This window comes from Schistocerca piceifrons, chromosome 6 (assembly GCF_021461385.2).
Source record: "Schistocerca piceifrons isolate TAMUIC-IGC-003096 chromosome 6, iqSchPice1.1, whole genome shotgun sequence".
Lineage (NCBI taxonomy): Eukaryota > Metazoa > Arthropoda > Insecta > Orthoptera > Acrididae > Schistocerca > Schistocerca piceifrons.
The window spans coordinates 83,491,076-84,644,508 of NC_060143.1; the positions used below are offsets into that span (position 1 = coordinate 83,491,076).

Below are 1,153,433 nucleotides of genomic sequence, written 5' to 3' on the forward strand. Positions count from 1 at the left end.
CGGCACATCGATGCAGCTGCTCAGTCTTGAGTTGTGGTGTAATAAGTTAACATGTGTTTGTGTCTCTTGTCACGGAAATGGAACCACATAGTATTTCGCAACGGTATGCCATTTCTTTTTGCGTTAAATTGGGTGAAAAGGCGACGACAACATACGGTAAGCTTCAGAAGGCTTTTGGAGAGGAGGTTTTGTCAAGATTTTCATTGGCATAAAATGTTTAGTGAAGGCAGAACGAATGTTGAAGATGATGACCGCAGTGGACGACCATCAACCTCACGGACGGATGTCAACTTGGCCAGGGTGCGTGAACTCGTCCGATATGATCGAAGATTATCCGTGAAAATGTTTGCAGAAGAACTGAACATCAATTGAGAAACTGTATTTCTAATAATAACTGAAGATCTTGGCATGAGAAATATTTGTGCAAAAATGGTCCCCAAAAATCTCACACCACAACAACGAGAAACACGGAAAAATGTCGCAGCCGATCTGTTAGAGCAAACGGAAATCAATGCAGAATTGTTGAGCCGTGTTATCACTGGTGATGAAAGTTGGTTTGTTCAGTACGATCCAGAGACAAATGCCAAAGTTCTCAATGGTGCTCAAAGGGATCACCCAGACCAAAAAAAGCTCGCATGTCAAAGTCAAAAGTGAAATGTATGCTTGTGTGCCTCCTGGACAAACAGTTAACCAATATCACTACAAAGAAATTTTAGAAAGACTTCATAAAAGAGTTCTTCGTGTTCGTGCCAACATTGCTGATAATTGGATTCTGCATCAAGATAATGAGCCATTCCATACGGGTTTGAGATATGGTAGATTTGAGACAATTGGTCTGCCTTGCAGTAGAGACCATAACACGTGTCATGATTATGAACATGTTGCGGGAAGTGGAGTACTGTTTCGATAAACCCCCATGCTCTGAAATCCAGCGGAGTCAGATCGGGAGACCTAGAAGGTCAGGCAATGGGACCCCACCTCCCCTCTCCGATCCAAAGCTCAGGGAAAGTCTCATGGAGAAATGTGGTAATGTCCCCATGATAGTGGGGGACAGGGGGCGGCGCCATCGTTGTAGAAAATCACGTCGGTATGCATCCATAGAACTACACAGTTCACCAGCAATTTTTAACATCAAAACAAATTTCAGTACTACCACAGCCATCTTATTCAGCAGATATCGCCCCATGCGACTTTTTTCTATTTCCAAGAGTCAAAACGGCGGTCAAGGAACACCATTTTCAAACAACACAAGATGTCCAAAAAGCTGTGACGAGGGTCTTGGAGGATATTACAGAAGACGAGTTCCAGAAATGTTACCATCACTGGCACAAGCGCTAGAAAAAGTGTGTGCAATCAGAAGGGAACTATTTTGAAGGAGACAACACTAAACTTGTCTAAAACGGTAAGCAACATTTTTTTTCACATCAGTCTCATTACTTTATTGTCGCACCTCGTAAAATCTTACATTTACTACATTGCCAAGGGACTGTAGATCTTAGCATATGACATAAATTTCAACTTGATACGCCCGTCCGTTCCTGAGAAAAAGTGAATTTAACAGTCGGACGGACAGACAGACAGTTTCATTACAAATGACAATAAAATTTTTCTTCGTTTGATTAATTATTTTCGGATTTCTTTTCTATAGTTGTATTGTGTAACCTTGCTTCTCACCAAATTTCATGGTTCTTCGGCAAAAGGAAGCACCCTCTAAGATTTGATGAGTGAGTTTGCGAGCATAAAATATGCAACATAAATGACTATATATTTGACTTCAAAGATTAATTTTTTTTTTGCACCTACAAAGAACTGTAAACCTTGTATAAATGTCAACCTGATACATCTACCCATTCCTGAGAAAAAGGATTTTTAACAGTAGGACAACAAAGTGATCTTATAAGGATTCCGTCTTTCCCGATTGATGTATGGGACACGAAAAACGAAACGAAACCCCACGATCAGCCACTTAAGGCCGACAACCGAGTCAGCCTTAGCCATTTATCAGCGTATGTGGTATGGAGGGTCATGAGCTCAGCAACTGTACTCCCCGCCGCTGTCGACTATTAGACCCTGGAGTCGCTACATCTCAGTCAGGTAGTTCCCCAGTTAGCATCACGTGGCTAACTGCACCTCAGTCCAGCCCCTCCACCACGGAGAAATCCCTAACAGCATTGCAATCGAACTGGGTCCCCCGCATGAGAGCCTGTCGCCATGATCACCCGGCTGCAGAATGTTCAAATGCATGTGAAATCTTATGGGACTTAACTGCTAAGGTCATCAGTCACTAGGCTTACACACTACTTAACCTAAATTATCCTAAGGACAAACACACACACCCATGCCCGAGGGAGGACTCGAACCTCCACCGGGACCAGCCCCACAGTCCATGACTGCAGCGCCTAAGACCGCTTGGCTAATCCCGCGCGGCCCGGCTACAGAATCGGACTAGAAATACAGTTAGTTAAAAACAGTAATGATTTCGTGTGGCTCAAACCTCTTGGTGCTAGTCTTTCAGCTGGACACCACTTTCACGACTTGTGTGTCTCTACCCTACGAGCATAATGGAATGTAGCGAATTAAGTCGGGTGATGCTGAGGGAATTAGATTAGGAAATGAGACGCTTAAAGTAGTAAATTTGTTTTGCTATTTGGGGAGCAAAATAACTGATGATGGTCGAAGTAGAGAGGATATAAAATGTAGACTGACAATGGTAAGGAAAGCGTTTCTGAAGAGGAGAAATCTGTTAACATCGAGTCTAGATTTAAATGTCAGGAAGTCGTTTCTGAAAATGTTTGTATGGAGTGTATCCATGTATGGACGTGAAACGTGGACGATAAATAGTCTAGGCAAGAAAAGAACAGAAGCTTTAGAAATGTGGTGCTACAGAAGAATGCTGAAGATTAGATGGGTAGATCACATACCTAATGAGGAGGTATTGAATAGAATTGGGGAGAAGAGAAATTTGTGGCACAACTTGACTAGAAGGAGGGGTCGGTTGATAGGACATATTCTGAGGCATCAAGGGATCACCAATTTAGTATTGGAGGGCAGCGTGGAGGGTAAAAATCGTAGAGGGAGACCACGAGATGAATACACTAAACAGATTCAGAAGGATATAGGTTGCAGTAGGTACTGGGAGATGAAGAAGCTTGCACAGGATAGAGTAGCATGGAGAGCTGCATCAAACAGTCTCTGGACTGAGGACCACAACAACAACAACAACAACAACAACCCTACCCCAATAATCCTTTTGTGGAAAGAGGTCTTTCAGTTTACATGAATTAGGAACCACATGTCTTCCACCACCTCACTGAATCTCTTCCTGCACGTCTCGCAACGGTCGCTCTGCAAAAAATGGTTATTCAGGCTTTTGACAGGTCGTCACATTAATTTTTATTTATTTGTTTATACGTCAAGTTCCGTAGGACCGAATTGAGGAGAAAATCTCCAAGTTCATCCAAAGAGTCAGTATATGAAATTACAAGATAAAAGTAATAACAGATAAAAATAAAGTATTTATGAATCCAAAAAAGTCAAGCCATAAGTTTAAGTAAACGCAGTCTACAGTATAACATAAGAATCAGCTTGATTTTTCAAAGTACTCCTCAACAGAATAAAAGGAGTGACCTATGAGAAAACTCTTCAGTTTCGATTTGAAAGCGCGTGGATTACTGCTAAGATTTTTGAATTCTTTTGGTAGCTAATTGAAAATGGATGCAGCAGAATACTGCACTCCTTTCTGCACAAGAGTTAAGGAAGTCCAATTCAAATGCAAGTTGGATTTCTGCCGAGTATTGACTGAGTGAAAGCTGCTTATTCATGAGAATAAGCTGGGATATTGTTAACAATAAATGACAGTAAAGAATATATGTATTGAGAGACCAACGTCAAAATACCCAGGCTAGTGAACAAGAGTCGACAAGAGGCTCGCGAGCTTACACCACTTATTGCCCGAACCGCCCGTTTCTGAGCCAAAAATATCCTTTTAGAATGGGAAGATTTACCCTGCAGAGATAATACCAAACTTCATAAGCGAATGACAGTAAAGTAGACTTATTTCCTTGTCGAACGATCACTTAGTTCAGATACCGCTAGAATAGTAAAAATGCCAGCATTAAGTCTTTGAACAAGTCCCTGAACGTGGTCTTTCCACGACAGTTTACTACCTATCTGAAAACCTAGAAATTTGAACTGTTCAGTTTCACTAATCATATGTCCAATTTGTGAAATCAAAACGTCGGGTTTCGTTGAATTGTGTGTCAGAAACTGTAAAAACTGAGACTTACTGTGATCTTGCTTTAGTTTATTTTCTACAAGCAATGAACTTATGTCATGAACTGCACTATTTGAAACCGAGCCAATGTTACATCCAACATCCTTTACTACCAAGCTAGTGTCATCAGCAAACAGAAATATTTTAGAGTTACCCATAATACTAGAGGGCATACCATTTATATAAATAAAGAACAGGAGTGGCCCCAACACTGATCCCTGGGGCACCCTCCACTTCACAGTACCTCACTCAGGCCCGACATCACAGCCATTCTCAGCACTGTGAATAATGACTTTTGCTGTCTGTTGCTAAAGTAAGAGGTGAACCAATTGTGAGCTATTCCCCGTATTCCGTAATGGTCCAACTTCTGGAGCAATACTTTGTGATCAACACAATCAAATGCCTTAGTTAAATCAAAAAATATGCCAAGCGTTCGAAACCTTTTGTTTAACCCATCCAGTACCTCACAGAGAAAAAAGAATATAGCAAGAATATAGCATTTCCAGTTGTTGACGACTTCTAAAGGCGAACTACATTTGAGAGCAAATTATGTGACACAAAATGATCAATTATCCTTACACACACAACCTTTTCAATAGCTTCAGCAAACACTGACGGCACGGAAATAGATTTAAAATTGTCTACATTATCCCTTTCTCCTTTTTTATAAAGCAGCTTTACTACTCAGTACTTTAATCGTTAAGGAAAGTGACCATTCGTAGAGGAAAAATTACAAATATGGCTAAGTACAGGGCTAACATGTGCAGCACAGTACCTTAATATTCTGCTAGGCACTCCATCATATCCATCAGATCCCTGGTCTTCAGTGATTTAATTACTGACTCTATCCCACGCTCGCCTGTATCACAGAGAATTATTTCAGACATCAATTTTTATTTAATTCACCGGCAATGGTCAGAAAATGATTGTTAAATACTGTACACATATCTGATTTATCAGTAACATAAATATTTTAATGTGAACTGAATTTATATCTTCGACCTCGCACTGCTGACCAGACACTTCCTTCACAAGTGATCATATGGTTTTAATTTTATCCTGTGAATTAGCTATTCTATTTGCACACCACGTACTCTTTGCCTTCCTCATAACATTTTCAAGCACCAGCAATGGTCAGAAAATGATTGTTAACTACTGTACGTATATCTGATTTATCAGTAACAGAAATATTTTACTATGAACTGAATTTATATCTTCGACCTCGCGCTGCTGACCAGACACTTCCTTCACAACTGACCATATGGTTTTAATTTTATCCTGTGAATTAGCTATTCTATTTGCGCACCACGTACTCTTTGCCTTCCTCATAACATTTTCAAGCACTTTACAATACACTGTTTGTAGTGGGCAATTGTAGCTTGAATGTGACTACTTCTAACATTTTGATACAATTTCCGCTCTGTTCTACATGATATCCTTATCCCACTAGTCATCCACCCAGGCTGACTTTTACTGCTAGTACCCCGTTTAGGACGTTCTAATGGAAAGCAGCTCTCAAAGAGCATGAGAAATGTGTTAAGCAAAGCATTATATTTGTGATCTATGTTATTGGCACTATAAGCATCTTGCCACTGTTGTTCCTTGACGAGTTTTAAAAATCCTCTGTTTCTGTTGGATTAACTTTCCTACATGGTTTGTAATTATATGTGACTTTTGTTTGAGTACAAAAGCCTTTTTGTGTTGAAATTTGAGCATCATGGTCTGAAAGTCCTCTCAACCTTTTACTAACAGAATGCATATCTAGTAATGAAGAATGAATAATGTGATGGGCGGTGTATATCAATTTAATTACTAACTTTTGGGCCTAGTAGTCTAGTGACGAAAAGCATGCCTGGACAACGAAAAGTGGCGAGATCGAATCCTGGTCGACTCATGCAATATTTTAGTCTGCTTTTAACCTAGCCTTCATCTCTCAATGATGTGAATTATGCCAAAAACGACAATTTCCCCCCACAACTGTTGTAACTGGTCGCTGATATTTTGGATACTGGCGAGGTTGACGTCCGAGTAGCCACAACGCTTGTCCTTTCGGGAAGACGTGTGCCGAATTCGGTGGTCACCGGAATACCTCATCGTCAGGCAGACAGTTCATAGACACGCGTCCCACGTGTAAGCGAGCATTGACCAGTTGAAAAACGGTAACACCAAACTGTCGCGAGATGTCTGCGACGTGCCGGTATGCAATCAGAGTTCCTCATGTCGCTACTAGCCATGCTCTGAAGTCGTAACCAAAACCCTCCCACACAAAGACACTCACCTACGATTGTTATCCGGCAGAGCGCAGAACCGTGACTCATCGCTGAACACAGTGCGATGCCACTCATCAGCTTTCCATGTTTCCCTGTAACGGGACCACAAAACACAGTCGTTTGCGTTGCGGTGTTAGTGGTTGCCTGCGCAAGAGACGGTAATTGATGTGTGTGTGTGTGTGTGGGGGAGGGGGGGGGTTATCATGTGCTCGCTGCATAATGCAGAGATTCTCCGTTTCACTGCCCAGACTTGATCGATCGAAACCTTTGCAACTAGTATTCCTGCACTCACTTTCCATGCAGTCTTACATCGGGCCACTGTCACATCCGAATGGTTCACAAATCTGTATGTTTCTCTGTTCGACTAGTTAGCGAAATGAAAACCCATAATGGTGCCCCTTCCAAACTATCAGGTACCCATAACGGTGTATCACGTGAGTACTCGGCGTATCCGTCTCCTTCACAATGATCACTCAACATCTGACCATGTTCACGTCCCTTACGTACCCTACCGCGCCTACACGAACATCACTTGTGCATTCTGGAGACCGTTCCACCTGTAACAGAAACTTGCAACTCTTGTCATTTAGATACCCCCGATGGTACTATGTGTACAAGTTACATAGGCATCCGCCCACGTCTTCTGGATATTTAACTTTTTTCGTCAGGCAGTGTATTTAACTCTACAGAAATAAAGTGCTACATCTACTTTGTTTTCTTTTTTCCAAGTTTGATTTTCACTGCGTCCGGAAGTTACGAGTGAAGAAACTCGTTCCATCTGAACTGGTCAGTCTTCATCTGAGTGGGAATTAATTACATGTGGTGTTCCTCAAGGTTCTATCTTGGGTCCATTGCTTTTTCTTGTGTACATTAACGACCTCTCGTCTGCTACATTGCCAGATGCTAAGTTTGTTTTGTTTGCAGATGATACAAACATAGCAATACGTATCAAGTCAAATACAGATTTAGAAATAGCTGCTAATCAAATTTTCACTGACATTAATAAATGGTTTAAAGCTAATTCACTGTCATTAAACTTTGAAACGACCCACTATTTGCAGTCCAGAACCCGTAAGACAATTCCTTCCAGCATGTGCAGATCGAAGAGGTTGAGAGTGTTAAATTTCTGGGATTACAACTCGATAATAAATTCAGTTGGGAAGCACATACCACATAACTGCTTAAGCGGCTAAACAAGTCTGTATTTGCAGTGGGAATGATGTCAGATGTAGGAAATATAAATATAAAAAAAACTTGAATACTTTTCTTATTTTCATTCTATTATGTCATGCGGGATCGTATTCTGGGTTAACTCATCAAACCGAGCAAAAGTTTTTAGTGTGCAAAAGCGTGTAATGAGAATCATGTTGTGTCTAGGCAAGACAGCCTAGACACAATGAGAGGAAGTCGCAAGGCACGCGCTTAAACTCACGCAGGCTGGCGTGAGGTCTGAAACAGGATACGTAATGAATGCTATAAAGAAAAGTACGTAGCTTCTGGAATACTTAACTTTAATCCATAATTGTAGAACATCGCTCTTGATGATACATGCTTCATAATATTAATTAGCAATTGAATACGGCGCCTTGCTAGGTCGTAGCAAATGTAGCTGAAGGTTAGGCTAACTATCGTCTCGGCAATTGAGAGCGTATTTGTCAGTGATCCCCTTCTGGCAAAGTCGTCTGTACAACTGGGGCGAGTGCTAGTACGTCTCTCTAGACCTGCCGTGTGGTGGCGCTCGGTCTGCTATCACTGACAGTGGCGACACGCGGGTCCGGCGTATACTAATGGACCGCGGCCGATTTAAAGTGCTACCACCTAGCAAGTGTGGTGTCTGGCGGTGACACCACAATCATTTGTGGTGTAAATTCTAAAATATCATGTAGAAATCTATTCAAGGAACTTTGTATTCTAACCACTGCTTCTCAGTATATTTATTCCTTAATGGAATTTGTTGCATGTAATATATTTCTATTTCCACCAATAATTCAATACATAGTGTCTGGAGTGGCCGAGCGGTTCTAGGCGCTACAGTCTGGAACCGCGCAACCGCTACGGTCGCAGGTTCGAATCCTACCTCGGGTATGGACGTGTGTGGTGTCCTTAGGTTAGTTAGGTTTAAGTAGTTCTAAGTTCTAGGGGACTGATGACTACAGCAGTTAAGTCCCATAGTGCTCAGAGCCATCTGAACATAGTATCAATACTAGGAATAAGAACAATCTACGTAAAGACCTACAACCACTTACTTTGCTCCAAAAATGGGTCCAATATTCAGGAAAACACATTTTTAATAAATTGCCAGCAACCATTAAAAACTTGGTTTCAGATAAAGCACGGTTTAAACTGAGTTTGAAAAACTTTTTGATAGGCAACTCCTTCTGCTCTACAGATGAATATCTTAGCAGAGACTGTTAGGCCGGCTTAAGCTAAATGTCTGTTAGATTTCAGATTTGATAGTACTTTGTCACAACAATCAAGATTAGGTATTTTGTGTATGATAAATTTATTAATAGTGCATAACAATGTTTCATTCTGACAGCGTACTAATTCTGTAAATAGTAGCTGTTCCATTTTATTGTATTGTATTAACCTATTCTGACAATCTCCTGACAAATGATCAGGGTAGTAAGTATTATATTCAAATGTTTTATGTTATACTCTGACAGCCCGCATCTCGTGGTCGTGCGGTAGCGTTCTCGCTTCCCACGCACGAGTTCCCGGGTTCGATTCCCGGCGGGGTCAGGGATTTTCTCTGCCTCGTGATGGCTGGGTGTTGTGTGATGTCCTTAGGTTAGTTAGGTTTAAGTAGTTCTAAGTTCTAGGGGACTTATGACCATAGATGTTAAGTCCCATAGTGCTCAGAGCCATTTTTGAACCATACTCTGACATGTTCCACGCCCTCGAGAATCATCTCGTTTTTTGGGTCTATGGAAAGAAAACTGAATCTAACCTGGTGACTGCGGATTAGATCCACTCCTGTCCTCTTCGGCAACAGGCTCTGGCGGGGGGGGGGGGGGGGGGGGGGGGTGACGCGGCGTAGCGCGCCCTTGGCAATGGCTGCATGCACCGACCGCGCAAAGCCTCTCGCCAAGGACGTGGAGCCCATTGAGTGCCACATGTTTCTCTCCCCACCGCCGTCTGCACACGCAGCTGTTGGCTTCGAACGGACTCGCCAGGCTCAGTCTATGTCTTCATCCATACTTTTCAGAGCACTGCACAGCATGTCAGGTTCGAAATTATACAGGCGATGGGGGACGCCTGTGAGAAGAATTTGACAGTTCTCGGAAAGACCTAAGCCGAAACAAGTCCCCTGGAGTAAACGACATTCTCGCAGAATTACTACGATCTTTAAGAGAGTCAGCCTCAAAAATCTCTTCCAGCTTGTATGCAAAATATATCAGGTACATGAAATGCCGTCATACTTCAATAAGAATTTATTAATTGGTATTCCAACGAAAGCAGGTGCTAGCAGATGTGATTAGAACCATCAGTTTAATAAGTCGTGGTTGAAAGATAGTGACAAATTGTTTACAGTAGAATGGATAGTGATAGAAATCGACTTTAGGGGAACATCAGTTTGGGTTCCGAAAAAAAATTTAAGTAAACGTGAGGCTATACTGACTCCACGACCTATCTCAGAAAGTAGATTGAAGAAAGGCAAGCGTACGTTTATAGCATTTGTATATTTAGACAAAACGTTCGACAACATTGACTGGATTACACTGAAATTCTGGAGGTAGCAGAGGCAAAATTTTCTACAATTTGTACGCTTCAGTGACAAGATCGTAATTATAAGAGTCGAAGGGGATGGAAGGGATACAGTAGCTGAGAAGGGAGTGAGGCAGGGTTGTAGCCTATTCCTGCACGTAGAGCAAGCAGTAGGGGAAATTAAAGAGATATTTCGAAAGGAAATTAAAATTCAGGTAGAGGAAATCAAACTTTACTGTTTTCCCATTAACATAGTGATTCAGTCAGGGATGGGAAATAACTTGGAAGAGTAGTTGAACGGCATAGATACTGGCCGCAATAGATATACTGAGGTGGCAAAAGTCAGGGGATACTTCTTAATATCGTGTCGGACCTCCTTTTGCCCGGCATAGCACGGCAACTCGAAGTGGCTTGGACTCATCAAATCGTTGGAAGTCCCGCGCAGAAATATTGAGCCATGTTGCCTCTATAGCCGTCCATAATTGCCAAAGTACTGCCGGTATTTTTTTGCACGAACCGACCTCTCGATTACCTCCCACAAATTTTCGATGAGATTCATGTCGGGCGATTTGGATGGCCTAATCATTCGCTTGAATTGTCCAGAATATCCTCGACACCGATGGCAAATAATTTTGGCCCGACGACATGGCACATTGTCATCCACAAAAATTCCGTCGTTGTTTGAGAACATGAAGTCCGTAAATGGCAGAAAATAGTCTCTAAGTACATAACCATTTCGAGTCAGTGATCGATGCAGTTCCAAGTAAACACATCCCACATCGTTATGGAGCCACCAATAACTTACAAAGCGATCGGTTAATAATTCGATCGTTTCCAAATGTATTTCAGAGGAGCAGGTGAACTTCACGAGCGACGTGCTGTGGAACCCCATCTTGCACGAAAAGTTGAGTTCAATGCGTCTCTCTCCTGTAGGGAGGAAATGGCATGCACATCGCAGTAATGCTGGCTTGTCACACTGCACGTCTTTGTTTCTTGAGTCCCAACCTGTTCAAAAAAGAATGGGCCAATGATGGACGTAGCCGCGAAAGTGCTGTGACACGTTCAGCATACAGAGGAACTTCATGCACAGTGACTGGAGGTGAAGATCCCCACACTCGGCAGTTCTGTGTGTTCACCTCGCCCGTCACAGAAAAATGAGCTTCGTCTGTCCATAGGATGGTTCAGCGCGAGCCCTCGTCAGCTTCAATCCTTGCGAGAAAGTGGAGAGCGAAGTCAAACACGTCGTTGGGCGTCCTGTGGTGCAAGCTGCTGTATGATATGGATCTTGTACGGATACCGTTCGAGAATGGTTCAAAGCACCTTCCGTACAGTGGACCGCGGGATGTTCAACTCTCGTGACAAAGCACGCACACTGCCGGACGATCGGTAGTTTGATGTCTGCCATAGCAACAGCGATTTCATCAATCACCTGTGGTGCAACCGGTTGTCGGCCTCTTCCCGGAGCGAGCCCAGCTCTCCAGTTGATTCGAACTTCTTCATCACAATCCGCACAGCGGGTGAAGAAAGAGTACCTTTCCGTAATACACCACTGGCCATTAAAATTGCTACACCACGAAGATGACGTGCTACAGACGCGAAACTTAACCGACAGGAAGAAGATGCTGTGATATGCAAATGATTAGCTTTTCAGAGCATTCACACAAGGTTGGCGCCGGTGGCGACACCTACAACGTGCTGACATGAGGAAAGTTTCCAACCGATTTCCCATACACAAACAGTAGTTCACCGGCGTTGTCTGGTAAAACGTTGTTGTGATGCCTCGTGTAAGGAGGAAAAATGGGTACCATCACGTTTCCGACTTTGATAAAGGTCGGATTGTAGCCTATCTCGATTGCGGTTTATCGCGACATTGCAGCTCGCGTTGGTCGAGATCCAATGACTGTTAGCAGAATATGGAATCGGTGGGTTCAGGAGGGTAATACGGAACGCCGTGCTGGATCACAACGGCCTCGTATCACTAGCAGTCGAGTTGACAGGCATCTTATCCGCATGGCTGTAACGGATTGTGCAGCCACGTCTCGATCCCTGAATCAACAGATGGGGACGTTTGCAAGACACAACCATCTCCACGAACAGTTCGACGACGTTTGCAGCAGCATGGACTATCAGCTCGGCGACCATGGCTGCGGTTACCCTTGACGCTGCATCGCAGACACGAGCGCCTGCGGTGGTGTACTCAACGACGAACCTAGGTGAACGAATGGCAAAACGCCATTTTTTCGGATGAATCCAGGTTCTGTTTACAGCATCATGATGGTCGCATCCGTGTTTGGCGACATCGCGGTGAACGCACATTGGAAGCGTGTATTTGTCATCGCCATACTGGCGTATCACCTGGCGTGATGGTATGGGGTGCCAATGGTTACTCGTCTCGGTCACCTCTTGTTCGCATTGACGGCACTTTGAACAGTGGACGTCACATTTCAGATGTCGTGGCTCTACCCTTCATGCGATCCCTGCGAAATCCTACATTTCAGCAGGATAATGCACGACCGCATGTTGCAAGTCTCGTACGGGCCTTTCAGGATACAGGAAATGTTCGATTGCTGCCCTGTCCAGCACATTCTCCAAATCTCTCACCAACTGAAAACGTCTGGTCAATGGTGGCCGAGCAACTGGCTCGTCACAATACGCCAGTCACTATTCTTGATGAACTGTGGTATCGTGTTGAAGCTGCATGGGCAGCTGTACCTGTACACGCCATCCAAGCTCTGTTTGACTCAATGCCCAGGCGTATCAAGGCCGTTATTACCGCTAGAGGTGGTTGTTCTGGGTACTGATTTCTCAGGATCTATGCACCCAAATTGCGTGAAAATGTAATCACATGTCAGTTCTAGTATAATATATTTGTCCAATGAATACCCGTTTATCATTTGCATTTTTTCCTGGTGTAGCAATTTTAATAGCCAGTAGTGTACTTTCAGTCGGCGATATTTTCGAAGTGCAGCTGCAGTATTACTATTGTTTTGATAAAAGAGCTTCACCAGTACCGCACTCCTCCTTTTGCCCAAGCTTATGTCGACACGTCAAGTGCACTGCGACTGCTCACGTGTGTGAGACTATGAATCACGATGACTGATCACAGCACCTCGTGGCCGTAGTTATAATTGGACGATGGGTGTGATGCGTGGAAATCATGCACCCCACACTCTAGCCATTAATGCTACCAAGTCTGGTACCCGTGCGGTAATTAGTTTCCTTGTTGTAACGTGTTAAATAGGGAAGTTTAATTATCCCCCCATGAACCATGGACCTTGCCGTTGGTGGGGGGGCTTGCGTGCCTCAGCGATACAGATAGCCGTACCGTAGGTGCAACCACAACAGAGGGTTATCTGTTGAGAGGCCAGACAAACATGTGGTTCCTGAAGAGGGGCAGCAGCCTTTTCAGTAGTTGCAGGGGCAACAGTCTGGATGATTGACTGATCTGGCCTTGTAACATTAACCAAAACGGCCTTGCTGTGCTGGTACTGCGAACGGCTGAAAGCAAGGGGAAACTACAGCCGTATTTTTTCCCGAGGACATGCAGCTTTACTGTATGATTAAATCATGATGGCGTCCTCTTGGGTAAAATATTCCGGAGGTAAAATAGTCCCCCATTCGGATCTCCGGGCGGGGACTACTCAAGAGGACGTCGTTATCAGGAGAAAGAAAACTGGCGTTCTACGGATCGGAGCGTGGAATGTCAGATCCCTTAATCGGACAGGTAGGTTAGAAAATTTAAAAAGGGAAATGGATAGGTTAAAGTTAGATATAGTGGGAATTAGTGAAGTTCGGTGGCAGGAGGAACTAGACTTTTGGTCAGGTGATTACAGTGTTATAAATACAAAATCAAATAGGGGTAATGCAGGAGTAGGTTTAATAATGAATAAAAAAATAGGAGTGCGGGTTAGCTACAACAAACAGCATAGTGAACGCATTATTGTGGCCAAGATAGGCACAAAGCCCATGCCTACTACAGTAGTACAAGTTTATATTCCAACTAGCTCTGCAGATGATGAAGAAATAGATGAAATGTACGACGAGATAAAAGAAATTATTCAGGTAGTGAAGGGAGACGAAAATTTAATAGTCATGGGTGACTGGAATTCGTCAGTAGGAAAAGGGAGAGAAGGAAACATAGTAGGTGAATATGGATTGGGGGAAGAAATGAAAGAGGAAGCCGCCTTGTAGAATTTTGCACAGAGCACAACTTAATCATAACTAACACTTGGTTCAAGAATCATAAAAGAAGGTTATATACCTGGAAGAATCCTGGAGATACTAAAAGGTATCAGATAGACTATATAATGGTAAGACAGAGATTTAGGAACCAGGTTTTAAATTGTAAGACATTTCCAGGGGCAGATGTGGATTCTGACCACAATCTATTGGTTATGAACTGCAGATTTAAACTGAAGAAACTGCAAAAAGGTGGGAATTTACGGAGATGGGGCCTGGATAAACTGAAAGAACCAGAGGTTGTAGAGAGATTCAGGGAGAGCATAAGGGAAAAATTGACAGGAATGGGGGAAAGAAATACAGTAGAAGAAGAATGGGTAGCTCTGAGGGATGAAGTAGTGAAGGCAGCAGACGATCAAGTAGGTAAAAAGACGAGGGCTAATAGAAATCCTTGGGTAACAGAAGAAATATTTAATTTAATTGATGAAAGGAGAAAATATAAAAATGCAGTAAATGAAGCAGGCAAAAAGGAATACAAACGTCTCAAAAATGAGATCGACAGGAAGTGCAAAATGGCTAAGCAGGGATGGCTAGAGGACAAATGTAAGGATGTAGAGGCTTGTCTCACTAGGGGTAAGATAGATATTGCCTACAGGAAAATTAAAGAGACCTTTGGAGAGAAGAGAACCACTTGTATGAATATCAAGAGCTCAGATGGCAACCCAGTTCTAAGCAAAGAAGGGAAGGCAGAAAGGTTGAAGGAGTATATAGAGGGTTTATACAAGGGCAATGTACTTGAGGACAATATTATGGAAATGGAAGAGGATGTAGATGAAGATGAAATGGGAGACATGATACTGCGTGAAGAGTTTGACAGAGCACTGAAAGACCTGAGTCGAAACAAGGCCCCGGGAGTAGACAACATTCCATTAGAACTACTGATGGCCTTGGGAGAGCCAGTCATGACAAAACTCTACCATCTGGTGAGCAAGATGTATGAGACAGGCGAAATACCCTCAGACTTCAAGAAGAATATAATAATTCCAATCCCAAAGAAGGCAGGTGTTGACCGATGTGAAAATTACCGAACTATCAGTTTAATAAGTCACAGCTGCAAAATACTAACGCGAATTCTTTACAGACGAATGGAAAAACTGGTAGAAGCGGACCTCGGGGAAGATCAGTTTGGATTCCGTAGAAATGTTGGAACACGTGAGGCAATACTAACCTTACGACTTATCTTAGAAGAAAGATGAAGAAAAGGCAAACCTACGTTTCTAGCATTTGTAGACTTAGAGAAAGCTTTTGACAATGTTAACTGGAATACACTCTTTCAAATTCTGAAGGTGGCAGGGGTAAAATTCAGGGAGCGAAAGGCTATTTACAATTTGTACAGAAACCAGATGGCAGTTACAAGAGTAGAGGGGCATGAAAGGGAAGCAGTGGTTGGGAAGGGAGTGAGACAGGATTGTAGCCTCTCCCCGATGTTATTCAATCTGTATATTGAGCAAGCAGTAAAGGAAACAAAAGAAAAATTCGGAGTAGGTATTAAAGTCCATGGAGAAGAAATAAAAACTTTGAGGTTCGCCGATGACATTGTAATTCTGTCAGAGACAGCAAAGGACTTGGAAGAGCAGTTGAACGGAATGGACAGTGTCTTGAAAGGAGGATATAAGATGAACATCAACAAAAGCAAAACGAAGATAATGGAATGTAGTCAAATTAAATCGGGTGATGCTGAGGGGATTAGATTAAGAAATGAGACACTTAAAGTAGTAAAGGAGTTTTGCTATTTAGGGAGTAAAGTAACTGGTGATGGTCGAAGTAGAGAGGATATAAAATGTATACTGGCAATGGCAAGGAAATCGTTTCTGAAGAAGAGAAATTTGTTAACATCGAGTATAGATTTAAGTGTGAGGAAGTCGTTTCTGAAAGTATTTGTATGGAGTGTAGCCATGTATGGAAGTGAAACATGGACGATAACCAGTTTGGACAAGAAGAGAATAGAAGCTTTCAAAATGTGGTGCTACAGAAGAATGCTGAAGATAAGGTGGGTAGATCACGTAACTAATGAGGAGGTATTGAATAGGATTGGGGAGAAGAGAAGTTTGTGGCACAACTTGACTAGAAGAAGGGATTGGTTGGTAGGACATGTGTTGAGGCATCAAGGAATCACAAATTTAGCATTGGAGGGCAGCGTGGATGGTAAAAATCGTAGAGAGAGACCAAGAGATGAATACACTAAGCAGATTCAGAAGGATATAGGTTGCAGTAAGTACTGGGAGATGAAGAAGCTTGCACAGGATAGAGTAGCATGGAGAGCCGCATCAAACCAGTCTCAGGACTGAAGACCACAACAACAACAACAACAATTATAACCACCCGGTAGGACGGCAGAAGACTACATAGATTTTGGAGTATGTAGACACTTCCTTATAACATTTTAGTGTTTAACGTGACGAGGCTCGGTGTCAGCAGAATGGGTCTGTTTTCAGGACGGCGGGCGTGACGGGCACGATCAACACGAACGGCCAGCCTAGGCAGTTGAAGCTGTTCCACAAGCTGAGCACGTACATCATGCAGGAGGACCTGCTGCAGCCGCACATGACCGTCCAGGAGAACATGGAGATGGCCGCCTCGCTCAAAGTGGGCCGCGAGATGTCGCACGACGAGCAGGTCGCCGCCGTAAGTACCTCAGCATTCCAGTCCTCCAGAGTCACGTGCTGCTGTCTCACGCTGGAAACACCACTGTTAAAATTAATAACAACTCTAGGGTAGGTGGGGGTTAATCCCGCACCGAGCTTCTTAACTGACTGCCTTCGATTCAGGGGTTGACCACCAGATGCCAGGTTTGTCTTGCATTGTATTGTATTGTATGTTATCCGGGGGCCTAGAAACGACGGAGACGCTCCGTCCCCGCCGCAGTCCCACGACGACTACCAAAGTCCACTTCACCCCTCCGCCGCCCCATACCGAACCACTCTTTCAGGCTTACTGTGCGGTTCGACCCCGGGGACGCGCCCCCGCCCCCCCCCCCCCCCCTCCCTCTGCAGGGAATGTCTCATACCAGACGAGTATAACCCCTATGTTTGCTTGGTAGAGTAATGGTGATGTAGGCATAAGTGGAGAACTTGTTTGCGCAGCAATCGCCGACATAGTGTAGCTGAGGCGAAATAAGGGAAACCAGCCCGCGTTCGCCAAGGCAGATAGAAAAGCGCCTAAAAACCATCCACAGATTGGCCGGCTCACCGGACCTCGATACAAGTGGATTCGTGCCTGGGACGAGGCGCTCCTTCCCAATCCGGAAAGCCGTGCCTTAGTCCGCACGGCTAACCGGGCGGGCATCAGGGTTGTCTTACCCCCAGAGATAAGAAAACAAGAAAAGTCTGCTTTTTTCACTTACATGTCATTTTTCCGGTGTTTTACTCGAATACAACGCACACTGATATGAAAAAAGTCGTGCGAATACCTCCTAATACCGTGTTGGACCTCCTTTCGCCGGCGTAGTTGCGGCAACTCAATTTGGCATAGACTCAACAAGTGGTTGGAAGTCCCTTGCATAAATATTGAGCCATGCTGCCTCTATAGCCGCCTATAATTGCGAAACTGTTGCCGGTGCAGGGTTGTGTGCACGAACTGACCCCTCGATTATGTCCCATAAAAGTTCGATGGGATTCACGTCGGGCGATCTGAGTCGCCAAATCATTCGCTCGAAATGTGCAACCAATCGCGGACATTTGCGGCCCGGTGGCATGGCGCATTGTCATCCATAAAAATCCCAGCGTTCTTCGGCAACATGACATACGTGAATGGCTGCAATTGGTCTCCGAGTAGCTGACCATCCAGAGGACTCAGTACATCCCATATAAACACAGCCCACATCACTAGGTAGCCACCAACGGCTTTGCCGGCCGGGGTGGCCGAGCGGTTCTAGGCGCTACAGTCTGGAACCGCACGACCGCTGCGGTCGCAGGTTCGAATCCTGCCTCGGGCATGGATGTGTGTGTGTGATGTCCTTAGGTTGGTTAGGTTTAAGTAGTTCTAAGTTCTAGGGGACTGATGACCTCAGACGTTAAGTCCCATAGTGCTCAGAGCCATTTGAACCATTTTTTGAACCACCAACGGCTTTCAAAAATGGCTCTGAGCACTATGGGACTTAACATCTGTGGTCATCAGTCCCCTAGAACTTAGAACTACTTAAACCTAACTAACCTAAGGACATCACACACATCTATGCCCGAGGCAGGATTCGAACCTGCGACCGTAGCGGTCACGCGGTTCCCAACTGAAACGCCTAGAACCGCACGGCCACACCGGCCGGCCAACGGCTTTCACTGTGCCTTGTTGACAACTTGGATCCGTGGCTTCGCGGCGTCTGCGCCACACTCGAACCATACCACCAGCTCTTACCAACCGAAACCACGATTCATCTGGCGTGCCATGGCTTTCCAATCGCGTATTGTGCAACGGTTAAGGTCACGAGCCCAGGAGAGGTTCTGCAGGCGACGTCGTGCTGTAGCAAAGGTACCGGAGTCGGCGCCTGCTGCCATAGCCCATTAACACCAAATTTCGCCACACTGTCCTTACGGATATGTTCGTCGTTCGTTCCAAATTTATTTATGAGGTTATTCAAAAATGTGTATGAATACCTAAGCGTCCAAACTGCTGAGGTCATCGGTCCCTAGACTTACACACTACTTAAACTAACTTCACCTAAGTCATGCTAACAAGGGAACCTCCCCATCGCATCCCCCTCAGATTTAGTTATAAGTTGGCACAGTGGATAGGCCTTGAAAAAATAAACACAGATCAATCGAGAAAACAGGAAGAAGTTGTGTGGAACTATGAAAAAATAAGCAAAATATACAAACTGAGTAGTCTATGTGCAAGATAGGCAACATCAAGGAGAGTATGAGCACAGGAGCGCCGTGGTCCCGTGGTTAGCGTGAGCAGCTGCGGAATGATAGGTCCTTGGTTCAAGTCTTCCCTCGGGTGAAAGGTTTATTTTTGCAAACTTATGATCTGTCCCTTCGTTCATTGACGTCTCTGTTCACTGTAATAAGTTTAGTGTCTGTGTTTTGCGACCGCACCGCAAAACTGTGCGATGCGTAGACGAAAGGACGTGGCTCTCCAATGGGAACCGAAAACATTTGATCGTAAGGTCATAGGTCAACCAATTCCTCCACAGGAAAACACGTCTGATATATTCTATATGACACTGGTGACGGCATGTGCGTCACATGACAGGAATATGTTGTCAACCCACCTAACTTGTACACTTGGCGAATGGGTAAAAAGATTCTTCTACCTAGCCCGATTTAGGTTTTCTTGTGGATGTGATAATCACTCCCAAAAACGTGATGAAAACATAAGCGTTTATCACATAAACTGAAAAAAAAGTTAAAATTTTCAGCTAAGGGAAGGCTTGAACCAAGGACCTCTCGCTCCGCAGTGGCTCACGCTAACCATAGGACCACGGCACTCCCGAACTTCGCTCATTCCTTTTTGTTGCCTATGTTATGCATGGACTACTCAGTTTGTATTGCTTATTTTTTCATAGTTCCACACAATTTCTTCCTGTTTTCTCGATTGATCTGTGTTCAGTTTACAAGACCTATCCACTGTGCCAACTTATAACTAAATCTGAGGGGGGTGCGATGGGGAGGTTCCCTTGTAAGAACAACACACACACACACACACCCATGTCCGAGGGAGGAGTCGAGCCTCCGGAGGGAGCGGCCGTGCAGTCCGTGACATTGCGCCTTAAACCGCACGGCTATGAGGTTATTTCACGCAGTTTTGCTTAGCTGTTGGCAGTGAAAATTTTACGTTAACGCCGCTGCTTTCGGTCGTTAAGTGACGGCAGTCAGCCACCGTGTTGTCCGTAGCGAGAGGTAACTCCTGAAATTTGGTATTCTTAGCACGCTCTTAACACTGTGAATGTCGCAATATTGAATTCCCTAACGATTTCCGAAATGGAATGTCCCATACGTTTAGCTCCATCTACCATTCCACGTTCAAAGTCTGTTAATTCCCATCACCTCGGACAGCTTTTCGCATGAATCACGTGAGTGCATAGGACAGCCCCACCAATGCACTGCCCTTTTATTACCCTATGTACGCGATACTAGCACCATCTGTATGTGTGCAAATCGTCACCTCTCTGTACAACGCAGGGTTCGAAAGGAAGAATCAACCAATTACTCTTTGACGGTACTGCTTTTAAGCTTCACTTTCGAGTGGAAATAATTGTTCCAGTGGTCCTCAAAATCAACAATGGCGCATTTGTCAGAAAACGCCGAAATAGAGTAAATCCCCGCAGGTGTTTTGGGGTAAATCCCCGCAGCTCCAACAATGTGACGACAATTCTTCAGTGATAAGCCCCACAAAATATGACATTCAGCACACATTGCGTAAGATTATCTCACCTGAAGATTTAACTCTGCTGTCTAAAATAAATATTTAGGGAAAACTTTCTGACTGAGCATTGAAATCTGTGCTTATAACGTCGACACTTAAAAAAAATAACGAGTGGAAGAAGAATATATGGGAAAAGAAAAGATTACTACTGAGAAGGAAAGCCGTGCCAAAGAAGGAAAGAAGCGTGATAGATATAAAAACACAATGACGTAAGCTAGACTTCATTACATCTGTGCCAAAAAAAGGATGAAAACAAATCAAACAGTCAGTTGATTATTCTTCAGAGTCGGATTCAGACTTATCACATCATGACAGTAGCTCAGATATAGATATGGACTTAGTACTCTGAGAAGAAGTATCCGAAGAAGAAGAAGAAGAAGAAGAAGAAGAAGAGCCTGGGACTTCAAGGAAGAATCACATCTGATTCTTCATAACAAAGCACGCTATTTACTAGGTACCTAGATAGCTCAGCTTCAGTAATTGAACCTTCTGAGGTTACAGTATTAATCACCCTTTCGAGAATAAGAAAGTATTATTGTGTAAGAAGCATTTCATTCTGGAAACATCCCCCAGGCTGTGGCTAAGCCATGTCTCCGCAATATCCTTTCTTGCAGGAGTGCTAGTTCTGCAAGGTTCCCAGGAGAGCTTCGCTTCTGCAAAGTCTGGAAGGTGGGAGACGAGGTACTGGCAGAAATAAAGCTGTGAGGGCGGGGCGTGAGTCGTGCTTGGGTAGCTCAGTTGGTAGAGCACTTGCCCGCGAAAGGCAAAGGTCCCGACTTCGAGTCTCGATCCGGCACACAGTTTTAATCTGCCAGGAAGTTTCAGTACTTTTAAACATTATGTTCCAATTTGCGAAATATTTCAGTTCAATATTGTGCTGGGTAGCTTGGCTACAATACAAGAATATCGCTAATGTTTTTATTACCCAGTCATCAGTTTTTATCCAAGTTTATCTCAATTGCAATAGAGACTCGCACCCCGGGACTTACTCCGCAATTTTTGTTTTAGCAAAATTATAAGTTTCTCTGAAGTTAATAAACAGATATAGCTGGAATTTTGTTAGGTTGTAGCTGACCACCGAACCTGACTCCAGTTTGATATCGCAGGGAAATCCAGCCCTCATTGATCACAAAATTAGAAAAAAACTGAAAATTTGGTTTATTTGGATTTGGGAGTTCAGCTGAACGAAAGGTTGATAAACACATAACTTGATAAAAAAAAAGTGAGGTACCCAGAAGGGGAGGATGAAACGAGATGAAACGTGAAGGGTTGAGAGGTTACGTGATGTTGTTGTAGTGATTAAAAAATGGAATTGAAATTACCAATAAATTAGTATAACGTTGCACGCGCTCTGGCCTGAACGCATGCATTGGTTCAGTTGGGAATGGTCTCAAAAAGCTGTTGCTTCCTCTTATGAGGCAAGCTGGCCCACAACTGTTTTAAGTAAATGGAACTGCCGTGTGGCCAGGGCCTCCCGTGGGGTAGACCGTTCGCCTCGTGCAAGTCTTTCGAGTTGACTTGAGTGTAGATGGGGATGAAATGATGATGATAAGGACAACACAACACCCAGTCCCTGAGCGAAGAAAATCTCCGACCCAGCCGGGAATAGAACCCGGGCCGTTAGGCATGATATTCCGTCGCGCTGACCACTTAGCTACCAGGGGTGGACACTGTTGTAAGTGATACTTGACATCCAGGGTACTGCCACTGGCACTAAGAGAACGTCCGAACCAGACTCACACAACTTTTATCGGTGACAGGTCTGAAGCTCTTGCTGGACACAGGAGTAACTCGGCATCACACCGAGATACGTGCCGAGTGTGGGCGAGTGTTGTCCTATTGAAAAGTGGTACTACGTCACAGTTGCACGAGAGGTAACACATAAGGACGCACGATGTCTGTGACGTACCGTTGTGCCACCATAGTTCTCTCTATCAGCACCAGCAGTGATCCCGTATCTTACTCCATTAGTCCCCACACCATGATACCAGGAGTAACACTGCCGTGCCTCTCCAACATCTTGAATGAATAGGACTTCTCGTCAGGTCGACACTATGCTTGCCGACGATGGCCATCCGGGGTAGCTCAGAGCCACGTTCCATCACTGAACACGGTACCATGCCATTCATCAGAACTCCATGTTTTCTGATCGCAGCAGCACTCTAGGCGCAGACATTTGTGTTATGGTGTTAACAGTGATGTGCACATGGTGTAGGGAAGCAGCCTACTCACGCTGTAGTAAATTCACATCAGTTTCCATTGTGTGCCAGCCAGTCTGCTGTAACTAGCTCTGACGTCATAAATGTTGCGCAATACCTTAAAAATCAAGCAAATGAACTAAAACTTTTCTAGCATGTCAAAAATAATACTAAATTAATGTGTGTTAAATATCAGTTCGATAACTTCAGCCATTTCCGAGATTTGGACGTTTTTCTGGAAAAATCATTGGCGCAACAGAAAAGAGCTAGAGACTTCAAAATTTATATTTAGATTCATCTTTCATAATGATTTAATAAAAACAGTACTTTGGATTTCACATATTAAGATTTTAGTGGAAATTCATGATTTTCTGGTTTTCGTCTCAAAACTGAAGGAAGCAAGATAGATTAAGTAGGCTAGTAAATAAGGCTAGGATGTTTAGATTTAAATAGGTTGGAGGTCCGCTATGATTATGAAGATGTGCAAAGTTTCTTTTTAATACCTATAAAATTATAGCGATAGCGGATCTCAAAAGGGACAGTTCAGAGCTCATCTGCTGCGTGCAGTGTAATTTAATTAATTCTCTCGCTCAAAGTATTTAACTTAGCCACGTCAAAATTTTATTATCAATACTTACCTGCGTGCTGAATGCACGTTTAAATTAAGAGCTTCTTCGGCCATCAGCCAAAGAAGCTATAAATTATTATGTAACTTGAAGTGGTGCGTTACTAGCCCAGCGGCTAGTCGGGAGAGCGGAATTGATCAGGCGTTCCCTCAGCCGTCCGCACCGCGGCTTTATATATAAGAACACTGCGCGAGGAAGAAAGGCCCCAGTTCTCTCCAGACGCTGAATGACACGCCATCTGTGTCGGTAGTCGCGTCGCATCAGTGTATCTGCTACAAACAGCCTCGGGTGCCGTATTAAGTTACTAGAGATACGCGGAACCATGAAGACATTTCATGTGAAGTGTTAATTCTGGGATGATTTTCATTAACTAGCTTCAGTTTGCGTATTGTCGTATTTTTCACGTGCCGTCGCGGGACAGACATTCTACCAAAAATTTAGCGTGGCGTTTGATGAAGTATTTTCATCAAATTATGGCGAGCATTCTTTTTAACATTTGATTCGGACATTTATAGTTGCATCAGCGCATTAGACTCTGAACTGTTCTGTTAGTTAGGTTGTAGGGATACTTGTGGTTTTTATTAGTGAATTTCAGAATATACTCAACTATTTTGGAAAACCGTTTTTGATTAGAAATCCCGGACAATCTCCTAATTCCTCAGAGCTATAAGCTGCAGCTATAAGAACATTCTCATGTAAAGTGGGCACTAGGATATCTATTTACTGGCTCCAAGTTTTATTAAATCACTTTCTGGGGGTCACGGAGTAAATAGAGAGCCAGTGTTGAGAACGGCAAAAGACAGCAATAACAACATTCTAAAAGCTAGAAACTGATTCAACACGCAAGCGTTTTTACAGCAATAGATTTAATTATTATTACAAACTCTTAACCGCCGCCCCACATATGGTGCATCGGCCGGGAAATCGACTAAGTGAAAGTGATTTTTAACTATTCGGATTCGCGAGTGAAATGCGACACGCAACTGAGAATAGAACAGTGAATGTGTTACGTGTGCATGTGGACGACGCAATTGGATTAACAACGCATCTGGATTGACGGAGCTGGCACTGAGTCTAGCGGTGCTGCCGGCATCGCGAGAAGCCAGTCTCGCTGTACCGCAATCGTCCCCTGGAGCAGCCGGCGCAGAGCCTGCAATTGCGGGCCACGCAAACACACAACAGCCGTCGGAGAGCCGTCCGCAGCTCAACGTGCCACGTCGCATCAGGAATCCTGGTACGCCGCGCCGGCAACGCCATACGTCGTGCAGAAGGAACTAAGTTAAGTGAAAAGCTGTTAAAAATTTTACTAACCTGCACTAAAAGACTGTCGGCGATGGAATCGCCAAAAGAAACTGAGGTTAAACTTAAATCAGAACCTATGTCTGTTGAGGGAACTGTAAATCCAGACAACGGTTCAAGTGTAAATATGCATGAAAGTAGTAATGTTAAAGTGAAAAATGAAGTATTGTCTCCTGACAGTAGTGTGGGAAGGGGCAATGATTCAATAATAGAGACCCCTGTAGTAAAGCGGAAAGTAGAAATTGTAAATTTATTGGATAATAGTTTCTCTGATGAATTAGAAATGAAACAGTCATCAGAAATGGTAGAGTTTAAGAAGGAGAAGTTAGAGATGACTAACCAATCAGAAGTTTCATTTGGTTTTGATGATTCTGGTATTGGAGCTAGTTTTTCGTCACCTGAGTGTGATAAAAAGCCAGCTCGTGAGCAACCCAAAGATGCTGGGGCTGTTGATCTAAATGTTATATTACAAGCAATAGCTGCCAGTCAAACAAATTTTAATATGCGGTTTGAGGCAATGGACAATAAATTAGAATCCAATAATGCTGAATTAAAGTCTGAAATAAGTGAGGTCAAGAGCAGTAATGCTAGAATGAATGCTGAGTTAAAGTCTGAAATAAGTGAACAGGTCAAAAGCAGTAATGCGGAATTAAAGTCTGAGATTGTGGCCAGCCAAACAAATTTTAATAAACGATTGGAGGTAATGGACGATACTTTCAAGGCTGGTTGCAATAAATTGAAAGAGGATCTAGACAGTTTGAATTCTAAAATTGATTGCAATCATGAGGATATTAAGAAAAAGGTTGCTCAACAATTTTCTGAAATGTATAAAACAGTTAAATCCGAAGTTGCTGAGGTTCGCAAAGACTTCCAAATGGAAGATGCGAAGCTGGAGCACAAGTTAACAGAAAAGATCGAGGCGGAGTCTGAACTGTGCTCAGATAAATTTAAAGATGTTAATGTAAAAGTAAACGTATGTCAAGCAGACGTAGATGCAATCAAAAGTGATACTACTCATATTGTGCAAAGAGTAGATAATGTTGAAATGAAAGTAGAAAATATCAGTACTAACATTGCTAACATTGAGAGTAAAGTAGCTTCAGTAACTTCTGGTAATGGTAGTATACAACAAGTTGTAGCTGCAAACGCCGCTTTTATCGGGTGTCGGCAGTTCTTGCGGTTCGATCCAGATAAAAATATCCACCCGCTAGATTTCTGGAACGATTTTGAAGATGTGATTCCACCAACTTGGTCTGAGCGAGAGAAAATCTCATTTATTAGAAGCCATTTAGCAGGTGACGCCATGCGTTGGTCAGCTGATGTTATGTTGAAATGTAAAACATTAGCGGAATTTAAAACAGCTTTTATTAATGAGTATTGGTCGAGCAATAAGCAAAATGAAGTATTGAGAGAATTTTGGAGTGGGAAACGCTTCAATGCAGGCAAGGAATCAATTAAAGAGTTTGCTAGGTCATGGATTTCACGTTTGTCACATTTGGCGGAAAAGCTAAAACCAGAAATGATTATACTAGGTCTGGAAGCCAAACTGCCATGGTACTGGCAAACTAGAATTATATCAGCCCCTAGAGACAATCTGGATCGTTTCATTGAATATTTGGAACGTGTAGAACGTGTTGCTGCCAATGAGGAGCAAGCACGTAATAACCGTAATGCCAATAATAATAATAGTAATTTTAGGAACGAGCAAAATGGCAATGTAAACATCAGAACAGTAGGTGTTCGTCATCCTAAGAGAGATAGGAATTGGGGAAATAATTATCAGAACCAACAATGGCGTCCAAGGGATAATAATTTTGTTCCAAACAGAAATATGCATGTAAACAACAGTACGGAAAGTAAGGCTATGCCAGCTAACTATAATGAAACTAAAGGAAACCGTAGTATGCCGAGGCAGGAAAACTAGTTCCCGTCTATGAGGACACTGGCGCTCACCAGGCGGTTACTTTTCCTAAGCCAGTAGTTAAGGGAATTGGTAAGACAGATCAGAATACTCAAACTGAACATGTGGATGAAGTGTCGGTAGCATCTAAGGATACAACAGAAATATTAGATCACTCACAGTATTTGATAGATACCGTGTTAGAAACGCTTTCTAAGTGGGAAGAGAAAGAGAAGGCGCAGCAGTGTAACAGTAGGGATGAGCTACAAAATACTGAATTGACAGGTGAAGAAGCAGAAGAAATTCATGCTTATATTTACGATGAGGATGATGTGCTCTTATCTAAAGTGCCTGTGCAGGATGTTGATAATGTACTAATAGATTTAGGACAGGAGATAAGTGAGAATGTAGAGGGTAGCCTGTTGGGGGTCGATGAGCCCAGTAGCTGTGACCAGTTGTCACTTGAGAAGGAAACCGACGATAATGGTGAAAGTGGTTTAGCTGTAACTAATGTTATGCCCGGTCTGGAGGCGCAGAATCGCTCAGACTACAGTAATTTGGGTCATGTTCAGCAAACTAAATGTAATGAAGTCGTGCGGTGTTTCGATTTAAAATTAATAGACCTACTGGAAAAGGCAGCTGAAAATGTAATTCAGGAAACCCCTACACACTGTAACCTAAATGTAATGAAGACAGATGTTGATCACTTTAGTTGGAGACAAATCCAAAAGGAACTACTAGATGAATGTGAGAAACCACCTGTACAACCTAGAATAAGCTACCCTATAATAATAGTGAATATGTTGGGTATCAATGTACGTTGTCTCTTAGACAGTGGAAGTGAGTTGAGTGCAATATCTCAGTCCTTCTTTGATGCATTACCTGGTAAAGACAAGCTTACAGTAATGAGGGTATCAGGACTAAGAATAATTGGTGCTACTGGCAAGGTTTCAAAAACGGTAAAGCAAGAAGCTTTACTACTCTTTAACATTAATGGTAATTTAATTGATCATCCATGTTTAATTGTAAACAATCTCAGTATTGAGGTTTTAATTGGCATAGATTTCTTGTCAAAATATCAGAGTGTTGTTGACTTTGAAAGAAGCCAGTTAAAAATGGTCTTGCCAATAACCGGAGTAATTACAGTCCCTTTTAGTGATAAACATGTAGTAACTGATGATGGAACTTGGGAGCTGCCTATACGAGTTCTGAAAAACAGGAGGTATTGGGACGAGGATGTTAATCTTAATAACAATAAGTTGAATACAGAAGAAGAAGAAGAAGAAGAAGAAGAAGAAGCAATTATTTTGGACAAAATAGAAGCTAAATTGCAGGAAATCGGTAGGATTTCAGACAATCAAAAGGAAGAACTGAGACAGGTTCTAAAAAGGCATCATAAAGTATTTTCAGATCGACCTGGCAGATTCATAGGTAGCCACTGAATGCTGTAGGGAGGAGGTTGTTCTGTAACCTCTACACAGTGTGGCAGCTGTGCAGTCCCAGCTGTGTGAGATCTTCTTTCCATTTCAGGTCTCACTTACTCTTCATCTTTCCTATCTATAAAATTTCGACATCTTCTTACAACACATAAAAATTTCTAACTGTTCTTTACAGCATTAAACCAATGAATGCTGTAGGGAGGAGGTTGTTCTGTAACCTCTACACAGTGTGGCAGCTGTGCAGTCCCAGCTGTGTGAGATCTTCTTTCCTTTTCAGGTCTCACTCACTCTTCATCTTTTCTATCCACCAAAAATTTCTAACTCTTCTTTACAGCATTAAGCTAATGAATGCTGTAGGGAGGAGGTTGTTCTTTAACCTCTACACAGTGTGGCAGCTGTGCAGTCCCAGCTGTGTGAGATCTTCTTTCCCATTTCAGGTCTCACTCAATCTTCATCTTTCCTATCCCCAAAAATTTCGACCTCTACTTTCCAACACAAAATTTTCCGTTATGATAATCAAGCCAGCAGTAAACTAATGAATGCTGTAGGGAGGAGGTTGTTCTGTAACCTCTACACAGTGTGGCAGCTGTGCAGTCCCAGCTGTGTGAGATCTTCTTTCCCTTTCAGGTCTCACTCATTCTTCCTCTTTTCTGTCCTCAAAAACTTCGACCTCTTCTTTCCAGACATGAAAATTTTCTGTCATGGCTATCAAGCCATGAGTTATGTAACCATTCTATCTACCGATTAGTGAAGAAAAATACCTAATGTGACAAACCTAATAGTGACAAACAATAGAGAAGTATGACGTAATGAAGATACAAATGTATTTGAGTAACAATTATGTATAGTACCCTGGTAATATAGTAAGTACAAAGTGTTGTTTTATTGGAATGATCCACCAATAATATTTTAAAAATATATATGAATTCATGTACAAGCAGGATCTGAAGTGGTAGTGAAACCTAGTGTATGTATTAGAGCTGACTAATAAATAGTAAGAAAGAGATTGCTTAGTGTTATGAAAAATATGCAGATAAGTTGTAAGATTAAACTCACCTGGTGTAGCAAGGAAAGGCAGTGTAATAGAATTGAGCAGTGTTTGTGGTTGAGACGTGAAGGACACGTCCCTGAAGTATTTATAAGGTTGGAGCTGGCCATTATTTTAGTGTAGTGTGTGACAGGATACACCTACACGTATTGAGGTTATGAGTTGGAGGCGTGAATGCGACCATAGGTACCCTTATGTTAGATGAGACAGAGCAGCATGGTGTCCTATAGGTTTAAGGAATTTAGCATTACGCTCGTCCATAATTACTTGATGCACTTTAGTGGTAGGTCCGAGAGAGACTACCTGAGGTTTCAGCGTCCGATCGAGTGGAAACGGATTGCCACGTGAGCAAACTAATCAGCTGCAATACACTATGAATATGAGATAAATGTGCTTTCCTATGCTTTAAATTTTAATAGAGTGAGTGTTAAATAAGTACATACACTAGCAACATAAATAAATAACATACTGACAGACGTAAAACACTATTTTAGCTCAGCAAGATTACACTTCAAAGTAAGTAAGTACCTAATTGCAGATGTGGAACTGACAACAGCAGTGGACCAATAAGTGGATTTAGTAGTCAGCTAACGTAGTGTGTTTTGAACACTCACAACTGTACTATTACCAAAAGTTACTCACATGTACATAGAAGCTGAGAAAACAACCACTAATCATACTCATACTATCTCTAAGGATAAAATTATCAAAGATGAGTCAGTTAAGTAAATAAGATGCAGATTTGTCAGGAATGTACCGAGCATTGGTTCAGTGTTCCGGCCCAGAAATGATAAATTCAGATTAAATATGATTTATGATTGTATGCCTTAGGAGCATAAATTTTCTCCAGTACGTGACTAACGGCGTTTTGAGCCATTTGTTTACCGATTTTATGACAGTTAAGTAACCGTGAGAGTAAAATTAAAAAGGTTCTGTTAACTTTGTTCCAGCAAAATATTGGAAGATTAAATGTATATATCCCCATTTCTTTGTGACCCACCCTTAGATATTAAGTGAACAGAGTCTGAGGCACTCTTTTTGTTTGTTCTACAGGACAAACCAGATAATGGCAGCCTGATAGCTGCGTGAAAGCGTGGAGTGGCTTGGACACAACTCACAGTGACCCCTCCCCTTTCCCCCATGTAATTTAGAGAGAAAGTGAAGCACGCACACCATAGCAACTTCCCCTTCTCTACCCCTGTGAATGGAAGTGTAGGACGCCAGCCAAAGCGGCTACAACCACGTGTGTAAAAATTATTTGTGAACTTTTCTTTCAGGTTTAGAAAAGACAGCTAAGAGATAATCATCTGTTTATGTGTCATGTTATTTTCTTTGATTTTGTGTATGGAAGAATGTATTTAATGGATCTAAGATTTTCATAATTTTTCAATTTGTGTGTGTTTGTTCGTCTAAGGCAATATGTATGCCAAAATATTTCATTGACTTTGCTTAAAATTTTGAGTAATGACATTGTTTAAAAAGGCAGTGAACATGCCTACAATTTAAATAATTAATGTAGGTAATAAGTTTTCTTTAATGTTTCTACAGGTTTATATTTCAAATTTGAATTTTCATAGGGAGTTAAACTGTACTCTTGCTTCCCTTTTTGTAATTAAATTTTTTTTTCATTCATTAACATTCATAAACAAAAAAATTTAAGTAGAGGGTGATGTAGGGAAGCAGCCTACTCACGCTGTAGTAAATTCACATCAGTTTCCATTGTGTGCCAGCCAGTCTGCTGTAACTAGCTCTGACGTCATAAATGTTGCGCAATACCTTAAAAATCAAGCAAATGAACTAAAACTTTTCTAGCATGTCAAAAATAATACTAAATTAATGTGTGTTAAATATCAGTTCGATAACTTCAGCCATTTCCGAGATTTGGACGTTTTTCTGGAAAAATCATTGGCGCAACAGAAAAGAGCTAGAGACTTCAAAATTTATATTTAGATTCATCTTTCATAATGATTTAATAAAAACAGTACTTTGGATTTCACATATTAAGATTTTAGTGGAAATTCATGATTTTCTGGTTTTCGTCTCAAAACTGAAGGAAGCAAGATAGATTAAGTAGGCTAGTAAATAAGGCTAGGATGTTTAGATTTAAATAGGTTGGAGGTCCGCTATGATTATGAAGATGTGCAAAGTTTCTTTTTAATACCTATAAAATTATAGCGATAGCGGATCTCAAAAGGGACAGTTCAGAGCTCATCTGCTGCGTGCAGTGTAATTTAATTAATTCTCTCGCTCAAAGTATTTAACTTAGCCACGTCAAAATTTTATTATCAATACTTACCTGCGTGCTGAATGCACGTTTAAATTAAGAGCTTCTTCGGCCATCAGCCAAAGAAGCTATAAATTATTATGTAACTTGAAGTGGTGCGTTACTAGCCCAGCGGCTAGTCGGGAGAGCGGAATTGATCAGGCGTTCCCTCAGCCGTCCGCACCGCGGCTTTATATATAAGAACACTGCGCGAGGAAGAAAGGCCCCAGTTCTCTCCAGACGCTGAATGACACGCCATCTGTGTCGGTAGTCGCGTCGCATCAGTGTATCTGCTACAAACAGCCTCGGGTGCCGTATTAAGTTACTAGAGATACGCGGAACCATGAAGACATTTCATGTGAAGTGTTAATTCTGGGATGATTTTCATTAACTAGCTTCAGTTTGCGTATTGTCGTATTTTTCACGTGCCGTCGCGGGACAGACATTCTACCAAAAATTTAGCGTGGCGTTTGATGAAGTATTTTCATCAAATTATGGCGAGCATTCTTTTTAACATTTGATTCGGACATTTATAGTTGCATCAGCGCATTAGACTCTGAACTGTTCTGTTAGTTAGGTTGTAGGGATACTTGTGGTTTTTATTAGTGAATTTCAGAATATACTCAACTATTTTGGAAAACCGTTTTTGATTAGAAATCCCGGACAATCTCCTAATTCCTCAGAGCTATAAGCTGCAGCTATAAGAACATTCTCATGTAAAGTGGGCACTAGGATATCTATTTACTGGCTCCAAGTTTTATTAAATCACTTTCTGGGGGTCACGGAGTAAATAGAGAGCCAGTGTTGAGAACGGCAAAAGACAGCAATAACAACATTCTAAAAGCTAGAAACTGATTCAACACGCAAGCGTTTATACAACAGTAGATAATTTATTATTACAAACTTATACATCCGCCGCCCCACAATGGGATGGTAATTCCCTAGCCCGGCTCCATCTGGACTCTGACCAATGGAGCGGGATGAAAAAGAATGCTGCATGGTGTCCATTACCTGTTCTCGGGTGGCAGGCGCAGATGAGAAGTCCTTGGTGCATAGTACGGCAATCCTCCCTTCTGGTGGTTCTGCGTGGTCGACCGGAACCTCGATGACGAGTATGCCTGCCCTCAGGTTCCCATGCGGTGCAACATCGAACCACTGTCGCCTCCGAATGCCCCTCCAAGTCTGGATTTGCACAATTCGACCAGCCGGACAAATGGGAACCAACAATGAGGCCCCTTTCAGACTCTATGAGATGCCGATTACGCTGTCTCACACGAGTACGTGGCATCTATATGTCCTTCACAGTCAGGATCTGACGCTGTTCAGTCCCATTACTGATCCTGACATACTAGAATATCAGACTATTAGAATATCAGAGTCATTCAAACGCATTCCCTCTAATCGACATAGAAATCCGCCGAGTTATTAATGTTGTGTTCCCACCGAACTACCGCGGGGATCAGCAGAGTAGCAAGATGTTTTGCTGCACGATATGTAGGAGCAGCAGCAACTCAAAATCGGACGAAGAGGAGCTTCTTCCTGGTGGACCTTAGAGAGGCCATATAACGTAGGGGGAACAGCACATCAAGAATTAAGGCTCTTGATGGTCTCCTGCGATAAGAAACTTTTCTTCTGGAGGCTGATAGAATTTCTCTCAACACTTCTTGTGAGATCAGCACCGATCTTGCGATACGCTGAATCAGACAGTAGACGCTGCCTCTTCTGAACACAGTCCTGCCTGTCCAAAACAACGGTACCATTGCCCTTGTCCGCAGGTAAAATAATATCAGGCCCACTTGACACACGACATGCCTCCCTCCTAGCCTCCTCTGCAACAACAAGAGGTAGTTTAAAAACAGTCTGTTTATTCAGGAGCAACGGCCTTGCCGCAGTGGATACACCGGTTCCCGTGAGATCACCGAAGTTAAGCGCTGTCGGGCGTCGTTGGCAGTTGGATGGGTGACCATCCAGGTCGCCATGCGCTGTCGCCATTTTTCGGGGTGCACTCGGCCTCGTGATGCCAATTGAGGAGCTACTCGACCGAATAGTAGCGGCTTCGGTCAAGAATACCATCATCACGACCGGGAGAGCGGTGTGCTGATCCCACACCCCTCCTATCCACATGCTCCACTGAGGATGACACGGCGGTCGGATGGTCCCGGTAGGCCACTCGTGGCCTGAAGACGGAGTGCTGTTTATTCAGCATCTCTGTGACACTCTCCCACAGATCAAACCAACTTGTGATCATTCGTGATGCCCTTCTACTTTCAACCTTCTCTGTCGGCTACACGGGTAGCAGGGGCTGTGTGGCGTGGACTGGACGGTTTTTTAAGGGGGGGTCTCGGGAAAACGCAAGAATGGCTGTAGTCACAAAGGGTGCAGGCTGAACACAGGAGAAACGTAGACACAGGAACCATTGGTATAACAGTTGTAAATTGTAGCTGTGTTGGGGAAGTACCAGAGCTCCAAGGGCTAATAGAAAGCACTGATGCTCAAATCGTTATAGGCACTGAAAGCTGGCTAAAGCCGGATATAAGTTCAGCCGAAATTTTTGCGAAGAACCTAACGGTGTTCCGAAAGGATAGGCTAAACACGGTTGGCGGTGGCGTGTTTGTTGCTGTCAGAAGTAGTTTAACTTGTCGCGAAATTGAAGTAGATACTTCCTGTGAGTTAGTATGGGCAGAGGTCATTGTTGGCAACCGAAATTAAATAATAATTGGATCCTTTTACCGACCTCCCAATTCAGATGATACAGTTGCTGAAAGGTTCAAAGAAAACTAGAGTTTGATTTCAAACACGTACCCGACTAATAGGAGAATAGCTGCTGGAGACTTCAATTTAACCTCGACATGTTGGCGAAAATACACGTTTAATTCCGGAGGTACGCATAAAATACCATTCGAAATTATGCCAAACGCATTCTCTGAAAATTATTTCGAGCAGTTAGTTCATGAGCCCACGCGAATAGTAAACGGTTGTGAGAACGCACTTGATCTTTTAGCAACAAATAATCCTGAGTTAATAACGAGCATCAAAACCGATTCATGGATTAATGAACACAGGGCTGTCGTAGCGAGATTGAATATTGTAATCCCCAAATCCTCGAAAATTAAGCGAAAAATATACCTATTCGAAAAAGCAGATAAAAATTCCCTTGACGCCTTCCTGAGAGACAATCTCCACTCATTACAAATTAATAATGTAAGTGTAGACCAGATGTGGCTTATTCATTCTTTCTGCGCGCTGTACGAGATTAGAATAATAGAGAATTGTGAACGTGGTTCGATGAACCCTCTGCCTGGCACTTAAATGTGATTTGCAGAGTATCCATGTAGATGCAGATGTATTCTGTAATGGTTCTACACAATTGAGCAATATTATAGGAGGTTTCGGACGAGTTATTTGCAAGCAGTATTCTTCTTCGTAGACCGATTGCATTACCGTACTTTTCTACCAACAAATCGAAGCCTGCTTTACCTACGACTGAGCCTGTGTGACAGTTCCATTTCATACCCCTAAAAGGTGTTACACCCAGGTATTTGTATCAATTGATCTATTCCAACTGTGACTCGTTGATAGTGTAGTCAGAAGGTATTATGGTTTTCATCTTGTGAAGTCCACAATTTTGTAGAATTGAACATTTGGAGCGAACTGCTAATCCTTTCGCCACTTTGAAATCTTACCAAGAGCTTACTGAATATTTTTCCAGCTCTTTTCTGACGTTACTTCATTATAGATAACGGAATCAACTGATATTGTTACGAAGGTCATTAAAGCACACCATGAAGGGTAACTGTCCCAACACACTTCCCTGGAGCACTCCTGAATTTACTACTACATCTGTCGATGACTAAACATCCAAGATAACAAGCTAGTGTCCTCCCTACTAAAGAATTCTCAACCTAACTACAAATTTCGCTTGATATCATATACGACCGTACTATTGACAATAAACATACATGTTGTACTAAGAGAAATGCTTTTCGGAAATAGAGAGATACTGCCTTGAACCACGGCTTTCAAGATGTCATGTGTGAAAGCGCAAGTTGGGTTTCACGTGATCGATGTTTTCCGAATACATGATGGTTGGCATAGATGTGGTCCGTATGTTCCAGATACTTCCCTATGTTTGAGCTCAGAATATGTTCTAAGATTCTACAACAAATGGATGTCAAGGATACTGGATGGTAGTTTTTTCGACCACTCCTGCTACCCTTTTTGCAAACGGGTGTGCCGTATACTTTCTTCCATGAGCGGGAATTTATATTGTTAACAGCCCGTTGGTGGGCGAATGAATGAAAATATAAATATGTAGCGTCTCAGGCTCGTAGTCAGAACGAAAAGTCCTGCATCTCACGGTGACGGTGGAGCCCCGAAACTATAACTCTTCTTCCTGACTGCGCGATGTGAAACTGCGTTTACTATATTCCTGGTGTAATCTAGGTTTAGAACACCCGCGTTGTCTCCCGAAGCAGTTAGCTTCCTACTTCCTAGCGACTTGACCGGAGATTGGAGTGTGCCCTGCTTTCTCTAGTCTCGTCCCATAGCTGCGGGCTACAAGGCCCTGATCGAGGGCTAGCGTGACAGTAAACCGCTTAAGAGCGTACAGTTTGCAGAACGCCACGAGCGAACTAGGTCTTCTCTAAGGAGAGCAGGCGTCACCGACTTGTTTGTCCCACTGAGACCTGGTGTAACACGCTAATGCCATGTCCTTGTGTAACTAGTGTGTCTCTGTCTGTATATGTGTGTGTGTGTGTGTGTGTGTGTGTGTGTGTGTGTGTTTGTGTGTGTCTATGTGTGTGTGTGTGTGTGTGTGTGTGCGCGCGCAGCCGTAATTGGAATGGTGTATAAGGACAGGTATACCGGTGCATGAATTAATTTGTAGTAAGACAAAACATGCAATGGATACTCACAGCAATTGTCGTGAACTCTCAAAACGGTTTCTACATCTACATCTACATCTACGTGATTACTCTGCTATTCACAATAAAGTGCCTGGCAGAGGGTTCAATGAACCACCTTCAAGCTGTCTCTCTATCGTTCCGCTCTCGAACGGCGCGCGGGAAAAACGAGCACTTAAATTTTTCTGAGCGAGCCCTGATTTCTCTTATTTTATCGTGATGATCATTTCTCCCTATGTAGGTCGGTGCCAACAGAATGTTTTCGCAATCGGAGGACGAAACTGGTGATTGAAATTTCATTAGAAGGTCCCGTCGCAACGAAAAACGCCTTTGTTTTAATGATTACCACTCCAATTCACGTATCATATCTGTGACACTATCTCCCTTATTTCGCGATAATACAAAACGAACTGCCCTTCTTTGTACTTTTTCGATGTCATCCGTCAGTCCCACCTGATGCGGATCCCAAACCGCACAGCAGTACTCCAGAACAGGGCGGACAAGCGTGGTGTAAGCAGTTTCTCTGGTAGACCTGTTGCACCTTCTAAGTGTTCTGCCAATGAATCGCAGTCTTTGATTTGCTCTACCCACAATATTATCTATGTGATCGTTCCAATTTAGGTTATTTGTGTAATCCATAAGTATTTGGTTGAATTTAAAGCTTTCAGATTTGTGTGACTTATCGCTAAGCAAAATTTAGCTAATTTCTTTTAGTACCCATGTGAATAACTTCACACTTTTCCTTATTCAGGGTCAACTTCCACATTTCGCACCATACAGATATCTTATCTAAATCGTTTTGCAAGTCGTTTTGATCATGTGATGACTTTACAAAACGGTAAATGACAGCATCATCCGCAAACAATCTAAGACGGCTACTCAGATTGTCTCCTATGTCGTTAATATAGATCAGGAACAATAGAGGGCCTATAACACTTCCTTGGGGAACGCCGGATATCACTTCTGTTTTACTCGATGACTTTCCGTCTATTACTACGAACTGTGACTTTTCTGACAGGAAATCACGAATCCAGTCGCACAACTGAGGCGATATTCCGTAGGCACGCAGTTTCACTAATCACTGCGAAAATAATATGACCTGCCCCCCTAGTCCAGCTCAATGGTACGCTCTTCTTATTGAATACAGTACTTCTCTTCTCGGTTGACACTTTTTTTTTAATTTCATATTGGTTTACATGGTCAAGATTAAAAAAGATGAACGACGAAGTATTACGAGTCCTTAAAAGGACCGGTCACAAGTGAACTAGAAGCCAAGGATGAACAAATTTGTTCATGTCTTGTAACTACATGTCTCCACTGTTGTCAAGAATGAAAATGTCTCTGTTTATGCCACAGAAAAACGGAAGTCTACTGCTCTGAGCAACTATTGACTGCTGTTGACGTAAAGGAAGTAGTTCGGAATGGTAATCTTTATACAGGGAGTTTCATTTCATTTTTAAAACCTATAGAACTCCTGCTGAGTTGCCTCACTTCGTAGATAATTACCCATCCGCTTGTCGATGCTGTTTTGTTTCATCTCTAGTATTATTTAATGACCGGCTCGGTGAATATCATTAAGCACAATGGATTATCCTTCTATCGGTTTGTTATATCCTTTTGCCGAAATTTATTATTGAAATAGGTCAAATGGCTCTGAGCACTATGGGACTTAACATCTGTGGTCATCAGTCCCCTAGAACTTAGAACTACTTAAACCTAACTAACCTAAGGACAACACACACATCCATGCCCGAGGCAGGATTCGAACCTGCGACCGTAGCAGTCGCGCGGCTCCGGACTGAGCGCCTAGAACCGCGAGACCACCGCGGCCGGCATTTATTATTGAATCATAGTAATAAACTTATACCATGACGTCCAAATAAAACTTCAGTCATGGACGACATTTCCTACGTGTGACTTGGTGTACAATATTCTTCTGGCGTGCGACCGTAAACTTCAGTACACTGCATGGCTTTCTCCGACCGGTAGTTCGCGACCGACCACATCTGAAGACTCCACATTAACAATTGCAGCGCTGACGCGCGCTCAAAACTAAGACCGTAAAGCTCAATAGTGAGAGCAGAGATAGTTAAACGTGCGTTGTTGCACCTCCCAAATGTTATGTTTGCTCTCGTATCGATACACGAGTAGATGCAACGATGGTGGCCTAACAAACCCGCCGCGGGGAGATTCATTGGTACCAGTAAAGACAGGAAACATTAATATAATATACAGTACAAAGTCATTTTTGGCGAAATTAAGTGCTCAGAAATGTGCTTACATTATACACTGAAGTGTCACAGAAACTGGTACTGCTGTCTAATATCGTGTAGGGCATCCGCGAGCACGCACAAGTACCGCAACACGACCTGGTATGGATTCCACTAATGTCTGAAGCAGTGCTGGTGGGAACTGACACCATGAATCCTGCAGGGCTGCCCATAAATCCATTAAAGTACGAGGAGGTGGAGGTCTCATCTGAACAGCACGTTGCAAAGCATCCCAGTTATGCTCAATAATTTTCATGTCTGGGGAGTTTGGTGGCCAGCGGAAGTGTTTAAACTCAGAAGAGTGTTCCTGGCGCCACTCTGTAGCAATTCTGGACGTGTGGGTTGTCGCATTGTCCTGCTGGAATTGCCCTAGTCCGTCGGAATGCACAATAGGCATGAACGGATGCAGCTGATCAGACAGGTTCTTACGTACGTGTCACTTGTGAAGGTCGTATCACTCCAACTGCACACGCCCCACACCATTACAGAGGCTCCACCAGCTTGAACAGTCCCCTGCTGATACGCAGGGTCCATGGATTCACGAGGTTGTCTCCATACCCGTACACGTCCATTCACTCGATACAATCTGAAACGAGACTCGTCCGACCAGGCAACATGTTTCCAGTCATCAACAATCCAATATCGGTGTCGACGGGTCTAGCCGAGACGTAAAGCTTCGTGTAATACAGTCATCAAGGGTACAGGAGTGGGCCTTCGGTTCTGAAAGCCCATATCGACTATGTTTCGTTGAGTTGTTCGCACCCTGACACCTTTTGATGGCCCAGCATTAAAATCTGCAGCAATTTGCGGAAAGGTTGCAGTTCTGTCGCGTTGAACAGTTCTCTTTAGTCGTCGTTGGTCCCATTCTTGCAGGCTCTTTTTCTGGCAGCAGCGATGTCGGAGATTTGATGTTTTATCGGATTCCTGATATTCACGGTACACTCGTGAAATGGTTTTGCGGGAAAATCCCCATTTCATCTCTACCACGGAGATGCTGTATCCCATCGCCCGAACGCCGACTATAGCATCACGCTCAAACTCACTTAAATCTTGATAACCTGCCATCGTAGCAGCAGTAACCGGTCTAACAACCGCGCCAGCCACTTGTCTTATTAGGCTTTGCCGACTGCAGCGCCTTATTCTGCTTGTTTACATATTTCTGTATCTGAATACGCATGCCTATACCAGTTTCTTTGGCACTTCAGTGTATATTTTTCAACGGTAGATTGTAATCATGAAATTCATGTACAGGCAGACGTTCGCACATCACGGTACCACACAGTGGAACGCTACAGGGACTACAGAGATCTTTATGTATTAAGCAGGCGTTTGCACCTTGAAACTGAATAGAACCTTGTAACCTTGGAGTTTAATAAAATTTTCACTGTGTGGTAGGGAGCAGCGTGCAAAAATCAATAAACAAGTCTCCTTTGTAGTAAGTAGTAACCCTCCCAGTGAGCATAGGACTCATAATTAGTTAGGTGGATAGCGAGTAAATAGTTGCACAGAAATTGCGTCTTTAGTGCACTCACTAAGGTAGTAAACGAGCCCAGACGCCTGAAACAGAGTAATAATGACCTTAAAAGTACGGAAATGTGGCTGACGTTCTACCCACCAAAGTTATTTATCTGTGAAACTGCGTTTGTGAACAATCGAAGTTTGAAGGTTAAATACCAGAGCACATGGCACTGAAGAAACAATAGTGTGTGACAGGCAATTAAGACCACCAGACTGAGGTATTATTTTGCAAAAAGCTATGCATTTGCTTGAAACAACATATGTACACATGCACGTGGTACTTAAAGAGTCTTAATTCCGAAACCGGAGTTGCTATGTTGTCATATCTGTACTCTCATTCGCATCGGAGTGTAAATGTGGAGGAGTTTCAATAAAGTGACTAAAACACAGCGGAATGGAACACTTCATGACAGAGATCACTGTGCCTTTTTGTATTTGGCTCCTGCAGCGTTGATACACAGAAAATAGTGTAGCATGTCCAAAGACTGTCCTTGTCAGGTGTACATACTTTTCCGTTTCGTTTTCTTCTAACCACCTCATTGAAACTGATGATACAACAATGCAGAAACTACTGTTTCGAAAAATTTGACCCTTGGAATAGACGGCATTCCGTCAGAAATATTGATATCTTTGGGTGAGCCATTTGTGTGAAAACTATTGTGCCTCGTGTGCAAGATGTATGAGGCAGGCGAAATACCCTGAGACTACAAGATAAAAGTAATAACTCCAATTCCGAAGAAATCAGGTGCTGACGGGTGTGGATATTACCAAACTATCAGTTTAATGAGTCATGGCTACGAAATACTGGCACAAATTATTTACAGAAAAATAGAGAAATGGCACAAGTCGACTTCGGAGAAGATTAGTTTGGTTTCACTGAAATACAGGAACACACGAGGCTATACTAACCCCACAACTTATCTTACAAGAAGGCAAACGTACGTCTGTAGCTTTTATAGATTTAGAGAAAGCTTTTTGAATACATTCTTTAAAATTCTGGAGGTAGCAGGGAGAAAATTTATTGAGCTAGAAATTAGACGGCAGCTACAAGAGTCGATGTGCGTGGAAGAGAAGCAGTGGTTGGGAAGAGGGTAAGACAGGGCAGTAGCTTATCCCCGATGTAATTCAATCTGTACACTGAGCAAGAAGAAAATTTGGAGAAAAATTCAATGTTCAGGGAGGAGGAATACAAATTTTGAGGTTTTCAGATGAAATTGTAATTCTGGTACAGACTGCCAAGCACTTGGAAGAACAGTTGAACAAAATGGACAGTGTCTTCAAAAGAGGATATAAGGCGAATATCAACAAGAAGAAAACAAGGGTAATGGAATGTAGCCGAATTAAATCAGACGATGAAAAGTGCAAATGTGCCGCGTTCAAGCCCCGGTCCGGCACGCAGTTTTAATCTGCGAGATAATTTCAAATCAGCGCACATTCCGCTGCAGAGTGAAAATTCAACCGCTGGAAACAGTCCCCCAGGCTGCGGCTAAGTTATACTCCGCAATATTCAGGGTGCTAGTCCCGCAAGGTATGCAGGCAAACTTCTGTGCAGTTTGGGAGATAGAAGATGACGTACTGATGGAAGTAAAGCTGTGACGGTGGATCGTAAGTAACCTTTGGATAGTTTAGTCGGCAGAACAATTGCTCGCCAGATGACAAGGTCCCAGTTTCGAGTCGCAGTCCGACACATAGTTCTAATGTAGGAGTAAGTTTAATATCAGCGCACACCCTGCTGCAAAGTGAAAGTTCGTTCTATAAATCAGGCGATGCAGAGGGAATTAGATTAGAAAATGAGACACTAAAAGTAGTAGATGTGTTTTGCTATTTGGGCAGCAAAATAACTGATGATGGTCGAAACTGATACGTTATGAAACACATGTCTATAGCAAGGAAACCATTTCTGAAAAAGAGTAATTCGTTAGCGCCTAAAATAAATTTAAATTTTGGGAAGTATTTTATGAGGGTATTTGTGTGGAGTGTAGGCTTATACGAGGTGCATTCAAGTTCTAAGGCCTCCGATTTTTTTTCTAATTAACTACTCACCCGAAATCGATGAAACTGGCGTTACTTCTCGACGTAATCGCCCTACAGACGTACACATTTTTCACAACGCTGACGCCATGATTCCATGGCGGCGGCGAAGGTTTCTTTAGCAGTCTGTTTTGACCACTGGAAAATCGCTGAGGCAATAGCAGCACGGCTGGTGAATTTGCGGCCACGGAGAGTGTCTTTCATTGTTGGAAAAAGCCAAAAGTCACTAGGAGCCAGGTCAGGTGAGTAGGGAGCATGAGGGATCACTTCAAAGTTGTTATCACGAAGAAACTGTTGCGTAACGTTAGCTCAATGTGCGGGTGCGTTGTCTTGGTGAAACAGCACACGCGCAGCCCTTCCCGGACGTTTTTGTTGCAGTGCAGGAAGGAATTTGTTCTTCAAAACATTTTCGTAGGATGCACCTGTTACCGTAGTGCCCTTTGGAACGCAATGGGTAAGGATTACGCCCTCGCTGTCCCAGAACATGCACACCATCATTTTTTCGGCACTGGCGGTTACCCGAAATTTTTTTGGTGGCGGTGAATCTGTGTGCTTCCATTGAACTGAGTGGCGCTTTGTTTCTGAATTGACAAATGGCATCCACGTCTCATCCATTGTCACAACCGACGAAAAGAAAGTTCCATTTATGCTGTCGTTGCGCGTCAACATTGCTTGGCAATATGCCACACGGGCAGCTATGTGGTCGTCCGTCAGCATTCGTGGCACCCACCTGGATGACACTTTTCGCATTTTCAGGTCGTCATGCAGGATTGTGTGCACAGAACCCACAGAAATGCCAACTCTGGAGGCGATCTGTTCAACAGTCATTCGGCGATCCCAAAAAACAATTCTCTCCACTTTCTCGATCATGTCGTCAGATCGGCTTGTGCGAGCCCGAGGTTGTTTCGGTTTGTTGTCACACGACGTTCTGCCTTCATTAAACTGTCGCACCCACGAACGCACTTTCGACACATCCATAACTCCATCACCACATGTCTCCTTCAACTGTCGATGAATTTCAATTGGTTTCACACCACGCAACTTCAGATGCGCATGTTTCTATCTCTTTCCAGTCCGGAGAAAAAAAATCGGAGGCCTTAGAACTTAAATGCACCTCATATGGAAATTTAACGTGGGCGATAAACAGTTCAGACAAGAAGAAAACAGAAGTTTTTGAAATGTGAAGCTACAGAAAAATGACGAATATTAGATAAGCATATCTCGTAACTGACGGGGAGGTACTGAATAGAACCGGGGAGAAAAGGAATCTGTTGCACAACTTGTCTAAAGGAAGGAATTGATTCATAGGACACATTCTGAGACATCAAGGGACCATCAATTTAGTATCGAAGTGTGTGTGGTAAAAAATGATAGAGACGGACCAAGAGGTAAATACGGTAACCAGCTTCAGTTGGATGTAGCTTGTTGCATTTATTCGAAATGAAGATGTCTGCTCAGGAGAGACCAGTTTGGAGAGATGCATTGAAGCAGTCTTCGGACTAAAGACCACGACAACGTGACTGGTGCATGTGTCAACAGATATTGTTTCAAGCAAACATTTATTTTTTTGAGAACTAATATGCCTCTTGTGATCCTGAAGATCTTAATTGTCTGTTAAACGTTATTGTTTCTTCGGAACTTCCGTTGTCTTTAGATTCGTTAACTTTCGAACATGGGCTGTACACAAATGTTGATTTTCAAAGATAAATGAGCTTGATGGGTGTTAAAATAGGTATCTCTCCATACCTTAAAAAGATTTATTCGTTTTTAGCCGTTCGAGCTGAGGTACTTACTTCTCTTGTGAATGGAGCAAATAACAGGATATCAGGTAACACACGTATGAAAGTAATGTGGGCTGCCTTTGTCCCAGGCATCCATCTATTCGCTTTCTATCATTCTTGTATGCTCTACTATCTAACGTGAGTGTGAAATCTTCCCGTCTCGTCTCTATCTCTTTTGTTCGCAACCTTCCCTTTTACAATAACTTATGAAACCTTCCCTTTGAAATTAATTCTATTTTCTGATTACTTCGACGAAACATAGAAAGTGTCGTCGTCGTGACCCTCAGTCGTTACCTGCAATAACCCAAAACTGTTTTTTACTGTTACTGGATCGCCATCTGACTGCTACATCGAACTGTGACATGAATATACTTACTCTGTTTTACTATACTCTATTAGCTGCTGGTGGGCTGTCATAATAAGTGGGTGTATTTATTACCAAAGCTGACGTTATTCTTTAATAGCAAAGCTGACGTTATTCTTTAATTAATTTGACTGAAGTTACGTAATTCATAGTTAAACTTTTTCTTGGCAACAATAAAATTTTGCAAAGTTTTACGTTGATGGTTTTTGAGATGGATTATAATCAGTAATGCAATATTGCTGGCAAAAATTAATTATATTCTGAATGAAATGATTTTACAAACGTTCAAATGGGACTTACTTTTTACAATAATCTTACAACTAGCAATGCGCAAACATACCTTCAGTAGTCTTGAGTTTCTCAAAAAATTAATTCAATAATATCAGTTCCTCTTATGATAATAGTTAGCTGATGTCTCTGTACATCCGTTTATAATCTCTTGCAAATCATAGCTAGTGGCTGGCAGGCACACCGCTCCTCTCAACCTCTTGCTTCAGACCTGCTACCGACTCGCTTCACTTCTCGCTTACAACTGACTTCCTACGGACGCTAAAGTGCGGTCTGTCCAGCCAACAATGCTTTCTGATGCAGACAATCCCTGCTACCATTACAAAATGTATCAATGCGCGGTCTTTCCCGCTCTTTTCTTAAAATGTATCCATACGCTGTCTCTCCCGCCCTTTCTAAAATTATATCAATGTGCAGTCTCTCCTGCCAACAATACTTTGGCGTAGACATTCCCTGCTACCACAATTATTTCCAACATGACAAATATTAATTATTCCTACTTAATCCTGTTAATAAAATATTAACATCTTTCATAAATTTTGGTTTGACAATAGACAATATAAATATACACGTCTTACAAGTAGAGGATAATATTATTGAAACAGTGGCTAATTAAACTTACGTCTTCCTTAACCTTTTCCATGACAGTGTCATAGTCGGTAGTAAAATACGAAAAAAAGAGATTCCCGACGTTTCGTTTTGCAAAGTGGGGAGGAGTGAAGCGTACAGCTTTATTCGTAGGAAACCCCACAGTTTCCAAGAGGACTGTGCAAAAACTACAAGACGTACGGAAATCAGACGCATGTCTGTGGACAGAGCATCTCTGCTAAGTTCTTAAACCACATTACAGGTGCTCAGTATGGGCGCCGTTTGTGATTCAGCAAACGTCGGTAGGTGCGTGGGTGTTCACTGACACGAACAGCCCACTCTGCACATCTGTTCATCCGGTTGCCTACTTAGAGGTGCCAATTAGTTCAATGATACAGTACGGAACGGAGACGACGAAAGGGGTATCAACAGAACACGAAGACCACGCAACTTACAGCTATAATAAAAATAAAAATAAAATCTGGAAACCAGTAGCACGCTTCCCTTTACCACCGGGGCGCTGGTACATACGGCAATAACATGCGGCAAATTCCCACTTGTTCTCTAATAATCTATCGTGGGGCACATACGTCCGGATGGTAGTGAAAAGATTAACCATTTCTGAGTGCAGTTTCCCCACTGTCTTCGTTGTTTTTGTAGACAGATAGCCGTACTTGTGTGACACGTATCCGGAAAGTACGGCTCATGTGCTTACATTTAAATGCTGGCGCTACAGTGCAAAAATATACGAAAGGAGCAAAAGAAATTGTTTTGATTCAAATAGTTGTTTAGATGTTGGTTAAATCAAATAACAAAGCCTTCGTAAAGCGTTGTTCCCGGCGGTTGTGAAGTGCGTGCTGTAAGTGATCTTTTTTTTCTACAAAAGGATCTGCAGCTGTTCAAATTCATCAGGAATTGTGCCCAGCTTAAGGGCGTACATTAAAGAGTCACAAAAAGGTTCACAATGGTGTCGAGACCTTAGAAGCATCCGTTCAGATATGTATCGAGAACACTGGAATTGGAGGTCCAGTTCTATGAACGATGCTATCGAGCGAAAAGTGGAACAAAAACCGTGCAATCTAGTCAAGGATTGGCTCTGACGAATTTCCTCGTTCTGATTGTACCACTATTTGCCTGTTGTCACGGAGAATCTCACATTTCTTAATTGTGTGCAAGGTGGATATGACAAGGTGCGTCTGCACACAGTTGCCCATGCCGACGATAAGACACAGAATTTTCACAGGAACGCAATCTGCTCAGCGACTACTGCACTATTTGATCAAAAGCAGCCAGACACCACTATATAATACGAAACTGACCACTAGATGTGACGAAAGATGGACCTGCCATTATACACTAAAGAGCCGAAGAAACTGGTACACTTGACTAATATCTTATAGGGCCCCCGCGAGCACGAAGAAGTGCCGCAACACGACGTGGTAGGAACTCGACCAATGTCTGAAGTAGTACTGGAGGGAATTGACACCATGAATCCTACAGTGCTGTCCATAAATCCGTAAGAGTAGGAGGCGGTGGAGAACTTTTCTGAACAGCACGTTCCAAGGCATCCCAGATATGCTCAATAATGTTCATGTCTTGGGCGTTTGGTGGCCAGCGGAAGTAGTTAAACTCAGAAGAGGAGCCACTCTGTAGCAATTATGGACGTGTGGGGTGTCGCATTGTCCTGCTGGAATTACCCAAATCCGTCGGAATGCACATTGGACATGAACGGATGCAGCTGATCAGACAGGATGCTTACGTACGCATCACTTGTCAGAGTCGTATCTAGACGTATCATGTATCCCATATCACTCCAACTGCACATGCCCCACACCATACGCCCCACGCCACACCATACGTACGCGTCATTTGTCAGAGTCGTATCTAGACGTATCAGGGTACCCATATCACTCCAACTGCACACGCCCCACACCGTTACAGAGCCCCCACCAGCTTGAACAGCTCCATGGATTCATGTGGTTGTCTCCATACTTGTACGCGTCCATCCGCTCGATACAATTTGAAACGAGACTCGTCCGACCAGGCAACATGTCTCTAGTCATCAACAGTCCAGTATCGCTGTTGACGGGCCCAGACGAGGCGTAAGGCTTTGTGTCGTGCAGTTATCACGGGTACACGAGTGGGCCTTCGCCTCCGAAAGCCCATATCGATGATGTTTCATTGAATGATTCGCACGCTGTCACTTGTTGTGTAGCAGTTTGCGGAAGGGTTACACTTCTGTCACGTTGAACGATTCTCTGCAATCGTCGATGGTCCCGTTCTTACAGGATCTTTTTCCAGCCGCAGCGATGTCGGACATTTGATGTTTTATCGGATTCCTGATATTCACGGTACACTCGTGAAATTGTCGTACGGGAAAATCCCTAGTTCACCGCTATCTCGGAGATGCTGTGTCCCATCGCTCGAGCTCCGACTATAACACCACGTCAAACTCACTTAAATCTTGATAAGGTGCCATTGTAACAACTGTAACCGAAATAACAACTGCGCCAGACGCTTGTTGTCTTATATATGCGTTTCTCACCGCAGCGCCGTATTCTGCCTGTTTGCATATGTCTGTATTTGGACAGCATACCTATACCAGTTTCTTTGGCGCTTCAGTGCATGTCCCAGTGGTAGAGAAAGGATTAACGAGTTCTGGGTGCAGTTTTCCCACTGTCTTCGCCGTTTCCATAGACATATAGCCGTACTTGAGCGACAGGATTCGGAAAGTACGGCCCATGTGCTTATATTTAAATGTTGGCGGTACAGTGCAAAAATATACGAACGGAACAAAAGTCATCGTTTTGATTCAAATAGTCGTTTGAATGTTGGTGAAATCAAATACCAAAGACTTCGAAAAGCGTTGCTCCCCCCAGTTGCGAAGTGGGTGCTGTAATTGGATTTTTTCTACAAAAGGATCTGCAGCTGTTCAAATTCATCAGGAGCTATGCCCAGCTTAGGGACATACAGTAATGAACTACGAAAAGGTTGGCAATGGTCGAGACCTTGGAAGCACCCATACAGAAATGGATCGTGAAGAGTGGAATTGCAGCTCAAGTTCTATTATCGATGCTGTCGCGAGAAAAGTGGGAAAAAAAGTGTGCTATCTGGTCAAGGATTAGTGCTGACGAATTTGCTCATGCTAAACGCACCACTGGTGCAATGTGTATATGAGAAGGCGCGTCCACATTCAGTCGCCCATCCCGAGGATAATACTCAGCATTTCCCTTGGAAAGCAACGTGCTCAGCGACTACTAAATTATCTGGTCAAAAGAATCCGAACACCCCTATAAAATAGGAAGTTGATCACTACTTGTGACGAAAGGTGGAGACGGAGACTACTGTGTTGTCACTAACAGCTGAACGGGTCGGTGAGTCGAGCTCAGTGACTACGAAAGTCGATTAGCCATTGGTCGTCACCTGTGTAACAGATATATCACCAACTTTTCAAACCTTCTGAAGCTTTGAAGGTCGATTGTTGGCAGTCTGATTGTGAAGTGGAAACGCGAGGAAACTACCACAGCTGAGTCAAGACCGGGCAGCCTCATCCGCTGAGGCACAGGAACCGTAACGGACAGGGACGTCGAGTATTGTAGGGGTAGTTGTAAAAAATCGCACGAAATCAGCGTAAGTAATCACTCCTGACTTCCACAGTCATAGCAGCAGCTCAGCTGGCACAATGACTGTGTAGTTGCAAAGAACGAGATACAATTGTCGAGCAGCTCCTCATAAACGACAAACTTCTGTTGTCAGTACGAAGTGGCACTTGAGCTGTTGTTAAGAGCGACGCTACTGGAGAGTGTATCACTGGAAACGTGTGATTTAGAGTGATGATTTGCGCTTTACTTGTGGCAATGCGATAGGAGAGGTTGGGTTTGAATACTGCCTGCAGAACGTTACCTTCCGTCACGTACGAGGAGTATTCGGAAAGTAAGGTCCGATTTGGCGCGAAATGGAAACCACTGTGTAAATCGGATGGAAGTTGGCACAGATGTGTTGAGCAGTGTCTTTAGTTGTGCCTGTCGATCGCTTCACGTCGCTCTTTTCAGCTCAGAGCGCGAGGTGATCACGTAGAAATTCCTAAACAACAGTGTCTCCAACTAATAGAAAACAAAGGGTGTCATTACGTAACACTTCAGCAGTAAGCAGTCAGACATCATCTAACGGGGAAGAAATTACATGTGGTGTTCCCCAAGATTCCATACTAGGTCCGCTACTTTTTCTTGAGTATATTAATGACTTGACATGTATTACATTACCAGATGCTAAGTTTGTCTTATTTGCAGATGATACAAACATTGCAATAAATAGTAAATCAAATATAAATTTAGAAAGGGCAGCTAATCAAAATTTTACTGACATTAATAAGTGGTTCATAGCCAATTCACTGTCATTAAACTTTGAAAAGACCCACTATATGCAGTTCAGAACTTCCAAGAGATTTTATTCTAGTGTGTGTATGAAATATGATGACATGGAAATAGAAGAGGTTGAGAGTGTAATACTCTTGGGATTACGACTTGATAATAAATTCAGTTGGGAACGACATACTAACGAACTTCTAAAGCGCCTAGCGAATGATGTCAGACATAGGAGATATAAATACAAAAAAACTGGCATATTTTCCTTATTTTCACTACATTATGTCATATCGTATCATACACTCCTGGAAATGGAAAAAAGAACACATTGACACCGGTGTGTCAGACCCACCATACTCGCTCCGGACACTGCGAGAGGGCTGTACAAGCAATGATCACACGCACGGCACAGCGGACACACCAGGAACCGCGGTGTTGGCCGTCGAATGGCGCTAGCTGCGCAGCATTTGTGCACCGCCGCCGTCAGTGTCAGCCAGTTTGCCGTGGCATACGGAGCTCCATCGCAGTCTTTAACACTGGTAGCATGCCGCGACAGCGTGGACGTGAACCGTATGTGCAGTTGACGGACTTTGACCGAGGGCGTATAGTGGGCATGCGGGAGGCCGGGTGGACGTACCGCCGAATTGCTCAACACGTGGGGCGTGAGGTCTCCACAGTACATCGATGTTGTCGCCAGTGGTCGGCGGAAGGTGCACGTGCCCGTCGACCTGGGACCGGACCGCAGCGACGCACGGATGCACGCCAAGACCTTAGGATCCTACGCAGTGCCGTAGGGGACCGCACCGCCACTTCCCAGCAAATTAGGGACACTGTTGCTCCTGGGGTATCGGCGAGGACCATTCGCAACCGTCTCCATGAAGCTGCGCTACGGTCCCGCACACCGTTAGGCCGTCTTCCGCTCACGCCCCAACATCGTGCAGCCCGCCTCCAGTGGTGTCGCGACAGGCGTGAATGGAGGGACGAATGGAGACGTGTCGTCTTCAGCGATGAGAGTCGCTTCTGCCTTGGTGCCAATGATGGTCGTATGCGTGTTTGGCGCCGTGCAGGTGAGCGCCACAATCAGGACTGCATACGACCGAGGCACACAGGGCCAACACCCGGCATCATGGTGTGGGGAGCGATCTCCTACACTGGCCGTACACCACTGGTGATCGTCGAGGGGACACTGAATAGTGCACGGTACATCCAAACCGTCATCGAACCCATCGTTCTACCATTCCTAGACCGGCAAGGGAACTTGCTGTTCCAACAGGACAATGCACGTCCGCATGTATCCCGTGCCACCCAACGTGCTCTAGAAGGTGTAAGTCAGCTACCCTGGCCAGCAAGATCTCCGGATCTGTCCCCCATTGAGCATGTTTGGGACTGGATGAAGCGTCGTCTCACGCGGTCTGCACGTCCAGCACGAACGCTGGTCCAGCTGAGGCGCCAGGTGGAAATGGCATGGAAAGCCGTTCCACAGGACTACATCCAGCATCTCTACGATCGTCTCCATGGGAGAATAGCAGCCTGCATTGCTGCGAAAGGTGGATATACACTGTACTAGTGCCGACATTGTGCATGCTCTTTTGCCTGTGTCTATGTGCCTGTGGTTCTGTCAGTGTGATCATGTGATGTATCTGACCCCAGGAATGTGTCAATAAAGTTTCCCCTTCCTGGGACAATGAATTCACGGTGTTCTTATTTCAATTTCCAGGAGTGTATTTTGGGGTGACTCCACAAAACGAGAAAAAATTTTTAGAGTACAGAAGCGTATAATAAGAGTGATGTGTAGTGTAAATCCAAGAACATCATGTCGAAACCTATTCAAAGAATTGGGCATACTAACCACAACTTCTCAGTATATTTATTCTTTAATGAAGTGTGTTGTAAATAATATATCTCTTTTTCCAGCTAACTGCTTAGTACACAGTATCAATACTAGAAATAAGAACAATATACATAAAGATTTAAAATCACTTACTCTTGCCCAGAAAGGATTCCAGTATTCAGCAAAGCATATTTTCAATAAGTTACCAGCAACCATTAAGAGTTTAATTTGAGAGAAGGCAAAATTTAAACGTAATTTAAAATAATTTTTGGTGGCCGACTCCTTCAATTCCATCCACGAATTTCTAAACAAGTGCAGTAGACCACTTTGATGAAAATTTATTATACTTTAATTTTTGACAATACTTGGTTGTAACAGCCAAGTAACCACCTACTGTGTGAATGATGGACGTATGGAAAGCAGATGTAAGTCTTAAGTTTGTAAATAGTGGAAGTTTAATTTTAAATCTTGTACATAATTTGACTTTTATTAATTGAGGATCATTGAAATTAATAATTTACTTAATTTTTGACAATATTTGGTTGTAGTAGCCCTGTAACTAGCTACTGTGTGAATGATGCATTTAATGAAAGCAGATGAACGTATTAAATCTGTAAATAATAGAACTTTAATTTTAATTCATGTGCATAATTTTAGTGTTTATTGTCTGAGGATCATTAAAATTAATGAAACTCAAGTTTTTCTAATTACATTTTTTAATGTGCTTATCTGACACTTTCCGCACCCAGGAGGATTCCCTCTTTTGTGGGTCTACGGAATGAATAATTAATGTAATCTAATCTAATCCAAGTATGTGGATCTGGTGAGAGATTTCGCCTGAAGCCATGAAGCCTGCAAACCATAAATGTCATGCGTTTCTTTCTTCAAGACAATTCTCAACCGCATTCTGCAGGGGCAATGAAGACGCTCCTGCAGCGTTTTCGATGGGAAGTGTTTGATCACCCACAATATAGCCCTTAATCGGCTCCCTCCTATGCTCATCTCTGCTCACATGAACCACTGCCTACGAAGACATTTCGTCATAAACAACGAAAGGCAGACCAGCGTAGAGAACTGGCGGAAAGCACAGGCGGTTGCTTTCTGTGACGAGGGTACTGGAAAGTTTGTAAAACACCACGACAGATGTCGAAGTCGGAGCGGCGACTATTTAGAGAGGAAACTGGAAGGTGTGGCTGACTGTTGCGAATAAAAAAAATTTTGATTTTCACTGAGGTTTCCATATCGCTACCAATCGGACCTTACTTTCCGAACAGCCCTCGTATAGCGCCAACAGCGAAGTACGGACGAGGTGATGTTATAAGACGGGAATGTTTTTCCTGGTTACTGTGCGGTCGTGTTATTGCACTTAAGAAAACGCTACATGCGGAAGAAAATGAACTCATTTTGCTACATTGTGGACTGCGTGTAGCAGAGGAACACTTAGAATACGATGATTATTTGAATCAGAATGACAACGCACTCTGTCATAAAGCACCATGTGTGAGGCAATGGTCTGTGGATAATAATATTCCGCAGCGAAACAAGGACGGAGATTTAGATTCAAAACAGAATTGAAATTTGGTATTTCTTTTCTTTTTTAACCCCATCAAGCAGAATGAAAAACACAGAACTTCCATGTGAGCACCGGAAACGTTGACCACATAATGTACTGTGGCGTCTGAAACCTAATCTGCTGTATAGACTCGCAGTGGCAAAAGAGAAGTTAGACTTGTAAACCCTACCCTCGATTCTTTACAGAATCGATCTCACATGTCTAAGACTTCATATCTCCCGAACTATGTGTTGTACAATGGCAAAATTTGGCAGATACATTTAGCTGTCTGTGAGGTTGTATGTGTGGGTACAATGTATTGCGAATAGATTTACCAGTAAATAAATAATCAATTAAAACGTCATGTCTGACGCTGAAATTTTTTTGCATGAACAGCGTAAGCGTAGTAAATGATAAACATTTTTCCTTTCATTATTTTGTGGGGAGTGTTAGAGATATAAAATTCTGAAAAGGTTTGAAATTGTGTGTAAAGTTCTTGGAGAGCCGGTAAGTGCTCTCTTTGTCAAATACTGAATGTAGTCTTGATAATTTGCGAGCCATAGGTTACGCTGTCTTAACAGACCAGTGATTTCTTTTTGAACAGTTTTAAAACTATAATTTTTTTTTCATATTGGTGGGACTCAAGATTATTTCATCAAGGATGCTGAGCAACCGGGCTGACGTCTTTTCTTCATCCAGTCACGAATCAAAACACGTTTCTTATTTTTTTCTTACGCAGCGATTCCACGCAACAAGCTGTAACTCCATCACAACTCGTGCGACGTGCAGCTGCCAAAAGTTTCATTTCAGACGCGACTCAGGGACCCACAAGACGACGAAACTGAAGTGTATACTGGTGTCGCCGTTTCTACAGTCATATATGAAACCACTTGCGTGCAACTCATTCCACGCAACGAGTGGCGCAACCCAATGTCGTCGTGTAAACTAGGCTTAAGGCTAGGAGTTGCGTTTTCTTGACTCTCGTTTAGAGTGGGGTGAGCACACCGCCCGGTACATGTTCTGTTGCAGGTGGAGGAGATCCTGGAGACGCTGGGCCTGTTGGAGTGCCGGAGCACGCTGACGGACAGCTTGTCTGGAGGGCAGCGCAAGCGGCTCTCCGTGGCTCTGGAGCTCGTCAACAACCCGCCCGTCATCTTCCTCGACGAACCCACCACGTGAGTACTGGCACCGCTTCATCTCGTGGCACCATTTGCGCTGCACTGAGATCGGTCTACCAGAGAAGTCAAGACTCAAGTATTTCAGAGGCAGGGCTACACCTGTATATCTGTTGTATACTATGTGATCAAAAGTATCTGGAAACCCCTACGTAATGCGGTATTAACCACTACATGCCATGACAGGTGAGCCCAACAGTATATCAGGAGGCAGGAAGTATTGAGTTGTAGGTCAAGGAGTAGTAGCAGTAGAATGGGTCAGTCACGAGAGCTCAGTGATTTGGAACGTGGACTAGTCACTGGATGAAAACTGAGTAACAAATCAATCAGGGGCATTTCAAGCCTAACGCTGCCCAAGGTGACTGTCGGTGATATTATTGTACAATGGAAACGTGAAGGAACGACTACAGCTGAAAAAGACCAGGCAGATATCATGAACTGACGGATAGGGATCGTCGAGCATTGCGAAGTGTGGTTGTAAAAACTCCCATGAAATCAGCGGGAGAAATCACTCGTTAGTTACAAAGTGCTCCCAGCAGTCCAGCTAGCGCAATGGCTGTGCAAAGGGGCTTAAAAAGAATGGGCTTCAGTGTTTGAGAAACTTCTCATAAGCTACACATTTCTGTAGTCAATGCTAAGCGACATTTGACGTGATATAAAGAGTTAAGCTACTGGACAGTGGAGCATTTGGCGTCATTGGCCGGGAGGCCCCTTGCGGGGCAGGTCCGGCCGCCATGGTGCAGGTCTTACTACATTCGACGCCACATTGGGCGACCTTCGCGCCGGATGGGGATGAAATGATGATGAAGACAGTACAACAACCAGTCCCTGAGCAGAGAAATCCCCGACCCAGCCGGGATCGAACCCGGGCCCGTAGGACGGCAATCCGTCACACTGACCACTCAGCTATCGGGGCGGACACTAGACAGTAGATGACTAGAAACGAACGATTTGCAGTGAGGTATCATGATATACCGTGGCGCAATGCGTTGGAAGGGTTTGGGTGTGCCTAATTCATAGAGAATGTTACCTGCCTTCATGTGTAGTGTGCCAACAATGAAATACAGAGGAGGTGGTGTTAGTGTATCAGTGTGTTTATTGTGGTTAATGCATCATGCCTTCATTGCGCTTAAGAAAACGCTACATGTTGAAGGATATGAACACATTTTAGAGCACTGTGCACTGTGTGCAGTGGAGGAACAGTTCGGAGACGGTTATATCAACATGATGATGCACCCTATCATAAAACAGCATCAGTGAGGAAATGGTTGTTTGCGCAATAGCATTCCTGAAATGGACTGGCCAGCCCAGAGTCTCGACCAAATCGAACATCTCTGGCATGGGTTAGAACGTCGAATTCGCTCTAGAACCCAGAGTAGAACATCATTATCTTCTCTGGTTTCGCCGCTTGATGACGAATGAGCTGTCATTCCTCCACAGACATTCAGACACCTTATTGAAAGGGTCCTTAGCAGAGCATAACTCATGATAAAGGCGAATTGTGGGAACACCCATATTAAAAACCAGTAAAAGATGCCCAGACGTTTTTGATCATATAGTGTAAGTAGTGGTTTGATATAAGTGAGAGATGGTTAGTTTTGACGAGTCTCGGCAGGCTAGTTGATCTTGTGGCATTTTACTTTTAATCTTCAACTTGTGCTCGTTTTAGAAGGTTGGCTATTTTATACGCTGTGATGGAACACTCCTTTGTAAGCCAAGCTGTGTAACATATTCTAGAATGAGGGGCAGCACTTCCCAAAAGAAAATTCTTGCCAACTACTATGAAAATAAATAAAAACTTATGTTTTGAATTTTTTTTTACTTTACGCCATGGAAAAAACTGAACTACTTTTATGTTTGGACTGAAAATAATATATGAACATTCTAAAAGTTCACTGATGCACGTGCTACATGTTTTATCGTGAAAAAATGTAAATATTCTGAGATGAAATAAAATAAAATACGGTTAGAGATGCGAAAATGTACCGCTTGTGTAACGAAAAACGTCGTCGCTGATGAATTTGCGATCTGTTATATCCATCGAAAAAGTTGTTAACAAAACCATTACATTAATTTTGGTAACATTTGACATACCATTATTTACGAGCAACCCCATGCGCGAGTACTCGTAAGCAGCCGCAGATACTTAGTCCGAAGGCTCGCCTTATTACGACCGAGATTATTCCCTACCAACAGACGCAGCATGTGCATTTCACACAAAACTTCGTTCTTGCTGCTGCAGTGTCTATGTATCCCATTAAAATTCTTTGTCCATCCGTATACTTTCTGAATCAAAATCCAGGTGAGCGGAGAAGACAAAGAACGTGGTCTCTGATGCACAATGATTAATTTTTTTGCGGAGAGCACTGTGTATTTTTCTAGCAGTCGGATATCTCATAGTATCGAAGTACAGTTTTACACAATATTTTTTTTGTCAGAATCGTCAAATTCTGTAATTTCTGTTTTTATTTATATGCCGTTCTTGGTGAAGCAAAACAGGTGCTCACATTTACCGCACGGTTAATACGGAATACCGTTGATTCGGAAATTCCATAACGTTTTGTTATCATTTTATGAACTTGAGCAAAATTTGTATTGTTCTTGGCTTCTTCACTGTTGGCCAGACTAGTAAAAAAATCTTCAGTACGATCGATAAGGCAATTTTAGAACGTTTTCGAATGTCTTTTCTCCCTTAACGCACACCGGCCGGAGTGGCACTACACGTGGGTCCTTGCTCCTGCATTTTGCTCACTACTAAACACATGTCAATGCACCGTCCCACGGAAGACTGAAACCACAAGTGAATATACGATATCGCATGCAAACACAGAACATTCACTTTAGAAGGGGACGTTTAGGTTAGGCTTTGCCGTGACTGTTATTGACATCGAATGAAACAGCAAGTTCACTGTTACCAGTCACTGTTTATTTATCTCCACGACGCGTTTCGAAGGTTTGAACGTCCATCATCAGGTGGAGTTACATTTTTTTAGTATGGCATACGTATGTGTTGTGTTACGATTTTGTGGTAACTTGTGATACTGTCTCTAGTGGTCGCAGGTTTCTTTCACTGTCGTAACACATCACATGTCAGCTGTCATATTTTGTTTTGATGGAGGTTTAAATCTTCGAAACGCGTCGAGGGGATAAATAAATAGTGACTGATAACAGCAAACTTACTGTTCGATGCCACAACAGAACATTCATCTGGCGCTGACCTACTTAGTGATGGGGAGCTCGTGAATGAGTCGTTCAAATGAACGCTTCACTCCAGTGAAGTGTGAACTAACCACTCAATTTCAATGAACTGGTACTTCAAACTCTTCACAGATAGCACACTCCACACTTTTTTCTAGTTCACTCACTCTCTTCCCCTCTCCCTCTCCCACTACATCGGCGCTACGTCACTTCACTTCAGTCCTCCCTCTACTGCCTGTCGACGAATCGAACGGTGTTTGTTGGGAACGATAGGTTTACGAGGGGTTGTGGAGGTGAGGGGCGAGGGGAAAGCAGTGTCAGTTGCTTCCTGTAGTGGTGACATCAATCCCCGTGACTATTTGTGCAGTTAAACTTCACGTCTACGGGTAGCCTACCGTTGGCAGCGCTTGCAGACAAATGAATACTAAAGATACAAACGAAGAGGCTGGCTGTGTGAGCACGCACAGCCGACATGAAAATAAATGTTTGTTAATAACGCTGAAAGAGTGATTTTACCTGAAATCGTACCAATGACTACAGGTGACGTTAACGTTTTGAATCTGGAGGGTTATTATTCTCAACAAAAATAAAATCTACAGGAAAACTTCTGAATAATTACTTAACATAGGTATATAGACTTTGTGACAGTGGTAAACACACTCACTCTATTTTGGATTAAATTTTAAAAAGAACATAAAATTGGGGTGCATTTCGTTGGTAGCCCTAGTTTTCAGTCCATGAATACAACAAATAATGTTTCATTTGGCAAATAAAGACTTTTTTGGGCGCTCCATGAGAAAATGTAGAGCAAGATTAAATGTAATACCTTCTTTATATGTGACAGGCTTCTCTGTTTATCTTTCCTTTGTCCCCTTCGACCATGCTCTATTTCACTCAGACGCTATAAGAGCGCAAAACGTTGCGTGCACGTTACTGCATAGTTCGGCCATCTGTTGGTAAAATTATGAAGTATTACGAAGCTTTATTGTACGAGCGAGGCGAAGCGAGCGTAGCCGCGGCTGAGCGGCGAACTGGGCAACTTCGCCAGGCTTCCGTACTTCATGAATGAACTACTTCATTTGAACGCTTCACGACAAAGAGTGAAATGAATGAAGTAGTTCACGGGAACGAACGAGTTCGACCCATCTTTAGACCTACTGCACTTTTAACAATGTGCATGCGGCAACAAAGCTAAGAGGCGGGCGAACCACAGCGGTTACAAGGTAAACTCCTGATCGCACCCCTCTCAGATTTAATGGTAAGTTGGCCCGTTGGAAAAATGGTTCAAATGGCTCCAAGTGCTATGGGACTAAACATCTGAGGTCATCAGTCCCCTAGACTTAGAACTACTTACACCTAACTAACCTAAGGGCACCACACACATCCATGCTCGAGGCATGATTCGAACCTGCGACCGTAGCAGCAGTGCGGTTCCGGACTGAAGCGCCTAGAACCGCTCGACCGCAGCGGCCGGCGGCCCGTTGGATAGACCGTTAAAAACTGAACACAGATCAAGCATGAAAACAGGAAGAAGATGTACTGAACTGTGTAAAAATACAAAATACAAACAGTGAATGGTTCACATTTAACGTGTCCACATCGAGCGACGTTAACGACTGTCCTGTCGGGGTTGTGTGCTCATGGTGTTTGATTGCGCAGGGGGATATACGGATTCAAATCTCACTCGGTCACTTTTTCTTTTCTTCCACAAGATTACGAACTTCTCGTCCGGTCATTGACGCGTCTTTTCGCTGTATTCAAATTTGTGTATGTGTCGTGTCGTGATGTTCGTTTGCAGCAGCGACGTTTAACGAAAGGTTCTCCAGACGTACGCATCTCCTATTTGTTCTACACAGGTACCAACAGTTTTGAATCCCTGCGTTGTTTACTTGCGACGTTAACATATTCTTACCACATGACTCATATTCTGTGATGAATAATGAGAACATGCGAGATGCTGCCTACACCCCTCACAGAAACGAAAACGACATATGTACGGGTATGAACTATGCTACAATGAAGGATTTCAAGAGTCAAAACTTCCAAAACGCAACTCAAGAACCATGACATGTGGTACCTGTGTAGGACACATAGGAGGTATGTACGTCTGGACGTCCCTTCGTTACACGTTGCTGTTGCAAATAGACATTACGCCACGACACAAACACAAATTTGAATACAGTGATCAGACACATCAATGACCGGACGGGAAGTCGCAATTTGTGGGGAAAAAATGAGACCGGGTGAAATTAGAACCCAGATTTCCCCCTTCCCTATCAAACACCATGATCACACAACCACGACACGACAGTCATTAAAGTTGCTCGATTTTGCGTACATTAAGTTTGGACTACTGTTACTGACTGTTAATGTCTGACTGTTAATGACTGTCGATGACCTCCTGGCTGGCTGTTTTCAGCTCAACAATGGTTTTGGGGTTATTGTTATACACCATGTCTTTAATACAGCTCCACAGAAAGGAATCACATCCGTTCAGATCCGGGGAATATGGCGGCCAATCGACGCCCATGCCACTGGCCTTTCGTTACCCCAGAGCCAAAATACAGTCCCCAAAGTGCTCCTCCAGAACATCAAACACTCTCCTGCTTCGATGGCGTCGAGCTCCGTATTGCACTAACCACGTCTTGTCGAAACCAGGGTCATTTTGAATAATGGGGATGAAATCATCTTCCAAAACCTACACGTACCATTCGGTAGTCAACTATTTCGAGACATTGCACACCATACAGTCACCTGTTGAAGGTGAAGAGACTCCTCGATCGTGAGACGCGGATCTTCAGTCCCCAAAACGCGCCAATTTTGCTTACTGACGAGCCCATCCAAATGGAAGTGGACAGTCATTAACTTTGCTCGATGTTGCGTACATTAAGTTTGGACCACTGTTTCTATTTGGCTTCTTTTTTCCACAGTTTAATACACCTTCTTCCTATTTTCAAGACTGATCTGTTGTCAGTTTTTGACGGGCTATCCAATGGAGCGACTTACTTCTAAATCTGAAGGGGGGAGGGAAAGGGGGGGGGGGGTGATAGGGCGTTTGCCTTGTTAGCGCCGGCGGACTGCAGTGAGCAAGTGTGACCTTGAGTTGTCTAATTTTGTGACTGCTGCTTTACTAATTATGCTTTCCAATGCATGTTCAACTCTTTTTTACACTTAATCAATCTGAAGATGCCTGTAAAAATCAACCGAAACCAGTCATTGTGATTTAATTGTATTATCAAAATCACGATCTAAGCATTAAAAGTTTTTTATATTAAAATTTTTTTTAAATAAATTACGTTAAGACTGCTGTCTCCTTACTGATAATGTCGGGCTTCACATTTGACAGTTTTCAGAAACAGCAAAGGACTAGGAAGAGCAGTTGAACGGAATGGACAGTGTCTTGAAAGGAGGATGTAAGATGAACATCAACAAAAGCAAAACGAGGATAATGCAATGTAGTCGAATTAAGTCGTGCGATGCTGAGAAAATTAGGTTAAGAAATGATACACTTAAAGTAGTAAACGAGTTTTGCTATTTGGGGAGCAAAATAACTGATGATGGTCGAAGTAGAGAGCATACAAAATGTAGACTGGCAATGGCAAGGAAAGCGTTTCTGAAGAGGAGAAATTTGTTAACATCGAGTAAAGATTTAAGTGTCAGGAAGTCGTTTCTGAAAGTATTTGTATTGAGTGTAGCCACGTATGGAAGTGAAACATGGACGATAAATAGTTTGGACAAGAAGAGAATAGAAGCTTTCGAAATGTGGTGCTACAGAAGAATGCTGAAGATTAGATGGGTAGACCACATAACTAATGAGGAGGTATTGTATAGAATTGGGGAGAAAAGGAGTTTGTGGCACAACTTGACTAGAAGAAGGATCGGTTGGTAGGACATGTTCTGAGGCATCAAGGGATCACCAATTTAGTATTGGAGGACAGCGTGGAGGGTAAAAATCGTAGAGGGAGACCAAGAAATGAATACACTAAACAGATTCAGAAGGATGTAGGTTGCAGTAAGTACTGGGAGATGAAGAAGCTTGCACAGGGTAGAGTAACATGGAGAGCTGCATCAAACCAGTCTCAGGACTGAAGACCACAACAACAACAACAAGACTGCTGCCTCCTTACTGATAATGTCAGGCTTCACACTTGACAGTTTTTGTGCTTTCTCTCTTATGGCATTTATTCTGACCCTAGTATTATCTGCAAAGAGTACCTGTTCTGCTTGAATATTCGGCAGTGAATGACGTGAGCTTTCCGGCAGGGGCCTGGATGTGGTGGCGATCCAGCACTGCGTGCAGCTGCTCAAGCTGCTGGCCAGCCAGGGCCACACGGTGGTGTGCACCGTCCACCAGCCCAGTGCCATGCTCTTCAACGCCTTCGACCACGTGTACCTGCTGTCTCGGGGCCAGTGCGTCTTCCAGGGCCAGCCACGGGCGCTCGTGCCCTTCCTGGCCGAGCAGGGGCTCGAGTGCCCCATCAACCACAACCCTGCGGACTTCAGTGAGTACCTAACTTAAAAGTTATTGCACTCAATCTGTCAAAAATATCCGGGCACCTCTATGCAGTACAGAATAGACCACCAGGTGTCACAAAAGGAAGACCCGCCTGTATAAAGTGGAGGTGGGGAGTGTTGTGTTGTCTGTGTAAAGCATAAGCCACTCCTAGAAAAACTGGAATTCTATGGCATTAGACAGCCTTAAATTAATAAAATTATATCTTCAGAATCGTAAGCAAGTTGTTTGTGTAGGGGAAGAAATGTCGGGTATAGAACAAATTGAGGTAGGTGTTCTGCAAGGATCTGTACTGGGCCCCTTTTTGTTCCTAATAATGATAAATGATCTGCCATCATTTATGAAGTCCATCACTGTGTGGTATGCAGATGATACAACATTTCTTTGTGCTAGTGATGATTTCAATGGCCTTAAAACTTGTGCAGCAAATACAATTCACCAAGCATCCTATTGGTTCAAGGCAAATGGATTCCTGCTGAATGAAAACAAAACACAGCAGATGGTTTGTAGTCTTAGAGATAAGCTTCTGTCAGATGATCCTAGTTATGTCAAATTTTTGGAGGTATACATAGATGATAAATTCTCTTGTGGTCAACATGTACAATATATTAGTGGTAAGTTGTCAAGAGTTATTTTTCTGTTAAGGCAACTTATGGATTGTGTTCCTGAGAAACATGTTAGAACATCCTATTTTTCATTCTTTCAAAGTATAATAACATATGGAATTATTTTGTGGGGGAACTCTAGCTGTGTACATGACATATTAATACTGCAAAAAAAAGCTATTAGGATAATTACTGGTTCTGCATATAAGGCACACTGTAAACCATTGTTATGTGAACAAAAAATTATGACTGTTATGAACTTGTACATATACTATATTCTAATTTATATGAAGAAGAAATTACCAGAAACAAAAAAAAACAGAGAAAATGTACATAGCCACAATACATGAAGGAATTGGTGCCTCTATATTCCTTACCATAGATTGTCAAAGTCACTCAACAGCAATGAAATCATGGGGTACAAATTATTTAATAGTCTTCCTCAATCTGTTCAAGAATTACCTGAACAGTTATTCAAACAAACAATTCATGACTGGCTAGCCTCCACCCATTCTATGATATAAGAGAATTTATCAACTGTAATATAATACTATAATGTTAACAACAAACCTGTTGTTTCTTTCAAATTGTATTTTAGTATGTATATGACATTGTCTATTGCTGTAATGGCCGAATGGCAATAAAATTATTACTATTATTATTATTATTATTATTATTATTATTATTATTATAGAGAATCACTAACAACAAAATGATCGTTCAAGAGAGCTCAGTGTTAAGAAGATTCTGAACATCTTCACCATCTGCTGGGTTGTGTGACTGCTGACATTCATTCAAAAATGGCTCCCAAACTAAGGCAGCAGTGGAAATGGAGACACTGTGTCAAGCCAGTCCAGATGACTGTTTTCATTGCCTGATTACCGTGAGTGAGTGCTGAGTGTATCAGTTTGATCCTGAGTGAAAGGACGAAAACCTGAAATGGAAACACAAAAAGTCATTGCTGCACAAAAAGGCAAAGATCTGACCATCATTCAGCAAGGTGATGCTGTGTGTTCTCTCAGGCTCCCATTGTGTGTTATGGTGCTAATAGAGAATTCTCTACAGGGACAAACTGTCACAGGAGCATACTACAAATCCCCTGATGAGACTGCAGAAGGCTGTCAAGACAAAATGTTGTGAGAAGCTGTTAAAGGTGGTATTGTTGGTCCACAACACCCCAGCAGAAGATATAGGAACACATGTTGCTTCTTCGAGCTACTAATTTTTGCCTCATCCCCATATCTTTCTCGTGTGCCATACAGAGACTTCTTCCTCCTTCCACAGATGAAGAAACCATTAGTAGCAGACATTTCCAGAATGATAAAAAAGTAATTTTTGAGAAGGAATGTTTTCTGAAAAGCTGAAATGCAGGTTTCTACAACCAAGTTCTCCACTAAATGACCCATCTTTGGAAAAAATACACCACTTACGTAAAGACAGACTATCATTATCATCAAGTTTCACTGTTAAAGCCTATTTTTTCTAGGAGGTGGTAAAAGCTTTATGATCACTCCTCCTATATTATCAGAAACTAATTCCTTTATGTTGTACAATGGCTGGAAAACCAACTAGTCACTTTTTCTAAATGTATGTTCCAGGATACCTTCTACAACTAGTAGAACAAGAGTGCACCTGTGATTCTTCAGTTTCTCCTGGCATATTTCTTGCTCAAACAGTCCACAGGTGTACTGCCAGTCCATAGTGTCCATAGTGCCCGTTGGACACTATGGACCGGCAGTACACCTGTGGACCGTTCGAGCAAGAGTGTACCTGTCATCTAACTGGGGAGGAGAGTGGAGCTAGCTCATATCTCATATTAGCATGGAAGTGGGAGGAATGACAGGAACTAAGTGCAGCTTATTCCTAAATAAACACAAAAATATATATGTTAATGATCAAACATACCAATGCTACCACTTTATAACAGGAACCTATAAAGTACTTAACTGTGAGAGTATGTCTGTATGAGATATGAACAAGTTATATAATTTATCATGAGTATATACACCGAAGAACTTAGTGGGACTGGTCTCCTCAGAGGGAACCATCTGCTGTGTTTTGTTGTCATAAGTTACGTTTATTTACTCTAAAGGAGCTTGGGCAACTATGTTGCCAACAAGATTTTTCATGGTAGATGTCACTCAATAAAATTAGTCACCTATCAACTATATCAGTGGAATAGTTCTCACTATAAAGCATTTAAAAGTAGTTTTTTGGTGTGTGTTTCATTCAAATGGATGAACTGGGATATATCACCATAAAATGCTTCAATCAGGAAGAAAATTCATCAAAAGTTGGTGAGGATTTCATAAGGCATCACTTTGTCTCTTTCAACAGTTAATAATTATGCAACTAAATTCAAATATGGTGTACTGCTCACAGTACTGACCCTCACAACTTACGTCCCAAAACTGCAACCACAGACAAGAACACCCAAAAAGTGCACAGTATGTTATTTGTTGTTTGTGCAAGGTGCATACAATAAATAAGCCCACAGATATTTAGGTCCGCTTCCATAGCTGAACACTCATCATATCTGACTGCCATTTGAAGAACCTGGGTTTGATTCCCAGTATTGTCAGGGATTATTTGGTGGAATGAACTGGAACAGAGTGCACTCAGCCTAGTGAAACCAATTTATGAAGTATGTGAATCAGTAGCTGCAGCTATAAGTTTCGGAAAGCTGACAACAACTGGGAGAGTTGTTTGCTAAGCGTATGACTCTCCATAGGGCATCCAGTGCCACTGTTAGCAGAAAACAACATGGCAGATGGCCAGTGTTGCAAGGTGTTCAGGGTCTGGTAGAAAGGCATAGTTTTCATAGGCATATAAGAGGAAAGAATATTGTACATTTCATACAAAGAATTACTAATGACAACAGCCTGTGCAAGATAAGATTTGTGTATGTAGTATGATGTCCAAAAGCAATTCAAGACCAAAATGTTTGAACAAGTTTGAAACTAACCAACTGATCTTGTGTACTGATTTGATACTGTGTATGAAACTCGCATTCACTGATTCATGCTAGAAATGGAAAAAAAAACATCAAAGCAGAGGGTGAATGCCAATGTTCCTATACCAAAAAATGAGAACTCAATTTCATCTTCTGGAAAAATATGGCTAGTGTTTCCACGGATGGAAAGGAGTTCCTCTTGTCAATTATCTTGTAGTCTAGATGTAAAAGTAGCACATGCCGAAAAAGATTTGGACTGGAAAAGAAAAAAAGCTCTTTATATTCCCCAACATACAATGCCCATGCAGTATTTTTTCATCACCTGAAATATTCATTTGCAACTACTGGGTCCTTTTCTCAAAATACTCAGCATAGAGACTTGAAAATTCATATTTTATTTTTAAAAATTATACCATGCTTTGTTTCATTGCTATCTGTAATTTTTTACAGTTCTTGAAATGGTCCAAGGAGAAAATGCAGGCAATGTTACAATGTTGTCAGCCGAAATGATGAATGGAAGGGTGACAGCAAAACTGGACACAGAAACAAATACTGTAAGACTTGCAAGTGGTAAGTGTTCTAACCAACACAGATTTCCTTAAAATCAATAACAGTCACTGCCATCTCATATAGTTTACACTTGTATGTTAAAATAAGAAAGTTGTTATCAAGATACGTACACAGTAGTGGAACCTAGCATAAAGGCAGTGTTCCAGGAAAGTAATAGTACAATGTCTGAAGCATACATGAATCAAATTTACAATCAAAGCAATATAAGACATAAATAATCAGGACTGAATAACATAGTTTCTTTCATAAGGTGAGTAACAAAATAAGGCATTTGCATTTTGTGAATGGAAACTGGTATAAAGGCATTCACTGTTCGGTTGTGTTATTGCATTGTTAGGGTTTTGTCCAACCTCTGTTCATCCTAATTACCTCAAAAATTCTCTTCAGCATTGATTTCGTTAGTGTTAGTTCTTGCAGTGGAACTGTCACCCATTCTTCTTGTGTTGCTCTTTTCAGCTTACATACAGCTTCAAATTGCCTTCCATTGCAATAAACATGTATTACAAGTATTCCCCAAAGGTTTTCCATGCAGTTCAAATCCAGGTTATGTGCAGGTCCGGGCAAGACATCAAAATCTTTATCCACAAACCACTCTTTGTTTGTAGCAGAAACATACCCAGATGCATTATTTTGTTGAAACAAGACTTTTTTACCCTAAGTCCTCATACATTCTAATCATTTGTGGCACAAATTTGAAATATAGACAGGTCTTGATCATATAGTTCTTTATTAAAATACATCAGACTGCCTCTACCGTGGAAGTATTTCTGCATCAAGTAATGCTAATCAGTTCTGTTTCTAGCTTCTCAGCATACATGTTAGATTTCATTCTAGTGTTCAGCCAAGCATTGCCTGACTTATCTTTAGTGCAGAAGGCTGTCCATGTCATAACACTTCCACCATCAAAATTTCTGTTCATTCTAACCTACTGTTCTATTCTCAGATCATGCCAATAGTACTGAAATCCATCTTGCCCATCTACATTAAACTTCCTCTCATCACTGGAGATCACTTTATCCCATTCTGAAATTCATGACATGTGTGTTCTACCAAACTCCAATCTAGCCTTTTTATGTTTGGGTAGTAGTGTGGGCAGTGTTTTTTTTTCCAAAAAAATGTTTGAGCGTATGCATATCCGTTTAGCAGTACCATTGCCCACTATTAGTGGACGAGAGCACTACATGCTTGTCGAACTGGCTGCCAGTGATTCAGTTGTCGAGAATGATTGCTGCAGCTTTGAAATGCTTGAAACAGTCAATGACATCACTTTTCCCACCAAAAACTGCACTGGGATCATTCATATTGCAATTACCAACACGGAAAAATGAAATAAAAAATTTATGTCCGTGAAATAAATCTTTGGCACTCTTCCAAGTTCTCAACGTTGTAAAAAAATTACTTTGTCGATGAAAAAGTTTAGTGGTACGCATCCCCCCAGCTTTCCCCCAGAAAAACAGCACTGAGTGTGGGTTTCTAAAATCTTTTCTTTAATTTGAGATGTTTGTCAAGGCACAAAATTTGTCATACATGTATGATAGTTACTGGCAACTGTAAATTGGCAACATGTTGAGAAGGATAATGGTTTGTGACCCTTGCTTTGCACAAAATTAACTCTTTCTATGCCCCAAATAATTTTCTACTTTGCCCATATTTTCTATTCTGTCCTTAGTGCATGCCCCAATCTAAAGAAATTATCAACCGCATGTAATGGTGCAGTACCCTTACATAGTGTCAATCATACACTCTATGCAGCGATCATAAACTAAAGCAAAGACTGCAGTGCAGTCAACAATGTTCGAGTGGGTGAGCGAAAGGCTAGAGATGGTTGCTTGCTCACGAGGCCACTATGAGGTGTGGTAGGAACGAGTGTTTGAGTGCCTCTGTGCATGCAGTAATTATTCTAAACTGATTCTCATGATCCCTATGTGAGTGACACTTAGGAGATTGTAATATATACCTAAAGTCATCATTTAAAACTGGTTTCTAAAACTTTGTCAGTATACTATCTCAGAATAGTTTACATCTGTCTTAAAGAGTCTCCCAGTTCAGTTCCTTCAGTATCTCTATGACACTCTGCCATGGATCAAACTAACCTGTGACCATTCATACTGCCCTTCTCTGTATATGTTCAGTATCTGCTGTTAGTCCTATTTGGTATGAGTCCCATACACTGAGGCAATATTCTAGAACCAGTCACATGAGTGATTTGTGAGCAGTCTCTTTTGTAGACTGATTGCACTCCTCCAGTATTCTACCAATAAAGCAAAGTCGACCACCTGCTTTACTTACAACTGAGCCTATGTGATCATCCCATTCCACATCCGTTTGAAGATTTACATACAGGTATTTCTATGAGTTGCCAATTCCAACAGTGACTCATTGACATTATAGAAATAGGATACTATATATTTTTCTTCATTTTGTGAAGTACATAATTTTACATTGCTGAACATTTAAAGCAGGCTGTTGATCCTTGCATAATCTGAATATTTATGCAACTTCTTTCAGATAGTATATCATTATAGATAACTGCACCATCTGTAAAAAGTCTGAGGTTGATATTAATATTGTCTGCAAGATCATTAATATATAACATGAACATCAAGGATCCCAATACACTTCCCTGGGGCACACCTAAAGTTAGTTCTACATCTGACAATGACCCTCCAACCAAGATAAAATGCTGCATCCTCCCTGTCAAAAAGTCTTCAATCCAGTTAAAAATTTCACTTTTCTTACATCAAAAGGATCAGGGGAATCAAGTGAATGCAGTGGTATTTTTTTTATTTCTGAGAAAGATGTGACTCAGTACTTAACCAGCATTTATCAACAATAGTATGATTATACGGGTGCATTTTGTAGGGAAAATGCAACTTCCTGCCTTGAATGGATAGTCATTGGTTGAAGTGGAAGTAACATCAGGCATACCCCAGGGAAGTGTGATGGGACTGTTATTGTTCATGTTGTATGTTATGACCAAACAGACATTATTAACAGCAGCCTCAGATTTTTTGCAGGTGATGGAGTTATCTATACCGAAGTGCTATCTGAAAAAAGCAGCACAAATAGCCAGTTAGATATCAATAAGATTTCAAAGCATTACACAGTTTGGTAAATTTTTTAAATGTTCAGAAATACAAAAATATATATTTTGCAAAATGCAGAGAAGTAATATCCTGTAACTACAGTCAGTCAGTGAATCATTTATGAAACCAATCAGCTATTTGTGTGTAACAATTTGTTGTTGTTGTTGTCGTCTTCAGTCCTGAGACTGGTTTGATGCAGCTCTCCATGCTACTCTATCCTGTGCAAGCTTAGTCATCTCCAAGTACCTACTGCAGCCTACATCCTTCTGAATCTGCTTAGTGTATTCATCTCTTGGCCTCCCTCTACGATTTTTACCCTCCACGCTGCCCTCCAGTACTAAATTGGTGATCCCTTGATGCCTCAGAGCATGTCCTACCAACCGATCCCTTCTTCTAGTCAAGTTGTGCCACAAACTCCTTTTCTCCCCAATTCTATTCAATACCTCCTCATTACTTATGTGATCTACCCATCTAATCTTCAGCACTCTTCTGTAGCACCACATTTTGAAAGCTTCTATTCTCTTCTTGTCTAAACTATTTATCAACCATGTTTCACTTCCATACAGGGCTACACCCCATACAAATACTTTCAGAAATGACTTCCTGACACTTAAATCAATACTCAATGTTAACAAATTTCTCTTCTTCAGAAACGCTTTCCTTGCCATTGCCAGTCTACATTTTATATCCTCTCTACTTCAACCATCATCAGTTATTTTGCTCCCCAAATAGCAAAACTCCTTTACTACTTTAAGTGTCTCATTTCCTAATCTAATTCCCTCAGCATCAGCCAACTTAATTTGACTACATTCCATTATCATCATTTTGCTTTTGTTGATGTTCATCTTATACCCTCCTTTCGAGACACTGTCCATTCCGTTCAACTGCTCTTCCAAGTCCTTTGCTGTCTCTGACAGAATTACAATGTCATCGGCGAACCTCAAAGTTTTTATTTCTTCTCCATGGATTTTAATACCTATTCTGAACTTTTCTTTTGTTTCCTTTGCTGCTTGGTCAATATACAAATTTAATAACATGTGGGAGAGGTTACAACCCTGTCTCACTCCCTTCCCAACCACTGCTTCCCTTCCATGTCCCTCGACTCTTATAACTGCCATCTGGTTTCTGTACAATTTGTAAGGGCATAAAAAGGAAGGATTGCATAGGTTCTTCATAAGTAAGGCAGTTGGAATGCATCATTTCACTGGCAACTGTGTGGTCAGTACAGTTGACTGCTATGCAGGGACCCCGGGTTCGATTCCTGGGCAGGTCGGAGATTTAATTTCCTTGAGGACTGGGTGCTTTGTTTCCTTTGCTGCTTGGTCAATATACAGTTTAATAACATGTGGGAGAGGTTACAACCCTGTCTCACTCCCTTCCCAACCACTGCTTCCCTTCCATGTCCCTCGACTCTTATAACTGCCATCTGGTTTCTGTACAATTTGTAAGGGCATAAAAAGGAAGGATTGCATAGGTTCTTCATAAGTAAGGCAGTTGGAATGCATCATTTCACTGGCAACTGTGTGGTCAGTACAGTTGACTGCTATGCAGGGACCCCGGGTTCGATTCCTGGGCAGGTCGGAGATTTAATTTCCTTGAGGACTGGGTGCTTTGTTGTTGCGCATGCAAGTCATCTAAGCAGCATTAAATATAAAAACACTTGGACCCGGCAACTAAATATCCCAAATGGGATATCCTGGACAAAAACGCCCTATGGTCAACTTTTTTTTTCCCATTGGCAGGATATTGGAAAAATGTAGTCAGTCTATAAAGAAGACTGCTACCAATCTTTACACATTGCGGTAAACTGTCGTACAGTATGCGTCCAGCATTTACAGTTTCTTTGTCTGTTAAACATCTTCCAATTGACCTGGCATCTTGCTCCAGCATTTATTATTGTCTTGAATACTATAATTCTGTGTGTCAGAATGAATGGGTGCAGAAATCTGTATCCAGTGTTGAAACACAATGCAATGTATCCAATTATTCTATAGGACACACAGCATACTTTTAAAAAATATGTATAGTATTAAAGTAACAACAGAAAAATATTAAGACTAGCATGCAACAGCATCAGATACCGATAGCAGTAATGCTGCAAATACGAGGGTGGCTTGAAAAGTTCTCCAAACAGAATAGAAAAAAAGTATTTACATCATTAAACTTGTTTTTATTTTTGAATGTAGTCTCCTTGTCGATTAATGCACTTGGTCCAATGATGTTCCCGTACCTTGATCCCAACTCAAAAAAGAGTTTCCTCCAGTCCTGCAAAATAGTTGTCAACTCCAGCTATCAATTCTTCATTTGAAGTGTATCATCATCCACCAAGAAAAATTCTCAGTTTTGGGAAGAGATGGAAGTCTGACAGAGCCATATCAGGTCAATAAGGTGGGTCTGGCAAAAACTGATACCTTAGTTCATGTAATTTTGGTATGTCCATTCTCATGTGTTTTTGATCCAGTGTCAAGAGTCGCAGCACCCACCTTGCTAATAATTTTTTCATTTTTAATTCTTCAGTTAAAATGTGATATACCTGCTCAGGTGACATCTGGCAAGCATGAGCAATTTCATGCACTTTCAATCGGTGATCCTCCATGACCATTTTGTGCACTTTTGCAATGATTTCTGGAATAGTGACACATTGCATGGATCGTCATCTAAGCTCAGCAACCAAATTTAAATTATTTTTCCATTTGGCAACAGTTGAGTATAAAGGAGCACAGTGCCCCAGTGTATTCTGGAAATTGGCATGAATGTCTTTTGCTTTCATACCTTTCTTTATGAAGAACTTAATCACTGCTCGAATCTTGATTTTTTTCCATCTTCACAAATCACTACACTGGAACAACAACAGAGCCACGTCACCACCACAGCTCTCTTTCAAGAACAATGATGTGGCACATGTTTGCAGGCAACAGTCCAATGTATATCAAGTGAACAACTCGTTGCACTAGACCTGACCTCTCATGGTGATTCTGAGAACTTATCAGATCACCCTCGTATTATGGTGGAAATGTTGCTACATTGCCTCCCTCTTTATATTTTGGTATTTTAACGTGGGTATACTTTTTTCAGTGTTCACAGATGACACCCAAATGCCGCAGTATGATTATGCTCTGATGTTTAAGAAAGATAGCCACTGGAGCAGCGATTTTCCTACATCATTCTTTATGCAGTTCATTATAATACTAAGGAGAATGCTTCTACAGAAAAGCAGAAATACGGTATGTTAAAAAGTGGCAATTCACAACACAGAAGTAATTAAAATTAAAGATTAACAATTAAATACAGGTGTTTTATGTTACTTGATAACAGCTAATCATATGCTACTCCTCATATAAGGCTTGCAAAATAGTTCCTTGTATAAGTAGGACATTCACTACTTTAAAAAGAAAATTCTGTTATTTTGCTAGTTATAACATCTGGCTGTATTTCATCCACCATAGCATGCTTAAGTAACTGTCACAGACTGCTAACTTGTGGCACAATTACTATAATGAATCACTGTCACAAGAAGATATCCTTAACATTGTTTTGCTGTAGTATTCTTGAGCATATTCAAAGTCTGAATGTAATAAAGTCCATTGAGACAGAAAAGCTTCTGTCCACAAATTAGAAAGCATTGCTCATGCAAAACTCAGCTTGCCCTTTTCTCACACAATATCCTGTGAGCCATGGACGGAGGGCAACATGCAGATTCCACATTCATAGATTTCTAAAAACTTCTGACACAGCTCCCCTCTGCAGGTTGTTAACAAAGGTCCAAGAATATGGAAGAAAGGAAGATTAGAGTCTAACATCCCATTGAATGAGCATATGGAATAGGTTCCCAGGAATGGGAGTGGCTCAAAAACTTCTTAAGTAATAATGTTCAGTACATTGCATTGGTTGGCAAGTGTTCATTAGAGGCACCAGGAGTGTCCCAGGGAAGAGTGATAGGACCACTCCTGTTTTCTTTGTACATAACTGCTCTAACAGGCAAGTAGTAAACTGCAACTGTTTGCTAACAATGCTGCAGTGTAGGGGAAAACATAATGACTGAGTGACTGTAGCAGGACACAGGATGACTTAGACAGTATTTCTGCTTGTTGCAATGTATGATAGCTTGCTCTAAATGTAGAAAAAATTAAGTTAATGCAAATCGACAGGAAAAGCAATCTTTTAATTTCCTAATGCAGTATTACTAGTGTGCCACTTGATAGTCTTGTCAATTAAATATTTAGGGGTAATGCAGCAAAGTGATATGAAATGGAATGTGCAAGAAAGATTGGTAGTAGAGAAGGTTAATTTACTGTGAGAATTTAAGGAAAGTATTGCTCATCCCTGGAGGAAAGATGACATTCTTTTCATGGAACACTACTCAGAAAATGTAGAGAACTGACATTTGTGGTTCAATGCACATTGACTCTGTTGCTGCCAATATACATTTCACGTAAGGACCACAAAGATAAGATAAAAGAAATTATAGCTCATACAGAGACTTATAGACATTTGTTTTCCCTCGCTGCATTTGTAAGTGGAATAGGAAATGGAATGGACTAATAGTGGTAAAGTTATCCCACTCCACACCCCGTAGAGGTGCTTGCGCAGTATGTATGTAGATGTATGATGTAAATGGAGGAGATGACTAAACAGCCACTTGCAGTCTGATAAATATACAGTACATGTTCATGTAAGTCAAACAGGCTTTGTATATAACAGGGAACTCTAAAGCATTTCTTCAGTATAAAACAAACTATAACAGTCCTTCGACATTTGTGACAAATTAAAATTGTGTACCCAGTTGGGATTCAAACTCAGAACTCTACCTTTCTTGGTAAATGCCCTACCAGTTGTACTAAACTTCCACACCTCAAACAGTGAGTTTCAGTTTGTCACTTGTTTCCCCCCATACATTTCAAGCTGACAAATGTAATAGACTTTGGTTACATGATGGAGCATTTGCAACTGGCAAGAGCCAATTTAAAAACAGTGACTAGATATCATAAAGCATTTTGTCAAAAAATTAAATAAGCTATGGAAACTATTCACAGTCTAATTGGCTGTCTTCAGTTGTTACATTTGGCCATGAAGACATCACTGCCTCAAGCGAGTATGCAAATCTCTCCTAAATTTTGCTCATGCAAATAAGTTCCCTGTTTGAGTGTAAGTACTGCATTTTATTCTGTTCCATTGTTGTATTATAGAAAATAATGAAAGTGAGCTGAGAAGGGCAAGTAACCTTATGACCTGTAAAGAAAGGCTAATTATCATTGATAACTTCTGCAGCTGCTATATTCTCTTCCTATAGTATGTATAGTTATTAATAATTACTGTGTATGAATACATGGCAGATAATGCTTCACTTTTATGTGCGGTACAGAAAAAATGAGTAGTTAAATGCCAAGCTTATTTTCATTGCAAAACATGAAGCACACAGAAAATGCACAAATATTGAAAACCAATAATATTTCTGCATCACTGCAAAATAAATCAAAATTGTAAGCTTTGCGTCTTCCTACATCTGATACAGTCTACAGCTTTTGTCTCTTGTTTTTTCATTTCGCAGTAACTATCTTTATTCCTTGTTTCAAGGAAATTAATCAAGCACCTGAATTTCTCATTTATATTTCCTCTGTAACCAGTAATTTAATACACCCAAATATATTTTACTGAACACAACCTAAATATTAGAACATAATGATTTCCAGTCATCTCTCTTACAGGTGGCACTATGGCTACAGTTCATCCATCACTTAGGACTAGGCATTATTCTTGGGTCATTGTACTTTGGTGTTGGCAATGATGCAACAAAGCCATTTGTCAACTTTAAATTTCCACTCTGCTGCCTAGTTTTCTTCATGTACACTCATGTAATGACACCTGCACTTCTCTGTAAGTATATGTTAATTTATTCAGTTTATAGATCCAAAAACCATTAAGAATTTCCTGTAAACTAATACACAACAATTATCATTATAACATTTCTATTAGTAAACCAGTACTTTTATATTAATTCTTTTTCTTCTTGGTAGCATGAGGACTTTAATAGACACTTAAAAATATTACTAAATGTTTAAATCTGCATTATATTCTTTCATCACTGTTTTCAGTTCCAACAGAGGTCAAGATTCTCAAACGAGAATATTTTAACAGATGGTATGGTCTGAAATCATACTTCATGGCACTTACCTGTTCAACAGCACCATTTATGGTAAGAACTCGTACTTAATCTATATTGTTTCGTTGCTAACTGTATGAGTTGTCTGAAACTTGTGAGAAACATGGTTTATAATGACATTCAAAAAACTGGTTTTGTAAATGTAGTGCATGTTGGTGTTTCTAGTGTGCAGTGTAGCATAATCAGAACATTCTGCCCATGTACTTGTAAATATAATAGTTAAACAGCAACATGACCTTAACTATTGTAGCAGCACCTTTTCCTTTGCAACAATGCGTATATCTTCTGCTTAAGGAAAGTTGCTACTCATCATACAGTGCAGATGCTGAGTTGCTGTCTATCTGTGACTCAGTATCTCCGCTATACGATGAGTAGCAACTTTCCTTTTCTTTATCCACAACCCATTGGTTTCAACCAAATTTGGCACAGAAACAGCAATCCACACAAGTATCAGCACTGTAGGCTTTATAACCTCCTAAATTTGCACAGAAACAGCAATCCTTGTTAGTATCGGTACAGTAGGCTTCTAACCTCCTAGCTCCAATAGGAGTGGACATACAGGCAAAAACATGTTTTTCGAGCACCTGACGTATAGGCTGCCCTGTACGACAAGCATGTTGTGAGGGTACACTATCAGCCTGCTAAATCAATTTGCTTTGCAGCGCAGCCTGAATGTCAGGGGCAAGAAACAGTTTTCTGTACCCCAAAATGTAAGCTGCCCTGCATGGCAGGTGTGTTGTGTTGGAGTAGTAGCTTGCTTTACCAATCTGCTTTGCATGCAGCTTGTACATCAGGAGCAAAGAAATTACTTTCAAGCCCCTGATGTTTAGCAGCTTCGCATGACAGCCATATTGTAGTAGTATCAGCCTTTGGTGTAGTAATATCGACTTGCTTTATTAAAACTTATTGCAGGGGCAACAAGTGTCAATGAGCATGGTGAGCATGGCTGGAGACAGGTTAAGATAGACAGAGGATGATTGACAGAGCGAGGAAGAGGAGTAAATGGAGAAGGAGGCGACAGGTGTAGAGTGGTAGTGGGCAGGTGGAAAGGAAGAGGGGAGGCACATATGGAAAAAGAGGCAAGGAAGATATGGTTCAAGGGAGGGGAACATATGGTCAGAGAGAGAGAGGGGTGAAGGAAATGGACAAAGAGAGAGGGAGGAGGATATAAACAGAATGCGAGAGTGTAGAGGAGGAGATAGACAGATAGAAGTGGGATGATAAGGTGGACAAACATCACCAAAGCTGTGGGGAAAAGAATAGCCAATCATACGATTGTATGTTATTAAGAAATGTGATACAAAACATGGTGGAAAAATATAAATTTCAATCTGTGTTTATTTTCTTCACTTATTCCCTATTTCTGGAGGTTCTTCTTATTGGCTGGCTTTATAGACTGTGGTAGGCGTGAAGATGTCGCTAAACATAATTTATTTGCACATTCATGCACATTATACATATCTCCAGGTGATGATAGACATTCAAGGGTGTGTGAAAAGACAGAGATCATTTTCGTTATTGTTCCACAAGCTACATTAAATTTGAGTTTTTTCAGTGGAAGGGTTGCTTTGTTGTTTCTAATATTCATTAATAATCTTCCACATATAACGTCACAGAATGTAAATTCTCCCAATGTTGCACATTATAAAATTATAAATATAAAACATAATATTAGTGTTCTTGTCAACAGGACAGCAAATGAAAAATATGGAAATATCAAAAGATGGTGCTAAGCAAATATTATAGCATTAAATTTTTAAAAGAATTAAGAACTATAAAACAGTATTTTTCACAGAAGCCATTTCTTTAATCTACACAAACAATGAAATCAAAAGTTCAAAAATCATTCACCTTTGTGGACTGCAAACAGATCACAACTTGACATGGAAACTGTTCTCTCTAGATTTAATTATGTGTCTTCTTTTAACTACTTTTACTGTATTTATAAGTATTGATATAAGTAATGAAAAAAGGAACTATTTTATTCTGCATGTATCCACTTACTAATGGTGATTACAAGATTGTTGTTCAGTCATTTATTTCTCTCAGAATCACTCAAACAAAAAATTACAAATGGGCTAAGGAGAACTCTGGTCCCTGTTGGCATCTACAAAAACACTAATAAAGCAGATCTTCACTGGGTAACAAAAGTTCATGGAAAATCTTAACAGGATTCCGTGGTGTGGTGCCCCCATACAACAGAAGGCAGAAGTAGACTATGAAGAATTACATGTATGGGTTATCATGTTAAGGCTGGTTGGTAATAATATACTTTAAGTATCGTAAATGCATTAATTAGATGCAGAGGCCAGAAGAACAGACATGGCAGTACACAAGTTGCACATCGAGAGACATAGAAAAAAGTCAGTTCAAAGAGGTCAGAGCCAAAGATAGTACACTAGAGATGCCACAGAGCGGGTGGGCCACCAGTGGTGCAAATCCTATGACAAGTGCCATTACTGATGGTCAATACTCGCAAAGGGAGGCCGGCAAGAGGGGTCAAGAGGGGGTCCAGAGGCAACGTCGGTTCACTGACCTTGCTGGATCGAGGCAGCGTAGGTGGGGCATTGGTTGTAGTCAATGATGGAAAGCATCGTGCAGTAACCACATGGTGCAAAGAATCTGGAATAGCGTGAGCAGGTGCATCCTGGAGATTCATCTGCGGTGATGCAAAAACAGCAGCAGGCAGTGGAATGCTGAACACAGGAGCAAATTGGTGAAAAGACACAGTAGATGAGTGTGTTGGTTCACCTCATTGCGGTTCTGCAGGTAGGCGACATATTGTAAGCTGTGCATGTGATAATTCAGCAGAGGCAGAGGCAATGCAGATGCGTAACACATCATTCTGGTTGCGGAGTTTGTCAATTTGTGTGCGCACATCCAACAAACAGAGAGCCGTGTAGGTAATATGCTTGAGCAGAGAAGCACATGTGGAAAGCTTAGACCAGGAGGTGGAGAGTGAAGTTGTGCTGAACTCGTTTGAGCATGGAACAGTAGAACCAGATGTGTGGCAGAGTGTGGCAGCCTGCAAGTCTGGTGAAAGTTCGTAATGGTGTAGAAAGTCCAACCCGCGGCAGCCTGCAGGTCTGGTGAAAGTTCGTAATGGTGTAGAAAGTCCAACCCAATCACAGGTTCATCCATGTCAGCAATGTGGAAAGTCCAAGGGAAGGTGTGGACTGGTGATAGGTGAAGTGATGTCTTGATGGAGCCGAGAACTGCAATAGGACAATGAATGGTGGCAATAAAAGTGGGGTTGGCAGGTGAAAGTATGTTACCGGCGTGCTTGGCTGGCATAACACTGACATCAGCACCAGTATTGACAAGAAAGCGAGTGCCTGATGACGAGTCAGTGGTGTAAAGGCATCGAGCCACTGAAGTGAGTGGTGCAGCATCGGACGGTAGGCACCATGAAGGAATGTGGCAGGATGTGGTGCCTAAAAGTGCCCACCGCAATTGTTTGGGTAGGAGCAAGGCACACGGTAGTTGCGTGCAGCATCCCTGTAAGTAGTATGATACCATCACAGCGGGTAGGTTGAGAGGCAAGCCGGTGTGGAGAGGGAGGGGGCTGCAGCTGGCTGCATCGGGGCTGGTAGCCACTCGGGCTGCTGCTCGGACAAGGTCGGCGGCTGTCAGGAAGCCGCAGACAGTACCTTCTGTAGGTCACTAGGTGGCAGCTTCTGACTGGTAGCTGAGGTGCCAAGGTGAGCATGCTGGCCTCTGCCGGCAGGGCACGGAACCAAAGGTGCAGGCGTGCCAACAGATGGTGATGGAGAAGTCGTCCGTGACAGGTGGTGTCGGTGATGAATGATAGCATAAGCTCGATCAGCCACACATAAATGAACGTCGAGTGGGTTGGCAACGTGAGACAGCAGATGAAGTTATAGATCCAAAAGCATTTTGACCATCCACAATGTCCAAAGCGTGGCATGAGGTAAAGTTTGATCATCAATTAATGCATGGAGGCGCCGCCAAAGCTGCGAAGGGGTGCGGTCATCGAGATGTTTGACGTGCATAATGTGGTGGATAGCCTCTGCCAGGTGGTGAGAAAGCCGCTCAATGAGCAGCACTTTTGCCTTCGAATACTTGTGCAAGGTGGGCAGTGAGAGAAGCAGATCGTTGATGAGGTCTGATGAGGTCTAGATGAGTGTGGAGGTGACTCACCAGGCAGACAAAATGTGCGCCATCATCCGAAATACCATGGATATCCAATAGGTGATCCACTTAAGAGAACCAAGTCTTTGGGCTATCTTTTTGCAAAGCAGGCAGCTTAGGAAATACTGGGTAACACATGTTGAGGCGGCACCGGCAGATGGAGATCCATGTGAGCAGAGCAGGACACCACTGACACCGGAAGTGCAGTAGTGGAGGACGGTGCATCATCCAAAGTCTGCAAGGGGGGTGGGGGGGGGGGGGGCACATGTAGCACACGGTGTGGAGTGTGCGGGTGCAAAAGTCAGCATGGTCTATCCGAACTGCAGGCCTGACACCAAACATGGCACGAGTGTAATGGCCGGTGCCAAGGGGGGCTGACCTGGTAATCGGCGTGGGCAGTACAGCCGGTGCCATTATGAAAGCAGGTGGAAGGTGGTCATAGTGTAACCACAGAGTGAAGGTCACAGAAACCGGCATGGTCGAGGCGACCAGCATCGCCGAGATGACATACCGAGAGGTGCTGCGACACAAGGCATATAAGAATGTGCAACCCCGTGCATAGAAATGTTCGAATCACAGTTCTGGAACTTCATCAGCACGTCAAACCAAACCAAAGGAGACTGAATAGCTGAGGGATAAGCCAAAACATCCTTAACTGGATGAACGTCCACAATGTCCTAAGGTGGCATGCACTGTCCATGTTGTGGCTGTTGTAGAGCTGCCGCACTTGACAGTGACATGTTGAGCCAGCTAAGGTTAAGTGGCCATTGGCGTGGCCGGGCATAGATAATTGCTCACTTTTAACCAAACGTGCATTAGGTTCACTTGACCACTCGTGGTTGCAAGCACAGTTAATAGGATGCATGGCAATAACACCAAAAGACACTGGTAGATCCATTGTTCCAAAAATGATGTGGGCTTGCACATGAAGTCCGTTAATGATGAAGAGAAGCACAAAATCACTCGCAATCACATACAATGATATCGGGGTCACCACTGCGAGTTACCATGTAAGGCTGGTTGGTAATAACACACTTTAAATATTGTAAATGCATTAATTAGATGCTGAGGCAAGAAGAACAAACATGGTAGTACACAAGTTGCGTGCCAAGAGACATAGAACAAAAGCGGTTCAAAGAGGTCAGAGTCAAAGATAGGGCATTCTGGGCCAGAGACGCCACACATGTTTGCCATTAGCTGTACAAATTTATTCTTTATTTTCTACCAGTTTTGATCCTTGTGTTATTACCCTAATGATCATTCTGTTTAATCATACTGAAGTCAATTTGTGCTGGTATCAAAATGTTCTGTAAACATTTTATAACTCTGGTGGTGGTCAGTTTATCCAAGGGAAAGTTTAACTGCATTCCCACCTAAGATCTTTTGCAAGAACAAAACCCATAGACAATAATTTTTACAGCTGATGGCTGATGTGCATTTCTTCAACCTTCTGACAGCTGTGTAGATTCACCTTATTAAATTATTAGCAAGCAGAATATCCCAAGGTCATTGTCATCAGCATACTATTGTCTTCCTGGTTGGCACAAGGATAGCATAAGGAATGCCATTAACTAGCTGAGGTCTGGTCCAGGATGTGATGCACGAATGTCTAATATACGATGATGGCTGGAACTTGCGGAAATCAGCATGCAGGAGGGCTGATTGTAAAAGTGAACATGAGACTTGAGCTGTACCAGAATTAGAGTAAAGCTCTGTCCTGGTGTTGTTGGTGGCAGCAACCTATGGCTTGTAAGACTGTGCAGGTCATATTGCTGACCAAACTGCCAATGAGCAGACAGGTAGGCCAAGTAGCTTGGAGGCTGAAGTTTCAGTCTTCTGTCAAATCAGTAAACAGATTAAAACATCTGTCCATAAGTGCAGCAACTATAAATTTCCAAGAAGGCTAATTAAAAAGATGCACACTACTATAGGCCTATATTGCAGATATCAGTCTATTGTAGAATTTTAGGATGCTTTCTGTGCTTGTATATTATGACCTTAAAAAATCAAAATACATTCACAGGGTTTGTTGACCCAGAAAAATAGTTCCACAGTGTAAAATTATGCAAGATGTTCAAAAATTTGATAAAAATAGGTGTAAGCTACAAGGGATGACAATTAAAATTCAATATTTGTAAGAGCAAAGACAGAAAAATAAAAATGGAAGCCCAAGAACAATGTGCTTCAATTAAAAGTGATGTAAGATATGGATGCAATCTACAGTTCAATCTGTATGTCAAAGAAGGGATAATGGAAATAAAAGAAAGGTCCAAGAGTGAAATTAAAGTTCAGGATGAAAAGATATCAATGATAAAATTCACTGATGACCTTGCTATCTTCAGTGAAGATGAACAAGAATTACAGGATCTGGTGAGTGGTATGAACAGTTTCATGAATACAGAATATGGATTGAGAGTAAACTGAAGAAAGACAGAAGTAATGAGAAGCAGCACAATTGAGATCAGTGATAAACTTAGCATCAAAATTGTTGACCACACAATAGATGAAGTAAAAGAATTCTGCTATATTGGAAGGAAAGTAACACATGATGCATAAAGCAACAAATACATCAAAAACAATCACAGGCAAGGAGGGCATTCCTGGCCACACAAGTCTACTAGTATCAAATGCACACTTTAATTTCAGGAAGAAATTTCTAAGAATGTACATCTGGAGCACAGCTTTTTATGACAGTGAATCATGGACTGTGAGAAAACCACAGAAGAAGAAAATCAACGCATTTGAGTTGTGGTACTAGTACAGGATGTTGGAAATTAGTTTGATAAGACAATGCATGAGGAGGTTCTCAGCAGAATCAGTGAAGAAAGAATGTATGGAAAACACTGACAAAAATAAGGGACACAATAATAGAATGTGTATTAAAATATCAGGAAAAAATAACTTCCATGATACTAGAGAGAGCTGTAGAGGGGTAAAAATTGTAGGGGAAGACAGAGATTGGAATACATCCAACAAATAATTGAGGACAAAAGGTGCAATTGTTCACTGCAAGTGCTACTCAGTTGAGGAGGTCAGCAGCCTGCATCAAATCAGTCAAAGACTGATGACTCTCAAAAATAAAAAAGTCCCAGTGCAGCACAAATGTTCATATGTTGCTTTATGTACCACAGCTACATCTATTACAGTTACACTGAATTTCAGGAAGAAAATTTCATTATTTGAAACTGTAGTGCATCATGAAATATAAAATACATATACAGGAAAGATGAGCCTCTAACAAAAATTACAATAGCCTATGACTTCTTGTTGCCTTTATTTTAAAACCTGCAAGGAAATCACAGGATGTGTAAGTGTGAGACAATGAATTGATAACCTATAACAAGAAATAGGTAAGTGCGTGACATGTAGAAGTTTGGGTTGGTCCAGGGAGCATGCTCAGATAGTCTAAGCAGTAAGGCGTCTACTCACAACAAATGGAAAGTCTGGGTTTGGGCCCCGGTCCACCACAGATTTTCATATTTCACTTTAGGTAGAACATCTATACCTATTATGGTTAAGTTGAATTTCAGGTATAAGTCTTAAAAAATGTTTGTGGAAAACCCAGCTCATTTGTCTCACTGCCTGTCAGAAGGCTGTATATACTAGCACCCAGAGTGACACTGTTTTCCTTGACTTCCAGAAGACATTCGATACAGTTCCACATGACAACTAATGAACATATGAGAGTAAGAACTATTACAGAAATTTTGTGATTGGGTAGATAGTCACTTAACGAATAGGACGCAGCATGTCATGCTAAATGTCGAGAAATTTTCAGACGTAAAAGCGACTTCAGGCATACTTCCAGGAAGTGTTATAGGACCATTACTTTTCACATACAAATAATCTAGAGGATAATGTCGGGAGCTAACTGAAACTGTTTGCAGACAATGCTGACGTAAACAGGCAAGTTAAAAAAAAAAAAACATGTTCTACATCCACGAGGATCTCCTCAGGATGGATCTATATGGAACGAAAAACTAATCTAATCTAACAAAGACTTGAACAGGATTGACATTTTACTCAAGAACTGTCAGTTTATTCTTAACATGAACAAATGTAAAATATAGCATGTAAGTACGCAGAAAAAGTATGTGTACCAAGTGATTTAAAACACATAAAACAAATTGTAGGATAGATAGATGCCAGGCTGAGTTTCTTTGGAAGAGCTCTCAGTTAGTGTAGTCCATCCACAAAGGAGAAGCTTACAAAATCTTTGTCCAAACAATACCCGAGTATTGCCAGTCAGTTTATAGCCTTCGCCAAATAGCTTTAGTAGAGGAAATAAAGAAGACCCAAAGAAGAGCAATGCATTTCATCTCAGGTTAATTTAGTAAGTGTGGAAGTGTACAGATATATCCATCCGACTACAATGGCGGACACTACAAAAGAGACATAGTGTTTCAGGGAGTACATTTCAAAATTGTACATATCTAGAAGAGTCAACCTGTATAATGCTTCTTCTTACAAACATCTCACAAAACACAATGAAGGTAAAATTTGAGAAATTTAAGCTCACACTAAGGCTCCTATATACCATTAATGAGTGAAACAGTAAAGAGGAGAAACAACAGTGGTATACAATATATGACGGCTTGTGGACTATAAATGTAGATATAGAAGTAGCTATGGTGACATCTCATTGCAAAATGTATGTGGCCAAAAGGGCTATGTGGCCCTGTGGCTGAATTATGACCTTTTGATTCTGTCTACATTTCTAATGGCACTATTGGTAAAGCAGGCAATTTAAAAGTTTGAATGGGGTACCAGATTTACTACAGATACCAAAGAGGTAGACCAAGGATTTCATGTGGTGGTAGTGGCAGTGGCCAAAAAGTGTATTGCTGTTGTTTGCTGGAGTGTTTTAACATACACTGAACTAATGAGTTGCAATAATAATGGATATATCAACTGTCTGTGGAAACACTATAGAAGCATTCAAACATGTAAATGAGTGTATATTATTCTATTTTTTATGTTTAATTTATCATTTAAGCAACACTTATATAATTCCTTTTCTGCAGATAATATTTGGAATGATCTTTACTCTGTTTGCCTATCTGCTGTGTGGACACCCTGTGGAAATTAGCAGATTTCTACTTTTCTCATTGTTTGGCATCCTAGTTGGAATGGTTTCTGAAGGTCTTGGTCTGATTATGGGATCCATATTCAATGTTGTGGTAAGTATAATACTTCACATAGAACTCTGCTCTTTACGTTACGTAAGACATGAAGAACAAATAAAAATATCTAAAAACATTAGTTCTGCCCCATGAAGCATGAAGTCTACATGATAAAATTTATTTGCATTTGAATGTGATGAGGACAATCTGAAAAGAAAAACCAAAAATACTATAAAACTAAAAATCACAAGTTGGCAGGTCAGAGGCAGAACATTGATGGTTTCATTAATAACTACATATTACATCGTTAATAGATTTGTTTTTGGAGAGAGTCCACCTTGAGCAAAACACAATTTTTATCTTTTCTCTCATTTCACAAATATGTTGTGCTGAAGTTTCAGCCATCATCATTGGGCTTTTATTATCTGTCGAGAAAACAGAAAGGTGCATGTGCTGTTGTTTGTTGGAGTAGTTTAACATGTATTGAACAACTGAGGTGCAGTAATAATGCATGAACCTACTGTCTGTGGAAATACTGCAAGAGAATTCAAACATATAAATAAGTGTATATTATTATTACTATTATTATTATTTTCATTCAAATGGTGATTTAAACAAACCTTTTATAATTCCTTTCCTACAGATAATATTTGGAATGATTTTTACACTATTTGCCTGTGAAAAAGTAAAGCAGAAAGATAATAAAAGCCCACTGATGATGCTAAAACTTCAGTGAAAAATGTCTAGTACATACAGGAAAAGATAAAGATTATGTTTTGCTCCAGGTGGACACCTCCAGAAACAAATTTATTTGTAAGCAAACACAGATAGATGAGTTACAACCTTAAGATGATTATGTTCTTAATGTTCTGCAAAGCTTCATTTCATTATGAATCAGTTTTCAACTGCTTAGGCCATTTACAGGTGACAACTGCTGGTTGCCACCATAAACAACAAATTTTATGTTGTGTGAATACAGGAATAGATGTGTTTCAAAAGCAAGTGGAATTATAGCTGTGCTCCTTTGTTTCTCCTGTATTCTGACTTTAGAAATATGTTTATAGACAAAAAATTAAAATTAGAATTGACATTACATTGGTGAATGCCTGAAAATATTTTAAAATATAATAGAGAATTCACTGTTGTGTTTTCTAAAAGACCTTTTCAAGAATGTAAAAAACAAAATTATTAAGGTACAATGTATTTGTAACTGAATTAACAATACTGTGAAAAGGAAAGTTGCCACTCACCATATTGCCGTGATGCTGAGTCGCAGATAGGCACAACAAAAAGACTGTCACAAATGTAGCTTTTGGCCAGTAAGACCATCGCCAAAATTAGACAACAAACACACACATACACACTCATGCAAATGCAACTCACACACGACTGCAGTCTCAGGCGCCTGTGGCCTCAGATGCCTGATACTGCAGTCATGTGTGTGTGAGTTGCATTTGGGTGTATGCGTGTGTATGTTGTCTAACTTTGATGAAGGCCTTACTAGCTGAAAACTATATTTGTGACAGTCTTTTTGTTGTGCCAATTTGCGACTCAGCACCTCTGCTATATGGTGAGTGGCAGCTTTCCTTTTCACAATATTGTTACATTCCATCCTGGATTTTCCATTGTTTGTAACTGAATTAAGATAGTCTAGGTGAAGGAACACGAAAACATTTGTCTTTAGAGTATACTGACACATATTTAATTTAAAACAGGAAACAAATGAAATTGTGTTTGTTCATTTATAACTACATTGGGATACACTGCACTAATTAATTTCTAAGATTTTTAATCAGTTCAACTATTTATTTGCATAAAGAACATAACATTGTTCCTCATAGATTAACATTCTGCCAGAGCATGTAGTGTTAGTTTTTCATCGCTTTCAGATTTTTACATGTTCTACTAGCCTTGTTACCATAGTGCTGTGTAATTCCCCTACAAACTATAGACCACAATAATTGCAATCAACCCTATAAAAGTCATTTTATTCAAAATACTTCATTTTGCCTTTACTGTTGAACAGCATTCCGGTGTGGTATTAGACACAACAAAAAAAGTTTGCATCACCTCAATTCTTAGAGCTCCAGAACCTGTACAGAAAATTGGAATAGAGATCAACATAAACATCATTTACACTCTTTTTATTGCTCATGAAAACCACACAATGCATGTTGTACCACCATGCAGCGAGACCTTCAGAGGTGGTGGGCCAGATTGCTGTACACACTGGTACCTCTAATACACAGTAGCACATCCTCTTGCATTGATGCATGCCTGTATTTGTCATGGCATACTATCCACTAGTTCATCAAGGCACTCTTGGTCCAGATTGTCCCACTCCTCAATGGCGATTTGGCGTAGATCCCTCAGAGTGGTTGGTGGGTCACATCATCAAAAAACAGCCCTTTTCAATCTATCCCAGGCATGTTCGATAGGGTCCATGCCTGGAGAACATGCTGGCCACTCTAGTTGAGTGATGTTGTTGTCCTGAAGGAAGTCATTCACAAGACGTGCATGATGGGGGCGCAAATTGTCATCCATGAAGACAAATGCCTCGCCAATATGCTGCCGATATGGTTGCACTATCGGTCAGAGAATGGCATTCACATATTGTACAGCCATTAAGGCACCTTCCATGACCACCAGCAATGTACGTTGGCCCCACATAATGCCACACCAAAACTACAGTGAACCTCCATCTTGCTGCACTCGCTGAACAGTGTGTCTAAGGCATTCAGCCTGACCGGGTTGCCTCCAAACACGTCTCAGACGATCATCTGGTTGAAGGCATATGTGACACTCATTGGTGATGAGAATGTGATGCCAGTCCTGAGCAGTCTATTGAGCATGTTGCTGGGCCCTTCTGTACTGCACTGCATGGTGTCATGGTTGCAAAGATTTACCTTGCCAAGGACATCGGGAGTGAAGTTGTGCATCATGCAGCCTATTGCACACAGTTTGAGTCATAACATGACATCCTATGGCTGCACAAAAAGCATTATTCAACATGGTGGCATTGCTGTCAGGGTTCCTCTGAGCCATAATCCGTAGGTAGCAGTCATCCACTGCAGTAGTAGCCCTTGGGCGGCCTGAGCGAGGCATGTCATTGACAGTTTCTGTCTCTCTATATCGCCTCCATGTCTGAACAACATCGCTTTGGTTCACTCCAAGATGCCTGGACACTTCTCTTGGTGAGAGCCCTTCCTGGCACAAAATAATAATGCAGACATGATTGAACCGCAGTATGACCATCTAGACGTGGTTGAACTACAGACAACATGAGCCGTGTACCTCCTTCCTAGTGGAGTGACTGGAACTGATTGGCTGTTGCACCCCATCGTCTAATAGGCATTCCTCATGCATGGTTGTTTACATCTTTGGGCGGGTTTAGTGACATCTCTGAACAATCAACGTCAACAGTCAACGTCTGTCTTCAGCAGTTCTGGGAAGTGGGGTGACGCAAAGCTTTTTTGATGTGCATATTAGTAAGAAACACAAATTTATGTGTGTGATGTTTAAGCTCTCTGACAATAATCTCAAAAATTTTACCTACATGTCTAACGGTTTATCATTTGTTACCATTTTTGATTGCTTCTTCTTGAACAGCCAAGGAAGTAATGTAATCATTCATCTATTCTTTTTGTAGATAATTGTTATTACATACTCTGACTGCATATATCAATTTTGTCAATCTGATAGTTAAAAAAATTCACAAGAATCATTAGGTCACTGTAAATTACTTTTCATCTTTCATTTTAAATCTGTGTAAACTGGAAAATAATCTGGCTACTTAATTTGCAGTATTGCCAAATGACTGAATGTAAAAGAGAAATCTTGAATTCCCTCTTGAATTCCTGTTATATGAGTCAAGACCGTAAACATTGTTCTGGAGTAATTGACAATCCAGAAAGGAAATATTTATCAGATAGCCATTGTCTTCTTAGGCTCAATGGTTTCTCTAGTGCCTCTTTTAAAATTATTTTTGAAAGTACGTTCCTCATTACTCTGAGACACAGTCTTGTGCATTTATACTGAAATATAGATATCCTACACAAATATTTTAGAGCTTTAATATGCTTCAAGATTTTCTGCCAATATATTCACTTGTATGAGATATGAATTTAAAGTTTCTTGTAATGACTAAACCCAACCAAAGATGTAAACAACCATGCATGAGCAATGCCTATTAGATGGAGGGGATCAGACAGCCAATCAGTTCCAGTCAATCCACCAGGAAGGAGGTACGTGGCTCGTGTTGTCTGTAGTTCAACTACACCTAGATGGTCAATACCGCGGTTCAGTCAGGTCCACATTGTTACTTTGTGCCAGGAAGGCCTCTCAACAAGAGAAATGTCCATGCATCTCAGAGTGAACCACAGGTTCTCATAAGCTCTGTTAGTATACAGAAAGGCATTCACAACAATGTGGTTCCTTTGGAGTACATAAGTGATATCCATTTAATTGGATAGATAAAAAATCTACTCACCAAGTGGCAGCAGAACACACACATAAAAGACTGTTGTGATTGACAAGCTTTTGGAGCCATTGGCTCCTTCTTCAGGTAGAAGGGTTGAAGGGGAAGGAAGAAGGGTAAAGTCACCCAGAACTGTGGGTCAGGGGAGACTTACCGTACAGGATGAGAAGGAAAGACTGATTGTTGGGGACTGCATCAGATGAGATTTGAAAACCGGAGAGCTTAAAGGTGGAAGACGGGACATTATGCAAGACAGAGATTACAACTAAAGCATCATGCATGAGTTAATAAGAGTGAGAAGCTAAGTGCATTGTATGTAACAGAGGTGGGAGGGGGCAGTGAAAAATAGATGGGAAAGACAATGACACATGTAGAAAACTAAAATGGAGTGAAGCAAAGAGTAGTTACAGTGAAGAAAAGCTGAGATGGAAGAAAGTAATGTAAATTAAGGCAGGGTGGATGGCGAGAACCAAGGTCATGTTGTAGTGCTAGTTCCCACCTGCAGAGTTCTGAGAAACTGGTGTCTGGGGGAAGGATCCAGGTGGTGTGTGTGGTGAAACAGACACAGAGGTCACAAATGTTATGTAGCAGAGCATGCTCTGCAACAGGATATTGCTCATTGCCAGTATATATACTCTACCTATGCCCATCCATCCTAATTGATAATTTGGTGGTAGTCAAGCTGATGTAGAAGGCTGAACAGTGTTTACATAATAGCTGGTATATGATGTGTGTCATTTTGCAGGTGGCTCTCCCTTTGATAGTATATGTTTTGCCAGTTATAGGGCTATTATAGGTTGTGGTAGGAGGGTGCACAGGGAGAGTCTTGCAGTGGGAACAGTCACAGGGGTAAGAGCCATGGGGTAGGGAAATGGGTGCAGAAGGAGCATAAGGTCTGACAAGAATATTGCAGAGATTGGGGAGGCGACAGAGAGCTATTGCAGGTGGTGAGGGCAAAATTTCAGACAGGTTGGATCTCATTTCAGGGCATGATTTTAGGAAGCATGTCTAAGTAGTTGATTAACACATTCCAGACCAAGATAATATTGAGTCAGCAATGGTGTGCTCTGGAGCTGTTTTGTGGTGGGATCAGCAGTACCAGTATTGGATGTGATGGCCCAGGAAATCTGCTTTTTAACTAGGCTGGTTGGATAATTATGCACAGTGAAAGGATGGTGTATTGCTGTAAAGAGTCTGCATCCAAACAAATATGTTTTAGGGGCAGACATACAAACAGATCACGGGTATGGCCATGGGCACCAGGATGGCTCCTTCCTTTGCCAACCTTTTCATGGGTTGCTTGCAAGGGTCTTCAGCACCTGGTTTGGTTTAGATACATTGATGACATCTTTACCATAAGGACTCATGGTGAGGCTGACCTGCTAAAATTCCTGGAATCTCTGAATACCTTCTCCCAATTAAACTTCACATAGTCCTATTCCGAATCCCATGCCACTTATCTTGATGTTGATCTCGACCTCACCAAAGGTCAGCTACACACTTCCAGCCACATTAAACCTACCAACAAACAACAGTACTTACATTTTGACAGTTGCCATCCTTTCCATGGCAAACATTACCTCCCATACAACCTTTTCATCCAAGGCAAACGTATTTGTTCGGATGCAGACTCTTTACAGCAATATACTACCATTCTCACATCAGCCTTCATTGCATGTAATTACCCCAGCAGCCTAGTTAAAAAGCAGATTTCCCTGGTCATCACATCCAGTCCGGGTACTGTTGATTTCTCATAAAACAGCTTCGGAGCACACCATCGGTGACTTAGTAGCATCCTGGTCTGGAATGTGTTAATCAGCTACTTTGACAGGGTTATGACTTCCTAAAATCATGTCTTGAAATGAGATCCATTCTGTCTGAAATTTTGCGCACCACACCTACAGTAGCCTTCTGTCGCCCTCCCAATCTCCGCAATAGTCTTGTCAGACCTTATGCTCCTTCTGCACCAATCTCCCTACCCCATGGCTCCTACCCCTGTGACCATCCCTTCTGCAAGACTCTCCCTATGCACCCTCCTACCACCACCTATAATAGTCCTGTAACTGGCAAAACATATACTATCAAAGGGAGAGCCACCTATGAAACGACACATGTCATATACCAGCTATTATGTAAACACTATTCAGCCTTCTACATTGGCTTGACAACCACCAAATTATCAGTTAGGGTGAATGGGCAAAGGCAGAGGATATATACTGCCTACGAGCAATATCCTGTTGCAGAGCATGCTCTACAACATGACATTCATGACCTCGATGCCTGTTTCACCACACACGCCATCTGGATTCTTCCCCTGGACACCAGTTTCTCAGAACTCTGCAGGTGGGAACTAGCACTACAACATGACCTTGGTTCTCGCCATCCACCCTGCCTTAATTTACATTACTTTCTTCCATCTCAGCTTTTCTTCACTGTAACTACTCTTTGCTTCGCTCCATTTTAGTTTTCTTCATCTTTCATTTTCTTTCCTGTCTATTTTTCTCTGCCCCCTCCTAACTCTATTACACACAATGCACTTAGCTTATCACTCTTATTAACTCATGCATGATGTTTTAATAGTAATCTCTGTCTTGCATAATATCCTGTCTTCCAGCTTTAAGCTGTCAGGTTTTCAAATGTTATCTGATGCAGACCCCAACAATCAGCCTTCCCTTCTCATCCTGTACAGTAAGTCTCCCACGAACCACAGTTCTGGGTGACTTCCCCTTCAACTCTTCTGCCTGAAGAAGGAGCCACTGGCTCCAAAAGCTTGTCAATCACAACAATCTATCATGTGTGTGTTCTGACACCACTTGGTGAGTAGATTTTTTTATCTATCCAATTAAATAAATTAATACAATACGGGGAAACATTCCACGCGGGAAAAATATATTTAAAAACAAAGATGATGTGACTTACCATACGAAAGCGCTGGCAGGTCGATAGAAACACAAACAGACACATACATACACACAAAATTCAAGCTTTCGCGACAAACTGTTGCCTCATCAGGAAAGAGGGAAGGAGAGGGAAAGATGAAAGGAAGTGGGTTTTAAGGGAGAGGGTAAGGAGTCATTCCCATCCCGGGAGTGGAAAGACTTACCTTAGGGGGAAAAAAAGGACGGGTATACACTCGCACACACACACATATCCATCCATCCACACATATACATGTGTGGATGGATATGTGTGTGTGTGCGAGTGTATACCCGTCCTTTTTTCCCCCTAAGGTAAGTCTTTCCGCTCCCGGGATTGGAATGACTCCTTACCCTCTCCCATAAAACCCACTTCCTTTCGTCTTTCCCTCTCCTTCCCTCTTTCCTGATGAGGCAACAGTTTGTTGCGAAAGCTTGAATTTTGTGTGTATGTATGTGTCTGTTTGTGTTTCTATCGACCTGCCAGCGCTTTCGTATGGTAAGTCACATCATCTTTGTTTTTAAATACAATTAAATAAATTTATCAATAATTGATTGTTTTCTTTGTTATGTGAGTGATATACAGGTGTAATATGACTAAGTTACCTACAATTCCCTTGCCTTCCTTAAAACCATACTGCATTTCCAGCAACCATTCCAGTCTCTGTTTCACTAACCTCTCCAACATATTTCCAACACAAAATGAAAGTGCAGTAAGGGGATAACTGTTGGTTTTTGATACTGGTACTTCTTTCCTGGTTTAGATATAGAGATGATAACTTAAGTTTCCCAGACTTCCTCACACCAGACGCAGCTGAAAATTTTAAGCAAGTTAGTTAAGGCAGATGAATGAGAACTGATGTTTCAAATATATTTCATTGCAGAATGGTTCAATAATGGCTCCTGCAACAGTTGCACCAATGTTGGTATTGTCAGCATATGGATTTGGCCACGGAACAGCAATGGAGCCTGTCATGACTGTCCTCAGTGGCTTCAGTTATCTGCGCTATGGTTTAGTAGGGCTCACATCAGCATTATACAGTCATGGAAGAGCCCCACTGTACTGTGATGATGTTTTTTGTCTTTATAAGGTAGGGTTGTGGTTAAGCCTTTTATTTAAAAATACTGTTGCATAAGCACAAAATACATTTGTCAGTTCAGAGCAGGCTGTTATTTGTTGAACTCTTAAGACATAACTTTGATAATATTATTTTAAGGGTATATTTGCAGTGTTGTGAACTAATTCTACAGGACATCTGTTGTCCTCATAACAGTGTGGTACATATTGTACCTAAATACATATTACTGGTACCAGTATCATTAAACATTGTTTCATATTAGCATTTTCTCCATTTAATAACAATTGCAAACATTGTGGCAGCTGAAGAAGGATGAGAAAACTGAGACTTCCCTTGTTCATGATTATTATGTGTGTGATTTGGTCCACTATGGAGTTTTTATTTTTATCTATGTATCATGTCCCTTCTCAAATAATTTTCACCATCTGGAATAATTTACATTTTCAGTGGTTTTCCTAAAATGTGACAGATGAATTTTTTGTTGTGCTTTTGTTTTACGTGGGCCCAATTTATTGTTTGTCTTGTGTGTGTGGTGGTGGGTTGGGGAAAGGGGAGGGGGGAGCGCATTTGCACCTACGGATGTGTGTGCATTCTGTCATCTTCAAATTCCTGTGGCATTGAATAGAGTTGTTCATCTTTCCAGTATATCAGTAACAGCATGAAGTTCTTTGATGATTTAATTGTTTCACAGGTGAAACTGTAAAAATAATTTTTCAGTGTAATATTTCAATTGTACTCATCACTACTAAATTCAAGTTAGAATGGATTGTTGACAGCAAATTTTGTCAAAGAATGATTGTAGCATGAGGCTATTGTTAGCATTCCTTGGATGCTTAAAACATACCTACATGATGTGTATATGTGAATTCCACTCTCAAATGTTTTGGACAGTATGTCCTTTGAGATTTTTTCTCATCCGATTCATATGGCACCCTTCTGAGCATTACTTTAACTGTTTAGCATAACTACACACATCTCTCTTCTTGTATACAAAGTAAGTCATAGGCTGAAATACCCATTTAAGAGCTACTGACATAAATTCAATCATTTTTCTAATAGAAAATTAAATGTGCAAGTTTTAATTTGCTGTGATAATTCCTTATGTATTACACATGTGGCTAACAAAATTACATACCACAGACTTGCATTCTCCATAGTCTCATTCGGAATATAAATCTCATACAAAACTATATTCTAAAGACACTTCTTCTTCCCTTCTACATCGACTCACTGTGAAGTGCATGGTAGAGGGTACATTCCAATGTACCAGTTATTAAGATTTCTTCCGTTTCCATTCACATATGGAGTTTGGGAAGAATGATTGTTTCAATGCCTCTGTGCATGCATTAATTATTCTAATCTTATCCTCACCATCACTGATATGCAAGGGGTTACAGTATATTCTTAGAATCATCATTTAAAGCTGGTTCTCAAAACTTTGTTAGTAGACTTTCTTGGGACAGTTTACGTTTATCTTCAAGAGTCTCCTAGTTCAGTTCCTTCAGTATCTCTGTGACACTCACCCACATGTCAAGCAAACCTGTGACCATTCATCCTGCCCTTCTCTGTATATGTTCAGTATCCCCTGTTGGTCCTGTTTGGTATGCATCCCACATGCTTGAGCAATATTTTAGAACTGGTCACATGAGTTATATGTAAGCAATCTTCTTTGTAGACTGGTTCCACTTCCCCAGTATTCTACCAATAAACAGAAGTCCACCACCTACTTTATCCATGACTGAACCTACATGATCATTCCATTTCATACCCCTACAAATTTTTACACACAGGTACTTGTACAAGTTGGCTGATTCCAGCAGTGGATCACTGATATTATAGTCATAGGATGCTACATATTCTTGCTTTGTGAAGTACATAATTTTACATTTCTGAACATTTAAAGTAAGTTTCCTATCTTTGCACCACTTTGAAATCTTATCAAGATCTGATTGAATATTTAGACACATCTTTCAGACAGTACTTCATTATATATAATTGCATCTTCTGCAAAGAGTCTGAGGTTACTATTAATATTATCTGCAAGTCATTAACATACAACATGAACAGCATGTGCCCCAATACACTTCCCTGGGCACATCCAAAGTTACTTCTACATCTGATGACAACTCTCCATCCAGGATAACATGCTGTGTCCTCCCTACCAAAAAGTCCTCAGTCCAGTCACAAATTTCACTTGCTACCCCATATGATCATACTTTTGACAATAAGCATAGGCGTGGTACTGAGTCAAATGCTTTTTGGAAATCTAGAACTACTGCGTGTACCCGACTGCCTTGACCCAAGGCTTTCAATATGTCATGAGGGAGTAGTGCATTTTTGATAACACATGATCAATGTTTTTGGAATCCTCCATTGAGGAGGTCATTCTTTTCGAGAAACTTCATTATGTTTGATGTCAAGGATATTGGTTAGTAGTTTTGTGGATCACTTCTACTACCCTTCTTGTAGATGGGTGTGACCTGAGCTTTATTCCAAGAATTGGGATGGTCTTTTGTTTGAGGGGTCCACAATAGATTATAGTTAGAAGAGGGGCTAACTCAGCCACAAATTCTGTACAGAATCTGGAAGGGATTCAATTGGGCCTTGGAGCTTTGTCCAGTTTTAGCAATTTCAGGTGTTTTTCAACACCATTGACACTAATACTTATTTCATTTATCTTTTCCATGGTACAAGGACCAATTTTGGGCAATTCTTCTGGGTTTTCCTTTAAAAGAACGTTTGAAAATGGAGTTAAGCATTTCAGCTTTTGCTTGCTGGACACTAGCCTTGGTGCCACTAACAGCCTTTGCATACAACCAGAATTTCTTTGGGTATTGTGAAAGATCACTTGACAGTAATTTGTTACGGTAGTCATTGAAGGCTTCCTGCATTGCTCTCTTGACAGCCAAAAGTGTTTCACTAAGCATCTCTCTATCTATAACCCTATGCTTTTTTTACACCTATTATGCAATAATCTCTGTTTCTTTAGGAGTTTCTTTATAGTGACTGTATACCATGGGGATCCCTCACGTTATGAACTATTCTACTAGCTACATATCTATCCAGTGCATGGTCAACTATCCTTTTAATCTTGAGCCGTAGTTCCTCTATATGCTGTTGTCCTGTGCTGAAAGTTTCAGGTTACTCATTGAGATAAGACATAACTGATTTTTTATCTAGTTCACTGAACATTTGTTCCTGCTTGTTTAGGTAGTCCTTTGTACTCTGTTCATCATTTTTGCAACAACCATGGCATCGTCATTGATGCTGATTTCAGTGTGGACTTCCTAAAAGAGGTCACATCTAGCTTTTGCCATTATAGCCAACATATTTCCATCATGAGTGGAGTTCTGAACTATCTGTTCTAGGTGGTTTACAGAGAAAGCATTCAGTAATATTCTGCAGGATGTCTTATCACACCCAAGACTAACAAAACTGTGATTTTCCCAATTGAAACTGTTGGATAATTAATGGCCCCACCAATGACTGTGGTATGATTGGGGAACTTATGTATGAGTTAACTGAGGTTTTCTCTAAAGTTTTCAGTTACATCAGGAGATGAGTCTGGTGGGCAGTTGAAGGATCCAGTTATCATTTTATGCCCACCACAATACTAAGCCTTGCCCAAACAGTCTCACATGCAGCTTCAATTTCTGTCTTGGTAGATTTGAGTTTCTTGTCTACTGTAACAAATACATCACCTCCAATTCCCATTTGCATATCCTTTTGATATATACTTAAATTTTCCCCAAAAATCTCACTGCTATCAGTCTCAGGTTTGAGACTTTACGTACCTTGTATCATGTCAGCTTCACTGTTTTCTAGGAGTGCTTCAAACTCTGGTTTTGCAGTTAATCATTAGGATTTTAATACTCTCACCTGAAGGAGGCATTTATTTCGATCTTACACTGAGTCTTCTGCATTTCCTGCTGCTATCTGGATTGAATTGAGTCACTTAATCTAAAAAGTCCTTTGTGCAATGCACACACAATCAGCTACCTGAGTAGCAGCATTTGGTGGGTAGTGCACACCTGACCCATTAAGGGGGACTCTATAGTTCTCAACCCTATTGCACAAGTCCAGGAAGTTAAGCCTTAGCTTGTCACAAAACCTTCAAAGTCTCTGCTTCAGACCTTCCAATCGACTCAGAACCAAGAGGCCACAATCAGTTCTAGAGACAATGCTGCAAATTATGAGCTTCATTGAAACTCCATGTGTAAGGCTGGTCTTCCCTACTTTTTCTGCCAATCGATGGAATGACCTAGGTATGATATTGGAGCTGTGATGACAGGCATCATTTGTTCCAGTGTGTGCCACAATCTGCAGTTGGTTGCACCCTGTTCCCTCAATGGCTCTTCAGCATGTTGAAGGAGGCCCCCAGGCATACACACTGAGTGCACCTGGTATCCTTTCACGTCCAATGCTGCCATTTCCCTAAAGGGTACCATCATTTAGCATACGTCTGGACTGCTGATGATTAACAGATCACTACTCTTTTGCATTTGCCTCCTCTTGACACTGGCCAAAACAGGTTTCCCCAAAAGTGGTTAAGTGAGTGCCACTGGCTCAGTTTCAGTTTCAGTGAAAGACAGCACCTGAAACTTGTTGTTTGGTAGGATTAGTACAACACTCGAGTCTGACACATTCCACATCATTACAAAGTGTTGTATTCATGATCTATGGAACAAATACTAATCTAATCTAATCTAATCCTCCCTGGTCCCTGTCCATCCTGTACAGGATGCCTAGCTCTACCACTGAAATGCCACTAGCAGTCAAGTGGACAAGTAAAGAAAGATGCTGCACTTTCTGTAGTAGAGACAGGATCCACAGGAGTGGATAGTACTTTAGTTACCTTTAGTATCAGTACCATAGGTACACAAATCTTGGGAGCTCTTCTAACATAATGACTCACAGCAGCTGCCTATCATTTAACAGTAGTCGCGGTGACTTTCAGCTGCTTACGAATGCAAACCAACTCATTCTGTGTTCAAGAACAGTATTCACAGTGGGGCTGCATCTTAGCTGGTGTGATGTATTTCAGGACAGTGAACAAATAACTTTAAATTAAGCCTGCTGTTATCTTTTAATCTGTTATGCTAAAAAGTTGCTAATTCCTTTCCTTCAGGAAGTGACTGCACTGTAACATCAGCACATAGCATCACATTTTCTGCTGAACTATCTTAATCACCTGCAATAAAAAAAATAGATATTAAATATCATTGCTACATATGTACTCTGTTTTATAATGTTCCCATTCCATTTTACATAAATACTGTCATATTGAACAATTATTTTTTGTTTTGTTTTTTATATTATGCATTAGTGATTTAATTTATATTCTTTGAGGCATCAGTTTCATATATGAAGTTGATACATATTTTCCTTACTTTCCATTTCTTATTCTGATATAAATGACACAATTTATGATTAAAAAAATAATTCTTAATAATTACTCTTTCTGTAGGTCCAATTAAAAAGGAAAATAAATTCATCATGCCAATTTTGGAATTACCATTAGGCTCATTGTAAGCTTCGCTAAAGTGAACATTGTCACTTAATTGTTTTAGTAGAGAAGTGAATAATGTCTTAAAACAGTGTGTTCTATATTGTCAATCTACTACAGCATTCTTGGTCAACACCTAAGCAGTTTTACTACCTAAATACTGTTTTATATGTCTAACATTTGTTATGTCAAATTCATAACTATGACAAGTCTGCATTTAATTTACATTTCTGTATTTCTCTGAGTGACAAAAACTGAAGCTCAAAGATGAAGAATGGTTGCCGATATATTTCTTCAACGTATCTTTTTGCTCACCAGCTTATTTTACTTTCTCACATAATATTCACTAGACATTTACATGAAATTCAATATTCACTAGACATTTACATGAAATTCAAGCTAACAGTACTAAAACATATCACCTTTACCTTTCTCAAACGTAGAGATAGTACTTGAACTTTTAATGCTGATATTCAATGAATAAATTAAAAAAAAGGTGATCTGCAACAGAAAATGCGCACTGATTGAATAACTGATTTTTAATTGATCCTGTACAATTGCACTAAATACAGAAAGTTTATGTATAACATATGACACATCAAAAATATAAAACATTAAGCATCACATATTTTTCAAAGAGCAACAATTCCGATTGAATTTTTTAAGTCTAATTATTACACAGAATATTATTTACAGAGTTAATTTATTATTAATCTTTAACACTGTAATATTTCAAAAACAATGTATTTTAATGTTCTGCTACTGATTCCAAAGACAACACATGTTATGTATTACCTCCATACTGAAATTATTATTATTGCTTTTACTATTATTATTATTATTATTGTTGTTGTTGTTGTTGTCTTCACCATTATTTACTGTACCATTTGGTATGCGTTGCTCTGTGCCCTTATCTACAATATAGAAGTCAGCTGTCAATATCAAAACATTTCATTCATCATTAACCTACAACTTCTACAAACTCTACAGCTTCAACTTATTGTATCATGACATACATTCCCATATTCCATAACCAAAAATAACCATTTACATACCTAGTACCTATTTAACAAAATTTTCACGAAATATTTTATATATTTTGCCAAGAATATCTCACTTGGCAGTCACTCATATCACCATTATAACTACATTTGCATTGATAATTTGAATTGTTTTGTTTTCAGGACCCAAAACGGTTACTTCGAGATGTTGGAATGGATGGAGCATCAACACTGCTTCAAGTTGTTGCTCTTGTGGGATTCATATTCCTTTATCGTACTATAGCTTACTTTGCTCTCCGGTATAGGCTCACCATAGAATTTTCAAACAAGCTACTCAGTTATATTGCAAAGATTTTGAGGAGGAAGTGAATCATTTTTTTTTATTTGGGGCAAAAAAGTTTTCAAGTGTCCAGTATGGTAACACAACAACAGTGACTAAAATTTGTACTGTGGCAAATATGGTACATGTTTCACAACATTACACTTTGTCAGTATTATAAAGAGGAGATATTTACAAGTGACCTGAAGATCTGTGAAATATCCAATTTCAAAAACATATAACAAGAAATAAGAACACTACAGCACCTGCTCCAATGGAATTGTACAAGACATGTGAAATGCACAGTGCACATGTAAACAGCAGTTAGTGACAGACCACAAGTGTGTTTGGTGCCAGTAAAGGACTAAGAACAATAAATGCTGTGTCCTTAATGCATCAAACAGATACAAAGGACAAAACAGATCATCCAAGATGATAAATGTTTCATCATATATCAGTTCACAGACGTGGACTAAAATCTGTTTCATTTATCACTACTGTAGGACAGTATCATAGTGTTTAAATGTGAATGCTCTGGAAACAAAGTAGAAAATAATCCTTTTCCACATAAATATGAAAATGATGATTGTTGAAATGATTTTGATTGTGTTGGATAAATTTTATAACTCCAGTTCCAGTTTGCTCCTAATGCCATTCTAATGGTGTTACATTTTGTGAATGGAAGTCTATATACTGTGTGCTGTACCATAGAGTTATCCAATCTGCTTAATATTAATCTCCTAGTCTATCAAGCTTAGTAAATTCCAAAACAGATACATTTGACAAAGTTTTGTTATGAGCACCTAAATAGTTTTCTTTGCTTTTGTGGTATTCATTTATTTGTGTGGTAGCTCATTCTATAAATTTACAGTTTAAAAATAAAGTAACTTGTTGTTTTTATCTGAGGTACAAATGAAATTACAGTTCATTTGTCAAACAAAATAGTGGAGTAAGTGATGTAATGCAGTGCAAAGTTGTATCTCAGTTGGCAGTAGCTGATAATCTTTGAAATAATTTTCTTTTTTAATATCAGTTTTATGAAAACTGGAAGTCAGCTACAGGAACATGTTATATCTTGCATGATTTTAGTCAGCAATAGTACAATAGCAATATATCATGGTTTCTTGGCTCCAGTGAATACCTTAATACTCCAATAGTGATAATGATAGCAGGCCAAATATCTGTGATTTTTATTACTTAATAGTAAGGTTGTGTCACAGTGTGACATGGTTTAAATTCCTTTAAATCTGTGATTTATGTACTTATCACGTAAAGTTCAACTGTAAGTTATTGAATTGCATAGAATTGTTACTTCATATAACATCTAATCAATTAGTCTTTTTGTGTACAGTGTACTACATAATGGTAGCCTCTCTCATTGCTAAGCAAATTTACCTCATAGTGCAGTCACTTTGGTGACAGAAACTGAAGATATTTTTGTATCATATCAGAACAGTTGCATAGAAATATATGTTGTTTCTCATAAGATGGTTTAATATATTTAATAAATATTTGAAAAGATGTGTGTCTGTTTTCCTTACAAACCCAATGATGTACATACAATGTATAAGTTACAACTGAGGCGTAACACATCATTTTAGGGAAAATGATGTGTTACAGTCTCTGTCCTTTTAGACAATGAAATATGATCAGTATAGTTAATAAATATTTTTATTAATAATTATCTTTTGGGAGAAATTGTCTATTATCATGTGCAGGTAATATGAGTTATATGGGCGCTGTACACCTGCAATACGGGATAACAAGTTTAGCATCTCCACTTGCTGTGGGCCGTTTATACTTAGACATCATGGCTTGATGGTATGTTGTGGCCATGGAGAATGGCCTCACAATAACAACAGTAATGATGTAGAAGGAGAAACAGTTTTAAAACTGCTACTCTGCCTTTTGTCCTCAGATGTCTTGCTTTCTGTCAAAATGTATTCTTGTTGTGCAGTCTAATGAGACAAGATATTTGTAATTCAAGCAGTTGTGATATGATTGTATTATACATACTTTATGGTAGTTATGTGTCAATGTATAAAGAAGCTTAAACAAATTGAGTTTGAAAGAAGAAGTATTTTTAGTCAATAGATAGATATGACAAGGATTCCACCTTCCTTTCAGCCAGTAGCACAGAAGACGCTGCAAAGGAAAAGAAATTCATTGAGAAGAGCAAAAGCACCGTTATTCAGATCTTATTAGCAGGTCTTAATCATAATTAATTTACAACACAGGTGGCCACAAAACTATATTATGTATCATTCATTGATCAATGAAAAGCTAAAGAAAATAATAAACACTTCAGAACAGGTAAGCATGTTGGTACTTGCGAATATGTACATATGATATGGAAGGAGGGTAAGGAGGAGGATATTTCGCTCATGCTGGAGAAAAAGTTATTTATGAAACACTTACTTTAGAAAATGGTCACATTATGCATGAAACATAATATGTGGATTGTACGTGTGTAGCAGTAGGAAAGCGTAGCTATGGAATTCTTGGGGCTGTGTTAAACAAACGTGATAAACTTATGACTTGTTTTGTTCTTGTGCTTTTCAATCTGGTTTGATACAGCTCTCCATGATAGTCTAGCCTGTGCAAACCTCTTTGTCCCCGAATGAGATTTTCACTCTGCAGCAGAGTGTGCACTGATATGAAACTTCCTGGCAGATTAAAACGGTGTGCCGGACCGAGACTTGAACTCGGGACCTTTGCCTTTCGCGGGCGAGTGCTCTACCAACTGAGCTACCCAAGCACGACTCACGCCCCTTCCTCACAGCTTTACTTCTGCCAGTACCTCATCTCCTACCTTCCAAACCTTACAGAAGCTCTCCTGCGAACCTTGCAGAACTAGCACTCCTGAAAGAAAGGATATTGCGGAGACGTGGCTTAGCCACAGCCTGGGGGATGTTTTCAAAATGAGATTTTCACTCTGCAGCAGAGTGTGTGCTGATATGAAACTTCCTGGCAGATTTAAACTGTGTGCCGGACCCTGACTCGAACTCGGGACCTTTGCCTTTCGCGGGCAAGTGCTCTACCAACTGAACTACCCAAGCTCGACTCACGCCTTGTCCTCACAGCTTTACTTCCGCCAGTACCTCATCTCCTACCTTCCAAACTTTACAGAAGATGAGGTGCTGGCAGAAGTAAAGCTGTGAGGACAAGGTGTGAGTCGTGCTTGGGTAGCTCAGTTGGTAGAGCACTTGCTCGCAAAAGGCAAAGGTCCCGAGTTTGAGTCTCGGTCCAGCACACAGTTTTAATCTGCCAGGAAGTTTCAAACCTCTTTATTTTTGCGTAACTTCTGCAACCTTAGGCCCACTATTGTTCCTCATATATGTAAACAATCTTCTGTCTAATATTCAACAACCAGAATTAGGTCTTTTTGCAGATGACACTAGAATTGTTATCAATCCAAGCATACTTACATTCTGTGAAAGATGTCACCCTCAACTTTAAAAGGCACAACATGTTCCGTTCTGTATATCTAGAGGTATTACACCAATGATAAGCGTAACACTTGGTGGGGAATTAATAAATAGGGTGGAAGCTTCAGAATTCTTAGGTGTCCATATCAGTGAGATTTTGAACTGGAAAAGGCACACTCTGGAACTCTCAAATACTTGGTTCAGCCACATTTGCACTTAAAATCATTGCAAGTCTTTGGAAGAGACAAATTAATAAGTTGATGTCTTTTGCATAATTTAATTCAATAATTTCATATGGGATAATGTTCTGAGTAACTCATCTTTAAGAAATAAAATCTTCATTCTTCAAAAAACATACTGTAAGAGTAATATGTGGTGCACATCTATGATCTTCTTGTAGACATCTGTTTAAGGACTACTGTTTCATGGTATATTTATTCCCTCATGAAGTTTGTTGTAAATAATCCATTGCAGTTCAAAAGGAACAATGATATACATAATTACAACATCAAAATGAAAAATGACATTCATTACTCCACATAATGGCTGTCTTTACCACAAAAAGGGATGCACAATGCTGTAACAAGAATTTTTCAAAACTTACCCAGTGATATAAAATATCTGTCAGATAGCAAAGTAAAATTTGGAAACAAACTAAAAAGGTTTCTACTTAAAAAATCCTTCTATTCTGTAGAATAATTTCTTTTACTGTAATGTGTAAAAGGTTGTAGGTAGGAATTACTACTCACATCTGTAAAAAGATATTATAAATTTTCAGCCTGCAGACATATTTACAAATTAATTTGCTATGTGTATGTAAAATGACTTGATCCACATCACTAGAATTTATCATGCAGATGCTCCATGGAACATGAAACTAATTAACTAACCTACATCTATCTGAACCTGCTTACTGTAGTCAAACCTTGATCAGCCTGTTTGATGTTCACCCCCACACTTCCCTCCACTGCCAAACTGAAAATTCTTCAACACTTCCGGATGTGTCCTGTCAACTGATATTTTCTTTTAGTCAAGTTGTGTCATGAATCTATTTTCTTTCAAATTCAATTCAGTATCCCCTCATTAGTTATCTGATTTACCCATTCAACTTTCAATATTCTCCTGAAACAATACATTTCAAAAGTTTCTACTCTCTTCTTGTCTGTACCTTCTAACACAGTGGTTCCCACCCTTTTTGAAATCATTATCCCTGAGTGCAATCAGGTATTAGTTAGTACACTCTTCCCCCCACCCCACACACCTTCCTCCCACCACCATTGACATTATGACCTAACTGAACTTTAGAATGAAATCAAATTTTCATGAACTCTCTTACTTTTACAATAATGGATGATGAATTACAATTAGTTTTTATAGTTGTTTTATTAAACTGCAGACTGAGACAGGCAATTAATACTGTTTACTCGTAAAAACCTCTTTTATAGAATGATAAGCAATTCTCAGTGCATTGCGATTGCTGTCTACAACTTCTCCTCAGAAAGGAATGTGAACTGTCCATACTGAGGATAAACATTTGTTACAAAAGATGCTTCCTCTCTACCATTACTGTCCCTGGAAACACTTGCTTCACCAACACCCTGCATCCCCATTTCAAATCATTCAAGTTAACGCATTATCATCACATAATTAATTCAATATAGAGCACTGACCCACCTACTTGCTTGGAGGTTCACAATGAATTTGACTCCCTGCTCTTCAATCTGATTCTGCATTCCTGATTTCGGGCCAACATCTATCTTCCATAACATCTACCAGGCCACTGAAAACCACAGCCAATTCTTTGAACATTTGACCCCAAGCAAATCAGTCACATTTCCCATTATATTTACACTGAAATTCATTTTTTTACATTTGCATTCAGAATGGTTCCCATTGCATGTGCACTGAAAATTTGCTCCTGTTTATTATTACCAAAAATTACTTCCTGTACACATGCACTGAAAACTGTACACAAAGTATAAGTACGGAAATTTACTTTTTGAAATTTGGTATTTTTTCAAATTTACGCGGAAATCAACTTTTTGCACTTTCTTGTCAAATGCTACTCTTTGTAAACTCTTCACTTCTTTATCTGTCTCCAATGCTCTGTACATATCCATCACTGATAACTTGAAAACAGGTTTCTTTACTTTAATGACTTTCCTCCTCTCAGTTGCTTCACACTGCAGCACAATATTACTTAACTCGACCTTCGGTAATTGCTTTACACTTACCACATTACTAATTTCCAAAGCTTTACATTCTTTTACAACAAGATCATTAACTTCAATACTTTCATTTACTACCTGCACACATTCTGTCTGCACATAAAGAACATCAATATGTAGGCCTACATCAACAATTTTCTGTTCAACCCCCAGATCCTGAATATTAACATTGCTTATTTGCACTACATCTGTAATAATTCATTATCATTATTATTATCATCATCATCATCACCCGCATCAATATTTATGTCTACATCTGTGTGCATTATCACCAGATCAACATCAGTAACAACTTCGCTAACTTTTTCACTTAATACCAACAGACATCCTCTTTATATAGCCCTCTCCCCTTCTCAATATCAACAGTATTTACCTGCTTTGAATTGGAAATCACTTCATTACTATCTCAAAAGAACATATTGACACTACTATAGTTAAATAATTCTGACAAAAATCAACAACTTCCACTCCCTTATTACATTTGTTTTGAAATACAATTTAATTTTACAACCTGTGATGACTGAAAGATACTAATTTCAAATCAGAATTTTCTGTTCCATCTTTCTTTTTCTCTATGAATTTTGTAAGATTAGCATTAATAATACCAATTCCTTTTTTAAATTTCTTTTAATATCACTACTTCTTCTCATCATCCTTTGAAGCATCTCTCACTGTGTTCAACAAAGACAAGTGTGTTGGCTTATGATGCATATCTTCCCACCCTGTTGTCTTATGGAATTATTTTCTACAGCAGTGCACCTAAAATGAGTAAGTTGTTTATTCTGCAAAAATGAGCACCAAGAATTTTCTGTGAAGTACTTCTTGCAGAAGCTGCTTTAATTACCTTGAAATTCTTACCCTTACTTTACAATACATGTACTCCTTAATGGTTTTCTTTGCCGATACTACAATGTGCATTCAAGGTATAATATCTCTGTTGGTTTTTTTTTTTTTATGACTGGAAACTGAAACATGCAGTTTGTTTTAAAATATGTGTGCACTCATTGTGAATGTCCCTGCTAACAAGTTTTCCAAAGGTCCTCAAGAAATTGTATACATGAGAATTGTTAATCACCTGAACAGCGATAACATTCTCAGTCAATGTCAGTTTGGTTTCCGGCAAGGCCTATCAATCGATGATGCTATTTTCTATTCTCGAATCTCTTAACAGAAAATTGGCACCAATTGGAATCCTATGTGAGCTATCCAAAGCTTTTGATTGTGTCAACCACAAAATTCTGCTGAATAAAGCAGACTACTATGGGTTAAATGGAATAATAGGAACATGGATTAAATCCTACCTTTCACATAAGAAACAAAGGATAATAATTACTGACTGTAGCGGAATCCCAACTTTATCCAAGTGAGGCACAATCAACACTGCAACGCCTCAAGGCTCAGTACTGGGACCCTTACTGTTTCTCATATTTATAAATGACATCCCACACAGCACCATGTCAGCGAGCAAGTTCACCCTATTCGCTGATTATACTTCTCTTCTAATTGACAAAGCAACAGGGAACAACCGGGAAACATCTGTGAACAATACATTTGATGACCTTCTGAAAAATAGACTCTCTATAAATACACTTCTGGCCATTAAAATTGCTACACCAAAAAGAAATGCAGATGATAAATGGGTATTCATTGGACACATATATTATACTAGAACTGACATGTGATTACATTTTCCCGCAATTTGGGTGCATAGATCCTGAGAAATCAGTACCCAGAACAAGCATCTCTGGCCGTAATAACTGTCTTGATACGCCTGGATATTTAGTCAAACAGAGCATGGATCGCATGTACAGGTACAGCTGTCCATGTAGCTTCAACACGATATGACAGTTCATCAAGAGTAGTGACTGGCGTATTGTGACAAGCCAGTTGCTCGGCCACCATTGACCAGACGTTTTCAATTGGTGAGAGATCTGGAGAATGTGCTGGCCAGGCCAGCAGTTGAACATTTTCAGTATCCAGAAAGGCCCGTACAGGACCTGCAACATGCGATCGTGCATTATTCTGCTGAAATGTAGGGTTTCGCAGGGATCAAATGAAGGGTAGAGCCACGGGTCATAACACATCTGAAATGTAACGTCCACTGTTCAAAGTGCCGTCGATGCGAACAAAAGGTGACCGAGACGTGTAACCAATGGCATCCCATACCATAACGCCGGGTGATAGGCCAATATGGCGATGTTGAATACACGCTTCCAATGTGCGTTCACCGCAATGTTGCCAAACATGGATGCGACCATCATGATGCTGTAAACAGAACCTGGATTCATCCGAAAAAATGACGTTTTGCCATTCTTGCACCCAGGTTTGTCATTGAGTACACCATCGCAGGCGCTCCTGTCTGTGATGCAGAGTCAAGGGTAACCACAGCCATGGTCTCCGAGCTGATAGCCCATGCTGCTGCAAACGTCGTCGAACTGTTCGTGCAGATGGTTGCACGATCCGTTACAGCCATGCGGATAAGATGCCTGTCATCTCGACTGCTAGAGATAAGAGGCCGTTGGGTCCAGCACGGCATTCTGTATTACCCTCCTGACCCCACCGATTCCATATTCTGCTAACAGTAATTGGACCTCCACCAACACGAGCAGCAATGTCACGATATGATAAACCGCAATTGCGATAGGCTACAATCCGACCTTTATCAAAGTCGGAAACGTGGTGGTATGCGTTTCTCCTCCTTACACGAGGCATCACAACAACATTTGACCGGGCAACGCCGGTCAACTGCTGTTTGTGTATGAGAAACCGATTGGAAACTTGCCTCATGTCAGCACGTTTTAGGTGTCGCCACTGGTGCCAACCTTGTGTGAATGCTCTGAAAAGCTAATCATTTGCACATCACAGCATCTTCTTCCTGTCAGTTAAATTTTGCATCTGTAGCATGTCATCTTCATGGTGTAGGAATTTTAATGACCAGTAGTGTATACAAAATTCATTATGTACAGTTTCATATGGCACATATAGAACTGGGGGATATAAATATAGAATGTAATGGACAACAAATAAAGCAAGTTGACTCAGCTAAGTTCCTGGGTGTGTACATAGACTGCAAGCTAAATTGGACCAACCATATCCTAGATCAGTGCTTCCCAACAGACGCGGACCCCCAGGAGTCCGCGAGCTATGCCAGAGGGGTCCGCAAGATGCGATTAGAATAAAAAATATATTAAATATATTTTGTATGATAACAGATTTTTTGTTTTGACTGCTTCCTGCATGACCAGAGATTTAGCTAATGCTAACTTCTGCGTCTAGTGTCTTCCTAGCGTCAACTGACACTAGCACACTCTAGCACAAAAATGGAATTAGATAGAGGAAAATACTTCTGCTGTATGCCCTTAGACTGTGCCCACTGCCTCTTAAGCTCAATATTGTTTCAATAATGAATATGTAATGTTTTTTTAAGGACCAAAAAAATAAAATGTATAAAAAGACTCTTAATTTGGCATTTTTAGGTACCTGATACTGTGGTATGACAAGGTACCAATCATGCTAGATGAGGGGGTCCTCGAGCAAATTTTGTTGGGAACCCCTGTCCTAGATCTAGATAAAAGGCTGCATTCTGCAACATTTGCCTTGCGCATAATTGCATCAACCACACATAAGGAGCCATAAGTGCTGCTTATTTCAGATATTTCCATGCACTTTTGGCTTTAGGAATCATCTTTTGGGGCAACCAGCCTTGGCAAAATAAAAAGTTTTTATTGCTCAGAAGAGAGCTATATGTATCATGAGTGGTGTGCAACCAAGGCACTCATGCAGAAATCTGTTTAGGAAACTACAGGTATTTACAATGATATCTCAGTACATATACTCCCTTGTATGTTTCTTTAATAAAAACCACTCTCTCTTCAAAACTAATGGTGAATATCATGGTCACAACATAAGGTCAAAAGAGGACTTTCATAGTAACCAGTCAAACTATACCCTTGTACATAAAGGAATAAATTATACAGGCATCAAAATTTACAATGCTTTATCCAGTGTCATCAAAAGTCTTGCTCCTGAAACACTAAAGTGCAAGAGTAAACTGAAGGAATACCTAATACAAAAGTCATTCTATTCGATTAGTGAATGTTTTAGTACACAGGAGCAAGTTTTTATTATACAACCAAGTTAGCCACGCAATGTAAGCATAAACGATACTATTTGTTGCTGTAATGTTATATTGTTGCTCAAATACTTTGATATTATTAATCTCAATGTGTACACATAAGTGTTAATTCTGATGTATGTAATATGTTTTTATTTCTTCTAGTGTCCCATGTTCTTAGAAAGAGTTTTGTAATGAATTAACCATATTGTGTGCCACTGTATTGTTAATATTGTAAAAATATTGACTTGTTCCATATCCTTGTAATTGCATTGCTATCAGGATCAACAGAAAAACTCGCAATAAAATAAAATAAAATAAATGTGTGACAGAGATGTCACCACTGTTTGGCACACATAACTTTAGTGGTAGTGGTAAGAGTGAGAACCATTTTTCATACTTAAAAAGATGTTTTTTTGCTGCAAGAAAAGCCTATAATCATTCATTTTCTTCAATTGTGTGGTATGTCACTGATTTAAATTTATCACCAGTCAAGAAAGAAATATGGTGATAATGTCATGGATGTGTCTAATGCGTGTTCATGGGTGTGACAGTTCAAAGAAGGCAGAATGTCATGTGATAACAAACTGAGACAATGCATTGCACCAGATAGTCTGAAAATATGAGCTAGCAAGCGGAGAAAGGGGTTTTGGAGGATCAGTTTATGAGTGTGAATTACACTGCTTCCAAAGTTGGTATTGCAATGGGATCCACACACACAATCCTGTATGAAGATCTAAAAATGTGAAAAGTGTCCTCCAGGTGGGTGCCGCGAATGGTGACAGATGACTGCAAGGTTGCACATGTAGTACGTTTCTGGGGAATGTTGACATATGATGATTGCATACATGGGACTTCCTTTCCATCATGACAATGGATGAGACTTGGTTGCCGTTTTTCAATCCTTGAATGAAGTGCCACTGCAGTTTCATTGTGACAACAACTCTGAAGTAATTTCTCATGCTCCCTACTCACCTGACCTGGTTCATACTGACTTTTGGCTGTTTCCAACAATCTAAGTCACTCTCTATGGTTGCGCATTCACTAGCCATATTGCTATTGGAGCAGCAACTTTCCAGTGATCGAACCAGACAGCTAAGGAAGCATTTGAAGAGGCAATGGAATCATGGCATGAACATTGTGAAAAATGTGTATGGTTGCAGGAGATTATGTCAAGAGACGACAAAAGTTTCACTGTTTTCATATGATTAGCTCATGAGAGAAAGAACTAAGGAGTTGTAACTTCAATGCACTCCATAAAAAATAAGTTTCACCTGAATGCAATTTTGCACAGTCACACAAAAAAGGCACAAAAACAGTTTTATTGCAAAGTTTTCTGCCTTCTCTAGAGTTCAAAATGGACTCATATTCTTTGGTGGATAGATATTCAACCAACTCCCAGTTAACATAAGTTCAGAAATTTGATATCCCTACAAACTAAAATGAAAATTAAAGTCATACCTTATCAGCCACTCTTTCTACAAATTACTTGAAAATCTAGATTCAAGGAATGAAAAATTGTTAGCGGCATGGTGAGTAACAGTGTTTATTATAAAGCTGCATGACAAGTAGTAATGTACTGTCAACTGGACTCAGTGTTTACACGCATAAGTAAATACACTGCCGGAGAGAAAAAATTAGTACACCTGTAACGATGATGTCAGTTTTGATTGATGATGGCGTATGTCCCCTGGAGGATAGTAGATATACTGATGAAGGTTTCAATGTTGTCCATGAACAGATAGCATAATGTCATAGCTACCAGAATACTATCTGTGTCTACTCTTAAATAGAGAATGCTCATAGCAGAAGGCTCAATGTGGTGGAGGCACATGAAGCAAGCATGCAGCCATGCCATGGACACTTGTGCTTTCTAAAGCCAACTGAGCGAGTTTGAAAGGGGTCAAATTGTGGCCTTACAAGTGGCAGGATGGTTCTTTTGGAGAACTGATACAGAAGCTGGATGTGTCGCATCAGTTGTGCAGCTATGCTGATATTGTCACTATGTGTATATTCTCACACCTGCAGAAGAGGTTCTGGACATCCATGCAGCATAGATACCCTCTGGTATTGTCATATTGTCTGCTGGCATTATCATATTGTCAGCAGTGGCAGATCATACAGCTATCACAGCACAGATCAGAATGTTTGTGAGCCCACACATGTCAACAGGAACTGTTACACAGTGGGACTAAGAGTACACACACCTCTAGCCTGACTCACAGCACAGTATCAATGTGCACAGCTCAACTGATGCAGGCAGAGGATCACTTGGAAGATGTAATGGCACACCGTATTCTACAGTGATTAAAGTACATTCTGCCCGCATGCAAGTGATGGTTGACTGTGCCTAAAATGTAGAGCTGGTGAGTGCTGTCCCATAGAGTCCATACTGGCCCAACATTGGTCTGTGCGCGATAAGCTACAATTCTTGTTCATCTTTGCTGTTTCTACAGGGGACACTAACTAGTGCTTGGTATGTGCACAACATTGTTAGGCCTGTTCTTTTGCCATTCTTGCAGCAGGAAAGTGATGTATTGTTCCAAAAGGATAATGCTCACCCACCTACTACCTGTAAGACTCAATGTGCTCTGCAAGAAGTGCACCAACTTCCCTGGCCACTACAACCTCTGGACTTGTCGCAAATTGAGCACATGTGGGATACAATTGGACGAGAAGAAGGGGGGGGGGGGGGGGGGTTGTTGGTTGTTTGAGGGAGGAGACCAAACAACGAGGTCATTGGTCTCGTCAGATTAGGGAAGGGCAGGGATGGAAGTCGGCCATGCCCTTTCAAAGGAACCATCCCGGCATTTGCCTGGAGCAATTTAGGGAAATCGCGGAAGACCTAAATCAGGATGGCTGGACACGGTATTGAACTACCTTCCTCCCGAGAAATGACTCATGTGACTCGTCAACCAACAATTCTTACACAACTACGTGAAGAGGTCGAGCAGGAGAGAACAGTACTCACCATCTGCATGATAGACTGGATGCCAGAGTCAGTGCCCGCATTGCAGCCCAAGGTGGTTACACCCTGTACTAATATGCTTGTTTCAGCATGGGTCAATACCTGGTATCTGAGAACCACTTGTGATATTGATCTGTAAATATGATAATTGGACAGGAATTTCACATTATGCAAGACACCTTTGTGATTTCCAACCAGATATGTTTCAGTACTTTTTGTGTTACCTTTAGTGGGTTTGTTTATTTGTTGCATACCAAGAGTGTAGTGTACAGCACTCCCTCTAATACGGATGGAGAAGCGGAGCAGTGAACGGAGCTGTTTTATTAAGATTTACAATATAATCTACCACTGGTTGAAAGAATTCATAAGTCTCTGCAGAGACAACTGCAGTATTGCATCTGAATACTGGAACATCTTAACTAACAGGTGTGAGTGTACAGGAAATTGTAACATGTAAATTCCTGAAGTGCCACAGTATTACTTATAAAGGAACACCAAAGGTGAAATTTGAGCTCAGTTACATGGGGATTTAATCAAAAATACATCTGTACTGATTACAAGAATATTTCATACTATACTCAGTGGCGTTGCAGAACTACACATTTACCATTATCTTGCAAACAGTTCGTTTACAGACCTGTGTTTACTGGAATGTTTTTTATTCTATTATTGTATACTTTCATTCTTTCTCAGTTTTCACAACTAATTACAAGGGACATATCACAAATAATCCACAGGTTGATATTACTGGCTGGCCGGTGTGGCCGAGCGGTTCTAGGCGCTTCAGTCTGGAACCGCGTGACCGCTGCAGTTGCAGGTTCGAGTCTTGCCTTGGGCATGGATGTGTGTGATGCCCTTAGGTTAGTTAGGTTTAAGTAGTTCTAAGTTCTAGGGGGCTGATGACCTCAGATGTTAAGTCCCATAGTGCTCAGAGCCATTTGAACCCTTTGATATCATTGTGGCTTCTTTAACGCTACAATGATAATTACCACCAGATGTAGTTGGGAACTTGAGGAAGAAGCAAATGTTTTTGTTTTTTCACTGTTCACTGTAACATAAAATTGGCAAGAGGTAGAAATGGAGCCAGCAGGAAACTTGGTTACTGTGACTGTTGAAGACCAGAGGTTTTACATCAAGATTGAACCTTTATGTGCCAAAAACACAACAGAAATCCACAGAGTGGAAGTGAAGTTTGTAGTGAGTTTATAGAGGGCTATAGTACAATTTTGTGTTGGCGTTTTTAGGGGGAGGGGGATGTGGGCTCATACAAGCACCTATGACACTCTAAGACCCAGAAGGCCAAAAACATCAACCGATAAATAAAGTGCGACACTTGTGGTGGAAGCTCTTGGAGAAGATCACAGTGTTACTTGTGAGGAACTCTGTAACCATAAGAGTTCCCTCAGCATTAGTATTCCATATTCTCACACCCAATTTGGAGAAGAGAAAAATTTCTGTGCGATGGGTCCCACACTGACTGCTGAAGAGAAGCATTAATGTCTGGACATTGCAACCTTGGTCAGACAATGATCTGACTGTGAAGGTCAAGGATTCTTGTGTCAAATTGTCACTATTGATGAAATGTAGATTACAGACTTTGAACCAGAATTGAAACCACGGTCCAAAGTGTAGTCCTTCAGATTCTCCACATCCAAAAAAACCTCTACATGCTCAATCAAATGATAATTTTTGTTTGTGATCACCAAGAAATCTTCCTGTCAGACAGAGTCCCATGTGGAACAAGTGTCACAGCAGTGTATTACTGTATCTTCATGCTAAACCAGTGCCAAAAAATGCACAATACCCAACCTCAGTTGCTCAAGGCTGGGCCACCCCATTCTCCACGATAATGCTCATCCACATATTGACAACGTTGTAGCCCGAAAGCTGCACGAATATAGATGGGAAGTGTTGCCATATCCTTTCTACAGCCCTGACATGAGTCCCCCAGACTTCAGCTTCTTCTCAAAGCTGTGTGGATGTCATTATCTTTCTCTGGAAGAGCTTTCTATCACTGTTACCTAAGCCACTTGACAGATGAATGGAAGTGGAGTCCTGGATGGAATAATATAGTTTCTGAGATGTTGGGATCAGTCATAGAGAAGCTAGGGCTCTATATTGAAGAACTGTAAAGAGACACTGAAAAAATAATTAATAAATAAATGGTGTAAGTGAAAAAAATTTGCGTGCGTTATTTATGAAATGTCCCTCATATGGTACAGCCTGTACAATAACATACTGTACCCCTTCCAAGAGAAAATTTTCCTTATGGTACAAAGAATAATACAAATAACGAGAGAATATCAATGTGGTCAACCACTACACTTATATGCAAAGCATGGCACACTAACCAAGGCAAACATTCAACTGGTGGGCCAAAAATTGAACAGAAGTCATGATGGGATGAGAAATATGGGCAGCCTATTCTTCAACAAACAACCAGTATCTATTTGAAATAAATACAGTGTGTTTAATAATATTAAAAGGAAACACACTTTTTATTCTGTTGATCAGCATCTGAAGCCAAATCTGCATTAATCACATAACTTCACCTTTCCCCCAAATAACTAAAATCTTGAGAGAAATATGTTGTGAAAACACTATGTACACAGTGATCAGCTATGCACATAGTTTATTTTTATTATTATATCTTGTTCCAACAAATATTCTATTTGTCCTCCATCTTGTATCTCTGGCAACTGTAAAATTGATGCACCATATGAATTCCTCAACTCCTTCTGTTGTCCATGTTGGCACACTTTTTTTTTCACGTCTCCACATCACTGAAGCTGTAAAAGATCAGGAACAAAGCTAGCAGACTTCTAGCATCTCTTAACCTCTGCCTGACTTGACAGGTATGACCACAATATAGCTATCTACGCTATTCATTATTTACTGCCCCCACCACTTCTCTCCTCCGTTCCTATTCTCCTGCCCTATTCGCACACGAGCATTCAAGATCTGCCACTCTTCCTCTACAATTGTTGAGTGACAGGCAACATTACTACGGGTCAAATGGTGAGGCATTCATAGACATGTTTTTTCCTATCATTTCTTTCTACTATGCAACAATTTCCACATCTGTCGATTGTGACAATACCGGTAGTTATCGTGCCTCGACAGACTATTAGATGCAGAGTGACTTCTTGTTAACAGGTAGCACTATATTCCACTTCTCTAAAATAGCAGAATCTATCACAGAGGCTCTTATATACCACTTCACTGAAACAGACTGAATCTATGTGTAGAATTTAGCTTTTAATTGGCTTGGACTTTCAGGCAGGGTACTATACATTCCTTAGGATGTAAATAAATTAAATTCGTTGCTCCAGAAAGTATCTCCAACGGGATACCGAATGAATGAGAGTAAATGAACATGTTGGCCCCAGAACCTTTTATGACATAGCAGTACTGTTTTTACTTGGTATTATTTACAGTTCTGGTTTTGGCAAATATTTCTTCTGCAAATTGGTTGCCGTTTAGCATTAAAGTGGCTATCAGTGGATAAATCCAACTCAACACACCATACTCACTATTGTGTTGTATTGTATTGTATTTATTGGTCCAGTAAATCTTACATGTACAGTACAGCACATCATATATTTGACAGGTCAAAGTATATCTTACAATTAAAACACTATAGAAACTAGAAAATTATGTTCACAAAATTTTACAGCACTTCATATACTGGGCAAGTCAATGTGTAAGTTACAATTAAACCACATTAGAAACTTGAAGTTTGCAACTGAATACATGTATAAGCCAATATTAACGATTACAGTATTTGCATGATCCTCACTTAAGCTCTAAGGATTTTTGACGAACTCTTCTACACTATGAATTGACATGTACACTAGAGAATTACATTCACAGAATTTTACTTCACATACTGGGCAAGTCGGTATACAACTTATACTTGAACCCCATCAGAAACTTGAGAATTACATCTGACTGTATTTATAGGCCAGTATTAATGGTTACAGTATTTGCATAATCATCACTTAGACTCTCGAGGATTTTGGAGGAACTCTTCCACGCTATAAAAGCAATGTGTCAACGGATATTCTTTTACTGGTGCTTTAACATTTTTTACATCAGTCTTTACTTTAATTTCTCTTGGCAGTTTATTGTGGATAATTTTTCCATGGTGTAATGTTCCTTTCTGGCACAAACTGGTTTTTGTATGGAGTACATGAAAGTCAGTTTTCTGTCTTGTATTATGATGATGAACATTTTCATTTTTGGGGAGGATACTAGGATTTGTTATTGTATATTTCTTTATAAACATTGCACTTTCAAATAGGAAAATACATGGAAGGGGAAGAACTATCATCAGTGAATTATCTTTAACCTTTTATTTTCAATTTCTGAATGCGCTATGGCAGAAGGTCAATCAATGGTTTCATTAGCGGAACTCAGCATCCCTAATCGAGCGAGAAAAAATTGCAAATCTATGCGTAAACAAAGATTATTATTCGTATGTTTGGCTGAATTCCATTAACTACTGCCGACGAAGGGTATGTCCATTAACACACATTTTGGCTATGCACAACAGCCTGTCGATTTTAGTCACGATAAAGAACATTCTTGAAATATACCTTCTTTTTTGCGATTCTTATAAATATTTGTATGGCACTCAAATCATATATGATAAGAAAAACGAGAATATCTGAAAAAATCAACCTAAATGAAAACAAAAAATGTATGATATACTGGTTAAATTTCGATGGAAACCACAGAAAGTACGTGTTTACATATCGCTGAGTGGTTCAACACCTGACTGTGATTCCCCTTTCCCAGCATAGCCAACAGTTCGTTTTGACTTTTAAAACTCGTAATTTGTGTCGCCTATACTGTGAATTTCATCAAGCATTAGTAATTTTGGCCGTGTAACAAAAGAATATGTATGCAATGACAATATAGATGGTTTTCAGTACGCGCATTTGTGATTATTGTGTTCTGCTTACGCGGGCATTTCAGACGAAGCGCTCACTTGTATTGATTTCGCCGTCGCTTCTGCGCAAGCTCGGAGTTCACGAAGTTTGTCCGACTAAAAATAAAGGGGGTGCGTCGAGTGAGCGCTGTTGTGGTGATGGACTAATTAAGGTCTACAGTCTACCGCACATTGTAGAACGAGGACGCCGCTTGTGTTCACAGCGGTGGGAACGAACAGCTTTGGCGTCTTACAGGTAGAGTACTACTAACAATTAATTGTTGCCGAAGTGAAAGCAGTAGTGTTCAGTCGAAGCAGAAGCTTGTACTCATCAGTAGTTCAGTTCAGTTCACGTGAATTTTGGATAACCGGTAGAGCAATAAGTAATATGACGAAAAAAGTATCCCTTTCAACAAAAAGTATCTGCTCACATTTAAGTAAATGAGCTACGTAATTAATTTTTAATGCCATCATATGGCGATTGCGGCAATAACATTGTATCCCATCCTTGAGAAAGCACATTGCATAACCTGTCAGATAAAGACCACCTTGCGTAAATAAACCGTCGGTATGTCCAAAAATGCAGCGAATTTATTTATTGACGTTTGGGTGATGTTAAGTATGTCATTGTGTTTTACAGGTTAGGTAACACAGTGAAGACTTAAGTGTTTATAAGTAAAACAAAAACAAAACAAAAAAAGTCGGAAGATAGCTTATTCGGCCACAGTTTTATTTTAAACATGTATGTGTTAAATCCCTTCCTGGTTAGTTCACGAAATAAAATAAGGCATAGGCCTATCATTCTAGTAAGCAAATTTCTCATTGCGGGAAAAATTATGTGATTTTTTTTGTACCCCGTGTAGCTGTAACACTGCAGTTTTCAGATTATCCCTTTGGTTAGTACAGTGTGGAAATATGGAATAAGCACATTGCAAGGCTTTGTGGAAAATATTGTAACAAAAACTACTATTTTTCTTATTAAGTTCTGACAACCATTAATGATTTGTGTATACTTTGTGAGCAATATCATAATATAACCAACTTCTGTCATTTTACAGCAACATGCAAAGTATTAATATAGCCAGACATACCATAGTATAAACATAACCAAGCATACATCTAGTAATACAGAGTATGCACATCTGCAAATATAGTCAATTGTTCAAATATTTCTACTTGGCATTGTATGTGTAGAAAGGCGACTTAAATTTTTAAAACATGGGACTCCATATAATTAGCACACAAAAATCTGATACAAATAAGCAGTAATGAAAGTTCTGCTCTTCTATTTCACCTAAAAAAATATAATTGCCAAAACTGCAAAAACATGACATTTACATGGTACCAAACAAACAAAACAAAACAAGAGTTCATAAGCTACACATAAAACATATCACTGCTAACACCGTAAAACCATGACATTTACACTATACCAAATAAGCAGAACCATAGTTCATAAGCTACATATTTGAGTAGATGTCTACAACACAGAATTTACATGTTACTTGCCATATTCAACATGTAATTTACTTTCCAGTACTGGCTCTTGTAGGTACAAGGTGGACATCCACATTAGTGTACTTCATGTGTTTGGGTAACACATAATTCCCAGCCAACATGACTGAGCTTGATGACTGTGTACAGCCTCCAGTGTTGCAGTTTCACTGAAGAGTTAAATCATCCATAGGACTTCTTTTACAGCTTCATTGGCAACTAAAAGCTCAGCTTCAGCTGTTGATGAGGCCACACAGTTTGCTGATAAAGTTTACTGCTGTACTCAAAGAGAAGTATGCTTGCAGGACAGCAAGTAGTTGGTTCACTGGCATATTCAGCAGAAGTAAATATTTTCAACTCTCTAGGAAGTCTAGTAGGTCTAGGTCGTTACTGAAACCCGGGTATCATTTTCACTTTGACGTATTGTAAGATTTAAGATATGTTTAATCATTAACTATCTTCTGGTTTTTCCAGAAGCTGTGAGATAGCTTACAACAAAAAAATTTCTAAAATTGTCGCTACAGCCAAATACATCAACCATGCTACTGCTTCTTAACAGGTGGATTGAGTTGTCGTACCTTTTAGTTCTACCATCTGCACAAATTTCTCAGATGGTGTTAAGACAATTTGCTTCTGCCATATTAAATTAGATGATGATATGGTCCATCTGGTGACTAATAAAAACTGAATTATCTCCATCATATTTTTAAAAAATTCCAGCAGTTGGTACCACAAACTAGAATTCCATTTTCAGTATTGTTGAAAGCCATTGATGCTTATTATCATTAGAAATGCAGTAATACAGACAGAGATGTATCCAGTTATACAGTGGGCCTAAGCAAAATTGAGCATTAAAAAATGATTCGTAATTTGAATATTTTGGAGATCATTTTAAGCTTTAAAGACTCGTAAAGTGTGTGCATATCATACCAATCTTATCATAAAATCCCTTAAACAGCTCCAGATATTTTTCTTCTTATGGTAGACTTTATAAAAATGATGACATCACACCAGAGTGTGTTTTGTTTAAACATTAATGAGATCCAGTCCTCAACACTACTCAAAGTATGCCACATTGTGTAACATGACCGTTCCATTATAAGCAGGACCATCACATTGACTGAAACTGTGTAGAACTAGGTCTCATCTGTGATGATACACTTTCTTGCATGTTCTGCATGAAAATCCTGTTTGTTAGAGAATTCATCATATCCTATCTGTTATTTTGTCAAAGTTCATGTAAGACTTCTCTTCCAACTATTCAATTTCTTTTTTCAGTGATGATGGACATTTACTCCATCTGGTGTCCTTATTCCACCAGAGTATTTCTGTGACCAGCCTTCTCTTAAGCTTGAAACAGTTGGATCTTTGAGTTTTTGTCTTTAAATATGTCTGCTTGTGTCTGTATATGTGTGGTTGGATATGTGTGTGTGTGTGCGAGTGTATTCCCGTCTTTTTTTCCCCCTAAGGTAAGTCTTTCCGCTCCTGGGATTGGAATGACTCCTTACCCTCTCCCTTAAAACCCACATCCTTTCGTCCTTCCTTCTCCTTCCCTCTTTCCTGATGAGGCAACAGTTTGTTGCGAAAGCTTGAATTTTATGTGTATGTTTGTGTTTGTTTGTGGGTCTATCGACGTGCCAGCGCTTTCGTTTGGTAAGTCACATCAAACAAAGATAATGTGACTTACCATACGAAAGCGCTGGCAGGTCGATAGAAACACAAACAGACACATACATACACACAAAATTCAATCTTTCGCAACAAACTGTTGCCTCATCAGGAAAGAGGAAGGAGAGGGAAAGACGAAAGAAAGTGGGTTTTAAGGGAGAGGGTAAGGAGTCATTCCAATCCCGGGATCGGAAAGATTTACCTTAGGGGGAAAAAAGGACGGGTATACACTCGCACACACACACATATCCATCCACACATATGCAAACACAAGCAGATATATTTAAAGACAAAGAGTTTGGGCAGAGATGTCAGTCGAGGCGGTAGTGCAGAGGCAAAGATGATGTTGAATGACAGGTGAGCTGTGAGTGGTGGCAACTTGAAATTAGCGGAGATTGAGGCCTGGTGGGTAACGGGAAGAGAGGATATATTGAAGAGCAAGTTCCCATCTCCGGAGTTCGGATAGGTTGGTGTTGGGAAGTATCCAGATAACCCGGACGGTGTAACACTGTGCCAAAATGTGCTGGCCGTGCACCAAGGCATGTTTAGCCACAGGGTGATCCTCATTACCAACAAACACTGTCTGCCTGTGTCCATTCATGTGAATGGACAGTTTGTTGCTGGTCATTCCCACATAGAATGCATCACAGTGTAGGCAGGTCAGTTGGTAAATCACGTGGGTGCTTTCACATTTGGCTCTGCCTTTGATCGTGTACACCTTCCAGGTTACAGGACTGGAGTAGGTGGTGGTAGGAGGGTGCATGGGACAGGTTTTACACTGGGGGCAGTTACAAGGATAGGAGCCAGAGGGTAGGGAAGGTGGTTTGGGGATTTCATAGGGATGAACTAAGAGGTTACGAAGGTTAGGTGGACGGCGGAAAGACACTCTTGGTGGAGTGGGGAGGATTTCATGAAGGATGGATCTCATTTCAGGGCAGGATTTGAGGAAGTCGTATCCCTGCTGGAGAGCCACATTCAGAGTCTGGTCCAGTCCCAGAAAGTATCCTGTCACAAGTGGGGCACTTTTGTGGTTCTTCTGTGGGGGATTCTGGGTTTGAGGGGATGAGGAAGTGGCTCTGGTTATTTGCTTCTGTACCAGGTCGGAAGGGTAGTTGCGGGATGCGAAAGCTGTTGTCAGGTTGTTGGTGTAATGGTTCAGGGATTCCGGACTGGAGCAGATTTGTTTGCCACGAAGACCTAGGCTGTAGGGAAGGGACCGTTTGATGTGGAATGGGTGGCAGCTGTCATAATGGAGGTACTGTTGCTTGTTGGTGGGTTTGATGTGGACGGACGTGTGAAGCTGGCCATTGGACAGGTGGAGGTCAACGTCAAGGAAAGTGGCATGGGATTGGGAGTAGGACCAGATGAATCTGATGGAGCCAAAGGAGTTGAGGTTGGAGAGGAAATTCTGGAGTTCTTCTTCACTGTGAGTCCAGATCATGAAGATGTCATCAATAAATCTGTACCAAACTTTGGGTTGGCAGGCCTGGGTAACCAAGAAGGCTTCCTCTAAGCGACCCATGAATAGGTTGGCGTACGAGGGGGCCGTCCTGGTACCCATGGCTGTTCCCTTTAATTGTTGGTATGTCTGGCCTTCAAAAGTGAAGAAGTTGTGGGTCAGGATGAAGCTGGCTAAGGTAATGAGGAAAGAGGTTTTAGGTAGGGTGGCAGGTGATCGGCGTGAAAGGAAGTGCTCCATCGCAGCGAGGCCCTGGATGTGCGGAATATTTGTGTATAAAGAAGTGGCATCAATGGTTACAAGGATGGTTTCCGGGGGTAACAGACTGGGTAAGGATTTCAGGCGTTCGAGAAAGTGGTTGGTGTCTTTGATGAAGGATGGGAGACTGCATGTAATGGGTTGAAGGTGTTGATCTATGTAGGCAGAAATACGTTCTGTGGGGGCTTGGTAACCAGCTACAATGGGACGGCCGGGATGATTGAGTTTGTGAATTTTAGGAAGAAGGTAGAGGTGCGGGGTGTCAGTGGGGTCAGGAGGTTGATGCAGTCAGGTGAAAGGTTTTGTAGGGGGCCTAAGGTTCTGAGGATTCCTTGAAGTTCCGCCCGGACATCAGGAATGGGATTACCTTGGCAAACTTTGTATGTGGTGTTGTCTGAAAGCTGACGCAGTCCCTCAGTCACATACTCCCGACGATCAAGTACCACGGTCGTGGAACCCTTGTCCGCCGGAAGAATGATGATGGAACGGTCAGCCTTCAGATCACGGATAGCTTGGGCTTCAGCAGTGGTGATGTTGGGAGTAGGATTAAAGTTTTTTAAGAAGGATTGAGAGGCAAGGCTGGAAGTCAGAAATTCCTGGAAGGTTTGGAGAGGTTGATTTTGAGGAAGAGGAGGTGGGTCCCGCTGTGACGGAGGACGGAACTGTTCCAGGCAGGGTTCAATTTGGATAGTGTCTTGGGGAGTTGGATCATTAGGAGTAGGATTAGGATCATTTTTCTTCATGGCAAAGTGATTTTTCCAGCAGAGAGTACGAGTAAATCTTTGACAAGAGCTGTTTGGTTGAATCTGGGGGTGGGGCTGAAGGTGAGGCCTTTGGCTAGGACAGAGGTTTCGGATTGGGAGAGAGGTTTGGAGGAAAGGTTACCTACTGAATTAGGGTGTTGTGGTTCCGTATTGTGTTGATTGGAATTTTGAGGTTTTGGAGGGAGTGGAGCTGGAAGTGGGAAATTGAGTAGATGGGAGAGACTGGGTCTGTGTGCAATGAGAGGGGGTTGAGGTTTGCTGGAAAGGTTGTGAAGGGTGAGTGAGTTGCCTTTCCGGAAGTGGGAAACCAGGAGATTGGATAGTTTTTTAAGGTGGAGGGTGGCATGCTGTTCTAATTTGCGGTTGGCCTGTAGGAGGATGCTCTGAACAGCCGGTGTGGATGTGGGAGAGGAAAGATTGAGGACTTTTATTAAGGATAGGAGTTGACAGGTGCGTTCATTGGCTAAGTTGATGTGTAGGTGAAGGATTAGGTGGGTGAGGGCAATGGATTGTTCAGTTTGGAACTGGTATAGGGACTGATGGAAAGAAGGGTTGCAGCCAGAGATGGGAACTTTAAGTGTGAGGCCTTTGGGGGTAATGCCAAATGTCAGACAAGCCTGAGAAAATAAAATATGGGAGTGTAATCTGGCTAGGGCGAAGGCATGTTTGCGGAGGGAATGTAAATAAAACTTAATGGGGTCGTTGTGGGGGTGTTGTGAGGGTGACATGGTATTAGAAGGTGGAAAGTGTAACATGAGGCTGAAATGAAAATGAAAATAAAAATATATGGGGAGAGATAAAGGTGAACTAGAAAGCAATATATATATAAAAAAGGTGAACTAGAAAGGAAAGGTGAACTAGAAAGCAATATATATATATATATATATTAAAAAAATAGAGGGAAACATTCCGTGGTTGGATATGGGTGTGTGTGCGAGTGTATACCTGTCATTTTTTCCCCCTAAGGTAAGTCTTTCCGCTTCCGGGATTGGAATGACTCCTTACCCTCTCCCTTAAAACCCACATCCTTTCATCTTTCCCTCTCCTGCCCTCTTTCCTGATGAAGCAACCGTTGGTTGCGAAAGCTAGAATTTTGTATGTTTGTGTTTGTTTGTGTGTCTATCAACCTGCCAGCGCTTTCGTTTGGTAAGTCACATCTTCTTTGTTTTTAGATATATTTTTCCCACCTGGAATGTTTCCCTATACACAAAGATGATGTGACTTACCAAATGAAAGTGCTGGCAGGTCGACAGACACACAAACAAACACAAACGTGTGTATGTTTGTGTGTTTGTTTGTGTGTCTGTCGACCTGCCAGCACTTTCATTTGGTAAGTCACATCATCTTTGTTTTTAGATATATTTTTCCTACGTGGAATGTTTCCCTCTATTATAACCATATATATATAAACGAAGATGATGAGACTTACCAAACAAAAGCGCTGGCAGGTCGATAGACACACAAACAAACACAAACATACACACGAAATTCAACCTTTCGCAACAAACAGTTGCTTCATCAGGAAAGAGGGAAGGAGAGGGAAAGACGAAAGGATGTGGGTTTTAAGGGAGAGGGTAAGGAGTCATTCCAATCCCGGGAGCGGAAAGACTTACCTTAGGGGGAAAAAGGACAGGTATACACTCGCACACACACACACACACACACACACACATATCCATCGGCACATACACAGACACAAGCAGACTTGGTAAGTCACATCATCTTTGTTTTTAAATATAACAAAAGCGCTGGCACGTCGATAGACACACAAACAAACACAAACATATACACAAAATTCAAGCTTTCGCAACAAACTGTTGCCTCATCAGGAAAGAGGGAAGGAGAGGGAAGGACGAAAGGATGTGGGTTTTATGGGAGAGGGTAAGGAGTCATTCCAATCCCGGGAGCGGAAAGACTTACCTTAGGGAGAAAAAAGGACAGGTATACACTCGCACACACACACATATCCATCCACACATATACAGACACAATATATATATATATATATATATATATATATATATATATATATATAATAGAGGGAAACATTCCATGTGCCTTTACAAATGTCTGCTTGTGTCTGTGCATGTGCGGATGGATAGGTGTGTGTATGCGAGTGTATACCTGTCCTTTTTTCCCTCTAAGGTAAGTCTTTCCGCTCCCGGGATTGGAATGACTCCTTACCCTCTCCCTTAAAACCCACATCCTTTCGTCTTTCCCTCTCCTTCCCTCTTTCCTGACAAAGCAACCGTTTGTTGCAAAAGCTTGAATTTTGTGTGTATGTTTGTGTTTGTTTGTGTGTCTTTCGACCTGCCAGCGCTTTTGTTTCGTAAGTCTCTCTCTCTCTCTCTCTCTCTCTCTCTCTCTCTCTATATATATATATATATATATATATATATATATATATATATATATATATATATATATATAATAGAGGGAAACATTCCACGTGGGAAAAATATATCTAAAAAGAAAGATGATGAAACTTACCAAACAAAAGCGCTGGCAGGTCGATAGACACACTAACAAACACAAACATACACACAAAATTCTAGCTTTCGCAACCAATGGTTGCCTCGTCAGGAAAGAGGGAAGGAGAAGGAAAGACAAAAGGATATGGGTTTTAAGGGAGAGGGTAAGGAGTCATTCCAATCCCGGGAGCGGAAAGACTTACCTTAGGGGGAAAAAAGGACAGGTATACACTCGCACACACACATATCCATCCACACATACACAGACACAAGCAGACATTTGTAAAGGCAAATATAACTGTTCAAGTTGTATCTTCCCCTCACATCCATGATGTTTTCTATGCTAAAAGTATCAGCCTCCTAAATTACTTGATTTGATACTAACTTACTTTCAAATTTTGGTAATACTGTCAGAATTTTTCTAGTAAGTTTTGCAATATGTGCAACATATTGGCCCTCCACTATCAACATATTCAGGGTGTAGCCAACAAAAACTGTTTGTTGTCCATATGCATCCTAGTTCTCCTGAAATTCTTCCATAACTTTTGGTGCAAGTAATACATAACCTAATCAACTGTGGCAAATCTTTTAATAAAGAATATGAATGTTCTATTGAATGTTTAGCACAGGCATTTTTTCAGGGTACTGAATTGTAATAACAAATTTTTATCATTTGATTTCAGAAGACATCAGACCTTTTCACTGCCAAATTCCTATCCATCATCACCCTGAAACACTGACTGGATGATTACATCCATTTTTCACAGTCTGCATTATCTCTTGCCTCCTTTCGAAAGATATAGACTTCTCATTAAAAAGATAAACAGCTGATATGTAAATTCTTGCATAATTACGTGTAGAATAGGAACATATTGAACCTCAAAAAGATTTGTTTTCCATAGCTCCTGATAAATCTGCATTGATTTTTGCTGGAGTGCTGTTGATTTATATATGATGGTGGCCATACATGTGAATATGAAATTCCAGCACTGGTGCTGTTCATCCAGCTGGCACCACATGAGGGCACAGTCGTGTATGTTTTGTAAACCCTCATCGCCAGTTTTTTGAAGGCCTCATTGCTACTGTTGTGGAGGCCGAGTTGCCACTATTGTTACAGTAGGCTAAGTTTGTGAGTTCGTGAAATGGCTTCTAGTGCAGTACACTGCTAAGATAATTTCTCCCTGCCACTATTACAGAACTATGCCCCAGGGTCAGTAACAGGATAGGAGAATGAAAGTTCTACAATACTCCAACAAATTAGTAACAAAGTGACACAAATAAGTTAAAAAGGTTTACTTATCTTTGTGATTAATTGAAATATGAAGTCTGCAACATTGTCTGGAATACAACACAGAAAAGGCCCTCAATGGCTAATTGCAAATAATCGTAGGTCAACTTGACAGTACATAGCAAATGCAATTTACAACAACTGTCCATTCACTTCTAAGAGTTCACTAAACGGCATTCCCTGTCTAAGTCAGCCCTGGATGATGATCTATAACAAAATGGGGGAGAGCTGCTCTTATATCTTCAGAGTAGGCTTCTGTCCATTGTAGTCCGGTCATTGGCAGATTGTACTCACTGGCAGTTGGCTGAGGTGAAGTCGATATCTTCATCCTCAGCACTGCCTGTGGCGCTGGTGGAACTCACGCAAGTGTCGAGTCTCTATGACACTGGCACCAGCTCGCATCTTTGCGCCTGTGGTGATTTTGCCCTGGCTGTGTCTTGTTCGGACGACACAGCAGCATGCATGTGTGTGTGTGTGTGTGTGTGTGTGTGTGTTTGTGTGTGTGTGTGTGTGCATGCGCACACGCGTGCGCGCATCACTCTAGCTTGTTACAGAACGGTATTATGATATTATGAAAAGACAGTATTATGAAAAGGATAGTTGCTACTCACCATATAGTGGAGATGCAGACTCGCAGATAGGCACAATGAAAAGACTGTCAAATAAGCAAGCTTTTGACCAAAAAAGGCTTTTATCGTAATTAGACAATGTACATACACACACAGTGACAACTTACACACACACACACACATGCAGACATCAGTTGTGTTTGCGTGAGATTGTGTGTTTGTGTATGTTATCTAATTCCGATGAAGGCCTTCTTGGCTGAAAGCTTACTGGTCAGGCAGTCTTTTTATTGTGCCTGTCTGTGACTCTGCAGCTCAACTATATGGTGATTAGGAACTATTCTTTTCATAATATTATGATTCTTACATGATTGCTACTTATCATATAGATGAGACACTGAGTCACAGATAGGCACAATTAAAAGAGTGTTATACGCTTTAACTTTCGGCCGAAAGGCCTTCTTCTGAAGATGAAAGTGCTAAAACACATGTTCACACAAATACAATTCACACATACATGACCATTACCTCTGGCTGCCGTGGGCAGACTACCTTGTTGTAGGATTCGTCCGAAAGCTAGCAAAATTTTCATTCTTTTTTGTGTGCCTATTAATGACTCAGAGCCTCAACTATTTGGTGAGTGATCTCCTTTATTCCTAATTTTTTTAAGTTCTGCCAGAACTTTTCTTGCCCTATTAACTAGAATATTGTTTACTTTTATTTGATTTCATTGCTGAGACAAAACAACAATGGTCTTACACCCCTGTTACCAGTTCCGAAACTAAGTTAATTGCATAGTTTGTCCCCCTGTTATTCTAGTACAACCAGACAATATTCCTGAGGAGTAGTAAGAGATCCTTTACTAGATCATTGTTAAAAGCAGTCCCTTCAGAGTGTAATGACCGAAATATCCAAATATTTTGTGTGTTTTAACCTCCTGTACTTCACATTGGAGTATTAAATGTGGTGTGATGTCATCTCCCACACCACATAGTTTGCACATAGTGGCTTCTTTCACTATACACATCATGGGGAGGTGTTTATCTGAAGCTCCCATGGCCAATCATTAGACCTGCGTTAGTTTGTCTGCCTTTTGTTCAATCTGCAAATTTCAAAACTTCTCTTAAAACACACCTTCATTATATTGCCATGTTCATGTTTCATGATCTTAGACCAATATTCTTTGTGCTGCATAGTTTAGATTTTACTATCGCCTGAGTAACGGGAAAGGTTCTGGCTCAACAAATAAATTCTTCGTCCGTGCCCTGGTCAGTGTATCAGGTTGTTCGTTACCTCTAATTCCTGAGTGACCAGGGACCCACAGCATATTTACCCACTTGCTTACCCTCACCTTACAGTTGATTCTGGTGTTATATTAGTTACTTTACAACAGTCAGTCAAGATGTGTCAATAATCTTTCAGCTATGTGTCTTTTCTCTCTCTCTCTGTATGTGTGTGTGTGTGTGTGTGTGTGTGTGTGTGTGTGTGTGTGTGTGTGTGTTTGTTTTACATAAAGTTCTATTTTCTTTTGATTAATTAAGTGGAATAACAATGAATCAATATGTATTGATCAGAAAGCTACTACTCTAGATGTAATATTACAACTTATATGTACCTGTTTTTTGTATCTGCTTCTATATAAAATTTTATACTACCTTATACTTTGACAAGTCTTATATCATGAGTGTGATAACTGGGTACTAAATAAAGAAATAGAAATAAATGTGACTGGAAATTTATGTGATGCTGCTTCCTTTTGTCAACTTGATGGTTCTGGAATTCATAAACATGATTTTTTTTTTAGCAGCCCATTCACTCATGTCAGATTTTCAATGAACTCATAAAAGCTTGTGAATTCACACGACATAGTCACATATGGCAGCTGAAATGGCCCTTGAAGCACAGCACACAGTTTAACAGTACCACAAATCTATCAGCTCTGTGTATTCACTGCACCCTGTAGTGTAAAATGTGCCTTGTAACTCCACAGAATATTGCCCAATCACATGTCATCAACATTGGTATGTGCCAGAAACCTGAAAGCAAATTCAGAACATTGTGGTGGATCATGAGGTTTCATTTGCTGCACTGTCTGGATCTTGTACGGATACCAGTGTAATATAGATTGCATAACTTTCCGTACTGTTGACCATGGGATGGGCATTTCTTGTGACACTGCATGAGCACTAGCACCACCCAGGCCACGTTGTGTGGTCAGTTACAGCAACAGCAACATCATCAGTAACAGCCTTCATCTTCCAGGTGCCACACCTAGCTCACTTGTACTTCCAAATTTCTTTATTATCTTGTTTAAACCATTTAATGACATTGGGCCTATCCTCACATATTTCCACTGGAGATACTCTCTCAATTTCACATTGTAATTTCTGCCATTCACATAAAACAGTTTCACTAAAAATGCTTTATCTCTCTTCTCAATAGCCATACTGCTCACTCACATTATGGCTTTTCAAATGACAACATGAATGTTGTCATACAACCAGTGTACTTTGACAGATTTTCATCTGTTGACCAAAATTGGGACTAACTTTTTTCCAGCTTAAATCGGTTCCGCATTAATTCATTAGCGTATCTACCAAGTTTTGCTGCCGTACACTAAACACAGCCCACAATGGACCTCTGTGAAGAGCTGCACTTGAATTATAACCGTGTGGTAGTTACTTCTGCATGAAGTTTTGTGGCGTCTCAACCCTTTCATTTGACACCACTTTGTTAGTGATCGCTTTGCCTTTTCCAAATTTGGACATCATCTTTGAATAGCTTCTGGTGCTTTCTTTGCCTTAGTGTTCATTATCTCTGTACTGTATCTTAAACACAATTATTTTTCCGTGTGTCTTACATGATGCATCCGTTTCCACCACAACTTAAGTTCTTCAAATGAAACTGCCTTTCTGATTTGGCAGCATGATAGATCCAATTATATTTACCATTGTGTATATTGTGGTCACTATGAACTTTTGTTGTGATAACTGCGCATTGTTGGTGTCACTTTTCATTCAATTTTTACCAGTTAATAACTTTTATAACTATCTATCAATGTATTAAGGAATTTTACCATCAAAGCTGAATCATTAAGTTTAACATATGGCTGTTGCATGTGTAAAACCAAACCTTCAAATTTGGCTATGTGACTCACAGTGTCTTTCACTCGAATATGATTAAAATTATAAAAACAGTCTTAATTTTTTTTCTTTTTGTATATCAGGTTGGGTAGACTAAGCAGCTTTCTTTCTTGCCAAAAAAAGGCCATTTAATTTTACCACTGTATCATTAGCTGTGTCATGCAATCTATAGTTTCTACATAACCTTCTAATGTTCAACATAATTCATGGGAATTATTGCCATCTGTCAGCTTCACTTTATATGCTGCAGGTTGTTCACAGTTGCAAACATGTACTAGTGGTACAGTTTTATGATGCTTGTAACATGAAATTCATTAACTGCTGGAACGTACAGTAAAATTTGTATCATAAGCTTCTACACATTCCTGTTTGCAGCATGTCATCTAATGATATCTCAAGACCGTGGAACTCCGTGATTAATGTACCAAAAATATTCGAGCAAGCAGTTTAGAATTATGATGTAATGAATGCAGCAACAGTGGTAAACAGGAAGAACATTTACTCAAAGACTGTAACAATAAAACATGGCGCTCCACGAACATAGTACCATGTTTTGCTAACATATTGATGAATCACAGATACTTCGTGTGACATTGCTGTGCTTTAATGAACACCTGTAATTGTATGGGGTACAATAAGACACACAAGCACCATTTTCTGCTACCATATTAATGAGTTGTAGAGATTTCATGTAACGCTGCCATGCTTTAATTAACAGCCGGAATTGTATTGGGTACAATAGGAGATACAAGCATCTGTCAAACTGAACACACTAGAAGCACAACAAAAAAACACATCTAACAGCAGTACAGAGGAACCTAAACACACATGACATGCACAGTGGGGGGATCTGTGTATAAATCTTTGAGTGTGTCATTGTGCACATAAACATGCTGCTTTATGGGAAAAAATAGAGTTCTACATAATTAACACCTAAAATATCAGTTGCTAATAAGCAGAAATACAAATTTTACTCTAACAACTGTAACTAATATTTTAACAGAGTTTCTGTCAAATTTTTAAACTGACTGCAGGTTCCTGCAATGGATATTCCTGGTCAGTCCAGTATACTTGAAGCAACAAGGCTGGGTGAAACAGCATTTTCCGCAATGGAAGTATCAGGATCAGAGACAGCAGACAAGACACCTTCACCTGGAACAGGCAGTGAATTTCTGGTTGACGAAGAAGCTGCCTCCACTTGTCCTCTGTTGACACCATCACCTCCTGCAGGTGCATTCCACATATCTCTCACCGCTGTGGCCCGACCAACAGGTAACTGTATTTGTAACATTAATGGCATATGAGTTTGTGAGTCTCATGTGGAGTCCATGCTGAACTGTGGGTTCTACCATAACTGACTGGGTAGTTCAATCAGAGGTCATATGGAGGCAAGGGCATATGACCTCTAATACGACCATGCCTAGTAAAGCATTGAGGTGCCCAAACCACCATTCTGGTTAAGGACAGCTATTACTTGTGAGTGTGTTTGGAGGAGGGGGTTGCAGAAAGAAGCAAAGTATGCAACCCACTCCTCTTCATTATGTGTAGTATGCAACTTCCCTTGCCTGTGTCATGGCGGGCTTACTGGTGCCACATTGCTATCCCACTCACTTGCTGACTCTTCCACCCATCCATTTCCCTCTCTTTCCCTCCACCTCTACCTTCTCCTCCATTGTTGCAATCCAAGGAGAAGTGGTCATAACCTCCCCCTTCCCCCAAACCACATTACCTTCAGAAAAATAAGCTAGAGTCCCGAAAATTGGAAGGAATTCTGGAAAATGACCAGCAGTGTTTAACACAGAATACTTTTCACTGCATATCTGAGGGCATACTCATGTGGATGGCCTTGCAACTGGAATTGCTGCAGGAAACATTCCGGACAGGAAAAGGCATCATTCAAAGGCTGACCATATCTGCTGCCAACAATAAATCTGACACGGTTCCGGAGTCCACAGATAGAACTGACAAACCACTGCAAGTTCACTAAGGCAAAACGAAAAAGTAAATGCCCTCAGCTAAGAAAAACGTGATTGAAAGACTGACTTTCCCAAACATAGGAAAAAATAGCTGAAATATAACAGCGCTTCTCTACTTACACACTATAGTCTGAAGACCCTTGGTTATAATTGTAGTCCTAAGTGAAATACTCATACTGATAATGCTGATTGAACACTTTGATTTTATATCATGTGAATCATGATGTTCTCCTTTGAAGAGAAGATGTGCAAACAAATCTGTGACACAGCTATGGCCACCCACATGACCCTCCTAAGGCAACCTGTTTATGGGCCATCTGCAGGAAACTTCCTATCCTCCCAAACTCCAAAGACTTGGTCTGGTTCAGGCTCATTGACATCATGATGATCTGGACTTGGGAGAAAGACACCCTATTCTCATTCCTTCAGAATGTCAACACCTTCTCTCCCATCCTCTTCACCTGGTCCTACTCAACACAGCATGCCGCCTTCTTGGATGTTGACATCTCTCTGATCGCTCCATACACACCTCTGTCGACATTAAACTCACCAACAATCATCAGTGTCTACATTTTGGTAGTTGCCATCCCTTCCACATCAAAACCCTCTCCCTGGAGTCTGGCCCACCCGAGGATGGCATACCTGTAGTGATGAGAACTCCCTGTCCAGTATGCTGAAGGTCTCACAAATTCCTTTCCTTTTCTCACAAATTCAAGACCTAGTCTGCAAACAGATTTCCAGTGCTATATCCCCACACACCCCGCAATCCTCCCATTACATCTGAGAAACAGCTATAAAGGAGTGCCCCCTTTGTCACCAAATACCACATGGACTGGATCACCTGAACCATGCCCTCTGTCAGAACTTTGCTTATATCTCATCCTGCCCTTAAATTATCGACATCCGACCGAAGATCCTTCCCACCCTTCCTAAAGTGGCTTCTGTCACCCACTCAATCTCCACATCATTCTAGTCCATTCAAACCCCAACCCCTGACACAGAGATCCTATCCCTGTGGAACACCCAGGTGCAAGACCTGCCCAATCCACCCACGCAGCTCTTCCTACGCCAATCCTATCACAGGCTTAGCCTACCAAGTCAGGTGCCGAGCCACCTGTGAAATAAGTCACATCATATACCAGCTCTACTGCAATCATTGCACAGCCTTTTATATTGATATGACTAGCAGCCAACTGCCCACTAGAATGAATGGCCACCACAAAACTGTGACCAAATGCAAAGTGGACTTCCATTGAACATAACATACTTGATTTCAATGACTACTTCAAAAGCTGGACCATCTGGATCCTTGTCTCCAACACCAGCTTTTCTGAACAGCACAGATGGGAGTTATCCCTACAACACATTCTCTGCTCCCAAAATCATGCTGGCCTTAACCTTCAGTAACATATTACCACACACCCTTCACCCAGCAGTTTCCAACCCCTCTGTCCTATCATCTCCTCCAAATTCCACATCCCCTCACCCTCATTGTAGGCTACTCTCTGCTAACACACTCACCATCTCTTACTCTTTTCTTCTCCTCTTGTTTTCTTCACCCACCCTCCCTGTCCCCTCCCTTCTTTTCTGAAGACGGCTTCACTCAAATGCTACTCACACACACATGAGACCAGCCAGAAACAGCGGGTATGTGTATGTGTTGTGTTTGTGTCAATCAACTAACAAAATAGTACTTAATGATTACTCTGTAAACAAACAACAATAAATAGCGAACACCTACAGTTATTCTCACTCATACTTGATTGTTTACATCAATTGCACACATCCTAGAGTAGCCGCACACCTACAAGACCTGAAGTTGTTGGAACATGAATTCTGCGGGTGGCATGGCCTCATTTTTGTCATAAATAGTAGGTACCTAATTAATGATTAACAGAGTTAAAGAAGGGTAACTTAAGTTAAAGAGTCCATTACCGTTTTTCAGAATTAACTTAAAAGTTAATCCATTACTTGAAAATTTAACTTCATTAATTAATGATTAATGGTCTTGCACCCAGCTATGACTGGTAGCTGCCGGACTAGAGAATTACTATCCAATTTGTAAGGTGCTGTTAGCACCACATCATGTAAGAGGTGTCATTAACACCACAACACAAACAGCTGTGTTTGGAGTGGTTCTGTGACTAGGAAGCATGAGTTGCTGATGAATGGCATCACATTGTGTTCAGCGATGAGTCACGGTTATGCACAATTCCAAATGACCATTTTCGGTTAGTTTGGCAGCAGCCTGGAGAGAGGTCTCATGCTTCCAGTGTTTTGGAGAGGCACAGCAATGTTACTCCTGGCATCATTATATGAGGAGCCAGTTGGTTTGATTTCAGGTAAAGTTTGTAGTGATTGAGGGAACTCCAATTGCACCTCAGTTTGTCCTGGATACTCTCTCATATGACAGTTTTGTGGTGCCTTTTTTCATCAGGATAATGCTTGTCAACATATGGCACTGGCTTCTATGAATTGTCTGTGTGACATTGAGGTGCTCCCATGGCTAGAAAATTCCCCACATCTGCCCCTTGTACAACATGTATGGGACCACCTGGATCGTCAGTTCTGTCCAAGAAAACCATGAAGAATCTGTGGAACTATTAAATAAGAGACTATTAAAAATAGTGAGGTGAATGTAGCAGCTGCAACAGATACAATGACACATTGAGACCATGTGCAACAAAGTATTAATTCTTCTGGCTATTGCAACCTTTCGCTGGCTTGTTAGGACTATCCTTAAGCTATCTTTTCAGCGAATCAGTCAATAACTCCAGTTCTATTTTTCTGACTGTGTTAAGTATGCAGTAGTGATATCAAAATATGAAAATATGTAACAATTAACTTACCCCTAATTTCACATTCCTTTCAGTTGTTTTGGTTTTTACAACCATTTGTTACAAAGTAATCTACAATAGGAACCACACTCATTTGTACACCATAATTTGCTAACTGCCTAGTGTTTTGGATTTTATGGAGGATTTTGTAAGAAAATGCACCTTATGTTCTCACAAGCCTTTGGCAAATCTAAATAACAGTAATTATGTTGTGGGAATATCCTGTGGCCTTGTCAAGGCCTTTACTCATGTGGACCATAACACTGTACAGCTACACCTTTGCTCTGTAATCACTGTGTTGCATGGCAGAGGGTACATTCCACCGTGCTGGCTATTAGAGCTTTATCTCATTCCATTCATGTTTGGAGCATGGCAAAAACGATGGTTTAAAAGTCTCTGTGCCTGCTGTAACTAAACTAATCTTGTCCTCATAACCCCCATAGGAGTGATATGAAGGGGGTTGTAGTATATTCTTAGCGTCATCATTTAAAGGCAGTTCTAGAAACTTTGTTAGTATAGTTTCTTGGGATAGTTGCCCTCTATCTTCAAGAGTCTGCCAGTTCAGTTTTTTCAACATCTCCCAGGGGTTCAACAAACCTGTGATCACCATGCTGTTCTTCTCGGTATACATTCAGTATCCCCTACCAGTCCTATTTGGTATGGGTCCCATGCACTTTCTAGGATGGATTGCACAGGTGATTTGTAAGCAATCACCTTTGTGGACTAATTGCATTTCCCTAGTAGCCTACCAATAAAACAAAGTCTGCTACCTGCTTTGCCAGTGTCCTTGCCGGAGTGATGGCTCACATCAGATCACCAAAGTTAAGCCCTGTCTGGCTTGGCTAGCATTTGGATGGGTGATCATCTGGGTTTGCTGAGTGCTGTTGGCAAGTGCGGTGCACTCAGACCTTGTGAGGACAATTGAAGAGCTACTTGATTAAGAACTAGTAGCATTTGTCACATAAACTGACAATGGCCAAGAGAGCCATCTGCTGACTGCAGGTCCCTCCATAGCTGCATCCAGTGATGCCTATCAACTGAGGATGACATGGCATTCAGTTGGTACCATTGGGCCTTCTGAGGAATTTAGTGTTAGTTTAGCTACGTGCTTTACCACAACTGAGTCTACTAAGTGTTACACCCAAGTATTTGCTTGGTTTACAGATTCCAGCTGTGACTCACTAATGTTATATTCATGATACTACTTTTTTTATGAAGTGCGCAGTTTTTCATTTTGAACATTTAAAGCGAGCTGCCAGTCATTGCACCAATTTTGAAATCTTACCAATGTCTGACTGAATATTTGTAAAACTTTGTTCAGACTGATTTCCATTGTAGGTAATTGCATCATAAGTGAAATGTCTTTGGTTACTATTAATAATATCCGCAAGATCATTAAAATATGACATGAACAGTAAGGGACACAACACACTTCCGTGGGGTACACCCAAAGTTACTTTCGATGACTCTCCATCCAAGATAAAATACTGTGTCTTCCCTACAAAGAAATCATCAATTCAGTCATATATGTCATCTGATTCTCCATATGATCATACTTTATTACACTGCAGGAATGTCACTAAATCCAGAATGAAGTAAAATAAAATATGGAGTTCACAAGTTTTGGTACTAATTCCACTATTGTTCTTAACTTACATTAGTAATCTTCCAGCGACCAAAACACTGCTCAGAACTTGTAATGCTTGCTGATGGTACAATTGTATGACTCAAGAACACAAACTCAGCCTTATCATCACACCCCAAATAATGGCAGAAGAGGCATATCGTTGGTCCAAAGAAAACAGTTTATATCATAATCACTCAAGTATTCATATGCAATTTCAGCTAATCAAAAGTACCTCACTGATACTATTGTGTAGTATTTTTATTGGACCTACAGAAGCAGTTTGTCCATAAGACATTGGACAAGACAATTTATATGTGTGCATATGAAAGTGATTTCTATGCATACATATTTAAAACTACAAATAATACACACTTAAAAATTCTCTAATGAAGTAAAAGCAATCCTGCTATAAATATGACTTTAATGATTTTCCAGAGGTTTTGAGCTCAGTATTTGTTTTTATATTTTTGGGAAGTTTGCTGTAAGGTTAACATTAGTTATCATACACATTTCTTGTCCTCACTCTGGGTATTAAGGTAAAATGAAAGCAACAAAAATGTACATTGAAGCACCAAAGAAACTGGCGTAGGCATGCTTATTCAAATACAGAGACATATAAACAGGCAGAATACTGCGCTGTGGACAGCAACGCCTATATAAGACAACAAGTGTCTGGAACAGTTGTTGGATCAGTTACTGCTGCTACAGTGACAGGTTATAAACATTTAAGTGAGTTTGAACGTGGTGTTACAGACAATACACGGGCGATGGGACACAGCACCTTCAAGGAAGGGATGAAATGGAGATTTTCCTGTACAACCATTTCACAAGTGTACCATGAATATTGGGAACCCGATAAAACATCAAATCTCCAACATCGCTGCAGCTGGAAAAAGATACTGCAAGAATGGGACCAACGACAACTGAAGAGAATCGTTCAGCATGACAGACAGGCAACCCTTCCGCAAATTGCTGCAGATTTCAATGTGGGCCATCAACAAGTGTCAGTGTGCGAACCATTCAATGAAACATCTTCGATATGGGCTTGCAGAGACGAAGGCCGACTCGTATACCCTTGATGACTTTACTACACAAAGCTTTACACCATGCCTGGGTCAGTCAACACTGACATTGAACTGTTGATGACTGGAAACATGTTGCCTGGTCGGAAGAGTCTCATTTCAAATTGTATTGAGCGGATGTACGTGTTTAGGTATGGAGACAACCTCATGATTAGGTATGGAGACAACCTCATGATTAGGTATGGAGACAACCTCATGAACACATGGACCATTCATGTCAGCAGGGGACTGTTCGTGCTGATGGAGGCTCTGTAATGGTTGGGGCGTATGCAATTGGAGTGATATGGGGTCTAGATAGGACTCTGACAGGTGACACGTACGTAAACATCCTGTCTGATCACCTGCATCCATTCACATCCATTGTCCAGTCCAACAGACTTGGGCAATTCCAGCATGACAGTATGACATCCCACATGTCCAGAATTGCTGCAGAGTGGTGCAGGGAACAATCATCTGAGTTTAAACATTTTTGCTGGCTGCCAAACTCCCCAGACGTGAACATTATTGAGCATGTCTGGAATGTCCTGCACATGCTGCTTAGAAGAGTTCTCCATCCCCTCGCACTCTTACGGATTTATGGACAGCTGTGCAAAATTCGTGGTGTCAGTTCCCTCCAGCACTACTTCAGGCATTAGTCGAGTTCATGCACGTCGTGTTGCGGCACTTCTGTGTACTCATGGGGGCCCTACACGATATTAGGCAGGTGTACCAGTTTCTTTGACTATTCTGTGTAGAATAATCAAGTAACTCAGTTCAGTATGTCTTGCACGTAGACACGTCACACATTGTATTGACTTGAAGACAGTGATGTTAGCTTATTTTGATTTTGCCGTGTTTGTGTATTTCTTCTGTGGGAATTAAATATAACTGAATAAAATGTTTATGCAGCAAAACCAAGCTGTAACAATAATGTGCAAAGAGAATACTCCATATCTTGCAAAAGTCTGTTCAAAAATGTTAGTTTCTTACACTTACTGTTCACAACCCGTACTCTCTTATGACAATAGATACTAATAACAATCTGCACCAGTGGAGTTGTGATTTAAAGATGCAAAATAAAAACATAATTTCCGCGGGGCTTACTTTTCAAAATTTCAGAGTGGGATCTTGTATTCTAGTGAAAAGGTTTTCAGCACAGTACCATCATACATAAGGTAAGGATTTGTTAATACATATTAATTATAAACTTTTTATTTTATCGTCTCATCTGTTTTATTCAGCAGATGACCATTAATGTGTGTTCATGTTACTAGGAGGCCAATTTCACATGTTTGAAATCAAATAATGTGAATCTCTGTGAGAGTGAGTCTTTAACTGTTTGCTGTGAGCCACTGGTGTGTTGTTCAGCTACTATTTGGGCCATGTCTGGTAAGGTAGAGCTTGGGCCATTGCTTGTTTTGCCAGCAAATGTTGTTGTTGTTGTTGTGGTCTTCAGTCCTGAGACTGGTTTGATGCAGCTCTCCATGCTACTCTATCCTGTGCAAGGTTCTTCATCTCCCAGTACCTACTGCAACCTACATCCTTCTGAATCTGCTTAGTGTATTCATCTCTTGGCCTCCCTCTACTATTTTTACCTTCCACACTGCCCTCCAATACTAAATTGGTGATCCCTTGGTGCCTCAGAACATGTCCTACCAACCGATCCCTTCTTCTGGTCAAGTTGTGCCACAAACGTCTCTTCTCCCCAACCCTATTCAATACTTCCTCATTAGTTATGTGATCTACCCATCTAATCTTCAGCATTCTTCTGTAGCACCACATTTCGAAAGCTTCTATTCTCTTCTTGTCCAAACTATTTATCGTCCATGTTTCACTTCCATACATGGCTACACTCCATACAAATACTTTCAGAAAAGACTTCCTGACACTTAAATCTATACTCGATGTTAACAAATTTCTCTTCTTCAGAAATTCTTTCCTTGCCATTGCCAGTCTACATTTTATATCCTCTCTACTTCGACCATCATCAGTTATTTTACTCCCTAAATAGCAAAACTCCTTTACTACTTTGAATGTCTCATTTCCTAATCTAATTCCCTCAGCATCACCCGACTTAATTCTACTACATTCCATTATCCTCGTTTTGCTTTTGTTGATGTTCATCTTATATACTCCTCTCAAGACACTGTCCATTCCATTCAACTGCTCTTCCAAGTCCTTTGCTGTCTCTGACAGAATTACAATGTCATCGGCGAACCTCAAAGTTTTTATTTCTTCTCCATGGATTTTAATACCTACTCCGAATTTTTCTTTTGTTTCCTTTACTGCTTGCTCAATATACAGATTGAATAACATCGGGGAGAGGCTACAACCCTGTCTTACTCCCTTCCCAACCAAGCAAATGTTAGTGAAAGATGAAATTTATACTTGTTTTATCTTATGGCATATTTATCACATAGTGTTCATTTTATGCTGTATTGTAGAATGGTGCAAAAAGAAAATGTATTAGTATTAATGTAATAAAAAGTACTCTCTGCTAACTCAGTTTGAGCTGGACTCCTCCAGTGTGTGTGTGTGTGTGTGTGTGTGTGTGTGTGTGTGAGAGAGAGAGAGAGAGAGAGAGAGAGAGAGAGAGGAGAGAGACTAAAGATATGACCTAAAATGTATGTAATAACGTTTCATTGAATGCAGAAACCTTTGTCACAGGTATGGCATATGAGCATCAAATCAGTCCATCAATTACTGACCCAGAGCTTTCGTCATCACTGCCAGGTCTTGATGGTGCACCAGGTTTCACTGCTATGAATGATGCCAACGTACCTGCACATGACAGCAGCCCAGCCATAGAAGGTGAAAGAAGCACATGTCCAAGTAGTATGCTTTCAAAAAAATTGAATTGAAGTAGAACTTAATAGATGTTGACTATATCATAATGTATATACACACATACTAGCACTTAATTATGTCTGAACTAAGTGCACACACAAGTCCACACTTTAATGCATATGCTGCTTTCAAAACCATAAGTTGCATTGCCAGAAACGTAGAAACATAGGAAAGAAGGCAGTGTGTCATGATAATAGTAATAAATAAAAGATACGGAAGAGAGATTAAACATTTGCACACAAACTAAGGTGACAACCTCTAAATCAGAGCTCATAATACTGTTTTAACATTTTTCAGATGGTCCATCTGGAGCATTCCCAGGAGTAGCAGCAACACTGGAGTCGTCTTCCTCAAGCAGTTCTGTTCTGCACGAACCCACTGTCTGTGCACAACTTCTAAATTCTCATCATTATGCACACCTAACCAAGGGACCTGATGTGGCTGCATTTGTATGCCAAGTATGTTGTTTCTCTTAGTTTGAAAATGTTACAATTGATGAGATTCTGTCAAAGATCTGTTTGGGATGTAAATTTTTGGGCTTATTCTTGGACTACAAATTTTTATGGAACAAGCAGGTTGATCATGTATGAAAAAAAATTAACCCAGTCTATATGTATTAACAAAAGTATTACATACAATTAACATACATGTTAAAAATTGAAATGTGGTGTCACACTTTGCAAATCTCACTCTAATAAACATATATAAGTACAATAACAATACGGAAAGTATCGAATGCTACTCATCACTCAGAGGAAGCGGTAGTCGGAGACAGGCAAAATGAAAACGGTTGCTAAAATATTGAAGCTTCCAGGCAAAGTGCTTCTTTCAAAACAGAAAATACACACACGGGCCACTGTCTCCAGGTATTGAGACCTATCTATCGTTTCCACGTTGTTATAATATTAGAAAAGGAAAGTTGCTACTCACCATATAGCGGAGATGCTGAGTCTCGATAAGTACAACAAAAAGAGTCACTCAATTATAGCTTTCAGCCATTAAGGCCTTTGTCAGCAATAGACACACACACACACACACACACACACACACACACACTCATACAAACGCAACTTGCACACACGTCTGCAGTCTCAGACACCTGAAACCACACTGCGAGCAGCAGCACCAGTGCATGATGGGAGTGGCGACTGAGTGGGGGTAAGGAGGAAGCTGGGGTGGGGAGGGGTTAGGGAGAGTATTATGGGAGTGGCGGACAGTGAAGTGCTGCAGTTTAGACGGAGGGCAGGAGAGAAAATGGGGGGGGGGGGGGGGGGGGGGGAGGGTTAAGTAGAGGAAAGGAGAGAAAAAAAGAAATTAAGATACTGGGTGTGGCAGTGAAATGACAGCTGTGTAGTGCTGGAATGGGAACAGGGAGGGGGCTGGATGGGTGAGGATAGGTTGAAGCCAGGAGGATTCAAGAACATAGGATGTATTGCAGGGAAACATCCAATTCAGAAAAGCTGTTGTTGGAGGGAAGGATCCATATAGCACAGGCTGTGAAGCCGTCATTGAGATGAGGGATATCTTGTTTGGCAGCGTGTTCATCAACAGGGTGGTCCACTTGTTTTTTAGCCACAGTTTGTTGGTGACCATTCATGCAGACAAGACAGCTTGTTGGTTGTCATTCCTACATAGAATGCAGCACAGTGGTTGCAGCATAGCTTGTAAATCACATGACTGGTTTCACAGGTAGCCCTGCCTTTGATGGTATAGCTGATGTTAGTGACCGGACTGGAGTAGGTGGTGGTAGGAGGATGTATGGGACAGGTCATGCATCTTGGTGTATTACAGGGGTATGAGCCATGAGGTAAGGGATTGGGAGCAGGGGTTGTGTAAGGATGGACGAGTTTATTGTGTAAGTTTGGTGGACAGCGGAATACCACTGTAGGACGTGTGGGAAGGATAGTGGGCAGGTCTATTCTCATTTCAGGACACGACGAAAGGTAATCGAAACCCTGGGGGAGAATGTAATTCAGTTGCTCCAGCCCTGGATGGTACTGAGTTATGAGGGAATGCTACTCTGTGGCCGGACTGAGGGACTTTGGGAGGTGGTGGGAGACTGGAAAGATAAGGCACAGGAAATTTGTTTTTGTACAAGGTTGGGAGGATAATTACAGTCTGTGAAGGTTTCAGTGAGACCGTCAGTATATTTTGAGAGGGACTGCTCATCACTGCAGATGCGACGACCGTGGGTGGCTAGGCTGTACAGAAGGGACTTCTTGGTATGTAATGGGTGGCAACTGTCGATGTGGAGGCATTGCTGGTAGTTAGTAGATTTGATATGGACGGAGGTACTGATGTAGCCATCTCTGAGGTGGAGGTCAATATCTAGGAAGGTGGCTTGTTGGGTTGAGTAGGACCAGGTGAAGCAAATGGGGGAGAAGTTGTTGAGGTTCTGGAGGAATGTGGATAGGGTGTCCTCACCTTCAATCCATATAGCAAAGATGTTATCAGTGAATCTGAACCAGATGAGGGGTTTAGGATTCTGGGTTTTTAGGAAGGATTCCTCTTGATGGCCCATGAATATGTTGGCTTAGGATGGTGGCATGCAAGTGCCCATAGCCGTACCCCAGATTTGTTTGCAGGTAATCCCTTCAAAGGAGAAGTAATTGTGGGTGAGGATATAGTTGGTCATGGTGACTAGGAAGGAGGTTATTGGTCTGGAATCCATAGAGTGTCTGGAAAGGTAGTGTTCAATAGCAGTAAGGCCATGGGCATTAGCAATGTTAGTGTACAGCGAGGTGGCATCAATAGTGACGAGCAGGGCACCATGTGGTAAAGGGAAAGGAACTATGGAGAGTCGGTGGAGGAAATGGTTGGTGTCTTTTATATGGGAGGATAGGTTCTGGGTAATAGGTTGAAGATATTGGTCTACGAGAGCAGAAATTCCATGCTGTTGTTATTCCATCCTGGATTTTCTGTTGTTTGATATACAAGCATAAACAATATTGGATGAATTGTATACAGTTAAACACCTATGTCTGCCAATCCTAGGGGACTACTTCCTTCAGTATGTGGATTGGGCAAGGCAGCATCAGGAGATGAGGTATGTCCCATTCTGCAATCATCCATTGTATACAAAACATACCCAAGCATCGCTATGATGAAGTTGCAGTTGTAAAGGAGGTACCATATAACACTGATTTGAATATCTTGTTTTGATAGTATAAATTCGCAGTATAGATGATTGTCCTTTCCCGCAAGATTTGCTCTTTCTATTTGTACAACTACTATTACAAAACAGTAATTAATTCATATGTATTAGAGTTAGGCAGTTCTGGCAACAGGTCAGTTGAATATAAAATTAGGGAGATATTACAAGAATGGCTGCAGAGTACTGCTTCGAAGAGTCTTAGCTCTGCAGAGTACTTGAAGCTGCAGTTAACAAAATTATATTTACAAGCGATGCAAAACAATCTACTGTCACCCAAGGATCAGTGGTTAGTATGTACAATTAACACTTTATCATAACACTTAATTGAAATGTATAAGCGATAGGGAGTAACATATAGTCAACTATTACGTATCCTAGCAGAAACTGGCTTAATTAAATTGGTGACCACTCAGTAACAGAGGGAAGTTGCAACTTCTACTAAACAAAATGCAATTTCACATTGGTTTTCATCAGCATTGAACGTTGGTTTTCATCAGTATTGAATGATCAGTTCTCAGCCTGATGAAATAACAGTTACTGACAGTCAGTGTAAAATGAGTAGCAAGATTTTTATCTGAATTGCATCAGCAGAAAGAATATTTAGAAATCATAATGTCAAGCAATTCATAACCATAAGCTGATGAAAATTGCAGTAGTGTAAAAGAAGAACGCCTTTTTGCTTGCTGCATGTTAAGTTTTTATTTGACTTATGCACACAGCCATACTTACAGGGCATCTTTGGTGGGTGTCCTGAAATATTACATGCTTTTTTGTAATTTGCAGATGCGGGTTTGCATATACAGGTTGTAAATTTAAAACAGTTCAGTATTATAATAAAACATAAAGGTACTTACAGTTCACCATCTAATTCATTGTTTATAAACCAAACAGCTTTCTCTCATGTGTCAACTGTTTACAGAGTGAACACCAAGAAAACTGCAAGCTTTCAACTAGTTTGCCACATGAGAGAAAGCTGTTTGTCTTATAAACAATGAATTAGATCCTGAACGGTAAGTCCTTTTCCATTTTAGTATAACAATGAAATGTTTTAAGTCTGTAACCTGTATATGCAAATTATAACCTATATGTGCAAATGAAAATGCTTTATAATACATTAGGACACCCACTGAAGATGCCTCATAAGTAAGGTGAAACATGTATATGTGCAAAAGTTAAATAAAGAAACTTAATGTGCAGCAAGCAAAAAGGCATTTTTCTCTTAAAGTACTGCAATTTGCATACAGCTGCTGCAAAAATGACCACCACAAGAAACTTGTTATATGCTGGTGATAATCACTATTAAAACAAATCTATCTCACTACTTAATATCTACAGTAATATCACAAACTAATTAATTAGCGGCACACTAACAGGAGAGACGACATACAGTGATACACATTCAGGGCCAGAGAATCTAAATTAAGATTCTCAAAATGATAAGAAGTGTGGAGACTCTTAGTACATTTGGGCTATCAAAACAGTTTTGTTAATAACCTTCTACCTAAGTGGTTGTCAATGTGAGTCTGGGATATTGGTCTAGTAATTTCTCTGCTTCATCACAAGTATGTGATCAAGAAGGAAGATAATTCCTTCATTAATAACATCAATAGGATTTTTCAAGACTTAAAATAGCAAATAGAAAAAATGCAAAAGTGAAATGAGAGTCTGTGGCACTTAGTGATTTTACAACAACGCATAGCAAAGGCAGAAGAGATGAGCTTGAATGAGGTACAATAGCTTGATAGTGACATATGACACTTGCATGTGTAGGAGTGGTGTTTGCAGCCAGCTGATTTGGTGACAGCTCTGAGCTTACAGTAGCTTGTAGTGCACTTATAAGCTTGGTATGCATAATAGCAAATGAATACATGTTGGAAATTCCACTAAGAAACACCTGTGTATATTCCCATTGATTTCTACTACCTGAGGCATCTGTTTTGTGTTCTTCAGTGGAAAACCAGAAAGATAGTACAAATATTTATAGTTATAGAAAAACCTTGGAGGTATTATTGTATTGGTTGGAAAAAATCTGTCTGACAGTGTTTCAACTAGCCCAATTGTAGGCTTGACATTAATGTAAAAATCAGTTACAATCAACAAAATACAGTTGTTAAAACCAAGGATTTTGGTTTCACAATCAAAAAGGGGAGTAGTTATACTGTACTAGAAAATAGAAATACTGTTGGATAACCAATCCATATGTGAAATTGTGGCTGTCTGGGAAAATAGTCTCACTGACAAGTTGGGTTATGTTTTGAAGAGGACTGTTTCCCAGAGGTACTGAAATATGCTGAAGTCAAAACACTCTTCAAGAAGGGATCAAGAGAGATCATGAGAAATTATAATCCTCTCTTGATTCTGCCAGTCCCATCTAAAATATCTGAAAAACTTGCTGTTGCACAAATCCAAAATTTCTTTGCAAAGTATTCTGTTATTCTAGACAATCAATCTGGTTTTCATCAGGGGAACAGTTTCACTGAAAAAATAAGTACATCATTAGGCAAGAGAAATAAGGTGGCGGGAATTTCCTGTGACCTCACAAAGGTCTGATTCTGTAAACCATGCATTGCTGGTTTACAAACTTGAAAAGTATGGCATTAGCGGCAGTGCCCTACAATGGCTTCAGTCCTACTTACCCAACAGAAAGCAAAGAGTTAGCATATCTTCAAATAGCTCATATTATTTTTCTGACTGAGAAACACAAGGCTCCATATTAGGCCCAGTCCTATTTCTCTTCTATGCTAATGACTTACCATTAAATATCAGCTCCCCATCAGTTCTGTTTACAGATGATACTTCTGTCTTAGTTGAAGACCAGGATTCAGAAAAAATTCCCAGATCTGTGATCAGTACCTTAGAAACTTGGTTTCAGCTAAATGGGTTGAATCTAAACATATCTAAGACTCACGTGATGTAGTTCAAAACCAAATAGTCAAAATGTGAGCAGATTAAGATTGTATACAACAACCAAGATATGGAAGAAGTTGACTCAGTCAAATTCTTAGGTTTAAATGTAGATAAAAATTCGAGCTGGCAGGCACACATCGAATACCTGGCAAACAAACTGAGCAGCTTTGCATTTGCAGCAAACAGCAAACTGCAACTGACATGGACACATGAAAAGTAATGTATACAAGCTACTTCAAATCCTTTATGAGGTATAGTATATTGTTTTTTGTGGTAACTCAACAAACATAGTGTGGATACTAAAAAATACAGAAAAAAATCATTCGAAATATGTCCACTGCAAATCAAAAATAGCCATGTCAACCATTATTTAGGAAACTTAAAATATTAACTCTGCCATCCTTATACATATATGAGATTATTATATTTTTGTAGACCAGGCATGAATTATTTGAGGGAAACCGTGAAAAGATACTAGAAACAAAGAAAATTTTATGCTCCCTACCCACTGCCTCAAACTGTATGCCCAGGGACCTCATTACATGGGAATGAAAATTTGTAATAAATTAAAAGGGAACAAGTTGATGCAGATGAAGCTATATGAGGTACTGACACTGAAGTGTTATTACTCAGTGGATGAATTCACGCAGGACAAACTGGAAATTTTGCACTGGATACAATGTGTTAGATATTCCAAGAAATATCCTTATAGTGTTATTATTTATTGTAGTGCTATTATTTATTAATGTAAAAATCATTGTAACTGTGTTATAAATTTTTGACATTTCTCCTGCACACAAACCAAATGGCTTGCAAATGTAAGCTATGAGATGAATAAAACACAATTCACAGTTCCCTCCATCCTCAACAAAAAATAGTGCTGCAGCAGAAAAGGATTACCTGGTTATAATTGATATCAGTGAGTCAAGGTTCAGCTCAAGGAACACATGGATCTGGGTCATTTATTATGCCTATAGGATGTTTGTATTATCATGAAATCTCATGGACAACTAAGTACCCTCCCAGACAAAGAGGAAAGCAGTGGATACACTGAAAAGTACTGTATTACACAAGGCTTTGTAGAAATCACAAGAATACTATGAGTGGCTGTATTATTATCTAGCTCTTCGTAAATTACTCCTGCTAGCAGATCAGAATTCAAACTGCCATTTCCTTTACAAAAAACCCATTAGTTGAAAGAAAGCTCTGTTATTTCTCATGGCTGCCACTACAGAAGTATTGCATGGCATCACATCCTTCTCCAACATTTCCACTAACGTGTGTATGTTGTCACAAAGCTATACTGTGTTCTTTTGAACTCTGTACTAGTACATTTACTAAAGCATAGTAATTCGTTATATTGACCATTGTATGATAAAGCTAAAATTATTGATTTCATTCACCACAGGCATCAAACATAAAAGGGACATATTCATCAAATAGAAACAATAACTATCTGAGTCTCTTTCTCTCACACCTAATAGCTGCTCAGTCCTTAGAACGAAGGTGATACAGAGGTGCACGTAAACACACTGCCAACTAGTGTGTGTCTTCAGGGCACATGGCTTTGTTTTTTGAGTTTTGAGTGCTGTGTAAGCTGATTTCTGTTTGTCACTGCCATATTGTCTCTGATAAAGTTGCAGTCAGTCAAAGTGTTCCATGACTATACTGCCTGACAGCTATATTTCTGCAATGATTACACTGGACTTGCATGTGGGAAGAAAGTGATTGAGATCCCCTTCCAGCTATATCTGTAATTCTCCTGAAGCACTTAAGGCGAATGCTGGGATGGTTCCTTTGAAATGGAATGGTCGATTTCGTTCCCCATATTTTCCCAGTCTGAGCCTGTGCTCCATCTCTAATGACCTCATTGCCAACGGGACATTAAAATGCTAATCTTCCTTCCTTTAGCCTTGTCTCATGAGGTTAGTCATAACATTTTGTAAGTCCCTTTCCTAAGAGGGATGAGCTTCTTAGTCCCAAGCAACACCTATTGTCAAGGCTTGTAGTCCGGAAGTCTCAAGTTCTTTTGATTCTATTTAACTTGGCTAGCAACAGCAATGGCAACACTTGCCTGTATCTGTCCTGGTCAGATCTCAAGCACTGGAGCAGCTGTTTCATTGCTGTAGCAATAATATCTGAGGGAAACTTATCTAACCTGAATGATGAATGCATTTTGCACCCCTATACCACCTCAAACGGAGTGCAGCCAATAGATTCAAGCTCTATAGTATTATGATGACACAATGCAGGGGAGCAGTCTGTACCAGTGTATATGGATCTGATTCATGTGATATGACATCATTTTGAGAATATATTTATGGACACGCTCTATGCGGACATTACTTTTTGGATTGAGTAGTTCACTCCTTCTTGATTTTTAATAATTTGCAAACCTATGTGAAAAGAGATTATAAGAAATAACTTTCTTCATCTGTTTTGATGGTTTCAGGGCTTCCAAATTCAAACTGAATTACATCACAAAAGCTTTGGCAACTGTTGCTGCAGTCACATCCCCTAGATGAGCCATAATTAAGAAATGGGGAAAGTAACCAATAATTGATAAAACATTTACTATTTTGAGCTGAAAAAAGGGACAACAAAGTCAAAAGGTTTAGTGCCTCCTTGAAGTGTTTGGAGAGGAATTTTTGGTTTTACATATTATGCCCTTTGCGCAGATGATACACAAGACCATTTTTATCTTTCAACAGCACCAAGTAGGCCACCAGCACAGTGAGACTATGCTTGCCTTTGTTGCATTCTTCTCACAGTGGCCTGCTTATGTACTACCATGTAACGGATGGAGAATTATTTCTCTAAGGGCTTTTGGAATAACGTGCCAATTGTCCTGTGGTATTTTATGATAAAATACTTTATCAACAACCCCAAAGTTGGGCAATGCTGTAATTTGCTTGCATTCCTTATCCTCTTACTGCTCTTTCTCTAGTTCAGCTATCAGGACTTCGTCGGCCTGTGTATACTGAACTTTCCAACTCGAGGAATCAGCATTTCAGTGAAGCTCTCCTAGCTTGTGCCTCACCGAGTAGTCATGTTCACTTAACTTCTAGGCCCATCTAGTTAGTTCATTACCAGAGCCACATCAGTGTGGCATAATCAGTCACACCCCTAAACTTTCTCCCATATAAGTACCATTTTTAATAATTTACTCTGTTCACGAGAGCTAATAGCTCCTTCTCCATTCCACTGTAGTTAAGGTCACCTTGGTTAAACTGCCTAGACGTGTACCGAATAGGGCATTCAAATTCCTTATGAACTTGACAAGAACACACCCAGTGGCACAATAACTGGCATCACAGGAGAGTATAAGTGGTGTCTAAAAATTGGGGAATGCCAAAACAGGTGACTGGGTTAGAATTCATTTCAATTTTCACTGGATGTTTCACACTCAGGGGTCCCTGTAAATACTACTCCCTTCTTTAGCAGTTTGGTGGCAGTTTTGGCATATTTCAGAACAAAGAAACTTTTGCAAGCCCTGAAAAGATTGTAATTCTTTCATGTTATCAGGGCAGGGAAGTCTTTTACTGTGCCAGTTAACTGTGGATCAGATCAAACTCTCCTGATCAAAATAATACTTACATTACCTTATTCCAGACTGAGATTTTCATTTTGTATGTGCGATAGGAGAGCCCTTAGTCACTGCATGTGTTCCTCTAGGGAACTGGAAAACACAATGATGTTGTGTAAAAAAAACTAGGGACATTGAAGGTTTCCATCCCCTCACCAGTATATCCACAGACCATTAAATGTTGCTGTATCCGAAAGGCATCCTCAAATACTCTTAGTGCCTTGATGGCACTACAAATGCAGTTTTTTCATGATGTGTTGGGGCAATAGGTATCTGTTGATAATCAGCTCATATCTGAAGTTGAGAAATATTGTTAATTGCCAAAATGGCCCAATGTTTTGTCAATTCTTGGAAGTGCATAAGTGTCTGGCATGGTTACTTTGTTCAAAACTCTCATGTTGATGCATATTCAGTACTCTTTTCCTCCTTCTTATGTACTTTTAGGAATAATCATGATAGGCAAAGCCCAAGGCTTGCATGGCAATTCTATTGTCCCAGTGTTCTGCTATTCCCAAATCCTCTCTTCAACAACAGGTTGCAAATGATAAGGAATACTAATCAAAACTTTCCTGGCAGATTGAAACTGTGTGTCGACCGAGACTCGAACTCGGGAGTTCGAATCTCGGTCCGGCACACAGTTTTAATCTGCCAGCAAAGTTTCATATCAGCGCACACTCCGCTGCAGAGTGAAAATCTCATTCTGGAATACTAATCGACCTTGCGTCTCTGGTGTGAATCTCAGCACGCATCAAATTTGTAGTAGGCAAATCCCCTTGTTCCTCGTAAACTGTACTAAATCCTTCAAATACTGAATATGACAAATTTCTATCCTTCTGAGGCAGATGCGGGTACACCTTTCATGTTTTTAAGGGGTTGTGATGTCTACATTATTTACATGTACTCTTCTATATGTCCGCCTGTTCCTTCTTGTTACCCCATTTCCTCAGTGTGCAGTTTTATTTATTTGGCAACTCTTGGATGCTTGTAAAAGCTGTTCCCTGGCATTTGTAAAGTCAAAACTATAAATACTACACAGCAAAAATACTTCTTCATTTAGTTCAACTTGTTGACATATTATTTTTCATGTGCACTTGGAACTCATCAGGGAACTTGACTTGCCTGCAAAAGACAATTTAAAATTGCTCAAAGAAATGTCTACTACCAGATTAACTGCCTTTGCCACAGATTGTGAAACCACAGGAGCTTGTCAACTTGAAACCACTGCTAAAGGGGTATTTGTACATTTTTGTCAGCAGTAGATACTGCTGCAGCTGCAAGTGTCTGGTTTAAATTTTCCTTTAATATTTTTGGTTCTCTAACATAAGAGTTGCAATTTGCTAGTCATTCACAGTACAATACAGTTGAATTATTTTCATTACAAGCATCTTCCATCTGATCTCTAATCTTAACCATTCTCTGTTTCAGCATACTTTCCAAAAATATCTGCAAGATTAACACAAAGAGTAAAGTAATGAGATAAATAGCTTAGTGTCACACCTCAGATAAACAAGACAACAAATCACTAGTAATAAACAAATATTATCAGGCAAATACTGCTTCAATGAAAGTCGAGGTAGCCAGGAACTATCTCATAACTCCATTATGCTGTAAATAAAGCTGTTTTCTTGACACAGATAGTCTCACACCTTTTTATTCCATTTCCTGGCTTATCAGTCACTGTGGCCTCGTTCAACACACAGTGAGCATCTTCAGGCTGCAACAAGGACAATATCTGGTGTAATACAGCTGGCTGACAAATGGGTTATGTGTGACAGAGTGAGAATCGATCCCACGATCCAACACTATTATGAACAGGCAGGCGGCAGCTGTCCAGATGATCAGGTATCTGTATCCAAGCACCTCCATCCACTAGGCATGCATACCTGGTGTGCCCATGAACATAGACAATTTGAATGCATAGCAATGTGTTACCTTGCCAGGTATGTCCTGCCACACAGAAACAAGAAGCTATTTACTACTCCCAGCTTGCATACAAGCACATGTGGCATAGTGAAATATGGCTGGCCGGTGTGGCCGTGCGGTTCTAAGCGCTTCAGTTTGGAACCGTGTGACCGCTACGGTCGCAGGCTCGAATCCTGCCTCCGGCATGGATGTGTGTGATGTCCTTAGGTTAGTTAGGTTTAAGTAGTTTTAAGTTCTAGGGGACTGATAACCTCTGAAGTTAAGTCCCATAGTGCTCAGAGCCATTTGAACCATAGTGAAATATGAAAGAATAGCGTGCCAGCACTGTCCAGCAGGCTGGCAAGAAGTAAAAGATTAACAGCCTATTTTATAAAACTGAGATAATAGCAGCTGTATTTAAAAATAGCAGTGTTCCTGTTTTTCGCTGTATAAAATGTTACTTAAATAAAGTTATAGTTGTGTAACAATAGTTAATTACTAATGCAGTTCCTAAATGTTACTTCTCTTTGCCAATGAAACCTTTGATTTATTCCACATACCTGAGGATTCTTCTTGATGATAATATCTATGGATCATGATGAATCAATAAAAAGATAAATTGACAGTTCCATTGTTTTGTGTTAATACTTTATCATTTAGGTTTCATCTCGTATCTTTGACTGTTTTGATTCTTATTAACTTGAAGCTCAGAGTGAAGCAATGTTTTACTGTTTTTTGGTGCATGGAAATAGAATAGTCCTTAAAAAGTTATTTGAAAAGAAATTAAGAAGTAAGTTTAAATTTATACTTTATGGAGAGCTTCACATCATTCAGTGGCCAATTCTGCAACAGCGAAGAGGTGGTATTTCACTATTGGTCTTTTTTTAAATGTACATTTTGGTTTCTTTTATTTTACAATCAGCCTTATCTATATTCTGATTCCTTGGATTTTATCATGTATTTCTTTCATTGTTGCAGGAAAATGGAGGCAAGTCACCTTTGTCTGCTATCCAGTTGGCAGTATCACCATCAGCAAAGGATTATCCATTCCTCAATTGGAACTGGCGAATAATTCGACGTATTTCTTTTTTGGGAGCTATGTCATTAATTGTGGCAACCGCATGTGCTGTCATTGCAATTATGGTCAGCATACCCAAAAGCTGCAAGCCGGCGCATGAATGGTGGCAAGGAACACTTTTCTATGAAATATTCCCAGCATCTTTCATGGTTAGTAATATTTTTTATGACAGCACTGTGGTGTGTCAGGTACCAATGTTTTATTTCTTTGGGCATGTTAGAATGCATGTACAAAAAGTATATAGTGAAAATTCAAACTGTGATAGTGTCATTTATGTATTTTGTTTCATTATTTTGCATCTTCATATTATGTAATGCCCAGCCAATCTGTGGCAGCATTAGGGTCTTTGTCATTAGTTATCAGTAAAGATTAGAATTCCACGTGCTATAAAATCTCAGAAAATGAATGCATTCATGCACTATCAAACTACAATACATGCATGATCAAGAGAAAACTACATTAAAATATGCACAATCATTAATTTTTTGTTCCTGATTTATTAATTCACTCCCCGTTTTGCACAGTTAACAACTAACATTTCTAAATTATTTTCTGTGAGTTTCCTGCACTTACCAGTCAAAATAGTTTTGAGCAGAAAATGACCTCTTTACATCACAAGAAGTTATAGGCACAAATTTAAATGAGCAAATTTGTGACAATGTCAGGTCAACTTTTTCATTGATGCTTTCACCACAAAATACCTTGTTCATTGAACAAAAAATCCATAATCTGGATTGTTGTTTATGATGCAGTCCAATTTGTTCTTTGCATCATCTCTCACTTTCCCATGGGCATGACTGAGGTGTCCTTGGGATTCCTCAACAATTGACATTGAGTCTACATCTGCATCTACACCTCTGCATCATCTACATGGCTGCTCTGCATATTACATTTAAATTCCTGGCAGAGGCTTCTTTGACTCAGCTTCACAATAATGCTCTGTTATTCCACTCTCAAACAGCTCGCGGAAAAAACAAACACCTGTATCTTTCCATGCAAGCTCTAATTTCCCTTATTTTAATATGATGACCATTTCTCCCTGTGTACGTTGGTGTCGACAAAGCACTCTTGCATTCAGAAGAGAAAGTAGCTCATTGAAATTTCATGAGAAGATCCTGCCACAATGAAAAACACATTTGTATTAATGATGTCCACCCCAAATCCTGTATCATGTCCTTACACTCTCTCTCCTATTTCTCAATAATACAAAATATGCTGCACTTCTTTGAACTTTGTCAATGCACTCCGTTAATCCTATCTGGTAAGGATCCCACACCATTCAACAGTAGTCCGAAAGAAGACGGACAAGCATAGTGTAGGCAATCTCTTTAGTAGACCCGTTGCATCTCCCAAGTGTTGTGCAAATAATGTGCTGTCTTTTTTTCACCTTCCGCACAACATTTTCTATGTGTTCTTTCCAATTTAACTTGTTCATAATTGTAATTCCTAAGTATTTAGTTGAATTTAAGGCCTTTGGATTTGATTGATTTATCATGTAACTGGAGTTTGATGGATTCCTTTTAGCGTTCATGTGAATGATCCCACACTTTCCGCTGTGTGTTGACAATTTTCGCACCATACAGATATCTTATCTAAATCATTTTACAGTTGTTTTTGATCTTCTGATAGCATTACTAGATGATAAACAATGGCATCGTCTGCAAACACCTAAGACAGCTGCTCGTATTGTCTCCTAAATCATTTACACAGAGAAGGAACCACAGAAGGCCTATAATGCTACCTTGGGGAATGCCAGAAATCAGTTCTGTTTTACTCGATGACTTGCCGTCAATTACTCCATGCTAAGACACTGAGACACGAAATGACGAACCCAGTCACGTATCTGAGATGATATTCCATAAGCATGCCATGTGATTACAAGTTGCTTGTGAGGTAAGGTGTCAAAAGTCTTCTGGAAATCTAAAAATATGGAGTCAGTTTGAAATTCTTCTTATATATGCATTATGCATGTTTTTTCACCAAGAAGGTCAAAATATGCAAACACCCATGGAAAAAGTATACATATTTGGATTCAGAAAGTAATTAAATGGATACGTCCTAAGTCTAAGCTACGAGGGTGAGTCAAATCAAAACCTTAAATATTTTTTTAAATATTATTTATTGTGCAGAAGTGGTACAAAGCTGTATCACTTTTCAACATAATCTCCCCCATGCTCAATGCAAGTCCTCCACCACTTACAAAGTACAAAAATTCCTTTAGAAAAAAATTCTTTTGGTAGTCCCCGCAACCATGCACCATGACTACTCTGTAAACATGCTGCAATGTCATTCAGTGTCACTCAGTAGTTTTCCTTCACTAAGGCTTCAACTGCTGCATTATTCTGTGGAGTCACAACTCGTTGTGCCTGACATTGCCGAGGAGCATCTTCCACTGAAGTCACACCATTTGCGAACTTCATACTCCAGTCGTAGACTTGCTGCTGTGACAAACATGCATCACCGTACTGAACCTTCGTTCATAGATAAATCTCAATAGGTTTCACACCTTCACTACGAAAAAACCGAATAACAGAACGCTGTTCTTCCCTGGTGCAAGTCGCAAGTGGGGCACCCATCTTTATACTGATACTGTGACAATATGTGTGCATCTGCACTATGCTGCCACCTACAGGCCATTCTGCATGCTGTTTGTAACACATTTACCAACTTACAGGATAATGGTGCGAAATTTTGATTTGTTATTACAAATTTAAGGTTTTCATTTGACTCACCCTCCTATATCCAGTGATCGTGTAAAAACACATATTTGTATGGAATTCTCATGTTTATTAATTATATAGGAATTTATCCATTTGTGAACTATAGCATTTATTCCATAAACCTTCAGTTGATGTAGGAGGATATTGTGATTTACGAAGGTAAATAGCTTAGATAGGCCACAAATAATATCAGCCAGTGCTATAGTGTTACTGATACTCAATATTTGTAACATTTTTCGAGTGAATGTGCAAATAGTGTTCTCTGTTGAACAACTCTTTTAAAATACAAACTGTAATCTACTAAGGATGTTATTGTAGGATACCATGGTAGAGTACACCTCCTCAATTTTTTTTGAAAATGGTGCCGATAGTGCAACAGGTTGCTCATTATTTGCATCTCTCCTCCCACCTTTCTTGTGGAGGGATTTAATAATGGCATATTTCAATTGCTCTTGAAAAATGTTAAGTTCAGAAAAGACATTACTTATTATGTGGGGACAACTCTTAAGTATTCTGTTGGAAACATCATCAAATCTAGATGACAAAATTGTTAAGGCTTTAATGGCCACTTTTTGACAAACTGCCTGTTGGCTTCTGTCTCAGGTTCTTTGGCATATGTTCATTTCATGACTTTCCAGATATTTTGCCAGCACAAGTGACTGACATTATCAGAGTTTCACCCTCCATTGCTGGTGGTGAACTGGAGCTGAACTCGGGAACACAGTCTACATGTAGCTGGTGCGCCAATGCCCAAAGTCTTCTCGTGGTCATTTCCAGTGCAGTTCTCCTCTTGCTACCTGCAACAGTCATTCACTGCAGCATGGGAAACCAGGATCCATTTACCTTGAGGCTTTCTTCTTTCTTATTGAAACTTTTCTTTTGTTCATGTATTTTTATAGCTTCTCTGAACAAGTGGATGTGATAACTCTTCTCTATAGCCAGAACTTTTGTGTCAGCAAATTTTACTAGGTGGGCGGTCTCACAAAGCGTGTGCTCTGCCACGACCGATTTCTCGACCTGTCCCATCCTGCAATGTCGCTTATATTCTGTGATCCTGGTGTTGATTGATCATCCAGGCATTCCAACATAAACATTTCCACATTTGCATCGTATGCAGTATATTCCTGACATTGCAAGTAGGTTCCTCTTACCCTTTGCTTATCTAAGACACTCTTTGATCGTCGTTTGTCAGTTTGTAAATAGTCTTTACACTGTGCTTGCGCAATATATGGCTAATTCTGTCTGGCAATGTATGGCGGAAAGCCTGTACACTGTGCATGTTCAGAGAAGGTAGAGAAACACACAAACACGAGAATAGCTTCAATAAGAAAGCCTGTACCCGACTTTCTTTTTCTGATGTATCACTTTTCTGAGTGTTTGACTCTGTTATACTTTTAATATAACTTGTGGAGTACTCATTGCTCCTCAGAACACTTTAAAGGTGTTGCATTTCGCATCTGAGGCACTGTGGCTCACATATTCATGTTGCTCGCATTATGAGCATATTAATCATGCCTCTTTTCTGGCTTGGCTGGTGATTTGATAGTTCGTGGAGGTATCAGTCCATGTGTGTCAGTTTTCAGTACACACTTTGTCTCAAGTTTTCACCATCCCTTGTGACCAGCACATCTAGAAATGGTAATTTTTTGTCCTTTTCTACTTCCCTGGTAAATATTATGTTGGGATGGAGGCTGTTCAAGTGTCTTAAGAAGTCACCGAGCTGTTCCTTACCATGGCTTCACACAACGTAGGTCTCATTGACATATCTGTAACACGCCTTAGGTTTAAAAGGTGCCAAGCATGACGTAAAGGCTATTTACAAACAAAAAAAGTAGGTCAAAGAGTGTCTCAGGTAGGCAAAGAATAAAAGGGACCCACATGCAGTGTTGGGAATATGTTGCATACCATGCACATGCAGAAAAGTTTATGTTGGAATGACTAGATGATCAATCAATACCAGGATCACAGAACATAAGCAACATTGCAGGTTGGGGCGGGTGGAGAAATTGGTCATGGCAGAGCACGCACTGTGTGAGACTGACCACCTAGTAAAATTCGCTGACACGGAAGTTCTGGCTGCAAAGAAGAGCTATCACACCTGCATATTCAGAGAAGGTAGAGAAATACACAAACATGAGAATAGCTTCAATAAGAAAGCCTCAAGGTAAATGGATACAGGCTTCCTGTGCTGCAGAACGTTGCAGGTAGCAAAAGAAGAACCACACCAGGAATGACTGCGGAGAAGCCCTTGGACATTGGCACGCCAGGTGCAAGTAATCTGCAGCCGTGAGATCGTCTTAAGGCCACCACCAGCAATGGAGAGTGAAACTTTGACAATGACACCACTTGTGCTGGCAAAATGTAAGGAAAATCATCAGATGTGCTGCACGAGGTAGCCAAGCAGTCTAAGGCACCCTGTTACGGCCCGTGTGGCTTTCTCCGTCAGGGGTTCGAGTCCTCCATTGGACATGGATGTGTGTGTTGTCCTTAGCATAAGTTAGTGTAAGTTAGATTAAGTATGTACAAGCCTAGGTACCGATGACCTCAGCAGTTTGCTCCCATAGAACTTAATACAAATTAATGGATCATCAAATGAACAGCGGCCGAACAACCCGAGACACAAGCCAACAAGCAGTTTGTCAAATCTAGATGGTCTTTTATTTTTAAAAGAGCATGAAATTTTTTTTTCATTTTGGAGGGAGAAGTGCGTGAGAAATGCACATGAGAGAATTTTGTGGGATTTGCTTTTACAACATATTGCTTTGATGTTTCTGCTTAACTGCTTGTTCATATTTTTTCAGCTGCATTTAAGAAATGATTATTAATCGTACCTGCTACCTATGACTAAACATTTGTAGCACTTCCATTCAGGCCAGTTGTGATTTTATCCTATCTGTGGTCTTTTATAGATTCAAGACTAGCATCAGAATTACAGTTTGTGACATAATATGCATGTTTCTTCTTTTTAATAACTTTCATTAGCAATTTTGAGTACTTTTTGTAGTGTTCAACTACTGTAAGATTTTTGCTTCGTGTCAACAGAGACATTTCTTTTTTCCTTACTCAAGATTCTTTTATCCCCTTAGTGATCCATTGTTGTGGCTGTTTAATGTCCTTTCTGATTAATAATGAGGAAAACTATTTTCAAATATTGATATTAATTTATAATAGAGTAGATTAAAGTTTATGTCAGGAGTTTGTTCACTATACATTTATCCTTCTTATAAACTGTTCTTAAAAACTTTTGTTCTGAAGTAATTTATTTTTCTAACTGATTCTCTCTAAGCAGAATCCATACTGTAAGGCACTATATTTTTTATTCTAATTAACTGAGCATAATTATCAGAGAGCAATTTTTACAGTGAATACACCTATTTTTTTGTTTTGAGCTTAAGAAACATTGTCATGGTTTGACTGTCTTTATTCACATCTGTTGGCGAGTTAATTACTGAGATGAAACTGTGGGAGCTAAATTAGTTTTCCAGAGCATTCTTTTTGTCAGAATCCTTTTTAATCTACATTGAAAATACCACAACCCATTAATTACCAGTACTTCTTGTTGTCAGATAGATAGCATGGTAAGGAATCTATATGCCTCATAAATGGTTCATAATTTCTCAGTAGGGTTCGATATACAGTTACAATTAACAGTGAACTAAATACTGTGACTGCAATATCAGAGAGTTGCCCTTGAAATCAGTTAATGTATACAAACACGTGGGTCTAACAATTTGTGGGGACATAAGATGAAATGATTACATAGGCACTGTTGTAAGTAAAGCAGGTGGCAGACTACTGTTCATTCATAAGGTATTGGGAAAATGCAAGTTGTTTACAAAGGAGATTGCTTGCCTAACACTAATGCAATCCTTCCTAAAATGTTGTTTAAGTGTGTGGGACCCATATGAGATAGGACTAGCCACAGCTCGTACTTAAAGGTTCTTAGGCACAGCTGCCCCAAAATACATATTAAAACACGTCTCTCAGTTGATAGTTACTGACTTAAAATTATCAGGATGTATTTTGAATAATTCCCACACAGATTTACATAAGACAGTCAACATGCTTGGAACTGTTGCTGTCAGCTGATGGTTTTCGAACAGGTAGTAGTTATGGTTGCACCAAAACAAGTGCAGGTTAACCTCTATTTAGTGTGAGCATTGGGGGCATATCTTATACAGAATACAGCTTAATCCTAATCAGTTGAAGTCCATATTTGGTGGATTTTATATTATAACTTATGAATAAATGCTGTTTCAAAGCACCAACAGATTGGTTATCTGGAAAACATGTCATTATTGGTGTGATTTGTTGTAAGAGCATGACAGGAAGCGTCACATTGATGGTGAAAGAATTTTCATATTTCGCTACTTTTATATCATAACTTGTGTCATGAAAGCATGCATTTTCAAGACAATGGCACATTGAAGGCATATTGAAAATGTGTCACTCTCTGTAATGTTTGTTAGAATTAAATGTCAGTTAATTACACACAGAAAATTAGCAGATTTAGCTGCAGACTTACAGTATCAAAGATTGTGGATTCGTTTTTTTGGGAAACCTCGAGCTACACCTGGATAGGTCTAACTGGGGAAACTGAACATATACAATGAGGGGCAGCATATGAATGATCGCAGGTTTGTTTGTTTGTTTGATCAAAAGAAGGGCATCACGGAAATATGGAAAAAGCTGAATTTGCCAACCTGTGAAGTTAGATGCCAACTATCTCGTGAAAGCCTAGTCACAAAATTTCAGGAACTAGTATAGCGAGGAACCTAAGAATATACTACAAGCCCATACGTGGGCTGTAATTATTGTACAGCAGTGAACCGTGGTAGATATGCGGAACTGATTAACACTAGCTATCAAGAAGGGAGACCATGCACTGTTAGTGAAACTGTTTTATGCAAGTGGAGCAATTGCAATGCTCTATTGAGAGAGTATGTCTGACGGAAAAGTCTGATGAGAGGTCTGATGTCATTAAATGGTTTAAAGAAGATGAGGAAGAGGAAGGCTTCCTATCCGAGTGCAACCCAACCCAACCCAACTATCCGAGAGCAAGTTATTGATTGGGTTGCTGGTGCTGTAACTGACTATGCAGCACATGCACTTGACATTGCTAGTGCTAATGCAGTGTCTCAAGAATTGTCCATCCCACAATAATCAGTGCATTTGTGATAATTGGTTGTGTAGTGTGGATTGACGAGCAACTTTATTCTCAGTCTGTTTTTTGGTGTTGAGAATACACCCAGAGGGTCTCTCAGGTGTAATGTGACATCACATGTTATCGAGCTTTCCTTGTACAGCATGTGATTTGTGCTTGGGAAGAGCGCATCTGCATGGAAACCACTGTTTTCTTGCAAGAGGGGGCAATGCCTCCTGCTGCTTGCCCAGTTAAAAGATCTGCGTAATGCAGTCTTCCATGAATGTGTTATCTCCAAAGGTTTTTTTAGATGTGTGGCCTGCAAGATCAACTGCTCTGAATCCATAGGACTTTTGGTACTGGGGAAGTGTAAATGAACCCATTTACCTGAGACATATTCGACCACTACTGACCTGAAAGACAGTATATAGTAACCCATTGCTCAGATTTCACTGAAACTTCTGTGAGCAACTGTTGATCATGTTGTTTTATGGATGCAGCATCTTGTCGACATCTTTGGTACTCATATTGAACAACATGTGGAATCAGCAGTTAATAATAAACTCAACATTATGTCTTTCTCACATTCTTGACCTTTTCTGCCCATGTCCAGTTTCTACTCCATTACATGTGCAAACATTTTTACGTATCATTCTAGCATTCTGGTAGCCAAAATCAGAACTTTTATTTTTTTTTTTGCAAGTGTAAATCAGTTCCTCATTAATGAATTAGAATATTGTGGTGTGTGTACTGTAAGACCTTCGGTACAAACACCATCAGATTATTTGACTTCACGCTCTAACGAAGTAGACGAGTGTCAGCAATATGTCTTGTGGTATTATCGTGGCATGTTTATCTTCTGCTGTTAGGTCAGACGATAGAAATGCCACATGCACGCTTAGAGTAACAGATTGACGGTGACCAACTTTAAACAGAACTTGATTAACTTTCACACACATTTATTAAAATAATAACAAGCATAAAAATAACATAACTTGGATACTTGACAAAGTGTCTATACATTTCTCTTCATGGCTATGTACAGGAATATGGTAATCTTATTAGGCGCAGACTGAAACTTGACTACAGACTAATGCAGACTGACTAATTGGAGGTCTGTACACTCGTTATAATACCTCGCGTGTTCAGGTATGACTGCACAAGTGTGATCCGTGAGGAGAAAAGGTTCTACATATTAATACGCAGATCGGCAGAAGCAGAATTTGGTCCGTCTCTAAGACAGCGCCATCTTGTAGTGCGGAGTCGGACGAGCACTGCGCTTGCGCTGTTGTGCTTAGTGGGGCACGCTCTATTGGGAAAGTTGTGTACGCGCTGACTACGCGGAACTATGTACACAACAAATATCTACCCTTTTCTGCTGCCATATAATAATTACATCCCATACAAGACATCTTTAAGTAGTTACACTTTAATTATAACCATCTGGTACATTCAAACAAAGATACAAAGTTTAATAAAATAGTAGGTAATGTACTCACTCTTTCCTCACTCAGCTTATATGTAATTCTCAGAGTATCTGTCTAATAAGATTTAGTCCATTTTATTCAACCAAAAAAAGTTTTGTACCATATTCAAACATACAGATGACTTTTCCTGCTCCATAGTGCAGTGTATAATATGATCAACATTCATCAAAACTAAAAACTATGTACCAGATGGGGACTCAAATCCATATCCCTGCACTACTCATGCACTCTTCATAACCAACTCAAAGTTTCAGCTTGCCAGTTATTTCCCTCCAAATCTAGAGAGCTACCCCAAGGCTGCTAAACTTGCCTCTCTGGAAGAAATGATAATTGTGGAAAATTAATCTTAATAACAGCCTCAGGAATGTTACTGAGATGAAATCTTTATACTCTTTTAGTGGATTAAAACTCATTGGACATAGAGGAAAAATTAAAAATTTTGAACAAGTAGTGCAGTGGTCCAGGTTTATGTCCTAGTCCTGCACACTAAGACAAATTAAACCATAAGCTTTCTACCTAGAAACTCTAATTGTACAAGTTCTTTAAGACCAAGGAAGTTAAATAATTTAGATATTTCGTTATTCTGCATGTTGTAATATGTTAATAGTGTGAGCTTTGTATTGAGAAACTAGAGAAGAGTAATGAAATTTCACAAGTCCCCCACATCATTTCCCTTGATACTTTGACATTGTCTTTATCCAGTAGGAATTGTTTAGTTATGATATTTAAGTGATTTGTTAAAGATATTTTAAACGTACTGTTTCTGAAGAGAGAGCTTTTCCAGTACAATTCATGAAGCTAAGTAATTTGATAAAAATGTTTGAAACGTATCATTTCTGTAGAGAAAGTGTTCCTGTGCAGTTCATGAAGCGTATGTTGTATATTTGAGTGACATTCATCTTTCTTTTAAAGCATGGCTAATGAGCTCAGTCTGTGACTGAAGTGCTGGCATTGCATACACAGGTTTTCTCATTGAATTTTGTTCACTGTTTTGTTACTACCACATCATGTTTCTGCAAGTACCTTTTTTTCTTTCATGCAGGACAGTAATGCTGATGGAGTTGGGGACTTTCCTGGAATGTTACAGCACATGAAGTACCTTGACAACCTAGGAGTTCGTGTTGTGCACTTGAATTCTATATTTGCTGCAGACCATTATCCAGATCATTTTGCTCATCCAAAAAACTTACTTGAAATAGATCCATCATTAGGAACATTGAAAGACTTTCAAGCTGTTGTGAGCATTCTGCACCAAAGGAATATTTCAGTGGTAGTTGATCTCCCCGTTGCTGAAGCTATTCATGTGTTGGCAGGTAGTGATGTGACTACATATAATGACACAAGTCATGAAGAGACTTACACCAAGGCAATCTTTGCTGATGCTGAGGATGACATAATTGCTGAAGCAGTGGAGTTTTGGTTAAATCAAGGAATTGATGGATTTTATTTAAAAGGGCTGGAATATGTTGTGCATGGCAGTGATTTTTCAGACAGTATAATAAGGTGGCGAAAGCTGATAGATAAGTTTCCAAGCAGGATACTAATGTGCAGCATGGCTGCAATCGATGCCTTGGACTTTGATGCAAATCTGAGGCATATGGTCTTAAGTCATATGGATCTTGTTGATGTATATATTAACATCTCTTCAGCTAATGCTGGAACTGAAATTAAGGAGCATGTTAATAAGATCTTCTTTGGTCCTGTATTTGGCAGGTAAGATACAGTCAAAAATTTTTACTACCATTTGCTTGGTATTGAAATGTGGCAGTTTTATTGTAGGTTTCTCTTATGTTATGTTAATTAACTGTTCCCTCTCTTAAAAAGTGGTAAATATTACAGAAAGAAAACAGAATAGTAAATCCTTCTGACAGGCTATCACCTTCTTTTTGTACAGATTCCACAGAAGAATGTTTGTTCATTTGAAGCAGTGGAGTTTCTGTCTTATTTTTTCTTGGTATGTTCCCATGTGTCTACAGTCTCTGAAATTCTTCAGCATCATGTTCTACACAGCCATTTTACAATGTTTGTCACAGAGGTTCTTATATCCATTACAAAAAATAAGGATTTCAGTTTATAGTTTATGCTTTCCCCTTTGTTTTTCCCTTGTTTTTAGTGTCTCATAGATGGAGAACACATTATTTTTACTTGCAATAGTGTAGGTGATGACTGAAGATTTCATCATAAATTCACTCTTTTCATTAACGACAAATACAATGAGTATATGTATTATGACAAAGATTTAAGAAAACCTAGGTTCCTCAAGAGATTTCTGCAAGATAATTTGTTATTCTCACTGCACACTTCTCTAAAGCAAATACTTCATTGAAATTAACTGTACTGCAGATTTTGACATAGGAGAGTATTTTTGAGATCTTCTAGCAAACCTTTCTGCAGGTCAACTCAAACAGAGAGATTTCTGAGTGCAAAGTAGGCTGAACTGAACTTTTTGCTTAACCTTATTGCTCACTATATCTAATGTTTCCGCTCTGTCTTATTCATGTCTCATTTGGTAATGTGACCCCCTGTTTTCTGTTGTTATGATAATACTGTATCCCTGAAAGAAGTGTTTTTGAGAACACAAGGAGGGTGATTCATTAACAGTTAGAGGTCAGTCGCTTATCTCTGCTTTTATAGATGAGTGTTACTGCCACATTGTGTATTTCAGTTTTACGCCATGGCTCACTTACTGGTTACAGTGGTAACTTATAAGGGGGGGGGGGGGGGGGTGCTGCCCTATCAGCACAAGATTTGAAATATCATATCATCATAACTTGGCAAGTTACTGCTTTTAGTGATGTAATGATTTTTGTGATCCCTCTATCAGATGATTTGGCAAAGTTGTTTTTTGGTGGCGGAGTTTGCAATGCCTATCTAAGGAAATACAGTGGACTGCTTTTGCTGGAGCATTTTCTAAGCTCTTGTTGTATTTAGTGGCTAATGATTCGAATTTTGTATTGTGTCTTGATGTTAGTGTCATCATGGAGTAAAGTATAATTTACTTATCAACTTTATTCATTTCATGTCTAATAATGTTCCAAATTCTTCTAGCTGTGTTCTTAGTATTTTGAATTATAGTACATGATTTTTGACTTGTTAATGACATGGGGAAGAATTTTGCAAATACTGCTTCTTTTGCATTTCTAATTATTAAAAGAGTTAGTCCTCTGTAATATAGAAAAATCTCTCATCTAAGCACAAGATACTTGGATGCTAGATGTTCGTCATCTTTTCTCTGAGTGTACACTGTAATTTCCTCTGTTTCATGATAAAGTAAAATTGAATTCATAGTGTTGTAAGAATATTTTTAGCAAAAAATTAGATTTCTTATCTGCTGTGTGCTATTGGCAAACTTTTTCACATTTTTCATCCTGTAAATTCTCACTAATATTGTAACTTTGTCAGCATTTACAATTCTATGAAATTTTATTTTTGCCTTCTTAGTCAAATCTGATTGATGAGGATACTTTATTGCTGTCATCTGAAAATCTTGGTCAGATAAACCATTTATTATGGGGTTCAAATCTGTTTTATGAACTACTGTGTCAGTTCTTGTTGGCAATGTTATTGTGGCAGTGAAACAAAAGCTCCAGGTGCTCTTGACCATAAGTATCAAAGGTGAAATCGGTATTGAAATCACCACATACACTTCCCAAATCATCATAGACAATCAGTTCCCATTTATTTCTACTAAGTCTTATTAGTAAGCTCTCAGATTGCTAAATAAAATTTTAAACATATTCTATATAGGCTGTAGATATTCAGAACTGCTACCTTGTACGTTAAGAATTGTACTGCTGAAGTGCAAAACTCAGAAAACTTTTCAATAACATACTCATCAAGCACTATGGCCTGAGACTTTAATTCATTTTTGTATGCACGAGGTGTGGCAGTAGTCACTTAGTCGAAAATGCAGTACAGTGTTTTGTAGCTTCTGTGGTTTGTACATAATAACTGAAATTGTTTAAAGTGTCCTCAGTAGTTATCTGGACATTTAAAACATTGTTTAAACTCATATAATGTCACATAATTCCCCACTATTACCAGCAATGTTTTCAAATTCTTGTTCTATCATATCCCTTAAATGGTGTAGTTTTAATGGTTTTGTAGCACAAACATTGTCTTTCAGTATTCCTCGCATTGAAAAATCACTCTCTCTGAGGTCTGATGATCTTGGAGGCCAACCGATTTAACACTCCAGAAAATTTTCATCCAAAAACGCACAGACCTGTAATCCAAAATGTAAGTGGAGCATCATCTTGCTGCCAGATGAGGTTGTTTCATACAGTTTCAAGTATTGGGGTATTGGTGTAATTCAATAACAGTGTCTCTTGAAAGTTCAGTTATACCTTTCCACAATCACAGTCCCATCAAAAAGATAAGGGACTATCAATTCTTCCTTGCATTTACCAGCCGAAACCATAACTTGTGGAATATTTAACTTCTCCTCAATGGTAAATCATGGATTTTCAGAAGACTGATACACATAATAGTGTTTTTTAACTCTTCCGTGTAACTTACAACTTGCTTCATTAGATTAGAGGATTGTTTTGCAAAATAAACGTTTGCACTGTGTATCGTGCACCAGTCACAGAATTCATGTCTTTGATTAGGATAATTCTCATTTAGGACATGTAATAATGCAATTTTATAAGTCTACAGTTCTAACGTTTCTAACATTCTCCTTAAACTTCTATCAGAAAATTGTAGTTCCTTAGCAGCTATTCTTGCTAAATTGTTGAGTGACTGAACAAATGCCTGTGCAATGAGCTGCAGTTCTTATTCAGTAGTTACTAATTTTGGGCAACCACTGTGTGGTAAGTCAGCTACAGAAGCTGTCATCTTGAACCTTCGATTTAATTAGTAGATTTCTTGTCTGCTTGGTGCCTGTGTATACAGCCACTTTTTAATGGAAGATCGTCTTACATATTCATAATTATGATCACATTTCCACATCATCTGTAAATCAAACAGGTTCTGTTTCATAGGTAATTTTCTGTTAATAATGTATAGTTCTCATGTTTACAATGGATGCACAAAGTCACTTGTTAATATCAAATCAATTATGCTATCACTCTTTAAACAAATTTCACTGGACGCACATTTTGTAAATTTTCAATGTTGGTGATAGTATAATATAAGTGGTCTTCAGTCCTGAGACTGGTTTGATGCAGCTCTCCGTGCTACTCTATCCTGTGCAAGCTTCTTCATCTCCCAGTATGTACTGCAGCCTACATCCTTCTGAATCTGCCTAATGTATTCATCTCTTGGTCTCCCTCTACGATTTTTACCCTCCACACAGCCCTCCAGTACTAAATTGGTGATCCCTTGATTCCTCAGAACATGTCCTACAACCGATCCCTTCTTCTAGTCAAGTTGTGCCACAAACTCCTCTTCTCCCCAATCCTATTCAATACCTCCTCATTAGTTATGTGATCTACCCATCTAATCTTCAGCATTCTTCTGTAGCACCACATTTCGAAAGCTTCTATTCTCTTCTTGTCCAAACTGTTTATCGTCCACGTTTCACTTCCATACATGGCTTCACTCCATACGAATACTTTCAGAAATGACTTCCTGACACTTAAATCTATACTCGATGTTAACAAATTTCTCTTTTTCAGAAACGCTTTCCTTGCCATTGCCAGTCTACATTTTATATCCTCTCTACTTCGACCATCATCAGTTATTTTGCTCCCCAAATAGCAAAACTCCTTTACTACCTTAAGTGTCTCATTTCATAATCTAATTCCCTCAGCATCACCTGACTTAATTCAACTACTTTCCATTATCCTCGTTTTGCTTTTGTTGATGTTCATCTTATATCCTCCCTTCAAGACACTGTCCATTCCGTTCAACTGCTCTTCCAAGTCCTTTGCTGTCTCTGACAGAATTACAATGTCATCGGCGAATCTCAAAGTTTTTATTTCTTCTCCATGAATTTTAGTACCTACTCCGAACTTTTCTTTTGTTTCCTTTACTGCTTGCTCAATATACAGATTGAACAACATCGGACAGAGGCTACAACCCTGTCTCACTCCCTTCCCAATCACTGCTTCCCTTTCATGTCCCTCGACTCTTATAGCTGCCATCTGCTTTCTGTACAAATTGTAAATAGCCATTCGCTCCCTGTATTTTACCCCTGCCAGTTTAAGAATTTGAAAGAGAGTATTCCAGTCAACATCGTCAAAAGCTTTCTCCAAGTCTACAAATGCTAGAAACGTAGGTTTGCCTTTTCTTAGTCTAGCTTCTAAGTTTGGTAATTTTCACATCTGTCAACACCTGCTCTCTTTGGGATTGGAATTATTATATTCTTCTTGAAGTCTGAGGGTATTTCACCTGTCTCATACATTTTCCTCACCACATGGTAGAGTTTTGTTAGGACTGGATCTCCCAAGGCCGTCAGTAGTTCTAATGGAATGCTGTCTACTCCAGGGGCCTTGTTTCGACTCAGGTCTTTCAGTGCTCTGTCCAACTCTTCACGCAGTATCGTATCTCCCATTTCATCTTCATCTACATTCTCTTCCCTTTCTATAACATTGCCCTCAAGTACATCGCCCTTGTATAGTCCCTCTATATACTCCTTCCACCTTTCTGCTTTCCCTTCTTTGCTTAGAACTGGGTTTCCATCTGAGCTCTTAATATTCTTACAAGTGGTTCTCTTTTCTCCAAAGGTCTCTTTAATTTTCCTGTAGGCAGTATCTATCTTACCCCTAGTGGGATAAGCCTCTACATCTTTACATTTGTCCTCTAGCCATGCCTGCTTAGCCATTTTACACTTCCTGTCAATCTCATTTTTGGAACGTTTATATTCCTTTTTGCCTGCTTCATTTACTGCATTTTTGTATTTTCTCCTTTCATCAATTAAATTCAATATTTCTTCTGTTACCCAATGGTTTCTACTAGCCCTCGTCTTTTTACCTATTTGATCCTCTGCTGCCTTCACTATTTCATCCCTGAAAGCTACCCATTCTTCTTCTACTGTATTTCCTTCCCCCATTCGTGTCAATTGTTCCCTTATGCTCTCCCTGAAACACTGTACAACCTCTGGTTTAGTCAGTTTATCCAGGTCCCATCTCCTTAAATTCCCACCTTTTTGCAGTTTCTTCAGTTTTAATCTACAGTCATAACCAATATATTGTGGTCAGAGTCCACATCTGCCCCTGGAAATGTCCTACAATTTAAAACCTGGTTCCTAAATCTCTGTCTTACCATTATATAATCTATCTGAAATCTGTCAGTAGTGATAGTACTTAATTATTTACCAAAAACTTGACCATGGTCAGAATTGTGCAGCAGTTAACTGACTTAATGCTGCACCCAGTAATAGTGACTCACACATTCCTCGTAGTATGCTTACAGTAACGTAACTTGTGTTCATCGTGGTGTATCTGTTCAGTTTCTGTGACCCACTATGATGTTCTGTTATACATAGCAGATTTTTAGAAATATATTTAAATTTTCCATTTTCCTTAAGTGATATGTGAAATCCATTTTTGTTTTTAGCATTCTCCACTGACTTGCAACTATGTCTATGGTTATTTGCCTGTTCTGTCTTTCAGGAACACTTATCCTAAAAAACACCTAGTGAAAATATTAGAAATTGCAAGGATTAGGCAGACAGTGTTTGGGTTACAATCAATGCCTATGGAAATTAGTTGTGGAAGTAATCTGTGACCATAAATATTCAGAGGTAGACCAGACCATGTGTGGTGTGACTGTGTGAGGGGAAATGGATCAATCAAACCCATGTGTGATCACCCTGCTGTACTGAGCAACTCGTAAAGCTCTGCATTTACATATTCAACAGAATGCTACATCCAGGACTTATCGTATTGTTCAAAGAGTGACACAATCTTCGCATTTGTGTGAAGAGCATTCACACTTTCTCCAGAGGGCTAAAATCACAGGGGACATTGCTGAGCTCTGCAATTGGGTTAAAAATATTGTTACTTAGTGTCCACTATACAAGATATTCTGTACTAGTTCAGACTTTCCCACACATGACAACTCACTAATAGAAAGGTCTTCCTGTGTGATCTGGACACTTTTGTCCTCTGTCTCCAGAGCAGTGAAGCGGTTGGAGAGATCTAAAGTAATGCTAACAGATTTGCAGCATCTCATGAAACTCTTTACTGATCTATAGATTTGAGCACTTTCCTGTTATCTATCCTATTCCTAACTTTGCTGCTCCTCTCACTCTGCCTATGCTGCTGTGAGATTTGAGTTTCAAGATCAGCTGCTCTTTGTCCATAATCAACAACTACTACAGCATCAAAGGCTAGCCACAGCTCCAATCAAGCTGACTTGTTTCATAGCACCCAACATGGAAAAGTGTGGTAGTCTTCACACTGTTACACAGTACTCACTACTCTACCATAGTTTCCACACATCTTCATTGTGACAGTATCTTTTCTTTAGTCTAGACAGTTTACTTACTGACAGATGTTTAATGAAAAATTCCAATTACATGACTTTTACTTTTTTTCATAAAAAATGATTGACTTAAATTTGATGTTATGGAAGAAATATGTGTATGTGATTAATGATAGGTTACCAAAAATTTTTTGATTAAAGACAATATTTCTAGTATGTGATTTAACTGCCACAAAATCAGGCAATAACAAAGTCCCAAGTTGCTCACCTGTAAAACCTCAAAACTCTCCAGACATACAACTGAAATTTTTGCTGTGGGACCACTTTCAATCACATTTGTAGGCACAGATGTCATTGCTCATATTGTAGGAAGCACTGTGTCTTTATTTATTATGATAAAATAACAAATCTTCTTCAGTGCTTTGCCATCCTGTTCCTCATCTAAAAACTGTTCTTATGACTAATTGTCTTCATACTGAGTGTAATATAATCATGTGAACTGCACTGCGGGATTACTGCCTTAACTGAAGTGCCATTTTTTTTAAAAATTGGTAATAGTTATCAATATTTTTTACTTCAGTTTGTCAATGAAAAAAGTATCACATAGAGAGTTCAAACTACTGTGAAAATCAGTACCTATTGAATACTTACAGTCTACTTATTGAAGGTCTGTCAGCTGGGTAATCCTAGGCACATAGACTAGTGTCATGTGAGATAGCACTGCCGTGTGTGTGTGTGTGTGTGTGTGTGTGTGTGTGTGCGCGCGTGCGTGGGTGGGTGCATATGGCAGGGGGGGGAGCTTGTACGTGTGTGCATGCTTAGTGTCTCCGGTAGCATAACATTATTCTGCTGAAATGTGTGTGCTTTCTTTCCATTAATGGGCTAATCCTTGTGGTGAATACACACCATTTTTACTGGCATGGAAATGTTAATGTGTGTATAATGTGTCTACATTATGTGTTGCAGTACTGAACCAAATTCTACTATTCACGGCAAACTATTTTCATAGTACTGAAACAAACAACAGAAAACAGTATTTACACTAGCTTTTGAACCCTCCCTCTTTCTCTGGTTGAAGTACACGCATTCACACACAGACACCCAAAGATACAAACCTGCATCCATGGCAAGACAGATTGATGATTATCGATAGCAATTGACCGGACAATTGAGGTGGGAACAGGGTATGGAAAGATGCATGAGGTGAGCAGGGGGTAGCACAATAGTGTGATGCAGATCTTTTGACAGGTGACCCAGTAGCTGGACAACTAGACAAAAGGCATTCAGAAGGTAGAGAGAGGGAGGAGGGGTGAGGATGGAAGGGGGAAAATAGAGGAAGGTAGAGATGAGGAGGGAGACTGGGAGGGGAGAGAAAGAGAGAGAGGTGTAAAAAGAAGAGAGGGCAGTGAGAGAAGGCACTGTGCAATCTGGATGGGGAAGAAGTGGTGTGGTCAGAGGAGAGAAGGCAAAGGCAGGGTGAGGCAATGGGAAAAAAATTAGTGGAAGTTTAGACCAGGAGGGACTACAAGAGTGCAGGATATGCTTGAGAGGCAGTTCTCAACATCATGCTGGAAGGGAGTATCCATATGGCTTGTGCCAGATGGATGGATGGATGGATGGATGGACTAAAGCAGCTGTTGGAGGGATTTGTGTTGTGGTGCACAACATGTTTGGCAAATGAGTGGTCAAGTTTGCAGTTTGTGTTAGTTTGACAGTGGTCATTCATGCAAGTAGGCAGGTGGTTACTTGTCACACCCACATAGAATGCTTCACAGTAATCACAGCATAGGTAATACATAACACGGAAGCTTTCACAGAGGCCTCTGCCTTTTATAGGGCAGGAAATGCCTGAGATTGGACTGCTGTAGGAAGTGGTGGGTGGATGTATTATGAGACAGGTATTGCACTTGGGTCGACCACAAGGGAATGATCCGTAGGGTGCAGGATTAGAACCAGGATTGGAGGAGGGATGGACAAAGATATTTTGTTAGGTTGGATGGATGGCAGGTGGCAACATTGGGTAATGTGGGTATATCCCTCATCTCACACCATGAGAAAGTATAGTTGAAGACATGATAAAGGGTGTGGTTGAGCTTTTCAAGGGCATCGTAATACTGGGTGACCAGAGGTGGCTGGCTAATAGGTTTACTGGTGTCAGAGGAGGTGTCGGCACGGGATATCTGTTTATGAGTGAGTTGAATAGGATATTGTCTGTCAGTAAAGGCTCTGGTCAGGTTATCGGTGTATTTTGTAAAACTCCTGCTTTCCACTGAAGATGTGGCGTCAACAAATAGTAAGGTTGTAAGAAAGAGATTTTTTGACATGTAACAGGTGATAACTGTTGGTGGGTGGTGCACTTGATATCAACAGACATATTAACAGAGCCATCTGAGATGTGGAGAGTGACAAGTAGGAAGGTGGCCCATTGAGTTGAGAAAGACCAGGTGAAGTGCATTTAGCATTAGGTGTTGAGGTTGTGGGGGAAAGAGCAAAGGTGGTCCCTGCCACGACTCCAGATCATGAAAATGCCATCACTGAATTTGACTCAGACAAGGGGCTGTAGGTTAGGAAGGATTCCTCCAGATGACTCAAAATAAATTGGCATAGGACAGTGCCATGCAAGTTCTCGAGGCTGTACCATGGATTTGTTTATAGATTTTGTATTTTGAAAGTGAAATAATTGTGGGTCAGGATGTGTTTGGCTAGGAGAATTAGGAAAAAGATTGTGTGTTTGGTATCAGCAGGACATTTGGAGAGGTAATGTTTCATAGTTGCAAGGCCATTGGCATGGGGGATGTTGGTGGACAAGGACATCACACTCACAGTGACCAATAGGGAATCTGGGGGTAATAGGACAGGAACTATGGGAAGGCAGTGAAGGAAGTGAGTGGTGTCTTGAATTAAGTGAGTGGTCTCTTGAATGTAGGATGGTAGGTTACAGATGGTGGTCAAAGAGGTTCGTTTTGTGGGAGCATTGTACCTAACAGCAGGGGGATGATGAGTAGGGCTACCTGTATAGTTGGGTGGTGTTTGGGGAGTAGGTGGTGGTCAACCCAGGTGCAAGACATGTTCCATACACTCACCTGTCGCTTCCTACCACAGTCCAGTCACAGGATTTTCTAAGTATAAAAGGCAGGGCTACATATGAAAGCATCCATGTTACATATCAGCTATGCTGCAATTACTGTGCAGCATTCTGTGTGGGCATGACAAATAACCAACTGTCTACTCATGTGAATGGCCACAGCCAAACTGTGGCAAGCTGCAAATGTGACCATCGAATTGCTGGATGTGTTGTGCATCACAAAACAGTTGATTCACTATGTGAGACATTTGGATACTCACTTCCAGCACTAATTTCTTTGAATTACACAGGTCTCTCCATAACCTGCCTTCTTGCAATCCACCTAGCCTAAACATCAGATAACCTGTTTACCACTGCCTCACCTTGCCTTTCACCTTCCCTCTTCTGTCCATATCACTCCCTTACAGATTGTGTACTGTCTTCTCTCACTGCCACCACCCCCATTCATGTGGGCACTCCCTCTCGCCTTCTTCCACCCCTCTCATTTTCTCTCTTCCCTCCAAGTCTCCCTCTTCATTTCTAACGTCCTCTACTTTCCTTCCCTCCATCCCTGACTGCTCTCCCTTTCTCTGCCTCTTATATGCTCTACCCTCTGAACTCTTTCTTTTTGTCTTGTACAACCGACAAGATATCTGTCAAAAGACCCACATCAAACTACCATGCTACCCCCTACTTATCTCATGCATCCTTCCCTACCCCCTCCCCACCTCCATCTGCCTTGGTAACTGCTATCAATAATCAACAGTCAGTCTCACTGCGGCCATGGGTGTGTAAATTTAGGTGTGTGTGTGTGTGTGTGTGTGTGTGTGTGTGTGTGTGTTCTTTCACTAGAAAAAGAGCAGGAGCAATCAATAATCAACAGCCAGTTTAGCTGTGACTGTGGGTGTGTTAGTTTTGATGTCTGTGTGTGTGAGAATGTGTGTGTTTTGACTAGGAAAAGAGCAAGAGCTTGATAGCATGTGTAAATATTTTTTTCTGTTGCATGTTTCCATGTGCCACACTTCAGTGATTTGTGGGTGAGTGGTTGCCTTTCTTTTATATTATGTGTTGTTCAATCCAGGAATTTCCATTGTTGTTAAAGTGTTTTTATATTAATTCAACATTGTTCGCCTAATACAGAATCGGAATGAGGTAAATTACAGGTCTCCTGTCTTAATCTAACAAAAAATATTATCTAATTATAAAGAGTCAAAACGGCTGATAACTACTTGACTACTGGAAGTAAAATACATAATATGGATGTAGGTGTAGATTGCTGACTGAGACACTTAAAGTGGATGTACTAGTCCTATATTTCTGAGGTTTTTGTATTCTTTATACAGAGAGAAAGGAGGGGTTTGGTGTGGATGGTTGGTGTAGTGGTGTTAACATAAGAAGGCCGATGGATGGGTGATGCACAGTGGCAGGGAGCAGCATACTACATGATGATCCAACCAATGGCATAATTGTGCCACATTTTCCTGTAGCAAGCATTTCAGGATGTGCATAGAATATTTAGCATTGATTTTTATATTAGTTTAGATATGGTGAGGTTATGTAGCCACTATGGTGTTCATTATGGATGGCATAAAACAAACATGACAAGTATTGTGTTTAGGAGTGATAGTTATACGAATGTGTAAATTCTACTAGAGAGAGTCAGAAGCAGAAACAGTGGTCCGGTGTAGTGCTCACCCCAGTGATATCAGTTAACAGGGTAGGCAACGGCCGAAGCATGAGGCATGGACAGAGACAGAGAACACACTGATATCACTGAAAAATTTCTTTCATCTCTCTTTGCACAGAACAAATCACGTAGCTGCCTTCTTACATGATGCACACCACTGTCAAGTTATTCAGATCCTAAGTTGAGAGAGCCTGTTGTGAAGGCAAGAGGAACAGATATGTCTTGTCCTCACAGCAGGCTGGTCCCTCCCAACTAAGGATCTGAGTGACCTGGCCATCCTTTCCAGTTATCACCAACCAATCCAGGTTCCCTCTCTGAAGGAGGAACATACAAGTTCTAAAAACTGAGAATAATATTTCTACTTTCAATGTTTCTATTGGTGGTATTAGGTATTTTACCGGACAACAACTTTGTCCCCTTCTAATATAAAAGTTTTCTCAATTGAATTTTCCCATTGAGACTATAACTATTATTTATGTTTCACAATTTCAGGTTTACGCAGCTCACTATTTTACATGAAAAATAACGATTCCATAGTAATTTCCATGTGTGTTGATAAAAACAATAAGTATGTAAAATGTGAGACCGATAAATGTTACAACGGCCCTGATTTGTGAACATTGATTATGTGATTTATTTGTTCAGCAGGCCTAACTATCCATGGATCCACTGGAATATGGGTAGTGTGGAAACTGACAGGCTTGTTAATCGTCTGCAGACAGCCAATGGAAGTCTGGCAGCATTGCTGTTCAACATGATGTTGCCTGGTACCACATCAGTATTTTATGGAGATGAAATTGGTTTGGAAAATTACCACAACATTGAGGTAACTAGTTCTTATTCTTAAAGACTTACCTAGCTCTCAAGTGAAATAATGAAAGATGGAGGAATTTGCAATTGCACTCACTTGGAAAGGAAGATTTCCATTATTTGTTCAGACTTGCCCATTTAATGTATTCTGGAACACATAGGGATTATTCAAATAAACAAAATGATTTTGTGGAGATGTGTCCTAGTACTTTGTATCCAACAGAGTTCAAATTGTGTTAGTGTGGTGTAGAAAATGGAAGTTTGGGGACTGTGTGTCTTGTGCTTCAGGAGGTTCATTGCCTAGTTTCTTTTTATTAGAAAGTGGGGCAATTTTTGTGAATGAATATAAAATTTAATTTGTTTATTTTGTGTTACGGAATAAATGGTGGATTGACTAGCCATTTTCTAATGTATGCATTGTGAACATACCTGTCAGCTCCTATTATAATAGAGAATGCTTTATTTCGAAGGGTTTGGAGGTACGAAAGGGTATGTCTGATGCCATAGATCACACTTCCAAGCCATACAAATGATTAGAAGGTTGTGCTGGTGTCACAGTAACAATTTACAGTTTGTTGTTAACCCTTAGCCTTTAACAAGAGGGCACAATTGAAATAAGAGTGCAGAAACTTTGCTTGTAGCATTGACTACATCCTAGGTTCAATCAACCAAATATTTAACTGACCCAAGGACAAAGCAACATGGCCATCGATGGAGAGTTGGCTGTCAGGAAGATTGTATTTGGCCATGAAGCTTGTCATTTGGTTGAGTTAAGTTTGATCTTCCAAATGTTGCACCACTGGATGGTTTTGTCCAGATGTTGTTACAAGTTACAATGGATGAAGAGAAGGTAGCAACAGCTGTAATGTATTGTCAATATTGAGTGCCATGTTTTTGCCAACTGGTTTTGCTGTTTGGTTATATCATTTGTGTAGGCTGTGTGTATAGTTGAATCAAATACCATTTGCTTGAAGAATTGGTGCTCCACAAAAATGGAAGCGATAATACAAACTGTGCTCTGAGTACCCAAGTTGATCTAGTTCATAAATGGGACCATTGGGCCAGACATAGTCAGATGCTTTCTCCATATTCAGGAATACTGCTCTTGTTGATTCTCTCTTTGGTCTAGCTCAGTGATTCCTAACCTCGTGGTAGTTACCCCCTGAGGGGTAAAATGAAATTTTAAACAAAATGGTTTGATTGTGTTTTTGCAATGAAACTAAATTATTTTTAAGAGATCATTATCCTTATCACTGTTCTGCAACACTGTAATGCTGATTGCATAAATTATCAGTAATCACATGTTTTTCAAATATTAGCTTTAACATGAGACACAATATGGTGGAGGTTACAGCTTATGAAATTAATGTATGAACATGTTTTTCCTCACATAGTGTACCCTCTAAACACATACTTGTACTTTGTACCAAGTATCTACAAAAGTAACATTGAGTCATATACAGCACATATGCTTACATATGTCATGAAGGTGTCTTCTCCAAGTTTTAGTTCCAGCAGTGGGCCAGAAATTGCTTCTTTATTCACTTTGCAACACATAAGTCAACTAATTTACAGCACAACACAATGTTGTAATGTTTGTAATGGCTACTAAACTGCTGTTTTGCCCACATAGTTTTCTTATTATTATTATTACTATTATTGTAATTAATAATGGCATTGGTCAGACACAAAGTATTGACAGCCTGAAGTCTTCCAATTTCTGCCAGTTCAGAAAACTTTTTTTGTTTTAAATGGAGATGTGGATGAAGCTAATGTCACTAGGGAGAGCGTTGGTACAGAGGAAGCATGTTTTGTAGCAAGTGACTTCTGGCCTCAATGTGGATAGTTAGCTTTCTTTTCTGAGGATGCGATGCACTGAGAATTGCTTCATCACTCAGTGAAGAAAGGTTGTTAGAATAAGCAGCACCCATTGTCTCACTGTCTCATTAGACCATGATTCAATAAAAAAAACCTACAGAAATTTAACTTTTGTCATTGTAAAAATAAAAGTGTTCCTGGATTTTCCCCTCATTTCAAAGTTTAGTTAGATGATGGAGGAAGGGGAGGGGGTACTAGCTAATATCTGATTACACTCTGGAGCAATGTTCTCACAAAGTTTCGCAACCACATCTTGAGCTTAATAGATGTGCTCAACCAAGTGCAAGGTTTGCTGGATTGTGGAATGCTTGTTATGGAAACCAGATTCGTCAGGCATCAGGATGTTGTTGTTTGATAGGAACCATTGTAGGTAGTTAAGAATTGTTAGTTCGAGGATTTTGCTAAGGTCTGTTAGGAGAGAGACAGACTAATAGCTTTGTGAATGGAGTAGGTTTTTATCAGACTTCAGGATGGTGACAACTTTGCAGTTTTCCACTGTAGTAGAAGTAAGTTAGCTTAAGACAAGCATTGTATATGCATATCAGGTAGTTTATAGTGGCTGGCAGAAGTTATTTAAAGAGAGGGGCAGGGATGTGGTCATGACCAGGAGATTTATGATTCCCTTGGTGCTTGATTACAGCTCATACTGTGGGTTTAGTAGTGGATCTGAATTTTGCTGCTAGCCTGGTCTTTCTTATCTAAGTAACTCATCTGATAGCTGTTGTATCCTGCCTGTCACCCTCACCATTGACAGTGACATTAATTCAGAATTGTGACTCTAATGATTTGCCTATTACTTTTTTGTTCACCAAATATATTATTAGATTGTTCTTACCACAAAGTGACTTGTTCTATGATGGGAGCTTTTTGGTGCTTCATTATTTGCCACATCTGACATCTGTTGGAATTTAAACAGAGTAAGGAAAACAGAAATTTGAATTATTCAGATTAAAAAAGAAAAAGAACAATGCCACCTTTCTGTGAAAAATAAGTATAAAAAACAGTGCGAAAAGACAGTAATCAGAGGATGGAAATCAAACAGTTTTCACAACATGCTTGAGATATTCTTGTTCAGACCCTGGACTATTGTGTATTAATTTCATTCATACTATTAAAATACGGCACATAAAATATTTTTTATTGTGTGTCCAGGATAAAACAAAAGCAGAAAATGAAGACACAGAGTGTAATTTCTAGTACCATAACCAGTCTTGTATTAACACTGCTGTAAGACCTGAGAACTGAGAATTCAATTTCCTGTTTTAGATGATAACAAGATTTCGCATATATGCTAGGTGGAGGGAGAAACCCACCATTCACTCTCCATGCCATAATCAAAGGAGTAAAACTTAAGTGTCAGAGTTTTAAAGAGAATTGATAGGTGGGGCCAGTAGCACAAATAAGTGAATCCTTGAGATTTTGGAATCAGTCTAGAAGTTTTTGGGTACCACTTAATATTACAAGTGGCAATATTTAAAAAAAAAAAAAATTCCATGACAGAAACTGTCATTAGATCATGTAAGGCAGTAGTGAAAAGTGGCAGCTGTAATTTGAATATCTGTTCAGCAGTTAGTAATATTCAGTGACCATTTGAATTCTACAGCTTCCATTATGGAGGATACAACAGAACATCACCTTGAACCCTAAACTAGAATAGTAATACTCGATACAATAGCGTTTTGAAGTAACCGATACTCCAATGTCTGATTTGAAGACTGTCAGATTCCATGTATTTATCTTTATACACTCTAACCTTCCTTACGTGGCAACCTTGCTTATGTGGCAATGGTGTCTACAACTTATGGCCATTGAGTCACATATAGTAGTTCCCAAAGCACATTGAATACACCATTTAGCGTAACCTTGAAGCAAGCAGAAAACATTAGCTAGCCTTCTCTGTGCATTCCTCTGTATTTAAACTAATGGTCCGAATCAAAATGGTAATTGTGAGAATGTAAAATCATTTATTTCTGTAATTTCTTTTCATGTAATATTTTATGTAGATATTGTCTTTGGCTTCGAGTTTAACAACTCAAAGAGACTGTTATCTTTGGTCATGCGGGGAGGAGGTGGATCTTTGGAATACGAGGTTCGGGGTCTTTTATATCACGTGTCGGTTGGGTGAGGTTGTGATACAGATGTGGTGGAAGACAGTGTTTCATTTTATATTGGCATAGAAGTGTTAAATGAGAGAAGATTTATTTAATATGTGATGTGCATAAACTAAAATAACTCTTTTTCTCTAAAAAACAAAATACCACATTACCATACAAACCAGTTAGTCTCATCCTAACATAAAGAAAACCACAGGAACCTTTCAGTGGAATCACTCCTAGACTTAATGAGGCCAAGATATACTATGAAGACAATAATGCAGCCATCATTGTAAGAGCTAAGTACCAACACTGTTCGTACTTGTTAACTATAAATTTGAACCTCCTGTAGATCCTAAGTCACCATGTGGACAGAGGAGTAGGACAACTTACAGACTGTGGAAATTTAGGAAGGAAGAGGTCTGTTGTTAGGAGAATCCTTAGAATATGGAATAAGGCAGTATATATGTTAATAAAGATGGGCAAATTCTAAAAGCTCCATTAACAATTAACCATCATCGAACAGCGATGCATTCTTTGTGCGAAATGACGCTAAAGTGAACATAGTAAAATTAGCAAGAAAACTGCTGCATAGGACAATCTGTTACTTGTATTAAATATCTGCTTTGTATGTCCTATTGTCAGCTTAAATCAGAAAATAATGTTTAACAACATACCAAGTGAATAAAACTTACTTGCCATGCAGCTGACATAAATCTTCAGTCTGTGAGTCTTACGTAATCAGATAATTTTTAGGAGTGGCTGAGGTAAAATCCTCCTCCCCCTCCCCCCCCCCCCTCCCCCCTTGTGAAGTTTTGGGCATGGTAGGCATTCTTACTTAATGTGTGTTGTCAGCTCATTGAAGATCTTTGCACCAGAATGCAGAACACAATCTGAATCCTAAACCAAGAGGCAAAGTGAATATGTTAATTGCTCATGTTTCTTCTATAGCATTTCTCCATATAACACTTCATCTACAAATGGTCTTTACACTGAAGTGAAAGTCATGGGATACCTCCTTTCGCCCAGCATAGTGCAGCAACTTGATATGGCATGGATTCAACAAGTTGTTGGAAGTTCCCTGCAAAAATATTGAGTCATGTTGCCTCTATATCCACTCATAATTGCGGAAGTGTTGCTGGTGCAAGTTTTTGTGTATGAACTGACCCCTGAATTATGTCCCATGAATGTTCGATGGGATTCATGTCAATGGATCAAGGTGGCCGAATCATTCACCCAAATTATCCAAAATGTTCTTTAAACCAATCTTGAACAATCGTGGCCCAGTGACATTGTGCGTTTTCATCAATAAAAATTCCATCGTTGTTTGGGAACATGAAGCCCATGAATGGCTGCAAATTGTCTCCAAGTAGCTGAACATAACCATTTTCAGTCAATGATCGGACCAGACGACCCAGTCCATTCCACGTAAATGCAACCCGTACCATTATGGAGCCACCACCAGCTTGCACAGTGCCTTGTTGACAACTTGGGTCCATGGCTTCATGAGGTCTGCACCACACTCAAATCCTACTATCAATTGTTACCAACTACAATTGGGGCTCATTTGATCAGGTCACAGTTTTCCAGTTGTGTAGGGTCCAACTGATATGTTCTTGAGGCCAGGAGGGGCACTGCAGGTGATGTCGTGCTGTTAGCAAAGGCACTCACATTGATCATCTGCTGCCATAGCTGATTAATGCCAAATTTTGCTGCACTGCCCTAATTGATATTTTCATTGTACGTTCTACATTGATTTCTGTATTTATTTATTTTTTTATTTTTTTTTTCCTCTCATATTGCTGTTTGCCTGTTAGAATTGACACATCTATGCAAACGGCACTGCTCTCAGCTGTTAAGCAAAGGCCATCATCCCCTGCATTGCCCGTGGTAAGAGCTAATGCCTGAAATTTAGTATTCTTGGCCCAGCCTTGACACTGTTGATCTTGGAATAATGAATTCCCTAATGATTTCCAAACTGGCATGCCACATGCATCTACCAAACTACCATTCTGTGTTCAAAGTCTGTTAATTCCCATTGTGCACCCCTAATCACATCAGACACCTTTTCATATGATTCACATGAGTACAGATGACAACTCCGCCAATGCACTGCCCTTTTATATCTTGTGTAGATGGTACTACCACCATGTACATATCACTATCCTGTGGCTTTGTCTCCCCAGTGTCTTGTTGGCAATAAATGTCATTAAGGAGGGAACGTAAAAATTCCAGGTCCTTGGAAAATCTTCTGCAAGACATGTGGTTACTGACTATGTGCAATATTCTCACTCCTTGCTGCAGCTGAATACACCGTTAATTTACTTTAGGTGCAGTGCCACCGAAGATAACAGCACCAGAAAACAATGAGTAAAGGAAAGTAAAATAAGCTAGCGCCTTGTCTTCAAGTCAATACAATTAGAGGTACTTCTCAGTGAAAAAAACTATCAAACTGAATTTAAAAAAAAAAAAAAAAAAAAAAAAAAAAAACTTAACTCTTCTCGAACAGGCCATGAAAGCCCAATGGTACTGACAAGCCACCAAGTCATCCTCAGGTCATAGGCATCACTGGATGTGAATATGGAGGGGCATGTGGTCAGCACACCGCTCTCCCGGCCGTATGTCAGTTTCTGAGACTGGAGCCGCTACTTCTCAATCAGTAGTTCCTCAGTTTGCCTCACAAGGGCTGAGTGCATCCCGCTTGCCAACTGTGCTCGGCAGACCAGATAGTCATCCTTCCAAGTGCTAGCCCAGCCTGACAGCACTTAACTTTGGTGATCTGACGGGAACTGGTGTTACCACTGCTGCAAGGCAGTTGGCTATCCAACTGAATGGCAAGTATAAATATAGTGAGGGAAGTCCTGACAGAACATAAGTAATTCAAGAGTAAAGGATACCACTCACTGTATACCAGCAGCAATGAGAAGTTATCAGGTGCACACAAATAGAATGGAAACTTGCTAGCCCTTAGAAGAAATTCTTTGACGAGCCAGAGTAAAAATACACACCCATGTGCAATCACGCACACGCACACACACACACACACACACACACACACACACACACACTTACACACACGCACACACACACACACACACACACACACACACACACACCTGAACCCCTACATTGTGCCAGTTAGCCAAATATTAGCGGGATTGCAGTTCGACAGGTGGACAGGGAGGGATGGAGGAGGAGATTTTGTCAGGTGGTGGGAAGGGGGAAGAGATGTTTGAGGTGGATAACCAGTGGCTCAGAGTGAGGTAACAGATGTGCTGTTTAGGAATGCAGGAGGGAGAAATGGCAGATAGACATGTTAGACATGTGATACGCAGGTACCAGTGCTGGCAAGGTGTGGCACATGATGGAGATGATGTGGAGGCCTGGATTGGGAGACAGCGACAGGAAAGAGGAAGGAGGAACTGTTGAGACCTGCAGAGACCAATTAGAGTGTCAGTCCACAGGGTGACCTCATCCTTGCAGATCCAGTTCAAAGCCTGGTCCCATCAGGATTACTTGACAGCTTGGAGATTGGTGGCTTCACCTAGTTGATGGTGCTGTTCGATGAGACTGTAGTAACTTGTCTGCACATTCAACCAATGTTGCATGACACCAAAGAAGTGTTGCTACTGGCTGAGCTTGGGGCATTTATACACACTCTGTGACAAAGCAAGCAGCTTGGCCAATCTGGCGAGTGCTGTATAGGGGCAAACAGTGGACAGTCAGCTTGTTGTCATGTGTGGCTGCACTATGTGAATCAGGAATGTTGGATGGAGATGCAGTATGAGCAAAGGCCAAGAACTGACTGGTCTGCCAACAGAGCATGACATCGCGGAAAGCCCAAGACCAACATACCTGGAGACAACGGAGGTAAATGCCAAGGTAGCCTGGCAACCAAAAATGTTATATTAAAGCATTGTACAATCAGTACAATAGCCAAAAATGTCTACAGTTGAGGTACAGGACATTTTTAAACCCTAGAACACAATTAAATTATTACCATGTTTGTACAATGTCTGTTCAGAAATTATTAGTTTAAGTGTTTATTTATTTATAACAAGTAGTAAGTAGTGACTTCAGTTGCTTGATAAGAAAGCTTGGTGTGCGATATGCATGAAAACAAACTGTTAAACAAATTATTTATAATATTTATTTCAGCCTTAATAAAACAGAGAATTATTTAGCTTCAGCTTGTTGACATTGCAGTAGGGACTACTATATAATAATTTATTTAAATATGATTTGTTATGCTTATAACAATTAAGAAATGGTTTGAGTCACGTAGAGTCATGACAGCTACTGGTATTTGACTACGTTCTGTGATTTCCTTCCTGAACAAAAGTAAAATAATAAATTAAAAAGAATGTAGCATAGATATTTAGCTCGGTGTTCAAAAAAAAGTGTTGACTACTTTGAGAGGTAGTAGTACTCATCAAAATGAGAAAAGCAAGTCCAGTAAATATGCGTCTGGAAACGCATACTTTCTGAGATAAATCCAATAAACATGGATTCGCGAATGTATACTTTCTGTGATGAACACATATTTAATGGAGGTTCAATGTGGCATCCATTCATGAAAATGTAATCCCTGCCCTCTGGCGTAAGGAATGACGCACCCTTTGAAGTATACCTGGTTGTTGTTGTTGCACCTGCTGGTAAACGAGTGAAGAAACAATCCTGTAGTGTGTACACATTGTTGATTGGCATGGCATAGACTAATTTCTTCAAGTGTCCCTATAAGCAAACATCTAGGGAATTGAGGTCTGGAGAACGAGGAAGCCAAGTTGTATGGCCCCCTGATCAATCCAGCAGACCTGATATGTCTGCATCAGATGTTCTCACACATTCTGATGAAAGTGTTCTGGTGTGCCTTCATTCATGAACCACATTTGTATTCATTGTTGCAGTGTCATAGCCTCCAACAAGGTAAGCTATACGTTGATGAGAAACTACAGTTAATGTGCCCAGTTAACCTTTGCGGTAGCACTTATGGCCCTATTAATCTCTCGCCAAGGATGCCTGCCCATATAGTGATTGAGAATCTGTGTTGATGTCCTCCTTCCTGAATTTCTTGAGGATTTACATATGCCCATACATGCTGGTTATGGAAATTCACAACACCATTTCTTGTGAACCCTGCCTCATTAGTAAATAAAATCTTGGATGTGGACAGTGGATCTGCGGCACACTTCTGCAAGAGCCACTGACAGAACCGCCGTCCTGCCATGATGTTCCTGTGGCCTTAGGGCCTGAATGCGCTGTAGATGATATGAGTACAGCAATTGTTCATGAACTAGCCCCAGATACGACAGTGAGACATGGCTTCTCCTGCTGCTAATCGTCACACACTGGTCCTAGGAGTTTCTTCCACTGAACGTCGCACACGCTCCTCTATGTCAAGCATGCGGACTGAGCAGGGCTTTTCACTGTCACTTTCTGAGGTGGAAGGTTACCTGTGTCCCTCACACTGGAAAAGTCTGCTGAACAGCTTATCAGAGCCCATTCTGTGCTGTGGATATTATTCTGCATAGAGGGCATGGGCTCGCAGGCTACATCCATTTGCTAAACCATAGCAGAATATCTTATGCACCATTCCACTTGTCGAGTAGTAGACTTCCATTGCTAACAAGTTGTGGAAGAGAAAAAATGTAAATTTACACACCATTTGTTCATACAAACAGCACAATAATAGTAAACATATAAGTGAATCCACATTTGAAAAAAGTAAAACACCATGATGCGTACCCAGGGTTGACAGTACTGTACAATAAGGCACAAGAACATGACAAAAACTAGTGTATCCTACAATACAACTCGAAACACAGAACTGACTTTAAACAATCTAATGGTAGGTAAAGTATGGTCAGTAAGACATCATAATACCCTGCCAACACATTTGACAGAGTGCCAATGCAGCGACTGTGCTAATTCTGCAATCAAGTTTTGTGCAGCCGTTCCTATAAACATAATAGAAGGAAACATTCCACGTGGGAAAAATTATATATAAACACATTATATATAAACACATGTTTATCTTGGAATATATGTGTTTCTGGACTCATGTTTATTATACTTATATTTTTTGTTTTATTGAATACTACCACATCTTAAAGTAATGGGCACTTTTTCTGAACAACCCATATATGTAGATTAAAGAATGTGTTTATCGAATTGTCTTGATGTATGCAAAAGAATATTTTTGATTAGGTGGGCCAGGGAAAGTACCAGACTTAGGATGCAATAGTTGGTCATGTGAGCAAGCTATGGAGTAAGTAAACAGAGGGGGCCTCATCATCTTTTGTCACCGTTGTTTGTGGAGTGAAGATGGCCTTTTGACCATTGTTGTTAGAAGAGGGCAGGTGTCTGTCGGTATGGTTAGGCAGCTGACAAGCCACGTGTGATGTAGTGGTTATGGATAGTGTAGTACAGACTTTGTGCTATTATAGTTGACAGTATTGGAACATAAAAGTATTAAGCAAATGAATGATAGGAATGATATCAGTGTCAGAGTTAATTCAATCTTTAACTGAGTTTTAGTGGAACTTTGAAAACGTTGCAAAGAAATTATTACTGTTCAGAACTTTCTGTTTGATGCTCTGCATGCTTTGCACTGCTCTACCAATTGGTTCATTTAGGTATCTGCTGCAAGTCTATTTAGAAATGTGTGGTCACCTTCTGGTACATGTTTTCTTTGTTTGCAAGTAAATTTACAAGTTCAGTTTAAACCAGTGCATTAGGCTACCTCATTATCCTTGACAATACTGTACTTCATTTCATTTACAATAATTGTGACTTAATATATAATTGAAAACATATTCTTCATTTTATAAAATTGCACTGGCTACTGTGAAAGCTACATCAGTGCTTAATTATTTGGGTCAAACGGCAGCAATACAAAACAATGTTAAATATAGTTAAGCCAGAATTATTGTAGGTTGTATGCTTGCCTAATCACTGCATGCTGCCATACAGACCTCAGTGAACACATGGTTGGTTTGTTCGTCTGAAAGTAGCCAGTGAGGTCACAACTCCAGCAAGTGTGCTATGACAGGAGTTAGGCTCATATCACATAGCCAGCCCAGCTGTGGAAATGTCACACTGTGCTACACAGTGAACAACACAGTCCATCAATGATAGTACAGCACTGCATAGCAAGGTGCCAAGCAGTAGTATTGCAGCATCCAGCTGTAGACCTGTGGTAGCGGCTGGACCGCATATTCCTTGGCCTGTTGCACAGGCCCGTTGTGAAGATAAGACTCGTTCCAGTCAATAACGATGCCCTTGTTGCCATATCATTCTACTTTCCCATGTGGAATTCTAGAACCTTACCAGTTAAAGGCTTTCTCAAGTTCAACACAAAATGTACCAACACTATAATCCTCATTGTTTAGTTCTGCAAGTTCTTAATTATGAATTATTGAAGAAGAAGAAGAAGAAGAAGAAGAAGAAGAAGGGAGAGTAGGGCTTAATTGGCTTAATGGTTCTGGCAGTACTTAATTATGGGATCATACGTGGCACTACATAGAGAGAATTTAATTGTTTTTTTTGAAAGAAGGAAGAGTAGTGCCTAGTGTCACCTCAGCAACTAGGTCATTTAACCCTTTTGCTGCTGTGAGCATGTATACATGTACTGCTACACTGTTTCCCAGTTGCTGTGGACATGTATATGCATGCCACTTGGATTTTCCTACAGTACTATGAACGTCTGAATGCATCCTGAGCCACTGAGCTCTCAGTGCTGCTGATGAGTTACTTCCATATCGTGGTAAATAAAAAAGTTTCGAGTATTTATCGTGCAACATATGTGCCTCATTGAGTGCAGTCATTTGCAGAAAACCTAGGTTTGATATATTGAATTGTTTATGAGATATGATGACTGTTATGACCACAGGACCCACAACGTGCAAGGACATGAATGGGCGCATCGCACGCAATTGTCCTTCAGATATAAAATCCAATAATTCAAGATCAAAATGAGATATCCTTCTGCTCTCAATTTTAAATAAAATTTTGTTATCTACATTTCATTCACTACAGTGTATGAGCTAAAGTCAACCATACACAAAGTTCACGCAATGTGTTTCCACCAAAATCTTTAAAATTTCACACAGTGTATTACTTAATTTGATACAACACAGTAACTATGGCTTATAACAAAAAGAAATTAAGTGTGCAAAAATAAATTTTTTCACCTAATAGCTTCCTTAAAAATGGATGATAAGTATTTCATAGCAGTCAGCAAGTCTGCATGGACAGAACTGGATGCATCACACCTGATCATCCATCAGACATGAACAAGATGAGATATCATTCTGCTCTCAATTTTAAATAAAATTTTTGTGTCTTATATACATTTCATTCACTGAAATGATGAGCTAAAATCAACCATACATGCAGTTTACACATTGTGTTTTTACCTTTGTGAACTCTTTAAAATTTCATACAGTGTTTTACTTAATTTAATGCAGTGCAGCAAGTATGATGGATAACAAAATGAACTTCAGTTCTTTGTCAAATGAAGATATCAGACTGTAAGATGCGCAAAAGTCAAATTTTTTCACCAAATAGTTATAGTGGGTCACATGATCAAACTAGAAATTAGGTAAATTTATAAATACACTTCTTATTTTAATTTTCTGAAGATATTACGTATATTCATCTGTAGATCAGTTATCAGGCATTTGTATTGCACTGAATAAATTAAATGATAAGTTACAGTGAAGTGTAACTACAATTAACACTCCAATAAAACAGAACAAAAGAACAAAAAAAAAAAAAACAGCCTATTCAAACATTATACTTCAGATAGTCACAATGTTGTTTTTGATGATGATGATGATGTTGTTGTGGCCTTCAGTTCGAAGACTGGTTTGATGCAGCTCTCCGTGCTATTCTATCCTGTGTAAGCCTCTTCATCCCCAAATAACTACCGCAATCTGCATTCTTCTCAATCTGCTTACTGTATTCGTCTCTTGGCCTCCTCCTGTGACTTGTATCCCCCACACTTCCCTTGATATTTCCAATCACTTCTTCTGGTCAGGTTATACCAGAAAGCTCTTTTCTCCCCAATTCTGTTTATACCTCCTCATTAGTTATGTGATCTACCCATCTAACCTTCAGCAGTGTTGGTAGCACCACTTTTCAAAAGCTTCTATTCTCTTCTTGTCTAAACTGTTTATTGTCCATGTTTCATTTTTATACATGGCTACACTCTGGACAAATACCTTTAGAATGGACTTAATTCTATAACAAATTCTCTTCTTCAGAAATGCTTTTCTGGCATGTCAGACTGCATTTTATAGCCACTCTGCTTCAGGCAACATCACTTATTTTGCTGCCCAAATAGCAAAACTCATCTACTACTTTAAGTTTCTTGTTTCCTAATCTAATTCCCCCAGCTTCATGTGACTTAATTCAACTACATTTCATTACCTTTTGTTTGCTTTTGTTGCTGTTCATCTTATATATCCTCTTTTCAAACCACCATCCATCCCATTCAACTGCTCTTCCAAGCCCATTGCCATCTCTGACAGAATTACAGTGTCATCAGCAAACCCCAAAGTTTTTACTTCTTCTCCCTGAACCTTAATTCCTACTACAAATTTTTCTTTGCTTTCCTTTACTGCTTGCTCAGTGTACAGGTTGAATAACATCAGGGATAGGCTACAACTCTGTCTCACTCCCTTCTCAACCACTGCTTCCCTTTCATTCCCCTCAAGTTGTAATGACTGTCTGGTTTCTGTACAAGTCATAAATAGCCTTTCGCTCTGTGTATTTTACCTTGCTATGTCCATAATTTCAAAGAGAATATTCCAGTCAGCATTGTAAAAAGCTTTATCTAAGTCTACAAATGCTATAAACATAAGTTTGCCTTTCCTATCTTCAAAGAGAAGTTATAGGATCAGTATTGCCTTGCATGTTCCAAAATTTCTCCCAGAATTGAAAGTGATTTTCCCTTAGACTGGTTTCTAGCAGTTTTCCATTCTTCCATAAGGAATTTATGTTACTATATTGCAACCATGACTTATAAACTGAAAGTTCGGTGATTTTCACCCCCATCAGCAACTAATTTCTTAGGAATTGGAATTACCACATTCCTCTTGAAGTCTGAGGTTATTTCGCCTGTCTCATACATCTTGCACACAGATGGAAGAGTTTTGTCATGCCTGGCTCTGCCAAGGCTATCAGTAGTTCTGATGGAATGTTGTCTACTCCTGATGTCTTGTTTCAACTTAGGTCTTTCAGTGCTCTGACATATTCTTCTTGTAGTATCATATATCCCATCTCCTATTCATCTACATCCTCTTCCATTTCTGTAATATTGCCTTCAAGTTCATCTCCCATGTGTAGACTCTCTATATACTCCTTCCACCTTTCAGCTTTCCCTTCTTTGCTTAGGACTTGTTTCCCATCTGAACTCTTGTAATTAATGCAGCTGCTTCTGTTTTCCCTGAAAGCCTGTTTAATTTTCCTGTAGTTGGTATCTACCTTTCTCCTAGTGAAATATGTTTCTATATGCTTACATTTGTCCCCCAGCCACTCCTACTTAGCATTTTGCTCTTACTGCCAATCTGATGTTTTAGACCTTTGTAATCCCCTTTCACCATATTCGTTTCCTGCATTTTTATATTTTCTCCTTCCATCAGTAAAATTCAATATCTCCTGTGTTATCCAAGAATTTCTACCAGGCCTTGTCTGTCTACCTATTTGATCCTCTCGTGCCTTCACTCTCTCATCTCTTAAAGCTATCCACTTAACTTCTACTGTACTCCTTTCCCCTGTTCCAGTTATAATAACATTATTGAATAATAACATTATTGAATTTCTCCAGTCTTTTTGTCTACAATATAAATGATCTTTCATGCACTTGAATGCGCTCAAAATTTTTATCAGTTGTGTGGAGTTGATAGATGTTCTATAGATCACTGGCTTATGTTTCAATGTTTAATAGTTCCTAGTAATAACTAGTACGAAATGTAATATTTGATATTTTTGCACCAGCATCCAGATGTGGATCACCCCAGGCAAGTAGTTCCTATGCATTGGACTGATGGTCCAGGCCTGGGATTCACTACTTCCAGAGTTCTGCCATGGGTATCCCCTTCTGTTAGCCATACCACTGTGAGTAATGGTCTCCAGCATGCCATAGGTAAAATGTCAGACTTGCGCAATGACAATCCTGTCATCTACATGAATGGTGTATGGAAGGAGGGTCAAATACGACCCAACTATTATATAAGGTAAAGCATAATTCAGTTGTAAAATAATGACAAGAAATTGAATTATTGGCATAAATAAATGTAGATATTCAAAAGTTTAAGAATTATGACTGAGGCAGCAATTTCCCAAACCACCACTAAGTCTTGTATTGTGAAACCATTATTAAATATGTTTGAAGCTACTAATTTTGAAGATTTGAATGTAAATAAATGGAAATATGCTAATAGCAGGCAATTTGGAAGTTGTGAAACTTATTCTGGCAGATATAACATAAGGACAGACACTATGTATACAGCCTCATAAAAATGGTTGGATGTCAATGTAACTTTGTACACATGCACAACATTGGCAGGTATGTAAATAACTGGAGCTGCAATTGTCTTTGATAGGTAGAAGACCCACCAAAGTGGATTAGTGTTGCTACCCGCACTTACTAGGACTGAACATTTCCACGTATGTGCCCAACTCAGGCCAGATGTGCTAGACATAGCTTTCATCAAGGTTGTCTCATGCACACTCAACCTTAAGGTTGAAAACAATCATGACACAGAAGCATGCAGGATACTGAACTACAAGTGTGTGAATTGGACTCTGTTCAAGGAAACGCTCGATAGTTGTATTCCGGACACTCATGAAATTAACAACACACTATAAATTGAAGTGCCAGTGGTGGTTATCTCTACTACTGTCCGAGACACAATGTCTGATGCCATTCCACATACAACACCTCAACAACACTCAACGGCCCTGCCCCAGGAAATCCTGGGCTTTATTTCAGTGAGGAACTGCCTCAGGAGATACTGGCAGCATATCAGGTGTCCATTCTATAACTACACATTAACACTCTCCAGGGACTAATACTGGGGAAAATACAAAGGTTAGAAATGAACAGTGGGAGCAAAAACTCGCAGGGCTAAATGCTACACATCCTGGCGTATGGGAGATAGCCAGACACTTTGCCAGGGAGAAACAGTACTTTCCTACTCTACAAGAACCAGACAGCCATGCATACTCCACAGAGGAGGAGGCACACCTCATGGCCAGAACACTTGAAATGTTTTTCATGCCGAATCTGGTTCCATTAGACCCAGTATTCACACTTGAAATGGACCGGGAGGTTACATGACTTGTAGATCAGGTGTACTGGCACAAACGAAATCACATGGGCTATCAAGCATACCAATGCAAAGAAAGCCCCTGGTCCCTGATGTTTTAAACATTATTCAACAGATTGTGCTGCCATCTTGCAACATCACAATGCTCATCCAGATACGACATGTAGCTTTTTGAACTGTATGCAAGATATTAAGATACTGCTGTGACCAGCAAGATCCCCTGATGTGTCCAGGTCAGATGTCGACTCTATCCTGGTGCTAGTACCCCGGACCAGTTACAACAGTTGAGGGCCAGCTTGCCTCAAGAGGGGATACAACTACTTTATGACACACTTCCCACCCGAATCAGTGCACACCATCCAGGCCAAAGTGGATGCAATATCACACTGACAAGTGGGCTCATACTGCCAATTCTTTGTAAATATGACTGAATTTTGTAATCACTGAAAAAATGTCACTTACTCTTTCAACCTGTGCAGTTTCATTTCATTCCCACCTCCACTTGTTGTGGTCTAATTTTTATGTCAGGCGATGTATATAGGAATGGTTTGTGGGAAAATGTTAAATACTAAAAATAAAGATTTAAAATGAAATAACCAAGAAAATGAGCGAGAGTGATATAGTTGTCAACAAATGTGTTAGGACATAATAAGAGGCAGACACCTGAGCCAGCTGTTGCAGCTCAGCCAAAAGACAGTGTAAGGGCTGATGTGTAAGGGACAGAGGAAATTTCAAATGCTTAATGAAACATGATACTCAAACTCATAATCAATTTTAGTAGTGATTCAGTATGATACTTGAGTTTTTTTTTTGTTTTACTTATTCAACCAACGATCGCTCCTTAGGTAATACATAAGTGTAGTGACACTGATTCCTTTTTGTGAAGGTTGAGGATTGTGTGATACTTGTGTGTTGTAGAATGGTAAACTGCGCACTCACACTCTGTTTGTGTTTTCCTTTCCCCTTTTTAAAAATTTATTTCTGCTGTATTATTTTCTTTTTTCCTTTGCTCAATGTTTCATTTTTCAGCATTTCTCAAAGCATTTACTTTTTCTTTGTTTTTCTATTGGCGCTTATTCATATTTGTGGTAGTGTAGAGTGTCATTTCCTAAGACAAAGGAAGACAAAGTTACAGAAGCTTGTAAATCTTCTTTCTCCTCCTCTGTCAATCTACTATTGTCTCATAACTAAGATTAATTTTGCCTATATTTGCGTGTACTTGCATTCCAAACTCTGTTTTATGTATTTATTTTGTTTACAGTTATGCTGACAATGATATTGTAGTGATGGAGCGGTTCTATCCTCGTCGACACACGTACATTGTAGTTACCAATCTCGCTCCTCACAAACAGGTGCGAGATTTGTCATACATATATTTCGGTGGAACCATAAAGGTTGATCTACTTGGTCGCACAGGACAGTACATTACTTTCCGTTCTCTAACATTGTACCCAGGAGAAACTATTGTTTTGCAGCTGGACAACTAAATTGCAATTGATTCTTTCATTTTGGCATGTATTAACTTTTACAGCGGTATAGCTGTTTTGATGATAAACAGTGACTGTCATGTATTTACGCTACATTAATAGTACAAATCAGATTGAATCTTACTTGTGGAAAAATATGTGATTTTTTTAAGTCCATATTTGTCACTGGTGTATAGAAGTAAACATTTGTATTCAGCTGCTACAATAGTGAAATGGTTCGAGCTCAATACAGCATATCAGAATTTATCTGAGGATAATATTTAAAAATAAATTCTCATTCAGAATTTACTTCTTAATGAATGAAGTGAGTGAGAAGACATATGGAGTCAACAATACTGAAAGTAACTCACCCTTCCAAGAATTTAGGACCCAGAAAGTTGCTAAATGCAGTACTACCTTCAGCTGTTAATTGCAGATTACAATTTCAAATTTTATATGTTTTTAATATTTTTGGTCAAAATATAGAACTAAAGAGAACTAGGAAGACTGATGTATATATCACCGCTGACTTTTGTGTATTTATGTGGAATTATAAAAATAAATCAAGCATTACTTTTGGAAAATATTGGATTCTTTCTATTTAATAATTGGGTAAATGAATGCCAAAAAGAAACCTTCTTCTCTGTTCTTCCCTCTCCTCTTTCAAGTGAAATATAGCTTAATATGATTTGATAATCATTGTAGTTGTGTCCGCAAAATACTAATTGTTCATATTTTGCCAGAATTAACTTCACTTGAGACTGCAACAAAAGTCTCTAGTAATTATTGAATGAAGAAAAAAGCTGCAAGTGAAGTGAAGACAGAAAATAAGGAAAAAAAGAATTTTCAAACAGTGTGACAAACCTCATTACAGGTGGTTACAAGATGATTGAGAGTCAACTCAATGTATTATTCTTGCAGCACATTTTTGAGCAATGAAATTTTCTTTCTTGAAGATGAATTATCTCATTACATTCTATTGGTCATTTTTGAAAGAAAATACATAAAATACATTAACTTACTAATTTGTATGTCCCCCAAGATTTGAAAAAAAATTAAATTGCAAATGTGACTGAACTATTTTTTTTTTTTTTTCACTTTGAATTCTCATCAGTATAGGCACCTAACAGTACTGAAGTTTCTACTTTAGTTATTATTTCCACATCATGTGTTAAATTTATCAGTAGTGTAACATGTCTGTGTGGGCAAAACCCATTCACCTGCCATGTTCCATTGATGCCATCAACAAGGAGGACCTTCAGGGATGTGGAACAAGTCAAGATATACATTAGCATGAGACAAAGACATCACAGAAACTCCATCAGTGTATCATATTAACAATAAACTATCACTACACTGCTCAGTGCTACTCACACGTATGCTGTCTAAATTTAATCAAGTAAATTAATTGGAAAACTGCTACTCTGAATGAAGCTGCTGGCTCCTTAGTTTTATTATATGGCTACTATTGTCAGCTATTGGTAGTTTAACAGTTACTTGAGATTACAGTGGTATTTTTCAATGAAAATATTTTTACCTCTACAGTTACTAAGCCCTATTTTTAGTACAGTAGAACTCCAAATATCCAGATAATTGGATAATCATGGAAACATATCATTTCTTTTATTAAAAAAGTTAGATTTGTGTGTTCATCCTACTATAATATTAATTTAATGACTACAAAACAATGTTGTTTGGATTTTGTAGAGTTCTGTACTTACATTGTGTAAGTTCTTGAACATATTGATCTGAGTCAGTTGTTTTGCTGCCTTCAATCATTTTGATGCAGCCAAGTCTCACTTCCAGTTTATAGTGAGGACACTCAGTTACCATTCCATCCATGTTAACACAGTGTCAAGACACTCAAATGCCTCACCAGCTGATGACCCCACATCTAGTTCTGCAACTACGTCATCCTTGTGGCTGTCAGTTTCATCTCTCTCCCTTTGAATGATTTCATCGTCACTTAGAATTTGGAATCTCAGGTTCAAAGAACCACAAGCAAGCCACTTGCCTGTATCCTCTGCAGTGCAACCAGTATGCCCAGGAATTTTCAAAATGATCTTTGTTATGTCCTCAAGTGCTGTTTCCTCCTCTGCTGCTTCTCTTTCTCCCTCTTCATTATCACACTTCTTCTTTTCACCTTTGTTTTTCTGTTTCTCAACTTTGGTAATGTATCAGCAAAAATAATCAATGTTTGAAAATGTAATACAACTGGATAGATACAAAAGTCTACTCATCAAGTGATGGCAGGAGAAAATACATACAAATGTTAAGAAAATGTGCAAGTTTTCAGAGCCAGCAGGTCCATCTTCTGGCAGAAGGATAGAAGGGAAAGGAAGACAGATGAATGAAAAGGACTGGTGAGGTTTAGAAAATGGAAGCATTACGAAAATGTCACCCAGAACCCCAGGTTAGGGGTCTTAGGGAGGATGAGACTCTAAAGAAAGTCTTTGCTTCTCATCCCATCCATTAAGTCTCCCCTGGCCTATTCTGAGTGACTTTTCTGTGATTCTACTCAGTTTTTTTATCTATCCAGTGATATTGTACCAACATTATGAAAAGAATAGTTGCTATTCTCCATGTAGCAGCGAGACTGAGATACAGATTGGGCCAAAGAAAAGACTGTCACAAAATGAGCTTTCGACCAACAAGACCTTTGTCAAAAATAGACAAAACACACACACAGACAGACACACACACACACACACACACACACATAAACGCAGCTCACACATACACATGACAGTCTCTGGCAGCTGAAGCCAGACTATGAGCAGCAGCTGTTGTCATGTGTGTGAGTTGCATTTTCGTGAGTGAGCGCGCGCGCGTGGGGGTGTGTGTGTGTGTGTGTGTGTGTGTGTGTGTGTGTGTGTGTGTGTGTGTGTGTCTGTTTATTTTTGACACAGGCCTTGTTGGCCAAAGCTCATCTTGTGACAGTCTTTTTGTTATGCCTACCTGCGACTAGGTATGTCTGCTATACAGTAAGTAGCAACTATCCCTTTCATTATATTGTTACATTTCATTCTGGATTTTTCAGTTATTTTGTTCCATGCTTTTGGTTGAAATACCTTTCAATTTATTCCAAGATCTTTTTAATATGATTGTCTTCACCAAATTCTATACTGCCATCATCAATTAAGAGCAGTTAATTTTTTTTTATTTTTTTTTTATTTTTTTAATAATTCAGCTTTTGGTGATGAGCCACAATGCTTTCTTCATTTCCATCTTCTGTCAAAATCTTCCTCAGCAGTTGTCTTCTGGGAAGAGTGTTTTGAAACATCCATCTTTTCTGCCAAGAAGGCTTTCTATGGAGTTAGTGGGTGCATTATCACAAATTATCACCACCTTACTGCCTTCTTTCCCTATGGCCTTTCGGTGTTGTTTTTACTTAAGATATGAACATTTGAAAGCTGAAGGTTACTTGATTTTTCTATCGGCAGAAGAAATATTTTGCGATTTCCCACAGAGTTAGCACAGTTCAGTGTAGTAGCACAGTCTTTATTAAGCTTATGGCCAGGAGCACTAGTTTCTCTTTTAGAAGATACACTATGTGATCAAAAGTATTGCACACACAACAATGTGCGTAATGTATTATTTATTCACAGGAAGATTTTGTCTTTTAATATGCTCAATGTGGATTGATTGTAGAAAAATAAAGAAACATGCAGTGTACTGTCATAATTATTGAATAAAACCAGCAGTTTTAGTCATACGGTACAAGTTTCTTTTTCCTCAAAGTGATCTGGATAATTGGTGATCCAAATAGTTGAAGTTCAGATAACTGGAGTTCTACTGCACATTATAACCAACCCTTGTTACTTGGAATGTAGCTAACACAAATTTTAAATCCCAGTATCTAGATATTCAGATAATTTATAGAAAGAGAGGCTAATGAGATATGTTTTTAATTTTCTTTTTAATTTGATACTCAATTTCTAGCTTTATGTTAGATGGGAGCTTGTTGACTATCTAACCTCCAGGGCACATAACTCCAATCTGAATCCTCGACAGGGAAGCAAAGTTCACATGGAAATTTTTTTTGTGCCTTTTATTGTGCCTGTGAGTATCATGGTTCAGTTGCAACAGATTTTTATTATCAGCAAGAGAAACCATTAAGGAAAAAATGTATTGTGAAGTGAGTGTGAGGATTCCAAGATCTTTAAAAAGGCTTCTGTAAGTTCTATGATTACTTTACACAATATTCTTACCACTTCCTTCTCCTGAACAAACACTTTATTTACTTTAGAAGACTGTTCTATAGGACGACAGGGAGTGGAAACATGCAAAATAAGCGACACTTATGTCTTTAGGTCAACACAATGGGAGGTGCTTCTAAGGGCACAAAGCACTGAACTGGGCTTCCTAATTAGTTTATCCATGCGTTGACTCCATCTTAACTTGATATCCAGCTGCACCCCATGCACACACTATGCTTCATTTAGTGTATGACCATTAATGTCTACTTACGGTGTTAACAGTTGATTTGGTTTGTTTGAAATGTGTAATGTGAGTCTTTATGAAATCAAGACTTAAGCTGTATGTTGTGAACCACTTGTAGACCTGTTCAGCTATCATCTGCACTTTGTCTGCTGGAGAAGAGTTTGGACCATTGAGTAGTATGCTTGTGCTGTCTGAAACATTATAGTTTTTGTGGGATCATGTTCTGGAGTAACTCGTCAAACTGAGCAAAAGTTTTTAGAGCACAAAAATGTGTAATAAGTCTCATTTGTGGCATAAATTCAAGAACATCATGAAGAAACGTGTTCAAGGAACTGTACATTCTAACCACTGATCCTCAGTTTATTTATTCATTGATGAAAATTGTTGCAAATAATATGTCTTTATTTCAATATATAGTATGAGTACTAGGGGTAAGAACAATCTACATAAAGATCTAAAATTACTTACCTTGGTGTAAAATTGGGTCCAGTATTCAGGAACAAACATTTTCAATAATTTGCTAGCAACCATTAAAACTTTATAAATCACAATTTAAACAGTGTTTCAAAGGTTTTTTGGTTGAGAATTTGTGACGTAGCAAGCTGGGATCTCTTTACTTCCTCTCTTGTTTTGCCATCTGCCTTCTTAAATTAATTTTGTTTTCATTTTAGCCTAATTACTGTTAACATGCATGAGTATAATCTGCATTTCCATAAAAGAGAAAGGTTCACCCTCAGTCTTAAGGAATGTAGCACCAGGTCTAATTTTGTGCTAGTTTTATATATGTAATTGATTTCCTAATTTATTCTTACATTCCTAGTTAATATCTTTTACTACAGATCATTATAGGGTAATTGTTTCATGAGGTAGATTTTATTTTTGACTTATAAACAAATATAAATTCTGGACTAATTATAAACATTTGGAAGAAGAACTACTAGGATTCTTAAAGTATTTATTTGGCTCTATTTGTAAATATATTAGCAAAGCCAGCCCTTAATTAGTTCCAAAGTAATTACCAGGTTTGTCAAAAGTATTGTTTGTATAACTATATCTGTTAATTTCATTATTTAAACAAATAATTTGGCCTAACCTTTGTGGTGGAAGGAATTTTTTGAAGTATTCAGATAAGTGAATGAGTTATGTTTTAATTGTAATTTCTGTAACTTAAACATCGAACAATGTATAGTTTCAGTGCCTATTTATTATTGTGAGGATATATAATTGACCAATTTTTGCTCCCGAGACAGGCAGTCCACAGCCATTTCAGAAGTGAAACGTGTATTGGTTAGATTAACAACAATGCATCAACCTTAAAGTGGAATAAGTATAACACAAATAGGCCATGTGTTAGAACATTTAATGACAATGTCTGTTTAATTTATTTGAAAAATATTTTCACACATACCGTATTATTCTGCAAGAACTGTGAATTGTTTGATTAGCTTTTTACTGCTCATAGTTGTTCAACAGCAAACTATTGTAGCAGTATGGTGATGTTGCTTGCAACCTATTAATGAGGCTTATCAACATTTACCAATTGTGAGCTGGCCATATAATTGTGTAATATTTGAGGGGAGGGGGGGGGGGGGGGGATTGTGAACAGTGAAAGTAAAGAACTGTGAAATGCAATTGTGCAACTGTTGGCTACATCGTTTACAGTAGTCAGTGTTGAACTTTCAACCACCATTTTTCAGCTAGTGTAAGAATGCAGTACATCAACACTGGGGACTATCAACAAAGAAATAAAGCAGGTGAACATCACAAATTCCTCCTACTCTATATATGGATATCTTAACAGGGACTGTTAGACCAGCTTAAGTAAAGATGTCTGTTAGATTTCAGTTTTGACAGCACTTGATCACACCAACCATGATTAGGTATTTTGTGTAAGATAAATTTATTAAAAGTACATAACTATGTTTCATTCTGACAGTGTATTAATTCTGTAAATATTAGCAGTTCCAGTTTAATGTAATGCTTTCACGTATCTTGGCAATCTCCTGAAAAATTACCTGGGAAGTGAGTATTACATTCGGATGTTGAATGTTTTTATGTAGTACTTTCTGATACATTCCACACCCACGAGAATCATCTCGTTTTTGGGTCCACACCCACGAGAATCATCTCGTTTTTGGGTCTATGGAATGAAAACTGAATGTAATCTAATCTACATAGGCTAGAAACCACAGTGGTCCAAGTGCTGATCCTTGTGGAACTCCTCATGTTATGTCCCCACATTCTGAGGTCATTTTCATGTATGAGAAAGAATCTGTTAATTTCTTCCTGTTATGGAGGTAAGATTCCATCCATGCAGCAAGAATTCTGTTAATGCAATAACACTAGTTTGCTAAGTAGAATTTTGTAATCCACATAATTGAAGGCATTAGTGAATTCAACGGAAAATTACATTAATGACCTACTGGGGATAGAAGAAGCTACATATGCAGCTGAAGGTTTATTATGCAGACTTAGAAAACTGTTTTAGAAATAATAAACTACAAAAAAAGAAAAAGAAGAATACCATGAGCTTTAAAAACAGTTACCAAAGATAATGAGGTAGTATTAAAAATTGAGGAAAACAAACTTGAACAAGTACCACTTGTAAAAGTTCTGGGTATCCACCTTGAGGATAAATTAACATAATGATAAGTAAAGTTCAGGCTGCTATGCACTGCAGAAGTTAGCCAAAATTGTAAAGTCCTCAAAATGTTTTACTTTACTCACTTTGAATCAATAATATCATTTAGAATAGAAATATGAGGAAGCTTAGTACATATGAAGGTACTCATTGTGCAGAAAAGGGCTATACACATAAAGACCAATGTCAAACAACAAACACGCCGCAGATCAAAATTTAATGTCCCAAACATTTTAACACTAACAAGTGTTCATATACATAAAATACTAGTACACACTAAGAAAAACATTAATAATTGTAAGAAAAACGAAGGGGTTCATTAGCATGAAACAAAAAGTTGCTGGAAACAGAGCAATCTGATACAGCACAAGTCTATATGAAGGTAACAAGTCTATATAAAGGTAACATGCATGGGGATACATCTATTCAGTTACATCCAATCAGTATCAACCAAATAAGGAACATTAACCCTTTTAAGGAGACATCAGAGAAATGCTGGAGGAAAAACCATTTTATTCCTTAAATAATTTCTGATTATTGCAAGGAAAACTCAAAAATGTGATGAGGAAGGGAAATGAAGAAGGCCTTTCAGTTGAGGAAACAACATAAACGCATGTATGCAAATTTAAACATAAGGGAAATACATTGTAAAAAAGAAATAAATAATGCTGCAATGTGTGCTATAAGTGCACTAAGTTGTAGAACACAATATATAACTGTTATTTTATAATCAAAATCTGATACAACATGTACCAATTGATTTACATCTAATGGCTGAATAAATCCGTGTAGCTCCTGTTGGTATTTCATATGTGAAATCTTTTGTTGTGTTCAGTGTGCAGAATTCCCTACCAAAGCCAAACAGAGAGGTGGTGAACCTGTTATAATAAGTTAAACGAGTCATTGATCTACCATAGGCCACTGTCTCAGATAGTTTTAAGAAGACTGGAAGGAATTATATAGGTTTGTAAGTATAAGCAGTTTGCATACGTTCAGTTTTGAAGATGGATGTTATTATATCACATTTAAGTACATCAGGAAATATGCACTGAGTTATTGATTGATTACAAAGGTAGCTTAAGAGCACTTCTGTCAGAACATCACAAGATTTTAGTATTCTGCTACAAACACCACCATATCCAGCAGAATTACTGCTTTTTAATGTTGTTTACAGACATGCGGTAATTGTCTTCAAGGACATACAAAGAGTAATTATACTTGATGAAATAGTCGCTGCAGGACTGATGTTTGCATATATTAGCAATTATTCTAGCTGTCCTTTTTTGTAGCCTGAATATCTGATCTATGAAGGCTGCAGGTGCACGACCCCAAATTATAATCTCCTGTTGCAAATCCAAGTCTGTTACTCCATAATATATTGTTTACAGGGAGTTTTACTTTATTTGTGAGATGTTTCAGAAAGAAACTGTTTCAGCTAATCTTTTTACAGATCTGTCCTTGTTTATTGTATGTTTCAGCTGTAGATTGTGATCAAACAATAACTGAAATAGGGCTTCCCGCCTATGTTGAAATAACCATGGCTGTTATGCAGTGATGAATGTCATGGTGAAGTATAGTGTAGAAGGTTGGAAAACTTTTTGTCAGCATGGGTTTGTTTGGTGGTCATACACGAAAACTGGAGCAAGTATCTGACATATTGCCCCCACACAACTGAGAACAAAGGTGACCACTCTTAACAAATGGTTGAGGAACTGTCTTATCTGTTCAACACGAAGAAATATGTGGCAAGATATTACACAATTTATTGTGGTCAGAAATCACTGATTTGTACCAAGACAAGCAGAAACTATGGATCCAAATGGAATTCATAAAGAAATAGGTACAAAAAGTTGATTTTTTTCAATCTGCTTTTTTTCCATCTGATGGTCTTTATATTACATACTCTTTAACAGGGTATACTCTGCACTGCACATTTTTTCCAAGTAAACACTTTGTGGCATAGGAATCATATCCCTGCTTTCTGAGTGAGTGGTCTTTCACACTGTGTTTTGTGGTACACTTTTAAGTGCCACAAATTAGCTCCCAAAAATAAATCACATAATGTGCAACTTGAACACAGATATAGTGGAAATCAGTAATATTGTGATAATATTTTTCAAAGTTTTTGGCAGACCACAGTTAATTAATAGTGCAACAAGGACATCTAAAAATTCAGCACCAGTAACTGATCATGTGATTACAGATGCAGAAATGAAATGTATTGATGTTCCTGTAAAAAATCTTGGACACTCTGATCACGCTGCCCAGGCAATAAAATTAAAAGCTACATTCCTACAAGAAAACCTTTTCAAATTTAAAATTCAGACTTCTTCAAAAGTATTGTTAAACCAAATCTGGGAGAACTTCAAAAGTATTGTTAATCCAAAGCTGGGAGAAAGTGTATAGAGTGAACAATGTAATCACAAAATTCTATAAGTTTCCCATATTGCTTAATCTGATCTTTGTGGATATATTTGCAGAAGTAAACACTGTCAGGCTTGGCTAGCATTTGGATGGGTGACCATCCTGTCTGCTGAGCGCTGTTGGCAAATGGAGTGCCCTCACTCATTGTGAGGCCAATTGAGGAGCTCCTTGATTGAGAAGTAGTGGCTTCGGTCATGATAACTGACAATGGCCGGGAGAACGGTGTGCTGACCACGCGCCCCTCCATATCTGCATCCAGTGACACCTATAGGCTCAGGACGACACAGCAGCCAGTTTAGTACAGTTAGGGTCTTCCAAGACCTATTTGGATGGAGTTTAGTAATGTGCAGTAGTATTACCAGTATTGATGTTCGATAAAAACAAGTAGGTAACAGTAGGTGTTAAAATGTCCACCTAGACCCTTAAATATCTCAGTTTCACAAAATAAAACTATAGTGAGGCAGAATTTCTAAACTTTTTATCATTGTTACACAAAGATTTATTGCTCACTGCAAAAAGTAATACAACTATAAGATAATGTTTAACACTGATAGTAAAAGTGAAGCAGTCTGAAATGTTGGAAACGAGGAGAAACAAAGAGAAAGAGTAATAATGTACAACTGAAAGATATGATAAGGTCACTAAATTATCTACAGAAAGGAAGTAACGAATTTTGTGAATGAGTATTTTTCCAGCCGCAAATGACTTGCATTGATCATAACTGGTAAATATGGTACACAGGGCATAATGTAGACATAGCACAGGTGTCAAATGAAGCAAACATTTTTTGTGAAATATATATCAGATTCAAAATACATTAACATATGAAAACTACAATGTTAAGGACAAAATTATATCACAACATTTTGGTTATCATCCAAAGACATCTGCAGTGATGTAGCAGGAACAGTCAACAAATTCTGATTGTATAAAGATTATGAAATTGCTGTGGTTGTGATTCAAATTACCGTTGTTGAACAAGTGACAAACCTATTAAAGAAACTCGGAAAATATAGATGCCGAGCTACACAGCATCCTAAATTCTAATCACACACTTAAATGATCTGGAGATATCATCCCTCTAGATACCGTGGCATTATAGGAAGAGTGAGTAATCAAAATCATTAATTAATATAAGCTGCAATATGAAATAATAATGATGAAGTCCCATACTCCTTGACAGAGCATAGGGGAACGATGCGGGAGACCCCCACCACTGTACTAGGCAAGATCCTAGTGGAGGTGGTTTGCCACTGCCTTCCTCCAACCGTAATAGGGGTGAGTGATGATGATGAAGACGACACAACAACACCCAGCCATCTCGAGGCAAGTGAAAATCCCTGACCCCGCTGGGAATCGAACCCGGGACCCCGTGCTCAGGAAGCAAGAACGCTACCGTGAGACCAGGAGCAGCAGATGCAATATGAAAAAGAGGTGTTAGAAATCTGGAGAGGGTTTCTTCATTTATGTTTACCTTTAGTTAATTCAGCTTACCTGAACATGTTTAGGTGATATTTATTTACCTGGAGGCATGCCTGCATGTCCCAGATACTATGCAACGTCTTAGAAGTTTTTGAAATTGATCGTATGACATCTGCACATAAATGACACTCTACTATGGGAAATGTGTCCAACATTGTACAAAAAAAGCACAGGACCCTTCTTCTTGCAAGTGTGCATTAACTGTTGTGAACAACAGACAACTTTGGTGAGGCAATGTCCTCTTTCTACATTGCATAAAAAAAAAATTGACAAATCAAAGACAGCATCCAAGGCTTCAAAACTTAAACAGTTCATTGGTTCCCTTGTGGTGACATTGAAGATATAGATATCAAAAGTCAATGCACTGCAACAAACTAGTGAAGTATTCTGGTAATAACCAGATATGCACCAAAGGTCATCAGTCTGTTGCATCAAGAGGGGAATTTGTTTCTGTGTGTCATATGTTACAAGAAAAAGCACATTATAATGTAGAACAAGTACTGTAATGGAAAGGTCTTGGTGGAATATAAATATTGGAAGCACAGCTACATTGCCCTGGCAGTGTCTGTTATGTATTCTGTTAGTTTTGAGGAAGGGTTGCACTGAAAGCTTAGCATTATTATCAGCCTTCTTTATGTACTTCAAACTCAAATACTTATGTACTTACAACTCAACTATACGATGAGTTGTTACCCTTACTCTGTCCATTATCTCTTACCTCATATGTACAGTACAGCTGCATTAGATGACCACCACAACACCTTGCTCCCTACCATATGTACAGCGTCTGGCACAGTTATCAGGAGCCTAATGTGTTGCTAAAGAATTTAATTCTGCCCTCATGTCTTTAAACTGCTGTTCATGCTTCGCAGCTTGTTTGATTAGTAAGATTTCGAAATGTTCTCTGTTCTTAAGCACCTCTTTCTCACATTTTACCACTCTACCTGACAAATTATTAACCAATTTAGTGGTCGCTTCCACCCAGCTTGTCCTTTATCTTTTCCAAGTTGTCCCCAAAATCTTTTTTTACAACATTGACTCCAGTGTTAACAAGGCCAACCTCCTCAAAAAGTTTTCCTGCATCTACGCTTATAGCTTCTAATTTTGACTCAGTCATCCCTTTTCCATCTGATTTAATTTTCTTTACCTCAGCTTTTACTGTTTCTGCTACATTTGCCTCTACTGAACCTATCTCTGTTTTTATTGGGCCTATCTCTGCAACCAATATGCCATTTTAGAGTTCAAATTTTGAAATATGCCATTTTAGAGTTCAAATTTTGCAGAAATTCCCTTAGCCATGCCATTGAATAATCCACAATTACATCTCCCTTTCTGGTTTTGAACTATTTGCCCCTCTAATATTGTCTCTGTCCACACTACCTCATTCACATTTTGGACTAACTGGCTCACTAACATTACCTGATCCACACGCACTGGGTGATTGCTTAATGATGACCATGCAGTTTCACACATATTAATGCTATTGGCTCCAGTACTTAACGTATTGGTCATGCTGACTGCCTCTGCTGTACTGCTGCTGCCCGCAGTGTTGATGCTGATGTGGTCAGTGCTGCTGCTGTTGCTCACACACCACTGAAGTCTCCACTGGCGCTGGTCACTGGAGACTCAAACTCTGCAGCCTCCTCGTATCTTCTTCATCTATTTTTAAGTTTCAACTTCCCCACACCTAACTTCTGTTACTGATTATCATGTACACAACTGCTGCAAAAACTTATGCTCAGAGCTCCCACACAAACTGCCTATCATGCAATAGATTTGGGACTGGAATCGCAGAATATTGTAAAGTATTAAAATTACAATTGCAATTCTAAAGGGATGAGACTCATATCCCGGACAAGAAAACTTCAATTGTGATGGTGCCTAATGGTTACTACTAGTGTTGTTGCTTTTCCACACAGCATCCTTTACAAAAAAAAAACAGTTGCATGTTTACCTGTGGTTACTCATACTTCAGGTACTTGGGCTACGCATGGCTCCATTTAAAAAGAATAGCACAATAAAGCCATTGTATCAAACCGTGCATTTCAGCTTTCATGTCCTGTAGCTAATTTGCTGCAAATAATAACCTGTTGCTGTGGTCCTGCACTCAAATAGTCTGTTCATTGGCTGGAATTGTGAATTAGGTAAATACACTGAAATACAAAATAAAAGTTGAATGAATAATTCAATAAGAAGCATTATATTCTAATGTCTGTAATTGATGTAGATGACTGAGAATTATGTTGAACAATGTTTATTCAAGAAAGTACATCTGAAATAAACATGAACTGGTTCTATGACATTCAATTAAAATACAGTCAGAAAATACTATTATCAAATGCAGTAGAATTATGTTGAGAGCATTATCTTGTAGCCAAATTCCCAAAAATTGAATAGTCATCAAAGATATGTGAAAACTAAGTCAATTTTGTAATCACAGTACATAAAATATTCACCAGCTCAAAACAGGTCAGAGTTCAAGATGATTTAAAAATTATCACACACAATACAAAGCGTAGTAACTCGTTCCCTGGATCACATTCAGACTTGTTGAAATATAAAATCCCTTCAGAAATTACAGTATGGTAGGAGCCATTTACTGTCCAGAATCGAACACCTCCATGATTGAGTACCACTAATTACCACAGGCAGGTCTGCTTCCATCCACAACTCATGTAAAAGTGGCTCGAATCACTCCCTTGACCTCTGCACTCAAAAAGCCCAGTCAACAGTTGCCTCCCATAACGTTCTGCTACTATCTGCTTTTCCATTGCCTGAAGGCTCTCCCCACGATTTCATTGTCCTTAAGCTTTACAGACATGATTTAACTCAACATGACCTCTTCCACACCAGACTAATATATTAGAACAATATTTAAATAAGGAAATATTATAAACATTCAGTCAACTCAGATAAATATAAATAAAGGGTTGCCAGTAAATAAATAAGCCAGTATTTTTGCACAATTGCACTCATGAGAAATGACAACAGATTGTCATTAAATATTGTTTAAACAATTATTTAGGCCTGCTTGTTGGAAGTGTCTTTTGGCACTCTTTTACAAAGGTGATGTCAGCTAACACATATGACTGACCACTTCCTCAATTACCATGATTCTGTATTATCAATTATAATTAATATTTAAATAAAGTTACTGGTAAAATAGTAAACTATTCATTAAATAAATCCACAAGTATGACAAAATGTCAGATATTCATGCCGTATTCAATTGCTGCATAGTTGTGGAAGATACAATGTTCTGACAAGCATTTTCATAATTAAAAGATTTAAAAAATAATAAATCAAGAAATAAAATAGATGCAGGTATTTAGATTTCAGAGTTCATAGCTATAGTGCAATGCTATCATCTGAGGTATTGAATACTGAAATCGCATGAAGCGTTTAAAAGTGGTTAATTCAGGGGTTCATTGTGGAAAGTTTTATTCACTGTGAAATATTAACTTCTGTAGTTCTAAAGATGCTGAAATACTGTTGTGTCACTGGCTGTGCCTCATTTTTCTGAGATTACAAATTCATTCAGATTTACTTTAATGTGTAACTGTGGTTTATTGTCAAAGTTCATAAAGCTGTAACTTAGCCATCTTTAGGATTGTCTGATGCTCTGCCATTTCTTGGAGTGTTGTCTGTCCTCTTAAGTGACAGTCTGTCATCAAAATTCCCCATACTGGGAGCTAACCCACATCCACCCCTTTGCTGACACCCTTGCACATGGTTCACCTGTACTGCTTAGTGTGACCTGCCCAGCCATGGCACTTTGGATGGGTTGGCCATCCTGTGCACTGAGCCCCAGCCCTCCAGAAGCAAATTCACCTTACCTTCTACGAATTCAAGAAGGCCAAATCACTCACCTACATACTCATAATGTTACAAAATGGCACCTTAAACACTAGTCTAACTCATCTCAATAAAATTATACATGTAAGTGAAGTTGTAAAACCAATTTAGGATCACCCAATAATATATATGTTTTGTTTTACTTTCAGTTCTTTCAGGAAGTTTATATGCTTTGTAATTTTTTGCTTCAGTGACGATACTATGAAAAGGGCAGGTTGCTACTCACCATGTAGTGAAGATGTTGATTCTTAGACAGGCACAACAAAAAGACTACTAAACATGTAAGCTGCCAGCCAGACTGCAGTCTGACCCCAGCAGCCAGACACAGTGGTCATGAGAGTCAGCTGTGTTTACGTGAACATGTGTGTGTGTGTGTGTGTGTGTGTGTGTGTGTGTGTGTGTGTGTGTGTGTTGTCTATTTCAGAAGAAGCCCTTCTGGCTGAAAGCTTATAGGTTTAGTAGTCTTTTTGTTGAGCCTGTCTGCGAATCAACGTCTCCTCTATATAGTGAGTAGCAATGTGTCTCTTTCATAATATTGTCATTATGCCATCCCAGATTTTCCATTATTTGCTTCAGTGAATGCATTTAATTTGCTGTGCACAATGTTTTATGTCATTATAGTTCATCTTTATTACAGTACTTAAAAAATTATAAAATTTGTGGAAATAAACGCAAAAGGTAGATTTAGGGGGTGCAAGGAGGGTGGGAAGATTGTCACAGCTTTATCTTCTGTCACAGTCACAGGATACAGACACAGGATAACCTTGGTAGGGCTCACTTCATTTGTACTGGAAAATAAAGTAAATGTGTGATAAGGTCATGTTTTTTTTTTTTTCACTAATAACTACTTAGTCCTACAGTGATAATGGACAGAGTAAAGGTAACAAGTGCTCAATCGTATGTGTTAGCTGACACCAGCTTCATAAAAGAGTGCCAAAAGACTCTTGTGACAAGCAGGCCTAAATAATTGTTTAAGCAACATTTAATGACAATCTGCTGTCATGAATCGTTAGAGAACTCGTGCAAGAATACTAGATTATTCATAAATTGGCAAAAATTGGCAACAGCTAGTAGATATACTGGTGGATTGGAGACAACTTGGTGGGGTGTCATGGGCCAGAGTAACTGTTACAACCTGTTTGTGAAGTTTGGTAGCCACAATAGTACTGACATTTGTCTGCAGTGTCACCAAATTGTGTATGATACCAGCAGGCAGCAGGACATGTAGCTAGTGTAGGTTGAATGGCACTGTTGTCATGTGTAGCTTTGAGTGTTGGTGTAAACTGCTGCACAAGCAGTGAGGACTACTGCAGTCTGCAGGGATTGTGGGCCTGTGTGTCTGGTCAGATGGATTCTTGCAGCACAGGAGGTGAAGATCCACTGCACACATCAGAGTTGAATATTGGGATGCTGTTACTTTTTACCTGTGGCAAATGACAGTGAACATTCTGTCAGCCATAGCCAAGAACCACATGGTCGGCTCTGTCTCATTCACGATTATGGTGAGCTGTAGGTGTGTCAGTAACTTGATTAATCAGAGGTACAGAGGCTGCACAAGAGATGTGGCAGTGTACTATCACCCAGTTTGATCTTGTACATGACCTCTTGAAGCTTCTATTCCGGCCTGCAGGATTGTCTCTGTAACAGTGCCATTTAGGCCATCTCATATTTATTCTGCATTGGAGGCAATTTGATGATATCATAAATTAGATCTGAGTGGCCTGCCAGGTGGCTGATCAGACGCATCTGCTTCAATTGATCACTAAAAATACCAATTGTCTAAAAAACCAAACAATGGAAAATCCAAGATGGAATGCAACAATATTAGAGAAGGAAAGTTGCTACTTACCGTATAGCAGAGATGCCGAGTCATGATAGGCACAACAAAAAGATTCACACAATTATAGCTTTTGGTCATTAAGGCCTTTGTCAGCAATAGACACACATGCACACACACACTCACGCAAATGCACACACGTCTGCAGTCTCAGACAACTGAAGCCACACTGTGAGCAGTAGCACCAGTGCATGATGGGAGTGGCGACTTGGTGGGGGTAAGGAGGAGGCTGGGGTGGGGAGGGGGAGGGATAGTATGGTGGAAGTGGCGGACAGTGAAGTGCTGCAGTTTAGACAGAGGGCAGAAAAGAAGGTGGGGAGGGGGGTAGAGGGGGGGGGGGGGGGGGGTAAGTAGCGGAAAGGAGAGAGAAATAAAAAGAAATTAAAAGACTGGGTGTGGTGGTGAAATGACGGCTGTGTAGTGCTGGATTGCACTAATGCACTAATGTCTAAAAAATGTGCTCAATGATTGTGAACTACAAACTTGGATTCATGGTGTTGAAAAGTGGTAATCTGAGCTGAGCACCACCCGCACATGTCAATTAACTGATGGTCGCACTGTGTCTGTGAAAAGTGTGAGGCAAGAAGCTGCTGACTGTTCATGCATAGTTGGTTGTTGCATGGTGAATTGTGAATGTTGAAATACATTGCACAGTGTAGAAGAGGTGGATGATGTGAACTGAGAAGGCACTCAAAGGAGTCTGTGAAATTCATTGGGTCTGAGTAAATTAAGAGGCAACAGCCTTGCCGCAGTGGTAATACTGGTTCCCGTCAGATCACCAAAGTTAAGTGCTGTCAGGTTGGGCTAGCACTTGGATGGGTGACCACCCGGTCTGCCAAGCGCTGTTGGCAAGCGGGGTGCACTCAGCCCTTGTGAGGCAAATTGAGGAGGTACTTGATTGAGAAGTAGCGACTCCAGTCTCAGAAATTGACGTACGGCTGGGAGAGCGGTGTGCTGACCTTATGCCCCTCCATATCTGCATCCAGGGTTGAGGATGACACGGCAGCCTTTTTTTTTTTTTTTTAGTGTCAATTAAGTGGTTCATCATATGCCATCATTTTTGATGCAGCGTTGTGCCACTGTTGGCTTCCCAGAACAAAAATGGATTATTTGTGCTCTCAGTTTTTGCAGTTGGATTCACACACTGTCCACACTGATCCTTTTCTGCAGTCCTGTGAACAGAGTTCATTGATGTAGGTGTGGTACCTGGTGGTGAAGTGTACCATGGCCACACTGTCACTACTTGGTATGCAGGATCAAATTCTGAGATGAATTTGTGGATATTCACAGTTGATGTGATACCACCAATGAAAGATGTGGGATACTACAATGGTAGTAAGCCATCAATAGAGTCAACATACACAGATCATGAGAATGCTATTTATTAAACAGAGCACTAATCCAGTCATTTGCATTCCTCTACTCACACCCTTTTTGTGTTGCCAGGTTCCCAAGAGCTTCCACTGCTCATGTCAAAGATATTCAGTCACTCTGGGACAAATGTCCCTAGATTGTTTTTTATTTGACTTATATTATACTGTCAGATACTTCAAAGCACACTCCAGTCTTCAGTTGGCAAAAAGTGACTAAAATCAAAAGCCTTCAGTTAAATAACATATTTGCGTTAGCACCTGTTTGCTAACCTCTGAGATCTTATAACACCATAGCAAAGTTAAGCAGGAACTCCATTGTTGACCTTGAGTGATTTGTGTAGATGGCAACTGTGGGAACCAAGCCCACTGTTGAGAATATGTTAGCAATATCTGCTTGTTCAATATAGTTGTTTTTTTATGATACTACTTGAATGAACTGACATTCTTAAAATGATATTGAGACAACAGCGTACATTTACAGTTGAGGGCTGAGGGACAGGCTTCTTCTCATTGGAACACAAGGGGTAAGAGAACATGTGTTTATCTCTCAATTAATTTTCAAACTGTCTTTCTTCCTTTCAGTTGTCATGCCCTCTCTTGTGCCCTTGTTAGGGGCCTATCTTGCCACACATTTGGTATGGCCCTGTAAAAGAACATGCTATGCATCATAATAAATGTAAATCCATCTGTGCCTCCTTTGTCTTTCAGAAATGCATTAGCAAAGCAAATAAATGAGGAAAAAGAAACTAAATGGTAATTCTCTATAACATAAGGGGCAATCAAAAAGTTTTAAGGTGGTACAGTCCAGAATCAGTATGTCAATTAACATTGAGGCAGTCATTCCACCAATGCACCAGGTTGGTAAAACACCTTGTCCTGCTGCATGAAGAAGTCCGTAACAGCCTACTGAACTTTCTTGCCCAACAGGGATCATCAACCATTCAAGGCCCTTTTTAAAAGGAACCGAAGTGTGATGACGACATGGGGAGAGATCAGGACGATAGGTTGGAAACTCAAGTGTCTCTCACTTATCCATAATGGATGAGGCTGACCTTCCATATCAACCAGTATCTTGTGCTGAACTGCACCCAGCACGGAACTTGGCACATAATTCCACAATTGTGGTTTTCGACATACATGCTGCTGCATAAACATTCTTCGTTCTCTGATAGATGTCTATTGGTGTTTGTCCTTCAGCAGCCAAGAAAAGAATAACAGGCTGTTGGTCCTGTTCAGTAATAACTTGTCATAGTTCACATTTCTGCATTTACCATATGCACATTGGAAAGACATGAATGGCACACTAATCCCTTGCCTGCATGCTGGTTCTTATATACCCACATTGAAATCGCACCACACTGAATATATGCTGCAGCAACACCCTCAAACACAAATGATTTGATTGCCCCTTATACTACAAATGTAACTCTAAATACACTGCATTGCAAAAGTCAAGGATGAGCTAGGTAAAGCAGCATAACCTATTAACTGCTTGGTGGAAATGAATGAAAGTGTGACAGCATGTTGCCAGATTCTTCCCAATCCTGTACGGAAAGCTGGACATCACATGGCATGAGGTCAGTGTGACTGAAGTGCCAAATGTGGCGGGCCCCACAACATAAGCCAGTTGAAGAAATGGGAAAAGACAGTGTGTGTGAGTTAGTGAGCAGTTATGTCGCACTGTGTTTTTCATTACAACGTGACCCGGAGACAACATTTGGCCGACTTCACACGGGGAAGAATTGTCAGAAAACTGGACAAAGGATGAAGTGTGACGAGTTTAGCCCAGGAGTTTGGTATTATTCACAGCATTGTTTTATGTGCATGGGAAGCCTTTTAAACCACAGGCACTGCTGCTCGAAAGAGAAGAGATGGTCAACCGTGGTCAGCTACAGCACCAGGTGACCACTATGTTGTGTGATAGACAAGAAGGGACCAACTTCAAACAGCAGGTGCAGTTGCACTCATATTTAACTGGACTGCAAGGCATGCAGTCTCACTCTCCATAGTTGCATGATGAGAGCATGGAGGTGATCTCTTCACCCAGTGACCAGTATAGCATTTTCCACTGACACCTGCACCTCGGCAGCACAATTTGCAATGGTGCCATAGAGTGGGGATGGACCGACAAGGAGTGAGGTTGTGTGGTCTTCGTGGATAAGAGCAAATTCAGTCTCAATAGTGATTCTGGACATACCCCCATATGATGAGAGTTGGGAACACATAATCCACTCAGGAACGTTGTTGAACATGATGTTTCTGATGGTCTAGATCTTATGATGTGGGGACACATAATGAATAATGTTGATCTCCAAATCTTTCAACACGCCACTGTCACTGATCATCAATATTGTGACACTAAGCTCCTTCCCATGTGCTTCTTTCAGGGATACATTCAGCCCTAACTTTGTTTTTATGGCTGTCAGTGTGTGACCACATCGAATAGTGAAGTTGGAGGAGCTCTTGAAACAAGATGATGTTCGTTAAATGGACCGGTCTGCCTGTACACCCCGAGCCCATTCATTGAGCACATGTGGAATGCACTGGGGAGAGGTGTTTCAGCGTGTCCACATGCTTCGACAACAATACAGTAGTTGTCAACCATTCTGGTGGAAGAATGGATTGCCCTACCTCAAAAACTCCTTAGAAACCTTGTGGCCAACAAGGGAGAGCGTGTACTGCTGTGCATGGTGATCACACACCCTACTAAGAACCATGTCCCACATTTTGTAATGTCCAGAAGACTACTGTAAATCATAGTGACTTCTGTGTAATTATTGTCTTTAAATAAAAGAATCATTTCCATTTGTCACATTGCGTGTTTCTGTACTCTACTGCATCAGTTTTTTCTATGTATGGACCTAAGTTTTATTGAGCTATGTTACTTTGCAGTGACACAAAATGTGAAAGTTATGTTTGTCCTCAAGTTTTTCACACCAGGGTATTTTAGGATTAGTTCAAACGGTCAAAAAATTGTAGCTCAGTAGAAATACATTATACCAATGTAACCAAAACATTAATTTCAAATCCTGTGGTAGTCATGTGGTAACAAGCTACCAATAACATAGGAATAACAAATCTGAGCAAATGTAGGTTATAGATACCTTTCCTCGGTTTATCGGAAGGTCCAGGAAATTTTTCAAGCTTCTGTAGAACAAGTTGAGTATTGCACATTTTATTTAGCAGCATCAATTTCTTAGTATTTTAAACAGGCACCATGAATGTTCAGTGGTAAAGGTTAATATTGTAAGTTGTTCTATTGTTTGTCAGACAAAGTTTAAGGGATTTGTGGCAGTCATGGTCCAGAGAGGACAGCCACAACAAGGACTCAGTGGCTGATGGCGGCAGAGGCATTGAGGTGCAGAGGTGAAGAGTGTGAGGTGTCCTTCAGCAGTGGCCAGGCAGGCTAAGGGCAGTGAGTAGCAGCTCGGCAGGCAATCCTGCTCAACACAACACAGATGAGGGCAACATCACATCGTGGGAGCTGTGCACACCCACACAGCACAGCAGACACATAGTGCAGCACAATCTCAATTCATAAATGCACAGCTCATTACCATAAAAGTAAATTATGGCTACAGTCAACACTGCTTTTGCCAAAGTTGAGCAATAGCTAACATTTATATTCATGATGCCCTTAAATTCATTCCCAAGGCTTTCAATGGTACAAAGTTCACATTAAAGGAATTTATAAATAACGTGGACTAACGCATGAAGCAGACCATCCAATAACCTTAAAATTTGTAAAAATCCATATAAAGAGCCCTGACAGAGTAAATTCCTCATGCATGAATTATCTTCCACATGGGAAGAAGTAAGCCATGTTTTATTAGAAAATTACACATGTAAGTATAAATTGGGCTTTTATGCCTGTTAGATGATTCCAGTAGACAATCAAAGGCCTAACCAGTCGTCGACTGCAGAAGTAAGGTAGATTCACTTTAACATCAATTTTGTGATGCTGTTCATGGTGCAATGCCAGAATCAGAACTGGTGGGATCTTTGCCACTAGTAGGAAAAATAAGCCAAGCATAAATCACTCAAAGAATGTATGATGATTGCACATGGACAATCTTATCACCCTATGTGAGGCTATGGGAGTATAAATCACAGAAAAAATGGCAGTTATATCTACCAAAGAAAAAGGATTTAATAATAAAAATCATCAGGACAAAGTGGGGAAAGTTATCATTAAGTGTTTCTCATGTGGACATGTAGGGCATACATCTAAGGACTGCAGAAGTAATATTAAGTGCAAAGCATGTGGCAAGGCAGGGAATTTAGCATGAGACTGCCCACTTGAGAAAAGAATTCATAAAACAGAATGAGCTCAAGCATGCACAAGTGTCAAAGACTCTGGAGCCATTCAGACGCAAAAGTTACAACTTATTGGGACATGAAGGTTCCTTTAAGAAAGCAAAGCCAATTGTGTATTTCACATGTCATAGGCCAGGGCACATAGCCAGAAAATATACTGAAAAAGCAGAATTGTCTATGATACAAAAGAAGCAGAGAAATGACAGAAAAGCATAAGATTGCAGTTGCCTTATGCTGAACTGGGAAAAGTACTTAAAGTCAACTGTGAAAATAAAAGTATTTTTTTTATGATTGAATTCCCCACAGAGTAGAGAATGTCTGTTAAGATTGCTTCTAAACACTGGAGCAGAGATTAGCTTGTTTAATATGAAGTATCTGTGAAGCCAGATTGAGTGTAGACCTGAAGAAGGTGCAAAAATTAAAGGTATTACAAGTCAACTCATGCGTATGTATCGGACAGAAGTTTTAGATCTTGGAATAAGCTGAGATTTAAGAGTGAAACTTAAGTTTCATCTGGTAGGAGGGGAACTTGATATTCCCTATACCAGTTTCATTGGTAGAGACTTCCTCACAAAACATGGTGTAGGAATTGATTACACCAAGTGTACCCTGTGGATTAGGGGCTGTTCCTTTAAATTGTGTATGGAGATAGAAGCACAAGGTGCAAATACACAGGGGCAATGGCTTAGAAAGTCACAAAAAGATTTTGTAACTACAAAGTGTGAAGGCAGTAGAGTTCATAGTTCTCTGATCTGAGCCTCCCGAAGGACCTAGCAAAACAAAAATAAGCTGAAGAAATGGTGACATAAACAAGGTACCAGTAGGTCGATGTGTGATCAACAAGAAAAGGAAGCTACAGAGCCTAAGGCAGGCCAGATGGCTAGAAAAAACTTAGGTCCTCATGAGGAGAGGATTCTGAAGACAAGGGTGCAGATATTAGCCTAAGTAAAGACATAGTTGAGAAACAAGAGTTGCAGGAAGGCAAGTACCTATCAGAGGCTGTGGTGGAGCACAAAAATGCTCTTGTTTAATTAGTGTTTTACACTACTGGCCATTAAAATTGCTACACTATGAAGATGACGTGCTACAGACACAAGATTTAATCGGTGGCCACACCTACAACGTGCTGACATGAGGAAAGTTTCCAACTGATTTTTCATACACAAATAGCAGTTGACCAGCATTTCCTGGTGAAACGTTGTTGTGATGCCTCACGCAAGGAGGAGAAATGTATACCATCACATTTCTGACTGTGATAAAGGTCGGATTGTAGCCTACTGTGATTGCGGTTTATCGTATCACGACATTGCTGCTCGCGTTGGTCGAGATCAAATGACTGTTAGCAGAATATGGAATCGGTGGGTTCAGGAGGGTAATATGGAACGCTGTGCTGGATCCCAATGGTTTCGTATCACTAGCAGTTGAGATGACAGACATCTTATCCGCATGGCTGTAATGGATTGTGCCCTGAGTCAACAGATGGGGACGTTTTCAAGACAACAGCCATCTGCATGAACAGTTCGATGATGTTTGCAGCAGCATGGACTATCAGCTCAGAGACCATGGCTGTGGTTACCCTTGATGCTGCATCACAGACAGGAGTCCCTGCGATGGTGTACTCAATGACGAACCTGGGTGCACGAATGGCAAAACGTCATTTTTTCGGATTAATCCAGGATCTGTTCACAGCATCATGATGACCGCATCCATGTTTGGCGACATCGCGGTGAACGCACATTGTGTATTCGTCATCGTCATACTGGCGTATCACCCAGCGTGATGGTATGGGGTGCCATTGGTTACAAGTCTCGGTCACCTCTTGTTCACATTGACGGCACTCTGAACAGTGGACGTTAAATTTCAGATGTGTTACGACCTGTGGCTCTACCCTTCATTCGATCCCTGCAAAACCCTACATTTCAGCAGGATAACGCACGACCGCGTGTTGCAGGTCCTGTACGGGCCTTTCTGGATACAGAAAATGTTCGACTGCTGCCCTGGCCAGCAAATTCTCCAGATCTCTCACCAACTGAAAACGTCTGGTCAATGGTGGCCGAACAAACGGCTCGACACAATACACCACTCACTACTCTTGATGAACTGTGGTATCGTGTTGAAGCTACATGGGCAGCTGTACCTGTACACGCCATCAAAGCTCTGTTTGACTCAATGCCCAGGTGTATCAAGGCCGTTATTACAGCCAGAGGATCTATGCACCCAAATTGCGTGAAAATGTAATCACATGTCAGTTCTAGTATAATATATTTGTCCAATGAATACACATTTATAATCTGCATTTCTTCTTGGTGTAGCAATTTAAATGACCAGTAGTGTAAATACATGAGAGGTGGCTGTTTCTATTGAGCTGTCGTGTACTGAAGTGGAAAAAGTTCTGAAATTTAGCACTAGTCCAAAGCAACTTGTACACAGGCTAGAAATGGTCTCAAGCATGAAAAAATTGAGAGTTAGTTTATTAAAAGAGAATTTACAGCTAGATCATTTAAATGCCATAGAAAAGTATTCTGTAATTAGAGGTGTGTTCTGCTTATAATGATTTATTTCATCCGTCAGGAGACAAGTTGACACATACAGATACAATTCAGCATAAAGTAAAATTGATACTCAAAGCACAGGGACAAGTAATTTGCTCTTGTCCAAACAGAATACCAGAAATTCAAAAAGAAATGTTACAAAAAGAGATAAATCAGACACTATAGGACGATATCGTAGTACCTTGAACAAGCCCCTGATCCCCAAGGAAATTGATGCATCTGGCAAAAAGAAATGGAGTGCAGTAGCTGATTATAGAAAACTAAATGACATTACTGTCTTCCCACTCTGATGTATTGTTGATGTTCTGGATGAATCAGGTACAGCAAAATATTTTTCAACACTTGGCTTGGCTAAAGGATACTATCAGGCATTGTTAGATGGAAAGAACCAAGAATTTTGAGCTTTTAGTACACATTACATGCATTATATGTATGAAAGAATGCCAATGGAACTCTGTTCCTCACCCTCCTCATTCCAAAAATTTATTAAGTCAGTACTAATTGGTGTACAGGGTGAAAAATGGTTTATTAATTTAGACAACATAGTAATTTTTGGTCCATCTCTGGAAGAACACAAGCCTGATAGGGTGAGGCTTTTGAGAGACTAAGGCAACACAATTTGAAGTTGCAGATGGATAAATGTGGCTTTTTATGGCAATAGGTCACATATATGGGACATATGTTAACCGAAGATGGGTTAAGACATGATACAAACTAGCTAACAGAGTAGCAAAAGATTCATAGCTCGATACAATGAAAGCAGTAAAAAGTTTTCTAACGTTAATGTGGTACTATAGATGTTTGCTTAATGACCATAGTATAGTGGCAAAACCCCTACATGAGTTGCTGATAAAAGGTGTTAAGCATGAATAGGGCATCACGAGATAGAATGCGTTCCAAGAGCTCAGAGAGAAGCTACTCACTCCCTTCTATTACAATACCCAGATGTTTATAAAAAGTTTGTAATAAAAACTGGTGCCAGCCACAAAATGACTGGTGCTGTTTCCCGCCAAAAAGACCTTCCAGTTGCATATATGTCCACAATTCTGAACAATGCAGAGCGAAATTATACTATAATTCAGGGAGAGTTACTGGCCTCAGTTTGGCTGGTCAAACATTTCAGAACATATGTATCTGGTCACAGGTTTATCATTTGTATATATCATAAACCACTACAATGGATGAGAAATATTACTGACCTGTCCTCATGTTTAATGATGTTTAGATTGAAATTAGAGGAGTATGATTACGAAATTTTGTACAACAAGGGAAAAAGCAGTCAGGCAAATGATGCACTATCAGAAATAAGGGAAGTACAGTTAGTTGATAATGAAACTATGACAAATGCCAGTGAGGAAAAGGTGATAGTCAAGGAGGATGAATGGCAGAAGATTACATCTGAAGAAAATACTGAAATTTTGCAACAATTCCATGACACACCCATGGGTGGTCATCAAGGGATGGTGAGAACATACAATTGAATTATAAAATACTGAACATGGTCCAGTATGGAGAAGGATATTGATGACTATATCAGAAACTGTGTTAGTTGTCAAAAAAAAAAAAAAAAAAATAGCCAAAAATAAGACAAAATGCCATTCATTATAACACCAACACCAAAAGTGATGTTTGATAGATGTGATATTGAAATAGTCAGTTCATTGACAGTCTGACAGGAATAATAAGTATATAGTATTATTCCTGGATACTCTAAAAAAGTTAATTGTATCAGAACTGATACAATAGTAGGATGCAGATACAGCAGATCCCCCTGTACCAATGACAAGGATAGACAAAGAAGAATAATTTGTTTGTATTTTGATATATGGTTTGGCTGGTGATAAGTGCACATAACTGCTGATGGGCTGATGAATTTTGGTAAGACATATGCTCCATGTTGACTCAAGAGACTGAGGACTGCAATCAACAGACACCAAAAATCAGCATATAGTTCAACCAAATTCAGTTTTTCCTCATTTGAGATTTAAGTGTTATGTGAAAAGTGCAGCATAATGCAGACCAGTTAGGAATAGTATACACATGATAAGATATGATTATAGAGTAATATGTAAAAGTGCAAGTAAATTAACTTGCTGAATTAAATGCAAGATAGACAATGGGCATGCAACACGCAAGCTGATTCACCACTACGAACCGATACAAATGTTGTGGCACAATAATTAGATGACTGAGAGTATTAATAAATATGTGCTACTTTGTGTCCACCAAGTAAGCTAATATGACACAAGGGGGGGGGGGGGGGGGGGGGGGAGAGGGGGGTATGTGATAAAACAAGCAACTTTGTCAATCTGATGACCGGTTATAGAGGCGAGCAGCAGAGAGGTAGCATAATGCTGCATATGGGTGGGCGAGATAAGCCAGGAAGGTTGGACAGAGCCATAGCATGAGTGAAGCTGCCAAGGTCAATGGGTCTGCATACAGAGCACAGAACTAGAGAAAGCCCAAGGCTAAAGACCTGGTGACAAAATGAGTGAATGCCAAAATGTCCTGCTGACCGGATGTGTTACATTCAGGACATATTATGTCCACTAAAATAGCCAAAATGGCCTACACTTGAGTACAGAAAATACAGGGACACCTTTGGAATTGCCAGATACCCTAGAACACAATAAAATTAGTACCACATTTGTACAACATCTCGGTTAGAAGTTTTTTAGAAGTAATAAGCAATTGAAAACGTAATTAATGCAAATGACACTGCAATGAATAGGTCATGATTTCAGCTACTTGCTGAGTGAACTTGGTTGTGCAGTGTGGAATAAAATAACTTGTTAAACAAATTATTTATAATATTTAATCCAGTTGTGGTAAAACAGAGAATTCCATACATTCACACTGTTATTTAGCTTCTGTATGTTGACATTGCAGTAGGGACTACGATATAATAATTTACGTAAATATGATTTGTTAAGTTTGTAAGAATTAGGAAATGTGCTTTGAGTCATTTACTACAACAAGCAGAATAACATGCATTTGACTAGGTTCTGCACTTTTCCTTCTGAACAAATGTACAAGGGTGTGCTTAATTTTTTTTATGTGAAAATTCTTAAAGATGTTTAAATAAAACAAACTTTTTTAACATTTTACACTTTATTCTTTATGTTTACATATTTATATCTCAATATAGTCTCCCAATGAGAAACCAGTTTATTGATACCATCATTGTAGAATGTTTGACTTTATTGACAGAGCCACAGCTTCACCTCTGCTTGCACCGTTTTGTCGCTATCAAAGTTAAGTCTTCAAAGCTGTGCTTTAAGTTTTTGAACAGGTGAAAATTGTATGAAGCCAAGTTGGAACTAATTGAAGGTGATCAATGAGAGTGAACGCACGATGTTGGATTGTTGCAGATACTGCAATGCTGTCATTGAGTGCTTTGAGTCATTTACTACAACAAGCAGAATAACATGCATTTGACTAGGTTCTGTGCTTCTCCTTCTGAACAAATGTACAAGGGTGGGCTGAATAGGATAAAGCATAGATATTTATTTAGATATGGGAAAAGGTATAAATTTATGTAGATTTAATAATATGTTTGTCAAATTTATAAAATGCATACAAAGATAGTTACATTACACATTGCAAACCACAACTTGCATCAGTGAAGTGCTAATGTTGACCATGCAGTATGCACAACATGCCTCAACCAATGGTGAGAACAGAATAAAAAATTTGGAAGCATTACTTTTCAGCACACCCTCGTTGTTGTGTGGTCTTCAGTCCTGAGACTGGTTTGATGCAGCTCTCCATGCTACTCTATCCTGTGCAAGCTTCTTCATCTCCCAGTACTTACTGCAACCTACATCCTTCTGAATTTGCTTAGTGTATTGATCTCTTGGTCTCCCTCTACAATTTTTACCCTCCACGCTGCCCTCCAATGCTAAATTTGTGATCCCTTGATGCCTCAAAACATGTCCTACCAACCGATCCCTTCTTCTAGTCAAGTTGTGCCACAAACTTCTCTTCTCCCCAATCCTATTCAATACCTCCTCATTAGTTACGTGATCTACCCACCTTATCTTCAGCATTCTTCTGTAGCACCACATTTCGAAAGCTTCTATTCTCTTCTTGTCCAAACTGGTTATCGTCCATGTTTCACTTCCATACATGGCTACACTCCATACAAATACTTTCAGAAACGACTTCCTGACACTTAAATCTATACTCGATGTTAACAAATTTCTCTTCTTCAGAAACGATTTCCTTGCCATTGCCAGTCTACATTTTATATCCCCTCTACTTCGACCATCATCAGTTATTTTACTCCCTAAATAGCAAAACTCCTTTACTACTTTAAGTGTCTCATTTCCTAATCTAATCCCCTCAGCATCACCCGATTTAATTTGACTATATTCCATTATCCTCGTTTTGCTTTTGTTGATGTTCATCTTATATCCTCCTTTCAAGACACTGTCCATTCCGTTCAACTGCTCTTCCAAGTCCTTTGCTGTCTCTGACAGAATTACAATGTCATCAGCTTCTTCTCCATGAATTTTAATACCTACTCCGAATTTTTCTTTTGTTTCCTTTACTGCTTGCTCAATATACAGATTGAATAACATCGGGGAGAGGCTACAACCCTGTCTCACTCCTTTCCCAACCACTGCTTCCCTTTCATGCCCCTCGACTCTTATAACTGCCATCTGGTTTCTGTACAAATTGTAAATAGCATTTCGCTCCCTGTATTTTACCCCTGCCACCTTCAGAATTTGAAAGAGAGTATTCCAGTTAACGTTGTCAAAAGCTTTCTCTAAGTCTACAAATGCTAGAAACGTAGGTTTGCCTTTTATTAATCTTTCTTCTAAGATAAGTCGTAAGGTTAGTATTGCCTCACGTGTTCCAACATTTCTACGGAATCCAAACTGATCTTCCCCAAGGTTCGCTTCTACCAGTTTTTCCATTCGTCTGTAAAGAATTTGCGTTAGTATTTTGCAGCTGTGACTTATTAAACTGATAGTTAGGTAATTTTCACCGAAAAAGCACACCCTCGTAAAATAATAAATTATAAGGATAAAGCATAGATATTTATTTAGATATGGGAAAAGGTATAAATATATGTAGATTTAATAATATGTTTGTCAAATTTATAAAAAACATACAAAGAAATGAAAAGCACATTATTTTCATTAAGGTGGCTCAGGGAAGTAGCAGACCTGACTCAGTAGCCAGTCATGTGACCAAGCTTGGAAGTAAGCAAGCAGAGGGGCCTTGTTGTCTTTTCATCACTGCCATTGATATAATAAAGGTCTGTTGTCAGTGATCTCTGTGTGTAAGCTTGCTAAGATTGGGCATTTGACAAGCCGCACATGTTCATGGTAGTTGTATTATGGACTTGGTGTGGTTATGGTTGACTGCTCTGGCACATTAAAGTACAGGGCTATTACAAATGATTGAAGCGATTTCATAAATTCACTGCAGCTCCATTCATTGACATATGGTCACGACACACTACAGATACGTAGAAAAACTCATAAAGTTTCGTTCGGCTGAAGCCGCACTTCAGGTTTCTGCCGCCAGAGCGCTCGAGAGTGCAGTGAGACAAAATGGCGACAGGAGATGAGAAAGCGTATGTCGTGCTTGAAATGCACTCACATCAGTCAGTCATAACAGTGCAACAACACTTCAGGACGAAGTTCAACAAAGATCCACCAACTGCTAATTCCATTCGGCAATGGTATGCGCAGTTTAAAGCTTCTGGATGCCTCTGTAAGGGGAAATCAACGGTTCGGTCAGCAGTGAGCGAAGAAACGGTTGAACGCGTGCGGGCAAGTTTCACGCATAGCCCGTGGAAGTCGACGAATAAAGCAAGCAGGGAGCTAAACGTACCACAGCTGATGGTTTGGAAAATCTTACGAAAAAGGCTAAAGCAGAGGCCTTACCGTTTTGAACTCATTGACGGGGACATGCTGCGCCGAGTGTGGGAGGAACTTGATTATCGGCTTGATGTCTGCCGAATCACTAAAGGGGCACATATTGAACATTTGTGAATGCCTAAAAAAACTTTTTGAGTTTTTGTATGTGTGTGCAAAGCATTGTGAAAATATCTCAAATAATACAGTTATTGTAGAGCTGTGAAATCACTTCAATCATTTGTAATAACCCTGTATTATGCGAGTGAATAATAGGACTGATATCAATATCACAGTTAATTTGGTCTTTAATGAGTTTAGTGGAACTTTTGAAAACAGTGCAAATTATTGAAACTGTGTTACCTACAAACTCTGAGATTCATTAGTATTCAAACCTTTATTTTGTCACTCTGCTTGCTTTGCTCTGCTCTGTCAATTGATTCATTTAAGTAACTGATGCAAATCTCTATAGAATTATATGGCCACCTTTTTGCACATGTTTTTTTGATACTTTACTTATAATTAAATGTAAGTACTGAATTTAAACCTTCAGATATCAAAACCTTTGCTTAATTCTATAAATTTTCACTATTGTGCTAAGCCACATCAATGCTTAATTATTTGAGCCAAGTGACAGCAGTACACAGCTGACCTTCCTTAGATATAGTTGAGCCACATTTATTGTAGGTTGTGTGTCTGTCCAACCACTGCATATTGAGATTTACAGGAGCTCAGTGAGCACACAAGTGGTCCCCTCATCCAAAAAATAGCTGGAGCTCAGCTCCACTCATTCAAAAAATAGCCCAGTGAGCTCACAGTATTTTATCAAAGGGCACTTTCTCTAAAACTTTTGAAAAGATATGAAAGAGTGAAATAGGTCTATAATCAAAAGTGCTTTGCTTATCTCAGTTTTACACATGGATGTTACTACAGCATATTTAAATCTGTCAGAAAATATGTACTGAGTTATTGATTGATTACAAATATACATAGCTTAAGGATAATCCTATCAAAATTTTCATATTCTGCTAGAGATTTGACTCCTCCATGAACCAAAGACCTCACAGTAGCTTGCTTGCCTGAGCGATACAGATAGCCATTCTGTGGGTGCAAAACCAAAGGAGGGTTATCTGTAGAGAGGCGAGACTAATCTATTGTTTCTGAAGAAAAGAGCAGCAGCCTTTTCAGTAGTTTCAGGAGCAACAGTCTGGGTGCTTGACTGATCTAGCCTTGTAACGTTAGCCAACATGGTCTTGCTGGGCTGTGAATGGCTGAAAGCAAGGGGAAACTACAGCTGTTATTTTTCCTGCAGCCATACAGTTCTACTGTTTGGTTAAATGATGATGGCATACTCTTGGGTGAAATATTCTGAAGATAAAATTGTCCCCCTCATTAATCTCCAGATGGAGACTAATTAGGAGGATGTCTTCATCAGGAGAAACAAAACTAAAACTGGCATTTGGCCAGTCGAAGTACGGAGTGTTAGATCCTTCAGTCCTACAGGTAGCATAGAGAATTCAAAAAGGGAAATGGGTAGGCTAAAGTTAGATATAACCTTAATCAGTGAATAACAGAACTTCTGGTCCAGTGAGTATGTGGTAATAAACACAAAATTAAAAAGGGGTAATTCAGAAGCAGGTGCAATAACGAATAGGAAAGTAGGAATGTGGGTAAGCTATCATGAACAGCATAGTGAATGCACCATTGTAGCCAACACAAAGCCAAATTTCACCAAGTTTTTATATGCCATCTGGCTCCACAGATGATGAAGAGACTGAAAGAATGTATCATGAGGTAAAACAAATTTTTCAGGGAGTTAAGGGGACAAAAATTTAGTTGTGAAGGGGTACTGGAATTTGATAGCAGGTAAAGGAAGATAAGAAAAAATAGTAAGATAACATGAACTAGCGGAAAGGAATGAAAGAGAAGCTTGCCTAGTAGAATTTTGCACAGAGACCAAGTTTAATCATTGCTACCACTCCGTTTCAGAATCATGAAAGATGGATGTATACATGCAAAAATCCTTGAGACACAGAAAGGTTTCAGATTGATTATAGGTGGTACAGTAGAGACTTTGAAACCAAATTTTAAACTGTAAGACATTTCCAGGGACAGATGTGAACTCTGACCACAATTTAGTGATTATGAACCGCAGATTGAAATTGAAGAAATTGCAAAAAGCTAGGAAATCAAGGAGATGAGACCTGGATAAACTGAAAGAAATGCAGGTTGTTGAGAGTTTCAGAGGATACATTAGACAACAACTGACTGAAAGAGGGGAAAGGAATGCAACAAAAGGTGAATTGGTGGCTTTGAGAGATGATACAGTGAAAGGAGTAAATGAAGGTGAAAAGATGAGGTCTAGTAGAAATTCCTGGACAGACAGAAGGAGGGACTATAAAAATGCAGCAAATGAAGTAGGTGAAAGGAAATAAATATCTGAAAATGAGTTTTGCAGAAAGTGCAAAATGGCTAAGCAGAAATGACAAATGCAAGACTGCATGAGAAGGCATAGCCAGAAGGAATATAGATGCACTTATAAGAAAATTAAACAGACATTTGGAGAAAAGAGAAACAGCAGTATGAACATTAAGAGTCAGATATCAAGCCAATACTAAGCAAAGAAGGGAGACGTCAAAGATGGAAGGTATTATGGAAGGATTATGAAAGGATAATTAACTTGAAAGCAATATTATAGAAAGGGAATAAGGAGTACATGAAAATGAAATAGGAGATGTGATACTGTGACAAGAACGTGACAAACACTGAAAGACCTAAGTCAAAACAAGGCCATTGGAGTAGATGATATTCCATCAGAATTATTGTAATCCTTGGGTGAGCTAGCCTTGACAAAAGTATTCCATGTAGTGTGCAAGATATATGAGACACATGAAATATAATAAGATTTGAAGAAGAATGTAATTATTTCAGTTCCAAAGAAGACCGGTTCTGACAGGTGTGGACATTACTGAATCACCAGTTTTGCAAGTCATGGTTGTAAAATACTGATATGAATAATTTACAGAAGAATGGAAAAAGTGGTAGAAGCCAATCTACAGAAGATCAGTTTGGGTTCCAGAGAAATGATGGAACACACGAGGCAATACTGAACCTATGACTTACCTTAGGTTAAAGAAAGCATTTGTAGATTTAGAGAAAGCTTTTGACAATGTTGACTACACTACATTCTTTGAAATTATGAAGGTAACCAAGTTAAACTACAGGGAGTGAAAGGTTGTTCACAACATTTTTAGAAACCAAGTTCATTATAAGAATCAAAGGACATGAAGGAGAAGCAGTGGTTGAAAAGGAAGTGAGACAGTGCTGTAGCCAATATCAATTATGTTGAGTCTATACACTGAGTAACCAGTAAAGGAAACCAAAGAGAAATTTGGGAAGATGATTAAAGTTCGGGAAGAAGAAACAAAAACTTTTGAAGTTTGTTGATGACATTGCAAAGGACTTGGAAGAGCAATTGAATGGAATGGATAGTGTCTTAAAAATAAATTTTAAGATGAACATCAACAAAAATAAAGTGAGAACAGTAGAATGTAACCAGTTTAAATCAGGTAATGCTGATGGAATTAGGTCAGGAAATGAGACACACAACAGTAGACCAGATGTGCTACTTAGGATTTAAAATAACTGATGATGAATGTACAGGCATTTTCTTACACTCAGGCTTTTATTTATTTCAACTTTTCTTTGGACAGTGTTATATCTTTGTACATTTCCCACCATATTTGCACAAACTAACAGTCAAATCATTGATAACAGTTAAATTTTTGTGAATCAAAATGAACCTTCTTCTTCTTCCATAGTGCTACAGCCCTTCATGGGTCTTGGCTTCTTCAACCATTTTCCTTCATGCCTCTCGTTTCTTTTTGCAGCTGTTTTCTATCACTGGGCTCACATACTGGTCAGATTCTTTATTAAATCAACAATCCACTTTCTTCTAAGTCTGCCTTTTCATCTAGTACTGTGGAACACACCTCTCATCATCTCCTTTTGTATTCTGTCCTTTGCCGTTCTCTTCACGTGCCCGAGCCAACATGTTCATTGTGATTTGACAAATGTTACTATATCTCTCTTCCTTCTATTAATACCTGTAGCTCGGTGTTATAAGTCTATCCTCCAGTGTGCTCCCCGAGTTGCTGGGCAAAAAAATGTTGCATAGTATTTTTTGCTTGATGGTTCTTAAAGCATATTTCCATATTCTGTCAGTGTCCATACCTCTGACTCATATGTGACAACTGGGTGAACTAGGAAATTATGTACTAAGAGCTTCATTCTTCTTGTAAAAAGGCTGTTTCTAAAGAGTTGTAAATTTGCAAAGCTCTGTCTTTGTTTGTATTCTATCCCTTATAGCCTTTCCAGTGCTGTTACCATTTGACATTAAGGCTCCCCGGTAACTGAAAAAGGACACTCCTTTGAAACATTTCCCTATTGATATTTAGATCTTTCTTTTTGTGATATATTTAGCTTATTTTCATTTATTAATTTTCATTCAATGCTTTTGTTTCCATAGCCAGGCATATTTCATGGTCATGGTCAGAACAGTGTTCCATGTAGCTGTGAATGCATTATGTTGGAGCTAAGTGAATTCAAAGGTGGCCAAATAATTGCTGCTCATATGGTGGGTGGTCCGTAACCAAGGTAGCCAGAGTGTTTAGTGCTTGAAGAGGTGCCATATTGAAGATTATAGTGCATACAGGGAAAGCAGAAAAATATCACCTACTAAGTCACTACACAAACAAAACTGTGTGTTGAGTAATCATGACAGACTGTCTTTGAAGAGGATTCCGATAAAAAATAAGAGGATGATAGCTACAAAAATAACTGCAGAATTGAATGTCACACTCACGAACCCTGGTAGCACCAAAACAACATGAAGGGAGCTCCAGAAGCAGGAAATGGCACAGCGAGCTGGAATTCCAAACTCACACATCAGCGACACAAATGCCCTTAACAGGAAAACATGGTGCTGAAGCCGTAAAACCTGGACTATGGAACAATGGAAGAAATTAATTTGGTTGGATGAGTCTTGTTTTGCACTGTTTCCAATTTCTGGGCAAGTTTACATACCAAGAGTGAAATATGGCAGTGGTTGGTGATGGTATTCCATGGTCCCCATGGTTACTCTGAAACGTCACATTACTGCCAAGTATAAAGTGACAATTTTAGCTGATGAGATCCAACCAATGGTACAATGTTTGTTCTCCAATGGTGATGCTATGTTGCAAGATGAGAGGACACACGTTTTGACACTGCTCACATCATCCAGGACTGCAGCATTAGGATAAATTGTTGCACCTCTCATCACCTTAGTCACTAGATCTCAATATTATTGAGACTTTGTGATCTAATTTGGAGAGAAGAGTGCATAATTGCTATCCATCTCTATGATAGTTACCTGAACTTGTCACTATTTTGCAGAAAGACTGATTGAAAATCATACAGGACCTCTATTTGTCCATTCTGAGACTACTGAAAGCTGTTTTGAATCCAAATGGTTTTCCTACACCATATTAGGTACAGTATTGTGTCATGTTTCTGATGTTTCCATATTTTTGTCCACCCCCCTCTATACTGAATAAGTCAGTGGACATTCCATCACCTAGTTTCACTCATTTATTAAAGGCAAAGTTTTCATTTGTCTAATTGAAAATCTTTATTTATGCTCTTGTCTTTATCATTGTTATTTTGATAATCAAAATGATTGGAAGCACAAAATATAGTATATAGCAGTTTTCCTAGATATTCTGAAACAAAGGAAAAGTGTAAATAAATAACACCCAGAGTGGAAGAAAAAGGCCACACTCAATAAGTACATGGCTGCAGTGCCCTCAGTGAGGAAGATTTATAACTGATGATGGCCAAAGCAGAGACTGATCCTATTGTATATCAACATATACTTTAAGAACATTTGGATTTTTCTCCTTCATTACTGCTTCTATTTTGCACAAACTTAGTGTAACCTGTGGTTCATTATTTATTGATTCTTTTTCTCCAGATCTTGTCTCTTCTGAGAGTCTGCCTTTGGACATACCTGATGTTGCTTGCAATGTTGTGGTACATACATTTACTGTGTGGCCATCTTTTTCTCTTATGCTGTACTGTATTTAAACAGCATTCTTCCTTTTTGATTTTTTTTTCATGATGTTTCTTCTCCCTGACAAAGCTGGGTCAAGCTGAGCAATAATCAGCATTTAATGTTGACTTGTAAACCACTGATTTATTTCTGTTGTTGGTTCTGGTGGCAAGTGTTCACCTACAGCTGGTGTCCACCCTCCCCCCCCCCTCCCTCCCCCCTCCCTCCTCCCCACTCCCCTTCCCCAGTAAACTCTCTCACATTACCATTGAAAATGACAGCTGCTCTGTTATTCTACCTTCAGGGCTCTCTGAAGCAAAGCACAGTTCGCATTTAGTGACTTTTGCTTTGACTGGCGGAGAGCAAATTTCAAGTTTTGCGCAAACTTGTGGTTTCCAACACCCTGTAAGAACAGCAAACTTCAGCTTTTCACAAAACTGTTTCAACAGGTCATGCATGGCAAAAGCTTGATTTGCAATTACAAAAATCTAAATTATGTTCACTTCAACATTTATCAACTTTTGAGAAAATGCTCCTCAATTATTTGAAAACTTCAGTATTTCTGCCAGAACTTTGTTCTGGGTGCTCAATTTAATTTGGGTTACTAGTTTTGACTGTTTCTTGTATAATTATGTTTCAGGTAGTACATGAGCTTTCCTTTTTTAATAACAGACTGGAGGATTTTACTATACTGGTTGCAATGAAATTTGAACATTTGACTGTAGTTTGTTCTCTGAAATAGGGAGATCTTTCTCTTCCTACCAGACAGTACTCTACTCCCTTCTCTTTGATTCCCTTTGAAGTCTTGCAGGAATATGTCTAAGATACTGTTAAATTTTCCATTAACACTGCCTGCATTTGATTTGTATGATACGGCCAGCCAGTTGCAACAAATCTTTACTTTAACCTGGTTTTGACAATGACTGTGGATGTCCTCATCAGAAAACTCAAAAGATTCCATATGGTAACAGATGAAGAGATTTGTGAGCAAAATGCTATCATCATATAAAATACTTCAGAAGTACACTCCTGGAAATTGAAATAAGAACACCGTGAATTCATTGTCCCAGGAAGGGGAAACTTTATTGACACATTCCTGGGGTCAGATACATCACATGATCACACTGACAGAACCACAGGCACATAGACAAAGGCAACAGAGCATGCACAATGTCGGCACTAGTACAGTGTATATCCACCTTTCGCAGCAATGCAGGCTGCTATTCTCCCATGGAGACGATCGTAGAGATGCTGGATGTAGTCCTGTGGAACAGCTTGCCATGCCATTTCCACCTGGCGCCTCAGTTGGACCAGCGTTCGTGATGGACGTGCAGACCGCGTGAGACGACGCTTCATCCAGTCCCAAACATGCTCAATGGGGGACAGATCCGGAGATCTTGCTGGCCAGGGTAGTTGACTTACACCTTCTAGAGCACGTTGGGTGGCACGGGATACATGCGGACGTGCATTGTCCTGTTGGAACAGCAAGTTCCCTTGCCGGTCTAGGAATGGTAGAACGATGGGTTCGATGACGGTTTGGATGTACCGTGCACTATTCAGTGTCCCCTCGACGATCACCAATGGTGTACGGCCAGTGTAGGAGATCGCTCCCCACACCATGATGCCGGGTGTTGGCCCTGTGTGCCTCGGTCGTATGCAGTCCTGATTGTGGCGCTCACCTGCACGGCGCCAAACACGCATACGACCATCATTGGCACCAAGGCAGAAGCGACTCTCATCACTGAAGACGACACGTCTCCATACGTCCCTCCATTCATGCCTGTCACGACACCACTGGAGGCGGGCTGCACGATGTTGGGGCGTGAGCGGAAGACGGCCTAACGGTGTGCGGGACCGTAGCCCAGCTTCATGGAGACGGTTGCGAATGGTCCTCGCCGATACCCCAGGAGCAACAGTGTCCCTAATTTGCTGGGAAGTGGCGGTGCGGTCCCCTACAGCACTGCGTAGGATCCTACGGTCTTGGCGTGCATCCGTGCGTCGCTGCGGTCCGGTCCCAGGTCGACGGGCACGTGCACCTTCCGCCGACCACTGGCGACAACATCGATGTACTGTGGAGACCTCACGCCCCACGTGTTGAGCAATTCGGCGGTACGTCCACCCGGCCTCCCACATGCCCACTATACGCCCTCGCTCAAAGTCCGTCAACTGCACATACGGTTCACGTCCATGCTGTCGCGGCATGCTACCAGTGTTAAAGACTGCGCTGGAGCTCCGTATGCCACGGCAAACTGGCTGACACTGACGGCGGCGGTGCACAAATGCTGCGCAGCTAGCGCCATTCGACGGCCAACACCACGGTGCCGTGCGTGTGATTATTGCTTGTACAGCCCTCTCGCAGTGTCCGGAGCAAGTATGGTGGGTCTGACACACCGGTGTCAATGTGTTCTTTTTTCCATTTCCAGGAGTGTAGATAACATTTAAAACCATATAACATTACAGACCATGTAACATTACAGACATATAACATTACTGGCATAAAATTGGTAATTCTCAGTAAAATTACAGCTACATGGCATAGCACACTATACTATGTATACTATATTACAAAATTGTAAATTTTTAAAAGCTCACTGCCTGCTTTATAAATTTCTGCCCATTTTTCTTTCCATTATTCCTGTCTAATCACTGTGATTGAGTCATTGTTTCTTGTTTTACAATACAGTACCATTTATCTGTGTTCTGAACCCAACTGGTCACTATTTTTTATTATTAATGTCTGGCCACCATGGCTACATAAACTATTGATTAACCATTTTACAGTTAAATTTCTGCAACTTATTGTGCCTAAAAACAAATTCTCAATGGCTGATGTTGTATCATGTCATTCAGTCCATGTAGAAAAGTTTACTGTGGAAATGAATAAAAATGTGGACATCAAAAACTCTAGGTACTCTTGAATAGTACTACTTGACAAAAAATAAATATTGGAGGTACCCACAAACAATTGTTCTCCAATTAAGTCTGCATAACCTTTTTAAAGCTGTTTCTAGTTGCTTTAGGAAGCTTATGATACTTGATTGATGGCCTATGAACTGTCAGTACTACAAGCATGTGTGTTTTACTATCTGTTATTGTGGCATAGAATTCAAAAAGCAGTTCAGCTTAATACACATTAACCTCAATGGCCAGAGAATTAACTCAATTTTTTGTACAAACAGTGACTCCCACCTCCTTCTAATTGGTTGTACAGTAGCATGGTATTAGTTTGTATCGACCAAGATGGCTCTTTTCAGTTTAAGTGCCTTCCACATGATGTTTTAATACAATGCCACAAAAAAATGGTACACCTTTTTAGAGGTTTCCAATTCACTCAGTATTTATTGTTGCAATGGAGTACATGAAATGATTACATTTACATATCAGTAGCACAAGCATTTCTGAGGTATCAGGTATAGAGCCATGGTGAAACACCCATATTTGTTTGTGGTGTAGTCTCCGAGGGCAGCAACGTAGCTGCTGACTCTTGATTGTATGGATGGCGCATGTTGTCATGGGATACGTTATGCCACATCTGCTCGATCTGTTCATGTTGTTCTGTAAGAGTTGTTGGTTGACTCGTCACACAAGCCACTTCTTGCCCATCATATCCCAAATATGCTTGATTGGAGACAAGTTGGCAGATCCTGCTCGGCATGTAAGCTGCTGCAGATCTTGCAGAACACATTGAGTTTCACAGGCAGTGTGTGGCTGAGGAGTATCCCATTGGAATAACAAATCCCCTTCTTGTTGCAAGAATGGCAAAAGATGGATCTAACATCATTCTGCACATAATGAATGCTGGTTAGTTTCCCTCCAGAAACACCAAAGATGAATGAGAGTTGTAGCTTATTGCAGCCCAAACCATAAGGCCTTGCCAGTGTGTCTTGGACGAATGCACTCTACGAGACAGCTCTCACCAGATGGAAACAACCATCACTGTGTGCAGGCAGAATCTGCTTTCATCACTGAAGAGCACGACGTGCCATTCCATTTTCGAAGTGATCCTCTGATGGTACCAGTCGAGTAGTGCATGTTGATGCTTTGGCATGAGTGGAAGACAGGCTAGAGATGTGCATGCCTATAGCCACACTGCTAATAACCGGTTTGCAACAGCTCATGTTGACACATCCTGGCTCACAAGCCCTCTTATCTTCGTTGTGTTCGCTGTACAATCTGCCACTGCTGCCCTTAGGTGGTGGTGAACCTAGCAGGCATCTGTGCTGCATGGACATCCAGAACCAAGAATTAATTGGAAATATTTCAGTTTTGTTAGTGGTGGAAGTGATAAGACATCCTATGAAACTTTACTAAATGCCTTCTCTGAAAACTACCTAGAACAGACAGTTAGGAACCCCGCTCATGATTAAAATATATTTGATCTAATTGCAACAAATAGATCTGACCTTGTTGAGGACATCCACATTAAAAATTGTATCTGTGACCATGATGCAGTTGTGGCAACAATGATTACCAGAGAACAAAGGACAACTAAAACTAGCAGCAAGATATCCATGTTCAGAAAATTAGATAAAAAATCAGCAGTGTCATAACTCAATCAGGAACTTGAAACTTTCAGCACAGGGCAGGGGCAGGTAGAAGAACTCTGGTTCAAGTTTAAACAAATAGTTGACCATGTACTGAATAGATATGTACCCAGTAAAACAGTTCCTAATGGGAGGGAACCTCCATGGTATATAGTCAACGTAAAGAAACTTGTAAAGAAACAGATTGCTGCATAATAGGTGTAAAACAATGTGTAGGGCTATAGATAGAGATATGCCGAATGAAACACATTTAGCTGTCAAGAGAGCAATACATGATGCCTTCAGTGAATAAAATAGCAGAATATTATCAAATGATCTTGCACAGAACCCAAGGAAATTATGGTCGTATGTAAAGGCTGTTAGTGGCGCCAAAGCTAGTGTCCAGCCCTAATGAATGAGACAGGAATTGCAATTGAGGGTAGCAAAGCAAAACCTGAATGGTTCAAATGTTCAAACAAAGGAAGCCCCAGGAGAATTGCCCTAATTTAACCCTTGTACCACTGAAAAGATGAATGAAATAAGTATTAGTGCCAGTGCTGCTGAGAAACAGCTGAAACTGTTAAAACTGAACAAAGTTCCAGGCCCCGATGGGATCCCTGTCGGATTCTATACTGAATTTGTGGCTGAGTTAGCTCCTCTTCTAACTAGAATGTACCATAGGTTCCTTGAACAAAAAACTGCACCCAATTCTTGGAAAAAGGCACAGGTCCTATCTATCTACAAGAAGTGTAGTAGTAGTGATCCACAAAACAGCTACCAGTATCCTTGACATTACTTTGTTGTAGAATCTTAGAACATATTCTGAGCTCAAACATAATGAGGTATCTTGAACAGAGTGATCTCCTCAATGCCAATCACTATGGATTTCAAAACCATTGATCATGTGAAAACCACTTGGACTTTTCTCACATGACACACTGAAAGTTTTGGATCAAGGCAACCACTATTCATTTCTGAAAAGCATTAGACTCAATACCACACATATGCTTATTGTCAAAAGTACAATCATTGGGTTATCAAGTGAAATTTGTGACTGGATTGGGGATTATTTTGGTAGGGAGGACACAGTATGTTATTTTGGATGGAGGGTCATTGTCAGATGTAAAAGTAACTTCAGGTGTGCCCCAGGCAAGTATGTTGGGGATCTTGCTGTTGATGTTGTATATTAATGACCTTGCAGACAATATTAATAGCAAAATCATGATTTCTGCAGATGATGTAGTTATCTATCATGAATTACTTTCTGAAAAAAGCTGCATAAATGTTGTCAGATCTTGATAAGATTTCAATGTGGTGCAGAGATTGGCAACTTGCTCTAAATGTTGAGAAATGTAAAATTTTGCACTTCACAAACAAACAAAAACATAGTATTGTATGACTGAAATATCAATGAGTCACTATTGGAATAGTCCAACTCATACAAATACCTGTGTGTAACACTTCATAGGGATATGAAATGGAATGATCACATAGGTTCAGTCATGGGTAAAGTGGGTGGCAGACTTTGCTTTATTGAGAGGATACTGAGGAAGTGCAATCAGTCTACAAAGGAGAATGCTTACAAATCACTCATGTGACCGGTTATAGAATATTGCTCAAGTGTGTGGGATCCATACCATATAGGACTAACAGGGGCACTGAACATATACAGAGAGGGGCAGCACAAATGGTCACAGGTTTGTTTAATCCATCGGAGAGTGCCACACAGATAGTGAAGGAAATGAATAGGAAGGCTCTTGAAAGCAAGTGCGAAATGGAAATTTTTATATTTAGGACAAGGAGGAAGGAGGGGGAATCCATAAAGTAGTCTGTCTTTCAGGAACAGGATTTTGAGCTGGGTTTTTGCTAGGAACCTGGATGATTTCCTTAACTGATGCAAGCAGATGGACCAAGCTTTCATGAGGAAGTTTAGTTGTAACTACTAATAAAGAAATTTAATAGAAATTGCTCCAGGAAATGATCATAAGGGTTAATTGTTGGGAAGCAACATAGAAGGAAAACACTGGAAGTGTGAAAGGGTGGTAGCTGTAGCTTAAATAAGGCAATGACAGCACTAGAGCAACATAGTATGTGTACTTGTTAGTTAGGTAAGAGGGACATTCTATGAAAGCTCACCTTCAAGTTTCTAATTTTGTTTATGTGTCTGTCTGTTTACTGCTCAACAACTCAGTTTCATGGTGAATGGTTAGCTTTACTCTTTCCATTATTTTTACTTTAATTGTGACAATTTCTTCTCCTGCCACATAATACTGTTGGTGCTGTGAGACCAAGTTAAACCCATTCAAGCAAGACGCAATTAAGAAGGATGCAGTACTATCACTTGCAGATTTTTCATGGATGTACTTTCTTCTGTTTTTCACCACAGGTGGATTCACTGTCTAGAAACAGTATTAAGAAGTGTTTCATTCATTTGCACGTATATGTCTGCAATATTAAATGGTCATCTAAAAGTTTAAACATTATTTGCACTGTTACATATCTGTAATGTGTTTTCTGTTGACATCTCTGTATGGGGGTCTCTTGTATATATTCACAGCAAGTGGCAACATATTCACAGGGTTATCCTGTTACCTGTACTGCAGGACTGAATACATGTAATATTTTTGAATCTTGAACTTTGATTAGAACAATATATTCCAGGCACTTCCATAAATAAAATGAAAGACCTATAAAAAGCAAATGTTTCAATATGACATGTCAGACTTTCCCTTTGTTGCAGTTACCAAGTCAGGTATTTTCCGGTAGCTGTCAGCAGCTAAAATTTGGCATGTGTATTCTGTGTTATGTTAACACTGAGTAACAAAACAATGCTATTTGTATTATTGGATGATAGTCATGGGAGATTAATGTCAGAGTATTTTAAGCCAAGTGCAGGGCTCAACAATGGCACCTGTGATTTAAACTCTTTGAGGTCTTATAAAGATCATGTAATAATAATTGGGTGACCATTGCCATAAAGATCATATCACTCTCTGAGTGGAATGATAAGTCATGGATGAAATGTTAAATGGAACATGTTAATATACAGTTTGGAAAATAACTAAGTGAGTTCTTTGAAACTGATGCATCGGCTATCATTTCGTCCAATCATATATTGAATGGATTACATCTGAATTCTTCTGGTAAGAGGCTACTTGGCCTTTTTTAGGGTAAATTTGTCTGAAGCTGGGATGCAGAATAAATATAATTACTGTTGAAACAGCTTACAAAACAAAGTATGGCAGGTTGGAAAAAGCCAAGGACATTAAACAAAATCCACATAGTATCTTCCATCAAAACAACAAAAGTCTCATTAATAAAAAGGATGAAATTTTCATGGAAATAGAGGGAAATGAAAGGAAAGTTCTGCTAGAATGTAAATACCTTAGGAGTAAAGGAGACAACTCATTGAAAAGTAGAACCATTGAGTCGTCGACAGGCACACACAAAAAGAAAGGAAACTTGCTAACTTTTGGAGTAATCCTTTCTCAAGCCAGACCATACACCCCACACACACATATGCCTATGTCACTACATGGTGCTGGCTGGATGCAAAATGCCAGTGCTGCAATTTGGCAGGTGGACTATGTTGGGTTGGGAGTTATGTCAGGTGGGGTGGTTCGAGGGATAGAGAGGCTGGAATGGCTACCAGCCAGCTGTCCACCAGGATGACTGACCACTGCCAAACTGTTGCGCATAACAAATTTGACCACCTAGTGGCACAACATGCAGTGGGACATAACATGATCAATGTCAGTGGCTACTTCACAACAAAGGGCATCTGGATCCAGCTTCTCTGAACTATGCCGACAGGAGTTACCTTGCAACACGTCCTTCGTGCATGGAGTTGTCCTTGCCTCAATCTCCAGGTAACCACTGTCCCTACACACTCCGTCCAACAGTTTCCCTTTCCTCCTTTTGTCACCCTTCTCCCTCTACCCACCACACTTGATACAATCTCCACTCCAACCTAATCCACCTGCCGAACTGCAGCAATGATATTGTGCATCATCCACATGGCACTCTCTAGGGGCATAGGTGTGTGTGTGGGGGGGGGGGGGGGGGGGGGCTGTGTGGTGTACTCTAGCTTGAGAGAAGATTATTCCGAAAGCAAAAAAGTTTTCTTCATTTTCGGTGTGTGTGAGCTTGTTGACGATTCAACACTTCTATTTTTCAGTGAGTGATCTTTACTCCTAAAATGAAAGGGCTGATGAAATTTCAGTAGACTTGTTGTTCATACAATGACAGAAAAGAAAATTATTACACCTGGAAAGATTATGTTGAATTGGAACCCCTCGGGGATAGTAGATGCACTGATATGGTTTCAACGTAGTCTGCCAATAGATAGCATAGTGGCGTAGTTACCAGAATGCCACCTGTGTCTACCCTTTAATAGGGAATGCCCACAGCCAGAAGGCTCAGTGTGATGTAAACATGTGAAACAAGCAGTCAACATGCCATGGAGATGCACTACTGCTTCCTACAGACAACTAAGTGAGGTTGAAAGGTGTCAAATGGTGGCTTTCTGAGTGGTGTGATGATCATTTCAGAGAATTACCATATGAGTTGGATGTGCTATGCCAGTTGTGCAATGATGTTGGCATCAGTGGTCACACGAACATTCTCACAGTCATGGATGAGAAGCCCACTCTGCATCTATATTTATACTCTGCAAACCATTGTGAGGTATGTGGCAGAGGGTACGTCCCATTGTACCAGTCACTAGGGTTTTCTCATGTTCTATTCATATATGGAGCATGGGAATAATGATTATTTGAATGCCTCTGTGCATGCAGCAATTATTCTTATCTTATCTTCACAATCCCTATGTGAGTGACACATCTGGAGTTGTAGTATGTTCCTTCAATCATCATTTAGAGCCGGTCCTTGACACTTTGTTAACAGACTTTCTCGGGATAGTTTACACCTATTTTCAAGAGCCTTCCTATTCATTTCCTTCACTATCTGTGTGGCACTCTCCTATGGATTAAACAAACCTGTGACCATTTGTGCTGCCCCTCTCTGTATATGTTCAGTGCCCCTGTTAGTCCTATATGGTATGGATCCCACACACTTGAGCAATATTCTATAACCGGTCACATGAGTGATTTGTAAGCATTCTCCTTTGTAGACTGATTGCACTTCCTCAGTATCCTCTCAATAAAGCAAAGTCTGCCACCCACTTTACCCATGACTGAACCTATGTGATCATTCCATTTCATATCCCTATGAAGTGTTACACACAGGTATTTGTATGAGTTGGACTATTCCAATAGCGACTCATTGATATTTCAGTCATACAATACTATGTTTTTGTTTGTTTGTGAAGTGCAAAATTTTACATTTCTCAACATTTAGAGCAAGTTGCCAATCTCTGCACCACATTGAAATCTTATCAAGATCTGACAACATTTATGCAGCTTTTTTCAGAAAGTAATTCATGATAGATAACTACATCATCTGCAGAAATCATGATTTTGCTATTAATATTGTCTGCAAGGTCATTAATATACAACATCAACAGCAAGATCCCCAACATACTTGCCTGGGGCACACCTGAAGTTACTTTTACATCTGACAATGACCCTCCATCCAAAATAACATACTGTGTCCTCCCTACCAAAATAATCCCCAATCCAGTCACAAATTTCACTTGATAACCCAATGATTGTACTTTTGACAATAAGCATATGTGTGGTATTGAGTCTAATGCTTTTCAGAAATGAATAGTGGTTGCCTTGATCCAAAACTTTCAGTGTGTCATGTGAGAAAAGTCCAAGTGGTTTTCACATGATCAATGTTTTTGAAATCCATAGTGAAATTTTCAAGATCATTCATCAACAACCACATACAAAAAAGAAAGAAAACTTGTTAGCTTGTGGAGTAATCCTATCTTGGGCTAGAGCGTACAACCCCCCTCCCACCCCCCACCCACACCCACCCACCCACCCACCCACCCACCCACCCACACACACACACACACACACACATGCCTTAGCTCCCACATGCTGCAAGTTTGCTGGCTAGGAATGGAGTGGTGGGGGGTGGAGGGGGCAGAGGGATGGCAGGTCCATGGACCAGGAATGTAATGCATGGTTATTGGGGTCGATGATGGAGAGCATCACACACTGAAGGTGATGTGATGTCAGTAGGTATGGGTGAGATGATGACAGGAGGGGAAACTGTTGATTGGAGGCTGTGGGGACAATGGGTTAGCAAGACTGAGGCCATGATGATTACAGAAGCGAAGGACTTGTTGCAAGTATAATTCCCATTTGCGTAGTTCCGACAAACTGATGATGGAAGGAAGGATTCAGTCACTGAAACTGAGCACATTACACTCAGTTCCATGTTGTGCCATTGGATGGTTGACTTTGTTCTCGGCAATAGATTGGCAGTGGCCATTAACTGGTGGACAGCTAGTTGGTTATCATACTGGCAGACTAACCACAAACAGTATATGGATTTCGACAGTTGCCATCCCTTTTACGCCAAAAAATTCCTCCCATACAATCTGGCTACCTACAGACCACACATCTGCAGCAATAAAAACTTCCTTGCCCAGTAAAAGGCCTCCACAGGCAGCAGGCATTATGCCCCCCTCCCTCCCCTCGAACCTAGTCCGCAAACAGATTTCACATGCCATATCCTCACACAGCCCCAAATCTCCCACCACACCCAAGAATCAGCTACAAAGGAGCCCCCCACCCCTAAATCACTCAATATTACACTGGACTGGAACAACTGACCCTTATCCTTCATCAGGGCTTTGGTTATCTCTCATCATACCCTGAGTCCGCCCCCAGTAGCTGAGTGGTCAGCGTGACAGACTGTCAATCCTAAGGGCCCGGGTTCGATTCCCGGCTGGGTCGGAGATTTTCTCCGCTCAGGGACTGGGTGTTGTGTTGTCCTAATCACCATCATTTCATCCCCATCGACGCGCAGGTCGCCGAAGTGGCGTCAAATCGAAAGACCTGCACCAGGCGAACAGTCTACCCGACGGGAGGCCCTAGCCACACAATTCATTTATCATACCCTGAAATGAGGGACGTCCATTCAAGATCCTTCCCATCCATCACAAAGTAGTTTTTCATTGCTCATCCAACCTATACAATATCCAAGTCCATCCCTATGCCACTCCCACTGCCAAATCCTTGTTGTTGTTGTGGTCTTCAGTCCTGACACTAGTTTGATGCAGCTCTCCATGCTACTCTATCCTGTGCAAGCTTCTTCATCTCCCAGTACCTACTGCAACCTACATTCTTCTGAATCTGCTTGGTGTATTCATCTCTTGGTCTCCCTCTACGATTTTACCCTCCATGCTGCCCTCCAATACTAAATTGGTGATCCCTAGATGCCTCAGAACATGTCCTACCAACCGATCCCTTCTTCTAGTCAAGTTGTGCCACAAACTTCTCTTCTCCCCAATCCTATTCAACACCTTCTCATTAGTTATGTGATTTACCCATCTAATCTTCAGCATTCTTCTGTAGCACCACATTTCGAAAGCTTCTATTCTCTTCTTGTCTAAACTATTTATCGTCCATGTTTCATTTCCATACATGGCTACACTCCATACAAATACTTTCAGAAACGACTTCCTGACACTTAAATCTATACTCGATGTTAACAAATTTCTCTTTTTCAGAAACGCTTTCCTTCCCATTGCCAGTCTACTTTATATATCCTCTCTACTTTGACCATCATCAGTTATTTTGCTCCCCAAATAGCAAAACTCCTTTACTACTTTAAGTGTCTCATTTCCTAATCTAATACCCTCAGCATCACCCGACTTAATTCGACTACATTCCATTATCCACGTTTTGCTTTTGTTGCCAAATCCTTATCACAGGAATTATATCCCAATGGAAGACCAAGCTACCACCTACCCAATTCACGTTGCCAGCACTTCCTATTCCACTCCTGTCACATGCTTGCCCTACCCCAACAGCAGGCCACCTGTGAAAACAGCCATGTCATATATCAGATCTGCAGCACACACTGCACAGCTTTTATGTTGGTATGGCTACCAACCAGCTGTCCACCAGGATGAATTGGCCACTACCAAACTGTTGCCAAGAACAAAGTTGACCAGTCTGTGGCACAACATGCAATTTCAATGGCTGCTTCACAACCTGGCCATCTGGATCTTTCCCCCCATCACTTCCAGCTTCTGTGAACAATGCACATGGAAGTTATCCTTGCAACACACCTTTTGCTCCCATAATCATCCTGGCTTCAATCTCTGGTAACCCACTGTCCCCACACCCTCCATCCAATAGTTCCCCCTTCCTCCATCCTGTCCCCTCCTCCCAGTTTATGTCCCCAGGTAACCTTCAGATTGTGATGCTCCCCATTGGTCAAGACAATCTGCATCACACACCTAATCGGTGCACCTGCCACCCCTCCCCTCTGTTTTACTACCAGCTAATCAGCTCCCTTCCTCCGATCCACTAGCCATTCACCTTCAACCCTCCCGCCTCTCTCTCCTTCTACCCACCACTCTTGACAAAACCTCGTCCACCTGCAGAAATGCAGCACTAACATCATTTGTTTAGGCGAAGCTATGCAGGGACATAGGTGTGCATAAGCATGTGTTTTCTGTTTTTATTTGTACTCTAGCTTGAAAAAGGATTCCTGTTAAAGCTACCGAGAAACTCTTCTTTTGTGTATACATATCACTGATCCGACACATCCACTTTTCAGTGAGTGGCCACCATTACTCCTAACGTATTTACATTCTACCAGCACTTTAGGTTACAATCAACAGTTGAGATCGCAATAATATTTGTTTATTTACTGGTTTTACTTATGTTAAAGCCATCTTCAGAATTTTTTGGCCCCCTATGGCTGGTGCTGGCAGCTTGTCAGTACATCGACAATGTACGGTCGTAGTATCACGAGGAAACTGATGAACCACCAGTGCCAACCATAGGGTGCCAAAAATTCTGAAGATGGCTTTAACATAAGCCAAAACCGGTAAATAAACAAGTATTACTGTGATCTCAACTGTTAATTGTACCCAAAATATTCCAACAGATTGCTGCACTGTTGCTGCAATGTTGTCTAAATTTACCTACCAGAACTTTCCTGTAAAATTAATCTACTGTTTTCCTGCTCTCCTCACCCATCAGCAGCCAGTCATAACATGCAGCTTCTGCCTTACTGAACTCATCCATCTTTCACACCCTCAGAATTTTTTTAGTGTGTTTTGAATATTCACTGAAAAACTGATTTCCTATCAAAGATCTGGAAAAAATTCATGAAGAAGTTTGTTTTAATACATATATTTATCAATCTGCTGTACCGGCAATCTTTATTTGACCACCCTAACTACACAATAAACCTATTATTAATAATGTTGCCATTAATGTTGTATTCCATAATTCATGCTTTCCTTTTCAGTATGATCAGCTAGCAATTTTAAGATTTTATACTGAATAACTGGTGTTGTCACTTATTACTTTCTGAACACAGATATTTTATGGAACCACTGCTTTTATTTCTGTTCATATCATGTTCTCCATCATTATACTTTTCGTGATATAGAGTGTTTTGTATTTCTGAAATGTACATTATATTCTGATAATTGTTATATGTATCTCCTTAAGAAGGAATTAGTACTGCTGTAAGCCTGAGGTTAAACCATTTACCATAATGAAACTTTTACATTTCTATGTAATGTTAACTCTTATTTCTTTCTTTTCACAAGAGCAACCATTAAATTTCACTTCTTCCTTGTACGCTCATTCCAGCGTGTCTTTATGCTACAGTATATAAATGCACTAGTATAACAAAACCTAGACCCATTTTTAAGAGGTCAAAAATGCTTTGTATTTTGTGTAGGAGGCCTATATTTCACCTGAAGTACCAGGACAAGGTGAAATATAAGTTTACTTTATTGTTGTTTAATTATACTAAGATTAAACTGTCTTTTTTCATAAATGATTACTTTGGTAACATAAAGACAACTATTCCTTACATGCGTACAAAGTGCGCCGCTCACCCACTTGTGTTTTATAACAGCCCACCCGCTCGAAGAATAATGGCTAGCAGTGCATTTGCTCAATTACATTGGTATTTTTCAAAGGAAAGTGTTACCTACATCTGTAAATACCAGGCCCTGTTTACTATGTTTACAACTAACATTGCTACTTACCATGTGGCAAACAGCTTTTCAACCATTGAATCTCGATAATCATATTTCTTTCTTTATGTTATATGGAATCTTGTAGAATAACTTTACTACAGAATACATACAGTGAACTACTTTACGTAATATTCTCACTGTGCGTTTTTACTGAATAAACATTTAATTTACATTAATTGCAGTATCCCAGAAAATACCACCACAAGAAACTGGGAGTGAAAATAAACAAAATAAGCCAATACTCTTGTCTTCAGGTCACATAGTGGCAGATGCTTCTAAGGGCCAAACATGCTGAACTGAGCTTGATTAGCAATCTATGTTGACTCCATTTCAACTTGTTATCCATCTGGATCCTAAAAAAATTTGTATGTATTTTGTTTTGTGTGCGTGACCATTAATGTATCATCGTGCTGCTAACTGGTCATTATTGCTTGTTTAAAATCACATAATATGAGTCTTTGTGAGAGCAAGACTTATACTACTGACTGTGGGCCTGTTCAGCTATCATCTGAGATGTGCAAGGTTGAGTTTTGGTCCTTGATTGGTACTCTTGCACCATTAACGAACAATACTGTTTTTGGGCTGTCCTTTAATGCCATTGAAAGATCATTTATGTTGATTAAGAACATCATTTATGTTGATTAAGAAAAAGTGTGGACACACTAGAGAACCTTGTGAGGCCCCACACTGTGTTCCTCCAATCTGAGGTTTGTTTCTAGATTGTGTGACAGTTTTAAAAGAGTTCTTCTGTTTTCTGTTATGAATGTATGATACCACCCATGAAAGGGGGAAACTATTAATGCATTAACACTTAAGTTTATCAAATACAATTTTGTGAATCATGCAATCAAGGAGTTTGGTAAGATCACAAAATATACCAACAGGATAATTTTTCTTGTTTTGCTCTGCAAGCACTTCATTTGTGAAATCTTGTATTGCTTTCTCTGTGAAGAATCCTTTACAAAAGCCATAGTGAGAGACAATTAATAAGTTCTGTTCAGCTAAATAAGTCAGTATTCTATCACAGGCCACTGTATCAAAAACTTTTGAAAAGATTTGAAGGAGTGAAATACATCTGTAATCAGAAGTTGTTTGCTTTACATCAGTCTTATAGATGGGCATTACTACAGTATATTTGAACCTGTTAGAAAACTTGCCTTGAGTTATTGATTTTTTTGCCCCCCCCCCCCCCCCCCCCAATTACAAATATAGCTTATGAGTAACACCATTAAGTCAGCATATGCCACAACATTCTGCTAAAAACACCATCACAGCCAGTGCATTTACGTAAATATAAACTATATAAAAAAAAGCGTATTGTTTGCCTAAAATATGGTTTTTCACTGTCAGGCCAAGAACTTTTCACCCCATAAAGTAAGTGTCACAAGTTTTAATAAGGTACACGCTATGTAAATGGTACCATATGACCTACAAATAAGAGATTTTTGGATAATTGGGTAACTATTAGGAGCACAAAGGTATTTGTTTTATAAAAACTGCAAATGATGATACATCACGATGCTTTTATACACATAATGTTTGTTTATGCAGGCTCACATACACGATGATTAAAGACAAAAAGTTGAGCAATTGACATTTTTACAATGAAATGTGGCCATGAAAACCAATTATGTTTGAACAATTACATACGTACATACAGTCATTAAATTAAGAAATGTATGGAAACAGACTAAAATGGCACCCTGAGAAACAGAAGCTTGCAAAGCTTCAAATAAATTGTTAGTGAGTTAAAAAGGGAAGTGATAATGCCATTCAGTAATGGTTATTGGTAAAGATATACAAATAATTTACTATCTGAAGTAGCAGAGGTGTAGCAGTATGGAAAATAATATAAACAAATGTCGTACTGTTCCTTTTCTTCCTAGGTGTGTCCGCACCTAATCCATTGCCAGATCAGCGAATGAAATGCTTGCATTTATTTTTTGACAAACAATGTAATTTCGTAAGTGACTATATTAATATTTCTGTAATACTTTAGTGCAGTACTATGCAACATAGTTTAAAAAGTTCTTCTTGGTTTTCTGTGGTGTTTGGATTAAACTGAGAATCCAAGTACAACAAACACAAGTATAAATGTACATTTCCACTAAGGTAACTACTTAGTTTTGTATGCAAGCTTTAAAATACATGTTGAATGGTGAAGCAGAAACAAAATATATTTTTTCCATCCTTTCAAATTATAATTGTTAGATCAGTTATATCTGAATTCCACACTGCTAGCACTTCTGATGTAGCATTGTCCTGGTTTTCAAGAAATTCAATGGGTATTTGTCAAGCTTTACACATGAAGAGCCAACTTAAATAGCATAAGATAGCACCAACTCTTCCTATAATCTTGTATCTTAGCTTGTCAAATTAAGTTAACTGTGAGCATATGGTATACAGTTTAGAACTTCCCACAAAATTCAGTATGTGTTCTTGAAACTGGAAATTGAATCCTACTCAGAAGGTTCCATATTTTGGTAACTATGTTATCTAAATAAATCATGCAAATTGTCTATAATTTCATAGGAAGACACGGAAATTAAAAATTACTTGTGTGGATGTATGGTAATTAGGTTTAAGTGGCTCGGTCGGTGGGTTATAACACAAATTTATGGGCTGAAAGCTAAGCCATAGCTTGTAAAAAGTTTTGAATGGATTGTTGAGCTCAAAAACACTGTAATTTGGAGAATATATTTGTATTTCAGTTATTTATATCTATTTATTAATATAAAAGCTTCTTACAACAGAAGCTTTATAATTTTAAATCTTCAGTTACGATTCATTTAATTCAACTTTGATAATAATCCATTTCATCACTCAAAACACCCTCCATAGAATGAGGTAATGTCTCTGTTCAATGATACAATTACAATACAAGTTCCATTCCAGTGCATAAATACTTGGCAGTCGAAATGGCAAGCATTATGTCACTTACAACTTATTTTCTTTAAAAACTGACACAATATTCTATGGAGGAGCACAGTCACCCACTGCTTTTACACTACACCTGCAGATGAAGTAACAGTTTTCACTCCTACAAGAATTGATGTCACAAGTCCATACTTAATCAAATTTCAGTACATATCAGCATTGCATGTAGGCAGTAAATCAGTGGGTGTATTTTCCTTTCTGCAGCTACTGTTGCAAATTCAGATGGAACTGCGAGTGGAGCAGAGCTCTCCAGTTCAGACTCTCATACTTTTGCAGCTATTTGCTTTATGCAACAATCAAAATGCTAAATCTCCTTATCTATAGTGCAGTAAATGCATTCAGCCACATTAATGATTAATAAATGTATCAAATGCATAAGTATAACAGAAATTATGATAATGCTGTCACAGATACTTTTTGTCTGTTGGCTTATGCCCAGTCTCTGACCAAAGTTCAGATAGCATCCACTCAGGTTCACCAACAAGAAAAACTAATGGATACATACAAACTGTTAAATCATCCACCATTTTGAAAATCCATTACAATTTGCCCCTAAGGTCATGTATATCACAACAGCAGTAAAATGTAAATTATTTTAAGTTTCTATATCTTCTAATTCTTATCGTGAACACAAGTGAAGGCCAAGATTTCAGAGACTGTGCTAAGCACCAAGCAATTGCTTTAAGACTGAACTGTAATAAAAACATCTGTAAGGGAATAAAACTTAACAGTAATAGCCTCAAGTGAATATGTCACTAACTGTATTTGCATTGCTGCAGATAGTGACGTAACAGAGACACAGGGAATAGCAGGTACATTTCACAATGCTGCAGGGATAATGTTGTGGAATTCTTATATCTCGTTGGAAATTAAGAAATACTCTGTCTTTCCTTTAGTGTTCTAACCTGAATATTTATGGCAACATAAACTTTCGGAGAACACCTATATTTTCTAATATTTACAAATCCTTAGAGCAATGCTTCACGGGCACAAATCTTAGATTTAAAAATATAAAAAAACTTTCTAAACAGTAATATATTTCAGGGTATAAGCTTTTCATTTCTTCAGCTTCCATGAAAGCTTTTCATGAAAGTTTCCCATTAGAATTGGTTTATTCAGAAACAAGAATGCACCATACTGTAATGGTTACATCCTAGAATGGAGGGAAAAAAAGAGACAGAAATAAAAAATGAATGAGAAAGAGGGGAGAAGTGGTGATAAAGAGGAGGAGGAAGAGGAAAGAAAATCCAGTTAGCTGACCAAAAATGAAGTAAGACAAGTCAATCAAATTTAACATACAACATCTCTGGATATTTTGCTAAAATGTAAGATTCAAGAAAAATCAAATCCCAAGGACTTTTGTGTAGCGCGGTTATTATTCATTCTTACAGAATGATGAAACAGTTCTGATGAGAACATGAGCAACGATCTCAAATAATGGGTCATTAGAAGATAAGAGAAGACAGTTGAGCAAAGCGACCAAGATGTATAATACTTTTCTTTCTCCCACTAAATTAAGTAACCAACAAGGCTACTCCATGTTCTATCAATAACAATCTAAGATGATGTTTTGTCAAGACTGTGACATAAAGTGAAATTCTGTTCTAATAAAATTGGTATTAATTTTCAATCATCTTTACATAAAACAATGACTGAAACAACACCAAGTTTCTTAAAATTCATTCAAAACCCTTATCTGTCATTTGTGCAGTTTTTGTGCCTTCTAACTTAGTGCTTCATTTAAACATTTAGTGTTGTGAGAGATTATGGTACATGTCTAATAATTTGCTCTGTTGCCCTGTGTGTGTGTGTGTGTGTGTGTGTGTGTGTGTGGGCACACGTGCGCACCTGCACATTGTTTGTTATCTTCTCAGGTCATGAATGGGCACACATTGTGTTTTAGTCTGAAGCACCAAATATTCAATGAGATAGAAGATATTCATTTGTTTTTCAGTAGTCTTACATCCATCAATTGGATAAATGTATAAACAACAGATGGGTCCCTCTCCTCCTGGAGTATGAGAGTCTTTTCTAACCTTTATCAACCTATCCCTCTTTACACCCAAGGAAGGAACTAAGACTTCTCATAGCTGGGATAGTTCATTGTCTTTTCTATCACCTATTAGATGGATAGACTGGAGAACTAATGAGGAGGCACTCAATTGATCTGAGGGGGGGAGGGGGGGTAGAAATTTATGGCACAACTTCACTAAGATGAGGGATTGGTTGATAGGATGTCAGCCATCCAGTAATGTTAATATTGCAATGGAGGGGAGTGTGAGAGTAAACATAATAGAGGGAGGCCAATGCTTGGCTGGGTAGCAGCTTCAAATGGATGTGGGATGCAGCAGTTGCTGAGGCTTTCACAGGATAGGCTAGAGAGGAGAATTGTCTTAAACCTAACAATTTTTGCTTCTCTTTTGTTGGTTCTTTCTATCTCCATCATCCACACCATCCCTGCCAAGCACTATTACAGGGGGGAAAATCTATTGGGTGCAATCCTTCTGTACTGCCATCCTACAAACCAATATTTCTATAAATGAAAAGAAAAAGAAAGTACCCTGTTTTTAATATATATGTGTTGAGTTACCACATATTCCACATACATTTCCCTGCTGCATGTACAACTTAACTCACAAAAGTACTCACATAAAATTTTCTCATCTGAAACAATAGTTCATTTTTGAGTAAAACTACAGACACATTAATTATTTCATATGTTACAACAGAGTAAATGTTTTCTCAGTCACACTGTGCCTCTGTTATTTTGATGCCAATGACAGTAAAAGTCCACATCTTGTCATGGCATTATGGTATCTCTGCGACCCACATTCCTTCCCTCGTTCTTTATAGCACCAGAACTTGTGCTCACTGAAGAGCAGGGATGAGTGTGAACATGTGTTCCTGATGATGCCTTCCTTCTGGGCTTAGAAATCTGTGTTGTGGACAATCCTGACACAGGATACTTGAGCTTGCTTGTCCCAAGTCCTGATAGAAGTGTTCCACCACTTACACCTGAGAGTTTTCTGCTGCCATTCCCACTACCTACATTTGAAGATGGCACCTCTACACTGGCTGGGACTTCTGTAGTTCCCTCTGAAGATCTTGAGGGCTGACGGCGACGGGGATGTCTCGGCATTACAAAAGCATTTGTCTGTTCCAGCAAGGAGCGGTCATTGCACAATGCAGATATGAGTGGCAGGTCCAGATTCTTACTCTTTTCACGAAGAGTACGTATATCGAGCACACCCTCTGGTTCTGCATCCCTCTGTGGCTCAGGAACAGCTGGGCAGGTTGCTTTCTCAGGAGTCGTAACAGGAACAGTAATCTGAAAAAATAGCAGAAGATTAATCTTCATCAATGTAGTGACAAATTTTATCATTTAAATTAAGTGAATGGCTCAATAACAGAGCACTGGTAGGTTTCTGTGCTGCAACTGTTTAGTAAATGTAATTACATGAGCTGCTCTCTTCAGTAAAGAGCATGATAATATCCACATTGTTTGTACTACAACCACTCTTAATATGGAAAAATGTAAAACCTGAAGGCTTTAGACAGCAATACTTAAAGAAATTTTGAGGATACTACTGAAAAGAGAGCCTAGAGTAGGAATGTTAAAAACAGGACATATAAAGTGGATGTTACTTGTTTAGTTCTGATAATGACACATTCCAGTTATTCACCATTTCTGCTCTTGTTTGATAATGACTTAATGTTGTTGATGTCCAGCACTGGATTAATTACCATATTAAATTTCCTAAAGGGAATTTAGGGAATAAACAATAGGCATAATCCGTATCATTTCAGGCAGTGGGGTTACCTTCATAGTCTCGGATGTTATTGAATTTAGCATATGTTAAAATTCTACAAAAAAAAAAATCCTGCCCTGAGACACAGGCCTCCAAAGAAGACACTGCAAACACCATTTTGAAGATGCAAATTTCGGAAAAATTTTTAATATGCTCTTTGGAAATATCTGTCAAAGTTCTTTTACTGTCACCTTTTGAATTTTTTTTTTTTTTATAATTTACAGAAAAAAATTTTTTTTTCAAGAATGCCAATCCAGAAAAGTTAACTTTTTAAATTTTTATTATTATTATTATTATTATTATTATTATTATTATTAGTACCATGTAGTACTATATTCTCTGTAAAGGAGAGCTTCCACTTTTAAGGTGGACAGGCTTTATTTGAAGAAATCATTTTTTTAACTTTCAAGGGTAATGTATGTCTTCACTGAGGTTGTTTCTTACTAACTTCTTTATTATATATCTAAAAACAAAGATGATGTAACTTACCAAGCGAAAGCGTTGGCATGTTGATAGACACACAAACAAACACAGACACAAAATTCAAGCTTTCGCAACCAACGGTTGCTTCGTCAGGAAAGAGGGAAGGAGAGGGAAAGACGAAAGGATGTGGGTTTTAAGGGAGAGGGTAAGGAGTCATTCCAATCCCGGGAGCAGAAGGACTTACCTTAGGGAGAAAAAAGGACAGGTATACATTCGCACACGCACACACACATATCCATCCGCACATATACAGACACAAGCAGACATTTTCTTTGTTACAATGTTTATTTCTACTGTCGTTGCAGCAGTTACTTCTTATCACTTTCTTTGTTGCAGTTATTTCTTTTCACTTTCATTGTTGCAGATATTTCTTACACTTTATTGTAGTTTCTTGTCAGTTTCTTGGTTGTGGTTGTTCATTTCAGGTTTCTGTATTGTAGTTGTTCAGTACTAATTTGTTTATTGAAGAGGCTTCTAAAAAATCTGTGACCATCCAATGAGTTCTGTGTTTGTGAGAAAATTACCAGTTGACACAGTGCAGTGTCTTTTTCAAAGAGTCACTTTAAAAATCATTACCAGCTGTTTGAATTGAGTAAGTCACTTGTGCCAACTGACTGGGTGTACAGTGCTACATGTCACGGCAATTGTGATGGTGTAGGAGGCCTGATGAAGCACCATGTTACAAAATATAATCTTTCCAGACCAAATAAAGCTGTGATTCAGAATGCTGAGGATTTTATGAAAGCCATGAAATCTTAAACATCCACAGCCCTCATTGTTTTGTCCAAAGAGGAAATTGAAGGATTCCGTGAGCAGAAAAAAGAAGAATGATCAAAACAAATTACTCCTGTGAAAGGAATTCAGAAGACACATTTCTGGACTAACAGTGATGGGCAAACTCATATTGCATGCACTTTAAAGAGCAAGAAAGAAGAAATTTCGAATGTTCGGCGAACACCTCAGAAACTGCAGGATAATATTCAGATTCACAACCTGAGAAAGGGGATGTTTGTGGCGTGTGTGTATGACTGTGACTGGTGGATTGCAGAGATTATAGGCACCAGTTATGAGTCAAACAAAACTATAGTGAACTTTATGCTACCACATGGACCAGCTGCTGGGTATAGGTTTCCAGCTTAAGGATAGCAACAACGTCATCAGTGCTCACTTCCTATTCACAATTCTTTTTTAAGATTTATGTGCTCCAGTTCCTATGGGTCAACAGAAAGGCATCACTCTATGTCAAAGGAAGATACTGAAACAGTGGAACACATTTTTAGTTCACTGACTGGCTAATTTCAGTACAAAACAAAGTGCACAGAAGTTGTATAAATTGAAACCTTTAAGTCTTTGGCCTTTCACATACATTTTGGAACCATTTAAAATGCTTGAAAAAGTCTCTTACTCATCTTTCAAAACTAAAATTATGTTAAATAAGGCTAGGTTTTGATTTTTATGAGCCTTTTCCGTGATAATGTGGTAATAAAACCGGTTTTATGCACGGCAAAAATTTCAATTGTTTCTAAAACCTGTTCAACCTAAAAGTGGAAGCTCTCCTTTTCAGGGAATGTAGAACTGTATGGTACTGATCAACAGAAAAAAATCAAAATTTTATAGATTGGCATTTTTGTAAAAAAAGAAAAAAGAAAAAAAATTTTAAATCCATAAATTAAAAAAAGTTCAGAACGCTATAGTGAAAGAACTTTGACAGGTAAGTCCTAATGGAGAATTTATTTGTAATCATAAAGCAATTATGTTTCAAATTTAAAAAATATATATATATCTAGAACTGTTCCAGAGATACAGCAATACAGCACCTTAAAATTTTTTCCAAAAATCGCATCTTCAAAATGGCATGCACAGTCTCCTCTTTGGATGGCTGTATCTCAGAGCAGAAATTTTTTTGGAGAAAACAAAAAACACATTTTCCTTACTTAGTCCTTCATTTTAACATATACTAAATTCAATAATATCCAAGACTATGAAGGTAAGATTTCCTCCTACCATGCCTGAATTGATATGGACTATGCCAATAGCTACAGACAGTTATTTTTAGACTCAACTACATTTAGTGAGTTAGCTGAAAAACAAATAATAAATAGGTAATATGACTCTGATGGTCAAACGTTAACAATAAAACATTCTGATGAGTTCGAGGCGAAAAATACAAGATAATTATTGGACAACAAAATCCTACATAACATCTCAGTAAAAAAGTATGGAGAAACATTGTAGAAAGACCACTGAAAAACTCTTAAATGGCAGTACAGGTGAATAATTAGCCAGTTACTAAATATATTTCTACATCATTAAAATTTTTGTTTTTCTGAAAGAGAGATGTGGGTAAACTCCTCTCATGTCAAGAAGAGAGAAACCAGTCTAAATGTAGTTTAAACAGGTGAAAATAGTAGCAAAGAGATAGAACACAGAGAGGAAATGAATTCAACAGCAATAAAGCTTTTATAAATACAGATATAGGGCATAATAGCGAGACACAAGTATATTGAAAATTCCTTCAGGTTAAAAACAACAAACAAGCGATAATTATCAACCTGAATCACATAAAGTTGTAACAACAAAATTATGTGAACTAGGAACTCACTGGCTGGTCATAGGGCGGAGGCGGCGGTGGAGGTGGGAGTCGACGATAACCGTGGGTTACGGGTGGTGGTGCAGGCACTGGCCTGTCATACGTATGAGGTGCACATATTGCTGAAATGCCTGTTGAGCATCCCAACAGATCTTCATGGGAGCGTGCCCCTCGCAATATATCTCCACCGAGGGCACGATGTGAAGATGGGGCATACTGGTACCGAGCTGCACTCTGATGATGGAGTGGACGTGACAGCGTCGGTGGACCCAGCAGACTCTCCGTTGAGCAAGAATATGCAGGAAAGCCGCGGCGTAAACCTGTAGCAGAAACAATTGGAAGTTTAGAAACAACTGTATGAGAAATTTTGCGGAAAAACTGTTACTGACAACTTTGTGAATGAGGTGGCAGACATATAGAATATGAAACTTACTGTCACATGTGATGTGGATTGCCACGTTGTATTATGACACAGCCAATATTGAAACAATAGTTAATTCCCACCAAGTATTTTAATATGAAATATCACTTTGAGCCTCCCCCCGAACCATTATTGACCTCATCGTTGGTGGGGTGGCTTCCGTGCCTCAGCAATACAGATACCCACACCGTAAGTTCAACCATAATGGAGGGGTAATTGTTGAGGCGGCAAACAAACGTGTGATTCCTGAAGAGGAGCAGCAGCCTTTTCAACAGTTGCACAGGCAACAGTCTTGATGCTTTGACTGATCTGGCCTCATAACATCAACGAAAATGGCCTTACTGTGCGTCATTTTTCCTGAGGGCATGCAGCTCTCCTGCATGGTTAAATGACGATGGCACTGAGTAAAATATTCCAGAGGTGAAATAGTCAACTATTCAAATCTCTGGAAAGGGACTGCACAGGTGGATATCGTTATCAGGAGACACAAAGCTGGCATTCTATGGATAGGAGTGTGGAATGTTAGATCCCTTAATCGTGCAGGTAAGTTAGAAAATTTTAAAAGGGAAACAGATAGGTTGAAGATAGATACACTATGTGATTGAAAGTATATGGGCCCCTGGCTGAAAATGACTTACAAGTCCATGGCACCCTTCATCGGTAATGCTGGAATTCAATATGGCGTTGGCCCACCCTTAGCGTTGATGACAGCTTCCACTCTCGCAGGCATTTGTTCAGTCAGGTGCTGGAAGGTTTCTTGGGGAATGGGAGCCCATTCTTCATGGAGTGCTGCACTGAGGAGAGGTATCGACGTCGGTCAGTGAGGTCTGGCACGAAGTCGGCATTCCAAAACATCCCAAAGGTATTCAGTAGGATTCAGGTCACAAGTCTGTGCAGGCCAGTTCATTACAGGGATGTTATTGTTGTGTAACCACTCCACCACAGGCTGTGCATTACGAACTGGAGCTCGATTGTGTTGAGAGATGCAATCACCATCCCTTAACTGTTCATCAACAGTGGGAAGGAAAAAGGTGCTTAAAACATCAATGTAGGCCTGTGTTGTGATAGTGCCACACAAAACAACAAGGAGTGCAAGTCCCCTCCATGAAAAACATGACTACACCATAAAACCACCACCTTCGAATTTTACTGTTGCCAGTACACATGCTGGCAGAGGACATTCACCGGGCATTTGCCATACCCACACCCCGCCATCGAATCGTCCCACTGTGTACCATGATTTTTCACTCCACACAACATTTTTCCACTGTTCAATCATCCAATGTTTACACTTCTTACACCAAGCAAGGCGTCATTTGGCATTTATCTGCATGGTGTGTGGCTTATGAGCAGTCACTTGACCATGAAATCCAAGTTTTCTCACCTCCCACCTAACTGTCACACACTTGCAGTGGATCCTGATGCAGTTTGGAATTCCTGTGTGATGGTCTGGATAGATGTCTGCCTATTACACATTACGAACCTCTTCAACTGTCGGCGGTCTCTGTCAGTCGACAGACGAAGTCGGCCTGTACACTTTTGTGCTGTATATGTCCCTTCACATTTCCATTTCAGCATCACATCGGAAACAGTGGACCTTCAGATGTTTAGGAATGTGGAATATGTACAGACATATGACACAAGTAACACCCAATCACCTGACCACATTAGAAGTCCGTGAGTTCTGTGGAGTGCCCCATTCTGCTCTCTCACGATGTTTAATGATTACTGAGGTCGATGATATGTAGTAGCTGGCAGTAGGTGGCAGCAGAATGTAATTAATATGAAAAATATATGTTTTGGGGGGTGTCTGGTTATTTTTTATCACTCAGTGCATAGTGGGAATTGGTGATGTTTGGTGGCAAGAGGAACAGGACTTCTGGTTAGGTGAACACAAGATTATCAATACAAAATGAAATAGGTGTAACACAGGAGTGGGTTTAATAATGAGTAAGAAAACAGGAATGCACGTAAGCTACTATGAACAGCACAGTGAATGTGTTACTGTAGCCAAGATAGACATGAAGCCAACACTGATGACAATAGTACAATCGTTGAATTTAGGTCCTCCAGTTATGCAAAACATGTTTTCTCAAAGTTCCCAAACATTTTTCTGCACCTCTGTGTGATCATCAATGATTTTCTGTTTTATTTAATCTGTAATGTGAACATTTTCACTGTTGTTGTTGTGGTCTTCAGTCCTGAGACTGGTTTGATGCAGCTCTCCATGCTACCCTATCCTGTGCAAGCTTCTTCATCTCCCAGTACTTACTGCAACCCACATCCTTCTGAATCTGTTTAGTGTATTCATCTCTTGGTCTCCCTCTATGATTTTTACCCTCCACGCTGCCCTCCAACGCTAAATTTGTGATCCCTTGATGCCTCAGAACATGTCCTACTAACCGGTCCCTTCTTTTTGTCAAGTTGTGCCACATACTCCTCTTCTCCCCAATTCTATTCAATACTTCATCATTAGTTATGTGAACTACCCATCTAATCTTCAGCATTCTTCTGTAGCACCACATTTCAAAAGCTTCTATTCTCTTCTTGTCCAAACTATTTATCATCCATGTTTCACTTCCATACATGGCTACACTCCATACAAATGCTTTTAGAAACGACTTCCTGACACTTAAATCTATACTCGATGTTAACAAATTTCTCTTTTTCAGAAACGCTTTCCTTGCCATTGCCAGTCTACATTTTATATCCTCTCTACTTCGACCATCATCAGTTATTTTGCTCCCCAAATAGCAAAACTCCTTTACTACCTTAAGTGTCTCATTTCCTAATCTAATTCCCTCAGCATCACCCGACTTAATTCAACTACATTCCATTATCCTCGTTTTGCTTTTGTTGATGTTCATCTTATATCCTCCTTTCAAGACACTGTCGCGTCCGTTCAATTGCTCTTCCAAGTCCTTTGCTGTCTCTGATAGAATTACAATGTCATCGGCAAACCTCAAAGTTTTTATTTCTTCTCCATGGATTTTAATACCTACTCCGAATTTTTCTTTTGTTTCCTTTACTGCTTGCTCAATATACAGATTGAATAACATCGGGGAGAGGCTACAACCTTGTCTCGCTCCCTTCCCAACCACTGCCTCCCTTTCATGCCCCTCGACTCTCATAACTGCCATCTGGTTTCTGTACAAATTTCGTTCCCTGTGTTTTACCCCTGCCACCTTTAGAATTTGAAAGAGAGTATTCCAGTCAACATTGTCAAAAGCTTTCTCTCAGTCTACAAATACTAGAAAAGTAGGTTTGCCTTTCCTTAATCTTTCTTCTAAGATAAGTCGTAAGGTCAGTATTGCCTCACGTGTTCCAACATTTCTACGGAATCCAAACTGATCTTCCCCAAGGTCGGCTTCCACCAGTTTTTCCATTCGTCTGTAAAGAATTCGCGTTAGTATTTTGCAGCTGTGGCTTATTAAACTGATAGTTCGGTAATTTTCACATCTGTCAACACCTGCTTTCTTTGGGATTGGAATTATTATATTCTTCTTGAAGTCTGAGGGTATTTCGCCTATCTCATACATCTTGCTCACCAGATGGTAGAGTTTTGTCAGGACTGGCTCTCCCAAGGCCGTCAGTAGTTCTAATGGAATGTTGTCTACTCCCAGGGCCTTGTTTCGACTCAGGTCTTTCAGTACTCTGTCAAACTCTTCACGCAGTATCATATCTCCCATTTCGTCTTCATTTACATCCTCTTCCATTTCCATAATATTGTCCTCAAGTACATCGCCCTTGTATAGACCCCCTATATACTCCTTCCACCTTTCTGCTTTCCCTTCTTTGCTTAGAACTGGGTTTCCATCTGAGCTCTTGATATTCATACAAGTGGTTCTCCTTTCTCCAAAGGTCTCTTTAATTTTCCTGTAGGCAGTATCTATCTTACCCCTAGTGAGATAAGCCTCTACATCCTTACATTTGTCCTCTAGCCATCCCTGCTTAGCCATTTTGCACTTCCAGTCGATCTCATTTTTGAGACGTCTATATTCCTTTTTGCCTGCTTCATTTACTGCATTTTTATATTTTCTCCTCTCATCAATTAAGTTCAATATTTCTTCTGTTACCCAAGGAGTTCTACTAGCCCTCGTCTTTTTACCTACTTGATCCTCTGCTGCCTTCACTACTTCATCCCTCAGAGCTACCCATCCTCCTTCTACTGTACTTCTTTCCACCATTCCTGTCAATTGTTCCCTTATGCTCTCCCTGAAACTCTGTACAACCTCTGGTTCTTTCAGTTTATCCAGGTCCCATCTCCTTAAATTCCCACCTTTTGGCGGTTTCTTCAGTTTTAATCTACAGTTCATAACGAATAGATTGTGGTCAGAGTCCACATCTGACCCTGGAAATGTCTTACAATTTAAAACCTGGTTCCTAAATCTCTGTCTTACCATTATATAATCTATCTGATACCTTCTAGTATCTCCAGAATTCTTCCACGTATACAACCTTCTTTCATGATTCTTGAACCAAGTGTTAGCTATGATTAAGTTATGCTCTGTGCAAAACTCTACCCGGCGGCTTCCTCTTTCATTTCTTAGCCCCAATCCATTTTCACCTACTATGTTTCCTTCTCTCCCTTTTCCTAGTCTCGAATTCCAGTCACCCATGACTATTAAATTTTCGTCTCCCTTCACTACCTGAATAATTTCTTTTATCTCATCATACATTTCTTCAATTTCTTCATCATCTGCAGAGCTAGTTGGCACATAAACTTCTACTACTGTAGTAGGCGTGGGTTTCGTGTCTATCTTGGCCACAATAATGCGTCCACTATGCTGCTTGTAGTAGCTTACCTGCAAACCTATTTTTTTTATTCATTATTAAACCTACTCCTGCATTACCCCTATTTGATTTGGTGTTTATAACCCCGTATTCACCTGACCAAAAGTCTTGTTCCTCCTGCCACTGAACTTCGCTAATTCCCACTATATCTAACTTTAACCTATCCATTTCCCTTTTTAAATTTTCTAATCTACCTGCCCGGTTAAGGGATCTGATGTTCCACGCTCCGATCCGTAGAGCGCCAGTTTTCTTTCTCCTGACAACGACGTCCTCTTGAGTAGTACCCGCCCGGAGATCCGAATGGGGGACTATTTTACCTCCGGAATATTTTACCCAAGAGGACGCCATCATCATTTATCCATACAGTGAAGCTGCATGCCCTCGGGAAAAATTACGGCCGTAGTTTCTCCTTGCTTTCAGCCGTCTGCAGTACCAGCACAGCAAGGCCGTTTTGGTTAATGTTGCAAGGCCAGGTCAGTCAATCATCCGGACTGTTGCCCCTGCAACTACTGAAAAGGCTGCTGCCCCTCTTCAGGAACCACACGTTTGTCTGGCCTCTCAACAGATACCACTCCATTGTGGTTGCACCTGTGGTACGGCCATCTGTATCGCTGAGGCATTTTTACTAAATGATTACAAAATTACTGTAATATATAGTTTAAACAACTTTTGTTTCTGTTAGTTAATACCTTTACATTCGGTTTGTATGATTTTTCAGGACCCTTTGCATATTATTTCGTACTGGTAGTTTGTCATCTGCAACCAAGTGATGTTGATGAGAAATTTTGTTGGGAGTTAACCTATCATTTTATGCTTTAAACGTAATTTAGTTTATTGTGATATTTCGCGCATATATTTGTTTTTACGTACATTTTTGTGTGGCAAGCCCTTTTTCCCCAGAATTCTGATGAGGTGTTGTGGAGCACACATAAATATAACACATATTTTCAGAAATTTGGTTGTAAAAAGCACTTTACACTTCACCAAACCCCTTGTAATTGTGGTTATTGTGTGTCCCAGCCCAGTCAGTGTTCATGTGTTCACCAGTGAGTTTGGTGCCAAATTTGAATTTTGTTTACATTTTGTGTGTGTGTGTGTGTGTGTGTGTGTGTGTGTGTGTGTGTGTGTGTGTTTTCTGTGCGCTTCTTAGCTCTTTGTGTTGTCTTTTACGTGGTGTTCCTTTAGTGTAAAAGACAACACAAACAGCTAAGAAGCATACAGAAAAAACACACACACAAAGACAAAATGCAAACAAAATTCAAATTTGGCGCCAAACTCCCTGGTGAACAAATGAACACTGACTGGGCTGGGACACACAACAACCATGATTACAGTGTGTTTTGGTGAAGTGTAAAGCACTTTTAATGACCAAATTTCTGAAAATATACAGGGTGATTCAAAAAGAATACCACAACTTTAGGAATTTAAAACTCTGCAACGACAAAAGGCAGAGCTAAGCACTATCTGTCGGCGAATTAAGGGAGCTATAAAGTTTCATCTAGTTGTACATTTGTTCGCTTGAGGCGCTGTTGACTAGGCGTCAGCGTCAGTTGATGCGAAGATGGCGACCGCTCAACAGAAAGCTTTTTGTGTTATTGAGTACGGCAGAAGTGAATCGACGACAGTTGTTCAGCGTGCATTTCGAACAAAGTATGGTGTTAAACCTCCTGATAGGTGGTATATTAAACGTTGGTATAAACAGTTTACAGAGAATGGCTGTTTGTGCAAAGGGAAAAGTTCTGGACGGCCGAGCAGCCCGTGACAGAGCACTTCATCACTGGCCTCCAAGAAGCCCTGATCTTACCCCCTGCGATTTTTTCTTATGGGGGTATGTTAAGGATATGGTGTTTCGCCCACCTCTCCCAGCCACCATTGATGATTTGAAATGAGAAATAACAGCAGCTATCCAAACTGTTACGCCTGATATGCTACAGAGAGTGTGGAACGAGTTGGAGTATCGGGGTGATATTGCTCGAGTGTCTGGAGGGGGCCATATTGAACATCTCTGAACTTGTTTTTGAGTGAAAAAAAAAAACCTTTTTAAATACTCTTTGTAATGATGTATAACAGAAGGTTATATTATGTTTCTTTCATTAAATACACATTTTTAAAGTTGTGGTATTCTTTTTGAATCACCCTGTATGTTATATCTGTGTGTGCTTCACAACACCTCATCAGGATGCTGAGAAAAAAGGACTTTCCCCACAAAAATGTAAGTAAAAATGAATATATGTGCGAAATATCGTGGCAAACTAAATTATGTTTAAAGCATAAAATGACAGGTTTTACTCCCAAAACAATTTCTCATCAACATCGTTTGGTTGCAGATGAGAAGCTACCAGTACAAAATAATATGCGAACGGTCCAGCAAAACCATGCAAAGTGAATGCAAAGCTATTAAGAAACAGAAACAAATAGTTGTTTAAACTAAATATTTCTGTAATTTTACAATTTTAACTGCAAATATGAAAGATACAAGAGCTCCAAATGCAAATGATGAACAGTACTACAGTACAGTTTAGATGCCAACTAGCTCCACAGATGATAAAATTGAAGAAATATATGAGAAGACTAAATAAATTATTCAAATAGTTAAGGGAGACGAAAATTTAATTGTAATGGGGTACTGGAACGCAATGGTAGGAAAAAGAAGAGAAGGAAAAATAATACGTGAATACGAACTGGGGGAATGGAATGAAAGAGGAAGCCACTTTATATAATTTTGCACAGAGCATAATTTAATCATTGCAAATACTTGGTGTAAGGATCATTAAATAAGGTTGTATAAGTGGAAGAGACCTGGAGATACTGAAATGCTTCTGACTGATTCTGTAATGGTAAAATAGAGATTTTGGAACCAGATTTTAACTTGTAAGACATTAAAGGGACAGATATGGACTCTGGCCATAATGTATTGGGTATTAAGTGTAGATTAAAGCTGAGGAAATTACAAAAAGGTAGGAAATTAAGGAGATGAGACCTGGATAAGTTGAAAGAACCAGAGGTTGTTGAGAGTTTCAGAGGGAGAATTAGGCAACAGATGACTAGAACAGGGGAAAGGAACACAGAAGTAGATGAGTGAGTAGCTTTAATACATGAGATTGTAAAGGCAGAAAAGGATCAAATACAAGAAAAGAACAAGTACAGCAGAAATCCTTGGATGACACAGGGGATAAGAATTTAACTGATGTGAGGAGAAAATCTAAAAATACAGCAACTGAATCAGGTGAAATGGAATACAAATGTCTAAAAATGAGATTGACAGAAAGGACAAAATAGCTAGAGGTCAAATGTAAGGATTTAAAAGCATATTTCACCAGGGGAAAGATAGGTACCACCTACAAGAAAATCAAAGAGGCCTTCAGAGAAAAGAGAAGCAGCCATACGAATATAGACCAAAGAAGGAAAAGCTGAAAGATGGAATGAGTATATAGAGGGTCTATACAATGGAGATGAACTTGACAGTAATATTACAGAAAGGGAAAAGGACTTAGATGAGAATGAGGTGATAGATATGATACTGCGAGAGAAGTTTGACAGCGCACTGAAAGACCGAAGTCACAATAAGGCCCTGGGTGTAGACGATGTTCTGTCAGCACCACTGACAGCCTTGGGAGAGCCAGCCATGACAAAATTAAGTATGCTGAAATGGCTTGTTTCTTTTAGTAGCTATTATTATTATTATTGTGTGAATTACTATTTGTATCTATTCAAATATGGTACACTCAATTGATAAATAAAAATTACTGACAGTGCACACAGAATTTATTTACTACTCATATGTAAAACAATGCACTGAGGAAACAATATTTGGGATATTTAACTCCTATGGGCTGAGAAGACTTGGGAGCCCTCACAAAAGTTCGTCTAAGGACCCATCAAATCTATGGGTGGCCCTGAGCCCATGTACATGAAACAGTTTTTCCAGTGTTGTTTCATACAAGATTTAAACAGTTCTGAGGTATTGTCATCTGCACTAGGTTCCTCACTTTTTCTTGGGTGTTTCTGCACCCCATCAAATTATTGTTGCAGTATTGTGCCTCATCTTATTTACTTACTCTTCTCTGCCCATAACATTATCTTCTACGAATTTCTTCCATGTTTCAGCCTTTCCTTCTTAGGAAGCAAACAACACTGTAGTAGGGTTTTCAAAAATGAAAGATCTGAAAAATATTTAACTACTATCCACTTAATCTATCAGTTCTTGGTACTGCTCAGTCAAATGATGAACAAATATTCATTTTGCTTGGGACTGAACTGCAAAACAGTACTGCCTAAGTATACCACAATGCATAAATTTTGATAACATGAACTCGTATGTGCAATTTATTAACCAGATTTTGTTTCTAGTAGGAGAAGACACAATGTATTATAAATCTGATTTCACTTTTGGTTCTAAAACAACATTCAGTGTTTACCCAATTAGAAGACAAGGTTTGTTTCTAAATTTTTCATTTGAAAAATACAAGATCATCTTACATTTGCAGACTAAATTACTCCTGCTGATGTCAATGTATTTACGTTGTGTAACGGACTAATGAAGGGGTTGTATTAAATTCACAGATAAAGTTTTCACACCGAGGTCATGTGAAACTTTAACTTGAAGGATCTCGAAGGGTTTGAGGAGGAACAGTGACATTAGCTTGGCTGAGAACTAGGATGAATATGGGAAAAGAAATGGTGATTGGGGAAAAAAATTTCATTATGCTGTCAACCATGGGAATTTATACTGTGTACCTTAGATTTTTATGAACATCTTCCACACTTAAAGTGCAGTTCAGTTTGCCTGAATCCGTTTGCAGTTTGAACTGAATTTAATATGGGACAAATACTAAACAATAGCATAAATTTCTGCAAGAGATGGTAAAGTCTAGATAGGGGTCAGTGGCGTATTTAAGTATTTCACGCAGCAATGTTGTCCTTATTCCCCTTGAGGTACAATGGGAACAAAAACGGGTGCGTTAGCTGCTAGTTCCAGACAGCCACTGAGAGAGCACCAGGCAGACAACATGTTTGGAAGCAAGAGAAGGAGGAATATTGTCATATTTTCACTCCTATATAGATGCAGGATCTGCTATGTATTCAGAAAAAAATCAGTTGTGTTATCAGGTCCCACCACAACCACAACCTTTGAAACTGTGACATATCTGGAAGAAACAGGAAAATATTTGTAACAACCAAGATTATAAATTTCATTGCTACTCAAGTATAGAAATATGTTGCCTCTTTTCTCGTCTCTCATTAGTTAGAGGAAATCACCATATGGGGTAATTAAAAAAAAAGTAAATAGCAGATGCTAAGTAAAGCTAAAAACAAATATCCAAGAAAGAGTCAGAAAGTGTGAAAGTTTCCAGAATGAGATTTTCACTCTGCAGCGGAGTGTGCACTGATATGAAACTTCCTGGCAGATTAAAATTGTGTGCCGGACCGAGACTCGAACTCGCATTCTGGAAACATCCCCCAGGCTGTAGCTAAGCCATATCTCCGCAATATCCTTTCTTTCAGGAGTGCTAGTTCTGCAAGGTTCCCAGGAGAGCTTCTGCAAAGTCTGGAAGGTAGGAGACGAGGTACTGGCAGAAATAAAGCTGTGAGGGCGGGGCGTGAGCCGTGCTTGGGTAGCTCAGTCGGTAGAGCACTTGCCCGCGAAAGGCAAAGGTCCCGAGTTCGAGTCTCAGTCCGGCACATAGTTTTAATCTGCCAGGAAGTTTCAGTGTGAAAGTTATTCTAGTGAATTTTTATGCCACCAGACATGAATGACAACTCTCTACCTACTATAACACACAAATTCAAGAGTGCATATTGGAGAAAAAATCACTATAGATAATCAGTAGTGCTTCATTCCCTTACCTTGGCCAGAACCTGGGAGGCCACTGCCCCAGGCATATGGAGGTGGAGGTGGAGGTGCAGCTACAGCCTGGCGAGAAGCAGATGCAGAGGTGGAAGAGAGTGATAGCAACGAGAGTGTACTCGCTGCCTTAGCATCGGCATACTCTTGTCGACTCAGGGCTGGATCACACATTGGATATATTACATAATCCACATCTGAAAACATCTGTTGACGGAACTGTTCAATCTGACCCCGTGTTACCTGCAAAAGAGAAAATTGACAAATTATGCTTCTACCTTCGTGGATTTACATGGTCAACTACCTCATTTACAAATAACTTACTTCTTTACACAGCAATTATTTTGCTTTGTTCTGTATGTCATTTCTTCGAACAGTGCAAACATGTTACAAAATATTTAAATGCAATTATTATATATAGTATGTATATACCTTCGATTGGCATAAATACTGCACAGAGCAATGATTAGACTATAGTGTAACACTATTGGTTAACAACAAGTATGTACATTGAGTTGGTCATGACACACATTTCTTAGTTTTTTTGTGATCAGTGTAGGTCACTCATAACCACAGGTTTTTGGTAGCTTTTTCTTTCCTCTTTCTGACATTCCTCTTTTCTATGCCCATTCACTTCCTCCAGTGTTACAATCAGCTCAAAAATTTGTAATTCAGCATTTTTTATCTGCCAAAATATGCTTTTCCTATGCATTTTATAACCACAGATACAACGTATTCTTAAACTTGCAAGCTGCCACAACTGCAATATCTATATAAGCTTAATGTTGACAGTACCTATTCCAGCATCTCCACAACCTTACCAAAAAAAATAACACACACCTATAACTGCCAGTTTAAATTTCTAAAAAGCTGTGGGGTAACCAGTTCATTTCAACATTTTTAGTTTAATTCATTATATTTTCTTTTCCACTTTCAAAATGTGTATTCATGCGTTCATGTGCACGCCCGTGTGTGTGTGTGTGTGTGTGTGTGTGTGTGTGTGTGTGTGTGTGTGTGTGTGTGTGTCGGGACAAGTGGGGGAGGTGGGCAGCACTTTATCAAGACATTACTTATGCTGCATCTTGCTACATGATATCTTAATAAGAAATGGTGCCTGTCAATTCTGCAATGTATTATCAATAAAAAAAAAAAATTCTCCACAGAAAAATTTAAGTACCCAACACCTTGGAGTGCTCTGAGAACAGTTTAGCCAAGACAGATTATCAGACCAAAGGTGGTCATGGAGCATCATTATTATTGCTTATTTTCACGATGAAACCTCTTTTTCAACTATAATTCTATCTGAATGATTGCATTGATTCAGTGGCTGAGTTGTAAAGTGCCAAACTACAAATCAAAAGGTCTCGGGTTTGAGCCTTCATCAGTCCTAGGATTTTAATCTGTCACTTATCACTTATTTCATCTCTTGGTTCATGTGAAAAAGAGTGAGCTGCGCCATGGTTCAGAATCCACATTTATCTGTAGGTCCCCCAGTAATTTGCTAGGAAAGTCACTTCAAATGTTGGAGGAAGGCAATCTAGAACAAGTAAAGCACTGTAGTGCTCAAAGCAATCTTCAGACTGATGACTGTTTATCAAAAAGAAAATTCACTCAAGAAAATTATATAATTATGAGACAGAATTGCTGGCCAATATTTAACTACAAGAGGTAAAATATCAGTACTGACAACAGATACACTATTGTAGGTTTCGGAGCTAATAGTTCCTTCCTTGGTCATGGAGAGGGGTTGGCTGTAGCACGGGAAAAGGTTCAAAAGTATGGCATGTCACTCAGACTCCAGGATCAGAGGAACCCACCTGTTGTATGAGGGGAGAAAAAGAAGAAAGGAGGGAGTGCCTCCCTCCCCTCTTTCCCCTCATCTTAGTCTACCCTTGTTCTCACAAAAGATAAGCTGCTCTTTTTTGGGGTCTGTGTGACTTGCTCCACTCTTTAACCTTTCTCCAGCCTGCTGCTCTTGCCTGACTGAGGAAGGAGCTGTTAGCTAAGAAAGTTAAGGTAGTGTATGTACTTTTATGTGTCCATCGTCAGTACTGACATTTCACCTTCTATATGGATGATGTGTCCGCAGTTTATGGCTCAGTAGTTAACATTGCTGCCTCTAAATTGCGGGGCTCTGGATTCGATTCCTGGCAGGTCAGAGGTTTTCTTCGTTCAGTCCTGAGTGTTTGTCTTGTCCTCACTATTTCAGGTCATCTCATATTCACTGACTTGCAAGTCACCGAAGTGGTATCAAATAGATATAGTCGCATCAAGTGGCCAAACAACAACAGATGGGGACCCCCCAGTAAATAATACCATGCAGTACTTTTGTTTCATGGAGGATATTCATTTACTTTTTGATTTATGGCCACAAATAAAAATTATCCTTCTGTCCTGTGTGATGAATTGCTTATCATCAGTTACTAACAGTCTAACTGCTCACTCATCATCATAAGCAGCGGCACCCCCCCCCCCCCTCCCCGCTCCTGTTTCCTCCATGACTACTGCTTGGTAAAGGCCTTATTTAGACATTTCCATAAATTACTATCTTCAGCTATATGCATCCATGTTGCCCATGTACGTCTTCTACTGTCAGTTACTGACTTTCTATTAGGTTGCTGTCTCTATCTTTTTCTTATGGGAATACAGCAACAAATGTCTTTGGCCCATCTAACATCCATATACTTGTTACATGTCCTGCCCACCACATCTTATTTTCGTTATAGTCATAATTACGTCCACTGCTCCAGTTTGTTCCCTGCTCTATTTGTTTGTTTCCCTATCTCTTCTCATAATTCCCGTCATACATCTCTACATTGTTCACTGAGCAACCTTCAGTTTTTTAATGATTCATTCACTATTGTGATACTGTTTAGAAAAAAGCCTATGCCTGAATTTCTTCCATGCTAAAGTCAAGGTTTTAATTGTATTTGGCCTCATTCTTTTCCACTCTTCTGAGAACCACTGTACGATGTTTCTTTATTCCTCTTCCATCTCTACTAATCTGTTTTTGGGTCATCAAGTACTGCAATTGATTTTCACCAAATAAAAAGAAGTAGGAGCAGTTCGGATTCTTAGAGGAATGTTGCTATCAATTTTCGCCCCACTTCTTGGAAGATGCAGACTCAGAATTATCTGGTCATGGCCTATGTCCTAAACCCATTGCCTGAATTCCTTCACTCCTGTATCCACAATATTCTTCCTGCGACAGAATACTGACATCACAAGAACTCAAATGTGGCAGTAAAGCCTCTTACAATTCCACCATGGTACGCTAGCTTATCACGCCCTGAAAGGTCTGACAAGACATATAAAGAGTGCTAAACTTCGACAGAGCTATACTTGTAACTGTCAAATCCCAGCCTCACTGTATATGAATTTCAGAGCCTGTCATCAACAGTTTTCCTGCCCTGCAGTCTATAATCTGTATTGTCATTTGGGTGTCAGTAAGTTTTTGTATCACCTATTTTACATTTATTCAAGAGCATAACACACTTCCACTTAACAAGTTACCTGAAATGCGAATAGGTGAACAACCCAACTATATTTATTTTTAACAGTGTCTGAAGAAAGAGACATTGATAATCTTCCAGCTATACTAAATTTATGAAATTTATTCACAGCAGCTGAATCTTTCTGACATTAGCTGCATTAGGTATGGAAGTTTGGATTGGCCATGGAAGTGTGTTCAGATAGCCAAAGTGCTTAAGACAGCTGCTTGTGACAAGTGGAAAATCTGGGTCAGAGTCTCGGTCCAGCACAAACTTTCAGCGTCCCTTCATATCATCTATATTTATTTCATATACAGCAATCCATCAAGGTTGTTACCTTACATCCACTAACAGCTGCACAGTGTGAACATCTGTATAGTACTGAGTGTGTGTAGGGCAGAATGAAAATCAATTAAGATTTGTCTACAACTTTGGGGTCTATGCTTGTTAGTTCCCTTATCATCTGCACTGCCCCCCAATTAGTAGACTAACCTCTCGCCCAGCTAACAGAGATTTGGAGATAAACAAGTAATTAAAAAGTACAGAGATAACATACATCCCTGAGGAGCAAGTGGGTCTCTACATAACATTCATTATTACACATTGTACTAATTACTCAAAGCAAAATACAGGCAATTTGGGAAGTTTATATAGTTAAAAACCTGATACAAAAATTAATTTAATAAACAGAAAAAGCTATCTTAGTAATAAGTTAACAAACAAAATTAAATACATTATGAATTCAAATTAAGATTTTTTTTAAGTATGTTAGTTTTAGAAGTTTGTATTTATGATGTTTTGCTACTATATTCAGTTTCATTCTCCTTCTTTGTTTATTCTTTTTCCATTTGTCTATCCTGTCACAAATGTCAACCTAAGAACAGCCAAAATATCAACACCAAATCTCATAGCTCACAGACAGAAAATAGATGACATACACTCCTGGAAATGGAAAAAAGAACACATTGACACCGGTGTGTCAGACCCACCATACTTGCTCCGGACACTGCGAGAGGGCTGTACAAGCAATGATCACACACACGGCACAGCGGACACACCAGGAACCGCGGTGTTGGCCGTCGAATGGCGCTAGCTGCGCAGCATTTGTGCACCGCCGCCGTCAGTGTCAGCCAGTTTGCCGTGGCATACGGAGCTCCATCGCAGTCTTTAACACTGGTAGCATGCCGCGACAGCGTGGACGTGAACCGTATGTGCAGTTGACGGACTTTGAGCGAGGGCGTATAGTGGGCATGCGGGAGGCCGGGTGGACGTACCGCCGAATTGCTCAACACGTGGGGCGTGAGGTCTCCACAGTACATCGATGTTGTCGCCAGTGGTCGGCGGAAGGTGCACGTGCCCGTCGACCTGGGACCGGACCGCAGCGACGCACAGATGCACGCCAAGACCGTAGGATCCTACGCAGTGCCGTAGGGGACCGCACCGCCACTTCCCAGCAAATTAGGGACACTGTTGCTCCTGCGGTATCGGCGAGGACCATTCGCAACCGTCTCCATGAAGCTGGGCTATGGTCCCGCACACCGTTAGGCCGTCTTCCGCTCACGCCCCAACATCGTGCAGCCCGCCTCCAGTGGTGTCGCGGCAGGCGTGAATGGAGGGACGAATGGAGACGTGTCGTCTTCAGCGATGAGAGTCGCTTCTGCCTTGGTGCCAATGATGGTCGTATGCGTGTTTGGCGCCGTGCAGGTGAGCGCCACAATCAGGACTGCATACGAGCGAGGCACACAGGGCCAACACCCGGCATCATGGTGTGGGGAGCGATCTCCTACACTGGCCGTACACCACTGGTGATCGTCGAGGGGACACTGAATAGTGCACGGTACATCCAAACCGTCATCGAACCCATCGTTCTAACATTCCTAGACCGGCAAGGGAACTTGCTGTTCCAACAGGACAATGCACGTCCGCATGTATCCCGTGCCACCCAACGTGCTCTAGAAGGTGTAAGTCAACTACCCTGGCCAGCAACATCTCCGGATCTGTCCCCCACTGAGCATGTTTGGGACTGGATGAAGCGTCGTCTCACGCGGTCTGCACGTCCATCACGAACGCTGGTCCAACTGAGGCGCCAGGTGGAAATGGCAAGGCAAGCCGTTCCACAGGACTACGTCCAGCATCTCTACAATCGTCTCCGTGGGAGAATAGCGGCCTGCATTGCTGCGAAAGGTGGATATACACTGTACTAGTGCCGACATTGTGCATGCTCTGTTGCCTGTGTCTATGTGCCTGTGGTTCTGTCAGTGTGATCATGTGATGTATCTGACCCCAGGAATGTGTCAATAAAGTTTCCCCTTCCTGGGACAATGAATTCACGGTGTTCTTATTTCAATTTCCAGGAGTGTATTTTTAAATGTAAGACAAAACAATAAACTGTGTACAGTGCACAGAACCTTTACCTTTAACTGAAGGAAGCCTCTCACCTGTGATGTATATACAGTTGCAAGGCTAGAAGATGAAGGAGGTGGTGGTGGTGGCGGCTGTCGGGGGTGTAATGGCGGCGGTGGTGGAGAAAAACGACGAGCGTGGAGGTGAGGAGGCGGAGGTGGCAAACGACCACAGCTGCCTGCTGATCCGGTAGCCGAGAATGACAATCCTGTTGCAGCAGCAGCTCGGTGCAAAGCCCCAGTTGAGCCTCCCAAGTAACCAATACGACCTCCCATACTGAAGCCTCGGTGTTCCTGACCGAGTGGCAAGCCTGCCAGTCCTGTGGTGTACTGGCAACGGCTTGAGCTACCACCAGAATAGGAGGAACCAGGGGATGTTGCAGCAGTTGCAACTGTAGACCTAAAACAAAATTTGCATTTTTTCATCTCTGAAGCCAAACAATACATTTAAAGCACATATTCCAACAGAGAACTGGTACCTGTTATTTGCCTGATAAAATGACATAGGGTGACCAAATTGTGAATGAATATAACAACAAAATTATTAAACCTGTACAGAATTTGTATTTAAAATTGCAATTTAAAATCTGCTATCCAAATTGACTTTTGAGATACTGCTTCAGTCAAAAATAAAAATTTAAAAATATTAACAATGCAGGTCACAGTGACCCCAATTAAGCTTTCAGATTAAAAATAGAATAGTTATTTCTTGTTTTCACATCCTGGTAACAGTGAAGTGAGATGGAGTTTACTGTGTCTGGAGCTGTGCTCAGTCATAATTTAGTAATGTAGGTGATTGCATGTAATACTGGAAATAAATTTTATGAGTATGCGCATTAAGAGTATTCACAGTGATGTAAGGCGAACTCTACATTGCTGTTAATTGGTAGAATCCTGAAGCAATGCAGTCCTTCAACAAAGGAAATAGCTTACAATATGTTAGTTCGTCCAGTCTTAGAGTATTGTTCGTCTGTATGGGACACTTACCAGTTGGGTCTGATTCAAGAGATTGAGAAGGTCCAAAGAAGAGCGGCAAGATTCGTGATTGGTACACTTAGCCATCGCAAGAGCATTACAAATCTCATAGAAAGTTTGAAGTGGGACACACTTCCAGATAGACGGCGCACTAAACGGAAGGGGCTGCTCACTAAATTCCGAAATCCGATCTTTACCGAGGATGTACAGCATATATTAGTACCACCAACTTTCAAATCTCACAATGATCACCATTCAAAGATAAGGGAAATTAGAGCTCGTACTGAGGCGTTCAGACAGTCATTTTTGGTTCGCGTAATCCGCAAGTGGAACAGAGGAGGGGTGGGGAGGGGGGGGGGGGTTGGGGAATATGACTTTGGTGCGAATTGTGCCCTCCACCGCCACACACCGCTTGGTGGCTAGCGGAATATGTATTTAGATGCAGATGTAGAATTTTGTGGATCTATTGGTACAGGTACTATTTTAACCAGTCCACAAAAGCTAATAACAGAAGAATATATCAGTTCAACTGCAGTGACACAAAGTAGCTTCTTTACCTGCAACTGGCACTGTCATATGCTGTAACTTTTGAAAATGATTTTGTCAGTTGCAGAGATATTCCTTATGTGAAAATCAGGTCACGTGGTCAATGTAAGGTGCAAGAACATTCTGTACTGGTTTACCTAAAATTCTGAAATACCAGCAATCTACTCACACATCTCCTGCATTATCTAGCTTTTGGAAATCACTTCCGTTATACTGCTAGTCCTTGAGCTTTAGATTCCTTTAGTATTAATCATTCATATTTTCTTCAATAATTCTATTAAATCATGCAGTGTATGAACACAGATACTGAAAATAATATACGAACAAATGTCGGTCATTTCTCCAGTTCTATGTTGTGAATATTTGCATTTTTTCCCATTATTTAGGAAGTAGATGAATTATTAAAAAGGCTTTAACGACAGATTTATTGTACATAGGTTACTATTCAAAAAATAATTTTCGCTGACCTGAGCAATGCAGCACTTCCAGTGGCAGAAAACGATGAACCTGGTGAAGGTGATGATGCACAGCCAGAGAGTGCAAGAGTTGATCTTGAAAGTGAAGCATGTATTAAACCAGCATTTGCATTGGCACGAGAGGCATGTACATCCAAATAATTGTTCCGTCCAACAGTTAATTGAACTGGAACAATTTGTTGCTGTTGCTGCTGCTGTTGATGAAGATGAACTTGAAACTGCTGAGCTGCTTGCACCTACAAAATATTGTGAAATTGGAACTTTAATGTAGTGTAGTGTAGATAAATGATTTATAATTAAACTTAACATGGAGGGTATATACTTCTCTTCTTAACTACAAGCCACCAAATAAACAAATCAAACTAAATCTCACTGCCTTGTTAATATCTAATTTACCACAACTTTATTACTTATGCAATCCATATGGACAGCACATGAATGATATTACTCTGAAATTAAATTCCACAGCCACAATAAGATAGTGTTCATATCTCATCACTTGCAGTCTTTCAGGCAGCAAAACAGAGTTAATTATTATCAAATTTTGCATGCTTAAGCAACTTGGTGTAACTTTAGATGTCACTGGATCAATCAAAATGTTAAGGATATAAAATACAATCATTAGATTGTATTTTATATTCTTCATATTTTGATAATTAATACAAACACATAAAAAAGCTTCACCAGAAATGAATCAAATCAAGACTGTGACTACAATTTTGAGCAATGAAGTACAATTTTTAATTTTCCTCTCCATCGACACTACTGTCTATAATCTAAAAAAAAGTATCATTTGCAGTTTTTATGAATGGAACTGTTTTGTGTATTCAATTTAATGATTGTATATATTAATTGAGCAGCTTTAATCATTTGTTATTGGAAGGTAGTCGCATTTTTTTTATCTGCTGAAATGATCAGGTCCCCCCCCCCCCCCCTCCCCCAATTAAGAGTATCAGGAACAATTTGAAAATTCACTTCAACAATTCAATGAGAAAATGCCTGATTGGAGAAAAAATTAGTCCTGCTGTTTGCTTTTAGTCTTTATTATACTGATAGCCTGTAGTTCTGGCAATTTCTTACAGAAAGGAAAATTAGGATTTAATGCCCTTCGATGATGACGGAAACTGGCCTGTCTTTTTTAAAGGAACCATTCCAGCATTTGCCCTAAGTTATTTAAGGAATCTAAAGAAAACATAAATCTAGATGGCTGGACAGGGACTTAAACCACTGTCCACCCAAAGGGAAGAGCACTGTGCCAACCTCTGCTCTCCCTTGCTCTGTTCTTATAGATATTTTAGACACTAAGAGGGCATATTCCAATCTTGTAATGGAGACTAATTCATTATAACCAACCTTCATTTTATCCATAATGCGGTGACAGCTAGTAGTGTGTGTTGGAGCAGCATAGCTGGGGGCAGCAGCAGGTGGTGCTACACTGGCATGTGCTGTCAGCACTGAGATGTGTGGCCTGGTTGTCACAAGCCGCGCTGCTACTTCCCCGCTGCCCGTCAAGCTGGCCAGTGGCTCTGCTGGAAGGGGAAGAGGAGGTGGTGCTGGATCAGGGGGAGGAAGAGGAGGCACAGGAGGTGGCACTTCAGGCGTATCCAGGACCTGCAGCAACAAGAAAAAGGTATTACCAATGTAACAGGTGCTGAAGTTGCTTTTCTCTAACGTTACCTTATCCAATGAAACAAAATTATAGCAAGGTAGAGGGCATACAGGTTTGAGTCTTCAATGGAGATGTGAGGATTTCCTTGACTTAGGTAAGGCACAGAATTCAAGAGGAAAGTGGAATGATTTCTCCCCCGTTAATGTGTAATTTAATGGCTTCCCATACAGTGAAAGTGCTAGAAACATCTATTATATCAATAGTGCAATGACATCATGTGAGGCTCCTGTCAATTTTATTTTAAATGTCAGTAAAATTGGAAAGTTTTGATTAAGTTCACATTGATTATTATTTGTGTCATGACAAGAAGATAGCTGTATAGAATTTGCACTTCTGATTTATATATGTATCACTGATGAGATACCTTGTATCAATCTGTTTCATGTCCTTTTGAAGTAGGTCAGTGGCGAAATGCGCCAGGAAATTAATAAAATATTTATTATCACAATAAAGATGCAGTTACACTGAGGTAACACAAGTCATGGGATACTTCCTAATGTCGCGTAGGATCCCTTTTCACTTGGCATAGTGCAGCAACTCAACATGATATGGATTCATCAAGTTGTTGGAAGGTTGATGCAAGGTTTTGTGCACGAATTGACCTCTCGATTATGTCCCGTAAATGTTCGATAGGATTCATGTAGGGTGATCTTGGTAGCCAGACCATTCGCATGCATTGTCCAGAATGTTCTTCAAACCCACTGTGGCCCTGTGACAATTTCATTGTTCTTTGAGAATGTGAGGTTCAGAAATGGCTACAAATGGTCTCCAAGTAGCCGAACATAACCATTTCCAGTCAAGGATCATTTCAGTTGGACCAGAGGACGCAGTCCATTCCATGTAAACACAGCCCACACCATTATGGAGTCACCACCAGCTTGCACAGATCTTTGTTGACAACTTGGGCCCACAGCTTCGTGGAGTCTGCGCCAGTCTTGAACCCTACCATCAGCTTTTACCAACTGCTGTCCAGGGCACAGTTTTCCAGTTGTCTAGGTCCAACCGATGTGGTCACAAGTCCAGGAGAGGTGCTGCAGGCAACATCATGCTGATGGTAAAGGCATTCGCAATGGTCGTTTGCTGCCATAGCTCATTAATGCCAAATATTGCCATACTGCCCTAACGGATATGTTCGTCATATATCCCACATTGATTACTGCATTGTGTGACACAATGCTGCTTGTCTGCTAGCACTGACAACTCTATGCAAACACCGCTGCTCTCGGTTGTTAAGTGAAGACCATTGGCCACTGCATTGTCCATGGTGACAGGTAATGCCCGAAATTTGGTATTCTCAGCACATTCTTGACTCTTGTGGATCTTGGAATATTGAATTCCCTAAGGATTTCCAAAATGTCCCATGCGTCCAGCTCCACCTAACATTCTGCGTTCAAAGTCTGTTAATTCCCACTGTGCAGCCATAATCACATAGGAAACCTTTTCACATGAATCACCTGAATACAAACAACAGCTCCGCCAGTCCGTTGCCATTTTACATCTTATGTACGCTATACTATCACCATCTGTATATCTACATATCACTATCCCTTGACTTTTGTCACCTCAGTGTAAATTATGTAGGAGCAACTATGACAGCTGAACCCCATTTTGCATTCACACAATATACAGTATTTCCAAGATGTAGCTATATAACATTTATGTAACTTCTCACACAAGAAATAAGTTGCCATGCCAACAATTATACAGTATGAGCATTTTTGTCCAAATTGTAAAAATGATTGTTAACCTTAAAGCAAGACTTCATTTCTCTTCCATTCTGCCCTGCTGTTCATCTGCGATGTGAACAAATTTCTGATTCCAAAAGCTAGTATTTTTCATGTCTTTCTATTTTGTGCCTGCTTGTTGTTAGCTTACAAGTTTTTTTCCTATTTTTATTCAACAGTAATGCACAATGTATCCAATGCTTGTATCTACTTACCCCAGAAGAACTGTTTGCAACAGAGAGGAAAACAACCATGCCATGTGGTGGAGCCACCAGAAAGACTCAACAAACAGAATCACTCATCTGCATCTGAATGGAGGATGGTGTGTAAGCACATAAATATAAAAAAGTGCTTTGTTTTTCTGCCCTGAAGGTCTATTATTATTATTTCTATTATTTTTACTGATATTATTAAGTGAGCCTAAGAGTCAAAAGAACACTTTTCTGCAGTTGAGTGACTGCCTGTTGTCATTTCCTGTTTGTTGTTTCCCTACTACCATTTCTATACCTTAAAAGAAAGATACAACAGAATGTATTATAAATATTACAAGTAAATAAAAGGTCTTGCCTTCGAAACACAGGCAATGAATCAGAGATTCAAGTTTTACAGAGAATCCTAACAAGCAGACCAATAAGAAAAAAAAAGAATGGAAGACAAAGCATAGTGAAAGTATGAAGAGATTTTAGGAAGATCAAATAGCAGGAACCATTATCTGTCTGTGGCACAAGCCTGTGACTGAACTATCAGTATGACTGCAGATAAAGTGCAGCTTATCTATTCACTGTGGCACTAGAAGGAGGAGGGATGGCAGGCCCTTCACCCCAGCTGCCTTTTAGACCCAGTAAAGATTCCCGCTACTCAATCAACAGCAGGCTGAGTGGATGTAGGACCACCCTGGAAGAAGTGGAATGAGAACCCCTTCCCGTATCTCAACCCAGGGCCTGCAGGGCTGGAGTCAAGTGCTCTACCTGCCAGGCCACCACAGCTACACCATCAAGTCAACTAACAAGTTTAAATGCATCCTTAAGTGGGCAAAACACAGATGTAACAAGAATGAATAAAGAAATGGAAACATATAATGGAAAATCCAAGATGGAATGTAATGGTGAGTTGCAGATAGGCACAACAAAAAGAGTGACTGTCACAAATAAAGCTTTTGGCCCTTAAGGCCTTCATCAAAAATAGATCACACACACACACACACACACCTACTCACGCAACTGCAACTCACACACGACTGTAGTCTCAGGCAACTTTAGCCACACTGCGGGCAGCAGCACCAGTGCACTGGGTGTAGGTAAGGAGAAGGCTAGGTTGGGGAGACGGGTGGATAGTATGGGTAGGGGTAGCGGACAATGCAGTGCTGCTGGGAGCCTGCAGGGGCAAGGTGGGGAGGATAGGGCAGCTATGTGCAGTCGGGAGGTTAGACGGGCAGCAAGGTAAAGCAGGTAGCAGAAAAGGAGACAAGTAAAAGGACTGGGTGCAATGGTGGAATGAGGGCTGTATAGTGCTGGAATGGGAAGAGGGATGCTGGATGGGTGAGGACAATGACTAATGAAACTTGAGGCCAGGAGGGTTATGGGAACGTAGGATATGCTGCAGGGAAAGTTAACACCTGCAAAATTCATAAAAGCTGATGTTGGTAGGAAGAATCCTTAGGTCACAGGCTATGAAGCAGTCATTGAAAAGAAGGGTGTCTTGTTTGGCAGCGTGTTCAGCAACTGGGTGGTCCACTTGCTTCTTGGCCACAATTTGTTGGTAGCCATTCATGTGAACATGGTTGTCATGCCCACATAGAATGCAGCACAGTGGTTGCAGCTTAGCTTGTAGATCACATGACTGGTTTCAGAGGTAGCCCTGCCTTTGATGGGATAGGTGATGTTTGTGACCGGACTGGAGTACGTGGTGGTGGGAGGGTGTATGAGATATGTCTTGTATTTTGGTCCATTACAGGGGCATGAGCCACGAGGTAAGATGTTGGGAGCAGGGGTTGTATAGGGACGGAAACATAGTGAAATGGAAACATAGTTCTGGTTATTATCTGCAAACGTAATTTTTGCACCAATATTTGAGACAGATAAGGATCATTTTTGTAACAGATGCTACAATAGGAGCAACTGGAGCATGGCTGGTGAGAGAGCCACACGCATAAAAAACACAGCTGAAACTGCAGCTTTGGGGGAGGGGGGACAAGAAAAACAAAAATGACTACCAGTCTTATCAGGAAAGTCACTCAATGCCCTGTCCTAATACTAATTAGCATTCACAGTACACTATATACCTGTGTGTAGGTGGAGAAAAGTGAAGCACTAAATGAGAGGGTGAACAGAAGTCAGAACAAAACATACATGAGAGATAAAAAGCTAGAAACAAGTAAAGTTAAGCTTACTAAATTTGTTGCAAAAAATTAAAGTCTTGCATGTGCCCCTGTTCTTGTTGCTACTCAGATGAGTTGTGGTAAAGAATTAATAATGACAGAGATTTGTAGGTGGTCTAATGCCTTGATGGACAAGACAAGATGAAATAAAATTTAGGATGTGAAGTAACACTTTTTCTCCAGGTAGTTTAATAAACTTGACTTACAACATGAAAGGAACAAGGAAAGACTATAGTATAACTGTGTTCCCCTTTGAAATTTCTAATGTTCAGCAAAGAGTGCAACTGAAATGTACAAAGAATTTTCAAAGTAACCATAAATATTTATTAAGTGCACAATTCATCAAGAAATCTACATACTATTGAGAGTAGCTCTTTTGAGTTTACCGCATAATGTACACTACAATAAAACTTCATGACCAACTAAAACTGTTATCCAATCTGGGACTCAAGGCCAGATCTTTGTCTTGACTACTAACTACACAGACCTAGTTTAGCTATTGCACTATCACAAGAGCCCACCACCTACATTTCACACTTACCGTGAATGATTCACTGGCATCAACAGTGGGAGGATCATCCAGTGCAGGTCTGCCGGACATGATGAGGTGCGACAACTCGGCAGCACTCAGAGGAGATCGAGGTGGGGCAGCAGGAGGATCGCTACCATCACCTCGAAAAGAAGCTGCACTCACACACGAGTCAGGTGTGCCAGGACGACTCCCTGCACTTGTTGTCAGAGTGTAAACACCACTGCTGGTGTGAGCGCTCCTCACCGAATAGTCCAATGCCACAGTCGTTGTCCCAGCTGTCAATGTGCTGGGTGCTGGTAGCACACCACCCACTGAGGTTGCAGGTTCTGAGACTGCCGAATTCTGTGCCGTATGTGAGAAACCGAGCTCCAGGCTTGAAGACGTCGATGCACGGCGAGGTCTGGCAAGAGGTGCTGGTCCTGTGTACGAATGACCGCTGTAATTACTCTCATTAATGATGTAATGCAAAGGAAATGTAATATCGAGATGAATGTGTGTAGTAAATCCTAGAACTAACAGTACTAATAAATTAAATTCTCTTTAGGATATATGCTTGTATCACTGAATGGAGGAAAACATTTATTTTTGGTGATAAAATGCTGCAATACACATAATAATTATGAGACAGGGGTTTACAAAGAACATTTTTATGGGATAAATTTTTCGATTTTTGCCACAAAATCAACTTACTTTCCAATATCAAGAAACTGCAGTTTTTGAAGTAACACTAACAAGATACTGTTGTCCACTTCTGCTCCTCTATGATCACAGAGCACATGTAAACAATGAATAAAAAATAAAATTCATCAAAAAACACCACTAAGTTATACATGAACTATTTGAGGGGATATAAAAAAAACCTTAACAAATTTTTTTCTTCTAATAATTTCCGGGTATGCAGCCGGATCCCGTCGACATTCTGCCACGATATTTCGGCCCAGAGACGTCCGGCCATCGTCAGGTGAGTACACAACTACTGAAGAGCCCAGGTGCAGTCGCGGTATTTATGCCGAATCTCGCGCATGTGAAATGTACTGGCATCCTACAGCGCATGCGTCAGGTGTTGACATGCGCAGCATAGCCGAGTTGTACGTGCTGCCCTCGGTGGTGGAAACAAAGGTTCATCTAGTCACTGAGTATCGAATGACACTGTCGATTCCGCTGTGATTGTATAATTTTAATAACAGGATTCCAATTTTTATCCAGCTGAAAGCCGTTGTCACGATTTATAAGATTATTGGCAAGACGTATTTCCACTGATTCCTTGATTACGGAATCCCAAAAACCGGAACCGGGGATAAAATTCAGAAGTCACAACTTAACAAATGTTTTGGTGGGCAGCAGTTTTGTAGTACCATGTTTTGTCACTAGGAGTGCACAGAGCGAACATTCCAAAGTCAGTAAGAGGTGTGCCATTGCTGATGAAGATTTGGACTACTTTCGGCAGAGTTTACAGTGACAACTGTTTCGTGTAATTATCGATTTTGCACTGGCTGATATTAATGAACAGCTTGCAGTGATGAAATTCTGCTTTTTGCTCAGAAAAAGTGGAACAGAAACTCTTGAAATGTTAAAAATAGCATACAAGGACAATGCTATGGAGACAACTCAAGTGTTTGCATAATTTTGCCATTTCATAAATGGTGAAATGTAAATTGATGACAAACCTTGTGTAATCCTCCCATAGCCCAAACACATGAAAATGTTGAAAAAATTGTGCAATCATCAATGAAGATCGACGACGGACCACTGAAGAAATTGTGTAGCTATCAGGAGTGACTTAGTGTTCAGTGCAGCAAATTGTGACTGAAGATTTGAAAATGAAAAGGGTGGCTGCTGAATTCATGCCACAATTGCCAACTGTTAAACTGAAACAAGGTCATGTGGAAGCACACTGTGCTGTGAAAGAAGTGAATGATACAAACATGTTTTCAAAAATTATCCCAGGTGATGAAATATAGCGCTAGGCTTATGATTCTGAATCGAAGCAACAATAAAACCAGTGGAAGACTTCAAGTCTGTCTCACCCAAGAAAGCTCATCAGGTGAAATCAAACATTAAAACAATGCTGAATTGTTTTTTTGATGTGAGAGGAGTCGTCAATTCAGAGTTTCTTCCACAGGGTCAGATAGTTAACCAGGTTTCATACTTGAAAGTTTTGAAAAGATTGTGCAACAGGGTGCGGCAGAAGCAGCTTAATTTGTGGCAGTTGGGTGATTGATTTTCCCACCTGGACAATGCCCCTGCTCCCATAGCCCTGTCTGTATGACAATTCTTGACTAAAAATGGTATGACCCCTGTCTCTCACCCCCTGTATAAACCTGACCATGCCCAATGTGACTTTTTGTTTTGTTTCCTAGAATGAAAAGAGACCTGAAAGCATTTTGCTGATGTTGCTGAGGTGAAGAAAAGAAAAAACGATGGAGGTACTGTCAAGCATCACAAAAGATGAATTCAAACAATGTTTTGAAAAACGGAATAAAAGATTAGACAATATATCAGTGCAAGTGGAGAGTATTTTGAAGGTAACTGAAGGTTTGTGCTTAAAATGTGAATAAAGAAGTTAAAAAAACAAGTTTAGTTTCTTTTGAGTACCTCCTCATATCAATTACACTTTAGGATCTGTAAGTGCCCAAACAAGATGCCACACACAACTTACCCGCAACCACAACAGTGGAACAGGAACTCGAACACTGACTGCCATCTGTTGTGGCAGGGGTTGCAGCACCTCCTCCTCCTCCACTACTGTTGGGAGATGTCTTCTGATGACTGCGCGTCAGACCAGAAGCCATGCCAGTATGGTCCGTCTCCTCTGAGCTCCCTAATGAAAACATCTGTTTACACAAATGTTGGATTACATCCTACTAAATGAATCTCTCCATAACTGTAATCAATAACAAACGAATATTACGGTGTGAAAAGGAAGCAGCACAGTTTCTTCACCGGCACGGCTGCTTAAGGAAATGTGTGACAATATACCACCAACTCCAGCTCAAAATGTGCTGTGGTACTGCCATAAATAACAAGGTACACTGATTCATTTTCTAAAATTATTGAGATTAGAGTAATCATTTTTATTTTTACTGTCTGGAAGTCTTACAATTCAGGTATTTAGTTGAAGCTTGCTATCACTTACACAGTGGGTAAAAAAACTAAAAAAACTGCTAAGTCATGTGATATTACTGAAATCCGAAGAATATTAAGTGTCATATTCACTGAGACATAAAACTTTTCTTGTGCAGGGTATGGTAGAATACTGGATACATTTCTACTAAAATATGAAAGTTAAATAGATTCACTTATTACTGCATAGTCTATCATGTACACCCTAAATTGGCACAATATAAACAAAAGTAACAGTAAATTCAAATAAGGTTTATTCTGCTGCTCAAAATTAAAAAAAAAGACTGTGCTCATTATAGTTTGTTATCTTGTTTACTACAACCTCTAGTGTTAATTTTATGGTAGCACAAGATTACATTGTAAAGTATGACAAGATGGGTGTGTGCCATTATTTATTCACTTCCATTCCCTTCAAAATGTAGCTTTCACATCTACTACTCTCAAAGAACTGGGATAAAGTTTTATAGCAGTTGCTTGTTATGTAATGCAAAGTGTGCTATCTATTATTTTCTTCGTAATACCAGAAAGATGAATGATGTATCTCTGATAACAATAAAACTATATTTTAACATTAATACCAACATGTAAATAACACATACATGTTAGTTGGAAAAAGATTAATCAAACAATTTGTAACAGTGTATCCCATTTACAATACAACTAAGACCAAAGTGAAACTTCCTGGCAGATTAAAACTGTGTGCCCGACCGAGACTCGAACTCGGGACCTTTGCCTTTCACGGGCAAGTGCTCTACCATCTGAGCTACCGAAGCACGACTCACGTCCGGTACTCACAGCTTTACTTCTGCCAGTATCTCGTCTCCTACCTTCCAAACTTTACAGAAGCTCTCCTGTAAAGTCATATCAGCGCACACTCCGCTGCAGAGTGAAAATCTCATTCTGTAAGACCAAAGTATCGAATATGCTGTTTTCTCAACAGATAATTTTTCACAAACCAATGTATTACTAATTGCTGCCCATTACATCAAATAAATGTATTGAAGACCAGATATGCCAAGTACACAAGAACAGATTACTACAAAATGTAGAGATCTAACATCGATAAGACTCAATAATTCTTGGCATTGCCAGGCTGATAATCAATTGGCACACATGGCGGAAGGGACTGTGTACTTTCCATCATTAGAGCAAACAAAATCATAATCTGAGACACAAGGTTTGTTGCTGGATTTTCAGAACATTAATAGAAGCCCATGGAAATGAGATACTGGAAAATTCCAAGTATCGATTTTTGAAGTACATACAAGAATCAAATAAATTACCTATTGTGGCCATCTTTACACTTTCACCAATGCCAAGAACATTAAGTATACAGTAAACTGTATAGGCCACTAACAGGGTTAATCTGCTGGTCTTTTTTTACACTTTGTGAAGCACATTCTCTATCTTCTGATGAAGTTAAGTTCTCCAAAAGACAGGAGAATGTGTGCTTTCTGAAACATCACAGACATCCTATGGATTGACATGATCATAATCTTGAGATTTTTTTTATTTCATTGACACGATTGCATTAATATTCATTTGCATACCAATAAGGGTATTCATGAAACCATCTAAATAGATGAAAGCAACAAATTATAGGAAATGTTACAAGTTAGTTTGAAACCACTGACTTCAATATTCTGTATCATGTTTGACGCATCCAAAAATGACCTCAAGCTACAGTGAGCTTTGATGACACTAGCAAGCAACTTCACTGCAAAGAAAGATACAGATGACAACTTCAAGAAATCATCATGTGGAAAAAATCATCATTGTATTTCATACTTGGATGTGTGACATTGTCTATTGTGCACATGTCATTGCTAGTTGAAAACTTACCTCAGAAAGAACCCATTCCAATTCCCTGATCTTGCAGCTACCACTTTTCAACTGTTCCCAAGGCTCAAAACAAAACTGGAGAGGCAATGGAAGGGATGGGAAAATATTGGAACTGAAGGTATTTTAGAGAGAGTTTTAATCAGTGTTTTGGTTGTGGGAATTGATATGTGATTGCTATATGGAAGGGCTTTGAATGTTATGTTGAATGTTATGTTAAAGTGATAAAATATCATTTTTTAATTGATTCCAGGAAAATTTTTGAAACTACCTTATAAATATTACTAGACCACAATTCCTCTAATGCATGGTCAATGGATTTACCTCTTGGCGGAGGTGAAGGTGGAGCATCAGAGTCGTCATCCCGGAGGTGCGCCAGGGCAAGTGACTCAACAGAAGGTGGTGCAGTAGGAGTCAGAAGAGGCGCAGGGGGTGACGTGATCATGATTTCACCCTCCAACTCATCTTCACTTTCATCAAGACTATGTACACGATCTGACACAATTCCTGACGTTGTGTTGGAGGAGGTATTGCTGATGACAGAGGTGCGTTGATCTGCTTTGCACGTACCCGCACTCACCCAGTCACGAAATCTCTTGCGTTCTGCATTAAGAAGAAATACCTTTATATCACACTGACAGGTTTTATTGTCATAAAGCTTTATTTTTGATGAAAATGCCATTATCAGCTCTCAATAAATTATTTTGAACACATTCTGCAGACTACACCACTAGTGAACATCTCTGCGTTTGATAATTAGAAAATGTTTAAAAGAAGACTTACTAAATATACAAAAACTGAATAAGAAATTCACCCTCCATGTGCTGTAATCATTTATTTACAATCAGCTTCAGTGTCACAAATAATGAGAAGGATATCACATTAAAAGGCAGCTTTATGCAACTATTGCATAATGCAACAGCGTAGTTAGTTAGTTGCACATTCCAATGTTCACTTTTACACAATACAGGCATATTTTAATAATGTGGAATGAATCATTTTAGAATATTTACTTAATCAGTGTGTAAATGCAGCTACATGCTGATCACGTACAGATAAATCAACACAACACAAAACAATATTTAATTTAATAACACAGTTAAGAATATAACACTTTGACACTCAACAAACTACAATTTCCTAAATAAAAATTCATCAATCGAATAGGTATTACCCAGAAGGAACATTTACAGCAGCATAACACAAAATTCCTTGAAACTTGCTTTTACAGAATACTGCCTTGCATTTTCTGGCACACTCCCTGGCCCAATTATCTTTACTAATTTAAAAAAATAATTATTAAAAATATTTGAAATACCTACAACCCATGAATTAGCTTGTAACCTATCCATTCAAAGTAATATAGACATCACAATTAACTTCTGTTATCTGAATTATTAATATCAGACATAACAGAATATTTTTAGATGTTTTAATAACTTTTCTTAATTATACCGAGTAATTTTTCATGTATGTGACTAAACAGGATCTTTATTTGCTCTTATTAACATACAAATTTCCCTTTCAAATCTCACTGGTGAACTATTTTTTCATGGCTTTTTAATGTTCTTTCTTATCAGTTTACTGGAAAGTTATTCTCAAATATCGACACAAACTTATCGCTGAACCTGTTAAATTTAACACTGGGATTTTTCCCTATAAATTTCATCCTTGTCCAGCTTCTTCACATTATTTGTAATACGCTGTATATCTGACCCATAACCTCAACAGAAGAAGATTAGATTAGATTAGATTAGTTTTCGTTCCATAGATCCGTGCTGAGGAGATCCTTTTTTTTTTTTTTTTTTTTTAAAGCTGAAATAATAATACTAGTAGTATGAATATATACAATACACAATACATCATTTGTTTCTATTAAAAAATTCGTCAATGGAGTAGAAGGAGTTGGCCACCAGTAAGTCTTTCAGGCTCCTTTTAAACTGATCTTTATTTGTAACTAAATTTTTTATGTTTACTGGCAAATTATTGAAGATGAGTGTTCCTGAGTAGTAAGTGCTTTTAAGTCCTTGTGCAGATCATTTTTGTTCCTGGTATTGTATGTATGAACTGAGCTGTTTGTTGGAAAAAGAGATATATCATTTAGGACAAAATAAAGGCAATTATCTACTGCCTTTGATAGTAGGAAGATGAAGTCTAAATTAAAACAAAGTATTCACTTTTGGACTGAGATTTTACTGCATAATTTGATCTTGTTATAATAAGTCACTGGGACTGTCCCATCAACAAAGCTCTCCAATGAGCAACAGCACAAAATGTGGAGCATTACTTTGTCCCAAAAATTAAAGATTCCTGGGTAATTATCCACCACTTTCTACAACAACCACTGATTTTCATGTACATCTATTTTTTACTTTCCGTGGTCATACCTGAACAAAACAACAATTTATCTTTACTTTTAATGTGGATATCCCTGAGGAAAAAGAAGAGCTGATTATATTCACAATGCTTTGTGCCAATGAGACAACACAATACCAAAAATTATTGCTACCTATTAATTTGTCTGAATGTATTTGATTTGAATAATATATACAATAACACATACTGGCAGTGAAGCAAATGGGAATTCTATCTAATATTTCTGTAAACTGGTTGAAAACTATGAGCAAACCAGTTGATAAGACAGATTTCAGATGAAGAAAAGATTTTGCTTTTTACTTCAATATGAGCAAGTGCATTCCACTTTTGGAAAGGTCCTAAAAATTACACAACATAATTAGTCTTTTTGTTTTATTTCTTAAGGAATTCTTCAATAAGAAATTGTTACAGCAAGGAGTGACAGAAGAATCCACAAATATTATTCTTTGTGAAAGAGTTCATGAGGTATGTAGGGTTCACATAATGATACACTATTACGTGTGTACTGGTATGAAAAGAAACAAGCATATTTATTTTTCTGCAAACATGGTGACAGCTGGAAAGTTTTGTTGGTCCTTGATAATTAGAGGGATATGCAGACTTACCTTCTTCTTCTTTCCGCCGCACCTCTGACAGCCGTGGTTGTATTGCCATACTAAATTGATGTGTTGTTCGGCATAGGAACAGCAAATGTTTACTCTTCTCATCACTGCTGGTGTAATATGTAAACTTTTCTCCAGATGTTGGCCAGTTTAGAGCTCGGATTTCGAATTTTTTACGCTAAAATATGTGTCTTATTAGTAAATATTTAATACATTGTGCAACATAGGACATTAAAATAATAATGGAGTAAATCAACAGTGAATCAACACTGATAACGAATTCGTATAACATTTTCATGTCTTTTTTAACAAAATAATAATGACCCTTTTACAAATAAATGAATAAATAAAAGGTACAACTAGTTTACACAGGCCAAAACATTTTAAAAACATCCATTACGAAAAATCTGTCACTTTTCTGAGGTTTCAGCAGCCAGAGACTGTGGTCATTCATGTGTGAGTGGCATTTGTGTGTGTGTGTGTGTGTGTGTGTGTGTGTGTGTGCTGTCTACTTACGATGAAGGCCTTTTTGATCAAAAGCTTGTCTTCTGACAGTCTTTTTGTTGTACCTATCTGCGGCTCAGAATGTCCGCTATACAGTAAGTAGGAACTATCCTTTTCATAATATTGTCATTTGTTTGCTTGTGTCTACACTGTGTCTGCTTATGGGAAGATGGGTTTTCAGTAAGAAAATCACTATTTCATTTTCAAAAAGGAAAGTGAAATAAAAGTGATGCATTGTAGAGATGATCTCTAAGGTAGACATTGAAGAATCTGAGTTTAGTTACACACTACTTCAAAAAATACTAAGAAAAGTTTGAATGAAATGTAATACCATTTCGAGATAATAACTCAGGCAGACATTAAAGAAGCTTAGATTTGTTGGGTTGTAAATCGGGTTAAACTGAAGATCAAATTTGATTCAGTATTTAAAGATATAATAGATGTTAGTTTTTAAATATGTCACTACCACACACACACACACACACACACACACATTTTCATCATAGTACAGAAATTCCACTGTAGTTCTTTAGTGTTCTGAATACTTTGATGCATATATTTCTGATCACAGATATTCATAATAAATCCTAATAAAATATAACTGACTCTTGTGCTATGTATCTATCCAATCAATGAAAACCGTTTAATTTCTGGAAACACTGAATCACAACTGTTTTGAATACATTTATGTCAGTCAGAAATGAACAATATAAAACTGATCTAAATGGCTGCTAGAACTTCTGTTTTTAGCTAGCATCTCACAAGTTACCACCATCACTTCACTACACCAATGTATCACTGTCATACGTACAAGCAATGCATATAAATAATCTAAGGGACAAACAGGAAAGAAAAGAATATATCATGAAATGAAATGTGTACATTTCTATGTGAACATGTATGTGCACACACAAGCACATCATTCTGCTACACTGTATATCATACAAAATAACAGGCAGTAGTTACTTACATCAAAACACAGTTTTCCTATATTATTCCACAAGAATGTTGCCGTCAATGTCTTTGCAGAGATTTCCTGTAAGCAAGAAACCACATTTGATTTCTCACAGTAGAGAACATAAAGAAATGTTTTGGACAGTTATTAAACAAATGTGGTAAAAGTGATCTGCTTAATCACTTTGTAACACATATTTACTATTTTTAAGAATTCCATGTTGTAAATTAACTGTGGGGACAGCAATACACCAAACTAAAACTATAGTAGAACACTGATTGAATAGCCATCAATGGGAACATTGGTTAACTAAAAGCATTCTAGTCAGATGTAGCACTTTTCCCCACCCTGCCAACCAACATGTATGACAATGCTCACATGCCCACCCAGCTAGACGTGTGGTCTAACGCGCTGCTTCCCAGGCGCGAAGGCGTGCAGGTCCCCAGCACTAATCCGCCGGCCGATTAGTGTCGAGGTTTGGTGTGCTGGCCAGCCTCTGGATGGTTTTTAAGGTGGTTTTCCATCTACCTCGGCGAATGCTGGCTGCTTCCCCCTATTCTGCCTCAGTTACACTGTGTCAGCGATTGCTGTGCAAACACCGTTTCCAAGTAAACATACACCATAATTTCTCTACCACGGAAACATTTGGGGTTACACTCGCCTGGTAGGAGACATTCCTGGGGAGGTCCACTGGTGACCAAACTGCACAGTAACACTGGGTTCAGTGTGAGCCGTCAGTGGGGTGGGTGACTGCTGTGGGTTATGGCAGGACGAAGCCTCTCCATAGTTTCCAGGTCCCCAGTTTAATACATATATACAAGCTCACATCATCAGTTGTGTGTGAAGCATCACTTGTGAAAGATGGTATTCTAGATGTTTTACTGGTTGCAATGGGACTGAAATCATTGTCAGTGTCAGTGTCATCAATGAACAAGACCACTGCAATGAGGCAGAGCCTAGTAACAAAGGGCCCATCCACTGAAAATGCTTTCCACTGCCCCGAGAAAGCTATAAATCTATTAGAACAACAAGAAGAATGTGATCCAACTGCAGTCCTTCACAGGTGAGTGAGATTTAATAAAAAAAATATGTCTAAGTTCTGAAATAATAAGAAATTTTGGACTTATTTTCTGCAATTTTAATGACTTTAATCTTATTTGATGTGTCTATTTTTGAAACATATGATAAAAGTTATGTACAGTTTTGCATTTAAAGCACTGTTTCTCTGTTGCATACTGCTCCTATGAAATAGACAATTACTGGTTATCCAAAAATACCTTCAATCTCTAATTGTTTTCCATGATCCATGCTCTACTATTCAATAAAACAAAGGTAGATGAAATTTGATTCAGTAGGCAGCATTAGACAAAGAAAATATGAGAAAATCTTCAATATTTTCAAGCATAGGAATTTTGAGAATGATAGAAGAAAGAGCTGTACAAAAATATACATGAGCTTATTTCTTTCTGGCTTGTTGTGTCTTGCATGTGTGGGGTCCTGGCTATCTTTTCTACGTAATCCTTGTTTCTTACAATGTTTTCCTAATTTATGTTTACATGCAATGGAACTCCAGACACTGTCAGTTGCTTTCTGGTAAGTGGACCTATCTGATTTTTCCCCTTTTTGTTTTACAGATATGGGTGTAGAAGCTATAGAATCAAGACATGGTCAAAAATTCCTGGAGAGCCCTTCATATTTACTCTTATATCATTATTTAGACGAAAGTGAAAGAAAGAGAAAGAATGATTTTTTTTTTTTTTGGGGGGGGGGGGGGGGGGGCATGGGGGCATTTGTTAAAGATTCTCATCATCTTCAATTAATACCTTTCTTGCAACTGGTATTTACACAAAGTTTTCTTATTTGATCAGATAATTTAATTCAATATTACAAGACCAATATATTGGTTGATTTCATTGCTTTATATTTTGCCTAGGCATAAACAGCCAAGACTAAGTAGACAAATATTTGTCCAGCTATTTTCATAGTACTGTAATAGTGAAAAATTATGTCTGGCTATAATTATATATTAAATTACTGTACATGAAATGAAATAATTGCATTTAAGATTTCTTGGACACTCTCACCAATCCAGAAAACGTTTTTTCCAAAATTCACAAACAACAATACCTAATGCAGTATTATTTTACAAGTACTATTTTCGCCATAGGACCACATGTATACTGTTGTTAATGCTATACTTTTATTGATGTTGTTAACATCATAATCAAATTTTAAATACATGTGATGAATGGCAATAATGAGATTTTTCATTCTTTTGGCAATAAGTAGAGTATCTCATGCACAAAAGATTCATCCTTGGTTTGTTCTCTTGCAAAACAACACAAGCCATGGACTTGTCCTAAAAAGTTTCGCTAACACTGGAATACCTGCTGCAGTATTATAACAACAAGCACAATTTTTTATACTTGGATACATGTATACATTCTGTTAATGGTATAATTTTATTGATTCTGTTGGCATATGTCTCTGCAATGCTCAGTAATTAACTGTACACCATATTAACAACATTCTTACTAATGGTCAAAATGACTGTGTACCTCGTAAATCTGAATGCCTTTGGCTGTAATGGCAAGCCAGACAGTGCCAGGGCCCTGCTCATTCTTCTTATATCGAAGGCGGTAGAGGTGCGAATTGTGTGTAAGTGGTGAGACCTCTGTCGAGGAGGCCTCACGAATGTACAGCAACTCCGCCCGCGCTCGTCCCATTCCACGGTTGTCGCGATGTAGAGTGGGAACTGCTTGCACGAGTTGCTGCTCCGAATTCTCCACCATCTGTAAGACCAAAGTGGTGTCAAGTAAACATTCTAAATTATGAGCCTACCAATTAATTATCATTTTATCATCTGCTTGTTGCAAGAATGTGTCAGCAAAGTAAAATACAGGATTTTTCAGAACCTCACTGATAACTTAGAGGGTCAGCTAACAACATTTAAATCATGTGTCATTAAAGAACATATTCTCTTTTATGTGTATATATGATGTATACATTCTAAGGTAGAATAATAACAACTCTACACAAATTATATTTTAGAAATAAATATAGAACAATTGCTCAATACAGACCATCCTCAACCTCATTACATGTCTGGTATTTTGGTATCTTGATCACACTGTGGCTCGCATGTTTACTCTAACTTAATATATCTTGATTATTTTTTTGGTATCATGTAAGGAGTGTGGAATATATAACTGCCACCAGAGATGAATTAATTGCTCAAATCAGTTAAGTGTTTCACAATCCAGAAGAGAATCACGGAATGCTCAACAGTCATTATTGAGAAAATTTGAAGCACGTAATTTATTTACAATTGTTGTTATTCATTTTCGGAACCTTAAGGATGTCTCATGCACATAACTCATAAATGGCAGACTAAAAAGTGCATATTACTTAACAAAAAATAAGGCTTTTTATATGATCCACTGTACATAAACATTTTTAGAGAGGTTCTGTAACACCCTGCACAATGGAAAAAAAATGGCAACAGCAAAGTATTGGAGATGTGGCTAGAAGAATGTTTGAGCATCCAGAACCTAAGAGCAATATTACTGTTTATAAAACTTATAAATGCCATAAAAAGATTTCAAGCAACATATGCAGATTTAAAATTCATGTAAGTGCAACAAAACAAAAGTCTTGATCTGACTGATCACAGAAGGAAGTAAATGATACTAACTCTCAGAAACAGGGATTGCTTAACTCATTACTTGCAAAACTTTATTATTTTATTTTGTCAACCTTTTTTTACATTAATGTACATCCTGAATGATAAATGAAAGAAAAAGCTGCTTTGAAAAATTTCAGTTATTAGTACAAAAACTATAGACCACCCCACTTTTGGGACATTGGCAAAATTAGCTATCAAAAACCGCATTATTACTGTCAGTGCAAAAAACTGTAAGAAACGTCATGGAAAAAACAAAAACACTGTTTCTGATATTACAAAGTGTCTATTCAGTACGAAGTGAAACAAAACACTTGTTATGTACACCAACATTGCACCCATCATACATTTGTGTTGCTTTTTCTCGTAGTATGCACATCTGTTCTCTGTTTTACTTGGCACAGCAAAGCGGTTTCCTCGATCTAGCCACCAATCTTCCTGTCAGTCTGCTTACTTGTGGTCTTCCGTGTTTAAGTGTTAATCCTGTTTTCTAGGAAAGGTATATCACTACTCTCTTTCTGACATCGAAAAGTGAAACCTTCACATTTCTATAAGCAATTTGTTAAGCAAGCATTGTATTATTCAATGATACGTGGCTTTGTAACAGATATTTTCTTTTCTTTACCTGTGAATAACTCAAAGGAGTAATAGTACTGTAATTTGTGACTACACATATTGGTTTGTTGTCCCTATATTTCACTACCAGAATTTCATTCTCTTTGTCAAACATGTAGTCACAGAATATTTGTCCATTTCCTTCCACTTTATCTTTCTTTTTTTCCAGTAGCTTTCATTTTCCTCTTTCCATTGTGATGAGTGTGTCAACACTGGTGCAAAAGTGTTGAAAGAAAAGTTTTGGATACTCTGTTTCTAAAATGATGAAGTTTAGCTCATTTATTGACCCTTGCACCTAAAGCCTCCTGTTTGTTGTGTCTTGCCATAGTACGGCGAAAAATTATTAAGGAAGCCCCTGGAACTCATAAGATATCAAATTTTATATATTACTTTGATAGGCTTTCCCTTCAGAAACATCTTATCTGAATTTTTGCCACAATAATAATATTTTCATTAACTGATATTCTGAAGGGAATAAATCAAATTACTTCTTCAGCATTTCAAAGTACAATCCCAGTTTGTACATCTTTGGAACTGTCATTCAGGTGAATGACTTTCAAAATTTCCTCAAAACTATTTCTTGACACTGAGTTGAAGACTACAGAAAAAAACAGCATTGGAGCCTGTTCCCAACACATACTCTCATGGCGAAGCTTAGGATACTCACCCAGCAGGAATATGGCACTGAAGGACTTTAGTTCTTTTTTAGTTAGAAGAAAATTTATGTTGTTATGTTGGCAAGTCTAGATGTTGCTTTGTTCTATGACAGTATTCACTAGTCCTCAACCTGTGGCACTGTCTCATTTGCATAGTTTCCACTTCATGTCCTTACGCTTTTCTTCACTTAGCTCCTGGAGGTAAATCACCAACATTAGCTTCATCCCTGCTAGTTATAAGTCCTAAAGTACCTCCAACATTTGTGCAGTGTAATTTTCGTTGACTCAATCTGTTATTTCATCTGCACTGGATGGCATAGTTAACAATTCTAAGTCATCAGCTTTATCATCATTCCCTTCGTATCTCCCCAGTCCTGCTAGAGATTCTTCAGTAGTAAGACCAGGCAACATGTTTTTACCTACCGGAATTGTAAAATGTGAAAGCGAATATTTCACTGTAGTACGTAACCCTGGAGAAAATCTCAGGCGACACAGCACATCAACAAAGGAGTGATAATGTAACATGCCACTGCCCCTTTATTGGGAAGTAACAACTTCAGGAAATCAGAAATACACTGAATATATCAATGAAAACAATCAATTATTGACAAAATAATATAATATTGTCAAAATAATGTATATATGACAAACCAGGAATATACTGAATGTTACATGGACAGCTGTGTGTCCATAACAAACACATCCGGACAACTAAATCACAATTCATTATGGTACAAAAATTGTCAGCAGCCATACAGTGCAGCCATGTGCAAAAAAATCTTCAACTTGCAGGCATTATAGCATCATTTCAATTGTTAGATATAAGAATCAAAGCTAAAAGTTTCATTGCTTGCTTGGAAACAAAATAAAGGACACGCTTCCTGAAAAAGAGAGAATGGCAAATAATGGAAAGAAAAAAAGAGAAGACAATGGTGAAGAGGACATCAGAGATTGCAAGTTGATAAAGGGATCATATACTTCAACCACAGGGAGAAGAAGTAAAGGAGAGAAGCATATCGAACAAGAAAATTCACCAGATACGTGTCAACAAGCTTTAACACAGAGCCTTTTCACAAAAGACCAAAGTTACCTGCTTCGGGAAGTATTCTGGTGCGCTGAAGTAGGCGCCCGTGTGCTGCTGTGGGTTGTAATCGCCGAGGTCCGCCTGCAGGGCGAGCCCCGCCAGCAGGTAGAGCAGCTCCTCGCTGGCGCAGGCGTGCAGCAGGCCGCGGGACACCACATTGTGGCGCAGCTGAAGGTAGTAATGGTGTCGAGTCTCCTCATCCCTGCAGACAGAGTCAGAGTGCTGCTCAAAGCCTCTTCTCCGATGTGAACGTTAATTTACTAACAGTCATAATAACTCTTGATTTATCCTTCTTCTGCTCATATGTAACGTATTCCACCTGTTGAAGTATAATACCTGCAGCACCTGTCGTTTAGCTCCTTTTCTGTAACCTCAGAGATACTCGGGACGTATGGGAATGGCAGTCATTCTACCACAAGGCAGTAATATCTATGGAGTGAGCATACAAAGACACAGAACAGAGTTTCTGTTGCCAATATGCACAGCTTCCCGGGTCATATGAATGTGGTATTTACTTACGAAACATAGCTGTTACTCCTCACAAATATTTCAGTTTGCATCCATAGCAGTACTGATTATTCACCACTGTATCATAAATGTGTAAAAACAGCACAAAGATGTGTAATATTAAAGTTTCTGTCTTAGTAAAATGTAAACAGATATCACTGCACTTAAGTTGTGTCACACCACCAGTCAGATGTTGGCGACATGTGCAGTATGATATTCTCACATCTTTCACATTCCTACCCTATGCAATCTACAAAGAAGATTACTTACAAAACACACAAGTATGTGGGACCCATACGAAATAGGATTAACAGAGGATATTGAACAAATTCACAGAAGGGGAACATGTATAGTCATGTTTTGTTAGACTCATGAGAGAGTGTTCTTTAAATATGAAAGAAATTGAACTAACAGGTGCATGAGGATACATCCCAAATATCCTGTGAAACCCTACTTTCAATGTTTCAATCACCAGTGTTCAGTTAAGAATCTAAAATTACATCACTCCTGTAATGACTGCTAAGACAAGATTAGAATAATTACAACAAGCACAAAGACATTTAAGCAGCCATTCTTCCCAGACTCCATGTGTGTTTGGAATGGGAAGAAATCTTAATATGTGGTACAATGGGAAATATGTATTGATAGGTACTTGAAAAATATGGATATTTTACATAATACATATACATTATTACATACATTACATATAATATTACATAATTTTGGACATGCAAGTGACATATGTGATGAGTGTTTTACGCTTTAACTACAATGATATATCTCCTACATTATGACATCCATTTTCTAACGGTCTTTATAATGATAAATAGTTTTTAGGCAGTGATCAATGCACACCCATCCTCCTGCTCTTCTCTGGGCTACATAAAAACTTTGGGTTCTATAGAGGTGGTGAGTGAGAGGGGCAGGGGAGAGGGAACCAGATCCATAAAAAACAATCTTGTACACTTCTTACAAACAGTAATTGAATATAAGGCAGAAAACAGTTAATATATGTAAACAAGTGCACATAATTTTTATTTCCTCTTTGAATTTATAATGATTTCATATACTCTCAGAAACAAGAATTTCTGAATACCTCGAACTACACATTACTGCAGTCTAAGGTTCTTTATATTTTCAATACCACAGGTTGCATTCTTTCACTTGCAATAACTGGAAATTAGATGGTTTACCTCTTCTATCATAATAAAAGAAGAATGGCACAGTAATAATTATTTCTGCACATGTTACAATATGGAAATTGGCAACAGGGTTGGTCATTCTGTCTGACCTATCTTAGCATGCTTTGGGACTGCAGAAAATGCTTTTTGACAGCGGGGTAACTCCTTGGGTGTGGGATATAAACTTCATGCTCCATATTTCACAGTTTACATTATGAATCTTCCTCCTTTATAACATACGATCTCTAAGTACAATTGTAAAGGCCACAGACTTCCCACTAAGTATCTAAGAAACTAATTTGTTACCCTCTTAATCATAAATACCATACAGTTAGACACAAGTGTACGCTTCCACACTTAGCCTTTAGTAAAACATTTTCTGGCTGCATAGTATTAACCAATGTTCTGCCCACTGTCAACAGTGGTTGAAAAGCAACACAATGACAGTCAAACACCCAGAAAAGTGTTATTGAAAAACGAATAAGCTATAAATAGTTGCACATTCTCAAGGGCTTTTACGTGTGATAAGATTTAGAGAATATGATATGTGAATAAATGAAATTTTCCCTGTCTAGCTACCAGTTCATAAAGCTTCTTCTTGGTCCGACTGAAGAAGGAAACTGTAACAATCTTTTCTACTACCGCAATAATGTCTAGATGAGTTGAATGCACACCTGTGTCTCACCACTACATCGTCTAAAATAGAATACAAAATATTCTTTTTCTCTTATTATTTTAACATCCTTTCTCAACCACATTAATTTGGTCTAGTATGGCTGAAATATACCAATGAAATAGTATTAGATGGTGCCTTAATTTCTTATTGCTGTTGATTCATTCATCCATTCACGGAGTCCAGTAGATCTCTTTCTGAAAGAGAACCTTCATGGATGTGAAATAAGTCAAGGTCTTCATTAAGAAAGTTAAGTAGCTAGAAGCTAGATGAGATTACATTAATAATTCCAATTATTGTCGAACTACTATAAACGACTTGCGCTTACTTGACCTAAATTTAACACAGTAAAATAATTAGGAAAGACACTACCTTGAAAAAGTTGTTGCGTCCTCAGTTATTTCAAATAGTTGTTATTTATTACCTACATAGTATTGCTAGCTAAATAAATATATATTTATCATGGGACATCAGAACTGAGACCTGTTCACAAAGCACGTTACGGAGCGAGGTGGCCCAGTGGTTAGCACACTGGACTCGCATTCAGGAGGACGACGGTTCAATCTTGCGTCCGGCCATCCTGATTTAAGTTTTCTGTGATTTCCCTAAATCGCTCTAGGCAAATACCGGGATGGTTCCTTTGAAAGGGCATGGCCGACTTTCTTCCCTCATCCAATGAGACCGATGACCTCGCAGTTTGGTCTCTTCCCCCTAAAAACCCAACAAAGCACTTTGCCACTTTTCACGTTGAGAACAGGAATCTTCGATATTCAAATCTAAAAGGTGTTTCCGTAATTATGACAAAACTATCACGCACTACAAACCCGAGAACACAATCTCTTACGTCACTGGCAAATATGTCTATACCTCTACATTCATTGGTATGTTATACTTTCTGTCCAAAACCAGTCATAAGAATCTACGCAACTTCACTTCGGATCATTTACTTTTAATACGGATGTATGCTCCGTGCAATATTCCTAGTCCTGACTCATTCAACATCTCTGAGCAGTTTCGTTGATGGGATCTATGGAACATGTTTTATAAACAGCGCTTAATGTCTAAAATGCTGCCAACTCAACTCATTAATTTTATAAGGTTTAATTACCTGAGCAACAATGGACTGTCCACGTAGAACTGGACTCTGAAGTACAACACGAGGGAGGGTCTTCCATTGCCGTCCAAACCCTGTAAAATCAGACAAATTGCAAGTAATAAATGTCATGCAATGCAACACTGCTTAAAAAATAAAAGTTTCATATTTTTACACGCGTATATATTTGAGATTCATGATCCTTCAAGGTTTTTCAAATAGGTACTAAACCTTCACATAGGAAATCGTTTTTAATTAAATCAGAAAAATTTATGACCAACGACTGGCGTACGCCTACTGCAGGAATGTACGACGGAAGTCAAGAAAACTGCTTTTTTTCGAATTGTGCAGCACTGCCAGAAGAACTTGCAAATCACACTACATCAAATAAACAAAGAATCTGGAGGGAAGGTTTAAATTCACGCTGTACCACCCAACGCCCGGGACGTTGTTTCATTGTCACTTCTGATTTTTCTTATTGTCAAACATGCTTCTACATTTTCTTTAAAGAGCTACGATCTAAATATCGTTATTATTAATTGCAGATTAAGTTCGAAATGAATCGCTCGAAATACAACAACAGAAACATTATCACGCATTCCGAGTATTTCTGTTGCTTTGAATCGGTCGCGCAGTAACAGTAATTAGCTGTAATGTGCAAAAAGGTCGGTTTGGTAGAGACGAGGACGGCTTGCTGTTTTAGCGAGTATACAGCCCGAGAGCACTTCAATCAACGGCTACGCTAATTAATTTCAGAGACGGCCGTGACCTTCTAGCGCGCAAGCCTCAGCCGGATGCCAGAATGTTCCGAGCATTGCTCAACATGCGCGGCATTTTCAGAGTTTTAGTTTTGTAATACCGGTATATCAAGTTACAGCAAAGAGATAGAAATTCGTTCTAATGATACGTCTGCGCCACAGTTATGATTTTGTAACTTCCATTAAAACAATAGCTTCGAGAAAGAACTTAGCAATGAAGCTAACAACGAAATATTCTTGCATTCTTTCTCCAGGGGGAGAATAACGGAACAGTTACAAGACGCTTTTGTCATTCATTTGCTGTAAGTGCTGTAAAATATGTTTTGTAAAGAAGCTTGACTTCGCTGTTAACATAATCGTATCGATGGGCTCATTACTGAAAAGCTTTAAGAGGTATTTTCTGTAGACATAGGAGACAATTTTCTACAACTATTGTCGCTGAAGATCAGACCGTATCAGGCACGTCCTCGAAGTACTTTTGAGTCAAAAAGTGTTTTGTGGCCGCAGTCAGATGCAAGTGATCCAATTTGATCGCATTTTGGTGGCTCTTCAATATCGCTGCTTTTTTTATTCAACAATCTCTAATTTAGCTTCATAAAGCCTTTCCATAACAGAAAAATCAGAGATGGTTACAGGGAAAGGTTCTGTTAATTCTGTTTTAAATGTTTTTGTTCCAGTCTTTGATCACAACATCAATTCTTTCGACGATGACCGGTTTCAGTCAGTAATGACCATCCTCAGACCTTTTCTACACCATGTCCTGAGGATAGTCATTACTGACTGAAACCGGTCATGGTCGAAAGAACTGATATTGTGATGAAAGACTGGAATAAAAAACATTTGACAGTATTGGATCAATGTTCATATACGTGACTATGTCGCAGCTGGTGTATTCTGTTTTAAAACCCTCCTGAAAACTGTAAATAAACTTAATTTAGGGTCACAATATTTCGAGTCGAATTAGGGTTGCCTGGTGTCGGCTTTTTACGGTCATGTTCGGCCAATTACTCTTTACACAAGTCCGGCCTTTGTTAGGCTTTTTATCGATGAAGTTGAGAACTCACAATTAAGGCCTTTTTCACTAACGACGAATGAAGAATTTCATGCGAAATTACTGAAATTGGGAGAAGTGGGCTTAAATGAGAAATGTTAATACTTAAAAACATATTATTGTTATTTCTTTGTGAGTCTAACTGAAATGACCAAAGTTACTGATTATTCATTTTCCGTCCCAGAAGAATAGATGCTTGTTTATTTAAATGAATAATTTTTAGCTTATTTTGACACAATACTAACAGAGCAGAGTGAGCAATTAAGAAGACTAGGTACTCAACTGATATGAGAATTGCTACGATATTATCGCTGTTAGTGTTTTTTAGTTGAAGCATCTTTAAGGTTGATCTCGCAAAAAACCGACTGTCACTGATTATTAATAAACGATTGAAAATGCCCAGTTCTCCCTGTTTGCCCAGCTAAATACGAGGGTTGTCCAGAAAGTAAGTTCCGATCGGTCGCTAAATGGAAACCACAGTGAAAACCAGAAATATTTTATTTGCAAGAGTTAGCTACACTTTCCAGATACTTCTCTACATAGTCGCCGCTCCGATTTGAGACATTTGTCGGAGCGTTATACCATCGTCATAGAAGGCAGCCGCCTGTGCTTCCCGATAATTCTCTACGCTGGTCTACAGCGCGTAGCCTGCGCCCAAGTGTTGTCTTCGCATCCAACGTTTCATGTGAACAGAGATGATACTCAGGACGAGCCAATTAGGGCTGCGTTGTGGGTGATCGAACACTTCCCATCGAAAAGGCTGCAGGAGCGTCTTCACTGCCCCTGCAGAGTGCTGCTGAGAACTGCCACGAAGAAGGAAGTGCATGGCAGTTGTGTTAGGTGGGCTGGATTCATTAAGGCGAAGCTCCTCAGCGGGCCCTCATACTTGGCGGGAGACATCGTTGTTCTAGGCACCTTTACTCGCTCACAGTGTGCTCCTAACTGAAAAGATCTTGATGCGATCGACGGTCATACTAGAGACACTACCCAATACATCTGTGAGAATCTTCATCGGGTTTTCACTGCAGTGTCCATTTTGCAACTGATCGGAACTTACTTTCTGGACTACCCTCGTACAATGTCTAATCTGGCTTTTCCATTTTTTGACGTCATAACCCTAAGTGGGGTATGAGATCAGTCCACTTGCTACTTCTGCTGAATGAGACGGAGGCAGTATGTGACGTGTTAAAACTATGTTCTGGACACTAATCCGAACCTGAACAGTGAGGTACTAATTACGCGATCCAAGCACACCAAAAGACATGAGGCAGCAGTAAGTTGCTCATGTCATTACCAGGACAGCCATTCGGATTTAGCTTTTGTGTGGTTTCCCTTAATCTACGGTTAATGCTCAGAAAATGGCACAGCTGGCGTCCTTACCCATCCCAGCATGTGCTCGGTCGCTAATGACCTCGATGTCGATGGGAGATTAATCCCTAAGCCTCTTCTTTTCTTCGATCCGAACACGTTTCAAGGACCGACATATTCATTTTATTATGGGTCCCTTCCCTTTCCTTCGGCGAACAGCAGAGGCTTCCTCCCTCGATGTTTGAGATCAGGCACTTCCGAAAGAAAGGACATAGTTACCCACAATCAGTATCGAGTAAAATAGTTCTTTCGCAGCGATAGCCCTCGGGCTGTAGATAAGACAAGTCTCCTCGCTCGCTATATTTTCTCTCTCGGAGGAGCTAGTCTCCCAGCGACTTGGGACAGTCACTACGTAGTTTGGAAAGAGGGAGTCAGTGACAAGTGTTGAAGCACAAACGCGCCTGCAAGGCGTGCGCTAATCGCATTATTTCAAGCGCCCTACCCGCGAAACACAGGGATTCTGGTCCGACACAAAGTTTTAACTTGCTAGAGATAACGCAATATGTGCTCATCTACATCTACATACATGCGTCTTGTACCACTGCCAGTCTTTTCCTTTCCCGTTTCACTCGCAAACAGAGCGAAGGAAAAAGGCTCTCAACACTGATAAGCCAAAATTATTATGACCACTGCCCACCCCGTGGATGCTGCCTGGTCGCGCTGGAGACACGTAACGCGGTGCCAGAAGTATAAAATGGACGGAGCAGAGACGAATAGGGAATCATTTTAGCGACGATTGTTGTGGCCCAGAGCCTGGGAGCGGACATCTTGCAAACGGCGAAGCTGGTCGGCTGTTCACGTGCTACTGTCGTGAGCAAGTGTGGAAAGTGGGTGAAGTATTCTGAAACCACGAATAGGCGACAAGAAGTTGGACGTCCATATCTCACCACAGAACATGGGGATCGGTAGCTCGCCCGCTCTCTAAAGCAGGGTAGGCGGCGATATCTGTGGCAGATCTGGCGTCAGAGTACAGTGCTGGAGCAGGTAGTGTTTTGGAGCGCACAGATCAGCTCATAGTGATGAACATGGTGTTCCGCAGCAGAGGACACCTGCATGTTCCCATATTGACCCAACAACACCGTCAATTATGATTACAGTGGGCACGTGGTCTTCGAGATTGGACCGCGGATCAATGGGATCGTGTCATCTGGTCGCATGAATACCGTTTCTGTTATACCAGGTCGATGGTCGTGTACAGATACGCCGTCACCCAGGCGAACGGATGCCCGAAACATGCAGCACACCACGGACGCAAGTCGGCGGGTGCAGTATTATGTTATGGCGTACATTCACCTGGGCTTCCATGGGACCTGCGTTAGTAATCGAAGGGACCATGACAGCAGTGGACTATGTGATCACGGCTAGGGACACCTGTAACTCCTTACGCCTGATGTCACCTGCAACAGCTATACCATATTCCAGCAGGATAACTGTCCGCTTCACAAGGCCAGACTCGTGCTGCAATGGCTTGAGAAGCGTTATAGCGCACTCACGTTGCTGTCTTGACCATAAATTGGCTTATCTGAAACCGATGGAACCAAACTGGGACGCTATCGGGTGTCAGCTCCCCGCCCACAAATCAACCGCGCATAAATTACAGGAAGTGTTTGAGCAATGTGCAGACATATGGTGCCAAAGCCACTGCAAACCTATCAAGTACTTATAAAATCCATTGCATGTAGAATCACTGCTGAACTGTGTTCCAGAGGTGGACCAACACGCTTTTAATTAGGTGGTCATAATGTTTTGGCTCATAATGTATATGCCTCTGTACAAGCCTTGATTTCTCTTAATCTTCTCTTTGTGGTCCATATGTGAAATGTATGTTGGTGCCACCAGAGTCGTTCTTCATTCAGCCTAAAATGCCAGTTCTATTTGGATCACACATATGCTATATGCAGTCTATTTCACAGATGAACCTCGCTTTCCTAAAATTCTCCCAAGAAACCGAAGTCCACCATTTGCCTTCTCTGCCACCGACCTAACATGTTTTCCATTTCACATCGCCTAGCATCATTAAGTTTAGATAATTAGTCGAAGTGACTGTGTCAAGCACCACGATACTAATACTATATTCGAACACAGCAGGGTTTTTTTTCTTACTCATCTGCACTAACCTTCATTCTTCTGCATTTAGAGTTAGCTGCCACTCACCACACCACTAGAAATTTTGTATATCAGCAGGCCATCTTGTATTCTACTAAAGGCACTCAACAAAGACACCCTCCTGCACAACATAGCATCATCACAAAACAATCGTCGATTGTTGTTGGCCCGTCCGTCAGAATAATAGCGCTCCTATCAAACTTCCCTATGGTACTCCTGACGATACCTCTAGCTCTGATTAACATTCGCCATCGAGGACAATTTACTGAGTTCTATAACTTAAGCAGTCTTCCAGTTACTCACAAATCCGGGAACCTACTGCGTATGCTAGTGTCTTCGTTAGGCCAGTATTACGCTACCAAATTTCTTTGCCAAAGTGGATATGTCAAATATTTATTTCAAAGAAGTTTGATGGTGTAATAAGGCACTTCGTCAAATCCCGCGTGTCGTCAAATAAATTTGATCAAATCTAGGGCCTCGCTGTAGATTTGATCATAAAAGTCGCTTGTCTTCTGTTCACTGCAATGTGACATGTTACCACGTGGAGCGCTAGCATCGCTGCAGCGTTCTGTCATCTGTAGTGTGTTTATGAACGTGGCCGGTAAATACAATTGGTGTATGAAGCTGATGAGACGCTTTACAACATGAGGCACCCTGAATACAAAAATAGATTAAGAAGTTTGGAGAGCTATATAAATGTTGCGGAGGTCATTAGCGGGGATATACGGTTCTCGGACTCGAAATGTAATTGATTTGTTTATAAAATAAAAATAGTTTTTAGTGCACATAAAGTGTATCGAACATTTATTTATCTTCAGACATTGGTCCTTTAGTGCTTTATAAATTGCTGCACACATTTCAAGTATTATTTTCGTTAATGTGCAGTGCGGCACTGTAAGCTATGGTAACTCTTTCTTGTAGCAAGGAATCGAAGTTTTACAGTCAGCCTGCCTTCTGCAGAAATAGCAATTCTTAAGTGAGTTTTTGTGCTTTGTGATATGAGGATACACTTCACTGAGCACATACTGAAATGTATGCTCATCTGTTCTTACGTAATTTATGTACGACTTGACGTCCTCCACTACAAGCTCACGTTACACGTTTTGTTGAATGCTTTTATCGTCTCGTCGTAAAACCCACGGCTTCACCCAGGTACGTTTCCTTTTTTTCCCGCTTCTATTCCACGTGTGCACACAGTGCAATTGTGATACATGCAACTGCTGTGGTTTCAAGTTGTTGTTGTCACCCATCTTGAACGTTGATGAAAAATATGATGACAGTACAATACCCCTTTTTAGCGCCACGTCAAAGATCTTTGTCAAATTTGACGAATATTTGATCAAATCTTTGACAAAGAAATTTGGTAGTGTAATACCGGCATTAACAATGTGCACTGGGGCACGTGTCAAACCCTTTTCGGAAAACTAAGAACAAACAATCTGTCTGTTGCTCTTCATTCATTGTTCGCAGGACATCATGTGAGAAAGGGGCACGAGCGATGCTTCCTGTATCCATCCTGATTCGAGAACAAAAGCTTTTTCTTCTCTAGCAAATTTATTATATTAGAACCGAGAATACGTTCAAGAAATCTGCAGCAAACCGATGTTAAGCATATCGGTCCGTAATTTTGCGGTTCCATTCTTTTGCCCTTCTTATACAGGATGAACATTAATAAAACCGACAAACTGGGGGGACAGATTTCTGACTGGAAATGGAAAAAGAAAGGTGGTACGGACATGGGTCCGGAAATGGACGGTGTGCGTGCAACGACAACAAATCGCCTCGGAACACAATACTGAGCTGTAGCGAATCTACGTCACAACAGATGTTGGTACTGCAGCCGATAAGAATAGTTACGGTTGTCATGTAGGATACACATAATCGTTTACTTCATGTTGGCGGGCCACTTGCCTGGAGCTTGTACTAGGATTATCTCAATATCCTACAGAACCCGGTCCTCCAAATGCACAGTCCGCCGCTTCCCTGATCATTCGTCTGTCTGAAAGGACCCATGGACACACAAACGCCAAATAGGGCTTGAGTTGCGTGATGTGGTGGATGTCTGAGGGTATTTGTTTTGGTACAGCCGTGCTGCCTCTCGACCAGTTTCCATTTGCTTGTCCGTACATAAACACCATCTCGGCTTGTTCCCGACATGAGTAACGGGCCATTCTGCTGCCTTACAGTACGCTGGGCCAATCACACAGCCAGAAACACGCAAGGAACACACGGCATGTGGTTAGAGGAACTGACATTCGTCAGCGCCATCTACCGAGGCAACGATGCATTTCCGGATACATGTTCTCAGGACCTTTTTTCCTCCATTTTCAGTCACGAATCCGTCCCTGCAGTTTGTCGATGCTATTAATGTTCACCCCGTATACAAGAGTGTCCTGCACTTTCTTCCAGTCACTTGGGACTTCGCGCTGGACGAGAGATTCGCGATAAATGCAAGCTAAGTAAGGGACAAATGCCGTAGAGCGCTCTTTGCAAAACCGAAATGGTATTTCATCCGAAACTGGCGACTTATTTGTTTTCAACCTTTTCAGTTGCTTCTTTACGCCAGGGACCCCTGATACTACACTACTGGCCATTAAAATTGCTACACCACGAAGATGATGTGCTACAGACGCGAAATTCAACCGACAGGAAGAAGATGCTGAGATATGCAAATGATTACCTTTTTTGAGCACTCACACACGGTTGGCGCCGGTGGCGACACCTACAACGTGCTGACATGACGAAAGTTTCCAACCGATTTCTCTTACACAAACAGCAGTGACCGGCGTTGCCTGGTGAAACGTTGTTGTGATGCCTCGTGTAAGGAGGAGAAATGCGTACCATCACATTTCCGACTTTGATAAAGGTCGGATTGTAGCCTGTCGCGACTGCGGTTTATTGTGTCGCGACATTACTGCTCGCGTTGGTCGAGATCCAATGACTGTTAGCAGAATATGGAATCTGTGGGTTCAGGAGGGTAATACACAACGCCGTGCTGGATCCCAACTGCCTCGTATCACTAACAGTCGAGATGACAGGCATCTTATCCGCATGGCTGTAACGGATCGTGCAGCCACGTCTCGATCCCCGAGTCAACAAATGGGGACGTTTGCGAGACAACAACCATCTGCACGAACAGTTCAACGACGTTTGCAGCAGCATGGACTATCAGCTCGGAGACCATGGCTGCGGTTAACCTTGACGCTGCATCACAGGGGGAGCGCCTGCGATGGTGCACTCAAGGACGAACGTGGGTGCACGATTGGCAAAACGTCATTTTTTCGGATGAATCCAAGTTCTGTTTACAGCATCATAATGGTCGCATCCGTGTTTGCCGACATCGCGGTGAACGCACATTGGAAGCGTGTATTCGTCATCGCCATACTGGCGTATCACCCGGCGTGATGGTATGGGGTGCCATTGGTTACACGTCTCGGTCACCTCTTGTTCGCATTGACGGCACTTTGAACAGTGGACGTTACATTTCAGATGTGTTACGACCCGTGGCTCTACCCTTTATTCGATCCCTGCGAAACCCTACATTTCAGCAGGATAATGCACGGCCGCATGTTGCAGGTCCTGTACGGGCCTTTCTGGATACAGTAAATGTTCGACTGCTGCTCTGGGCAGCACATTCTCCAGTTCTCTCTGCAACTGAAAACGTCTGGTCAATGGTGACCGACAAACTGGCTCGTCACAATACGCCAGTCACTACTCTTGATGAACTGTAGTATCGTGTTGAAGCTGCTTGGGCAGCTGTACCTGTACACGCCATCCAAGCTCTGTTTGACTCAATGCCCAGTCGCATCGAGGCCGTTATTACGGCCAGAGGTGGTTGTTCTGGGTACTGGTTTCTCAGGATCTATGCACCCAAATTGCGTGAAAATGTAATCACTTGTCAGTTCTAGTATAATATATATGTCCAATGATCACCCGTTTATCATCTGCATTCTTCTTGGTGTAGCAATTTTAATGGTCGGTAGTGTATGTGCTCCATACAGAGTCTGTGCGATAGTCAAAAAGTTAAACACGAAATTTCTATCTCAGGATGGAGTGTGTTCGAAGACGGGCGTAAGTCGGAGTTCGTTGCACGGACGGCTGCGGATCAGACGGGCCGCGTCCAGCAAAACAGCGCCGGCCTCGCCCGCTTCGCTATCCGGCAAGCACCGCGCGCACTCCAGTCTAATTGGCCGTCGCTAATTGATGCGCGTTCGCAGGCGGGGGGCCTACCATTCAACCATTGTTCAGCCTGCTTGAAAGGGGTCGGACCTGCTGGCAACTGCGCCCACCCACCTTCTTACTCGCAGTGGGCTAATCTGTAAACACTCTGGTAAGCACAACTCATAATAACAGTCTGCTGCCCTTTCTTATACGCTACACACTTAGATGACAAATTCAGCAGCTTTGGCATGAACTAAATAAATCGATGACAAATTCAGCAGCTTTGGCATGAACTAAATAAATCGTTGTAAGTCCCCTGCGAAAATATTGAGCCACGCTGCTTCTATAGCCCTCCACAATTGCGAAAGTGTTGCCGGCGCAGGATTTTGTACATGAACTGACCTCTACATTACATCCCTTAAATTTTCGATGGGTTTCCTATCGGGCAATTTGGATGGCCAAATCATCCACTTGAACTGTCCAGAATGTTCTTCAAACCAATTGCGAACAACTGTTTTTCAGTGAGACGGCGCTTTCAAATGGCTCTGAGCACTACAGGACTTAACATCTATGGTCATCAGTCCCCTAGAACTTAGAACTACTTAAACCTAACTAACCTAAGGACAGCACACAACACCCAGTCATCACGAGGCAGAGAAAATCCCTGACCACGCAGGGAATTGAACCCGGAAACCCGGGCGTGGGAAGCGAGAACGCTACCGCACGACCACGAGCTGCGGACCACGGCGCTTTGTAATCGATAAAAATTCCATCGTCGTTTCGGAATATCATAGCTGCAAATGGTCTCCAAATAGCCGAACATAATCATTTCCAGTGAATGATCAGTTCAGTTGAACCACAGGATCCAATCCATACCATGTAAACACAGGCCGTACTATCACGGAGCCACCACCAGCTTGCACAGTCCTTGTTGACATGTTGGACCCATGGCCTCGTGACCAGGCCACGGTTTTGCAGTCGTCTAGGATCCAACCGATATGGTCATGAGCCCAGGACAGGCGGTGTCGTGTTGCTAGCAAAGGCACTCGCATGAATCGTCTGCTACCACAATTTACACCACATTTCGTCGCACTGTGCTAACGGATACGTTCGTCGAACGTCCCACATTGATTTCTGCTGTTATTTCACACTGCGTTGCTCGTCAGTTAGCACTGACAACTCTACGGAAGCGCTGCTGCCCTCCGTCGTTAAGTGAATGCCGCCAGCTACTGTGTTGTCCGTGGTTAGAGGCAATGCCCGAAACAGATTTTGAAAAACAATTTAAATAGCAAGACATTTCCAGGAATAGGACATGACTCCGGCCGTAAATTTTTGGCTATGAACTGCAGATTAAAACTGAATAAATACTACAGAGGTAGGAAATTAAGAAGATGAGAACTTGGTAAGTTGAAAGAACCAGCGATTGTCGAGAGTATCAAAGGGAACATTAGGCAACGACTTGCTGAAACAAGTGTGAACATACGTAAGACGAACGGGTAGCCTTGAGGATGAAACAGTGACGGCAGCAGAGGATCAAATACGCAAATGACAAGACCTAATAGAAATCCTGGAATAACCCAAGAGTTATTGCATATAACTGGGGGATAGAAAAAACGTAAGAATGCAGCAAATGAAGAAAGCAAATGCGAATACAGACGCCTGAAAAATGAGATTGACAGAAAGTGCAAAATGGCTGTGCAGCTAGACAAGCAATGCAAGGAGCAGTCTGGTCACTGTATCTACACTATTTCATCAAAAGTATCCGGACACCCTTACATTATGCGAAATCCAGCACTAGATATCACGAGAGGCGAATCTGCCAGTATAAAAGGAGGCGTGGAGTATTATGTTGTCAACAGAGAAGCAGTGACAGCTGAATGGAATGTTCAGGAGAGGCCCTGACTTCGAGTGTGGACTAGTCATTGGATGTCACCCGAGTAACAAACCCGTCAGGGACGTTTCAGCCCTCGTACAGATGACCAGGTCGACGGTTGCTGAAGTGATGGTGAAGTGCTAACGCGAAGGAACAACCACAGCTTAACAAAGACCAGGAAGATATGTGCTGATGTACTGGGGTCGTCTAACATTGCGGAGGGTGTAGCAAATCACGTGAGACCAGCGGAATGAATCACTTGTGAGTTCCAACGCGCTACAAGCGGTGCAGCTATCACAATGACTGTGCGTTTAAAAAGAATGGGCTGCAATAGGCGAACTGTTCGTCATTAGCTACACATTTCTGTAGTCATCACTAAGCGACGCTTGAGTTCGAGTAAAGATCGACGCGATTGGATAGTGTGTGACTGGGAACGAGTGATCTGGAGTGATGAATCACGCCATACCTGTGGCAATCCGACGGAAAAATTTTATTTTAGCGAATTACTGGAGAACGTTTCCTGACATCACATTAAGTGCCTGCACCGAAGTACGAAAGAGGTGGAGTTGCGGTATAGGGGTGTTTTTCGAGATAAGGCGTCATTCCATTATTGTCTTTAAGAAAACGCTAAATGCGGGAGGATATGAACACATGTTACAGCATCATGTACTACGCGCAGTAGAGAAAGAGTTCGGAGACGTTTATTGTTTGTATCAGCTTTCGAAATGTGGTGCTACAGAAGCTGAAAATTAGAAGGGTAGATCACGTAACTAACGAGGAGGTGCTGAACGGAATTGCGGAGAAGAGGAATTTGTGGCACAACTTGACTATAAGAAGGAATCGGTTGATAGGACACGTTCTGAGGCATCAAGGGATAACCAACTTAGTACTGGAGGGAAGCGTGGAGGCTAAACATCGTAGATGGAGACCAAGAGATGAATACACTACTGTGATTCTGAAGGATGTAGGTTGCAGTAGTTATTCGGAGACGAAGAAGCTTGCACAAGACAACGTAGCATGGAGAGCTGCATCAAAACAGTCTCTGGACTGAAGACCACAAAACAACAACAGCAGCAGCAGCATAACAGTGCACCCTCTCATAAAGTAGAAGTATATGTGAGGCAATGGTTTTTGGACGATAGCATTCCTGAAACGGACTGGACTGCTCAGAGTCCCGAGATGAATCCAGTGGAATACCTATGGGCTGTATCAGAACGTCGGCTTCGCTCCAGACTGCAGCGTCCAAAATCGTCACCTTCTTTGCTTTCGGTTCTTGAGAAAAAATAGGCTAGTATCTCCTCCACAGACATTGAGACACCCTGTTGAAAGCGTCCCCAGCAGAATTCATGTCGTCATAAAGGGGAAGGGATACACACTCAGTATTAATGTTCACTAACTGGTGTCTGGATATTTTTGATCACATAGTATTCGAATTCACAACACGCTGTTAACAAGTAATTGTATTTGTGCCGCTGGAGAGTAGTGTCTATTATAAAAGATGTTTTGCCTTACTGTATTTATATTCTTCGAATTTAACCGATACGTAAGATGCAAGAAGTGAAATTTACGGACACGTGGGTTAGCACTTTCGTCTACCGACTCCTTTAATTAATTATTTCACAGAGCAAAATATTAATTATTTCACGTGATTTATCACCTAACGACTTCTTTTTGTTCCCTTACGTCGAACGAAAACGGTGTGAACAGCGATTTTCGTCACCTGAAGAAGCTGTTGAATCCGTCAAAACCATGTTTTGAACTACCTACATCACGATGAAAAAAAAAAAAAAAAAAAAATTCTGTAGAATTGATTCGAAGGCATGCAAAATGGTTCAAATGGCTCTGAGCACTATGGGACTTAACATCTATGGTCATCAGTCCCCTAGAACTTAGAACTACTTAAACCTAACTACCCTAAGGACATCACACAACACCCAGTCATCACGAGGCAGAGAAAGAAGGCATGCAAACGTGTATGAATTTTCAAGATAATTCTTTTGAGAAACGATAACATAATTCGTGTCAAAATAATGGTTTTTCTTTCTTTTTATGTAAAAACTTACAAGGCAACTTTAAGTGATACCCATTGTCAGCAAATACGACGTATTCTGCCTTGTCTGCATTCATTCTCAACCTATTCTTTTAATTCCCTTAGCATATAACAAAAATAACGGCCAACAAGAACGCAATAAAGCTTTTAAGCAAGTGCTTACATCTGAGCGCAAGGTACCTAAGGAAGACTTGAGCCCAGCAAGGTGAGGGGTGAGCGGGTGGTACTCACGTGTCCATGCGAAGACTTCCAGTGTTTGGGCGCGTACTTGGACAGCTTGCTGTCCGGCTCCACGAACAGGAACTCGCCATCTAGAACAAAAGCAACAGTCAGCTCGGGCTCCCCCTTACCATACGCCTGTCCGCTTGTCGTCGTTTACTCAAATTTTATTTAACGGACAATTTGTGGCTTTCTCCACATCAAACAAATCACATTTCACAACAATTCAGCACCCTGCAGTCCACAGCGCATTGTGAATAAAACCGTTGTTTATTTATTACGTCGTTACGGCTACTGCTATCGCCAGATCAAAACAGAACTCGGAAAACAACTCCCAGTGTTAGTATCAACAAAACCAATAGCAGGGCAGAATGGCATTCCAGAAAGCCATTTTGCAGTGCCACTGAGGAATTACACTCCTGGAAATTGAAATAAGAACACCGTGAATTCATTGTCCCAGGAAGGGGAAACTTTATTGACACATTCCTGGGGTCAGATACATCACATGATCACACTGACAGAACCACAGGCACATAGACACAGGCAACAGAGCATGCACAATGTCGGCACTAGTACAGTGTATATCCACCTTTCGCAGCAATGCAGGCTGCTATTCTCCCATGGAGACGATCGTAGAGATGCTGGATGTAGTCCTGTGGAACGGCTTGCCATGCCATTTCCACCTGACGCCTCAGTTGGACCAGCGTTCGTGCTGGACGTGCAGACCGCGTGAGACGACGCTTCATCCAGTCCCAAACATGCTCAATAGGGGACAGATCCGGAGATCTTGCTGGCCAGGGTAGTTGACTTACACCTTCTAGAGCACGTTGGGTGGCACGGGATACATGCGGACGTGCATTGTCCTGTTGGAACAGCAAGTTCCCTTGCCGGTCTAGGAATGGTAGAACGATGGGTTCGATGACGGTTTGGATGTACCGTGCACTATTCAGTGTCCCCTCGACGATCACCAGTGGTGTACGGCCAGTGTAGGAGGTCGCTCCCCACACCATGATGCCGGGTGTTGGCCCTGTGTGCCTCGGTCGTATGCAGTCCTGATTGTGGCGCTCACCTGCACGGCGCCAAACACGCATACGACCACCATTGGCACCAAGGCAGAAGCGACTCTCATCGCTGAAGACGACACGTCTCCATTCGTCCCTCCATTCACGCCTGTCGTGACACCACTGGAGGCGGGCTGCACGATGTTGGGGCGTGAGCGGAAGACGGCCTAACGGTGTGCGGGACCGTAGCCCAGCTTCATGGAGACGGTTGCGAATGGTCCTCGCCGATACCCCAGGAGCAACAGTGTCCCTAATTTGCTGGGAAGTGGCGGTGCGGTCCCCTACGGCACTGCGTAGGATCCTACGGTCTTGGCGTGCATCCGTGCGTCGCTGCGGTCCGGTCCCAGGTCGACGGGCACGTGCACCTTCCGCCGACCACTGGCGACAACATCGATGTACTGTGGAGACCTCACGCCCCACGTGTTGAGCAATTCGGCGGTACGTCCACCCGGCCTCCCGCATGCCCACTATACGCCCTCGCTCAAAGTCCGTCAACTGCACATACGGTTCACGTCCACGCTGTCGCGGCATGCTACCAGTGTTAAAGACTGCGATGGAGCTCCGTATGCCACGGCAAACTGGCTGACACTGACGGCGGCGGTGCACAAATGCTGCGCAACTAGCGCCATTCGACGGCCAACACCGCGGTTCCTGGTGTGTCCGCTGTGCCGTGCGTGTGATCATTGCTTGTACAGCCCTCTCGCAGTGTCCGGAGCAAGTATGGTGGGTCTGACACACCGGTGTCAATGTGTTCTTTTTTCCATTTCCAGGAGTGTATTTATTAAAACAGAGACTCGGTAATGTAATAAAGTGCATAAAAACCTAAAATTAGCGGTGTCCACCCTTCTTCTCTAATAACAAAAAATTAGCGCGTCTGAGCTGTAACATTTTCGTAAACAAATTGTATTGTATTGTACTGTGTCTTTATTGCTCCATTCAACGTACACCATTCAACGTACAGAAGTGTACAACATGATATCGCACAAGTCAGACAGGTGATGAAATACATACATACAACACTGTTACACATACTATAGAATGAAATGCCCTTGTGTTAATCTCCTAAAAGCTCTGGGCCAAGTTATTTCCAGATATCGTTTGCAAAATTTTAAGATACCTACGGATAGCGTGTGCAAAATATATGATACTTTTGAACGGGATCTCTCTGTACTAGCGATGTAACTACGTGAAAAATCTGCTGAGTGCTTAGAGTACCCTGTAAACGATTATACTTGTTTGCCAAATTCGCTTTTTTCTTTCCACGAGTTTGCCATACAAGCATGCGCAAGTGAAAACTATGTTCGTCAAATTAAACGTCACTTTTCGAGTAGCTCTCGCAATGTGTAATCACGTCGAGAAATATTCTGATACGTGTGGGAATGGCTAACACTGCAGACAAAGGAATTCTTACGTTGACTTAAGTGTGTGCTAAACTGTATTCTAGTTTCGCAAAGATTTTCTACAGGGTGTTGCTAGAAGAACGTTCAGTATCCAGGGATGTAGCACGAACTGTCATTCGAAGCAAAAATGTCTAATACACACATTACGAGCTGTGAGTACTTCTTTATCTTCGATACTGTGAAACAAATCTCTACTTCCATGTGTTGGCAGGGGGTAGTATGGACCAAAATAAAAATTGACTAGTGAACATGGGATCTAAAATGCGTACCTTAAGAGCTGAGAGCCCTTGTTAAGTAGGAGAGATGTATTTCCAAGTAGCTAAAATAATCAAGTGTCCATAGCTCTTAGCCTATGCAAGTTTAGAGCCCAAGTTCTCTGGACCTTCTTTTCTTCTTTAGGGCCATGCTGTCACCTCTAGAAACACGGAAAGCAAAGAGCTTGCAGTAGAAGAGATCTGTTTCACAGTATCGAATTTGAAGACATGCTCAGGGTTCCATTTTACCCCACGTTTACAATACTTTTTGCTCGAATGATCTTTCCTTCCTCGAATGACATTTCCTTTGTTCCGTTAAGGATAAACGTCCCCCCCTGTCTGCAAGTGGTGTATACAAGATTCCGTGTACGTGTGGTAAGGTCTACATTGGAACTACAAAGAGAAGTATGAATGCACGGTTGAAGGAACATAAGAGTCTTTGCCGACTAGGGAAAACAGACAAATCAGCCGTAGCGAACATACTCTTCAGTCAGGTGATCACGTAGTGAAATTTTTCGGAAACTGAAGTTTTATGTACTATGACGAACTATTATCCACGGCTATATAGAGAAGCCATTGAAATATATAAACATGGGGACAACTTTAACAGAAAAGAAGAAGCCATGAAACAGCGCTGTATGGACAGTGGCGCTACAGAATCGATGAGAAGTTTTTATCTTTGACGTACTATGATCGATAGTTATATTTTATCTCTGACAAGGTTTATCTCTGCTATCATGTGAAATCCAGACCACGCCCACTTTCCACGGTATTTAGGCCGCTCTTCGACGTCCGACTCGTCAGTCGGCAAGACTCAGCACAACCAGGAGTACCTCTGAAGATGTCCAACGCAGCCTTGGACGAAACGTCTGGGATAGAAGAGTTCCACGGACCACGGCCATACAACCCGGAAGAATTCTCAGCAACTGACAGTTGAGTCTTGGCTTTCACTGGTGCTCTCTCCCCTTGCCTCCGCCACTCCTTACCGGCTTGTTTGGATTCGGGAGTGTAGTGGTGGACCCACGTTTCGTCGCAGGTGACGATCCGACTAAAAAATGCATAGCGCTCTTTCGCAAACCTAGCTGTAAGCTTCTGACAGACCTCCAAACATCTCAACTTCTGAAAAGGTGAGGGACCCATCCGGATAACGCGTTACGGAATTGTAGGTCATTTGTGATGATCGTTTGAGTGTTCCCATAACTTATTCCGACCTGTTCCGCAATTCCTGATACCCTCGCCCGTCGATTGCCTTCAAAACTGTCTCGAACCGCACGAATGTTTTCGTCCGAGGAGGGCGATCGTGTAGCTGATGTTCCTCAGGTTCTCTTCCTTCCTAACTCTTTATGCCGGGCAAACACACGCGTCCTTGACAATGGTTGATCACAGAATTTCCGTCGTTTGAACTCCCTCACGAGGCAGAAATTTCATAATTATGCGTTGCGCAGTAGAGGGTTACATCTGTGGCTCCTACATCGTGAGCAGTGTTGCCAACTCATTTTCGACCATGCCCCTACACGGCATGTGAAAAGTCGCTACGTAGACCTTGAAAGCACCTACGGACGCAAAAAAATTCTAGACTGACGACCAAAGAAAAAAAGATCACGTACTGGGAAATAACATTTCGCCTTTATTAACAACTTTGCACACTGAACGGTTTTCAAACAAAAAAATATTCGCTGTGTTATTTGGAAAGCTTGCTGCTGTTCGTCTCTAAGCCAAGTGCTGCAGTACAACATTTCGTGCTTCCTACAGCCTAGTTTACACGACGGCATTGGGTTGCGCCACTCGTTGCGTGGAATGAGTTGCACGCAAGTGGTTTCATATATGACTGCAGACACGGCGACACCAGTGTACACTTCAGTTTCGTCGTTTTGTGGGTCCCTGAGTCGTGTCTGAAATGAAAGTTTTGGGAGCTGTACGTCGCACGAGTTGTGATGGAGTTAAAGCTTGTTACGTGGAATCGCTGCATAAGAAAAAAAATAAGAAACGTGTTTCGTTTCGTGACTGGATGAAGAAGAGACGTCAGCTCTGTTGCTCAGCATTCTTGCTGAAATAATTTATAACGGAAGATCCAAGAAGTTCTTTTAATTATCTTAGAATGTCACCAGAACTGTTCACGTTTCTCCTAAATCGAGTTAGTTATAAGATAAGGAATAAAGGTACTTCAATGCATGAAACACTGTCGCAAGAACCGAAATTACATATCTTGCGTATATTACAATCGAGAACACCTGGCATGCTATAAGATATGGTTGCAATTGGTGATGACGTTTTTTCATTAACACCAATAATTATAATTATTAAGGGGATACGGAATCGGATTTTGGGTTAAAAAATCGAATTTTTTTTTATTGGCGTATTATATTCTGCCATGTTTCCTCTTTAAAATGACGTATCATACATAGCTCTACTACAATTATAACTATTTTATTTTTATATATTTGTGAGATCGGGTATTGCGCTTTAGTTATACACGTCTCTCGTGGCTGACCATGAACTTTTTGGCAGTACCTTTAAAGTGACATGAATTCAAATATCCCGGTTTCCAGCGACTATTTATACACTAGTTGCCCGAAAATGTTTCTCTCTGGTTTCCTCAAGTTACTCTTTGACTTTGTGGCGGGACTGTTTTGTAAACAGTGTGATATAAGAAAGTAGTTGTTGTTGAGTTATTTCGTATTTAGTGCTTCATTTTTCGCAGTGAAAATGCCTAGAGCTAAAGCAAAAGTATTTAAAAAGCGTGTGAACTGGCAAAAGAAAAGAAATAATGATTCATTAGCAAAGCAAAGCAGTTCATCATCATCACTGTTGGAAAATGTGAATCCACTTATTACTGATTTGCCGAACGAACTTACACCAAATGAAAACAGTGCTTCTCATAAAAAACTAAGAGATTTGGAAGAGAAATATAATTTACTTGATAGAGGGAATGAAGTTTTTGAACTCATTGATACGAATATATTGTGTGAAGCTCTTGAAAACAGTTTGTGCTGCAAAAAATGTCATGGAAACGTTTCTCTGAAAGTAGAATCCCATGTTGGCCTGGCTGCCCAGTTTAATTTAATATGCAGTGTTTGTAAATACAGCTGTAAGTTTCCAAGTTCGGTTTCAGTAACTGTAAATAATGGATACAAGAAAACTGAACTTTATAGTGTAAATATTAGGTTAGTTTATGGATTGCGAGCAATTGGTAAGGGCAAAGCAGCTGGTGATATGCTATGTGGTGTTCTAAATCTTCCAAGTGCACCTTCAAAGTTTGAAGCTTACAATTATGTACTAGGATCTGCAGTTGAAGATGTAGCACAGAAGTCAATGCAGGTTGCTGTGGAAGAAGCAGTGGAAGAAAATGACGGCAGTCGTGACCTCACAGTGGCGTTTGATGGCACGTGGCAGAAAAGGGGCCACACCTCCAACAATGGTGTTGTAACAGCAACTAGTGTTGATGCTGGCAAGGTTATTGATGTTGCAATAATGTCTAAATACTGTAGGTGCACAGGCAGGCTGAAAAATGAACACAGTGATGACTGTATTGCTAATTATTATGGTAGTAGTGGTGGCATGGAGGTTGCTGGGGTGAAGAAAATTTTTCATCGCTCTTCACAGTGGTATAATGTTCGCTATGTCAAATATCTGGGAGATGGTGACTCTAAAGCATTCAAAGAAGTTTTGGAAAGCAAACCATATGGGAACAGTGTAAATATAAGCAAACTTGAATGTATAGGACATGTGCAGAAGAGAATGGGTGCCAGGCTGAGAAGGTTAAAATCAGTTATGAAAGGGAAAAAACTAGATGATGGGAAAACCTTGGATGGCAGAGGAAGATTGACTGATTCCATAATAGACCACATTCAGAACTGCTATGGCCTTGCAATCAGGCAAAATACAGGCAATCTTGAAGAAATGAGGAGAGCTATATGGGCTTTATATTTCCACACCGCATCCACGGATGAGCATCCACAACATGGTTTGTGCCCCAAAGGTGAAAACAGCTGGTGTAAATACAATAGGGGACTAACAACAGGAGAGAAATACATTCACCACCACAGTCTACCATCAGCCATCATGGCAGAAATAAAGCCCATTTTCAGAGATCTGGCTGACAGAAGTCTTCTGATGAAATGTCTTCACGGAAAAACGCAGAACCCCAACGAGTGCTTGAATAGTGTGATATGGCATCGTCTCCCAAAAACAGTGTTTGTCGGAATTAATACACTACATTTTGGTGTGTATGATGCTGTGGCAACCTTCAATCTTGGAAATATAACTAAATGCCAGGTCCTTCAAAAGTTGGGTATGTGTGTTGGTTCCCGTACGGTACGTGCTATGTTCTTTTTAGATCAGCACAGACTAAGGCATGCTGATAATATAATCAAGACATTAGTGAAAAAAGCAAGACAGGTGCAGAGGGGTGCCAAAAGAAGACTTGAAGATGATTATGAAGACTGTGAAGGGGGTATTAGCTACGGATCAGGAATGTTTTAATCTTCTTTCTCTGTTTCCCGTAAGTTTACTTTTTACTTCATCTAGGAACATTATCTCAGGTACTGGTCAACCTAGAAGTCTGAAATTTTTATGACGTAGTGACGTAGGTCCCTATTACATATTGAAACAACGATTTTTTAATTACTTGATTTACAAAAGACTTAGGGGTGATAGTCTAGTAAAAAGCGATGGAAAAAATTTACTTAAAAATAAATGTACAATATCTCTGTAAGAAAATACTTTGACAATAAACTGTTGTTTCAGTATTGTTGTAACATATGAATGCACATACAGTAAAATTTTTACCTCTCTGTCTCCAGTAGTTTGTGAGAAAATGTTCCCTATAGTAGGCATATATTAACATTGCGGGGATAGGTGATTCCGTATCCCCTTAACATTAACAGTAATAATTATTAACATTAACAACAATAATTATTCGAAGCAGGCCGCATTAAGAAGGGAATGGTTTGCAAACTAGTCCCTTGAAGATAGATCTGTACAGTGGCACTATTTCAAAATGAATGGGGAACACTGCCGCGACGTTTTAAACGTTGAATATTGAATAAAGAATGCAGCTTTTTGAATTTGTATAGCCTTCCCTCCTGTTAACAATATTCCTTAACAAAGAGTTGGCCAACTAGAACGATGGGATTTTAGTCTTGTAGACGAGAGCATTGCCACAGCTAGAATTACACTTGCTTGTATTTTTCTTAATTCAGTCGCATATGTGCTCCTAACTCAATAAATTTTGCCCTGCAGCTTAGATACTGTCAAACCATCTACGTTATGATCGCACATGACGGTCCCGGCGGCAGCAACATGTTGCTTATTTTTATAATCATCATCACTGAAATCCCACAAACACCTACGCAAAGCATAGATATCCAAAAAGCGAACATTAATCTCCGTTCCCCACTTCATATTTCAGTTTGTCTACACTCTACGAACACACGTAACTTCAAAACTCATGCAACTAGTGTCACCAAAGTTAGAGCACGCTGAAAGTGTTTAGTTTCACCAGTAAACTAGGCTTAAGAAAGGCGTCCACAGACGCAGCGAAATGTAGTTTTTCTTTTGGAAATGACGCATCATTTCCAGTTATTCTCCACTGGAGGAGTCAGTAAAAGAATCGTTTTTGTTTGTAATTTTTTATATGTGTATTTGGGGAGCGCAGCGATATGGGTCTAGAGGGGGGGGGGGGGGGGGTGAGAAATACAAATTTCGCATTATACAAAGAAAGGAAGTCAGCTTCAAATGGCTAGTTTCGGGGTTTCTCGAAGTCCCAATCTTCAGATTATCATAATGTGAAAGCCGAAACCCTTACTTGAAGAAGCAAAAACTTGCATCTTGAAGCTGACATTCTTCGTGTAATGATAAAACAAAATAGGTGCAGGATAAGCGCTGAAGCCAGTACCACTGCCAAGACTCTCAAGACGTTCCGCTGCTCTAATAACTTATGCAGCTTTTGATTCTTTCCAAACACTTGCTGTGACTGAAATTACGGACCTAAGTATCACTGTTTCATAAAAGTGCTTTTGCAGACGCTCATGCACATCTGTGGTTGCCTGTTAGTGTCTTTATTCACATGAAGTGCTGAGTGCTATTGACAAGGGATTTCAGATCGATTCCGTATTCCTGGATTTCCGGAAGGCTTTTGACACTATACCACACAAGCGGCTCGTAGTGAAATGGCGTGCTTATGGAATATCGTCTCAGTTATGTGACTGGATTTGCGATTTCCAGTCAGAGAGGTCACAGTTCAGAGTAATTGACGGAAAGTCATCGAGTAAAACAGAAGTGATTTCAGGCATTCCCCAAGGTAGTGTTAAAGGCCCTTTGCTGTTCCTTATCTATATAAACGATTTGGCAGACAATCTGAGCAGCCGTCTTATCGACAAATAAAGTCATTAGAAGATCAAAACAAACTGCAAAACGATTTTGAAAAAATATCTAAATGGTGCGACAAGTGGCAGTTGACCCTAAATAACGAAAAGTGTGAGGTCATCCACATGAGTGCTAAAAGGAATTCCTTAAACTTCGGTTACACAATAAATCAGTCTAATGTAAAAGCCGTAAATTCAACTAAATACCTAGGTATTACAATTACGAACAACTTAAGTTGGAAAGAACACACAAAAATCTTATGGGGAAGGCTAACCAAAGACTGCGTTTTATTGGCAGGACACATAGAAAATGTAACAGATCTACTAAGGAGACTGCCTACACTACGCTTGTCCGTCCTCTTTTAGAATACTGCTGCGCGGTGTGGGATCCTTACCAGATAGGACTGACGGAGTACATCGAAAAAGTTCAAAGAAGGGCCGCACGTTTTGTATTATCGCGAAATATGGGAGAGAGTGTCACAGAAATGATACAGGACTTGGGCTGGAAATCATTAAAAGAAAGGAGTTTTTCGTTGCGACGGAATCTTCTCACGAAATTCCAATGCGAAAATATTTTGTTGACACCGACCTACATAGGGAGGAACGATCACCACGATAAAATAAGGGAAATCAGAGCTCGTACGAAAAGATAGAGGTGTTCGTTCTTTTCGCGCGCTGTACGAAATTGGAATAATAGAGAATTGTGAAGGTGGTTCGATGAGCCCTCTGCCAGGCACTTGAATGTGATTTGCAGAGTATCCATGTAGATGTAGATTAGGTGAGATAAATAAGAAAGCGATAGTTACTTTTTGTAGACTTTTTTATGTTCTCACACCACCGGTTTCGTGTCCCATTGCGCATCTCACGTACTCCAATAACTTACAGCTCGTGGTGAAGCAGAAAGCACTTGACAAAGTAAAGGTATGTCCACAAGAAGCGGTCTTTCCTCGTGCGCAATCGTTGACGCACTGGAACAAAAGGGCATGCGCGCAAAATAGTAAAAGTAAACACGTAGGCATGCGCGTTCTCGTGTGTGGACGTTGCCTCATTGTGCAAGTGGTCTGCTATGCATCTATTATTTTGCTCGGCAATTCGAGCTGCGCTACCTTGGGAGGCAACAGCTCATCGTCAGAGGAGCGCTAAGCAACAAATGCGTCAGTATTTTCTCTGTCACACACCCTCTCCAGACTGTGACTAAAATCCTTTCCTCCCTGAGGGCAACTTCCCGTACGCAATGGAGACAGATGTAAACAATGTTTAAAATTTGTACACTATTGCAACTTTTTCAGTTTTAATTTCTTATTTTGTAATTTTTTTCTTTTTTGGGCAGAAAGTCTCTAAATTTTACAGAGGGATCGGAAATCCGTCTCTGCATTTTGGAAAAAAGAGCCAAAAGTTCCTACACGTAGGTACATCCTACGGTTGGCAACTATGATCGTGAGTGAAGCTGTTGGAAGCGGGGATATGAGAATATTTAGCTGTAAAACATCTTGTACTTCTTTATGGTAGCTTCGTTTTTGTGCACCAATATTTCTTACATTATTAGTGTCTTTATTACTTCCTAAATCGGCAACGGAGAATGGTAGATTTAGAGTTGGAACAACATCAGTTTACAGCATTTTGAAGCATGCCTACATTGATGTTTTAAACACCTTCTTGCTTCCCACACTTGAAGAGCAATTCAAGCATGGCGATTGCATCTTTCAACACGATCGAGCACCTGTTCATAATGCACTGCCTGTGGCAGAGTGGTTACACAATAACATCCCTGTAATGGGCTGTCCTGCACATTTTCAGCCAGGTGTCCGGATACTTTTGACCACATAGTGTACCAGCATCAACATCAGCCATTTGTCGTGTACTGTTCGTAGGATCGGTGGTAACTATTACTACTACTCCAGTGTCATCTCCGGCCCAATTGTTCGTTTTGCTGAAACAACTGTCGAAGCTCTCCAGGAGTGCTTGTAGGAACTGGCGTTTACAATGATACGAGAAGTCAAGAGACCACGGATGATCAGTGACAAAATAAGTACTACCAGAAAACAAGTTTTATGCGTATAATTGAGGTGTCGAGGACGATCCAACACAGTACTACGTTATGGCAACTGCGGGCATCTGAGCACTTTTTGCGTTCATTATTACGGTAGCGGCGCTACCTGCTACTGCGCGTATGCCTCGTGATCCTTACCGTCTGTAGTGGCCAGCTCTCCCCACTCCTAATAGCCCCAACCAACAATAGTAGGAGCGGGAATCCGGTCGCCCAACTGTTGGAGCTGAGGAACAGAAGTCCCGTTTCCATTTCATTCACCCACGTGAACTTGCAGCGCTCCTAGTGGCCTGGCAGCGAACCGACGTCGTGGAACCGAAAATCGCTATACGAGTTTCACCCCTGCAGTGAACAGCAGAGTCACCGCCGCCATCGCTTTCGCGGCAGCACTCGCAGGGGCGCGGAATGCAGCGCCTCTGCCGGCCATTACGGGCGGCGTCGCTGCATTTGCTTGAGCTGCCATTACCGATTCGGCGCGTTGCGGCTTGAGAATGCGAGGCCGCGAGCCGCGGCGACCGGCGACATGCAAAGCTCGGCCGCGCACATAAATAATTCAGGGGGCGCCTCCCGCGCCACGCTGCGGAAAAACGGAGCTCCGCAAGATGAATGGAGCGGCGCGCCGCAAAAACCCGACCGAGTGTAGTACTCGAGAGTCGAGCAGCCGGGGGCGCACGGCATGGCGTGCCCCGCTGCACTGTAGCTTCGCACCTGTCCCTCTACGCGCCGAGCCTAGAAATACAGGCGGGACGACGAGACGCGACATCCAGGCAGTACCGAGGATTTCGCGAGAATCAGCACTCTAGACCGCTCGCGACGTGGCTGGTCAAGTCCTCTGGCCTCGCAAATGTTTCAACTTTGCATCTGCACCCAGAAGAAATGGGAGGGTGTCAATATATAGAGTGAGTCAAAAAGGAATTTAGAGCTTTTGAATGATATAGAAATTTACTGAGATAATTTACACAGTCGGTAGATGTGTCATTTTGTAGCAGAACCCTCAAGTTTGATTTACGTAGTGCTTCAGTACCCCATTTCACTAGGAGCGCCAGAGTAGTGCACAATTAAAATGGCTACTTTAACTGGTATTGTGCATCTGGATATGCTTGAAAACTTTTAATTCCACAATCGATGAAGATGAGTGATATACAGTGGTTTACTACCAGCACCGCCTCAGTTCCCCCAAGTTCGAAATTTCTTCGATAATCGCTTCCCAGGCCGGTGGGTTGCCCGTGAAGGGCCAATCGCAGGGCCATCTCGCTCCCAATACTTGACACCACCGGATCTCTATCTTTGGGATCTTATTAAAGACCGCGTGTATGTTCCTCCTTCACCAAACGAATTAGCCGACCTGAAAAATCGAATCTACGCTGCAGTTGCACAATTAAGACCGATTTGCTGCAACGAGTGTGGGAAGAAATTGATTACAGGGGGGATGTTTGCCACATCACAAATGGTAAATTGCCACATCACAAGTGGCAATCATATCGAACCAGATACTTGTATGTGATACTTGAGGTTATTTGCTACAAAATGACATACCTACCGATTCTATAAGTTATCTCAATAAATTTCAATATCATCCCTTAGGTGTAAAGTCCTTTTTGACTCAGCCTGTAACTTTCTACATGTACACGACATCGACCGGATATATAAATGATCAAGAATTGCAATTCTCTGTGACTGGTAGTACGGCCACCAGAGAGCATTACTGTTGTTCGCGTTTTGTGTTGGTACGAGGTCTACTAGGACATACAAGGGGGCTGAAAAGCCTGACATTGAATGGTCACTGTGCAGGACACAGAGATCTTCAGCACTCGTGTGGGGCACCGTAAACAACAGCTGTCAGAGTTCGAAAGGGGCCACATTGCCGGCCTTCATTTGGATGGCTGGCCGAATCGTGCAGTATCCAGATTTGGGAGGGCCCGATTTTGGGCTGCATGGGAAAATGGGGGCACTCGTTCTAATCTGATCACCACAAGGAACGATCGCCGTATTGTGCACCAAGCCATCGTGTGTGAGCCCTGTGCGTCTGCGTCTCCCATCCATGAACAAGTAATGGACTCCCCGCAACATTGTGTTACGTCGCACCATTGACACTGACTAGCAGCAGACGCACTTGTGAATTACCATACCACCGTAGCTGTCGTTAACACCACAACATTAATGGCTGCGTTTGGAGTGGTGCAATTTCAGCTGTACTAACAGGTTCCTGCCTAATCACACCATCGGAAATAGTGACGTATTCAGAAATAACCAGCCAAAATATTTGTGAGAAGCAAGAATATGAATCACACTTCCTGGCAGATTAAAGCTGTGTACCGGGCTAAGACCCCGGACTTGGGACCTTTGCCTTTCACGGCCAAGCCCTCAATAGACTGAGCTATCCAAACACGACTCCCGACCCGTCCTCAGAACTTTACTTCCACGCTGTGACGAGGGGTCGTGAGTCACGCTAGGGTAGCTCAGTCGATTGAGCAGTTGCCCGAGAAAGGGAAAGGTTCCGAGTTCGATTCTCGGTCCCGCAAACAGTTTTAATCTGCCAGAAGGTTTGATATCAGCGTACACTCCGCTGCAAGGTCAATGATTCATTCTTGAAGAAAGTGAATATTATTGCTTTTCATTTCACTCGCAGCAGTTTCAGCTGTACTCTTAGGTTCCTACCTAACCATACCCTCGGAATTTACGACGTATTCGGGGAAAAAAAGACAAGTGAAAATACAAATGTCATCGTTGGTAGTGTGACTCGCCGCAATTTCATCTTCCGTTTTTTACTCAGACAGAAGTCACAAAATCGTAGAAACTCATACCTGAGAAAGTTGGCTCTTAAACATAAACAACATCGTCATACCTGTATTATATTAATAAGAAAGTCCCAGAACCTGTTACTAATGCGAAAATGCAAAAAAAAAAAATTGCAAAAAAATAGTTCAAATGGCTCTGAGCACTATGGGACTTAACATTTGAGGTCATCAGTCCCCTAGACTTAGAACTACTTAAACCTAACTAACCTAAGGACAACACACACATCCATGCCCGAGGCAGGAATCGAACCTGCGACCGTTGCGGCAGCGCGGATCCAAACTGAAGCGCCTAGACCCGCTCGGCCACAGCGGCCGGCCAAAAAATTGCATATAGCGCGACACGAACCTACTATCTTCTACGAAGTATCTCGTACTTCGTGGCTCCATGTTTCCATTCAGGACGCTACATCGAATGATGCTACTTTAATCATTATTTTTTATCTTACAATGTTCTAAGGACTAATGACATAGATGTGGCATTAACTGACATTTAATTGTAACAAATCGTACTACGAGTAACGAGTTTGTGACAAATCGTCAATGCACCGCTATCGTGAAACGCCACACCGGTATAACACGCACCTTGTAAGCTGTCTAGCCACGTTACTGTGGCCGCCTGTCAACAGCCTGAGTAACCATCTTTCTCAGTGCGGACTGCTTCGAGACGTATAGGAAGACAGTCAATGGGGTTCTGGAAGGCACCGACGGCGATCTGGAGCCATGGAGACTCCAGTGCCGCGGTCAGCTGCGCTAGGTTTCTCGGATCGGGGTCCATGGCGCGAAAAGCCCGATCGAGGTGGTGGCACAGATTCTTGATTGGGTTTAAATCCAGGAGGTTTGGTGGCCAGGATAGTACGCTAAACTCATCAGACACGTTGCCTTGTTGTGTGCGTAGATGCCATCGTGCCGAGGAAAAGCAGACTGCATGTAGGGTTGGTCATGATCCCAAAGGGTAGATGCATACTTGTGCTGATGCACTGTGCCTTCGAGAAGGTCGAGATCAGCTAGAGAATACCATGAAAACATTCTCCAAACCGTAACTCTCCCTCCTCAGGCTTGGGCCCTTCCGACGATTGTTGCACGGTATTTGGTTTTAGTCCGCTGGAGCATAAAACGCGATTAATCTGAAAAGGCCATCTGTTTCCGCTCAGTGCACGTCCAGTTGCGGCTTTGGCGTACAAATTCCAGCCTTCGTCACCAATGAGCAGCTGTCAGCATGGGTGCATAAACTAGACGCCTGTTGCGGACGTCCATATACAACACGTTCGTCGAACCACATTGAGGAGTCTCTGCTGGCAGCCCATTGGTCCATCTGGGCGGTCAGTTGGTCAACAGTTGCACGTCTATTCTTGGCAGCCGTCGTTCACCTGTGTCATCTATAGCCTGTTGTGCCCACAGTTGCCTCGGTGCCCGTTCTGGATACCGCCAATTTGCAACGAAAGGTATACTTTAACCACGGCGCGGACAGTTGACAAACTTAGTCGTTTCGGAAATGCTTCCACCATTGGCCGGAAGCCAACGATCATGCTCTTCTGGACGTCACATAGCTGGCTTCCTTTCCGCATTACAACGACCCGCTGTTTTTTCGCGTCCTTCGACAAGGTTTATACACCCTCCAGTGCTAGTATTTTCCTCTGCCGTCTGTGAGTGGTTATCGCACGTCGACGTCGAATCTAAGCGGTGTTCAGATCGAGGCCCACGAAAAAGACAGGCTGTGACGCATACGTCACATCACGTGACACTGCAGGTCTTACGACTGCCTCAGTCGTCCCCGGCGGGGAGCGAATAACTACAATGAAGAGCCAAAGAAATCGGTACACCTGCCTAATATCGTGTAGGGACCCCTCGAGCAGGCAGAAGTGTCGCAACACTACGTGGCATGGACAGGACTAATGTTTGAGGCAGTGCTGGAGGGAACTGACACCTTGAATCGTGCAGGGCTGTCCATAAATCCGTAAGAGTCGAGGAGATAGAGATCTCTTCTGAACAGTACGTTGCAGAGCAACCCAGATATGCTCAATAATGTTCATGTCTGGGGAGTTTGGTGGGCACCGGAAGTGTTTAAACTCGGAAGACTATTCCTGGAGCCACTGTGTAACAATTCTGGACGTGCGGAATTGCTGGAATTGCCCGATTTCGTCGGAATGCACAATGGACATGAATGCATGAAGGCGATGCTTACGTACGAAAAACCTGTCAGTGTCGTATCTAGACGTATCAGGGGGCCCATGTGACTTCAACTGCACACGCCCCACACCGTTAAAGAGTGTCCACCAGCTTGAACAGTCCCCTGCTGACATGCAGGGTCCATAGATTCATGAGGTTGTCTCCATACCCGTAAACGTCCATCCGCTCGATACAATTAGAAACAACCAGGCAACATGTTTCCAGCCATCAACAGCCCAATGTCGGTGTTGATGGGCCCAGACGAGGCGTAAAGCTTTGTGTCGTGCAGTCATCAAGGTACACGAGTGGGCCTTCGGCTCTGAAACCCCATGTCGATGATGTTTTGTTTAATGGTTTGCGCCTTGACACTTGTTGATGGCCCGGCACTGAAATCTGCAGCAATTTGCGGAAAGGTTGCACTTCTGTCACGTTTCACGATTCTCTTCAGTCGTCGTTGGTCCCGTCGTTGCAGGATCTTTCTCCGGCCGCAACGATGTCGGAGATTTGATGTTTTACCGGATTCCTGATATTCACGGTATACTCGTCAAATGGTCGTACGGGAAGATACCTTCATCGCTACCTCCAAGATGCTGTGTTCCATCGCTCGTGCTCCGACTAGAACACCACGTTCAAACTCACTTAAATCTTGATAACATGCCATTGTAGCAGCATAACCGATGTAACAACTGCACCAGACACTTCTTGTGTTATACAGGGTGGTCGGAAATTCCCGTTACAGACTTTTAGGACTTGTAGAGGGGAGTGAGTACATTGTATTTTGAATAGGAACCCATGTCCGGAAACGTCATCCAAAGAGACTACAAAGCGTCAAAGTTATAGGCGCGGGCGCCTGTAAATGTACGTATAGATGGGGTGATTCCGTGCTGATGTTACAGACTTTCTAGGATGATGGAGAACGATAAATGTATTAATTTGAAGTAAGGATACCTGTATCGAAAGTTATAAACGAAAACCGTTCTGATACCTCTGACAGTTGAATACATGTACCGGTTCTTGTGTTGCGAATAGTGTAGGGTTGGTAACTTTCAGTGGCGGTAGTGTGGAGAAAAACGAGAAAAAATGACCAATAAACGTGGGCTCTAAATTGCATACTTGAGAAGTTATGACCATTCATTCATCTTCGCTAATGTGAAAGACATCTCCTCTACTGAGCAAGTGTTCATAGCTGTTAAGGTTACTTCAAATTAATAAATTTATCGTTCTCCATCATCCTAGAAAGTCTTTAACATCAGTACGGAATCACCCCGTCTATAAGTACATTTACAGACGCCCGCGCCTATAACTTTGACGCTCCGTAGTCTCGTTGGATGACGTTTCCGGACATGGGTTCCTATTCAAAATACGATGTGCTCACTCCCCTCTAGTAGTCTGTAACTGGAATTACTGACCACCCTGTATAGGCGTTGCCAACCGCAGCGCCGTATTCTGCCTGTTTACATATCTCTGTATTTGAATACGCATGCCTATACCTGTACCTTTGGCGCTTCAGTTTATTTCAGACGAGTTTAACACTTGTTGACTGCGTGTATAAATGCAAGCAAGTTCTGGATAGCACACGAAACAATTAAGACCTTTAGTGGGTACATTTTCAATTAAGCATTGATTTTCCATGGGCCCTGCACACAGCCGAGCTTTCACGAAGTGTGGCGGGCAAGCCGACTAGCGTGACGACACAGGTTCGTTGCGAGACCCGCATCTCTCGTTGGCCCCTGTTCACTTTAATGTAACTGGACCGTGTAATACGAACGCAATAAAATACGACAAATCCAAGCCGGCCGCGGTGTGGTCTCGCGGTTCTAGGCGCGCAGTCAGGAACCGTGCGACTGCTGCGGTCGCAGGTAGGTTAGTTAGGTTTAAGTAGTTCTAAGTTCTAGGGGACTGATGACCACAGCAGTTGAGTCCCATAGTGCTCAGAGCCATTTGAACCATTTGACAAATCCAACAGCCTTCGTTGCCGATGAACAGCAGTCAGCACGGGTGCACAAGCCAGACACCTGCTGCGAAGGTCCATACACAACACTGTTCGTTGGACCGTTACTGAGAAGACAGTGTCGGTAGTCCCTCGGTCCATCTGGGCCGTCAGTTGCTCAACAGTTGCACGTCTGCTGCCGGTACTATCTTCTATAACACGTTGTGCACCACAGCTCCCTCGGCGCCAGTTTTGGATACCGACAGTTCGCGATCGCGTCGATTTGCACCTCATGCCGACGTATGCTCCCGACGATGCAGTAGTGACACGAACGTCCCCTTATTACCAGTTAACTCCCGTACGATTAACTTCACTCGGCACCATCTTGAAAGCCGCGTAAGTAGTAGAGATGGGCAAACTCGTACATCCTTGGGAACTAGTTCACTGCTGATCGTTCTTTTTTGGGAACCGATCATTTTTACTCGTTCACCGTTCATTTGTGCTTGGTATATGGTTCTTATGACAAACTGAAGACTAGTAGTGTAGGTGACTGAAGGATGGAGGGCTCCAAGAGGGGGCACTAGCCTCCCCCCTGGAGTATAGAGTTTTTATTCATTACAGAATTCTTACACACTTGTAGAAGTAATTTCTGTGATTCTGCAGAACCTCTCGTTTAGCCAACCGTAGCCTTGTGGGGCTGATCGCAGGGAAATAATATGGGGTGGCGCACGGAAAACCGGCCCCGAGTACAGACTGGTCGCCAATTACGGACGATGTGTTGCTCGTTACGAGCAGATACAACAAACATGCAGCAATTAGGCAGTGAAGAAATAACAAGCTAATGCAAGCAACAATTGCGAAACAATCGATGACGATGTGTAGAGAGCTGGAGAAGAGAACATGAAAATCTCACGCGACGCGCATGGGCTATAGCTCATGTAGTCTTGTAAACCTGTTGGTGACTGTTTCCCAACTTAATAGACCACAAGTGTCTTGTGTAAAATTCTTCGTTTCGACTTCCACTACATAGCTATGCTACGTTGTGCACAATAATCGTTTACACCCTATATATGCTTCACGTTGTCTCAGAGTTCGTAGGCGAAGTAGAGACTTTATGGAAGCATAAAATAAAATGCCGTTTTCTCATATTTGCGTCACAGGCTTAGTAAAAATTAGGTTTTTATGTTGCATTATTAAAGTTAATGCAGCAATAATAATAATAATAATAATAAAGTTCGCAGTAATAAAGTTTTTGGTTTGAAAGCTCCTTCTGGACAAATGGTTTAGAGATAATTAGTAAATACGATTTTATGGCTATCTACGCCTTTTCAAATGGAGAGGCACCGCTTTTCCTACAGAGCCAAAATGACCCACAACCCACTTTTCTTTTCTTTTTTTTTTTTTCAAAGGAACCAAACTAGCAGGTAATGCAAATAGGAAAGAACCAAACTTAAAAATAATTAGAGCCTTCCTAAATGTAATGTTTTCTATATGAAAGATACACGAAAATCGTTTTATATGAATTTTCTTACACTAAAAATTAAGCAAATTATTGGAAGTTAGATGCTAAATCAAGTCGATGAAACCAAAAAATATACGAATAACAAAAAAAAACTTGCCTTGTTATAAGTATGTCTTCTGCTGTTCATCGATATAAAGAAGTGAGCTGATATGCCCTTTTGTTACCTGAAAATACTTACCTATTACATACAACGTAATTATTATGTAATTTACGTAACTATAAAATACTTTTTGATTACCGGTCGTTGACGCTGAATAGCCAGACCCAAGTGCAAGAACAGTTTGGAACACATGTAAAATAGGCGAGCGCAGTGAACGAAACGAACAACTAGATACTGAACTAACTAGGAGCAGTCGGCAGTGGAACTGAGACAGGTGGTCATGCGAAGAACGAGTGCGGCCGAGGGAGACCGAGACTGAGACGAGCACGCGACGGAGGCTGGAACGAGAACTGCCGAAGTGACCGCCGCGACCGAAGTGAACTATGAACCGATCGTTCCTCGTTCCCGGGAACTATAAGAAGACCGCCGCGACCGAAGTGAACTATGAACCGATCGTTCCTTGGAATTCGTTCCTCTGTCCTTTCGTTCCTCTTGGTGACCCGTTCCTTTGGACCCGTTCGTTCGCGAACTACCCATCTCTAGTAAGCAGCGTTTCCAGTCTCGCCGTCGGAAACGCCAGCTTCCGCGTAAGGGTAGTCGTGGGGAGGTGCACGTGTAATTCGCGCGAGTGGAAACCCGGCGTGATGACGCGCAGCTCGACGGCGTGCCGCGGCGGACGAGGAGCGAGGCGCGGCCGGCGTCGGATGCAGGGGCGCGAGGCGAGCGCGCCATGCATATGCATGCCCCGCCCGGGGCATCGAACCGGCGTACCCCGGCCAGCCGCCTCGCATTTCCCGCGCGCCTCAGCACCTGGGCACCCGTTGCTCGCCGTTCGCCGACTGCAGCTCATGCGGCGACCTTACAGTCGCTGCAAACGACGACGCAAGAAAAACGCCTACTCTCGAAAGAAAAGTAATTAATGTAGCTTCACAAGCTGCGACATTGTCGCGAGTAAAACAGTGACCCGTATATACAATAAATTTCCTTTAATTTACGTCTATGGCCACAAACGTTTTGTGAACAGATTACCGGTTTCGATCTATAATGACCATCATCAGATCCGTTTTATAAAACAAAGTCCTAATGTCCAATGACGACGCTGGTGCTGATTCTGCATTTAACATTTGACGATGCCACTATGGCTGCAGTACATTAGGACTTTGTTTTACAAAACAGATCTGATGATGGTCATTATAGACCGAAACCGGTAATCTTTTAACAAAAAGTTTGTGACCATACACGTAAATTAAAGGAAACTTATTAATTAATGTAGAGTACTGAAATTTCGGGAAAACACTTATCTAGATAACATATTTAGGTGATCAACATTGCAAGATCACAGGTGAGTATAAGCGCGAGATAAACCATTGCAAATGCGAAACGCTGGTACATTAATAACCGGTGCAGCCGCTAGAATGTTGAATGCAACCGTACAACTGCGCACGCGTTGTATTGTGCAGGTGCCGGATGTCAGTCTGTGGGATGGAGTTCCTATGCCTGTTGGTCGGTCGTTATAGCGACTGTTTAATTATAGGATATGGGTTCCGCCTTTTTGCAAACACGCTGCTTTTTCTTTTTAGCCAAACGTGTTTCAGCTTCTCTGTGCCATCATTTAGTAGCTTTCTGTAAAACGTGAAAATATTTTAGATTATAATTGATTTAACAAAGTGAGGCCTAAAAAAGGGTTTTTGTTCGTTTCACTTCTTACTGTGATTTTGCATTATATGCTTTTGCAGGACTAACTGCATGGCATCCTACGCTGATAGATTGTCATCTGCAAACAAACGATGTAAATGTAAATTTGATTGGCGAGTTTACACATCCCCTGATTTTTGAAAAACGTTATTTTGGTGTGTCAAATTTTGGTTGCGGACTACGCTGGATTTGCCGTCCGAAGATGTCCCGCATTGTGCTCGATTCGAGACAGGTACAGTGATTGAGCAGGCCAAGCCACCATGCCGACACTTTGTAGAGCATGTTGGATTGCAACAATACTACGTCGGGGAACGTTACCCTGTTGGAAAATACCTCCTGGAATCCTTTTCATGAATGGCGGCACAACAGGTCCACTCAAGATTGACGTACAATTTTGCAGTCAGCCTGTGTAAGATAGCCGGCCGTTGTGACCGAGCGGTTCTGGCGCTTCAGTCTGGAACCGCGCGACCGCTACGGTCGCAGGTTCGAATCCTGCTTCGCGCATGGATGTGTGTTATGTCCTTATGTTAGTTTGGTTTAAGTAGTTCTAAGTTCTAGGGGACTGATGACCTCAGATGTTAAGTCCTATAGTGCTCAGAGCCATCTGAACCATTTTTGTGTGAGATAGCTACGAGAGTGCTTCTACTGTCACATGAAATCGCAACCCAGATCATAAATCCAGTGTGTCTAGTACGCATATAGGTTAACTGCAAACTCTCAGATGGTCTTCCAACCAACACACGCCCAACACTGGCACCATGGAAACAGCTTTCAGCAGAAAACGCAACAGACCTACACCCTGCCCTCCAACGAGCTCACGCTTGACACCACTGAAGTCCCAAATGGCGGTAGTTAGGGGTCAGTGGAATGCACATTCATGGAGTCTGGCTCGGGACTGTCCTTGAAGTAATTGATTTTTAACAGTTCGATGTGCCACTGTAGTTCCAACTGGTGCTCAAATTCCTGCTGAAGATGCAGGACGACGCGCCAGAGCCATACGTCGAAAAAGATGGTCTTCCCCAAGGGTAGCGCCTCGCGGGTGTCCGGAGCCGGTCTTCCTGTGACCATACATTCTCATGATCACCACTAGCAGCAATCACGTGCAGCGGCTTTATTCCTGCCAAGTCTTTCGGCAATAACGCAAAAGGAATATTCTGCTTCTCGTACCCGATTACACGACCTTGTTCGAACTAAGTGACTCGTTGAAATGGCGTCTTTGTCGCCTTGATGGCATTCTTGACTAACATCAACACACTACGTCCAATCTCAAAGGGTAACTAACGCTCACGAGTGTTACAACGTGTGTTTAAAGCAAGCATGGATGTATGTGATGTCCTTAGGTTAGTTAGGTTTAAGTAGTTCTAAGTCTAGGGGACTGATGACCTCAGATGTTACGTCCCACAGTGCTAAGAGCCATTTGAATTCCTCCAAAAACATTGGTTCACCGACCAAATAAACTTTGGTTCACTGACCAAATAGTTGACGCATTATAGCAAGCCTAACACAAATTACATCCAGTCACAACAGTTTCACAGCTCAGTTGTTCAGAATCGCTGTCGCCAACAATTCTTAATACTACTGCGAGGGTGAGCTTACTGGAGACGTGAACAGTATATTCTTCGCATCCCTTAATTAGTCTAGCCTAGTCTGCGCGGGCGCTGGTGGCTACAGTACAGGGTGACAAAGGACAAGGCCGGTTCTAAAATAAAGAATACTCGGCCAATTTTAAAATTAATGTCTGTTAATTGGCATTAAATCAACGCTCATTACTTGCCATTTAATGTCGTCGAGGTGATGTTCGTCATTTCCAATGCACCATTCAAGTCTCTTCTCCAAGTCCGCCATCACATGGACCAAATGTCTCTGCAGGGGCGACAATGAATTTCGTGGTTTGTGGTTATAGGTACCCGCACAAAAAAAAAGTCACACACTGGTTAAGTCTGGAGATCTGAGAGACCAAGGAACGTTGCCAAAACGTTACGTAATCTGTCCCGGAAACATGTTTCGAAAAACTGCCATTCAAGCATTCGCGGAGAGTGATGTAGCGCCATCCTGCTACAGTCAAAGATCTTTTAAAGGGATTCTTCGTCTTCTCAGTTCAAAATCAAGAACATTTCAAGTATATGAATGTATAGAGCCGAATTAACAGTGACTGTTGGCCTCATTTTTTTTTCTTCGAAAAAATACGGTCCAATAATGCCAAAAGGGCCCAGGGCACATTACGCTGTCATTTTACAGAGTATAAAGGTCACTGGTAAGGTGTGGGTGCTCAGGAGCCCAGTAGCGCAGGTTTTGTCTATTGAAGTTCTCGTTTAAATGAAGAAGAACTTTATCCTTCATCAACAAAATCACATTATTACTAAAAATCACTTGTATTATGCAAGCAAAGTCCTCGCGTTCAGCAACATCTGTTGGCTTCAGTCGTTGCACAATTAGATGGGATTTTAATGTCCGCAAAATTCGTCTAACCGATTCACGATTGATTGCTAGCTCACTAGCATGACGTCTATCTACCTACCTAGGAATCACAACTACGAACAACTTAAACTGGAAAGAACACAAAGAAAATGTTGTGGGGAAGGCTAACCAAAGACTGCGTTTTATTGGCAAGACACTTAGAAAATGTAACACATCTACTAGGAAGATTGCTTACGCTACGCTTGTCCGTCCTTTTTTAGAATACGGCTGCGCGGTGTGGGATCCTTGCCAGATAGGATTGGCGGAGTACATCTAAAGACTTCAAAGAAGGGCAGCACGTTTTGTATTATCGCGAAATAGGGAAGAGAGTGTCACTGAAATGATACAGGATTTGGGATGGACATCATTAAAACAAAAGCACTTTCCGTTGCGAAATTCCAATCACCAACTTTCTCCTCCGAATGTGAAAATATTTTGTGGAACGCCGACCGACTTAGGGAGAAGCGATCACCATGATAAAATAAGGGAAATCAGAGCTCGTACGGAAATATATAGGTGTTCGTTCTTTCCGCGCGCTATACAAGATTGGAAAAGAGAATTGTGAAGGTCGTTCGATGAACCCACTGCCAGGCACTTAAGTGTGATTTGCAGAGTATCCATGCAGAGATGTAGATCTGACCCTCCTGGGCTTCTGACTAACGCTTGCGTTACCTTTGCAGCAGTTTTTGGCGTCGTTACACTACGTCTCTGGCTTGCACGCTTCTTAACCATTACGTTTTCAGTTGATCTGTGGATTATGTTACGACTCGAAACAACTGTGTGTAGACCGAGATTGAACTGTACACGAAACATTCGCTGCGTCGCTGTAACAAATTCAACACTGTTATAGACGAGCAAACAATGTTGTCCCGCTGCTCCATTATAAGTGAAACGACGTCTTTTGTGGAGAACTACCCCCACCACACTCTTTTCCCACCACTGCACTCTCAGTACCACGCAGTTCAAAATCGTCCGTCTTCAGTCTGTCACCATGTATATTCGTATGAGACCTGAGTTTCTCCTAGCGTACACAACTTTCAAATAACTTCCGGGAATTCAGCTAGGTAACACTTTCAGCGCCGGCCGGTGTGGCTGTGCGGTTCTAGGCACTTCAGTCTGGAACCGCGTGACCGCTACGGTCGCAGGTTCGAACACTGCCTCGGGCATGGATGTGTGTGATGTCCTTAGGTTAGTTAGGTTTAAGTAGTTCTAAGTTCTAGGGGACTGATGACCTCAGATGTTAAGTCCCATAGTGCTCAGAGCCATTTTTGAACACTTTCAGCGACCGCCGATATTTCGGCGGGAGAACACCCCGCCATTTTCAAGGCAAACTGCAACGGAAAGACTACGTACATGCAAATTTAAAACCTCGGTTCACGGACTGATTCAGGAAGAACAGCACACACACTGAACACTAGCGCCACCAAAGATGACCAAAGTCAGAGCTATCGATAGTGAGACTACGAACTCGCAGGTGAGGTTGCATTGACTCTGTCCCTCTGGTTTATTTTTATTTTATTTTATTTTATTTTTTACAGCAGCGAAGTAGATCTGCTATTGCCGAACATTGCTTGGATACTGATCACCCCATGTTATATAATAACACCGAGATATTGGCATGCAAGCCCAGATATTGGGACAGTGGGGGCTGTTGAGATTAAATTAGCGAGCAACCTCGTTAACAGGGATGGAGGTTTTTGTTTAAACTCCGTTTGGAATCTGGCTCTCTCCCTTGTCAAAAAACAGAGGGGCAGGGTCAATGCTACCCCACCTGCGAGTTCGTAGTCTCACTATCGATAGCTCTGACTTTGGTCATCTTTGGTGGCACTAGTGTTCAGTGTGTGTGTGTTATCTTTCCTGCATCAGTCCGTGAACCGAGGTTTTAAATTTGCATGTAAGTCGCCTGTCCGTTGCAGTTTGCCTTGAAAATGGCGGGGTGTTCTCCCGCCGAAATATCGGCGGTGGCTGAAAGTGTTACCTGGCTGAATTCCCGGAAGTTATTTGAAAATGTATATTCATAGTTTCCTAATTTCATGCTGGTTCTTCAAACTTTGTGAGTGAGCTTTCGCAGGGTAGCCGGTGTCTATCTCTTCCAGCATCTGCCGTTCACGTTCTTCAGTATCTCTGTGACGCTCTCCCATGGGTCAAACAAATCTGTGACCATTTTTGCTGCGCGTTTTGTTAGTCCAATTTGGTACGGATCCCACAATTTGGGCAAATTCCACGATGAGCCGCACGAGTGTTTTCTAAGCAACCCTCTCTCCAGACTGACTACATATTCCCGGTTATGAACGGAGGTCTTCCAACTCCTTTACTTTTGACAACTTATGTCATCATTCCATTTCACATTCTCTTATGCCCAGATATTTGTCTGAGCTGAGTGACTCACTGATATTGTAAAAGTATGAGACCAACGCTTTTCCTCGTTTTGTGAAGTGCATGAGCAACGATCTACAGGAGTTTGGACAGAATTATGGAAACACCAGAAACAGAACACATTGCCACGCCTAATTCGGTGCAGGAAACCTGTTGAAATTCAATACAGTTTCCAGTCGTCTCTGAATGGAAATAAGTACAAGTCCTGTATGCTTTTCAAGCAACACAGTGCATTATCAGGTAACGATGATGCGATCACGCACACTCCTCTCCAAAGGAGACCACGGAGGCTCAATGATAATGGATCTGGTGACTGTGGGAGTCAGAGTGTGTTCACAAAACAAGTTCTGGACGATGCGAGCTGTGTGGCCAAGGGCCCTGTCAAATGGGAGCACAGTATCACCAGTGGAGAACGTGAGATGTACCTCATGAGGCAAAATGGTAACATAATCGTTGGCAGTAATGCGATATTCCAGAGTAACCATGGGGCGCGTGGACTACCACGACATGGCTACCCAACCTCCGCCATGTTTCATCCTCAGGACGTAACTTAGCACGAAGTTGGAAACAGTGTGTAAAAAAACTCATCCAGCCAAATGACTTTCTTCAAGTGGTCCACAATCCAGCTTTTATGGTTTCGGCACCACGTTTTCGTGTCACGAGCATTTGCATGGTTTTGGAATTCTAGGTCACCCTGCAAATCCCTGCTTCTGGAGCTCGCTTCGTGTTGTTTTGGTGCTAACAGGATTCCCGAGTGCGACATTCAATTTGGCAGTGTCTTTTTGCAGCTCTCGTCCTCTTGTTTTTCGTCACCCCCTCGTCAGTGACTGTCTGTCGCGATCACTCAAAACACGCTTTCGTCCGCGTTGTGACTTCCGGATAATGTTTTATTCCCTCCCCAGTATGAGTTGTATATCTTCAACATGGTGCCTCTTGAAAGTCCCAACACTTCGGCTTCCTTGATTACGGAAGTACCCACCATATGATCAGCAACCATTTGCCCACATTCGATCGCATTCAGGAGGACGACGGTTAATCCCGCGTCCGGCCATCCTGATTTAGATTTTACGTGATTTCCCAAATCGCTCCAGGCAAATGCCAGGATGGTTCCTTTGAAAGGGCACGGCCGACTTCCTTCCCCGTCCTTCCCTGATCCGACGAGACCGATGACCTCGCAGTTTGGTCTCTTCCCACAAAACAACCCAACCCCAACCCACATTCGAATTCAATCAGCTCCGATGTAATGCACTCGCAATTACACAGAACACTATTCTGACCGCGACTGACGCTTGCAACGTATTGAGGAGACTGCACAGGTGTCGTTCGTGGTCAAACCGAACAGCGCAATCTGCAGACTTGGCCAGCATCTGCATATGTTCACCCATCCATTCCGCGCAGTGTTCCCATATTTTTGTCCAACGCCTGTAAGCAGTCATAGCGCTAATGTAAGAACAGCGAAATGAAGTCAGCGCGCGTCGCGCGGCGTGCCTGTTTGACGGTCGCCGTCAGTCGCCGTCGCGTGCGGCGGCTTTATTAATGGAAGGCCTGACCTTGGGCAGCATCCCGTCGCTTTTCGGCGCGGCCCGCCGTCTGGCGCATGCAGTTCCGCCGGTCTGCACGGCTGCCAACCTACCGGCGCTGAAAGTGCTCGAGGGCTGCGAGCGGGGCCGCGACAGACGAGTGGGAACAATGCCAGGATCGGCGACCACTCCCAAAGCGCGCAACTGCCAGCCTCGACCAGGCCCCTACCCGAGTAGAACGGGTAACTGTGCTCTATGTCCGAACTCAGCTGCTGCAGATGAGCTCAGATAACAGGCTACTGGCATTTTCTGTGACCCGTCAAAAGCCTTTCACTGTGTGAACCGCAGCATTCTGTTAAGTAAATTACAATATTATGGTGTAATTGGCAGTGCTGCAAAATGATTCGAGTCTTACCTAACTAACAGGAAACAAAGGGTGTCGTTGTGAAATACACGTGGAGTAAGCAACAGTCTTCATTTGATTGGGAATTAATTTTATGTGGTGTTCCTCGAGGGTCCGCCTTGGGTCCGTTGCTTTTTCTTGCGTACATTAACGACCTCTCGTCTGCTACATTGCCAGACGCTAAGTTTGTTTTGCTCGCCGATGATACAAACATTGCAATAAATAGGAAGTCAAGTAAAGATTTCGAAATGATCACTAATCAAATTTTCACTGACATTAATAAATTCTTTAAAGCTACTTTATTGTTATTAAACTTCGGAAAGAGCTATTATATGCCGTTCAGAGCTTGTAAGAGATTTCCTTCCACCATGTGTATAACATATGAAGTCATGCAGATACAAGAGGTTGGCAGTGTTAAATGTCTGGCATTACAACTTGACAAATTCATTTGGTGAGGGCATACCACAGAATTGCTGAAGCACCTAAACAAATCTGTATTTGCTGTGCGAAAGATGTCAGACGTAGGAGTTAAAAAAATAAAAAAAACTTGCATGCTTCGCTTACTTTCATTCTGTTATGTAGTATGGGATCGTATTCAGGGGTCACTCATCAAACCTAGCAAAAGTTTTTAAGAGTGCAAAAGCATGCAGTAAGATTCATTTGTGATGTAAATTGAAGAACATCATGTAGAAACCTATTTAAGGAACTGGGTACTCCAACCACTGCTTCTCAGTATATTTATTCTGTAATGAAATTTGTTGCAAACACTATGTCTCTGTTTCCAATCAATAGCTCAAGACATAGTATCAATACTAGGAATAAGAACAATCGACATAAAGATGTAAAATAACTTACCCAAAAAGGGGTCCAATATTTAGGAACACACATTTTCAGTAAGTTGCCAGCAACCACTACAAATTTGGTTTCAGACAAAGCACAGTCTAAACAGAGTTTGAAAGACTTTTTGGTATGCAACTCCTTCAACTCTTGTGACTGCTAGACCAGCTTAACTAAAAAGGTCTATTAAGATTTCAGATTTGTCAGCACTTTATCACAGCAGTCAAGATTAGGTATTTTGTGTATAATAAATTTACTAAAAGTGCATGATGACTATGTTTCATTCTGATAGTGTATTAATTCTGTAAATATTAGTCGTTTCAGTTTAGTGTAGTGTATTCATATATCTTGACAATCTCTTGACAAACGTTCAGGGAAGTGAATATTATATTTAAATGTTCTAAATTCTTATGTTATACTTTCTGACAAGTTACACACACGAGAACCATCTTAGTTATGGCTCTATGGAACGAAAACTGAATCTAATATAACAGCTTTTTCCCTGAAATCGGGCAGCCAACTGATAGGAAATTAATGGACTTAGTAGCTAGTAAGTATTACAGACACAATTTTCTGGTGTTGGAAATCCTCAGTTGGTCCTTTTCTCTGTTACTTATTATTTCTTACACATGCGGTAATAACAGTTCGTTACCGTGAAAATAATCGCATTACACAGTTAAACTGTAGGTTCCCGTACAACTGTATGGGCAATTTATTTCAAATGTCAGAGGAACGTAATGACGTATCACCTCCCATAGGACCATATCTACGAAAGCACCATGATGTTGAAAGCATATTCATGTGCGTGATTCCCTTGTTAAGTGTTTGGCAGAGATTTCATGTAACCATTTTCAGGCTATCTCACGTACGTTCCACATTCGAATAAGGCGTAAGAAAAACAACAGTTAAATCTTTCCGTGGGAGCTAGGATTTCTCTTATTTTATTACGAGGATCATTTCTCCCTATGCAAGTGGGAGTCAGCAAAATATTTTTGGCATTCGGAAGCGAAATTTGTTTGTTCTCAAAGCGTCCCAAACTTCCGTTGGGTTCTCTCCACGCAGGGATTCGGTTTTCATGTTGGAACACCGGTCACTATGTATAATCCTACCTGAGTCTGTTTCAGATTCCATTTCACGACAAATACTCAGACGCAGCCACGCGAACCAGCGAACACAGATACGATGGTCACGCCTGAAGTTTCGCTTAACAATTGACATGAATTTCACCTTGGTCACGCCACCGAAACGGTTGCGCAAGCGCAGTATGCAGGACTTTTGAAAAGACCCTCGTATTATTTAGTGTAATTGGATAAATTGGAGTACCGAGCCGTCGTATCATTCTTTTGTTTTTAAAAGTTGATTGTCAACGGAAATTCGTCTACAGTGGGTCTGATCCTTCAATTTCAAAGGTTAATAAATGGCAAATGGCTTCAGCTTAAGTAGCGACAGTCACGCAGGAGGTCTGCGACAATTATGTAAAATCTGAGCACGTCTTAGTGTCTGCGCTTTATTACGTCGCTAAAACCAATAAACCACTTCTTCAAAATCGTTTCGCGCGTCGGGCGCAGCTCATCATCAGAACACACCTTGGCTGTAAACAATGCAATGGTTGAGGGCAATCGACGAGAAACAGAGTTATTACGAGTGAAATGTGGTAGTACACGATTTGCTCTATTCATATTAGTTGACAGTTCCACGATAAATCGAGAAATGGCAGCTCCATCTCTAAATTCATGTTCTGACTAATGGCAGCTTTGTCAAGATAGGTGGATGTGCCGGCCGCGGTGGTATAGCGGTTCTAGGCGCTCAGCCCGGAGCCGCGCGACTGCTACGGTCGCAGGTTCGAATCCTGCCTCGGGCATGGATGTGTGTGATGTCCTTAGGTTAGTTAGGTTTAAGTAGTTCTAAGTTCTAGGGGACTGATGACCATAGATGTTAAGTCCCATAGTGCTCAGAGCCATAGGTGGATGTAAACAGCGGTAAGTGCCAGAAACTTGGTTGTTGGCAGCAGTAGTACACGTGCGATCTACGTGTCAGGAAAATGCTTTTCAGGGCTGATTTGTACAAATCCGAGGGTGAAGTGGATAACTACGACTCAGATGCCGATCTTGAATACATTCCTGATTACAAATGCGCTTCAAACGTTGCTGCTAATTAGGTTCAAAATGGTTCAAATGGCTCTGAGCACCATGGGACTCAACTGCTGAGGTCATTAGTCCCCTAGAACTTAGAACTAGTTAAACCTAACTAACCTAAGGACATCACAAACATCCATGCCCGAGGCAGGATTCGAACCTGCGACCGTAGCGGTCTTGCGGTTCCAGACTGCAGCGCCTTTAACCGCACGGCCACTTCGGCCGGCGCTAATTAGGTAAATGTGTATGTTTACTTAAGGAAGTAAACAATGTTAAGTGTGTACCTTATGTGGATTTATTTATTTATTTGATCTCTAGAGTTACGATGTACACTGTAACGTGTGAAAAGAATACACAAATACATATTTACATATCTAACAGCTCACACTGTCACAATTCTGTCCACCATAAATTATTAACTATTAGATGTGGAAGTAAGTTAGGCAGTTGTGATTTATAAGTCCACACCATTACAGAAATCATGGATAGAATTACAAAAATATATGAGAAAACAATGAGTTCTCTAGAAAAAAATCACAATGGATGTACTTGAAATAATTTTTTTAAAAAGATTTTATTCAAACTTTAATGTGCAATTTCTCAAAACAACGTACTTCCTTAACTAGTGTCTGCAGTCGAGGTCTTCATACACTGAAGATCCAAAGAAAGTGATAAATCTGCATAATATCGTGCAGGGCCCCCGCGACCACGCAGAAGTGCCGCAACACGACGTGGTGTGGACTCGACTAATCTGGAGGTAATTGACACCAAGAATCCTGCAGGGCTGACCACAAATCAGTAGGAGTAAGAGGGAGTGGAGATCTCTTTGAGCAGTACGCTGCAAGACATCGCAGATGTGCTCAATAATGTTCATTTCTGGGGAGTTTGGCGGCCAGCGGAAGTGTTTAAACTCAGAAGAGTGTTCCTGGAGCCACTCTGTATCAATTGTGGGCGTGTGGGGTGTCGCATTGTCCTGCTGGAATTGCCCAAGCCTGTCGGAATGCACAATGGATATCAATGCATGCAGGTGATCAGACAGGATACTTAGGAACGTGTCACCTGCCAGAATCGTATCTAGACGTATCAGGGGTCCTATATCACTGCCACTGCACACGCTCCACACCATTACAGAGCCTTCACCAACTTGAATAGTCCCCTGCTGAAATGCAGAGCCCATGGATTCATCAGGCTGTCTCCATACCCGCACACGCTCATCCGCTCGACACAATCTGAAACGAGACTCGTCCGACCAGGCAGCATGTTTCCAGTCATCAACAGTACAATGTCGATGTTGACGGGACCAGGCGCGGCGTAAAGCTTTGTGTCATGCAGTCATCAATGGTACACGAGTGTGCGTTCGGCTCCGAAAGCCCATATCAATGATGTTTCAAAAAAATGGTTCAAATGACTCTGAGCACTATGGGACTTAACATCTGAGGTCATCAGTCCCCTAGAACTTAGAAATACTTAAACCTAACTAACCTAAGGATAGCACACACATCCATGCCCGGGACAGGATTCGAATCTGCGACCGTAGCAGTCGCGCGGTTCCAGACTGAAGCGCGTAAAACCGCTCGGCAACACCAGCCGGCAATGATGTTTCGTTGAATGGTTCGAACGCTGACACTTGTTGATAGCCCAGCACTGAAGTCTGCAGCAATTTCTATCACGTTGAACGATTCTCTTCAGTCGTCGTTGGTCCCTTTCTTGCAGGATCTTTTTCCGCCGCAGCGATATTTGAGATTTGATGTTTTCGCGGATTCCTGATATTCACGGTACACCCGTGAAATGGTCGTACGGGAAAATCCCCCAACTCACCGCTACCTCGGAGATGCTGTGCCCCATGGCTCGCGCGCCAAGTATAACACCACGTTGAAACTCACTTAAATCTTCATACTTGCCATTGTAGCAGCTGTAACCGATCCAACAACTGCGCCAGACACTTGTTGTCTTATATTGGTGTTACCGACGGCAGCGCCGTATTCTGCTTGTTTACATATCTCTGTATTTGGATACGCATGCCTGTACCGGCGCTTCAGTGCATAAAATGCCCTAATTTCTGTCACGTAATTACATTCTTGGGATCGGTTCTTCGCACCTCGAGACAGAGAACATGGTCGAACTGCGGAAGAATGAAGAAGGAAATCAGCCGCATGCTTTTCAAGGGGAGAACTCTACATTTGTCCTAAACGATGTACGGAACCACGGAAAAATTGGAATCCAGAAGGCCAGACGGGGATCTGAACTGGCGTCCTCCGGAATGCGAGTCCTGTGCCTTTACCACCGCGCCGCCTCACTCCATTTCGAGACGAAGCCTTTCGGTCTGTCGTCACTTTTTCACATACTTGGCCGGCTCTGCGAGTGAAGCTGAACGCCAGACGTAGCGTACTAGTCTCCGAGAAGGCAGGCCAGGCAAAAACCGCCACCGTGGTTTCGTGAAACGCGGCAAGAGCAGTAATCAATTCCGGCACTTACCGCGGCTCCGGCCGCTGCCAACGACTGAGCGCGCGCCTCGGCCGGCAACGTGACCTCGCTGCCATCTGCGCCTGCGGTCGCTTACTCAGCGCGCGAGAATTCCGCACTTCTGCACAGCTGGCTGTGCCGCGGTGGAATTATTACCGGGTTTTAAAATGTCGTGCAGACACAGTGTACTTCCAGTAACGAGAAACTTGGCGTTTGTGAAACATAAATGATCTACGGAATAGCGTTCTCGGAGGCTCACCTCGGTTCCGAGAGTTCCGGAACCTGAGCAGAAAATTGGAATAGAGCTCAACATAAACATCATTTCCGCACTATTTATTGCTCATGAAAACCATACATTTCATGTTGTACCAACATACACCTCGCTCGGTATATCCTTGAGGGAATCTTTCACAGGATCTGCGCGATAGGGGCGCGAATTTCGTGCATAAAGACGAATGCCTGGAGGTGGTGGTCCAGATTGCTGTACACACCGGTAGCACGTCCTCTAGCATTGATACATGCCTGTATTCGTCGTGGTATACTATTCTACTATCCACAAGTTCATCAAGGCGAAGTTGGTCCAGATTGTACAACTCCTCAACGGCGAATCGGCTTTGATCCCTCCGAATAGTTGGTCGGTCACATCGTCCATAAACAGCCCTTTTCAATCTATCCCAGGCATGTTCGATAGGGTTCATGTCTGGAGAACATGCTGGCCACTCAAGTCGAGCGATGTCGTTATCCTTGAGGGGGTTGGGATTGTTTGCGGGAAGGGACCAAACTGCGAGGTCATCGGTCTCATCGGATTAGGGACGGACGGGGAAGGAAGTCGGCAGTGCCCTTTCAAAGGAACCATCCCGGCATTTCCCTGGAGCGATTTAAGGAAATCACGGAAAACCTAAATCAGGATGGCCGGACGCGGGATTGAACCGTCGTCCTCCCGAATGCGAGTCCAGTGTGCTAACCACTGCGCCACCTCGCTCGGTATATCCTTGAGGGAATCTTTCACAGGATCTGCGCGATGGGGGCGCGAATTGTCGTGCATGAATGCCTCGCCAACATGCTGCTGATATGATTGCACTATCGGTCGGAGGATGACATTCACGTATCGTACAGCCGTTACGACGCCTTCCATGACCACCAGCGGCGTACCTCGGCCCCACGTAATGCCACGCCAAAACATCAGGGAACTTCTTTCCACCTTGCTGCACTCGCTGGACAGTCTGTCTAAGGCGTTCAGCGTGAACGCGTTGCCTCCAAACACGTCTCTGCCGATTGTCTGGTTGAAGGCATATGCGACACTCATCGGTGAAGAGAGCGTGATGCCAATACTGAGCCGTCCATTCGGCTTGTTGTTGGGCCCATCTGTACCACGCTGCATGATGTCGTGGTTGCAAAGATGGACCTCGCTCGCCATGGACGTCGGGAGTGAAGTTGCGCATCATGCAGCTTATCGCGCACAGTTTCAGTCGTAACACGACGTTCTGTGGCTGCACGGAAAGCATTATTCAACATGGTGGCGTTGCTGTCAGGGTTCCCCCGAGCCATAATCCGTAGGTAGCGGTCATCCACTGCCGTAGTAGCCCTTGGGCGGCCTGAGCGAGACATGTCAAGGAATCGACAGTTCCTGTCTCTCTGTATCTCCTCCATGTCCGAGCAGCATCGCTTTGGTTCACTCCGAGACGCCTGGACACTTTCCTTGTTGAGAGCCCTTCCTGGTACATAGTAACAATGCGGACGCGATCGAACCGCTGTATTGCCCGTCTAGGCTTGGTTGAACTACAGACAACACCTCCTTCCTGATGGAATGACTGGAACTGATCGGCTGTCGGACCCCCTCCGTCTAATAGGCACTGCTCATGCATGGTTGTTTACATCTTTGGGCGGATTTAGTGACACCGCTGAACAGTCAAAGGGACTGCGTCCGTGATACAATATCATCAGTCAACGTCTTTCTTCAGGAGTTCTGGGAACCAGGGCGATGCAAAACTTTTTTGATGTCTAAGCAGTTCACCTACTTTGTTTATTTCGTTGATCGTCCTCGGTGTCGACGCACTGTCTGAAAAAATAGGGGTTGGATGTGCAACTACTGTCTACTGTAAATAATGTAGCCGGCAGATCCACAGTTGCGTTTCACAGTCTTTTACTATCACTTTTCACAATCCCCCAATAATACATAGTTATTTGGCCAGTGCACTACTGCTTAACTTTCGATAAGCCTCGTTAATAGTTAGCAGACGAACATCCAATTACTACAATAGTTTCCTGTTGAACTTCAACGAACAGTAAAAACATTACCACATAATTCACAGTTCTTTCGGAATAATCATGTACGTATGGAACAGACACTGTCATTACTTTACTCACGGTTCATTGGTGTAATACTTATTTCACTGTTAAGTTGATGCTTTGTTATTGTTTTAACCAATACAGGTTCCTCGTCTGAAACATGGCCGTGGACTGACTGTCTCGTGACCAAAAACCGGCCTTTGTATATCATCACAATAATAGGTACTGAAACTACACACTCTCCGAAGTTAAATTTACAAAAATTACAATTGAAACTTACTTTATTCAATTAACCGAATAAATCGAAAAATTGCGTCTTTTTAACATTTCTTCTACTGCAAGAGTTAGGCCGAATTATTTGTTTAAATCACGAAATTAACATATATAGTTATGCAAACAATACTTTTGACAAAACTGTTAATTACTTTGGAACTAACTAAGGGCTGGCTTTGCTAACATGTTTTCGAATAGAGCCAAATAAATACTTTATGATTACTAGTATTTCGTCTTCCAAATGTTCATAATTATTACAGGCTTTATATTTATTTATAGATCGACAATAGAATTACTGGTTTCGCCCTATAATGAAAGATACTAACTAGGAATAGTCAAAATAAATTGGAAAATCAGTTACATACATAAAACTAAGCGCAAAATTAGATCTGGTGTAAAATCCTTTCAAAACTGAGGGCCAACCTTTCTCTTATATGAAAATTTAGATTATACTCATGTATGTTAATTGTAATCAGTTAAAATTGAAAACAACGAATTTTAAGGAGGCAGATGGCAAAACAAGAGAGGAAGAAAAAATATCCCAGCTTACGATAAAGGATGACAGCCAAAACAGTTGCAGGATAAAAATTTATTAAAATTCTTGACCGAGGTTTCGGTATATATAAATATACCTTCAACAGAAGTAAAAAATCCTGAACAGAAAGGTATATTTATATATACCGAAACCTCGGTCAAGAATTTTAATAAATTTTTATCCTGCAACTGTTTTGGCTTTCATCCTTTATCGTGAAGAATTTCAACAGTTGCTGATCCAGCCATGTTTAAAATCTTAAAATCTTGATATCCCAGCTTGTTTCGCCAAATCACGTGTAGTAAAAAAATAATATGATAAAGTAACTTTCTCAATTATTCGTTAGTTCTCACTTTCTTCCTGTGCCTGACCTATCGAACTATGGATTAAACGTGGATATTTTCTTGTGCATAATTAATAATTGGAGGGAGTAAAAGTTTAAAGGCATGTTATTTTTAAAGATTGTGTGATGCTTTCAGCTGCCATTCTCTATATTTTATGTACGATTGTACAATTTCGGCCTTAGGCCATTTTCAGGAATCTAAAACAGAAGCATTATACATTGGATACATTAGTGACACATGTGATTTTGATGTAGGAACAACTCATATCTGTACATATACTGCCGGCCGGAGTGGCCGTGCAGTTCTAGGCGCTACAGTCTGGAACCGCGTGACCGCTACGGTAGCAGGTTCGAATCCTGCCTCGGGCATGGATGTGTGTGATGTCATTAGGTTAGTTAGGTTTAATTAGTTCTAAGTTCTAGGCGACTGATGACCTGAGAAGTTAAGTCGCATAGTGCTCAGAGCCATTTGAACCATTTGTACATATACTTGTGCTGGCGTAAGCTGTCACCAGCACACTGGTCGCCAAAGGGGTTGCGAGAAGGTCGATGACAGGCGCTGGATCAAGCGCACCTATTGAGAGAGAGACCAGAGACAGACTCGCAAGTGACGCGCCGACAACGCCCTCTCGACCGCAAGTATTCTGATTGCCGCCGCTCACCGGAGGACCCAGTCAATACCAGACAGTCAGCCTGTCAGTCGCAGTCGCAGTCAGCTTAGCTACTAGCTCAGTCACTATTTTAGTTGGCATCTGTCAGTTCACGTCACCAGCTGAGATAATGTAGTGTTTATAGCGGGACTTGTACTTCACCAGCAATGAGGCTAATGTGGACTCCTCCCGAAGAGCTTATACCACATCAGCTTGCTTAAAGATAAGTAGCTTCTTGTTCTTGTTTCCTCCATCCCCCCCCCCTCCCCTGAGACCCTGCACCCCATACTTGCCTCTTTCCTTCCCACACCCCTCCCTACCTGGCCTTCTTCAGCGCGCCCCCCGCTCATCTCCTCCATCCCTTCCTCTCCCTCCCTTCTTCAGGTCCCCCTCATCGCCTAGCGCCTGGCAGATCCTCTGTATTGATCATCATCAGTGTGCCACATCAGTGTTGTGTTTAGTGCTGTTTCTCCTGTGCGTCAAGAGGTGTGATTTTAATTGTGTACTGCCTTGAGGTTCGCCGTCAGTGTTATGTTATGTGCTATGCCATCCGTCGATACCTTTATACTGTGCCTTGTGTTCTTTTAATCGTCGCAGTGTGTGGCTTTTTGTGTGTGCTACTTTTAAACAGTTTTTTATCTCCATTTTAGTCACCCCATTTTTTTGTCTATTACCTTCCATGTTGTTCCCCCTTTTTTATATCTATGTTCACCTTATTCTCTCCTTTGCTGTTTTTAAATGTCTTCTATTGTTTTGTTCTATGTCTTTCGGCTGAAGAGCAGCGCATTTGCTGCTGCCAGCCCGCCCCGATGGGGAATTGAAATACAATAAAGAAAAAAAAATTGTTCTTGTTAATAAAGAACCTTGTTAATACATGTGTGTAGAAAGAGGATTCCGGCCACCAGACAACATCCTGTCCTTGCTTCCCAAGGTACAAGAGTCTACAGTGGCAACAACGTCACAAAATACGGGACGCATTATAACTTACTTTAAGGATGATTTTTAGTAGTAAATTATGCCACGTGTGTCGTTGCTCTTATGACTCCAAGTTATGTTCATAAAATAAATCCGAGATGGTTTACGCTATTTTAGGATCATGTTACTTTCGAGCAGTAGTTGCAAATCTCTTATATATAAGGCCTGTGGTTCAAAAAAAAAAAAAAAAAAAAAAAAAAAAATGGTTCAAATGGCTCTGAGCACTATGGGACTCAACTGCTGAGGTCATTAGTCCCCTAGAACTTAGAACTAGTTAAACCTAACTAACCTAAGAACATCACAAAAATCCATGCCCGAGGCAGGATTCGAACCTGCGACCGTAGCGGTCTTGCGGTTCCAGACTGCAGCGCCTTTAACCGCACGGCACTTCGGCCGGCTGGCCTGTGTTTTAACGTTCTTAACACTAGGAAGATTATAATTATTTTACAGAAATTTGTTAATTAACTTGCACGTGCTTTTGTTCTCCATTATATTTAATTATCGTTCATCATTGGTGTAAATATAACTGTATGTAATTTCTTTTAGGTAATTTGTAAATATTTGTTCTTTTACTGTGGGAGCACGTCATTTTTGAATAGTTGGTACAAAGATTTTATATATAAAAACTGTCACAGTACTCTAATGAAACAATACGGAAAACTGTGAGAGTCGAGTAAAAACTGCATTATTGTTGCGTGATGTTTCGCATTACAGTTATATCTTTAATGAGTGTAGCGATAATTTTACAATCAATGTTTCTGCAATGGTTCGTTGTAGAACTGGTAAAAAGTTGTCTAGGAATTTCCTATTTCGCAGGTCTTTTTGCTCATTTAAAACTCTATCTGACTGATCTTTTAGATGTATGTAAATTTCAATTTCTTCCATTACATCCATGAATTTTCCTTTCTATAACTTACGTAATATTTGAAGTGCTCCATCTATATCAGGTATTTTGTGGTTGTTGTCTTTTAAGTGTGCACCAAATATGAATCGGTTATTGTCGCTTATTGTCGTGTGTTCTTTAAACGGTCTAATAACTTTTTTTGCTGTCTGTCCAATATAAAATTTTGGGCGTTCTTCACAGTTACTTTTGTAGATGCCTGATTGCGAAAACGGTTCCGATTTACGTGGTATGTGTCTCAATAATCGTTGTAGATTGTTAGTTGTTCTGTAACTGATGTATAATTTGGTTGGGTTGGGTAGTTTTTGGGGAAGGAGACCAGACAGCGAGGTCATCGGTCTCATCGGATTAGGGAAGGATGGGAAACGAAGTCGGCCGTGCCCTTTGAAAGGAACCATCCTGGCATTTGCCTGGAGCGATTTAGGGAAATCACGGAAAACCTAAATCAGGATGGCCGGACGCGGGATTGAACCGTCGTCCTCCCGAATGCGAGTCCAGAGTCTAACCACTGCGCCACCTCGCTCGGTACGTATAATTTGGCATGCGGTCGTAACTCCAGTGGGGATCACCGAGCGCAGTGGAAAACACATTATACTCTCATTTAGGTGTACGGTGGTTCGAATCCACATCCGACATCCAGATTTCGACTGCCCTGCAGAGGTTAACGTAGATGCCGAGACGGTTCGTTTGAAAGAGCGCTGCCCATTTGCTTCCATTTTCTCATCCTACCCAAACTTGCTATCCTTCCGTAATAATCTCATCGTCGACGAGATGCTAAACGTCAATCTTCCTTGCTTTTATTTTTGTTTTGATTCGAATAGCTGTAAATCACTTCCTCCTTTATACAGATGCTGTATGATAGGATGTGTATGACAGTAATACAAACATTTGCAGTGTTGTGTTGGTGTTTTCTTTGTCCTTAACTGCACCAATATTCACTGTCTCTGCTATTCTAGACCATTAGCAACATGAATCCATTCTGATATTAAATGGATCGTAGTTAATGCCGCCAAGCGAGTTCTCCACGTTGCACTTCGGTTCATACGGCCGTTAAAAGGAGATGGACTATTATCTATTCCGCGAAGTTTCTCAGGAAGGCGAACTGTCAGTAAGGAGGTAAAGTACTCGTAACCCATAATGTACGGAAGGGCAGCCGTCGACAGTAAAGTCACGTTAGATCATTCTGAAAAGAATGGGAAAAGACGTCGGACGTGATCTTGGAAAGGAACAGTCCTGAGATTTGACTGAAGAGAAAAACGAAGACGACAAGAAATTTAAATCAGAATGCCCGCACGACAGTTTCAATATCGCCTACCTCCCTTCCCCACCCTCACACCGGATAAAAGTTTAATTCCTTAATAGCTATGTCACCTCGCTCGACATTGATTTGGAAAGAAGATATATGATCCTGTTCTTTGCAGTGGACCACTGCCTTCTCAAATTACATATTTAAATATTTAATTTCTTATAGTCATTATTACACTACTGGCCATTAAAATTACTACACCAAGAAGAAATGCAGATGATAAGCGGGTATTCATTGGACAAATATATTATACTCGAACCGACACGTGATTACGTTTTCACGCAATTTGGGTGCATAGATCCTGAGAAATCAGTACCCACAACAACCACCTCTGGCCGTAATAACGGCCTTGATACGCATGGCCATTGGGTCAAACAGAGCTTGGATGGCGTGTACAGGTACAGCTGCCCATGCAGCTTCAACACGATACCACAGTTCATCAAGAGTAGTGACTGGCGTATTGTGACGAGCTAGTTGCTCGGCCACAATTGACCAGACGTTTTCAGTTGGTGAGAGATCTGGAGAATGTGCTGGCCAGGGCACCAGTCGAACATTTTCTGTATGCAGAAAGGCCCGTACAGGACATGCAACATGCGATCGTGCATTATCCTGCTGAAATGTAGGGTTTCGCAGGGATCGAATGAAGAGTACAGCCACGGGTCGTAACACATCTGAAATGTAACGTCCACTGTTCAAAGTGCCGTCAATGCGAACGAGAGGTGACCGAGACGAGTAACCAATGGCACCCCATACCATCACGCAGGGTGATACGCCAGTATGACGATGACGAATACACGCTTCCAATGTGCGTTCACCGCGATGACGCCAAACACGGATTCGACCATCATGATGCTGTAAACAGAACCTGGATTCAACCAAAAAAATGACGTTTTGCGATTGGTGCACCCAGGTTTGTCGTTGAGTACACCACCGCAGGCGCTCCTGTTTGTGATGCAACGTCAAGGGTTACTGCAGCCATGGTCTCCGAGCTGATAGTCCATGCTGCTGCAAACGTCGTCCAACTGTTCGTGCAGATGGTTGTTGTCTTGCAAACGTCGCCATCTGTTGAGTCAGGGACCGAGATGTGGCTGCACGATCCGTTACAGCCATGCGGATAAGATGCCTGTCATCTCGACTGCTAGTGATACCAGGCCGTTGGGACCCAGCACGGCGTTCCGTATTACCCTCCTGAACCCACCGATTCCATATTCCGCTAACAGTCATTGGATCTCGACCAACGCGAGCAGCAATGTCGCGATACGATAAACCGCAATCGCGATAAGCTACAATCCGACCTTTATCATAGTCGGAAACGTGATGGTACGCATTTCTCCTCCTTACACGAGGCATCACAACAATGTTTCACCAGGCAACGCCGGTCAATTGCTGTTTGTGTATGAGAAATAGGTTGGAAACTTTCCTCATGTCAGCACGTTGTAGGTATCGCCACCGGCGCCAACCTTGTGTGAATGCTCTGAAAAGCTAATCATTTGCATATCACAGCATCTTCTTCCTGTGGGTTAAATTTCGCGTCTGTAGTACGTCATCTTCGTGGTGTAGCAATTTTAATGGCCAGTAGTGTAATTAAGGCTGTGTTAGAATATCAAGCTCGAGTGACGGAAGCAATAGGCCACAGGTAGATAGCGTAACTTGCATGCAAACTGGCCAAGAGACGTTCAAAAGGAATGTGAGCGCGCCAGGTGGCTATGTTACCCACCAGGCATGCTATCCAGGTGCGTCCTAGGCTCTAAATGACTGATCACTTGCGTGCTTTTCATATAAGAGGGAATTTACATTACGTAAATGTTTGTGTTCGGGGTAACAACAATATTAAACGGAATTATCGACGAAATTTGTGGCCTGCAGCCACATGTGGTTAACGTCTTCATTTACGTTGAGATTCCATGCCTAACAGGCCTTTTCAGGAAGAGTCGAAGACTGTCGCTGTTTTATTCGGAAGATGGCTACAACATATGCAGCCGAAAATCAGCATACATGGAAATTTCTGTAGTACTCACTAGATAAGAAGAAACAACAAATTATAAAAAAGTAACTGTAGTTGTTTTTGGTAATCATCACATGGACGGCCTGCTATAGGGGTAAGAGAGAGCATTTCACATGCGAACGCGATTGCATAGTTCAGAACTGAAGAATTCGGATCTCCCTGTAATCAACGGATGGGGAAGTGACTAACCACTGTGAACAGTAGTCACCGACTTGGTTGCCATGTAGCTAATCTCTCTTTACATTCAACTTTAGTGTTTTGACTTTGATCGTCTCGTTAACAATCGCACCAGGAGGGAATGAGTACTAATGAAGTTTCAACCAAAGGTGGTAATGGAGGGCAGAATTTTTGGGGAACGGTATAGCTTGTTTACATTCCTAAGTTGAGAAGCTAGGGAAGAATTCACACCTCTCAAATTAAGAAAATCGACAAGTTGGCTACTTAAATGACTACTTGTTTGAAAATGATGGCATGTGAACATTAATGAATGTGATGTCGCCAGACCATTCACCGCGTGACTCATTAGCATCTAATGACGAAGCAAAGGCTTCACTCTTTTCTCTGTAGTCCTGTCGATCCTACAGCATGTACCCGACAAACGTCAACGTTCATTGGTAGCCGTTCCGATAAATCTACACGAAACACATTATAGCTGTCTAGCTTCACTTATGAGGAAACTCATACCAGAGAAATCTTCTTCGCACTAAGAGCCGGAAACCAAAGTTCGTAAATTTCAGAAGTAGTTTTCGGATTACGTCAAGGAGCACCAATCGAACAACATATAGTTCTACCTAAAGGCGATAGCACACATGTAACTGTATGCTTGACAAGCATGCTTGAGGGTGTGTAGGATAAATCCGCGCAAGCATCAGGACAGTAGAAGTAGCTTGATGTTTGATCGGATTTTGGTTATGCCGATTATGCATCCTTGTGAAAGAATTCACGCGTGTGTAGCTTGAGCGTTTGAACCAAGTATACGAAGGTTTGTGCAAGTATTTATCAGTGACGTGATTTGATTTAATTTTTGTTTGGCCCTGTTAAATCACGTTTTAAACAAAGGTTGTACTCTAATGCAGGTCAAGTCACAGAACACAATATTACGTGAAGAAAGAGAGAAGAAAAACAAATACTGTGAGACAGATTTCATGGCGTATCTACGGCGAAAAATTAATATGGGAATAATATTTTCTTTTCTTTAACCGTTCTTTGTTCCACATGTCACGATTTCACTTTCGTATTTTTCGTAACAGGCTGCCAAAGCCAGCGCATCGTCATCCGAACTCGACATATTCTGCAAGCATGCTTGAACCGTGTGGAGGTGCGAGGAATTTTTGCACGCTTGCTGAAGCACGTTTACGAAAACGTGCTGGCCAAACATGCCTTTAGGTATGGAGCCGCTTTAAGGCCAGTTTTACACGAACGACTTTCTCAGTCAAAATCGATTATTCGAAATGCGTGCGCCTTTCGTGCCTGCGCGTAAGTCAGCAATAACGATACCACTGTATGATATCAGTGATCTGTAGATTGTTCCGGGTGCAGAGTTCTAAATTGCCGAATATACTGCACACTGCGCATGCTTAGGGACGAGGGAATATGGCGGTGTCTGCTAACCTCGGAAGATATAACCTACTCTGGTAGAGCTCACTCTTATTACAGAAATATATTTGTGCTTTATTAAGTTGTTTGCTTTGCTTTCCTGGCACACTTAAAAGTCATACAAGAGCCTCGCATTTATACCTTTTGGCGTCCTTCTGCAAGAGACACGAAATTTTCGTTTTTCGGAGAAAAATGACACTATGCATAAATAAGAACGTAAACAGGTAAATGTGTTTTATTGAAAATTATTTCGTTAGTGAGAAAGTCAGTATTACTGGACGAGAAGAGTAATATTCGTTGCCATTTGACACTTCGCCAAAAAAGAAAAGAATAGAAAAACAAGATACAAAGGATAAATCAAAATGGTTCTATTTACCGCGTTCTACGTGTTGTGTGATGTGTTTTAAAGTATATACTCTCTCAAGCAAATATATATGTACTGCAATATTTGGATGACGCTACCCCTATACCTTAAGTTTTCAAGAGTGTGAACAATTACCACGACCTTTAACAAGAACTTGCACTACGAATTCTGCTTTGGTCATTAATAAACTATCGTCGTTGCTTGTTCCTACATTTTGTTACTAATTTCGATATTTCTGTAAAAATAATATTCCCTCATAACCTCACTTTGATGGTTCAAATGCCAAACTGCACAGCAGACAGCTGTTAATACACCGACAGTTTTGTCGCTGAAGTGTATACGAAAATGACCACTCAAAACAAACGAAAATCAATACGGGACTAAAAAGTTGGAGGCGATGCAGTAGACGTACTTGCCTCGAGTAGTCAACTGAGACAATAAAATCGATCGTGTAAAAGGGGCTTAATGCCTCTCTTATGTCGTGGAGGTTCCAGAGTGAATATTAGAAAAATATTCTGACGCATCATCGAGTTCCAAAATGCGGCATGACTATTTTAAATACCAGCGTTAGGCTTCCGATTCCCGGAGCCACTGTGGTGAGCGCTGACCGCGGAGGACGCAACTGTACGTGAGCGCCGCCAAGGCTGGGGCGCAGAGGCGCGCCGGCCTCCGCGGCGGGCCCCAGTTGGGCGCAGAAGCGGCTGTACCGTGCAGCAGCGCAGCACAGTAGCAGCAGAAATATATGTTGTTGTGCCCCCCTCCCCCCTCCGCGCTCCGGACAGCCCCCTCCCCAAGTCCCTGCCCCGTCCACACCATTTTTTTCTCCCCCACGGCTGGCTCGCTCTCGCATTCCTAACGCAGGACCATCATCTTTTCTTATCTGGTTTTGAAAATAAAACAACGAACACAGGTAGCGAGCGAGCCAGCCAGCCAGGCAGGCAGAAGGCCAACGGGGCCCGGACCGTGGCACCCGAGAAACCCCGAACGCAGGCGAAGGGAGCCGAAGCGACTCGCGCGAGTGTTTGTACCGGATGGCCGATGTTCGTTGCCAAGAAGGCCACAGGCTGAAGATTGCCTAATATCGCTATGACGAATACGTAAATGCAAAAAGTATATTTTTAAATTCTTATGGTCAACAGAGCAACACTTCTCCCTCTCCTCCGCGCTAAAATATGCACCATGAACGTGCCACTTGAACACTTGAAGTGTTAGCAGAAGTAGATTTACCATTGAATCGTCCTTCGTTCCAGCATCGTATTTTTTCATGGTGCCAACGCAGAAACTACTATATTCAGCCACACATTGGCCGCATTCGTCGTACGAACGCCACTTGCAACAAAGCACGCCAAATTACGGAGCGCTAAACAGTTCGCACTTTAGTACACGAGCTATCATTTCACAGTTTTCAATAAGCTTTTTCTTTGTTCACGAACGATGAAATTATTTATCTCACATAACTAACAACAACTCAGCAGATGCGCGACTGCGTACGGCGGAAATACGATGGGTGCAGCGAAGGGTAAGGCAACTGTCCATACCACGCATTGAAGTCTCCGCCCGAAGTACAGCGTCACTACGCCTATGTGTACCGGGTGATTCAAAAAGGACGAAGAGATTTCAGTTAATACAGACAAACTATGAAGGATAGAAATACATTGCGGCATGTCACTGGACAGAGGAATGTTCAAACTTTCGACACAGTTGCGAGTCTTGTTTGTTTGTAAGTAACATGGCGACTACACCACAAGAGAAATAATTTTGCGTGTTGGAATTTGCGCGAACCCAATCCATTATTCAAGTGCAACGCGCATTTCGCCGTCGATTCAGAGGAAACCATATCTGCACAAGCAGATTAACGACTGTCATACAGAATTCTTGGAAGATGGTTGTATGTGCAAAAGGAATAGCACTGGTCGGACACGCCCGTCTGATGAATATGTCGAGCGCATACGAGATGCGTTCACACTGATTCTTCAGAAGTTCACAATACGAGCAAGCCAGGAGCTTCAACGTCCACAAACAACGGTGCAGCGTGTTTTGAAACGGCGCCTTACAAGTTGCAGTTGCTGCGGCAGTTGCCTCCCGGCGACCATAACAGAAGGTACGAATTTTGCATTTCAAATTTTGGAAGTTTGTGGTAAGGTCTTATGGGACCAACTGCTGCGGTCATCGATCCCTAAGCCTTCACAATAATTAATCTGACTTAAACTAACTTATGCTAGGGACAACACAAACACCCATGCCCGAGGGAGGACTCGAACCTCCGACGTGGAGATCCGTGGAGAACCGTGACAAGGCGCCCTAGACCGCACGGCTACCCCTTTGCATTTCAGTTCTCCAGGAGGTGGGAGAGGACACTTTTTCCGAACGATTCTTCTTTTCGGACGAATAGACTTTTGATCTACCGGGTAAAGTAAACCGCCAGAATAAAAGAATTTGGGGACCACAAAATCCTGGCGTCGTCGTCGAAAATGAAAGAGACTCACTGGACGTGTTTTGAGCCATTTCTGTTCACATACTTTATGTACCTTTCTTTTGTTTTCGGACAAAACTATGACTGGAATGTCATACCTCGACGTGCTGCAAAACCTGTTATTTCTTCAACTTCACGAAAATTCCAATGATATGATTTTTATACATGACGGCGCTCCGCCTCATTTTCAACTTGAGGTGCGGCGTTATCTTAAAAACACCGTCTTACAACGTTGGGATGGAAGAGGGGGACAACAAGATCTTTTTATTTCTTTTGGTCTCCCAGGTCACCAGACCTCACGGCTCGCGATTTTGTTTTGTTTGCTACAAAAAAATGGTTCAAATGGCTCTGAGCACTATGGGACTTAACATCTGAGATCGTCAGTCCCCTAGACTTAGAACCACTTAAACCTAACTAACCTAAGGACAGCACACACATCCATACCCGAGGCAGGATTCGAACATGCGACCGTAGCAGCAGCGCGTTTCCGGATTGAAGTGCCTAGAACCGCTCGGTCACAGCGGCCGGCCGCTACATAAAAGACAGTCTTTGTCCCTCTATGGCAGACCGTCTGCAAGAGGTGTCGATCCAATAAACAGGGACCTGTTGATTTCTGTGTGGAATAAAATGGATTACTTTTTAGATGTTTCTCGAGCAACGTACAGTGCTCATGTCGAGTGTATGACATAGTGTGCGTGTGCGAACATAAAACTTTGAACCTCTCTCTATACAGTGACACGCGCAATGTGTTTCTGTCTTTCATAGTTTGTCTGTAATTAACAGCGGGGGAACTCTCTTTCTGTATCACACTGTATTATTTTCGTGTGAAAAACACAAACTAACAGTCGGGAAGGAATTTCCTTCAAAATGATGAATTTGTGTGTCATGGAATAGTTTCGTTAGTGATCCGTTATATGTAGCGCAATAACCCAAAAGAATGGTATAATTAAATTTTATTGCGCAGCGCAAATACCGAAGAGAAGTATGTCAAAGGCGACGGCATGTGCACATAAACTCAGTTCACAGCAGCGATGGATACTGCTCACATTAGTACTACTATCTTAAATATTTTTTTACAACCGGTCGGTGAGGACTACAGCATAAGGATTCAGCCAAATGTTGAACTTTAAACCTTGAAGCCCTTGTATCTCAATACTTTCAGGTTTTATTATGGTTTCAGTCTATTTTAAGTTTGAACACTATGAAATTTTTGCTCTTTCTGTTACGTAATTTATAGTAAGCAAGGTATATTGAGTCTCTTGCAAAGTATGTTTAGCTTCCGCAAAGTTTATTTAGCCTCTGGGTGAAAAGTTTTTACATATTGCCATGTCGAAATGAGCGGTATGTCCATGAGCAGTTTCAATAGTGTGAGATACAGGTTCTACACCTCCATATATCCGCTACCGTTCGCGTCGGGGAACATCTAGCGCTACAATAATTTTCTTTCCTCCTTATTCACACACAATGGTAACAACATATTCTGCCTGTGTGCACATGCGGCTTATGCCAATTTGCAAAATGGCTCTGAGCACTATGGGACTTAACATCTGAGGTCATCAGTCCCCTAGAACTTAGAACTACTTAAACCTAACTAACCTAAGGACATCACACACATCCATGCCCGAGGCAGGATTCGAACCTGCGACCGTAGCGGTCGCGCAGTTCCAGACTGAAATTCCTAGAACCGCTCGGCCACAACGGCCGGCCGCCAATTTGGAATTGATACTTGTACTGGAGCGTCATGTCGAGGAAGACAGAAATTAAAAAGGCTTGTAGTATAAGGCACAACGTTCCTTCTCATTCAGGCCTGTGTGAGTCTTTTTCTGATTAAAGAAAGCGATTTTTCTGCGCACAGTTTTTACTGTCTCTGAAAACCTTCTCTCTAAGCATTTCCGCCCGACACGTAACCCACTTACTATACACAGTGAAGGATTAGTCTATGAAAGTTCCTTCCTCTTAGACGTACTAGAGTTTCTCAGAATTGTTCCTACAAACCAACATTCTGCCTTTTTCCTACGCGTCAGTCTTCATCTCTGTAGGTGGCCTCAGACAGCTTCGAACGATCACACCCCCAGAGCTGCTAGGTTTCAACATACTGATTAGTTTCAACAATGTCACATCATATTACTCCCTGAGACGTCAAGGGTCGTTTTGAATATAACACACAAGACAGTTCGGTTATTACGAATTCTGCGATAAAAACCTATACTGCCCCCACCAGCGAGCCGGCCGCAGTGGCCGTGCGCTTCTAGGCGCTTCAGTCCGGAACCGCGGGACTGCTACGGTCGCAGGTTCGAATCCTGCCTCGGGCATGGATGTGTGTGATGTCCTTAGGTTAGTTAGGTTTAAGTAGTTCTAAGTTCTAGGGGACTGATGACCTAAGATGTCAAGTCCCATAGTGCTCAGAGCCATTTGAACCCACCAGCGATATAATGATTTGAAAGGCAATTCTCCGCTCCAATATTCGAGTCAGTTGCTCCCATGAAGGTTGGTATCTTCTATGACTTTTGGGTTTTGAATGGATTCCTCGTTCTCTTTTCCTTTACAAATCTGCACTTCCTCTTAGTTGTAAACAACGAACCTGTCGCCCTGAAAGCTATATTTTAGCTTACAGCTGTTTTTAAAGTGTGGATGTCCGTGACGTTTTCTACTGAACCTTATCGTACCCCTTAGATTACTCAGTGTTAGCGGCTATTCACTACACCATACGACGTTGTCTGCGAGTCTTCCATTGTAGCGGCAATACCTCTGTCTGGGCTAAGAAGACCCTGTATGAAATGAAGGTGTCATCCCAGAAACGATTTAACAGGACCATAATAAAGCGCCAGTAAGGAACATAAACAACATGGTCAAACAGAAACCTGCAGCACTTAACACTTTATACGATACCAGTTTCATTAAAATTTGTTGCTTATTTGTTTAGCATCGAGAACAGTTACGTTTCATCTTCGCTACATATCGAAGGAAATACAGACGACCTTTACCGTTAATTTCGCATTAAACCATCGTATAAAACACGTATTGTCGTATAGTGCCTTGATGAACAGCTGTATGCTGCAATCAGTACTTTTAGTTTATATACCATTTATTTCTATGATGCGACTTACAGTCGCAAAACACGAATAATGTCCACAGCTATAACTTAGGGAAAATGACCTTCGTAACTCATTGCTGTCAATATCCCAGGAAGGAACTCAGTGCCCACGCACAAAAATTCTTGATAATTTGCTGAATAACACAACCATCTGGGAGGCAATAAAACAATTCTTAAATGTAATCTGAAACTACATGTTCTGACAACTCCTGTCCTACAGAGGAATATTTAAACACTGCTTGCATGTGTAGTACAGAAGGAGTATATGCTTGCTTTGCTATTAAACCTGTGTTTCATTTGTAACATGAGTTACTTATATAAAGGTAATTTATTTGGCACAAGCTCGTGACCGGGCTATTGGCCTGACTCCAAGTAGAGTTCAGTCCTCCTCCGCCACGGCACTAGAAAGGGGGGGGGGGGTGGCGAGCCCATTGCCCAGCCCGTCTTTTAGCTCCGGGAAAATTCCTCGGTATTCACTTGATAGCAAGCTGATCTCTTGGAGGGGCTGGAACGAGGGAAAATCCCCATCCCTGTCCAGGACTGAACCCACGACCTCCATGGCGGAAGTCTAGTGATCTACCCTTTAGCCCACAACGGCCACCGACTTATTAATATGGTAATTTTTATTAAACCCACTGGGTAATTCCGTCTATTATAGACTAATTTCACGCTTGCAGTCATATGTGGTTAACTTTTCCCAGGTCCGCCCCCGGTAGCTGAGTGGTCAGCGCGACGGAATGTCGTACCAACGGGCCCGGGTTCGATTCCCGGCTGGGTCGGAGGTTGTCTCTCCTCAAGGACTGGGTGTTGTGTTGTCATAACCACCAACATCACATCCCCATCGACACGCAAGTCGCCGAAGTGGCGTCAACTCAAAAGACTTGCACCAGGCGACCGGTCTACCCAACGAGAGGCCCTAGCCACACGACATTTCCATTTCCAACTTTTCCCATTTTCTCTGGGCTTACGTGTGTATCAGTCCTCTTTGGAGCGAATAGCCGTCGCTGTCTCACTCCGAAGGTACGCATCCGAAACTCAGTTATGAGGAATAAGTGAGCTACGAACGCAATCAGTTCTAACTGGGCCAGAAAAAAATCATAAAAGGAAGCCCACAACCACAGAGGACCGACTTCGTTGCTATGTAGCTAATCTCGCTTCATATTTGGCTTTAACTTTTTTTACTTCTAGTCTTTCGAACAATGATACAAAAGAAAATAAACAGCCTGTAAACTGACTCATCCCACATCATTATGATGAAATTCGTGCAGATGACGTATGGGACAAATGATTAACTGACTTCCCCATCAGGTTCCTGTGGCACGTCATTACATTACATTCATTGCTCATACTCCATGCACTGAACGGAGAGCAACGATGTACAATGAATATAATTTAAGTGCAATATAATGAAAGGTCTTAACATTACGAAATACGTTATCGATATGGGGCCCACGTTCCGCACTCCGTCATGATGCTAAATTAAAATATCCTTTAATTTAGTTTTAAATTACAGTACATTATCTAAACCACTTTTAACGTGATCCTTCATTTTGTTGAATACAAAATGTGTATTAACGTATCTGACTACTGTGTGCATTAACTTAACCTCTTGAAGCGGTTGTTTTTTTGTCATATGTTACATTCATGATGGCATTACTTTTCTTTTAGAAACGACTTTTCTTTTAGAAAGTGATAACGATAATAGACTAAGTCTCTATTCTGAAAGGACAAGGTCTGATCCACAAATTCTCTGCAATTGTTGGTGAAACATAAAAGGGTGCAAAATCTGGTCACTCCACAAGGTTACATAATCCTTTCCAGTAATGCGAAATTGCATAGTAACAATAGGGTCAATGGAATACCACGATATGGCTGCCGAAGTCATCACCAGCATCCACCATTTTTCACTCTTTGGACGTAAACTCGACAGTTTTGAAACACTATGCAACAAAACTCATCCGACCAAATGATTCAAATGGTTCAAATGGCTCTAAGCACTATGGAGCTTAACATCTGAGGTCGTCAGTCCCCTAGAACTTAGAACTACTTTAACGTAACTAACCTAAGAACATCACACACATCCATGCCAGAGGTAGGATTCGAACCTGCGACCGTAGCAGCCACGTGGTTCCGGACTGAAGCGCCTAGAACCGCTCGGCCACAGCGGCCGGCTCCGACCAAATGACTTTCTTCAATTGTTTCGTAGTCCAGGATTTATGGCTTCGGCATCACGTTACCATGTTACGGACATTTGCATCACTGATCAGTAGTTGTGGAATTTTAGGTCGCCCTGCAGTTCCCTGCTTCTGAAGCTCGCTTCGTGTTGTTTCGGTACTGACAGGGTTCACCAGTGCGACATTCAGTTCCGCAGTGACTTTTGCAACTGTCATCCTCTTATTTTTCGACACAGTCCTCTTCAATGATAGTCCGTCACGATACCACAACATACGCTTTCGCCCTCATTGTGAGTTAGCGGATGTCGTTTTTCCGATTTCCTCTATAAATCTTCGATGCGGTGCCTCTTAAAACACAGAAGACTTCGGCTATCTCGCATGCGGATGCACCCAATATGCCAGCACTAACAACTTGCCCAAGTTCGAATTCACTTAGCTCCGACATAATGCACTCAAAACCGCACAGAACATTGTTCAGACCGCGACTGACATTTGCAACGTATTGAGAACATCGCAGAGGTACCGTTTGTGGGCAAACACAACAGCGCAACCTGCAGGCTTGGCTAACAGCTGCATTTATGTTCAAGCAAGAATTTCTTGCGGTGTGTCCATATTTTTGTCAAACTCATACATACTGAAGAAGGAACGTACAGGCTAAGAGCAAATAAATAAACTGGAAATTGCACCAATATGAATTCGGATATGAAATAACGCAGATTAAAATTCTGTGGGCATTCTGAAAGACTGGGACCAACCACTTTAAGTAGATAGGTTGAAGAATTTTAGACACTCGCAGTAAAGGAAAATTAGAAACACAAATCGATGCAGCAAAAGAAGACTTCAAAAAAAGCACGAAAAGCACAACTTTTTATACAGGACAGGAAAACAGCTGGGCAGGAAATTTATGTTCAGGCAGTAAGGCTGTCACAAAAACCCAAGATGATCTGAACAAGTGGATCTGACGAGTTGAAAAGAGCTAACTGTGAGAGAATGAAAGTTATAGGGCTAAAAATTCCTCATGTAATACGTCGCGTGGTCGAGTGAGTAGTTCTTAGATTACCAACATCAGGATGTTCTAGAACTGGCATTTGTAACGCACTTCTGTATTTCGAAAATACTGTCGCTGGTGGTTAATTTCTCCAAGACAGCATTCTATTTCGCAATAGGGGATGGAAATGAGCATTCTTTGCGTCTGTATTAAGTCTTCTCGCCCTGGTGGACAATATACCATGAGTCTGACTGAGGTAAGAGCCCCTCGGGGGAGCCTGAAACCCCTAGAGGGCGCGTCCCCAGGTGGCAGATCGGGGAACGCCTCTCAGATATGAGTGGTAAGAGGGAAATCAAAGCCGGCCGAAGTGGCCGTGTGGTTAAAGGCGCTGCAGTCTGGAACCGCAGGACCGCTACGGTCGCAGGTTCGAATCCTGCCTCGGGCATGGATGTTTGTGATGTCCTTAGGTTAGTTAGGTTTAACTAGTTCTAAGTTCTAGGGGACTAATGACCTCAGCAGTTGAGTCCCATAGTGCTCAGAGCCATTTGAACCAAGGGAAATCAAATACCTCCCGCGGACCAACAGGCAGCTGCAGTGTCTGACTCAAGAGTGAGCGAATGCAAACAGCGTCTGACCCAGAGTGGCCGGCTGGTATCATATGTGGAAAGCAACGGTAAGCTACCATATTACTATTACCAAGGCGAACTTGACATGGCACTCTGTGTGCAAAATAATGATTCCGGAGGTAAAACATCCCCTCAATCGAGTCTACGGAGGGGGAGTACATTGAGGCTAATTGGAAGTGTCAAGATAAAGAAAAAGAAATGGAAAGAGGAAGAGGAAAAGCTAAGGATTGGTCCATTGACCTTTCGCACACTCTTACAATCTGGCAAATTGGAAAATGCGAAAAAGAGATGGAGCACAACAATATAGATATTCTTGGAATGTGCGAGGTGAGATTTGGGGGGGGGGGGGGGGGCGATGGTGTGTTACAGAGTGGTGACTACAAACTATTTTATTCAGGAGGAGGAGGAAAAAAACGGAGTGAATGGTGTAGTTATCATGGTAAAGAAGAAGGTAAAAACCATGATAATGAACGTGGAATACATAAATAGCAGATTGATGATGCCGAGGTTGAAAGGTCACAAGAAAGATGTAGTTTTGATACAGGCCTACATGCCAGCCAGCCAAGACAGCGACAATGAGACTGAAGAGTGCTACAGCAGAATTGAATCACTGTTGGAGAGAGAGAAGAAAAAGGCGTGCATCATAGTAATGGGAGATTGGAACGCGGTGGTTGGCAAGGGGAAAGACGGAAATGTGGTTAGAAAGCTTGGGTTGGGTAACAGAAACGAAAGAGGTGCGAGAATGGTCAGATTTTGTAAGGAAAACCTATTGGTAGTTGGAATCACGCTTTTTGAACATCGCAAAAGAAGACGGTTCACATGGACATCGAATGTAGACAATAGCAGATGCCAGATCGATTACATACTAATACAGAGTAGATTCCGGACGTGCAACAGAAATGCCAAGGCTTATACTCTGACCACAACTTGGTTGTAGCAGATGTGCAGGTTAGAGTGAAAAGAATGTTGGTGGTTAAAGAGAGAGAGAGAGAGAGAGAGAGAGAAATTTAACTCCCTCCGTGTAACAGGCGCTGCTCATGCATGGTTCTTTACATCTTTGGGCGGGTTTACTGACATCTCTGAACAGTCAAAGAGACAATATCCACAGTCAACGTCTATCTTAAGGAGCTCTGGGAACCGGGGTGATGCAAAACCTTTTTTGATGTGTGTGTAATGAGCTTGTACCATGTGAGATCCTACAAGCACGATTGTTCAATTATTCGTAGTTTGAAAAGAAATTAGTCATTCGCAAAAGCCATGCATTGTGTTAAGCCTCTATGATGTCTTACCACTCTAGCAGCCAATGTATCATGTCCTGTTCTGGTCAATGTATCATGTCCTGTTCTGGCTTAAGAAATTATCCTAAGAAATTCTCAAAATTATGTAAAGTGAAGGTGGATGGGGAAGAAACGAATGGGAGGGGACAATTGATGCCAGCTGCATCGGGACTTTATGTGGTATCAGCAGCGGCGAGTGCCAATGTGTGCCGGGTAGGGATTCGAACCCGGGATCTCCAATTTACTAGGCAATTGCGTGAACCACTGCACCACCCGGACACAGCGTTTACCGCAACTGCGCAGACTATGTCGGCATGCTCCCGGCCGACCCACGCTCTCACCTAGCATCACCTATCCGCAGTCCCTATACAGCAAATGTATCGCAGCTGTGGATTCCGCGCGGTGTCACTTTTTTTTCGGGCATATCCGAGAGAGCAGACGCCAAGCATTCACAATATTCATAAATATAGCGAATTATTTGATGTCTTTCCGCTCTGGTAGTCGATGTATCATGAACTTGTCTGCCTTACGACCCTATGAGTACGATTGTTCAATTACTGTAATTTCGAAGAGGAATTAGTCATTCGCAAAACGTCATGAATATGTCAAGCCTGTATGATGTGTTCCCGTTCTAGCAGTGTATCATGTGCTTGTCTGGCGTGAGGGCGCACGAGTAAAGTTGTTCAGGTAAACGTAGTTTGAAGGAGAAATTAGCCATTCGCAAAAACCGTGAATTCTGCCTAACACAATGTGGTTCCGCCGGCAAGGCGTGGCGCCTAAAGAAACAAAAGATAGCTGGCAGGCGGCACGGAGCGGACGAGCCCCGCCGGCTGGCGTGATGAATCGAAGACGCGGCCCGGCTTATACCTGGCTACCTGGTTACACCACGAGGAATGTTCAGCTGCCCGGGCCCCAACATCTCTTCCAGGCACGTACAACAGCACAGCGGGACGGGATGGGATGGGATGAGGAGCAAGAGGAGGAGGAGGAGGAGAGGGAGGCGGAGGAGGGGCGAGTAAAACAGTAAAAAAGGACGGAAACGGGGCTGCCCCGGGGGCACGCCGGGCCCCGCGCGGAGCGGCGCCGGAGAATGCCCGCTTCATTATTCCTAACGTACGATCATTTATCAATTCGGGAGATCGGAATTATTTAGATTTAATACATTGTTTGGTGGGCGGGACGGCAGGCGCGCGCGGGGAGGGGGCCCCCGGCTCGGACTAATTCGTGTCGGGTAATGGAGTAACTCCGGTAGCGAGGTAGTCGGCTGCGCGGCCACCGCCGGGCGACGGTGGCGCCGCGCGCGGCCGCCGCCGCAAGTGTCCCGCGCGCTGCTGCGGCCGTGGCCGGCGACAGCTGACTTCTGGGAAGCCGCCGTCCGTACGAAAGGCGAAAGTGGAAAGGAAGGGTCGAGTTATACGTGTCACGTCGTGTCGTGTCGCCTTTACTGAGGACAGCCACGGAAGCTGGCCGTTAGGCAACGCTGCTGAGGACGCCGAGGTCCCCCGGTCGAACACCGGCGGCATTAATTGCGTTCACCTCTCACACAGTTGGTTACTGTGCCGTGAAGTGTGTCAGGGGCACGTTGCGAGTCCAGCTACACTCTAACTCATTACGTAGCGTGCTGTTTAGCTCACTTTTACAGGCTGTAATCAAAGTGCTGGAATGAGGTAAATTCCGTTTTCCTTGACCAGAAGTGGTCAACCTGTTTTTCCTGCCGCCCACTTTTGTACCTCTATTAGTAGTAAAATTTTCTAACTGCCCACCAGCTCAACAGTACTTGTCATTAACAAAATAGGGAAGTAGCTTTATTCTATAAAAATTATAAAACAGAGTTACTGCAAGTTAAAGCATACAATAATATTTTTACCAAATACTCTATGTCAATTTCATATAAAAACGTAATAAAATGTTTTTAAAAACCCCTACCACCTACTCTTCGCCATGGAAGCTGGAACACCCATCAGTAGATGGTAGGGACCAGGTTGACTACCACAGCTTATTACAATCATTCGGTGCAGTATAAAAACGAAGTTGAGGGAGATGAAATAAAAACGTTGAGGTTGGCGTCGACAATGTAATTCTGCCACAGACGACAAATGGCTTGGAAGAACAATCGAAGAGAATGGATAGTATCTCGAAAAGAACTTATAAGATGAACATCAATGACACAAAAATACTATGCCCAGACAGTTAACCACTTACAGTTGGTAACCAAGTTATAGAAACTGTCGATGAATACATGTTTCTTGGCCTCAAAATTGAACTAAGGAAAAAACAATCAAAATGCAAAAATTACTCGCAGTATAGGACCGAGCTGAGCTTGCAGAGTATTTATGTAGTAAGAAATTGGCTGAAATCTGAGTAAAAAATCCATCAAGGACATTCCAGTCTCTCTAAAGCTAACATAAGTTTCTTTAAGTGGGACGTCCACAACTGTTATGTAAATTGATCATAATTGAAACTTCCGCCACAGTTGTAAAAATTTTTTTTACTCTAATCTTACACCACCTAGTTTCGGCGTCTCAACCCCATCTTCATGTGCAACTGTATACTAGAAATGAAACCATATGTCTGAACAGTAAGACCCACGAAAACGCTACCAGTAGTACCAAGGGAAATAATGACAAAATATACAGACAACAGCGAACACACCTAACATTAGTAAAAAGTGTACATGTCCAAGTTAAGTTAAAAGACAGCACATCTGATGTGTACAGCTCATCAAATGGATTACGGAACAGTGACCTCGCTAAAACCACCTTTCAAACGTGCCTGAGCTAAATCAACCATATCTTGCAAGCGTCGGGGAGGCCCTAGAGTACAAATAAAACCAAACAGAGCCTGATTTGAGACTAAACGAAGACCAGGAGCTACCAAGTATAGCTAAGCCAAAGAAGCTACTCTTACGGAAGACCAGTCAGTGGCAAGTTTGTATAGCAATATCACTGAAACGCAACACGCAAATTGACATAACCGTAGCAAATGAAAGCACTGTTCAAGTACCCGTAACCAAGCGACTAAACGTCTGAAAAACGAGGCGACCGCAACGTCTACCACATACCAATTACTCCGTCGGGGACGTAGTAACGTACATCCTGGCCTTCGCATAGCCTCTAATCCGGCTCTGTTTCTGTTTATTTAGACTCTAGGCCCTCGACGACTCTCGCAACATACGGTTGACTTACGTCAGGCGCATTTGAAAGGTGGTTTTAGCGTGGTCACTTTTCTATACTCACTCTGATGAGCAGTCCACGGCAAATGTGCTGCCTTTTAACTTCACTTGGGCATGTGCACTTTGTGCTGGTTTTAAGTAAGTACATTTCTGTTTATACACTGAAGAGCCAAAGAAACAGATACACCTGCCTAATATAGTGTAGGGCCCCCTCGAGCAAGCAGAAGAGCCGCAACACGACGTGGCGCGGACTCGACCAATGCCTGAAGTAGTGCTGGAGGGAACTGACACCATGAATCCTGCAGGGCTGTCCATAAATCCGTAACAGTACGAGGGGATGAAGGTCTCTTATGAACAGCGACTCCTTTTTATGTGGCTATATTAAAGACCAGCTGTACAGCAATAACCCCAAAACCACTGTTGAGCTCAAAATAGCCATTCAGGAGATTACCGACAGCATCGATATTCCGACACTTCAGCGGGTCATGCAGAATTTCGCTATTCGTCTGCGCCACACCATCGCCAAGGATGGCAGGCATGTCGAACATGTCATAACCTAAATATGAATATCTGTAGTGACGTTTACGTGCTGAATCAAGTGTACGCACGCCGTAGTTTGTTATTAATTTACGTTTTTTGATAGTTCAATAATTGTTACCCTGTATGTATGTGCGCATGTTGAACACCTCTTCGTGATCCACTCGACTGATTCCAACGAAGCTTGGTACGTTTATCACTTACTGTCTGGAAAGAATCGCTGTGAGGGGTTAAGAACTACCTGCTTATCAAAGGGGCGGGGATGAAAAAGAGGTAGAGCCCACGACGCACGAAACCCGGATTTTATTCATCCAATAGTTGAGAATAAGAGTACTTAGTGACTTGCGACAAACTTTATATCGCTGAGAAGCCCCACAAAATGATGGAAGGAAATTTTCGCAGTCGATGCAGTAAAACTGCCGCACCAGACACGACGTTTTAACTTGATACTTCTTTACTATTGACTGTATTCGTTTGCAGACAGTACCCACATATAGCACTGAATGTATCTGCAACATTATGTCATTGGATGACACGTAGTTCTGGAGATATGACGCCATAAACACTGTGCTGTCTGAAAAATGGTCGCATCACGCATGACGTTTTAATTTATTCCTCCTTTGCTGCTAATTCTATTCGCAATGGATTTCACAGACTAAATGCTTCATATACCATTGGATGTACCTACCAGATTATATCATTGTACAGAACATAGTTCAGGAAATCTTTCTTTCTTTCGCTTACGCCATAGTCCCGCAGCGATCGCAAGGTCGGCGTGGTTACAACGGATTTGGCAATGCTAGTTTTTAGGGATGGCCGGATGCACTTCCTGCTGCCATCCCGTACCCCACAGGACGGAATCAGTGTACCCCAACAGTCTGCATCTAGTGGAAATCGTGAAATAGAGCGGACGTGTTGCAAACGTCTGCGACGCGTGTAACTGAGGCGGAACGTGGGGACCAGTCCGGTATTCACCTAGCGGGATGCGGAAAACCGCCTAAAAACCACATCCAGGCTGGCCGGCGGGCCTACTCGAGTCCAGGAAGCAGCGCGTTAGCGCTCTCGGCTACCCTGGCGGGTGGAACATAGTTCGGGAAATATGATACCAAAAACAATTAGCTGCGTGAAAACGAAACAGCAACACGAAATTCGCTACAGACGCAGCTGAAATTTGTGTACAACTATGTGTGAATATGATAAATATACTGACAGAGAAAAACTGCAACATGGTAAAGGAGTTGTGTTACAAAACGAAATTTGGTAGGCGTATTTCTAAGTCTGAAAAATGATGCGTATTCAAATTTTGTGCCGGTCGCGTGAGGATGCAAAACAGGATTGTATTAAACTTCCTGGCAAATTAAAACTGGGTGCCGGACCGAGACTTGAACTCAGGACCTTTCGCGGGCAAGTGCTCTACCAACTGAGCTACCCAAGCACAACTCACGCCCCCGTCCTCACAGCTTTACTTCTGCCAGTACCTCGCCTCCTACCTTCCAAACTTTACAGAACTTGCAGAACTAGCACTCCTGAAAGAAAGGATACTGCGGAGACATGGCTTAGCCACAGCCTGGGGGATGTTTCCAGAATGAGATTTTCACTCTGCAGCGGAGTGATACAAAGCAACCATGGTTGTGCAGTTTAGTTGTCCATTGACGTCTACAGAGATATAGGGAGAAGTGTTCCCACCAAAAAATAATTAATAATGCTCAAACTTGATGGCTACGTTAAAATGATTTATTGCCTGAACGGCGGGCTAATCATACACAAATAAGTTCTGTTGTCAATGCTTTCCTCATTCTGCGTCGGTATGTTGCCTCGTCGTTCAGTTGCGTAAATATTTAAAGTGAAAGCTTAATCTGTCTTGTACAGAAATGAGATTTTTAAGAAGTTTGATTTGGGTAGATCTTTAGTGGTAATGCGAAAATTTACATTTGTGAAGAGAGCAGAATAGCTGCAAAACTGATCTTGCAGTGGAGGATTACTAGGTACGAGTCACTATTAACAGTGAACTGCAAACTAATCCCAATTAGCGTCACGTAGTTTCAGTAAATAGTAAACGTATTTCAAAAGAATGTGATGGTTGGCACTGACGTACTATGGCGGCTGTGACGACGGATGCCATGGCTCGGTTTCATGGAGTGGTCTCTCCAGTTTAGTATTGACATCACGGGTGCGTTGTCAAATTCGAAATTTAAAAAGTAAGTTATCCCAGTCTTTGCTCTTCATGTTAGTAGATAATAATTTAAAAGGGACAATAAGCAAATAAGGAATGAATTTTGAGAAAATACTCACCAACAACGATAGCCAATCCGAAAAGTTCTGTGTCCAGCATTCCCTGAGAGGACAGGTGAGCGCATGTCTGCTTGTACAGTTCCTTTGCTCTCGACTTCACCTGCAAAGAGATCGTTGGTGTCATTCGTCTAACATCTAGGACCAATTCATAACAACTGACGGTAGGCTTACTTATTGTGTAAAGAGATTTTCGGATGCGTAAAATACATAATAGGGCCTGCCAAAAATAATTCTTAACTGAAAAATTACACGGTGGAGTTAGTGAGTAACAATAAAGAATAAATACTTTACTAAAAGTATCCATGAATAAAGGATTAAAAGAGAAAAATATGGTGAGATATTTAATGCTGTAGACAAAGGATATGTATCCCTGTGTAAGGACATCTTAAAGTATTTAATTTTGATTGCTTATTCATAAACCTGTATAATGATGGACTGTTTCCAGTAAAGCTCTAGAACGTCTGGGGTAGTTTCAGATAATCATGGTAACTTGAGACCTCAAGCAACCTTCGGGAGAGAAACAGGGAGGGGGAGGGAGTGGGGATGAGGGAAGGGGAAGGCCTCTGGAAAGCCTAATTACGAACAAACTACGTATGCGTGTAACTTAAAATCTGTGAAAAATAAATAATAAAAGACTGTTTGATACACACCTTATAAGCGGGTAGGGGTGAGAAACTGCTAAGGAAAAACGCACATAGCTCTCGTTTGCCTCCAGAAATTTCTATCAAGCTTGCTAAACATTTGTCTTAACTGACTAGAGAAAATATCTTGGTGACAGGGCACCCAAGGGTGGGGCAGGGATTGCGGGGAGAGGCGGTGGTGTTTGAGGATGGCATAGGAAAGTCTGCATTACTCTGGAACGCTTGTAGCAATTTCAGTCTTAATACAATACGTAAATGACGAATTCTAAAATTTGCTACACCTGTGTGCCCACACTGTGCACTCCATCTAACACTTGCGAAACACCTGAGAAATTATAATTTCTTACTAATCAATGGGACCAATATGAAAAATCACGGAAAATATCAAAACACGATGAAATTTATGAATTTTTTAATCACTGCATTAGACAAAGCCTTCAAAAAATTGTGGTGAATGTCGGCAACTAGGCCGGCGAACAAGCTGTTTGACGACAACAAACCGCTACGGTCGCAGGTTCGAATCCTGCCTCGGGCATGGATGTGTGTGTTGTCCTTAGGTTAGTTAGGTTTAAGTAGTTCTGAGTTCTAGGGGACTGATAACCTCAGAAGTTAAGTCCTATAGTGCTCAGAGCCATTTGAACCATTTGTGTGAATAAATAGCACATTTGTTGCCTTAAAAAACAATTTCGAGCGCAACTGGTGTGCTATTTCATCACATCGGCATTCTTAGAAAACAGTTGCTGAAAATGATGAACAAAAATCTAAATTGCGAGACAGGTCTGTGCACTGAGCGGAGACGGGCGAGGGAGATATGTCGTAATCAGCGCTCGGCGCTACCAGAAGAAACTGCAATGTTCAAGTTCACCACACAATTTTGACACAACTGCTAGGTCACTACCGTTGGCAAAAAAATGAATAAAAAACAGGTAAGTCGAAATGAAGTGTTCCGGAAAATCCAATATATATGTCCATCATTCTGATTGCAGGTCTGAGGGACTTCGGCCGCTCTCTTATGTGATAAAATGGAACACCTACAGTTGTCCCTACGATGTTATTTATTATATGGCTACAACTTTCGGTACTCCATTACACCGTCTTCAGGCTTTAAATGACGCTGAGAGGGTTAACTCCAATCGTATACATGATTCATTAGCGGCCAACATCTATGAACTGGTTTTCGCAGACTACCTGTAACAAAGATGTTGTCTCCAACCATCAACTAGTCATGACGAAACCGAATGACGGACCCATCAGACATCTTTTATTATGCCATTTACATTCAGTTACCATTGTTAGCAAAGTAGTTATCGCCAAACTTTTTCCTTCCACTAGTCGCTCTAATGGGGATAGGCAGGCTGTTAGCTTGTTGATGTACATAACATCTAATAATAAATCAGTACTTATATATACAGCTTTGAAACCGGCTGTATATTTACAATGTGCAGCCGATATTTTGATAGACGATATATCGAAATATCGATAATCTTCTCTATATATTGAGAGACTATAATGATTTTTTAAAAATATCGGCATATTAAATTCCCCTAATTTTTAAAAATATCAGCAGTTCTAACTTCTGACTAGCATAAATGTGCTAAATATTTGACGTCATGCGTGTAAGCGAGGAAAAGTTAAGAAAAGGTTTGAATTACGTTTAAAGTTTGTTGGAAGTCGTTAATGCTCTGATTATCATACACTGGATGAGTATGGTCTGGGTAATTTGGTGTCCGTTTTAAGCTAAACCTAGTTTCTCACACATCTCAATGTTTATGACGTCATACCTCTTGAACATGCGTCGTAAAATGATATAATTTTGTAGATATGTTCAGTGCTACATGTGATTACCGTTTGCAAAATGCGTTGTGAATAGAATTATTAGTAAAGAAGAAACGAAATTAAAATGTCATGCCCGATGCTCAAGTTTTTCATAATTTTTATCTGTATGAGGGGGGGGGGGGGGGGTGCAGTAACAGCGAGAAATAACTTCTTAAAGGTTTCATATTAAGTGTAAAGTTTGTTGCAAGCCTAATAAGTGTCCTTATTCTCAAATACTGAATGTATATAATCAGGTTATTTGGCGCGCATCAAGGCATATATACAGTTTGTGACTGTAAAACTTTGTCTTGCTGTGTTCAATTTTTAACACAAGATTATACCTTTTAATATGTAGATTATGGCAGAATTTTAAAGCTTCAAATGCGGCCAGAAATTATGCGAAATACTGAACATTAAATTTTTATTGCCACTGGAAGCCGTTAGATAGGCAACCTGCAAATCGTGAACCGTGAACCATAAACCGGCGTAAGCCGTTAGAGTAGATTTCTTAGCCTACAGCCGTCGCATCGTGGCTCGAAGGAAACAGGTCAGCGCACGGAAAAACCGCCAGAGCCGGAAAACGACAGTGCCGGGAAAGATAGGAATTTTTAAACCCGACCTCCCCATTCCTACCCTACCGCCGACGGACACAAAAAGAGCGTGGAACAGAAAATAAAACAGCGGGAGCAGAGATCATTCGTGCCGTCCCGGGACGAGTTTCCAGGTAGCCAAACTGATTTTTACGGGCCTCGTCGGCCACAGAGGCTGCGTGGAGCTGGAATGCGCGCCGACCGCAAGACGTGAAGCTCGCGTGGCGCGGACCGTCCGCGGGACGGCCATCAGCTTTCGTCAGCGGGAGCGCCGAGAGAACGGCGGGAGGACGGGAGGCCCGAGCAGCGGGGAAACCGCATTCCTCTGTCGCCAGAGGTGGCGTTTACTGACCATTAGGCGACGCCGGCCGCGATCTCACAGATAGCAGCTCGATCGCCCCGCCGGTATAAATATTATCGCAGCTCGTCGGGCTTCGAGCTCTTTATGGCTCACAAACCAGTGTGTGGCGTGCAGAGGGAAAGGCGGAGAAATCAGCCGGTGGCGTCTCCTTATACTTGAGGTCAATAATCAGTTTAACTCTGAGCTGCAGTACTATTAGGGTAAAAATCTATTTTCTGTGGATATCATCGACAAACAGTAATGAATTACACCTGCTGCAGTCCATTCGAGCAGACTGGTCCAGCCGGCCGCTGTGGCCGAGCGGTTCTAGGCTCTTCAGTCCGGAACCGCGCTGCTGCTACGGTCGCAGGTTCGAATTCTGCCTCGGGCATGGATGTGTGGTATGTCCTTAGGTTAGTTAGGTCTCAGTACACTACTGGCCATTAAAATTGATACACCAAGAAGAAACGCAGATGATAAATGGGTATTCATTCGACAAATATATTATACTACAACTCACATGTGAGTACGTTTTCACGCAATTTGGGTCCATAGATCCTCAGAAATCAGTACCCAGAACAACCACCTCCGGCCGTTATAACGGCCTTGATACGCCTGGAAATTGAGTCAAACAGAGCTTGGTTGGCGTGTACAAGTACAGCTGCCCATGCAGCTTCAACACGATACCACAGTTCATCAAGAGTAGTGACTGGCGTATTCTGACGAGCCACTTGCTCGGCCACCATTGACCAGACGTTTTCAATTGGTGAGAGATCTGGAGAATGTGCTGGGCAGGGCAGCAGTCGAACATTTTCTGTATCCAGAAAGGCCCGTATAGGACCTGCAACATGCGGTTGTGCATTAACATGCTGAAATGTAATGTTTCGCAAGGATCGAATGAAGGGTACAGCCACGGGTCGTAACACATCAGAAATGTAACGTCCACTGTTCAAAGTGCCGTCAATGCGAACAAGAGGTGACCGAGACGTGTAACCAATGGCAGCCCACACCATCACACCCAGTGATACGCCAGTATGGCGGTGACGAATACACGCTTCCAATGTGCGTTCACTGCGATGTCGCCAAACACGGATGCGGCCATCATGATGCTGTAAAAAGAACCTGGATTCATTTGAAAAAATGACGTTTTGCCATTCGTGTACCCAGGTTCCTCGTCGAGTACACCATCGCAGGCGCTCCTGTGTGTGATGCAGCGTCAAGGGTAGCCACAGCCATGGTCTCCGAGCTGATAGTCCATGCTGCTGCTAACGTTGTCGAACTGTTGGTGCAGATAGTTGTTGTCTTGCAAACGTCCCCATCTGTTGACTCAGGGACCGAGACGTGGCTGCACGATCCGTTACAGCCATGCGGATCAGATGCCTGTCATCTCGCCTGCTAGTGATACGAGACCGTTGGGATCCAGCACGGCGTTCCGTATTACCCTCCTGAACCCACCGATTCCATATTCTGCTAACAGTCATTGGATCTCGACCAACGTGAGCAGCAATGTCGCGATACGATAAACCGCAATCGCGATAGGCTACAATCCGACCTTTATCAAACTCGGAAACGTATTGGTACGCATTTCTCCTCTTTACACGAGGCATTACAACAACGTTTCACCAGGCAACGCCGGTCAACTGCTGTTTGTGCATGAGAAATCGGATGAAAACGTTCCTCATGTCAGCACGTTGTAGGTGTCGCCACCGGCGCCAACCTTGTGTGAATGCTCTGAAAAGCTAATCATTTGCATATCACAGCATCTTCTTCCTGTCGGTTAAAATTCACGTCTGTAGCACGTCATCTTCGTGGTGTAGCAGTTTTAATGGCTAGTAGTGTAGTTCCAAGTCTAGGGGACTGATGACCTCAGAACTTAAGTCCCATAGTGCTGGGAGCCATTTGAATTTTAGAGTCTGGTCCAGGGTTCACTTGTGTCGGCACCATGTTCCCGAACCAAGCAGTAAGCCAAAACGTGTCCTCATATAACTGAGCAGCTGAGAACCGTAAGGGCCAAAAGCACACAGTCGCCAATTTTCAGATTGCTGCAAGTACGCATTCTTCTGACATCTGTTGATCTTACGGTGAACCAACTTTATCAGTGCTCTACCCCTACACCATACACAATGATGAGCCAAAATATTATGACCTCCTGTTAATAGGTTGTTCGTCCGTCTTTGGAACGAAATACAACACTGATTCTGCGTATCAGGGATCCGACAATTTCTTGGCAGCTTTATGGAGGTATGTGGCATTAGAAACCTTGTTAGTAGGCTGTTTAGGTTTTTATGTTGTTAACGCCACGTAGCGCTCTGTATGAAAATACAACACTGTGTGTGCTGTGTGCAGTCTGTGGCTGGTTTGCATTTTTGGAATATTTGCTATTGTAGTGTTGGGCAGTTGGATGTGAGCAGCGCGTAGCGTTGTGCAGTTGGAGGTGAGCCGCCAGCGGTGGTGAATGTGGGGAGAGAGATGCCAGAGTTTTGAGAGCGGACGATCTGGACGTACATTATGACTTTTGAACACTATTATGGTAAATACATTGTTTGTTCTCTATCAAAATCTTTCATTTGCTATCTATGCCTATCGGTAGTTAGTGCCTTCAGTAGTTAGAATCTTTTATTTAGCTGGCAGTATTACACTAGTTCGAGTAACGAAGATTTTTGTGAGGTAAGTGATTCATGAAACGTAGAGGTTATTGTTAGTCAGGGCCATTCTTTTGTAGGGATTATTAAAAGTCAGATTGCGTTGCGCTATATATATATTTCTGAGTCCGTTGAGTTTTGCTCAGCTGTTTGAAAAGCAAATAACGTAGAGGCTTTCCAGCACTGTCATTTCATAATTTTCCTCAGGGGATGTTTCAATCTACGCACAAGTCATGTAATTCGCGGAAATAACAGTTCGATGATTTGCGTACGCGGTTTTGGCGCCCGATGGAGACAGATTTCGATAAGCTTTACATCAGGCGAATTTGTTCGCCGAGACATCAACATGATTTCACTATGACGCTCCTCAAAATATTGTAGCACTGGTCTGGCTCCGAGACACGAACAATTATACCGCTGAAAATTGGCATCGCCATCGGGGAAGACCTCAAGCATGAATGTATGTAGGTGGTTCGCATCTGTCAGCGTGTCTTCGATTACTAACAAAAGTCCCAAGCAAGTGCAGGAGAATGTTTCCCACAGCACAATACTGTTCCCACCAGGCTGCGTCCGTGGCGCGCTGCACGCTTCGAGCCGCCGTTCACCTTGATGACAGCGTTTGTGGAGACGACCGTCGACCTAGTGTAGCAAAAATGTGATTCACCCGAAGAGCCGACACGTTTCCTTTGATCGACGGTCAAATGATTATGGCGCCGTGTCCACTGCAGTCGTAATTGACGATGTCATTCTGTCAACATGTGAACACGTAGGGATGGTCTGCAGCGGAGGTCCACGTTCAATAATGAACAATGATCCATGTACTCCGGAACACTCCTGCGTGCACCAGCATTGTGCTCTTTCGGTAGAGATGCCACAGATAACCATCTATCCTACTTTACAGGGCAGACAAACCTCCGAACACGACGTTCTCTGAAGACTCGTGGACAACGAACCACTTAGCGCTTAGTAGTAGTTTCACTGCCCTTCTACCTCTTTCCGTAGATGCTCACGACAGTAGCACGTGAACATTCGACCAACTCCACCGTTTTAGAGATACTCTTTCACAGGCTCTGCGTAATAATAATCTGCCTTTTGCCAAAGTCGCTATCTCTATGGCTTTTCCCACTTGCAGGTCATATCTTCGCTAGGGTGATTCCCCGTTGTATTTGCTCCGCTTACATACTTTTGTTAACGCGGCACGTGACCGCAAAGCCATCAGGCGGCATTCGACGTCGCGGTAGGGAGTGGTCATATTTTTTGGCTTAAGGCTTTTACGACCAATTATGAAAATCAGTATCACCGATTTCTCTGATATCCACTTCCATAAGGGCCCAAAGAACAAGTTTTCATTGCTGTAGGAACGATGACGAGTTACACTGACGCTCATTTCTTCAGGAAAGCTGGAAGCTGTCGACGGAATACCCGACCATAACCTCATGTTCCATGAATTCAACATTCCAGTCTGTAAAATGGACGCTAAGGACTTCAGATACTTTAAGAGTCTTGTCAACCTCATCACCAAACCAAAAGTTATTGTTCGTGGTAACTATTTACATTTCAGAAGTTTAACAATGATGAAGTTTTCAACACGGTGCTATGAACTGTTGTCTGAAGTAACATTCTTCATTGAAGTCGTGGAAGACCACCATTTTCTTCAAGTCTCATCGAGGGACACCACAATTCGTTATTTCACCACAGTTTGCAGGTCCTTTTTTAAAATCTAGTACCTAGATACGTAGGTGGGAGGCAAGACTTGACAAAACTACTAGATCAAGCTTGAAACACGTAGACGTAACAAAAATACTGGATCTAATGCCTGAAGTGAGCAGACAGTTTTATCTGAACCTCAAGCCGGAGAATGTGGTTACTGAAATGATAATGAGGACCATGAAGTGTTGGGATAAGTCATAATTGTGTGTGTGTGTGTGTGTGTGTGTGTGTGTGTGTGTGTGTGTGTGTGTGTGTGTGTGTGTGTGTGGTGAATTTAGTTGGTTGGTTGGTTGGTTTGGGGAAGGAGACCAGACAGCGTGGTCATCGGTCTCATCGGATTAGGGAAGGATTGGGAAGGAAGTCGGCCGTGCCCTTTCAGAGGAACCATCCCGGCATTTGCCTGGAGTGATTTAGGGAAATCACGGAAAACCTAAATCAGGATGGCCGGACGCGGGATTGAACCGTCGTCCTCCCGAATGCGAGTCCAGTGTCTAACCACTGCGCCACGGCGCTCGGTGTGAATTTAGTATCTGTTCTATATGCTGTAATTCTAGTTTTACATTAATTGCAAACTATACAACAGACCAAGACAGTATTGCCACTAGTTTATATACGAAAATTTTGTGGATTAACAGTAAAGATAATAGTTCTAAATATTAATTGAAATTTCGTAACATAAAATGGATACATGATTTCTTTATAGTACAAATAGGATGTTGAGGCTTGGTAAAAAAAAAACAAAAACAAGTCAAACCTGTGAGACTGGCGGTTTGCGTAAAAAATCAACTTTCGCAAACATATGTTTTTCGCAAAACTTTATATCTGTGTTTTGGGACCTTGTGTTTCTCAGTGCCTCAGTTACATTTATTACGTAAACACAGTTGACAAATAGTTATAGCCATGGAGGTATAATAAGGGGAGCTGCCATTAATTCACAAACTTGAAGCCACGTCCGCCCTCGCAGTTGCCCCAGACATCAGCTTCCATGGAAGTTCAAGCGATATTTCTCTCTTATATACATGTATTTTGGTGTATATTTTACTACATTAGTTTTATTCCCGTCTTTCGATTTTAGATTTTCTATCAGTTCAGCTCGAAAAGCTCTCTGGGTGAACGCTTTGAGAAGGAAAGATTGGAAGCCGAGCAATTATAGCAAAATACGTTCTCAGCATTTTCGGGAAGAGAACATAGACCGAACATCAGTTATGCAGTCCGCGTGAAAGAAAATTCTGGATGCACGAAAGCAGCCTTTTCTTATCCCATATTTCCCTTCTTGGTGCCGGTAGTTCTAAGTTCTAGGGGACTGATGACCTCAGAAGTTAAGTTCCATAGTGCTCAGAGCCATTTGAACCATTGAATGCCTGCAAATGGTCCCCAAGTAGCCGAACATAACCGTTCCCGGTTGATGATGGATTCAATTGGACCAAAGTACCCACATCATTCCACGTAAACATAGCACACACCATTATGCAGCCTCCACTAGCAGGCACAGTGCCTTGTTGACAACTTGGCCCCATGGCTTGGTAGGGTCTGCGCCACATTCGAACCCCACCATCAGCTCTTACCAAATAAAATCCGCACTCGTCTCACCAGGCAACGGTTTTCCGGTCATCTAGACTCCAACCAAAATGGTCAGGAGCCCAGGAGAGGCGCTGAAGCTGATGTCGTGTTGTTAACAAAAACAGTCGCATCTGTCGTCTGCTGCCATGGCCCATTAAGGCCGAATTGCGCCGCACTGTCCTAACGGATGCGTTCGTCGTACGTCCCACACTGCTTTCTGCGGTTATTTCATGAAGTTACAATGAAACTAACACCCTTAGCTTCTTACAGGCGTTGACATACGAGGTGCATTCAAGTTCTAAGGCCTCCGATTTTTTTTTCTCCGGACTGGAAAGAGATAGAAACATGCGCATTGTTTTAAAATGAGGCCGCGTTCATTGTCAATACGTCCCAGAGATGGCAGCACCGTACGGCAGATGGAATTTTACCGCCAGCGGCGAGAATGAGAACTGTTTTAAATACTTAAAATGGCGACGTTTTCCTTACTTGAACAGAGTGCAATCATTCGTTTTCTGAATTTGCGTGGTGTGAAACCAATTGAAATTCATCGACAGTTGAAGGAGACATGTGGTGATGGAGTTATGGATGTGTCGAAAGTGCGTTCGTGGGTGCGACAGTTTAACGAAGGCAGAACATCGTGTGACAAGAAAACGAAACAACCTCGGGCTCGCACAAGCCGGTCTGACGACATGATCGAGAAAGTGGAGAGAATTGTTTTGGGGGATCGCCGAACGACTGTTGAACAGATCGCCTCCAGAGTTGGCATTTCTGTGGGTTCTGTGCACACAATCCTGCATGACGACCTGAAAATGCGAAAAGTGTCATCCAGGTGGGTGCCACGAATGCTGACGGACGACCACATGGCTGCCCGTGTGGCATGTTGCCAAGCAATGTTGACGCGCAACGACAGCATGAATGGGACTTTCTTTTCGTCAGTTATGACAATGGATGAGACGTGGATGCCATTTCTCAATCCAGAAACAAAGCGCCAGTCAGATCAATGGAAGCACACAGATTCACCGCCACCAAAAAAATTTCGGGTAACCGCCAGTGCTGAAAAAATGATGGTGTCCATGTTCTGGGACAGCGAGGGCGTAATCCTTACCCATTGCGTTCCAAAGGGCACTACGGTAACAGGTGCATCCTACGAAAATGTTTTGAAGAGCAAATTGCTTCCTGCACTGCAACAAAAACGTCCGGGAAGGGCTGCGCGTGTGCTGTTTCACCAGGACAACGCACCCGCACATCGAGCTAACGTTACGCGACAGTTTCTTCGTGATAACAACTTTGAAGTGATTCCTCATGCTCCCTACTCACCTGACCTGGCTCCTAGTGACTTTTGGCTTTTTCCAACAATGAAAGACACTCTCCGTGGCCGCACATTCACCAGCCGTGCTGCTATTGCCTCAGCGATTTTCCAGTGGTCAAAACAGACTCCTAAAGAAGCCTTCGCCGCTGCCATGGAATCATGGCGTCAGCGTTGTGAAAAATGTGTACGTCTGCAGGGCGATTACGTCGAGAAGTAACATCAGTTTCATCGATTTCGGGTGAGTAGTTAATTAGAAAAAAAATCGGAGGCCTTAGAACTTGAATGCACCTCGTACGTCAATGGGGGACATATGAAAATGTGTGCCCCGACCGGGACTCGAACCCGGGATCTCCTGCTTACATGGCCGACGCTCTATCCATCTGAGCCACCGAGAACACAGAGAATAGCGCGACTGCAGGGATTTATCGCTGGCACGCCTCCCGCGAAACCCACATTCTCAACGTATTGTCACGCACTACATTCGTAGTGCCCCCGCCCATTGTACTCATTACTCGCGGCGCGTTGCCGATTCCCGTAAGAGTTCGGGCACTGTTTGTGCATTCGCACAGAAGAAGAAGATGGTCAAGTGGCCGGTGAGCCTTAACTATACATATATACTAAGATGGTGTCTGTTCTTTCGGACATGTCCTAAAGAAAAGATACCATCTTAGTATATATATTTCAGGAAGTGTTGCTTGTCCGTTAGCACTGACAACTCTACTCAAACGCCGCTGCTCTCGGTTGTTAAGTGAAGGCCGTCGGCCACTGAGTTGTCCGTGGTGAGTGGTAATGACTGACGTTTAGTATTCTCGGCACTCTCTTTGACACTGTGAATCTCGGAATATTGAGTTCCCTAACGATTTCCGAAATGGAATGTCCCAACGCGTCTAGTTCCAATTGCCATTCCACGTTCCAAGTCTGTTAATGCCGGCCGGAGTGGCCGTGCGGTTCTAGGCGCTACAGTCTGGAACCGAGCGTCCGCTACGGTCGCAGGTTCTAATCCTGCCTCGGGCATGGACGTGTGTGGTGTCCTTAGGTTAGTTAGGTTTAATTAGTTCTAAGTTCTAGGCGACTGATGACCTCAGAAGTTAAGTCTCATAGTGCTCAGAGCCATTTTTGAAGTCTGGTAATCGCCGTCGTGCGGTCACAATCACATGAAGCAGCTGAGTTCAAATAAGCGTCTCCCCCAGTGCACTGCCCTTTTATGTTTTGTGTACGTGACACTACTGCTATCAGTATTCGTGCATATCACTATCCCATGACTTTTGCCACTTCAGTGTACAAGAAGTGTAGGAGCATCTGCCTCGAGCCACGTATCAAAGATTTCGAGCCGAGACGAATTCCAAACGTTTTACGTGCCGAAGGTAAATTACGACGCCGTTAGGTGTTGGTCATAATTTTGTGGCTCATTAGTGTACACTGTGCTGACCTCTTAGCGGATACCGTAATTTCCAGATGACTCTGGAGTCCCTTGTTTTTCTGTAGGGGAACAGTCCGAAATGGTGACTCCTCAGACTCATTAGGCCGAAGGAAGAAGAGTTCCCTTAAAAGAAGAAAGAAAAACCACAGGTACGGCGACTGGTGGCAATCTCATTTGTGGCCTTTCCTTGTAAGGGTTTCGTCTGCCACCATATCCCCAACGTGTTTCGTTCCTTTAGTTTTATGTCATATAACAACAACAACGAAATATCAGACTACTGGTTGACCTCCGGACATAAAACGAGGGTTTCATGCTGGCTATATATGTCCAAGCAATTACGTCAAGTAAGTATCCGGTTAGGCTACGAAAGACAACTGGCGGTAAGGCTGTACTATTCTGGAGGTAATACGGCTCATAACTACTGACGGCAAAGATATAATAGTAATAGAATAGAAGCTTAAGCAAACTCAGTTGCGGAAACAGTGGAGCAGGAACTCGTACCAAAGCATCACTTCAAGTCCATCGACAAGTAGTCATACTAAAATTACTAGAAAAGGACTATTTGCGATTGTATTGAGACCGAGAAATACTTACAACAGCGAGCAATATCACGGAACTGTTCTGACGTCGTGTTTATGTGTAGATGAAGCAGCAGCACATAACTAATTGACAACGAAATTGCAGACAACAACAACTTGCTTTAAACAAAGACAGGACACACTCCGGCTTCAGGCCACGAGTGGCCTACCGGGACCATCCGACCGCCGTGTCATCCTCAGTGGAGGATGCGGATAGGAGGGGCGTGGGGTCAGCACACCGCTCTCCCGGTCGTTATGATGGTATTCTTGACCGTAGCCGCTACTATTCGGTCGAGTAGCTCCTCAATTGGCATCACGAGGCTGAGTGCAGCCCGAAAAATGGCAACAGCGCGTGGCGGCCTGGATGGTTACCCATCCAAGTGCCGAACACGCCCGACAGCGCTTAACTTCGATGATCTCACGGGAACCGGTGTATCATCTGCGGCAAGGCTGTTGCCTAAACAAAGACAGTAAATAAGTAAATTTGCTGAACTGAGGAATCCATCACAAGTCTTGTGTCATGTCACATATTTTCTGCAGTACTTATAATGAGTACACGAGTCGTTCCCCACACACCACCGAGATAACGGAAATGGGGGTGGCACCAAGAAGACATGATTGCATGATACTTCATACAGGGGACAGTTTTTTAAAATACAAGTGTTAAAACAGTTAAAATGAAACTGAATGAAATGTCCAACGGTTCAAATGGCTCTGAGCACTATGGGACTTAACATCTGTGGTCATCAGTCACCTAGAACTTAGAACTACTTAAACCTAACTAACCTATGAACATCACACACATCCATGCCCGAGGCAGGATTCGAACCTGCGACCGTAGCAGTCGCGCGGTTCCGGACTGAGCGCCTAGAATCGTTAGACTGTCCAATGCTCCACTGTAATTGTATTTGTTCAGGTCACTTATAAACCGAAACAACCGGTTTCGAAACTTTTGAGTTACATCTTCCGGTGTACATGTAATGCTATAGTGAAACAATTGGAGTGACTAGGTAAAGATTTCAGCATTCTTCAGTCGATAAAAAGCCACCGTCAAATGATAAAAAGAGCATCGTCACTGATGAAAATCTTGTCTGTGCTAAATCGCGAACTGTACACGTTATGATTAAAATATGCTCTTGTCGCCCAATTTCAGCAACTAAATGCCCCCCCCCCCACCCCCCTGCATGTTATTCAGGGAAGTACTGGGCCCTTTAGTGACAAAAGCCGACACGCTCATTTGTATTTGCCATCAACATAGCAGCTGCCGGTATAAGCTACGACCGCCCCGTGTGTCGTCGAAGAGTGTGCGCTTATGTTGTCAGCTGTTATGACGGTGGCAAATACACGTGAGCGTAGCGGCTTTTGTCACTAAAGGGCCTAGTACTTCCCTGAATAACATCTATGGGGCGGGGGGGGGGGGGGGGGGCGGGCATTGTTGCTGACATAGACCGACAAGAGCATATTTTAATCAGAATGTGTACAGTTCGCGATTTAACACAGACAAGACTTTCATCATTGACGATGCTCTTTTTATCATTTAACAATGGTTTTTTTATCGATTGAGAAATGCTGAAATCTTTACCTAGCCACACCAACTGTTACACTGTGGCATTCTATAACTTATGACATAGCACGATATTTACACCAGAACACGCAACTGAAATGTTGCAAAACCGATTGTGTTTGTTTATAAGTGACCTGAACAAATACAGTTTCATTTTAATAGATTTAACACATGTACTTAAAAAAACCTGTTCACTGTATGAAGCGTCAAGCGATCATGTATAACTTTTTTAGTTGTGGTTGCCCTAGTTTTAAAATTATCTTGAGATTGAAGCAAAGAGTTGTGATACTTATCAAGAAAAGTCTGAAAATTCGTCATAAGCGAAGCTCAAAAGTGAAAATACTATGCCTACGTTTTCAGTAACTCTTGCACTATCTTCCATTGTAAAACGTATCACTGTACTGAAATGGATATATTCGTATATAAAGAACACAATAAAGTAAAATCTCCTCTATAACTAAAAAAATCAAAAAAATGATAATTCCGAAAGTGACTGTCGAACATGATGAATTTAGGCAATGTGAAGAACACATGGCGTGTTTCAAATAAAATATATAAATATAGTTGGAGACAAGGAACTGAGGTTCCATTTTAGTGTGTGTTTGGCAAGCATAACTAGATGTGACTGGTGTGGCCAAAGCAACGTGAATACGTTGTATGATTATACCAGGAGACAAAAGAGCAAAAGCTGTTAAAGACGATGTTCAAAGTTCCGTGGGAAATAGACGTCATTCATCTTTCAGGGCTGCCTGCAGTACGGTAAGCGTCAAAGGACGAATGCAGTGAGTAGAAGATTCCACCCGAGATCATCCCGAACATTTTTCTACTGGATTAGGGACGAGATGATAACGTGGTGTCTCGATCCGCGAAACTGCTGCAGAACGTTCCCTGACATCGTGCGAAGTGCCAACAGTGAAGTATGGGGTAGGGGAGAGTTAGTTTTTGGGGGTGTTTTTCGTGATTAAGGTGTGCTCTTCTTATCCGGCTTAAGAAAATGCTAAATTCGAAATGACATGAACAAATTTTACTGCATTTTGTACTGAGTAGAGTACAGGAATAGCTGAGAGATGACTGCTGTTTTAGCATGACAGTGCACCCTACCATAAAGCAGCGTCAAGGAGGCAATAGTTTGTGGACAATAGCTGCCTGGAGTCCAGATCTAGACCAATTGAACATCTTTGTAATGTTAGAATGTCGACTTCGCTACAGACCCCAATGTCCAGAATCACTACCTCCTCTGGTTTCGACTGTAGAGGAAGAACGGGCTGCCATTCCTCTGTAGACATCCAGACACCTCACCGAAAGTGTCCTCGTCAGAGTTCAAGCCATCCTAAAGGCTAAGGCTGGACACAGTCCATATTAATGTCCACTAATAAGAGTCCGGATACTTTTGATAACATAGTATATCTGTCGCTAAACACTACTGAAGATACAAACCATGAAGATGACACAGATGGTATTGTGAGAACTGTCCCAAAACTGAGGATTGTTCAGTGGGCTACGGAAAGGTTCATTTTGGAAATAATTACAAACTCAGAGAAACCAAAAAGAGAAATGAAGTTCACGAAAGTGGAAGACGTACATGTGACTCTAATGAAAATGAAGTGGAGCAGAGAGTAACATTTAGCGATGCGAATGGATGTTAGCTGCACCAAGGAAGTTGTGTGTTCGGTTTCAATATACAGGGTGTTACAAAAAGGTACGGCCAAACTTTCAGGAAACATTCCTCACACACAAATAAAGAAAAGATGTTACGTGGACGTGTGTCCGGAAACGCTTAATTTCCATGTTAGAGCTCATTTTAGTTTCGTCGGTATGTACTGTACTTCCTCGATTCACCGCCAGTTGGCCCAATTAAAGGAAGGTAATGATGACTTCGGTGCTTGTGTTGACATGCGACTCATTGCTCTACAGTACTAGCATCAAGCACATCAGTACGTAGCATCAACAGGTTAGTGTTCATCACGAACGTGGTTTTGCAGTCAGTGCAATGTTTACAAATGCGGAGTTGGCAGATGCCCATTTGATGTATGGATTAGCACGGGGCAATAGCTGTGGCGCGGTACGTTTGTATCGAGACAGATTTCCAGAACGAAGGTGTCCCGACAGGAAGACGTTCGAAGCAACTGATTGGCGTCTTAGGGAGCACGGAACATTCCAGCCTATGACTCGCGACTGGGGAAGACCTAGAACGACGAGGATACCTGCAATGGACGAGACAATTCTTCGTGCAGTTCACGATAACCCTAATGTCAGCGTCAGAGAAGTTGCTGCTGTACAAGCTAACGTTGACCACGTCACTGTATGGAGAGTGCTACGGGAGAACCAGTTGTTTCCGTACCATGTACAGCGTGTGCAGGCACTATCAGCAGCTGATTGGCCTTCACGGGTACACTTCTGCGAATGGTTCATCCAACGATGTGTCAATCCTCATTTCAGTGCAAATGTTCTCTTTACGGATGAGGCTTCATTCCAACGTGATCAAATTGTAAATTTTCACAATCAACATGTGTGGGCTGACGAGAATCCGCACGCAATTGTGCAATCACGTCATCAACACAGATTTTCTGTGAACGTTTGGGCAGGCATTGTCGGTGATGTCTTCATTGGGCCCCATGTTCTTCCACCTACGCTCAATGGAGCACGTTATCATGATTTCATACGGGATACTCTACCTGTGCTGCTAGAACATGTGCCTTTACAAGTACGACACAACATGTGGTTCATGCACGATGGAGCTCCTGCACATTTCAGTCGAACTGTTCGTACGCTTCTCAACAACAGATTCGGTGACCGATGGGTTGGTAGAGGCGGACCAATTCCACGGCCTCCACGCTCTCCTGACCTCAACCCTCTTGACTTTCATTTATGGTGGCATTTGAAAGCTCTTGTCTACGCAACCCCGGTACCAAATGTAGAGATTCTTCGTGCTCGTATTGTGGACGGCTGTGATACAATACTCCATTCTCCAGGGCTGCATCAGCGCATCAGAGTTCCATGCGACGGAGGGTGGAGGCATGTATCTTCGCTAACGGAGGACATTTTGAGCATTTCCTGTAACAAAGTGTTTGAAGTCACGCTGGTACGTTCTGTTGCTGTGTGTTTCCATTCCATGATTAATGTGATTTGAAGAGAAGTAATAAAATGATCTCTAACATGGAAAGTAAGCGTTTCCGGACACATGTCCACATAACATATTTTCTTTCTTTGTGTGTGAGGAATGCTTCCTGAAAGTTTGGCCGTACGTTTTTGTAACAACCTGTATAACAAAAGCCCGAAGCGACGACGCAGTGTAACGCGGGTAGATGACTTCTGGGTGCATGGATGTATACAGCTGAAGAATGTAATGCGTGGTAAAATATAAAGGACACCTTTTTCAGCAATAGATTTCAAATGGCTGGTATGACGATGTTATACACTGATGAGCCAAAACATCATGACCACCTGTTTAATAGCTTGTTTGTCTGTCTTTGGAACGAAATACATCACTGATTTGTGTATCAGGTATCCGACAGTTGTTGGTAGGTTTGTGGAGGTATGTGACATTAGACGTCTACGCACAGGTCATTTAACTGGCGTAAATAACGGGTCGCTGATTTGCGTACGCGGTGGTGGCGCCCGATAGAGACACAGATGAGTTCCATAGAATATACATAAGGCGAATGGGGGAGACATGAAGCGCGAAGGGATGCAGGTGGTTCGCAGCTGTCGGTGAGTCTTCGATTACCGTCACAGGTCTCATGCAAGAGCAGGAGAATCTCTCCCACAGCACAATACTGTTTCCACCAGCTGCGTCCGTGGCGCGCTGCACGTTTCGACCCGCTGTTCACCTCGATGACAGCGTTTGTGGAGACGGCCATCGATCTAGAGTAACAACAATGTGATTCACCCGAAGAACCGACACGTTTCCATTGATCGACGGTTGAATCCTGATGGTCCCGTGCTCACTGCAATCGTAATTGACGATGTCGTTGGGTCAACATGCGAACACCTAAGGGCGGTCTGCTGTGGAGCTCCATGTTCAATAATGTACGATGAACAGTGTGTTCCGAAACACTCGTGCGTGCACCAGCAGTGTGCTCTTTCGGCAAAGATGTCATAGATCACCACCTGTCCTGCTTTAAAGGTCTGACAAGTCTCCGAACCCCACGTTCTGTGAAGAGTAGTGGACGTGCAACCATTTAGCACATAATGCTCACGACAGTAGCACGTGAACATTCGACCAGCTTCGCCGTTTGCGAAATACTAGTTCAAAGGGTTTGTTTAATAATAACCTGCCCTTTGTCAAAGTCACTTATCTCAATCGATTTCCCCATTTGCAGCCCCTATCTTCTCTAGGGTGATCCCCCTTCCGTCTCTACTCCGCTTACATACTTTCGTGACCGCGTCACGTACCTGGAACGCCACTAGGCGGCATCCAACGTCGCGCTGGGTAGTGGTCATAATTACTTTTGAATACATTATGGGAGTGACAGTGATCAATGTGTTACAAATATTTACTATTAAAAACGGTCTTGACCACGATTTATTTATTAAGGTGACCAGTTTCGACTACTACTGTGGTCTCTTCAGACCTATAAATCGTATACAAAGCTTTAATTAGAGGGCTACATACATTAAAGAAAATACATAAAGTTATAAAGCTATAAAACGATGAATTACCATTGAGTAGGAACCTCTTTCAGCTGGAGAATCACTACTGGAGAAACCAGTGCACGTCTTACTATATATAATGGAGGCTCCGCCCACTTCTGACGGCATGATGTCATTACTAACCAATGAGGTATAAGTCGAATAACAATGTAAAATTTCTTAGTTAAAAGAACATTGTCAAGAAAAAAATAAACACACACTGAACTTAGATTATTAAACAGCTATTGTCAATTAAGAAGCCTGCTGCCTCATCTTTGGAACAGTGTCCAACTTCCCCATGGCAACCAGTGGTTCCAAATGGTTCACTAACAGGCCTTGAGAGAGCAACCCATGTACTATCAAACTGAAGTTCATGTATCCTACATATTTAAATATTTTTAACGCCTCTTAATTGACAATAGCTTTTTAATAGGCTAAGTTTAGTGTGTGTTTATTTTTTTCTTGACAATGTTCTTTTAACTAAGAAATTTTACATTGTTATTCGACTTATACCTCATTGGTCAGCAATGACATCATGCCGTCAGAAGTGGGCGGAGCCTCCATTATATATAGTAAGACGTGCACTGGCTTCTCCAGTAGTGACTTTCCAGCAGAAAGAGGTTCTTACTCAATGGTAATTCATCGTTTTATAGCTTTATAACTTTATGTATTTTCTTTAATGTTTGTAGCCCTCTAATTAAAGCTTTCTATACGACTTGTAGGTTTGAAGGTGACCACAGTAGTGGTCGAAACCGGTCACCTTAATAAATAAGTAGTGATCAAGACTGTTTTTAATAGTAAATAAAAAAAGTGGTCATAATGTTTTCGTTTATCAGTGTAAAAATCTGTAAACTGTTCTGCGGGTTTAACTTTCAGGTTTTTGAACGTGAGTTGAAAGGTTTCCGTCTGGCACACACAATTTAGTCTTGCTCTTCGCTATAGTTTCTTATGCACGAGTACTATAACAAAATTTTAAAATCTGCGTCGGAATCATGCGAATTATGTGATTAATCGTATCAAGCCTGAGTAGTTTTCGTTTAAATGGCTCCAAGGAATTAAGAACGAGTTTCAATAAGAACAGAGGTGAGTGGAGAAATCGGCTGTAGCATAAACATAACCGTTTGTCGTCCTTAATTGGACATCAGATATATCGAACATGTGGATACAAACTTTCAGTCTACCATTAGCCCTCTGCTGCTAGCGTACAGCAGATGATTCCTAGACATCATCCGAGGACGCTAGCTATCCGAGCAGGGCTTACGCATTCTCTAAGCATCACCTGACTTTCAATTCTCGACTGTGGAGTTGTTTTCTATGTTGAAATGAAGTAATAAAATTGCTGCGACGTACATTTGCAGATGGCAGTTTTTCGTACCATACTGTCAGTTTCGGATTTAGAAAGCGTCGCTCCTGCGAAATTCAGCTTTGCCTTTTCTCTTGAGATGGATTAGTGCTCGTACGGAGGTATACACACAGTTGTTTTTCACTCGTTCTTTTTTGCGAGTGGAACAGGAAAAGGAATGACTAGTACTGGAGTACTGGTACAAGGTACTCTCCGCCACGCGCCATATGCTTGCGGAGTATGTACTCTGAAGCGCCAAAGAAACTGGCACAGGCGTGCGTATTCAAATACAGAGATATGTAAACAGGAAGACTGCAGTGCTGCGGTCGGCAATGCCTAGATAAGACAACACTTGTCTGGCGCAGTTCTTAGATCGGTTACTGCTGCTACAATGGTAGGTTCTCGAAATTTAAGCGAGTTTCAACGTGGTGTTATAGTCGGCGCACGAGTGATGCGACATAGCATCTCCGAGGTAGCGATGACGTGGGGATTTTCAAAAAAATGGCTCTGAGCACTATGGGACTTAACTTATGAGGTCATTAGTCCCTTAGAACTTAGAACTACTTAAACCTAACTAACCTAAGGACATCACACACATCCATGCCCGAGGCAGGATTCGAACCTGCTACCGTAGCGGCCGCGCGCGCGGTTCCAGACTGTAGCGCCTAGAACCGCTCGGAGGGGGGAGGGGGGGATTTTCCCATACGACCATTTCGCGAGTGTACCATGAATATCACGAATCGGGTAAAACATCAAATCTCCGACATCACTGCGGCCGGAAAAAGATCCTGTAAGAACGGGACCTACGACGACTGAAGAGAACCGTTCAACGTGACAGAAGTGCAACCCTTCCGCAAACTGCTGCAGATTTCAGTTCTGGGTCATCAACAACTGTCAGCGTGCGAACCTTTCAACAAAACATCATCGATATGGGTTTTCGGAGCCGAAATCCCACTCGTGTGCCCTCAATGACTGCACGCGGCAAAGCTTTACGCCTTGCTTGGACCCATCAACCTCGCTTGGACCCATCAACACCGATAATGGGCGCCGGCCGCGGTGGTAGAGCGGTTCTAGGCGCTTCAGCCCGGAACCACGCGACTGCTACGGTCGCACGTTCGAATCATGCGTCGGGCATGGATGTGGGGGTTGCCCTTAGGTTAGTTAGGTTTAAGTAGTTCTAAGTTTAGGGGACTGATGTAAAGTCCCATAGTACTTAGAGCCATTTGAATTTGAACCGCTGATGGACTGTTGATGAGTGGAAACATGTTACCTGGTCGGACAGTCTCATTTCAAATTGTATCGAGCGAATGGGTTTGTGCGGGTATGAAGACAACCTCATGAATCGATGAACTCTGCATGTCAGCAGGGGACTGTTCAAGCTGGTGGAGGCTCTGTAATGGTGTGGGGCATGTGCAGTTAGAGTGATATGGGAACCCTGGTACGTGTGGATAAGACTGACAGGTGACATGTACATAAGCATCTTGTCTGATCACCTGCATCCATTCATGTCCATTGTGCATCCCGACGGACTTGGGAAATTCCAGGACAACGCGACACCCCAGAAGAGCAGAATGGTTATAGAATGGCTCCAGGAACATTCTTGTGAGTTTAAACTCTTCCACATGCCACCAGCTTCACCAGACATGAACATTAATGAGCATATCTGGGATGCCTTCGAACGTGCTGTTCAGAAGAGATCTCCTCGTCTCTCGTACTCTTACAGATTTATGGAAAGCTCTGCAGGATTCATGGTGTCAGTTCGCTCCAGCACTACTTCGGACATTAGTCTACATGTACATCTACATCTACATCCGTACTCCGCAAGCCCATTGACGGTGTGTGGCGGAGGGTAGTTTCAGTGCCTCTATCGGTTGTCCCTTCTATTCCAGTCTCGTATTGTTCGTGGAAAGAAAGATTGTTGGTATGCCTCTTTGTGGGCTCTAATCTCTCTGATTTTATCCTCATGGTCTCTTCTCTGGGAACTTCAACAAAAGCCCGTACCGAGCTACTGAGAGTCTCTCTTGCAGAGTCTTCCACTGGAGTCTATCTGTCATCTCCGTAACGCTTTCGCGATTACTAAATGATCCTGTAACGAAGCGCGCTGCTCTCCGTTGGATCTTTTCTATCTCTTCTATCAACCCTATCTGGTACGGATCCCACACCGGTGAGCAGTATTCAAGCAGTGGGCGAGCAAGTGTACTGTAACCTACTTCCTTTGTTTTCGGATTGCATTTCCTTAGGATTCTTCCAATGAATCTCAGTCTGGCATCTGCTTTACCGACGATCAATCTTATATGGTCATTCCATTTTAAATCACTCCTAATGCCTACGCCCAGATAATTTATGGAATTAAGTGCTTCCAGTCCATGCGACGTCGTTTTGCGGCACTTCTGTATGCTCGCGAGGGCCCTACGCGATAACAGGCAAGTGTACCCGTTTCTTAAGCCGTCGGCACACGGACCGTGCTGTCGAACTTTAACGTTGAGCGTGCCAAGTTCAACGTGCTGCTGAACGCTCAGGAACCATACGACTTGTACATACGGTACGTGGGCCCCAACGTGGTATACGCGATCGCAACGCACTCCAGCGGCACTTGAGGGATGTTTCTAGTTCGTAAATCACATAGTTCACTCAACGGGCGCGCTTAAAATTCCCACTTTAGCTCTATTAAAACGCACATTTCCTCCATCGACCACGAAAAGGAAAGTACCATGACCAATCAATAAGGACACAGGCTCATAAAAGTTCCATTACAAACAGTGCGGTACAAATTTGGAATACTTCTCCGCATAAGATAAACAGTATTTCATCATTCCCACATTTTAGTAAAACCCCAAGGTCAGTCTTACTTGATCACTATTCCTATCAAGTAGCAGAATGTTTGCAACGTGTGAATTACGAAGCGTAAAAGAAAAAGGAGCAAAATATCGTTGTACAAATAGCGCAAGCTGTCCTGTGGATTAAGCCAATCGAACAAAGTCACCCCTCAAAAAAAGGTGAACTTATATTTACATAACATCAAATATTATGGTATATACTTATATTAAACGAATTATAAAGTATCAGAACCTAATAAAAACGGGACTGTTAGGAAAAAAAAATTGGAAGAGGCAAGATGTGAACCACAGCCCCAACAATCAACTCTTCAGGGGGCAGTGACGCTAGTCATTACGCTACACCAATAAAGTACGATTCGTAACTACTCATAGTATCTTAGGGCGTGCTGAAAATGTTAATTGTAGATATGTTACTAATTGAAATTTAATTATAACAAGAACAATGCGTTTTGGGTGGATCATCAGTGTGTCGCTGCCTTCAAATAGCCTACTCCTATAATACGCAAGTTACAATAATTCTTTTGCCACGAATATGATGTTTCTCATTATTTTATTGGAACAAATCACACAGTTAACAACGGCTTTTCCAGTGATTCTCAATTTGCTGGTGCTCAGAAACGGCATATAATACGAGTACATATAGGCTTGAAATGAATGCCAATATGGCGCCTCACAACTCTGTACTGAAGGGAGACGGCGTGCGTGTGACGTAGGCAGCGTTGTGCCATCTCATTGGTCAACGCTCAGACGCACGCTCAGAGTATCTGACATGCCAGATATTGCTCTGCACGTTCGGAAAGACTCCGGAACGTGCTATTCCACGCTATGACGTCAGAAACTCGGCACGCTCAACGTTCCGATGCACGGTCCGTGTGGCGACGGCTTTAGGCTCTTCAGTGTACGTAGATGCGGAATTGCTTATTTAGTGATGTTCGTGATGACTGTTAACTAATGCGTGGAATGCGTCTGGTGTGTGTTTCTGTGCCGGTGGGGAGCGGCGGAGTGGAACGGCGCGCTGGGTACGGCACGGGCGGCGTGTGGCGGGTTGCGGGTTGCGCGGGCAGCTGCGAGGCGTGGGGCGCGTGGCAGCACGGCGCGTGTCCGAAACGGCGCGCCGGGCTGGGTGCAGCATTAGGATGCGAGGGGAGGCGGGCGCCGCGCAGAGCCACTGACCTCGACGACGAAGTATAGTCGCTGCTTGTTGAGGAGCTCGACGGCGGCGTACTTGGCGCTGGCGGCGAGGCTGGCAGGGCTGCAGGAGTGCACGGGCGCGCTGACGGTGCAATGCTGCATGCTACATCCCGGCAGCCGCGGCGCTCGGCGCGGGCGCGCACGCTGCCCGGTCGCAGGCGCGCCGCCTACCTGCAACACACGCGCAGCTGCAGTACTGCCGAGCTTCCACAGCCGCTCCCTTCTTCGTCGAGAACGAGGGGTGGGGACGGGAGGGGGCAGGGGTGTAGACTCGGCGCTCGGCGCGGACTTGGACGCGGCCCAGCAATGTCCATCTGCAAACTCACACACCCACATACGCCGTAATACGACTAACAAGGGGACCCTCCATACTGTAAATCACTGATTTTGATGCGCTAAAATACACTACTGGCCATTAAAATTGCTACACCAAGAAGCAATGCAGATGATAAGCGGGCATTCATTGAACAAATATATTATACTAGAACTGACATGTGATTACATTTTCAAGCAATTTGGGTGCGTAGGTCCTGAGAAATCAGTACCCACAACAACCACCTCTGACCGTAATAACGGCCTTGATACGCCTGGGCATTGAATCAGAGCTTGGATGGCGTGTACAGGTACAGCTGCCCATGCAGCTTCAACACGATGCCACAGTTCAGCAAGAGTAGTGACTGGCGTATTGTGACGAGCCAGTTGCTCGGCCACCATTGGTGAGAGATCAGGAGAATGTGCTGGCCAGGGCAGTGGTCGAACATTTTCTGTATCCAGAAAGGCCCGTACAAGACCTGCAACATGCGGACGTGCATTATCCTGCTAAATGTAGGGTTTCGCAGATATGGAATGAATCGTAGAGCCACGGGTCGTAACACATCTGAAATGTAACGTCCACTGTTCAAAGTGCCGTCAATGCGAACAAGAGGTCACCGAGACGTGTAACCAATGGCACCCCATACCATCACGCAGGGGGATACGCCAGTATGGCGATGACAAATACACGCTTCCAGTGTGCGTTCACCCCGATGTCGCCAAACACGGATGCGACCATCATGATACTGTAAACTGATCCTTGATTCATCCGAAAAAATGACGTTTTGCCATTCGTGTACCCAGGTTCGTCGTCGAGTACACCATCGCAGGCACTCCTGTGTGTGATGCAGCGTCAAGGGTAGCCACAGCCATGGTCTCCGAGCTGATAGTCCATGCTGCTGCAAACGTCGTCGAACTGTTCGTGCAGATGGTTGTTGTCTTGCAAACGTCCCCATCTGTTGACTCAGGGATCGAAACGTGGCTGCACAATCCGTTACAGACATGCGGATAAGATGCCTGTCATCTCGACTGCTAGTGATACGAGGCCGTTAGGATACAGCACGGCGTTCCGTATTACCCTCCGGAACCCATCGATTCCATATTCTGCTAACAGTCATTGGATCTCAACCAACGCGAGCAGCAGTGTCGCGATACGATAAACCGCAATCGCGTTAGGCTACAATCCGATCTTTATCAAAGCCTAAAAGTGATGGTACGCTTTTCTTCTCCTTACACCAATCATCACAACAACGTTTCACCAGGGAACGCCGGTCAACTGCTGTTTGTGTATGAGAATTCGGTTGGAAACTTTCCTCATGTCAGCACGTTGTAGGTGTCGCCACCGGCGCCAACCTTGTGTGAATGCTCTGAAAAGCTGATCATTTGCATATCATAGCATCTTCTTCCTGTCGGTTAAATTTCGCGTCTTTAGCACGTCATCTTCGTGGTGTAGCAATTTTATTGGCCAGTAGTGTATGTTGTGGAGCCACTTAACCCTGAGTTCCTGGCTATCCGGTTTTTTAGGGACGAACCTTGGTTTTTGAGAAAATTGATTTTGAAGTTCTTTGCGCGCTGTGTATACCCGTAACATTATATGTGTTCCGAATAAATCAACGTGGCGCAGCGGTAAACGTTCATAGGTACCGTGTTCGAATCCTGCTCCCATATTTTTTTTTCTTTGTTTGTAAGAACCGTCCGCAAAATTTCGTCCTAACATTCAAAAACGAATAGGCGAATTTGCTGGGAAATACAGAAATGCAGTCGTGTCCTGCACGAAATCCTGGAAGTTCACGAAACTGGTGTACGAAGAATTTTTGCGTTCTGTAATTCTTCCGTACGTGGGACAGAAAATTTTTTTTGTATCTTATCGACACGTGGGGAGGGCGAACAGATTCAACTTTATACTGTCATCTATTCCCTGATAAAAGGAAAGCGAGTACCTGCGCCCTAAAAGTGGTCCCACCAAAGTGTACTCCTTATTGCCAGCCCTGCGATGTTTATTTTTACCGACAGGTGAAAATCTTCACGAAAATTATTCAGAATGCTCCCGACTTGATGAAAGACAATAGAGAGATCTCTTCTGGGGAAGATTCGATAAATTACATTCCCTTATCCTACATCAGTTCAGTGCACCTAACTTTGAAAGCATGATTAGATACGCATGGTTCGCATCGAAATTTGCGGATGAAAGAGAAATCTTTTAGAATGCATAAGAATTGTGTTTCCCGATATTGCTCACGAAGAAACCGTGAGCCTGCAAAACGGTTGCTTTCATAAAATGCGCGTTGTGCTGCGAAAATTTGTGCTTCGGTTGTTTCTATGATAAGTATCACCAACACTATTGTTCTGGCACATCAAGTAATGTGGACGATGAAAAATAAGATTTTGTAATATTGTGTGACAGAAAAAATTAATAACTGAATATACGTTTATAATTTCGCACACCCTTCACTGTTTGTTGATATTCTTTGAAATAAAATTGAAAAATTCGTTCGATTTTGAACAAAAAGAAAAGTACACGAGCAGCATTTGAACAGGTTACCACCAGCGCGGTAGCTGTGAACCTTTACCGGTGCGCTACGCTGACTTGCTCGGAATATATGTAATGTTACGGGTATACACAACGCTCAATGAACTTCAAAACTGAATTTCTCAAAAACCAAGGCCCGTCGCTAAGAAACCGGATAGCCAGGTACTCAGGGTAAGTGCCTCTACAAAATATTTGAAGCGCATCCAAATCCGTATTTTACAGTATGGAGGGTCCCCTTGTAAGCTTTGGAAACCACTCGCACCTTAATCATGGTAGAGACAAAAGTGGAGGGGAGAAAACCTCTCCTGCATATGAATCCAGCATCCCACTCCTGGCAGCCACGCACATGGCACAGACACTTGCCCACTCGCAGGCGAGCTACCTACCTGCAACACATGCGTGAGCACATGCACTGTAATTCTTCTTCTTCAACAACAACGGGGGGGGGGGGGGGGGGGGGGGAGGGAGATCAGCTGGGAGGAGGGACATCTACCTGCAAACTCTCTCTCTCTCTCTCTCTCTCTCTCTCTCTCTCTCTCTCTCTCTCTCTCCCCCTCACACATACACATAGGACTCACATTCGGGTGAACGATGGTTCAAAACCGCGTACAATTATTCTGATTTAGATTTTCCGTGATTTCCTTGAATCGCTTGAGGCAAATGCCGGAATGGTTCCTTCAAAATGGAACGCCTCTTTTCCTTCTCTATCCTTCCGTGATTGGAGCTTGTGTTCCATCTCTAATGACCTCGTTCTCTCGACGGGACGCTAGACACCACTCTCCCCCTCCTCTTCCTCACATACGTATACACACTAATACTACAATACTGTCGCGCTTCTGGAGCTATTCTGTAGGCAACCTCCAACATTTTTTCAGGAAGGCACTGGCCATCTTATCTCACAGTGGGATAAATTAATTAACAGTTATGGGAATTACTTCTGAAATAAACTGTTTCTTACCTTTTTTACCATCTCTCTCGTTTTCATTTGAGTGCTCCTTATACCTAATTTCATTCAGTAGTATAGGAATATCTATCGTTCTGTAACATTCCATGATGCCGCCTCATTTTAACAAGTTTTTGGCCAGCATTCTGGCATTGTGATCTCAAACTACTGGATAAAAACGGATTCACATAAAGATAGCTATTTTCCTTACGACATAAAAGTGTCTAAATTCTCGTATCTATCATTGTATTTCTTTAAATTTCTGTAACGATTTTTTGTAGACTTATTACCCTTCTATATCTCAGCTCTTCGTTTAGTGCAACTGTCTTCATAGTTGACTTCTACAATTTGCACGTGTAACTTTTCGTTAACTGCATAAGCACTTCACGGAATACGTGGCATTTCAAGTGAGACAGTAATCCTTTGCTTGAACTTGACATAATAACGTCTCGAATGCTTAAAGAGAAGTAGCGACACTAGAAAATTGTAGGGAAATGCTGGAAGACCGGCGAAGGATCGACGTTTGGTGCAAGGAGTGGCAATTGATTATGAACAAATGTCACGCATTGCGAATACATAACAGAACGACCCTTTATTTTATGGTTACACAATTGTTGGACACTCACTGGAAGCAGCTACTTCCATAAAATACCTGAGAGTACACGTACAGAGCGGTCTGAAGTGGAACGACCACATAAAATGAATCGCAAGGCTAATGCCCACCCGAGATTCACTCAGGAAATGTAGTCCATCAACGAAGGACGTAGCTTATAAAACATCTGTTCGACAAATACTTGAACATTTCCGTCAGTGTGGGATCCGTAGCAAGCAATAGCCAAGATCAGAAGAACAGCAGTACGTTTCTACCTACAAGTGACGGCATAAGTAAGTTCATGTTTATTAGGAAGGCAAGGGCATATCACCACTTTAGGAAAGAAGGAAGGTTAGGTTTTAACGACCCGTCGACGACAGACTCAATAAAGACGGAGCACAAGCTCAGACCGAGGAAGGATGGGGAAGTAAATGGACAATGCCCTCTTCGAGGAAACCATCTCGGCATTAGCCGTAAGTGTTTTCGACAACCTCGGAAAACCTAAATCTGTCTGTCCGGACGGGGATTTGAATCGTCGTCCTCCTGAATGCGAGTCTTATTGCTAGCCACCTCGGTCGTCCCATTTGACGGTACAGGAAATATGAACAGCACCGTCAGTCACAATTTTTTTCAATAAATCACACGGTGCATAGCGGACCCTGGTGGTCCATCATCAGATGCAAATGGTTTTAATGGATTATTTACTTCTGCTCTCAAGCGATGTGATGCGTAAGCCATGTTTCTGTTCTGAGAAGTTACTTGTTCAGTTTCGAAACTCGCGAATCAAGTAACGGAAAATATAACGAGAAACAGTGAAAAACTTATGGAAAAATCTAGGAAGAACATTTTTAATACTTTAGTGTCAGCAAAGTTATTTATCCATTCTGCAACTGCACATCATGTCACTCACTTTTCAAAGCACTTCACAGATGCAGTTTATTGTTTAATGTTAGATGACGAAGGATGAAATATATTATGTAGCGTCAGACATCAGCGTTTCAAATAAACTGAACTAAATATAAAATAAGTCTGTAAAATTACTAAACTAACCATGAGTAGCGAAATCTGTCTGTTCACTTAAATGGATTCAGGCTTTGTGATTTCATGGAGGTACAGTTCCACTTCTTTTAAATACAGGGTCTTACCATTGGCTTCACTGTGTAGGACTACCAAATTGTTTCCTGTTCTATTGATAATGTGTTTAGTTTCCAGCATAAGCTGTACAGTGACTGATTTTTCAAAATGGCTACGTCTGAAGTCAATCGTGTTCTTGGAAATAAGTTATGAAATTCATGCCTGTTTTTCGTTTCGTATTAGGCAGGACTATAGGGGCATAATATGTTATACACCCAACTTCTGATGAATTTTTGAGAATCTGTTTTTATGGTATAGAGTAATAAGTAACCTAACTTATTGTTAGTGGAGAATGAAATTGTCAGATTGTTTTGTAATAGGTTAGCAGTTTTTCTTTTTTTTTAAATGGGGCCTAGATATGGGAATGCTAGCAAATATTTTCTTTTTCTTGCTCACTTGGAAATTTATTGCTTATTTTTGTATATTTTTGTGTCTCAGTTATCTATGGTAGTATCTACGTAGCCATTGTTTATGTCAATACTTTTTACTGTGTCCAATTCTGTCACAAGGTTAAGTGAGTGTGCTCTTTGTAAATAGCCCTAAATGCTACAGGTTTGTATGTGATGGGATAGCATAATGAGCTGTCTATTGTTACGTCTTTGTATGCGTGTTTCCTGCGTGTGCTGAACTCCTTGATGGTGGTTGTTGATTTTAAGATACAGGAAACTTATGCTTTTGTTGTTCTCACACTCTACAATGAATTTTACGTTTTTGTGGAAAGAATTTCTCCCATTAGTAAACCTATGGACTGAGGACAGTTAATTTATAAAGACGAGAGTAATTGGCGTACTGAGCTATTTTGGGAGCAAATGTCAAAGGGGTGGAATATAATCCATTGGAACTAATGAACGTAACATTTGCACACACTCACAGTTGTTTATTTATTTATTTAAATTGCTACACCGGCTGTTCAAAGCACTACTTCGCCTTACACGATTATATTATTTGTCTTTCGTAAGCTTGTGCGGCACATGCGATTGATGTTTGCATCGAATACCGCAGCTGGACAATGCGTCCGAATACCTCTGCTTAGCAACCGCTTCACGATCACGTCCTAGTGGACAATGTTTTCCGTGGAGAGCTTTCCCACGCGGAACAGAAGCCAGGGTTTTCACGTGGGACCGGGTCTATAGCGCGGCTTGGAAGCCTTCCCACGTAAGAGCAGTAAAATACTTGTCAAGCCGAAGAAAGAACAACAGTGTTTTATTTTCAGTGCTCAGAAGTGTGTGAGTTCTGTGTTCACTCGGAGGTGATTCCCATTACTGCGGTATCGATGTTGGGTTACTCGAGTAATTCTGAAATTACTGTGATTATTTGTCAGTTCTGTTGAATGATGTGATGTTTATGTTCAGTATTTATATTTATGCATATACAGGGTATAAGTAAAGAAAGTGATGACTGAGGACAATGTATTGACCAACATTACATCAGTATTTACTTAATTTTCAGATTAATAATTACAGCTGTTCCGAGTAGTGTGTTTTTAGGTTGGGTAGTACCTCCAAGTATATTTGGAATAAGCAGATCTGTAAAGTTTATTTTCCTGGGCAGCATGTCAGGTATTGAAGTGTGGATGCGTGGAGGCAAATGGAATGTCTATGAGTATACTGACAGGCGTAATTAACTATCCGACGCAATTACTACTGTGCAGGAAACATCAAGTACCAAATTAAGTGATGTGTATGAGGGAAGAAAGTTAGACGCAGAGAAAACACATATTAAGTAACCAATGCTCACAATATTTGTACCTATACCCGTACACCCTATATAGATACAACGTGTCATTTTCAAAAAATGGTTCAAATGGCTCTGAGCACTATGGGACTTAACATCTGAGGTCATTAGTCCCCTAGAACTTAGAACTACTTAAACCTAACTACCCTAAGGACATCACACACATCCACGCCCGAGGCAGGATTCGAACCTGCGACCGTAGTAGTCGCGCGGTTCCGGACTGAGCGCCTGAACCGCTAGACCACCGCGGCCGGCAACGTGTCATCTACTAGAGAAGTTTTCCATAGTGCTGTACATAATCTAGGGAACAGCCCAGCTGAGCGAAATGAATGCCTAAAACGACTGAAACAGCTTGCGGCTGTTCCGTAGCGTCTATTTTGTTGTATTACCTCTTACCTCTGCAGAGAGGAGAAAGTTGTAGGAGACGCCAAAAACTTGTATTTTGTATTTCGATTTTCATGACTCCTATAGAGGTAATACATGTATGACGGGAGTCAAACGAAAATGAGTCAGATGCAATAATGTAAGAAAACTGTTTACTATTTCAAAATTAATCACCATAACTGTTAAAAAAATGTAGCCCACTGTGAGATAAGACGGTCAATGCCTTCATGGAAAAATGTTTGCGGTTTCCTACGGAACAATGGCTGTACCCAGGCCACGAGTGACATTCTTCAAGTTTCAAAAAATATGGAAATCGCAGGGGAGAGATCGTGACTGTACAGAAGATGTGAAAGGGCTTCCCAGCGAAACTTCTGCAGCGAAACGAGCTTGGCAACACGTGGGTGGGCACTGTCCTGCAATAGAATGATGCCATCCGCCAACCCGCTGCTCATTGACTTTCTGGAACATAGAGCCACGATTAACGCACTGCGGTACGTGGAACTTTGCAGAAACTGAAGCACTCCAACAAGTCCAAACGCTCAGGCATGTTGACGGAATGCATCATTCCGTTGCAGGATAATGTCCATCCACATGTTGACAAGGTTGTTTCGACATTACATATTCTCCATACAGACCCGATCCTTTCGCATGCAATTTCGATATTTCTGGAGTCTTGAAGAAATACATCCGCGGTCGTCGATTTGCTTCGGACGAAGAGCTGCACGGCCGGGTACAATCATGGTTCTTAGGCAACCGCACAAATTTTTCCATGACGCCATTTACTGTCCTGTCTCAGAGTTGGATAAATTACGGGGTGTTCAAAAAGTTACTCCGCAGTGCTGAACGATTGCTAGCCGCGCGTGCCGTATGCCGCAGTGAAACATAAGTTATTAATTTATTGACATTAGTTGCTTTCGCTGCATCCCAGAAGAAAAAGTGAGGTGGTGTTATGTCAGGCGATCGTGGAGGCCAAAGTCCCTGTGAAATTATGCGATCACCAAAAACATCAGCAAGCAGTGACATTGAAACGAGAGCTGTATGCGCAGTTGCACCATCTTGTTGAAAATAACCGTCCAGTATTTCACTTAACACAAGTTCTACTGTGAATGGATACAGAGTATCACTGCAGTATCGTTGTGCTTTATTGTTTCGTTAAAAAATATGGGACCCACAAAAAATGGCTCTGAGCACTATGGGACTTAACTGCTGTGGTCATCAGTCCCCTAGAACTTAGAACTACTTAAACCTAACTAACCTAAGGACATCACACACATCCATGCCCGAGGCAGGATTCGAACCTGCGACCGTAGCGGTCACGCGGTTCCAGACTGAAGCGCCTTTAACCGCACGGCCACACCGGCCGGCTGGGACCCACAATCTGACGTCTAGAAATTGCAATCCAAACTCCTATTTTCAAAGAATGGAGTGGTTCCTCATGAATACACAATGGATTTGCAGTGCTCCACATACGAGAATTTTGATAGTTCATGTACCCGGACAAATGAAACCGCGCCTCATCAGTGAAAAACGTTTCATTAAAAATATCCCTTCCATTTTGTTGAACGAAATTTTTGAACCATTGACAATAATGCAGTCTCTTGCCATGATCAGTGTTTTTCAGTTCTTGCACGACTGTCACTTTGTATGGGATAGGTTCTAATTTTTTCCTTACAGCTGTGTGGGCCGTTCCGACACTAACATCGATTTCCTGGGCGAGTTTTCGTACTGACTTGTTCGGACTCATGGACATTTTATCGGAAATATCGAGTAGTTCATTCTCAAACAAAAAGCTAGGAAGACCACTTCTCGGTGCATCTGTCACTGAACCCGTACTTCGAAATTTGTTAATCAAATCTCACACAGTATCGCGATGAGGGAGTATTGTCTCCGGGAAAACTGAATTAAATGTTTGACGAACTAAAATTGTGTGTTTACCGCCAGCTTTAAACACTTGTTCGACTAGGCGCTACAGCCTGGAAGCGCGCGACCGCTAGGTCGCAGGTTCGAATCCTGCCTCGGGCATGGATGTGTGTGATGTCCTTAGTTTAGTTAGGTTTAAGTAGTTCTACGTTGTAGGAGACTGATGACCTCAGAAGTTAAGTCGCATAGTGTTCAGAGCCATTTGAACTTGTTCGACTAAAAACACACGTTCTTCAATGGTTAGCATTTTAAGTGACAAAAACGAAACAAACGAAATAAACTTAAACGTTCACGTCGGCACGTAACGATACACACCAACGGCACTACTGACGCTGGCTGAGATAAACGAAACAGTGGAATGTTTGGAGAGTCCACTTGAACGGAAGTAACCCAGGCAGGTGAACAATGATACGGCAGGCGCGGCTAACAATCATACGGCACTGCGGAGAGACTTTTTGAAAACCCCGTATTAACAGTTACGGCGAATACTTTTGAAATAATAAACACTTTACTTGCATATTTCATTCTGCCTCCTTTTCATTTGACTGCCTTTTGTACATTTATACCTCGATAAACGACACTTTGGTGTGCGGCAAAGGGTGCTTCTGATAACACTTCCTTTTTCCACTTTCTCTTCCACCCGCGAAGGGCGCGCAGGAAGAGCTTACGTTTGAACTAAACCATGTTCATTTCGTGAGATATGCACTGCCTGACAAAAAAGTGAAGTGTCTGGCGGGGGAGAAGGTAAGGAAATAAAACTTCACGGGTTGAGAGTGTATGGTTGTTATTGCAGCGATTACAATGTAGAGTCAGATTTAAAAAGGACTTTGCAGCACGAGCCCGGTTATCTGTATAAAGTTGTTCACTCGCTGGCCTGGATCCATGTACTGATTCAGATGGAAAGGATGTCACTGCAGCTTCATACTGTATACTCCATCGGCGGATACGTACATGATTAGAGTTTCAGTTTCAGTTTCAGTGACAGTCCGTAGCTCGTGGTCTCGCGGTAGGGTTCTCGCTTCTAGAGCACGGGGTCCCGAATTCGATTCCCGGCGGGGTCAGGGATTTTCACCTGCCTCGAGATGACTGGGAGTTGTGTCGTCTTGATCATCATCATTCATCCCCATTACGGTCGGAGGAGGGCAATGACAAGCCACCTCCGCTAGGACCTTGCCTAGCAGGGTGGTGCGGGTCTCCCGCATCGCTCCTACGCTCTGTTACGGAGTATGGGACTTCACCATCATCTCAGTGACAGGTAAGACCGCAACAGAGTGCATGTCTGTTGTTCGCCTTAAGCGGTGTTTCAAGGCCTGCTAAAGCAATCAGAGGGGTCCAGAAAAAAAGTAGACACACTTTGATAGTTAATATCTTTGGAACAAAATGGCATATCGTGCACGATTTCGAAGTAATGGTGCTATTTAGGCAAATCACGAAAACTTAAATCTGGATGACCGAACGCTGATTTGATCACTCGACCTCCAGAATGCCAGTCCAGTGTGCTAACTGCACAACCTTGCTCGGTTTGCTGCGTTTTGTTACAGTCTTCTGGCTTTGCGCCCTTCTTATAAGCTGCAGCGGCGTCTGCGAACAGCCTCATGGAACTTCTGAACAAAAATTTGTGATCTACTCTGTGTTTTATTTATAAATGTTGTGCGATTACGGGCCGATCAGCGCACTCGAGACGTAACTGCTGTTGCAGGTGAGTAGCTGTAGCAGACGGCTCGCCGGTTGGCCGTGAAGGCTGCACCCACCAGCGCGGGCAGAGACAGAAGGCTTGCGGGGAAACCCAGGCTTCTCCGCGCCGGTGGAAGTACCTAGCGATGCAGCTCGTCATGCGCCTGCCTGCGGTTTTATGGCGAGGTTATTACTGCGAGCCGGGTCAACAGGGGCCGACCTTACGACGAGCGAGCAAAGTGGAGGTGATATATCTGGAGAGAGTTCGAACGTTGCGGTCTAGAGGAATAGAAAAGATGCGAGGCCATTCTTTTAATTCTGTTTTTGCCCAGCGTGGGAGCTAGATCAGCGACATTGCAATCTGCGGCACGTACAATACATTCACGGATTCGATCTGCCCTTCCAGTACTCAGCTAAACGACCGCAGTTGCCCACGTTATTAACGCACACCAATACGGTGGTTTCCGTCTCGGAGGAAGCTGCCTCGCATGCGGGAGACGAAAGGAACGTCCGTGGCTGGAGAGAACGGGAGAGTTGGTGGCGTACAGTTCCTGATCACCAGACTGTGGACCAGGAGTGGAGGCATGTGACTCTGCTAATAGTGATCCGTCCATCGGAAGCAGAGAATAGTTCCTGTTCTCCACGACAAGATAATTAGAGAAGAATTCCATGTTGAAGGGACAAACGACGCAGCAGAGCAATACAAAAACAGGTGGCGAGCACAATGCCAAAATAATGACGAAATAACTGTTGAAATACAGACTGAGAGGAAGAAGTCCTGGTAGTGCCAGAATGAGATGAGCTCTACAATACTTTTTTAAGAAATTCATGTTTTTTAACCTCTAAAGTGCTTTTTCTAAATAAATATTTTTATCATTATCGATTGTGAAAATACATCTGCACTCTTCCCCAGCACCAGCCATGTAAATAAACAATCCTCCACCTGAAGATGAATGGTGTGAACCAGCGAAACGCGCAGTGGCAAAATAAACAAATGACTGACGCAGAAACTGTATTATTTGTAACAGTGGTCCAAATAAGTTACAAATTGCACCATCCTCCCTTTTTCGTAAAACCCTAAGATCACTCGTTGTAGACATCTGAATCTACTCAGTAACACAATTTTTAGAACATGTGTATTACGAGGGTTGGAACTTCAGTAGTGGAAACTATTTATTTATTAAAGTTCCAACCCTCGTACAAGACTTCAAACAAGAAAGTGCAAAATCCTACTAAAAGAGGTACAAAAAAATCCGTTATTCACTGCAATATTACTAGTGTGTGTGTGTGTGTGTGTGTGTGTGTGTGTGTGTGTGTGTGTGTGTGCGTGTGTGTGCGTATGCCGTGCGTATGCCTATCCAGTAAATTCTGAAAGATTCAGAAAAGAGACCTTAAAAACCGTCATAAGTTTTTACATTCATTTTTTTTTTATTTTCGACTTGTTACGACGTTAAATCATCATAGGGTCGACACATGGGAGGATGTTTAGATGACGTCAAACGTACAGGCAGAACGTAGCAGCGTACTGAATCAACAATCACAGCTTTACAGTACAGATCAGTTTGTTGGCATCAGATCAATAATTTATGTCCCCATTCTATAGCGCAAAATGACTGCAGGAAAATGTCGGTCTGTACTCTACTGGGGCGCTATATTACTTGCCTCACCTGTCCAAAGCCTGTAATGAATACTCGTAAACATGATTGGACTCTGCTTAGCTATGCAAACGTGTTTATGGCTTTACCGTTTTATGGGTTTCCAATTTCCTGTACTTTTGATGTCAACGAAACGTCCTCTCGGGTGATAATATTTGTCGACCTGACGGTAGTTTAGGATCGAAACAAGTCAAAAATTAAGCAAAAAATCTCAAACCGTTTGACGGTTTTTAAAGTGTCTTTTTTTGAATCATTTGACCAGAGAACACTTGAACACTGAATTTACTGTTCCGTATTTTATTCAGAGGAAGTCATACTTTATAGTTAATACACTAATTGATTACAATTGCCGGCCGGAGTGGCTGAGCGGTTCTAGGCGCTACAGTCCGGAACCGCACGACCGCTACGGTCGCAGGTCCGAATACTGCCTCGGGCATGGACGTGTGTGCTGTCCTTAGGTTAGTTAGGTTTAAGTAGTTCTAAGTTCTAGGGGACTGATGACCACAGATGTTAAGTCCCATAATGCTCAGAACCATTTGAACCATTTTTGAAAATGTTTGCCGGACCGGGACTCGAGCCCGGGATCGCCTGCTTACTATGCAGTTGTGTTAACCATTGTGCCATCCGGACACAGCGTTTATCGCAACTGCGCGGACTATGTAGGTACGGCCCTCGGCCGACCCATATTCCCAACTAGCACCATCTAACCGCGGTCCCCGTCCATGTGCTCCATGCTCGCTCCTCTGAGATTCCCTGTTTTAAATGCACAAATACAATTCTTTCCAAAAAACAAAAATTCCCGTTATTTTTGTTGTGTTGGGAGAAGAGCCAACACCGTGTTACTAGTAGAGGCCGAAATGCACGTGTTTTAGCTCCCGCAGGCTGGCGTGAGGAGGGAAGAACTATACTGACGTGAGGTCTGGAACATGACAAGGAATTAGAATTCAGAAAGCGGACGTAATTAGTTTGATACTTAACTTTAATCCATTAATGATGAACGTCGCTCTTGAAGGTACATGATTCACAAAATTATCTGTTCAGATTATAGTAACTGAATATGGCGCCTTGCTAGGTCGTAGCAAATGACGTAGCTGATGGCTACGCTAAACTGTCGTCTCTGCAAATGAGAGCGTATGTAGACAGTGAACCATCGCTAGCAAAGTCGGCTGTAGAACTGGGGCGAGTGCTAGGGAGTCTCTCTAGACTAGACCTGCCGTGTGGCGGCGCTCGGTCTGCAATCACTGATAGTGGCGACGCGCGGGTCCGACGTATAGGCTACCACCTAGCAAGTGTGGTGTCAGACGGTGACACCACAACTTTCTGGGCAAGTGTCTTGCATGCTCGCTCCTTTGAGATTCCATACTCAAACACAATTCGTTAGAAAGGAGCAGAAATTCCCATTATTGTCTGAGCACACCATCTACATCCTCGTGTTCTGAATTTTCCGGTAATGTCAGACATACCATTCCCGGTGAACCGCCTTATCTGCTTCGTTACGGTTGTTCAAAAAAACTGATCTCTGCTCTGCGGAATAGATTACGAGGAGCCTTTGTAAAGCTGCAAGGTTTACCATTTACAGAACACTTCCGCCGTCTGCAATTTACCAACACCGTGTTTTTGCCGGTACGCCGCGGACTCACACGACCGACTACGAGAACACCGCATTACCCGCTACGTGTGTGTCGGCGGCTCGGCGCACAATGATTTGTAAGCAGACACGGCCTTTCGCGTCGCGAAGCCTTGTAGGTAGGGACCGGTCTAGGGGACGCTGCGGCGCGTCTACGCCGCTTTAAGAGCGACACGAGACTCACTGGCCGGGAATGTTGTCCGCATAGCTCGGCCGCAACAGATCTTTCTAAAAGATCTTTTCTCTCACGCTCTATTTTCCGTACTCGGCCGCGGCTGAAAAAGCGGACACGGGAGCGTTTTGCTCGCCGTACGTGACGAGCGTAGGCGAGCGGAAGTCGGCGACGCACGAGGCGCTCGCATCACGCAGGCTGCTGCGAGCAGCTGCTCTGGAAACGAGGCCACAGCTAAAAAACCAGATTCTCCAGCAGGCTGAAACGTCGATACGCAAACGTCCAAAAGCTATACTACAGTGCATACGGCAACTTGGATACAGTTTTCGAAACCCAATTTCCGAGGTATCTCAAAATACACTGAAGAGTCAAAGAAACTGGTACACCGGCCAAATATCATGTAGGGCTCCCGAGAGCACGCAGAAGTGCCGCAACACGACGAGGCATGGATTCGAATAATGTCTCAAGTAGTGCTGGAGGGAACTCATACCATGAATCCTACCGGGCTGTCCATAAGTCCGTAAGAGTACGAGAGGGTGGTGATCTCTTCTGAACAGCACGTTGAAAGACATCCCAGATATACTCAATAATGTTCATGTTTGGGGACTTTAGTGACCAGCGGAAGCGTTTAAACTGAGAAGAGTGTTCCTGGAGCCAATTCTGTAAGTGGAGAGTGTCGCATTGTCCTGCTGGAACTGCCCCAAGTTGGACGATGAGGAGGCGATTCACACAGTGAAGCACTGGCTCCGCAACTAGGACAAGGATGGTATCGACAGGGTACACACGCCCTTGTTTCGCGCTGGAGGCAGGCCATAGAACGGGATGGACATTACGTGGAAAAATAGGGTGTGTAGATAAAACACCATTCTTTCGTATGTGTAATTCTCATTACGTTCAATAAAGAATTGTTGAAGAAACGAGTGTGGTTCATTACTTTCTGGGCAATCCTCGTACGTACTCTAGTTCCAGTCTGGTGACTTACAGCTCGTTTAAAGTTGATCAACAGCATTAAAAAACTGCCTTTAAAGTTGGCTGGCAGCTCTAAAAATTAATCTGCGAGTAGTATAGTACTTAAACTTACGTTTAAAGTACACTACTAAATGATGATATTAACGTTGACAGCGCAAAATTTTCGTATAGAAGAAGAAAAACCCTGCTCTAGATAAGCAAGCAAAATACAATACCTGCTATAACAGCCTAACAGAAATATTTTAAAAACGGTAGGTTTGAATGCACTTTTGTATACACATTTTTAAATATGTATTTTATAATGTGCTTTGAAAGATATTTTAATTTTTACAGATATATTCGTATTTTTTAAAAGATAAGGAGATATGTAGAGATCTGAGAAGTCTATACACACGCCCATAAAAGAGGCGGCTAATATAACTTTCGTTTCCTGTAGTTCTACATTATCTTTGGTTAGACTATACCACAGACGTTACAAGTACTGTTCTACAGTCAGTTTCATCTTTGGCGCTGTCAGTGTCTATGTCGTCATTTACAACTGTACTCCAAACGTAAGTTTAAGTACTACAGTACAGTCAGCGTAATCTTTGAAGCTCTCAGCCGACTTTAAACGTAAGTCACCATTCTGGAAGTAGAATTTGTACTACAGGTAATGTCAGTGTAAGTTTTCCGTATTGTCTCAATTTGTATCTTTTACAGTCTATATTCTGATGATGCTCTTGTTCATTCGAGGAACTAAACTGGCCAATAACAAATACAACGTGCGAGTTGTGGCTCTTTTCGAAACGTTGGTTTTAAAAGTCGCTCCTCGAACTGGGTCCTGGTAAGCTTGTCGATCTGGTCAGAAAGTTGGAACTACTCACAAGTTTTTGTTTTTACTTGTCCGCCAAAATATTTGTTTTGCGTTACGAACAGCACTTCCGAAAACTGACGCCCGGACCTTGCATAATGCGACAGGAGCAGGTGACACCCAACTCCTGCCGCCGCTCACTGGACGGTGACGCGAGAGTGTAGATTCGAATTTCGTGAGGCCAGCCGTGTATCGAGCCGGGGGCGTGGCTGCAGCACCTCGCTGCGCTCTGCTGGGCTGGGCTGGCTGTGCTGCAAAGCACCAGCGAGTGATACTGCTGCACTGGGCGGCCGGCTAGTGCGGGCACTGGGGAGTTTACCAGCGGCAGTAGAGGCAACTACACTGAAGCGCCGAAGAAACTCGTATAGCCATGCGTATTCAGATACAGAGATATGTTGCGGTCGGCAACGCCTATATAAGACAAAAAGTGTCTGGCACAGTTGTTAGATCAGTTATTGCTGCTACAATGGCAGGTTATCAGGATTTAAGCGAGTTTGAACGTGGTGCTACAGTCGGCGCACGTGCGATAGGGCACAGCATCTCTGAGGTAGCGATGAAGTGGGGATTTTCCAGTATGATCATTTCACGAGTGTCCGGTGGATATCAGGAATCCGGTAAAACATCAAATCTCCAATATCGCTGCGGCCGGAAAAAGATCCTGCAAGGACGGGACCAACGACGACTGAAGGGAATCGTTCAACGTGACAGAAGTGCAACCGTTCCTAAAATTGCTACAGATTCCATTGCTGGGCCAGCAACAAGTGTCAGCGTGCGAACCATTCAACAAAACATCATCGAAATGGGCTTTCGGAGCCGAAAGCCCACTCGTGTACCCTTGATGACTGCACGACACAAAGCTTTACGCCTCGCATGGGCCCGTCAGCACCGACATTGGTCCGTTAATGATTGGAAACATGTTTCCTGTTCGGACAAGTCTCGTTTCAAATTGTATCGACCAGATGGACGTGTACGGGTATTGGGACAACCTCATGACTCCACGGACCCTGCATGTCAGCAGGGGACTGTTCAAGCTGGTGGGGCCTCTGTAATGGTGTGGAGCGTGAGCAGTCGGAGTGATATGGGACCCTTGATACGTCTAGACACGACTCTGACAGGTGACACGTAAGTAAACATCCTATCTGATCATCCGCACCCATTCATGTCCATTGTGCATTCCGACGGACTTGGACAATTCCAGCAGGACAATGCGACACACCATACGTCCAGAATTGCTACAGAGTGGCTCCATAAACACTCTTCTGAGTTTAAACACTTCCGCTGGCCACCATACTCTCCAGACATGAAAATTATTGAGCATATCTGTTATCTGTTCAAAATGGTTCAAATGGCTCTGAGCACTACGGGACTTAATTTCTGAGGTCATCAGTCCCCTAGAACTTAGAACTGCTTAAAACTAACTAACTTATCGACATCACACACATCCATGCCCGAGGCAGGATTCGAACCTGCGAACATAGTGGTCAGGCGGTTCCAGACTGTAGCGCCTAGAACCGCTCAGCCACCCCGGCCGGCTGTTATCTGTAGGCGATTTCGTACAGTGTTGGATGCCTTAAGAAATTCTAGCATTTGTGGGGAAGTGTGCTATAGAAATTAAAAATAGCAATAATAATAATAATAAGAAGAAGAAGAAGAAGAAGAAGAAAGAGGAGTAGGTGATAATGACAAAGGCAAGATAATGATGGAGAAGGCAAAGAAGGAGGATAAGGAGGAGGAGGAGGAGGAGAACAAGGAAGAGCAGATGATGATAACAAGAAATGAAGAAGAAGAAAAAAAAGGAGTAGGATGAGGAGATGGTGAGGAAAGCAAGATACCATAGAAGATGGAGAAGGAAGGAAGAGGAGGAACAGGAGATGACGAGAAAAACGAAATACTGAAGAAGACGAATAAGAAGCAGTAGGAGGAGGTGATGAAAAAGGCAAGGTTACAAAGATGAAGCAGAGAAAGATGATGCAGAATATGAGGAAGATGAAGAAAAGGATGGTAGTGAAGAGGAAGATAATGAATTAGGACATAATGAAGAAGAGGATGATGATGATGATGATGATAAAGAAAGAGGAGGAGATGATGATGAAAAAGGCAAGATTATCAAGATGAAGAGCAGAAAGATTACGAAGAATACGAAAATATTAAGAAAAGCACAGAAATGAAGAGGAAGACAATGAACGATGAGATAATAAAGAGGAGGATGATGATGAAGAAGTAGCAGTAGAAGAAGAAGAATACGATGATGACTAAGAGGAGAAATATGTTGAATAAGCAAAAGAAAACTTGTATCAAAACGAGCAGAGTTAAGAAACCATACGTAAATACTTATCTGAGTCGTGACAGAGTGTCCTGTTGCCACTTCAAATTGATGAGGGATTTGAAGTATGCTGTAGACGACATGACGGCATTCCTTACTAGAATCAAATGGCTGCAGCCTGTAAATGTGGCTGCGACGCGGGGAAAGAGTAGTTAACACGCCGGGGAAGCGGCCGCACGCCCGCTGCATCATTCAGTGGCCAGCTTATTGGAAAGTAAATGAGGCGCAATGTGTGCGCGCTGAGGCGAGGCTCCGCTGTCGTAACAGTTTATTTTACGGACGGCGGAGGCATATGGCGAGCGTCCTCCGCTGCAGCTTGAATGAGAATACTGTCCGTCTGGCCTACAGCGTCGTCCAAGGTTGCAGAGGACGCCGATGTTACAATTATTGGCGGCGGTGGGCGCAGCTCGCACTCGAAAGTTACGTGCGAATCTTTTTTTAGTGAAGACGAATCTTCTTATCACGCTGACTAGTAATAGAAGCCGACGGAATTTTATGAATTTATCAGGTCAGCTGAACTAAATTAACCGTAATGAAATGAATGGGCTTATGGAACTGAAATCAACTAACACGCCTTAACAGTACAAAACACATAGAGGTTAGTTGTTCGATAGATAGTGTTCTGATGGTTGTGCCTAAAGAATCTCCCTCAGTACATTCCTGATGAACATCCAAGCCATCACGACACGTCTTGCACTACGAATAGGTAACGTATACTGACGAAGCATTATATCTGTGAGCTGGATCAACGCATAGCTAAACTTTCTATTCCTCGGAGGAGGAGATGGAGTGTTTTAATCGTAGAATTGACTGAAATCATTATCAAAGTTGTCTATTCTATCAGTGTTCCAACAGTTACTGTTCTACGTAGGTCATTCTGCAACAGGCTGAAGCTCTGGTAACGATCCAACTGCGCACATCACTTTTGGCCGGAAGAGAAGAAAAAGAGGAAGGAAGCAAAATTCGGTTTAACGTCCCGTCGACATCGAGATCATTAGAGACGGAGCACACGCTCGGATAGTGTCAAGGAAAGGGCATGAAATCGTCCGTGCCCTTTGGAAGGAACCATCTCGCCTTTAACCTGGAACGATTTGAGGGAAATCACGAAAAACCCCAATCTGGATGGCCGGATACAGGTTTGAACCGTCGTCCTCCCGAATGAGACTACAATGGACTAACCACTGCGCCACCTCGCTCGGTGGCGGAAAATAAAATCAGAACAGCTTCTGAGAGTTATTTATTTTTAGTTTCTGCTACCAGTCACTTTTTTATTTTATGTTTAATCTAACATAATACAACGCGTTTCGAACATGTTCTGTTCATCTTTAGGCGTTTATACATACATACATACATACATACAGAGAAATGTTACTTAAAATAAACAGTCTTAAACTAGATTAATCTGCTTTTTTGCCAAGCAGCGTATTTGTGGGGCTATATGTTCCAGACAGTAGTTTTGAAAGCACACTGTTGGTGTAAGTGTATTTGTGACGTGTATACAGAGTAGAGAAGAAGACTTGGTCGACATGTGGAGTTAACCTACGACCATAATCTCTATCATTATGGGCGCCAGAAATCCATATAAAGGGTAGACAACTGCTGTGTTGTGGTGGCTGTAGAACACCTCGTTAGACTTAAGAAGGGGTCTGATGGCCCTAATCTTGCTAAACTAAATAAACAGTAAATAAAATAAATACCAGTACGCCATCTGTTGGCGGACGACGTCCATTAACAGATATGGCACATGCCGTCATCGCATCAAAATGTATGTCATCTTTCCGTATCATTTTTTGCAGTATATTATCCAGACGCTACATTCGAAAAAGAACAAGGAAAAGATTTTGGCTTCGCACCACTAGGCTCGTCTCTTGACCCTATTTTCGTGGTACAATTCAGCATCATGCGAAATATGTAACATCACGGTAAATTTGCAACATTATTTAGGTGACATCTAGTACACAGAAGTTTAAACGTGCTGAACTAATGGACCATTTAGTGCAAGGGGAAAAAGCCTTGGAATAAAGACAGAGGAGTTCTCGCGAAATCCTGTTGGGTAAATTTAGAGAACTTAGGACACGTAAATAGGAATACAAACAGTCATTTCTTCCTCGATCAATACAAGAAAGGAATGGGATATAAAATAGATAATACTGACACGAATTACCCTCAGTCATGCATTGTAAAACGGCTTGCGGAGATTAGATGTAAATGTGGAACAAAACATGGCCGTTCCATCCAATGTGTCCCGAATACATTTGAATTACCTTGGAATATGTTATGTGAGAGAAATACCTGTAGAATCATAACGTGAGGGGGGAATGGAAATAGCAGGCTTCTGTTCATTGATTGAAAAGAAGGAAAATTAGGGTTTAAAGCGCCGTCATTAGTTATAGCGCGAAAGTCCGCACTGAGGAACTAGTGGGAAGGAAGTTTGCCGTATCCTTCACAAAGCAAGCATCCAGGCATTCGACTTTAGCAGTTTAAGAAAACTACAGAAAACCGAAATCTGGATAAATGATCAAGGCAGTGAGTCCCGATCCTCCAGTGTCTTGCCCACTGAGCCCCCTTAATTGTTTTTATTAACAATCTGTTGACTGAAGTCCCTGCTTGCAAAGTACTTCTTCGACTATTTACTTTCATAGTAAGTAGGACTGAAAGAAGGTGTACAGAGAAGGGCAGGAGGAATGTTTGCAGATTTTGCTGATCCGCGACAGCATGCCACATAAATGCTGAATAATCTCACCCGGCAGATGCCCCAAGAAAGGTACCTATTATCTCGCGAAATCGACATTACATCATTTCAAGAAATATTTAGTGAGGGACATGTGAATATCTACGGCCTAACTTCAAACTGATTCCTTATAGAGCTAATGGTCATATAAGCAAACCCTCATCCAACGCTCCATAAATGAGTGGTATGGAAGACTCCTTAGTATCTACCAGAATAAAAACTTCCCTCAGCATTGCATCTTCTTCTGACATTCCGAGTATCGTTGTAGAACATTCTAGCAACCTACAAATAAAATGGGTTTTGAAGAAAAATACACGTATTCTCCATTTTATCTACGTACCGGAGACACCATAAATTACCAAATTTCCCGTGGCTATGGAAGCCAGTTCTCTGGGAAGCGCAGTCGGAGAAATTACTAGAGAGCGACGGATACACCTTTCTGTACACCTGGCACCAAGGGTCCGTCAGGATGACAGATTTCTCCTAATTGGGCTTTAACTATAAAACATGACCCTTATCTCTCCAAAAACAGTTTTGAAGGCTTGAGGACCTGTGCAATTCATTTGCAGCGGTTGCTCCGTTGACAACCTTGTGAAATCAGTTGTTTTTGTTGTTGTAGTCTTCAATCCGAAGGCAGGACTGATGCAGCTGTCCACACTACTCTCTCCTGTTTCAGAACGACGATATTTTCTGAATTCATGCTCCTGTGTATCAACAGATAGTTTTCTTCGATGTGGTTCTGTGAGGAATGAGCAGTTTTATTGAGAGCAATATTTTCAGACTTCGTGCTCCAGTGTATCAACTGATCGTTTTCTTCGATGTGATTCTGTGCGTGGTGAGCAATTCTATTGAGAGGAAAAATGGCTTTTCAAATTTTTTTCGAATTTGATTTTCTTTCGTAAGACATACGGTACTGCCTCTTTGGTAAGACAGTGGCTCATTCTGGGTCGTCACAGTGTCGGATGTTTTGCCTAACAATCACCCTCAATCCACGTGAATATCGTCCCACGATAGTACCGCTGATCAGCGATGCTGTGTTTCGAGTACCGCTCACGGAGGTACACCCACTGAAGCACCCTCTGTCAAACAATGGGAGGACTGGGGGCCGGTCAAGTGGGGCGCGAGGGACGGGTTAGTGAGAGTGCTTCGGTATTCGGAACGGTCTCTTGCCTGCCAGCTTTGTCTGCGACAACATGTGTCCGCTACTTCCTCCCTTTGGGGGCACAATGCGTCAAATTTAACTGCGGCAGCCTCCTCTTGGCGTAGCAAATTTGAGTTTAGTGTAGCCCTTAAGGTCAGGCTAGTGATTGGAGTCAGTCTTTCCTTTGGAGGCTTAGCTCCCAACACCACCAGAGGGCTCGCTTTCCGCTCATTTCCCATCCTCACAAGCTTAGTACGCACAATTCATAATGTTCGAACTCAGTATTTGTTCCGAAATCCTAATGCAAATGTTCTTTCTTTAATACTATCGTGACCTGTACAACTGTTTAGTCTTTTGGGATAGATCTATTGTCCAGCGAGCGGCTGAACATGATTGCTAAGTATGGAACTATTACATCAGCATACTGTAAAAGGAACCTAATTGGTATGCAATCTGTACCGTAAGATTTGCCGTTAGTCAGTGATTTATATTACTTCCTCAGATCCAGGGTATCTACTTTTAAATTAATGATGTTGTTCATTCGAATTGCTGCAGCCGCTTTAACTGTTAGGCTTTCGGGGCACGTTTCCAGGCGTAAGTTTCCACCTACGATTCTCTATGAATAATATGAAAGATTCTGCCAAGGGATATGTGGCATAGCAGCACTGGGGGAGATGACATCGGTAGTTTACTTGGAGGCGCGCTTAGGCACCATGATGTTTGATGTGAGAAGCAGCAAATCCAAGCTCGAGTCTCGTTCTGTCACAAATTTTGAATTGCCTCACTACATGTTTATTACACTGAGTATTCAGCGTCACTAAACAGTTTTTGCTGAAATAAGTTCTCGCCATTGCATCTTAACTGGTTTGTTTCCCGCAGATCCACTCATTTCATTTGAGGAAGATTTGTGTTTAATGTCCCCTCTACGACCACGTCGTTTGAGACGGAGACCAAACTCGGAATGGAGAAGGAATTTGGCGGTGTACCTTGAAAGTAAGAATCCCAACTTTCATATTAAAGCTTTCACTATCCGTGAGACATGTGTTCCTCGTAATAGATTATCAGAGAATAAGCAGGTTTTTTCCGCATGTTATTGCTACGTGTGCCAGTGTCCCCACTGGTAAAGGGAAACCTGCTAATGGCTTTCAGAGTTCTTAGAATTACAGTTTACTGGCGTATATTGTTCTGTCTTTCAAGTTCCGTTGTTAGCCACTTCGTTCGCTCCGCTCCGTATTGTAGTATCGAATTAATTGGCGCCAGCAGGTAGGCAACCCTACGAACAGATGTGCACGGCGGGCTGGTGTCGTGCTTTCCCGGGCAGTTCGTGTCGATGAACAGCACGCACTTTCTGACGTTCGGCGCATCACGAACAATTTTGCATCGATGAGTGCCTGTTTTCCTTAGTCTTGAAGTTCTCGCGCAGTCGTCTTGTTAAACCCCGGAGGTACTCGTGAATAACCCCGTACAGGATGACACGGCGGCCGATCGGTACTGTTGGGCCTTCAAGGCCTGTTTCGGACGGTGTTTGTTTGTTTTTGTCCCACCGTTCCCCACAACAGAAAACGAAACGGGGGGTTACTGTTTTTATTTTTTTTTCATATTGTTACTGCTATTTCATACTGTTACTTCTATCTTGCTCTAGACCTTGAATCAGCGTTTGAAACCGCACATCCAGACTCACACATCCATCCACCTTTGTCGAAGGAAAAGGAACTCGTGAACAGATTCTGAACATGCGACAAATAATCGACATATCGCGAGAGTTCTGTATTCCTGTTCTCATCTGCTTCCTTCGATATAGGAAAGCGTTCGACTGTGTTCTCTGGGAAAAGTTGTGGAAGGTGCTAGTAGAGTTCGGTGTCCCATCACACTTCACAGCACAGATCAGAAATATATGCAATAATCACCTCGGAGCTGTGAAGACAAATACTGCCACGTCTGTTTTCTTCAGAGTATCAATGGGTATAAGACAACTTTATATGATCATTCCATTTTAAATCACTCCTAATGCCTACTGCCAGATAATTTATGGAATTAACTGCTTCCAGTTGCTGACCTGCTATACTGTAGCTAAATGATAAAGGATCTTTCTTTCTATGTATTCGCAGCACATTACACTTGTCTACATTGAGATTCAATAGCCATTACTTGCACCATGCGTCAATTCGTTGCAGATCCTCCTGCATTTCAGTACAGTTTTCCATTGTTACAACCTCTCGATATACTACAGCATCATCCGCAAAAGCCTCAGTGAACTTCCGATGTTATCCACAAGGTCATTTATGTATATTGAGAATAGCAACGGTCCTACGACACTCCCCTGCGGCACACCTGAAATCACTCTTACTTCTGAAGACTTCTCTCCATTGAGAATGACATGCTGCGTTCTGTTATCTAGTAACTCTTCAATCCAATCACACAATTGGTCTGATAGTCCATTTGCTCTTACTTTGTTCATTAAACGACTGTGGGGAACTGTATCGAACGCCTTGCGGAAGTCAAGAAACACGGCATCTACCTGGGAACCCAACCCGTGTCTATGGCCCTCTGAGCCTCGTGGACGAATAGCGCGAGCTGGGTTTCACACGACCGTCTTTTTCGAAACCCATGCTGATTCCTACAGAGTAGATTTCTAGTCTCCAGAAAAGTCATTGTACTCGAACATAATACGTGTTCCAAAATTCTACAACTGATCGACGTTAGAGGTATAGGTATATAGTTCTGCACATCTGTTCGACGTCCCTTCTTGAAAACGGGGATGACCTGTGCTCTTTTCCAATCCTTTGGAACGCAAAGCTCTTCTAGAGACCTGTGGTACACCGCTGCAAGAAGGGGGGCAAGTTCCTTCGCGTACTCTGTGTGAAATCGAACTGGTATCCCATCAGGTCCAGCGGCCTTTCCTCTTTTGAGTGATTTTAATTGTTTCTCTAACCCTCTGTCGTCTATTTAGATATCTACCATTTTGTCATCTGTGCGACAATCTAGAGAAGGAACTACAGTGCAGTCTTCCTCTGTAAAACAGCTTTGGAAAAAGACATTTAGTATTTCGGCCTTTAGTCTGTCATCCTCTGTTTCAGTACCATTTTGGTCACAGAGTGTCTGGACATTTTGTTTTGATCCACCTACCGCTTTGACATAAGACCAAAATTTCTTAGGATTTTCTGCCAAGTCAGTACATAGAACTTTACTTTCGAATTCATTGAACGCCTCTCGCATAGCCCTCCTCACACTACATTTCGCTTCGCATAATTTTTGTTTGTCTGCAAGACTTTAGCTATGTTTATGTTTGCTGTGAAGTTCCCTTTGCTTCCGCAGCAATTTTCTAACTCGGTTGTTGTACCACGGTGGCTCTTTTCCATCTCTTACGATCTTGCTTGGCACATACTCATCTAACGCATATTGTACGATGGTTTTGAACTTTGTCCACTGATCCTCAACACTATCTGTACTTGAGACAAAACTTTTGTGTTGAGCCGTCAGGTAGTCTGTAATCTGCTTTTTGTCACTTTTGCTAAACAGATAAATCTTCCTACCTTTTTTAATATTTCTATTTACGGCTGAAATCATCGATGCAGTAACCGCTTTATGATCGCTGATTCCCTGTTCTGCGTTAACTGTTTCAAATAGATCGGGTCTGTTTGTCACCAGAAGGTGTAATATGTTATCGCCACCAGTCGGTTCTCTGTTTAACTGCTCAAGGTAGTTTTCAGATCAATGAGCTCTCCAGTGTACTTCTTCAGCAAGGTGTAAGATAAGATGGTAATAGTCCCGGATGGAGACGCTTGGTTCATGGGATAAAGACGCTCAGCAATGAGCACAACAACTTGTGACGATAACTTCTGATTGCCACATTAATTAACATAACCATAAATTAATGTCTTTCAACCTGAAAAAAAATTACTAATGAAAGGGTTAAGCGCATTTGGAAATCACTGAGATTTAAAATTACGGGAGCGATGCACGCAATTGTTTATGGGCTCATCGCTTATACGTAATGTACGGTGGAAGACGAGAAGCAGGAGGAGGAGGAAGCGTATTGGAAGAAGGCCTAACACAATGCCAGAGGCTGGTGTAGGTGTGGCCGCAGGCAGGGGAGCGCGGGCAGCGTGTGCGTGTGTGTGTGCGCCAGCGAGAGTGAAAGCCCGCCTCGCTGCGACCCCTGCCCTTCTTCGCGTCGGTGCGGGCGGCCAGTTCCCACAGCTCGGCGCCGCCTCGCTTCACTCAGCCACTTCCGCGGCCACACATCACATCGCAGCAGCCGGCGGCTGGCCTCCTCTACTGCCCGCAATCTCAGCTGCAGTTCGCCGCCGTGCTGCCGTGTCAGACGCCGCGTGCACGACAAGGACTGCTGCAGACATTCGTCGCGGTGGCTCGCAGCGACAGATACAGCATGTCGCACATTTACGAGCGCCGTGAAGTACAGACCATTTCGAGCTGATTAGCAAAATCGTTGCTAGATGAGCTCGAGCTGTCAAAGTGTACTGATCTTAAGGTCACTGTTTCGAATCTCGCTCTTTTTCTTACATTCCATATTCATTAAAAAATGGAGACATTAATTAATATTCAATCATAGACTGAAAAGCCAAAGTGACTGTAGAAGGATACAAGATGACTTGGACAGGATTTGTGATTGGTGTAAAGCAGGCTCATACAAGAATTGCGCCCGGCGGGCGCAAGACAGTGTAGTTCAGCGCCCCGTCCGCGACCGTGTGTCGCTAATGTCGCCATAGAAGCGAGCGAGAGAGAGAGAGAGAGAGAGAGAGAGAGAGAGAGAGCGCTGCGGAGCGAGTGAGACAGCACAGCACTGCTCTGCGCTGGACTGTCCGGCGGTCTGATCCAACGTAAACAAAATATTCTATTTTAGAAATAATTTCATGTAAGGGATATAGAGTCTCATTCTTACTGTTAGTAGTTACAAGTAAGTATTTTTGTTATACTTCGTCCTACAATTTTTTGTATCCCTTTTCAGAGTTTAGAAATCGGATCCTTAGTTTGCTGTTTTGTACGTAATAATTTTAACTGACCAAGTTTGAAAACTTATTAAAGTAGAATTAAGGTTACAAAGCTCTTTAATTCTTACAGTCAACATTGTTAAAGAAGACAATTAACATTTTACACGTTTTTCTTTTTCGAGGAAACTATTTTGTCTAGGCTTGGTACAATATTCCGTGAGACCGCTAACTTCAAAGAATTGGTCAAATTTTTATCGCCAAGGAATGAACAGTTCTTAGTTTTAGCAAGCTTTGAAAGAGAGAAAAAGCGCTCACAAATATACTTGGAACCAAACACTGAGAGAACTTTGCTTCAGCAAAAGAGGATATTTCTCTCGTGGAAGACAGCTGTAAAAGTCATCCAAAGTTTTACACATAAGAAAGCGGTCCTTCAGGCGGATATGGGACTGTAGGTCAATCAGCTCTAGTTGAAGCACTTGTGAGACGTCCTCTGCCCGAAGGGAAAACGAGCGAACAAATATACCTAGCGGCTGGCGCTCGGGCGGTCCGCACGGCCAGCTAAGCGACACGCCTCGGCCACTGCGACAACACACGAATTCGCCCGGGGCGCTGGTCGCGGGCACTAGCGCCCCAGGGGCACAGTTTGGACGAGCCTGGTGTAAAGAATGGCAGCTAACTCTAAATATAGATAAATATAAATTAATGCAGATGAATAGGAAAAAGAATCCCGTAATGTTTGAATACTCCATTAGTAGTGTAGCGCTTGACACAGTCACGTCGATTAAATATTTGGGCGTAACATTGCAGAGCGATATGAAGTGGGACAAGCATGTAATGACAGTTGTGGGGAAGGCGGATAGACGTCTTCGGTTCACTGGTAGAATTTTGGGAAGATGTGGTTCATATGTAAAGGAGACCAATTATAAACCACTATAATACGACCTATTCTTGAGTACTGCTCGAGCGTTTGGGATCCCTATCAGGTCGGATTGAGGGAGGACATAGAAGCAATTCAGAGGCGGGCTGCTAGATCTGTTGCTGGTAGGTTTGATCATCACGCGAGTGCTACGGAAATGCTTCAGGAACTCGGGTGGGAGTCTCTGGAGGAAAGGAGCCGTTCTTTTCGTGAATCGCTACTGAGGAAATTTAGAGAACCAGCATTTGAGGCTGACTGCAGTGCAATTTTACTGCCGCCAACTTACATTTCGCGGAAAGACCACAACGATAAGATAAGAGAGATTAGGGCTCGTACAGAGGCATATAGGCAGTCATTTTTCCCTCGTTCTGTTTGGGAGTGGAACAGGGAGAGTGATGCTAGTTGTGGCACGAGGTACTACCGGTACACCTGTCTAACATCGTGTAGGGCATCTGCGAGCACAGAGAAGTGCCGCAACATGATGTGACATGGACTCGACTAATGTCTGAAGTAGTGCTGAAGGGAACTGACACCATGAATCCTGCAGGGCTGTCCATAAACCCGTAAGAGTACGAGGGGCTGAAGATCTTCCCTGAACAGCACGTTGCAAGGCATCCCAGATACGTTCAACAATGTTCATGTCTGGAGAGTATGGTGGCCAGCGGAAGTGTTTAAACTCAGAAGAGTGTTACTGGAGCCACCCTGTAGCAATTCTGGACATGAGGGGAGTCGCAATGTGCTACTGGAATTGCCCAAGTCCGTCGGAATACACAATGGACATGAATGGGCGCAGCTGATCAGTGTGCTTACGTACGTGTCACCTGTCAGAGTCGTATGTAGACGTATCAGATGTCCCATACCACTCCGACTGCACACGCCCCACACCATTACAGAGCCTCCACCAGCTTGAACAGCCCCCTGCTGACATGCAGGGTCCATGGATTCATCGTCTGTCTCCATACCCGCACACGTTCATCCGCTCGACACAATTTGAAACGCGACTCGTCCGACCAGGCAACATGTTTCCAGTCATCAACAGACCAATGCCGATGCTGAAGGGTCCAGGCGAGACGTAAAGCTTTGTGTCGTGCAGTCATCAAGGGTACACAAGTGGGCCTTCGGCTCCAAAAGCCCATATCGATGATGTTACGTTGAATGGTTCGCGCGCTGACAATCGTTGATGGCCCAGCACTGAAATCTGCAGCAGTTTGCGGAAGGGTTGCACTTCTGTCACGTTGAACGAGTCTCTTCAGTCGTCGTTGATCTTTTTCCGGCCGCTGCGATGTCGGAGATTTGATGTTTTAGCGGATTCCTGATATTCACGGTACACTCGTGAAATGGTCGTAAGGGAAAATCCCCACTTCATCGCTACCTCGGAGATGCTGTGTTCCATTGGTTGTGCGCCGACTATAACACTACGTTCAAACTCACTTGAATCTTGGTAACATCCCATTGTAGCAGCATTAACCGATCTAACAACTGCGCCATACACTTGCTGTCTATATAGGCGTGCCGACCATAGAGCCGTATTCTGTCTGTTTACATATTTCTGTACCTGAATACGCATGCCTATACCAGTTTCTTTCACCCTTCGGTGTATATCTAATCATTTGCATATCCGCCGATGCGTACTCGTGTACCAAGTTACATTGACATGAGGCCACATCTTCTGGTGCTTCTCCTTTCTTATCCGACAGTATATTTTTGTAAAGATAATGAGGCATGATAAGAAGACAATGAAGATAAGTCATTTTTTTTAATTTTATAGGAATGCAGGTTGGCTAGTTCTAGTAGTATTCACATCACGTTCCAAATACCAAGAACACTACCTCCTTTGTAGTGGAGATACTTTTCCCAACCGCATGGCTGCTGAATCAGCTGCATGTTGGCCTGGCGGAAAGGGTGGAGGTATTACAAATCGCAACTGGAAGAGCTGACGTGGCTCAGGAATGTGCTGTGATTCTGTAACGTTGGATAGGGAATTGCCTTAATGATTCCTTGCGTGGATACACGTCAATGCTCACCAATGCGATACGTACGTTTTCCTCGTTTCGCTATAGTCGATTTCGAGAACTGTACTGATTCTTACTAAATACACACACTTAGCAACAGTCGTGTTTTAATTAGTTGGCATTTGACTGCCGCCGCCAGTTGTACACCGATGGGAACTGTGCTGGTATTATTGGCTCCCAATTCGATGCCGTTTTCACTGCACAAAGCATTCCCCCTGCCAGTTAGCAAGTATCAAACTTTCCCGGACGCTAAAATTTGAAGAAGAAACTTAGCTCCAGTCCCAACTAAAACTGAGAATAGGCTTTTTTTTCATTTTAGACCTATAGCGCACGTGAATTTCGCAATGTTATCGATCATAGTAAACAGAAGCTTTAAACTTACCTACCCTGATAGACGAGCGGTTTAACACGCCACTTCTGGGATTAGGGGAGGCGAGACTGCCCCGGATATAACTTGCCTGGCGGGTTAACGCGAGGGCTGGTGAGGCGACCAGCTTGGATGTGATTTTCAGGCGGTTTCCAACATCCCACTAGTTGAATACCGGGCTGGTATGCAAGTCCAGCCTCAGCTACACGCTAGGCAAACATTAAAGAAACGCCCTCTCACACCTGCACTTAGATTTACTCTAGACGCAGACGGATGTGGTACACGAATTCAATCCGGTGGTAATGGTGGCGTCAGTAAGGAGATCCGGTCACCAACCAACATTGCCAAAACTCATATAACAATTCCGGACTCGTAGAGAAACGGGGACGAAGAAGAAGAAGAGACACTTTAAAACTTCATATTTGTTACGAACTATTACCAACAATACTGCAAAAATCATCATTTTCAGAAGCTTGGCCGACCGCCGTGGCCGAGCGGTTCTAGGCGCTTCAATCCGGAACCGCGCTGCTGCTATGGTCACAGGTTCGAATCCTGCCTCGGGCATGGATGTGTGTGATGTCCTTAGGTTAGTTAGGTTTAAGTAGTTCTAAGTTCTAGGGGACAAATCGCAGTTGTTAAGTCCCATAGTGCTCAGAGCCATTTGAACCATTTTTTGATTACATTTTCACGCAATTTGGGTGCGTAGATCCTGAGAAATCAGTACCCAGAACCATCACCTCTTGCCATAATAACGACCTTGATAAGCCGGGGCATTGAGTTAAAGAGAGCTTGGACGGCGTGTACAGGTACAGCTGCCCATGCAGCTTCAACGCGATACCACAGTTCATAAAGAGTAGTGACTCGCGTATTGTGACGAACCAGTTGTTCCGCCACCATTGTCCAGACGTTTTCAGTTGGTGAGAGATCTGGAGAATGTGCTGGCCAGGGCACCAGTCGAACATTTTCTGTATCCAGAAAGGGCTGTGCAGGACCTGCAACATTTGGTCGTGCATTATCCTGCTGAAATGTAGGGATCCCAGGGATCGAATGAAGGGTAGAGCCACGCGTCGTAACACATCTGAAATGTAACGTCCACTGTTCAAAGTGCCGTCAATGCGAACAAGAGGTGACCGAGACATGTAACCAATGGCACCCCTTACCATCACGCCGGTAGATACGCCAGTATGGCGATGACGAATACACGCTTCCAATGTGCGTTCACCCCGATGTCGCCAAACACGGATGCGACCATCATGATGCTGTAAACAGAAACCTGGATTCATCCGAAAAAATGACGTTTTGCCATTCGTGCACCCAGGTCCGTCGTTGAGTACATCATCGCAGGCGCTCCTGTCTGTGATGCAGAGTCAAGGTTAACCGCAGTCACGGTCTCCGAGCTGATAGTCCATGCTGCTACAAACGTCGTCCAACTGTTCGTTTAGATGGTTGTTGTCTTGCAAACGTCCCCATCTGTTGACTCAGGGATCGAGACGTGGCTGCACGATCCGTGTCAGCCATGCAGATAAGATGCCTGTCATCTCGACTGCTAGTGATACGAGGCCGTTGGGATCCAGCACGGCGTTCCGTATTACCCTCCTGAACCCACCGATTCCATATTCTGCTAACAGTCATTGGATCTCGATCAACGGGAGCAGCAATGTCGCGATACGATAAACCGCAATCGCGGTAGCCTACAATCTGACGTTTATCAAAGTCGGGAACGTGATGGTGCTCATTTCCTCTCCATACACGGGGCATCACAACAATATTTCACCAGGCAACGTCGGTCAACTGCTGTTTGTGTATGAGAAATCGGTTGGAAACTTTCCTAATGTCAGCACGTTGTAGGTGTCGCCACCGGCGCCAACCTTGAGTGAATGCTCTGAAAAGCTAATCATTTGCATATCAAAGCATCTTCTTCCTGTGGGTTAAATTTCGCGTCTGTAGCACGTCATCTTCGTGGTGTAGCAATTTTAAAGGCTAGTAGTGTATAATAATAAGAAGAATGGGTACATAAATAAAGAGATTAATAGAAATAAATTATTTTCACTAAATGCCAAAATTTTGGATTTCTTATATTTACAACTTTGTGTCCGTTTTAACGTGAACTTACTTTCATATTGTCGAGACCTACACACTCCTTTTAGGTGCTTCTCCTTCCGACGCCGCAAAACGTCCCATTCTTCGTGACCGTGTCGGTAGTGTAATTTTCATTTATCGGACTTCACTGCATACGTGACATGACATTTTCGTGGTGCGCGGAAGAAAATACAAAGGCCACATATTTTTGCACTGAGAAAAGTTATTATTCAGATACCGTGAAAGCTACTACACACATCTCATATCTTAACACGCCCGCTCTCCACGAGAACTCAAGACATAAGGTCTCTATCATTTGTTCTCGCCTTCCGGCGTAGCAAAATACATCTTTTCGGGCGCTTACAACGGTTATTCTTGGCTTTTCCTACGTAGCAATACACTCCCGACACCATAACACCTAGCCGGCCGCTGTGGCCGAGTGGTTCTAGGCGCTTCAGTCCGGAACCACGCGACTGCTACGGTCGCAGGTTCGAATCCTGCCTCGGGCATGGATGTGTGTAATGTCCTTAGGTTAGTTGGGTTTAAGTAGTTCTAAGTTCTAGGGAACTGATGACCTCAGCTGTTTGAACCATAACACCTGAATTACCAAAACTATCATGTTAGGCACATGGTGACAGGTGGGAACAAATAATGCACCCAGGATCATTGTCACACGTGATCGAGCGAGGTGGCGCAGTGGTTAGCACACTGGACTCGCATTCGGGAGGATGACGGTTGAATACCGTCCTGATTTAGGTTTTCTGTGATTTCCCTAAATCGCTACAGGCAAATGCCGGGATGGTTCCTTTGAAAGGGTTCGGCCGCTTTCCTTTCCGTTCTTCCCTAATCCGCTGAGACCTATGACCTCGCTGTTTGGTCTCTTCCTACAAACAACCCAACTCATACGTTATCGTTTTCTGTCCGTCTCATTGGCTATTTCTTTCATTTATCCTCTGTACTAGACTGTAGCAGTTTCTTCTGGGTATGGTCCAAGTTCCATCCAGCTATGTTACTTGGCAGCGATACATCATACGAAAATTATTTCCTTAAGTTTTGGTCACTGGTGTACACTCCATTCCTTTCTTTGAAAATCAATCTACAGATTGCTATTACAAACACTTGTCTGGATTAAAAATACAGCTGTTGGAGAGTGACAGGCGAAACAAGTAGCATTTACCACCGTACTGTCACAACGGAAATGCCTGAGCGTCTTCAATCACGTGTGTGGGCCGACGTCCAAGTGAAAGTTCCTACAGCGGCCCTCGGGGTTGCCGGTCGCCCGTTCGCAGTTTCCCTTCGTTGTATCTTCTTGTAAATAGCTCAGCTGCATCGCTTTTGCGATTTGTTTATATCTTCTGACCAGCTACACAACAAAAGGGAGAACTGAATGACAATCATTGTCCGGAAGTTTGCTGCAGACTTTTGCCAAATCTTCACCTTCCAAAGGAACAATATGCCTCTGGTTTAAAAGAGTACAGTCAAGAAAGAAACCAGTTCGAAGATGAAAGTTGGCCAGGAACAGCGGTATCGCCCACTGTAAAATATAACCAGCTTCAGGTCCGATTATTGAAGACAGTTGACAGAGACAGTCTTTTTCTTAAAAGGACAGTTATTGGCATTATTAAAAGTTTCCCCAGACTTAAGATGAAACTGTAGGACGTAATTCACTAGAAATACGGATGAAATATGTGGTCGAGTATACTGAATGACAACATCGGTACCGGCACACCAGAAAGATCCAGCGAATTTAAAAACACAATCGGGTAATTTAAAATCTCGTTCGCACTCATATATATATATATATATATATATATATATATATATATATATATATGTGTGTGTGTGTGTGTGTCATATACGATGAGTGCGAACGAGCTTTTAAATTACCTGATTGAGTTTTTAAATTCGTTGGACCCTTCTAGTGTTCAGCGCACAGATTGTCATTCAGAATCGGCACATCAGTAATTCTTCCGCAGAACATTAATCCACCAAGACTGTGCAATGGCACCAGGCTCGCTATGAAATAAGTAATTTCAAACGACTGCAGATCCGCGAACACCTTGGATTCTCAATGACCATCAACGAGGCAAAAGGTTAATTACTTCATGTGTTGTGATTACATCTGGTTAAACCCGTACTAATCACGTGGCCATCTATATGTTACATGCACACGAGTGGGATAGCCGAAAAATTTGTTTTTGTAGAAGACAGAAAGACCAAAAATATAACACTTCGATCAGCTTATTATTCAATCCACAAAAATCATTGTCTTTCATTTATTTTGTATATGTAAATGAGTCTGGTTTGTAAAATGTCTATCTACTTAGAAAGAGACATAGCAACTCATGCTGGGCACCGCTAGTACATTATAAAAATGTTGTTGTTGTTTTGTACCAGTGACACACGGCTCCGATTCTTTAAAGAGTCGAACTCCCACGTATTAAACTACTTCAAACGTCTGCTTACATGAGTTAATGTTCTAAATATTTAACATTAAAGTTGTAAAACGCCTGTGGTTGAAAACGGAAAACCCTAATTATGTTGGTTATATTTGTTTGGAATTATTCACCTACAGACTAATGAAAAAAACAACGTAAATAATTAATTACACACGCGTTGGTACTCCTTGCTAACTAATTTGCGTTCCGTTGTAGAGAAAGTTATTTTCCACGCATCTCGATGCTTGTGATGTCATATGTCCCGAACTACGTGCCACTGCACAATGATATAACTTTGCAGGTATATTCAGGGGTATATGTGAATACTGTGTACCCGCCAGGACACCTGCCGTGTTAGAACCCCGCTTCAGGAATTTGGGCAGATGGGCGGACACCGGATCGAATCTGCCAGCGGATTAACGACGAAGGCCGGTATGCTAGCCAATGTGGGTTTTAGGCGGTTCCCCACATCCTACGAAAGCAATATCGGACTGTTCCCCACGTCCCGCCTCGGTTACACGAATCGTAAACGTCTCGAAAACGTACGCACACTTCCACATAACACTGTACGCAGACAGTTGGGGCACACATATTCCCTCCCGGGGGGTTACGGGAAGGACATCCGGCAACTTTTTAAATTAACCATGCCAATTTCGATTGTAACACTGACGACGTTGAGTAGATGCGGATAAAGGCACAAGAAAAAGATGTGCGGATACCTTCTGCAAAATGTGTTGCGAATCGAGTTATTAGTCAAGCAGTAATACATTGAAACGTCGTTCATGATCAATTGTGGCTTCCACAATGACGCAGGGAATGCCACGAAAACATTCCCAAGACCATAACTGTCCCGTCTCCGACCTGGACCCCTTTGCTTCCAGACGTTTCACGCCTTACAGGCGAACGGCCATCAGTCCAATTGGGCCGCGCGGGATTAGCCGAGTAGCCGGTACGGTAGCTCAGCGTGTTCGGTCAGAGGGTTAACTGCCCTCTGTAATAAAAGAAACTGAGTGAATGGATCAAGGATCAAGAATAAACTTCGATGGGCGTTAGGGGACGTGCGCCACGAACAATTGCAACGAACTATAACGAACAAAAGGCGATATAAGGTGCTGCAGTTATGGAATGTGCGGCTGGTCCCGGCGGAGGTTCGAGTCCTTCCTTGGGCATGGGTGTGTGTGTGTGTCTGTCCCTAGGATAATTTAGGTTAAGTAGTGTGTAAGCTTAGAGACTGATGACCTTCGTAGTTAAGTCCCATAAGAATTCACACACATTTGAACTTTTTTTTTGTCCAATGGGGCGTAAAATGTCATTCATTTGGAAAGGCTACCTGCCGACACCCGGTGGACCTCCAGTTGCGGCGTTATCGTGCGAATTCCAGCCTTTCGGATATGCTACCACCCTGGCGCAAAAGCCAATGATCGCGCCCTTTTGGACGTCGTATAAGTTGCTCTGTTTCCGCATTGCGACAACGACTGCACTGTTTTCCGCGTCCCCCCACACACTTTGTATACCCATCACTGCTAGTGCTGCCAACTGGCGTTTGTGAGTCATTATTGCGTGTTGACGTCGAACATAGGGAGCGGTCACACTAATGTGACTGGACCGTGTAGAACGTTCACAGTAGCAGAAATCGAAAAATCGGATTCAATAAAGTCATCAAAGGATGAAGAAGCCTTGTGAGACACACTGCGAAATTGTGATACACACCAGAAATACGGTCGAGACAGTGAAATTTTAAATTTAGCATTTGAGATATCTTTCACGCAGGAGGATCGTACAAACATACCGCCGTTTGAGTCCCGTACAGATTCCCGTACGGAGGACATAGTGATAGACATCCCTGGGGTTGTGAAGCAGCTGAATGGGTTGAAAATAAATAAATCGCCAGGTCCTGATGGGATCCCAATCCGGTTTTACAGAGAGTATTCTACTGCATTGGCTCCTTACTTCGCTTGCATTTATCGCGAATCTCTTGCCCAACGTAAAGACAGGGAAGTTGCTGTCCATGCATCAGCACGGCTTTAGAAAGCATCGCTCCTGCGAAACGCAACTCGCCCTTTTTTCACATGATATCTTGCGAACCATGGATGAAGGGTATCAGACGGATGCCATATCCTTGACTTCCGGAAAGCGTTTGACTCGGTGCCCCACTGCGGACTCCTAACTAAGGTACGAGCATATGGGATTGGTTCCCAAATATGTGAGTGGCTCGAAGACTTCTTAAGTAGTAGAGCCCAGTACGTTGTCCTCGATGATGAGTGTTCATCGGAGGTGAGCGTATCATCTGGAGTGCCCCAGGGAAGTGTGGTAGGTCCGCTGTAGTTTTCTATCTACATAAATGATCTTTTGGATAGGGTGGGTAGCAACGTGCGGCTGTTTGCTGATGATGCTTTGGTGTACAGGACGGTGTCGTCGTTGAGTGACTGTAGGAGGATACAAGATGACTTGGACAGGATTTGTGATTGGTGTAAAGAATGGCAGCTAACTCTAAATATAGATAAATATAAATTAATGCAGATGAATAGGAAAAAGAATCCTGTAATGTTTGAATACTCCATTAGTAGTGTAGCGCTTGACACAGTCACGTCGATTAAATATTTGGGCGTAACATTGCAGAGCGATATGAAGTGGGACAAGCATGTAATGGCAGTTGTGGGGAAGGCGGATAGTCGTCTTCGGTTCTTTGGTAGAATTTTGGGAAGCTTTGGTTCACATGTAAAGGAGACCGCTTATAAAACACTATAATACGACCTATTCTTGAGTACTGCTCGAGCGTTGGGATCCCTGTCAGGTCGGATTGAGGGAGGACATAGAAGCAATTCAGAGGCGGGCTGCTAGATTTGTTACTGGTAGGTTTGATCATCACGCGAGTGTTACGGAAATGCTTCAGGAACTCGGGTGGAAGTCTCTAGAGGAAAGGAGGCGTTCTTTTCGTGAATCGCTACTGAGGACCAGCATTTGAGGCTGACTGCAGTACAATTTTACTGCTGCCAACTTACATTTCGCGGAAAGACCGCAAAAATAAGATAAGAGAGATTAGGGCTCGTACAGAGGCATATAGGCTGTCATTTTTCCCTCGTTCTGTTTGGGAGTGGAACAGGGAGAGAAGATGCTAGTTGTGGTACGATTTACCCTCCGCCAGGCACCGTATGGTGGATTGCGGAGTATGTATGTAGATGTAGACCAGAGTTACGGGTGCATGATAACCTTTAGAGACGAGCTGCCGATGGATCACAACACTGGAAACGTGCAGTGAGGCGAAGATATCACAAAAGCTGTGCCGCCGCTCATCAGCTGCTAAACGTGTCAGAGACAGGGCCACGAGATGAGGCAGGAGACAATGTGCGCGCCGCTTGGCAGTGCGGCCACGTCACGGCGCATCTGCATATAGTAGCGCCGCGTCCACGTGTCCTGCCCACGTGTGGCGGCACTGCCCGCCGTGCCGTGCCGCTCTGTGGCCGCTGCGGCGCTGTGCCCCTGCCCCTGTGGTGCTGCCGCCGCCACCGCCGGACGCACACTTCCGCGTTCCTCGCGATCCGCCGCCTGAGGCGCCAGCGTCGCGGGCCGCTCCGCTGACGTCACGCGCCCCCCTTTGCTTTCACCCGCGCCGCGCGGCGCGAACCGCCAGTGCGTCCCACCCGCGCACGAGTGCGTGCCGCGATGACGTGCTCTGCCCGGTAAGCGGGCTTTGCGGCCGCCAGATATTGGGCGAACATAAGCGGTTTTTGTTGACAATTATCCTTTGGAACCGTCTAATCACAACTGAATAGAATAATTTTTTCGTTGCCATAGGCGTTTCATCTTCAGTGGCAAATTTGGAAACAGCTGGTCTATAATTTTGCCACTGAAGATGCCTGGCAGGAAAAAAAACTGTTCTCCTCAGATGTAGTAAGACGGTTATAAGTAATAATTATCAACATAATATTACACGCAACTGAAGACGACAGGACAATAAATAGTTAACGATAAATAAGGGGATTTTTCAATGTGAAAACGTCCGTTCGCTGTAACTGAGAGACTAAAGACGCGTAAGAAAGGGTTGAGCCCACAGCGGATACATCATGTCTGTACGTGTTTGTCAGGCAGAATTTTCTGTTTTTTTTCTGTAATGTCATCCTATCAGTGTATGAGCATGCGCGGGATAGTTATGAATCAAATTAGAATTATATTAATGTCGTCAGCTGCTCACTGGCGTTGATATAGATCAACGAGGACAGGTGAAAATGTGTGCCCCGACCGGGACTCGAACCCAGGATCTCCTGCTTACATGGCAGACGCTCTATCCATCTGAGCCACAGAGGGCACAGAGAATAATGCGACTGCAGGGACTATCTCGCGCACGCCTCCCGCGAGACTCACATTCTCACCTTGTATATCCACACACTACGTCCGTAGTGTTCCACCCCAACACACTCATTACTCGTGGAAGACATTCTTTCCAAGTCCCGTAAGAGTTCGGGGAATATGTGTGCAAGAAGGTCATGGCCGATATTGACAGAACTATATATTTGTATGGATATGGTGTCTGTTCTTTCGGACATATCCGAAAGAACAGACACCATATCCATATAAATATATAGTTACGAATCAGCTTTGTGTGAAGTTACAAATTGGGATAGCGTGGAAATGTGTTTAGCTGTAACAATGATTCAGGGTAATTGTGAAGAGCTACCGGACCACAACTAGGACCCAAAGTGAGAGATAAAAATGCTCCCCAGAATATACGTTTAGGTATTATAGTGAAAACTGCAAAATAATGAAAAATGTCCTCTCATTTGGTCCGTAAATATTTTCGGACTTAACGCAACTCCGAGGAAAGCTTAGCGTGGAAAGGAATCCAAGAAGCCTACAACATCCAGCGCTGAGCGAATACAACTACGGCATTGTCGGAAAGGAAAAGAAAGAAATGTTGCAAAGCGATTACGTAGCTGACCCATCGGCATACATACAAATACAAACTAACAATCGATAAAGAAACCCAAGGCAGCCGGAATACCAACATGCAAAACAAAAACGCTACGAACTTACGCACAAACCTAACAAAACAAAAGTAATGAATATAGTCGAATTAAATCAAGCGATGCTGAGGGAATTAGGTCGGAAACAAGGTCCTGAAAGCAGTAGACGAGTTTTGCTATTTACTCGACAAAATAACAGATGATGGCCGAAGCAGGGAGATATAACATGCGGACTGGCTATAGCAAGAAAAGAACATTCGAGAAAAGAGATCTGTTACCACTGAATATAAATTTCTTTTAGGAATCCTTTTATGAATGTATTTGTATGGAGCGTAGCCTTGTTTGGGAGTGAAAAGTGGAGTATTGACAGTTTAGACAAGAAGAGAACAGAAGCTTTTTAATTGCGGTGCTACAAAAGCATGCTGACGATAAGGTAAGTAGATCTGAGTCGAGTCGGGTGGAAAATATATTTTTTGCCTTGATTGACTACAAGGAGGTGTAGATTGATAGGGGGCATCGTAAGGTATCGAGGAATCGTCAGTCTGGAAATACGAGAAAATGTCGAGGAGTAAAAATGGTAGAATGACTCCGATGCTTGTATACAGTTAGGTTGCAGTAATTATGTAAAGATGGAGAGGCTTGTACAGAATAGAAAGAAGTTCTAGGGGACTGATAACCTCAGATCCCATGGTGCTCAGAGCCATTTGAATTTTGTGTTTTAAGGATAGCACAGTGTACTCATTTTTTTCCCTTTCTTGTTAGAGATCTTCAAGTTTGAAATAGTCTTGCAAAATCTACAGACGTTGAAAAGATACCTTAGCAGATCAGCGTATAGCTGCACTATATATCCTTCAACGTTCATTATCAACAATCCGACTACGTGTGCCAGACATTTGTGACAGACTGAACAATTTGTTTCCTTAGCGACAGGTTTGACAGTTACTTGTAGGAATTGCCGGAATCGTGCTCTAAAGAACAAGAGCGCGCATATTTATTAAAAATACATTGTCTTCGAATTTAAATCATGCAGTCTTCTCGGACTCTCAGGTGGGATTTATTTATTTATTTAGCGTACGGCATCTACAGAGTAAAACTGCACACATACTATAATTAATTAAACGAATCAGAAATATATTATTAAATGATTGAGTGCAAACAACAATATGCGAAAGATCAGGGAGACAGTCACTGCAGCTATTACCAGTGCATATCTAAGCAGGTCACCCACTGAACAACACGTGGAGTAGCATTTATGATATCCCTCCACTCTCCTTCAAACCTCCTCGTGGGGTAATAGTGAAGCCGTGAAGCAACGTTTCAGTACGTTTCTCATCTCTCATCTACAGGAGAAGAGTTATCACCCAAGTAACAAAGCTGTCTTGACGCACCGATTGGACTGGTTTCTTATCTATCATCTTTAAGCAAATAGGAAACCCGTCAAGTTGTAATTTCATGATAAGGTTGTTACCCGGATGATAAATTGTCAAGATTTCACTATCGCTTCAATCAGTAAAAGCGCATTACAAATAAGTAAAGGAAATGCGAGCTGATAGCGGTGTCCCTTTATTGTAGGGCGAAATTTCACCTTAAAACGGTAGTGGTTTACTGTATCACATACACTGAAGAGCCAGAGAAGCTGGAACACCTGCCTAATACTGTCCATAAATCCGTAAGAGTACGGGGGGGGGGGGGGGGAGATCTCTTCTGAACAGCACGTTACAAGCCATTCCGGAGATGCTCAATAATGTTCATGTCTGGGGAGTTTGGTGGCCAGCGGAAGCGTTTAAACGCAGAAGAATGTTCATGTACAATGGGCATGAATGGATGCATGTGATCAGACAGGACGCTTATGTACGTGTCATCTGTCAGAGCCGTATCTAGACGTATCAGGGGTCCCATATCATTCCAACTGCACACGCCCCACACCATTACAGAGCCTCCACCACCTTAAACAGCACCTTCTGACATTGAGGGTCCAGGGATTCATGATGTTGTCTCCATACCCGTTCACGTTCATCCGCTCGATACAATTTGAACCGAGACTCGTTCGACCAGGCAACATGTTTCCAGTCATCAACAGCCCAATGTCGGTATTGACGGGTCAAGGCGAAGGGTAGAACTTTGTGTCGTGCAGTCATCAACGGTACACGAGTGGGCCTTCGGCTTCGAAAGCCCATATCGGTGGTGTGTCGTTGAATGGTTCGCACGCTGACGCTTGTTGATAGCCCAGCATTGAAATCTGCAGCAATTTGCGAAAGTGTTGCATTTCTGTCACGTTGAATGATTCTCTTCAGTCTTCATTGGTCCCGTTTTTGCAGGATCTTTTTCCGGCCGCAGCAAAGTCGGCCGTTTGATGTTTTGCTGGATCTCTGAAATTCACGGTACACTCGTGAAATGGTCGTATGGAAAATCCCCACTTCATCGCTACGTGGGATACGTTGTGTCCCGTCACTCCTGCGCCGACTATAACACCACGTTCATACTCACTTTAGCCTTGATACCTTGCCATTGTAGCAGCAGTAAACGATGTAACAACTGCGCCAGACACTTTTCTGATATAGACGTTGCCGACCACAGTGCCGTATTCTGGCTGTTTACATGTCCCTGTATCTGAATACATCAGTTTATTTGGCGCTTTAGTCTACATTACACGGTTTGACAGGTTGCTAGTCTTCACAAGCACGCCACCTGTTAAAGGGTGAACACGTTTAACGCATTTCACGCGCTGCCCGAGATAACGCCAAGGTGTGAAACCTGGAAGTTTAAGCGCGCCGACACGCAGTACGTGATAAGTGGAAACGCTGCGCATATTCGGAGCCCTAATCAGAGATAATGCTGCACGTGAGTGGTTAGTAAATTTTGCTTGTGGCAGCAATGGCAGTGCAAACGCAAGGTGAAGTGGGAAGTTCTTAAGGCCAAGCTATATCGACCTCGCAGATCAATTCTGTTTGCGTGTGCAGAAGTATTTCGTGACCGTACACCGAGAAAAAGCGACGCCTCTGTTTTTGCGGCTTTGCTTCATTATCAAGTATAGTTTTCCTCAAAGCTTTAAATACGTATTTTTCAACAGTTCATATTTCCACCGAGACTTCCTTGTTTTGTCTGCCTGAAGAGTCTAACTTGTGAGTTGAAAGAACCTTGCAAAATGGTTCAAATGGCTCTGAGCACTATGGGACTTAACTTCTAAGGTCATCAGTCCCCTAGAACCTAGAACTACTTAAACCTAACTAACCTAAGGACATCACACACATCCATGCCCGAGGCAGGATTCGAACCTGCGACCGTAGCGGTCACGCGGTTCCAGACTGTAGCGCCTTTAACCGCTTGGCCACACCGGCCGGCAGAACCTTGCATCCTTTCCTGAACTAATCATACTGTTAAATGGTTTCAGCGACATAAAAACCACAGCAAGCCTAAGGTAAGAGGATCCAATCTACATCTATATTTATACTTTCCGAATCGCTGGTAGAAGCGTGAGAGAGGTTACTTTTCATTGTCTCGCATTTTAATATTGTAGTTCTGATAAAGCAGCAGCTATTTCCTACGGCAAACAACAACCCACTTTATCTTTATCAGCTGATGTAAGTGTTTGTAGCCGGCCGATATGACCGAGTGGTTCTAGGCGCTTCAGTTCGGAACCGCGCTGCTGCTACGATCGCAGGTTCGAATCTTGTTTCCGGCATGGATGTGTGTGGTGTCCTTAGGTTAGTTAGGTTCAAGTAAAAAAAATAAATAAATAAAATGTGTGTGTAATCTTATGGGACTTAACTGCTAAGGTCATCAGTCCCTAAGCTTACACACTACTTAACCTCAATTACCATAAGTACAAACACACACACACATGCCCGAGGGAGGACTCGAACCTCCGCCTGGATCAGCCGCGCAGTCCATGACTGCAGGGGCCTAGACCGCTCGGCTAATCCCGAGCGGCTAGGTTTAAGTAGTTCTAAGTCCAGGGGACTGATGATCTCAGATGTTAAGTCCCATAGTGCTTACAGCCATTTGAACCAATTTTTGAACATTCTATTTAATTATGTATTACTAACCGTGTTAATGAAATTGGCTTTAAATTCCTGAGAAATTAAAGAAACGATAGATTTCTGCCTGCAAAAAATAGACAGTGCCTTAAATTTGGTCTAAATTGATTGGTGTACCCAAAGGTAACCAAATAAAAATAACAAAAAATATAAGAAATACCTTACCGTTCCATTACGAGAACGGAGCGTGGGAAGAATGAATAATTGAACACCTCCGCGCGAGGTGCTATTTGCTTAATTTTACCCGCAGGGTCTCTACAGGGTAATACGAAGTGAGCTGTGGAGTATTCGTAATTTATGCCCTGAAAGCCGATTTTGTAAGTTTTCTAAGTAGGCTCGCGTTAGATGTATGTCATCTTTCTTTGAATATTTCGTAACTAATATTTTTCAAAATCTCTCTCACATTCTCAAAGCAGCTACACAAACATGTGACTATTTGGGCCGTCTGTCAGTGCATACAATCGGTATGTGGGTCATTGCTCATCGTTCGGTAGACGTGTATAAGGTGGATGGTAACTGAAACAGAAATAAATGACAAAGGATAGAAAAGCAAGTGAAATCGCTCAACAGAGGAAAGGGCAATTGAAGTGAAAGGATACCAACACGATTCTACACATAGTACGCGAAAGTACTTCCTCGTGTTCTAGCAGCGGTGTATCGTAGATGCATCACATTCTCTGATGTAAATAATGCGCCCTCTTACAACCTCACTAATGTGACGGTACGGTTCGCGCATACGTCTGCGAGGCATCCTGCAGTCTGATCAAGTCACACTGATCAAAACAAACTGCAAAACGATTTAGAAAAGATATCTGAATGGTGCGAAAAGCAGCAGTTGACCCTAAATTACGAAAAGTGTGAGGTCATCCACATGAGTGCTAAAAGGAATTCGTTAAACTTCGATTACACGATAAATCAGTCTAATCTAAAAGCCGTAATTTCAACTAAATACCTAGGTATTACAGTTACGAACAACTTGAATTGGAAGGAACACATAGAATATCTTGTGGGGAAGGCTAACCAAAGACTGCGTTTTATTGGCAGGACACTGAGGAAATGATATAGACCTACCAAGGAGACTGCCTACACTACGCTTGTCCGTCCTCTTTTATAATACTACTGCGCGGTGTGGGATAGGATTGACGGAATACATCGAAAAAGTTCAAAAAAGGGCATTACGTTTTGTATTATCGCGAAATATGGGAGAGAGTGTCACAGAAATGATACAGGATTTGGGCTGGACATCATTAAAAGAAAGGCGTTTTTCGTTGCGGCGGAATCTTCTCACGTAGTTCCAATTACCAACTTTCTCCTCCGAATGCGAAAATATTTTTTTGACGCCGACCTACATACGGAGAAACGATCGCCATGATAAAATAAGGGAAATCAGAGCTCGCACGGAAAGATATAGGTGTTCGTTCTTTCCGCGAGTTGTAAGAGATTGGAATAACAGATAATTGTGAAGGTGGTTAGATGAACCCTCTGCCAGGCACTTAAATGTGATTTGCAGAGTATCCATGTAGATGTACCTTGGTGTATAGCGACAACGAGAGCCGCAGGCAAATTTTAGCGGTAGTTGGTGTTGCGCCGCGATATCGATGTTGACTTTGAACCCGCGGGCCGACATGGTTCAAATGCTAATGACTTCTGCAGAACATTCTGATGTACATGTCCTGTCAATATGAACGTCCTATCCTTAGTCGCTCAAAGTGTTCTGTTTTTTTTTTTTTTTTCCCTAAACATGAGTGTATATCTTCCTCCGACGTATATCTCGCGAAAAGACCATGGAGATGAAATTAGAGAGGTTCGAGACCACATAGGCTTAACAGGAATCGTTATTCCAACGGACCGTTCCCGATTGTGACAGGGAAAGAGGAATTACACTGCTACACAAAGTACTCTCCACCGAACACCGTAAGGTGGCTTGCGGATTATAGATGTAGATATGGGTAAGTGCTTTCGCATTGTGGTATTGTACATGAAGCGTGACGGAAGATTATGGGAAAAAAAGACGAAAGAATATGCAATTCACTACCGGTACACAGGCTACTTCTGTTGATTACCACAGAAGTGACGCTGTGGCGTACCGGCCGCATCCGGAGTCCTGCTCCATCCGAAGAACGCACCTCCATCAACAGTGACACGTGTTCTCGATTCTATAGGACAAGGCGGAAGCAGGGAGGTTCGATGCCTAACCCAGGACATTGGCCCGTAACACCGTGATCAAGAACTGTGCATCAGTAATTCTCTTTCTTCTGTTGTACAAATACCGACCAAGGAACTTCCTTCTGCCGTCGGGATTCGAGCTTGCTACGTGTGCGTTGAGAAGTCACAGCAGTGAGCTTTAGCGACGTCGGCTACGCAAGCGGAGAAGGAGCACGTAACTGTAACAAATAAATTTTTAAGAGCGGATAAAGTATTAAGCGATTTATGCCTGAGGCGATAATCAACACGCTATACATGTGTTACTAGATATACATGGTGATTCAATTAAGGTGAACAGTGAAACGCCGTTGTGTCCTTCTCTTTTTAGAAGTACGTTACTAGCATTAGAAATGTCTATACTTCACTTGAAAAAGAGACGTTTATACCGATATCTCAGCAATTAACATAGCTATGTTGCTTAGTGAGGAATTTCTCAAAATTAATTTTGATAAAAACAGAATTACGATATCTTAAACGGTTCTGGAAGTACTTGAGCTGAACGGCTCGGCTGAATAACCCTGTAGATATGATCGCTCAGTTCACACCTTCTCGTGTTTGGTCATACTGTATCTCACTTCCCGGGCCGCAAAACACGGCGGAGCTGGCGTTGTGGCGGGACGGTCGATCGCACATGGCGATGAAGCTTTACGACTAAGCAGCGCTGATCGGTTTACGTAATGAAGTTAGGAGAGCGGGTCTTAGCTGGCAAAGGGACACTCACTTCGTCCTCTGGTGCACGTGCGCAGTGTTTGGGGAACTGTGCGGGAGCTCGTGATAACAGCTGTCGATGTGGCCCACGTAGTCCTTCTGTACATTAGGCCGTAGACATTAGGATACATTTAAACAACTGCTAAAATCACCAAATGTTTTGTACTGACGTCTGGATCTGTCGTTCCAAAGCACGTTTTTTAACTTTTATTTTTTCCGTCACCTAGTTTTCGGGATCGTTCTGTATTGTCGTGAAACAGAGGAGAGAGTGTCACGGATATGATACACGAATTGGGGTGGCGATCATTAAAAGGCGTTTTTCGCTGTGGCGATACTTTTCACAAAATTTCTGTCGCCAACTTTCTCCCGCGAATGCGAAAATATTCTGTCGACGGCTACCTACATAGGGAGAAATGATCACCGCAATGGAATAAGTGAAATCGGAGCTAGCACAAAAGGATTTAAGTGTTCGTTTTTCCCGCGCGATTTTCGAGAGTGGAACGGTAGAGAAACAGCGTGAAAGTAGTTCGATGAACATTCTGCAGGGCACTTAATTGTGAACTATAGAGTAATTATGTAGATGCAGAGGCCTGGAGAGCTTCGAATTCCATAAGCCTTATCACGCACGTGGAGTTTGTGAAATACGATAATTTACTGTCCTATTGGAGAATAACTGAAGAAGACTGTAGACTAGAGTTGAAACCGGTAACTGTAAGGGAGTAGCAACCGGATGGAAAGTGGTGCAAGCTGCCACCCCCAGTCCATTTAAAATTAAAATAAAATAAGTTTTCACACAGAGACACGTATCAGTTTGTAGAAACTCAGAATACGGAATGGAGACTGACTTGCCGGAAGTATACTCACAGCCATTGGTTGCGAAATCTCAAGCAAAACTACTCTGTCATTCGTCCCGCGAAACTAACATGAGTTGCGTGAACCTCGCCCCTCCACCCCCCCCCCCCCCCCCCAAGAAAGGCAGGTAAATTGACCACTCTAATGGAAACTGAGTTTACACAAGACCATGGTCGTTGATAGAGGATTGTCGCTTACACATTCCGAATCTACATACTATAAGATACCACACCAAATAACTTTCAGTGAAATAGAAAATAATATAAAGGAACTATAAGCATTTTCCTGTCTGCTTACATAGTGTCCACTTTTCGCTACGTAGGGGGTGGAAGGCGGAATGTAGCCAGTGCCATCGCAACCGCACCCCATCGCTTCAGTCCGGACCCACGTGCCAGCTACGGTCACAGGTTCGAATCCTGTCTCGGGCATGGATCTGTGTGATGTCCTTAGGTTAGTTAGGTTTAAGTAGTTGTCTAGGGGACTGATTACCTCAGATGTTATGTCCCACAGTGCTTAGAGCCATTTGAACCATTTTTGAACCGCACCCCATATACCGTCGTCTTTCGGGCGTGCGTCAATGATATTATTAATCCTTGTTTGTTGTTCTGTTTTCGGACATATTTTCTAGCCACCTTGACGTCGTAGTATCTGAAACAGAACCAAGCGGTTGGAGCAGACCGTTTTCAATCGGATTTTTGTACTAGGCCAAATGTAACAGAACAGGGACGGTTGTAAATAATGTCGATTTATTAATTCAAACAAAATCGTCAAAATGGGATAGAATGATGAATGATCCTTTTATACACAAAACTGTCAATAAGATTTGTAGTACTACGCCTCATATACAGAGGTAACTAACTCTTTATTTGGATGAAAACCTTAACCACATTTACCGGCGAGTAGAGTGGCCACTTTTTCCGACGGGTCACCATGTCGGCATTAGTGGTTCACACAGGAAATTATCAGTCTGAAAAAAACGACAAGGAACTACATTTGAAGGCCCGAAAGACGTTCCTTAAACTTTGGTGTGGCAAGTACCTGTTAGTCTATGTATATATGAAGTAACAAAAATGATTTAAATAACTTATCTGACATCAGGTAACTAAAAATTAGAAAAGTTTTTACTAAAAAATAGCGGAACACTTCACTCCACCTTCCCTTAACTGTCTGAGTAAAATCTGTGATTGGCGTCTTGTCAGATACAAGGGTAAAGTAAATGTTCGTGATTTGTCGGTCACGCTGTTCTGATACAGTACTGAAGTGCTGGGGTGATGTATTGTTTTTCTAGCCGCCTACGAGATGATGTATCACTTCGCACATGATCGGAAAGCGTCTTCCTGTACAGTTGAGGGTCGCCATTTCATCCCACAAAAACATCCTCTACGTGAGAAGCCCCCTACGACGTACCCAAACAGTGCACTGTCGGCAAGCTGCATACATTGTCTTTCGGTGTTTTCGACGTACAAGCACTTTCTGAAAGGTGTGTTATGCCGTTACCGTGTTGGCAACGTTTTTCTACGCTTCAGGCGACAAATGGGGGTGTTACCAGTCGCTGTGGGTTGCGGTGAGACACACAGGTTTTAGCATCCGCTGTGAGTTGGAGTGGAACCACAGTCTAACATAACATTCGCGACACTCCCTCTCCTTTCTGTTACCCACTGCGATTGCAGCGCGTCAAGCGGCCAGCAGTTACACTATTGACTTCGGCGGGATCTTGTGAAAGCGAGAGCGAATCGTAATAGCTTATATTGGTCTATAGAATGGTTTTTACAAACGCGAGCGTTTGTAGAGCAATAAATTGCAGCAACAACAAGAACAAGACACCACATTTGTCTCTTTTTAGGTTTTTTAATGACCTTAGGAGGTGTGAACCGCTACGTACAGAATAGTTTATTTACAATTTTCCTGTAACCTAGAGGAATTTAGTGGAGAATGTCGTGTTCTTTAAGAACAAAAAAAGGTGCTGGTAAACAGCTTTTGCACGAAAGCCTCGTATATCTGCTCAAGAACGTGAAATTTTCTTCAGTACACTTCAAGTCAAATCAGTGAATGCAGAACACAGAACACGCATACGAAATGCAATTCCTACATTATTTAACGTAGCAGATAAGCCACCACAACTGTAGCTGAAGGAAAAACAGAACAAAATCAATAGAACTGTTTCCTACCACAGAAGAAACCAAGTTGTTGCTGCATCTGAGCCACAAGGTCAAGAGAATCTTCAATACATTTGCTTTTGAAGAAAAAGTAATTACATTTACAGAAATGTTTACGTATTAGAAAGTCGGCAGAAGTTTAAAGACTGTGCGAAACAGTACGCTATCTACAAAGTTGTTACGTGTCAAAGAAAGTGCCCACTACAGGAAAAGGAATATATTCTTCTCATGCACGAAATAGGTGTTTATATTCCCTTGTTTTCGGCGGAGTAAGTTGCAGTTATACACATATTCGAATGTATTTCTTCATCATTAAGTTGTTAAAAAAATGGTTCAAATGGCTCTGAGCACTATGGGACTTAACGTCTGAAGTCATCATTCCCCTAGAACTTAGAACTACTTAAATCTAACTAAGCTGACACCACACACATCCATACCCGAGGCAGCATTCGAGCCAGCGACCGTAGCGATCTCGCGGTTCCAGACTGCAGCGCCTAGAACCGCACGGCCACTTCGGCCGGCATTAAGTTGTTGCTTATGTCACTAAATGAGGAAGGATTCGACTGTTTTTACTTGTATTTCATAGTCATTCGCGTCCCTTGATAATTTTCTAACCCTTAGAACGCAAAAATGTAATGACTATTTCGCTAATTAACTAGAAAAATAATTGAAAACAAACTTTGATTCTACGGCTGTTTTCCTGCCGCTTGGGGCGCTAGTGTCTCGTGAACTGTCAGACGGCAACAACTTTCACAGCAGTGAGTGTCGCGACTGCACGTGTTAAGACTGTGGTGGAGCTCGGTGGGTGTGCCAGCAGAAGTGCTCGCCGCCTTGTGCTGCGTCGGGTGCGTGTGGAGAGGCGCTGTCTGAGGCGACGCCGAAGGCCGGTGGCATTCCAGGCTGTAGTTGTAGCTGTCTTGCAGTTGTGCCGGCCCCCGGCTTATACTGGGCCAGCGGTGGACGTGGCCGGCAGGAATCGTTAGCGCCAGGATTTCACCCGGAACAAGTCCCGCCCACTCACCCCCGGTTTTCCCGGTCTTTGTTCGGCGCCTGGGCTTGGTTTCAGTTGACCCGCGTGGTTTACCGCGTTTGGCTGCACTTGTGCTGAATGTTAAATTAATATCTTGCTAGGTCCTAAATTTTGCCAGGTAGTTAAGACACGTTACAAAAAACGTGCACAATTGGCCTCAGCTGTGCCAGGTACTTCCATAGCAAACATAAGAGAAAACAATTTAGCACTGAATTCTTTAAATACGAGAACTCAGTATTCAGATGAATAGCCTATGAAGAAACATACTTCTATGTGAGAAAAAGCACCCAAAGCTAAAACAGGAAAAACCTACCCTCAAAGAATAATTTGCTTGAAGAAAGAGGAACCACGGTTTTTAGAACTCAGACAGTATACGCCAAACAAGCACCAGTGTTTGTTCACTATAATTCCAGAGGACATCAAAATTACTTTGTTCTTGCTAGATCGATCCAGGCTGTTTTTGCGTGTTATTCACTGAATAGTTTTGCTGAAAAGTTTTAGGGGTGGAAGAAGAGCTGGCACAGCATGAAGGACGTTTTACAGCCGTGAAACACTGAAGCATTTATTTCCTTCATAACTGCTCTGTGACAAACATACACATCATCATTATTATTTTTAAAAAATGGTTTGAATGACATGAAATTAATTAATCTTTTGGTTAAAAATAGACAGGACAAAGAATAACGACAGATTATTGTCCTGAGACGTTTGCAACAGCATATAGGACACTAATCACACAGAACCGCCACAATTCTTTATAATGCGCAATTTTTTATAATGCGCAAGTATGGCATTGGAAGAATTTACAAGTTAAAATTCACCCATTACCCCTGCAAATACTAACGAAATATGTCATATAAGCAAATATCTTACTGCTTTCGTTAGGCAGTTCTACTTCATGGCATTCTTATATTCTTTAATTTTCGTGAGCTACTATGAGGGTCTGCATAAACAAAACGACTTTCACTTATTTCTGTATAACGTTGATTTTAGACAACAGAGTTAGTCGACTGCATCCGTGGCTTTACTACCGACATGAGAGATTCAAAACCATTGTTTTCGCATTGTATGTTTACTCTGCTGTTTCTCTCAAATAAACGTACTATAATAAGTGAATTAGTTAATGAAAATTTGTCCTTATGCCTTAAAATAACATCACGTTATTTTTTGTTTTCTATTGCTGGCGATGCTTTCAATTCTCTATAAATATTTTTATTTCTTTAATAATACACATTCGTATTATATTACTATCCAGAAAGACTTAAATTTCTTATCATTACTAAATTTCATCACAGTGTAACATGTGTTGGACTGTGACGATAACAACTTTGATGTAACTTCCAGTTTGCTGAACTGGCGGCTGTTTAGGGGAGGGCCTTCTACTTTGGATAGGCGTGGAGGGGGATGAATGGGCGGGACTTGTTCCGGGTGAAATCCTAGCGCTAAGGGCACGTGTGGCCGGCACGCGTCTCGTTACCCTGGTGGTGGTGGCGTCTCGGGACACCAACGTCAAAGACCCTCTGGGAACGGAGCTCTGCTAACATCGGAAGGCGACCTACTCTCGCCGCGCTACGCGCGTTGCAGTAGCGCATTTCGCGATTTGATATCTTGGTAATCTTTATTTTGTTATTTGCTTTATTCTCGTGGCATGTCTCTTCTAATCCTGCGAGAGAACTCCATGTTTTTCCTAACTGCGCATTCCCGCGAAAGATACCTGGTGTCCGAAAGTCAAATAATAATTAAGTTTTACAATCCACGAATGAAGAAATAGCCTACACTGCGCATAAAACTCCTAAAAGCCCTAATTTTTTTTGTAAATATTGTTCAAAAGTGAAATAATCAGCTCTACTGGGAGAGATAAATGAAAATGGTGAAGAAGTTTGTTACGTGTGCACGTTTATTTTCTCCTACTAGTTCCCAAGAAGACCTTACAAATTACTGTGCGACTTTAGTCAAGAACATCCATTACTAATCTTGCTATGATTATTAATAAGTCCAGCTGGTTTTTGCTTGTTGTAACACGAGCGACTTCCTTGTCTCAATCGACTTCTCGTGGCAAGTGGACTACCTCAGCGCCCCTGGTGTGTTACTCCTGTACTGAGAGTCGCGTGTGTTCTGACGTTAGTGCTGCCTGCCGCTTAGATCTGTATTGAACAGTGAGAGAGAGGTTATGAGAGAAGGTCTTTCACCCTCCACCGCCCCCCCCCCCCTAAAAATATAGTGACAGTGTAAGGAATTACCAATTATATTATTAGATGGTTTATTGATGACAGCCGCGCGGATTGGCCGCGCGGTTTGAGGCGTCATGCACGGACTGCGCGGCCCCTCCCGCCGGAGGTTCGAGTCCTCCCTCGGGCATGGGTGTGTGTGTTGTTCTCAGCATAAGTTAGTTTAAGCAGTATGTAAGTCTAGGGCTCGATGACCTAAGCAGTTTGGTCCCTTAGAAATTCACACAAACTTTATTTATTGATGACGAAAATAAAATTCATAGTGGATCCCATGAAAAGCTCGTGTGGCAATTCTCGACATTTCTGAGAATTGGATAAATACAGAAAATATCGTCCGAACATTACTTTGGCTACTTGAGAGGGCCTCAGTGAAAGATGAGTGTGATCGTAGGACAATGAAACTTTGTCCAAACATTTGTAAGGACGTGCCGAAGATAAATAACCAATAAACCACCGACAGAAACAGCTTTTCATTTCTACATGAGAGGGTAACATTTATTAATTGCGTACCATCTTTACGTTACAAGTAACAAACGTTGTTTAATATGACGACCAACTGCATCTACGATAGCCTGGAAGCGCGCTAGATGTACCATGTAACAACAGTTTGAAGCACTTTTAGAACGGTGGACCACGGAATGTTCGGCTGTCATGACACACCTCATGCACTGCTTGAAGATTGCACATTGCGTCCAGCATTCTCAGTCCCAGCAACAGTAACATCCTCAACGGTTTGTTGTGTAATTGCCCGACAGCCTTTCCCAGCAGCAATTCCCAGATCTCTAATCGGGATGTAGTACCTAAAGCGAAATATGAAAATTTGTGCCGGACCGGGACTCGAACCCGGATTTCCTGCTTATAAAAAATGGCTCTGAACACTATGGGACTTAACTTCTGAGGTCATCAGTCCCCTAGAACTTAGAACTACTTAAACCTAACTAACCTAAGGACATCACACACATCCATGCCCGAGGCAGGATTCGAACCTGCGACCGTAGCAGACGCGTGGTTCCGGACTGAAGCGCCAAGAACCGCTCGGGCACAACGAAAATTCGTAACAAACACTTAAACTTTATGTATTTATGATTGCTGGTCCGAATGTCAGGCGAAAGTGTCATGCTAAAAATAACGCTGAGTCCGGCTTTTTTACTTTTGGGCCTGGCAAGCCTAGTCCACGCTGAATCGGCCTTCAAGCGTTTAGTTGGCAGGTAGGGTGCGGAGGGTGTGCGACCGGCTGGCCCCTTTTGACCGGCGCGGCGCTGGGAAGGCCCCCGAGCCGCACTTGACTCGCGTCGGCGGCGCATTCCGTTCCGCCGGCGGCGCTGGCGCTGACTGGGCGCGCCTTCCGGTGACGTCACGCCGGCTTCCGCCGCCCCCGCAGCCGCCGCCAGCACCAACAAGGGCTCGCCTTCACGGCCCCGCACCTACAGTATCTTCACAACACAGGCCTTCCGGCCGGCTCCTGTGCGCAGCACTGTGTTCCCAACTCTCCAACACACCGTTTGCAGAAACTAACAAAAAAAAAAAAAATCTTCAGCAGCGGTTGACAAATCGATGACACTAGGGGTGAAAGTCTACTGATTGATGGTTGGAAGATCGTTTGTTCGATGAAAACAGCTAAGACATTGCAATACCCAACAGATGGTTCCAGTGCCACTATGTGTTGTTACGCATGGCCCAGTTTTTGACAGTTGTATATCCGTATTTCCTTTCTCAGACCCAGCGAATTATTTTGATGAGGAAACAGAGAGAGAGAAAGGATTAATAATTTATTTTTAGGTCTTCGCACGTGAATCGGAAGAAACAGGACCCTTATATGATCAATTTTTTGCCCTTCTGTTGTCTGCCTCCCTGTCCGACTGTTCAACGCTTTTTATTCAAAACGCTTTTTCTCAGGTTCGGATGTACGTATCAAGCAGAAATTTATGTCACGTAGTAAGACCCATGGTCTCTTGGCGGTAAAATAAACGTTAGCTTCTAAGTTAACAGAATCGGTTAGTCCCTTTAGGTCACGTATATTGATACTTGCAAAGTCACTCATCAAAACCTAGGAGGAGCTTCCCGTTGGTCTAGAATCATGAAATTTGGCAAGGGCAAGGTTTCACACTACAACCAATGTAAAGTCTCTAAAAATTGTGAATTTTTCATTACATCACAAGAAAAAATTTTTGTTTCATTTGTTATCGGACTGTATGTCTGTCCGTCTGTCTGTTAAGACCCCTTTTTCTCAGCAACGAGTAGATGTATCAAACTTAAATTTATATCACATACTGAGGCCTATAGTCCTTCGATGGGGTAAAAATGTTACGCTTCTTAGTCAATCTAATCAAAATCATTTATGTCACATATTTTGATACTCGCAAACTCACTCATTGAAATCTATAGGGTACTTCCTCATGACGTAGGATCACGAAATTTGGCAAGAAGAAAGGTGTCACGGCAGAAGTGAAGGGAAAAAAAGAAATTGTTAATTTGTTACGATATCACATGAAAAATAATTTTTTGTCATTTGTTATTCGACTTCAAATTTGACATTAGAATATTCTCGATGGTCTTGGAGTCCCTGAGACCGATATCTTACCAATATTAAGTTAATTTGTAATGATACCACAGGAAAAAATTTCTTTTGTCGTTTGTTATCCGATTTCAAATTTGCATTTAAAATGTCCTTGTTAATCTTGGAGTCTCTGGGAGCGATACCTTGCCAGTATTAACGTAGACAACTGGCAAAAATGGTCGAAACCCTTAGTTTTCCGACTGGATGAAATGTCTATATACATAATTAAGTTTGTACAGAACCCTCAATGTGCGTGGTGTGTCCGAAAGAACAGACACGTTTCATGAATATATATGCACCTCAGCACCAATTACTGATCAATCAGTGCAGATGCATTCTTCCAACGAACTCGGAATTTCATTTTCGTCACAAATAATTTACTGTTAGAAGTGGAATACCTCACCACACTTGGACCATGCATCTTCCACGTACAGAAGGCAAAGGCGTCACAATAATCAAGGAAGTAAATTTGGAGACAATGCGCACTTCACTGCCATCCTCGACAAGGTCCTAGCGGAGGCGCCTTTTCTTATAACCTACTGTGAAACATCAAGTGTGTTTACGCAACGTGTGGACGATTGTAATGTAATGAGTCGTTCTGCAGGGTAGAGCCGTGAATGTGCTGTTATCCGTGAGCGCGGCGGATGATATCGGTAGCGCTCGGGGGCGCTACACGTAAGGAGTGAAGCAAGACGCTTCAAGTGGGGCTCAGCCGCTCACAGCAATAGGCTAAGCGTGCCGCCGCGGCTCAATCTAGCATACTATGGAGCATGTGTAGTAATTAATCACGTTTAGTCTCTATACGGGTACCAACCCTGCTCTGGGCATGGAATTTCTGGTTACCGCTGTGTTGCCATTTCCTCTGTGGTCAGCTGACGACAAACTTTGCTCTGTTCACGGATGACGCGTTTGTGCCTAGGGCAGACACAAAACTGAAAAGAACGAAGGTGGCCGACCATCCTGCCGGAAGAATTGTCATAAACAGTGCCACATGCACTCAGTCCAGGAGGTAAGACAGGACGTCGGTGGTTTATACTTTATACTTCAAGGATAATACTTCGTCTTCCCTCATTGGGCAAATCCTGGCGGTTAATATTTCTTCCATCAGAAAGATTCGAATCGGTTTCTTCTACGTCAAGTGGTCGATCATTGAGGTGAGCGTATTATACGTATAAGAAATAGTAGCAACGTGAACATCGAATCACAATAGTATTCCTAAGGTGCACTGCAACTGAAAAAATTTTTTAATGACAAGATTATTTAACTCCAACCTCCTTCGGATTAATGATAGATGGAGCTTAACTCGGGATTAACAAAGACTAAGCGAGAGATTGGACTCAAAATGAACCGTCTCGACATTTACCTCACATGCTTTGGGGAAAGCATAAAGCACTCTGTCTCAGGCCACAAGTGGCCCATCGGGACCATCCAACCGCCGTGTCGTCCTCAGGTGAGGATGCGGATACGAGGGGCGTGTGGTCAGCACACCGCTCTCCCGGTCGTTATGATGGTTTTCCTTGACCGGAGCCGCTACTATTCAGTCAAGTAGCTCCTCAATTGGCATCACGAGGCTGAGTGCACCCCGAAAAATGGCAACAGCACATGGCGGCTGGATGGTCACCCATCCAAGCGCCGGCCACGCCCGACAGCGCTTCGGTGATCTCACGGGAACCGGTGTATCCACTGCGGCAAGGCCGTTGCCTCAGGGAAAGCATAGTAAGAACTAAATTTGGATGACTGGGGGGGGGGGGGGGGATTCGAACTTGGATCCTTAGGGATGGAAGTCCAGAGCGGTCACCACTGCGCCACACCACTTAGTTGCACGTCTTCACATCACTTGCTTGACCTTCTTCTCTGAAACTAAACGTTCCTCCATTTCTTAAATTCTAGCCGATAACAGTGTAACGATCGTCAAGCAATACGTAGCCTACTTATAAATATAACCCGATAAAGTAGGCCGTAGTCCTATTATAAGAATAAAAACTGGTATAACTTCTGACACGTATTAGTGTGACAAATCACGTTTTTTTTTTCTCTCGATTTTGTCTGATGTAGCTAATAAACAAAATTTCAGGATAATTCCAGAATTGCGACAGTTCGTAACGTAGGAAGCATTCTCCTGGTACGTTCAAAACTTTAATATTTTTAAGTACCGATGTTTTGATAAAGATTCCGTAAATATTTGAAAAATTCATTTTTACAGTCACTTTAGAGAGCGTTTATAAGATGGAGAACAGCGAGGTGATGCTTGTTACTGTTTGCAGCGGAATTACTCATAAAATTGTCGGGAAATATGATTAATCAAAACTAGATATAATCGTCTTCAGATTTAATTTGGACTGTTTTAAGTATGATTCCCGTGAGAGGAGCGCCTAACGTTAAAGTGCACTTTCACCTTCGATGCCACTTAAACGTAACGTAACGGTGCTCATACCAGGTGAAATTACACCGTATCGCCTGTCTTGGTTCACATAGTCGCCACGTTTCTGGACAGTTTTTTTCCGAGCAGTTCCGTTGAGAACATTATATCAGTGAGCTGCTTCTTAGAGGACAGTCGAATACTGCTGAGAAAAGTACGTCCTTTTTGCTTTAAAAGAATCCTCGTGGCTTTGGTATCATGGTACACAAGAAGAACGCTGAAGCTTAGATGGGTATGTACCAATGAAGTACTGAAATGAAGCGAAGAGAAAATAAAATTATGGTACAACTCAACCAATGCAATGCATCGGTTGGTAGGATACATTCTGAAACATCAATGAACAGTTAATTTGGTAACGGACGCAAGAGTGTGTGTATGTGGGGGGAGGGTTCAAATGGTTCAAATGGCTCTAAGCACTATGGGACTTCTGAGGTCATCAGTCCCCTAGACTTAGAACTACTTAAATCTGACTAACCTAAGGACATCACACACATCCACGCCCGAGCCAGAATTCGAACCTGCGACCGTAGCAGCGGCGCGGTTCCGGACTGAAGCGCCTAGAACCGCACGGCCACTCCGGCCGGCTGGAGGAAGGGGGAATGAGAGGGAGGGCGGCGGGGGGGAAGAGGAGCATTAAAGTTGTAGAGAGAGACAGAGAGACAGATAGACAGATTGAGAGAGAGAGAGGGAGAGAGAGAGAGGGAGAGAGAGAGAGAGACAGACAGACAGACAGAGAGAGAGAGAGTGAGAGAGAGAGAGAGAGTGAGAGAGAGAGACAGACAGACAGATAGAGATTGAGAGAGAGAGACCAAAGCTTGACTACAGTAAGCATGTGTTCAAGGGGATGTAAGTGGCAGTAGTCACCTAGACATTAAGAAACGTGCACAGCACAAGACTAGCGTTCAGACCTCTATCAGACCAGTCTTCGAAGTGAAGACCATCACCAGCACCATGACAACAGCCGGCAGCGGTGGCCGAACGGTTCCAGGCGTTTCAGCCCGGAACTGCGCTGCTGCTACGGTCGCAGGTTCGAATCCTGCCTCGGGCATGGATGTTTGTTGAGTCCTCAGGTTAGTTATGGTTAAGTAGGTCTAAGTCTAGGGGACTGGTGACCTCAGATGTTAAGTCCCATAGTGCTCAGAGCAATTTGAAGCATGACAACAATAACAACAACAACGTTAGCTCACTGCCCGTGTTCGTGCAGCCAGTGTTTTGTCCCTAGGTGAGAAGAAGCGAGATGGCAGGCTTGGCGCAGTACTCACGTGGTGCCACCGCAGGCCCGAAGCCGAGCGCCGGGGCGCGGGAACCATGCGTGCTTCCCTCCCCGCCTACGGCCGAACTGTTGGCGACTTGCAGACGCCGTGTGGTAGCGGCGCGCCGGCTATCGACCACGGCCCTGTTTACTGGCAGCCATGGCGACTGCAGCTATTCCTAACACCGACAACGGTACAGGTCATTCCTACCCTGGCCGGCACCAGTCCACTCCTTCTCCGTATCGCATACCAGGGGTGACAGCCGGAGCTGCTAATAGCTACCGCCACTGATGGGTCCTACCGGTGCCTCGCTACGCCTTTCGTCCGGCCGTTGAGTCCTGGCTGTAATAGCGATGGTGAACAATGACGCGGATGCGATGATAATCAGTAGAGCTTGTTGGCGTCTTTTGGGAGAACGTTGAGCAAGTAAAACACGTTCTGGTTCGTGTCCCTGACGCATCCTCCATTGTTATAATGATCACCACCATCGTCCATATTAAGCAAACTACAGAAAAAAGAAAGTTTTTGAAAGACACCGTCATCGTCCACGAGAATTAAAATTATTCAGCCGCGCCTCGTCACAACAGTCTGTGCGGCTCCCCCGTCGTAGGTTCGAGCCCTCGCTCGGGCATGGTTGTGTCTGTTGTCCATAGCGTAAGTTAGATTAAGTAGTGTGTAGGCTTAGAGACCGATGACCTCAGCAGATTAGTCCCATAAGACCTTCCCACAAATTTCCAAAGTTTAAAATTATTCATTCACAAAATTCAGTGCAGCCATTTCGGCCGTGTAGCTATATCTAGCATGATTTATGAAGAATCGATCCACCCGTGATCAAATGGTTTATACTAAAAGAAGCGAACCGCGGAACTGCTACGGTCGCAGGTTCGAATCCTGCCTCGGGCATGGATGTGTGTGATGTCCTTAGGTTAGTTAGGTTTAAGTAGTTCTAAGTTCTAGGGGACTGATGACCAAAGATGTTAAGTCCCATAGTGCTCAGAGCCATTTGAATCATTTGAACCTAAAAGAAGCCATACCGAAATACACTCCTGGAAATGGAAAAAAGAACACATTGACACCGGTGTGTCAGACCCACCATACTTGCTCCGGACACTGCGAGAGGGCTGTACAAGCAATGATCACACGCACGGCACAGCGGACACACCAGGAACCGCGGTGTTGGCCGTCGAATGGCGCTAGCTGCGCAGCATTTGTGCACCGCCGCCGTCAGTGTCAGCCAGTTTGCCGTCGCATACGGAGCTCCATCGCAGTCTTTAACACTGTAGCATGCCGCGACAGCGTGGACGTGAACCGTATGTGCAGTTGACGGACTTTGAGCGAGGGCGTATAGTGGGCATGCGGGAGGCAGGGTGGACGTACCGCCGAATTGCTCAACACGTGGGGCGTGAGGTCTCCACAGTACATCGATGTTGTCGCCAGTGGTCGGCGGAAGGTGCACGTGCCCGTCGACCTGGGACCGGACCGCAGCGACGCACGGATGCACGCCAAGACCGTAGGATCCTACGCAGTGCCGTAGGGGACCGCACCGCCACTTCCTAGCAAATTAGGGACACTGTTGCTCTTGGGGTATCGGCGAGGACCATTCGCAACCGTCTCCATGAAGTTGGGCTACGGTCCCGCACACCGTTAGGCCGTCTTCCGCTCACGCCCCAACATCGTGCAGCCCGCCTCCACTGGTGTCGCGACAGGCGTGAATGGAGGGACGAATGGAGACGTGTCGTCTTCAGCGATGAGAGTCGCTTCTGCCTTGGTGCCAATGATGGTCGTATGCGTGTTTGGCGCCGTGCAGGTGAGCGCCACAATCAGGACTGCATACGACCGAGGCACACAGGGCCAACACCCGGCATCATGGTGTGGGGAGCGATCTCCTACACTGGCCGTACACCACTGGTGATCGTCGAGGGGACACTGAATAGTGCACGGTACATCCAAACCGTCATCGAACCCATCGTTCTACCATTCCTAGACCGGCAAGGGAACTTGCTGTTCCAACAGGACAATGCACGTCCGCATGTATCCCGTGCCACCCAACGTGCTCTAGAAGGTGTAAGTCAACTACCTTGGCACGCAAGATCTCCGGATCTGTCCCCCATTGAGCATGTTTGGGACTGGATGAAGCGTCGTCTCACGCGGTCTGCACGTCCAGCACGAACGCTGGTCCAACTGAGGCGCCAGGTGGAAATGGCATGGCAAGCCGTTCCACAGGACTACATCCAGCATCTCTACGATCGTCTCCATGGGAGAATAGCAGCCTGCATTGCTGCGAAAGGTGGATATACACTGTACTAGTGCCGACATTGTGCATGCTCTGTTGCCTGTGTCTATGTGCCTGTGGTTCTGTCAGTGTGATCATGTGATGTATCTGACCCCAGGAATGTGTCAATAAAGTTTCCCCTTCCTGGGACAATGAATTCACGGTGTTCTTATTTCAATTTCCAGGAGTGTATTGGGTATTCAACCAGACAATGGCAATATTGCGAAAGTGGTTTTTCGCTGCGATAGTCTTGAATAGTGCCTTGCTGCGTCAGATTTGTCACAGATCGAGGAAGCGCAGTGGTTAGCACTGGACTCGCATTCGGGAGGACGACGGTTCAAACCCGCGTCCAGACATCCTCATTTGGGTTTTCCGTGATTTCCCTAAATCGCTTCAGGCAAATGCCGGGATGGTTCCTTTGAAAGGCCACGGTCGACTTCTCTCCCCATCCTTCCCTAATCCGATGGGACCGATGACCTTGCAGTTTGGTTCCCTCCCCAGAATCAACCAATATGTCAGTCTCGAACTTCCGACAACAGAGAAATAAGTGAATCACCCATCGTCTAACGAAATCCGCATAGTCACCTATGTTCTTCACTCACAGAGCACAGCCCAGGCTAAAGTCATGCACAGACTGCGGTAGCCAGTCGCGGCTCTGACATCGAGATGACAGTATCTGAATTGTACAGTCGATACACGTCCGTTATACTAAATGGTTCAAATGGCTTTGAGCACTGTGGGATTTAACATCTGAGGTCATCAGTCCCCTAGAAAAATGGCTCTGAGCACTATGGGACTTAACATCTGAGGTCATCAGTCCCCTAGAACTTAGAACTACTTAAATCTAATTAACCTAAGGACATCACAAACATCCACGCCCGAGGCAGGATTCGAACCTGCGACCGTAGCGGTTGCGCGATTCCGGATTGAAGCGCCTAGAACCGCTCGGCCATACCAGCCGGGTCTGTTATACTCTGTAACTCTTTAAAGCCAGTACCGCCATTAGACTGTTGTTTATTTACAGTGTTACATTTACACTTACACACTCATGATTTGGGCTTCAAAGTGCCATTATCAAGTGTTTTAAGAGTTATAAACTGCCTAAGATGACATACTGTCGTATTAAAATACACTATAAGACACATTGTCTAAGGGTCGATATTTCTGGCAGAGCCTACTGCTTTGCTTCATTACTGAGTACACCATATCGACTGAATGACAGTTGGCTAAGTGTCAAAAAATTTTCCCGGACATTCTTCCCAGCGTGTAGTCGTTCAGATGTTGTCTCCGGGTCATGTTATAATGAGGAACACCAACACAGTACTCTGCAACTGCTTGCTGATAGACACAAATTGTAATTTCCCGTTTTCCCGTTCCTTCGACTCCTTCGTGCCACTTGGCACTACAGTCTGACCTCATGCCATATGGCGTCCAGCTGTCTGTGCGCGACTAGAGGAAATCTGGCAAGACGCTCCCGCACTTCCGTTCATTTCCAGCGAGTATTTAATGCCGAGAGATTATAATTAAACTTTCCCCATTTAACACGGGAACTAATTACCGTACGAGTACCAGACTTGGTAGCATTAATATCCAGAGTATGGGGTGCATGATTTCCATGCGTCAACGCACCCCGGTCCACTTCCACCAGGTGCCGCGATCAGTCATCGTGATCCATACTCTCACAGACATGACGAGTCGCAGTGCACTTGTTGACGTGTCAACATGACCTTGGACAAAAGGAGCACGGCGTTACTGGTGGCGCTCTATTAAAGAACAGTAATTCTGCAGCTGCGCTTCGAGAATATTGCCGGCTCAATGCATCACGGAATGGTTCTCTCTCTTCACCTGCTGCGCGGAGCATGATGAAGAAGTTCGAATCAACTGCTGAACTGGGCTTCAGTCCGGGCAGATGCGAGGACCGGTTGCACCACAGGTGGTTGATGAAATCGCTGTTGCTACGGCAGACATCAAACTACCGATCGTCAGGCAGTGTGCGTGCTTTGTCACGGGAATTGAACATCCCGCGGCCCTCTGTACGGAAGGTGTTTTGAAGCATTCTCGAATGGAATCCGTACAAGATCCATATCGTACAACAGTCTGCTCCACAGGACGCACAGCGACGTGTTTGACTTCGCTCTCCACTTTCACGCATAAATTGAAGTTGGCGAGGACAGGCTCTGGACCATCCTATAGACAGACGAAGCTCATTTTTCTGTGACGGGCGAGGTGAACACACAGAACTGCCGAGTGTGGGGATCTTCACCTCCAGTCACTCTGCATGAAGTTCCTCTGTATAGTGAACGTGTCGCAGTATGGTGTGGCTTCACAGCTACGCCCATCATTAGCCCATTCTTTTTTGAACAGGTTGGCACTCCAGAACTAAAGACGTACAGTGTGACAAGCCAGCGTTACTGCGATGTGCATGTCATACCCGCCCTACAGCACAGAGACGTATTGAACTCAACTTTTCGTGCAAGATGGAGTTCCACTGCACGTCGCTCGTGAAGTTCACCTGCTCCTCCGAAACACATTTGGAAACGATCGAATTAACCTCACGCAGCTGATTGAAGACGGCTATGAGAACCGGAAAATAACCGGTGTCGCCTTTATAGACTTGACAGCCGCATATGACACCGTCAACTTACGTCTGCTAATGAAGAAGCTGTATGCCATTACCAGGGACTTTAAATTCACATCCACAGTTAGAAGTCTGTTAGAGAACCGTAGGTTCTCTGTGGAATTCCAAGGGATGCATAGCAGGTGGCGGGCCCAGAAAAAATGGTCTCCCTCAGGGCAGCGTACTGGCACCCTTACTTTTTAACATATACACCAACGATCAACCACTGCCAGCTGGTACGGAAAACTATATCTACGCCGATGACCGTGCTATGGCCGTACAGGGTGACTTCTTTGAGGATGTTGAGACAAAGCTCACGGATGCGCTAGACATGCTCTGTCAGTACTACGCCGACAATCAACTCAAGCCGAACCCTAGCAAAACACAAGTTTGCGCCTTCCATCTCCGTAACAAGCAGGCATCCCGTAAGCTGCGTGTCTTCTGGAAGGACACACTCCTTGAACACTGCGTTAGCCCCAAATACCTAGGAGTAACCCTAGACAGGGCTCTGACGTATAAACAGCACTGTATTAACACCAAAATGAAGGTGAGCAGCAGAAATAATATTCTTCGGAAAATAACGAACTCCTCCTGGGGCGCAAAGCCAGAGGTAGTGAGGACCACAGCACTAGCAGTTTGCTTCCCAGCAGGCGAATATGCAAGCAGTGTCTGGTACAACTCTACCCACGCTAAACCGGTCAACATTTCTCTGAACGAGACCTGTAGGCTCGTCACTGGATGTCTGAAACCGACGCCAACAGACAAGCTCTACCATCTTGCTGGGATTGCACCTCCTGCAGTGCGAAGAGAAGCGGCAGCCTATAGTGAAAGAGCGAGGGCTGAGATGGCAGAGAGCCACCCCCTCCACAAAACTCAACCAGCCACCAAACGCTTGAAATCTAGACGCAGTTTTCTCAGAGCAACCGAAGATTTTAGCGACCAACCTGGATCTAGGGTGGAGAGATGGAAGCGGTCGGGAGAAGGGCACTGGATGGAACCAAAGGAAGAATTGGCACCAGGTTACGATGAGGACTGGGTGGTCTGGAGATCACTAAACAGGCTACGCACCAACACTGCACGGTCAAGAGATAACCTTCTGAAGTGGGGATATTCTACTACATCTAACCTCTGCGACTGTGGAGAGGTGCAGACGACCCAGCGCATGTATAACTGCCCTGAATGTCCATCACACTGCACTTTAGAGGATCTGATGTTGGCAACCCCAAATGCTGTCGACGTAGCCCGCTTATGGGCCAAATGCCTATAACATTTTGTTTCTGTGCACACATACTTGTATATATATTTATATATATTTTCATATGCCTGTAATTAATTTTTTTCTGTGTGCTATTCATTCATTTTTTTGTATTCCTGTATCCATGGTGCTTCTGACGCGAATAATAATAATAAAAAAAAATCAGCCGATCGCTTCCAAATGCTTGGCCGACACGATCACCTGACCTCACTCCCTGTCATTTCTGGTTGTGGGGCTATCTGAAGGACAGGGTTTACCAGGGAAACATTCACACATGTGCTGATCTGAAGCGCAGCGTATCAAGAGAGATAGCAAACAAATCTGTCTACATGCTTCGTTCTGCTGTGCAGAATGCAATCCTGCGCTTCACACTCTTCTGGACACTAATGGGCGCCATACCGAGCCCCCCTTCGTAGCAGTAATGATACCGCTTTGTAATGGTATGGTGGACCGTAGTAGCACATTAAAAGTGTTTCAATTGATTCTGCATTAGTTCTCTTCCCCATATCCTTGACATTAACACTGCCAAGTTCGGTCCTCGTACGGTAGTCACTTTCCGTGTTATAACGTATTAAACAGGGAAAATTTGATTACAACCACCCGGTATGTTATGTACCTCATCTACCTCGCCGTTACGTTTTGCAGAGAAGTACACAATGACTCTGCTATCCAAGTGGACCTGACTTGCTGCACTGCACTAAGAACTGAGAACGACATTCAGCGTCGCAGTGAGGTCGAGAAGCACGACAAAAACGAAATTTAGTTATTCCGGCGAAAAATTATAAGAAATGCCTTTTTTGTGCGTGTTGTATTCGCACGCCAGTGATTCAGTAATTTGCGTCACGAAAAGTCAAACGTGGCGGGCACAAGAAGAGACGAAGGCGGGCCAAAATGCGGTCGTCCGTCTCGCTCGGTGGCCTTCACCGCCGCTGGCCGCGCAGCAGGTTCTTCTTACTGGTGGGATCGCTACCGGCAGGACGGAACGCGAGCTGTAGCGGTGTAGCAAACTTTTCTGTCACCCGCTGCCATTTCCAACTCACCGCGGTTTCACAACCAATCATAATTTCAAAAATTACCGAGTGAAGTGATACACTGCAGCCGGCCGCGGAGGTCTAGCGGTTCTAGGCGCGCAGTCCGGAACCGCGCGACTGCTACGGTCGCAGGTTCGAATCCTGCCTCGGGCATGGATGTGTGTGATGTCCTTAGGTTAGTTAGGTTTAAGTAGTTCTAAGTTCTAGGGGACTGATGACCACAGTCCCATAGTGCTCAGAGCCATTTGAACAATTTGATACACTGCAGTCCCATTCGTGGGTGGCCGGATTCAGGTCCAAACATCCTCTTTGATTGTATGCGATGATGCGTCTAGTAAAGTCGTCAGAAGTTCAGTTGCAAAACGAAGACCAATTACGAAGTGATTTTGATACGACATTTTTATGGTCCTAAATTTGGCCATTGACTCTATACAGGAAAATGTATGACGTCAACCACATGAGTACTAAAAGAAATTACACGATAAATCACACACATCTAATGACCGACGATTCAACTAAGTTCCTAGGCGTTACAGTTAGGAACAACTTAAATGGGGACGATCATATAATATTGTTGGAGGAAGACAAGCGAAAGACTGCGTTTTACGGGCAGAATACTTAGAATATGCAACAGGTTGCAAGATCCCCTCGCTTCTAAACTGATACTGTTATTACTCAGCTTAGACGCGTGTCCGTAGAGGGTGGTATACGTGACGTACAGTATGACTGGTCAGCATTTCCATTCAGAATTTGCGAGTGTAAGTCGGACCTTCCTTGATCCGCCTTGGTGGGTCGTGTCGTCGGATTTCCTCCTACCTGTGCGCGGTGCAGCTCTCGTAAATATCGTCCCGTGCAGATTCTTCATTGGCGCATTGGATGTCTGTCGGTGGAAGCTAATTATCTGATATTGCTGTCGATCAACTTTGGGGGATCTATTTACTCGAAATTAACATTCAGAATGCCGTAACATCACTTTTATTCCTATTACATCAATAATGAAACACTCATGTCTCAAACTACTCGTAACCGAGAGCATGGCTACCATCGAACAAGACAGGAAGAGCTCTTAACGCCGACTGCCGACTTTGGCGCGCAGTCCGTATCTCTTACTAGTTTCGTCACAGTTCGTGGATTTCCGATCAAGTTCGTACTTACTAAGATATGCTTTTTTTAATGAACAGTTGTGAATTTTAACGCGGCAAAATTATGATAAATAGTTTTAAACATCCGGAGGCTTCTCCTGGTATTCATGTTGTCATAAATGACTTTAATTATTAAATATAAATAAACAAAATCGGTGACTTTGGCGCCAAGATGTCGGTACTTCCCGTCATGTATATTTCCCAGACTGACGCTTGTTGCTACAGTCCAGCGCCGAGCCCCACCCCACTACGAGCGACATGTGGTCGCTTCGTCACCTAGCAAGCCAGCGTGGGAAATGCTCTCCGACTCATGGCCGGCTACGGACTACAGCACTTCCTAACTATCGTGAATACATCAATGAGAAACAATAATTTATTAAAACTGGTAAAAATGTCTTCCTCACGTAACAGGCACCTTACAAGGTCGACTAAAGAGACTGCCTACACCAAGCTTGCACGTCCTCTTCTGGAGTACTGATGCGCGGTGTGCGATTCGTACGAGATAGGATTGACGTATGACATTGAAAAAGCTTAAAGAACTCAGCTCGTTTTGTACTATGGAGGAATAGGCGACACGAATTGGGATGGTAATCATTAAAACAAACGCTTTTTTCGTTGCGTTGATATCTCTCCACGAAATTTCAATAACTACCCTTGCCCTCCGAATGAGAAAGTATTTTGTTGACGCCCATCTAGACAGGGCGGTATGATCATCGAAATAAAATAACAGAAATCAGAGCTCTCACGGTAATGTTTAAGTGTTCGTTTTCCTGCACGCTGTTCGAGAATGCAACCGTAGACACATAGTCTGAAGGTCGTTCGACGAACCCCCTGCCAAGCACTTAAGAGTGAACTCAGATGTAGATGTTTCTATACAGTAATAATGTTACACAGAAAACAGTCTGCTTTGTTTGTAGGTAACAGACTTATAATATCTCTAAAACAGCTCGCCCTTCTTATACAAGAAGGGACTGAACGATTATTAAAAGAAATTCAGCGCAGGACTTACTGCAGTAGGTCGCTGTGATGGTGCTGGGTTGATGCTGGGCCCTCCCTGTAGCCGACCACGTCACTCTGTCCTGCAATACAAACACAAAACAGTTGTTGTTAGTGAAGCGCTTTCACACGCAGTGCACAACCTGAAATAAATGCCGATACTTTGACACCTTACTCCTGACTTAATCTTAACTAAATACACGGACAATTACGGACCTTATCCCACTGGTTGAACGCTATTCCGCCATCTGAGGCGCCACTCCACGGCGGAGTGAGATGAAAATATCGCCAGCAGTAAGTTCCCTCTGCCGTGCTCACTCTCGCCCGTTCTCGAAACCATAGCCATTACGTCATCTAACAGTAGACTGCAGCTGCTATCTTCAGGATGGTTGGAAGTTATTTTAGTTCTGCCATCGAGGAAAAATATTTGTCTATGCCTGGGATAAGTGAAATCAAATGAAATGAGCGTTTGGCATCATTGGCCGGGAAGCACCTTGCGGGGCAAGTCCGGCCGCCTTGCTGCAGGTCTTATTACATTCAACGCCACATTAGGCAACCTGTGCGCCGGATGGGGATGAAATGATGATGAAGACAACGCAACACCCAGCCCCTGAGCGGAGAAAATCTCCGACCCAGCAGGGAATCGAACCCTGGCCCGTAGGACGGCAATCCGTCACGCTGACCACTCAGCTATCGGAGTGGACCCTGGGATCAATTGTTGTCGGTAGACACGTTAACCAGTACACAGCACATTCACGTAATAACATAATTTTATGACATAAATCAGTGTCTCTCATCCGCTTCAGTACCTCTTAATTGATTATCCTCCACACCCATCCAATCTTAGCTTTTTTTCCGTAGCACCACACTTCATTTTCTACCCTAATTCCCTCAACGTCACCTGACTTAATTCGACTACAGTTGATTACCATGGTATAGTTTTGGTGATGTTCATCTCATAATCCCTTTCCAAGACACTATCCAAAGAATAATAATAATAAAAAGGAACACTGCGATCTGGTGCTGAAAAAAAGGCCCCTGTGTCTTCCTAAAGCCTAACAATTCATTCATTCTGGATTTAAACGGAACACACCGTCGCCGTCAAAGGGTGGCGTCTTCGTATTAGAAAGAACATCAATCAACACAACGCCACGCCACTTAGCCCAGAATTCAGCGGTGAAACTGACGTTGTGAGGCACCATCCGCGTTACGAAATGTCGGAATACAACATTAGCTTTTAGGAACTAGAAGTGATTAGTAAAGTTTATTAGCAGCCAAAGCAAAATTCATAAAGGTCATGGATGCATTTTCGACATGGCCGAGAATTGAAAGAACAGGAAAGTTTCCTCCAAACATTTTTAAACATCAACGTTTATCTGCTTTATAAAATATACACATACAAATACGTCAAATAATACTTTGCAACACGAAGCACCTTCTTTTCTTTTTGATTTTATCCATATTTTTCAGCTATGAAAGTGACTGTATTCACTATATATAAGTTTAGTAAAAGCCCCTTAAGACATAATTTTTTCATGTTTTATTAAATTACACGATACTTTTCGGGCCCTGTGGATTCATCCTCAGGTGCAAATCATCTAACACATAATTTACATTTGTTCTTGAGTGTGGTGAAATGGATTTTCCTGTTATGGGAAAGTTAGATGTTATGTTTCGTATTTCGTGAATCGAGTGTAGAAATATGTGAGAAATAGTGGAAAAAAAAACAGTGAAAAACTTCAAGGCGCACATTTGTTTTCAACTGTCTACAAACACTTCACAGATCTAATTTAACCTGACGTGATCGAAGATGAAATTTATCACATAGTGTCAGGGATATAAGTTTTAAGAATTTGATATATACAAAAAATAAATTTAAAATAAGTCATAGGAAATATATGCCAATCTTCACGCAACCTCCACAATGAGTCTCAAAAATGGAGCAAACAAGAGGATTAATTTTTATACTCAGCATCGGATCAGTGGTCATCCGTGCACACAGAAGAGCTTGTTTTGAGTTGTTACAAACGTAAAATGAAAATTGCTAATTTTATAACAGGCATGCCCTGTGTCATTTGTCTGCCGTGCTTTATGTAGTGCGATACGTAGACGGCAACCATTTATGTTTCTAACGAGAGTAAGTTCTAGCGTTGTACGTTAAGCAGCCACAATAGCTCGCGTCAAATGAAAGTTATTTGTCTGAAAACAAAGTAGGGAGTTTCACCTTTTGAGACAGGTTTAGAACTCTCCACGATGAATGCAAAAAGGTACTTCGAAACCATTCTGTTTCTGGTCATAATAACAGCACATGTTCCCAATCAAATATACTTATTGCCAGAAACCATGTTCTTATGAAATGCACTGAGATTACTCGGCAAAATAGTCCCATTAGATCCCGGTCGCGCTAAACAAGACATAAAAGTGTTCAGTATTGAAACAGACGGGACTATTTCGTATTTTGAACTCATTTTGTCGTATCTTTTCCATGTTTGCGAAATTAATACGGTATTTCGATTATCGAAAATGTCACATGTTTTCTCTTTTTACCAACATTTGCTTCAACATATGTTTTTAATAATGATATTGGTACATCGTATTTCTATTTTTCAATACCTTTTGTACTGAGGAGCCGTGGACGTCGGAAGGTGGGTCAAGATGAAGCTATTTATTTGTGGTGTAAAGGATCTGTTGTTTGTGTAGCTACAAAACTTGTTGGTGATTTGACTGTATATTATCATAAATAAAGAATCCTGATCCAATTAAAAAAAAATAAAACCAACAAATTGATGTTGCCACCAGACGAGAAGCGATTCTTATAGTTGTAGCTCTCAGAGGCACTCTGGGATGTCCTCAGTGTGAGGCACGCCTGTGCATGTCTGTGAGCCGTAGCTCGATTGCGTAGCGCAGCACAGAACTCTATTGCCGATCGCGGTTGTCTGCCTACCGGCCTGTCCCCCCCCCCCCCCCTTCCACCAACAACATAGCACAAACTATAAATGATGACCATGGAAGTATAAGCGAGACCCACTGATGATGACACATGAGTTCTGAAAAAAAGTCTTTGTGTTGCAAAAGACGGAAATAAGAAACATATTCGAAACTGAACAATTTCAACGTGTAATAACCGCAGAAGTATATCCCAGGTCGACTTCCTAAAGAATCCTCGCTCGTCACAATACAAACGTCCCCCCACTACTACCATACTAGCAGTGGTGAATGCACATTTCGTTCCATGCATCGTTTCCGCTAAGCACGAAATGTACTAGCTATAGCCCCGTAAAAGTTCTCAAAGAACAGAAGTAATCGACTTCCTGTAAGGCGAATGCTTCGGGATCACTCTTCACCATGCAATACTGTATACGAAAATCAAACTTCAGCTGTATGATTGTCTGTTTATCACTTAAGTTATCATCATTCACCACCTCCGAGAAGGTGAGTGTGCGTGCGTGCTTGTGTGTGTGTGTGTGTTTGTGTACCTTCATTACCCGCGGTGCTTATGAAGCCATCGGAACAGTGCTAAGCGTACGCGCCGCCTGACCCTTCCATATCTCTGCTACCCGCACGACGCATCCATGAGGCGTGAAGTCTATGGCTACGAACAAGCCGCTGCAAGGGACAAAGTATTGCACGCTGTCCGTATCGAGTGATGCTGGTTCCGAAGATGACGAGACACGTCAGTCCCTGAGAGCGAAGGATGTGAGAATCCGTTATCGGTGAGACATCTCCAATAACGGAGCAGGCGACGTACACATATTGTACTTCTACAGTTGCTGGTGTTTGACGACAATAGCGAAGTGTTTGCGCAAACGCTGACTTTTCAGATTAATCTGTTTAGAGACATCCAGTACATTCGTTCACAATGTTCTTCTGTTCATACTTGAAACTAGAAAGATTGAGATTCGCAAACATATTTCACCTTACATGTTTTGAACTTGAGACAGAGTGGTCACCATTTTGATCTTCAGGAGCCGACACTGCCGGGATATTTTATTTTACTTTTTTTCTTTATTTCATTACTTCTCACGCTGTCGGTGGTTTCTTGGTAGCATAGATATTTCTGCTCTTCAGCCAAATGATGTTAAAATCTAGTTCACTTTAGTTGCGATATAAAGTCACACAGGACGTGGGAGGATGTATGTCAGTGCTGAATAGGTCGCTAAGTACGAATTTGTCATTTGGTAAAAAAATTATTGTGTTGATGCGTTTCGGATGCAGTTCATCTTCAGAACGTCTGCCAAACAAACGTGCAAACCCATAACCACAAGCGTAATACACAAAAGTCTTCCGAGAGTAAAGATACGGTAGGTATTACAAAAAATATTTAAAAAAAATAAACATGCCAAATGGAATAGCGCTCATACAAAGACTGGAGTCGCATGTGTCCCTCCTCACAATCAGTGCTAAACTGAATACCAGAAACTGCCACGAGGTGGCCAGACTGTATTGGTATAGGACTGTTGATATTTTAAAAAATATCGAGAATCTGATGTATCGATATTTAAGAAATATCCTTATATGCTATCGATATATAGCGAAGAGGTACCGACATATCGATATATCAACTAAATTTCAAGGCGGAGTTGTGTTTTCTGGGGATGCTTTCCATTCCCCTCCTGCTGTTGATAAAGTATCTCTGTATCGGTATTACTCCCAGAAATATCTATGTATATCGACGATATTTCACTTCCAGATACATCGATATACCGGTATCTAATGGCAATATTGAGTGCCGATATTATATTATAATTTTTATTTTTTTATTATATTGTACTATATTATATTTTTTCACATTTTTCAGTAAATATTTGAAATTTTTCTTTTGAAATTGTAGTAGAACATAATTCTAGTTTCGCTGTGTGAAGGAGTCTTACTACTTTTTGAGCTTTCATCACCTCCAGTCCCCCTTTGACTGTATAATGTAAGTATGCATTAAGCGGGGGGGGGGGGGGGGGGGAGGGAAGTATGTTTTACAGCGTGTGTCTAGCCTCACTGTGGATAGTTAGCTTTCTTATCTGAGAAAGAGTTGTGGGCAACACTTGCGATGCACCGCAAGTTGCTGCATCACTGAGTTTAACACACACAAATTATTCATCTTTCACGTAAAACTTCCTGGGACCTTTCGCAGGAGAGCTTCTGTGAAGTTTGGAAGGCAGGAGACGAGGTACTGGTGGAAGTAAGGCTGTGAGGGCGGGTCGTGAGTAGTACTTGGGTAGCTCAGTCGCCTGGCTCTGAGCACTACGGCACTTAACTTCTGAGGTCATCAGTCCCCTATAACTTAGAACTACTTAAACCTAACTAACCTAAGGACATCACACACATCCATGCCAGAGGCAGGATTCGAACCTGCGACCGTAGCGGTCGCGCGGTTCCAGACTGTAGCGCCTAGAACCGCTCGGCCACCCCGAACGGCAAAAGGCAAAGGTCCCGAGTTCTAATGTAGGCCCGGCAAACAGTTTTAATCTGCCATGGAGTTTCATATCAGAGCACACTCCGCTGCAGAGTGAAAATTTCATTCTGGAGCCATCTTTCATATTTTTAAAACTAAAAGTGTTCCAAGAAAAGCCTTTCGTTTTATAGTTTAGTTAGGTGCTAAAGTTGATGGTAATGTGGGCGAGGGGCAACAGATGGCAGGAGGGAGTTGGGGTACTAGCTAATGTCTGGTTGCAGCCAGGGGTAATGGTCTAAGAAAGGTTGGGAACCACTGCAGTCTAACAGGTCTGGTAACAATGTGAACAACACTACAGCACTTTGGTGCCTTTCTATCTGTCACACAGCACTACAGCTCTAATTATTTACATAAACGGCAATGGTGTGTACGTGTACGAAGTTACTCTGAGACTCGACCACGTCTTGTGCGTCCTTCGTTTTTTCTTCATACAGTGTACCAGACCGCGTTGTGTGTGAAGCTTGGGGTGTTCACCTAGCGGCCGCGCTGCTAGGCGCCGTTAGGCTACCCGCAGCGCACGCACTCAGTGCCCTGAGCTGCCCTAGCCTCCCCGCGTGCCGTGGTGTGGTGTCAGCTCGTGGCCGGGTCGCCGCCCGTTTGGCATTCAGGGGCCGCGCTCGCTTTCTAGCGGGCAGACCCGCCGCGCGGCGCTGCGCCGCGTTTCCAATTCCAGCACACCACCACACGCTCCCAAGTGACACCAAACCGTGGGCCCTCTTCTATACTCACGTATAACGGCTCACAATTACTAGCTAACTGTGAATCCACGCCTACCAGATCTCCTGGAATTGTCAGTGTATGAGGGACGAAATAAAGGGACAAAAGAATTAGCTACAACAACTTTTGCAGAAGCCATACTGCAATAATAAGAGTCGAGGAGAATGAAAGGGATGCAGTAGTTGAGAAGGGATTGAGACAGTGTTGTAGCATTACTTCGACGTAATTCAATCTGAATGATGAGCATTCTTTGACGTAAACCAAGGAGAAATTTGGAAAGGATATTTATGTTCAAGGAGAAGAAATTAAAACTTTAAGGACTGTCCTAGCCATAGTAATTCTGCCAGAGTTCGAAAAGAATTTCGAAGAGCATTTAAACGAAATGAAATGTGTCTGGCAATGAGGTTATAAGACGAATATCAACAAATGTAAAACAAGGATAATTGAATGTAGTCGAGTTAAATCAGGTGACGCTGATAGAATTAGATTAGGAAGTGAGAATGTAGTCGAAGCTTATCGTACGTTGGGCAGAAAAATAATTGGCGACGGTCGTCGTAAACAGGATACAAAATTTAGAGTGACAACAGCACGAAAAGCATTTATGAAAATGTTAACTTTGTTGGCATCGAATAGAAATTTGCGTTTGAAGAAGTCTTTTGTGAAGGTATTTCTCACGGAAGTGACACATGGACGATAAGGAGTACATCAACAATGGAACACAAGATTTCGAAATGTAGTGCTGTAGAAGAATGTAGAAACTTAGATGGATAAATCGAGTTACTAATGAGGAGGAATAGAATGCAATTGGTGATACATGGAATTTTTGCCCAACTTGACTAAAAGAATGAACTGGTTGATACGACACTTTCTGTTTGTTAATGGTAGGAAGTGTGTGTTGAAGGGGTGAGGTGGAGGAGTTGTACAAATTCTAGAGCGAGACCAAGGCTTGAATGTATTAAACATGTTGAAGAAAATATATGTTGTTGTTGTCAGAGATGAAGAGGAATAGACTCGTGTGAACAACAAGAAAAGCGGTTATGAAAAAAAAGAGAGAGATTTTTCAACATTGAATATAAATATAAAGCTCAGAAATTTTTTCTGGTGGTGTTCGGCTGGGTTGAAGTCTCGTTCAGAAGTGAAACGTGAAGGATAAACAGTTCAAGCACGAATAGAATAGAACTTTTTGGAATGCAGCACTACAGAAGAATGCTGAAAGTTAGATAGGTAGGTCGGACATCTAATGAAGAGATACTGAACAGAATTGAAGGCTAAGAACTTTATGGCACAAACTAACAAAAACACGTTATCGGTTGATAGGTAACATTCTGAGACATCAAGGAATCGTCAATTTCATAATAGATGGGCTATGGCGGGTAAAACTTAGGAGATACCAAGGCTTAACTATACCAAGTATATTCAGATTATAACCATACCTTCACTAGCAGTTAATTAGTTCAAAAATTATCACGTCGCGCACTCAAAGTATGATCTTTTTATTGCGCAACTAAAAGGTCTTTAATGTGGCAGGTATTGCTACATCAATTGATTGCACTCACTGAAGAAAATTAACAGTATCACTTATGTTGTATTAGCAATCCAACGACGATTTCGCTCTGGCTTTGGCTCTTAATTAAAATTGTTGTCTAGGTAGCATGACTATCGCTGTTGGTGCGAAAGGCACTCGGATGTTAATTACGCCGACTTGAAGAACTTACGAAGACAATTTTTCACAAAAATTCACTTTTATTAAACTTTTTACACTTTCGCATGATCAAAACATAACTTCATCATACAATTTCGCAGCCGTTACTGCTCTTAATAAAACTCACAACATTTTTCATTGTCCACAGCTCAGACTCATCTTTTCATTTCCAACACAAAGTCAAGACTGTTCATATTATTCAACACAAAACTTCACTGCTCTGTACGCTTCCGCGACAATAGTCACAAGCCAGCCTCAAAGATAACAATAAGTACAAAAATATTCACACTAGATATTATATCGATTTCAACATCTCAAAATATCGACGTACCTACATATAAAAATGAAATAAAACTTGAATAGAGTGAAAAATATGAGACATTACGTAGAAAAATATTCATTAATCTACGGTATCGAAAAATTGGGTTGGCGGGTGGTAATGGTTTCGCAAATAAAGAACCATTACAAGATGGACATGTGGCAGCAGTTATGCAAAGACGAAGAAGTTTATACAAAGTACATTTCCATGGGGAGCTAAAGCAAACCTGTCTTCGGACTAAAGACCAGAATAACAACATCAGATACAAGATGTTTATAAAATGTCCGTTGAAATCACCGATGTCTAAATGACAAGATCTGTTAAAAATGTTAAATCCTGCCTAGTCGTCAAATGTTGCACCCTGCCTAGTTGTCAATTGTGGCGTGTCAAGGAAACCTGCTTTCTCGAATCGCTAGACAAACAATTCAAACAAATCGTATTAATGAGTTTCATTACGAAAAGTAAATGACAAGACTTAACTTTGAGAATTACATAGATGTGTCGCAAGCAAAGAGCGACATACAAAATAAATAAGCTTCTTCGGTATATACAATTCCTAAGTCGTTGCTATACATGTGCATAATCGTGATGCTGCTGTTCCACTGGGCCACGAGCAGTCGGGCGGGACGCTTATGTTCTCTTCATATGGGGGCCACTGCTGTCGCGTTGTCGTCCTGGAGAGCGGTCGGTCAGTGAGCAATTGGCTGACGTCTTGTCACAGTCATTTCTGCTCTATCGTTCCCGACTGGCGTGCCGGCGCTTGACTTTACGTCGTAACAAAAAATATATGTACGAACAGAGCCACATTTATCTGTACTCCTCAAGTCACCATACGGGCTATGGCGTAGGGTACATAGTACAAGTCTCATGCTGCTTCCCCCCCCCCCCCCCCCCCCACCCTCCTTCTCTCTCTCTCTCTCTCTTCCTATTCCGTTCGCAAACTGTACGTGGGAAGAAAGATCGTAAGTATACTTTTGCACGATCCCGAATTTCTCTGGCTTCTGAGTCATTATTATAACGTGAGATGCGTAATGCAGGAAGTAGTCTGTTTGCGGATGCGCTTTGGAACGTGCTCTGTGGGGATTTTGTGAGTAAGACTCTCCAAGTTGGATAAGATCTTCCTTGTAGTGTCTACCACTGCAATTTGTTGAGCATGTCTGTGTCACTTTACCGATACAGTAGTGTCTTTACGTTCTAGCAGACACCCGAGAGAGTCTGCAGGTCTCAGAAATATTAGTGGCGCACATCGGTTGTCTCCAGAGCCAATTTTGAGCTCTTAGGCATTGTGAGAATTACTGAGCCATGCGCCGCACTTTACGGAGAATTTCCTCTTACGAGTAGAGCTAGATTTAAGGTTTAAGGACACCTTAGAACGCCATAAAGTATGATATTTGTATAGGAGAATATCCTCTTACGAGTAGAGCTAGATTTAGCGTTTAAGGATACCTTAGAACGCCATAAAGTATGATATTTGAATATTCATTGAAACTCTGAAGGAACTACTTTCTGTATTCTAACTGTGGCGCAAGCAACGCATGTTTGGAAGGGACCAGCACAGTCTAGGGACCAGGCATACGCTGCTCGGTATCTTTTGGGCTGGGAGCTGTAGTGGAATGTGATCATGATCGAAATTAATTGAAGTAACTGTGGTGTGCTTCTTTCTCAACTAACTGCACAGACCTTTAAGAGACATGAAGTAGTGGAATAACTGGCACCGAAGAGCAGATATTCTCATTGACAACATGAATTAGAGTCAGTGAACCGTGACATGTTCCCTTTCACGTGAGTATTTTGCATCTAGATAGCGCCAGGTACCGTTATAACCCTCTAAAAGTTGACCAATCAAATCCGTAACAACTTTTGCAGCTCTTCTTTGGATCTTTTCGATCATCTAACTTGATAAGACTGCAACAGCAGAGAATTAACTGAACGAGAGTTTTGCAAGCAGCCTCTTTCGTGCATCGATCACAGTTCCGTATGATTTCGACAATAAATTTGACCCTGAGATCTGCCTTCTGCACGGCTATTTTACCCCTAAATGTGCTATGTTCCAACTTATGCAGAGGTGTAGCATGGTACACACAATCAAATCTTCTCCTCCTTTTTCCTGGTTTTTATCCTGTATCTTGACGGGGTAGGTAAGTTAATATGGATTAAAATTCTTTTAATAAAGTAAACAAATTAGGCTTGGTTCTAGATTCAACTACCTGCATAATTGAGACGATTTCTTGTTATTTTTCTATATAAAACTTGTATGTTCCATCGATTTAAATAAATATTACAAAATTCAAGAATTGTAAAATTCTTTTTTCGAATGAGGTTTTGTTTGTTATAATTTATCTACAATTCATGTCTTTATAAAATATTTTTTACATCAAGAGATTCAATAAAACATGTTTAAACCTTTAAAAGTTTTTATGATTTTCTCTTAGATTTTAAATTGTTTTTTGTCTGATGGCCATCTATTCCTTACATGTCTGGCCATCTAAGCCTGATACTCCGGTAAGATGGCCCAGTGTTACATACTTTTTAACAATTTTTAGTTAGTATGAAAATTTGGTATACTTTGTAAACGAAGACGATTTCGTTTTTTATGAACTGAAAAGGAAACCTGCGGAAATTTCAGGTTCTCTTGTGTATTAGGCTGCGAAACAGACTTCTGAAAAAATCATAGCCATCTATCCCAGTTTACCCTACAGTCGAAGTTTGTTGGGTGGTTTTTATAACAAGTTACACGCTATGAATGTATACTGTTTCAAAGCAGCAGCTCATCGAGGATATCTCAAAATCGAATCGGTTTTGAAACGATTTGCTATAGTAAAATGACGGGAAATGACCACTATTTGATACCTTTCGTATCATAACTTGCACGCGATGAAAGTATGGCAGCACATTGAAGATTCGTCAAAAACGCGTCGATTTTATTAAAGTATGCTGTAATTAAATGTCAGTTAATGGGATATCGGTAGCAGCTAAACCCTTCAGACCACAATAACATCAATGAAACAGACTGAAAATCATATGAGGTAATAGCATTGTGGATAGCAGCGTCGGCTGTCCTGTCGGTTGCAGTTTCGCATCCCGTTTCCAGCATATATTTTTATTCACTTTCATGCTTTCTAAAAGATTCCGGAACATTCTTTCTATTTAATAGAACTACATCGTGTAATAATCGATATTATGCATCATATGTAAGAGCGATCTCCGTTCAGCAGTCGTTGGTTCGATTTTTGTGAACATGTTAAGTTACATGCACCAATGAATTGCAAGACTGCTTTCTACAACTCTGCCTTGTTCGATCACTGTTCAGTACATATTCATTCATTGATGTGATTGTGGAATACATTACGCCTTTATAAATATTGTGAATAAATATGCACACACACACACACACACACACACACACACACACATACACACACATCTACTCTTACGTGAAGTACGGAAAAATTTGACGGGAATACTAAAGCAAGGGATGATTTTTTTGGTGTTATCTATAAAAGAGCTTGGACTAACAGTAGCAGACATTGCACCATGTTGTCGCACGTCTCTTGCGTTGCAGATTTTCTAAAAATTCTACTACTGAATATATGCAGTAATCTGATAACCCTTAGGGCTTTACTAAAAAGTGAAAATGATGAAATAATTTTTATCTTGTGTGGAAGACTATTGCACTTCTGTAATGCAGTATTTGAAAACGAAGTTTCAAAATCTTTTGTCCTTACTGACTGGACATGGAAGATATGTTGCTGCCTTGCGTCATGTTCGTGAATGCTGAAGTACTTGTTTTTAACCTATAAACAGAGCAATATGGCTGCCATACGGTCAAGGGATCAAATGTGCGTTTTAATAGATACAAGGCAGTAATTTGACGCGCGTCCCTTTTCCTAAATAAACGGTGTGGATTTCGCGCCGATAACTTCCTCTCGAGGGCGTTGCAGTTGTAGATCACTATGAGGATCACGTTCTGTGTGATGTAACAACTCGTTCTAAGTGTGCATCAACTGCGATGGAAACAAAGTCTGGCGTGCGGAACGATGAAATCCCACGTCCCAGGTGAAAACAGCATAAGCAACGAACCAATATTATTCAGCTAACTGGAATACAGCTTTAAATACAGTACCTGGTACAAAAGGTGAACCATTAGCAGGCGAGAAGGAAACGAAACGTAACCTTGCGGCTTGAGAGGTAAGTCATGTTGTTTCAGTGATTACAGCAGAGTCAGATTCATAAAGAACATGGCAGTACAGCCGCACTCGATGGACGCACTGGTTCGATTGCGAGAGATCTCATAAAGGCATTGTATGTTCTCCGGGGGCAAAATGGCCCACAACTCTCCTTGGTCGTTCACATCCTGTATACTGGAACTGTGACGGTGTTATCAGCCGGCCGAAGTGGCCGCGCGGTTCTGGCGCTGCAGTCTGGAACCGCGAGACCGCTACGGTCGCAGGTTCGAATCCTGCCTCGGGCATGGATGTGTGTGATGTCCTTAGGTTAGTTAGGTTTAACTAGTTCTAAGTTCTAGGGGACTAATGACCTCAGCAGTTGAGTCCCATAGTGCTCAGAGCCATTTGAACAGTGTTATCCGAGATGGTCCCTCACATGTTCTTACGGGAACAGTTATGGGGATCTTGCTGGTCATTGGACTACCTCAACATGAAGCACACAGTGTCATGTGTGGATGTGCATTGTCCTAATGAAAACTGGCACGGTATTGTCACGTGATCGGTACCACATGATGATGCAGGATGTCCACGACGTAGCGTTGGTAGTCAGACTTTCTTCAATCACTATCACTCGTGATCTAAAAGCAAAGGCGATGGCTGCCACACCATGACGGCAGGAATAATACCATTGTGCCTCTCCAAAGCATAGAAAGAATGGAACTTTTGGTCATAAAGTTGCCTTACTGATAAAAGATGATCATCCCAGGTAGTGCAGAACTGCGATTCATCACTGAACACAATACGGTCACATTCATCAACAGTCCATGCTTACTAGTCATGGTATCACTCCCAACAAAGCCGTTTGTAGTGTGGTGTTAACGGCAACCTGCACAAGTACCGGTAGCCCCCTAGTCCATCAGTTGCTAGTCTCTGACTAATGGCGCGGGACGACACAGAGTGTTGCAGAATCCATCACTTGCTCTCGGATGGCAGGTACAGTATACTTGTGGTCCGGTGTGGCAGACTGAGACTTGGACGACGAGTCTGGCTGCCCTCAAGCACCTATGTAGTCCAATATCGGGCCAGTGTCGCCTCCGAATTCCCCACAAATCTGGATATTGCATGATGCGACTAGCCGGCCGAATGGAGATCCACAATGAGACACGTTCAAGTGTGTCAAGCGTTGATAATGCTGTTTGAGGTGAGTATGCGGCATCCCGTGTCCTTCGCAGTGATCACTCAACCTCTGATGCTGTTCACATCACTTATTACAGGACGTTCGAGGAGGAACGGTCAATATTCAGGGATACGACACGACCGATCATTTCCAGCAAAAAAAGTCATATGGACATATGCCCTATTCCGAATGGCTTCCGAGACAGAACACATTTAAAGTACGTTGTTCTTTATTTTCTGTATTGTTCAGTACATTGTCAGATTTACACATGCACACGTGCGTCTTAGAACTTTGTGTTCTGCCTTACCGGAGGTCTTGCCATGGGGCAAGCCTCGTCAGAGAGGTTCACCGCATGAGCGACTAGGGAAGTGATTCCAGTGGTGGTTTCCCGTTGCCTTCCACTAATGATGATGAAATGATAATGAGGACAACACAACACCCAGTCCCTGAGCGGAGAAAATTACCGAGCCACGCGGAACTCGAACCCGGGCCCCTGGGCGTGACAGACCGCCGCGCTGACCATTCAGCTATCGGGGCGGACGCGTCTTAGAAAGTACCAACTAAAAAAAATACGTATCTTCAACACGTCATGGGACACTAATACGAGCAGAAAGTCGTCGTATGCAGGCAATAGGACCACGTTGCACCCTTTCAACAGTGTGCTGCTGTTCCTGCGCATGTTTTGAGCAACATGTTCAGAAGAGAAATGGGAATTTGGAATAATACCTGCGCCTGAAATGTGCTGAAATCTCTGGTAAACATTCTACGGTCAGAAATTCGACGTGTCGGAAAGCGCGAACGGTATTCTTCGACAGCGTCGGCCGTTGTGGCCGAGCGGTCCTAGGCACTTCAGTCTAGAACCGCGCTGCTGCTACTGTCGCAGGTTCGAATCTTGCCTCGGTCATGGCTGAGTGTGACTTCCTTAGATTAGTTAGGTTTACGTAGTTCTAAGTCTAGGGGACTGATGACCTCAGATGTTAAGTCCCATAGTGCTTAGAGCCATTTGAACCATTTTTTATTCTTCGACACCAGTAGCAGCACTACAATCGCGGAAGCCGTAAACATACACCACATCTGCCTATTCTTCATCAGTGTAGATGTATAGCAATACAAGCAGCGCGTGTACACATTTAACCGATGGTTGTCTCTGATGCATTAATTCACTCACGAAGTACCATGGAGAGCTGCGCATTCTACGGGCTAACTTAATGGCAGGAAGATATCCCGAGCGAAGAGCTTGAAAGCAACGGGCAAGGCGAACTCTAGATTGCGGTTTATTGGTAAATCCTGAAGCGATGCAGTCCTTCAACAAAGGAAATTGCTTACAATACGTCAGTTCGTCCAGTCTTAGAGTACTGTTCGTCTGTATGGGACCCTTACCACTTTGGTCTGATTCAAGGGATTGAGAGGGTCCAAAGAAGAGCGGCAAGATTCGTGACTGGCACATTTAGCCGTCGCGAGAGCGTTAGCAATCTCATAGAAAGTTTGAAGTGGGACACACTTGCAGATAGACGACGCGCTAAACGGAAGAGGCTGCTCACTAAATTCCGAAATCCGATCTTCGAGAGGATGTAGAGCTTATATTATTACCACCAACTTTCAAATCGCGCAATGATCACCATTCAGAGATAAGGGAAATTAGAGCTCGTACTGAGGCGTTCAGACAGTCGTTTTTCCCCTCGCGCGATCCGCGAGTGGAACAGAGGGGGGGGGGGGGGGGGAGGTAAATATGACTTTGGCGCGAATTGTGCCCTGCGCCATACACCGCTTGGTGGCTAGCGGAATATATATGTAGATATGTAGAAAGGCATGTGCGCGGCACTAGCTTAAAAAGAAATGTACATTGAATGTATTCTATCTCGCAAACCATTCGGCATAGGTCAAGAAATTTTTTGCTTCAAATGAGCGTTCCTGCTATATTCCCGAATACTGACCATTCTTCCTAGGACACCAAGTATATCCTTCAAGTCTTGGTGACAACATTAAACACGATTAACACTAATGCACTCTGGTGACCATTCTACCTCGACATAAGACCACATCTTTTCTGTGCTTCACATTTTTTGTCAGGATCCTCAACAACGAAGAAACCAAAGAAACATGGCAGTGGAGAACTTACGGTTAGTGGCGTCGGTGGGATCGACCATCTCACTTCAACACGGCTGTGATCTTTCCGGACGACGGCGACACTGTGTACTTCGCGCCGAGAGCCGCGGACCTGTCGTGGCGGAGCTGCCGACTGGTACAATAGTCGGGGACGGGGGTACCGTGCACTCGCGTCAAGCCCGGCGTGCCCACACGCCGACGAATACTTCGCAGCGGCGCTTTCACTGCCGGCATGCAGGTACGCACAAATGAAAGGCAAAACATACCCAGCCGCACATTAATAGTGCTTTCTCTCCTTGGAAGGGTCGCCTGTGTTGGCATGCCGACTTCTGCACTCCGTTCCAACGATCATAAAGGTAACTGAGCACCACCCCACTTTTGTTGCCTACCTTACACACCACGACTGCGGCACACTATAGCTCCGTCGGCAGCGCCAGACACACAACAGCTGATGGAAGTGCGCGTGTGGCAGCACACAGTCAACAGACGCGCACACTAAAAACACAAAGCTGCCATAAACCAAAGCTTTCGATACCGTCCGTTGACTTTGACCAATGACTTCATAACGAACCTCTAAACGCAACCCAAAAGTGATCTCAAAATATCGACCAATGACGTTAGACGTTCCCGTGGCGCCAAAACATAAACCGAGCGAGATGGCGCAGTGGTTAGCACACTGGACTCGCATTCGGGAGGACGACGGTTCAAACCCGCGCCCGGCCATCCTGGTTTAAGTTATCCGTGATTTCCCTAGACCGCTTCAGGCAAATGCCGGGATGGTTCGTTTGAAAGGGCACGGCCGACTTCCTTCACCATCCTACCCTAATCCGATGGGACCGATGACCTCGCCGTTTGGCCCTACCCCAAAATCAACCAACCAACCAAAATATAGGATTAACATCGAATACAGAATCGTAAATATTCTTAACAACAAATACTGAAGCTAATGGGGCGACCGCGGTAAATTTGGAGTTTTAAGCGTGGAAAAACTAAAAAATGGTTCAAATGGCTCTAAGCGCTATGGGATTTAACATCTGAGGTCATCAGTTCCCTAGACTTAGGTCCCCTAGACTTAGGTTTAAGTATAAATTTAACTAATCTAAGGACATCACACACAACCATGCTCGAGGCAGGATTCGAACCTGCGACCGTAGCAGGCGCGCGGTTCCGGACTGAAGCGCCTAGAACCGCTCGGCCACAGCAGGCGGCTCACAAAACTAAAATCTAAAACAAGAACCGCAAGATCAAGATAATATCAAAATATACAAACCGCAGCAACCGTAGAAACGATAGAATGGTTGATTTCAAAGACACAGAAAAAACAAAATCATCGCGAACCATCTACGACTGGTATCGAAAACACGACTTGGCTCAATTTCAAAAGGTGACTTCAATACAAAAAGCGAAAACTCGACAGCGGCACAAAAAATACAAAAAGCGATACCACATAGTAAAACTCGAGAGAACTAACGAAATGCGGTATCGAAAACATCACTGAACTGAATAGACAAAAATTGCGATAACTAACGAAACGCGGTATGGAAAACATGACATGAACTATACGGTGCAGCTTAACTCCCCGACATCAAAACAGACAGCGGTATGGATTGTAACGAGTCAAGGTTGATTTTCTCTTTTCCAAATTGATTTGATCGATGCCTGCCTATTTATAAATCGCCAGATGCCATGTTTGGTCGTTTTCGGGCGGTTCGCTGTTTTTCCTCTGCAGCATGGTTTATTACCGGATTTATCGGTTATTACTTTTTATTTATCCTTTATGATAAATATGAAAACAATCGATATGCTTTTTTTGTAGTATCATGGGCATTTATGCACTCTAGAAAGGTAGCCGTCCTGATATTTATTATGATCAATTTAAATAAAATAAATACAGTTACGAGAAGCTAAAGAACCGAATTATTGCATTAAATGAATAATTTTGTCATCGATATCGAAAAACACAGTGAACATTGATTTCGATCTAAATATGTATCTATGGCGTGAGGTTGTCTTTAACACTGTGTTGGCGCTATTATGGCAGTTGTTATCGGTTGTAGGAGTCAGACATGTATTGTTCAGACTGTTCAATGTTGGTACTGTCGGAAGTTTTTGAGAATTAAGGCTTGATACTTGTGAAATGGCTCTGAGCACTATGGGACTTAACTGCTGTGGTCATCAGTCCCCTAGAACTTAGACCTACTTAAACATAACTAACATAAGGACATCACACACATCCATGCCCGAGGCAGGATTTGAACCTACGACCGTAGCGGTCGCGCGGTTCCAGACTGTAGCGCCTAGAACCACTTGGCCACTCCGATACTTGTGAAAGTTTTGTCTGTGGATCAATGGTTATTTTTACAAGTGTCTGAATGAAAGTCAGCGGAATAAATCGAGAAATTAAAAACGAAAATTATGCTTCAGTCGTAAAAATGAAAAACCGCGACCTGAATAATGGAATGTGAGAATACAGGGTGATTCAAAAAGAATACCACAACTTTAGGAATTTAAAACTCTGCAACGACAAAAGGCAGAGCTAAGCACTATCTGTCGGCGAATTAAGGGAGCTATAAAGTTTCATTTAGTTGTACATTTGTTCGCCATTTCAGCCAATAAAGTTTTTGGTCCCTTTTTCTTCGAAGGTGCTACTGTAACTGGACTACAGTATATGGAGATGTTAGAGAATTGGCTGTTCCCTCAGCTAGAACAAGAAGCACAACAATTCATATTTCAGCAGGATGGAGAGCCACCACATTGGCACTTATCTGTCCGTAACTACCTGAACGTCAACTACCCGAGGCGATGGATCGGCCGCCAGGCAGCCCGTGACAGAGCACTTCATCACTGGCCTCCAAGAAGCCCTGATCTTACCTCCTGCGATTTTTTCTTATGGGGGTACGTTAAGGATATGGTGTTTCGGCCACCTCTCCCAGCCACCATTGATGATTTGAAACGAGAAATAACAGCAGCTATCCAAACTGTTACGCCTAATATGCTACAGAGAGTGTGGAACGAGTTGGAGTATCGGGTTGATATTGCTCGTGTGTCTGGAGGGGGCCATATTGAACATCTCTGAACTTGTTTTTGTGTGGAAAAAAAACCTTTTTAAATACTCTTTGTAATGATGTATAACAGAAGGTTATATTATGTTTCTTTCACTAAATACACATTTTTAAAGTTGTGGTATTCTTTTTGAATCACCCTGTATATTATTGGTACCACTGGAGTAATGAAGCTGTAATAAGATAAATAATTAAACATTCCTTTCTGCCATCGCTTGAATCAAATTATCCGTATCATTGCTAAAAAAGTGATTTTCACTTGAAGTACGATCAGACTTCATCGTCAAGCATGTGGTAGACGGTGGCTTTAAATAACACATACAATGTGTAACAGAATGAGGCTTTAAAAATTTGTGAGATGATAAAAGATGCACCCTATAGCTGGAAATGTGAAAAAAAGCTTCTAAAGCCACCGATGGAATCTTGAAAAAACCACCCACTCCCTGTACGAGAAGTTAATAGGTGAGATTCTCAAGGAACATTTGGTCTGTAATTCTTGGAGATCACCTTATTCGACCACACATCTTACCAGATCGTTTGAATGGTGCATGGTATTTGAACTTTGAGGACACTCCCTCACCTGAAGTTCTGGAGGACCTTTGCCTTGCAACTGTGCGCTATTATGGTTGTAGAACGATGGTGCTCCAGCACACTTTGGTCATCAGGCCAAGGCAAATCTCACAGACAGCTGCTGGGCACAGAGTAATTGGAAGGGAATGTCCAGTCCCTTAGCCTGTGCGCTCCTCTGACCTCATCCTTGTAGATTACTTTCTTTGGAGTTATGTAAGACCCATTGTGTACTCAACACCAGTAGGAACAGTAGCTGAGCTTACTGACAAGGGAACCTCCCCATCGCACCCCCCTCAGATTTAGTTATAAGTTGGCACAGTGGATAGGCCTTGAAAAACTGAATCCAGATCAATCGAGAAAACAGGAAGACGTTGTGTGGAACTATGAAAAAATAAGCAAAATATACAAACTGAGTAGTCAATGCGCAACATAGGGAACATCAAGGACAATGTGAGTTCTAGAGCGCCTTGGTCCCGTGGTTAGCGTGAGCGGCTGTGAAATGAGAGGTCCTTGGTTCAAGTCGTCCATCGCCTGAAAAGTTTAACTTTTTATTTTCAGACAATTATTATCTGTCCGTCCGTCCGATGCGAGGTAACTGCGCCGTAGTATTGGGACGCCACACCTAAACAAACACACGATGTCAGACGACTACAGCGCACGGAAGAGAGAGGCTCCCTGGCTGGCAGTTGACTGTTCACTACTTTGGACGAGAGTGCATTAAATACGTGAGATGTATTCCGTGGGCAATATGAATCCAGCAAATATAACTCGCGACTTCAATAACAATCGCACGGTTTTGCGGTGCGGTCGCAAAACACAGGCGCTAAACTTATTGCCGTGAACAGAGACGTCAGTGAACGAACGGACAGATCATAACTTTGCGAAAATAAAGAAAGTAAAATTTTCACTCGAGGGAAGACTTAAACCAAGGACCACTAGTTCCACAGCGGCTCACGCTAACCACAGGACCACGACGCTCCTAAGCTCACACTGTCTTTGATGTTGCCTATCTTGCATATGGACTACTCAGTTTGTACATTTTGCTTACTTTTTTCATAGTTCCACACAACTTCTTCTTGTTTTCTCGATTGATCTGTGTTCAGTTTTTCAAGGCCTATCCACTGTGCCAACTTATAACTAAATCTGAGGGGGGTGCGATGGGGAGGTTCCCTTGTGAGTGCACCTTTACGGCGTTTGATATCAGAGGGGAGCGTGCAGTCTTACAGAGAATCATACAAAACACGGCTTGTCTAAGTAGTTCTAAGTTCTAGGGAACTTATCACCTCAGCAGTTGCGTCCCATAGTGCTCAGAGCCATTTTGCTAACTTTGTTGTAATACACAAAATGAGCCTCGATCCTTCAAAGGAAGTACAGCGCCAGGAAAGATTTTTATATTCGAAAGGAAAATGTGCTCAAAAATTCCAGTTTCCGGTAAATTGTAAACAGTTTATAGAGATAATTATTATAACTTGAAAACTCTTCTGTTGGTCCCTGTTTACATAAAAACAACATGGGCTTATGGGTCCCCACTTTGATGCAAAACAATTTTGTTTTAACTTCTTCCCCAAATTAGTTTCAGCAACAATATCGCGATCATCAGTGGGTTTTTCTTTGTTCTAAAACATGGAAAATTAGTACCGTTAGACAGGCAGTTTCGGAGACTCAGGTTGACCCCAAGATTGGCTTCGTTAATTTTGTTAACAGGCGTGCTGGTGTAGCTTTAAGCGCAGTGTGGGAACTTGCGAGACAGGGAGGTGAACTAGGGACGAACCGTATCGGGCGGCGGCTTAACGACCTGTAGTCTGGTACACTGGCGAGTCATGTGGGGGAGGGGGGCGGGGGTTGTTGGTTCTAGGTGCTTTTTCACGATCGTTTAGGCAAATGCGGTACACAAATAGTTAATGTGGGATACCATAAAGGACAAAGTTAAACAGACAGATGACACACGCGTCTCCCCTCCCTCAGGCTAACCGACGACCGTGGTGCACATGGCATATACTCAGCGATGGTTTACCTCACGGATCTGTTGTTGCTCCGGTGTTATTCACTCTCTACGCAACAGACCAGCCGAAATGACCTGCCGGAAATTCCAGTATACAAATGATCTATCAGAGTGCAGATCTTACTGAATGTAAAGAACACCTAACAAGCAACCTCATTAAACCTCATGAATATTTTAAGACAAGGGGAATCAGACCTTAGGTTTCTAGCAACATAAACATGTCTTCTCCACTCGTCTGTAATCGTCTAGCATCAGTAAAGATCGGCCCATGGTTTGCCCCTCATGGCATAGTCAGATACGAGTACAACAACAAACCAAAATACCATGACGTCACATTAGACAATACGCTGACATACCATAAACACCTTTCCAACGCAGCTAACAAGATACAAACACGTGTGAACACAGTAAGGAAGCTGACAGATGGCACCATGTGTAGCAAACACATCAGTTCTCCACAGGGCATCCCTTGCGTTGGTATGCTTTGCGGCTGAATATCGGGCACCAGTCTGGCTCCCATGCGAATAACGTTGACGTCCACTTGAATGCAACTGTCAGAATCGTTAGTGACACAGTCAGATCCTGATTTGTGGAACATTCGGAAGTGACAGGGGTCGGATGTTGGACCGCATGGAAACGTGGGGGTAGGCGTGTTCTCGTCAAGGTTCACACAAGGACATACATCTGTTCCTGCCATCTGAGTACAAGTAATGGTCTCACTACAACATTCTGTGTGATTCTCGCGCCACTGCTCGAAGACTATACTCTGTTTATCATAAGAATAAACCTGATGTAAGCATTACGCGATGTATTCTTCCGCGTTTGCTTTAATCTCATTGGAATTCGTATCACATGGAGCAGAAGCCAAGGTGTGTCCAGTACAGTCAAGTACGATCATAAGGATACGTTTTATACTGTGTTACACGCACATAGACTGAGCAATAATGCGGGACAACAGCTTTACCGACACATTTAACTTGGACAGCACTGGCCAGCCAGCTGGTCCAACTTGCAATGATGTGAGCAGTTGCAGTTCAAACGTAAAAAGAGAAGGGCAGAGAAACAATATAGCTTCGAAAGTCATTTAAGTATTAAAGAGAACGAAATAATATTCGGCAAAACTCCAGAACTACCGCACGCTTCTTAGCTGACCAGACGGAAAGCATAAAATGTTTTCGTTCTCAGCTAACACAGTAGTCTTATTACAAACAACAGTGATGAAAATTTCTAACTTAAACATAGGGTAATATTATGAGCGAGCTATGTGTGATGCAAAAGCATACTGCAGGGATTTCACAGTATTGCTGAATGCTGAAGCCACTGAAAGTATTAATTACAGTCAGTCGTCTGGTAATACCTTAGCTCCTTCCTTCTCCGAATCCGAAAAAAAAACCACTTCAGTTCTGGAATTGTCATCTGCTACATTGATAACGAGTCGATAAATAACAGAATCCACAATGCCACCCAGCTGCCGCATTTTCTGCTCTTCTTTTATGACGTGCCGTTCTACATCCCGCCAGCGTTCGGCAGCGACATGTGATAAATCTGCGAGCGTTAGTTCCACTATGTCTGCCAGCTCAACAGTCTTGTTACTTCTCGCGACAAATCCCTTAACATGGCTCCAGATCAGATCTGTTGGGTTCGTACTGTAATGGTACAGTGGCAAATGCAAAAACGCAGCATTTGTATGGTGTGCCCGATGCTGTGAAAATGATTGTTTTTCATATTTCTACGACGCTTATCACTTTGGTTCGTGTGAGAATACATCTGCGATACAAAACAATAGACATAGTCCACATGAAGCATATTTCGTTTTTCACTTTTGTTCTAAAAAAAATAAACTGTTGTGTTTTCTTACTTTAAACAAGCTTTTTAACAATCTTTGATTAAATATCGATAATTAAGAATTTATATTTGAAATGAAAACAGGACTTTCGCGTGCGATGTGTAATTAGAAAAAAGAACACGTGCATTATTCATAACAGATGATGATGATGTTTACAAATACGAGATATAGGTATTTCAAATTGAACGGAAAGAAATGACTAAGGCGTGACTTGAACCAGCGATCCATAAACTGCACCAGATTATCAATTTCCTTCGCTGGCGATTCCGCTACACAACCAGTGAGTACTTATTTCTCAGCTGTATCAAATACCATCCCTCAGGAAACTTCAAAACCGGTTTCTTCCTGTGAATTTAAAAAGACACATTAAGAACAACCCATTTCTCGACATTTTTAACCGTGTTCCAAACGTGTGTTTCACTACGGAGCAGGATGCAGCCTCAGTCATTTTCATACTGTGTGTTATCAGTGCGACAATCAGAGCAGAACGGTACAGAGACTATGACGGCGCACAATTTTTGAAATCGTTCATTTTCATTTTAAAAAGTTTAAAAGTCTTGATCTTAAGATATGTCAGTTGTATTATACACAAGTCGAACTGGAAAAACGCGAACAACAGAATGGCCAATATCTGAAAATTCACCACGGGCGGAGTACAACGTCATGGCCTCAGTCTCCCATTTGTGATTTGGGCAGATAACGAAGAATAACGGGCAGCTTTTTACATGTGTATGAGTTACACGCTGCGATGTATTTGTAGACACCGATATTTGGCGACCGTGACCGGAGCGACGCTGACTCTCTGCTGCTGTAATTTTGCGACGGTGCTGGAGAGGAATGGTCGGTCAGTACCCTGCTGACGCACAGTAATGATTTTGAGCTGGTCAACAGAGTACGTAACAAACGAAAGAGGTATATTAGATATTTGAGACAGAGCATGAAGAACAATAGGGAACGGCTTTCCACATGTGTGTACGTGTTAGGCGCAGCTATTGCGTCTGTACCTGGAGATTTGGCGACCGTGCCAGGAGAGACGCCGGCGGGCCCCGCGGTGCTCCAGTTTCCCTTCTGCGCGCGAGAGGAGGGTCGGTCAGTGTCCGGGGGAGACGCGCGAGCAGCCGGCGGCACGTGTTTGTAAGAGCTGAGCTGAGCTGAGCCGAGCCGAGCCGAGCTGAGCTGGAGGCACGGCGAGGAACGCCAAGGCCAGCGGGGGTCGCGCCCGCCGCCGCGCCAGCGCTGCCCAAATGGACGCCGGCGTACGGCACGCACCGCCAGGAATGCCGGCCGGGCCCGGCCCCGCTCGCCGATAACGAAACGCCCCTCCGCGGCCCCCGCCACCGCTCCCCTCCACCCACACAACACGCACCGAAGACGGACGGCGCGGCTCGGAATGCGTGCGCGGAGAAATCCCCCCGGCCGGCCGCCTAGGAACGCGCGACCGCTCCGTCGAGGCCCGCCGGGCCATCGCCCGTCCAAATGAATAGTGTTAATGCGTCGCGGGCGACGCCCATTGTCATCCGTCGGGACGCACAGTACCCGTGTTGGCACTCCGTGTATCCGGTGTGGACGTACTGGGCTCCGAACCGTCGCAGATCCCTGGTGTCGTGTTGTCAATAATAATAATAATAGTGCAGTGCAGTGTCTGAGACAGTACGATGATGATCAACAGCTGCCTTCAGTTAAGAATCAATTACCAAATGGTTCCGCATCAACCGTAGAATACAGAATGCAAATCTGCACTGATCAGCCACAACTTTATGACTAGCCATGTATGGAAGTGAAACATGGACGATAAATAGTTTAGACAAGAAGAGAATAGAAGCTTTCGAAATGTGGTGCTACTGAAGAATGCTGAAGATTAGATGGGTAGATCACATAACTAATGAGGAGGTGTTGAATAGGATTGGGGAGAAGAGAAGCTTGTGGCACAACTTGACTAGAAGAAGGGATCGGTTGGTAGGGCATGTTTTGAGGCATCAAGGGATCACCAATTTAGTATTGGAGGGCAGCGTGGAGGGTAAAAATCGTAGAGGGAGACCAAGAGATGAATACACCAAGCAGATTCAGAACGATGTAGGTTGCAGTAGGTACTGGGATAGAGTAGCATGGAGAGCTGTATCAAACCAGTCTCAGGACTGAAGACCACAACAACAACAACACAACAACCGGTATGTCCACCTTTGGCACGTTGTTGTGACCATAGAAAATTTTAATTTTAATTCTTGCTTTTGTGGCCATAATAAGAGTCCAGGCTTCATAGGCAAACAGCCAGCCGACATTAAGAAATAGTCCACCAGGATGTAGGGACAAGAGAGGCGGCGGAGGCTGCCAAGTATGGCTTGTTGATCAAATAACTTAGTGTTTGACTTCCTGCTAAAGGAAGCAGCATGATTCAAACTGGCGCAATGGAAGACTCAAACACCAGGGTGATAATACAGCAAGAGAGAGTGTCAGTCACGTGCGGAAAAGACTCGTGTGGAACCAAATTAAGTTGTCTGCAGCTAGAAACGAAAGTGTCGTGTGGAACCGAAGGCATTCTTGCGCAAGCCGACCACTTAGAAACGAGAGTGTTGGTTGGTTCAAATGGCTCTGAGCACTATGGGTCTTAACGTCTATGGTCATCAGTCCCCTAGAACTTAGAACTATTTAAACCTAACTAACCTAAGGACATCACACAACACCCAGTCATCACGAGGCAGAGAAAATCCCTGACCCCGCCGGGAATCGAACCCGGGAACCCGAGCGTGGGAAGCGAGAACGCTACCGCACGACCACGAGCTGCGGACAACGAGAGTGTTGTGTGGAACCATAGACATTCTTGTGCAATCCGATCACTCAGAAATGAAAGGGTCGTGTGAAAAAAATTAACTCGTGTGCACCCAAGTATATGAGAAACGAAATAAAAGGCCAGGCAGAGATTCAGATGCAGATTCAGAGCCAGTGCCGGCAGTTTGGAGATTCCGCAGCGAGACACCGGCGGGGCCGAGTAGGCCCTTAGCAGCCGGTACAGCTGATAAAGACTTCAACTACGAGAAGATGGTGATAGACTCTGGTGGACACTCAGGAACTGCAGGTGAAGTAGGATTTTTAGAGTTTCATTGGAATAGTGTTGAACAGAGGCTGTCAGTCTTTGCCTCAATTACTTAGAGAGATTTCAGTGCTAACCAAGAACAAGTAATTGCTTTGTACTTATTTCTTATATGTACCGGCAATTAGCTTTGAAGTAGCAAGTCCAAATAAATAGACTGAATCTTACTACGGGGTTTATGGTTCAGCACCTCACACAAGTATACGTGAGAATAAACTTGATAGAAACTAACCAATCTTTTCTGCCGATTGCAATTCTGTAACCTACTTTCAGGAAACTTATTTGCTTCAAACCAAGGAGATTCTCTCTCTCTCTCTCATCTCCGATATAAAGGCTGACAGCAATTTATAACCAACCCATTGTCGTTAACGTCCCGATTGCGCTACGCAGTTCGCACTTACTTCATTCTGGTATAGTGGGGCTGTGCCGGGACGCGACAACGTATGGCAGCGGTGACGCGTCGTGGAATGGAAGCAATGAGGCCTTGGTAGATCGCTGGAGGGAGTTGGCAACACACCTGCACACACAAGTCCCCTAATTCCCGTAAATTATGGGAGGGGGAAAATAAGCTCTGACGCCACGTTCAGTCACATCTCAGAGGTGTTCAATTGGGTTCAGATCTGGTTTAAAAGGGGGGGGGGGGCAGCATATGAAATGGAAATCACCACTGTGTTCCTCTAACAACTCCATCATACTCCCGACCTAGTCATATGTCGCGTTACCTTGTTAAAAAATGCCATTGCCTTCGGGAAACATGATTGTGATAAACGGGTATACGTCGTCTGCAACCAGTGCAAGATACTCCTTGGCCGTCATGGTGTCTTGCACCAGCTCCACTGGACCCATAGATGCCCACGTGAATGTTCCCCAGGGCGTAATGGTGCCGCAGCCAGCTTGTCTCCATCCCGCAGTATACATGTCAAAGAGCTGTTCCCCTGGAAGACGAAGGATTCGCGCCCTCCTATAGACACGATGAAGAAGGTATCGGGATTCAAGAGCTCTGCCACAGCCCCAACCTCCAGTGCCGATGGTCAAGTGCCTATTTCAGTGGTAGTTTCCGATGTTGTGGTGTTAACATTGGCACATGCGTGAGTCGTAGGTTAGGAGAGTTCGGTGCACTGTGTGGTCAGACACACTTGTACTTTACCCAGCATTAAAACCAGATGTTAGTTTCACCACACTTCATGGCTGTCCTGTTTTACCAGTCCATCCAGCCTACGACGACTGAGATCTGTAAAAGGGCCGCCTAACCCCCGACACCTGGAAGTGGTTTCACCTTGGTTTCGCCATGTGTTGAAGAGACTCACAATAGCACTTCTCGAACACCCGAAATGCACGTGCCGAGCCTCTGGGCCATTACAATCTGCCGTCAGTCTCACTCAGATACATTAGGCGTCTACCCCATTCTACAAAATGGTTCAAATGGCTCTGAGCACTATGGGACTTGACATGTGAGGTCATCAGTCCCCTAGAACTTAGAACTACTTAAACCTAACTAACCTAAGGACATCACATACATCCATGCCCGAGGCAGGATTCGAACCTGCGACCGTACCAGCACGCGATTCCGGACTAAAGCGCCTAGAACCGCTCGGCCACAGCGGCCGGCTCCCATTCTACACACGGACAGCATGTTCACTTATACGACATGCACCGTGCGCGTGTCTGACTAGCAATCATTCCTCGCTAGGTGATGCTTCGCCTGGACGGGTTTATCGGTAGCAGGTCAGTAGTCATAATATTGTGGCTGATCACTGTATGCCGGGCCGGGACTCGAACCCATATTTCCCCCTTTTCGTAAGCGTTCGCCTTTACCACTTCTGCTGTCCGAGCACGCTTCCATGAGTGGCCCAAACCTCCATTTGTCACGGTGTCTGCTTAGCGTCTCAGATACTGCACTGCAGTAGTTCATGGCGTCCCAAGGCAATGACGAGAGAAAACACTATCTCACGCTATGCATGAATCACGGTTGAACATAGTGCGCAAGGGAGAGCATTATATGTTAAACGACTCTCTCCAGAAATCATTATTTGATTGTGAAATTGTAGAAGAAAGCCTGGGAAGATAATGTAACTGTGAACCTCAACAAATTCCGATGTATTTCCGAAAAACGGACTGACGTTGACTTGCCAAGAAAATTCCAAACCGAATTAGAACCAACCAAGTCAAACGTGCGGACTCGTTGTGTAACTGGAGACTAAATCCATTTTAAAAGTGCGACTGTGGAGCAGACGGGTAGACAGTCCAGCATATAGTGGAGACAAGTTCACAAAAGCCCCACAAGGGACAATTTGAAGATTTCTTGAATACGATTGATAGTTCATTTAGCTATATTTGTAACCTAGACGTATCTTTATGAACGTTATTCTTAACTGTATTTGTAATCTAGATGTTTCTTTATGAATGCTATTTTTAAGTTCATTAATATAATTGTAATAATGCCGTACGATAAATAAATAAATCAAGCACAACTGCCGGCCGCGGTGGTCGTGCGGTTCTAGGCGCTCCAGTCCGGAGCCGCGCTGCTGCTAAGGTCACAGGTTCGAATCCTGCCTCTGGCATGGGTGTGTGTGATGTTCTTAGGTTAGTTAGGTTTAAGTAGTTCTAAGTTCTAGGGGACTGATGACCACAGCAGTTGAGTCCCATAGTGCTCAGAGCCAGAGCCAAGCACAACTGCTTCAGTCACAGTGTCTGTGCGGATACGTGCATTACCTCCCATTTCACTGTACATAACATGAAAATGCGAACTGAACAACGCAATTCAATATTATATGGGACTTTAACATGGCAGTTTTAGGTTGGGGTGGGGGTAAGGTGTTCTCGACTATAGTCTGGTAAGAGGCCGGAAGAGGTCGGGCTTCAACTAACTCCTTAAGACACTGCGAACAGCGGCCAATTCAGCATTAGCCGTTAAAAAATGTTTTGTGTACTCCATTTGACTCTCTTTACTTCGGGTTGTGCGTTGCTTATCGTTTTCTTTTCTCATCTTAATAAGAATGAAGAGACTGAACTCGACCGCCCACGGGATTCGAATAAGATTCTCACAACACTTAAAGGGAGCGGCGATCGTAGTTGCCACAGCTCAACTGTCCTTCCGCAGAAGGAAAAACTGCCGGTGTAGACCTCCAGTCCTGCAAGAGGGAAGGGGGGCACGTTCCCCGTACTCCTCCGTTACCCTTAGACGGCCCTAGTTCTCGATTGTTTACGTTCGTGGCCAACTGCCAGGTTATAATGCACAGAATATAAACGTTGTTCACACGATGCACTATGTCAACAAAAAAGTAATACATCACATCCAATCTGAGGTTGGACGTAGTAACAGATCTCTATTACTGTGTTGTCAGTACTAAAAATTCAAAATTTGGTTCCCCACAGCTTTGAGACATTTGCCGAACACCATGTTGTTCACTGTCAGCCGCTGCCAAAACCTTTATTAGCGCAACCAGTTCCGATTGTTACTAACCACCATCAGGCGTACGTACAAGCCTATTCAAAAAGAATGAACAGATTTCAAACATTCAATGCTTCCGAACTACCAAAGAGAGAAACACAATTCCTCCGTTCCTGGAAAGTGAAAAGTTAAAATTTTCATGCATTCAATGTGAGCACCATGTTTTGCACGACAGATATCAAAACGGTGGCTCATTTCCTGCCACACACGAAGCGGCTCATCTCTCGCTATCGAATTCATAGCTTCAACAATGCGATGTCGCAGACTTTCAAGAGTGTCCCACGTGCTTAGAGAAATTCTGGATAACACCATTCCACGACATTGAATTGGAAGAGGAGGGGCAGAAAATGAACACCTTGTGACATTTATCTGTGGTGTTACGTAAAAGACCGCTTTTTTTTTTATCCCGCCTGTGCCTGACACTATTGAAAGGCTGCGACATCGCATTGTTGAAGCTGTGAATCCGATAACAAGAGACCAACTGCTTCGTGGCAGGAAATGTGCCACCGGACATGGTGCTCACATGGAATGCGTAAAAATTTGGACTTTTATCTTTCCGGGAACTTTGGAATTGTCTTTCTATGTTTAGAAATTTGGAAGCAATAAATATTTGAAATCTGTCCCTCTTTTGGGGTAGTCCCGTATTACGGTACCTGCATTGATACTTACGACACCTTCCATCTCTCTCTGCATAACGCCTAATACACGTATTGGACAACAGATGGCTGCGCGGTTCTAGGCGCTTCAGTCTGGAACCGCGCGACCGCTACGGTCGCAGGTTCGATTCCTGCCTCGGGCATGGATGTGTGTGATGTCCTTAGGTTAGTTAGGTTTAAGTAGTTCTAAGTTCTAGGAGACTGATGACCTCAGAAGTTAAGTCCGATAGTACTCAGAGCCATTTGAACCATTTTGGACAACAGAACTCAGTCAGATTTTCGCTCACAACAGGAAACGACGTCTGCTTGCAAATTTTTGAGGTATTCCTTCGTTTGGCACTGCTGTTCCTGTCTCATCTCACATTATTTTGCAGCACTAGACACTTCTTGACGTCAAGCGCGACACAATATAGAACCACTGCCGATTGTTTGTGTACTCATAACACAGAAAATCAGACATAAAATGGCAACACTAATGACGTTTTATATCAATAAAGCAATTCGTGTTTGCTGACAAAAATGTGCACTTTGTAGTTGCACAGCCGGCCGAAGTGGCCGTGCGGTTCTGGGCGCTGCAGTCTGGAACCGAGCGACCGCTACGGTCGCAGGTTCGAATCCTGCCTCGGGCATGGATGTGTGTGATGTCCTTGGGTTAGTTAGGTTTAATTAGTTCTAAGTTCTAGGCGACTGATGACCTCAGAAGTTAAGTCGCATAGTGCTCTGAGCCATTTGAACCATTTTTTGTAGTTGCACAGGCGGATTTAAAATACCTTCAATATACGTATTGACTTTGATAGAGATAGAACATCATGTAATTATTTTAAACTCCACATAAAACACCTACATTTGTATGTAAAACATCATTTCAGCTGATGTGACCTCTCAAGTTTTCGGCGTGACTGATTAGTGATGTGCTTCCAGGTGTTGTTTCGAGCTGTTGTTTCCATTGCACAATAATTTAGGGTGATTGGTGTCCAGGCAGCGAGTACGCATACCAGGAACCCTCGCGGCACCAGAAAAGAACGGCTGCATCAGTCGCCGAAGTATTGGGCATAAAACGGAAACTGTAATTCGGAAGAATACCCCAAAGCACACCATAAACCACTTTAGCTTGTGTTGACAATTGCTTCAATTTCCACTCATGGTTATGTACAGTGAACTCTCTCAGGTGACAGTTACATGCGGGGTGCTTTTGGTTCAAATGGAACAGCGAACCGCACGCTGCTGTCGCTATTTTCATGTGTACCAAAGCACTGCGGAAGGTCCTACGCAACTGCCACCTGAGGATGTTCAATGTACGCAACCAGAAATGGAAATTAAGCTTTTCATAACAGCCATTGAGGTGGTGTCTTACACAAAAATTCTTTAGGAATTAACAGCTCCGGCAGCAAACTGCAGACTATCCATAAAATTATTTCATGCACGTCTCCAAAAAGATGCTGTAAAAGTTCTTGTGACTGATATTGATTAATGACAATCGAAATTGGTAACAATAGTAAAGCTTTAAAGCGACTGAAACCGGACAACATGAATTTCGAAGTGCGCGCTCAGACACACACACACACACACACACACACACACACACACACACACACACACATGCGCGCGCGCGCCCGCACACACGCATATGCGTTCGATCTGCTACGAAAAAAATTATCTATAAAGGCATGTATCACACAGGATGACACCCAGGTAATTTTTTCGGTCCGATGTTCACAACGGCGAGCCCAACACAACAGCCGGCCGCGGTGGCCAAGCGGTTCTAGGCGCTTCAGTCCGCAACCGCGCGACCACTACGGTCGCAGGTTCCAATCCTGCCTCGGGCATGGATGTGTGTGATGTCCTTAGGTTAGTTAGGTTTAAGCAGTTCTAAGTTCTAGGGGACTGATGACCTCAGATGTTAAGTCCCACAGTGCTCAGAGCCATTTGAACCAACACAACAAATAAAACTGGAACATCAATAAGAGCTGAATGGTGAAAAGAAGCCCAAAACAGAATAAAAAGCTCACAGGAAGGCCGCAAAGTGTTACTAAGTGTCCAGTGCATCCTAAACAGACTCATTGAACCAGTCACCAGAAAAATCGAGTGTATTACTCTTGCCTTAGCACACTGCTATCGTCCATTCGGTACATTAGACCCGCATTTGCGAGGACGACGGTTCAAACCCGCGTTCGGTCATCCAGAATTAGGTTTTCAAAATGGTTCAAATGGCTCTGAGCACTATGGGACTTAACATCTGAGGTCATCAGTCCCCTAGACTTAGAACTGCTTAAACCTAACTAACCTAAGGCCATCAGACACATCCATGCCCGGGGCAGGATTCGAACCGGCGACCGTAGCAGCAGAGCGGTTCCGGATTGAAGCGCCTAGAACCGCTCGGTCACAGCAGCCGGCAATTAGGTTTTCCGTGATATGCCTAAATCGCTTGACACAAATGCCGGGATAATTCCTTCGAAATGCACGGCTGCTTTCCTTCTCCATTTTTTTCTAATCCGGCATTGTGCTCCGACTCTAATGACCTCGTTGTCGACGGGACGTTAAACGCTAATCACCTCCTCCTCAATTCGGCGTTCGAATAAAGAACACGAAGATCTCCGAAAAGACGCCCTAGGCGATCGAGGCAGCATGTCGTTAAAAGGACCTGCATTGTACTTTTGTTTTCTTCAGACATGAGTGTATGACGTAAAATATTGCGTGTTGCGTTCGGTCATTCTTCAACGCGCATTGTGAGTAACGCGTTCCTTTCTTCGTTAATAGATTACGTGCAGGGCGTATGCGTCGAGTGGTGTATTATTAAGCATGTCGGGCAGAGCGATACACGATCGATAATCTCTCGGCACGCGAATGGCTGTACTGCGAACCTGTAATTAACATGCAGTCGTAGAGCAGGCGACTAGACAAAGTGAAGAAAACGAAAGTGTTGTATTTGGTTATTCATGATCATCACACTCCCGCGGAACGAACCTCCTGGCAACAATGCACAGCGTAAATTTTGTAGGCCACTTGCGTAAGTGAAGACACACAGCAACATTTGAAATAAAAAAACGGGGAAAACAGTGCCCTCTTTTGTAGCGGACAAATTTACGATACCCTGCACAATGACTTCGGCTCGCCATAATTGCGGTACTGCGCGAGATCGATGCGAGAGCTTGTAGTGCGAAGCACCGAGTAAATACAGTGCAGTTACTCTTGTCGATTTACAACAAAGCCCAATGGAATCCATGCAAGAGGTTCCCTTAAGTTGTTGAAAAACATGATATTAACCACCCTATCTTGCAGATGAACAGTCAGATCACTTTATATCAAATCCTCTGCTAATGTGTAGTAACGCCCATATTATTTAATTTCCTCGTCCATGACATACCAAGTAATCTGACAATTGTAAGTGAGAACAAAGAGATCAAGCATTGCGAGAATACACACTCAAGTGGCCTCGTCATATTGAATGAGTAAGAAGAATGTATTAATAATGTAAATTCCAAAAAAAAGGCGAGTTTTGACAGGTGTGAATCCCACCGAACCATCAGTTTAGTAAATCATGGTTGAGAAATATTGGCATGTATGCAGTCCGCGGGAAGCATCCCGTGGATGCTGGAGAGGCTATGGATGCAGAAAGACGTTGGCTTCGGTGTAGACCGGTAGAATGGTACCACGCAGATATGCAGGCCATCCCAGTAATGTGGCGTAAGGCCGTCTCATTGAACGGAGATTATATTGAAAAACAGGGTTTTGTAGCCAAAAGGATGGAAACTAATATGGTGAATTGGAATCCTGAATTCTGAACGCCCCTCGTGGGTTACACACCGTCTTTTACGACTCTAATGGAAATCTGATTTAAACAATACCAGTTTCGATTTTTGTTTTAAAGCATCTCCAGGTCATTCTAGCAATGTTCTTTCTCTTACTAATTTGTTTGCCACGATCGTAAACAGTTCTCATGTTTTAAATTAGTACTATTTCCCTGGATGTCTGTGTTCTTAAGTTTCACCTGTCCAGCTTGTTTTTTTTATGTCTTTCTAGAACACGACCTATGCACTTATAATCAGTTACCACAGGAACACACTGTTACACCTTATTAACAACCAGAACTACTTCGAATTTAATATGACTTCAAATGGCTCTGACCACTATGAGACTTAATTTCTGAGGTCATCAGTCCCCTAGAACTTAGAACTACTTAAACCTAACTAACCTAAGGACATCACATCCATGCCCGAAGCAGGATTCGAACCTGCGACCGTAGCGGTCGCGCGGTTCCAGACTGTAGCGCCTAGAATCGCTCGGCCACCCCGGCCGGCCTCGAATTTAATAAAGAATTCTGCTTACATCAACAAGGATTCCAAATGGGTGACCCCATTTCAGGAAAGTTAGCAGATATCTCCGTGGACAAACAAGAGGACAGAATATTTCAGAAAATATTACCAGGAATGTGCAATCTACTCTACTGGTGGAGATACATGGACGAATCCTCTGCTTGCTAGACGAACCAGAAACGAAGATGGAATAATTACACAATTACACACAGAGACAAATACAGTACACAAAAATATAAAGTTCTCTTTAAAGAAATAACAAGCAAGACAAATAAACTTCAGGATATATCCATTACAATGAAAAATAAGGATCATTCATTCAGTATTTACACAAAAACCACCACAGCAGACACAGTACTACACCAATCTTCAAACCACCCCCACCCCATAAACAAGCAACTTCCAGATACATGACGCACAGATTTAAACACAGTCCCTTTGGACAAAGAAAACTACAATAATGTGCTATACATAATAACCCAAATAGCAAACAGTTATAGCTACCGAGAATCACTAGATACAAAACTGAATAGGAAAATCCAGAAAGACTTAAAATTAACACAAGCTAAACATTTAAAACAAAACACCACAGAAATCCAGGGAATAGTAGTTATATAAAGAAGGAGAACTGTTTACGATATCGACAAACAAATTTGTAAGGAAAACTACATTTTTACAGTGGCCACTCAATATGCTTTAATATAAAGGAAAACACCTATGGTGTAAATGATACCGTTACTGCAGACGCAAAAGGTGGTAATAACCTTTATTACTAGAACCAAACTCTAGAAATAGTCGCGCCATAAACTTTTCCTTTATAGATGCACAGCATTTTCCCAGAATCCTTCCAACAAATCCTTTTCCCATTCAACAGATGCAAACAAAAATAAAGTAGAATAAAAGGAATATACTGACAACACATTTAAATCGAGCAGTTACGGACTTATGAGCAGTAATAAATACACATCACTATACAGAACACCATGGGCGAAACCAGCTTCTATTTTATATGGAACAACAACAAATACAGAATCATTTACTTCACCAAATATTACGGATGCGAGCAAACATGAAGCAGAATACGAGCGACGTACACACAATGCAATTGCCGCGCGGAGTGGCCGCGCGGTGGGAGGCGACATGTCACGGATTGCGCGGTCCCTCTCGCCGGAGGTTCGAGTCCTCCCTCGGGCATGGGGGTGTGTGTTGTTCTTAGCATCAGTTAGTTTAAGCTGGTTTAAATAGTGTGTAAGTCTAGGGATCGTTGACCTCAGTAGTTTGGTTCCTTAGGAATTCACACATATTCTAACACCTTGAACACAATGTGATTAAAAACGTGCAACATACACGCGAAGTAGTTATCAGGAACACAATGCAGTAAAGCCAGTTTCTGTTTTGAACGAAACTAAAACAAGTATGTAGGAGTTTTAATGACCCAATAAGTAAACTGCCAGCGCTCCAAGTGGCCTGGCAGCGAACCAAGGTCATGTTATAGGAAGTCACCCCAGGGCTGCGATTTTTGACATGATGGACACGGTACGTTATATGTAATAATGTGATTAGCGTGTGGGACTCCTTTTTTCTGCGTAGTGCAGCACCTCGACGTGGCATGGACTCAACAAGAAGTTGGAAGACACCTGCAGAAATAATAAGCCATGCTGACTCTACAGCCGTTCATAACTGCGGAAGTATAGTCGGTACAGGATTTTGTGCACGAAAGGACCTCCCGATTATTTTCATGTCAGGCGATCTGGATAGCCACATCATTTGGTCCAAGTGTCCATAACGTTCAAACCAATCGCGAACAGTTGTGGCCCGGTTACATGGCACACTGTCATCCATACAAATCCCATCGTTATTTGGGTACATGAAGTCCATGAATCATTGCGAATGGTCTGAAAATAGCCGAAAATAGCCATTTCCAGTCAATGATCCACGTAGAAACAGACAAAACCATTACGGAGCCGCCACCAGCTTTCACAGAGCCTTGTTAACAACTTGGGTCCATGACTTCATGAGGCCACGCAAGAACCATACCATCAGCTCTTACCAACTGAAATCGGAACACATCCGAGCAGGCCACGGGGTTCCAGTCTTCTTGCGTCCAACCGATATGGTCACGATCCCAGGACAGGCGTTGCAGGCGACGTCGCTCTGTTAGCAAAGGCACTCGCGTCGGTGGATACTACCTTGTACGTTCCACACTGATTTCTGCGGTTATTTCAAGCAGTGTTGCTTGTCTGTTAGCACTGCCAGCTCTACGCAAACGCCGCTGCTCTCGGTCGATATGTAAAGGCAGCCGCTCGTTGGAAACTGTTTTCACTTGTTTAGCTAGCCGTTATAATCAGGTTACACGCCGCAGTAAGAGATTGTTTAAAATCATGTAAATTGATGTTCCTAATATGTTGTTGTGTTTTGTGCCTAATAGTACGCTGTTTCTTTGAGAAGTGGTTGAGTTTGTTATACCCTATTTCTGTGAATGAGGATGAATTGCTTAGCTAAAAATTATGTTACCAGTCCACATGTGTAATAGAACCAAGGAGGATGTTTAATACCTACCAAGTCTGATCGAGACTATGGCGGGACGAAGCCTCTCCATACACAACACAAGAACATGGGGCGTAGACTGTCGCTTAAAATTCACTTTTTACTTTCGCACCTTGATTTCTTTCTGGAACATTTCGGAGCCATAAGCGATGAGTGGTGTTAGCTCTTTCACTGGAACTCTTGGATGACGGGCAACTACTGGTCGGGTCTTGTTAGGGAGAGTGAAGAAACGACAAACAAAAGAAGAGCATCGCTGTCGCATTTTGGAATACCAAAGAAGATTTAAGTTGAAAATGTATTATGAATTAATTTGGACCTGCTACTGGCGTCCAGTCCATAAATACATATTAAATAGTATTGTCTTCTGAAGTTTGGAAAACGTGTTTCTTGTTCGTCTTAATTCTGTCATCATTCGCCAGTACCGTTAATGACTCTGCTGTGTATCTAAGAAAAGTGACGTGATAGAGAAAAACTAATTTTAGCATTGAATTCAGCACCGCAAAATTAGGTAAATCCGCACAATAACAAAACAGATGCAGCAAAAAGTTTAAAATTGTTGACTAGTGTACTCAGAACAATAGTAAAAATAGGTACATTTGTAGTGTAAAATGTAAATTAAACGCAGAATGAGTAAAATAAATATAACATACCGTTGAAAAAGGCAAGAGCGACACGCTTATTTCGATAACACAGAGTGAACAATATAAAGTAATTATCTGCCCAGTAAGCGGAGCGCGCTGTGAGTTTCGCAAAACGAGAGCACGTACTACGTGGCTGAGTCACGGAAAGTTTGTCGCCCCGAAAGCAGGGCAGCTGTTCGGCAGACAAGGACGTTGGCGCCGGCAGAGATTGGGAGCGATACTGGTCGTTGACCTTTAAAATAGGAGGCAGCTTGTGCTGTGTGCTCGACTCGAACCCTGGAGGAGAACTAAATTTTCAACGCCGTTATCTGCTTCAGTGCGAATAGAAGTGTTGCCGGTAGTTCCTTAACAGCAATGTTTTTACCAATATCCTGGAATCAATCTCAAACTCATGGAGTGACAGCAAGTGACACTGAATTACCTCGAAGAAAGCGGTCTATTGACACACAGTCAAAATGGGTTTAGAAAACATCGTTCTTGTGAAACACAACTAGCTCTTTATTCACATGAAACGTTGAGTGCTATTGACAGGGGATTTCATATCGATTACCTGTTTCTGGATTTCAGGAAGGCTTTTGACACTGTACCACACAACGGCTTGTAGTGAAATTGCGTGCTTATGGAATATCGTCTCAATTATGTGATTGGATTTGTGATTTCCTGTCTGAGAGGTCACAGTTCGTAGTAATTGACGGAAAGTCATCGAGTAACACAGAAATGATTTATGGCGTTCCGAAAGGTAGTGCTATAGGCCCTTTACTGTTCCTTATCTATATAAACGATTTGGTAGACAATCTGAGGAGCCGTCTTAGGTTGATTGGAGATGACGCTGTCGTTTATCGACCAATGAAGACATCAGAAGATGGAAACAAACTGCAAAACGATTCAGAAAAGATATCGGAATGGTGCGAAAATTGGCAGTTGACCCTAAATGACGAGGTCATCCACATGAGTGCTAAAAGGAATCCGTTAAACTTCGGTTACATGATAAATCAATCAAATATAAAGGCCGTAAATTCAACTAAATACCTAGGAATTACAATTACGAACAACTTAAGTTGGAAGGAACACATAGAAAATGTTGTGGGGAAGGCTAACCAAAGACTGTTGGCAGGACACATAGAAAATGTAACAGATCTACTAATGAGACTGCCTACACAACGCTTGTCCGTCCTCTTTTAGAATACTGCTGCGCGGTGTGGGATCCTTACCACATAGGATTGACGGAGAACATCGAAAAAGTTCAAAGCAGTGCAGCACGTTTTGTATTATCGCGAAATATGAGAGGGAGTGTCACTGAAATGATACAGGATATGGGCTGGAAATCATTAAAAGAAAGGCGTTTCTTGTTGCGACGGAATGTTCTCACGAAATTCCAATTACTAACTTTCTGCTCCGAATGTGAAAATATTTTGTTGACACCGACGTACATAGGGAGAAACGATCAGCACGATAAAATAAGGGAAATCAGAGCTCGTACGGAAAGATACAGGTGTTCGTTCTTTCCGCGCGCTATACGAGATTGGAATAATAGAGAATTGTGAAGGTGGTTCGATGAACCCTCTGCTAGGCACTTAAATGTGATTTGAAGAGTATCGTTGTAGATGTAGAAGTGGTCCCTTCTACCGTTTAGAGCTCCAGCCATCTGCTTTCTCTTACATCAGGGATTTCACCTTCCCCTTTCCATTCCTACATAACAGCAGAAACATTACAGTACACTGCACAAAGACCAATAAAAGTCACCCACTCTTCATAGCAGGAGAAGATAAGGCCAAGCAATTCCAACGGGACCATCCTAGGATGTTAATGTCGGATATCTCTCTAGCGGTCATTTCCTGAGCTCGGGGTTGAATTTGATTTCGTACCGTTTTCTGCGTATGAGTCTAGTTTTATTTATGAACTGTATTTCAGATTCAGAAATGTCTCTACGCAAAGTCCTTCAGAAATGAGGCATTAATTCGACCGACAATAAACCGACTTGCGACGAGTCGTGTGGAAAAAAAAGTTGTCAAATTTGAATATTTGCCTACATCTGCTGAATGTTGCGTTTAGATGCGACGTCTGACGCGAGGATAGACAACAAACTCTTTCAAAAATTAAAGAAAATAAAAAAATTAAAAAAATACGACGAAAAACGGAAACATTTACCCGAATGGGACTGAAATCAGAAGATGTGATGTACATGTACAGACAAACAGTTGATTACAATTACACAAAAATTGAACGATTTATTTAAATGAAAAAAGCTTTAGAAACAGAACAAGATAACAGCGCGTTGGGCAACTCTGGACCTTATGCAAGCAGTTACTCCGAGTGGTATTGATTGATAGAGTTGTTGATTGGACATCGTGCCAAATCCTATCCAATTTTCGCTTTAGATTGTCAAAATCCCAAACTTTGTCAACTGGGAAGAGATCCGGCGATCTTGCTGGCCAAGGTAGGGTTTAACAAGTGCGATACAAGCAGCACAGACTCTCGCCGTGTGCGGGCGGTCATTATTTTGCTGAAATGTAAGCCCAGGATGGATTGCCATGAGGGACAACAAAACGGGGCGTTGAATATTGTTGACGTACCGCTGTGCTGTAAGGGAACCGCGAAACACAACAAAGAAGTCCTCCTATGAAAAGATATCCATCCCAGACCATTTTATTCATAACAGGACCCCTTTGGTTGTCATCTGTGGCCCCCTTACAGCACAGCGGTACGTCAAAAATATTCAACGCCCCGTTTTGTTGTCCTTCATGGCAGTCCACCCTGGGCTTACATTTCAGCAAGATAATGGCCACCCGCACACGGCGAGAGTTTCTACTGTTTCTCTTTGTACTTGCCAAACAGTACCTTGGCCAACAAGGTCGTCGGATCTCTCTCCAATTGATAACCTCTGGAGTGTTATGGGCATGGCCCTCCAATCAGCTCGGGAATTTGGCTGTCTAGCGCACCAGTTGGACAGAATTTGGCACGATATCAGGAGGATATTCAACAACTCTGTCAATCAGTGCCAAGCCGAATAACTGATTTCATAAGGGCCAGAGGTGGATCAACGCATTATTGATTTGCTCAATTTGTGAAGTTCCTTCTCTTTAATAAATCATCCTATGTGAAACTGTAATCATTTCTTTGTCTGTACATGTTCATAACATCTACCGATTACAAACCCTATCGGTAATTCCTTCGTGGTGCATCGATCTTTGTTTTTTATTGTCCTTTTTTTTCCCTTAGACTGTATATTTATGAACATCTTAAGGGCAAGGGCATGTCAGATGAGGTTATGTGGACGTATACGAACTATATGAATAACAAGAACGTGTCTCTATCGTTGTCTGATGACATCAATAAATGGTATAACGAATTTACAGACTGGCGTTTTAATAAAACTGGAAATCACTGATCCGTGGATGACTTTCTCTATTTAGGGGCGGGCCGCTGTGGTTCTAGGCGCTTCAGTCCGAAACCACACGGCTGCTACGGTCGCAGTTTCGAATCCTGCCTCGGGCATGGATGTGTGTGATGTCCTTAGGTTTGTTAGGTTTACGTAGTTCTAAGTCTAGGGGACTGATGACCTCAGATTTTTACACAGAACACGTGCTGAATTTGGATACCGGCTGAAACTGTAGCTGGCTGCGGCCTAGCGGCGGCAAGAGTCGCTACGTCCATCCAAATAACGGAGACCCTAATTCAGGGTAGGCTGGCAGGATGTCGAACCACATTACACCAGACTGCAAATGATTATTTAAGTGCCAATTAGTCCTGTTACGGTTATGAAGAACTGGCTATGTTCATTTACCTAGGTGATTGCTAACTGTTTCTCAATGTCAACTCTTGTACACAAAAAGGGTAGTAAAGTATTAACTTAACCGGAATATTTCAGAACCCGCGCAGACATCCTTACTTTATTCAATACGTTTTTCCGTGTGAAAACTGATCAAATATAGTTACCTAGTAACCGAGCTGTTAACTTTACAAAAGGAAAAACATGGGTACATACGTTTCTATTGAACTTCATACTACATTTCTGAACGCACAAAAGCAATCAAATTGTAACGCCTCACGCAGATATTCTCAGTCGCCCGTGCCACATTACGGAGCTGAATAACAATAGTTTAACTAGTACAACAAGGCCCTGTATTTTGCATTTGTTCAGGAAAACAAAACTAAGAAGCCAATATAATATTCCACGGCTCTCTTTACAAATGCAGACTAGCAACGGCAGTCAGCCATACCACTGATGTCTTGGTTACTTTAAGGCAAGAAACGCAAGCGGTTACCGTTCTCAAATCTCACGCTGATTTGTGGAGCAGAGTTGGAGATGCAAAGAATTAAACGTGTGAATACTGCGTGCGTAGTTAATGCAACATTTTTTTTCTTTTATATGGAAAGGCTTTGCGGTCTACACGCCTGTTCCAAAAGCTTCCCACATTCCTCTCTATCAAACTGAATGATCACATATACTCTGTCGTAGATAAAGCAGGTGGTAATCTCGTTTAATAGGAAAATGTAATAAGTCTTCAAATAAACCTACTTACAGGAAGTGTGTAGGACCCATACGAAGTCGAAGCAATACGAGGTACTCAACGTTTACAAATAAGGGCAGTACGGATGCTGACAGGTTGGTTGGACCCATGGGAGAGTGCACGGAAACGCAGTAAAAACTGAACTGACAGATCCTTGAACGCCCGGGTTCCCGGGTTCGATTCCCGGCGGGGTTAGGGATTTTTTCTGCCTCGTGATGACTGGGTGTTGTGTGACGCCCTTAGGTTAGTTAGGTTTAAGTAGTTCTAAGTTCTAGGGGACTGATGACCATAGATATTAAGTCCCATAGTGCTCAGAGCCATTTGAACAATTTTTTTGATCCTTGAAGATCGACGCGAAAATCGTTCAAAACGTTCGAACGTGTGTGACATCTTATGGGACTTAACTGCTAAGGTCACCAGTCCCTAAGCTTACACACTACGTAATCTAAATTAACCTAAGGACAAACACACACACCCATGCCCGAGGGAGGACTCGAACCTCCGCCGGGACCAGCTGCACACGCGAATAATCCACTAAGTTTAAAGAACAGGTTTTAAGTAAAGTATCTAGGAAATACGCTACAAAGTCCCACGTCTTCCTCCGTAAGATCAGAGATTTTTTCATTATTGGGATATTTCACTGCACTTAATTAGTTACAAAAAATAAATCTGTCAGAATGAGATTTTCTCTCTGCAGCGGAATGTGCGCTGATATGAAACTTCTTGGCAGATTAAAACTGTGTGCCGGACCGAGACTCGAACTAGGGACATTTGCCTTTCGCGGGCAAGTGCTCTACCAACTGAGTTACCCAAGCACGACGCATGCCCCGTCCTCACAGCTTCAATTCTGCCAGTACCTCGTCTCCTACATTCCAAACTTCACAGAAGTTTCGCAGAAGAGCTTCTGTGAAGTTTGGAAGGTAGGAGACGAGGTACTGGCAGAATTGAAGCTGTGAAGACGGGGCGTGAGTCGTGCTTAGGTAGCTCGGTTGGTACAGCACTTGCCCTCGAAACGCAAAGGTTTCGAGTTCGAGTCTCGGTCCGGCACACAGTTTTAATCTGCCAGGAAGTTTTAATAAATCTGTCATCTTTGGAAGTCTACAAAATTTAAGAAAAGACAAATCATTATAACATCGTCATACATGTACGTAAATTACAACAAGCGTTTAATAAAAAAATTACTGACTGCTGGATTATAACACGGATAAATAGACGTAAAATTAGAGAGCCGCGTGGTCTCAGGTGCTTTGTCACGGTTCGCGCAGCTCCACCCGTCGGAGGTTCGCGTCCTCCCTCGGGCATGGGTGTGTGATTTGTCCTTAGCGTAAGTTAGTTTAAGTTAGATTACGTAGTGTGTAAGTCTAGGGTGTGATGACGGTCCCGCAGTTCTTACCACAAATTTCCAGAGTTTGAGATTAGAGTAGGACAATTAAAAAGCCCTAGAAAGAAAAGATTTAAGATATTAAAATGTTTATTTAGAATTATCAGATATGCCGTACTGAAGAGAAGGAGAAATAACGTACCTTCGTTTCTGACGGTGATGTAATATGACTACTGAGTGAAATTCCACCAGACAAATAATCTTCCATTACTCTTTAAAACTATAAGATAGTGCCGGCCGGATGGCCGAGCGGTTCTAGGCGCTACAGTCTGGAACCGCGCGACCGCTACGGTCGCGGGTACGAATCCTGCCTCGGGCATGGGTGTGTGTGATGTCCTTAGGTTAGTTAGGTTTAAGTAGTTCTAAGTTCTAGGGGACTGATGACCTCAGACGTTAAGTCGCATAATGCTCAGAGCCATTTGAAGTTAAGTCCCATAGTGCTCAGAGCCATTTGAACCATAAGATAGTAAGTTAAGCATTGAATTTTAAATTCTCAGTCGGTGCCTCATTTGCTGTAAGGCGTCGCTCAAAAGGTGCGTCAAATGTTTTTCTAGTCTACTTTATTTCTTACTTATAGACAAATCAATTCACAAAACATTTTGCCGGCTTTTTTCAAAACTGTTTTAATTTTCAAGTTTTTTTTTCGGAAAGCATGAAGTATACTCTAATATCGTTAAGTGTTGCATCATTATAAAGAGTATATACATCAAGAGAAAGCAGAGAAATTTCAATTTATGCCGCGATTTGATATCTTTTAACATTTCATTTACGTAGTTAACACCACCTGTTTGGTGAAATATGTCAATTTTCCCTGAAATCACTAATCAAGTTTATCTTAATTACCCTGATTACTTTCAAGCAATTCAAACTTTTTTGCAAAACTGGTCCTCATGCTGGTGAGTTAATACCCCATTTTTCCACTTCCCAGTCTTCGTCTGGCTATGGAAATTCGGACAAAAATCCATTGTATAATTTCTAGGGGTCTTGTTTTTCACTCCGCCTAAAGATTTAACCAGAAAAGAATAATGGGAAAGTATATCTTTTATTTCACTGTAAGGGAGCGTTGATCTCAGTTTACATCTACATAGATACTCTGCAAATCACATTTAAGTGCCTGGCAGAGGGTTCATCGAACTACCTTCACAATTCCTCTATTATTCCAATCTCGTATAGCGCGTGGAAAGAATGAACACCTTTATCTTTCCGTACGAGCTCTGATTTCCCTTATTTTCTCATGGTGATCGCTTCTCCCTATGTAGGTCGGCGTCAACAAAATATTTTCGCATTCGGAGGAGAAAGTTGGTGATTTGAATTTCGTGAGAAGGTTCCGCCAGAACGATAAACGCCTTTGTTTTAATGATGTCCACGCCAACTCCTGTATCATTTCAGTGACACTCACTCCCCTATTTAGCGATAATAGAAAACGTGCTGCCCTTCTTTGAACTTTTTCGATGTACTCCGTCAATCCTATCTGGTAAGGATCCTACACCGCGCAGCAATATTCTAAAAGAGGACGGACAAGCGCAGTGTAGGCAATCTCCTTAGTAGATCTGTTACATATTCTAAGTGCCCTGCCAATAAAACTCAGTCTTTGGTTAGCCTCCCACACAGCATTTTCTGTGTGTTCCTTCCAATTTAAGTTGTTCGTAATATAGAGGGTCTACACAAGGCCGATGTACTCGAGGACAATATTATGGGAATGGAAGAGGAGATACGATACTGCGTGAAGAGTTTGACAGAGCACTGAAAGACCTGAGTCGAAACAAGGCCCCGGGAGTAGACAACATTCCATTAGAACTACTGACGGCCTTGGGAGAGCCAGTCCTGACAAAACTCTACCATCTGGTGAGCAAGATGTATGAGACAGGCGAAATACCCTCAGACTTCAAGAAGAATATAATAATTCCAATCCCAAAGAAAGCAGGTGTTGACAAATGTGAAAATTACCGAACTGTCAGTTTAATAAGTCACAGCCGCAAAATACTAACGCGAATTCTGTACAGACGAATGGAAAAACTGGTAGAAGCCGACCTCGGGGAAGATCAGTTTGTATTCCGTAGAAATGTTGGAACACGTGAGGCAATACCGACCTTACGACTTATCTTTGAAGAAAGATTAAGGAAAGGCAAACCTACGTTTCTAGAATTTGTAGACTTAGAGAAAGCTTTTGACAATGTTGACTGCAATACTCTCGTTCAAATTCTAAAGGTGGCAGGGGTAAAATACAGGGAGCGAATGGCTAATTACAATTTTTACAGAAACCAGATGGCAGTTATAAGAGTCGAGGGGCACGAAAGGGAAGCAGTGGTTGGGAAGGGAGTGAGACACGGTTGTAGCCTCTCCCCGATGCTATTCATTCTGTATATTGAGCAAGCAGTAAAGGAAACGAAAGAAAAGTTCGGAGTAGATATTAAAATCCATGGAGAAGAAATAAAAACTTGAAGGTTCGCCGATGACATCGTAATTCTGTCAGAAACAGCAAAGGACTTGGAAGAGCAGTTGAATGGAATGGACAGTGTCTTGAAAGGCGGATATAAGATGAACATTAACAAAAGCAAAACGAGGATAATGGAATGTAGTCGAATTAAGTCGGGTGATGCTGAGGGAATTAGATTAGGAAATGAGACACTTAAAGCAGTAGATGAGTTTTGCTATTTGGGGAGCAAAATAACTAATGAAGATCGAAGTAGAGAGGATATAAAATGTAGACTGGCAATAGCAAGGAAAACTTTTCTGAAGAAGAGAAATTTGTTAACATCGAGTATAGATTTAAGTGTCAGGAAGTCGTTTCTGAAAGTATTTGTATGGAGTGTAGCAATGTATGGAAGTGAAACGTGGACATAAATAGTTTGGACAAGAAGAGAATAGAAGCTTTCGAAATGTGGTGCTACAGAAGAATGCTGAAGATTAGATGGGTAGATCACATAACCAATGAGGAGGTATTGAATAGAATTGGGGAGAAGAGGAGTTTGTGGCACAACTTGACAAGAAGAAGGGACCGGTCCATAGGACGTGTTCTGAGGCATCAGGGGATCACAAATTTAGCATTGGAGGGCAGCGTGGAGGGTAAAAATCGTAGAGGGAGACCAAGAGATGAATACACTAAGCAGATTCAGAAGGATGTAGGTTGCAGTAAGTACTGGGAGATGAAGAAGCTTGCACAGGATAGAGTAGCATGGAGAGCTGCTTCAAACCAATCTCAGGACTGAAGACCACAACAACAACAACAACTGTAATTCCTAGGTAAACGAATAAAAAGGTTAAGCAACGAAGAAAGTTAAACAAAAAAATAGGCGATGTCGTCAGAAGTGGGGGAGGAGGTTGGGGTTTTGGGAGAAAGCGCAAAGTCGAAGCTAACCCCGGACGCCAGTTACCTATCCTAGTTCCGCCGCTGTGCGCTCTGATCACATTCGACTATCTTGTGAACAAACTCTTGCGAAGCTACTTCTCCGCTACCCTTGACATTCGACTAGGAAGAGACGGAGGCCATTCAGACTGCGATGCCAGATTTCACGAGAGACACTTCAAACAATGTGATGCACGGCGAAGGAACGCCGCTCGCGCACGTCTCGACTGCAGCTGCGCGTAACGACGATTTCCCCGAAGCGGCACTGCGCGTGCCGCGGCCTTGGACGTACCTGCAGCCACCACGGTCGCTTCCAGGGACCGCTGTCACGGCCGAGTCGACGTCAGGCTGACAGAAGGCCCAGAGCAGGGGAGGAAGTCTCAACAGGGAGAGTGATGGTGAGGGGGGAGGGGGGGGGGGAGCAGCGAAGCGCGGGCGTGCAACGCGAGTAACACGCCGCTAAGCTCAGGGAAGTCCTGCCGTGCCGTGCGCTTGGATCGATAATTCTTGCAGATTCGGCGGTTGACGGACGGGATTTATCTCCTCCTGACTAGCGGCGCGGAAAATCTCAACCTAGTGTCGCGTTCGAGAAACGCCAGACACCCGTGCACCTCCTGACAACCACGCAGCTCCTGGAGCTCCTAGTAGTTCTTAACCCGGACAGCAGCAACTCGAAAAGTTCAACACCCCACGGGAATGTAGCCAGATGACGTCTTCTACAATCGCAGATATCTCGACAGGTGCACAGCCCGTCATTTTAAAGGCACAAATGCAACGAGAGAGTCCTGAAGAAGGGAACTTAAAACCTCGGTGTGTTGGGAATATGCCAAAATACAGCATCACTAGACAAGCAAAGATGACCAACGCTGGCACCGCTAGACGACCAAAGATGACCAACGTCATGAGTCATGGATAGCGAACATCAATTACCAACAGGTGAGGTAGCATTAACTCTGTATCTCTGTTGTTTGACCTGGAGGAGAGCAGGATTCCGAGCAGAAGTTAAGCAAAAAGCTCTGTTTTGTAAATTGAAGGTGAGGGGGACAAATGCAAGGAAAAGGAAGGACTGATGACGTCAGCTGCATCGGAACTTTATGCGGAAGCGTCGGTGACGAGAGAAAATGTGTGGCAGACTGGGACTCGAACCCAGGACCTCCTTCTCTCAAAACAATTAGTTTACGATGCTGTATTGTCTGTAAAATTCGGACACACCTAGGAGACACTGTTCATTGATGCGAGAAATGCCATGGGATTAACAGACTTTGAACGCGGAATGGTAGTTGGAGCTAGACGCATGGGACACTCCATTTCGGAAATCGTTAGGGAATTCAATATTCCGAGAATCACAGTAGAGTTGTCAGTGATAACAGAGAACCAGCAATGTGAGAAATAACAGCAGAAATCGATGTGGGACGTACGACGAACGTATCACTTAACAAGAGTGCGGCGAAATTTGGCGTTAATGGCTGTGTCGAGTTCGTTTGCTAACGGCACGATATCGCCTGTGGCGCCTCTTTTCGTCTCGTGACTATATCGGTTGGACCCTAGACGACTGGAAAACCGTGGTCTAGTCAAATGTGCCCCAATTTCAGTTGGTAAGATCTGATGGTAGGGATCGAGTGTGGTGCAGACTCTACGAGACCACGGAGCCAAGCTATCAACAAGGCACAGTGAAAGCTGTTGGCGTTTCCATAACTAAGTAGACTGTTTCCAGAATGAGATTTTCACTCTGCAGCGGAGTGTGCGCTGATATGAAACTTCCTGGCAGATTAAAACTGTGTGCCCGACCGAGACTCGAACTCGGGACCTTTGCCTTTCGCGGGCAAGTGTTCTACCATCTGAGCTTCCGAAGCACGACTCACGCCCGGTACTCACGAGATACTGGCAGAAGTAAAGCTGTGAGTACCGGGCGTGAGTCGTGCTTCGGTAGCTCAGATGGTAGAGCACTTGCCCGCGAAAGGCAAAGGTCCCGAGTTCGAGTCTCGGTCGGGCACACAGTTTTAATCTGCCAGGAAGTTTCATAAGTAGACTGTGTCCACACGGAATGCACTGGGTTCTCCGGTCCAACTGAACCCCTTATTGACTGGAAATGGTTATGTTCGGCTGCTTGGAGACCATTTACAGCCATTCATGGACTTACTATTCCCAAACAATGACTGATTTTTTATGGATGAAGATGAGGTATATGAGGACATTCTGAACAATTGGAAGAAATGGTCTGGATACCCAGATCATCTAACATGAATCTCATCGAACATTTATGGGACATAGTCGAGACGTCAGTTCGTGCACAAAATCGTCCACTTTCGCAGTTGGGCACGGCTGTAGAGTCAGAATGGCTTATTGTTTCTGCAGGGGACTTCCAACGACTTGTTGAGTCCATGCTCCGTCGAGTTGTTGCATTACGCCGGGCAGTAGGAGGTCCGACCCGATATTAGGAGGTGTTCCGTGTCAACTCAGTGTATATTAGTTTTCCGCTCGTCGGCGTGGCCAAGAGGACCCAGAAGGAGTGTGAGAGGAGGTGACAGGTGTGTGTGTGTGGTATGCGGGTGAAGGACAGCGGCTCAGCCTTGCTGTGGCGGCGGCGTGCCGCTCGTAAGCTACCGCCACGAACAGCCTTCCATTGCCCGGAGTGTGTCCTTAGCGGCACGCCCGGTATGGGACGAGACTTCCTTACGGCTGGCGACGCTCCTTCCATGGGGTGTCGGCCTGCCCTTACTTGCTGCCAGTACGACGAGGTTGACAAAGCTCTGTTGCTTCATTTGTTTCAACATACGCGCCTGGCGCAGAAGACCAGCTCGTATAGCGTAACGCGCAGCAGGCTGGCCAGTGAGACGTGGGGGGGGGGAGATAGAACCGGAGCGAATCCACCGAGTGGGTTAACGGCCGTTGCTCTGGTACATCGGCCAGCTTCACTGTGGTATTTAGGTGGTTATCCACTCGTGTAGGGAAATGCTGGGCTGTTCCTCAATCTCCGTCCCAGACAACAAGATATATAAACAATTCGATATGACAAGACACTAAATGAACCTTACACGATTCACGAGATAAATGACACAAAAAAATTCCCTACCACAGGTTAACTGACGACTGTAGCAACTGGAATAGAAACCGATAGCAAAAGTAAAATAAATTAGCTAAATCGTAAAAATTTAGCAGCCGCATAACAAAAAATAAATGCTAGGACAGAGAAGTATATGAGTGACGTAGAACCGTTCAGCACTTACATCTAAGGTTGTAGTCTGGAGATAACTATAGAGTGGGTGCTTTTAATTATTTCAGTCACAAGTCAAACTGCGAGCTATATTGTTGTGGCGGCACACAACTTGCTCCGAGTTTCTCCAACGAATGGAGTGCAAGGAAATAGATTCCGTTCCGTGCAGTATCGTAAGCAAAAAACAGGGTGACAATTATTGAAGTATATGAAATAAAATCGTCATAAACCCTGAAAAGTTTGCGCTAGGACGTTCGAACTGAACAGTTGGCCGCGGGCATGATGGGAATTAGTATGCACTTCGGGACGCGCCTTGTTTGGTTTAGCGACGAAGCCCACTTTCATTTAGATGGGTTCGTCAATTAGCAAAATTGGCGCATTTAGGGGACCGAGAATTCGCATTTCGCGCGCGAAAAGTCACTTGAGCCTCAATGGGTGACTGTGTGGTGTGCAGTGTCCAGTCACGGAATTATCGGTGCGATACTGCTTCATGGCACGGTGACTACCGAAAGGTACGTGAAGGCTTTGGAAGATGATTCCATCCTCTTATCCAAAATGATCCTGACTTCAACAAGATGGGGTTCATGCAAGACGGAGCTCGACTCCAGCGAAATAAGAGAGTTTCTGATGTCCTAGGGGAGAACTTTGGGGGCCGCATTTTGGCTCTGAGATATCCAGAGGCCACTGGCATGGGCCTCGATTGGGCGCCACATTCTCCGGATTTGAACATATGCGACTCCTTTTTGTGGAGATACGTTAAAGACAAGGTGTACAACAATATCCCCAAAACCATTACTGAGCTGAAAACAGCCATTCAGCCATTCAGAAGGTCATCGACAGCATCGATGTTCCGACACTTCAGCGGGTAACGCAGAATTTCGCTAATCGTCTGCGCCACAAATGGTTCAAATGGCTCTGAGCACTATTGCACTTAACTTCTGAGGTCATCAGTCCCCTAGACTAAGAACTACTTAAACCTAACTAACCTAAGGACATCACACACATCCATGCCCGAGGTAGGATTCGAACCTGCGACCGTAGCAGTAGCTTGGTTGCAGACTGTGGCGCCTAGAACCGCTCGTCCACCCCGGCCGGCTCTGCGCTACATTATCGCCAATAATGGCATGCATATAGACATGTCATAACCTAAATTCGAATATCTGCAGTGACGTTTACATGTTGAATTAAGTGTGTGCACGCCGTAGTTTGTATCTAATATAAGCTTTTTTTCCCATATAGTTCAATAATTGTTATCCTGTACTTGGACGCGTGAACCAAACGATTAGTTAATGTACCCATAAATATCATGAAAACGAATGTATGTGTGAATGTCTTTACGTATGTATGTTCTACGTCTCCTCCTAAACTACTGCACATATTTCAACCAAATTCGGTACACTTATGTCTTACTGTGGGGTTAAGAACAACGTACGTATCATAGTTCAGGAGATATGACGTCATAAACAATGTGATGCGCGAAAACCTTCAGCATAATGTTGATGTTTAAATTTATTACTAACTCTATTCGCAATAAATTTCGCAGACAGAATCCACATATGCCGCCAAATGCACCTACAAAATTATATCATGGTCCCACACATAGTTCAGAGGACATGATATCATACACACTGACATTCGAAAAAAAACTGCCAATCATGCACAAAGTTTTAACACATTTATTCTTTACTGCTAAGACAGTCATACAGTCAAGTCAACTTAAGGAAATTCCTGACACCTGGCAGCGGTTTTGACAGCTTCTAACTGCGAAGCGCAAACGGCTTTAGGTAGAACCTATAGCCGTCTATACAGCTATGAAGAAGCGATGCCATAGTGACGTTTACAAAACCGCCTCGTAGACACCGAAGAAGCTGTATACATGTGTCATTATGCATATTTCTTTGTACTACCGCTCCATAAGGAGTTTTCACCAACACATGGAAATGAAATGTTTTCGATATTACAGTACAGTTATAGTTCATATTGCGTTTTCGTTGGCCGCGCGGGATTAGCAGAGCGGTCTAGGGCGCTGCAGTCATGAACTGTGTGGCTGATCCCGGAGGAGGTTCGAGTCCTCCCTCGGGCATGGGTCTGTGTGTTTGTCCTTAGGATAATTTAGGTTAAGTAGTGTGTAAGCTTAGGAACTGATGACCTTAGCAGTTAAGTCCCATAAGATTTCACACACATTTTGCGTTTTTGTTTCTAATAGAAAATTGATAAAATCAATTTTCGGGCAATGCCGGGTTTGTCACCTAGTAAATCAATGAATGTTGATCATGGAGCTATTTGCCAACAGAAAGAGCCACATCACAATCATAGCACCAACAAGAGCCCAGATTTGATAATTCAAATGTAAGCTGCATCAAATGTTTACATGTACCCAAGGAAACAAATGTTTTGCACTGGAGGAAATGATAGCAATAGTACTGATATCGGGATTCACTGATTAACAAAAAGATCGACTTGAAAAAAGATAGTTACAAAACGAACATCTTCTGATGGTTAGATAGGACTGTAGGGTTGAGAGAAGTATGAAAGAGGAATGCAGATTGCGGGCCGGCGGTTCATCTTTCGATCGTGTAGATTGTGACGCTGATTTACGTCTCTCCGAAGGTGCGGGTCACGATGTTGTTACTCCTGTGAGTGCGTGACCTCACAGCACGAGATTCTCGGCAGCGTGGTGCCTAGCGAGTGGACCACTCAACATCACTTGTGTACGAGGAGTTACTCTTTGTTTTCAAAAACCTTAGCTTATCAATTGTGTCCTTTTTGTAGACCTCAGGTAGTGCCCCACGCTCGAAACCTGTCACAGTAATTAAATGGTTCAAAAGCGTATGGCACAGACACTGGTTCTCTGTAGCAAATGAGATATTTGGCACGCCGATATATTTAATGTAAAACGTCGTTCGCGTACTGTGCGCGTAGTAAGCTCTGCTTACTGAACATGCATGCGATTTCAATTTCACAATATACTTATTCGACTAGCAGAATGGTAAAGACATTTTGCTTACGTTACAGCGGTCCTAATAGTTTCATAGTTAAACGCGGCAAAAAAAAAAAAAAAAAAAAAAAAAAAAAAAAAAAAAAATCGTAGAGGGAAATATCGAGTGTTAATTGAAGCCATACTGTGCAGAAGTTTTCATACGATGGAGACAAATGTATTCCAAAGATTACGTAACGTGTCTTACTATAACAACAAATATTTGTTTAAACAAGAAATCGGGACATCTTTCTGGATTTTACAGCGATAAAATCACTGGAAAGCATCTTTACCGTGTTAATAGGAAAACAACTGCAGAGATGATAAATATTTAACATTGATCTTCCATGTTTTTCTTTCACATGATTAATCTCAAATTAACTATTTCTAACAGTCCATCTCGTTTTTGACCACAGTGTCACAAGTATTAATATATGCAAGTGCACTTCCCGTTCATTTCTAAAGACAACAGCGAAGATCCTTACATACCTGGCCTGTGATGGCTGCCAGTTAGTCTACAATGTATTTTTGCACCATTTAGGGTGCGCCTCTGAGTTTTTCAGACACGCAGGAGGCTTACCTGTAACAAAAGAGAAGAACAGTCAAACAACGTTCAAAAGCGCTGTAACAAGTTAAATCTTTCAGATGAAATTACGTCGCTTTTGGCTGTTAAAACATTATTAATTGCCACTGCAGTTTCAACATGCCATTTTCAATCATTGCATTGCACGCAGTGTAAGAGCAGTTGCGTGAGGTGTTTTGAATTTATTAGCCGTTTCATAAAAAAATGGTTCAAATGGCTCTGAGCACTATGGGACTTAACATCTGTGGTCATCAGTCCCCTAGAACTTAGAACTACTTAAACCTAACTAACCTAAGGACATCACACACATCCATGCCCGAGGCAGGATTCGAACCTGCGACCGTAGCAGTCCCGCTGTTCCGGACTGAGCGCCTGAACCGCTAGACCACCGCGGCCGCCGTTTCATATACCATATACGTTATACATCTGGTGAGCTAACGATGTAAACAAGGTAACTGGACCACAAAATCGGTAAAGACTTGTCATCCAGTTACCATGCCTCCTACACGAAATTTGAACTTCATTTAACAATTTATAAATGCACTCTAGCATTTCGAGTAAAGTTCCTCTACGTATCTCTGGTTTTGATTCATGTGCTGGCGATTGCGAGCATGGAGAGAGAATACCGCAGAGAGACAACGCCGCAACCAGAGTGAAGCAAATGTTTCGCGTAGGCAAAAGAAAAGTGCTTGGTACATGATAGGGAGTAAGGTAATTATGAAATAACTTAAATAACTTTCTACTTTTAGCGTTAAGTAATTGTAGTCATAGACAATATTAACTCTGAGTATAGCGCACTAACACTTTGTATACAACATTCGTCGACCGCAGAACGCCTACACAAAACATGGCGGATAGCAGTTCAGTGTGCCACCGGAGGGAGAGCAAATGAAGTGCCACAGTCTATGTATACTCGATCTCTTTGCTTGCGAGCAGCCTGACCTGCAACTAACTATCCAGCTGACACATCTTGCAAAAGTGTTAAAAGTGTTGTTGGAGTAGCTAATTACAGAGATACCTTTGGCCGCCGTTCTGGGAGAAATTGTGGAAGTTTTGACATGGCTGTTCTGTTCTCGCCAGCCTTTCTGGAACATCTGTGATACGAAGACGCCACGTGGGTACGAGTTTGTTACACAGAAAGCAAGCTTCAGTAATGACTGCCTTAGCTTTTTTTGTAAATTCTACTAGTTATCGAACATGCTTTGTAATGTATTCTGCGTTACTTTCCGATGCATAGTAAATTTCCTCGTCAGAATTGTTGCTTTTGAGATGTCAGACCAGATAGTTAGTACTGCTGTTAATAAGTAACATACGTTAGTCACATAACTTTTTACTCATTATCATCATGTGTTTCAATATTGTTTTAGATTTTTTGTTCTGCTGTTGAAGGCTTACGGCGGAAAGTTGTTTTATTGACCCTCTTTTTAAACTATCGCTAATTAAATATCTCCTCAAAAAGCATTTATTTGAAACAGTGTTTCATCATACTACATTACCCCGCCACCTACCCTCATACCTTTCCTTGAAGAAAAATCGTTTCAAATAAATATTGCAAAAATCAAGCATCTCAATTTATTGAAGGCTAGCGAACACGGCGATTGCTAAATATGTATGGGAACTTGATACAAGTCGTAATCTGAGGTATACAACTCCCTCTTTTATTTTTTAACCGGTAGATTATAATTTTCAAATAACTTAATATTATAATGGATAAAATAATTAAGTACACATTCATAAAAATTCAGTATGGAAGATGAATGGTATAAAGAAAAAACGAAAACAAATGAAAAAGTTCATACAGTGATGAAAATGATGTGACAATGCAAGGACATAACATTTAAACCAGTGAACTGAATAAAAATAATGATAAAAGTCATTTCTATTAATGTTTAAAAATAAAAAAAAATTATATGAAGATATTAAAAAAAAAATTAATGCACCTCATGAGATTCGAATTCACAACCTTTTGCACATGATGCCCTTCCCGTATCCGTTACACTATGCAACCAATTTACAAAATTTATATTTATAACGGTATTAAGTGTCACGCAAAATTCCGAAATTTTCTTTTGTCCGTTATTTGGAAACGATGGCCCACCAGTATGACTGGCTGCAGCGTGTGATACCTGGGATCTTAACATAGATCACCTTGTATTTGGTTTCAAAACGTCGATCCCAACGTTGAGGAGCTCTCCTTGTAAGTCGGAAAACGACGCTCTTCGGCATCTCTTAACGTTAGCTGACGTTTTTGAATTTGGGAGCTGCAGTTGCTAGATGCACATTATTATATGTACAAGGAGCGTGAATGTTCTCAGAAAATAAAGGAAACGAGAGCTACACAAAAATGCATTTACTGGCTTTCAAAGTAATCACCGTCATCTAGAATACCGTTCTATAGGTTGTTAGGCTTTTGGAAACTGTCAACAAACGTTCCTTGTAGAATTGCTCGACTCACGCGTTGTGGGATATCCGCAACGCCTGCGTGCTCAACTTTCTCGCTCAACGCGAGATGACTGTTCAATAGCATTCCCCCAGATTTGGCGCCAGCAGACGTTTTTTTGTTCCCCTCCTTCAACTGCCCTGAAAGGCTTGCGCTTCGCAGAGGTTACGCGCGACCTCAATGCTTCGAGGGATTCCCGACGAAGCGTTCACTGACAAGTTTCCAAAAGCTTTACAACCGAGGTCAGAAGCATGTTTGTAGTTAATTGCGATTATGTTAAAGGGCAGTAAAGGTAGGTTGTTTGTAACTCTTGTTTCCTTTATTTCCTGAGACCAATCACCGAACTTCTCAGACGCAGCTTGTGAAATACGGCGGAGAGCCGGGCGCCGCGCAAATAATTGATTCGGGCCGCAGTTTGACGACCGCTGGTACAGATGCTCTGCAAACGGAGTTAAAACACGACTGTGAGAAAGAAAACGAAACCAGGTATTTACACAACAATGCACAGCATTTGCTTTCTCCAGTCCGTTTTAACAGCTAATCCGTACACTGTTGTAAGAAACAGTGTACAGTGTGAACATAAATAAAACCAACAAACTGCAGAGACAGATTCCTGACTGGAAATGGAAGAAAATAATTAACTACGAACATATGTCCGGAAATGGACGGTGTGCGTGCTATAAAAATAATGTGTGTCAGTTTAGTGATGATCAGAATAAGTAAAGAGAGAAATGTCTGAGTAGGTTCAGTTTTGCTCAGCTATTTGAAAATCAAATAAGGTTTATCAGCACAGTCATTTATAAATTTTCCAAAGGGGAAATTTCAACACGTACGTAAGCACACTGTCTGATCAGCTGCACCCATTCATGTCCATTGTGCATTCCGACGGACTTGGGCAATTCCAGCAGGACAATGCCACACCCCACACGTCCAAAATTGCTCCAGAGTGGCTCCAGAGACACTCCCCTGAATTTAAACACTTCCGCTGCCCACCAAACTCTCCAGACGTGACCATTATTGTGCGTATCTGGGTTGCCTTGCAACGTGCTGTTCAGAAGAGATCTCCACCCCCTCGTACTCATACGGACTTACGGACAGCCCTGCAGGATTCATGGTGTCAGTTCCCTCCAGCGCTACTTCAGACATTAGGCGTATCCACGCCACGTCGTGTTGCGGCACTTCTGCGTGTTCGCGGGGGTCCTACACGATATTAGGCAGGTGTACCAGGGTGTATAGTCTTTGTCTGCCCGAATGTTTATGAGAGCATCGTGTAAAAATCTGGAGGAAATCGGTCAAGAACTTCTCAAAATTTTTACTAATACGTTTTCCTTTATGTAGTAGTATGGATATTACCGGACCCAATCCAGCTTCCCAATTCACTATTAGTTAATAATTAATTTTATAGTTAACATTTATCACAGGCGCCTCATGTCGGCTATATATTTAAATAAATTTTGGTAGCCATTCGATTATTCCGTTGGGCAAACAATTACATAAAAGTGTATTACGCCCCCCCCCCCCACCCCACCCTCCAATCTTAATAACAGTTACAATTTCTGAACAGTTGCGTTTCCTAAATGTGTGAAACCTTCCGATTGAAACTGGGGGCATTCAGCTCGATCCACCTGTTTTACTTCCGCGCTCCCCGTCCAACAGCAGAAAATCGGAATCTATGTGTCAAATGGGGCACTGAATGCCGCCCACCGCCTTCGGCCGCAGCTCGGCCGCGTTGTCACACTGTACAGGCTTTAGGCGCCCCATAAGCAGCAGGCGAGCGAAATGCGCGCCACGGAGGCGCCGACTGAGACAGCAGCTGCGGCGGTCGTCTGTGGAGAGTCGTTTGCGGCCAGCCGGGAGATAAGGCAGGCGCAGCGGCGGAACGCAGGAAGGCGCACAGAGGGGGGCTCGAAGGCTGCGGCAAGGACGCGCGCCGCTGTCTGCAGCTGCAGCTGCAGGTGCAGTGGGGGCCGCATCCGCCCGGCTCTTCCTCCGCGAGCTGCCGCGGTCGTCTCAGGCGCTACGGCTATGGCGCTCCTCACTCAACGCTGCATGGCTCCCCAACATACACGTGTTCCAGTTTACCTGCCTTGTGCATCTGTACTGATTTACCAGCACACATTTACCGGCATAAATCTAGCACACACACATCTCAGTCTACCGAAGGTGACAAAACTAATGGGATACCTCCTAATATAGCGTCGGACCTCCTTTTGTACGGCGAAGTGCAGCAACACGACGTGGCGTGGACTCAGCAAGTCGTTGGAAGTCCTCTGCAGAAATATTGAGCCATGCTCCCTCTATAATCGTCCATAACTGCGAAAGCGTTGCCGGTGCATAATTTTGTGCACGAATTGATCTCCCGCTTAGATCCTATAAATGTCGGCCGATCTGGGTGGCCAAATCACTCGCTCGAAATGTCCAAAATGGTCTTCAAACCTGTAAGTTGGCTGTTTAGGTTTTATGTTGGTAACGTCACGTAGCGCTCTGTATGAAAATCACTGGCTGTGCTGTGTGCAGTCTGTGGCTGGTTGCCATTGTTGGAACATTCGCTATTCTAGTGTTGGGCAGCTGGATGTAAACAGCGCGTAGTGTTGCGCAGTTGGAGGTGAGCCACCAGCAGTGGTGGAGGTGGGGAGTGAGATGGCGGAGTTTTGAGAGCGGATGATCTGGACGTGTGTCCATCAGAGAGAGTAAATTTGTAAGACTGGATGTCATGAGTCTTACAAATTGTGTATCAGTTTAGTGATGATCAGAATAAGTAAAGAGAGAAATGTCTGAGTACGTTCAGTTTTGCTCAGTTGTTTGAAAATCAAATAACGTAAGGGGTTTACCAGCACAATAATTCATTAATTTTTCTAAGGGAACATTTCAAACCAATCGTGGCCCGGTGACACCCATAAAATTTCCATTGTTGTTTGGGTCCCTGAATGGCTGCAAATGGTCTCCAAGTAGCCGAACGTAACCATTTACACTCAATCATCGATTCAGTTGGACCAGAGGACCCAGTCTATTCCATGTAAACACAGCCACCACCAGCTTAAACAGTGCCTTGTTGATAATTTGGCTCCATGGCTTCTTGGAGTCTGCGCCACACTCGAACCCTACCATTAGCTTTTACCACCAGAAATCGGGATTCATCTGACCTGGCCACGGTTTTCCAGTCCTTTAGGGTTCAAACCATACGGTCACGAGCCCAGGAATGGCGCTGCAGGCGATATCTTGCTGTCAGCAGAGGCGATTGCTTCGGTCTTCTGCTGCCATAGCATATTACCGCCAAATTTCTCCGCATTAAGATCTGAGGTCATCAGTCCCCTAGACTTAGAACTACTTAAACCTAACCTAAGGACATCACACACTCCATGCCCGAGGCAGGATACGAACCTGCGACCATAGCAGCGGCACGGTTCCGGACTGAAGCGCCTAGAACCGCTCGGTCAGAGCGGCCGGCTCTCGATAGCTATTGCAACGTACATCGATTTGAACCTGGCTTTTGTGGTCATGTCTTGGTCTCTCTCTTTATTTGTTCCCCCCCCCCCCCCCTCTCCCGTACTACTTTCCTCGATTACAAAACTTTCTTTCCGATTTCAATTCATTACTACTTTGTTAGTTATCTTGTCTACCCATCGAATCTTCGCTATTTTTCTGTACGACCAAGTTTCAAAAGCGTCTACTGTTTTCTTTTGTGTACCGAGTTGACTTCCATATAAGGCTATAGTCCAGCCAAAAAGTTCCCAGAAAACAGATGGCTTTTAATTTTATAACGGGCAGTCAAATGAAAACCGGACACCCTCTACAACCGAACCATAGAATGGTTCCATTCAAAAGTAGTCACTGCACGCGTTAAGACATTTACTCCACTGGCAGACGACACGATTAATTCTTACTTCGTAGAACGCCATCTGCCGCTGATGTATCTACGATCGCACACACTCCTGGACTTTCTCGTCCAATTGAAACCGATGTCCACGCATGTCATTCAACAGATCACCTAATATGTGTGCCGGCCGTTGTGACCGAGCGGTTCTAGGCGCTTCAGTCCGGCACCGCGCTGCTGCTACGGTCGCAGGTTCGAATCCTGCCCCGGGCATGGATGTGTGTGATGTCGTTAGGTTACCTAGGCTTAAGTAGTTCTAAGTCTAGGGGACTGATGACCTCAGAAGTTAAGTCCCATAGTGCTTAGAGCCATTTGAACCAAATATGTGAAAGTCACACGGTGAAGGATCCGGGAAATACCGAGGATGTTGCAGTGTTTCCCAACAAAATCGCTGAAGCGCTACCTTCATCCAGTTGGTAGTGTGGGAGAGGACGTTATCGAGAAACACGATGATTCCTTGCCGGCCGAAGTGGCCGTGCGGTTAAAGGCGCTGCAGTCTGGAACTGCAAGACCGCTACGGTCGCAGGTTCGAATCCTGCCTCGGGCATGGATGATTGTGATGTCCTTAGGTTAGTTAGGTTTAACTAGTTCTGAGTTCTAGGGGACTAATGACCTCAGCAGTTGAGTCCCATAGTGCTCAGAGTCATTTGAACCATTTTGATGATTCCTACCGACAGCATTCTAGGGAGTTTTGACTTTATGGAACGTCACAGATTCTGCAACGTGTTTTCATAATACTGCGCATTCATTGTGGTCAACCCTCGAGGGATTCGACGAGCAGAGGGGCTCGGAATTCGAAGCAGGTCATCATGATCTTACAGGAACTTTTATGAACAGCTTCGGATTTCTTTGGCGGGGGATGTGGGATGTTTCCACTGTTGGTTTTGCCGTTTGTCCTCGGTCTGTAGGACGGAATCATCTTGTTGCACGATAATGCCGGCCCTCACACTGCCAATCGGATGAAGACTACACATTTCAACGATTTGGTTGGGGAACTCTGCAACATCCTCCGTACAAACTGGATCTTTCACCGTGTGACTTTCATATCTTTCGGGACCTGAAGAAAGACATGCGTGGAGTTCGGTTTCAGCAGATGGCTTTCAGTCGAACGAGGAAGTGCGAGAGTGGGTACGGTTGTGGATCCGTCAGAGGCTGACCGCTTTCTACGAAAGAGGAATTGATCATGTCATCTCCCAGTGGGATAAATGTCTTTAGGCGTTTGGTGACTACTTTGGAATGGAACCATTCCATGGTCCTTTTATGCGGGTGTTCGGTTTTCGTTTGACTGCCCTGCATGTATCCCACGTTAGCACATTTCTCTTACAGCCCATATTTTGCACGGAAGCACCGTACGTGGTTACGTTAACAAACAAATATCTGCTCTGAAGGCATAAGAAGGTTCGATTCTAACTCGATGTAATGCGTTGATCTCAGTGTAGAGCTTCCCAGTTGGACATTTAGTGTCTTCGCAGAAACCACAGCTGTACTTGCAGCTTTACAGTGCGTACAGACTCACATAAACGCATTTAGAAAAAGCTTTCTGTCACTTCGATTTGGCTCTGAGCACTATGGGACTCAACTGCCGAGGTCATTAGTCCCCTAGAACTTAGAACTAGTTAAGCCTAACTAACCTAAGAACATCACGCACATCCATGCCCGAGGCAGGATTCGAACCTGCGACCGTAGCGGTCTCGCGGTTCCAGACTGCAGCGCCTAGAACCGCACGGCCACTTCGGCCGGCTTCACTTCGATTTATATACGATGTTAAGAAATTTCTATTTTTCGGAAATACTTTTCATGCTAATGCTAGTCTACATCTTACATATTCTTTAGTTCCATCATTGTTAGCTATTTAGCTATCCAAATAGTAAAACGTGTCTATAACCTTCAGTGTTTCACGTCGTAATCTAAGTCCATTAGCATCACCTAATTTAATTGGACTACCTCCCATTATCCTTATTTTGATTTTGTTGATGTTCATCCCATATCCTCCTTTCAATGCACTGTCCATTCCATTCAACTGCACGTCCAAGTTTTTGACCTCACTGACAGAACTACAGTGTCAACGAGACGTCCCAAATTTTTGGTTCCTTCTCCCCGAACTTTACTTCCAATTCGTAATTTCTCCTTGGTTTCCTTCATTGCTAAGTCTATGTTCACAATGAACAATTTGGGCGACTGGCTACAATCGTCTCTCTCTCTCTCTCCGTCTCTTCAACTACTGTTTTCTTTTCATACCATCTGACTCTTTTTAAATGCATTCTGGTACAATTAAAATTTGTATATAACCTTTTGGCATCTGTATTTTATCCCGTTACCTTCATAATTTCAAATATTGCATTCAAACCAACATAGTGAAAAGCTTTTTCTAACTCGACAAATGCTAGTATACATATGAATTTTCATTTCTTCGAACTGTCTTCTAAGACAAGTATTGCTTCGCGTGTTCCTGCAGTGCACCGGATCACAAACTAATCTTCCCCCTGATCAGCTTCTAGCACAGATCATCGTATTTCGATTCCTATCCAGTGGGCTGTACAGCCGCTTTCGCCTGCACGGTTTTGTTGGCAAACACGATCTGGTTAATCAAAAATGGTTCAAATGGCTCTGAGCACTATGGGACTTAACTGCGACGGTCATCAGTCCCCTAGAACTTAGAACTACTTAAACCTAACTAACCTAAGGACAGCACACAACACCCAGCCATCACGAGGCAGAGAAAATCCCTGACCCCGCCGGGAATCGAACCCGGGAACCCGGGCGTGGGAAGCGAGAACGCTACCGCACGATCACGAGATGCGGGCGATCTGGTTAATCCCTATAGATATACTTAGATATACTTGACAGGTACTCCTTGTCGTTTATGGGGGTCTGCAAGCTTCGAAACACTGCGCGTCCCTCATCAGATAAGTGCTTGGATTATTTGCGCCGCTTTGCACAATAACCTAGGGAGAATATAGATACGACTGCACAAACATTTTACGTGAGACAATTTTTACTGGCGATATGAACTAAGCAGATGCTCGCCGGCAGCATGCTGCCATCCTCAGACTTCTAACAAAGGCTCTGCCAGACAGCTTGCGGTACGGCGAGAGACCAGGCGGCACCTTTGAAGTGCTGGCTATCTTGCTGTATCTGGTCTGCCGCTCAAAGAGCGCATTTGCCGCTCTGCGGGGATACCTGTACACTTAGACAGATGCGCCGTCGTGGGAAGGATATACTTTTTGTATGACACAAGTGATGCACATAGCACAAAAAAATTACGAAAATGGCCGAGGCATGGAAGGATATTACCCTCTGTACTGAATCAAGGTAGTGAGTATTCCTACTTGCAGCTGTACTGTACGCTGTACGTCACGTTACGAAAACTGTAGTACAGAATTAAATACTCAAACAGAACTGTTGCATATTAAATTCCACTCTGCTGGCAAGATATGCCGCATCAATAAGCGACTATTGCTTACCTAAAAAGGGAAGAGCTCAAAGACACGGCCAACCGATTGGGCTCATCTACAATAGTGATGTAGGTTGAATCAATGAATTAAAATTTGTACCAGCGCCGCATCGTGGCGAATGAGGCAGCTGCTGTCCGAGCCAGAACTTTTATGATGCAACTGGAAAGGAAATTCTTCGTTAAAGACGAAATAATGATTTAAATTAAAATCAGTTTTTATCATACAGCTTTTTTAAATCGGACAAAAAAACAAAATATTTTTTCCTTACCTCTTACGGATTGCTGACCCCATACAGGTAGCGCAGAAAATTTGTGACTGAATTTTTAACAGCTATGAACACAGTCAATAAAAATTTATCTGGATATGTGACCGCATTGTCAGTATGTAAAATTACTGACGTTTCGATCACTGTTGCACGAGCGGTCTAAGCGCTTTAGTTGTGGACTGTGCGGCTGGTCCCGGCGGAGGTTCGAGTCCTCCCTCGGGCATGGGTGTGTGTGTGTGTGTTTGTCCTTAGGATAATTTAGGTTAAGTAGTGTGTAAGCTTAGGGACTCATGACCTTAGCAGTTAAGCCCCATAAGATTTCACACACACACACATCACTGTTGCAAGTGACATGACAAAAACACCCTGAAGAAAGTTACTTGCAACAGTGACCGAAACGTCAGTAGTGTTACATATTGACAATGCAGTCACAAATCCAGAAAAAATTATTGAATGTGACAATGACTGTGGAAGCCTACGTTTATAGCGATGAACATATTTGTAAGATTTAAAACGAAAAACGTGGGGCGCATGCAATAGATAACAGTAAGCAGGTGAACAATTCATCCATCAACTATGTACTGCATGCGCCCCATATTTTTCGTTTTAAATCTCACAAAAATTTTCATACCTATTAAAATTAACAGTCACAAATTTTAAGGGTTATCTGTATAGAGTTAGGAACTTGTGTGAGGCTTATTTTATACTTTTTATTCCGATTTAAAAACGTATCATATTAAAAATTAATTTTTGTTATAATAATTATTGTCTCCTTTTTAATCCTTTGAGTGCGAAATGTTTCACTAGATTTCAAACATTTTGACGAGATTACAACAGAGAGAAGTGGTAAATTTTAGGTTTATTTCAATTTCTCTTCACCTAATTTGACCAATATTTTGCTTCCTCCTGCGCATATCTCGCGAAATGACCGTGAATGTAACAACTAGAGAGATTCGAGCCCACACGGAGGCCTACCAGCAATCGTTCTTACCGCGAAACATTCGCGACTGGAACAGGAAAACGGGGAAATGGAAGTGCTACAGAAAGTATCCTCCGCCACTTTCCACACAAGGAAGTCAGTTGAAATTGCTTTATCATCTAACATCTAGGCTATGTTGGAGGTTTCAGGTCTCTGGCTCATCAGGAAATGTTACTGATAAACAAACTACCCTCTAAAAACATGGGACTGGAGGAACCGCCTCGATACAAAATACCTTTTGTTTTATTTCTTTTCTTTATTTTTATGCAAATATGGACCAATAAAAGAGTGTCAAGAAAAAATGTAAGTACCCTTCACCATATATCAGGAAAGAAGTCGAGTTAATAGTGCACTGTCATCCAGTTTAAAGTCTTTATCTCATTGGGAAGCTAGTTTAAAATCAGTTGCAAAATTTATACTGAAAACACACACACACACACACACACACACAAAGTGCTATCCATCTCCTCTTCCCCCCCCCCCACCCCCTCTGTCTCTGCTTAGTCATTCACGTCCGCTACCATCCCACCAGGAACACGTTGCTATACCACCTGCAAAACACGACTGTCCTGCAGTGCAGCCGAGATTTCTGCGCTACCAATCCTTTTCAACCCACCCCTATGGGAGCTAGGTGGAAAAAGCGAGATACTATTGCACTGTGATCCAGTTCTGAGCTACGTTTAGGATTCCGGATCTCTAGAACATCAGAAAGTTAGTTCAAAATCAATCGCAAAATTTGTACCAGACAGACAGACTAGGAAACAACCTAATAAAAACGTGGTAAAAACTTCGTGGTTTTTCGTCTGGCAACGAGGGAAAAAGTTGTCGCCTTCGAACGCTGAAACAAGTAATAACAAAGACTATACGTAAATTATATCCCAAAATCATAAGGATGAAATGTTTTTAATCTATAAATAATAAAACGTAGAAATGTGTTATGTAAACTATATTTACAGGCCTCACCAATGATGCTTTGTAAACAAAAGCGAAATACTTGTGCTGTAAAACTAGCTTAATTTACAGTACTTCAGATGCAAAAACCAAGTAATAATTGACATATAACAGCAATTGTGGAAGACGGCCTTCCAAAGATACTGAAGATATTGCTGGTACATGCACTTCCGTCTGTCCTCTTTACATCTGACATAATGTAAGCTAAGTGATGGAATAGTTCTCAGCTCTGATGCCTATTAGTGCAAACGTTTTTATTCCTATCCTATATCGTGATGAAAGCTACTCATTAAACTTTTTAAAACTTCATGGCTATGTCCTGTAGAGTTTATTGATTTATTTGCAAGACTGTGCAGCTTCTTCTTTTCGTCCCAAATAACGTAAATACGGCGGTACAGGTATTCTCTCTAACAAAAGTAGAAAAGGTTTTAAACACGGCCTGGAGAAAGCGTTTCCTCATACCACTAACAAGGCGTTACATCTACATCTGCATGACTACTCTGCAATCTGTACCTAAACCCACGGCAGAGCATCTGTAGAACCAATTTCAGGCTATTTATCTACCGTTTCACTCTTGAATGGTGCGTGGGAAAAATGAATACTTAAACTTTCCACGTGAGCCCTGTTCTCATAATTCCTCTGATGATCATAGGAATAGGAGTCAACAAAAAATTTTCGCTGTAGAATGGGAGTCAACAAAATATTTTCTCAACCAGAGGAGAAAAATGGTGTCTGAAGTATCGTGAAAAGATCACGCCGCAATGAGAAATGCCTTTATTTTAATGCTTACCAGCCAGACTCCTGTATCACATCCGTGACACTCTCTTCCCTTTTTCGCAATAATACAAAATGAGCTGCCCCTCTTTGAACATTTCACATGTCTACCATCAATTCTGTATGGAAAGGTGCCCATACTGTGCAGCAATACTCAAGAAGAGGAGGAGGAGATTAGTGTTTAACGTCCCATCGACAACGAGGTCATTCGAGGCGAAGCACAAGCTCGGATTAGGGGAGGATGGGGAAGGAAGTCGGCTGTGCCCTTTCAAAGGAACTGTCCAGGCTTTTGCTTGAAGCAATTCACGGGAATGATGGAAAACCTAAATCAAGGTGACTGGATGCAGATTTGAACCTTCATCCTCCCACATGCGAGTCCAGTGTGTTAACCACTGCGCCACCTCGCTCGGTTGTACTCAAGAAGAGGACTGAAAAGTGTAATGTAGGCAGTCTCTTTACTAGATTTGTAGCATCTTCTCAGTGTTTTGCCAATAAAACACAGTCTTTCATTCCCCTACCCCGCAACATTTTCTGTGCAATCGTTACTCGTAATTGTAATCAAATGGTTCAAATGGCTCTGAGTGCTATGGGACATCACACACATCCATACCTGAGGCAGGATTCGAACCTGCGACTGTAGCGGTCGCGCGGTTCCAGACTGTAGCGCCTAGAACCGCTCGGCCACCCCGGCCGGCAGTAATTGTAATCCATAGGTGTATAGTTGAATTGGCATCTTTAAATTTGTGCGATTTATCGTGCAGATGAAATTTAAGGATCCCCCTTAGTACTCATGCTGATTGTACTGGCGTAAACTGTCGCCAGCACACCGATCGGCAAAGAGGTAGCAAGAAGATCGATAGTAGGCGCTGGATCAAGTGCGCCTATCAGGAGAGAGGCCAAAGACAGAGTCGCTAGCAACGCGCCGCCAACGCCCTCTCGACCGCAAGTATTTAGATCGCCGCCGCTCACCGGATGGCTCAGTCAGTCGCAGTCTCAGTCACTAGCGCAGTCATTGACGCACCAACTAGCACTGCAGTTTGGCGCCTGTCATTCATCGCATTGCGGGACTTGTACCTCACCAACGGTGAGGCTCATATGGACTAATATTGACGAGCGTGTACCACAACACATGGACTCTTTAGAGCTAAGTGGCAGCCATCTGTTCACGCAAAATAAAGAACTATGTTAATACATGTGCACAGTTGTGTTGTAGAAAGAGGATACCGGCCACCAAACAACGCCCTCTCCCTTGATTCCTATGGTACAGGGTAACGCAGGGAAACGGGAAATTTCGAAATAACGTCATTTCCACGAATAAATTCATAAAACTAGTAATTTATTAACGAAAGTGAATGTATTCAGTATGCCATTATTCAGTATGTCTTTACAATCAAAATGTCCAAAAGCGTCTCTTTACTTTTTAAAGATGACATCGGCAAGATGTGCTCCCATTCGGCGTTCACACTCTAACAGCCTGTTATGAAAACTCTGGAACGCGCGGTGTAGCAAATTTTGGGGAATGACAGTGATTTCGTTTTCAATGTTCTCCATCAATTCATGGATTGTTGCAGGACGTGTACGGTGCACCTTGCCTTTAAGATACCCCACAGGAAGAAGTCGCACACACTAAGATCAGGGGATCTCGCAGGCCATGCAATGTCACCGTTACGTGAAATAATGCGTCTTCCAAACAACTGACGAACTGCTGCCATCAATTGTCGAGCAGTGTGTGACGTGGCTCCATCCTGCTGAAACCACATGTTTTCGACGTTAAGATTATGCTCGTACAGTCTCGGTGTAAAGAATGTTTGAAGCATTTCAACATATCGATCGGATGTTACTGTCACTGCACTACCATCCTCACGTTCAAAAAAATAAGGGCCAATAACACCATGACATGATACAGCACACCATATTGTGACCTTGGCGCTATGTAGTGGTCGCTGGTGAAACTCACAAGGATTGTCCTGTGCCCAATAACGAAAATTCTGTTTGTTCACGAATCCGTTCAGGTGGAAATGGGCTGATATCCGTAAGTTACCAAGGAAATTCGCGTCCTCGTTGATTTTAGCCAATATCTGGCTACTAAACTCCATACGTGACGCTGGGTCTCGTTCATGTAAGTGTTGCACAATCTGCAACTTACAGGTTCAAATGGCTCTGAGCACTATGGGACTTAACATCTGTGGTCATCAGTCCCCTAGAACTTAGAACTACTTAAACCTAACTAACCTAAGGACATCACACACATCCATGCCCGAGGCAGATTCGAACCTGCGACCGTAGCAGTCGCGCGGTTCCGGACTGGGCGCCTAGAGGCCACCGCGGCCGGCGCAACTTACAGGGATGGAAGTCTAATTCGTGCAGTATTCTTTGTAAGCTTCGTCGCTTAATCACTAGCGAAGATGCATGCTGTCGAACGGAATGGCGAGGACTTCTCTCGATTGCAGCTCTAGCAGCTGCAATGTTCTCTGGGGTACGAACCGTTGGAATGCCACCTGGAGGTTCATTTTTCAAGGCAGATCCTGTTTCTTCAAAATTACGCACCCACGTTGTAATCGCATGCGCAGATGGGACACGTCCATGACGTCCAAGCTGGTAATGCTGTCGAAATGTTCTCTGCGCGGCAGTCGCACTATCACCATTTTTGTAAAACGCTTTCACAGCTACTGCACGTTCCGCACCAGTCCAATTCTCCATGAACACTAAATGGCAATGCGTTCACATCAATTGTGCAAAGTTTCGAACATCTGCCGGCGCTACAGTGCTGCCAACTGCAACGTTCAAAATTTCCCGTTCCCCTGCGCCACCCTGTACAAGACTCAACATTGATGACTTCGCCTTCTGGAAAGAGGGTATCATTTTAACACTAACAAGCGGAGTAATGTGGATTTAGGAGGCACAGTACATTAAGAGGAGGACGAGGAGATGTTCGAAAGAGAAATATGTGAGCTTTGAAGACTTACCCAGAATCTCAGTAGTACGTTGTGAGACAGCGGCGCTCTGTCGCAGACTACGCGCCCGGCGGACGCAGCGCCCTCTACTCGTGCCGCGACGCTGCGATTTCGAAATGCGTGCGGCTGCGTGCCGGCGCGCAGACGGCGGGACGGGCTGCGCTATTAGCGGAAACTCGCTATCGGCACTGGACCGTTCCTCGAAACTCTCGTTTACGGAGCCGAAGAATGCGGCCGTGTTATGGGCGGCTGTTCCGGGAAGCAGGCGACGGCCGCCGCGTTTCGCCGGCACGGGGATTTCCGGGGTACGCGTGCCGCGTGCCGTGACGTGATGCGTTGCGACGTGACGAGCGCACGCACCGCTGCGCGCCCGTCCACCTCCGTGTGATTCACGTCGGCCGCGCCCGCAGAACCGGCGGCCAACTATGCGGCGCGCCCGACTGTAAACAATGACAACGCGGCCCGCTCACGGCACACGCTTCGCTCCAGACCGAAGCGTCCGCGCTTGTCGTCGCATTTCGAATGTGCACTCTTCTGGAGCACAAGTTCTCAGAAGAGGTAAACTGAGCGTCTCACTGTTGTGGGCTACTGCCGAGAGAGGTGACGCAGTGATTGAGACATCTGGCATCTGAAGTACGGACACAAATTCTGTCGACAATTTTAAGTCACTCAGGGATATTTTCTGAGTAGGTATTAACCCACGCAATACCAAGAGTGCGTCGGTGGTACATTGCGCCCGCACTTTGAAAACATCGTAATCTAGCCTGGCACTTAATATTTTAAAATTTTGTAAAAAAATTTGTTGTTTAGTTATTTCTTATTTCAGATTACGTATCTGTTTTAAAATTTTCAGTAATACTTTCAAAAATTCAAATCTTTGTAGTGAATGTTACTTTTCGCAGCAAATGTCATATTCATATTTTCAGGTTCAGGATCATTCTAGGCCAGAAATAATAAACGACAACAACTATCGAAATTTGTAGTTTTTAATTTTATATCGTCTTCATAAAGTATATCTCCTCTAGATGTAAACATTACAGAAAATGCGATCCTTTTGCTAAAATTGGGGGTCTTAACTTGTGACGTCATCAGTCCCCTAGAACTTAGAACTGCTAACACCTAACTAACCTAAGGACATAACACACATCCATGCCCGAGGCAGGATTCGAACCTGAGACCGCAGCGGTCGTGCGGTTCCAGACTGTAGCGCCTAGAACCGCTCGGCCACCCCGGCCGCCAGCTGCGTGGTCTCAGGCGCCTTGCCACGGTTGGCGCGGCTCTTCCCATCGGAGGTTCGAGTCCTCCCTCGAGCATGAGTGTGTGTATTGTCATTAGCGTAAGTTAGTTTAAGTTAGATTAAGTGGTTTGTAAGCCTACGGACCGATGACCTCGGCAGTTTGGTCCCATAGAAAATTACCACAAATATCCAAATGTCGTTATAAACTCGTGCTATTGGAAGTAACAAACAAATGGTTCAAATGGCTCTGAGCGTCCGCAGCTCGTGGTCGTGCGGTAGTGTTCTCGCTTCCCGCGCCCGGGTGCCCGGGTTCGATTCCCGGCGGGGTCAGCGATTTTCTCTGCCTCGTGATGACTGGGTGTTGTGTGATGTCCTTTGGTTAGTTAGGTTTAAGTAGTTCTAAGTTCTAGGGGACTTATGACCACATCTGTGGTCATCAGTCCCCTAGAACTAGAACTACTTACACCTAACTAACCTAAGGACATCACACACATCCATGCCCGAGGCAGGATTCGAACCTGAGACCGTAGCGGTCACGTGGTTCCAGCCTAGAACCGCACGGCCACACCGGCCGGCTAAGTAATAAAGAGAAAGATGTCTGTAAAAAGATGTTCGGTTATTATTTCTGCACGCAACTTAAGTTACACTTCCACAGAACTAATTTCACTGTTGGTGACCATTCGATGTTTCTGGCTCTCGATTATGTAAACTAGCAGTCTGTTCCAGCTGAATCACGTGTCGTTTTCGAAGCCAGCTTACGATTACTCGGAACTGTCGCACGGTGACGTTACTCCTCACAGGCTGTGCGCCGGCGGCGACGCTGAGGTGGGCTGGGTTGTGGGGCCTCCAAGGCGCTTCCGCAGTCGCGCTGGAGGGCCCTGGCTTTCCAGGCGGCTGGCCCGTGGCGACGCGGCAAGGACGCCGCTTTCGGGGCCTCTGCGGCAATTAGCTTCGCCAGTCTGACCTTCGCTCCCGGCCGCCGGGGGCAATTTTCTGGCTAGTCACCCCAGCCGCACAAAGCTCTGCACAGCGGTTGATACTGAAACCTTCCATGCCACAGCCTCGGAGCTACTGTGCCGTTACATGTGGCAGAGGTGCACACAATCCTCTTTTAACCTACCCGTACTTGCCTGTCAGCCAGACAGGCAAGCTGACGCGCTTTACCAGCAGACCGGCAGGTTGGTTTACTCCCATCCGAGCCAAGCTATACCCAACTCAGGCTTGCCTGCCCGTCTTCCCGTTTTGCTACGCTACGTAACAGTTTATTCTGTACGCTTTCGTTGAAGTGTTATGAGTAGTGTTCTCAAGTTTATGAAAAGACTTATTTTACCCGTGTATCACAAGACGAGACGAAGCGCAATGTGTATATATTCATTTTGGATCATTCTAGGCCAGAAAATGGTGGATTTTATTTGTCCTGTCTTCCCTTTTCGGCGTATTTCGGGCTTATTTATTTATTTCGATGTGAATGGTTTCCTCTGCAGCTTCATCCCTCTTTCGACTAGTACTGGCTGTTGTCAGTTCGAATCATCATCAGGTCAACTCTAAAACCTAGTTTACACGACGACTCTAGGTTGAAGGCAACTGCGCTACCTGCCACTGCGCATGCGCGCTGCGCGTTTGCTCAGCTCGTCGGTGAAACTAAACAGTTCCAACTCTGGCTACACTAGTTGCATGAGTTTTGAGGTTATGTGTGTTCGTAGAGTATAGAAAAACTGATATGTGAAGTGGGGAACGAAGATTAATGTTCGCTTTTTGGATACCTATGCTTTGCAAGAAGAATATAATAATTCCAATCCCAAAGAAAGCAGGTGTTGACAGATGTGAAAATTACCGAACTATCAGTTTAATAAGTCACAGCTGCAAAATACTAACACGAATTCTTTACAGACGAATGGAAAAACTAGTAGAAGCCAACCTCGGGGAAGATCAGTTTGGATTCCGTAGAAACACTGGAACACGTGAGGCAATACTGACCTTACGACTTATCTTAGAAGAAAGATTAAGGAAAGGCAAACCTACGTTTGTAGCATTTGTAGACTTAGAGAAAGTTTTTGACAATGTTGACTGCAATACTCTCTTTCAAATTCTAAAGGTGGCAGGGGTAAAATACAGGGAGCGAAAGGCTATTTACAATTTGTACAGAAACCAGACGGCAGTTATAAGAGTCGAGGGACATGAAAGGGAAGCAGTGGTTGGGAAGGGAGTAAGACAGGGTTGTAGCCTCTCCCCGATGTTGTTCAATCTGTATATTGAGCAAGCAGTAAAGAAAACAAAAGAAAAATTCGGAGTAGGTATTAAAATTCATGGAGAAGAAATAAAAACTTTGAGGTTCGCCGATGACATTGTAATTCTGTCAGAGACAGCAAAGGACTTGGAACAGCAGTTGAATGGAATGGACAGTGTCTTGAAAGGAGGATATAAGATGAACATCAACAAAAGCAAAACAAGGATAATGGAATGTAGTCTAATTAAGTCGGGTGATGCTGAGGGAATTAGATTAGGAAATGAGGCACTTAAAGTAGTAAAGGAGTTTTGCTATTTGGGGAGCAAAATAACTGATGATGGTCGAAGTAGAGAGGATATAAAATGTAGGCTGGCAATGGCAAGGAAAGCGTTTCTGAAGAAGAGAAATTTGTTAACATCGAGTATAGATTTAAGTGTCAGGAAGTCATTTCTGAAAGTATTCGTATGGAGTGTAGCCATGTGTGGAAGTGAAACATGGACGATAAATAGTTTGGACAAGAAGAGAATAGAAGCTTTCGAAATGTGGTGCTACAGAAGAATGCTGAAGATTAGATGGGTAGATCACATAACTAATGAGGAGGTATTGAATAGGATTGGGGAGAAGAGACGTTTGTGGCACAACTTGACCAGAAGAAGGGATCGGTTGGTAGGACATGTTCTGAGGCATCAAGGGATCACCAATTTAGTATTGGAGGGCAGCGTGGAGGGTAAAAATCGTAGACGGAGACCAAGAGATGAATACACTAAGCAGATTCAGAAGGATGTAGGTTGCAGTAGGTACTGGGAGATGAAAAAGCTTGCACAGGATAGAGTAGCATGGAGAGCTGCATCAAACCAGTCTCAGGAATGAAGACCACAACAACAACAACAACAATGCTTTGCATAGTTGTTTGTGGGATTTCAGTGATGCTGATTACAAAAAGAAGCAACACATTCCTGCTCCTCAGACCGTCGCGTGCGACCAGAACATAGATAGTTTGCTAATATCTGAGCTGCAGGGCAAAATTTATTGAGTTACGAGCACATATACAACTGAATTAAGAAAAATACAAGCAGATGTAATTCTAGCTGTAGAAATGCTCTTGTCTACAACACTAAAATCCCATCGTTCGAGTTGGCCCACTCTTTTTTTAAAAGGAATATTGTTGACAGGAAGGAAAGCTACGCAAATCAAGAAGCTACATTCTTTACTCAATGTTCATCTATTTAAAACGTCGCAACAGCGCCGCCATTCACAAATGTTTGAATTTTGAAATATTGCCACTGTACAGATCTATCTTCAAGAGAATAGTTTGCAAACCATTCTCTTCTTAATGCGGCCTGCTTCGAATAATTAATGCTGTTAATGTTAATAATTGTTAATTTTAATAATTATTGGTATTAATGAAAAAGCGTCATCACCACCTAAAACCGCATCTTACAGCAGGCCGAGTGTTCTCGATTGTAATGCACGCAATGTGATGTGTAATTTCAGTTCTGGCGACAGTGCTTCATCCATTACAACATCTTTATTCCTTATCGCGTAATTAACTCTATTTAGAAGAAACGTTAACAGTTCTGGTGACATTCTAAAGATAATTAAAATAACTTCTTGGGTCTTCCATTACAAATTATTTCAGCAAGGATGCTGAGCAACCGAGCTGACGTCTTTTCTTCATCCAGTCACGAATCGAAACACATTTCTTGTTTTTTTTTCTTATGCAGCGATTCCGCGCAACAAGCTTTAACTCCATCACAACTCGTGCGACGAGCAGCTGCCAAGATTTCCTTTTCAGACACGACTCAGGAACCCCCAAACCGACGACACTGAAGTATATACTGGTTTCGCCGTGTCTAATATATAGTCAAATATGAAACCACTTGCGTGCAACTCATTCCAGGCAACGAGTGGCACAACCCAATGTCGTCGTGTAAACTAGGCTTAATACATGTTTTCTGTAGTAACCAGAACCATTTATGAATTCTAGATCCTTTGTGCTTAAGAACCTGAAGATGTCTATTATACTGCAACCCCAATTGGAAGTCTAGTTTCTGTAACCTTAGTGGGTTTCAGTCGAATATGACGCCAGTTATATCAATTTTAATTACTTTTTCCAGGTCGTGTATTTCGGTTTCACTGAATTCATTCTAAGTGGCCAAAATACTTCATTATAAACTCCCCAAATGCATGTTAGCAAAGACGATTTTCGTTTTCCATACTATGTTAATCTAAAAAGAAATCGTATTAAACAAGAAGCTTTTCTTTCATACTAAGCTTTCTTCGCACAACGTTGCATGCCACCAATATGTGGTTTTTAATATGCACTGGACCATTTTTTTTTCCTACTCTAGTCAATGGTAGCCCTAAATTTAGAAAGCCTACGTACTGCTATAAGACTTCAAGTCCCTGGTACACATTTTCACACACTTGTCAGCCGCTACAACTCCATTCTTTTTCAAAATATTTATGGAGTCAGAAACCTGATGGCCAAATTTACAAGCATGTCGCAACATACTCGAGGTTCCCGAATGAGTGTTTACCAACTATTTACAAATTTGCATTGCGAGACACCTGCAGATTTGATTGGGGCTGCCTCGTAAACAGAGGGAATCTTTTCACCTGCTGCACTCAGCATCTGTTTCGTGAGTGGTGTATATTCCTAACTTATTATTTTCTTCTCAATCTTCTTTAAGTTTGGTTTGTTCAGTTTGCTGTTTCACCTTTATTATAAAAGACTTGCAGTGAACTACCAACGTAAATATATACCAGGCTAGTCTCGTTGGATTGATGGCACAACTCGTTGTCGAGCGACCGCTACTGTCTCAGGTTCGAATCCTGCCTCGGGCATGGATGTGTGTGATGTCCTTAGGTTAGTTAGGTTTAATTAGTTCTAAGTTCTAGGCGACTGATGACCTCAGAAGTTAACTCGCATAGTGCTCAGAGCCATTTGAACCATTTTTTGCAACGCGTTGTCAGGTGCAGGAGGCTGAAGGTGTTCAAATGTGTGTGAAATCTTATGGGACTGAACTGCTGAGGTCATCACTCCCTAAGCTTACACACTACTTAACCTAAATTATCCTAAGGACAAACACACACACCCATGCCCGAGGGAGGACTCTAACCTCCGTCGGGACCAGCCGCACCCCAGCGCCATCAGACTGCTCGGCTAATCCCGCGCGGCGCTGAAGGTGTCCCTTGAAGATTACCAGGATTGCGAAAGCCCAAGATGGTCTGCTTTAACCATTGTGCTTCAGTGCACACGTACTCTTGTGTCTCCGTTGCGGCAGGCTGAGCTACTTCACTGGTTGCGGCGGAGATAGAGGCAGGCAGGCTCGAAAGGGAATTTGTACACCCCTGGCACGAAATCCCAGAACACAAGCGCTCTTAAGCCGTCGCACTGAGGTCTGGCAGCTGGCGTCCACGTGGAAGCGGACGCGAACGCCGACCACACGAAACGTAGCAGCCGCGTCACACGGGGCGTGTTGTTTAACATGATTTGCGACTCCAGCACATGTGCGACACACCGCCACACCTATCTATAGATATTTACTCCATAGGTTTGATATTTTCAAGTAACGACGCGAAAGCAGACTGCCAAAGGAACGTTGCTACAAACTCCGAAAACTCCTTTTACATGCCAGAAAAAATGTTCTCCCGTACAACAGTTTCAAGCGTAAACGGTTTAAAAATTGTCATCAGTAGGATCTGAACGCAGGACCTTACTGGCGACGACCTCACGCTCTATCAACTCACCCACGCCAAATTCATAAGGCAACGCCTCAAAGACACGCTTTTCCTGTGCTCCATAGTACGGGTGTTACCTTTAATAAATGTTTACGCATGATCTACGGGACGACAGCACACAGCACGAACTAATTCGATGTTTTGGTTGGCATTTTATCGACTTGTAGCGCTTTATACCGATCTGAGAGTCTGACACTGGTGGTTTGGGTGTCAGAATCGGCACGAAAAGGCATTACGGGTTGGCATAAAGGGCGTCAATAAAACCACCCCTTCCCTCGGGACGTTGATTCCCAGACATTTCGCGGTCGAAAACACCAGTTCGCGGTCAAATGAGCAAGAGAATGACGTTCCTGCGATTTTCGACAGTGCTGACATTCCCTGGACGATTCAGTCCAACTCTAAGGGCATCGTGGGGCTGCAGTCTATTCAGAGTGTAGCGCAACAATTTTTTTCTCTATTATTCAGGGTGAAATCACTAAGAACCGTTCAAAACCATTCGACACAAAGTGTGAACTTGATCCGAAGCAGCAAACGACATGTGCGCCAATAATACGGCAAAGAGTCCATTTAAAACTCCCCAGTCCGGGGCAAAACCCTAGGTGGCAACCGTGCACATATCCCAGATGATGGTTCATGATCCTAGTTGCTGGTTGCCTACCTAACAGTATCCAGGGGTAGCAAAAATTTGATTTTCAGTATGTCGCACAACTATTGACCAAATTTAAAAATACAAAATGCTTTGACAATCTATGCATTAAGAGATATAATCTTACGTTAAAGATTCTCACAACAAGTCAATTAGTAGTGTTAGAAGCTGTGTATACGTTTTGAGGCAGCGTAATTCATAGCGTGACAAATATACAGAATGTATTCACCCGGTACTTGAGAATGACAACATTTAGCGACTTCCAACGAGCTTTATGCCAAATTTAAAACCTTTATGAAGCTTTTTCTCGTTAACATCCACCACATAATAATGAAAGCAAAAAAGTTTAATGCTTACTACATTTTCGTCGTTCACGCAGGAAAACTTGTCGCGTCAGGCATGATGTTGTAATTTATAGTCTTTTTATTACTAACTCAATTCGCAACAGATTTTGCAGATAGTAAGCACATACACCAGACTGTAACGGCTAGAACCGCTCGGTCACACTAGCCGGCTCAACATAAACCAACATTATGTATTACGCATATACAGACAGAGAGAACCCGTATTATATGATTACACAGTTTCATAAAAATCACTGGAAGTAGTTACTTCCAGCGGGCCGGGGTGGCCGAGCGGTTCTAGGCGATACAGTCTGGAACCGCGCGACCACTACTGTCGCAGGTTCGAATCCAGCCTCGGGCATGCATGTGTGTGATGTCCTTAGGCTAGTTAGGTTTAAGTAGTTCTAGGGGACTGATGACCTCAGAAGTTAAGTCCCATAGTGCTCAGAGCCATTTGAACCATTTAGTTACTTCCATAAAATATCTTGCTGTATGCGTGCTAAGCGATTTGAAGAGGAACGACCACATAAAATTAATCGCGAGTAAGGCAGGTGTCTGACAGATTCATTGTGAAGAATCTTCAGGAAATGTAGTCCATCGCCGGCTGGAGTGGCCGTGCGGTTCTAGGCGCTTCAGTCTGGAACCGAGCGACCGCTACGGTTGCAGGTTCGAATCCTGCCTCGGGCATGGATGTGTGTGATGTCCTTAGGTTAGTTAGGTTTAATTAGTTCTAAGTTCTAGGCGACTGATGACCTCAGAAGTTAAGTCGCATAGTGCTCAGAGCCATTTGCACCATTTTTTTGCAGTCCATCAATAAAGGAAGTAGCTCAGGAAACACCCGTTCGACCTGTTATTGCATATTGCTCGTTAGTCTGGGATCAGTACCAGATAAGATAGAGAAAATATAGAAGATCCAAAGAAGAGCAGCACGTTTCGTTACAGATTCATTTAGTAAGCACGAACGCGTCACGGACGTGCTCACCCAGCTCGCTACAGGAGAGGCGTTCTGCATTACGTCATAGTCTACCTTTAAAGTTCCGAAAGCTTACGTTCCTAGAACTGTCAGCCAATATACTGCTTCCTTTTACGTGTAAGTCGCGAAAACACCATCAAAGTGAAAGCAGAAAGATTCGGGGACACATGGAGATTTAGCACCAATCGTTCTTCACGCGAACCATTCGCGACTAGAACAGGAAAAGGGGGAAATGACAGTGGAACTGAAAGTAACCTCCGCCACACACCATGAGGTGTGGATGTAGATGTAGCAACTAACGAGTAAGAACACAGATGTCGTCAGCGCCAACGTGGGGATACAGGAAGGAGAGTGTCTACGACTCCGCTGTTAGCAAGAACTACACGTCGCTATAGTTGCAGGATGTGTGTTGCCATCGGCTGCCTGACCCTGCATGTAGTTCGTCCGATGTTTCGCCGATGCGTGCGGGCCGTTTCCTTCGTGTAAGCCGGCACCAGCCAGGACTCGCGAGCCGGCCACATTACTCACCGGGCTGGTCGACTCCCGGCGAAGGCCGCGCCGCGGCTTCACAGATGCGACACACGCAGAGGGCGATTGTCAGCGTTCGCACGACTGGGGCGCGTCCCGGCGCATTCTAAAAGAGCCGGCCCTGCCTGCGATCTGAAACCCGATACTCGCGCAGATAGCATCGAGGCGCGGGCAGGCGTCGCCGTTCGCTGTTCGCCGAGACATGAGCCGGGTGTGAAGGCGTCCGTTTCTCGGAACGCCCGCCTCCAGCGCTCTTACACGGCGCAGCTACAAGACGAAAAAGGACGGAGCAGCGAGGACCTCGTGGCACAGTGGACAGGCTGCCTGCTGGGAACACAGCTTACGCGCTTATTCTGAATCTGCCACTTTTTTTTCTATACTGTAATCTCGACGTCCTACATACTCAGAGAATAGAGGGCGATTAAAAAAAAAAGGAAAAAATATTCAATTGTTATCACTGACGAACTACGAAAGACAGAAACACATTGCACATGTCACTGGACAGAAGACTGAACAGAAGACTGTATACCAGTTAGGTTCCTTTCAGAGTATGCTGATGCATTAGCTCCATACTTACAAGGGAACTTCCCCATCGCAGCCCCCTCAGATTTAGTTATAAGTTGGCACAGTGGATAGGCCTTGAAAAACTGAACACAGATCAATCGAGAAAACAGGAAGAAGTTGTATGGAACTATGAAAAAAATAAGCAAAATATACAAACTGAGTAGTCCATGCGCAACATAGGCAACATCAAGACGAATGTGACCTCAGGAGCCCTGTGGTCCCTTGTTTAGCGTGAGCAGCTGCGAAACGAGAGGTCCTTGGTTCAAGTCTTCCCTCGGGTGAAAGGTTTATTTTCTTTATTTTTGCGAAGTTATGATCTGTTCGTTCGTTCATTGACGTCTCTGTTCACTCTAATAAGTTTAGTGTCTGTGTTTTGCGACCGCTCCGCAAAACCGTGCGATTAGCAGACGAAAGGACTTGCCTCTCCAAGGGGAACTGAAAGCATTTGATCGCAAGGTCATAGGTCAACCGATTCCTCCACAGGAAAACACGTTTGATATATTCTATACGATACTGGTGACGACATGTGCGTCACATGACAGGAATATGTTGTCGACCCACCTGACTTGTACGCTTGGCGAATGGGTAAAAAGATTCTTCTGCCTTGCCCGATTTAGGTTTTCTTGTGGATGTGATAATCACTCTCAAAAAAGTGATGAAAACATAAGAGTTTGTCACATAAACTGCAACAAATGAATGCAACAGAACAGTTTCACAGTCGCACAGTTTTCCCTGTGCTCTGTCAAAACATAAGTTTTTAACGTTTTCAAGTTTTTCCGTGTGTAGACCGTCAAATCCTGCATATGTCCAAGCAAATCTGAACATGACCTGGAATTTTGGAGAGCGAAGTTGATTATGTGTGAGTGCCTGAACTTTGATAATTGTCTGAAAATGAAAAATGTAACTTTTCACGCGAGGGTAGACTTTAACCAAGGACCTCTCGTTCCGCACCCGCTCACGCTAACCACGGGACCGCGGCGCTCCTGAGTGCACACTCTCCTTGATGTTGCTTATGTTGCGCATGGACTACTCAGTTTGTATATTTTGCTTATTTTTTTCATAGTTCCATACTACTTCTTCCTGCTTTCTCGATTGATCTGTGTTCAGTTTTTCAAGGCCTATCCACGGTGCCAACTTATAACTAAATCTGAGGGGGGTGCGATGGCGAGGTTCCCTTGTTAGCAATCATATACAACAGTTCCCTCGACGAAAGATCCGTAGCTGAAGACTGGAAAGGTGTACAGGTCACACCAATATTCATGAAAGGTAGTATGAGTAATCCACTACATTACAGGCCCATATCGTTAACGTCGATATGCAGCAGGATTTTACAACGTATAATGTGTTCGAACATTATGAATTACCTCGAAGGAAACAGTCTATTGACACATAGTCAATATGGGTTTACAGAACATCGTTCCTGTGAAACACAACCTCTTTATTCACATGAAGTGTTGAGTGCTATGGACAAGGAATTTCAGATCGATTCAGTATTTCTGGATTTCCGGAAGGCTTTTGACACTGTACCACACAAGCGGCTCGTAGTGAAATTGCGCGCTTATGGAATATCGTCTCAGTCATGTGACTGGATTTGCGATTTCCTGTCAGAGAGGTCACAGTTCGTAGTAATTGACGGAAAGTCATCGAGTAAAACAGAAGTGATTTCTGGCGTTCCCCAAGGTAGTGTTATAGGCCTTTTGCTGTTCCTTATCTATATAAGCGATTTGAGAGACAATTTGAGCAGCCGTCTTCGGTTGTTTGCAGATGACGCTGTCGTTTATCGACTAATAAAGTCATCAGAAGATCAAAACAAACTGCAAAACGATTTAGAGAAAATATCTGACTGGTGCGAAAAGTGGCAGTTGACCCTAAATAACGAAAAGTGTGAGGTCATCCACAAGAGTGCTAAAAGGAACTCGTTAAACTTCGGTTACGCGATAAATCAGTCTAATCTAAAAGCCGTACATTCAACTAAATACCTAGGTATTACAATTACGAACAACTTAAATAGGAAGGAACACATAGAAAATGTTGTGGGGAAGGCTAACCAAAGGCTGCGTTTTATTGGCAGGACACTTAGAAAATGTAACACACCTGCTAAGGAGACTGCCTACACTACGCTTGTCCGTCCTCTTTTAGAATACTGCTGCGCGGTGTGGGATCATTACCAGATAGGACTGACGCAGTTCATCGAAAAAGTTCAAGGAAAGGCTGCACGTTTTGTATTACCTCGAAAAATGGGAGAGAGTGTCACAGAAATGATAGAGGATTTGGGCTGGAAATCGTTAAAAGAAAGGCATTTTTCTTTGCGACGGAATCTTCTCACGAAGTTCCAGTCACCAACTTTCTCCTTCGAATGCGAAAATATTTTGTTGACATCGACCTACATAGGGCGGAACGATCACCACGGTAAAATAAGGGAAATCAGAGCTCGTACAGAAAGATATAGGTGTTCACTCTTTCCGCACGCTATACGAGATTTGAATAATAGAGAATTGTGAAGGTGGTTCGATGAACCCTCTGCCAGGCACTTAAATGTGATTTGCAGAGTATCCATGTAGATGTAGATGAAAGTTATATCTCTGAACACACACTGTACCATACAACGTATGAATGCATGGCTCAGCGGCTACATGAATTAATAAAACCTTCCCGCGCTTCTACTCGCGTTTTCTACGCGTGTTGGTTGGTTGATTTTGGGGAGGGAACTAAACAGCGAGAGTATCGGCATCATCGCATTAGGGAAGGAATTCGGGCGTGTCCTTTCATAGGAACCATTCCGACATTTGCCTGAAACGATTTAGGGACATCACGGAAACCTAAATCAGGATGGTCGGACGTGGATTTGTATCGTCGTTCTCCCAAATGCGAGTCCATTGTGCTAACCTCTGCGTCACCTCGCTCGATACGCGTATTCCTGTCAGAGAATGTAAAGATCTTCTCTCCCACTTATTCGATAGTACAGTTGTGGGATTGTTTAAGCATACGTTGACATCATCGCATCTCCTCCATGGCGGCGAGTATTTCGCTTATTTGGACTGCGTAGCGATGGGAAGTCCGTTAACTCTATGCATAGCCATCCTTTTTACGGAGAAATTTAAAGACATCGCTTTGGACATAACTGGGAGAATTTTTAGAACACCTGAATGGTATTCACGGCCACTTAAATTTACTATGGAAGCAGAGATAGATGGTGTAATGCCCTTTCTTGAAGTCCTTGTTCGCCGGAAAACCAATGGACACCTCAGCCATAGTATGCACGGGAAACCTACACACACGGATCGCTATCTGCACGCTCTTACCCACCACCATCCGGCACAAAAAACCTGGCGTTCTAAACACCCTCGTACACAGTGCTAAAGTCGTCTCAGACGTTTAAAAACTGCCACTAGAACAAAGCCACCTCCGAAAAGTTTTTCGGGAAAACGGCTACAGTAACCGCCTGGTAACACAGGCAATTTCTAGTGAGACACGCAGGAAGAACACCATCGAAGAAGAGAACAAGAAACTTTCGTTTTTGTCTACCTGTGACACAACGTCGGGAAAGATTATCCGGTTCCTGAAGAGACACGACATTACATCAGCGTTCAGGCCCCCAGCAAAAATATGTCAGCTAACGAGGCCTGTGAAGGACGATCCAGGGCTTAGAACGTCTAGAGTGTACAAAATATGAAAGAGGCTGGTGCTACTTGCCATGACGATTTTCAGGTAGTTTTGGTCATAAATGTGAATGAAGTTGCGAATTTAATAAATGTAGTCAACCTTTTAATATTGTATTCTTTGGTCAGAGAGAATACTTTTTTGAAGAGCGTAGTTAGTGTGTGCTGGACAGTCTGGTTATGTACTTGGTTGGAAAATGATGGAAGTTGGCCTGCCACATAACGGACGCAGCGTTATTTAAAAGAAATTTTGTAATAACATGTTTTGAGGAAAAATTTGGTGGAAATGAGATAATACGAATCCACGATTGTCAAAAGGTAATCCCGTCTTTTTATATTTACAACTGTGTAGTTTCTTATTGTTAGAACATTGTGCATGATTAAAGTTTGCTGTAGGAATTTTACGGTGAAGCACTTGGATTTGTCTGGTAGTTGAAACAGGTGTCAAGGAAGGCAGCTGTACACAACAGAGTTATTAAGAAATTTTTTTCTGACTTGTGTAGGTGTAATAACTTTATGAAACGGTATATTGTTGTTATGGCTTAATGATGCATAGTTATACTTAGAGCCTTTTTTCTTACTTATCAGTCGTTAAGTTTAGATCCTCGTTTCTCATTCTTTACTTTCATGACTGTGTTTGCATACTCGCATTGCAAATCGAGAGTTGTATACTGGAGACCATTTTATGAAAAGTGGTAAGATACCGTCTTGCACTGCACATCGTAAGTACGGCAAATGGTATGTAATTTTTGACAGTCTCAATATTTTCCTAATAGCGACAGGCTGGAGAGCGAACGAGCGTTCCATGCGCATATGTACGCCGATAAATTTATTTACCATCAAGGTTCATGTCCACTGTAAGATACAATGATTATCAGAGTGTACTTGTGAAAATAATATCATATCGCTTCAGAGGCTTAATACTAGTAAAAGACTTCAGTGAAGTGTTATCATGTGAATTTTCGAGCAGTTTTATCAGAACGGCAGATGTGTTAATTTTTATGTCCATTTCACTGTAATAACAGTATTAGTTTTGGTACAGTGATTGTTTACAAGACTAAAATAAAGATTAGCTATTTTTCAGGGCCAACATTTTAATCTGAGTCAGATGGTACAGTATACGTAAATTTCATTGACTTTCATTCTCGCAGACGAATTGTTTGATGTACCGGTTAGCCTGGATTTAGCATCGTGTAGCATGTGCTTTATATATTTCCGTTCAAAATTAAATTTTCATACAGTTCTATTGCCTTGCACCGATGTTTACACATTTCGATATCAAAAAAAGTTTTATGCATTTTCCAGATACCAACACGACGTTTACAAACACGTGTTTAGAAATACAACACATTACTTTCAAATGCCATGTCAGTGTGGCTGCTACCACGGCGACCAAACTGTACGCACTGGAGCAGCGCACGAGAGGTGCTTACGCGTACATTATCCTGAAAGATCAACAATGTCAGAACATGCTTTAGAATATCGACACCACATTCTGTTCGAAGAGACATATGTCATTATGAGCAGGAAGGGATTTTGGGATAGCGTCATAAAATAAGCGGTAGAAATACAAATATCTGAAAGCACCACTAACAGGGACGATGGTTTGCAGGCCAGCACAGCCTGGGATCCGACCATCGCGAGGTTAAAGCAACCGCGACGGACGTGGGACGAAAACATTGCCGCAGCTGGCGAGGAAGAGGGCACCAGTGACGTCACAGCCAGGGCACCAGTTACGTCACAGCCAGCAGCGTGGCTACATAACGGCGGGGCCACGGCAATACGACAGCCATGTGCCACTTGACAATGACCGAGGAGAGCTCGGTCGAAAGCTCGGAGAATTTTAACCACTGGACGCGGCTGGAAGCCCGAGAAGGTTTTATTAAGTAAACCGTACACTGAACATGAGCACCATGCGTTGGTTGGGAAATACCGAAACGGAAGTCCATTTCATTCCTCACAAGCGGCAACAGATCCCTATTTACTGAATCGACACATTCAACAATTCAATTTCTCAGCTCTTGAAGAATAGCTGCCGTAGGTGGGACACAGCTCTGTCTTTTAAGTACCCCTACAGCAAATAAAGTTGATATTATGATTAAAATTATGTGACGAAGGAATAGAATTTAAAATTACAGTTAAATCCCGTAACTGAACAAAAATGATGATCAAAGTGGTTTCGATAAAGATTTACAAATAAAATAAATCGTGCATTTGGCAAGATTTGAACCCACATCCTCCTGCATAAGAAGCTGTTATCTTTCCCATTAGACCACAACCAGAGCACGTTACGAAACTTTTATAACGCTATTGGGTATCACACAAAATTATGAAATCTTTTTTTTGTCGTCAATTACTTGCAAACGATGGCCCACCAGGGTGAATGCTGCAGGCTGTGATACCTGGGATCTTAACCTTCATCGCCATGTAGATAGTTTCAACAAGTCGATCTCACTGCTGGGGACCTCTCCTCGTTAGACTCAATTTGCTCTCACCGGATCAGAGCACGCGACCCCATTCCTTATTGGTTCAGTCCCTATGTTTCTGGCACTATCGCAGACGCTGCCGCCGATGTGTAGGTGTCGTCGGGCAGTGAGACCGCCCCCATGCACTGGCACTGTAGATTGAAGGATTGTGTGCCCTTCAGTCCCGTTAAATGTGGTTACACTTGCATACGCTGTATGTTTGACGTGGGGTCCTTGTTTCCTGTTACACACTGTGGCGGTCACCTCCTGCTGCAGTTGACTGTGGTCGATCACCTCCTCTCCTTCGTGTAGCAGTGTGTGTGTTTCGGATCGCTCTACCTGCGCTGTTGTGTGCAGTACCAAACATTTGCACAACAACCGTCCGTCGTTCCAGTTTCCCGATGATTATTCCCTGTGCGAAGTCATCCAGATATTGTCTCTGGGCCACTTTGTAATGAATAACATAGTAAACAGTAAATTTTCAGGGTCGAAAACGTCGCAATAAAATGTTCCGGGCTATTATCCCGTGGTCGAATGGATTTCACATTTAAACTCTACTTTTCGTCCACATCTGTGGATGACATTTTCAAGCGAGATGGTAGCTTCTTGGAGTGTCTGATTTACAGCCAGGCTCGCTACGACTACAGCAAAATATCGTTTACGGGTGCTAACGCGAAATGGCGTGACGTCACATGCTTTCAGTACCCGAGTGCAATTGGCCGTTGTCGATTGCCATCGTCCGCTGTTGCTGTCACCCTATGATCGAAGACTGGTACGTATCTTCTTCAGCACTGGGATCCAAATGTCATTCAGTTCCACACCTTTATCCTTCTACGAAATTCTTGGGGTGTTTTACAATGTGTATGATCGTAGAGATTGTGAAACACCCCAATAGAGATTGTAAAACACGCCACGAGTTTCATTAGGAAGGAGGAGGACGTGAAATTGAATGAGATTTGGATCCCGGAGCTGAAGAAGATGTGTACCAGTCTTCCACCATGAGGTGACAGCAACTGCGGACGAAGGCAATCAACAACGGCCAATTGCGCTCGAGTATGGAAAGAATGTGACGTCACACCATTGCGCGAGAGCACGCGTAAATGGAGTTTTGCTGCAGTAAGTAGTGAGCCAGGGTGTGAATCGAAAATTTTGTTAATGAAGACTATCACCACAGTGCACCGTAGCTACTCGCCGATTGACAGACACTGTCTTTTCCCGTTCCTGCAAGTGCCTCGCGTTGCGGGGACAGCCCCATTTGGCGCTGTAGTCACTGATCTCATCCTATATGCCTTCTAACTTTCCGTGCACGAATGGGAAACCTCTGGCAAAGTACTCGCGCACTTTTTTTCATTTCTACCGAGCATTTCATAAGTTATATTTCTTCATCTACCTCGTCTTTACATTTAGCGGAGAGCGTAGTTCCTTTCAAGTTTTGTGAACAGCCACAGTTTAAGAATTCGATAAACAAAGCAGCTTCACACCATAGTCGAGCAAGAGAGCGACCCTACAGTTTTGTGTGTTTTGCGCCGTTTCCCGTGAAAAGACTTACGGTCCGCTGCATTCGTTGGAGGTCTTGCGTTTTCCAGCACCGGCGAGAACGTGCCAAAAACAGTAATTTTTCAACAAGTCGGAGCAACATTTCATTGGTACCTACACGTAAGGGCATTTCTTAACATACGCTACGTCCACGATAGGTCGCTCATAGGGCCATACGGATGTCGCATTCTACCATTGGTCTCCAAGCTCGTCTAATCTCAGAGTACGTGATCTTTATATGGGGGTTTGTAAAAGACTCCATCTACGTGCCTCCCCGTCAATTATCTTTGAGCGAACAGCTACGCCGGCTAGCAATGGCACTGAGTGCAGTAACTCCAGACCAGCTCGCTGAAGTGGGTCTGTCGTCTGAAAGTTGTCGCGCTTCCAGCGGACGGCATAGCGAAATATTTGTCAATTTTTTGTAAATATTTTATCGTGAAAGCAATATCAAAAATTACTTCAAAATCGTTTGTGCATACATCTAAAATATATACGCTTGTAAAATCAGATGGTTTTACTGAAAATAATGACTTTGTAGTACTGAGCGTGAGTTAAAATTCACTTTCTATCTTCATCCATGTGGAAGAAACAGGATGAACATTCTTGTAACACCCTGTATTTGGCACGTAGTGCGATCCTTTTTTGCATTGTTATAATTTTTTTTTACTAAACGTTATCAACTTTCCGCGTAAACACATAATTCATCCTATAGTAATTCAGGGAACGTAAATATTTGTCTTTCTGAGTGTGGTGACGTGTGTAACAGTACTAACGATTGCCTAGATGGAATTAGTCACAGTGGTGTCATTAGCTTGATGGAGAGCTCTCAGAACAATTAGCGGAAGTTTGTTAGCGTAGGTTGTCACGAACAGAAGATATCTGGGGACACGATTCTGCTCTTAGCTAACATGTGTGAGTCAAGGGTTGCTTTTCCGCTGGAAACTGCCGTAGCGGACTTGGTCGCCAAGAGATGCTCACCACTCAAGATTCGGAAAAACTGAGACGCTGTAAGAGTCATTGAAAATCCAAGGTACGCATTTTCATAGCGATACAGCCACAGTGCTGTCATAGTATATTGCTTTGTTAAGTTGTCCCAAACTGCAAAACAACTTATCAGTGTATGTAGTATGAAAAAAAGCAGATGTTGTACCGACCACTGGATGAAGTTGAGTGATCAAATTAAGTTGTGCAACACTTGAGACCCTAAACACCAACTATAAATTGCCGTTCGAACATCTGGATCTAAGGTTTCCTTTCTCTTCCTAAATAACTTCGACGAGTGTCGAGATGGGTCCTCTAGCGTGTCCATTACGAGCTTCCACTTCGTTTGTGAGACGTTAAACGACAGATTTCTTTTGAGACATTACGAAAGATGACTATCCACACAGACGCTGCCTACATTTTTGTTTCTTAACCGATCGATCGGAATTTTCAAATAACTGAATGTTATAACAGATAAATATAATTAAATTCTTACTCACAAAAATTCCGTCTGGAAAGAGAAAGAAGTAAAGAAAAAGTGAAACAAATGATAATGTTCATACGGTGATTAAAATGATGTGACAAAGGAATAGTAATAAAAATTACTTTTAAACCAATCAACTGAATAAAAATGGTGATCAAAGTCATTTCGATAAAAATTTAACATTTAAAAAAAAATTGTACACGTGACGAGATTTGATCCTACGTGCTCCTGTACTTGGAGCTGTTATGCTATCAACTACACCACTCAATCACACTACATGTTGCACCTTTCATAATGCAATTGTCACACAAGTTTCCGATTTTATTTTCGTTAATTACTCACAAACCAGTGCCCACAAGGGTGTATTGCTGCAGTGTGTGATACCTGGGATCTTAAACTACATCAACGTACAGACAGTTTCAAAAAATCGATAGCACCGCTGGGCACCTCTCCTTGTAAGCACTGATTCTGGATGTACCCTTATATGGCGAAGGGTGGGAACGCATAATGCACCCAGGAGCATTGTCGAACAATGTCGTTTTGGTGGTCCAGGTGAGGCATGAGGTTGCATGGGCGTACTGCCCTTTAAATTTTTTGTACACGGTACACTCTTCGGTCAACGTTATTGTTACACTGTACTGTACTGTACAGTAAAGGAAACAAAAGAAAAACTCGGAGTAGGTACTAAAATCCCTGGAGAAGAAATAAAAACTTTCAGGTTCGCCGATGACATTGCAATTCTGTCAGAGACAGGAAAGGACCTGGAAGAGCAGTTGAACAGAATGGACAGTGTCTTGAAAGGAGGATATAAGATGAACATCAACAAAATCAAAACGAGGATAATGGAATGTAGTCGAATTAACTGCGGTCATGTTGAGGGAATTAGATTTGGAAATGAGACACTTAAAGTAGTAGATGAGTTTTGCTATTTGGGAAGCAAAATAACTGATGATGGTCGAAGTAGAGAGGATATAAAATATAGACTGGCAATGGCAAGGAAATCGTTTCTGAAGAAGGGAAATTTGTTAATATCGAGTATAGATTTAAGTGTCAGGAAGTCGTACCTCAAAATATTTGTATGGAGTGTAGCCATGTATGGAAGTGAAACATGGACGATAAAATGAGGAGGTATTGAATAGAATTGGGGAGAAGAGAAATTTGTGGCATAAATTGACTAGAAGAAGGGATCGGTTGGTAGGACATATTCTGAGGCATCAAGGGATCACCAATTTAATAGTGGAGGGCAGCTTGGAGGGTAAAATCATAGAGGGAGACCAAGACATGGATACACTAAGCAAATTCAGAAGGATGTAGGTTACAGTAGGTGCTGGGAGATGAAGAAGGTTGCACAGGATAGAGTAGCATGAAGAGCTGCATCAAACCAGTCTCTGGACCGAAGACCACAACAACAACAACTGTACTGTCTCTTTTCAGGGATGCATTCGACCCTGACTTCGCTTTTATGGATGACAATGCGCGACCGCATCGAGCAGAACAGGTGAAGGAGCTGTTGGAACGAGAGGGTGTTCGGCGAAAGGACTGACCTGCTTGTTTCCCCGACTTAAAGCCCATCGAGCCGTCTGGGATGCGTTGGAGAGACGTACTGCAGAATGTCCACACTCACCACCGACCATCCAGCAGTTGTCAACGAAGCTGGTGGAGGAATGGAGCGCCCAACCACAACCACTTTTTACCAACCTTGTGGCCAGCATGGGAGCACGTTGCAGAGCCTGCTTTTTTGTCCGTGGTGATCGCACATCCTATTAAGAACCAAGCCCCACCTTTTGTAATGTCCAGCGTACCATCACAAATAAAGGTGACTTCAGTGTAATTATTGTCTTTGAATAAAAATGTCATTTATGTGCGCCTCATTGCTTCTATCTTCAGTTTCATTTTATACTATAGTGTATCGCTTCTTTCTCTGTATGGTCTACGTTTCATCGAACTACCCAGCATGGGAGTGACACTTTATACAAAAGTTACTTGCACACCAGTTCAGATGGCTCTAAGCACTATGGGATTTAACATCTGAGGTCATCAGTCCCCTAGACTTAGAACTACTTAAACCTAAATAACCTAAGAACATCACACACATTCATGCCCGAGGCAGGTTTCGAACCTGCGACCGTAGCAGCAGCGCGGTTCCGGACTGAAGCGCATACAACCGCTCGGTCACAGCGGCCGGCGCGCACACCAGTATAGTTTTCTTTTACCTCCAGGCTGAGATTGAAGTCATACAACATACATGTTATCGTTCATCTCCATAATGAAGGACATATAGGAACTGCATCATCTATAGTTTGAAACACAAACGTCGTAGTAAAACAGGCCAGATAGACGCATGAGGAATGGCTAAATCTCGCCCCACCAGCGAGTGGACTTGCGTGGACTACGTGCAAAACTCTGTTGAATATGCTGTCACCCTATAGAATTCTTCTCTCGCGTTTTCTGGTACATTAGAAATGTGTGGCAAAGTGTGGGAAAGGAAGATGGGCGGACAGCTGTTCCGAGACATCAGCTGCTCGCCCGTGTCGCCAACACAGCGGAGGTCGCCCATCGAGATAGCGCGAGGGAGCTGGCCAATAGTATATTGCGCCGCTACGCGGCCTTTACGCGATAACCCAGGTCAGCAAATGTCCAGTATGTTACACTCGCTCATTTGCCACATTTTCTGTTATGTAGTTCTTAAGAAATCAGTGTCCCTGTCACCGGTCAATTTTTCGATTTTGTTTGTTGTACTAAGGAAGATAATGTTCGAGTGTGATGTTCGTATACAGCATTAGTAGTGAGCTGCTTGACGCAGTCAGGTTGATTAAATGCCTACGCGTAACGTTGCAGAGTCATAGGAAATGGAACGAACATTTAAAGTTTGTAGTAGGAAAGACGAATGATCGACATCGGTTAATGGGGAGAATTTTAGGAAAGTGTGGTTAATCTGTAAAGGAGACGGCTTGCAGAACAGTAGCCTGACGCATTCTTGAGTACTACTCGAGTGTTTGGGATCCCCATCAGATCTGTTTAAGGGAAGACATCGAAGGAATTCCGAGACGGGCAGCCAGATTTGTTACTGGTAGGTTCAAACAACAAACAAGTATTATGGAGATGCTTGGGGAAACTCAAGTGGGAATTCCTTGAGGGAAAGCGACGTTATTTTCGATAAACTCTATTGAGAAAGTTCACAGAATCGGCATTTGAAGATGACTGCAAGACGACTCTACTGCCGCCAGTGTAGATTACGCCTAAGGACCACGAAAAAAAGAGAAATTACGGCACCTATAGAGCCAAATAAAAAGTCTGTTTTACCTCGCTCTGTTTTCGGTGGAACAGGAAAGCCGCGCGGGGTAGCCGCGCGGTTTCAGGCGCCCTGCCACGGTTCGCGCGGCTACCTTCGTAGGAGGTTCGAGTCCTCCCTCGGGCATGTGTGTGTGTTGTCCTTAGTGTAAGTTACTTTAAGTTAGATTAAGTAGTGTGTAAACCTAGGCACCTATGACCTCAGCAGTTTAGTCCCATAGGAACTTAACCACAAAAAGTGAAATGAAATGAATAGAAACGAAATAAATAGTATTGGTACAAGGTACCCTCCGCCACAGACCATACGTTGGACTGGGGAGTATGTATGCGGATGTAGATAATGCTTCGAAAATTAATCCTTATCATCAAAAACATACACCAACCACCTCTGGAGCTCTCACATAAGGCAGACTGCATGTAGAATGATTTTTGGCTTACCATCCATCAGACCAACCGCTAATTTATAACTTCCTGGCACAGTGAAACCGGTACTCGAACCTAGGATCTTTACCTCTCGCGCGCAAGTGTTGTACCGACCGAGCTATGCAAGCACGACTCACGAGCCGTCCTCACAGCTTTACTTCCGCTATTACTGCATCTCCTACATTTGCCCGGATAGCAGTTCGTGTTAAAGCGCTACTTCCGGCCGGAGCGGGATGTGCACTGGCACCGAATCGAAACCGTGGTAGGGGGGGTTACGGGGTGGCGACAGGAAGGGCATTTGGCCCTCGTTTAAAGTAAACCATGGCAAATACTTTCATAACCATGCTCTACACTGAGCTCATGCGGGACAGACGTGTAAGAAAAAGAAGATTATGTCATCTCTTATGCTCCATGCTTCATAGAAGTTCTCCTGTGTACCTTGCGGGACTGGTTGTCCTGGAAAAAATTTGGGACTTTGGAAGGTAGCAGACGAGGTTGCGTCCGAATTAAAGCTGTGAGGGGGAGTCGTATGTCGTGCTTGGATAGCTCAGTAGGTGCAGTACTTGCCCGTGAAAGGCAAAGGTTCGAGGATGGAGTCCCGCCCCAGCACTCTGTTTCAATGTGCCAGGAAGTTTCAGATTCCATGTACTTTGGCATCACAGTTCCCTATGGTAGGGTAATGATGTCGTCGACGCAAAGGTAGGTCTCAACACCGCATTCGATTGTGCCAATATTACACTGGCAAAGTACTCTGTCGAGTCTTTTATAAAAGCTGCGAGCGAGAGTCTGCTTCTATGAAAGATATCATGAAGTGCCCCAGTGACCTGCTGATACAGCGTAACGCGTAGTGCACTACCTAGCGTGACAGAGAGGAGACACACACAAGTATCGAATCCGCGCGGTGGATTAACGACTGTAGACTGGTAACTGGCCTGCCTGTGGGTGGTTTTTAGGCGGTTTTTCACACTCGTTTAGGCAAATGCTGGACTGATCTCCAAATTCCGCCTCAGACAATGCGATATACAAACAGATCAAACGCGCAAACACATTCATACGTTACACAGACAGATGAAACGCTACCTCTCGACCCGTAGATGACCTTGACGGCTGTGGCGTCAGGAGGGCACCCGGCCACAAAGTTAAATAACCTAATAAAATTTGCCGTATCCTAAAGACGCTGAATCTGTATTAAACTGGATAAATGCTAGGAAAAATAAAGAAAGACAGATCGTTACCCCAATACATTGTAAAGGTTTTATAAAACATCTTTTATTAAAAAAATATATGGCGTGACTATTTTTCTGTGTAATATGAGTCTAACTAGGCACGTTCCTATTGAATGTCGTAAACACGTGTCTTCTTTCAATAGTTTGAGCTCAATTAGTCACTTAAAAGAGGACCTAAAAATGGATCGCATTACATTGCGTCATGTTCCGATTTAAGAAATCTTTGGCTGAGGGGACAGAAACGGTAAGTGAAAAAAATCGACTGAGAATCCAACCCAAGACTTTCAGATTTGTAGACCTGTGCTTACCCACTGAGCACGAGAGTAATGTTGGTATTGTACTCTTTAGATAGACAGTGAAATCATTACAAGCCGCGCCGGCCGCGATGGTCTAGCGGTTCTAGGCGCGCAGTCCGGAACCGCGCGACTGCTACGGTCGCAGGTTCGAATCCTGCCTCGGGCATGGATGTGTGTGATGTCCTTAGGTTAGTTAGGTTTAAGTAGTTCTAAGTTCTAGGGGACTGATGACCACAAATGTTAAGTCCCATAGTGCTCAGAGCCATTTGAACCATTACACGGCGTCAGATACAGCAAATAAGAATACCAAAACAACAGCAAAATAACGAAGTCTTAGTCATTGTTGAAAGTCTAGAAATAATAATAATTACTATTATTACAATAACCTGAAAAATCAGATGCAAAAACCCCAGCTCCAAATTTTGCGAGATATAAAACAGAGGTTCTGTGAGCTTGTTTCAAAGGCTGAATCCTTATCTCACTCGGCGCGCACAGGATTTTTGAGTGAGCGGAAAAACAAATCTCTGGAAGTTTTGAACCCATAAATTTGTAACAAAAAGCAGACGCGCTAAACGATAATTTGTAACAACTACTTATCCTAACAGATACTAACGAATAACTATAGCAACCGGGCGTATTTTGAGATATTTCTTATCACATTTCTGCTACTGACAACATCAGATCAATACTTGGAAGTCTTAAAACAATGTTTACAGTTAGTTGCAATACAACCTCTGCCCAAGCCGGAGTTCAGCTCAAACTCAGCTGCTTGTTGGAGACGTTAGGTTTCGAGCGAGGTGCAGACAGGTAGAGAGCTGACGGCGGGTTTCGTTCTCTGCTATTATTCATCTACATCTACATCTACATGCTTGCTCGGTAATTCACGGTTAAGTATTTGGCAATGTATGCAAGGCATCTCTTCCGCACTATACCTCTGCCATTCTACTCTCGAATAGTGCGTGGCAAAAGTTAACATATAATTTATTTGAGTTGACACCCCGCTCTAGCATATGTTTGCAGATCACAAGGAAGTTTGTTTTAAGGATTCTATGTGCTGCTGTGATGATGGCAGCGGCCGAAACGCTGCAATAAATTAAAATATATTAAGCACTCTAGACGCGTTTACTCGTAAAAAAAATTTCTATAATGTGCCGATAAGGAGGCCAAACCACTATCAACGCAATCTCTCTTGATGCATCGTGGATACGGGACAGTGGTCGCTCAGATATTTACCAAAAACAAATCATCGAACAGCCGTATATTTTCAGAAGCTGTTATTTCATTACCATTTTCGGCATCTCATTAATGCCATCTTCAGGCCCCTATGTACTCCATGTGTACAGAATCAGCTATATTGGTGCAGGCATAACAAGAGCCATCAATACCTGCATTTCGTGTATTTCATGTGGAGTGTGCACTACGGAGACCTTTAACAACTAGAGTTGTCAAGTCTTCATCGACACATCTTCTGTTACGGTCTGGCAAATGGAAGAAACAGTCAAGTTCGCCTACTATTTCTCGTGTATAGTAATACCCTTCTATTATGCTGGTACGTGTAATGATAATGCTACAATGTAAAAGCAGTTCACAAACGTATCACAACACAACACAATTAAAACTACCATATTTTGGTGGAAATACCCATAACTGTGAATACGGTTTACGGTAACACCACCAACAGATGTTTACTGCATGTTGTATCCTAATAAAAGAGGAATGTGTTCTCATTTGTTTACTACATTCTGTAGCATATATGACCGGTGTTTCGCCATTCATATGTGCTCAGTGACACTACACTGAGATGTACAGCTGTAAAGAGAAAAATTGTGCACTTGAAATGAAACGTCCATTCCATTTCGGACACTTGTAGAAGTTTGATAAAAAAAAAAGTTTCCCAAAGAGAGGGAATCGAAGATATTTAATTAGAAGCCGGTAAGAAGGCATTCGTACGCGATACCCACAAAAAATCTGCAAGGAGAGATTAGCAAAAGGAGGTGGGAAGCAAGAAAGTGTATAATGCGTACAGGGTGTTATATAATTGCACGCTAATCCTCTGTAAGCATATTCCGAGACACAAATAAAAAAGGGGAAACAGAAGTGCATACATGTGGCGTGGGATGCCTAACTCCCAGGCAACGACCTACTCGCTTTCCATCTGACAATGCGGTTTCTGCATTAACGACGCAGATTAACACTGAGCACACTATGTCCTAGATAAAAGCTGGTCCGCTTCGTAAGCACAACGTCGCGATTTTACTCGCACGATCTTCGATTACGCGACGTGCATGGTTAACAGCTCCATTAGTTGGCTGAAATCGTAGTGGGTATCTTTTTGTCGTTCTGAACTGTACAAGTAGAGAATGCCGTATTCTGAGAATGGAAAGGTGTATGCTAGTGAAGTTGACGGCTGTAGATTTTCACTTAAGAAGGCAGGAAATTTTCATGAACAGTTCCCGATCTCCAATATTCCTCGAAAAAGAAATGTTCGGGTCCTTCGCGGTGTATCTTATTCTCATCGTAACGTTCAACCTTCAGTTCGAACTCTGGAAGTGGTTGTGAACATTTTGCAGAAAAGTACTGCTGGCCAGAAAAAAAAATTGTCAGGCAGCTTTTCCCAGCAGACAGGTGCCATGCATCTTGTCGTTTTGTACTTACGTCTTTACACCTGAAAACCTTAGCGTGATTCATGTATTCTGCCAATACTTCCAGCTTACAAAGAAAAGATGGTTTAGTATTACGAGTAGTTGCTTAAAAAAGTTGTGGATGGCAAGCTTGTCCCGATACTGGTTTTTTTATGAATGAGAAGTTTGGTATCTCTTTTTTGCCTATGTGAGGAGCCAAATCGCTACCCGTTCAATCAGAACTCTCACATTATGGATCAAATTCCTCTTCATGATAAAGCTGGAGTTCTGGATTGGACTGTTATGTCAAACATTGTCAAGAATTGTCACTACCTAAAATTTGACAGCAATGACGTACATGTCAAACTGTGTACTTTGTTATAGGACATATATCAGATCCTGTCGTATTGACTGACAAGCAAGTCATTGCTATAGAATGCACTGATGATGGGTTATAAACCCGGAAACCGGTTTCGGCAAATAAAACAATTCTAGTGCAGCTCATGGTGTACTGAAGATGTTTTTTATTAAATATCTTAGCGCTACGGAGCACCAACCATTTTTAAATAATTGTAATAATTATCACTACAGTACACCGACGGTGAACTAGAATTAATAAAAGAAATAATGATTTATTTATTGATACAGTCATGTGTGCATCGCAGTAAAGTCACACAGGGCATTACCTACTTTAACAAAGTACGCATGAATGTATCGACAGATAAATGCTTATCTGACCATGATTCCTAATTATACACTGAAGAGCCGAAGAAACTGGTACACCTGTCTAATATCGAGTAGGGCCTCCGCGAGCACGCAGAAGTGCCGCAACACGACGTGGCACGGACTCGATTAATGTATGAAGCAGTGCTGGAGCGAACTGACACCATGAATCCCGAGTTCTGTCTGTTTACATATCTCTGTATTCGAATAAGCATGCCTGTATCAGTTTCTTTGGCGCTGCAGTGTACTTCAGTTATACCTCACCAGAAAACTATTAGGGAACTTCAAAAAGTGAATTAGTCATTACTATGGCAGGCTATGTAACTTTTATTGAATGTTGCACTATGCTTAAATGATGCTGTTTCTCAACGACATCACCAAGACTCTTCAAGCAGTGATTGGAATGTTCTACCAATCGTTCAATTCCTCTACGAAAAGAGTCAAGATCTAAATCACATGGTGCAAGATCTTCAAGCATCGCCCACGTCTGTGTGGCCTTGGTCAAATCGTTGCGACCATTTCAGTACAACTGGACGCAACATTGCATTTCGTCCACATACCTCCAGAATTCCACAATAAGTATGTGCCCACTTTGGTTAAAACAAAAGTCTCGAGATCACCACAACATTTATTTATTATGACCAGTTTCGGCTTATTTTAAAGCCATTATCAAATGAAAAACACAGGAGGCGCCAGAGGAGGGCCCAAAAAATCTGAGGATGGCTTTAACATGCGCCGAAACCGGTCATAATAAACAAATGTTATTGCGACCTGGATCGTTGCACCAGTAGTATAGCACCAGATCGCTGCGCTCCAGTGACAATGTGTCTGAATTTATGAAGTATGCGCAGTTTAGATGTTTCCCTATAAGAATCGAGCTGTCCCGCATACCTCAAATGTGGAGCATGGTTCCAGTTGGCGCGTCATTTCATCCTCACACTGTGGCGCACCTGTTACTGGCACCGCAGTAAATCTGTGTTTCTAGGGAAATCGGAACATGCACTCTCTTATTGCACAGGGTCTTAATGTGGCATGATACGTGTATCTCACTTTTTTGAAGTCCAGTCGTACGACAATTATGCATGTACATTCTGTGTCATCCCGTCGGAAGTAGCAACAGACGGACTAGGAAATAAGAGTCCCATGCATAGAATGCCGTCAGCAGTACATCACGAACGGATGCCTTTTGACTCGTGCCGAAACTGGAACCCATGGACTGCCGATGCCTAGCGTCGCAATTAATTCACCGAAGAGTCGGAGTCCTACGCATTGTCGGCAAGTCTGACGACGACCTGAGTACAGGTCCCATTCTTGCAATATTTTGCAGAGGTACAGCGGTGTTACTCTTGGCGTCATGGTGTGGGATGCCGGCGCGTGTGAGTTTAGGTCAAGGCTCTGACGTCACAACGTCTTCATGTCGTATCTCTAGTGCGACAGCATTGCAGTACAATTTTTCAACAGGATAATGCTCGTCCACACGTGGAACGTGTGTTTATAAAATATCTGCTTGATGTTAAGGTACCCCATGGCCAGCAGTATCCACAGATCTGTCCCCGATAGGGCATGTGCACGCCAGCTCTGTCCCAGTGTCAATATCCAGGAGATCAAGAAACATTTATAACAGTTTTGGGGTGCAGCTTGTCTTAGGAGATTATACAACGACTTTATGACACCCTTGCCAACCGAAACAGTGCATGCATCTAGGCAGACGCGGCGCAACGTCATATTAATAATTTGGCTGATACTGCCATGTTCTTAGTGCATTTAAATCTATTTCGGATTCACTGAAATAATATCACACACTCTCTCACCCGTGAAGTTCCATTTCTTTCCCTCTAACCCTTATGGGTGTTTCACATTATTTGTTAGGCGATGTACATTAATGAGCCGAAACATTATGACCACTGCCCACCACTTGGTTTGATAGCCTGATGGCATTGCGGGAAATTGACACGACAAGGAAAGTATATAAGTCAATCAAAGAAAGTTGTGGAATCATTCTAGCGACGACACGTGCCACAACCGAGCGAAGTGGCGCAGTGGTTAGACACTGGACTCGCATTCGGGAGGACGTCGGTTCAATCCCGCGTCCGGCCATCCTGATTTAGGTTTTCCGTGATTTCCCTAAATCGTTCCAGGCAAATGCCGGGATGGTTCCTTTCAAAGGGCACGGCCGACTTCCTTCCCCGTCCTTCCCTAATACGATGAGACCGATGACCTCGCTGTCTGCTCTCATTCCCCAAACCAACCAACCAACCAACGTGCCACAAATGGGGCAATCTGCTGACATGAGCGACTTTGACAAAGGTGATATTATTATTACATAGAGTTTGTGAACTATTATCTCGAAAACGGCGTAGCTGGTCCAATGTTCACTTGATACTGTAGTGAGTATCTATGGAAAGTGGTAGAACGACAGAGAAACTACCGTTGGGCTATAAGTGGTTGGACGCCCACGACTCTTCACAGAACGTCGAGTTTGGAGACTTGCCTGCTATGTAAAGCAGGATAGGTGGCCATCTGTGGCATCTCTGCCGAAAGACCACAATGCCGGTGCACGCATAAGTATTTCGGAGCACACCGTTCATCGTACGATGTTGAACATGGAGCTCTGCAGCAGCCGACCCCTACGTGTTCACATGGTGGCCCAACGACATCGTCAGTTACGGTTGAAGTGGACACGGGATCGTCGAGATTAGACCGTGGATCAATGGAACATGTCGGATGAGTCAAGTTTCTTTTTTTACACCAGCTCGATAGTTATCTTCACTAGACAGCACTATCCACGCGAACGGCTGTTGGAAATGTCTACCGCACTAAGGACGCAGGCTGGCGGGAGCCGTATTGTGCTGTGGGAGACATTCTCCTGCACGTGCATGGGGCCTGTGGTAGTAATCGAAGACACGCCGACAGCTGCGGACCACCTCCACCCCTTCATGCTTGATGTCTTCCCCGCCGGCAATGTCATACTACGGCAGGATAATTGTCCGTGTCTAAAAGTCAGAATCGTGCTGCAGTGGTTTGAGGAGCGTGACAGCGTAATCACGTTGATATGTTGGCCACAAAATTCGCTTGATGTGAGTCCAGTGGAACCCATTTGGATGTCTATCAGGTGCCATCACCGCAAAAACAAATGGCTCAAATGGTTCAAATGGCTCTGAGCACTATGGGACTTAACATCTGAGGTTATCAGTCCCCTAGATTTAGAACTACTTAAACCTAACTAACCTAAGCACATCACACACACCCATGCCCGAGGCAGGATTCTAACCTGCGACCGTAGTAGTCGCGCGGTTCAGGACTGAAGCGCCTAGAACCGCTCGTCCACCGCGGCCGGCCATAAACAAATCAGTGGCACGCTGTTTAAGGAAATTACATGACTTGTGCATGGACATCTGGTGCGACATACCTCCACAAACCTACCAAGAAACTGTCGAATCTATGATAGGCAGAATCGGTGACGTATTGCGTTCCAAAGACGGACCAACAACTTATCAAGCAGGTGGTCATAATGTTTTGGCTCGTCACTGTATGTTACAATAGCAACTGAACCACGCGCGACTCACCAAAAGAAAGAAGTACTTGGTGTTCACAGATTGTGGATTTCAAAGAACTAAATATCGCGTGAGTTCCACGTGGCTGCTTCCGCAGGAAAGCTCCTCGACAAACTGGTGCCGCACGTGGGGTTCTCCAAGTGCACGCCCGGCTGAGCGCAGACGCGGCCTTCACAGCTCGGGACAGCTGGTTGGCGGTCGCATTGCGTTCGCTTCTGCAGCTCGCGGTCGCCCGCCTATACGTCTGAATGGGCCGCGTATCGCCTTTCCGGGAAAGGAGGAACCTCACGGCCGTGTAAAAAGTGACAAACGCGGAGCGGCGAGGTTGCGTAAGTAGTACAAACGGAGCCGATTTCGTAGAGGCCGGTCGCTCTCCGTGGCGCCGCCGGGATAAACGCAGCGAATCCCCGACCGAGCTTATCTCCGCCGCGGTGACGTGGGGGAGCTCCGCGTGACGTCACGCAGCTGCCGGCGGTTGCGACAGTAGCGCCGCGTCGAAGGAATGCGGCGCAGTCGGACACCTTTCGCAACGCGACGCGCCGGAGGAACTCCTGTGGCAATCCTGCTGCAAGTGTCACTCTGACGCACTGGAAGCTCCCAAAGTTATTTTCTATTCCTGTTCGGTAGTACAATTTTGACGTGAAAAAGTCTATTCAGTAGCCGTTCGAACTTGCTTCTGTGACGAAACACAGGGTGTCCATAGAACAATGTCTCAGTTCCAGTGGCATATTACAACAATTAGCAACTGACTCACTGTTGTAATATACCACTGGAACTGGGACTTCGCGGAAACTATCGAACTATCAGTTTAATAAGTCATGGTTGCAAAATACTAACACGAATTCTTTACAGAAAAATGGACAAATTAGCAGAAGCTGACCTCAGGGGAAGATTAGTTTGCATTCAGCAGAAATGTAGGAACACGCGAGACAATACGGATACTACGAATTCTCTTAGAAAACACGTTAAGGAAAGACAGTCCTACCTTTATAGCATTTACAACTTAGACAAAGTTTTTGACAGTGTTAAATCGAATATTCTCTTTGAAATCCTGAGGGTAAAAGTAGTAAAATACTGGGAACGAAAGACTATTTACAACTTGTGCAGAAACCAGATAGAAGTTATAAGAGTCGAGTGCATGAAAGGGAGGCAGTGGTTGAGAAGGGACTGAGACAGGGTTGTAGCCTATCCCGGCGTTACACAACAGGTACATTGAGCAGGCAGAAAAGGAAACAAAACAAAAATTTGGAGTAGGAGTCAAAGTTCAAGGAGAAGGAATAAAAATTTGAGGTCTGCCGATGACGTCGTAATTCTGTAAGAGACAGCAAAGGACTTGGAAGAGCTGTTGAACGGAATGGACAGTGTTTTGAAAGGAGGATATAAGACGAACAACAACAAAAGTAAATCAAGGATAATGGAATGCAGGCGAATGAAATCGGGTGATGCTGAGGGAATTAGATTGGGAAACGAGACACTTGAAGTAGAAGATGGTTCAAATGGCTCTGAGCACTATGGGACTTAACTTCTGAGGTCATCAGTCCCCTAGAACTTAGAACTACTTAAACCTGACTAACCTAAGGACGTCACACACATCCATGCCCGAGGCAGGATTCGAACCTGCGACCGTAGGTCGCGCGGTTCCAGACTGTAGCGCCTAGAACAGCTCGGCCACCCCGGCCGGCTGAAGTAGAAGATGAGTTTAGCTGTTTGAACGGCAAAAGGACTGATGATGGTCGAACGAGAGAAGATATAAAACGTAGACTCGTATTGGCAAGAAAAGCGTTTCTGAAAAAGAGAAATTTTTTAACATCGAGCATAGTTTTAAGTGTTCGGAGGTCTTTTCTGGAAGTATTTGTATGCAGTGTAGCCAAGTGTGAAAGTGAAACATTTAGACAAGAAGAGAATAGAAGCCTTTGAAATGTGGTGCTACAGAAGAATGCTTAAGACTAGGTTGTTAGATCACGTAACTAATAAAAAGATACTGAATAGAACTGGAGAGAAGAGGGATTTGTGGCACAACTTGACTAGAAGGAGGATCTGTTGATAGAACATGTTCTGAGACACTAAGGGATCATCAATTTGGTATTGGAGGGAAGTGTGTGTGTGTGTGTGGGGGGGGGGGGGGGGGTAAAACTCGTAGAGGGAGACTAAGAGATGAATATAGTAAGTAGATTGAGAAGGAAGTTGGCTCCAGTAATTATTCGAAGGTGAAGAGGCTCGTGCAGGATAGAGTAACATGGAGAGCTGCATCGAACCACTCTTCGGACTGAAGACCACAACATCATTACAAATTAATTTAGACTATATATAACAAATTTCACATCCAATTGAAGGTAAACTAACCTAGTTTTTCTTAGAAGTGTTCAATATGTGTAACTTTACTCGGTTCTAGGCGCTTCAGTCTGGAACCGCGCGACCTCTACGGTCGCAGGTTCGAATCCTGCCTCGGGCATGGATGTGTAGTTAGGTTTAAGTAGTTCTAAGTTCTAGGGGACTGATGACCTCAGAAGTTAAGTCCCATAGTGCTCAGAGCCATTTGAACCATTTGTAACTTTACTTGCGTGGCACACATACAACCCGAAATCCAATTCTTCTTACACTTTGGTTACAAGTTCGAAGTAATGAAAGCAATAGTCTCTCAATTAATGTCTGTCAACTCTGGCAAATCATTAGGTCGTGGCGGAACGAAGACACGGTCTTTTTTTATAAAGCCCCAAAAGAAAAAATCGTGTGTGTGAGGTAGGGTGAAAGTGGAGGCCAGCAGAAAGAAACTCTGTCATATTGACCATTACGATCAATCTCAACGTTCAGCGATTTCGACGTTCAACTACTCTCGTACGAAGACATGCAAATGGGGAGGAGGACCATCTTGTTGCTGGATAAAGTTCTCAGGTTCACGTTCTAATAAGGAAGAACGCCAGCCCAGCCACACGTGTACGGTAGCTTCAGGGGGAAAAAATAGTCTGTATACTTGACGTCGAGACAAAGCGCAGAAAACGGTCAATTTTGGGGAATCTCTTTGATATTCTAGAAGTCCATGATGATGTTTTCACGGCAGAAAAGAAAATTATGTGTGTTTATCTCCCTACTTAGACGATGGGCACCTCGCGATCAAGAAGACGTCTTTCCGCTGGAACACTTCGCTTGCGTAGCTATAACGCACGCCTTGGTCATCTGGCTTTAAAGCATGTACCAACTGTAACCAATATGGAGGCATGTGTAAACATTTTCTTACATCTCCTACACAGTCGTCTTTGGCAACTGACTTTCAAGACTATCTTTCCGAACAGTACTTACAAGGGAACCTCCCCATCGCACTCCCCTCAGATTTAGTTATAAGTTGGCACAGTGGATAGGCCATGAAAAACTGAACATAGATCAATCGAGAAAACAGGAAGAAGTTGTGTGGAACTATGAAAAAAATAAGCAAAATATAGAAACGAAGTAGCCCATGTGCAAGATAAGCAACATCAAGGATGATGTGAGCGCAGGAGCGCCGTGGTCCCGTGGTTAGCGCGAGCAGCTGCGGAACGAGAGGTCCTTGGTTCAAGACTTCCCTCGAGTGAAAAGTTTCCTTTCTTTATTTTCGCAAAGTTATGATCTGTCCGTTCGTTCATTGACGTCTTTGTTCACTGTAATAAGTTTAGTGTTTGTGTTTTGCGACCGCACCGCAAAACCGTGCGATTAGTAGACGAAAGAACGTGCCTCTCCAAAGGGAACCGAAAACATTTGACCGCAAGGTCATAGGTCAACCGATTCCTCAACAGGAAAACACGTCTAATATATCCTATACGACACTGGTGACGGCATGTGCGTCACATGACAGGAATATGTTGTCGACCCACCTAACTTGTACACTTGGCGAATGGGTAAAAAGATTCTTCTACCTTGCCCGATTTAGGTTTTCTTGTGGATGTGATAATCACGCCCGAAAAAGTGATGAAAACATAAGAGTTTGTCTCACAAACTGCAACAAATGAATGCAACTGCCAGCCAGTGAGCCTCTTTAGCAGGAATACTCTCTCTTCCGTGCGCTGTAGTCGACTGATGTCGTGTGTTTCGATGTTTGCTTAGGTGTAGCGTCCCCATACTACGGCGCAACTACCTCGCATCGGACGGACGGAGGGCAGATAATAATTGTCTGAAAAATAAAAAATTAAAATTTTCACATGACGGAAGACTTGAACCAAGGACCTCTTAGTCCGCAGCTTCTCACTCTCTCCACGGAACTACCGCGCCCCTCTGCACATACGATCCTTGTTGCTGCTTATGTTGCAGATGGACTACTCCGTTTGTATATTTTGCTTATTTTTTTCATAGTTCCACACAACTTCTTCCTGTTTTCTCGATTGGTCTGTGTTCAGTTTTTCAAGGCCTATCCACTGTGCTAGCTTATAACTGAATCTGAGGGGGGTGCGATGGGGAGGTTCCCTAATTAGGACTATGAAGGTAATTTGTGCTGACACGGTCAACATCCTCTCCACACACTTTTGGTTCCTTGCTTTTCCCTTTACACACACATCCGGTCGTTTCGAATTGACTACACCATCGACAGATACTTTTTTACCACATGAGAAATCACAATTAAGCTTTAAACGAAACACACACTGAACTGAAATTACAGATTCACTCTTACCGAACCGCAGAACACAAATCGCTTTACGCTAACGAGTCGTCATTTCACGTATGTGGCGTATGTGGAATTGCAAGTGGAACCGCGCGGGGCAGCCGCGCGGTCTCAGGCGCCTTGCACGGTTTGCGCGGATGCCCCCGTCAGAGGTTCGAGTCCTGCCTCGAGCATGGGTGTGTGTGTTGTCCTTAGCGTAAGTTGGTTAAGTTAGATTAAGTAGTGTGTAAGCCTAGGGACCGATGACCTTAGCAGTTTGGTCCCATAGGAACTTACCATAAATTAAAAAAAAAAAAAAAAAATGCAAGTGGGAAAACGGGAGAGCACTACTCACGTATCCTCCTACCTAAAACTGTTACTGTTGAACTGCGACCTCTAACCAAAAAGCTTGCAGTTGCTGCTACTAAAATTTATAACTGGGACATTCTTTTACGGACACCCTGTACTGTGGGATTTGAACCGCTAATAACTACGAGATGAATAACGTGTAAACAGTGGTTGGAACCACAGCGAATAGATCATGTCTTTACGCGCTAAACGCGCAGCATTTGTTTTGCTTGTGACGTCATCGTGCCAGTGTAGGCGCATGTGCGTGATTGCTAGTAATTAGCTTTGTGTAAACTTATAAACTGTTGTAGCGTGAAAATGCATTTGGCGAGGATGTTCGGGTGTCATTATGATAAGCTTGCGGAAGACAATTAGGTACTTTTCGTGCCTAATTGTGCTCCTCAAGCTTTTCATAATGACACCTAGCCCTAACTAAACGCACAGCAAAAATATCCACCAAAATATAATCGAAAATCGGTATTAAATTGAAAATTACAAAACAATGAAATGCGTAGTCTCATACGACTCGCAAATATGCTCTGAATTACAGCTAACGCAAATCAGAGGAATGTTCGCGCGGAAAAGAATCTAACAGGGGAACCTCCCCATCGCACCCCCCTCAGATTTAGTTATAAGTTGCCACAGTGGATAGACCTTGAAAAACTGAACACAGATCAATCGAGAAAACAGGAAGAAGTTGTGTGGAACTATGAAAAAATAAGCAAAATATGCAAACTGAGTAGTCCATGCACAAGATAGGCAACATCAAGGACCGACAAAACACAGGAGAGCCGTGGTCGTGTGGTTAGCGTGAGCAGATGCGGAACTAGAGGTCCTTGGTTCAAGTCTGCCTTCGAGCAAAAAGTTTAATTTTTTATTTTCAGACAATTATCAAAGTTCAGGCACTCACACATAATCAACTACGCTCTCCAAAATTCCAGGACATGTTCAGATTTGCTTGGACATATGCAGGATTTGACGGTCTACACACGGAAAAATTTGAAAACGTAAAAAACATGTTTTGACAGAGCACAGGGAAAAGTGTGCGACTGTGAGACTTTTGGATTCATTTGATGCAGTTTATGTGACAAACTCTTATGTTTTCATCACTTTTTTGGGAGTAATTATCACATCCACAAGAAAACCTAAGTCGGGCAAGGTAGAAGAATCTTTTTACCCATTCGCCAAGTGTACAAGTTAGGTGGGTCGACAACATATTCCTGTCATGTGACGCACATGCCGTCACCAGTGTCGCATAGAATATATCAGACGTGTTTTCCTGTGGAGGAATCGGTTGACCTATGGCCTTGCGATCAAAAGTTTTCGGTTCCCATTGGAGAGGCACGTCCTTTCGTCTACTAATCTCACGGTTCTGCGGTGCGGCCGCAAAACACAGACACTAAACTTATTACAGTGAACAGAGATGTCAATGAACGAATGGATAAATCATAACTTTGCTAAAATACAGAAAAATTTTTCACTTGAAGGGAGACTTGAACCAAGGACCTCTCGTTCCGCAGCTGCTCACGCTAACCACGGGACCCCTGCGCTCCTAATATCGGAATGTCCATGATGTTGCTTATCTTCGCGTGGACTACTCAGTTTGTATATTTTGCTTATTTTTTCATAGTTCCACACAACTTCTTCCTGTTTTCTCGATTGATCTGTGTTCGATTTTTCAAGGCCTATCCACTGTACCAACTTATAACTAAATCTGAGGGGGGTGCGATGGGGAGGTTCCCTTGTAAGAAGCCTAAAAAGTTCACTGCCGAGCGAATGCGAAAGCTACGGCAGCGCCGAAAAGAAAATGAGAAAACGGCACACATCGATTACGTAGCTGACCATCTGGCACACAGCGGCCAAAGACACATTTCAAAGTGAATGCCGGGGTTTTAAGATGCTACAAAGCATTTATAGCATTCAACTTACAATTTAAATAATATGTCAAGTGATAAAGCGGTTCAAACAGTTTTTCGTACAAGTGTCCACTGTGAGCACCATTAGTCACACGGCACACACAGAGTCCATAGGCGAATTTCTCACAAACCTTGCTCAAGCTGTCTAGAGTAATTATTGCAACATGTAATTCAATCCTGTTTCTTAAGTCGGGTAGATCAGTTGGCACCGGAGACACGTACACATGATCTTTATGAAATAGTTCTGTAGTTTAGCTTCTTCCAATTGAGTATAGAGCCATAGTTTAGCGCATCGAGATAAGTAACACCAGTTATAGCTGCTTTATCGAAAAAGAAAGCCTATAAACCTTCCACTGGGACATGCCACAAAAAATATTCAGTTTAGGCGAGTCTAGTTGTAATTGTACCATCTCGTGCGTATTTACTGATGGCTAGAGGCGCACATTGTGTATGTTCTCGTTTCCACTTAGACGAAATGTCGATTCATCACTGAAGACGACACGGCCCAGAAGATCTTCATCTTAGTGCAGCAACATTTCATTTACAAAGTTGGCACGTATCAACTCGATGTGTGCCGTGTGACGAATGGCGCTCATATTAAACACTTGTAACAAAAACTGTTCCGAGTTGGTCTTTCATTTCATGTATTATTTATGGTAAGTTGGATGTTGTGATGGTACAAGATCTTAAAACCTCGATATACCGTTTGAAACACACGGTACTGCTCCGTGCAATCACTGTATTAAAGAGATTTATAATTAAATTACATATTAATACCAAACATTTGTTATCATTTTATACCGACGTTTTTACGAAAAATATGCGGCGGGGTCCCGAACTACGCTCACAGAATTTGTTTGTTTTCCTGTATCTATCAACGTAGTTTTCATCTCTGTCAATGCTACCTGCGATACTCTTTTAGCGATACCATATTTGTAAGTACTGTAGCTGGTAAAGTATTCCTATTATTATGAAGAATCACTCATTAAAGAGGTACATGGACTTACGCGTGAAACACTGTGGAGAGATCTTGGATTGAACTATCGCCTTTGGTGCAAAGGTTCAGGGTCCGATTTAATCCTATTGGATTCTACACACAATTTCAAGTCTAATTTAGTCTCTCTTTTAATGGGTAGATACCCTCTGCCATACACTTCACAACAGTTTGCAAAGTACAAATGTAGACGTAAGGTAAAGCAGTCATCAACCTGATGGTTGATTTGAACAATACCACGTTGTTTTACTGCCTTCCTCTCCGATCGTTGAACTGACAGAAACTATAGCGTGCGTTTTTTGTGTGTGTGTGTGTGTGTGTGTGTGTGTGTGTGAGAGAGAGAGAGACAGAGTTTGTGGTTTATGGGCGCTCAGCGGTGACATTACCAGTGCCCTTACGAAAATTAGTAAAACCAATACGGTTAAAATGTCTAAAATGTTGTAAAACAAGGAGAAGTAACTCTTACATTCTTACACTAACACTCTCCCAACCTAACTTCCATTAACCGGTACAACCACAGAATCTCACATTCTTTAAAATAGTCCGAACACAGTCAGATCTTCTAAACATGTGAATTAAAACACAAGTAATACAAGAGGATTACAGTCGAAATAAGATGTTTTCATTTCGTGACTTTTTTTTTGTTTTACGAGCATTAGGCCGTGGTCCAAAGCATATTTCTCTGCCTATTGTTTCGTCTTCCAATGTTGGAAGCATCATCAGAGTTGACAACGACTCACAAATCAGTTACAATCTCAAACTAGTTCAGCTAGCTGCGACTGTAACTACTTTCTAAGTCGTCATAGCTTCTGAAGATCTCATGCCTCGGTCACGGGTTAATGCCCATGAAACAAAATCCACCAAATAGGCATTGTACTATTGCTCTCATTATCAGATATCCGTATTTTCAGAGACATCGCTTGAAGGATACAAACATTTATGTTTATTTCTGAATGCCTGTACAATTTTCACATACATCCGAAAGGAATATAGTTGCGAACTTTATTAGTTTACGTGTTATTTTCATTCAACGAGAAGAATCAAATTATGACTTGCATCTCACTCACATTTGGGTGTATCTGCACAATCCAGAAATTCTATACAGTGCCACAAACCTATTATGCCCTTCGAGCATGCAGTGCTGACTTCCAAAAATTCACGCAACTACATAGGAATGCTGCTGAATTAATAATCAGTATAACAAGTCAAAACCGGTAATCTTGACGTATTACTACAGACCTATCGCACATACATCCGCAAAGGTAAAACGGCTGTACAGCAAAATACTGGAGTACTTACGTGTCTCGATGGTGATAATTCATATTTCCATGCTGTGAGCTCTCGATGGTGATAATTCACATTTCCATGCTGTGAGCTCTGTTACATTTAAAGTAACGTTAGTGAACTTCTGGCAACACCACGCTTACCTGTAAAGAAAAAAAAATTAGTGAGAACTATGTTGACAGCATCGTAAGGAATTTTAATTATTAAAATCTTATAGACATGACCTAGAAGTTAGATTTCGTAAGAACAATTATGAGAACAACATAATTTAGTAAAAAGGTGTTTCGCAAAGTGAATATGTAGATTTCATACAAGCAATGAATCACGATTAGGCCTTAACGTCTCGGCGAGGACTGGAAGATTAGGAACTGACCAGAAGAACGAATGGAACAAAACATGGAATGAAATGTCCCTGTGAAGGAAAACAAGCTCGTATTTTCTTTCACGTGTCAGGGGTACCACGGAAAACCTAAATCTGGATGACCGGACTTCGATCTAGTAAGACAACTTGAGAGCAATATCAAGTTCACGGACGATCACGTGATTATGTTATCTTCTGTTGATCACAAACCAAAGTGCTCAGTTTAACAGTTATAACGGAACCGGTCAGTGACAGGCTTTCATCTTTAGTATACAACACAATACGTACGATAATGTCGCCAAGTGAGACTTTTCGCACAACGCGCTCGAAACCGTGGCAGTATTGAACGCGATGAACAGCCTCTACTTTGACTAGAGATTTACCAACTTAATACGCTACACATACGAGAATGTCACTCAATATGTAAAAATAAAGAAAGACTGGATCACTGGAAATGTTCCCGTGAGAAGAGCAGTCAGACACGAAGACACAATCTAATGGTTCAAATGGCTCTGAGCACTATGGGACTTAACATCTATGGTCATCAGTCCCCTAGAACTTAGAACTACTTAAACCTAACTAACCTAAGGACATCACACAACACCCAGCCATCACGAGGCAGAGAAAATCCCTGACCCCGCCGGGAATCGAAACCGGGAACCCGGGCGTGGAAAGCGAGAACGCTACCGCACGACCACGAGCTGCGGGCAGACACAATCTCACCTACGGTGTTCACCTTTGCTGTGGTGGGTGTGTTCAAGTGTCTAATCTGGGAACAGAAAGGTGTCAACGTAGATAGAAAACATCTCTATCATCTTCGCTATGCAGATGATATTATCCTCTTTAGCAGTGACACCAACGGTCAATAATGATCTGAGAACTCAAAGATGCTTCCCAAAAATTAACTTTCGAAAGACCATAGCCATGAGCTCAGTCAGTCTCCATCGAAAACCGTGTTCTGGAAGCAGCAAACGAATATATTTAACAGGAGATAAAAGCCACCTTCTGAAAGATAACCAGGCAGCAGAGATCAACTAGTACATAATTTCCAGCGTCACCATTAACTGTCAGCATTCTGACAACATAGATGATACTGACTTAACATGATTTTCACCAGCACTAAAAGCTTGGTTATGAAATTATTTAGGTTTGTGTCCAGTACTGGGAACTTTCATACCTTATTTATTGGCCTATTAAAAGAAAGGAATACTCGACAAGATAAACTTAGGCGCGAAGCAAGTAGAATGCGTAGCGAAAGATGCGTCACGTTTTTATGATACGTTGAGAGAGATGTAATAATTGCATGTTTCGTAACGGTTTCCACCGTTCTTTTAAACTAAAACAAGACTTATCTGACTACTTGACTACAATGCATCGTATGTCTCCACTCCCCTCATCTTACCTGTCACCGTTAAGAATATATCCAGCACCGTACTTAGAAAGCTGGTGGTATTCGAGTTACCTGCAATCATTTCCCATTACACAAACGGATAACGGCTTTCAGACTGGTAGGAAAAATAGTTACCTGAGAAAAATACACTCTATGTCGTTGTTGTATCGCAGGGGGGATGTTATTGACGACAGAATTCCGAGTAAGGTATAGGTATGTCATTGTTCAGTGGCTACGAGCGCGCCTGGTCCTCAATCTCCACCTAAACTTAAATCTCGAGGGCTGAAGGTTTTACAACACGACTCTGCATTCCATGGGCGATATCCCCAGACGCTGTCGACCGACGAATTCCGCTCTTAATGGTCTCCTCGGTAACGACTCGGCCGTGCCCAAGAATAGCCTTAACTTGATTCAGAGCGCGGAGGTGTATCCTGAGAATTCTTATGTATTGGCAGCAGTTTTTAGTTCTACGACTTTTGAACTGCACATAAAACTACACAAAACAACAGAAGAAAAGAACAGAAAAGTTAAATCGAAGCAATAGGAGATAATGAATATTCTGGTTCACTATAACGTAATGGGTCTATTGAAGCAGGGGATACAACCCGTCGGCTTTGACCAATGACGTCATACATTAGTCATAGACAGTAATGTCTTCACTTCGAGGCATAGATAATAAAGCAGTTCTGTGTTCCGGCTAAGCGCTATCATCGTACATTAAAATAAAATATTGAGGTAATTTGGAGTATTAGTTTGTTATTGTAGAACAATTTTTAGTGTCTTATTTTCGTTTATAGGAATGGATTTGTCTGTTTGTGGGTATGTAATTTTCGTTACTGTCTGTCTAGGCGAGCTTCGGTTATACCTCGATATTTCCGTGTGATAAGTTCACTTTCCCATTAGCTTCTCTCACTGTATTTCACTATTTTGACGTATTTCACTGTTTTATTCCACCAATAGGTGTAATTTCGTGTTGTGAAGTACGTAATAGAAATTTCTCAGCTGTCGATCTTCTTTCGTTTCCCAGCACTAGTATCGGTACGACATTTTCGAATGTGTACTTGTTATATTACAGGCGAAACCCCTGACACAACTACAACTTGTATCCCGTCCTTCACTTCGCCTTAACACAGACGACACAACTAAAATTTGTATCCCGTCCTTCACTTCGCCTTTACACTGACACTATATATGTCAATTGGCGAGCAAGATACAAATGTTGCGTATAGCTATATATCTCAAGTAACGAATGGGATACTACTAGCGTCCAAGGCAACAAGAGAACTGTACCCCATAGTGAAGTACAGGATACAAATTGTACATGTGTCGTCTTCTTGTCTCCGTGTAGTTCAATTGAGGTACAGGTTGCAAATGTAACTCACGTCTATTTCCACCTTTTCGTTACCAGTGTACATATATAGAGGTCAACGGAAGTCTGGTATACATATATTACATACGTAGGTCCTTCTATCATCAGTAGTACTGATATGTACGTAAGAAAAGACTGTTAGTAATAGCGGAGACGAAATAAACAACACATCTACAATTTGTATCCCGTGTTCCACTTAGGGTTTCTGAAGCGGAGGATACATCGTTCAAGTGAAGAACAGGACAGTAATGCTAGTGAAAACGAAGAAATCGACTTACGACAAACTCCTATTCCGTACTGTACTTAAGCAACACACTTCGAATGAGCTTTTAATTTGTATCCGGTGTTTCATTTACGGTTTAGTGAAGCAGGGGATACATAGTTCAAGTGAACAACAGGACAGCAATGCTAGCTGAAACTAAGAAATCGACGTACTCTGAACTTGTATCCCGTACTGCACTTAAGCAATACAGTTCGAAAGAGTTTCGAGATACAACTGACATACATGTAACGTGATGTATTCTTTGCTAGTAATATATTTCATTCATTTCTTTCCATTGTATTTTGCGGAGAAATACTAAGATACAAACACGCGATATCATTAACGTGAAAATACCACTGCCTCTTATATATGTGAAGTACAGTTTATCTCTCTTGCATTCCTTTGTTTCTGAACATTCTTCTCAGCTCTTTCATCTTTGTAATACATGCTCTCTGGCTAATTCTGACGTCATTGATCAAAGCCGACGGGTTGTATCCCCTGCTAAACTAGACCCAACGTAATGATCTATGAATAGCGGAATCAACATAAGGACCAACAAACCTGGGCTTAGAGGATGCTACGTATTTTGAGGAAACAAAACAAAGTGTGAAGCAGAATACGAGAATGTGAGAAAAGTGTCAAGGAAGAAGATGAAACTGGATCATTTACAAAAAGTTTTCATCAGGTAAAGCTTTCATCAATCTAAAGGCTCATTTGAACATCTTACTGGCATACTACGTATGGTAGCATTGCCTGTGGTATGCATCTGCCTCCTTCTGACTTTTGAAAAGAAATAATACTTACCAAAATTTTTATGGGAATTTCTACATTTTAACGTTGTGCTCAAACCAATGCGCAACTCGGCATGTCTCGTACGTACAAATCGTTGCCAGAGGTGACAGAGACAATTAAACACTGGAAACAATAACGAATCAAGATCTGCGGTAATTTCTGCAGATAATCGTAAATTGCGATACCATCTTTTTCCAGAAATATTTTAGGTAAATCTCAGCTACAAATTATGTAATTCACATTTTCCAAATTTTTGCTTTATACACAGGTGTATCTGTTAAAATTTTCTATCTTTCCAAATTGGTACACAACATTTTTCAAAACTCTGCAAATTAATCTTGTGCCAAGAAAATGAATTATACTATAGATTCCATTTTGCACGAATTACCAAAAAGGTCTCATATTTCAGGTAAGTGCCAACCGATGAGTCACGCAGTTATTCATGAAAGTTATTCATTCAGTAAAAGGGAGACTGTTATTGTACTGCATATCAAAAATGGGCTTGGTTTTTCATAAGTACTCCTACGCGGTAGAAAAAGCCAAATATTCATTATCTTAAGCACGTGGCGTATTTATAAATCTTAAGAATTATGTTTTTCAGCCATTTAAAGCAAAGTATGTTGCTAAATGTATCCTTTCATTTTTGTAAAGTTAAAAAAATATAGCTTTGCTTAAATTATTCATTGTAGAAAAACAGAAAACGAATATAAACTGTAATCTGAATAACTGCTGTTTCTGAAACATTCGAGCATGCTACGTTCTAACATATAGAACAAATTGCGCTTCACAGCGGATGAGACGATGTATAGTCGTTGTTGAGGCTACATCTTGTACATAACTTGCGCATGATGCGCCTTTTCTTTGTCTCTCGTAGTTTTAGCAGGATGTGTGTGAAAATATTGCTTCCTGTGTTTATAAACCATTTTCTCTGTGAAGTGCTGACGTGCTAACAAGAATCAGAAATGTGAAATAAACCAGTAAATATTGTGATCGAAGAAAAGCTTTGTTACCACGAATTGTAAAAACCTGGACCTCTTTTACATCCCTAGACTACAGAGAAAAGAACATCGACTTCGGAACTATTATACAGATAAGTACAAAATCATACTCAAATTCTAACTTTGTTATGAACTATACGTAATGTTGGCCTATCCGATGATGTTAAAGATTTTCTGTAGTAGAGGTGTCCATTGCTAGAAGAGAATAAATTTTAATTTCAAATCTGCAACAGTGTTTACTTCGTAAATCGTACAAGAAAGGGATAATGAAATGGGAAACGCTAAAAGTGCCAAAATAGGATAGTTTCGTTTCCCTTCCCTTTAAACTGCCGAGCGTGTCGTGGCTAATAACTTGAGATGGGTTGAAAGTACTAGAGAAGCCTCCTTGTACTTCAGAATACCTCCACTAGATTTGGCAGTGTAACTTCCTTCGTTCGTGACATAAATGTGTCAAGAGTGTCTAACAGCGGCGCTAAACGTATTGTAATCTGTTTCTCGCTCATTTTCCTGCAAGTAGCAAGCATTTATAAGGACGTGCAGAAGAGAAATAACGAATAAACCACTGAAAGAAACACATTTTAATTTCCACATCAGTGGGCAACATTTCTTAATAGTGTACCACGTTCACGTTCCGTTTACAAACATTCCTCAGTGTGACGACCACCTGTATCCACGGAAACGTGGAATCGCAGTAGAGGTCGCTCTATTACTGCCCGAAACATCTCAGGTGGGATGTTGGCTACCTCCTGCGCTATGCTGTCTGCAATCTCGAACATGTGTTAATGTCCTGTTGACAAAGCCTGTTTTTCACGCAACCGCACAACCAGAAATCAAATGGGTTCAAATGTGGTGATGTTGGTGCCCACGCAGTTTGCAACTTCCGAATCATGCTCTTCAACCACAGTGCGAAAAGAGGACCTCTCCGTATTCCATTTATGCGTCGACACTCGCGAAGAACAACAGCACAATTATTGTTGTTTTGATAAAAAAAAATCCTTACAAGCCCTGCTCGCCTTGTCCAGATCTATGTAGACTGTCAGCAACTGCAATGTACACTGATGCTTGTGTTTCAACACTACGGTGCCATGGCAATACCGACACCTAACGGCAAGTCAAGACACTAATACTACTAACAACGGAAATCCTGCAGCGTCCAGTCTGAACATCATCACTTTAAAGTTGGGTACCCACACGGTAAACAGTCTTCTATACAGGCTCAAGTAACGAAAGTTTTATTATAACTACCCAGTATTTGCGACAGAGCATACGGGAGACGCGCGTGTACAGACATGGTTCAAATGGTTCAAATGGCTCTGAGCACTATGGGACTCAACTGCTGAGGTCATTAGTCCCCTAGAACTTAGAACTAGTTAAACCTAACTAACCTAAGGACATCACAAACATCCATGCCCGAGGCAGGATTCGAACCTGCGACCGTAGCGGTCTTGCGGTTCCAGACTGCAGCGCCTTTAACCGCACGGCCACTTCGGCCGGCTACAGACATGTGTCAGCATCTGATTCGTGCATCGAGATCACAGTTTCCAGCATTTTCTGTGATGGCCAGCTCTCCTGTTCATTAACAAGCGCCAATACCGTGTCAGTGGCTGTGCGGTTCTAGGCGCTTCAGTTTGGAACCGCGTGACCGCTACGGTCACAGGTTCGAATCCTGTCTCGGGCATGACTGTGTGTGATGTCCTTAGGTTAGTTAGGTTTAAGTAGTTCTAAGTTCTAGGGGACTGATGACTCAGATGTTGAGTCCCATAGTCCTCAGAGCCAATTTTTTTTACCGTGTCAGTCGTATAAGTCTTTTCTGGGCCAGTGTTTGTAAATTTGCGGTAAGGTCTTATGGGACCAAACAGCTGAGGTCATCGGTCCCTAGGCCTACACACTACTTAATCTAACTTAAACTTACTTACGCTATGGGCGACACACACACACCCATGCCCGAGGGAGGACTCGAACCTCCGACGTGGGGAGCCTCACGGACCGTGACAAGGCGCCATAGACAGCACTGCGGGCCAGTGTTATTTTGACCACCCTGCAGAAAAATGATGTGCGTGATAGAGGAAAGAAGTTTCTTTCAGCGATCGCGGCACCAGCTTGTGGTTACAGAAGTGCTGCCCGTTCGTTTACTGCTATTTATAGAAATGAAATGTATACCGTGTTTCGCCACAGTCAGACGACAGGAATTCTTAATTCGGGAAATGCCTGAGTACAGTCCAAGAAAACAACCAGGCGCACATTCAGCACACTCCGGTTTCCGTCGCAATCTTTCCAGTCACTGGCGGGGCATTTCCGCGTTAATCCCGAAGGCGCTGTCTTTGGAAATTACTGCGTCTTTCTGTTAAAGTATGTGCTTATGTTTGAAACGACTGCCATCATCAAGATCTTTACGGATTAAAATTGGTTGGTCAACACTGCCTAGACGACGGGCAGTACATTTGAGCAGTCTGTTACAGGCAGGTGTTTAGTGAATGTAGTAGCACTTACCGACGTGACCGACTTTGAACGTGCAGTGTAATAATATAAGGGATGATCAAAAGGCTTCCGTTCAAAAGTCGTAGAGTCCAGAATCGAAATGCCAATCAGGCAAAATCGCCACGCGCATTGAGGCAATCATCCCACCACAACAGCTTTCAAAAACTCGTTTACAGTAGAGGACTGCAGCACCATTCCCCCTTTCAATTATCGAACAAACGCATGGATGGCTGACATAGTGTTTAATGTATTTGGGATTGTAAAACAGTTAAGATGCTTAGACGCCAGGAAGGCATCTGGCCCAGACAGTATCACCTTAAGATTTTATGTTGACAATGGTACAAGTATAGCACCATTCTTATCCATCCATCACAGATCAGTGGAACAGCGGAAAGTTCCACGGCACTGGAAGAAGGCGCAGGTCATAGCAATCTGTAAAAAGGGTAGAAAATCGGATGCACATAATTACCGTCTAATTTCACTGACATCGATTTGTTGTAGAATCATGGAACATACACTCCTGGAAATGGAAAAAATAACACATTGACACCGGTGTGTCAGACCCACCATACTTGCTCCGGACACTGCGAGAGGGCTGTACAAGCAATGATCACACGCACGGCACAGCGGACACACCAGGAACCGCGGTGTTGGCCGTCGAATGGCGCTAGCTGCGCAGCATTTGTGCACCGCCGCCGTCAGTGTCAGCCAGTTTGCCGTGGCATACGGAGCTCCATCACAGCCTTTAACACTGGTAGCATGCCGCGACAGCGTGGACGTGAACCGTATGTGCAGTTGACGGACTTTGAGCGAGGGCGTATAGTGGGCATGCGGGAGGCCGGGTGGGCGTACCGCCGAATTGCTCAACACGTTGGGCGTGAGGTCTCCACAGTACATCGATGTTGTCGCCAGTGGTCGGCGGAAGGTGCACGTGCCCGTCGACCTGGGACCGGACCGCAGCGACGCACGGATGCACGCCAAGACCGTAGGATCCTACGCAGTGCCGTAGGGGACCGCACCGCCACTTCCCAGCAAATTAGGGACACTGTTGCTTCTGGGGTATCGGCGAGGACCATTCGCAACCGTCTCCATGAAGCTGGGCTACGGTCCCGCACACCGTTAGGCCGTCTTCTGCTCACGCCCCAACATCGTGCAGCCCGCCTCCAGTGGTGTCGCGACAGGCGTGAATGGAGGGACGAATGGAGACGTGTCGTCTTCAGCGATGAGAGTCGCTTCTGCCGTGGTGCCAATGATGGTCGTATGCGTGTTTGGCGCCGTGCAGGTGAGCGCCACAATCAGGACTGCATACGACTGAGGCACACAGGGCCAACACCGGGCATCATGGTGTGAGGAGCGATCTCCTACATGGCCGTACACCACTGGTGATCGTCGAGGGGACACTGAATAGTGCACGGTACATCCAAACCGTCATCGAACCCATCGTTCTACCATTCCTAGACCGGCAAGGGAACTTGCTGTTCCAACAGGACAATGCACGTCCGCATGTATCCCGTGCCACCCAACGTGCTCTAGAAGGTGTAAGTCAACTACCCTGGCCAGCAAGATCTCCGGATCTGTCCCCCATTGAGCATGTTTGGGACTGGATGAAGCGTCGTCTCATGCGGTCTGCACGTCCAGCACGAACGCTGGTCCAACTGAGGCGCCAGGTGGAAATGGCATGGCAAGCCGTTCCACAGGACTACATCCAGCATCTCTACGATCGTCTCCATGGGAGAATAGCAGCCTGCATTGCTGCGAAAGGTGGATATACACTGTACTAGTGCCGACATTGTGCATGCTCTGTTGCCTGTGTCTATGTGCCTGTGGTTCTGTCAGTGTGATCATGTGATGTATCTGACCCCAGGAATGTGTCAATAAAGTTCCTTCCTGGGACAATGAATTCACGGTGTTCTTATTTCAATTTCCAGGAGTGTATTTTGTGTTCAGACATAATGACCTTTCTAGACTCTGAGAAGCTCATCTGCAGAAACCAGTACGGTTTTAGTAAACAGCGGTCATGCGATACACAGCTGGCCCTCTTTGTGCATGATATACAACAGGCTCTAGATACCGGCTCCCAGGTTGATGCTATATTTCTCGACTTTCGAAAGGCGTTCGACTCAGTTGCGCACTGTCGCTTGCTACAAAAAGTGCGCGCTTACGGGCTATCCAGTGACATATGCGGTTGGATAGAAAGTTTTCTAACAGACAGGTAGCAGTATGTCGTCCTGAACGGGGTGACTTTAACAGAAACAAGCGTAACTTCAGGCGTGCCCCAGGGCAGCGTAATAGGTCCGCTGCTTCTTACGATTTACATAAACGATCTGGTTGATGGTACTGACAGAGGCATAAGCCTGTTTGCCGATGATGCTGTAGTCTACGGGAAAATAGTATCACACGAAAGTTGTGGAAAAATCAATGAGGATTTGCAGAAAACAAATGCGTGGTGTAATGCTGGCGGTTATCTCTCAATATTAGTAAGTGTAACCTACTGCGTATGACAAGGCGAAAATCCCCATTAATGTGCGAGTACAAAATAAATGCCCTGTCTTTAGAAGCGGTAACATCCGTCAAGTGTCTGGGTGTGACTATTCGAAATGATCTCAAATGGAATGATCAGATTGTCCGCAGCTCGTGGTCGTGCGGTAGCGTTCCCACGCCCGGGTTCCCGGGTTCGATTCCCGGCGGGTCAGGGATTTTCTCTACCTCGTGATGACTGGGTGTTGCGTGATGTCCTTAGGTTAGTTAGGTTTAAGTAGTTCTAAGTTCTAGGGGACTGATGACCATAGATGTTAAGTCCAATAGTGCTCAGAGCCATTTGAACCATTTTTTTGAATGATCAGATTACACAAGTAACGGGTAAGGCGAACTCTAGATTGTGTTTTATTGGTAGAATACTGGAGCGATGCAGTCCTTCAATACAGGAAATAGCTTACAACACGTTAGTTCGTCCAGTCTTAGAGTACTGTTCGTCTGTATGGGACCCCTACCAGTTGGGTCTGATTCAAGATATTGAGAAGGTCCAAAGAAGAGCGGCAAGAATCGTGACTGGTACATTTAGCCATCGCGAGAGCGTTACAAATCTCATAGAAAATTTGAGCTGGGACAAACTTGCAAATAGTCGGCGCGCTAAACGGAATGGCCTGCTAACTAAATTACGAAATCCGATCTTCACCGAGGATGTAGAGCATATATTATTACCACCAACTTTCAAATCGCGCAATGATCACCAGAGCTCGTACTGAGGCGTTCAGACAGTCGTTTTTCCCTCGCGCGATCCGCGAGTGGAACAGGGGGAGGGGGGGAATATGACTTTGGCGCGAATTGTGCCCTCCGCCACACACCGCTTGGTGGCTAGCGGAGTGTATATGTAGATGTAAATGTAGAAGATACCCGATCGGTAAAATAAAGTGCCCTGCCACTTGAAGGAGTCCGTAACGGCCTGCTGGACATCCTCGTCCGACTGGAATCGTGGACCCTTCGAGCCATTTTTTAAGGGATCGAAGGCGTGATAATCGCATGGGGAAAGATCAACACTATAGCGAAGGTGCTGGAGTGTCTCCCTCTTGAGTTGAAATCCAATATCGAGCGGCACGAAACTTGGCGCACCATTACAAAACGGTGGTTTTCGGCAGATATGCTGCGTAATACAAATTCTTCATTCTCCTATGAATGTCTACCGGTGTTTGGCACCGAAGAAGAGTGCTGTATGAACGCATTCGGTAGTAACGTCGCCGTAATTCACGTTTCCGCAATTACAGCACGCGCGTCGGAAAGACACGAATGGTACACTGATCTGTTGCCTACACGTATACCCGCATCGGAGTCGCGCTACGTTGCATATACGCTGCAGCATCGCCCTCAAACGGAATCTTTTTATTGCCCCTTATGACAATTATTCCGTGTTGGTCAATGGTCTGGTAAAAGGGATTGAATTTGATGCCAATTCGAAGACTCATGTGTCCTTAATGTGCCCCAGTTAACTCTACCGGGGAAACAGGACGTACCATTTAAATGGTTCACATGGCTTTAAGCACTATGGGGCTTAACATCTGAGGTCATCAGTCCCCTAGAACTTAGAACTACTTAAATCTAACTAACCTAAGGACATCACACACATCCATGCCCGGGGCAGGATTCGAACCTGCGACCGTAGCAGTCGCGCGGATCCAGACTGTAGCGCCTAGAACTGCTAGGCCACACTGGTCGGCTACTCGAGGGCTACTTCAGTGTCCCATGATCAGTCATTTGTCATGAGGACCCTCTGAAGTAGCGATAGTTCAATTATAACCACTTGAACTTCGCTGTGTCGTTACGTTCGAATGAGTGAGACGAGCAGATGTGTTTGGCGACCATTTGAATGCAACACAAAAAAGGGTTCTCACGATAAAAAAACGAGTGTTATGCGAAGCACATTTAGTTGGAAACGTGTGAGAAACTCTTTGCGTAAGAGTGTAAGATTGGAAGTGTTCGAGCAAAACCTCCTGCAAAGCCCGCAGTGGAAAACTTAGTGGTAAAATGGCGCGAATCGCATCTTCTGCGATTATCATTAACATGAGTCAATCCCAAATCAGTCTTATCGTAAATATTTTCCGCCTATGCGTAATTCTGGCGTTAGCGCTAACAGAGGGCGCTAATTATGTGCAGCACTATGTTTTCTTTCAATGTGACTTCTTTAACGATTTGTTTTATAGCTTTTTTAATTTTATTCTGTGCACAATCTTTTTTTTTTTCCTTTATTGAGTTTCGATTCCCCCTAAAGGGGGAGGGCTGGCAGCAGCTTATTACGCCGCTCTTCAGCCTACAGAATTTGTTTTAAAAAGATGAAGATAATAAAAAATAATAACAGTTGGCAATAAAATCGGTGACTTAAAGGTAAAACGGCAGAAAATTCTGGAGCTTAAAACATAAAACACAGGGTTGATGATGCTAATAAAATACACAGGAAACAAAAAAATAATATACAGACAATTAAAAAACACGGCGACAGTCTGGGTTCTGTTCGCAAGAGATATAAAATGCACACCCAGCGACATCATGACTTCTGTTCGCAACACTGTGGAAAGACGCACAACACTGAACATGCACTTAAACACTGCACTAAAAAGTTGGCTCAAAGATGACATACCACACCCGAGAGCAGGCGGGGGGAAACTGGTCAGATGACGGAAAAAAAGGGGGGAGGAGAGGAAAAGTGAAGGGGGAGGGCGGAAAGGAGCCAACGGAAGATGAGGATCTACAAGAGGCGTGGGGGATGCTGAGCAGACGTGCCAGGGAGTGGGGAAGGCAGAGGAGGGGAGTACAAAAGGACTCGGGGGGGGGGGGGGGGGAGAAAGGAGATAGTGAGAGGCTAGGTGGGGAGAAACCGCAGGATGTAAGGGAGGAGGAAGAGGGAGCCCAGGGAAAGGACGGAGGAAAGGAGGGGGGTGAGGATCAGAGTTGATAGGAGGGATAAATGGAGGGAGAGAGGGCACCATTCGGGAGGGGGAGTTGATGGAAGCCACCTTGGGAAAGGAGATGTAAGGTGGAGGGTAGGGGGGATACAACAGTGAAGACGTGGCAGGGGGTGGGGATGGGAGAGGAGAGGAGCAACCAGGGGGTGAGGGGGTTCAAGGCGGCGGGAGGTGTAGAGGATGCGGATATGTTCGAGGAAGAGGAGCAGATGGGGGAAAAGAATGAGATCATAGAGGATCCGCGTGGGGGACGGGAGGCGTATACGGAAGACGAGGCGGAGTGCATGACGCTCAAGGATCTGGAGGGACTTATAGAATTTGGGGGGGGGGGCAGATATCCAAGCAGGACTGGCATAACAGAGGAGGGGACGGATTAAGTATTTGTAGGTGTGGAGGATGGTAGAGGGGTGCAACCCCCATGTCCGGCCAGAGAGGAGTTTGAGGAGTCGGAGGTGGTTGTGGGCTGTGGATTGGATGGAGCGGAGATGAGGGATCCAGGTGAGGTGACGGTCAATGGTGAGGCCAAGGTAGGTGAGGGTGGGGGTGAGGCGGACAGGACGGGCGCAGACAGTAAGGGAGAAATCCAGGAGCCGGAAGGAGCGAGTGGTACGACCTACGATGATTGCCTGGGTCTTGGAAGGATTGATTTTCAGGAGCCACTGGTTACACCATGCAGCAAAAAGGTCAAGGTGATTCTGGAGAAGGCGTTGGGACCGTTGGAGGGTAGGAGCGAGGGCGAGGAATGCGGTGTCATCAGCATATTGCAAGAGGTGTACTGGAGGGGGGGGGGGGGGGAGGGTTGGGGCATATCTGCCGTGTACAGGAGGTAGAGGAGAGGGGAGAGGACAGAGCCCCCGTGCACAATCAAAGGTGTATATTACTTATGTCATTATCTAGAATATTGGCACTTGATCATATGCCAACTACTGCCTCTTAACTCTTCCTCTTTTTAACAATCTGACTTTTGTCGTGTTCTATTTCATCGCTTTTTATTACTGTATTGCCTTTTATACGTTATAAGCTCATTACAGACATCGACTATTGTATCCCCCTTTATTTTATGCTGTTTAATTACTCATTGAAAACTAGTGTATGCCTACATTAGCGACATCTGGTGAACTTACAACACAAACATCTTGTGGTAACTGTACGGCTGCTTGTTTTCCACAGTAGTGCAACTGATAACATGACTCGTGCATATGATGTTATTTATATATATTTGACGATGCTGGTGCTGATTTTGCATTTAACATTTGACGATGCCACTATGGCTGCAGTACATTATGACTTCGTTTTTATAAAAGAGGTATGCCTCTTCATACTTAAAGCGTATGTATATGTCAGCAGTACTTGTCATTATGGTCTATTTATTGTTTTTAAGCTGTAGACAATCTGTGAGTGTATTTATGTTTTTCTCCCATTTTTTGCTGCAGATCTGATGATGGTCATTGAAGACCGAAATCGGTAATCTGTTAACAAAAAGTTTGTTCAAAAAATGTTCAAATGTGTGTGATATCTTATGGGACTTAACTGCTAAGGTCATCAGTCCCTAAGCTTACACACTACTTAAATTATCCTAAGGACAAACACACACACCCATGCCCGAGGGAGAACTCGAACCTCCACCGGGAACAGCCGAAAAAGTTTGTGACCATAGACGTAAATTAAAGGAACTTATTGCAATTTATTTTTCTTCGATGTTCTACAAAAATCGTATCTTCCCTTCGATAGTATTGTGAGTCATCAAAGGAAGAGTTCGCAAGACTAATATGACACATATAATCAGTGGCAGAAAATAGTAAATATAAATAAAGATACATAGTTTTGATGCAGCATGACACACTATACGACGTATTTCATACAAAGGTACACAACTACGAAATGATACACTAGATGACATAGTCAGCATGATAACAACGGTAAATGATACTTCTTGGCGAGTTAAAGCAGTATGTCGGGCCAGGACGGGAACCCGGGACCTTGTCTTTCACGGACAGTGCTTTTACCGGCTGCGCTACCCACGCACGACTCACGACCCACCCTGTCAGATTCAGTACTGTTCAATGCTGCCAGTACATCTCCCTGTTTTCCGACATTCGTAGCGCTCGTGCACACACTGCTGAATCTATAAGCTGCCTGCTTATATTAGTCGGCAAGAACAGGTCCAGTTTCTGGTTCAAGTCTCGGTCCAACATAGAATTTTAATCTGCCAGGAAATGTGGAAAACAGCAGACTCTCTGTTGCACGGCGAAAGACTCATTCTCGAAACATAAACAATCTTTAAGAAATTTTTTTCCCTTAGTTTCTTTCATAGGTATACATTCACCCGGTCATTGGAGCTTCACTTACCACTAATTGTACCAAGTATAATGATCTCGTAAACGGTACATTAATACCTCCCCTTTCACCTTAAATATACAAATAAAATAAAATTAAGCATGTTAGGAAAAGGGATCGAAATCTGAACAAAACTGAAATGTTACGTTGACGCAGTAGCAAAAACGACGCCTATGGGTGATGAAGCGAGAGTTGTCACGCGACAGTGTTTTTGTACACAATGCCCGAGGGCCTTCTAAATTTCGTGTTTTATTCTTAAAAATGTCCGTTTGTCTTAATTCCGTTTCTTTGGTTCGTTTCTTTCTAATATTTTTCTTATTCCTGTAATTCATGCTATTATTTACTTCTTTTCCCAGAAATACGGGCGTACTTATTTCGTTTGTCTCTTCTCATTCATTCGATAGAGTTATCCAGAAGATAGTAACCTTTACTTTGACAACTGTGATACTTTCTAAACCTCTTCACAGATATTATTATTATTATTATTATTACAGCAACTATTATAACTGGCGTTGGTAATTGTAATTATTCTCATAATACAATCCCACCTGTATATAACTCAACCACAATTATGCACAGAACTTCAGAGTGAAACCTCCTGCGCAAGAGAACTACTGTGAAGTTTGGAAGGTAGGAGGCGAGGTACTGGCAGAAGTAAAGCTGTGAGAAGACGGCGTGAGTCGTGCGTGGGTAGCTCAGACGGACACCGGCACGGTAGCTCAGCGTGTTCGGTCAAGAGACCTGGCGTGTCTCTGTATTAAAAAAAAAACGGAGTGAAAAGATCAACAACGAACTTCAATGGATGTCATGTCACGTCCGCTTCCACCAAATACAACTTACCCGTGAAAAGCTAAGGTCACGAGTTCGAGTCTCGATCCGGCAAACAGTTTTAATCTCCCAGGAAGTTTCACATCAGCGTACACTCCGCTGCAGAGTGAAAATCTTATTTTAGAGCTTCAGAGTGATTTGTAGTACAGCAAAAAAATCGCGACACCAAGAAGGAGTTGAGCGACATAAACGAAAGTTGGTAGGCGTGTTCCTACATCTGAGACATGATGTGTGTTCAAATTTCGCGCCCGCCGCGTAAGAGTGGCGTTATTAGCGCCACTGTGAAGACACAGATCAGGTTTGCGTTAAATACACGTCGTAAAGGTCGTGAAATGAGTTACCTTTGAGATCGGACGTGGTAAGTTGATGTTAGTCATAATGCCTTTAAGGTGACGAAGACGCCATTATGAACAGCTCACCAGTTTGAACGGGGTCGTGGAATAGGGCTACGAGAAACTGTATGTTCCTTCTGTGGTATTTTAGAAAGATTTGGCGGGAATGTAGCCACTGTACATAACTGGTGGCATCGGTGGTGAGGAAAATGTACGGTCGCAAGAAGACTAGGTTCCAGCCAGTGGTACTAACGAGAGCGAAGACCATCGTGTTCGACGTATGGCTCTGGCGCATCGTATTCGACCTGCAGCAGCAAACTGAGCAGCAGTTGGCTCCACAGTGACAAAAAGAACTCTTACAAATCCGTTACCTCAAGGGCAGCTCCGAGCCAGACGGCCTGTGGCGGGCATTCCACTGACTCCAAACCACCGCCTTCTGCGACTTCAGTTGTGTCAAGCGATTGCTCATTGAACGGCAGAGTGGAGGTCTGTTGTATTTTCTGACGAAAGCTGGTTCTGCCTCGGTGCCAGTGTTGGCCGTGTGTCGGTTAGAAGAAGGCCAAGTGAGCATCTGCACCCAACCTATCTGTGTGGTATACACACCTGGAGTTATGTTCTGGGGTACGAGGTGTGGCTAGAAAAAAACCGGACTAGTACTGGTGAAACAATAAAACGAATGCAATAAGGCTGAAAGTCGCGTGGCCTGTCACGTGACTCTCGCTCCGCCTACTGCTCGAGTTTCATCTGCCTCCTGCACTCAGTCTGCCCGTGGCGTCTGTTTTAAGTAGTTGACGTTTTGTCTGTGCGTCGGAAAATGTTGAGTGTACAGAAAGAACAGCGTGTTAACATCAAATTTTGTTTCAAACCAGGAATATCTGCAAGTGAAACGTTTGTAATGTTACAACAAGTGTACGGCGATGATTGTTTATCGCGAACACAAGTGTTTGAGTGGTTTAAACGATTTAAAGATGGCCGCGAAGACACCAGTGATGACACTCGCACTGGCAGACCATTGTCAGCAAAAACTGATGCAAACATTGAAAAAATCGGTAAACTTGTTCGACAAGATCGCCGTTTAACAATCAGAGCAGTGTCTGAATTAACAGGAGTTGACAAGGAAACTTGTCGAACAAGTTTACCGATTTTTTCAATGTTTGCATCAGTTTTTGCTGACAATGGTCTGCCAGTGCGAGTGTCATCACTGGTGTCTTCGCAGCCATCTTTAAGTCGTTTAAACCACTCAAACACTTGTGTTCGCGATAAACAATCATCGCCGTACACTTGTTGTAACATTACAAACGTTTCACTTGCAGATTTTCCTAGTTTGAAACAAAATTTGATGTTAACACGCTGTTCTTTCTGTACACTCAACATTTTCCGACGCACAGACAAAACGTCAACTACTTAAAACAGACGCCACGGGCAGACTGAGTGCAGGAGGCAGATGAAACTCGAGCAGTAGGCGGAGCGAGAGTCACGTGACAGGCCACGCGACTTTCAACCTTATTGCGGTCGTTTTATTGTTTCACCAGTACTAGTCCGGTTTTTTTCTAGCCACACCTCGTATGATTTCGTATGACAGCAGTAGCGCTCTCGCGGTAATCTCAGACATCCTGATTGCAAAATTGTACGTCAATATAGCGATTCCAGCTGTTGTGCTGTCATTCATGAAAAGCATTCTACGGGGTGTTTTCCAACTGGATAACGCTCGCTCACATACCGCTGTTGTAACCCAACATGCCGGCCGTTTGAACCATTTTTAACCCAACATGCTCTACAGAGTGTCGACATATCACCTTGGCCTGCTCGAACACCAGATCTGTGTCCAATCGAGCACGTATGGGACATCATCAAACGACGACTTCAGCGTCATCCACAAACAGCATTAACCGTTATTTTCAGCCATAATGGCTATGTTTGTGAATCGTGACTGCATGGGATAATTATTTATTTCAAGTTTCTGCTACCAGTCCCTTTTTATTTTATGCTTAATCTAACATAATGCAACGCTTTTCGGACATGTTTTGTTCATCTTCAGGCGTTTACACATACATAGAGTAATGTTACTTAAAAATAAACAGTCTTAAACTAAATTAATCTAGAACACTTTGTACATTGTTTTTTACTGTAGCTGCTGGTGTGGCATTTGGGGAGGAAGGAGGGGGGGGGGGGGGCAGTGTATGGCTAGAAATCGAAATCAGTGATGCAAGTGAAGCAGCAAGATGATGAAATTGCTGTGATATACAAAGAAGAAAACCAGCAGAAGACATCACTGATGTCGATTTCTAGCCATACACTGTCCCCCTCCTCCCCCCCCCCCCCAAATGCCACACCAGCAGCTACAGTAAAAAACGATGAACAAAGTTTTCTAGATTAATCTAGTTAAAGACTGTTTATTTTTAGGTAACATTTATCTATGTATGTATGTATGTATAAACGCCTGAAGATGAACAAAAAATATTCGAAACGCGTTGCATTATGTTAGATTAAGCATAAAATAAAAAGTGACTGGCAGCAGAAACTTGAAATAAATAAATAGCATTAACCGTCCCTGTATTGACCGACCAAGTGCAGTAGGCATGGAACTCCGTCGCACAAACTGACACCCAGAACCTGTACAAAACATTGCATGTACGTTTGCATGCTTGCATTCAACATTCTGGCGGTTACATCGGTTATTAATGTACAAACATTTGACATTTGCAATGGCTTATCTCTCGCATATATTAACATGTGGTCCTGCAATATTAATCGCTTAACTGTGATACCTGGACATATGTGTTCCCGAAATTTCATTGGTCTACATCAATTATTTTTTGGTGTTGTAATTTTTTTCCGTCAGTGTATTTCACAATAGGTAAAGCACCTCGTTCCCAATAAGAGAGGGTCAGTCAAAATAAAACAATAAATTTTGTTCTTGTTGTGATCTTCAGTCCTGAGACTGGTTTGATGCAGCTCTCCATTTAATCTATTCATCTAGCCAGTCATAGTAAGAACAGTTCACTAGAATGGAAATTCGCCATTTTTCCCAGGACCAAATTGGATTGTGGCGTTCCATCGAGTGATGGCCGACAACAAATGGTTCAAATGGCTCTGAGCATTATGGGACTCAACTGCTGAGGTCATTAGTCCCCTAGAACGTAGAACTAGTTAAACCTAACTAACCTAAGGACATCACAAACATTCATGCCCGAGGCAGGATTCGAACCTGCGACCGTAGCGGTCTTGCGGTTCCAGACTGCAGCGCCTTTAACCGCACGGCCACTTCGGCCGGCTGGCCGACAACAGGCGTCGACCAAGCACCAAACCCTGTGGGACATCATAATTCATGTTTCCACACGAGGAATTTAGTCTTACGCCTGTCGTGTCATTTGTTAATGTCTGTTGTCAAGTTACGACTCCTTCGGCGCAAGGGAAGTTAACGCCACAGCAGTTTAGTTTCCCTACCAACATTTTATGACCTGAATAGTCGTAAACGTTGGCGAGATCACGGAAGAGGACACTGCGAGTGTCCGAGTGCAGTGGGATGTGTGCCGTCGGTGGCGCCCGGTCGGTAAACACGCAGGCGGCCAGGGCCGAGGTAAAAGTGTGGCGGCGGCGGCGGCAGGGCCGCTAACCTAGAAACACAGTTGCCGCGCCGCGCTTCGCTGCCGTATTTACCTCTCCACGCCGGGCTACGCGGTGAACTCGGACCGGTTGCCCTCCTGTCCCACGCTGCGGAGGCACCCAGCATCTCGCTCTGGACGCCAACGCAGCTGCTATTTGTTCACTACGGAGTACTGCTCATTGAGGGTGACAATTATTGAACTACATGAAAAAAAAAAGTTCCATATTAGCGCACAGTCCTCTGCAGAGTGAAAATCTCATTCTGGAAACACCGACCAGGCTGTGGCTAAGCCATATCTCCGCAATATCCTTTCCTTCAGGAGTGCTAGTTTTGAAAAGTTCGCAGGAGAGCTTCTGTAAAGTTTGGAAGGTAAGAGACGAGGTACTGGCAGAAGTAAAATTGTCAGGACGGGGTGTGAGTCGTGTTTGGGTAGCTCAGCTGGTAGAGCACTTGCCCGCGAAAGGCAAAGGTCCCGAGTTCGAGTCTCGGTCCGGCACACAGTTTTAATCTGCCAGGAAGTTTCATATCAGCGCACACTCCGCGGCAGAATGAAAATCTCATTCTGGATACATGAAATAAAATCGTCATAACTTCTGAACGGTTTGCGTTAGGACGTTCAAACTACACGGTACGCCGCGGGGTATGTTGGAAATTACTATGATGTGAATGTAGTTTGGCTTAGCGAGAAAGCCTACTTTCATTTGGAAGAGTTCGTCAACAAGCAAAACTGGTGCCTTTTGGGGACTGAGAATCCGCACTAGCACGGTCTTCGATTGGCCACCATATTCTATGGATCTGAACACATCCGACTCCGTTTTGTGGGGCCATTGAAAGACAAAGTGGACAGCAACAACCCTAAACCATTGCTGAACTGAAAACAGCCATTCAGGAGGTCATCAACAGTGCCGATGTTCCGACACTTCAGCGGGTCATGCATAATTTCGCTATTCGTCTGAGCCACATCACCGCCAACGATGGCAAGCATATCGAACATGTCATAACATAAATCCGAAATGGAAATGCCGCGTGGCTAAGGCCTTCCGTCTTGTAGACGGTTCGCCTGGTGCAAGTCTTTCGAGTTGACGCCACTTCGGCGACTTGCGTGTCGATGGGGATGAAATGATGATGATAAGGACAAAACAACACCCAGTCCCTGAGCGGAGAAAATCTCCGACCCAGCCAGGAATCATATCCGGGCCGTTAGGTATGACATTCCGTCGCGCTCACCACTCAGCTACCAGGGGCGGACACCTAAATCCGATTATCTGTAGTGACGTCTACATGTTGAATAAAGTATGTGCACGACGTAGTTTATAACTAATTTACGGTTTTTTTATGTAATTCAATAATTGTCACACTGAGCCCGCATCTCGTGGTCGTGCGGTAGCGTTCTCGCTTCCCACGCCCGGGTTCCCGGGTTCGATTCCCGGCGGGGTCAGGGATTTTCTCTGCCTCGTGATGGCTGGGTGTTGTGTGATGTCCTTAGGTTAGTTAGGTTTAAGTAGTTCTAGGTTCTAGGGGACTGATGACCATAGATGTTAAGTCCCATAGTGCTCAGAGCCATTTGAACCATTCTTTTTGTCACACTGATATGTATGATACCCTCAGTACTGAGCGTATACAGTTACGGTGTGAATGGCCACAACTTGTTCGACTGGGAAGAGAGTGTAACATAAATGTAAAGAAAAAAATCTTTGTTATTAGGCGACAAAACGTGAGAGATTATGACACATGAGTTCTAAAAGCAAACAAGCGAAAGTTGAAAGGTGGGAGGAATATGTAGAGGACTTACGAATTTTGTTCAAAAAGTTTCGGGAATTTCAATTTTTTGGAAATAATTTTGTTTATCCGTCGACATTAGCGTTATCTCCCGCAAATTAGTCCCCATCAGATATTATACATTATGCCAGCGCTTTTTACAATCACCGAAACACTTCTGGAATTCGTTCTTTGGGAGGGCTATTAGCTCTTCCAGTAATGCGCTTTTAACCTCATGTAAGCTTGTACAACGACGGCCCTTTAAGGTTCCCTTTATTTTTGGAGACAGAAAAAAGTCACACGGTGCCATGTCTGGTAAATATGGAGGCTGGGGCGTATTGTGTTGTTTTTCGCCAAAAATTCAAGAACAAACAATGATGTGTGAGCAAGTACATTATCGTGATGCAAAAGCTGTGAATTTTTTCGCCACATATCCGGGCGGATTTCTTCCCGAAGACAGCGTTGAACTTTTGGGTAGTACTCCATATTGATCATCTGACCTTTTGTGAAGTACTCATGATGTAATACGCCGTTAAAATGGGAGAGACGAGGGAGCAGAGTCTTCACATTCGATCGCACTTGCCGAGCTCTTTTCGGTCTTGGCGATCCGGAATGCCTCCACCGGTATGATTGAACCTTAGTTTCGACGTCATACCCTTATACCTATGTTTCGCCAATATTATAACACGTTTCAATAGTACTGCATCGTTGGTGACTTCCTTTAGTGACCCTTGAACAACTTCCATCCGTCGCTGTTTTTCCCCGAAATTCAACACCTTTGGCACATATTTTGCTGTCACATGTTTCATACCCAAAGTATTCGAAAAGATTTCATGGCATGAGCCAACAGATATGCCAACATCATCAGCAACTCCTCCCATTGTGATTCGGCGATCGTTCATAAGCATTTCTTTTACTTTTTCCACACTTTCATCAGTCGTTGTGCTGCGGCGTCCAGAATGTTCAACTTCAACTTCTCCACAGCCATCTCGTAAACCCTTATTTTACTCACGGCAGACTCATCAAAAGTAATACTTAGTATTTCTACAACTTTGTTTCATTTTATTCCATATTTGTAGCAAATCGTAATGAAAATTCTCCGATCCATTTTTAAAACAAATCGGTAATCGACACTCGCAAGCAAAAACTTGTAACTACCATTCTTATTTCCTGAAACGAGTACAAGGATTATAAGCAGAGGATTTCCCTCTACGGGAAGGATTTTTGCACCAGACCATCTCAATTACGGCATTTCTATCATCAGTCCTCTCTACCGACGAAGCAAACTTTAGCAGAAATGGCATCATCAATCTGCATAATTGTCACCTGTGGACTGCAAACAATCCTCGGGGAATGGTTGGGACGTCTCACCAGCATTGGTTCAGCGTCCATGTGTGGGCAGGGATTCTTGGCGAGCAGGTACTTGGACCGGACCGGTTATTATTCCACGACGCCTCGACGGGGGAACGTACCTGGACTCCCTGCGGAATACTCTGCCTGGACTGTTTGAGCTTGTACCATTGACAATACGACAGATTAGGGTCGGAGGACCTGTAGTGTGGCCTGCTACATTATAGGACTGAAACCCCTGGATTTTTACCGCTGCTGGCATCTGAAAAGCATTATGTATGCTGAACCAGTTCCTGATATGCATATACTTCAATGGCGTGTTCACTACGCCTATGACTCTATTCAGAGAGTGGCTGGAACGTGCGAAACTGTGTGGCAATCCATAATGTGACATGTGAACGCGTGCAATGTATCCATGGAGGCCACTTTGAAAGTCTGTTGTGACGTGGATGCGATGCAGCTCTGTACTGTGTTCCGGGACTATTTTTTGTCTCGACACGCACACAGTCCATTTCCGGAAACAGGTTCATAGGATGTTTTTTCCTCCATTTCGACTCAGGAATTCGTCCTTGCAGTTCGTCGGTTTTATTAATGTTCATCGTGTATATGCGGGTAGACCTGCAAACACAGCTGTCGCCTCGTCACGGTTCACGCGGCTCCCCACGTCGGTGGTTCGAATCCTCCCTCGGACATGGGTGTGTGTGTTGTCCTTAGCATAAGTTAGTTTAAGTGAGATTACGTAGTGTTTAAGCCTAGGGACAGACGACCTCAGCAGTTTGGTCCCATAGAACCTTACCACAAATTTAAAATTTACCGCCGGCCGAGGTGGCCGAGTTCTTCTAGGCGCTACAATCTGGAACCGCGCGACCCCTACGGTCGCAGTTTCGAATCCTACCTCGGACATGGATGTGTGTGATGTCCTTAGGTTAGTTAGGTTTAAGTAGTTCTGAGTTCTAGGGGACTGATGACCTCAGAAGTTAAGTCCCATGGTGCTCAGAGCCATTTGAACCATTTAAACGTTACCACGGTATCTTCATCACTAACTGTAGAAAACAGAGCATTGTTGGGTCACCGATAACGGTGAAATAACCATTCTCGTTTATGTTCATGGTAACGTGTACGAGTGATGCGAAAAGTAGCCCGAAAACATCACAGAATCATCTCTGGCTTGAACTACACGCTTCCCACACAGCAGGTCAAACCGCTCATTGGACCTTCGGCGCCCTCGACGCCTCGCACAGTTTAAATTACCCAAAATCGCGACTTCTCGGTCTGCACTACACGATTCCAGTGGCCTATTATCCAATTTCTGCGTTGTTTGGCCCACTGCAGACGTGTAGTTGTGTGTGCCACGGTGAGCAATGGCCTATTGAGAGATGCTGACTCTAAATGTCCATTGCCATCAGTTCCCTTAGTAACAGTCGCTTAGAAACTGGTTAGTGCGGACCTGCATTCACAAACAGCAGCAGTTCCTGTTGGGTTTCTAACCTATTGTGAAATGCGTGATACTCGTCTACAGTCCCCGTCGGTTATGACCTTTCGAAGACCAGTGTTCTTATGCCGTGTTACATGGCTACGAGTGTTGCACCATTCCTCGCAGACAGGTCGCACAGTCGGCGTTGATACGCCAACAAACCGGGCAACATCAGTCACACTGTTGTCAACGACACGTCCGAACAGGATGACTCATTTCTGCCGACGCGTCCGAACAGGATGGCTCATTTCTGCCATTGTGTCACGTCTTCACGTTTACCTATTTTACTATGCTGATCCCACAGCACTGACTGGCACAAACACGCCACTTCCCTGCCAACCTGTGTGACTTTTATCACCGAAGGGCGATCACGTGACCTTGTCTACGCCATCTACACCTCTCTAAAGCGACTACTGTGCTCTTTTAAAATGAGAAACTAACGTTTTGTTCGGTGAACTTCGTTCTATCACAAAAAATCTGTGTCATTTTTCCATAAGTGTAAGCGTCAAGAACTTCTAGTGTACGTTAGAAAATTCATGATATTGTACGCTGTACTTTTAACGACGCCTTGACGTATTTCTCCTTTCTGGATAAATAGGGAGTTTAAAAAGTAATCTCATGCTCCTATAGGAGCCATTGGTCAAAATTAGAAGAATCCTTCGGCAGCCAGCTTCAAATGCCGGTTCTCTAAATTTTCTCAATAGTGTTTCTTAAAAAGAACGTCGCCTTCCCTCCGGGGATTCCTTTTTGAGTTCCCGAAGCATCTCCGTAACACTTGCGTGCTGTTCGAACCTACCGGTAGCAAATCTAGCAGCCTGCGTCTGAACGTCTGAATTGCTTCGATGTCTTCCTTCAATGCGACTTGGTACGGATCTCAAACACTCAAGCAGTATTCAAGAAAAGGTCGCAACAGCGTCCTATATGCGGCCTCCTTTACAGGTGAACCACTCTTTCCGAAAATTCTCCCAATAAACCGAAGTCGACCATTTTCCTTCCCTACCACAGTTTTCACATTCTCGTTCCACCTCATATCGCTTTGCAACGTTACGCCCAGCTATTTAAACGACTTCACTATGTCAAGCAGGATGCTAGTAATACTACATCACCGGCCGCTGTGGCCGAGCGGTCCTAGGCGCTTCAGTCTGGAACCGCGCGACCGCTACGGTCACAGGTTCGAATCTGCCTCGGGCATGGATGGGTGTGATGTCATTAAGTTAGTTAGGTTTAAGCACTTCTAAGTTCTAGGGGAGTGATGACCTCAGATTTTACGTCCCAGTGCTCATAGCCATTTGAACCATTTTAATACTGCATGCAAAAGTTACAGATTTGTTCTTCCTGCTCATACGCATTGACTTACATTTTTCCATACTCAGAGCCATTCATAACACCGATTAGCAATTTTTGTCTGAGGCGTCTTGTATCTTCGTATAGTCACTCAACTTCGACACTTTACCGAACACCACAGCATTATCAGCAAAAACTGCAGATTGCTGAACACCCTGTCAGGCAATTCATTTATGTATATAGAGGACAGCAGCGGTCCTGACCCGCCAGGGTAGCCGAGGGCGCTAACGAGCTGCTTCCTGGACCTGGGTAGGCGCGCCGGCCCCGGATCGATTCCGCCAGCCGACTAACGACGAGGGACAGTGTGCTGGCCAGCCTGGATGTGGTTTTTAGGCGGTTTTCCACATTCCGCTAGGTGAATACTGGGCTGGTCCACAAGTTCCACCTTAGTTACACGGCTCACAGACATTTGCAACTCGTTTGCACTCTTTCACGATATACACTAGACGCAGACAGTTGGGGCACAAGGGCATCCGACCACCCCTTAAAATTAATTCGCCAAATCAGGTTAACCATAACAGCAGACCCCACAATGCCGGGATTAATGCTTGGAAAGAGCGAGAACAGTAGCGATCCTTCCCTGGGGAACTCCTGATGATATCCTATCTCTGATGACATACCTGTTGAAATATGGGCCGCTGAAGATCCGCATTTTATTTATAGTTGAGGCAGGACTGGAAAGAGATGGCGCACAATACCACAATACGTGTGGGCAGTTGCAAATCCTCGAGCTGTCATGGAGCTGAGCTGTAACGACAGCTTAAGTGTCAATGAAAGGGCAGGAATTTTCAATGATAGACTCATAGATCATACCATTTAGCGAACAGATAGATAGGCATTTGTTATCACCGATTTCCGAGGCATGAATTAACAGCGAAGAGCAGCAGTACAGTAGCTGTTGTTTTGATGAAACGTCTCTACGAGTGAAGCCCTTGTCCAGACCCATGTTGACGGTCTGGGACTGCAATGCACACTGATGCCTGTGTTTTAGTCCTAAGTTGCCATACCAGCACCGGCGCCACACGGCAAGCCAAACACTACTAAGAGTGCAAATCCTGCTACGAAAGCCTGAACATCATTCCTATAAAGTTGGGTACCTACACGGTAAATAGTTTTCTGTCTACAATGGCTCAAGTAAGGTTCAAATGGTTCAAATGGCTCTGAGCACTATGGGACTTAACTTCTAAGATCATCAGTCCCCTCTAACTTAGAACTACTTAAACCTAACCAACCTAACGACATCGCACACATCCATGCCCGAGGCAGGATTCGAACCTGCGTCCGTAGCGGTCGTGCGGTTCCAGACTGTAGCGCCTAGAACCGCTCGGCCACCACGGTCGGCTCACGTAAGGAAAATTACTACCCTATACATCACTTTCTATCTCTAAGGGCCCAGTACGAAAAGCACAAAGAATGTGCATTGCTCGAGAAAGCTGCATTACGGACGATAGACCCTAATAGGGTCATTTTTTTAAATATATTACACGAATTCTTCCGTAAATTTTACAGCGGCACGTGCTTATGGGCCTAATAGACCACTTCGCGAGTCACAAATGTGTATTCCTAGCTGCCGTACACGAAGCCAATTTTCATTAGTACAAAAAAATAAAAGCGAATAAGTAGTTGCAGGAATCGAAAAAGTGCAAATTGTGCGCGCTGCAGTTTACATCATTACGACCTTGGCAGGCAGCGGGTCCGCCATTAGGTCGAAACAGAGTTGGGGCCATTACAGAGACCATTAAAAGAACATCGGTTGTTTGCTACTGTGTGTGTGGATAATTAGAGGCGCTCCCGGATTGATGAGCCAAGCCGGCCGGAGGCGGAATTAGCCGCGCGCCTCTCGTTACACACACACACACACACACACACACACGCAGCTATAGGCCTAATACACGGCGGCCCCTGAATTACGCGGCAACGCGACCGACCCACCGTGGGACGGGGAGAAAGTTGAAAGAGGGGGGGGGGGGGGGGGGTAGGGAGGGGCAGGGGCGCATTTCTGACCGCTTTTGTTTTTGTTCCGCGCTTCATTTACAATGCAGAGCAGGGCTGCTGAGGGCCCCTATAACTTTCGGATTCGCTGCGGAGAATTAGCCGCCTTCCGGAGATAACCGCGACCGCGTCTCTTCTGCGGATATTCCCCCCCCCCCCCCCCCCCTCCCCCTCCGCAGCGTTTTCCTCTTAGCCCAGCCCTCCACGTTGTGAATCCATCGTCTCACCGTCATCGCCATTGTGACGACATTGGATTTCGTATCAATATTTTGATAAGCTAGCGGTGGTGCCTTTCTTTGGCGTGTCTAGAGTTACCTTCGCATGCTGCAAGAGGGGGCGAATTCCGCTTGCGCCTGTATTAAGCCGATCCGCAAGCGCCTTACGGATAGAGGTGCTTGAGCAGTACGTTGGTCACACCATGGAGGTAAGAATAGAGGGAGACGCCGTGACGTCACAGCTGTGAAGCTATGTGAAGCCGAGGGTAGCCATCTCAATCCGACCAAAACATTGCTGCTGTAAGCTTGTGTGCATGGGCTTATCGCTCGCTTTTGGAAGGATTTTGCGCTATTATGGTGACTTGTGTGGTGTTCAGATGTACGAATCGTTCTGATTGTGATGCGAAATCGAAGGGAATAACATTTCATGTGTAAGTTGTCTCGTTAAGTGTGATTTTAAAACTTCATTGTGAATGAACGTGTGCTACATCGGTACTTGTACTATAGCGTGTTTTTCTCCTGTATGATTTTAGATTTCCTAAAAATGAAAGTCGGAAAGCTCTGTGGGAGAATGCCGTGAGGAGGAAGAATTCGCGTGCGTCTAAATGGCACTATATGTTCTCAGCATTTCCGAGAAGAGGACATAGACCGAACTTCCCTTTCAACAGTAAGGCTCCGAGAAAATGCTGTACCATCAGTTTTCCCTACACACCCAAAACATTTGCAAAAGGTATGTTAATTCAAAGAATTAAATTCTTAGTTTTCAAGTTCACGTTTCAGTATAATACGTACGTATCGTCGATAATCGAAGTGTTGAGTAACTCACTTTGTCTTCCTCATGTACCAAATTAAAAGCTAACACTACATTAACTGGCCTAAAGTATAGGCCTAAACAGGACACTGCGTAAATTTGCCATTCTATGTACCGTATTTCAGTAAATATTGGTGGTAATGAACAGTGTTTCCCAGTAGTGTAACGTAACTGAAATGTCCCAGTACGTATTACAAACAAGATGTATTTATGGGGCTTTGGAGGGAGGGTATAGCTAACTTAGTTTTCAGTTTCTATTATTTAGTTTGTGATACACGTTTATTACTGAATTAACAAAATTGTATCGTTTGCATTGAAGGCTAGCTATTCGTAATATTACATTAAAAACTATTTTTAATCAGAAGAAACGCGGAATTTCGCCTTTACGAGATTTTATTTTAAACAAAAACTTTGAAACAACCAATCTGAAGACGCTACATGCGTATATGGTGCAATTAGCGACTGTAATACACGCAGCGCTATAGCACACTGGCAATGTTTTGGTCAGTGTCATGGCAGCGAGCCACGCCCCCATGGCTTCAAAACGTAGTACGGCTGGGATACGTAGCGCCATCTCCCCTTATTCTTACCTCCATGGGTCACACAGTCTGCTGGCCACAGGGACGAAAGTCATGTGGGTACTTCTCGTAATACGCCCTCATTTCGCTGCCACGCCGCTTGGAGCGCTGCAAAGTTATCAGTCCATCATCTCGCCTTCTTGTTGGCTGATTTTTAGTTTTCCACGTTTGTTTTTGTTTCATAGTTAACAGAAATTGGTTTCATCACGGTGTCCTTCTGATTAGGATTTCTCGTGTGTATTGCACTCTTTGAATTGCTTTCTAAATTCTCGTATTCTGATTGTGTTCTTCTCGCATCCGTAATAATTTAGATGCATTGTAAGTACTTGTATTCTATGTTATTTTTCTTTGTACTCGTCTTCTGTACTTTCTCGCATTTAATGGAGAACTCCATCTTAGCAAGTTTTAACCATACTGGCATTCAGCTTTATTGTATCTTACCGCGGAATGAGTATGCAATTCTGCTTTGAGGGGTGTTCCTTATGGCTACTGAGTGGCATGCATTTCAGTGTGGCTTGCGGAGTCGAAAGTAGCTGTAGATAAGAAGGATGAGATTAGTATTTAACGTCCCGTCGGCGATGAGGTCATTAGAGACGGAGTATAGGCTCGGATTATGAAAGGACGGAGAAGGAAAGCGGTCGTGTTCTTTCGAAGAAACGATCCCGGCATGTGTATTAAGCGATTTAGGGCAATCAAGGGAAACCTAAATCAGGACGGCCGGACGCGGGTATGAACCGTCGTTGCCTGTGGTCTAGGGCGTCTTGTCACGGTTCGCGCGGCTCCCTCCATCGGAGGTTCGAGTCCTCCCTCGGGGTTAGGTGCGTGTGTTGTACTTAACGTAAGTTAGATTAAGTAGTGTGTAGGCTTAGGGACCGATGACTTCAGCAATTTGGTCCCATAGGAATTCACTAACATTTTTTTTTTTTTTTTTAACCGTCCTTCTCCCGAATCCGAGTCTTTTGTGCTGACTACGGCGCTTCCCCGTTCGGTCTGTAGATGAGTCGGCCCTATGCTTTGTAGTTTTGGCGACTAGACTGTTCCTTCCTCGCAAATGTTAAAAATGTAACAGCTGTTACGCAAATGTTTTCACACGTTATTAACAGCTACCAAAACAGCACATTTCAGTGGAAGTCAATGAAAATTTCGGTGGCCTCTATTAAATGCGAGTGAAAAAAAAAAAAAACGAATGGTAGCAAGAAAACGTAGAATACGAGCAACATACTTACAGTGCATTTAAATCGAGCAGTTCATACACGGATTTCTAAGAACTAAAAAACAAACGTTAATCCACAGAATACCATGTAACGACACTAGTTTCTACTTCACGTGAAACAATAAGAAATATGGAATCATGCACCATACCCAATATTACGGATTTTACGGCAATGAAGCAGAATAAGAGTAACATATTTACGCTGCAATTCAGAGACAGCAATAAGCACACGATGGTCGCAATAAAGAACGTAATTTCCACTTAATAACAACCACACAGTCGAAATTTCAATACCGGGTCTTACAAATAAATACATTTTACCACCAGACTACCAGACCCACCCATAAAGTATAACTGCAAAATATAACAATCTACTACTAATATTGCGAAAAGCAATAATGCGGATTTTCGCGCCATATTTCTCGTATTCAAAGTTCACTGCCACGCCACTTGGAGCGCTATTGTCGTTCTTTGTTTCCGTCTCGTAACACAGGCCTTGAACTTTGTGATATTTCTGTGTTCTGTGCTGCTGGCAGCGACGAGCACGTCAAGATTGCCCATGAGTGACCAGTGCTAACTTGGAAAGATGGCAGGTTTTCCTGAATGTGACGGGCACCAACGTATAAAGACGTCGGTTCCTTCGTGGCACTGCCATTGCTGATTTGGAGCATTTCCATGCGGTGAATCCAGGGCCTAATTCTGCCATGAAGGTACTTCACTGAAGTGTAGCTGCTGAGAGACTGTTCTGGCAGGCCGTATCACCATACAATGGATGTTCTACATCTACATCTACATAGATACTCCAGAAACCACCACACACGGCGTGGCATAGAATACCCTGCAGCACTACCACTCACTTCCCTTCCTGTTCCAATCACAGATAGAGCGAAGGAAAAACGACTATCTACGTGCCTTCTTATGAACCCTAATTTCTCATATCTTATCTTTGTGGTCCTTACGTGCAATGTATCCTGCAGTAGTACATCTTAACTAGGCCTAGTTGTGCCCAAGGCGAGTGGTGAACGTACGAGGGTTATTCAGAAAGTAAGGAAAGATCGGTCGCGATATGGAAAATACTGTGAAAATCTGATGAACCTTTGCACAGATGCATTGGGCACTGTGTCTAGTACGTCCGTCGATCACATAATGTCTCTCTTTTCGGTTCTGAGCCCACAGTGAGAACGTAAAGATGGCTAGAAATTAGCGTCACCCGCCACGTATGAGGGCCTGACGAAAGATTTCGCCTGAAGCTATGCAATCCACATAGCATAACTGTCATGCAGTTCGTTCTGCACGACAATTCTCGGCCGCATTCTGCAGGGGCAATGAAGATGCTCCTGCAGCATTTTCGATGGGAAGCGTTTGATCACCCACAATACAGCCTCTAATTGGCTACCCCTGAGGTTCATCTCTGCTCAAATAAACCGCTGGCTAAGAAGAAAGTATTTTGACTCAGATAACGAGCTGCAGTCCAGAGTAGAAAATTGTCAAAAAGCGCTGGCGGCTGTCTTCTATAACGAGGGAACTGAGAAGTTGGTACAACGCTACGACAGATGTCTAAGTCTGAGCGGCGACTAAGTAGAGAAGTAGCTGGAAGGTGTAGCTAATCGTTGCAAATAAAACAGTTTTGATTTTCACTGTGGTTTACATTCCGCGACCTATCGTTCCTTACTTTCCGAATAGCCCTCGTACTACTTGAGAGGGTCAGTCTCCATATTACTCGTGGGAACTGGGCAGCCCCATCATTTGCGTTTCTGTATTGTATTGGACGCTGAGAAATGAGGTACCACCCACTGAGGTACAAGATGCAAATGTATGTGTTCCTTTTACTTAAGATTATAAAGAGGGTGCCAGCGGTAACTATAGTGTATTCTTGTGATTTAAATTTATTAGTAAATAGTGCACCTCCTGCGCGGCATCTTGCCGTAAATGATTTTGTATTGAACCATCTGAACTGGTACATCTTGTGGAATCGTTCGAAGCACCATGGTCACCCAATGTCGGATATGCGCATCATTGCAGGATATGAGACATGGAGCAACCAATGCTATCAGGATACCAAGCGAGAGTCAATGGCATGGCGTTCATTCTCTTCTCCACTTCCATAGGATAGAAATTCATGATGGATCGAGCACTTGATGTTGAAAAAGGAAATAAACATAATCATAAACTTGGAATTTGACGGCTGACTATTTTTGGAAGGCAAGGAAGACAATGAATACCGCTCCTTTGATTGTCGCTTGTTCTCCACATCATGTGATACTACTGGGCTTCATCTCCTGTAATGATGCGGATATCCAAAACTCGTGCACACAGTGCTTCGAGCCCATTCCACAAGGTGTGTTTGATGACAGTTTCCAAGATATTTACAACCGATGTCAGAACTGTATTGTAGCTAATGATGATTACTTTCAACACTAGTAATGGTATTTTGTTTGTAACTCATGTTTCCTTTATTTTCTGAGAGCATTCGCCGAACTTTTCAGACACACCTTGTATACAGAAAACGGAGTGACGCAGAGAGAGCCGGTCGCTCTGGCCGAGCGGTTCTAGGCGCTTGAGTCCGGAACCGTGCTGCTGCTACGGTCGCAGGTTCGAATCCTGCCTCGGGCGTGGATGTGTGTTGTTTCCTTAGGTTAGTTAAGTCTAAGTAGTTCTAAGTCTAGGGGACTGACGACCTCAGATGTTAAGTCCTATAGTGCTTACAGCCATTTGAACCATTTTGACGCAGAGAGAAAATGTCAGGGGCTTGATTGCTTTGTCATAGTTTTGTTTCACATCTCTTCTCTCGGACATCTGTTCTTCCGTAAACCTGTAATACACACCGAGTAAGAAAACTTCGGCGTAACAAAAATGTTTTATAGGAAAAACAAAGAAACCTTCTCCCCACATCAGGTTGTGAATTGCTCGGGCGCCATCACAGCCAGCCACTGCATCTGATGACGAGCAATCCACACACTTGGAGATCTATGCATAGGAAATGAGGTATTCGAGAAATCTCGGCATCGTTCGTTTACCAGTGATTCATTCACGGATCGGGAGCCCACTTGTGCTGACAGATGTGGAGAACATCTGTAGATGTTTTGTTCTTAGAGTGGCGGTGCATCAGTTGTAAACAGAGTAACCACACACACGCACAAATCCATTTTAGTGGAAAATCCCTTCAGGTGGATTGGTTCTTGCTCCATCGTTGCCCAAATGAGCTAGTTTTCCCTTTCCAATGACTCCTATGTTAACAAAATCTCAAAAACAGTAGACAGGGTGCCGTTAATTTCAAAACATGAGAGGACAGTAATTACAAAGTGCCGCACGCGCAGACACACACACACACACACACACACACACACACACACACACACACACACACACATATTATAAACGGCAGTAAATACCATACACAAAAATGGTTCAAATGGCTCTGAGCACTATGCGACTTAACTTCTCAGGTCATCAGTCGCCTAGAACTTAGAACTAATTAAACCTAGACCACGCGCAGACACACACACACACACACACACACACACACACACACATATTATAAATGGCAGTAAATACCATACACAAAAATGGTTCAAATGGCTCTGAGCACTATGCGACTTAACTTCTCAGGTCATCAGTCGCCTAGAACTTAGAACTAATTAAACCTAACTAACCTAAGGACATCACACACATCCATGCCCGAGGCAGGATTCGAACCTGCGACCGTAGCGGTCGCTCGGTGCCGGACTGTAGCGCCTAGAACCGCTCGGCGACTCCGGCCGGCAATACCACACACCTTCTGCAGCCGAAATGCTTTGTTTTCAACCAGAAACAAGTTTCGAAAGAAATTGCAGATCATTATTGTATTTTACTCAACTGCTCTGAAGCATGCCCGATGGATAAAAAATAAGAGAGGCGTTGTGCATCACGGTATGCTCTTTTGTTAAAATTCCAAAGGACGATGTTCGTAGATGACGCAACCTATACAATACTTCCTTCTAAGTGTATCTAGAGAAACGACAACGAATGTAAAATTAAAGAAGTTCGAGGTCGCACGGTAGCTCGCTAACAATCGCCATTGTAGCACACCTTTCGTGACTGGAACAGGAGAGGAAGAAAGTGACCGTGGTGTTCAAAGCATCCTCCATCACACTCCATAACGTGGTTTAAACGAATATATATAGTAGCACACCCTATTCGCCCTATTCGGTATAATAAAATCTTATTAAACTTTACTGTTAATGCAAATGATAACGTTAATCTGTGAATAGAACTCTTTACGGAAGTAACATATTGTACTGCTGTAATGTATTGGCTCGTATATTCTGAAAACACTGTGTACACGTTAATGCGCCGTTAATCCCCTCAGTATCGTGAAATATTTAAAGTAATTCAAATTTAATATTATTCCCGTAAAAGATATCCCTGGAGTAAAATACAGGGCCATCCGGGAAGAGTGATCAGTATTCGGTATTCAGTAAACTTACGTCGCCATACTCATCCTGAGACGCTATGTTATTGTCGCCACACTCACTTGTTTTTTTCCACATGTAACTATTTTCCTTTATTTATATTTTACATGATGCGTATCGGTAAGTGCTTCCCATTGGAAATGCATTTCCCTCTGTGTGCTGTTTTTTTTGTGTAGTTTTTTTATGTTTGTGATGCTGCAGCCTTGTGTTGCCTTTCCTGTAATATATAAAAACGAGAAAATTTTTAGTTGACGTTTCTATGTAGATAGTGGAGAAATCGGTAAAAACTTGCACTAACAGTTTTCTTGTGGTCCAGTAGTGCTGAGTCACGCACATGTTAAACATAAAGCGCAATTTTCTGTGCACAGTATACATCGAGAATAACTTACATAAACAAACAGTTACAAATCTCTTTTTAGGTGTAATCAACAGAGATAATACTGCAGGTCTTCCATAGAGTATAATATATTTTCGTACAGAACGTATTTATCTTAGCAATCTGGTAAATAATTTGCTTATATCTATTTACAGTGGTGCTGATTTCAATGTGTTATTACGTTTGTTTAAGTTTGCTGTCGAAGCATGTGAAGAAATTCACTGATCCACTTTCAGGTTTTTCGCTTAATGTTTTAGCTTCTTTTTTTTCTAATGTGATGTATCTCCAGATCTTCTAAGAGATCCATTTAATGCTCTTTATTTACTCGGTGGAGTACTTTGACATTTTGCTCTACTGTTGTGAACACTGACCACCCAGAAAATTATGACTGCCAACCCTCTATCGACATAAACCAGTCCAGGCCATAGCAGTCACCTGGCGAGGGATGACTGCTAGTCGGACACACGCACGTTGCGTGCAGTATCAGTGAGCGTGCTATCCGCGTGCAGATTTGGAGGGGCGTGATCTGTCGGAGTCGGATCGGGAGCAGGTTGTGATGGCCCGGAGGCTCGGCGCGATAATTTCGGAAACCGCACGACTTGTCTGTCGGGTGTTCGGGGTGTGCTGTGGTGAGTGAGTGTCTTCAACACGTGGCGAAACCAAGTCCTGACGTCGTGGCGTTGGGTGGCTAACCCTCATTACTGATGTCGGATGTTGTAGGCTGGGCAGACTAGTAAAACAGGACAGGCGGCGAACTGTGGCGGAATTAACATCAGTCTTTGATTCTGGGCAGAGTAAAAGTGTGCCTGAACACACAGGGCACTGAACACTCCCATTGGGCCTACGCACCCGATGACCCATGCATGTGTCAATGTTAACACCACGACATTGGCTACTACGACTGAAATGGGCAAGTGACCATCGGCTCTGGACGTTGGCACAGTGGCAGAGCGTTACAAGGTCTGATGAATCGCGATACCTTCTTCATCATGCTGATGGGAGGGCGCGAATCCCTCGTCTTCCAGGGGAAAAGTTCCTTCACACCTGTGCTGTGGGACGTAGACAAGCTGACGACAGCTGCGTTATACTCTGGGGAACGTTCACGTGGGCATCCACTGGTCTAGTGGACCTTGTGCAAGATAACATGGCGGCCTCGGACTGTCAAAAGTGGGTTTGAGCACTATGGGACTTAACTTCTGAGGTCATCAGTCCCCTAGAACTTAGAACTACTTAAACCTAACTAACCTAAGGACATCACACACATCCATGCCCGAGGAAGGATTCGAACCTGTGACCGTAGCGGTCGCGCGGTTTCGGACTGTAGCGCCTAGAACCACTCGGCCACTTTGGCCGGCCACGGAATATCGAACACAGATTGCAGGCCACATAACCCCTTTTTGACGATCATGTTTCACGGCGGCAGTGGCATTTTTCAACAAGATGTCACAAGACCTGGAGTGCGACGGAGTGGTTCGAGCAACACAGTGGCGGGTTCCAGTTGATGTGCTGTCCTCGAACTCACCAGATCTGAACCTGGTCGAACACATCTGGGATGCGATTGAACGTAGCCTCAGAACTCATCGCCCCTTTCTCCGGAATTTACGAGAATTCGCTGACTTGTGTAGCAGGCGTGGTCCAGCTCCCTCCAGTAATCTACCAAGATCTCATCGCTCCCATGCCACGACGCGTGGCCGCTGTTATCCGTGCCAAAGGGTGACATACCGGCTATTAGGCAGGTGGTCATAATGTTCTGGCTGTTGTGTGACTACAGCTGATTTGTGTCTGTTGTGTGGTAGGTTTCTAATGCGCTCTGCTTACATGATGTTGAAGTCTCGGACTGTTTGTCGTAGGAGGAAAATGGAGCACTCTGGCATGTTACTCTGTATATTCCAGAGCCTTAGTATAGGTCATGATTACATTTTACCTCAGTTGTTTTAATATTTCTTAGAGGCAGAAAACCCAATTTTTGCTTTTGGTTTTTGAAAATATTTCCGCGCGACCGCTACGGTTGCAGGTTCGAATCCTGCCTCGGGCATGGATGTGTGTGATGTCCTTAGGTTAGTTACGTTTAAGTAGTTCTAATTTCTAGGGGACTGATGACCTCAGAATTTAAGTCCTATGCTGCTCAGAGCCATTTTAACCATTTGAAAATATTTGCAATCTTCTGTGACATGTCGCTAGTGTATGGGATGCTAGCTATGCATCTGTTTTTGTCTTTTTGTTCTGTGATGTGGTTTGTGTGTGGGTATTTCTACACTTCGTGTAGTACTGTGTCAACCGTGATAGCAGAAAAGTGATTTATAAAGAAATCAACTGTTATCACGGTAGCAGGCGTTCACAAACCATTTCCGATGGATCAAAATCAGATGAAAATAAAGTGTCAACAGGAGCTTCTAACAGCAGGACAGTGATTAACGTTAGAATGATTTAAATACGTCCTCTACCGGTTTGGTGGCTGCAAACGGTTCACATTCTACGTCTACATCTACATTTATACTCCGCAAGCCACCCAACGGTGTGTGGCGGAGGACACTGTAAGTGCCACTGCCATTACCTCCCTTTCCTGTTCCAGTCGCGTATGGTTCGCGGGAAGAACGACTGCCGGAAAGCCTCCGTGCGCGCTCGAATCTCTCTACTTTTACATTCGTGATCTCCTTGGGAGGTATAAGTAGGCGGAAGCAATATATTCGATACCTCATCCAGAAACGCACCCTCTCGAAACCTGGACAGCAAGCTACACAGCGATGCAGAGCGCCTCTCTTGCAGAGCCTACCACTTGAGTTTCCTAAACATCTCCGTAACGCTATCACGCTTACCACATAACCCCGTGACGAAACGCGCTGCTCTTCTTTGGATCTTCTCTATCTCCTCCGTCAACCCGACCTGGTGCGGGTCCCACATTGATGAGCAATACTCAAGTATAGGTCGAACTAGTGTTTTGTAAGCCACCTTCTTTGTTGAGGGACTACATTTTCTAAGGACTCTCCCAATGAATCTCAACCTGGCACCCGCCTTACCACAAATTATTTTTATATGATCATTCCACTTCAAATCGTTCCGTGCGCATACGCCCAGATATTTTACAGAAGTAACTGCTACCAGTGTTTGCTCCGCTATCATATAATCATACAATAAAGGATCCTCCTTTGTATGTATTTGCAGTACATTACATTTGTCTATCTTAAGGGTCAGTTGCCACTCCCTGCACCAAGTGCCTGTCCGCTGCAGATCTTCCTGCATTTCGCAGTAATTTTCTAATGCTGCAACTTCTCTGTATACTACAGCATCATCCGCGAAAAACCGCATGGAACTTCCGACACTATCTACTAGGTCATTTATATACCGGGTGATCAAAAAGCCAGTATAAATTTGAAAACTTAATAAACCACGGAATAATGTAGATAGAGAGGTAAAAATTGACACACATGCTTGGAATGACATGGGGTTTTTTTAGAACCAAAGTTCACAAAATGTCCGACAGATGGCGCTGGACAGCAAAACGTAACTGCTACGTGACGGGAGAGGTACGCCGATATGTTACAGAATCGCATCATCCCCAGCCTGGCTGATAAACACCTGCTGGAACATACGATGTTTATGCAGGATAACGCTCCACCCCATATTGCTAGACGCGTGAAAGATCTCTTGCGCGCGTTGTTTGGTGATGATCGCGTGCTCAGCCGCCACTTTCCTCATGCTTGGTCTCCCAGGTCCCCAGACCTCAGTCCGTGCGATTATTGGCTTTGGGGTTACCTGAAGTCGCAAGTGTATCGTGATCGACCGACATCTCTAGGGATGCTGAAAGACAACATCCGATGCCACTGCCTCACCATAACACCGGACATGCTTTACAGTGCTGTTCACAACATTATTCCTCGACTACAGCTATTGTTGAGGAATGATGGTGAACATGTTGAGCACTTCCTATAAAGAACATCATCTTTGCTTTGTCTTATATTGTTATTCTAATTATTGCTATTCTGATCAAATGAAGCGCCATCTGTCGGATATTTTTGAACTTGTGTATTTTTTTGGTTCTAATAAAACCCCATGTCATTCCAAGCATGTGTGTCAATTTGTACCTCTCTGTCTACATTATTCCATGACTTACTCGGTTTTCAAATTTATACTGACTTTTTGATCACCCGGTATGTTGTGAAAAGCAATGGTCCCATAACACTCCCCTGTGGCTCGCCATTAATCTGTAAGGAACTGATGCGTCGCCGCGTGCCTTACGATAGTGAAGGGCGCCAGTGATTGGCTAGAAATGAGTCTGGAAGCGAGGGAATTACAGCCCCGCGCCGGCGGCCCCGATGACGCAGCGTGGACGCGGCCCCTGTCACTCGCGGCGGCTGGCGGCCGGCGGCCGGTCGGACCGCATTCCAGGCGGCGCTGCGAGCTCTCCCCCTCCCACGGCCCATGGGGAAGGGTGGGGGAGGGGGGCGGACCCCGCATTCCTGCGCGCCGGCCCTGCCCTCCTCAGCTGCGCCTGCGCGCTGCGCCACAAAAAACGGCGCGCCAGCGCCCCGCGCCACTACTGTGCAAACGCTGCGTACTCTCCACTCACTACTAGCGCCGCCGCTTCCGCCACTGAGCGCCGCCACTGCCCGCTTTTCTCGGTGCTGCTAATCACCGGTCGCGCCTTCCGCTGCAGCCAAATTTTTAATCGGTTTTTTCCCACCCACGGCTGGATAAAGGCGTTTTTCAGACTTCACCTCGTATGCCAATCTTTATTATTGTAACTTCCCTCAGGTGCGACTGTTAAGGCGTGTAGCCACTGGCAAGCCATTTCGGCAAGCACTTGCTGAAGTGTTTACACTGGAACAAAAACTTGCACAAGTTGCTTGGGCTAGTTATTTTAAGGTACCTCCTGCAAGTATTTGAAGAAGTGTTTCCACTACAGTTTCGTGGTGAGTCAGAGAAGTGAATGTTTACAGTGTCGAGGTTAAAAACCAGAGCAGCCGCCATCGTTGTTGCATTATTAATATTGAACAACAGTAAACAGCAGCACACGATCAGCAACCGCTGTATATGTGACATTTTTTGACTCGTGGTCTTGCGGTAGACTTCTCGCTTCCCGTGCACGGAGTCCCGGTTCGATTCGCAGCGGGGTCAGGGATATATATATATATATATATATATATATCTTGAAACAAATGGTTAAGAAACGGAAAAAGTTGAGAAAGAAAGGATGTGTGTGAGAAGAAATGGATGCAGAGGCGTAAACATTTTAAGTTATCAAGAAACATTATCGAATGATCAAAAATCACTCAGATCAAATACTTCCTGAGAATTTGGTATGCAAGTTTCGCAGATCTCTCTTCTATTGCACAATAAAGTATTCGAAAACTGGACACAAAAATGCTGCAAGTTGCATCAACGAGAGATCGTATTTTAATTACTATTCGATTTTTGCAAACGTTTATTACTTTTATTAAAAACGTAAAGCTTCCGAAAACAAGGTACCAAAAATGTTGCGACCTATACCACGAAGAGACCACCTTTTAATTACTCTTTCATTTTTGCAAACAGTATTTATCACTTTTGCTACAAATGTAATTTCATTCGGAAACAAGGTACAAAAATGTTGCAGGCTATATCACCAAGAGAGGACCTTTTAATTACTCTTCGATTTTTGCAAATAAAACTTATTATAAACGTTTATGTTTACGAAAGAATTTAAAGACGTCTCTATTGCCATTCTGCTTTCCATTCAGCTGATACAAATTAATCGGTAAATCCATTTCGCACTTTCTTGACTGACGGTGGCCATTTATTAAGTTTAGGGGTTCCAGTGGTATATTTGTTCCTGTCCATCTGTCTTTGCGCCACTCTCCTTTTCGACACTGACATTTTCGTATCGGCATTCAACACACCAAGTTTCTTCGAGTTTGAGAAAAACTTCCAACACCCGGTATGTACTTGCAGCAGGATGCTAGGAAGTGTTTCTACTACTTGTGTAAGTTCACGAAACTCGCGGAAGTCGACTTACTGGAGGTGTTTCAAAGTCAAATAACTTGCAAAAGTACCTTCTGCAAGCGAGTTGCGGAAGTGGAATAGTCATGATACAACTCCTCAATTAGTCTGTTCTCAGCCATAAGATTTCGCTCTGGTAATATTCATTTAACCTGACAAGACTATGGCCATCAAGACCCCAGTTCCATCTAAACAGGTATTCGACACATTATGGGGACGTGCTGAAAAGCAACACCTCCGCCTAACCTCTTACAGCCTTAAAAATAGAACAGACGTAATAACCTCTCCTCTGCTTGCATCGCTTCATCACTATCAAAGTAAGATGTTTGAAACTGTTCTTTAAGTTTTGGACACTGATGGTAATCGGGTGGGGCCAAGACGGGTCTATATGGAGGATTATCCATGACAGTGAACCCGAGGCGTCGGATTGTTGCAAATGTAGCACAGCTCGTATGTGGTGTAGCATTGTCATGCTGAAGGACTGGGTGCCGCTAACGCACCGACATACTTACGATACACGCCGCTACGTTTACTCTGCACAATGCAGAGTCCTCCAGCGGCAAAGGAGTGCAGACATGTACACATGAAGAATAAATGGGATGAAAAATTCCGCCTTATGCAAGACACCTTTTTTCTGTTTTGTTTCACCCATACATGTTTCAGCACTTTTGTGTTATCTTCAGTGGGTTTAATTTTTATTTCTAACTGTAAAATTGTTGTTACGTATTAACATTTGTGTTGTTTATAACATTATGTCAACGTTCCATTTATAGCTTAATTGGCGAAAGGTGGATGTATGCATTAGTTAACATACCATACATGATGCTATTGTCCATTTATTTTGGTAGCTATTCTGCTACGCAATATACCACTTGTCATCTGCAAACAGCAAAACGTAATTTACTTTTCTTTTTGTTACGCATTTACGAACGGGAATGGGTCCGTATCATGTTTTTTTTTTTGTGCTATTTATAGTTTCGAAATTGTGGTGCGTTCTCCTGTGTTGTTGGCGAAGTAAATAGGTTTACTTCGTGACCTATGGTCGCTTGGCGCGGCACTTTTTCAATTTTTCAAAACATAGGCAGAGTTTTCGCTGCCATAACGTGTTGTTGTGGCTTTGTAGTATTCGTTTGTTTCGTAGTGTGTTTGGCTGGGTGAGGCGCGCGAGTTTGAGTTTGTATTTGGCGTCAGTGGTGTGTGGTTTGTGTGGTTGTGCATGTGTGTGTTGAGGATTGCGGCAGAGAGAGAGAGAGAGAGAGAGAGATGGAGAGAGGGAGAGAGAGAGAGAGAGAGAGAGGGAGGGAGAATATTTTTTTCCATGAGTAGTTTTGGTGTGGGTGTTATTTGTATAGTTCTTCTATAGTGGCGAAGAGGGTTTTGTTGCACAGTGATGTGTATTCATTGAGTACCGTCTTTCCTTGGGCTATTGATTTCTCTCTCTCTCTCTCTCTCTCTCTCTCTCTCTCTCTGCCCCAGTCCTCAACAGACACGCACACCCACACAAACCGCACACCACTGACGCCAAATACAATTCAAACTCGCGCGCCCCACCAAGCCAAACACGCTACGAAACAAATTAATACCACAACAACACGAACTGGCAGCGAAAACTCTGCTTATGTTTTGAGAAATTGAAAGAGTGCAGTGCCAAGCTACCATAGGTCACAAAGTAAGCCTATTTACTTCGCCAACAACACAGGAGAACGCACCACAATTTCAAAATTGTAAGTTACACACAAAAAACGTGACACAGACACATTTCCGCTCGTAAATGCGTAACAAACAGAAAAATAAATTACGTTTTGCTGTTTGCAGATGACAAGTTGTATACTGTGTTGCAGAATAGCTACCAAAATAAATGGACAATAGCAGCATGTATGTTATGTTAACTAATGCATACATCCACCTTTCGCCAATTGAGCTATAAATGAAACGTTGACATAATGTTATAAACAACATAATTGTTAATATGTAACAACAATTTTACAGTTAGAAATAAAAATTAAACCCACTGAGGATAGCACAAAAGAGCTGAAACATGTATGGGTGAAACAAAACAGAAAAAAGGTGTCTTGCATAAGGCGGAATTTCTCATCCCATTTTCGTAGCAAGCATGGACTCAACAAGAAGAAATGCACCACAAGATGATTATGAAGAATAAAGATATAGACTATTAATAGTATTTGTTTTATTTAAAAATCTTTAAGAATTTTTACATAAAAAATTCAGAGGCGTTGGTTTTCTGCACGCCCTCGCACATTCTACATACTTTATCTGATGAAAAGTATCCAGGCACCTATTAGTGTTGAAACAGGTCTATCGGGAGTCTGTTATTTGCCTATATGGAATTTGTACATACTTTGGGTATCTCAGACGCTAAGCGACAATATTGAATCGCTTATTAATCATGCGCAGTCTTACGTTAGAGTAGTTGTGTCGCTGGAAGACGTGTTTGTTTAGTCATCGCTGCTTGGCAGTGAGGAGCGAGGGTGTTCTGTCGTTAGAGGAGCAATGACACAGTCGCCGAGCAGAGGACTCGTGGCAATGTAGACGTAAAGCGCATCTGTGTTTACATAAAATGATTTGTGTTTGAATATTGTGAAACAGAGGAGAAAGACTTGACTAGTGATTTAGAATGAAAAGAGTAAGAAAGGAATAAAAGAAATATTTTTTTTTAATGGCACTACAGTCGCGAATACTTTCAATCATTGTTGAATGAGACGTTCTTATCAGGAACGTTTGGATTTTTCATTGAAAATTGAGTAATTTTCACTGTAAAGTATTTTTCATGTTTATTTATGATTTGTCTAACATTTGTGAGAGTCAGTATTTGGTATCAATGTTGCCCTTTGTCAGTGTTAATGAGTGTTGTACAAGTAATAATACGTATATCAGACAATTTAAAAACAGTTTTTTAAAGTAATGTTTTACCAAAGAACTTTAGCCACCTCCTCAATCCAAGTCAATTTTGCCGGCCGGAGTGGCCATGCAGTTCTGGGCGCTACAGTCTGGAACCGTGCGACCGCTACGGTCGCAGGTTCGAATCCTGCCTCGGGCATGGATGTGTGTGATGTCCTTAGGTTAGTTAGGTTTAATTAGTTTTAAGTTCTAGGCGACTGATGACCTCAGAAGTTAAGTCGCTTAGTGCTCAGAGCCATTTGAACCAAGTCAATTTTATTTAAAGCGTGTGTATAAAATAGTTTACATGTTGTCTGGAGCATTGCACTAAGGTCTCAGCAACCGCAGTTAGAAATCTGCAGCTGGCGCGCACTTATGGGAATGGGCACCACGTTGCCAAGCAATCACATTACGAGGTAAGATATTTGCATTTCAAGACCAGTTTGCTACGAAAATTATCAACGCAGAGGGACGATTTCATGAACAGCAGTATTATGCAGATCATTAACGCACAATGACCACTTTGTTTAATTAAAGAGATTAATAGAAGAACTCAGAATTTAATCAGTTTGCACATTGTTTTAGAAAGATCATAAAATAGGGCCAAAATTCGTGTTGTATTCTAGCTGGCAGATATATTTTGTTTCTCTCGCCGTTGGATATGCATACAGTTTCCCAAAGCTAAACAACAGCACAGTTAAACAGACCTAGCCAGTTTAAAAAATCGAACAAAGAGAAATACACTGAAGAGCCAAAGAAACTGGTACACGTGCCCAGTACCATGTAGGGCCCTCGCGAGCACGCAGAAGTGCCGCAGCACAGTGTGGCATGTACTCGACTGATGTTTAAAGTAGTACTGGAGAACCTGTCAGGTCTGTCCACAAATACGTAAGAGTACGAGGGGGTGGAGAACTCTTCTGAACGTCACGTTGCAATGATTCCCAGATATGCTCAATAATGTTCTTGTCTGGGGAGTTTAATGGCCAGCGGAAGTGTTTAAACTCTGAAGAGTGTTCCTGGAGCCACTCTGCAGAAATGGACATGTGTGGTGTCGCATTGCCATGCTGGAATTGCACAAGTCCATCGGAATGCACAATGGACATGAATGGATGCAGGTGATCAGACAGGATGCTTACGTGCGTGTCATCTATCAGAGACGTATCTAGAAGTATCAGGGGTCCGATATCACTGCACACACCCCATATCACTACAGAGCCTCCTCCAGCTTGAACAGTCCCAGGCTGACATGCAGGGTCCATGGATTCATGAGGCTGTCTCCATACCCGTACATGTCCAATTTGAAACGAGACTCGTCCGACAAGGCAACATGTTTCCAATCATCAACAGTCCAATGTCGGTTTTGACGAGCCCAGGCGAAGCGTAAACCTTTGTGTCGTGAAGTCATCAAGGGTACACGAGTGGGTCTTACGCTCCGAGAGACCATATCAATAATGTTTCGTTGAATGGTTCACACGCTGATACTTGTTGATGGTCCCTCGTTGAAATCTGCAGCAATTTGCGGAATGTTTGTACTTCTGTCACTTTGAACGATTCTCTTCAGTCGTCGTTGGTCCCGTTCTTGCACGATCTTTTTCCGGCAGCAGCGAAGTCGGAGATTTGCTGTTCCTGATATCCACAGTAGACTCGTGAATAAAAAAAAACAAAAATAAAAAAAAAAGTTCAAATGTGTGTGAAATCTTATGGAACTTAACTGCCAAGGTCATCAGTCCCTAAGCTTACACACTACTTAACCTAAATTATTCTAAGGACAAACACACACACTCATGCCCGAGGGAGGACTCGGTTGGTTGGTTGGTTGTTTTGAGAGACGAGACCAAACAGCGAGGTTATCGGTCTCATAGGGTTAGGGAAGGATGGGGAAGGAAGTCGGCCGTGCCCTTTCAAAGGAACCATCCCGGCATTTGCCTGGAGCGATTTAGGGAAATCACGGAAAACCTAAATCAGAATGGCCGGACGCGGGATTGAACCAGGGAGGACTCGAACCTCCGGCGGGATCAGCCGCACAGTCCCTGGCTGCAGCGCCCCAGACTGCTCGGCTAATCCCGCGCGGCCTCGGGAATTCGTCATACGGGAAAATCTCCGCTTCATCGCTACCTCGGAGATGCTGTGTCCCATCGCTCGTGCGCCGACTATAACACCACGTTCAAACACACTTAAATCTTGATACCCTGTTATTGTAGCAGCAGTAACCGATCTAACAACTGCGCCAGACGCTTGTCTTATATAGGCGTTGCCGACCGCAGCTCCGTAGTCTGGCTGTTTACATATCTCTATTTGAATAGGCATGCCTATACCAATTTCTTTGCCGGCCAGAGTGGCCGAGCGGTTCTAGGCGCTACAGTCTGGAACCGAGCGTCCGCTACGGTCGCAGGTTCGAATCCTGCCTCGGGCATGGATGTGTGTGATGTCCTTAGGTTAGTTAGGTTTAATTAGTTCTAAGTTCTAGGCGACTGATGACCTCAGAAGTTAAGTCGCATAGTGCTCAGAGCCATTTGAACCATTTGAACCAGTTTCTTTGACGCTTCATTGTATTTTAAAGGAAACTTCCAGTGTGTCCACGTATTGACCGTCCAGGCGTGGTTGAACGACAGAGAACACGAACCATGTACCTCCTTCCTCATGGAATGACTGGAACTGATCTGATGACGGATCCCCTCCGTCTAATAGGCGCTGCTCATGCATGGTTGTTTACGTCTTTGGGCGGGTTTAGTGAATCTCTGAAATGTCAAAGGGACTGTATCTGTGATACAACATCCACAGTCAACGTCTGTCTTCAGGAGTTCCGGGAACTGGGGTGATGAAAAACTTTTTTTTATGTGTATATTTTGCTGTCTGTGGGATCGACAAGTGTGTCTCCTTCTGCTACAATTTCTCGTATTCTTTCATTTCATTTATATTCACTGCTTCAATAATTGGTAAAGCGGCTGGTGGCATAATTTTATTCACTGAAGTCAATAAATAAATACGAGCCGTATCCCTCAGTTGTATAGCGACGCGAGCAAAGTACTTGCAGGCGCCGTCGAGATGTGGGCTGCATTCCGATCGGAATACCGCAGCAGGTGCGTTGCTGCGTGCTGACGTAGAGTCCGGCGAAGCTGACGATAGCGTGCTGTCGGAAGGCCGCGCATGGCGCACTGCATCCTCTGACGCCAGATCAGTCCGTCCACACACTACACAGCACGGCTCGGTACTTAACGGGTACCTCTTCCGTATCGTTTTGACTCCAGGTTTCACTTTCTGATTAGTTCAACATTGCAATTAGAGATATCAATGGCTGACAAACATATCTGGACATCGGAAACTAGGATATCATCCGTGTATCCTGGATTATAAACCGTATATTTTATGTTGCACGACCAATGCAAATCGAGACACACTTGTGCGCGTCAGCGTCAGTTCGCAATACATGAATGAGATGAAGGTTTCCCAACATCAAACAACCAGATTATCACTAACATTATGCAGTACATATTTACCCTGACCTCCGTTATCGCTTTAGGTACTAGTACTACTACTATTACTATTATAACTGCAACCACTCACTTTTATTTTTATTCATATTTATTCAAAAAATGGTTCAAATGGCTCTGAGCACATGGGACTTAACATCTATGGTCATCAGTCCCCTAGAACTTAGAACTACTTAAACCTAACAAACCTAAGGACAGCACACAACACCCAGTCATCACGAGGCAGAGAAAATCCCTGACCCCGCCGGGACATACACTCCTGGAAATTGAAATAAGAACACCGTGAATTCATTGTCCCAGGAAGGGGAAACTTTATTGACACATTCCTGGGGTCAGATACATCACATGATCACACTGACAGAACCACAGGCACATAGACACAGGCAACAGAGCATGCACAATGTCGGCACTAGTACAGTGTATATCCACCTTTCGCAGCAATGCAGGCTGCTATTCTCCCATGGAGATTCTGGATGTAGTCCTGTGGAACGGCTTGCCATGCCATTTCCACCTGGCGCCTCAGTTGGACCAGCGTTCGTGCTGGACGTGCAGACCGCGTGAGACGACGCTTCATCCAGTCCCAAACATGCTCAATGGGGGACAGATCCGGAGATCTTGCTGGCCAGGGTAGTTGACTTACACCTTCTAGAGCACGTTGGGTGGCACGGGATACATGCGGACGTGCATTGTCCTGTTGGAACAGCAAGTTCCCTTGCCGGTCTAGGAATGGTAGAACGATGGGTTCGATGACGGTTTGGATGTACCGTGCACTATTCAGTGTCCCCTCGACGATCACCAGTGGTGTACGGCCAGTGTAGGAGATCGCTCCCCACACCATGATGCCGGGTGTTGGCCCTGTGTGCCTCGGTCGTATGCAGTCCTGATTGTGGCGCTCACCTGCACGGCGCCAAACACGCATACGACCATCATTGGCACCAAGACAGAAGCGACTCTCATCGCTGAAGACGACACGTCTCCATTCGTCCCTCCATTCACGCCTGTCGCGACACCACTGGAGGCGGGCTGCACGATGTTGGGGCGTGAGCGGAAGACGGCCTAACGGTGTGCGAGACCGTAGCCCAGCTTCATGGAGACGGTTGCAAATGGTCCTCGACGATACCCCAGGAGCAACAGTGTCCCTAATTTGCTGGGAAGTGGCGGTGCGGTCCCCTACGGCACTGCGTAGGATCCTACGGTCTTGGCGTGCATCCGTGCGTCGCTGCGGTCCGGTCCCTGGTCGACGGGCACGTGCACCTTCCGCCGACCACTGGCGACAACATCGATGTACTGTGGAGACCTCACGCCCCACGTGTTGAGCAATTCGGCGGTACGTCCACCCGGCCTCCCACATGCCCACTATACGCCCTCGCTCAAAGTCCGTCAACTGCACATACGGTTCACGTCCACGCTGTCGCGGCATGCTACCAGTGTTAAAGACTGCGATGGAGCTCCGTATGCCACGGCAAACTGGCTGACACTGACGGCGGCGGTGCACAAATGCTGAGCAGATAGCGCCATTCGATGGCCAACACCGCGGTTCCTGTTGTGTCCGCTGTGCCGTGCGTGTGATCATTGCTTGTACAGCCCTCTCGCAGTGTCCGGAGCAAGTATGGTGGATCTGACACACCGGTGTCAATGTGTTCTTTTTTCCATTTCCAGGAGTGTATTTATTCCTTTCTCGTTGTTACTAAGTGCAAATCATTGTGTAAGTTTTACTTTTTAACTAATAAAGTAACTTTTTCCGCGTTTATTTCTCAATGACATTAATTTACGACTTACTTGGCATTTACGGAAAGACTTTTGTTACATAAGAGTTTTGTCTTTACCATACTGTTTTTGGCGTTCCTCACATGCAGAATGTATATACTAAAATTCGTGCTGAGTGTCATACAATGTCAGTTACACTCGTGTTCACTTAGTACATCAAAGATCAACATTTTTCACCACGTTGATCGAATCGTAAACTTTTTCTCAACTGAAATATCTCTGTATATTGCGCTTTTATGCAGCATCCATAAAAATGTAAAGAATGTTGCAGTTGGGAATCTGGTGGATTCTGCCTGTTTTCGTAGTTGCACCACATAGCGTCCTCTAACGTCTAAATTTGTTGTCGTCTTTTGCAGGTTTTCGTCTCGTAAAATACGCTCAATCTAAAATTTACCCCCGTTCTCAAGAATTGGAAAAGATATCAGTACGATCTGTTGGGCATACTATGTAAAAAGCCTGTTTCAGCCATCTGATGATAAGTAGTTATCCGCTCGAAACTGACTTTGGATTCTCAAACAAAAACTGAAAATCGTAAACGAAGCAGGCTGCGACAGATTTTAATATCTGATCCCATACTCCTTGACAGCGTAGAGGACGATACGGGAGACCAGCACCGCTGTACTAAGCAAGGTCCTAGCGGAGGTGGCTTGCCATTGCCTTCCTCCGACCATAATGGGTATGAGTGATGATGATGAAGACGACACAACACCTGAAGAAGTGAAACATGGGCGAAAAAAGAGAATAGAAGCTTTTGAAATGTGGTGCTCGGCAGAATGTTGAAGATTAGGTGGGTAGATCACGTCACTAATGAGAAGGCACTGAACAGAATTGGGGAGACAAAAAATTTGTGGCACAGCCTGACTACAAGAAGAGATCGGTTTGATAGTAAAGAGACCTCACATTCTGAGACATCAAGGGATTACCAAAAATTTAATATTGGAGGGAAGTGTTCGAGTGGGGGGAGAGGGGGAGGGGCGGGCAAAAAAAAAAAAGAGGGATTGTTGGATGTGAGGTCCGCCAGTTACGCAAAACATCGTTTTTCCCAGTACCCAAACATGTTTCGGCACCACTGTGCCATCATCAGTGGGTTTTCGTTTTTATTTATTCTTTACATTTGGTGTGCATGAATTTTCTGGATCACTTGTGTGTTAATTACTACAGGTAGCTTTGTAAGTAGGCTGTTTAGGTTTTGATGTTGGTAACGCCACGTAGCGCTCTATATGAAAATCACTGACTGTGCTGTGTGAAGGCGGTGGTTGGTTTGCATTGTTGGAGTATATGCTATAGTGGTATTGGGCAGTTGGATGTGAACAGCGCGTAGCGTTGTGCAGTTGGAGGTGAGCCGCCGGCAGTGGTGGATGTGGGGAGAGAGATGGCAGAGTTTTAAGAACGGACGATCTGGACGTGTGTCCGCCAGAAAGAGTAAATTTGTAATGCTGGATATCATGAACTGATATATATATATATATATATACACACACATATATATATATATATATATATATATATATATATAATGATTTTTGAACAATATTAAGGTAAGTACATTGTTTGTTCTCTATCAAAATCTTTCATTTTCTAACTATGCCTATCAGTAGTTGGTGCCTTCAGTACTTAGAATCTTTTATTTAGCTGGCCGTATTGGCACTCGCTGTATTGCAGTAGTTCGAGTAACGAAGATTTTTGTGAGGTAAGTGATTCATGAAAGGTATAGGTTATTGTTAGTCAGGGCCGATCTTTTGTAGAGGTTATTGAAAGTTAGATGGCGTTGCGCTAAAAATATTCTGTGTCAGTTTAAGCACAGTCATTTATAATTTTTCTAAGGGGACGTTTCAGCTTGTCATGTTTTCGTGTGGCAAGTACTTCCATTCTCCGCATAATGCTGAGTGTTGTCATGCACACGTAACTATAACAAGTATTTTTTTTTCACACTGTGTTCTTGTGAAGTGAAAAGTGTTTTACTACGTTATTTGTGAAAAATACTTGTTATAGTTACATGTGCGTCACAACACCTCAGCATTATGCGGAGAATGGAAGTAATTGCCACACGAAAACATGACAAGCTACCTGTATAATTAACACAATAGTGATGCAGAGAATTCATGCACACCAAATGTAAAGAATAAATAAAAACGAAAATCCACTGGCAAACCTCACATCCAACAATTTGAACTGCAAACACGGGCAATACAAGGAGCTGCAAATCAAAATGATGGAAAGTAGAGGGAGACCGACAACGTCATATAGCGATCTTTTGGGTGTGAGGGGACGGTGGAACACTTAACTTAAAGGGTGACTCTTTACCAAGGTAGAAGAATGCTGACTGCTAGACGGAAGTGTCCCACCGAAGTAAGGGGTTGGGCAGAGCATTCTGAATGAAGCCGGCGCCGGCTTCCGCGGCGTCGCCCGCCTGTTTACCGCACGGCACAGCGCCTTGGCGTCGGCAGTGGCGGCGCGTCGGCCTTGGCGGCGTTACGTTTCGTGGGAAGCTGCGAGCGGATCTGCGTAGCGCATTCCGCAGCCGCACACGGATGTGTGGAGAGCGTGCTTCGCTGCGGTGCACGGCAGTCTCTCACAACTGAACGCCACAGACGAACGTAGGGGCACCGGCGAGGAGCAAGTCAGTCTAAAACTGATAAAACAGCGATGGCCATGAGCAGCAAATTTTCGACACAAATAATGATACTGATTTCGTGTGGTTCAGTGGCTGGAGTGCAAACCTTTCAAATGGATGCCATTTCGGCGAATTATATGTCTCTACAAAATAATAACACGAATTCTTTACAGACGAATGGAAAAACTGGTAGAAGCCGACCACGCGGAAGATCAGTTTGAATTCCGTAGAAATTTTGGAACACATGAGGCAATACTGACCCTACGACTTATCTTAGAAAATAGATTACCCTAAATTTCTAGCATTTGTAGACTTAGAAAAAGCTTTTGACAATGTTGACTGGAATACTCTCTCACAAATTCTGTAGCTGACAGGGGTAAAATACAGGGAGTGAAAGGCTATTTACAATTTGTGCAGAAACCAGATGGGAATTATAAGAGTCGAGGGGCATGAAAGGGAAGCAGTGGTTGGGAAGGGTGTGAGACAGGGTTGTAGCCTATCCCCGATGTTATTCAATATGTATATTGAGCAAGCAGTAAAGGAAACAAAAGAAAAATTAGGAGTAGGAATTAAAATCCATGGAGAAGAAATACAAACTTTGAGGTTCGCTGATGACAATGTAATTCTGTCAGAGACAGCAAAGGACTTGGAAGAGTAGTTGAACGGAATGGATAGTGTCTTGAAAGGAGGATATAAGATGAACATCAACAAAAGCAAAACTAAGATAATGGAATGTAGTCGAATTAAATCGGGTGATGCTGAGGGAATTAGATTAGGAAATGAGACACCTAAAGTAGTAAAGGAGTTCTGCTATTTGGGGAGCAAAATAACTGATGATGGTCGAAATAGAGAGGATATAAAAGGTAGACTGACAATGGCAAGGAAAGCGTTTCTGATGAAGAGAAATTTGTTAACATCGAGTATAGATTTAAGTGTCAGGAAGTGGTTTCTGGAAGTATTTGCATGGAGTGTAGCCGCGTATGGAAGTGAAACATGGACGATAAATAGATTGGACAAGAAGAGAATAGAAGCTTTCGAAATGTGGTGCTACAGAAGAATGCTGAAGATTAGATGGGTAGATCATGTAACTAATGAGGAGGTATTGAATAGAATTGGGGAGGAGTTTGTGGCACAGCTTGACTAGAAGAAGGGATCGCTTGGTAGGACATATTCTGAGGCATCAAAGGATCAACAGTTTAGTGTTGGAGGGCAGCGTGGAGGATAAAAATCGTAGAGGGAGACCAAGAGATGAATACACTAATGAGATTCAGGAGGATGTAGGTTGCAAAAGGTACTGGGAGATGAAGAAGCTTGCACAACGTAGAGTAGCATCGAGAGCTGCATCAAACCAGTCTCTGGACTGAAGACCACAACAACAACAACAACATATGTCTCTAAGCTATCCCTGTTATCTAACTGGGGAAAGGGAACCTACAGTTTAACCTGGAATCCGAACTACTTGTCGTTCTTAGCGACTCCTCACATCAATGGGAGAAGGAGGCCAGATCAGAGGCCCGGCCGGTATTCGATCCCACGACTTCTATGTTTCTAACACACGCTTTACATATTTTTTCTTCAACAAGTCACTGGACCACCAAGCTGGACTCTCCACTCGGAAAACGTGTATTAACTACAGTGGTAGCTTAAAGGTCGATTCACACGGGGCGTCGACGCTACGAAACGGAAAGTCACTGTCAGACGGGACTTTATTCAAACACAGTCTGAAAATCAGCACAACGTGGTCTCCCTTAGCTCAGTACCGATCGATGAAAATGATTTTACGAGGTACAATTCGTTTTATGAAAAATCGAAATACGTTATCAGCTTAAAGAACTAGCAGCTAAAGAGTTCTTTAATAGTCAACACGAAAGTGATAACGATTTCTGTAAACAAAAATCGTTTGGAAAGTTCTCGACACTGGTGAGAACTACAACAGCAGGGTAGGTGTAATCTCGAGAAAATATGTACTTATATGACATCAGTCAATAATTACGTAGATATACATCGCCCGTCCAAAAGATACCGAGACTGATTTCGTTCTTAGCGTGCGAGCGAAGTCAGAGCAATAATCACAGTTGCTGCTGGAACTAACAACTGTAAACAACAGGTGGCAGAGTTGCAGTGAACTGTCAAAATGGCGTCTACCCAAGACACTCGCAGCACGTAACGTGTAATTGAACGCATGGATGACGAGACTTGGTGTTACGAACATGAACCTACCACAAAACAACAAAGTGCAGAATGGGTGTCTGATGGTCCGCCAGGACCTAAGAACGTGCGACAGTGCCATGAGCGTCAAAAAAAGCGATCAGCATTGTCTTGACTTTTGTTTCGTCGTCCTGAATTTCTTTTTATGTTATACTTACATTATCAAGTTCCTTTCTACACAATCGCGCGTGATAAAGGGTTGTGTTGATTAAAACGCTAGTTTTATTTCATGAGCTACAGACGCGCATGCCCGAGGCAGGATTCGAACCTGCGACCGTAGCGGTCGCGCGGTTCCAGACTCAAGCGACTTTTTTGTTTGTGCGACGCCACTGTCTCTCTTATCTGCGCAGAAAAGTTACAAAAGTCGTCATAATATTTATAGAAAGGAACAGTTAGTTTAAAATATAACAGAAATGGCGACCGTGCTCCAAGAGAGTAATTCTAAAGCTCGATTACTTTCAGTCGAATGTCAGCTGACACTAAGGTTGCCAGATTTTGTAAAATAAAAAGAGGAGAGACGACTAGTTATTTGTTTGTGACAATACTTTAAAAGCTAAAATACACACACAGGGTGAACATTAATATAACGGAAAAACTGCAGGGACGAATTCCTGACTGGAAACGGAGGAAAAAGGAAGTCCTATAAACATGTATCCGGAACTGCATCGTTGCTACGGTAGATGGCACTGACGAATGGCCGTTCCTCTGACTACGTGCCATGTGTCGCTTGTGTGTTGCAGGCTGTGTGATTGACGTAGCATACTGTAAGCAGCAGAATGGTCCGGTATTCAAAATGGCTCTGAGTACTATGGGACTTAACTGCTGTGGTCATCAGTCCCCTAGAACTTAGAACTACTTAAACCTAACTAACCTAAGGACATCACACACATCCATGTCCGAGGCAGGATTCGAACCTGCGACCGTAGCGGTCGCGCGGTTCCAGACTGAAGCGCCTAGAACCCTCCGGCCACACCGGCCGGCTTGGAAGAATCCTAAGGAAATGCAGTCCGAAAACAAAGGACGTAGGTCGCAGTACACTTGTTCGCCCACTGCTTGAATACTGCTCACCCGTGTGGGATCCGTACCAGATAGGATTGATAGAAGAGACAGAGGAGGTCCAACGGAGAGCAGCACGCTTCGTTACAGGATCATTTAGTAACCGCGAAAGCATTACGGAGATAAACTCCAGTGGAAGACTCTGCAAGAGAGACGCTCAGTAGCTCGGTACGGGCTTTTGTCGAAGTTTCGAGAACATACCTGCACCGAGGAGTCAAGCAGTATATTGCTCCCTCCTAAGTATATCTCGCGAAGAGACCATGAGGATAAAATCAGAGATATTAGAGCCCACACAGAGGCATATCGACAATCTTTCTTTCCACGAACAATACGAGAGTGGAATAGAAGGGAGAACCGATAGAGGTACTCGAGGTACCCTCCGCCACACACCGTCAGGTGGCTTGCGGAGTAGTAGAATGTACCCATAAATTCGAATCTCCTTGAATTTCAACGCAGTTGCCTGTTTCATCTCTGAAGTTATCTTCCCCTGATGGGAACGAAACGTTACTCGATTTCTAATCCGACCGCGGTTTCTCAGCTCGCAAGTTCAACAGTTTCGGAACAGGTGCTCCAGCGGCTGTGACCTTCCCGTCCGCACCTGCTGTTACAACCCGAGCTCCTCATAAGCATACGCAACGTCTGTAAGGAACCGGAAAAAGAGCGATATTTTTTAAAAAAAACGAGCCAACAGCGTTTAAAGTCCCGCGAAGTTCCGTCCGTCGTCGAAGGCCGTGAAAGTCGCTCCGTCTGTGACGCGGACTAGATGCAATTATTGGTGTGGCGTTTAAGTTTCGTAGCAGGTGGGGCCAAGGAGGAACGAACAGCTGCCGACAAGGACGGCGCACTCGGTAACCGGTTTTCTCTCTCCTCTCGTCCCCCGCGAGGCCCGCGCAGCACCATTCGTGTCGGCGGCCGTCTGCAGACACATCACCCCTACCAGCGCTGCAGAGACACAGGCGAGGATCAAGGTTTTCGACTGGAAAATATGAGTTGGTGGGGAATGGGGATATCACAGTTTGCTGCAGTCCCTCCCCGTAAATACAAATTGTCATCACCCCCACCTTTAACACGCCTCAGAGGCAACACGTATCACGGGGAGTTTTTGAAGGCACACAACTTACGTGGTGCGGCCACAACGGCTGTCCAGGCAATTTCGTATCACAAAGAAAGAGAGCCGAATAAAATTAATTTAGTACTTTTAATCGCAGATTGCGGTTGGCTGCAAAATTCTGAAATCATTAGCAGAAATCTCAGACAGGACGGACAATTAATTTGAAAAGTCGTACAACTAAACCAATTAATTCATGTAATTAGATCAGTTTTCCCCGGCCAGTGGAAGCCACCGATGGGTCACCTTCATGGAGGATCATCGACAATTGGGGGCGAAGCTATTATTTTTGACCAAAATGGATTTACATCAGATCGCTCATGCACAGAGAACGTGTTTGTGGTTAAAAACGTAGTATAAAAACACAGAGAACATAATATAGAAACCCATATAGCCTTTATCGATCTTCTAGAGGCTTTTGACCGTGTTAGCCTTGATAGGCTATGGAAGAAAAAGTCCGAATGCGGATATCCTTATCATCTAACAGAGGTAGCAGATGGTTCAAATGGCTCTGAGCACTATGGGACTTAACTTCTGAGGTCATCAGTCCCCTAGAACTTAGAATTACTTAAACCTAACTAACCTAAGGACATCACACACATCCATGCCCGAGGCAGCATTCGAACCTGCGACCGTAGTGGTCGTAGAAGTCTTTCCAAAAACACATGCATTGTAATAAACACGGGTATGAATCGATCAGAGGAAATAGTTATTAACCAAGGTGTATTACTAGGATGTGCATTATCACCTTCACTTTTTAATATTTCGATTGACTTCATCCTTCGTAAACGGAAATATAAAGTAAACAAAGTAATTAAGGTAACGAATGAAGAATACCTGACGTACTTTTGTTTACAGATGATATCGTTATTATCAGTATACCTGCTGAACGAAATATATAATAAACACAGCTTCAAAATTTCTGGTAATAAAAAAAATAGCATTCCGAGGAAATATCCAGACAGGTCAAAAACTATTTTTGATTTAGAACAAGCCTGATTGAATTTTCTCATGCTGAGAAATTAGAAGAAGTGATCCGTTTTACTTGGTGAATTGAATTTTCTTATGTTGAGAAATTAGACGAAGTGATCCGTTTTACTTGGTGAAACATTGAAACACGTATCTATTTTGTGCGAGTTGTAAATAAATAGTTGCCACTATTAAAGTTCCAACCCTCGTATGTTATAGAGTACACTCAATTACAATGGAAACTAAAACGGGAATAGGTGCAGTCCCTAGAGAGAGAGAGAGAGAGAGCGAGAAATGTTCAATCGAGATGGATGAAGAAGATGAGAAATGCTAGCCACGAGCTCCATATTACGGATACAGAGGGAGGGGCGAAACGAGAAAGCTTGCGACATTACGATCGGTGGAGTGCAATGCCGGACAATCGCAGTGCAGATGATGTCACTGCACTGCGGTAATCAACGTCGTTGTTAAGCTTCGTATCGCAAATCATGCTGGCCTATCCGGCGGTCTTAGTACAAGGGTTCTCCCAAGCTGATGAAAGATGACGCTATCATATTAAAGTGGCGGTAACTTCCGCTCTGCCACTAACTGCGAACTGAAGGCAACCAGGACGAGCAACCAAATGAGACTTGACAGCGACTATACGTAGTATTTGTAAACTCGTACGCCGGACCGTAGTGTGGATCTGCAGTTAGCGGAATTGTTGCCGCAGCTTCGGCCTGGGGCAGGGTGGCATGGTTTTTGGCTCTCAAGTTGGCACACCTGGTTGGGCGTCAGTTCTACGAACTAGGGAGGAATTACTGGGCCTCCGCCATACTGTGCCATCAACCTCAATCTTAACCTGTACAGCCACGGGACTTTACCAATTTCGCCGCCTTGTGTCATCCTCCTCCTCATCATCACCTTCCTTTTTATGATTAGGCTGCTGCCTGTTCCGAACTCACAAACAAAATCAATCCCATCTTTTTCGAGGTCTTCCAGTATCTCTTTTTTCTCTCGGCTTGTAGTTCAGGATCTTCTGGGGAATGTATAAATCGCATATTTGAACGATCAGCTACTTTTATTTTAAACTCAAATATCAACCGGTTTCGGTCTTGGACCATCTTCACGGATAAGGGTGAAAATGTTTTAACCCACCACATTACAATAGTCGTTATTTAAATAATGTATCATGCATGCCATGAATATCAATGTACGACACATGACTTTTTGAAGAAAATATAGGAATACTAAATGTACACAGAGCAGACTAACATTGAACCATTACGTGTGAAGATGGTCCAAGACTGAAAGCGGTTGATATTTGGGTTTAAAATAAAAGCAGATGATGGTTCGTATATGCTTTTCATACGTTACTTAACGGCTGTTGACAATCACCATCCAAAAATCTTCATGGCAATTCTGTAACCTGGCGTTCTCCTGAGGTATTGTCTCAGTCTTTTGAATATTTTTGAATCTTTTTATTGACGCCGAAAATATTTTTTTTATGCTCCTTTTGTACTTAATGGCCCAATGTTCTGCTAGTGGTACTACAGACTGCTTGGGATATGCGTATTTTATTTTCAATGTCAGAGTCTTTCTTTACAAACAACCAGCATCGACAGACTTTGCTGTCATATTCATTTCTTCAAAAATTTTTGTTATAAAATGTTTTGATTTTGAGTTGGACCTCACGCCAAAATGTGTAGATAAAATGTAGCACAATATGTAAAGGTCTGTCATAAACAAAACACTTAAAATGAAAAAGCTTCTTTACGCACATGATCATCTCCCAATATGAACCGAGCGAGGTGGCGCAGTGGTTACCACACTGGACTCGCATTCGGGACGACGGCGGTTCAAAACCGCGTCCGGCCATCCTCATTTAGGTTTTGATTTCCCTAAATCGCTTCAGGCAAATAACAATGTTTCAAAGTAGTGACCAGCATTGTGTATAACCCGTTGCCAGCGATGTGGAAGTCATAGGACACTCTTAGCAGTTGTGTTGGCGGTTCGAGCGGCGCGGTCTACTGCCCGACGAAATGGTAGCAGTTCTGAAGCGAATGCAAGGAAGTGTTTCCTTCAGTTTAGAAACTTACGAGGGCTTAAGTGAGGGCAGTGCAGTAGGTGGTATAGCACTTAGCAGCCCCATCAGTCAAATAAATCAGTAACAGCTTGCACTATACGTTTTTGAGCACTGTCCTGCAAAATGATCTGCAGAAACTTCTGTTCCTGTGCTGTTCATCTTGGGATCACAGCCTACGACCAGCTTAGAGACAGAAGTGAAGACACTTTCTTCAGGACCTGACCATCATTTTGCAGGACAATATTTAAGCACGTATACCGCAAGCTGTTACTGATTTGTTTGACTGATGGGGCTGCTAAGTGCTTTACCACCTATTGCACTCCCCTGACTTGAGCCCTCGTGAGTTCAGCTCTATTTCTAAACTGAAGGAAACACTTCACGGCATTCGCTTCAGAAGTGCTACAAATTCGTCGGGCAATAGACCGCGCCGCTCGAACTGCCAACAAAACTGGCACTGCTAAGAGTATCCTGCGACTTCCACATCGCTGGCAACGGGTTATAAACAATACTAGTGACTACTTTGAAGGTCAGTAAAACTTTGAAACACGTATCTATTTTGTACGAGCTGTAAATAAATAGTTGCCACTATTAAAGCTCCAACCCTCGTATTTTCCTTCACCGACAGCTAGGAAGCTATCAGACAAATCACTCACGACTGTGAGTGCGATCTATAAAAGATGGTGACAGGATCACCTCACATTTTTGTCTTTTTCTGCAATATACAGGATGAATCCATGATGATGTTACGAACTTTCAATGATGGTAGAGAAGGGTAATCGTGTCAATTTGAGGTAAGGGACTCTGCTGCGGAGACGACCGAGTGAAAAGTTATAAGCGAAAGCCGATCAGATAACTCTGACAGTGTAATACGTGTACCAGTGTTGTTGTTGCCAAGATTGTAGGATAGCTAATTTCACAGGTGATAACATGGTACAAAACAAAACAAAAAGTTTAGTAAACATGGGTTCTAAAATGCATACCTTAAGAGGTATGAGCACTTGTTCTTCTTCGCTACAGTGAAACACATCTCTTCTACTGAACAAGTGCCCGTAGTTCTTAAAGTATGCATTTTAGAGCCCATATTTACTGCACATTCCTTTCTTTTCTTTTGGTCCGTACTACCAAATGGTTCAAATGGCTCTGAGCACTATGGAACTTAACATCTGAGGTCATCAGTCTCCTAGAACTTAGAGCTACCTAAACCTAACTAACCTAAGGACATCACACACAACCACGCCCGAGGCAGGATTCGAACCTGCGAACGTATCAGTCGCGCGGTTCCAGGCTGAAGCGCCTAGAACCGCTTTTTTTTTTTTTTACCTTCTGCGCCTTCTGCTACAATGAAATGACATAAACAAGGTGACAGATAATTGCAGTCATAAATTACAGCATTCAAAGAATGAGTCTTTAGCAGTAGCACAATTTAGCACCTTCACTGTCACCTTCAACTGGTGGCAGTTCAGCATGCACATTTTCTTCTTCTGCAGCCTCAGGTTCCTCATCATCTTTTCCCAGACCCAAATTAATCATTCAGGAAATCCTTGATGTGTGTTCCTTCCAAGGTAAATTACGTGGACAGAAGAGCAGTACCGAACACCGACATCCCAAAATACTTCACTGCCTTGTTATTTTTGTCAGTTCCAGCCTTCTAAACGCATCCGTAGGGAGTTCAAGATCTTCCTTTATATCAGACTCCAGATGTTTGTCGCCATATTCTTGTATCTGCTGTACTACTGATTTATTTTTCATGTGTGACTTGCAGGTGAGGTTAGGGTCGGGAACGTGACCCAACCCATTCCCTCTCTACTAGGAATCCAGTTCCTAACCTATACCCACTCTGTTGAAGACAATTCGGAGCATGTTACCATATTTCTTATTGTGATTCTGATATTTAAGTATTTTCTCGAATTCATTTTCCCTATACATCTTGTATTCAACACGTTCATCGCTCCCAATATTGTTAAAAACATAACTTGTATATTTGCCCATTAACCAAATCACTGCGTTATTTTTTGCCTGAGGGTAGTAACTTTCCGGCCACAGCGGCCGGCTTTCTCGGCAAAGAAAAATGGACCATACACCTTTTCCCGTGAAACTGCACAAAACACATTAAACTTTGGAGAATCCCTTTCATGTTGTTTAACTTCACGTGCTTGTTCTTACCCCATATTCTCTCCAGTTAAAAGGAATATTGCCTCGTCTCTAAACACAGACCGTGGAAGCAACCTGTCATCCTCCATCTTGCCAAGAACGAAATTGCAGAACTCGACACGTTATTGTTTGTCACCTTCATGAAGAGCTTGTTTTGTATGGTTTCATGTGTAAACGGTGACGCAACACAAGCCAGACGGACATTGGGGGCATTTTGCGCTGTCGAGCTGCACGGCGAACGGATTTCTGCGGACTCCTTGTGAAACTATGGCGGATGCTTTCGACGTCTGTGTCGGACACTCGCGGACGGCCAGGCGATTTGCCTTTACACAAACAACCTGTTTCTTGGAATTGTTGCTGCCATTGTCTTATTCTCTGCGCTGTGGGAGGATCCACAACGTACCTAATACGAAAGTCACGTTGAACAGGTATTACTGACCCGCACGGCGCAGAACGTACAACACAAAACACTTTCTATTATTCTGACACTATTTTTACTAGAACTGCAGGGGGCGCACACTACTGCTTCCTAGCAGGAACCACGTAATACTCGAGAGTTTGCTCTTTCTAACAGTATGTTGTTCACGCATATATCTCAAAGAACATGATAGTTATGACTCTTTTTGATTTAAACAAAAACCATAAAAGAATCTGATGCTTTCACGAAAAGGAGAATTACGTTTTGTGGGTACTTTATTCGAATAAACCCAGTAAACTTGACTTAAAATAAAAAGAGTTGACCATTTCGACGAAAATCCTACAACGCAATTCAGCTGGATCAACGAAGTGAAAAAGCACTTAGCTGAAATTAACGTTATGAAAGAAGAAATTCTAGATAGGTCAACTTTTCTAAACAACATGAGGAAATTTGGGGGTTTTCAGGAGAACGTCAGAAAGTGCACACATGAAAGATGAAAAGAACACGATGAAAGAATGAAGGAATACTGGAATGATCAAAAATCAGGAACGATGACAAAATTATGAAGAAGTTACTTCACATAATTCACAGATGGCCGAAAACTGTAGATGGAGGTCTATGTGTGACTGCAATAACGTTGAAGTGAATGTAGGCGTAATTCTTAGGCTAGTTTGACGAATTGCACAATTCCTGTCTTCAGGCAAGTATGTTTTACAATGAAATAAAGAGAAACTTACTGGTGATGATGTAGCATGAGCGAGTGATCGAGAAACTGTGTTCTGTCCAAGGTGGACTGCTCAAAATATTTATTATGTCGATTACTGATTAGGAGAAGATGCAAATTCTTTCGGAAACGGAGCTAATGAAACGAGTGGCTCATTGTCCACGGTCGTGATCGAAACGAGAATCGATTGCACACCGTTCCAGAAATGTCAGTCGTCCAGATAGGAAACTGACAACCTCTGGCGAGCTTTTACTCCCACTTCCCGCTGCTAATTGGTGGAAACGCGTTGCTGGCCACACCTTGTGGGCGTTCTTCAACTACATACATCCACCAAGCCACCAGCTCCAATGACTGTGGACATTTTTCTGCGGCGGTATCTTATCAGCAAGTGTTGACAAAAGCTTAAAGGCAGTAAGACATGTGGTTTCCCTTTCGTACTACTACACAGTCCTCATGCATATTACCTCCTAGAGTGATGCTTTCTCTATAGTTAGCAAAGGTTCGAGGAAAGTTGTGAAACCAACAATTACCATAGTGACGCGACATAAATAAACATGAGAAATCTGATAGAAACTAATAATTTATTTTCGAACATACATGTTCCATTATGATGTGCTTTATTACACTCTGCTGTTGCCTTTTCCTACAGTGATAACTGGTTTCCTTCAAATAAAAAATATCATCGGATCTAATGAAAATAAACAGCAGAATTTAAGATGTATAAAATCGATTATCAACTCCAGAAAATTTACCATTCGCATTTCGTTTTGTTCATTTGATACGTCAGTGGTTGAATTTTTTGTTTTCTTTTGTCTACATCTGCAAATTTCGTTCAAGAAAATGGTTCTAAGCGCTATGGACTTAACATCTGAGGCCATCATTCCCCTAGAACTTAGAACTACTTCAACCTAACTGCCGGCCAAGGTGCGACCGCTACGGTCGCAGGTTCAAATCCTGCAGCGGACATGGATGTGTGTGATGTCCTTAGGTTAGTTAGGTCTAAGTAGTTCTAAGTTCTAGGGGACTGATGACCTCAGAAGTTAAGTCCCATAGTGCTCAGAGCCATTTGAACCATTAAACCTAACTAACCTAAGGACATCACACGCATCCATGCCCGAGGCAGGATTCGAACCTCCGACCGTAGCAGCAGCGCGGTTCCGGACTGAAGCGCCTAGAACCGCTCGGCCACAGCGGCCGACCCAAACGTTGTCCGTACACATGCACAGATATACGTTTAGTCAGAAGATGGTCAACAAATGCTTGCTGTGCAATATTTATTCCCTTTTTATGTCAAGGAATGTGTACTGTTGCAAGTCGACATGAAACAAGCAAAAATGCTAATGCCAACGCAGGAGTTCCTGAGACTTGCGGATGTTGACGGTACATGGGGATGGAAATTGGAAATTTGTGGTAAGGTCTTATGGGACCAAACTGCTGACGTAATCGGCACCTGAGCTTACACACTGCTTATACTACGAACAACAGACACACCCATGCCCGAGGGAGGACTCGAACCTCCGGCGGGAAGGGGTTGCCCTAACCGTAACATGGCGCCTAAAACCGAGAGGCCACACCGCTCGGCAATCGTTTACATTACAGCTTAATATGGACCACGTTTTCTTTTATTAAGTATTCAGAGGCTTTGAAGTCACAAAGAAACATTGTTTTAATATATCATATGTATATGTTGGATTGGTTAAGTACAATCACACATGGAAATCCATTATTTGTTTTTACCAGAGCCGAAAATATTCTCTAATTGGATGAAGCCGTTTCATTTCGTGGAAAAAGAGAGCTATTAGGCTTTAATCAAAGTACATTGCAATAATTAATTTTCCAGTATGAAATTTGCACTCTGCAGCGGAGTGTGCGGTGATATGAAACTTCTTGACAGATTAAAACTGTATGCTGGACCGACACTCGAACTCGGGACAATTGCCTTTCGCAGGCAAGGGCTCTACCAACTGAGCTACTCAAGCATGAGGTACTGGCGAATGTGCTTGCGTAGCTCAGTTGGTACAGCACTTGCCTGTGTGTGGTGTGCGTACTGTAAGACCTTCGGTACACACACCATCAGATTATTTGACTCGTCGCTCTAACGAAGTAGGCGAGTGTCAGCAATATGTCTCGTGGTCTTATCGTGGCGTGTTTATCTTCTGCCGTTAGGTCAGACGACAGAAATGCCACTTGCACGCTTAGAGTAGCAGATTGACGGTGACCAACTTTAAACAGAACTTGATTAATTTTCACACACATTTATTAAAATAATAAAAAGCATAGACATTACGTAACTTGATTCTGGATGCTGTTTACAATTGACAATCTGAAGTTCCTTTGGTATTGGTACGTTAATCTTATTCTCACATATCTCTGATACTTGACAAAGTGTCTATACATTTATCTTCATGGCTATGTACAGGAATATGATAATATTATTAGGCGCAGACTGAAACTTGACTATAGACTGGTACAGACTAATGCAGACTCGTGCAGACAAATGCAGACTGACTAATCGGAGGTCTGTACACTCGTTATAATACCTCACGCGTTCAGGTATCACTGCGCAAGTGTGATCCGCGAGCTGAAAAGGTTCTACGTTAGCAGCAATCTCATTGGCTGCGTTACATATTAATACGCGGATCGGCGGAAGCAGAATTTGGTCCGTCTCTAAGGCAGCACCATCTCGTAGTGCGGAGACGGACGAGCGCAGCGCCTGCACTGTTGTGCTTAGCGGGGCGCGCTCTAGTGGGAAAGTTGTGTACGCGCTGACTACGCGGAACTATGTACACAACACTGCGAAAGGCAAAGGTCCCGAGTTCGAGTCTCGGTCCGTCAAACAGTTTTAATCTGCCAGGAAGTTTAATAATTAAGATGTTGCAGGTTTATCCACTTGTGGGCAGCCTCTTAGTGCTTACTGGATCCATCTTACTGCGCTAAAAGAAATGAAATAAGAGCATGGCATCGTTGGCTGGGAGGTCCCTGTTCGGGGAAAGTTAGGACGCCAAGTGTAAGTCCTATTTCATTCGACGCCATATTGGGCACAACACAACACAACACCCAGTCTACGAGCGGAGAAAATCAACCCGGCCGGGAATCGAACCCGTGCCCGCTTGCACGGGAGGCGAACACGGGACCACCCAGCTAAGCAGGCGGACTTGCTGGGCTACTTCCTTACTGCGATCTCCCACAGACGCGCCACTTCGCTGCATTGACTTCAATCAGCGGTTATAACTCTAACAAACACATCTGGCTATTAAATATTCTCGTAAAACGTTACTGTTTATTTGGCTGTCTAGGGGATGATTTTACTGTTCAATTCTTTGCCACTTTGCAGTGCAGAGTTTGCGCTAGATCGCGGTTTATTAAAACGTTTAATGCTAGCCGGAAAAAGAAAATTCTCTGTTAAAAGTCATACTTCACTTTAGACCGACCATAAAGACAACATTATTCTTTTAATTATAACTTTGAAGGTTATTACTTTATAACATACATCACTTATAACACTGACATCTTATCCTCTTTCTAAAGGGATGCTGATTCAGTTTTTTCGGTACACGAAATGCGGTACGCAAAATGGAAACAGACACACTCGCTATGACGCCCGTATCAGCTGATAGTGGGTGTAGTGTTACAGTATGAAACAATGTGTGTACGGTGTGTGGAGTGGGTAGGAGTGAGAAATGAATGAACAGTGTCACACTAGCCTTTTAGATTATTGAATGGTTTCTTTTGTGAAATAGTATTGTACACTAGGGATGAACACAATGAGGCCGGCCGGAGTGGCCGAGCGGTTAAAGGCGCTACAGTCTGGAACCGCACGACCACTACGGTCGCAGGTTCGAATCCTGCCTCGGGCATGGATGTGATGCCCTTAGGTTAGTTAGGTTTAAGTAGTTCTAAGTTCTAGGGGACTTATGACCACAGCAGTTGAGTCCCATAGTGCTCAGGGCCATTTGAACCATTTTTGAACACAATGAGGTAGCGCTGTTTTAAATAGAATGGCCTTCTATTCGGGATGCTGGAGGCTTCAGTCTTCATGTGGCGATCCTGATTTACAAATTCCGTGGTTTCCCTAGATTAATTCAGCTAAATGTTGGGATGGTTCCTACAATAACGCCACGGCCGGCTACCTGTTCCGACCTTGTTAAACGAGACCTGTAAGTATGTAAACGTCTGTCTGTGTGAGTTACATTATGTTTCCCGTTCTTAAATTGTAATACGAAAAAATGTCTAAAATCCTTGCAAAAGTGATCTACGTATGAATGAAATTACAGCTCCAACGGAAACACGCCAAGCCCCACGTGCTTAGGTCCCTCGCAAACCGTGCTGCTTGCGCCACTGTTCCAGTTATGTAGCATCCACTCCAAAATGACGAAAAATAGTATAAATTTCACGCATTGTGGCATCATCAAAAGATTTACTATGTGTTTAAACGTTACTTTAATCGTCCTTAACAAAATATAATTATTCGCTTTAAACTCAGTGGTGGAAATTCTCCACAGTAGCGGTTCTAGGCGCTACAATCGGGAACCGCGCGACAGCTACGGTCGCAGGTTCGAATCCTGGCTCGAGCATGCATGTGTGTGATGTCCTTAAGTTAGTTAGGTTTAAGTAGTTCTCAGTTCTAGGGGACTGATGACCTCAGAAGTTAAGTCCCATAGTGCTCAGAGCCATTTGAACCATTTTTCTCCACAGTACATGGTACATGGTGACAACCATGCTTACAATGCCTAAGAGCTCAGACTTCTTGTGGAAACAGCTAACGTGCGCAACTAATTTTTTTGGGATTTTTAGAGTCTCTGGAACGCTGTCTCTAAGAAGTTAAAGATGTTATTGTGGAGGATCACACGACCCCGTGACACCACTTCTGTACCACATACGGCGCTTGAAAGCGAGTAGTGCGCTCCCTTGTGGAGGTAAAAAATATTTTGTCTCGAGAGCTTATCAACGACACAGTTGGTTTGTGGGAAACAGCCAGCGAACCGTCGTGGCCATCAAACATCCTGCTTCTGCTCTTGCCAACTGAATCTGTGGCACGTATAGATGTGCAGTGCGTGACAGGTAAACTATCTTTCTACCTCGCCTCACTGTTTCTAGGGTTTAAACTTCTGTTCGATTTTTCAAACAATACATACACTCCTACTCATAAGAACTGCGCCCCATGTAGGCAGCTTATAACAAAAAGTCAAACTGCCATGCTTGGATAAGCAAACAATCAGCACTTCAGCAGAAGTGAACAAAATAGATACGTGTAATGCAAAATGCAGTATCTATATCTACATAGGATGAACATTAATAAAACCGACAAACTGCAGGGACGGAATCCCGACTGGAAATGAAGGAAAAAAGGTCCTATGAAAATGGGTCCGAAAATGGACGGTGTGCGTGCAACGACAAAAAAATCGTTCCGGGCAATGGTACAGAGCTGCATCGCATCCACACACAATAGATGTTCAAATTGTCCTCTATGGGATGCAGTGCAGACGTTCACACGTCGCATCATGAACGGCCGCACTCTTTTGCACGTTCCGGCCTCTCTCCGGATACCATCACAGGAGTCGTGAATACGGTGTTGAAGGGCCTGCACACCAAAAGCGCAGGGGTTTAAGTCCGGTGATCTAGCAGGCCATGCTACGGCGCCTCCCGGACCTATGCAACATCCGGTGGAGATGTTCTTGAGGTATCCGCAAACTGTAATGCGGAAGTGGGGTGGTGCTCCGCCATGCAGAAACCACATAACCTGTTGCTAAAGGCAGATTCTCAAACAGCACCGGCAGAGTATTTCGCAGGAAATACAGGTACTTTCCTCCATCGAGACGTTGTGGAATAACAACCGGCCTAAGTATGTAGTCGCTAAGCATCCCTGCGCACACATTGATGCTGAACAGATACTGATGAAACGCCTCAACCATTTCCCGAGAATTGTCTGTAGGTCACAGATGACGATTATGAAGACTGATGATGCCAGTTCTAGTAAAGGTTGCTTCGTTGAGAAAGAAAACTGATCACAGAAATCCAGTAAATGTGATGGTCTGGTGCAAAAACCATCGACGAATTACTTCCCGTACAGGGAAATCCGCTGTTGATAATCCTTGCTCTCGTTGCAAACATAGTAGCGGTTGTCATGCAGGATACGCATAATCGTACTTTGGCATACCAGTTGCCTGGAGCTATTACTAGGGTTCATTTCAATATCCTGTAGAGCTGGGTCCTCCGGATCTGGTGTACCCGCAGTCCACTACTTCTCTGCACGTTCCTCTGATCACACAAACGCCCAAAAAGTGCTTGAAATGTTGTGTGTTGTCGTTGGTGTCCGTGAAGGTATTTCTTTTGGTATAAGCGTGCTGCCTCTCGACCGTTTCCATCTGCTTGTCCTTACACAAACACCATCTCGGCTTGTTGCCGACGTGAATACCGGAACATTCTGCTGTTTGCAGTATGCTACGTCAATCATACAGCTTGGAACACAAAAGGAACACACGGCACGTCGTGAGAGGAACTGTCATTCGTCAGCGCTATCTACCGTGGCAACGAAGCATTTCCTGACACATACAGTAAAAGCTTTAACGACCGGATGTTTCAGCTGCCGAGAATTCTTCCGGGTTGTATGGCCGTGGTCCATGGAACTCTTCTATCCCTCACGTTTCGTCCAAAGCTACGTTGGGCATATTCGGAGGTGCTCCTGCTTCTGGTGAGCCTTGCCGACTGACGAGTCGGACGCCGAAGAACGGCCTAAATACCGTGGAAAGTGGGCGTAGTCTGGATTTCACGTGATAGCAGAGATAAACCTTGTGAAGGATAAAATATAACTATAGATCATAGTACGTCAAAGATAAAAACTTCTCATCGATTGTGTAGCGCCACTGTCCGTATATCACCGAGTTCATAGCTTCTTCTTGTCTGTTAAAATTATCCCCATGTTTATATATTTCGATGGCTTCTCTATATAGCCGTGGATAATAGTTCGTCATAGTATATAAAACGTCAGTTTCCGAAAATTTCACGACGTGATCACCCGACTTCAGAGCATGTTCCGCCACGGCTGACTTGTCTGTTTTCCCTAGTCGGCAAAGACTTTTGTGTTCCTTCAACCGTGTATCCACACTTCTCTTTGTAGTTCCAATGTAGAAGCTATGAAACTCACCGATATATGGACAGTGGCGCTACAGAATCAAACAGAAGTTTTTATCTTTGACGTACTATGATCGATAGTTATATTTTATCCTTGACAAGGTTTATCTCTGTTATCACGTGAAATCCAGACTCCGCCCACTTTCCTCGGTATTTAGGCCGTTCTTCGCCGTCCGACTCGCCAGTCGGCAAGGCTCAGCACAACCAGGAGCACCTCCGAAGATGTCCAACGTAGCTTTGGACGAAACGTCAGGGATAGCAGAGTTCCACGGACCACGGCCATGCAACCCGGAAGAATTCTCGGCAGCTGAATTTCCTGACACATTTTCATAGGACCTGTCTTCCTCTATTTCCTTTCAATAATCTGACCCTGCAGTTTGACGGTTTTCTTAATTTTCATCCTGTACATCGGTGGATTGACAAATCGATACATGTATCAAAGGCCTAAGTAGATCGAAGTCAACAAAATGTTTTGTTGTTCGGGGAAGAATGTTGGTGCTTACAGTTTCGAGGGAAGATTTCACGCCGGCCGGAGTGGCCAAGCGGTTCTAGGCGCTACAGTCTGGAACCGCGCGACCGCTACCGTCGCAGGTTCAAATCCAGCCTCGGGCATGGATGTGTGTGATGTCCTTAGATTAGTTAGGTTTAAGTAGTTCTAAGTTCTAGGGGACTGATGATCACAGCAGTTGAGTCCCATAGTGCTCAGAGCCATTTGAGCCTGTGTTTTGAGGATTTCTCCACAAAGAAAACGTGTTAACGACTGCCACCAAGACTCTCTTTCATGCCCGTGACACTCTTTCCCCTCTATTTCATGATAACAGAAAACGATGTGCTCTTCTTTGTGAATCATATCTGATCTATCTACCTATCTATCGGTTGAACCTTTATTCCGCAGCTGGCCGGAGTGGCCGAGCGGTTCTAGGCGCTTCAGTCTGGAACCGCGCGACCGCTATGGTCGCAGGTTCGAAACCTGCTTCGGACATGGATGTGTGTGATGTCCTTAGGTTAGTTAGGTTTAAGTAGTTCTAGGGGACTTATGACCTCAGAAGTTAAGTCCCATAGTGCTCAGAGCCATTTGAACCTTTATCCCACAGTTTGAACAGGGTCGGCACTGTTCCAATAGGATTTGGCATGGTTAATTCGAAAGGGTGGCCGGATGCCCTTCCTGCCACCATCCTGAACCACTCAGGATGGAATCAGTGTACTCCAGATGTCTGCATCTAGTGTAAATCAAGAAAGAATGCGAACGTGTTTCAAATGTCTGCGAGTCGTGTAGCTGAGGCGGGGCGTGGGGACCAGTCCAGTATTCACCTAGTGGGATGTGGAAAACCGCCTAAAAACCATATCTAGGCTAGCCAGCACACCGGCCCTCGTCGTAAATCCGCCGGGCGGATTCGAACCGGGGCCGGCGCGCCTACCTAAGTCTAGGAAGCAGCCCATAGCGCCAACCTGGCGAGTTGTGAATCATATTTGGTAAGGATCCCATACCCCGCAATAACACTTTAAAAGACGATAGACACGTATAGTGTAGGCAGTCTATTTAAAAGGTTTGTTGCTTCTTGTAAGAGTTGTATCAATAAAACGCAGCGTTGAGTACCACTTCCACTTCCGCCTAAACTGCGCGTAGTGCGGTCTCGGTGTCGGGCTGCAAGGAACCCCCCTCTGTGGCGGTGCTGAGTCTTTTGACATGCGACGTCATCGCCGCGTGCCCCCCGCCCCGTCACAGACAGGGGCGCGCTCAGGTCCAAGGTCACAGCGCTAGCCAGGGAAGCGGCAATTACAAAAACTCCGCTCCGTCAGCCTTGAGAACTGGAATTCCGGCTCCAGCGCTCTGGGCTGAAGCACGTCGGCCGCCGGACCGCTACCGCCGCCGCGGACGCCAGAAAAAAGCGGACGCGCTCGCTAATTGCTTTAATCGTGCTGTGTAAGCATCGTAGCATCGCCCCTTCTCTCTTCCTCCCCCCTACCCCCTCTGTGTAAGTCCGTGTGCTATCGGGAAATCTTCCTGACAGAACACCTCCGCCTGTTCCCTTCCTCTTCCTTCCTTGCTATTCTGCACCCCCTTTCCTCAGCCTCTCACATTTTATGTGTGTGTTTTAAATCTCTCATTCCTTAAGGGCCCTATACACGTTCAATATGTATCGACAATACTACACTGAAGAGCCAACGAAACTGGTGCACATGCCTAATATCGTGTAGGGCCACCGCGAGCGCGCAGAAGTGCCGCAACACAACGTGGAATGGCCTCGACTAGTGTCTAAAGTGGAGGGAACTGACACTATGAATCCTGCAGGGCTGTCCATAAATCCGTAAGAGTACCATGGGGTGGAGATCTCAACTGAATAGCACGTTGCAAGGCATCCCTGATGTGCTCAATAATGTTCGTGTCTGGGGAGTTTGGTGGCCAGCGGAAGTATTTAAACTCTGAAGAATGTTCCTGGAGCCTCTCTGCAGCAATTTTGGACGTGTGGGGTGTCGCATTGTCATGGTGGAATTGCGCAAGTCCAGCGAAATGCACAATGGGGCCGGCCGGAGTCGCCGTGCGGTTCTAGGCGCTACAGTCTGGAACCGCGACCGCTACGGTCGCAGGTTCGAATCCTGCCTCGGGCATGGATGTGTGTGATGTCCTTAGGTTGGTTGGGTTTAAGTAGTTCTAAGTTCTAGGGGACTGATGACCTCAGTAGTTAAGTCCCATAGTGCTCAGAGCCATTTGAACCATTTTTTCGCACAATGGACATGAATGGGTGCAGCTGATGAGACAGTGTGCTTACGTACGTGTCACCTGTCAGAGTCGTATGTAGACGTATGATATGTCCCATATCACTCCAACTACACACGCCCCACACCATTACAGAGCCTACACCAGCTTGAACAGTCCCCAGCCGTTATGCAGCGTCCACGGATTTTTGAGGTTGTCTTCATACCCGTACACGTGCAGCCTCTCGATACAATTTGAAACGAGACTCGTCCGACCAGACAACATGTTTACAGTCACAACAATCCAATGTCGGTGTTGACGGGTCAAGGAGAGGCGTAAAGCCGCGCGGGATTAGCCGAGCGGTCTTAGGTGTTACAGTCATGGACTGTGGGGTGGTCCCTCGGGCATGGGTGTGTGTGTTTGTCCTTAGGACAATTTAGGTTAACTAGTGTGTAAGCTTAGGGACTGATGACCTCAGCAGTTAAGTCCCATAAGATTTCACACACATTTCATTTCATTTCAGAGGCGTAAAGCTCAATGTCATGCAGTCATCAAGGATACACGAGTGGGCCTTCCGCTCCGCAAGCCTACACCGAAGATGTTTCGTTGAATGGTTCGCACGCTCACACTTGTTGATGGCCCAGCATTGAAACCTGCAGCAGTTTGAGGAAGGGCTACAGTTCTGTCACGCTGAACGATTCTGTTCAGTCGTTGTTGGTACCGTTCTTGCATGATCTTTTTCCCGCCGCAGCGATGTCGAAGATCTGATATTTTACCGGATTGCTGATATTCACGGCACACTCTTGAATTGGTCAAAGGGGAAAATCCCCACTTCATCGCTACCTCAGAGATGCTATGTCCCATCACTCGTGCGCCGACTATAACACCACGTTCAAACTCACTTTCATCTTGATAACCTGCCATTGTAGCAGCAGTAACCCATCTAACAACTGCGTCAGACACTTGTTGCCTTATACAGACGTTGCCAACCGTAGCGCTGTACCCTGCCTGTTAACGTATCTCTGTATTTGAATACGCATCCCTAGTCCAGTTTCTTTGGTTCTTCAGTGTAGTTTGTCAGACCATCAATATACTGAAGCGACCTCATATCATCAATAATATTGACAAAAACTGTCACCTGACAACGCGATTTCACGAGGGTACGATGTCGAATGCCCAAAAGAAAGCGTGAGCTGCAGTTATATTAGCTGTAGCTTGCAAGCAACAGAAAACAGCAAAAAAAAAAAAAAAGGATTGGGTCCGAGATTGGTTGAAAAAAGGAGCCACTGATCACATGTTAATTTATTGACTGAAATCAGAATCACGTACCCAAAAGATTTTATATATCATTTTCCGATGATTTATGGAACGTATGACAAGTTATTAGTGTTGACACGAGATAAAATAATAAAAAACAAATACGGTAATGAGAGAGGCAAACGCATTCAACAAGAGGAGTAACTTAGAGGTATTCGGCGATAGACAGATCATTCTAAAGCTCGAAGTTTAGTTCCATAACGTCAGCAAGCACAGTTAGTAAAATTCTATGGAAAGCTATGAAGCAATTATATCTGCCTGGTAAGGACCTGTTCAGGCAATTAACTTCAAACTTCTTGCGATTTCTGATAATTAGTTGAAATTGACACGCATTTTCCAGACATCTTACTTGTCACTGCAGATATATGGTGTATTTTCCGAAATAAGAACGTTTTTCAGAACTGCTATGTAACACAACAATCTATACTATATTTTCAAATTAATGAAGTAAGCAATGCTATAGAGAGTCCTCCGTTAACCATCCTAAAGTGGCATATACAGTGTGTTACAAAAAGGTACGGCCAAACTTTGAGAAAACATTCCTCACACACAAAGAAAGAAAATATGTTATGTGGACATGCGTCCGAAAACGCTTACTTTCCATGTTAGAGCTCATTTTATTACTTCTCTTCAAATCACATAAATCATGGAATGGAAACACACAGCAACAGAACGTACCAGCGTGACTTCAAACACTTTGTTACAGGAAATGTTCAAAATGTCCTCCGTTAGCTAGGACACATGCATCCACCCTCCGTCGCGAGCACGAAGAGTCTCTACATTTGGTACCGGAGTTGCGTAGACAAGAGCTTTCAAATGCCACCATAAATGAAAGTCAAGAGGGTTGAGGTCAGGAGAGCGTGGAGGCCGTGGAATTGGTCCGCCTCAACCAATCCATCGGTCACCGAATCTGTTGTTGAGAAGCGTACGAACACTTCGACTGAAATGTGCAGGAGCTCCATCGTGCATGAACCACATGTTGTGTCGTACTTGTAAAAGCACATGTTCTAGCAGCACAGGTAGAGAGAGTATCCCGTATGAAATCATAATAACGTGCTACATTGAGCGTAGGTGGAAGAACGAAGCCAAAATGAGCTCTAACATGGAAATTATGCGTTTCCGGACACATGTCCACATAACATCTTTTCTTTATTTGTCTGTGAGGAATGTTTCCTGAAAGTTTGGCCATACCTTTTCTTAACACCCTGTATAATGATTACCCTTGCATACGCCTATTAAAATTCTTTTGTGTTAAAAGACTCCTTAGAAACTGAATCTAAGGTATGTATATACTACAGCGAACTGAAAAAATAAACAGTGTACACTAACGCCACGTGGCTGGTTTGTGAAGTTCTGACAGCATTTGAATGGAGAATATTGTCAAACAGTCAATATTTGACCACACATGTTCGATGTGTATTGACAATATTGAGAATATTTTAAGGTCCATCAATACTGCTCATCGATATTTCTAGGATTGACAATACGTCGAAACGGTCAATATATTGGCAGTCTGACAATACTATTGAACGTGTGAGGGCCCCTTTAACGATCCTGGCTTCGTATCACAGGCGTACATCTTTCCCTTTAGGTGCCTTCGACCTCGAGCGGGATTTGCATTCTCCGACTCTTCGTGTATGTGCTGGTGAAGTTCACAGCCAACTCTTCCAAATGAAAGTAATCTGCTGCACTGTCTATCGTTATTTGGATCACAATATCCTTTTATTTCCTACCAGTAAACACTCCCCCGCCCCCAATGCATCCACAGTTCTTTATACAACAGAACTCCCCAGTATGAGCCGCGCGGAGTGGGCGTGCGGTTTGAGGCGTCATGTGACGGATTGTGCGGCCCCTCCCGCCGGAGGTTCGAATCCTCCCTCGGGCATGGGTGTGTGTATTGTTCGTAGCATAAGTTAGTTTAAGTAGTATGTAACTGTAGGGAGCGATGACCTCAGCAGTTTGGTCCCATAGGAATTCACACACATTTGAACATTTTTCCCCTGTATGAAACAGCTTCAAACGTTCGATTACTTTTTTTCCGCCTCTGTTGTGCGACTGGATTCCTAATCTCACGGAATGTCATCGCTATAACCGGAGGTAATGGATCAGTCTGACTTGAGGTGACGGGCATGATGCCTCGCACAAATATGCACGAACCTTGCCGTCAAATCAATGAGTTTGACAGAGGGCGTATTACTGGCATGAGAGAGTGTGACGCATCCATCTGAAAAATTGCTGCTCTTATGGGACAATGTGTTTGGGCAGCGCAAAGGGTGTATGCAGAATGGTTCACGGGGACAGGTCGAACCAACCAGCCCCCCCCCCCCCCCCCCCACCGTGACGATCGACACCTCATCCGAATAGCGTTAGAGCGTAGATCTGCGTCTTCCTCGGTTCTTGCGCAACAGTGGAACAGTGTAACACATCGTACACTATCAAGGGTAACAGTCGGTCGCCGTTTATTGCGGCATGGGTTAGTGCGCGTCGACCACGTCTCCGCCGACCTTTGACGAATGTACAGAAACATGATAGACGGCAATAGTGTACGGGCCGACGTCACTGGGGACAGGAATGGCATCAGACAGTGTTCTCGGACGAATCCGGGTTCTGTTTGTTTGGAAATTGTGGCCGCATTTTAGCTCGCCTCGGACAGGGCGAGCGGCATCACATTGACTGCATTCGCACAATACATACAGCGCCAGTTCAAGGCCTTTTTTTGTGGGGTGCTATTGGGTACAGCCACAAATCACAGTTGGTGCGTGTCCAGGATACTGTGGTCAGTGTGACCACATTTTATGATGAGATGGAGACAACCAGCATGTTGTCGCCCACTCCTGGTTTCACTGTCCTTCAAACTCGTTTCTTTCCATTGATTCTTAAGGCAGTTGCAGGCAAACAGCCAACCAGCTTCGCAGTTTTTGACATTCTTGGTACCTTTTTCGGGCCGCATCATCTTTGGAATGATTACCCAATCATATCTGCTCCGCTCATATACGAGAGCAGTTCAATAAGTAATGCAACACATTTTTTTTCTCGGCCAATTTTGGTTGAAAAAACCGGAAATTTCTTGTGGAATATTTTCAAACATTCCCGCTTCGTCTCGTATAGTTTCATTGACTTCCGACAGGTGGCAGCGCTGTACGGAGCTGTTAAAATGGCGTCTGTAACGGATGTGCGTTGCAAACAACGGGCAGTGATCGAGTTTCTTTTGGCGGAAAACCAGGGCATCTAAGATATTCATAGGCGCTTGCAGAATGTCTACGGTGATCTGGCAGTGGACAAAAGCACGGTGAGTCGTTGGGCAAAGCGTGTGTCATCATCGCCGCAAGGTCAAGCAAGACTGTCTGATCTCCCGCGTGCGGGCCGGCCGTGCACAGCTGTGACTCCTGCAATGGCGGAGCGTGCGAACACACTCGTTCGAGATGATCGACGGATCACCATCAAACAACTCAGTGCTCAACTTGACATCTCTGTTGGTAGTGCTGTCACAGTTGTTCACCAGTTGGGATATTCAAAGGTTTGTTCCCGCTGGGTCCCTCGTTGTCTAACCGAACACCATAAAGAGCAAAGGAGAACCATCTGTGCGGAATTGCTTGCTCGTCATGTGGCTGAGGGTGACAATTTCTTGTCAAAGATTGTTACAGGCGATGAAACATGGGTTCATCACTTCGAACCTGAAACAAAACGGCAATCAATGGAGTGGCGCCACACCCACTCCCCTACCAAGAAAAAGTTTAAAGCCATACCCTCAGCCGGTAAAGTCATGGTTACAGTCTTCTCGGACGCTGAAGGGGTTATTCTGTTCGATGTCCTTCCCCATGGTCAAACGATCAACTCTGAAGTGTATTGTGCTACTCTTCAGAAACTGAAGAAACGACTTCAGCGTGTTCGCAGGCACAAAAACTGAACGAACTTCTCCTTCTTCATGACAACGCAAGACCTCACACAAGTCTTCGCACCCGAGAGGAGCTCACAAAACTTCAGTGGACTGTTCTTCCTCATGCAACCTACAGCCCCGATCTCGCACCGTCGGATTTCCATATGTTTGGCCCAATGAAGGACGCAATCCGTGGGAGGCACTACGCGGATGATGAAGAAGTTATTGATGCAGTACGACGTTGGCTCCGACATCGACCAGTGGAATGGTACCGTGCAGGCATACAGGCCCTCATTTCAAGGTGGCGTAAGGCCGTAGCATTGAATGGAGATTACGTTGAAAAATAGTGTCGTGTAGCTAAAAGATTGGGGAATAACCTGATGTACTTCAATGCTGAATAAAACAACCCCTGTTTAAGAAAAAAAATGTGTTGCATTACTTATTGAACTGCCCTCGTATATGGGCAGTCAAATGAAAACGAGACAAATAGGAAAAAAGTAAGTAAGCTCTTTATTAATTCAAAAGTAATCGGTACAACCGTTGATATAATTATCCTGCTGTGTGACAAGATGGTCAGTGCCTTCATGGAAAAATTTTGCGATTGCCTGTGGAACCATGATTGCATCCAGGCGTCCACCTCTTGGTACAAAGCAAATCGATAGCCACAAATGTCTTTCTTCAGAGCTCCAAAAACAAGGAAATTGCATGTGGAGAGATCGGGACAGTATGGAGGATGTGTAACGGCTTCACATGCAAATTTCTACAGCATACCTGAAACATCCTTCGCAGTATGTGAGCGGGCATTACACTGCAACAAAATGATGCCGTCCGACAAAATTCCTCGGCTCTGACCTACGCTACACCGGCAAACACAAACATATTTTCATGAAAGTATTGACCGTGTTGTTATGGCGATTATTTTTGAAATAATAAACAGCTACTTACTTTTTCCATCTACTTCTTTTTCATTTGACTACCCCTTATATTTCGCATTTTGTACATTTACGTGTTGTATATCAAAGCAATATTTTTAATTATCAGTTACAGGACTTTATGGTGAGTAACATGCTCTCTCTCTCTCTCTCTCTCTCTCTCTCTCTCTCTCTCTCTCTCTCTCTCTCTATATATATATATATATATATATATATATATATATATAATACGCCATATATCTGCAGCGACAAGTAAGACGTCTGGGAAATGCGTGTCAATTTCAACTAATTATCAGAAAGCACAAAAAGTTTGAAGTTAATTTCCTGAACAGGTCCTTACCAGGCAGATATAATTGCTTCATAGCTTTCCATAGAATTTTACTAACTGTGCTTGCTGATATTACGGAACTACACTTCGAGCTTTAGAATTATATATATATATATATATATATATATATATATATATATATATATATATATATATATATATATAGAGAGAGAGAGAGAGAGAGAGAGAGAGAGAAAGTTAAATGAACGCTGAAAAATCTGCAGTTGATCTGCAGTTGAGATACCAGAAATATTCAAGCATATGGCTTCTTGCTAGAGAACGACCTTTCTTTCTTTTTGTTTGGATCATTAATTTCAGAACCATTATAGGCAGAAAAGTGGAGGTAATGGACTTGTACCACAGTTGAAATAAGCTCTTTGTATATATTTTAATCACGGAACATGTGATATGTGATACTATCCAATGAACTGAGTTCTTTTAACGTCTTACCAAGCTGACCTGTGTTGAAAATGGAGATGTGTATTACTTTCCAACAGCATCCATTTCAAAGTATGATTAACTTGTAACTGGTTTTTGGTAATGCTTGCGCTTGATTCGATTTCGCTTATTAATTATTGGCGTGTAATAGAGTAATAATGTAGCAGATAGAGGACTAAATACAGCACTGACGACATTTTTTTCGTTTGCGACACTTTTAAGTTTAAACAGCATATTTGTTCCCCAGTACATGACTACGTTGTACCTTGGAAGACGTTTTCACATTTGGAAACGTCTTAATTTTGCGGAATGATTTTTTTCTTGTTTACTTCAGAAACAGACTGCGGTACATAGGAGCTGAATGGCATACTTCCTAAGCATCATGCGCAAAATTTTATTGAATCAACAGCTGCGCGATGTGATATGCCGTTCTTGCTCGCGGAAATCGGAGAAGTAAATCTTGTACGTGAACAATTTTAATCGCTGTTCGGGCGCTAGGACTGCTTTTCTCAGCAGCCTCGTCAAGCCGTGAACGACAGTCATTTACGCACGCACTTCAGCCTGCAGCCATAAAACGCCTGACTCAAATCGTGAAAAGTCATGTTTCCAGCGAGCCGGACGTAACGCCTCGCGAATGCTCAGACGCCTATGCAAGCAATCATGCGGCCTGTTTCTCCACCTCCTCCAATAAAAGCCGGCAATAACTCGGCCTTAATTGCCTTCGTATCCTCGAAAGATAACGTCATACGACCAGAGCTCGCAGCATTCTCTCAGACGGACATAAATTGTCCTCGACTTCCCTCCTTCGCCGAATTCCCCTCGTTTGTTTTTATCGGGCGATGTAGCAAACCCTCAAAGTCTGGAAAAAAGGAAGCCATTAATCGTCGAAAAAGCCTTAAGCGGTATTTCCCTTTTCAGATTGTAGTCTGGAAAAGGCTCTATAAAAACGGCGACAAAGAATAAAAAGACTGTTCTAGCAAACACCCTGATTTTCGTGATAAACGAAGCAACAGGAGACAGCACTCTACAGTGAACGATGCCCGTTGCCGGCACGCATAGCATCGCGACAATGTGAATAAATCTTTCACCGTAAAACTATCAGGTTGAGGCAAGTAATAAAAACGTGTTGGCAAACACAGTGTCTCTCCGCGAAGTACGACATTCTCAGTGCTGCGTCCACAGAGTAAGCATTAATTAACATCATCGTAGTGGGCTTCACAGTCAAGTTCGTAAATAAGCCTACGAAAGGAGCAGCTCCCAGCTCATTTCATTGCCTCTTTGTGACACACAACGTAACTCTAGTCCTCAAGTACATTACTTACTATTTTACATTTACGATGCGCATTTGTCGCACCTGTAAAATACTCGCAGCAACGGAGTCGAAGGTTACTAAAGTGGATGCCATACACTTCTGTTCTAGTACGCGTCTGGCGCTAGTCCACTATTAAACTAGCGGTCCACTGGACCATAAACCGCTAGAATTTCTTCCCATTTCGAAAGCAGCGTACTGTTTCTTCCGTGAAGGAGGCCGGAGTCTCTAAAACGAGCCAACTGAAGATCGTCCAGGCAGCTGCACACTTTCATGACATCAGCACGGGCAGGAGAAACAAAGTACTGTGGCGAATGTTACGCAGCCAACGACATCAGTATTCTGCGAAGCATCTTCCACATGACACGTAAATTACACTACTGGCCATTAAAATTGCTACACCAAGAAGAATTGCTGGTGATGAACGGGTATTCATTGGACAAATATATTATACTAGAACTAACATGTGATTACATATTCACGCAATTTGGGTGCACAGATCCTGAGAAATCAGTACCCACAACAACCACCTCTGGCCGTAAAAAACGGCCTTGATACGTCTGGGCATTGAGTCAAACAGAGCTTGGATGGCGTGTGCATGCAGCTTCAACACGATACCACAGTTCATCAAGAGTGGCGTATTGTGACGAGCCAGTTCCTTGGCCACCATTGACCAGACGCTTTCAATTGGTGAGATATATGCTGGCCAGGGCAGCAGTCGAACATTTTCTGTGTCCAGAAAGGCACGTACAGGACCTGCAACATGCGGCCGTGCATTATCCTGCTGAAATGTAGGGTTTCGCAGGGATCGAATGAAGGGTAGAGCCACGGGTCGTAACACATCTGAAATGTAACGTCCACTGTTCAAAGTGCCGTCAATGCGAACAAGAGGTGACCGAGACGTGTAACCAATGGCACCCCATACCATCACGCCGGGTGATACGTCAGTATGGCGATGACGAATACAAGCTTCCAATGTGCGTTCACCGCGATGTCGCCAAACACGGATGCGACCATTATGATGCTATAAACAGAACCTGGATTCATCCGACAAAATGACGTTTTGCGATTCGCGCACCCAGGTTCGTCGTTGAGTACACCATCACAGACGCTCCTGTCTGTGATGCAGCGTCAAGGGTAACCGCAGTCATGGTCTCCGAGCTGATAGTCCATGCTGCTGCAAACGTCGTCCAACTGTTCGTGCAGATGGTTGTTGTCTTGCAAACGTCCCCATTTGTTGACTCAGGGATCGAGACGTGGCTGCACGATCCGTTGCAGCCATGCGGATAAGATGCCTGTCATCTCGACTGCTAGTGATACGAGGCCGTTGGGATCCAGCTCGGCGTTCCGTATTACCCTCCTGAACCCACTGATTCCATATTCTCCTAACAGTCTTTGCATGTCGACCAACGTGAGCAGCAATGTCGCGATACGATAAACCGCAATCGCGGTAGGCTACAATCTGACCTTTATCAAAGTCGGAAACGTGATGGTACGCATTTCTCCTCCTTACACTAGGCATCACAACAACGTTTCACCAGGCAACTCCGGTCAACTGCTGTTTGTGTATGAGAAATCGGTTGGAAACTTCCCTCATGTTAGCACGTTGTAGGTGTTGCCACCGGCGCCAACCTTGTGTGAATGCTCTGAAAAGCTAATCATTTCATATCACAGCATCTTCTTGCTGTCCGTTAAGTTTCGCGTCTGTAGCACGCCATCTTCGCGGTGTAGCAATATTAATGGCCAGTAGTGTATTTCTCTTACTACTGCCAGCAGCACATAGTTACAGATCGTACGGAACTATTCTCTTTCTGACTGAGTTATACGAAAGTGAATGACGCACGAATACCTGACATTAAGACAGGAAATAGAGGACGGTCCGCGGAAGTAGGCCTGAGAACCGTTATGCGTTTCAGCTGAGTGCAGTCCACATTTGGGAGTGATGTCTATTGCGGGTAAGAGAAGTCCCCGCCGAAAACGATAAATTATGCAGATATGAGGAGAAAGTAACCTCAGACTTACAACAGTAGGATAAAGACGAAACAGGCACAGCTTGGATGCCTTCCCTCCGCTTATGCATTTGAATTTTCATAAAAGCGAATTGCAACCACCATACAGGCTTTAAGTCCGTGTAGAGGTCGGCGACCATATTATTTTGGCAATTGATCGTAAATATATCAATTCCGTTACTCCATCGTCAGATCATACAAATAAAAAGTGTTTTCTGTCAGAAATAAGTACATAATATCTCGTCATACCTGTACTTCTTTGTACAAATGTAACGCCCAAAATCGGTAAAGATCTAAGATCTTCCCTCACAGTAACTGCGAAATTCAATTTGACATTAAGATTTGCGGTCAAGAAGGAACACCTAATAATCGTCGGAATTATTAGGTAGGTGCATAAATTAATAACGTTTTTGTTTTGCATGCTGGTATTCCACTGGCTATGGGTTTATTTATAGACTGCCATTTTTTATTTGTAGTTCACTGCTGCTATTTGAGTTTTACACGTTGTCATTTAGTCATTTGAAGATAGTGATTGGAGCTACGCACGCTAGAAAATGGAGTCCCAAGTGGAGAAATCTGAACATTCCCAACATATTTTTCTGTTCGAGTTCCATAGAGGCGTCACAACAGCGGAGGCAGGGTTACGGGGACAATGCCATCGAGCAAAGCACGGCAAAAAAATGGTTTTCTCGTGTTAAGGAGGATCGTTTTGATATTAGTGAGTGACTCTCCACGTTCATGAAGATCTTCGGGGTTTGATGAAGATCGTTTAAACGCATTAACCCACAATGATCCAAGTCATTCCACTCGAAAATTGAAAAATGTGATGAACTGTAATCATTCCACCATCGCGAAACGTCTCCATGCAGTGGAGAAGGTTCAGAAATCGGATGAAACGGTGACGAATAGTATAAGCCAAAATCACGATGATCACCGGAAGAGCCGGCCACTGTGGCCGACCGGTTCTAGGCACTTCAGTCCGGAACCGCGCTGCTGCTACGGTCGCAGGTTCGAATCCCGCCTCGGGCATGGAGGTGTGTGATGTCCTTAGTTTAGTTAGGTTTAAGTAGTTCTAAGTCTAGGGGACTGATGACCTCAGATGGTAAGTCCCATAGTGCTTAGAGCCATTTGAACCACCACCGGGTGGCCATATCTCTGCTTGCTCGTCGTCAATTGGCTCGAGAATTATAGACAATTTCTGCCCTATATCGTTACTGGCGACGAGAAATGATGTCTTTATGCTAACATAAGGAAAAGAATTGAATGGCTGAGCCCAAACAAAACAGCAAAAGACTTGGGCGCATCCACGAAAGATACTGCTATGCGTGTGGTAGAACAGCGACGGTGTGGTGTACTATGAACTGCTTCGCAGAGGTGTAACTATCACTGCTCACACATATTGTCAACAACTAAGACGTCTTGCGCACGCAGTCCAAGAACAACCATCAGGAAGACTGCGTGAAGTGATGCTACTCCACTATAACGCCCACCCACATTCTCCTAGCCTGACCAAAAACACAATACAGGAGTTGGATTAGAAAGTCAATCCGCGCTCACATCATTCACCTGATCTTGCGCCCTCAGATTTTGCTCGTCGAGTTCTTCGCCTGAAAACGGTCATTTCAACAAGTGCTAGAATCTAAAAGTTTCCCCAACGTTGGCAGACCGTTTCAAATAGTGAAGTAGGACATATTATTAATGACTAAAGTCCCTGTTACGTGTATCTGTTATGTTTATCGAACTTATTCCAAAAACGCTTCGCACTTAAGCACTGACGTCATATATTTCACGGAGGGTGGCAAGAATGTGTAAAATTCCTCCAACTACGATTGGGAGCTGCTCTGCATCTTTCATGGATTCCGGAAACAGCGATCGTGTGGGACCCAACTCGCTTTATTTGTTCATGAGACCCAGAAAATATTAGATACAGGCTATCAGGTAGGTGCCATTTTCCTTGACTTCCGGAAGGCGTTCGATACAGTTCCGCACTGTAGCCTAATAAACAAAGGAAGAGCCTACGGAATATCAGATCAGCTGTGTGGCTGGATTGAAGAGTTTTTAGCAAACAGGACACAGCATGTTGTTCTCAATGGAGAGACGTGTACAGACGTTAAAGTAACCTCTGACGTGCCACAGGGGAGTGTTATGGGACCATTGCTTTTCACAATATATATAAATGACCTAGTAGATAGTGTCGGAAGTTCCATGCGGCTTTTCGCGATGCTGCAGTATACAGAGAAGTTGCAACATTAGAAAATTGCAGCGAAATGCAGGAAGATCTGCAGCGGATAGGGACTTGGTGCAGGGAGTGGCAACTGATCCCTAACATAGACAAATGTAATGTATTGCAAATACATACAAAGGAGGATCCTTTATTGTATGATTATATGATAGCGGAACAAACACTGGTAGCAGTTACTTCTGTAAAACATCTGGGAGTATGCGTACGGAACGATTTGAAGTGGAATGATCATATAAAATTAATTGTTGGTAAGGCGGGTGCCACGTTGAGATTCATTGGGTAAGGCCTTAGAAAATGTAGTCCATCAACAAACGAGGTGGCTTACAAAACACTCGTTCGACCTATGCTTGAGTGTTGCTCATCAGTGTGGGATCCGTGCCAGGTCGGGTTGACAGAGGAGACAGAGAAGATCCAAAGAAGATTGGTTGGTTGGTTGGTTTTGGGGAAGGAGACCAGACAGCGTGGTCATCGGTCTCATCGGATTAAGGAAGGATGAGGAAGGAAGTCGGCCGTGCCCTTTCAGAGGAACCATCCCGGCATTTGCCTGGAGTGATTTAGGGAAATCACGGAAAACCTTAATCAGGATGGCCGGACGCGGTCCAAAGAAGAGCGGCGCGTTTCGTCACAGGGTTATTTGGTAAGCGTGATAGCGTTACGGAGATGTTTAGCAACCTCAAGTGGTAGACTCTGCAAGAGAGGCGCTCTGCATCGCGGTGTAGCTTGCTGTCCAGGTTTCGAGAGGGTGCGTTTCTGGATGAGGTATCGAATATATTGCTTTCCCCTACTTATACCTCCCGAGGATATCACGAATGTAAAATTAGAGAGATTCGAGCGCGCACGGAGGCTTTCCGGCAGTCGTTCTTCCCGCGAACCATACGCGACTGGAACAGGAAAGGGAGGTAATGACAGTGGCACGTAAAGTGCCCTCCGCCACACACCGTTGGATGGCTTGCGGAGTATAAATGTAGATGTAGAAGATGACCAGCTGGGACATAGGCTGTAACTGAAAAGTGTGCGACTTCAGTATGTAGCATGAGTACAACAATAAATGAAGAGGATGTAAGACGAGAAGAAGGAACGGAGAGTAAATTTCACTACAGTATTCGTTGCGACGAAAACTGATTTCATTCCACCACTGCAGCACTATCGTAGTATCACGGGTCGGATAACTGTCGCACAGAAAAATGTCATGTCCTGTGTGAATGTGGTTATTACCAATATCGGTGTAGTGCTCCGGTCCGCGAAGAGCGCAGGTGCCTTACTACCGCACGCGCGTAGAGCAAGCGTACTCCTGGAATACGCAAACTGCTGACTCGGCCTTGGACGTGACGTAAACGGAAGTGTGCTCCACGTGACCAGCTTGCTTCCCGAGTACATTCCGACGTCTCCGCCCTCATTGCAATCGCCACTGACCTCCTCGTTCGGCGTCCATGGGCGCTAACTGCTGTGGATGCTATTAGTAAGCACTCTTCCGCATTCGTAGAGTGAAGGCTTTCAAGATCGGATGACTCAGTTGCTGGTGAATCTTCCGGCTTGTATGGTCGCGGTCCAAGAAACTTTTCTGTTCATGGCGTTTCGTAGAGAGCTGCGTTGGACATCTTTGTAGGTGCTCCTGGCGTCGCTATTTTGCCAAACTTGGAAGACTGCCTCGCCAGTAACACCTCCGAGGATGTCCAACGCAGCTCTGGACGAAACGTCAGGAACCAAAAAGTTTCTTGGACCGCGACCATACAAGCCGGAAGATTCACCAGTAACTCTTCCGTATCCTCCTGCTCTTGGACATAAACAGTTACTTCCGCCTCGAGATCCTCTTCGAGGTGTTCAAGGAACTCGCCACATGACTGTATAGCGAGTCGAGTAATTAAGATAATCCCTTCACCCTGAATCTGGGAAATTACTGAAAACATAAGAGACGAAAAACACTTTTTCGTAGGGAAAAATTGCCACACATAGTAAGTTAAACAGAAAAAGAAACGGAGAGATGTCGTCGGTGAGCCGCTGTATTTCAACAAAACTCACTGGCCCCGTCAGCTACACATATAAGGTGAACACTAATTAAACCGACAAACTACAGGGACGGATTCCCGAGGGGAAAATCGTCCCAGTACACAGCTGCATCGCATCCACGTCACAACAGATGTTCAATGTGGCCTCCACGGGGTGCAATGAACGCGTCCATATGTCGCATCAAGGACTGTTGCACTCTTTTGCACGTTGCGGCCTCCCTCCGAATAGCGTAACAGGCGTCGTGAGCATGCTGTTGAAGGATCTGCGCATCAGTAACTGGATCAGCATGCTTTTCAAATGCCTCCAGACGTAAAAATGCAGGGGGTTGAAGTCCGGGGATGTAGCAGTCCATTCTACGGGGCATTCGCGTCCTATCCAACGTCTGGGGAACAATGCTTCAAATGGCTCTGAGCACTGTGGGATTTAACATCTGAGCTCATCAGTCCCGTAGAACTTAGAACTACTTAAACCTAACTAACGTATGGACACCACACACATCCATGCCCGAGGCACGATTCGAACCTGCGATCGCAGCAGTCGCGCGGTACCGGACTGAAGCGCCTAGAACCGCTCATCCACCGCGGCCGGCGTCTGGGGAAGATGTTGAGGTGTCGGCGAACTATAATACGAACGTGGGATGGTGCTCCATCATGCAGAAACCACACAACCCGTGGTATTGGCAAAGGCACATTCTCAAGCAGGCCAGACAGAGTATTCCGCAGGAAGTCTAGATGTTCTTCCGTTGAGGCGTGGTGGATAATAAGTGGTCCAAGAGTGTGGTTACCAAGGATTCCTACACACACACTGAAGCTGATGAGACGCCTCAACCATTACCCGAGGACTCTCTGTAGCCCACAGATAACGATTATGCTGATTGGTGATGCCAGTTCTGCAAACGTTGCTTCGTCGGAAAAGATGACTGATGACAGAAATCCCATAACTGTGATGGTCTGGAGCAAAAACCGTTGACAAAATCCTAAACATAGAGGGAAATCGGCTGCTGATAATCCTTGCACTCGTTGCAGGTGATTGGGATGGTGGTTGTCATGCAGGATACACATAATCGTACTTTGGCTTACACTATGTTGGTCGGCCACTTGCCTGGAGCTTGTACTAGTGTTCGTCTCAATGTTCTGTAGAGGCCAGTCCACCAAATCGGGTGTAGCACTGTCTTCCGTCTCCCTGCTCTTTCGTCTGTCTGAAAGGACCCATGATCACACAAACGCCCAAAAAGGGTTTGAAATGTTATGTGATGTGGTTGGTGTCTGCGAGGGTACAGCTTCCTGCAGCATGGTAGGAACGTTGTGCGTGTCTCGACCTAATAATTTATTCGGAATCCTGGAGACATCCTCTCGTATTATTGCTTTAAGTTCTTGGTGGTAGCAGATCGAGAACGGTAAACCGCGTAGCCCCACAAGAAAAAAATTACACGCTATCGGATCAAGCAGTCTTAGGGTCCATGCAGTGTCCCCGTGCCTTGACATGCCACGGTTACCACACAGTCGTTGGACAGATTCCATCGATATCTGTGCCGTATCTGCTGTTGCTCCGTCATTTTGAAACCAACTGCTGACAAGAAAACGGTGCATTTCATGCGCAACGAAGCTTTCCGTCAAGGGAGCATACCGAACAGACGTTACAGTGGTTGTGTACCCATCATCATCTTCAAAACAGTTGGGACCTATAACGGCACTGTCCGCAGCTCGTGGTCTCGCGGTCACGTTCTCCCTTCCCGAGTACGGGGTCCCGGGATCGATTCCCTGGGGGGTCAGGGATTTTGATCTGCCTCGAGATGACTGTGTGTTTGTGTTGTCCTCATCATTTCATCATCAGTCATGAAAGTGGCGAGTTTAGACTGAGCAAAGGGTGGGAATTTGTATGGGCGCTGATAACTGCGCAGTTGAGCTCCCCACAAACCAAACATCATCATCATCATCATGATATAACGCCATTCTATGACGTGGTGCGTCACACGATAACCTCGCTGCTGTACAATGGACGCTCGTGTAGCTGATGTGGGTTTTGCTGCAGCCAATATCGAAAATTCTATCTATCGACAAAGCCGCTGAGATGGCACTGATCTTCACCCGACATCTAACAGGTTCCTAATGAAATTTCGTCGTCGTACAGTTCTGCTAATATGCGTTCAGCATAATGTCTACGCATTAGCAGATCGGTAAGTCGAAGCTGCTGAACATCCGGCAGTTTGTATGCATGGAACTTTACACCCACTTTCAGTATTAGTTGAACACTCGAATGATGGAAATGTAGAGACTCTGCGGGACGTCGAACAGAGCTCTGTGGGCTTCTTACGAAAGCAGTTCGCACAGTCCCGATACTGCATCCTGTACGAGCGGTTCGGGGTCTCCCTGCTGATAGCTTCTTCAATGCAGATCCCCTCCCTGGAGGTTATTTCTTCAGTGCAGCACTCGTCGATTCAGAATTGCGGATTGAGGTGTCGATTGCATGCACTGAGGGAACACAGCCATGCCAGCCGATACTGAAATGACGCGAGAATTTTTGACGCGCGGCCTCCCATTCTTGTAGCAGAGATTTACTGCAAAGGCACTCTGATGATATTTGGTTTATGGTGCGCTCAACTGCGTGGTCATCAGTGCCCGTACAAACTCTCAATTTTTACACAGTCCAATTTTTTTACACAGTCCAATCTAGCCAGTCACGAATGATAATGATGATGATGATGAAATGGTGAGGACAACAAAAACACGCAGTCCCTGGGCAGAGAAAAAAATGGCTCTCTGCACACCGTTCCATTGCTCTATATTTACTGTTTACTACGAGGGTTATCCGGAAACTGAGATCACAAGGCATGTAGCTTTAGCATGGAATGTCCGTGGGGGAAGTTGGTGCCACTGCCGTGTAGCGGAAAGCCAGCGGAAGGAACGAACATTTGGTGACTGTTGGAAATGAGAGTTCTCATTCCGGCTCCCGCCAAGGGTGAAGTGGCGCTGTAATTCGCTGCCTAAATCTAAGGGCATGGACGTCGCTGCAATTCATCGCGAAATTGTTTCATTTTATGGAGGGGACGTAATGTCAAGGCAGCAAGTGACGAAATAGGTACGGAATTTCGATTTTGTAGCGATGGAATGTCACGATGAAGTCAGAAGCGGAAGGCCGTCCGCGGTGAGTGGTGAAGAAAATTAATGAACGTCTCTCTGATCGCCGTTCGACAATTGACGACCTGCATGCAGTTAATCCAAACATTTCACGAACTGTTGTTCATGAAATCGTAACTGATCGACTAAATTATCGCAAATTCTGTGCGCGATGGATGTCCAATATGCTTTCTGATGCTTACCGAAGCACACAGTGCCGCTCGCGAATTTCATGACCGTTTTGAGACTGAAAGCGAGGTTTTTCTCAACTCTATAGTGACATGATATGAAACTTGGGCATCTTACCTTTTTCCAGAGCGCAGTGCACTGGCGCCAGCAAAAAGTTCAGGACTCAGCAAACAGCGAGGAAAATCATGGTGTCAGTGTTTTGGAACAGAAAAGGAGTTCTGCTCGTTGATTTTTTGGAAGGAGGTGAAACAATAGATGCTGCAGGATTTTGTGAGACCATGAAGAAATTTCGCAGACTCATACAAATGTCACGGGGTGGTGACAACGGGAGTCTGTCTCCATGACAACTCGCGTCCGCACACCGCTCATGCAATACAAGAGTTGTTCGCTTCGTTTGGTTGGGATATTTTAAGCCACGTCTCTCACAGCCCCGATCTCGCACCTACTTACAATCATCTGTTTATTAAATTGAAGGAACATGTTCTTGGAAAACACCTTTCCGACGACGACGAGGTGGAAATCGAAGTGAAGAACTGGCTGAAAAAGGCGGTGGGAGAAGTCTACGACACAGTAATCAAAAAACACGTCCCACGGACGATAAAATGTATTCAGGATGTCGATACTTTCCGGATTAGCTTCGTAAATGGCAAGACTGTGCGGTCAGCATTCTACACTCATGCTCATAAATTAAGGATAATTGCAGAATGTGGTGCCACACAACGTGGCACTACACAAAACTGGCGCTAATAGCATAGGCACATAGGGAACACACACGACACAGATCTGTAAGTCCACAGTGTTGGTGATAAGTTGAGAAAACCGTTCCGAAACCCATATGCTACAAAACGCCACTACTTCCTGCGCACGTACCCTGACGTCAATATGGGATATGATCACCATGCACACGTACACAGGCTGCACAACGGGTTGGCATACTCTGGATCAGGTGTTCGAGCAGTTGCTAGGGTATAGTCTCCCATGCTTGCACAAGTGCCTGTCGGAGCTCCTGAAGTGTCGTAGGGGTTTGAAGACGTGCAGCGATACGTCGACCGAGAGCATTCCAGACGTGCTGATGGGGATTAGGTCTGGAGAACAGGCAGGCCACTCCATTCGCCTGATATCTTCTGTTTCCAAGTACTCCTCCACGATGGCAGCTCGATGGGCCGTGCGTTATTATCCATCAGGAGGAAGGTGGTACCCACTGCACCCCTGAAAAGGCTGACGTACTGGTGCAAAATGACGTCCCGATACACCTGATCTGTTACAGTTCCTCTATTAAAGACATAGGGGGGGGGGGGGGGGGTGGACGTTTACCAATCGTAATTCCACCCCACACCATCAAACCACAACCTCCATACAGGTCCCTTTCAAGGACATTAAGGGGTTGGTATGTGGTTCCTGGTTCACGGCAGATGAAAACCTGGCGAGGATCACTGTTCAGACTATACCTGGACTCGTCCGTGAACATAACCTGGGACCACTGTTCCAGTGACCATGTACTGTGTTCTTGACACCAGGCTTTACGGGCTCTCCTGTGACCAGGGGTCAGTGAATGCACCTTGCAGGTCTCCGTGCGAATAAACGATGTCTGTTCAGTCGTCTGTAGACTGTGTGTCTGGAGACAACAGTTCCAGTGGCTGCGGTGAAGTTTCGAGCAAGGCTACCTGCAGTACTCCGTGGCCCTCTGCAGGCACTGATGGTGAGATATCGGTCTTCTTGTGGTGTTGTACACTGTGGACGTCCCGTACTGTAGCGCCTGGGCACGTTTCCTGTCTGCTGGAATCGTTGCCATAATCTTGAGATCACGGTTTGTGGCACACGGAGGGTCCGTGCTACGACCTGCTATGTTTGACCAGCCTCCAGTCGCCCTCTTATTCTGCCCCTCATAACGTTATCAATATGTGTTCTTTGAGGCATTTTCAAGACACAGTCACCATTAGCACGTTTGAAAACGTCTGCAAACCTAGTCGCTGCACCGTACTGACATGCACCGACACAATTCTGCGTTTGTGGACTGCCGCCAGCGCCGCAGTACGACGACCGCAGGTCAAATGCACTGCATGGTCATACTCCGAGGTGATTTAAACCCGCAAACCGCCCACCAGAGCGTTGTTTCACCATGTATCAGCATTATCCTTACTATCCTGTAGGAATCAACATGGATTCCGGAAACAGCGATCGTGTGAGACCCAACTCGCCTTATTTGTTCATGAGACCCAGAAAATATTAGATACGGGCTCTCAGGTAGATGCTATTTTCCTTGACTTCCGGAAGGCGTTCGATACAGTTCCGCACTGTCGCCTGATAAACAAAGTAAGAGCCTGCGGAATATCAGACCAGCTGTGTGGCTGGATTGAAGATTTTTCAGCAAACAGAACACAGCATGTTGTTCTCAATGGAGAGACGTCTAAAGAAGGTAAAGTATCCTCTGGCGTGCCACAGGGGAGTGTTATGGGACCATTGCTTTTCACAATATATATAAATGACCTAGTAGATAGTGTCGGAAGTTCCATGCGGCTTTTCGCGATGCTGTAGTATACAGAGAAGTTGCAGCATTAGAAAATTGCAGCGAAATGCAGGAAGATCTGCAGCGGATAGGGACTTGGTGCAGGGAGTGGCAACTGACCCTTAAGATAGACAAATGTAATGCATTGCGAATACGTAGAAAGAAGGATCCTTTATTGTATGATTATATGATAGCGGAACAAACACTGGTAGCAGTTACTTCTGTAAGATACCTGGGAGTATGCATGCGGAACGATTTGAATTGGAATGATCATATAAAATTAATTGTTGGTAAGCGGGGCACCAGGTTGAGATTCATTAGGAGAGTCCTTAGAAACTGTAGTCCATCAACAAAGGAGGTGGCTTACAAAACACTCGTTCGACCTATACTTGAGTATTGCTCATCAGTGTGGGATCCGTACCAGCTCGGGTTGACGGAGGAGATAGAGAAGATCCAAAGAGGAGCGGCGCGTTTCGTCACAGGGTTATTTGGTAAGCGTGATAGCTTTACGGAGATGTTTAGCAAACTCAAGTGGCAGACTCTGCAAGAGAGGCGCTCTGCATCGCGGTGTAGCTTGCTGTCCAGGTTTCGAGAGGGTGCGTTTCTGGATGAGGTATCGAATATATTGCTTCCCCCTACTTATACCTCCCGAGGAGATCACGAATGTAAAATTAGTGAGATTCGAGCGCGCACGGTGTCTTTCCGGCAGTCGATCTTTCCGCGAACCATACGCGACTGGAACAGGAAAGGGAGGTAATGACAGTGGCACGTAAAGTGCCCCCCGCCACACACCGTTGGGTGGCTTGCGGAGTATAAATGTAGATGTAGATGAATTTATGAGCATGAGTATATATGTCATTCGGCACCAACTACTTCGTAGCGTTGCCACAACACGTTCCAAAAATTCCCATTCTTTTGAATCGCATTGTACAACGACTGCGGTTCGTATTACTGTGGGTCGTAGAACTCAGCAAGTCCTCGATGAATTTACACGCCCTGATCACGCTATCCTACGTTCGAGTACCGGTGTAACTCGCGGATTTAATGCCGGTAAGAGCACTGCCCGCAAAACGCGGCGTTCCGGGTTTTAACGCCAACCTGCCAGGAAGTTTCAACATGAGGATTAGCCGCCCGGGCGAGGCAGCCGCTATAGAGGAGTCCGGGGGGGATTAGTCTCGGCTCGGTGCTCCCCGTCGCCACAGAGCAGCGCCGGCCCGCTGATAACTGTGCAGAGTCACGCACGGGCCGCGACGCCGCCGTGTCTGCCGGAGCAGAGTGGTTCCCCAGCGTAAGTCGTCGCTTCCCCGGCGCCGCGCTCCGCTGCGCCGCGCCGAGCCGGCTGCTTTTTGCGTTACTCCAGGGGGCAAGTCTGAAACTCGTTCCGAATGAGTCACGTAATTTATGCCCGCCCATTACACCGCGACCTGCCGGTATTAACGTGTCGGGGCACTTCTCCGGCCGCTCGGGACTTGCATCTCGACCCGGTGTACCGGCTGGGAACAGCAGCGGCAAAGTGATGCCGGCCATTGGTGTGCTGCCGCACGCTCCGACACCGTCACATCCCCCACACACGAGAGACACACATGCTAGAATGAAGACCACTGACAGATGGGTTCTAGACCCACTGAGCCCAAGGACCGCGAACGGCTCAGTTTCTTTCCTTGTTTCTATTTTTGGGGTAGCTGCAAAATACTAACGCGAATTATTTACAGACGAATGGAAAATCTGATAGAAGCCGACTTTGGGGAAGATCAGTTTAAATTCCGTAGAAATTTTGGAACACGGGAGGCAATACTGACGCTACGACTTATCTTGGAAGAAAGGCAAACCTACGTTTCTAGCATTTGTAGACTTAGAGAAAGCTTTTGACAATGTTGATTGGGACACTCTCTTTCAAATTATGAAGGTGGCAGGGTTAAAATACAGGGAGCGAAAGGCTAGTTACAATTTGTACAGAAACCAAATGGCAGTTATAAGAGTCGAGGGGTATGAAGGGGAAGCAGTGGTTGGGAAGGGAGTGAGACAGAGTTGTAGCCTATCCCCGATGTTATTCAATATGTATATTGAGCAAGCAATAAAGGAAACAAAAGAAAGGTTCGGAGTAGGTATTAAAATCCATGGAGAAGAAATAAAAACTTTGAGGTTCGCCGATGACATTGTAATTCTGTCACAGACAGCAAAGGACTTGGAAGAGCAGCTGAACGGAATGCACAGTGTCTTGAAAGGAGGATATAAGATGAACATCAACCAAAGCAAAACGAGGATAATGGAATGTAGTCGAATTAACTCGGGTGATGCTGAGGGAATTAGACTGGGAAATGAGACACTTAAAGTAGTAAATGAATTTTGCTATTTGGGGAGCAAAATAACTGATGATTGTCGAAGTAGAGGGGATGATGCTACAGAAGAATGCTGAAGATTAGATGGGTAGATCACATACTAATGAGGAGGTATTGAAGAGAACTGGGGAGAACAGAAATTTGTGGGACAACTTGACTAGAAGAAGGGATCGGTTGGTAGGACATGTTCTGAGACATCGAGGGATCACCAATTTAGTATTGGAGGGCAGTTTGGAGGGTAAAAATCGTAGAGGGAGACCAAGAGATGAATACACTAAGTAGATTCAAAAGGATGTAGGCTGTAGTAAGTACTGGGAGATGTAGAAGCTGGCACAGGATAGAGTAGCATGGAGAGCTGCATCAAACCAGTCTCAGGACTGAAGACCACAACAACAACAATTTTTGGGGTTTATGAAATGAGGGCAGGCGTCATGTGAGTGACGTTATGTCATATTTCTGATTGAAGGAAGTTCAATGAGTGCTACACGTGAGAAGCTGAACTGCCGGTCGAGAATCATACAGGAAAATCTGGTTTTGGGGTTGGGCACGTTCCAACATTATCACTTCCACCATATGTGAGGAACACAGCTGCTAGAATGAGGACCACCAACCGACCGATCAGTTTGATGGGTTCTAGACCCCTTGAGTCCAAAGACCGCAACTTTCTTAGTCTCTTTCCTTGTGTCTGATTTTAGGGTTTATGAACTGATGTCGTGTGAGTGATGGTAAGGCCTTTTTTCTAATTTAAAGTGAAGGGAGTTCAATAAGGGATACACGTTAGAAGCTGAACTACCAGTCGAGGATCATACAGGAAAATTTCGTAGTGGGATTGGGGGCATTCATTACTATCACTTCCACCACAGACAAGGGACACGTCTGCTAGGAAGAGGGCCACCGATCAGATGGGTTCCAGACTCCTTGAGTCCAAGGACCAGAACTGGCAAAGCCGTTTTCCTTGTGTGTATTTTTGGAGTTTCTGCAATTAGTGTTGAATTCGTGTGAATGTTGTTAGGGTGCAAAAAAATGGTTCAAATGGCTCTGAGCACTATGGGACTTAACATGTGAGGTCATCAGTCCCCTAGAACTTGGAACTACTTAAACCTAACTAACGTAAGGACATCACACACATCCATGTCCGAGGCAGGATTCGAACCTGCGACCGTAGCTGTCACGCGGTTCCGGACTGAAGCGCCTAGAACCGCTCGGCCACCGCGGCCGTCCGTTAGGGTGCATTTCTGATTTAAACTGAAGGAAGTTTAACAGAGACTGCATGTTAGAAGCTGAACTGACAGTCAAGGATCAGGTGGGGAAATTTGGTTCCGGTCTACGGTGGAATGGCGCCTACTGCATTCTCCTACAGCATCACCTCCAGCACGCATGAGGAACACACCAATTTGGATGAGGACTGACAGACGATGGAGCAATCTGATGGGTTATACACACTTTGAGGCCAAGGAACATGAGTGACATAGTCTTTTTCCTTATATCTATTTTTGGGATCTATTTTAAACAATGGTTCAAATGGCTCTGAGCACTATCGGACTTAACTGCTGTGGTCATCAGTCCCCTAGAACTTAGAACTACTTAAACCTAACTAACCTAAGGACATCACACACATCCATGTCCGAGGCAGGATTCGAACCTCCGACCGTAGCAGCCGCGCGGTTCCAGACTAAAGCGCCTAGAACCGATGGGCCACCGCGGCCGGCTGACTGGATTGCAGACTGCATTTTAAGTGGGCTTGACTGTACACTGCCCACTGTAAGACACTGCAAGGCAACTTCTTTCAAATTTGGTGGTATAGATTTAAAAAGAAATTCGCGTTGTAGAAGGGACACATTCTGATAAGGACAATCTAGTTCCCTAAGCTCACTGGCGTTAGAGAAAGCGCGAAGTTAAAAGAATTCAATTCGTTTGCAAGAATTACAACGATAGTTTTATAGATGTTTTGAGGACACTGTCGATCTTATAAGTGTTTTAGAGACCGTTTGTTGTTTCATTTAAAAGCGCCCCCTGTTCATGTGCAGATCTAACTGATTGACCTGCAAGGTAATTCATGGTTTAATTACATATCCTTTTACATTAAAACTGTCCAGGAGGTCTAAACTGCTTTTTTTAGCTAGATTTTTGCATGTCTCCATAATGAGGTTGCAAAAGTGCTACAATATTTCTATCGACGTGAAAGATCTTTTTCCGATTATGAAACAGAATAAGTCACGATTACGTCGCAACCTGACTGCGAAACTCTGTGAAATTGACTGCGCCTGTTCGTACGCCGACAGTTTGTACCAGATAAAAATTAGATTACGTCTTAAGTGCACCAAAAATAATTAATTAACACTGAAAACTTGTTTTGTTCGAGAAGTATTTTGCTGAGAAATATGAAGTATAAAAATTATATGCAGTACGACTGTACTGCCATTTAAATGTGGCGTGTTCCCTGTTATCCCCTCTTCCTCCTCCATGCGCTCAGACAGCGTAGCATGACGGTGGAGGATATGTGAAGCGAGGCTGAGCGCTTTGACACTTGGGTCTGGGCATGGCCCATGAGCCAAAATCTTGGTCAGCCCTGATCATGAATGTAATTATTGTCTTTGAATAACAGTGCCATTTTTGCTTCTCCTGCGTATTTCTTTCAGTTACCTTTTGTACCACAATGCAGCAGTTCTTTCTATGTAGGGGCGAAGTTTCAACAAGCTTCATCATCTTCATCTGTGGTAAGGACTTATGGGACCAAACTGCTGAGGTCTCGGTCCCTAAGCGTACACACTACTTAATCTAACTTAGACTAACTTTCGCTAAGGACAACACACACGCCCATGCCCGAGGGAAGACTCGAACCTCCGACGTGGGGAGCCGCGCAGACCGTGGCAAGACGCCCCAGACCGCGCGGCTACCCCGCGCGCCTTCACCAAGCTACAGGGCGACAATTATTGAACTAAAAACTACTCAGTGCACATACTTTATGCAACATGTAAACGTCACTACAGATATTCGGGTTTAGGTTATAACATGTTTGATATGCCTGCTATCCTTGGTGATGTTGTTGCTCAAACGAACAGCGAAATTCTGCATGACCGGCTGAAGTATTGAAGCTGTCGATGACCTCTAGAGTGGCTGTTTTCAGCTCAGCAATGGTTTTGCGGTCATTGTCGTACACTTTGTCTTTAATATAGACCTACGAAAAGGAGTCGCATGGACTCAGATCAGGAGAATATGAAGGCCAACCGAAGCCCACGACAGTGACCCCTGGTTATCCCGGAGCCGGAATGCAACCCCCAAAGTGCTCCTCCACGACATCACTCTCCTGCTTCGATGGGGTCGAGCTTCATCTTGCATGAATGACATCCTGTCGAAATCAGGGTCAGTTTGGATAATGGGGATGAAATCATCTTCTAAAACCTTCACTTACCATCGCGCCGATTATTCCATGCCTGGACATTGCACACCATACAGTCACCCATTGAGGGTGAAGAGATTCTCGGTCCCCCAAATGCCTAGTTTTGCTTATTGACGAACCCATTCAAACGAAAGTGGGTTTCATCGCTAAACCTGACTCCATTCAAAAGAAAGTGGGTCTCGTCGCTAAACCAGACTATCATGCGCATACTAATAACCGCCGGCCGGAGTGGCCGTGCGGTTCTAGGCGCTACAATCTGGAACAGAGCGAGCGCTACGGTCGCAGGTTCGAATCCTGCCTCGAGCATGGAAGTGTGTGATGTCCTTAGGTTAGATAGATTTAATTAGTTCTAAGTTTTAGGCGTCTGATGACCTCAGAAGTTAAGTCGCATAGTGCTAAGAGCCATTTGACCATTTTACTAATTTCCATCATGCCCGCGGCCAGTTGTGCAGTTTGAACGTTCTAACGCAAACCCTTCAGGAGTTATGGTGATTTTATTTCATGTAGGTCAATAATTGTCACCCAGTATGTTAAACTACTGGACATTAAATTTTCTACACCACGAAGATGACGTGCTACAGACGCGAAATTTAACCGACAGTAAGAAGATGCTATGATATGCAAATGATTAGCTTTTCAGAGCATTCACACACCTACAACGGGCTGACGTGAAGAACGTTTCAACCGATTTCTCATACACAAACAACAGTTGACCGGCGTTGCCTGGTGAAACGTTGTTGTGATGCCTCGTGTAAGGAGGAGAAATGCGTACCATCACGTTTCCGATTTTGATAAAGGTCGGATTGTAGCCTATCGCGATTTCGGTTTATCGTATCGCGACATTGCTCGTCGCGTTGGTCGAGATCCAATGACTGTTAGCAGAATATGGAATCGGTGGGTTCAGGAGGGTAATACGGAACGCCGTGCTGGATGCCAACGGCCTCGTATCACTAGCAGTCGAGATGACAGGCATCTTATCCGCATGGCTGTAACGGATCGTGCAGCCACCTCTCGATCGCTGAGTCAACAGATTGGGATGTTTGCAAGACAACAACCATCTGCACGAACAGTTCGATGACGTTTGCAGCAGCATGGACTATCAGCTCGGAGACCAAGGCTGCGGTTACCCTTGACGCTGCATCACAGATAGGAGAGCCTGTGATGGTGCACTCAACGACGAACCTGGATGCACGAATGGCAAAACGTCATTTTTTCGGATGAATCCAGGTTCTATTTACCATGATGGTCGCATCCGTGTTTGGCGACATCGCGGTGAACGCACATTGGATGCGTGTATTCGTCATCGCCATACTGGCGTATCACCCGGCGTGATGGTATGGGGTACCATTGGTTACACGTCTCGGTGACCTCTTGTTCGCGTTGACGGCACTTTGAACAGAGGACGTTACATTTCAGATGTGTTACGACCCGTGGCTCTACCCATTCGATACCTGCGAAATTCTACATTCCAGCAGGATAATGCACCACCGTATGTTGCAGGTCCCGTACGGGCCTTTCTGGATACAGAAAATGTTCGACTGCTGCCCTGTTCAGTACATTCTCCAGATCTCTCACCAATTGAAAACGTCTGGTCAATGGCAGCCGATCAACTGGCTCGTCACAATACGCCAGTCACTACTCTTGATGAAGTGTGGCATCGTGTTGAAGCTGCATGGGCAGCTGTACCTGTACACGCCATCCAAGCTCTGTTTGACTCAATGCCCAGGCGTATCAAGGCCGTTATTACGGCCGGAGGTGGTTGTTCTGGGTACTGATTTCTCAGGATCTATGCAGCCAAATTGCGTGAAAATGTAATCATATGTCAGTTCTTGTATAATATACTTGTCCAATGAATACCCGTTTATCATCTGCATTTCTTCTTGGTGTAGCAATTTTAATGACCAGTAGTGTCCTTGGTAGCGACATATCATGAGGAAGTTACTTTAGTTGTCAAATTTTGCATACCAGTGTACTTCAAACTATTCCATAGACCAACTGTCACTTGACTTGATTTAAAACGCAACAGAAATCATCAGTGCAATAGGAAAGCAGTCCTTGATGTAAACGCCTGCTCCACAAACTTCGGCTCAGCGCTCGCGTGAGCGTGAAAGGTAGGTGTGCTACCGTAGCCACGCAGGAGCTGCGGCGATGTCGTCTCCGGCCTTCGGCTAGCGACTGGCGCTGGAATTCGGCTGGCCACTCCTTCGCAGCCACAGCAGCAGCCGCCGGCGCAGTTACGTAAACCGGGTCCCTCCTGGCTGCCGTGGTACAGGGCAAGCGGGTCCTCAACTGGGCCCTTCGCCTCACTCCTCGATTCGCGACCATCATCGTCATTATTTTTCTGCATTAGATCGCTTACAGTCGGACAAGTTGAGGAAAGTGGCAACGAAACGACTATTCACGTTGGCGAGTAGAAGGTATGAGACTGGCGATATACCATGTGACTTTCGAAAAAACATCATCCACATTGAAACTTCCTGGCAGATTAAAACCGTGTGCCGGACCGAGACTCGAACTCGGGACCTTTGCTTTTCGCGGGCAAGTGCCCTATCGACTGAGCTACCCAAGCACGACTGACGTCCCGTCCTCGCAGCTTTAATTCCGCCAGTATCTCGTCTCCTACCTTCCAAACTTCACAGAAGCTTTCCTGCGAACCTTGTTTGAGTTCGAGTCTCGGTCTGGCACACAGTTTTAATCTGCCATGAAGTTTCATATCAGCGCACACTCCGCTGTAGAGTTAAAATTTCATTCTAGATCATCCACATTATTTCGAAGATTGCAAGAGCCGACAAGTACGAGAATTATCGCACAATGAGTTTGACAGCTCATGCATCCGAGTTTCTGACATGAATAATACACAGAAGAGCGGAAAAGAAAACTGAGTTTGTGTTAGATGATCAGTTTGGCTTTAGGAAGGTAAAAATAAATGTTATGTGACTAGGGCCTCCCGTCAGGTAGACCGTTCGCCGGGTGCAAGTCTTTCGATTTGACGCCACTCCGGCGACTTGCGCGTCGATGAGGACGAAATGATGATTAGGACAACACAACGCCATGTCCCTTAGAGGAAAAATCTCCGATCCGGCCAGGAATCGAACCCGGACCCTTAGGATTGACATTCTGTCGCGCTGACCACTTATTTTTGTTTTTGCATTTTGTTCGTTGTTGATCGCTGTGTTTGGTCGTTGCGGACGTCACATGACATCCGGTCAAGTTCGTTTGTTGATCCTTCCACTCAATTTTTTTTATTACAGAGGCCAACCAGCTCTTTGACCGAACACGCGACCACTCAGCTACTGGGGGCGGACTTTAGGAAGGTAAAAGCACCAGAGAGGCTGTTCTGACGTTGCGGTTGATAAAGGAAGCAAGTCTGAAGAAAAATCGAGACACTTTCACAGGATCTGTCGACCTGCAAAACTCGTTCAACAGTGTTAAATGGTGCAAGATGTTCGAAATTCTGAGAAAAATAGGGGTAAGCTATAGGGAAAGACGGGTAATATATAATCTGTACAAGAGCCAAGAGGGAACTGTGGTGTCACCGCCAGACACCACACTTGCTAGGTGGTAGCCTTTTAATCGGCCGCGGTCCGTTAGTATACGTCGGACCCGCGTGTCGCCACTATCAGTGATTGCCGACCGAGCGCCGCCACACGGCAGGTCTAGTCTAGAGAGACTCCCTAGCACTCGCTCCAGTTGGACAGCCGACTTTGCTAGCGGTTGTTCACTGGCTACATACACTCTCATTTACAGAGACGACAGTTTAGCATAGCCTTCAGCTACGTCATTTGCTACGACCTAGCAAGGCACCATATTCAGTTACTATAATCTGAACAGATAATATAAGGGTTCGGGTCCCCACCAGAGCACAAATTTTAATTCAGTTCTTCTGCTTCGATCGTTATCGTAGATAATGGAGAGACTTAGATGTCTCAGGAAAAAGACATATTATTATATTACCACACGTTGAATTCCTTTAAGGGTGAAATGGGCCGATTTGGAGCAGGAGAGGCACCACAGGACATTTTAATTTACACTGTCTATACTTTTACAAATAAATTCATAAAAGTTTGTTAGCATGACCAGGAAGGATTCAGGATTCACACTCATAGCAGAGGAAGTTCAAAAACATAACAAAACGATTTTTTTTACATGTGAAATTTCATCATTTTTTTCACTTGGTATTGGCTGCATTTGTTGCTGTAGGTACACTTTTCTTCATAAGTAAGAGAGAGTCTTCGATGAATTTTGCACAGCATACACCATACAGGTGTATGAAACTCTAGAATTTCCCAAATCTGTTAAAAATTGTGATAAAAATTGAGATAATTAACTATAAAATTCGAGTTTTCTCTAAAACACGAAGTTTAAAACGTAACAGCCTATTCATTTTTCCATAGATTAAATAAATTCTAGAGTCTCATACACCTGTAAGTATGGTTTGTAAGCTGTGCAAAATTCATCGAAGAATCTCTCTTACTTATGAAGAAAAGTGTACCTATAGCAACAAATGCAGCCAACAGTAAGTGAAAAAAATCATGAAATTTCACATTTAAAAAATATTATTTTTTTGTGGTTTTGAACTTCCACTGCTATGAGTGTGAATCATGAATCCTTCCTGATCATGCTGACCTAGTTTTATGAATTTACTCGTGAAAGTATAGACAGTGCAAATTAAAATGTCCTGTGGTGCCTCTCCTTCTCGAAGTCGGCCCGTTTGACGTCCCACCCCCCTTAAATACAAGTGACTAGCAGCCTCAAGAGACAGGATTGCTGGGCACAAATTAAGACAAGAGCCGTTGTTGTAAAGGCCAGCTGAATTTGTGGTAAAATGGGAGAACTCTAGGGACAAGCGTGGGGCTTAAGTATTTGTTTCCAGTTGGCGAAATGATGCCACGCTTACCATGCCTTGCCGTCACGGGATAAGGATCTCACGTCAAGCGTGAGTCATGATTCGCGGAAGAGAACACATTTCGAAGAGCAGTGCGGCCGATTGACGAATACGATTACAGAATCAGCCGAACACAACGAAATTTATGCGTGATGCTTGAATGGCCTTGTCAGAAGATCTTTTTACTCGTAGCGAGTCTGAGCACGTGTTTCCAACTCGAATGTTCCATACAAATAGATAGTCGAGCAAGGGTGACAGAGCTTCATTGGAAAACCATGAGTTCCGAGTTCCAGCGATCTGTGAAGCGACGTGTGACCTATCTGCAATGAATAAAGCAAACGCGTGGTTTTATTCCCCTTTCAGCATCTACAAAAGAGGCGTACGAAGGTGTCTGGAGGCCCTCGTGGGGTCGGTAGAGGTAAATACTGCGAATTCCTGTTGGCTGCTTATTCTGTCTCCCAAATTTCATCAGTACTTCATGGTTTTGCTACTTTGATGAGCTCGTGCCAAGAGCCAAGTTAACTCTTTGTTTGGAGAGTGTAGCTAACTCCCAAACCTCCAGATGTCAGACACTCGGATCGGCACCAAACGTTGTGTGTCGATAGAGTATCAACCAAAACAACGATTTAGTTCGTGCTATGTGCTGTCGTCGAGTATAACAAGCGTAAACGGTAATTAAAAGTATCACCAAAATTACGGAGTAAAGGAAAAGCCTATCTGCGAGGCGATAGTATTAAGGCGTCTGGCATCAGTGGGTTTCGAAATCGCGACCTTAGCTACGACAATCTAATGCTTTTTTAATTCACCTACCAGACACCTTTACTCCGTACTTTTGGTGTTTCTTGTAATCACCGTTTACGCATGTTCTACTGGATGGCAGCACGAATTAAATCGATGTTTCGGTTGATATTCTATCGACACACACGTTTGATATCGATCCGAGTGTCTGACGTCTGGAGGTTTGGGTGAAAGTGACAGTGTAAAATGTCGAAAGGGAACAATCGACTCGTATTCGGATGGAACGAGATTCAGTTTCTCTCGAGCAGCCTGCTTTTACTTTACCGCAGTATTCCTAAATCACTTCATCGAAGACTGGAATGATCCCTTCAACAGGATCACGACTGGTCCCTTTCCCGTCCTTATCCATCTCCACGCTGTACTCCCTTTGTAAGGACATGATGTCGACAGAACGTTAACTATGAGCACCCTAGCTTCCTTTTCATAACTCATTTTAATATACTAATAAGCATTCGCTGTCCGTTTTACCACTGCCACACAATCTTGCAGGTCGCTAATATATGCCCACGGACCATTATCGCAAGAAGATGACTTTGTCCTCACGAAGCATTAAATTCAAATTCTACAAGGATGCCGATAACCTTGACGTTGTGCGCCCTCACACCAACATAAAAAAAATGGTTCAAATGGCTTTGAGGACTATGGGACTTAACTGTTGAGGTCATCAGTCCCCTAGGACTTAGAACTACTTAAACCTAACTAACCTAAGGACATCACCCACATCCATGCCCGAGGCAGGATTCGAACCTGCGACCGTAGCGGTCGCGCGGTTCCAGACTGTAGCGCCTAGAACCGCTCGGCCATTCCGGCCGGCGACACCAACATCATCATTATACAATAAATGATGCCTACTAAGCCTCTTACAAAGCAATGAAAAGTGAGACGATTTTCAGATTTAAAATTCTATACAATTGCTGCTCTCGATTCAGTTCGTCTATAGCGAAGTTCTTCCACGTTGTGTGCATCACATTGCATTCTTTGGGCCACGGACGTCAATATACTCGTAACTGCTCTGGTTTTTATGTGAATAGCTGTTAATTCACTTCCTTATTGCAGGAAAGATAATGATTTGGATGCTTACAGAATCAATGCAGAATTCATGATTGGTAAATATGATCTACACAAATAGCACATTTTGTGATAATTCTAAGTTCTAAAAATCTGTCACTATGAAACGCTGTATCTGTACTACGCTAGTGTACTAAGCTAGTTTGGTCAGATGAACAGCGTTTGAAATTTTCTATATTGTGAACCTGTTAATGAATTTCGTAAGAGTAATTGTTGTTGTTGTGGACTTCAGTCCTGAGACTGCCTTAATGCAGCTCTCCATGCTACTCTATCCTGTGCAAGCTTCTTCATCTCCCAGTACTTACTGCAACCTACATCCTTCTGAATCTGCTTAATGTATTCATCTCTTTGTCTCCCTCTGCGATTTTTACTCTCCACTCTGCCCTCCAATGCTAAATTTGTGATCCCTTGATGCCTCAGAACATGCCCTACCAACCGGTCCCTTCTTCTTGTCAAGTTGTGCCACAAACTCCTCTTCTCCCCTATTCTATTCAATACCTCCTCATTAGTTGCGTGATCTACCCATCTAATCTTCAGCATTCTTCGAAAGCTTTTATTCTCTTCCTGTCTAAACTATTTATCGTCCTTGTTTCACTTCCATACATGCCTACACTCCATACAAATACTTTCAGGAACGACTTCCTGACACTTAAATCTATACTCGATGTTAACAAATTTCTCTTCTTCAGAAACGCTTTCCTTGCCATTGCCAGTCTACATTTTATATCCTCTCTACTTCGACCATCATCAGTTATTTTGCTCCCCAAATAGCAAAACTCATTTACTAATTTTAGCGTCTCATTTCCTAATCTACTTCCCTCAACATCACCCGACTTAATTCGACTACATTCCATTATCCTCGTTTTGCTTTTGTTGATGTTCATCTTATATCCTCCTTTCAAGACACTGTCCATTCCGTTCAACTGCTCTTCCAAGTGTTTTGCTGTCTCTGACAGAATTACAATGTCATCGGCGAACCTCAAAGTTTTTCTTCTCCATGGATTTTAATTCCTACTCCGAATTTTTCTTTTGTTTCCTTCACTGCTTGCTCAATACACAGATTGAATAACATCGGGGAGAGGCTACAGCCCTGTCTCACTCTCTTCCCAACCACCGCTTCCCTTTCATGCCCCTCGACTCTTATAACTGCCATCTGGTTTCTGTACAAATTGTAAATAGCCTTTCGCTCCCTGTATTTTGCCCCTGCCACCTTTAGAATTTGAAACAGAGTATTCCAGTCAACATTGTCAAAAGCTTTCTCTAAGTCTACAAATGCTAGAAACGTAGGTTTGCCCTTCCTTAATCTAGCTTCTAAGATAAGTCGTAGGGTCAGTATTGCCTCACGTGTTCCAACATTTCTACGGAATCCAAACTGATCTTCCCCGAGGTCGACTTCTACCAGTTTTTCCATTCGTCTGTAAAGAATTCGCGTTAGTATTTTGCAGCTGTGACTTATTAAACTGATAGTAATAGGGATGTGTTAAGATGAACAGCTGCAATGTGGTGACCACGACTGGGCTGCAAATTGACGGGAAGAGTTGGAAATGTTGTCGCATTTTTTCTTTATAAATACAAGCATTATGAATTCGTTCACACTTAGTAAGGAACTGGAGCTAAAAGAAAGGCCATATAGCACTCTCAGGGGTACCTTTTCTCTAGTATTACATTGTTCTTAGCTGTGAAGCCTTGGATGCTAGGCTCGCACACAACTACACAATTGAGGCATGTGGGTGGATCTATTGAACGTCTACAAATAGAGCACACAATGAAAAAGATAACGAGTGCATTTAGATTTCGCGCTGACAAAACTGTGTCTCGTAAAGTAATCTGAGCCGCGCGGGATTAGCCGAGCGGTCTTAGGCGCTGCAGTCATGGACTGTGCAGCTGGTCCCGGCGGAGGTTCGAGTCCTCCTTTGGGCATGGATGTGTGTGTTTGTCCTTAGGATAGTTAAGGTTAAGTAGTGTGTAAGCCTAGGGGCTGATGACCTTAGCAGTTAAGTCCCATAAGATTTCACCCACATTTGAACATTTGAAAGTAACCTGACTTGATTGGGAAAACGTGCTTTTGTTTCAGGCATTGTCAAAATCAGACCTCGTCATGGACGTAGGGAAACGTGTGTCGTTATCACCAAAGAGCAGCTGACCTTCAGGTACCGTGGTCAACAATACATGACGACATTAAAAAAGTTTTGAAAATGAAAAGATTTAATCCGCTGTTTGTGAATGAATTATTTCACATCGACATGAGCAACGAGTTGCAACTTGTGGTGCTTTGTTTACACAAAAAAATGGTTCAAATGGCTCTGAGCACTATGGGACTTAACTACTGTGGTCATCAGTCCCCTAGAACTTAGAACTACTTAAACCTAACTAACCTAAAGACATCACACACATCCATGCCCGAGGCAGGATTCGATCCTGCGACCGTAGCAGTCGCGCGGTTCCGGACTGCGCGCCTAGAACCGCTAGACCACCGCGGCCGGCCTTGTTTACACAATTCGCAAATGCCGATAATTGCTCAAGAGAGTTATTTTCTGATGAATGCGCGATATATCGCAGTTTACACAGGAAGCACGTGTTTTTTTGGTGTAAGGAAATTCCCATTAAGCACAAGAGTTGGAAAGGCACCCACTTTGTGTTACACTGGGAGCCAGGATGTCATCGCCATACCCATGTGGACCATGGAAATTCTTATTTTAACACGTTACAAAAGTGGTTATACTTCGGCTCGAAGACAAGGTAATCATGGTTCATGTGCGGTTAGAGCAGAATGCACTCTAGCACACTTTGCTATTCAGGTGCGTTAGTGCTTTGTCGAACAGTTTTGGAGTCGCTGGATTGGGCACGTTCAGCAACACTTTCAGTCCCACTGAAATGGCCGCCACCAACCCCGCACCTTACCACTCCAGACAACTCATTATGTGGAATAAGCAAGTCCTGCGTAGATCAACGTGGGCGCAAGACTAATGAAGATTTGCAAAAAAAGTGTTGAGGGAGCCTTTCGAATCATAACTTTTGAGATGCTCCGCAAGATGTGAAGGAGGACATGGGTATGCGAAGACCTCTGTGTAAGGCGCGATGGTGCACATACAGAACCGCCGTATACGAGTACACACACACATCAACAAAGGTTTGGACTATCATACAGTTTACTACAGTACACCCACTGCGGTTTGTATAATACCTTATTGCCAAATAATATAATTCCTTCTATGCACAAGAATAATCTTGATTAGTTACAGAAAACCACAACAAAACAAAGGTGTTAGAATGAATGACAAAGGAATTCGTGATGCATCACAAGTGTTACCCACAAATCCTTCTAAAATGAAAAAGCTAGCTATCTATAGCGAGGGTAGATACTTGTTACGAAATATACACTACTGGCCATTAAAATTGCTACACCACGAAGATGTGCTACAGACACAAAATTTAACCGACAGGAAGAAGATGCTGTGATATGCTAATGATTAGCTTTTCAGAGCACTCACACAAGTTTAGCGCCGGTGGCGACACCTACAACGTCCTCACACGAGGAAAGTTTCCAACCGATTTCTGTCTGTGATGGTGTACTCAACGACGAACCTGGGTGCACGAATGGCAAAACGTCATTTTTTCGGATGAATCCAGGTTCTATTTACAGCATCATGATGGTCGCATTCGTGTTTGGCGACATCGCGGTGAACGCACATTGGAAGCGTGTATTCGTCATCGCCATACTGGCGTATCACCCGGTGTGATGGTTTGGGGTGCCAATGGTTACACGTCTCAGTCACGTCTTGTTCGCATTGACGGCACTTTGAACAGAGGACGTTACATTTCAGATGGGTTACAACCCGTGGCTCTACCCTTTATTCGATCCCTGCGAAACCCTACATTTCAGCAGGATAATGCACCACTGAATGTTGCATGTCCTGTACGGGCCTTTCTGGATACAGAAAATTTTCGACTGCTGCCCTGGCCAGCACATTCTCCAGATCTCTCACCAATTGAAAACGTCTGGTCAATGGTGGCCGAGCAACTGGCTCGTCACAATACGCCAGTCACTACTCTTGATGAACTGTGGTATCGTGTTGAAGCTGCATGGGCAGCTGTACCTGTACACGCCATCCAAGCTCTGTTTGACTCAATGCCCAGGCGTATCAAGGCCGTTATTACGGCCAGAGGTGTTTGTTCTGGGTACTGATTTCTCAGGATCTATGCACCCAAATTGCGTGAAAATGTAATCACACGTCAGTTCTAGTATATTATATTTGTCCAATGAATACCCGTTTATCATCTGCATTTCTTCTTGGTGTAGCGATTTTAATGGCCAGTAGTGTACTTCCCCTGCATTATTCTGTCCATTGCAGCACTTGCTTGACCTGCACACTGGAACCCCATTTTAAATCAACCAAGTTAAAATGTGTGCACTCTACTTACTGTTCGTAAATCACTTGATTGCTGCACTCATTACTTCCGAACTGGGAGAAATTGGAAGACTGAGGCTGTTAATGCTTTATGTCTGACCAGAGACACTAATAGTAATAGCGATAATAATAATAATAATATTGCTGTCTACAGAACTATAGTAGGCCTTAAGTAGTCACTGCTGTGTCGTGCTGTCAATTAATTCATTTATCTGTTTCGAAACGAATAATGAAGCAATTTTTGAACTACTGCAGGTACCATCTATAGCTTGGAGAAGACATGTTCTTGAGATATTTAGCATTTGTTACGTACATGTCTCACTTTTATCATCTGCGATGTACGGGACAAAACACAACATGTGTGTGTAATGGGTGGGCTATGTGAGGAACCTGTAACCTCCACAGCATTAGTGCTACTAACTGAGAAAAAGTAATTATTGATAACTTATATATTCAGTATTAAGAGTCTTACAAAACTGTGATAATAGTAATGATATTTCAAAAATAATTTAGCTTCGTGAAACAGTATCAAATCGTTTAGTTTTTACCCCTCAGAAAATTTCGTTTCACCCCTCAGGAGGTAATTTCCCCCCGTCTAGGAACGACTGCAATATACAGTTTTGACGTGTATGTACCGGGACTTTTCGGATGCACTCTACTAATAACGGCTGAAAGCGAGGAGCTTCTTATCTGCGGATAACGCGTGTTGTGCACAGCCGGAGCGGAAGCGCGCTGAGGTGAGTCGGGCGGCAGTCGCCGAGCCGGAGTCCTGGCTCAGCACCCGGGCTGGGTGTGGACCCGGTCCAACCGGTACTCTCTATGGAAATACGCGTTGCGTAAGTTGCGCCGCTCTGACAACTAACTGCAGAGCAGTACGGGCTGGGGTCCTCTGTCATAACAAAATAAATGGCATCTGCTGCGGCCTGCGTCGCTCCCACTACACGAAGCAAACTGTCTCCCGCTTCTGTGACGTGCTACACAGCCTGCATTACATTTCACATACATCTCCCCATAGTGAATTATTAAACATAAATTTCCTGAATTTCGAGCAACTTTCTCGACATTTCTCCCTGGCTTGTTTTCTGCTATATTGTTGTGAAACCCTCCGTTTACCGTGAAGCGTTATTATCATGACCGCCATTACACACATCAAAAAAAGTTTTGCATCACCTCGGTTCCGAGAGTCCCGGAACCTTACAGAAAATTGGAATAGAGATCAACACAAACATGATTTCCGCCATTTTTATTGCTCAAGAAAACCACACATTGCATGTTGTACCACCATACAGCGAGACTTTCACAGGTGGTGATCCACATTGCTGTACACACCGGTACCTCTAATACCCAGTGGTACGTCCACTTGCGTTGATACATACCTGTATTCGTCGTGGCATACTATCCACAAGGCACTGTTGGTCCAGATTGTTGCACTCCTCAACGGCGATTCGGCGTAGATCCCTCAGAGTGGATGGTGGGTCACGTCGTCCATTAACAGCCCTTTTCAATCTATCCCAGGCATGTCCGATAGGGTTCGTGTCTGGAGAACAATCTGGCCCCTCTAGTCGAGCGATGTCGTTATCCTGAAGAAAGTCATTCACAAGATGTGCACGGTGGGGACGCGAATTGTCGTCCATGAAGACGAATGCTTAACCTATATGCTGCCGATATGGTTGCACTAGCGGTCGGAGGATGGCATTCACGTATCGTATAGCCGTTACGGCGCCTTCCATGACCACCTGCGGCACACGTCGGCCCCACATATTGCCACCCCAAAACAGCAGGCAAGCTCCACCATGCTGTACTCGCTGGTCAGTGTGTCAAAGGCGTTCAGCCTGATCGGATTGCCTCCAAACATGTCTCCGACGATTGTCTGGTTGAAGGCATATGCAACACTCATTTATCTTGTTGAGAGCCCTTCCTGACAGAAAGTAACAATGCGGACAAGATCGAACCGCGGTATTGGCCGTCTAGGCATGGTTGAACTACAGACAACACGAGCCGTGTACCTCCTTCCTGGTGGGATGACTGGAACCGACAGGCTGTCGGACCCACTCCGCCTAATAGGCGCTGCCCATGCATGGTTGTTTACATCTCTGGGCAGGTTTAGTGACATCTCTAAACAATCAAAGGGACTGCGTCTGTGATACAATATCCACAGCCAACGTCTTTCTTGAGGAGTTCTGGGAACCGAGGTCATGCAAAACTTTTTTGTGTCTATTTTATTTTTCTCTTCATTATGTCGCTTACGCCAAAGTCCCATGTGCTGGCAACCGATATATCCGAAAATTTTCGTCTTGGAAGAAAATGTTCATCTGGAACTATCAACTGGTTTAATACACTGAAGAGCCAAAGAAACTGGTACACCTGCCTAATATCGTTTAGGGCTCCCACCACCACCCAGAAATGCCCCAACACGACGTGGCATGTACTCGACTAACGTCTGAAGTAGTGCTGGAGGGAACTGACACCATGAATCCTGCACGGCTGTCCATGAATCGGTAAGACTATGCGGGGGTGCAGGTCTCATAACAACAGGTTGCAAGGTATCCTACATATGCTCAATAATGTTCATGTCTGGGGAGTTTGGAGCCAAAGAGTGTTCCTGAAGCGACGCTGTTGTAGCAATTATGAGCACTATGGGACTTAACAGCTGAGGTCATGAGTCCCCTAGAACTTAGAACTGCTTAAACCTAACTAACCTAAGGACATCACACACATCCATGCCCGAGGCAGGCTTCGACCCTGCGACCGTAGCGGTCGTGTGGTTCCAGACTGAAGCGCCTAGAACCGCTCGGCCACACCGGCCGGCTGACGGAGCAGGAAGGACATCAAAAGCAGGCTAGCACTGGCAAAAAGGGCATTACTGGCAAAGAGGAATCTGCTCGTATCAAACATAGGCCTTAATTTGAGGAAGAAATTTCTGGAAGGATGGATTGCGGGAAAGCCGGAACAGAAGAGAATCGAAGCATTTGAGATGTGGTGCTACAGAAGAATGTTTAAAATTAGGTTGACTGATAATGTAAGTAATGAGGAGGTTCTACGGCGAATCGGCGACGAAAGGGGTATATGGAAAACATTGGTTCAAATGGTTCAAATGGCTCTGAGCACTATGCGACTTAACTGCTGAGGTCATCAGTCGCCTAGAACTTAGAACTAATTAAACCTAACTAACCTTAGGACATCACACACATCCATGCCCGAGGCAGGATTCGAACCTGCGATCGTAGCGGTCGCTCGGCTCCAGACTGTAGCGCCACTCCGGCCGGCCGGAAAACATTGACAAGAGCAGGGGTCATGACGGTAGGACATCTGTTAAGACATCACGGTATAACTTCCATGGTACTAGAGGGAGCTGTAGAGGGCAGAAACTGTAGAGGACTGGAATACATCCAGCAAATAACTGAGAACGTAGGCTGCAAGTGCTACATTTCCAGAAGGCTTTCGACACCGTTCCTCACAAGCGTCTTCTAACCAAACTGAGTGCCTACGGAGTATCGCCTCAGTTGTGCGACTGGATTCGTGATTTCCTGTCAGAAAGGTCACAAATCGTAGTAATAGACGGAAAGTCATTGAGTAACACAGAAGTAATATCCGGCGTTCCCCAAGGGGGTGTTATAGGCCCTCTATTGTTCCTGATCTATATTAACGACATAGGAGACAATCTTATATTAACGACATAGGAGACAATCTGAGTAGCCGTCTTAGATTCTTTGTAGATGATGCTGTCATTTATCGTCTTCTAAAGTAATCAGATGATCAAAACGACTTGTAAAATGATTTAGGTACGATATCTGTATGGTGCGATAAGTGGCAATTGATCCTGAATAACGAAAAGTGTGAAGTTATTCACATGAGTACTAAAATAAATCAGCTAAATTTCGATTACGCGATAAGTCATACAAATCTGAAGGCTGTAAATTCAGCTAAATACTTAGGGATTACTATTACAAATAACCTAAATTGGAACGATCACATAGATAATATTGTGGGTAGAGCAAACCAAGAACTGCGATTCATTGGCAGAACACTTAGAAGGTGCAACAGGTCTACTAAAGAGACTGCTTTACACCACGCTTGTCCGCCCTATTCTGGAGTACTGCTGTTCGGTGTGGGATCCGCATCAGGTGGGGCTGACGGATGACATCGAAAAAGTACAAAGAAGAGCAGCTCGTTTTGTATTATCGCGAAATAGGGGAGATAGTGTCACAGACACGATACGTGAATTGGAGTGGCAATCATTAAAACAAAGGCGTTTTTCGTTGCGACGGGATCTTCTCATGAAATTGCAATCACCCGTTTTCTCCTCCGATTGCGAAAACATTCTGTTGGCACCCACCTACATAGGGAGAAATGATCATCACGATAAAATAAGAGAAAAGTTTAAGTGCTCGTTTTTCCCGCGTGCCGTTCGAGAGTGGAACGGTAGAGAGACAGCTTGAAGGTGGTTCACTGAACCCTTTATTGTGAACAGCAGAGTAATCACGTAGATGTAGATGATGTAGATGTAACCCACACTATAGCTAACTAGCTCATTCAACAGTCAATGCTGTGCGGGTAACTGAGATATAATTTAGGTTTGGCAATGAGAACTGTTGCACAAACAATTAGGTGAACTGATTCTTCGCTTTCAGACAAGAGAAACCGCCAGCAGGTGCAAGTTCAAGTCACATCGCAGCAGTGCAGCAGTTTTGGTGCACAATATTTTAGCTTGTCAAGCCTTGGAACATGGCTAAGAACTGCGGAGGAGACGATAGTAAACTAGAACGGGACAGCTCTGCTTTTCATTATCCCACACTATAGTTCACTAGCTCATTAAACAGTCAATGCAGTACTGGCTCAAATGGCTCTGAGCACTATGGGACTTAACTTCTGTGGTCATCAGTCCCCTAGAACTTAGAACTACTTAAACCTAACTAACGTAAGGACATCACACACATCCATGCCCGAGGCAGGATTCGAAACTGCGACCGTAGCAGTCGCGCGGTTCCGGACTGAGCGCCTTAACCGCGAGACCACCGCGGCCGGCAATGCAGTACTGATAACTGAGATATAATTTAGGTTTGGCAACGAGAACTGTTACACAAACAATTCGGTGGATTGATTCTTCACCTTCAGCCAAGAGAAACCGCCAGCAGGTGCTAGTTCAAGTCACATCGCAGCAGTGCAGCACTTTTGGTGCACAATATTTTAGCATGTCAAGCCTTGAAACATGGCTAAGATCTGCGGAGGAAACGATAGTAAACTCCATAGTCAATACGACGAGAAAAGTGTATAGCCATCACGGTATAACTTCCATGGTACTAGAGGGAAGTGTAGGGGGGAAACACTGTAGAGGACTGGAATACATCCAGCAAATAACTGAGAACGTAGGCTGCAAGTGCTACTCTGAGACAAAGAGGTTGGCAGAGGAGAGGTATTCGTGGCGAGCCGCATCAAACTAGTTAGAAGAATGATGAAAAAAAAGAGGCATGGGATAACTCTGCTTTTAATTACCCCCACACTATAGCTAAGTAGCTCATTCAACTAGCAATGCAGTACGGATAACTGAGATATAATTTAGGTTTGGCAACGAGAACTGTTGCACAAACAATTCAGTGAACTGATTCTTCGCCTTCAGTCAAGAGAAACCGCCAGCAGGTGCTAGTTCAAGTGACATCGTAACAGTGCAGCACTTTGGTGCACAATATTTTAGCTTGTCAAGCCTTGAAACATGGCTAAGTACTGCGGAGGATACGACAGTAAACTCCACTGTCAATATGACGAGAAAAGTGTATAGCCTCGAACACCTCAGACGAGTAAGTGGCGAGCGACGGATGCTGAATTCTCAGCGGCAGGTGCGTACTGTTTACGAGATGTGAATACCTCATTCAATGCTGACTGCGTTCCACAGCGGCTGGTGCGGAGGGCATGGCACAGAGAAGAACAAAGCCTCGCGTTCTGTCAGATCATTCTTCCCAGAACCCACTGCAGGGGCGCCACGCAAGGAGAAAGCCAACGCAGCGCGTCTGTTCAGCCAGCACGCGCTGGGCTCTCCCAGCGACAGCTTAAGACTGGGCCACAGGAGACACTTGTGTCTCGTAAGCTGACGATACGGCAAGCTCACCGTTCAACTCAAATGATCAGCTCTAGAAGTGGTGGTGGTCGTCGTGGTGGTGGAGGTGTCGGGAGAGAAAGGAGAGGAGGGAGGTGGTTCACGTCTTCGACAACTGCTGCAAAAAGCAAATGAAGCTGCTTTTACCACTAGAGCATTGTCCATTCATAGATAGAGAAGCTACACCGTCTGGTCAAAAGTTACGGAGCACCTCTATGTAATTCGGAATTTGCCGCTAGATGTCACGAGAGACGGGCCCGGTATAGAGAGCCTGCATAGGGAGAGTGGCCAACCGGACGATACGGCGGCCATTTTTCTGCCAAACTGCGGGCGGGTCTTTTGAATGGCCAGTAGTGGAATAGTGGAGTACACACTCACCGCATCAAAAGCACAAGACAATATGGCGAAATCATTCGTTAAATGCCTTTCTTTACAGCTATAATATAGTAGCCTACTACGTACAGCACAGGAAAATTTGATACAGTGGCTGTAAAAACTATTCGTTACTTGCATTTATCTCCTTTAAAGTTCTTTTACTAGACATATTGCAATGAAAGTAACGTAAATAAAAAAAATAGTGTATAGCATTGGATTTGTATCGGAAATGCATAACGCTAAAGATTTGACGTACCTGTATTACGTCAGATGAAAGAAAGTCGTAAGCATTTGTTTACTTGACATGCAAAAAATGGTTCAAATGGCTCTAAGCACTATGGGACCTAACATCTGTGGTCATCAGTCCCCTAGAACTTAGAACTACTGAATGTGACATGCAAAAAGTGTGAGATGTATTAGTACTTCTTGTCACGCCTTCAAACTTTTTGCTTGTCACAAGTAAACAACTGCTTACGACTTTCTTTCAGAATACCTCTCGTAGATAACAAACGGAAAAGATTACAAAAAATCAGGTAATGTTTAATGTAGGCTACTGTAATAACGACCAAATATAACAAGAAAACTACCGTATCCTTTCTACCCCACATTAAGTAGGCCTATTAAAAACTGTCTTCAAGAGTACCTACAATTATTTACTACGAATAATGTTTCAGCAACCACGAAAACGTGCTTACAACTTGCCTGCGTCAACAGTCAGGCAATAATACTGAAACCAAAATAATGCCTAGTGTTCTGATTCGGAACTAAATAAAGTTTGACGGTATAAAGTCGATTGAGCATGGCACAACAATTACAGGAACTTTCAGTTTCCAGCAAGGACTGTCAGATATTGGCTTCAGAAAAGCTTGTAGACCTACCGACTTCGTCACAAAACGCTTCATTATTTCAACTCGTATTTAAGATCGCAAACGCTAATTACGTACTAAAAACGATATACAACTAAATCGAACATGCATGCACAACGCATAACAAGTCTCTCAATAATTCAGATACCTTTTAATCGTTTCCAAAAGCCCTCTGAACTTCAATTCAACTCAAAAGCGCGGCGAACATAGGAAGCGCGAGAGACGTTTGGCGCCATTTTTCTGCCAAAGCTAATCAACCAATCACGGCCAACTTCACCTATGGCCACTATCTCTGAATACAGGCTCTCTAGCCCGGTATAAAAGAAGGCTGGGAGTATTGTGTTGCCTGTAACAGACGGGGGAAGAAGACCTGCCCGAGTGCCTGCCGCTCACGGACGAGCGCAGCGTGCAGCCCTTCGTAAAGAAGATCGTGGCCTCTCTTAAACCGGTATCTTTGTCAAAGAAATTTGATGGTGTAATAGGAAACTTCGTCAAATGTCGTCAAATATTTGATCAGATCTAGGGCCTCGCTGTAGATTTGATCAAAGAAGTCGCTTGTCTTCTGTTCACTGCAATGTGACATGTTACCACGTGGAGCGCTAGCATCGCTGCAGCGGTCTGTCGTCTGTAGTATTTGTATAAACATTGCCGGTAAATATAATTGGTGTGAACCGACAACTACAAAATTAATAGAGCTGCATGAAGCTGATGAGGCGCTTTACAGTGTGAGGCACCCTGAATACAAAAATAGATTAAGAAGATTGGAGACCTGACCTAACCTAACCTCTCTCCTGTAGCAAGGAATCGGAGTGTTACAGTGAGCCTGTCTTCTGCAGATATAGCAGTTCTTAAGTGAGTTTTGTGCTTTGTGATATGAGGATACACTTCACTGAACACATACAGATATGTATGCTGATCAAAAATGGTTCAAATGGCTCTGAGCACTATGGGACTTGACTTCTGAGGTCATCAGAACTACTTAAACCTAACTAACCTAAGGACATCACACACATCCATGCCCGAGGCAGGACTCGAACCTGCGACCGTAGCGGTCGCGCGGTTCCAGACTGTAAACGCCTAGAACCGCTCGGCCAGCCCGGCCGGCGTATGCTCATCCATTCTTAAGTAATTGATGTACGACTTCACGTCCTCCACTATCAGCTCACGCAACAAGTTTTGTTGAATGCTTTTATCGTCTCGTCGTAAAACCCACGGCTTCACCCAGGTACGTTTCCTTTTTTTTCCCCGCTTCTCTTCCGCATGTGCACACAGTGCAATTGTGGTACATGCAACTGCTGCGGTTAATAACAAGTTGTTGTCGTCAGCCATCTTGAACTTTGACGAAAAATATGATGAGAGTGTAATACCCCTTTTTAGCGCCACATCAAAGATCTTTGTCTAATATATTTGACGAATATTTGATCACATCTTTGATCAAATGTTTGACAAAGAAATTTGATAGTGTAATACCGGCCTTGGGGACGGGGCGTACCCCCATAGGGACAATCCCTACCCATTCACGCCAGCGGACACTCCCAAGCCTCCCCTTCCACACCAACCATACGACCTCTGCTGCCACATTCGTAGCATGTTGTACGATGTGGTGGTATCGAGGAAGGAGCTACGGATAATCAACGCCGCCAATCCGATCTTCACCCCTCACCACCACCACCACCACCTCCCCAGGACAGGGAGCACATCTACCGAGTCTCGGAGAAGTGGATGAAGAAGGTGTGGCGATCAGGCAGGAAGAAGCCTGCCCCTGAAAATCTTGCAGCCATCGCCTACTTCAACAAATAAGTAGAGTTATGACAAGTCACTCGAGAAGTCAAGCACATCATCAGAGAAGATCAAGGAGGAACAGCCCCTAGGCTGCTTACCCTACGCCACGCTCGGGCTCTATAATCAGTCCGTTAGTTAGTGCAGTGCAGTGTGTTGCCAGCAGAGAAGTAACAGCAGAATGGATCCGTCAGGAGAGCTCAGTTACTTACGAACATGGACTAGTTATCGCATGTCACCACACTAACAATACATCAGGGCCATTTCAGTCCTTTTAAAGCTCCCAAGTCCGCTGCTGGAGATGTGACTATGAAGCGTGAACGCGAAGGAACAACCACAGCTAAACCAGCAGCGAGCAGATCACATGTACTGACGACTAGGGACCATCGAGCTTTGCGAAGGGTGGTTCTAAAAAGACAGCACGAAATCAGCGGGAGGAATCACTTGTGAGTTCCGAAGTGCTGCCAGCGGTCCAACTAGCACACTGATTGTGCGTAGGGAGTTAAAAAGAATGGTGTAAAACGATCGAGAAACTGCTAATAAGCCGCAAATTGCTACAGTCAGTGCTTGCCGACGCTTGAAATGGCATAAAGAGCGACACCACTGGATAGTGGATGAGTGGAAATGAGCGATTTAAGGTGGTGAATCACACTATAACCCGTGCCAGGCCAATAGAAGGGTTTGGGTGCGGCAAATGCCCGGAGAATGTAACGAGCCATCATGTATAGTACCAACAGCGAGGAGGTGTTTTTGCGGCGTGGGGGTGTTTTTCGTAGTGAAGACGTGATCTCCTTATTGCGCTTAGGAAAACTCTAAACGCCGAACAATATGAACACATGTGACACTTCAAGCTTTCCCGGCGGATGTGTTGTAAATACAATACATATTTACAATATGAGCACGTTTTACTGCACTGTGTGCTGCATGCAGTAGAGGAACATTTCTGTGGCGATGATTGTATCTGCATGACAATAAAGTCTTTCGTAAAGCGTCATCTGATAGGCAACGGTTTGTGGACAACAGCACTCCCGAAATGGACTGAGCTCCCCAGTGTCCAGATATGAACCCAAGAGAAAACCTTTGGGATGTGTCAGAACGTCGACTTCGCTCCAGGCTTCAACATCCAACATGACTACCTTCTTTGGTTTCGGCTCGCGAGGAAGAGTGGTCTTGAACCTCCTGGGGCCACTTTCAAAGAGGTTTCTTCAAAATGGTTCAAATGGCTCTAAGCACTATGGGACTTAACATCTGATGTCATCAGTCCCGTAGACTTAGAACTACTTAAACCTAACAAATCTAAGGACATCACACACATCCATACCCGAGGCAGGATTCGAACCTGCGACCGTAGCAGCAGTGCGGTTCCAGACTGAAGCGCCTAGAGGTGTCTTAATGTCTGTGGAGGAATGGCAACCATTCTTCCCCAAGAGCCGAGACCAGAGAAGGTAGTGAGTGACGTTGGGATACGGATCGCCGTCGACGTTCTAATGTATCGCAGAAGTGTTCCATTGGGTCGAGGTTGGGCCTCTTGACAGGCCAGTACATTTCAGGAATGTTGTCCACAAACCATTGCTTTGTAGATACTACTTTATGACAGCGTTGATTATCATGATGACACAGTCGTCGTCTGCGAACTGTTCTTCTACTGTACCCAATACAGAATGCTATAAAATGTGTTCTGGTGCTTCACATGATGGCAAGTACCTTTCAACAGGTATTTGAACTCTTGCATCGGATTGCCAAATGGTACAGTGTGATTCTCCATGGTCCCTGTCCTGCAGTACTTGTCTTGGTCTGCTTGTCTTGGTCTGCTTCTGTACTAATAACACTATAATCCCCGCCTTCAAAACTTGCGGGTCCGCCTGTAGTGACATCTACTCCGCGATACTGAGGGGTACCCAGAAAGGTTCGACCAGATGGTGTATACCTTTAATTTTGTAGCTCTGGGGATAGCCTCTAATCACCGAAACCTGCACTGATAATTTACATCTTCTCGTACCTGTGACTGTAATGAACAACCATTTGCCATTAATCTTGAGCTTAAAATCTGTTGTAGCGCAGCAATTTGCTTAGCTCGCTGCAGAATAACGAGCCTGCTATTCGTTAGCAACATTCGGTACAGAAGAAGACAAAATATGGACCTTTCAGCAGTGTAAAAGTATCAAATGCTGTGTCGTTTGTCACAGAAGTGAAGATGTGTGACCGGAAGTCAGTTAATGCTTTTTTGTGGCTCTTATGACCTACTACCGCTTCAAAGAAGTAAGTCATTTACATAAGCACGTCAAAGAAACTGTTTCTAAAAAAAGTGACAGGTGGCTGTTTCGACATTCGGTAATTGTATACCCGTACGGGACCCCACAGCTAGTGATTAGGCACGTACCAGACGGGCCGCCTTCGTGTCGCATCGCCGCTTAGATTTAAGTGGATTCCAGTGGAGCGGGAAGAGGCGGACAGAAGACGCGACGCCTGCTTTACGACGCTGGCGTCCTTCACGGCGTCGCTTCCAGGAGCCTACTTCCAGGTCCTGTCGCCAGAGAAAGTGCATTCCAGCCGCAGCACGCAGCACGGCACTAGAGATCACACGCGCGGCTCTGGCCGGCTGGAGAGACAGGCCCGCGTCCCCGCGGTGGCAGCCGACGCCATCGCTGGGGTCTTCGATAGAGGTCCGGCTGGTGGTGACTAGATTTACAAATTATCACAGTAGCGAATTCAGCTTTCTTTATTAGTATCGTCTCCTACTGGAGCGTGTACCTGACGAAGAATCAAAGACCGCAGAGTGTCCCGTTACTGACGTAGTAAGTGTCCTAGGCAAGTACTTCATTCAATGCTTGCTGCGAACCATCCCAATGGACACTATTTCGGAGGTACGCGTGCCCTTTGGGAAACGTGAGTTACGGCAGGACGTGTAATGCGTGCGTGTAGAACTCAGGGTTGCGTTGGTGCTAGTGTTGATGTTGGTGTCCTTCCTAATGAATGGCATTTTGGAGCTGTCTGAGTCAGATGGCGAACTGGGCGAGGATGCCATAAGTGACGCATACATGTGGTTTGATGTGTTTTGTTGGTGCTAGTACTGGTGTTTGCGTCCTTCCTAAGGGACACTATTTTTAAGGTCTTCATGCAGGATGGAAAATTGGGTAATAATAGCGACTGTGATGTGTATGGTTGTATTCCGTGGATCTAAGTTACTCGAGAAGACTGTCAAGTTAGTTTCCATCAGACAAATTTCTCCTTCCTTCTTCTGGGAGACCGCGCGACCGCTGCGGTCGCAGGTTCGAATCCTGCCTCGGGCATGGATGTGTTAGATGTTAAGTAGTTTTTAGTTCTAGGGGACTGATGACCTTAGAAGTTAAGTCCCATAATGTTCAGAGCCATTTGAACCATTTCTTCTGGGAGAAGCTGATGCTCTTCCACTAAAGCTTTCAACAGGTCATTTCTTGTGACTTGCTTTTGGTGCTACTGTTGGTGTTGGTGCTCTTCCTTCAGGACATTATTTTAGTTTTTTTTTATTTACTCGTTTCAGAAACCTACCTTTTGCAGTACAAACAGTATACATACAGATAAAAAATACCATCGACCACGTTTCCAAATCAGATGACATTTGTCCACTGTTGATCATAGGGTCCTCCGTTGAACAGGTGAATGAACAAAGAATGCTCTGGAAAGGTATTCCACAATTTGTTCTTCTCCACACATACACAACACTTGCAGTCCTCGTAGTTCAAGGAAGGACTTCGCCCAACCAACACCAAATCTGGCGGCCACGGTGGCCGAGCGGTTCTAGGCGCTTCAGTCCGAAACCGCGCGACTACTACGGTCGCAGGTTCGAATCCTGCCTCGGGCATGGATGTGTGTGATGTCCTTAGGTTAGTTAGGTTTAAGTAGTTCTAAGTTCTAGAGGACTGATGACTTCAGATGTTAAGTCCCATAGTGCTCAGAGCCATTTGAACCATTTTTAAACACCAATTATTAAGTGGCCCCACTCCCCGTTCTGGCCGACTGTAAAATATTCTCGCGGTTCCATCCAATCCTGTTGTATGGATTTCCTTTGAAAAAGTCTTGCCTTCTCTGAAAGGAGTTTCAAACGCTCCGCTATTCGAGAAAATCCTTTTTTTAAATTTTAGCCTAGGTAAACGGTAAGTGAGTTCTCAGGCTACAGTTGTTCACGATCGGCGGCAGCTTCTCCACGAATATTTGGAAGGCCTATGCCGGAAAGAAAGAAAATATTCTCAACAACCGTATGTTTTAAACAACTTGTCAGCCTGCAAGCTTCGCTCAGAGCAGGGTCCATAGTTTTTGGCATGTGATGATTTATACCAAACACGGGACACATAATCTGCTGCAGAACAACAGGGCCAAAGCAGTGTTTCTATCAACTTTCGGCTTAACTGCCAAGTTTGTGCCTCTTAACTTTCTCAGGATGTTATTCCGAGCGCTTGTTTTCTCTTTGACGTTGGAGCAGTGTTGTTTGAAAGTGAGGGAGCCGTCCGGTGTGGGCACCACATGGGAAACTGGGTAGTTAGAGCAACTGTGATGTGTATGCGTAGACTAGTGTCGTGTTGATGATGCTAATGTTGGTGTTACTGCCATTTCTAATGGAAATCATCTGGAAAGCGTGCGTACTGGATGGAAAAACTGGATATCAATGGCAACTGTGACGTGTACCTGTAGAGTATGGTATCTTCTTGTGGGCGGTAGCGTTGATGCTGGTGTTCCTGATCGACACGATTTTGGAGGTCGGTGTGCCAGATGGGAAAATAGGTAGCGACAGCAACGTTGATCTCTACCTGCACAGTGTAATATCTTGTTCTCCTTGTTTGCACAACTCCACTAGACAGTGGTGCGACATCAACAGGATTCGCACAAACCATGGTGCTTGCACCAACAGCTTGACTCAATGGAGAACTTCAGAAAGCCTCTGAAGCGAACGATGTGGAGTTGAAGAGCAAACAGTCGCCCATCTGGCCCTGGTTTGCCCTGACACGGCCTTCCAGGGTACGTTACAGGACGTCCACAACCTCATAGTGACCTGCGTTTGTAATAAAAGGTGCAATGGACAAAATAGATACCTGTTTCTTTAGCTTAAGTTTTCAACGGTTACTGTAATTTTTAATTTATTTGTCGCACTGTGTGTAAGTTCATTCCCGTTATCCTACAACGCTTTCCCCTAAACGCCAACAACATTTCCCTCTTATTCTCTGACGTTCACACACGTCCTAACACATGTTGGCACCACTCTCATCCACATAAGATCCTGAATTAGGATTGATATGGCCCAAAAACCACATACTACAGATTCAGCACTTCGGCACAACACTCTGCATTAACTTACACTAGGTAATATGGATCAATGCCAAAACTCTGTGCTTTTGTTCAGAACCTGACTAAATATGGAGGTTAGGTCTTGTGTGGATTTAAGAATGTCAAGTTAGATTCCGTCAGAGAAATTCCTCCTTTCGTTCTTCTGTGAGAAGTTGATACTCCATCACCTCAGCATTCAACAGGACGTCAGACATAAAAAAGTAGAATGTGTGCCTTGTGCCGATAAGAGAAAACGCCCTTTCACTCTGGCGGCGGTACATAACGAGCCAGGTTTCCAGCTGACACTGGAGGCACTCAAGAGCCACAACATTCAACAGATCCCTCCTACCTACGTGGATAGTCCAGTGCCAGATCCACAGTGGGTTCGAGATCCACTGTGCCATATGCCTTTCCACAACATCTGCAATGTATTTAATGCTACCAAAGTAAACTAACCTACAGAGTGCAGCAACTCCTCTGAAATTTGTGAATTGTTCACACAACCAGTCTGATGCAATTCAGAATCGATGGAACGGTCCATTATCATACTGAAAGTGCAGCTCCGGAGTGGGGTACCACAGATGACCTGTGGCTGCAAGGATTCCTGCTTCGTTCGCCTATAGCGAACAATTACTCGGTTCAGTCACATTAATGTGATTACCACCTATGCTCGACGTCAACGTGCAATAACCAATCACAGACGCCAGATGGCAACACTGGCAGTGGAGGGTATATAAAGCGTATCAGGGGACGCGGAAAACAGTCCAGTCGTTGTAGTAATGCGGAAATGTAGCGATTGATCTGACGTCCAAAAGGGCATGCTCATTGGTTTTCGGGCCAAGGGTGGAAGCATTTCTGAACGGCAAAGTTTGTAAATCGATGGCGCGTTGCTGTGGTATGGCAAAGAGGCACTGTCCTCAACTGGTGCTGAGGCAATTGTGGTGCACCACAGATGACAGGAGTGAACAACGACGGCAGAGATGTGTACGGGCGAATAGATGTGGAACTGTTGAGCAACTGACCGTCGAGATGAACCAAGGGGCTATCAACAGTGTCTCCGTTCAGCGAAAGGTGCTGCGTATGACCCTCCGCTGCAGGCACCTGGTATGTGCACCCATGCTGACTGCTGTTCACCGTTGACGAAGGATGGAATTTGCACGCCAATACCGCAACTGGACATCTATTGATTGCCGACAGGTGGCCTTTTCAGAAGAAGTTTTACGCTCCATCGGACACACGACTTTTGGCTTATACAGCATAAAACGTCTGATAGCAAACAAGACCTGGGGAATGTTTTTGTGGCATTCCCTTGATGATCTGGTCTTTCTAGAAGGCACAATGGATCCTTGGGGACCATGACTACCCCTAAACGCAGTTAGTTTTTTCTCGGCCGCGCGGTGTAGTGTGTAAGCCTAGGGACTGATGACCTCAGTAGTTTGGTCCAATAGAAGCTTACCACAAATTTCCAAACTTTCCTCGGCGCAATGGCATCTACCAGAAGAACGACGCAACATGTCACACAGGTTGCATTGTATGTGCGTGGTTCGTGGATGAGTTTACCCTACTCCCCTGGCTAGCAAACTTCCCGGATTCAAATCCAGTGGAGAATCTGTGGGACTACCTCGATGGCGCTGTTCGCGCCACAGCAATGGAGTCGGCATGACTGCAAATCCCTGTGAACCCTCACTGACTCCCTTCCTGCAATCCCGCGTCCGGCCATCCTGAATTAGGTTTTCCGTGATTTCCCTAAATCACTCCAGGCAAATGCCGGGATGGTTCCTCTAAAAGGGCATGGCTGACTTCCTTCCCTAATCCGATGAGACCGATGACCACGCTGTCTAGTCTCCTTCCCCAAACCAACCAACCAACCAACTCCCTTCCTGCTCATCTCGCAGTGGTTTGCCCTGCAAAAAGTGATTACTCAGACTTTTGACTGGTGGTCACATTAATGTCGCTGGACGGTGTACAAGTACACGCTTGCTGTTTTAGATTCAGCAAGTGGCCTGTAGCGTATCCTGGTTCTCGAAGCATTGGTACCTTGTCAACAGTGTGTGTCAACTGATTAACCGACGAGCGTTTCTATTTTCATACCTAGGCTGCAATTGCAGAGCTCTGTGTTCTGCGAGGTTTGGTTAGAAAATCCCCTGGTACGGCAGGTTCGTTTCGGTACGCTTCAGAGAAGAGATGGGCTCGGTTAGCACGGCCACTGATGTGTTGGTATTTTACTGTACCAAATTAGCCTAAATTAACGAGGAATATGCAGCTCTAAGGTCTGTCTTTTTACTGTTACAAACCCAAGTAGTCAGTGGCTATTCGGGCCAGTAATTTACTGATGATGGGAGTTGATCTTGACGATGGCAGTTTGATCCGAACCGACAGACGGGTAGACCCATAGGTCAAGTCCCGATGACATGGACGTTATCAACGCTGAGGCCTGCCCTCTATCCCATCGCATAAGCGACTGATACTTGATGACAGAAAGAAGACCAGACGTTATGTACGGTGTTTTTGCGCGTGGAACTGTCGAATTAATTCTGTTTTAATCTGGAGTCATGTTATCGGCAAACTTCAATTGAAATTTGATCGTCTGATGCCAACAACTACAGCATGAATTCAAGCCGGATGTCATACTGTTTCAAGTGAACTTTCAAGTGAACTGACAGATCCCCTCCAACTGCTGTAGCGTAAATCCATAGGAAAACTTCTGCAATGATTATAGAGTTTTGCCACGTACCTTATCTACTGCATAGCGTTGCTGGCCATTTGTGTGGAAGTCCGGGGTTAGATTCACAGCAATTTTTCTATGGTGGAAAAGTCTGCAACGAAGTCCTTTCCGTATTGTGAGGCCAAATGAGAAGCTACTCAAAAAAGGAACTGGCAGAATAGATACGTACATCTACATATACGTCGACATACATACTCCACAAGCCACCGTGCGGTGCATGTCGGAGAGTACCTTAATAAAGCAAGGGAAAAGCGGCTGTCTACAACTATATGCCTCCGTACAGCCCTAATTCCCTCGTCCTCAAGGAACTTACGCGAAATGTACGCTGGCGACAGTAGAATCGTTCTGCAGTCAGCTTCAAATGTCGGTTCGCTAAGTTTCCCTAACAGTGTTTCGCAAAAAGAACGTCGTATCGATACCCATTTACGTTTATGAAGAATCTCCGTAATACTCGCGTGATGATCGAATCTACCGGTAACAAATCTGGCAGCACACCAGTGAATTACTTCGATGTCTTTCTTTAAACCGTCCTGGTGGGTGCCCCAACTACTCGAGCAGTACTGAAGAACTGGCCGCATTAGAGCTACACCTTCCTAAACATCTCCCAAAACAGACGCCCACTATTCGCTTTCCCTGCTCTTGATCTCATGTGCTTGTTCCATTTCATATCGCTTTCAAATGATACTCCTAGGTATTACTCAACTCGACTGTGTCAAGCAGCGCACCATTGACACTGTAGCAAAACATTACAGAATAGTTTTTCTTCCTCGTATCCTCCCACAGTCACTCAACGAAGACATCTTTCTGTACACCACGGCACCACCGGCAAACAGCTGCAGATTGCTGCTCACCCAGTCTGTCTGATTATTTCTGTATACAAAGAATATCAGCGACCCTATCACACGACCCTGGGGTACTCGTTACGATACCGTTGTCTCTCATGAACACTCGTCGTTGAGGATAACATACTGGGTTCTATTACGTAAGAAGTCTTCGAGCCACTCACATGTCTGGGAACGTATTTCGTATGCTCGTATCTTCGTTAACAGTCGGCAGTGGGGGAAGTGTCAACATATTGTTGTTGTGGTCTTCAGTCCAGAGACTGGTTTGATGCAGCTCTCCATGCAAGCTTCTTCATCTCCCAGTACCTACTGCAACCTACATCCTTCTTAATCTGTTGAGTGTATTCATCTCTTGGTTTCCCTCTATGATTTTTACGCTCCACGCTGCCCTACAATACTAAATTGGTGATCCCTTGATGCCTCAGAATGTCCTACCAAGCGATCCCTTCTTCTAGTCAAGTTGTGCCACAAATTTCTCTTCTCCCCAATCCTTTTCAATACCTCCTCATTAGTCATGTGATCTACACATCTAATCTTCAGCATTCTTCTGTAGCATCACACTTCGAAAGTTTCTATTCACTTCTTGTCTAAACTATTTATCGTCCACGTTTCACTTCCATACATGCCTACACTCCATACAAATACTTTCAGAAACCACTCCCTGACAAATCTATACTCGATGTTAACAAATTTCTCTTCTTCAGAAACGATTTCCTTGCTATTGCCAGTCTACATTTTATATCCTCTCTACTTCGACCATCATAAGTTATTTTGCTCTCCAAACAGCAAAACTCCTTTACTACTTTAAGTGTCTCATTTCCTAATCTAATTCCCTCAGCATCATTTCATTATCCTCGTTTTGCTTTTGTTGATGTTCATCTTATATCCTACTTTGAAGACATTGTCCATTCCGTTCAGCTGCTCTTCCAGGTCCTTTGCTGTGTCTGACAGAATTAGAATATCATCGGCGAACCCCGAAGTTTTTACTTCTTTTCCATGGATTTTAATTCCTACTCCGAATTTTTCTATTGTTTCCTTTACTGCTTGTTAAATATAAAGATTGAATAACATCGGGGATAGGCTACAATTCTGTCTCACTCCCTTCCCAACCACTGCTTCCCTTTCATGTCCCTCGACTCTTATAACTGCCAATTGGTTTCTGTACAAATTGTAAATAGCCTTTCGCTCCCTGTATTTTACCCCTGCCACCTTCAGAATTTGAAAGAGAGTATTCCAGTCTACATTGCCAAAAGCTTTATCTAAGTCTACAAATGCTAGAAACGTAGGTTTGACTTTCCTTAATCTATTTTCTAAGATAAGTCGTAGGGTTAGTATTGACTCACCTGGCCAACATTTCTACGGAATCCAAACTGATCTTCCCCGAGGTCGGCTTCTACTAGTTTTTCCATTCGTCTGTAAAGAATTCGTGTTGGTATTTTGCAGCTGTGCCTTATTAAACTGATAGTTCGGTAATTTTCACATCTGTCAACAGCTGCTTTCTTTAGGATTGGAATTATTATATTCTTCTTGAAGTCTGAGAGTATTTCGCTTATCTCATACATCTTGCTCACCAGATGGTAGAGTTTTGTCAGGGCTGGCTCTTCCAAGGCTACCAGTAGTTCTAATGGAATGTTGTATCAACATAACCAGTCAGAATGACATCACACGTAAAAACCTAAACGAGGTTGGGAGCCTGGCGACGTTTTATTTATTGTAGCCGCAAAATAACTGGTTGTCGGTCGCAGAGCAGGCCGCGCTTGGCTGTGGCAGACGCCAGGGAGGGCGTCAGCACGGTAGTTCAGCGCTGCACTTGGGCCGCTTCCCTGCCACGCGACAGCGAGTCGCTCTGTTGGGAGGGCGTTCTGGCCACACAGACCATCAAGGTCTCAGTCTGCAGGCTGTGCGCTGACACACCTTTACAAACAAACTGGCAATTCAGTTGTGACAGATTCACAGAAATATTTATAATGTTCTTAGTTGAAATTAATTACTACTAACAAGGGAACCTCCCCATCGCACCCCCCTCAGATTTAGTTATAAATTGACGCAGTGGATAGGCCTTGAAAAACTGAACACAGATCAATCGAGAAAACAGGAAGAAGTTGTGTGAAACTATGAAAAAATAAGCAAAATATACAAACTGAGTAGTCAATGTGCAAGATAGGCAACATCAAGGATAATGTGATCTGGTCCCGTGGTTAGAGTGAGCAGCTGCGGAACGAAAGGTCCTTGGTTCGAGTCCTCCCTCGAGTGAAAATTTTACTTTTTTTATTTTCGCAAAGTTACGATCTGTCCGTTCATTCATTGACGTCTCTGTTCACTGTAATCAGTTTAGTGTCTGTGTTTTGCGACCGCACCGCAAAACCGTGTGATTAGTAGACGAAAGGACGTGCCTCTCCAATAGGAACCGAAAACATTTGATCGCAAGGTCATAGGTCAACCGATTCCTCCACAGGAAAACACGTCTGATATATTCTATACGACGCTGGTGACGGCATGTGCGTCACATGACAGGAATATGTTCTCGACCCACCTAACTTGCACACTTGGCGAATGGGTAAAAAGATTCTTCTACCTTGGCCGATTTAGGTTTTCTTGTGGATGTGATAATCACTCCCAAAAAAGTGATTAAAACATGAGTTTGTCACATAAACTGCAACAAATGAATGCAACAGTTTCACAGTCGCACAGTTTTCCCTGTGTTCTGTCAAAACATATGTTTTTTACGTTTTCAAATGTTTCCGTGTGTAGACCGTCAAATCCTGCATATGTCCAAGCAAATCTAAACATGTCCTGGAATTTTGGAGAGCGAAGTTGATTATGTGTGAGTGCCTGAAGCCTGAACTTTAATAATTGTCTGAAAATAAAAAATTAAACTTTACACTCGAGAGAGGATTTGAACCAAAGACCTCTCGTTCCGCAGTTGCTCACGCTAACCACGGGACCATGGCGCTCGCAAGCTGACATTCTCCTAGATGATGCCAATCTTGCGCATGGCCTACTCAGTTTGTATATTTTGCTTATTTTCTCATAGTTCCACACAACTTCTTCCTGTTTTCTCGATTGATCTGTGTTCAGATTTTCAAGGCCTATCCCTGTGCCAACTTATAACTAAATCTGAGGGGGGTGCGATGGGGAGGTTCCCTTGTAAGTTAGCTGATATACATGTATTACCTGACAAAAAAAAAAAAAGTTAAACATCCAGTAAGCGAGGAGGAAACGAAATGAAACATTCGCGAGTAGAAAGGGTAAGTGATGTTATTCCACTGATTACAGTATCGAGTCAGATTTACAAATAAATTGGTAGTACGAATCCACTTATCAGTATGAGGTTGCACCTCCTCTGGATTGGATGCGTATGCTGATTCGGGTAGGAACAGTGTAATAAAGCTGTTGCACATTCTTCTGTGGCAAGCTGGTCCACAGCTGTAGTAACAGGTAGCTGATATCCCAAACGTTGGCACTGGGATGGAATTGAAGTCTGGACTGGTCCCACACATGTTCCATCAGGGACAGATCTGGGGAATTTGCTGGCCATGGGATTATCTCAACACCAAGCAGAAAATTCATAGAGACACCTGCCGTATGTGGACGAGAATTATTCTGCTGAACCATGGCAACCTGATACTGCTGCATGAGATGATGATGATGATGATGATGATGATGATGATGATGATGCTGATAACTGCACAGTTATCAGCACCCGTACAAATCCCCAACCTTTGCCCAGTCCAATCTCGCCACTTTCATGAATGATGATGACAACACAAACAACCAGTCATCTCGAGGCAGGTGAAAATCCCTGACCCCGCCGGGAATCGAACCCGGGACCTCGTGTTCGGGAAGCGAGAGCGCGACCGCGAGACCACGAGCTGCGGACGCCGCATGAGAGGTGACACGTGAGGACGTAGGGGTGTGAGTAAGGTACGTGATCAAGAGTACCCTCAAGACTGGTAGCCGTGCCCAATGGCACCCCACTTCCTGACTCCAGAAGTAACACCGCTGTACCGCTCCTAAACACTGGGAGAACGGGATCTCTCTCCAGCTCAGCATCACACTGACTACGGTCATCTGGGGTAGTGCAGAACTGCGATTCATGGCTGAACACAATGCGACGCCGTTCATCAGCAGCCCATGCTTCCCCATCACGGCACCACTTCCAACGCAGCTGCCTGTGTTGAGGGGTAAACGGCAGACAGCATGGGACGGTAATACCTTAGTCCGCCAAGAGAGTGAGATGACACAGAATGTTGCATTCCATGTTTTCGGATACCAGGCGCAGATTTGAAGGGGTTCACAATGTGTTTGGTGTACAGTATGTCGATCCTCTATTGTGGTACGCACATGTGGTCGACTGGAACTTCTGACGACGAGTACAGCTGTCCTCAGGTTCCCGTACAGTCCAACATCGGGCCAGTACCACATCTGATTTCCGCTCAAATTTCGATATCGCACGATTCGAGCCACCGGCCAAATGATCTACAATGAGGCCTCTTTCAAACTCTGTAATATGCTTATAACACTGTCTCACACAATTACGCGGCGTGTCTGTGTCCTTCACAGTGGTCACTCAACATATGACGTTCTTTACGCTCCTTATACACCACACTGGGACTTGTAACAACACTAAACAAGAACAGCAGTAATGTACTCTAGTGTTCGTTCTGCATGCCACAGAAAATTGGTACTGTAATTTACATAACAGCCGATGGGGTATACATATACGATCAAGTCTTCTGGGTTTCAAGCAGTATATGCAGGGTGTAAATTTTAAGTTGACAAACCAGAATAGCTCGAAAAATGAGCTTCTCACGAAAAAATGTGTAGAATCCAAAGTTGATTATTTTCGAAGGGGCATCTGCTGGTGCTAAAATTAGCCCGCCAGCCGAGCCCCCTGGGGGCAGGGCATGAGGCACATTTGAAATTTCAAATAGGAACCCCCATTTTTTATTGCAGAATCAGATTCTACATAAAAAAACTACTTACATTCTGTCTTAAACATTTGTTTTCATTCTTGGTAGTTGGCGCTGTAAATCAAGAAAATCCATGCTCTCATTTTTGCTTGGAAAATGGTTACGGATAAATAAAAAGTAGGATGTTTGATTAGTTAGATAGCTAGTCAGGTGATTTGTTTGATAATTAAAAGTTGTGTGGCCTCATGACCACGAAACAAACAGAACTTATCCGAATCTGTGGAGAAAATTAATACAGTGTTTGGGTCAACATTTGTAAAACTCTAATTCCTCTCTCTCAAACCTCACCCTATGGGGAGAGAGGGAGAGTTTTAGTTTTAGTGAATCAAAATTTACGAAGCAAATAAGTGTTTTTTATTTATCCGTAACCATTTTCCACCCAAAAATGAGAACATGGATTTTCTTGAATTACAGCGCCAACTACCAAGAATCAAAACAAATGTTTAAGACAAAATGTACGTAGTTTTTTTATGTAGAATCTGATTCTGCAATAAAAATGAGGGTTCCCATTTGAAATTTTAAAGTTGCCTCCCCCTCAAAAATAACCAACTTCGGATACTACACATCTCTTCGTGTGACGCTTATTTTTCTAGTCATTCTGGTTTGTCAACTTAAAATTTACACCCTGTATAATGCCTCGTAGGTCCCCAGATCTGCCGATCTACGTATCAAAGCCACGTAGATTGGCAGATCTATATACAGACACCATACTGGGCCTTGTAACAACACTAAACACGAACAGCAGTAATGTACGCTGGTGGCTAGTCTGCCTGCCACTGAAGATTGGTACTGTACTCATTTACATACCACTCAATGGGTTATCTGTGTACGATCATGTCTGCTGGGTGTCAGGCAGTATATATCAGCGGCATGAATCATTCGTGAGTTGCAATGTTCGACCAGCAGACCAACTAGCGCAATCACTGTGTGTAACAAGTTGAAAAGAATGGAGTAGAATACTCGAGCAGCTTCTCGTAAGCCACATATTCCCGAGTTCAGTGCTAACCGACGCTTGAGGTGGTGTAAACAGCGACTTCACTGGACAGTGCATGACTGGAAACGTATGTTTAGAGTGGTGAATCAGTATTTACATTGTGACAATGCGATGGGAGGCTTCCGGTTTGACGAATCCCTACAGGACATTATCTGCCATCATATGTAGTGAAGAACAGAGGAGGAAGTATTAAGATATGGTGCGTGTTTCACTATTACGTTCCTGCCCCTTTACTGCGCTTAAGAAAACACTACATTTGCATCATTGTGTACTGCACACAGTGGGGGACCAGTTGTGACACTATGATTGCACCAGCGTGGCAGTGCACCCTTTCATAAAGGAGCGTGTGTGAGGTGACACTAACATTCGTGAATTGGATTGATCTTCCCAGAATCCCAACCTGAAGGCAGTAGAATATCTGCGGGATGCATCTCGTGGAATGAAAAGATCAAACAGCTTTATGTACGATCCTTTATTTAGGACCACAACCGGTTTCGTAAATTAAAGCCACAAATTTAGGTGGATATATAAATTACGTCATATGAGATTCAAACGTGGGGAGAGATAGAAAACTCAACATCCACTGTCAATGAGTGTCGGGTCATTGATCCATCCCCACATTAGAGTCTGATATGTCATTTACATACCCACCTGAATTTGTGGCTTTAAGCTACGAAACCGACTGTGGGCAGAAAAAAAAGGATCTTACATACAGCCGTTTGCGTTTTTCTTTCCACAAGATGTACATCCACAGCTGTGAATTCCGCGAACACAAAGCTGTTTGCACCTTCGGGACGAATTACATTACTGGCCATTAAAATTGTTACACCGAGAAGAAATGCAGTTGATAAACGGGTATTAATTGGAAAAATATATTATACTAGAACTGACATGTGATTACATTTTCACGCAATTTGGGTGCATAGATCTTGAGAAATCAGTACCCAGAACAACCACCTCTGGTCGTAATAACGGCCTTGATACGCCTGGGAATTGAGTCAAACAGAGCTTGGATGGCATGTACAGGTACAGCTGCCCATGCAGCTTCAACACGATACCACAGTTCAACAAGAGTAGTGACTGGCGTATTGCGACGAGCCAGTTGACCACACGTTTTCAGTTGGTGAGAGATCTGGAGAATGTGCTGGCGAGGGCAGCAGTCGAACATTTTCTGTATCCAGAAAGGCCCGTACAGGACATGCAACATTCGGTAGTGCATTATCCTGTTGAAATGTAGGGTTTCACAGGGATCGAATGACGGATGGAGCCACGGGTCGTAACACATCTGAAATGTACTGTCCACTGTTCAAAGTGCCTTCAATGCGAACAAGAGGTGACCGAGACGTGTAACCAATGGCACCCCATACTGTCACGCCGGGTGATACGCCAGTATGGCGATGACGAATACACGCTTCCAATGTGCGTTCACCGCTATGTCGCCAAACACGGATGCGACCATCATGATGCTGTAAACAGAACCTGGATTCATCCGAAAAAATGACGTTTTGCCATTCGTGCACCCAGGTCCGTCGTTGAGTACACTATCGCAGGCGCTAATGTCTGTGATGCAGCGTCAAGGGCAACCGCAGCCATGGTCTCCGAGCTGATAGTCCCTGCTGCTGCAAACGTCGTCGAACTGTTCGTGCAGATGGTTGTTGCCTTGCAAACGTCCCCATCTGTTGACTCAGGGATCGAGACGTGGCTGCACGATCCGTTACAGCCATGCGGATAAGATGCCTGTCATCTCGACTGCTAGTGATACGAGGCCGTTGGGATCCAGCACGGCGTTCCGTATTACCCTCCTGAACCCACCGATTCCATATTCTGCTAACAGTCACCAACGAGAGCAGCAATGTCGCGATACGATAAACTGCAATCGCGACAGGCTACAATCCGACCTTTATCAAAGTCGGAAACGTGATGGTACGCATTTCTCCTCCTTACACGAGGCATCACAACAACGTTTCACCAGGCAACGCCGGTCAACTGCTCTTTGCGTATGAGAAATCGGTTGGAAACTTTCCTCATGTCAGGACGTTCTAGGTATCGCCAACGGCGCCAGCCTTGTGTGAATGCCCTGAAAAGCTAATCATTTGCATATCAGAGCATCCTCTTCCTGTCGGTTAAATTTCGCGTCTGTAGCACGTCATCTTCGTGGTTTAACAGTTTTATTGGCCAGTAGTGTAGAATGTCGACTTCGCTGCTTTTCCGAGTTTCTAACGTTACTATCCTCTCTTGTTTCGGTTTTGAGGACGATCGGGTTGCCACTCCTCCACAGGAATTCAGACACCTCAATGAAAGTATCCCTAGCAGAGTTCAAGCCGTTCCAAAGGCGAATGGTAGACACATCCCAAAATGTCCACTGACACGTGTCCCGATACTATTGGACAGAGAGCGTACATGGTCACAGATATAAAACGGTCATCCAATCTCGAGTGTAGCTCGAGCATGCACCCGTCTGCGACGCTACTCTGGAGGCAACAGCCTCTCACCAGCTTTGCGAGCTCTTGGTAGTCGCGGTGCAAGTCCGTCTGGGTACCAACTGGCGGGCAGTGAGCTAGCTGGTCCGGCCCGCAGCGGCAGCGGCGGTGCCCGCACTGGGTAATGAGTCAGGGCGCAAGCACGAGGCGGTCGGCGGCCGCCGGCCGGAATGCCAGTCGCAGAACCTGTTTGGAGCGGAGGCGCGCCGGTTCCCGCCGGGAGACGAACCCTGCACCTCCGGCCCCCGCCGATTGCATCAGCCGGACGCATTAACTGCGCCCGGGCAGCCGTCGCTGGTCCAGCGGGCGAATCCCGTCGCAAACAGTGGACGGAGCGGAACGTCGATTCACACTGGCGTCACGGAACGTTAAAACATCACACAGCGCGTTCCAAATGGCGGCATCCGCACAAAACGTCAACGGAACGGTGCGTTAACGTCAAAGACTGTCAGGAAGCACGTTTCCACGGTTTATGAAATTTCCTCGCAGCTTCATATCTGGGTAAAATTTCGGGCAAAACATCGAAATCCTTCATCGTCTTCGTCACGGACAGCTGAAGAGTGAAAATGGGGAACGTTCCACGTGTGAAATGTGACATTTGTGAGGAAAAAAATGGTATCAGTGCAAGTAGTACTCGCGCACCAAGCGTACCGTACAAACTTAATTACACTACTGGCCATTAAAACAGCTACACCACGAAGATGACGTACGACAGACGTGAAATTTAACCGACAGGAAGAAGATGCTATGATATGCAAATGATTAGCTGTTCAGAGCATTCACACAAGGCTGGCGCCGATGGCGACCCCTACAATGTGCTGACATGAGGAAAGGTTCCAACCGATTTCTCATACAGAAACAGCAGTTGACCGGCGTTGCCTGGTGAAACGTTGTTGTGATGCCTCGTGTAAGGAGGAGGAATGCGTACCATCACGTTTCCGACTTTGGTAAAGGTCGGATTGTAGCCTACCGCGATTGCGGTTTATTGGTCGAGATCCAATGACTGTTAGCAGAATATGGAATCGGTGGGTTTAGGAGGGTAATACGGAACGCCGTGCTGGATCCCAACTGCCTCGTATCACTAGCAGTCGAGGTGACAGGCATCTTATCCGCATGGCTTTAAAGGATCGTGCAGCCACGTCTACATCCCTCAGTCAACGGATGGGGACGTTTGCAAGACAACAACCATCTGCCCGAACAGTTCGCCGACGTTTGCAGTAGAATGGACTATCAGCTCGGAGACCATGGCTGCGATTACCCTTGACGCTGCATCACAGGCAGGAGCGCCTACGATGGTGTACTCAACGACGAACCTGGGTGCACGAATGCCAAAACATCATTTTTTCGGATGAATCCAGATTCTGTTTACAGCATCATGATGGTAGCATCCGTGTTTGGCGACATCGCGGTGAACGCACATTGGAATCGTGCATTCGTCATTCTGGATACAGAAAATGTTCGACTGCTGCCCTGGCCAGCACATTCTCCAGATCTCTCACCAACTGAAAACGTCTGCTCAATGGTGGCCGAGAAACTGGCTCGTCACAATACGCCAGTCACTACTGTTGATGAACTGTAGTATCGTGTTGAAGCTGCATGGGCAGCTGTACCTGTACACTCCATCCAAGCTCTGTTTGACTCAATGCCCAGGCGTATCAAGGCCGTTATTACGGCCAGAGGTGGTTGTTCTGGGTACTCATTTCTCAGGTTCTATGCACCCAAACTGCGTGAAAATGTAATCACATGTCAGTTCTAGTATAATATATTTGTCCAATGAATACCCGTTTATCATCTGCATTTCATCTTGGTGTAGCAATTTTAATGGACAGTAGTGTATTTATGTAGTTAGTTCCTCCATCCCGGAAATCGCGTATCTCGGTCACTTCTGCCTGTAATCGATATCGATATAGGTAAGATATACAATGATCAGCCAGAACATCTTGACCACCTATCTAATAGCCGGTATGTCCACGGGTAACGCAGGCGACGCGTCGTGGCATGGAAGCAATGAGGCCTTGGTAGGTCGCTGAAGAGAATCGACACTGCATGTGTACACACAAACATCACCTAATTCCCGTAAATTTCGGGGAGGGGGTGCGACGTCTGCTGTCGCGCTCACTCATCTTGTGGAAGTAGGTTTTTGTGTTTTCTCACTCATTTTGTTGTTTGTTGAAAATGGCTCTGAGCACTATGGGACTTAACTTCTGAGGTCATCAGTGCCCTAGAGCTTAGAAATACTTAAAACTAACTAACCTAAGGACATCACACACATCCATACCCGAGGCAGGATCGAACCTGCGACCGTAGCGGTCGCGCGGTTCCAGACTGTAGCGCCTAGAACCGCGCGGCCACTCGTATGAGTGTTCTTCCACATAAGTATTCCACATTAAACCACAAAATGCAACGGCATAATCGCAGAATTCTTTCCATTTATTTCAGTTGCCCGCACACCAAAGGAACGAAATAAATTATTTCATCTTCCGTGCACTCTCGAGTATTCTCAGTTTATACGTCGTACGACACGCTTGTAACTCTATGACGAAAGTGAAAACACGTTTGCACGCATGAAGGTGAACTCCTATCTATTGGAAATTTGTGGGAAAAATGTCCAGTGTTCAACGGTATTCGTCGTTCTAAAGACGTACCGTTAAACTCCTGCAGCAGAATGTGAACACGTACGGTACTCGGGTAAAACAAGGAGTTTATTGCCCGTGCCTGTGTTTACGCTACGCATTCTCTCACTGCTCACACAAATGCCACCAGCCGACGACACGGCACGCTTTTCAGAAACTTTTTGCTAGCTACGAGACGAGCAGTTTTTGTGTTCATTTTATACACCTACACATACAGTTTTGAGTTGTAAATTGTATGTTTTCGACACCTGGAAATTTTATTATCATCTGTGTTAACTTACTCTGCCAAAAGTGTATGTTTTATGATCTGGCCCCTGAGTACGGAACTATAGGGTTGATCGCGTATTAAAATGCAGTGGAATAACCCATCGAGTTTACCATTACCCCATTATCGATGTCGCCAAACTACATTCAGTGAACCGACTACGATTCAGCAATATGTGTCACGTGCGGACCCAGTCGCATCGAAGAAATATTCCACTTCAAGCATTTATCATTTTTATGTTGACCACGATCAGTAAGAAATACCATTCTTTCGAAAATCTCTTACTTATTCTCGTTTCAAAACTGTTCGCTGTAAAACACGCATTTCTGATAACCTCTCAGTTAGAAATTTCAATCATAACATCAGACTTTTTGGAGACAGTGCAGTTGTGTGTGAAGGAATGTTATCTCGTAAAAATTGTAATAAAATAGATGTTGGTAAAACATAAATCTAGGTGATAATCTGAGCAGCCACCTTAGATTGTTTGCAGATGACGCTGTAATTTACCGTCTAGTCAAATCATCAGACGATCAATTCCAATTACAAAATGATCTAGAGAAAGTTTCTTATGGTGCGAAAAGTGGTAATTAGCACTAAACAAAGAAAAGTGCGAGGTCATCCAAATGGGTACTAAAAAAAAATCCGATAAATTTTGGGCCTACGATAAATCATACAAATCTAAGGGCTGTCAATTCGACTAAATACGTAGGAATTACAATTACGAGCAACTTAAGTTGGAAAGACCACATAGATAATATTGTGGGGAAGGCAAAACAAAGACTGCGCTTTGTTGGCGGAACACTTCGAAGATGCGACAAACCAACTAAAGAGACAGCCTACATTACACTTGACCGTCCGCTGCTGGAATATTGCTGCGCGGTGTTGGATCATCACCAGATAGGATTGACAGAGGACATGGAAAAAGTGCAAAGAAGGGCAGCTCGTTTCGTGCTATCGCGTAATAGGGGTGAGAGTGTCACTGATATGATACGCGATTTAGGGTGGCAGTCACTGAAATGAAGACGGTCTTCTTTGCAGCGAGATCTATTTACGAAATTTCAATCACCAACTTTCTCTTCAGAATGCGAAAATATTTTGTTGACACCCACCTACGTAGGGAGAAATGATCATCATAATAAAATAAGAGAAATCAGAGCTCGAACGGAAAGATTTAGCTGTTCCTTTTTCCCACGCGCCATTCGAGAGTGGAATGGTAGAGAAGTAGTACGAAAATGAAACCTCTGCCAGGCACTTAAGTGTGAACTGCAGAGTGACCATGTAGATGTAGATGTACAGAGATGGGTAACTAGCTCTCAATTTAGAGAAGTATAAATTTATGCACTTCGTGAAACGTAAAACTGCAGTGTCATTTGTCTCCATAAATAATAAGTCTTGCGTGAAGTAGGGAGGGTGGTTGGGGGTGGATATAATTATGTTTATGAAACACTACAAACACAACACGTTACCATGCCTAACTCGATGCACAAAAACAGTTGACTTTTAAAACAGCTTTCAGTCATGTCAGAATGGATGGATACAGATTTTGTACGCTTAAAAGGAAATCTTACACAATTCTTCCTGCAAAATAGTGGCAAGTTGAGTTAACGATGATGGAGGTGGACAGCCATCACACACCCTTTTCTCCAGAGTAGACAACACTGAGATCTGGTGACTGTGGGGCTAGGAGATATGCGACATTTTATCCTCGTGCTCACAAAACCAGTCCTGCGCGATGTGAGCGGTGTAAACAGGAGCCCTATCGTCTTGGAAAGCCGCTGGGAAACAAGTATTGTAGCGTAGGATGAACCTGATCAACCAAAATGGTCACATAATCCCTGGCAGTATTGCGACCTGGGGCCAATGGAATACCACAATATGGCTGTCCAAATCATCAGCGAACGCCCACCTCCACCGTGTTCCACTCTTGGGACGTGAACTTGGCCAGGACTTGGAAACAGTTTGAATGATGACGCATCCGACCAAATGACTTTTTCCATTGGAGCGTAGTCCAGCAGTTTTAGCTTCAACACCGCGTCTGCCTGTTACGGGCATTTGCATTGCTCATGTATGGTCCTGAAATTCCACTTCGCCCTACAATTCCCTGCTTATGGACCTCTCTCCGTGTTGTTTTGCTGCCGACAATGTTCGCGATCGCGACATTCAATTCTGCAGTGACTTTTGTAGGTATCTCCCACTTATTTTTCGTCACTATCTTCTACAGTCATCATCTGTCACGCTCTCTCAACAAACATTTTCGCCCGTGTTGTGACTTAGCGGATGATGTTTTTCCTTTTTCCTCGTATGCAGTATAAATCTTGGATGGTATGCCTCTTGAAACACCAAACACTTTGGCTACCATGGTTACGAAAGCACGTACCACACGTGCACCAACAATTTGCCAAGGTTAAAAGTCACTTAGCTCTGACATAATGCACTCACAACTGACATTTGCGACGTACGACGACAAAGCGCAGCGTCTGTTCGTGGTCAAATACAACATTGCAACCTGTAGGCTTAACAAGCATCTCAATTTATTTTCAAACATGCATTTCTCGCAGTGTTTCTGCGTTTATGTCCAACCCCTGTATGTTCACAATGAGTTCACATTTGGGGAAAATAAATGGTAATAGCTTCATGACAAAGGTCGTATTAGATTATGTTTACGTGTATTGCGCAGACATTTTTGTGATAAGAATTCTACTGTTTTGATTTTTCTCTTGGTGTCATGAGGCGTTGAAATTTATTCTTTTTCTTTGATCGAGTCAATGAAGTTTTCGAAATAGTTTTTGTAATTTAGTTCCGTCTCTTCATCAAAAATTTCGTTCGGACATGCGTTTGTACTGCCAACGGCCTAGCCGCAGTGCTAACAACGGTTCCCGTCACATCACCGAAGTTAAGTGCCGTCGGGTTGGGCTAGCACTTGGATCGGTGGCCATCCAGTCTGCCGAGCGCTGTTGGCACGCGGAGTGCACACAGCCCTTGTGAGGCAAACTGAGGAGCTACTTGATTGAGAAGTGGCGGCTCTGGTCTCGGAAACTGACATACGGAAGGGAGAGCGGTGAGCTGACCACAGGCCACTTCATATCCGCATCCCGTGACGCTTGTGGTCTGAGGATGACACTGCGGTCGGTCGGTACCGTTGGGCCTTCATGGCGTTTTCGGGTGGAGTTTACTTTTTGTGCGTTTGTATGGATATATATTTTGATTTCTTCCAGGGTATTCATTGTAGTTTCTTTGGATACACGATGTAGAATTTTCACTGCGTTTTCTATTCATTCTGCTTTGTGTTTCTGGATGCGTAAATGCACGTAAAATGTACATGGATTTCTTTCACAGTTTCGAGTATGTTCTCTGAACCTAGCTGCACAGTAACTACCTGTTTGTCCGGTGCCAATTTGCTTGTAATCATCGAATGAGAGCTTACATATTCTAGAAAATTGAGATTTTTGCTTTTCCTGATTGTACGTTGTTGCTACGGAACGCCATTTTCACCTTAGGTTTCTTTTTTAAACATATATCTAGTTTTCCTTGCATGGTGTGTGATTTTTCTTCTCTTTTCAGCGTTTAGTTTTGTGTTTTTGGTTACGTGCATTGTCCACATCGCCTCAGCATTATTGCAAGGTTAAAAGCATTCTGCTGTGCTGTAAATCGTGATGTTCCATTTGTTTCAGTGTTGCGTCAGTGTCGAGCGGTAAGTTTGTGATTCGGTTTATCTTCGAGCTAAAGAATGCAACTTATACGAAATTGGATGAAGGAGCGATTGTTAATGATAATGTATGTCGTAGTGGGTTTCCTATACACTTTGAAGCTAACGTAGTTGTTATTATTGCCTATTGTCTGGAAAGCTTAATCACTCGTTTTAGGCCGGTCGCTGTGGCCGAGCGGTTCTGTGCGCTTCAGTCTGGCTGCTGCTACGGTAGCAGGTTCGAATCCTGCCTCGGGCATGGATGTGTGTGATGTCCTTAGGTTAGATAGGTTTAAGTAGTTCTACGTCTAGAGGACTGATGATCTCAGATGTTAAGTTACATAGTGCTTAGTGCCATTTGAACCATTTTTGAATTGTTATCTATCGTAAATTTTATTTTAGGGTGTAAGCTATTCATTTTTGAGGTATCATTTGTACATCATTGTCATCGCCATTTATAAATAGCAACGTGTCGCTTACGGATCTGTGGTAGTAAATAATTTTATCTTAAGTGGTCCAGTTGGAACTGCGGACCGATCTGAAAAGAAACTTTGGGAAGGAATCAATCATGGTTCAACAAGTGCCCTCTGCCATACACTTTATAAAGATCTGCTGCAGCACACGGATGCAGTTGCAGGGATATTGGCGAAATTTGGGCGTGTTAGCAACTTCCACAACAATGAGCTAATCTAGCGAGAGTTAGGCGATAATGCAGTGGCAAAGATATTATCCTTCGGAGTGTGGCGAGATTGAAAACAGGCGCTGAGCGCCCAAAGTGTAACGAGAAGCGAAGTCGGCGGTGTCGTGTCCAGCACTGCCGGCTACCGCTGGTAACGGAACTCGTAACTGCTTTGAAGGCCTTGTCCATGAGGTGTCTGTGGGAAGCAGAACGAAACGACACGCCACGCAACTACCTCGAAGTAGGACCGCTACCGCGCCGTCGCTTGCCGAAATTGTCGAACACTCGGAAAGAGCTTATAATGTTAACACCCGTCAGCTTTCCCTCATGTGGTATCTTACATTATCCCCACTTCGGTGAAACTAGTTCCTGCTGAAGCGTCATTAGACTGCGGGATTTGTATTTCTCCAGCATTCAGCAAGGGCGTAGAATCGTTAAAATATTTGAGCGAGGCGTTCTCAATTTTATTGCTTTGGTGTTTGCAGACAACCTGTTTTGTTGACGAGTTACACTTTTTAGGCATTATTTTATGTTTCGCCTTCAGCACAGGTGGCAGCAGAGTACTATTTTGTTGATTATTTCATGTCATCAGAAATGTCATCATACCAAGCTTTCCGTTTCAAAAAATAAATTTATCCTCTATATCCAAGTTCAACAACAAGACCAACTACATGCACAACGGTATCCACACTTCATTGTATAGTGGATGGGGAATGAGTCACACTGAAAGAATGTGATTCGGTCTCCATCCCTCCAATTTCTTGTGAGTGTTATGCAGAACCAACGATCTACTAGTATGCTTCTATATGAATTGGTCTAATTTTACGTTCACCGATAGTTGTGTGACATGCGTATGAAGCTGTGTGGAAAACTTATGGACGAAAGTAACTTCGTAAGATGTGTCCCTGCTAAGAAGCACAGCTCGATGAAACTTGAGCCATATATAGAAAGAGCTATATATAATATACAATGAGAGCCAAAGAAACTGGTACACGTGCCTAATATGGTGTAGCCCCCACGAACACGCAGAAGTGCAGCAACACGACGTGGCATGGACTCGATTAATATCTGAACCAGTACTGGAGGGAACTGACACCATGAATCGTGCAGGGCTGTCCATAAATCGGTAAGGGTACGAGGGGTGCAGATCTCTTCTGAACATCACGTTGCGAGGCATCCCGGATATGCTCAAAAATGTTCATCTCTGGGGAGTTTTGTGGCCAGCGGAAGTGTTTAAATTCAGAAGAGTGTTCCTGGAGCTATTCTGTAGCAATTATGGATGTGTTGGGGGGTTGCATTGTCCTGTTGGAATTGGCCAAGACCGTCGTAATGCACAATGGACATGAATGGATGCAGGTGATCAGACACGATGCTTAAGTACGTGTCACCTGTCCGAGTCGTATCTAGACGTATCAGGGGTCCCATTTCACCCCAACTTCACACGCCCCACACAATCACAGAAACTCCACCAGGTTGAACAGACCACTGCTGACATGCAGGGTCCATGGATTCATGAGGTTGTCTCCATACGCGTACACGTCCATCCGCTCGATGCAATTCGAAACGAGACTCGTCCGACCAGGCACCATGTTTACAGTCATCAACAGTTCAGTGTCGGTGTTGATGGGCCCAGGCGAGGCGTAAAGCTTTGTGTCGTTCTGTCATCAAGGTTACACGAGGGGGCATAAGACCCCGAACGCCCATATCGATGATGTTTCGTTAAATGGTTCGTACGCTGACACATGTTGGTCGGCCAGCATCGAAATCTGCAGCAATTTGCGGAAGGGTTGCACTTCTTCCACGTTTACTGATTCTCATCATTCGTCGCTGGTCCCGTTCTTGCAGGATCTTTTTCCGGTGACAGCGATTTCGGAGATTTAATGTTGTACCGGATTCCTGATATTCGTGGTACACTCGTAAAATGATCGTACGGGAAAATCCCCATTCCATCGCTACCTCGGAGTAGCTGTGTCCCATCGCTCGTGCGCCGACTACAACGCCACATTCAAACTCACTTAAATCTAGATAACCTGTCACTGTAGCAGCAGTAACCGATCTAGCAACTGCGCCTGACACTTGTTGTCTTAAATAGACGTTGCCAACTACAGCGGCGTATTCTGCCTGCTTATATATCTCTGTGTTTGAATACGCATGCCTATACCAGTTACTGTGGCGCTTCACTTTAGTACAGAAGGTAACTCAAAGAAATGCACAATGAGACGGACAGAAATGACACTTTTATTCAAAGAAAATAACTACAATGAAATCACTGCGATTCATGATGGCCCCCGGACATTACAAGATGCGGGATATGGCTCTTAATAGGGTGTGTGAACACCACGGACAGCAAAGCATGCTCCCATGCTGAGTTTGCTAATGAATTCTTCTGCTAGGGCGTTGCATTCCTCCACCACTGCGGTTGATAACTGCAGGATGGTTTTGGGTGAATGTGGACGTGCTGCGGTACTTCTCCCCAACGCGTCCACACGTGCTTGATGAGATTTGGCAGTCCATTCACCGTTCCAAGAGCTCCTACACCTGCACTGTTCGATGCGATCGCGCATTGTCACTCATAAACATGAAATCGGAGCTGAATGCATCCCTGAAAAGACGAACATGGGAAAAGAGCTCAGTGTCACAATAACGCTGACAGGTGAGTGTACAGTGTTGAAAGATTTGGATGATGATGATGATGTTTGGTTTGTGGGGCGCTCAACTGCGCAGTTGTCAGCGCCTGTACAAATTCCCAACCTTTGCTCAGTCCAGTCTCACCAATGTCATGAATGGTGATGAAATAATGAGGATAACACAAACGCCCAGTCATCTCGAGGCAGGTGAGAATCCCTGATCCCGCCGGGAATCGATCCCCGGACCCCGTGCAAAGATTTGGAGATCAGTATGCCCATGCAACATTATGCTTCCCCATACGATAGCACATGAACCACCAAAACGATCATGTCAGACAATGTTCCTGGGCGTATTACGCCTTCCCAAATTTGCCATATGAGGGTACGTCTGGAATCACTACTCAAACTGAATATGTTCTTAAGCGAGAAGAACTCGGGACTTCAGTCGTTTTTGATCCAGTCCCTATGCTCTTGGCACCACCGCTAAAGGTGCTTCGCTAGTGTCAAAGGAACACAGCATAGTGGTTGTCGAGCAAAGAGATCACGCGGATCAATCGCCATGTCACTGTGGAGCGTGTAATTGTGTGCGTTGCAGTCCTGCTAAATGTGGTTGCAGTATTGTACCTGCTGTTCTTGCCTATTGTACAATGCAATAGGCATCTGCTGCTGCAGTTGATCGTGGTCGACCACCTCCTCTCGTTGGGGTAACAGTGCCTTTGGTTCAGAACGCTTCCCACGCACATGAAACAATGCAATACCAAACTCCTGGGTTACTCTAGTCACACTTCGTTCGTCTTCCTATTTCCAGATGATTCTCGCCGAAATCATCCAGATGTTGTCTTCGTGCCATATGGTAGTGAAGAACATCGCCACGGTGCACCGTAACTGCTCACTGATTGATATACAACGTATTTTCCTGTTTCTTCAACTGTCTCGTATTGTGAGACCAACCTCATTTGTCACTAGAGTCATGCTAATCGCACGCAGGGCCAACAAGATATACGACTCATGCAGCGTATATTAGAGCAAGTGACACTACAGCTCTTACAAGTTGCAATGACCGTCTCCAGTGGGGAGCGAGTTACTATTTGTGGTGACTTTAATACTTCATAGCTGCACATTTAAATTGACTCACGCCCTTGATGATATAGACTTTACATGCATGCAACGGCTTTATTGGGTACCTTTTCATCAGCTGATCGATTTCCCGCCTGTCCCCGGAAGTAGCCGAGCCTTCGCGATGTCGTGTCGGGCGAGGCAACTAGCGTGACGTCACAAGTTCGTTGCGGGGCTCGTATTTCCCATGGGGGCCGCCTCCGTCATGTGAGTCCAGCTTTCTGTGCACGACTGGGAGATGATCCCATACTTTCACTCACTTCCACTGAATAGTTAATAGGCGCATTTTTAGGTTTCTTAATCTATATCGTCCTTGAGTTTTGCAGAGCAATGTAGTAAGAGGTAATAAATTCTATCGACAAGAGACAGTAATTTTGAAAGCAATGTATATTTTAGTGATTCCTAATTGGATTGTCTGAGCCCTTCTACAACACTATCGTCGTCAGTAAACAAATGCATGACGAACCACTTACCTCTTAATTGATTCTCTTCCACCTCCTCTACTAACCTAGATGTGGTAACCCAGTAGCCAGACGAGTGATGCTCAAAATGGGTCGGATGATCTTTTTGTAGCCAGCCTCACTCGTACGTGGACTACACTTTCCGACAACTCTGGCCGTGAATCTTATCCTGGCACATACGGCACACGGGTTTTCCTGGTAGTTCCACATTATTTCGAAGTCTACGTATGGCGCACCGCACATGATAAGACTCTCTCGTCTGTTTGTGTGCATTAGGCTGTGTATGTTAAGTGCTAATAATATGCACGTCTCCTTTCGTCTGTTTGTGTGCATTAGGCTGTGTATGTTAAGTGCTAATAATATGCACGTCTCCTTTTTAAACTAGTGCTGCACGCGAACAGTATAGGAAGACTACGGATGTTATCTGACGTGTCAACATCGCCCCACAGCCTTCCTTGAGGCACTCTCCTTTAACTTCTAAGCGATTTTTACTCTCCTCTATACACCTACGGTCGAAATTGATTTTGCCAGCCTGATAAATTATCGGTTTTCCGACTGTCGAACTGTGTCTGCAGATCAGCTGTTACGACTTCATCAGCACTATTAAGTGAGGTTATCTGTACCTTCCTAATATTTTTAACCAAGACAGAGTGCGATTTCGCCCTGGACGTCAGAGACCTCTTACGAAGTAGAGAGCGAGATTGTCCAAGAAAAGATGTTCATAAATCTACAGATAGTGTGTTTAACTTCCACATGCTTCATATGAAGGTGAACCTGAAATTTCTCGAAAATTAGTTAACGGAAATAAACAAATATTTCAGAAGTGAGTTGTCGCAGTTAATACCCTTTCACTGTGTTCTAGATCATCCTCGCACTATTGTACAAATTCTTACACTATTATTCTACGAGGGTTATTCAGAAAGTAAGGAACGATCGGTCGTGAAATGGAAAATACAGTGAAAATCTGATGAAGCTTTGAACATATGCGTTGGGCACTGTGTCTAGTATGCCTGTCGATCGCGTCATGTCGCTCTTGTCAGTTATGAGCTTACAGTGAGAACGTAAAGATGGCTAGAAATTAGCGTCTCCTGCGAAGTATGGGGGCCTGGCGAAAGATTTCGCCTGAAGCTATGCAATCCACATAACATAACTGTCATGCGGTTCGTTCTACATGACAATTCTCGGCCGCACTCTGCAGGGGCGATGAAAATGCTCCTGCAGCGTTTTCGATGGGAAGTGTTTGATCACACAGACAACGAGCTGCGGTCCACAGTAGAAAATTGTCGAAAAGCACTGATGACTGTCTTCTATAACGAGGGAATTGGTAGCGGCAGCCCATCACATGGGGTTCACTGCTGGCTCTATGCAGGAAATAAATACCAGGACCGGCGGCTGGTTCGATAGTGATTTAAACGTAAGTTTTCTGTGCATCGATTCTGAGAAAATACACTAGGGTACGGGTACAGGCAGTGGGGAAAACTTGCCTGCTCTTACGCTGCGTGGGTGCGCAGCCGGCGCGCGGTGAAAGGTTAAGCCGAGCGAGTGCAGGCCAGCTCCCGGCATTCCTCAGAGCCGCAGCGGGCGCCTTTCGTATTTGCTTACGTAACTGTGCTGGCTGGTCCTGCGCAGACATCGCGTCTCAGCGTCGTCCGCTTCATTGCTCACCCCTTCATTACTCACGCTGCGTGTGTCACATACCGGCATGCCACGGCCCGCCAAGTGCTTCTTCTCTACCGGTATTTTCCCTGTACGTAATAGACGCGGACGTGCGACGAAGACTGCCTCACCTTCAAGAGAACACTGTCTCAAGTTTTAAGCGCGAGACCTGCGTGGAAGAGAAGGTAGACTGCATTTTCCAAGTATCCTACCAAAGATCGTTCCGTTTCATATCCCACCAAACTGTTATATCCGGTTTACTGATTCCAATTTTAACTCATTACTACTGTAGGCATAAAATAGCACGTTTTTTGCGTTTTCTGAAATGCAGAATTTTACATTTCTGAACATTTGTGTGCAGTATGAGGAGGGCTATGCGAGAGGAGTTCAATGAATTCGAAAGTAAAGTTCTATGTACTGGCTTGGCAGAAAATCCTAAGAAATTTTGGTCTTATGTCAAAGCGGTAGGTGGATCAAAACAAAATGTCCAGACACTCTGTGACCAAAATGGTACTGAAACAGAGGATGACAGACTAAAGGCCGAAATACTAAATGTCTTTTTCCAAAGCTGTTTCACAGGGGAAGACTACACTGTAGCTCCTTCTCTAGATTGTCGTACAGATGACAAAATGGTAGATATCGAAATAGACGACAGAGGGATAGAGAAACAATTAAAATCGCTCAAAAGAGGAAAGGCCGCTGGACCTGATGGGATATCAGTTCGATTTTACACAGAGTACGCGAAGGAACTTGCCCCCCTTCTTGTAGCGGTGTACCGTAGGTCTCTAGAAGAGCGTAGCGTTCCAAAGGATTGGAAAAGGGCACAGGTCATCCCCGTTTTCAAGAAGGGACGTCGAACAGATGAGCAGAACTATAGACCTATACCTCTAACGTCGATCAGTTGTAGAATTTTGGAACACGTATTATGTTCGAGTATAATGACTTTTCTGGAGACTAGAAATCTACTCTGTAGGAATCAGCATGGGTTTCGAAAAAGACAGTCGTGTGAAACCCAGCTCGCGCTATTCGTGCAGAGACTCAGAGGGCTATAGACAAGGGTTCACAGGTAGATGCCGTGTTTCTTGACTTCCGCAAGGCGTTCGATACAGTTCCCCACAGTCGTTTAATGAACAAAGTAAAAGCATATGGACTATCAGACCAATTGTGTGATTGGATTGAAGAGTTCCTAGATAACAGAACGCAGCATGTTAGTCTCAATGGAGAGAAATCTTCCGAAGTAAGAGTGATTTCAGGTGTGCCGCAGGGGAGTGTCATAGGACCGTTGCTATTCACAATATACATAAATGACCTTGTGGATCACATCGGAAGTTCACTGAGGCTTTTTGCGGATGATGCTGTGGTGTATCGAGAGGTTGTAACAATGGAAAATTGTACTGAAATGCAGGAGGATCTGCAGCGAATTGACGCATGGTGCAGGGAATGGCAATTGAATCTCAATGTAGACAAGTGTAATGTGCTGCGAAAGATAGATACCTTATCATTTAGCTACAAAATAGCAGATCAGCAACTGGAAACAGTTAATTCCGTGAATTATCTGGGAGCAGGCATTAGGAGTGATTTAAAATGGAATGATCATATAAAGTTGATCGTCGGTAAAGCAGATGCCAGACTGAGATTCATTGGAAGAATCCTAAGGAAATGCAATCCGAAAACAAAGGAAGTAGGTTACAGTACGCTTGTTCGCCCACTACTTGAGTACTGCTCAGCAGTTGGGATCCGTACCAGATAGGGTTGATAGAAGAGATAGAGAAGATCCAACGGAGAGCAGTGCGCTTCGTTACAGGATCATTTAGTAATCGCGAAAGCGTTACGGAGACGATAGATAAACTCCAGTGGAAGACTCTGCAAGAGAGACGCTCAGTAGCTCGGTACGGGCTTTTGTTGAAGTTTCGAGAACATACCTTCACCGAGGAGTCAAGCAGTATATTTCTCCCTCCTACGTATATCTCGAGAAGAGACCATGAGGATAAAATCAGAGAGATTAGAGCCCACACAGAAGCATACCGACAATCCTTCTTTCCACGAACAATACGAGACTGGAATAGAAGGGAGAACCGATAGAGGTACTCAGGGTACCCTCCGCCACACACCGTCAGGTGGCTTGCGGAGTATGGATGTAGATGTAGATTTAAAGCAAACTGCCAAACTTTGCACCACACTGGAAACTTCTCAAGATCTCACTCGATATAATCTTTATAAATTATATATACTGTATTAAACTATATTAAACTTTCAGACACAATTAAATTATCGCTCATTGCATCATCTGAGAAAAGTCTGATATTACTAGTAATATAGTCTGCCAGGTCATTAAAAACATGGCGAGGCTCCTAACACACTTCCACATCCGTTGATGGCTCTCGAACAGATTATATGATTGCAGCAGTGAAGTAAGAAAACGACGTATTGGGAAAAAGAAATATAGGTACAATTACAGGAACACAGTTGTGATTAAGGCACTGCAAGAGGGATACCTTTATGATTACAGAACGTATTTAAGAATGGACGGTGAAAAATGCAGTCTAAAGCTGTCGACACACGGACCCTGTTGTCGAACGTTAACATTGAGCGTGCCAAGTTCAACGTGCTGCTGAACGCTCAGGAACGGTGCGACTTGTGCATACGGAACGTGATACGCGATCGCAACGCACTTCAGCGGCAGTTGAGGGATGTTTCTAGTTCGTAAATCACACGGTGTACTCAACGGGCGCGCGTAAAATTCCCACGTTAGCTCTATTAAAACGCGCATTTCCTCCATCGTCCACGAAAAGGGAAGTACCATGTCCAATCAATAAAGACACAAGCTTATAAAAGTTCCATTACAAACAGTGCGGTATAAATTTGGAATACTTCTCCGCATAAGATAAACATTATTTCATCATTCCCACATTTTAGTAAAACCACACAGTCAGACTTACTTGATCACTGTTCCTACCCTGTAGCAGAATCTTTGCAACATGTGAATTACGAAGCGTAAAAGAAAAAGGAGCAAAATATTACAGCGCCATCTACCACAAAGCGAAAAATGTGGTCCAACTAAAACATTCATATTTCTTTACATACTACAAGAATATGTAATAAAAAATGGGGGTTCCTATTTTTAAAAAAAAACGCAGTTGATACCAGTTTGACCTATGGCAGCGCCATCTAGCGGTCCATCCATGGCGCCATCAGGTTTCCCCCTTCAAGCTAGACAAGTTTCGTTCTTTGTAGTTTTTTCGTTTGACGCTTAATTTGTGTGAGATATTTGGCCCAGTGACGATCATTGGACCACCATGTGTGTGCAGACTGAAGCGACGCATGAACATTTGTACCAAGGCAGCGATTTGATTCTGGGACTCCTGCTAATTAGGCAGATGCGCAAACCACTACCTCACCCTGGCACAGTGATTTTGCACAACTGCATGGACTACACTAGCATGCCACCTGCCCTTGCCACAGTTCGCGCGGCTCGGCTCCCCCCCCCCCCCCCCCCCCCCATCGAAGTTTGTGTGTGTGTTGCCCTTAGCGTAAATTAGTTTAAGTTAGATTAAGTAGTTTGTAAGTCTATTTAGTCCCATAGGGACTTTCCGCCATCACCACCATGCCACCTGCCTCAATCCAAATTCCCATTCACGCCTCAGCTCCAACTGTGTTGGAATAGTAACTCAGTATCGAACAGAATGGGGGATCCTGCCTGAAATCCAGGCATAGGTGCTTTAATCAAAAGAAACTGTGTGGTTCCTGAGACCTAAGTCTCAAACATCAGTGATGTATATATGCAGACTGAAGTGACGAATGGGAATATCAAGTGGGCTAAGGCGTGAATGGGAATCTGGATTGAGGAGGGAAGTGTGCTAGGATAGTCCATGCAATTGTGCGAAGTCACCGTGCAGCGTGGCACAGTGATTAGCATATCTGCTTTGTGAGCAGGAGACCTGGGTTCGAATCCTGCCTAAGTACAAATTTTCATTCCTTGCTTCAGCCTGCACGTATACATTAGTAGATAAAGTTTTGATAAGGAACACAAGTCTGGAAATGTACCATTTGGATGTAAAATTGGTTTGACGATCGTACCACTTTCAAATCTCCCATTTCATGGTAAGGAAGTAGTGGAGTACTGCGCTCTGACCGGTTTGCCACTACAGGATATGGGTATTTAATGGGCTGCGGCAGCAGGCGACCACCTGCAGCGGCTCTACTGGGTTCAAATGGCTCTGAGCACTAAGGGACTTAACATCTCTGGTCATCAGTCCCCTAGAACTTAGAACTACTTAAACCTAACTAACCTAAGGACATCACACAACACCCAGTCATCACGAGGCAGGGCTCTACTGGGCTCGTGACTCTAGTCGACTGGGAAATCGTGGTCTGGTTAGATAAGTCCCGATTTCAGTTGGTAAGAGCTGATGGCAGGATTCGTGTGTGACGCAGACTCCACGAAGATATGGACCCAAGTTGTCAACAAGGCACTGAGCAGGCTGGTGGGTCTCCATAATGGTGCGGACTGTGTTTACATGGTATGGACTGGGTCCTCTGGTCCAACTGAACCGATCTTTGACTGGAAATAATTATGTTCAGATACTCAGAGACCATTTGCAGCTCCTCTGATAGGGCACAGCCGACTTCCTTCCACATCCTTCCCTAATCCGATGAGACCGACGAGCTCGCTGTTTGGTCTCCTCCCCTAAATCAACTCATCCCAGCCATTTACAGCCATTCATGGGCTTCACGACGGAATTTTTATGGATGACATTGCGCCATGTCACCGGGTGACAATTGTTCGCGATTGGTTTGAAGAAAGTACTGGATGGTTGAAGCCAACGATCTGGCCACCCAGAGTGCCCGGCATGAATCCCAACGAACATTTGTGGGACATAAGCGAGATGTCAGATCGCGCACAAAATCCTGCAACGGCAACACTTTCGCGATTGAGAGCGGCTATAGAGGCCGCGTTACTCAATGTTTCTGCAGAGGACTTCCGACGATTTTTTGAGTCCATGCGAGGTTGTGTTACTGCACTACGCCGGGAAAAAGGAAGCCCGACACGATGTTAAGAGGTATACCATAACTTTTGTCACCTCAGTGTGTTTTACAACCTGTCCCATTGTCATCCTCCAAATACGAGAAATCATCAACTGATCCTATGACTTCATTTTTTCAAAAATGGTTCAAATGGCTCTAAGCACTATGGGACATAACGTCTGAGGTCATCAGTCCCCTAGACTTAGAATTACTTAAACCTAACTAACCTAAGGACATCACGCACATCCATCCCCGAGGCAGGACTAGAACCTGCGACCGTAGCACCAGCGCGGTTCCGGACTCAAGCGCCTAGAACCGCTCGGTCACATCGGCCGGCCTTCATTTTTTACTTGAACCGTTTTCTTTTCAGTGTGTAACCTGAACATTATTTTAGTCGCACTGTAATTACCGTTCCGACCTATTTTCGAACCGAGGCAAACGGTATAACTTCCAGCAAAAAGAATTTGCTGCAGTTATAAACCATTCTCTTTTACCGGTAGGAGAGCGAGAACTTCATGTATTGCTGCAAAATAAAATAAATAATAAAAAAACAGGTTTGATGCCGTAGAGCCTCGTTGACTGCCTCCCCTATCAGTTCTGAGTTTCCTAATACCCCGCTGATGTACACAGTTAATGCCGTTGAGGAAAAGACAGAGCAAAGGCGTAAGCTGCATGAACTTTGTCGAACGGACGGCAATTTCTAGATGAAAATGGAAAGAGATCGGAACGGTGGAATGGCGGAGGCACTGCGTTCGTTTTGGGGATGAGCGCCGCGCGGGATTAGCCGAGCGGTCTAGGGCGCTGCAGTCATGGACTGTGCGACTGGTCCCGGCGGAGGTTCGAGTCCTCCTCCGGGCATGGGTCTGTGTGTTTGTCCTTAGGATAATTTAGGTTAAGTAGTGTGTAAGCTTAGGGACTGATGACCTTAGCAGTTAAGTCCCGTAAGATTTCACACACATTTGAACATTTTTTTGGGGATAAGCGTCTATCTCCCTCCGACCGTCCTGATGCACATAGGTTTCCTCTTGTTTCCATAGACGAAACGAGTCCCAGGATGTTCCGTAAACAAGGTCCGTTTCCCTATACTTAGAGCGTCCAACTCGGGGAACATTCAATTTTCAATGATTGAGAAATGAATTACACATTAGAAACGTTCCTTTTTAGATAAAAATTGCATGGTTAAATATGGGAATAGTTAAAAAAAGTGCGTGTGTATCCATAATATCTACAGTCATCTGAGCTCTCAGTGGGACTGATTGCCACGTGCAAGACCTGGATTCGAGATTTGGCACTCCAAAGAATTTCTCCTTTCTTGGGGGGCTGGATTGGAAGGCACGCAACATCATGGCACTGCTGAGGTAAACATGTAGGAAAAACTGTTGTTGCGGTTCGAAATCTGAAAAAATGTTCGCGACAGCGGTGTGTTAATGAGACTGCCCTCCATAGAGACGTCTAAGTCACGCGGTTGGAAGAGAATGTCACAGCAGTCGGTTAGCTGGATGAAGTACCCATGATCTGATTTCGGAGTTGCTTTATTGTACATGTCGGCTGTGACAAGATATAGTTAAGAGGAAGGAATTACGTCTTTTAAGTAGCTGACCTAATCGCTGTACTTCCTTAGTTATTTTCTTCCTGTAGCGCTCGACGCGTTTTAAAAAATGGCTCAAATGGCTCTGAGCACTATGGGACTTAACAGCTGTGGTTATCAGTCCCCTAGAACTCAGAACTACTTAAACCTAACTAACCTAAGGACATCACACACATCCATGCCCGAGGCAGGATTCGAACCTGCGACCGTAGCAGTCGCCCGGTTTCGGACTGCGCGCCTAGAACCGCGAGACCACCGCGGCCGGCCGACGCGTTTTAAATTAGTCACAAACAGTGAGGTAAAACCAGAAGTATGTGTATCGTACTCTTGGTTATCAAATAAAATTGACATCAGGGAGCATTTAATAGTGGTATAAGTTTTTTAACGTGTCATTGTACCAGCAGTCCGAATTTTATATGTACTGAACATGATTGGGAAACACGAGACAACGAAAGATACGGCTTTGGAGTAACAAGAAAAAAAAATCGCCCTGATGAAGAGTATAGAAATGTAGGAACACAGATCAGAAATAAGTAGTCCTGTACCTTAGATCTAATACCGACATTACACCATGAACACAAGGCATGTTCAGACTTACTTGTTTGTACTTTTTTTTTGTCAGCAGTCTCGGTGAAATAACTGGCGAACTTTATTTTTTCGCCATGTGGGAAACTCTCCAAACATCCACCAGCAGCTATAAAACTGACATACGAAAGCGTCTGCAACTGCACATCTGCTCATGTAAAACGAATGAACTACCAAGAACAACAAACAATGAGAGCTTGGCGTCAAAGGAAAACAAAGCAAAAGGAAAGTTATCGTCTGCATGACGCTCAGGTTCCGAAACTCCTCCGAGTGATTGACTCGGAGGATGGCGTTCTTGCACACTCTACGTCACGAAAAATAGCGTGTTGTCAATTGTTGTCATACCGTATACACGAAGAACAGAATCATGCATAAGTTGACAGTCATTTGACGTCAGAAATAAATCTTTTAGGAATATCCAATATCTTCACGATAAAAATAAGATAACCTCAGCAGTTTCTTTTATTTCCGTTTGCAAAATAAAGTTTGATTTCTCTGTATCCGCTTTGAATTCTGTCTTGTTTCTATTTTATTTTGTCTTTTTTTTAATTATCCAGACCTCTTTCACAACTATGTACCATATTCTGTGTGATTTTTATTGCCCTAGCGGCATCTCTTGGTGTGTTGTGTGTGTTATCGTTTGTACACACTGACATTTTTTTTTTATTTTTTTTTTTAGGCCTTTATCCATTTCAGTGTACCTAAGTTTCGAAAATTGACACAGAAATGGACGGCACTGAACGAGCTTTTCCTACTCCTACATAAGTTTCTTAATGTATTTTAATGAAACCAGGGGAACGCTGAAGTGGAAGATGTAAAAATAAAATAAATAAAGCAAGAAGACGTCACACATACAATACGCATACACTAAAAAACGCGGTTAAGATAGGGAAATATGACAAAAGACGTCACACATGTAATAGACGTCACACGTACAATATACATACACTAAGAAGCGCGGTTAAGGCAGGGAATTACGACGTGCTGTTACCCATTACGCGTACCATAAATGGCGAGCTGTAAATTTAAGATATATATGATAGGAATATAGCAGTAACGTGGAATCCTCACACAGTGGGGCGTAGGTATCTAAATACGACTGAGTAAACGCAAAGAGAAAAACGTTTCGTGTTTTGCAGAAAAACCTTTTTCTGTATTTCGGTAATGACTGGGCGGATGACGTGATTCAGGTACTATTAAAGCAGTAGTGCCCTGTTACGAAGGCTGTGTGAAGGAAAACTACGGTAAGCTAATTTTGAAGAGGTAACTGAATGTTAAACAACGCATCTTACGGTCAGAAAGAAGTCAAATACGAAAAATAAATAAAAAATAAAACAAAAAGCTGCTGAGTTTTGCTAAATTCCCACATGACATTATCGCAGTGTATCTGTCACACTGCCATAAACTCATATTGCAATACATTTTTTTTATAAACTTATTGGATACTTTGAAATTCGCAGAGCAAGGCGGTTCTGTAAGGAGTAAAGAGAGCTGAATAGCAGGCAGCATACATGCGACGCAGGCATAGGTGCTACGTCGGCCTCCTGCGGGCCAAACAACATTCCTGCGCTCCTGAGAGACTATCTCAGTTTCACGCTTGACATTTCAAACGTTTCTATCTGGAACGACGGGGGGGAGAGAAAAAGAACTAGAGAGAGAGAGAGAGAGAGAGAGAGAGAGAGAGAGAGAGAGAAACGGGGGGAGGGAAGGAGGGAGAGAGAGAGAAAGTTTGCGGCACAGAAGGGCAGCACCTAATACGCGGGGTCATTGCCCCCCACCACGACACAAAGCTGCATGGACGACTGCGTACGCATTCCGTATTAGCCGCGGCGTCCGAGGCGCGAACAGAGAGATCCCGCTTGGTGCCGCGGCCGCTCCGACGGGAATCGGCACAAGCGAGATGACCGGAAAACGCGGCCAGGGTCCGCTTCGCCTCACTCCTGTGACACGGTTCGGTCAAGCCGGCTGCGCCCGAGTTCATACGCCGGTCGTGACCACGAGGTTTTCTAACGAAAATATCGATGGTCACGTTAATCCGGATGACTATCGAGTCCTTCTTAGAGCAAATGAATTAGTATACAAAGCCTGTGAGCCGATAAATGTCTGGATTAGGGTGAAGGCTGACGCTCCTGCGACAAAGAAGGAGAAAAAAATGGTGTACAATTTCACTTACCTTTCAGCTGTGTTAGTACGCTTGGAAAATATTCTTCAGTGCTGGTGGTCCTCGAATGACGGTCGGCGTACGGAAATATCCTCACAGTTTGTCATTCCACCTCGTCGGTCACAATTGCCAGTAATCACTGCGGTCAAAACACTACACGAAGTCAAATAGGTACAGTGTGGAGAAAGAACTGTGGAGGCAGCTTTGCGCTGTCACTTCTCGAGCAATGATAAAAAAAATTGTATTTTAGTCGATGCGGAAATATGTGACGCGCACTGATTTTCGACGCGGTAGCACCACCTCGGCAGAGAGAACGCGGCACACGAGAAACGCGGCAGCAGCGCCGGCTCGCGGTTGTTTGTTGTTGTTATTGTTGTCGCAGGAGGATCGCCGCGTGTCGACGCCGGCGCACAGACAGCGGGCGCGCGCGCCACTGGAGACTCACGCACAGTAGCCGCTGCACGCAGAGACCGGCCGACCGGCGAACCAGCCAACCAGGCAGCAGCACAGCCCCGCTGGACTGACGCGGCGGCCGGCGCGCGCGGGCCCACACCGCCGCCTCACGCACACACACACACACACACACACACACACACACGTACGTACACACACACGGCAGCAGAGGAATGCGGCGGGACAGAGACGTAGAGAGGCGCAGAAAGAGAGCGGACGAAGGAGGAGGAGTAGGAGGAACGGAGGAAGGAGGGTGGGAGGAGCGCACGCGGGCGCTGGCGCCGCCGCTGCGCCCTGGCGGCCGCCGCGCCAACCAGCCGGCAGGTAGGCGGCTGCGGACTCGCTCGCTAGGTAGGTAGGGCTCCGGAATGCGCCCTGCCCGCCCCTCCTCACGGCTCGAGGCTACATTCCAGCCGCCGCCGCGCCGCCACCGCCGACCGGACCGAGGCTAGCCTCGCGCGCCGGGTGCCAACTTTACAGGCAAAAATTCTACTCCTTCTATAGAATGAAGGATTATACCCCTCCTATAGCAGGCAAGCGACCTCGAATCCCCTCCTGCGAGCCGAGCAGAGCCAAGCCGCCGGTATCACATTCCTGGCGTGCCACGGCCGCGCACCCCGCCAATGGCCGAGCTGGAGCGGAGCTGCGCGCGCGCCTCCCAGCGGCAGGAACGCCAACCACTGCCTGGCGTAGAAGACTCGGCCGCACTGCGGGTCCGCCGCAGAATCGCAGTGGATGCTCTGCTAGGTGTTTCGCGAGCGGCACCTGCTACTCCTCCGCACTCCAACATACTTACACAACTTATTGCACTCTAAAGGATTTTTGACAAGAATCTTTTAAGGAGGGTATGACGTCAAACGGGCCGACGTGGAGCACCACAGGACATTTTCATTTCCACTGTCTATACGTTTACAAATAAATTCATAAAACTTTGTCAGCATGACCAGGAAGGATTCAGAATTCACACTCATAGCAGTGGAAGTTCGAAAACATAACGAAGTAATTTTTTTAAGTGTGAAATTTCATCTTTTTTTTACTTACTAATGGCAGCATTTGTTCCTATAGGTACACTTTTCTTCATAAGTAAGAGAGATGGTTCGATGAATTTTGCACAGCATACAAACCATACTTACAGGTTATGAAACTCTAGAATTTTCCAAATCTAAAAAAAACTGTGGTAAAAATTGAGGTAATTAACTACAAAATTAGTGTTTTTTCTAAACATGAAGTTTAAAATACAACAGATCATTCGTTTTTTCATAAATCAAATAAATTCTAGAGTTTCATACACCTATAAGTATGGTATGTGTGCTGTACAAAATTCATCGAAGAATCTCTCTAACTTATGAAGAAAAGTGTACCTATAGCAACAAATGCAGCCATTAGTAAATAAAAAAATGATGAAATTTCACACGTAAAAAAAATTTATTTTGTTATGTTTTCGAACTTCCACTGCAATGAATGTGAATCCTGAATCCTTCCTGGTGATGCTGACAGAGTTTTATGAATTTATTTGTAAAAGTATGGACACTGGAAATTAAAATGTCCTGTGATGTCTCTCCTGCTACAAGTCGGCCCGTTTGACGTCCTACCCCCCCATAACAAAGCCATTTGGTCCAATCTTTGACAATCAACTTCTGTTAAAGACATCTTTGATAAAGGGGCGTGGGCCAAAGCCATTAGCTTTGATCAACGTTCGCCATTGTACACGTGTTGCATTGTTTGCATGAGGGCCTTTAACCCATAAAATGACGTGGAAGTATATTTGGAGCATGGCTATCGCCACAGTGGTCATTGCAAAGTATGAAGAATGCGCAGTTGTTCACAACATTAAGCAAGTGGACTACAACAACCATAATAAGCAGAATGTTACAAAGAAACAACTGAAGTAATTAGCTGCACTGTCCGCCCCTGGTAGCTGAGTGGTGCCGGCACGGTAACTCAGCGTGTTCGGTCAGAGGGTTAGCTGCCCTCTGTAAAAAAAAAAAAAAAAAAAAAAAAAAAAAAAAAAAAAATTGAGTTAATGGATCAACCAAGAACTGAATCGGATGTCTTCCGACGTCCGCCCCGAGCAGATACAACGAACGAAAACGAGCAAAATGAGATTACCAAAAAAAAAGTGGTCAGTGCAACAGACTGTCAATCCTAAGGGCCCGGGTTCGATTGCCGGCTGGGTCGGAGATTTTCTCCGCTCAGGGTCTGGGTGTTGTGTTGTCCTCATCATCATCACTTCGTCCTCATCGACGCGCAAGTCGCCGAAGTGGCGTCCAATCGAAAGACTTGCACCACGCGAGCGGTCTACCCGACGGGAGTCCCACGTCACACGAAATTATTATTATTATTAGCTGCATTCGAAACTTATGCGCTGTGGGTGATCTAACGAAGATACGAAGTGGACTAAGGAGTCTACGAAGATGTAGAAAGCCAAATGTTGACAACCTTCATAAATTCAAAACCGTGCATAACCACCTTTTGTAGAGCGGACCGCTGCGAAGGGTGCAGCAAGAGAGTCAGTGAAGTTTTGGAAGGTACCGAGAGGGATGTCGAGCCTTGCTGGCTCCAATGCCCTGACCAGCTGCGCTGGGTTTCTCAGTCGAGGATCCACGGCGCAAACAGCCGATCGTAGTTGTCCCACAGATTTTCGATTCGGTTTGGAGGCCAGGGGAGCACGGTAAACTCATTCTGGAGCTCTTAGAACCACACACGTACACTGCGAGCTGTTCCATTGTCCTGCTGGTATATGCCATCGCGCCCAGGAAAAAAAAAAAAACTGTATGTAGAGGTGGACATGGTCCCCAAGGGCAGATGCATACTTGTGTTGTTCCATTGTGCCTTCCAGAATCAGGAGCTCACTTAGAAAATGCCACTAAAACATTCCCGAGACCAAACGCTCCATCCTCCCACCTGGACCCTTCCTCAGGGAATGTCACTAAAACATTCCCGAGATCAAGCGTTCCATCCTCCTATCTGGACCCTTCCGACGTCTGCTGAAGGATGTTTTGTTTCAGACATTTCACACCGTACACGCCAATGACCATCTGTCCGATGAAGCATAATATGTGATTCATCTGAAAAGGCTTCCTGTGTCCATTCACCCTGGACGTCTTGTTGCGGTAATGGATGCAAATTCCAGCTTTGGCCGCCTATGAACAGCAGTCAGCAAGGGTGTACGAACCAGGCGCTGCTGCGGAGGTACATACACAGCAACGTTCCGTCAATGGTCATTTGCCTCATCGGGGAGGGGGGAGGTCAACTGCTCAATAGTTGCACGTCTGTTCGCCCGTACACATCTCCTCAGCCATCGTTCACACCTGTCATCCATGGCTGGTCGTGCACCACAGATGCCTCGGCGTCGGTTTTGGATGGCACAACTTTGCCATGAACGGTGTACTTTAACCACGGCGGCACGTGAACAGTTTACGAACTTAGCCGTTTCGGAGATATTTCCTCGTTTGGATGAAAAGCCTTTTTAGACGTAAGATAAATCACTCCGTTTCCTCATTACGACGACTGCACTGCTTTCGCCTTCCCCTGACACTCTTTATACTAGTATACTCTCCACTGTAAGTGCAGCCACCTGTCATTTGTGAGTGGTTCTTGCACGTAAAAAAATGGCTCTAAGCACTATGGGACTTAACATCTGAGGTCATCAGTCCCCTAGACTTAGAACTACTTAAACTCAACCAACCTAAGGACGTCACACACATCCATGCCCGAGGCAGGATTCGAATCTGCGACAGTAGCAGCAGCGTGGTTCCGGACTGAAGCGCCTAGAACCGCTCGGCCACAGCGGCCGGCTGTTGCACGTAAAGTCGAACACACTCGGCGGTCACATTAACGGAACTGGGCAGTGCATATTGCAAGCTGAAAGAGCTTTCGCTTGTCGGTAACAATGTTAACCTAACCATGAGATAACCTTTAGCAAAAATGGCATTCATAATCTACATAATGAAACACTGCCCAGCTGAATATATATTCATGCTTAGCACGAAGCGTTTCGTGAATTTATTCTCATTATCAAACGCAAATATTTAAATAGGTATTTTATGTGATGTTTCCGAAAATCGGACAAAAGAAATCATTATCAAATGCAAATACTTAAATAGGTATTTTATGTGATGTTTCCGAAAATCGGACAAAAGAAATCCGTTCGATTTTCCGATTGCGGTAAACTACAAAAAGACAACTGGAGAGGAAGAGGAGCAGAACAACACACATACAAACATCACAAAAAAATCTATATAAATATTTGCTCCTGATAATGAGAACCAGCTCTCGAAACACGTCGTATTAAGCATAAGAAAACGTAACTAGTATAGTGATTCATTATTTAAATCGTGAATGACACAGTCGCAGACTTTTCAAAAACGTCGATTATGTTGGATGAAACTAAGAAATGGCATTTCTAAATGAGTATCTTGTCGGCAAATATGGGAGGCTACTTTCACGAAGACAAATTAAAATGTTTGTTCGCCCATTACCAAATAATTTTCGTAGCTCGTAAGTCCTCGCACTGCAGCTCTCGAAGAAATTTCCAGTGAACGTTTCGTGCTGCTGTTCACGCTATCCACGGTTCCATTCACAACCGTTTCGATTTTCCCTTTTCTTCAAGCAATATGCTCGCCACCAACATTATATTAAATGCTGTTCTAGAGACGACTAACTATTCGACATCCATTCCCGTGCAGTTACGATAAAACTTTACGATAGTGTAATAGGTCCAGTGAACTAACTGGTCAAAGAAATCTGGCAAAATCTTTGACAAAGATCTTTGTCAAAGATATTTTACAGAGTTGAAAGTAATATCTGTTGTTTCCCAAAGAAGTGCTACAGGCCTTCTGTTGTTCCTGATCTACATTAACGATTTAGGAGACAAAATGAGCAGCCCTCTTAGACTGTTTGCAGGTGATGCTGTCATTTATCGTCATGTAAAGTCATCAGGTGATCAAAAACAAAAATGCAAAATGACATAGACAAGATATCTGTATAATGCGAAAAGTGGCAATTGACTTTAAATAATGAAAAGTGTGAAATCATCCACTTGAGTACTAACAACAATCCGCTAAATTTTGGTTAGGTCTAAACGATAACTCACACAAAGCTAAAGTCTGTGAATTCTAAATACTTAGGGATTACTGTTACGAATAATTTATATTCGAAAGATAACATAGATAATGTTGTGGTGAAACATAAACCAAGACTACAATTTATTGACAGAACACTGAGAAGATGCAAAAAATCCGCAGCTGCCTACAATACGGTTGTCGGCCCTCTTCTAGAGTGTTGCTGTGCGTCATGGAATCCTTAACAGACAGGATTGGCGGAGGACACTGACAAAAGTTAAAAGAAGGGTAGCTCATTTTGTATTTTATCGAAATAGGGGGGAGAGTGCCACGGATATGATACACGAACTGGGATGGCAATCATCAAAACAAAGGAATTTTTCGCTGTGGCACGATCTTCTTATGAATTTTTAATCGCCAGCTTTCTCCTCAGAGTGTAAAAATATTTTGTTTGCGCCCACCTACAGAGGGAGAAATCAGAGCTCGCTTGATAAGATTTAAGTGTTCGTTTTTCCCGCGCGCTATTCGACTGTGGAACGGTAGAGAAATAAATTGAAGGTGGTTCGATGAACCCTCTGCCAGGCATTTAACTGTGAATTGCAGTGTAATCATCTAGGTGCAGGTGTAGATGTAGTGCAGCCCTTATAAAGGTGCCAGTATTTGTGTGTCCACTAGGAAGTAGCGCCTGCGTCTAACTTCCGCAATCACCTGCTGAGGTGTTTCCTTTAGAATAAAAACTTACGCAAGTTTAATTCTGCAAGACGCTTGGGAAAGTACACATCAGGAACTTCCTGCAACTACTTGCAGAAGTGTTTCCACTAGAACTAAGGGCACTTCTTAGGTCAGTGCTAAATGAGTCGTTTGAAATAAACTGGTAATTTGCTCAAAAATTTAATATTGACGCGTTTCGGGCGTGGCCCATCTTCAGAATGTCAAACAAATATTGTCTTCATACCGAGTTTGGCGTCTCATGCATAAGTCGTTACCATCATTGCTCAACTCTTTGGCGTACCTCCTATCGATGGGCTCTGATTTATCCTGGGAGGTTAATTCTTCCTTCATCAACACTCCATAAAAACTTGGCTACACCTAGTTTCATCCATCTCAGTAGACGTTACACAAAGGGGCCTAAAAATATACATCCACTCGTAATTTGCCAAGTACAAGGTGGGGCAGAATGGACTCTGATTTGATGGGTGAATTGTAAAAAATCCAACTATGATAATTGAAAAGGTATTTATATCTGAAAACAACATCCAATGAAATTTTATTTTGATTACGTCTTGAAAATTAAATCATCCAGGTAACGACCTTGGCGAGCGATGCACATACTAGGTCGTTCAAAAAAGTTTTCGAAAACTCTTCTCAGTATATCTTGCGTTATTCCTGCGATGGCACCTGTAATTGCCCTCTGAAGAGCTTACAAGATCCTGGTCGAGCTTTATAAACCTCTGCTTTGAGATATCCCCAAAGAAAAAAATCAAGGGGCTCAAATCCGAGAAGCGAGGGGACCATGGAACATCCCCTCGTAAGGAGATCAGGCGGCCGGGAAAAATGTTCTTGCAGAATCTGGCGTGAACGACGGGCAGTATGAGCTGTGGCACCATCCTGTTGAAACCAAAAGGCTTCTGTGTCATATTACTCACCACAATCTTCCATTTTGAGAAGTAAAAATTTCTACATCTACATCTACATCTACATTTATACTCCGCAAGCCACCCAACGGCGTGTGGCGGAGGGCACTTTACGTGCCACTGTCATTACTTCCCTTTCCTGTTCCAGTCGCGTATGGTTCGCGGAAAGAACGACCTGCCGGAAAGCCTCCGTGCGCGCTCGAATCTCTCTAATTTTACATTCGTGATCTCCTCGGAAGGTATAACTAGGGACAATCAATATATTCGATACCTCATCCAGAAACGCACCCTCTCGGAATCTGGACAGCAAGCTACACCGCGATGCAGAGCGCCTCCCTTGCAGAGTCTGCCACTTGAGTTTGCTAAACATCTCCGTAACGCTATCACGCTTACCAAATAACCCTGTGACGAAACGCGCCGCTCTTCTTTGGATCTTCTGTATCTCCTCTGTCAACGGATCCCACACTGATGAGTAATACTCAAGTACAGGTCGAACGAGTGTTTTGCAAGCCACCTCCTTTGTTGATGGAGTACATTTTCTAAGGACTATCCCAATGAATCTCAACCAGGCACCCGCCTTACCATCAATCAATTTTATATGATCATTCTACTTCAAATCGTTCTGTACGCATACTCCCAGATATTTTACAGAAGTAACTGCTACCAGTGTTTGTTCCGCTATCATATAATCATATAATAAAGGATCCTTCTTTCTATGTATTCGCAATACATTACATTTGTCTATGTTAAAGGTCAGTTGCCACTTCCTACATCAAGTGCCTATCTGCTGCAGACTTACTGCATTTCGCTGCAATTTTCTAATGCTGCAATTTCACAATAGTGCACAGAGTTCACGGTACATGCGCCTCGAGAATCATTAAAGTAAGGCCTAGTAATGCCTATGGAGGACAGAGTGCATCAAACTGTCGCTTTGGGGTTGTGCAGTGGTCTTTGGTGTAGTTCACGAGGGTTTTAAGTCGTCCAGTAACGAAAATTTTGCATATTTACCGAGCTGGATAGGTGAAAATGCGCTTCATATCTAGACCACAGAAAAGAGTGGGTTAAACAGGAGCTAAGATTGCATTGAAATCATCTGTACGTTTCACACAGTCTTTTGGACAAAGTTCTTGAAGAACCATCAACTTGTAAGAATGTAAGTGAAGGTCAGAACGTAAAATTCGCCTTACCATTCTGGATGATATTCCAAGAGAAGCAGCATGTTTCCAGGCAGAGTGCGATAGAGACTGTTGAATGGACGCTCTCATTGCCATTTTCAGGCGGCCAACTGGTTTTCTAGGAAGTGCACAACCTGTCGCCCTAACACTAGTAATTCATTTCCTAATAGATTTAGCATCAGAAGCCCTGTCTTGACAATTCAAACCAAAGTGCCTATGAATAGCCCTCTGCATCGCCTATACACTGTCATTGTTTTAAAGGACATTTCTACGACAAAGCCTCGATGCTCACCAGACCACGGGATGGTCACTACTGAAAATGGCGTCGTTTCTTCCACTGCTCTACTCTGCTACTGCACCTGCGCGTTTTTCAGTGATTATTTGAAACTAGGGAGTCCATTCTGCACCACCTTGTATCTCAGTTGGAAATATGAAAACTGCATCTGGTGAAATTTGCGCCCAACCAGAAACCTGTGAAGTTTACTCCCAGTGTGCCTGTACACAACCTGGTCACTATGTCACGGCCTACCTGCACACCGTGTCCTCGCTCACCAGCTCCAGAAAGCCCATTTTACATGATCGACTTTCTTGTCCCAGCTGACTACTGCAGCGCTCCTGGCGTTTTATTCCTGTTCTGAGTCTCGTCTGTTGCGACTGGTCATTTTCCTTCAAAACTGCTTGTATTGCGAGAGTTGTCTCCTGGTGGTTTGACATCTAAATGGTGAAAGTAAGGTTATGGGGAACTATCCTTTGTTTGCAAAATTTGTAGTAGCAAAATGTTGGAACAAGCAATGTCAACAGAGTTAATTAATGGCCAAAGCAGAAGTCATGATGGCAGTTATTATCGAAGGTCGTGTGGTTAATTATTTACACTCCTGAGAACTGAAAGACTAGGAAATGTGTCATTGAAACATTTTATACTATAAACATTTATTTGTTCGAGAAAATATACACACGCAAAAGCATCTAACAATATAAAGTAAGCCGTAAATATCAATTTTTTGCTTTTTTTCGTCAAATAATATCATTGGATAAAATATTCCGGATGTAAAATAGTCCTCCATTCGGATCTCCGGGCGGGGACTACTCAAGAGGACGTCGTTATCAGGAGAAAGAAAACTGGCGTTCTACGATCGGAGCGTGGAATGTCAGATCCCTTAATCGGGCAGGTAGGTTAGAAAATTTAAAACGGGAAATGGATAGGTTGCAGTTAGATATTGTGGGAATTAGTGAAGTTCGGTGGCAGGAGGAACAAGACTTTTGGTCAGGTGAATACAGGGTTATAAATACAAAATCAAATAGGGGTAATGCAGGAGTAGGTTTAATAATGAATAAAAAAATAGAAGTGCGGGTAAGCTACTACCAACAGCATAGTGAACGCATTATGGTGGCCAAGATAGACACGAAGCCCATGCCTACTACAATAGTACAAGTTTATATGCCATCTAGCTCTGCAGGTGATGAAGAAATTGATGAAATGTATGATGAGATAAAAGAAATTATTCAGGTGGTGAAGGGAGACGAAAATTTAATAGTCATGGGCGACTGTAATTCGAGAGTAGGAAAAGGGAGAGAAGGAAACATAGTGGGTGAATATGGATTGGGGGAGAGAAATGAAAGAGGAAGCCGTATGGTAGAATTTTGCACAGAGCATAACTTAATCATAGCTAACACTTGGTTCAAGAATCATAAAAGAAGGTTGTATACATGGAAGAATCCTGGAGATACTAGAAGGTATCAGATAGATTATATAATGGTAAGACAGAGATTTAGGAACCAGGTTTTAAATTGTAAGACATTTCCAGGGGCAGATGTGGACTCTGACCACAATCTATTGGTTATGAACTGTAGATTAAAACTGAAAAAAACTGCAAAAAGGTGGGAATTTAAGGAGATGGGACGTGGGTAAACTGAAAGAACCAGAGGTTGTACAGAGTTTCAGGGAGAGCATAAGGGAACAATTGACCGGAATGGGGGAAAGAAATACAGTAGAAGAAGAATGGGTAGCACTGACGGATGAAGTAGTGAAGGCAGCAGAGGATCAAGTAGGTAAAAAGACGAGGGCTAGTCGAAATCCTTGGGTAACAGAAGAAATATTGAATTTAGCTGACGAAAGGAGAAAATATAAAAACGCAGTAAATGAAGCAGGCAAAAGGGAATACAAACGTCTCAAAATTGAGATCGACAGGAAGTGCAAAATGGCTAAGCAGGGATGGCTAGAGGACAAATGTAAGGATGTAGAGGCTTATCTCACTAGGGGTAAGAGAGATACTGCCTACAGGAAAATTAAAGAGACCTTTGGAGAAAAGAGAGCCACTTGTATGAATATCAACAGCTCAGATGGAAACCCAGTTCTAAGCAAAGAAGGGAAAGCGGAAAGGTGGAAGGAGTATATAGAGGGTCTATACAAGGGCGATGTACTTGAGGACAATATTATGGAACTGGAAGAGGATGTAGATGAAGATGAAATGGGAGATACGATACTGCGTGAAGAGCTTGACAGAGCACTGAAAGACCTGAGTCGAAACAAGGCCCCGGCAGTAGACAACATTCCATTAGAACTACTGACGGCCTTGGGAGAGCAAGTCCTGACAAAACTCTACCGTCTGGTGAGCAAGATGTATGAGACAGGCGAAATACCCTCAGACTTCAAGAAGAATATAATAATTCCAATCCCAAAGAAAGCAGGTGTTGACAGATGTGAAAATTACCGAACTATCAGTTTAATAAGCCACAGCTGCAAAATACCAACACGAATTCTTTACAGACGAATGGAAAAACTGGTAGAAGCCGACTTCGCGGAAGATCAGTTTGGATTCCGCAGAAATGTTGGAACACGTGAAGCAATACTGACCCTACGACTTATCTCAGAAAATAGATTAAGGAAAGGCAAACCTACATTTCTAGCATTTGTAGTCTTAGAGAAAGCTTTTGACAATGTAGACTGGAATACTCTCTTTCAAATTCTAAAGATGGCAGAGGTAAAATACAGGGAGCGAAAAACTATTTACAATTTGTACAGAAACCAGATGGCAGTTATAAGAGTTGAGGGGCATGAAAGGGAAGCAGCGGTTGGGAAGGGAATGAGACAGGGTTGTAGCCTGTCCCCGATGTTATTCAATCTCTATATTGAGCAAGCAGTAAAGGAAACGAAAGAAAAATTCGGAGTCGGTATTAAAGTCCATGGAGAAGAAATAAAAACGTTCAGGTTCGCCGATGACATTGTAATTCTGTCAGCGACAGCAAAGGATTTGGAAGAACAGTTGAACGGAATGGACAGTGTCTTGAAAGGAGGATATAAGATGAACATTAACAAAAGCAAAACGAGGATAATGGAATGTAGTCGAATTAAGTCGGGTGATGCTGAGGGAATTAGATTAGGAAATGAGACACTTAAAGTAGTAAGGATTTTTGCTATTTGGGAAGCAAAATAACTGATGATGGTCGAAGTAGAGAGGATATAAAATGTAGACTGGCAATGGCAAGGGAAGTGTTTCTGAAGAAGAGAAATTTGTTAACATCGAGTATAAATTTAAGTGTCAGGAAGTCGTTTCTGAAAGTATTTGTATGGAGTGTAGCCATGTATGGAAGTGAAACGTGGACGATAAATAGTTTGGACAGGAAGAGAATAGAAGCTTTCGAAATATGGTGCTACAGAAGAATGCTGAAGATTAGATGGATAGATCACATAACTAATGAGGAGGTATTGAATAGAATTGGGGAGAAGAGGAGTTTGTGGCACAACCTGAGAAGAAGAAGGGACCGGTTGGTAGGACATGTTCTGAGGCATCAAGGGATCACAAATTTAGCATTGGAGGGCAGCGTGGAGGGTAAAAATCGTAGAGGGAGACCAAGAGATGAATACACTAAGCAGATTCAGAGGGATGTAGGTTGCAGTAAGGACTGGGAGATGAAGAAGCTTGCACAGGATAGGGTAGCATGGAGAGCTGCATTCAACCAGTTTCAGGACTGAGGACAACAACAACAACAATATCATGTGAAACTTCAGGAAAATTTGTTGCTGCATTATTACACTTAGCCAACGGCCTTGCCGTAGTAGTTAACACCGGTTCCCCCAGATCACCGAAGTTAAGCGCTCTCGGGTTGGGCTAGCACTTGGATGGGTGACCATGCGGTCTGCCGAGCGCTGTTGGCAAGTGGGGTGCACTCAGCCCTTGTGAGGCAAACTGAGGAGCTACTTGATTGAGCAGTGCCGACTCCGGTCTCGTAAACTGACATACGGCCGGGAGAGCAGTGTGCTGATCACATGCCCCACCATATACGCATCCAGTGTCGCCTGTGGCCTGAGGATGACACGGCGGTCGGTCGTTCCGGTTGGGCCTTCTTGTCCTGTTGTTAAGCCGGAGATTAGTTTATTATTACACTTACCATTTTTCTGGCAAAACAAGATAACAGCTCTTATACAAACGAAGGCCACGGCCAGACTGATTTGTTTACGGATACCAGAGATGCAGCATTCGATTGAGAAAGCTTCACGCTTGACAGTTATTGGTCGTTCATTTTTGGAGTATGCGTAGTGACAGCGTTACTCCCGTTATTTTATAGTTGCACCTCGTATCTTAGTTAATATACAGTTTTATAAAGCTTATATATCTTTCACTTCGAAGTAACGACAATGATATGCAGAATGATCCAGGACTATTGCTTCTGCATAATTCTCGCACCACTGCTAAGATGAGTGAAGTAGATGTTAATGTCAATGATGCTGAGAAACAGCTGAAATCGCTCAAACGTCAAGGCCCGATGGAATCCCTATCAGATTCTATACCAGATTTACGTCGGAGTTAATCTCTCTTTTAGCAATAAGGTAGCACAGATACCTTAAAAAAGTCCGCAGCTCGTGGTCGTGCGGTAGCGTTCTCGCTTCCCACGCCCGGGTTCCCGGGTTCGATTCCCGGCGGGGTCAGGGATTTTCTCTGCCTCGTGATGACTGGGTGTTGTGTGATGTCCTTAGGTTAGTTAGGTTTAAGCAGCCCTCAGTTCTAGGGGACTGATGACCTTGGATGTTAAGTCCCATAGTGCTCAGAGCCATTTGAACCATACCTTAAAAAAAAAAAAAAAAAAAAAAAAAAAGAAACAGTGCCCACTGGTTGGAAGAAAGTACAGGTCATATCCAGCTACGAGAAACATTTGATACGTAAACAACAAAACAAAACTAACGTCCAATATCCTTGAGATTAATTTGTTGGTGAATCTTAGAAAATATTCTGAGCTCAAACGTAATGCGATGTCTTGAATCGAACGACCTCCTCCATGCGAAGCAGCACGAATTTCGAGAACATCGGTTATGTGAAACCCAACTGGCGCCTTTCTCACGTGACATCCCGAAAGTCATGGCTCAAGGCAGTCAGGTTGATGCAGTATTTCTTGGCTTCCGAAAAGCATTTGACTTGCGTTAGTACCGCACCTACGTTTATTGTCAAAAGTACAAATGTATGGGGTATCAAGTGAAATTTGTGACTGGACTGAGAATTTTCTGGTATGGGAAAAAGCAACTTTTCTTGCATAGTGTAGCGAATCATTATGACTCAGCGATAAAGACTTTACTACACTGCGAAAGATTACCCCTTGTGCGTATTCTTATATCTTAGGGTTTTTTTGTTTTTCCAATGTTTTTTTTTTTTTAAAGAACCATGCAAACGATGTACAGCTGACTGTCGTTCTTCTTCCTATTCGAGCTTCTACATGAGAAGTCCTGTATACTTTGCTAGCGTAGTTTGTTAGCGTAATGAAATAGTAATGATATCCTTAAAATGCATTGTCGTTTATTTAGTAGAGGTATACTTAGTGCGTTCTCCACTAATCAAAATGTAGTTTTCTGCCTGTTAAATTAATAGGAAGTGATCAGTTTGGTGATGCAACGTTCGTACACCATAAGCTCGCTGTTGTTTCCAAATTACAACGTACATCATTCAACCGTGCAGATTATAATTTTAACGAAGTCCGACCACAATTATTACTTTCATGCGAGGCTGCCTTTTTGCGTTAACTGTAACAACTACACAGTCTGGCGTCGCTATGCTTACATTTTCCACCTACGACCTCTGGCTATGATACTCAACGTTCCGACTGGAAAAGGTGTCTTATGGTCCTAAAGATAAGTGAATTTCGCAGAAAAGCATTTTCCTTTTCTTGTCGATTATGTGATGTGTCTCTCCTTTGTCAGAAATTTAACTTTCAAATATTTAAACTTCAAAAGACGTATTGTTACATGAAAGGGGGATACATTACAATAGAGAGTCATCAACAGATGTAAATTTATTTTGATTGTGCCACAGGTATGTGCGTTGGGACCATTGTTGTTAATGTTTTATATTAATAACCTTGTAGACAATATTTTAATAACCTCAGACTTTTTTCGTGATGAAAAAAATGGCAACTAATTTTAAATGTTCAGATATTTAAAACTGTGCACTTGACAAAACGAAAACAGTGTGGTATCCTATGCTTACAATACCAAGGAGTCTTAATTATTGGAACCGGTCAACTCATACAAATATTTGTGGAATAAAAATCCGCTTCAGCTGACAGTAATTTTCTTAATTTATTCCACGACCAGTTTCGAATCTTAAAGCTTCATCTTCAGGTGCTATCAGAAAATTATGAGAACATAAATGTGTGGCGCTCGGGCCAGTCAGTCATGGGGGATCACACCTACGTCAAACAAACGCGTGGTACGGTAGAACCAGCAACGATATCGTCCGCTTGGACAGCACGACACGAAAGTGGGCGCTACAGTTTGTAAGGGTATAAATGGAGCGATCACATATGTTCAGTCGTAAGTAAACAGGTGTCAGACTTCGATTTAATGGTGCAATATTGCGGAAACGCTATCAGTCTACAAAGGAGATTGCTTACACAATATGCGTGTGACCCATCCTAGAATATTGGGCAAGTGTGTGGGACCCTATCAGGTATGTCTAAAAGAGGATAATGGATATACAGAGAAAGGCAGCACTAATGGTCCGAAGTTTGTTTGGCCCATGGGAGAGAGCTACGGAGATGCTGACGAAATTGAACTGACAGAAGCTTGAAGATCGAAGCAAACTATAGCGAGAAAGCCTAATTACAAGAAGAGGTCCGCAGGTGTGGAATGGACATATTGAAATCATCAATGCGGTGACAAGGATTAGGATCCCAGGCATCTTACCCTGCAGCCTTTCACCCTGGTGGGCACTCGTTTGCGAGTAATCGACGAAAAAAAAATGCTCAACAGCATTAAAGTCGGTGACAATAAGCATATGGTCACAGTGGGGTAACGTTTAGCACAGTGTCTTGATGTGTAGAAGGTAGTAGGTTTAAATCTAGCCAGGTCATCCAATAATTTTTTTCAAATCTTTATAGAAATAAGTGATGAAAAATAAAGCAGTTCATGGGTTTAAATATATTTTTTAAATTTCTAATCCTTTGTCTTTTTTTTATCGACACCAAAAAGTCGTCGTGCACTGATAATATAAACATAGAGCTGATTAAATATGCATCTGATCAAATAAGGCGTAGACTTTTAAATTTTATCAGTGTTTGCTGGCTGAGCGGAGATGCTTCTAACGAACAGAATGAAGCTTCAGTATGCCCTACTTATCAGAAAGCGGTAAAAGACAATGCCACATTACCGAAGAATAAGCATATTAAATTCTTGTTACAAACTGTACACTAAAATTATGAACAAGATATTAATACTAATAGCGGAAGCAACGTGGTTTTAGAAAAGGTAGATCACGTTCTGATTGCCTTTTCACCATGACATAAGTAACTGAGAAAAGAAGAGAATTTAAATAACTAACTTATTATTTTTTATGGATTATGAAAAGGCGCTTGACAAGGTATAAGAGAAGTACTAAAGGAAATAGGAGTTACAACACATCTGATTGTGGTAATTTCATCATTGTACAAAACGAACAACTAAGGACCCACAGTGTAAGGAATGGGACACAATGTGCCGGCATTAATCTAGGAGTTAGACAAGGCTGCCTATTGTCCCACACCTTTTTCCATGTTTATACTGAGTATATCATACAGAAATGGTTGATTATACCAAACGACACCTTAAGAAGTGATAATTTTAATTTTATGATGCTGCTATTTGACAATGATAAGTTTATAACAAGGAATCTAAAGGAAAGATTCAAATTCCAGTACATAAGTCAATAATCGCAGATTCTTAAAAATACTATTCTAACGGTATAAAACTAATATATATCTTTAAATGAAGTCCGTTAAAAGCAAATATTAAATGTGTGTACCACATCTAAGTACATTAAAGTTGTGTGAAGGGGTAAATTGTATTCCTAGGGTGTAACGGGTGGAGGGGGGGGGGGGAGATATATGGGGTGGAATTGTACTTCCTCCTTCATATGTCTGTAAACAGAAGGGCAAGCAGGTGATTTCCCATTCTATCTACACCACCACATTACAAGTAGCACCTACACCGTGCGATTTTTCCATCCCCTGATAGCAGGAACTACTACCCACATCCACCCCAACGCTCACACCCCACCAATCGGCGTTTAACAAGTCGTTCATGACACTCCCTCTTAGCACTCTGCAAAAATTTGCTACTACAGGTTTTTTCCACTAATCGATCTTTTTTGGAGTTTCTTGATTGGACACATTATTTAAAATATCAGATATCTTTGAACTTGGTCGGTTATACATACTGATTAGTGTGCTTCGTTTTAAGTAAAGAAAAGTTTGATTTTAATGAATGTTGAATTTTTTTTCAATTTCTCGCCAGCGTCATGTTGTATTTTTAAGTGTTGTGAATGGCTGTTTCATTTTTAATGAATGCTTTAAGTTTCCAGCCAAGGCCATCTTAAATTTTTAAGAGCAGTCATTGGCTGTTTCAATTTTAACACATGTTAAAAAAAAATTCCCGCCAACGCTATCTTGCCACTGTCATCTTGTACTTTTAAATTTCCCACCAGCAAATCGCACTGAGAAAGGGCTTCTTGGGTAGAACAGAGGCCCGATCACACGAAGTCAAAAAAGTAAACAATTTAAGTCAGTTCATACCTATATTTTTACTGATACAGAAATTCGTATCTTGTGTTAGTTATAGAAAACCCTACAGAGAACTCTTCAAAACACATGGTATTTTGATAATTACTTCCAAACGTACACATTCATAACGTTCGTTGTCAATACTAATACGTCACATTTCTTAAAAAATAATGAAGAGCATTAATGTAATATATACTAGGAAAAACAATCTCTATAAAGACTACAGCGGATAATATCAGCAAAGGAAGAAGGGAAATTTGTGGGTACAAATGTGTTCAACAAAGTGCTCGATTATATTAAATGTGTTAAGAATGTACTATAGAATCTTCTGTTAAATGGTTGCTAATCCACTGAAGATCTACAGAGAAAACGTTAAAATATTATTTCATGTTAATTCTGGCACTATAGCATAATAATATTTCACGAAGTTATGTCATTTCATGTATTCCAACTAAACTGTAGACCAACTTTATAGACAGTTTCCACATTTGAGAATCGTAACTCTGTAGACTCCGTGGAATAAGACTAATGACTATTGTTCTCCTTTCTTTGCTTATCCTTAGCAAAAATTATATGCTTCGTAGACTGCACATTCAACAGTTCTTCCTTAGGCCCATTTTCTGTTATAATGGCTAAGTCGTCTGTGAGTCTCACAGCTGGTTATTTGCTGTAAATGAAATTTAATTTGTATAAATATTTCACCTCAGGCAGAGTATGTTTATATCAGTACTGAATCGGAGAAAAATGCTTCAAATAATCTCAAACTTACTGAAAACACATCTAAAAATAACGAATTTAGGAAAAAACAGACAAAGCCCCTTCGTTGCACTATATGTCAGATCTTTCTTTTTTTCTTTAATCTCTTTTGTATCTTACGGGGGTTGGTTTTGCGATACAGCAAATTTTCACGCAAAACTACGAAAGACAAGACTAAACGAGTGCAATTTAAATAGGTCTGAAAATAAGTATAGCCCAAAAAGTTTAGGAGGAGAAATTGCAAGTTTCTAGTGCACAGGGACAGTGAATAACAATGACGCCATCTTGAAACCGAAAGAACGTGTGATGCTAAATAGGAAGTAGGCCTGTTCGCTTCTCTCAAGAGACAAAATTAACTAAATGAAGACTCGCAACAGAATAACTGAACACGAGTCACACAGCTGTATTTACAACATTTATCAGCTACGATCTAGACTGGAAAAAGACCAGACAGAGCAATAATCTCTAGGAAAGTAGGCTGTATGCGCAGCTCGATTTGAATAAAACATAGAACGCTTTGGTTGTGACAATCTGAGCTGTCTACATGTTTTATTTTCTAATGTGGAAAATATATCAGACATAACTTCACTGACAAATACACCCAGCACAAGAAGTTTTACATCACCTCGGTTCCGAGAGTTACGGAACCTGTACAGAAAATTAGAATAGAGATCAACATCAACATCGTTGCCGCCCTTTTTGTTGCTCATGAAAACCACACATTGCATGTTGTACAACCATACAGTGAGACCATCAGGGGTGGTGGTCCAGGTTGCTGTACACACTGGTACCACTAATACCCGGTAACACGTCCTCTTGCATTGATGCATGCCTGTATTCGTCGTGGCATACTGTCCACAAGTTCATCATGGCACTGTTGGTCCACATATTCACGCGTCGTACAGCTGTTACGGTGCTTTCCATGACCACCAGCGACGTACCTTGGCCCCACAAAATGCCACCCCAAAACAGCATGGAACCTCCACCTTGCTCCCCTCGCTGGACAGTGTGTCTAAGGTGTTCAGACTGACCGGGTTGCCTCTAAACACTTCTCGACGATTGTCTAGTTGAAGGCATGTGCGACACTCATCGGTGAAGAAAACGTGATGCTAATCCTGAGCGGTCCATTCGGCATGTTGTTTGGCCCATGTGTATCGCGCTGCATGGTGTCGTGGTTACAAAGAACGACCTCGCCATGTACGTCGGAAGTGCAGGTGCGCCTCATGCAGTCTATTGCGCACAGTTTGAGTCGTAACACTACGTTCTGTGGCAGCACGAAAAGCATTATTGAACCTGGTGGCGTTGCTGTCAGGATTCCTCCGAGCCTTAATCCGTAGGTTGTGATTATCCACTGCAGTAGCATCACATGGGCGGCCTGAGCGAGGCATGTCATCGACAGTTCCTGTCTCTCTGTATCTCCTCCATATCCGAACAACAACGCTTTGGTTCTCTCCGAGACGCCTGGACACTTCCCTTGTTGAGAGCCCTTTCTGGCGTGAAGTAAGAATGCGGACGCGATCGAACCGCGGTATTGATCTCTAGGCATTGTTGAGCTACAGACAACATGAGCCGTGTATCTCCTTCGTGGTGGAATGACTGCAACTTATCGGCTGTCGAACCCTCTCCGTCTAATAGGTGCTGCTCATGCATGGTTGTTTACATCTTTGGGCGGGTTTAGTGACATCTCTGAACAGTCAAAGGAACTGTGTCTGTGATACGAGTACAATATCCACAGACAACGTCTCTCTTCCACAGTTCTGGGAACCGGGGTGATAAAAAACTTTTTTTGTTGTGTGTATAATGTGGAAAAAAAGAGCACAGCCGGTCGTGTCATTTTATTTGAAAATATTACCTGTTCACTGACGACAATACGCCCCAATTCTTACTGCTCACAAAAATTCAGATCCTTCTGTGCTTTGAAATTACGATAAAAACGCTCCACTCATTGTGAGCGGTATTAAAATCTATGTACTTTAAAAATTCTCGCAGTACAGTAAAATTTTCATATTTGTTCGAAGATTTCTTCGCTGTTCCTGAAAGAAGTACTCTTCCTTTCAAATAATAATTATAGCGAAAGTTCTGTGACGCTAGCAGTTCCAAATATAAAAAGCTTTCCATATATTATAACTGAATTAATTTTTGTCACTGCATACAAGCGTACTGGGATTTTTGTGCCTACCATTTCGGTACATGAGTCACTAACGTTATGAAACATCTCCTTAGAAAAATTAAGAATGACAGCACTGGTAAACCTCTTATGTTATTTGATTTTCAAACAGCTGAACAAAACTGAACGTACTCAGACATTTCTCTTTACTTATTATGATGAACACTAAACTGACACACAATATTTTTAGCGCAACGCAATCTGACTTTCAGTAATCCCCACAAAAAAGGGCCCTGACTAACAATAATCTATACCGTTCATGAATCACTTACCTCACAAAAATGTTCGTTACTTGAACTACTGCAATACAGCGAGCGCCAATACTGCCAGCTAAATGAAAGATTCAAACTACTGAAGGCACTAACTACTGATAGGCATAGTTAGCAAATGAAAGATTTGGATGGAGAACAAACAATGTATTTACCTTAAAAGTGTTCAAAAGTCATTTGGTGTGAACAGCGCGTAGCGTTGCGCAGTTGGAGGTGAGCCGCCTGCAGTGGTGGATGTGGGGAGAGCGAAGGCAGAATTTTGAGAGCGGACGATCAGACGTGTGTCCGTCAGAAAAAAGAAATTTTTAAGACTGGATGTCATGAACTGATATCCGCCTGCAGTGGTGGATGTGGGGAGAGCGAAGGCAGAATTATATGTATATATATATATATATATATATACACTTCTGATCGTCCGCTCTCAAAATTCTGCCTTCGCTCTCCCCACATCCACCACTGCAGGCGGCTCACCTCCAACTGCGCAACGCTACGCGCTGTTCACACCAAACTGCCCAACACTACAATAGCGAATATTCCAACAATGCCAACCAGCCACAGACTGCACACAGCATAGTCAGTGATTTTCATACAGAGCGCTACGTGGCGTTACCAACATAAAAACCTAAACAGCCTAATTACAACGTCAGTAGCATGCTCTTACTAACCAATAGAAATGATTAGAACTTTTATGGGTGTCTTTTATTTTGACCAAGGCGTTTCCTGATTTACAACTTTCGACCACAAAATCGAATACTTCTTTTATGATAATACATAGGATGAACTAAATTTTAGTCTAGCTGTCTAGATAGGTCGCTAACAAGCATCTTTGCTTTCTTAACATAGACGTTTCAAAGTACATTACGCCGAATACTGTTCTCAACTAAAACTGTACAAAATGGATGCATCTCAGTCACTTAGCACAAAGATCATACCAACCAATAATTTGTGTCTTTAATTCACACTTATCAAATAGAGCAACATGAAGCTGCTTTAATTGAGCACGGGTACAACTCTTCTTATCTTCTGCAATAGAGTATAAATATCTATGGAGTGAGTGTAGTGTGCTGCGAATGTCGCCAACATCAGATTGGGATGGCAACGTGACTTTCCTATAACACTGTTTACATTTTGAGCCAAAACTCAAACTTTGATATAATATCTGTTTGACTGTATCACATAGTTAGTTATTAGTAACAGCAATGGTTAATCACTGTTGCTGCTACAGATGCAAATCGAAGTATATCAGAGGAGGAAAAGCAACTTTTCACGCAAAGGTTTAATCACAGTTACCGTATCAGAGACAGTCGCTTTATCTGTTGAAAAATATCGATACACAATGTAACTAAGTGCTAGCATCGTTGGATAAATTTAAGTAAGAATGGTCATATGTTTACGAAACAATTGCTGGATAAACTGGGTTATCTGATAATGTGCTTCTATTCAATTCATTTCGAGAAATGTTCACAAGCAACTAAAATGTATGTTTTATAATTTGTGACAATGTCTGGAGAATACAGGTTTCCAATCACTGTGCTTATTTTGAAGTAGTCGCAGCACGGAAGTGTACTTCTGCTTCTGATGACGCGAAGAACGGCTTTGTATGTTAATATTTAAGTTTCGCTAAGGATGAGCGAAGATTAAAAAGACTACGAGAAACCAAAAACGAAAGAATTTCGTCCTTAAAATAAAGCAATTATTTTTCTAAGCTTTTGAAACCATCAAAGTCACACTTAGTATATTTTATTGACCTGTTTCGCTCTTCAAATAAACAAAAGCATGATCAGAACATACATTGTGAAAGACACAAATTGAGATAATACGGAAAACTTACATTGACGATGTGGTGTCACCGCTAGACACCACACTTGCTAGGTGGTAGCCTTTAAATCGGCCGCGGTCCATTAGTATACGTCAGGCCCGCGTGTCGCTACTGTCAGTGATAGCAGACCGAGCGCCACCACACGGCAGGTCTAGAGAGACGTCCTGGCACTCGCCCCAGTTGTACAGCCGACTTTGCTAGCGATGGTTCACTGACAAATTACGCTCTCATTTGCCGAGACGATAGTTAGCATAGCCTTCAGCTACGTCATTTGCTACAACCTAGCAAGGCGCCATTACCAGTCACTATTGATGCTATAAAACATGTACCGTCAAGAGCGATGTTCACCAATTATGGATTAAAGTTAAGTATTCCAGAAGCTCCGTACTTTTTTTACTAGACTCAACTCCTTTAACTGTTCCAGACCTCACGCCAGCCTGCGTGAGCTTAAACGCGTGCCTTTCGGCTTCCCGTCATTGTGGATTGGCTGCCTTGCCAGTCCACAACAGACGTTCTGTAAAGTACATATTCTACTTACGTTTAAAGTTGGCTGACAGCATTAAAGACTGTGTTTCAAGTTGGCTTACAGCTCTAAAGATTAAATTGGCTGTACTATAGTACCTAAACTTACGTTTAAAACACCTTTAAAGTGCAGTAGTGATCGATGACATTGACAGCACCAAAGATGAAACAGACTGTACAACAGTACTTGTAACGTCCATGACATAGTGTATCCAGAGATAATTTACAACTAAAGAATACGAAATTTACATTTTAATCGCCTCTTTTATGGGCGTGTGTATAGACATCTCATATCTATACATATCTGCTTACTTTTCAGAAAATGCGAGTACATCTGTAAAAATTAAAACAGTTTTCAAAATACGATACAAAAATTACATATCAGCCAACTTTAAATGTAAGTCACCGTAATTGATGCAGAATATTTACGGTATTAACGTCAATGTATGTGTTCAGTAGTATCTCAATTTCTATCTTTTACCGTGTATACATTGGAGAACAAACAATGTATTTACCTTAAAAGTGTTCAAAAGTCATTATATATATATATATATATATATATATATATATCAGTTCATGACATCCAGTCTTAAAAATTTCCTTTTTCTGACGGACACACGTCTGATCGTCCGCTCGCAAAATTCTGCCCTCGCTCTCCTCACATCCACATCTGTGCGCAGTCTGTGGTTGGTTGGCATTGTTGGAATATACGCTATTGTAGTGTTGGGCAGTTTGGTGTGAACAGCGCGTAGCGTTGCGCAGTTGGAGGTGAGCCGTGTATATTCTCTTGTTCACTAGAAGAGAGAAACTGGTCAACAATAAATACTAAGTGCGACTTGTGGTTATTTTCAAAAACTTAGTATTAACAGTCGCTTCCCCTGAAAACTATTGCTAAACTATTTTTCTGTATATCATAGCACTAACTTCACTCCACGAACCGTGGACCTTGCCGTTGGTGAGCAGGCCTGGGTGCCTCAGGGATACAGATAGCCGTACCGTAGGTGCAACAACAACGGAGGGGTATCTGCTGAAAGGCCAGACAAACGTGGTTCCTGAAGAGGGGCAGCAGCCTTTTCAGCAGTTGCAGGGGCAACAGTGTGCATGATTGACTAATCTGGCCTTCCAACATCAACCAAAACAGCCTTGCTGCGCTGGTATTGCAAACGGCTGAAAGCAAGGGGAAACTACAGCCTAATTCTTCCCGAGGGCATGCAGCTTTACTGTACGGTTAAACGATGATGGCGCCCTCTTGGGTAAAATATTCCGGATTTAAAATAGTCCTCCATTGGATCTCCGGGCGGGGACTACTCAAGAGGACGTCGTTATCAGGAGAAAGAAACCTGGCGTTCTACGGATCGGAGGGTGGAATGTCAGATCCCTTAAACGGGCATGTATGTTAGAAAATTTAAAAAGGGAAATGGATAGGTTGCAGTTAGATATAGTGGGAATTAGTGAAGTTCGGTGGCAGGAGGAACAAGACTTTTGGTTAGGTGAATACAGGGTTATAAATACAAAATCAAATAGGGGTAATGCAGGAGTAGGTTTAATAATGAATAAAAAAAATAGGAGTGTGGGTAAGCTACTACCAACAGCATAGCGAACGCATTATTGTAGCAAAGATAGACACGAAGCCAACGCCTACCACAGTAGTACAAGTTTATATGCCAACTAGATCCACAGATGGTCAAGAGATTGAAGCAATGTATGATGAGATAAAAGAAATTATTCAGATAATTAAGAGAGACGAAAATTTAATGGTCGTGGGGGACTAGAATTCGATAGTAGGTAAAGGAAGAGAAGGAAAAGTAGTAGGTGAATATGGCATGGAGGCAGGAATGAAAGAGGAAGTCGCCTGGTAGAATTTTGCACAGAGCATAGATTAATCATAGCTAACACTTGGTTTAAGAACTATGAAATAAGGTGATATACGTTGGCGAGGCCTGGAGACAGTGGAAGGTTTCAGGTAGGTTATATAATGCTAATACAGAGATTTAGGAACCAGGTTTTAAATTGTAAGATATTTCATGGAGCAGATGTGGACCCTTACCACAATATAATGGTTATGAACTGTAGATTAAAACTGAAGAAACTTTTAAAAGGTGGGAATGTAAGGAGGTGTGACAGGGATAAACTGAAAGAACCAGAAGTTGTAGAGAGTTTCAGAGAGCGCATTAGGGAACGATTGACACGAACAGGGGAAAGAAATACAGTAGAAGAAGAATGGGTAGCTTTGAGAGATGAAATAATGAAGGCCGCGGAGCATCAAGTAGATAAAAAGGCGAGGGCTAGTAGAAATCTTTGGGTGACAGCAGAGATATTGAATTTAATTGATGAAAGAAGAAAATAAAAAAGTAAGTAAATGAAGCAGGCAAAAGGAATACAAACATCTCAAAAATGAGATCGACAGGATGTGCTAAATGGCTAAGCAGGGATGGCTTGAGGACAAATACAAAGATGTAAAGATCCTGTATATCACTAAGGGTAAGACAGATACTGCCTACAGGAAAATTAGAGAGACATTTGGAGGAAATAGAACCACCTGTATGAATATCAACAGCTCACATGGAGAACCAATCCTAAGCTAAGATGGGAAAAGCAGAAAGGTGTAAAGAGTATATAGAGGGTCTATACAACGGCGATGTACTTGAGAGCAATATTATGGAAATTGAAGAGGACGTAGATGAAGATGAAATGGGGGATATGATACTGCATGAAGAATTAGTCAGAGCACCGAAAGACCTAAGTCGAAACAAGGCCCCGGGAGAAGACAACATTCCAGTAGAACTACTGATAGCCTCGGGAGAGCCAGCCATGACAAAACTCTACCATCAGGTGAGAAAGATGTATAAGAGAAGTAAAATGCCCTCAAGAAAAATATAATAATTCCAATCCCAAAGAAAGCAGGTGTTGACAGATGTGAAAATTACCGAACTATCAGTTTAATAAGTCACGACTGCAAAATTCTAACACGATTTCTTCACAGACGAATGGAAAAATTAGTATAAGCCGACCTCGGGGAGGATAAGTTTGGATTCCGTAGAAATGTTGGAACACGCAAGGCAATACTGACCGTACGACTTATCTTAGAAGATAGATTAAGGAAAGGCAGACCTACGTTTCTAGCATTTGTAGACTTAGAGAAAGCTTTTGACAATGTAGACTGGAATACTGTCTTTCAAATTCTAAAGGTGGCAGGGGCAAAATACAGGGAACGAAAGGCTGTTTACAATCTGTACAGAAACCAGATGGCAGTTATAAGAGTCGAGGGACATGAAAGGGAAGCAGTGGTTGAGAAGACTGGGTTGTAGCCAGTCTCCTATGTCATTCAATCTGTATGTTGAGCAAGGAGTAAAGAAAACCTAAGAAAAATTCGGAGTAGGAATTAAAATCTATCGAGAAGAAACAAAAATTATGAGGTTTGTCGATGACATTGTAATTCTGTCAGAGACAGCAAAGGACTTGCGAACAGTAGTAGAACGGAATGGACAGAGTCTTGAAAGGAGGATATAAGATGAACATCAACAAGGATAAAACGAGGATAATGGAATGTAGTCGAATTAAATCAAGTGATGCTGAGGGAATTAGATTACGAAGTGAGACACTTAAAGTAGTAGAAGAGCGTTCTATTTGGGGAGCAAAATAACTGATGATGGTCGAAGTAGAAAGGATACAAAATGCAGACTGGCAATGGCAAGGAAAGGCATTCCTGAGGAAGAGAAATTTGTTAACATTGATTATGGATTTAAGTGTCAGGAAGTCGTATCTAAAAGTACTTGTATGGAGTGTAGCCATGTATGGAAGTGAAACATGGACGATAAATAGTGTAGTCAAGAAGAGAATGTAAGCTTTCGAAATGTGCCACAGAAGAATGCTTAAGATTAGATGGGTAGATCACGTAACTAATGAGGAGGTACTGAATAGAATTGAGGAGACGAGGAATTTGGGGCTCATTTTGACTAGAAGAAGGAATCGGTTGGTAGGACATGTTCTGAGGCATCAAGGGATCACCAATTTAGTATTGGAGGGAAGCATGGAGGGTAAAAATCGTAGAGGGAGACCAAGAGATGAATACGCTAAGCAGATTCAGAAGGATGTAGGTTGAGTAGTTAATTGGAGATGAAGAAGCTTGCACACAATAGAGTAGCATGGAGAGCTGCATCAAACCAATCTGTTAACCTAACAAGGGAACCTCCCCATTGCACCCCCCTCAGATTTACTTATAAGTTGGCACAGTGGATAGGCCTTGAAAAACTGAACGCAGATCAATCGAGAAAACAGGAAGAAGTTGTGTGGAACTATGAAAAAATAAGCAAAATATACAAACTGAGTAGTCCATGCGCAAGATAGGCCATATCAAGGACAGTGTGAGCTCAGGAACGCCGTGGTCCCGTGCTTAGCGTGAGCGGCTGCGGAACGATAGGTCCTTGGTTCAAGTCTTCCCCCGCTTGAAAAGTTTAATTTTTTATTTTCAGAGAATTATTATCTGACAAACTCTTATGTTTTCATCACCTTTTTGGGAGTGATTATCACATCCACAAGAAAACCTAAATCGGGCAAGGTAGCAGAATCTTTTTACCCATTCGCCAAGTGTACAAGTTAGGTGGGTCGACAACATATTCCTGTCATGTGGCGCACATGCCATCACCAGTGTCGTATAGAATATATCAGACGTGATTTCCTGTGGAGGAATGGGTTGACCTATGACCTTGCGATCAAATGTTTTCGGTTCCCATTGGAGAGGCACGTCCTTTCGTCTACTAATCGCACGGTTTCGCGGTGCGGTCGCAAAACACAGACACTTAACTTATTTCAGTGAACAGAGACGTTAATGAACGAACGGACAGATCATAATTTTGCGAAAATTAAAGAAGTAAACTTTTCGCTCGAGGGAAGACTTGAACCAATGACCTCTCGTTCCACAGCCGCTCACGGTAATCACGGGACCACGGCGCTCCTAATTTCGACCTGTCCTTGATGTTGCTTATGTTGTTCATGGACTACTCAGTTTGGATATTTTTCTTATTTTTTTCATAGTTCCACACAACTTCTTCCTGTTTTCTCGATTGATCTGTGTTCAGTTTTTCAAGGCCTATCCACTGTGCCAACTTATAGCTAAATCTGAGGGGGTGCGATGGGGAGGTTCCCTTGTAAGAGCACAACAACAGCAATAACATAGCACTAAATTAAGAGCTTTAAGGGACGCTTGCAATTTGGTGTGCTAGGAAGTAATTTCATTATGCCACCGTGGTATAAGTAAGTAAAACAAAAACCTGATAATAAGTTAAAAGTGCATTCCAAAACCTAAAAACTGCAGTACCTATTCCTTCATTCCCTCTAACAAAACTTTAGTAGCACCTGAGCTGTGGAACGGAATGCCCTGGCTCATTTTCTCTTCAAAGCCACACGTTAATTTCAGCCCAGAAGGCGAACTGAAATTGTTCGAAATGCCTCTCAATCTCATGTATAAAATTCATGTCATTTTTCAAAGGGCGATGTAACGGCGTTCGAAATTTGCAGGGCGCTTACAGGCAAACCTTATCCCGTGGCGTAGTCAGGTGACTGCGGAGGTAATATTTATCAGATTCAAAAAATTCTGTGCTGGGCATCTGAATGTTCATTCCATAGACGTTGCTCCTCTATGCTGTTGCGACAGCTACATAGCATTACCACGGTTGCGCCCCCGCCCCCCTCCCCCTCCCAAAGAAAAGAATAGCAAATGCTTTCAGTAAATTGTCTCGAAAAGAGAGATCTACACTCATAATTCGTACTTCATAGCCCTAGATTTTACAAACATATCCACGAATCTGTTTTCGTAAATAAAATAAGTTAATTCTTGCTAGTAAAATATCTTTCCACCTGTGACCTCGAATGTGGACTGGTCACCTGCTAACAAATACATCAGAGACATTTCAACCGTTCCAGAGCTGCCCAAGTCTACTGTCGGTGATGTGACTGTGATGCAGAAACATGAAGGAACGGCCACAGTTTAACTAAGACCAGACTGACCTCATTCTGGCCGACAGGGATGATCGAGCATATAGGAGGATGGTAGTAAAAAAGTTGTGTGGAATCAGGGTAGGAACGGGAAAAATCGACCGGTTAAAACACATATCGGTATTTTAGATCTGAATAACCGGCTTTTTCAGTATTTGTTTGGTCTCGGTTATAACAGATTTTTTTTATTTTATACTATAATCCGTTCATCATTAGAATAAACCTGATGTAAACATTGCACTATTCTTCCACGTTTGCTGGAGCGTCATTGGATTTCCATTTCATGTAGGACTGCAGCCAAGCTGTCTCGAGTACTCTCAAGTACGATAATAAGGGCACGTTTTGTGCCGCGCGTTACGCACATATAGACTTATCGATAACAGGGGACAACAGCTTTACCGGCGCATTTAACTTGGAGAACACTGGCTGGTCAGCTGTTACAGCTAGCTTGCTGTGATGTGAGCACCTGCAGTTAAGACGTACAGTAGAAGAGGCGAGCAGAGGAGCAATACAGCTTCGGATGTCATTTAATTTTTAAGCAGAATGAAATACACTCCTGGAAATTGAAATAAGAACACCGTGAATTCATTGTCCCAGGAAGGGGAAACTTTATTGACACATTCCTGGGGTCAGATACATCACATGATCACACTGACAGAACCACAGGCACATAGACACAGGCAACAGAGCATGCACAATGTCGGCACTAGTACAGTGTATATCCACCTTTCGCAGCAATGCAGGCTGCTGTTCTCCCATGGAGACGATCGTAGAGATGCTGGATGTAGTCCTGTGGAACGGCTTGCCATGCCATTTCCACCTGGCGCCTCAGTTGGACCAGCGTTCGTGCTGGACGTGCAGACCGCGTGAGACGACGCTTCATCCAGTCCCAAACATGCTCAATGGGGGACAGATCCGGAGATCTTGCTGGCCAGGGTAGTTGACTTACACCTTCTAGAGCACGTTGGGTGGCACGGGATACATGCGGACGTGCATTGTCTTGTTGGAGCAGCAAGTTCCCTTGCCGGTCTAGGAATGGTAGAACGATGGGTTCGATGACGGTTTGGATGTACCGTGCACTATTCAGTGTCCCCTCGACGATCACCAGTGGTGTACGGCCAGTGTAGGAGATCGCTCCCCACACCATGATGCCGGGTGTTGGCCCTGTGTGCCTCGGTCGTATGCAGTCCTGATTGTGGCGCTCACCTGCACGGCGCCAAACACGCATACGACCATCATTGGCACCAAGGCAGAAGCGACTCTCATCGCTGAAGACGACACGTCTCCATTCGTCCCTCCATTCACGCCTGTCGCGACACCACTGGAGGCGGGCTGCACGATGTTGGGGCGTGAGCGGAAGACGGCCTAACGGTGTGCGGGACCGTAGCCCAGCTTCATGGAGACGGTTGCGAATGGTCCTCGCCGATACCCCAGGAGCAACAGTGTCCCTAATTTGCTGGGAAGTGGCGGTGCGGTCCCCTACGGCACTGCGTAGGATCCTACGGTCTTGGCGTGCATCCGTGCGTCGCTGCGGTCCGGTCCCAGGTCGACCGGCACGTGCACCTTCCGCCGACCACTGGCGACAACACCGATGTACTGTGGAGACCTCACGCCCCACGTGTTGAGCAATTCGGCGGTACGTCCACCCGGCCTCCCGCATGCCCACTATACGCCCTCGCTCAAAGTCCGTCAACTGCACATACGGTTCACGTCCACGCTGTCGCGGCATGCTACCAGTGTTAAAGACTGCGATGGAGCTCCGTATGCCACGGCAAACTGGCTGACACTGACGGCGGCGGTGCACAAATGCTGCGCAGCTAGCTCCATTCGACGGCCAACACCGCGGTTCCTGGTGTGTCCGCTGTGCCGTGCGTGTGATCATTGCTTGTACAGCCCTCTCGCAGTGTCCGGAGCAAGTATGGTGGGTCTGACACACTGGTGTCAATGTGTTCTTTTTTCCATTTCCGGGAGTGTAATACACTGCAAATCTACCACAATACGCTCCTTTGACGACTAGACGAAAACCACAACACGTTCTCGTTTTTAGCTAAAGTACAAGCTAAAGTACAAGAATGATGAAAATTCCTGCATAAGCTCTGTGTAACGTAAGAGAGTACCGAAAGATTTCACTGTATAGTTAAATATTGAATCCACTGAAGGTATAACTTACAGTCAATCGTCTGGTAATCCCTTATTCCTTCCTCATCCGAATCCGAGAAATACATTTCAGTTCTGGAGGTGTCACCTGCTATGTTGATAACGAGCCTATCAACAACAGAATCCAAGAAACCAACCAGGCCAGCATTTTCTCTTCTTCTTTTATGGCGAGCCGTTCTATATCCCGCCATCGCTCGGAAGTGACGTGTGAAAAAGCTGCGTGCGTTTGTTCCAGTACGTCTGGTAGTTATAACAGTCTTGTTACTTCTCGGGCCAAATCCTGCAGCTTGGCTCCAGATCAGTTCTGTTGGGTTCATATCGTAATGATACAGTAACAAATGGAAAAATGCAGCATTTGTATGATGTGCTCGATGCTGTGAAAATGGTCGTTTTTCATGTTCGATACTCATCTATCTCTGTGGTATAAGACGATGGACATTGTCCAAATAAAGAGGATGTGGTTTTTCATTTTTGCCTTAAAAATTAAATTGTTATGTTTTCTTAATTTAAACAACTTTTATGAACAGTCTTACATAAAACATCGATAATTACGAATTGGTATTTGAAATGGAAACAGGAATTTCGTGTCCAAATACGCAATTAGAAAAAAGAAGACGTGCATTATTCATAAAAAAATGGTGATGAGTTTTATAATTACGAGATGTAAGTATTTCAAATTGATCGAGGGTAAAACTGATACTGGGGAGATTTGAACCAATGCACGAAATTTGGTTCAAATTCCATTACAAATAATAAAAAAAAAAAAAAACTGGCTGGGCTCACGTTCAATGTGGGTTCGTTGATCAACTGCAGTACATACAACGCTGGGAAAACTTCAAACCCGATAATCTCCGTAAATTTATGAAAAACATTAAGAACAGCTATTCCTCGTCACTTTTTAACCGTGTTTCACGCGCGTGTTTCACTACGTAACAGAAAGCAGCCTCAACCATTTTCATACTGTGCATTAATAGCGCGACAATCAGAGCAGAACGCTGCAGGGGCTGTGACTGTACACGATTTTTGAAATAAAAACTACTTATCTAAAGCGTGATTAAGAGAAACGTTGATGGCTGTTAATACATTTGAACATCTTAAAGTTTCATTTAACGTTACTTAGCAATCAGATATCTAATACATAAGTAGGACCTACTTCCAAGAGCGTAACAACACCAGTGTACGTGTGCTACGGCTTCTGACCAATCATCGCGTTTGTGTTTGTTTTCATCAGGTTTATTCTTATGACGAACAGATTATAATAACTGGGTAAAGAAACCGAAATATCAATTAGCCATAGCAGCAGTGCTAAAATTTTACGCTGTTCAATAAACCTTTTTTAAAGAACGAGTAAGTTTTATTCGTAAAATTTGCATTGAAATATTGCGTTATTATAGAATAAAGGGCGAGCGATTAGTGCTATTTTAATAACAATACCGATAGAAAAGAGCAACAAACAAATTGTGTAACAATTGTTCAGCGTTACCTGCTGACCATGTGGTGTTTTCTGTTCAATTTTACGTGTGTACGTGCAGTGTGCAAGACTAAATGTTTCTCACGATCGTCATCGGACATCAGTTGCATTACAGAGTGGCACCATCCCTAGTCTGGAAGTATTTTATGAAGAGCGGCATCAGTGAAGTGCAATGCTCCACTTGTTTTAAAAGATTAAAAACAGGAGGAGCGAAAACAAGCTTACAATATAATATAAGGAGAAAACTTGACAGTTCATCTTCTGCTACCTGTCACGATTTTTCTTTATTTTCCTTTTCGCACGATGCGTTTCAGGAAATGATTCCCATTTTCAAGTGCGTTTTTTTGTGTGTATTTGACCATTTCTATTGATGTTGTCAATGTGTGAGTGTCTCATTCATTTCGTTGAGTTTTACTACAGTATATAAGAAACACGCGATTTTTTAGTTGGGTATCGATTCTTTTGAAGTTAGCGGCGAAATTTAGAAGAATTTGTACTTACGGTCTTCTAATCGTCCATTAGTGCAGAGTCTCACACACACTAAACATCACATACAACTTACTGAACACTTTACACATCGAAAAATCTTATTTTAACAAAACAGTTACAAAGATCTTCTTACAGGTAGTCCACAGAGATAACATTACATGTCTTCCACAGATTATGATATGCTTTTGTACAGAGGTTATTTATCTTAACAATTTGGCTCATAAATTACTTATATCGATTTTACAGTTGTGCTTATTTCTAGGTTTTACTATTTTTATTTAAGTATACTATCGAAGCATCTGAAGAATTTAACTGATTCACTTTCAGGTTTTTCATTTAATATTTTATCTTCATATTTTCTGTAATGTGAATATATCTCCAGTTCATCTAGCAAATCCATTTTATGTCCTTTATTTAGTCGGTGGAGTACTTTGACGTTTTGCTATATTTTTCCAAATGGGTGTCCTGTATTATGTATGTGTGTTGCTATTGCTGACGTAGTGTGTTTGTTGTGTGTGTAGGCTTTAATGTGCTCTGTGTACCTGATGCTGAAATTTCGGCCTGTTTGTCCTATCTAGAACATGGAGCATTCCTGGCATGTTACCTTGCGTATTTCAGAGTCTGAATATGGATCATGATTACACTTTATATTATGTATTAGTTTTTGTTGTAGTTTATTAGATGTAGAAAATCCAATTTTTACTTTGTGATTTTTGAAAATATTTGCAATCTTCTGTGATACATTGCCTGTGTATGCAATACTAGATATAAATTTGTTTTTCTCTTTTTCTGGGTCTTTTTCACTTTGTCTAGGATTGTGTCAACCATGGAAACATTTTAACCATTGGCAACTATAATCTTTTTCACTGTGTTTATTTCTTGTTGCATATTTCCTTGGTTCAATTGTTCACCAAAAGAATCGATACCAAACTAAAAAATCGCGTGTTTCTTATATTGCAGTAGAGGTCAACAAAATGAAGCAAACCCTCACACATTGACAACATCAATAGAAATGGCTTAATACACACAAAAAACGGACTTGAAAATGGGAATCATTTCCCGAAACGCGTCGTACGAAAAGTAAAATAAAGAAAAATCGTGACTGATAGCAGAAGATTTATTTATAAACAAACCTATTCTTTTCACGAAAAATATAGTTTTTCAACCTCAGCTTTCACTCTCCAGCACTGACTATTCATAATGTCCTAATAGTTGTATGGTCTCCGATTTCAGAACGGTTTTTGAGCAGAGTTTGAAAGAAGTAGAATCAATAGGAGAATACTGGTGATTTTTTGTAATAGTCAACCACTTATCACTTTCGAGAAAAGCAGTGAACAGTGGACAAAATTTTCTTTATTTGACTATTTAATTTAATATTTGGATTTTATGTATCTTGGAGCTGAGGGAGTCAAAATTTTTCAATCTTCGTTCGATATCTACATTTATTACAGGAAATAATAGGAATAAAAAAGCGAAAATAGTTTATTTCAGAAACTGGTATTTTTAGCGGTTTTAATAGTCCAGTTAAACTTATTCTAAAAAAAAAAAGATATAACCGAAAACCAATTGTTTCAGCGATAACTACCATCCATAAATCAGGGGCAGGAATCACTTGTGAACCAAAGTCCTCCCTGCTGTCCACCTAACACAATGAAGTAACGAGAATGGGTTACATCGCTCGAGAAATTCCTTGTAAGCCACACATTTCTTTGGCCAATACCAAGCGACGCTTGATTGTAACAGTCCGATGGAAGGGTGTGGGTTTGGCGAATGTCTGGAGGACGTTAGGCGCAGCCAGCAGTGAAATACGGTTTTGTGGTTGTACTGCGGTGCCCTTACTGCGTTTAAGAAAACGTTGAATGTGGAAGGATATGAACACATTTTGCAGTATTGTGTACTACACTGAAGAGCCAAAGAAAGTGGTACACCTGCCTGATATCGTATAGGGCTCCCACGAGCACACAGAAATGCTGCTAAATGACGTGGCATGGACTGAAATAATGTTGGAAGTAGTGCTGGAAGAACCTGACACCATGAATCCTGCAGGACTGTACATAAATCCTGAAGAGTACGGTGGGGAAGGGAAGGAGGGGGGAGGGGGGAGATCTCTTCTGAACAGCTCGTTGCAAGGCATCCCAAATATGCTCGGTAATGTTCTCGTCTGGGGTGTTTTGTGGCCAGCGGAAGTGTTTAACCTCAGAAGAGTGTTCCTGGAGCCACTGTGTAGCAAGTGTGGGGTGTCGCATTGTCCTGCTGGAATTGTCCAAGTCCGTCGGAATGCACAATGGACATGAATGGATGCAGGTGATCAGACGGGGTGCTTACGTACGTGTCACCTGTCAGAATCGTATGTAGACGTATCAGGTGTCCCATATCACTCCAACTACACACGCCCCACACCATTACAGAGCCTCCACCTGGTTGAACAGTCCTCTGCTGACATGCAGGGTCCATAGATACGTGAGTTTGTCTCCATACTCGTTCAAGTCGATCCCCTGGATACAATCTGAAACGAGACTCGTTCGATCTGCCAACATGTTTCCAATCATCAACAGTCCAATGTTGGGATTGACAGGCCCTGGTGAAACGTAAAGCTTTGTGTCGTGCAGTCATCAAGAGTATACGAGTGGGCCTTCGGCTCCGAAAGCCCATATCGATGATGTTTCGTTGAATGGTTCTCACGCTGACATTTGTAGATGGCCCAGTATTGAAATCTGCAGCAATTTCTGTCACGTTGAACGATTCTCTTCGCCGGCCGAAGTGGCCGTGCGGTTAAAGGCGCTGCAGTCTGGAACCGCGAGCCCGCTACGGTCGCAGGTTCGAATCCTGCCTCGGGCATGGATGTTTGTGATGTCCTTAGGTTAGTTAGGTTTAACTAGTTCTAGGTTCTAGGGGACTAATGACCTCAGCAGTTGAGTCCCATAGTGCTCAGAGCCATTTGAACCATTTGAACGATTCTCTTCAGTGGTCGTTGGTCCCGGTCTTGCAGCGTCTTTTTCCGGCCGCAACGATGTCGGAGATCTGATGTTTTACCGGATTTCTGATATGGTCTTACGGGAAAATCCCCAATTCATCACTGCCTCGGAGAAGCTGTGTTCCATCGCTCGTGCGCTGACTATAACACCGCATTGAAATTTACTTATATCTTGACAACCTGCCATTGTAGCAGCAGCAACCGATCTAATAACTGAGCCGGACACTTGTTATCCTATATAGGCGTTCCCCACCCCAGCGCCTTATCCTGCCTGTTGACATATCTCTGTATTTGAAAGCACATACCTATACCAGTTTCTTTTGAGCTTCAGTGTATGTACAGCAGAGGAACTGTTTGGATTCGATGATTGTATCAACATGACAATGCACACTGTAGTAAAGCAATATCTGTAAGGCATTGGTTTGCGTACAATGACATCCTGAGAAGGGCAGGCTTGGACGGGGTCCCGACCTGAACCCAACGGAACACGTTTGAAGTGAGTTAGAGCGTCGACTTCACTCCAGACCCCAGTGTCCAAAGTCACTACCTCCTCCGCCTTCGGCTCTAGATGAAGAATGGGCTGCCATTGCCCCACAACAATTCACACACAACATTAAATGTGTCCCCAACAGAGTTCAAGCTGTCAGAAAGGTGAAGGGTGGGTACTTCCTGAATTAATGTCCACAAATAGGCGTCTGGGTACTTTTGATCAGAATGTCTAATTTGAGATAGACAGGGCTGGGAAAGGAAACTAAACGTGCCCCTTTAAAACGAACCATCCCAGCTTCGCATTAAACTTGCAAAATCGTGCTTGTGTGTAAGGCAAATTTAACTGAACCGAACTAATCATGAATGAGGTACACCCTTGAGAACCAGTGCTGAATTTAATGTATGAAACGGATTTGCAAACGAAGTAATTTATTTTCGCCGCTGCAGTGAAGGTGAAGGAATTGACATACGACGATTGTCCAGAAAGTACGTTCCGATCAGTCGCTAAATGGAAACCACAGTGAAAATCAGAAACATTTTATTTGTAAGAGTTAGTTACACTTTCCAGATACTTCTCTATATAGTCGCCGTTCCTACTTATACATTTGTCGTAGAGCTGTAGTGCCAACTTTCCAATACCCTTGTCATAGTAGGCAGCTGCCAGCGCTTTCCGCCAATTCTCTACGATAGTCTACAGCTTCTTGTCTGTGCCAAAATGTTATCTTCATAGCCAGCGGTTCATGTGAGCAGAGATGAAACTCAGAGGGAGACAGTTACGGGCTCGTAAATATATCGTGTGACTACGGCCTCCCTTCGAGTAGATAGTTAGCCGGGTGCAAGTCTTTCGCTTTGACACCAGTTCGGTGACTTGCGAGTCGATGGGGATGAAATGGTGATGCCAGAGGCGAATAATTACGAGCTGTATTGTGGGTAATCAAACATTTCCAACTGAAAACATTGCCCCTGCAGAATGCGGCTGAGAATTGTCTTGAAGGAGAAAACGCACGACGGTTATGTAATGTTGGCTGCATAGCTCAGGCGAAATTTCTCACCAGGCCCCCGTACTTGGCGGGAGACACTATCGTTCTACGTATCTTTACGTGCTCCTTGTGTGCTCAGAACTAAAAATGCGATCGACGGGCATACTAGAGACACTGCCCAACACACCTGTGCAAAACTTCATCGGATTTCCACTGTGGTTTCCATTTAGCGACCGATCGGAACTTACTTTGTGGGCCGGCCGAAGTGGCCACGCGGTTCTGGCGCTGCAGTCTGGAACCGCGAGACCGCTACGGTCGCAGGTTCGAATCCTGCCTCGGGCATGGATGTGTGTGATGTCCTTAGGTTAGTTAGGTTTAACTAGTTCTAAGTTTAGGGGACTAATGACCTCAGCAGTTGAGTCCCATAGTGCTCAGAGCCATTTTTTTTACTTTCTGGACAACCCTCGTATATTTATCATTGATAGTCTAAATGTGATAGTAAACCCGAGATTTAAGAGTGCTCTAAGGTTTGCTACAAAAGAGAATTGGAATTATAAACCACTGAAAACAATAACGAAGTTCCGTTGGGTTCAGGTTGGGATCCCGTCCAAGACAGTTTAAGGTTTACAATTATGTACTTTTCGATGAGAATTGCAAACTAAAACCCTGAGTTGGCGAAGTTACTCGTATCTGATTTTGTGAATGTAATGTAACCTGACGACGACGACAACTGTGACTTTTTGTCTGCAGCAAGAACTTAAGAATCCCAAAGATCTGAGGAAGCACTGACGAGTATGATGCAGTGCAATCTATCATGAATTTGAATTACAAACTCTCGGTCGTCCTAATATGCCGGAGGTGTAAGCGACGCTTACCGTAATATTCAATGTAATGCAAGCAGAATAAAGGCACTATGGCTCTCTGGTCTGAAATTCTGTAATGTGATTGGGCGGCTGAGGACTCGAACATGGGGCCTCAGACGACTCTGCCACTAGAGAACACAGCTGCAACTCTTCTCACCGTCTCCTGACCGCGACACGCCCACGGCTCATATTTTTTAAGTCTCCAAAAGGCAGCTTGCTCCTTACTTACCACCAACAAAACGCGTCCACTAATCGTTGCAAATGCTACTACAGCCTGCCAATGGCGTAATTGTTTCTTTGACAAAATATCCCGCCAAGAAATGGCGAGATATCAACAAACCAATGAACTGACTTTTTTACCTCTTTTCTCAGGAACTTCCTGCTAACAAGGGAGACTCCCCATCACTCTCCCCTCAGATTTAGTGATAAAAGTGCCCAGTGGACAGCCCTTTAAAACTGAAGCATGAAAACAGGATGAATGTATAGTGGACTGCGAAAAAAAAGGCAAGTAGAAACAGTGAACGGCCCAACAACAAGAAGCGCAATATAGAGCAATCTGGTACAGAAACGGCGTGGTGATTAAATGGATACGGTGATGGACTGCCAACAGGGCGAGCCGTATTCAAAATAAAAACTATACAAAATAAAATAAAAATAAAAAACCTCCTTCGTGCTTTTTTTTCCTTTGCTGTGCGTTTTAATCAAATTTATTTGCAACTGCGGGATGTATGGTAAGGGACCTATAATAACAGTTGATTCTGGCCAACTACTCTACTATCAGCCGAAAGGAAGTGGTTTTCCAATGGGAATCGTAAACGTTTGATGACAAGGCGACAAGTCAACCAACCCTCCAGCGAAAAATACGTGTGGTGTGTAATACACACCGTTAGTGACAGTACGTGTGTCATATGATAGGAATCTCTTATCGACGCACCTAATTTGTACGGCTGGTAAGTGAGTGAGATATGCCTCCTTGCCCGATATAGATGTTCGTATGAATGTGATCGCTCCCAAGGAAACGATAAAAACATAATAATCTGTCGCATAAGCTGCAACAGATGAAAGCAACAGTTTCACTATCACACGGTTTCTCTGTGGCCTGATAAAAGATATGTTTTTAACGTTTTTGAAGTTGCGTTCCGTTTTGGAAGTCTTAATCTTGAATTCCTTTTTTTGTAACATACACTCATGCTCATAAATTAAGGATAATTGCAGAATGTGGTGCCACACAACGTGGCACTACACAAAACTGACGCTAATAGCACAGGCACATAGGGAACACACATGACATAGATTTGTAAGTCCACGATTTTGCTGATAAGTTGAGAAAACTGTCTCGAAACACAGGTGCTGCAAAATGCCACTGTTTCCTCCGCATGCACCCTGACATCAATATGGGATATGATCACCATACACACGTACACAGGCCGCACAACGGGTTGGCATACTCTGGATCAGGTGAGATTTTCAATCTGCAGCGGAATGTGCGCTGATGTGAAACTTCCTGGCAGATTAAAACTGTGTGCCGGGCCGAGACTCGAACTCTGGACCTTTGCCTTTCGCGGGCAAGTGCTCTACCAAGTTTGGAAGGTAGGAGACGAGGTACTGGCAGAAGCAAAGCTGAGAGGACGGGGCGTCGGTCGTGCTTGGGTAGCTCAGTTGGTAGAGCACTTGCCCGGGAAAGGCAAAGGTCCCGAGTTCGAGTCTCGGCCCGGCACACAGTTTTAATCTGTCTGGATCAGGTGGTCAAGCAGCTGCTGGGGTATAGCCTCCCATTCTTGCACCAGTGCTTGTCGGAGCTCCTGAAGTGTCCTATGGGTTTGAAGACGTGCAGCGATACGTCGACCGAGAGCATCCCAGACGTGCTCGATGGGGTTTAGGCCTGGAGAACAGGCCACTCCATTCGCCTGATATCTTCTCTTTCAAGGTACTCCTCCACGATGGCAGCTCGGTGGGGCCGTGCGTTATCATCCATGAGGAGGAAGATGGGACCCACTGCACCCCTGAAAAGGCGGACATACTGGTGCAAAATGACGTCCCGATACACCTGACCTGTTACAGTTCCTCTGTCAAAGACATGCACGAGTATACATGCACCAATCATAATCCGACCCCACACCATCAAACCACGACCTCCATACAGGTCCCTTTCGAGGACATTAAGGGGTTGGTACCTGGTTCCTTGTTCACGCCAGGGGAAAACCCGGCGAGAATCACTGTTCAGAATATACCTGGACTCGTCCGTGAACATAACTGGGGACCACTATTCCAGTGACCATGTACTGTGTTCTTGACACCAGGCTTTATTGGTTCTCCTGTGTCCAAGGGTTAGTGGAATGCACCTTGCAGATCTCCGGGCGAATAAACCATGTCCGTTCAGTCGTCTGTAGGCTGTGTGTCTGGAGACAACTGTTCCAGTGGCTGCGGTAAGGTCCCGAGCAAGGCTACCTGCAGTACTCCGTGCTCATCTGCGGGCACTGATGGTGAGATATCGGTCTTCTTGTGGTGTTGTACACTGTGGACGTCCCGTGCTGTAGCGCCTGGGCACGTTTCCTGTCTGCTGGAATCGTTGCCATAATCTTGAGATCACGGTTTGTGGCACACGGAGGGTCCGTGCTACGACCTGCTGTGTTTGACCAGCCTCCAGTCGCCCTCTTATTCTGCCCCTCATAACGTTATCAATAGGTGTGCTTTGAGCCATTTTCAACATACAGTCACCATTAGCACGCCTGAAAACGTCTGCGCACTCACTCGCTACACTGTACTCTGACATGCACCAACACACCTTTGCGTATGCGGACTGCTGCCAGCGCCACCGTGCGACGACCGTAGGTCATATTCCGAGGTGATTTAAACCCGCAGATCGCCCACCAGAGCGTTGTTTCACCATGTATCAGTATCCTTAATTTATGAGCATGAGTGTAGTTCAGAGGCCGGCCGGGGTGGCCGAGCGGTTCTAGGCGCTTAAGTCTGGAACCGCGCAACCACTATGGTCGCAGGTTCGTATCCTGCTTCGGGCACGCATGTGGTGATGTCCTTAGGTTGGTTAGGTTTACGTAGTTGTAAGTTCTAGGGGGCTAATGACCTTAGATGTTTAGTCCCAAAGTGCTCAGAGCCATTTGAACCATTTTTGTAGTTCACACCCATTTATTTGTTGTTTTCATTTCTGTGAGATGTCTATATGACCTGGCTGCCTGCTATCACTTTTCATCATATTTACAACTGTCAAGGCTACAGAAAGAGAATTAAAATTTCAATGACTGGACGCACACTTCATGATATCGTGGGGAAAAAGAAAACCGCGCAAGGGAATTTTGAACACAGCCTGCCCGCTTCTCAGTGCAACATCACGCCCACTTGCCCACGATGCCGTTTGTGTCTCACGCCCCTACATCTTGCACTTCTTATTTTTGGACCTTTCACTGTTTCTATTTTGCTTTTCTTCTTCACAGTTCAGTACACCGTCTTCCTGTTTCCATACTTGATCTGTCTTCAGTTTTTGACGGACTGTCCACTGGGCGATCTTACCACTAAATCTGACGGGAGGGCCATGGAGAGTTTCCTTTGTAAGTACTACACCCTCCTGACGTCACTACTAGCACACCAAGCGGTGCCCCTTCAGGCACCAGTTAACCTCACGCTACAGATCCTGTGAAAACGTTACAAACTGTTCATGAGGTGAATCGCCAACTGTGCTACATTTTTAGGAAAGGAAGGAGATGTTTATCGACGAAAGTACTTCTTTTAACAAGCTCCTTGTACCTACCATTCGCTGACAGACGTCCATCTTCTGGAACAAAGGCTTTCACCTCGGCGGTCCCCCAGACTGTACTACACTACTGGCCATTAAAATTGCTACTCCACGAAGATGACGTGCTACAGACGCGAAATTTAACTGACAGGAAGAAGATGCTGTGATATGCAAATGTTTAGCTTCTCAGAGCATTCACACAAGGTTGACGCCGGTGGCGACACCTACAACGTGCTGACATGAGAAACGTTTCCAACCGATTTCTCATACACAAACAGCAGTTGACCGGCGTTGCCTGGTGAAACGTTGTTGTGATGCCTCGTGTAAGGAGGAGAAATGCGTACCATCACGTTTCCGACTTTGATAAACGTCGAATTGTAGCCTATCGCGATTGCGGTTTATCGTATCGCGACATTGCTGCTAACATTGGTCGAGATCAAATTACTGTTAGCAGAATATAGAATCGGTGGGTTCAGGAGGGTAATACGGAACGCCGTGCTGGATCCCAAAGGCCTCGTATTACTAGCAGTCGAGATGACAGGCATCTTATCTGCATGGCTGTAACGGATCATGCAGCCACGTCTCGATCCCTGAGTCAATAGATGGGGACTTCTGCAAGACAACAACCATCTACACGAACAGTTCGACGACGGCTGCGGTTACCCTTGACGCTGGATCACAGAGAGTAGTGCCTGCGATGGTGTACTCAACGACGAACCTGGGTGCACGAATGGCAAAACGTCATTTTTTCGGATGAATCCAGTTTCTGTTTACAGCATCATGATGGTCACATCTGTGTTTGGCGACATCGCGGTGAACGCACATTGGAAGCGTGTATTCGTCATCGCCATACTGGCGTATCACCCGGCGTATCGGTATGGGGTGCCACAGGTTACACGTCTCGGTCACCTCTTGTTCGCATTGACGGCACTTTGAACAGTGGACGTTACATAGCAGATGTGTTACGACCCGTGGCTCTAGCCTTCATTCGATGCCTGCGAAACCCTACATTTCAGCAGGATAATGCACGACCGCATGTCGGAGGTCCGGTACGGGCCTTTCTGGATACAGAAAATGTTCGACTGCTGCCCTGGCCAGCACATTCTCCAGACCTCTCACCAACTGAAAACGTCTGGTCAATGGTGGCCGAGCAACTGGCTCGTCACAATACGCCAGTCACTACTCTCGATGAACTGTGGTATCGGGGTGAAGCTGCGTGGGCAGCTGGACCTGTACACGCCATCTAAGCTCTGTTTGACCCAATGCCCATGCGTATCAAGGCCGTTATTACGGCCAGAGGTGGTTGTTGTAGGTACTGATTTCTCAGGATCTATGCACCCAAATTGCGTGCAAACGTAATCACATGTCAGTTCTAGTATAACGTATTTGTCCAATGAATACCCGTTTATCATCTGCGTTTCTTCTTGGTGTAGCAGTTTTAATGGCCAGTAGTGTACATATTGGACGGTAGCCTCACCACCTGCAATGCGAACATGGGAAGGCAGATTTACCTGCACTTCTCCTCCCTACGTTCCTGTGAAGGTCGATGTCCCCCATTGCTCCCTGTGGCTAATTTTACCGGACCTCGCTACACGTCGCGCGTCTCGTGCACTCACTTCCAAAGCTCGCCCATGAAGCAAAGTGACATGCCCAGTGCTATGTTAGACTACAAAAGCTTGTGAGGTAACATCCCATAGATGTTCGGGCTCACATGCGCTTCCTCTTCGTCAAAATGTCTTGTCTCAATCTCGTCTAGGGGTTTAACTGCACATGTCGCATTACACGCCCTACATTAGACACTCGTGACCCTTTGGTTAAATTGTCTGGCTGGTGGCAAGTTTGCGAAATATAAAGTTAACACAACATATAATAATAGTGGTAATAATATCGGGAAGAAATTAACGACCCATAAATGATGTAGCCCACACGGTTGCCATTTGGTAAGGATAATGTGTATTTCGAAAGCAAACTAATAGTGAAAGTGGTCGTATTTAGAGTTATTGTTACACCCGAGCGCATATGCATTTGACACAGTTTGATCATTCACAATGTCATCGCGAATTACAAATACTCCACCTCGTTATCTCCGCGAAAAGTTAAGAGTTCACACCAGGGGCGCGGTTGCTCACCGATCAGAAACCAAGTCCCGCGATACCACACAACGTTTAATTTTCTAAGTCGTTTCACTTCCCAGCTACCTAAAGACCGACCGTCCGCTTTCGCGTCTCCACCAGCACTGTTCACTTTGGTGTCTCCAACCGAACTGCACTCTTTGGTGACTAGACCAGAACTGTCCTCTGCCCGTCTCCGACCGCGATTCCCGCGCGCCGAACATCTCCGCTCAACTGACTAGTGCAGTCCCCTTTCCTGAAGCCGTCTATCTGATTGTCTACAGCTTATTGTACATTACTTTATATTTTAACATATTTAAATCAAAGCTTGAACACTTTCACGTTCTAAATAAAGTAACAATAATATCCATTACACAATAAACGTTCAATGCTTTTACATAAAAAAGCACTCCGTCTTCAGGCCACGAGTGGCCTACCGGGGCCATCCGACCGCCGAGTCATCCTCAGTGGAGGATGCGGATAGGAGGGGCGTGGGGTCAGCACACCGCTCTCCCGGTCGTTATGATGGTATTCTTGACCGAAGCTGCTACTACTCGGTCGAGTAGCTCCTGAATTGACATCACGAGGCTGAGTGCACCCCGGAAAATGGCAACAGCGCATGGCGGCCTGGATGGTCACCCATCCAAGTAGGCGACCACGCCCGACAGCGCTTAACTTCGGTGATCTCACGGGAACCGGTGTATCCACTGCGGCAAGGCCGTTGCCTCTTTTACATAAAACACATACAATTTCGTTCTTAACTTTGAATGTCACGGCCAGTAGCCTTGCACCAATGAGCTTTATGATATATAAATAAAGAACAAAAGTAATTATTATGCACTAAACTGCACAACAAATATTCTATTATCTAATGATTCAATAAGGTGTCATGCTATCATCGTTCAATGTGTTTTGTGTGGTGGAAATGATCTGAGGCTTAACTGTAAATACTGATAAATTAAATTTACTATATCTTTTAAAGAAATAACGTTACAGAGTTGATATTTACAACATTTGTCATTTTAATGATGCGCTTCTATATGAAATGTCGATCGTTAAGATCGACCAAAGCGTTCAGATTTTAGCATTCAGCCCTTTGTTACAAAACTTGTTAATTTCACTTTAGCAATAAATCCTAAACTATTATAGATATGTTCAATATTCAAGTTTTATTGGGATAACCATGAAAATTTATGGAGGATGGCAGATTAAAATTGCTGTGGCTTGATCCCTGCATTACTACAGAATTAAATAGTTTTCAAAAATGTTTCCCTTTATGGCCGATCTTAGGTCCGGCATATTTAACAATGCTACGTCTCCTTGGCCACAAAAGCCTTCTACTGGGTTTCCCTATGACGTAGGTTCTCGTCTGTCTCACTCGCGCCGTACAGCGCTTAGGCCTCAATAGACAATAGACGACTGTAAGTTTCCCCATCTCGTGGCGAATCTGCGCCCTTTGAGACATCAGGTCCTGGACGTCAGGGTTCATTTCACAATTCCTGAAAGCTCACTCCTTCGACAATATACTTAAATGACAGCGAACTGCTCGTTAACTCACAAGTTTAAGTAGGGGAAGTGAAACCAGCTGACTGTGATCTCATGGCTGCTGTTGAACTAAATCATCTGCCCCTAGTTGCCTAATTGATGGTGAATAAGTGAAAACAAGGGGGGGGGGGGGCATAGGGCTTCCCACCTTTCCAACTATTGCAATAAAGCACGAAAAACCTAAATCGGAATTATTAGATGGAAATTTCAATCCCTCTTCTCTGGGATGCGACTTTGTAGTTGGATTCATGAAGGATGGCGGCATAGTTTAGGCTTGTTCTGTGCATCTACGTCACGCATTCTCCAACAACCACAAGCGCGGAGTAGTGTACCCAGGGTTCCGCAGTGAATGTCGTAGCCAGTGCGAGCATTAAACGTGATCGTACAGAGTTATTTAGACAATTTTTATTCCATTTGTTGCGAGTTGTCACGGCTGATGGTGTTGGTTAGCGACAAATTCTGTACAAGCAAACGACAGACATAAACTGCAGTATGCACGCTTTCTCCATGCGCAGAGCAAAGTGTATGCGGTTACCGCAACCGTTGCTTGGAACCAGCAACAATGCCGTCCCCGTCTGTGGCTCGAACTGCGCGAAACGCTGTCGTTCGGGATCGGACTATAATATGCAAACACTAAGCTGCCACCATTGGCCAAACAGTCTGGCTTTTTGTTTGTACTTAAATTTGGAACATCATTTTCGGTCATCAGTAATTTTTTCCGTGATAATTAACGTTTAGTCCATCTGGTTAAGATAAATGCCTTCTTGTAGTTTGGGTGAAGAAAAGTCCTTGAACAGGACTTTAACTCTTTAGGGGCAGTTGCTATCACCAGGCAATATCTCTTTCAAGGGCGGTGGTTATAAATGTTAACCACCTATTTTGCGACACCTGGTGACCGAATGGGGCAGCAGTTGTCACTGCGAGCCACACAGTTAGTTGAGGGAGTTCTCCCTAGATGGCACGGCATTGGATATCACGCATTTTGCTTTCCTATTGTTGGTACAGCACAATTCGTTTGTTGCCTTGCAGCAGTTTTGTGCTGTTTAGTTGGTGTACGTTCTGAAGAACAAATTTGGCACATATATACTACTTTCATTTCCAAGTAAGTATTTTCATATGTAAATTTAGTTCATGCTAATGACCTTCAGTGGAATAGTTACGTGAAACAAGTTTATTTATTTCATATTTTTGTTACTTTAATCTAGGTTAGCACTGCTGTTCATCGTGCAACTGGGATACAGCTTTCATTCAGTATGGCTAGGAGGTGTCTTAGTGATGATGAAATACGAAAAGTACTTTTCGAGGACCTTCCATCAGACTCAGATAGTGAAATAAGTTTGTTTGAAGACTCTGACATTGATCCTACATATGAACCTGACTGTGATAATATTGTGTTATCATGTTCTGAAGAGTGTAGCAATGAAGCAGATGATAATTTACCAGACAGTAATCATCACTTGTGCGATAATAAACAACCTTGCATTGCTAAAATTCCATCAAATGATGATTCTTCAGCCTCTGAATCACTTTCTCTGTCCATACCTACACGTTCGAGATCACCACTGGCTAAAGCAACAACATCTGTGACAGTTAGTTCTTCACGTATACAGCCAAACATCCCAAATCATTCTGGTACCTCTGGTGGATCTGGAAGTGTACCCATTGTTCAGGTGATCCTCCACAATGGAGCCAAAATTTCAGAATTGAAGCACTACCTAATTTTGTGGAAAAAATTGGTCCTACAGCTGTTTTTACAGAGATGTCAAATCCATCACCACATAAAATATTTTGTGAATTTTTTACTGATGAAATGGTGAAACATATTACATTTCACACCAATTTGTATGCCACACAAAAAGAAAAGTCTTTCATTCCAACTACTGAAGATGAGATAAGGGTTTTCTTAGGCATCAATTTATTTATGAGTGTCAAAAAATTACCAAGTTATCGAGATTATTGATCTTCATCTCCAGATTTAAAAGAGTCATAGATATGTGACTTGATGACTGTAAAACGATTCAGTTTTCTCCTCAGTCATATCCCTTCAAATGACATCTCGATGATACTTCAAAGGGGACAGGCCAATTTTGACAAGCTTTTTAAAATAAGGCCTCTTGTTGAAATGCTGAATAAAAGATTTGCATAATGCTATCAGCCTCATCAAAAAGTATCAGTTGATGAGTCAATGGGGAAATTTAAAGGCAGAAGCTCACTGAAGCAATACATGAGGGACAAGCCTCTGAAAAGAGGCTGTAAAGTATGGATGCTGTCTGATGAATCTGTATATAATTTCCAAATTTTCCAAATTTATACTGGAAGATTAGCTACAGAGAAACCTGTACTGGGACTGGGAGCACGGGTAGTAATGCCAATGCTGAAGTGCTACGAAACTTACTTATGCAACATTTTGAGCTTTGGACTGACATGCGTTAAGATGATAATTTTTGCTTTGACAGATTTGCATACTTTCATCAACTGTTTCAACAGTTACTTTTGATGATGACGTATTATAGATAAAAAAACTGAACAAGAACATCAATTATCCTCAAACAATATTAGTTTCAATGTTGGCATTCTCATAACTCAGGTTGAAGTTCAATATTCACATTAAATTATTATTAATTTATTGTACAATTAAATAAATATAGAAGTTTATATCAGGGCATTACATTATAAATAAATGAAATATCAAGTAGCAATTTCTTTTAACTGAACTGATTCATTTATTTGTTTTATTTAGTAGTTTGGTTTAGCCCTTTCTTTCGTGATAAGATGCACACTATAGCCAATTGATTACGCCTATTTAATCATTGAATTGCACTGACTGGAACATCAAACTTTTGAAGCAGCGGAGAAATGACGCATAAAGGACGAAAATAGCTCCTGCCGCTCTCAGCCTGTATCAACTGACCCCTCCCCTTTCGATATGTTTTAAGACGTAGATATACAAAGAAACAATTTTCTTGATCTTTCTCTGTCATTGGTCTTCAATATAATTGCCAAGCTTCAAATTCATTAATTAGTTGTTAGTTGATTAGTGAGAATAATGGACCATCAAAGGAAGGGAACGAGATTGATGTCATTAGGAGTGTATGATTACTCATTTGAAGAAGGATCAGGAGAAGAATTTGGTCATAGTCTTGTTGAATGTCTGGAAGAGGTTCTTTTACGCATCATTCCTCTGAAAGACAGGCGTAATACACCACCTCTAACAATGACAGACTATCTTTTTGATGTTAGCCATGCAAAGGTGATCAAGTGGGTATACACAGTGGACTATGCCTCATCGAAAGACGTGCGGATTGCGATTCTTTCTTTCTCTGCTTTTCCAAACTATGAATTATTTGTACTAATATGGCCACAGTTGTTGGATGGATACTATTAGTCAAAAAATGATTTACTCGAAAGTCTGTAAACTGTGATGATTTAATATCGTGTTTTCAGGTGAAGACTGCTGTAAACGACCATTAACTGTGGCGATTAAGCCATATGTAACTGTCATTGCGCAACAGTTACACATTGAAATCGTATGCGAAATCAAGTAAAGTACAATATATGCGTTCAGAAAGGAAATGTTCCCTGTCCCCTGACGCACTGCGCATTCCGCTGTATCAGCGCTAGGCCAGTCAGCGTTTCGATGGTGAATATCAAGTGATTCATCACTCCTTTTGCTCCCTGTCGTCACGTCCGTTATCAAGACCAGGTTCTGACGGGTGGGCAGGACGTGTTGTGACTCACTCTGCTCGAAGGAGTTGGAGTTGACGATAACGTAAACTTGTGGGGTAGCAGCAATATACGCTGTCTATCTGAGTTTGAGAGAAGCCTTTTGTCGAGTGTATGACTCAAGACCTCTTCAGAGAAACAATCCATTTCACATGTTCTCTTACTGGATTTGTAGTGAGTAGCTTAAGGCGAATGCCAGGATGGTTCCTTTGAAAGGTCACCCTTCCTCAGTCCGAGCCTCATGACATTGTTGTTAACGCGACGTAAACTCTATTCCCCTTTCCTACCTTTCTTGGATAGCGACGGATTACTTAAAAGCCTCTACATCTACATCCATACTCCGCAATCCACCTGACCGTGTGTGGCGGAGGGTACCTTGAGTACCTCTATTGGTTCTCCCTTCTATTCCAGTACTGTTCGTGGAAAGAAAGATTGTCGGTAAACCTCTGTGTGGGCTCTATCTTTTATCCTCAAGGACTCTTTCGCGAGATATACGTAGGAGGGAGCGATATACTGCTTGACTCCTCGGTGAAGGTACGTTCCCGAAACTTCAACATAAGCCCGTACCGAGCTACTGAGCGTCTCTCCTGCAGAGTCTTCCACTGGAGTTTATCTATTATCTCCGTAACGCTTTCGCGATTACTAAATGATCCTGTAACGAAGCGCGCTGCTCTCCGTTGGATCTTCTCTATATCTTCTATCAACCCTATCTGGTACGGATCCCACACAGGTGAGCAGTATTCAAGTAGTGGGCGAACAAATGTACTGTAACCTACTTCCTTTGTTTTCGGACTGCATTTCCTTAGGATTCTACCAATGAATCTGTCTGGCATCTGCTTTACCGACGATCAACTTTATATGATCATTCCATTTTAAATCACTCCCAGATAATTTATGGAATTAACTGCTTCCAGTTACTGACCCGCTATATTGTAGCTAAATGATAAAGGATCTTTCTTTCTATGTATTCGCAGCACATTACACTTGTCAACATTGAGATTCAATTGCCGTTCCCTGCACCATGCGTCAATTCGTTGCAGATACTCCTGCATTTCAGTACAATTTTCCATTGTTACAACCTCTCGATATACTACAGCATCTTTCGCAAAAAGCCTCAGTTAACTTCCGATGTTATCCACAAGATGATTTATGTAAATTGTGAATAGCAACGGTCCTTCGACACTCCCCTGCGGCACGCCTGAAATCACTCTTACTTCGGAAGACTTCTCTCCATTGAAAATGACGTGCTGCGTTCTGTTATCTAGGAACTCTTCAATCCAATCACACAATTGGTCTGATAGTCCATATGCTCTTACTTTGTTCATTAAACGACTGTGGGGAACTGTATCGATAGCCTTGCGGAAGTCAAGAAACACGGCGTCTACCTGTGAACCGGTGTCTATGGCCCTCTGAGTCTCTGCACGAATAGTGCGAGCTGGGTTTCGAAACCCATGCTGATTCCAACAGAGTAGATTTCTAGTCTCCAGAAAAGTAATTATACTCGAACATGTTCCAAAACTCTACAACTGATCGACGTTAGAGATATAGGTCTATAGTTCTGCACATCTGTTCGACGTCCCTTCTTGAAAACGGGGATGACCTGTGCTCTTTTCCAATCCTTTGGAACGTTACGCTCTTCTAGAGACCTACGGTACACCGCTGCAAGAAGGGGGGCAAGTTCCTTCGCGTACTCTGTGTAAAATCGAACTGGTATCCCATCAGGTCGAGTGGCCTTTCCTCTTTTGAGCGATTTTAATTGTTTTTCTATCCCTTTGTCATCTATTTCGGTATCTACCATTTTTCATCTGTGCGACAATCTAGAGAAGGAACTACAGTGCAGTATTCCTCTGTGAAACAGCTTTGGAAAAAGACATTCAGTATTTCGGCCTTTAGTCCGTCATGCTCTGTTTCTCGAGTAGTGTGCAAGATTGTGGATAGTGGTTCACGATGCTGTCGACGGCATCCCAGCGTCAGGAGGAATAGGACGAGTTTAGTGTTGAGCGTCCCGTCGACATCGAGGTCATCAGAGACGGAGCACAACCTCGAATTAGGGAAGGATGGAGAAGGGAAGCGGCCGAGCTCCTTGGGAGGAACCATCACGGCATTTGCCTTAAGCGTTTTAGGGAAATCACAGGAAACCTAAATCAGAGCGACGGGATGCGGGTTTGAACTGTCGTCCTCCCGAATGCGAGTCCAGTGTGCTAACCACTACGCTACAGCGGTCGATGTGTCAGGAATGAGGCCTTGAAGAGATAATGGGAGTTTTTCCTAAGCGAACCTTGAGTGGGGTACTGCGCAACTACGCTTAGAAAAATGTGTAGAATGAGGCATGGCGAAACGAAAATCGCTCAAGGAGATATTGTGAGAAAGCATGTTCTCACTTCACTTTACATGTACACAAGAGTGCAAAAATCCTAATTGACTTCTGTAGTCTAACAGGGTGTCCTGATTTGTTTCACTTCAAACTGTGCTTCCTGCTCCACAGACAAAAATTATTAAACAGCGATAAGTGCGTGGTGTTCAACGCAAAGGGAGATGGCTCGAATTCCTTCAGAATTCTGTGTGGAAGGGGCGAGGAAATGTCAACATGCAGCTTCTGGTTAAATGAATGTGGCCTAGCGGCACAAATTAAATATAACTGTAACTTCGTACTTTGTCTTGTTCTCTCGGTCAGTCCATTCCCGTATCCATGATGGAGAAAGAGCATTCTAAACATTTTTTATTACGTAGTTCTTTGTTTAGCTGTAAACTTTGAGTAAGCAATTTCTATGCCTCCAACGCCGAGACAGTTGTTCTGAAAGGCATTTATGATTTGAAAAGAAGAAGCTTGTTTCATTACATTCACTGTTTCTGCATTTAGCTAATATGTTGTAATATTATTCCGATTATCTGCTGACTTTATTCATGAAGTATCGATAACAACTACTAGGTTGATAACTGACTCATGCCGACAGGAAGATCTTTAGCATTTACTACGTTTACTTAATATTTCAGTTATATTCCAACTTCACACGATATGGCTTCCTGACAATAACCTAATTTTGATAAATGTTTGATTTGTTTGATAGCTGAAACACTAGGCATCTGCGAGGGAGTCGAAGGTACGCATCCAGTACTCTGTTTTCTGTACATACGAAATTATACCAAATTTATCGGAAGACAGGAATACACGACTTTGGTAGTGACCTAAAAGATTTTGTAAGTGTGCTTCATTTGTCTAATCACGCTAGATATGAAATGATTTGCATAGGTATGTATCACATTCTATTTTTACTACTGGCTGAATAATGCACTAGAGTTTTTGAACTGGAAATGTTTTATGGCTTTTAACTGTGAAGTCATACATGGAAGTTAATGAAATGCCTTTTCTAGGAAATTTAATAGCAAATGTTCATAGTTGTATTTTCTTCTCACAGGGAAACCTTACCTCTTCTTTCTGCTGCGATGGTCGTCTAGAATACAGCCGCCGTAGAAGTTGTTTATTGTCGACCGTGTTGCCTAATGAAAGAAAGGAATATTTCGATGCAGTGAGATGAATTGTTTGTCAAATAGACAGGCACTGTATTTTACTTGAGATTAATAAAACTGTTATAAATGGAGTGATAAAATGTTCGCGCCCTCTCGTCATCAAGCCACACCACAGACTCCTCTCCTGCCGACAAAAAAAAAAAAAAAAAAAAAAAAAAAAAAAAAAAAAAAAAAAAAAAAAAAAAGGCAACAGTGACCTCTCTCACATCTAACAGCATCTCTGCTGCAATGCATTGCTTTCTTTTTTGCCTTACTTTACCTCTTTGGAAACATCTAGCAAGTGCCAATACACCTGCTCCTTACTATGGATTCATGTACATAGCACACAGTATAAAATTTCCTCTTCTTATTCATTTATACAAATTGATATGTTTTACGTTTTTTACCCTGAGGGGCAAGGTGCAGTCCTCTGCTTCCATGGTCGAAGGGTCAGAAGCCTTTATTTTGTCCGTGCAACTACTGTATTGCCATTTTGTCGATTATTCTTTAATATGCTGTTTGGCTAATGTGTGTCAGCTATGTGGGAACCTCGTTTTTATCAGATTCGTTATCTGTCGTATATTTTACCATAAAATTTCTTACACTCCATTAAAATTACTAATAAATTACTTTACAAACACAAGGAAAATATTACAAATTTTGTTTCATGTCATATTTATCTTCCTTTATTTACATTTATGACATTTGCGTGTCTTTCCTTCAGTATGCAACAAAAATTTGTATCTTCTCTTTCCTTTGTTTTTCTAATGTCGTTGAGTTGTTGGCATGACCTAGCTCCACTGTTTTAAGTTTCTCGCGGTTGTTTCCTGCACCGCGCAGAGTGTTATTCGCGTGCGTGCTGGAGTAAAAATGGCTCTGAGCACTATGGGACTCAACTGCTGTGGTCATAAGTCCCCTAGAACTTAGAACTACTTATACCTAACTAACCTAAGGACATCACACACATCCATGCCCGAGGCAGGATTCGAACCTGCGACCGTAGCGGTCGTGCGGGTCCAGACTGTAGCGCCTTTAACCGCTCGGCCACTCCGGCCGGCGTGCTGGAGTAAGAATAGTTTTTAATGTCCAATTTACACCTATCTACGGACTCCATAAGCTACGACACTAAAAGGACCTTCTAGACCACCTATGTCTGGATGAAATCTTCGTCGACATTTTGGCGGGTGTTTACCGTCCCACCAGCAAACACGTGCCACTGTTAAGCTTATTCGGCTTGGCACTGTAGATTCGTTAAACTTTCTGCACTGCTGATGATGAATCACTTGGCGGCTGCAAACCTGCATCATTGCACAGCACATTTTTTTTAACCACGAGGTGACAACTTCACATATTTTAGATACGGTACGTTGTACAATTTATGTACCAATCTTACAAACGTATTTGCTCTTTCCAGTGTGTCTGACGTCGCGTAACATTGGTTTTCACAGGTTTACAAAATATATATGAACATATTTACAAAGACATGGAACAAATAAAAGTCATACAAGCACAGTCACAAGAAAATCTCACCTTTATTCTAACTTGAGATGTCTCGTAATTAATTTTTGCTGACACTTCTATTTTTAGCTCTCAGAAAGTTTTCTTCTTTTTATTTCTTTCTTTGCATGAAGAATTAACTTGTCATATCTCGTAACAACCTGAAAACTGATATTATCATAACACAATCAAGGGCAATTTCACCACTACACAAGGAAAGGGAAGGCATAGGAATTTCATCTTATTCTGTTCTATGTAAAATAAACATCATGCACCTTCTTGTACCAGTATTTGTTTTCACAAACAATTTACTTTACTTGATACGACGACAGGTGAAGTTCTGGTTGTAAATTCATTTCTGCTCGCAGCACAGTGTTTCTTATGTTCCTATCTTCGTCTCATAATCTTTTGTTTAATATTTATATTTTTCGCTCAGTTAATCACTGTTGAAACCGTCTCTGTATGCTACAAACCATATATTTCCATTGCATTTTATGTTCAGGTTCACCGGCAACTCTGCGTTTGAATGTAGCGTTCGAGTGTTTCTACAAAGTTAGTTTTGTATTACTCTTTGTACAACGTGAACATAAGTATTAAATTACGCTCAGATGTGGCTTGCATAACCATGTATGGATTTCATTGGAGATAACACACAAAGGTTTACATAATCGCTTAACATGCTGGCTAAGTTAGTGTGAGATCCACTGTACTTGTCATTACTCTCCAACTAGAAGACTACAATCGTGTTTAGTTGTTTAAATGTACTGAATATAAATGTACCTACTTATCCTTCTTTCCGTAAATTCATACACAATTACAGTTATATAAAACTTGTAATCTAATATGATGGGAGGGGGAGCTTTTATTTGTTACCTTCCACCTCCAATTAAATTCTTCCGTCAAGCCGGACGTGCTACTTCGCATCATTCCCTACAAAATTCTTGTTATTACATTACTTCTTAATTATGCCCATAGGTCAGTCAGCTTGTTCATTCACACATACGCACACATAAAGTACAACTCGGTACGGATAAGATTTTTGCTAATAATCTTTCATCTTAATACCTCTCGGGATATATGTTTATCAATATTTCTTACTTCCTTATGCGCTCTTTGACAGTGATATGTCTGCTGTACTGTGTTTGTGTAAATAACGCTAATTTGGAATAGTAATCCTCAACTTACCTTGAGCCTTATAGTTGTTAGCTATGCAAAGGTTTTGCGATTTTAATCACATTTCATTTCTTCTCAATTTTTTTTGGTTCCATAATGTACAGTATATTAATCACATTTCATTTCTTCTCAATTTTTTTTGTTCCATCATGGTACAGTATGTTAGTTTTTTGTGTTCACTTTAATGCAGAAGTAGATTTCAATACGATAGTGGAAGTATTGCAAAAGCGTCATAGCGTAATCGGTTGTAGTTTTGTATAAACAGCGTAGATCTTCCTTATTGCAAATAGCTGTAGATAGTGTAGTATAAATCACGCTAGTAGCGTTCGGCTGGGGCCACCAAACAATTCGTCGGCAACTGTCCTTCGCTGCAGCCTGAAAAAGTTCTAAACTGCAACATAATAATTCGATATTTGAAATTAATGAAAAAGGAAAGTAGATTCTGAATTAAAACACGGCTTTTGTAATTAAATTAGCGTAATTATTTGGCCAAAAGTTACAGATACGAGAGCGACACTTACATTTTGTGAAAAAGTCATCGAAAACAAACGAGAGACAGAGGGAGAGAGAGCTCAAAGCTCCAGCTTTTATATAATCCAAAAACAAATTACGGCGACTGCCTTCAACTTGCTTTACAGTTTCGATAGATAAAAATTTCTGTGGAACATTCTTTATCGGAACAGCAAAAAAATACATTCCTTATATTAAATCGTGACTTTTTCTCCTTACTTTACAGATTTATTTATACAGAGAAAATGTATTCTTAGTGTATTTTAGCCTTAATTAAACGATTGAGGCATATTTTATTAATTATTCAAAAAAGTAACATTTCATGTGTGTTCAAGGTTGTACGCAAATTTTCGAAGTGGTTCACAAGTGTCGTGACTTTTTGGTTTATGGTACTGAGACTGTGATCTAAATTGTCAAGGCCAGTGGACACGCTCGTGATTTTGGTACATAAGTCTGTACGTAACTCAGTATTGATTTGTATTAATTTCTATAAGTATTGTTCTATGGTTGATATCTGCGAATGATAATTGTCTAACGTGTGTGTAGGCTGAGTTTGTGTGTGTCCGCTTCGTTCAGTCAGTATTGAGGTCGGAAAAATTCCTATGTGTGTTGTATCATTTCTATTTTGAAAAGAGACAGTTCCTATAGAGATTGGGGATTAACCTCATCGACGTCATTTGGTCTAACAATCTGTCAATTTACTGAACTTGCGTTCAGTTGTATGCTGTTTTCGACCGTGATACTGCAATCCTGTTGCGATGCATTTTCATTTTCATTCTATAACACATTAGATTTTGAATCAGTAATGTTGTGATAACTACCGTCAGCATTAATTTTTTTCGTTGACACGTAATTCCATTTCTACTAACAATAGGTATACTCTGTAATCGAATTATTGGAATACAGCAGAAACTCTACAGTTGTGGAAAATTTCACTCGTAATATACTTTCGCGAAAAGATGCCTTCCCATTATTCTCACTGTTATGTATATAAAAATCGTTTACTCGTTTACTGTTGCAATTAAAAAATAACAGGCCCTGCTAACGGTATACTGTAGTGTAATAAATATGTAATGTACTGAATCGACTGTGAGAAAGCTAAGTGGCAAAGATGTTATCCGAGAGACTCTGTGATAATAATATCGTTGACTCGGAATATTACTTTCTCTGTGGTTTACTCGTAACTAAGGGTAACTAGAGTTTTCTGTTCGCTTCTTTTGATGTTATGTGGAGAATTGTACAAGAGACACAATAAACCGTTATTATTTCATGAGAACAAAGGTGATCGTCACGACCTTTATTAGTGTTTTTGGAAGTATTGAAATAGCAGAATTGTTTCAGATTGAATCCGACGTGTACGGGAAGAGACGTGGACGACAGCACTCGAACATGCAATCTCATGTATGAATAGTTACTAAAAATATCCAGCCGTCTCTCCCAAGACTCTTCATACGCGCAACAAACAGTAATTCTTTTAACAGCACTATCAGAGACAATTTTATCGCGTTGTTACGACCTTTTACTGCGAGCATAATACATTGATAACAGACAAACAATAAATAGACAAACACATAAAAGAATCTACCACAGTTGGCGACAGATGATCAGGACACCATACATGAGCACATACACGGTTGTCATAGCAGCAAAAGTTTGTATGTGTATTGTGATTAATATTGTATGATGTTAATTGTATTTTCTTTTTCATGTAACCATTTGTGACGAAACGAGAGAACAAAGTTACAACAAAGGAGATAAATAGCGGAGATATGCCAGTCTATATCGCAGTTATCTACAAGGAGTAAGTGTACGTTTTCATATTCTATTCTGCTGACTCGTCTATGGGTAGTAGCAAAGAGTTAAGTGTAGATAGGCACATACTTCCTTAGTAGATTAGCGGTAGTTTGTGTTACAAATTGTGTGTCAGTTCAATACGTTTGTCACAAAACGGTCATCTGCATAACCATTAGAACGTCATTAGCTACTGTAAAAAGTATATCTTACACACGTTTTTAACGGATCATTTAGTATCAATTATTGTGTGATTATATAGTTAAGACACGATCTCAGACCAAGATGGCTCAATCGGGTGAAACTAGTGTGCCTCAAACTAATGTGCAGGAGTTAGTTGACCCAATGACAGTTTTACTGAAACGAATAGAGGAAATGTCTCGAGAATTTCGAGAAAGTCAAGCTGCGTCTCATAACGAACTACAGTCTGGTCAGCAAAAACAAATAGCAGAATCGCAGTCGATATTTAAATCAGAGATTAATATAATGAAAACAGCTTTACAAATGCAGATTGTAAATACGCAAGAGGAACTTAAAACTAAAATAGAACAAGTTTCTCTCACGCAGACAGCTTTAATAACAGAGTTTGAAATTTTTCGGGAAGCACACAAGCACCTACCCGAAGCGGTTAACAATCTTCAGTTAGAATTTGATAAAGCGTCACAAAAGCAAGAGCAGCTATCGACCACAGTTACAGAACTGTCACAGGAATTACATAACGTTACAATAGGGCAAGCTAACGTGGTTAAGCAACAGCTTACACATGAGATGTTTTTAATCAGTGGCTTGGTGAGGGTGATTCGCAATTAGCGGACGCTGTTGAGCAGAAAGTTCAGTCTGCAGTCACCGAAGCTATAAATGACAGAGATTCTCAGAATAAAGAATTATCAAACGACTTATTGAAAATTCGGAAACAATTCGAAGAAGTATTGACAGACACAGAGCTTGCACACCAAGAATTTTTCGAAGGTCTGCAAGAGGTGCGTAAACAAATTGACGATATGCGTCAGTCTGACCAAGATTATATATATATATATATATATATATATATATATATATATATATATATATATATATGTATGTGTGTGTGTATTAAAAACATCTCATGTGTAAGCTGTTGCTTAACCACGTTAGCTTGCCCTATTGTAAAGTTATGTAATTCCTGTGACAGTTCTGTAACTGTGGTCGATAGCTGCTCTTGCTTTTGTGACGCTTTATCAAATTCTATATATATACACTGCTGGCCACCGTAAATGCAACACCAAGAAAGACAAGAGGTAGCACAATAAGATTTATTTTGTAGATAACATGTTGACCAAGTATCAAATGATTACGTTTACAGACGTCTGTGACATGTGGTTCCTGCCAGAATCAGTAGCCAGAGTAGCCGCCATTGTTGGAGATCACCGCTGCCACACGTCTCGGCATTGAGTCAAAGAGACGTTGGATGTGTTCCTTGGGTACAGCAGCCCAAGCAGCTTCCACACGTTGCCAAAGATCATCTCGTGTGGCAGCTGGGGATGTAATCTGGGTGACTCGTTGAGCAACCATGGACCACATGTTTTCTATCGGCGAAAGATCCGGAGAGCGAGTCGGCCAGGGAAGCAATTCAATCTGGTTATTGACGAAGAACCTTTGGACAATGCGTGCCACGTGTGGTCGCGCATTATCCTGTTGAAATATGGCTGTGGCCGAGCCCTGAAGGTAAGGAAGGACAACTGGCTCCAGCACCTCGGATATGTAGCGCCGGCTATTTAAAGTACCTGCAATGCGTACTAGAGGCGTGCGAGAGTAATATCCAACACCGCCCCATACCATAATACCCGGTACAAGACCAGTGTGGCGGTGCATAATGCAGCTGTCCAGCATCCTCTCTCCACGGTGTCTCCACACTCGAATCCGACCATCGTGGTGCTGCAGACAGAAGCGTGCCTCGTCAGTAAAGACAACGTCATTCCATTCTGCCGTCCACATCCGTCTGTCATCACACCATTGGCGACGGAGACGTCTGTGGTTCTGCGTCAATGGTAGACGAAGCAATGGACGTCTTGCGGACAGACCACTCTGCTGTAAACGGCGTCGAATGGTACGCGCAGACACTGGATGACGCGTTACAGACGCAATGTGCTGTGCTATGGTTCGGGATGTCACTGAGCGATCCGTCACTGCCATGCGCACAATTTGCCTATCAGCACGTGCAGTGGTGCACCGAGGTGAATGCGATCGACCACGTCGGTCCGTCGTACCCTCCTGCATCCAGCGGTCACATATCCGCATTACAGTTGTTTGGTTTCGTCCAACACGACTAGCGATTTCTCTGTATGATAATCTACAATCTCGGTAAGCCACTATCCTTCCTCTGTCGAACTCGGATACTTGATCAAAAGATGTTCGCTGTTGTCTACGAGGCATAACTGATCGTCTTGTGAAACAACCACAAGGTAAACACACGTGCCGAACGTACACTCGTCGAAATCGCCAAGCCTTAAATGGCGCTATGAGGTGGCGCCACAGGCGCGCGTGATGTGCGTCTGCGCTGAAATTCTAATCAGTTGCATATCTCATCGCTGCAAACCCATGGTGTAAAATTCACTTGAATCGGATGCTTCCTTCAGGGTGTTGCATTTACGGTGGCCAGCAGTGTAATAACGCCGCCATTGCCGATCGCAAGCCCGGGGCCTCATCTCACAAGTAATGAGGAAGGAGGAGCGGGGGGAGTACCAACCTCGTTAATAGACGAGGGTCTATCTGGCTCCAGATGGTAGTACCCTGTTATAAGTCCCTTTGCCCGCGTTACTTTGAAGACCTCTGCGACATCTGTGGTGCACAAAATGGACTTCAAAACAGGGTAGGTGGCGGAAGAGGTAGCCCAGTACTCGGGACTAATGGAGTATATCAAAGCCAAGTCACGTCTGCAGTGCTAGCCACCGGCGACTGGTCAGTGAGTGCGGCTGCAATACGTGCTTCAGGAACCGACAATCCTTGATTCTAACAAACTCAGTGGGTAACCACTGGACACCAATGCTTACAAGCAATCATGACTCGTGTAAGTAATAACAGCAACACCCCAGGTGATACCCAACCCACCCGTTGACAGGCGGCAACCAGGCACTCGGATTCTGGGGGACCCGGACTTCCACAACCACAGAAAGTCGGAGTTCTCTGGCAAACTCCCTCACAAGATACCAACGTACATAGGCACCTTCAACATCAACACTCTCATACAGCCTGGAAAGCTGCGCAACCTAGTGACAGAACTCGATAGGCAGAAGATACGGATCCTCGCACTGCAAGAGACACGAATCACAGACGAAAACACCACAGACTACGGCCAGTACCCCATCTTTAAGAGCAAAACTGACAGGCCAGTTGCCAAAGGCGCTTCGCTACTGGGGGTGGCCTTCGTGGTCCATAATACCATACTCGAATCCATTAGAGAAGTCACACCAGTAAACAACTGACTCATGACCATGCACATTCAGTGCGCCAACAAAAAAATACACACTGGTCAATGCACAAGCCCCTACTAACCAGAGCAACGAGAGAAACCTACAGTCCGCAGATAAATTCTGGTCAACCCTTGAGAAAGTATTATCCAAAGTCCCCAAGGATGACATCAAACTTCTTATGGGCGACTTCACTGCACAGATCGGCAGGAAAACAATTGGAAATTAACCCGCACATAAATTCACCAACAAAAATGGCACACGGCTCATAGAACTTTGCCAGCAGCACAATCTCAAGCTCATGTCGACATTCTTCAGAAAACACACCAGAAAACAGAAAACCAGGCTTTCACAAGTCCAGCAGTTAGGCGAGTTCCAAATTGATTGTGTGGCAATCTCGTACCCAGTACAGAAAGAGATCCATGACATACGGGTACGCAGGGGAGCCATCATTGATTCTGACCACTACCTAACGCGCATCAAAGTCAAGTTAACTCCCAAGAGAATTTTCTGTAAGAAAACTCCCCTACTGAAATTTGACACAAAAATGATCGCTGACTGTGGAGTGAAAGAGTCTTGGGAAAAAGAACCTACAAATGACAGGTAAAATTTCCCCCAAAAAGTCACAGAAAAAGCACAAGCCCTCATTCCTCTGAAGAAGAACACCAAACACCCCTGGTGGGACACTGATTGCGAGAATGCACTCGTCACCAGGAAATTGGCACACCAGAAATACAACAGTAACAAATCCCCAGAAAATTTATAGGTGTTAAACGAAACACGAAAGAAAACAGCAAAAATTATTAGACAATCCAAGAGAAAATACCTGAAGGAACAGCTAGACTCTACAGAGGACGACTTCCGCAACTACAATACAAGGGACTTCTACAGGACGTTTGCAGGGCACATCCAAGGATACACACCATCGAACCTCTGCTTTAGAAATAGTGACGGAAAATTGGTACTGACGGATAAGGAGAACCGCAAGGTGCTGACACACTAATTCTCAGAACTTCTCAATTGGCAGAACCCACAGAGAGAACTTACAGACAGACATTCCAGCACAGGAAGTCCACAGGGTCATCCTCAGCCTCCAAAACAAGAGGGCATATGGTGAAGACGACATACATCTACATCTACATCTACATTTATACTCCGCAAGCCACCCATCGGTGTGTCGCGGAGGGCACTTTACGTGCCACTGCCATTACCTCCCTTTCCTGTTCCAGTCGCGTATGGTTCGCGGGAAGAACGACTGTCTGAAAGCCTCCGTGCGCGCTCTAATCTCTCTAATTTTACATTCGTGATCTCCTCGGGAGGTATAAGTAGGGGGAAGCAATATATTCGATACCTCATCCAGAAACGCACCCTCTTGAAACCTGGCGAGCAAGCTACACCGCGATGCAGAGCGCCTCTCTTGCAGAGTCTGCCACTTGAGTTTGCTAAACATCTCAATAACTCTATCGCGCTTACCAATTAACCCTGTGACGAAACGCGCCGCTCTTCTTTGGATCTTCTCTATCTCCTCCGTCAACCCGATCTGGTACGGATCCCACACTGATGAGCAATACTCAAGTTAGGTCGAACGAGTGTTTTGTAAGCCACCTCCTTTGTTGATGGACTACATTTTCTAAGGACTCTCCCAATGAATCTCAACCTGGTACCCGCCCTACCAACAATTAATTTTATATGACCATTCCACTTCAAATCGTTCCGCACGCATACGCCCAGATATTTTACGGAAGTAACTGCTACCAGTGTTTGTTCCGCTATCATATAATCATACAATAAAGGATCCTTCTTTCTATGTATTCGCAATACATTACATTTGTCTATGTTAAGGGTCAGTTGCCACTCCCTGCACCAAGTGCCTATCCGCTGCAAATCTTCCTTCATTTCGCTACAATTTTCTAATGCTGCAACTTCTCTGTATACTACAGCATCATCCGCGAAAAGCCGCATGGGACTTCCGACACTATCTACTAGGTCATTTATATATCTTGTGAAAAGCAATGGTCCCATAACACTCCCCTGTGGCACGCCAGAGGTTACTTTAACGGCTGTAGACGTCTCTCCATTGATAACAACATGCTGTGTTCTGTTTGCTAAAAACTCTTCAATCCAGCCACACAGCTGGTCTGATATTCCTTAGGCTCTTACTTTGTATATCAGGCGACAGTGCGGAACTGTATCGAACGCCTTCCGGAAGTCAAGAAAAATAGCATCTACCTGGGAGCCTGCATCTAATATTTTCTGGGTCTCATGAACAAATAAAGCGAGTTGGGTCTCACACGATCGCTGTTTCCGGAATCCATGTTGATTCCTACATAGTAGAATCTGGGTTTCCAAAAACGACATGATACTCGAGCAAAAAACGTGTTCTAAAATTCTACAACAGATCGACGTCAGAGATATAGGTCTATAGTTTTGCGCATCTGCTCGACGACCCTTTTTGAAGAATGGGACTACCTGTGCTCTTTTCCAATCATTTGGAACCTTCCGTTCCTCTAGAGACTTGCGGTACACGGCTGTTAGAAAGGGGGCAAGTTCTTTCGCGTACTCTGTGTAGAATCGAATTGGTATCCCGCCAGGTCCAGTGGACTTTCCTCTGTTGAGTGATTCCAGTTGCTTTTCTATTCCTTGGACACTTATTTCGATGTCAGCCATTTTTTCGTTTGTGCGAGGATTTAGAGAAGGAACTACAGTGCGGTCTTCCTCTGTGAAACAGCTTTGGAAAAAGGTGTTTAGTATTTCAGCTTTACACGTGTCATCCTCTGTTTCAATGCCATCATCATCCCGGAGTGTCTGGATATGCTGTTTCGAGCCACTTACTGATTTAACGTAAGACCAGAACTTCCTAGGATTTTCTGTCAAGTCGGTACATAGAATTTTACTTTCGAATTCACTGAACGCTTCACGCATAGCCCTCCTTACGCCATCTTTGACATCGTTTAGCTTCTGTTTGTCTGAGCGGCCGAACTACTGAAAAACTACGGACCAAACTCACTCAGAGAACTCACACAGATCATCAAAGACATATGGACGTCAGAAAAGTTGCCAGACGACTGGAAACGTGCACAAAGAGGGTGACCCCAAAGATGTGAACAATTACAGGGGCATCTCACTAACACAAGTCACATACAGGGTGTTCTGAGCGTGCCTACTCCAAAGGACACGGAACCAACTGGAACTTAAGATCAGCGAGTACTAGATGGGCTTCTGCCCTGGTCGCTACTCTGCAGAACAAATCTTCAATCTGAAGACTACCCTGAAAATCAAAGCCCTCAGGAACAGTCCATTCATATGCATCTTCCTTGACTTCAAGAAGGCATATGACTCCACCGACCGCCAGTCATTGTTCAGCATTCTACATGAACAAGGTTTGGACGACAAGACACTGCGACTGATCAAACAGACACTGACAGTCATGACATCTAAGGTGAAATTCAGGGGGGAAATCTCCGAGCCCTTTGATACCAAGACAGGCGTTCGCCAACGTGTCGAACTCTCACCGCTCCTCTTCAACCTAGTGGTGGATAAGGTCATCAAGGAATGGGAGAAAGAGCTGCAAATACAAGGCCACTGGAAGCCAGTGCTACTTGGACGACCCAAGGACAATCTGGCGGTCGGCTGTCTAGCCTCCACAGACGATCTGGCACTACTCACAGCTAACGAAACCACAGCAATCAGACAGACAGAAGTACTCAAAGAGTGCCCAGAAAAAGTAGGGCTACAGATATCCTTTCGGAAAACTGAGTTGTTCTGCAGGAAATTAACCATACCAAATTTGAAAAGTATGGCAAGATCAACAGGGTCACACACTTTAAGTACCTAGGTGAAGTGCTCGAACCGACAGGACAGGAGAAAATTGCCCCAAACACTGGGTTATTGAAAATATAGAGAGCCTTATACAAAACACAGGTTATTTACAACAAGAAATGTCTGTCCACCTGCACCAAAATTCGTCACTACAACACTGTAATCAAACCTGAGGTGCTATACGTCAGTGAGACGCTGATGTAACATACAAAGGCCGACCTTGAGAACATTCTGACACAGGAAAAAAAATCATTAGGAAAATTATTGGTCCAAAACTCACGGACGAAGAATATATGCTTCACTCCAGGAACACCGCAGAGAAGTTCTCCAACATCGCAGCGGACATTAGAAAGAGGCGACTAAAATTTTATGGACATATCAGCGGACTCCCACAGACCAGACTTACCAACAGAATCCTCAGGTATATCCAGGGGCTCAAGACCACTACACCTTGGATGACACTAGTCAAAATTGAGCTGGGAAGAGCTCAGATAGATTCAGCGGGAATCATGGACAAAGGCGTCTATAGGCACTAGGTGTACAAGTGGGAAGTGATGTCAGAGGAAACAGCACCTAAAGCCCAAAGGCCAAAGTGGACAGAAGAAAGGAAGAGAGCCTTTAGTGAAGGAATGAAGGAGTGCTGGATGAACAGGAAGAAAAATGTTCAAATGTGTGTGAAATCTTATGGGACTTAACTGCTAAGGTCATCAGTCCCTAAGCTTACACACTACTTAACCTAAATTATCCTAAGGACAAACACACACACACACACCCATGCCCGAGTGAGGATTCGAACCTCCGCCGGGACCAGCCGCACAGTCCACGACTGCAGCGCTTTTGACCGCTCGGCTAATCCCGCGCGGCAACAGGACGAACAAGTAGTCATGAATGTTTCACGTGGTCTGATAAAAGGCCTGTAACTTGTGTAATATATATATATATATATATATATATATATATATATATATATATATATATATCACAACAAAGAGCCACTGTCGTGTCAATAAATACATAAAGGCCACACACTTTCGAACTCTATTAATTAGCGGCAGAGGTATACAGTCTCTTGCAGATACAATACTTCCGAACACTCATAATAATAATAAAATACTGCTTTCATTACTCGGAGCTGACAATAAAGAAAAACAAAGAATGAGGCAATGGCCAAGAAATCACAGAGAATTTAAGAAGGTAACGTAACGATAGGTGATATTAGTTGCCTCCCGCTCTTGAAGCTTCTGAAACGAAGTAAAGATTGTCGACGGTTATCGAAGCTCGCCGATGCATTACTTTATCAGTAGCTGTTTAAAACGACGCACCACGAAGGAATTATCCAAATAGGAAAAAAAATCTGTAGATATGATGTACATGTATAGACAAACAGATGGTAACAGTGACAGAAAAATTGGATGATTTTTTTTTCAAGAGAAAGATCTTCACAAACTGAGCAAGGTAATAATACATCGGTCCACCTCTGGCCCTTATCAAGCAATTGTTTGGCTTTTTAGTTATTAACAGAGTTATTGGATGTCCTCTGGGGATATCGTACCCACTTCAGTCCAGCTGATGCGATAGGTAATCAAAACACCAAACTTGTGGAGGGCCCTACCCATAATGTTCTAGACGTTCTCAATAGGAAAGAGATCCAGGGACCTTGTTGGCCAAGGTAGAGTTTGGAAAGCACGAAGAGCAACAGCACAAACTCTCGCCGTGTGCGGGCAGTCATCTTACTGAAATCTAAGCCCAGGATGGCCTGCCATGAAGGACAACAAAATGGGGCGTAGAATATCGTCGAAGCACCACTGTGCTGAAAGGGTGCCGCGAATAACGGTCAAAGAGGTCATGCTATGAAAAGATATGCCACCCCTGACCAGCACTCCTGGTTGTGAGGCTGTATGGCCGGTGACATTCACGTTGATATTCCACTGCTGTTAGGGGCGTTTGCAGACACGTGTTTGGCAAGGAATCTCATTGACTGGAAAATGACTTCCATGAGTCTGTATGAGCACTGAGTCCCGATGACCAGCGATGACGTGTCTGGAGATGTCGTGTACAGCGGTGGGATGTCAACGTGACTGTCGCCTGCCATAAAGCCCTACAACCAGGACTGGTGGTCTAGGGCGCCATTTCATTATATAGCGGGACCCATTTGATTGTCAGCCGCGGCATCCTTACAGGACAGCCGTGCGTCGACGATATTCAACATCCCGCTTTGTTGCCCTTCATGGCAAGGCGTCCTGGAGTTACATTTAAGCAAACAAATGCCCACCCAGCCACGGCGAGAGTTTCTACTGCTTGTCTTCGTGCCTGTCAAACCCTACCTTGGCCAGCAAGGTCGCCGGACCCCTTCGCAATTGAGAACGTTTGGAGCAACATGGGCACGGCCCTCCAACCAGATTGGTATTTTGACCATCTATTGCGCCAGTTGGATAGATTTGGCACGATGTCCCTCAGGAGGACGTCCAACAACTCTACCAGTCAACGAGGAGCCGAATAACTGCCTGCATAAGGCCAAGAGGTGGAACAAGGCGTTACTGACTTGCTCGATGTGTGAAGCTCTTTCTCTTGAATAAATCATCCATTTTTCTGAAATTGTAGTAATTTGTTTGTGTATACACGTACATCACATCTACTGCTTCCTGTACTACTCGGATATTTCCTCTGTGGTGTGTCTCTTTTGCTTGAGAGTGTAGTAAAGCAAACACTTACAGGGTTATTACAAATGATTGAAGCGATTTCACAGCTCTACAATAACTTTATTATTTGAGATATTTTCACAATGCTTTGCACACACATACAAAAACTCAAAAAGTTTTTTTAGGCATTCAGAAATGTTCGATATCTGTCCCTTTAGTGATTCGGCAGACATCAAGCAGATAATCAAGTGCCTCCCACACTCGGCGCAGCATGTCCCCATCAATGAGTTCGAAAGCATCGTTGATGCGAGCTCGCAGTTCTGGCACGAATGCGTGAGGATTCTCTACCGCCCAGATTCGCACATTGTGTCTGTTCACTTCACCATTAAGAAAAAATGTTGCTTCATCACTGAAAACAAGTTTCGCACTGAACGCATCCTCTTCCATGAGCTGTTGCAACCGCGCCGAAAATTCAAAGCGTTTGACTTTGTCATCGGGTGTCAGGGCTTGTAGCAATTGTAAACGGTAAGGCTTCTGCTTTAGCCTTTTCCGTAAGATTTTCCAAACCGTCGGCTGTGGTACGTTTAGCTCCCTGCTTGCTTTATTCGTCGACTTCCGCGGGCTACGCGTGAAACTTGCCCGCACGCGTTCAACCGTTTCTTCGCTCACTGCAGGCCAACCCGTTGATTTCCCCTTACAGAGGCATCCAGAAGCTTTAAACTGGGCATACCATCGCCGAATGGAGTTAGCAGTTGGTGGATCTTTGTTGAACTTCGTCCTGAAGTGTCGTTGCACTGTTATGACTGACTGATGTGAGTGCATTTCAAGCACGATATACGCTTTCTCGGCTCCTGTCGCCATTTTGTCTCACTGCGGTCTCGAGCGCTCTGGCGGCAGAAACCTGAAGTGCGGCTTCAGCCGAACAAAACTTTATGAGTTTTTCTACGTATCTGTAGTGTGTCGTGACCATATGTCAATGAATGGAGCTACAGTGAATTTATGTAATCGCTTCAATCATTTGTAATAGCCCTGTATTTCTATGACTGGACACGCCGTCCCTTCGACCTTGTCTATCTGGGCCAACAAGTCATTTCTACTTCAACCATATTTCAGTTTGTTTAGAATGCAAACCCGGCCCTCGTCTACATTCGATATCAGCTCCACTATCAAATTAGGACCAAAGTCTGCGGCTTGGACCAGGAACCTGTACTTCTATTATTCCAGCAGCTCCGTTTTTCCCGCTCCATCGTCGGCGCCGCCAAACGGTGATTTCTGAGGCGTCTCATCCTCAAACAGCTGCGGATTTTTGCTACACCACTTTGACTTTGAAACATGGCTTCTATTGATTTTACTAAATTTCTCTACATTCTCGTTCGCAATCTCGTTAGTCGAACAGCTTCCGTATTGCCGCGTTTTTTACACACGATTCTCTCCCTTCTTCTGTTTGGAACCACCCACGTCAAACAGAATTAATCTGAAAGCCTCGCCATCGTTCTTTTGCACACCAATGAGGGTTAGTTTTCGCTCTGCTGGCATCGAGTTTAGCAATAATATCTGGATCTGTTCACAACTGTAATGTCGATGATCGAGACGTTGCTTTTATCTAAGAATTTTGTCGAAGTATACTGTAGGGAAGCAGCCTAGTCACGCCGTAGTAAATTCACATCAGTCTTTCCATTGTATGCCAGCGAGTCCGCTGTAACTAGCTCTGACGTCATAAATGTTGCGCAATACTTTAAAAATCAAGCAAATAACCTGAAACGGTTCTAGCATGTCAGGAGTAATACTAAATTAATATGTGTTGAATATCAGTTCGATAACTTTAACTATTTTCGAAATTTGGACGTTTTTCTGTAAAAATCATTGGCGCAACAAAAAAGAGCTAGAGACTTAAAAATTTATATTTAGATTCCTTTTTCATAATTATTTAATAGAAACAGTCTTCTGGATTTCACAAATTAAGATTTTAGTTGAAATTCATGATTTTCTGGTTTTTGTCTTAAAAATTAAGGAAGCAAGATAGATTAAGTAGGCTAATAAATAAGGCTAGGATGTTTATATTTAAGTAGAATGGAGATCCGCTATAACCATAAAGATGTGAGAAGTTTCATTTGAATAACTATAAAACTATAGCGATAGCGTATCTCCAAAGGGCAGGTTCAGAGCTCGTCTACTGCGTGTAATGTAATTAAATTAATTCTCTCGCCCAAAATAATTGACTTAGCCACATCAGACTTTTATTATGATTACTTACCTGTGTGCTGATTGCGCATTTAAATTGAGAGCTTCATCTGCCATCAGCAAAAGAAGCGATGATTTATTCAATAACTTAATGTGGTGCTTTACTAGCCCAGCGGCTAGTTGGGAGAGCCGATTTGATCAGGCGTTCACTTAGCCGTCCGCACCGCGGCTTTATATATAAGAACGCTGCGGGAGGAAGCAAGGCCCCAGTTCTCTCCAGACGCTGAATAGCGCACTATCTGCGTCGGGAGTCGCGTCGCGTCGGTATCATTGCTATAAACAGCCTCGGATGCCGTATTAAGTTACTCGGGATACGCGTAACCATGAAATCGTTTTCGAGTGAAGTGTTAATTCGGGGATGACTTTAATGATCTGTCTTCAGTTTGCGTATGTCGTATTTTCACGTGCCGTCGCGGGACAGACATTCTACCATTATTTAGCGTGGCGTTTGATGAACCTAATCATCAAATTATGGCGAGCATTCACTTAAACATTTAATTTGGACAGTTATAGTTGCATCAGCGCATTAGACTCTGAACTGCTCTGTTAGTTAGATTGTGTGGATTCTTTTTTTTTTTTTTTTTTTTTTCGTCTGTGACTTTCAGAATACAGAGAACGTTTTTTTTTTTACGATCGTTTTTGATTATGAATCCCAGACAATCTCCTAATTCCTCAGAGCTATAAGCTGTAGCTATAAGTGTATTTCTCGGATGAAGTGGGCACTAGGATTTCCAATTACACGCTTCGCGTTTTGCTAATCACTTTCTGGTTGCCGTAATTGTAGTTAGAGAGCCAGTGTTGAGAACGGCAAAACAACAGCATAAATAAGAGGAACACTTATATAACAATTAATTCCACCCGCCGCCCCACATATGGTTAATCGGCCGTGAAGTGTTTCAACATTCAAACATTTATACAACAGTAAATTTTCTAACTGCCGCCCCACAATACGTCGCGCGACAGGAAACGCTTCACATCAAGGGACAGAGCTTTAACTATGCTGAAGTGTACCTACCTCATTCTGTTCCACTGCTGACCAATACGACTTCATTGTTTCGTGCTCAAAGCCCACGTTCGTTGCAGTTGCGCAGTTTTGTCTCTACTGGCAAAACTCCAGCAATAGCTTCGCCACTCAAGAGGTCACTCATAAATTTTAGTTGCACTCGGACAGGCCAGTAGCTTGTTAGGCTATTTTTAAATTCGGCCATTCAAGTTTCGAAACGTGGGTCTCTGCCTACAGTGCACATTGCAACTTTCCGTCCGCAGCTCGTGGTCGTGCGGTAGCGTTCTCGCTTCCCGCGCCCGGGTTCGATTCCCGGCGGGGTCAGGGATTTTCTCTGCCTCGTGATGACTGGGTGTTGTGTGATGTCCTTAGGCTAGTTAGGTTTAAGTAGTTCTAAGTTCTAGGGGACTGATGACCATAGCTGTTAAGTCCCATAGTGCTCAGAGCCATTTGAACCAACTTTCCGTAACGAGACGGAGTGTCTTATCAAATGATCCTCCACATGTAAGCACGGACCCCGAAGACAAACTCTCATCTTTAATAGAGCGTCCCTCCGTACCCAAGAGTGCCACGCTATTACACTATGAATTCTCACACACAATACTCACAACCTCAGGTACTTTTAAAAGCGGCTCTAACACTTGTTCCTCTTTTCACATTTTAAAACTCGTGTATTCTGGAAACTATCTTCTCATTTTCAAGTAATTACACCGGCTCTGTCGCCTCCTAAACTGATTGTCCACCAGATTATGCACTCCTTGTGAATGGTCTTCATTTATGCCTCTAGTGTTTCCGTACTGGATAGCGCCGCAGTGGTAGACTGCGAATCCTCGCTCACAATACAGGGTGTATCAAAAAGAATCATCCGATTTTAAGAAAATCACAACTACCTGTATTATGTTATTTGAGATACGTGCGTCAACAACGTACTGTTGGAAAGAACAAAGTCTCGTGCTTTACATGGTACCCGCTAGGTAGCAGCAGTGTTCGCCCACTTTAGTGCTAGTAAAAATGGTGTCGGGACGACAGAAAGCGTTTTATTCAAATGGTGCAAATGGCTCTGAGCACTATGGGACTTAACATGTGAGGTCATCAGCCCCCTAGAACTTAGAACTACTTAAACCTAACTAACCTAAAGACATCACACACATCCATGCACGAGGCAGCATTCGAACCTTCGACCGTAGCGCTCGCGCGGTTCCAGACTGAAGCGCCTGGAACAAGGTTTTTATGTTCTACGTTTTGCGCAGTGCGGGCCAGTAATAACTGTTCAATGTGACTTTCGTACTAGGTATGGTTTGGATCCTCCTACAGCACAGAGCTTTAGACGATAGCATGAACAATACCGAGAAACGGGTAGTTTGTGTAAAGGCAAATCGCCGGGCCGTCCACGAGCGTCTGACACAGTCGTCGGACGCATCCGCTATAGTTTGACAAGATGTCCGCAGAAATCCGTTCGCCGTGCAGCTCGACAGCTCAACACGACCCTGATGCCCATCGCACGTGTGTTGCGTCGACGTTTACACATGAAACCATAAAAAGTTCAGTTACTGCAAGATCTTCATGAAGGTGACAAACAACAATGTGTGGAGTTTAATGCAGTTCTGTACTATGATGACATGGTTGTGACGATGGCTGTTATTTGAAGACACATTACCGAAATAAAGTCAGATCCTACAATAAAATTCCAAACTAAACTCCGTAAGCTACTACAAAACGGTAACTTTTTACTGAACACATATGAATTACGTAACTGTATAACAATGAATCCCTCAGCACCAAAACTGCGCGCACAGCCAAAGGTTCATAAAGAAAATTGTCCCATTCGCCCGACTGTTAACTCAAGAAACAGCCCTGCATATTCATAAGCCGTAAACTAAAAGACCTGATTACCAAATACTGTACATTTGAAAGTAACTACACCATACGTAACACAAATCAACTCACAAGCTTAATTAAAGACAGCCACATCCCATCAAGAACTAAATTAGCATCACTAGATATAGTCAACCAATACATGAACATCCCTATCAAAGAGACTATCAACATTATAAGAAACAATCTCCTTAAATATAAGAAATATTCTATGAACTCATAAAAATACTTACACTTATTCTAGAGCATAATAACTTTAGCTTCAACAACAAGCTGTACCAACGACATGGTAGTTTGGCAATGGGAAGTAGCTTAGCTGGGATATTGGCTGATATTTACATCAACAATATAGAACAAAAGTTCTTCTCAACCAACCAGCATATCTTAAACAAAATAATCTACTACAGAAGATATGTTGATGATACAATCTTGCTTTTTGATGGTACAAACAACGAAATTGATACATTAGCAGCAAAATGCACAAAAATATTAAATTCACAGTTGAACAGGAAACTAATAAAAGCATTAACTTTATTTACCTGAAGATTTGTAATAGTAACCATAAACATCAATTTAGTATTTACAGAAAACCTACCACCATAGATGTCAGTATTGACAACTCATCTTGTCACCTCCACCAACAAAAAATGGCATATTTCAGAACCATGATACACCGAATTAAAAAAGTACTAATGAGTGACAGAAACCAACAAAATGAAATCAATATATTTAAAACAGTTGCTCATAATAATGGATATAAACCCATAATAATAGAAAAACTCCACAACAAAATGCAACAGATCCACTTAACAGCAATCCACACAACATGCTCCAAACAAAATCAGTGTGCCACAGAAGCCAAACCTAAATATGCTGCTCTCCCATACATAGCCCCACTATCATACCAAATAGCAAACTTATTTAAAAAGGAAAATATCACAATCAGCTTTTCTACAAATAATAAATTACAACAAAAATTAATCCATGATGTAAATACCTCCAAGAGTCCCTACAGTAGATCAGGAATATACAAGCTCAAATGTGATACATGCCCAAAATTCTACATTGGACTGACAGGCAGAAGTGTTAAAGTTAGATACAGAGAACACATTGATGCTTTAAGACTTGGCAACTTGACCAAATCTGCATTTGCAGCCCATATTGTTGAAGAAAACCATTTAGTGAGAAATATTGAGAACAACTTAAAAATTTTACATCTAGCAGAAAATGGAGCCACTACGAATATATTAGAAGAAATAGAAGTACACACACACACACAAAACAGCAGCCCAGATTATATCCTTAATTCGTTCGCCTGGTGCAGGTCTACCCGACGGGAGGCCCTAGCCACACGACATTTCCATTTCCATATCCTTAATGAACAAACTTTCCGACCCAGTAGCTGAGTGGTCAGTGCGATGGAATGTTATGCCAAGGGGCCCGGGTTCGATTCCCGTCTGGGTCGGAGATTTTCTCCACTCAGGGACTGGGTGTTGTTCTGTCCTAATCATCATCATCTCATTCTCATCGACACACAAGTTGCCGAAGTGGCGTCCACTCAAAAGACTTGCTCCAGGCGAACGGTCTACCTGACGGGAGGCCCTAGCCACACGACATTTCATGAACAAACTGAGTTAGCTAACACCCATTTCGTGAAAAACTTCCAAAAATTATTTTCCTCCCTCCAAAGCAAATAATATTCCTACACCTATCTGCAGATCAAGTATCAAGTGCCTATCCGCTGCAGATCTTCCTGCATTTCGCTACAATTTTCTAATGCTGCAACTTCTCTGTATACTACAGCATCATCCGCGAAAAGACTGCCAGTCTCGCTAGCGGGATGAAAGCAGAGCTCACCATCTGCAGCATCGTCGACAGGACTTACTGCGGATTCCCGGGTTCGATTCCCGGCGGGGTCAGGGATTTTCTCTGCCTCGTGATAGCTGGGTGTTGTGTGATGTCCTTAGGTTAGTTAGGTTTAAGTAGTTCTAAGTTCTAGGGGACTGATGACCATGGATGTTAAGTCCCATAGTGCTCAGAGCCATTTGAACCATTTGAACTTACTGCGGACCTTTGGTACAGAGCCGAGTGGAGGGTCTGAATCAGAGACTGAGACGGTTCTGCGACCGTGTGGTTTGCAGATTCCTCGACTTGCGCCATAGGGTGGTGGGGTTTCGGGTTCCGCTGGATAGGTCAGGAGTCCACTACACGCAACAAGCGGCTACACGGGTAACAGGGGTTGTGTGGCGTGGGCTGGGCGGTTTTTTAGGTTAGATGGCCTTGGGCAAGTACAGAAAGGGCAACAGCCTCAACGGGTGCAGGGCAAAGTCAGGACATGCGGGGACCAAGCAGCAATCGGTATTGTAATTGTAAACTGTCGAAGCTGCGTTGGTAAAGTACCGGAACTTCAAGCGCTGATAGAAAGCACCGAAGCCGAAATCGTTATAGGTACAGAAAGCTGGTTGAAGCCAGAGATAAATTCCGCCGAAATTTTTACAAAGGTACAGACGGTGTTTAGAAAGGATAGATTGCATGCAACCGGTGGTGTAGTGTTCGTCGCTGTTAGTAGTAGTTTATCCTGTGGTGAAATAGAAGTGGATAGTTCCTGTGAATTATTATGGGTGGAGCTTACACTCAACAACCGAGCTAGGTTAATAATTGGCTCCTTTTACCGACCTCCCGACTCAGCAGCATTAGTGGCAGAACAACTGAGAGAAAATTTGGAATACGTTTCACATAAATTTTCTCAGCATGTTATAGTCTTAGGTGGAGATTTCAATTTACCAGATATAGACTGGGACACTCAGATGTTTAGGACGGGTGGTAGGGACAGAGCATCGAGTGACATTATACTGAGTGCACTATCCGAAAATTACCTCGAGCAATTAAACAGAGAACCGACTCGTGGAGATAACATCTTGGACCTACTGATAACAAACAGACCCGAACTTTTCGACTCTGTATGTACAGAACAGGGAATCAGTGATCATAAGGCCGTTGCAGCATCCCTGAATATGGAAGTTAGTAGGAATATAAAAAAAGGGAGGAAGGTTTATCTGTTTAGCAAGAGTAATAGAAGGCAGATTTCAGACTACCTAACAGATCAAAACGAAAATTTCTGTTCCGACACTGACAATGTTGAGTGTTTATGGAAAAAGTTCAAGGCAATCGTAAAATGCGTTTTAGACAGGTACGTGCCGAGTAAAACTGTGAGGGACGGGAAAAACCCACCGTGGTACAACAACAAAGTTAGGAAACTACTGCGAAAGCAAAGAGAGCTTCACTCTAAGTTTAAACGCAGCCAAAACCTCTCAGACAAACAGAAGCTAAACGATGTCAAAGTTAGCGTAAGGAGGGCTATGCGTAAAGCGTTCAGTGAATTCGAAAGTAAAATTCTATGTACCGACTTGACAGAAAATCCTAGGAAGTTCTGGGCTTACGTTAAATCAGTAAGTGGCTCGAAACAGCATATCCAGACACTACGGGATGATGATGGCATTGAAACAGAGGATGACACGCGTAAAGCTGAAATACTAAACTCCTTTTTCCAAAGCTGTTTCACAGAGGAAGACCGCACTGCAGTTCCTTCTCTAAATCCTCGCACAAACGAAAAAATGGCTGACATCGAAATAAGTGTCCAAGAAATAGAAAAGCAACTGGAATCACTCAACAGAGGAAAGTCCACTGGACCTGACGGGATACCAATTCGATTCTACACAGAGTACGCGAAAGAACTTGCTCCCCTTCTAACAGCCGTGTACCGCAAGTCTCTAGAGGAACGGAAGGTTCCAAATGATTGGAAAAGAGCACAGGTAGTCCCAGTCTTCAAGAAGGGTCGTCGAGCAGATGCGCAAAACTATAGACCTATATCCCTGACGTCGATCTGTTGTAGAATTTTAGAACATGTTTTTTGCTCGAGTATCATGTCGTTTTTGGAAACCCAGAATCTACTATGTAGGAATCAACATGGATTCCGGAAACAGCGATCGTGTGAGACCCAACTCGCTTTATTTGTTCATGAGACCCAGAAAATATTAGATGCAGGCTCCCAGGTAGATGCTATTTTTCTTGACTTCCGGAAGGCGTTCGATACAGTTCCGCACTGTCGCCTGATAACCAAAGTAAGAGCCTACGGAATATCAGACCAGCTGTGTGGCTGGATTGAAGAGTTTTTAGCAAACAGAACACAGCATGTTGTTATCAATGGAGAGACGTCTACAGACGTTAAAGTAACCTCTGGTGTGCCACAGGGGAGTGTTATGGGACCATTGCTTTTCACAATATATATAAATGACCTAGTAGATAGTGTCGGAAGTTCCATGCGGCTTTTCGCGGATGATGCTGTAGTATACAGAGAAGTTGCAGCATTAGAAAATTGTAGCGAAATGCAGGAAGATCTGCAGCGGATAGGCACTTGGTGCAGGGAGTGGCAACTGACCCTTAACATAGACAAATGTAATGTATTGCGAATACGTAGAAAGAAGGATCCTTTATTATATGATAGCGGAACAAACACTGGTAGCAGTTACTTCTGTAAAATATCTGGGAGTATGCGTGCGGAACGATTTGAAGTGGAATTACCATATAAAATTAATTGTTGCTAGGGCGGGTACCAGGTTGAGATTCATTGGGAGAGTCCTTAGAAAATGTAGTCCATCAACAAAGGAGGTGGCTTACAAAACACTCGTTCGACCTATACTTGAGTATTGCTCATCCGTGTGGATCCGTACCAGACCGGGTTGACGGAGGAGATAGAGAAGATCCAAAGAAGAGCGGCGCGTTTCGTCACAGGGTTATTTGGTAACCGTGATAGCGTTACGGAGATGTTTCACAAACTCACGTGGCAGACTCTGCAAGAGAGGCGCTCTGCATCGCGGTGTAGCTTGCTGTCCAGGTTTCGAGAGGGTGCGTTTCTGGATGAAGTATCGAATATATTGTTTCCCCCTACTTATACCTCCCGAGGAGATCACGAATGTAAAATTAGAGAGATTAGAGCGCGCACGGAGGCTTTCAGACAGTCGTTCTTCCCGCGAACCATATGCGACTGGAACAGGAAAGGGAGGTAATGACAGTGGCACGTAAAGTGCCCTCCGCCACACACCGTTGGGTGGCTTGCGGAGTATAAATGTAGATGTAGATGTAGATGTAGATTTATATATTACAACTCTCATGATGCTAAATGTACATAAATAATGCACTGTCTTACCCATATATAAAAAATCTTTGACATGGAACATTTTTATAATTAATGCAACTGTATTCGCTCCAATATTCACAAAATCAATGTCTATCTGTACAAGTGTAGAAGACGTTCCAGTTGCATAACTGAATATATGATCCTTTTCCAAACATGCGATATCTTCATAATGTTACATTATTTCATAGCATCTTTGACCCTCATATGTTTGTGAACACTTTGTATCTATCAAAACATGCGGCCCATGTCAGAAATCTATTCTGTGACAAATCTAAAGTGCTCAGTGATACAAATTTACGTGTGCAACGATAAGAATGTGGTGGAAATGTATTCAATGACAAATGTAAAGTGCTCTGTTATACAAACTTATGTGTGCAATGATAAGAATGTGGAGAAAACTACGAACATCAACCGGCCGGTGTGGTCGAGTGGTTCTAGGCGCTTCAGTCTGGAACCGCGCGACCGCTACGGTCGCAGGTTCGAATCCTGCTTCGGGCATGGATGTGTGTGATGTCCTTATGTTAGTTAGGTTTAAGTAGTTCTAAGTACTAGGGGACTGATGACCTCAGTTGTTAAGTCCCATAGTGCTCAGAGCCATTTGAACGAACATCATCTGTTGGACGAAAAATATGAAAACAAATACTCGAAACCGACATTTCACGTAAGTCACATCCCAATACAAATCTGTAACGCAACCATCTGTGTGGCGTACTTATAATTATGTATTACTTATATTTTAGGACATTAACCAATAAAAAAAGCACCACATGTTCTAATGAAAGCATGAAAGCCTTCTGACGATGAACTGTAATGATTCGAAACCGGTAACGATTTACCAACAGAATGGGACACCGCCACACTATCATCTGGAAATGCAGGAGTTTTGAAATCAAGGGATTACTGAACGATGGATCGATGGCACTGGACCAAATGATTCAGCCTTACGTTACTGGCCTCCAAGGCCATCGGACCTGACTGTATAAGATTGTTTCATGTGGGGGCTTATAAAAGACTCTGTTTATGTGCCTCGGTTACCAACAACAATGAATGAACTGAGACATCGCATAACAACAGCTGTGGAAGCTGTAACTCCTCTACACATGCTCACTGCAGTGTGGGAACAATTTGAACACGGCATCGGCATATGCCGTGCGTCTCAAGGGGCCGTATTGAACCCGTCTGAAAAGGTATGAAAAAAACTTTTTGTGTTTCCCATTCATCAAAAAACAAAATTCATTGTATATGTTAGTTAGTTTCAGAAGTATAGATGTGCCAAACCGGTGATTCTATCTGATACACCCTGTACTCTTGTCATTTGATACTTTTAAAAGCGGCTCCAATACTTGCGTTCGCTCAGCTTCTTTTTTCAGATTTTTCTTCCGTTTCAACGTATTGTTCTGACTCGGTCGCTATCGAAACTGGCCATTCGCTATAGTGGCGTGTCTCACATGGCTCCAGAAATCGAAATCCTCTGTGGAACGTCCATTTCGTTGTCGTCAATCAGACTCTTACCGTTGCCTTCCCTCAGGAAATTCAACACTACTTACTTCCGCCTTTGCTGGACTTCCGTCTTGCGTATTTTTTCTAGTCTCTCTCGAACTAGTGCGATTTGCCCCTTCCATGCTCTGGAAGGATGCAAATCTAATCCAAATACAGTAAAAAATACACAGCCTATACATATAAAATATCTTCACACACAATTTTATCTGTCTTCACACGCAACATCATTAAGAAAAACAAAAAAGCCCAAAAATTCTACTCTAACACACAAATTATTCGCAAGCAAGGATGTAACTGTTGAAAATAATGCAAGAGAGAGAATTTATGATAGCAAAATGGTCGCTACACCAATATTATGCACAATAAATTACGTCTCACCATGCTTGTTCCAACTACGATTATCAGACCATTCCAGAAGTAGGAATCCTGAATCTGGGTCGACATGAAATGTGCAGCTTGTAGGGATCGTTGCTGTGTGCTTGACGTGCTAGGGCCCGGCTGTGGAATGAGCTATCTGCCTAACACTAACGTGTTCAACACACAAGCGATATCCAAACTGGTATAAACCTTTTATTGCCTTAACCCATCAGATTGCTAATCACAGTAACTGGAAAAGACCTGTGCTCTCAAGACTGTATTGAATGCAAATGAGAGCAGGTCTCATTAGTCATTTGTCATGCAAATTAATTAAATTTCCTACCACTTAAGTTAGCCAAACAGGCCACTATGTGCGCACCAGAGATGGTGTTGCCAAAGATGTCCTTCGTTTGATTTCCTATAACCGAACAAAAGAGCGATACAAAAGCTGGACGTGAGGCGGTAGTACAGATCATACCCAAGTCAAAGGTTGAGCTGCCTCGCGCGCTATCACCTACGCTATACGAACAACTGATACTGATCGTATCTGGCAGACCTCTTGGATTTGCACGTGTGATGACATGATTGCCTAACTTCAATGCTAATGTACTCCGAAATGGCGCAACTTACAGAATTTTTTCTCCACAATTATTTCTCAGCACAAGGTACCCTGCAACACCCTTCCAAGCTTTTCAGACTGTTTCTGAAGACCTTGTATGGTACGGATGAAGATATTAATGCTCAACATGAGCAAAGACTAAACACCGTATCTTTGAAGTATATACAGGGTGTTACAAAAAGGTACGGCCAAACTTTCAGGAAACATTCCTCACACGCAAAGAAAGAAAATATGTTATGTGGACATGTGTCCGGAAACAATTACTTTCCATGTTAGAGCTCATTTTATTACTTCTCTTCAATGCACATTAATCATGGAATGGAAACACACAGCAACAAAACGTACCAGCGTGACTTCAAACACTTTGTTACAGGAAATGTTCAAAATGTCCTCCGTTAGCGAGGATACATGCATCCACCCTCCGTCGCATGGAATCCCTGATGCGCTGATGCAGCCCTGGAGAATGGCGTATTGTATCACAGCCGTCCACAATACGAGCACGACGAGTCTCTACATTTGGTACCGGGGTTGCGTAGACAAGAGCTTTCAAATGCCCCCATAAATGAAAGTCAAGAGGGTTGAGGTCAGGAGAGCGTGGAGGCCGTGGAATAGGTCCGCCTCTACCAATCCATCGGTCACCGAATCTGTTGCTGAGAAGCGTACGAACACTTCGACTGAAATGTGCAGGAGCTCCCTCGTGCATGAACCACATGTTGTGTCATACTTGTAAAGTCACATGTTCTAGCAGCACAGGTAGAGTATCCCGTATGAAATCATGATAACGTGCTCCATTGAGCGTAGGTGGAAGAACATGGGGCCCAATCAAGACATCACCAACAATGCCTGCCCAAACGTTCACAGAAAATCTGTGTTGATGACGTGATTGCACAATTGCGTGCGGATTCTCGTCAGCCCACACATGTTGATAGTGAAAATTTACAATTTGATCACGTTGGAATGAAGCCTCATCCGTAAAGAGAACATTTGCACTGAAATGAGGATTGACATATTGTTGGATGAACCATTCGCAGAAGTGTACCTGTGGAGGCCAATCAGCTGCTGATAGTGCCTGTGCACGCTGTACATGATACGGAAACAACTGGTTCTCCCGTAGCACTCTCCATACAGTGACGTGGTCAACGTTACCTTGTACAGCAGCAACTTCTCTGACGCTGACATTAGGGTTATCGTCAACTGCACGAAGAACTGCCTCGTCCATTGCAGGTGTCCTCGTCGTTCTAGGTCTTCCCCAGTCGCGAGTCATAGGCTGGAATGTTCCGTGCTCCCTAAGACTCTGATCAATAGCTTCGAACGTCTTCCTGTCGGGACACCTTCGTTCTGGAAATCTGTCTCGATACAAACGTACCGCGCCACGGCTATTGCCCCGTGCTAATCCATACATCAAATGAGCATGTGCCAACTCCGCATTTGTAAACATTGCACTGACTGCAAAACCACGTTCGTGATGAACACTAACCTGTTGATGCTACGTACTGATGTGCTTGATGCTAGTACTGTAGAGCAATGAGTCGCATGTGAACACAAGCACCGAAGTCAACATTACCTTCCTTCAACTGGGCCAACTGGCGCTGAATCGAGGAAGTACAGTACATACTGACGAAACTAAAATGAGCTCTAACATGGAAATTAAGGGTTTCCGGACACATGTCTACATAACAGCTTTTCTTTATTTGTGTGTGAGGAATGTTTCCTGAAAGTTTGGCCGTACCTTTCTGTAACACCCTGTCTTTGGAAGGAAGATTTGCAACCACGAGAAAGGATATACGTGCTCTACCATCAGCAACACTGCAGCCTACACGTAATTCATTCCTCTTTCAAGAAATAAGATATGAACGTAATGGTACTGAGCTTGACCAAGCAAGACATTTTGGAATCACTTCTACCACCTAAATTTACATATGTGCATCAATTTCAGAACCAAATTTATGGTTCATAGATGGATCGATGATATTCGCTTTTAGCGCCTGTATCACACTCCAAATGTTAATGTGCTTCTTTGAAGATAATAACACATTATTATGAATACTAAGCAGGAGCTGATTTTAGTCCTATGTGAGATAATATCTCACGTGCCCGAGGAGTTGTAGAAGGGTAGAGTAAAATTATGTTGGATTAATAAACTTGTGTGGAAGTTTCTCATTTATAAGTATCAGATGAAGAACACATCAAACTTTGGTGTGTGTTGCATTCAGGTGCCCAGCTACCATTAACTTTCTGTACATGGGAAATATACAGTTATCTCTTCTAGAAACATTAAGACAACCATGGACAATTAAGTCATCTCTTCAACTAGAAACGCCTCGATTTATTATTCTACCACTGCAAACAGACAGGAGGGGGAAAATGAAAAAGAATTCGAGCAAAGTTGAAATGCTAAAGTGTATTTATATCTAGAGTGTTTTTCCATATGATAACATACAGCTTAACTGGAGCAAAAACAGTTTGGATCTACTGTATGACGTACATGCAAGTTTTTGGTCTTCTTACTATGAAGGTGATGAATTTGTTGCATACTTAATCCTAAGAAGTTTAAAGAATTAGCATCTGCAGTGATTATTGATTGCTACAAGAACAAAAAGGTAGTGAAATCTAGAATTTCAGATATACATACTGAATTTGAATCATTGCAAAACTACCCCCCAGGCACAGCATAATTGCGTTACTACAACATGATGGCCTCATAAAATACTCACCTCTAACGGGAATCATACAAGATGTAATGTAAATGTAGAGGTATTGCACCACATGCACAACGACATCTCAGAGTCCAAGCATAGTTGAAGGTACACAGGAGTTTTATGGTGATTGTGGACAATGTGTATTTAAATGTGTTGCATTCGCTGCATTCTCCAACACTAGACGACTCTTAATGAATTGTTCCACAATTGTTGCTTTGTCTAAACCATTTAGTGTAGTACAGTGTGCTAAGACTAATTGAACAATGCTTGGCTTACTTGAAATCATCACAGAAAGTCGTGGGATGCTGAGAGAGCCTTGTGTGAAAATATGGTGACACCTCTCTGAGATTACGATTATAAGGATAACATAGTTTATGTCAAAGCCCATGAAAAAGTTGTATGGTTGCATGCCAACTTTCAAGAGTGCATCAACATGGAATCTCGAGGAGTGCAGGTGCCCAGCAACTAAGGGACTAAAGCAAATGTATGGTGACAACAGCGGTAGCAGTTATATGTGTAGTTCAGAAAACGTGCAAATACTTTTAAGTTGGATTATGAAATAACTTTTTCTTAAAAGAAAGCTTTGTATGTATTTATTCACATCATATTGCTCAATAATACCATTTACAGGCTTCAGGTATGTGTGCAACGCACGTTGCCTGTGCTAGTCATGAAGAATTGGAGATATAATTTTCGAGAGTTTGTCTATACGACATTGAAAGTAACATCCTTCAGTGGCTGCTTGCGGTCAGGAGCCCATGTCAGGCTCTCTGTATGTTGAAAAACCCCAATCATATAATATGTGAAGTGATGCACATTCATCTTTCAGAAAACAGACTTTCTTCTCCTACTCCATATTTGATCGTCCTAGCTTACCAATAAATGATATCGTGTTTTTATTAATTCAGGTCTGTATTTCAGGTGGAGGAAATCCAACGCCCCAGCGAGCGGTCATGTGATATGTGCAAGCTGCGCGTCATATCTCAGATTCTAAGAGCCGCCAATCGACGCAACGTCTGCAACATGCCTAGACCAAGTTCTGTGAAGTGTCTCTGTGTTCGAGAAATATTGCAGTCACAATCAAGACAAGACAGGCTTGATGGTGTCGTCTTTAAATAAAGCACACTGATTGGCTCCTATCCCACTTCAATATGAGCACTGATTGTGTCAGTATGAAGAGACAGTTCGACTATGGTAGCAGCGATGGAGTCGATAAGCATGCTCATTTGTGGATGTTGACGACGTGTTGCCAAGCATAACATCACCGTTCATCAATGATCTGACTATGGCTTCTCTCAAAACCGATTTACAGAAATGTGATTGTCAGCTAGATTCGCAACTCTCAATCTAAAGTTCCTGTTGTCTTGAGCCAAATGTTGAGAATCGGATATGTAAGTAGTATTACTTTTACATCTTCTTCTTTTACAAATAACTTTTTTTAACACTTGCATGTAATACTTACAATGTATGTTTGTTCTAGATGTACTTGATATAAACATAGTAGGAGATGAACTGGAGCATAAAATATCTGAATACACCCACAGTATACCAGATGATGAAGGCAACGAGTGGATAAATCACTTATTGGCGGTGAACCACATTATTAATATGAATGATGGATATATATGTCTATTGTCTGTGTTTGAGATACATTATTAATATGAATGATGGGTATATATGATTATTGTCTGTGTATGAGATACTTATCAAGTCCACTTTTAGTTTTTTTGTGCTGGAGTATGGACGCCTTATAGAGGAGGGCTTACAATGCTGCAGCTGGAACTAGGCGTGATGCATCCTTGATCAGACAATCAAACTGGTGGCCACCATCAGCCTGGCTCAGGCCATCAAACTGGCGACTGCCGTTGGCCCAGCCTGAGTTGTCAAATTGGAGGTCACTGCTGGCAACCCCGTTGCTGACATCATGACATAAATATCGGAAATTAATATTAATGATGGATATATATGTCTACTTTGTGTGTTAGTGATGCTTATCAGTTCCACTTTTTGCAGGGGTTTCGATGACTTGTGGAGGAGGAATTAGAACACCAGAGGTGGACACAGGCATGATGCATCTGTCACAAACGTAGTCACAACCAGGACCATCAAACTGGTGGCTAACTGTCAGCTCGGTCTGCACTGTGCAACTGATGGCCACCACATGTGGCAGCCCCATCACCCCGGCCTGAGGCACCACAGCGACATTCTGGGTCTAACAGCAGCAGCAGTCTAACAGCCTACCTTGTTAATAACACCAACTAAACTGAGCAGCTGCACTAAACTACTTCATAGTTGGTACTTTTGGGGATAGGATCTTGCAATCCTGCATTGATAATATCAGGCTACTTTCCTTCGTGCTTCTTGAGCAGTGTTAGAAAAGGAACTCCCTGAAATCATCAACACCTCATGGTATTCCAGCCATCAGCTGCAGGGCAGTTCTGTGCTGTGAGCTGTTGCACCACCCTCATCCTCCCCCCCTCCAAAGAAGATGGTAATGCTGTAGAGAAAAAAATTTCTAAAATTTTGGGGAATGATGATGCGATATCAAGGGGCATGTCAGTGGTAGGGTGGTATGGAAATTCAGTGATAGCAGCAAACTGAGCCATTTTTCCGATACACAGGATAGAGAGCTTGGTAAGGTGCTCAGTTGTGTTCCCCATCATATGTATATGCATGTCTTTGATCCATTTAATGAGGGTTCCAGTTATATCCATCTTCCTCTGGATATTGCCGCTAGAAAATCATGTATTAATGTTCAGGATTATTAAAATGATGATAGTTATTGTTTTCCATGGTCACTTTTGGCTTGCAAGAGAAATTAGCCAAATCACAGATATCACAAGGGTACCTAAGGAAAAAAGAAATCTGCAGGCTTTGTGGGAATCTCATTCCCCTCACAATTATGTATCTACGAAAATTCTAGAGGCAAAACTCTAATTATTCAGTTCACATTTGTGGTATGGATATACACTACTGGCTATTAAAATTTCTGCACCACGAGGATGACGTGCTACAGACGCGAAATTTAACCGACAGGAAGAAGATGCTGTGATATGCAAATGATTAGCTTTTCAGAGCATTCACACAAGGTTGGTGTCGGTGGCGACACCTACAACGTGCTGACATGAGGAAAGTTTCCAACCGATTTCTCAAACACAAGCAGCAGTTGACGGGCGTTGCCTGGTGAAACGTTATTGTGATGCCTCGCGTAAGGGGGAGAAATGCGTACCATCACGTTTCCGACTTTGATAAAGGTCGGATTGTAGCCTATCGCGATTGCAGTTTATCGTATCGCGACATTGCTGTTCGCGTTGTTCGAGATCCAGTGACTGTTAGCAGAATATGGAATCGGTGGGTTCAGGAGGGTAATACGGAACGCCGTGCTGGATTCCAACGGCCTCGTATCACTAGCAGTCGAGATGACAGGCATCTTAACGCATGGCTGTAACGGATCGTTCAGCCACGTCTCGATTCCTGAGTCAAAAGATGGGGACGTTTGCAAGACAACAACCATCTGCACGAACAGTTCGACGACGTTTGCAGCAGCATGGACTATCAGCTCGGAGACCATGGCTGCGGTTACCCTTGACGCTGCATCACAGACAGGAGCGCATGCGATGGTGTACTCAACGACGAACCTGGGTGCACGAATGGCAAAACATCATTTTTTCGGATGAATCCAGTTTCTGTTTACAGCATCATGATGGTCGCATCCGTGTTTGGCGACATCCCGGTGAATGCACATTGGAAGTGTATATTCGTCTTCGCCATACTGACGTATCACCCAGCGTGATGGTATGGGGTGCCATTGGTTACACGTCTCGATCACCTCTTGTTCGCATTGACGGCACTTTGAACAGTGGTCGTTACATTTCAGATGTGTCACGACCCGTGGCTCTACCCTTCATTCAATCCCTGCGAAACCCTACATTTCAGCAGGATAATGCACGACCGCATGTTGCAGGTCCTGTGCGAGCCTTTCTGGATACAGAAAATGTTGGACTGCTGCCCTGGCCATCACATTCTCCAGATCTCTCACCAACTGAGAACGTCTGGTCAATGGTCGCCGAGCTACTGGCTCGTCACAATACGCCAGTCACTACTCTTGACGAACTGTGGTATCGTGTTGAAGCTGCATGGGCAGCTGTACCTGTACACACCATCCAAGCTCTGTTTGACTCACTGCCCAGGCGTATCAAGGCTGCTATTACGGCCAGAGGTGGTTGTTCTGGGTACTGATTTCTCAGGATCTATGCACCCAAATTGCGTGAAAATGTAATCACATGTCAGTTCTAGTATAATATATTTGTCCAATGAATACCCGTTTATCATCTGCGTTTCTTCTTGGTGTAGCAGTTTTAATGGCCAATAGTGTAGATAAGTAAAAAAGCATGCCAGGAGATGCGAAGCACAAGTAATGAGGCTCTTCTACTTTCCCAAGGTAGCTGGTCAGCATCTTGGAAATTTAGATTTAAAACTGTTCTCCACGGACGAGGGGCATCACCATATCAGGATGAAATGTCCCTGGCAGTGGTGCAAAATGGTTTGAGTCTTTCCTAACTTATAAGAAGCAAAGGGTGTCGTTGCAAAATTCCTGACTGGCAATTAATCATATGTGGTTCCATCTTGGGTCTATTGCCTTCACTTGTGTACGTTAATGACCTTTCGCCTATTAAACTGCCAGATGCTAAATTTGTTTTGTTTGCGGATGATACAAACATTGCAATAAATAGTTCAGATTTAGAAATGGCTGCTAATCAAATTTTCTCTGACATTAATCATGGTTTAAAGCTAATTCACTGCCATTAAACTCTGAAAAGACCTACTATGTGCAGTTCAGAACCTGTAAAAGATTTCCTTCCAGCATGTGTACAACATGTGAAGATATGCAGATGGAAGAGTGTGGCAGTATTAAATTTCCGCGACTACCAAGCGATAATAAATTCAATTGAGAAGGGCCTAAACAAGTCTGTACGTGCAATGGCAAATAATGTCACATGTAGGAAATATAAATATAAAAAACCTTGCATATTTTCCTTAGTTTCAGTCTATTAATTTATATCAGATCATATTTTATGATAAATCGTCAAACCAAGCATAAGTTCTTAAAGTGCAAAAGCGTGTAATAAGGCTCATTTGTGGTGTAAATTCAAGAACGTCATGTAGAAACCTGTTCATGGAACTGGGTATTCTAACCACTGCTTCTCAGTATATTTGTTCCATAATGAAATTTGTTGCAAATAATATGTCTCTATTTCCAACCATTAGCTCAATAAATAGTATCAATACTAGGTGTAAGAACAACCTAGATAAAGACCTAAAATCAATTACCTTGATCCAAAAACAGGTACAATATTCAGGAAGACACATTTTCAATAACTTGCATGCTACCATTAAAAACTTGGTTTCAGATAACGCAAAGTTTAAATAGGGTTTGAAAGGCTTTTTGATAGGCAACTCCTTCTACTCTGTAGATGAACATATTAATAGGGACTGTTAGACCAACTTCAGTTTTAGCAGCACTTGGTCACAACGTTAAAAGTGCATAACTATGTTTTATTCTGACAGTGTATTAATCCTTTAAATAGTAGCAGTTTCAATTTAGTGTAATGTATTCACATATTTTGATAGTCTCCTGAAAAATGATCAGGGAAGTACTATATTCAGTTGTTCTATGATTTTTATGTTATACTTTCTGACGTATTCCACACCCACGAGAATCATCTCATTTTTGGGTCTATGGGACGAAAACTGAATTAAATCTAATTTAAATCGTTATCTCAGGAAGAAGTTCCGGGGTGCCGCTTGGAATGCATGCAATTTGTAGTACAAACTGCCAAGATGCATTACCATCTTCTTCCATTATTTGAGTGGGTATGATACTGACTATCTTGTGTAACACATTGGTGATTTCGGGTCTGAGAACGATGAGGTCAGTGTCATATTGGCAATGTAGATAACTACATTTAATTCTTCAAATAAAACATCCAAAACATTCCACTAACTGGATTCATTACGATTTATTCACACACCTCTTCAGAAACTTACTAAGACAATATGTCAGCAGTATAAGTATCTCACAAGAGCAGAATATCGCGATGATGTAAAGTTTTAGCTTGTCACAAAGAAGCGGGTCTTTCCTTATGAATACCTGGATTCGACGGAGAGCTCCACGAAACTGTGTTGCCCAATATAGTTGCATTTTCTTACAAGCTCACAGACATTGTCATAAGAGATCTTGAGTACATATACGTAGTGAATGTTTGGCAAGAGTTCGACATCTCTAATTTAGAGGAATATACTAAATTATACATAGAAACAGATGTGTGCCTGGACACAAAAATTTTGAGGAAGTCCAGAGTATATGCCTGGGCACATACACTCTGAATCCTACTTTTTATTACACCGTAACAGGGATTTCGTGGGATGAAATGTTAAAAAAGACACTTATAAATTTCGAACTGTTGACCAATTTTGATTCGTTGCTTTTTATAGAACGCAGGATTCGTTGGGGACTCCGCCAGTGTGTACAGAACTACGTCAAGGCAAATAATTCACAAATGAGTGAGGAAGTGTAGAGACCATCCGACGATTTCAGTTACATCCTTTACTTGGATGTAAACAATCTCTACAGGCATGCCATGCAACATCCTTTGCCTATCAGAGGCTTCCAATGGCGGTCCAAAGATGAAATCGTCGGATTGAGAAATGAGATCTAAAATGTAGCTGCATAAGCTAGTGTCGGATATGTTCTGGAGACACACTTGGTATATTCCACTGAATTACATGATGAGCACAGTGACTTTCCGCTGTGTCTAGAATGCCCAGTTCCGTGAAATGATTGTGTTTCCAAGTTGATGACAATGCTGGGGAATAAGTAAAGGTACATTCTACATCATAGAAACGTCCAGAAAAGTCTAATGTTGGGTATGCGACTTATTAAAAAAACCTGTGGCAGCTCTTTCAAGCAGCGCCACTGGTTGAAAGGATACATTGCAGTTAATACTGAAAAGAGGAATCATTACGTGTAGGCTTTCACGGCCAGCGTCTTCATTAATTAAAACTTCCGGGCTAAGAGGTCGTTGTCCAACAGCAGAAATTCTTCCTCCTGATGTTACGCTGCCAAATGCGAGCAAAAAGTACACCCCAGGGTTTGCAATAGGGTGTCGTACAGAAAGCAGATGGCAGTTATAAGAGTCGAGGGACATGAAAGGGAAGCAGTGGCTGGGAAGGGAGTGAGACAGGGTTGTAGCCTCTCCCCAATACTATTCAATCTTTATATTGAGAAAGTAGTAAAGGAAACAAAAGAAAAATTCGGAGTAGGTATTAAAACCCATGGAGAAGAAATAAAAACTTTGAGGTTCGCCGATGACATTATAATTCTGTCAGAGACAGCAAAGAACTTGTATGAGCAGTTGAACGGAATGGACAGTGTCTTAAAAGAGAGGATATAAGATGAACATCAACAAAAGCAAAACGAGGATAATGGAATGTAGTCGAATTAAGTCAGGTGATGTTGAGGGAATTAGATTAGGAAATGAGACACTTAAAGTAGTAAAGGAGTTTTGCTATTTGGGGAGTAAAATAACTGATGATGGTCGAAGTAGAGAGGATATAAAATGTAGACTGGCAATGGCAAGGAAAGCGTTTCTGAAGAAGAGAAATTTGTTAACATCGAGTGTATATTTAAGTGTCAGGAAGCCTTTTCTGAAAGTATTTGTATGGAGTGTAGCCATGTATGGAAGTGAAACATGGACGATAAATAGTGTGGAAAAGAAGAGAATAGAAGCTTTCGAAATGTGGTGCTACAGAAGAATGCTGAAGATTAGATGGGTAGATCACATAACTAATGCTGAGGCATTGAATAGAATTGGGGAGAAGAGGAGTTTGTGGCACAACTTGACTAGAAGAAGGGATCGGTTGGTAGGACATGTTCTGAGGCATCAAGGGATCACCAATTTAGTACTGGAGGGCAGCGTGGAGGGTAAAAATCGATGAGGGAGACCAAGAGATGAATACACTAAGCAGATTCAGAAGGATGTAGGCTGTAGTAGGTACTGAGAGATGAAGAAGCTTGCACAGGATAGCGTAGCATGGAGAGCTGCATCAAACCAGTCTCAGGACTGAAGTCCGCAACAACATATGTATAGAGATTCATAAACACGGCAATAATTTTAACAGAAAAGAAGAAGGCTTGAAGACAGATAAGATACGGCGGTCTACTTTGTACCAAGGATGTGACAGTCGATTTCCTTTGATCGAGAATAATGACGTTAGTCAGATATCGTTTCACTGTCGACAGCACGTGACGAGTAGTAGCGCCCTCTATGCCCTCTATATAAACGGAACCTCCACTGTCCAGCAGCCACCCCGGAAGATGTTGCCCGCAGTTTGCAACGAAACGTCGGGAGGAAAAATTTCTACTGTCCAACCACAACCTCTTAGCCCGGAAGTTTTAATTAATGAGTGAAAAGAGGGCTCTTGCGACGTGTGATTTTGAAAACGATTTTTATAAGTTAATGAATAAATCTATTTTCGGCAAAATCACGTAGAATGTTAGAAATCTCATTGAAATTCATTCTTTTTACCGGTGGGGAGGGCGTTAGGGTGCAAGAGATTATATCGCTAGGACAAAATTTAAGTGGGCCAAAATCTTCAGTGAAGGACTGGTTTCTGTGGGGGTGGGAAAGGTTACAGTGGAGTTCATGAAGCCAGTCTATACCGGTACATGTGTTCTGGACACCTCCTAATTCCGTATGTACAGATTCAACTACGAACTTGCACAGCAAAACTTCGCCAAGCGTAAGTTACTTTATATGCTTTCAAATAGTTTCATCTAGTGGCTGAAAGGCTGCGATCCATATGAAGTAATTACCCACAATCCCAAGGTATTTGACATGTGTGGATATGCGGTCAATAATCCTTACAGCATAACACCTCAAAACAAGAAGGTTACTGGCCTGATGACAGACGAGGCGAGTGGCTCGCAGCTTGCGAAGTTTGTGGGGCTTAGAACTAAAATGTGTGCATACCTTATGTACTTATACCGGGTGATCAAAAAGTCAGTATAAATTTGAAAACTGAATAAATCACGGAATAATGTAGATAGAGAGGTAAAAATTGACGTACATGCTTGGAATGACATGGGGTTTTATGCAGGATGGCGCTCCATCCCATATTGCTGGACGCGTGAAAGATCTCTTGCGCGCGTCGTTTGGTGATGATCGTGTGCTCAGCCGCCACTTTCGTCATGCTTGGCCTCCCAGGTCCCCAGACCTCAGTCCGTGCGATTATTGGCTTTGGGGTTACCTGAAGTCGCAAGTGTATCGTGATCGACCGACATCTCTAGGGATGCTGAAAGACAACATCCGACGCCAATGCCTCACCATAACTCCGGACATGCTTTACAGTGCTGTTCACAACATTATTCCTCGACTACAGCTATTGTTGAGGAATGATGGTGGACATATTGAGCTTTTCCTGTAAAGAACATCATCTTTGCTTTGTCTTACTTTGTTATGCTAATTATTGCCATTCTGATCAGATGAAGCGCCATCTGTCGGACATTTTTTGAACGTTTGTATTTTTTTCTGTTCTAATAAAAACCCATGTCATTCCTAGCATGTGTGTCAATTTGTACCTCTCTATCTACATTATTCCGTGATTTATTCAGTTTTCAAATTTATACTGACTTTTTGATCACCCGGTACATGTACATAAAGGTGCCATCAGAAGGCAGGCGAAGGGTGTGCGCTGTGCAGTCTACAACAAATTAAATTTTGCCATTCAACTATGTAGCATTCAGAGATATGTATATTCTTGAACTGTATGTGCAAGAGTCTCTGAAATAATTTGCTTATGCTTTTATATGAAATACAGGAAGTTGTCTAGAGTCGTATGTACTTCACACTCTTTCTTCTGTCTAAATCTATGTAAGTTCGACATATTTGTAGCTTTAAGCTATTTATGAATAATAATCTTGCTATTAAATTAAAATGACTCACTGTCGTTGTCACTGTACTAATTGTATAAGTTGATTATACGTTTCATCAGACTAATTCCGCTGGGAAGCCAAAGTTCAGTGATGTGACGATTACGCAGCAGCAGTGAGCTGTGATACACATATGTGCATCCCGTCTCCTGGAACCTGTAGTCTAAATTGTTGTTATACGAAGTGCGATTATACTTGCTGTGCTGCACTTTAACACGGTAAACCAACACCTAACTTATTGCTATCCTGCAGCGATCTCAGCACCTGATTTCTTCATAATAGAAAAAATAATGATAACAACACGCATAATCAGCTTCAGGGAGGCTTTTTTTTTTTTAATCGTATCGTAACAATTATCATTTTCACTTCCGTTACAGCCTCTGTGATGTATCACACCTCCGAAAATTAGTATTCTGAGCCACGCAATCTATCATTCCATCTTTATTTTGATCAGATTTGTGGGGTAAGAAAATCACATGCCTCATAGGTTCTCACAATTGAGGACATCAAGGAGTGCTTGCACGGTGGTGGAAATGATTCTCTGCATGTGCTACGGCATGCAAGGTCGTGAGGTACATACTGCACCGCAGTTGAAAGTCGGTCTGTCGCGGCGTGACGAAAAATGCTTCATCTGTGTGGATGGTATCGGTAACCACCTACCGTCACACAGTTCTCTCGAGAATGATTGTGTGTATGTGATTGAGTGTGTGTGTGTAACGGATGGATGAATCGATTGTCATAGTTGTGTGTATGAAAGACTGTGTAATTGCAACAATTATATACACTGAAGCGCCAAAGAAACCGGTACAGGCATGCGTATTCAAATACAGGGATATGTAAACAGGCAGAATACGGCGCTGCAGTCGGCAACGCCTATATAACACAAGTGTCTGGCGCCGTTGTTAAATCTGTTACCGCTGCTACAATGGCAGGTTATCAAGATTTAAGTGAGTTTGAACCTGGTGATATAGTCGGGGACACAGCATCTCCAAGGAGCCATGAAGTGGGGATTTTCCCGTTTGACTATTTCACGAGTGTACCGTGAATATCAGGAATCCGGTAAAACATCAAATGTCCGACATCGCTGCGGCCGAAAAAAAGATCATGCAAGAACGGGACCAACGACGACTGAAGAGAATCGCTCAGTGTGACAGAAGTGCAACCATTCCATTGTAAGATGGCAAGAACCATGCCCCTTACATGAAGTCATTAAAGATCAACTAACTCACGTTGAGCGAAAAGTAGGGCTGAACAAAATGACTGACAAGGCACAATGCATCTTGTAGATGGTATAATATGGATATATTGGAGTAATCATTGTCGGGTGATGGTTTTAAAGTAATTCACACGAAATGAAAACTTTGTGGAAACGCGTCGATTTACTGGAGGCTAATTTATCCCAGGGAAGTACCCAGAAATGACCGCAGCGCGCAGCTGGAGAGCGACGAAGGGAAGCGACAATAGGCAGCTTAGGGCGGCTCAAGCTCTGAGAAAGCGGTAACGGGGCGCGGCCTCCAGCCGCCTTAAGATGAGTGACAGCATGGGTGGTTGACCCCGACCCCATGCTGGTGTACCGGGAAGCAGATGGAGAACTTGTACGCCTGTTGATAAGTCTGTCGTCCCGTTTTCAGTTAAACATGCGAGAAAGCCGCGCAAAGCTATGGTGGAGCGGTCAACAGAGATCAAAGTATGCATGTTCGTGACTATAGCAACTTCACGCTCAATTCACGGTCTGCATAGTCTGAAGTAAATCTGGTGAAGAGCAACAGCATGAAATACACTGGCCTCTGATGGGAACTAGGACCGAGGAATTTGAAGTACTCTCCTGGGAGTCAGAATTCCGGAAAAATTGGTGTTGTGCAGATGCTAACCTTGATGGGTGGCCTGGGAGGAGCTAAATAACAGAAGTTGAGAGGAAGCGAAATTTTGTGGGAATTTGTTCACTTCCCAGAGCAGGCATTGGTCGGTGCTGGGAAGCGATGCATAATTAACGCGACTTGCGCTGCAATTGGCATAAGTGATTTTGCTGGAGGGGAAACCGAGGCGAAGAGCGGACTGTGAGAAGTCTCTGTAGAGGTCTTCCATTCCCAGCTTGCCTAGAGTGCGGACGTGGCGTTCTTCGCTCAGCTTGCCTGAGAAAGAGTGAGCATCTCTGCAGTTTAGGACTTAGCAAATGGAATGATTGAGTTTGGAGACAGAAAGTTTTGGTTCAGCTATGTACTGAGCAAGATAGCTAGGAGTGAATAGACGAGCGCAGCCCTGCAGCACCACAAGGTCGGCCGACGTCCACACAACAACGACGCTCCGGCACGCCGTATTCGGTGATATTGCGCCTGCTCCGGCCACTGATTAATTTGTTGGATCACGTCGGCAAAGTTTTCACGAGGATTTCATGGGCCATGTATTGTAGAATTCTTCTCGCACTTCGCATTACGCCTGGGTCAGTCGATAGGAATTACTTTTGAGTTGTCGCACTTTACTCCACGCAAACGCAATTTATTACCACTGTCTGATAGGAGAGTCTTGTAATGTGATGATTGAAGGTCGGGAGTTAAAAAATAAATTTGTGCTAATCGACTGCATCTGTTTTCAATCAAGTAGTTGAAATCCCAAGTCACTTTCTTAATTAATTTTATGTTCAACATTTGCATCTGGTGTTCAATAGCTAAATATAACATCAATGTGCACCCCTTTTTAATTAAAAGTGATCAATTCTGAATAAATTAATGTCAACACTGCCACCGCAGTTCAATCAGGAGTCACAGGGCCATATTACTTTTTTGCGTTATCCGATATTGCGGCAGTTTTGCACTCTCTGTTGATCTGTTAGTCAATTAGTTGGGGTGAACACACGCCAAAACCAGCTAATTGACGGGTGGGGTGTTACACCACAATCTGCTACAAATTCCAATGCTGCACCATCAACAAGTGTCAGCGTGCGAACCATTCAACAAAGCATCATCAATATGGCCTTTTGGAGCCGAAGGCCCACTCGCGTACCCTTTATGACAGAACGACACAAAGCCTTATGCCTTGCCTGGGCCCATCAACACCGACATTGGACTGTTGATGACTGCAAACATGTTGCCTGGCTGTACGAGTCTCGTTTCAAATTTTATCAAGCGGATGGACATGTACAGATATGGGGACAACCTCATGAATCCATAGACACTGCATGTCATCAGGGGACTGTTCAAGCTGGTGGAGGCCATTTAATGATGTGGGGCATGTGCAGATGGAGTGTTATGGGACGCCTGATATGTCTAGATGCGACTCTGACAGGTGACATGTTCATAAGCATCCTGTCTAATCACCTGCATCCATTCACGTCCATTGTTCGTTCTGACGGACTTGGCAATTCCAGGAGGACAATGAGACATCTCACATGCCCAGAATCGCTACAGAGTGACTCCGTAAACACTCTTCTGAGTTCAAACACTTCCGTTGGCCATCAAACTCCGCATACATGAACATTATTGAGCATATCTGGGATGCCTTGCAATGCGTTGTTCAGAAGAGATCTCCACCTTCTCGTACTCTTGCGGATTTGTGGACAGCCCTGCAGGATTCATGGTGTCAATTCCCTCCAACATTACTTCAGACATTAGTCGAGTCCATACGTCGTGTTGCGGCATGCGGGGGTCCTACACGATATTAGGCAGGTGTATGTTTCTTTGGCTCTTCAGTATATATGCAGGGTGCGTCAAAAAAATGTATACACACAAGTTTAAATATCTGTGAAAAAGTAATGTTATGTTTCTGCAGCAGTGACAAGGAAGTAACTGCAACATGGCGGACATGCGTTTGAGCTTTGAAGTGCGGAAGCAGATAATTATGTGGTTCTGGAAGTTTGAGAATGTAGCTGCGGTTCGAAGACAGTGGAAAAGTGAGTATGGTACAGAACCACCTTCAAGGTTAACAATTACACGTCTACGAGACAAATTCGAAATTCATGAAACAGTGTTTCATGTGCATAAAGGTCAATCAGGGTGACGTCGTACAGCTGCAAGTGATGATTCCACAACTGCGGTCTTGGAACTGTTTCAGCGTTCGCCTCAAAAATCTTCAAGGCAAGCGGCACGTGAGAGTAATGTAAGTGCTAGTAGTGTGCTACGCATTCTGAAGAAAGGCAAGTTTCATGTGTACATTCCAAGGCTGGTGCAACAGCTAAGTGACGACGATCCAGATCGAAGGTTAGAATTTTGTGAATGGGTTCAGGAGATGGTGAGACGTGAACGGGATTTATGGGTAGCATAATTTGGTCGGATGAAGCCCAATTCAAACTCAATGGAACTGTCAATAGGCACAATTGTGTGTACTGGGCTGAAGATAATCCTCACATTACAGTTGAAAAGGCTGTGAATTTGTCTGGTGTAAATGTGTGGTGTGGTTTGTCTGCAAGGGGACTCATTGCGCCTTTCCGCTTTGAAGGTACTGTTACTGGAGAAACGTACCTAACAATGCTTGCCGACTCCATATTCCCTGCCATTCGTGCATTATACGGTAATGATGAGTTTTATATCCAACAAGGTGGCGCCCCGCTACACGAGCATACATGGATCACAATGTGCCAGGCCAGTGGATAGGACGTAGGGGACCAATCGAGTTTCCTGCACGCTCTCCAGACCTCACGCCGCTGGATTTCTTCTTATGGCGCACAGTAAAAGATGAGGTGTACAAACGTAAACCACGTAACCGGGACACACTTTGGAATGAGATTCATGCGGTGTGCGCAGAAATCTCATTGGACACTTTGGTATGATGTATGGTATCAGTGGTGACTCATACTCAGAAATGTATTGATGCTGAAGGCCACCAGTTTGAACATTTATCACATTTGCAAAGTACATTTATTTTTACAATTGGACTTTAAGTTTTCCATTTCCAGTAATTTAACATTGTAGAAAGGGGAAATAAATTTTCTATGACGCTTCAAATTGTGTATAAGTCTTTTTGACGCACTCTATATGTTATTGTATTCCCTGAAAACTGTATACGCAGAAAATATATATGTCTTCTGCAAAATTGAATATATAGATGAAGTTCCCATATGAAAAAACGAAAAAATGTGCCTCTGCGGTATCTTGTATATAGATCATTTTTCCACTATTGTGCATATATATATATATATATATATATATATATATATATATATATATATATATACCAAAACTAAAGTAGTATAAGCATGAAGGACAAAAAGAATACTGTGGTGTCACTGCCAGACACCACACTTGGTAGGTGGTAGCCTTTAAATCGGCCGCGGTCCGTTAGTATACGTCGGACGCGCGTGTCGCCACTATCAGTGATTGCAGACCGAGCGCCGCCACACGGCAGGTCTAGAGAGACTTCCTAGCACTCGCCCCAGTTGTACAACCGACTTTGCTAGCGATGGTTCACTGACAAAATAAGCTCTCATTTGCCGAGACGATAGTCAATATAGCCTTCAGCTACGTCATTTGCTACGACCTAGCAAGGCGCCATTATCAGTTGCTATTGACATTGTAAAGAATGTACAGACAAGAGCTACGTTCAACATTAATGGATTAAAGGTAAGTATTCCACCAGCTACATCCTTTTTTTCTAGTCTAACTTCCTTGTCCTGTTCCAGACCTCACGCCAGCCTGCGTGAGCTAAAACGCGTGCCTTTCGGCTTCCTCTCATAGTGGGTTGGCTCTCTTGCCAATCCACAACAAATACCTCTGCAGTATTATATAAAATCATCATTCCACTGCTATATATACTGTATACATACCTCTTCAAAATTGTATGCTATATAGATCATCTTGCTTTAAAAAAATCTCTGAAAACAGACACACATCAACATACAATCATTCAGTTTTCATTACAGTATTGCCTGAGTATTGTATACACTTTGAATCCAGCCTAAATTGTATTCATGTCTTCTAGACACTTACATTCTTTGACACTGGTCGAATACATACATTTAAGTACTGTTCTAAATGCACTATATTTACTCATTCACACACAAATAATTTACAAATGCAGCTCATATATGTGGGCACCAGCATGTTAATCTATCCACTGCAATTGTTAATGCACAGTACAAATCATACTAATACTGAACACCTTGCATGTTTTAAGTAAATGTGCATGTCCTCTGAAGTTAATTCAGTCACAGCTTCACTGCATATATCAGCCATCGAAATATATGAACTCAATAGGAGTATACAATGGATTGTATTCCATCATAATTTTCTTCTCTGTATATTCTCTTGTGCCACACAGATAGTCCCACTCGCACCGTGAATACTGGACTTTAGTACCAAGACACTGAAAATGTTCTACTTCTTTAACTACTCCAAAGGCACTGTCAGGTGTTAGGCCCACATTCACATGTTTTGAGCTACTAGCACTTACGCTGTATGTGTTGGCCGATAATAGTACTTTTGTGGTACTTAGCTGAGACTCACTGAGTTAAGGGAGCTCTTGTGGTGGTACTGAAAGTTGAATGATAGCAGGCCTGACAAATCTGGTTGACCTCCTGTAGGCCACTGATGCTGAGGTGGTACAGACGGTAGTATAGTGAACACTTGAATGTCCATGTCCAACTCTTCCACTGAGGCGTGCTGCGATGCAGAAATAAAAAAGTAACGAAAAGTAAGTAAGGTGAATCTATTTATGTATGATTAACAACAATATTATTATTACTCAGTGGATAAATACTTACTTTAAACCTTCTTCTGCATTTTGGTTGATCTCAGCTGATAGTGCTCCATGATGATGCTTTCACCAATACTTGCAGATATCAAATGATCGCTATTGGAAGAGGGCAAAGTGGGTGAGGAGAGGGGAGTGGAGGGGGGGAGGGCGATGACCTTACCACTGCTGGCAATGGTCTTCACTAAAGCTGTAATATGACACAGGCCAAAAACTCCTGACAGCTAATGAGCCACCAGTATGGACCAGTTCTCTCAGTCCTCTACTAATAACGCACTGAAAGTATCAGCCACAAAATTCAAAGATTAATTCTCATTATGGCAGAACCTATTATAAATAGCCAAATAGGGATGCATCCACCATCAAAAGATATTAGTTTCAAACCTACAACTTCCAAGACATTACGAAATTCATTTGGTTACTAAAAAAAAAAAGTAATTTATCTTCTAGCTACGGTAGTGTTACTAGTACAGCTATTACAGTCTTGTGCTGACTTGACAGAACTAATGTCAAACTGCCTTTGCAATCATTCAGTAATTCAGTCCATGTTTCCTGACAGTCTTCATTGCTGTAACACCCATGTATGAAACTGAGGGTAAACAAACCACTTGTATATGCAGACCCATTTCGTCCCTCCAGTCTTTTCAAAACTTTGTGCGGGAGAGCCACGTCTTGTTGTCGTACTTCCGCTACGTCTACGTCTACGTGATTACTCTCCTATTCACAATAAAGTGCCTGGCAGAGGGTTCAATGAACCACCTTCAAGCTGTCTGTCTACCGTTCCACTCTCGAACGGCACGCGGGAAAAACGAGAAATTAAATTTTTCTGTGCGAGCCCTGATTTCTCTTATTTTATCGTGATGATCATTTCTCCCTATGTAGCTGGGTGACAACAGAATGTTTTCGCAATCGGAGGAGAAAATTGGTGATTGAAATTTATTAGAAGATCCCGTCGCAACGAAAGCGCCTTTGTTTTAATGATTGCCACTCCAATTCACGTATCTTGTCTGTGACACTATCTCCCCTATTTTGCGATAATACAAAACGAGCTGTCCTTCTTTGTACTTTTTTGATGTCATCCGTCAGTCCCACCTGATGCGGATCCAACACCGCACAGCAATACTCCAGAATAGAGCGGACAAGCGTGATGTAAGCAGTCTCTTTAGTAGACCTGTTGCACCTTCTAAGTGTTCTCCCAATGAATCACAGTCTTTAGTTTGCTCTCCCCACAATATTATCTATGTGATCGTTCCAATTTAGGTTATTTGTAATTGAAGCACAGCTAGGCTGTCGGCAGGATGTTTATGCTCTTTCTGTCTTCTTTTTTTAATTTTTTTTTATTTGGTCTCTGCCATTGCATACGACAACCGACAACTCACAGAGTTTAGTACAAGGCTGTTGTCAGTATGCCGGCCGGTGTGGCCGCGCGGTTCTAAGCGCTTCAGTTTGGACCCGCGTGACCGCTACAGTCGCAGGTTCGAATCCTGCCTCGGGCATGGATGTGTGTGATGTCCTTAGATTAGTTAGGTTTAAGTAGTTCTAAGTTCTAGGGGACCGATGACCTCAGAAGTTAAGTCCCATAGTGCTCAGAGCCATTTGTTGTCAGTATGATTTGCCCATTTTATCCGTTAAGACGCTGTAGCTTTAGCCCAATTTCCTCTTTTGTTTGACTGCAGTCAATCTGAAGATGTTCTACGAACGGAACCGGTCGTAACACAGTCAATGTCTAGAAATACAGCTGAGCTAGTTTTAATTCATCATTAACGTTAGTGTTAGCTGTGGTGCTCAGCATGAACAAGAATATAGTCAAATCAGCAGGTTATGGTACTTCGGTGATGGGATTTCCATGTGTGCTAAGACTACAGACATGTGCCCGTAAACAAACAGAAAATTAATTACATAGCTTTGCCCCTCGTAATACTTTCTCTGATGCTCGCGCTGTCCATCTTGTGGTGCTGCAAAATTTATCGCAATAAAGGCACGGTGTAGGACATGTATTCCCGGGAACATTTCATCTTCTTATGATCCTAGGAACCACTCCTTTATGCTACAAATGTTTAAGTACACAACACAGATATACAGGTTGCGTGAAAATGACGCGGAAAATCGACGTAAATGAATGAAAAGAAGAAGGTCATTTTTTTATTTCGTTATTAAATTTCTGTTTTTATTTTGTTGAAGATACCAACCATTTTCAGTAAACAAGGCGCAACATTCTTTCGAAAATATGTGTACAAACACCTAATGGTTTTACCTAGACCCGCTAAACTTCTGTGTGCGGGTGCACTGGAAGCGTATGGCTGATCACACCACAAAAGCATGAGACGAGTGCCTGGCTGGGCACACACAGAATGTAAAGAAGTTTCCACTACGGCACGCAGATTCGACAGGGTGCATCAGTCGACGCGAGACATCTCTACAGCTGTCAGACCCACCAAAATTTGGAAGGATGCTTTCCCAACACTAACGCGTTTAGAAATTCTCTTCATTTCTTATTACCATTAGCTTGAATGATAGTGCCTCGTGGGGGAATGTTCCATTTAAGCATTAGATTTATCTATTAGGATTTCTGGGTGATTAACAACAAATTTAGGAAACGTCATGTCTGTCGTTCTAATTTGGGAAACGTCATATCTGTTGTTCTACAAATAACATAAGTATTTGCGTCTAAATATTTTATAGTAAACATGTTTGCATTCGCCAGAAGCATGTACTACAAAACTTACAACTTATATTTAACAAAAAATTGTATGGGACGTGATCGTATTAAACCATTTTAGAATTTCAATTGATCACAAACTATTATATTCAATTTAAAAAGGGATACAAAACTAAAATAAAGGCGGGTCACAAAGGAATTGTCGGAATTTATTTAGATAATAGTGAAATATAGCAGGTTAAATGAGGCAGCATGTTAGCATTTTAGAAATGAATGTTATGCGGACGTAGAGGTGCAATTTTTTAACAAAGGGAAAGGTATAAGCAACCGTATGGGAAAAAAACTGAAATGGAGGTCAGACTTCCCACCAAACGACAACAGAACACAATAGAATGTGCTGAATCAAACAAAATCAAGTAAATATAAATATCGTCATATCATAAGAACTCCTTTAATTACGCCAAATTAGGCGTAATTTTCCGTATTTACAGAGGTGTCTTTATGGCGCGGGTGACTGTCGCAGCAGACTTACTTGATAATGGAGTGGAATCGATCTGGCTACGGAATCAATAAGCTTCTTCACTGGCACCTGCACTAAAAGGGGAGACATGCCTGGCGTAATTCGAACTCCAAACACTCGACGGACAAACGCATGGCCAATGTTTCAGATCACGTTACTGCATACTATGCATGGCTCCTAAAATGTACCATAAACACTCCAAAACTCAGAAGATCCTTGTATTCCTTATAACACGCCGCATATAATTCCGGGAATCGTTGAGTTCACAGTAGGCTTTGTCAAGATCTGGAATAGACTGTCGTATACCGCAGCCTCTGGTGCGCCGGACCTTCACTCCATTACTGCGTTTCTAATTATTATTTGTTTAAGTATGTCACATTAAGTCAAGTAATATTACATGCATTGGTGAATATAATATCTTTGTTCTAGATTTGGTACTGACATTTTAAACTGTAGATCGTTTTTATTAGAGTTGTTACTGTTTTAAAATTAATTCTGCATCTCAGTCTCTACGAGAAACTGAACAGTGCATGGTGGAGGGTACCTACGTCGCGTGCACCGAGGGCACTTTACGCTGGACTGGGTTGCAAGGTTGGGTTTGCACTATGCCACGAGGACGACGAAGTAAAAGAATGAGAAAATAGCAGCGTATAAGGAGGAGGTGGTGTCTCAGAAAGCGGCGCCTCGACACAGCTGGGAGAAGAAACGACTGGATACGTGAGCGGCGAGGCCCTGGCCGAAACCCAAAGGGGAAGTGTGTGCTGGTGCCAGGGACAGCACACAGGTGGCAACGCCCAGATAGGCACGTGCTGCAGTCAGCCGCGGTCGCACCGGCCAACAGCCACTGCTGCGGCCCAGGCATCGACACGTCTCTGCTCCGCAAGCCGCCTCATAGTGCATGGCCGAGGGCACTTTCGGTACCACTAAAAGTACCCCCTTCCTTGTCCCATACGCGAATGATGCGTGGCAAGAATGATTGTCGATATACCTCCGTACCAGCTCTAATTTCTCTCATTTTCTCGTTGCGGCCATTTCTTCGAGACGTATTTGGAAAGAAGTAATATATGGTGGTGGGAGGGGGGGCGGGGGGGTGGACAAAAATATGGAAACACCAAAAACAATGTCTAAGACGGTGCAAAATCCGTTGGCATTCGAAACTGCTTCCAGTCATCTCTGAAGGATAAATACAAGTACTGTACGGTTTTCAAGGGAATCTTATACACTGCAGTGCCAAAGGACTGATATAGGCATACATACTCAACTACAAAGATACGTAAACAGGTAGAAGACTGCGCTGCGGTCGGCAATGCCTATATAAAACAAGTGTTTGGCGCAGTTGTTAGATCTGTTACTGCAGCTACAATGGCAGACTAGCAAGATTTGTTTGAACGTGGTGTTATAGGCGGCGCACGAGCGATGGGACACAGCATCTCCGAGGTAGCGAAGAAGTAGAGATTTCCCCGTATGATCATTTCACGAGTGTACCCTGAATACCAGGAATCCGGTAAAACATCAAATCTCCTACATCGCTGCGGCCGGAAAAATATCGTACAAGAAAGGGAGTAACGATATCGGCTTCTGGAGCCGAAGTCCCACTCGTGTACCCTGCGTGAATGTACGACACAAAGCTTTACGTCCCGCCTGGGCCTGTCAACACCGACATTGGACTGTTGATGACTGGAAACATGTTACCTGGTCAGACGAGTCTCGTTTAAAATTGTATCGAGCGGATGAACGTGTACAGGTATGGAGACGAACCTCATGAATCCATGGACCCTGTATGTCAGCAGGGGACTGTTCAAGCTGGTGGATGCTCTGTAGTGGTGTGTGACGTGTGTAGTTGGAGTGATATGGGGCCCCTGATACGTCTAGATACCACGATACCACTCTGACACGTGACACGTACGTAAGCATCCTGTCTGATCACCTGCATCCATTAATGTCCAGCCGCGCGGGATTAGCCGAGACGTCTTGGGCGCTGCAGTCATGGACTGTGCGGCTGGTCCCGGCGGAGGTTCGAGTCCTCCCTCGGGCATGGCTGTGTGTGTTTGTCCTTAGGATAATTTAGGTTAAGTAATGAGGGACTGATGACCTTAGCGGTTAAGTCCCATAAGATTTCACACACATTTGAACATTTTGAACATTAATGTCCTTTGTGCAGTCAGTTTGACGTGGGCAATTCCAGCAGGACAATGCGACACCCCACACGTCCAGAACTGCTACAGAGTGGCTCCAGGAACACACTTCTCAGTTTAATACTTCCGCTGACCACCAAACTCCTCAGACAAAAACATTTTTGAGCATATCTGGGCTGCCTTGCAACTTACTGTTCAGAAGAGATCTCCACCCCTTACGGATTTGTGGACAGCGCTGTAGGGTTCATAGTGTCAGTTCCCTCCAGCACTACTTCAGACATTAGTAGAGTCCATGCCACGTCGTGCTGCGGCACTTCTGCGTGGTCGCGGGTGCCCTACACGATATTAGGCAGATGTACCAGTTTCTTTGGCTCTTCAGTGTACTATTCTTCCTGCAAAGTACTGCCACGTTCAAGTAACAGTGATAACGTTCATGCACTCTTCTCTTCAAAGTAGGGCAAAAAGGTTGAATAATATTGACCTCTGGTGACTTGGGTGATCAGGGAAGATGCGACAGTTCATCCTCATGCTCATAAAAGGATGAGAGCTGTGCGAACAGTGGCCCTGTCTTCTGGGAACACAGCATCATGAGAAACAAATATTGTATCATGGGATGGATCTGATCGTCCAAAATGGTCAAATATCCCTTGGCAGTAATGCAATCTGACAGAGTACCAATAATAAATGAAAAGCACCAGTTTGCTTTTGTTCTACAATATTGTAGAACAAAAGCAAACTGGTGCTTTTCATTTATTATTATAATGTTGTTCTACCAAGAACCGACGGAAGATTCTGTTTATATGACAGAGTACCCATGGGCCCGCGGAATACCACGATATGGCTGCCCAAACCATCATCGAACCTCCGCCATTTTTTATTCTTGGCATGTAAACTCAGCCAGAAGTTGGAAACAGTGTGCAACAAAACTAGTCCAATCAAATAACGTTTCTCCATAGCTGCATAGCCCAGGTCTTCGGCTTCGGCACCACGTTCTCCTGTTACGGGCATTTGGTTTACTGAATCATTTTGGAATTCCAGCTCACCCTGCTGCACCTTCCTTATGTTGTTTTTGTGTTGACAATGTTCGCGAGTGGGACGTTCAGTTCTGCAGTGATTTCTGCAGCTGTAGTCCTCTTAAATTCGTCGCAAATCTCTTTAATGACCGTATATCTCATGAAATGTCAAACACTTTGGTCACCATACGAACAACAACAATTTTTCCACTTTCTAAATCACTTAGTTCTGACATAATCCACTCATAGAATATTATTTATCCACGACTGATACTTGCAACCTATTGGGGACAGTGCACAGGAGCCGTTCGTAGTCAAATACAATAGCGCAACTTGCAGGTTTTGCTTTCACCTGCATTTATGTTCAACCATTTCTGACGGTGTTTTCATATTTTTCCATCCTCTGTAGGTTGCAGGACTCTTCCCCGACGTACTCTCTCGAACTTCCAATAGTGGTACACAATGCCTCTCATGTAGTGCCTGAGATTAGAGTTTCTTGGACATCTCCGTAAAGCTTTTCCGTTGACCAAAAGCCAGTGACGAAACGAGCCACTCCTTGTTCGACCTTCTCTGTCTCTTATTATCTGGTAAGGCGCCCTTATTGACGAGAAATTCCCAACAGCGAGTCGAAGAAGTGTTTTATCATTCCTAATTCTTTGTCATTACAGTCGAAAGTCGTTTAATACTTGTTAGACCTTAACTTGAGTGCATAATGGTATGGGCTCTGAATTACTGCCCTGAAAATATTCTCCTTATTAGGCAAAATTTTGAACCACGAATGAACGACAACGCGATCTGACTCATTAATGTAATACGTAGTAGTACTGAAAACCTTCATGCACAACGGGAAATATAACGGCATCAAATAGTTCAAATGGCTCTGAGCACTATGGGACTCAACTGCAGTGGTCATCAGTCCTAGAGAAATGAACCACTTAAACCTAGCTAACCTAAGGACATCACACACATGCATGCCCGAGGCAGGATTCGAACCTGTGACCGTAGCGGTCACGCGGTTCCAGACTGTAGCGTCTAGAATCGCTCGGCCACCCCGGCCGGCAAAGGCATCTTAAACATGTGTATAAGTAATGCAATATTACAACCAAGACTTTTAATCGTTCTAAAACAATCTGAAAGTGTAAGTTTGTCATCTCACATACAAAATGGGTGCGATCCAGATGTAGACTGCACTTTGTATGTCCTAACACCTATTCGCAAGAACCTTGAATCAGAGAAGTCACTCTCATCATATTTAGGATTGCAGCAAGTCTCTCGAAGTTTTCTGTCGTGTAAACCTACCTTATGTTGGCTGTAAAATGCATGCAAAAAAAAAAAAAAAAAAAAAAAAAAAAGTGTGCCAACGGCTGTTCCGCTGGAGGCAGAACGTATTCAATGAATTGTGCTCGCATCTACTGGGAACGCAGGCAATAGATAATTCAGCACATGAGTACTGAGTTTGAAAACCGTAAAAAAACAACAAATGAGTTCAGGATGAAATAATGAAGGTGAAATTTTAAATGAATTACTGCTACTATTCAATAAATAAGCACGAAAAATCGTTAACAGAGTTGCAAAAGTCCTCCAAGGGACTACAAGGGAATGCAATACTATATATTATAAAAAAAGAACAAAATAAACCCATATATTGTAAAATCCCTGTGATATTATTAAATGAGTGGGACAATAACGTGAACCATGACGCATACCCATGGATGACGTAATGAAAGGATGATATTGATCCTTGTACAAGAACAAAGCCTCGGTCGTAAGAAGAGCTTATAACCCTACCACTACTATTGTAATTTAGTATGCTTTTATGTAAATAACAGAAAATCCTGTCACTATGTTGTCAAGTATAACACTCTTACTAAATTTAGTTTAGTTTCCAAATACAGTACACTAAGGGAAGATAGTCCTGTTAATATGAAAAGCTAATCAATAGGGTTACCCTTTTTACAGGATTTGACCGTGTGGTGTGTATAATGGATAAGTAAACCAGACTATTCGATTCTTTTCCTAAGATCTTACCCAGCGGTTATAAAGAAGCGCAGTATGTATAGTATTATGTTGAAGCTATGACAACTCAGTTCCAAGTTCATTTAGTGGTTTAAAATATGTACTAACGATCGCCAGCCTACCCAGGCAATCAAACAACGAAGTACTGGAAAAACAGAAGTATGAATTTTGCCTACTTTCTTGCTACCGTTTAAGTTGCTTTATAACTTCAAGGAAGCTACAAAAATTTGGCCTGGGGAGACCTTTAGAAAAGCACTTTCCATAATAAACAAACCTAAATACTAAAATACTTAGATAATAAAGCACACACTTTTTATACTGAACATTTCACTTAAAGAAAACCTCTTTCTTACTGGAATTTACTTTCAAAAGCTATTATTCTTTGAACTAACTCTGTATAGTTGTAAGTAGTTAGTGCCTTCAGTAGTTTGAATCTTTTATTTAGCTGGCAGTAGTGGCGCTCGCTTTATTGCAGTAGTTCGAGTAACGAAGATTTTTGTGAGGTAAGTGATTTGTGAAAGGTATAGGTTAATGTTAGTCAGGGCCATTCTTTCGTAGGGATTATTGAAAGTCAGATTGCGTTGCACTAAAAAATATTGGGTGTCAGTTTAAGCACAGTCATGTATAATTTTTCTAAGGGGACGTTTCATAGTTCTAGTAAATTGGCTTCACTCTGATTGAATTTTACGTAAGAAAACTTTTATTATAACACTCTGGAATAGTTAAGAAAACTTTCTGATTATTTACACAAAATCAATTTAAATGGTGCCTCTTTATATTAACTTGGCACTTCATAAGTCGGTACAACAGGATTCTCGGATTAATCAAACACCAGGTAGGAACGCTATATAGGCGTATGATTAGGATGAAATAACAGCGCGAACCAGTTTTTTTAAATACACATTTTAAATTAATGGTTCACGCTGTACAAAAGTAAAATACCAAAAAATCTTATCTGGTGGCTGTAGGATTGGGTGTGGCGAACAGTTATGGCGGCTACACTACCCACAGTACGGCCTGCAAGCCTCTTGCTATATGGGCTCAGTTTCTCCTCTTGGCGTCGTTCAGTTTTACATACAGTAGCCCAATAACTCGCAGCTATGCCGTAAGCCGTTTGAGTCTTCATCCAAAGAATTTTTGTGGAAATTTGCAGGCAAAGCTTCCCCTGCTCTCAAAGGGGTTGCCTCAATCACTGCTGCCTAGGTAGCGCGCCAATCCGCCCTTGCCACCTTTTCCACTACCCAGAGCCACTTTCGTTTCAAACAAAAGCACACTGGCTTTTACATAACACCTATTTCTTATATTGTTCCTAAGCGTGACTATTTCTTACAACTGTCAAATTTACATCAACATAAACAGTTTATACAAACAAATATTTTTAAATACAAAATGTCACCAAAAAATTATTTAATGTAACAAACAATTAACATAGTATTTTACATACATTACTCACATACAATACAAAGAACTTGAACCTGCAGTATATCATAGTTCACTTTACATATACAGAAAATATAGTACCAATATGCGAAAATTTTAAAACAAAAAATTATAAAAAATTAGGTGAACCATAAACAAACTCTAACCTTGATCACAGAGTAACATATCGGAAGAGTTGAAAAATCATGTAATAGATTATCTTGCCAAAGTGCGGTTCTCATCATAAATTCTTGAATAATCTTGGCAAAACACAGGACAGAAGCGTCTGAACTTTACAAATAATACCATATTAGCCCCATGCGTCTCCACGGGAAGAAGCAACACCCAGCTAGGTGCAGGATCGGGTGAAGAGAGTATCTCTGTGTACTTGTCCACATGGTTAGACGAACTCCAACTGCCCAGCTGCCTGGCTGACCAGCGGGGCTCCGCGGTTAAAGTACTCCTTGCAGATATGCTTTGACTATGCAGCCGAAGATGTGACTTCCCTGGCAGACGAGAACAGCACGTAAAAAGCCTTTTGCAACTTGCTAGTGACTTACAGCTCGAGTAGTAGTGTTAGTATTCAAGGCTTATACTGTCAATTCTCGCATTTGTCTTTAAGTGATACAGTGCCAACTGTGTTCTCTCATATTCTGAACATCTCCACAGCCATTGCAGTTGCAGAACAACCTGTCGATTTTATGTGCTATGAACAGTCTCCGTAAGACACTTGTGAACATTAAATTTTCTTTTTTTGAGAGTACTGAAGGAGCGATCTGTTTTACTTGTTAAAGACACTCAACTGATTATATCGCATTAAATATTTCTTTATTTAAGGCAACCGGTCTACAGACTTTGCTTTCATCTGACCTGAAGATGACATCAAAGACTGAAAAACAGGTTGTCTTAAATAAAGAAATGTTTTATGAGATCCAAGCTGTTGAATGTTTGTTAACTCTGACATGTTCAAAATAAGAACGAAGCATGTTGCCATTTTAAAGACAAACGTGACAGTAGAACGCAGTAAAAAATTTCAGAATAATGATTCAGCCTTCCTCTATCTACCGTGGTACATTGGTAGTGATGTGTTGGTAAATGTGCCAACACCTTGTAGATAGAGGCGGCCTAAATGCACGCTATCTAACGCAGACGGGCGTGAATTCTGGAACAGGATAAGTAGTGAATTCTAACAAGAAAAGTATGCAGCTCCTCGAATACTTATCTTTATTCCATCCTTGTGGTACATCGCTCTTGATAATACAAATAAGACTATCTTCAGATACGGTTAATGGCGCCTTGCTAGGTCGTAGTCATGGACTTAGCTGAAGGCTATTCTAACTGTTTCTCGGCAAATGAGAGAAAGGCTTCGTCAGTGTAGTCGCTAGCAAAGTCGTCGTACAACTGGGGCGAGTGCTATTCCGTATCTCGAGACCTGCCTTGTGGTGGCGCTCGGTCTGCGATCACACAGTGGCGACACGCGGGTCCGACATGTACTAAATGGACCGCGGCCGATTTAAGCTACCACCTAGCAAGTGTGGTGTCTGGCGGTGACACCACAGGTAGCGTCTTTGACTACTAATGGAAAACACTTGGGTTTCGGATACGGTCCTAGCCACCGCTTAAATTTTGAATAAAAATCGTAAGTAGTGGCAGGCCGAGGCTCTGACGTAAGGAGTCACCCTCATTCTGCTAACGGCCTTACCAAAGAGGACTACTAATGGAAAACGCTTGGGTTTCGGATACGGTCCTAGCCACCGCTTAAATTTTGAATAAAAATCGTAAGTAGTGGCAGGCCGAGGCTCTGACGTAAGGAGTCACCCTCATTCTGCTAACGGCCTTACCAAAGAGGACGGAGGAGCGACAGACATTCAGAGCACTCTGTTGCCCTTGGGATGGGAAAATGCTCCTTGAAGGTGGAAGAATCATCAATGATTAACGGCATGGCAATGCAGAAGGCAAGCGATTCCTCGGCGTTGAAGGGACGCAATGTATGTTAAACAGGACATGTGGCCTATAATTGAAAATAGTATCATTATGATTTCTGCATTGGAAAAATGTTCCAAATTAGTGCCGCATTCGGATCCCTGGAAGGGAGCTACCGAGGAGTAGATGGCCATAGAAAAAGATCGAATAACTAATGGAAGTGTAAAGTGCTACGAGGCAGAGCGTGGAATCGGAATGTGGTAGTTAAGCTAGGAAATCTGAAAAGGGAAATGCAAAGCCTCAGTTTAGATATAACGGGGGTCACTGAAGTGAAATGGAAAGAAAAATTTCTGGCCAGACGAATACTGAATAACATCAATAGCAGCAGAAAACGGTATAATGGGAGTAGTATTCGTCACGCATAGGAATGTAGGGCAGAGAACTGGTTATTTTCAGTAGGTCAGTGATACTATTATTTTAATAGAAATCGACAGAAAACCGCTGCCAACAACAACTGTACTAGTATTCATGCCAACGTCAAAAGCAGAAAATAAAGAGATCGAGAGTGAGCATGTGAAGGCATTGAACTGGTAGCTTAGTAATAAATGGAGATTATCTAATCATAATCACGGATTCGAACGCTCAGTTAGGTGAAAGAATTGAAGACAGAGTTACGAGAGAATAAGGGTTCGGTAGAATGAGAGAGGAGAAACACTAATAACTGAAATTTATTGCCGAACTCAGTTAATGACGGGTCCACTGTACAAATATCACAAGAAAATGAGTTATACTAGGAAAAGGCCTGGAGACGCGGGAAGATGCAAATTACATCACGGTGAGACAAAGATTCCAAATTCACATACCTGACTGTACTGCGTGCCCAGGCGCCAATGTAGACGCAGATCTCAATTTAGTAGTGATGAAGAGCAGCATGAAGTTTAAGAGAATCGTCAGAAAGAGTCACGGTGGAAAGCAGTGGGATACTGAAGTACTGGCAAGTGACGAAGTGAGTATAGCTTTAAACCTGTAGTTACCGTGATAATGAATGCCACAATAGCTACTTCAGTTGAAGAGGAATGAACATCTCTAAAAAGGGCAGTCACAGAGGATAGAAAGAAAAAATGGCTCTGAGCACTATGGGACTTAACATCTATGGTCATCAGTCCCCTAGAACTTAGAACTACTTAAACCTAACTAACCTAAGGACATCACACACATCCATGCCCGAGGCAGGATTCGAACCTGCGACCGTAGCGGTCACGCGGTCCCAGACTGAAGCGCCTAGAACCGCACGGCCACACCGGCCGGCGATAGAAAGAAAAACGTAGGTACAAGGACGGTACACAATGTGATCAAAAGTATCCGGACACCCCCAAAAACACGCGTTTTTCATATTAGGTGCGTTGTGCAGCCGCCTACTGCCAGGTACTCCATATCAGCGACCTCAGTAGTTATTAGACATCGTGAGAGAGGAGAATGGTTCACTCCGCGGAACTGACGGACTTCGAATATGGCCAGGTGATTTGTGTCACTTGCGTCACACGTCTGTATGCGAGATTTCCACACTCCTAAACATCCGTCGGTCCACTGTTTTCGGTGTGATAATGAAGTGGAAACTTGAAGTGGCTAGTACAGCACAAAAGCGTACAAGTCGATCTCGTCTTTTGACTGACAGACAGCCGACAGTTGAAGAGGGTTGTCACGTATAATAGGCAGACATCTATCAAGACCATCACACAGTCATTCCAAACTGCATCAGGATCCAGTGCAAGTACTACGACAGTTAGGTGGCAGGTGAGAAACTTGAATTTCATGATCCAGCGGCTGCTCATAAGGCACACATCGCGCCGGTAAATACCAAACGATTCCTCACTTGGTGTAAGGAGTGTAAACATCGGACAACTGAACAGCAGAAAAACGTTGTGTGGAGTAACGAGTCACGGTACCCAATGTGTCGATCCGATGGCAGGGTGTGGGTATGGCGAATGCCCGGTGAACGTCATCTGACAGCGTGTGTAGTGACAACAGTAAAATTCAGAGGCGGTGGTGTTATCGTGTAGTCGTGTTTTTTATGGAGGGGGCTTTCACCCCTTGTTGCTTTGCGTGGCACTATCACAGCACAAGCATACATTGATGTTTTAAGCACCTTCTTGCTTCCCACTGTTGAAGAGCAATTCGGGGATGGCGGTTGCATGCTCCAACGCGATTGAGCACCTGTTCACAATTTATCGGCCTGTGGCGGAGTGGTTACACGTCAATAACATCCCTGTAATGGACTGGTCTGCGCAAAGTCCTGACCTGAATCCTGTTGAACGCCTTTGGGATGATTTGGGACGCCGAATTCGTGCCAGGCCTCTCCGACCAACATCGATAGCTCTCCTCAGTGCAGCACTCCGTGAAGAATGCGTTGCCACTCCCCAAGGAACTTCCCAGCACCTGCCTGAAAATATGCCTGCGAGAGTGGAAGCTGTCTTCAAGGCTAATATTGAACTCCAGCATTACCGATGGAGGGCGCCATGAAGTTGTATGGCATTTTCAGCCAGGTGTCGGATAGTGTAAGTGCGGAGAAATTTTCGGTAACGGAAAACAAGACTTCAATTGATCGACGAAAGAAGAAAATGCGAAAATGCTCTAGGAAAGACTGGAGTACAGCAGCGTAAGTCACGTAGGAATGAAATAAATAGGAAGTACCGGGATCTAAGACAAATGGCTGCAGAAAAAAATGTGAAGAAATCGAAAAAGAGGTGGCCTTCGGAAGAACTGATTTAGCATACAAAAAAAATCAAAACAACCTTTGGTGAAATTAAAAGCAATGGTGTCAAAATGAATTGTGCAGAAGGCACAGAGGAGAGATTGGATAGGTGAAAAGAGTACAATGAAGGCCTTTGCGACGGGGAGGAACTGTTTCCTGAAGTTATGGAGGAACATATGAGAGACAATTTGAAAGGCATCGAGAATTCAGAGTCTGGGAGAGCTTAGGAAGAGCGGCTTACAGATAAGGCAGAAAGCGTAATAACATTCCTTCGGAGGTTCTAAAATCATTGGGGCAAATGGCAACAGAGGTCTATTCAAGCTGATGTATGGAATCTATGGGACTGTGGGCAGACAATCAGTCTTGCGGAAAAATATCATCCATAGAATCCCGATGATAGCAAGCGCTGTTAAGTGCGAGAATTATCGCACAACCAGCTTATCATCTCATGTATCCAAATTACTGACAAGAATAATATACAGAAGAACAAAAAAAAAAAAAAAAAATCTGTTAAATGACGACCACTTTAGCTTTAGGAAAGGTAAAGACACCAGAGAGGCAGCCCTGACGTTGCGCTTGACAATGGAAGCAAGACTTCAGATGTAGGATAGTATTTATAGACCTGGAGGAAGCATTCGACTGCTTAAAATGGGACAAGGTATAAGTAAAGTAATGTACAAGAACCAAGAAGGAACAATAAGAATGGAAGGAAATTTGGAAATTTGTGGTAAGGTCATCTGTCGCTAAGCTTACACACTACTTAATCTAACTTAAACTAACTGACGCCAAGGACAACACACAGCCATGCCCGAGGGAGGACTCTAACCTCCGCCGCGGTGAGCCGCGCGGACCGTGGCAAGGCGCCCCGGGCCGCTCGGCTACCCGGCGCGGCCGGATGGAAGGCTAAGAACGTATATGCTCTGATTGAAATGAGTATCTCAGGATTGCCCCAGGGAAGTGTGACAGGACTGCTGTTGTATATATACAGTATATAAACAACCTGGCGGGCAGGGTGAGCAATAATGTGCGCCTGTTTGCTGATGACGCTGTGGTGTTCAGCAAAGTGGTTCAAAAATGGTTCAAATGGCTCCGAGCACTATGGGACTTAATATCTATGGTCATCAGTCCCCTAGAACTTAGAACTACTTAAACCTAACTAACCTAAGGACATCACACAACACCCAGCCATCACGAGGCAGAGAAAATCCCTGACCCCGCTGGGAATCGAACCCGGGAACCCGGGCGTGGGAAGCGAGAACGCTACCGCACGACCACGAGATGCGGGCAGCAAAGTGGTGTTCAGTCACTGAGTGACTGTATTTATTTGGTGTGACGAATGGCAGCTTACTCTAAATTCAGAAAAATGCTAACTTAATGCAGGTGAGTACGAAAAATAGTTCTGTAATAATCAGGTATGACACAGTCACATCGATTAAATATCTAGGAGTAGCGCTGTAAAGGGATGTGAAATGGAATGGAGCACGTAAGACCGGTACTACACTATCATATTTCTTTGTCAAAGTTGTGATGTCAAATACACAAAAATGTTTTGCATCACCTCGGTTCCGAGAGTTCCGGAACCTGCACAGAAAATTGGAACAGAGATCAACATAAACATCACTTCCGCCCTTTTTATTGCTCATGAAAACCACACATTCCATGTTGTATCACAACATAGCGAGACCTTCAGAGGTGGTGGTCCAGATTGCTGTACACACCGGTACCTCTAATACCCAGTAGCACGTCCTCTTTCATTGATGCATGCCTCTATGCGTCGTGGCATACTATCCACAAGTTCATCAAGGCACTGTTGGTACAGATTGTCCCACTCCTCAATGTCGATTCGGCCTCAGAGTGGTTGGTGGGTCACGTCGTCCATAAACAGCCCTTTTCACCTTTTCAATCCATCCCAGGAATGTTCGGTGGTGTTCATGTCTGGAGAACATGCTGGCCACTTTAATCGAGCGATGCCGTTATCCTGAAGGAAGTCATTCACAATATGTGCATGATGGGTTCGCGAATTGTCGTCCACGAAGACGAATGACTCGCCAATATGCTGCCGATATGCTTCCACTGTCGGTCGGAGGATAGCATTCACGTGTCGTACAGGCGTTACGGCGCCTTCCATGACGACCAGTGGCGTACGTCGGCCTCACATAATGCCACCCCAAAACAGCAGGGAACCTCTAGCTGGCTGCACTCGCTGGACAGTGTGTCTAAGACATTTACCCTGACCGGGCTGCCTCCAAACACATCTGTGACGATTGTCGGGTTGAAGGCATATGCGACACTCATCGATGAAGAGAACGCGGTGCCAATCCTGAGCGGTCCATTCGGCATGTTGTTGACATCGCCATGGACGTCGGGAGTGAAGTTGCGCATCATGCAGCCTATTGTGCACAGTTTGAGTTGTAACACGACACATCCTGTGGCTGCACGTAGTAGCATTTTTCAACATGGTTGTGATGCTGCCAGGGTTCCTCAGAGCCATAATCCATAGATAGCGGTCATCCACTGCAGTAGCAGCCCTTGGGCGGTCTGAGTGAAGCATGTCATCGACAGTTCCTGTCTCTCTGTATCTCCACTATGTCTGAGCAACATCGCTTTGTTTCACTCCGAGACGCCTGGACACTTCCCTTGTTGAGAGCCCTTCCTGACACAAAGTAACAATGCGAACGCGATCGAACTGCGGTATTGGCCGTCTAGGCGTGGTTGAACTATAGACAACACGAGCCGTGTACCTCCTTCCGGGTGGAATGACTGCAACAGATCGGCTGTCTGACCCCCTTCGTCTAATAGGCGCTGCTCATGCATGGTTGTTTACATCTTTGGGCTGGTTTAGTGACATCTCTGAACAGTCAAAGGGACTGTGTCTGTGATACAATATCCACAGTCAACGTCTATCTTCAGGAGTTCAGGGAACTGGGGTGATGCAAAACTTTTTTTGATGTGTGTAGTTAAGACAAATAAATTTGACAGTGTAATAGGGAACTTTGTCAAATCTCGCCTTTCCTCAAAGAAATAGGATCAAATCTAAAGCGTCGCCGTAGATCTCATCATAAAAGTCGTTCGTTATCTGGTCACTGCAATGTGAAATGTAATCGCTTGGAGCGCTGGCATCACTACAGCTATTGGACGCTACGGCTATTTGACGTCTCTGTAATGTGTTTATAAACATTGTTTCAAAGTTTATCTGGTCTGTTCCTTCGACTCTCTTCAATAACTTTGCTTCGAGCTATAGCCATCTACCTCTACATGTGGAAACAACCAGACAGCTTTTCAGCAAGCCAGACTAGATGAGGAGGGACACTGTAAAATAAAAAAATCTTAGTTTTCCATTCTACTTTGTCTGTTTTTGAACTGGATGCCACAAGTTAAAATTGCTTCATATGTTTCGTACTTTTTATTAGTTTTATTGTTGTTGGAACATTACGCCTGTTAATTAAATAATTCAAAAATAAAAGTAGTTGTTATTGACCATATAGTGTACTTAACATCTATTTACCTTCAGATATTCCTACTTCAGTGCTTCGCGTCACACGTTTCTGGACTTATTTGGTTTAATGTGAACTGTGGTATTCGAATGCTGTATTATAAACTAGAGTGGCTCTCTCCTGTATCAAGAAATCGCAGTTTTATGGTGAGCCTGTCTTGTGCGCTTACAGCAATCTTCAAGCGAGCATTCTGTTTTGTAACATGAGGGGCCACTTTACTGAGCAAATACGAATGGATGAGAGTTCATTTCAATAAGTGTTTTATATAAGACTTGACGTCCTCCACTTGCAGCTCTCGTAACAAATTTTACTGAATGCTTTTATTATATCGACGTAAAATCCACGGCTTCATCCAAGTATGTTTCCTTTTCTTCGTCCGCTTCTCTTCCAAATGCACACACAGTGCAATTGTGGTACAAGCAAATGCGGCGCATAGTAACTAGTTGTTGTTCTCCGCCATCTTGAACTTTGGCGAAAAATATTTCGCCTGTGCCATACCCCTTGTTAGAGCCAAGTCAAAGATCTCTGTTAAAGGAATTTGACGAATATATGATCGTATTTCTTTGTCCAAGAAGTATAATTGTGTAATACCGGCTTAAGGTCTGTAGGTGGCAGGGCGAATGGTCGACTTCAGTTTAGTGGGAGATTTTTAGGAGCGTGTGGTTCATCTGTAAAGGACACCACATACAGGATACAGGATACTAGCGCGACCTACTCTTGAGTACTGCTCAAGTGCTTGGGACCCCCACCAAATCGGATTAAAGGAAGACTTCGAAACAATTCGGGGGGGGGGGGGGGTGTTGCTAGATTTGTTACCGGTAGGTTCGATCAACACGTGAGTGTTACAGAGATTCTAAAATGATTAGATTAGATTAGATTAATACTAGTTCCATGGATCATGAATACGATATTTCGTAATGGTGTGGAACGAGTCAAATTTTCCAATACATGACATAATTAAGTTAATTTAACAACATAATTAAGTTAATTTAACAACATAATTAAGTTAATATAACAACCGTTTTTTTTCTTAATTTATATCTAAAAATTCCTGTACGGAGTAGAAGTAGTTGTCATTCAGAAATTCTTTTAATTTCTGCTTAAATACTTGTTGGTTATCTGTCAGACTTTTGATACTATTTGGTAAGTGACCAAAGACTTTAGTGGCAGTATAATTCACCCCTTTCTGTGCCAAAGCTAGATTTAATCTCGAATAGTGAAGATCATTCTTTCTCCTAGTATTGTAGTTATGCACACTGCTATTACTTTTGAATTGGGTTTGGTTGTTAATAACAAATTTCATAAGAGTGTATATATACTGAGAAGCTACTGTGAATATCCCTAGATCCTTAAATAAATGCCTGCAGGTTTCTGGACTTATTTGGGTTAATGTGAACTGTGGTATTCGAATGCTGTATTATAAACTAGAGTGGCTCTCTCCTGTATCAAGAAATCGTAGTTTTATGGTGAGCCTGTCTTGTGCGCTTACAGCATTCTTCAAGCGAGCATTCTGTTTTGTAACATGAGGGGCCACTTTACTGAGCAAATACGAATGGATGGGAGTGCATTTCAATAAGTGTTTTATATAAGACTTGACGTCCTCCACTTGCAGCTCTCGTAACAAATGGACTCCAGCTACTATTCTGCGTCCCTGGTTGGAATCGTTCTGCAGTCATCTACATGTGCCGACTCTAGCTTTTCTCAGTTGCGTTTCGCGAAAAGGACGTCAGTGATTTTTTAGAGAAGAACATCAAGAAAAGTGATCTAGAGGACGTCTACTCTCAGATGAACTGGAATATTGCCTGGGGCTTACGCAGCAACGTCCTACCATCCAATGTTAAAACAGTGTGATGCACCATTGATAACGATAAAACAGCCACCAACGAAACATTATACAACCTTCAAAAAAATGGTTCAAATGGCTCTGAGCACTATGCTACTTAACATCTGAGGTCATCAGTCCCCTAGAACTTAGAACTACTTAAACCTAACTAACATAAGGACATCACACACATCCATGCCCGAGGTAGGATTCGAACCTGCGACCGTAGCGGTCGCGCGGTTCCAGACTGAAGCTCCTAGAACCGCTCGGCCACACTGGCCGGCTACAACCTTCCCCTCAGCACTAGTTTCACATGTGAAACAGTGGCCTCGATGATACATTAAGTCACAGGTTCAGCTGCGGAACCGTGTCTGACATCTGGTCTTACATGGGAGGGAGACTTGCAATTGCAGATCGCACAACCCGAAATTGCACACACAGATTGGAAATGATTAGGCCGCAAAAGCAGCGATACTCACCAGAAAAGAATGATCCAGTCTTTTGGGTGATCGGACACACGGCTGCTGAAAGAATTCACAATAAATCAGACGTTTTCAACGGTAATTGTTCATACGAAAAATCGGATTAAGAAACAATAACAGACCATAAGAAATATGGAGAATTATCTGGGAACTGGCTAAACACAAGGATACCACTATAACTAAGATGAAGGGGATGAAGAGGAAAGAGAACGAAAAAATGAGGCTGCAACAATAGTCGGCTAAGAATGCAGTGTTCCAAAGCGTTGAGCTTTAATTTAGATGATGGAAGAAACCCTAGATCCATCATAAGGAAAAATTTGTATTATACTTCCAAAAATTTGTAAAATCATTGTTAATCAGTTTCGTAAAACAAATCCAAGTCCAGCGTCTTAACAACTTTACGACTAAGTTCAGTTCGGCTTCAGTCCAGGCAACATGTTGTACCATACTAGAAAGGCCAGATGCAAGATAAATGTAGTGTCATAAAATGTTAAGCCAACATCTTGACTTGTGCACCACATTATAGCATTCCCCATATTTCTGTTCCTGTACCTATGGGCACGAGTGCCTCGATTTTAGAGTCCACTGCAAACCCCAGGATGAAGAAGATTTCGTTCATCAGAATGTAGAGGAAGGAGGAAGTATAACAGATGTTGGATTTGACCCACAATGTGAAGAACGCTATCCTTGCCAATACCACTGGTTACGACATAACTGTTGCTGCCGTCTTGGCACCTGGCCGCAGATATGCAATAAAGTGATTTCGAAACGAGGCGGTGTTCCCCTATAAAAGCTAGTCTCGCATTCTTCAGCAACAGCTCATCTGCCCTTTAGCAGCGTACGACGTTGCTTTCCTTGGACTGTTGACCTTGTTTGGAGGATGAATCAGGTGGTTGCTATCGAAATGATATGCTATTACTACGTGGTAGTGTATTGTTACAGGTTTTTAAGAATCGTAAATTAGGACACAGCGACGACTTTAAAGTGACTGCATGACCTCCGCCTGTCTCGCTGGCAATGTGGACACACACAAGTCCGCGTCGATTTAACGACGGAGTGTTTTCTTTGATTCCAGGAGCTATGTCACCAGTGAGTCCGACGCAAGTCGCGCATTCGCAGTGCTTAAAATTTCGTTGATGAACTAGTGTGACTCCCGCCCTGGTGCCTGCCTTTTCTATTTGTCGCCACTGATGTCAGTTACTTGTTACGTGTCTTAAGTGTCACTTTCTTGTGTAGATTTAAAGCCTAATCGCGTATCTGTTTTAAGCAGTATAGGAAGCGGTCTTTGCACAATGCACAGTCGGAATATATCAGCCACTACATTAACTCCGGGTTAATAGCGTGTTGGTCCATATTTGGAACGCAACACAGAAGCGATTCTGCGTGGCGTGGCATCGACAACTTCCGGAGGTACCGTATGTGGCGCCATATTTCTAGACACATCCCAAGCAATTGTTGTAAATTAGGTAAAGTGCACATATTTCGGGCGGTTGCCCAATTCCGGGTAGCTGAATATCTCCCTTGCTTGGTGCTACACTCTATAGCTAGCTCCGACAACCAGTAGCAAAGTCATTCTCATACGCCATTGTGGGTTCGGTGACGGTGCTGTTAAAATTTCCTTCTCCACAACTATTTTTGCTTTGTGATCGAGATAAACTTATTCTACAGAGTTCAGTTGCAAGTCCCCCCTCAAGCCACCTAAGACGTACTTTCAAAGTCTTTCGCAGGAGACAGTAGTTTGAAGCATATTCTTTCTCATCTAATTGATGATAAGAGTCGTCCACAGCTCACTTAAGGGTTAGGTTGTGGCTAAATAGAAGTAAGGGATGGTCCCTCGTAGCGGATAGCAACAGGTTGCACTATTTCGGGTACCCATTTGGCATCAATAGATGTTCTAAATTTTATTCCAGATGCCATCTTTCCAGTGTTAGAGAGAGAGAGAGAGAGAGAGAGAGAGAGAGAGAGAGAGGGAGAGAGAAACACGTTAAACCACTCATAGGTTGGGCATACTGCAGAGCCACAGCAATGGAAGTGGCTGCAAATGGTTTCAAAAAATGTGGGCTCTTTCGTTGTGGCCCCCGATTTCTCCACCTGTGCATTTTTCTCCTCAGCAATCTACAGCAAATGCGGATAAGGCGTCAGAAATCATGGCAGAGCCATTGTCAACTGCAGATAATGGAAGGCAAGAAACAGCAATGTCTACTTTTGAATGAGTACACCTCCTATACTTTCACCATAAAACTCAACACAAGAATTGGTTAAGCAATAGTCTTGACCTTATCTCCTTATAAAAAGGCTTTGCAACAGTCCCTGGCTAATGGGAAAAAGAAAGAAAGTACCACGACCTTTGGAAAGACGCTTCCTTCAACAGAACTTACTCCAGGAGCTGCATTTCTTACATCTAACAGACCTTCAACATCTGGATCTATCAAAAGGAATCTGTTCATAAGAAAGAACCAGTGAGTCACGTAGCTTAGGATCATGGTGAGCAAGACTCAGATTCAAGCGTTGACGAAACCATGTTGAAGGACTCTTTATCTGAATATAAAGAAGACGAGAGGTGGATGTACTGCGGCGAACTGTGTTCAACTGATACCTCTAAAGAGACCTAGATTGAGTGCATCGTTTGCTTTCGTTGGTGTTGTGAGCATTGTGCAAGTGCCGATGATGAAACTTGGGAAGTTTATAAATATGACTGTAGTATCAAAAAGACTGATCATATGGTTGAAACATCTGTGAATAACCGACAGTTATGCAGCACTCCTTACTTTTGAAGCAAATATGTGGTGCGAATGAAAGCTATGTTACTAATTCAATAAATTTTAGCGTTTATTTACAACTTGTAACTAAGAAACCCAAAAAATTTAGTTCTATAACAGCAGATTGTTATAGAATGAGAAAATATTCGGAAGATTTTTTGCAAAAATGGTGTTTAAATATTTCGTAGTAATAGCACGGCACATTTTCCGTAATTTAAAGACTGCCAATTTACTGTTGTTGTTGTGGGCTTCAGTCCTGGGACTGGTTTGATGCAGCTCTCCATGCTACTCTATCCTGTGCAAGCTTCTTCATATCCCAGTACCTACTGCAACCCACATTCTTCTGAATCTGCTTAGTGTATTCATCTCTCGGTCTCCCTCCACACTGCCCTCCAATACCAAACTGGTGATCTCTTGATGCCCTTCTTCTAGTCAAGTTGTGCCACAAACTTCTCTTCTCCTCAGTCCTATTCAATACCTCCTCATTAGTTATGTGATCTACCCGTCTAATCTTCAGCATTCTTCTGCAGCAACACATTTCGAAAGCTTCTATTCTCTTCTTTTCCACACTATTTATCGTCCATGTTTGACTTCCATACATGGCTACACTCCATACAAATACTTTCAGAAAAGGCTTCCTGACACTTAAATATATACTAGATGTTAACAAATTTCTCTTCTTCAGAAACGCTTTCCTTGCCATTGCCAGTCTACATTTTATATCCTCTCTACTTCGACCATCATCAGTTATTTTTCTCCCCAAATAGCAAAACTCCTACTTTAAGTGTCTCATTTCCTAATCTAATTCCCTCAACATCACCTGACTTAATTCGACTACATTCCATTATCCTCATTTTGCTTTTGTTGATGTTCATCTTATATCCTCTCTTTTAAGACACTGTCCATTCCGTTCAACTGCTCATACAAGTCCTTTGCTGTCTCTGACAGAATTACAATGTCATCGGCGAACCTCAAAGTTTTTATTTCTTCTCCATGGATTTTAATACCTACTCTGAATTTTTCTTTTGTTTCCTTTACTGCTTGCTGAATATAGAGATTTACGGGTAATTTTAAATCTAAAAACGGTACCCGGTAATTGTGCTTTTTCCCCTCTAGGGCAGTAGTTGGTAGGCACGGGGCTGGCGCTCGATAATGTTCCAAGTGTGTGCCATTGCATCCAGATCAGGTGAATTTGGTGGCCAAGACATCAACGCGAGTTCACCTAATGCTCCTCAAACCACAGTAGCACGCTTCTGGCCTTTTCCACGAAAATTTATGCTGCTGGAAGATGCTATAGTCATTGAGGGAGAATTCAGGAATGAAGAGATATACGAGGTGCTATCCAAAATTTTCGGTACTGGTGCTGAAATCTGTCGAAAACCTTACCTTTGGACTAATGGTCACCATCACCCTCGAAGTAGTTCCCATCCACATGTACACACCGGTCCCAGAGCTTGTGCCACTGGTCAAACGTTTTCTGGAAGTCCTGATCTTTGAGGGTTTTTATCACCACTAACGATGCTTCTTGAATCCTCTCTAGAGTGTCGAACCTACGGCCTTTTACCTTGAGTTTCAGTTTTGGGAATAGTGCGAAGTCGCAGGGTGCCAAAACTAGCGAGTACGTGGGTGAGGTACAAGAGCCTTGTAGTTTTTTTCCAAAAAGGTCCTGGTGAGCAAGTACGTGTGACAGGGCGCGTTGTCGTAATGCAGTAGCCAGTTCCCTTGACGCCAAAGATCGGGCTGTCGTCGCTGCACGTTTTCACGGAGCCGTCGCTAAACATCACAGTAGTTCGCGGAATTCACTATTTGGTTGGTTGGGACGAATTAATTGTGCCAAATTCCCTTGGTATCAAAGAGAACGATGATCATGCTCTCCACCTGTCTCGCTTTTTTGGGTCTTGGAGACCCCAAGCTCTTCTTCCAATGGGTCACGTTGTCTCTGGGTCATAACTATAAAACTAGCTCTCTTCGCCGGTGATTACCCAAGACAAGAAGGTTGGATCATCAGATGCAGTGTGACGAAGGTCCGTGCATACTTCCATACGCTGTGCCTTCTGATCGGCAGTCAAGATCCTTGGCACAAATTATGCAGCGACACAATGCATGCCCAATTCATCAGTCAACATTCGTCGACATGTCCCATAACCAATACCCACTTCATCCGCAAGGTCTTGAATGGTGGGACGTCGATCCGCACGAACCAATTGTTGAAGTTTGACAACAATGTCTGGCATTGTGTGGCCAACGGGTGAGCATCATCTTCGACGTCTGTACGGCCGGCCCTGAACCGAGCATGCCACTCAAGCACACGCGTACGGCTCATGCTCTGTCCCCCAAACACTTGTTGAATCATTGCAAGGGTCTCCGTAGCACTTTTCCCGAGATTTGCACAGATTCTGATACACACACGCTTTTCTGTTCACGGATCCATCGTAAAATCGCCATACACCAAACACAGATTATTATGGAAATCACTGTGGACACGCAACATTTCCTCCCAGCTGAAGCCACTCCGCACACTGACTCATCAGATATGCAGCTCTCGCCACCTAGCGGTGCGAAGATCTACTACTCCTACTTTCCATATGGCAGCACCAGTCCCGAAAATTTTGGATTCCACCTCGTAATGTTCACGCAGTCCACAGCTGCTACGGCGCCTTCAGACACAACATGGTGTGTGCTCTCCTTAGCATAATGCTGTCCCAAGTCTGCATCGTCCAGGGCATGGTGCATGGCTTGAGCAGATGTTCGCCTGGATGACTGCAACAAAAAACGTGATTCATTCGACAGGGTGACAGATTACCACTGATCCGTGATCCAATCTCGGTGATTCCGTGGCGACTGCGATCGTAGTTGACTGTGTCGTTGGGTCAACATGGCAACAGGTAGGAGTCATCTGCTGTGGAGCCCCATGTTCACCAGCGGCCTTTGAACGATGTGAATTGAAACACTTGTGCCTGCACCAGCCATGTACTCTACTCACCCATCATATCTGCCACACATCGACGTCTGACCCTCTTTAAAAGTGGGAAAGCCACCAACCTCGACGTTGTGTGATGGAACATGAATGTTCAAAACATTCTCACCTACTCGCTGCCTCAATCCCTTCAACGGCTCTCTCTCTCTCCCGCTTCCACCTGTCTCTTGCTCCGCTTATACACAGTGCACTTATACACTACTGGCCATTAAAATTGCTACACCAAGAAGAAATGAAGATAATAAACGGGTATTCATTGGAAAAATATATTATACTAGAACTGACACGTAATTATATTTCCACGCAATTTGGGTGCATAGAGCCTGAGAAATCAGTACACAGAACAACCACCTCTTGCCGTAATAACGGCCTCGATACGCCTGGGCATTGAGTCAAACAGAGCTTGGGTGTGTACAGGTACAGCTGCGCATGCAGCTTCAACACGATACCACAGTTCATCAAGAGTAGTGACTGGCGTATTGTGACGAGCCAGTTGCTCGGCCACCATTGATCAGACGTTTTCAATTGGTGAGGGATCTGGAGAATGTGCTGGGCAGGGCAGCAGTCAAACATTTTCTGTTTCCAGAAAGGCCCATACATGACCTGCAACAAGCGGTCGTGCATTATCCTGCTGAAATGTAGGGTTTCGCAGGGATCGAAGAAAGTTAGAGTCACGCGTCGTAACACATCTGAAATGTAACGTCCACTGTTCAAAGTGCCGTCAATGCGAACAAGAGGTGACCGAGGCGCGTAACCTACGGCACCCCATACCATCAGGCCGAGTGATACGCCAGTATGGCGATGACGAATACACGCTTCCAATGTGCGTTCACCGCGATGTCGCCAAAAACGGATGCGACCATCATGATGCTGAAAACAGAAACTGGATTCATCCGAAAAAATGACATTTTTCATTCGTGCACCCAGGTTCGTCGTTGAGTACACCATCGCAGGCGCTCCCCCTGTGATGCAGCGTCAAGGGTAACCGCAGCCATGGTCTCCGAGCTGATAGTCAATGCTGCTGCAAACGTCGTCGAACTGTTCGTGCAGATGGTTGTTGTCTTGCAAACGTCCCCATCTGTTGACTCAGGGGTCGAGACGTGTCAGCACGATCCGTTACAGCCATGCGGATAAGATTCCTGTCATATCGACTGCTAGTGATGCGAGGCCGTTGGAATCCACACGGCGTTCCGTATTACCCTCCTGAACCCACCGATTCCATATTCTGCTAACAGTCATTGGATCTCGACCAACGCGAGCAGCAATGTCGCGATACGATAAACCGCAATCGCGATAGGCTACAATCCAACCTTTATCAATGTCGGAAACATGATGGTACGCATTTCTCCTCCTTACACGAGGCATCACAACGTAGTTTCTCCAGGCAACGCCGGTCAACTGCTGTTTGTGTATGAGAAATCGGTTGGAAACTTTCCTCATGTCAGCACGTTGTAGGTGTCGCCACCGACGCCAAACTTGTGTGAATTCTCTGAAAAGCTAATCATTTGCAAATCACAGCATCTTCTTCCTGTCGGTTAAATATCGCGTCTGTAGCACGTCATCTTCGTGGTGTAGCAATTTTAATGGCCAGTAGTGTATATCCAGTAGTGTAGTTAAACTTACGCTTCTTGAGACAGTCCCCATGAAAAAGGAGTGATCATAGGTCAATGAAACTTTGTGGAAACATTTGTATGCACATGCACAAGAGAAATAACAAATAAATCGTTGAAAGAAACGCATTTTAATTTTCACACGACGGGTTAACATTTGTTAATTGCGTACTATGTTTACGTTCCAGGTTACAAACGTTTTCAATGTGACGACCATCTACAGCCACGACAGCCTGGAACCTCACTGGACATGCCGTTTCACAATCGTTCACAGAATTTTCGCATGGTGGGTCATCGAATGTTCAGCTGTAACTACACAGCTCGTGCACTGCTGGAAAATCGTACATTGCGTCCAGCATTCTAACCCATGCGAACAGTAACTTCTTCGACAATTTGTGGTGCAATTGGCCGTCGGCCTCTCCAAGGAGCATTTTCCAAATCGTCAATTACTTTGAACTTCCAAAGCACTTTCTTTAAGCCTGGCGTATAAACAGGACCTCTCCATATTCCCTTAGCAAATCGATACTCGCCAAGGGTGGCAGCACTATTGCTCCTATTTTGACAAAATAGCGTTGCGAGTATAGCTCTGATCACCTTGTCGAGACGTATATCCTGCGGAATATCATTCCTATATTGTAAACTGTTTTCCGAAATGGATTCGCATTCTGCGAATACGTATTGACGACAGTTGTTCGCAGATTGCATACATTCAGGGGCAAGCAAAGTATTCCTCTCCCGTTAACCTATTGTTATGCTAATTGGGCCGGCCGGTGTGGCCGAGCGGTTCTAGGCGCTACAGTCTGGAACCGCGCGACTGCTACGGTCGCAGGTTCGAATCCTGCCTCGGGCATGGATGTGTGTGATGTCCTTAGGTTAGTTAGGTTTAAGTAGTTCTGAGTTCTAGGGGACTGATGACCTCAGATGTTAAGTCCCATAGTGCTCAGAGCCATTTGAACCATATGCTAATTGATTTATGACCCCCTGAGGCTTGATTTATGACCCCAAGGGGATAATTCGTCCTTTGGAGTAGTTCCGAACTACTCCCTGTCCTGCTCACCCACTCCTATGAGAAAAGTAATGCCGAATCTGGGACACTTTTTTGTCACCCCTCCGCAGTTCAGCTCTGAGCCAGTCCTCCCCTCCCCCGTCTGGAACTGACCAGAAGTAGGAGGGCACTACCACTACAGTGGCACTACCGCTACGTTCGATATCTTGTGATGGGACCGAGCGAGCTGAGTTCCGCGTAATCAGTACACTGTGATATTTTGACTTCGGAACGAGCATAACACGCATTACAGTGTAGCACAATCCACCAACGCTAGTGATATAAACTGGTATTCTCATTCCAGTACCGTAACTGACATTCTGTGATGACTCTTCCGTACCAATCTTAGTCACAGCATCCGTCCAGGTATACAAGAGCTCTTTAGATGCGTGCATGCTGAGGAGGTTAGCACTCTGAGCCAGAAACATTTGAGAGTGTTGTTGTGATATAACAGACGATTAAGAAGAAGAAGAAACATGTGGTTTTTGCATGATAGAGCTCCAGACAGAGGGAGTTTGAAACATTTTACATAAGTCACTTGTGCTATCAGTACTGGAATATTGTTCTAAAGTTTGGACTTCATATCAAGAATGTTTTGGAAAGAGAGAAATGACTGTAGGACATAAACTCAAAGTCCTAAGGCTACACGTATCTGCACTTAAACATGATATAATGTTGAAGGTATGTATTTTTCCTATATATTAGTCATGTGGAATGCAACACTGTTAACATTCCAATGCAGGAAATGTATGTTCACCACCCAATGTACATTTACCTTGCAAGTTTTGTATACCACTGACTATGGTGAGAAACTTGAAGATGATGAAGCTACTATCTTCTACACTAAAAAAAAATCGATTCTTTGTGACACATGCAGAACCGTGTAGCCCTAGGACTGTGTGTTTATATCGTACAGTCATTTCTCTCTTCCCAAAACATTCTTAATATGGAGTTCAAACATTAGAACAGTATTTCGGAACTGATAGCACAAGTGTTTTATGTAAAATGTTTCAAACTCCTTCCATCTGGAGCTCTGTCAAGCAAAAACCATATGTTTCTTCTTCTTCTTTTTCTTCTTAACCATCTGTTATATCACCACAACAGTCTCAAAAGTTACTGGCTCACATCTACTACACAGCAATAAGGAGTGCTAACCTCCTCAGCATGCATGCGTCTAGAGAGATCTTGTGTACCTAGACGGATGCTGGGAGTAAGATGGGTACGGAATAGTCATCGCAGAATGGCAGTTGCGGTACTGGAATGGGAATACCAGTATATATCACTAGCGTTGGTGGGTTGTGCAAGTTTGGAATATTTAAATGTATTGATTATGTGGAACTCAGCTCGCTCTGTTCCATCACGAGATATCAAATGTAGCAGTAGTGCCCTTCTACTTTTGGTCAGATCCAAATTAAATTGGAAACAGTGTCGTAGTGAGGGTTGGCCAACGATAGAGGAAAAGTTACAATATGCATAGAGAGATAGAGACAGTCTAGAGTTTTGCTCAGGATCCTCAGTCGACAGCTTCAACGAAGGGGCAGCATATCTGAGATAGGAGGAAGAGTGTTGCTAACATGGTTCATAGTTTTACTTCGTTGGATGTTACATAATAACAAGGAGAGAGAGAAGAGAGAGACATGTGTGAAAGACACTTCTGTACCGAAATTTGATGCACCTGGAATGTGTGTAATACCCATGTGCATAATTATTTATTTACAAGACTTTCAAAGACACTGATTTTGAAAACGAGAATCGGTCTCAAACTATACTAATTTGTCCATCAAACTGAAAGAAATCGGTTGTATCTGTTCTCATGAAGTCGTGACTGCTTTATTATCATAGTGATTGTGTTTTTTAATAGCTGGTCGCCGGTATGAGGGAGGGTAACATTAGATATGACTATTCCAATGAAACTTTCTGTCACACAACAGCTTATGGCACAGATATTTTGGAGCTTATAGTTTGATCCGAAATAGTTCTCACTTTTACTCAGATGGGAATTCCGAAATAAGAAGAACATTCTGCAGTGTTCGGTAGTCTTCACCCAAAATAGTGAAACTTTTCTATTCATTTAGGATGTGTTATTGGTTTTACACACGGAAGACATATACAAGAGATGTGTGATAGGTTAATTCATGTATGGTGGGCGATGGGGGCAGCTCGAGACAGTAGAATAGGGTTACAGATGTAGGAGAACACCCTCTAAAGTAGGGTGTTTGTCGAGTGGTATTGTGGTGTGAGGCGCACATTACTCCTGCATTCCTCGCTGTGTCACAGAGAGTCGATGTTTTCTTTGGTGTACAAGGTCGTTGTTTTGTCAGCTTAATTTTTGTCGCCATAGTGCGTCAGAGAGAGACTTTCAGGGTGAATGCATGTCTGACAGTGAAGGCGACTGCTATAGGATGACACTCCTGAAAGTAAATAAAGACAAGGCTTCACTTACCCACCGACCAGTATAGGTGGATGAGGGCAGAATTCTACGTTCCAGACAATTTCGAACACCTTCTGTAAACTAACTCATCTGAACCCCATAAACCCATAGATCATTATTATTAATAACAAGTTGGTAAGGGGCCACTCACATTGCGAGTCTTCGTCCTGCAAGCACAGGCCTGTCCAAGAGCTGCCACAGCTGCAGACTTGGTCATCGGAGAAAGTGCTGGTAGTTATAGGACAGTTTCCTGCCAATTTCGAATGGTATTGTGGACTAGGGCACACAGCAAGGTGAACATATACACAAACGCGCACGGTGGGAAAAAGTGGTCCATAGGGATGGCGGAAAGTGGGGGCAGGGGTTCGTGGAGTGCAGAGACAGCTGTAGGACAATCCAGCAGGATAACACTCTCAAAAATAAGTAAAACAAATAAATTCCTTTCATTCTTCCTCTCCAGTAGCTCAGAACAGACTGACTCTTATTCCTGCCAATTCAAAAATGAGGGAAAGGAGGGAAAGTTGTGGAGGTGTGTGGGGGGTGAAAGCCTTGGTCTATGGATTTGATAAAGGTGTAGCTACTTAAGGAAGTAACTACTTAAGCGAGGGCAGGGATAATTACCTGGGTATCGAATATCAAAAGACATCAATTTCCTGACCACAGTTGCTGGACTGTGAGGTGAAATGGAGCTTCGCAGCACATGGGTTACACACAGTGCATGGAGGAGAATGCTTGTTTTCTCAAACGACGGTCCATACAAGACCTTGGATACATTTAGTGCTATGATCTATTTGTGGCTAAAATTTAATTACTTGATCTCCAAACTCTATATGTGTTTCTCAAATGTTGAAGGCCCCATGTATGCTTTATTATGAAGAAGAATCATCGAAAGGTGGTGAGGAGTGTTTTAGGCTATTTGACTTCTGTAGATTGTTAAACAATTAATTTAATAGGGTAGTACAAACTGACTATTTTCCAATAACTCCGTCCGAACAGACCTTGGAAGGCCCAAACAGTACCGACCGGCCACCGTGTCATACTCAGCCCACAGGCGTCACCAGATGCGGATACGGAGGGGCATATGGTCAGCACACCGCTCTCCCATGTCAGTTTACTAGACCGGAGTCGCTACTTCTAAATCAAGTAGCTCCTCAGTTTCCTTCACAAGTGCACCCCGCTTGCCAACAGCGCTTGGCAAACCAGATGGCCACCCATCCAAGTGCTAGCCCAGACCGACAGTGCGTAACTACAGTTATCTGTTACCACTGTAGCAAGGCTGTTTTCCAATAAGAACAAGCGATTTCTTCGAAATTTTTCTGTGCGTATTCGAAGAATTTTTTTCATGATATGCGGTTATTATCTGATCATTTACAAAGGGTTTACAATGTGTAGCCGAGTTTATGATTTTGTTTCACTATCGTTTCTGGTCCTGTGTGTTTAGGCAGTTTCTACTGACGTTTTCTTGTGGTATCATGTGTGACCATTTCACTGATGTTTTTCGTGGACTGACTTGCCATTTCAAAACACACAAACAGCTCCAGCACAGGTAATAGCTTCCATGAGTTTCAAGATGCGTCCTCAACCCATCCTGTTGCATCACCATTATTTGCTTATAAATATTCCCCCTGCGCTCGTCCATTATCACCTTCTTCTGTTCCCTGACACATTCCTCAGCTACACTTACAGGTAATACATATATTAAACTCCTCGAGATCGAACACCAACATCTCACCAGCTGAACACATTTCTCCACAAAAATAAAGTCAGCACATTCGTCTCCAGTCTTTTTCCTGCCAGTTCACACATGGAGGAAGGCAGGGGAGGAGCCCTGTCTCCAAAAGACTGTTAAATGAAGAACATGCAAATTGCATTTTATAAATAAATAATGTATTACTATGTCCTCTCAAAGTAATTGAAACTGATTTGAATTCTGTGTCATGAGATCCTTCCCCTCTAGTGGCTCGGCATAGACTTGGACTTCTTGCCACCAGTTCGCAAGAGGGAGATGGGAGAGGAAGCAATAGAGAGGAGAAATGGGGGATGGGAGGGGTGGCTGGGGGATGTTCCAGGAGGGAGAAAGTGCCCCAGAAGAACTGAACTGGGGTATGACAAAAAAGTATTCCAGGACCAGCATCCCTTTTCCTCAGGGGTGGGGGAGGAGGACTGGGAGTGGGAGAGGAGGGAGGTTTCACAGAAGGATGTATTATACCCAGCAGAGCATAAATAAACCCCCAGAGCATTGTAAATCTATTATGATAACAATAGACTAAGGGGTGGGGGATAGAGATAATTTGCCCCTAAATGTATACTTGCCCCCAAATGTATGCAACCAACACAAACTATCTGCACCAGAATCGGCTGTACCCATTACTTAACATTATTGATGGTTACAATCAATAATAAATAGCTCTCCATCTACATTGATTGAAGCAGCAAAAGTTTCATTATAACCATTATGTACTTTCCATACCATATCATGTGCTTACGAAGTCAGTAGGCATCAATCAAGCGCGAGGTGGGAAGTGGTCATAATGTTTCGGCTCATCTGTGTATATACACTACTGGCCATTAAAATTGCTACACCACGAAGATGACGTGCTACAGACGCGAAATTTAACCGACAGGAAGAAGATGCTGTGATATACAAATGATTAGCTTTTCAGAAGATTCACACTAGGTTGGCGCTGTTGGCGACACCTACAACGTTCTGACATGAGGAAAGTTTCCAACCGATTTCTCATACACAAACAGCAGTTGACCGACGTTGCCTGGTGAAATGTTGTGATGCCTCGTGTAAGCAGGAGAAATGCGTACCATCACGTTTCCGACTTTGATAAAGGTCGGATAGTAGCCTATCGCGATTGCGGTTTATCGTATCGCGACACTGCTGCTCGCGTTGGTCGAGATCCAATGACTGTTAGCAGGATATGGAATCGGTGGCTTCGGGAGGGTAATACGGAGCGCCGTGCTGGATCCCAACGGCCTCGTATCACTAGCAGTCGAGATGACAGGCATCTTATCCGCATGGCTGTAATGGCTCGTGCAGCCACGTCTCGATCCCCGAGTCAACAGATGGGTACGTTTGCAAGACAACAACCATCTGCACGAACAGTTCGACGACATTTGCAGCAGCATTGGCTATCAGCTTGGAGCCCATGGCTGCGGTTACCCTTGACGCTGCATCACAGACAGGAGCGCCTACGATGGTGTACTCAACGACGAACTGAGTGCACGAATGGCAAAACGTCATTTTTTCGGATGAATCCAGGTTCTGTTTACAGCGTCATGATGGTCTCATCCGTGTTCGGCGACATCGCGGTGAACGCACATTGGAAGCGTGTATTCGTCATCGCCATACTGGCATATCACCCGGCGTGATGGTATGGGGTGCCATTGGTTAGACGTCTCGGTCGCCTCTTGTTCGCATTGACGGCACTTTGAACAGTGGACGTTACATTTCAGATGTGTTACGATCTGTGATCTACCCTTCATTCGATCCCTGCGAAACCCTACATTTCAGCAGGATAATGCACGACCGCATGTTGCAGGTCCTGTACGGACCTTTCTGGATACAGAAAATGTTCGACTGCTGCCCTGGTCAGCACATTCTCCAGATCTCTCACCAATTGAAAACGTCTGGTCAATGTTGGCCGAGCAACTGGCGCGTCACAATACGTCACTCACTACTCTTGATGAACTGTGGTATCGTGTTGATGCTGCATGGGTATCTGTACCTGTACACGCCATCCAAGCTCTGTTTGACTCAATGCCCATTCGTAACAAGGCCGTTATTTCGGAAAGACGTGGTTGTTCTGGGTACTGATTTCTCAGGATCTATGCACCCAAATTACGTGAAAATGTAATTACATGTCAGTTCCAGGATAATATATCCATCCAATGAATACCCGTTTATCATCTGCATTTCTTCTTTGTGTGGCAATTTTAATGACCAGTAGTGTACTTAGCTACTTGGCTCAAGATGATTGACGTGGAGGAGACTAAAAGTTGTGTAGTAAGGCTCTGTGGGGATGGGTTTCTCCCTTCTCACTATGTGCCTCTGGTCATTCTCCTTCATGCACATGGATTATGACTGACTGTTCGTTTAAAACAGTTTAAGTAAATACAGAGCTAAGTAGGCATTGAATCGCAGTATAATTGCAACAGTACAGCAAAACAACCGCAGTAAAGCGGCCTCACATACGACACTTGCAAATATATTGCCTTGGTACGCTTTGTGATGCATGCAGTGCCTTACCAAGCAGTTCCAAACGATACAGGACAAAAAGCGTCTGGCCTTCCCATTCAGCTGCGGCTCGAAACATGGAGGCAAAGATTTACTCGTGCGTCTCTCATTTCAAAGAAGTTAATGCACCTGGCCGACCGACATAGCTTAGTAAGCTGAAAATCCATCAAACATCACTAAGTGCATACTACAAAGGAATGTGATGTGATGGAAGAAATGAAAAATACACTAGACCTCTGTCATGGTAACCTAAATGAGTGCATGTGTAGTGTTGTATTATATTGTTGCTGTTGATGATGATGCAGGCTAGAGAAGGGAGAGGGGGAAGCTTAGTACTGGCACATTCTCCTCCAAAAGCCCGAATGGACTTCAACTTCTCCATTGGATGGACATATCACGGCATAAGACACTGACAAGAGGTTTGGAACTTAACACAGGACTTCGGCGTAGAGTCTAGTGATCAGAACTGCTACACCACCATCTCCCCTCCTCTTGCCGACAAACTACTGAGGATGAAAGTTTTTTACCATCAGGGTTTAGATTCAGTAACTCCAAAATGAGTGTATCTACAATTTTGGTGTGTTGTCAGAAGAAAGAATTCAGAATATAGTGCCCTACTATTTACTACGTGGGTCGAACTGAATTAACAGCTGTCCTTGAAGTTCACTTATACTGTGTCCGGCCCTGGTAGCTGAGTGGTCAGCGTGACGGAACGTCATACCTAACGGCCCGGGTTCGATTCCTGGCTGAGTTGGAGATTTGCTCAGCTCAGAGACTGGGTGTTGTGTTGTCCTTTTCATTTTTTCCCCATCGACACGAAAGTAGCTGAAGTGGCGTCAACTCGAAAGACTTGCACCAGGCGAACGGCCGACCTAACGGGAGGCCTTAGCCACACGGCATTTACTTATACTGAGATCAATGAGTACTGCAGCGTCCATGAATCGTAAAGCGCTACTTACCCAGTATTCTGATTGTTGTTGGAACTTACTATGTTTCCTCTTTTCATCTGTGTATCTACACTCATGGAAATGGAAAAAAGAACACATTGACACCGGTGTGTCAGACCCACCATACTTGCTCCGGACACTGCGAGAGGGCTGTACAAGCAATGATCACACGCACGGCACAGCGGACACACCAGGAACCGCGGTGTTGGCCGTCGAATGGCGCTAGCTGCGCAGCATTTGTGCACCGCCGCCGTCAGTGCCAGCCAGTTTGCCGTGGCATACGGAGCTCCATCGCAGTCGTTAACACTGGTAGCATGCTGCGACAGCGTGGACGTGATCCGTATGTGCAGTTGACGGACTTTGAGCGAGGGCGTATAGTGGGCATCCGGGAGGCCGGGTGGACGTACCGTGGGGCGTGAGGTCTCCACAGTACATCGATGTTGTCGCCAGTGGTCGGCGGAAGGTGCACGTGCCCGTCGACCTGGGACCGGACCGCAGCGACGCACGGATGCACGCCAAGACCGTAGGATCCTACGCAGTGCCGTAGGGGACCGCACCGCCACTTCCCAGCAAATTAGGGACACTGTTGCTCCTGGGGTATCGGCGAGGACCATTCGCAACCGTCTCCATGAAGCTGGGCTACGGACCCGCACACTGTTAGGCCGTCTTCCGCTCACCCCCCAACATCGTGCAGCCCGCCTCCAGTGGTGTCGCGGCAGGCGTGAATGGAGGGACGAATGGAGACGTGTCGTCTTCAGCGATGAGAGTCGCTTCTGCCTTGGTGCCAATGATGGTCGTATGCGTGTTTGGCGCCGTGCAGGTGAGCGCCACAATCAGGACTGCATACGACCGAGGCACACAGGGCCAACACCCGGCATCATGGTGTGGGGAGCGATCTCCTACACTGGCCGTACACCACTGGTGATCGTTGAGGGGACACTGAATAGCGCACGGTACATCCAAACCGTCATCGAACCCATCGTTCTACCATTCCTAGACCGGCAAGGGAACTTGCTGTTCCAACAGGACAATGCACGTCCGCATGTATCCCGTGCCACCCAACGTGCTCTAGAAGGTGTAAGTCAACTACCCTGGCCAGCAAGATCTCCGGATCTGTCCCCCATTGAGCATGTTTGGGACTGGATGATGCGTCGTCTCACGCGGTCTGCACGTCCAGCACGAACGCTGGTCCAACTGAGGCGCCAGGTGGAAATGGCATGGCAAGCCGTTCCACAGGACTACATCCAGCATCTCTACGATCGTCTCCATGGGAGAATAGCAGCCTGCATTGCTGCGAAAGGTGGATATACACTGTACTAGTGCCGACATTGTGCATGCTCTGTTGCCTGTGTCTATGTGCCTGTGGTTCTGTCAGTGTGATCATGTGATGTATCTGACCCCAGGAATGTGTCAATAAAGTTTCCCCTTCCTGGGACAATGAATTCACGGTGTTCTTATTTCAATTTCCAGGAGTGTATTTATATGTTATGTTTTCAGATGCTTGGTAATGACAAGATGCCATTGGTGACCATGCAGCTCCCTTGAATGAAATTACAATGAAATCAATACCATTAGCTGCTGATGTTCGTTGATGTACATCAAAGGGGACAGTTGAAAATGTGTGCCCCGACTGGAACTCGAACCCGGGATCTCCTGCTTACATGGCAGACGCTCTAACCATCTGAGCCACCGAGAGCACAGAGGATAGTGCGACTGCAGGGATTTATCGCCGGCACGCTCCCCGTGAGACCCACATTCTCAACTTATAGTCCACACACTACATGTCCGAAAGAACAGATGCCACCTTCATATCGTAAGGCTAATCGGCTGATGACCTTCTTCAGTGCGGATGCAGACGATTTGCTTGCACTCTTACGGGACTCGATGGATTGTCTACCACGAGTAATGGGTATAATGGCAGGGGCACTACTCAACTACAAGTTGAGAATGTTGGTCTCACGGGGAGCGTGCCGACGATAAATCCCTGCAGTCGCAGTATCCTCTTTGCCCTCGGTGGCTCAGATGGTTACAGCGTCTGCCATGTAAGCAGGAGATCCGGGGTTTGAGTCCCAGTCGGGGCACACATTTTCAACTGTCTCCGTTGATGTATATCAACGCCCATCAGCAGCTAATGGTATAGATTTCATTGTAAAATTGTAATTGGCGCCCGATGAAATTTTTTGACAGCTGTAAACTGTATTAATGATTTTAAAAAGTTATTTATAGGTTTTGGACGTGAAAGAGAAGCAGTAGTTGAGGAGTGAGACAGGTTTGTAGCACAGTCCCAATGTTATTGTGCATTGTGCAAGCTGTAATGGAAACCAAAGAGAGATTTGGAAACTGAAATATGTTCAGAGAGAAGAGGTAAATGCCGATGACATTATAATTCTCTTAGAGTCGACAGAGAGCTTGGAAGAGCAGTTGAATGGAATGGACAGTGTCTTGAAAAGACATTATAAGATGAATATTAACAAAGGTGAAGCAAGGATAATGGAATGTAGACGAATTAAAGAGATGATACTGATGAAATCAGACAAGAAAATGAGATACTTAAAGTACAGACGAGTGTTACTAATTGGGCAGCAATATAATTGGAAATTTGTAAATTTGTGGTAAGTTCTGTGGGACCAAACTGCTGAGGTCATCGGTTCCTAAGCTTAAACACTACTTAATCTAACTTAAACTAACTTACGCTAAGGACAACACACACACGCATGCCTGAGGGAGGACTCGAACCTCCTACGGGAGGAGCCACGCGAACCGTGACAAGGCGCTAGACCCCGCTGTTACCCCACGCAGCAGCAAAACAATTGATGATGGCCGAAGTAGAGAGGATATAAAATGCAGACTGACAATGGCAAGAAAAATATTTCTGGAAAAGAGGAGTTTGTTAACATTGAATATAAATTTAAGTGTTAGGAAGTCTTTTCTGAAAGTATTTGTCTGGAGCGCAGACTTACATGGAAGTGGAGCGTGGACTATAAGCATCCTAGACAAGAAGAGAGTAGAAGCTTTTGAAATGTGATGCTAGAGTTGTGAGTAACTAATGTGGAAGCACTGAAACAAACTGAAAAAAAAAAGAAAAACAGAATTGTGGCACAGACTAAATCAAGGAATCCATTGATAGGACGCATCCTGGGGCACTAAGGAATCGTCAGTTTAGTAATAGAAGTAAAAAGATAGGAGAGGGGAGGGGGTAAAAACTGTACAGAGCGACGTAGGCTTAAACACAGTAGGTAGGTTCAAATGAATGTAGGTGACAACAGTTATGCAGAGATGAAAAAGCTTGCACAAGAAAGACCGGCGTCGAGAGCTGCTTCAAACCAGTATTGAGACTGGACGACTACAACAACATAAAAGCCGTTGAGCCATTTCCAGTCAAACTATTCAACACAAGATTTATCGGATAGGATCTACCGCCAGAGATGAGGTACATTACCCTTTTTGGTGACAAGAAAGTTTCTCTCGGACTTCGAATTTTCCGATAAGTGAGCGACATTTTCCAGAACAATAGCTATTGTTCTAGAGTAGTATTTTTTTTATCCCAGATGCTTATATTGATTGCTGACCCTCTGTTAACCTCTTATGCCCCGAAGAGATAACTCGAGTGTAACTGTCGGAAAGCGCTGGAAAGTTTCATCGCGTATGATTCTAACACTGTTCCTCCTTTCAGTCGTCACACGAATGTAAATGTGGCACATACTGAGACAAGTGGTTTCCTAGCAGAAAAGCACCTACAGTCGTTTAATACTGCAACAGCATCTGGAGAGGATGAAATACCATTGAGATTCTACAGAGATACATGAAATAACTTGTTTCTCTTCCAGCAATGGTTCATCGTGGGTCGCTGGCACAACGAACGGTAGCTACTGACTGGAAAAAAAAACGCAGGTCATCGCCGTTTGCAAAAACTGTCAAACGACACATGCGTGTAAGTACAGGCCTACAACGCTGACTTAATTATTTTGTAGAATTGTGGAACATGTTTTATACTCACATATTCTGACGCTTTTGGGGAACGTAAATCTCCTTTGTAAAAGTCAACATGGATTCCACCAGTAGATGTCTTGTGAAACTCAGCCAACTCCGTTCATCCATGAGATGCAGTACGCCGAAGATGTCGTCACCCAGGTTGAGGCGGTGTTCCTTGATGTCGCGAAGGCATTCGAAACAGTTTTACACCTTCGTTTAGAGAACAAAAATCTTACCGAGTACCGGTCTAGATCTGTGACTGGATTCAGGACTACCTTGCAGATAGAACTCCACACGGCGATCTTAACGAAACAAAATCGTCAAACTCAATAGCAATTTCAGGAATACTTCAAGAAAGTGTCATAGGACCGTTACTGTCAATAAAATTCTTCCGGGTCTGTGACCACACTGCAGTGTGCGAAACTTCCGACATTTCGGCTGCTATTGCTAGCTACCATCCTCAAGGTGTTTAAAAAAATGTGCCATAGGGCCGTTACAGTCAATAAATTTCTTCTGCGCTTGTGACGGTGCATGGGGGCTTAATTAAATATGATTGAAAATACTTTTTATTTTTCGTAGCTGTAAGTCCGATTACGCTGTTTCGTAAACGGTTGGCCCTGACTAGAATTATTACGCAATCTGACCGCAAAGGACAACAGCAAAGAATGAAATGAAAATTTTCGTTAACACAATTAATTAATTAAGTCCCCAGCAACTATGAAACCTACGAAACCAAAGCATAAGTATAACTGTTCTGTATGTGGAAGTATGACTCAACGCACATCTGGCACGGTTCTTCTTCAACAAGACAAGAATTTTTTTAATACCAATTTTACTGACGTGATAAAAGAAAATTACAAATACTATAATTGCGTAAGGAAAGCAGAATTGAACTCTAATACAAGAACACACGCCAGATGCTTTGTTGACTGAACCTGTAATGACGCATTATTTAGGACACTGAAATAAAAGAAACGGAGTTAGTTACCTCATTTATATTGATGAAAATCACTCTAATCCTTACATTACATCTCACACCGACTCTCTACTATCACATCTCAACCAGAACTCTCCAATATCACATCTCGGCAAGCACTGCCTACTAGCACATCCCAACAAACACTCTCTGCTACAACATCTCAGCACAGACTACCCCGAGTCCTCGACAAGCACTCACTACTACGAGCTCTCGACAAGCACTGACTTCTACGAGTTCTCTCCAAGCACTGTGGAGGCGGCAGAATAATACTCTTTGGCGCAATCTCTGGCGCAGTGGCTCAGTGTAGCCACCTTTCATATGCCCCTCCTCCACAGGCCAGAATTTGATGGTATTTTTTGCCAGCATTGGTGGTGAAAATACCACCAAATTCGTTCACAAAAATACAGACAAAAATAAAAGATAATATTAATACCTAAATATCACATAATTAGTTAAAATTTTGGCTTTGCACTGACCTTTCAATAACCTAATATATGAAATACAGTAAGCAATACAACTTCTTTTCATTCATGTGACTTTACATAAGAGTTCACACAATACACAAAAAATCAGTTTATACAAATGTTCACATAAAATGCTTTCAATGATTAGTTTATACAAAAAAAGACACCAACAGGTGACATCTTTTCAGTAGAAGCAGTCCATCAGTGGTACCCAGTAAAGTTATCAGGTACACCCAGCAACAAGTCACATTAGTTCAGTAGAAGGAATCCATCGGTGGTACCCAGTAAAGTTTAGCAGGTGCAGACAGCAAGAAGTAACATCATTTCAGTAGAAACAGTTCTAACAGTGGCATCCAGCAATGTTGAGTAGGTGCAGACACCGGCAAGTGACATCATTTCCATAGAAGTAGCTTCATCTGTGCACCCAGTAATGTTGAGCAGGTGCAGACACCAACAAGTGACATCATTTCAGTAGAAGCAGTTCCATCTGTGGCACCCAGCAATGTTGAGTAGGTGCAGACAGCAACAAGTGACATTATTTCAGTAGAAGCAGTTCATCAGTGGCACCTAGCAATGTTGAAAAGGTACACACAGCAACAAGTCATATTAGTTCAGTAGAAGCAATCCATCATTGGCACCCAGCAATGTTGAGTAGGTGCAGACACCGGCAAGTGACATCATTTCCTTAGAAGTAGCTTCATCTGTGCACCCAGTAATGTTGAGCAGGTGCAGACACCAACAAGTGACTTCATTTCAGTAGAAGTAGTTCCATTAGTGGCACCCAGCAATGTTGAGTAGGTGCAGACAGCAAGAAGTAACAGTTCATAATATTCACTATCACTAATCACACTGTTCATCAGCAGAAATTAAACATGTCCTAGTGGCACCAATCATGTAGAAAAAGTACAAGTAACAGTCCATAATATTCACTATCACTGATCACACAGTTCATCAGCAGAAATTAATCATTCCTAAGTGTCACACATTATGTTAAAAAAGTGCAGGTAACAGTTCATAATATTTACCATCACTAATCAGACAGTTCAGGCATGAACAATAGTTTGAATGCACATACAAATGCTTTTACACTAAACATACAAATCATAACAAACACACAAATGATGTCAGATAATTTTCATATTAACTATTACAAATACTCAAATATCAGTAAACCTATAATATTTATGGGTGTCAGTGCAAGCCACTACAAACAAATAAAATAATATTTAGGAGATAGGTGGGTAGGATTAGGAAAGGAAAACACACAAAACACACTCATTCATCTTTCATCCACATTAAGTACTACTGTGTAATTGAATAGTGTTAACTGTGTAAATGCAATTCTGTCAAAATCTGATGTTCATCATGTGTATCAAGTAGTAGTGGCAGCAATGTATAACAGTCAATAATAGTTAAGTCAACGTCATAGTCATCATGTCAAGACCAATGTTTGCCAAGCCAGATCAAATGTACTGTTGCTGAACAACTGTCAGTGAGCCAAGATATGCAAATACTTCCTCTCTTCAAAAAAAAAGTATATACTGCTTAGTGATTTAACAAAGTGTGTGTAGACAATCTTCCTTCCACTTTAGTGTTCTAGTCTGCTATCTTCATCCTCCTTGTTCCATAAGACCAACAAAAAAAAATATGCTCCTCACTTACTTTACTTCTTATCCACCAAAACTCCAATAATCATCAGCATCACATAATCTCAATACTTCAATAATACCTCTTACGTCGATACATATAAATCTTATCATCAATATCATTTACCTTACCTCTTGTCCACAAAAACTCCAATAATCATCAACTTCATATAATCTCTATACCTCAATAATACCTCAATAATACCTCTTCAATACGTCGATACATATGAACCTTATTGCCAATATCATCTCACTTCCATAACAACTCTTTCCTCTAGTCAGTCTCCTCGAACAAGTACAGATAAAATCCTAGTGCAAACTTCAGTTCATCCCATACAATCCGAAGACACACTGTCAACACACAACCTCTGTGTAATCCATCTGACCCAAATCTTCTACTCATTATGAATTATAAACAAAAGAAATGCATACATGACCTCTAACAGACTTAGTTGGAATAACTCTCAGTGATTAAGTACGAGTACGGAGTTTGAATGATAGTAATATTTCACAGTGTGTACACCACTTCAAGAATTATGGCAAACAGAAGCAAACATGTGGAGTATTTCTTGTGTCAAGTGTCACTTCCTATTTCAATTGCTCACGAAAAATGCAGTGTAATAATTGTTAATGGTCTAAACCTAGTTTTGGTATGTCATGTCGTTAGCTTCCTTCCTATTAGCATAAAGTTATACAGCTTCCATAAAACCTCAGCTCATGTGACTTCTATGAAGTTCTTTGTACCAACGTCGTTCGTCGAATTATAGCAGTTCATTTTCTTATCTTAAAAATATAAGGCACTTAACGTAAGCAAAACAAGCAATAGCGAGTAAATATACCAGTAGAGAACAGAATGTCAACAAGTGGATGCAGCACAATTCTTACAACGATGCTCTGCCAAGCGAACAATCTATAACCTATACCATAGTGTAACCTAAACTCTATGTTCGTACACTATATATCAGCATTGCTATATACCAAATTAACGAGTAGTTGTGACGACAAACAGAAATGTATAAATATGCAATCCATACGCATAGCAGTAAACATATGTTATCTAACATAATAAACAGGTCATTAGCATCATATCAGCATAAGCAAATAAATGTTCATATGTCATCTTAATAAGTAAACATGAAGGCGCAAGCAGATAAATCACAAAGTATAACTTACATACATATCAGCACAACTAATCAGGTGACAATTATAATTTAAATAAATAAGCACAGCAGGCACATAATTAAAAAATATGACATCAGTGAAAAAGCGGTGCAGCCAAGCGATGCATAATATACACAAGTTACAACCCAGTTCATTAATAATCATTGTCAAAATCAGTTAACGTACGCAAGCACGTCGCTTCACAAGTAATTTCATAGAACATGAAATTAGCACAAAGTATGAATCACGTAATCGCGATCAGCAAATTACGTCTAAAGTACGTACCTAAGTGGAAATATGTTACCTGAAAAAATAAACTCAATTGATAGTCACCTTTTTTAGTTTATTAGTTTCTTCTTCAAAATGACATTCTTCCTGAAAATTTCTCGATAGCAAGTCGTCTTAACGTCGGAGACACACAGAATTTACCTGAAGTTCTTAAATATTTTATAGAACCGTATCCTGAAAAATACTGAATGTTAATAACATAATTCATCAAGTCACTATAGCTTTATACTGAATTTAATCGGAGAAATTAAACTGTGTATTTGTTTACGGCTGTCAGTGCATTCGCACTGAGCGCTCGATCAGCTGTAGGCGCGTGACGTAGTAAGCTATTGTTTGCGGTCAACGACTGCTTTGTGCGGCGCGCAGACTTGATTGTTGCTTTGAGTATGTGCCGCCGCCAAAACACAGCGCGGTATCCTTGTACTCTCCGCATGTTTACATCTAGCTGTTAGTTTCTCACAAGTATGTCATTCCACAAAAATTTTGACGTTTGATATATGATATATTCCCTTAGAGCGTCGTGATTTAAGAGTTTCTACTTCGACAGTGTTATCATGAATAATTTTACGAATTCTATATGGACCGTTATAAAGCAGAAAAAATTTGCGACACAAGCCTTTTCCTTTGTGAGACAAACGATGAGACTTAATTAACACCTTCTGACCAACTGACAAGATTTTTAAACGACCAGGACGTTTAGCTGATCTCTCTCTTCTAGCAGCCGCAGATACAATATTTGGTAGAGCCAGGTTGACAACTTCAGAATGCCGCAGTTTCCGTATAGGCGGAAAAGGAACGATTTCAGATATGCGATTTGTCGGTGCTTTGTTTTTTAATATCAGTAAAGGCGGTAAAGAAGTTGAATCATTAGGGAGTTCATTCAGAATGTTTTGAAAAATATGAAGATACTGATCCCACGTTCTGTGATTCTGATGACAATAAAGACGACACAATTTAATGATTTCCTTCATCCATCTCTCTGCAGCGTTAGATTGAGGGTGAAAAAGTGAAATGAAGATTGGTTTAATTTTACGACGCTGTAGAGTACGAAGCCAAATTTTAGAACGAAACTGTGATCCATTATCTGATATAACCTTATCAACATGACCAACTTCTTTAAGAAAATGTTTGATAAAAGCGTTAGATACTGAACGAGCTGTTGCTTTGCGTAAAGGTGTAAAACACACATATTTTGACGTCAACTCCACTGCTACGAAAATGTACGCAAAACCATTAGTAGAACGAACCACTGGACCGAACAAATCGACTGCAGCCATCTCCTTTAATTTCGCTGGAATGACAGGAAACAACGGTGCTCTGTGAGAAACTGTTGGCGGCTTAGCCTTTTGACATAATTTGCATTTGGCAAGAACAGATCGAATACGATTTTCCATATTACTGAAGTAGCAATTTTCTCGTAATTTATGAAAGCATTTTCTGGGACCAAAGTGTGCATAACTGAAATGCGTATACCAAATCAGCTTATTAACCCACTCACCAGGAATACAAACTAACCAAACGGAGTTGTCGACCGATTTTCGTGTAAAAAGAATTTTCCGAATAGTTTGCAAAAACGAGGCGTGGCCAAATCGTCCAATCTAACAAAGCGTCTAAGAAAATTAGAGACACCAAGGAAACTACGAACCTCACGTTTTGTGGTAGGAACAGCATAATTACGAATAACATCTAATTTTTCTAGATCAGGAAGAATACCTTCTGTAGAAATAATGTGAGCGAGAAATTTCACCTGAGAACGACCAAATTCAGATTTTTCTAAGTTCACTGTAATGCCAACTTTTGCAAAAATACGTAATGATGAATCCAAAATTTTGTTATGCTCAACTCCATGAACGTTTAGCAATAAGAAAGTCGTCAACATACGAAGTAATATTGTCACGAAGATAAACAGGTAAAATTTAATTTAAACTACGAATGAATGCTGCTGAAGGTACAGTAACTCCACATGGTAATTTCCGAAATCACTTTGGGGTAAAATCGTCATATCCGGTTATTGTTTACTTACTGTCTAGATAGATTGATAGTCGAAGAGTTGGTTTGACAGATGCAAAGAATAGTAAAAGAGTAGGCAGCGGTACAGAAAACTAAAAGAGAAATAGCACCACTACAGCTCGGGGCCCTATGCTCGCTACGGCACATATTCACTTAGAGTAGTGAATCCCCTGAGGACATTAATAGCTGCACATAATTTCAAGTTTGTGACTTAGTGGCAAATTTGGCGGAAGTACGTACATAAATTGATCTAACCATGCACATGGATGTATGTCATTCTTAGAATTGCGAAATATCTTAATCTTCCGAACAGTCAAGAAGAGTTTATAGTCAAAGTTTTCGCCTCGTGGCGACAAAGACCTACCGCGTCTGTCCCAGTCCCAATGACGATTATTGTCAAGTTCGCGCGCCTGGCGCTCTCTTGTCGCATCCCGTAAATGAAACAAATTATTTTCTTCAAACCCCTCTGCTATCTGTGATTCCATATTTCTTTTGCTGTCTTTTCCTACGATTTCACCTTCAATTTGTTTGACTTGCTTTCGTAATGCCTCAACTTCCCTTTTAACACGTTCATTAAATTTTCCCTGATTTTCAACATGTTTATTTATGTTCCGGTACTCTTCGGTTTCTGCAAATGGTAATGGAGCTGTATCATCCGAATCTCTGTCCCCATGTATACTAAGACTTGTCAATTTATCTGAATCTCCTCAACTCTTTCCGCTAAATCACCTATTTTTTCTCTCTGTTTATTTACGTCTTCCGTAAGTGTCGCGACTCGGGTTTCAGTATTGACACATTTGATAGTTAACTGTTCACATTGTTGCGTTAAGTTATTTATTCTGTCATTTGGTGCGGCTTCCTCGATTCTTTCAATTATTTCTTCCTTATCGTGTGCACGTTGTAAATTTAACTCTGAAAATTTCTGTGCTATCACGCGATCTCTTTCTTCCTGTTCTCTATCCTGTTCCCTTTGTCTGATCTCTACTGCAATTAATCTATTATTGTGAGCATTCAAAATCGATTGTACTTCTTCTCTGATTTCTTCCTCTAATTCATCTTTCATATTTTTGAAACATGTCCCTATTCGTGAATCTATCCGTGTTTCCAAAATTCCTATCTCTGTTTTTAATTCAGATCCTAACTGTGATCCAAGTGAGTCTAACCGTGTTTCCATTGTGATTCTTGAGTTTCTCCCGGCGTATTTGATAGTCAAAATATCCACGGGTGTGCTGCCGGTCTATAGTGTCCAACGGGCACAATATTTCGGCGATCATACATGTCGCCATCATCAGGTGAACTGACGGACTGAGCTCCTGTGAACCTGCCGGCACGGAGATCCGTACGCTGTGGCTGCTCAGAGGGAACTGGGTTCGGTCGCGGCGGCGGCCGATTTAAATACCCTCCGCCCGCGGCGCGCTCCCTCCGCCGTCCGCGCCCCGCGCCACGGTCGCGCGGTGGAACAGATTGCGACGGCGTCTGAGATGACGTCGGAGTGATGGCTCTGTCCGCCGTGGTCGTCACAACTATACGTTTGCTCGATTTACTCTTGATTAACCCGATCGCTGGTTCCCAAGCCTTGCTAAGATTATAGCCACAGTCACGGTTTATGAGGTCGTCATTGGTGCGAATTTCGATGGCCTCTCTAACAACGCTGTCCCAGTATCTCGACGTCTGTACCAGAATCCTCGTGCGGTCATATTCCATGGCGTGATTTTCCGACAAACAATGTTCAGCGACCGCCGACTTGCTCGGATACATCAGACGAGTGTGCCTCTGGTGTTCACGGCATCGATCCTCGACGGTACGCCAAATACCTGACGGGAATATTAAGTCCTTATGTGGGTCAATGCCCTCATCACATCCGTAATTCCGTGGATTTTGTTAAACGCCTTGACAGCTTCAGGTTGGATGAGTCAGATGTCATGGTGAGTTTTGTCGTCGTTTCCTTGTTTACGAGGGTACCCCTGCGAGAGTCACTAGAATTGATTAGTCAGAAGTTTGACGAGAAGACCACTGAACTTTTTAGGCATGTCTTGACTTCCACGTATTTTCTTTTTAATGGAGAATACTACGAACAAACGGAGGGAGTCGCCATGGGTAGCCCACTCGCACCGGTGGTAGCGAATTTGTACATGGAGAACTTCGAGGAGGAAGCCCTGTCGTCATCCGTATGGAAACCTACTTGCTTTTTCCGTTACGTGGACGACACGTTCGTCATCTGGCCACATGGTATGGACAAACTCCTTGACTTCCTTACACATCTAAACTCCATACACCCCAACATCAAATTCACTATGGAGACTGAAACGGAGGGTAAATTACCTTTCCTTGACGTCTTGGTCAAGAGAAGGGCTGACGGCACCCTAGGTCATGGGGTGTATCGGAAGACTACGCACACTGATCTGTATTTGCACGCAGACAGCTGCCACCACCCTTCACAGAGGAATGGGGTACTTAAAACTCTAGTACATAGGGCGCGCACTATCTCTGACGCAGAGAGTCTACCCTGGAATTGGAACATCTGAGAACTGTATTTCGAAAAAATGGGTACTCAGAGTGGCAGATTCAACGTGCTCTCCGCCCAACCACTGCAGCACAACCTCTTGAGATGGATGAAGTCACGAGGGAGGAGGTAGGCACTGCATTTATTCTACATCTACATCTATACTCCGCGAGCCACCTTACGGTGTGTGGCGGAGGGTACTTATTGTACCACTATCTGATCCCCCCTTCCCTGTTCCATTCACGAATTGTGCGTGGGAAGAACGACTGCTTGTAAGTCTCCGTATTTGCTCTAATTTCTCGGATCTTTTCGTTGTGATCATTACGCGAGATATATGTGGGCGGTAGTAATATGTTGCCCATCTCTTCCCGGAATGTGCTCTCTCGTAATTTCGATAATAAACCTCTCCGTATTGCGTAACGCCTTTCTTGAAGTGTCCGCCACTGGAGCTTGTTCAGCATCTCCGTAACGCTCTCGCGCTGACTAAATGTCCCCATGACGAATCGCGCTGCTTTTCGCTGGATCATGTCTATCTCTTCTATTAATCCAATCTGGTAAGGGTCCCATACTGATGAGCAATACTCAAGAATCGGACGAACAAGCGTTTTGTAAGCTACTTCTTTCGTCGATGAGTCACATTTTCTTAGAATTCTTCCTATGAATCTCAACCTGGCGCCTGCTTTTCCCACTATTTGTTTTATGTGATCATTCCACTTCAGATCGCTCCGGATAGTAACTCCTAAGTATTTTACGGTCGTTACCGCTTCCAATGATTTACCACCTATGGCATAATCGTACTGGAATGGATTTCTGCCCCTATGTATGCGCATTATATTACATTTATCTACGTTTAGGGAAAGCTGCCAGCTGTCGCACCATGCATTAATCCTCTGCAGGTCCTCCTGGAGTACGTACGAGTCTTCTGATGTTGCTACTTTCTTGTAGACAACCGTGTCATCTGCAAATAGCCTCACGGAGCTACCGATGTTGTCAACTAAGTCATTTATGTATATTGTAAACAATAAAGGTCCTATCACGCTTCCCTGCGGTACTCCCGAAATTACCTCTACATCTGCAGATTTTGAACCGTTAAGAATGACATGTTGTGTTCTTTCTTCTAGGAAATCCTGAATCCAATCACAAACCTGGTCCGATATTCCGTAAGCTCGTATTTTTTTCACTAAACGTAAGTGCGGAACCGTATCAAATGCCTTCCTGAAGTCCAGGAATACGGCATCAATCTGCTCGCCAGTGTCTACGGCACTGTGAATTTCTTGGGCAAATAGGGCGAGCTGAGTTTCACATGATCTCTGTTTGCGGAATCCATGTTGGTTATGATGAAGGAGATTTGTATTATCTAAGAACGTCATAATACGAGAACACAAAACATGTTCCATTATTCTACAACAGATTGACGTAAGCGAAATAGGCCTATAATTATTCGCATCTGATTTATGACCCTTCTTGAAAATGGGAACGACCTGCGCTTTCTTCCAGTCGCTAGGTACTTTACGTTCTTCCAGCGATCTACGATAAATTGCTGATAGAAAGGGGGCAAGTTCTTTAGCATAATCACTGTAGAATCTTAAGGGTATCTCGTCTGGTCCGGATGCTTTTCTGCTACTAAGTGATAGCAGTTGTTTTTCAATTCCGATATCGTTTATTTCAATATTTTCCATTTTGGCGTCCGTGCGACGGCTGAAGTCAGGGACCGTGTTACGATTTTCCGCAGTGAAACAGTTTCGGAACACTGAATTCAGTATTTCTGCCTTTCTTCGGTCGTCCTCTGTTTCGGTGCCATCGTGGTCAACGAGTGACTGAATAGGGGATTTAGATCCGCTTACCGATTTTACATATGACCAAAACTTTTTAGGGTTCTTGTTTAGATTGTTTGCCAATGTTTTATGTTCGAATTCGTTGAATGCTTCTCTCATTGCTCTCTTTACGCTCTTTTTCGCTTCGTTCAGCTTTTCCTTATCAGCTATGATTCGACTACTCTTAAACCTATGATGAAGCTTTCTTTGTTTCCGTAGTACCTTTCGTACATGATTGTTATACCACGGTGGATCTTTCCCCTCGCTTTGGACCTTAGTCGGTACGAACTTATCTAAGGCGTACTGGACGATGTTCCTGAATTTTTTCCATTTTTGTTCCACATCCTCTTCCTCAGAAATGAACGTTTGATGGTGGTCACTCAGATATTCTGCGATTTGTGCCCTATCAGTCTTGTTAAGCAAATATATTTTCCTTCCTTTCTTGGCATTTCTTATTACACTTGTAGTCATTGATGCAACCACTGACTTATGATCACTGATACCCTCTTCTACATTCACGGAGTCGAAAAGTTCCGGTCTATTTGTTGCTATGAGGTCTAAAACGTTAGCTTCACGAGTTGGTTCTCTAACTATCTGCTCGAAGTAATTCTCGGACAAGGCAGTCAGGATAATGTCACAAGAGTCTCTGTCCCTGGCTCCAGTTCTGATTGTGTGACTATCCCATTCTATACCTGGTAGATTGAAGTCTCCCCCTATTACAATAGTATGATCACGAAACTTCTTCACGACGTTCTGCAGGTTCTCTCTGAGGCGCTCAACTACTACGGTTGCTGATGCAGGTGGTCTATAGAAGCATCCGACTATCATATCTGACCCACCTTTGATACTTAACTTAACCCAGATTATTTCACATTCGCATTCGCTAATAACTTCACTGGATATTATTGAATTCTTTACTGCTATAAATACTCCTCCACCATTGGCGTTTATCCTATCCTTGCGGTATATATTCCATTCTGTGTCTAGGATTTCGTTACTGTTCACTTCCGGTTTTAACCAACTTTCCGTTCCTAATACTATATGCGCACTATTTCCTTCAATAAGAGATACTAATTCAGGAACCTTGCCCTGGATACTCCTGCAGTTTACCAATATTACGTTAACTTTTCCTGTTTTTGGTCTCTGAGGACGGACGTTCTTTATCAACGATGATAATGTCCTCTCTGGTAAGCCGTCAGGTATTTTATCGTTTCGCCCAAGGGGGGGTCCCTCTAACCTAAAAAACCCCCGTGTGCACGCCACACGTACTCTGCTACCCTAGTAGCTGCTTCCGGTATGTAGTGCACGCCTGACCTGTCTAGGGGGGCCCTACAGTTCTCCACCCAATAACGGAGGTCGATGAATTTGCAACCATTATAGTCGCAGAGTCGTCTGAGCCTCTGGTTTAGACCCTCCACACGGCTCCAAACCAGAGGACCGCGATCGACTCTGGGCACTATGCTGCAGATATTAAGCTCAGCTTGCACTCCGCGTGCGATGCTGGTTGTCTTCACCAAATCAGCCAGCCGCCGGAAGGAACCAAGGATGGCCTCAGAACCCAAGCGGCAGGCGTCATTCGTTCCGACATGTGCTACTATCTGCAGCCGGTCACACCCAGTGCGTTCAATAGCTGCCGGAAGGGCCTTCTCCACATTACGGACGAGACCCCCCGGCAAGCACACCGAGTGCACACTGGCATTCTTCCCCGACCTACCCGCTATTTTCCTAAGGGGCTCCATAACCCGCCTAACGTTGGAGCTCCCTATAACTAATAGGCCCGCCCTCTGTGACTGTCGGGACCTTGCCGGAGAATCGGCCACTGGCCCAATAGGCGAGGCATCCTGTGGTGGCTCGGAAACGATGTCATCACCACTAGGAAGCACCCCGTACCTGTTGGAAAGGGGTAAGGCAGCTGCCACGCGGCCAGATCCCACCTTCGCCTTTCGGCCAGGCACGCGCGAGCCCACCACTGTCCGCCATTCACCCTGGAGTGATGGGTGACCGGTAAGATGCTCACTGCCGGAAGACGCAGCGACATCAGGGGTTCCATGTGATTCCAAGGCCACCGAAGTAGGCATAGGTCTCACCACAGTTGCCCCAACGCCACTACGAGCCGACGCCTGCGCCTCGAGCTCGATGAGCCTAACAGACAAAGCCTCCACCTGCCCCCGAAGAGTGGCCAATTCTCCTTGCGTCCGCTCACAACAACCACAGTCCCTACACATGACTATGTTTACCCTACTCTATACGGTGACAAATTCCCAAGATAATCTTCTGATGAGCTACTCTGATAATCAAGAAACACTCACTGAAATACGAGACGCGAAAACTACGCTAGGTTTTCCCAGAAAAACTATTTAAAAGCTAAGCGCAGCAAATAAGTACAAAAACGCTTTATACAAACAGTACTCGCTGCTGCTGGTGCTCTCGCTCTGGCTGTCACAAGACAACTGCTGATTCAAGTGACTAGTGGCTAACGGCCGCGAAACAAACAAAAGACGGTTTTAGGGCGCTTTCTGTTCTAAACGATCAAGAAAACACTAAGAAATCTAACACGAAAACTACGTAAAGTTTTATCAAGAACTGTTAGTTACTATGCAGAGCAGATAAACACAAATAGAATCCCTTCCTTAGTGGAAGGTCGTAAACAAAATGCAAAATAAACGCTTTATACAAACAGTACTCGCTGCTGCTGGTGCTCTCGCTCTGGCTGTCACAAGACAACTGCTGATTCAAGTGACTAGTGGCTAACGGCCGCGAAACAAACAAAAGACGGTTTTAGGGCGCATTCTGTTCTAAACGATCAAGAAAACACTAAGAAATCTAACACGAAAACTACGTAAAGTTTTATCAAGAACTGTTAGTTACTATGCAGAGCAGATAAACACAAATAGAATCCCTTCCTTAGTGGAAGGTCATAAACAAAATGCAAAATAAACGCTTTATACAAACAGTACTCGCTGCTGCTGGTGCTCTCGCTCTGGCTGTCACAAGACAACTGCTGATTCAAGTGACTAGTGGCTAACGGCCGCGAAACAAACAAAAGACGGTTTTAGGGCGCTTTCTGTTCTAAACGATCAAGAAAACACTAAGAAATCTAACACGAAAACTACGTAAAGTTTTATCAAGAACTGTTAGTTACTATGCAGAGCAGATAAACACAAATAGAATCCCTTCCTTAGTGGAAGGTCGTAAGCAAAATGCAAAATAAACGCTTTATACAAACAGTACTCGCTGCTGCTGGTGCTCTCGCTCTGGCTGTCGCAAGTGACACAGGCGCACTCTCGGGGAAAATCGCTCGCATTCTGAAGAAACACCGGGTCGGAACTGTGTTTTGTCCTCCAAATAAAACTCGTGCACTGGTGGTGAGCGCCAAAGATGACCTCGGTTTGAGGAAGGCCGGCGTGTACCAGATTCCGTGTCAATGTGGCAAGTCGTATATTGGTCAGACGATGCGTACCGTCGAGGATCGATGCCGTGAACACCAGAGGCACACTCGTCTGATGTATCCGAGCAAGTCGGCGGTCGCTGAACATTGTTTGTCGGAAAATCACGCCATGGAATATGACCGCACGAGGATTCTGGTACAGACGTCGAGATACTGGGACAGCGTTGTTAGAGAGGCCATCGAAATTCGCACCAATGACGACCTCATAAACCGTGACTGTGGCTATAATCTTAGCAAGGCTTGGGAACCAGCGATCGGGTTAATCAAGAGTAAATCGAGCAAACGTATAGTTGTGACGACCACGGCGGACAGAGCCATCACTCCGACGTCATCTCAGACGCCGTCGCAATCTGTTCCACCGCGCGACCGTGGCGCGGGGCGCGGACGGCGGAGGGAGCGCGCCGCGGGCGGAGGGTATTTAAATCGGCCGCCGCCGCGACCGAACCCAGTTCCCTCTGAGCAGCCATAGCGTACGGATCTCCGTGCCGGCAGGTTCACAGGAGCTCAGTCCGTCAGTTCACCTGATGATGGCGACATGTATGATCGCCGAAATATTGTGCCCGTTGGACACTATAGACCGGCAGCACACACGTGTTTCCATTGTTTCCATTTGTGATCCCAGTGAGTCTAACCGTTTTTCCATTGTTCCCATTTGTGAGTCTAACCGTGTTTTTAATTCTGATCCCAAATTTAATATTATACCCATCAACTGCTCCATGTTAAATGGTTCAGAATTCTTTTCGCCCCTAACATTTCCCGCAAAACTAACTTCCTTCTGCATAGCCATAAGGCTATCTGTGTTCGATACTATTCCAGAATCTTCTGTCGTTAATCTCGGATTCTGTGAATTTTCTGATTGAGAAAAATTTTGAAATGGTTCCGGACTATTTTCCCAACTTCTTACATTGTTTTCCACTTCATTATCCATCATACTGTTTTCCTCTGTTGGCGAGTTCGCCATGTTAACAATTTCGTCATTCTCACTATTCATCATTTTCGCCTTTTTCATTGATCGCGTAATCATTTACAAAACATAAAAAAATTCGTCACTGTACGAAAATTACACACAATGACTCTTTATCTCCAACAATACCAATTACATAAAATGTTTCCCTCAAAAACGATTAATCGAACAATTGAAATAATTGCACTAAATTGTCAAACGCGTATACAAGACAACAAATCAAATTCTGAGAAAAAATACCATTAGAAGAATGACAATTACCAAATCTACACATGCAAAATAGACTACAATTACTAAAATCAAATTACTACAACAATACTACGGTCTACTATTTTTACAATCAGAAGATCCAAGGGACGATCCGAAGCAGCGGTCGCCACATGCATGGGGGCATAATTAAATATGATTGAAAATACTTTTTATTTTTCGTAGCTGTAAGTCCGATTACGCTGTTTCGTAAACGGTTGGCCCTGACTAGAATTATTACGCAATCTGACTGCAAAGAACAACAACAAAGAATGAAATGAAAATTTTCGTTAACACAATTAATTAATTAAGTCCCCAGCAACTATGAAACCTACGAAACCAAAGCATAAGTATAACTGTTCTGTATGTGGAAGTATGACTCAACGCACATCTGGCACGGTTCTTCTTCAACAAGACAAGAATTTTTAAATACCAATTTTACTGACGTGATAAAAGAAAATTACAAATACTATAATTGCGTAAGGAAAGCAGAATTGAACTCTAATACAAGAACACACGCCAGATGCTTTGTTGACTGAACCTGTAATGACGCATTATTTAGGACACTGAAATAAAAAGAAACGGAGTTAGTTACCTCATTTATATTGATGAAAATCACTCTAATCCTTACATTACATCTCACACCGACTCTCTACTATCACATCTCAACCAGAACTCTCCAATATCACATCTCGGCAAGCACTGCCTACTAGCACATCTCAACAAACACTCTCTGCTACAACATCTCAGCACAGACTACCCCGAGTCCTCGACAAGCACTCACTACTACGAGCTCTCGACAAGCACTGACTTCTACGAGTTCTCTCCAAGCACTGTGGAGGCGGCAGAATAATACTCTTTGGCGCAATCTCTGGCGCAGTGGCTCAGTGTAGCCACCTTTCAACGGCATTTTCAGTTAACAGAAGAAACACCGCGAAAAAAAAACACTTGCAAAAGAGGCCGAAACGTCGGACGTTTGGCACATTGACAACGGGTCACAGACCCAGAACAGTTTTATTAACTATGACAATGGCCGCAGAAGCCTACGCTTACAAGGATCGTCATTATTTAAATTATCTAATGGATAGCATCGGAACACCATGAGGCTACTCACAGGAGATGCTATTGTCTATGCGAAGGTAGCAACGCCGGAGATCTCTAGCGAATTGCAGGAAGACCTGCAGAAGATCGAATGTTGGTGCAGGGATTGTATTGTGTTGTGCACAAACAGACACAGAAATGTACGATTAGACTGTTGGCGAGCAATCACTGGTAACAGTAACTGTTTTAATATACTTATGCATCACAATGCAGGACCACATAAAAGAACAGTAGGAAAAACAAATACCGGACTGAGATTCACAGGAAGGATCTTAAGAAAATGAAATTTAATTCGTCCACGATAGAAATCGCTTACAAGACACTTGAAAGTTTGAGATGATATACAGTGGAGATAAAACGGCGATACATTTCAACTGTTTTGATGCGACACGCTATTACACCATACGTTCTCAATTATTTGTTGGATGTATTCCACTCTCTGTCTCACCCTACTGTTTTTCCCTCTATAGCTCGCTCCAGTATCATGAAAGTTATTCATTCCTTGGCGTCTTAACACGTTCCATTACCCTGTCCCTCATTCTTCTCTGTGCTTTCCACAAATTTCCTCTCTGAGTCTCCAGAGAACCTCCTCACTTCGTTTCTCCAGTCCACCTAATTGCTACATCCTTCTATAGCACCACAACTCAAATGGTTCGATTCTCTTCTTCTCCGGTCTTGCCGCAATCCATGATTCATTTCCATCCAATGTCGTGCACCTGATGTACATTCTCAGAAATTTCTTCCTCAAATAAACGCCTATGTTTGATACTAACAGAGTTCTTTTGGCGAGGCATGCCCTCTTTGGCTATGGTAGTCTGCTCTTTGTGTCCTCGTTGCTTCGACTGTACAAGGACTATGCTTCCACGGCAGAAATCTTTCACTTCGTCTACTTCGTGGTCTCCACTTTTGATCTTAACTTCATCACTCATTTCTGCTAAATCTACACACATATTCCGCTAGCCATCATACGATGTATGGCGGAGGGTACCAGGTACCACTACTAGTCATTCCCTTTCCTGTTCCCCTTGCAAATGTAGCGAGGGAAAACTGTGTATACGCCTCGGTACGAGCCCTAATATATCTCAGCTTGTCTCCGTGGTCCTTACGCGAAATGTACGGCAGACTTGTGTCTCTGGTGCCTTTACCTTTTCTAAAGCAAAACTGATCATCGTCTAACTGATTCTTGATTTTCTTTTCCATTCCTCTGTATGTTTTTCTCCTCAGCAACTTGGATGCATTAGCTGTTAAGCTGCTTGTGCGATAATTCTCGCACTTGTCGGCTCCTGGTATCTTCTGGATTGTGTGGATGATGTCTTTCCGAAAGTCTGATAGTATATCGCCAGTCTCATACACGCCCACGTGAATAGTCGTTTAGTTGCCACTTCCCCCAATGATTCTAGAAATTAAGATGGAATGTTATCTGTCCCTTCTGCCTTAATTAATTCTAAGTCTTCCAGTTCTTTTAAATTCTGATTCCCCGTAATACTGGATCCCCTACCACTTCCCTATCCATTACTGTTCCTTCTTCTACCATGTTATCAGGCAAATCCTCTCCCTCATAGACGACTTAAACAAATTCTTTCCACCTATCCGCTCTCTCTCCGAGTTTAATAGGGGAATTCCCGTTGCACTCTTAATGTTATCACCCTTGCTAATGTTATTAATAATACTGCTATTTTCTTTCTTAGGTAATGGCAAGATGAAGCTATCTCTGTAAACCGGAAATATATTTTCGGCATCCAGTAACTCATTCCCCATGTCAAGCAGCGCGGGTCCTAAAATGACCCAATAGTGTTAGTAAATTCCTGTGGGAGCCCGTCCCGTCATGGTGGTTTCTCTTTTGAGGCTTTGTTAAGAGCTCTTTGATGTCTCCGGTGAACGGTGCCTCAAGGTCCGCTTTTTCATTATCTCATTCGACCGACAATCTTTTCGATAACCTTGTCACAAAGTTACTCATTAAACTCTTGTTTGCTGCAGAGGTTGCTGCGTGGTTTATGATTTCGCGCTGATTTGGCAGTTTGTTTCTTGCTTCTTCGGTGACCTCGTCCAAAAAAATCGCGTAGCGGCATCTGACCGTTCGCAGAAGGAGGTAAAAGGCAGCGGCTTCTTCAGAGGCTACGTCTTTTGTCTGAGGTCTCACTAAATTGACCTCTATTTTTCCCCGCTGAAGAGCTGTAATTTTGCCTTTGTACTTTTTGATGTGCCAACCGTCGACATCATTCGGGATGGTACTGCGTAATACAAGTCCGCAAACGACAATAAAACGCTGTTGTTTCCTTCTGCCAGGTTTTCCGTCAGGCGTATTCTGTGACTGTATTCCTTAGTTTAGGCCTAGCTATGCATGTTTACAATTGTAGGCTCCTGACAGGGATAATACGGCTTAACACTGAAATTCAATAGGTGATAGTGCAATGGTATATCCTCCTCATTCATTTTCCTCAACAGTAATTATCGACACCAGTATTATTTCTCGAATTTTGGACAGGTCAATATTATCTCAGGTGCTTTTCTGAAAACTTTCATATAATTTTGCACGCAATATGCTTTATTTAAAGTTAAAATTTATGAAAAGGAATTACTTCATTATCGATGTTACAATCGATAGGTACTAGTTCTGAATGTACATTTGAAATTATTTTTTAGAAGCATTTGAAATTACGAATTATTTGTCACACTTAAAATTTCTGTTATTAATTACACAATCTAGTACTGTTTACTATGTTTATTTCTGGATTCATTTATGAAATAATAATCGAAACTAATAGAAATTCATTTGTCAAGAAAACTTGTAAACCCTTTGGAATATTGTTATTTCCGCTGAGTGAGATAGCAGTAAGCATACCTCTGTTGTGATTGGACGTATTTTTGTATTCTGGGCGAACAGTGTTTTGTTAATGTGAAAATTCAAAAGACTGTATGACATACTAAAATGTGCCAAAATATATTAACATAACAACAAAAATTCTGCACCAGCATTCTTCAAATGTATTTTGATCAATTTAGTCATGAGGACCTAAAATATGAAAATTTCAGCTTCAAGGATCAGACCCTTAGACAAGAAGTACTGGAGTCAACTTTACGTGAAAAGCTAAGTAAACTAGAAAGTTTACAGAAATCTTCTCTCCTCTCAAATTTTTCGTAAAAGACTTTGCTTATTGTAGACAGTAACTGGAATTAGGAACAAGGGGGGGATTACAATAGGAAAAGTTGTTTTCTGAGCCTGGTCTACACAACCTACCCGAAGGTTCAGTAGTGGCTGCCCATTCCTCCGTGGCTCTGTCGCTTACAATGACTCTGAAATGCAACACAGTGTAAACGGAGAGAATGGGTACTATTATGGCAGCTAAGGTAACAAAGTTCTGGTAATAACGACGCACTGTTCACACACAATTCTCATACATAAGTCTGAATCTTTTTTACAGCCTAACCACACAAGTTTAGTGATCGCTTTCTCGAGAGCATTATCTCTATCTCCCTGGTTCAGTCAACGCGACACCGCAGATGTGTACGAAAATAAGTTTATAACACATACGAATGGTCTTAAACTGTGCCATGTGCAAAATCCGCTCTCCGTGCTTTTGTGTTCCCTGCCCAGAAAGCTAACTGTGGGGAGGCCACTTCTTTAAAATCTACCCTACTAATTTGCATGTATGCAAATTTAGGTGAATACTGCAATTTTTATATGGCACCAGACATAGATTCTACAGTGGGGGATGTAACATTCCCATATCGATAGAGCAGCGATAAACTTCGTTTAAGAACCTTTAATTATGCTCTGGATGTATTTTGTTTAAATAAATGAATGATTTTTTACGTCTCGCTTGCTGCTGCGAAGGAGATACACTTCTGTTTTAACTCTAGTTACGACTAGACGTCTTTTCGATTACGGATGCGGTAACCATTTTGTAATGTGCAACATTTGCGTAAATATCGTAAAATATTTTTAATTCAATCTGTTGTTCTAATAATTTAATTAACATTAATCACCACTCTATTAAATAAATACCCGTATTTCTCATTACAGCTTTAGATTGTCTGTAGGACTGTCGCCATCTGCCGATAGCAAAGAGATGCATTTGGCCAGTAGAAATTGTCAGTGCTGTTCCAAGATGCTACTCCAGGCAGGTGTAAAATGAATGTGCGCAATGGAAAATACTGAACGCAAAAATGAAGATTTGGCCCTGTCTGACTACCCCCTGAAGCAGATCTTAGGCTCTCTTAATGGTGATATTATCTCCTCCCTCTTGCTCTTTAACATACAAATTACAACATAAACATAAATGAATGATTAAGGGACGTAGTAACTACAAAATGATAAATGCTGTTTCTGCTTACACATTTATTGCAGATTAAAACACCTTATATATTTCAAATGTTTATATATCAATGTCGAATGGACATAAAGAGATACAAATGAATTTCTTAACTAATATGATTGATAAATTTCGCAAATCTGACCCTTTTTATGGCTGCGCGATCTAATATAAATAACCCGAGATGATTGACATCATCTACGTACCAAACACTGGAAGACACTACTTCCAAAGATGATCTATAATGATGCGCAAACTCAGTGGAAATAAAATTTACGTGATCACAGCTATTTAGCTTTATAGCCCTAATAAGCCGAAGCAATTAGCAGTATTAGGGTATGTACTGCGTCCGGTGCGTCTGAGTGATGGTTCTCGTACACGTCTGCGACGACGGAAGAACTCCAGCCACAACATGTAAAAAAAAAAAAAAAACTCATTCTAACACTAGGATGGGAGAAGACGGTCCTCTGACTAGTATAATCCAATACTGTCTTCTCCTCTCTGTGTTCTACAAATGAGAAACGCGAAGTCCCAGCCACAAGGACGGAGTTCAGATAACGTCTCAACGTGTGTGTAGGCAGAAGAAGTGATCTCAATCACTGTACGCTGCATACTCAACGACGACTCCCTCCCTGCAGGCGAAGTCCAGAATCGTATAAGTTCGCAACAGTACAGTGCCTAACCGTTATAACTATAAAATCTCCTGCGAACAAAAACAGCAAGTCCATCTCTACCAACAAAAGCTGATACTGAGCGACCAGCAAACACGGGAGCTCTACATGGAAGACCCCTTTCTCTCCACTGCTGGCTTCCCAGCAAAGCTCAGCTCCCCTCCCTCGTAACTGAAGAAGGCGAATCATATTCTCGAAACCACAGAATATTCTCCCTCTCTACAGATTCTTGCTAACGCCGACCAACCATATTTTTGTCTTTTGCATCCAGCGCGGTTTTTTGCGAGGAAATACCTACCCCCGTTAATTAGAAATACATACAATGGTATGCTTCTCAGAGTAAATATCCTCGGAAATAACATAGCCTGCGTGATTTCCGAGGTAACGCTTCCTCGTTCCTCTCTGTGGCGTCCAAGATTTTCAGAGTTTCCGAAGTATTATCCGGTTATCCTTCCGACCCCTCTACAAAACCGGCCGGTCGCCGCTGTATTGTGCTTCAGCACTCAGGTGCCCCGACCGTCCGTCTTAGCTATTTCCTGTGTCAAGCAGGACCAGCACACCTGTGTGGGCTTTTCCACCCAGTGCTTGAGTTACGTCTGCCGTTTCATTTCCACTGACGTTCCAACCTCTAGTAATATAGGCAATCATTCGTTACGCCGTTTTGATAATAAAGACACTCTGTCACCTTTCGTGTAATAAGCGTTAAAAGCTATTTACAAGGTGTAAGTGACAATGTCAGTCTTCTTTAAATATTCATATGTACGATGTACAACATGTCAAATGATACCCAATTCCGGTTGTAAATCACGGCAAAGTATGTAGTTGAGTGCTTGTAAGGTGCGAAATTATAGCCACCTTACACTGTTAGTGTAAATTGCACGGCCAAAATATCTAAGAACCTCGTCTTCTCGAAAGGTTAGTTCCGGGATTTCAAAGTCCAACGCCTTCAAATTATTCTGTCATTAATTCTGTTTCAAATAACACGATCACAGCATCTCTTTGTTAGCCAGGCAGTGGCATAGCTGCTAGTATTTTCTTAATAAGATTACAGGTCTTCCAGCTAGTCCCACGCAATTACGCTGTTATGTAAGAAAGATGCTTCTTTATAACTGATCCTCCCATTTGAGCTAAATTTTATTGCAATCACTAATTCCGAAATTCACTATCCAACCATTAAACCTTTCACGGGATCGTCGCCTGTTCTCATGTCATTCCTTCTCAGTAAACGAACAGATATAAATTGCCGAAACATGCGAGGGAGGACAAAACAGTTATAGGGATTCATGTAATAAATAATGTGATAGGAAAATTTATAACGAAAACAGCCTTTCGTTTATTCCAATAAGACAAGGATTATTACTATTCTTACAAGAAACTGAGAAACTATGATTAACCCTGTCTGTGTGATACTAACGACTACCTTGGCTGACAGAGCTACTCTCCTGTCTCCCACATAACCCCAGTGGACTCAAACACTATACAAAGCTTAAGAGGTCCTCACACCTTCAATAATATTGTCAAACTATCAATATATTGCCCGTCTGTGGGCGCTACTGACGTATCGTCAATACTAGAAATGCTGACGAGCAGTATTGATGGACCTCAATGTATTCTCAGTATCGTCAATACTTCTGAACGCGTGAAATCAAGTGTTATGGTTTGACAATAGTCTCGATTCAGATGTTGACAGATTTTCAGTAACCAGCCACACGGCGATAGTGTGCGCTGTTTATTTTTTAATACTCCGTCGTGTACATCATACATCAGATTTAATTTTTAAGGACTCTCTTAAACTAAAATAATTTTAATAGGCCTATGCAAGGATAATCATTGTATATATCACTGCAGGATGGTTAACGGAGGATTCTCAATGACACTGCTTAATTCATTAATTTGAAAATATAGTATATTTACACACAGTTTGGAAAAACGGTCCCATTTCGAAAAATACGTCATGTCTTCAATGACTAGTAAGAGACCTGCGAAATACAACCCAGTTTCGCTAAATTACCACTAACCTTAAAAAATTGTTTAACGTTAATTGTCTGAACAGGTCCTTGCGAGACAGATATACGAAGGTTGCCCAAAAAGTAATGCACCGCATTTTTTTTTTTTTTTTTTTGTTTTTTTTTTTTTTTTTCAGCCGAAGACAATGTTACGAATGCAAAATTTTACGTATGCATTATTTGAAGTCTCCTGAGTGAGCCCATCAAGTTACAAGTAACGTACCATCATTGAATATCTCACTCCAGAGAAAGAAACTGTGGGGAATATTCACAAAAGCTTGTGCAAAGTCTATGGAGCATCTGTTGTCGACAGAAGTGAGTTAGTCGCTGAGCACGTTGGGTGAGGTCATCAGGCAGTTCTGCGGAGCTCCACGATTTGCAGCGGTCGGGGACACCATCCACAGCTGTCACACCTGACATGTTGCAGCACTGACCTAACCCCCTCGGACTTCCTCTAGTTTTGGGCTATTAGAGGGTGCCATTCGTGGAAGACATTTTAAGGACGATGAGGAGGTGACTTACACAATGACGCACTGGCTGCGCCACCAGGACAGAGATTAGTACTGACAGGGCATACACGTCCTTGTTACACGCTGGAGTAAGGCTATAGAACGGGATAGATATTACGTGGAAAAATAATATGTTTATAAAACACCATTCTTTTGGTGTGTATTTCTCATTACGTTCAATAAAAAATAATGTTCAAAAGTGTGTGAAATCTTATGGGACTTAACCGCTAAGGTCATCAGTCCCTAAGCTTACACACTACGTAACCTAAATTATCTTAAGGACAAACACACACACCCATGCCCGAGGGAGGACTCGAACCTCCGCCGGGACCAACCGCACAGTCCATGACTGCAGCGCTCCAGACCTCTCGGCTAATCCCACGCGACTATGTTCAATAAAGAATTGTTGAAGAGAAAACTGCGGTACATTACTTTCCGAGCAATCGTTGTAATTACTTCACAGGTTTCCACGAAAATTTTACTAATTGTGCTAGCCGATATTACAGAACTAAAGTGCTGTAACCAGACATCTCTAAGTTATTCCTAATCTCTTGTCGACTGCGACTGCCTCTCTAACATATTTTGCTTCTCTGTTTTATCTCGTATCAATGCTAATAACTTGACATACGATCCAGGGCTCATCGGAAACTAATTTATGAAATCGTTTTGGTCCATGGTCCTGTCCTGTCAGTAAATTAACGCGTGACCAGCCGCTATTTTTCTTTTCAATCATTCTCGGAGCCATTTCGTCTTTTTCGTTGTTTTCTGCAGGCAATACAACTACAACATACGCTTTCTTTTGGGTGTTCGAAACTTAATATTATTTAAGCCCGCTGTCAAATGACAATTTTTGTCGATGTTATTGACAGTGTGAGATCGTATCAATATACAGGATGTATCAAAAAGAATCTCCGGATTTGGCACATTTATATTTCTGAAACTAATAAACATATACAATGAATTCTATTTTTTGATGAACGGGAAACTCAAAAAGTTTTTTCATACTTTTTCATAGGTGTTCAATATGCCCCCTTGAAATGCACGGCATATGTCAATGCGGTATTCAGATTACTCCCACGCTGCAGCGAGTATGTCTTGAGTTACAGCTTCCACAGCTGCTGTTACGCGATGCCTCAGTTAAAAAGAAAAATGGCTCTGAGTCCTATGGGACTTAACTTCTGAGGTCATCAGTCCCCTAGAACTTAGAACTACTTAAACCTAACCAACCTAAGGACATCACACACATCCATGCCCGAGGCCGGATTCGAACCTGCGACCATAGCGGTCGCGCGGTTTCAGACTGTAGCGCCTAGAACCGCTAGGCCACTCTGGCCGGCGTATCTCAGTTCATTCACAGTTGTTTGTAAGGAGGCATATAAACTGAGTCTTTTATAAACCTCGACAAGAAATTATCACATACAGTCAGGACCGGTGACGTTGGAGGCCAGTAATGTAAGGCTGAATGATTTGGTCCAGTGCGGCCGATCCATCATTCAGTAATCCTTTGATTTAAAAATTCCCTCATTTTCAGACGACAGTGTGGCGGTACCCCATCCTGTTGTTAAATGAAGTCGTTCGAATCAGTCTCCAACTATGGGAAAAGAAAGTTCTGAAGCGGTGGTGGTGGTTAGTTTTTAACGTCCCGTCGACAACGAGGTCATTAGAGACGGAGCGCAAGCTCGGGTTAGGGAAGGATTGGGAAGGAAATCGGCCGTGCACTTTCAAAGGAACCATCCCGGCATTTGTCTGAAACGATTTAGGGAAATCACGGAAAACCTAAATCAGGATGGCTGGAGACGGGATTGAACCGTCGTCCTCCCGAATGCGAGTCCAGTGTGCTAACCACTGCGCCACCACGCTCGGTAGTTCTGAAGCATATCGAGGTATGTGGTTCCTGTAAGAGTGTTCTCAGCAAAGAAAAATGGACCATACACCTTTGCCCATGAAACTGCACAAAACATATTAAATTTTGGAGAGTCCTCCTCATGTTGTAAAACCTCATGTGTTTGCTCTGTAGCCTGTATTCTTACATTACAATAGAAAGTTGCCTTGTCACAAAACACTAATCGTGAAAGAAAACTGTCATCCTCCATCTCGCCGAAAACGAAATTACAGAACTCCACATGTTGTTGCTTGTCACCTTCACGAAGAGCTTGTAGTAGCTGAACTTTGTATGGTTTCATAGGTTAACGTCGACGCAACACGCGTGAGACGGATATCGGGGGCACGTTGAGCTGTCGAGCTGCACGGCGAACGGATTTCTGCGGATTCCTTGTCAAACTGTGGCGGATGCGTTCGACGTTTGTGTCAGATACTCGGGGACGGCCCGCCAATTTGCCTTTACAGAAACAACCCGTTTCTCGGAATTGCTCATACAATCGACTAATGCTGTGTGCTGTAGGAGGATCCTCACCGTACCCAGTAAGAAAGTCACGCTGAACAGTTATTACTGACCCGCGCTGCGCAAAACGTAGAACGCAAATTGATTTCTGTTGTCACGACACCATTTTTACTAGAACTGAAGTAGGCGCATACTGCTGCTACCTACTGGGGACCATGTAAAATTCGAGAGTTTGCTCTTTCCAGCTGTACGTTGTTCACGCACATATCTCAAATAACATAATAGTTACGATTTTTTTTAATCGGGTGATTCTTTATGGTATACCCTGTACTGAAGGTTTGACAAACTACAATTGTCAATTAATATTGAAGGTGCGGAGGCCTCTTTACGTTCACCCCACAGAAACAGTGACTGCACTCATGCTCATAAATTAAGGATAATTGCAGAATGTGGTGCCACACAACGTGGCACTACACAAAACTGGCGCTAATAGCATAGGCACATTTGCACACACGCCTCACTGATACGTAAGTCCACGGAATTGGTGACAAGTAGAGAAAACCGTCCCGAAACACATGTGCTACAAAATGCCACTGTTTCCTGCGCATGTACCCCGACATCAATATGGGATATGATCACCATGCACACGTACACAGGCCGCACAACGGGTTGGCATACTCTGGATCAGGTGGTCGAGCAGCTGCTGGGGTATAGCCTCCCATTCTTGCACCAGCGCCTGTCGGAGCTCCTGAAGTGTCTTAGGGGTTTGAAGACGTGCAACAATACGTCGACCGAGAGCATCCCAGAATTGTTCTATTGTTTTTAGGTCTGGAGAACAGGCAGGCCACTCCATTCGCCTGGTATATATGTATTGCCACATAGTCACCACAGACTCAGAAAATTTCTTTTCTGTGCAGCACAATTAGCTACTTATTTTCCTAATGTAATGAGTACTACAACAGGGCATCTGAAACTGATTCTATATTTCTTGATTTCCAGAACGCTTTTATCATCGTTCCTCACAAGCGGCTTCTAATCAGATTGGGTGTCTTCATCTCTGTTATCCAGCTGGATTCATGGCGCCCTGTCCGAAACATCGCAATTCATAGGAACTGAGCTTGATTATGGTGTTTGCACAATTTACGCTTTATCAGTTTAAGATGAGAGGTAAGTAAGAGGGTTGGAACTTAAATAGTGGCATCTATTGATTCACAACCGATACAAAAGAGTTACGTGTTTGCACCTGTTATTATCCTTCAAAGTAGTCACCAGCGTTGTGTAGAACCCGTTGCCAGCGATGTGGAAGGCGTAGTATACCGTAAGCAGAGCCTGTTCTGTTGATGGTGCGAATGGAGCGGTCTACTGCCTGTCGAATCTCTGGAACAGTTCTGAAGCGACTGCCACGAAGTGGTTCCTTCACCTTCGGAATCAAAGTCACAAGGACGTAAGTCCGGGGAGTATGGCGGATGATACAGTACTTCCCAGTCCCATCGACCGAACAGAGCAGCCACAGCTTGCGCTGTATGCCCCCGCACATTGTCGTGCAAAATGATGGGTGGGTTACGCAGAAAGTGTCGCCGCTTCTTTTGTAAAGCTGGTCGCAGGTGATGCTCCAAAAACGAACAGTAATACTGTGCAATGACGGTCTGCCGTGGAGGAACGTAATGCGTTAGGATAGCACCATCACAGTCGTACACGAGAATCACCATAACTTTCACCATACTAGGGTTTTGACGCACTTTAGACTTACGCGGCAACCCATAACGACGCCATTCGTTGGATTGGCGTTTCAGTTTTGGCTCGAACGATGTGTCCCATGTCTCATCCAGTGTTACGATACGGCGTAAGAAAGCCTTTCTTTCGCGCTCATAGCGCTCCAAGTGCGTCTGAGCAGCGTCGTAACTCATTTCCGTCAGTTCATGCGAAACCCATAGTGATGCAGTTTTTCGAATGCTCAGGCGTTCCTTCAGGATGCGAAGCACAGTCGTATGCGCTAATCCGGTTTCGTGGGCAAGCTCACGAATTGTATAACGTCGATCACTGTCCACTAAAGCGGCAACAGCATGCAGAGACGCTAGGACGATCTGCCCGATGCATGTCTGCCGCAGTTTGCCAACCTTCGTTGAAGGCTTTTACCCAACGTGCCTCTGTTATGTAAGGCAATGCCGATTCCCCTCACGCCCTTTGAAGACCTTGATGACACTGTCATGCTGTACGGTACGACCCCTGGCACATTCAGTCTTGATCCAACTCCATTGTTCCTGTTTCGAAAACATAGTGACACCATTACGTTAGACCGCTCGTTCACAAGTGACTATGTTTCCCTAGATTGTGCACACGTCGGTAACGTGGGACGGGCGAGTCCATTGCTCGGAGGTAAGGTAGGCATGTCAACAACCTATGCTATCAGCGACAATAGTAAATTCCATTGCATAGTGTCTCCACAGCAGTGTTGCCATTATTTAAGTTCCAACCAATGTATATAAAGCAAGGACAGGAATGCTCCTAGAACTGATCCCTGTGGAACGGTAGCATGCTGTTACTACAGTATATCTCTCGTAGGAATCGTGAAGATAAGAGAGATTACGGTGCGTACAGACGCTTATCTAAACATTCACTTTTCCCTTGCTCAGTACAGAGAGGAAAGAAAATCGATAATATTGGTGCGATGTACCTTCCGCCATGCACTGTACAGCAGCTTGCTGAGTATCCAAACCGAATCTCGTCATAATTTCTTTTCACATATTCCTCCACATTCCTTCGCATTTTAGCGCCCAACAGTTGCTCTTCCTCTTGTTCGTCCTACCTCTTCCTTCTTCTTTTGCTATTCCTCCTTTTCATCTACATCTACATGGATACTCTGCAAATCACATTTAAGTGCCTCGCAGAGGATTCATCGAACCACCTTCACAATTCTCTATTATTCCAATCTCGTATAGCGCGCGGAAAGAATGAACACCTATATCTTTCCGTACGAGCTCTGATTTCCCTTATTTTATCGTGATGATCGTTCCTCCCTATGTAGGTCGGTGTCAACAAAATATTTTCGCATTCAGAGGAGAAAGTTGGTGATTGGAATTTCGTGAGAAGATTCCGTCTCAACGAAAAACGCCTTTCTTTTAATGATTTCCAGCCCAAGTCCTGTATCATTTCCGTGACACTCTCTCCCATGTTTCGCGATAATACAAAAAGTGCTGCCTTTCTTTGAACTTTTTCGATGTACTCCGTCAGTCCTATCTGGTAAGGATCCCACACCACGCAGCAGTATTCTAAAAGAGGACAGACAAGCGTAGTGTAGGCAGTCTCCGTAGTAGGTCTGTTACATTTTCTAAGTGTCCTGCCAATAAAACGTATCCTTTGGTTAACCTTGTCCACAACATTTTCTGTGTGTTCTTTCCAATTTTAGTTGTTCGTAATTGTAATACCTAAGTATTTAGTTGAATTTACGGCTTATAGATTAGACTGATTTATTGTGTAACCGAAGTTTAACGAGTTCCTTTTAGCACTCATGTGGATGACCTGAAACTTTTCGTTACTTAGGGTCAAATGCCACTTTTCGTACCGTTCAGATATCTCTTCTACATCGTTTTGCAGTTTGTTTTGATCTTCTGATGACTTTATTAGTCGATAAACGTCATCTGCAAACAACCGAAGACGGCTGCTCAGATTGTCTCCCAAATCGTTTATATAGATAAGGAACAGCAAAGGACCTATAACACTACCTTAGTGAACGCCTGAAATCACTTCTGTTTTACTCGATGACTTTCCGTCAATTGCTACGACCTATGACCCCTCTGACAGGAAATCGCAAATCCAGTCACATAACTAAGACGACATTCCATAAGCACGCAATTTCACTACGAGCCGCTTGTGTGGTCCAGTGTCAAAAGCCTTCTGGAAATCGAGAAATACGGAATCGATCTGAAATCCCTTGTCAATATCACTCAAAAATTCATGCGAATAAAGAGCTAGTTGTGTTTCACAAGAACGATGTTTTCTAAACCCATGTTGACTGTGTGTCAATAGATCGTTTCCTTCGAGGTAATTCATAATGTTCGAACACAATATATGTACTAAAATCCTGCTGCATATCAATGTTAACGATATGGGCCTGTAATTTAGTGGATTACTTCTACTGATTTTCTTGAATATTGGTGTGACCTGTGCAACTTTTCGTCAGTAAATACACGTCCTCAAGGAAACTACGCCCAGGGCATGCGCTCCGGCCCTAGTTACGTCTCTGGATAGCTCGTACTGATGAGAACACCGGAGAGTTATTTGCTTCCTGGTCAAACACATCGCTGCCGGACCTGCTGCGAAATCGCTTCCACGTTCGCGTCCGCAGCCTTATCTAATGCCTCCATTCCGATTTTTAACCGCCCCCGTATAACTCCTGCTCCTCAGGTGCAGCGCCTGGAAAGCGACCCGCCTAAATTGCACCGATTTCGGCAATTTCGCTGCTCGCGTTTTACTCCCCGCCCCCCCCCCCCCCCCCACCGCTTTGTAATTCTCCACACATAAGCTGCGACGGTCTCGCATCTGGCTGCGGCCGAATTAACGCAGGGAGCGGTCGGCCGGCCGGCCCGGGGCACTTATTTCACGATTACGGGCCGGGCCTTTTCCCCAAAGTGAATAAAGCCATATTTCATGCGGCTGTGGGCCGTGACGCTAATGCTTTTTTAAAACGGCCTGATGTAAGGCGGGGAGGGGAGGGGGTGTGCGACCTGCTATTAGCCTCAGGCAGGGGCGGCGCGCCCCTTCCACCAATTACGGGCGGCCAGGAATTCGGGAGGGTGGCTCCGAACGGGGGTGCGATTTATGCCGCGCTCATCCCGTCTGCATCCCCCGACCTCCGGACCTCCACAGACTCCACAACACAGTCGCTTGCGTCTCATCCATTTTGGCTACGTCACAGTCTCATAAACACGGTCACGAGACGCACTGGTGCGAAAGTTGTTACAGTTTGACTGCTAGAACGACACTAGCGCTCCAAGCGGTGAGAAAAGTCACATGCGTCTTACGGGTAATGTTAGTTTTTAATTATCTTCTACGTAATTAACGAAATAGTTTTTATCATTGAGCTTTCCGTGCGTTTGTATACTACAAAGAGACATGAAGGATCATGAAATGCATGTAAAACCAGTCGAATCACACTACAACTTATTCATAAAGAAATACTTTCGAGTATGTGTATACTTGCACTTTACTTCGCTGAAAGCAAGAGACTATAAATATACACTACTGGCCATTAAAATTGCTACACCAAGAAGAAATGCAGATCATAAGCGGGTATTCATTGGACAAATATATTATAATAGAACTGACATGTGATTACATTTACACGCAATTTGGGTGCATAGATCCTGAGAAATCAGTACCCAGAACAACCACCTCTGGCCTTAATAGCGGCCTTGATACACCTGGGCTTCAACACGATACCACAGTTCATTAGGAGTAGTGACTGGCGTGTTGTGAAGAGCCAGTTGCTCAGGCACCATTGACCAGACGTTTTCATTTGGTGGGAGGTTTGGAGAATGTGCTGACCAGGGCAGCAGTCGAACATTTTCTGTATCCAGAAAGGCCCGTACAGGACCTGCAACATGCGGTCGTGCATTATCCTGCTGAAATGTGGGGTTTCGCAGGGATCGAATGAAGGATAGAGCCACGGGTCATAACACAACTGGAATGTAACGTCCACTGTTCAGAGTGCCGTCATTGCGAACGAGAGGTGACCGACACGTGTAACCAATGGCACACCATACCATCACGCCGGGTGATATGCCAGTATGGCGATGACGAATACACGCTTCCAATGTACGTTCTCCGCGATGTCGCCAAACACGGATGCGACCACCATGATGCTGTAAACAGAACCTGGATTCATCCGAAAAAATGACTTTTTGCCATTCGTGCACCCAGGTTCGTCGTTGAGTACACCATCGCAGGTGCTCCTGTCTGTGATGCAGCGTAAGGGTAACCGCGCCCGTGGTCTCCGAGCTGATAGTCAATGCTTCTGCAAACGTCGTCGAACTCTTCGTGCAGACAGTTGTTGTCTTGCAAACGTACCCATCTGTTGACTCAGGGATCGAGAAGTGGCCGCACGACCCGTTACAGCCATGCGGATAAGATGCCTGTCATCTCGACTACTAGTGATACGAGGCCGTTGGGATCCAGCACGGCGTTCCGTATTACCCTCCTGGACCCACCGCTTCCATATTCTGCCAACAGTCATTGGATCTCGACCAACGCGAGCAGAGCAGCAATATCGCTATACGATAATCCGCAATCGTGATAGGCTAGAATCCGATCTTTATCAAAGTCGGAAACGTGATGGTACGCATTTCTCCTCCAACAACGCTTCACCAGGCAACGCCGGTCAACTGCTGCTTGTTTATGAGAAAGCGGTTGGAAACTTTCCTCATGTCAGCACGTTGTAGGTGTCGCCACCGGCGCCAACCTTGTGTGAATGCTCTGAAAAGCTAATCATTTGCATATCATAGCATCTTCTTGCTGTCGGTTAAATTTTGCTTCTGTAGCAGGTCATTTTCGTGGTGTAGCAATTTTAATGGCCAGGAGTGTATATTTGATGCATACAAAGCCTGTGTTTCTGTTGTTGCCCTTTGTTATTATCATAGGCACTTCCCTTGAAACGTAAACATTTTTTATGGAGTTTAATGATTCGCCCATTCTTACACTCTACTCGACTAGCTAATACACGAATATTGTTCTAAATGTATTTACTTTTGCTTAAAAAACGAATGCGTTGAAGATTCTTACCGTTTGTGTGTTTTTGGTACTTGCATTGTTTAATTCATAAATTTCGGGCGTATTATAGTATTTGAGAGTTGTAGCATCGCGTTTTAGTACCTGAATAGTGTAAATTCGCGTAGTCGTTTGTCTACTGTTTTTGTTTTGAACGGCCAGTGTCGGTTGGTCACAGTCAGTGTGCTCCCTGCCGTCGTTGGATAAGCAGCTGAGCAGCAAGTCGTATACTCCTAGCTCACTCATTTGTTACATAGCTTAATTCTTAATTTCTTTGCGTGTTTTTGGTACTTGCATTGTTTAATTCATAAATTTCGGGCGTATTATAGTATTTGAGAGTGTAGCATCGCGTTTTAGTACCTGAATAGTGTAATTTCGCTTAGTCTCCTTCCGCCGCCGAGCAGTGTCAGCAGTGCGCAAGTAGCAGCATTACTGCATTTACTAGGCAATCTTGTATTTTAATAACCGTTTAAATTTTGTCGATTTGTTTGCGCTCTCTGTAGATTAGTTCAGACGTTCTTTGTAAAACAGTTTTTAGCATGGATAGGGACTGCAACTGCTGTGTTCGGATGCAGGCTGAGTTGGCATCCCTTCGCTCCCAGCTTCAGGCAGTGTTGGCTTCGGTCACACAGCTTGAGGCTGTTGCCAATGGGCATCACTGTGGGGGTCCGGATGGGGGTTTGTCGGGGACGGCCAGCTCGTCCCACGCATCCCCTGATCGGACTACGACTGTGGTTGCCCGGGATACTGCCCACATTGAGGATGATCCCTCACCTGTGGTAGAGTGGGAGGTCGTTTCAAGGTGTGGCAGGGGGCGAAAGACATTCCGGAGGGCTGAACGGAAAGCCTCTCCAGTTTGTCTGACGAACCGGTTTCAGGCTCTGTCTCAGGCTGATACTGATCTTCGGCCTGACATGGCTGCTTGTCCTGTTCCAGAGGTTGCCCCTCAGTCTGCAAGATCCGGGCAGTTGCAGAGGGTGGGCTTACTGGTAGTTGGGAGCTCCAACGTCAGGCGCGTAATGGGGCCCCTTAGGGAAATGGCAGCAAGAGAGGGGAAGAAAACCAATGTGCACTCCGTGTGCATACCGGGGGGAGTCATTCCAGATGTGGAAAGGGTCCTTCCGGATGCCATGAAGGGTACAGGGTGCACCCATCTGCAGGTGGTCGCTCATGTCGGCACCAATGATGTGTGTCGCTATGGATCGGAGGAAATCCTCTCTGGCTTCCGGCGGCTATCTGATTTGGTGAAGACTGCCAGTCTCGCTAGCGGGATGAAAGCAGAGCTCACCATCTGCAGCATCGTCGACAGGACTGACTGCGGACCTTTGGTACAGAGCCGAGTGGAGGGTCTGAATCAGAGGCTGAGACGGTTCTGCGACCATGTGGGCTGCAGATTCCTCGACTTGCGCCATAGGGTGGTGGGGTTTCGGGTTCCGCTGGATAGGTCAGGAGTCCACTACACGCAACAAGCGGCTACACGGGTAGCAGGGGTTGTGTGGCGTGGGCTGGGCGGTTTTTTAGGTTAGATGGCCTTGGGCAAGTACAGAATGGGCAACAGCCTCAACGGGTGCGGGGCAAAGTCAGGACATGCGGGGACCAAGCAGCAATCGGTATTGTAATTGTCAACTGTCGAAGCTGCGTTGGTAAAGTACCGGAACTTCAAGCGCTGATAGAAAGCACCGAAGCTGAAATCGTTATAGGTACAGAAAGCTGGCTTAAGCCAGAGATAAATTCTGCCGAAATTTTTACAAAGGTACAGACGGTGTTTAGAAAGGATAGATTGCATGCAACCGGTGGTGGAGTGTTCGTCGCTGTTAGTAGTAGTTTATCCTGTAGTGAAGTAGAAGTGGATAGTTCCTGTGAATTATTATGGGTGGAGGTTACACTAAACAACCGAACTAGGTTAATAATTGGCTCCTTTTACCGACCTCCCGACTCAGCAGCATTAGTGGCAGAGCAACTGAGAGAAAATTTGGAATACATTTCACATAAATTTTCTCAGCATGTTATAGTCTTAGGTGGAGATTTCAATTTACCAGATATAGACTGGGACACTCAGATGTTTAGGACGGGTGGTAGGGACAGAGCATCGAGTGACATTATACTGAGTGCACTATCCGAAAATTACCTCGAGCAATTAAACAGAGAACCGACTCGTGGAGATAACATCTTGGACCTACTGATAACAAACAGACCCGAACTTTTCGACTCTGTATGTACAGAACAGGGAATCAGTGATCATAAGGCCGTTGCAGCATCCCTGAATATGGAAGTTAATAGGAATATAAAAAAAGGGAGGAAGGTTTATCTGTTTAGCAAGAGTAATAGAAGGCAGATTTCAGACTACCTAACAGATCAAAACGAAAATTTCTGTTCCGACACTGACAATGTTGAGTGTTTATGGAAAAAGTTCAAGGCAATCGTAAAATGCGTTTTAGACAGGTACGTGCCGAGTAAAACTGTGAGGGACGGGAAAAACCCACCGTGGTACAACAACAAAGTTAGGAAACTACTGCGAAAGCAAAGAGAGCTCCACTCCAAGTTTAAACGCAGCCAAAACCTCTCAGACAAACAGAAGCTAAACGATGTCAAAGTTAGCGTAAGGAGGGCTATGCGTGAAGCGTTCATTGAATTCGAAAGTAAAATTCTATGTACCGACTTGACAGAAAATCCTAGGAAGTTCTGGTCTTACGTTAAATCAGTAAGTGGCTCGAAACAGCATATGCAGACACTACGGGATGATGATGGCATTGAAACAGAGGATGACACGCGTAAAGCTGAAATACTAAACACCTTTTTCCAAAGCTGTTTCACAGAGGAAGACCGCACTGCAGTTCCTTCTCTAAATCCTCGCACAAACGTAAAAATGGCTGACATCGAAATAAGTGTCCAAGGAATAGAAAAGCAACTGGAATCACTCAATAGAGGAAAGTCCACTGGACCTGACGGGATTCCAATTCGATTCTACACAGAGTACGCGAAAGAACTTGCCCCCCTTCTAACAGCCGTGTACCGCAAGTCTCTAGAGGAACGGAGGGTTCCAAATGATTGGAAAAGAGCACAGATAGTCCCAGTCTTCAAGAAGGGTCGTCGAGCAGATGCGCAAAACTATAGACCTATATCTCTTACGTCGATCTCTTGTAGAATTTTAGAACATGTTTTTTGCTCGCGTATCATGTCATTTCTGGAAACCCAGAATCTACTATGTAGGAATCAACATGGATTCCGGAAACAGCGATCGTGTGAGACCCAACTCGCCTTATTTGTTCATGAGACCCAGAAAATATTAGATACAGGCTCCCAGGTAGATGCTATTTTTCTTGACTTCCGGAAGGCGTTCGATACAGTACCGCACTGTCGCCTGATAAACAAAGTAAGAGCCTACGGAATATCAGGCCAGCTGTGTGGCTGGATTGAAGAGTTTTTAGCAAACAGAACACAGCATGTTGTTATCAATGGAGAGACGTCTACAGACGTTAAAGTAACCTCTGGCGTGCCACAGGGGAGTGTTATGGGACCATTGCTTTTTACAAAATATATATTAATGACTTAGTAGATAGTGTCGGAAGTTCCATGCGGCTTTTCGCGGATGATGCTGTAGTATACAGAAAAGTTGCAGCATTAGAAAATTGTAGCGAAATGCAGGAAGATCTGCAGCGGATAGGCACTTGGTGCAGGGAGTGGCAACTGACCCTTAACATAGACAAATGTAATGTATTGCGAATACATAGAAAGAAGGATCCTTTACTGTATGATTATATGATAGCGGAACAAACACTGGTAGCAGTTACGTCTGTAAAATATCTGGGAGTATGCGTGCGGAATGATTTTAAGTGGAATGATCATATAAAATTAATTGTTGGTAAGGCGGGTACCAGGTTGAGATTCATTGGGAGAGTGCTTAGAAAATGTAGTCCATCAACAAAGGAGGTGGCTTACAAAACACTCGTTCGACCTATACTTGAGTATTGCTCATCAGTGTGGGATCCGTACCAGGTCGGGTTGACGGAAGAGATAGAGAAGATCCAAAGAAGAGCGGCGCGTTTCGTTACCGGGTTATGTGGTAAACGTGATAGCGTTACGGAGATGTTTAATAAACTCAAGTGGCAGACTCTGCAAGAGAGGCGCTCTGCATCGCGGTGTAACTTGCTCGCCAGGTTTCGAGAGGGTGCGTTTCTGGATGAGGTATCGAATATATTGCTTCCCCCTACTTATACCTTCCGAGGAGATCACGAATGTAAAATTAGAGAGATTAGAGCGCGCACGGAGGCTTTCAGACAGTCGTTCTTCCCGCGAACCATACGCGACTGGAACAGGAAAGGGAGGTAATGACAGTGGCACGTAAAGTGCCCTCCGCCACACACCGTTGGGTGGCTTGCGGAGTATCAATGTAGATGCAGATGTAGAATAGTAGAACTAGTTTCTTCTGTGTTGGGAAACAGCTTTATTACTTTTGAGGATTTATTAACGTCTGTGTCGTTTTCTCTTAACGTACAGCTGTGGTGACTTATTCCATAGTCCGCAGCTCGTGGTCGTGCGGTAGCGTTCTCGCTTCCCGCGCCCGGGTTCGATTCCCGGCGGGGTCAGGGATTTTCTCTGCCTCGTGATGACTGGGTGTTGTGTGATGTCCTTAGGTTAGTTAGGTTTAAGTAGTTCTAAGTTCCAGGGGACTGATGACCACAGATGTTAAGTCCCATTGTGCTCAGAGCCATTTTTTGAACTTATTCCATACACTACATAATGCAGTTATTACATTCCATATAGGTCACCTACATTCCGAATGCACTGATTTGGTTGAAAGTGTAGCGAACAAAACTTCCCTTTGTTAGGTAGATATCAACGTCTTTCTGCAAAAGGTCACGTCTTGCGGTGTTTACTAGCACTTTTTTGTTATTAAAGGAAAACGACGTTATTTGGTAAATATCTGCACGTTATAAGAGCGTCGTAAATTAACTGTCCTGTAATGCACGGTTTCTTACCTTTCCAGGGTTCGTAGGAAACTTACGAATGTCAAATGTGGAGACATTTTTTACTATCGATTTTTTGGCACTGCGTGGACTCCATATTGTAAAAAAACTATGTTACAAATTAACATAAACATTAGTATTCGCACTCATTCCATATCGTTGAAATGCGTCGCTTGCTGGCCGCTTAGGGCGCTGCTATAATGTGGGTAACAAAAACGAGACGAAGTGTCGCGACTGTATCGCGACTGTTCTGTTAGACCAACACCGACTCAAAGGAAGGCCTCGGTGCTTGTTCGTGACGTCACGTCAGCTAGGCACGGCGAACGCCAGGTCTGTTGAAGGCATACTCATAGTGGCGGTGTCTCCCTCTCTGACACAGGAAAATGTGAAACTATCGGCGGTAGTTGACCAACACACATTGTTCTGAGAGATTTCTGCAATCAATTAATTGTGCAATTCATTACACTTCTTAACAAAGTGTGTACTCCTGAACTTAAATTTCCACTTGTTTTAAGAATTGACATACAAAAACAACTTCATGGTCCAGCAGCAACAGAATTCGTGCTTCTTTACCTTATTTGTAAATCTGAGGAAGTTACGTTTGTGCTGGGTTGCTTTTACAAGAATCTGTGAACATTTTGGTGCTCTTCTTTAGGTATCTTGGTTGACTATGGGGTGAGGAGCGCTTAATGTTAATGAAATATCTTGCGATTGTACACGTTGGGGGAGGGGGTGGGGGACAGAAGAAGAGGCAAAAGAGAGATACTTGTTTTATCAAACGAAATTTTTGTATCTTATAAAGTTTCTCCTTTCAGTTGCAAGAGGGGAATTTTTAGCTTTTCTAATGCGCATGTTTAAAAAGTTTAAGCTCAGCAATATTTTAGATGTATGAAGCTATTTGGTTTCCTGTTTAGAATTCCTTTCGTTGAAAACGACTGTAATCTAATGACTGGCAACAGTTGGGCATTTACACATGTAAATTAGTTCACATTTCCAATGACGACGTCAAACGAAAATAAATAAATAAATAAAAGAAATGAGTTAATTGTAAGGGGGTTGGGGTAAGTTTCGATAACAAAATGGATCAAGTAAATAGAGTAACTTGAATGTAAAATTTCCGAAGCTTGCAATGGGGCAAAGCATCTTCTCATATTGATCTACGTTTGTTTCGACAGGATTCAGTAATACAGAACTATGATCTTCATTTGTAGCTTTACGATAGTAAGAAAATCTTTCATATAAATAAAACTGCAGATTTCAAAACAATACCCAACATTTTGTCCAAAAATAAGAGATTTATAGTGATAAGCACGCCCAGGCGTTTCTGCCTGCAACAGACCTGGCGTTCGCCGTGCCTAGCTGACGTGACGTCACCAACAAGCGCCGAGGCCGTCCTTTGAGTCGGTGTTGGTTAGACTGTGGTTACACTTACATCTGTTAGGTTGATGCGAAAGTCGGTAGGGTTTTGTTTTGTACCCTGGCATTCCAAATCCAGTTCCTATCGATTTATTTATCGATTGTCATTTTTTATTAGTAGCTTACTGTTGCTATCTGAGTTCACAATTTGTCATTTTGTCATTTGGCGGTAGTGAATGGATCCGTGGACACTATAAAACGGAGTGCCAAGTGGGAGAAATCGGAACATTTCCGACGCATTCTTCTGGCTGAGTTCAGTAGAGGAGTGACAGCGGTGGAGTCAGCCAGAAACATTTGCGCCGTGCATAAGGATAATGCCGCTGGACACAGCGCGGCAAGATCGTTTTGGCATTAGTGACTCTCCACATTCAGGAAGAACTTCTGTGTTTGATGAAGATCGTTTAAACACATTAATCCACAATGATAAACGTCTGTGTACTAGAGAGCTGGCAAAAGTGATGCACTGTGATCATTCCACCGTCGTGCGACATTTGCATGCAATAGGGAAGATTCAAAAATCAGGTACACAGGTACCGCATGCTGTAGGGTAGGGCGAAGTCACAAAAACCAGCGGGCGGCTGTATGTACATCTCTGGTTGATCGTCATCAACTGGCTCTTGAACAACACCAACAGTTCCTATCCTGTGTCGTAACTGGTGGCGAGACACAGTGTCGTTATGCTAACACGAGGAAAAGAAAAGAATGGTTGAGATCAAAGAAAGCAGCAACTCTCCAAACAAAGATGTGCGTGTATTCCACAAAATATAATGTTATGCATCAGGTGGAACAGCGAAGGTGTGGTGTACTACCAATTGCTTCCCAGAGGTGTAGCCGTCACTGCTATCATTTACTGTCAACAACTGAGACATCTTGTAGACGAAATCCGAGAACGACTCCACGATACCGAGCGAGGTGGCGCATTGGTCAGCACACTGGACTCGCATTTGGCACGACGACGGTTCAAACCTTCATCCAGCAATCCTGATTTAAGTTTTTAGTGATTTCCCTAAATCGCTTCAGACAAATGTCGGAATGGTTCACTGATAGGGCACGGTCGACTTCCTTCCCCATCCTTCCCTAATTCAATGCGACTGTGGACCTCGCTGTTTGATCCCTTCCTCCCGATCAACCAACCAACGCGCAGTAACACCCGCCCCCGTTCTGCCAGTCTGGCAAAAAACACAGTGCAGGAGTTGTGTTAAGAATTCATTCCGCATCCACCTCATTCACCTGATTCAGCACACTTAGATTTTCACATTTTCCAATCTCTATCGAACAACATTCAAGGAACTTCCTTTCCGCGTGAAAATGAGTTCCGAACATGGGTCGACGGGTTCTCCGCCTTGAAACCACATGATTTCTACAATACTGGAATCGAAAAGCTACCCCAGTATTGCCATAGTGTTGAAAATTGACAAGGAGAATACATTATTGTTGACTAAAGCCTGTGTTACGTATATCTGTAGTTTTTATTAAAATAACTAATGAGGAGGTATTGAATAGAATTGGAGAGAAGAGAAACTTGTGGTACAACTTGACTAGGAGAAGGGATCGTTTGGTGGGCATATTCTGAGGCATCAAGGGATCACCAATTTAGTATTGGAGGGCAGTGTGGAGGGTAAAAATCGTAGAGGGAGACCAAGAGATGAATACACTAAACAGATTCAGAAGGATGTAGGTTGCAGTAGGTACCGGGAGTTGAAGAGGCTTGCACAGGATAGAGTAGCATGGAGAGCTGCAGCAAACCAGTCTCAGGACTGAAGACCACAACAACAACAACAACAATGGACAAACGCTACGAACTTGGGCACCAATCCAGTAGATATTCACCATTTGGTCACAAGTGTCCAGACACCTATTAGTGGATATTAATATGGGGTGTGTGTTCACCCTTTGACTTTAGCTCTGCTGGGGAAACTGTCAATAAAATGTCTGTGGAGAAATGGCAGCCCATCCTTCATCAAGAGCCGAAACCAGATAGTGATGTGGATACTCGGGTTTGGAGCAAAGTCGGCGTTCTAACTCATCCCAAAGGCATTTATTAGGGCTCAGGTCTGGACTCTCTGGATGCCAATCTATTTGAGGAATGTTATTGTCCACAATCCATCCCCTGTAAGATGCTGATTTATGACACGTTGAGCCCGCATCTCGTGGTCGTGCGGTAGCGTTCTCGCTTCCCACGCCCGGGTTCCCGGATTCGATTCCCGGCGGGGTCAGGGATTTTCTCTGCCTCGTGATGGCTGGGTGTTGTGTGATGACCTTAGGTTAGTTAGGTTTAAGTAGTTGTAAGTTCTAGGGGACTGATGACCATAGATGTTAAGTCCCATAGTGCTCAGAGCCATTTGAACCATTTTTTATGACACGTTGCCTTGTCATGCTGATACAAACAATACCATTTCCGAATTGTTCCTCTACTATATGTAGTAGACAATGCTATAAAATGTGCTCCGAAACTAAACTTCACCCAAACTGACCTCGGAAGGCCCAACGGCACCGACCGACCACCGTGTCATCCTTAGTGAGTAGGGCGTCATGGTGGATGCGGATATTGGGGGGGAGCACATGGTCAGCATACTGCCCTCCCGGCCGTTGTGTTTTCGTGCCTCACAACGCTGAGCGCACCTCACTTGCCAACAGCCCTCGGCAGACCCAGATGGTCCAAAGAACTACTGCAACTTACATCCTTACGTCTCTTGGTCTCCCTCTACAATTTTTACCCTCCCCCACACACTTCCCTGCAATACTAAATTGGTGATCCCTTGGTGTTTCAGAATGTGTCCTATCAACGATCCCTTCATCTAGTCAGATCGTGCCACAAATTTCTTCTCTGTCCAATTCTATTCAGTAGTGCCTTGATATCGACGGAACCTCTTTAATGTGTCCAGAAGTTCTTGTACTTAATGTGTCCAGAAGTTCTTGTACAAACGAAAGCTAACGTCCCATTCTTTTGTGGTTTCCTTTTTGTCGCTCTTGCTGATGCACGAGAGTTAGAACTTTAGTAGTGGCATCTATTTATTTAAACTAAAATTGACTCCCCCCGAAGAGGTCTAACGGTACCGACCGGCCGCCGTGTCATCCTCAGTCCACAGACGTCATTGGATGAGGATATGGAGGGGCACACCGCTCTCCCGTCCTTATATCAGACCGGAGCCGCTACTTCTCAATCAAGTAGCTCCTCAGTGTTGCCTCAGAAGGGCTGAGTGCACACCACTTGCCAACAGCACTTGGTAGACAGTACGGTCACCCATCCAAGTGCTAGCCCAGCTCGACAGTGCTTAACTTCGGTGATCTGACGGGAACCGGTGTTACTACTGCAGCAAGGACGTTGGCTATTTATTTAAAACTTATGCAAAATAGATATACAAGGATCACTTCGAACGTCTTGCATATTGAACATGCACGGCCGTTAGGTTGCGTGGGCAAGTTGAAATTCATGTCAGTTGTGAGCGAGACTTTAGATGTTACGTCGTGTATTTGTTTGCTGGTTTGAGTGCCTCTGTCGTGAGTTAATTCAGTTTTAAAAAGTAAGCTGAAACCGATTCAGGTTGGATTACATGTAGTTACTAGCATTCATTCATGAAAATCGAATCCCTACATGGAGAGAACCTAACAAAGCTTTGAGAGAGGTGTGTGGGATAAGTGTAGCGGATCACAGTACAGTATCCGTGTAGGTCGAGTAAACACTGAGGACAACCCAAGGAGTGGAAGGCCATCACTTGTAACAGTCTACAACTCTCAGGTTATTGATAATGACACTTTGAGAGAGGATCGACGAAAAACATGTGAGGAAATTGCGTATGCATGCTACTTTAATTTATTGAGACAACTGAAAAGTTAAAGATGAGAAGCAGAAAGCAGGTCGCGAAAGAATCACAGAAGAATCGAACAGAAAGAGAACCGTTTTTTATTAAACCTGGATACGAGATATTGAGGCACAACTGAAGTCTCAGTCACCAAAATGGAAAAGTTCCAACTTTTCATGCCTGAAAAAAGGCCTGAAGTGCTTGCAGTTGGTGTTCTCATTTTGTGCAATAACGCGACTGCAAACTGCCCTACCAGTGAGAGAAACATATGGATGGGAAATACTTCCCTACACACCATATAATCCTGATACGAGCCCATTAGAATTTGATTTGTTTCCCAAATTGAAGGAACTACTCCGTGGAAAACATTTTGGTACAATTTATGAGGCTTCTAGTGAAGTGACCCGAGTAATCAGACAGCTCAGCAATGAAGGTGGTCTATCTGGAATACAAACGTATCCAGAATGTTGGGAAGCTGTTCAAAGATTTCCTATCCTTCAAAGTAGTCACCAGCGATACGTAAGTCGTAAGACGCCCTTATCAGCGCCAGTTGCGTTGATAGTTTTCGTGGAGCGGTCTATTGCCCGATGAGTATCTGTAGCTGTTCTGAAGAATGGTGGAAGATAGTAGGTAACACAGCTAATATCATTTACCAACACGAAAAATATTATTGTGTCATGATACGACACTTACAAAAACCCTCCCACATAACATCGTCATAGAATCGCAAATGTGAATGATGACATGCTAGCCGGCCGGAGTGGCCGTGCGGTTCTGGGCGCTACAGTCTGGAGCCGGGCGACCGCTGCGGTCGCAGGTTCGAATCCTGCCTCGGGCATGGATGTGTGTGATGTCCTTAGGTTAGTTAGGTTTAATTAGTTCTAAGTTCTAGGCGACTGATGACCTCAGCAGTTAAGTCGCATAGTGCTCTGAGCCATTTGAACCATTTTTTTGACATGCTAGCGTGTGCATGTAGTATTGTGGAAGACGTGAACGCGAGTATTGTGTTAGAAAATACGTGTGGAACCAAGATCACAGCGTCACACCTGGCAGAACCCGCATTATCACTTTATCCCCACGCCGGCACGATGCCCTGTGCCACCTACCACCAGCGAGGAGTAATTACGCGTCGGACGGAGGCAGGGGTGTGCTGTTGATGCAGTGTGAATGATAGAATTATAATTCTTGGTGGTAACAATGAGGAAATTGACACATTAGCTACAAATCTGAGCAGCATGCAAAAATACATTAAATAATAATTGAGCATTGTAATTCCCGCCCCCCCCCCCCGCGCTCCTTCCTACTTCCATCTATTGTCTACATTAAACAATGACCAGTCCAAGTAATTAATAAGGGAAGACTTGAGAGGAGATTTGAGAGGAGCGAAGATTATATTAAACTTTCAAGTTAACTTAGCGTATCATGTTGAGATGTATCCAGTTCTTCTTGTCTAGGGGTCTGATTCTTGAAGCTGAAAATCTAACATCAGGTTCTCACGGTTGGTTTGAACTAAATAAGTTGGAAGAGTATTGTTGCAGAATTTTTCTCACATTTTAGTAATCATACAGTATTTTAATTTTTCACATTAACAAAGCCGAAATTACATTGTTCACACCTATTATACATCACACACTGCTGAAATAACAATATTCCAAAGGATTTACAATTTTTCTTAACACATGAATTCCTACTGTGTAAAGGTTTTTTTTAAAAAAAAATTACCGCTACCAGTAACAAACTTTGTCAACTATTGTATTACTTATTTATTTAGCGACATGTTTCGAGGGTTAAACCTCATCTTCAGGCTAAATGGCGTAACAAAATCAACTTTACAATAAGGTCATACTGATATGACATAGTCTTTTCGTAAATGCTGTGATCATCCTGTGGAAGAAGAGCAAACTTAGCAAGAGGCGATGTCACTTTGGATGCGGGACTGATGTTTGCACAAAAATGTTGTGTAACAGTCACTCACTTTGTTCTTCTGGCGCGACAATCTCGCTGTGATGTGTTGTGGTGTATCCATTTCCGTGGCGGTCTTAGTGGCCGTGCGGTTCTAGGCGCTACAGTCTGGAACCGAACGACCGCTACGGTCGCAGGTTCGAATCTTGCCTTGGGCATGGATGTGTGTGATGTCCTTAGGTTAGTTAGGTTTAATTAGTTCTAAGTTCTAGGCGACTGATGACCTTAGAAGTTAAGTCGCATAGCCGGCCGCGGTGGTCTCGCGGTTCTAGGCGCTCAGTCCGGAACCGCGCGACTGCTACGGTCGCAGGTTCGAATCCTGCCTCGGGCATGGATGTGTGTGATGTCCTTAGGTTAGTTAGGTTTAAGTAGTTCTAAGTTCTAGGGGACTGATGACCACAGATGTTAAATCCCATAGTGCTCAGAGCCATTTGAACCATTTTAAGTCGCATAGCGCTCAGAGCCATTTGAACCATTTTATCCATTTCCGTGGCTCTCTTGGTCACAGTTCACAAATTGTCATTAATATAGCAGTAACTTGGAAACACGATCACAAACAGTTATGTAGTGCAGTGGACAAGATGGCGGTCGAAATACAGCTGGTTTCGATTTGACTATCGATTTGTCGATCTATGTGGTGTCAGATGTTTACATGTCGTCTGCACGTCTTGTTATCGTTTTACAGATGTAGGTTGACGAAATACATTACAAATTGAGCACCTGTTACAATATTATTGAACACATCACGATATAAACTATTTATTTTACATATTTCTAAGCAATTGCTGGGGCTAGAGTCAAACGACTATCATGTTATGTATCTTTTATTCTAGCAGTGCTGTAGTGAAATTGGAAAAGAAATGTGAATGTTTGAAGTCTGTCATTTCATTCAGGATCTCGTTATTGGCCATATGGCCATGGATGAATATTTCCATTTCTTCCAAGATGTCCATTTTCTAGTTCTTTTCTAAATTATGTGGTACTTTGTGATCGTTGTCTGTTGTAACACTGTGTCCTGTTTCATTTATATGTTTCGCTATAGCTGATTTATTCGGTTTGCCAAGTCACAAAACAGTCAATATGTTCTTTAAATTTCTCCCCTTTCGGCAATGTAAAATTGGTGCAATGACTGCATGTAATTTTATAAATTCCTGCTTTGTTAAGTTTCTCTGTGGGATGTGAGATGTCATGTATCAGTTTCTCTTTTAAGTTGTTGTTGGTAGCAAAGGTGATCCTGATGTCTGTTTTCTTGAACAGCTTGGCTATTTTGTCTGATATGACGCCTAAATATGGTAACGTTATGCACTTGAGTTTTTGGATGTTGCATGAGGAAGCTGTGTCGCATTGTTTATTGTTATTTTTAGCTGTGCGTTGTGATAGTGTGTCTATTTCATGTTCCTACTAGCCTTTTTTACATTATTAATTTCGATTATTATTTCATAAATGAATCCAGAAATAAACATAGTAAACAGTACAGGATGCGCAAATAATAATAGAAATTTTAAGTGTGCAAATAATTCGTAATTTCAAATGTTTCTAAAAAAATCGATTATAACATCGAAACCATCTGGTGAGCAAGATGTATGAGACAGACGAAATTCCCTCAGACTTCAAGAAAAATATAATAATTCCAATCCCAAAGAAAGCAGGTGTTGACAGATGTGAAAATTACCGAACTATCAGTTTAATAAGTCACAGCTGCAAAATACTAACGCGAATTCTTTACAGACGAATGGAAAAACTGGTAGAAGCCGAACTCAGGAAAGATCAGTTTGGATTCCATAGAAATGTTGGAACACGTGAGGCAATACTGACCCTACGACTTATCTTAGAAGACAGATTAAGAAAAGGCAAACCTATGTTTCTAGCATTTGTGGACCTAGAGAATGCTTTTGACAATGTTGACTGGAATACTCTCTTTCAAATTCTAAAGGTGACAGGGGTAAAATACAGGGAAGGAAAGGCTATTTAAAATTTGTACAGAAACCAGATGGCAGTTATAAGAGCCGAGGGGCATGAAAGGGAAGCAGTGGTTTGGAAGGGAGTGAGACAGGTTTGTAGCCTCTCCCCGATGTTATTCAATCTGTATATTGAGCAAGCAGTAAAGGAAACGAAAGAAAAGTTCGGAGTAGGTATTAAAATCCATGGAGAAGAAATAAAAACTTTGAGGTTCGCCGATGACATTGTAGATCTGTCAGAGACAACAAAGGACTTGGAAGAGCAGTTGAACGGAATGGACAGTGTCTTGAAAGGAGGGTATAAGATGAACATCAACAAAAGCAAGACGAGGATAATGGAATGTAGTCGAATTAAGTCAGGTGATGCTGAGGGAATTACATTAGGAAATGAGACACTTAAAGTAGTAAAGGAGTTTTGCTATTTGGGGAGCAAAATAACTGATGATGGTTGAAGTAGAGAGGATATAAAATGTAGACTGGCAATGGCAAGGAAAGCGTTTCTGAAGAAGAGAAATTTGTTAACATTGAGTATTGATTTAAGTGTCAGGAAGTCGTTTCTGAAAGTATTTGTATGGAGTGTAGCCATGTATGGAAGTGAAACATGGACGATAAATAGTTTGCACAAGAAGAGAATAGAAGCTTTCGAAATGTGGTGCTACAGAAGAATGCTGAAGATTAGGTGGGTAGATCACATAACTAATGAGGAGGTGTTGAATAGAATTGTGGCACAACTTGACTAGAAGAAGAGATCGGTTGGTAGGACATGTTTTGAGGCATCAGAGGATCACCAATTTAGTACTGGAGGGCAGTGTGGAGGGTAAAAATCGTAGAGGGAGACCAAGAGATGAATACACTAAGCAGATTCAGAAGGATGTAGGCTGTAGTAGGTACTGAGAGATGAAGAAGCTTGCACAGGATAGCGTAGCATGGAGAGCTGCATCAAACCAGTCTCAGGACTGAAGACCACAACAACCACAACAACATCGAAACTAAAATATGTTGTAAAGTAATTCCTTTTCATAAATTTTAGTTTGAAATATAACACACTGTGTATAAAATTATGAAAGTTTTCAGAAAAGCAACTGAGATAATATTGACCTGTCCAAAATTTGAAAAATAATACTGGTATCGACAACTACTGTTGAAGAAAAGTAATGCAAGAGGAGGATGTCCCGTTACAGCATGAAGCAAATAACAGCATCAACTTAGACTTAAAAATCTCCAACAATATTCATGAACATTACTTTGAATTTTACAGAAAACCAACAGACACTGATGTGTACATCAACAGTTCATCTTGCCATCCAAACAAGACTACGATGACATATTTTAGGACCACCCTGATCGTTCACAGAAAATTCCACTTAAATCAGCTGAACAACACAAAGGTATTAATATCATTAAAACCATAGCTTTGAACAATGGTTGTGACCCTCTCATGACAGATAAAATATCATAAAAAATAAAAAGAGGCAAACAACAAAAATTGACACGATGCACCACTGTGATTAACATCAAACACAGCAGAAAGCAGCAGAAAATATGTTGTACTCCCATTTTAGGAAGCATATCCTAGAAAATAAGCAATGTGTTTAAAAATACAAACAGATAAGCTCCCACACAAACAACGAATTTTACGAATTAGCAAGTCATAACTTAGGGAACTACAACCACCCATACAAAAGATAATGCATATACAAACTCAGTTGCCAAAGCTGCCATTTCAACTATACAAACAAACTGAGAGAAGCTTTGAGACTCAGAAAGAATGTAAGAACTCTCAATAAGTATTGTAATGTGGGTGCTTGTTCTAGAATTGAGAACAACTGTGTAAGTTGAATTGACAAGTTTAATGTCGCTAATTTTAGCACAAAAATTACAGCTTTTACAGTTTTCAACTCGACAACATATAAACAGCGCAATGGATAACGCATCTCGCCAACATCAGAAAGTAAAATAATCCTATACACAATACTATTAAACATTAACTCTCTGAAAGAACATTAATCCTAAGCACAATAATATGAAAGTTTAATTGGAAGTTTCTTTACAAAATTGCTCCTACACATACGTTATGATGTTGGTCAGTACTACGAAAATCGTCCGATTCCGATTCAAAGTTCGGTATTATTTAGGATGACAATCAAATCTACGGTGTGTAAGTAGGTTGTTTAGGTTTTTATGTTGGTAACGCCACGTAGCGCTCTGTATGAAAATCACTGGCTGTGCTGTGTGCAGTCTGTGGCTGGGTGGCATTGTTGGAATAGTCGCTATTGTAGTGTTGGTCAGTTGGATGTGAAGAGCTCGTAGCGTTGCGCAGTTGGAGGTGAGCCGCCAGCAGTAGTGGATGTGGGGAGAGAGATGGCGGAGTTTTGAGAGCGGATGATCTGGACGTGTGTCCATCAGAGAGAGTAAATTTGTGATACTGGATGTCATGAACTGATATATATATATATATTATGACTTTTGAACACTATTAAGGTAAATACATTGTTTGTTCTTTATCAAAATCTTTCATTTGCTAACTATGCCTATCAGTAGTTAGTGACTTCAGTAGTTAGAATCTTTTATTTAGCTGGGAGTATTGGCGCTCGCTGTATTGCGGTAGTTCGAGTAACGAAGATTTTTGTGAGGTAAGTGATTCATGAAAGGTATAGGTTATTGTTAGTCAGAGCCATTCTTTTGTAGGGATTATTGAAAGTCAGATTGCGTGGTGCTGAAAATATTGTGTGTCAGTTTAGTGATGATCAGAATAAGTAAAGAGAGAAATGTCTGAGTACGTTCAGTTTTGCTCAGCCGTTTGAAAATCAAATAACGTAAGGAGTTTATCAGCACAGTAATTCACAGATTTTTCTAAGGGGACGTTTCAGGTGGATGGTTAGTTATGTGACAAATTTAAGCGCAAGATTACGCAGGGCCGCTCGAGTTTACAGTGGACGCTAACTGGTGAACCAACCAAGTTTACACCTCTGCACGTGGTATTTACCTTAAGCTGCGACGAGCTGCCGACTGCAAGGCTGCTCTCTCCCACAGAAATTCCTACAAAACTAATCTGGCCTTTGCTGAACTTTCCAGCAGAAACTTTCCCTATGTTTCTCGTTACGCGAGAAAACATGTACTCAGCCCTAGTCTTAGTGTGTGCCAGTACACACTCGCATGGTTGGAACAGCGTTCATATTATAGTGCCGTCTCAGTTCTCACAGCAACAATTAACTAATTTGGCTGGTTCGTTCCTCCACAGTTGGAGTTAAACGTTGCTACAGCTAATCTCTAGCTGGATTACAGCCACTGCGAACGCAGTGTCCTCACAAATTTCTTCTCTGCGTTGTACAGAGCGTTAAGCGCTCTGTTCTGCACTTGATGCCATTTCAGAGAAGAGTCCCCGAAAATTTCTCTCTTTTTCTACTCATGGCAGAATTTCCTCCCTCACTTGAGTTCATTCGTTCTTCACGTCACGGCCTTTTTCGACCAATAGGAGCGTTCCTCTTATTTTGTGGAAACTCTGTCTACCAACCGCAATGCCCTTCTATCAAACTGCGTCGAAACTTCAGTATTTTTCTCCTTCCTGTGCGTTTCCGCCAATCGGACGTTTTGTGCCCATTCTAGACGTCTAAAGTACATTGACCTTTCCGTGTGTCGCACCCGCTGGACAGGTGATCGAAATGCGTTACTAGTTTTTGTTCGTATCCCGTTGGAATTCCGAAACGCAGCTTTCTAAAGCTTTTTCTCTATCCCTTGTGCAGATGTGCCGCTACACGCAGTTCTCCCTCCTGAATCACCCGGACGGGGTCACTGATCCTCCTCCCGCCGCCCCTTCAAGTGGTTTCCTTCGTAACCCCTGCAGCACGCCTTCGCTACACCGCTGTCTGCCTGAGTTTTCAAACTAAAAACGACTCGCATTGCCTGTTCCACCTTCCACTCAAAGACATGCATTGTATAGGAACGGTGTGTTAATTACCGTCGATTGACTGTCGTCCCTTTTTGCATTACATACTGATAGGCAAATGTTCTCATAACCGCCACATTACGTTAGGTGTCATATTCACCTTCTCCTTGCGACATATAAAGCTCTCATGTAAGGTGCGAATCTGACCATTTATTCTGGCACCTTACAGCATGAAGTAAAAATGATTGAAGACCACATCCAAATATTGCACTATGCTGAGAAAGGTAGCCTAATGAATCTACTCGAAGAGATAGAAATATATATACATGAATGTAAATCAAATGATCTCCACAAACAGAGTTAGCCAATACAGTCTTTCTAGAAAACTTCATACATCTGCTATCCAGCTCGAAACATAGATACTCCCTTTGACACAAATAACATGCAGACATTAACTTAACATTAAATACTACAATATATAACAGCCTGCTTAATCATAACCGAGCAGGGTAGTGCAGTGGTTAGTACACTGGACTCGCATTTGGGATCCGTGATTTCCCTAAATCGCTTAAGACAAATGGCGGGATGGTTCCTTCGAATGGGTACAGCCTTCTCCATCCTTCCCTGATCCGAGCTTGTGCTCGGTCTCCAACGACCTTGTTGTCGACGGGACGTTAAATACTAATATCCTTCCTCACTTAATCATTCCTTAATACAATAGTTAAATTAATGTAAAGTCTCAGTAGCTATCATATGTTAATATAATGTCCCTGCCATGTTATTTGTTTATGTGCAATTGTTTGTCATCATTTACTGTGTTTCCTTTTGTATACTACAATATCATAATCATCATCATCAGCCAGTTCTATTACTCAATGACGTGACCTCTTTGAGTCGGCGTGTAACAAAGCATCCCAGTAAGATTTTCCATTTCTTCCGATCATGAGCTTCCTGTTGCCAATTGAATCCTACTGTCTTCCTTATATCTATGTCCCATCTGTCTTCCTCTAGGTCTTTTTTTTTTTTTTTGGTAAATTGGGCTCCAGACCATCTGCCATCTTTTATTGGAGCAACGTGACCAGTCCACTGCCATTTCATTGTATTCACTCGTTCCATTATGTCGGTAACCTTCGTTGTTTTAACTGGTCTCTTCCTGTCTTTTTTAGTGTAACCCAACATTGATCTTTCCTTTCCTCTTTGGGCTACTGTTAGCTTCCTAACAATGAACTCATTTAATGTCCATGTTTCGCAGCCATATGTTATTACTGGCGATATACATTGGTCAAAAATAGATTTCTTCAGCTCAACCGCCATCGTAGATTTCAAAATTGAAGAGTGTCTCCCATAAGCTTGCCAGCCCAATTTAATTCGTCGTAATATTTCTGGTTTTAAATCTCTCCTTTCATGTTTATCAATTGACCCAGATAGATATATTTTGTGACTCTTTGGAGTTGTGGACTTCCAACTGATATGCTTCCCTCAGGTGTCCGTCATTGTCTTGGTTTTATCAATGTTCATTTTTAGTCCAACTTCAGATCACGCTAATGCAAGTTCGTTAACTAAAATTTGAAGTTCTTCTATATCATTTGCAAATAGGACAATATACTGGCCTGTAAAACTTAAAGACGAAAGTAACTTTTCCATAATGTGTCACTGCCAAGTAACACAGCTCGGTGAAACTTGGATCGTAAGTAGAAAAAAACTGCTGCAGTGTAGCACAGAAGGTAACTGATAGAAACACGAAATGAGTCGAACAGAAATGACACACTCATTCAATGACAGTAGTTACAATGAAGTCACCACGATTTATGATGGTCCCTTGGCTCTTAAAAAAGGCGAGACGCGGTTCCTAATAGGGTGTCTGACCACCACGGACGACAACAGATGCTCTGCAAAGTGCACCAATAATGGCCACAAGGTTGGTAAGGAGTTCTTGTAATAGGGCATTCCATTCCTCCATCTACGCGGTTGACACCTTCTGACTGGCCTTTGGTGGATATGGACGTGCTGCAGTTTGTCTTCCCAACGCATTCACACTTGATCCACGGGATTTAAGTCAAAGGAATGGGCAAGCCAGTCCATTCACCGAATAATCTCTCATTCCAGCTGCGCAGTTCAGTGTGGTTGCACACATTGTCATCCACAAAAATGAAGTCAACGCCGAATGTAACCGTCATAAGACGCACATGGGGAAGGAGTACAATGTCACAATAACGTTGACCAGTGATATCTCTCCACACTATAACACCTGGAAGGCCAGAACGACCATGTTCGAAAATGCAGGACGTACTCTCATATAGCGAAAGGTGGGAACACGAAACGAAGAATAGTTTTTAGGGGCAATTAAGTACCAGAAACTTAAGAGGAAGTACTGTAAAGATAATTTTACTACTCTGTCAACATATGGTGAAAGAACATTGCCTATGGTTAAGGGAGACACAAAGGCAACAATAAAATACACTACTGGCCATTAAAATTGCTACACCACGAAGATGATGTGCTACAGACGCAAATTTAACCGACAGGAAGAAGATGCTGTGATATGCAAATGATTAGCTTTTCACAGCATTCACACAAGGTTGGCGCCGGTGGCGACACCTACAACGTGCTGACACGAGGAAAGTTTCCAACCGATTTCTCACACACAAACAGCAGTTGACCGACGTTGCCTGGTGAAATGTTGTGATGCCTCGTGTAAGGAGGAGAAATGCGTACCATCACGTTTCCGACTTTGATAAAGATCGGATTGTAGCCTAAGTGGATTACGGTTTATCGTGTCGTGACATTACTGCTCGCGTTGGTCGAGATCCAATGACTGTTAGCATAATATGGAATCAGTGGGTTCAGGAGGGTAATACGGAACGCCGTGCTGGATCCCAACGGCCTCGTATCACTAGCAGTCGAGATGACAGGCATCTTATCCGCATGACTGTAACGGATCGTGCAGCCACTTCTCGATCTGTGAGTCAACAGATGGGTACGTTTGCAAGACAACAACCGTCTGCACGAACAGTTCGACGACGATTGCAGCAGCATTGACTATCAGCTCAGAGACCACGGCTGCGGTTACCCTTACGCTGCATCACAGACAGGAGCATCTGCGATGGTGTACTCAACGACGAACCTGGGTGCACGAATGGCAAAAAGTCATTTTATCGGATGAATCCAGGTTCTGTTTACAGCATCATGATGATCTCATCCGTGTTTGGCGACATCGCGGTGAACGTACATTGGAAGCGTGCATTCGTCATCGCCATACTGGCGTATCACCCGGCGTGATGGTATGGGGTGCCATTGGTTACACGTGTCGGTCACCTCTCGTTCGCAATGACGGCACTCTGAACAGTGGACGTTACATTCCAGTTGTGTTATGACCCGTGGCTCTACCCTTCATTCGATCCCCACGAAACCCTACATTTCAGCAGGATAATGCACGACCGCATGTTGCAGGTCCTGTACGGGCCTTTCTGGATACAGAAAATGTTCGACTGCTGCCCTGGCCAGCACATTCTCCAGACCTCCCACCAATTGAAAACGTCTGGTCAATGGTGCCCGAGCAACTGGCTCTTCACAATACGCCAGTCACTACTCCTAATGAACTGTGGTATCGTGTTGAAGCTACATGGGCAGCTGTACCTGTACACGCCATCCAAGATCTGTTTGACTCAACGCCCAGGCATATCAAGGCCGTTATTACGGCCAGAGGAGGTTGTTCTGGGTACTGATTTCTCGGGATCAATGCATCCAAATTGCGTGAAAATGTAATCACATGTCAGTTCTAGTATAATATATTTGTCCAATGAATACCCGTTTATCATCTGCATTTCTTCTTGGTGTAGCAATTTATTGGCTAGTAGTGTAAGTACCAGAAACTTAAGACGAAGTAATGTAAACATGATTTTCCAACTCTGTCAACATATGGTGCAAGAACATTGCTTATGGTTCAGGGAGACACCAAGGCAACAATAAAACATTATACAGAGGTTGTTTATTTTATTTAATATCATTCTACAGGTACCTACTTCTCGAATTTGCGTTATTATTTCGGAGTCCCTGACCTGTGGGATAGTTCTGAGCATGTTTTACAACGGCAAGAAAACAAATGAAATGAGTGTTTGACATTGTTGGCCGCGACGCCCCGTCCGGCGAAGTTCAGCCGCCGGGTTTCAAGTCTTATTTCAGGTGACGCCACCTTGAGCGACTTGCGTGTCGGTGGTGATGATGATGACAACACAACACCTAGTCCACGGACGGAGAAAATCTCCGACACGGCCGGAAATCGAACTCGAGCCCGCTGCATGGTAGGCAAATATTTTACTACTCACCTAAGCAGGCGGACACGACGGCAAGAAATTTCCACATCACAAGTTATTCATATCAGTGAAAAGTGTCGCAGCACACTCTTGTTAGACGTCCAATACAAATTCTCGACTGTTATTTCACAGTGATTTCTTAGGTGACCATATCTTGCTTCAACGACTTTTCAGAACGTCCGCGTGTCACACATTACGCATCGATCAGCTTAGTGTAAACGGCAGACGCTGCGTGGCGCCCGTAACTCAGAGAGTAATCGATACATAAGCGGGGCAAAACGATGATAAATCATGAGAGCGTTTCCCACGTTCATACAAAGCCACTTCAGACTATTTCTCTCCGCCTCGTCGAACCGATGTTAGGACAGGGCTTCCGACCCGTTTGGTAAAAAAAAAAAAAAAAAAAAAAAAAAAAAAAAAAAAAAAAAAAAAAAAAAAATTATTAGCTTTTCACAGCATTCACACAACGTTGGCGCCGGTGGCGACACCTACAACGTGCTGACATGAGGAAAGTTTCCAACCTATTTCTCATACACAAACAGCAGTTGACCGGCGTTGTCTGGTGAAATGTCGTTGTGATGCCTCGTGTAAGGAGGAGAAATGCGTACCATCACGTTTCCGACTTTGATAAAGGTCGGATTGTAGCCCATCGCGATTGCGATTTATCGTATAGCGACATTGCTGCTCGCGTTGGTCGAGAACCAATGACTGTTAGCAAAATATGGAATCGGTGGGTCAGGAGGGTAATACGGAACGCCGTGCTGGATCCCAACGGCCTCGTATCACTAGCAGTCGAGATGACAGGCATCTTATCCGGATGACTGTAACGAATCGTGCAGCCACATCCCGATCCCTGAGTCAACAGATGGGGACGTTTGCAAGACAACAACCGCCTGCACGAACAGTTCGACGACGTTTGCAGCAGCATGGACTATCAGCTCGGAGACCATGGCTGCGGTCACGCCTTGACGCTGCATCACAGACAGGAGCGCCTGCAGTGGTGTATTCAACGACGAACCTGGGTGCACGAATGGTAAAATGTCATTTTCGGATGAATCGAGGTTCTGTTTACAGCATCATGATGGTCGCATCCGTGTTTGGCGACATCGCGGTGAACGCACATTGGAAGCGTGTATTCGTCATCGCCATACTGGCATATCGCCCTGCGTGATGGTATGGGGTGCGATTGGTTACACGTCTCAGTCACCTCTTGTTCGCATTGACGGCACTTTGAACAGCGGACGTTACATTTCTGATGTGTTACGACCCATGGCTCTGCCTTTCATTCGATCCCTGCGAATCCCTACATTTCAGCAGGATAATGCACGACCGCATGTCGCAGGTCCTGTACGGGCCTTTCTGGATACAGAAAATGTTCGACTGCTGCCCTGGCCAGCACATTCTCCAGATCTCTCACTAATTGAAAACGTCTGGTCAATGGTGGCCGAGCAACTGGCTCTTCACAATACGCCAGTCACTACTCCTAATGAACTGTGCTGTCGTGTTGAAGCTGCATGCGCAGCTGTCCCTATACACGACATCCAAGCTCTGTTTGACTCAATGCCCAGGCGTATCAAGGCCGTTATTACGGCCAAAGATGGTTGTTCTGGGTACTGATTTCTCAGGATCTATGCACCCAAATTGCGTGAAAATGTAATCATATGTCAGTTCTAGTATAATATATTTGTCCAATGAATACCCATTTATCATCTGCCTTTCTTCTTGGTGTAGCAATTTTAATGGCAGTAGTTTAGATTCAGTCTGTAATCGTTAGCGCACCCATTATATGACAAATCGTTTTATTTCAAACTAATTTCGATGGCTTTCATTATTATTTGTTGTGTACGCTTCCGTGATTTTTAGTTCTTCGTGCTTACCTCTCCCGTGCATGCAGTACCACGCTTAATATTTGCCGCGCAGGATTAGCCGAGCGGTCTAGGGCGCTGCAGTCATGGACTGTGCGGCTGGTCCCTGCGGAGGTTCGAGTCCTCCCTCGGGCATTGGTGTGTGTGTTTGTCCTTAGGGTAATTGAGGTTAAGTAGTGTGTAAGCTTAGGTACTGATGAACTTAGCAGTTAATTCCAATAAGATTTCACACACATTTGAACATTTTTTGAGCTTAACATTTATGGACGACTTGCGAGCATATACGTGGAAACCTTGCTGCTAATGTTATCACTAGATGGCCGAATAGGAAGATTGCACGCTTCCGCAACTTTTCTTGTCTTTACGAACATAAACTGGATAACTAAACTCTCGAAACTTGATCTGAACCGCACGACGCTGGCTGGCCTCTGCCACACGACGTTTCTCGGATGTGTTACGGAGCAGCATGGGGCCAACGCGCCGCCTTCCCTGCCTCTGTCGGCTTTTCAAACATTAGAGTGTGCTTTACATTCAAGTAGGTTCTCAAACTGCTTCACGAGGCTCTGTCGACTCTATTCCAGTCCTCCCGCCGAGGAAAAAACTCACACTGTAGTTGCGCAGTAAGGATTGTTGGTTTTACTAGGTATGCAAATGACTGATTAATAATAGTGACTGTACACATATTTAAATGCACTTTTGGATATGAGACACCATCACAAAAATTTCGTAAATGACATAAATGGCAATTTTCTTCTACTCACTGCGTTGTATTACAACAGCCTCAATTAATTTAAAGTTCCTTACTGCAAATAAGTACCGTATTCGAAGATGAACACCGATATATTGCGATCTGTGGAGCGACATTAACGCAAGTGTTTTGCAGAAATAAGTACTGAAGACAGTGACAACGAGACCCCGGTTTTAAATATGTTTTTGGATTTGTGAATGCTCGGTTAAACTGTTATACACTGGTAAAGAAAGCAAGATGCTAACATAAAATGACAGCCAGCGAGATCAGAAACCTGTTCTCACATTCATGGTGAATGTGGTGAGGAAGTTTTATCTGCACTCGCTAAGTAGCGGTATTGGACACGTAACAATAACTATGCTTTGGCACGGAGTAACCGACAATCCCGTCTGCTGTCAGTAAAACTCGGTTGTTGACATGAGATCATTATTGACTTGTGGGAACATCAACAGCTTCGAGAGGTCTAAACCTCACTGACGTCCCAGGGAGAGGACCTAGGGGGGAGGAAAACCAGAGTCTAGCTGTGCATTCCTGACGTTGCCACGATGTGCAAGGGCTCTAAATTCGCTCTATATAATAAAAACGGTTCAAGAATAGCCGTGTTGTTAATCATTCGGTAGTGGTTCTAGTATGCCTTAGTACCCAATTCCACAGACTTAAACTGTACAGTAAATGTAGATGAAAAATTGTCCGACGGAGACATTCTCGGTGAGTGTTGTGTGGATATAAATTATGCAAGACCGCTATTGACCTCATCTGCTGATTCAAACCCATAAATGAGAGTTTAAGTACCTGAGTACTGGATGTTAAGCTGTGCTATGAGGATGAAATATAAGAGGTCCCCCCAATCTGGTCACAGATTCATCTCTTTTATTTAAATCATTCTTTGTTATCCCTATATTTATGTGAAAGATTACTTGCACAACCTATGTCAGTGGAACATTACGCGTTTCTGATTCGTTTGTACAGCTGTTGCATGTAACCATATTACGAAGGATTATTCCTCGTCCGCAGCTCGTGGTCGTGCGGTAGCGTTCTCGCTTCCCACGCCCGGGTTCCCGGGTTCGATTCCCGGCGGGGTCAGGGATTTTCTCTACCTCGTGATGACTGGGTGTTGTGTGTTGTGTGATGTCCTTAGGTTAGTTAGGTTTAAGTAGTTCTAGAGGACTGATGACCATAGATGTTAAGTCCCATAGTGCTCAGAGCCATTTTTGATTATGCCTCATTGAGATGCAACCGAATTATGCTGAGGGACCCTACCTGCTGTTCCGGTTGAGCCATGCACGTCTCGCGTTTCCGGGTCGTCGTGTGTCTGGCAGTAGGTTCGAGACGGTCCAGCAGTGCAGTCGGGACGCAGCAGCAGTGAAGTCGGGGACGGAGCGCCGTTGAGGCGCCGACAGCCAGTGCTCGCCGACCGTTGGCGACACACATGAACTGTCCGATGGAGGGAGATTGGAGTGGGACGATCGTTGGTTGGTCGTTCGGTTGGTCGTTTCACCGTTTCCAAACCAAGGCAGTCGGTCGGTTGGCCTGGAGCAGCGAGGAATTCTCCGCGGGACGCAGTTTGGCAGGGGCCGCTGCTGGTCTCTACGCGGTGTCGGAGTGTGTGGGGCTGTTCCCATTGCTATGAGGTCCATGGCTCACCAACCCTGAACACGAAAGTTGAGTTCTGATTTAATCTATCAGCAAGTCAAGACTGTTCACATTGTGTCGTTTGGAGTTCGTTGTCGGCTGTTGGAATATTCCCGAGAGCAACAACGTGGTTTTCATGTTGGAAAATTCTGACCACCCTCTGGTGGAGTTTCACTGAATTTCGTTATTTGAATTGAAGTGCACCAGCGGAATCTTCTGACTTGTGGCCGTTAACGTTTCGGTTACCTGCCCTGGCTGTTGACGTAAATTTCAGGCAGTGTAGATTCCTCATCGTGTTGTTGCTGTCCAACACAGTGTATAGTTTGACAGCTCCATGTATGATTGGTTGTGGGCGCCAACATCTTCTACGTTGTTCCATTGAACTCCCTGTTGTGCCCTGGTTGGGTGAAGCGGAAGTTATCTTGTCGGTGGGTCCGCTGACTGTCGGTCGGTTGGGTTGTCGTCCGATCGTGAATGTTTGGCCGACTGCCTGTCTTACCTAAGTGAGCATTAGTGTTTGAATTCTAGGCCGACCTTCGGAACCTCTGAACGCCCTTTAGTATACTGCCTTTTTTTATTTATTCCTGTTGTTTGTACGTGTATGGCTTCTAACCGATTTAAAAAAAATTAAGGTTGTTTTGCCCTTAAGGTGTAAGATTCTTTAGGCCTTCCGCCTAATTTAAAGGACTGTTTCACATAAGACCTTCGGCAGTTTAAAGGTTTTAATGTTGTTGAATTTTAAGTGTTGGGCCTTCAGCTGATTTTGAGTTGGAGTTGTTTTGCTCTTAATGCCTTCAGCCTAGTTCAAAGAAATGCTTCACGTAAGGCCTTTGGTATTTTTTTAAAAAATTAATGTTATGGGGTTTTATGTCTTAGGCTTTCAGCCGATTTGAATTTAACTTATTTGCTCTTGAAGTGTCTGATTCTTTGGTCCTCCAGCCTAACTAAAGAACTGTTTTAAGATAAGGCTTTGCCTTTTAAATTTATGTTCTGGTTGAGTTTTGCCTAATTAAGAACTGTTTTTCTTAAGGTTTTTGCTTTTTTTTTAAAAAAAAAAATAATGTTGTTTAGCCTTAGGAGTTGGGCTTTCAGCCGATTTTGGATTCAAATTATTTGCTCTGAAAATCTCAGATTTTTTGGGCTTTCGGTCTAAATAAAGAACTGTTGTAAGATAAGACTTGCCTTTTAAATTTATGATTATGCTTGCGTTTTAAGTTATTGGCCTTCAGCCATTTTTTTAAAAAAAGTGGCTTTCAACTGGTCATTAAGTCCCAAAGCTTAAAGCTGTGTATTTCAAAAAAATTTATTGGGCTCTTGTAATGTCTGATCAAATAATAAAGTTTTATATTTGAGTGTAACTGGCAGCCCCTTTTTTTGGTCCCTTTCCACAATTTAAACTACCTGTCCTGTCCTGTGGGTTAAGCTGGGCATTTCACTGGTCATCAGCCCCACTGTGCGGATCCTGTCCTTCACAATGGATGCTGTCCTTGATTCCATTTTACCTCACCTTCATCAGCTAAAACATCCAACTATCACCGCAATCAAACATCTCGTAACTCCTCATATTCATTGTCACGAAAACGTGAACCGAAATCATTTTCTCATTGCACTTTTACTGTTTGTTAATCTTCACATATTTGTACTATAATGCTGCCTGTGTCATTAAACAAACTCAAAAACAAAGACAATATCTAAATCTGTACATCTACATTGATTTCGTAAAACAAGAAAGGTTCGAATGAGTACAAGTTGTGCGCACCAGAAATTTTAAAACATACACTAAATGCTACTTACGTAAGCAATATGTTTTGTTACCTTCAAGTTACAACAAGAACAATATCTAAACAACTCAGCATCTGCACTGCACTTTGTAAGGAATCCTGAATGGAGGTAAAGTATTTTTCCAATGACCTGTAATTTCATTACAATGAAATCACTACGCCGGGACTCGAATCCAGGATCTCCTGCTTACATGGCAGATGCTCCATCCATCTGAGGTACTGAGGACACAGAGGATAGTGCGACTGCAAGGACTTATCTCTGGCACGCCTCCAGTGAGACCCACATTCCCAACTTATCGTCCCGCACTATATTCATAGTGCCCCTGCCCATTATACTCATTACTCTCGGCTTTTTGCCGATTCCCGTAAGAGTTCGGGCACTGTTTGTGCATCCGCACAGAAGAAGATGGTCAAACGGCCAGTGAGCCTTAACTATATATATATACGGTGTTACAAAAAGGTACGGCCAAACTTTCAGGAAACATTCCTCACACACAAAGAAAGAAAATATGTTATGTGGACATGTGTCCGGAAACGCTTACTTTCCATGTTAGAGCTCATTTTATTACTTCTCTTCCAATCTCAATAATCATGGAATGGAAACACACAGCAACAGAACGTACCAGCGTGACTTCAAACACTTTGTTACAGGAAATGTTCAAAATGTCCTCCGTTAGCGAGGATACATGCATTCACCCTCCGGTGCGAGCACGAAGAGTCTCTACATTTGGTACTGGGGTCGCGTAGACAAGAGCTTTCAAATGTCCCCACAAATGAAAGTCAAGAGGGTTGAGGTCAGGAGAGCGTGGAGGCCATGGAATTGGTCCGCCTCTACCAATCCATCGGTCACCGAATTTGTTGTTGAGAAGCGTACGAACACTTCGACTGAAATATGCAGGAGCTCCATCGTGTATGAACCACATGTTGTGTCGTACTTGTAAAGGCACATGTTCTAGCAGCACAGGTAGAGTATCCCGTATGAAATCATGATAACGTGCTCCATTGAGCATAGGTGGAAGAACATGGGGCCCAATCAAGACATCACCAACAATGCCCGCCCAAACGTTCACAGAAAATCTGTGTTGATGACGTGATTGCACAATTGCGTGCGGATTCTCGTCAGCCCACACATGTTGAATGTGAAAATTTACAATTTGATCACGTTGGAATGAAGCCTCATCCGTAAAGAAAACATTTGCACTGAAATGAGGATTGACACATTGTTGGATGAACCATTCGCAGAAGTGTACCCGTGGAGGCCAATCAGCTGCTGATAGTACATGGTACGGAAACAACTGGTTCTCCCGCAGCACTCTCCATACAGTGACGTGGTCAACGTTACCTTGTACAGCAGCAACTTCTCTGACGCTGACATTAGGGTTATCGTCAACTACACGAACAATTGCCTCGTCCATTGCTTGTGTCCTCGTCGTTCTAGGTCTTCCCCAGTCGCGAGTCATTGGCTGGAATGTTCCGTGCTCCCTAAGATGCCGATCAATTGCTTCGAACGTCTTCCTGTCGGGACACCTTCGTTCTGGAAATCTGTCTCGATACAAACGTACCACGCCATGGCTATTTCCCCGTGCTGATCCATACATCAAATGGGCATCTGCCAACTCCGCATTTGTAAACATTGCGCTGACTGCAAAACCACGTTCGTGATGAACACTAACCTGTTGATGCTACATACTGATGTGCTTGATGCTAGTACTGCAGAGCAATGAGTCGCATGTCAACACAAGCACCGAAGTCAACATTAGCTTCCTTCAATTGGGCCAACTGGCGGTGAATCGAGGACGTACAGTACATACTGACGAAACTAAAATGAGCTCTAACATGGAAAGTAAGCGTTTCCGGACACATGCCCACATAACATCTTTTCTTTATTTGTGTGTGAGGAATGTTTCCTGAAAGTTTGGCCGTACCTTTTTGTAACACCGTATATATATACACTCCTGGAAATGGAAAAAAGAACACATTGACACCGGTGTGTCAGACCCACCATACTTGCTCCGGACACTGCGAGAGGGCTGTACAAGCAATGATCACACGCACGGCACAGCGGACACACCAGGAACCGCGGTGTTGGCCGTCGAATGGCGCTAGCTGCGCAGCATTTGTGCACCGCCGCCGTCAGTGTCAGCCAGTTTGCCGTGGCATACGGAGCTCCATCGCAGTCTTTAACACTGGTAGCATGCCGCGACAGCGTGGACGTGAACCGTATGTGCAGTTGACGGACCTTGAGCGAGGGCGTATAGTGGGCATGCGGGAGGCCGGGTGGACGTACCGCCGAATTGCTCAACACGTGGGACGTGAGGTCTCCACAGTACATCGATGTTGTCGCCAGTGGTCGGCGGAAGGTGCACGTGCCCGTCGACCTGGGACCGGACCGCAGCGACGCACGGATGCACGCCAAGACCGTAGGATCCTACGCAGTGCCGTAGGGGACCGCACCGCCACTTCCCAGCAAATTAGGGACACTGTTGCTCCTGGGGTATCGGCGAGGACCATTCGCAACCATCTCCATGAAGCTGAGCTACGGTCCCGCACACCGTTAGGCCGTCTTCCGCTCACGCCCCAACATCGTGCAGCCCGCCTCCAGTGGTGTCGCGACTGGCGTGAAAGGAGGGACGAATGGAGACGTGTCGTCTTCAGCGATGAGAGTCGCTTCTGCCTTGGTGCCAATGATGGTCGTATGCGTGTTTGGCGCCGTGCAGGTGAGCGCCACAATCAGGACTGCATACGACCGAGGCACACAGGGCCAACACCCGGCATCATGGTGTGGGGAGCGATCTCCTACACTGGCCGTACACCACTGGTGATCGTCGAGGGGACACTGAATAGTGCACGGTACATCCAAACCGTCATCGAACCCATCGTTCTACCATTCCTAGACCTGCAAGGGAACGTGCTGTTCCAACAGGACAATGCACGTCCGCATGTATCCCGTGCCACCCAACGTGCTCTAGAAGGTGTAAGTCAACTACCCTGGCCAGCAAGATCTCCGGATCTGTCCCCCATTGAGCATGTTTGGGACTGGATGAAGCGTCGTCTCACGCGGTCTGCACGTCCAGCACGAACGCTGGTCCAACTGAGGCGCCAAGTGGAAATGGCATGGCAAGCCGTTCCACAGGACTACATCTGTTGCCTGTGTCTATGTGCCTGTGGTTCTGTCAGTGTGATCATGTGATGTATCTGACCCCAGGAGTGTGTCAATAAAGTTTCCCCTTCCTGGGACAATGAATTCACGGTGTTCTTATTTCAATTTCCAGGAGTGTATATATATATATATATATATATATATATATATATATATATATATATATGATGGTATCTGTTCTTTTGGACATATCCGAAAAAACAGATACCATCCTCATATATAGACCTGTAAAGTCTTTAATCGTATAAGTGTTGAAGCCTGAATGCCCTGACGCAGTTTTTCTCAGGTTTCCCTGTCTGGAGGGGGGCGGGGGGGGGGGGGGGAAGTGGCCAATTTACATTGTTGTTGCAACAGTGCATATGGAATACATGATTAAATTTACAGATTAATAGCACAAGCGGCTCTGAGGTACCAGCTATCGACCCATGTTGAAAGACTCTTATTAGTATATGGTGTAGCCTCCACGGGTGGCAATGCAGGAGCCGATACTGGCATCCAGTTGATCGTACAGATGGCGGATTCTGTCCTGGGATACATCATGCCACGCCTGCTGGACCTGTTTAAGTAGATCTGTAACAGTTGTTGGCTGACAAGTTTCACGAGTCACTTCTCGTCCTATCATGCTTCAGTGGAGACAGATCCGGATATTGTGCTGGCCAGGGAAGCTGCTGCACGTCTTGGAGAGCACATTACATTTCACGGGCAGTGTGTGGGCAGGAATTATCCTGTTGGAACAACACATGACCTTCCTGTTGCAAGAAAGGCAAAAGAGCAATGCTGACAACATTCTGCACGTGCCGAGCACTGATGAGCGTCCTCTCCAGAAGGACCAAAAGTAAACGAGAGGGGTACCTTATCGCGCCCCAGATCATAAAGTCAAGGGGTGGAGAAAGTGTCTTGGACGAATCTACTCTCCGAGACAGCGCTCAAAAGGTCTACGTCATAACCGCAAACGAACATCACTTGCGAGCAGGCGGAATCTACTTTCACCACTGAAGATCACCTCGCGCCATTTCGTCTTCAAGTATTTCAGTGACGGTACCGGTCGTGCACGTCGATTCTGTGGCGTGAGTAAGACGTCCTAGAAGTGCGTGTGCCTGTAGTCCCACAGATGTTACTAACCGGTTCGGAAAGTTCGTGTTGAAATGTCTGTGCTGTGGTGCCGCTGGTGCCCTGGCAATACGAAGATACTGACAGTCGTTTGTGCTGGGTGGACGTCCAGAACTTCGTTTACGATGGATAAATTGTTCACGTGAGCACTGACACCAGCATCGTTGCAAAACTGACGCAGCACGTCCAATTAGTGTGACAGTTCTTCGAAAGGACCAGCCTCTTTCAAACTCACTCAGTTGGCTGTAGGAAGCATGAATGCGCTTCCGTTGCATGGTTGCCTGCGTGCTTCACACTGAGTCTTCTGGTTGCGAGAATTCCCTATTACAGAGTAGACACAGATGGCACTTTGTAGCTATGCGTCAGCGCTATCTATTGGTGGACGACGTTGAAACCACTATCGGTACATCTGCTATCCGCCAGGTGTCATACGTCGTCATGGGATCAAAACAGACATCATCTAGCCAGGTGTACTAGTGTTTTTCCGGTAATGTATATTCCTAAACATAGAACTAGATTTAGACTTTAACCCTGAGTCACGACAGAGGGGTCATTCCTTACGATATTGATGTATTGAATTGCTTTCAAGAAACCATTATTATTCTGCAATAAGACAATTGTTTTAACAAAACCACTCCATGTTCAGTTTAAAACGGCTATGTGATTATTATTCCTGGCTGTCGACTATTCGGCATCATGAGTGAAATGTGTGTGAAGTGACGTTGAATGTCGGATCTATGTACTATGATAGACACTGTCTCCGCCGTTCAAGGGGGCTGCGTAGCAAAGCATTTCATTTCAAGAAGCTACCTTGACTGAATTTGATAGAATCTATGGAAATAAATCGTTGCTGATCAATGTCGCCTTTGTACACATTATGCCTGTGAAAACTATTCTGATCTTTTTTGTTAAAATAATAGAATATAGTGATTTTTTATTTCTTCTTTGCTGAGCCTCGCTGCTAGAAGGTTGCATTATTCCTGTATCTTGGATTCTGGTGTGAAATAATAATGCTATTTGAATTATATTTATTTATTTTTTGGTATGGTGCATAACCCTGCAATTCTGTACTAATGAAGTACTGCATATTTTTTGGACTTTTAAATTAGCTGGAAGTAGTAAGTTTGGTAAGTCTAACCTGCAATCTACAGAGCGAGTGAGAAGTTGCTCCCTAGTTGTAAATGTTCGTAAGTTTTGTAATTGTTGATATTTATTAATGAACATTGTTGTGTTTTGTTACAGGACCCCTGAGAATGCCTTGAGCGTCCGTAGCATCCTCTTACGTTGAACGACGAGATGGTTGGAAAGTTGACTTTACAAGAAGGCGCCCAGGTCGCTTCGCGGTTTGAAGTGTGGAGATCTGTAGTCCTTGTTCAGCATTGGTGGCGGGGTGTTCATGGCCCTCACGCCATAACTGATGCTGAAACCATTAGCAGTTGTCACACCAAGCTAATGGCAACTGGGTCAGTTGTGGACAAACCCACGAGGAGGACGACCTCCGGCAAATGCAAAGCCAGAGAGGGATATCTTATCGCACAGTCCTGGTAATCAATACGCCAGGAAGCTCGTGAGAGTGGAGTCGGCAGGCACACGGTGCGTGTTTTGTTATAGGACGACATGATCTGAAAACCCTGGAAATCCCATTATGTCCGGGAGTTAACGTCGGAAGATTGTGACAGGCGGGTGGGGTGTGGGGAAATCAAGCTGTCGTGGCATAACGATTGGCCGGACTTGTTCAAGAACATTATTTGGAAAGATGAGGCGGTTTTTCACATTGGGGGATTCGCCAATGGACACAACTGCCATCATTGGACAGAAAAATCCAGGAATGAAGACTGAAAAATCACAGGGTCGACCAAAATTAGCAGTGCGATATGGTATGACCGCGGATCGACTCATTGGACAGCAACTGGTATCGCCAGATGCTGAATGAATAAGTATGCCCACTTATATCCTTTTTCAGCAAGGCCGAGCACCACCCCATTTTGCCTGCATCGTTTTGACTGCGTGGACGGACAATTTCCAGGAAATTGGCTGGACGGCGAGGACCCCACGAATGGCCTCCGAGAAGTCCCGACCGCACCCCTTGTGACGTCTTCCTGTGGGGTTGTGCCAAAGAAGAGGAGTACTGAGTAAACCAACGTACTCTGAACGAATCAAAGGAGAGGATTACAGTTGTCCTCGGAAATTTACCTCTGACTTTCCAGCAGAAATCACTGGATGACATTCGTATACTTTTACGCCGTATCGTCGACAATTCCGGAGTATATTTTAATGTAGTACACATGTTCTCATGGTCCTGAGAACCGACTACAACTTGTTCCGTGTGCAAATATTCATTAATAAACGTTAATTAATAAACAAGGGAGCCATTTCTCAAACAACTGTATATTTTCTAAATGAAGTCCGATTATTATTATGAAAACTATTTCTCTGCATTCACAATTAACGACAACACGATTTCTAGTCACCAAGCTTGATACATTCCAACAACGATTTCTTAATCTGCAGCTAATTGTTCCATGAGAATCGGCCCACACGCTACAGCATGTACAACGTAATATGTTCCAAAACACGGTGCATCGAAACCGGATTCTTCCGCGGCATACACCTCGGACTCTGTTGGTAATAGAAAGGTAGGGTCAAGTATTTTGGACAGCTCTTGGACTATCCTACAGTACAGAATCGAAGTATGAATACTATGCACTTCCTCTTCCTTAGGCAAATGGAACAAATCGGTTGATTCCTTTTGCTTTTGATGTAGTCTACGATGACTCTGATGGAGGCATAATTAGTTCATGGGGGTTTCTTAGAAAACCCCCCAAAAGGATTTATTACCATTTTTTTTACCAAAACGGAGCCGCGGATTCCGAGACGAGTATGCACAGGAAATGGCTGTAATTTTTAGTATATATTTTTAAGATTCCAATCTCTTACAACCTTGAAAATTGTCTTGATATTTTTATCCGTTTGCGAGATACAGAGGTTGAAAATTATTAGCTCATGGGAAGTTCCTTAGGGAAACCCAAAACGTTGTTTTATCATTTTGTCGTAAGAAAACCGAGCCGTGGATGCCATGGAGGCTATGGACAACAAATAGCTGAAATTTTTACGACTTATTCCTAAGATCCCGATCTCGAATAGCCTTGAAACTTTTCTTGATATCTTTATAAGTTTCGAAATACAGAGGTTCAAAGTTATCCTTCTTGCACACTTGACATATGGGCGTAAAATCCAGTGAGAGGCGAAAAGTGACGTAGCATGGAGGAATATGTTTTACCAAAAGGGTCTCCGTTATCATCAGAATTGTCCCGGGAACCCAGTGTTGTAGTACTGACGCACATGCAAAATTTTTGTGCATGTAAAATCTGGTCTGAGGTGTGAAATCTTATAGTTTCGCGTTATTTCAGTTTCACATAAGTAGACTATCAAAATTCTGACCAACTTCTTTTCGTATCAGTAGCTGCGATAGCAGGGGAAAGATGGGAACCAGAGGAAAAATACTCCTATCGTAGCAGAAAAAAGGCGTATATGCTTCTGTTTAAAAGACTGACTGAAAAGTGGAGTACCAGCTGCCTCATGCAATCTTCATTGGAACTTTTAAATTTTTTTCCAAAAATTTCGGCAAGCGAACACATTCGCGATTTTTTTGCTCTGAGAGAAGGAGACAGAGGCACAGTGGATGAGACAGAAAAGTAATAAATACTTTAAGATAGTATACAATGGTTGCGGTGTAAAAGGGCGAAGGAGAAAATGGCAATATGAGAGAAAGAGAAGGACAGAGTGGCAGTGGAACGCAATTGACTGTGACAGAGCAGTGGTAGGAAAAGCGTGAAGGAGACAGTGCCAATAGGGGATAACTGAAGAGGAGGAGAAAGTTGAAATGGGTGAGAGTCAGTGATATAATCTGACGCAAAGTCGGCCACAATGACAACGAGGCGAGGTAGAAGCAGTGGGAGGGAATGAATGAGATAGTATAATGGCTCTGAGCACTATGGGACTTAACATCTTAGGTCAACAGTCTCCTAGAACTTAGAACTAGTTAAACCTAACTAACCTAAGGACATCACACACATCCATGCCCGAGGCAGGATTCGAACCTGCGACCGTAGCGGTCTTGCGGTTCCAGACTGCAGCGCCTTTAACCGCACGGCCACTTCGGCTGGCGAATGAGATAGTAGCAGCAATAGAGAGCAAGATGGGGACAATGAGAGGAGACAGTAGTAGTAGTAGGACAGAACGAAGGAGACTGCGGCTGTGTGACAGGGACAGTGACACAACGAGATAATGACAGTGAGCAGTGGTGAATGAGTGAGTGAGAATGGGCATGGGGAAGTGAATGAGTATGAGAGATTTACAGCGATGGACTAGTGGCTGTGAGCGATAACAGGTAGGGCAGCTTGTGTGAGTGATAGGAGAATTGCATGACAAAAAAGCACGAATTTGTTCACATGCCAAAACTTATGGGAACATTGTTAAAAGTGCTGAGGAAGGTAAAATTAGCCTGCTGGTAACCCAGTATCCAGTCAGAGTCGAGTGTTGAGAATTAATTGTTTTTCTACGTTTTGTTGTTATATGTTGTGCGAGATGTTTGTACTCGTATGTTCTACGAATTTTTTTGATGAGGCTGTATTAATTACTCTTTTCCAAGACAGTTGTTTCCTTTCCAACCATGGTGCATGTTTCCTAAGAATCTCAATAATTCTGAGGGAATCCCATGTAATCATGGCGCGATTTTGCTGCCCACCCCGCAACCATCCCCCCTCCCCCGAAAAAAAAAATGGTTCAAATGGCTCTAAGCACGATGGGACTTAACATCTGAGGTCATCAGTCTCCTAGAACTTAGAACTACTTAAACCTAACTAACCTAAGGACATCACACACATCCACGCCCGAGGCAGGATTCGAACCAGCGATCGTAGCAGTCTCGCGGTTCCGGACTGAAGCGCCTAGAACCGCTCGGCAACTGAGGCCGGCAGTTCTTTTTGTCTCCAATTTAACCCGACTATTGAAACTGCTCAAAATACCGGTTTCTGAGATAACCGATTTTCAGTTTTTTTCTGCTATCACATCCAATAATAATCTTAGACTTCGAACACAGGTGGAAAATTTTACTGAAGGTGAAACAATAGATGATCACCACCTATATGGGGTTGAGGTTGTGGCAGAAATCGGTCTCATTGGTCTGCAGGAAAGACTGTGAAGGTGAAGGGGTCGGTTGCGGGGACGGCGTAAGAGAAGGTCACGCGTTGCCGACTTCTCTGCATCGTCACTTTTTCGCTGGTATCATTTTCTCACTCTGAAGCAACCACAACACTAAGCGTTCAATTATTATCCATTGTTTATAGCGCGCAAATAAAATTACATGTGTATCAATCAGATTAATCTCTTCTTCCAAGTAACAGTGTGGATGTTTTCTCCTTGTGTGACCTCGTGAGTTTGTTATGCCTCCTCCCGCTTTTGACTTTTTAAAGCAAGTTCGTTGCTACCGCACTTTGTAAAATACACACATCAAAAAACGTTTTGCATCACTCCGGTTCCCAGAACTCCTGAAGACAGACGTTGACTGTGGATATTCTGTCACAGACCAGTCCCTTTCACTGTTCAGGGATGTCACTAAACCCGCCCAAAGATGTAAACAACCATGCATGAGCAGCCCCTATTAGACAGAGGGGATCCGACAGCCTATCAGTTCCAGTCATTCCATCTGAAAGGAGGTGTACGTATCGTGTTGTCTGTAATTCAACCATGCCTAGACGGTCAATACCGCGGTTCGACCGCGTCCGCATTGTTACTTCACTTCACTCCCGACGTCCATGGCGAGGTCCGTCTTTGCAACCGCGACGCCACGCAGCGTGGTACGGATGGGCCCAACAACATTACGAATGGACCGCTCAGGACTGGCATCACGTTCTCTTCACCGATGCGTGTCGCATATGCCTTCAACCAGACAATCGTCGGAGACGTATTTGGAGGCAACCCGGTCAGGCTGAACGCCTTAGACACACTGTCCAGCGAATGCAGCAAGATGGAGGTACCCCGATGTTTGGGGTGGCACCATGTGGGGCCGACGTACGCCGCTGGTAGTCATGGAAGGCGCCTTAACGGCTGTACGATACGTGAATGCCATTCTCCGCCCGATAGTGCAACCGTATCGGCAGCGTATTGGCGAGGCATTCGTCTTCATGGATGACAATTCGCGCCCCCATGGTGCACATCTTGTGAATGACTTCCTTCAGGATATAAACATCGCTCGACTAGAGTGGCCAGCATGTTCTCCAGACATGAACGGTATCGAACATGCCTGGGATAGATTGAAAAGGTGAAAAGGGCTGTTTATCGACGACGTGACCCACCAACCCCTCTGAGAGATCTACGCCGAATCGCCGTTGACAAGTGGGACAATCTGGACCAACAGTGCCTTGATGAACTTGTGGATAGTATGCCACGACTAATACAGTCGTGCATCAATGCAAGAGGACGTGCTACTGGGTATTAGAGGTACCGGCGTGTACAGCAATCTGGACCACCACCTCTGAAGGTCTCGCTGTATGGTTGTACAACATGCAATGTGTGGTTTTCATGAGCAATAAAAAGGGCGGAAATGATGTTAATGTTGATCTCCATTCCAATTTTCTGTACAGATTCCGGAACTTTCGGAACCGAGGTGATGCAATACTATTTTTGATGTGTGTACTTTCTAACTAGGTATGCTGCCATTGTCCAATGCAGCTGATGTCCGAGGACGACAGCAAGAAACTAGCTTACACACCATGTGGGGGCACTTCTTGCACACTGCACATACACGGGTACCATCTAATAGGACATGCAACACGTCAACAGTTGCGAAATTTCAAACATGTTCTGATGAGATGTGGTTATTGCTGCAGGCGTTGTTATTAAAACAGTGCTGACTGATTCAAATGGCTCTGAGCACTATGGGACTTAACGTCTGAAGTCATCAGTCCACTAGACTTAGAAGTACTTAAACCTAACTAACCTAAGGACATCACACACATCCATGCCCGAGGCAAGATTCGAACCTGCCGCCGTAGCAGCAGCGCAGTTCCTGACTGAAGCGCCTAGAACCGCTCGGCCACAGCGGCCGGCTAGTGCTGACTGCTTTTCCCAATTTCTACAATAACCCAATATTTCGAAGCAATGGAAATTTTATGAGTACTGTATATATTATTTGTTTAAAGAAAGGTTTTATTTGAAAACCAAAAATTTTAGCACTGCTGCTGCGACAAGTTGATATGACGGTTTTTAATGTGTTATTGTTAAAAAACCGATTAAACCTGTTACATCCGAGACCACAGAAATACCGAAAAATACCGGTTATTAAGAACTAAAATAACAGTATCGGTTTTCACCGATCGGTTTTCCTGCCCTAGGCCTCCATACATTTGAACCTTCTTGGTGTCATCAAGCCTTATTTCTCCTCTACATTTTTTTTCCTCCTACGATGCCATTACCAAACTGACCGTTCCGTGATGCCTCAGGTTGTATCCCATCAACTGATCTCTTCCTTTAGTAAAGCTGTGCCGTAAATTTCTTTTCTCTGCTTTACAGTGTTGTGGACAAACCATCAACTTTCTGTTTATTTCCGAATATCTGCTTACTTCCTTTCCCGCTTACCTAGCATACAGACTGAATAACGTAGGGCGTGGGTAACAGTCGTGTCTCACTCGCTGCAAACGCATTTCTAAATCTATAAATGCGGGTATGTATTTCTTCAACTTATCTTCTACGATAAGTTGTAGCGTTCGTACCTCTCTCTGTAACCCAGATCTATAATTCTCGAGGTTGGCTTCAACCAACTTTTCCATTTTTCTGTAATTCGTTACTACTGCATTTTGCGAGTACGACCTCCAAACCGACGGTTGTCAACAAAAAATAATTCAAAGTAAACATCTTTACGAAACATTTTGACAATGGTAGCTGAAATGAATGTTCTTGAAAGTTGGTAGGCGTAACTGAGTTTGTTGAAAATGATAAACGTTCATTAGAAAGTACTTCTTTTGACTGCTTCGCTGCAGTTGATGTTGCCTGTAGATAGTGAAAACGGGTCAGAGAACACCATGGCTCTCAAAAGACCAGAAACTTCAGTTATTGTTTCAGGTGTACAATTTATTGCGTCACAGAGTTCTGATCAAGATCTTACATCATGCTAAACCTCCCACACATTTTCTAGAGGGTCTATTTGCTAACAAATGGTTCAAATGGCTCTGAGCACTATGGGACTTAACATCTGCGGTCATCAGTCCCATAGAACTTAGAACTACTTAAACCTAACTAACCTAAGGACGTCACACAATACCCAGTCATCACGAGGCAGAGAAAATCCCTCACCCCGCCGGGAATCGAACCCGGGAACCCGGGCGTGGGAAGCGAGAACGCTACCGCACGACCACGAGCTGCGGACTATTTGCTAACAACTGGTGTATTGTTGCGTATTGTTAATTCGCTAACCAGTATTACAGAAGTTGTTGATAATTACAAAAAGTGTTATCATCCGGTGGCTACAACTGAAATGCACGGAATGTGATACAAAGACGTTTACACATCTACGGTACGCAATATCGTATTTATCTGCCGATTCCGGGCAAGCGACTTTCAAGTACTACGCCTGCCTGTATCGGAATCTACGTAATGGATGCACGAATGAAGGTTGTAGGCGCATAGTTGAGACATATGGAAGTTTGGGTGCAGCCGTGAGTCTTGCACGGATAGCCAAATGGTATGATGACCGCTCGTAACAAGCGAGAAAAGCGCGTTCTAATCCCCGTCCGGCACTAATATTCATTGTTGTCATTCCATTCTACAGCTGATGGTTGTCCTCATTAGCAACTGCGAATGCATTTAATCGATTACATATCTATTGTTCTCTTGGAAAAATAAGTGAAATGGTGGGAATAAACCATGCTAATTACATTTTTGTTAATGACACTGAAATTACATTATACCAAGCATTTTTACCGTGTGACTTTTCATGCCTTTTCGACGGATTTGTTGCAAATGCATTTCTCGGGTTTACCGTCAGATCGTATTGTGTAAGTCGCACAATATTGCATCGATGCAACTGCTCGACGTCATCAGGTGGTGATACACTATATGATCAAAATTATCCGGACACCTGGCTGAAAATGGCTTACCAGTTCATGGCGCCCTCCATCGGTTAAGCTGGAATTCAGTATGGTGTTGGCCCACACTTAGCCTTGATGACAGCTTTCACGCTCCCAGACATACTTTTAATCAGGTGCTGGAAGGTTTCTTGGGGAATGGCAGCCCATTCTTCACGGAGTGCTGCAATGAGGAAAGGTATCGATGTCAGTCGATGAGGCCTGGCACGAAGTCGGCGTTCGAAAACATCCTAAAGGTGTTCTAGAAGATTCAGGTCAGGACTCTGTGCAGGCCAGGCCATTGCAGGGATGTTATTGTTGTGTAACCACTCAGCCACAGTCCATGGGTTATGAACAGGTGCCCGATTGCAATCGCCATCCACGAATTGCTCTTCAACAGTGGGAAGCAAGATGATGTTTAAAACATCAATGTAGCCCTGTGCTATGATAGTGCCATGCAAAACAACAAGGGGTACAAGCCCCCTCCGTGAAAAACACGACCACACCATAACACCACCGCCTCCGAATTTTACTGTTGGCACTACACACGCTGACAGATGACGTTCACCGGGCATTCGCCATACCCACAACCTGCCATCGAATCTCCACATTATGTACCGTGATTCGTCACCCACACAACGTTTTTCCACTGTTCAATCGTCCAATGCAAGCAAGACGTTGTTTGGCATTTACCGACGTGATGTGTGGCTTATGAGCAGCCTTTCGACCATGAAGTCCAAGTGTCCTCACCTCCTAGCTGTCATAGTACTTGCAGCGGATCCGGATGCAGTTTGGAATTTCTGTGTGATCTAGATATAAGTCTGGCTATTACACATTACGACCCTCTTCAACTGTCGGCTGTCTCTGTCAGTCAGCAGACGAGGTCGGCCTGTACACTTTTGTGCTGTAAGTGTTCCTCCACGTTTCCACTTTACTATTTTTGTGGCGGTGTTCGTAGCGACGAACACTTGGCTGTGGAAATGGCTTACGAAGTCACCGCCACACTTTTAATAGCGGGCCGACCGGTCCGCTGGAACAGTGAACAGAAAGATGAAAGCCCAAACACTCAGAGTAAATAAAAGTCGGTACTTATCTTTATTCACTAAGATACAGAAACAAGGTCGTGAACTCCGTGTCTACGGAAATCTGTCTAGTTCAAGTCGGAGCGGCTAGGTCAGCGTCGGCTGACGACAAACAACATCTCTGCTGCGATGAACACACAACTGACTAGCAAGTACACAATTCGGTGGCGAGTACACAACTGAGCGGCGAATGCAGAACTGTCCTAGCGCTCGCGACTCCAGCGCTTAAGAAGCCAGAAGCCAGCGGTGGCGCGCGCAGACTTGCGGCGATTTCCTGTATCGCTGGCGCTGCTTATGCGGACGGCGTCCGGACTTTGATGCTGCCAACCTTTTGGCAGCGGGCTCGGTTGGCATTACTGGCTAGGACATAACACTCCTCCCCCCCAAATCGCCGCACCGTCGTTGAATAATGACGTGGCGAGCGTCGACGGCGGGGGAGGGGTCTGGCCGCAGGCGTAGCAGAAGAGACCGGGGCGGAGACTGTTGTCGGTGGCAGTCCCCGGTCCGCACCCCAGCATTGGCTGCGCGGGGCCACGGGAAACACCGACTGAAAACCGAAGTCAGGGTGCACGCCTGTGACCACGGGCGCAGCTTCTGGTACTGGACGCGACGGGGCGTCGGGACCCACGAAGAGAGGCAGCGTCTCCTGACGCTGCGTCGACGGCTGCTGAGTGGGCGCCGGACAAGGCGCTGCGGTGTCAGACTCTTTGGGGGTGCCCAAGGAAAGCGGCTGCAGGACAGGCTGCACAGCCACCGCTTGGGAAGGCGGCCCGGCTGAGGGGTCGACGTCCATCTGCTCCGAAGGCGGTGGCTACTGAAGAGGGACCGCAGGCCCCGGAGCGACCACCTGGGGCGCTCCCGAATGAAGCTGCGCGGGAGGCATCAACTGGACGGGCTGTCGGCGTAGTAGCGGCGACGGCTGCTGCTGCTGCTGCTGCTGCTGCTGCTGCCGCCCTGGGGGCAGCAGCGAAGTCGGAAGGCGCGGCTGGAACCCGCCGCGGACCAAATCTGTGGACAAAGAACGAGCGGCAGAATCCGGGCGGCCAGCGCGGCGCAACTGGTTCTGATGCCTCCTGTGCACCCCAGTAGCACCTTGAACAGTATAAAAACCTCGACCCTGGACACTTATCACGGTACCACGTTCCCAACGACGGCGACCGTGATAAACTCTGAAAAAAACGGCGTCGTTGCGCTGAAAACGCGTGCGATGCTCAGAAGCGGCGGGTCGATCCGGGGGGTGCAACAACCGTAGTAGGGTGCGATGACGACGGCCGTGGAGAAGCTCCGCAGGCGAAGGGCCGTCGCGTGGCGTGGTCCGGTACGATGACAGGAACGTGATGAGGGCCTGCTGACGAGAGTGCGTAGCACGAAGGCGGTCCATATGATCCTTGAATGTGCGTACAAAACGTTCCGCTGCACCATTCGATTGAGGGTGGAACGGCGGAGTAAGAACATGGCGAATGCCATTGGCAGAACAAAAACTTTCAAATTCAGCAGAGGTAAATTGTGGACCATTGTCAGACACTAAAACTTCTGGAAGACCCTCAATACAAAAAATTGAAGTCAACGCCTGTATAGTGTGTGCAGGCGTTGTAGACTGCATGGGCACAACAAACGGAAAATTACTAAATGCATCTATCACGATGAGCCAACGAGAATTCCAATATGGGCCAGCGAAATCAATATGTACTCGCTGCCAGGGACCGGCAGGGCGTGCCCACTCAAAATAGCGTTGAGGCGGAGCAGCTTGGTGTTCGGCACACGTCGAACAATCTGTAGACATCTGAGTAATCTGCTTATCAATGCCGATCCATGTACAATGACGGCGGGCAAGCTGCTTGGTGCGGACCACTCCCCAATGACCTTGATGCAACAAGTCGAGGACCTTGGATTGGAGCACTTGGGGAACCACGACACGAAGCTGGTCATTCTCGGTGCGTAACAGCAAAACTCCGTGCGAAACAGACAACAGATGACGTTGCGGATAATAGCGACGAACCACAGGATCCGATATGTCCTTTGCCTTGGACGGCCAACCACATTGAACAAAACGTAATAGTAAACTCAGATGAGGATCCGTAGCTGTCTCACGTGCCACCTGACGATAATCAATCGGAAAATCCCGGAGGGATTGATGCTCATCGGCGTCAATCTGATGGCAAGAGTCTTCAGAGGAATCGAACACATCATCCGCAGCAATCGGCAATCTAGAAAGCGCGTCGGCGTTTGCATGCTGAGCTGTAGGGCGATACAGTATCTCATACTGGTATTGTGATAACAAAAGAGCCCAACGTTGTAGTCTCTGAGCTGTCCGCTGAGGAACTGGTTTAGACGGATGAAACAGTGACGTCAGGGGCTTGTGATCTGTTACTAAATAGAATGGTCTACCATAGAGGTAGTGATGGAATTTCGTGACACCGAACACAATAGCCAACGCTTCCTTGTCCAGTTGGCTATAATTACACTGAGCTTTGTTTAGCAATTTAGATGCGAACGCAATAGGACGTTCGGTGTTACCGACGCGGTGGGACAACACAGCACCGAGGCCGTAAGAAGAGGCATCACAAGCTAATACCAGAGGCTTGTTAGGGTCGTAATGGACCAGACAACGATCATTCAATAAAGCCTCTTTAAGCTGCTGAAAGGCTGATTGGCAATCAGCTGACCACACAAACGGAACATTCTTACGGCGGAGACGATACAACGGTGCAGCAATCTGTGATGCATTAGGTATAAACCTAATATAATATGTCAATTTGCCAAGAACTGCTTGCAATTCATGCAGATTGCGAGGGGCGGGCAAATCACGAATAGCTGCTAAATGTGACTGGGAGGGATGAATGCCTTGAGCATTAATAACATGTCCCAGATACTCCAACTCCGTAAGGAAAAATGAACATTTATCGATGTTGCAACGTAGGCCTGCCTGAGACAACACTTTAAACAAACACTCCAAATTACGGAAATGTTCAGCAGGCGTCCGACCGGACACAACAATATCGTCTAAATAGTTGCAACACGATGGCACATTAGCCAGAAGTTGTGACAAAAAACGCTGAAAAACAGCTGGAGCTGACGCACAACCAAAAGGCAAACGCAGAAAACGGAACAACCCCAACGACGTGTTTATGACAAAATACTGTTGGGATTGCTCGTCGAGGGGCAATTGCAAATATGCTTCACGGAGATCAATTTTGGAAAAGAAACGAGCTTCCCCTAACTTATCCATCAGCTCGTCCGGTCTAGGCAAAGGAAAAGAATCAATGACAGTCTGAGGATTAACTGTCGACTTAAAATCAGCAAACAAACGTAACTTGCCAGACGGTTTCTTTATAATAACTAAGGGAGAAGCCCACTGGCTCGCTGAAACGGGTTGAATAACACCGTTGTTTTGCCAACGACGAAGTTCATCTTCTACAGGTGCCCGGAGGGCGTGAGGCACTGGACGAGCACGACAAAATCGAGGCTGAGCATTATCTTTTAACGTAATATGAGCGGCAAAGTTCGCAGCACAACCTAGTTCGTCTTTAAATATGTCACTGTATCGTTTACACAACTCGGTTATGCTGTCTTGAGGAACAACAACAGAATTAATTTGCAACTCATTGTCTTGGATAGACAGGCCAAACAAGTCAAAACAGTCCAATCCGAAAATGTTTACACTGTCTGGAGCGCGGAGCACTGTGAATGAAACTGTTTTTGTATTGCTACGGAATGTGGCTGGCACGCTACATACACCTAACACAGGAATATGTTCTCCACTATAAGTAGCCAAAGAATGTTTTGCCGCTGAAAGTTTAGGGCGGCCGATAGCCGCATACGTAGCACTATTTATGAGAGTCACAGACGCACCAGTGTCTAATTGAAAATTGAAGGTCTTATCCTGGATGCGTAGCTTCACAAATAGTTTATTACACTGTCGCTGGATCGGTGCAGTGGAGGCGGAAGACACAAAATCAGCGCGTTTAGCGCGTGTTCGCTGCTTACGACAACTCGTGGGTTGGGCGGGTGGAACAACAACTCCCGCTTCACTTGCAGTCTGTACACTACTTTTTACAGCGTTTGAATTACGCTTGGGTCGCATAGCAGAGGGCTGGGTGGGTGGCTTATTGCGAACAAGTTTATTACCCACACGAACCGTGGAAGAGTCTTTAAACGCGACCTTCTGGGCGGGCTGGCTTTGAAGAACATGAATATCCAAGGGCTGGGCAGCACTAGAATTGTTCTTGCGTTTACGCAAACAAACAGTCTGGATGTGTCCTTTCCTTTGACAAAAGTGACAAACCGCGTTTCTTAACGGGCAACGTTCACGAGGATGAGCAAGAACACACTTAGGGCAAGACTTAACTCTATCATTTTGCACACGCGGCTGACGAATGTGTTTAACATGACGCGGCCGGCTAGTGTTTACAGTTTGACTCTGCCGGTGGGGCCGCGGGCGTGACCTAACTTGCTTAGCACAGGCAATTTGAGAAATACATGGCTGATCTAACTCACACTCAGCATAGTCAAAAGTATCTTGGGCTTCAATGATGTTCATCACAGTCTCTAATGACGGGTCCGGCAACTTTAAGATAGCAGCACGAATACGAGAATCTGCAATGTTTTGCGTAATAGCGTCTCGTAACATGACATCACTGTAGGAAGCTCCACACACACAATTAAATCGGCACTGACGGGTGAGGCCCCGTAAATCTGTTAACCACTGTTTATTAGATTGATGTGGCAGTTTCTTTAATCTGAAGAACTTGAATCTGGCTGCTGCCACATGAACTCGCGACTCGAAATACTCAGCAAGCTTGTTAACAACAACGTCATAGTCTAAAGCTTCTGGCTGGGATTCCGGGAACAACTTACAAAGTAGTCGATAGACTTCCACGCCTGCAGTGGAAATTAAATAAAGCTGCCGCTCAGTACCTGTGATTTTGTAGACTGACATGTGCGCCTGCAACTGCGCGAAATATTCTTGCCATTCTTCTCTGGATTCATCAAAAGCCCGGAACTGTGGTGCTGCCTGTGCTTGTTCCTTTTGTGTTGGAGGATTAGCCGCTTGTTTGGCGATTGCTTCCACCAAACTTTGTATTTGCTGACTCTGTAACAAGATCAACTGTTGTAATTCGGCAGACATAGTGAACACAAATTAAACCAGCCCCCAAAATTTTATCTCTATAATTAGTATAACAAGAACAAGTTGAACCAGCCCTGCACTCGAATTCGGCAGTCCTCGTCGCCAGTTTTGTGGCGGTGTTCGCAGCGACGAACACTTGGCTGTGGAAATGGCTTACGAAGTCACCGCCACACTTTTAATAGCGGGCCGACCGGTCCGCTGGAACAGTGAACAGAAAGATGAAAGCCCAAACACTCAGATTAAATAAAAGTCGGTACTTATCTTTATTCACTAAGATACAGAAACAAGGTCGTGAACTCCGTGTCTACGGAAATCTGTCTAGTTCAAGTCGGAGCGGCTAGGTCAGCGTCGGCTGACGACAAACAACATCTCTGCTGCGATGAACACACAACTGACTAGCAAGTACACAATTCGGTGGCGAGTACACAACTGAGCGGCGAATGCAGAACTGTCCTAGCGCTCGCGACTCCAGCGCTTAAGAAGCCAGAAGCCAGCGGTGGCGCGCGCAGACTTGCGGCGATTTCCTGTATCGCTGGCGCTGCTTATGCGGACTTTGATGCTGCCAACCTTTTGGCAGCGGGCTCGGTTGGCATTACTGGCTAGGACATAACAACTATCATATCGGAAAGAGTGGACCTAAGGATCTTTAGGAGTGTGGAATCTCGCGTACAAACGTATGACCCTAGTGACACCCAATCACCTGACCACATTCGAAGTCCGCGAGTTCAGCGGAGCGCCCCATTCTGTTCTCCCACGATATCTAATGACTACTGAGATCGCTGATACGGAGTACCTGGCAGTAGATGGCAGCACAATGCATCTAATACGAAAAATATACGTCTTTAGGGGTGTCCGGATACTTTTGATCACATAGTGTAGCTGCTGCTGTCACTGCTGCAAGGCCCGAGGCACGATCTGGCGGCAGTCCAGAGAAGCGTATTTGCATTTTACCATGTTTCCTGTTTCAAATATGAGTACATTAATTTTGAGTTTGAACATAATTTCAGTATGCAGGGTGTCACGTAAGATGTAGCACCCGCTTTATTTCCTGAACGGTTACTCATATCGAAACGTGGTTTTCGGATAATGTGAAAGCGTCGAGGCCACGTACTTTTTTGTTTGTTTGTTTGGTTTTAGCCGTGGTATCAACAGAGACACTGAAATAAGTACTTTTTTAAAAAAAAAAGACACCGTATACTTTTTATAACTGCGTTCGCTAGCTCTTGAGAAGACAGTTTCAGTGATGTTGATATTGAAAACTGTCGTAAAAAATTCGTGAAACGTTCTAGAATTTGAGGGCACTGTGGCCGGAACCGGCATTAGCGTTGCAAAATTCGCCAAGCAGAGCTCTCGTGTTACACTGTGTCAAATTCTCAACACATTTTCCTGTTTACTTGTCTGCATTGCAGGCTGCTCATTTCTGCTTCGACATTCGTTGCGTGCAGACATGTACACCAATGAGAAGAAGTTGGATATATTACTTTTATATGATAATGTAAGAGAAATATTGTAAAAAAGTGCAGCGGTCTAAGGCCATGTATCCGGATCGCCCGCGTCCGGCGCCCCATGCAGTAGCACGAATTATTAAGACGCTAGTGCGGACAGGCTGCTTGAACGTCGAAGAGAGGACAAGAAAGAAGCCTGCAACTGACAGGGGATCAAGACGAAGAGGGGCCTGGCTACGACGCTAAATGATTCCGCACCGTGGAAGAGACTTACTGCCAAGGAATGTGTAATCAATCAGACGAGTCTCATTCAAATCCTGCATCGACAGAATTTTCATCCCCATCATCCTTCATTACAACAGGCACTCGACGACCACGATTTAGAACGTCGTACAGAATTTTGACAGTTTGCCCTTCAGCAACGGAGAGATGTAAGGTACGTATGTAGAACTGTAAGAGGATCCTAGCCAAGGCTCGACATACGTCACGTACCATGAATAATGGAGATGTAACCCTTGTGCGCAATTTCTGGTTAAGCCACCTCACAAGGACAATTATAAACTGAAAAATTACAGGGTCGCCACCAAGTCAAGCCCTTCCTAACAATTAAGAAAAGACCGACCTGGAAATTATCAGTTTAATTAAATTAACAATTTAATTATAAGAATGCAGTTTTTCAAAGAAACTAACGAGATGAAGAGCGTTGTATGTCGTATATCAATGAGCTTAATTAAATGTGATAATTTCTTAATTTTGAGACAGTACACCGTCCACTTAGATTTTTTTCCATTTTTGATGATCACAAGCAAGCAGATTAACTTAAAAAAAAAAAACAGGGAATAGACAATTAATTTCAAAACTGGCATCAACGAGAAAGATAAAGGACGCAGAGGTTATCTTTTGCGTAGCACATTTATTTCATTGCTGAATTTGATACACATCCTATGAATACACACGACTGGTGCCTGAATAAAAAAGTTTAATTAAATAATTCGCAAAAAATTGTAGAATCGCGCAATTAAAAAGGAAAAACACACAAAAGGTAAGTGGAACACAATAATTTAATCATTCCATCTACATACCCACGATTGTCCGAAAGGAACAAAGCAACTTCCACACTTTTAATTTCAACCACCATCATCGCCGATTTTTAACTAATTATGCCACATTCCGAAAATACGTAACTACACACGTTTCAGTTCAGCTGAAGTGCTTAAATGTGCCATTAATTTGAGATAGGGAGGTTCTAATTCGACCTACTTCCTATCAGCAGAAACCTTCTCTAGGAGCTACGTACTGTACTCACCAACCGCTAGCTGCAGAGTCTCTTTCTCCACCGAGCTTCGCCCAACTACCGGTGCAACTGAAGCTACCAGAGCGGTAGGCTTCCGCCACCAACCTGACAGACAAACCAACGTCAGATTAAAAGGGGTAAATCTCTCTGCCCAGGTACTGGGATCCTAAGTTGGTCATCTTCTGCTACCCTCCAAACGAGAAGCAAACATCACCTGCTCCTAGCAGACGGCAACCAACCAAGCGTCCCCCACAAAAGAAACCCGAAACCACTCGCAAAAACACTCATTCAGTCACATCTACGCACACATAGGGTATGATGAAGGGAAAAACGTAATAAATACAGGTCGTGATTTCCTATTGAACACAAAAAAATTAAACATAATATCATTTAATAAGCCTTAGTTTGATTGCTCAGTCTTTTTGGAAGGGTTAATAAATTAAACCTCCATCAGGCGGTGGACAGAATAGGATGCACAGAATCCAGTGAGACGAGCGTCTATGAAACGACTCCACAGAGACGTTTCCGAGACGACCCAACTTTTTTTTTTTCAAACGTTTTCTGTTTACCTATGAAGCAAAGTTTACTAATCAAGCTAATGTAAATTTTCATATATGCACTATTGAGCGGGTGAAAATCCACGCTGACTTCGTCATGTCCAACATCAACGTCCGTGGAGCGTAAACGTTCGGTAAGGCATCATACGAAATTACACTGTGGGACCTTACTTCATCTCAGGCGTCCTAAATGGACATTCAAAAGGATATTTTCTGAGAACATTCTGCCGGTTCTTCTAGAAGAGGTACCACTTGATATTCGACAGTGCATGTGGCTTCAACACGACGGTTGTCCAGCTCACTCGTTGCAACCAACGCAAATGCGGAGTGAGAACTTTCGTGGACGTTAGATAGGACAAAATTCTATTGTCAAATGGCCTGCGAGGTTCCCCGATTCGATTCCTCTTAATTTCTGTCTTTGGGAGCAATCAAAAATGTAGTCTGTCACGAAGCACCAACTACGCAATATGATATATGTTGAATCGCCAGTGCATACCCTACCATATCATCCACTGTAATTACATCTGTTCATTGTCCTTTCGAACACGTTCTTAAATAAACGATAAAGCCATTTTTGTGAAAAATAAAGTTATGTTATGCGATTTGAGTGATTACGAATTCGCTGTTAGTAAATTATTTATTTCATTTACATGTGCACGAGACTGCATTGCAATGTCAAATAAGTCGACAGAGTGTATTGCGCGTAACTGGTAACACAGTCATTAGGCTCTTACGTTCAACATGAAACGACATTTCGTTAAGAGGAATATTTATTTTGCAATGCACAGTTAGTCGCCAAAGTATTTTTGGTAAAACGTACAGTTCAGTGAATGTATCCCATATGATATAATTTAGAGCAGTGTAGATAGAGTCAGTTGTCCGACAGTATGTATTTCACTTCTGAGCACACAGCCACATACAGGAAAAGATAGGCCAAACCTTCCTTCTAACATTCAGATATTTCAGACAGTGGTTGCTTTTTGTAGCATATAAGACCTCATTATTTTTTAATAATGAACAGTTGGTTCCTCTGTTTCAGTTCACATAAATCTGGGAGGATACACAAATGTAAAATTGGTTTCCCCAGCCCTTTGCGAAACGCTAGATTCTAGCCTATATCGTATTTCCATATGTAACATTCGTAGGTGAACCTGAATCTAGGGCATAAATTGGTTCAAGGGGAAATAAAGCTGTATTCTCGTAATGCGGTGCTACCTTACGGTATACAACTGCGCAGCCTGGCCCGAGATGCCTGCTTGGCAGGGTTTGCACCGAAAATGCCGTTTCCGGCCACCGCACTCTTACATTCTAGGGCAATTCTCGAATTTTTGCTAAAGGTTTCAACGGCAACATTACCAAATGCTACAGCATTGTAATTTTGTCTTCTCAAGAGATATCGAATGCAGTTATAAAGAGTTTACGGTTCCATTTAAAAAACGTACTTGCGTCAATATCTCCGTTGACAACAGCGCTAAAAACATAAACCAAACAAAAACATACGTGCCCCTCCACGCTCTAACATTTGCGGAAAACCGCGTTTCGATGTGTGTTACCGTTCACGAAATAAAAGGGATGTTACGTGTTACGTGTAATACAGTAGCCCAAATAAACATTTTGTTTACATTGTTAATCTGGTTTCGTTTTCTGAATTACAGTAATTACTACGTAACTAGATGTTGCTATGTTAGCAACAGTACTTTAGCGACAGTATGATAAACAGAGTTGTTACAGGTTTCAAACATAATACACTGAAGAGCCAGAGAAACTGGTACACCTGCGTAATATCGTGTAGGACCCCCGCAGTATCCTGCAGGGATGTCCATAAATGCCGGCCGGGGTGGCCGAGCGGTTCTAGGCGCTATAGTCTGGAGCCGCGCGACTGCTACGGTCGCAGGTTCGAATCCTGCCTCGGGCATGGATGTGTGTGATGTCCCTAGGTTAGTTAGGTTTAAGTAGTTCTAAGTTCTAGGGAACTGATGACCTCAGCTGTTAAGTCCCATAGTGCTCAGAGCCATTTGAACCATTTTGTCCATAAATCCGTAAGAGTACGAGGGGGTGGAGATCTCTTCTGAATAGCACGTTGCAAGGCATCCCAGGTATGCTCAATAATGTTCACGTCTGGGGAGTTTGGTGGCCAGTGGAAGTGTTTAAACTCAGAATAGAGTTCCTGGAGCCACTTCGTACCAACTCTGGACGTGTGGGGTGTCGTATTGTCCTGCTGGAATTGCTCAAGTCCGTCGGAATGCACAATGGGCATGAATGGATGCAGGTGATCAGACGGGGTGCTTTCGTACGTGTCACCTGTCAGAGTCGTATGTAGACATATCAGGTGTCCCATATCACTCCAACTACACACGCCCCACACCATTACAGAGCCTCCACCAGCTTCAACAGTCCCCTGCTGACATGCAGGGTCCATGGAGTCTTGAGTTTGTCTCCATACCCGTACAAGTCTATCCTCTCGACACAATCTGAAACGAGACTCGTTCGATCTGGCAACATGTTTCCAGTCGGCAACAGTCGAATGTCGGTGTTGACAGGCCCAGGCGAGACGTAAAGCTTTGTGTCGTGCAGTCATCAAGTGTATACGAGTGGGCCTTCGGCTCCGAAAGTCCATATCGGTGGTTTTTCGTTGAATGGTTCGCACGCTGACATTTGTTAATGGCCCAGCATTGAAATCTGCAGCAATTTGCGGAAGGATTGCACATCTGTCACGTTGAACGATTCTCTTCAGTCGTCGTTGGTCTCGTTCCTGCAGAATCTTTTTCCGGGCGCAGTGATGTCGGAGATTTGATGTTTTACCGAATTCCTGATATTTACAGTACACTCGTGAAATGGTCATATGGGAAAATCCCCACTTCATCGCTACCTCGGAGATGCTGTGTCCCATTGTAGGTGCGCCGATTATAACACGTTCAAACTCACTCAAATCTTGAGAATCTGCCATTATAGCAGCAGTAACCGATCTAACAACTGCGCCGGACACCTGTTGTCTTCTTCTGTATAGGCGTTGCCAACCGCAGCGCCGTATTCTGCATGTTTACACGTCTCTGTATTTGAATACGCATGCCTATACCAGTTTCTTTGGCGTCATTACAGCATATTTATTATCTCTTTTGTTACTCGATTGTTCGTAAATGAAAAGTTCCAATTGCAACTAAATGAATCGACAATACGTGTTCCTTCCAATGGATGGAAGTAATATTAGCGAGTATTTCGACATGAAGTTGTTGAAAATTACAGTAAAGAGCTCAAACGGCGAAATTACATGTATGAGTCCTACGTAACTACATAACAGTTAATCGTGCAATCCAAAATAGCTTCGAAATCGTATGAAAAATGAGCTGTTAATCTTCATACTGTTTCCTAAGAATGTCAATAATTCTGAGGGGATCCCATGTAATCATGGCCGGTTCGCGGGATTTTACTGCCCACCCCGCAACCCCCCTCCCCCTCTCCCCCCCCCCCCCCCCCTCCACCCTTCCGGCCAGACCGCTCCTTGCACTTTACACACAGTCAACTTTTTTCTCAATGTCATTCATACATGGTATCTTATTTTCACGTGTCACACTTACTCATCCGTCTTTTTGGCTTGAATACGTATTAAAGACCAGACCCAGGTAAGGGGCACCAGTCACTGAAACAGAAATGAAACGTGTGCAGTGTAACACATTTTGATTTATAACATCAAAATCAATTATTCAACCAAAATTATTTATGTCACTCTCAGAACATCTAACTAAAATCTGTTCACTCTTTCTCGTTCCCTGAGTAGGGGTGAGCGTGCGGGGGCGAATCTTTTGATAGATAAGAACTTTCAACATCGCAGCGCGTCAGCAATCGTTGGTTAATATATTAAAAAATTAGAAACCCGAGGTGGGTTTCTAGTTTCCGCAATATCCTTTCTTTCAGGAGTGCTAGTTCTGCAAGGTTCACAGGGGGGCTTCTGTAAAGTTTGGAAGGTAGGAGACGAGGTACTGGCAGGAGTTAAGCTGTGAGGATGGGGCGTGAGTCGTGCTTGGGTAGCTCAGATGGTAGAGCACTTGCCCGTGAAAGGCAAAGGTCCCGAGTTCGAGTCTCGGTCCGGCACACAGTTTTAATCTGCCAGGAAGTTTCATATCAGCGCACACTCCGCTGCAGAGTGAAAATCTCATTCTGGTATCCAATTAATAGTTTCGTCCGATTGTCAAGTATGACCTCTACTCATACTATTTAGCAGGAACTATCTAATTCAGTTTCACTACAAGGTAAAATACATCTGACAGCAATAAATACTCCCCCACCAACTGTATTTATTCTATCCTTTCTGAACACTGTCAGGTCGTTTGAAAAAATTTCAGCTGAACTTATTTTCGCCTTTGCCAGCTTTCTGTATCTATAACTATTTGAGATTCAGTGCTTTCTATTTCTGTCAAACCGTCTTTGCAAACAAAAAAGAGACTCTACAGAATGCAAATATATGACTTATCACAAGAGTTTTGTTTAAGCACTGATGCATCTTTGCAGGGTCTGAGGGAATGCCTATACCAAAACACTGAGACAGATGGACAACAAAAACCCAAGATTAGTCTTTTGCGAGTAGAACTCTTACTGAATGTGAGCGATCATATTCAGTAAGAGAGCTTGGGGCTCACCCCATAGTCTGGGGTGGGGAAAACACACCAAAGTTTTCTGTGACCATGAAGTGCTTTCTTTTCTCTTGACATGAAAACTGCTGTCCAGAAAATAGCTAGATGGTGTTTTTATTTGCCAGAATTTAGTTTCAAGGTAGTGTACGTCGAAGGTACACAGAACATAATTGCTGACACCTTTTCGAGGCTACCCCAAGGGTTAAATAAAGTTTTAAAACTCACCAAACAAAACTCTGAACTCCGCATCCCACTTATGCAAGACAAAACATAACAACTCCATCATGTAAAAATTTGCAATAGTCTGGTGCAATTGCAATATCCACGCTGGAAAAAGGTATGACTCAAACTACGTGAAGCAGATGAGGATAATAACTTAAAAATTTTTATGCTATTTATAAAGGAGTACTGTTTCACTGAAGTACATCTATTTTTACCTGCAAAGTTTGTAAATGAATTCATTCTTTACACTCAGGATGTATGGGATCATTATGGTGTTTTTAAATGCACCGATAAGATAAACATGTACTGCTACTTACTCAACAAGCGGCGCCGAATTCTCCGCGTAATTCGAAAATGTACTACATGTCAGAAGACCAAACACTCCAACAAATCAAAATTAACTGAACTACATCCAATAGTTCCCACAACACCTTTAAAATTAGTATCATAGGATGCTGCCGGTCCTTATACAAAAGCAAAAGAGAGTCCTAAGTGTGTAATTGACTAATATGATGTTTTTTTCCAAGTGTGTTAAGTTGTATGCAGTGAGGCCAGTGACCGCAGTTTCTGTTATTAGAAAAATTACAGATGATTATCTCCCGAGAGTAGGGAAGTCGAAGATACAGTTTAACTGGTAATGCATCGTACTTCACAGGTAACAGATGGGAGGAATTCATGACCGCTAATAAAATAAAACACATACTCGCATCACGATTTCATACCATAGCAAACCCCATAACAAGGGTGTTTAAGGAATCTATTAGATCTGTACGCTGCTACACACTAAAGAAACATACAAAATGGCTCGAATTCGTCTCACCATTTCAACAAATAATTAATAACTTACCACATAATTCGACAGGTTTTATACCAGCGGAGTTAATGCTTAAGAAATGAGAAATGGACGAGTGGGAAAGACCACTGCCTAAAGTACCTAAGGGAGATATGTCATTTGAATAGAAAATATGCCAAGCCTTGAGTAATTCCAGAGAAAAGCCCGAGTATAAAAACAAAGACTATGGTGTACTGTACAATTCCATATAGGACAAGAAGTAGTGTTGTGAATGAATCCAAAGTCTTCCAAAGACGGAAAACTTAACCGCAAATGGCAACTTTTATACACTGGCCCATTTGCAATTACACTAATACCTCATCCAGGATCATGTAGACTAGCTCACCCTATAAATGAGAAGTACAAGGGTCATTATCCACACAATGATCTAAAGGAATATGTACATGGAATGGAGCTGACAAAAGGTTAAACCGACTCATGAAGTTATTGTACTACGTTATTGTGCTCAAGTGCAGTGAAAATATTTCACTACAAATTATGAAAGATGTTCACTTGGTTTTGGGATAAGTTTCTTTATTGTTATTATTGTTATTTATATTTGTGTAAGCAGAAATACGGTAAGCCATTCGTTATTTAAAATTTTGTTTCTGGACAAGGCTGATGTGAAATACGTAATAAGCTGAATTTAATCACCGTGATACGAATTCACTACTAAAATGTATACACCTTCAACCACAAACTGATAAATGTGGTAGGGAAATATTTATGATGTAGCATTGTGAGAGACGCAACGTGTAACTGCAGTAGAAAGCTCTGTCACAGGACGGTGTTCACGGCGCATGCGTGTAGGCAAAACGATTCCAACACACTGCTTAACGCGCCAGACAGCTAACATTAGTATCTGTACACCAAGTAGAATATACCCGAAAGTTTATGAATATTAACTGATTACTGAAATAAATATTAAGGTCTATACTGTAATAATAAAATAAATATAAGGAAAGAGAACTGAGATAAGGAAATATTTGCATGGAAGAAAGAAACATGAACTACATATATACATATAATAGTACACAGGAGCTATATCCCGCAGTGAAAAGCATAAATTAAGTACATTAAAGTACAATTATTACAGGGACTTTTAAGCAAATGACCTTAATAAATTTGTATGACGCAACGATGTTAAAATTTTATCTATAGTGCTGCAAACACTGAGCAAATAGTTTGTTACAAAACACAAAGAAGTGTTCACAGAGTAATGGTGCCTTTACTGTATCATATCTCAAAGCTACCCAATCGTCTTTTTTTGTGTTCCTTTCTCCTGTTTCACTCAATATCTGTCTAATGCCCCCTTTGACACCTTCAGCAACTTCTGTTTCTTTCAATTTATCTAAATCTCACCTTCTAAATTTCCTACATGTTTGCAATTTCTTCAGTTGTAATATGCAATAATTGTGTGTAGAGTCCACATCCATTTTTGGAAATGTTTTGCAGCTTAAAATCTTGTTTCGAAATATCTGCCTTACGATTATATAATCTATCAGAAACCTTACGATGTTTACAGTTCTCTTCCACATACACAACTTCTCTCATGATTCTTGAGCCAAGTTTTAGCAATGATGTGCAAAATTCTGTCAGGCTGCTTCCCCTTAGGGCTACATTCCTTTCCCACAGTCGACGTTCTCTTACCATTTTTCCTTCTCTTCATTTTCCTGCTGTCGAATTCCTGTGCTTCACCACAATTAAATTTTCGTAATGACTCGAAGTTCTTCAAATTCTAACTGAAAGTGGCGGCGTTTCTGAACCGATTCCCATCAACTGAATGACATAGCGGTCGAAATTGTTTAATTATTCGACAAAATTGACTTTAATCTGTTAACAGGTCATGTACTTCTACTGACAACTGTGACATAGTCGGAACTACCCTCTGTAAAGCATTTCAGAATAGTCTGCAAAGCTTGGGTGTAGATGTTGACACTACTCTGTGTGGACAGCTACAGGCAAAGTCCAAAGGATTCATACCTTTAACAGCTGCCCAACTAATTAAATAAATTTCGTCCACTTTTTTGCGGGACGTAAGTCCTTAGCAAGCACTTCCTAAGGAATCTCTTACATGTGTCATGACGAAGGTTAGAGTACCGCGCTATTACTGTGAGTGCCTAATAAGGGCGACGGATTGGTTTCTCTTCACGTGGACTTTTTAACTAACATGTCGTCTAGTTCCCCACAATTCGCCGATCCACGCAAGGCTATGTAGTTGTAGATTACTGAAAACCCAACTGCAGCTTGAGCGTGAGCATTTGTCATATTATTCCGCACAGAGTGAGTTGCGCATAACTATGACCAAGTAAACCTGCTCTAGTGGCGGATCAATCTCGTGGCAGTCATAGTGATGCATTCACTGTGACACTCCTTAACTAGTTTTAAAGACATGACACGCATTTTCAGTTGTATTGGATTTTATTGATGTAATTATCACAGTTACATAACGAACGTAATGAGAGTAAGGTCATCGCTATCACTTGTGTGTCCAACTTCGTCACTTCATGGGCACCTTATCGCTACGACAGAAGACTATGTTTGAATTACGCTAATGAAGACTATTTGTTTGCAATATGCTAATGAACTTATCCGAACTTGCAAAACTAAGAGAATTGATCAGTTACGACGATACTTCGTCTCGAGAAACGGAAAGTATCTAATTTGGTTATTTCAGACTCATATGCACTTAAGAGCGAACAAAGGAAACTGTGAAGTGTGGGTAATAACCAGTTGTCTATCATTGCGAAACATTTACATTTATATGTATTTCCCTTTATACCACACAGTTAAATGTGTAACAAACTGCCTCAATTATAGTTCCCGGCAAACTATAAATTATTGATTAAAGACCCCGGGCAAATTCCCACTTTGTTGTGGTGTGACTGTAATCACGTCTATCACTGCTGACAAATGTGATCTGTGATTTTGCAATGAAAACACAACCAGAGATACTGTACTCGATGCGACATCTATGAACTGAAAGTCGAAGTACCAGCGTGGTCAGAGACTCGCTCTAACTGCAAATGGGTGTACCAGTTGAATGAGTTTTGCTAGTTGGCGAACCTATTTCCCAGGTCCTTGTATATGACGTCACAATCTAAACATTGCTCAGCTGTAGGAAGGTGTAGTGCTGTCGGAAGAGTGGTTGACGTTGGATTCACACTAGATTTCTTCGGGAAACTGAGTGTGTCTCCACAAATTTCACCACGGCGACCCGTTAGCAAGCCTGGCCTCGAGCGGAGAGTCGGACGACGGTGGACTTGCTCCGCCACCGCGAAAGAAATCGCGTACTTTGGACGCTACAATGCAGCAAGCAGCTAATGGCTGTGCGCAACGCAATGGAGTGTCCGAAGACCATTCCGATACTTTCAATCAACAAAACGGTGCCGAGATCTCGCCCGATGACAACGCTGTTAATGGAGGACCAAATGAGGAAATTACTCCGAAGATAATGGACAAGACCACTCAGGACATTGTGCGACTTATTGGGCAGCATTTGAAAACAATCGGGCTTGAGTATGTTTCACTCGAATTTATTTATTTAGGCGTTTCTTAATTGCTGTGGTTGTAGTAACAGTTTAGAAATATGTTTATATAAGAAGGAGTTGGTAGTGGAGAATCTTCATTACTCATGTTTATTAGCTGACCTATAAGTGACCTTATTTAGGCAAGGTGTAAGATGCATTCAACACAGCTGTTCGCCCAAGGTTTAGCTGTCAGCCTGCCTTTGTGTTTTCATCACACGATTGGTTGACCCACCCTTACGTTTGTTTACTGTGTTAATGTTTTTCACTGTTAGCAAGAAAGCCATTAAATGACTAGTGCATGAACTACATCAAGAAGAAAGAAAAAAATAGTATTACTAAATGTTGTAAACAGACAATTAGCCTCCAGTGTTAGCGAAAGATAACATCATCGATTTTTTTGTTTGACCAAATCTGGTGGTACTTTGCGAAGTATTCCGTTGCATTTTGCTCGTTTTGTGCAAATAAGTTCAACGGACTGTTTATAATGTGGTGAAATAAAAAAAAAAAATCGTTCCACGTAATGACGTTGCAGACTCTTATCCAAGATTGAGGATTTTTTTTTTACAAAATTAACTTTACAAATCAATCGTTTCTAAATGACAGCGTAATAAATAGTTTGAAAGGTTATGAAAAGTATGATATTGTGAATTTGTCACGAAAACGGCATAAATTTCATAGGCTGTGTAAGACGGACGAGACAAGAGAGAATAGATAATTACGTCCATGGAAGACAGTACATCAACGAAGACAGGTTATTTCATAGTAACTGTAAAAAAGAAAAATGTTACGTCCAGTTCTTGAAATTGTCATTCTTTATTAAATGTTTCGAAGTTAAAGCACAAATATTGTTCAGGATTCAGCGTTTATTTGTGCCATTTTTCCAACCTCAAAGATAGAATAAACTTTTGTATTGTAATTTGCAAAGAGATTTAATTTTTGAACACACCTTTTAAGCCAAATAAAACATTGCTTTTTTTAATGTTTTGCATTTGAAATATTTAACTTGAAGAAAGTTTTCTGCTTTGTATTGTTTTATTGTGTGAGGAGATTGACAGACACTGCTTTTCAGTATTGTTTCAAATCTGGCATTTCTTCTAAACACTGTAAAACAGCACCAAAGAGGCAGGTTTACAATTTTATACTGTACCTGATATCATAATTATATTGCATTTATCATCCATGTGTAATAATTATGCCTCATTTCTTGTTCAAGCTCAATCATTCTCCAACAACTCAGTCTTGAACAATTATAAATTTTATGAAGAAACAGAATTCTCTCATCAAATAATATGATTCTTGGTTTTTGGTGAGGCTTAAGAAATAAATAGAGGGATTTATCCTCACACACTAAAACTATTAAAACATTGTCTTAAAGTATCGGACATGAGTGTTAGTATGAATATTTTTGAACAGTTCTTTGAAGATAAATTAAACATCATTGTGTAATATTTTTGTAGTTATCTCTCATTACACCCTTTTTGTTTGGAAGCTGCTGGAAATGCAAAAATCATCTATACCCTCACACTGGCTTTGGTCAAATGTCCCTTATTGACTGACATATTCCTGGTGCCCTGTAAAATTCATTTGAGGTGCTAGTCCAAGTAATGTCCATGAAGAGGAATGTGTTTGGAAAGCTGTGTAACTTTCCTGTTTCACAATTCTTTACAAAAAAAAGATATTACTTTGGCTTATACAAAAGTTAATTGAATTTGTTACTTAAGGGACATAGTTGCAGTCCATTACCATTGGGTGTCAGTTACTTGTTATTTTTGGGTGTTTTGTGTGTAACTTTAACTCCTTGAATAATTCACTACACTCATGGTACCAATACTGTGCAGTGTACTTCTGAAGACACAGTTCAGTGGTTGGTTTGTGAGATTCTCTTTATTACCATACTGGCCACAAAGCATAAATAAAAACAAATTTGCTCTAGTGCCAGTTGCATACATTCGTTGGCTGCCTACTACAAATGATTCTTTCCAGAGTATTAACTATTGTTATTTGGTGAATTGCAGTACAGAGAAGTGTGGAGTACTGCCGATAAATAGAGAGAATTCCAAATGAACAGCTTTTTTAATCTGTAAAAGTGTCTAAGCTTCTATATGTTTAAAAAAATGCATATCGAAGCTATGATTTTGCGGCAACAACATAATCACCGCCATGAAAAATATAGAAGAGATTTAGAATTTTAAGCTCGGTTCATTTATTGTTTCTCATTGATGGATATGCAGAATGGAAAAAAATAAGGGCTATTCCTGCTGTTAAATTATGAAAGCACCAACTAATTCATTGGCTGAGAAGCATTTGTTAGTCAATATAATACTGAAAAATCTGTTTCAGAATGGTGTTTTCCTATAACATTTTGTTGTTGTAACATGCCATATCCCTCATATGGTTCAGACGCAAATTATTCGGAAAGATCGGTCTCCAAGTTAACGAATTATGGACATAAATATTTTTTTTTTTTAGATGGACTGTTATTGTTGCCCATGTCTGGTTCTACTTTCAGAAGAAAACATTTGAGAAAGCAATGAACATTGTGTGAATGACTAAGAGTCATAGCCTGGCACATGTTGGTATTCATTGTTATTTTCATCATTCAGATTCTTCAACGAATCCCATACTGAATGCGAACCATCATGGATGTGGAATGACTCAGAATGTAGCTTACCACACAGGTGGGATTTTTGATTAACTGCTGCTGTTTTCAAAATCAACAACTATGATTGACAAGCAGGCTTGACTCCTTGTTAGGCACTTTAGCCACATACCTTAAAAAATTACAAATTAACATGTTATATAATTAGCAGAAGAGACATTACTTTGTAAAACATGCTTCAGAAAACCACTGTAACTACACTTTCATAAGTTTGTGTTGATTGCTAGTAGTATAGACTAGTTTTTGAAAACATTTAATAGTTGATCCAGAAGCTAACGGTTTCAATAAAATATGTAAAATTTGTTGACTTATGTATTCTCAACTACATTATTCCCTTGTGCAGTATATCCATATACTCCACAGCATACTATTATAGTGCTAGTGGGTATTAAAAATGGATTTATATCGTTAGAAAGGGCCTACAGGATGAATTTGTCGTTCCTTTTGTGGTGAAATGTGTTAGATGTTAAATGTCAGTAGAGCTGAGGGCAGAAACAAATGGTGATGTTATGTGAGAGAAAGAGAATTGATGATGAGGAACAACAGTCATAATCCCCAGAGCTAATATATTTAGAAGTAACAAATTGTTGTCAAAGATCGTAAGAATTTTTCAGTTTTGTTTGGATGCTGCTATGTAGAAGTATAACAACTATATTTCTACACTGCATTCATGGGCTAGTGTCAGTGGAAACAGATGTTTTGTATGTGGTTGGCCGTATCTTGTGTGCGCTTGAAATTTGATTTTTTTTTTTTTTTTTTTTAAAGGAAGCTTGAAGACGTAGTTTTCTGCAGGCATAAATTGCTCTGTAGGTGTTGCAGGAAATGATGACATGTGAACTGTTGTTGGATTGCAAGGGAAATGTTTTCAAAAAGAAATGTATTGTTTTCACAATACTTTTGTTCACAGTTTAGGATAATATAAAGCAACAGCTGTTAATTTTTGTGTATCATGTGATACAGATGTCAGGGGGAACAGTGTTCTTTCCTGTGTACTAGTATGTTGTTCACTGATTTGAACAATGTATATTTCTCTACCTGTCAGCTACTGTGCCACTTTCGAGGAACATTTAAAGTGAGGGAAAATTTAATATTAGACTAATGTTGGGAAATAGTAGACATAAAGGCTTTTTTTCTGGGTGTGATCTCCATAATACTCTGTCCTTTGCTGGAAGTTATTCACCCAAAAGCAAAAGAACTGAGGTCATAAGCAACATTTCATTTACTGTTTCCATCAGTTGTCAAAAATTTGTAGTTAAAATGAAGTTAATACTGTATGTGACTAAAAATAAAATAACAGTATAGACGAGGCATTGAATCACAGGCAGACACAATAGAAAAGACATCTAAAGTATTAAAGCTTTCAGTCAAAGTCCTCCTCCTGCTGCAGCAGAAAGAGAAAAAACACACACACACACACACACACACACACACACACACACACACACACACACACGACCTCCACCCCCCCCCCCCCCCCCCCCCCTCCTCACTCTCTCTCTCTTGGACTTTCCATTGTTTGGGGGAGAAAAAAATTATTTCTGTGGCAAGCAATTTTCTTTCACACTTTTATAACTGTGTTTGTAGACATATTTCTGTAATGTCCAAGGCTTTTATTTATTCATCTTTGTATCCAGACTCATGACAACGTATTCTGGCACCTATCAATTTTCTGTTCCTTTCCATATGAGACAAAGGATTAAGTGCACTGTAAAGTGTTTTGCCGTGGCACAATAATCAGTTCTGTTGTTAGTTTTTCATCAAATAGATTAGCTAGATGTCAAGAAATTGAGGACATGATGTCAGTTGTATTGCTATAGACAGAGGACCGTAAATTATAGGTATTCTAAGTTGATTATTTTCTTGTAACATATTATTTGTTATTTTCTTTTCTATACATTTCCCCATCTGTTGTTTTTTCATAAGAAACCTTTCTCATTAGCTGCCTTTTTTGTCACCAAGCAAGTGTAGCATAGTGGGGGTAGTAGCACTACTGCCTGTTCTAACAGAATCTTAAGTTGAGAGAGAGAAAGAGAGCAAGAACTGTATGATGGTGACCAATACGTTAAAATTCTTTTTGGGTTGGTTCTTTTGAAAAAGACTTTAGCCAGTGTTGTTTCCCACCTGTGTTCTGTCTGAGCTTACACTCAATTTCTAGATACCTTATGGTTGACTGGATATTAAACCCTTTTTTAAAGCTTTTTTTTTTCTGTGTGTGATTTGTGCCATAGAGGTGGATTAGTGCCAGAGCGTTGGAGGTTAACATATTCACTATGAGGGCTGATGGATATAGCTCAGCATTGCAGTCCTCCACCCTTCTAAAATTCGTAAAATTTACTAGCTTTATGGGAAGGTTTATAATTTTGTGTACATGAACCGTAGTATGTAATATGGCCAATAGCAAAAGCTGTAAATTAGTGTTTAAGATTCCCTTAAGTCATCTAAAGTGAACAATGCAATGGTTTCTTCGATAAGCTGTTAGCCAGCTCTTCCTTCCGTGCATGTTAGCTGTTGCTCTTACTCTTGATGATGATCTTTCAGTTGCTGCTTCTTTTTTGTGAGGAACACGGAAAAAATGATTATGTAAATGGTATCTGAAATCAAATGCCATGCATTTACCATTAGGAACCTACTAATATTTTTTTCAATATCTGTTTATGTTAGATCATTAGAAGCACAGTATGATTTGCAGGTGTTACTGAATGTGGGTATTTTTATTTTCATACCATTCATTACAATACGGAATACACTTTACTTGGTTTATGTTTCTTAAACAGTACATTTTGTGAAAATGTATGTCTTTCTTTTAATGTTATACTGTGGTGGGTATACTGTGAGGCAAAGTAAAGATTTCAGCATTTTATGAGACATAATGTATCTTTTACAAAAAGTTTCAGAATACTTGGTTTCAGGAATTTGTAAGTATAACTCAAATTTTGTTACTTCGGGTGCATATTTCTTAAAAACCTATGTTGTTTTCATCTGTCATGGGTAGATTGTCACATTTAGTTATTCAGTCCATTATTTCTCATTAAATGGAATCACCTGTTTAAGATATCAGCGTAGGCTATAATTGTCTCATAATGAGATGGTGTTCTGTCTGTAATGACAACGTTGTTAAGCTTACAACATATTCATTGCTTGGTAATGGTGACTTAATGCTTCTGCACCTGAACATCAAGGTGATGTATTCTGAGTGTCTTTTAATAAAAAGACAAGCTGCGAGTGTGAGTTACTCAATTTGAAATAGTTAATCACAAATGTTCCCATTGGGATTGTTTTTAACACAAACCAGTGGTATCCATATTAATTGAAGTTAATGAAACTAAAAACAATTTGGGGCTAGATAGTGATAATCCAGAGGATTGTAGGTGACAGAATATTTTTGTCTAGTCAGTTGTCTGCAGCCTTATTTGTTAAGGAGAACCCAGTCAACACCAAAAGTTTAGGGGGAGAATCTTCAGTGGTCTTATAAGAAGAATGATCAACAATGTCTTATATAATATGAGGACAATGTGGCAAATGTAAATCTTTGATCCCACCTATTGCAGCATATAAGGGTGAGGAAGAAACTCAACCATGGCCTTATCAAAGGAACAATCTCAATATTTCTCTGAGGTGATTTAGAGAAAACATAGAAGACCCAAACCTGAACTGCATGACAGGGACTACTCCTTACCTCGCAAAAGTTACTATAGTGCTATAAACAATGTGTCAGCAAGATTATAACCAGAACTTAAGATACATTGGAAACATTATGTGGAAGACTCCGTAAATGGATCTCATTTTGAACATCGAAGACGTAGTTGTGGTGAAACTGTCTTGTGTTCAAGAGACAGATGACTGTCATTTGATAATGTAAGACTCAAATTTCAATATGTGTCATTTAATGCAAATTAAACATAGCACTTATTTTATTGTAAATTTTTGGTTGCTATGAAATCATGTTCCTTTAGAGCTAGGACAAATATGGAGAGTTGTTTAATACTGTATACATGGTTTTTATTGGACCAATGACATATCTTGTTTAGTAACACAAGTGCCTACGATGGTTTATTGTCAGCTATTTTATTGCTATTTTTATTTGAATAAAGGTAGTTTTGGTTAAGTTTAATCAGCATACCACAGGGACAACAAAATTTCGGTTGTTCTGGTATATGTTGCTTTTGATTTTGTGTACTTGGATAGTAGATTTTAACAATTTAACAGAAGCTATAAAGTGTCTTTGGTTACATGAACTAATAAATGCATGCATTCTTTCCTACAGCCGGACTGCGGACTTACTGATGCAGGAGTCTGGGTGTCGCCTTGACCATCCGGCTGCTGCCAAATTCCGACAACACGTTATGGATGGAGACTGGAATAAGGTTTTTTGTTATTACATTGGTTTACTTGACAAGTGAAACTGATATAAAGTTCTTGGGTTTCCAAGTGGTGTCATCAAATAGATGTGACAGTCTAAGATTCACTGCCTTTATTTTTTGACAAAATGTCAGTGACATCCCTTTCCTCTTTGTGTATCTATCACTGTGGAGTGACATGCCCCATACCCCACCACAAGGTCATTGCATGTGGTGGTGGGGTTATGTGGGTAGCATTAAAGTCACACCACTAGCATTCTGCTTCTGATACATTATCGAGATATGTGTCTCTCAAGAAACTCTCTCTTGGTATATGGTTGCCACTATGAATTTCATGCATGAGGTGGTTCATAAGTTCATAGCATTTTTCCATAAGTTTATTAAACACAGCAGACATACATAGACTTTAGTGATCAGTAATGTATTATACTTCACTATTTACAATAGTCTACCAATGCTGGGATAACTTTTCAATTCTGCAACATACAAATCATGTGGTTTGGAGGCGCAGAATTCATCAAGCCATGTTCAGAGCTCTTTTTCATCTGGAGAGGAAATTCCTTAAAGGTTGCTGAATAGAGAGTGGAAAATGCGAAAATCTCAGGACAGATGAATAAGATGGGTGTGGAATGACTTCCCAACCCAACTCCTGTGTTGTGTTTTTTATCGGTCTAGCAGAATGTGGGTGGGCGTTAGCATAGAGCAACATCACTTAAAGTCTTCCTGGCCATTGTTCTTATATTGTGTTTGCAAGATGTCTCCGTTGTTCATAATAAATGTCAGCAGTGATGGTTACACCTCAGGAAAGCAAATTGTAGTACATAGTGCATGACACCGTTGCTGTTCTACCAGATGCATTACATTATCTTTTGTGGATGCGTGCAGGCTTTTGTATGGGGAGTTTTGGACTTGTTTGGACTCATCCATTCATTTCTCTCCCTTATGTTAGCATAAAGACACCATTTGTCATCACCTTTAACAATACAGAGTAGGAGTAGTCGGTTGTTTGAGCCAGTTGATGAGAAAGCAGAGATGCACATATGACCACCTAATGATTTTTGTGATTTTGGCTTAGAGCATGCAGTACCCATTTTTGAACCTTGCCGATTGCCTGAATATGTGGCACAATGGTGGAAGGATCACAGTTCATCACATTTGCCAGTTTTTTAGTACACTGACATGGATCATTGTTGATTAAAGCATTAAATGATCATCAAACCCCGATGGGCTCCTGGATGTGGAGAGTCACAAATGTGAAAACAATCCTCTTTAAAATGAGAAAACCATTTTCTTGCCATGCTCTGTCCAGTGCTGTTATCTCCAGACAATATGTAAATGTTTCTGGCTTCCTCCACTACTGTCACTCGGAAATGTTCAGATTTTTGCACTTGGCATTTTCTAGCATCCACAGCTCCACTCACTATCTCCAAATGACAAAATGACTGTATGTAAACTCAAGTAGCAACAGTTAACTACAAATATAAAATGACAATTGATAAATAAACCCATAGCAACTGAAATATCAAAATACGAAACAAAAATGCTACGAACTTAAGCACCAACCTAATACATAGCCTTAACCATGAAGATGGCCAAAGGCAATCACATTAAACAAGATGTGTATTGTGAACGTTAAGTTCAATTTGGATCCTTTCCAGTGACAGCGCTCCAAAACTGCATCAAACTGAGACATATACAGTTGAGGCATGGATTGGAACCTGAATGACGTCAAGATTTGAATGTAGTCCCTTGCCATGCCAACATCAGTCACAGGTGGTAGTGGTATAGGAGGTGAGCCACTTCATGCCAACGATCTAAACAGGGATCAGGCTCCTGATCAGCAATATGCCAGAAAATGAAAGGAGTGAATTTTGTGGAAACATTACACATCTTTCACAGATGCACATGTTTGGAAGTTGAAGAACATTATATCGTTGTTTACACTACTGTGTCCACACGACAGATCTGCATGAAATTGCATGTGTGGTCTTTCAGCTGTGAATGGGAGCATTATCATACTGAAAACTAAAGGAAAAGGGTAACAGATAATCTCAACTGGAATATGAAGCTTAATGGGTATTGCTTGCAGAAGGCTAGGGTTAGAGATCAAATTGGATTAGAGATCAAATTCAAATTTCCTGCACAATTTTAATGTGCCAGCAAGTTAAACAGGAGCGTAACACTGCTTCAGTGTGGGAATCAGTAGACTGATATGGTCTTGATCATGTGCTTCCTCCAAATGCTGGTCAAGTGAGGTATGCCTGACTGCTTACATAGAGTTCAGACAGAAGGATCAGAGGGATATTGGGAAATTGAAATTGTGGACCAGGCAGTGAGATGTAATACATTACTTGCAGAAATTCAGCAACCAGCTACTAACTAAACCCCCCTCCCCTCCCTTGCCCTCAGCTCCTGAAGTCTCGGTGGTGGTGACAGACTGATCTATTGCTCAGTCTGAGGTCTAGGTTAGGTTGGAAGGTGACAGTTTTGTAGTGAGTTGGCGAAGCCAATAAATGTGAAAGTAAGAACTGTGCTTATGATAACAAATTGACTGGTGATGAAGTCTGATGTTAACGTCTGTGCTTTATTGAAAGAATCAAAGGGGTACAATACATATCTTTTACCCCAGCTACTCGTTATATAGCTTTATTTATGTCGAAATACCTTTTGTTCTTTCAGCCATCTTCAGTTGATATGAAAATTTGTCTTCACGAGTCCAAAGTTTTTTGTTGGATGCATTTTGATTTCTACAGCTGCCCTGTGAAAAATAGCAGTGCGTTTAGGTACCATGCTTCCGAGTTGTATTTTTTATGTTTAATCAACATTTAGGTTCACTTATTTTTGTTTTGTAATTTATAGCTCATATTTCCATATAAATACAAAAAAAGGAGCTACAAGTACAGAATAAAAATAAGAACACCTACACTGACAGAAAAAAATCACAACACCAAAAAATAATTAATGTAGAATAATGAAAACTCTGGAATATATTTGTCTAGGTAACATAATTAAGTGTTTAACATTGCAAGATCAGGGATTAATGTAAGCACAAGATAAGCCATTGCAAATGTGATATGCTGTACATTAATTGTCAGTGTAACTGCCGGAAAGCATTGTGTTGTCAGGTGCTGGATGTTAGTTTGTGGGATGAAGCTCCATGTGTGGTGCACTTTGTTGGTCAATACAGAGACAGTTAATGCTGTTTGTGCATGACTCTGGAGTTGTTGTCCAGTGATGTCCCATATGTGCTTGATTGGAAATGGATGTGGCAATTTAGCAAGTCAAGGCAACATGCTGACTGTCTGTAGAGCATGTTGGGCTATAGCAACATTATGTGGACAAGCGTAACCCAGTTGGAAAACAGCCCCTGGTATGCTGTTCACGAATGGCAGCACAACAGATTGAATCACCAGACTGATGTACAGATCTGCAGCCAGGGTGCAGGGGAATAAACATGAGAGTACTCCTGCTGTTATATGAAATTGCACCCCAAACTATTACTTCAGATGTAGGTCCTGTGTGCGTAGTGTGCAGACAGGTTGGTTGCAGGTCCCCAACTGGCCTCCTAATCAACATACAGCCATCATCAGAAAAAAACAATAGACCTCCACCCTGCCCTCCAATGAGCTCTCGCTTGACACTGCTGAAATTGCAAATGATGGTAATTTGGGGTCAGTGGAATGTATGCTACAGGGTGTCTGTCTCAGATCTGTTCTTGAAATAACCATTTGTAACAGTTTGTTGTATCACTGTGATGCCAACTGCTGCTCATATTGCTTCTGCAGATGCAGTACAGGCGGCCAGAGTCATACGCCGAACACTACGGTCTTCCCTCTTGGTAGTGCCACGCGTCTGGAGCCCAGTCTCCTTGTGACCATACATTCTCCTGACCACCACTGTCGGCAGTAATGTACATTGGGTACATATCTTCCACATCTTTCTGCACTATCACAGAAGGAAATGCCAGCTTCTTGTAACCCTGTTACATGACCTCGTTCAAATTCAGTGAGATGTGGAGAATGGTGTCTTTGTCACTTTTATTGCATTTTGACTAACATCAACTCAACCTATCCAATCTCAAAGGTAACTAATGCCCACGACCGTTACAGTGTGTATTTAAAGCAAACTCAATATGCATCCTCATACCTGCACCACAAGTGCCACTCTCACCCGACTGGTGTGAAATTTGAATAGACATCATCTGTCAGATGTAGAAATACACTTACCAAGTTCTGTTGACGTCATACAACTCCTTCTTGGTGCCGTAATTTTTTTTCTGTCAGTGTAACTATTAATAAACATGAAAATATACAAATTGAGAAATATGATAGCTAAATGAAATGTTACTTTGCACTCAGTAGCTGCAGCCTTCAATATGCAGTCAACAAAAACATTATATTGATAAAGAGATAAATGTATTATGCCAACTGAAGATGGGTAAAAGCTTGAAGTACATCTTAATAGAAATAAGCACTATAAAAAAAATGTCTAGTTGCTGTATTTCTTGAAGTAATTTAATCTATAGCCACAGAGCTCAACCACCATTATGATGTGTAAAAATCAAGCAATGTAAAATCCAGGATGGAATGTAACAATACCAGAAAAGGAAAGTTGCCTCTCACCATATGGCGGAGATGTTGAGTCGTGATAGGCACAACAAAAAGATTCACACAATTATAGCTTTCAGCCATTAAGGCCTTTGTCAGCAGTACACACACACACACACACACACACACACACACACACACACACACACAACTTGCACACACGTCTGCAGTCTCAGAGAGCTGAAGAGACTGCAGATGTGTGTGCAAGTTGCATTTGCATTTGTTGCATTTGTGTGTGTGGGGGGGGGGGGGGGGGCTCAGCATCTCCCCTATATTCTATATTATGATGGGTAAATTAGATATGATACTTGACTGGGCAGTTTTTGTTGTTGGAGCGTGACCTGTGATAGGCAACAGTTTCAGTTTAACTCGTGGTCTGGCCTACTCTTAAAAAGTTACATGAAATCTTCAGAAATATGAGAGTTTCATTATAGAATCATTGTTCTGTTGATGTATGGTAGCAATAATACATAGAACTATTCATTCATTTATCATGCCCATAGTTCACATCAAGAAGGAGAACCTTTGGGGATGTGGAATGAGTCAAGATATACATTACCAAAAGACACTCATATTGTAGAAACTTAAACTGTACATTGTATCAAAGATAAGCTATCTCAGTGCTACTTAGTACTATTTGTGCTTACAACAGTTAAATTTAACGTAGTAGATTAGGAAGAAAGATGCTGCTACCTTTATTGTATTATATATCTTACGTTTACCTCCTATTAATAGCATATGTGCTTGATTACATTGGTATCTTTATTCTTCGTAGCAAATACTTATCTAAGGCTTTAAATACTAAGTCCTATTTACAGTACGTTACTACTTGTCATGCAACTTTACAGCAAGCATGGAACTACTTTCCATGTGACCAACAGAAATTTCCAATCCTTGAATCCAGATAATTTATAGAAGGAAAGAAGTATGTTTATAATTTTCTTTTGAATTACTCAGGATTTGAAACTGCTTTCTTTATGTTAGATGGGAATTTGTTGAATATCTTTGCACTAGAGTACATAATCCACTCTGAACCCTAGGCAAAGAGCAGAGCCTGGATGAAAATTATGTTTGTGTCTTAGATTGAGTATTCGTGTTTCACAGTTCAACTGAAATTGATTTTTATCATCAGCAACAAATATCATGAAGGACTAAATGAATTGCTTATTGAATTAAGAATTCCTGGATCCTTAAAATGGTCTTTGTGAGATGTGTGATTATTTAATTTACACAATATTCTTTCTGCTCATTTCTGCTGAATGAATGTTTTATTTACTTCAGGTGCTTGACCCCATAAGGTAATTTCATAAGACAATAGGGAATGAAACTGTAAAAAAATAAGTTATTAGGCCAAACAATGAGAGAGACTTCTAAGTGCAAAACACACTGAACTAAGCTTGATTATCTTCATGTTGGCTCCATTTTAATTTGTTATCCTACTGGATCCTGACGAATTCTACGCAGTGTGTTTCATTTAATGTATAACCAATCTTTCCTTACTTGTGCTGCTAGCAGCTGGCATTATTGCATGTCTGAAATTGAATGAATGAATCTTTACCAGATGAAGGTTAAGGTACGAACTTTATATTGCACTCCGTATTATTATTATTATTATTATTATTATTATTATTATTATTATGTGCTCTTATTTTCCAAGATCCTTCCCCAAAGATCCTAAATCACAGATAACATTTTTGAGCCCTGCACTTGTCTAAAAATTGCTATAGTTTGCATCACAGCGGAAGGCAGCTAAGTTTTTAAATGTTCTGCGCATCCCTTCTCTCCCCTCCCCTCTCTATTAATGCCTGGCAGCCAGTGTGATTTATCTTGCATCTGATTTCTTTGCCCTGAACATTGCTGGACAATGATTAATCCTCTTATTCAGACCGCAGTATGACGATTTTTCACTGGCAATGAAATTTTATTAACTGTTGTGTGCAGTAACACTTTGTAATTCTTGGCAACATGGAAGACATTTTCCTTCCTCTTTACTGTTGGAACACTTCTTTATTACAGTACTACTTTGCGCAGAGGTGCCTTTCAGTGTGACGTGTGTGGTAGTTGTGTTGTAATCACTTCCCAAAAAGGTCTGTACAGGCTCTGACAGTTGCCACTCATGACTTGAACAAAGTATTACAATGTCTTCATGGTCTTCTTAAACCTTCCTTGATACCTTTTCTTGCACCTTAAACTATATATGGTCAAACTATTTTTGAACTTTTTGCGTTGTTTAAATGCTTTTGTTTCATCAGAGTGTTGATGTTATTGGAGATTGGTAGACAGAGACTATCATATATGTAGCAATTCCTGTTTCTTTCCACTGATTTGGAAGGCTTCACTGTAAGTCAGTCTTCTGATTTAGCTGTAAAATTACAAAAACTAACTTAGATGTTCTTTTTCCTGTATCCCATAGCAGTAGTGTCAGACTACTGTCTAGAAGAGGCTAGTGACATTCCTTTTGTTATGTATTTCACAACATCTAATTTGAAAACAATGATGACATTCTTCACACTGATTTCTATGTCTGACAACTCTGTGGCAGTTTGCACTTTATCTGTCAAGTTTTGCTTAAGCTATTTGGTTAAAACTCTTTGTTAAAAGTGTGGTGTCACCGCCAGACACCACACTTGCTAGGTGGTAGCTTTAAACCGGCCGCGGTCCAGTAGTACATGTCGGACCCGCGTGTCGCCACTTTCAGTGATAGCAGACCGAGCGCCACCACACGGCAGGTCTAGAGAGACGTACTAGCACTCGCCCCAGTTGTACGGACGACGTAGCTAGCGATGCACACTGACGAAGCCTCGCTCATTTGCAGAGCAGATAGTTAGAATAGCCTTCAGCTAAGTCAATGGCTACGACCTAGCAAGGCACCATTAGTAACATTGCATGTATCTACAGAGTCTCCCTTGTATCGTCAAGAATGATGTATACAAATGATGGATTAAAGTTAAGTATTCCAGAAGCTACGTACTTTTCTTTATAGCATTCATTACGTATCCTGTTTCAGACCTCACGCCATCCTGCGTGAGCTTATAGCGTGTATTTCGGTCTCCTCAAACCACACTGTGTCGGCACTTCTGTCGACACATCAAAATGAAAGGTAGCAATTAAGGGATATCTCAATCTGATTGTTGGTGACATATGCTGAGGTGACAAGTCATGGGATAGTGAATTCACGTATACAGGTGGTGGCAGTATCAGGTAAATGAGGTTTAAAAGGGCAATGCATTGGCGGGTCTCTCATTTGTACTTGGGTGATTCATGTGAAAAGGTTTCTGATGTGATTATGGTTGCTCAACAGGAACTGACAGACTTTGAATATGGATTGGTAGTTGGAACTAGACACATGGGACATTCCATTTTGGAAATCGTTGGGGATTTCAGTATTCTAAGGTCCACAGTGTCAAGAGTGTGCCGAGAATACCACATTTCAGGCATTACGTTTCACCACAGACAATGCATTGACCAATGACCTTCACTTAAGGATTGAGAGCAGCAGCATTTGCATAGAGTTGATAACAGACAAGAGACACTGACTGAAATAACCTCATAAAATAGTGTAGGTTGTGTAACGAACATATGCGTTTGGACAGAGCTGCAAAATTTGGCATTAATGGGCTATGGCAGCAGGTGACCGCAAGTGCCTTTGCCAACAGCATGGTATCCTGTTCAGTGCCTGTACTGGGCTTGTGACCATATCAGTTGGACCCTAAGTGACTGGAAAACTGTGGCATGGTCAGATGAGTCCCAATTTCAGTTGGTAAGAACTGATGGTAAAGTCTGAGTGTAGCGCAACCCCCCCCCCCCCCCCCCCCCCCCCCCCCCCACAAAGCCATTGACCCGAGTTGTTAACAATAACAAGGCATTGTGCATGTTGGTGGTGGCTCTATAATGGTGTGGGATGTGTTTACATGGACTGGGTCCTCTGGTCCAACTGAGCACATCATTAGCAGGAAATGGTTATGTTTGCCTACGAGGAGAAAATTTGCAGCAGTTCATGGATTGCATGTTCCCAAACAATGATGGAATTTTTATGGATGAAAATGTGCCATGTTACCGGGCCACAGTCGGTTTGAAGAACATTCTGGACAATTGGAGTGAATAATTTGGCCACCCAGAGTGCTAGACATGAATACCATCGAACATTTTTGTGACATAACCGAGAGGTCAGCTTGTGCATAAAATCTTGCACTGCAACATTTCACAATTATGGATGGTTATAGGAGTAGCATGGCTCAGTATTTGTGCAAGGGATTTCCAACGACTTGTTGAGTCCATGCCACATCGCGTTTCAGCACTACCCTGGGCAAAAGGAGGTCTGACACAATGTTAGGACTTTTGTCACATCAGTTTAGGTTTGTAAATGAGAATTATTTAGCAATAGTTCTTTTATGTAATTTACATGTAGCTTTTAAACTGAAATATTTTGTGTAATGAAATTTACTTGTGCAAGTCCATGAAGATTATTCATGAAGAGTTAATTTATATATGAAAGAGGATTTGAATTATTTATGATAAAAAATTTATGTATGAAGACATTTAAGTATTTACAAAGAAGCAACATTTCCAGTGGAATTTACCATCTGGAAGAAAATAAACAGCATAATATTGTAGACTTGTGTAAATTATAAAATTTTCATATGAATATAATAGAGGGAAACATTCCACGTGGGAAAAATATATCTAAAAACAAAGATGATGTAACTTACCAAACGAAAGTGTTGGTACGTTGATAGAGACAATAACAAACACATACACACCCACAAAATTCAAGCTTTCGCAACCCACGGTTGCTTCATCAGGAAAGAGGGAAGGAGAGGGAAAGATGAAAGGATGTGGGTTTTAAGGGAGAGGGTAAGGAGTCATTCCAATCCCGGGAGTGGAAAGACTTGCCTTAGGGGGGAAAAAAGGACAGGTATACACGCTCGTGCGCGCGCACACACACGCGCGCACGCGCGCACACACACACACACACACACACACACACACACACACACACACACACACACACACATATATATATATATATCCATCCGCACATATACAGACACAGGCAGACATATGTAAAGACAAAGAGGTTGGGCCCTCTTTGTCTTTACATATGTCTGCCTGTGTCTGTATATGTGCGGATGGATATGTGTGTGTGTGCGCGAGTGTATACCTGTCCTTTTTTCCCCTTAAGGCAAGTCTTTCCGCTCCCGGGATTGGAATAACTCCTTACCCTCTCCCTTAAAACCCACATCCTTTCGTCTTTCCCTCTCCTTCCCTCTTTCCTGATGAAGCAACCGTGGGTTGTGAAAGCTTGAATTTTGTGTGTGTGTGTTTGTGTTTGTTATTGTCTCTATCAACGTACCAACGCTTTCGTTTGGTAGGTTACACCATCTTTGTTTTTATATATATTATAAAATTTTCATGTAGTCATATCACTTTATAAAGGGACACCATGAGGTATACTTCTAGGCAACTCGGAGGTTGTGTGGACTGTATGCCAAGTTAAAAAAAAGGAGTGAATTTTATGAGGAAGACATTGTGGAGCAGATTATCATAAGTATCCATAAAGAGTTCCAGTAAGGCCGAAAAATATACTGCCTGCTTGCAGGTTCAGAGGTCAGGTGCAGCAAAGTTTCTCACATATGAGAAGATTGCAAGAAGTGCCCTTTCTCCTATATAGTAACAAAGGACGCTTTGATTCCAAAAATGGAGAATACAAGAACACCTTCTTCTCAGTAATTTTGGGATTTTCCCAGTGTGATTAATGGTGTGGTGCTGAGTGTTCAGTCATGTTATTGTTTCCATGTTTCACATAAAATAGAAACAACTACTCAGCTGAACACATGGAAGTACACCATTGCAGAAACATTTAATAATTAAACTTCATGAATCACATTTTTCTGATGTTGCTACTTATGTCATGGAATTTTGTTGTTAATTGATTTTTCTTTGTGTCCAAGTTCTGTGTTAAATGCTAAATTTTTTTGTTGTTGCATCATTTTTTTTTTCCTTGTAGGCTGACAATGACCTGAACGAGCTCAAACCTCTTTTGGAAGGCTCTTCTCAGTGTCTTGTGGTAAGTAAATGTGCCTTTACATCCTAATAATTTTAAATTAATTTTGAAATTTTGTATGTTCATTTACCTGTGGTATGTTTGGATGTGAAAAGTAAATCAGTATGTTAAAAAAGGAGCAGTTTTAATATTTTTGAGCTAAGGGATATACTAAAATCAGATGAAACATTTTTCTTGTGGAGCATGGAAGACTAGATATAACGTATTTGGAACGGCAGATGAGATGGTAAAAGTCAGAAAAGCAAGAATTACTTGTACTATTGATGTGCAAGGAAGGAAGAAAGGAAGAGTAAAGAAGAAATGATACTATGAGAGGTTTTAAAGAAAAGAGAATAGAGGATTGTTTAAAAACAGTTGTTAGAACACAAGAGGATTTGAAGAGAAATTAGTATATGAAAGAACTGGCACTTAACAGAAAAAAAGTGGAGAAAGTTTTATGGATGACCAAAGCTGCTGATGAACTTTGGGTTGTGTGATAAGTACATTGCCCAATAAAACAAGTTAAGCACCCAGAAGGGGAGGAGGAAATGATATGAAACTTCACAAGTTGAGAGGGTATGTGACATTATTTCAGTGATTACATTGTTGAAAAAATTTACAAATAACTTGGCCGTATAAGACCACTTATCAGTATGACGTTGCATCTCCTGTGGCTGGAATGCCTACACTGATTCACTTAGGAAGCTGTTGTATTCTCTTGTGAGGCAAAGTGGTTCATAGTTGTAAATGCCCCTTGATATCCTGGATATTGGCATTTGGTTGGAGTTGACCTCTGAGCTGATTCCACAAATGTTTTATTAGGGACAGATGTAGGGATCTTGCTGACCACGGAAGTACTTCACCACACCTGCCAGGTGTGAACGAGTATGGTCCTGCCGAAAAATGACACCAGAAAACTGTCACGTGAGAGGTAACCCATGGAGATGCAGCATGTCCCTCACATACTGTTTTGCCATCAGAGTTCCCTCAATCGCTACCAGTTGTGACCTGTGCCTCTCCAAAACATTGGAAGACTGGTACTTCTCCCCATATCATCACCACACTCACCAACAGTGGTCAACCGATGTAGAGCAGAATCTTGCTGTATCACTGAATACATTGCAGTGCCATTCATTAGCAGTCCACGCTTCTTAGTCAACACCCCATTCTAAACACAGCCATTTGTGTTGTGGTGTTATTGGCAGCATAGGTTTTTGAGGTAGTTCTCTAGTCCAGCTACTGCTAGTCTCTGACCAGTTGCGTGGGATGATACAGAATGTTACATGGAGTTTATTACTTGGTCTCGGATTGCAGGTGTGGATGTGAAGGAAAGGATTATGATGTGCTTGGTGCGCAATATGGCGATCGCACTTGTGGCAGTCAGATGTGGTTGACTAGAACCTTGATGATGAGTATGCCTGCCCTCACATTCCCATGCAGTCCATCAGCTGACTGTCAAATCCAAATGCTCCACAGATCTGTATAATGTTCAATTCAACCACCCGTCCAAGTGGAGTCCCCACAGTGAGGCACCTTTCAAACTCCTTCAGGTGCTGATAATGTTGTCCCACAGGAGCATATAGCATTTTCATGTTTTTCACAGTGATCACTCAACATATAATGCTGTTCATACCCTCTACATACTCTACCAGACCTGGTAACAATACTAAACATCAAAAACACTAATGCACTCTGGTGGCTATTCTACCTGTAACTGAGAATTGCAAACTTTCATCATTTGCATTTCCGCCAGTCATCATTTACATATCTGCCAGTGGTTTGTTCATGTGCAAAGTTACATTGACATCTGACCGTGTCTTGGGTGCTTCACTTTTTTTTTTCTCTGTATATGCCTTGGCAAACATATCCATTATCCATGAAGGCTACCAGAGTATGAATATATCTAATACAAAACACCATTTGCCAAATACTTGGTGACTTTTAGGGTATACATTTAAATTGGAGTTCTTTTAATGTAAGCCATGTTAGCAATAGTATTCAGTATGAATGACATCTCAGCTCTCTCTGTCTATTTTAGAGTATTCTTTTTTGTACTTTTCAAAGAGCCTTTCTTATTTTTGCTGCATTTTTTAAAACTGATGAATGTTTCAATATACAGGCAAAATAAATTGTGTTTTTGAAAGAAAAGTAAGATGAAAATATTATACGAGATGTGAATTTTTGTTTTTCTTAAGAAATTTGTATTTATTCATCAACATCAATTTTTTACCCTTTAAAGTAATCCATCTCAGATATAATACACTTTTGGTGGAAGCACTTCTGGCACTCACTTTTCGTTATGGTGTTCAGCTTCTTCAGCAATTCTGTTTTTATTTCAATGATGGTGGCAACCTATGTCCGGTGGAACAATGGACGAGTCAACATAACCCTTTTTTTGTCAAAAATTTGTGAACAAGGGTTGAGATGTGAGCAGGAACATTATCGAGCTACAGTTACCACTAATGGTTTTGCCACTATTCTTGTCATTTTCTTCATGTAAAGGGTGCATAATTTCCAGGTAGTATTCCTCATTGACCGTACATCCATAAGGCAGGAATTCATGATACACTGTCTCTTTGTAATTGAAGAAAACAAGAGAACAACTTTCACTTGTGAGCAAACTTGTCAAATTTCTAGTCTTGCTCTTAGGGCAGTTTCAATTGGGATGATTGGGCCTTTGTTTTGACATCATACCTGTATTCCAATGTTTCTTGACCTTCTGTTGAAGTTCTGTATTGTTATCAACTTTATTCAGCAATTGCTGAGCAGTGTTCATGCGACATTTAACAATATCAGAAGAAACTTTGCTATTACATGTTTCATGTCCAAAACATCCAAAAAAATTGCTTGGCATGTGCCAAAGGATATGCTGAGATCAGCAGCAACCCCTCTGATGGTGAATTTTTGGAACCATTTTCTTCACATGTTCCACATTCTTGATGGTAATTGATGTGCTAGGCCGTCCAGGGTTGTCGTTGTCTTCAAAGTCATCTCGACCCTATTTGAAATGTTTATACCACTCGTAAACTCTTGGTCTTATTCATAGTAGATTTGCCAAAAGCCACAGTCAACATTTAAAATGCAGTGCTGCCCTTTATTCCACTTTTCTAGCAAAATTTAATGTGAATTCTTTGATCCATCTTTTTCAAATGTAATAACTTGTTGATCACTTGAAAACACATATTTGATTGTCAACAATAAACTAAATATTCAAAACAGCCGCAAATGCAAACCTATATCAGGAACATATCTACCAACAGTATGATAAAAATTGAAAATCGGATGTATAAAGCCTGCAATCACACCTTGTATATGATTATAACCAAGTGAATAGTGAAAAGTGGACACTTTTAAAGACACGATGCAAAATACTGTTATTATGTGGGTTGACAGTAGACATCAGTAAATGCAGTCTTCAAAAAGTACTATGCTGTGAACTGAAAAGCAACCACATATTGACCATGAAGGATCTGAGCCCATAGCACTTGTATTTGATGTTATGAAGCCTTGTTCTGTTGTTAAATATCATATAAGATTGTAAAACATTGTAGACATGACAGGTGTATGCAATTAATTGCACATCAGTGATGTACTGTATGCAATATGTGCATTTGCCATGTTAGATATCACTACTAATGCTGCCATCTCTTCACACTTGTATGCCAACAGTTGATGCAGCAACCTTCTGCAGCCCTGTCTACTATGATCTCTTAATAAATGTCTTTTGTGACATAGGTTTGAAATTAGCTTTATATGAGCTGGAAAGTCAAAAGGTATAAGCTGCTCTCCTGTGTTGGTGGAAGGTGTCCAATGAAGGTGCTCTCACTCATCACCCTGGGCCACCATATTAACTGAGTAGTCTTTGACAATGACTGCGAGACTGTAACTTATGTTAGGGTCTCATGATGCACACAGGATGATAGCTAGGACCGTCAGGAACTTTGCTGTTAGCTTGGCTCTGAACAAGGACGCCACTTGCCAGACTTCCTGCCATCCTCCTCAGCTGTACAGTCCACCTCCAGTTAGCAATGGGACATCCTACTGGTTTTAAAAATTGATTCACCAGTTGATTGTTTCTTGTTCCATTGGTTTTTCTCTGTCAGATAAAACAACTGAGTGAAACTAGTCTGTTAACCCATGTCAGCTATATGAATGTTTTCACTCACTCTCTGCTTTTGAGTGGCTACACTTAATGTGAGACAACTGAGTGTCACAATTCTCTGACAGTTACATCAGTTATACAAATGTTTTCACCCACTCTGTAGTTTTTAATGTTTTCATTTGCGTACTTTTCCAGCCTTGTCAATTATACATGTACCATGTCTAGGGTTGTTAAGTTTTTTAGAGTGACAAATAACACTATTATTTCAACGAGAGAGGAATAAAAATTATATTTTTCTAAAAAAATTAGTATTTTCAAAATTTGTGTGTTTTATTACTTAATTACAATTTATTTGTACTTCTGGCAGTATATAAAGATTTTTGGTTGATTTCAAAATGTTAATAACTTATGCTTCATTATAAATTTGTGTTTAAATGAATGAACAATTACTTTTTTATTTAAATTTATTGAAGCTTTCTCTGTGTGCCCACTGGTTTGCTCACATCACCAATACTTCTATTTGGTTAATGCTGAGGTGATGTAAACAGAAGGCATATGAAATACGATTTCTTTAATTGTTTAGTGAGTTAATCACTTGCTTTTTAAGCACATACTTTCACTCGTCGGGATCTTTTAATGAGAAATTTGTGTCATCATGTGTCAATTTTTTTTGTAATTTCTTTAATTAACACAATTTCAGAATATGAATCATTCATACAGATACTGTGTATCATGTAGAATTTATCTGGATAGTAACTTTTTATACAGTCATATGATTTCTTCCATTTCTATACCTCTGAGCATTTCAGGACTTTGATGCAGACACGAAGTTCACTGTTACACTAATGCCTATTTAGACATAGGAACTTAAAGCTATTTATTGGTACTTAATAAAAAAACAAATATTGGAACAATAATAACAGTGATGACAGGCAATAATAAAGTGCTGTCAAAAATAATTATCTAACAGTACCAAAACAATCAAATGGTTCCACCTCAGAACAGAATGTGCCATGGAGACTCCAGGTGTCACTCAAAGTGGTTCACATCGATGACTAGAGATAGGCTTAACTATGAAATTGAAGCACGAGTGCATGAATGTCAGCAGTACTTCTTCTTGGCCATGAAATGCTATACATGCTGTTTTTCAAAGGACATAAAATATAAACATGTTTGTGTGTGCGGGTATGATTTTTATGTATACAGCCAGTAATGTAACTTTCCCCGTAATACTATTTACCTTTCATACAAATAAATTGCTGAATGAATGTGAGGCTGGATGCAAATGATTTTTAATTAATAGACATGTTTCAGTAAAACAGATTACAAGCAATTGCTAAAATTTAACAATGTTCCTTTCATCTTCACATATACCTAAGGGAACTTTCATACTCAACTTTGTACTCCTAATAACACACCAGCTTAACAAGTTACGTGTTAATTGCATCTGGAACAACTTAATCCACAACAGTATATTAATCATATGAATATAATAGAAAGAAACATTCCACGTGGGGAAAATATATATAAAAAACAAGGATGCTGTGACTTACTAAACGGGAAAGCGCTGGTAAATAGGCACAATAAAACACACACACACACACACACACACACACACACACACACACACAAATTTCAAGCTTTCAAAACCCAAGGTTACTTCATCAGGAAAGAGGGAAAGACGAAAGGATGTGGGTTTTAAGGGAGAGGGTAAGGAGTCATTCCAATCCCAGGAGCGGAAAGACTTACCTCAGGGGGGAAAAAAGGACAGATACAGACACACACACACACACACACACACACACACACACACACACACACACACACCAATCCGCACATATACGTGGTGGTATATGTGCGGATGGGTGTGTGTGTGTGTGTGTGTGTGTGTGTGTGTGTTTTTATTCTGTCTATCCATCAGTGCTTTCCCGTTTGGTAAGTGTTTTTTATATACAGTATATTAATCAGTTTTAAATGATGAAAAGATGAATTAATCTATTTTATATATAGTTAAATGAATAAGTATAACACATATTTTAACCTCTGCATATCCCCTGAGATGTCTTCGTGTACCCCAAGAGTAGAGCTATGCTCTAGGGGTGTGTATATCCCAGTTTTATCTCAGTCCTTTATTTAAACTAATGAAAATACTAAAGACTGGTGCACTCAGAGCAGTGAATGGATAACTCAGTCAACCAAAATACTAAAGAGTGGTTTTAGTTGAAAGAAGGAATACATGGTTCAACTGACAAGAAAACTATAGACTGGTTTTACCTGAAAGGAAAAAAAATGAATAATTCAGTTAATATGGACTGTGTGCACTGTTTTCATTCAGTTGCCCCATAGGCTGCTTTCACTCAGAAAAACTGAATGAATGATGATCCAATGATATGTAAAACTGCAACTGCCTAAATCAGTTGTTTTCATTTGGTTGGTCCCGTAGATGTGTCTCACTCAAAAGAATGAAAGAAAAATTCAACCAGTATGTAAAACTATAATTGAATGAGTTTATAGTTTTCCAGCAACTGACTGAATTGGTAAATCTCATTCAGTTGTCACTCCCACTACCCATGGTGGTATAGCAAAATATTCAACTGTTGACAATATAATGTAACTGGATAGATAAAAAACCTACACACCAAGTGAGGGCAGGAGAAAACTCACACACAAAAAGGTTTAACTCATGCAAGCCTTCAGAGCTAGTGGCACCTTCTTCCGGCAGAAGAGTTAAAGGGGAAAGAAAAGAGGTGAAGGAAAAGAACTGGAGAGCTTTAGGAAAAGTGTACAGTTCAGAGAAGTCAACCAGAACCCCAGGTCGTGGAAGTCTTAGCGGACAGGATGAGAAGGAAAGACTGGTTGTTGTGGACTAATAGGGACAACTTTCAGATTTTTCTTTGAAACTCCATCAACCTTATAATAGCTTTTTCATTTTTTATTTTTTTATATAATTGTATTATTGTCATGACCACCTCTGATTCACATCGCCAGTTATTTGGACAGCAGATGTTACATTTCTGTCATGTTAAGGCTGGTGGCTGTGCTCTGTCTTCGCGGTCTCCAGGACATTTTCTTTAAACAAGATGATGAAAGGTTACATGTTAGCTGTGGTCTCTTGACCCGTCTTGATACAGTGTGTGTTTCATTGTTGGCCCGGCCATTACGTTTTCCAGATATCTCACCCACTGAAAACAGGTAATCATGGATTGCCAAGAGACTGGCATGACATCACTTGTCAGCCGTTACAGTTGATGAACTCTGGCAAAGAGTTGGAGCAGTTTGGAATAACGTATCCATGTATGTCATCTAAGCTCAGTTTGATGTGATACCTACATCTGCATCTACATCTATACTTGGCAAATCCCTGTAGAGTGCATGGCAGAGGGTACATCCCATTGTACCAGTTACTAGAGTTTCTTCCTGTTCCATTCACAGTGGACTGTGGGAAGAATGATTGTTTAAATGAATCTGTGCATTCTTTAGTTAATCCAATCTTGTCCTCATGATCCCTCTGTAAGCACTACATAGAGGTTTATAGTAGATTCCTAGACTCATCATTTAAAGCCGGTTCTTGGACTTTTGAAGTAGGTTTTCTCAAGAGAGAAAAGAGCCTGCCAGTTTAGTTTCTTCAGCATCTCTGTGATACTCTCCCATAGGTAAAACAAACTTGCGAGAATTTGTTCAATATCCCCTGTTAGACCTATTTGGTATGGGTGCCACACATTTTAACAATATTCTAGAATTGGTCCACGAGTGATTTGTAAGCAGTCTCTTTTGTAAACTGATTGCATTTTCCCAGTATTCCACCAGTAAACCAAAGTCTGGTACCTGCTTTACCCATGACTAAGCCAGTGCAATCATGCCCTATAAAATATTACACCCAGGTTTTTGTACAAGTTGGACGATTCCAAGTGCGACTCATTGATATTATCATCATGGGACACTATGTTTTTGCATTTTATGAAGTGTAAAATTTTACATTTCCGAAAATTTAAAACAAGTTGCCAATCTTTGTACCAGTTTGAAATCTTATTGATATGTGACTAATTATTTATACAGCTTCTTTCAGACAATACTTCATTATAGATGATTGTATCATTTGCAAAAGCTTGAGGCTACTATTAATATTGTCCACAAAGTCATTAATATACAACATGAGGAGCAAGGGTCTACATCTGATGCTGACTCTCCATACAGGATAACATGTTGCATTGTTCCTACCAAAAAATCCTCAATTCAGACACCAGTTTCACTTGATACCCTACATGATCATACTTTGAACAACCCAGCTGAGATATAGCCTTGTTTATGCCAGAGATGACAAATATTCAGGTGATACAATACATCAGTATGATGTGCAGCCTATAATACATTGTTGCCATTTTCATTAGTGTTAAAGGCTTGGCATTAAATGTAAAGAATGCAAATTTGATTTTGTGTCAAAACATAAAAATATGGTTCTTGCATATTTTTATGTAAAATAAGTCCATTATTGATTTAACTGTGAAGAGAAAACATGTCACAATGTATGCTTCATCAGAGCTGAACATAAATGTACGATGGTTTGATACTATTTGTTACTGTCTGATACATTGTTTTCTCCTCAGAATTAGTTTGGGAATTTCACAGCCCATACTATCCAATATGATTGATACTCTCTACTGTGAACTATGCCCTTTTGATTGTACAGGAGATGAAATTCCTACTGCTGGAGCAGAAGTATTTGGAGTTCCTCGAAGATGGCCGTGTCTTGGATGCATTGCACGTATTGCGCAATGAGCTCACTCCACTAAACCACAATACAGCACGTGTGCACAAGCTCAGCAGGTGTGGCATTCTATACATGTTACATATTGAATATTATATTTACAATTGAATAAGTAAAATATTTTTGTGATTGTGTTAGAAAATATTATGTGCAGGATGATAAGGAGTAAAAAAGTCTTTAATTAGAGAGAAATTTTGCACAGGCTTGTGCACAGATTTACCTGATTTTAAATTTTACAGTCAGCTGTGCCTACACAAGACCTTATGACACCATGCCTCTCTTAATTTTGAATATAGGCTTTGTAATTTATATGTCCTAAGAGGTGCTTCACAACAATCTTCCAACACTTGTCAGTTCTGTTTTGTGATGTTACCTGCTACCTCCTCAATTTCCATAGGGGGTTGAAATAGTAATATATGAATGAAGTTTTTCAATACTTTTAATAACGGAATAATACTGTTTTTCATTAACATCGAATTTCCACTTTTGAAGATAAACATTTTGCAGAACCAAAAGGAACCCCGTATTCTATCTGTTCCATGGATTGCTTAGAGAAGGCTTACTTGGAGGCTAGGAATGTATGGCATTATGCCTGGTCACAATATTTTGAGTTTCGTTTTATTACCTGTAAACAATGTGAAGTTAATTTAACTTCCTAGAGCACCTGATTTCATTTTTCATGTAATATTTTTCCAAATTCAAACAATGGAAACTCCAGATTGGAATATCAACTGTATTAGGAAAAGGATAGGTCGGTGCTCACTGTAAAGATGACCCATTGAGTTGCAGACAGGCATAACAAAAAGATTGCTATGCATTATCGATTACGGCCAAAGCCTTCTTCAGCAAAGAAAACATATACACATTCACACAAGCAAGCACACCTCAGGCACACATGACTGTAACTATCAGCAGCTCCGACTGGAATTTTTTTCAAAATTCCTCAGTGTAGCTTATAGCTATCTCTCTACTTTTGTGTAGGTCTAATCCACTAACAGAAATGCTTTCATTTTTGTGGACATCAGTAATTCCATGTTCAGATGCTGATTCACAGTCCACTGCTACCTACACTTCTCACACTGCATCAAACCATGAACTCTATCTCAAGTATGGAATACCAACTAAGGAAGAAATATTGTGAGGCAAGAAATGTCATATCCATGTTAATGTGGGACCACAGTTACGCTTTTTATTTCAACTTGACTTCTGCTGTCAGTGAGAATAAGTGAACACATAAATCATGTCTCTACAGAAAATATACAATACCATTGGGCGTATCAGACATCATTACAGATAAGTAATAATCTAGATTCCTGTGTCAGTTTGTGGTTACACTGCCATCTCCACAGATTCCATAACTTATTTTAACATAATGCAGATGGGATTTAATAATGTAGGAAAAGATAGAATGCTACTTACCATAAAGAAGATGCTTTAAGTTGCAGACAAACACAGTTAAGAGACACTTGTATAAAGCTTTCAACCACAGCCTCCATTGGCGAAAGAGAAAAACACATCAATCACACACATAAGCAAGCCCGCCTCATGCACACACGGCCGCCAACTCTAGCATCTTTTGCTGATGAAGGCTGTGGCTGAAAGCTTTATGTAAATGTCTTTTAATTGTGCCTGTCTGCAACTTAATGTGTCTTCTTTACTGTAAGTAGCATAAGTAGCAATCTGTCTTTTCCTACCTGGAGTTTCTGTTGTTGCAAACGGGATTTAACTACACAGCAAGTGTTTGGCTCTCATGTCATGTCATAAATTAACTACTCTTTTTTTTCTGTCTCTTTAATCACTACTCCACGCCCCCCCCCCCCCCCCCCCCCCTCCAAATCCACTTCATTTCTGCCATGTTCCACATAATAGTGTCTGTAAAATGTGTACCTAACGAACAGAGCCATAATTTTCCTATTATTCACATTTAAATGATTTTTTTCTTTTGTTTTTTTCCATCTTTGACAACTTTTGCATTAATTGCTCCCTATTTCTTTTTGCCATTTCACCATCAGTGTTTGTTCAATCTTTGCATCTATTATCAGTGTGTACTTCTCTTGTATTTCTTTGACTCTTCTAAGTTCTCCAATTTTTAAATATCATTTGCTGCTAACATTTCATAGCTAATTTCCCTTGCGGCCCTTCCTTCTCTGTATCCCCTTCTTGGTTCTAATCACAAACTACCATGACTGAATATGTTGATTGACCATGTCAAGTATGTTTACTGTGCTAACAATAACCTTGTTTCTTTCCAGGTGTATAAAGTATGCTGCTTCATCTTTTGCTTTTCATGTAACAGGATTTCTGCAGAATTATAACAAAATACATGGTTGCCCTGAACACAAAAGTTAATATATGAAACAACATTAAAGGTGGAAATAACAATATCAAAACTGCAAACACTAATACTAATTGCTGAAAGTCATTCAATTGCTGTAGTACTTTTTTATGATTTTCTCACTTTACAAGTGTTGCAGTTTTATTTTAAACAGGTACTTAGAAAAGAATTGTAGCTTCTGCTTCTTTTGTTTGCTACAGAAGGAGCAGACTGGTCTGTAGCAGTCAGTATTTTAGTGTAAAGCTACTTCATTATACTTTTTATGTAACTTTTCACAAACATAGACATTTTCTACTTCTAGAAAGGCATGAAGTTTTTGGAGTTTTAAAAAATTGTTGAAATAGTTATATTGCTAGAATATTACAGCATTATTTGTTCACAGTGTTTTAGTTACGATTGAGCAGTATAGCTATTGATTTGAAGAAAAAAGGCCAGAATTTGTGTTTCCTACATTAGACAAGGAAGTAAAAACACAATATGTGTGTTTTTGTCGGAGAGTGCTTATAACACTATTTCTTTTCAGCTATATGATGTGTAGTGGCCGAGATGATCTGATGCAGAGGGCAGAATGGGATGGGAAGGGAATGAAGTCACGCCAACAGCTGATGGACAAGCTTCAAGGATTCCTGCCTCCATCAATAATGCTGCCACCACGGAGGTAAAATGCTTGATCTCTTTATTGAACTGCCTTGAAACTGCATTGTAGTTTTGTGTAACAAATCACTGTTTCCCATCATTTCCTTACTAAATACCTGCATGCACACTAATATTGAGCATGAAATGTTGCTTCTTGCGTGAGTTTCTGCTCCAAATGACGATAAGCAAAACAAACTATCATAACCAAAAATGCCTAATGATGCGTAATGCTTCACAAACCAGTATAAGCAAACAAACTTCAAAGATTAGTGATGTCAGCTGAAGTAGTTAGACCTGTTGACATTCAACATAACTTAATGCTGCTGTGATGTGATTTATCATCCATTCTAATGTGTATTAAAAAAAAAAAAAAAAAAAAAAAAAAAACAGGCATTTTAGTTATGAGCTTTTACGATCTCGTACTTGATGGAAATGAGTGAGTAGTTGCTAAAAGCCTAAATAAATAAATAAAACTCATATACTCTTTGTATATGATCTGTGGAATATATATTTTCATCAAGGGAATTTAAATTACAGTTTATTTGCATATTTAGTTTTTGATTTTTATTGTATTTTACCATCATCTCCTATGACACACACACACACACACACACACACACACACACACACGTCATCCACAATATTTTAATATTATAATGACAAGGTAGCTGCTGGGTGAGGATGCAGGGCAGAAAGGAATATATATCAACATCTGTACTTGTCATAATTTTTCTGATTTTTTTTTTTTTTTCCTTACTCTGTATTGTTGTTTACATTTCTTTATTCTTTTATTAGTTATACCTTCATTGATTGCTGTTACCTTAAGGGAACGGACTAAATATGAATATCTACATCTCAATCCTCATCTTAAAAAAGATACATTATTAAGCAAAAAAAAATTAATTTTGGTGGTGTGGCTTATCTAACCACCAACAGATGCAACACTTAATTTGATTGTCATAAAAACAGAAAACCTACGTCTTCCATCTGTTTATCATTTGTTGAGATTATTGGATGTCATATAAATTGAAGTATTATTTTGAAATGACAATTGTATCCATGTGGCAATTTTCATTATTTTTCTTAGTTTCAGTCTGTGATATGGTACCAACATAAGTGGTGGTGTGGCAGCAAAAGCTTTATCCTTGGTCTCACTTTTTTTTTTTTTTTAAATTCCATGTAGTTAGGACTAGTTGCTGAGGATCAGATTTCTTATGTTTTGAATAAATAGTCATTACAAAAAAGATTTCTATCATTAAAGTACTGCCACATTATTCCTCCAGAATCAAAAGTAATTAATGAAAAAATAAGGGAACTTCACACTAAATACTGTCTTAGGCTTTTCCATTACTCCATGCTCCTCAAAACATGTATTATTACCATTTTTCTTTTAGCCTTAAATTAATGTTCATTGTGATAATACAAACTGTATAACATTAGAGTACTTATTACTAAAAATGAGAACTGGTCTTAATGTTTTGTGATGTTAAAACAGTGACTTGTGTTGTATTTTCATGAAAAATTTCTTTCTATAGTGAACCATTCAATATTAGTATCACTGTACAAATGAAGCTGTGATTTACGTACCTGCAAATTCTCAATGGACACATTGTAGCGATGCAGGACACCTCCTGGTCATCTGAAATAATTCTGATTGCAATGAGGTAATGGAATAACTTTGGTATTTTTGGTACAGTACAATTCTCAAACTTCTCAGTGAATGTAACTTGGTTCCAATATGCAACCAAAAATGGATCATTATAGTCAATCATTGGATGGTCTCGGCACATGGATTGCACCTGACTTCTCCAAGGCCCTGTATTGCAAATGCATTTGCATAGGTACTTTTATAAAGACTGGCTTCTTTAAATGGTTCGTAGTATACTACATAGGTAAATGCCCATTGCACTCTTTAAGATGTTGAACAAGCCAGAGAAAAACGAAACTGAAATTTCTTACACAGGCAATATAAAAACAGAAGCTTCATGGTAGGTTAAACACTGTGCCTGACTGGGACTCAAATATTACATTATTGCCTTTTGCTGTCAAGTGCTGTACTGACTGAGTTATCCAAGCATGACTCATGACCTTCCCTCACAGCCCTACTTCAGCCAGTATCTCTTTGATACCTTCCAGACTTGATGGAAATTCTACTTTATACCTTGCAGGATTGGAACTCCTGGAAGGAAGGACAAGTTCAGCAAGGTCATCCACATAAATAATAGAGTAATGGGCTCATTATTGAACCCTGAGGAACTCTGCGTTTTATCAGTAACTCTACTGGGGGGATGCTGTCTCTGATTTTATCATAATTTGAATCATACTTGAGTGATACCTTCCACCTGCAGTTCCGCATACGTGAACGTAACTTCCTGTGTACTATGTCTCTTCATATCCCGTCTTTGTAATTTTGCAAACAGAGTTTTATGATCCAAGATATTGAAGACTTTTGAAAGGTCAAGAAAAATTCCTGCAGGGACACCATGCTGAGGGAGTTTAAATCAAGATTTAAAAACTCAGATTGCTGAGCGGGTAGACTTAGATTTCCAGCAGCCAGACTATTCAACGATGAGTGTCTGTCATGGAAAAGTTTTTGTAGCACATTTGGTGGAAAAAAACTGTGGAACAGATCTGTAGTTGAGCACTGTATCCAGTTGAACCTTTCTTGAACTATATCAGGTTGAACCTTTCTTCAGTAATGGTGAAATTTTTTCTGTTTTGAGAACTTTCAGAAAAAATGTGTTTATAGTGAAATGTTGGAAATATTTGACAGTGGCATTGCTATGTGCTGAACTCGTGCTTTTAATATGAAGTCTGCTCTTTCATCAATACCACTTCAGATTTTATTACTTAAATCTTTTATTTTAAACCATAATTTCATTCTGGTTTGTTTTGCACACATACATACAATGACCTGTTGCCATTTATTTTCTGGAGGACAATGTGTGTGATTCTTTAAAATGTACTTGAATGATTTCTTCAGTTAATGATATGAAGTACTGCATTTTTCGCAACTAATTTAGTGTCTGTCACATTGACATTGACTCCATCTGATGATAAACATGATTATATATTCTTTTTTAGCAGTGCACTAGAAGTTTCTCTTTTGATAACATTCCATATGGGTAACATTTTGTTTTCAGATTATCTTTGTACACAATATTTGCTTACTTGTTCATCATACTGTATATCTTTTGCTCAGATTTTGGAGTAGTCATCAAATTCTTGGGAAACTATATCTTTTACAACAATATTGCAGAGATTTGTTTCTCTCAGAGAAAGTTTTGATGCTTTTGTTACCTGCCACCCTCTTTTTTTTTCTTCTTAAAAACTAATATTTTGCTTTGAAATAGAGAACTGTATTAAGGTAGTAAAGGAAGATATTTTGGAAACACATTTACGTACTTTTAGTATTTTCCCAAAGAAAATGTTTTCCCTATTTTGTTCTTGCTTATTTATATCTCTGTGCATAACTTTACTACAGGAAGAAAGAGATAATATTGTTACATTCCATCTTGTATTTTCCAGTGTTTGAAGGACAGATATAATATAGATACAGTAGGGTAGTATATGTATCTTACAGTGCTTTCATAGTTCGATGAATGTGTACATGTCCAAAGGAGCAGACACTGCTGATTATTCACAGCATTATTAAATTATGAAATGCATTCACAACTTGTGAATACAATTGTACAATGGATGTATGATTTACAAGTGACACGTGAAAATTTGTGCGGGGCTGGGACTCAAACCATACTTCCATACGTCCAAGTGTCTACATCCTATTCTGCTCACATGGAAATCATATGATTCCCACACAGAGAGAGACATTGTTTTGCTCATCATATTGCCTTGCTTTGGCATGAAACACAGTATGGTAGCCTCTGTATTTTACAGTGTTTGTATATTTTTTTTTAATGATGCGCCGCCATTTGACTTTAACAAATTTTATTGTTACACAATCCAGATTTCAGGCTTAGGTCATTTTCGAGTACAAAAACTGTAAAAAATGTTAGAAGTATAAACCACAAAAGCAAAAAATAGGGCAGCCATGAGAAATGATGTATACATACTGCAATTCTTTATCTTATTCAACAGATATCATACTGGTATGAAACAAAAGTCCTTGCCAAAAAAAAAGCGTATCTGGTCATACAGACCAGATCTGTCATTGGGAAAAGTGAGAACATCTCTAAAATGCAGAAATAAATTACTCACTTTAGTTTCCGGACAGAGCTGTTACATGAAACTGCTATGCAATGAACAGATATGTGCCACACTGTTACCTCTGGACAACAACTGGAATGGACATGGACGAAATAATCTTCCAAAGATCGCCTGAGAAACATCACACAGTGCACAACACAGTCAGCATGTGTGTGTATGTTAGGGGACAAGTTGGCTGAAATATTTATTTTGTGTGATAAATACATTATCTTTGTGTACATTGGTACGTAAGTGTTAACAGTATATGACATGGAGGCCCACTACTACAGTTCACATGTAAGTATAGTGCATCAACCACAAATAAAACTGTTTTGCACCATTCCATTGTTGTTTCAGAATTCCAAGCCCATACCTATTCCCTCATTATTGCTCAGCTAAATTGTGTTGTCATACGTCCAAGTGAGCAGCAGTAATACAAAACGAGCAGTGAGCTAGGTGACAAAAAAATTTATATTGCATGCAAGAAAGTGACCCAGATTATGAGCTAGCAGCACAATCCCACAATAAGGCAGTTGTCTATGAGATAATTAGCAATCAGATAAGCGATTAACTGGGTTCTGTTGCAACAGCGCTGTTTAATGCTTCAAATGGGTTGTTACTGTGAGGTATCACCTGCTTGGGGCTACAGTGTGACACAACGAAAGTTTATTTAATTATCGTTTGGTTAAACAGGGTTTTAGCTCATAATATTCAATTTATTTTACCATTGTTTAATTAAACTAAGATTAAACAGTGATTTTGCTCATACATCTTTACCTTGGTAACATAAAGACAGCTATTCTTTACATGTGTACAAAGTACACCGCACACGTACTTGTGTTATGAAAAGTGGGTCACCTGCTCGAGTGTTAACAATAGCTTTAAATTCAATGGTTAAATCAGTATGTTATTCTTTAAATAAGTGACATATGAGGGAAGCTATATGATGTAGCAATACTAAATACTTTCTGTCGATTTTGTTTTGTATCTATAAAATCAAAGCTTATATGTATGTAATAATTGAAAGACTTTTTTTTTGGCGGCGCCATGATGGAGGGTGGATTGGAATGATAGAAGCTGTAGGTGGAAAAGGCGCTAGATAGCTAGATAGGGGGAAGGGGGGGGGGGTTGGAGAGGTAAACAAATATTCACAAAATATTTGAAACACATTTACATGCCCAAACACTTTAAGTAACGATTATAAATGTGTGGGTTATTGAAGTATTTATAAAAGTATTGGAGAACATAATCACATTTTAAAGACACATTTAAGTAACCATTAGAAATATATGCATCTTTGTCTACTTGTGTTTGTCTACACAGCTGCATTCACATTTCTCCCCCTCCCTATCATTTTGTCTCCATTGCATCTTGGGCCTTCCTGGATGATTGTGCTGGAGGAAATTTAGGGAGCATTTGGGAGTGCTGTTGCAATTTGTAATGATACATACTACTACTTGCCTATATAGTGCACCTTGTTTTACCTAATTAACCGCTCGACCTTTTACATCGGCATGAATATCACCCGGTTTTCAGTCAGGGTGAATGGGCATAGGCAGAGGGTGTGTACACACAACACACAATATCCTGTTGAAGAGCATGCTGTACTACATGACAGCCATGACCTTGGTGCCTGTTTCACCACAGCTCCAGACATTAGTGTCTCAGAACTTTGCAGGTGGGAACTAGCACTACAACATGTCCTTGGTTCTCACCACCCACCTGGCCTTAATTTAGAGTAATTCCTTTCATCTCAGCTTTTATTCACAGCAACTACTCCTTTCCTCACTCCATGTTAGTTTTCTACATCTTACATTTTCTGAATTGTCTATTTTTCGCCACCACCCCCCTCCCACCTCTGTTACATTCAATGCACTTAGCTTTTCACTCTTATCAGCTCATGCACAATGTTTTAGTAGTAATCTCTGTCTTGCTTATTATGCTTTCTTCCACCTTTAAGTTCTTGGGTTTTCAAATCTTGTCTGGTGCACTACCCAACAATCAGTCTTTCCTTCTCAGCCCGTACGGTAAGTCTCCCCTGAACTGGAGTTCTTAGTGACTTTTCTGAACACTATCCCTTTCCCTAAATCTCTCCAGTCTTTTTCCTTCACTCCTCTTTCTTCCCCTTCAACTCTTCTGCCAGGAGGAGGAGCCACTGGCTCTGAAAGCTTGTAAAAGTTAAATCCTTGTGTGTGTGTGTGTGTGTGTGTGTGTGTGTGTGTTCCCCTGCTGCTGCCTGGCGAGTAGATTTTTTACCTGTCCATTTATATTATATTATCAATAACTTTATTTCAAGATAGAAACAACATGTTTGTCACAAATACACTCCTGGAAATGGAAAAAAGAACACATTGACACCGGTGTGTCAGACCCACCATACTTGCTCCGGACACTGCGAGAGGGCTGTACAAGCAATGATCACACGCACGGCACAGCGGACACACTAGGAACCGCGGTGTTGGCCGTCGAATGGCGCTAGCTGCGCAGCATTTGTGCACCGCCGCCGTCAGTGTCAGCCAGTTTGCCGTCGCATACGGAGCTCCATCGCAGTCTATAACACTGGTAGCATGCCGCGACAGCGTGGACGTGAACCGTATGTGCAGTTGACGGACTTTGAGCGAGGGCGTATAATGGGCATGCGGGAGGCCGGGTGGACGTACCGCCGAATTGCTCAACACGTGGGGCGTGAGGTCTCCACAGTACATCGATGTTGTCGCCAGTGGTCGGCGGAAGGTGCACGTGCCCGTCGACCTGGGACCGGACCGCAGCGACGCACGGATGCACGCCAAGACCGTAGGATCCTACGCAGTGCCGTAGGGGACCGCACCGCCACTTCCCAGCAAATTAGGGACACTGTTGCTCCTGGGGTATCGGCGAGGACCATTCGCAACCGTCTCCATGAAGCTGGGCTACAGTCCCGCACACCGTTAGGCCGTCTTCCGCTCACGCCCCAACATCGTGCAGCCCACCTCCAGTGGTGTCGCGACAGGCGTGAATGGAGGGACGAATGGAGACGTGTCGTCTTCAGCGATGAGAGTCGCTTCTGCCTTGGTGCCAATGATGGTCGTATGCGTGTTTGGCGCCGTGCAGGTGAGCGCCACAATCAGGACTGCATACGACCGAGGCACACAGGGCCAACACCCGGCATCATGGTGTGGGGAGCGATCTCCTACACTGGCCGTACACCACTGGTGATCGTCGAGGGGACACTGAATAGTGCACAGTACATCCAAACCGTCATCGAACCCATCGTTCTACCATTCCTAGACCGGCAAGGGAACTTGCTGTTCCAACAGGACAATGCACGTCCACATGTATCCCGTGCCACCCAACGTGCTCTAGAAGGTGTAAGTCAACTACCCTGGCCAGCAAGATCTCCGGATCTGTCCCCCATTGAGCATGTTTGGGACTGGATGAAGCGTCGTCTCACGCGGTCTGCACGTCCAGCACGAACGCTGGTCCATCTGAGGCGCCAGGTGGAAATGGCATGGCAAGCCGTTCCACAGGACTACATCCAGCATCTCTACGATCGTCTCCATGGGAGAATAGCAGCCTGCATTGCTGCGAAAGGTGGATATACACTGTACTAGTGCCGACATTGTGCATGCTCTGTTGCCTGTGTCTATGTGCCTGTGGTTCTGTCAGTGTGATCATGTGATGTATCTGACCCCAGGAATGTGTCAATAAAGTTTCCCCTTCCTGGGACAATGAATTCACGGTGTTCTTATTTCAATTTCCAGGAGTGTATATTATGATAAGACGCTTCATGATGTTTACATGTGAACTGTAATACTGGCCTTCAGAGTCGTACTGTATATCTGTTGTGTACCAATGTATGCAAGGATAATGTATTTATCATGCAGAATAAACATTTCAGCCACCTTGTTCCCTAAACCTACGTTCACACTCGTGGATTTCTGGTGGAGATTTGTGCAAGTATCTTGGCACATGTACATCTGACTTAGTTCAGGGACATGTGCCCGGCACATGTAGCCAGTGCGAGTGTTCTCACTGGCAACATGTAGCCTATCAGTTTCACAGAACATGGTGTCCGAAGCAGAACTTCTATTTATTTGTGCTAGTGCTGTGAATATAATTGTGAAAAGGGAAAATATAAGCAGAAAGGAACATAGCTGGTGGGTGCGTATGTTTCTCAGCAAACGGTGTAGTCATGGAGCTTACAGTTCAGTGATGAGTGACGTAAAGGTTCAAGACGCACATAGTTTCAAACATTTTGTTAGTATGTCAATGACGGACTTTGAAGTTTTACTACATATGACAGCACAATACTACACATCAAAGGATACAAATTTTTGAGAAGCTGTAAGCCCTGCTGAACAACTAGCCATTACATTACACTTTTTAGCTACTGGAGACTTGTACAGCTCTTTGGAGTATATGCGTAGGATCTCCAAATTTAAAATCAGTGAAATAATACCAAAAGTTGAGACACTATAGGAACTGTATCTTTATCGATCCCTTTTTTTTTTTTTGACTGTCTTTAATTAAAGTCCCCCCAGGGGGCTCGCTGCTCTTTGCCGGGTTTCGTGCTTGGCTACCATGGCGCCCCAGCCATTGCAGCATCTTTTCCCTTCCGTGCTGCATGTCTATCCTCTTGCTATTCTTTTCCCCCTCCCTTGGGGAACATATCTCGGATGTTTTTGGAAATGTGTTCTGCATTTTCAGTAGCTGATATCAGAAGAGTCTCTCCGTTGGTTTTTGTTCCCTTTTCCTTTCTTCAGTCCCCTTCTGCTTCGACATTTTAGGTCCCCCTTTCTCTTCTTCCTCCCTGTGGACTCCTGAAGCCCAGCCCTCTGAGACATAACAGAAGACTGGGTAAAGCATAATTCTCAGCCCCAGGCCAGCAGATAAGGTTTGCATGTATCCCCTTGTATAGGCCAGGCTCAGGGAGGGGTGTTTGCCTGAGCTGCTATTATCCCAAATTGCCAAATGGCCCCTCTGTTAGGTGTTTGGGAGGTATGACCTGAGGTGTGAACAGTCATCTAAGGTGGATATTCTCCCAGTTGGAAGGAGCGCATCATTGGAGATGCTGGAAGTCATCATGGATTTTCTCGCAGTGAGCCCATCATAATCTTCAGTCAATGTCAACTAAACATAAATGGAATGAGGCTAACTATTCAAAGACCAGCTACACCACAGTTCGTTGTGGTTTCACATACTGAAGAAGGTCAGTCCTTTGCTATGATAAATCCATTTATTAGCTGGAAAGGTGATGAGGCAATTGCCGGCCCTGTGAAATCCTGCTCTCGTTTGCATAATGGCACTTTGCTTTTGGAGAAAACTTCTGATTCTCAAGCACAACAACTGCTTACAGCTTTGCTCCTTCATGGCTATCCTGTTCGTTTCGAGGCCCATCGAACGCTGAAGTCTTCCAATGGTGTTATTTACAAGAGGCTGCTTGATGGTCTGACTGAGGCAGAAATCCAAATGTACTTCTCTGATCAGGATGCCATTGGGCAATGGAAAAGATAGATGCATCCTTAGTGACCCCACACACTTTTTTCCTCACTTTTGATAGAGTGATGCTTCCATCAAAGATCAAAGCAGTGTATGAAGTTATCACACTCTGACCGTACATTCGAACCCAACGCACTGCTACCAGTGTCATCGTTGCAACCACACTTGAATGTCCTGCCGACAGCTGGCCAAATCTGTAACCTGTGGTAGTGATGCTCACAAGCGTGAGCCACCTTCTCCCAACTGTATCAATTATGTGGCCTCCTCCCAAGATTGTCCAGTGTATCTCAGTGAGTGGGCTGTCCACGAGATCTGGGCGAAGGAAAAAGTGCCTTTCCCAGTCGCTCTTGCATCGTGGGCCAGTCGGAAACCCTGCGTTCTACTTCTGTCACTTAGGTACACTGCTGTTCTTGCTACATCTCACTCTACGAAGGACATGGCCACTTAGACATACAACGTCAAATTCAGCACCGTGGTTGTAAAATCGCCCAGTATCATGATAGCATCTCTATCACCTTCCCCAGCTTTGCCACAGGCCACCAAACTTTTGCGTCACGGGGCAAAGTCACCTGATATACAACTGGCTGCACAGAAAGGACAGGAGGAATACTTCCATGTGTACTTCTTACATCCCTTCAGCCAACAAACATTTGAGTCTTTCCCCCTGTGGGTTCGGGGGTAAGAATAGGCCCGCGGTATTCCTGCCTGTCGTAAGAGGCGACTAAAAGGAGTCTCAAACGTTTCGGCCTTCTGTGATGGTCCCCTCTTGGGTTTGACCTCCTTTTTTCTTCCAAATTTCCGTCGTCAGTGCGTGCCATTTGGGGAAGGACACCTTACGTGGTGTTTTTGTATTGGTCCATCATGCTCCACCATCTTGCATGTTACCTATTGTCGTGTGGGGGGTACTACGCCCAACATCTTCTGGGTTGTCTCCTTCTCGCCTTGTGCGCACTCTTCTTCTTAGCGCCTACGACAACTGTGGACCCTTTAAACACCTAAAATCCAGCACGGTAGCCAGTCCGTTGTGATGGGGTCGTCATGTACCCTCTTGGTGGTAGCCCCCTGACCACGCAGGGATCGCACTACAGATGCCAGAGCTGTTTCCTCCCCATGCATGCCAAGGAGTATGTGCCCATCTTGTCTGGGGCACGGGGACTCTGGGCAAGGGGATATCAGCCAGGTACCCGTTGCTTTGGCTGGGTGGCGCCCTTGGGGAGAGCCCTCGTTCGGAGTAGGTGGCGTCTGGGCGGATGTGGCGCAATGAAGCGCAATAAATCACACCAAGCTGGTGGTCGCACGGCCACCAGCGTCTCTAAGCGAGGTAGAGTCGACTTCGATGCTGCGCAATATGACCCTCAGACGTTCCCCTCGTTGGCTGCGCCATGGGAGGGACGCCGGTCTAGTGCCAAGCGGGAGCCTTATGTACCGCAATACCTTGTCTGCAGCAGGACTGATGGTGACTCCTTTCTTCCGACGAAGCCTATGTTTTTTGTGGAACACCTGGAGGATAAGTTTGGGGAAGTGGCAGGGTTGTCAAAAATGAGGAATGGGTCCATCCTCCTCAAGACGTCCTCCCCAGCCCAGTCACGAGCGTTGCTCTTGTGTGATAAGCTGGGTGACGTCCCTGTTACCGTCACTCCCCACAGTAGCTTAAATATGGTCCAGGGGATTATTTACAATCGTGACCTCTTGTTACAATCCGATGACGAGCTGAGAGCCGACTTGGAACGACGTGGTGTGCATTTTGTCCGTCGTGTCCATCGAGGACCCAAGACAAACAGGGTGGCCACCGGTGCCTTTATCTTGGCCTTCGAGGGTGATGTCTTGCCCGAGAAGGTCAAGGTAATGGTTTACCGTTGCGACGTGAAGCCATACGTCCCTCCCCCGATGCGGTGCTTCCAGTGCTGGAAGTTTGGGCATATGTCCTCCCGTTGCCCATCCAGCGCTACATGTCGAGATTGCAGACGCCCCTCTCATCCCGATTCTCCATGTGCACCTCCGCCTGTATGTGTCAACTGTGGGGAGCACCACTCTCCATGCTCGCCGGATTGCCCCATTCTTCATAAGGAGCGGAAGATTATGGAATTTAAGACCCTGGACCGGCTTACTTATCGAGAGGCTAAACAGAAATATGAAAGGTTGTATCCTGCTTCCCTTCGAACATCTTATGCTGCAGCCACGTTATCGTCGCCCACGCGAGCGACGGTTGTCGCTTCATCTGTGCCGCCTTCAGTGGGCCCTCGGGGCCATGTATCTCTGTCTGCCCCCCTCGTGCCTGGGGGCAAGCCTTCCTCTATTGCCCCCTTAGCAGTTGGGGGCAAACCCTCTTCTGTCGCTCCCCCCAAGCTTACTTCGGGAGTGACATCTGCTCCACAACTGGGAGGCTCGATTCCTCCCCCTCCTTCTCTGGCGGCGTTGCCTCCGCCGGTTCCTCTCTCGCGGAAGGGGTCCCTCGGGGCTCTCCCTTCCTCCGTTTCTTCTCCTTCCCAGCCAGATGTCAGCCAGTGGCTGAAGGTTCCGCCACCTGCTGATCATAGGGCTTATGCGTTGTCGTCAGCCTCCGACGCTCCTTCAGAGAAGCTCTCCCAGCCCTCTCACCCTAAGGGCAGACGCGAGAAGAAGGAACGGAATGTGTCCAAGAAGAAGGACGTTCCGGCGGTTTCAGCACCGCCTGCTGTACATAGTCCTGGCTCCGGGGATGAGGTGGAGATCCTCGCCTCTGCCGCGGATCTCGCCCTCACGGAACCCTTGGGGGCCTCTCCTATGGACTCAGCTGACTCTCCCCCAGTGGCGGCAGTTGGCTCTGAAGCGCTGTCTGCCTCTTAGTCGCATTCACGCCCTCCCAGTCCCTTCCTGCTTCCATTCTCCAATGGAACTGCGGCGGTTATTTCCGCCACCTGCCTGAGCTCCGGATGCTTCTGAGTGATTCCCCTATTCTCTGCATTGCTCTGCAGGAAACTTGGTTTCCTGCACTACGGACCCCCGCCCTTCGCGGTTATCAGGGATACTATAAGAACCGTGCTGCCTGTCATCGAGCGTCAGGTGGGGTTTGCCTCTTTGTTCACCACTCTGTCTGTAGTTCGCCAGTACCCCTTCAGACGCCTTTAGAGGCAGTTGCTGCCAGGGTTGAGCTCTCGCCGGCTATTACTGTTTGCTCTGTTTACGTTCCTCCGGATGGGGAGCTCCCCCGACATGTCTTGGCTGCACTGCTGGCTCAACTCCCGCCACCTTTGCTGCTTCTGGGCGATTTCAATGCCCACAACCCTCTATGGGGTGGGACTGTCTCCGATGATCGCGGTCGGGCCGTGGAGCATGTGTTGGCTCAACTCGACTCCAGCGTCATAGGCGGCACCCGTCTCTGGAGACCCTCATCGCCTTTAAGAGGCTCCGTGCCTTCACCCGTCGTCTTATTGCACGGCGTAAGCAGGAGTGCTGGGAGAGGTACGTCTCATCCCTGGGCTCCCGTGTCTCCCCCTCGCTCGTGTGGTCCCGGATCCGGCGGATTTATGGCTCCCAGACCCCTCCGGGTGTCCCTGGGCTCTCCTTGGACGGCGCTGTCTGCACGGACGCTGCCGCCATTGCTGAACGGCTAGCCGCGCACTTTGCTCAGAGCTCTGCGACTGCATCCTATCCCCCCCCCCGCCTTTCGCTCTCTAAAGGAGCGAGCCGAGCGGACGCCGTTCTCATTCCACACGCGTCATTATGAAACATACAATGCTCCTTTCAGCGAGAGGGAATTCCTCGCTGCCCTCGCCGATTGCCCTGATACAGCACCAGGCCCAGACTGCATCCACGCGCAGATGCTGAAGCGTCTCTCCAGGGACTGCCAGAGACACATTCTCGTGCTATTTAATCGCATTTGGAGCGAAGGCGTGTTCCCGTCGCAATGGCGAGAGGGTCTTATTGTCCCCATCTTGAAGCCCGGTGCGGACCCACTGGCGGTGGACAGCTATCGTCCCATTACCCTCACCAACGTTTTGTGCAAATTGCTCGAACGTATGGTGGGGCGGCGTTTGTGTTGGGTCCTTGAGTCGCGCGGTCTCCTCGCTCCATCCCAGGGTGGCTTCCGTCGGGGCCGGTCTGCAGTGGACAATTTGGTGCGGCTGGAATCTGCTGTCCGTACGGCCTTTGTCTGCCGTCAGCATCTCGTTGCTGTATTTTTCGATCTGCGGAAGGCGTATGACACCACATGGAGGCATCACATCCTCGCCACCTTGCATGGGTGGGGTCTTCGTGGTCGGCTCCCGGCTTTTCTTCAAAGCTTTTTATTGCGCCGCTCTTTCCGGGTGCAAGTCGGTGCCACCTCTAGTTCCTCTTATATACAGGAAAATGGGGTCCCGCAGGGCTCTGTGTTGAGCGTCTCCTTATTTTTAGTGGCCATTAATGGCCTGGCTGCAGCAGTGGGGTCGTCGGTGTCTCCTTCTTTGTATGCCGACGACTTCTGCATCTCATTTAGCTCCACGACTACGGGAGTCGCCGAACGCAGGCTGCAAGTCGCTGTTCGCAAGGCAGCATCATGGGCTCTGACTCATGGTTTTCAGTTCTCTGCTGCCAAGACTCGAGTAATGCACTTCTGCAGGCGTCGGACGGTCCACCCTCATCCTGAACTTTCCCTCGACGGCCACCTGCTTGACGTGGTGGACACTTGCCGCTTCTTGGGACTCGTGTTTGATGCCCGGCTCACATGGGTTCCTCATATTACTCAGCTGAAGCAAAAATGCTGGCGGCACCTCAACGCCCTCCGCTGCCTTAGCCACACGTCTTGGGGTGCGGATCGCTGCACGCTGCTGCGATTGTACAGAGCCCTTGTGCAGTCTCGGCTTGATTATGGGAGCCTGGCCTATGGGTCTGCATCACCCTCAGTGTTGAAGTTGTTAGACCCCATACACCACTGTGGGGTCCGGCTTGCAACTGGCGCTTTTCGTACGAGCCCCGTGGATAGTCTACTGGTGGAGGCCGGGGTTCCCCCGCTGCGGATTCGCCGCCATCGACTGCTCGCCGACTATGCTGTCCACGTGCATTGCTCGCCAGGCCATCCCAATCGTCGCCTGCTTTTCCCTACCATGGTCCTCCATCTGCCCGAACGGCGACCTAGGTCTGGGCTTTCCGTCGCTGTCCGCGTTCAGTCCCTGCTGTCGGAATTGGGTTCATTCCCTCTTCCGCCTCCCTTCCGGGTCCGTGCACCTACGCCTCCCTGGTGTTTGTCCCGGCCGTCCGTCCGTCTGGACTTGGCACAGGGACCCAAGGACTCGGTTCCGCCTGTGGCCCTCCGTCGCCGTTTTCTTGCTCTCCTCGCCTCATTTTTGGACTGTGAGACTGTCTACACTGATGGTTCCCTGGTTGATGGTCGCACTGCCTACTCTTTTGCTCATGGTGCCCATGTTGAGCAGCGCTCCTTGCCGGCTGGCAGCAGTATTTTTACTGCAGAGCTGGTGGCCATATTGCGCGCTCTTGAGCATATGCGTTTCTGCTCAGGTAGGTCCGTCGTCATCTGCAGTGACTCCCTGAGCAGCCTTCAGGCCATCGACCGCTGGTATCCCTCCTCTCCTCTGGTGTCCTCCATTCAGGAGTCTGTTTCCGCCATTGTCCGTTCTGGTCGTTCGGTGGTCCTGGTTTGGACGCCCGGTCATGTTGGCATCCCAGGGGACGAACGTGTAGACAGGCTGGCCAAAGGGGCGATCGACGCCCCGGCTTTGGAGATCGGCCTTACGGCTCGCGACCAGCAGCTGGTGTTGCGCCGTAAGCTGATTGGGATGTGGGCTGCTGAGTGGCGTGGCATGACAGCCCCGAATAAACTGCGGGCTGTCAAGGAGACGACCGATGTGTGGCGTTCCTCCCTGCGGGCTTCTCGCAGGGACTCGGTAGTCCTGTGTCGGCTGCACATCGGCCTTACATACCTGACGCACGGCCATCTGTTGCGTCAGGAGGATCCCCCCTTGTGTCGGTGTGGGTCCCGGCTGACGGTCGGCCACATTTTGCTGGAGTGTCCTCGACTGCGCACACTCCGGCAATCTTTTAATCTCCCGGGCACTTTGGCTTTGGTTTTATCCGACGATGCCTCCATGGCTGATGACGTTTTAAATTTTATCCGTGGTAGTCCGTTTTATGGTTCGATTTAGGGAGGTCCTGCACCTTTCCCTTTCTGTGTCTTTTGTCCTTGTGTCTGTTGCTGTTCTGGTGTGCCGTCAGATGGTTGACTCTTTCCCTTTTTTGTTCTCATGGTCAGTCAACCAGTCTCCGGCCATCCTCCTTTCTTCTGTTTCTTTCTGTCTGGTGTTCCTCTGTCCTGTTCTTGTCTGTAGTGTTTCTTGCTGCATTTGTGTTCTTTTAGCGCCTGGGGGGACGTCTCCTCCCCCTTTGGATTTTACCTGCTTCGTAGATTTTCGGCTCGCCTGATTTTGGAATGGGGGACTGATGACCTTCGCTGTTTAGTCCCCCTTAAACATCCCAACAACCACCACCATTTGAGTCTTCCTTTGCCAACCAGAAAGGCTCCAAGAAATCAAACAAAGGCAAATAGTCTTCTCCTTGGCCAACTCAGAGGTCACCTTTGACAGGGTTACCATGTGACACCCTTGTCTGGCCAACCTCTGTTACCGGTGGTTTTTTGCCGTGGACTTCGTAGACCGACAGAAGGAGAATGCCGATGCCTTTGTAGATGTCGTGGAGCGGGATCTTTCGGCCATGGCACCCTGTAGCAGTGAATCTCTGAAGGCTGGTACTTAGCAGCCACTGAGGTGACACCCCTTCATGTTTTTCCTCCTTCCCTTTCCTTGTCATGACTCTCCTCTAATGGAAGGTTCACAGCCTTTGATCCAACAAAGTGGACTTATAGCTGCTGTTGGAATCACAGCGTACACTTGTTCTCTGCCTCCAGGAAACAAAATTGCGTCCTTACGACCGCTTTGGGCTCTCGCATTTCTTCCCAGTCTGCTTTGATCTTCCCCCATCTCATCAGAAAGTCATGCTACTCATCCAGGATGACGTTCATAGCGAACCCATCTCCCTGACTACCCAGCTTCAAGCTATTGCAATCCACGTTTTCCTTCCTCACTTGACCTTTTCCCATTGTACCGTTTACATCCCTCTGTCATTCGGTGTCACCAGGTTCTAACTTCCTCCATCGTATTGGGCAACTCTACCACCCCTTTCTGCTGCTTGGTGACTTTAATGTGCACCATCTCCTTTGTGGTTCTCCCAGAACCTGTCCGAGAGGTGCCCTTGTAGCTGATTTTCTCAATCAATTTAATGTTATCTGCCTTAACACGGGAGCACCCATGTTCCTGTCAGACACCATGCACACCTTTTCCCATTTGGACCTCTTCTATTGCATTGCCCAGCTTGCCCATCGTCTCGATTGTTCCATTCTCTCTGACACATACTCAAGCAACCATTTCCCAAGTACTATCCATTTGCTGACTCCTACCTCACCTACACACACACCCAAAAAGTGGCTTTCTAAGGCTGATTGGAGGCTTAATTCCTCTCTGGCGACCTTTGAGGAACTAAATTGCCCCAGTTGTGATGACCAGGTAGAATATCTTACAAATGCTATCCTTACCGCCGCAAAATGTTCCATTCCTTGCACTTCCTCTTCACCATACCATGTCCCGGTCCTGTGGTGGACTGAGGCGTGCCGTAACACAATTCGCTCACAGATACATGTTCTCTTCATCATCCTACAGTGGCAAACTGCATTTGTTGTAAACAGTTGCAAGCACAGTGTCGTCACATTCTTTGGGATAGCAAAAAAGCTGGCTGGATTTCCTTTACTAGTTCTTTGAACAGTTCCACTCCTTCTTCCATCATATGGACCAACTTCCAACAGCACTCTAGGACCAGGGTCAATTCCCCAATTTCCGGCCTGACCATAGCAGATGATCTCGTAGTAGTCCGTATTGCTATCTCCAACACCTTGGGCCAGTTTCGTGTGGAGATTTCGAGCTCCACCCACTATCACGCAGCCTTCCTCAGTCGTAAATGACTGGAAGAGGCTCAGGTAATACCCTTCTCTTCTCAGAATTGTGAGTGCATCAATGCCACCTTTACATTGAAGGAGCTAGATCATGCTCTCACTTCATCCTGATCCTCCACCGCCATGCCATACAATATTCACATTCAAATGTCGCAAAACCTTTCTTTTGTGGGTAAGCACTTTCTCCTTCATACGTACAATCGCATCTGGGCAGAGGGCATGTTACCCAGATGCTGGCACGAAGCCAGTGTCATACCCATACCCATATCTGAGCCTGGTAAGGATAAAGACCTTCCTTATCAGCCCATTACTCTCACCAGCTTTGTTTCTTATGTGGTAGAATGTATGACTCACGCCAGGCTGGTAAGATGGCTTGAGTCTCACAATTTCCTAACCACTGCACAATGTGGGTTTTGAGCATGTTGTTCTGTAGTTGAACATGTCATCACTTTATCAGCCCATGTCATGAATGGTTTTCTGTGGAAATACCGATTGTGGCTGTGTTTTTTCATTTGGAGAAAGCCTATGACACCTACTGAAGGATTTGTATCCTCTGTACTCCCTACAAGTGGGGTTTATGTGGCTACATGCCTCATTTCCTTCAGGAGTTTTTAAAAGACCGAGTTTTCAAGGTATGTGTGGGTTCTGCCTTTTCGGACACCTTTATCCAGGAAAACAGTGTGCCTCAGGTTTCTATCCTGAGTGTTGTCCTCTTTGCTATCATCGTTCATCCTATTATGGCCTGTCTTCCACCGGGTATCTCCGGCTTCCTTTTCGTTGACAATTTTCTGACCTATTGCAGTTCTCCACAGACTTGTCTCCTTGAGTGGTGTCTCCAGCAATGTCTCGATTGTCTTTACTTGTGGAGCATCGACAATGGCTTTCGCTTTTCCATTGACAAAACCATTTGTTTGAATTTCTGGTAGTGCAGTTGGTTTCTTCCATTGTCTTTACATCTTGGGCCTGTTGCTCTTCCATTCATTGAAAGTACGAAATTCCTGGGGCTCATGCTCGATAGGAAACTTTCTTGATTCTTCCTTAGGGTTTACTTGGCTGCCCACTATACATGGTCCCTTAGTGTCCTACGTGTCATCAGCAGTACTTCCTGGGGAGTGGATTGGACCCCCCTCCTCTGTTGTACCGGTCCCTTGTCTGTGTGAAATTAGATTAGGAGTGTTTTGTTTATGCATCTACACATTCTTTCCTCTTATGCCATCTCAATACTATCCACCATCGAGGCATCTGTTTGGCCACTGGTGCCTTGTACACTAGCCCAGTTGAGTATCCATATGCAGAAGCTGCCGAACTGTCGCTGTTGTACCGCCATGACTTTCTTCTCAGAGGATACGTATGCCATTTATTTGCCATGCCTTGCCACCCATTCTATGCTTCCTTCTTCGATGAGTCCTTTGATAGCCAGTATGGGGCGTGTCTCTCTTCTCTGTTACCTCCTGGAGTATGCTGTCGGCGCTTGCTCCGGCAGCTTAACTTCACGTTGCCTGCCACTTTCTTGATAGCTGTGAACATTTCACCCCTTTGGCTTTGTGCGGTGGCCCATGTTCACCTTGACCTTCATTCGCTTCCTGAGGACACTACAGCCTCGCTCTATCACCATAAGTTTCATGACCTTTACATGGAACTTCGCAATAGTACCTTTGTGCACACTGATGGCTCTCGGACTAAGTGTGGTGTTTGTTGTGCCTTTGTCATTAACGCTGGCAGTTTTCAGTATCAGCTTCCAGAACATTGCTCAGTATTTACAGCAGAACTCTGTGTTCTGTATCAGGCCACACAGTACATCTGGAGACACGGGCTTTTCGCACTCTCTGTGCCCTTCAGAGCCTCTGTGTGCTGTATGCCATCCCTTAGTGTAATGGGTCCAGGAAAGCTGTCACTTGCTCACTCTTGATGGAGCTACTGTAATGTTTATGTGGGTTCCTGCTCACTTCAGAATGATGGGAAAAGAGGCCACTTATGATGCTGCCAAGGCCCACTAGTTCTTCCATTCCCTCTGATGATATCTGTGTTGCCGTCTGTCAGCAGGTGGTGTCACTTTGGCATGACCAATGGTCCTCCCTTCATGGGAACGAGCTCTGGGAATTAGACCTCTCCCAGCGGCTTGGATGACCATCTTTCAGCCCTCTCACCGTGAGGAGATCATTTTAGTTAGGTTGCATGTAGGGCACTGCCTTGTTAGCCATCACCATTTAAGTGGTGCTTCCCCACAACTTGTGCCCATTGTCCTCAACCTTTGATGCTTCACCATTTCCTGATGGAATGTCCTTTTTTTTAACCACTTATGTTCTCATTCATGTTTGCTGTATGAATTATTGGCCATTTTAGTGAACGTTGCACAATCTGTCAAACCCGTTTTACTTTTTGTCCATCGTAGCAATATGGCGAAGGACATTTAATCTTTAGTTCAGGGCCTCTGTTTCTCAGTGTTGTATTTTATGGACCTTTTGCCAAGTTCCTGTTGTTAACTGTCTTTCCTTTCATCAATTGGGCTTAACGTGTCTTTCGTTTTGTCAGCTGGGCTTAATGTGTAGTGGCTTTTAACTCCTTTTTCTTTTCTTCATGTTCTACGGTTTTGACATGGGCACCCTGAAACAAAACAAAACAAAACAATACAAACCTAATGAAAGTTTAATTCAGTCACTGTACTTGAAGACTCACTTTCAAATTCATCAAGCTCCTCAGTTTTAGTGGCAAAAATTAAGTCTTTCATATCCTCGTTTTTAGAATAGCAAGACTTTTTTGGGAATTTCTTGAAATTCACATTATACGTAATTCTAAAACAACCTTAACTTGTCCTCCTTTTTCCTGAGAATGTATTCACTAGTATGTTTCAAAACTTCGAATGTGTGATGTTACTTTAGCCTTCTTTTGTGGAGGATTGGTAGAAGTCTCTGAATTAGTATTTGAAGTACTTTGTCTGTCTTGCAGTGATGTTGATGGCTCTTCACATCTCTCTTACGATATACACTAGAAAAAAGGGGGGAAAACTTCCTTCAGATTTTTTGTTTATCTTTTTTCAGGTACTGAATTCTGAAGCACAATGGGAGGAAATTGCACGAGAATTTGAGGTTTGCTGGAACTTTCCTCACTGCATAGGGGCTTTAGTTGAAAAACGTGCAAATTGTTAATCCTGCTCATGTTGAAAGCGCATATTACAACTATAAAGACACTTTGAGCACTGTGTTAATGGCATTAGTGGATGCAGATTACCAGTTTCTATATGTGGGAGTGAAAGGATGTATTTCAGATGGAAGTGTATTGAATCATACAACCTTCAACAAAGTCCTTCAAGCAGACAAGTTGCACACGCACCAGAACTGGAACCTCTGTGTGGAAGAGATGTGCCCACCCCCTATGTAATTGTTGCCAACAACGCCTTTGCACTACAAGGACATGTCATGTAACCCTTCCCATGTAGTCATTACAAAGACAGCAAAAAAAGACTGTTTAATTACAGGCTCAATAGAGCCCGATGGATTGTTGAAAATGCCTTTGGCATACTGTCGTTTGTTTTTCATGTTCTACGAAAACAAGTTCACTTTGATCCACATAAGGCAACTATTGTGACTTTATGCTGTGTTTCCTTTCACAATTTCCTAAGAAAAAATTGAGAAACTTGCCTAATTTATTCACTGCCTGGCAGTTTTAATTCTGAAAACATAGAAAACATAGAAAGAGGGACTGAGAACCTGGGAGATGGAGAGACCACCCACCATTTCCATCGCTATCAAGAATTGGCAGAAGTACTGCCAAAGATGCTAACCAAATGAGAAGTGAATTTGCAGCATATTTTGTTACTGATGAAGACAAGTGGAGAGGCAGTATTTGTGTGTTTAGAATCAAGGATAGTTCAGTGATTATAATTATCAAGTTCATAGAAAATGTTTTCTTTTTTTTTTTCATGCGCAACTGTAAACAAAAAAATTACATTTTTTATTGTTATGTAAATAAATATTTGTGTTAAAAATCATGTAAAATAAATATGCTCAAACTTACCTCAAACGTGAGTGAACTCATTCTTGGTTTGGTTATATCCTTCAGGAAGAGCAACAATTCATAAGCATACCGTTTAGAAATGTACACATCTTCTGTATTTGATATTGATGTCTTCGATGAAGCTCATTTATTGAATTCATGGAGGAATTGTGACCTCAGGTTATGTAGTTTGCTGTCCAATTCTTTCTCAGAAACACTGGATGAACATGCTACCTGGTGAACTGCATCCAGTTTCGTGATGCAGTTTTTATAATTGTGGAATGTGGGATCCCACAATGAACACCTTTAGTGAAATTCTTCAATTAATTTTATGGTATTTTTTGACCATTCCATCTTCGCAAACTGCTACTAAAAGGACTGCTAGCACATTGAATGTAAACAACAATTGTAACCTCCTTGTACACATCCCCAAGCTGTAGGATGAGTCAGCCCGTGAACTGCACATGTTCAGTGGAAAATGTATGTGGGATTTGTGCTGTGTTTCGGTGAGCACATGGACACAGGCACATGTGCCAGAACAGAGTATTTCTTGGAATTCTAGCGCTGATGTTGCAGGTACATGTCACAGGAACTTGAAACTTGTGCCACACCGTATTGGCTACATGTGCTGGGCACAAATTTCTGTGACAAATCCCTCAGTGTGAATGTAGCTTAACACACCACGATTGTGTTGTGCAGGCTCTGATGCACTTCAGGCGATCTTCGGAAGATCATTCTGTCTATGTGCACTCCAGTCGTTGTTCGGATACAGTAGTGTGGTGCATACCTGTTTCATGTAATAGCTGTGGTATAAGGTCCAGAAATTAAAGTCGGTAACTTATTTAGATGTTTTAGAGATGTTTTCACTTTTTCTAATGATATATCTGGACTATATGACCAGATATGCTTACGTGACATGGGCTTTTATTTCATACCAGTCTTGATGTCTGTTGTAATATAAATAAGATAAAGAATTCCTGTATTTATACCTTATTTCTCAAGGTTGCCCTGTTTCTTGATTTTGTGATTTACGCTTCTGTTGTTTATTCCAGTTTTTGTACTTGAAAATGGCATAACCCTGAAATCTGGATTGTATAAGAATAAAATAAAAATTATTATAGGTGTGGAAGTAACAATTAAAAAATTTACCATGACTGTGGTTCCAGGTACGAGGAACATTATCAAGTGTTATTTTCAAAGGAACAGACAATCCCTGATGATTGACAGCCGATTAAATTATGAAATACATTCAAAAAGCACGAATACAATTGTGCAGTGGCTATAGATTATACTAGTAACATATGATACTAGGGCATAACAGAAGTTTGGGTCAGTCCTGGAGGCACGTTTGGATAGCTGAGGTGGTTAAGACGAGTGCTCGCATAAAGCATGAAACCCAGTACGACACAAATTTTTACATGTTACTAGTATATCATATAGCTGTTGTACAGTCACATTTGTAATTTGTAAATGTGTTTCATAATGTAGGTAATTACCAGCAAATTTCTTTGCTATTAGTGCTTTTTTCAAAAGTTGTTGAGAACACATTGTATAAGAGAGCAATGGCGCATATCAGTGCATGTAATTTGCTGATACACTTACAGTTTGGTTTCAGGAGAGGAGTATCCATAGGAAGTGCAGTGTTATTCTTTTTTATATGATGGACTAGCAGGGCTAAATGACAGGCTGAGGGCTGTCACATTTTCCTTGATTGAACAAAAGCATTTGATTATGTGGACAGTGCAATACTTTACATAAGTTGGAACATTATGGGTTTAGGGAAAAAGATCAACAATGATTCACTTCATATTTGCCCAGTAGGAAGCAGAAAGTTGTCCTCTATTGTCATTAAACAGATACATGACTGGCATAAAGTAAAGTGGTGTGTGCCACAGGATTCTGTTCTGGACTATTGCTTTTGTTGACATATATCAGTAATCTACTAGTAAACGTGACAGAAGATTCAAAAATGGTTTTATTTGCAGATGGCACAAGTGTTATTGTGAAAAATGTAGAACATGATGCAAATGATCTAGCTGATAAAGTTGCCATTAACATCAGCATGTAGTTTTGAGAGATCAGATTAATACTCGACTGCTCTTAATGCTCAATGCAACAAAATGCAATGTGTGCGGTTTCTGATATGGCAATGTTGTAAAAGCAAAATTTTATTGTGTATTGGTGGGTGTAACAGTCAGGGATCTCAACAATTTTAAATCCTTCGGACTGGGTGTAGATTAAAGATTTCTTGGAAGTATCATGCTGAAGATCTTGTGCAGAAACTGAATGCTGCTGTCTTCACTATAAGTATAATATGCACTGCCTCTGACACTGAAACATGAAGACTTTTGCTCAAACAGTCCACGGATGTACTGCCGGTCCATAGTGTCCAACGGGCACAATATTTTGACGATCAGACATGTCACCATCGTCAGCACACCTGACAATGGCGACATGTCTGATCGACGAAATATTGTGCCTGTTGGACACTGTGGACCGGCAGTACACCCGTGGACTGTTCGAGCAAGAAATATGCTGGGAGAAGTTGAACAATCACATGAAGACTTTTGTTTACTTTGCTTATTTTCACTTTATTATCTCGTATGCTGATACACTATGTGATCAAAAGTATCCGAACACCCCCAAAAACATGCGTTTTTCATATTAGGTGCTTTGTACTACCACCTACTGTCAGGTACTCCATATCAGTGACCTCAGTAGTCATTAGACATCGTGAGAGAACAGAATGGGGCACTCCGTGGAACTCGCGGACTTCGAGCATGGTCAGGTGATTGGTGTCACTTGTGTCATACGTTTGTAAGTGAGATTTCCACACTCCTAAACATCCGTAGGTCCACTGTTTCCAATGTGATAGTGAAGTGGAAATGCGAAGGGATACAAACTGCACAAGAGCTTACTGGCCGACCTCGCCGACAGTTGAAGAGGATCCTAATGTGCACTGTTGTAAAAGCGAAATTTTATTGTGTAGTGGTGGGTGTAACAGTCAGCGATCTCAGCAATTTTAAATCCTCAGGACTGGGGGTAGATTAAAGATTTCTTGGAAGTATCATGCTGAAGATCTTGTGCAGATATCTATCCAGACTGTCACACAGGAATTCCAAACTACATCAGGATCCACTGCAAGTACTGTGACAGTTAGGCAGGAGGTGAGAAAACTTGGATTTCATGGTCAAGCTGCTGCTAATAAGCTGTATGTCACACTGGAAGATGCCAAATGACGCCTCACTTTAAGGAGTGTAAACATTCGATGATTGAACAGTGGAAAAATGCTGTGTGGAGTGATGAATCACGGTCCACAATGAGCCATTCCAATGGCAGGGTGTGGGTATGGCGAATGTCCAGTGAACATCATTTGCCAGCGTGCGTAGTGCCAGCAGTAAAATTCGGAGGCGGTGGTGTTATGGTGTGGTCGTGTTTTTCAGGGACGGGGCTTGCACCCCTTGTTGTTTTGCATGGCACTATCACAGCACAAACCTACATTGATGTTTTAAGCAGCTTCTTGCTTCTCACTGTTGAAGACCAATTCAGGGATGGCGATTGCATCTTTTAACACGATCGAGCACCTGTTCATACTGCACAGCTTGTGGCAGAGTGGTTACAGGACAGTAGCATCCCTGTAATGGATTGACCTTCACAGAATCCTGATTTGAATCTTATAGAACACCTTTGGGATGTTTTGGAATGCCGACTTGTGCCAGGCCTCACCAGATCGATACCTCTTCTCAGTGCAGCACTCCATGGAGAATGGGCTGCCATTCCCCAAGAAACCTTCCAGCACCTGGCTGAACGTATGCCTGTGAGAGTGGAAGCTATCATCAAGGCCAAGGGTGGGGCAACACCATGTTGAATTCCAACATTACTGATGGAGGGCGCCACGGACTTGTAAGTCATTTTGAGCCAGGTGTCCCAATCCTTTCGATCACATAGTGTACTTGGGTTTTTGTAACTGTTCTTGTTCCTCTTTAAACTTTCTTCAGTTGGGGATGAGGGACACTGTCCTTACTTTTAAAGAAACAGTGAGGTTTCTGTGCCTCATAATTGACTCTAAGCTTACATGCTTACCACATCTTACGGACCTGAAAAAATGGTCACTTAAGGCTTCAGTTATTTTAAAATGTCTTAGTTACAGTACATGGGGACCAGACAGAACTTGTCTGCTCCAGTTTTACAAGGAATTTGTGTGATCTTGGCCCGATTATGAGTGCATGGAGTATGGGTCTGTGAGACACTCTTAAAGATGTTGGACGTGGTGCACTATGAAAGGATTCGCTTGTCCAGTGGGGCATTCAGAACAAGCCCCATACCAAGTCTCTGTGCAGACAACTACTTATGGTGCGTCAGGCCTGTAAAACACTGTCCACACCATACACACATACCTACCATACGATTGCTCAGCTTCCACTGGCAAGGCTTTTCCATGACCAGCAACAGGCAACGAGGCCCTATGGGACTCATGCACGGGATTGCCTTCTAGAGTTGTGTGGGGCCAGTCTTCATGTTTTACATTGCGGTAGGAGCAGATTTCCACCTTGCTTTCTCCGAAGGCCCAGACTTATTTTAGACTTGACAAATTTTAAGAAAGCTCGTACATCAGACTTTACATTTAAATCTCTGTCTTTTAACCTTTTAGATATGCATCACAGTTTCACAATCCTGTGCACTGATGGCTCCAAGTAAGGGAATTCCCTTGGCTGCTCTGCCGTGTTTCCTGACCATGTCACCAGGATTCGTCTTCCTGATGAGTATACAATTTTCTCGGCAGAGCTCCATGCGATCCTGAAGGCTCTGGAGCAGATGCATTGTATTCGGGGCAAACTGTTTCTCATTTGCTCAGATTCCCTTAGTGCCTTACAATCATTACAGAACCTGTACCCAGCTGAGGAATTGGTCCAGCTGATATATGACCAACTGTACTTGCTCCAATGGCAGGGTAAGCAGGTGTCATTTGGCTTTGTGCCAGGTCATGTGGGGATATGGGGAAATGAACACGCTGATCGGGCTGCCAAGGAGGCCTACAGAGGACAATATGTAGCACAGTGTCCCATTCCCTTGCAGGCTGTTGTTTCTGCACCACACAGGAAGTGCATGCAGTTGTGGGATGAGGTATGGCTGGCGGTAACGACCAGTAATCTGCAGTTGGTGAAGTCAACAGCCCAGCCTTGGCGTTCCTCCTGCCAGTTGCTCAGGTGGAATGAAGTCACGCTCACGCGTCTTAGAATTGGGTTCTGCCTTCTCACACATAGCTTTTTAGTACGGCGAAAGGATCCCTCATTTAAGGTTTTAAAGTTTTGTGATGTGTCTGGACTCCGGCCTAAACTTTTAGGCTGGAGGTCTTAGTGTGTTGCAGAGTGGCTGGCTTTTCCTTTTTTTATTCTTGTGGTCAGCCAGCCACGTTGACATTCTACAGGGTGATTCAAAAATAATACCACAACTTTAAAAATGTGTATTTAATGAAAGAAACATAATATAACCTTCTGTTATACATCATTACAAAGAGTATTTAAAAAGGTTTTTTTTCACTCAAAAACAAGTTGAGAGATGTTCAATATGGCCCCCTCCAGACACTCGAGCAATATCAACCCGATACTCCAACTCGTTCCACACTCTCTGTAGCATATCAGGCGTAACAGTTTGGATAGCTGCTGTTATTTCTTGTTTCAAATCATCAATGGTGGCTGGGAGAGGTGGCCAAAACACCATATCCTTAACATACCCCCATAAGAAAAAATCGCAGGGTGTAAGATCAGGGCTTCTTGGAGGCCAGTGATGAAGTGCTCTGTCACGGGCTGCCTGGCGGTCGATCCATCGCCTCGGGTAGTTGACATTCAGGTAGTTACGGACAGGTAAGTGCCAATGTGGTGGCGCTCCATCCTGCTGAAATATGAATTGTTGTGCTTCTTGTTCGAGCTGAGGGAACAGCCAATTCTCTAACATCTCCAGGTACTGTAGTCCAGTTACACTAGCACCTTCGAAGAAAAAGGGACCAAAAACTTTATTGGCTGAAATGGCACAGAAAACGTTCACCTTAGGCGAGTCACATTCATACTGAGTTGTTTCCCACGGATTCTCAGTGCCCCATATACAGACATTGTGACGGTTGACTTTCCCGTTAGTGTGGAAAGTTGCTTCATCACTAAACACAGCTTTCTGTTCAGCGGTCGCCATCTTAGCATCAACTGACACTGACGCCTAGTCAACAGCGCCTCAAGCGAACAAATGTACAACTAAATGAAACTTTATAGTTCCCTTAATTCGCCGACAGATAGTGCTTAGCTCTGCCTTTTGTCGTTGCAGAGTTTTAAATTCCTAAAGTTGTGGTATTCTTTTTGAATCACCCTGTATATTGTTTTAGCTCCTTATACCACTTTCTTACTGTGTCATTAATGGTTTACTACTGATCCAATACTTTGCTCTGAGTTTCTTTGTGGGTACGCACATAGTTTTCCAGCTTTTGTTACCTGTGTTTTACATGCAGTTTTATCTTCCTGTTTTGTGTATTTTTCTGACAATCATGTCAGTCTGTTTTTGTGCGGGTGCTAAAGACCTTGTTGTCGTGCACCCATACAAACATGTTCATGTCCATGTCAGAAGAAGGGATTGGTAATACCTGTTACCCAGTGTCAGTTCTGCTTTTGGTGAAATTCAGAACATGGGTGTAGGCTGCTGCCCTGCAAGACAGGGGCAGGACTTGCTTCCATCCACCACTCCTCTCCCCTCTGGTGGTCATAATTTGTTTGTTTATGCCCATGACTGCCTGCCAGTGTATAGTGTCAGCACTACAGTGATCGAAATAGAAAACCTTTCCACATATTTTGGTTGCACAGAAATTCTATCTCGAACATGTAAATAAGAGTTATTTTCAGTTGTACATCTATGCTAATCTATGCTAAATGCCTTCTCAGTTCTGTTTGTAGTGTTTTCAAGTGTGAGTTGCGTATCTATGAATGCTCACAAAAGGTTGAAATTTTTTGTGGATTTTCTAATTATAGATTTGGGTGCGAAAAGAAAAATAATGTTGAGAAACACCTTAAATCGGCTATGTACTCAGTTTTCAAGTGTGAGTTGCGTATCTATGAATGCTCATAAAAGGTTGAAATTTTTTGTGGATTTTCTAATTATAGATTTGGGTGCGAAAAGAAAAATAATGTTGAGAAACACCTTAAATCGGCTATGTACTCAGTTCACCAGCAGGAGAATGCTGCTGCTTTTCGGAAACAATTGTTTGTTGAAAACCTAAGTAAATCCAAAACAGAAAATAACCAAACACCATTTCAGAAAAGAAACTGTTGACATTTTTGCAAAAGCAAACATTCCAGTCAGAGGCTCCCCAATCACCAGAAAGTTACTGCAGAGCATTAAGGCTTCATCTTCACTTAATGTGACAACCTTTTAAATTTGTTTGTTTAATCATTAAAAAAAAAAGGCGAATTTTGCCAGAAACATGCTACATTTTCAAGTCCCTACTTATGGCACTCCTATTCTGTATAGGAGTGATTGAGAAATTTTCGCTATGTGTTATTCATTTGTATACTAGCTGACAATGTTTTTCATGTTTTATTTATTCTTTAGTTTGTTTGTTTATAAACTTTTGTTGGCATTTTGTCAGCTGTGCACTGGCTTGTTTCATAATCACACTGCTTTGGCTCGCACTGTTCCATGGAACCTCATAAGTAAATGAAAAAATAAAAATAGTAACGTTGCTTCGTGGTCACAGTATCCAAGGCACAATTCATTTATAATGAAGACATAGTTTATTCCTGAGATATATATTTGATCATTGATGAAATTCATATCTGCTCTTGATCTTTTTGGGAAGCATATTGTGGGGACCTGACGTAATACTTTTGTTATATTTGGTAAAGCATCCCTCTCAATACTGGCCTTTTTTCCCATGGGTGGAAGATCAGTGTTAAAACTGATCACAAAGCATCTGTCTTCATGTTTAATGGGTTGAGCCTGTTCAGTAGAACCTCCGGTTTGTTCATAAAAATAAACAAATTACAACTTGGTGTTCTATTTGTGTTAATGACTATTGTTGTGAAGTAAAGTTCTGGCAGTTAGGATGTAGATAATTCAGTTTTTTTTCTGGGATTATGCAATATATATTCACCATCTTTAAATTTATCTGCTCATTCACAAAAATTGGGGTACCACCACGTGTGAAGAATTCTCTAGTGTAAATCCAGCTATTGAGCTTAATTTTATTTTGTCATTTCATAACTAAGATTCAGTGAAACAGATTATATCAACATTTAATTTATAATTGAGCATTACGTCCAGGTGTTGTTTTTTTTTTTAGGAAACTGGACATTGTGATGTAATATAGTAAATGATGGGCTCTATGTACTTCAACTAATGCTGTTGAACTAATGCTGTTTCTGAAGGCATTTCTAATCAAGCAATTTTAGTGATATCACTGGTATCATCAAGGCAGACATGTATGCTAAACACTAGTCTGTTACTTGTGAGTGAGAGTCACTTTGAGACTAAAGATTATTATCATTAGATTTGAGTATAAAATAGTGCATCAACTGAACAAGAGCAATTATCAGTTATGAAAAGAAAGACACACTTGTTTTGCAATTACCTGTTCTCAAATGTATAATGAATGTAATCATTTAATATCTCATATACATCTATTTTGTAATAGGTTATATTTTTACCCTTTTAAATTAGATATGAGAACTGTAGGCAGTCACATCAGCTTTACTGACTGCTGTTTGGATTATTTTTATTCTGTGCTACTCACTTGAGTGGGGGACACCTTCCTTCATGTGTACATTTGAGAATGTTGCATAATTATCTTCTATAAAAATTATACTCCATTTTACAATGTGTTCTTTTATAGTTTTTTATATTTGTTTTGTGTAAACTGATGATAGCATGCAAGTTTTACAACTGCCAGCTTTAACAATGCTCTATATTGACAGTTCACATGGAAAATAGAATAACTCTAGTGTTTGTAGTCTAAAATTCAGTTCAGTGTAAACGAACAATGACATGAAATCTATGCCTGCCGGTGGAATGACAGAAATTTCTTTATTTATTCTCTCCTGGTTTTGATACGGTTTAGTCAGCTAGAAATGGATGGGGATTGCTTACAATTATACTTATTATATTGACACTAACATAAAATAAGAGATACGCAAAAGGAGATCGCTGTCTCATATTTTTTCGTGAACTTCAACAGGGCTGTTAAACACAAAACAGATTTCTTGTTTGACATTTTCCACGTGAGTAGCAACTTAAGAAATTGGCAATTTCCCTATCAAATTGGTCTTATTAATAAGAGAAATGTCTTTTTAACAGTATCATGAAAAAGAATGATTGCTACTCACCGTGGAGATTGTAATGGTGCTTGAATTACGCAACCATTACGGCACTTCACCTGAACTTCTCGATACCAGTAATATTCTACTGTGTTTCTGCAAAGTAGTTGACATATTTCTGAGACAACATTCAGATTTGATTTCTTTTGTGATACATCGATATGTTTATATTGCAATGATATTATTCTTATGTGTATTCTTTCCTTTGTCACTATGATCTTTCACGTACTTGTAACTCTGATTTTTGGGCACGTAAGCGATTATTAGTTGGTTTTTGACTTGTTAGAGAGTTGGACCTTGAAAAAGTCAAGTGTTGGACGTCATGTTGGAAAGACGCATAACGTAGTCCGCCTATAAAATGTGAACTTTAACAGTGACTGTGAGAGAGATGTTTTCAAGTATGTTTTGTATTGTGAAGTGATGTTTTGTGTGATACGTGATATTGCAATAAAAGCAGTTAAAAGGAAGTGTAACTTAAATTCGGAGTGCTAATTATTTTTTTACATCACTATTGTGCTAACTTTGAAAGGTTTAATCTCCAAGAATGGTTTGAGAAGCGCATCTACAAAACTTTTGAATATAGCAGGATAAAACCTAGGCCTCTTTGCATCCGAGCTTGGAATCATAACCACCTAGATTTTCAACGATTGAGCCATGATTTTACGACGAGACCAGCGTGGGAAACACAAAAAGACGAGTGCCTAGTTTCTTCATTATTACATGAAATGACTATTAACTGTGCTCTAATGACACCTGCCACATAATATGACTGTTGTTGCCCGATAATGCAGTATTTAGCAGCGTTATTAAAATTTTGACCTTTGTTGTGGTAGGGTTGTTAGAAAATGAAACTTTTGAGCTGCAGACAGGCACAACAAAAAGACTGTTACACGTTGATCTTTCAGCCAAATCCTCTCCAGATAATAAAAACACATTCGCGAAAACAAGCAAATCTCATGCACTCATGAGTTCTATTTCCGGCCAGAATGCAACTGTTGCATGGGATGCGAGAAGCAATTTGGAGTGGGACGGGGTAGGGCTAGCAGACTATGGGTGGGGAGAGAGGAGAGAGCTACTTGCCAGAGTGTGCAACTAAAGAGTAGCAGGATGAAGCTATCAGGTGCAGTCTCGGAAGGTTGTAAGGGCAGGGGAATGGGGTGTGGGGCAATGGGGAGCAGGAAAGGAGAGGAGTAAATGCAGGTAGGTGTGTTGACAGTGTGTACAGTGAGGGGGAGGGAATGTAAATCAGGAGGTGGTGATAGGATTGGGGGGGGGGGGGACAGAAACTGTTGGGTGGAGGGTGTGTGGTCAGTGGGTTACCATAGCTCGAGTCTGGGATGATTTCGGGAGTGGAGAATGTGTTGTAAGGATAACTTCCATTTGCACAGTTCAGAAAAACTGCTGATGGAGGAGAGGACCCAGATGGCCTAGGTTGTGAAGCAGTGATTTAGATCAAGCATGTTATTTTCAGCTGCATGTTGTGCAACAGTGTGTTTCACTTTAGTCTTGGCCACAGTTTGGCAGTGTTCATTCTTCCTGGTGGACAGCTTTTTGGTAGTCAGTGATTGCAGTGATTGCAGCAGAGCTGGGATATGACGGCTGCTTTCAGAGGTGACTTGACCTCTGGTGGGACAGGATAAGTACGTGACAGGACTGGAATAGGAAATGCTGGGTGAATGGATTGTGCAGATATTGCGCCTGGTCTTCTGCAGGAATATGATCTCTGTGGTGAGGGGTTGGGATTGGGAGTAGCATAGGGGGATGGACTAGGATGTTGTGGAGGTTGGGTGGGGAAGAGGACACCACTTTAGGAAGAGAGGTAAGTATCTTAGGTAGGATGCCCTTCACTTTAGGGGATGATGGCAGATAATCAAAGCCATGACAAAAGGATGTGGCTCAGTTGTTTAGCTGGTTCTTGAAGGTAGTGGCAGGATTGGGGGTGTGTGGGGGATATGGCACAGGAAATATGTTTGTAGACTAGGTCTGAGGGATAGTTCCTGTCTGTGAAGGCCTTTGTGAGACCTTCAGTGTACTGGGCAATGGAGTTCTTGTCCCCAGGTGACCAGGTTGTATGGGAGGGATTTTTTTGCTGCAGATGCGATGGTAGCTGTTGAAATACAGGTATTGTTGGGGGATTTAATGTGGACGGAGGTGTGGATGGAACCATCAGAGAGGAGTACGTCAATGTCCAAGAAAGTGTCACACTGGGTTGAGCAGGACCATGTGAAGCGGATGGGAGGTTTTTAAGGAATGAGGAAAGGATGTCTTGGCCTCGAGTCCAGATAATGAAGATAGTATCAGTGAAACTGCACCAGACAAGGGGTTTGGGAGGCTACGAAGATGTGGCCCTTACACATGTTGGCACAGGAGGATTCCATGTGAGTGCCAGTATCTGTGTTGCAGATTTGTTTGTATACTGTTCCATCAAAGGAATAGTAGTTTTGTGTTAGGATAGAGTTAGTAAGGTGTGTGGGCAATGAGGCAATGGCTTTGGAGTCTAAAGGATGTTTGTAGAGATAGTGTTCAAGAACGGCAGGACCATGAGGAGTATCTTTGTACAGGGAAGTGGCATCAACAGTGTTGAAGGAGTGTGGATTGTGAGGAGTCAGTGAAGGAAGCAGTTGATATCTTTGATTTGAGAGGCTAGAGTTTTGACAGTTGGTTGAAAGTGTTGGTCAGTCAGGGCTGAAATTCTTTCAGTGGGGGCCTAATAACCAGCTACAATGGGGTGTCCAGGATTGTTGTGTGTGTTGGTATTTTGGAGCCCCAGAAAGTGGGTGTGCAGGTTGTCTTTGGGATGAGGAGGGAATTGGATTTAGGGGAGAGGTTATCTTCCAACCTTCCATTGTTGGAAAGGTCTTTTTCATTTAAATGAAAAATTATTTTGTTATTTTCTGTTGAGACATAACTAACAGGTCATTTTCCAGTACTGTTTGTATGATACAAACATATCTTTAGCTGCATGGATTCCTCTTTCCTGCTTGAAATGTAGCCAAGATATAATCTTCTACATCTACACATGCTGGATCTTTCATTGCGATAGGATCTAGTGTGGATTTCTTGCTGCCATCACTCTTCAAAGTGATGTTGGGATCAGAATAAGTCTCCCCAGTTTACTTCTTCTTTTATGTACTTAACACAGCTTTGGTTACAGCCGTAGCTTTCTGGCTCTTCTGATTTTGGCCTACTTCTTTTTCAGCTGTGGGTTTGCTGCTGGAGATGATGTCTCCCCACAGTTATGTTGCTGGTGTATGGGAAGGCCAGCCCGCAGTACACCCGTGTGTAACTCGTGGCTGGGCCGTAGGCAACCAGTGTATCACGTTTGGGAATTGACTGTGTCATATTTTGGAATGGAGTGTATCATGTTTAAGGATTATATTGACTGCTTGATAATTAGCATCATATAATAAATGTGAGAATAATTAATAATACAGCAGATAGAACACAGAAAATTGTGTATGTAACACAAATTTGGTGGATGTATAATCAGTATTTGCATAAGTGTGGCAGTATTCTGGAAGTGTGTGCACATTTATTTTCAGTCTGAAAGTGCTATTCCTCAAAATTATTTTTTGCCTCCCAAGTGAAGTTTCTAAAGAAAAAACAAATTATGACTGATTATTCCTAAATGGTTGCAGCATAACAAACAGTAGGAACATTTTTGAGAGATATTATCATGGGCTGGGTGTATCAGTTTTTGGAAAGTTCTATCAGTTTTAGGATATCTTACCCTAGTACATTTACTGAATCTAAATTATCAGGGATGCCATCACTTAAAAAAAATCTTTAATTGTTGTTTCTGGGACTATTCACTTGAGTTCATAATAATAACTGTAACACTCGAATAGCAGCTAAGAACTCATTGTCTGAAAATACACAGATACATTAAAATCAGGTAGTTTTGCTCTTGGTGTTGTTGTGTACACTATCTTAGTATTAGTGTGTGCTGTGTTGTGTGCAGACTCCATACGCTGCTGTGCCAAGCAGTGGAACACCAGAAGCATAGTTGCCCCTACCACAACACCTTAACAGAAGAAGGGCTTGCGGGTGTCTCGCTCCTTGTTGACCACCATTGTTCCAGGCAAGTAATGTTTGCTATTGTTTATGATAGCAACAAAGGGACAATAATTCTTGCTGAAATGTCACTAACACTATTAACCTCTTAACATAAAACACCATGATATCTCATTTTTCTTATTTTGGCAGGAACTTAAAATCCCAAGCATACTTGGGCAACTTAAGAACAGACCTTAAAGAAAAAATAATAAAACCCCGCTTATACCCGTTTCAGCACTGACAGTTAAGTGTTCAAGCCACTAGAGAGCATATGGTCGTACGTTTGTATCCCAGCTGCTGTGATTTGGTTGAGGTGGTTGCTACTAGATATCATCTTTGCTGTGTGCAGCTTTGGGTACTCGACAACAAAACACACATTTTCAGCCTCTCTCCTGTATGTTGATTAGGTAATGTTTTCAAAAAAGGATGGCTACAGTGATCCTGAGTTTGACATTGTATTTTGCAGATCAGAAAGTGAAGAATGTGATGTTACTTCATTAGAGGCCAAACGTGATGACAATTCATCAGTTGAGTGACAAGTGATCACCAGTGGTATGAGATAAATACAGCCACTGTGCTCCAGTCAGCTCCTCCAAGATTTATGTTCACAGGAAACTGTTGTGAAATATATGGTTAGACTTCATACCTGCACAGAAACCAAAAAATGACTTCAAGTTTCAGGATATTTTAGCTAAAATTCCAGTGCACGAGTATACTTGGGGTTTTATTGTTGGTGGTCTCCAAAATTTTTAACTCATTATTTTGAGCTTTAAGAACTCTCTCTGTATTTCTATATGTAATGTCATTCATTATGGTATGTTTTTCAAAAAAATATCAGTTTTTGTAACATAATTTGAAAACAAAATCAGTATGTTAAGGGGTTAATGATTATAACTTGTTTGATGCATAGTGAGCTTTGTTTGCATTTTTTTCATGTTGTTAGTTGATAGTACCTATCTCCGTTGGCTACTGGTGAGAGATTTAATGTGGAAATTAAGTAGTAAAAGTACTTTTATTTCAGCAAGTATGGATTCAGTAGTTTTCTTCATGTGAGTAAAATGATCTTTAGCTTTCCTAGGATTAGTGTGCCACATTTACAAAGAAAACTGTTCCTTACGTGGTGTATTTATAACATTCTCTGCACACACATTTTCATGTTTTGGGGTATCTTTGTTTAAAATTTGGATCATACATAGCTAAGATCTGGGAAATATCTTTGTCACTGAGTGAGTTGCAGTCTCTACTAGCCACTGGTCCAACAACAAATTGATCTGCTAACAGATGAGGTGTTGCACTGTTTAAGGTATTGGACTTTTATTGGGAGATGTAGGGCTCAGATCCCTGTTCAGCTCTCGTGGCTTTTGTTTCTTCTTGTTATTTCCTCAAATCACTTCAGGCAAATAAAACAATAGTTACTTTCAAGCACATGGTCAATTTCCTGTCCAATCCTCACCCAGTCAGAAAGATTTGCTCCATCACTAAATGACATAATCAGTGGTGCATTAAAATTGTAACTTTTTTCCCCCTTCCAGTTGGTCTTTCATTTTGCCATGCTTATTTACTTGCCTGCCTGACTATTAAGTCTTTCTTATAGGAGTTTCAACACCAGATGGGCATTATGTTTATCTACAGATAGAAAATGGTTATAAAAATAAGAGAGTACTCTGAATGACTGGCCCGCACATAGAGAACATTTTGGTGTAAGCAAGGAAAGGTGCTGCTGTGGCTCTGCTTTACTGAATTCATGCTTGTGTGAAATGTGACCCAGCATGTGCTAGTTTTTCACTATTGTGAAACAGGAAAAATTAGGGCTGAAATTTAAGAAAACACTTGGCCTTCCATTTTAGTAAAGGAGAATATTGTTTTATGATAGAGATAATAGTATTTTCAACATTATGTTATGAGATGCTTAATTGGTTCATAGTTATTATAATACCCATTTCAAGTGCTTTGCATAGTCCACTGCTGCTGCATGTTTTAAAACTTAAAAAAATGTGTATTGCAATATGACATTAGTTTATGCAGAATTCAGTCATGGAGCAGCCTTGCATGGCACTTGTTGTAGAATGAGAGCTACTTTTGTTTAAATTTATGTTTTTTTTGTTTGTGCTAATAATTAAATAACCATTGGAAATGTAATATCCATTCAGCTGCTAGTCTGTCACTGTGTGAAATTTTAAATCAGACAGACACTTTTCGTTATATGTGTTACGCTGGATAAACTAGAATTTTGACATCTAAAGTTCAGGATCCTGTTATATTTCAAATCTCAGAAATCTACACTAGGTGTAGTGAATTTCATGATTATGAAAATTATTTTTTAATTCATATATAATTTCTACAGGATATATTTCAGAATGTAGATAGAATTATTGTTTGTGGTAATTTAGCAGCTGTCTGCAGCATAGTCAAGTCCAGTGCCGAGCTGTCTCTTTGAAATATATGAAGACTTAGTGCTACTTCTATCGACAACTGACAGAACAGATCTTATGTAGCATGTTAAAAGGAACAGGTGTATATAATGCTTGAGTTTATAGGAAAGGGCAAACATAGGAAAGGGCAAACCTGTAGCATCTGTTCCTGTATAGTGCAAATTTTGTTCTTTGGGTCTTTTCGTATCATATCCACATATTATATGAATTTACAGTGTAAATTTCAAACAGATCCAGACCTGTCATCTTTCATATAGCATATTAGATTGTTTAAGGTAGGAAAATTCATAAGCATGTAGTTGTTTGCATCGTGTCTTCCTTTGGTATGATAACCAAAATATAACGTACTTCACATTATAACAGAAGGCATCAACACGGAAAGTTGCCAGAAAATATGTACTGCAATCTTCAAGTGTATTATGACAACTGTACTAAAAGAAATAAAAAAGCACTCATAAGGTCTTCACTAATAGTTAGAGCGTTGTTCAAATTGCTCATATGTTTGAAGATGCTTGTCTTGTATACAAAGTTATACATGACATAGTCTGTACTGTGTAGTAGATAGGGGACGGGAACCATGGGCATGAACTTGTTTGCAAACCATCATATTTGTTGCCAAAGAGCTATGTGGTGCTACATGATTATGGTGAATTTGGATTGCTTTCATATTATCGTGTGACCTGTTTCTCCTAATGGCTTCTCTATGACTGAGAGGTGTCACAGTGTTGCACTTGCTGTTCACGGTATCATCTCATTCCACAAAATGAAGGAAATGACTCCATTGCCACTGCAAAGTGTCTTGATAACTTCCTGTGCTGATTGCTAGTTCGTAAGGTCTTTGGCTTTGGAGTGAAGGTGTGTCACCATCCTGTGAACCTATTCTTCAGTCTTAGATAAAAAATACACACCCATCTTTTGTCGCTTGGTGCCACGTCATGAAAAAGGCATTGAATACCTTAAGCAGATCAGAGCAGGCTTCCTCCCGTCTGTAACTCAGATTGAGTGCCAACTATTTAGACACACCATTTGCATATTTTCCTGTATTTGAAGGAAGAGTCCCTCAAACTTGGTGCTCAGTTTACATGACCTACATCAGTTAATTAAGAAATACTTGCTGCTTTTCATGACTTTCAGAACAGTCGTATATATTCAGAAGTAGAGAAGTTATTTTCGCTATTTATCAATATAATTTTAAAAATCAGATTGCAATGAAAGATTTCTGGGCCTACTCACATATTTTAAAAAAGAGAGAGATAATAAGTTTACCCAGATGGTTGGCAGCCTAGTCAGTTATCAGGTAATTCTGCATAATGAATTGATCAGCACAAATTACAAAATAATCAAACAGATACAGCTTTTTCTTGATGAAGAATCATTTAACTTTTTGTTGGTATATACTCCAATTTTCCCTTTGCTTTTATTACCCTATGTGGTATAGAATGCGAAATTCTGTGCAGTCAGCTGATGCACTTGTTGTATCATATTTCCATTGATGAAAACAAGAAACGAGGATATAGTTGTACCCTGTCCAGTGTTATGGAAAGCTGAATCGCTGCAAAGGATGTCCTATGAAAACATGTGAGGTTCACATGCCATTTATTCTGAAGTGTAAATTTGAGGAATGGGTGAATTAACTGAATGAGACTGGATGTCACAATACTTTGGAAGGTAATCATCTGTTACTGGCATAGTGAATAATTCAGGTGAATTCTTAATCTGTTTGTCCCAATGAATTCACTATCATGATGCATACTATATACATTCATAGATACCTTATCTTCAATTTATGTGGAAGTCTAGACATACTACTGAAGTCAGGCCCTTCATTTCAGTTTGTGATATTTGTATGCACTTTAGTAAGTTAAAAGATATTTTTGCTTGTTGGATTTGTGACCAGTGACCCAAATGCAAACTATACCATATTCCATTCAAAGTGAGAGGGTATGAATGCTCAATAGAAAATACAAATACAAATTGAAAACAGTATGTTTAGTTGAGAAAGATTAATGCCTTTGTATACACTCCACAGCAAAATAAACTGTAGGGAAACTATTTAATAATGCAGATTCCCTTGCTGATGAATGCTAAAACACTGATGAGTCAGAAAAGTTTTGAAATTAGCAGTTTAACAGCATGGTACCTACAGGAAGTAGTTAGAAATATGTGATATATTAAACACCAACATTTGTAAACTTATATATGTATAAAATAACTGTATACTTAAAATGTAACTGTCTTCACTAACCTAAATAAGTAATTTTAATGGCTGTATTGCTTTCAGTAAAGAGCCAGTAAAATAATAAAATGAAATGCAGAAAACTGATAACAAATTATCAGAAACCTAAAAGGGATAGATGGTTTGATTTTAGGATCCAATCCTTGTCGTATTTTGGGAGTGGACACTGGAAAGGGAAAAAGTAAGATGAGAGACACAAGTGGGTATAATTCTGTCTAGTATTAATATTGTTCTTTTTCTTTGTTGTTGTTGTTGTTGTTGTTGTTGTTGTTGTAAAAAATGGGAGAATTGCCCAAAATAGATGGAAGGAGTCAGTAGAAACACTGCATTAGAGAAGCTGAGTTTCCTTAGTTACTTCCAGTTCCTCTTGTGTAGTTGATTATTATTTAGGGCCAGTGGTCTTTATGGCTCTTCCCTCTGCATTTTTCTTGTTAACTCTCTTCCTACAGTTTGAAATGTTCCTTTGCTCTGTATGCCAGAGAAAAAATATTCTCAACAGCCATTCATGTTGTCCACATAGTGTGTGGCACACATCCGATGTGTCACGCGTAACTGTTCCATGGTTTGACAAAGAAAGATTTATTAGGTGTTACTAAATGACTTTGTTCTTTAAATGATTTAAATAAGGGTTACCGACTGTACTTCGATTTGTGAGAAGAGTAATTACTAACAAGTTTTCCACCACTGATTTAAATGCTACTGCTGCCTGAATGTGTCCAGGAAACCCTCAAATCTGGTCGCTGAAACATAAGTCAAACACTCCTTGCTGTCTGTACTTAGTGACCGATTGATGTTAATCAAAATGTTCTTGAATTATGGGTGGGATAGTTGACTGAAAACAGATTAGCATTCACAGTTCCTCAAATGTAAACAGATTATGTTCTGGAGAAGAAATACCATTTATTTAGTTTAATCTATCTGAGCTAAGCATACTCCTTTAACTTTGTCTTCTCTGGCTCAGTATTAGCACTGCAACCTCACATAGCTGTTGCCATAAAGGCAGTTTGGTATTTTGGTAGTTTTCTTCCACCTCAAGTACTTTGTTTGTTTTGAACAATCTGTAACTAGAAATCTTATGTCAGCACCTGTAAATAAATAATTTTATGTATGATGTGACATGGAAAATTTGTCTATTTATTGTCTTATGAAAGTCCATCAATCTTGTGGACATGGGACAGTAGCTGACAATAGAAGTAGTGGAAATGGAACACCACAGCTGTATTTTAAAAGTATTTATTATTTAGATGTTTGGTTTGAACGTTAAGTTTGCATCATCTTCAGGTCCTATAATAAACCAAATAAATACTTCCAGCCATAGACTCGTGTATCATAGGAACCATACAATAACAAGGCCCTGTGGACTAATATTCATCAGGAGTGTATATTCTGAATGTGTCACTGTCACAGTCACTTCGTAGTATTAGGCCCCAAGCTTTGTAACTAGAGTTAATAGACTTTTCCACTACATAATCTGAAGTTACGTGAAACATTGAAGTTCTTGCAATTTGTTCACATTGTTAACTGATTTTCATGTGCTTGTAGTTAGTCAAAGAGGATTGTTTCAGAAGTTATATCCAGGGTGTGTCTAGGGCAAACCTAATAACTAAAAGTATTATTTCTATATTAATATTAATAAGAAACCACCACAGCAGTATTGATACCCATTTATTGATTCACGGCCAGCTTTGTTCGAAAGAACATCATCAGATTACACTGCCAACATGACTTAAGAAGTCAAGTTATCAAACGTAATGTTAAAGGCAAATTCTGAAACATGACAATCGTATAAACACTCCATCCATCACATGACAGTAGCATGGTGAACAGTGAGCATAGGCAATTTGGCGTGCGATAGCACTCACTACTCTGTGCTTCTGCCAGACAATCGATGGGGTGTTTATGTGAATGTCAAGTTCCAGAATTTGCCTTTAATTTATGAGAGATAACTAAATCATAATACTGTCACAACACTGTAGGGATTTGTTATGAAGACTGTTGGCAGTGTATCTTTTGAATGAAGTCAGTCATGACATATTGAATGTATAACAATTAAGCTGTGGTGCTTTTATATTAATATTAACTAGAATCAGCTGTGGAGATCAAGATGATCAAAATCATTTCATTTTATTTTAATGTACTACAGTTTGCTTCAGAGTAAAGTGCTTCTTAACTCAACATCAGTGGTATCACAGACCTTCAAACGATGACAACTTCTTCAAAATTTAAACTTCTGGAAAGGTGAAAGATAATAATTTTTCAAAAGTAGTTCAGTATTAAGGGATTTTTCTGTGGTTGCATTGGCCAGTAACTGATATCTGAAAGGCATTATAAAATTTAAATCAGTTTTGAAAATAACATGATATTTTGTATTACCTCTTTAATGCTCTTGCCTGTTTTCTTAAGCTGTAGAATTGACACAGACGAGTAAATTGTTGAGGTACATTTGTTTACTAAATTGTTTGTAATTTCTATTGTTTATGCAATTCATAATTAAAGATGTGTTTTCTGCAGGGATCAATTTCCATGTGAAACAGTGCAAATACTCAATGATCATTGTGATGAGGTGTGGTTTTGTCGCTTCTCCCCAGATGGTCTCAAACTTGCCACTGGATCGAAAGACACTACAATTGTGATATGGGATGTCAACCCAGTGAGTACAACTCAGGACATTAGTGTGAATTTATTTCAGTTAAAATGTCTACAATTTTTTTTATAATAGACACAAAGATAGCCTGAGATATAATATGTAAAAATATGAAGGCGTTTGACGTAAACAATAAAAAGTTTATTAATAAAGGTAATATTAATTGTAGCATTGTTTGTCGAATAATGAAAAATCCAGGATGGAATAATGACAAGTTTATGAAAAGGATAAATTGCCACTCACCATATAGTAGAGATGTTGAGTCACAGACAGACATAACAAAAAGACTACTAAACATATAGTCTGTCCTTGGCAGCCACAGACAGCGGTCATTTATGTGTGAGCTGCATTAAGCTTATGTATTGTCTGTGACTCAACACACTGCTATATGGTGAGTAGCAGTCTATCCTTTCCATAATATTGTCATTATAGCATTGTCTGTAATATATGACTGAAATTGTGTGTTGTGTGCAGCCTGATGATTCAACATGTCTATGGCCTGTTCTACATAATCATCATACACTTGACTTGTTCAGTATTACTGGTCTTGAAGACAGTATAGCTTTCACTCAGAATGTCACATTGTGTTCATCAGCAACTTGGTGAAATGGTGAAATCATTCAATTTATGCCATGAGGCAATGCGCCAAGGAGTTTGTAATCGGTACTAATCAAACTTCGGAGGAACATTCGCACATGTCCCCGCTCAGCATTGGCTGCGTTTAATGTTCATCGAAGCAATACTGGCCAAAATGTAGTCATTTGTTTGACTCCATGCGTGGCTTTGTGCAGAGCAAGTGTGTGTTTCTACTGACTTTGAGCTATTATGTCTCAGGCAATATTCAGTTGAAAGAAACGCAGTTTGACAAGTTCATGCGTTCTCTTAAGAATAATAATGAAAAGAATTTTATGAGCCATATCCAGCCAAAACCTTTTGGGCAGAACCTTCCAAAATGATCATGCCCGAAGAATTTCAGAGCTAGGCTTCTTACAGTTCATGTACTAAAAATATGACAAATGTGAAACTTCACACGTAGTAACCTAACAGTACAAGGTTCTCAAATATAAAGTTTGATTTATGTTCCACTTTCCAATATTGACTAAATTAAGTGCAAAGTTGAAACCTTTGCAAAAATATAAAAAATTGCAATATTTTCAATCTGATTTTGCAAAAAACTGTGTTGTAACATGAACTAACATTGCTAGCTAATTTGAATCAAAGTTCAGCACAAAAATTGCGGCATGAAGAAAATGTAAACTTTGTCTCTTATGCCTTGTAGATTAAACATCTGCTGAACATAAAAAAAGACAAAGAACTCAATAGCTTGGCAGCACAAGAATGTGGAATACAAATTTTCATTCATCTACCATTTTCCAACGATCTACAAATTCGTCAAGAAGTTTATTAAATCTTCAAAACCAGTTTAATTCAAAACACCATGTTTTAACCCACTGCAGATTGCAAAAATGTGTGAAACAAGCCAACAATCTTGTCTTTAGGTCAAAACAATGAGAGATACTTCTGTACACAAAACATTCTGAACCGAGCTCCTTGGTTAGTATAGCTGCATCTACATCTACACTCTGCGAACCACCTTGGGGTGCATGGAAGAGGGTTACATCTCATTGTACCAGTTATTAGTGTTTCTTCCCGTTCAATTCACATATGGAGCATGGAAAGAATGATTGTTTGAATGCCTTGAGCTTGCAGAAATTAGTCTAATCTTATCCTCATAATCCATATTGGAGTGATATGTAGGGGGTTGTAGTACATCCCTAGAATAATCATTTAAAGATGGTTCTTGAAACTTTGTTAATAGACTTTTTCAGGATAGTTTGTCTATTCTCAAATTCTTCAGATCAGTTCCTTCAGTATCGCTGTGACACTCTCTCTCAGATCAGACAAGCCCATGACCATTTGTGCTGCCATTCTCTGTATACATTCAGTATCTGGCGTTAGTCCTATTTGGTACAGGTCCCAGACACTTAAGCAATATTCTAGATTGGGTAGCACAAGTGATTTGTAAGCAATCTTCTTTGTAGACTGATTGCACTCCCACAGTATTCTACCAATAATCTGAAGTCTACCTATCGCCTGCTTTACACACAACTGAGCCTGTGTGACCAGTTTACTTTGGTATTTGTATCAGTGGGTCAATTCCAGCAGTGACTAATTGATATTATAGTCATGGGATACTCCTTTTTTTCGTCTTGTTAAGTGCACAGTTTTACATTTCTGAACATTTAAGGCAAGTCGCCTGTTTTTGCAGTTCTTTGAAATCTTATCAAAATCTGACTGAATACTCGTGCAGCTTTTTTCAGATAGCACTTCATTATAAATAACTGTTGGATCTGCAAAAAGTTTGATTTTGCTATTACTATGGTCTGCAAGGTCATTAATATACAACATGAACAGCAAGGGTCCCAACACCCTTCCCTGGGGCACACCTGAAGTCACTTCTACATCTGATGATCGCTCTCCATCCAAGATAACATGTTGCATCCTTCCTACCAATAATATCCTCAATTCAGTCACAAATTTCACTTGATACCCCATATGATCATACTTTTGTGATGTGGTACTGAGTGAAATGCTTTTCAGAAATCAAGAAATACTGCGTCTATGTGGCTGCCTTGATCCAAAGCTTTCAGAATGTCATGTGAGAAAAGTGCTAGTGGGTTTCACATGGTCAATGTTTCTGAAATCCATGCTAATTGGCATTGAGGAGATCATTCTGTTCAAGATACCTCATTATGTTTGAGCTCAGAATATGTTCTAAGTTTCCACAACAAATCAGTGTCAAGGATATTGGATGGTAGTTTTGTGGATCACTTCTACTACCCGTCTTGTAGCCAGGTGTGACCTGTGCCTTTTTCCAAGAACTGGATACAGTTTTTTATTCAAGGGATCTATGATAGATAATAGTTAGAGGGGGAATATAGAATCTGACAGGGAATCCATCGGGTCCTGGAGCTTTGTTCAGTTTTAACGATTTTAGCTGTTTCTTAACGCACTGACACTACCACTTACTTCAGTCATCTTTTCAGTGGTACGAGGATTAAATTGGGGCAATTCTTGATTTCTGATTGTAAAGGAAAGTTTCAAAACAGAGTTAAGCATTTCAGCTTTTGCTTTGCTACCCTCAATTTCAGTTCTTGTCTCATTTGCTAGTGACTGGATACAGACTTAGGTGCACTAACAGCCTTTATATATGCTGTATGTTGACTGCATTTTAATCTATCAACTAGACCCCAATGATTTTTACAGTGTGTTTCCTGCAGTGTTTAACTATTAATGTCCACATGTAGTGTTTGCAGTGCATTTTTCCTTGTTCAAATAGTATAGTATTAGTTTTTATACAGTAAAAGTTCTGGGCCACTAGCTTCCCACTCAATCCCTCTTACCCTACTCCACCTGCTGAATTGCAGTTCCAGCATTGTGTATACAGCTGACACAATATAGGAGACAAAGAGTTTATTCTGAAAGCTAACAAGTTTTCTTTCTCTTTTCTGCACCTGTCTGCGACTCAGTGGTTCTGCTATTCGGCTTGTGCTCTCCTTTACTCCTAAGTTAATATATATTAATATTAGTTTTTGTGAGATTAAGACTTAAACTTACTGCTATGAACCAGTTGTAGGTGTGTTCAGATATCGCCTATACTGTGTGATAATTGTGCTTGTGCCATCACCATACATTACAAGTTTTCAACATTCATTTAAAGTCATTTTTAGTCATTCATGTAGGTTGAAAACAAGAGTAGTCCAGTACTAATCCTTGTGGAACCCCATTCTGACATTCGTTTCATATGCCTTTGACACAGTCTACCAATGTGACCCTCTGCTTTCTGGTAAACTTGGTCCAAATGTTCGATTTCTCTGTAGTCCGATAACAGTATTGTTTTGTTATAATAATGATTTTATTTTGCCATATGTATGCAGACAATAAAAAAAAATCAGCCAATAATAAAATCAAACAATGGAAAATCCAGGATGGAATGTAACAATATTATGAGAAGGAAAGTTGCTACTCACCATAGCAGAGATGCTGAGTTGCAGATAGGCGCACCAAAAAGGCTGTCACAATTATAGCTGTCGGCTGCTAAGGCCTTCATTAATGATAGACAGACATACGCAAGTGTGTGCACACATGACCCCCCCCCCCTCCCACACACACACACACACACACACACACACACACACTACTGCAGTCTCAGGCAACTTAAACCACACTGCGACTGCGAGCAGCAGCACCAATGTGTGATGGGATGGCGACTAGGTGGGGGTTAGGACGACCTTGGGGTGGGGAGGGGAAGGAATAGTATAGTGGGGGTGGGAGACAGTGAAGTGTTGCAGGCAGGTTAGACTGAGGGCTGGTGAGGGGAAGGGGGGGGGGAGTAGTGGAAAAGGAGATAAATAAAAAGACTGGGTGTAGTGGTGGAATGATGGGTGTTGGAATGCGAACAGGTAAGGGGCTGGATGGGTGAGGACAGTGACTAACAAAGGTTGAGGCCAGGAGGGTTTTGCGGGGAAAGTTCCCACCTGCGCAGTTCGGAAACGCTGGTGTTGGTGGGAAGGATCCATATGGCACAGGCTGTGAAGCGGTCATTGAAATAAAGGATAACATGTTTGGCAGTGTGTTCAGCAACAGGATGGTCCATTTGTTTTTTGGCCATAGTTTGTCGGTGGTCATTCATGCGGACAGACGGCTTGTTGGTTGTCATGCCTACATAGAATGCAGCACAGTGGTTACATCCTAGCTTGTAGCCTACATGACTGGTTTCACAGGTAGCCCTGCCTTTGATGGGATAGGTGATGTTAGTAACTGGACTGGAGTAGGTGGTGGTGGGTGGATGTGTGGGACAGGTCTTGTATCTAGGTCTATTACAGGGGTATGAGTCATGAGGTAAGGGATTGGGAGCAGGGGTTGTGTAAAGGTGGACGAGTATATTGTGTAGGTTCAGTGATTGGTGGAATACCACTGTGGGAGGGGTGGGAGGGATAGTGGCCAGACATTTCTCATTTCAGGGCAAGACGAGAGGTAATTGAAACCCTTGCGAAGAATGTAATTCAGTTGCTCCAGTCCTGGGTGGTACTGAGTTACAGCGGGAATGTTCCTCTGTGGCCGGACGGTGGAACTTAGGGAGGTGGTGGGAAACTGGAAAGATGAGTCATGGGAGATTCGTTTTTGTACAAGGTTAGGAGGATAATTACCATCAGTGAAGGGTTCAGTGAGACCCTCGGTATATTTCGAGAGGGACTGCTCGTCACTGCAGATGCGATGACCACGGGTGGCTAGTCTGTATGGAAGGGACTACTTTGTATGGAACAGGTGGCAGCTGTCAAAGTGGAGATACTGCTAGTGGTTAGTAGGTTTGATATGGACGGATCTTCCTCCTCCTCCTCCTCCTCCCCCCCCCCCCCCCCCCCCTCCATCTAACCTGCAGCACTGTCCGCCACCCCTACTATACTATCCCTCCCCCTCCCTGCCCCAGCCCCCTCTCACCACCACTCAGTCGCCACTGCCATCATGCACTGGTGCTGCTGCTTGCAGTGTGGTTTCAGTTGCCTGAGACTGCAGTCATGTGTGTGAGTCATACTTGTGTGTGCGCATGTGTGGGTGTGTGCGTATATCTGTCTATTGTTGGTGAAGGCCTTAATGGTTGAAAGCTATAATTGTGAGAGTCTTTTTTTTGTTGAGCCTATCTGCGACTCAGCATCCCCACTATGTGGTGAGTGGCAACTTTCCTTCTCATAATATAGCCAATAATAAAAGCAAGATACAAAATCATCAGCTGATCGTCATCGGACGAGGGATCACGTATACAGTTTTGCATATATGGCTGTGCATTAATTGCCTAAAGCTAGCCAGTAAAATTAAGTTTTATGGAAACAATATATGAGAAGAATGATGAATGTTTCAAATTTCTAATAAATAAAACGTAATTGCTGATATTTGTTTTATGGGCGTAAGGCCGTAGTCAAAGACATAATTTTCTCTCCAGTGTTTCATTTTCCAGTGCTGGAGACATCATCAGAGGCTTTAATACAAGCAACTGTTGATTTTTGATGTTGTCAGATCTCTGCCTAAGATTGCAGAGTCGCACTGACTTATGATATGGAGCTTGTAATGGGGGAAGATTTGGTACTATTCATTTGATTTAGTACTAAGGCCCACAACTTGTCTAATTTCAATCGATTTTCTTTTCTTTTAAAGTTGTTTTTGTGGTTGACACCATCACAGCATTTATCAAAGATACAAAAAATACTAACGGATGTTGTAACTGAATGTTACTATCAATTCAGCCCAGAAATCCATGGAAGCAGAAAAGTTATTACATACTGTTGGTCTGTAAAAGGTGGCACTATGCGTGCTTGTAATAACTATCGGGGGAGATCAAAAAGTTGCCATTCGGAGGCGTTACAATCCAGAATTGGTATGCCAACTGGATAAAATTGCTTTGAGCGTAGGGACAATGATCCCACTGACACCAGGTTGAAGATAGCTGTTGGGTAAAACACTGTGTTCTGCTGTGTGAAAGGGACTGAAGGCATGACAATCTCATGGGGTGAAATGAGGACTACAGGACAGGTGCTAGAGTGTTTCCCAATTTAGATGGCGTAACTTCTGCCTTACAACATGTGCAATATGGGAATGTGCATTATCATGAAGCAGCAGCACCCCTTCTTGCACCATTCCACGACAGTGGTTTTTGACAGACAAGCTTCACCATACACATTCGTCATTTGCTGATGTTTATCTTTCAGCAGCCAAGAGAGGAATAATGGTATATTGGTCCTCTTTGATGCATTTGGTAGTAACATCACCATAATTAACATTTCTGCATTTACTACATGTGAGTCAGAAAACTGTGAATGCCACACTTATCCCTTGCCTTCAATTTGGTGCTTATATACCTGCATCAGTCACACTACGTTGCTTACATGCTGTAGCAATGCCCTCAAACAGAAACATTTTGATGGCCCCATATACATATGCATTTGCTCAGCAGGACAGGACTAGAAGAGAGATGTGACAACACAATACGAAATAACCAGTAACATTGTTAACAATGATTGTGTACAATTTACTTAACTTCTGGTAACAGTTTGATGTGTGTCACTAGAGATCCTATACCTAATCCTATGAAATTCTAAATAACTGTGCTCTCTCTTGTCAGTCTGTGATTTAGTTGCTGTGACTGAATGTATTATGCAAACCCTCATAATTAACTGTCGTGTTGCTCAATAAATAGCGACTGCTACATCAAAACTGTATTCTTCTGAAGAGAACTGCCAGAACTCATGTTCTGTGTAACTGTAGGAATTGTAGCAACTGCTGGAGCCACAGGAACTGCGTGTCAGTGGCAGAAAGATTTCCATCTTCACCAGTACTAAGCAGAAGCGAAATAGTCCAGGATTGACAGTGCTGTCTCTAGCATTGGGCAACACTGTGTGCAGATGTATTTGGTATCCTATTGCTTGTTAAATAGCGACTGCTAAGTCAAAACTGTATTCTTCTGAACAGAACTTGTGGACTGTATAGCTGCAGGAACTGTAGGGACTGCCAGAGCTGCAGGAACTAAGTGATCATCGGCGGCCCATCATCTGATGTGCCTGTTGGCAGAAGGATCTCCATCTGCACCAGTAGTAGGCTGAACCAAAGTAGTCCATGGTGGGCAGTGCTCTCTCTGGTTATGGGCAACACTATCGGTGATGAATTCGGTGTGCCAGTGGATGTTGGGTGTCAGCAGGAAACTGTCCCATTAACAAGTGCCATCTGGAGATGGCTGCTCTGAACTGAGAAGGCAATTGGTGTGTGGTTGTGATTGTGTACTTCTGAGCCATGTCCACAGCACAGACAATTTTTATTGTTCATTTGTGAAATCTTATATGGTTTTCTGTGTGAAGAATCCTTCAGGAGAGGCAGTTAACAAATTTCGCTGAGTTACATGTGTCAGTACTCCACCATAAACTACTTCCTCAAAGGACTTTTGAAAATATTGGAAGAATTGAAATGGATCTATAATTAGACATTGTTTCCATATCTCCAGTTTTATTGATGGGTGCTACAACAGTCTGTTTAAGCCTGTTAGGAATTACATGGCGGATCATAGATTAATTACAAAGATAGCTTACAGGTAGTCCTATTAGACCAACACAAGGTGTTAATAGTAGACTACGAACACCATCATAGTCACCAGAATTATTACTACCTTGTATTTTGTATTCTCCTGAGTTGCTTATATTTTCAGGCTATTTCTATGGGTGCTACATACAGTGTGTGCACATGTAAATTCAATGCTTATTTATTTGGTTATTTACTAGTGGGTGCAGTGTTTGGTGTTACTGTCAGGAAGTGATCATTGAATTTGGTAGTCAGTGGTTTGATGTCACCATTTCTGCCAGAGTTACTTTCTGGGGCATCAGTTTCGTTTGGATCACTATTTGTTCCATGTATAATAGTGTTCCAAGTTTGCTGTACTTGTTGTGATAGAGTTTCAGCAATGGACTACAGCTTGGCCTCTGCAATAGAGGCCTTTCTTCCTGCTGCAGGTACTTCATTGCCAGCAGTTAGCCATCTCTTATCCTTGCTCTTCTTCAGTTTTACCCAATTGTTTTAATTTTTAAAAAAGGAAAAAAAACAAGAATGAAAGTGATGTAGGAATATATTTAAGAAAGAGTTAAATTCCCCTTCTGCATACTACGATTTATAAATTCTGCCCAACATTCTTCCCATAACTTCTATCTATACTCCGTGATCAAGTAATTATTTATTAGTTTGTGATACGTGAGTTTTTCATATGATCTGAAAATAATGGGCAATAATGGGCTAGCATATTTTAGTATGTCTGTGTCTGTAACTGGGTGGTCAATGTAAATGTCCTCCAAGCGGAGGTCCCAGGTTTGATTCGTGGTACTGCTGGGGATATTTCCTTGGTTGGAGGACTGGAGCCGGGTGCACTCAGCCTCATGAGGCCATCTGAGGAGCTGTATGATTGAGAGGTCTAAACATCGACAGTGGCTGACCCCATGCCCCTCCAGACCAAATTCGGATGATGCTGTACAGTGGAGCGTGTCACAGCAGCAGGTTTAAGTGCTCATTTTTCCCGCATGCCGTTTGAGAGTGGAACGGTAGAGAGACAGCATGAAGGTGGTTCATTGAACCCTCTGCCAGGCACTTGATTGTGAATAGCAGAGTAATCACGTAGATGTAGATGTACATCACATGGTCTTTGAGGCCTGAGAAGGGCCTGATCACTGTGTTTTGTTTTTTAGTTTTGTTTTATTATTAATATTCGTTCTTCATGGTCAGGTAAACTATCAGCTATTGGTTTGTGAAATTTAAAATTTTCCTGGTGAATTAAATGTTTGAAGAGATTTTGGGATTGCAGTCAGTTGTCGTAAACGTCACTCAATGATATTTTGACTGGCAGGTGTCCAGACAAAATATCGTGGAGTGGAGTTTACGATGACTGACTGCAATCCCGAAATCTTGTCAAACTATTATTTTTACATCTGAACCACTGAAGGTTATTGGGCCTGAAGGCAATTTGTCAGTGGCTTTTGCACTGTGTCCTTCAGTTGTCATAGTGAATGGTTCTCTAGTTAAGGCTGCATAACCTTATTAAAACTTAATAAACGCAAACATGGTCCATAGTACGTTGTAATGTGATGTTTATTTAATTTTATTTTCAACTATTTGTCTTTCTCAAGCACCTGTAAAACGAACATGGAAAAGCACTAAAAGGTGTGCATGCATCACCATGTATAAATAACACTTTACATACCTCACATTAAGAAAAAACATTGCTGTACAAATTCTTTACTTACATTTGTAACATCTGTATCTCATGTCATTTTCAAATCACTCCTAATTACAAGTAAAAAGTAGCCACATTCTGTAATTTTAGAAAAGGATCCACACTACAGTGAGACCTTTCAAGATCGTATTCTGAACTTTTCTCTATGTACAACAATGTGGTAACTGACAGCAGCTGGTAATTTGCTATCACAGATATATATTAATCAAAAAACTAGACTCTCGGTAGCACATGTCATAGGCATGTTTCATATATTGCTGGCGTGCCAGACTCAGTTCATGTCATGTATAAAAACAGTCAGCGACCAAACAATACATTAAGTGTATACAAATGGCATAAAACATTGTATACAGGTGTATACTACATTATTATAAACGTAATATTAACAAGAATATGTATGAGGTATGTACACAATTCAATAAATAATTGAAATAGAATACTCCGCAAATTGCTGGCTTGCCAGGTATAATGACTGCCTTCTATTGTAAGTCATCAGGGTCTGAAAGCTATTTCTAGACACACAGAGGCCAGACTTGCTATCTGTACAGAAAGATAACCCACAGGACTTTTTTTAAAATTTTAAGTAACTAACAATATACAATTATTTAATTGGATAGATAAAAAATCTACTTGCCAAGTGGCAGCAGAACACACAGAGAAAATACTGTTGTGATTGGCAAGCTTTTGGAGCCAGTGGCTGTTCAGGCAGAAGGGTTGAAGGAGAAAGAAGAAGCGTGAAGGAAAAGGACTGGAGAGGTCTAGGAAAAGGGGCAGATTTTGGGAAGTCACCAAGAACTGTGGGTCAGGGGATACTTACCGTATGGGATGAGAAGGAAAGACTTATTGTTGGGGAGTGCATCGGACGAGATTTGAAAACCTGAGAGCTTAAAGGTGGAAGACAGCGTAATATGCAAGACAGAGATTACTACTAAAACATTGTGCATAAGAGTGAAAAGCTAAGTGATTGTACTTAGCAGAGGTGGGAGGGGGGCAGTGAACAATAGATGGGAAAGTCAGTGAAAGATGTAGAAAACTAAACCAGAGTGACGCAAAGAGGAGTTACAGTGAAGAAAAGCTGAAATGTATTCCAGTTCCTCCATCTCAACTTTTCTTCACTGTAACTACTCTCTGCTTCACTCCGTTTTAGTTTTCTACAACTTTCATTGTCTTTCCCGTCTATTTTTCACTGCCCCCCCCCCCCCCCACACACACATCTGTTAACTACAATGCACTTAGCTTTTAACTCTCGTGCACAATGTTTTAGTAGTAATCTCTGTCTTGCATATTACCCTATCTTCTGCCTTTAAGCTTTCAGGTTTTCAAATCTCATCCGATGCATCCCCCAACAATCAGTCTTTCCTTCGCATTCCATATGGTGGTACGTCTCTCCTGACCAACAGTTCTGGGTGACTTTCCCAAAGTCTACCCCTTTTCCTAGACCTCTCCAGTCCTTTTCCTTCACCCTTCTTCCTTCCCCTTCAACCCTTCTGCCTGAAGGAGGAGCCACTGGCTCTGAAAACTTGCCAATCACAACAGTCTTTTATGCATGTGTACTGCCATCACTTGGTGAGTCGATTTTTTTTATCTATTCAGTTAAATAATTTTATCAATAATTAAACAATATACAATGCGTGAAAGTGTGGCAACCAAATGTCACCTGCGTTATAACATGTATCAACCAGTATTTGGAACATAAAGTACTTCATGACTTACAGTGTTTGATAGTATCATAAAATACATTAAAAAAACCTTATAACAATGAAAACAATCAGTTTTTAACAAAATTAATTAATTAGGTAGATAAAAAATATACTCAGCAAGTGGTGTCAGAACACACACATTAAAGGAGGTTGTAGTTAGGCAAGCTTTTGGAGCCAGTGGGTCCTGCTTCAGGTTATGCCCTGAGTTATCAGTCTTCAAATCACAGTCTGGCTCTACAGCTTCACTTCTGCCAGCACCTGTCTCATAGTTTCCAAACTTGATAGAATATTACTTGCATATTTTGCCCAACTAGGACTCTTGGAAGAAAGGATGTCACTAAGAAGTTCTGAGACAGTTCACACTTTGCTGCATAATAAGAGATTCTACCTTGAATAACCCCTAGGTTGCGCCTGAGCCATTTTCCATTGGATTCTTTCCTCCAAGAAAACTAGTTACGAGGGATATGCAGTTCGCCCTTCCCACATGAGATAGTGAAAGCTTTGGATTAAAGCAATCAGGTAGATGCAGTATTTCTTGATTTCTGAAAAGCATTTGACTCAGTACCACACCTACACTTGTTGTCAAAAGTATGATCGTATGGGGTATCAAGTGAAATTTGTGTCTGGACTGAGGATTTTTTGGTAGGGAGGATGCAACGTGTTATCTTGGATGGAGAGTTATCATCAGATGTAGAAGTAACTTAAGGTGTGCCCCAGGGAAGTGGGTTGGGACCTTTGCTGTTCATGTTGTATATTAATGACCTTGCAGACCATATTAGTAGTAAAATCAGATTTTTTTGTAGATGATGCAGTTATCTGTACTGAAGTACTATCTGAAAAAAGCTGCATAAATATTCAGTCAGATTTTGATAAGATTTCAAAGTGGCGCAGACGCTGGCAACTTGCTTTAAATGTTCAGAACTGTAAAATTGTCCACTTCACAATATTTCTCGAGTGTGTGGGACCCATACCACACAGGGCTAACAAGGGACATAGAACGTATACAGAGAAGGAGAGGAGTTTGGAAAGTAAGAGAAGGATAATAACTGAAATGGAGCTGTGAGTGTGGGTTGGGAATTGCCTGTACAGCTCAGTCAATAAAAGCACTGTCCTCAAAAGGGATACTCTAGGTTTGACTCTTGAACCAGAACACAGTTTTAATATGCTAAAAAGATTCAAGCTAATTTACTCTGTAGACCAAGTGAAACTGTTAGAATCTTGTTAGAGCCTTTTTATCCCATGAACTAATGAATTTGATGAATTTCTGGAACCTATGAAAAAATCTGTGCCACAAATAGCAATTTTTGTGTCTAACAGGAAACACTGACATGCACACATCGCAAGACGCTTGAGGGTCATTCTTATGGAGTTGCCTACATTGCATGGAGTCCGGATAGCACACACTTGGTGGCCTGTGGACCTGAAGACTGCCCAGAGCTGTGGATCTGGAACATCGAATCAGACGAGTTACGTGTGAAGGTTTCGCATTCGCCTGAGGACTCCCTTACCTCCTGCTCATGGCATCGTGATGGCAAAAAATTTGTCACGGGTGGCATCCGTGGGCAGTTTTATCAGTGTGTGAGTACATTTGTAAGTCTTGATAACTGTTTTTAAGACTGTAGTAATTTGATAGGAAGTAGCTTGTAGTTGTACAAATATATTGGTAACATGGCAGTAATTTATAATTATATAAAAAAAGAATATTGAATTCCAAAAATTGTTAAATTTATTAATGATAGAGAGGCTGCCCAGAGTCCAGAAACACACAAAAATAGATCAAAAGTACTCATAATTTTCAGACAATAGGTCTCATCTTATGGAAGCTAAAAGAAGTTGGTTTGTGAAGGTTAGTGTGCTTTTTGGGGTACATGGTGACAGATTACTTAAAATTCAGACCATTTAGCAAGGTAAGGGGCGGGGGAAGGGGGGGAGGAGACAGTCAAAGATGAAGGCAAAGGCAACGGAAAGGGTAGGAGGTTAAAGACAGTTCTACTGTCTTCAGTTCAGAGATGACCTGAGGGATGGGTAGAGTGAGCAGTAAAGATAGAATTGAAGAGGAAGAGAAAATTACAGGTAAAAGGAGTAATGTTATTGACAAATAAATAATTAATGGAATGGAAGGGAAAGGAAAAGGTTGAGAAGAGAATGAGTATAAAGCAAGAGAAGTAAAACCAGAAAAAGTAACAAGAAGAAAAAAGGAAGGGTTCCGGTGGAAGGAGAATAAAAAGTAAGTAAATAAATAAAATAAGATTATATTCCAACAAGTACAGGAAAAAGAGTACAGTTTAGACTTTCAGAGGTTAAAACTAGAAGGTTGGTGGGATGAGAGGATATATTGGAGAGCAACTCTTATCTCTGCAGTTCAGGGAAACTGGCACTGATGACAGGAGTGCAAGTGGTCTGTGTGATCAACCAACAGAGCATGTTTGGCATCCGGGCTCTGGACATCCCTAAAGCACATATTTCTTCTGTATTATTCACACATTCTGACAGTTAAGTGTGTGTATGTGGGGGGGGGGGGGGGGGGCATGTGTGTGTGCATGCATGCATGCATGCATGCATGGATGTGTGTACGTTTGAGTCTGTTAGCTATGAGGAAGGACGTTATTCAAAAGATAAATCTTGTTCATTTGCTTATGGACTGTTCAGTGCCTCAGCAAGGAGAGTGGTTCGCTTTTTTCCATTCGTTGTTCATATTCTTGCCACCATTCTCCAGATAGTATTGAGGATTTGTGTAACTAGACATACCAGTATATTTCTATGGGTGTCTTAATATCCATACCTCTATCTGCAACATTTCTTGTGTATTTCCTACCATGGTATTTGCCTGAAATGGCTCCTGCTGTGGCACCTATTGTGGCATCCTGAAACTGTACTTGCTCATGACTTTCGTTGCATTGTGAAAACATTTAAATTACACTTACAATCATCTGTAATCTTCACAGGATCTTGAAGGCAATGTGCTTGACTCGTGGGAAGGAGTGCGTGTGAATTGCCTTTGGTGTCGCAGTGATGGAAAGACAGTCCTTGCAGCAGATACCCATCATCGTGTTCGTGCCTACAACTTTGATGAGCTTTCTGATTACAACATGTAAGTTTTTCAGTGCTCTAAAAATTTATGTTGTTGCTGGATGATGAATTCCTAAGTACCTTCTCAGATTGCGATTACAGTGTAAGTGATTTGGTGAACAGATCTGGATGACAGAGAAGAAATTGATTTGGTAATACAATATAACTAACCAAATCATGACAGGAAGCACCTGTTGACATACTATACCAATATTATATTTTAGAGAAAATAATTTAACTACTTCCAATTAATTTTTGACTTCTGATGAGTGTGTGTTGATGTGATGCTGTCATGGGATGAGAGTTTGCTACTGAGTATGCCAAAGGGCCTGTGGCAGTTTCAGATTTGCCATTGAGGATTTAAAAAAAATTAATGGTAAGACATATTGTATAAAATTGCTTGCTTTGTGTTGACATAAATCAGAGCAGAATTTATGGAAAGAAACTGTCAATACAGACATAACTTACACTGACTGGGCTTTGTGCCGTGGAGGAACACTGTGACCATCCTGTAAACAAAATTCTACCCTATGTCCCTCATACTGATGCCCTTGTGGCTGTTGAACGATACCTCTCCCAACATCCTTCTGGCTCCAAACCCACAGCCTCATTCCTTACACATCTCACCAATTACATCCTCACATGCAACTTCTTCTCCTTTGAGAAGAAGACACACAAACAAATCCATGGCTCAACCGTGGGCACTCGCATGGTACTGTCCTATGCCAACCTCTTTATGGGCCATCAGGAGGAAACCCTCCTAGGCTCCTAAAACCCCAAGCCCCTTTTCTGGTACAGGATCATTGATGATATCTTGACCCAAGGACAAGAAACCCTACGCTCATTTCTCCACAAACTCAACCCCCTTTTCCATCTGCTCCATCTGGTCCTCCTCAGCCCAGTGTGCCCCCTTCTCCCTTATCACCCAATCCATACATCTGTCCATTTCAAACCCATTAACACTCACAGAACGTACTTTTGACAGCTGTCACCCCTTCCAAACAAAAATGTTGCTCCCATTCAGCTTAGCCACCCATGGAAGGTGTATCTTGTGGACTGATGAGAATTTCCATGCCCTGTATACTGAAGGTAGCAAAATACCTTCACAAACAGGAATTCCACCCCCCCCCCCCACCTCCACCATCACTCCTTCCCAACCCCCATCCACACCCACCTACCCACCAACCACTACCTTTCCCAAAAACGTAGTCTGCAAACTGATTTCTCTTACCATATCCTCAGACACACTTAATGATTCCACCACCCCTCAGAATCAACTGTAAAGGAGCATTCCCTTAAATCACCCAGTATCACCCCCGACTGCAGCAACTGAACCATGTCCTTCACCATGGCTTGAACTGTTATTATACCCAGAAATGAGGGATATGAAACCCACGACCCTTCCCACCCCTCTTTAAGTGGTATTCTGTGCCCATCCAACCTACATGTCCCTCTGGTCCATCCCTATGCCACTCCCATTCTCAACTCCTTGCGCTACAAATGTCACATCCCTGTGGAAGATCCAAATGTGGAAACTGCTGCATATACCCACCTAGCACATCCTACTCTTAGTTCTGTCATAGCTTATCCTATCCTGTTAGAGAAAGGAGTCCATGACGTATCTACTGGAATTTCTGCACAGTATTTTATGTGGACCAGACCACTAACCAGCTGTCGACTTTGATGAATGCCCTCCACCACACTGTGACCATGAAAATAGTGGTGAACATGCAGCTGAGGACAACAGACTCAATTTCAGTGGGCTGCTTCACAGTCTGTGCCCTCTTTATCTTCCCCTCCAGCACCAGATTTTCTGGACCTCACAGATCGATGGGAGCTATCCTTGCAACACATCCTTTGCTCCAGTAATCGTCCTGGCCTCAATCTTCAGTAACTCACTGCACTCACATCCTCTACCCAGTTGCCTCCTGCTAGTGTGTCCCATTACTATCCTGCACACCTATTGCCACCCTCCAAACCATCAGCTACCCCACCCCAACCGCTCCTTCTGCTACTTTACTCCTAAGGTATTTACTTTCTATGAGTACTTTTCTTACCAAATTTCTTTATCGGCAATTTTAAACCTTAAGTCACACAAATAATATGATAATCAGTTTTGACTTTGTAGCTGATCATCATCAAAAGAGTGATGAGGTACTATGTAACATACTCGGAAGTGCAGCTGAGACACCCTGGGATAGTAACTCCTCACTGTTTTAATACTGTCCCCTGTGTAATAAATTCACATCATCTGATGATGACTTTCTAAGAAGTTAGAACAGGTTATGATACCATTAATGAGATGTAATACTGAAAAATATAGTAACATAAACTGTTATTTCCTTAGATTGACTTTCTTGATGTTTATTAAGCATAGTCATATTCTGTGTCCTGGTTTCTGAGTGAAATGGTATGCCAGTTGTAACCACACGCTGTTGAATAAATACTAATTATTTACAATTTTAATGCAGTTGAACCTTGCAAATCTGTTCTTGGATCGTCCGACTCCCATCTTAGCCTGACTATCTCATTTCCACTGTTTATTAGGACTCATTAATGACCCATCATTTGCGCTATTGATCAGTAGACATATAGGTACTGATACGTGTTGTTGTTGGATCAGTTTTAGTATGAAATAACTTATTTCTAACTTGATCAATAAACGTTTTGTGCACACATTTGTCTTATAAATCAGTATAGTGTTCTTGTCTCTTATTAAAGTGTTTAAAACTAAATTATGGCCTGAATTAAATGTAAGCATGTGATAATGTCTTTGGTGGAGAATCTGAAAGTGCTTGAAAAAGTTTTTAAAGTCATACAGTGTTGATCGATGATGTGTGAGGACTGGAAATATGCAAGACTTTGAAAAACCTGTAAGTGAAATTCTAGACAGTGCTTTGTAGGTGTATTTTGAGCAGGAGAGGAGGAAAGGAGATCTGTTGTCTGGACCAATCAGAAAGAAAAGGCACTGATTTCATATGAAAAATTACAGGAAACTGAAAAGTTTATGGCCAGTGAAGACTGGTTAGACATGGCATTCAAAATGTAATTATTCATAGTGAGAAGCTGTCTGCTGATGAAACAGCTGCCAATGAATTTTTTCTGAAATTTGAAAACTTATTTACGGAGCTAAATCTAACCCCTAATCAGGCATATATAACATTGATGAGTCTGTCTCGAACTACAAAATGCTCGCTACAAGACTTCTTGCTACACACAATCAATCTGTAACAATTACAAAACTTGCAGTTTACTATTGCTCTTTGTAGTGCTGCTAATGGCAGTCACAAGATGCCATTGTGATCAAAAAAGTGAAAAAAAGGGTGGGGTGGGGGGGGGGGGGGTTCAAAAACATTATTATTGTATCACTACTTGTATATTATTGGAACCAAAAGTGAACATAGATGGAATCCAGCCCATTTAAGGTATGGTTTTGTGACCAATTAGTTCCTGTTGCTACAAAATACATAAAATAGAAAAACTCCCTAAATGTACCATATTGATACTTGACGCTGCGACACCTCATCTGTCTGAAGATGAACTTTAAAAGACAAAATAAAAGCTTTATTTCTTCCTTCCATTGCAACATGTCTAATCCAACCCATGGACCAGGGATTCAGTGAGTGGCTGAAGAAGCGATATTGTCAAAAATACATTTGATCAACTTTAGAGAGGACTCAGGAAGGCAGAAGTTTGTTTCAAGAGATGGGAAGGCAGCAGCTCGTTTAAAGCGATGAAATCAATAAATATAAAAGTTGTGATTTGCCATAGTTTGGGAAGAAATGTCAGCATCAATGCTAGAAAAATCTTGTTGCAAACTAGGCAAAAATGAATGAAATTAAAGGTGCAACATTAAAAGAAACGAGTGAAGAGAATTAAGATGAAAGAGACAGTGCAACAATTGACGAAAGTAAAAAATAGAAACTCTAGCAATTTTGAGGCATTTTTGAACTTTACAACTGGGTGTTGAGCCCTGTGATGTAAGTGAATGGACCAGTACAGCTGACATTGACTGCACAATGGAAGAAGAATAACTGACAATCAAATCATTGACCCTGTAATTCAAAGAACCAATGAGAATGAGAAAGATCATGATAGCAACAAAGACAATGGACTTTCGGCTCAAATATAAACATACAGATGGTCAAATTGTATTTGATATAATGTTTCAGTACATTGAACAAAGCTCTATGTCTACCCCAAAAGACATTTTGTGGATAGGTAATGGCAGAACATGTGGCAAAATCAAGTTTGTTGTTTACTATGCGAAAGCTTATTACAGACCTTTTTTGAACTGCTTAAGAACAGAACATTTTTGTACTGTGTGATCTCATGTTTTAAGCAGTTAATTGAAAAACAGTTGTGTGTCACTGCGATACTGTAATAAGGTATGTACAGCTGCTAAACTTTCTCTCAAAGCAGCAGTATCTTGCCATGTGATACAGACATATTTTAGAATACAGGCAGTACTTTACATTACACTTTTGAATAAGAATTTTTAGTATGTCGGCGTTTTCTTTTCATTTCATTACGGTTTTAACATGGCATCCACTATTTCAGACAGTATTTCCAATTGAAAACTAAAGTTTTAATGTACTGTATTGTAATGGTAAGGGTCGATAAAAGTGTTCCTCTGATAATCTGATCTTTTTTGTATTCCGACCATGCTCTCAGTCCCATAGGTAACGAGTTGGTGAGGTTCTACTGTAGTAACTTAATGTGGACTTTTTCTTTTCTTCACTGTAGGTGACTGATGTTATAACTTCATTTTTGATTCTTTCAGAAGCAGCAAGTATGTTATTAGTGTCAGGTCCTAACAAAAATAACATAAGCAGTTTCAGAAATAACTGCAACTACTCGTCTTTTGTGATGCTTCAATTTTATTTATTTATGGTGACATGTTTTGAATCATCTAGTGACTCATCTTCATCTGGTGCACGCTTTTAATAAATGTAGGGAGCATTGTCGGGGTCGTGTAGCTGTGGCAAAATAGAAAAATTAAACAAGCAAGCACTGAATGTGGTGAAAATTATTTACATTGTTGTACAGACTTAAAGGCATTACTTACAGTCATTAGCATTCTCGTTCTCGTTCAACATGGGAATAGTTCACATTACGTGTTGTTAGCATCATTTATCCAGTGAGCTTGAGATTTCATCATACACTTTGCTTCCATGATTGCTGATGCCTCTCACATATGTCCTGGGTGATGTTCTGTGTGACATTGGGCCCTCCCTTCAATATTTTGTAACAGGAAGTAATAGTGTAATTCTCATTGTGGTTGTATAAACTGAGAGAACACCAAGTAATGAACTGTGGTATAAGGTTTGCAGGAAACTGAAGCACACAAACAAGTGTATGCCTGCACTCACTTCATTATCCATCACAAAATCTTATACTGGTGCCTCAAAAAACCCTACTGCTGCTAACAACTTCAGATGTGAATTAAATGAGCTCTGAACAACATTTGATAGAAACACATGTGGAAATAAATGTATGCAATGAGCTATGAGGAGTGGCAGTAACAGGATAGATAAAGAAACAGAACAAATTCCTGTTGTCTGCAAACCGCATTTCAGAAATGTTAGTAAACATGTAGTCTAGGTGCTTTGCTGCAAAGATATGAAGACAATATTTCATAGTAGGCCTAAGAACCATCATTTTTTGAGGCCCACAAAGGATTCATAGATTTGTAGGTGCTCTGCAGGCGTCAGGGAAGTTCAGCTTTCAGATGAGTCGTGCAATGTCTGTGTACAGGAAACCAAGAGACTAGTAAACCCAAGTGTGCATTTTCCTTTCCTTTCGTTTCTCTTTTCTTTGCCATTGTTTTCCTCTCATACATATATTCATGTGAAAATGGAGTGACGTAAACATTGTGGATATATTTTTATTGTTGAAATGAATGTGTTAAACTGTGCAGTGCAGTAACTTGTCTGCCAGTGTGCAGTGATTTAGTGTCAATGAAAATCTCAGTGTAGTAGCTCGCATTCATGTTTTTAATAAGTTTTGATGTACAAATCCTTGTCTATAAGACAATAGATCTTGTTTTTTTATTATTATTTTCATTCTTTGTGACTTGTAGTTTTCGGAATGTAGCTTAGTATTACCTGCACCACGCAGATGTGTAGTTTTGAACGTAGTAACCTGTATCCATGCTTGTTTTTGCCAGAAAATGCAGTGAACTGGTGTAGGAACAGACTCATGTTTTCATTTGAAGTTTATTAATGGGATGGATAGGGAGTGCACATCCTATGTGCAGATACAGGAGAAGAGGTTGCAGTTCATGAATAGCTGAGGAATGTGTTGGCTATGCAGCCATCTGCAGGCTGCTGCTTTGGGGTTTAGCAGCAGCAGCAGAAAAACAGGCATGTCACATGGGATACATGAGGTATTGCTTGTTTTGCCCATGGGCTGTGCTGCCAACGCACTTTTCCAGGGTACATGACATGGGGGACTGTGCTCACCACAGAATGAGTGGCAGGTTATTACATGTTTTTGTTGCATGAGGCAGAAGGTGACCCAATTGTTTTCACCAATTCACCCTTATCTTGATTGAAGCAGGAACACAAAATGGGGCATGGTAGTGACAGTTTACTAGTTATTATTTTCAGTATTGTCCCCAGAGTCGATAGTGGTACTTTGGTTTGGAACTGACAGGAATACCTCAACCAGTGGCTCTGTCAATCCTTGACAGTTTTAGCTGCTGGTTTTTGGATCTGCAGTGTGGGTTGGAGAACTGTAGAATTCACCTTGATAAGTTAAGGTTGCATTACACAATGGAAGCAGCTATTCAGGTAGTAGGGTACATGTAGAATCCACATGGTTTTTTTAAGGGTAGTTTGAGGGCTTGTGACGAACACTCGTGACAGTATGCAAAGCGAAATCAGAGAGCTTGCAAAGCAGATTGAGGTGACTTCAACCTACTGAATAGATACTGGGATGTCTGTGGAGTCGTTGCAAATGATATGGGCAGACAGTTTTATGAAGTAATTCAGAACACATGTTCTGAAAACTGTGTTGAGCGGCTAGTTCGAAATAGAAGTACTTAAGACCTTGTAGCTATAGCTACAGTCGGGCCTGATCTTATTAACAGTATCAGTGTAGAAATGGGGTTAGTAATCGTGGTGTCATCATTGTGACAATATTTACTAAAATTAATAAATCTATCAAGAAGCCTAGCGGAGTTTTTATGCTGGAAAGAGCAGTTAAGCAGTTGTTAGCATCCTACTTTGACAATCAATAGGAATCATTTAGTTCCATTATGATGGACATAAAGCAGTTATGGGCAAACTTTAAACTGATCGTAAATCATGCTCTGAAAAACTGTGTGTCAAGTAAGTGGATTAAGGAAAGAAAAGAGATTGTTGCATTCTCACAAGTGAAAGGCGCAGGACTCGTCCCACCAATTTGACAAGTATATAACCCTTTGAAGTTTCTAAAATATTTCATTCGAGTAGGCTGTAGGAAAAGAGCAAAGTCCTTGAAAGTTTTTTAATTATATTATGAATGATGTTTTAATAACAATTGCGCAGTTAGTGGCAAGGCACAGTTGGTAAGCATACAGAGTGATAATTCAGTGGCTCGAGTTGAATTCGCGCTGCTAGCCAGTTTTTTTATTCATTGTATTTTATTCCTTGCAGTGTTAAACTATCAGTTCTAAAATTTAAATATAATTTAACAATTCAATTTATATAGGTAAAATTAATATTTGCTATTTATAGTTTGTTACGATTACTTTTATTTGAATAATGAAAACAGTTAAACAGTGACTTTTCATAACTGCATGAAGTTCTGTATGAAAGTAGTATTTACAAAAATTCTAGTGAGGAATTATAAGCTTTTTATTTATTACAGGCAGTTGCATTACAGTTTTTTGAGCGATAGTCATTAAAGAAACATTTAAAACCTAAATATTATTTTCACCATGCAGATTTTATGAATGTAGTTTTGAGCAAGAACATTTTTCCGAAATATGCTTCAGTGGAAAACGTATTTCATTCATGTTTTAAATGGTCTTCCCTCTGTCAGTTTCAATGCATACTGAGCATATCAAATCATCAGGGTGAAAACGGGAGCAATGAATTGATGAAGTGTAATCAGGTGTATTTTAATTGCATCTTTCCTTGATGATAATTCTTGCTGTTTTTGTTACACTTTGTAATCTTTTAATTAGATTTTTGATTTGGCGATAGAAATATACATCACAGGGTTGAGCAAGATGAGTACATTTGGATGGAGTGATCTTCACTGTACACTTTAATTTGCCTTCCTCATTGCCAAATCTTTCTTTATGCATTGTCAAATCTAGCTGGCCACTCCCATGAACCCACCAATAGAAGGAATTTGTTGTTAGCAGCATATGGTTTTAATGTTGTTTTCAAAAATTTTGCAGAAAGCTCTTTTGTTAGTTTTCCTGACTTGGAACAAGTAATGACGACATTCTTGTATTCTTCTTCTAATTTCTTTGTGGTACCAGCATCCTGAGGGTCAGATTTATTGCCAGCCTCTTGCATTCATAAAAATGCAGGGGGGGGGGGGCAGTTAACAGTTTCCCTGAAGTGGTTAAACTGTACTACACTGTGTAAGAGTGGGTGGTGTTGGAGAGATGAATTTTTTTACCAAAATGGTCTTAACACCCTTGTAATCCAGGTCCTGTTATTGGTTGATTCATACTGGCATCCAATCTGGTCAATGTTAACTGCATAATCGAGGTTGAAGTTTGTAATTCTATATTTTGTCTGTATACAAAACTTCTCTGATGCTTCCACCATTTCTTCCACACTTGCAACGTCATTTTTACAGACACACTTGGCAATTTTTCACTTTCTTATTATTGAATGTTTACATTTAAAGGTTTTTACCCAGGTATCACTAGCAATAAACTGAAATTTATCTGATAAATATGAGAATGTGACAGCCATTGCTCATTCTTGTAATATTCTCTGCATCACTTATTTGTAACAGTCTCATGCATCCTGAAATATTTCCCATGTTTCAGAGTTAATGAATGATATTTTGTTGTTTCTAGGCCCACCTTGTTCTGTTTTTCCCTCCAAATCTGAAGATGATATTTCTTTCTTTTTTCAAAATTGGGAATCAACATTTTAGTGATGAGGACTTCCGTTTTGGATGAGCGTCAGCAAAACCAATCACTTTCTTATCAGCCAGGGACACCAGAGTATGAGAAGAATATTTGTCTGGATCATAATCATTACCATTTCCATCTGTCCTTTGAAACTGTTACAAGTAAAACTGGACTGCATACAGCAAGAATCTATGTGGGCATCTATAATCTCTTTCTTGAAGATTTTGTTCCTCAGGTTCAGTGTATAATATGAAGTCTTCATCATTTACCATGAAATTATCAGTTATAATTTCGATAACCTGCTCTGCAGTTGCTTGCCCTTCAGCTATTGCTGCAGGACCCTCATGTGCGTGAGGTTTTTTTTTGGTTATCATGTCTTTTTCTTTATAAACTGAATAAGCTTAATAAAGAGCACTGTTATTTTTAATTTTTTTTTAAAGATCAAATTTTAAATTTTCTCTTCTCTGGCAGGAAATTCTTGCTTGGGTTCCATTTTCCAATAAGATAAGTCTCTGTGAAAAATCACGGCAGAAACTTGACAAAATGCTATTCACAACTGTAGAGACTGTTGCAATATCTCGGAAAACGATTAAATCAGACATGAATCATTTAAAACGATCCATTTAGAAACAATTCTCATTTAACTATATTGATTATTCAAATAAAGTAATTGTAACTAAGTGTAAATTGCATGTATTAATTTTACGTATATAAATCGAATTATTAAACTGTATTTAAATTTTATGATTGATAGTTTAACATTGCGAGGAATAAAATACAACCATAAAAAAAATTGGATAGCAGTGAGAATCAAACTCAAGCCATCGAACTATCACTTAATGCCCTTACTGATTGCACCACACCACTAATTGTGCAATTGTTATTCAAACATTGCTCACAATATAATCAAAAAACTTTTGAGTGTTTTTTCTCTTTTCCTAGGACCCAGGAACTTCAGAGGATTATAGACTTGTTTCATAGAGAGCTATGGTACTAAAAAACTCAGTTTACCCTTTTGTTGCATGATTTCCTGTGAACCATGGATGGAGGATAGCAGGCAGATTCCACATTCTTAGATTTCCGGAAAGTGTGTGGCACAGTGAGACATTGCAGACTGTTAATGAAAGTGCAGACACATGACATAAGTTCTCCATGGTACGTGTGTGGCTTGAAGACTTTAAGTAATAGAACTCATTATGTTGTTCTGGACAGTGAGTGCTCATCAGAGATAAATGTATCATCAGGTATGCCCCAGAAAAGTGTGAGAGGACTACTCTTGTTCTCTATATACATAAATAATCTAATAGATAGAGCACCCAGCAATCTGCAAATGTTTGCTGTCAAAGCTGTACATTAGAGGTAGTGTTGTCGTTGACTGACTCTAAGAGATTACTGGATAAATTAGAATTTGTATTTGCTGTAATGAATGTCGGCTTGCTCTAAATGGGAAAAAATGTAAGTTAATAAAGATGAGAAGGAAAAAGAGTGATACAATTTTTGAATGCAGTATTAGTGGTGTGTTGATTGACACAGTCATATTGATTAAATATTTAGGCACAATGTTGCAAAGTGACATTAAGTGGAACAAGCACATAAGGTCCGTAGAAGAGAAGGTTAATAGCTGACTTTGGTTTAGTGGAAGAATCCCAGGAAAGCTTAGCTCATCTGCGCAGAACTTGTGTGTGGCCCATTCTTGAGTACAGCTTGAGTGTTTGGCATCCCCACCAGGTTGGATTCAAGGAAGACATTGTCACAATACGAAGGCATGCTGCAAAATTTATTACCAATAGGTCTGACTAGCATGCGAATATTACAGAAATACTCCAGGCACCGTTGGGAAAGTTTAGTGAACAGTCATTTGTGATAGAGCGCTGAATGATTCTACTACCACCAATGTGCATCTCACATAGAAACTCTAAAAACAAGATAAGAGGTATGAGGGCTTATATGGAAGCATATAGACAGTTAATTTTCTCTCATTCTGTTTGTCAGTGGAACAGGAAAGGAAATGACATAGCATTGGTACCATGTACTCTCTACCATGCACCATATGATGGCTTATGGACTATGTATGTAGATGTAGAAAATGGCTCTGAGCACTATGGGACTTAACAGCTATGGTCATCAGTCCCCATGTAGAAAACTAATGTTTAGTATATATGGTTCTCGGGCGAGACGTCGGATGTCATAGTGGAAACTCCACAATATTTCATCAGCGCAACTGGCCGACATCTTCAGGTGCGACGAACACACTGCTAAGGCACGACTATAGCCCACTATTTATGCCAGTCTTAGGCAGGAAGTGCACATGCGTGGAGGTGCCAAATTCGATGGCCAATAGCGACGATATCAACCGATAGCAGGAAGGACAGCAACGCCACCTGCAAGTGAAGAACCAAAGACTTTGGCACACTCACAGAGGCTGCCGCTACTGCTCTGCGCTGCCATCGGCTGCCCCAGCGACCTCTGTCGGAAGCCACAAGCAAAAATGTGTGTCCACATAGGCGCGTGACTATCCTCCCGTTGTCAACAGAATATTTATGTTGCTGGCGAATCGTCATCTGTCGTGTGACCAATAGTACACCTCTGTGCTTGATGCGACTTCAATATGGCCACTGCTGGATCCCAAGCTGTACTGAGCTGAAAGCCTGTGTCCCTGTTTAAAAGATTCGTCGAGCTACATATTTTCACTGCTTCCTTAATAACACTGTCCCAGTACGAACTTGTTGACACGAGAATTTTGGTGTGTTGATAATTCATAGAATGGCCTGTACTGAGACAATGCTCGGCGATTGGACCACAAAAAGTCCTTTCAATCACGACAATGCACCAGCACGCACCTCATCAGTTGTGGTCGCAAAATTAATGGAGATAGGATTCCAATTCATTTCACATCCCCCCTGTTATCCAGACTTGGCTCCCTCAGACTAATATTTGTTCCCCAATTTGAAGAAGTGGCTGGTGAAACAAAGATTTTATTCAAACGAGGTGGTGATTGCAGCAACTAATAGCTATTTTGCAGACTTGGTCAATTCCTATTATTCGGAAGGGATCAACAAATTAGAACAGCGTTGGACGAAGTGTTTAAGTCTAAAAGGAGACTATTTTGAAAAATAAAAATGGTTTACCCCAAACACGTAAGTAGTTTTTATTTTTGTACAGACTTTTCAAATGGCCCTCATATTTTTACAAGTGTGGGTAAACTAATCAAGAAAAAAGTCATTTGGAAAACCTGGCAGTTTTCATATTATCATTGCAGAATATGTATTGATAGTCTTGCTGTAAGTTGACTAGTGCACTAACTTTAAAACACCGAGATTAGTGACGCCTGCCAGTTATTTGTAGTGTCCATCTGATACAGTACAGAAGGTATAACAACAAAAACAGTCAATTTTTAACAAAATAATTTTTGACAAAAGTCAGAGTATAAAAGGTATCATTCATGTGCGATGTATACAAGGAAAAAAGTATGACATTTTGATTCTTTGTAAGAGTTATTGACAAATATGGATTTCCATGCTGTAGATAAGACAAAGTTCTTTTACATATTTTATTGTGTGAAATTTTAGTGGGTTAGAATGACATGAGGAAACCAATGAGATCTATGAATAGTGAAGTTAGCTGTAATGACTTTGGTTAGAGGAGTGTAATTTATGTCCTCATTGGGATCAGGTGGCAGAGAGTGTGAAACACATTAGATACTTAACATGTGTTGCCATCGGGAAGAATCTTGCATATGACCTGTGAGCAAGTAGTCAAGTAGTCAAGATAATGCAGATGAGGGAGGGATGCAGAGTTAAGTGTAATACAGGGACAAGGGACTGACTTTAACCAGGGATGTGGTAAGATGAAGGATATCTTGGTGGACAATCATCATAGACCTGACTCACAGAAAGTAGTGGGAGGGGAGTGATGGGAATTGATAGGCAGTTCGAACAGGCTGATAAAATGAATACGAAACATAACAATACTCTCGGATGGGACTTTTTGAAAGCTGCTCAAGTGATTATAGGTTGTGGTTGCTCGAAGATTATGCTAGACAAGATCAGATACTGTGGACATGAAGATGCACATCCAATTGTGTGGAGACTGTGTGTGCTGGATGAAGTGATCATTCCTGCAATCAGCGCTAGGAAGGTAACTGTCATGTGTCAAGCCATGCATCAACCCATGGATCTTGTGGTGGAATGTAAGAGAAGCATACCACTGAAGAATGACTTAGTCATCACAGCCTCTGTCATCTCGTTTAAGAACGGATTCGGTGAATTGTGGATAGTTAACTATTACCAAAAACCGCAGATCCTTCCAAGACACATGTGCGTAGCAAACACTGAGCCATTACTTGAATAACAGCTGAACATCATCGAAACTTCCCATGCCGAGTCTGTGGGCGAAATTAGTGCTACCACTACGAGACAAGATCTTCTTGCTCTACCATCACCAGATCTCACTAAGGAACTTGCCATTCTTCAAGAGTTCTCTGAATGCTTCAATCCACAGGTGAAGAGCAAATTAGACAAATCGATGGTTAAGCACCGGATTAGCACTGGAGACCATCAACTAATAAGCCAGAGAGCATATCGTGTGTCAGTAATGGAACATCAAATAATTCGTGATTAAGTAGAGAAAATGATGAAAAATGACATCATTCAGCCTTCGCAGAGCCCATGGTCATCACCAGTGGTCCTCGTCAGGAAGAAGGATGGCAGTTGGCACTTTTGTGTTGATTACAGGAAGCTTAATAAGATAACTAAAAGGGACATTCACCCTCTTCCATGAACTGTCAATACACTAGATTGTATGAAGGGAACTAAGTTTTTCTCAACCATGGACATGTACTCGGGTTACTGACAAATCGAAATAGATGAGGCTGATCGTGAAACAACTGCATTCATCACCCTTGAGGGCCTTTCTGAGTTCAAGGTAATGCCGTTTGGTTTGTGTAATGCACCAGCAACTTTTGAACGGATGATGGATAATCTTCTAAGGCACCTGAAGTGGACGATGTGTCTTTGTTATTTAGATGACATTATAGTGTTCTCACAGACATTTGATGAACATATAAAAAGACTGAGGGCCGTTCTTAAGTGGCTCCAACAAGATGGACTGAAACTTAATCCAAGGAAGTGTCTCGTTGGAGCAAAAGAAATCAGAATACTTGGACACCTTGTTTCAAATGAAGGTGTGCGGCCAGACCCAGAAAAGGTGAGATCTATAACGGAATTTCCTATTCCTAAAAGTATTAGAGATGCGAAAAGCTTCCTTGGATTATGTTCTTATTACCATCGTTTTATCAAAGACTTTCGTATCAAAGCCAGGCCACTCCAAGAGTTGTTAAAAGCTGATGCTAAATTTATCTGGGGTGGTGCTCTACAAGATTCTTTCGATGTGCTGCGAAAAGCTGTGACGACAGACCCTGTACTTGGTCTGTATGATGGGAGAGCACTTACAGAACTACACACAGATGCCAGTGGGTATGGGATCGGTGCTGTTCTGGTGCAAATTTCTGATGGAAAAGACAAGGTTATAGCGTATGCTTCTAGGACACTTACAAAAACCGAGAGAAACTACTCAACTACAGAAAGAGAATGTCTTGCTGTGATGTGGGCCATGTGAAAATTTCGACAGTATCTCTATGGAAGGCCATTCACTGTTGTTACAGACCATCTTTCACTTTGTTGGTTGACAGGTCTTAAGGATCCAACAGGACGACTCGCCAGGTGGGCATTATGTCTTCAAGAGTATGACCTTACCATAGTGTACAAAAATGGAAGAAAACACCAAGATGCTGACTGTCTCTCAAGAAACCCTGTACAAGACCAGCAAGACCTTGATGAAGATAGTGACTGTCTCGCTGCACTCCAGGATCTCTCTTCTGATCAGAAGAAGGACGCCAAGATATCTCAAATTATGCTTGCCTTAAGTTGGTCAGAGGATGGGAAAGGACAATTTAAGGTAGTTAATGGATTACTTTGCAAGAAAAATGTTGATCCGTCTGGAAAGAGGTGGCTACCTGTGATTCCTAAACACATGCGCTTAGATGCTCTACAGAGATTCCCTGACACACCTGAGGACAGACATTTAGGATTTATTATGACATACGATAGTATCCACAAGAGATTTTTCTGGCCAGGTTTATTTAGGAGCGCCAGTCACTATGTGTCGCACTGTCGAGAGTGCCAGAGGAGAAAGGCAGTTCCTCAGAAACCGCCTGGTCGACTCTACCAATTCCACCAGCTGAAAAGCCTTTGCAATATGTTAGGAATGACCTTCTCGGATGATTTCCAATGTCTGCTAGTAGTAATAGATGGATTATTGTTTGCACTGATTATCTGACACGCTATGCCCTTACAAAAGCCGTGAAAACAGCTGAAGCATCCGAGGTAGCCAAATTCATTGTGGAAGACATTGTATTAAAACACGGTGCCCCAAGGTCGTTAATTATGAATCGAGGGAAAGTTTTCCAATCGAATCGTGTGACAGAGATAAACTGTCGGTGCAACACTACTCATCACAAGACGACTGCCTACCATCCGCAAATTAACAGGCTCACTGAATGCATTAATAAGACCTTGGCAGACATGCTATCAGTTTTCATCATTCATCTAATTACACCTTCCTCTACGTGGCAATATTATGAAAAGGAAAGTTGCCACTCACCGTACAGTGGAGATGCTGAGTCACAGATAGACACAACAAAAAGACTATCACAAATTACCTTTCGGCCAGTATGGCCTTCATCGAAAACACACACACACACACACACACACACACACACACACACACACACACACACACACACACACACACACACGACTGCAGTCTCTGGCAACTGAAGTGTGTGTGTGTGTGTGTGTGTGTGTGTGTGTGTGTGTGTGTGTCTCTGTCTCTGTCTTTGTTTTCTCTTCCTTGAGTTTCTAGTGCTGTTTCATTTGCCTAGAGTTAACTTCTTCTTCTTTCTAGACGATATCCTGTGTCTTCACAGGGTTGGCATGTTAATTATTGGCTTTGGCAGTGTTAGTTGGTTGGGGGGGGGGGGGGGGGGGGACGATGGATGGATGCCCTTCCCCCTTCCTGTCGCTGCTGCCATTTCCATAGGTTGGCTGGCCGAAGTGGCCGAGTGGTTAAAGGCGCTACAGTCTGGAACCGCAAGACCGCTACGGTTGCAGGTTCGAATCCTGCCTCGGGCATGGATGTTTGTGATGTCCTTAGGTTAGTTAGGTTTAACTAGTTCTAAGTTCTAGGGGACTAATGACCTCAGAAGTTGAGTCCCATAGTGCTCAGAGCCATTTGAACCCTTTTTTTTCCATAGGTTGTTTATATCAGTGAGATTAGTTCCCCAAAATTCTCTTCCATGTTCCGTATCCATTGTTTGTTGTAGCCTTGTAGCAGTTGAAATTATTAGGGTGGTGCATAATTTTGTTGCGATTTTGTTTTTCATGTTGGTATTCTGGTTTTACAGGTTTACAGATCGATTTGTCATTTTTTATTTGTAATTCTATAGTGCTATTTGAGTTTACACATTGTCATTTGGAGATAGAGAGTGGAGCTGTGGGCACTAGGAAATGGAGTGCTAAGTGGAGAAATCTGAACCTTTTTGAAACATTCTTCTGTTTAAGTTCAGTATGGGGGCAACAGCAGCAGAGGCAGCCAGGAACATTTGCATCATGTATGGGGATCATGCCATTGGACAGAAAATGGCAAGAAAATGGTTTTCTCCTTTTGAGGAGGACTGTGTTGACATTAGGGACTCAACGGGTTCAGGAAGACCTTTGGGGTTTGACAAAGATAGTTTTAACGTATTAGTACACAATGATCCACATCAATGTACTCGAGAACTAGCAAACATGATGAATTGTGATCACCCCACCATCGTGTGACATATGCATTCAGTGAGGTAGGTTAAAAAATTGGGTATACCGCATGTTCCCAGCCAAAATATGAAAATTACCAGGTGGACATATGTACATCTGTGGTTGCTTGTCTGTTGGTTGCTTGTCATCCACAGACTTGTGAACAACACTGACCATTCTTACACTGTATCATTACTGGTGATGAGAAATGGTGACTCCCTGTACAAAGGCCTGCACACATCCACAAAAAATAACTTGATGCACCTGGTGGAACAGCTACATTGTAGTGTTCTACAAATTTCTTCCCAGAGGTGTAATCATCACTGCTGACATTTATTGCCAATAATTGAGATGTCTTGCAGATGCAGTCCAAGAACGATGACCAGGAAGGCTACGTGAAACGATGCTATTCCACGATAGCACCCACCTGCATTCTACTAGATTGACAAAAAACACTATACAGGAATTGGATTGGGAATTTATTCTGCACCCACATTATTCACCTGATCTTGCATCTTCAGATTTTTCACCTTTTCTGACTCGACCAACAACCTTCAAGGAACTTCCTTTCCAGATGAAAATGCGCTCTGAATGTGGCTCAGAGAGTTCTTCACCTCAGAACCACATGTTTCTACAGCCACGGAATACGGAATCAAAAAGCTGTCTCAACATTAGCAAGCTGTTGTAAATACTGAAGGAGAATATATTATTAGTGACTAAAGTCTCTGTTATGTATATTTGTTGTGTTTATTAGACTTACGGAAAAATGCTATGAACTTGTGCACCACCGCAGTAATTTCTGTGGAATGTTACTCCTTTCGTAAACCTCAACCCTATTTGTTTTTCTTTCTTTCCTGCATCCCCAGTTTATGAAATCTATGGAATATGATGATTCAGCTGCTTTTTTCGTATGACAGTGTGTCCAATGAAACTTCCTGCAGATTAAAAGTGTGTGCCGAACCAAGACTCGAACTTGGAACCTTTACCTTTCATGGGCAAGTGCACTTCCAACTGAACTAGCCAAGCTGAACTCGCGATCCATCCTGGCAGCTTTACTTCTGCGAGTACCTCATCTTCTACCTTCCAAAGTTCATAGATGCTCTCCTTCAAAACTTGCAATACTAGCACTCTTGGAAAAAAAGGATACTGTGGAGACAAGGCTTAGCTACAGCCTGTGTGATGTTTCCAGAATGAAATTTTCACTCTGCAGGGGCGTGTGTCTGCTGATATGAAGCTTTCTGGCAGATTAAAACTGTGTACCGGACCGAGACCTGAACTTGGGGCCTTTGCCTTTCATGGGCAAGTGCTCTACTGACTGAATTACCCAAGCGTGACACATGACCCTTCCTCATGGCTTTACTTCTGCCAAGTCCGGAGTTACAGTCTCGGTATGGCACAAAGTTTTAATCTGCCAGGAAGTTCGATATCAGTGCTCACTCCACTGCAGAGTAAAAATATCATTCTGGAAGTGATTCTGCAGTTTTGCAGTGATGATTCTGCAGTTTTGCAGTGATGATTCTGCAGTTTTGCAGTGATGATTCTGCAGTTTTGCAGTGATGATTCTGCAGTTTTGTTAATGCCATAATATGTCTCTTACTTGGGTAGATACTAAATGCACAGTCTAACAGAGTTTTGCGTATTTTAATTGTTTTCTTTGTCTTCTGTTCCACTGTTTTCACTAGGCAGTACTGTTGCTGGTACCACCGTGCACAATGTGACACATTTTATTGCTTTATCCTGCTAATCATGATAGGTTTCCCAGTGACACCATATGCTTCAAGGTCTTGTTTTATTGCGATATTCTCCCAATCATCTCAGTGTTCTTTCATGGTGACACATTTTTGGTAAATACACTTAATTGAATTCTAGCTCACAAATTATTCCAAATCTTTTTGTTTTGTTTTTTATTGGTATGAAGGGGCACTAGTGGTAACATAGCCCCATTGCCCATTCATGTTCTTTGATAATGCAAACTCTTTGTTAGTATTGATTTATTGAATGGTTTTGAGAATATTTCTTTGATGGAACAACGAGAATGAAACATTTACAAGTTGCAGACTGTTTCTTAGTAACAGCTTTCCTTTCCTGTCACAACTCAGTTCCGGTATATGGGTTCTAGGGTTCTGTACCGAAGTTGGTAAGAATGGAACCCTTGTAGAATCACTTTTTGTCCGTCTGTCCAGGTGTTAAAATCCCCCCCCCCCCCCCCTTTTTTTTTTTTTTTTTTTTTTTTTTTTTTTTTTTTTTTTTTTTTCAAGAACAAGTAGATGTATCAAGCTAAAATTTACGTCACATATGAAGGTCTATGGTCCCATGAGAGTATAATAAATGCCATTTATGTTACATGTTTCGATATTCGCAAACTCATTCTTTAAATCCTATACACTGTGTGATCAAAAGACACCCCCCCCCCCCCCCCCCCCCCCCCGCAAAAAAAAAAAAAATACTTTTCTCATATTAGGTGCATTATGTTGCCGCCTACTGCCAGGTACTCCATTTCAGCGACCTCAGTAGTCATTAGACATCGTGAGACAGCATAATGGGGTGCTCTGTGGAACTCACGGGCTTCGAACGTGGTGAGGTGATTGGGTGTCACTTGTATCATACAACTGTAAGCGAGATTTCCACACTCCTAAACATCCCTAGGTCCACTGTTTCCAATGTGATAGTGAAGTGGAAACGTGAAGGGACATGTACAGCACAAAAGCATACAGGCCGACCTTGCCGACAGGCCGAGACTGCCGACAGTTGAAGAGGGTGATAATATGTAACAGGTAGACATTTATCCAGACCATCACACAGGATTTCCAAACTGCATCAGGATCCACTGCAAGTACTATGACAGTTAGGTGGGATGTGAGAAAACTTGGATTTCAGTCGAGCGGCTGCTCATAAGCCACATATCACACCAGTCAATGCCAAACGATGCCTCACTTGGTGTAAGGAGCATAAAAATTGGATGATTGAACAGTGGAAAAAGTTGTGTGGAGTGAAAAATCAGGGTACACAATGTGGCGATCTGATGGCAGGGTGTGGATATGGTGAATGTCTGGTGAACGTCATCTGCTAGCGTGTGCAGTGCCAACAGTAAAATTTGGAGGCGGTGGCATTATGGTGTGGTCTTGTTTTTCACAGAGGGGGCTTGCACCCCTTGTTGTTTTGCATGGCACTAACACAGCACAGGCCTACATTGATGTTTTAAGCACCTTCTTGTTTCCCACTATTGAAGAGAAAATCAGGGATGGCGATTACTTCTTTCAACACAATCGAGCACCTGTTCATAATGCATGGCCTGTGGCAGAATGGTTACATGACAATAACATCCCTGTAGTGGGATTCCTGACCTGAATCCTACAGAACATCTTTGGGACGTTTTCGAATGCTGACTTCATGCCAGGCCTCACCAACCGACATCGATAGCTCTCCTCAGTTCAACACTCTGTGAAGAATGGGCTGCTATTCTGCAAGAAACCTTCTGGCACCTGTTTAAACGTATGCCTGCGAGAGTGGAAGCTGTCATCAAGGCTAAGGGTGGGCCAACACCATATTGAATTCCAGCATTACCGAAGGAGGGCACCACAAACTTGTAAGTCATTTTCAGCCAGGTGTCCAGATACTTTTGATTACATAGTGTAGGTCCTTTCCCTTGATGTAGAATTGTGAAATTTGGCAAGAAGGGTTTCACTGTACAAAGACAGGAAAAGAATTATAAAATTGTTAATTTGTAATTATATCACATGGAAAAAATATTTCTTTTGTCATTTGTTATCTGACTTGTAACTTGAAATTAAAACATTCTCAAAAGTCTTTGAATCCCTGAGACCAATATCTTGCTAGTATCAATGTTGATAAGAGGCAAAAATCTTAGAGATCCTCAACTCGTGGAATGGATGAACTGGCTGCATACATAATTTAGTATGTATGGAACCTGCAGTGCTCGAGTCATACTTGCACGTCACCTTTTTTAAGTGAACTGCGGACTGAACATTATCTTTCCAATTAAATTTTATAAATGAGTGATACAAATCTGATACTCTCAGTTATTAATTTATCTTGCCATTACTGTATTCATATTATATTTGATGTTTAAGCAAATTGAATTTTAATTATTAGTTCTGTCTTTCTCTTGTTTAAATAGATGTAATAAAGTTCATTACTTTTGCCGTGTATGTTTATGAGTGGCAGTCAAATGAAAACCAAACCCCTGCCTCCCCCCCCCCCCCCCCTCCCCTCCTCCCAGTGGTACCACGGAATGGTTCCGTTCAAAAGTAATCATCGCACATGTTACGATATTTATCTCAGTGGGAGATGAGATGATCAATTTCTGTTTTGTGGAACATGGTTGGCAGCTGCCAGATCCACAGCTACATCTGCTCTTGCGCTTCCTCGTCAGACTGAAACCAACACCCATGCATGTCTTTCTTCAGGTCACCAGTAATGTGAAAATCACACAGTGAATGATATGGGCTGGGCAGAGGATGTTGCATTGTTTTCCAACCAAATCACTGAAACGTAGCTGTTGTCAGGTTGACAGTGTGGGCAGTCATTATCATGCAACTTCAACTGCTGGGACCCTCTGCTCATCAGGTTCCTTGAATGTAGAATCACAATCAATGCTTAGTGCTATGAAGACACTCTGCAGAAACTGTGATGTGCTATGAAGTCAAAATGCCCAAGAACGCTCTCCGGTGGAATCATCCTGTTGCATGATGATGCCTGCTTTTACACTGCCAATCGGATGAAGGCTATCCTTGAGTGATTTGGTTGGGAAACATTGCAGCATCCTCTGTACAGTCTAGATCACTCGCCATGTGATTCACCCATTGTTGGTGACCTGAAGATACACATGCGTGGACGTCCATTTGAGTCAGACAAGGAAGTACAGGAGTGGATGCAGTTGTGGATCCATCAGTGGTTGACCACATTCTACAAAACAGGAATTGATCATCTCATTTCCCAGTGGAATAAATATCTTAATGTGTGTGGTGATTACTTTTCAATGGACTGATTCCATGATCGTGTTGTGGCAGCTGTTTGGTTTTCCTTAGACTGCTCCTAATGATTAAGCTTCTTTATTGTTTCTTTCTAAATCACAGTCATTCACGTAATTGTCATCTTATATGTTCTCTGATTTAAGCTATTATTGTTTGCACAAAGAACAGTTAATACTACATTTATTCCTCACAAGAAGAAATAATTAAACCAACATAAAGAGTTTATTCATAACTATGAGGGTAGCCACAAAGTTTTAATTATCACCTAATACCACAAAATTTGGTTACCTGTAGAGGCAACAGGTTTGAGAATGGCACTGTGCAGAATGACTAGGATGTCATCATTGAGCCATAAATCACCCTTGGACAGCTTTCTCAAACATTTCCTGTTGACAACCTCCTGTAACCTTGTAAGGAGATATGAGTAGTGCTAATGTGACAATTTGTTCCAACAAGCTCCACACCGCCATATCAGCCCCAATAAACAGTCATCGCCACCTTGGAGAATGATAATTGAGTCTCCACATTTTTCAGCAGTGGTGAATCCACATTTCCACTGCTTGCACTGCTGTTTTGTCTCCTTTGTCTGGGTGATATGTCCAGCACTCAACCAGGCGTATTAGGTGGCTACAGAAGTCATCTTCTGGATTAACTTGACACTGTTGCAATATTTTTGTTGCAGCCTCTGTTTGGCAGGCTTTTTTAATGGGTATGAGCAATTGCAGAACCCTGTAGGCAAAATCCTCTGTCCTGTTCAGAATGTTATGCAAGATGCTGAAAACTGATCTGAGACTGATTTTTACTTTTTCCACTGCCATTTCAACTGCGGTACATGGTCCTTGAGCACCACAGCCTCAGCTTCTGTTGTGATTCATGGTTCTTCGCAGAGAGGTGGTCTGCCAGTTCATTATTTGTCATTCAGACTTGATTGACCTCACTGTAAGTATCTGTGCTGCCTAATCAGTGTCATACGATTCATATGATGATGTGCTGTCACTGTACTCTTCCACCAACTCCAAATGGATTGTTGCATTGTTGTTCCCCTACAAATGCAGAAAATGAGTTATCTCACTCGACCCCACTTCATAAATGTGCTCTGCCCTTTTATTTTTGCTCTGGCAGTGGCATGCTTTAGTACTGTGACATGGAAATTTCAGTGTGTATCAGGACTACACACATGTACCAAAAGAATTACATAACTTTATTTTCTTGATGTGATAATTGAAGCTTTAGGACTGCCCCTTTGTATCTTCAAGATTCCAAAATTCGACTGCTAGTTATCATTGAGAGAGGGTCCAAGAAGATGTAGACAGAGATGACAGGGGGATCATTGCCTAGCCATATTATTAGAGTGGATGACTAAGAGGGACTAGAGTCAGAAGATCGCGAGCTGAACAATTGTGTGTTCCTTGTTTGTGTTCACTGTTTATTTCTCTCCACTGCAGCTTCATGCTTCTCTTCAAGGTACACTTATGAGGAGAGAAAACACCTCGAGATCAGTCTAATCAAATTGCTGGAGAGTGCAAGATGAATTCTTACCAAAATAAGAGTCTAAATGTAGCTTTTAGCAAAATAATGAAGCACAAACAAACCATCAAATCTTGTGCATCACAAAGTGCTAATGCGTAAGCCAATTGCCTGCTGCATTGTGAGGTCTGTTCAGAAATGTTTTTGATGTTGATTCTGAATCATTATAGGTGAATACTCCTTCAGCTTTTTTTACAGTTAGTTTGTACTTATTTGTCAGTTCTCCACCTATAATAAATTCACTGATGAGGGATCTTGCAATATAAAAGCTTTGGTTCAAGATAGAGGTCTTGCAGTTCCCCCCAAACACACATACAGACTGAGTCTCTTTTTCTTCTTAAAATTTCTTAGCCAGAAGTGTTTCAGTTTAGACACATCTACAGTAGGAAAATATCTGAGGTGAACTGCTTCTCTTATTCTTATGAAGTAATACTGTGTGAGGTGTAAGGTCCTTTCTCACTGCCATAATGATGGAAAGATGTAAATTTTACTGTGGTATTAGGTGGTCATGATGAATGAATTGTTTTGGAAACAAGGCAATACAAAAGTTAAATTTCATTTTTTGTTTGTATTAGATAGTTGTAAAAATAGCTTGGAATGTTTAAAATAAATTCATAAATAAGTTTGAATATTGGTGTCCTTAGGTAGAAATGAGACATGTCACTTTTATACTTTCCTTAATATGAAACAAAAATTTAATTCCAACTGTCGGTGTGCCCCACGACCCATGTACAGCAACAAATTTGTGGAATTAGGTATACTTTCCCTTACTGTTAGTGTTAAACATGTGCTGGAAAGTAATCTTTGGAGTTTGCAGGTAATGAAACTACCAACAAAAGCTGAAGCATACTACTGTGCTACTAATGAATTGGTTATTGTAAGTTGCTGTATAATAATTGGAAACAAAAATAGCACCTCAAGTTCTGATTTTCCAGTCACAATAGATCTAACTATGTTTATGTTTGCTTTTGTGATAACTGGCACTTTTAAGCTTCAACACTTTGTTTTTTAAATACTTTTGTTAATAATTCTCCATTCAGTTAGGAAATATTTTTAAAACTGATTCTGCGCCTCCAGACATAGGACAGCTTTTATACACTTTCTTTTTTCTTTATAATACAAGGTAGCAATGGGAAAATTGTTTATACTTCTACATTACCAATGACGGCACCATTGCTGCCCCTCTTGAAAGTGGCCTTCATCTCAACCAGCCTATAATAGCCCCCAGTGCCACAGATGTTCCTCTTATCTACTCACATCTGGGGTGACTTTCTCTATCTTCTTATTGCCAGCCTCTGTGGAACACATGTTACGTCTTTGCTGCAAGTGAGTTTCTTATTTAGTACATTTCTCTTTATATTGGTATTGTCATTTTTTAAAAATTAGGCATATCTGTTTCAAACACAAGTGTCTGCATTATAAATGACAACTTAATGAAAATATAATTGTTAGTAATGAGTTGGGTACACTAAACAGCACAGAAGTAGGCACAAGAAATTGTATTGAAAGATTCTTCTTCAGCTGTTTTGTTGGAATATGATACAAGTGTATGCCCTACAGCAGTGGCGGAGAAGACATCTTGAAGTTTGTGTCAGATTGACGATTATATTTTCGATTGGTAGCAAAATGACATTCTTTTAGAAAATGCTGATCAAGGGGGAAAGGAATGCTATAGTGGTACTGTGTGTACATTTTCTGATTGATTGATTTACATAGCACCTTTTGGAGAGAAAGAACTCTCTTGATTTCACTCAGTATATTCTTTTTTATTATTATTTGTAACCTCTTCTTAATGAACTGTGGTATATCATTCTTACAGTTGTGTATATTATCTCAGTTTCATTGTCAGGACATGATAAGTTAGAATTTCAATGTTAGTTGTGTCCAATTAATTTTGCACTACAGTGGTGGTATGTAATATTAACAAAGTTGTAAATAGCAACAATTTGCAAAATACGATGGAGTTGTCACCAGTGGAAGTAAGTGCCTCCTTGACAATGTGGAACGTGATTGGAAGAAAGAGAAATACATAGAAAATAGCAGAAAGCACTGAAGGAACAGATTAACCATTGAGTGAATTGGCTCTAGATGAATTTAGAGGGTGGGGCGGGGGAGGGTGGGGGGATGTCACTATTTAAGTTTTTTGGATGCAACAAAACTTAATCTAATTAGCACATACACTGATGCACCAAAGAAACTGGTAAAGACATGCGTATTCGAATACAAATATCTATTTAAACAGGCAGAATATGTCGCTGTGGTCAGCAAAACTTATATAAGACAACTACTTCCGGCACAGTTGTTGGATGAGTTAGTGCTGCTACAATGGCAGGTTATCAAGATTTGAGTGAGTTTGAACTTGCATTATAGTTGTTGCACAAGCAATGGGACACAGCATCTCCGAGATAGTGATGAAGTGAGGATTTTCCTGTATGATCATTTCATGAGCGTATCGTGAATATCAGGAACCCGGTGAAACATCAGATCTCTGACATCGCTGCGGCCAGAAAAAGAACCTGCAAGAACGTGATCAACGACAACTGAAGAGAATCATTCAACATGACAGAAGTGCAACCCTTCTGCAAATTGCTGCAGATTTCAATTCGGGAGCATCAACAAGTGTCAGTGTGTGAACCATTCAACGAAACATCATCAATATGGGCTTTCTGAGCTGAAAGCTCACTTGTGTACCTTTGATGAATGCACGACACAAAGCTTTAAGCCTCGCCTGGGCCTGTCAACACTGACATTGGACTGTTGATGACTGGAAACATGTTGCCTGGTTAGATGAGTCTCATTTCAAATTGTATCAAGCAAATGGACGTGAACGGTTATGGAGACAACCTCATGAATCCATGGGCCCTGCATGTCAGCAGGGGACTGTTCAAGCTTGTGGAGGCTCTGTAATGGTGTGGGGTGTGTGCAGTTGGAGTCATATGGGACCCCAGATACATCTAGATACGACTCTGGCAGGTGATACGTACATAAGCATCCTGTCTGATCACCTGCATCCATTCATGTCCATTGTGCATGCCGATAGACTTAGGCAATTCCAGCAGGACAGTGTGACACCACACATCCAGAACTGCCACAGAGTGGCTCCAGGAACACTTTTCTGAGTGTAAACACTTCCACTGGCCACCAATCTCCCCAGACATGAAGATTATTGAGCATATCTGGGATGCCTTGGAGCTGTACTCTTATGGATTTATGGACAGCCCTGCAGGATTCATGGTGTCCTTTCCCTCCAGCACTACTTCAGACATTAGTCAAGTCCATGTCACATCTTGTTACAGCACTTCTGTGTGCTCGCGGGGACCCTACATGGTATTAGGCAGCTGCACCAGTTTCTGTGGCTCTTCAGTGTGTATGCCATTATACAACTGTGTTTTATTGCTTTTCATTGTTGTTCACTAGCATTGGCAAGTAAATTTTCTCACTGACTGCACTGATAATTTTGTGACAGAGAGGTATGGACAAACACTTTTGCTTTGGTAGTGAGTGGAATGAGAATTGTTAGCATTATAACTATTCCTTTTCATTGATGTTTGATGAAATTTATTTCTTTGTAGTTGTGTTGCATTAGGTCATTACTTGTACACTACACTCAGTGGATTAACATGTTCACTCTTACTGATTTATTAGCACACACACAATTCCCAATAGTCTATGAGGATGGAACTTTCACCCTGTGGTAAAGTGTACTTAGAAGCAAATATTCCTTACAGTTGCCTTTTACAGCAAATTTCTGCTAACTGGACACATGTGGTAGAGCATTACGTGAGAAAGCCAAAGGATAGACTGTTTTTTCTCCAGCCTTACATGCACTAGCATTTGTGGATTTTATGGCACTATAAAAACACTCAGAGGACAGGAAGGAAATTTAGAAAATGAAGGGAAGTTTGGTGAATAGCTAGAAGTGTGTCGTAATGGAGATATCTAGGTATGCCAGTGTATTCTGTATATTTTTGTGAAAAGTTTTACAGAACGTATCCAAATAATGTATATTTTTCAGTGTGTTTTAAATTGCTGTAACAAAGATCACCCCCTTGTAATCCTCATACGCCACTTCATAAGCAAATTGTACCAGTTCGTGGTCTCGCGGTAGCGTTCTCGCTTCCAGGGCACGGGGTCCCGGGTTTGATTCCCGGCGGGGTCAGGGATTTTTTTCTCTGCCTCGAGACGACTGGGTGTTGTTGTTGTCATCTTCATCATCATCATTCATCCTCATTACAGTCGGAGGAAGGCAATGGCAAACCACCTCCACTAGGACCTTGCCTAGTATGGCGGTGGGGTCTCCCACATCGTCCCCTACGCTCCTTGGAGTATGGGACCTCATCATCATCATCGAATGGAGATAAGGGCTCAGCCATTGTGAAGATTCATTCAAACTTGACATTGCTACTTATACAGGTTTCAGTGCCATCATTGAACATGACGTTTCATAACAGTGACGATTCCATAGCATCAGACCAATCAAAACTCTGACAGTTGAACTCAATGTCAAATGGTGTAGCTGATCAACATCCTTCTCAACAACAGCATTAATGAACCATGCAGGATTTTCCAGATTGTTAGCAAATCATTGAACATTGTTATCAATATGGCATTTAATGATTCCATAATTAGTGATATTGTTTGGGAATGAGTACTTTTAGGAAGAGATTACTTTCCATAATAGAGTAAAACTGCACACATTTATTTAGCTTGTAATGCATATCTCACACACACACACACACACACACACACACACACACAGTATATAATTCTTATGAACAGCCAGTTTAGATTGTCCTAGCAGAATGCTTCTACAGTATGCATGCATCTGCCATTGTACACATGGATATTTCTACTGAATGGGGAGGTGTAGGTTTAAGACTCTCAGTTGGAAGGACTGCAGTTCAGATTCATGATGAGACATTCAGATTTAAGTTTTCTGTAGGTTCCCCAATAACTAAAGCAAATGCCAGAATGATTTTTTCGTAAGTATATGGCCAATTTCATTCCCTGGCCTTTCAAAATCTGAGATTGTGATTTGCTTCTAATGTTCTCATTGTCAGTAGGATGTTAAACTCTATAATCTTCCTTCTTCTTCTTTGTTTCTCCTGAATGAAGAATATATAATGAAAGAAAGAAATTACACAGTAAAGCCATCTGATTATAACAGCCTTACATGTGAAGCATACTCAGGGTAAAATAAGAATGTTAGGAACATTGATCTCTTAGTGGTTTATTTCATCAGTTGCTATACTCACAAAGCATTTCCATGTGAATGAAGTACCTAGTAGTCTTTACCGCAGTTCAGAACCGCTTACCTGATGGGTCCAACAGTTGCCACACTCATTATGCTGTATTACATTTTAGCTTATACTGCAGACTACATAACACAGCACATTAGTACTATCCCAGATAGTTTGATTGCCTCTTGTAATCATCCACAAAAATATTTGCATTACATTGATGTACCATATATTTCTCCACAGCAGTTTTACTTATCTGTTATAATATCAGAATTAAACTTTAAACAGTCCAGTAGTATTCATAAATGGAAATTTGTTATTTACAGGCACATTGAGCACAATTAGTTGAAAATTTCTATGATATTTCATGAAATTCTTGTTGCCGTAGACGAATACAGTGTCAAAAACGAAAAATACTTGCTTAATTTTTTTAATGACTTCCAGTAACAAGGGAGTCTTCTTCATGGCCTGAAAATGATCATCTCCTTTAGCTGAGCAGGTTAATATTCAGCCAAGAGTTCTCTCTGTATTCTGTGTTGAACAGGTAATTTAAGTAGAGTAAGACTGCAGTAGTTCAGAACTCGATAATCAGTTAGTCCCACTAGACTGGCATGCATATTTTTAGCTCAGTGCTATTGACATTATAATGGACTGCTTTGAGAAACATCGGAACCATTTGGCGTGGTGCCTCATCAGTAAGAATTGTCTGCCTCACTTGGCAGTTACCTTCTTGCCAAGATAAGCTGGTTGCATTGCTAGCTTTGTGCTAGTATAAATGATTCTGAACCGTCACTGGCAGATACCAGTCCGATGTATTTCATGCCCTTGACAGTGTTGGGTATGTGTGCTATTCCTGAAGACAGTGATTCCAATTAAACTGTACAAAATTCTTGGTAGCAGTTTTATTAATAACCTTGTTCTTGTTCTTTTCAAATCTGTGGTACATATTTTATTTTGTACTAGTGTACAAAAAATTATTTATGTACGGTACATTGAACATTTCTAAAACATGGAGCATTAAACTGATTTAATAGAACAGTATCATATTTGACTTCTACTAAAGTTTTATTTTTACAGAAAAAGTATGACATAATTTTGATTTTTTTTTAATACTGCAATCTCTTCTGTTGTGTTTAATAAATAAAAGTTCATTGATTTTGTATGTTAAAACTAGAGGTTTTGCTTATGTCCCTTTTTTTAAACCAAGTTTCTAAAAATGATGTTGATAATCGGGCACATTTTATAATCTGGCATTGACAGAGCCCTGAATGTGCCTGTTTATCAATGTCCTACTGTATTTGTTTTCATAGTGGGCTAGTGAAAAATTATATTTTGCTAAGCGAGATAAATATAATTTCTCTGCTTGCTAATTACTCAAAATAAGGCAACCAGAGTGGTATTGACAGACACAGAAACTGAATCAGCAATGTTAGTTTAAAAGATTTCAGAGCATTAGAGGATAGCTGCTTCATCAAAATTAAGATTTGATTTATTACCTATAGCTGCTATCTTGTTCCTTCAGAGCTACTTTTGCTCACCTCTTTTATGTCTACATCTTTTTCATGGTTTCTCCTACTTTCAGGCTGTACCTCTTTGCCAAGAGGGAATTAATATCAAATTTCTTAAAACCTAAGATTTTACACCATTTTTTTTATTTACATGCCTATAAACTCAGCTCTTGTTGCTCCTGACTGTGCTGGTGGTAAGTAAGTGTTCCTTTCAATTTCCCAATTTATTTTTTATTTTTATTTTTTAAGAAAGAGAGATTGTGATTTTTGGTCTGACGGTAATGATTGCCATTTCTTTTTAAGACTTAAATTTTTAGTGACTAAGTTTTCGGTTTGTTCTTAACTCATTTATTTGCAACAGATAATTCCTCTGTTGGCTGTTTTTTGAGTATGAAAGTTAAGTGGAGGCCATTTTTCCCATTTTTCTTATTTCTTAAATGTACACACAGCTGTGGACATGTCACTTTTCTCAGTCTCTGTACAAATGGAAAAAAATTATCCCCATTTGTATATTATCAATGATTCATTTTCTTCTTGTTCTTCTGTCCCATTTCCTCCTTGTCCCACTCCACATCCCCCTCCTAATATTTTACAATTTCAACTGGATCTTGTTCTTCTGATCACCAAACACTGTTCTTCTTTATCTCTTGTGGCGTTTGGGCACAGTCCAATGGTTGTTGCCCCTCTGTTAATGACATTCTGCCAACATTGAGTCAATCATCCACATTTTAGTCTGTCTTGTTTTTTCGGTGTTGTCCACAGTTGAAGAAGTTTTAAGGGATCTAATGCTGCCATAATTAGACTGCTTTTATTCTAATTCTTTCATCACTAATATGTTCATATTAGTTTGTAGATGAGATCCAAGACAAGAACCAAGATACTGGAATCAGCTTGCCATCTTTATTTTGCCTTTAACATTCACTACTGAAAGATTAGGACCAGTTTACAAATACTCAGTTTTTGTGATATTTAATTGTGGTCCAGATATTTGATTGTGGTCCAGATCAACTGAGATGATCATATCATATGCAATCTTTCTGTTTCTTTGTTTGTTGTGAAGTAATAGAATTAATGATGATGTCTGGTGGAGGCATTAAAAAAAATTCACATCTCAACCACTTATTTATAATTTTGACAAATTCTTGAATAGAGGTGTATCTAAATGATGTTTTGAGAGTTTAATTAGTCCACTGAAGTACTGAATGTAGTCTGCGCAGTTGAGAAAAATCTATCACTGTACTTTTAGTTGGATGCTGATTGTAGTCCTAATCTTTCTCCTGTGGTCAAAAACTTTTTCCGTGATGAATCATGTTTTGCTTGTGTGGACGTAGTCTCACTTCATTATCATGTATGTGCCAGTTATCACTTCTGCCAGTTGCTCTCTATGTATTCCATTAATAATGACCAAATATGCAAATAATTATGCTTAACTTAGCTACTACTATAACTTATGATTAAATTTTTTTAACAGTTTATGTTTATATGACCTCACTTAACAACTAACTCCCAACTAATACTATAAAGAAAAGCACCAAAATTTTACAAATGGACTCTTCTCTTTTAACTCGGCCCCTAAGATTATTATTGCTATTATTACTATCTTACTTAAAATAAAATGCTCTAATCACATGCTTTCATTATTTTTATTGATTTTTTTCCATTGTGAGGCCACATTCTGAAATGCAACCTCAAAGCTAATTCTACAATGTTGTGGTGGTAAATAGTTAATGTTTTTGTACATACATTCAAGGAGGAGAACCAACACAGAAGCTTGCATATGTCTTAGTAGTAAGTGTTATGATCTTGTTCACGCCAATCAGTTGACATTTTCTTTACTTGGTTTTGATTTAGATACAGTCACAGAATTTTGTTGGAGTAATAACTAGTTTCAGCCATACATTATCTGAAGATGGGAAATGTATGCTGGAACCAGTTATGATTGTAATCATATTCTGTAACTGTGACTAAAATTAAAAGAAGTATATAATGTGTTAGTCACTCAGTGTGGAGTTTATTGAGCTGATTAAATCATTCGCTAATTAGTGTATGCATTCCCACTTAAGCGTTGCTAAAGAGTAGAATTTTAGTGTGCATTTAATGTCACCTGCAGGATGAGTTGATTTGAAAAGATGTCGCTGTTTGTGTTGTTAGCCTGAAAATTTGTATTCCCAAATAACTTCAGAGAGACCGTGGCTGGCTATAACCATTCTTTATAGTACATTGGAACAAGCACAAGTTTCAATGTCAACATCACAACCTAGTCATTAATTACTATGATTTTTGAGGATGCTGATGTTATGAAATAAAATGTTATGTGCCTGTTGGGTAATAAAATTACTGGTTGTAACTAGTAAAATTATTAATAGAAAATGGTTGTCAGTATTCAGTAAATCCTATAATTCATTATATTGTCTGTAACTTGTGTTATGATGTGACATATGTGTCTGTGTGTTCATTTCTGAACCCACTTAGAAAAATGAGGTAATACAGTAATCAGAAATTAGTTCCACAGTCATCAGCAACATATTTTGATACTAGTTTGCAGGAAGATCACCCTGTGATGGCATTTTCCGTAAATGCCGCAGATCGCCTTGCATTGTTAAATGTTGCCACCCAGGGTGTACACTTATGGGACCTACAAGATCGTTGCCTTGTGCGGAAATTCCAGGGAGTTACACAAGGACATTTCACTATACACAGTTGCTTTGGTGGAGTCAACCAGGACTTCGTTGCCAGTGGAAGTGAAGGTAGGTAGTACTTACTTATGGAGTGCCTACTGTTAGACATTTGAGGTGCAGCTTTCATTCAAATGATATGCATGTATGCCACAAAAAAAGTCAGCATATTGCTTATGCCTGTGTCAATTCAATAATGGTTTGTACTGTTAGTGCACATTTTTATTTACAAGTTTCAGAGAACTACATTTGTCATCAGAGAGAGAAAAAAAAAAAAAAAAAAAAAAAAAAACTAGACAAAGCCACTTGGGTGTATATCCAAACTTTATATTGCTTGTTTAGTGCAGTCAACAAAAGACATGACAGTTGTGTGTGATGTATTGCACTAGACGCCTGCCAAAGTCATAAGTGACAGGCAGAGCTAATTAATACCCAATCTGTTGCCTTTTGAGGAGTCATTGTGGACGCTTCTGTGATTAGGCAAGAAGTGCTAACTGTAGTAACCAAGTAATACACACAACTGATCCAAGTGACGCAATATAGCTTTATGAATAAACTTTGAACAGTAATGGAAATAAGCCTTTCATGACTTCACATATAACGAGACAAGAAAATCGTACAGAAGGTGTAACATAAGTGATACACAGAGCAACTGATATGAGCAGCACATACTAAAAGAACATACTGAGCGTGAGTCAGTGTATAGTGAGCGTGAGTCAGTGCTGCTCTGTGCATATAGAGGCGCGAGTTGCCAGTAGGCAGTACAGCGGAGACTGAGCTGTGTACATGCTCCCTACAGGTGGCCTCTAGGGGCTGATCTGCACTGATAACATTGACGGTTAATTTAAGTACATACGCATGGTGACACTACACTGGGCACACTCACACCCACACTCAAATGCACTAGGAGCAGTATACAGCACACCTCTGCCTTGTGTGAAGAGGGTGCCCAGGTGACGGAGGAGATGTCAGCGGTCCTATGAGAGACACGTCCATCGGATCTGGAATGCCAACTGCAGAGAGTGGGATGATGTGCTGGGACAGTACTGGTACATTGGACCAGAACGTGTGGAGACATGGGCGTGCCTGAGGGCAGTGGGCCCAGACAGTGCATGACAAAAGCACTGGGGAGGAGAGTGCCTTTACCATATCTGTGTCGCCATCAGCAAGCAGGTCCTAGGGGAGCTGGAGCCACTGATGTTGATGATGATGATGATGATGATGATGGCTGAAGCAATGATGGTGAGATGTGGCCCGATGGTACAGCAGGGTGTGATAATGGACCCGATGTCAGAGACGGACTGAGATCTGCTGCCGGGAAGCTGGAACCCCAGGGCACTGCACATGGAGGAGGCAGCCAATGGGCTTGGGGTGGAGGGCAGCAGGGCGGGCTGTGGTGACGGGGGCTGCATCCACAACTGGTAGCTTCTGGCAGTGAACGGGACACAACTGTTCAAAGTGGTGTGCCATCAGCCTGTCAGCTGTATGGCCATCGTGAACTTCACATCCCGGTGACAGACAACAGTGGCCAGTATCCATTTGGGCTATTGACCAAATCCTCGTGCTCACACCGGCGATCCCAGTGCAAAGCAATGAGATGAACCTGACTACGGCAGGTGCAGCACAGACTGCAGAACGTGGAGGAGCATGTGTGACTGCCAGTCATGAAGCAACTTAGCCAGGCTCTGTTCCCCCTGAGGCATGAAGTGAAGTGATACATGGTCAGAAAATGGAGAAAGGCATTGTCTGGTGAAGAATCCACTACAGACTTTTTCATTTGAGACTTGAACATACACATTAGTTGTTCTGTCTCGTCATTTGATTAAGGGTGGAATGGCAGAGCAGTAACATGAATGATAGGAAAAAAGCAATGGAGAGTGTGAGAAATGAACTGGGGCCCTTATCAGAAACTGAGGTACGAGGCAACCCCTTGATAGAAAAAAAACCCTAAAAAGTGTTTGAATTGTGACGTCAGCCAATGTCGACACACAGCGGAGAATGTAAGGAGACCAGGAAAATGCATCCACAATCAAAAGCCAATAGAAATTCAAGGAGACCCACGAAGCCTACGTGAATGCATTCCCATGGTTGGCATGGAGTGGGACAGGGGAAACAGAGATGCCTTGAGAGCTGCTTATTATTGGGCACACTGCTCTCAAGCCACCACAAAAATGGACAATTCCACCGTCAATCGCCTCCTAGTAAACAATTTAGTTCGCAAAACTCCCCAATGGCCCTGGTCGAGAAGGTAGAGAACCTTGCACTGTACTGTGGCAGGAATTACTGCTCTGGGATAGAGGTCTTCTGTGGACAACATCAAAACACGATCAAAAACAGAGAGCAATACTGTAAGGAAAAATAATTGCACAGGCTTTCCAAAGCCTTACCCGGCAGTTTATCTTTCCAGTCCCGTTGAACAAACTGAACCATCTGACAGAGAACTGGATCGGTGGCAGCAGCAGGTGCTATGTGCAAACTCATAGTTGGGAAACCCTCAAGTGTGACCTGCATTCCAGTATCAAGACGGAGGCAGAGCAGTTCTCAAAGATCAAAGTGATCAGGACCCACGGGAAATTGGGACACAATGTCCCCATTGGCATCTTTAGACATAAGAAGGAAATGGATTTTGTAATTGTAGTGAGACAAAAACAGCAACCAGCATTGTAGGCAGTGTGCTGCTTTGTCGGGAAAGGAAGTGAAACTGAGTCACCAGTTTTTCAGTTCATTTGCTATATTCTTTGAATGTTATTTTGATTTTATATCAGCTACAGCAGAAAAGACTGTCTCATATATATATGAAAATCTGACCGTTTTTAATTGATAATATCTCACTTACTACATGACATTTTAACATGTTTATTCCTCCAAGATGCTGCAAATATATGCCATTTGAGTGACGTAAAAAGGAAAAAATATATATATTTAATGTGTCCCATACATCATTCCACCACCACCTACTCCAGTCCAATCACAAGCATCAACTATCCCATCAAAGGCAGGGCTATCCGTGAAACCAGTCATGTGATCTACAAGCTAAGCAGCAACCACTGTACATCATTCTATGTGGACATGACAACCAACAAGCTGCCTGTTAATATGAACGGCCACTAACAAACTGTGGCAAGAAACAGCTGGTCTGCCCAGTTACCGGACACACTGCCCAACACCACATTCCTTGTTTTAATGACTGTTTCATAGCCCATGCTGTCTTGATCCTTCCTACCAATATCAGCTTTTCTGAATTGTGTAGGTGGGAACTCTACCTGCAATATATCCAATGTTCCTGTAACCCTCCTAGACTCAACCTTCATTAGTCATTGTCCTTTGCCCACCTATCCCCTTGCTTGTTCTCACTCCAGCACTACACAGCCATCTCTAATTCCACAAGCACATCCACAGTCTTTTTACTTCTGACCTCACCCCCCCCCCCCCCCCCCAGTCTCTTTACTTCTGTCTCCCCCTCCCACATTCACAGTCTTTTTGCTCCTATCATCCCCAACCCCACCCCCAATCTAATCTAAGAACACTTTACTGTTCCCAACCCAGATCCTGCTCTCCCTCCCCTTCCCTGCCCCAGCCTCCTCCTTACCCCCACCACCTAAATTGTTTCTCTCATCATGCGCAATTGCTTGCAGCCTGCCCTTGGCAGCCATAGACAGTGATCATGTGTGTGTGAGCTGCGTTTGCTTGAATTTGCGTGTGTGTGTGTGTGTGTGTGTGTGTGTGTGTGTGTGTGTGTGTGTGTGTGTGTGTGTGTGTGTTTATTTCAGGCCTTCTGGCCAAAAGCTTGTGTTTAGTAGCCTTTGTTATATGGTGAGTAGCAATCTATCTTTTTCGTAATATTGAAATCTATAAAAGAAGGGCTGATTATGTGAAAATGACATCACCACTTTGCACTATGCACTAGTACTCTTAGTCTGCAGCTGAGAAGTACACCTGAATTCTTCATGATTTGTTTACGTACACCCTCAATTTAAGTAACTCACTAAAAAATCATGTACCCCATCAGTTCAAAAAGTTTCAAGACTAGATTAATAAAACAAGAGAAATGATAAGATGTTGGTATGGTGGTTTTAAAGCTTCAGCTGTTCTTTGTAGTCTCCATCCACTTTAGTATATTGTACAGAACATTTGTACAGCCGTGTGAAACTGCCAGAAAAGTATTTTTTTGAGATTTCATTCAACTTGTGTGTCACACTGGCTTGAACAATGTAATTGGATAGATAAAAAATCTACTCACCAAACAATGGCAGGAAAACACACTTATAAAAGGTATTTCGTATGCAAGCTTTTGGAGCCAGTGGCTCCTTCTGGCAGAAGGTCTGAAGGGGAAGTAAGACAGGTGAAGGAAAAGGACTGGTGAAATTTAGAAAAGGGGTAAAGCTCGGAAAAGTCACCAGAACCTGGCGTCAGGGAAGACTTACCGGATGCGATGAGAAGGAAAGACTGGTTGTTGGGGACTGCACCAGATGAGATAACTCATAATCACAAGAACCAGTCACAACAGTACAATGTTCTCATCCTCTTGTCAAAACCACTCTCCCTCCTGAATTATCTGTGTTATCTAAGGGTCTCACTTTCAGCCCTAAATCGGCTTTTAATCTTGGTACTTGGGTGAAGGACCTACTTTCCTTCACACACAATGTCTCCAACAATCAGTTTCCTTCTCATCTCGTCCTGTATGTCTCCCCTGACCTGGAGTTCTGGGTGTCGTCCATCCTCTTCAGTCCTCCTGCCAGAAGAAAAATCTACTGGCTCCAAAAGCTTCCATACTTAATACCTTTCATGTGTGTTCTCCTGTTGCCACTTGGTGAGTAGATTTTTTTATCCAGCCAATTACATTATATTTTCAAAAAATTGATTATTTAGACTGGCTTGAATGTTTGGTTATAGTCTCAAAGCATTGACCCTTCATATGAATTTCTACACTTACTTACTTTTTGGTATGTTTGTATTGACAACACCAAGTTCATCACCTGTAATAATTGTCCCCAGAAAAGATTTGTCAGTTTTTGTATTTCAGTCAAGCTGTGGCAGGCATCTACATGTCATTGTTTCTGTTCAGGATGCATGGTATCTGGGACAAACTTTGCACATGCTATGCTCTTCTTCAAAACATTCTGAAGACTGTCTTGAACAGTTGATTTAGAGATGTGGCACCATTGCTGTCTGTGACACGACAGTGTTGACACACTATGGTCACACATCTGCTGTTTAACACAGCTTGCTTGCAACTGACTGGTCAAATGCACATTTGTTGTTTACAGTTGTTAGTTCAGGGGCTGCCTTTGTAGTTACCGCTCATCTGTGACTTGTATGCCAGGAATAAAATGTCTTGAACTTTTGGGATGGACGGTGTATGCTGAGATTTGGGGAATGTGTGGGCTAAGCTACTGTTCGTCGCCATTGTGGGAAACTAAGTTAGCTGGGAATTTAACCCTTTAAAGAATTCATCACAGTGTTATCCATGTCAGAAGTTTCTCCATCTTGCTGGAAACGTGACCATTTACAATTTAGGTGCCTTTTGTTCGGATACTAGAGTATTTTCAGGCATTGACAGGCAACTTTGTCCATCAGTCCACTTAAAGAAGTATGGTCCAATTACAGATGTCTTCATAACTTCACACCACACTCTCACTTTATTGCTGTAAAGAAGACATTCATGCATGTCTTTAGGGTTTTTATCTGACCAGTAACAGTTTTGATTATTAACATAACCATGTAAATGGAAATGAACATAGTTGCTCATCATAAGACCAAAAATATCAGTCAACTTTTCAAACACTTTTTTTGGTAAATGTTATGCATTTTGTATAATCTTAAGACATTAGCTGCTGAACCACAGCAATTTTGGTTTTGTAACAATGGAAGTACAAGTTATAATGAAGTGCCTTGCAATATGATCAAAGAGCTACAAAGTAGGAAGGTGTTTACAAGCTGGTGGTGTTGCATGTTGTGTCTCCACAGTGTTTTCTGGTGTTCTGACTTGGATGACTTGTTGACAACATTTTGCTGTAGGATGGAATATTGATGTACATAGTGGTTTTACAGCAAGAAATTTATTAAAAGAATGTGCATTTTTCCACTTCTGCCTTTTGGTCATCTTCTTTGCAAATGAGAGCAACTACGTTCTCTCCATGAATAGAAAGGTGATGATATGAATGTAACTTATTAGAAAGATATTACCTGCAGTAGTAAATGCCATACACATTAAAATGGCAGCATCATTAAATTTATCTGTTCTATTTGTTTTGGTTGACATATATGCTGAACAACAAACATACATCTAAAAACATTAATAAAAAGCTCCAGATTCTGTATTAAGTCAGCGAGATACACTACTCAGTGAACATCTACAAAAGAGGGAGTTTCTCCATAACTTCAGTCACTAAAACAAAATTTAAAATTTAGTCTTACCTCACTATATATGTTTAATATTTTTTTTATTTTAATATTTGTATTTCTTTCTATTTTTTAATTTTCCACAAATATACACGCAAGTGGTCATAGTTATTTGAAATTGTGGCTCTTTAGTTTATCCATATAGATAATTGCACATAGCATTAGAACCACGAGAATTAACTTTTTATTCTTCATAAATGCATTCAAGAATGTTGAATTATTGTGGCAAAAATAATAAAACTAAGCATGTCCGAGAGTTCACATATACATCGTAATATTCTCACAACACACTATTTCAAATATATATTGCTGCCACACAGCCCCCATTCTTACTCCTTGCTGTAGTGTGGAGCACCTGGAATGCCATGGTAGTTAAATTGGATTTGCTGACCGGCTCTTTTGTGGATTGGATGACAGGGTGACGATGATGCTTTTGACTGTAGTGCAGGTGTGCCCAAAAGTTGAGAGAGAGAGAGAGAGAGAGAGAGAGAGAGAGAGAGAGAGTTGGTCAGTGTCTGGTAAGTAGGACCCAGTAACTATGGACCATTTGTGGTGTTATGTGTTGGCACAGTATCCTGTACCATTGAGGGTAAAATCCATGTCAGTTCGTCACATCTCATGTATAGTTTCAATGGTGTGTCATTATATAGGATGCCCATAGTATGATTCCCTCCACTCAGCACTTGGAAAGAACTAATGTATGGTGTGGTGGCTGTAGTGGCAATCTGAGTGAGTCCATGGGCAGCAGCACATGTGAACAGGTGTGAAAGCCTATGTGCACAAATACCTGATGGTTGCCTTGGCGAGAAACTGGTGGACAGCGGATATTGATGTAATTGTGTTTTAAATGCTGCAAGTGTGGAAGTTCCACCATGTCAAGTAGAGGTGCTAACCCTAAGTAGTCCGCTGGAATGCGTAGAGGCTTACTATAAACAATTATGGCCAATGACAAGTTTGTATGGAGTTGGGAAGCCTAAGAGGGCTAAGTGAAGTGCCTGTATCCACCCTTCTTGGCGATACATGAGTGATGCTTTGAAGGTTCTGTGCCACCGTTCCACCATACCATTACTTGTGGTGTGGTAACTGGGTAGTGTATGGTGTCACCAAATGCCACACAGTGTGGCTAGTTTTTGGAACAGAGTGGATTCAAACTGGCAACCATCATCAGTTGTAATTCAGAGAGGACAGTGGAAACCCTCAGTCTATGTAAAAATAAATGTCTTTGCCGTAGTTTCAGCCGAGTTATCAGTGATAGGTATTGTCTCCACCCACCTTTTACATCTGTCCATGGCGGTGAATGTGGATCTGGTATATTCAACCTGTTTGACATGAACATGCACAGTGAAAGTTACTGATGTCAGTATATACGTGACAAGCCACTCTATTATGTTGCCATTGGACACGGGAACATGCTCATGTGAGTGCATGTATCTTCTGAAAGACCACAGAGAGCAATCTGTAAGCAGTCTGAGCGTGGTGTTGGCCTCTGGATCAGGTAAGCCATGGACATATTTGAAGGCGGTCTTGCAGAACTTCTGGGCAGTTATGAGCACCATTTGTTCAGAGAGATGTCACATCACAGTTTCAACTTGGAGTTGGGCCAGGAATCTGATTAGCCTTGCAGATGTATCATTCAACAACTGTTGTAACTGTGGACCTGTGACCTGATCCACGGTGACTCTGTGGTCTATAATCTCTGCCACACCACAAATACAAGAAAAGTAGTCAGCCACAAAATTTTCAGCACTTCTCATGTGCCAAATGTCTGTCATAAGCTGGCTTATGAACTCAATATGTCGAAACTGCCTACATGAATGCTTGTCACCTTCTTGGAGACTGAAATAATGGATTTATGATTTGTAAAAATAGTCACTGGTCACACTTCTATATGAGGTCAAAAATATCTGTCTTTTGTATGCAGTTTGTATATATTAAGTGTTAAAGTGCAATCACACATTCACCAATTGCGCTATCCTCCATAGGCTTCTGTGTTGTAGTCGTGCCATTTTTACTAGAGGCACAAGTGTTGTCAGTTTTGTGTAACACACTGTAAACAGGGTGGCCTTTAGTACTTGAGACTGTACCATTGTCAACTGATCTCAGTAACACTGTTCCCTGTGGGTCAACTGCTAGTGCAAAATGTGCCAGAAGGTATGCACCTAATATGGGTTCAGAGATGTCAGTGACTACAAATGATCATGTGAAAGTTTGGGGAAACCAACACTTTTGTGTCCATAAGTATTGATCACAGTGTTGTTGCCTGCTTGAACATCCTGTTTGTTGTCTGGCGTGTGGCTGACAGCCAGCATGTTGATCTTGAAACCAGTGTCTGTGAGGAACATCATGCCTGTATGCTTCTGTGATATGTGCAGTCTTTTTGATGCAGTTGAATATTCATGTGGAGGTGGCTGCTGCCAGCAGTGTGCGGACACTGCTCTGCTACTGTGGACTCACTGACTATTCAAGTAATGGCTTAGAGAGCTGCACTTGGCAGCACGTTCGCCAAAATATTTGTGGTATCAGCATACCCCAAGAGAGCTCTTCTGTTGGTCCTGAGTTCCTGTATTAGCGCGTTATTGCTATTGCATGCTCTATCTCTACCCTCTTATAACCCAAAGGTGATTCATTATGTTTATTTTGAAGTAAATTTAAATTTTGGTGCCTGGTCACAATTTCAGAGCACTTGGGATGCTGAGATAGTGACAAATTACAGAGAGAGGTAGCAAAGGCAGAATTTAAATTAACATTTCTCATAGTACTCATCTGTTATTGTTCCTTGTTGTTGTCGAAAGTTGTAGGCTTCTAATCCACTAGAGTCTGAAAAGCAACTTCATATACTGGTCTGGGATATTCTTGGCTTCATTGTGTTAAATTATATGACCACTGGTTGAGTTTCTGTTGTAGAATAGATATATTTTCAGTTATTTCACTTCACAACACAATTAAGTTCAACCTCTATGCTAACTCAACTCCATACTTGTACTGAACAAGAACATACATTTACCTATAACAACATGTAGCAAGGAAAACACTATCATATATTGATATATTCATGCATAATCATCTTTGGAACATACATTGCAATAAACAAAGTATAAATAATTGTTTATTATTGCCTATCTTTCTAAGAAATCCATAGTAATTACATAAACTGTTTATATGTGTTGACATTACACATTTTCATATAGCTATTTGGTAGTGGATTTCTGGATTTTGAGTCTTTAACTTGGGAATCAGTCATTTCATATTATTCAAGAATGGTTAGTGCAGTTTATCTCACCATAACCAGTTTTATTACAGTGCACATCTCTGTTGCCAGTGGTTCTGCAGTGGTTCTTAAACTTTGGATTTCATTGGAAACACTCAATGGGCATTATGACTTGACGGCAATGCAGTCTAGAATCTTTGCCTGAGGTGAACTTGGTTGGCTATGGTCCACTGATGTCGTGGGAATTGTAACCATTGACTCGAGTGTTTCATAGACCCTATCAGCAAACTTGAGTAATATGTTGGATGACTTATCGTTGTATATCACCAATGCTATCCGTACCTATCAGCAGTTGTTGTTGCCAAATGCTTAATGACAAATCATTGGACACTGTGGAGCCTTTCACTAAATTCTGTAATGTCGCTAGAACTATGTTGGAGTCTTGACACCACATTTTTCTTGATGTAATACTTACCTGGCTCAGAGTTCGGTGGACTTTATGCGTCAAGATATGAGCTTGTCTTTCAGTTTTTATAAGCTGCTTCTGGTGGCATCAGTGTTGTGGTTTGTTGGTCCAAATTCCTAATCATCAGAGTGAATTATTAGTGACCTTTTATCACATGTTTCAGCTGAAATATTTTCTCCCCTGCTGCTAACCACCTTTGCAGCTGGGTGGGTGTAATTGCAGATGGGGTACGGACAGACAGCTGGAACAGACGGATGGGTATCTCATTTCTTCAAACTATGGTCATGGCCCTGTTACAGGGCTTTTCATTGCACATATTTGTAACCTGGGAGAGCTTATTTGAACCGATAGTCTTTAAGTCTGACATGACATCCCTCTCAACAGAAATGAGCACTGTGATGTGACATGCGGGCATTGCAGAATTAATACCATTTTTGTTATACTGCGTGGGCTTCATGCTCATATAAGATGGGAGAGCGACTCCCAAAACCTTTGTCATCACATAGTTTCCCAATTTTGTCAGTGATGGCATGGAATAATCTACTGTTGTTGCTTGTTGTCTTCGTGTGTATTTCCACTGTTTGTCAAAAATGCCATTTGTGGAAAGTTCTTAGATGGGGTCACCTGTTATGTGGTCTCTTAGTTTATAAGCACAGATAATTGCACATAGCTTTATTACGTAAAAAATCATGAATCTTCACGAATGCTTAGAACAACATATTGGAGGGGGCGGGACTATAAGCAAACACAGTGAATTTAAATTACAACAACAAAGATAACAAAACTAAGCACATCAGAGATTAATACTCTCATGACACGCAAGTGCAAAAAATGTATCACTGCCACAAAATTAGTAATCCATGCTTAGCTTATTCATTGGTCAGTGTAATATACCTTATTACAACATCAAAATGTCAAACCAACAAGACAGAATATATGTGATCCAACATCAATAGAACACACAAATTTAAAGATGCTGCCTTTTTTTTTTTTTTTGTATAAGGCACACTTTTCTACTTACGTTTCTAATAAGCTACATTCACATCATCACGTTTCTATTAATGGAAGTAATGTAGTGTGCTCTCTTTTATTAAGAAAACCAGTTGAAAATGGGATAAAAGGTAGAAACGTGTCTTGTACCAAAAAATAAGCACAGCAGAACTGAAAAAATGCCGCTTTCTTTCACATTAAAATGCTGAGTTGTAATGCAAGAATCATTACTGAAAGAAAGAAATGCATTGTTTAGGCAACAATGAGTCACTTGGAGAGAAATTCTGCCGTGTGCAAAACATCTTTGTAGTTTTGTTTCCATCCAGACATGTTTCAACACTTTCTGCACTTTTGTCAGTGGGTTTGTTTATTTTGATTCTCACATGGAGCTGCTGGACATTTATGCTTGTAGCTTTAGGTCTAATGCCCATTCTGTTGCATTTCATAGATTTTTGATGCTGTTTTTTTTTTTGCCAAATTTGGCAAGACATCATATAAAATGAATGTGTAACGACAAGAACGAAAGAAATACGTTTGTTATCTCTGCACAAAAAAGTAAAAGCACTGCAGCATAAAAAAACTATGACAAGCTGTAGATTGCATAGTAGACCTAAAGGTACTAGCATAAATGTCAGGTAGCACCACTGAGAAGGAAAGAGACAAAACCACTGAAGAAAGCACAAAAAGCACTGGAACATGTCTGGGTGAAAACAAAACTACAAAGTTGTCTTGCATAAGACTCAATTCCTCTCCAATTTTCTTAGCAAGCACTGAAATAAGAACTGCAACATTCACAAGATGATTAGTGAATGATTATTCAACAATGGAAATGTTGTGTAGTACCGTCAATCATTTTGGCACATGCTGTACAATTATGTTGTTATAAAAAGAATTAGAATCTTCAGTAACTTTGGGAGAGACAGGGGAGAGGATGTGTGTGTGTGTGTGTGTGTGTGTGTGTGTGTGTGTGTGTGTGAGAGAGAGAGAGAGAGAGAGAGAGAGCAAAAGACTTCAGAGCAGCCGTCACAATACCTGCTAAAAACTAGCTCATCCATCCCAGTGTTAGAATGATGAAGTTCTCATTCCTTACAAATGTCCTATTTTTGCAGCTTATAATATTCTTTAAATACATTTTATGAAGAAGAATCGTAATTCTGAATTATATGAAGGTGTTCAACGAGCCACTAGCAAAACTGTCACGTACTGCTACATGTGCACAGTACAGTTTGATCATAGGTGATTATAAAGATAAAACAGTCTTAAGTTTCTGCTATGTAATTAAGAAATTGTACTTGACCAGAGTCATTGTGATAAACTGGGTCTGATACCAACTGATAAAATAATGGCCCTGAATCTTATCATCATAGTAAAAAACCTAGATGGAATGTAAAGAATGGTATTAGTGAAAAGAGACTGCATTAAGCAGTGCATAGACACACAGTGTGTACATATTGAATGTAGGAAAAATGAGTAGTCTCATATTTAAAAAGTAATGATTGATCTGGGTGAACTTACTCATTGGTCTCTTTAGCAATTTTAGAAACATATTGTATCTTATGAATTGTGATCAAAAAGTAATGGGAATTTTGTAATTACACACACTTTAGACCTCCAATTTTTAAATTTTTTTTATCTTGATGCCACACATGCTCCTGATATATGTTTGCATTTTCAGCTGTTTTCAATATTAAGTTTATTGCTATAAGTGGTTATAAGTGTTCTCGAGTGCTCGGTGAATTTTTACTTTCAAAAAAAGTGGAGCAAAGAATTTGCATTAAATTTTGTTTGAAAAATGGAATAAAGTCCAATACCACATTTGAAATATTGGCTGTGGCTGTTGGTGAATTTCCCATAGGAGTTTACAAGTGGTATAAACATTTCACCGAGGGTCAAGAAGAGCCGTAAAATTATTTTTTATATGAAAACTTTTAAAGCTTTTGAAACGAAACAAATGTTGTTAACGTTCTAAATCTATATTCTTCATGTTTGCATATTTGCAGCTGTCTGCCTTTAAAGTGCTTTGAATTGTAGTGTGTAAAATAGCGTTGTACAATAATGTAACTATGTCAGTGCATGAGAAACAGCTTGCTGTAATAGTGTTTAAAATTCAGAGAGTTCTTCCACACATGGTGCATACCCCCCTCCCCCGAGCATGAAAATGCCAGACAACACATGAGAACTGCAACATCTGCAACAATCGGGCATCTCGGGTTCACTGTCATCGATAATCCTTCATACAGTCCTGACTTTGCCCCATTTAATTTTCATCTGTTTCCAGAATTTAAGGGAAATAAATTTGTACATGCAACACACATGTCCTGATGGTCACAAAAGGGTTAATACTCTTATCTACAAAAAGAGCATTGTATCATCTTCATGAGTGACTGATCAGACATTTAGTGAATGGTAAAATAATGCTAAAATGATAGTGCATATTTACTAATAAAAGTAACTGATATTCACATAGGAAAATACTATCACTTTGTCTTTCCAAAGGAAATAAAAAGGAAAGAAACATTAGGATTTAACATCCCATCAGTGATTAGGTCAATAGAGACAGAGTACAACCTACCTTAAATACTTGTTTATCTTGATTATGCTTTTCCTTAAATATACAAAACTTTGTGCCTTCATATATAAGGGGCAGTCAAATGAAAATGCGACAAATGGAGCGGAAAAAAAGAAAAAAAATTGCCTTTGTGTAAAAATGTTGTGGTTGCCTAGAGAACCATAATTGTACTCAAGCATGAACATCTTTCTCCAAGGCGAATCATTGGCCACGGATGTCTATCTTCAGGGCTCCAAAGACATGGAAATTGCATTGGGAGAGATTGGGACTGCATGGGGATGCGTAAGGTCTTCCAGCGAAACTTCAGCATAGTTGAAATAACCTGTCAACAAAATGCGTGCCCACATGTTGCCAAGATTGTTGCGACTATGCTGCAGAAGTTTTGCTGGAAAGCCCTTACACATCCTCCACACAGTTACAATCTCTCCCCATGCAATTTACATATTTGTGGGGTTCTGAAGAATAGGATTTGTGGCTGTCAGTTTGGTTCAGGTGAAGAGGTGCATACCTAGCTACATTCATGGTTCCACAGGCAACTGCAAACATTTTCTATGAAGGTATTGACCATCTTGTCTCATAACGAGATAAATGTCTTAAGAGTTAAGGCAATTGCTTTTGAAATAATAAATAGTTTACTTACTTTTTTCCATCTGTCTTGTTTTCTTTTACTTACGCTTATACGTTCTGCCTTAGCTTAATCAGACTAGGCGGAAGTTTCAGTGTAGTATTTCTTTCTCTTTGGCAGTGTGATACTGATTGCACAACACTCCTGTTGTGAAGGGCATCCTAAATGTCAGAGGTTTCTTTTGTAGAACAGGAGTAGTGAAAAGTCTGCATCATTGTCCTATAAAATTCATCCCATGTGCTTGGAGACCCTTTAGCCTGGTAAATGGTGACCCACTTCTCCTCTGTTAGCTTATATTTCAAGGTGCAAATGTTGACTCTACTCATACCTTGTAGTTGATATTGGTGCAGAAGTGCTTGGAAAATCCAGTATGGAATGTAACAATATGAAAAGGGTAGTTGCTACTCACCATATAGTGGAGATGCAGAGTCGCAGGTAGGCACAACGAAAAAGACTGTCGCACAATAAGCTTTCTGCCAAGAAGGCCTTTGTCAAGAATCGTCTGTTGTCTATTTTTGACAAAGGTCTTGTTGACCAAAAGCTTATTGTGTGACAGTATATTTTTGTTGTGCCTATTTACAACTCAGCATGTCCGCTATATGAAGAATATTGTTACAGACACGCCTAAGTGTTCTAACAACTGGCAATAGTGATCTGAACAATTAAAATCAACACTTCCGTAGTTAACCCTGTCTTATGCATATCCGTTGATTATCGCACAATCTATTCTACTCAAGTTTGACTCTGCTACCCTATTGTCAGAGCTTACTATATTTGTTAGACTAGCCTCTCACCGCAGCTTCATCCTCATATGTGTTCTCTACATATTTCATGCATCTCCTCCTTCCCCCTCCCTCCATCTTTCTCTTCTTCTCCCTTTTCTCGGTGCAGGAGATGTGGAGTATTTATCTATTCCAACCTGTCATTGTAAATGAAATACTGTGAACTATCTTTGCAGTGCCATATCAAGAAAATAGTGCTATTTTGACAGCTATTGTTTTGATTTTGTAGTTAATAGTGCTTCGCAGTTGAAAGCTATCTGAAGCATCCTCAGCTGTGAGGATTTTCCTTAACTTTCTCAACAATTGGGGTGTATTGTTGTCACGGTATGCGTATCCATCGTCCATGTAATACATGTACAGCTTGTCTATCCCCCCACTTCCTCCTCCTCCTCCTCCTCCTCTTCCTCAGCTATGTCCTCCTTCCTACTGCACTGTGTTCATCTCCCTTATTGCTGTCCATCTCCTCTTCTCTCTACACAGCTGTGACTGTCGGCACATGTAGCCTCTGCAGTTCATGCTGATACTACTTGCACAACACTCATGTTGTGAAGGGCATACTAAATGTCAAGAGATTTCACCTGTATCTCTGCCCATAAGGGAGCTAGGTAATTCCACCCTTCAAAGTGTTGAATACCAGGTAGCAAGTGGTATGTACACCATATTGGTTGAAATCGACCCAGTGGTTAGCAAGAGCATGCTGGACATATTTGCAGAGACATCCACATACATTCATTTGTATATAATAGTTTGGTGCATAAGATTGTAGAACTCCCCCCGCCCTCCCACCTCCTCACGTTGGTTGCTATGGGCTTGTTTATTTATTGTCATTTGTATTTGCAGTTCACTGTTGCTGTCTGAGTTTACATATTGTCATTTTGGGCTAGTGACTGGGCTGTGGATGCTAGGCAGTGGAGAAATCTGAGCACTTCTGACATACCCTCTATTTTTCATTTCAGTAGAGGCGTGAAATCTACGGAGGCAGCCAGAAATATTTGTGCCATGTCTGGAGATAATGCCATTAGACAGAGCACAGCAAGAAAATGTTTTTCTCATATTAAGGGGGCTGTTTTTGCATTACTGATGCTTCACATTTCACATCCAGGGAGACCTTCAGGAGTATTGTATGTTCTGAGCCAAAATCACAAAAATCAGTGGGTGGTCATATGCATATCTCTGGTTGCTCATCATTAATTCGCTTTTGACCGTCACTGACCATTCCTGTTCTGTATCATTATTGGTTCAAATGGCTCTGAGCACTATGGGGCTTAACATCTGAGGTCATCAGTCCCCTAGAACTTAGAACTTCTTAAACCTAACTAACCTAAGGACGTCACACACATCCATACCCAAGGCAGGATTCGAACCTGCGACCGTAGCGGTCGCGCGGTTCCAGACTGAAACGCCTAGAACCGCTCGGCCACACCGGCCGGCGTCATTATTGGTGATGACAAATAGTGTCTTTACGCTAGCATAAGGAAAAGTAAGGAATGGCTGAGTCCAAACAAAGCAGCAACTCTCTGTACAAAGACCTGCACACATCTACAAAAGATACTGTTGTGCATCTGGTGGAACAGCGATGATGTGGTGTACTACGAATTGCTTCCTCGAGGTGTAATGGTCACTGCTGACATTTATTGTTAACAACTGAGACATCTTGCAGAGAAAATCCAAGGATGACGACCAGGAAGACAGTGTGAAGCAATGTTTCTCCATGATAATGCCCACCTACATTCTGATAGATTGACAAAAAACACTGCATGGGAGTTGGGTTGGGAAGTCATTCCACACACACCTTATGCACCTGATCTTGTACCCTCAGATTTTCACCTTTTCTGCTTTCTGTTGAACAACTTTCAAGGAACTTTCTTTCAGGATGAAAATGCTCTCCAAATATGGATCGAAGAGTGCTTTGCTTTAAAACCATAAGATTTCTACCGTCTTGGAATCGAAAAGTTACCTCAGTGTTGGCAGACTGTTGTAAACAGTGAAGGAGAATATATTATTGATGACTGAATTCTCCGTTATGTGTACCTTTTTTGTTTATTAAACTTATGGAAAAATGCTGCAAACTTATGCACCAACCCAGTATGTTTACACTAGACTTTTCCTCATGGCTTTGCCCATGTACACATTGGACACACATGTTGCACCCATCTCTTCCTCCATTATCTCTGTGTCTACCTCTTTCTCTCCCTACACCTCTGCCCACCTGATCGTACTCCCTCTTTCCGACCATATCTTCCCCCCTTTCTCTATCCATATCCTGCTCCTGCCTCTTCCTTTTCCACCTGCCTACTATCCCTCTACACCTCCCACCTGCTCGCTGCATCTCCCTCTCCACCTCCTCTCTGTGTCCACTGTCTCCTCCCCCCTCTCATTGTGTCCATCTCCTCCTTCCCCTTTCCCTGGGCAACTCATCCTCTCCCCTCTTTCACTATTCATTGTCTGCTCCCCCTCCCCCCCCCCCCCCCCCCCCGTCTCTCTCCACTCAGCCGTGTACTTCTGTACAAATAGCCCCTGAAGGACATGACAGTACTACCCACATTACATACCTGTCATACAGGGCAGCTTATGTGTTGGGTGTAGAAAATGCTTTTTTTTCTATATATGTGCTCCTCTGGGAGCAAGGAGGTTCTAACCACCACAGCAGTGATTTGCATATAGCAAGCAGTAGGCATATCGAGTTTGGTTGAAATTGATTAATCCTGTTACGCCTATGACAACAGTACAGCACGACATATCTGTGCATGTCCACATACCATCCGTAAACCATTTGCAGGTGAGTAGATCCCATTTGTTTGTTTCTTTTAGGGTCTTTATTTGCCAATAAAAGTTTCTCAATTACTGTGATTGCAGATAACAAAGTGTATGTGTGGCACATAAAGAGAGAACTGCCAATAGCTACTCTAACTGGCCACACCCGGACAGTCAATTGTGTTACGTGGAATCCTGTCTACCACCAGATGTTGGCATCAGTATCTGATGACTGCACTGTCAGAATATGGGGTCCTGCTAACCAGCATCGTACCAACAAGACAGGTAAGCAAGAGAGACATGAAGCAGTAAGAACTAATAATACCTCTATTGTCACCAGTATCTCAAGAAATGTGTGTGGTTTGTATAGCTTATATAGCTGAAGAGTAACAATCTAACGGCTTCATACTCCTCCCTTCCAAACTTTATTCATAATTCCAGATAAATTTAAATTTACTGAATAACAATTTTTCATGCCAGTGGCAAAATAATGCTCCCAATTTAATCGTTATCCTGTATGTTATTGTAAGAAACCTGAAGACTCACATAAATGAATTGTAAAAAGTAAAGAAAACTGTATACTTACTTCAAATTCACAGAGATCTTCATTGGCTGGGGATATAACTATATTATGTAAGATTCAAGTTCAGAAATGTCATCACCATTGGTAAATAAACTGTTGACACAGCTACTTGTATTTCATCTTCTGATTTGTTAGTTCAGAGTGTATCCCTCCATTTTAACAAAAACTTATACTCACGCCAACCTCAGCGGTTTCCTAAAAATCATAATAAAATGGAGTACAAGAGAGACACTTATGTTGCTGCATGAAAACTTTTAAAGCTTTTAAAAAAACAACAAATGATGTCAACATTCTACATCTATTTTCTTCATCAAAATATCCACGGGTGTACTGCCGGTCTACAGTGTCCAACGGACACAATATTTCGGTGATCATACATGTCGCCATCATCGGGTGAACTGACAGACTGAGCTCCTGTGAACGTGCCGGTACGGAGATCCGTGCGCTATGGCTGCTTAGGGGGAACTGGCTTCGGTCACGACGGCGGCCGATTTAAATATCCTCTGCCCGCGGCACGCTCCCTCCGCCGTCTGCGCCCCACGCCACGGTCACGCGGCGGAACAGATTGCGACGGCGTCTGAGATGACGTCGGTGTGATGTCTCTGTCTGCCGTGGTCGTCACAACTACAGGTTTGCTCGATTTACTCTCGATTTACTTTTGATTAACCCAATCGCTGGTTCTCAAGCCTTGCTAAGATTATAGCCACAGTCACGGCTTATGAGGTCGTCATTGGTGTGAATTTCGATGGCCTCTCTAACAATGCTGTCCCAGTATCTCGACGTCTGTACCGGAATCCTCGTACGTTCATACTCCATAACGTTATTTTCCGACAAACAATGTTCAGCAACCGCCGACTTGCTCGGATACGTCAGTCGAGTGTGCCTCTGCTGTTCACAGCGTCGATCCTCGACGGTACGCATCGTCTGACCAATATACGACTTGCCACATTGACACGGAATGTGGTACACGCCGGCCTTCCCCACCAGTGCACGAGTTTTATTCGGAGGACAAAACACAGTTCTGACCCGGTGTTTCTTCAAAATGCAGGCGATTTTCCCCGAGAGTGCACCTGTATATGGAATAAACGCAGTGCCTACCTCCTCCCTCGTGATTTCATCCATCTCCACAGGTTGTGCTGTAGTGATTGGGCGGAGAGCACGTTGAATCTGCCACTCTGAGTACCCATTTTTTCGAAATACAGTTTTCAGATGTTCCAATTCCTGGGGTAGACTCTCTGCGTCAGAGATAGTGCGCGCCCTATGTACTAGGGTTTTAAGTACCCCATTCCTCTGTGAAGGGTGGTGGCAGCTGTCTGTGTGCTAATACAGATCAGTGTGCGTTGTCTTCCGATACACCCCATGATCTAGGGTGCCGTCAGCCCTTCTCTTGACCAAGACATCAAGGAAAGGTAATTTACTATCCGTTTCAGTCTCCATAGTGAATTTGATGTTGGGGTGTATGGAGTTTAGATGTGTAAGGAAGTCAAGGAGTTTATCCATACCATGTGGCCAGATGACGAATGTGTCGTCCACGTAACGGAAAAAGCAAGTAGGCTTCCATTCGGATGACGACAGGGCTTCCTCCTCGAAGTTCTCCATGTACAAATTCGCTACCACCGGTGAGAGTGGGCTACCCATGGTGACTCCCTCCGTTTGTTCATAGTATTCTCCATTAAAAAGAAAATACGTGGAGGTCAAGACGTCGTTTCCTTGTTTACGAGGGTTCCCCTGCGAAAGTCACTAGAATTGATTAGTCAGAAGTTTGACGAGAAGCCCACTGAACTTTTTAGGCATGTCTCGACCTCCACGTATTTTCTTTTTAATGGAGAATGAATTAAGTACATTTTCACTGTAGGTGTAAATAGTCTTCTCGATATCAGAACCCTTCATAAATCCAAACTGTGTTCTTGATAATATGTTATTTGTGGTCAGATGGTTGAGAAGCTGCCTGTACATTACTTTCTCTAAAATTTTTGAGAATGCTGGCAAAAGTGAAATCGGTCTGTAGTTTGATGGTATCTCTTTATCCCCTTTCTTGAAAAGAAGCTTAACATCTGCATATTTTAGCCAGTCAGGAAATGTCCCAGTTATAATTGATTGGTTACACAAGTAACTTAGAATTGAAATGATAATTAAATGGACATCCTAGCTGCAAACAGGCATTGATGTACTTCATTGGGGACATGTTGAAAATGTGTGCCCCGACCGGGACTCTAACCCGGGATCTCCTGCTTACATGGCAGACGCTCTATCCATCTGAGCCACCGAGGACACAGATGAATAGCGCGACTGCAGGGACTTATCCCTTGCACACTCCCCGTGAGACAGTCACAAAGTCATGATCCAGTTATTTTACATGGTAGTCAAGATGCATTCATAGTGGTGCTTGAGCATTTACTGCTGTAATACCTAATGGCACACTGCTTTCTCACGCATAGATAAAAATAATACTTGACCAGGGCCCAGAATTGAAGCTAAAGAGTCTAGGTTTCTTATAGCAGCTTTACAGAATTTACCATCTTTATGCTTTACATGAAACATAGTCTGATTTGCACAATTTAACAGGAACAGTTACCACGTATTATTTTGCTTCTTCTGTGCTGACTTGTCTGGGAGGAAGGAAATAACTCTGATCCACTGATAGTAGAGCCTTTTTTGCATAGTTCGGCTTGTAAGTCATCCAATGATGTGCAGCACCTTCGAATTTCAGTGTAACGTTGATCTGTCACCATGTGCCGCCATTGCGTGCTGACATCAAACTACAGGGCTCAGATTCTAGTATTACAATTTTATTCCAGATTCCTGGAAGTGTTTTGAATAGGCATTGATTTAGGTGCTGTTTCCACTTAGTTGCATGCCAATATATTTAGTGTCTTTGGTTTTCTACCTGTAATTAAAGGTAAGCATGCAAAAAGATGAATATGGGCATTTAATACAATATGTGTACTAAATCACTTTGAAGAATCCAGCTACACTATATTGAGAACTATACCTTCTGAGATGATTACCTCCAACAGACAGACAGAAAGGTGTGGTTTGATTTTCGAATCCAACTCACCTTCAACATTGGCACTACTTTTCAGACTTCATACCAAGGTGTTAATTTTGTCTTTCACTTTTTTAGGGTTTTTAAATTTTTTAGAAAAACTGAAAATCACAAAATAGTAGACCCAAGAAAAACAAGTCCATCACTCAGCAAGTCACATTTCGACTGAATGATGTTGCCAGTTCAACATAGACAAAATGAGAGGGGTGGCAGTTTTTGTCAAATCCTCAAAGGCATATATCAAAGGCAGCTGAAGTAAGACACCGTAGATACAGTGAGCGTGAATGACAATCACTTCGCACAACCACCACGTATCAGAAAGTGATACAAACAAATTAAAACCTTAATGAATAATAATGATAGAATTAGTGATATTTTACAGTTTTTCATTAAAATTGGAGTTCAGAGTTCTCATAAAAAACTAAACAAAACCATACAATTTAACAACATGAAGCTTATTTCTCATACACCCCCCCCCCCCCCACCCTCCCGCCCCAGTCACACAGTGTTGAGCCTTCCTCTTCCTCCCCCTTAATGTGTGATGTAATTTATGGATGGGCCCACAAAATGGTGACATTATTTTATGTCAGATGGTCACAACATGTGGTTTACAATATCATGGGACAAAAAATACGGTGAAAAAATTTTCGGATATGAGCATGAAAGCAAACAGAAAAGGTAGTACCAGTAATTATTATTATATTGTTGTTATCCTGGCTTCTAAATTTCATAGAAATGTTCTTCTTGAAACTGCTACAATTTTAAATAATGTTATGAAAAGAATAGTTGCTACTAACCATATAGCGGAGATGCTGAGTCGCAGATAGACACAACAAAAAGACTGTCACAAAATAAGCTTTCGGCCAACAAGGCCTTTGCAAAAATACACACACACACGACCAGTACTAAATTGGTGATCCCGGGATGCCTCAGAATGTGTCCTAACAACCGATCCCTTCTTCTAGTCAAGTTGTGCCACAAATTCCTCTTCTCCCCAATTCCATTCAGTATCTCCTCATTAGTTATGTGATTACCCATCTGATCTTCAGCATTCTTCTATAGCACCACATTTCAAAAACCTCTATTCTCTTGTTGTGTAAACTGTTTATCATCCGTGTTTCACATCCATACATGGCTACACTATATACAAATACATTCACAAAAGACTTCATGACTCTTAAATCTGTGCTTGATGCTAACAAATTTCTCCTCCTCAGAAACACATTCCTTGCATCGCCAGTCTATATTTTATATCCTTTCTACTTCAACCCCCCTTACTGGCCAAATAGCAAATCTCATCTACTACTTTATGTGTCTTATTTCCTAATCTAATTCCCTCAGCATCACCTGATTTGAGTACATTCCATTGTTCTTGTTTTGCTTTTGTTGATGTTCCTCTTATATCCTCATTTCAAGATTCTGTCCATTCCATTCAACTGTTCTTCCAAGTCTTTTGCTGTCTCTGACAGAATTGCAATGTCACTGGCATGCCTCAAGGTTTTTATTTCTTCTCCCTGGATTTTAATTTCTGCTCCACATTTTTCTTTGGTTTCCTTTACTGCTTGTTCAGTGTATAGATTGAATAACACCGGGGATAGGCTACAACCCTGTCTCACTCCGTTCTTAACCATTGCTTCCCTTTCATGCCTCTCAACTCTTGTAACTACCTTATGGCTACTGTACGAATTATAAATAGCCTTTCATTCCCTGTATTTTACCCCTGTCACCTTCAGACTTTGAAACAAAGTATTCCAGCGAACATTGTCAAAAACTTTCTCTTAGTCTACAAATACTGTAAACATAGGTTTGCCTTTCCGTAACGTAGCTTCTAAGATAACAACATGCAGCAGGTTGTTGTATAAATTATAAGGTTTGTGATTATACTATGGCCATGGTTCTCAGTATGTCAGCTTTCAGCAAGTTAGCATATACTGTATGTATTATTCACACAAACCAAGTTGGCACTCAGCATGGTGGCTGCTGGAACTTATTGTACATGAATAATGCCTTTGTGGTCACTCCTGTGAGCTGCCACACTGAGTGTCAACTTAGTTTGCGTGAATAGTAATGTTTTTGACACTGTTTCTTCACACTCCTCTGCCTTTGTTTTATGGTGTGTGGTTCATTATTTAACTGATTAGATATACTTGATGATGACAAGGTGTTGTAATAGGTCAATTACTAGAATGAGTATTAATAAATACACCTCATTTTGGCTGTGGATACAAGTATGTGAAAGTTGCTAAGAATCATTCATAGTGAGTGTGGGTCTTAGAACCATTTGCACACTGTTAGAGTGGTTTGGCAATCTTCCGATGTAAATAAGGGGATATAAAAATATCTCATTCCAAACTGTACATGTGCAAAACATTTGCATTATGAAAATGTCATTATGTATGGTGATAATGACATACTTATACATAGTAGTACATTCACTGAGTGAATATTGAGCTGAAAACTCATTAATGTGCAATCTGAGGGACATCTTCTACATCAGTTATATTGCCTAACTCAAATGTATGACACTTGATCTGAGTGACCTTCTGTGCTGCTGTATATTGTTGGGACTGAAATGGATTCCTTAGCAGATAACAGGCTGCAAAATAAGGTCCACAGATCATTGATAATGTCCATTCATTAATAACAGGATGATTTGTCGTGCTTCATGAGACATTCCCCTGGAGAAAAAAATCATAATATATTTTGTTTTGTGGATGTGGTGAGTAAGACCAAAAAAATAATGCCTGAAAAAGGACCTTTTTCTACATTTATAGTAAATTTAGAGAGGCTACCTAGATTATGTAATCAGTAAAGCTCATTTAATATTGAATATTACTTGCTGAGACTGCAAGAGCTAATAAGCAATCAGTCTCATAACCTCAAAAAAGTCATAAAATTGAAATTCCATTTGACTCTTAAATATAAGTTTTGTTTCATTCTGCAGAGAATTATAATCTCTCTTGTGTACTGAAACCCTGAAGTAGCCCATTTCAAAGATAATCAAATGAAACTGTTGATCCATGTAAAGTTTACGCATATAGATGTAGCTTTAGTACTCTGCTTAATCAAGACATCCTCTTATTTCATCAAACTTGAAGTTATTTCCAATGTAACCAATTCATTTTAAATATATATCTTAAAACAAAGATGATGTGACTTACCAAACGAAAGCACTGGCAGGTCAATAGACACACAAACAAACACAAACATACACACAAAATTCTAGCTTTCGCAACCAACGGTTGCTTCATCAGGAAAGAGGGAAGGAGAGGGAAAGATGAAAGGATGTGGGTTTTAAGGGAGAGGGTAAGGAGTCATTCCAATCCCAGGAGCGGAAATACTTACCTCGGGGTGTGGGGGAGGGGGGGGGGAGGGGGGGGGGAAGGACAGAGATGCGCACGCGCACACACACACACACACACACACACACACACACACACACACACACACACACTCTCTCCTGGGATTGGAATGACTCCTTACCCTCTCCCTTAAAACCCACATCCTTTCATCTTTCCCTCTCCTTCCCTCTTTCCTGATGAAGCAACCGTTGGTTGCGAAAGCTAGAATTTTGTGTGTATGTTTGTGTTTGTGTGTCTTCTATCGACCTGCCAGTGCTTTCGTTTGGTAAGTCACATCATCCTTGTTTTTAGATATATTTTTCCCACGTGGAATGTTTCCCTCTATTATATTCAATTCATTTTAAAGTTATACATGGTTTTTTAAGAAACATATGAATAAGTGCTCAAAAGAAAACACAGTATTTGATACAGACGGTAGGGCTCATAAATGATGTTGATACTCATCACGTTTTAATTTAAATGGTTAATATGTAAAATAAGTAAATTCTACAAACTCTGTAAGCCGATCTTCCATTCAGGATGCCAGAAAATTGTGAGTATTTCCTTACGTGTAGCAGGAATATTGCACTTTCTGGGTTGCTTTTGTAGCAGACAATTAAGTATACAGCTGTTACCAATATAGTAAACTGCTGAAATACTGTAACTCTCATGCAAATGTTTGCTATGCTTTCACAATTATTTTAAAGCTCATTTTAACGGCATAAAATTTTGTTCCAGGTTATGCAAATTCGAGTAGTGAAGGAGGTGTCTTTTCATCGCCATCTTCGAATGGTAGTGTCTGGCATGACTTGGGTTCATAGTAGTCATGTGGTCCTCTGCTCCATTCTACTTCTCCCTCCTTCCCTTCTCTATTTCTCCCTCTGTCACACTGTAGCAACACATGGGCATCACATCAAAGAAGATTTCCATACCTGGAGCAGGTCCTGCTTGCATGTTGTCGTGCATATCAAGTAGGAAGAGAAGTGAATGAAACACCTGGTGGAATAGAGAATTTGTGCAATCATTTGTACAATGTTTCTGTGATTTATTTCTGTAAAAATTAAAATAAAAGTGAACATGTTTCTTCATATCAGTCTGTGTGGTACTGCATCAGTTCTCTTAGAAATGAATACTGGTATTGGTTTTCAAAAAATAAGAGGGCAGTATGGTCCATTGTGATAAATTGCATGGTTTTTCACTTGCTACTCTGCTGTGAGAATTATGTGATTTTTTTTGTCCTGAAACACATGAAGCCTTTCCTTTCTCTTAATCTTCATTATTGTTGAGTCAGCTGGAGAATATTTTAGAATGATAAATGTCAGAGGACAGTCATCTAGGGCCATCACAACAATGGATGTGAATTGTGAGAAGTCTTTTGTTATGAATACTGATAAGAGAAAAGGTCTGACATTTATTACTGCAGTTTGAAGTTTGGGTTTCCTTATTGGATTAGCTGAAGAAAGAACAGAAATGTCATAACTTTTTTTAGTCTTTTTTGTGTTAGACTACATAGGATACAGAGCATCGGAGTGAACTTAATTATGCAATCTATTCAAATTAAAATTTTTCTCACAGTGACTGTAAACAGTTACGCTTGTTAATGATTTGTAAGGCATACTGAATACAAACAAAGGATTGAGCTGATTGAGGGTGATGCTGTTTCATGTAAATACTGTTTGAATTAATGTGCTGTCAGTAACACTGTTTACTTTGAGATTTCATGCCGTAAAACGAATCAGAATTATTTAATTGTACTTTTATCAAGTTCAAAGTACTCTCTAATGATGTTATTTATGCATGATTTTCTTTTAATGCCAGTGAAAATCTCAAGAATTTACTTGATTGTCCATGCTATTGGAACAACTGTGTTGTGCACAAAAAATTTAATTTCATTGGAAGACCTACATTGTGCACAAGAAATGTACAATTTACTGAAATGTATAATACGGTCTTTTGGGCAAACTGCTGTGATAAATGAGTCCACAGTGCTCATATTTGTTACCTTGTCTGTCAGTGAAAAGTGACAGAGCAATAAGTTGTCTCCAGTTGTGAAGCGTATTTAACAATCCTTTATTGCTTTTGGAAACCATTTTCTATTTTTATGCACTGAATACTAGTTCAACAAATTCAAATGCCTTCCATGTTTTCCTTGTATTGGTATTGTCTTTGCATGTGAGGGTGTTTGTACTTGTCAGTCCTGGTGATAGCAGTCCTTTCTTTGTATTGTGTTTATCTCCTGCATCGTAATTGTTAGTGACTGATAAGACGATCAGTTGCACATTACATATTTTCATTAATGTACAGTTCTTCGAGAGTTGCCATGCTGATGTTTGTAGTGTGTAACAATCTGCACGTAATATAAGGTTTTTAATGTTTATGCATGAATGAGAGTTCCTTAACAAAATACGAAATCTGCGGCAATACTTATAATTTATAGTAAAAATTCCGTTACTCATTAACAGATATTTTTCTGTATTTTTTATATGGTTCATGTTACACAGCCTATCTTCGATATTTATTATTATTTGCAGCAATAATCAGGAAGTTTTGTTGCTCTGTATGCTTAAAAAACAGCAGCGTTTGATTACCAACTATCTCTTTGTTGATGTTGTTATTGTTATTGTTGTTATTATTATTATTGTTAAGTGATGTAAAACTGTACTAAATTGAGCTTTTCCAGTTTTTGTCCTGCGTTATATGAGTGTTCAATTTCTCTCTATTACTCAGAAATTTGGTCAAACTGAGTATGAAATGTGCCTTTGTTATCATTACCGGTCTTTGGAAGTATACCACTTCATATTTCTACACATTTATAGAATTGTGACACAAGAAGTGTATGCTGCAATAAATATAATAAGTAGGATTTTTTATACTAGGAGGGAGAGAGAGAAAAAAAGAAGAAAATTTAATGTGATACCACAATTCAGCCCTTTAATAAATAAAATGACCCATAAACAAATTGCACAATTGGTGTAATGCTTTTAGGATTGTTGAGATGAAATGAGTACTGTGATCACATATTGTATCATTCCAAAGTATTGATGTCATTTTTTGAAATTAATAACAAGGCCTTACTGATTATCAGTATCGTAGCAAAGACTGATGATTGTTTAGGTGTTTCATTTTGAAACTGTAAGGGGAGAAAGAGAGAGAGGAGCAGAGACAGGAAAAGAGCTGTTTTTGCAGCAAAAGTGCCATCTAAACGGATTGAATGCTGTTCATAATTTGTATATAAGAATGCTAGTGTGTAATAATTTTTATACATTTGTATCGTACCTTCTCTTTTTTCATGTTTATATTTCCAATGACATTTCAAGAAGGGGATGATGGAGATGTAAGACTCAGGCAATAGTAACAAGGTTATGTTGTTTATATTATAATTTTTTGTCGGCAGAACTTTCTTAGTGTGTACCAGTTCAAATTCTGCTTCCATATTTCTTGTGTACAGGAACATCAAAGTTTCGGTCACTGACACTAGTAGTAGTTACTGTGCAAGTGCCATTTCAATAGTTTTCACACTATTTTCCTCATAACTTTTCTTCATAGTAACTTTCTTAATACTTAAACTGTCTTGCGTCTCTATAGCTGAAAATATTACATCCGTTTATCTGAGACCGTGTTCAATGCTCTAACTTTTATGCCACAGCAACCTCAGGAAATAATTTTGTTCCTATTAACCATATCAGCTCACATATTTGGTTATGTTAGACCTTGAGGAAATGGGGATGTATTGATCATTTGCATTGCATTTGCACCACTGTGTTTCTGGGAATTTCAGTAACTAAAAAGCCACAGTTAATACTTTGTTTTGGAGAATATAGCTCACATTTGGAGTAAACTGTATCTTTCAAAATGTCATAAAACCAAATAGGTCTCTTTCTTTGAACCTTTGAAATAAGGGAAGTATTACTTTTTCCACTTAATTATCCAGTTGACATTTTTGATTTTTCACATTTTTAATGCTCTCGGTTGCTTAAAAAAATAAATAAAATTTCAACTGTGGTTGTTAGAGAAATGTGGTCTCTTGTAATGCATTATAGTTGCTCTAGATTTTGATAATTTCTTTTTTGTTTTGGTGGGATGTGAGCAACATGTGAGAGTTAATAACATAAATGCAGTTGATCTGTCAAAAACAGTTATGTAGGTAGGTAGTCATTTTACACAAAGACAAGTAGAAATTACTGTTATCTAACATGGTGATCTGTATTTTCATTTAACTGCATTTTGATTAAAAATGTAGTGGTTAAGCACAATAGTTACTGTTAATTGTAAGGGTTAATTTTTAATAATCCTCTGTTTATTTGTGAATTATTTGATTGATAAAATTATAAGTGAGAATAACGCAGAAAATTTCTGGTCATATAGTGGAAGCACTAAATAATATACTTATTTTAACAAACTGAATATACAAAGTTGCAGGTGTCTAATGCACTCTGAGTGTTATAACTCTCACTGAATGCCCCATTTGATGATGAATGGTGACCCCCTCTTTGCAAATCCTTTTACATCTGAATGTAAACCTAGGTTTGCCAGCAATCTTTGCACGACTTACACATTCACAAAAAACTCCATATTCAACTTCATTTATGTGCTTCCAATATGTTCTCTACTTACTATTATTTCTTTTGAAATGTGAATGCCAAAGAAATGTGTTTTAATAGATTTTAAGAATGTTCATTTCAAAATATACTTACTAAAAAGTTTACAGTTTACAGAAAATGTCAGTTTATAAACTTGACAGTACCCCTGGTGATACATAATATTTACAGTTAAATTATGAAAACAATAGGCCAGCAAACTGTTCCAGAAATATCCATTTGTGTCACAGATAATGGTGCTTCTCATACATTTGCACTTGGTTTCTCATGTGAAAATTATGGGTAAAATATGTTCATATTCTGGATGGAGCCGTGGGTATTTGCTTTTTAGAGAGATTTTATTTTGCCTGTACATCATTTAATTTCCAACATGGTATATGAATCGAAATTTGTTGCACTGTCATAATAAATCACATTGCATTTGGATAAATTTTAAGATAAGAGAGAGATCTGCATTTTTTAAGTCTGTTGCTCATTTGATGTTGTACTTGCTTATTTTGATAGTACCCAATCGTTGTGCAGTTTCATATGCTGTTTATTGAAATATTCAGCCATGTGTTTCATAAAACTGCTGAGAAAGAGATTGTGCAAACATAATTGTCCAAAATCAGTATGTCTTTTTGGTCAAATTATGTGAGCCTGTTAGTGTGGTCACTTTTCTCTCTACTTCACCCCTACTCCCACTCTCCATAATTTGCTGCAAAAGTTTTAGTGCAAGTTTCATGTTGTTGGAAATCCTTCTTTATGTTACACTATCTTTTCAACATTGGATGTATCTTGTGAAAGATTGGAAGCTGCTGAAGTGGACCATAGTACAATGGGAGAACTTGAACACATTACTTCACTTGAACAATGTTTCTCTCATCCTGAAATTTTGTCACATAGTGCCTGTACATAGCCTGTCAATGTTGGGCTTTTTCTCCGTCCTATGGAGGCACTTGTGCATCCCATAATGTTTTTGCTTGTTAGACTTCTTGGCATTACTTTTAATTTCTATGGTCTATACTCATCATTTACGTAAATCTGATGGAAGTTTTATTACTGTTTACATCTCAGGAATTATCATTTATATTATCTTCCCATTGGAGAAAGAAGGTAACTAGGAACACGAGAACTTCATGTATTTTCCAGCATGTAAATCATTTTCTTGTCATTCATTGATTGGTACTGATAAATTAAGCAGTGTGTATGTGAAAGAAAAATATGACAATATTTTAAATATCTTTGCTAATAATTGTTTGCTTTGCTAATAATTGTCTTGTGCTTATTTTTGCTCTCATGTAAGAGAATGATTTTTGTTTAAAGCACCTTATGTATCCCAAATTTTATATTAATGATTTATTTAATCCAGAAGTTCATTTTTCTTCTGTGTAGGAATATTTCATGTTTGGTGTCTGGGTTTTCCAGAGAGAGCCAGGGAGAACGTTTTGGAGATTGAAAGATTGAAATAAGTCAAATGTCCTTAACATCTAACATAGCAGCAGTTGTGGAATGTATAAGAATTTTTTTACTCACAGATGGCAAGGTACTGGTTTTCCTTATAGTGCCTCCAGATTTTAAGTGTATAGAACTTAACTGTTGTTATTGATTGTGTCTTAAGTGATCAATACAGTAAAGTTTGTAAAAATGGATAGAGATGTAGCTTCATATCCCTGATTACTGGCCAGTATTGTTGCTGCAAGTTGTGTGATATAGAGGCAGTGAATATGTCTTTATATCATATATCAGTTTATTAACAGTTATGGCATAGAATGAGTAATAAGATTGCCGCATTATGTAATACAGATACCCCACATTGGGCATAGATTTGGTTAGGGCTCTGTCAGTTGCAAGGGTAACACTGCTGTGTTAAGTATTGAATCAATAAATTTCTAAGAGTACAAGATCATTTTGAATTAAATGTGCTTCATCTGTTAAATTCAGATTGTCTGGTGAGATTGAAGTGTGTAAAAATCCTAACTGTAGAGAGTACTAATGTGTTTGGTTTTCATGCTGGATTCTTCATTGTGATAAAATGCTTCTGCTTGCTGCAGGACACATTGTGAAATGCAGTAGAGTATACATAATGGTGTGAGAATAATGAATAAGATCTCCTTTGAGCACAGTAATAAAAGGAAACTGTTATATAATTTCCTTGTAGCTTTAATTCCATGTTTAATAACACATTTCTACAGTGTTTAGAGTAATGAATATGGAATAAATGATGAGATTTTGGACAAAGTGTGGTTAAGAAAATGTGTGATAAAAGTGCATTAAGACATAAAGCATGTTTGCCTTTGTTTTTAAGAATAAATAATTTAATCTATAATACCTGATTTCTTTTTGAAATATATATAAAATATTATTATAACAGTTGAATTAAAAATGTAAAATTCAGATGTAGAAAGTTACTTTTGTACTGTGAATTTTATTATTTTTATTAAGTGAACCAAGTTCACATGAGTAAATAAAGGTTTATGTCCCTTTTACGAATTGATTAAAAAGAAGTGTATTTTCTGTGATATACTGGGACACTATACATTTGTCTTGTTTTATTTATTGTGCATCATTGCACACTTCGAGCAGCTTGGATTCAAATACCATCCATTGCAATTTACTTATCTTTCGAGCTGTCAGTCTGAAGAAGTTAAAAGAGTGCCACTTTCTGTTTTGCAAGAGGAAAATTAATAACATACTTCTGTCAAAAGATTCTCTCTTCCTCTGTCTACCCCCCACTCCTCCCCCCTCCCCCCCCAACACTCTCCCTCCCTCCCTCCCTCCCTCCCTCCCTCCCTCCCTCCCTCCCTGTCTGTCTGTCTGTCTGTCTGTCTGTCTGTTTACACACACACACACACACACACACACACACACACACACACACACACACACACACACACAGCCACCATTGTCTGTGAATGCAAAGGCCCAACTTCCTCTGCATCTGATGTGGGCAGCAATCTTTGCTGGGGCAGGTAGTGAGGTGCAAAGATACATCTTGTGGGGAGGGGGGAAAATGTAAGCAATAATGAAGTAAACTAGGCAAAAAAGTGCTGGTATGATATGGCTGCTCTAATGAGGTATCATTGGTTATAGATATTACAGAAATAAATTGGGATGTCAGCTGTTATCAAAATTACAAAGGTTCGGATTACTGTAAAATTACAAGGAGACAGGAATGCCTGGCCATCACTAGCTCTCAGGGGTTGAAATTCAAGTAGTGATGATACATGTTTATCACTAGCTCTCAGGGGTTGAAATTCAAGTAGTGATGATACATGTTTATATAAGTATAAGAAAGCTTTCCAGATGTCTAGCTTTCCTTCTTCTGGGAGAAAAGAGGGGTAGGTTATGGGAAGCTGGAAAGATGGAAAGATGGGATAGTTCACTCAGACCGTCATTGAGAGTGACCTAGCTTCTGTGAAGATGAGGGGAGACAAAGACTGATAAAAGTAGAGAGAAAAAGAAATTTCCTGAAGAAGGAAAGGTGAAGAGAAGTGGACTATAACTTTAAATTTACATCTTGGAGTCACTTGTGTCTTAAGTTTCATGATTATTTACCACCACTATAAAAAATACTGCAAGTCTGCAACAAATGTAGTATTTTAAAATGTGGTAATAATCCACAAAATATACATTCCTATCTTACCCCAATATTCTCAGGAAATTCGAAATTTTTATTTGTTCTCTCCATAAAGAATGAATAATCATGCCTTCAGCCAATTATGGAAAAAAATTCTGCTGTTTCGTCATTGTGAAATAGCAGGTCCCGCACTTCATTTTTAAGCAACCCAAGCAATAGATAGTTACATCTAAGCAATTCTGCAATGAAATGTTATTTTCCAAAGGGTTTCCCATGAATATCACTTACCACTTGTTGTTGGGTCATTGTGGTGCTCAGTATTAACTAAAAAAGAGTGGGATTGTGAGTTTTCATGTAGGAATACAGCACTTGCTGATAATGCCTAGTGGCTGGACATAGGGGTCCACAAAAAATTTCCTTAAAGGGTGGGGGGGGGGGGGAGGGAGGAGAAGGAGAGGGCAAAATTCTACTGTCATTGCCATTTGCAATATAATGATTTAGTGAGTTTGAGGATGTACTGCGATTCAAGAACTATATTTGTCTGGAGATACTGCAAATCACGGAGTGTTAAACATTCAATATACTTTTGAAAGTAGACTGCTTCAGTACCTAAAAGGTGAGCACATTTTGTTAGTATATGGCATTTATATAATTATGGAAACAACTTTTCTTGGTTAATGACCTGATGTTACATCTTCAATTGATTGAATTCAGAATATCCAATGAGTTAGTAAATAAAGGTAGAATAATTCACAAAGATTATTTGTACACCAATAATGTTGGGTTGACTCAGAGAATTAAAAATCTGAAATAGAAAAAGCAGAATGACACAGAAAATCTTGTTGGGCATTAACACAAATAAAGAGCAATAAGTACCGTGACTAGTACTCTTCAACTTTGATGCCATTAATAATATTGTATTTGCTTATAAGTTTATGTTGTTGTATGTATTGTGTTATTTTCATGTTGTCCATATTTTGATATTTACTGGCACAATTGATGTTGAACACAAGTGTTTTGAAAGCTAAAGCTATTGGCTTGTCTGTGTGAAATATAATTCTGATCAAGCATTTGACTATATCAATCTCTAATTGGTTGGTAGAGCCAACTAACTGCCTAGAACTGAACCAAAATAGCCCTTGTGTCCTTAGTTCGACAGGTTATTGTGCAGAAATGTCAACTAGATCATAGAATTTGTAACTATGACTACATGATACGTTGTGTTCACTGTGTGTGAAATCTGAGAAAATTCCAATCTTGAGGAAGACATTTTTTGGGCCTTGAAATTTAACACTGTTTTGTCCTCTTCTAGCACAGAAAATGACATGTACAAATTGAAGGCTGACGACTGTTATCATCTAGGTATGCGGCAGGAGGATGAGAGAATTGGGCACAGCTGTCGACCAGGTATACACTACAGCCAAACTTAGATTGTGCCAATGACAGTACAGGAGAGAGTTTTTGGAAATGGCAATGGGCATACTGCCAGAACATTGGGCCTGACCTTTTATGCAGATCGATATGGACTTTATGAGGAAGTGGCAGAGATTAGAATGGGAACTTTCTTTGACCCCTTTCCTCTAAACAATGTCGTCCGTGTTGACAGAAGGATAACACTAGAACTGCTGCTGTACCAAGGAAATGGTGCAGTTCTCTGTTGACAAACACTCAAACATCTAGAGATTACTAAAGCCACAGTGTTTAGTAGGTTCATAGATAATAATTTCTAGAAATGGATGAGAATTCTGTGGTGAATAAAAATTTTGTAATCCAGATTGCAGGAGGGGGCAAGTGCTCTGTCCTCATTTGTAGACCCCTATGTGCATGAATATTTTTGCTTGGTAAAAAAGGTGGTATTTATTTCTCATTGTTTATGTACAAAGTCTGCCAAAAATTGTAATTGTGTTACTGATCTTATATTTTGCTCAGAATGGAAATAATTTTTCTGTTTTATAAAAGATAATTTTTTTATAGTCTCACATTAATATATTTTGGCCTATGAACAATGTTGTTGCTGTTGGATGTAGACTCAATGTGTTATACTGGAGGCAGGGTAAATATTTACTATTTCTTTGAATTTATGTAAAACAAGCCAGTACAGACTGACCGTGTAAGCAGAAGCAGACAGGATACTGCCTGCAGATTTGTTGAAGGTATAAACCAAGAAGTTAATTCTGTGGAGATATATGCCTTTCATAGATTGAAGTTAATGGGCTTAAGTTATTGGGATCAATGGAAATTGTATCCATTTTATCAGGAATCACATCTTAACAATCTTCTGAAAAATGCTGCATAAACACACTGGGGAAATTAAGTTGCAGGGGTAATCTTTAAGAGAAAGACTATTTCTTAAAACATGGAAGAGGAAATCCGAGTATGTTGGTGGATGATCTTAAGTTTCTATTGAAAAATTATCACAATATGAGGAGTGGAAAAATTGAACAGTTCCTGCAACTATCAGAAATTTTATTTTTCTTGTGGCCATATAGCATCACACACAGAAAACCCTGTGAATATTGGAATGAGTGTATGTACTGATACTACATAAACATATTTTCTATTTTTCAACCAAATCACAATGCTGTTTAAGTATTTCAAGACATGTCGTCCTGGTGCTCTACAGTTTTGCATATACCTCCACTGTTTTAGAAGTGACAGTAATAGTAAAAGGTTTGCCAGGCTGTGAAATCACATTTTAATGTTAAAACATTCTAATCAGTTACACTGAAATCGAGAAATAAAGGTATGAGATACTACCCAAAATTTTCAAGGATTTTGAATATTGCACCTAATGATCAGTAGTACAACTTCAAGCTGCTAGGTGCCTCTAGTTGTGTCTTTCTATTGCAGCATTGTGAGTGCATTGGTGCAAACGTTTATGCTGTATTCTACTGCATGTGCGAAATATGTAACGGCTTACTTGAAGGCACACAGGGTCTACTTCAAGTTTTGTTTTAAGCTCCACAAAACCAGCTTAAACATAGTGCATGCAAAGGGAGACTTTTGGTGAGCAAGAAGTCAGAATGTTTGTGTGGGGGAATAGACATCGGGTGTACTGACGGGTCATAGAGTCCGGTGGGCCCAGGATTTCAGTGGTAAGACATGTGCCATCGTTAGTTTTGCTGACGAACTGACCTAGTGATGGCACATAGCTGTCCTCTGTCCCACCCACCATGGGCCATTTCATATGCATGCATTTGTTGCCGAAAAGGGGATTGCTTTAGTTTCTGTGGATGGCGACACCCAGTGAGATGCCACAGCTGCAGCAGTGTGGATGTAGGGACACCGTCTGCCCTGATAACTAGCTCGTGTGACCTGAATCTTTTCTTAATTAAACCTACTGCTGGTTCCCAAGCCTTGCTGAGACTACAGCCACAGTCCCCATTTATGAGATTGTCAGTGGTGCTATTTTGGTGGCCTCTCTAATGAGGTTTCCCAATATTTTGACTTTTGCTGTAAAAACATGGTGCCTTGGTATTTCATCACAAGGCTCTCAAACAAGCAGTACTCTGTGACTGTAAACTTGGGATACTTTAGTCGAATGTGCTGTCAGTGTTCTTGGTATTGATCTTCAATAGTGCATGCAGTTTGTCCAATACATGCAGGATCTGTTGAAATAATTCCAGACATTTGTAATTTCATGCCAATAGTGTGTTGGAGCAAAATGTGGTTTGCATCCCTGCACATGTCTCTGTTTAATATATAACTGCCAGAAATTTCATCATTGTATGTGTGTTAGTTATTGTTCAGTGCTGTATTGGACAAAGCATTCTGTTGCACAGTTTGTGAAATTCAAGATGGCAGACTTGGAGGGACTTTGTGTCTTCATTAAATTTTGCATGAAACTCAAGAAAACCTTTACAGAGACACACCAAGTGATGCAGGAAGCATACAGTGATGAGTGCTTAAGCTGTACTTGGTGTTATGAATGGTTCACATGGTTTAAAAATGGCCAGACGGAAGTTAAAGATGACCCTCATTCATGATGCCCTTCGACATCTACCGATGACTCTCATGTCAGGAATGTCATTGAAATTGTGCATGACAATCGAAGACTGACTGTCCAAGAGATTGCAGAAGAATGTAACATTTCAGTTGGATCATGTCATGAAATCCTGACACAGCATCTTGGAATGCATTGTGTTTCCACCAAGTCCATCCCATGGCTCATGAGTCAAGACCAGAAAGGCCTTCTCCTCGCAATCTCTGAAGAGCTTTCGGATTGCACAAATGAGAATGAGATGTTTCTTAAGAGAATCATAACTGGTGATATGTGGGTCTATGGTTATGTTGTTGAGACCGAGGATAAATCTTCACAATCCTTACTACGCCTATTTTCACTCATTGCTTTCATATGGCATAATATTTTGGGGTAATTCATCACTGAGGAATAAAGTATTTATTGCACAAAAGCGTGTAATCAGAATAATAGCTGGAGTCCACCCAAGATCTTCCTGCAGACATTTATTTAAGGATCTAGGGATATTCACAGTAGCTTCTCAGTATATATACTCTCTTATGAAATTTGTTATTAACAACCAAACCCAATTCAAAAGTAACAGCAGTGTGCATAACTACAATACTAGGAGAAAGGACGATCTTCACTATTCAAGATTAAATCTAACTTTGGCACAGAAAGGGGTGAATTATACTGGCACTAAGGTCTTTGGTCACTTAACAAATAGTATCAAAAGTCTGACAGATAACCAACAAGTATTTAAGAAGAAATTAAAAGAATTTCTGAATGACAACTCCTCCTACTCCATAGAGGAATTTTTAGATATAAATTAAGAAAAAAAGAAAAAAAAAACAAAAATATTAAAAAAATAAAAAAATAAAAATAAAAAATAAAGAAAAACAAAAAAACACAAAAAAATAAAGTTGTTATATTAACTTAAGTATGTTGTTAAATTAACCTAATTACGTCATGCATTGGAAAATTCGACTCGTTCTACATCATTACGAAATATCGTATTCATGATCCATGGAACTAGTATTAATCTAATCTAATCTAATCTAATCTAATCTAATCTAATCTAACAATGAGTTGGGAAGGGTTCTCCAAGGCCAAAAAAGCTCATCAGGTCAGCCATACTGACAGTTTTCTTCGACTTTGAAGGATTAGTTCATCATGAATTCTGTGCTACAGGGACAAACTGTTAACCAATGGTAGAATTGGGATGTGTTGCAACACCTGCAAGAAAATTTGAGAAGGAAACAGTTTGTAATTTGGTGAGACACTTACATGGCTCTTCTATCATGATAACACAACCACACATTCATTCCTGTTGGTGCATGACTATTGCACAAAAAACAAAGTCACTGTGCTGCCTCATCCTCTTTACTCTGCAGAGGCAGAATTTGGCACGCTCCGTGAAGAGGCATACCAGGACTGCTTCTGAAAGTGGAAATGGCATGTGAAGTGGTGTATCAATTGTGGAGGAGGGTATTTAGAAGGAGATCATGCACAGTAAGTAAAAGGTAAATGCAGAAATGTTTTTGTGAATTTTTCGAACAGACCTTGTATCTTGCCATAGTGGCATGGAATCGTAATATATCTCAAACCGGTCATTTTTGACACTCCTCAATAACACCTGTATTTTATTGGACAGACAAAAGACGTTCTTACTTGTTGCTATTTCAGAATATGTCTGATTTTTTCCAGTAGCACGCCGCTGTACAGTATAAAGGCAGTGGCTGCTTCTTCCTCCATAACCTTGTCCATTTCTGCAGGCTGTACTGTAGTAGTGGGGCACAGAGAATGTGTAATCTGCCATTCTGAGCAACCATTTTTCCAGAACCCTATTCTGAGGTGTTCCATTGCCTAAGGGGTACACATTGCCTCTGATGTGGTGCATGACCTGTGTAGCATTTTGAGCACTCCATTCTTCAGCATAGGGTGGTGGTAGCTGTCTGTGTGCAAGTACAGATAAATGTGTGTTTTCTTCTGATACACGCAATGATCTAGAGTGCCATTTGCTTTTTTCTTGGCCATGGCATCCAGGAATGGTAGGCTTCCTTCTGGTATGGGCTCTGATGTTGGGATTAATGTTGAGGAAGTTGTGGAGTTTCTCTCTTCCATGGGGTCAGATGTGTGTCCCACATTCACTATTCACCAGGATGCATCTGTGAGAGTCAGTAGTGTCCATTCATCAGAAATTTGTCTTGGAAACCACAGGCCATTTCAAACACATCCTGACATCCACTTACTTTCTGTTTAATGGAGGGAGTTTCAGTGGGCAGCCCACTCTCGCTTCTGCTTGAGAATCTGTATTCGGAGCATTCTGAGGAAGAAGCCCTGAAGTCATCCATGTGGAAACCCAATTGCATTTTCCATTATGTGGATGGCAATTCAATGAACTGCACATTAAACTGATTACAACAAAGTTCATTCTTCGTCTTTTGAATGCCAGCCAATAAGACCATGGGGTTAAGATAAGCACCAAACTGCTGACAGCTGTTTGAGAAAATCCAAGACCATAATGGCTTGTGAATCATTAGTGTGCAGTTATAGCTCTGAAATAGAACAGCAGTCTTTGCTATGTAAGATGCTACATTCTCTGCAACTCAAAAAAGCGCACCAAGTTTGCTGCAGCATCAGTTCAATGGTAATTATTTCTGTTTGACATTCATGAAATTGTCCATAAGGAGTTTCTTCAATGTAGTCAGATTGGGGGAAGTTGTTAGATGCGAGCAACCTGAGAATTGGAGGTAAAAGAAAAAGACTGGTTGCGTCATCATGACATTGTACCTGCACTCACCTCCCTCATTGTGAGGGGGGGGGGGGGGTGTACCTGCACTCACCTCCCTCATTGTGAGGGGGGGGGGGGGATAGCATGACTGCTGACCTCACCCCAACCACTTGTCTGCTCTAGCCCCTTCCAATTTCTTCCTCATGCAGAATTTTGATTCCATAGATGAGGTTCAATCGGAATCAGAACTCATTTTGAACACTATTCAGCTGCCAGATTTCCAGCACTGCTTCCAACAACGGGAAAATCACGGAAAACATTGCAAAAAAGGGCAAGGGAACCACTTTGAAGATGATTGTGGAAATTAAGACATTAAAGGTAAGTTTCCTAATTTTTATGGAGATATTCATGGAAATTTTGGATAGCATACTTTTAACAAAATCGTAACCAGTATCTTGGCCACAAAGTTCAGAGATCTCAGAGAGGAGAAGGGTCATTTGTTCCACAGTATTATCATATTGTTTTGTATTCATATTGTTTGTGTCCCATACCAGTTACAAATTATGGGACAGAATTCCTGACCAGTAGTTACCTTCAGGATCCAAAGTGTTTAGTACTGCCAATAGACACATTTAAAAGTAAAACTGATAGCAGTGGCACCATTAGTTTGTTCCTCAGTGGGAAGAGAATGATGGATTCAAGAAGGCTAAAAAGGACGTTCAGAGACCTCAGAACCTTAGGTGTGTGAGACACACCAAAAGCTACATAGTGCTGTTACTTTTTACTTTCATATGTGTGTGTTGGCAGTACTAAACATTTTGCCTCCTGTAGATAAGTAACGGCCAGCAATTCTGCCTCATAATTTATTAGCTTCCTCAATTGAATTTTCTTTTGGTATTCTGATAAACACATGTCATCTGTTGACACTGCACTGGCTCTTTGATTATCCTGTTTTGGTATTAGTAGTTTTTCCATTCACTTGTGAGAGTTTCTTACATTTTGATGAAAAATATTGAATGGTCTGTCCTACCTAATGTTTTATTCAAGCTCTGGTGTCTTGTTTTGCCAATACCTGCTTCAACCATAACTATATTTAATTTGTAACCCTGTTTTTTGGAAAAATATGTGGTGGAAAAGGCCTATTGGAAACAGCAGACTGGATGTGCCTGTCAATGAGCCATGCAAGTTTCTCCTTCTTAGTAGTAGTCTTGAGGCATTCAGGTGCAGGCTATGCTGCACAATTCAACAGAGACACCAGTGATACACAACCACAGCTGTGTGTAAATGGCCTGCTCTCATGAGTGAGTGAATCTGCAAGTTCTATATCAACACAAGCGATGTTGTTGTTGTTGTGGTCTTCAGTCCTGAGACTGGTTTGATGCAGCTCTCCATGCTACTCTATCCTGTGCAAGCTTCTTCATCTCCCAGTACCTACTGCAACCTACATCCTTCTGAATCTGCTTAGTGTATTCATCTCTTGGTCTCCCTCTACGTTTTTTACCCTCCACGGTGCCCTCCAATGCTAAAGTTGTGATCCCTTGATGCCTCAAAACATGTCCTACCAACCAATCCCTTCTTCTAGTCAAGTTATGCCACAAACTTCTCTTCTCCCCAATCCTATTCAATACCTCCTCATTAGTTACGTGGTCTACCCACCTTATCTTCAGCATTCTTCTGTAGCACCACATTTCGAAAGCTTCTATTCTCTTCTTGTCCAAACTAGTTATCGTCCATGTTTCACTTCCATACATGGCTACACTCCATACAAATACTTTCAGAAACGACTTCCTGACACTTAAATCTATACTGGATGTTAACAAATTTCTCTTCTTCAGAAACGCTTTCCTTGCCATTGCCAGTCTACATTTTATATCCTCTCTACTTCGACCATCATCAGTTATTTTACTCCCTAAATAGCAAAACTCCTTTACTACTGTAAGTGTCTCATTTCCTAATCTAATTCCCTCAGCATCACCCGACTTAATTTGACTACATTCCATTATCCGCGTTTTGCTTTTGTTGATGTTCATCTTATATCCTCCTTTCAAGACACTGTCCATTCCGTTCAACTGCTCTTCAAAGTCCTTTGCTGTCTCTGACAGAATTACAATATCATCGGCGAACCTCAAAGTTTTTACTTCTTGTTCATGAATTTTAATACCTACTCCGAATTTTTCTTTTGTTTCCTTTACTGCTTGCTCAATATACAGATTGAATAACATCGGGGAGAGGCTACAACCCTGTCTCACTCCTTTCCCAACCACTGCTTCCCTTTCATGCCCCTCGACTCTTATAACTGCCATCTGGTTTCTGTACAAATTGTAAATAGCCTTTTGCTCCCTTATTTTACCCCTGCCACCTTCAGGATTTGAAAGAGAGTATTCCAGTTAACATTGTCAAAAGCTTTCTCTAAGTCTACAAATGCTAGAAATGTAGGTTTGCCTTTTCTTAATCTTTCTTCTAAGATAAGTCATAAGGTCAGTATTGCCTCACGTGTTCCAACATTTCCACGGAATCCAAACTGATCTTACCCGAGGTCGGCTTCAACCAGTTTTTCCATTCGTCTGTAAAGAATTCGTGTTAGTATTTTGCAGCTGTGACTTATTAAACTGATAGTTCGGTAATTTTCACATCTGTCAACACCTGCTTTCTTTGGGTATGGAATTATTATATTCTTCTTGAAGTCTGAGGGTATTTCGCCTGTCTCATACATCGTGCTCACCAGATGGTAGAGTTCTGTCATGACTGGCTCTCCCGAGGCCATCAGTAGTTCTAATGGAATGTTGTCTAATCCCAGGGCCTTGTTTCGACTCAGGTCTTTCAGTGCTCTGTCAGACTCTTCACGCAGTATCTTATCTCCCATTTCGTCTTCATCTACATCCTCTTCCATTTCCATAATATTGTCCTCAAGTACATCGCCCTTGTATAAACCCTCTATATACTCCTTCCACCTTTCTGCCTTCCCTTCTTTGCTTAGAACTGGGTTGCCATTTGAGCTCTTGATATTCATACAAGTGGTTCTCTTCTCTCCAAAGGTCTCTTTAATTTTCCTGTAGGCAGTATCTATCTTACCCCTAGTGAGACAAGCCTCTACATCCTTACATTTGTCCTCTAGCCATCCCTGCTTAGCCATTTTGCACTTCCTGTCGATGTCATTTTTGAGACTTTTGTATTCCTTTTTGCCTGCTTCATTTACTGCTTTTTTATATTTTCTCCTTTCATCAATTAAATTCAATATTTCTTCTGTTACCCAAGGATTTCTATTAGCCCTCGTCTTTTTACCTACTTGATCGTCTGCTGCCTTCACTACTTCATCCCTCAGAGCTACCCATTCTTCTTCTACTGTATTTCTTTCCCCCATTCCTGTCAATCGTTCCCTTATGCTCTCCCTGAAACTCTCTACAACCTTGGGTTCTTTCAGTTTATCCAGGTCCCATCTCCTTAAATTCCCACCTTTTTGCAGTTTCTTCAGTTTTAATCTGCAGTTCATAACCAATAGATTGTGGTCAGAATCCACATCTGCCCCAGGAAATGTCTTACAATTTAAAACCTGGTTCTTAAATCTCTGTCTTACCATTATATAATGTATCTGATACCATTTAGTATCTCCAGGATTCTTCCAGGTATACAACCTTCTTATACGATTCTTGAACCAAGTGTTAGCTATGATTAAGTTATGCTCTGTGCAAAATTCTACAAGGCGGCTTCCTCTTTCATTCCTTCCCCCCCAATCCATACTCACCTACTATGTTTCCTTCCCTCCCTTTTCCTACTGACGAATTCCAGTCACCCATGACTATTAAATTTTCGTCTCCCTTCACTACCTGAATAATTTCTTTTATCTCGTCATACATTTCATCTATTTCTTCATCATCTGCAGAGCTAGTTGGCATATAAACTTGTACTACTGTAGTAGGCATGGGCTTTGTGTCTATCTTGGCCACAATAATGCGTTCACTATGCTGTTTGTAGTAGCTAACCCGCACTCCTATTTTTTTATTAATTATTAAACCTACTCCTGCATTACCCCTATTTGATTTTGTATTTATAACCCTGTAATCACCTGACCAAAAGTCTTGTTCCTCCTGCCACCGAACTTCACTAATTCCCACTATATCTAACTTTAACCTATCCATTTCCCTTTTTAAATTTTCTAACCTACCTGCCCGATTAAGGGATCTGACATTCCACGCTCCGATCCGTAGAACGCCAGTTTTTTTTCTCCTGATAACGACGTCCTCCTGAGTAGTCCCCGCCCGGAGATCGGAATGGGGGACTATTTTACCTCCGGAATATTTTACCCAAGAGGACGCCATCATCATTTAATCATACAGTAAAGCTGCATGTCCTCGGGAGAAATTACGGCTGCAGTTTCCCCTTGCTTTCAGCCGTTCGCAGTACCAGCACAGCAAGGCCGTTTTGGTTAATGTTACAAGGTCAGATCAGTCAATCATCCAGACTGTTGCCCCTGCAACTACTGAAAAGGCTGCTGCCCCTCTTCAGGAAACACATGTTTGTCTGGCCTCTCAACAGATACCCCTCCGTTGTGGTTGCACCTACGGTACGGCCATCTGTATCGCTGAGGCACGCAAGCCTCCCCACCAACGGCAAGGTCCATGGTTCATGGGGGGTCACAAGCGATGGATTTAATTATTAATTATGAGGAATAGGTTGCAACATTACAGTTCTAACCAGGTTATAGGTTCCACAAATCTATTAATTATTTTATAGGTTCCACTTAGACCCTGAAGTATGCTGAAACCTGTGAAGCAAGAAAGCAGAATACTAAATGTGTATGAATGCCAAGTTGGGGACTCATTATACAAAGGAAGTGTCTGGCTGACCACAGATACAGGGGCGTCAAAAGTACTGAATGTACTGTGGCAGCACATTTCACAAAAGGTATCTCAATTATTTTTAATAATAGCTGACCACAATTTTGCAATGGTGCTTTTGTCTCTCACAGGAAAATACTTCCACAAGTAACTAGAGCTCTATCTCTTCTATTCTTGATAGATGACCACAAGCAGCGACGCACAAACTGAATGTGTAATTTCTGTGCTTCACTTTGCTACAACATTACATCCGCATAATACTACTGGAATCAAGAATGAACAATGCATCTGGAAGATAACAATGTTTCATAGCTTCCATTTTGAAACAGCGGCACTGCTTGTGCAGTAGAGCACTTCTATAGGAACACTGGGTGGAATGGCAAACTTGATGCAAATACCTTGGACAGCATTGTATGCCTTGATAATCACAATTACAAGAGCACAAAATTAGAACATTACCAGAAAAAAATGCTAAAACCCAGAACATCAAAAGTATAAAAGAGATGACACACTTCCTAGTTGAAGTCATTTGTTACAATTGATTGTTCGGTCCCCCCCTCCCCTCCCCCAGCCTCACAATCTATTTAAAACCTGGAGCACCAGCAGTGTTGGGGAAGTGGTGTTTCACCAACTCCTGTTTCACGATTTCTTGATGTTGACACTTCAATGGTTGTGGCTGGCATCAGCTGTTTGGGCTGCTGTTGTCGGAAGTCGGGCGTGTGCGGACTGGTGGAAGGATCTGACTGCAATGAGAATGTTATCTGGTAGTCATATTTATCTCACCTGTTTGCGCGAGTGCTTGGTTTAAGGCCCTCCATGCAGACCACTTCCTCCTGATCATTGTGTTGTATATCTTGAACGTGTGAGGGGCACACTGCATAACTGGAAATGTACCCGTATTAGATGGTGTAAGTGGCGGATATATTGAGTCATTATGAAGCCAACCATGGGAAGAATTGAATGAGGCCTTATGTATAAAAATGGGCCTCTTCCCGTGTAGCTTGGGTAGTGTCACAGGGAGAGGTGCCCTAGTTTCTCATAGGGTCTTTAATCACTCCAGGCCACACCACCTGCCTCATTATCAGTCGAACTTTTGTAGTCCGTATGGAAGGGGGCGAGTGGGTCTGCTCCTGAAATCTGACAAAGAGGCCGAATGCAAGGAAGTGAGTAGGAGCAGGTGAGGTAAAGCTTTCAGTACTGCAAGTAAAGTAAAAGTGGTTTTACTATAGTATAAACATACGCAAAGATATTACATAACTTTAGGTGATGAGCACGTAGGTGTGCAGCCAAAGTTCAGATAAAGTCTCAATAGCAAGTTAAGCTAAATCGATTGTTCTCAGCTGTCTGGTCTTCATGAACTGGGGCGAAAGTTGAGCGTCGCTCATAGAGCTGCACAGCATTGGCTAGAGCGCACTGTCGTCGGTGAAGATCTTCTGCTCTCGTAGTGCCAACCTACGCTGTGCCATGGGAACTATCGATACCACATCCAAACTCCCTGAAACGGCACATCATCGTGGAATAGGACTTCCGACGGTTGGTGGAGGGTTCAAGGGGTGGCGCAATTGAGAGGGCGGACAGCAGAACTGCTGGGTCATGCTGCCCACCCACATCCCCGAATTGCTCACAAGGGGGCGAGGAAAACGCCCTGTTGAAAACTTGCCCAGGACGCGATGTCACTGGATATGCTCAGATGACGAGGCAGAGCAACGACCTCCATGGGCGATGGTGGTGTGATGGCAGCCTCAGCGTCCATCAGTTGTGGCAGCCTCAGCGTCCATCAGTTGTGGCACCGTGGGGGAACACAGCAGTGACGGTGGTGGCCAGATCTGGGGCATGGCGGCAGTGAGAGGCGCCCGTGCAGCACAGGAAACCGGACTGGTGGCGGCAGCAGGAGCTTCCACGGCGGAGGCACCATTGGTGGAGTCGTGGGCTGAGGTGGCGGAAGCCGTGAGGCATCCAATTCTGCCGGAAAAGAACCAGCGGCAGAAAACCGAGGACGGCACAAATGGATCTAGTTCCGGTGTTGCTTGACAGTGCTGGAGGGACCAGAAATTGAAAACAAGGCGCGGCCAAGCTGGCGAAGAATGTGCCCCTGCTCCCAGTGCTGCCTGCCAGAGAAAACTCGATAGAACACCAAAGTATGTGGCGCCAAGCCAGAACGAGCGTCAAAGGGTAACCGCAGCCGTGGTCTCCGAGCTGATAGTCCATGCTGCTGCAAACGTCGTCAAACTGTTCTTGCAGATTGTTGTTGTCTTGCGAACGTCCCCATCTGTTGACTCAGGGATCCAGACGTGGCTGCACGATCCGTTACAGCCATGTGGATAAGATGCCTGTCATCTCGACTGCTAGTGCTACGAGGCCGTTGGGATCAGCGGGAGCACACAGCACACAGCGGCGAGTGCAATAGCTGCAGGAATGACTGATGGGCGCGGCCATGTAGCAATTCTTCAGGGGACCAGGTGGCGCATGGTTGGGAGCGAGCAAGGAAAGTTCATAGCGTGCACTCACGAGAGTGTGGGGTGCACAACTTCTTCATCTGCGACTAAAACGTACGCACAAAGTGTTCAGCCTCGCCCTTCGACTGAGTGTGGAATGGGGCTGAGGTCAGATGGTGAATGCCTTTAGCAGTACAGAATGCTACAAACTCGGAGGACCCAAATTGGGGGCCATTGTCGGAGACAATAACTTCAGGAACCCTCAATGCAAAAACTAGACGTCAAAGTCCTAATAGTACTGGCAGATGTAGCAAAAGACATAGGGACAACAAAAGGAACCGTCGATCAATGGAAATGTGTCGGTTGTTCGGGTAATCACATCTTTGCTACACTAGGTCGATTGTCGTCTACACAAACGCCGTCATCGGGGTGAGTAGCGGCTCGAAACGTGCAGTGCGCCACGGATGCAGCCTGGTGGGAGCAGTATTATGCTGTGGAAGACATTCTCCTGCACTTGCATGGGGCCTGTGGTAGTAATCGAAGACACGTTGCCAGCAGTTAACCACCTGTATCCCTTCATGCTTGATGTCTTCCCCGACGGCTATGTCATCTTTCAGCAGTATAGCTGTCCGACCTCCGAGCCAGAACCGTGATACAGTGGTTTGAGTAGCATTATAGGAAACTCACATGGATCCCTCGGCTTCCAAATTCGCTTGAAGTAAATCCTGTGGAACCCATCTGGCTCGCTATCGGGCGTCGTCACCGCAAGTCAGCGGCCCTTTATTTCCGGAAATTACATGACCTGTGCGTAGGCATCTAATGCCGCATACCTCCACAAACCTATCAACAAACTGTAGGATCCCTGATACGCGGAATCAGTGATTTATTTCGTTACAAAGACGGACAAAGAAGCTATTACAATGTTTTGGGTCATCAGTGTAAGTCTTTGCGTTCTATGGCGTCACAACATCGACACGAAGGGATCGATTTCAATGCCTATTTCTTATTTATTTGCTAACTTAATCAGAATTGTCGTGGCATGTGTTGAATGAAAGTTTGTTCAATCGTGTAAAGGTAATCTGCTAAACAGCGCGCAACAAAACTGTACGCCACAAATTGCAGGACACATTCCTCATACGTAGACGAAGAAATTATGCTATAGAACGATAGGTATGGAAACGTTTCGTTTCCATTTTACATCTCATTTTCTCCAATACATTCATCATGGGAAACACACAAGAAAAACGCTCCAGGATACCACATGCAAATCCTTCGCGCAGGAAATGTTCAGTATGTCTTCGTGAGCAATGATACGTGCATCAACCCGCCATTGTAGTGAATCTCGTATGCGTTGATGTACTCCTGGATTATTGCGTATGGTTTCGCAGTCTTCCATAATACGGGCACGGGGACTCGGAACATCTTATACTGGGGTTACATACACAAGAGCTTACAAGTACCAGGATTAAGCGCCCAATGTTCCCCTAGTCGACGATCGGTGGCTGCAAATGTATTCCTGTCGGGGCACCTTCAGCCTAGAAACCTCCCCTGGTACAAATGTTGAGCGTGAGCGCCTTTGCTATCAGTAATCCATACAACAAATGGGCGTCTGTCATCTCTGTATTTGTGTACACACCATTGTACTAGCCAAGTCTGTCATTAGTTCCACGTTATAGCCAGTGTGCTTGCAACGTTCGCACTGATCGCTGGAACAATTGATATTACCTGTAAACAAGCAATGACGAACGCCGCATTGTAATAGGTACATGTAAAACGAAACAATGGCGGTGTAAGAGGACATGTTCCCCATGTTTCTAACGTTCTTTTCTTGCGTGTTTCCCATGAGTGATGAGTTGGAGAAAATGAGTTGTGACATGGAAACAAAGCGTTTTCAGATCCTTGTTCCTATAACATAATTTCTTCGTCTATGTGTGAGGAATGCGTCCTGCAATTTGTGCCGTGCATTTTTGTTACACCCTATATAAAGTAAACAGTTTCCCGGCGGCAACACGCTGCCTAATCAATATGTGGTACATAATCTGATGTCATACCACAATGTAGATCTCAAAAATCTTTAAAACGAATTCTACGAGGACATATGTTTATTTCTTATGGTTCATCCATAATCACAATTTTTGTGATGTCCTTCGGAGTAGCTGCACTAGTTGGAATCAAAACACAAAAATTATTCTGGGTGAACCGTAAAAGCTAAGCATATGCTGTCGTGGACTTTTGTGTAAACCTTTCTGATATTTACATTTCCTACTTTCCAATTTGACGTAGCTCTTATCGTCTGCGTAACGTATTGTAAAAGAGTGCATTGCCAACAAAGATTTTTCTGCCTAGATTCACCATTGTCGACTACTATCAATGCTTCGTACTGATTTAATTGTTTTTAAGTTACCTGTATTCTTTCTCATGGGTCAAGGTATCTGCTTCCCAGACTTCATCAAATTCGATTCAGTAGTTCTGCCGTGAGAAGGTAACAGGCAGACATGTCGTGAAAATGTGATAGAGACAGAGTTACTTTCACATTTTTAACATTGGTAACTTATGGGCTAGTCAATGTGCCTTTCATCAAGAAGTGAAGTGCTATACTATGACTGAAATACGCTCGTTCCTGATAAAAACAGCAAACAGAGCCCAAGCTACCAATTGCCAACAAGAGGAACGTCAAGGCGCATAGAGGAACAAATATACTGACTGTAAGTAGCCTGACGATGATGGAAGCTTCGAATAAAACAGTAGCTTCAAATGAAGCTGCTTATAGCAGCAACTCGTGGTAGTACTACACTGAAGCTCCAAAGAAGCTGGTATAAGCATGCGTATTCAAATATAGAGATATGGAGATAGGCAGAATACGGTGCTGCGGTCGGCAATGCCTCTATAAGACAAGTGCCTAGCGCAGTTGTTAGATCGGTTACTGCTGCTGCAATGGCATCTTATCAAGAGTTACGTGAGTTTGAACGAGATGTTACAGTCGGCGCCCGAGCGATGGGACACAGCATCTCCGAGGTAGCGATGAAGTGGGGATTTTCCCGTACGACCCTTTCACGAGTGTAGCGTGAATATTTGGAATCCGGTAAAACATCAGATCTCCGACATCGCTCCTGCCGGAAAAGTATCCTGCAAGAACGTGACCAACGACGACTGAAGAGAATCGTTCAACGTAGCAGAAGTTCGACCCTTCCTCAAATTGCTGCATATTTCAAGGCTGGTCCATCAACAAGAGTCAGCGTGCGAACCGTTCAACGAAACATCATCGATTTGGGTTTTCGCAACCGAAGGCCAATTCGTCTACCCTTGACGACTGCACGACACAAAGCTTTACGCCTCTTCTGGGCCCGTCAACACCGTCATTGGACTGTTGATGACTGGAAACATGTTCCCTGGTCGGACGAGTCTCGTTTCAAATTGTATCAAGCAGATGGACGTGTACGGCTATGGGGACAACCTCATGAATCCAGGGTCCCTGCATGTCAGCAAGGGACCGTTCAAGCTGGTGGAGGCTCTGTAATGATGTGCAGCGTGTGCAGTTGGAGTGATATGGGACCCCTGATGAGTCTAGATACGACTCTGTCAGGTGACACGTACGGAAGCATCCCGTCTGATGACCTGCATCCATTCACGTTCATTGTACATTCCGACGGACTTGAGTAATTCCAGCAGGACAATGCGACACCCTAGACGTCCAGAAATGCTACAGCGTGGCTCTACGAACACTCTTCTGAGTCTAAACACTTCCGCTGGCCAACAAACTCCACAGAAACGAACATTATTGAGCATATCTGGGATGCTTTGCAACGTGCTGTTAAGAAGAGATCTTCATCCCCTCGTACTCTTACGGATTTACGAACAGCCCTGCTGGATTGATGGTGTCAATTCCCTCCAGCATTACTTCAGACATTAGTCAAGTCCATGCCACTTCGTGTTGCGGCACTTCTGCGTGCTCGCGGTGGCCCAACACGATACTTGGTATGTGTACCAGTTTCTTTGGCTCTTCCATGTATTTCTTACTAACTGGGAAAAAGAGTCCAGAGAGACCAAATATTTATCGAAAATACCTGAATATGTGAGCCTGAACGCAGCCCTACAAATTTTTCAAGAAATCAAAGATTTAACTTTACTTGTGTATCGAGTAAAACCTACTTAGTAGCTCATCTATCTGCTATGCAATCATGAAACGATGAACGACGTCGTGTTTTTATCGCAAATTCTGACAAAAGAAGAAACAAAATGCATAACGCAACAAATCACACTTAGGTTCCGTTAGTTCCAGACTTTCTGCATTTTTTAAACTCACAATTACATGTTGCCCGTAAGTAAAAATTGTGTTTATGCCGAGATTCACGGTCTCTCTCTTCCCCCCCCTCTCCCTCTTTTCACCCTTTCTCTCTCGGATTGTCTGGGGGGGGGGGGGTCACATGCCCGCGTGCAGCCCCCCCCCCCCTCCCTCCTGTATCGCTCCTTCCGTACAAGTGCATCACCTGCCAGTCTCCTGTCTCATCCAAAGTATATCGTTTCTAACATCTGCATTGCTTAGATAGCCGTCGCATTTTTATCTGTGTTGACTTTTTGTGGTATGCGTTGTGGTGCTCAAGGACTTTGACTTGCGAGAGCCAATCGGAGGTTTAACGCGAATTTCCGTTAGCGAAAGCATGATCTGTTGGAAGTGGAAGAGACACCGCTATGGGCTACGTTTTGATATTGTACAGACACTGAACTGCTGTTTCATCACGGTGCAGCGCTTACTTGGGTGAGACTGATATTTGTTCATGGTTTAAACCGCTTTTGCACTCGTGCTCCTCTTACGTTTCTTGTATGATGTGTTAATTTTGATAGCTGTTTCTCGTGTTACGTGCTTGCTTAAATTCCAATGGGACACGGCATTCCTTTGTATTATGTACGGGAGCTTTGGCCCAGTAAGCAGGTTATGTTAGTCAGATGTGTAGTAAAATTGGACATTTTGTGTAACATTTGAGACGATTTGCAGTCATTCATGTAGGCTGCCTACTATGTAACCAAATGATTTGAATATTAAATCGTCTTTCCAACATGTATCGGCATTTGTCTGTTCACTAGACTATATTAAATTGTCCTTTGTATGAGCATGAAATTACGTAGCTCCGCTTATTCACGACCAGAAATGGTTTTTACCTGACTCACTGTCCCATTCAACGGCATTTATGCTACAAATAATGCACACGTTTTGTATCGCTAACACTGTGCTTTATTTTACGTAATATTTTCAGCTCTATGATAAATACTGCTATTGCAGTTTGTCGCTGAATTCAGTTCTGCTTACAGCCAGAAGTAAGGTCAGCCTTCTACATCGATAATTGTTAGCGTTTAAAATTTCATTTTCTTGTGTACTTAGATTCAGAGACAACGAGACATCGTCTATATGATGGAACTTATTACCTGAAGCATTCAGAATAACATGAAAAGAATAATCAGTCACTTTCCATCACAAACATTATCTATGAAACCTACGTTGAGGTTGCAAAAGTTTAACGGTTTGTCGTTAAATCCTTTCAAGTCAGATACCGTCATCTCAGCTGCCTGTAACATGGCCATAAATCTGTATAAAGCATTATTGGGATATTTAAGAAAGCTTACAAGAGAACAGTTAGCTTCCAAGGTACTTCAGGAAACATATGAGGAATTATCTAAAAATCATAATGCGTGATAGCATCTCGAAACATGAACATCAAGAAATCAAGAGAAGTGTACTAACACATATGAACTGTTTATGATAGGAGTAACTCTGTGGGATAATTAATATTTATGGTAGCCGGGGAAAACTTAAGGTTCATAAGGTGATCGACGAAGTGCAAAACCACCAAAGGCCGTGGTTTCACATTCACAACAGATGACCCAAGACGAGCCACGGCACGGCGAAACATCGGCCGGAAGCAAGCACTATGGAGTCAGTAATTCCTTTAGTTTCGAAAGAGATTTTCGTCAGTCACGTTTGGAAGAAGAAGAAGAAGAAGAAGAAGAAGAAGAGGAAGAAGAAAGACTTAGATTTCTCTCACTCCATAACTTTTGCGTATTTTATGATATACTAGCGGAGTACCTGGTGTCTGCGTATGCATTTATTCCAATGCTGCTATTCCACCCCTCCTTCCCTCTCTCTCGGCCCATCCCCTCTTGCCTCCTATCTGGCTGTCTCCTTCTCTCTCTTGTCTCTGCCTACTTCCTCCAGCCCCACTATCTGTCCATCTCTTCCTTCCTCTCTCTCCCTCCATCTGCTACTACCCCCTCTCTCTTTGTATCTACTCCTTCCCCCTTTGTCCTTCTCCTCCTCCCCCTCTGAGTCCACCCCCTCCTGCCCCCTCTATTCCTCCTCACTCTCTTTGTCTCCTCCTCCCATCTCAATCTGTTCATCTCCTCTTTCTTTTCTCTGTCAATTTCCTCCTCCCCATTTCCCTGTCCATCTCCTCTTTCCCTTTCTCTCCATCTCCTCTTCCCACATATCTGTGTCCATGTCCTCCTGCCTCTATCCATCCGTCCATCTTTTCCTTCCCGTTCTCTCTCCACATTATCGTCCCACACACCAATATGAGCTTGCCCTGCAGTATTTCGTTCCAGGCAGAAAGTAATATGTATACCTACTTCGGTTGAAATCGATCTAGAAGTTTAGGGGGAGATTATTATTCGTGGTTTTACACGCATATTTAACATGTTTCACACATATTTGCATACATATTTCGTCTATATTTTGTAGGACGCCTTGACTATAAATTATTATTTTTTTGTGTTAAATTCTGTGTATGCTTGTGCAAAGGAAGATATAATTGATATATCGATAGATAAGCAAACATTTCATGTGGCAATAACTATGCTGTCTCTACAGATAAACGAGAGTTTGCCTTTGAAGTGTCTTCGAGGGAAGCTATGAGATGCCTGCCTGGCTGTTCGCTTTTGTCTTTTACAATCCTGATCTGGTCATGTAAGCATTGTTCTCTGTAGCTCTGTATAATTTCTAATATAGTGATCTAAATTTCATTGAAAATGTGTTCGAAAGCTTTATTATATTTCCTGTCCACATATTTATGTTAATGATCATTGTGGTGCTAGTTCCATTTTTCAGTTTTTTTTGCGAGAGAGACGCATCACATCGACGTGATTTTGTTACTAATTTTCAATATCTTTTTCTCTTATCGTTCAACCTGAATTTGCAGAAGATGTCAGAGAATTTTAACAAATCACACAGCATAGTGCGGTTATCAGATCGCGATATGCAGTTTGTGTTTTCAAAAATTCCGTCGGCTCACATCTTTAGTTGCGCTGCACCCAACACCAATTTGGGATAATTACCACTTGCATTCTTAAACTGTTTCGGAATCCTTTTAGTGAGAGGAGGTGGAAGCTAACCCACAATCTCTGGCGAAATTCACGCTGCAGTTTCGTTTTCACACACCTCAGTGGTTATTAGGTGATACCTCCCGAACTATGAGTCTTACAATGATATAATTTTATAGGTACATACAGCGGCACATGCGGATACTAATTACGAACTGTGTTGCGAATTGAGTTAGTAACAAAGAAGTAAAAAAATTAAGCAGTTTTACTGCGTGAAGACCGAAATTATAGTAAGCGATAAATCTTTTCAAAAATAGTTCAAATGGCTCTGAGCACTATGGGGCTTAACATCCGAGGTCATCAGTCCCCTAGAACTTAGAACTATTTAAACCTAACTAACCTAAGGACATCACACACATTCATGCCCGAGGCAGGATTCGAACCTGCGACCGTAGCGGTCGCGCGGTTCCAGATTGAAGCGCCAAGAACCGCTCGGCCACACCGGCCGGCAAACCTTTTCATTTTCATCATTATGTGGCGGCTGTTAGCGAGAAAAAGCTTAGCAAAAATTTGAAACTATGTGTAGACTTTGCTCCAAGTCACCAAATGCTCTCATTCTCAAGTACTGGGTGAATAAAATATGGATATTTTTCACCTCCACTCCCCACCCCATTGATATGTCGGTAGTTCTTAATCACACAGCGACTCTTTCCACATAGTAACTGATACGTGTGCCATGTTTGGTTGAAATCGATCCAGTCGTTTAGGAAGAGATGTGTAACATAAATACATACATTTTTATAATACGATGGTCAGTCCAAAAGAAATGCACACTATCTTTTTTAAAATCCATCTTTTATTCTACGTGTTTTAAATTTTCACAGTGTGTAGATACATCCTTTAGGAACAATATTTTCATTTCACCACGTAATTTACATACCTCTCAACTGCCTTACGCCATCTTGGAACCATCGCCTGTATACCCGCACGGTAAAATTCTGGACCAACCTGTTGGAGCCACTGTTTGGCAGCGTGCACAAGGGAGTCATCATCTTCAAACCTTGTTCCACGAAGAGGGTCTTTCAGTTTGCCAAAGAGATGATAATCACATGGAGCCAGGTCAGGACTGTAAGGCGGGTGTTTCAGTGTTGTCCATCCGAGTTTTGTGATTGTTTCCATGGTTTTTTGACTGACATGTGGCCGTGCATTGTCGTGCAACAGCAAAACATCCTGCTTTTGCCGATGTGGTCGAACACGACTCAGTTGATCTTGACGTTTCTCCAGTGTCATCACATATGCATCAGAATGTATGGTGGTTCCACTTGGCATGATGTCCACAAGCAAGAGTCCTTTGGAATCGGAAAACACCGTAGCCATAACTTTTCTAGCAGAAAGTGAGGTTTTGAATTTTATTCTTGGGTGAATTTGCATGATGCCCTCCACTGATTGCCTCTTCGTCCCTGGTGAAAAATGATGGAGCCATGTTTCATCAACTGTCACAATTCTTCCAAGAAATTCATTTCCATCATTCTCGTACTGTTCCAAAAGTTCGCTGCCTACCGTTCTTCTTGTTTCTTTGTGAGCCACTGTCAACATCCTGGGAACCCACCTGGCACAAACCTTTTTTAACGCCAACCCTTTCAGTATTCTGCAAACACTTCTTCCCCTATCCCAACGTAGCGTGACAATTCGTTTCACTGTGATGCGTCTGTCAGCAGTCACCAATTTGTTAACTCTCTGCACATTGTCTGGAGTGTGTGCAGTACGAGGACAATCCTCAATATTGCCGTGCCCGCTTTCATCACGTAACCTGCTTACCCACCGACTAACTGTACTGCGATCGACAGCAGCATCTCCATACACCCTTTTCAACCTCTTGTGGATGTTTCCAACTGTCTCGTTTTCACAGCACAGGAATTCTATGACAGCACGTTGCTTCTGACGAACGTCAAGTGTAGCAGCCATCCTGAAAACATGCTGTGACGGCGCCACTCGCGGGAACAGGTTGAACTAAGTTTGAAAACAAGCGGGAAGGATGTATCTACACATGCTGAATGAAAACTGTATTTTTCAAAAATAGTGTGCATTTTTTTTGAGTGACCCTCGTATGTATGGATGCTATGACGTGTTACTGGCACGAGTTCAGTTTTGATAAAAATTTAAATAAATAATTTACCTACTGCTTCTATAAGGACTAAACATGACTAAACCTTTACTCTCTTCAGTTTTAACGAGACGAAAAACATACCCAATGTCGTACAATGCGGCGCAGCTCTATAACTGTAGAAAGGCAGATAAACATCGCGTGGGAGATATGAAAAACGATTCACTGTTGTGATTTCACGGTTTATTGTGCAGCTAGCTAAAGATTTAGTGTTTGCCCACGAATAAGATATTTATTGCGTTCGTGGAGACAGGCGTGTAAGGTAACCGCAGTGAGGACACTGCATAACATCTCGCCGATACCCTGTTTTCCAGGCGTTGTACATATCGCAGATGACGTCCCACTGGTACCTTTTCCTAAGGTGCAGCATAACCAAGTAGCCGAGAAAGACGGCAGCGATCACGTTGGTCCACTTCGCCAGCACATAGGCGATCGCTTCCCCGGCGTCGACCGGCTCGCCGACGTCGAAGAGGAACTGAAGAAGCAACTTGCTGACCCACAAGACACTGAGAAGCAGGTGCACGACGAGGGCCGCACAGGCGTACACGAGCCACGAACCGAGGGCCACGAGGTCGGCGTGCAGCAGTACAGCCAGTGTCACAAGCACTGCTATGGGCAGCGCCGTGCGGTACTTGGGCTGCACCATTGCCGCGGTGTCGATGTCAGCGTCGACGGTGCCGCGAAACTCTCGTTACTACGGCAACGACCTGGTCCGTCCATAATGTCACAAGCCTTAAAACGTATTACGCAGGGTGAGTCATGCAAAACCCCCTATGCATGCACCGACCAACCGACAAATAGGACGTGTGTAAGCGCATTGGCCAACCAACCGATCAACTTTTTTTGTCGGAAGATCGATTAGGCCAGTATTACACAATCATATTTCTTTCTCAAAGTTGATACATCAAATATTTATCTCAAAGAAATTTGATGGTGTAATATAGAACTTTGTCAAATCTCGCCTGTCGTCAAATAAATATGATCAAATCTAGGGCCTCACCGTAGATTTGATCATAAAAGTCGTTTGTCTTATGTTCACTGCAATGTGGTCCGCCCCCTGTAGCTGAGTGGTCAGCGCGACATAATGTCAATCCTCAGGTCCTGGGTTCGATTCCTGGCTGGGTCGGAGATGTTCTCCGCTCAGGGCGTGGGTGCTGTCTTGTCCCAATCATATTCATTTAATCCCCATCGACGCGCACGTCGCCGAAGTGGCGTCAAATCTAAAGACTTGCACCCCAGCCGGCTGCTGTGGAAGAGCGATTCTAGGCGTTTCAGCCTGGAACCGCGCGACCGCTACGGTCGCAGGTTCGAATCCTGCCTCGGGCAAGGATGTGTGTGATGTCCTTAGGTTAGTTAGAATTATATTAATACCTTCAGATGCTAACGGGCGTTGATGTACAGGGTGTTACAAAAAGGTACGGCCAAACTTTCAGGAAACATTCCTCACACACAAATAAAGAAAAGATGTTATGTGGACATGTGTCCGGAAACGCTTTATTTCCATGTTAGAGCTCATTTTAGTTTCGTCAGTATGTACTGTACTTCCCCGATTCGCCGCCATGATTTCATACGGGATACTCTACCTGTGCTGCTAGAAAATGTGCCTTTACAAGCACGATACAACATGTGGTTCATGCATGATGGAGCTGCTGTACATTTCAGTCGAAGTGTTCGTACGCTTCTCAACAACAGATTCGGTGACCGATGGATTGGTAGAGGCGAACCAATTCCATGGCCTCCACGCTCTCCTGATCTCAACCCTCTTGACTTTCATTTATGGGGGCATTTGAAAGCTCTTGTCTACGCAACCCCGGTACCAAATGTAGAGACTCCTCGTGCTCGTATTGTGGACGGCTGTGATACAATACGCCATTCTCCAGGGCTGCATCAGCGCATCAGGGATTCCATGCGACGGAGGGTGGATGCATATATCCTCGCTAACGGAGGACATTTTGAACATTTCCTGTAACAAAGTGTTTGAAGTCACGCTGGTACGTTCAGTTGCTGTGTGTTTCCATTCCATGATTAATGTACATTGAAGAGAAGTAATAAAATGAGCTCTAACATGGAAAGTAATCGTTTCCGGACACATGTCCACATAACATATTTTCTTTCTTTGTGTGTGAGGAATGTTTCCTGAAAGTTTGGCCGTACCTTTTTGTAACACCCTGTATATGAACGAGGACAGTTGAAAATGTGTGTCCTGACCGCGACTCGAACCCGGGATCTCCTGCTTACATTCTCACTTTGTATTCGGACATGTCCGAAAGAACAGACACCATATCCATATAAGTATATACAGTAGTTCTGGCAACACCGGCCGTGACCTTCTTCTTCTGTGCGGATGCACACATATGTCTTCCACGAGTAATGAGTGTGTTGGGGTGGGACACTACAAGTGTAGCGTGTGGACATACAGGGTGAGAATGTAGGTCTCGCGGGAGGCGTGCGCGAGATAATCCCTGCAGTCGCGCTGTCCTCTATGCCCTCGGTGGCTCAGAAGGATATGTAAGCAGGACATCCCGGGTTCGAGTCCCGGTCGGGGCACACATTTTCATCTGTGCCCGTTGATATATATCAACGCCCGTTAGCAACTGAAGGTCCTAACGTAATTCTAGTTTCGTTGTAGACAGACACCATATCCATATAAACGTTAAGTTAGTTAGGTTTAAGTAGTTCTAAGTCTAGGGGACTGATGACCTCAGATGTTAAGTCCCATAGTGCTCAGAACCATTTGAACTTGCACCCCGCTAACGGTCTACCCGACAGGAGGCCCTTGTCACGCGATATTTACATTTTTCCTGCAATGTGAAGTCTAACTGCTTGGAGTGCTGGCGTCGCTACAGCTGTTTGACGTCTCTGTAGTGTATTTGTAAACTGGCTTCAGAATAAACTTGCTTCGAGTAGAGTGGGGAGGTGAGCAAGGAGCAGTGCAAGCTATTACTTGTTAGTTGACAGGAGGTGGAATATGCTGCAGGCGACCACAATCACAGCTATAGCCATCCACCTCTACATCTGGAAACATCCAGCAGCTTTTCAGCAAGCCGAAATAGAGGATGTGGTCACACTCTAAAATAAAATAGTTCTTTCTTAGCTTTGCATTGAACTCTGTCTATATTTCAACTCTGGATGCCACAAGCGCATCACCTGCTTTGTACTTTTTATTAATTTTGTAGTTGTTGCAACACTAATTCCATTAATTAAATTATTCAAAAATAAAAATTGTTCTTATTGCCCATATAGTCTACAAAATATTTATTTGCCTTCACATACTCCCTCTTCAGTGCTTTATAAGTCACTTTGAACGTTTCTGGAATTATTTTGGTCAATGTAAGATGTGACATTGGAGTGCTGTTTTGTAAATTAGAGTAGCCCTCTCCTGTATCAAGAAATCGCAGTGTCACAGTTTGCTTGTTTTATGCACATATAGCATTTCTCAAGAGAGTATTCTGTTTTTTTTTTAACATGAGAAGGCACTTTACTGAGCAAATATTGAAATACGCTTCCGTCCATTCGTAAGTATTTGATGTGCAAGATTTGACATCCTTCACTTGCAGCTCTGGTAACAAATTTTGCTGAACGCTTTTATTATCCCGACGTAATAGCTATGGTTTCATCCAAGTATATTTCCCTTTTTCCGCTGCTTTTCTTCCAAATACACAAACAGTACAATTGTGGTACTACCAAATGCAGCGCAAAATAACAAGTTGTTGTCCGCCATATTCAAATTTTACGAAAAATACGACTACAGTGTAATACCCCTTTTAGGCGCCACCTCAAAGATCTTTGTCAAAGAAATATGATAGTGTAATACCAGCCTTAGGTACGACCGCTTGACAGACGCCCCCCCCCTCCCCCCCATCAACCGCCGAACTTCAGCCATCAAACTACAGTGTGTAGTGTTGTCGTGCCAACTGTCCGACAGAAGTTCTTCTTCTGTTACTACGTGCGTGATTAAACGCTATTCAAATATGGTTAACACGACAGAATGAGATGGACCCAACTTTGATGATTTCTGTAGAAAGATTGCAGATATTTGTGGGACACGTCGTGCGAGGTGTATAGCAACAGAGATGCGTGGAACGAAGCACGTGTTTTATTTTTTAACGAATCCGTAGTGGTTTCATGCAGCACACAGAGACGGTAAAATATATATTTTATGAACAGAAGTCTGTTTACCTTCTGAATTTCTGTTTTTTAAGTTTTATTTCCGATACTTTTCGGGAATGAAATCTAAAAACCGAAATAGAGGCAGGCTGGATTTAGGTTTATCGGAAATGAAAATACCGAAACACAGAAGTATTACATTTTAGGTTTCATTTCCTATACGTTACGGAAATAAAACGAAATACAGACAGTCGAAGGACTTTTATTCATAAAATACTGTATCCTTGCTTTACTGTTAGAGCTGTTAATAGAAATACAGTCTATAGCCACGCCCTCTGCTATGAAGGCCAAAGTGTAGGATTTTTTTTTTTACGGTTCTAACAGTTGCTAAATGCTTCATTTCTTATGTATTTGTCGTTGTACTTATTAGATGAATGTGCATTACCACCTTTTTTAGTCTATTTCTTCTAATTTGAAATGAGTTTCTTAAACTTATGGGGGACATCTTTTATGCTACACACAAAAATAAATTTAATAAAGTTTGTATAAACATCATTTGTTTTATTTGTTTTTATGTATTTCCTCGGGTAACTATAAATCACGTTGCAGGTTTCAATAATCATTTTAGATTATAGATGTGAGGATACAACTACACTGAATTTGAGGTCTTTGCATCTCGTGCCAGTGGCTGGAAACTGTAATGTAGCTAAATCCTCTCCTCTCATGACTTTTCTTTTTAATTGAGAATGGTTTCATTCTGTTCAGCAGCTCCTAAAAGCATGTCTCATCCGTTCTTAGATAATTACGAAAATCATCGGCTCCCATCTGTGATGAACTTCTGTCTTCGCAATAGCCACTTCTTAGCCCACAACTTTTTCTCGGCTTTCCTTGGTCTTGTTTCTGTTTCAAACCGAGCGGTATTTGATCGAACATAACCTCAATGAACTTACTATAAAGAATGCGCAACCAGGAACACGAGCCGTAATCGCTAAGCCGGTCGGAACGTGTGTAGGCTACACGTGAAATTGGTAGGTCGGTATGGTACGTGAGTAGGGTTGAGACATAACATCTGTTTTATTCCGTGAACAGCTCAAGACATCAAAACCAGATATTAGGCAAAAAAGAGTACAAAAACTGGCACGTAATTTTGTAGCATGATTAATACTTACTTCAGCCGACATATTGAAGAATATACTTTCTTTTTAAATGGAAGTTGTACTTTTTTTACCGGCATTCTAAAGTTGCGATTTATGTGGGTATTTTATGCAACCAGTCATTCTCTGTGTCATTCACTTGTTTACAAGCCATAGTAAGTTCATCATCAGTTAGAAGCGTTTGTAATGCCCCAAAATTGAAAACTAGTGTGAGTGGTATACGTATGTGGCATTAAATACTTAAGTCGCCTCAACTTATTATCAAAGTTTCAGTTTCGATATATATATACACTCCTGGAAATGGAAAAAAAGAACACATTGACACCGGTGTGTCAGACCCACCATACTTGCTCCGGACACTGCGAGAGGGCTGTACAAGCAATGATCACACGCACGGCACAGCGGACACACCAGGAACCGCGGTGTTGGCCGTCGAATGGCGCTAGCTGCGCAGCATTTGTGCACCGCCGCCGTCAGTGTCAGCCAGTTTGCCGTGGCATACGGAGCTCCATCGCAGTCTTTAACACTGGTAGCATGCCGCGACAGCGTGGACGTGAACCGTATGTGCAGTTGACGGACTTTGAGCGAGGGCGTATAGTGGGCATGCGGGAGGCCGGGTGGACGTACCGCCGAATTGCTCAACACGTGGGGCGTGAGGTCTCCACAGTACATCGATGTTGTCGCCAGTGGTCGGCGGAAGGTGCACGTGCC

At 42.4% G+C, this 1,153,433-nt stretch overlaps 4 protein-coding genes, 1 non-coding gene and 1 pseudogene across 6 annotated transcripts in view; 4 read left to right on the forward strand and 2 right to left on the reverse strand.

Moving 5' to 3' along the window:
* Positions 1–101,428, forward strand: part of LOC124802712 (ATP-binding cassette subfamily G member 4-like) — a 338,917-nt gene extending 237,489 nt beyond the window's left edge. Inside the window, exons 3-12 of the mRNA XM_047263675.1 lie at positions 16,926–17,115; positions 54,141–54,286; positions 61,748–61,986; positions 66,006–66,125; positions 72,287–72,435; positions 74,917–75,085; positions 75,304–75,404; positions 84,548–84,703; positions 92,923–93,129; positions 99,808–101,428. Of these exons, the coding sequence (XP_047119631.1) occupies positions 16,926–17,115; positions 54,141–54,286; positions 61,748–61,986; positions 66,006–66,125; positions 72,287–72,435; positions 74,917–75,085; positions 75,304–75,404; positions 84,548–84,703; positions 92,923–93,129; positions 99,808–99,993 (1,663 nt within the window). The 3' untranslated portion in view covers positions 99,994–101,428. The remainder of the gene's footprint in view (positions 1–16,925; positions 17,116–54,140; positions 54,287–61,747; positions 61,987–66,005; positions 66,126–72,286; positions 72,436–74,916; positions 75,086–75,303; positions 75,405–84,547; positions 84,704–92,922; positions 93,130–99,807) is intronic.
* A 16,293-nt stretch (positions 101,429–117,721) lies between these two features.
* Positions 117,722–195,342, forward strand: LOC124802552 (neutral and basic amino acid transport protein rBAT-like). Of its 2 annotated transcripts, none has more exons than XM_047263416.1 (9): positions 117,722–117,870; positions 131,760–131,997; positions 140,894–141,037; positions 141,371–141,531; positions 153,601–153,849; positions 164,093–164,763; positions 176,820–177,000; positions 191,957–192,195; positions 194,552–195,342. In XM_047263416.1, exons 2-9 carry the CDS (start codon positions 131,769–131,771, stop codon positions 194,775–194,777), a joined length of 2,100 nt encoding a protein of 699 aa, XP_047119372.1. In that variant the 5' UTR covers positions 117,722–117,870; positions 131,760–131,768; the 3' UTR covers positions 194,778–195,342. The 2 variants fall into 2 exon arrangements, with proteins under 2 accessions (XP_047119372.1, XP_047119373.1); XM_047263417.1 differs by having other exon boundaries at positions 117,723–117,870; positions 176,823–177,000.
* A 52,474-nt stretch (positions 195,343–247,816) lies between these two features.
* On the reverse strand, positions 247,817–738,353 carry LOC124802540 (protein expanded). Its single transcript, XM_047263399.1, has 19 exons — positions 737,914–738,353; positions 468,616–468,685; positions 399,411–399,599; positions 375,258–375,357; positions 313,874–313,953; positions 300,291–300,370; positions 296,828–297,023; positions 293,343–293,576; positions 290,800–290,865; positions 289,329–289,503; positions 286,672–286,950; positions 284,045–284,206; positions 281,395–281,804; positions 276,437–276,694; positions 275,075–275,319; positions 273,123–273,486; positions 267,196–267,436; positions 256,146–256,453; positions 247,817–252,579 (listed from the first exon to the last, which is right to left on the reverse strand). Exons 3-19 carry the CDS (start codon positions 399,528–399,530, stop codon positions 252,052–252,054), a joined length of 3,846 nt encoding a protein of 1,281 aa, XP_047119355.1. The 5' UTR covers positions 399,531–399,599; positions 468,616–468,685; positions 737,914–738,353; the 3' UTR covers positions 247,817–252,051.
* Positions 738,354–777,840: 39,487 nt separating this feature from the next.
* Trnas-gga lies at positions 777,841–777,915 on the forward strand. The gene has a single exon. It is a non-coding gene; the product is annotated as a tRNA-Ser (tRNA).
* A 4,751-nt stretch (positions 777,916–782,666) lies between these two features.
* Positions 782,667–782,785, reverse strand: LOC124803887 (annotated as a pseudogene).
* Positions 782,786–971,339: 188,554 nt separating this feature from the next.
* LOC124802988 (WD repeat-containing protein 26) lies at positions 971,340–1,116,960 on the forward strand. Its single transcript, XM_047264088.1, has 12 exons — positions 971,340–971,747; positions 978,682–978,781; positions 989,390–989,449; positions 998,215–998,351; positions 1,001,151–1,001,285; positions 1,036,227–1,036,346; positions 1,043,501–1,043,639; positions 1,056,471–1,056,731; positions 1,058,099–1,058,244; positions 1,090,968–1,091,176; positions 1,109,003–1,109,185; positions 1,116,609–1,116,960. The coding sequence occupies exons 1-12, from the start codon at positions 971,536–971,538 to the stop codon at positions 1,116,689–1,116,691; spliced, it is 1,785 nt and encodes a 594-aa protein (XP_047120044.1). The 5' UTR covers positions 971,340–971,535; the 3' UTR covers positions 1,116,692–1,116,960.
* Positions 1,116,961–1,153,433: the final 36,473 nt, after the last annotated feature.

Excerpts from the sequence above, each read along its gene's own strand:
- LOC124802540 (XM_047263399.1), bottom strand. The coding sequence starts at position 399,530 with ATGCAGCATTGCACCGTCAGCGCGCCCGTGCACTCCTGCAGCCCTGCC. Across the intron at positions 290,866-293,342 it reads AAGGCATTCAGATTTACGAG|GAAATCTCTGCAAAGACATT; the intron begins GTACACAGTCAT and ends TCTTGCTTACAG. Across the intron at positions 286,951-289,328 it reads GCGGCGGAAAGAAGAAGAAG|AACGCAAGAGATTTCGTGAC; the intron begins GTAAGTCTGCAT and ends TTCTTAATGCAG.
- LOC124802988 (XM_047264088.1), top strand. The coding sequence starts at position 971,536 with ATGCAGCAAGCAGCTAATGGCTGTGCGCAACGCAATGGAGTGTCCGAA. Across the intron at positions 978,782-989,389 it reads TGGATGGAGACTGGAATAAG|GCTGACAATGACCTGAACGA; the intron begins GTTTTTTGTTAT and ends TTTTCCTTGTAG. Across the intron at positions 998,352-1,001,150 it reads CGTGTGCACAAGCTCAGCAG|CTATATGATGTGTAGTGGCC; the intron begins GTGTGGCATTCT and ends ATTTCTTTTCAG.
- LOC124802552 (XM_047263416.1), top strand. The coding sequence starts at position 131,769 with ATGGATATTCCTGGTCAGTCCAGTATACTTGAAGCAACAAGGCTGGGT. Across the intron at positions 141,532-153,600 it reads TGGCTGCATTTGTATGCCAA|GAAAATGGAGGCAAGTCACC; the intron begins GTATGTTGTTTC and ends TCATTGTTGCAG. Across the intron at positions 192,196-194,551 it reads CGACCCAACTATTATATAAG|TTATGCTGACAATGATATTG; the intron begins GTAAAGCATAAT and ends TTTTGTTTACAG.